General features: G+C 37.7%; 2 protein-coding genes across 4 annotated transcripts; one reads left to right on the forward strand and one right to left on the reverse strand.

Annotated features, from left to right (window-relative positions):
* Positions 1 to 226268: 226268 nt before the first annotated feature.
* On the forward strand, positions 226269 to 974531 carry tmeff2a (transmembrane protein with EGF-like and two follistatin-like domains 2a). Of its 3 annotated transcripts, none has more exons than XM_051930530.1 (10): positions 226270 to 226889; positions 289357 to 289466; positions 420351 to 420480; positions 498990 to 499016; positions 749098 to 749194; positions 844322 to 844470; positions 859514 to 859573; positions 898178 to 898301; positions 917808 to 917966; positions 972950 to 974531. In XM_051930530.1, the coding sequence occupies exons 1-10, from the start codon at positions 226718 to 226720 to the stop codon at positions 973044 to 973046; spliced, it is 1125 nt and encodes a 374-aa protein (XP_051786490.1). In that variant the 5' UTR covers positions 226270 to 226717; the 3' UTR covers positions 973047 to 974531. The 3 variants fall into 3 exon arrangements, with proteins under 3 accessions (XP_051786491.1, XP_051786490.1, XP_028663461.1); XM_028807628.2 differs by having other exon boundaries at positions 226271 to 226889; positions 898175 to 898301; XM_051930531.1 differs by lacking the exon at positions 972950 to 974531 and having other exon boundaries at positions 226269 to 226889; positions 898175 to 898301; positions 917808 to 917970.
* A 40857-nt stretch (positions 974532 to 1015388) lies between these two features.
* On the reverse strand, positions 1015389 to 1017206 carry LOC127529023 (zinc finger BED domain-containing protein 5-like). Its single transcript, XM_051931270.1, has one exon. The coding sequence runs from the start codon at positions 1017204 to 1017206 to the stop codon at positions 1015389 to 1015391; it is 1818 nt and encodes a 605-aa protein (XP_051787230.1).
* Positions 1017207 to 1057441: the final 40235 nt, after the last annotated feature.

The raw sequence follows: 1057441 nt of genomic DNA on the forward strand, positions 1-1057441 counted from the left end.
CAGGGGGGCTGTTCGCAAACCTAGACGATACGGACGCTCGTCTAAAAATGCTGAAAGATTATCTTCACGTTGCTACCTTCTGTACAAGCTGCTTCCTGAAGCGATATGCTGCATGGTGCTTCGCATACTTAAAAGCTCAAAGGGCACGTATTGATTTTTCATTGTTTGTTTTTCTCTGTCTCTCTCTCTCTCTCTCTCTCTGTCTGCTCCTGACAGAGGGGGTGTGAGCTGCCGCTTTCAACAGCTTTGTGCCGCGGTGCTTCGCATACTTAAAAGCCAAACAGCCCTATTGATTTGTTTGCTTTTGTCTCTCTCTCTCTCTCTGACATGCTCTGCTCCTGACTCGCACTCCTTTGAAGAGGAAGATATGTTTGCATTCTTTTAATTGTGAGACAGAACTGTCATCTCTGTCTTGTCATGGAGCACAGTTTAAACTTTTGAAAAAGAGACAAATGTTTGTTTGCAGTGTTTGAATAACGTTCCTGTTTCTCTACAACCTCCTGTGTTTCTGCGCAAATCTGTGACCCAAGCATGACAATATAAAAATAACCATATAAACATATGGTTTCTACTTCGCGGATTTTCTTATTTCGCAGGTGGCTCTGGAACGCAACCCCCGCGATGGAGGAGGGATTACTGTATAACATTATGTTGTATTATTTGGGTTTATCAGGAAATTGCAGTAATAAAAATTCAAGTAATTCAAAGGCAATATATAGTAAATGGGGGTGGGGGAGAGTGGTGCTAGATTAATAAGGTGGGTTTCAGATGGTGTTGGTCATACATTTTTTTATTATTTGGATGTTCTTATTTTAAAGCCTCTATTTGCTGGGTTCATGTCCAAGTGTCTGTTAATGGCATTTTCGTTTGATAGCCACGATTCAGCCAGCTCTCTGGCCCTGAATCTTACTTGCACTGTGTCTCAGTTAAACGTGTATCCCGTTGAATTTGTATGTATATATATCAGAGACCATTGGTCCTTCCTTCTGTCAGCATTTCGATGTTCTTGTATTCGTATTGTGAGTGTTTTAGATGTTTGTCCCATGTATACAGCTGGGCATGCACTGCATGGTATACTGTACAGTGTGTTCTCTGTCTCTGCTGCAAAGTTCTTGCTTTTGGCATTAAAAAGAACTGTCCACAGAGTTTTAGCCAGTTTATGTGCTCTGTTGATGCCTGATCTGGAGAGGATGTATGCTGTACTTTCAGATACACTGCAGTGATAAGGAAGGCTGCATCAGGTAGAATGGGAGATCAGGTTGGAGTCAATTGTTTGCTGAGGTCTGGGGTGTCTCCTATCTAGGCATTGTTTGATAAATGTCTTAGGGTAGCCGTTTGATGTGAACAGATGGAACAGAAAATGTCTTTCATTCTTTTTTGTTTCCTTTGTATTACAGTGGGTGTTAATCCTTCTGAACAATGTCTTAACACAACTCCATTTATGTGATTAGGGGTGATTGCTAGAAAAGTGTAATATTTTGTACACATAACATTCCTTGCGATAAACACTCAAAGTGGCATTGCTTCCTTTTTCAATGGAGATGACTAGGAAGTTGATGCGTTCATTAATTTCTCCTTCCATATTGAAATGAATTGCAGGGAATACCAAGTTGATATTGTTGTGGAACTCATTCATTTGGCTGCTTTTTAATGTGACAAATGTGTCATAGATGTAGCGTATCCAAAGTTTAGTGTTGAACTGAGTTAGAAGTACAGTTTCAAATTGTGTACAGCTGAAATACAAGTGGTATTGGTGTTTCAAGATGCACAATAAGGAGATACTGGAACAAAAATGGGCTGAATGGCCGAGTTACAAGAAAAAAGGCCTTTACTCTGCCAACATCACAAAATAGTCTGCTTACAATATGCCAAACAGCATCTAGTAAAGCCTCAAAACTTCTGGAACAAAGTCCTTTGGAGTGATGAGACCAAAACTGAAATTTATAGTCACAACCATAAATGCAAGGTTCATGACAAAAAGTATACCATCCCTACTATGAAGCATGGAGGTGGATATCTGATGTTCTGGGGGTGTGTGAGCTACACGGCACAGGTAACTTGGTAGAAATGGATGGAAAGATGAATACAGTATGTTACCAGAAAATATTGGAGGACAACTTGCATTCAGTCCAGAAACTGGGTATGGGACGCACTTGGATCTTGCAACATGACAATGATCCAAAACACAAGGCCAAGTTGACCCTGCAGATGCTACAGCAGAAAAAATGAAGGAGCTGGAGTGACCATCACAGTTCCCTGACCTCAGTATCATTGAGCCACTTTGGGGAGATCTCAAGCATGCAGTTCATTCAAGGCATCCCAAGAATTTAAGGGACTTGGAGACTTTTTGCCAAGAAGAATGGGCAGCTCTAAAACCTGAGAAAATCAAGAGCCTCATCCACAACTATCACAAAAGACTGCATGCCATTATTAATGCAATACACAGTATTACGTAAGAACTAAGGGTATGCAAACTTTTGAACAGGGACCAACTCATTATTTTCCATATTACTATGTTTTGTTCAATGGTTGTGCTATTCTGTGATGCCTTATAGTTTAATTTGGATTCCATTAAATGTAAATGAAATGTGCTTTGCCTGATCAGTCATCTTTTCTTTAAAGTATGGTACACATCTTATAAATTCTGCTAGGGTATGTAAACTTATGAGCACAACTATATTTACAGTATATAGTATATGAAAAATAATATAGTACTTAGTCTCCTTCAGACATTAAAGGAAGTAAATTATATGAATATATTTATTGTAAAATTACACAATTTATATTCAAATGTGCTTTGTAAATATTTAAAATTTTGACCTTTACATGGAAAAGTGAATTTGTTAAAAAAGATTAAATATATTGAACATTTTGCATAGGTAGTTTCACATTTTATAACAATGCAGCAATTTCCGGTGGTTAATAAGTAATACCGCATTTGTGTGTGTCCATGATGATAGAAAATAGGCTGCATTCTAGATATTGTCATTGTAAAAGTCTCAATATAATAAATAATGATTTCATGACTGATAATGAGTCCCAATTACTTAAAACAAATGTTTGTTTTTTTTAGACCTACACCTAAAACTTAACCACCATAATGCACACTACAAGTTAACAAATCAGTAAAATAAGATTATTAAATAATATTTATTTGTTTGATTTAGTTGAATTTATTGACAGTTGTTGTACAATTGGATGATTTAATATGAATGTGTGATTTTATTCTGCAATGAAGTGCCATCATTTCTGAGAGTTTGCGTTGTACCTTGTGTAGAGAGATGCCTGGCTATTCCTTGCCTTCCTTTACCTCTTTACTAGAAAAAAGGTTCAGGAAATGGTTAGAAGGATTTCAAGTTACCATGCAGTTTTGTAATTGCTATTATAATCTGAATACAAAATATTTACATTATTTACCTTTTGTCGCATAATTTCATGTGGGCTAAAGAAAAGTGTATCCAACTAAAAGGCAATACTTTGGACTAATAGCAAATGTTTATGAATGTGGTGTTAAACAGTAAATTGTAAGGTCCCATTGAATGAAATTGAATTTACACTTAAGCTCGTTTTGATTGCTTGCTTAAAATGATTAAAAAACATTGTGAAATATGGCTGATGTTTATAAAGGCTCCATCATATTTTAGGAGTGCTAGCTGAAGAAGCTTTGCAGTTGTTGTCAATGTAGTCTTTAATAATAATAATAATAATAATAATAATAATAATAATAATAATAATAATAATAATATGGTGAGCGACATTCCTAACTTTTAAAACCAATGTGGCAATATGACAGTAGACCTGACCACTGGCAATTGTGTACAACAAATCCTGTAAGTTAGTGTTCACCTTTTCAGCAGTGAAAAATGCTGCTGTCGCATAACTTAATACTTTGCATTTGATTCTTGGCCTTGTCAATTTCTGTGAACAGGTAACATGCCTTTCCTGTGGTTAAATGGATTTTCCTCAAGTAGTTTCCTCCCACAGGCAGGGAAACTAATGGATCTAAAAATTCCTGATGTGAGTGATATGCTCAGCATTGGACTGTTAACTAGGGTTCAAGGTTAGATTCTGATTTGCGCTTGATGTATTTCATTATGCATTGGTTTGGAATGAAGACTAGCTTAAATTCAATTTTGAAAATACATAAGTTTATTGATCTAAAAATCTGTGCTTCATACAGCAGTGCAATGATTAGCTCTAGTGCCTCATGGCTTAAAGGGCCTAGGCTTAATTTTAACCACAGTTCATAAAACGTCTCAAGCACTGGATACATCTTTGCTAGTCTCTGTTTAGTTTTGCATTCATAGCTTGCAGTTAGATTTATTTCAAATCTGATGTGTCACACTACTGTCAAAAGTCTGCCGGAAACATGACAGTGTGAACTTCATTGTATTGTGTACATATGACAAACAACTTGAACTCACTTGTGTGAAATTTGCATGTTCTGACAATAATTTCTGTTGGTGTTCAGATTTCTATCCACAAAACCAAGTTATGCATGTTTAAATTTTACTGACAAGATTCAAGCAGAATGTTATAAATTGTTAATTTTTACAATTACGATTTCTTTTGGGAGCTTTTTGCTTTTTTCTTTCTAATTTAGCTTCGTATGAATTACTTGGGTATTTTCATCAACATTATTTTTTACTGGTCAACCAGTATAAGAAATAGTGGTGTGCATTGGCTCATGTTGAACTTTTTAACTTAAAATACTCCAACCACAAAAGCAAGATCTTGGGTAATTCTATTACAAAAGGCTTCGTAGAAAACTAAGATTTATAACAAATTGGTTTACTGTGTTTTAGTCCTCCACATAACAGATCCTTGTCTTCTAATGGATCTGTTCCTGTTTAGTCTCTAAAGATCTAATTCTTTATCCCTGCTGCTGAAACCCCAAGGAGATCATTCGTTTCAAAGTGATTATATGACTTGGAAGTGAATGTGGGAAAACAGTGCCTATAAAAAAGTATTCACCCCCTTGAGTCTTTACATTTTATTATTATAGAACATTACATCATAGTGGATATTATTTGGCTTTTTTGACATTGATCAACAGAAAAAAAACTCTTAAATGTCAAAGTGAAAACAGACCTCTGCAAAGTGATGTAAATTAATCACAAATATAAAAAACTGTTTTCACTGTTTTTCATACATTCTTTAAACAAACTTAGTGTAGTGTCCTGGAGTGGCAGATCTTCAATTTTAGATGCTTATATGCAAACAAAATAGATGAATTTAATTTTACAACAGCAATTAACATCGAATTTTGATCTTCTCTATCTGAATGAAAACAAATATTTTGCTCAAATAAACAAGATAATCTTAACACCAGGGCAAATAACATCAAAGAATGTCCTCTTCTTGAATTGTACCAATAATCAATTACCTTAAAACAACTGTGTAAACAAAACAGAAGACCAGGATGAAGCCTCCAGCCATATTGATTATTTTAAAACTCGGGAACAGAGAGGCATAAAACAATCAAAAACTTTGTTGATTATTTTATTGCTTGGGAAATGAAGATACACAAACAGATCAAAAACTGTGAGTGAAGTCATCTATCATACTGAACATCCAGTCAATTAAATGTGTGTAATATCACATGTCCTGAAGCCCCACGTAGAATTTTAAAATAAACATGGCTTGTCCAAGGGACCAAAAAACAGCAGCAACAAACAGGACTGGAGAGGGCGAAGGTGACTTCAGAAAAGGAGACCAAGATATGTGTGACTGTTTCATCTGAACATCAGCGAAAGCATGTTATGAATAACACTGATTGCTAAATGAAAAGCTGCCCTCTATCAATCTTATTTTCTATTAAATCTTGTTCTAGTTGGTATTATTATTTATTAATAAATATAACTTTGCTTTCACATTTTCTAAACTTTGTTCTTGTATCTAGATTAATTGAAATACTGTAACAAATTGAAAATTAAGATACCTGTATGAAGAGTGACCACATTACTTTCTCATAGAGTTATCAAGGCTAAGAGGTTGCTCCTTGAAAGAAAGATAACTACGTAAAAAGCAGGGGATATTGTGTCATTGGTAAGTGGCATAATGAAAAGAAACGTGTTTTTAATCATGTCACAATGATACTCTTATGTTTGTCAGTGCTGGTGATAGTAAGCTCTTAAGCAGAAACTCCTATAGAATACTGTGCAATACATTTAGGCATCACCATTGTCTAAATTAGGATGTCTATATATGAATGTGACGGTGTTCTAAGTAGAATATTTCAGGATGACTGACAATTAGGCTTTCACCTGAGACTTTGTCTACAGGGTGCCTATGTGTATGTGTAGCTGTAAGTGTGATAATCTTAAAATGCAACAGTAGACCAACCTAGTAATGAGCCTGGGAAGTCCTATAGAACCCATGATAATACACATTGGCACAGATTACATGGCCTGACCGATGGAACAGATGCATGCCAACTTACTGTTGATTGACGTATGTCTTTTTATGTGGTTTCAGAGGATTAAGAGTTATTCTGTGTGTGCCTAAGTTTTGTGGAAGACTCATGAAGTCCACTGCACCACAACCACCAATAAAAAAGATTTAATAGACCAAGTGCTTCAAGCTTCAGGGCAGGCATGAAATATAGTGCACCTTGTGAGTTTCATGAGCCTGGCCACATGAACCAGGTAGATTGCAATTTCTCATCCCATGATATTTATAAACTGAAGCAAATTAATTCCTGAGGAAATGATTTGGGGAAAAGTATGAATTTTCATTATGTCTACAACATCAAATTGTTTGGGTGTGGTGCTTTCATCTGTCTCTACTTTGTTAAATACAAATAAATGTTTGGCTGCAAGTTTGAATAACACTGCATTCTGCCACAGAAAATATTGGGTCAGATTTTTAATGAGCACGAATAAGTAGATGAAACATAGTCCAAAGCCTTGAAAAGTTTGGAAACTTGGAAGTCTAACTGATCTGTCACCATGTTTAATCAAAATAACAGACGTCAAAGTCAAAAGAAAACAAATCCCTAAGTTGTAACCTGAAGATCGATACACAAAGTGTACTCATCACTAAAACATTTTTATCCAGAACTCAGATAACCAGGAAGCCATTGGGCTGACCATTATACCCTTTAACTTGTGACATTCAGTGTCGTGACCTTTGGTTGTGCTGTCTAGCAACATGGCCAGCAACAGCACACACACTAAACTCAAAATGTGTATCCACAAAAAATAAAATGGTGTTGTGGAAATATGATAAAATATTTTTAATAAAGTCATTTTAAAAAAGATTTTACAATAAAATATCAAAAAAAAGATTCAACAACCTTCAAAATCCTTACATGAACCAGAATTCAAAGAAAAATTGAGAAACAAAGCTGTACAAAATTTATAACAGAATCAAATCATTTCAAATCATCTCTTCTGGGGAATAACAGCGTCATTGGTTTTTGCTTGCAGTCAATAGAGGACAAAACAGAGGGATGCCACTGAGCAATAGCTGTACAGTACAGTGCCGTTCTAGGTGGTGTCTTATCAACATGGACTGAGTTGTATGTTGTTTGTTTGATTGAAACATTTAGAAAAGAACCTTTGTTATGTGTTACATTGATACACTGATCGCCTTCCACAATAATATATTGGATGCACAAGTGAAACTAATGAATTAAAAATGATCAGGATGTATTTAAAAATCATATTTCTGCAGCACTGGAATGCTTACAGACAAGGATAAGTTTGGAATCATCAATGAACCTAAGGTGTACATCTTTGGAGTTGTGCTGCAATACTGCCTGGTATAATAATAATAATAATAATAATAATAATAATAATAATAATAATAATAATCTCTCTATTATACAAAAAAATCCTGGGAAAGAAAGACGGGAGACAAGACGTGATCTTCATGTTAAGATCACGGAAGACACTTAAAAGACCTCTGAGACGAAAGAGAATGGCCACAGAGCATCTCACGGGGACCTTAAACATGAGACTTTATGCCAAGAGATTGACCCAGGACTGGCTCGCGATGAAGTAGAACATGAGATTCTTGCAAAACACGCCCTACTTACAACCAATATCAAATAAGACCACGGGCAGCAAAACACTCAGTTGTCTAAAGGATTTGAGCACACGCAGATCCAGGGTTTCAGCACATATAAAGTGTATAAGGACAATACGTTATAAATGAAACATCGACGACTAAGCAAAGAAGAAAGCAGCGTGGAGAAAAGAGACTCAAAAGCATTGGAGAGAAAAAAGAGCAAAAAAGAAAAAGAATAATCTAGGTGCAAATTCAGAAAATAAGGAAAGTAATTATCAGCCCGGAACAAGTGGAAATGAAAAATAGCATGTCCAATCGGGCTCAGAATTAAAAGACAAAGAATAAAAGACAAAGTAGAACTTCATAAAGACGTTCACAAACGTTGACGCTATACACATGTAGAGCAGGTTAGAGATTATGAAAGCAGAGGAATTCGAAAGGCTCAAAAAAAAAAAGTTGCCGTGATACACATGTGGAGAAAGTTAAAGATATGAGAGTAAGAAAATCAGAAAATATAAAGAAAAGAAAGTAAAGAACGCAGTAGTGCAAAGAAACAGAAATTATTACTCGAAAAAGGGAAAATAATCACCACGGACCAAGTGTCATTGAAAAAAAAGCAGAACAGAGCGAGGTCAGAAATAAAAGACAGAGTAGAAAACAAAGTAAAACGTCATAAAGAGGTTAAAAAACAAGGGGGCCAAACACATGCAGAGCAGATTAGAGATAATGAAAACTGGAGTTCAAAAGAATGAAAAAAAAAAAAAAAAACATAGACGCGATACACATGCTGAGCAAGATACAGAATATGAAAGCAGAAAAAAAATGAAAGTGTCAAAACAAAGACAGTAAACATCGCATTAGTGCAAAAAAAAGAGAAATTATTACTCGGAGAAATAACAAAAAGGCGAATAGAGACTGAATATATGGACATAGGTGATATGTCAGAAGTACGTAAATATTGTAAGGCTTTGAAGTTTAAGTCAGAGAATTTCAAAAACGGGGTTTACCTCACATGCATTTATTGGTTATTTTGCAAAAAAAATTATTAACTGCTGATGATGTAGATCGTTTTGTCTGTGCTAAAATTCCAAACAGAGAAACCTATCCTGAATTATGGTACAAAGTCATTAAACACATGTATCACTGACTTCATTTAAAAGATTCAGCATATTGGGACCCCAGCGATTCCAAATATTGTTTTTACAGAAGTTCTGAAATAAAAGTGAAACTAATGAAATAGCAACAATTCAAAGAAAAAAAAAATCTTAAAAGTGTGTATCCAGAAAACCAAACACAGGGGTTGGCGAGCAAAGCGAGCAGAAGCCCCCTAGTAATAATAATAATAATAAATTTGGTTAGTAAAGGTGGTCATAGTGATGGTGTTAGTTATCTGGTCACCCAAGGACTCTGTACAAAGAAAACAAGACAAACTATTTAAGCAAATGTGGTATTAGTGACTGTGACTCAGAACTTTTCTTTTTAAATTTTCTTTCTTTTTTGCCATTCTGGTGTGTGTTCAGACCATAGTGTGTATATATAACATATCCACACTCTTTGTGAATGATGATAAAACAATATGAACAAAAATGAATAGATGAAGAAAGTGGTTCTAAGTATGTTAGAACAATATATAAATAACTGAAGTAAATTAACAACCCAAGGAAACAGCAAACGACAACACTCATTCCGACCGGATGATTATATGTTTCTTTTAACACCACTCCTGTCTCCACCAAGGTACATCTTTAGTCTAGCCCAGTTTCCAGCTAACAGAGAAACACTGTTCACTTTACTTGATGCTGCCTTTTAAAAGGTAGCAAAGACAACCCAATCCCAGATTCAAATATCTCAGCTATCCTGCTTAATTAGGATGCAGTCCATCAGAACCTCAACTACATTTTCTATCTTAGGGCTACTTTCCCTGTTCTACTAGAAACCTTGAATTATTAGTTATTATTATTATTCAACAACCATCTTTGTTTTGTTTAATTGGAACCCTGTATTTTTTATTCTGGGAAGAAAATCAGTTTCACAGAACATGCAAGTAAGAATTTCATTGCGCTCCCTACAAGTGACAATACTGTTATTAATAAATCTACTACTAAAGCTATATCATGGAACTCAATTTGCCCAGTTCACTGCATGATCAATACAAACTGTATGAATGTAATCTTAAGTTTAAAATGGGGAACGAATGTGTTGTTACAGTTAGGGATATGCTATGGAATTCAGTTTCCCTTGTATATTGTATACACAAGTGAAACTGAATGATAAAAAGAGATCAAAATACAGCACATATGAAAAGAACATCCTTGCCGTGGAAATCTGTTTCCCCTATCTACTATTTGTAATAAGAACCTTGCACACAGTTTTCTACAGCTAGGACTTCTTTCATGACTTAGAACTGAAAAAAAGAAAATATTTTAAAGTAACTGATTTTTTGTTTAATCGTTTTTAATCATGATACAGTTTCATGTTTTTGTTTTGCAATCACAACTCTACAACAGTATAACTTCTTGGAACTATATACATTTGTTCACTTGAAACTAATTAGGTTAATTATTTTCCTGTTAATTAAGGTCTTGAAACTGAAGATGTGATTTATAATATTAATATTAATAAGCTAATTGCAGCTGGTAAAAGTCAGTGGATACACATTGGGTCTTTTCTTTTCAGGTTGGCATTACTTTTTACATAAGCTATTCCATTTCAGTCACTTTTTGTAAGAGAGCTCAGTAGCATCTTTAACAAATTCCTGTCACAAAGGCTAGGGTTGTTAGAATTTATTATTTCTCTGTGAAGTAGGCAATTTTGTTTGGAAAGGGTGATGAGTTTGGGTTTCTATGTGACATTGCAATGAAAAGGTAAAGAGCATTATAATTGTGAGCCTTTGTATTTTTATTGAAAATAGATAATTTAAATATTTTAGTGATACTAGGGGGCTCTGCCCTGCTCGCCTGGGTTTGGTTTACCGGATATACAAATTAAAGAGATTGTTATTTTCTTGGGAATTGTTACATATGCATTATTTTCACTTTAACTTTACAACTTTTGTAAAAACAATATTTGGAATTAACTTTTCTTCAAGATCGCATTGAATTTTGATTCCGTGTTTGGACTTACATCGTGACAACGCAATGTATATCTTCCTGTGAGTGACTATCGTTTCTTTCTCTATAATAAATAAAAGGACTTTCTCGAATGTTTGTCCATGCTCTTTCTTCTTTGCTTTGTCATTGACTTGTCATCTAGAACGTATAAAATTATTGTCCTGATAAAATTTATAAGAGCTGAGAGCGCAGGAAGTGTGTCTGACAAAAGCATTCACACGACTGAGGTTAGATGACCGTGGTCTTGTTTGAAAGTAGTTGTAAGTAGGGCATGACTTGAAAGAATCTCATGTTAAAAGTCTCTGTCTCACGGGACTTCATTCTGCAACAACGTTTTTGGAATCTTCTAATTCTCGCTAGCAACACGAATTAGACGATGTACAAGTCTCCATCTTAAAGTTTAAATCCAAACAACATATTTGATCTCTTTTCACTGTTCGATTATTTCACCCAGTAATAATTTCTGTTTGTTTGCGCTAATGCGATCTTTCCTATCCTTTTTCTGAGACTTTGGTATTTTCGTACTTCCATTATCTCTAACCTGTTGTGTATGTGTACCATGCCAACATTTTTGAATTCTTTACGACATTCTATTTTGTCGTCTACTCTTTGTCTTTTATTTCTGGCCCCGGACGTGGTTAAATCTCTTTCTTGCGGGACGTATAATGCTTTTCGCATTGTGAAGGTGGGGGGGGGGTGAACACATGCTAAGGAGAGCAAATTCAATTTTTTTAAAGGAAATGGCTAGCATGACTTTCTTGACTCACATTTTGCCTTAAATCTAAGACCCTTAAAATTACCTATACTGTACATTTCAGACTCATCCAATTTCTGCATACTCACACACTGGTCTCTCATCTAAAATGGCAGTTATACACTTTAAAAACAGTAGTCATAATTATAAAATTAAGGTCAGGTAAATGGATAGATACAGTATTATAAGTTATAAAGCAACACTTTATGAAGTACAGAATATATTATCAAAACAAGCATGTTAAAACATGCTATAACTCACCATGTTTAACTCATATATTTACATTCTCTATCGTGTGTTTTTTTTTTATCTCAGGTGTGTGATTAACTGTTGTGTGTATGTTGATTATGTAACTTAAAATTGAAGAGTCACCAAAACCAGAGTCAAATTCTTTGCATGCATGCATACTTGGCCAAAAAAATCTGATTCTGATTCTGATTATACAGTCAAGCCTGTACAGATTGTGCATGTTCCAGGTTTGTCTTTAAGATAGATAAGATTTTATGAAATCTGTCATGTAACTGTGTGATATATTCTAAAATATTGGTAGAAGGGAGTTACTCATTCTCCCAGCCTTATTTTAGAATGTCCAATAGTCCCTGGGGTTGTCATCCATATATTAAATTGAATTGTGAGATCTCAGTCAGTTGATAGACATCCGGTTAAGCAAATAGTGTGAGAGGTATTAACCAATCCTTTCATCTGCTTTTAACACCATCCTTCCTCAGATTGGTGTGCAAGCTGCTAGCCCTGGGACTCCCGTATTCCACCTGTAAATGGATTAAAGACTTCCTGACAGACCGCACACAAAGGGTTAGGATGGGCCCTCACATCTCCTCGGCCATCAGCATCAGCACCGTCTCTCCTCAGGGCTGTGTGCTCAGCCCCCTGTTCTTCACGCTGTACACACATCACTGCGCCCCCACCCATCACAGCAACACCATCGTCAAATCTGCAGACGATACCACTGTGGTGGGGCTCATCTCTGGGGAGGATGTGTCCGCCTACAGGGACGAAGTGGAGTGGCTGACAGCATGGTGCACTGACAACAACCTGCTCCTGAATACAATTAATACCAAGGAGCTCATTGTGGACTTCAGGAAAAAGAAAACAGACATCAAACCACTTTACATCAGAGGGGACTGTGTGGAGAGGGTGTCAGACTTCCACTTCCTGGGAGTCCACATCATGGAAGACCTGTCCTGGGGTGTGAACATAGCTGAGCTGGCGAAGAAGGCTCAGCAGAGACTTTATTTCCTGAGAGTCCTCAGGAAAAATAACATCCCCCAAAAACTGTTGGTGTCCTTCTATTGCTGCTCTATTGAGAGTATCCTGTGCTACTGCCTCTGCGTGTGATTTTCCAGCTTCACAACAGCGCAGAGGAAAACACTTCAGTGGATCATAAAGACTGCCCAGCAGATCATCGGCTGTTCTTTACCCTCTCTGGGTGAACTGCACATCTCTCGCTGCCTCAGAAAAGCAGAAAATATCTTGAAAGACTCCTCACACCCCGCTCATGGCATGTTCCAACCAGGGCCGGATTTTCCTATAGGCTAACTAGGCTTCAGCCTAGGGCCTCAAGATCAAGAGGGGCCTACATTCAAATTGTTAGCAAAATTTTATTATCTCTCATGTAATTTACAAACTTAAAAATGGAAGGTGAAAGGGCCTCATAAGTGAAATAGCCTAGGGCCTCTTTTCATGTAAATCCGGCCCTGGTTCCAACTGTTGCCATCAGGCAAAAGATATAGGAACATCAAAACAAAAACTAATAGACTGAATAGCAGTTTCTACCCTGTTGCTATTAGGGCACTGAATGCCACCTAATCACCTCCAATGCAGCATTGCAATAGATGACATCTTGTGCAATAGTGTTTCATGTGCAGTTAAGGTCTTATGTTGAATGTTTGTGTTCTAACCTTATTTCTTCTTTTGTAATTATATTTAATTTATATTTTGACACCACAGAGACTGCACCTAATTTCGTTGTATTTGTTACAATGACAATAAAGATATTCTGATTCAAAGCATTTGTTTGAGTGCCTGGTGGAATCTCTGTACTAAGCACACACATGTGGCAGTGGTAATAAATGACAAAATGAATAATATTACAGGTACAAAAGAAATTCAGCAAAACACTAAAAATGATAAACATAACACAATCCAGTTTTATAGATACAGATGATGATGATGGAGTTATGAAATGATATCATCTGTGAACATTCTTCTGAAAGTTGGTTAAAGTTTTGTCCTGCCGTTATGCTGGTGTTTGTGAATATTTGCAGACGTTGGGAGCACTCCCAGACAAAGACGTTTTCCAACCCAGACAAAATCACACAAACAAGTAGGCACAGGGCAAAGCAGAAATCCAGCAAAAACTGTAATACAATGGGTGTAACTGTAATATGCAGTGAAGCTCTGAAACAAAACAATCACACAGATTGCAATCTTGTTGGTGTCTTATGGCCCACTTTTAAAACTACATGCCTCAGCTTTCACTCAGCAGCTACAGTGGCAACCACCAATGCTACCTAAGGACGCAGTAATTTAAGTGGCACTGCTACAGAGTCATCTGAGGTTTTCCACAATAGTTTTCAAAACTCTCAAAAAAGTTCCATTTAATTATTGATGACATAATCATAAACCCACAAATTCCAAGGACTGACCTGTACAACTTAAGCTGTGTAATTGGAAAAAGACGGTCACAGAGCCTTGTCTGGATTTAAGTGCATGTGTTTTCTGGATGCAGTGTAAATGTTCCACCCTTTTCAAGCTTTCATTGTTCCACCTGGTGGTTTTTCAAACTACTGTACTCACATTACTGAAAATTTAAGAAACAGAGCAATCTCATGCATTCCGTTGTGAAATAACACAGCATGCCTTACAAATTTTTAAGGGCTGCATCTGTATGTAGTCAAATTTGTGGAGATCAATTAAAGGAAAATATTCCTTTGCTCCTAATTTGCTCTTAATTTGTTTCTATTAAAATGTCTATAAAGAGCTTGAACACTGTGAGATCTTTGAAAAATGTGAAACTTACCAAAGAAGATAAAATGACAGGTTATGCTGGCCAACAAACTTTAACTTTGTCTCTTTCTGAAAACTGGTCACCTCAGTCATTTTAAAACAAAAAGAGATAAAGTAGGCTGACAAAGCTATTTATTGAATGGCCGTGAGGTTGTGTGAATCATCTGCCTTCGTTAGGTACTGTTGTTGACATGTAGACTAAATGTACGTTGGAAGAATAACAACACTCTCTGAAGCTTCTTGACTAGGGTAAAAATACACCGGTCATGTCTCCTTTTATTAAAAAAAAAAAATCTTTTACATGCACATGCGCACCACCGTGCACCAAAATCACGTGTGCACTTAACAAGAGGAACACATCTTTCAAATTTAGAAGCATTTTACATTTACAGTATATGTCTACAACTATAAAGTACTTGCTCCAAAGTTTAAATTGCCAAAGTAAACAGCCTGCTCCTTGAACTGATGGCCACTGTTACAATGTGAGTAAGACACAAATTATAAAATGTTCCGAAGATAACACTTTGTACAGATGGCTGGAGCAAATAGAGCATCACTGATATCTGTTTCTACAATTCTTTGCTATGTAGGTGTAGCATATACTTTTAATCCTCATCAAATATCAAATAGCCTCTTTTGTACATTAAAATGAAAACTAAACTGAAATGATTTTCTCAAAATGGAAACTAATCGAGATAAGCCACCAAAACGATAAAGTAAAATAGAAAAGTTAAAAAAAAATTCATAAGTCCAAACTAAAATAAATTGATTGATGGAAACAGTATATGATTAAAACAATTTAAAAAAAATGAAAATTGATCTAAAAAAACCTTGAGATTAGATTAGATTAGATAAACTTTCTTAATTCCATGGGGAAATTTGATGCATACAGCGGCAGAAACAGGTTCACAGGACAAATAATGCAGTCATTCAATCGATAAGTAAGTAAATAAAAAAAATAAACTTAATAAGAGTACATCAGGTAGATGCATTGAATTTCCTGATAGAAAGGGGCAGAAAAGACCCCCAGAGGTGCTTCTTAACACACCATGGTGGAATAAGCCTGTGCCTAAAAGTGCTACGAGAGCATCTCGTGGAGGGGATTTTTCATTAATGTTTACACAACCTTGTGTGATGCTTTTTGTGGCTTACTTGCATAAGACTATATATTGAAAGAAGCCATAAGCAATATATGTTATACAAGAAATAACCATGTTAACTGGATTAATATATAAGCAAAGACAAGGATTTCATTTAAGATGTTCAACCGTGTGCTTTTTTTCTACTAACCACATTATAATTGCATTTAAATTTTCCAGTGAGCAACTCTAACTTTAAATTCAACTTTATGACGTTCCAGAGGGTGTGAATCAGTTCTAAGATTCATATTACACTCAAGTACACCTTACTACCCATCACTGGTACAAATCTAAAATACTTGTTAAAAAGTAGTCAATTAAAAAAATAGAATGCAAAATGCAAGTGAATATCTCCATTCACCACATCAGAACAGTTTGCATACATTGCCCTGTAATTTAACAGATAATCTTTACATTCAAGAGAAATAAAATGTCAAAACATACTTTCTTTTTGTCTTTATTGTTTAATATATGTGGCATTAGCTTATTGTAATGCATTAATAATAATACTACTTATTTACAGTGTTTTTTAGTCTCCCTGGGGAAAAAAACCAAACTTTTCAGTATCTTTTTTATTAAGGTTTATTATCAGACAAGTACCAGTGAGTCAGACTGAACAAACAAGTAAAGACGCTGTCTGTTCCACAACTGTTCATTGTGTTTCCTCTTATTGTAGAGAAAGGTTCCAAGTAAGGAGCTTTTCTGATCCACAGTAGAAGTTACATTATCTGCATGGAGACAGGAAAAACTCACACACCCCAGGACTACACACTCTTAAAATCTGACATATTCTTGTCATTTTTCAATATACTCCTAAGCATTCTATGACTGTAAATAATCAATAATTATAACATCAGTCTAAATTGCATTTATTTAAGAAAGGCTATGTTGCACATGGTAGTTTATCTTTATTATTTTTACTTGTCTGCTGCACTCTGTTACCAAGGAAACACATAGTGTCTATAAGCCCAGCTATGTCTTATGTGAAAGAAAATGTCTGGCATTTTACTTAGCCCAAAAAGCAGACTATGTTAGTACAAATAATACTTGCATGTAAACATGTCTTGGAATATGTTTACCAACAGTTCCATTGGCAAAGTTATTGGAACTATTCTGAAATTTTGTAAACAGGCTGAACATTCTCCAACAAATCCTGTACGGCAAATGTCATCAAGAGGGTGGCGCATGGGTTAAATTTACATTCACATTTATTTGCTTGGCAGGCGCTTTTATTCAAAGTGATGTACAAAACATGTAAACATAATTGAGTAACATTAGGTTAGGGCCTGTTTGTTCAGCAAGTGTAATAGGACAGGTAACGCAAGCTGATTGCCACAAGTGAAAAGATGTGATAACTAATAATTTACAGTCATAGATTATAATTGATAAAGCAATTAAACTTAAACAACAAATTAACTAACAATATAAAGGATCACAAGGCAAAAGATTTTTTTCTATCAATTAGACAGATATTCAGAGAACAGATGGGTCTTCAATTGTGTGCCTGAAAAATGTATATGTGTACAGTATATAGGTAGTCAAAATCTATTAATAATAATTTTTTACATCTCTCCACTAAAAGCATTTTACATGGACAGAGGGAAGCCACTTCAACCACCATCATGTATAGCACCCACCTGCACGATGTAACAGCAGCCATTATTGCACAAGTATGTTCACCACATATTAGCTATTAGGTGGTGGAAGGGTGAGAGACAGACCCAATTAGACACAAGGGGTGATTAGGGGGTGAGGATGGATGAAGCCGTTATGAGCAATTTAGCCAGGACAACGGGAAAAACCCTGCTCTTTTCAAAAGATGCCCAGGGAACTGTAATGATCACATATAATCTGAAGAACAGTGCCATATTTACAGCACAGTATCCCCAGCACTGCACTAGGAAATTGGGATCTACACACAGCCCACAGTGTAAGCACTCCTTGCTGGGCTCACCAACACCAGCAGCAACCGAAGCTTTTTCCTAGATAGTCTCCCATCCAGATTGACCTCTTCTGGAGTGCAGGTGGTATGGCTGCTGACACATTACAGCTTTATCTACCTTCCATACCTTAAGCAGCTAAAGTATGAAAGCATCCTAGTGTTAGCTACTTCTGACTTAAGATTCCATTTAGCAAATAATAAATTGCATTTATTAAATTAACCAATTATGTAAAAATTATTGATTTTTGTTTTAAACATGAGCACTGGACAGTTACAACTAGACATATATTTAAACTACATTATATACTGGTTGATTTTTAAATACTTTTTTAAGTATATAAGAGCCATTTGTATAAAGATAAATAATTTCCTGTATTATGAAATGAATTGCATACAGTGTATGCTTTAGAAGAAATGTGTATAGTTAACATAAAGGTATAGTTTGATTGTAAATATTAGAAAGTATAGGAAGTAAAGGAATATTAAGTATTGGTTGATTAATCATTCCTTGTATGCAATAAGTAGGTGTGCCATTAGTCTGTCCTGCAATGAGCTTTAACTCTGTAAAGGAGGGTTGGGTCCAGTTCTTACATCTGAGCAGGAAATGGAGCAACAGTTTTCTGACCATATAATTACGCACCGTGATGTACTGTTACAACAAATTAAGTTAGGAAAGGTTATCAAATGAATCATCCGTTAGTTCAAGTTTAATATATTAATTACATTTATTATTTTGCTTAAGTCTTGTAATATAGTTCTTTAAATTTGATTAAACAAGGTACGAGTGGTTTAATGCACTTGAATCTTTAATCCTGCTTGAAGTGGCATTTAATAGGGAGTTTGTTCCCACAATCAGACTCAGTTCTAATGAAAATGATATCTTTGTGCCTTTTTTCATATTTTCCTTATAGACTTTAGAGTAGCAACTACATCTTCACTTCATTGCAGCTTCTAGTGAAAAAAAGAAAAAAGGAAACCACTGAAGGCCACAGCAATGTTTCCGTACTGCATGTTTCATTGTGACTTTAATAAAGAAAAGTATACACATATTTATCACAGCAGAATCTAACAAATTCACAATTGCTTGCTTGAAGTTTTCTTTGCCTACCACTAATTGACAATCTTCCTACTTTATTTACATTTGCTTCATTTGCTTAAAATTAGTTCTGTAAAGCAGTATATATTAGACAGATTTATGAAGTATAAGTGATTTTTTTTTGAGAAAATGGTAATTCATACATGAAACAAGGTTATTAATGTGCTCTTTGAGCTTTATGAGATGTTCTCCTCAACCTTTGAGAGATATTTCTGATACACAACTTTCTACCCAGGCAAGATTAGCTGTTTAAAAATGCATGTTTGTGAGTTTGTGAGTCTTGTAAATATAATCTGTTGTCACAGGAGGCTGGGGGCCAGACCCAGCTGGGATGCCTGGAAGGACCGGGAGGCAGTGTAGTCAACTGCCCTGGATAAGGAAGGGACCACGAGGACCGAGCTAGGAGGCTCAAACCTGTAGGGGCCCGTGGCCACCGCCAGGGGGTGCCCCGAGCGTCGTGGAGCCCAGGAAACCTGCACTTCCACCACACCTGGGAAGGTGGAGGAAGAGCATCGTCAGGCACCTGGAGCACATCTGGGTAGAAATAAAAGGCGCCGCCCCACTCCAATCAGGAAACTAGAGTCGGGAGCAGGAGCAGGATGAAGCTCCCGTGAGGAGAGGAACGGCGGCCCGAAGTGGACATTGGGAGAGGTCCGTGTTAAGGGTGATTGGTGTGGGAGCACTGTGTGTTGTGGTTACTTTATTTGAGAAAATAAACGTGTGTTTTATAAAGTTTTGGTGTCTGTCTGGTGGTGTTCAGACCCGTGTCTCACACTGTGCATATTTTTGTCACTTAACTTGGGGAGATTTTTATGTAGGACTTTGTAATATGTAAAAAGGGACGGAGTGAATTTTAAATAAAGGTATTCCTGGCATGGCGGCACGGTGGCGCAGTGGGTAGCGCTGCTGCCTCGCAGTTGGGAGACCTGGGGACCTGGGTTCGCTTCCCGGGTCCTCCCTGCGTGGAGTTTACATGTTCTCCCCGTGTCTGCATGGGTTTCCTCCGGGCGCTCCGGTTTCCTCCCACAGTCAAAAGACATGCAGGTTAGGTGGATTGGAAATTCTAAATTGGCCCTAGTGTGTGCTTGGTGTGTGGGTGTGTTTGTGTGTGTCCTGCGGTGGGTTGGCACCCTGCCCGGGATTGGTTCCTGCCTTGTGCCCTGTGTTGGCTGGGTTTGGCTCCAGCAGACCCCCTGTGTTCGGATTCAGCGGGTTGGAAAATGGATGGTATTCCTGGCAAGAGATTTATAGTTATGGTGTCATTTTATATTGAATGGATTACTTTATGTGTATGTTTATGAATATGTGTAATATTCATTATACAGTGTAATTAGATAATAATCATGTCTGGTATTTTAAGAAAATATTTGAAACTCAGGGTTGCAAGAGACCAGAAAAACATATAATTTCATAATATGCTTAATATACTGTTGTCTTTTATGTATTTGCGTTAATCAACGTCCTAACTTTGACTGTAAGTTTAATTTTTGTGTTTTCAGATAAATGCAGTATGTTCCTAATTTATTGTTAATACATTATTGCTTTACAGAACAGCATTGCAGAGGCTAGTGATGTTACTTCATGTATCATTGCATGGATTTTTGTTTGGGTACTATGGCTTTTCTGCCTTATTTCCAAAGATGTACAGTTTAGGTTAATTGGTAAACTCCAGATTAGCCCATGTGTAAGTGTAGTTGTGTGTGTGATTGGGCCCAGAATGTGATCAAATGGGTTTACTGTAACATTTAAGTACTTCAAATATCCCATTCACAGAGGAGGAACTCGAACCATTGGAAAAATGTTAGTAGCTTGGTATATCAGTTTATTTTGTATAATGAAAGGAATAAAAAAACAATTAGAGAGATCTTTCAGCTTGCTTCTCTCACCAACCCCTGGGCAGACGCCACATGCTAGCCACTTCACGGCTCTGTCACTCGTGTATGGGGAAGCGGATGTACAATTTAAGCAGATTGTTATTTTCATGGGAATTGTTACATATGCATAACAGACCTAACTATTTTACATTACAGTGAGTAATTAACCATAGTAAAAGATAGTAAAACGTAATAAATTGAAAGAAAATTATGTTTCATGTTGTGTTACAGGTATTTGCTGTGTTATACGTTTTCGTTCTGTTTGGCTTTGCAAATACTTTTTAAACTTACACTTTTACTGTAAAACTTCGGTAAAAACAATATTTGGAATTAACTTTTTGTCAATATCGCATTGAATTTTGATTCCGTGTTTGGACTTACATCGTGACAACGCAACGTATAACTGCCCGTGAGTGAATATCGTTTCTTTCTCTCTAATAAATAAACCGACTTTTTCTAATGTTTGTCCTTTTGATTTGTTAATTGTGATTTGTTAATAGAATAGCAAAAGCTATTCTAATGGGAAACTGTAAACGTTTTAATACGAATGCCATATCAAGATCTCCTTTGGTGTCCAATGTTGTACATGGTACTACATTACCTTTCATGTCGCCTGTTAAAATTTTACATTTCAGAATTGTTCGACCATAGCCCATCACTCATACATAAATTATACAATAACATTACGATACATCCTTCTTTCAACAGTAATTTCGGATGGTGGAAGGCGCTATATTGCACCCGACCCAGCACAGACTTGACACAGGAGGCACGTCTTCTCTGTAATCCCTCCAGCCACAGCACAGTCCCAAGCACTTAGCACTGAGTCACCACACTCCTCTCTCTTTCACCACCACTCCTCCTCAGCTTTGTCCTCCTTCCACCCGACTCTGGCCGCTGAGCGGTGGTTGTTGGCTCCTTTTTATCAGGCACCCGGAAGTGCTCCAGGTGGTTGATTGCTGACATCTGCCTGCACTTCCGGGTAAGGCGAAACCAGTGCCCAAAAGGGTCCAGCCGCTCTTGCTGCAGCACCCCCTGGCAGTGCCTGCAGAACCCCACAGAGCTGCACAGAACTCCAACCCCCATGAAGCCCTGGGGGAGTCCGAGGCACCGCTGCAACCCAGGGATGCTGCCATCTAGCATCCAGGGTGAGATACTGGGCTTCCCACCCTTGTCCTCCTGGCAGATGTGGTGAAGGGGTGTCCTGGCCAGGCATGGATCCCGGCAATTTGTCACAGCCGTTAACCGGAAATGGTTGAGAGGAGGGCGGGACTTGAAAAAAATTTCTTGCCAATAGTCTCGTCTCGTGAGACTTGAAAAAATCTCTTGGCAATAGTCTTGTCTCAAGATTTTCTTTTATAATAGAGAGATAAAATCTTTTACCAGCCCTTAATGTAGAATTTTCCATCCATCCATCCATCCATCATCTTAACCATCTTATTCAGGGTAGGGTCAGGGTGAAGCTGGAACCTATCTCAGCAAGCATGTATGTTGTTTATTAGGAAATGATTTATGCACCCATTACAAGTTACAGTTGTATTCCACATCAGATTGGTCACATCATTGCACTCTCAAGGCCAGGAACAATCCCGAAACAGGGTGCCAGTCTATCTCAGGGTAAACACATGTGGGCCAGGTTTAAGAATGGCAGTTTACTTAACCTCCCTTTATATGTCAGGAAACCAAAACAGCTGAAGGAATCCCACACTTATACAGGAAGAACATGCAAGCTCCATGCAGGGAGTACCCGGGATGTGAACCACGGTCTCCATTTATAGCACCTCATGAAAGAAAAAAAATCATGAAATCTTTCTTCACTCTGTCCACTGCATACTACATTGAATGGAGTAGCTCTTTCTGTCTCCTTTTGATTAGTTTCAGCAGTTTTGTCTGCAATGAAGATCACTTATATTTACCACTGTTTCTGTTTAAGTGTTGTTACAACTGTAAGTGCCTTGCTCGGTCTACCTGGCTCGTTCAAGGGGCAAAGTGGCAAAAGGTACAATGTGAGCTTGCATTTTAAATCTTCACAATGCTGTTTTTTGGTAAGAATGAGAATAAGATGGTAATCCTCCTCCCAGTTGTAAACTGAACAGCAGAGACTATTCATATCAAGAGAAAGGACTAAATGAAAACAAATATACAGTCTAAGCGAGAGGCAGGTCTGAACAAGAAGACACTGAGATGTCACATCCCCTCCGTGTCCTTAAGATGAACACCAACATTCATATAATGCAGTAGCAGCATAGAAAAGAACACATTTTTATTTATAAAAAGAAGTAAATAAAACCTTACATAAAAGCTAGATGACACTGCATTATTTTAGAAGGGATTTTTGAGGAAGAAAGAACTGTGAAAAAAGTAAGCATGGCAATAGTAAGACACCTCTGAAAAGTACTATATGTGTACTAGTTTAGAAAAAAATAGTATCTTTCTAGTAACTACTGAAATCCATTATTTCTAAAATAAGACATAAAAGATACTAGGCACACATCAATTCTAAAAAAATGCAATTTTGAACTATAGGAAAAATGTACAAAAGGATGTTTTTTATAGTTTGCTATTTGAAGATATGTTCAGTAATGTTTTTGGGGTGGAGTAATGGTTTGAAACAGAGTGTGAATTTAGTAAAGGAAAAATAGGACCTGGAGGCCGTCAGAGGTTAGAGTAGGTTTAATCATGGGGCTTGGCATGGCTATTTCCCCTCTGTCCTCCGCTCTTGGTTGTTTCTATTCTGGTACCATGCATTGTAGCCAGCACACCATTAATCATCTCTCCACGGCTGTTATTACAAGCAATAGCAAGTTAAAGTAACTCTTTAGTGGATAAATTAGGAATTAACTTGTAGGAGAAATAGTAGAAGAAAAAGCAGGTGTATAACATGTGCAAGTCAAATTAACTCCGGTGGTGCAGAGTTTAGGAGCAGATGACAACAAAATTTAGAAATTAAGAAATACAAAATGTAATTTGGGAAGAATATTTGGACTAGCTTTTATATATTCAGCAAATGTTTTAAACATTTTAGCAGTAAGAAAATGGGAAAAGTAGAAAACAAATGAACTGAGAAAAGGAAATATCACATGCTTTCAGTTTATATCTTTCTAAAATCTTCATTTTAGGAAAATTTGGTAGATACAGGGAAGATTATAGAAATGCTAAATAATTCACATGGTCCATGTGCCGCAAACTGCAGGGTTAGGCTCCGGCTTCTCAACACCATGAATTTGACTAAGTGGGTTAGAGAATATTGTTACGTGATGTTAATTGCTTTGATGATTAATGAAAGAACTGAACTGCAAGAATTCGAAGATTGATATCAATAAATTGGAAGGAGCAAAAAAAGTTTAATATGATGGTGCCTGGAATATTATTCATTTCAGTCCAATTCAATTCAGTTTGGTTTTGTATAGTGATCTTCACTTTCTCAGATTACTGTAACAAGTTCATAGGTAAAATACTGCTAGAAACTTTACAAATTATTAATTACACAATGCACACAGTACGCATAAAGATTCAGATATTAGTCATTTTGATTTTCAAAAATCTTTTTAAAAGGTACTCCATGAGAAGATAATGAGCAGACTAAAAGAAGCAGGAATTCTAGGCAGGCAAACTTCGGGACTTCAAGTCCTGACGGTGTGGGTTCAAATCCTGGTACTCACACTGTGTGACCATGAGCAAGTCACTTCACCTGCCTATGCTCCAATTGGAAGGACAAAAAAAAATTAACCAATTGTATCTCAAATGTTGTAAGTCACCTTGGATAAAGGCATTAGCCAAAAATATAAATATTTAACAAGTTGTTAACATTTGCAGATGACTTGTATAGCACATGCAACTAAGGTTTTCACTGTACTCTGTACACACGACAGCAATAAACCTATAAAATAGGAGGAATAGCAAATAACTTACAGTCACAAAAATCCATACAGATGGATTGAGAAAGAATGCAAGTTTAGGAAGATATATGACAAATGGAACATTGTAAAGACATGTAATGTTTTATACATGGGAAGTAAAGATATTCGATTTAATTACACAATGGGGTCTGAAATGTCACAGATATTTTATTAGAAGGATTTAATAACTGACTTTACTTGACCGTATCGAAAGAATAAAGAATCCTTACGCACCTCAAGGTCACGTCTTTGTTCTTAGAGGGTAGTCGTTTATTATACGCTTTGCTTATGTTTGTTTGAATTGTATTCTTTGCTATCCAAATTGGTCGACTGCTAAGCCTTTTTAGATATCCATACTGCTTTACATGTTCTTTGTAGACAAATTCACCAAGGAGGTAATTTCTGTTTTCTTTTTCTATCCCTGCCAGTACTGAAAGGTCTGTGCTGCTTTCTTTGTATTTTTTACAGAAAGAGGCTCGGTAGAAGAATGGACAATCAAGCAAGTATTTCAGTGGAGATGAAGGAATAATTAGTTTTATTTAATGGGTCTCACAAACATCAACATCAGGTTTCTTGTACTGGACTTCAGAGTCTGCTAAGTGCCTCCTGGAGATTTTTTTATTTTTTTGAACCATGGTTTTCTCTTTGCCTCTCTCCCATAAAGCTGTGATGCACCCAGGCAACAGTTGTCTTTACAGTCTCCCCAATCAGACCACTGTATCTTGTAACTCCTTTAGAGTTATCCAAAGTTTCTTGGCATTCTCCCTCACTAGTCCTGTACTTGCAACATCACTCAGTTTTCATGGATGGCTTGCTTTCGGCAGATTTACAGCAATGCTATACTCTTTTGATTTCTTAATAGTTTTTTTCTCTCATATGTGTATTGATTTAACTTTTGTTTTGACAGGATTGGTATGGTTTCCTGCTGTGCTGGGCCAAGCTCACATACTTACTTTTGTAGTAAGCACAACCCATGCAGTCATTTTCAAGCAATCAACACCATAGCATAGCAGATTGAAATGAGAACCAAGAAAAAAAAAGTATACTTTGGTTTTTGTACAGTCAGGTTGGTAATTAAATTCCAAGAAAAGAAAAAATAATACTGTTATGTAAGGCTTTGTTTCTGAGGTCCACTTTACTTTTCTTAATAGTTTAGATAGATAGATAGATAGATAGATAGATAGATAGATAGATAGATAGATAGATAGATAGATAGATAGATAGATAGATAGATAGATAGATAGATAGATAGATACTTTATTAATCCCAAGGGGAAATTCACAAAGCCTAGTCTCTCTACTAGCCAGCAAACAAAAGGTAAACCCTTTGTCATGCATTGATGCTTGAGGATCACCTTCAGTGTTCAAGCCAAGCAAGTAGTACCATTCAGGAACACAACAGGGCGCTGTTGCTACTGTTCTGTCTCTTTCTCCATCAGTTCCAAGAATATGTTCAATGAAGGCGTATGACAAACACAGAGAAGGTCCCACTCCTTCTGGTCACAGCCTTATAAAAGTCAACCAGCTCCGGAAGGAGGCGGCATTTCTTGGACCCGTGCCTACCAGGATGGAGCTCCCAAAAACTGATCTGCTCTAGAAATTGACTATTTAAAAGATTGCCCAAAAAGGGACTTTGATAGAGCCGAGGATTGTACATTTTTTGTTTATGTTTACGCAGCACCATCGTGCACTTGTTTATTTGAGCACACAAACTGACTTTGTCAAATCACTTGGGCAATTACTTTTTACTTTAGGATTTCTGGGAGTAGTGGTCAGGAGTGGGATGGAACCTTTAGCAGGAGTGTTAGAAAGCAGATGTAAGTGGGTCAGATATGGTATACATTTTTATCAAAAGCAGGAGGAAATTTTGTTAGGAGCGGAAAGTATTGGAAGCAAAAAATCAGTACTGTGCACACTCTAAAAGTACTTAGTAACAATATAAATGTGGACCCTGGTGTTTGTTAGAAAATCAGAGACTTGATAAAAATGTAATATACTGTAATTAGAAAAAAAATATTTATTGTCACATGTACAAAATAAAATGAAATTCATATTCACATAGTTAACAAAAACTCACCATGCTAGCACTTTTTGCTGCCATGAATCTTCCCAGGTAAGTTATGTGAAATATAACAGAGAATGTATGTAGTAGGTGAAAAATAGTCTGGGCTGGGGCTTGGGTTTCCGCCCAGTTCTGTAAGCCATGCTGCACTACATTGTACTCAAACTAAGACATTATATACTGTATGTAAAACAAAAAACTGCTTGGAAAATATAGATGCACATGTATATATACAATAGATTCATATGTCATTTAAACAGATCCAGGAAGGGTTGGCTCTGCTATTTGGGTGAAGTAGGTGGTTGTCTAGGGTGGCAAAATTTAGGAGCGGCATTTTTTTAAACATAGTGACCCTGACTTATGAATGTTTGGACTCAGTTCAACTGTCCAGCTCCCATTAACCCTGTTATATTGATTTATAATATTTTTGTGTACTAGTGATGTTTTATCTTAACTGGAGCAGTTTACAGGTGGTTTTCAGGATCCCAGAATGCACCGCACTCTGTTTCACAGATGCTCTCTTAACATTGAATGTTCTTGTGTCTTTATTTTCATTGTAAATATGAATGCTATCAATTTCTGAGTCCAAACTACCAACTCGTTTACACCTGTTTTTTACCGATTGACATGCAAGTTAATGCAGGTGTAACCAAATGTACTAGGCTTTAGCTACAGTACAAATTCTTACCTGTGCTGTGACTACCATTCTTATACTGATTTATGCAATGAACAGAACACCTTACATGGGCCCTTTTATGGTTGGTCTTCCAAATCCCAGGATGCAATGCATTTGGCTTCGCACAAGTGCTCTTTACGCTAGACCACTTTTTTATTTTATTTTATTCAGGTGCAAATTAATAATCTTACTTATTTGTTTAAGTGTCATTGGCCATTCACTAAGTTTGATCCTTATGTTATTTTCCATTCTGATTTTGATATTAGATCAATTCAGATTTTGCACCTATACATATATTTTTCTTTCCTTTTCTTCTTTGTTGCAAGCACAGTGCACTATTTATGTGCCTGTTTGAAATAGTCAAAAATATGAGGTATACAAATAACTCCAAGAATGGATTTGTTCCAATTCTATGAACTAGTCAGCATAAACTGACTAAATGAATTGTATTTTTAATATTGTAAATGCTTTTTAAAAATTGTATTCTCTTTGTTAAATGAAAGTACAGTGGAGCAATTAACTATATTATTATAGTTGTGTTTACGCATTTTGTAAATAAAATACAGTATATTCAGTTGTAAACTCTTTCCATGTTCCAAACCCACTTATCCAGAGTAGGATCATGGAGAAGCCACAGCCAGTCGGAGCAAGCATCAGGTGCAATGTAGGGACAATACCTGGACAGGGCAGCAGTCAATTGCTGGATGAACACACACCAAAATACGAACCTGCATATCTTTGTATAGAAACCAGAGCACCTGGAGGAAAGCAATGCGCACTTGGGGGAACATACAAACTCCATACAGGGTACTCCTGTGATTTGAACCCCTGTCTCTTTGTTGCAAGGTAGCAGTGCTACTACTGTGCCATATCCAGTTCTAAAATGCAAAGAGAAATGTACTGTATATTCATTTGCCTAATATCTGTAGTAAGCTTCTAGTTCTCATTGACATAATTTATCAAGAATTAAAATAATCATTAAAAGAAATATATACTGTGAGGGATAGCCGGACAAATATTCCGGTCCACACCTCCAGGCTGCCAGATGGAACCCTCCCAGCAGCATGGAAGTTCCCCAAAGTCCAGCAGGGCATTATAGACATTGTAGTTTTTATCAACAACCCTGCTGGATACCATGGGGACCACCAGGAGCCACTGTAGGGAGGCTTACGGAGTGCTACGTGCCCTATAACCCGGAAGTGCGTCATGATCACATGACCGGAAGGAACGACATGCTTCCGGGTTGAAGAAAAGGACTTTTAATCTGACCCGGAAGTGATGAGGACTTATGGATTGTTGGGCTGGAACCGCTTCCGGGTCAGGGACTATAAAGGATTCTGGGAAACCCCAGACGAGTGAGCTGAGCTGGGAGGAAGGGTGACTAAGTGTCTGGGAGAGGAGGATTGGGAGTAAGAATTGTGTATTAATAGTATTGAGTATTGTATGAGTAGTGTGGAGTGGAGGGTGCTTGGTGCACAGTATTATAATAAAAAGAAGAAGAATTATACTTTTACTTGGTGTTTGGCGTGGTACCTGAGGGTTCAAGAGGTCGATAATAACCTCTACTGCTACAATACCAATAGTCCACATAAAATGCATGCATGAATGTCAATATATAAATCCGTTCATAATTTATTTAAACTATCAGATTATAATCAAACTGTTCTATAGGTAATGTAATATCTAAGGCTAAAATAGCAATTAATCCTGAATTTACAAAATTATTACGTCGTAGAAATGATCATAGAATTGGGTGGCTGAGGATTGGTGGCTCCATTTCAGCCTATATACATTGGACTTCCAATACAACTCGGAGTCCTGCCATGTGCAAAAGTTCGCTGATGACACTGCTATCGTGGGCTGCATCAGGAATGGGCTGGAGGATGAGTATAGGGACCTAATCACTGACATTGTTAAATGGTGCGACTCAAACCACCTACAACTGAACACCAGCAAAACCAAGGAGTTGGTGGTGGATTTTAGGAGGCCCAGACCCTCATAGACCCCGTGATCATCAAAGGTGACTGTGTGCAGATGGTGCAGACCTATAAATATCTGGGAGTGCAGCTGGATGATAAATTGCGCTGTGCAAGAAAGGACAGAGCCGACTATACTTCCTTAGAAGGCTGGCGTCCTTCAACATCTGCAATAAGATGCTGCAGATGTTCTATCAGACAGTTGTGCAAGCGCCCTCTTCTACGCGGTGGTGTGCTGGGGAGGCAGCATTAAGAGGAAAGACGCCTCACGCCTGGACAAACTGGTGAGGAAGGCAGGCTCTATTGTTGGCATGGAGCTGGACAGTTTAACATCTGTGGCAGAGCGAAGGGCGCTCAGCAGGCTCCTATCAATTATGGAGAATCCACTGCATCCACTAAATAGTATCATCTCCAGACAGAAGAGCAGCTTCAGCGACAGACTGCTGTCACTGTCCTGCTCCACTGACAGATTGAGGAGATCGTTCCTCCCCCAAACTATGAGACTCTTCTATTCCACCCGGGGGTGTAAATGTTAACATTTAACATTATACAAAGTTATTGTCTGTTTTTCACCTGCATTATTATCATTCGTTAATTTAATATTATTTATTGTATCATTATGCTGCTGCTGGAGAATGTGAATTTCCCATTGGGATTAATAAAGTATCTATCTATCTATCTATCTATCTATCTATCTATCTATCTATCTATCTATCTATCTATCTATCTATCTATCTATCTATCTATCTATCTATCTATCTATCTATCTATCTATCTATCTATCTATCTATCTACAGTTTTGCCTAGGGCAGCAATGAATTCTATTCAAAACCCATCACTCTCTGCTTGGATTTTGTGCATTCTTCACTTGACTGTTCTTTCTTTCTTACATCCTACAACAGGGTTACATGTAAGGTTGAGGAGCAACCTAAATTTGTCCATACTCCCTGTCTGATGAAACTGGGATATGCAAAAAATTAGTACTGTGAAGAGCTGCTGTTCCTTCACTGGTCAAATGACTTGCATTCCAGACGTGAACTGTGTGGAGTGTGCATGTTCTTTCAGTGTTTATCAAGTTTTTATTTGTGTGCTCTGGTTTCTTTCAGATTCCAAAGAAGATTGTTTTAAAGTTAATTACCTACTATAAAATGGCCTGTGTGGTCTTGTAATGGCCTGGAGACCTGTCAAGGTTTGGTTTCTGCCCTATGCTCAGTGCTTCCAGGACAGGTTCCCTGTATTCCTGAAAATAATTCAGGTGGTTTGAAAAATGAATATAATGTGTAAAAGCCTTCATTTAGGAGTTTTTATTATAATAATATTTGGAGAAAGATATATTATTATATGTGTACAAAATATACAGTGTTTCTACTTGTAATTCATCCTGAATGTGAGAATTCTAAAACATTTTAAATGTAGAAGCAGAAATGTCTTTAGTATATTGTAGCCTTTCAGCAGTTCAAACTCGTTTATTACATTAAAGGTTAAAAATTACAATTATTCAATAGGGCATGTAGAAATATTGTTTTTTTGTGGCATTCAGTGACTCTTTCCTCTAGCAGCTTTTTTCTTTTATTATTTTAATCACTGCCTGGAAAGATCTAGCTTCACAAACAAACACCAATAAAAGAGGTGATGCACTTTCTCAGATGGCTATGCTGCAAATTGTGAAATGCATTTCACAGGAAAAAAATGCTATTATACACATTAATCAGTGACAGCTTGAACCTGTTGATTCCTCAGAATGCAATTATACATCCATAAGCTCTGTTATTATGATTTGAAAAATATAATGTTGTTTATCTGGCTTGCATTTATTATTAATCTATGAAACAACAATCTGGAACATAGCAAACAATAATAATTGCAATTGGTATCTTTTAAATTTTCATTTTTAATACTGTGATACTATACTATATTTAAGACAGCTCACTTAAAATAATATTATAAAATACCATTCACCTTAAAACAAAGTGGGATCTACAGTATTTTTGAACTATTTAACCCATAAGTTAAATGAGTGCAGTGTTTGTTCTCTGTCATGGTCACTTTTCAGTTCTTCCATTAACGGCCTTAAAATCAAAATCTAGTGCTATCAGATTGGTTCTATTAATCTCTATATGTGTTGGGAAAATGGTGTAAATTTGAGAAATGATTTAAGTTTATACATTACATAATAGGTTTAGCTAAGGTCTCTGTTTGCCACTGCTGCTCTACAAATACCCAAGGCAATTTATTTACATGATGTTTAAATGGTCTCCTGGTATTTTCCTTTCAATCTTCCTTCACAAACCTTCTGTCTATTATTTTACCTCTTTCTCTCTCCAACCCCATTCAACCTCAAATATTTCCCTCGATGGAACTCACTACTCTTTCCCTCACTTCCATCTAGTGGAGACTGCTTTTTCTGGATATGGTCGCTGCCATAGTCTTAGCCTCTCATTAGAAATTTCACAACTCTCCTTCTCCCTCTTTTTTCAGCCTTATTTCTCTTGAGGATTAATGGGGATTCCTGGGCCAGCACTGCTAAATGGAATGCTATGGTGAGGCTGGTCCAATACCAGGTGGCCTGTTGTCATGACCAGTTTCTCACCAATTTAATTTCTGAGCCTTGGGGCTTTTTGAGTGGGTAGTCCCTCTTGTGGTGGCTTGTTCGAGCATCATTAACATATTATTCCTGCTTACTCCTATACAGTCATGCTGTGTGTGAAGTGAGGGTCAATGGGGGCAACTTTCATTGTATACTATAACTCCTCTTTATTAACTGCTGATTAGTATTTTTGCTTAATTTTGTTGATTATTGGTTGTTGTAGATAGTTTGAATAAACATTTGATCACAAAAAAACAAAAAGGTCATTGACAAGTAACATAAGTGCAAAATGGCAGTGTCGTTGAAGAAAATTCCAAATTGGAATTTCAATGCTTCAAAAACAAAAACAAGTAATTTATTTCAGATGGTAAAAGTCAAGAATCATGTCAACTATGTATTGAATATCTGTCAAACATAAAAAATGAAACCATGAACCAAAGCCCCTAACTACAAAACAAACACTCCCAATACAGTACTGACTTACCTTCTCAGACAATCCTGAGTCACTGCATATTAATAATTTAGTGGCTAAGTGTTCGTGGGAAGAAGAAAACAGGCAGCATCTCTGCAGAAAGAAGAGAAACCAACAGAAGAGAAGGCTTTAGGCCAAAGTGAAATTAGAGAAAGAGGTTGTATGTTATTACCTTGCCACAGAGAATCGAGAGCTGCAGTTTCAAGCTTTGGTGTGTGTCAGAAGAACAAACAACACTACAAAACAATCAGTTCCTCAAGCATAAGGCTCACTTACAGAAACAGAAAGGCTCCCTACAGGCAGTCTATTACACTTCTCTCACAGTCAGTATGGAGTCTTCTTCAAGGTCTGAAGGTACAATGAGTGGGTGAACAAGCAGCGTCAACACCAGAAAATCTGTCCTTAATCAAGGCCGCAGTGGTTGAGGCTGGGAGAGTTCTGGTTTACTCCCATGCCTATCTATGGTGTAGTCTGGGAGTATCAGAACTCTAACAGGAGACTGACAGCCTAGTCAATTTCACCAATTGAACCTGAAATGATGTTAAGCAACAAAGTACAAAAGCTCTCAGGTATCCTAGCTTTCTAGCAAGTTTATTGAACATTTTAATTATCAGAAACTCTACTGTACAAAAATGGATTTTTAAAGGAGATATATGTTTCACGCTTTTCTTGTGCTTCTGTCCTGGATGTTGCAAAGAAGATTCCATTTGTTTTCAGAATAAACAGGAGCCAACTTTATTGTTGGTCATTGGAGTAAATGGATTTTGCTATTCCCTGTCCAAGATACACAGCTGTCAGGGAGAAGACTGCAGATACAAAGACCATTATCTCAGGACCTCTGCCCATGCTTAAAAATTCAAGCAAAGCATACAGTAGACTTTTCACATTGAACAACTGGTCAACACCTTGATATGTAAGGCACAGCATTGACCTTATTGACATTTAGAACTTGTTCTGAGAAAGTACAAGGTTTTACAAAAAGAGATTTACTGCATTCCAGTTGAAAAGATTCCAAAGTCCTTTCAGAAAAAAATTAATAAGGTAATTAACAATTCTTGATTATGTAAGTATATGCATAAATCCAGTTTCAAAGATGAGACAAAAATTACACAAAAAGATTTGGGGCAGCCACCCGTGTAATTATTCCTGGCTGCAAAATAGTTAAATTGAGAGTACATTTGTGTACAGATTTGAGTTCAAAACAGAACTGTCTTGATGAGGCAAAGATGGCGGTTTTAACGCAGAGGATAGGAAGTGACATAATCTAGGCCGGAACTGGATGTAGCATCATCAGGGCTGGAACCAGAAGTGGCGTCATCAGGGGTGGAACCGGAAGTGACGTCATCAGGGCCAGGCGCAAATTCCCATAATCGGTCTGCAGTGGAAAGAGACAAAGGGTCAGTACACTCCGCCACCCCCGGTCTGGCGTGGAATTACCCTCATTCAGGCCCTTTAACTGCCACCCATTGTCCACGTGTGTGACACTAGTCACATTATAACATAAGAAAAACAATCTGCAAAGCTGAAGATGTGTTGCACTTAAAGCCTCTACTTATAGAAGAACAGAAACATAAAATAATTAGGCAGAAATGGAAAAAATGTAAATATATCTTTTTTGTATTGAGTATTATTTTCAAGTTAGCCTTTCTGAGAGTGAAAATGGCACTACATGATATTAAAGTATGAACTAACAAGTCATTATAAGTAAATGATTTTATCACTAACAGAAAGCTAGATTTCCTTCTATGATGGAAACCTATCTTGGCACAGACGTGGCAGCTGTATTATAATTTCACTTTTTTCTGTTAAGGAAGATAAAGCAGTGGTTTAGCATTAATTTTCTTATGCTGGTTCAGAAACTCTTGGTAATTTAATTTTTCTTTGAATACTTTGCTGTCACAAAATATAAAAAAAATCACCTCTGTTCTTTTGTTAGCCATCTATCACTTGACTAAATGGTATATTTTTCAAGGTAAATTGTGTTGTAATTTTTGTAAAGCTTTTTCAGTAGTATTTAATGTATAAAGTGAGCTATGTAAATACATGTATTTCAATTAATACATGATATGGCATGAAGACTATAGACAGGATTTCTAGTGTAGAAAAATTGAGAAATTGTGTCAAGTAAATATTAGATAAAGCAGAAGAAAGGGAGACCCCAAATATTTTGAGTAATGACAAACAGATAAGACAAAAAACAGGAATAGTGATGAGTAAACTGAGATTTAAGGAAAAGCCGCCAGTGTTAATGAAAAATGGGCACTAGAGTGTGCTAGTTTACAGAGGCACCAATGTGTCTTTACACACAATGCAAAAGGAAGATGACATTGGGCAGAACAGGACCCATGGAGAAGCCAATTACAATAGTACAGAAACTCAAATATTTATATATATAAAATTAAAACAAACAACAACCCTCTCAAACACACATAAGAACTTCTGGCTTTGATAATAGAGAACTGCTGCTGTAAATAACAGGGTTATAGGCAGTGTTGTGCATGAACTAGTTCAAAAGAGCGCGTTCATCGAACAAGCTCATTTATTTAAGAACGGTAAACTTAATGTAACATATTTGCAAGTGAAGAACTTGAACGTGAGCTAGTTCAGTTTTATGTGACCTTCTGGATCTGGTTTAGGTCCAGATTAAACATTTTGCCTTACCCTGTAATGTAGGGGTGGAGCTGAATCCAAATATGGTATTCGGATAAGCACAAATAGTGGATTTTTACAAATATTTATTTTGTACAAATTTTTTACCATTTATTTATATTCGGAAAAATTAACATAAAATCAAATAGGCACTGTCTGTGTCTGCTTGCTTGTGCTTAAGCTGCACCACTACTGACACGGCCATGCGGTGAAGATCCACTTTCACTTTTAGGAAAACGTTGCACTCCGTGAGACCACTTTATATTTGTCCTCATTGGACATGGAATATGTCACACGAATTTTAACCAGCAGCGTAATAGGTTAGTTCACCTACATGCTGGTTCCACAGTCACCATTTGTGTCACATGGTTAGAAATAGAACGATAATTTATATGTATACTTGCATCTATTTAATTTCTTTTTTGATCAGGAGAATATTAGCATATGTGGTTATACATATTTCTAGCTGGGTATAACTCAACAAAGTGTATTTAAATAAAAAACGTCTTCATAATTATTGTGTTTTATTCAAGAACACTGTAATAGCCTAATATAAGGCATGCAAAATTTAAAAAAGTAAACTCATGGGTCATTTATTCTCACTCTGTAAAAATACAAAACAAACTGAACATGGAATAATTGAAATGGTGAACTATAAACGTGAATTTATTTGTTTTAATCTGTGTTAACTGAATTTTGAGCTAGTCCTTGTGAGGTGTGAACTTGCATAACACTGGTTATAGGTGGCAGGAAGATGGTCAGAAATTCTCAGGTTGTATCACAGGTTTATATTTAAAGTCATTAACATTTGAATAAGGCAAGCCCAACTTGTACTGTCCATCAATGAACGTGTAGGTAGACATTTATTTCCTTGTTTGAAGTCACCAGCATTCAGAATAATTTATTACTACGATATTGGTAACAGAATGAATAGTTTCTGCCAAGATGATGTAAGTTATCTTCATGGGTAGTAAAGTGGATAAATTCAGTCTTCATGTTAAGGTCTAGATCACATTTTCAGTTTTAATTGGAGAGTGCTCCTTGTTTTACCGTTGCTCTTTTAAATAAATCTCCAGTCCCCCTCCTGCTTTTTCCACTCATGCCTGGCCTTGAAATAGCTTCTGAAATAAAAGGTTTGACAGTTCTCACCAGTGCCCAAAATGTCACAGTACCTGAACTCACCATACCTTTCTGTGAGATGCAACAGTTTATGTGACTTACTTAACATTTCTCTTTATATGGAGCTGGGCCAGGTGTGAAGTCTCTGTCTTTCTTTTATCCTTACTCCAGATCTTCGCCTTTGCATATTTGGACTAGCAGCTCCTTCAGTAAGGTGTAACGAGACTGCTTACATTGCAGTAATTGCAGTGTTAGCAGCAGAATATGAGAATATTTTATATATTCAATATTACATTCCTTAAGGTAGTTTAAAATCTCAGATGTTATAGATGCAGGTAGCCATCAGGCCTTTTACACTCACACTGCACTCTTAAAAATAATGGTTCTTTGATTGACAAAGCACCATTTAAGTCTGGGAAGGGATCTCTGCATATGAAGATGGTTATTTGTGCTTTGAAAAACTTCCTAATATGTAGAAAAAAACCTAAACTGTTTATTGTATGGTAGCCTATCTACAGATTAAGAAAACCTGGACTTAGACTGTGTTATTGCATGCAGCAAGAGTCCTTTTAAAATCATGAACCATTGGTATTTCACAAGTCTGTTACCTTCTATTCATGGTTATTTACTATAAGAAGGCTGTTACAGATTTAAATAAATAAAGGTTCTTTCGGGAACATTCATGTACATGGGTTTTTTGGGAACCAAAAAGGGTTCTCCTAAGGCATTAATGTGAAGAATCACTCTGGCACCTTTATTTTTAAGAATGTGTGACATCTCTTAAGTTTGTAGGTCACCCAAAAGGCAGTTGAGATGGCCCAAAGCTTGGCCCTGCATTGACAACGGCATCTGTTCAATATAACTTAAATGTTCATTTGAAAATACATAAAACAACAAGTCAGAGGTCAAATTTTTACATTAATAATTAATAACTTTAAAATGATTAATAATTGTAAAAAGAGGCAGAGATTCTGTAAAGGCTATTGCATGGCACAGAAAATATTTTATGTTAATTGAAGGGAGACACACTACTGGATGAGGTAGAGGTATTCTTACACAAGGTATCTGACATTTTATTGATGTGTATGGCAATGGGCCTGGATGCAAGATTCATTAAGATAAGAGGAATTAGTGCATTTGGTTTTATTGTCAGGTATGTTTTCGTGAGTCTTGAATGTGTCTAGAATAAACAGTATGTCAGAAGTTAGAAAAGAATAATGTTTGTATAGAGATTCTAATTATTAGACTATTATTATAGATAGGGGATCAAAATTCAGAATTGTGGGATACTGTTGCCAGCTGTTCATGGATTAAATTAATAAAGAGGAGTTGAAAAAGACAGGCCTGTCTAGCTGAAATTGTGATGTTAAAGGAATATGATTCTGAGGGCCCCATTAGTCCAACTGTGTTTTAACCAAGTTTATAAATCCCAAAGTGAATTCTGCTCTTTCTATGACTTGTCATAAGAATGGCCAGTACATCTAATCAAAGGCCTCCTCACATCAAACAAAATGGTAGCTGAAACTGAGTCCCTGACATGCAGAAGTCCTGAAAGCTGTCTGAAGCCAGCTGGATTGGTTATTGGGAATGACTTTCTGCAACACACAAGAAAGGACCTTTGACAAAAAATAGCATTGGTATTCATTACCAAGAGAGACTTGAAGCTAAGGAATAATGTGGGGTCCTTGTCTTGCAATCTAACTACTGACTTCTGCCTTTAAATGTCATGTCATAGAGGATGAGGAGGCATAATTATTCCCAAAATAAATAAAAAAACTGTTTGGTGAGAAATGTTGTGTATTTCCAAAGCAACCCCTGCATTTAAGGAGCATCCTTTAGATTAGTTACAGAGTCTAAGATAGAGGCTTTTATTCCGTAAGATGTGAAAGTGGCAGGCCATCAAAGAATGCTTCCAAGTCAGGTAAAGTGTTATCGGGAGCATTAGAAAACTGTTTTAATAATAAAAGGATTTTTTGTTAATAGTTTGGGGTAATCTGAAATTCTCCTCTATGAATCATCTGGGCATTGAGTTTTTGGTAATGTTCCCAATTCATCACAAGGAGTGAGCTCTTTCCAAAAAAGAAAGATTAGCTTTTAATTTGTTCATACTACAGACCTAAGCATCAGCTTGATGAGAAGAAAATGAAATAATAATGTTTAGGCTGCAACCTTTAACCGCCTTTCAGGAAAAGTCATCAACTGTGTCTTGATTAAATGCAAGAGATTTGTCTAATTTGTCAGAAACCTTATTACAGAAGTGCTTGTTGATTAAAAAGGAGGAGCTGAATTGCCAATGAATGATGTGGGGCAGTGTCAGAATTGGACAAGGAAAACAACACTTGGAAGATTGAAATGTAATAAACAGTAAAATCAGTTAGGGACACATCTTTAGAGAATTAATAAAATGAATACCTTCTAACAATAACATAACATAATCTATGTTGCTTATTACACATTGAAATTTGTAAAAAACTCTAATAGACCTGCAAACTAAGGGAAACTAAAGGTTATTGAACACTGTAAGCACATGGCAGTTTGCTCTTACTTTACTGATGTAGTATTTCTGTAAACAGTCTCATCTGGCATAAGTATGACGTTTCTGTATAGTTCTGAAATAGACACTAATTTAAAAATGTCTTCTTGCAAAAAAATGTATGTAGCTTGGCTTGGCTCGCAGATGCTATTGATTTAGGCTGTAGAATGCTGTCAACTGACTAGTTCATAATTAAACCTATTAATCAGAACCAACATAGTTACATTGTCGCACCGATGGCTACAGTAAATGCTCTTATGCATAGAAGATAATTGAGGGTAATAGCTTTGAGAGGACCTAATTCAGGTGGATCATATAAATTATAAACGATAGAGAAAATGCTTGGTTAGCACTTATTTCAATTTAGGACTCAAACAAAGAAACAATGCAAGCTTTTTTCTAGTAAATATAAAATTAATGTAAACTATAAATCACATACCCAAAAACTATACAAGAAGCCCATGATTAACAAGATATTAAGAGTTAAAGAACTTTAGTGATTCTTTATCCTTCAATTGCATTCAAAGATGGTTACCACTAGTCTAAATGGTATTGACCATTGCATGATAGGATGATATTTCACTTACAGTGCCTATAAAAAGTACCCCCCCCCCCCCACCTTGAGAGTTTTCAAATTTTATTGTTATACAACATTGAAACATAATGGATTTAATTTGTCTTTTGAACACTTATTAACAGAAAATGACTCTTTAATGCCAAAGTGAATACAGATCTCTGCAAAATGGTCTTAATTAATTACAAATAGAGCATTGCAAAAGTGACTCAACTAAATCATCACTGGTGCAGACAGTGCAGTGGTTTTATGAAGTCACAGAATTAATTCAGTGAAGATCACCTGCCTGTAGTCAAAGAGTTTCAACTAATTATAGTACAAATGCATGTATATCTGGAAGATCCAACTTGTGAGGAGTCAGTATCATGGCCTAAACTACACAATGAAGACAAAGAAAACTCTTAATGAAAAAGCACAATTCAGGGGATGGATACAAGAAAATATCCAAGTTACGGAATATCCCTCAGAGTCCTGTTAAGTAAATCATTAAGAAATGAAAAGAGTATGGCACAGCTGTATATCTGCCTAGAGCAGTCTGTCCACAAAAAAACTGAGGAATCATGCAAGAAGAGACTAGAAAGAGAGGTCACCAAAAGACCTATGATAACTCTGAAATAATTACAACTTAATGTGGCTGATATCAGAGAGATATTACAGACAACAACTTGCCATATGCTTCACCAGTCACAGTGTCATGGGACAGGGTCAAAGAAAAAGCCACAGTTAGAAAACTCACATGGAAGACTCTCAGTTGTCAGTTGTAAAACAGTTCTTTGGTCTATTTAGTTTATGTCAAACATGGTATTTAGTCCAACAAGAATGTCAAAAAGCCCAAACACTGTACATTATCAAAAATACACTATCTTGACTAGAAGCACGGTGATGGCAGAATCATGCTGTTGGGATGCCTTTCTGAAGTAGGGCCTGGAAGGACTATGAGAGTAGAGGGTACATTGGATTCAGTCAAATACGAGGATTTTGAAGGTTTTGAATTCTTCTATCATTTTATAGTTTAGTTTTCTTTTACTTATTGCTTTGATACCTTTGTCTGCCCCAATTTATTTTGACCATTTACCTGTTTTTGATCAGTGCAATCAGAGCCAATCCTTTAGCAGTACGAAAATATATAGTGTCATTTGACTCTATAAAAACCTACTTTGCCACAAGTCTGTTGTTTCTCGTAAACATCAAATGTGAAAGATCATACATATTCCTCATCAAACTTCAAAAATGAGGTTCAGTGGTTGTGATATTGTACTTTGTTCTTAATTCCCTTATATTGTCAGGCCTTTGTTGGACCTTCACATTTCAAGGTGTGCCAAGAGTTTAGCTGCTTTCTATAATTCAGCTTGTTAGTTGCATACTATTGTCATGCATGTGAGAATTGTGACTTACAAGGATTGACTTAATGGAACACCTGGAAGACTGGAGAGTGGGTTATATTCTGTAAACTAACTGTTTCTGTTCCCAGTCTCAGGACAAAAGAAATTGTACCTGAAGATGACTGACATTAATTTGATCTCTTCTTACACCTTCCCTTCTGCAATGTATGACATACAGTAAAAGGGCATGACTATAGGAGGTTAGCATCATTCAACTGGCATCAGTCCTAAATGACTGAGATCTCTTGCCTGGTCTGTATTTATTTTGAAGGCATCATATCTTATACAATACTTCAAAAAACTAAAAAAATTAACGGGGATTTCCTAGATGGTACTGCAAATCTTGTACTGTTCCATAGTTTCTCATTTATTTTGAGAAAGACTGACTCTACAACCCTTGTGACAGTGGTGGACTCCATCCAAACCTTATCAAAGCAGGTATGTCAACTCCAATTACAGGCTATAAATCAGTAGATAGTGTTTACAGGGGTGAAAGTTCAGTGTGCAGCCAGGAAAAGAACAGGAGTGATGGAAGAAACACTGCAAACAGAGTAGCAATGGGGACCATTACCTGTACTTACTTCTCTCTGACATAAAGATGACATGTAAGTCTACCTAAACTTTTTAAAGAAAACTATGAGATTCTGGCAGCTGAGAAGGAAGTGGGCAAAGATTCTGGCATAATTTGTTACTAGAGAGGAGCTCAAGGCCTACCCTGATTTGTACAAGAGTGTAGCCTCTGAGTATGATGTGTTGAAAAATGTGATGCTACCCTGCTCAAGCATTATGTCTGGCTTAGAAGCAAAGAGTATCAACACTGGAAAGTTCACCCGTTATGGCCTGTACAGACCCATATCATTGAACTTGGGTGACAAATGGAGAAGTGGTTCAGACCTAAGAATGCTTGAACTTGAACTTTATTGCTAGGCAACATAGTTGCAAGGAATTTGTCTTGGCATTATAACCTTACACATAAAAAGGTAAATATAATTAAACAACACAATATACAATACATTACAACATTACATACAGTAGTAATATATTTTCCATAAATCTCAAATATATAAATCAACATAGTGAAGTAGAATTGCACTCCCACCCAGTTACATATTAATTCAGTCCTTATATGACTGTAGGAATAAAAACTGGCCAATTAGGGTGAAGTCAGCAGCAAACTTCAGCAGTTTAACACATGGGTTACTGGAAGCGCAGTCATGGTGTATAAAGAGAAAAGGAAACAGAACACAGTCCTGAGGGGATCCCATGTTCCAGGTCAGGGACCCTGACTGAAATTCACTCATCTTCACTGTTTGAGAGAAACAACATTTATGGCTGGCTTTCAGCCTAGCAGGTCCAGAAATGGAAAGCCAGCCATAAAAGTTAAACACTTCAAATAGTTCAAAAATAAAAAAAAAATCCCTTCAAGAAAGAGTATTACAATCAATCTTACCATCAAAAGTCCAAAACAAGAATTGTTACAAGTTAAGAGTTTATTACAAGAAAGCTAGAGGAAGCACAAAAAGAAAAACCATTAAAAATGAAGGGAAAAAGGGTTTGCCTAAATGGGCAACCCAAGGGTACGAAATAATCTACTATTCAATATTCAGAATCCAAAGACAAACCAAGAAATCCACAAAGGGAGAAAAATCAAATGAAAACAATACAGCATGAGTCAAAATTATGTTAACATTTGAATGGCACAAACAATTTATTCACAACACATACTTCATATGTGCAAGATGATTTACAGGAATCATCGCCATCATGTTCAACATATATACCATATGTGGCACATAAGTTGTCCACAAAAATTGTATATACGTTGTGGCAGGCGGCTGTATCCAGCCGGGACACCGAGAAAGACCGGGAGAGGGACTATGCCTCCCCCGGACCACGAGAGGGCAGCCGCCCTGGTTTTTGTAGGGGCCATGGGAATTGAGCATGGAAGCTCAACCCTATAGGGCAGGGGTAGGCAACGTCGGTCCTGGTGAGCCGCAGTATGTGCAGGTTTTTGTTCCAACCCAGTTCCTTAACGAGAACTCAATTATTGCTGATGAAGCACATATTGCTTAAGTGACATTTTGATGCTTCATTTTAGTGGTCTCGCTTGTTAAGGTTCTCCAACCTTAATTGCTTATTTCAATCTTAAACTGCTGCATTCAGTGTTTTAATTGCTCCTTATTAGCAATAAGATGTAAAAGACAAAGCAGCCAGCAGTTCTCCAGCTAGCTTTTTTCCAATTACATCTGTGTGTGTTCATCATGCACTGTTTGATTTAATAAAACACTTAATAGAAAAATGTGACAGACTGAAAATGATCTGTTTTAGGCTTCGTATCATTTGGATGATATCCTTGGAAAGGAAAAAAATCAACGATATAAGAGCCTTACATTGCACAGACTAACAAGCCATAAAATTAAATAAGGTCTGAGATTGGCAATGATTGTTTTCTAATTAAGCAATTGGGTTGGAATGAAAACCTGTAGCCACTGTGGCTCACCAGGACCGACGTTGCCTACCCCTGCTATAGGGGCCCGTGGCCACCGCCAGGGGGTGCCCAGAAGACTGTGCTGGTGGAAGTATTACCAGGGACACCCGGAGTGCTCCCAGGTGCTCATGAGGCACTTCCACCACACCAGGAAGTGCTGCAGGAAGCTCATCAGGGGGCATCTGGAGCACGTCTGGGTGGAGATAAAAGGGGCCACCTCCCTCCAGTCATTAGCCGGAGTCAGGAGGAAGAGGACAGAGCTCGGAGGAGAGGAGTGGAGGCGGTGAAGGAAGGCATTGGAAGGCCCAGACTTATGGGTGATTGGTGCTGGGGCACTGTGTGCTGTGCGGGACTTTAGTGTGAATAGAACTGTAAATAAATGTGTGTGTTTTGGAACCATTGGTGTCTGCCTGCCTGTGTCCGGGGCTGGACTTCCACAAAATATATACATAGCAGTACCATTAGTGTTAACATAATTTTGACTCACCCTGTACTTGCAAAAGTGATACCTACAACTTTCACTGACAAACTAAGGGAAACCGTCTGATCCACAACAATTTAAAGGTGTGATGTCAGAGTGGACCCACCTCTTGAGGTTCCACCAGAACAGCAAAAGGAATGGACATACATTGAAAATAATAATAAAAATAATAATAATAATATATACATGGACCAATATAATGGCACCAGGAGGAATAGAGAGAGGGTTACACTGAGTAGACTAACTGTATTCATTCCTATGTTGGTGGAGGATCTGTCCAAAGACAACTGACCTCACCTGTAGTTCTGCTAGAGATAAAAGAAAAAAGCATGACTCCAAGAAGTTAGCACCATTCAATGGTCAGCAACCTTAAGGTTAGAGCTTGCTTGTCTAGGCTTTATTTATTTTAAAGCTGTCATGCTATATACAGTGGAACCTTGGATTGCGAGTAACTTGGTCTGCTAGTGTTTTGCAAGATGAGGAAGAAATTTTAATAAATTTTGACTTGATGAACAAGCAAGGTCTTGCAATACGAGTAGTGTGCATACACTTCGTTTGCCGAGCCTCACCTGATCACAACTTCTTTCTCTCACTCACTCACTCACTGTGGGATTGTGGCTCACTCGTATAGTCAACATCCGTGATAGCATATACTGTTAGTGTGTGTGCGAAAATGGCCCCCATGAAGAATAAGGTCAAAAAGGAAGGTGGTTAGAAGAAGGAGATGATTACGGTGAAAGTTAAGAAGGAAATCACTGAGAAGCATAAACGAGGTATGCGAGTGGCCAACATTGCAAGATTTTATAACAAGTCTATGTCGACGATTTGCACTTTATTAAAGAAGAGAGAAGAAATAAGGGGGTTAGATGCAGCAAAAGGAGTCACGAGAGTATCAGAGCAATGGCCACATGTTCTGGAAGATGTAGAAAAGTTGCTTCTCATGTGGATAATCGAGAGGCAACTAGCAGGTGATACTGTGACCGAGAACTTGATCTGCGAGAAGGCAAAGGGCTTGTATGCCAATCTCGTAAGTAAACTGCCAATACATCAACAGAAAATGAAGAAGGCTTCAAGGCCATCAGGTGATGGTTTGATAACTTTAAGAGGAGAAGTGGCATCCATAATGTTCTGAGGCACGGAGAGGCTGCGAGTTCGGAAACCAAGGCAGCTGAGGCATTCGCTGCAGAGTTCCAGAAGCTCATGGTTTCCAAGCATTATCTGCCACAGCAAGTTTTTAATTGCAATGAGACAGGGCTTTTTTGGAAAAAAAAAGCAGAGGAGAATCCAATGCCTGGTCACAAGCCCATGAAAGACAGTCTCACCCTCTTGTTGTGTGCTAATGCAAGCGGGGATTTCAAAGTCAAGCCCCCACGAGACTTCAAGAAATGCAAGGTGCAAAAGAGCCAGTTAAACGTTATGTGGAGGTCCAACAGCAAGGCTTGGGTCACTCATATCTTGTTCGTTGAGTGGATCAACAAGGTCTTCGGTCCTGCAGTGAAGAGATACCTTTTAGAAAATAATATGCCACTCAAAGTCTTGCTGGTTATGGAAAAAATGCCCCTGCTTATCCTCCAGGCCTTGAGGATAACCTACTGGAGGAATTCGACTTCATTAAGGTCAAGTTCCTTCCTCCCAAAACACCACTCCCCTACTCCAGCCCATGGATCAGCAGGTCATTTTGAACTTTAAAAAGCTTTACACCAAAGCACTATTTCAGCGATGCTTCGAGGTGACTGAAGGAACAAACCTTACACTCCGAGAGTTTTGGAAAAATCATTTCCAAATTGTCACCTGCCTCAAGATCATCAATAAAGCCTGGGACGGGGTCACCAAGAGAATCCTCAATTCTGCTTGGAGAAAACTGTGGTCTGATTGCATTTTTGGACATGACTCTGAGGGTTTGCTCATGAACAGGAACTGCCAGTTGTTGATGAAATTGTGTCCTTGGGGAAGACCATGGGACTGGAGGTGAATGGGGACGACATTCAAGAGCTGGTGGAGGAACATGGCCAGGAGCTGACCACCGAAGAACTGATGGATCTGAATTGCGAGCAACAGCAAGAGGTTATGGAGGACATCTCGTCTGAGAAGGAGGAGAAAAAGACTGAGGAATCCCTCACTTCAAATGAGTAGAAAATCACCACCCATATAAGGCTGTAGCAGTGCGAGCGATGAATCTGTTTAATGACAATGCAATGTTGCATTTCTACGAAATCCTGAAAAGGAGGTAAAAGCAGCTATCACTGGATGGTCTCCTTGTTAAAGTCGCAAAAAAAGAAAAAGATTCCAGTGAGCCAACAGATTGCAGTGATGCCGTGAGTTGTAGTGAAAGTCATTCTACGTACACAATAATCGTCCTCCTCTCCCCTCTCTCGTCTACCTCACACCAGCCACGATTCTTTTCAAAGTTAAAGTGCAGGTTATTTTGTTTTATGTATTTTTACTTTATATTTTGTAGTAATCATTTTTATATAAATATTTGTGAGTTGTGAAACGAATTATCTGAGTTTCCATTATTTCTTATGGGGAAATTTGCTTTGATATACAAGTGCTTTGGATTACAAGCACGTTTCCAGACAAATTATGCTTGCAATCCAAGGTTCCACTGTAGTTGAAAGGGAAAAACACATTGCAAAAATTAAGCAGGAATTTTCCAACTCCCTTTATTCTGTATCTATTTTACACTATATACTGTAAATAATTACAGTAACATTAGGTTTGTAGAATAATTTTTTTTATGAGCAGATAATTTTTAAAGGCCAGAGCAACATTAGAAATAAAAACATAGTAAACCAGAGGGTGGAAGCCATTTGTCAAAATAAAGTATAATGGCATAATTGTCCAAAATATCAAAAGAATTAAGCTGAGTTTATGATAGCAAAATAACAGTTGAGGGCTAACTAAAACTGTCATGAAGTCTAGGATATAACCCAAGCAAAATATATTGCTGTTTTAAGTAGCCTTGAATAGTCGATTGGTGACGATGTCACGTATTACACCAACATTAATCAAGTGACAGCAACCAGCCTAGCAACCGACACAACAATATGGCCATCGTCATATAGAAACAGCACAAAATTATTCATTAATATTATTAAATTAAATTATTAAAATATATTTAAAAAATTCTCAATACGGTGGCAGAGTAAATTTACCTAGTGGAATTAGCAAACTGGGGCATTTTCCCTATCTATAATGCAGCTGTTGCATTCATGTGCACAAAGTGGATCGGATTGACTTGGAACAAAGGAGTAATATTAGAAGGCTGTCAGACGTGCAAACAGTGTCAAAACATTTTAAGAAATAGAACCATTTAGTCGTGAACTTAAAATACATTGTGCTGGTGATGGACTGCATCCAAAGGGCGGTGACTTTGATCAAGCTGTATTACATAGGGAATCTTTCAGGATATTTTATTTAAAAATGTTAAAACTAATTGGTTTAAATGAGTCATTTGACTTGGGATGCTGCCTTTGATATTTACGCATTTCTGTGGACGTTCAGTTTTAGACTTCACCATTAAGACAAATGTCAGTTGGCTAATGGTTTTGATTATTGTATTAAAAAACTATGGTCTCTTTAAGAGTCAACACGATTTGGATAACTACGTATGTGTGTATATTCCTGTTGCCATTTATCAATCAGTGAATAACGTAAGTCTGGGTATTATGTAAATCCTGTGATGTGATGTAATGCTTTGAGTAAGGAGGTTGTGGGTTCACTTCCAGGGGCCACCCTGCATGGAGAGTGCTTTGAGTAGTGAGAAAAGCGATATATAAATGTAAAGAATTGCTATTATTATTATTATTATTATTAATATTGTTTACCTTTAACTGAAGTGATTAATCTTACATTGGAGGTTCCACATTACCAGCAGTGAATTCCTTATTCAGAATTCTGAGTATTATTATTTTCAGAATCTTTAAGTTTATGGTCTAATAGGGTTCTTCTTTTCTGCATGATTCAAATTCTAAACTGTGCTCCCTGTTTTTGTGTATGTTGTGCCGATGTAACTAATTGTAAATTTAAGTTTAATACATTTTGGAAAAGCCTCTTGATTTGATAAATATAATTTTTAAGTCAATGCCCATATGAGAGTTTCCTTGACAAGGAAAAAAGACTGTTTTTGAAATGCATAGGAAAGAACAAAAAAAGTGAAGATGGATTTTTATCTGCCATTGAAGAGAGGATATATACCCTTACTTTTGAACTTTCAACTGGTGGTACACTATAAACAACAGTATTGTTCTTCCTATCCAGACAATAATGCTTTGTATAGATATCCATATTGTTGTCTTGTTTTGTTTTGTTTATTGCCTTTTTCTATTTTATTGATGTTGATATATGTATGTGTTCGGGCTTCTTTGACATTTTGCTTATTGGGGGTATTTAATGATTATCTGTATAATAAGTGGTCTTTTTTGATAAAGATAAATGATGAATCTGGCACCCGATTTTCTATATTGTTGTTATTATATATGCATTTATGTACTGATGATACTGATATTATCCATATTTTGGATTTTTTCTTCTTTTTTTCTTTTCTGAAGTAAAGTCAGAATTGTTACATTTCTTCCAAAATTAATTACATCCTTATGAGAATTTCTTAACTGACACAATCATTTTAGGAACTATGAAATAACAGCAGATTTAATTGGAACAAAAACCTGTAGCCACCCTCCAGGACCAGAACTGAGCAACCCTGACATATAAACAATTACATTTAAATCAGATTGGGCTTCTTTTTTGTTATCTCAAGAGGACATTGTGGGTTTAATGGAGATTATTAAAGACACACCAGATTTTACAGAAATTCCAACACTCAAACATATTTTAACTCAAAATGAATAACATAGTGATAGTGTGCAAAAATATGCAGTACAATATCAGAGTTTTCTGAATAAAATTAAAATAAATCTGGTATAAAACCCTTAAGATCAATATTTGGAATGATTTCTTAAGTATTAACATACTAATTTAGACCTACAATTATCTACTAAAATAAAGCTTGTACACATAGTACTTGTCGTAAAGCTGTGAAATCTCTGCTTCATCTTCCAGTCAGAACATGGACAGTGACAGGGCTGGACAGTGATCATTTGACTCTCTTTTCCAGCAAGGTGTCTGAATTGCTTCATGTTGCTCCACTATTGTTTGTGACTTTGCTTTACTTTTGCAAGATCTGGACTTTGCATGGCACCCACCTCCATATCCTTTGTGGATGGTCTTCTACTCTCACACTTTAGCACTAGTTTACTCTTTAGAGTAAGGGGATTGCGTCAGCCTTTGTCACGACCATTCCCTAAGCAATAGGGGTCCTGCTATGGGGCAGAAGTTACGGCCATTCCAAAAGCTCAGAGAGTATAGAAAGAACACAGGGCAAAGATTCAGTGTTTGTAAAAAAAAGAAGGGACTACTTGGCCATTGGTGTCTTGTGTGCACATAAGCCTGATGTTGTCGTTGACAACTGATACATTTAACATTTAAACAGAGCAAGACCAGCTTGTTGTGTCCACAATTCCAACATGCTAATAGAAGTTTGTTCATTCTGTTGTTCCATCCATTCCGCTATATCCTAACACAGGGTCACGGGGGTCTGCTGGAGCCAAGCCCAGCCAACAAGGCAGGAACAAATCCTGGGAAGGGATCCAGCCCACCGCAGGGCACACACACACACACAGCACATACTAGGGACAATTTAGTATCACCAATGCAACTAACCTGCATGTCTTTGGACTGTGGCAGGAAACCGGAGTACCCGGAGGAAACCCACGCAGACACAGGGAGAACATGCAAACACTACGCAAGGAGGACCCGGGAAGCGAACCTAGGTCTCCTTACTTCGAGGCAGCAATGCTACCACTGCGCCACCTCCACTGGTTGAAATCCCTAACATTCTAGAGTCAGAATTAATTATTCGTTATAGTATTGGTAGCCAAGTGAGTCATTTCTGTTCCTGAGTTAATTAACAGTAATCAGGATAATGTAACTTGTTCCCCTAAGCAGTAACATGGACAAACTTAGTCAGTATTTCAATGACTGGTTAACATATTTTATTTAAAATTGTAATATTATCACTTTTTCACCATTGCTTGTTCATTCATTTTGGTGTTTCCACTCTGTCTGATCGTATTAGATGAAAAATAACAAGCATTAAGATAGCATCTGAAACAACATGTTTAAGCTGGTTCTCTGCAATAAACAAATGTCACAGTATGTGAACTTGCCATGAGTTGTACAAGTTATCTAACTTATTTAAAAGCAATCAAACATTTCACATTTATAGAGACAGGCATGTTCTATGTATTTTCCACCTTACTTTTATCCTTGCTCTATATTCTTTCCATCTTCAGACAAGCTGCTTCTGTGATAAGGTGCAACAGGCAGTAATGATCACTGTGCTACCAGCAGAGTATGGGTACATTTAATATATCCCACTTTACATTGTCAGAGTCTCTTGCATTCTCAGATGTGAGTGTTTAGGGAAGTTAGAGAATGCATATATAAATGTTTGGCATGTATTCTTCAAAAGTCACTGTGCACAGCGGAAATTCCTAAGAATATCAAATATTATCCTGTTATATAAAAAGAGTCATTGAATGGATACAAGTAAATATAGGCTGGTAAGCTTAAAATGCATTATGGAAGGAGTTATTTAGAAAAAGACTGATCTTCACATGGATATGAAGAGGCGTATTAGTGGGCAGTCAATATGAGTTCTGACAGGGAATATTGTGTTTTACTAATATGCTGGAATTCTATGAGGAAGCAACAAATGAATTATATCTGAGAGGTGTACAATAATATTATTTATCTATGGGTCTCAGATGAGCAGCATGGTGGCGCAGTGGTAGCGCTGCTGCCTCGCAGTTAGGAGACCCGGGTTCGCTTCCCAGGTCCTCCCTGCGTGGAGTTTGCATGTTCTCCCCGTGTCTGCGTGGGTTTCCTCCCACAGTCCAAAGACATGCAGGTTAGGTGGATTGGTGATTCTAAATTGGGCTTGGTGTGTGGGTGTGTTTGTGTGTGTCCTGCGGTGGGTTGGCACCCTGCCCAGGATTGTTTCCTGCCTTGTGCCCTGTGTTGGCTGGGATCGGCTCCAGCAGACCCCCGTGACCCTGTGTTCGGATTCAGCGGGTTAGAAAATGGATGGATGGATGGGTCTCAGATGAGAGGCTAGGTATCAGTCTAATTGACTAACTGGGCTGAATGACCTGTTCTGATTAAAATTTTTCAAATGTTCTAAAAACAAGGCATATGGTCTTTAAATGCAGCTTTATAAGAGGTTAACATGGCAAAATAGTTATAGTAAACAAATCAGTAAGCTGTGTTCTATAGAGTCTGTAGAAATAGACAAGAAACAAAGGTTTAAAACCTAAAGCTACAGCAGAAAAAATGAAGCAATATTTTTTGATCTTTCATTTGTTCAGAGTACAATACATCCCAATAGTTTACAAGTTAAAAGTATTTTATCCTTTTGTCAATTCTGTTTGAAATGTCTTTGACTTGATTTTGATATTTTGTATACGGTAATTACTGCGAGGCTAATCCCTTATACCTCTTACTCATATTGGCAGTCACAGATAAATACAACCAGGTAGCAGGGGATATATACTGTATAATCATCTGAAGAAAATGTTAGCCTTTTATCATTGGCATTAATGAGATCACAATATTCTCTGACAAGGCTCAAAAATAAGCAAGTAGAGGCACTTTAAATATAGTAGACAGCAACAGAAGCTTACCTCAGCCATAAAAAAAAAATTCAACATATTTTTCTGCCTCATTAGATCTTAGCGTTTGATCAGTTCATTACAAATGTAGAGACAGGTGGCATTTCACTGTGAGAGTACTGGAAAGCAATGTGTCCAATGAACCATGTCTGTTCATTTGATTGTGTGTTCACCCATGGCCCCCAATGCATCTTTTCCCATAAACAACGGTAAAACAGTCACTCTACCATGGATAATACCCCAATGGCTTTTCTTGCCAAACAGTATATACTTTGTCGAGGATGCCAACAGTTCATTCAGAATTTTACACTACTGCTTATTAAGCAACAGAGGATTTCATATTTTTTATACATTTTTCAGGTAGGTCACACATTATGGACTAAAAGCTGCTACCAAGCAACCATATCAAATATCTGTACTTTGTAGATTATATGTGCCCTCATAGATCTGTAACCATAAAGGTGTTTGTATAGAACTCATTTATTCTGAGATGATTGATGCCTTACTTTATTGTAAAGAAAAGAAAATCTCTATCGACCAGACTTAACCTGCTGGTAATCTGAAAATGTGCTACCTTTGTCTCTACAGTTGTGAGAGTCATAAAAAGTAAGGTATGTAGCAAAGAAATCTCCAAATATTTTCAAATAAAGTGACAAATATGATTTAAACATTTTAAATTAATCGTTTTGCAGGAAAGTCTGCCTCAGTGATTGATACATGTTACATGAAAGTCATTGCATGCTTATCTTACTGTGTAGATTCTTTTTTGGAGGTTTTGTAATTGTTTTGATCTGTGTTTGTGAAAGTTTTTAAATTTTTAATCCCATCTTGTTCTTTATTTATGCGTTGCAGTAGGGTGCATCATGTGACTGCAATGATTGCCTGAATTACATTACAGGATATGACAGTATAAATATGATGGCAGTTCCATTGCATGTTAGCCCTCGCTTTGATTAAATCTTTTAACTTCTTTCTAGCAATAGTTAGTTTCCTAACAAGTAGGCCCTATTGCCTTTCTGCCTAGAGTACTGAGTTCCATCTTGTCTATGTGTTTGGTTTGCCTGATGTCTCTCTGTCTCTCTCTATGATTTTTGCCTTACAACATTTCCATCAAAAATATTGTCCTCTCCATGTTCCAGGAAAACCTGAGATTAAAATTTTTTCTTGACCATCAATACAGCTACATAGGGTAAGTAAAACATGAAAAATAAAAATTTGGGGTTCAAGTATTCCTTTAAGACAAGCATAATGCTTTCACTGGACAATATGTTGTAAATATATTGTGTAGTAAACACTGTGATGGATGGGGTCATATTCTGGCTATGATGTTTTTTTTTTCTTTCCCAGCCAGAGAAAAGATGGCTGAAAGGAATAAAAGTGCATCTTGACATTATTTCTCAGGCTTGTATGGAAGGATAAAATAATGGATAGCCAGACATCCTATCCAGAATACATGATGGCCAGATGGTCATATCGGAGAAGACTCAACTTCAGGTTTGGATGGGCGCTACCTCAGCTGGCAGAGAGGAATGCTGGATTGATAAAGGGGGAATGGCCTTTCCAGGAGAGATGTTCCCCACGAGTGATAGATGGCAGTGCGCCTCTGGTGTGGTACCCTTTTGATTACCTGCATGGCTGCATGGGACCTATGGTTCTGCAAGACAGCCTTATTGCATGAATCGCAGTCAGGGGATTAGAAGGACAACGCTCTCCTGAGAAGAATTTGTTCTTGTGAGTCTGATAGTGGTCACGGGGCGTCATATCTTTGATTGCCATTACAATAAATAGTTCTGACCAAAAGGGGAGAGGCAAGTTCGTTGTACCACATGAACGTGACTGAGAGAAAAAAATTGAAGAAAAAAAACCCCACTAAATTTTACAAGTAGCAAAAATTTATACCAGGTGTTACAAATTAGATCAAATATATGTTTTTATTATACAGTATAATAATAATACCAGCTCACTACTCAAAACAGTAAATACAGGGAAGACCTAGGCTCAAACCCGCAACCTCTTGAACACGGAACAACAGTTCTTACCTTTGCACCAGCCAAACTGATATGTTTATGTTGTGTCAATTGATATTTGGGCTTCGGTTTTTACACATTGACAGCAACATGTAAATTTAATGATTTCTTTTTCTTCTGTTATTTTCTTTAATAAAAGCACACTTGCTTTGTTATACTTTTACTTTTGTGAAAGTGTTTATTTGATATTTGGACTTCAGTCTTCACATATTATACACTTCATGTCAGAATTTTGTCATTATTACTATTCAGCTCTGAGAATTTTGTGTCTGATTTGACTTCAGCTGCCTCAGAGGGGGTTGGGATAGCTGGCTTCTTGCTGCTTGTGCTGATTGACACATTTGCAAAAAAAGGCATTTATAAGGAGGTGCGAGGGAATTCAAGGTGGCATGGCATTATGAATATTTTAGTAGGTTTCATGGATTCTAGCGGTAATAAGGAATTTTGTTAAAAATAAACAAGTCTGTTGAAACTGTGACTGTCTTGGGTCCTGGGCCCTCATGTATAAACGGTGCGTACGCACAGAAATGTTGTGTACGAACGTTTCCATGCTCAAATCGCGATGTATAAAACCTAAACTTGGCGTAAAGCCACACACTTTTCCACGGTACCTCATGCCCTGGCGTACGCAATTTCTCAGCTTGGTTTTGCAGACTGGTGGCACCCAGCGTCAAAGCAGTGCTACTGTTCCTGTGTGGTCACCCTTTCTTTCTTAGATCCACATTCCTGACGTGGCTTTATAAATACACTGAAACTAACTGCATATTGTTTATTAGTGTAATGCATCTGATTGTAATTAACCTGCACCAATATAATGGTCCAGGGAATAGCCATAGTATTCCAAATACCATAACTGCTTTAGCGTTGTTACTCTCAATGCATCTTCTTCCTCTTTCAGCTGCTCCCGTTAAGGGTTGCCACAGCAGATCATCTTTTTCCATATTACTCTCACTGCACCACTCGGAGTATTTATATCACTGTATCTGAGTGGGGAATCACAGCAGCAGCTGATCGGAAAGAGAATTATCGGTATACAGCATGAAGCAGACACTGCCTCAGCCATGGCAAAACGTTTCAGAGACTTTCCTGTACGAACTTCGCGGTTTAGAAAAAGTTTCATCCCAAGAACTATAAACGCACTAAATCAGTCCATCAAGTGCTCCTTGTAGAACTGTTTGGACTTATAAGTACAATCACCTCACTGTAAACTTGGGATACAGTTATAATATTGCACAACCTGCGCCACTTTATAAAGCGCGTATTTACATATTGATGACGATATAATTTTTAAGATGAAATGCAGCAAAATATGTTGACTATATTATACAGATAAAACATTAACTTCATTTAAATAATCTGTATTGTTAATAATTAAACATGTGAGGACACGGTGCCGCAGCACTAGCTAGTTCAGGGATTGTTCCTGCATTGCGTTGTATTCTTGCTCGTGCTGACGCGACACTGGAAGGATAGACGGATAGAATAATTAAACATGTACTACGAAGATATTTCAATGTTCCTTAAAAGTTTTGAAGAATCGGGGTTCTAAGCTTACAGATGGCTTCACGTCTATTACAGAGCTGATTGTGTGGCGATTGGGTATTTGGAGAAAGAAAAGTAAGGACAGGAATTGGAGGTTAGTACGTTTGAAAGAGACAGTACTGCTGCAATAAATTATTTCATCGAAGGTCGCGCATGGCGCAACAAGCCTCTTGTGTAAGACATGAACAAGCACTGCGCCACCGTGTTCCCATGTTTAATAACATGCTTTAATTCCTATCATCATGAAAAAGATATCACGTATACATCTCAGTATTTTAATTATTCAGAGAGCTGTAATATCCATCCATCCATCCATTTTCCAACCCGCTATATTCCTAACTACAGGGTCACGGGGGTCTGCTGGAGCCAATCCCAGCCAACACAGGGCACAAGGCAGGAACCAATCCTGGGCAGGGTGCCAACCCACCGCAGGACACACACAAACACACCCACACACCAAGCACACACTAGGGCCAATTTAGAATCGCTGAGCTGTAATATCACGAATGTAATGGATTCTGTGTCCTGTCGGAGAAAAAGAAAGCCCGTTTAACAAGCAGGTAGTGATTCACACACATAGAAGATCAAATACAGAACAAAGCATTTAATGTGCTACTTTAGTTACAATGGGATTTGAGAAACTAGTAAATTAAACGATTTTAAGATGAAGTTTATGATGTTCTACTTTAATGGCAAAATAAACTACGTGATTACAGTGGAAATTTTGAGATTATAGTTGACATTTCGTGCTTTTTTCCCACTGTGTGCCTATTTTTTTTGTCTGTACGCTAATAAGCTTTTATATGACACTCAGACGGTGGGCTACGACTTGCATTTTCACAGCAACTTTGATATTTGATTTCTTTTTTATTTCGGCCACTGTGCGACTTTGTGAACTTGAGCTTTCGAGTTTCTCCGACACTCTGTCACTTGATCAACTTCCTTTTGTTGATTATACCACTGTTTAAACCAACAAATAGTACATTTTTCCTTTGCCTCCATTTGGTATTTGCTGAAATTCTTATATTTTCCCCCGTGCTTTTCCCATTGTCTTTTCACAGAAGGCTGAGCTTAAGGACTATTTATATTGATTTGCATATTCAAAGAGGCGTAATTCTGGGAGGAGTTGGGGCGGGACAGAAGGCACGTGCGTTACTTTTCACGCTGATCGGGATTTATGTAGCGGAAGAACGTGGAAGTTTGCGTACGTACAGATTCCTGCATCTGGATTTTTCTGTGCGTACGCACATTCCTGCTTTTGTGCTTACGCCATGTTATAGTGTGAGTTCTACGCATGGCGTTATGCATGAGGCCCCAGTTGTTTCTGGAGTTTGGGGCTTTGCTATGCCCCCTACAGGCTACAATATAACAATAAAACTGAATCAGTTGATCTCAAAGGAAAAAAAGGTGGCATCAGCACAATGTATAAAGTGTGAGTATTTCTGATTGATTGAGGTCACCATAGTTTTTGGGAGCAAATTCTTTAAATGTGTTCAATTTAAATGTCAAAGGTAGCTAATAGTTTTATGAGAAATTTGCTAATAAGAGAGAGCGATCAAACACCATGACAACACAAACTCTATAAGCAGTAAAGTCCTGCCAATGCCATTGTGGAGATTATTTTGAAAAGGGATTACATATATAACAGAACTTAAATCCAAAATAGGGCACAATAAACTAGGCAGTACAGTTAAACGTTAAACCTCAATTCTGGCGTCAGAACTGAGGCAGTGACGGATAACAGAAAAGATGGATAATACAACATCTACTTTAAAGATGATATAGAGTAGATTAGTTTAGTAATCTAGACCATAAGGTGCATACTAATTCAGCGTGAGCAGGAACACTCAATAAAACTGAATAAAAAGAAATCAAGTGACGGTGAGATACGAAGAAGGCAGATTCACCAGCGTTTGTGTGTCAGCTTTTATCTCTCCAGATCAGAGAATGTCCAGTTCCATTGCTTCAAAACACCACTCACATCTATAGTTATTCCCAGTTTCAAATAAAAACTATCAGCATCAGATCCCTGGGTGGGGGTGCGGTAGTATGTATCGTGATCGTGACTGAGAGAATAAAAGTGAAAATAAAACGGTAATTTTCACAAGTACTATAAATGTACAACGTCTGTTACAGATGCAAACCAAATGTATGTGTGTACTGTATAATATTAACAATAAGAGCAGCTCACTACTGAAAATGGCAAATATAGGAGGCAGTCAGGATCGAACCAGGGACTCTTGGTTACAAGTCAGCAAATCTTACCGCTACGCCACAGAAGCTGTTGTTTCATCCTTGAAACCTTTTGTGAAAGTGTGTATTTGATCTTTGGAATTCAGACTTCTCGCATTATATAGTTTATGCCAACATTTTGTCATTTACTACTAAAATATGAAAAACGTTTCTGTTTTAACAATGTGTCTACACAGATTATTATAGAAACGGAACACACATGAAATGCATGTGTTCCAAATAACAATCTATTATTTCCACTCTAAAACTCCAGCACTTCACTCCCAGATAATCAATCAAGGCATGAGTTGGGAGAACCTTGTGCACGTTCTGCAGCTGTGGGGGGATGGAATAGCAAGCTGCTTGCTGCTTGTCTTTATCAGCACATTTACAGGACAAAAGACGCTGACGGAGAGGTGCGAATGGATTTAAGGTGGGCCAGATCTACGAGTTTTTTCATAGGCTCTGGTAATTCTAGTGTTAACAGAGACTGATTGTGAAACAAGTGAAGCATGTTCAAGATTTTACTGCACATGAAAGAAATGTACTTGACCTCCATGAGTTTATGTATTTAAAGCTTCTGTTCATTTCCTGATCATTTATTTTAATTAATATAAATTAGTTATGTTTAAATTCTGGCCATCATTTTTGAATATTCTGTACTGTTTATAGTGCTATGGTTTGATGTGTGTCAAATTATTTTAAAAATTGTGATTTTAGTTTTGCTTTGAAATTTTCATTTGCCTTTTATTTAATTTGCTTTTAAACCCTATTTCGTCTTACTTTGTTAAAATATGGGTGTTGTATCTGTCAGGCTTTGAGGTGATTTAACTTGAACTGAATAGGTGTGATTCTGTTGGGGAAAAAAAAGAGCATTAGTATAAAATGGCTTTAGACAATGGGTGGGCATCTTTGGCAGCATCTTAAATTGGTCTTATTTAAGAGGTAGAAAATTCTTTTTTAGTTGTGGTGATTATATTTCAGAGATCCATGATATTGTGCAGTATATGGAGTACCACAAGGATCTATTCTGGGTCTGCTGCTTTTTTAATCTACATGTTTCCCTTAAGCCAGATTATCTCAAAAAACAAGGTGAGCTACTACAGCTCTGCAGGTGACACACAGCTTTATTTATCAATATCTCCTGGTGACCCTGATGCTTTTGACTTGCTGTTCCAATATCTTAGCAGTATTTGCGAATGGAAGAGTAGGAACTTTCTCAAACTAAATTAGGTAAAAACCCAGAAACCTTAGTGATTGTCAAAAATGGAAATAGTGAGGGTATTAGAAATAAAATTGATTCCTTAGGTTTAAAAATCAAGAAGGAGTTAAAGAATTTGGGCAAAATCATGGACTTTGACCTAATTTTTAAACCATACGTTAACCATATTACTAGGACTACATTTTTCACTTAAGGAGCATAGCAAATATTAAACCTCTTATAACTTTACAAAACATTGAACTTGACATTAATTCATGCTTTTGTTTTCAGTTGGATAGATTACTGTAATGCAGTCCTAACAAGACTACCTAAGAAAGACATCAATCGGTTGCAATTAGTGTAGAATGCGGCAGCAAGAATCTTAACTAAAAAAAGAAAATAAGAGCAAATCTCACCAGTTTTAGTGACATTACATTGGTTATCAATATCATTTAGATTTGTCTATAAAATGCTACTAATGGTGTATAAAATCTTAAATAAACTTTCCACTTCCTATATTTTGGAATTGCTGCTCCTCTACACTCAAAGTGGTAAATATTGTCCTTTACGTAGCAACATTTGAGTTATACTCTTAATAGACTACATAGGCATAGAATTATCACACTGATCAGGGATTTGCAATCTTTACTAATCTTTACTTTTCTCTACTTCCTTTTCTGGTTCTTCTGTGGTGCCGCTTTGTACCACCACCACATGACCGAAGCACCGTGCAGCCACTTGTTATGCATTTAATCACCTCAGATGAAGAAGCTTGGAAACAATAAGGAATGACTTAAGATAATGTAAAATAGGTAGAATGCCTATTGGGGGGGGGTGGGGGGGGGGGGGGGGATTGGTCTTTTGGCCTTGGAACCCATGCAGATTTTGTTTTTTTCTCCTTTTTTTCATCTGTTCTCCAAGACATCTGACTTTATCACCGGACTCATCTTTAAAGTCTTGCATTTTGATATTGTATATAAGGATGCTACCCTTCTACTAATTATATATGTATATTTTACAAGATCATATAGATTTATTTTTTTCTCAGGTATTTATTCATTAATATACTTACCTAATCTTATTTGTTTTTTTGTAACTTTCTTTTTGACTTCTTGTAAAGCACTTTGAGCTACATTGAATAAAAATGTATATCAATAAATGTTGTTTATAGAAAACAAGGTGGAGGAGAGGGTTTCAGTGTATATATTTTCTGTTTTATATATTCCTTTGAATTGGTTTTAGTACCTGGAGTATAGGAATATCTGAACATCTTTACCTGTATAAATTGGATAGCATCCATTAATAAAACATAAATTAAAGATAATAAATGTGCATCATTAAAATCTTTTACAGTGCTACAAAAACTGCTTTCAGAGACATAATACAGCTATGTAATTAAATTAAAAACAATATATTGGCTTGTTTGGTTGTTGTTGTTTTAATTCTGAGTATAACAGTATACAGAACTGTATTAAAAACAAGACACTTGGCTATAACAAGCACATTTTTCTTTATTCCTAATAAAAGCATTCTAGAGTGAATTTCAAACTCTTAAATTCAGGGTCAAAAAAAGACATTCATACCAAAATTCAGGGTTTCTTAAACCACTCTGGCTTCTGCCAGTGCACTGAATAATGTGGAGCCAGAAGGAGAAATCACATGCACTTTCTTTGTCTAAGCAACTTTTGCTAATAAAAAATAAACGAATTACAGTTTATTTGATTTTTTAAGGATATGCCCAAATTAGTTGGAAAACTGATCATCAAACAGATCAAACTGATAATTCAATTTAGTTTTCACCTTTAGTGTTTTGAAAAAAAGAACAACAAAAAATTAGTGTGTAGTGGAAAAACAAAGAGACATTTATGCCTAATTGGAGAATGGTGGGGTGAAAGTAAATATGTTTGATAAAAATTAGAACAAAGTAAAAGGTTTGCCTTTTTGAGGAGGAAAAATGAACAGTGGGGTTCGAATGGCTGAGGCATATGATAACTTGTGTTCGACATGTACTAAGGAAAATAAGCAAAACAATGTAATTGCAATTGGGCTTGTAGTGCATTGGCAGTTCACCTGCAGATTTCTGTGAGGTGCCTTTAGTGACACTTAGCCTTGGTTGGTTCTTGCACTTCCACAAAGAATTGCTAGACAACCAATACTTCCTGTGAGAAGTGGACATTTCACTGAATTTAGATAGTTGAGGATAAGTAACATAGATGATAATTTGTAAAATATGTTTGTATTCACTATTACAAAATGATCTGAGGATACTAAGACGGTTTATATCTGGCCTTCATACTGAAAAGAAATTTTTTGTGTATTTCTCTAAACTGTATAAAAGTATTATATATATTGTGTTTATAAGATTAAAATATGACTTGATACCTGGTTGTTGATCATGCTTCACTATTTTTAATCTTGCTGAAGTCCTAAACAATATAAATATTTATTTAATATATTCCCACCTGAATGACACCTTTTATTGGCTAACTAAAAAGATAACAATATGTAAGCTTTCGAGGCAGCTCAGTAATTACATCTTGCCTGAAGAAGAGGCTGAGCTTCCTTGAAAGCTTACATATTGTAATCTTTTCAGTTAGCCAATTAAAGATGTCATTTTGCTTGACTTCTCTTTGCATCCATAATGGCTAGCACTATACAACACCGTACTACTGTAAATTGCCACCTGTTACTTTATGAGGGCAACCTCAGGTGATAACAAGGTTTTATTAGTACAGGTTTGGACCACTTGTAGTTTACTCTATTGTTTGGACCTTTAGTTTCAAATAATTAGATACATTGTGGCAGTGGAGGAGTAGACATGTTGAATTCTTCATGCATTTTAGCAAAACTCAGGAGATTTTTTTTTAATACTCATTAATGAAACTCTCAGCTTTTAGCCTTATTTATAGCATGGTGCCCATACCATTAGTGATGTGATGTTTATTTCATTGTATGAGATTCTGCCTTAATAAGTATGATAACTAAAAAGTGTGAAAGTGTGTTTTGCTACACTAAAGACAGTACATGTTTACAGGTCTAAAGAGGACAGTAAAGAGCTAGCATGTAATGCATTAAAAACGGAAGCCGAATACGCTCATTTCTGTATTGAAATATGAAAGCAAAATATACATAAAAACTAAAGCAGGGACCAAGTAAACTTTGCATAGAACTTCAGGAATGTGAGTCAACAATTTAATTTTACTAAATTAAAAAAAGGGGTACACCAGGAATCAGAATGCAAAATTCTTTTTATAGATATATGATAAAAAAATACTTCTAGAGTTCCCTGTGTTTAACTAACTTGCATGCTTTTTTAAACAGTAATGTAATTTCAAGTAATGTATACACTTATACATGACAGAACACTTGGGCCGCTCTAATGTTGTATTCAGTAAGAATTAAATGGCAGTTTAAGTACTGTTAAATTGTAGGCTACCTTAGATTAGTTCCAGAAGTGTCAGTAAAAAAGTGTGGTTCACTAGTCCATTTACATTATTTAAACAGTTAGTTTTTTTGTTATTGTTAATGCTTAAATTAGCTATTTAAATTAGTTTAGCCATTTCAAAACAAATTTCTAGGAAAGATGCATCAGTTACAGTACATATTGCGATTTGGCATCAAAAGAAGATGAAAAGAAATCGTCTGTCTTTCTTTTTTAGGACGAAAAGGAATTCCACTGGACTAAACAGATTTCAGTTTAGGCTACACAGAATATAATTTTTGTTCGGTAAACTTAATTTTCCCATTTAACAGTATTTTTCTGTGCAATTTAATAATTTTACATAATTTAGCAGCATGCTTGTTCTATTTTTTAACATTAGATTTACTTTTACTACAAAAATAAACTCAGGGAAACTTTTGCCAGGTTGAAAAAGACGATGTTAGATAAGTAAAATATTTGGTAACAGCCAATGGAGCTTTTTAAGATTTTAATCAAGTCAGGCTACTTTTCACATTACTTCAACAGCCATGTGGAAAGATGTCTGAATGTTTTGCCTAAGCCAACACTGATACAACAGCCATTCGATGGAAGATATTTTGTGTATTGCATTTTTGTACTTTATTATATTATGGATTAAGCTGCACATATATTTAAGGAGGTATGTACAGCGACTATAAAAAGAAGTGTTGATATGTTGCATAGGATGGTCAGATGGCTCAAATGTGGGCTCTAACAGTTTGTTCTGCAATAAGAGTTTACTAAGTGTGGGAAGAGGTTTATACTATAAAGCAGCATGTGGAGTGACAGTTTTTTGACCATTGACTTTGCCACATTTACTGTATAACGAAAATCAGGATATATCAGAAATGTAAGGTTAGACTCAATAAGTAAAACCAGTTTTATAATTTTCTTCAAATTACTTGTCACAAAGATGAGACATCCTCAAATAAAGGTTTGGGGCAGCCACCCGTATAATCTGGAAACCTGGCTGCAAAAGTCGTTTTATGTGAAAAAACAGCACTGGTGTGCATACAACTGAGTCCAAAACAAGACTGAGGAATTAGGACAAAGGGCAGGGTTTTAAAGGGGGAGACAGGAAGTGAGGCCATATGGATCAGGGACGTGTTCGTTCTCCATTGGTTCAGGCCCGGATGTGACGTCAGAGGGGCCGGAGCCAGTAAGGACTCCTTCTATTGGCTCAGTCCCGGAAATGATGTCACGAGAGCCAGGTGGAATCTCCCGGGAATGGTCTGCAGGCAAGAAAGAAAAAGAGTCAGTGCACTCTGCCACCTCCCGGCATATCTCAGAACTGCCATCACTCAAGCCCTTTAGCTGCCTCCCATGCGCACGTGTGTGACATACTGTAATAAAAAATAAGAAATGAGTTATCCATATGTGGGAGAATCTTGAAGCTGTGCTTACCTGGGCACTCGTTAGTATAACTGGTAAAATCAAATTAACATAATATAATTAAATATAATCTTATAAATAACATAACATTCAGCAGAGACGCATTTAATTAAATAATATAACTTTACCTATAAATGCAACGTTGTCCATTGGAGTCACATTCTGAATTAATTTATTTTGTGCTAGATGCTGCTGGGATAGGTTACACAAAAATTAAATGTAATAGATGTGTAAAAAAATGGTTTTTTCTCATATAACATGAATATTTTTAATACTTTATAATCTTGTATCATAATGAACAAGCTTAAAAATGGAAGGATATAAGAAAATATATCTATTTACAATGTAAGCAAAACACAAATCTCAGCAAGAAAATGCACGTTTATTTGAAAGTGCTGTCACTGTGTAAATGTAGAAATTACATACATGCATTCTCAGACATACATAATACATTTAAAGGTCACACAGTACTATGAAAATTGACAGGAGAATAAAAGTTATGTCTATACATGGCTGTTGTAAGTGCATAGCCCCAAAAATGGTAATTCCTCTGGATTATGATGTTGTGTGTGGATTATGTTGGTCTTCATCTCCACTTCATCTCCTTCAACAGAATTTTTACAGCTACAAAACTGAGTGATGTATTTATCTCATTATTATAACTGATATAAAACAAAATAGAATTAGCCTGAAAAGTACAGCGGAAAACAGGAACAGGAGTAGAATTAAGTTGAGTGTCATGTAATGGTGTGAATCTATATATATAATTCACTAAACCGGAAAACAAGTAGCCACCCATGGAAAGCACGCCGGAAGGGTCGTGGATTCACTAAGCTGCCGACAAGTAAGCTGCCAATGGCGCCCGCAGGAAGGAACTACACCCACCAACTCTAAGACCATTGGATTACGACGACAACTCGCAGAGCCACGCCCACCAACTCGGACGCGTCGACTGAGAAAAAACGCCATCATTTATCTTCATCTGGGCTACAGTACACATGCACCTCTGAGCCACGTTGACTTTTCGCTTACGACACACGACCGCGTGCACCATAGCAAACTGTTTTACACGCTACATGCAGCAATTCGTTTCCGCGACAAACATGCATCTTCTTAGATGGTCCTGCAGGAACAGGGAAAACGTTTCCCGCCCACCAATGCAGGACCATGTAAAAAGAGGCATGTTTGTCGCGGATGTCAATTGCTGAATGCAGCATCTAAAACAGTTAATAGGCTGCAACAAAATTATGAAAGTACGGGCGCATTTTTTCACACAAGCTGTGTGTGGGTGGGTTGGTGTTAGTTAGTTAATTAGTTCCTCGAAGGATTTCAACATTTAATATGCACAAGCGGTAATACTACAAAAGCAGCCCAAACCAGAAAAGACGACTGGCAAAAAATGGCCGACAAATTAAACGCGTGTGCATTGTACTTACTCAAAGCAGCGTTACGGATTTTGCAAATGTTCATTTTTTTCCCTCTGCTTAAAAACATTTAAAAAGCGGCGTGATTATGCAACGTATACTACGCCGCGGCTTGATATGCAGCATTAATAACAGTTTGTTTGTCGCGGATAATTTGCCTTTTACTATATAAACGCGTGTGCATTGTACTTACTGAAAGCAGCGTTACGGATTTTGCAAATGTTCATCAAATATAATCCACCAAGTCGTCCGACCGTGCGGGCGCATTTTTTCACACAAGCTGTGTGGGTGGGTTGGTGTTAGTTAGTTAATTAGTTCCTCAAAGGATTTCAACATTTAATATACACAAGCGGGGTTGGTGTTAGTTAATTAGTTCCTCGAAGGATTTTAACATTTAATCATCATCATATATAATCCACCAAGTCGTCCGACCGTGTGATACAAACGACAGAGCACCGCCCAAGAATTCGAACCGCTAGAGAGACACACCCACCAACTCTAAGAGCACCAATTCTATACGCCTGCCCACCTGACTATTACCAGCGTTCACCGCAATGTGCTGGAGTGTAAAACCATCACAACTATGATAGTTGTATCATCACTTGAACTATCAGACGCTGTCTATATCTAAGAAGATATATAGATATTCATTATATAGATATATATATATTATATAGATACTCATTCATCCGGCACGCGTCCACCCACGCTCTCAAGGCATTCACAGTGCCTGCTCATATGCTCGAACACAACAACTCGCCACACACAAATCTTGCTTTATTTGACTCAACACGGGAAACCTCACCCTGCCCGGACACGGAGAGGATTGACAGATTGATAGCTCTTTCTCGAATTGTTCCCCACGAATGAGCAATACCCACTGAGTGCGGGTTATATGCTCCCTCTGAATACGTCCCTGCCCTGTGTACGCTCCCCACCCCCCTCCTACTACTGTGGTCGGGTGACTTGGTGGATTATATATACAAAAGCAGCCGAAACCGCAAAGAACAATGAAAGGACAACGTGGCTCAGAGGTGCACAGACGACAGCGACTCAGGTGAGGAGTTGGGGGCAGCAAGTCTTTGATAGGCTGCAACAAAACGATGAAAGAACCGGCGCATTTTTTTCACACAAGCTGGGTGGGTGGGTGTTAGTTAATTATTTACTCGAAGGATTTCAAGATTTAATATGCACAAGCGGTAACACTTCAAAATAAGCCCAAACCTGAAAAGACGGCTGGCAAATTAAACGCGTGTGCATTGTACTTACTGAACGCACCGTTACGGATTTTGCAAATGTTCACTTTTTTCATTCAAAGCGCTGTCCGCACAGGGAGGAACCAGGAAGCGAATCCAAAATCTTCCACAGTCTCCTTACTGTTAACCAGAGACACTACCACTGCGCTACAAGGCAGAAAATGCAGTTAAAGAATGCACCGGGCTCAATTTTATTTTCACTTCTGTTTGGACAACTGTGTCGTTCAGGAAGTGTTCACCCATCAATACATAATTATGCGGGGTATTCTACGCCGCGGGTTGGCTAGTTTATGTATATTTTATTATAATTTTTGAAGAAATATTTTTCATATTTTATGTGTGTAAATTTCTTTCCTCAAAAGAAGCTAACATTATAAAAGAAATCTTCCCAAACTGAACACAATTAGTTATGTTTGTTAAAAATTGAAATAAATAAATATTAATTAATTAATTCAGTAGCATGTATATTAATATTTTATTATGCCACTTATTTCAGGTTGATCATAGCTATTTTTTGTCATTGATCTTAAAATTATGACTCATACATGTTTTTGACACATTTGTTTTGGTTTTGTTGATGTATTTTCCATGAGTTAACTATAAGACAAAAATGGCCAACAATATAACAAATTAATAAGAAACCATACTTTATTTTTAAGGGTGGCACGGTGGAGCAGAGGTAGTGTTGCTGCCTCACAGTAAAAAGACCAGAGTTCGCATCCCAGGTCCTCCATGTGTGGAGTTTACGTTCTTCCTGTGTCTGTGTGGGTGTCCTCCGGGGTCTCGGTCCAAAGACATGTAGGTTAGTTGGATTGGCACTAGTGTGTGGTTGGGGTGTGTGTGTTTGCCCTGTGATGGACTGGCACCCTGTTCAGGGTTTGTTCCTGCTTTACATTCTATGCTTGCTGGATTGGGCTCTGGCACCCCCCATGAACTTCATGACTTAGCAAGTTAGAGAATGACTGGCTTTAATTTTAGTTTTTTTTTTAATATTTTGCCTCTCCTATGTGAAATGACCTGCCCATTATAGTCTTCATGCATATCATACCTGTATCTCACTTTGTCTAAAGTTACTGAATCTGTTATTCTTTATATTTCGATTGATTTGTCGATTAGGTTCTGAGAAAAAGTTATCAAAAGAAACATTTTGCATGCCACAATGTAAGTAAGCTCTGTAAAGTGTACATGGAATTTAAATGTAACACCATAGCTGCTGGAGCTGAGCTATACTATACCTGTATGATAATTTTGCGGTCATTATTACTTTATATGTTGAAAAATCACATGATGCTGTTGACACAGAGCCTCATAAGTTCCACTTTCATACTTTATGTCAATTTATATATGGTTTAAACATATTTATACTTTAGTGAAAGTCTTTTTTTTTTTTACTAATAAATGCTGAGCGGATATTTTAAATGAATGACTGTCAGATATTTAGTGGCTGTAACAACATAAACTTTTGAGTGCCTTTATGCCTTGCCATTGACTACCAGTTTTTAGACTGAGCTATTATATGTTGTCCTGTAAGAGGAATGAATCGGTTACTTATTTAAATAAAGCTTTTGGAAAAACATCACATTTTTATCTGACTTTCAACAGCTTTCATGAAAGTGACATGATTAATATTGTTACCTATATGAGTTCTCCTACTATTGGACTGTGTCTTTTCTCATACATTTTCTGACAAACCCTGAAACATTTCCAAGCACTACAGTCACGCATTATTGTTGAATCAATTCTACTATGCACAGTATATATGACACCTGTTAAGAGATTCTTTGTTTATTTATGGCTTTACAGTAAAATGCATAAAAAAGTATGCTTCTACCAAAATTAAATCCAGAGTACCTGAATAAAAACATCATACTGACTGACAGTAAGGACAAGATAATAATCCCATACACATTGTATATAGATAAGTGTAAAGATTTTGAGAAAATGACTCGTTCTGAAAATGTAAACATTCAAGGTTAAATGCAATTGATCTCTGTTCTTTTTATGTATTGTATGAGTGTTCAAACATCAAGCATATAAATGATAAAATAAGCATTTACTGCTACATCTAAGGCATAATGTGAATGGATTAAAAAGAAAAATAACAAAGAAACTGCATATGATTTTATTAAATCAATATAGATTTTTACTGTTTAGTAACTGTATGCCAGGGGCCCCCCAACTCCAGTCCTGGAGGGCCCCAGTGGCTGCAGGTTTTCATTCTCACCCTTTTCTTAATTAGTGACCTGTTTTTGCTGCTAATTAACTTCTTTTGAATTAATTTTAATTGATTTGTTTTTCAAGAATTGTTCCCCTGAATGTCTTCATCATTCCTCTGAATTGCTTCATTTCTTTCTTTAAACAGAAATGAAATATGAAGTGAGTGAGCCAACAGAAGACCAACTAAGTCAGGGCCTCAAGCTCCAAACAATGTCACTCCAACCAGTTGCTTAATTAGGCACCGATTCTTGTTGTTAATTAACCCTGCTCTTTATTTCCATGGCTTGTTGCTGCTCTCATTGTGCAATAGCAGACATTTCCAAAATTTGTGATTTGCTGTTTTTTAAGAGTGCTGGTAAAATGTTTTGGGGACCCGAGCAGATCAGCATTCCTGAGACCTTCACTTTTCTTTATTTTCAGATATTGTATGATCAAGAATGTTGGTCATGTTTTAGCTCATTTTGTAACTCATTATTGTTTGCTGCTAATTCAGGAAAAAGAAACAATTAAGGGGTCTGAGTCTTCAAGAGCAAATCAAATAAAATTATTTCAAAAAAAGTAATTAGCAGCAAAAAAAGGTCACTAGTTAAGAAAGGGTTAGAATGAAAACCTGCAGCCACTGGGGACATCTGGGACTGGAGTTGGGGACCCCTGCTGTCTTTATATATAATACGCTACCGAGGCCGTCTGTTTGTCTGTCCAGGACTTTAAATCACCTGTAGCTCGCAAACCATTTGACCTATTGACCTGAAATTTGATTCACATATTCTACATGTCCTGCGGTGGGTTGGCACCCTGCCCAGGATTGGTTCCTGCCTTGTGCCCTGTGTTGGCTGGGATTGGCTCCAGCAGACCCCCGTGACCCTGTGTTCGGATTCAGCGGTTTGGATAATGGATGGATGGATATTCTACATGACGTCTACTATTCGTTTTGCAGTGATGATTGACCTCCAAGGTTATTCCTCTTTTTATTTTTATTTTATTTTATTGTAGAATCAACTCTTGGCAGCAGCCAGCAGGGCGGCTGTGCGGTGCATGCATATGGACGCCATTCTCATCTCTACCACCTTTGCCGTCACTTCCCCTACCTCTTCATATCTTAAGTCATTCTTGAGGCAGATTAAAGACTCAAGTGCCAGCTTAGGTGAAAAATTAAAGAAAATGTACTAAGTAATTGCAATACAAACACTGACTTAATCAGTTCTAATGCGAAAAGATGCCAATGAAAGAAGAGAAGAAGTGGGCCGCTAAGGTAGAGAAAAGAAGAGCTGCTCAGGAAGCATCAAGCGCATCAACCTCTGAGCAAAAAAATGCTAAACATACAGAGAAAGAGGAAGAAAACTGTGAATGCTCAAATCAAGTGTATTCACTGCACATTATCGTTACTGGTATGCAATATGTACTGCATTTGGTTACAACGTAATACAACATTTACTAATCTGTTTTTTTTTTTAAATAATTTTCCAGTGGAGGGTCATGGGTAACTATTGCCTATACTAGTAAGACTGAGCACAAGGTGGGAAAGACTTGCCTTCTAAATACAATGGAACCTCGGTTCACGAATGTCTCGGTACACGTACAAATCGGTTTACGACCAAAAAGTTCGCCAAACTTTTGCCTTGGTTCATGACCACACACACGGTATACGAACAAGCCAGTTTCCCTTTCGGTTTGTGCGCGCCTATGATTTCCGCACGTGTTGCATTGTTCTCGGTCAGACGTGCGTGCTTGCACGTGAGTGCGTGCTTTCGCTGTGAACTCTTTGTGCTCTACAGTATTTCATTTCCCTTCCGGTTTGTACGCGCCGATTACTGTATTTAAGGACGTGTTCAGCCTCTCCCTGTTCATTGTTCTCAGTGTGTGCTTTACCTGTGAACTCTTTGTGCTCTACAGTATTTTGTGTGCTTTTGCAGTTAACCATGGCTTCTAAGCAAGTGAAGAGTGGTAAGAAGAAAGTTTTGCAGAAAACTGAAATCGAAGTAAAGAAAGAAATTATTGAAAAGTATGAGCGTGACGTTCGTGTTACTGATCTTGCCGCCGAGTACAAGAAGTCAAAATCTACGATTTCGACTATTCTAAAGCAGAAAGAATCTATTAAAGCAGCTGATGTTGCAAAAGGAGTTACAGCGTTAACCAGGCAGAGGCCTCAAGCGCTGGAAGAGGTGGAAAAACTGTTGCTAGTGTGGCTGAACGAGAAGCAACTTGCAGGGGATAGCATAAGCGAGGTGATGTTATGCAAGAAAGCCAGGAAGATTCATGGCGATTTGCTGCAAAACTATCCTTCTATGAGTGGCGAAAGTGGGGAATTTAAAGCCAGTAGAGGATGGTTTGAAAAGTTTCGTAAGAGAAGTGGAATTCATAGTGTGGTAAGGCATGGAGAGGCTGCTAGTTCTGACGCTGAAGCTGCGAAAGAATTTGTGAAAAATTTCACAAAATTAGTGGAGGACGAAGGCTACATCCCGCAACAAGTCTTCAACTGCGACAAGACCGGATTGTTCTGGAAGAGGATGCCGAAGAGGACCTACATTACCCAGGAAGAGAAGGCTATGCCTGGCCATAAACCAATGAAGGACAGGTTAACCGTTTTGCTGTGTGCTAACGCTAGTGGCGATGTAAAAATAAAGTCGCTACTTGTTTACCAATTTGAGAACCCTCATGCTTTCAAGCAGCACAATGTAAACAAAGCCAGACTGCCTGTGATGTGGAGGGCAAACACGAAGGGGTGGGTCACAAGGACCTTGTTTTTGGAATGGCTGCACGAGGCTTTTGCTCCCGTCGTGAAGCAATATCTCAAAGAGAATAACCTGCCTAAAAAATGCCTTCTTCTGATGGACAATGCACCGACACACCCTCCAAATTTGGTTGACGATATGGTTGAAGAGTATGACTTTATTAAGGTCGTGTTCCTACCCCCCAACACAACTCCTCTGCAGCCCATGGACCAGCAGGTATTTCAAATTTTAAGAAGCTGTACACCAAAGGACTATTCGCCAGTTGTTTCAATGTGACCGAGGAGACGTCATTGACCCTGAAAGAGTTCTGGAAGAACCATTTTAATATCGTTCATTGCATCGGCCTCATTGATAAAGCCTGGGAAGACGTCACACATCAGACCTTGATCTCAGCTTGGAAGAAACTTTGGCCTGAATGTAGGGGTGGGCGGTATGACCAAAATTCTATATCACGGTATTTTTCTAAATTATCCCGGTTTCACGGTATTCGACGGTATTTTTTTCCCCATGCATGAGTGGATGTTAACCACATTTTCCACTGCAATTACTGGCTAAGAATAACCTATTCCACTGTCAAGAGTATTGTACACTGTACAAAAAAAACATTTTAATGTGCACACAATTATTAATACAGTTTTGCATTGCCCCATAAAGTGATAGTTTTCAAGGGGGTGGCACTAATGGAGAAGGTATCACATTGCATGACAGATGCAGTCAAAATATAGAACCTTTTTATTGAAAAAATTTTGCAAAAACAAACTATAATTTTGACAACATATTTTCAACCATACAAAGAGGCATTTAGACTTAGTAAAATATCCAGAAGTGCTTGTCAAAAATTGTATTGCACCGAATATGTCTTAGAAAAGGAATAAATAGTAAATATTTTTTGTAAACCAACTACACTTTCTGTTAATGTTAACAATCTCTGTCCACTGACATGTTAAAGTGACTTTTTAAACAACTTTATCATCATTAAACTGCATAATATTTAAACTAATAAATAATAACAATAAAATAAATAATAGTATTATTACTGATAGTTGCACTATTACTTCAAGACTTCAAGCCCAGGTGCATTACACAGTATTCACCAAATTAAAATAAAATAGAACAAGTGCAACTTGGTGATGACATCTTTACCAACTGAACCATCATTTAGGCAAACTGCATTAATATGGACCTTGCTTCAAGCTAAGCTATACTGGGAAGAAAAAAACAAACTATATGTCGAGAACAAAGTCAACATTTCCACTTTATTCTCGCCGTTTATGTTGAGATTAAAGTCGACATTTCCACTTTATTCTCATAGTTTACTTCATAATTAAAGTAGAATGTCGTAAACTAAACTTCTTCCTAAAATCAATGCTTAATCAATTACTTAATTTACCCTGTCATAAATTAATGCAGCACATTAAATGCTTTGTGTTATGTTCCCCGACCCTGTGGTTAATCACTACGCTTCTTAAACTGACTTCCTCCGCACTAAGAGAAGACAGCGATCACCATACAGAATCCATTCACTTCTTGATATTCCTGCTTTCTGAAATTTTAGAATGCTAAGATAAATACTTGATATCATTTACATGATGAAATGCATTAAAGCAGGTATTACACATGCACGGTAGTGAGGCGGTAGTGCTGCTCCCTCGCAGTAAGGGGTCCCCAGGTGTATGTTCAGTGTAGAGAACTTTATGGCAGGTGTGACGAGGCTCCAACAAACTGGATGTATGAATAGCTATCGCACAGGTTTAACTTAAATATTGTGTAAATGTTGGGTTTGTGATCTGCTGGTCGGAGACACGAACACAGAATTCAATGCATGTTCTTCTGAGCGGGCTATCTTTATTACATGCATGCTGTCTCTATCTGACGTAGGCTACCAAAACCCCAGTTCCTATCCTTTCTTTTTCTTTCACCACATAACCAATCACCACACGATAAACGTCTTTGTGAAATTAAAACAAGTTATAAACTTAGCCCACGGAGTGTTCAGAACTTTAAAAATATCTTCGTTATACATGTTTAATTATGCCATCCATTCAGAGTTGCGCCCATCTCTGAACGAGTCGCCAGCACATCGAAGGATGAATACAAGCAAAACATACACTAGCAGGGTCAATATAGCACAACAAAACCCCACATCCTACATGACTTTGAAAAGAAACTGAAGCGCCGAGTAAACCCACCAGAAAAGCATGCAAATGCAAGGCAGGCACGCCGCCGTGCCCCCATATGATTAATGCATGCTTTAATGCATTTCACCATGAAAATTATATTAAGTATTTATTTTAGCATTCTAAATGTTCAGAGAGAAGGAAGATCATGAAGTGAATGTATTCTTGACTACAGATCGCTGCCGGCGCCTCCTCTTAGTGCAAGAAGAAATCAGTTTAAGAATCACTTAACACAAAGCATTTAATGTGCTATACAGTAATCCCTTGCTATATCGCACTTCGCCTTTCGCGGCTTCACTCCATTGCGGATTTTATATGTAAGCATATTTAAATATATATCGCGGATTTTTTGCTGGTTCGCGGATTTCTACGGACAATGGGTCTTTTAATTTCTGGTACATGCTTCCTCAGTCGGTTTGCACAGTTGATTTCATACAAGGGACGCTATTGGCAGATGGCTGAGAAGCTACCCAACTTACTTTTCTCTCTCTCTTGCGCTGACTTTCTCTGATCCTGACGTAGGGGGATTGAGCAGGGGGGCTGTTTGCACACCTAGACGATACGGACGCTCGTCTAAAAATGCTGAAAGATTATCTTCACGTTGCTACCTTCTGTGCAGCTGCTTCCTGAAGCGACATGCTGCACGGTGCTTCGCATACTTAAAAGCTCGAAGGGCACGTATTGATTTTTGATTGAAAAACAAACTCTGTCTCTCTCTATCTCTCTCTCTCTCTCTTTCTCTGCTCCTGACGGAGGGGGTGTGAGCTGCCGCCTTCAACAGCTTTGTGCCGCGGTGCTTCGCATACTTAAAAGCCAAACAGCCCTATTGATTTGTTTGCTTTTCTCTATCTCTCTGACAGTCACTGCTCCTGATGCGCACTCCTTTGAAGAGGAAGATATGTTTGCATTCTTTTAATTGTGAGACGGAACTGTCATCTCTGTCTTGTCATAGAGCACAGTTTAAACTTTTGAAAAAGAGACAAATGTTTGTTTGCAGTGTTTGAATAACGTTCCTGTCTCTCTACAACCTCCTGTGTTTCTGCGCAAATCTGTGACCCAAGCATGACAATATAAAAATAACCATATAAACATATGGTTTCTACTTCGCGGATTTTCTTATTTCACGGGTGGCTCTGGAACGCAACCCCGGCAATGGAGGAGGGATTACTGTATAACTTATGACGGGGTTTGAGAAAATCTAGTAAATTAAATATTCATTTTACGATGAAGTTTAGTTTACGATGTTCTACTTTAATGACAAATTACGAGAATAAAGTCAACATGTCGACTTTAATCTTGACATAAACGGCGAGAATAAAGTCAACATGTCGTCACACTATTACACAGTACCCAGGTACATTACACTGTATTGAAAACAAGTAAAACAAGTACAACTTGGCTTGCAGTATTATCCAGTAGTATAGAAACAGTATTTACACATCTGACCTTTTAAAACTAAAGTATCTCCAGGCTCTCTGTCCATTTTCACCACACAGCATTCCTATGCTACCGCCCACTGTTTGGTGGTGTAGCAGTGAAAAAGAGCCCTAGTGCAACAAATCTGTGTTTAGCGGTGTAGCAGTGAAAAAGGTCCCCACTTGAACAGTTTCCCGCTGCGCCACGTTCCGAACGTCGTTTAGGCAATTTAAACCAGTGTTGCGGTATAAGAAAAACCCATATCATAAAAAAAATAAAAAACGGTTTTCGGTATGAACCAGCACTACCTGAATGCGTTCCTGAACAAGTTTTAGAAAGCTTTGAGCCTCCTGTTGTGGATGAGATTGTGTCCATGGGCAAGAGCATGGGTCTTGAAGTGAAGAATGAGGACATCGAGGAGCTGGTCCTGGATCACAAGGAGGAGCTGACGACGGAGGAACTCGCTGAACTCCAACAGGAACAGCTTAGGTTGCTCACCGAGGAGCAGTCCTCCGGGGAAGAAGAGGAAAGGGCGGTTATAAAATGTGATGCGATAAAAGCCATCATGGAAAAATGGAACGAGTGCCAGGATTTTTTTCAAAAAGAACCACCCTGACAAAGCGGTTACGAACAGAGTGATAAACATGATGAACGACAATGTTGTCTCGCATTTCTGAAAAATTTTAATGCGTAGGAAAAGGCAAGTCACATTAGACTGCTATTTTGTGAAGTCTGATCCACCAGCTAAACAGCTAAAAACACCAGAAACCCAAGAAATCAAAGAAAAAACACCTGAAGGAGAACATCCCTCCATTGCGGAGCAGGACTCTCCCTCGAAACTGTAACCTCCTCTCCACTCAGTTCCTCCTCACTTCCTTCAGTTTTTGTATTATGGATTTTTCAAATGTTAATTTTTCAGTTCGTAGCATGAATTGTTGCAATGTTACTTTTCTTGGTTGTTTATTAAATTTCTGATTTTTCAAATGTTCATTTATTTCCCTATGCTTAAAACTCATTAAAAAAAAGTTTACACAGCGATTGGGTTGTAAGGCTATTAGCGTGAACTCCTGCAATGTTACTTTCTTGGTTGCTTATGTTTGGCTTTTAAATAAAGTTCGGATTTGTTCAAATGTTCCTTTTTTCCCCTGTGCTTAACACTCATTTAAAAAGAGTGTTTACAGCGATTGGGTTGTAAGGCTAATGGCGTGAACTCCTGCAATGTTACTTTCTTGGTTGCTTATGGTTGGTTTTTAAATAAAGTTCGGATTTGTTCAAACGTTCCTTTTTTTTCCCTGTGCTTAAAACTCATTAAAAAAAAAAAAAAGTGTTTACAGCGATCAGGTCATAAGGCTACAGTATAGCGCGAACTCTTGCAATGTTAGTTTTCTCTGTTGTTCAAGGTTTTCTCAGTGTTATTCAATGTTTTTCCATGTGCTTAACAACTTAAAAAAATATATAAATTTACATACAGTTCGTATGGTCTGGAACGGATTCATTGTATTTACAATACATACAATCCTATGGGGGAAATTGCTTCGGTTCACAACCAAATCGGTTTACGACCAGAGTTTTGGAACGAATTATGATCGTGAACCAAGGTTCCACTGTATTGTCTTATTGTATTTTTGTTGCGAAGCCTTCACATTTTCTCTGTTCATGAAAAACTGCAAAATGAAAACATTGTTTGAAAATTGTTATATTTGGGACTTATCTTTTTGGGCATTCGGTCCAACTGGTGTGCTTTGTTAGGCAGAAGGGTGTGTTCTCTTGCAGATTGTTCCAATGTTCTAATTTTGTTGTTACATTTTTGAAAGAGATGTTCTTCATTAATTCAATTTCTAAAACCACTTATTCCAATAAAGAAGTTACAGGGCCTGGAGTCAAGCCAGCCAGTATGGGGTTCAAAGCAGGGACAAACTCTGGGCTCTCACACATGACTAATTTGTGCTGCTTTTCCACAGAACTGTAACGAACATCAAAAAGTATAAAAAACAAGAACCAATTGAACAACTTCATATTTTCCAATCTAAAAGCAAGCACTCTATGGCAGTCATTATTTGTATAGTGCATCATTAACTAAAACATAAGAGATGGATATTTGCATGCTTTCTCACATATAAGTGCAGTTTTAATTGTTCTTTTCTGCACTTTTGTACTGTTAGTTTACTTCAACTTTTAAATGTTTTTCCTTTTAGCTTGATTATTCATGTAATTATACTGTTGTCATGGATCAACATTTCAAAGTCTCTTTGTTTGGACACATTTTTTCAGCTTAAAAATATAGCAAAAATAAAACAGGAACCAGGGTTAATACAAGTAAGTAAGTAACATTAGAACCAGGATTCAATCTAATGTGCACATCTTTCAGATATGGCAAATCCAGATTAGCCAGAATGACCCGAAAATAATATGGGAAGAATTAGCAAAATGTAAAAATTAAAACTGCTTTCAATCACTGCACCATATTGCACCCATAAGAAATGTCAAACAATGTAATCTAAGATAAATTACATTTGTATTGTTTTTCATGCCTGTTCCTTTCCCATGTACATCCAGAAATACATTATTACTTACTGCAAATTAAATCTATTTAATTATTTCTCTATAAATCTACAGTACAGTTTCCAGCATATTCCATCATTCTATTTATTTTCTACAGATTATAGTCATAGGACTCTGAGCCTGTCCTGGCACTGGCTGCCTTTAAGGATAGTGAAATCAGAAGAAAACCCAAAATCAAGGCATATATTATTTGTAAAAATTACATTTTGTTACATTTTTTTGGAAAACAAAGGCATGTACAGACATGGCCTTGTCTCAAAATAACATCTGTTTTCTGTATTCACGTCATCTAATTCAGGGTCATGAGGAATGAAGTCTGTCTCAGCTGTATTTGATTTACCCTCTTTAATTTACCTTGTTTGATGAAACACATTATTTTCTTCAAACTGGAAGTACACACAAACTGTTTTTTATGAGAAGATTGAATGATTGAATTGTATTTTCAGTAACAACTACTTCCAAATTTGATTTGTCAGATATAGTAAAGATCTTACTTATACTAGCTTTTATCTTAAGCTCAAAATCATACACTTCATACCATTTTCTTGCTTGTCCTTGTCTTATTGAAAAATAATAATAATATTGTATCTGTAGGTGCATTAGATCTAATATCATAAAAACAAATAAGAGGACATGCTGGGCACTGAGATAGGAATGTAGCCCTTGTGTCCGCCCTCTACATCCACAGAGAGGCATACTCAAGATAGAGAAAATAATGTACAAAAAACTAGAAGAAACAATTAACCTAGCGGTCTCTTTGAGTTTATCTAAATGAGTCTTTAAACCCTGACTGCCCAGAAGGATGGTCCACCCACTTGCATTAAAGCACTCCCTTCCTCACATCATGTTTCTCTTTCCTCTCTCCAGTCCCTAACGTCCAGCTGTGTGTTCACCCCACTCTCTGACCAGTTCAAGTGGTACATCCTATTGCGGAAGCGATACACTTTTGACCATGGCTTGGAATTGCTTCTAGAGTCAGGAGTGGGTGGCCTTTCTTTTCTTCCACAGATACCAGGTTATCATCGAGAGGAGTCGCATTTTTATTGAAGTGATCATTAAGCTGCATAATGACTGCCTTCTCTAGAATTTTACTTAAGAAAGGCAAGTCTCAATTGAGACGGTTCTACTGACTGTGATCAATCAGCTATCAAAATGTCATCAGTCTTAAGTAGATGATATAGGGAATTGTAGTTTTTATTGCATTTTTAAATTTAACTCTTTTAGAAGTACTGAATGTTTATTAAGTGATTATCCCACTTCATTTCTTTTTTATTTCATTACAAAGTACAATTGATTGACTGCTTTCAAATTCTAAGGTCATATTGACAAAATTAAAATAAAACTGCATGCAAAATGTGGAAGCGCCTAGTAGTGTAGCAACATAATGGCAGTGCTGTTTCTCTGGCACAGTAAGTGGATGCATCTCAACATATCATAGCATAAAGGTCCAGTGTATTGGCCAAGAATTGAGTATGTTCTATTCCTGCCTTTTATCTGGTGTGTAGTGAGTCCAGTGACTTTATATTTCTACTGCATGCGGAAATACCAGTACAATGAAAGATGCCAAGTAATCGATTTAGCAACAGCAAAGTTTATAAAAAGAGAAGGTATTGTATTATCACTAGTCACATTTATAAGAGCTCTTCAGTTTCATGGACATAAGACAAATCAGTTTCATCATGCTGAGTAAACTGTATTCTAAAAAGAGTGACATTACCTGAAAAGTACATTAATTTTTAAACTAGTGGGGTGTTTAAAATACAGCATGAATGATAAAAATATTACTCAATTGTGGTTAAACATACTACAGTAAATTTCTGATAATCATGTATTGAAATGAAGCAGTGCCCAGGTGTCCAAAAGGATACGCTAGGATAACAGGCGACATCACTTTTAAAGAAGATATTCCCCTTCAATACGCTATACATACGGTATATAAGATGCATTTAGAACATATATAATTTCCTAGGAATGCACAGTGTGCTTTGGTAAGTCTGTAATAATTAGCAGTAATTTTCTGTATAAGAATACTGGTGCTCACAAAGATTTTGGTTTCACTATTTGAGCAAGGCTACAGCAAAAAAATCCACACTAACACTAAAGTAGTTCTGCTTACACCCAGATAGTTTCTGCAACATCTGACTATATTTTTTTTCGTTCTTGGGCAAAAATACAAGAATTTTACTGTAGTATGTTCATCTGTGTTCTACTTTGCTGTTTAGAGTTAAAGTATTAAATTTGGTCTAAGTTCTTAAAAGTGCTTTTATATGCTGGTTCTAAGCACTTTGTACTTCCCTAATAATGTGATTCAAAAGCCTTTTGTCTGCTAATGCTCACTTTTCAGTTTTCTCTCCATTGAAATCTTTGGTGTCTCAAATTGTACTGTATAATAATATCTACAGACTACATTTGTCATCTTGATATTTAGAGGTGATTTTGTTTACTTGCTTACATTGCATTTGTTGTCATGATGTCATTTTTTGACGTTTCATGACATTTCTCTGATGCTGTTCTTAATTAATTGTGTCAGTGAGTTAAAGGAGTGGATAGATGATGACTATTAGTCTGAATACAGAAAAAACAGGAATGTTAGTTATTGGAGGGAATGATGTTGACTGCCACAACATTCTGTCACTTTTTAAGTCAGTTGAAATCACCATTAGTTTTAGCAAATTGGCAAGCAATTTAAGTGACAGCATGTCATTTAAAACATACATTACACAACTATCAAAAGCACATTTTTTCATCTTAAAAATGTTGGAGGATTAAGGCATTTTCTTAATATGCAGGATACTAAGAAATTAATTCATGCATTTATTTTTACTACTGTAATAATTCATTATTCACTGGCTATTCATTCTTTATGCAGCTTTCAGTGAATTCAAAATGCTGCTTCAAGAATTATTACACATATCAGAAAATATAATTCCATAATTCCAGATCTGAAGAAGTCTTTACTCTGGCTTCAATTTAAGCTAAGGGTTGATTTCAAAATCTATACTAATAAAAGGCAAAGCCCTCACTGACTCACTGACTGACTGACTTACTCACTCATCACTAATTCTCCAACTTCCCGTGTAGGTGGAAGGCTGCAATTTGGCAGGCTCATTCCTTACAGCTTACTTACAAAAGTTAGGCAGGTTTCATTTCGAAATTCTACGCGTAATGGTCATAACTGGAACCTGTTTTTTGTCCATATACCCTAATGGAGGAGGCGGAGTCACATATCGCGTCATCACGTATTACGCCTCCTACGTAATCACGTGAACTGAAAACAAGGAAGAGATTTACAACACAAGTCAAATGCGGGAACGAAGGTAAATGACGTTAATTGTTGAGTGTCTTTTAATACTGTGTAATTGTTGAGTGTCTTTTAATACTGTGTAAGCATACATATTAACACATGTGCAATTAAATGTGTGCATTTACGGGGTGATTTCTCAGGCTTAAAAGCTCGCCTTTTGTTAAAAAGGAAAATGCAAACTGTTTTCATTCTGAAGGGCACAGACCACGTTAGATTTCAGCCGTTAAACGCGCAAAAATGTCGGTACACCAGATAAATAAGCGCAACATATTATCAGTTGTATTGTATGCTTACAATACATATAGAAATGTGTTAATCGTTAACTAATTTTATGGGATGGTGTTTTTTGACTCGCGCCTTGATTTAAACGATTGCATGTCTTGGTGGGTTTGCGTAGCTTATTGTCAATATCTTTACACCTCTTTTTAAGACTTAATTTAAAAAGGTTTTCTTTTCTTCTTAATTAAAATTTAAAAGCAATACTTCACCGCTGCGAAGCCCCTCTAGCGCTGACGTCCGAGGTTCGGTTACCGTAAGCGAGTGCAGTGAGTGTGTACGCCTGATGAGCCAAGAATAAGGGGGAAACACATGTCGCGTACTCTTTGCATTATTTGACAGTAAACTATTTTCAACCATTCTATGATCTGCTTCTCACAACTGAAGGCACCGTGGCTGATGTTACCTGACTTGCTGGCCAACCATAAACGTTACCTGGTAGGTAACCACCCACTCACTTCACTCCCTTACGGGAATCGAACCTCGGACGTCAGCGCTAGAGGCGAAGCCCCTAAAATTGCGCCACGGCGTGTGGTTCGTTTATTTGACAGCATGTAGATCGGGGTAATTACATTCACGGCATTCATAGTCTGATTCACAATCTGATTGTATGGGTGGTTACCTACCAGGTAACGCTTATGGTTGGCCAGCGAGTCAGCTCGAAGTGGTCACTCGAGTGAAGGCAGCTTCACAAAAACACAGATCCTTAACAAACTGTTATTGGCATATTTTCCCTCAATTTAAAAAGGTTTTCTTTTCTTCTTAAGAAGAAGCCCTAACTTTTTTCGTGAAAGCCCATTTCAGTCAATAAGTTTTAAAAACAGGTGTAAAGATATTGACAATAAGCTACGCAAACCCACCAAGACATGGAATCGTTTAAATCAAGGCGCGAGTCGAAAAACACCATCCCATACTATTAGTTAACGATTAACACATTTCTATATGTATTGTAAGCATACAATACAACTGATAATATGTTGCGCTTATTTATCTGGTGTACCGACATTTTTGTGTGTTTAACGGCTGAAATCTAATGTGGTTTGTGCCCTTCAGAATGAAAACAGTTAGCATTTACCTTTTTAATAAAAGGCGAGCTTTTAAGCCTGAGAAATCATCCCGTAAATGCACACGTTTAATTGCACATGTGTTAATATGTATGCTTACACAGTATTAAAAGACACTCAACAACGTCATTTACCTTTGTTCCCGCGTTTGATAAAAAGCGAGCTTTTAAGCCTGAGAAATCACCCCGTAAATGCACACGTTTAATTGCACATGTGTTAATATGTATGCTTACACAGTATTAAAAGACACTCAAAAATTAACGTCATTTACCTTCGTTCCCGCGTTTGACTCGTGCTGTAAATCTCTTCCTTGTTTTTAGTGAGCCTGCCAAATTTCAGCCTTCTACCTACACGGGAAGTTGGAGAATTAGTGATGAGTGAGTCAGTCAGTCAGTCAGTGAGTCAGTCAGTGAGGGCTTTGCCTTTTATTAGTATAGATTATTGTTAAATGAGTCATACTAAAATCTAAGAGTGATAATAGAATGCCATTACATGCATTTGTAGACAACATTAAATACATGATTTTCAACTGTACTTTATAACATCATGTAGTTACCATCATAGCCCAAATCTGCTTGTGGTGGTCCAGGAGCTTTCACAGACAGTAGATTGCATTTAATGTGATATAAAAAAGTCATTCACTGCTGTCCTTTTATTAGTTGTTGGTTGTGGAGTGTCTGAGAATAATTGTAGTCCAATTTCTTAACACAACATTTTTGAAAGAAATATCCAATGGAGAGTTAAAAATTGTTGCCTGCTTCTTATCATAATGTAGAGCAGGTGTAGAGCTTTTCCAATAAATTACAGTGATAAAGAAATATTGAATCATTATAGCAGGTAGATAATTCAGCCATGAGGCTTTTTTCAGTGTATAGCTGCTGTACAAGTGGCTTACATATGTGCCACTACAAGTGTTTGAATAACTTGTAGTAGGGATCTGTTTTGCCATTAGGAACTGCTCACAGATGATTAAATGAGAAAAACATACATAATATACAAGTTGCAGTGACCTCTCTCAAGGGAAAATTGAAACAGTAAACTAATCTGTAATTGAAGTTGCTCAAAATGTGTATCTGCGTTAAGATAGACAAGTTCACAAATTCAGCAATGCTTTTCAATGGGAGGTTTTAAAATTTTCCGGTGTCTTAAAAAAAGCTGAACTTTCCTGACAAATTTTCTTTCATTTCCCTGAAGAATAAATGTGCCAAATTTCTGCCGAGTTGTTTAATGCAGATCAACAGGCGATAAAAATAGGTGCTTTTCGCATTAGATGAGTTACACGAGATTGGATTAAAATTTACTTTGTAATCCAAAAATACCACTAATGCCTCTCAAAATCTGATTGACATTTAGGCATTTAAAGTGAATTAATACATATAAGAGTAAATATACAAAAACATAGAACATTTCATTCTCAAACATACTAAAGCTAAAGTCAAGGAGTTCTGGAGCTTAACCAGTTGCGCTAGATACAAGGTGGACAAGGTGTCAGTTCATCACAGGACCCTACATAAACATATATGTTGCATAATATTTAATGTGTTTTACTGACAAGCTGTGTGTGTAAATGCTTTAATTCACTCCAAGCATATCCAATTAAAAGGGATCTATATTAAAAATACATGTAATTATATAAATTACAGTTGCAATAATGTAGAGGCTTCTGTGCAAAATCATTTGTTGCATGAACTGTAATACACAGTTAATGGTAATGACAAGTTTTGGAACACATTTTTCCAGTGAGAAATCCTATCATTAATTTCCACATCCATCATAAATCATGCATAGTTTGATCAGTCACAATCAGTTTATGCTGTAATTTAGCTCCTAAACTGTTATTTTTTTGGCAGATAATAAATTACTTTTATATATAAAATATACAAAAGGGTTTTTCAAAATAAATCTTGGGTGCTGTACAATATTTTAATTTAAATCAGAACCCAAACATGAATTGCCTTGTATTAATTGCTAGAATGAGGTAGTGCCACATTAGTGGCACAGTGATAAACACCTTCAAAGACTTTCCGATGAGGTTTAAGAGGTAATATTGATAGGGACAGAGAGGTTCAAACTGGCATATTTTAGAGAGATTGTGAGCTGTTTTAAAGCACATATTGATTTTTACCTTGGCAAGCTCGATGACATGGACCACAATATTTTTCAAATACTCTGTTAAGCCCAGAATATTCTTGAAAAGAATGAAAATTATTTTTTGAAAACAGCTTGGCCAGTATAAAATCTAAAGTATGTAATCAAAAACAGGGAGGACAGTGAATTCAGCTTAATCGCTTCTTTAACTGTTTAGCTGGCATGGCTACTCCATCTCACATTACAGTTTCATTAACAGATAATATTTCACTGTGTATCTTGTATCATGTGTGAGCAAAGTCAGCTCCAATATGCAGTTGATATTAGGGTCAAGGTGGATGTATTGTTTTCTGTGTGAAGTCTCTGTCAGAAATTTCCTTCTATTTATACAGCTACAACAGAAATAATTGGAAGCAAGCCCAGTACTTCACTGTTAAAACTGCCTAATCTGTTCATGCTCTTACACCAGCTTCCCATTGTTTTTTTTTTAATTATTTATAGTCAAAGTTTTGCACTTTGTGTATTAGAAACCCATTTGAACGAGCGTTCATCTCAATGAAAGTCATTAATCTTTCTTCCAACGCCTTTCAAAATACAAATTGTAGCAGAATGTTCTTCATAAATCTTTACATAGCATTGCTTTGTCCTTTTACATTTTATGCTTTTGGAATCTTCTAAATGCTTTTTTCTTCATGTTTATCAACAGCTACTGTATCTTAAGCTTTGTGGTATATTTTCCTTTTTATTGCAATTTATTAAATAATGAGTTAATATTGATACGTTTTAACAATTGGGATTGCACAGATAAAAACAATGAAACAGTGCACTCTCTGTTCTAGAAAGTTGATTCTGTTCATCTGGACATAGTTTTTTTTTCCGAGGGAGATACGTTACATCACTCATCCAAGTGACTTCTCTCAGTCTCTGAGTGATGTAATATACTGTACCTGCCTCGGAAAAAAAAAAAACTATGTCCAGATGAACAGAATCAACTTTCTAGAATTTCCTTACCTGGATTATTGAGCATGCATCGAGACAGTGCACTCTCTGCTGTTAAAGAAACGTTTTTAAATGAGTAACTTAAAGTGCCTGCACAAAAGGGAGAGCTATCCTAATTTACATCATCTTTTTCTCAAACTGTGAAACCATCTGAGCACAAAATGATGCACATACACGGAAATAACATAGTAATTTCTGACCTGTTTAACACATGAGGAGATTTGACTATGCATTTTAGTTCAACTCTTTTTATTTAACAATTGCCAAATTAATATTCATGCCATAATTGTTGACATCAAACAGTGCACGACTCAGAAAGATTCCCGAAATCCTGTGGAATAAACAAATTCATTCATGTTTTCATTTGACAGAAAAATTTCAGAGTCAACAATTGTTGCACTTGTTAACATAATGTATTTGTCATTATTTTAGGTAGGTCCCTTCATGCAACAAGAAATAGAAAGATTATAGGGTCAAATTATTAATGTATACTGCTGTCTGACTAAACTTGTTAAACAACAGGTTGCCAAGTAAGCAAAACATACAATCTTTCTTTTTTTTTTTAGAAAATGTATAAAAATTCAAAAGCTCTTTTATATTTGTTATATTTTCCATTTAAAACATAGAATAGCAGGTAATGAATGCAAAATACGGCCGTGAAAACATACATTAATTAATTACAAGAAACGGTGTCATAGCATTTTAAAATACGAGTTCTCGACAATGTTCAAGACTGTTTCTGTCACATTATGCTTTTGATTCAATAATCACATCAGTACTTTCTTTGAATTGTGCAGAGTTGTGTGTTGTCCTCACATGACTCATGAAGAGCAATGTGTTAACACTAGAAATGCTCTCATGCCCATAACTCTCCAGCTCTCTGTATACTACTGTGACAATTGCTACATAACACAATACTACATAACACTGTATTACTGTGTAAAAGTATATTGCAGCAGTTCATCTGAGGTCAGGTGATTGTGTTTCAGACTATTTGGAAGACTTACAGAGCTTCTTTTCTTAAGGGAGTCAGGGAAACGGGAATTTGAATCTGTTTCAAGTGAATCCCCCAGTAGAATTCTACCGGCATGAAGAAATGCAAGTAACAAATGGTTCTACTGAAATGGTATCATTTTATTGTGACAGTGAAAAGTAAACAGTATGTGGTTTAACCCCAAAATTTTCTAACATTGAGTTAAAAGGAAGAAAGATAATAGGCTCTATAGAAAACATCCTGCCAGGACTTTCTTTAACTCTCTTATCATTTGAGTCCACTGTAGGTCCTAAAATCGACTTTTTTCTGGTAGCCTACAAACACAAGAACATACAACCAAATAATAAGCATGGCATATTGCTAGTACCGCTAAAGTTTCAAACATATTGTAATGCAATGAATAGCATTATTAGATCTTGAAAAAACTGTTTTGACTTAAATTAATATAACAAAGAGTCCTGTAAATGTATGACTGCAAAATGTGCTTTTAATACTAAAAATACAAAATCACTGTTTTGAATGCTTCCATATTAGCTGAACACCTATGGAGCTAACCCTCCAATAATGCATTACATAGTATATTTAAGGATATTAACACTGTTTTTGTACAATTTACTATACCTAAGAGGCTTGCAAATGTATCACTATAGAAACATTTTAATGCTACAAATAGCACATCCTGACTCTGAAATCACTGTTTTGAGCATTTTCATCTTGCTAAAACAGATACAATGCTACACTTACTATAAATCATTGTATAGAGCATTAAAGCCATATAAATAAAAGCTCCAGTAAACAAGTAAGAATATCAAGTGAATTTATAGAAAAGAAAAACATGATGAAAAAGGCATCAACAGTTTGAATAAGAAATTAGAAAAAACATAATGTCACCTGCCAGCACATGCACACTCATGTGCCATATAGTACATATAAATTCATCATCCACTATGTTGTCATCACAGAAGAATTACAAATACAAAAGTGGCAGCTAAAACAGAAAATAAAACACATCAGCACAAAAATTGAGCAGGAAGCCCCAGTAATATGAAGACCATTCTGCGGTAGATGTGAAACCATTCTGCACTAACTTAAGAAATATGTTCTGAAATCATCTCTTCTAGTTTACAATGTACACATGGAATTTTATCTTAAATTAGTGGATTTTCTGTGTTTTTGAAATAGAATTGTATAATGCTAGGAAATGGGCCCCAGTCAAGGCTAAATATATCTACTGCATACTAACTTGATCATGACATAAGTGAAACATCAATCCATCCATCCATCTTTCTGAAGATACCTTATAGAAATATGGGAAAGAAGAGCTTATCTTAAGAGATAGTTAATACAAAAATCAAGAAGGCCATTAGTGAGTTTATTTTTTGTGTTGACACAACATAGTACTTCTAATACCTTTCCCCAATGGACATTTAGTTCCTCTTAAGTGTTATTACTAATAAGGAAACATTATGAAACATATTCAAAATCTGAATTAAATGTAGAAAATATGGCCTTTCCTTTAAGTTTTAAAACATCTATTAGTGAATATTACTGATGGTAAGTTCTTGCATCTTTCCTAATGAGCTGATCCAAAATCAGACTGCCAATATTTAAAACATTGCATAATTAGTTGGAAAATAATCATCTCCTCCAAGATGAAAGGACTGAAAGTTTTACTGCCGAGCAAGAAAACTTTGAAAATAAATTACAAGTATTTCTGGATATGAATAATCAGTAAGTAGTCTGGAAAATCTCAGATTAATTATGTTCCATTTCCCATAAAATATCTTCTATCACAGATGGGTGATTTTTTTCTCTTTTGCAGTGTATTTACTAGAATATATTAATTGATGTGAAGTTCTTTTGATGAGCTATGCTAATAATAAAGCATAATTAGAAGAGGAAATTAAACAATTAAATTATTTCTAAAGTAAACAATTATTGCACACTAAGGCAAGCAATGAGATTTAAGTAAATTCACTTATTTTAATGCTTACCAGAACAAGGTTTTGACTTCTTTATTTAAATTTTGATTGTCAGAAACAATACATAGCATAAAGCTCAGTGTCAAAGGAATTGAATCTAGGATAAATATGATTAAATATTTATTAAGACACCATTTCCTAGCTGCATTTCTCAAAGTATCCAATTTTCTGTTTTTTTTTTTTAATTTGTGTCCTGGTCTAAGCAATCATGGAGTATTTCAATGGTTTTCTATTTACAGTAAGTGCAAAACTAATGTATTCTTTCAACTATTTAACATTTCATTATGCATTTTTGATTAAATTATTTGACTAAATTAAGGAAGCGAAAGGGTATCATCTTTCTAATTTTTAAAATAAACAATTATTCAGAAATAGAAAAATAAAAAGCTCTTTGATTAAGCTCGTTCAGAAATAGGAATTTTAATGACAGGAGGACAGGAGGAGTGTATTTTAATATTTGTGTGTTTCTGTTTTGCAGTTGCACTTTTTTTTTTTTAACCGATGGATGAGAAGAAGCATAAGATACAATTGGGTCCTGTCTAATAAAACGATTTGTGAGATAATAGAAATGGAAATCAAAGGCCATGATTACCTCAAAGAATCACCGACAAAGAGTCGGGAAAAAACAAAATCACAAAAGCCAATCTCCAAGTCTTAAGAGGCTGAACTCCTAAAAAACCCCTTAATTATCAAACAGGAAGTGATTAATGATCAAAAATGTATCCAATATACTAATGTTTAAACAAAGAATGAAAAAGGAATTAAGTGTTAAAACATATAAATAGCATAAAATTTCCAAGACCAAAAAAATACAAAAATTAAGCAGAAAGAAAAAAAAAGAAATTCTAACTTGTTTAAAACAACAGTGCATTCCAAAGACTTTAACCAAATTTTCTGTATAATCAATTAAATTCAATTATTTCAATTCAATTGTTAAGACAAAAGAAATGTTCCAATTAAGCAAGTCTAATTAAGAAATGAACAGCGTAACCCAACAGTACCCAAACACCCCCCACAATCCCTCCAATATGTGCCTCAGGAGTCTAGAAGAATAAAAGGAACAATATAAATTAACTAATTGAGTTCTTAATTTGTGTTAATTGACAGGAATGTGGAAGGCTAGTTCTAGATGGATTTAACTGAAGCACAACTGAACATGCATGAGGCGAGCTTAAAGGAGATTAAATTGAAAAAATATCAGGAACACCAATAGTTAAAAGCAACAAGGTCTGGAGTTTTCCATTGAAAGGCAAGGAGTTGGCTTCTAAAGTAGCAAGGCAGAACAATTCACACTGGTGAGAAGTCAGAGTTAGCATAGAGAGGTCCAATAATTGAAGGGTCTGGAGCACTGAGGGAACAGTCACAGAACGAAATGGAGACAGAAAGTGATCAACTTGTGTCTAAAGAGAAAAAACAGGGAGACAGTTCCATAACATGTAAAAAATCCCAAGCAATGAAATGAAAAGTTGTGGTAAAGGGAATCAGAGAGGATGCTCATTAAAAACATTCTCAAGGGTTAGGGTAAAGTCTACAATGTATTTGTAGTTGTGTAAAATGACAGCTGGGATTGCTAGAGAATATTCCCAAATATTTCATGCCAGGAGAGTGAGGAAGCCAATGGTGGGAGATCATTAGACTGGATTGAAATTAGTGGGAGAAGTTTGTAGGATGATTTGCAGAGTACAGAGTATAAGGTGGAGACAGGTTTCTTCATAGTTTAAAAGTAATGAAGAAGTGAGTAAAGAAGGTGGTCACATAGTGTGATGCTACAGGTCCTGAGCACTGACCGGAGTTGTAAGTAGAAGAAGAAAGATGAACTAAGAAGGCCAGTAACAATTGGAATGTTAAAGACCCAAGCCATTGAACAGAACAACTTTTGTCAAGGGGGAAAAACGCTTAGCTTGTCACTAATTAAAAAAGTAGAATTGTGAAAAACAGTAGTACATGTATGTCATGTCATGGAAGGAGCAACACGTTTTTCAACAAGGTGACATATCACCAGTTTAGGATAATACAGCCCCTAATCAGAGCATAGATGATTTTGCTTTGAAAGAGAATAATAACAAGCCTCGAAAAAATAATGGGGAGGCCAAATTGGACTCTGTAAGTAGCCGGGTAAGGAAGATTGGAGGGGGGACAAAGCCAGGACCTGATTGAGTGCAGAATGAATGCCCTATGGTAGAATTTTAAATCAAGAAGAGATACTCCACCATTCTGCCTATCATGAACTAATATCAAATGCTTAAGGGAAGGTGTCTTACATTCCATGAGAAACTAGAAAGGAGTGACTTGACTTCACACCAATATTTAGTTGAGGTAGGGAGGGGAAACAGAACTAACATATTTAAAATGTGGGACAATATTCATTTTAATAATAGCAAAATGTGATTTAAAAGAGTGAGGAAGCTTAGTTCATCTAATAATAGAGGCACTTGCATCCAACAGTGTACAGTAGTAGTGAAGAAGAGACATCAGTTCCTAAATATCTAAGCTTGATGGATACAGGGATGAAAGATGGATGGGAGACAGAGATCATTGTGAGGTAAAAGAGAGGATTTTTATACGTTTATTATTATTAGCCAGAAATGGGTTTCAACAAGTTAAATACATTTAAAACATGTGGGGTATTAGACAAGGCATTTCCTAAAATAAGAAGCTTGTCTGTATTTAAGGAGATTAAATGATCAGCATCATGCACATTGACGAGAGGAGATATTTAGAGTTATGGATGGCAATAGCTTTTAACTCAAGAGATAAAAAGAAAAGGTGGAGATGTTTGAGTTAGTCTGGATAACTGCAGTGGGGAAGGAGTATAGGGTTTTCACTCTTTTAGTGCTAATTTTTTTCCTCTTTTACCCAGGATAGAATAAAAAACTCAGTTTTCAAAAAAAACACACAAAGCAATGGTTTCACACACAAATCAACATAAAATACTTATTTATAACAAATGTCATGTTATATTCCATGAGCCTCTACAGTGTGAAAATTCACAGACTTATTATGTACTGTTTGTTTCATCCTATTCCTGCCCTTCCTTTTTTTTCTCCAATTACCCAATCACCACACAATCAGCTCTATAATAGATGTCAAGCCATCTGTAAGCTTAGAACGCCGATTCTTCAAAACTTTTAAGGAACATTGAAATATCTTCACAGTACATATTTAATTATTCTATCCATCTATCCATCCAGGGTCACACCAGTCCCAGCAAGAATACAGTGCGAGGCAGGAACAATCTCTGAACAGGACACCAGATTGTTGCTAGCGCTGCAACACTGTGTCCACACATGTTTAACTGTGCTCCCATGTTCTTGTGGAATTAGTTATTTTAAAGTGATAGCTGTTACCCAACCTTCATTTTATTCATACCTGTAAATATTTCTGTTCTTAATTTTCATTTGTTTAAACATGAAAAGATAAGACTCCTTTCATTGTAACTCTTGCCCTACTGTCCTAGAATAGGAATAGTAAGGCCAGATTTATACTTCACACGATGCATGCTGCAGCGGACGCTCCTGCTAAGCAAGCGTTTTACGGTTTATACTTGCATGCATACTTTACGTAAATTGGAGGAATCCACCAGGTGGCAGTGCGAGATATTATCACGGGGAGAACAGGTTGCTGTGTTGTGAATTGCCTGGAACACCCATTACATTCCGATAACACCTTACCACAATATCTCTGAAAAGGATGTTTAATGATTAAATCCATCAGTCCAGGGATTTGTCCATTTCAGTTAGCATTGGGCACGAGGCTGAAACAATCTCTGGACGAGGAATCAGCTCATTGCAAGGTGAATACAAGCACACACATACATATTTGTAACCAAATCTGCATATCTTTGGAAGGAAACCGGAGCACACTGTGGAAACCCAGCAGGAAAACATATAAACTCCAGGCAGGGAATATCAGCGATGGGACTCCCTGCAAGACAGCAGCGCTAACACTCCGCCACCGTGTCACCCCCTTGTGTGTAATTAACATCCATCCATCCATCCATTTTCCAATCCACTGAATCCAAACACAGGGTCACGGGGGTCTGCTGGAACCAATCCCAGCCAACACAGGGCACAAGGCAGGAACCAATCCCGGGCAGGGTGCCAACCCACCACAGGGTACACACACACTAGGGCCAATTTAGAATCGCCAATCCGCCTAACCTGTATGTCTTTGGACTGTGGGAGGAAACCGGAGCGCCCAGAGGAAACCCACGCAGACACGGGGAGAACATGCAAACTCCACGCAGGGAGGACCCGGGAAGCGAACCCTGGTCTCCTAACTGCGAGGCAGCAGCGCTACCACTGCACCACCCTGTGTAATTAACAGTATTCATTATTTAAATGAAATTAACGATTTATCTGTAAAATGTAACATACAAACTTCAATGCATTTCATCATGAAAGTGATATCAAGTATAAATCTGAGGATTCTAAATGTGCAGAGTGTTGGAATATCATACATTTAAAGTGCTCAGTGTGGCGATCTATTAATGTTTGCCACTGCTGTCAGTACTGGAGGAAGCCCTAGAAAAAAGACAGCACAGAAGACAGTATGTGAGACTTTTAAAATGTATCGTGTCATTACTATCGGGAATATGCAACGCATGAATATAAAAGCACCACGAATGCATCTGTATGTTGGCATTTTGCTTCACCACTTCGAACCATTCATCAAACATTGAAGTGCGCACACTGATCTCGTAGGATCCACAAATCGGCTTTCTGACACACGTAGATAGTAAACAGAGACTCTGACGTCACATTCCAACTTTTAGCAAACTGCGCTCCGCGACTTTTTGCTGGTACTGCAACTCGCTCATGCGTCGCATTAATTTCTGAGGACCTGCTCAGAGGACGCATCAAATGAACACTGGAAATGCGTGGCAGCCATGATGCGGGCGCATACACGTTCTGAGCGTGAAGTATAAATGAGCCCTAAGTCCCTCCCTGGACCTCCCAACCACTTTGTTATAAATTGATTTGTTTTCATTTTTTTCACATTTTTCAAGATATTATTTGAGTTTTTATACATGCAATTATAGGGTTTTGGATTTGCTAAATCCATTACCACTTTTTATTTTACCCCTGGAACAAATACATTTCTGTCTACTGTATATATTTTTAATTTTGAACTCATTTTACAAGAGTTGAAAATATTTTGCCTTTTTGTTTTTCATGGGTGTTGTCATTTTGTAGGTTCTTCAAATAGCTTTTCTATTGTGTCTGCCACCATGGGATAACTGGAGGTTATTACTTGCAATGTGTTTGGGTCAACATTATAAAGGTCACCACAAGTCACTTCGTGGTTATCCAAGATTGAAGATAAAACCTTCACTTGGTGCATGCTTAACTTAGTTTTTTACCTTAAATAGCAGGTGTCTGAGGTTTGTTTTTCCGACAATTTTTGTTTAATTTTAGGGATTTGATGTAATAATTAAGGTAGCAATGCTATTTCCAATTTAACCTTTATACTCCCATAACTGTAAGTGCCAACACAACAATACACTCCATAGCCATAACACCTGGCAATAGTATGAAATCTAGGTCAAAGCTACCACATGTAACAATATGCTTCCTTAACTTAAGGCCGGTGTTATACTTCACGCGACGCGATGCATGCTGCAGCGGACGCTCCTGCTACGCAAACGTTGAACTGTTTATACTTGCGTGCGTACTTTACGTAAATCTGGAGGAATCCACCAGGTGGAAGTGCAAGATATTATCAGGGTGAGAACAAATTTGGCTTCGCTGTGTTGTGAATTGCCTGGAACATCCATTAAATTCTAATGACACCTTAACATAATATCTGTCAATAGCTACCCCTAAATTCTTTACATCCATCTTGACTTTTAATCCTAATGCATCAAGTTTATTTCTAATAACCTCTGTGTAATAACAATCTGTGTAAATGTAGGATGATAACAAATGTGAGGGAAGAAATGCTGAACATGTAACTAAAACACAATTTTTTTTCATTTTATAGTAAAAATTAATGTGTGAAGGCTAAAGTCCAAATATCAAATAAACACTTTCACAAAAGGCATAACAAAACAAGTGTGCCAAGAATATAATGGAAGAATAAAGAAATTATTCAATTTACATGTTGCTGTCAGTATTTAAAAACTGAAGTCTGTTTATTAATTGCATAGGTGGGTTAGAGGTAAGAATGACTGCCTCTAAATCAAGTGGTTGCGGGTTCAATTCCGGGTCTTCCCTACAATTTCCGTAGTGAGCTGCTATTATTATTACTATTATATAATAAAAACATACATTTGATTTGGGTCTGTAACACCCTTTGTAAATGTTTGCTATTTGTAAAAGTTAGTGTTTTTTTATTCAGTTTTATTCTCTCAGTCATGTTCACTTGGTACAGTGAAGTTGCCTCTCCCTCTCTGAATTGATGCAATTTATCTCCATTCTTTTTACAAGTAAGTTTTGCTACTTGTAAAAGATATCGCTGAAGGGATATAAGCAGACACACAAACGCTGGTGAATCATGTCTTGCATGGGAAGCATGCGGTACAGCATTTCAGGGGTGAAAACCTGAATTTCATGGATAACAGTAAATGAAAGAATGAATATAGTTTTTGTTTTTTGTATTTTAATATATCTACACTGTATGTGCACACATTTATATGTATTTACATTGAATTTTAGCTGTCTAACTAAGTCTGAATGCTGTCCAGGTCCATTTGCAATTATTTTGACGATTTCACAGTATTTTACAATCAACCAAGCTTAGTATTACAGTACAGTATCAACAAATTTTAAGGGTGGAGTCTTCAGAAAACAGAAATTGTGAGAATTTAGCATTTCTTTTTCAGTATTTGTTATTTCCCCCTTGCTCTCTTTAACACACTTGATCTCTATTTTGACTGTTTCTTTCTTTCTTTGCTGCTAAAATGCAGAAAGACTTTTTTAGGAATGACCTTTGCATATTTGGCAATATTTTTCACTAATTGCCTTTGAGTATTTATAAATTTTATTTTTAACAATTGCTCTGTGCTTGTAAGAGCTATACTTAGGGCTAGATGGATCTGACTTTTGTGCATTATACAGCAAATGTTTCCTTGGCAGTATCTGGTTTACTAAATTTTGGGATTAAATTGCTAACAATATCTGTACTATGCATTTATGTTTGTCCCACTGCAACTTGTTCCATACATATAAAATTATCCTAGTTTTTATTTTTTTATTTTAATTTTTTTCTTCTCCTTAAAGGCTTTGCTACACCTGTTGAAAATTTGATTTACTTTCCTGAGTTGAATACATTTGGTGTAAAGTAGACCATGCACTGCTGAAGAAAATTTAAATAAAGTTTTGTTGTTCTTTACATTCTGGTGATAATATAGCTGGAAAGCATGTGAATAAAGAATATAACAAACAGAACATAAATATTCTAACCTTTTTTTTTGGCCAAGGAAAATATCTGCAGCTCTGTGAGTTGTGTCTAAGATGAGCAGAGAGCAAAAGAATTGGTTATTCATAGCTGTTTAAATATGTAGAAGGTGGTGTTATTTGTCCTTATCTCTCTGCTTCTCACTTTAACACACCATTGGGCCCCTAGGGGTAGAAATAATACATATAAATATACATATATGAATAATAAAAAGCTGCCAGACTAGGGGCTTCATTGCAGAGAAATGGCACATACCTGTTACATATAAAACAATGATATAAGAAAGCACAACTGCATGAGCTATCAGCAAAAACAGAAAATACAACAAACATTATAATAATAATAACATATTATATAGTAATAAGCACATTTCATTACTTTTACCTTTTTATTTATATGTATTGCTAAAACATTGTAAAGCTTATTATATTGTTAACACTGAAAATCCTAATTGTTCAATAACCTAGTATATTGATACTGTCCTCTACACTGGGCAATCTACATCATATTCCCTAAATCATGCCTCTCTACTTTCAGCTTTCTCTGTGAGCATTATTGTCCTCACTAACATCAGGATCTTTTGCACTGCTTTTGTTTTTTATTATATATTATATTTTTATTTTGTTTTGTTTGGCTAAAGATCTTTATTCGTTCAGGGATAGCCATAAACTTTACAATATCACAAGAAGTTGACTATACAACACAGTTCTTTTTGTTGTGTGATTCAGCCTGTGACATCATGGTGGCCAGTTTCTCCCACCATAAAAGGTGGCCTTTAACAATTGTAAGATTCTAATTCATCTAATTATTTTAGAATTTCTTCAAGGGTTCCAACCCAACTACTTATCACTGAAATAGTCTTAAATAACAGCCAAGTTCAACATTGCATTGAGTCAGGAACCGGACATCCTTTATTATAACATTGGACCCAATAAAGCCTACTTATCAACAGGTGAGTTCGTAATTAAGTTATGCTCATTTGGATAACACAGTGATGAAATATATTAGCTGCAGCAATCAACATACAGATAAATAGTATAATCCATAACACACCCTAAATCTTTGCATATCTAAAGGCATCCAAACAATACAACAGATTAAAAGTCTTTGGGAAACATCTCATCATTAAATATGAACTTCTAATACTGTATACAAATTCTAAAAGGGAAGAAATTAAAAAGAATTAATTGTCGTTATCTCATTTAATCATTTCCTTGCTGAATGTAATAGAAACTAATGACACAGAAAGTACAGAAAAGTCAACATTTGGAAACATTCACAAACTCATACAAAATGTTTCCCTAATCATAGTTCATCTCATTGTTTAATTAGTTGGCCTTCTTTGCTTATTTTGCAATCAGAAATGCACTAGATATTCACATTTGGAAGAAATTCAGAAATTTGTATTTTTCGCCAATGTTTTAAACACTTGACTTTCCTTTACCGTTCTCTTTTTAAATTACCTTTTTATGTGCCGTTTTCTCCCTTAATTGTGTTGTATTTGTAAGAAAATGTCTAGTCAATTAAACAGTAAAATCAATTAGAGGTAAGAGTGACTAATTCATTAAGAAAACTATTAGAATTAATACCTAAGGCCACTGTAGTGTGCCAGGACTGAAGCTGAAAACCCCTGATTTAGATGATCTGATTCTTTCTGATTTGACATCAGGCCCTTTAACAACCATGGTAATCTCTCAGATCACAAATCCAGCAGCAAGACCAATTTGATTGAAAAGTGATTTGATAAATTTAGAGAGGCTCAGTGTAAGAACATTTTAAAACCTGGACATCCAGTTAACTCATTTCATATATTAACATATATTAACTTAACAGCATGAATGTTGGACCTAACAGTAAAGTGTTGATAGTTGGCAATTCCATTGTTTAAAAAGGTTGACTCAATAAGTATGAAAGGTTTTTAACACTGTAGATAAATTGACTAAGTTTGCTGGGGTGCAGTGGTCTGTCACACTCACAGTGTGACACTCACAGCTGCTAGGTGCAGGAGTCCATCCACCCATCCATTTTCCAACCCGCTGAATCCGAACACAGGGTCACGGGGGTCTGCTGGAGCCAATCCCAGCTAACACAGGGCACAAGGCAGGAACCAATCCTGGGCAGGGTGCCAACCCACCGCAGGACACACACAAACACACCCACACACCAAGCACACACTAGGGCCAATTTAGAATCGCCAATCCACCTAACCTGCATGTCTTTGGACTGTGGGAGGAAACCGGAGCACCCGGAGGAAACCCACACAGACACGGGGAGAACATGCAAACTCCACGCAGGGAGGACCCGAGAAGCGAACCCAGGTCCCCAGGTCACTCAACTGCAAGGCAGCAGCGCTACCCACTGCGCCACCGTGCTGCCCCACGGGGGTCTGCTGGAGCCAATCCCAGCCAGGTGCAGGAGTCTCCCAGAAAACGGCTGAAAGACGGCAGTATGATTTGCCATGTTGTAAAGCACAGCTGGCAGTGTAAATTGAGGTAGGGGTATGAGCAAAACTAAGCACACTGGACAATAGTCATTGCAAACAGATTAAAATATATATATATATTTTATTACTATATATATACAGTATGTATATATTTTCTTACTTTTGCCCCCTGCTTGCTTCGCTCGCCCACACCCTGTCCCGGGGCATGCTACGCGCCAGCCACTTTGTATCTCTGCTGCTCGAGTTGTGAAGGGGGGAGGCTGAAGGCATGCCAAGGAGATGCGGTCGTATCAGCTGCTGGTTTGCTGTTGCTACTGCTGAGCTGAGTGTTCTGCTTCTCTTTCTAAGAAGAACACGTCTCGACCCAAGAATTTTATTACAATAAAGAGATATTCAGTAGTCCTTATGGCAAGTCAAGAAACAGATTGAGAGCAAAATACAGAAAGGCACTCACACAATGTAGGCAGAAATATCAAAAACAAAAGCATTGTCTAAAAATAAGTGAAGGGTCACAAAAAGTCACTTAATAAGAAAAAACGAGAACTAGACATTTTTGCAAAATAATACACAATGCTGGAGCAGGTTAGGATTCCTAGTTTATTTACAGTAACCATCCCGTTGTGTGACTGAAATATAATTAATTTTCCACAGTAGCAGACACTGACAAGGAGGGTGTGTGCAAAATAGCAGCAAGAGGATGGCTAAGGGTGGAGCCCATGGACACTCCTAACAATTGAGACTTTAATATAACCTACATAGCAGAGCATCTAGAAGAAAGAAACCTATGTGGACACAGGAAGAACATTCAAACTCCACAAAAGGAGTTGCGAACCCTGGTTATCTTACTGAGAGGCATCAGCACTAACACTACACCACTGTACCCCCCAGTACAACTATGGGGGGAGTGATGGATGCCAAAATACAGACTCGCAATGTGGACATGCACATTCGATTGCGGAGCATTAAGACTCGCAATACGGACAAGCTAATTCGGCATGAAGACAGAGAAGTCCTGGTTTGTTTACTAGTTTTGCCATGAAAACTAACACCCATAAAGCTTCTTATACAAAATGGTAGCGCAGGAAGGGTAAGTGCGTGTTTATAAATGCAGTGTATTGTGCAATCCTGAGGTACAAATAAAATGTACAGTATTCCACTTGTCAATTTTGATATTTAGGCTATCAAAAGTAGTAGTTTGTTCATCTTGCAACCAGAGAATCAAGTCTTCTCATGAATACTGTCAGGTTCATTGTGGTGTTTGCCTGATATTTTTTATTAAATAAAGATGTAATTGTTTTATTCTTTTTCAGCGACGAGCCTTTGCTTTTATAGGTTACTGCAGCCAGACTGGAAAAACATGTACTAGGATTAAATGCAGTTGAGGTCCCGTCCATATAATACAATTACACGATATGACCTTATCATATTTACTGCTAAAGATCAAAGCTGTAACCATACTGCCAATTATTATTACTAAGTAGTTTTTCCTTTGTAATAATCCTAGTGATTATTACATTTTACATTTTTTGTTAAAATGTTTACATGGTAAGATAATAATGTCCATCTGATCTTGATCACCTTCTGACACTAGCTGGGTGCTTAAGGAATATTACTATATGCAACAAAAAGAAGGTTCTGTAAGACGTAATCAATTGGTATGTTCTTTAGAGAACAAGTGCACCATTTGAAAGCCACTATAATCAAAAAATACTATTTTTTATAGAATACAGTAATCCCTCCTCCATCGCGGGGGTTGCGTTCCAGAGCCACCCGCGAAATAAGAAAATCCGCGAAGTAGAAACCATATGTTTATATGGTTATTTTTATATTGTCATGCTTGGGTCACAGATTTGCGCAGAAACACAGGATGTTGTAGAGAGACAGGAACGTTATTCAAACACTGCAAACAAACATTTGTCTCTTTTTCAAAAGTTTAAACTGTGCTCCATGACAAGACAGAGATGACAGTTCTGTCTCACAATTAAAAGAATGCAAACATATCTTCCTCTTCAAAGGAGTGCGCGTCAGGAGCAGTGACTGTCAGAAAGAGAGAGGAAAGCAAACAAATCAATAGTGCTGTTTGCTTTTAAGTATGCGAAGCACCGCGGCACAAAGCTGTTGAAGGTGGCAGCTCACACCCCCTCCGTCAGGAGCAGAGAAAGAGAGAGATAGAGAGAGACAGAGAAAAACAAACAATCAAAAATCAATACGTGCCCTTCGAGCTTTTAAGTATGCGTAGCACCGTGCAGCATGTCGCTTCACGAAGCAGCTGCACAGAAGGTAGCAACGTGAAGATAATCTTTCAGCAATTTTAGACGAGCGTCCGTATCGTCTAGGTGTGCGAACAGCCCCCCTGCTCAATCCCCCTACGTCAGGATCAGAGAAAGTCAGCGCAAGAGAGAGAGAGAGAAAAGTAAGTTGGGTAGCTTCTCAGCCATCTGCCAATAGCGTCCCTTGTATGAAATCAACTGGGCAAACCAACTGAGGAAGCATGTACCAGAAATTAAAAGACCCATTGTCCGCAGAAATCCGCGAACCAGCAAAAAATCCGCGATATATATTTAAATATGCTTACATATAAAATTCGCGATAGAGTGAAGCCGCGAAAGGCGAAGCGCGATATAGCGAGGGATTACTGTATTATGAAACAAATACCAATACATTATATATATTGTCACACATGTGCGCATGGGAGGCAGCTAAAGGGCTTGAGTAAGGGCAGTTCCGAGACATACCGGGATGTGGCAGAGTGCACTGACTCTTTTTCTCCCTTGCCTGCAGACCACCTGATCCTCTTGACGTCACTTCCAGGACCGAGCCAATGGAAGGAGACCTTGCCGGCTCCGGCCCCTGTGATGTCACGTCCGGGATTGCACCAATGACAGAAGACCTTCATAAGCCCGACCCCTTTGACTTCACTTCCTGTCTTCCCCTTTAAAAGTCTCCACCTTTTTCCTGTTCCCTCAGTTCTGTTTTGGACTCGGTTTTGTGCACATCAGTGCTATATCTATTGAATGCAACTTTGCAGCCAGGAAACCAAATTATATGGGTGGCTGCCCCAAACCTTTTCACGACTCTTATGTCTGGTTATTGCAACAATACACTGTGGCGGACAGCCGGGTCCCATGCCTGGCAGGGACGCCCCTGCTGCATCTGTTCCGGGGGAGCAAATATGGGCAGCTCAATACCTCCCCCGGGGCGCTTGGTGGCTGCCTCCCTGGCAGACGGTGATCCCCCAACCTGTGCCATGGCTCTATGGGAGAAGGAGTCCTCCACAGCCTGGTTGTGGGCTTGGATGGCCGCTAGGGGGAACTGCATGGAGTCAGCAGCCCGGCTGGATGAATCTTCAGCCCCACCCGGAAGTGCAATTAGGTCCAGGTGGTCAAGCACCTGGAACGCTTCCGGGTGGGCTATAAAAGGGCCAGCCACCACCACTCAGGGGCCAGAGTCGGGAGGAGGAGGACTAAGCTTCAGGAGGAGTGGTGGTAGAGGAGAGAAAAGATTGTGTTGGTGTTGGAATAGTGCTTTGTGGACTGTGTATTGCCTGTGGGTCACAGGGAAGATGTGCGCCCACGGGTGAAGAAAAATAAAGGTCTTTGTTGGTTCATACATGCGTCTGTGTCCATCTGTGTCGGGTCCAGCGCCTATATAGCACCTCTGTTTCAACACACACACATATATATATATATATATATATATATGGTTGAAATAGTTTACTGTCAAATAAATGCAAAGAGTACACGACACGTATTTCGCCCTCATTCTGGGCTCATCAGGTGTACACACTCCACTGCACTCCCTCTCGGGAATCGAACCTCGGACATCAGTGTCAGAGGCGATGCCCCTAACGTTGCGCCACAGCATGTGGTTCATTTATTTGACAGCATGTAGATCGGGGTAATTACATTCACGGCATTCGTAGTCTGTGTCACAATCTGATTGTATGGGCGCTGACGTCCGAGGTTCGATTCCCGAGAGGGAGTGCAGTGGAGTGTGTACACCTGATGAGCCCAGAATGAGGGCGAAACACGTGTCATGTACTCTTTGCATTTATTTGACAGTAAACTATTTCAACCATTCTATGATCTGCTCCTCACAAACTGAGGGCACCGTGGCAGATGTTAGCAGATTGCTGACCAACCACAAGCGTTACCTGGTAGGTAACCACCCATACAATCAGATTGTGACACAGACTATGAATGCCGTGAATATATATATATATATATATATATATATATATATATATATACATATATATATATATAAATATAAATATATATATATATATATGCTAACTTACTTAATCCTCTAAATAAAGGTAATAAAATCAAATGCTTTTGTTGTCTTGTAGATCTAGGACCTGGTATGGATTACTGTGTACAGTTGGCATCTTTACCCTGGGTATTCCAATTACAAATATTTCCTTTCTAGTTTGATTGACACCCATATATTTTTTCCTAGTACAAATGAGTATGCATGTGACCTCCTCTACAATGTACTGCTGGTGTAAGCTTTGACCATGGGGTAAAGATAACAAATACTGGCTTTGTTTTAGATTCCTAGATGGTCTTCATTCATGTGGACTTTTCATGCTCACCCAGACATATTCAAGTCCATTTTCACAAATATCAACCGGAAGCTGACAGTGGAGATGAGAGAAGTTATTTAAAGAAAATTGACCAGAGCAAGGCAGCAACCAATATGACCTAGAAAATGGAACTGTCAGCTATTGGAGAGATTATCATTTGGATGCAGAGAGTATGGTTTCTTTATGATTTTCAAAGGCTATATTTTAGGGGTGTCAACCTCTGATCCTGGAAGGTACGCAGTGGATGCATGTTTTTTCATTCCCGCCACTTTCTTAATTAGTAATGGGTTACTACTGCAAATTTAACAAAATCTAAGAATATAATGTGCTATAGAAATCTAGCAAACACTATATGAATTTAACATCAACATTAACTTTATAAGACTGGCTCTTACAAACTATCTATGCAGTCATTCCACATGCTCTTGTGGTCTTCATCATAATGTCAATGTACATCTTGGCCAGTCCAGTACAAAGCCCATAGGACAAATCCAGGCTAAAATGTTTTATACTGTGCTCCAGATCTTCAATCTGTGACATCCATAGTCCCGTTATTCTTCCCCTAACTTGGCCTGTTGTCCTTGACATATGGGAGGTGGTAAGTGTTATTTAATATGTCTCATATCTTATACCCTTAGTCACTGGATTTCTTATTTTCCTTGACATACTGTATAGGAAATGGCAAGTATTATTTAAAATGTCTCATATCTGTCGTCTATTCTTTTACAATTCACACATAACTTACTTAGTCAAACTTACTATGCACTGAAACAATATTTCTATAGCATTAAAATATATTTCTTTTTATTCTCCCATGGGGAATTTCTGGAGTCATGCTTGAAGAAATCCTTATATTTGCAATGGGAAGTGATTGTTTACCAGCATTAGGATTTAGCCCATCAACCACTCTGAAATTTCTTCATTATGATTTCAAATTTCCACAAGCAAACACTTGCTCTTATACTTTAAGAATTCAATGTAAGAGTTCCTACAAATCTTTAAAAATGGGCAGGGAGTTTGGGATAAAAAATTCTCCTGGTTTTGGTATGGTCTAATTTCTGTTTATAAATTTTTAGGTATAGGAACCATGGGAAGGCATTTTATAGTGTTTTGCTCTAGAGTTCTATTTTTTCACTAAGAAATGGTGTTTAAATTTGTATATTTCTAAAAAAATTTTTTTTGACATTACCTGCATGCCCTCTGATTCAACCATATGTTTTTATTACTTTATCACAGTTCTGTTTGCAGAAGTAATACAAAACAAGAATGTTTTATTGTGTGTCTTTTGCATCAGTAAGTGAATTAGCATACTTTGACATTTTATAAATTGCAAAATTGGAAAAAATAAATTTTGTTTCTTGAATTAATTTTTTGCTGTTAATATACATTTTTTTACAGCACTGACAACTTCAAGAAAAATATCAACACCAAAACAGGTACTCCCTCTCAGCTGGTCTGTGGTCTGTGAGAGGGTAGCAACAGCAGTATTTTGAATTGAAAGTGGTGATTCTGGGATTTCTACTGTTACATCCATTTCATGACAATGAACTGGTCCATCCCAGTCAATTCCATATTCTGTGAAATTCATTAAAAAAAATGAATTAAAAAGTAACAGCAAAGGGAGATGGTATCCGTCTATACTAAACATTGTACTCTTTTTACGTATTCTACAGTTAAAAAAAAACTTCAAATGTATTAGTTTTACATACAGTTGTGAAAAGAACTTACCAGGTTTTATCCTAACATTTCACTTGCGGTTGCATAGTTATTGCAATTGGATAGAAGGCCTTGAACCCAAAGTTGCTGTGGTGATGGCATTTACTCTGAGGAAAGGAGATGCCTATCATAACCCCTAGCAAACATCTCAAGGTGCGGATTGAGATCATAACATAGTGTAGGCATATGACATGAAGCTCATTGTCAGCATCCAGAGCTTGGAGGTACTGGAATACTGAATAGTAATTACTGTTAACTGTATACTACATGTCTCTCCATAAAAGCTCTATCCTCTGATTGTGAACACTTCTCCCTGCATTATGACTGCTTCCGTCTTATAAAAAGATTTAAAATAAGCTGTAGTGGATTAATTCAAGCTAACATTACAAGGCCAATTTTTAACAGAACAATGTGTAAATCAAAACATAACTTTTAGTAATTAATAAATGTTAAACTACCTGAACCACGAAGAGGGTGCTCTAACATAAATCTGGCAACTTTGATATTCTCTAAACCTTTGTCACTTCTGACACGAGATGGCAAACCAAATGTGGTCACAGCCTCAATAAAATTCCTCAGAACTGTAGAAGCCTTATTGTTAATGCTAGCTTTCAGATAAATTATTTTTCTACTGTATCCATTGATACTTCCATGGATTATAATTCTCCACCTAACGCAAAAATAACCATTTGATAATACCACATGTTAAAATTTAACTGGGATAGCACAAATAAGTATTAATACTACTACGTATGATTAAATAAATGCTGTGCATCACTACACATCAAGAATACAGGCTACTTACTGAATTAACTTATGGTTACCATCAATGTGCCACAGTGCTAAAGGTGATGGAAAACAATAATGCTTTTGCCGATCTAAATTAATGCTGAAAGCCCAGAGAAATGTGCCAATTGGATCAACACTTCTTACTGCTGCCTGTATTCTGTTTTGCTGCACTTTAAATATTAGAAACATTGTGTAATTAAAAATGCATGTATTTTTCATAAACTACAGTACATTAACTAGTCTAAATAATAATTAATAAAACAAAAACTGAATAAAAGCAAACAATGACCTGATTCCAACACTTCGAAGGAAGCCTGACAATTTTTGTAGGCTGAATCTAGATATTCCTTGATGAGGTCTTTAACTTTTTCAAATAATTCATCATTTGATGTTGCTGATTGAAAGCCCATACTCTTGCATTCTTCTGTGGATTGTTCTAATGCATACTCCCAGCATCTGTGCTATTTGTGGAACATTAAAATCATATTCTAAAAGGAATTCAAGCTGATCTTTAGTCACATTTACTTTGGGACAGCCTTTGCTACACCTGCGAGTTATTTTCAAACTTGAAAATCTGTAACAGTAACGTGGTCATATTACCTCATTGAAGTTAAAACACTCAAAATATACACATAAATTAATGTATTTCTGTTTAACTACATTGGTAATTTGTGAATGTGATTTTTAAATTTATTATTAATAGTTAACTTTAATTAAATCAAGCATTCAATAATTCAGATTATTACAATGGTTAAACATCTATGACAATATTAAAAACCATTTTCATACAATATTTCTCCATAATTAAGAAAGAGACATGAAAACTATGCAGGTTAAACAGTCATTGTTGGTAATTACATTTATGCTTGTTTTTCCTCCTTAAAAATCAAAACAGATACAATATGGAATACTCCAAGTTTACTTATGACATGCATTTGTAATTCGGGATTGCACATTACACTGTAAAGATTGTTATAAAATGTGTAAACTGGCAATGACACAAATATTCACACACCCTTCCCTCAATGCTATTTTGTGTAAGGTGTACTATGGTAGTTGGTTTTCATGGCAACACTAGTAAATGATTAAGGACTTTCATGCTGAATGTGCATGTCTGCATTCCGAGTCTTAATTTTGGCACACATCACCGCCACATAACAACATTCCAAATAATAAAAACGTGTTAATTCAAAAATCAACGCTTCCAATCACTTTCTTTAATAATAATCTAGATAGCTCAAGATTACAGATATTGCAGGGGTCCGTTCCAGAAATAGAGATTAGATAATCCTGAATCTCAAAATAAAACCCAATTTATTATAGCACAATTTTGCACCAGTTGATCAGCCCATGCCAGAACCCCAGATTTCAGTCGTCTCACACAATCCCAGATTCGGATTAATGCACATTCATGGCATTATTTACAAGACCTTATGAGCCAAACCCTGAACACCTGATCAACGGACTAGAAGTCTGACAGACAATGCAACACCCTTCATGTCTGCAAAGCTAGAGATGCTGGTTGTAGAGCATGCAGATTATTGGCATATTTTCCAAAAGAGGGTTGTGGAGTAATATCACTGACAGAGTGAATGTATACAACAACTCATCAGTGAAATCTGTGTAAACTTTGTGTAGTAAATTATTGAAATGTGCAAAATGTGCCACTTAGGGTATTACCTTACTTGGGACGTTATATGCCTTCAAGTAAACACTGTATTTCATTTTTGCCTTATTAAAGATATCCAAAAGGTGCAAGACCCATGGCATTAGGTGTTCAGCAGATAGAGTTTTTCTAGTAGTTATTGTGTGAAATATCAAACATTATCCTGCCTGAACCCTGTACTGTTCTGTAATTATATGCCAAAAGAGACCAAAGGTGTCATGTATTAATTTGCCAAAAAAAATGAATTTGGAACAACACCCACTCTTTGAAGGATAATTTACCCAGTACAAACTTGATACCCTTGGATATTTGGACTCAGCATGTGTGTGGCATTTCACATTTTATTAGGACTTAAAAAGAGGATACATTGATATTTGTATGGAGTACACATACTTGCACTTCTGTCTGTATGTGCACATTAATGCTGTGTAAAGACATCCTGTTCATATTGTTGTAATGATATCAGAATATTCGGCCTACCAACTGCCATGATTGGCTAAGCAGTGAAGCATACATAGCAACAAAATATGAGCAATTAAGTCAGTTAGTTAATGTGTGTTTAGTGAATGTTGCAGTAGTGATTATTATACAGAGCTCATAGATTAAAAAATATGAATGCCATAAGGACTATGTTGACAGTTTAACCTTGATTCTGTTGTTTGTGCTCTGTAAAATAGAACAACACAATTGTCTTTTATTTATGCTCAGTGCTTTGATAATCATGTGTGCTCTATCCCCACTGCATTGGGAAATCCTGTAATACAAGTATTTATTTAGTAAAGGCTTTTATTCAAAGCAAATTACAAGGGGTGAAATCTAGTGGGGTACCCATCTGTCAATATGAGTATGGCTATAAATGCCACACAGCCAGCTACCTAGATAAGTAAAAGTAAGAGGAAAATTGGAAACTAAGCTAATAGTTAGAAGTGCTATAGGCAATTGCAAAAGCAATCAGCCAGATGAACTACAATGCACAAGTAATATTGTTGCCTTATTAGATTAAAGAACCCCAAATCAAAAAGCATTAATAAGTATATTATGTTTGCTGGAAGTGAGAAATCTTTAGAGGTTTTTCTTTAAAAGGCAAGGGACTCTATAGAAGGAATGAAGTTGGGCAGCTTGTTGCACCAGCGAGTTTATTATCAGTTATTAATTGCTCAGAAAAGATTGCAGTTGTTTTAATTTGAGTGCTTTATGTGTGATTCTGTGGTATTCATCTTATTGTGGTTATTCAGTCCGTGTGTGTGTGTGTGTGTGTGTGTGTGTGTGCGTGTGTGTGTGTGTGTGTGTGCACGCTTGTGTGTTACATTCATGAAATCACTTCTCTGTCTGAATGGGGTCTGATTCCATTTCTCTGGGGAGAATGTGGCAAAGGAGTGGTGCTTCTGTGTCAACAGTTTGTCAGGAAGGAGCACAACATTTTCAATATTTTGTTGTTTTTTTTGTTTTTTAAATAGTGCAAGTGGGATCAGCATTTCTGGCAGCACATTTATGACCTTTGAAGTTATGATTGAATGCTCTGCACCTTATTTATTGAAGCAGTAAAGTGTTAATCCTTCATGGTAAAATTGCTCTTATGCAGGTTAGTTTCAGAGCATTGGTTGCTCCAGCAACTTGAGCTAGATTTCTTTCTTTCAGGAACAGGCAAAACCTGAACCCATTCCAAAAAGCAAGATTAGTATGATATCCACGTCTTTGGCATCACAGATCTATTAATTGTGGCTTAATCTTTTCCAGAAAAGCAGGTTTAAATCCAGGATTTTTGGAATGGAATTAGCTCAATTTTTGTTTGTTTTTTTTAAAATTAATTTAACCCGATTTCACACTAATCTCTCTTTCTGGAGCAGACCCCAGGTCTAGTAGAATTATATTCTATCTAGTTAACCCTGTAACCAATTACATCTAATTTTGTGAAAAACAGTCAATTCACCACCAGTACTGGACATAATTAAAATCGTTAAATGTCATGACCACATTAAGGCATTCACAGACCACTTTTAAATAAAACAGGCATGAATGTTCGAATTATACTGTAGGTGTAACTCTAACTTACATTTCCTTTAAAATGTTTTACAGAAAAGTGTAATCTTTCAACTCAAATCTTATTCTTAAAAATACAATAATTCTGTTATTTCATCCTAGTTTTTTTCAGTTACAGTACAAAAAACAGCTATAACTTCAGTGATGCAGAAAATGCCACCATTATTATGGTTTTACACAATTAGTATATGTCATAGCATTCATCTTCACAGGCTTAAGGATTGAACAATTGGATGCTGTGCTCCATCACTCCTGTCTGCAGTTAAACATGGTGCTCATCAGTGTTTATTGGTGTCCTTTCTCTGTATTGCTATTAGTAAATGTCATTAGGAAACACTATAGTGACTTTTATTAATAAGCTTATGACACTCGGCTGTATTTATCAAATGAAATGTCCTCAATTATGCAATTATCTACTTTATTGATGTGAAACAGGAAATGGAGGATAATGTTTAGTGTTAATATTTAGGAATTACAACACTAACCTTCTTTTGTTAAATAACATGCTGTAATAATGCCAAGAGCAAACATTAATAATAGCAGCATGTGTGGGATAAACATTACTATAGTACTGAAATGATATTCCACAAGATCTGACCAAAAATATTAAGACTGTCACCAATGGTACCTAACATGTATGTATATAATGATTCTGTCATAATACTTTTTATGGATTTAAGGCATAGTTTTAGCTTAGAGTTATGATACTTTTACTATTTTTTGCAATTTGTTCCATTGTAATTATAATTCAGTATGCTTCCATATGCTGCCCATACTGTATATCCTTTGTTTAAATTTAAACCTGACAGAAGTCTAAACTGGTTAATAATAATATGAAGTTTTAGTGTTATGCAACAAATTATTCCTAATGTGCCACATGTGATATGGACAGGAAATTTGGGGGCTAGCAATAGTCTAAGCCTGGCTCGGCCAGATGTTGGAGGACGTAAGCGTTGACGTTTGTGGAACTGGGAAGATGGTAAACATCAAAAGGAATTAGCTACAAGCTAATAAACCACCTAGTGAGCCAGGAGCTTGTATCTTTCTGCCTGTAGATCCACTGGTGCTGAGCATGGTCAGTCACCAAGATAAACCACATACCCCACAAGTAATAGCACAACGTGTCTTATAGCCAGTTAATTGCCAGACATTCTTTTTCAATGGTTAAGTAATAATGCTGCCTGGGAAGCAATTTCCTGCTCAGAAACATAATGGGATGTTCTTCCTTCTCGAAATTCTGAGAGAGTACAGCCCCCAAACTAAACACACTTGCATCCGTCTACAGAACAAACTCCTTAGAAGAATCCGTGTTCCACAAAACACAGTACGAAGACAAAGCGATCTTGAAGTCAGAGAAGGATTGTTCACAATCATTGGACCAGACAATACTGTGGTTCTTTCCTCCCTTCGTCAGGTCAGTTAGAGGGTTGCTCTATGTGCAAAAATTGGGATGAATCCCCTATAATAATGAATGAGTCCTAGAAAACCCAAACCTTCTTTTGCATTTCCAGACATGGATATGCAAGCACCTCACCCACCTTGCTCAACTGAGGTCTAATCAAACCGTTCCCCATAGAATACCCCAAAAAATGTGTTTCTGACATTTCTTAGGGTTAGCTGTCAACCAGGCCTGCCTCAAGCTGTCAAGCACTGCTTGTAGGCAGTCAAGATGTGACTTCCCATCATTACTGAAAATGACCACATCATTGAGATACACTCCAGAATATGTGAAATGGGACTGCAAAATCTGATCCAACATATGCTGAACTGTAAATGGTGCACCATGTCTCATACGGCGCCGCTGTGAGTGGCAGCCTTTTCAGCAGCTCCGTGTATGACTGTATATGTATGTGTACTTTTCTACTTTTATTTTTCTATTTTTATTTATTGATCACTCCTATTACTTTATTTTATGTGGATTCGTTCCCTGGACACACTTACTTTTACAATGTGGGCATGGATTTTTACACGCCGAGACTCGCATATTCAAGTACTCAACTTCGAGCGCTGAGAACAAATGCCAGTGCCGGTGTGGTTCCATATTTACCTGACGAGGTAAGAAGGCGGTATCGTGGCAGCAGAGCCGGCACTAAGCTAAAAATGAAGCGGCTTGCGAGAAAGTGGTGTTTCAAGCCTTCGGTGCCTTCTGTGATTCTGGGGAATGTAAACTCAATCTCAAATAAGATCGACGAACTGGCTGCGCTGGTGAAAAATGTCAGGACCTACAGAGAATGCAGTTTGTTGTGTTTTTGCGAAACCTGGCTAAATAACACCATCCCAGATGCCAACGTGGAGCTACCCGGGTTTAGCACAGTTAGAGCGGACAGAGATGCAAGTACCTGTGGGAAGCACAAAGGAGGAGGACTCGCTCTCTATGTTAATACACGGTGGTGTAACTCTGGACACATTAACGTCAAAATCTCCACTTGCTGCAGGGATATCGAACTGTTGGCCGTAAGTTTACGTCCGTACTACTTGCCCAGAGAGTTTGGACATGTCATTGTTGTCATCGTGTATATCCCTCCTCGGGCGGACGAGGAGTCAGCGAGTGACATCATCCATTCTGCTGTTGCTAAGTTACAAACGCAGCACCCTGAGGCGCTTGTGCTAATCGCTGGAGACTTTAACCATGTGACGCTGGACAAAACATTACCTGCATTCTCCCAGTATGTGGACTGTAACACCCGGGGAAATAAGACTATTGATTTACTGTATGCAAAAGTTAAAGATGCATACAGTGCCACCCCGCTGCCTGCGCTTGGGAAAGCAGATCATAACCTGGTTCTGCTTCAGCCTCACTATAAACCAAAAGTGAGAGTCCTACCTGTAACCACACGATCATTCAGGAAGTGGACCCCGGAGGCTGAGAATACTCTGAGAGAACTTTTTGGAACTACAGACTGGGATATCCTGCAGGGATCTCATAATGAGAACATTGAGGAAGTTGTTGACTGCACTACTGACTACATCAACTTCTGTATGGACATTGTAGTTCCAGTAAGAACTGTACGCTGCTATGCTAACAACAAGCCATGGATTACAAGTGACATCAAGGGCCTTTTGAACCAGAAGAAAAGGGCTTTTAAAAACGGTGATCAGCATGAGCTCAAGCGCGTGCAGAAGGAACTCCGAGTCCAGCTCAGGGCGGCGAAGGAGCAGTACAGGAGAAAGCTGGAGCAGAAGTTGCAGAATAACAGCATGAAGGAAGTGTGGGATGGGATGAAGATCATCACTGGCTGCAGCTCGAAACGGGGTACCACCATTGAGAGAGACATGAAGAGAGCAAACCAAATGAACAACTTCTTTAACAGGTTTGACCACCCTGACCCACTCTCACTCTCACCTCGGAGTATTGCACCCTCCACACATCCTTCTGCTGATACCAGCCTAGGAAAGACATCCCCACCCATAATTACAGCAGCGCAAGTGAGCAGAGAGCTGAGGAGACTTCGTGCCAGCAAAGCAGCGGGTCCAGATGGAGTATCGCCACGACTGCTGAAGGTCTGTGCATCGGAGCTGGGGGGCCCTCTACAGCGCATCTTCAACCTGAGCCTGGAACAGGGGAAAGTCCCGAGGCTTTGGAAAACATCTTGTATCACCCCAATCCCAAAGGTATCACGTCCTAGTGAGCTGAATGACTTTCGGCCTGTTGCTCTGACATCACATGTGATGAAGACCATGGAGAGGCTGCTGCTTCACTACCTTAGGCCACAGGTTCAACACGCCCTTGACCCTCTGCAGTTTGCATATCAGGAGAAGGTGGGAGCAGAGGATGCCATCATCTATATGCTACACCGATCCCTCTCTCACTTGGACAGAGGTAGTGGTGCTGTAAGAATTATGTTTCTAGACTTCTCTAGCGCCTTCAACACAATCCAACCTCTGCTCCTTAGGGACAAGCTGACAGAGATGGGATTAGACTCATACCTAGTGGCATGGATCGTGGGCTATCTTAAAGACAGACCTCAGTATGTGCGTCTTGGGAACTGCACGTCTGACATTGTGGTCAGCAACACAGGAGCGCCACAGGGGACTGTACTTTCTCCGGTCCTGTTCAGCCTATATACATCGGACTTCCAATACAACTCGGAGTCCTGCCATGTGCAAAAGTTCGCTGATGACACTGCTATCGTGGGCTGTATCAGGAATGGGCTGGAGGAGGAGTATAGGGACCTAATCAATGACTTTGTTAAATGGTGCGACTCAAACCACCTACACCTGAACACCAGCAAAACCAAAGAGCTGGTGGTGGATTTTAGGAGGCCCAGACCCCTCACAGACCCAGTGATCATCAAAGGTGACTGTGTGCAGATGGTGCAGACCTATAAATATCTGGGAGTGCAACTGGATGATAAATTAGACTGGACTGCCAATACTGATGCGCTGTGCAAGAAAGGACAGAGCCGGTTATACTACCTTAGAAGGCTGGCGTCCTTCAACATCTGCAATAAGATGCTGCAGATGTTCTATCAGACAGTTGTGGCGAGCGCCCTCTTCTACGCGGTGGTGTGCTGGGGAGGCAGCATTAAGAGGAAAGACACCTCACGTCTGGACAAACTAGTGAGGAAGGCAAGCTCTATTGTTGGCATGGAGCTGGACAGTCTGACATCTGTGGCAGAGCGAAGGGCGCTCAGCAGGCTCCTATCAATTATGGAGAATCCACTGCATCCACTTAATAGTATCATCTCCAGACAGAAGAGCAGCTTCAGCGACAGACTGCTGTCACTGTCCTGCTCCACTGACAGATTGAGGAGATCGTTTCTCCCTCAAACTATGTGACTCTTTAATTCCACCCAGAGGGGTAAACGTTAACATTCAACATTATACAAAGTTATTGTCTGTTTTTCTGTTTTTCACCTGCATTGTTATCATTCTTTAATTTAATATTATTTATTGTATCAGTATGCTGCTGCTGAAGAATGTGAATTTCCCATTGGGATTAATAAAGTATCTATCTATCTATCTATCTATCTATGAAGTCCAAATGCAAGTCTAGTGAATTTGAATAACCTGTCCGCATTGGCGAATGCAGTCTTCTTGCAACTGGATTCCTGCAGAGGTACCTGTGACTACCCCTTCGTGAGATTCAGGGTAGCAGTATACGAGGCTTGTTCAAGTTTCTCCAGTAAATCATCAATACGTGGCATCAGGTATTCATCAAATTTGGAAATCTTATTCAAGGGTCTAAAATCTATACCAAATCTAACCAAACCATCTGGTTTTGGCAGTAGAACAATTGGACTGTGCCATTCTTCTTTTATTTTCATGAATTACACCCAGTTCAAGCATCTGTTTCACTTCATTGTGTACCACAGTCCTTGTTGCTTCTGGTATATGATACGGTTACATCTGTACCTTAACACCAAGCTCAGTCACAATCTTGTGTTCAACACGAAAAGACATCAGAGATCCTTCCAATTAGGGACAGTAACTCAGCCTCCTGTGTGTAAGTTAAATCATCACCAATAGCAACCTCAGTCTGAGGGTCTTCAGTGGCAGTGGCTAATACCTCATTATGATCATGCCACTTCTTTAACACTACTGTAGAATTACCAGAGCATACGAAAAAACACATAAATCCAGCCCACCTTAAATCCCTTCACACCTCCCCGTCAGCCTCTTTTGTCTTTTGTGTCTGAGGAGATTCCCGAACCTCGAACATGGGACAGGGCTATACCAATACTTTCTGGAAAGCAGCCACCTCAGAATATTTTGTTACGTAATCAAGCAACTCAAACATATACTGATAACCATTCTTACTCTTGGGAAGTTGGCCAACAATGTCTAACCCAACTCTCTTGAAAGGGACGTCCACAATATGCATTGGTGAAAGGGGAGCCCTAGCTGGTCTATTAGCGGAAACAACTTGACAGTCGGGGCAAGGCTTACAAAACTGCTTCACATCACTGCCCATATTCAGCCAATAAAAGCATTTCAAAATGCGATTCTCATCTTCTCTGCACTGAGATGATGCCCCAAGAGATGTGTGTGAGCGATTGTTATCACCATCTCTCTATGACCACTTGGGAGCACCAACTATTTAATCAGCCTACCCCCAATACAATCGGAAATCATTCAATACAAGAGGCCATTTTTAACTTAAAAGTGCAGAGTTTTGAAAATAGGGCCCTCCTACTCTTCATAGTAAGAATCATCTGCAACATGTACTTGTTTAAACACAAAATCTAAGCTGCTGTCAGCTTGTTGCAAGTGCAAAGCCAATGCTTCATCAGAGCCTGATGCAGCTGCCCCGTCTTCTCTAGACAATGTCCCCAAAAGCATGAAACAGCAGATCCATCTGAGGAGGTTGAAGTTGCAAGCACCTTTTGGGAACAGCCCTTCAACTGTCCCTCAGGTGAGGGATTGTCCCCATCCTCATTGGACAAATCGAGTTCAGTTTCTAAGCTGGCTCCCTGACAAAACCTTCTTTCCTAACAAAAGACCTGTTTTGCAGGCGCCCGAGAACCGAGGGAATTGTGCATTCCTCCTCTCAACTAAAAAAGGCCAGGGTGTGGTATAGTGGGTCCACAGCGCTGAAAGAATGGCAGTTTTTTTAAATAATTCATTGCCCGTGTCAGTCTCCGTGGGCATGCTAGCACAAACGCGGGGAGTTAATGAGGTAGTTGGGGTGAGATGTACGTGCACGTGCAGGTGCAATCGTTCTCAATTGCTTCATTGGATTCCTGCAGTGCATGATTGAGACGCTGCGCCCACAGAGCCATATAAATACTGGCTGGCACAAGATATCTAAAAGAGAGAAAAGGAATAAAAGCGAAAGAACAAGAGGAATGGAGGTTAGAGAAAAAGAAGGCAGGAGGAGAAAAAAAGCTGGTGTGGGAGTTAGTGAGCGAAGGTTTGCTTGAGCAAAGGCAGGCAACTGGAAGGAGAGCCCTGGCAGGGTGTAAGGCTGACACTCGGGGGCGGATGGATTGGGTCACTGCTGCTGAGCTTGTCAGAGGATCAGGAGTGACCAGGATCATAAACGGTCCTCTGCGGAAGGCAGTGGGAGTTGAGGTGGCTTGAGAGGGAGATCCCCAGACGTGAGCGTTCTGATCACTGGGGACCTGAATCTTGGTCAGGAGGGATGAGCTGTACTTAGCCAGGGGACGGAAGGTTACTGGACCAGTAAAAGGTCTGCTGCACCTGCAGATAGGGCAACTCCCCTGTTGCAACGTCCGTATGAGATAAGCAGGGAGCTTCCAGCTAAAGGAAGAAGGCACTGGGTTTTTAAAAAAGGGACAGCTTCCAGTCCATTGTTTTAAAGGATTTATATTTTGGATTTTAACCTCTACTTATCACTTGTGGTTTTTATGGCTTATTTATTAACTTTGAGCACTGCACTATTTATTTGGACACTGTTTTTGGTTTTGTTTTTGTTTTAATAAAAGCACTTTTCCACTTTGCACCTTCCCCTTACTCCAAGAGTGTTTTGTCCCCATTTGCACAGCTAATCCGGTTACATTACCAACAGCGGTGGGTTCGAGAGCCTCCCAAAGCTGGAAGAGGGAACATAGAGCAGGATCCACACCGTCACACAGGGTGAAGAGTCCGACATGGCAGTCCAAACTTTAAAGTTCTTTCCCATATATTTCACAGGGAGCAGTACAGTCTCATACACCTTAACATCAGTGTTTACACACTCTGTGTTTGTGCTGGGTATCTGCCAGAGCAAATCGCATTGGATGATAAAGAGGTCACTAGAGTCCAGCAGGGCCGCAACCTTAAGCCTGGGTAAACCAAACAAGACCTTAAAGTTATCCTTTTCTAAGACCTTGGCCAGAGAGCAACAAACCTATATTGGTCCATATTGGTCACAGTGAAAGCACCTGTGATCGGTCCTGGCTGTGGAATCCTTGATGACGTTTTCTGCAGGGTGGGTCGGAGGGTCTTCCCCTGCAATATGGGGATATGATGATTGTTCAGGAGTAGGAGCCAGACTAGGGGAGCCCCTCTGCCTCCAAATGGCTTGGGCCCCTTCCAATCTATGGGTCAAATCCAACAGAGTTTTGACATTGCTTTGGAGCATCTCATTACAGAGGGTGTTGCTTATCTCAGACAACACGGCGTCAATAGTGAGTTTTCCACAATGTGCTAGAAGGTGTCTCTGTGTAACCAGCTTTGGAAAAGGTCTACTAAGTCCTGCACCTGTCCCCGGATAGAGTGATCAGGATCAATTTACCAGAGTCACAATTTTCCCACCCTGGCCAAGGAGCTCATACCTGTATGAAGAAGAACTTGCTGCTCCACAAAATTATAATTGTCAAGTCTCTCAAGAGGAAGGTTTCAAAGAACTTGTAGAGCATTCTTGTAGAGCAGACTAATTACACCTGTCCCAATGCATTAGCATGGTTGTGTGTTCAAAACAAAAAAGGAAACAGGGTCATCCAAAGGAGTAATTTTCTTGAGCACATCTCTGGGACAGCTAGGGGCAGGAGCTCCTACAGTTATCTCGTGCTGAGGCTGTTGGAGATCCATCTGTGCAAGACCCTACTTCTGGTACCACCTGTGATGTGTGGGTCACAGACTTGCACAAAAGAAAGAAGGTGAGTCCAGGTGTCCGAGAAAATCAGCTTTATTATTGTAAAGACAGGAACAGTCTCATTCATTTTATTCAAAGGGATGCTGTCACATCAGTACACACAAACACAGCAAGTGAGCAATGATATTGTCAATCATCCTGCATTTGCTCCTTTCGTCAGATTAAAGGAACGGATAGCCTCCTTCATCAAGCAGGTTCATCCTGGAGGAGAGATGACAAAAAGTGACCACATGACCAAGTCAGCGGCTGGTTTTAAATGTTTCCTGCATCAACCACTTGGTGACAGACACATTGAACAACCAATTTCTGCCTGTTTTAGCACACAGCACTGTTGGGGGGTGCTGGGAACTCAAAAATCTCTCTCTCTCTGTATATATACTGTGAGCTGAAGGGCTCACAAAGGATACTTCCATACCAGCCCAGAGTTTGGCAAAGTGCACCGATCCTTCCTCTTTTTTATTGACAGACCAACCACAGGAAATTTCACCTGAATTTGAGGGCGTCACTTCCGGTTTTGAGGGTCTGATTATGTCACTTCAGGTTTCTGTCCCCAAAGACGTCACTTCCAGTTCCTGCCCCTATGACATCACTTCCGATTCCTGCCCCGATGACATTACTTCCCCTGTCTGACTTTAAAACCTCCATGTTTGCCTGTCTGTAATGTTCTTTTTTGAACTGAAGTCTATTTTGAACCACAACCTTCATTTACGGCAACCTATTTCAAGTATAAGGGCGGCTGTCCCCAAGCCTTTTCCTGTCCTTTTGTCCTGTGTATATATATATTTTGTATTTTTTTAGAATTAATTAGAATTACTTAATTTTGTCCTCTGTGTTAATAACTAACAATTTGGGTAGTTTACTTAATTGAGATTACATGAAGGTAATTTGAGTAATGGCAGGGATTTAACCTTCAGTCATCACAATTTTGTATTCAAGAACTGAGTAGTGCAACATTTTGTTGCTAGACTTACTAGTCTACAGTTAATTCAAAACTAAGAAGTACAGCCAGATAATTTCTACCCTTAAACCATTCCACTAGCTTCTAAATTAGCAGAGAGCAGATTTTAAAATTCTTCTTCTTACATTTTAAGTTAAAACTTTGTAAGTATACCTTAAGCTATAACGGGCAAATAAAATATAGAATGACCTTCTTACTTACTAATAAGAATTACAGAAACCCCATGGTCTTAATTAAATCACCACTCAAGACTTGCAATTTTTTCGTACCTTATTTTTACCAGACCTGCTACTGTGGCTGCTAATATTGTTTTGTTACTTTACTTTTTAATTAGTTCTACTAATTGTTTCAGCTAGTCATTAAGTGTTTCCAATTTTCTTTTCTTTCTTAGCATCTGTAGTGGAATTTTAGTGTCTATAGTAAAATTTTATTTGCCTGGGACTTGAATACATTTTTGTGAAATTAACCATACAAAGTGCAGACAACCTAGGAAAGCTTATTCAAAAAAAAAAAACACGTCAAATAATAATTACTATATAATGTAAACTAATATATTATGGGTAAGGAACCATCCATTCTGGCCATAATACCAGCGAACCAGTGTCGTCTATGAAAATATATGTAGTGGCTCCTGTTGTCCGTATGGGTCCCAGTCTCACTCGTGGTACAATGGTCAGCTGACATTATAAAATTCCTTGCTCTCTTCTGGTGATCTCCAGTCCATGGAACATATGTCATTTCCCCATCTGCTGGTCTTTTTGGTTGATTTATGGCTCATTTTGCAGCTTGTAATTTGGTGCAGAGTGTTTCGGATTTTTTTAAAGGCTGGGGTCTGGTCAGAATAATAAAAAAAAATGTAACCAATTGTAACCATCTAGGGGAGCGTCACTGAGCCGGAGGCCCCAGACCCAATAGCACCCAGCACAATCACGGGTTCAAATAATGAATTTTTTAGTCTAACACGTGTATAAACAGTGAAACACAGACCAAAAACCATACAAACAATACATTTTTCTTCTCTCCTTCCATTGCCAATTGAGTGTTGCCCACTGACTCCTCACTCTGACTCCCCAAAGTAAGGCAATGGACTCACTTTATACTAGACCTGGAAGAGTTCCTGGTGACCTGGCATGACTTGTGGGGAGTACTTCCAGTTTGTTTGAGAATCAGGGTAGTTCTCCCCTGACAGCGCCCCCTTGTGTCACCCAGGGACCCTAACAAGGCTGCGCTTCTGGACTCCAGTTCTTATGAAGCTCTGCAGGTGTCCACATATGGAGAATGGAACTGCTCCTGGCCTTCAGCTTCTGTTTGCCTATCCTCTGGCACCTTCCGTTCTATACCGAAGTCTTGCCGTTGTCTAGCTATATCTATCTATATATATATATTGTGAAGGATTGCCGGCTTTCTACTCCGGCCCTCACCCCCAGGCCGCCAGGAGGAGCTCTCCCAGCAGCGTGGACGTGCCCCGAATTCCAGCAGGGCATCATGGACTCTGTAGTTTATATGCACAGTCCTGCTGGATACCATGGAGGCCACCAGGAGTCGCTGTAGGAAGGCTGTCGGACTCTTATGTGCCCTATAACCCGGAGGTGCATCATGATCACATGACAGGAAACGACGTGCCTCTGGGGTGAAGAAGAGTTTTTATATGACCCGGAAGTGTTCCTAGTCACGTGGACAGAGGGCGAAACACTTCTGGATCAAGGACTATAAAAGGACTATGGGAAATCCCAGAGCTGAGCTGGGTGGAAGGGTGGCAACGCGTCTGGGAGTGTGGAGGAATATTGTTTATTGTTGTTATTAATATTATTGAGTATTGTGGAGAGGAGGGTGCTTTGTGCACAATTATTATTATAATTATTATTAATAAACCAATATTTGGACTTTTATCTGGTGTCTGACATCTAATCTGAGGGTTCAAGGGGTCACGGAGACCTCTATCTGTCACAGTTGGCGTAGTCTCGGCAGGATTCTCTGGCCGTTGATTTTGGCAGAGGACCTGTACATAAATAAATTTTACTGTGGGCAGAGAACCTGGAGAAGGCAGCGTCCAGACACGCAGAAAAATCGCCAAACCTCACCTTTACCAAGGACGTCATGGGAAAGAAGAAGACAAAGCAGAGCGCCAGCAACAGCGGAGGTCTAAGGCTCAACATTGCCTGCTCTCATGATGAGCCACGGAGTGGCTACGTGCTTTGGGAGAAGCATCCGGAAGAGGACGATGGAAATGAGGTATGTGCCGGGAGCGAATTTGAAAACTTATTTAAAATAACGCATTTTGTCCCGTGCGCATACCTCCCAGGGGTCCATCCGGAGGTTCTGCGGGAGGCAGAAGAGAATGCAGACGGCAGTAGTGCACTCACATCAGTGGAGCAGTCGAGCGAGAAAGACTTCCGCATGTCGGGTGCTGGCGACGGACACGTGACCCACCCCAAAGGATTGTGGGAAGGAGAAGCTTCGTGTCCAGCTGTTTATGTCTTCAACCCAGAAAAGACGGACTTGATTTTTCCAAAAAGGAAGGGGGAGGCGAGCGAAGCACCCGCAAGAAGGTAAGGAGGGCCGGGATGTAGCTGACCGATCTGTTGACAAATTAATAAAGACAGACGGCAGTTTGCCAAAGAAGGCAACCCGGCCCTCAGACGAAAAAAAACTCCAAATCCCAGAAGCCTCCGCGAAGCCCGTCAGAGCACGTGCCGACAGCGGGCGTGCTCATTGGCTCCCAGCCGGAGGGTAAGGCTAGTGATCTCTTAAGCATGCCTCCGGCTGAATTAAATAACTTTTTTGATGTGCGTGAGCTGGAGAAGTTGCTTCAGCCCGTGCACAGTTTCTTACAGATTGTGGCAACAATACAGAAGATTGTTGGAGAGTTGGGAGCAGCAGCTGAAGCGCCGTTAAAAAAGCTGGATGAATACCTACGGTGGTTTGGTAGAGAGCGTCCCGTGTTATATGATTTGGCGGTACAAGTAGGAAATGCCGGTACCGTATATAATGAAATAGGGACACAGTGTGAAACGGGCCCGCATTTGATAAGTAGCGGGTGCCAAACCACTGCGAGCCCTACAAGAGATTGTGGTGTGATGACAGAAGGGGCGGAGGAAGCGCCAGTCAAACCGGAGCAGCTGAAAAGTGCTGTCTCTCAGGGTGATGCGGGGCTGAAGACGCCGCCCCTAATTAAGGTAAAAATGAAGGGCGTTCAGACAGAAAAAGGGCTCTCTTTTACTAATAGAGAGACCCAAACTGTGGAAAAGCCCCAGATTAAAAAGGAGATCCTAAAAGAGAAACGGGAGTCTCCTGATAAAGTAATAAGGGAGTTGTCATTAAAAACTGAAGGGGCGGGGGAAGCGCCAATCAACCCGGAGCAGTTGGAAGGTACTGTCTCGCGGGACGATGGGGTGCTAAAGACGCCGCCTCCAGCTAAAAACAAGACAATGGGCGTGCAAACAGCAAAGAGGCTCTCTCTTCTCCATAGAGAACCTCACGCTGTGCACAAGCCCCAGAGAAAGCAGGACATCCCCGAAATAAAACGCTGGTCTCCTGACAAGGTAAAAAAAAAGGGCGGAGAGCAGTAAAGCAGCCGTAAAACCTCCCTTGGCGGAGGAAAGGGTGGAGCTAACAGAATTCCCGAGATGTTTCAGGTCTCGGGAAGAGAGGCAACCAGGAGGACGACGGCGGTGCTACAACTGTCGGCAACCGGGCCACGTTTGGCAAAGTTGTCCCCGGAGGACAGGGGAATGGAAGAATAACTGCTACACCGTTCCCCCTAGGTTCTCTGGGGGACCTAGACAACATGGCCGAGGCCCGGCTGACGCGTCCTCCTGGAGGAGGACGTCCCTCGCGGGGCTGGTCGCTTCGCCCCAGTTGGCTTCGCTAAGGGGGGGGGTATTGTGCTTTGTGCACAATTATTATTATAATTATTATTAATAAACCAATATTTGGACTTTTATCTGGTGTCTGACGTCTAATCTGAGGGTTCAAGGGGTCACGGAGACCTCTATCTGTCACAATATATATATATAGTGGAAAGCATACCCCCAGACACAGACAGACAGACACCAGAATGTCCAAACACACTTCTTTTATTTTCTTTCAGCACCACAATGCCTTCATTCACCAACTCTTTCTTCTTCTCTTTTCACCTTCGACCTCCTCTCTCTTTCTCTCTTCTTCTTCTTCTTCTCTTTCACCTTCAACCTCCTCTCGCCCTCCTCACAAGCTTCGTCTTCTTCCTCCCAACTCTGGCTCTCTTAGTGGAGGGAGGCGGCCACTTGTATTATGACCCGGATGAGCCCCAGGTGCTCCCCCTGACATCCCTTCCTGGTGTGGCGGAAGTGTCAGGAGAGCACCTGGAAGCACACCGGGTGCCCTTGGGATTACTTCCGGCAGCACTTCCTGGTGTGGCGGAAGTGCTGCCATCCAGGACTCCCTAACTGTCCGGGCGCCCTCTGGTGGTGGCCACGTCTTCTCACAGTGGTGAGTGTCCTGGCTCCATTCCTGTGGCCCCCAATTAGGCCCGGGCGGTTGCCCTCTCGTGGCCGAGGAGAAGTATCGTCCAACTCGGGGATTGTCCAGGCGTCCCGGCCGGGCAGTGTCCCCGCTCATCCGTGACTATATATATATATATATATATATATATATATATATATCCATCCATCCATCCATCCATCCATTATCCAACCCGTAAATCCCAACTACAGGGTCACGGGGGTCTGCTGGAACCAATCCTATATATATATATATATATACATATGCAGTATATATTTGTAGCTGGAAATTCATAAAGGGAGCAAATGAATCACGTATCTTAAAATAGTTTTTTTTATTCTTAAGCTTTTGATTCCTACAAGGAATCATCATCAGAGGAAGATGATTAGACTTACAGGGACCCAAGGCAATACTGTATATAGCAAATAAGGCGGGGAGGATAGGTGGGTAAGGTGGCAGAGGGGTTGATGAAGGTGTTGGTCATAAAGGCTTTTTTATTATTGAGATGTTCTTCTTTTTAAGCCTGCATATGCTGGGTTCAAGTCCAAATGTCTGATAATGGTGTTTTCATTGGATAGCCACATTTCAGCCGGTTCTCTGACACTTTTAGTATTAGCCTTGAATTTTACTTGCAGTCCTGTTTAAATGTGTGTCCAGTCAAACTTGTATTTGTGTAAATCAGAGACCTTGGGTCCTTTCTTCTGACTGCATTGCGATATTCCTGTATATGTGTGGCAAGTGTTTTTGATGTCTGCCCCACATATATCACTAGACATGCATTACATGGTATACTGTAAACCACGTTCCGTGTCTCTGCTGCTGATTTCTTGCTTTTACCATTAAAAAGTACTGTGTGCAGTGAGTTGTAGACTTGTGCACTACGTTGATGCCTGCTCTAGACAGGATACATGCTGTACCTTCTGATATCCCATATGAATATGAATATGCATCAGCGTCTTTTGTCTTGTAAATGTGTCAATAAGTCCAAGCAGCAAGCAGCCTGCTATATCACCCACCACCGCAGAACACTAACTTTTACAAGTACTACAAATTTACACTGGCTGTTACAGACACAAATCAAATGTATGTTTTCATTGTATTATATTAACAATAAGAGCAGCTCACTACTCAAAACGGTAAATTTGCAGGGGAGGTGGTTTCGAACTCACAACCTCTGGATTATATCTCCACAGTTCTTACCGCTACACCACGGAAGCTGTTGTGTTAAGCTTGCACCTTTTGTAAAAGTGTTTTTTTTTTTTTTTTGTTCTTTATTTCGTCTTATACGATTTCTCGTATTAGAAATTTGTTGGTTTTCGCATACCCCTTGGGGTTAGAGCGCAGGGTCAGCCATTGTACAGCGCCCCTGGAGCAATTACAGGTTAAGGGTCTTGCTCAAGGGCCCAGCAGAGTAGGATCTCTTTTGGCAGTGACGGGGATTTGAACCGGCAACCTTCTGGATACCAGCGCAGATCCTTAGCCTCAGAGCCACCACTCCGCCCCGATTACTTGATATTTGCCCATCAGCCTTCACACATTATACAGTTCATGTCAACATTTTGTCATTTATTACTAAACATGAAAAACGTTTCTGTTTTAACAATATGTTTACATAGATTGTTGTAGACACAGAACACACATGAAATTATTTCCCCTTACAACTCTAGGTAGCTCACTCCCAGATAATCAAGGCAGGAACTGGGAGAACTTCTTGCTCATTCTGCGGCAGTGGGTGGGATGGTATAACAGGCTGCTTGCTGCTTGGGCTTATCGACACATTTACAAGACAAAAGACGCTGACGGAGAGTTGCGAAGGGATTTAAGGTGGGCAGTATTTATGAGTTTTTTCATATGCTCTGGTAATTCTAGTGTTAAAGGAACATGTACCGTTGGATGTCTTGCATGTAACTGGCTGGCCACGACACACCTTATTTCTAATGCATTTGTCTGTCATCAAAGCTGAGAGGGTGGGCTCTAGCGAGTTGGCACAGCAACATTTCTGCATCAAGGGCACAGTTTCCTCCAGGATATATCTCGAAAAATCAACTGTTATTGATATTATTGAATGTAAACACTCAAATGTAAATTGTTCTCTTTGTTCTGTAGATAACTAGACAATAATTGCTGAAAGAGTGTCACACGATCAATCATAGTCTTTATGCTTTCATACATAACAAGCTGTATACCTGGGAAAAAGAAGATGGATGTAATTTGATTCACAACACACGAAGAACTAAACCTTTTTGATAATTGACAAGTACTACTGATACATTTCCACTATTTATGGTTAAAACAGGTAATCATCCGCCATTAACCACCCTTAATGATACCAATAAATTAGTAAGTACATAGGGAAAACATGCAAACTCCATGCAGACCCTAACACTGTGAGGTAGGAATGACAGGTTTGCACTACCACTCTGCCTTTGTTAAAACATCTGCATGAAATCTACTAAACTTTAACCTGATTAAAGCTAAATGCATTACTATCACATCTGTTCAGTTCTTGTTATTTGTTTGCATGTTATCCGCATGCTCAGCCTCACAGCCTCACTCTTATTAGCTATCACTAGACTATTGAAACACACATGAGTGGCAGGCAATATAACACAATTTTTGAGAAATTACATTATTTTTGGGTGGCAGGAATAAGCTTCTATATAATTCCGTTATGTGTGCCATCATAAGCGGTACGACCAGGATAAATGTCAAAATTCCACTGATGATGGCTACAGTGAGCAAACAAGAAATTAGTACCAAGAATCTGATAAAATGTAGTTCTTTCAATTTACTTTTGTTGTCACAAGCATAACTCATAAATGAAAAGGCACAATTTCTTAAAATGAAACCTTTGCTGCTTCAAAATGAATATTTTCTGTAAGTTCTAAAAGTTTTGTTATCATGTTGGACATTGGTAGTACCTTTTACCTCAATTTTAAAGCTCAAGAGCAGGTCAGGTATTTTTAAAAATTTATAAAAATTGCTTTACTTTAGAACACAATTTAAAGTGGAACATTTATATATACCATGATTATTAAATAACTTTGACTTCAAATAATACCAAACTTATGCTTTAAAAACTAATTTAATATGAGTGATGAATGAGAAGGTGACTGTGACTAATTAATTAAAATTAAAGGCAGATTAAAACATAAGAAACATTTTAAGAAAAACGGGCTCAGGGCAAAGGTTGTGAGGCCTAGTTGTAAAAACATGCCCACTGACTCACATTTCCCTACAAAAAAATGATTCTTCATTAAAAAAATAGGTACAAATTGTTTTTCTATTGAGTTTTTCTAAACATTCTTCAGGTAATGTATAATACTGTACATACTGTATACATTTTTATGGATGTCTCTGAGCATACAGTGTCATAGAGATTAGTATTTGGCTACTGTAATGGCAACTCTAGTGTTAAATAAGTTACCAAAACAGTAATGTACTGAAACATCTGAAAATGAATTTTGCTATTGCCAGTTTCATTTACCATGTGTATTTATAAAGTATATAATATAGGCAATATTACTTCCTATTTGTTATCTCATTCAAGTATGCTTCTGTTTTTGTCATCGACAAATAAATTACTGCTCTTAAGAAGCTGTCATTTGTACTTATGTCTTCTCACTAAATGGAACCTTTTTCTATACTTACGTAGTATTCATTAAACTAATTACAGATTTTGGTCAATTTAAGTGAAAAATGGCTATAACAAATCTATTTAGATTATCAATTACTACTTACAACCAAATAACATTTAATTTGTATAATGCATCAGCTATACTATAAATGAATAATTGATTTCAATAGAACAAAAAGCAAAACCCTTTTCATTCAAGTCCAGTAGATCAATGATATTTTTTATAAAGTGTACGATATTAAGTACCTAAGTACTAGACAGAATCTTCAACACAAAACAAGGCAGGGTACATTTTAGTCATGACAAAGCAGACACTAAAGTGAATAAGTACAGTAAATAAATTTGATATGACCTAATAATTAATACATCCCAGTGGGTTGTCTAGGCAGACATCTTATCAAAGAGCCAGCAAGGACTTGCTTCACAGACGTGAGTATCTGCTTATGCAAATTGCTTCCCACAAAAAAAAATTAGTCATATAAGCAGGTTGTTAGTAAAGGTACTGCAGGCTTTATGGATCAGTTGATGTTGGCCACAAACAGTACCTATCATTACTATCTTGCAAAAAACAAACAAAACAAAGTATACTGTAAGTGTATAAGCATGCTTCTGAGACACCTGGTTTTTGATAGCACCAAGGAGACAAAAGAAAAGTATAAGAATAGTGCATGATGCCAAACCTTAGCATGTCGAACCACTAGTGTGGTGAATCTGTTTTGGCATCAGATAATGCAATGCTTCTAATTTTTGGTTACTTTTTTTAACATGTTTTTCTTACAGTTCATAAATTTTACTGCTCTAACAGTGATGTCACATAAACCTCATCTTATGAGAATTGCTCTTTTGTGGTTGTATCTGATGGCTGTGGCATTTGTCCATTGCCAGATGCATAGATGGGCCTTGTTGTAACATGTGATGTAATCACTTCAAATTTATTTAAGATGGTGGCATGCAGTATTGTGTTCTCAAGGTCTGGATCATTTTCTTTCTCTTCACAAACTTTTCTTTTTATTATTGTAGAAGCTAACAGGTGCTTCTGAGATGATCTTAGTGTGGGCACTTGGCCCTGAGTGTGATTGACAGTTTAGTCTTGTTTTTTGCCTCTGACATTCAGTCTGGGTTGATTCTTTGGCTTTCTGACACCTCTGACTACTATACTGCCTGCTCCCCAATGTGGTTTGCATTCCTGGTCATTTCAAAAATTGCTGTTAATTTTCTCTGAACACCTTCCCCTCTATTAGGTGAAACAAAGGAAACTAATGGAACATCTGCACTGAATTTTCAAGAAATCATTTTGTAAGAGCCAATATTAGAAACTTAATGCTTTAACTTAAACACATATTAGTGTTTGCTTTTCATAGATATAGATTATGGCATAGCCTTTCACCCCCTATAAGTTAATATGAGATAGAACTTCCTTAGCTATATCTGTAGAGCAGAGGATTAATTAAGCCACTTTGGGATTAGTCTCATTGCTAGCATGGACTGATAGACCCATTTGCAGTTTGTAAATGGGAAGGCATTAAGTTTTCTGACTGGAAATGGTTTGACTGTATGAGCAAACTTAAAGAAACCTACCAGATAAAAGTCATGAACTGAATTTCCTTTAAATAATATCTTTTCTTTTCTTACTTTGCAATATCAACTTTTTCTCTGTTTTTTTGTGAACTGTTTTACTAAAACGTTTAAAATGATGATATTTTGTCTGTGGAATTATTTGATCACGCATCACATTGGTACTTGAAATATCTTATGAAGCTAACTAAAAGCTGCAGAACTTTGGTAACTTCGGATAAACGCAGCTACATTTTTTATCCAAAAACTGCCATACGAAGGCTTTGAACTGGAACTGGAAACTACTATTGGAGGACTCGTCAATGAAAGAAAAAGAACTGAGCTACTGTGAGGTATTGTGCTCTTCCCTTCTATCTATGCATTATCGTAAATGATAGCAAAGTAGCTGTACCTGAATTTAAGGGGAGTGATCGAACTTAAGAGACTGTGATAGAACATAAAGGCATCATGAATGATAGCTTGTGCTTTTGCCTGAGATAAGGAAGCCTGACTGGTTCTTATTGGTCGAGCGTCTTAATTGTGACGTAGCTGTTGCTAAGAAGCAGTTTGCTTGGAAACGTGCTGTCAGAGACTCGCACTGTTGTAATGATGCCCAAGCATACCTCAAATTAAGTTACAGGGAGTGATTGGAGTATGGACTCAAATTCAGGGAATGTGCTTAAGGATCTTAAAGATCATATAAAGAAAAGCAAGATTGGTTTTCTGGTCTTATGACTGAAATCGAAAGCCTTAAAGACAATTAAAGAAAATTTCACCAACATAGCACAACTGTTTGAAGTACTTCGCGAGACATGCAGTCAGGGTGAGGAGCTGTATGGAAAAATAATATCTATGCAAAGTAAAGAAAATGCAATTAGAAAATGGTACTCGCAGAAAACTTTAAGATTTGGAATGAATTTAGTTGTGCTACAGCAGCATGGCTTACTGATAAGAAGGGTTTTTTAGCAAGTCAGCCAAACAAACTGCTTGTTAATCAATTCAGACAGAAATAACTGCAAGATCAAGAATCCAGAGTCCCACAAACCTTTCAGCTGAAGTGCGTTCTCGACAATAAATGCAGCTTGTCACCCCAGCTGCCACACCAGCATCTTCATCGACGGTCACGCTTGAACAGTCAGAACTTGACAGAATCCTAAAAAGGCGTCAAGAGCTCATGTCTAAAGCAGAAAAGCAGGAACAATCTGAACAATCTACCACTAACGTGGGAGCCCACATGCAGAGTTACAGGCATGATCTGGTAGATATACTCATACAGAATCAAGCTGAAAGTCAGAAGGCAGTTGGCGAAATTGCTAAAATTGCTTCCTGGCACTGCTCTGGAGTGGTTTGAATCCTATCTTACAGATAGGGCGGAGTATATGCCCCTTTGGGATGCTAAATCTCATACCCACACTGTCACCTGTGGGGTCCCACAAGGATCAGTCCTTGGGCCGACCCTTTTTAACATCTATATGCTACCCCTGGGTCACATCATTGGCAGGCATGGAGCTTCATTCCATTGCTATGCCGATGATATGCAGCTCTATGTGAGACTGGATTTGATTTCTCTTACACCTCCATCAACCCTTTCCTCCTGCTTGGATGAGATTAAGGCCTGGATGTCCAAGAACTTCCTTATTAAAACAGAACCAAACCTGAAGCTCTTTTAATTGGTACCACCCTATCAACTTCGTTCCTCTGTAAATTGTATTTCCTTTTCTGGTCACACTGTTACCCTCTCCCCTTCTGTTACAAATTTGGGTGTCAAATTAGACTCCCATCTGTCCTTTGATACACATGTTCATCACTTCTATAAAATTGCATTCTTTCTTCTCCAAAATATAGCCAAATTCTGTCCTTGCCTCTCCCTTTGTGATGCTGAAAAGCTGGTTCATGCCTTTATCTCCTCCAGGCTGGACTATTGCAATGCACTCCTCATCGGGATATCCAACAAGAGCCTTCAAAAGCTCCAACAAATTCAAAATAGTGCTGCAAGAATCCTGATGAGGTTGCGCAAATATAAGCATATTTCACCAATCCCTTGGTCACTTCATTGGCTCCCTATTCACCTCTGTATTGAATAAAAACTCTGTTTGTTCACTCATCAGTGTATTCATGGAAATACACCATTATACAGTATCTTAAGGAACTCCTTATATTACAATCTACTACAAGAAACCTTCGTTTTGCAAATACCTTAGCCCTCCTATGACCAAACTTCGTGCAATGGGTGACCGAGCCTTTGCAGTCGCTGCTCCACAGCTCTGGAATGCCCTATCAGAGAATTTGAGAACACAGCAGATTGTGAGCTGTTTTAAAAAACAGCTAAAGACCTTTTTATTTAGGAAAGCATATTAACAAGAATGAAACTATTTATTGTTGTTTTATCTCTGTTTTTATCTTGATTTGCCTTTGTTAAATATTTTTATGTAGTACTTTAAGATTTACTACTAATGTAAAGTGCTTTATAAATAAAATTTATTATTATTATTATTATTAAAATGTTAACCCAACACAGAGATAAGCAAAATTAACTTCCTGCACCACATGGTGAAGTACCACACAGAAAGGTTCCTTTATTTGCAGGTGACCCATTGGCTTATGCAGACTTTATCGGGGCTTTTGATCACACTGTAGAAGATGTGTTAGAGTACCCTCAAGATAAATTAGATTACTTAATCCAGTATACTAGAGGTCCTCCTCAAGAAATGGTTAAGGGCTGTGCACGAATGCCACCAAGTGAAGGCTACACAAAGGCCAGAAAGCAACTTGAAAGTTACTATGGAGACCAAATATTCAGAGCCAATGCACACTTGGATAAAACACTGAAATGGCCTCAAATAAAGCAGAATGATGGAGCAGCCCTGAGAGACTATGCAAACTTTCTTCATAGATGTATGAACACCATGACCAATGCAGGGAGCAATGAAGCATTCAACAGTAATCCAAATATCTGTATGATACTCTCAAAGCTCAAGAGAATGGAAGACATCCAGTAAAGCTACATCTAGTAAAGTTGCAAGCACTGAAGAGGAAACAGAGAAGGGAAATTGTGCCTTTACTGGGGCTTCAGAAGAATATGCACTGCATTTGGTCCCCATTAAGGTAAAATCTAAGAACACCGAAAGCTATGTAGAAATATACGCCCTTATAGACTCTGGTAGTACAGTAACAATTTGATTTTAAAATCTTCAGAAATAATTAAATCTTCATGGAAGAAGAACTCAAGTATTCCTAAAACCTATGAATAAAAATGATGATGATTCAAAAGCGACAGCCAAATGTCCTATCTTATGTGACGGGCGGACGGGTCCCATGCTCGGCCAGGACGCCCCTTCAACACTGGATCTGGGGGAGCAGCCATGGGATGTACTCTATGTCCCTTGGAACGCGTGGTGGCAGCCCTCCTGGGTTACATCGGGGCCACAGGTGTGGGACTTCAGGACTCAGACCTGTTGGGCTATATGGCCACCACCTGGAGGAGCTGCATGGCTTAATGAGCCTCTGTGAGCTGGAATGCAGCCACACCCGGAAGTGCAGCCCAATTAGGCCAATTACCACCTAGAGCACTTCCGGGAGGGCTACAAAAACAGCCTGCAGCCACTACTCAAGGGCCAGAGTCGGGTGGAGGAAGACAAGGTTGCTTGGGAGGAGTGGTGGTGCCAAGGAGAGGAAAGTACTTGTTGTACTGGTGTGACAAGTGCTAGGACTGTGTATTACCTGTGGGTCACGGGGAAGACGTGTGCCCACAGGGGAAGAAAATAAATAGTTTATTTTATTGTACACGTGCCTCCGTGTCAATCTGTGTTGGGTCGGGTGCTATATAGCGTCCACATCACACTTAACAGATTTGCAAGTCTGTGGTCTCAATGATAATGAATATACAGTATTGATTTGCCAAAGGTCTATTCGCAGGTCTCTATTCCAGTGGGAAGAGAAAATATTCCACAACAAGAAGAAATCGAGAACTGGACATACCTTGAGGAAGTGCATCTACCATTCATAGACTCTGAAGTTGATCTTTAAATAGGTATCAACATCCCCAAGGTCTTCGAGCCGTGGCAAATCATACCTAGCAGAAGAGATGGACTGCACTTGGATGAATGGTCGGTGGGCCATACAAAGAAATAGATGACTTCATAAAGCACAGTGGTAAACTGCCTAAACATTCAATCAATTGTGTGTCAATAATGGAAATAGAAGAACTGTTGCATCAACCGTACAATTCAGACTTTCCAGAGCGCAGCTGTGAAGATAAAGAGGAAATGTCGCAGGAGAATATGAAGTTCATGCACGCAGTCTCAGAATCTGCAAGACTAGTAGGTGGCCACTATTGCTTAAATTTGCCTTTGAAGGATGAAACACTTAAAATGGCAAACAATTGCTGTATTGCTGATGTGAGGGACGGCCGGCATTTCAGTCCGGCCAGGACGTCCCTCAACTGAAAGAAACAGCCATTTCAAGACACTACATCCCCCGGAATGCTAGATGGCAGCTCCCCTGGATGGGAATGGCTCCTCGGATTCCCGCAGGGCAGCATGGGACATGGAGTCCGTATTCTCAGCCCTGTTGGGTGCAGTTGGGGCCGCCAGGGGGAGCTCACCAAGATCCAGGGGGATATTATGGGGACATCAATCCGGAAGTACTTTGGGGTCACGAGGACGGAAGCCCGCAGTACTTCCGGGACTATTGATAAAAGAAGATGTGTTGGTGACCCGGAGAAGAAATACTTCTGGGTCAGAGACTTTAAAAGGACTCTGGGAAACCCCAGCAGTTGGGAGGGAGTGTGACAGAGCTACTGGGTGGAAAGGAGGACTGTGAATTATTGTATTGATTGTTTATTATTGATTATTGTGTATATTGGAGGTGGAGGTGATTTGTGCACATTATTATTATAAAATAAATAATTATTGGTCTTTTATCTGGTGTCTGGTGTCTGGTCTGAGTGTTCAAGGGGACGACAGCGCCCCCTATCTGTCAGACTGAACAGCATGCTATTGGGCTGAAAAGAAAACTGAGCAAAAATTCAGGTTTCCATGAAGACTATAAATCTTTCATGGGAGACATTATTAGGAAGGGTTACGCTGTCAAGGTACTGAATTAAAATGAAGGCAGAGTGTGGTACATTCCATGTCACGGTGTGTATCATCCAAAGAAAGATAAGATTCAAGTGCTCTTTGATTGCACAGCCACCTATCAGGGGACTTCCCTTAACGAACAACTACTGAAAGGCCACAACTTAACTAACACACTCATTGGCGTCCTTACAAGATTCGGAGAAGAGCCAGTGGCATTAATAGCAGACATTAAATCAATGTTTCAGTTAAGGTTCTAGAAAAAAAACACTGATCTCTTATGCTTTTTGTGGTGGTCTGAAGGTAATCTAAGTAAAGACTTAGAAGAATTTAAAGTGACAGTACATCTTTTTGGTGCTACTTCTTCACTCAGTAGTGCTTCTTATGCTTTGTGTAGAATAGCCGAAGATGCCAGAGATACATTACTTGAGGACGCTGTTAACACTGTACTGAATAATTTCTATGTAAATGACTGCTAAATCTGCAGTGTGTTGGCACCCTGCCCAGGATTGTTTCCTGCCTTGTGCCCTTTGTTGGCTGGGATTGGCTCCAGCAGACCCCCGTGACCCTGTGTTCGGATTCAGCGGGTTGGAAAATGGATGGATGGATGCACTGCTAAATTCAGTTGCAACTGAAGAACAAGCAATAAAGTTAGCAAAAGATCTCTAAGCCCTATGCCTCAGAGGGGATTCCACCTGACCAAGTGGGTGAGTAACATCAGAGCAGTCTTATTGTCTATTCCTGAAGAAGACAGATCCCTTGAACAAAATGATTTAGAGTCTACTTCCAAAAGAATGGGCCCTGGGCATCCAGTGGTGTACAGAAACAGACAGTTTCAAATTTCAGATAAAGTTACAAAACAAGCCCAGTACAAGGCTTGGTATTCTGTCCGTGTTTAGCTCAGCAAAACTGCCAGCAAAACTTATTTTAATGGACTTATGCAAAGAGAAATGTGTGTGGGATGAAGAAGTGGAAGATAAACACATTCAGAAATGGAAAAAATGGATGGACGACTTACAGTTACTAGCAGACTAAAATGTGAATAGATGCGTCAAACTTACACAGTTTGGAACCATAAGGTCAGCACAAATGCACCATTTTGCAGATTCCAGTGAAGATGGACATGGCACTGTCACATATCTTCTCTTGACAAATGAAGAAGGCAAAAAACATTGTTCATTCTTGATGGGCAAGTCAAGAGTTGCACCATTGAAGCAGGTCACAGTTCCAAGATTGGAGCTGACAGCAGCCATTGAGGCAGTCAAAATGGACAAAATGCTAAAAGGTGAACTTCAAATACCCCTACAAGATTCTACATTTTGGACTGACAGCACAGCAGTGCTTAAAATACATTTAAAATGAAAACACTTGATTTAAGACCTTTGTTGCCAACAGAATCTCAGTGATCAGAGATCATTCACGACCTTCACAATGAAAGTATGTCACATCTGCTCTGAATCCAGCAGATCAAGCATCCAGAGGGCTAAGCATAGAAAGTTTCATCAGAAGTTCCACATGGACACAGGGTCCAAGTTTTCTATTGAAGCCAGAATGTGAGTAGCCAAGAAGACCAGATCAACTGAATGAATCACTTTCTGAAGATGATCCAGAAACTTATATCTGTGCAGTTAACATGATAAGAGTATAAGAAGTTACTGAGCCCATCAATAAACTAATCACCTATTTTTCAGAATGGCTGCACTTGAAGAACTTGAACATTTCAACTAGAAGTCAGTCAGTCTAAACATAACCCAGAAGAACAAAAAACACTCATCACATAGCACATGAAAAAGTACAAACTGACTTTAAAATCAAATCCAATTTCTTCAGAAGACTTGGCTAAAGCTAAAACAGAGCTTATCCGCCTCAGTCAACTGCAAGAATTTCCTGAAGAATTAAACGCTTTAAAGAAAAATGCTTGTGCAAAAAAGAAACAGTCAAATATACAAACTTGACCCAGTCATACAAGATGGAATGCTGAGAGTTGGAAGAAGACTCAACAAAGCTGTAATGCCAGAAGAAGCTAAACATCCTGCAATTCTCCACAAACATTCACAAATTGCATCCCTCATATTGCAGCACATACACAAATAATTGGAACATTGTGGGTGCAACTACATACTTGCACAGTTACATCAGAAATATTGGCTACCTCAAGCAAACTCAGCTTTCAGGAAAATCATTTCAAAGTGTGCAACATGCAGAAGACACAATATGAAAGCAGGAGAGCAAAAAATGGTAGATTTGCTGGAAGATCGCTTGTTACCTGACTAACCACCTTTCTCCAATGTTGGAGTTGATTATTTTGTTCCCATTCAAGTCAAAAGAGGATGAAATTTGGTGAAGAGATACAGAGATAATTTTCACTTGTCAAACAATCAGAGCTGTGCACACAGAGATTGCACACAGCTTGGCTTGGACACTGATTCTTGCATCAATGCCATACACCAATACATTTGCAGAAGAGGACGAATTAAAATCTTGCACTCAGATAATGGAGCAAACTTTGTTGGAGCTGAAAGAGAGCTACATGAAGCAGTTAAAGTGTATAAAGTAGAAGAAAATGAAACTAGTTGTTATCTTTCTGAATTACAAATGTCATATAATATTGATTATATATTAAGCTGAATTATTAAAGTTCACAATCATGTACTGAAGAGGCAAAAAGTTTTTAAGTTTTAGCTCCCTGTGGACAGGTATAGAATTTGCAGAAGAAAAATTAAATAATATAGCTCAATTTTAATGCAGCAGAGGGTGAATTGGTCAAGTGTCTCTGAAGTAGTAAGAATTTAGATTATTTGTGTTGTAAGATGGAGTTCTAGACACGGCAAGAAGGGTGTGAGGGCTCCAAAATAAGCCACCAAAGCAGGTCAGGACCATTATCCTGTGCATTATTCTGCTGGTGAAGTACAGAGCATGTTCGTATTCTTTGCAGATGTACATTTCACTATGTTGTTGGTCTTATTGTCATTTTGGTGGAGATAGATGTGTTTCCTGCCTGACAATGTAACCTCTGACACAGTGTGTCAAAGAGTCTGCGTTTGAATGTCCTCATAATAGATTCAGCTGCTGATGTTCTTGGAAAGTGTTGTCATCAGCAGGGCTTTACACAGCTACTCCTGGAAGAAGCTCTTTTGATTCAGTTATCCACTTCTGTAGACCTTGTTTAGTTCATTCCACATAACAAAGGCATTTCAAATACTCACATCAGTAATGTTCAGTGGTGTTTCCACATTAAAGGAAAGTGGGACATCGTTCCACCTCCATTTGAAGCAGATGGTTCTGTTTTGCAAAAATTCATAAAGTTCTAGAGTTATCGCAATAAATTAATATATTGTTAAATTGTTTATTACCAAACCTAACTTACCTATCATAATCATCTTTCCCAGTTTCCATGATATGCTCAGTGCCATTTCATATCAAAAAAAATTTTTGTTTTTGTAACAATCTTCTTTGTACCTGGCTCTTCCAGCCTATTTTCAAATTGCTTTGGCAGGCCTTAACCCTCATAGTATTTTGGCATATCTTTGGCCATGCATACATATGCAGTTTGAACTTTTCAGTTCTGCTTTATGGTTTGAAGAGTAGATCCTTTCAAGCAACCTTCGTTTGAATTTTCTGTGATGCAATTTAAAAGCTGCGTGAACATGTACACCTCTCTGAATTGGAATATTAATGAACATTATCATGACTCACGCTAATTGTTATAGTAAAACACAATTCTGACTTTTCCCTTTGAACAAAAACTGGAAATGAAACACATAGGGTCATCTGAGCTGAAAAATTATGTTAGGCATTCTTCGATTTAAATTATGAATGTACTCTACGTTGACTGTCATGCATTAACCATGCAATATGCAAGTTAACTAAGTGAATATTCATTTGCATTTCTGCTTTCAGTGTTGAGTATTTGATTCATGAAGAAATGTATTTTAATACTGCCCTTTGATGGTTGTCCTGTTTGACAAAATAATATGTTTATAAATCTTCATCTTGTGCATTTTTTGTACATTTTTGAGCTGACATTTTATAATACATTACAAACTGCAGTGTCTCTTATCTCACTCAAGGTTTACTGGAAGCTATCTCCTTAACTGGAAGAGAAAGAGTCAATACGACACTGCACTGTTGGACAACCTCTGAAAGCACTCTGATTTTCCTAGGCTCCTTCCATGCAGTTCCAATGATTTTTCCTCTGCCTTCTTCATTGCTTGTGCACTCAGACCACTGGCTATGCCTCACAACCGCTTGGAGTCATGGAAACACCATCTGCACTCACGTTCCCCAACTCTGTAACTTGATCCAAGGCAGGATGCTCCTGAAGCTCACTAGTGGACATGTATCCAGTCCAATGAATTTAAGCAGAGTCATATGTACTGCTCTTTAAGTGCCTAATCATAGCTCTTGCTTGCTCTCAGTTTCTCTCTCTCTATTTCTCACACACACACACACACACACACATTCTGTCTTCACAACTCCTTTTATGTCTGACTTTTTAGGATGGCTCTGCTATGCAGAAACTAATTTCCACTAGAAATCTGATGCCAAAAATGCCGCTAGTAATGTTGTAGAAAAGGACAAGTGACCATCAGGCTGACTTTGTCCAGGTTGTCAACACCTCTTGTAGTTGCATTGTAATCCAAAATTGTCCATGACTTTCAGTCTTCCCTGCTGTTCAGGATGTCATCTTTGTGCATTGTACTCATCAATTGCACATTTTCGTTTTTATCAGAACAGTAGGATATAACAGTAATGTTTTTAGCAATGGCAAAGTTATAAAAGGTTAACCTTATTCAATACTCTTCTAGTTTGCTATGCACTCCCTGAAAGGGTAGTGCCTACGGAATTGAAGGGGTTGCTCATCCACAGTAGCATGGGGCCCAGACATTGTTCAACCCATTTATACAATGCACTCCTTATTGTAGCAAATTTTTTTGTTCTTGTGACTAAACCCTGCTTGTCTCTCTAGCATCAAAGATTTGATTCTGGAAGACATGTGCAATGTTTCCATTGACATTATAGCTGGAAGTGTGACCCTGCCAGTTTTGGCATTCTCAAGGGTTACTGCTGCTTTGCATTTTGATTTATACAAACCAGCCAAAATCAACAATCCAATGTAAGTGGGTCTAAGCAACTCTTTCCAAACGTCAGTATATACTTGCCTCCCCTCTAGGTTCGTCATCACAAGGAGGACCTTCTGTCTTGGGTGGAGGTACAGTATAAATGATCTCTTAGAAATGACAAGTAGCTTATCTATTATTATGATAATAACCTTCCCTAACATTCATGAGGACTGATGAACCAAAATACTTCCCCTGTTTTTCTCATGTAACTTCATCTCTTAGTGGCTGAGAATCTGCAGGTGTTTCAACTTCAAGGGCTTCATTGTCATCAAAGGAGGAAGTAGCATAATAAGGATGTAGAATAACTCAGTGTTGTCTTCAGTTTCTATGAGATCCTCCTCTACATCACTTTTATTGTCAAAGACCTGTGATAGAGACAGTTAGCCGGTTTCTTGAAAGCCTTGCACCAGTGGGAACAGCTTACAAGTTTCTTATTGGCTTTCTCAAAAAGAGTGACACACATGGTCTTGTGCATGCATTGGTGTATCCTGTCAAATCTTTTGAACTGTTGAGTATATATGTTCAATATAAATGTGTTGTCTGTGTATCCCTTTTAATATGTTTGCCCCTTCCCAATTTGCTGAGGTAACATGTTAAAATTGTCCTAGGGTATGCTTTCCCCACAAGCTGCAAGAACCTTGTCATGTGTGAGAAGGGCCAAAAACATTCTCACGGACAAAACTCATCCTGGAAATTCTTTGTTTGAGCTCCTCCCATCAGGAAGACGCTTTAGGTCAATCCGTGTACACACAAACAGACTAAAAAATAGCTTTTTCCCATCTGCCATAAACTTTCTGAACTCTGAATCTCCTCAGTCTGAGATCATTTTTAATTGAACATGTGCAATAAGCTATATTGGTAATGTGCAATATACTAATGTAATACAATATAGAATATGTAATGTACTATTCATTAACAGGTGCAATAACAATTTATGCTGCTGTACTTTGAGCAATAATAATTTCCTCTGGTTACTTGATCACTTAACAATGTATATGACATTTTTGGAATTATTTGACTTTTCTTTAAATGCACCTTGGGGCTGTCACAAAAAGTAATTGAATTGTGTTACACAATGACAATAAAGTGCTTGAACTTGAACTTGAACTTCATAGGGATGTAGTCCTGGGAAATGTTTTGAATTTTAAAGGTTGCATTAGGATTGGTCAAAAAAGACAGATTAAAAAGTTTTATAAATATTTTACATTTTCTCAGGTTTTAAACAACCACAGAACTTGGAGCCAAAATGACTCCAAACAACACCTTTACATACTGTATAAGTTTGAATACATGATTTAAAAAAAAAGATTATATCTTTTAATGTTTTCCAACTTTTTCTAACAAATTATTAAAAGTTATGCAGAAGTTCAAAAGGTAGTGTAACTCAGTATTTTAGATAAGTAAACAACCAAATGGGTTCAAATTAACACCAAACCTAATAGGAGGATTAAATTGAGTTATAAATGATATTTATAATACTCTAATATTCTCTGAAACACAGAAAGCTACCTTTCTTAAACTTTAAGACTGAACTCACAGATTTTAGAACTATTGACCATAACCAACAGACCATGTTCTTAGCTGGTTTGCTTCAAAGTTTTCAAGTTATGAAGACACTACGCCATCATTGTTTAGATACACCATTTGTCAGAGATTGCTGCTGAAACAATTTTTTTCTCTATTTGCTGCCATTAAGAAGGAGAACAATTTCTTCATTTATACTTATTTTCACTAAACAAACACAGGCTTTATTAGTGGGCACATACTGTATTCTGTAAATAGTAGGGCGATACTGATACTGATATTTTCACAATTAGTGCAGATGTTATCATTCAGGTGAATGTAACCTTTAGTCATTGCATTTCCACACCAAGATTAGCTTTCTCTAGCTTAAATAAAGCATATGGCAAATTTCAATTCAAAACATGGCAGCAAATATCATAGTTAGAAGTATGACCATGTAAGTCCAGTTTTTATATCATTTACAGTACATTGACTTTATATACTGTAAAGTCATAAATAGGTTGACCTTTCCTTACTTTACTGAGATTATTAATGAAATACTTCAGAGCACTCACTGCTATTATAGGATGCACGCCAGCTTAAAATTCTTGTAAGGAATCAAACTATTATAGGACAATACAGGTTTTAGAGACAGAATCCCCAAACTCTGGAATTATTTATGTATCAGTATTAGAGGAATGTTAATAGTCTTAACATTTATATGAGGGTTTTAGACTTTGTTGCATTATGGAATGCTTATAATTCAGTTTGGCTCTATTGTTAACAGAATGCTTTAAAACCTCAACGTAACTCTCTGTTCTCAGAAAAAAACTATGGAGGCAGAAAATAAAAAAAAGTCTGAATTAGTGTAAGCTGCCCACATTCACGCTGTTCATAGGAAATGTAATGATTTACTTCATTAGGTAGTAGTATGAGATAAACAAGAATAGTTGTGTCAGATATTTGAAATATTAAAATATATGCTTCAATTTAAATGTAGTCTAAATACTCTTGATTGTAATAGAAATGTGAAAATTTTCACCCTCTGTTTGAAGTCAATAGAGGACTACATCCCTAATAAAAGAACAAAAATCAGAAAAAACATATTTGTAGTCACTGACCTTGAAATAGTCTAAAATGATAACCCACATGCTTATGTTTGAAATTTGACATTTAAATTCATGGCAGTGGCTCTTAGAGGACTAGGATCACTAATAAGGAATCAAATATCAAAATATACTTGTGATCATTAGCCTTGAAATAGCATAAAACAACATTCCACATGCCTATATTGCTGATCCGCATTTTTTCAAAGTTTTGTGAAAAGTTTTGCCTCTCTAAGCCTGCCTAAATGTTTGTTGGGTTAGATGGCCTGTCCACTAACCTACCAAAAAGTGCATGTCTTATCATTTGCCACCTCTCTCTATTTCACTACCTCCAAATGACCATATATTTCACTCTCCTCAACTCTCTGCACTCAAAGGTGCTGTAAACCCCATCACACTCTTGTCTGGAGTTGGTTGTAGACCTTCATTTGTTCCAGGGACACCAAGCCAGAGCAACTGGTGTTACTGAACCTTTGCACCTTCCATTACCCTTAAATAACCAGCTCTCCCCATTTAATGCTGCTTTAAAATAATTAGTCATGCAGCCTTGTTACTGATGTATATAGCATTAAGAAATATTGATTGATAAGCTAAGAGGTGTGAGGCCTGAACCATTAATGAAAATGTCATGTTTAGTTTAGTTTAAATTTACTTCTATATTGTACATTACTCATGATATTTATCAGAAAACTATAATAACATTTAATTAATAACTGTAGCCCATGATCCAATAATAGGGATTCAGCTCTGCTGGTTAATGACACTCTACATAAATAGTGCACCATGCAGTCTGAGTTAAAATCAATAATATATATCCTTATGATTTTTTTCAACATTCTAACAGCACCCCCATATCATGTACCCCATGTCACACAATTTCTGACAGCTTCAACCCTGATTTATTAGAGAGAAGTATGTGTCAAATTATAAACATTGCCCCTTTAATATCATTCACAGATCAGCACAGAAACAAAACTTATACAACTGCAAAAATGCATTGTTGGACTTTTTGTAAGCCATTTTACAATTGCATAATTACACTTTGTTAACTTACCAACTGTAGCAGTTATGACTAAGGGAATGATACCACAATATTGTCAAGGCGAATTGGCCTCCTTGCTGGGCTCCTTTCTTGCATCTCTCATTGATCCTCTCGCTATACAGGTAGCCATGTTTTTTTTCTTATTTCAAAGTCAACATTTTAACCCTCAGAAATGCAAGAACGAGCCTTCATGTCTGCTTTAAAAAATACTGTAAGCATTTTTAACATGACATGAAATGTGTTACTTTCATTTTTTGTTGTTTTAAGAGTCTTATCCCATTTAATTATATTATTTTTAGAGAACAGTTAATAAAATCTTTTATAAACTGTTAATGAAAAATGTGTGACCAAACTGGTTAAATACTTTACAATAAAATTTCAAAGAAGATAATTTCAAAGAAGATAATTACTTTCTCTTATGTTCTTTTTCTGTTTTTCTGATCAAAGCACTGTGATGTCCTTACATTGATGGCCAGAAGTCCACATGACCATCATCATCAAGTTCTTCCATGTGAACCCTGAATACAATGAGGACTGATTGAGGTCATTTATTTTAGATAGAATGCCTAGAGGGGGCTAGGTGGTCTTGTGGCCTCAGTACCCCTGCAGATTTTATTTTTTTTTCCAATCGTCTGGAGTTTTTTTTTTGTTTGTTTTTTCTGTCCTCCCTGGCCATTGGACCTTACTTTTATTCTATGTTAATTAGTGTTCCCTAATTTTATTTTCTTATTTATTTGGTCTTTTTTCACTTTCTTCATCATGTAAAGCACTTTGAGCTACATCATTTGTATGAAAATGTGCTATATAAATAAATGTTGTTGTTGTATTCACGATTACTTAGTAAACTAAATTCTTACAATACCATAGTGTGGTAGGAAGAAATATAATACTGCATCTAAAAAACTTCAGGCACACTACAGTTAAGTACATTACTGCACAGCGCATGCAGCTCTGCTTCTTACAGTGTCATATGCAAAAAAATTAGTTAATTGTGATTTAATAGATTTCATGAGAATGAGCTAATTGTCAAAGATGAAATCTCAAAAATTGTCAAAATTGTCAAAAATCCATGATCACAAATTTAGGTGTAAAAATGGACTCCACTTTTAAACTTGATAGCCATATGAATGCAGTGGTAAAATCTTGCTTTTTCCAGTTGAGGTGGCTGTCAAAAATCAAGCCTGTGTTGTCTAAGCGCAACCTTGAAACAGTGATACATGCTTTTATAACATCTCGTCTAGATTACTGTAATGCGCTTCTTTTTGGAATTAGCCAGGCCTCCATGGCTTGCCTACAGCTGGTGCAAAACGCTGCTGCTCGATTTTTAACTGGCACAAGAAAGCATGAGCATGTTACCCCGATTTTGGCTTCCCTCCACTGGCTTCCAATTCGTTTTCGAATCCATTTTAAGATCCTTGTATTTGTTTTTAAATCTCTTAATGGGTGTGCCCCTCTTTATTTGTCGGAACTACTGCACCCTTACGTACCATCTCGCTCCCTCAGGTCAGCAGACCAGATGCTTTTACGCGTTCCCAGGGCACGATGCAAACTCCGAGGTGAGCAAGATTTTTCAGTTGCAGCCCCAAAACTCTGGAACGATTTGCCATTGCATGTTAGGCAGGCTCCTTCGCTAGCTGCCTTTAAATCCTTTTTAAAAACACATTTTTACTCTCTGGCTTTTAACCCTGTATAATATGTTGGCTATTTGTATACTTTTTATACTTTCTATTAAGAATGTCTTCAGCTCTTATGTGTTTATGTGTTGTTTTTCTTTGTACAGCACTTTGGTCAGCCTTGAGGTTGTTTTTAAAGTGCTTTATAAATAAATAAATAAATAAATAAATAAATAAATAAAGATAGATGTTGACTTCTACCAAACATGTTAAATGACCAATCTTTGGCCCAATTTCTAAATTTCTAAAGCATATTCATGTGTCCATATTTGAGCTGTACACTGTATTTACTGTTAACACTATATTTAAGTTGTATATGTTTTTCAAACATACATTAATGTATTATTGTATCAAGGCCTAGGGCTGGGTAATTATGATCATTATGCTGTCTTTTGTATCAGTCTGATGATAAAGGTTCTGCATAACTGAAGATACTTAATAGAATTTACACTTGAAAATGTTCGTTTTTTCACTTTATATTCAGCAAAAAGATTCAGGCACCATTAACCCAGTTCCAACATGTTTTGAATTAAGCTGAATGTTTTCCTTCTTGTGATTTGAAAAATATTTATAGTATAGGTTAAACAGAAGTTATTATTCGCCTAATGATATTATCTGATCCATGATATAAATCTGATTGTCTCATGGGGACTTAGTACAGAGCATCAGGTGTTCAGCTATTGCTATAGCCAAGGAGAAAATAAATGCATTATTGCAGAAGATAATCTGAAATGATTACATGTTGCTGCAAGAAACAAATTCAAATTATAACCATCCTTGAATTAAAATTGTAAACATGAACACAAAATTAATTTACTCCCAGTTAAATGGTTTTGAATACAAATTAACAAAGTGTTCTCAGAACTAGACGCAAGAAAATAAATACTTTCAAGAAACCTATGTGCACACCACTATTTATGCAAGCTATGCAGAAGAATCTTTTAACAAATAATTTCAAGCTAATTTTAAACCTACTTTGTAGCCAGCCTGGTCTCATTTGAGGTGACAATCCTCACGTATACTGTAAGTGCAAATGAAAATTTATGTTGCCCTATTTTATAAATCTGTTAGGGGTTCTATTCCTCCTCAATGTGCTATTCAGTCCAATTTAATGGCCCCTGCTTATCAAATCCCAAATAGTTTTAGGCACTCCAAAGCTCTTCCATTCATTTTATATTTATTCTGTATAACAGAGCCCTAAAGAAATGTATAAAGAATGTGCCAGAATAAAGAGACACACAGAAAATTAAATAAATGCCTGCATTTCCAGTACTGCAAGCTATGCAGTAACAATACAGAGTTGGTCTAACATTAAGGTATAAAATCTCTTTTTGTGCACACCTTATGAGAGTATAATGTTAATGTTTGCATATTTAACAAAAATAATAGCTTTATTAAATTCTGCTTATTTCAAATGAGCTCTTAAAATTTTCCAAGAAAAGCCCTTTAATAAATTATACACAGCACATGCAAATCAACATAAATCTGAAAAAGAATGTTCACGCTGTAACTATATAAATGTCTCTGATTTTTCTATATTTTGCTCATATTTTCAGAAACTTGCAGCTTCTGCAAGCTTCCCCAGAGAAATTCCAGTTGTTCTTTGGCTAGTCCAGAGATGTTATCCATCTGTCAATACTGTCTTGGGACCAACCATTTGGTCAATACCCAGCAAGCCAAACCTGATCCATCTCTCTTTAGAACAAGGCACCTTAATTACATGTCTAAATCACCTCAACAGAGTCCGATCTATTGAGAGAAGCAGTGGGTAAATTTGAGGTCCTCCGTTATTAATGAAGTACTCGCAATAATCCTGAATGTGAACCTCATTTAAACCAATTGTATTCAAGGTCTCAAAATTCTTTATCCCTCTACCCATACCTTGTGACTACAGAAGAGAACAGAGATGTATACTGGGCAGTAAATTAAAACCTCAGACCTCACCACCACTGATCCATTATTCTATGGGCAGGATAGGGCTTTACACCAGGTACTGCTGGAACAGGCCCTATCTCTAGCCTACTCTGCAATAGTAGAAGATGATTCTGTAAATCTACGGATTTACTTATATCTATATGATAAATCTATTTATTAAATCAGATAATGAAGCATAAGTCAGCTTTTTATTATTTTGTATCTTTAGTGCATTTCACACATTATAATAACATAATAAATGTCACAATAGTCAAAATTGCTTGTTTCAAAATAGTCATGATTAAACAAAATCAATGGGGCATTGCTTTTAGCATCCTTTGTAGTAATCACCACTGAGAAGTAGTTATCATTATAATAAATATTTCATTGCAATCAATTTAACCATATTTAACTATACAGAAATATTAAATTAATTTTTGCTCAACAATTAATTAAGACTCACAAATACATTTGGTACTTTGTTTAGGGTTTTGTTTTTGTTTTCATGTTTAAGTGTACCTTTTCATTAATAAACATCTGATTAGCACACTGAACATCAATCAATCATCTATTAACATCTAAATTAGCTTTTATTATTGATTAAATTAGAGAGAAATCTATTTACATTATGTTAGAGGTTAACTGAAATTCAACAATAATGAAATTATTTTTAATTAACATGTATTTAGATGGCAAATCAATATTTTTTTCATAAATGTGCAATTAATAATTAAATCAAAGTAGCTACGTGCATATTTTCTTTAAACTGAGTAAAATGATCTAGCACAACTTAGAATAGAGACAACAGTATCTGTATTATCTCAGGATTCCCAGCATTATAGCATACTAAGATACTAGCTTTATTTTTCCTCTCTAAACATTAAAAAGAAAATAACTTTAAAAATTACATCTTTATCTTTTTTATTTATTTTAAAATATTCATTTTATATGATTATAATGCATACAGTATAAGTGTAAATCAAAAAATATAGTATATAAAATCAAATAATAGAGTAAATCAAATAATATAGTATATAAAAAACTGAAGTGACTAAAGGGCTTGCAGCAATTGAATATGAGCGCTGATTGCTATAAAGAGTTTTAGTAGAAGATGGCATTAATGATAGGCTGTATTCTTACTGTAAAAATCTGTATTCTTACTGTAAATTTAATGTTCTCGAATTTTAACTAATGCAGATCATCATTTTCCTTTTTCCGCTGCAGTAAGTGAGTTTTTATTCATGAGGTAGGTACTAAATTAGGTAGTAGGAGTCTAGTACAGTCTAGTACAGAATAGAGTGACTGTTAAGCTGTGGTGTTGCAACCAGGTTTGCTCAAGAAAGGGCTGTTAGGTTATTGTGAGGTAAACTCCTTTCCCAAACTTTTCTCCACAATGCACAGGAGAGTGGTTGGGAAGGAAGAAGGCACAGTCCATCCAAACTTGGAGCTGCTACCCTTTACCCCAGCAGGTATTTTTCGTATTGATGTGAGGGACCCATCTGGTTACAGATGGTGGGTAGGGCCCTTTAGATTTATCAGCTTGTTTGCTGCCGTTCTCCAGCCTCCTTTCAGTTGGGTTAGCCTCTGGGGATGTGATGTTTGACCTTATCACCCAGGCTCCCCTGGCCCTGTTGACTTTGAGTTGGGGTTAAGATCTGGGAAACAGCTGTCTTGCCTCTTAGCTCCAGGGGCTTCTCCCTTTGGCCTTGTGTGTTGTCCTTAAATGGTTCATATCTGGGTACAGATAATGGATAGTGTCATCAGAGTCTGTTGACTGTCCAGCTTCGCCTTTGGCTTTATGGGCTCTGAGCTGCATACTGGTCCTGGCCATGGAGCCACCTCGCCATCCAGGCTTTTCCTCTGGGGTTTGCTCCTGGCTGCGGGGTCATCGGCCAGAGTCATCACCCTTATCATCCAGGTTCCCCTTGGCCCCTGTAGACTTTGAGTAAGTTTAAGAACTGGGAAGTAGTCTCCTGACCTCTGAGGGCTTTTCCCTTTGTCCTTTTTTGTTTGACTATTGTTCTAGTAAATGCATCTTTTTGTTACTTGGTACCAAATATTCAACCCACACCATGAGAACGTAGATGCTGTAGTGTGTCTCCTAAGTTTCTAATTATATGCCTTTGGCACCCTTATAGCCTTAGATTTTTTTGTAAGGATAAACCAGTTGAGTATTGCTTCCTTAGGCGGGGGAATCTAAGATCCCTCCCTTATGAGGGTGTTGGATGTGAAAGATCTATTACTGAGATTTTTTCCCCTTTGGAACAACATTTTTTCTTTTGTTTTTTGTGCAGATACCATATTATTTCTATTTTCATGCAAATTAAAATCCAATAGTTACTAATAACCCTGTGACCCTGTGTTTGGATTCAGCGGGTTGGAAAATGGATGGATGGATAGTTACTAATAAGCATTTGCTATAGTTTTTTCTTTTGTTCTTCCCAACATCTCTGCAACTTTTCACAGCATGGAAAACAGGAAGGTCAAGATTGAAAAAAAACAACTTATAAAAACAACAAAAAATAAAAAAAGAAAAAAAGAAGGTTCACTGTCTTACCTTTACCCACTTTGATTTAGGCTTTCATTATTCTGTTTTATTCTTTCTGCCACCTGTAAAATACTTTCAATATAAATATATTTGTCTTTTTTGTTAAAATGTGCCTTGCATTCCATAATGCTTGATTTGCACAATTTATTTTTGCCCAGTATTTTTTTTACTGTATCTTTTGGCATTATGTTTGGAAAAAGACCAAAAACCACAACCTCTTTTGTTAAGAGCAGACCTATTAAATGTAGTTTAAACCCTTTCCAAACCTGTTTTCCATTGGACTCTCAACACATAACATGCTCCGAAGTATCTTCATCTGTGCAGTAATCTCCCAGACATTTTTAGCTTTTTACTTTTAAAATTTTGTATAGCCAACTATTAGTTTGGAGAATGCCGTGTATACATTGCCATGCCAAGTCTTTATGTTTGTTTGGCAAAGTTTTACTTGCGACCATTTTCCAGGTCTCCCTTACTTTTTCTTTTGGAATTCTTAAAATTTTGATTGCTTGTTTCCTTTCTTTTATGGATTTGCATAACTGTTTCCAGTTGTTCCAGACAACAATTCTTCTTCTTTAAAATAGTGTGTTTCTAAGTACTTAATCATTTCTCTATATACTTGGGCATATCAAACTGCATAGCTATCTGGTTTTTGGTTTTGTAGATCTTTAATTTTCTTAAACCTGCTCCAACCATGTACTTACCAGGCAGGCCATTTTCCCCTTTTCTCTTTTTACCAGGTCGATTACTGTAGTTGCATATTTAAATTTAATCAATCTTTTACACCTGGGAAATCTTTCCCTCCCTTTTTTTTTGCCAACATTACCTTTTTCCTTTACGACGGTTCATACAGTGAGCTCTAGAAAAAAGGAAAACACTGTCTAAAAATTTTGTTTAAAATCTTTTTTGATGGTATAAAATAGATCCCAAGTATATCATTCTTGGGAATATTACTCTTTTAATTAATAATACTTTTCTCTAAAAACACTTTTTCCTTCATTTCCAGAAATTTAAAACTTTTAAAATCTTTTTTTGAAGTTCTCTCCAGTCATTTCTTCCTGTTTTCCCTTCCTTTTTAATTTTTTTTCCAACTCTACTACTTTTTCCTAGTTATTATGAAGAAAACATTCACATTTTTTTAAATTTAAATTCGTCCCTGAGCTAGTGCAGAATATTTTTGCTATTTCTATAATTTTCCTGATGGAAAATTAATTTCTGCATATAATGGACACTTCGTCCATATATACTGTGAAATACTACTATTTCACCACCTCCCGAATACTGCCTGGTATAAAAACCCTACTAATGCTGTCTTCATGTCTTATTTTGTCCAGTAATGGTTCCAAACAGCATACAAAAATCAAAGCTGACAATGGGCACCCTTATTGGACCCCTCTGAGGATTTGGATTTTTTCAGTTAGGTGCCCATTCACTATTACACTGTGTCACACACATGTGTGTGGGAGGCAGCTAAAGGGCTTGAATGAAAGTAACATCATGCCAGACCAGGGGGAGGCAATGTGCACTGACCCTTTCTCTCACAATCCTTGAAGTTGTGTTTTTTTGCACCACAGAGGTTGCTTAACTGTTCTTCTGGGTGACATGCCCTTCCTTCTCACATTTCCTGCAGGTTTTAGGCTGTCTCTTTCTGTTTCTATCTGTAGGCTGGCCAGCAGATGTTTGATCTTCACACCCTCCTCGCTAAGTAACTTTACATGGAAGGTGTAATAACCTATCTTGATGCTATTCTCACCTTTTCCTATGATCTCTTTCAGTACCCTGGACAGAAGCTCTACAAAATTCCCTCTGTTACTGCTGGAAGCAATGCCATTGAATGCTTATACCCAGGTGTGAATCACTGCCTCTTTCCTCTGGCTTGCACGTGGCCACTCTTTCATATTCTTTTTACCTTGGCAAATCCTGTCCTGTTTCTGTAATCACTCAAATTATTTTACTTGTATGATGAAGAAAATAATTGATAAATTGACTTATATCACAGAACTTTCATGTCTTTGTTAACACTTGAGAACAAAACGTGCTAGTCTTAAAATGCTAAATACAGGCAGCAAAATTGGCACCAAACACAATCAGTGAATGAAGAACTTGACTTATGTCTAGGAAAAAAAACAAAATCTAAAGTATTTACTACTGCTATTGCAAAATGGCTTGCATCACACTGCAGACTTCTAAATGCAGTTTAAGATAAAGGGGTAAGAGACATTTTTCAGATGATGATTTCTGACAATTCCTGTTTCCTACAGATTACCGCTGTGTGTAGATTATTTGTGTTACGTATTGCGGGTTAATGTGAAAAGCCACAAGATTTCAAAGTTTGAGCAGCTGAGAAGTTATAAGGCAAGTAGATTCTTGATTCATTTCCCTTTGGAATGATGCACATTGAGGAGAGACACTTTCCTGAAGTATGTAGTTTTCAGAAACTGTAAACTGTTGATACACCCAAGGGAAAATAACAATACTGGGGACAGACAGCACACACAATATGAAAGCAGCAGTCTCTTGCCCTATGAACATATGCCATGCATTGCACACAGTTTACACGAAGATGCCATATGAGCTACATTCTTCCAACAGAAAAAAAACACTACGTTGCTGGCCCCAGTCAAATTCAAGAAAATACAGAAGCTCAAACAACTTCTTCAAACTTGCAGTTAAGCCAAGATTTTCTTTTTTTAACATTCATAAACAATGGCCTATAAGAATTACTAAATACAGCTTATTGATTATAAATACTGAAAGCATGCATGGTCATTTTCACATTTTATTATTATTGTATTACTTGCACAGGATTATTTTTAGGTGACAAGGTGAACTTGTGTGATTATGACCAGACTATTTATGCTATTTTAATCCTCTACAAATGTGTCATGTCAGAAATATTGTAGTGTGGTGTGGTGCTTGCCAGTACTGACCCAATTCATTTTGCTCATTCAATTGCTCTTTTAGGGAACTTGAAATGATGCCCTCATATCAGCTGGAAAATATTTTTTCCACTTTTTCTTAAGAATGGACTGAGGCAGCTGAGGAAGCCTGATTTTTATTTTGGGTAGTTCAAATCAAACCAATAAATACTAGCCTATCTAACAAAAACAAAGTTGCCAAACAATACACTTGAGCAGATGCAAAGGACTCGTGAGAGGAGCAATGCTTGTGGTAGCTATAGGCAAACATGTAGTAGAATTGATAGACTGAAACATTAAATTGTATTAAAAAGTAAAAATTAACTGTACATTTCATACATTATCAGTGCCTTTTTTGGAGCATTGCTTTCTTAAAGTTGAGATACTGTATTTAAGTACTACATAATACACAGAATATTTTTGATGTAATGAATATAAATATGTGTAAATCTACTAGACATTTCCATCATACTAGTTTATACAGAGATCTCTTATCCTGTGAGAGTAGGTGATAAATACTAGAGTCATCCTGCACTAAAATGTCTTTACAGACATCTTTGTATATAATACGCTACTGTGGCTGTTTGTTTGTCTGTCCAGGATTTTAAATCACCTGTAGCTCGCAAACCGTTTGACCTATTGACCTGAAATTTGGTACACATATACTACGTGACATCTATTATCCACTTTCGGGGTAATGATTGACCTCCAAGGTTATTCCTCTTTCTATTTTTATTTTATTTTATTGTAGAATCAACCAGCAGGGCGGCCGTGCAGTGCATGCGTACAGGTGCTGTTCTCATTCCCTACCACCTTTGCTGTCACTTCCCCTACCTCTTAATATCTTAAATCATTCTTGAGCCAGATTGAAGACTTAAGTGCCAGCTTACTGTAAGTGAAAAATTAAAGAAAACACACTAAGCAATTGTAACACAAACACTGACTTAATCAGTTTTACGCGAAAAGATGCTGATGAAAGAAGAGAAGAAGCGGGCCACTAGGGTGAAGAAAAGAAGAGCTGCTCAGGAAGCAGCAAACGGATCAACCTCTGAGCAAATGAATGCTAAGCGTACAGAGAAAGAGGATGATGTTCAAGTCAAGTGTATTCACTGCACATTATCGTGCAGTGCACTGTTACTGGTATTATATAAACTGAAAACCAATTCCGTACTTTTGCTTTATATGATAAGTTAACTTTTTGTATCACTGTCTTTTTAAACTGTCTCTTTTGTGAGAATAAAATACTATTTTACTAAAATATTGCCATTGTACAGAATTGCTTATGATGAATTATTTGTGTTTGCATTCAATAACCATTTGTATTTTAAATAAAAGATATGCAATAGAAATGTTCAGAAGTCAAAAGTACATATCCTGCTCAGTGATCCCGCCTGTCCTGTGTCATCTGCTGCATGTGACGAAGATGCCAGATGATAATCCAGGCTAATTTTCTGATTTAAGGAGGGTTAACATCTCCTGATTAAAAATGCCTTCTAAAACCAGAAAGAGATGAGAAGTGGGTATATCTAAGGAAACACTTTTAAAAAATGCAACCCTCCCACACCAGTCACCAGATGTAATTGCATATTCTGAATCCATCCATCCATCCATCCATCCATCCATCCATCCATCCATCCATCCATCCATCCATCCTCTTCCACTTATCCGAGGTCGGGTCGCGGGGGCAGCAGCTTGAGCAGAGATGCCCTCTCCCTCTCCCCGGTCACTTCCTCTAGCTCTTCCGGGAGAATCCCGAGGCGTTCCCAGGCCAGCCGGGAGACACAGTCCCTCCAGCGTGTCCTGGGTCTTCCCCGGGGCCTCCTCCCGGTTGGACGTGCCCAGAACACCTCACCAGGGAGGCGTCCAGGAGGCATCCTGATCAGATGCCCGAGCCACCTCATCTGACTCCTCTCGATGCGGAGGAGCAGCGGCTTTTCATCTGAGCCACTCCCGGATGACTGAGCTTCTCACCCTATCTTTAAGGGAGAGCCCAGACACCCTGTGGAGAAAACTCATTTCAGCCGCTTGTATTCGCGATCTCGTTCTTTCGGTCACTACCCATAGCTCATGACCATAGGTGAGGGTAGGAACATAGATCAACTAGTAAATTGAGAGCTTTGCCTTACGGCTCAGCTCCTTTTTCACCACGACAGACCGATGCAGAGCCCGCATCACTGCGGACACCGCACCAATCCGCCTGTTGATCTCACGCTCCATTCTTCCCTCACTCGTGAACAAGACCCCGAGATACTTGAACTCCTCCACTCCTCCCTCCGCCTGTTGATCTCACGCTCCATTCTTCCCTCACTCGTGAACAAGACCCCGAGATACTTGAACTCCTCCACTTGGGGCAGGATCTCGCTCCCAACACTGAGAGGGCACTCCACCCTTTTCCGGCTGAGGATCATGGTCTCGGATTTGGAGGTGCTGATTCCCATCCCAGCCGCTTCACACTCAGCTGCAAACCAATCCAGAGAGAGCTGAAGATCACGGCCTGATGAAGCAAACAGGACAACATCATCTGCAAAAAGCAGTGACCCAATCCTGAGTCCACCAAGCCGGACCCCCTCAACACCCTGGCTACGCCTAGAAATTCTGTCCATAAAAGTTATGAACAGAATCGGTGACAAAGGGCAGCCCTGGCGGAGTCCAACTCTCACTGGAAACGGGTTCGACTTACTGCCGGCAATGCAGACCAAGCTCTGACACCGATCGTACAGGGACCGAACAGCTCTTATCAGGGGGTCCAGTACCCCATACTCTCGGAGTACCCCCCACAGGATTCCCAGAGGGACACGGTCGAACGCCTTTTCCAAGTCCACAAAACACATGTAGACTGGTTGGGCAAACTCCCATGCACCCTCCAGGAACCTGCTAAGGGTGTAGAGCTGGTCCACTGTTCCATGACCAGGACGAAAACCACACTGTTCCTCCTGAATCCGAGGCTCGACTATCCGACGGACCCTCCTCTCCAGAACCCCCGAATAGACTTTTCCAGGGAGGCTGAGGAGTGTGATTCCTCTGTAGTTGGAACACACCCTCCGGTCCCCCTTCTTAAAGAGTGGGACCACCACCCCGGTCTGCCAATCCAGAGGCACTGTCCCTGATGTCCATGCGATGTTGCAGAGACGTGTCAACCAAGACAGCCCTACAACATCCAGAGCCTTGAGGAACTCCGGGCGTATCTCATCCACCCCCGGGGCCCTGCCACCGAGGAGTTTTTTAACCACCTTGGTGACCTCAGTCCCAGAGATGGGGGAGCACACCTCCGAGTCCCCAGGCTCTGCTTCCTCATTGGAGGGCATGTTAGTGGGATTGAGGAGGTCTTCGAAGTACTCCCCCCACCGACCCACAACGTCTCGAGTCGAGGTCAGCAGCGCACCATCCCCACTATACACAGTGTTGACACTGCACTGCTTCCCCCTCCTGAGACGCCGGACGGTGGACCAGAATCTCCTCGAAGTGTTCCTAAAGTCGTTCTCCATGGCCTCCCCAAACTCCTCCCATGCCCAAGTTTTTGCCTCAGCAACCACCGAAGCCGCATTCCGCTTGGCCTGCCCGTACCTATCAGCTGCCTCCAGAGTCCCACAGGACAAAAGGGACCAGTAGGACTCCTTCTTCAGCTTGACGGCATCCCTCACCGCCGGTGTCCACCAACGGGTTCGGGGAATGCCACCACGACAGGCACCGACTACCTTACGGCCACAGCTCCAGTCAGCCGCCTCAACAATAGAGGCACGGAACATGGCCCATTCGGACTCAATGTCCCCCACCTCCCTCGGGACATGGTCAAAGTTCTGCCGGAGGTGGGAGTTGAAGCTACTTCTGACAGGGGGCTCAGCCAGACGTTCCCAGCAGACCCTCACAACACGTTTGGGCCTACCAGGCCTGACCATCGGAGCCAACTCACCACCAGGTGGTGATCAGTTGACAGCTCCGCCCCTCTCTTCACCCGAGTGTCCAAGACATGTGGCTGCAAGTCCGATGACACGACCACAAAGTCGATCATCGAACTGAGGCCTAGGGTGTCCTGGTGCCAAGTGCACATATGAACACCCCTATGCTTTAACATGGTGTTTGTTATGGACAATCCGTGACGAGCACAGAAGTCCAATAACAAAACACCACTCGGGTTCAGATGGGGGGGGCCATTCCTCCCAATCACGCCCTTCCAGGTCTCACTGTCATTGCCCACGTGAGCAATGAAGTCTCCCAGCAGTACGAGGGAGTCCCCAGAAGGTATGCCCTCTAGCACCCCCTCCAGGGACTCCAAAAAGGGTGGGTACTCCGAACTGCTGTTTGGTGCATACACACAAACAACAGTTAGGACCCATCCCCCCACCCGAAGGCGGAGGGAGGCTACCCTCTCGTCCACCGGGGTAAACCCCAATGTACAGGGTCCAAGTCGGGGGGCAATAAGTATGCCCACACCAACTCGGCGCCTCTCACCGCGGGCAACTTCAGAGTGGTACAGAGTCCAGCCCCTCTCAAGGAGATTGGTTCCAGAGTCCAAGCTGTGCGTTGAGGTGAGCCCGACTATATCTAGCCGGAACTTCTTAACCTCGCGCACTAGCTCAGGCTCCTTCCCCTTCAGAGAGGTGACATTCCACGTCCCAAGAGCCAGCTTCTGTAGCCGAGGATCAGACCGCCAAGGTCCCTGTCTTCGGCCACCACCCAACTCACACTGCACCCGACCTCCTTGGCCCCTCCCATAGGTGGTGAGCCCATGGGAAGGGGGACCCACGTTGCCTCTTCGGGCTGTGCCCGGCCACCAGGCGCTCGCCATCGAGCCCCACCTCCAGGCCTGGCTCCAGAGTGGGGCCCCGGTGACCCGCGTCCGGGCGAGGGAAAACGCTGTCCAAATTTTTTATTCGTCATAGGAGGTTATATTGAACCGCACTTTGTCTCATCCCTCACCTAGGACCAGTTTGCCTTGGGTGGCCCTACCAGGGGCATAAAGCCCCGGACAACAGAGCTCCTAGGATCATTGGGACACGCAAACCCCTCCACCATGATAAGGTCGCGGTTCGAGTAGGGGATATTCTGAATCAGTCAAAAAAAACCCTCCTGTTATTTATATCTGTTGTGAGACATGCCCAAACACCACCAGACTGACACCACATCTTTATAAAAGTACACACGTTTATTCACTCCAAAATGCACAGTCACGCGCAGCACACAGTGCTCCCAGCACCAATCACCCTTTATCCGGGCCTTTCTCACACTGCCCGTGGGCAGCCTTTTCCTCTCTCCACGGGACCTTCGTCCTGCTCCCACTCCCGACTCTAGCTCCCTGATTGTAGGGAGGTGGCCCCTTTTATTCTCACCTGGACATGCTCCAGGTACTTGATGACATTCTTCCGGCAGCACTTCCTGGTGTGGCGGAAGTACTGCTCTTGCACCAGGAAACACTCCAGGCGTCCCTGGAAGGCTCTTCTTCCATCTTCCGGGTGTGGCGGAAGTGAATGCCTCCCAGGCTCTCTGAGGCTCAGGGCGCCCCCTGGCGGTGGCCACAGGCCCCAACGGGCTTGAGCCTCATTGCTCCTCTCCTGTGGTCCTCTCCCGATCCAGGGCGGTTGCCTCCTTGTGGCCCGGAGGACGAACATGCCACCTCCCGGTCCTTCCAGGCATCCGCTTGTGACACTGTCCATTGTGGTGGAGAGAAAAAAATTCAGGTTCCTAAGAAAGTTAGACACAACTCATAGTTCTGTTCTATCCATCCATCCATCCATTTTCCAACCCGCTGAATTCCGAATACAGGGTCATGGGGGTCTGCTGGAGCCAATCCCAGCCAACACAGGGCACAAGGCCAGAACCAATCCCGGACAGGTTGCCAACCCACCACAGGACACACACAAAACACACCCACACACCAAGCATACACTAGGGCCAATGTAGAATCGCCAATCCACCTAACCTGTTTGTCTTTGGACTGTGGGAGGAAACCGGAGCACCCGGAGGAAACCCACGCAGACACGGGGAGAACATGCAAACTCCATGCAGGGAGGACCCGGGAAGTGAACCCGGGTCTCCTAACTAGTTCTGTTCTAGTAAGTGTTAAATTCTTTCTCGTGGTAGCATGACTGGGCTACAAAAAGATAGATAAGCACTAGAAGAGGCAGTGTGCTTGGGGTTCTGTCCTGGTTTTCAAGTAATGAATCAGTTTTCCAATTGTTTACTTTTTTTGCTCATATATTGTGTTTTGTGATCCTGAATACATTTTGCTGTAGTTAATAACAATAATAGTGTATATCATCATAGATCTCAACAGGTGGTAAAATGTGATAAACCAAAACTAGTAGCATGACATTTTGCGATTGATTCCAATTAAAAGATGTAATACTTTGACAGTATAACATACTGTACAAAGTGACAGACTGCGAAAGAGCCAGCAAAAATAGTTGGAGCACCAACTATAATTATCTTGTCTAAAATTGGCATTTGCCAAAGAAGAAGTAAACAAAAAATACTGGTAGTACTTCTTTGCTTCCCAAGCACTATCAAATTCACGGCCAAATTGGCCAGCTACAGGAGAATACACCACATGATGTGCTAAAAGGAGCTCTAACTCTTTTGCTGTTTCTAGAATAAGCTGCCATCCTCTTCAAGGGCGGCTCATTTTTATAGTGTCCAGACCAGAAGGGGCAGAGCTATGTCAGGGTTGAAAGTGGGTGTTAGGCATCATCCTGGGGCTTCTTGTCATAACTGAATAAGAGATTGGAGACAGTGTTCATGAGAGCAGCCCCACCTGCAAGGTGGTGCTGCTTACCTCAACAGAGCCAGGATGATGAAACATGTATGACATTCATGTATACACATACACATGCTGTTTGTTATAGTACAATATTTGATCTTTTGCAATTGTTCACTTAAGCTCCTTGAGCAAAGCACCTTGAGTATGGGAAAGGTGCTATATAAATAAAATGTATTATTATTATTATTATTATTATTTACCATCTTGAACCAAACAGGTGCCATACCAGGAGATGTTACACTCAGTGAAGACTGATTCCACTGTGCACCTATAGATACTCTTGAGAACAGATGGAGAAATGTGACTACTGTCCTTAGACTTCTGAGCAAGCAGAGGCACTAGTGAACCTTTTTGAAAAAACAGAAAGTGAAAAGCTTCTCACTCATTCAACAGCATCCCATCCTATGTAGGTGGAACTTTGTTCTGCCTTCTGCTTGCTGCAGTCTATGACCAGCTCCTTAGTTTTGCTGGATTTATGCATGAGATTGTTGTCTCCTCATTGTTGGTAAGCAAGCCCATGACAGTGGTGTCATCAGCAGTTTAATGATAGAGCTGAACTTGTATATGGCTACACAGTTAGAAGTAAAAAAAAGAGCAGACTGGTGGCTCAGCACATTACCTTGTGGAGTTCCTGTGTTGAGGGTCAGCATGAAAGATGTGATGCTGCCAGTCCACATATGCTGAAGTATATTGGTTGGGAAGTCCAAAATCCAAATGGAGAAGGTGGTCCTAAGTCCTAAATTGAAGAGTTTGGTGGTCAGCTTGGATGGTACATTAGTGCTGAAAGTTGAGCTATAATCTGTAAACAGGACTCTGGCGGTTTTTATTATTCAGATGTGCTGGGATGGTATGCATCTCAAGGGATATGGCATCCTCTGTAGCCTGATTGTGACAATATGCAAACTGGAGGTGATTGTGACTATCTGGAATATTCTGTTTTATGTGTCCCAGCAACACTCTCTCAAAGCACGTCATCAGGAGTGGAGTGAGTGTCCACCAGTCAGTATTCTCTCAAGCAGTCTGTTTTTGTTTTCTTAGGCATAGGGGTAATTGCTTTCCTTTTGAAGCAGGTGGTGACAAAAGATTCTTTCTGTGAAAAATATTAAAGAAGGAAATGACACTCTTCCCCTCAATATATTTTCTATTGAATCTGTAAACTAGATCTCCATAGTGTCTACAACTTAATAAAAATAAGGAAAGAAAAATGCAGTGGAAATAAGAGGAGGAAAATGACTTTCAATATCACCTCAGTTCATTATGAATATCTAGTGATGCCCTGAAGTTTAGTGAATACACCACCAGTTTTTCAGTCTTTTATTACTGATATTTCCTGTGAAATGCTAGGAGTATATGTAATAGTTTATATTGAATATATATCATCTTTTCCTCTGACTTCAACTTTTATATATTAGAGGATTGTGAGACGGAAAGAATAAACTGTTTTATATAAAACAGTGAATTCTACCAAACATCAGTATTCTGGTTTGTAGAATTTTGATACTTCCAATGTAAAAGCCTTTATTGATAAATCACCTCCTAATATGGTAAAGAAGATTTAATTCTTCATAGTGTTTATAAATTCCTGCAGATGGTTTATTATTTATTTCAGTTCTGCTGTGTCACTAATTATAAAATTAACCAGGAAGCAAAGTCTGTTTTGATCATTGGGGGTTTTCTATAATAAATCCAGATGGACTTTGACAAAGTAATTTGGAGATATGCATATCTTTAGAAGGAACCTAAAGAACAACAAACACTTGGAATAAGTTACCAAATAGTGTGGTTGACAGTAGGACCTTAGGGACCTTCAAAACTAGACTTGATGTAATTTTGAAAGAATTAAGTGGATAGCACTGGTGAGCTATGTTGGAGTGAATGGCCAGTGCTTTTCTAGATTGTTCTAATGTTCCAATATTCTAAGTGTGCTGTCCCGATCTATAACTCCACCAATCATCTGAATACTTAACACAAGAGCCCAGGGATTTGAAATAAATTGTTTCTTGAATTTCATATTCTAGTATTCAGTCAATTATAAAAGAAGGAGATGGAGCTGGCAGTAATAAATAAGGACATGAATACAACTGTTTTAGGGGGGATACATGAAGGGAGGAATATATTATATATTGAACTGGAAATACCATCTTGAAACTGGCCAATTTATTTGATTATCTTTTAAAGGCCAATGTGCCTAATAGCCAGTTTCTGAGATATAACCTTCAACCAGAAGTCTCTTGACGACAGCTAGTCCATCTGTCTTAACTGTTATCTTACCCTTACAGTCAGCAAATCTTTTCTTAAGGCACTGGTCTTCATTAGGTTTACCCACTCTCTCTTAAATTTATTTAAAATATCAGAGACATGAAGTAGAAAAAATGGTTGCAGAGGACCACCAAAGGTATCTGGAGATTAAGTAGTAACTCTGTCCAATCCAAACAGTGCCTCCATTCCTTGAGGGCTAACTTTAAGACTAATACATCTTGTTTTTCAATATCATGAGTTTGTTCTGCTGGAGTAGTTTTCTCTCTATTATATAAAAAAATCTTGGAACAAGACAAGACTTTTTCAGAGAGATGAGACGTGACTTTCTCAGACAGACACTTTCATGTCCCACAAGGCAAAGAGTAAATGACAAAGTAGAATGTCGTAAAGAATTCAAAAACGTTGGCGCAATACACATGCAGTACAGGTTAGAGTTATTAAAGTACTAAAATTCGAAAGTCTCAAAAAAACGATAGTAAAGATCGCATTAGCGCAAACAAATGGAAATTATTACTCATTGAAATAAGAGAACAGTGAAAAGAGATTGAATATATTGTTCGGATTTAAACTTTAAGTCGGAGACTTGCAGATGGTCCAATTTGTGTTGCCATCAGGGAGAAGTAGTGTTTCTTCCCAATGAAGAGGTGTATCCGTGAGAATTAAAAGATTTGTTGTTTGGTGAAAGTGAAATCCACATACGCTGTCACGCTTGGGTCACATAGTTACACAGATACAAAGGAGATTTTAGAGACAGAAACCTTATTCAGACACCTCAAACAAACATAAGTCTCTTTCAGGAGTGAATTGAGCTCCATGTGTAGTCAGAGGGGACAGTTCTGTCTCTCAATTAAAAGAATAGAAAATCTTCCTCTTCTTAGGGGCACTCCTCTGGAACAGGACCCCCAACAGGGGCAGAGGATGTCTGGGGAAGAAGAGAGACAAGGCAGTGAGACAAAAGGATAGCTGCTGTACAGGCTTTTAAATGTTCGAAGCGCTGCACAAGATGTAGATCACGTGGCATAGCAGCAGCAGCAAGCCAGCAGCTGATCGAGCAAAGAGGAGGTTAAAAAAAAAACTGTATTTGTTTTCCATTGTATCACCGTTTAAGAGGGGGTTTCGGAGGAACAACTGTGTCTCCTTGGGGTGCGCTCAGCCCCCCTCTTCACAACGCGAGCGGCAGAGACATGAAGTGGCTGTCGCGTAGCGCAGGCTGGGGGGAGGGGAGTTGGTGGGTGTTAAGCGAGCAGGGAGTGAAGCCCCCTAGTTTTTTAAAAAACAATACACATAAGTACAGTTTCCTGGTGTACAGAAAATGCAGAGACAAGACTGCATGCAATCTGTTACTAGATGTAACTTTGAGTTAAAATTTTAAGAAAGAATAAGAGTACCTTTGTACTGCAAGGATGTCAAAAGGCAGCAAATGATTTAGAAAATAACCAGGAGTTAAGATGTGAACTGACAGACCGACGAGATTTGTAACCAGAAAATCAGCAACATGATCATCAAAACCAAATCAAAACCTAAATTGAAGTGAAAAACTCGTGGCACAAAATTGGATTACCAGGAAAATTCTTATAACATAAACACATGACAATTTTTTTTCCTTTTTACCCTGTAAACTCAGATAAATAGGGAGTGCTTGTCCTCATCTTTATGCCCACAACCTTGTTTCTCTGGCAACACAACAACAACCACTACACAAAATGGCGGTGCCTGCGGTAAGCATAATACAAAAAACTTTTAAATAACCCCTTCTGGGTATAAACTAAGTTCATGTCCAGAATGTGTTAAAAAAACTAACAATACATAAGTATTTTCAAGAAATACATTAGAAAGGCCACAAAAAAACTAATAAAAACATCAAACGATAACTCCCACAAAACACGTGCTTAAGTTAATAGTGACAATTTTCATTTATTTTTTTTATCAGATTTATAATTGGAAATATAATTCTGTTAAAACTCTCTAGAAAACACCTATAATAGTTTGCAAAAGCAAATTAATGGAAATAGGTGCATGCCAGTTGTTTATTGTTTAAACTTGGCAGAGACTATGCTTAATGCCTGACAGGAAATCTGGTACTTTAAAAGTACTTCATACTTTCCTACATGAGTGTAATTTGATATTTCAGTTGGGTATCCAGAAGAACTGCAAAAAATAATTGCAATTTTTAGAGTCATAGCATTTTTGCTGTCTTATACCAAGCCCGGATGAATGGGGAGGGTTACGTCAGGAAGGGCATCTGGTGTACAATTTTGGCAAATCAACATTTTGGTGAACAACAATTCTGGATGATCCGCTGTGGCAACCCATAATGGGAGCAGCTGAAAGAAGCAGAAGAAGATACCGAGTCAAATATCATAAATTGTTCATAATATAAAATTTCAATATAAAGTAAGTAGCACTTACATTAGCACATTTAAAACATCAAAATTATACAAAGGTTCTCAATCAGTGTCATAGTAAAAACAATGAGATTGGTAATTACATGGCCTAAAGTTTGTGTACATCTGATCATCACACCTACAGTATAGAAGCTTGCAGGACATGCCATGCCAAATCCAAAGACATTAACATGAATTTGGCCCCCATCTGTGGCTATAACAACTTTCACACTTCTGGGTAGGTTTCCAGAAGATTTTGGAGCATGTCTGTGGGAATTTGTGCCTATTCTACTAAAAAAATGCATTTGTGAGGTTAGGTACTGATGTTAGATGAGAAGACTCGGCTCATAATTGGTGTTCTAGTTCAACTCAAAGGTGTTCAATATGGTTGAAGTCAGGGCTCCGTACAGCCCAGTCGAGCTCCTCTGTATAAAACCTGTCAAACCATGTCGTTATGGACTTAGATATGTGTACAGGGGTACAGTCATTCTGGAACAGAAGACATTCCCCAAACAGTTGCTATAAAGTTAAAAGTTCATATTTGTCTAAAATGTGTTTGTATGCTGTGGCATTACCTGTACGCTTCAATGGAACCAAGGGGTTTGACTTATCTCCGCACTAGCCAAGGGGACATGCCAGCTTTCTGGCCATTTATATTTGGGCTTTGGTTTTAACAGATTGAGCGCAACATGTAAATTGAATAATTTCTTTTTCTTCAGTTATATTCTTGAATTAATTATTATGTTAAGTTATACCTTTTGTGAGTGTTTATTTCATATTTGGACTTCAGTCTTCACACACTATACATTTCATGTCAGCATTTTGTCATTATTAACATGAAAAAAATTTCTGTTTTAGTTATGTGTTCAACATTTCTTGCCTCACATTTCCTGTCATCCTATATTTACACAGATCGTTGTCGACACGAAACACACATGAAATGTATGTATTCCAAATAACAAAATATTATTTACCACATACAATTTCAGACACCTAACTCCCAGATAAAGAGACTTCAGCTCTGAGAATTTTGTGTCTGACTTAGCAGGATAGCAGGCTGCTTGATGATTGTGCTGATTGACACATATGCAAAACAAAGACACTGCTGATGAGGTGCAAGGGAATGGCGAATATTTTCCAGAGAACCTGTTTCCAATGCTCAATATCCCAGTGGTGCTTTACACCACTACAGCTGATGCTTGGCATTGCACATAGTGATCTTAGGGTTGTGTGCAACTGCTAGGCCATGAAAACCTATTTCATGGAACTCCTGAAGCACAGTTGAGGTGCTGATGCTGCTTCCAGGGACAGTCTAGAACTCTATTGTGAGTGATGTAACTGAGAATTGGCAATTTTTGCATGCTATACGCTTCAGCACTTGGTGGCCACGCTCTGGTGGTCAATGACATTGTGATTGAAATTGTATTTCTCTTAAATGCTTCCTCTTCACAATAATAGCACTTATAGTTCATTGAGCAGATCTAGCAGAACAGACATTTTATGTACTGGCAAAGGTGACATACTATGAAAGAACCATGTTTCAAGTCACTTTAGCTGCTCATTCTACTGCCAATGTTTGTCAATGGAAACTGCATGGCTATGTACTTGACTTGATGCACCTGTTAACAATGGGTGCAGCTGAAATACCTGAACTCAGGAATTTGGAGGGGTGCCCACATACTTTTGGTCATATAGTATATGTAGGCCTACATGTAAATTGTTGCACACACATACACTCACAATAATAGAAAGAATGCCCAGCAAGAACACCCTCTGTTAAAGAAGGTAAAATAAATTACCAGTTTTCCTTCACAGCTTCAACCCAATGTGTAGATATCTGCTATCCTCTCTGGTGACAGCATTGCTTTAAGTCTGTTGTGGCCTTAAAAAAACTTTTGAGAAAAAATACCTTTATTTGAGATTTATATTAGTAACGTAGTACAGCTGCTAAAGTATTTCAGTTCCCTCAGGCCACCCTGTTAACACGCTTCTCTAATTTGACATGATGTGTCCTCAACAGAAAAAGTACCTCTTCAACTGCTCATAACAGTTTATATAGATAGCGGTAAGCCACTTCAACCACCAAAAAGAGAATGACATCAATATACACCAATACAAATAAAACTCCAACTCTCTGAAATATGTAATTTGACTGAAAAACAGTCAGAGACTTCGTGAAACCATATGGCATAATAAAATGCTCATAATGATGCAATGATGCATTGCAAGAACAGTAGTTTTCCATTCATCACCCTCACTAATATAAATGAAATTGTAGGCACATGTTAAATCTAATACTGTGAGTATTGCTGAATTAATATTTTGGTTAATCAGAGATGACATTTGAGGGGGTGGGTAATTATTCTTTACAGTGATATGGACAAATTTGTTGACAATTCGTTGTAACATCCTTTTCCTCTATAAGAAAAAAAAAATCCACTATAAGCTGTCAGGGGTATATTTTTGATGTGTTCATTTCACTACATTTGAATTTGCTTGTTATTAATATTTATTTGTAATTGTTTACATATTTTGTCAGTGCTTTGGTGATGCCATTGCATCATTGGTTTGGTTCCAGCATATGTGGCACCATTTTTCTGTGGTGGATGTTTCACACAAGGCTCATGATGTGCATATTGCTTGCCATGTGTAAACTTCATGCCAGCATTATAGAAGATGGCTACAAGGTATAACTTAAAGGTATTAAAACTAAAGCTTAAAAGAACGACTTTGTAGAACTACTTGCTAAAAAAAAATAGAGGAAAAGATTTTTGTTTTGAACTTCACTTCACATCTTGTTTTATCCTTACAACATTTACAATCAATCCTGCCTTCTTGATTACCAACACTTAGCACTGTCTTTAACGTCTCCCTAGTAGTCTCCTCAACTTAATAACAGAAAATTGATCACTGCCACTCATCTGTCAGTCAATGTGATAGGATTCTGGTTCTATTGCCATAGCAATACAATAGGTAAATTCATCTGGTCACAAAAATTTCACAAATGGAATCCTGCAAAGCCTTGGTCATATAACAGTAGATGGTTAAGTTGTGGTGGTGGTGAAATAATTAAGATAGTGTCACATAATGTATTTGTTTTATATTAAGACCTTTTGTGGTATCTGGCCTTTTCTCTATATATTCCTTTGTTCTTAACCTGTCCATGTGGTTCCTAGTGCTCTGTGGTTTTTGCTGCTGAAGGATGATTTTTGACCTCTGAAGGAAGTTTTCCTTCTTATGTCAAAAGAGGGGATATGATTGGCAGTTTAAATGACAAGGCAGATTTTTAAAGTTACATGGTAACGAGTTGTCACAGTTTGGACCGACGATTGTTGATGAAGATGCATATTTTTCTTAGTGGAAAGAGAGAGAAAGAGAAAAAGAGAATTTGTCCAGCATAGTAAATGGAAATGGTGAGATCAGATTTGTCTTTTATAATCTGAAATGTTTTGAACTCAATCTCTTTTGTCATCCATTTAAGAAGTCAACATTACTTAGTAACCATCGTCACGAAATAGCCTGTTTAAATATATAAGAACTGAGGAATTGTGAACTATATGCAAGATTACATGGTACAGTGTATGGGCAGGGTTCAGCAAGAAGAGTGAATGCATTGGCAACTTAAAAAAAAAGGTTAACATATTAAAATTCAAGCTAAAAAGACTTAGCTTCTTTAGATAGTAGATATGTCATTGTCTTTTTTTGTAGGCTGTTTCTGTAAAGTCAGATTTGAGTCTATAACTGTGAAATGAAATTAATATTATAACTTTCAATAATCACTACTGACTGGTCTCGGATGATTGTTTCTTGTGGGTTGGGAGAATATTATTACTTCTAAAATCAATTATTAGTTCTTTACTTTTGTAACATTTATTTGTAGAAAGGCCTCATCACACCAGTTAACAAAGTAGTCTACCAGTAGACCATGATTTAGTTTCTCCTGATTAAGTAGGCTTATAATCATCATCACATTTTATTATTATTTTATTTTATTTTGTTATTTTATTGATTTTGTTAAAATCAAATAACATTCCATACAAATAACTCAAGTTTTACAAAAAAAAAAAAAAAAGGTTTGAAACAAATCAACCCCACCCCTGGGAAAGAGAGCTAGGCCAGCAGTGTAAAACTTTATGCTAGTAAAAATAAGTAAATAGATAAATGAATAAATGAATAAAGGTAAATGGGGTAAAAGAAGAGAGAGAACCTGCTTCCTCAATTTAAAAGCTTATTCTAAAATGTTATTGATTAGATCCTGCCAGGGTTTGAAAAAGTTTTGTACAGATCCTCTAAGTGCGAATTAGATTTTTTTCAGTTTCAAATAGTATATAACTTCAGTGACCCACTGACTTAGAATAGGAGAGTTAGGATTCTTCCAATTAAGCAAGATAAGTGTACGTGCCAGTAGTGTGGTAAAGGCAATTACAGTTTGTTTGTCCTTCTCCAATTTAAGCTCATCTAGAAGTACACCAAACAGTTAGTGGATTAGGAAGAATTGTGACACCAAGGCAATCTGAAAGGCATGTAAAAATTTTGGTCCAAAATGATGTTAATTTGGTGCAGGCCCAAAACATGTGGCCCAGTGAGGCCAGAACTTAAATGCAGCGTTCACAGGTTGGATCTTGCCCTGGAAACATTTTGGACAATTTTAAACAAGAGAGATGCGCTCGATATATAATTTTGAGTTGAATAATTCTATGCTTTATGCATATGGAGCTCAAGTGAATTCTGTGCATTGCTACTTTCCACTCCTTTTCAGAAATGTTGAATGAGAGATCCTTTTCCCACTGTTCTCTTGGATCTTTGAAAGGGAGGGACTGTAAAATAGTTTTATATATTACAGAAATGCTGTCTGAATCCTCGAGAGTGGGCAATATTTTTTCCAGCATAAGGTTGGTGGGAGGTGAGAAAAATTGGGCAAGTTCTGTTTATCAAAGTTTTGAATTTTAAGGTAGTGAAACAAATGTGTTGCTGGAGTGTTAAATTTGGAGTGTAATTGTTTGTTAGATGCAAAGATGTTGTCTATGTACAAATCACAAAGTGATTTAATCCCGAATGTTTTCCAGGCATTAAACAGCATATGTTTGAGAGGGTGGAAAAAGGTGGTTCTCATGCAGAGGTGCCACAGATAAAAGCTTCTCTATCTTAAAATACTTCTTACATTGGTTACATATTCTGAGTGAGTAAAGCACAATTGGGTTGTTAGTATATTGGTGATAACTTGTATTTATTGGGGTGCAAAGCAAGGAATAAAAAGAAGTACTGCAGGATTTTATTTCTATTGCGGACCAAGCCTGTGTATGTATCTATTTGTTTCCATGTCCATGTTTTTATAGTTTGTATGTTTGCTGCCCAGTAATAAAATTGAAAGTTAGGTAGAGCCATGCCAACTTCCGCCTTAGCTCTTTGTAGGGTTGCCCTTTGGATACACAAATGAGGTTATGGTTGAATCTTAGTTCTTAAAAAATTATCTGTTGATGTATATTGGAATGTTTTGAAATAAAAAGAAAAGCTTAGGAAGGATATTCATCTTAACAATGTTAATTCTTCCAGCTAAAGTGAGATGAAGGGTTGACCATCTATGCAAGTCTTGCTTAATGTTTTCCATACAGATGGCAAAATTTTGTTGATAAAGAGCTTTGTGTTTACTTGTGATGTTTACCCTTAGGTATTTAAACTGATCTGCGAAGATAAAAGGGAAGGTGTCCAATTTAATATTGTATGCTTGAGAATTCACTGGGAAGAGCACACATTTATGCATATTGATTCTGAGACCAGAAATATTTTGAAATTCTATTAGTGCTGTTAGGACTGCAGGCACAGTATTTTTGTGGATGTGATATATACAGTACCATATCATCTGCAAATAGAGAAACTTTCTGTTCCAGTCTTTCTCTGATAATCCCCTTTATCTCAATAGCATTTTGACAATGAATTGCCAGTGGCTCAATGGCGATTGCAAAAAGCAGTGGTGACAAGGACCATCCTTGTCTGGTACCACGTTCTAGTTTAAAGTAGTCTGAATTAATGTTGTTAATACAAACTGAAGCTTCTGGATTGGTATACAGTAGCTTGATCCATGCACAAATGTTTGGGCAAAACCCAAGTTTCTCCAAAGTAGTGAAAAGATAGTTCCATTCAACCATGTCAAATACTTTTTCTGCATCCAACGATAGTAATATCTCTGGGATGTTTGACTTTGTAGGTGAATATCCATCCATCCATCTTCCAACCCGCTGAATCCGAACACAGGGTCACGGGGGTCTGCTGGAGCCAATCCCAGCCAACACAGGGCACAAGGCAGGAAACAATCCTGGGCAGGGTGCCAACCCACCGCAGGACATGTAGGTGAATATATTACATTAAACAGGCGTTGAAGATTAGGAGCTAAGTGTCTGCCTTTAATAAATTCAGTTTGGTCTTGTGATATTACTGAAGGCAGCACTTTCTCTGTTCTTCTAGCAAGGACTTTGGACAGTATCTTAATATCATTATTCAGAAGTGAAATTGATCTGTACAATGCACATTTTATTAAATCCTTATTTTGTTTAGGAAAGACGGTAATTAATGCTTGGCGAAAAGTTTGAGGGAGAATTTTACTTTCTCTAGCTTCTGTAAATGTTGCTAATAGAAGGGGAGCTAACTGAGTTGAGAATTTCTTATAAAATTCGGTATGGCAGCCATCAAGGCCTGCTGCTTTCCCACTCTGCACTTAGTTTATAGCATCTAGTAATTCAGATAGTGCCAGCGGTTTATCCAATTCCTCTGCACTATCTATTTGTGGTATTTGTAATGCATCCAGAAATGCTTTAGATTGTGTCTTGTCTACTTTAATCGTAGTAGAATATAAGGATGTATAGTAGTCTCTAAATGTGTGCATTATATTTTTATGGTTAATAATTTTGTCTCAGTTTGTGTTGGTGATTGCTGGGATTGTATTGCGAACATCTTGCTTGTGGATTTGTTGAACTAAGATCTTATTAGCTTTCTCTCCGTGTTCATAATAATGATGTCTTGATTTAAGTATGAATTGTTCAGTTTGTTTAGTTGTTAGAAGGTTGAGCTGTGAATGCAGAGACTGCCTTTTTGTATGAAGTACCTTACTTGGACACCTGGCATGCTCTTGATCTATTCTAGTAATTTCATTGATTAGCTCTGATACCTTCTTGGTTTCCAATTTATTTCTGTGGGAAAGATATGAGATAATCTGTCCTCTTCCTGCAGAAACGTCTGATGTATTCGTTTCTAAAAAAATTGATTTGCTTGGATATAAATTCTGTACAGTTCTCATCTGCTAATAAAAGTGGATTAAGATGCCATCTGCAAGATGATTATGTGGGGCATAGTGATTTTTCCTCCAAAATCAAGGGGGCATGATCAGAAATAACAATAGTGTCATACTTACTAGATTTAATTGTAGGCAAGAAGTTGTTATCTACAAAGAAATAATCAATTCTTGAGTAGCAATGAAGCAATGGTGAGTAGAAGGAATATGGTCTTGAGTTTGGGTTTACAAATCTCCAGGGGTCTGATAAGTTGTGGTCAGTTACAAACTGTGCAATTATCCTTGCAGTGTTAGATGTCATCACCCCTGTGGCAGGAGACCTAAAACACAGTTAAAGTCCCCAGCCATTATAATTTTATGAGTGTTCACATTGGGAATGAATGCAAACTACATTTTACATGAATTCCCTATTATTGACTTTGGGTGCATAAATTTTTATCAAAATCACTTTACAGTTAAATAAATTACCTATGACAATCTCCCATCAGGATCAGATATTACATCTGATACTACAAATGAGACTGTTCTATGTAAAATAATTCCCACCCCTTTAGTTTTCTTTGTATAGCTGGAATGGAACATTTGGCCAGTCCAGTCTTTGTGCAGTTGAAACGGATCCTTCCTTAAAAAGTGGGTCTCCTATAAAAATACTATTTTAGCGTTTAGACCTGTTAAGTGAGAGAATACTTTCTTTCTCTTTAATTTGTGATTCAGGTCTTTAACATTACAGCTAACAAAGTTAACTGTCCAGTCTTGGAGACATTGCTTCTGAACTTTGTTGTCATTTTGTAGTTTTAACTGAAAATAAGACAGCTTTGACCTTAATTTCCCCAGGAGTTATTGCCATGAAGCCTATTGTTACTTTGGCACTTATAATTATAAGGATTAAAAGATAGTTTAGAGATAGCTTGCTGTCTTTCTTTCCCCCAAGCCCCCCTCCCCCATATTGCCTCCCCAAGAGAGGCTGGACCCCACTTCCCAAAGTCCCAGTCCTCTGACATACCTAGAGGCAGAGCGTGTCCAAAATAAAACAAGCCCCACCAGCAGCGGCATATGAGGAATAAAATTGAGATATCTATTGGCAATACAGTCCAATTACTATAAGCATAAAATATAATCTTCAACAATCTTGAGATAGTAAAAGTAGTAAATCCAGGAAATGGTGTTAAAAAGTGGCCCTGAATAAGCATAGTAAACCCTAATACAATAATAACAATAACAATAAACCAAGGGTATGATGTTAAACAGTCTCCTTTAGAAGAGAAAAAAAAATATTAATTTCTTCCACACATACATACATATACACATATAATTGTAATTAAAGCATAAACAAAAAGTGTCAGAGAAGGGAAAATATGTATAATTACGGTACCAGTGTCATTGCAAGTGGATCAGACAGCTGGTAATATCTTCTTTGTCATGCCATGACAGGATGCGACTCACGATCGTATTTCAAAAAAGTGTCGGGATCAGTTTTCTTAACTCTTTTTCTGCTTCCTCCATAGTGGTAAAGATGTAATACTTGTCTTGAATATCCACTTTCAGTTTGGCGGACTGTATCTGATCTTGGCTTTCCATAAGCGCTATTTAATGTTGTAAAAAGCAGCACATTTAGCAGCTGTTGAGGGAAAGAAATCTGGGAAAATATTAATGTGGTTATCTTCAAATGTAATCTCTTGTTTCTGGACAAAAGTGACATTACATGTAATTTAAATTGTACTTTTTTGAAGCTCACAAAAAGACTCCTAAATTTAGAGGTATTTGATCCCTGTATCCGGTAAGCTGTTGCTGTTTCGGTGTCTGTTTACAGACCTCTGCAGTTATTTTGGAGAATAGCTCAGCAATGAATTTCACTGGGTTTGGACTTTCACAATTCTCTGAGAGACCTTAGATTCTAATATTATTCCTTCTGCATCCATCTTCCAGTGCAGCAAGTCTGTCTCCTAGTTTTTTGCATTCGGAATTTGCAGCCGTTGCTTTCCCGTCAGCGGTAGATGCCAGATGTTCAGCTGTTTCAATTCAAGTCGTGAATGTTTGCTTAATGTCTTCCAACTGATCGCCAAGTGATCTCAGTTTTTTCTCAAACTTACACTTTTCCTGAATTTGTTCCTCAATTTTTTCTAGCATACCTTTAAAGGCTGCCTCAAAGCAATTATTTACACGTACCTCCAGGTCTTTAATATCCTGCCACAGCTTCTCATTTGTCTTGAGCATATCACTTATTTATTTCTTTATATCTTTCTTTATATCTTTCTTGAGCTCTTTTATGTCTTGAGCGGTGGTCGTGGTGGCCATGGCCGTGGCCATTGCACTGATCATTACCTTCAGTTCGGACAGATCATTTCGGCCTTCGTGCTCCGCAGTTAAAGTGACAAGCCCCGTTACAGCTGATGCTCCCGGCTCGGGAGAAATAGATGAAAACGCAGAAGGCAAGGCCATTTCCAGTTTCAATGGATCTTTTGGAATCGATGAGCTATTGTGACCTGCATCACTTGCACATTCACTCCCACTTTCGCTCTCAACTGGAGATGATGCAGCGGCCTGGGGTCCTGGGAGATCTGTGCTTTCGCCTGTCTGTTCCAGGTCAGTCTCTGTAAGGCCGTACCTTGAGGTTGGACTTGGACTTGATGCCTGTCTAGACTTGGGTGTAGCTTTGGATTTCTTTTCCGTTTCTTTCTGAGCCTGTTTCTTACCGCTCATATTTATATATGCTTCCATATACTGTAATAGAACCTCAAGTTAGGTAAATATAGAATACCTTGGGATGATAAAAATAATCGTCACATTTTAAAATAAATCTATTTCAGATATACTATGTCACAGACATTCCCTGTAAGGACAGTCAATTTACTTTCCTGAATCAAGTATACAGGGTTACCACCTGAGAACCCCAACTCTTTATCTGTGTCTCTTGGGTTTACCTTCTCAACCATAACAACTACGGGTGTTTAGAATGTACAAAAGAAGTGAAAGGACAGACCCCTTTTAATGAGAACAACATTTCAGGCAATTACTTTGTCTTAGTGAGGTGTGTTATTTAAAAGTCAACCAGCCATCCTACCTAGTTAAACTTCAAAATTAATATCTTTAAAAAAACGCTCTGCAAGAAGATGGGTCTGTGTGGTATTAAAAGCTGATGAGAAGTCTACATAAAGGAGCATTGAATGAAACTTGATTCCAGACACTTTTTGGCATGCAGTGGCTTAAAATTGAAGAAGGGGCACTTTACAGCAGTGTTTCCCAACCTCAGTGCTGTGGCCCCACTGTGGCTGCAGGTTTTTGTTCCATCCAGATTCCTAATCAGTGACAACACCTGATAGCACTGATCTCCTTTAATTAGCTGGTATTATTTTTCTTTTATTCTACATTCAGAAAAGCACAGCAGCATGATTTTTACATTTATAAGACATTTAGAAATATTTCTGCTTTTGCTATAGATTTAAATGCTTAACTCTCTTTTGTTGATTTCATTATATTTTGCCCTTTCTCTGTGCAGTTTTTCCCCTTCGTTGCATCTTATTAATGACAATTAAAAATGAGCAGAACAGACACGCTGGCAAACAACACTGAATAATCAAAGGCTGCAACTACTTTAGCATCAGACCCACTAATTAGTAAATAATGGATTAATTAAACAATTAGAACACATAGAAAAGTAGAATGAAAATCAAGATGAAAATATTGTTAAAAAGAAAAAATGCATTATTCCCATATAACTGCTTGGTACGTTTAAATATATATATTATATATTACCAAACTTAGTTTTCTAATTTCTATATTGTTCCCTAAACACAGAACTTGGGAAATAACACATCACTTAATTAGCCCAGGAGTCCAATTAAAAACAGAAGCTGGTTGGAACAAAAACCTGCAGCGACAGGTGGGCCACAGGACCGAGGTTGGGAAACACTGCTTTACAGGACAGAATTCCTTACATTCTAATTATGGATGCATATGATTTTCCACTTTTATTTATGTGTTTTTAATTTTACTGGAAATATAAGTGTAATTTCAGGGCCATTATAATGCTCATAAACTTTGCAAAAAAATCTTTAACCATGATTGCTGATTATGTCAGATTATCAGAAGACATTACAACCTCTCTAATGTGCATATACAGTACTTTATATACCTAATGTAATACATATTAACGAGATGAAAGATCAAATAAAATAATTTACTTCTAGATACGGGCAGCACGGTGGAGCAGTGGTAGCACTGCTGCATCGCAGTAAGTGGACCTGGGTTCAGTTCCCGGGTCCTCCCTGCGTGGAGTTTGTATGTTCTCCCTGTGTCTGCGTGGGTTTCCTCCGGGTACTCCAGTTTCCTCCCACAGTCCAAAGACATGCAGGTTAGGTGCATTGGCGATTCTAAATTGTCCCTAGTGTGTGCATGGTGTGTTTGTGTGTGTGTATGTGTCCTGCGGTGGGCTGGCTCCCTGCCTGGGATTTGTTCCTGCCTTGTGCCCTGTGCTGGCTGGGATTGGCTTCAGCAGACCCCCGTGACTCTGTGTTAGGATATAGCGGGTTTAACGATGACTGACTGACTTCTAGTTACATTGACCTTAACAGCAAGAGTTTACACACTAGAACATCAACTGACAGATTTGTTTTTCCCTCATAAATTGCCTATTGTGGGCCAGATATCCAACAATACAATAGAAATGATCAGTTGGTACAACATGTGACCATTATTTTTTTGTGCATTGGACTTTCAGAAAAAAAAATTCAGTATGATCTAAAACCCTAAAGTGTAATATAAAATGATTTGCATTTGTACTTGACATGTATTTTGGTCTCTAAGTAACAAAATACAAAACACACTTTTGCCTTCTACAGTGTTGTTAGCTTTTGGGTTTTATATTTTAAAATCTATTATTTTAGTTCTGGCTCCTTCCTCCTGCCTACTTGTGTTGAATGAAATTGGTGAATATGGTGGAAAAAAAAGAGCCAGCTGTAACAATAATGACAGCACATTCACTCTTTAAAAGAGAATTGTTAAAATACAAAACATTGTTCAGAAATTCATCCCTCAGAAATGGACCCTTCCCTATTTCATTGTGTAAGAGGGTTGATATAGCCTTGTACATTTAGCTAGAGCTCAATGTCATTCAGAAGTCTTTTGAACATGAACATTATAATGTATGAATTTGATTTGTTGCATCACATCGTTATTACATTTACAGTTCATTCAATAAGAATGTTACACATATATTTTAAATAGCTTTCCAGCTTCTCATTAAGGGTTCTTTTGTTAGAATTGATTTAACAAAACACACCTACTGTATTCTGTCTTTTCATTAGATAGATAGATAGATAGATAGATAGATAGATAGATAGATAGATAGATAGATAGATAGATAGATAGATAGATAGATAGATAGATAGATAGATAGATAGATAGATAGATACTTTATTAATCCCAAGGGGAAATTCACAAAAGTAGTAAAAAGTGTCCAGGGAACGAGTCCACATAAAAGAAAGAGGTAGGAGTAATCAGTGAAATAGATAAAAAGGTAGAAAGATAAAGTCGTGCACAGAGCTGCTGGAAAGGCTGCCGTTTGCGGTGGCGCCTGAGTCATCATCTAACAGTCATCATCCCTGTTAGAGCCTGTGCCAACAAAAACAAAAAGGAAGATAGAGTTCCATCCTAGACCGGATGGCTGTCTATCACTTACACTCAAACACACATATACACACACAAACACCAAAGCGTTTCTAGAGGGACCTGAAAAGAAGAGCATGTATGCATCTGAACTGAGGGAACAAATTGGGAGTCTAAATGAAACCATTAAGATTCCAGGGAAATATACAATCAAGTATCTGCCATTATTATAAAGAAATAAAAAACCTTATTTTTAATTGTGCAACATAACTTGTGTTTGAACATCAGCACTAACTTAAAAACAGCTTTCACATGCAACAGTGCTCTAATAAGTGAGGCTATTTCTAAGTATTTGACATCGCTCTTTGACACACAAAGACTCATTGAGTCTACTATGGAGGCTTGGCTCTTGCTTCCTCCATGAAGGTCAGAGTAGTCACAACTATCAGAAGTCACATCATCAAAGGTGAGTGTTCCTGTGGTGGTGAAGTAACAGTCCTGACAAAAAGAGATAATTTCACTTGGTGCTTTTCTCTGGATTCAACATGTTGGTGCTGACTTGTCACTGGTGAGCTACTTGCTACAGAGGGCAAAGTAGAAGACACCAATGGTTTAAATACATAAAATAAGGAATAAAAAATACAGCAGTATTTATCAATTGGTAGTCAGTGGCTCTACAGTAAAGTTATTTTCATTTAGTTCAATAAAGTGTCAAGACTTGGTTTTTGCCTTTCCATATAGGACACAGCATCTTTTAGAAACTGTTTTCACTCCCTGATAGAGGTGAATTCTCTCTGCTGCCAAGCAACATTAAATATAACAAAAGAAACTTATAAAGACATTATTACAATGAACCTTAACAAAAAACAGGTTTTCAATTGTAACCTAAAATCTATAATTTAACTGATATTATACATTCATTAAAATATAAACAAATCCTCTTACCGTGTGTTCCTCTCACAACTTTTTTGACCTTGACTGCCCAGTTCTTATTTTACTGACAGTCCAATGGTTGGTTCATGACATCTGACAAAAAAAAAAAAAACTTAGTTCTGAGTGGTATTTAGTAGATGATGCTAAATAGCTATTATAATGTACCAGTAACGGCGTACTGCACAATAACATGCAGTGATTACACTTGACTTATAGTTTTCATCCTCTTTCTCTGTACATTTAGCATTCATTTGCTCAGAGGTTGATGCACTTACAGCTTCCTGAGCAGACCGCTTCTTCTCTTCCTCAGTTGGCATCTTTTTGCGCTAAAACTGATTAAGTCAGTTTTTATGTTGCAATTACTTAGTAGATTTTTCTTAATTTTTCACTTAAGTTGGTATTTAAGTGTTCAATCTGCCTCAAGAATGATGTAAGATATGAAGAGGTAGAGGCAGTGATGGCAAAGGTGGTAGTGATGATAACGGTGCCTATACGCTTGTGCCTCACAGCCGCCCTGCTAAAGAGAGTTGATTCTACAATAAAATAAAATAAAAATAAAAAGAGTAATAAAAGTTATCACCCTGAAAGCGGACAGTAGAGGTCACATAATATATGTGTACCAAATTTCAGGTCAATAGGTCAAACGATTTTCTAGCTACAGGTGATTTAATATCCTGGACAGACAAATGGACAGCTATGATAGCGTATTATATAAGAAGATTCTTAGCCTGTACTTGCTATCTTTCATTTTCCATTTCGTAATACAGAGAATACTTAATAAAGCCAGTTAAGGCTTTGTCTAATGTAACACATACAAAACAGTGTTTTGCCCTGGTTTATGTCAAATGACAGATTCTTTATATAATTACTATCTCCTAGACATAATAATTTTCCATTTGCCAGTAGTTGTAAACAGTTGCTGTAATGCCCAATGCAACATCACCAGGCGCACACAGCTTGCTCTGTGGGCACCTGTAGTCATAACCAAATGATCAGAGTGAGAGGATAGAGAGACACAGACACATAATAATTATGAAATAAATTCAGTCCTTGTCGATTAACAGTGGTGTCCTCTATTCTTTAATTATCCTAGTAAACAAATTGAAATTGAACCAATTAAATCTGAATTGTCCCTATTAGATCCCTCTTAATAGCTTTTTCAAATGATTTCATGATCATTGGTGTCAGTCTCACTTCTCAAAAGTCATTTAAAGTATTGGAGTTTTTGTTTTTAGCTACAGGAAACACTGTCAAGTATTTCTCCAGCTTTGGGACATTGCTGATGAGATTTCAAGAGTCTTCCACTAACATTGTCTGCTCTGCTGAAATCCTAAGTAGAACTGATTAAGTCTAAAAGTTAAATCAAAGCTGGTACTAAAATCGGAAAATTATATGTAGACTGATGATCTTCCATTCTGTAGAGGGAGGAAGAGAGCAAGCATTAGAACACAGAGCCAAAACCTGGTTTGGCGGCTGATTACTATAACAAGAGACCTTAAGCTGTCTCCTGAGCGCAGAAGTGCAACAATGTATAAACAGGTTCCACTGCCATGCTCTTTAACTGTGGCGCTACTGTCTAGGTCCATTCTCAACTAGAGCTTCAAAGCTGTCAATCATAATCTCTGCATCACCTATAATCTCCACAAACCATGTCTGTTTATTATAAAAGGAAATCCTGAGACAAGATGTGACGATGCGGGTTCGCTGCATGCTCCTATCTTCTGTCCGGGAGCCCTTGAACCCTGCACCGTCAGTAATGTTACCAATGAGCTCACAGTGAGGCACAACAATGGAGCAAGGGGATGGTATAAAAAGTGCAAAGTGCTTTGATTTAAAAGCAACAACAAAAAGAAACAGTGTTCAAATAAATAAAGTGCAGTGTCTTCCAAACAGTCTTTAAATAAATAATCCATTAAAAGCAAGTGAAAAACAAACGTGGAGGTTAAAATCCATTAGAAAAAATCTTTACAACAATGAAGTTAAAATAATGCAGGAAGCAATCTTTTAAAACCAAAACACAAAGCCCGGTGTCTTGTTTTTACCTGGCGGCTCCCCTGCTTCTCCCATCTGGGCTTCTCAACAGGGGAGTCGCCCTACACGCAGCTGACCTTCTCTCTGCCTGCTTCAGCTGATTGGATCGCCTCACCGACCCCTGGCTCTGGTAGGCTCCTCCAAACAGCGACTTGGGTTCCACAGTGACCAGGGCGCCCACACTGGGGAATACACACCCCAAGTCCCGACTCCCGCTGCCTTCCGCGGCCTTACGCTGTGAGTCATCCGCCTTCCGGTCACTCCCGCTCTTTGCTATAAACTCAGCGGGAGCGACCACTACGACTACTCCCCGGGTGCCGGCCCAACACCCAGGCTCCCTGTTCAGCTGCATGCGAGCCTGCATTCGCTCGCTCACTCTCCCGCACCGGCTTTCTCTCTCTCTTCACTGCTTCCTGCTTTCTTCCTGCAACCTCTGTTCATTGTCTTTCCTTTCTTCTCCCCCTTTAGCCAACTTGCACTTCTATTTTTGAAGGGAACGTGGTAGTCGCGGCAATCAGCAGCTCTTGGGAACAATTACGGATGTGGACTGCCTCTCACCTGTGCACTTAGGTGAGAAACGCCCACACCACAAACTCCTCAGGAACCGCTTTGGCCACACACCACCACGCCCCCTTGCTAAGCCGCGAGTACGGCGATTATTTATTAAAACTGGCCTTTTTAACGGGAGTTGTGGACCCCCTATACCACACAAGACTTTCTCTGAGATAATTTCAAATCCCGCGAGAGATACTGTAATTTCAGGTCCCATGAGATGAGTCTTTTTGCCAAGAGATTTTGACAAGTCCCGTTCTCCTCTCAAACATACCACGCCCATGGTCCACGCCCATCTTACAACCACGCCCACGGTCCACTCACTTCTCATTCATGTGAATGCTATTGTCAGACACAGTTCCTGCATTCTCAGGTCCAAACGGGGTCAGAAATAAAAGACAAAGAGTAGAAGACAAAGTAGAACGTCGTAAAGAGGTTCAAAAACGTTGGCGCGGTACACATGCAGAGCAGGTTAGATATCATGAAAGAACTAAAATTGGAAAGTCTCAGAAAACTGGTAGTAAAAATCGCATTAGCACTAACAAATGAAAATTATTACTCTGTGAAATAATGGAACAGCAAAAAGAGATTGAATATATGGACATAGGTGATATGACAGAAGTATGTAGATATTGTTCAGATTTAAACTTTAAGTTGGAGACTTGTAGATGGTCTAATTCGTGTTGCCAGAAGGAAAAAGAAGTGTTTCTTCCCAATGAAGAGGCGTATCTGCGAGAATTACAAGATTTGTTGTTTGGTGAAAGTGAAATCCACATATGTGAGCGGCAGTGGCTGCCCAGGGGGTTGGTAAGCAAAGCGAGCAGGGGAGCCCCCTAATCATTCTAAAAACTACTATACAGGGTTTTCTGTAGTTCTGTTAAAAATGAGCATTAGCTTGTAGTTCATCCACATTAATACACAAAGACTGCCTATTTGCTAGGAATATAGTAGGAAAAGGAATGAGGTGGGTTACATGTTGTCTCCTTAGTTTCAACCAAAAACCTCTGTCTGCCCCAATTACGTTTTTTTGTGCTTATTAAAAATTCTGTTGAAGTTATCCTATTGATTAAAATCAGTAAATGGCACTTTCATTGTACAAGGTAGGCTCCATTGTAGTATGATCTCCTGACTGTGCTGAATTCTCTCAGGCTGAATATAAACTGCACCCGGATTACAGTGACTGAAGTAAAATCATATGAAAACAAATAAAAGTAGTCTCCATAAAACATTAGATGATATATCTCTTTCCTTATCCCTACCCAGAACATGATCCCCTGATTAAATGTTAAACAGAACAAATTTAAAATACATGGAATCTTAGACAAAGATGGAGAGGAACAGATGTACTGTTCATTGCCACCAGAGCAGTGGACACAGTAATTAATTCTGTGCTGTCTCTTCCTTTTTTTCTCATAAAGCTTCTGCTTCAGATTCCCACTGTGCTATACACATTTTATACACATTTTTTGTAAGAGTCTTTCCAGAGAAAGCCTGGTTTCCCATCACTGACTGGTCACTGCCATTACACCAAATGCTACTTCAGTAAGCTCTAAGACCCCCATCAACACTATGTGAATAAAAGGAATTTGGTTTTGTCCATCCAATTTCTAATGGTATACACAATTTATAAAAATAACTCACTAAGCTTTAAGGTCTGATTTAGTTTAAATCCAAAATTTACAATACTTCAGTTCTATGTACGTTAGTGTTGAAAATAACTATACTAATAACAATATTTAATTACATTTATATACTGATACACTAACTCTTGTTACTGAACATGCTTTATATATAGACCGAGAGGAACCACTTCTACCACCACCAATGTGTGGCACCCACCTTGATGATGCAACGGCAGCCATTATTGCACAAGTATGTTCACCAACCATTAGCTATTAGGTGGCGAAGGGGTGAGAGAGAGAGAAAATTAGAGATAGGGGGCAGCTCCATATTTGCAGCACAGTGTCCCTGTCACTGCACTGGGGCATTGGGATCCACGCACAGACTACAGGGTAAGCAGCCCTGGTGGCCTCACCAACATCTCTTACAGCAGCATATGAAAGAACAACAGAAAAATGAGTTGCACAAGACAATTCCCAATTCAAAGAGAACCATGTCTTTTTACACTATGATAAAACCTAGGCAGATCTATCAGGACATTGCTTAGAAATAGAAATTATAATGGCATAGAATAATAATCTAGAAAGAAGGATGGAAATAAGGACATGAGGGAGAATTCTGAATACTGGAAATGCAAGGCAAGGAAAGTTGGAAAGTCACAACTTTAACTGGTGGAGAACCATACAGCTGTGAAAATCAGCAGTAGGTCTACAAGGATGCCTAAAGAGGCTGCTGCTCTCTGGGAAGAGGCACAGAAATAACATGATAGGAGATCTATGCAGTGTAAATCCTTGTGTCAGCTGTAACTATTAGAAAAATTAGCAGTGATTAACGAACAGCCAGAATTTGATGCAACACTGATTGCGTCTCTTGCTGCACTGATCTTATCTCACCCAAACCAGAAAACAGAGGTTCTGCAGTCTGTCATGATAGTTACTAAACGTCTCTGTTGTTTGATGTATGCAGTGTTAAATTCATCAACGTACATCTAGGGGTTGTACATTAACTAAACTAAACATAATATAAATGTGTTCATTTTTTTTTATATTTTATTACCAATACAAGTAAACAACTCAAGTTAGATTTTTTTTTTAAATATTACACTTTATATGCTGGTTTTTGTGAGGTATTTTTTTTTAAAAAGACATTGATGATCTGAGAGAAGAAATCATTATACTGCTATCAAACAAAAACTGTGACCTTGTGCAATTCTTAAAAGATACACCTTGGAACGTGAAGTTATGTTGCCTTCCAGACATGCTTCAGCTTTTGAAAAAAGTTTAACTTTTCACTTCAAGAAACACATAAAACAATATTTGACAGTTATAATAAAATGGAAGACTCAAAAGAAGAAAAATAAACTTTGATAACTTTTCTTTGATAACTTCAAAACTTAACTGACAAAGTTAATGAGGCAGAAATGAGAAATGAAGATTACATTTTTAACCAATTAAAACTTATCAATCATTTACAAAATGCCATTAGTTAAATTTAGTAAAAGACTATTTCTTACAAGTCAGGACTCAAGAGGTTTTGTGCAGACTCTGGCTCCTTCAGTCTCAATGAACAAGTAAAGAATGACCTATCTACAAATTAAGAAGATATGTTTTCTGATCTTTTTTTGGACATTATGTCAAAAAAATTTGAAGACTACTTTACTTCTTAATAAATATGAATGTAATGATGCAGATTCTGCTCCACGCTCCCATCTTTCTTTTGGGAGCCCTTGAACCCGACAGTGTCGCTAATGTCACCGATGAGCTAGGCAGTGAGGCATAACATAGCAAGGGGATGGTGCAAAAAGTGTAAAGTGCTTTTATTAAAAAATCAACAAAACAAGTGTTCAAATAAATAGTGCAGTGCTTTAAAAATCTTCAAATAAATAATCCATTAAAAAACAAGTGAAAGGGTGGAGGCTAAAAAAAACAATAAATAAATCCTTTAAAAAATGAGGTCAAAATAACGGCTGGAAGCTGTCCTTTTAAAATCAGCCTGGTGCCTTTCTACTGGTGACTCCCCTGCTTCTCCTGTCTAGGCTATGCACCATGGGAGCCACCCTACCTGCAGCTGACTTTCATTCCACCTTCTGATCTGGAGGCTTCCCGATCCCTGGCTTCGGTTCAGCACTCTCCAGACTAAGACTTGGGTTCCCCCAGCGGCCTGGATGCTCACACTGGGGAATCCACCTCTCAAGCCTACCGACTCCCGCTGTCTTCCGCGGTGAGCCATCCTTCTTTTGGTCACTTCCGCTCCACACAAAATGCTCAGTGGGAGCGACCAGAATCGGCTGCCCTAGGTGTCGGCCAAACACCCCACTAGGGCTCACTGTCCAGCTGCCTGTTAGCTTGTGCTCACTCTCTCTCTCTTTCACTCTCACTCTCTCTCTCTTGCACCGACTATTCTCTCCCTGCTTCCTGCCTTCTTCTCCTGCTACCTTAACCTCTGTCCGTCTTCTCATCTTTCTTTCTTCAACCTCTTCTGCTAGCCACCTTGCACTTCTATTTATCATGGGGACGATCATCAGCTGTGGTAATCAGCAGCTCCCAGGAACAATTACGGATGTGGATGACTACTCACCTGTGCACTTAGGTGAGAACCGCCCACATCACGAGTTCCCCAGGAACCGCTCAACCACACACACCATGCCCCCTTGCTAAGCTGCGAGTGCGGTGATTATTTATTTTAAAAAGTGGCCTTTTTGACATGAGCTGTGGACCTGCTACACCACAATGAAGTAAAAAAAATCTTAGTAAATGTGTGTTTTTTTTTTAAAATGAGTAAGCTTTTAGGATTCTACTCCATTTTGTTTCTACATTATGTGTGTAATCTTAGATATGGATCAATACTCTACAACAATATAATACTCTATAAGTTTTAAGGCTTTAATGGCGACTATGATATCCAGAAGCTCCATCATAAAATGCAAGAGTGGGCTATTTTTTTTTAAATTCTAGAATATGCTTTACTTTTGAATGCAATTTCATGTGTCAAACTATCATATAACATGATTGTGAAGAAATTACTTTGACTTGAAAAATACCAAACTTATCTTTTAATGCACTCGTACACAGCAATAACTCAAGCACAACTGGTACAACTTGTGCAGGTATTGCATTAATTATAAATTGAGTACAAATATTATAAAAAATATATATTTTCTTTGAGATAACAAAAGTGTTCTTGTAATAGGTTATTTTTGTTAATGTATTTGTCATTTCTTAGGTACCTGTATTTGTTAATGTATTTGTCATTTCTTTTTCATACATTGCTCTATATTTGTACACATTCTGCTTCATTTTTAGTTCATCAGTAGGTCCTTTCCCTAAAATTTGTAACTGATACATCAATGAGTAAATCACTTCCTGTCAGCCAGCAAGGATCTCCTTTCACTTCCAAAAATCAATTTTAATACAGTAAGAAGTATTGTAGAAAAGCACTCCACAATGAAAGCCTCAAAACTGGACATGGCTATAACATTACTAAGGTAAGTTTGTTACCTTTCTTATGCCAGTATGCTTATATCTTTGGCCATTTTTTAACATTTAATGGTTTCAACAGACATCATTATGTTTTAATATAGAATAAATAAGGTAAATTTGCTGTCATCTTATGTATTGGCAATATTTAATGTTTGTTTTCCCACTGACTATTTAACTTTGTGTTGTTTCAAAAGGATTTTTACATTTGTAAATCAGTCTCAAATATATTCAGTGTTTAGATGATCATGAAAGAAAGTTGCTACGGATCAATGAGGAAAACAAGGAGCCACATACATTTCAGATTACTCTTTAAAAAATTGCTTTAACTTACAACTTGTTAAATGAGAAATTTTATGCTATCATGGTTAAAAAAATTTAGGCTGTGTGAAAATAAAGTCACTTTAAGTGAAAAGGACTTAATATGTTTCTGCACCAACATGCAGAGTTAGATGTGGTTTTAAACTTACGGTTAACATTATTAGTCAGAGAAAAATGTATTTCATCACACTGCAGTCATGTGAAGATCTGTAGACTAACTAGGAACAGATGCTATTACATGCTCATGTTCCATTGAGAAGTGATCTGATATGCTTTTCCATCAATACAGACTCTCAATACAGACAATAACTATGAGATGAGTGAGTTCCCTTTCAAAAGCTAATTCCTTTGTCAGTAAGACAGCAAAATCTGTTCCAGATAAAAAGACCCAGCACAACATCAATTTTATGGCAAGGTGTAGACTCTGTACAATCATCAGATTTGATGATCCAGCTACAAACATACCTGCTTCCCTATTGTATAGAAGAATGTTGCCATCCATCTCTTTAGATAGCTTGGATTAATTTTCTTCTCTGTTCAATATTGGAAAATCTGTGGAAACTTGAGTAATGGTATTTGGCTTAGACTTTGAACACAGAAGCACATTATAGAAGCCATTCATTCATGATTCCACCATTGATTTAGTAAAGCGGAAGTGTGCTTACCCTTTGCTCATGCCTCCTGGAAGAAAAAATACAGAAGTGTAGCCTGAGGCCTTTTTCTTTGCTTGTCTTTTATTTGTGACTGGCAGGCCAACCTAAAACGGTGTACTAATGCCCCCCACCAAGCTGGAGTGTGAAGAGATTTTGGGAGAGTGAGTCTATTTCACTTCCAAAATAAGACTTTAATTACTTGATTATGTATCTTTAACATCTTTGTCAATATCTCAATATTACCATTAATTGTTTCCCATATTCTGCTTTCTCTCCCTCTCTTATTAGGGGCCTTCAAATCTTAACTTGATGTTATTCTGGACAATCTAGGTGAAGATGATGGACGAACTTATTAGGCTGAATGTCCTGTTCTCATCAAAAATGTTCTAATACATTACAATAACCAATAACACAAGTTATTGGAAGTTGGCACTGTCTGCATTTACCTGAAATATGCTTACCAATTTTGAACAATATGGGATTTAAACCAGTATACCTAAGTTTGATTCTAGTATTAATAAGTGGTTCCCTTCTAGATTTTAAATCCTTCTGGATCCTGTTTAAATGTCTACCTTTTAATTGTGTTTCCCACAATACCTGCCAGAGTGAATAAGCATGATTCTCAATTAACATTATGGCTACATAAAACTGTGAAAGAATCAGAAAAGACAATTACATATCTAGACTGTTTCAATGTTATTAAAGACGGATTATTAGATAACATTTTTCTAATTTCTGGCATATTCACTGTTGCATGTAATAATTATCCTAGCTCTCAGACCTCATATTGACACTTTGCCTCCAGAAATAGGGCTGAAAGCTCCAGTTTGGTCAAATGGTAAGGTGAGCCTTACCCCAAACTCTACAAGCAGGCTTTTGATGTTCAAATGCCCAACATAAAAAGCAAGACTTTAAATTCTGAAACTCAGAAAGAGAACTGGGGAACTGTGAAAAATCTGTAACCAAGTACTAAAAACAATGATTCTTAATATTTAAACATCTTATTAACACAAATTCAAAGAGCAATAACAAAAACAAAGATGAACCAAAAATTAATTAAAAATGTGTAACTTAATGAGCACCCCACGGCACATAACATAAAAATAAAAATTAACATAACATGATAATTTAAACTAAATATTAATTAATATACAGTGATCCCTCGCTATATCGCGCTTCGCCTTTCGCGGCTTCACTCCATCGCGGATTTTATATGTAAGCATATTTAAATATATATCGCGGATTTTTCGCTGCTTCGCGGGTTTCTGCGGACAATAGGTCTTTTAATTTCTGGTACATGCTTCCTCAGTTGGTTTGCCCAGTTGATTTCATTGGCAGATGGCTGAGAAGCTATCCAGCTTACTTTCTCTCTTCCTCTCTCTCTCTCTCTCTCTTGCGCTGACGTAGGGGGGTGTGAGCAGGGGGGCTGTGTGCAGCTGCTTCCTGAAGGACAGGCTGCACGGAGCTTCGCATACTTAAAAGCTCAAAGGGCACGTATTGATTTTCTGTGGCTCTCTCTCTCTCTCTTCCTGCTCCTGACAGAGGGGGTGTGAGCTGCCGCCTTCAACAGCTTTGTACCGGCGGTGCTTCGCATACTTAAAAGCCAAAAAGCCCTATTGATTTTTTTTTTGACTGCTTGCTTTGCACTCCTTTGAAAAGGAAGATATGTTTGCATTCTTTTAATTGTGAGACAGAACTGTCATCTCTGTCTTGTCAAGGAGCACAGTTTAAACTTTTGAAAAAGAGACAAATGTTTGTTTGCAGTGTTTGAATAACGTTCCTGTCTCTCTACAACCTCCTGTGTTTCTGCGCAAATCTGTGACCCAAGCATGACAATATAAAAATAACCATATAAACATATGGTTTCTACTTCGCGGATTTTCCTATTTCGCGGGTGGCTCTGGAACGCAACCCCCGCGATGGAGGAGGGATTACTGTATAATAATAGAAAACATATAATCAACAGCAATATTTAGAAAATAATAACAAATAAAGAACAAAAAGATTAAACAAAAGAAAAAATGCCTGAGCCAGGTATGAGACCCTGGCTATTTCATCACACTGCACCTGCATGATGGGATATTGACTCTTTAGAGCCATTTGCAAAAACAGGAACCATATCATAATGTTGTTGATGCACGTCCTTGTTCACATTTACGTCTACTGATATATACTGTGCACGTTTGCATATGTTAAGTAAAAAACATTACATAAAAACAATTAAATGTAATGTGCTACCTTGACTTTGTATGCAAAATCAAGCAAAAGATCTTAACTACAAATTCAGTTGAATATTTCAAAGAAAGGTTAGCTAATGTTTGTTGCATTAAATTTAAGAAGGCCCATACACATTGTTTCCAGAAGAATATTTGGAATATCATTTGAAATTGAAGTATTGCTAATAGACTGAGAACCAGAAGAGCATAATAACTGCAGGTTAAATTGTCAGTTGATGTGGGAAGTCAGGCACATCTTTTAATTTTTATACATTAGATCTGAGAGGGTAAAGCTGTTTAGGATATTTTGGTATAGTTTATCACAAATACTACATGGATAGATATGCCTGAAAAACTTAATGGGTATGTAACATCAATTGCATAGATGGAGCTAAAAAACTTAGGCAAGTTGCACATAATATTTTGACAACATGATGCATTTTGGACAGAGAAGCACCTGCATCAAAAGATCTATACCCAGATTTAAAAGAAGTATTACTCTCAGTCATTAAAATTGTGAACTTCATTAAGACATGGTCTTTGAATGCTCACATTTTTTGGCTCTTTTTCACTAAAATCCATACTGTTCACCAAGGATTGTTTTTGTACAGAAAAGTTCACTGGCTCTGTTACAAATCTGTCTTGCGTGAAGTTAAAGAGATGTCTGCTGATATTTCCCAGTTTTCATTTGAGCAGAATTCTAACATTACCTTTCACTTCAACTTGCATATCTTTTCAAGGTGTTTCAGCTGTTTAAACTTCACAGTGAACTTCAAAGTGTTTAAACTGAATAAACATAAAATCACTATGCAGGGCCTTCATATAAATGTCCTGGAATTGTAGGACAAAATCAAGGGAATTGGCATGGAAGAGTAAGGAATGGAGTGACTGCAATGTTCTTCTGCAGAGGCACTGGAGCAATGGACATCTCAGACAATTTGTGTCCATCTCATAATGCATGCTGAAAAAGTAAAGTAAATTATTTGGTGAAAAGAAAAATGACTCAAAACTGACAAATGCTGGACTAGGGCAAATTTTTGAAAGTATCCAACCAAACACACACACAGTTTGACTATGAGAGGGGAGAACAAGCTGATTGATTTAATTTCTGCACATTGGATGTGACATTTACATTTATTTGCTTGGCAGATGTTTTTATACTAAGCGACTTACAAAAGAGTTAAAGATAATTGAGTAACATTAGACTAGGGCTTGTTTGTTCAGCAAATGTAGTAGGACAGGTAATAAAAGATGATTGCCACAAGTGAAAAGATGCAGGGACTAAGAATCTGCCCAAAATCCAAAGCATACCACCTCATCTGTTAATAATGGTGGTGGGGCTTTATGGCTTGGGCATGTACGACTGCCACAGGTACTGGCACACTTATTTTTATTGATGATGGGACGGCTGATGGCAGTTCCACAATGAATTCCGAGGTGTATGGAAACATCTTTTCTGCTCAAGTTCCAGGATATGCCTCCAAATCATTGGATAACACTTCATCCTACAACAAGATAATGATCCTAAACACACTGCTAAGGCAACACAGGAGTTTTCAAAGCTAAAAAATATTAAAAACTCTTGAATGGTCAAGCCAGTCAGCCAGTTCAAATCTAATTGAGCATCTCTTCCACATGATGAAGAGAAAACTTAAGAGAATAAGACCCCAAAACAAGTAGGAGCTGAAGATGGCTGGAGTCTTGGCAGAGCATCACCAAAGAAGAGACTCAGAACCTGGTGATGTCCATGAATCTCAGACTTCAAGCAGTCATTGCATACAAGGGATATATGCCAAAGTACTAAATATGACTACTTTAATACATCTAACACTGTATGTCCCAAACATTATGGCACCCTGAAATGGGGGGACCACGTAGAAAAAGTGTTGTAATTTCTGCATGGTGTGACAAAAAAGTATGAAAATACCCTTAAATTAAAGTATGCAATATGACTTTAATCTTGTTTGATTTGTAATTTTAAACTATAGAGCATAGGGGTAAATCAAGGATAAAAAAAATGGTCACAAACATTATGGGTGGCACTGTAAATATAGAGAATAACATCTCTGAGACGAGAAAATGTTAAAATTTGTCCCCAGGATTGTGACCTATGCAAGATTCACAAGGCACAGGTGTCTCATTAAAAAGCTGGGCTCATGCCAGCCAAAACGAGCTATACGGTGTGCTTTAAATGCTTGGTCTAAGTTAATGAGATTAAGAATAATAAAAATAGTAATATTAATATTTTATATAGTGAAAAGAAGTATAATAAGAGGGTTGCTATGCCATTTAAATGTTTAATTAGTTAAAATCTTTAGGGGCTCTCTGGGTAAATCATTTACATGGAAGGGGTTCAGCTGGCAAATAATGTTGGGAATCCGTACTTTACAGGGACCTGAGAACTCAACACATTTTATACTATTAGCTAAATAAAAATTAAAAGCTAAATTATAGCTTGTCTAACAAACAGAGGTATTCACTTTTACAGAAAAAAACAGAATTAAGAATTAAAAGGCAATTCTCTATTGTGAATAGCCAAATGCATAAACCCCTGTGTTTTGATTTGAAGTGTCTTTTTAAAAGTCACAAGGACTCCTTGAAACCCATGTCCCATATTATATGAGAATGGATTTTATCATTTCCCTTGAGATGCAAAAGTAATAAAATCTGGGAACACAATGAACTTGAACTTTATTACAATTTGAGTTTAGCAGCAGCAACATACTTGTGCTAAACTGTTTGCAGGCAGTTAAAGGTGAAACATGTAAGAGATAACAAAATTATTTATTCTCTGTTTTAATCAGTTTGGCACAATGTCAGAATAAAGGAAACCATGAAGTTGCAGAGTCATTTACCACCAGCCTTTGTCCCTAAGCAAGTCACCCACTAATGCACTGCCTGTAGAGATAAATATATACAGTAACTGTGCTAGAGAAGTCACTTTGGATAAACACGTTGGACAAATAAATAAATATGAATATATTCCTATTCTGTTTTATCTTTATCTGCCTTAGGACTGAAAGCAGAATTCAGAGATGCTTTTTTTTAATAAACTCGTAATATAATCTACCCACTATCGTCAGCATCTTCACTTTTATTGTATAAAATGCTATTATTTCTCTTCCTATACGTGAAGTAAATAAACCACATTTTTCACTGAAATGATTTATCTTCTCTTTTAAAATATTTTGTTCAATTTCTTCATATTTTCCAAATTTCCTCTTTTACTTTATTGTGCACTCTATAGATCTAAGCACTATGATCTCTTTTAACTATAGTTTAGAAGAGACCCCAACCCAGAAGCTATTCCTCTCCCCATTCAGTAAGAAGGGTACAATACAGTACATGAGAAAGGACCAAGTCATGTCAGTCTATTATTTTTGGGCAAAGTCATGCACAGTCACCCACCCTGAGCTAATATTCACAGTGGATTCAGACCCCTTCACAATGTTTTATTGTGTTGTAGGTTTAATTTTAAATGTATAAATTTCTCATTTTTCTTATCAGTCTACACACAATAACCTACAATGACAAAGTGAAAAGAAGTTTACAGGAATTTTTCCAAATATATTAAAAATTAAAAACTGAAATCTTTTATTTATATCAACATATAGATCCTTTTCTGTGGCACTCTGAATTGTGGTCAATGCATCCTGTTTGCTTCATCCTTGTAATGTGTCTAGAACCTTATTTAGAGAAAGAGAGATAGATAGATAGATAGATAGATAGATAGATAGATAGATAGATAGATAGATAGATAGATAGATAGATAGATAGATAGATAGATAGATAGATAGATAGATAGATAGATAGATAGATAGATAGATAGATAGAACTTTATTTGTCCCAGAGGGACTATTGTCTGAACACACACCAGAAAGACTATAAAGGAAGAAAAATTAAAATTAAAGAAAGAAAGCTTCTGACTTGGCAGTCACAGTCACAGTGAAGCATTATGCAGGTGTATTGCTGTTGGGTATAAAGGAGCCCCCACAGTGTGTCTTAATTCATTGCGAGAAAGCACTCAGTGTTAGTGTGTCAGAAAGAAGATGTGTAGAATTGTTCATAATGGCACTCAGTTTTGTTTTAATTCTCTCCTTTGCTACTACCTGCAGGGGGTCAAGAGTGCATGCCATAACTTATCCTGCCCTTTTAATTAGCTTGTTTATTCTGCGGGCCTGTCTTGAAGTGATGTTACCAGCCCAGCACACCACAATGTAGAAACCTGCACTGGTCATGACAGATTTGTAGAAGATGTCACTACTCACATTAAAGAAACATTTAAGTAAAAAGACCCTACTCTGCCCTTTTTTACATAGTTCCACTGTGTTACGAGACCAATCCCAATTAAATTGATTCAACATAGTTTAAAAATTGACACATCTGTTTATAAGCTCTCATGATTTACACTGCATGTCTTAACAAAAACCAAGCCATAAAGTCCAAGGAACTCTCTGTAGACCTGAGTGATCAAATCGTGGTGAGGCTTAGATTGCAGCAAGGGTATAAAACCAGTCCTAAAGCTTTGAGGTTTCCCAGGAGCACAGTGACCTCAATAATCATGTAATGAAAGAAGTTAGTGATGGGCAGATGAAACCCCATGAAGCTTCTAAGACTTCTACCTGATTGTGCTAAAAGTATAGTGACATCTAGTGGTTTGCAGACTTCACAACAGCCATGAGCTTGAGACGGCAAAAGGAGGAAGCACACATACAGGCCCTTTTTGGTCACATAGTTTCAAATGAATAGAAGCACAAAGAGCCTAAGATTGCTCTGTGTGTTCATTCTGATCTTATGATAATTTGGTGTCATTTAAATGGTTCAATACATATGCATGTTAGTATGGGTGACAATTTTCTATAATAAAATAATATCTCAATATGTTGTCCTAAAAATGTAATTTGTTGCCACTCTCAATATTGTAGCACAACACCTGTGTTTATCTGCACTGAGTGTCATTGGATTCTCACTCTTTCCATCACTCTTTTAGGTAGCTCACTTCTATTAGAAGGACCTCTCACTATTGCCACAGTAGTTTTACTTCATATGTGACTTTTACAGGTCATACCATTTTGATTGACTCTCCAGCAGCTGGTGTTGGCAACTCTTCCCCAGGCTGAAGCCCAGTTGTTGAAGTCTAATACAGACTACAAGCTAAGGACAATGGACACCAAGGGGTGCCATCACCCCTCTCCACCTAGGGTTCCAATGGGTTTCACCCAGACTGTAATAGAAAACCAAACATCTGTTTACAGTATGTTTCCATATCGCAAAGCATACTATGTAACCTATCATGTCACTATATCTGGATGTAAACAGAGATACAGTATGTCCACCATAACTCCTAAGCCCTTTTCATAAGGTGTAAAGTTTTGGTGTTCCTGTTTTATAATTATTTCTAACCAGTAATGGTGCACGGCACGATAAAATACTCTTGGCTTGAGCATTCGTAGTTTTCATACTCTTTCTCTGTACATTTAGCATTGATTTGCTCAGAGGTTGATGCTCTTGTTGCTTCCTGAGCAGCTCTTCTTTTCTCCACCCTAGTGGCCCACTTCTTCTCTTCTTTCGTCGGCATCTTTTCACATTAAAACTGATTAAGTCAGTGTTTGCGTTGCAATTACTTAGTACATATTCCTTAATTTTTCATTTAAACTGGCACTTAAGTCTGCCTCAAGAATGATTTCCTGCTGGCTCCTGCTGATAGTTGATTCTACAATAAAATAAAATAAAAATAAAAAGAGGAATAGCCTTGGAGGTCAATCATCACCCCGAAAGCGGATAGTAGACGTCACGTAGTATTCACGTAGTATACAGTATGTGTACCAAATTTCAGGCTACAAGTGATTTCAAATCCTAGACAGACAAACAGACATCCATGGTAGTGTATTATATAAGAAGATAACATGACATGTTATGTCGAGCAATGTAGAATTTCTACAACAGGCTGTCAGAATTTATACGGAGAAATGGAGAACACCTTCATGATGTTTTCTTCAAAATATAAAATGAATATTGAATGAATAAAATGTGTAAAATTTTTTTTTTATTTCAATTAAGCTACAGCTGCCATATATCTGTCTATGTCTGAATTTATTCCAGGTTTTCCTTTACTGATTTTGGACTATCTGTCAATATCTCTATTTTATTGGTAACTTAGCCATCTTTAGTTGCATTTGTATCTAGATGATTTGTATTAAAAAGAGCAGCAGGCCCAGCATTGATTCCAGTGGGACAAAATTTTCAACATTTTATCTTATTTGTAAAAAGCTCTTTGCACCACAACTTCTTTCTTTCTTTGTTTAAACCAATTTTCCACCAATCTGCACACTGTAACCTGAACTGTCTTCTTTATCCAAAGGTTTTTGAAAATCAAAGTATATAATATTGTATGCAGGCGCCCTGTCCAAGGGTTGTTTTTACCTTGCACCCTTGCTGGGATAGGGTTGCATAGTTTGGGACTATGCAGGTTAGAAAATGACCGACTGACCGAGTATTGTATACATCCCTCTTATCAAATGCTTTTGTTTCTTCATCTTAAAATTCTAGAATATTTGTGAAAAATTATCTCTCCTACTAAATCAGTGGTGACTGTTCACTGATACACATCTACTTGATATGTGTCGCTCAATTTTGTCTTTAATAGTTGTTTTTGTTAATTTACCTGTGATACATGTTACATTAACTGGCCTGTAGTTGTTAGGAACTGTCCAGTCATCATTTTTGTGAATTGGCATGACATTTGCTAAATTCAAATCTTTAAGAACTTTCATAGAATATAATAATTTCTTAAAAATATTAATTAAATCTTAATGGTTATATATGCAGTCACTGAATTCCTTGCGCTCTCTAGACTAAATGTCATCTTGTTGAGGCAATTTTAGTACTAGAAGTATTTTTCTCTATGGAATCTCAGAATCATTTAGTATTTTATTATTTCTTATATAAAAAGAAAATTTCCAACTTCTTTACAGATTTAAACTGCAGAAAAATAAGAATGGAGAGCATTTGCTAATTTCCATTTTATTTTTTGGAAATATTGTATGTGCCCTCTACTTTTGTTAATACACTTCACACTGACTGTTCTCTTGCTGCTGAAATGCTGAAAGAACCTCATAGGATTTAGCTTTAGATTTTCAGCTATATTGTTCTCTAACTGCCTTTTGGCTTTCTTAATTTACCTTTTCTCTGTTGCTCTGTTGTGCTTATAAGCCCTACAGTTAGCAATAGATTTGTTTGACTTGCACACATTATAGAGCATTTTTTCCTCTGTAATTTCTTTCTCAAACTGTTTACTCATCTACTGAGGATTTCTTTTTAATTTGTTATTTTTATGTTAGAACAAACTTGTTCTATATTGTATGAAGGATAACTTTAAATTGATCCCACTGCTTCTTAGCAATTTTCTAACCTAAATTTCGATCTCAGTTTCTTTCTTTAGGACTTTCCAACATCTGCTCAAAATGTTCCTAAAAATTAATTTAAGTTTTATTTTTATGTACTCTCTATCAGTCTCTGCAAATCTGATTATATTATGATCACTAGATGAATTTCAGCTTTACAATGCTGTGAACCCTAATGGGTTTCAAAATTCTTTCTATTTCAGATGCCACAGTCCCTGCCTGAACCTCAAACAAAAGAATCCTTGCATGTAACAGTATATAAAGTTGCTTCACCTGAGAAGCTAACTTGTGGAACCCTCATACATTACTAATGTGGGAAGGCAGAAGCTGCATAAACCCAAGTGACCCAATGTACAAGTATAAATTTCACTAAGAAAAGAGTCGGAAAAACATAGCAAAACTTTACTCTTATAGGTGTCCTACAAATATCTGAAGTATTTGCAATAGGTATAGTGAATAAAGTGTTTTCAAATGAAACGTACGAAGGAAAAAGTAGAAACTCAATTCTACATTTTAATATGCATGTTTTAAGCTCAGAATGCAATCATCCATCCATCCTTCCATTTTCCAACCCGCTGAATCCGAACACAGGGTCACAGAGGTCTGCTGGAGCCAATCCCAGCCAACACAGGGCACAAGGCAGGAAACAATCCTGGGCAGGGTGCCAACCCACCACAGGACACACACAAACACATCAAGCACACACTAGGGCCAATTTAGAATCGCCAATCCACCTAACCTGCATGTCTTTGGACAGTGGGAGGAAACCGGAGCGCCCGGAGGAAACCCACGCAGACACAGGGAGAACATGCAAATTCCACGCAGGGAGGACCCGGGAAGCGACCACGGGTCCCCAGGTCTCCCAACTGCGAGGCAGCAGCGCTACCCACTGCGCCACCGTGCCGCCCAGAATGCAATCACTGGAACCCAAATTCAAATTTTGTAGTGCAGCAACATCAAATGGAAAATTTTTGAAGCTATTTAGCCTCAAATGATAATACATGTCTGGGGGACTACCTGTTAAAAAACTTGTAGTGAATAGTGGCGAAGTGTGGATCTACAAAGGCTACACCCACAGGGCTTCTTCTTAAAACATCAGACTGTGCATTAAATTAAACCAATGGGGTTCAGGAAGAGAGCAAAAGAAATTAAATAAAAGACTTGGCGCTGGAAAGAAATAAAAAGCTAAAACTATAGTTATCCATTCAGGAGCTTCATAGCACAAGGTATCTAAAGCTTAATGGTTAATTTGTACATTGTAATGACAGAGGAGACAGAACATTGCAGCTTCATGCAGAGAAGTGCTTCTGTTTGATACAATATCTTTCTTTTATTTTGATTATTATATCAGTATATGGTATAACAACAGCAAACAGAGTTTAGATAAGCATTATGGTCTAGGTCAGGGGTCTCCAACACGTACCAGTAGCTCGCAATCCCTCTCCAAGTAGCTCGCCAAAGGGTTAATGAATCCTACATAAATTTGAAAACTTGATTAGTGAAATCAGGAGTGGGTGATTGTTCCAAAAAATCATATCACGATCCTAATAACACAAAATCACAATCTGAATTACAATCTATCTTTTCAATGTGGCATACACTTAAAAGAATATCCAGAATCAAAGTCATCAAGACCTAAGTAACACTTTATTTTAAATATCAAACAAAATTGAATTCAATCTTTCTCATGTTCGCTAGCTAAGCAGAGTTAAGGAACACGGCCTGAAGCTGGCGAGTGAGTGAGGAAGGCCCCGCTCCTTGGCCTACTGCGTATTTTTTTTGGATTCACACAAATAAATCGGTACCGCAAGCGAACTATGATACATAGCGAAATGAGAGAAGTCGCAAAATCAATCAGAATGTTCAAGCAAATTATAGAAAAAACCCGATCTAAATCCGTTAAGTAGTTCTCTTGTAAAAAGCGGACAGACATATAGACAGACAGACATTGGACTTTATGTATTATATATTAGTAAATCTTCAAAATAATGTGCAGTTAAAGTCTCAACAGTATTCTCAGCATTTATGGAGCTTAGTAGAGCCAGATAACTATAAGAATTTTCAACAAGCAGCTCTGAAAATGTCTGCTTTGTTTGGGTCTACATACCTCTGTGAGTCTGCCTTTTCTGACATGCATGTCATTGAAATCAAAGTACAGAACAAGACTGGCAGATGAACATTTAAATGACTCCATAAGAGTGAACCTAAGTGGCTCTACTCCACCATACACCTCTCTTGTTGACTGCATGCAGTGCCAGTCATCTGACTAACTGAAAACACATCACACATGCAACTGGACATGTGAATACTCTTGTTAAGTGAAACAGTGACATGTAACAAAATGACAAATGAATAAGTAATACCTGTGTATATGTAATTGCAATGTTTTGTTTTGACAGCATTCATGTTTTAATTCAATAGTGTGAGATACACTAGAAAATGCATACAGACATACAAAATGCACTTGCAGGTGAACTAAATATTTTTTGTGATGTTTTAATGCAAAATGTGAGTTGTGGACACCAACATTTTGTAAATGTTCAGGCAAAACAAGGTTATTCAGTTTGTTTGGGTTGAAATAAGCTATGAGAATAAACATTAGAAAACATGAGTAGTTCTCAGCCATTTTCATTTTGTAAAAGTAGCTGTCAGGGGAAAAAAGGTTGGAGACCCCTGGTTTAGGTATTGTGACAAAAGCCCCTATACCAACGCTCAAACCAGCACAGACAGAAGCACGAGGCACACTGATAAAACAAATAAATGTTTTTATTTTATTTTCTTTGCCTGTGGGCAAAGTCTTCCCTGTTCCCACAGGCACAACACAGTCCCAATAAGCTCAAGCCCATACAATTCTTTGTTTTCTTCACCACTCCTCTCAAGCAAGCTTTGTCTCCCTCCTCCCAACTCTGGTGCCTGGAGTGGTGGCTGCTGGCTTCTTTTATAGCACACCTGGAAGTGCTCCAGGTGTTTGATGACCTATTTCCGGTTGCACTTCTGGGCTCAGGAACCACTGGAGTGCCCCCTGCTGGCACCCCCGGAGAACTCCATCTCCCATGGAGCTCTGTGGGAATCCAAGGCACCACTGCCACCCAGGGGGGCTGCCATCTAGCGTCCCAGGGGAGGTACTGTTCAGTCCCTGCTTGTTTCCCCGGACCACAGTATATACTATGTGTTAAAATGCTGGACATTAAAATTAGACAGTAATGTTAACTTCCTTTATTTACTTGTTTGAATGTGCAGTCAGAAAGTGGATACTGTGCAGCTTTGTCCATAATTTACTGGTGTTGTTGGGTAGATTTGTTGATTTGAGTGTTTTGAGTACTGAAATCTGCAACTCCTGTGTCTCTTTGTTATCAGCTCTCTTAACAGCACTCCTTTTGATGAGGTGTGCCACACTATTTATTTCAAATTCATATTTTGCAGTTCATATTTTCACAAGCGTAGCTGACAGTTCTTACAAACTCACATCAACTCCTACACTATCATAGTACTGGTGAACAACAGAGAGCACACACAGCACTTGCAACAACATATCATTCCTGTGTACCACTCATCCATTGAAGTCTTCAAATGCCAATGTATAATTTGATGTCATAGAAAGGTTTTTTGTTTGCAACAGGTTTATGCTTATCCTCTCTGCACATATGACAAAGGTTAACAGGGTGTTTTTAGCAGACTTTTTGTCTGTTCATTGTAATCAGAAGCTTTTCGAAATCACCATGCTTACTTTGAGTGCCACCTTCATGAGGTGTTTCATTGGTTTAGAAATGTAACACTTATTGAGCACTAATTGTTCCCACTCACTTTTAAGCAAAATTCACTAAGGGTTGTCTTCAGGTATATATATTATATGTCTGGCTTCAGCGGGTCTAAGAGCAATGTGACCAGATGTTTCTCTGCTTGAGTAGAATTAGCAGCCAATAGTAATAATAATAATAATAATAGTAATAATAATAATAATAATAATAATAATGTTATTAAAGTAGGCAGCACGGTGGCACAGTGGTAACGCTGCTGCCTCGCAGTTAGGAGACCTGGGTTCGCTTCCCGGGTCCTCCCTGCGTGGAGTATGCATGTTCTCCCCGTGTCTGTGTGGGTTTCCTCCGGATGCTCCGGTTTCCTCTAACAGTCCAAAGACATGCAGATTAGGTGGATTGGTGATCCCAAATTGGCCCTAGTGGTGTGTGGGTGTGTTTGTGTGTGTCCTGCGGTGTGTTGGCACCCTGTCCGGAATTGGTTCCTGCCTTGTGCCCTGTGTTGGCTGGGATTGGCTCCAGCGGACCCCCGTGACCCTGTGTTCGGATTCAGCGGGTTGGAAAATGGATGGATGGATGTTGGTAAAGTCCTCATGCTCTCACTACATGTTAAAAAACAACAAAAACAGCCTTCCTATACAAATTCAGCCAAGGAGAACTGCAAACCAAGGATAAGTTCATACATACTAAGTGGAATAATAAGTAAACAGTCCTTTATTAAGATCACATGACTAAATGCTGGACAATTTGATTTAAGGTATTATAAGTATTCTTCATAAATTTGTCTGTTAAATCAGTTTTCCATTTATAGTATTATTATGCCACATAAGAATCAAAGTATTTTGTCTTATTTAATATTTAGTTATAAAATTTAGTTTATCTGTAATTAATGAGATAAAATGAAGAAATTAGTTGTATTCTCATAGGTTTCTCTGCACATTGCTTGATGACATTTTCTTTAGCCTTTATAACATTATTTTGCTTTTATTTTTTACAAAAACTTCAGCATAAAGATGAGATGTTACAATTTTGCATAGGAACTCACAGCAGATCACCCACTCTCAAATGTACCACCTAATCCACTTCAAGTCTGAGATATGGAGTGGAATATTACAGTATACAATAAGGCAGCAATAGGCAGACCAATAAATGTATATATATATTTTACTAGGCTCTGACTGCTTTATCTAACAGACAGAATGATCAAGGAATGATAAACTGCTGTCAAGCCATCATCACCATCATCGTCTCTGATCTGTCACCACCTATTCCTAAAGAAGACAGGAATAATAAACTTGGATGATCAGCAAAACAAAATCACTGCACTGAATCTGAAGAAGTGGATTCAGAAAAATTATTCATTGATGGACTAATGAATACGTATACCTTTATTAAGCTGTAAGTGTCCACTTTCGTGGAAACCCAGTAATCCTAACACCATCTAGAGAAAATAAAGTTTTGATCATAAAAACAATTTCCCTTTTTATTAGTATTAGAAATAATAATAACTGACACTTAAATCTCCATCAATTTACACTATTTATTTTTACATACATAGATATTTCTAACACCAGCACCTATACAATCCGGTAATTCCTGCACACTGTCAACCTAGGAATAAGTCTTCTGCATAAAAGAACCAAAGGTTGCCAAAAAATGCATATACAGCTAGCAGAATATGCTGTGATGGACAGAGCACACAGACGCTGTTATTCAGTCAAACCTTGCCTGGACGCCAATGTACACAGTGTAACAATGGCATCTTTTGTCTGTGTCTTGGCTGGGGCTGGATGATCCTCGCCTTCCTTCTTGTACCTTCGAAGGGCTGACCTCCAATTCAGGTAAGGAACCTTACCTTATTTTGGCCAGGGTGCCTGCCTATGTATGCTTTCCATTACAATGCATAACAATTTAAACACTAAACATCCACCAATATATACAAATATATCCTAGGTAGGTATTTGGGCACAACGTGAGCTACCACAGCTATGCTGATGACACACAGCTGTATGTATCAATAGCACCTGATGACCCCAAATCTCTTGATTCGCTAACACAATGTCTAACCTGTATCTCAGAATGGATGAATAGTAACTTTCTCAAATTAAATAAAGAAAAAAACGAAATCCTAGTGATTGGCAATAATGGATACAACGAGGCTATTAGAAATAAACTGGATGCATTAGGATTAAAAGTCAAATCGGAGGTAAAAAGCTTAGGGGTAACCGTTGATTGTAATCTGAATTTTAAATCGCATATTAATCAGATCACTAGGACAGCATTTTTTCACCTAAGAAACATAGCAAAAGTTAGACCTCTTATATCATCGAAAGATGCAGAGAAATTAGTTCATGCGTCTGTTTTCAGTCGGCTAGATTACTGTAACGCACTCCTCTCAGGACTACCCAAAAAAGACATCAATCGTTTGCAACTAGTGCAGAATGCAGCTGCTAGAATCCTTACCAGGAAAAGAAAATCCGAACACATTTCTCCAGTTTTGATGTCACTACACTGGTTACCTGTGTCATTCAGAATTGACTTTAAAATTCTGCTTATGGTTTATAAAGCTTTAAATAATCTCGCCCCGGCTTATATATCGGAATGTCTGACACCTTATATTCCAAATTGTAACCTCAGATCCTCAACTGAGTGTCTCCTTAGAATTCCAAGAGCAAAACTTAAAAGAAGTGGTGAGGCGGCCTTCTGCTGTTATGCACCTAAAATCTGGAATAGCCTGCCAGTAGGAATTCGCCAGGCTAATACAGTGGAGCACTTTAAAAAACTACTAAAAACACATTATTTTAACATGGCCTTCTCATAACTTCACTGTAATTTAATCCTGATATTCTGTATATCCAATTCATTATAATAACTATTCATTCAAAATCTGTACTAACCCCTACTCTCTCTTCTGTTTCCTTTTCCGGTGTCCTGTTGGTGGTGACCCAAAGCACCATGATGTTCCAACAATGATGGATGGATTAAAAGCCAGAAGTCTGTATGACCATCAGCATCAAGTGACTCCATGAGAACCCTAACTACAAAGAGGACTATTTCATTTATGTTAGGTAGAATGCCCAGAGGGGACTGGGCGGTCTCGTGGCCTGGAACCCCTACAGATTTTATTTTTTTCTCCAGCCTTCTGGAGTTTTTTTTTGTTTTTTCTGTCCACCCTGGCCATCGGACCTTACTCCTTTCTATGTTAACTAATGTTGTCTTATTTTAATTTCTTATTTTGTCTTTTATTTTTCTTCTCTTCATTATGTAAAGCACTTTGAGCTACTTTTTGTATGAAAATGTGCTATATAAATAAATGTTGTTGTTGTTGTTTGTTGTTTTTCACACAAAACAGAACATAATTGTTCATGTTGATTTAATATTAAAATAGATGGGATATTCACATGCATTTCCAAGATAACTGCTAAGCAATGTCTCTCAAGTCTATTAAGGACAGCTTGATACACTTGAGAGAAGCACAGTCATTATACACCTAGAAGGGAAGCCTGGATATTTGACTACAAAGAGAAAAATATGATCAAAGAAGTTAAAATGAATGAAACAAAGTGAAATAGAGAAGACAGCGAGGAGCATGTTAACACTGACATTGCTGCTGGAGGAAAGGAGAGTGAAGCACACTAAGTGATGTGCAACTCAATAAAACCTGATGCATGATGTGCCTAATATGAAAAGTAAGCAGCACAACTAACTAGTGAAATGCTACTCCAGAGTATGTATTTCCAGACTGGAGGCATCTTTACAATGAAAAAAACAAGAAATTCGTCCTAACAAACATAGCAAGAAAAAAAGCAAAGCTTGAATAGTATAACTGAATAGGTCTGGAAATAATGAAGTAAAATGCAAGTAGTAAAACAAAAAACAAATAAGCTCTAACTCTAAACAATGACCATGCAACTTGAGAATATCTAATGAAGTGAAATCACAATAGCCAGCACCTAATCAATTGGCTAACACAGTTAACTGCCATTTTGAAAGATGACATTTTGGTAAATTATTAGAGTTTGATCTTATCGAAAAGAGTAGGGTTCTCTGGCTGGAGGTTTCTAGTTATCTGCTTCATGCTCACCATTTGGTAACCACCTCATGACTTGAAGTGACTTGGTTCTCTGAGTGGCTGCTTCGCCCAATTCTCTTTATCTAAGTGAAAGCTCACCTCGCATAATTGGCATAAATGGCATTGATTGTGTTTGCAGAATTTGAATGCAATAAAACAGAGAGATTGACAGATAGTCTAAAATCAGCAAAATGCAGAATTTTGCAATGTGCTGAATGTTTGGCATATGCACATACACTTACTTTAAACTAGATGCTTAGGTCACTTAAGCATTGTAGGGAGGGGAAAAAAAGATCTTCCTAGGATTGATGGTGAAAGAGAAAAGGAAAACAGAGAAGAGGTACAGTTAGTATAAACCAGAAAGAAAGGAAGCAGGTGAAACTAAGGTGAAAGTGTGAAAAATAGAAAGCCAAAAAGGAAACAGGGAACCACCAAACCCCAGGCTCAATTAACAAAAATTGTATATTTTATTTATTAATAATTAATTTTTATTATTTTTAATTAATAAAAATTAATTTCAAAGATACAGTATTGACAGTAATCAAAAATTCATAAACAACAGAATAATCAATGAACAAATCAAATTACTAAATACTAAATAAACAAAAAGGCTATCCAAAAATAACCAGAAACATAAGAGGGAAAACTATAAACAAAAGAACAGAGTAAGACGCCAAGAACCAAACAAAAAATTGGTATCTGTCTGCAGATCAACAGAACCATATTAATTGCTCTGAAGCTGGTAGCCTTTTATCTGATTTAGCTATTTACCAAATGCTTTACTTGTCTGTTAAACACAGCAGTGTTTTTCCAGATTGACAACGGTCCGACTCATTGTCATAATCACACACATATCTGATTCTTAATTAAAGAGCTGAGATTCAAAATTTAGATATTATTGTGGTGTGGTTATCTATTGAGCATAAATAATTATTGCATTTTCATTTAATCTGAGTGATATTCAGTTTATTCTAAGAAGTCATACAAATGACACAGTGAGGAGTAAGCTATTATAAGCCAAAAAGTTTCAGGTTAAGATGTTGCTTTTTAATTGCATATAAGCAACAATAAAGAAAAAAAGAACTTTCATTGAACTTTTTATGCAGCAGCTACAGCATCTTGTGGTGCAGTACTTTAGCTGTCGTCAGCACTACACCTTAAGTAATATATATATATATACTGGTAGACATTGAATCTGATTCATTTGACAGGTGTAACTGCCGGCATTCTCGTGAAGTATAAAAAGGGAATGAAGATCTTAAGTACAGCAAAACACTGCACAATATTTTATGAATGGTGATGGAATTCTAAATTATGAATTGATGCTTAAGCAGTAATACTTAAATAGTTTTGTTTTGCTTTTTTGAATAGTAAGATAAAGTATTTTTAAACTGGTATATAGAGTAGGAGATTCCCTAGATCCCCTTCAATTGATTTTGGTATATTTGTTCCTCGTACACAGGAGTAGGCTTATAAATTGTACAGAAGGGAAATAGGGTTGTTGGTTTAAATTGGAAAGTCTAAGAATAGAATAATATTGGAAGGAAAGCTGCTTACTTTGCATATATTGAATATGCATTGAATATTCTTACCTTACCTGGTGAAATGTATTCTTTTTTACCTTTCTGTTTAATAGACACACTGATTAGTTATTTGGCTGAGCAGAGGATTTGTATGGCTGAATAAGTGAGAGGCTAAAGAAAGGATTCCTTTAACAAAGTTTAGAATTTTATCCAAATACTGCACAGTTTAAGAAGGAAGACAAACACCACAAGTGTAACCTTATTTGTTCCTGAATGTGGATTGTTTTAAAACTTTTCTATATTTATTGAAAAATCTGTAAATTTTGTTCTATATTTTCATTATATTTTGCTGAAACCAAACAAGATGAACTTAAACACAGGACACTTGCATGAGCAGTTTAATTTCAAGGCAATCTATTTTCCTGAATTGTACCATTATCAATTACAGTACCATGTGTTTGAACTGAGTAGGAATTCAGGAGAAGCCTCAAGCTGTATTGATGATTTTATCACCTGTGAAGGGAAGGGCACCAGGACTAAATTGGTTTACAGGTTGAGACAGAAGAATTGTTAAAACATCAAAAACTTTATTGCTTGGGAAAATTGACATATTCAAATAGATTAAAGAGTCTGAGTAAATTCATTCATCATATTAACAGCCAGCCAATTGGAATATCTAACAGTCACGTGTTGCAAAACCCCCAAGTAGAATTTTATAATAAATATACCTCATCTGAAGAGCAAAGTCAGAAGAAGAAGAGGAAGCAGAAGAAGAAGAGGAAATGGCGATGGCAAAAGAGTGACGTCAGAAGAGGGTGGCAGTAATGTGTGAATCATCAGTAAAACATCTCACAAACAACTCAGTGCTGGATCACAAGCCGGCTGGGACATTCATCTTTGACATCTTTAACTTTTTGTAAGCTTTTCATAAAGACTATATCTAGACTTTACTATCAATGTTATTTTATGTTATTCCTTGTTCTATTTGGTATTATTATTTGTGTAATAAATACCACCCTGCATGTAACTTTCTTTACATTGTCTTCATATTTAGAGTGATTTAGATAATAAGGTAATTTTTATTAAGAGCACCTGGAGCAGTCAGAAGTTTACCATACGCTCTGATCTGCAGGGTTTATTAAGACTGTAGGTGAGAGCTCCACCTAATAGTAGGGAACAGTATGTAAAGTAAGGCATTCTTTGTTGATAAATGGCCTATAGCCAAGGATGTTGACCCTTTGTATGTTTGAATATATTCCAAGAGACCAAAGCAATATTTAGGTCTGAGATATATTTAAAACATCGGATGTTGTTTGTGCTGATAATAAGTATCTATCTATCTATCTAAATCTCTTGAAGTGCTAAGAGAGTGACAAGTTGTGTATATGTTAGTCATAAGGTACTTGTGTGGTCTGAAGTGCTAGACATTAAGCAGCTATGTGTGCGCCATTCATAAGGCACTGTTGTAGTTAGGGTTTGTGTTTATCTATGTGTGTTAATCTTAAGGTGCAACAGTAGATCAACCAAGTACAAACCTGATGAGTACACTTATCCAGTAAGAAAATAGGTAAAGGGAAAGTAAAAGGAAATATCACGATAACACAACTCTTAACAGTCTTTGGAGTTATTACAGATGAATTTAGGCTGTATGGTGATAAATCAAGCAGCATTTTCTTCAATACATTGTTATTGCTTTGACTGATTCTGCTTAACTGGAAACTTCCAAATGCACCCTCTATAATACAATGAGAAAGATATATTTTATATTGCCTGCAACTAGAAAAAAATTTTTTTTTTCTTTTGTGGAGCTGTGTAGAACGTCTCCAGAATTTGGCAATATTTCATGAATATTATTCTAAACTAAGTTTGCTGAGCTCTTGTGTTTCTGGTAAGCTCTTATGATTTTTAATTAATAAGAGGTGTTATAACACAGTTGAGCTTTTTTATTGCTAATTAGTTTTCTGTTTGGGATGAGGGTGTGACAGGGTTTTTAGCATGGGATCTTGACCTTTTGAAATCTTGTAGTTTTGCTATACTGAAACATATGTTTGATTGTTATTTAATGTAACCTCTTCTGTAAAACATAGATTTGGAAGAAATAAAAGTTTAATAATAAAGAAAAGATCTCTCTTAGATTTTCTTCCCCACTAGTTTAACTTAACCAATGACCTTGAATGCTTCAGGCTTTATTCACAATGACATCAACTTTCAAACATTAATGTGAATTAGGTATTTGCAATGGGCTCAGATTATAACATATAATCCAGCTGCAAGGGTTAACCACAGAACAGTCGGTTGGCACACTAATAAGCTTGGCCTAGGTCGCAACCTAGGGTGACCTAGCATCAGCCCTGGAAATGGGGTTATCATTAGTTAGCCAGCAATGAGTAGAAGCTTAGTAAGGACTAAAACTTAAATTTGTACATGCATTTTACCTTTAAACATTGAATTTTTGCCAAGGTTCAACAAAGTTCAGAACAGAACAACTGATCATAGTTGGTGTGAGGCAGGAGGACCAAGGAGCTACATGAACATTAGAGAGTCTGTAGGACAGTGCACAATATGAACAGCCTGTGCTTTGATGTTAATGAGTGTACTATACTATAAATTGATAGGCAGCATTTGATGATCATGTACTGAATAGGGTGCAAGGATGGTGTCTCGCACAAACGTCCAGGGCCAATTTTTAATTCTAGCTCCCTGTTTAAATTCTGTATAAAATCCAGTATCTTATCTGTGGCTGGGTTATAAAATAAGTGGTTAGACATATGCTATACATATGTATGCTTCTACCTCGTCACTATTTTGTAGTCTTATGCTCTGTACATGTAATGCAATCAAATGATATGTTTATCATGACACCAGAGAATGCCACATGTTGAATTATTGTCATATGTGCAAGTAGCTCAACTGGCCACTGACAGAGCTCAATTGGTCAGCTCTTGCTGCCTGATGTCCCAGGAACTAAGGTCTGCTAATTTTGTCAATTTCTCCTATTTATTAAATTTAATTTGTAAATATACTTAAATACACTATGTTATATACATTTCTTTGTAGTTGATATGTCTTTTCCAAATAAAATATTTTATTCTTCTCTTAATAAACTAATGCAATACATTCATACATCCTTCAACACAGTTTTGTTGCACCATTAGAGATCTAGCCTAATGTAATATTAGCCTTCTTGTGGCAATGTTCTACTTAAGCAGCCTTATTTCCTCTGTTAGATTTCCACTTCACAAAGTTTGGTCAATACATGCAATTAGTGCTTTAAAATAATGAGGTGTATAATGAGGATTCTTACTCCGGCAGGTAATACCATGGCTGAATAAACATTATCTTGAACTCTTTCCCACTCCTGCACAGTTCAGTCCATGTAAGTTCAAATGAGGGTATGCCTGAAGAAACAGTAACTGTCAGTTAATTTGTTTTGAATTGCCAGACTCCGTACAAATGTTGATTTTCTAATGGAACAACACTGTGTGTCCTTTTCAAAAATTAGACCTTATAGACTAGAATAGTCCTTATGATATTAGCCTATTAAATATATTTTTGCAAATTCCTTTCCATTTCAATAAACTGACACATAAATAGACTGAGATAACTTTATATTTATTATTTACATTTACAGATTATTTCTTCAATGTATTATTTTATTTTTTGAAAAACAAATATTGGCATTCTAAATGCTGTTCTTTGCTTTGCTTACTCTTGATGTTTGCCAGTATCCTTATGTTATACCAAGATTTAGTCCATACAAATTTGACATCTCTACGTACTAAATAAGCTTATCTGCCATTAGCAGAGGAAACGCACTAAAATGAGAAACTTATTTAAGCTTCTAGGAGTGAATATAAAAAAGGAAGAACCTATTAAAGGATAACTTTAGTATTTTTCAAGGTGAAATTATTTCTTCACAACCATGATATATATTCATTTGCCATGTAAATCTGTTCTAAACTTAAGCATTTTATATACATTTTAAAAATACTTTATCTGTTTTTAAGTTTACAATAATACTCTATGCAACCCTATGTCCATTCATGACAGTAAAGCCTCAAAACTTACCAAATGCATCCAGGTTATTGAGTATTGATTCGTGTCTTGTGACTACACACATATTGCAAAACAGTGTATCCATAATATTTTATTATACTGTATATACATTATATAATATATATTATTGTGAGATGCAGCCATTTAAAAAAGGAGCCCAGCTGTGAGCTTCATGTCTTTACCAGCTTCACAGTTTGTCTTACTCCACAGTACCCTTGCTCTCTGTGCTCTGTAGACAGACAATAATAATGGAAAAAATCACTTTATGATTGCATGTATTCTTTTGATAAAGGGAAGATACTGCCTGCTCAACTGGATTGATAAAGCATGCATGTGCTTCATGGGGTTAGAATAGTGAGCTTGCATTGCAGGCAATGATGTGACAAGAATTGAACAAACATTATAGGCATACATCCAGTGTTTGAACAGGAAAAAGCTGGTACGGTGTATCATTGTGCACTGCCCCACATCAAACCCTGCATACATCCATCCATTCATCCATCGTCCTAACCCGCTTAATCCAGGCCAGGATCCTAGTCCAGCTGGAAACTATTCTACCAAGTATAGATGCATGAACAACACCAGGACAAGGCACCAGTTCATCACAGAGCAAACACATATACTCCCCAATACGATAGAGCCAGTTTAGCAATGGCAATTTACTTAACTTTAATCAGGCTGAAATTTAGTAACTTCAATACAGATGTTTCAACATGGGTGGAGTGGGCTGTCGTTCCTGCCTCACAGCGCCAGGTTCTACATGGAATTTACTCACTCAAAAACATTGTGTTTAGTTCTTTTATTACTATATCGTCAACAATTTCAACTCATCATATGTTTAAAAAATAAATCGATAATGAAGTGTGATGCTTCAATCTGCTCTACCCCAAGCCTTATTCTTTCTGAGGTTGTTTTTTTTTTTTTTGATTGTGCAAGACACAACATGGTCATGTGCCGTCAGTCTGTGGTTCTTAGCCTTTATTCGTGGTTTGTAGTTCTTCAAGGCCGGGAGTATTTTCTTTATTTTGGTATGCTGACTTTTTTATTTTTTCTAAATAGCTTAAACGATATTTTTGGTAAACCTCTTAAATTAAAGCTGAAAGTCTAGTCAAGTCAAGTCAAGTCAACTTTATTTATAAAGCACTTTACATACAACAGCCGCTGACCAAAGTGCTGAACATAGGCTAAAATAAATTTTAAACAAAAACAAAACAATAAATAAGTAAAATAAAATACAATAAATGAAACTAATTAAAACCTAGTAAACACAACTAAACAGAGTTAAAACAGAGTAAAATCAACTACTCACACAGGATCAAACGCCAAACCAAAGAGGTAAGTCTTAAGAGCAGACTTAAAAATGGGCAGTGAGGAGGCCTGTCTAATGTGGATCGGCAGTGAATTCCAGAGCCTTGGAGCCACAACGGAAAAAGCCCTATCCCCCCCTGAGCTTTCGCTGAGTCCTAGGCATATCCAGAAGCAGCTGACCAGCTGATCTGAGTGAGCGGGAAGGAGAGTGCATATGCAGCATCTCAGCGAGGTAGGGCGGAGCAAGCCCATTTAAGGACTTAAAAACAAATAAAAGAATCTTAAAATGAACTCTAAACTGAACAGGCAGCCAGTGCAGTGAGGATAACACAGGTGTAATGTGCTCATTCTTTTGCGTGCCAGTTAAAAGGCGTGCAGCAGCATTTTGCACCAGCTGGAGCCGAGACAGGGTGGACTGGCTAACACCAACATACAACGAATTACAATAGTCCAACCGGGTTGTAATGAAGGCGTGGATTACTGTTGTAAATTGATCTTTGGAAAGAATGTTTTTTATCTTCGCCAAACGTCTTAGCTGAAAAAAACAAGATTTCACCACCGCACTGATCTGACCGTCCAGTCTAAAATCCTCATCTATCCTAAAACCCAAATTTGTAATAACAGGTGTATCATATTGTGCAAGGGGACCCAAATCCACAGGAGCAGAAGTAGAAATAGACCCACTGGTGCCCCCAGGACCAAAAACTATAACCTCTGTCTTATTTTCATTAAAATTTAAGAAGTTTACTGCCATCCAAGCTTTCACCTCTTCTAGGCACATAACCAAAGTTTGTATGGAGTAAGCATCCTTGCGTTTGAGGGGTACATAAACCTGAGTATCGTCTGCATAACAATGGAAAGCAATTTTATGCTTTCTAAGAATAGAGCCAAGAGGCAGGAGATACAAAGAAAATAGCAGAGGACCAAGTATGGAGCCTTGAGGAACCCCACATGATAGTGAAGCAGACGAAGATCTAAATTCATCTAGCCTCACTGAAAAAGTTCTTTGAGTCAAGTATGATTTAAACCACGCCAAGGCAGTACCACGAATACCCACACAATGCTCCAGACGAGATAATAAAATACTATGATCTATAGTATCAAAAGCAGCTGTTAAATCGAGCAGAACTAAAATCACATAATCCCCTGAGTCTGTTGCCAAAAGGATGTCATTACAAACCTTCAGTAATGCGGTTTCAGTACTGTGAAGCGGCTTAAAACCAGATTGAAACACTTCGAGCACATCACTTTCATCTAAAAAGGCTTTCAATTGAATATACACACTTCTCTCCAAAATTTTGGACAGAAATGGAAGCTTGGAAATCGGTCTAAAATTGGATAGCACAGTGGGATCTAGGCTCGGTTTTTTGATCAATGGTTGCACTATGGCATGTTTAAACAAATTAGGAACTACGCCTGAGGAAAGGCTGCTATTGATAATAGCAAGAACAGATGGCCCTAAAACAGAAATAATCTCTTTAAAAAGAGAAGGTGGGACAACATCAAAAGGAGAACCTGAGGGCTTCGATTGACCAACAATCTCATATAAACAAGATAGAGTCTACACTTCAATCACATAATGATTGCTTTATTTTAAATACATTCTGGTGGCGTACAGAACCAAAATTACGAAAATTGTGTCACTGTCCAAATACTAAAGGACCTGACCATACATATATTTGTGTGAATGATTAAAAAACACCTATTTTCAATTCTATAGTTTTATAATATCAGGAAATAACTAAATTTAGCCTTTGGTGACAGATAACAAATAATAGATTTTATTTTGTCATTTAACAAAAAATAAGACAACATGCCAAAGCCCATATTTGAAAACCTAAGTACACTCCATCACTATACATGTTTGATAGCTGCAATTAACTGCAATACTCCATACGAGTTCATTAGTCTCTTACAACATTACTTCATTTCATTGATATTTCAGTGAATTTATTTACATATATCTTTCTTATGGGGTTCAAAGTGGTTGAATAGCCAGTTCCGAACTTTGATTTATTTCTTTTTCAGCTGCTCAGTTACAGATTTGCCTGGCATGCTTAGGATCACTGTATTGTTGAATAAGACACTTTTAGCCAAAATTAAGCTGACAATCTGACAGCCTTAACATATCCTCATCAATACTATGGAATAAAAGGAGTATTATGGACTCATTGGTTGCAAGAGGTTAAGGGGTCTTATGTATAACACCTTGAGTAGAATTCACACTAAAACATGGCATACAGACAAACCTAGAAATATGCGCACGCACAAAAAAAATTCAGATGCATAAAACCGTTGTAAGCAAAGTTCTACGCACTTTCCTTTTATAAATTCCAATTAATGTGAATTTTAACGCACATGCACATGCCTACAGCTTCACCGTGACTCCTCCCAGAATTCCACCTATTTGAATATGCAAATCAATATAAATAGCCCCCTTTCATTCATCCATCCATCCATTATCCAACCCGTTATATCCTAACTATTCCATTCCGTGTTTTGTTAAAAGACAATGGCAAAAGCACGTGTAAAAAAGAAGAATTTTAGCGAATGCGAAATGTAGGTCCTGTACAGTGAACTGGAGGCAAGCAAAAATGTACTATTTGGTGGCTTAAGCAATGGTATAAGCAACAAAGAGGAACTGATGGAGTGGCACAGCATGGTGGAGGCATTCAAAAGTTTAAGTTTCCAAAATAAAACTGTAAATTAAGTGTAAATAATTTGCATGTTTAATAAGACAAACAAGCAGATAGCAGATGCTGTGCTACTATTTATTCTGTTTCAGACAATATTACAAACGTTGACCCTTGTGTCAGGGACACAAATCCACGTGGTGATGGTGCTGCACATCTTCATGCACTGGCTGCTCGAACACCCCTGCCTCAGAAACTGACAGGTGGCCATGTGGCTGTGAGCTGAAGGATGCTGTTCAGGAGTAACAGAATGCAATAGTGGATGCCGTAAAAGATGTGGAGAAAGGAATTAAAAAATGTAAATGCTTTACTATGTGATACTGACCACAAATTTAACTGGTTAAAAAATAAATGCTGCAACTGATTCCCTGTTGTTACATTCTGCTAATTACATTCAAATGAAGTTGTAACGCTGTCTGATTTGACTGATCATTTGGTGGGTCAGGATCTGTTTCATCATACAGTGTCTCTTCAGGTATGGGCAAGCCATGATTTTGTGTGCCACATTATGCAACACACTAAATGCTTGCAGAATATGACACACTTTCTATGGACTACAGAGCAGTACATTAATAGAGTGGAAAGTCTTTCTACTTACATAAGCAAATTCATTCTGAAGGTGCCTTTATAGCAATGTGTGTGTAGTTGATCGATTCAATAACATAGGGAAAAACAGATGTTGCTGCGATTTGCTCTGTGATGTTTTCTTGTTCAACCACAGTGTAAGGAAATCTTATATAACTGGATGAGAAGCGGATAATACCATCCCATACAACTGGCATCACAAAACTCAGTAATGACTGAGAAATACCCAATCGGTCAGTCAGTTCACATTGAAAAGCTCCTTTGGCTAAAAACCCAAGGGTGGGTAGAACTTGCAATGAAACAGGTGGAGCACAATTCCTCAAAGTCTGCCTTTGTAAAGCCAGCCCCAGTTCAGCACATAGCTGCAAAGGGATAGCTTTTGTAAATCTAAATCAGCTTAGAAGCCACTCAACATCATGGGACAAGAAATCAGTATGATCTCTAAATATGTGCTCTTTTCTGATTCTTCCATTTGCCATGTCTTCTAACAATGCTAAAGCAGCCATAGTAGTTGGGATAGTTTGGCCATTCAATGCACCATTATATTGTTACAGAATGATTACAATGAAGCACCTTAAATTTTTAAATGGCATATTTGATAAAGCCTGTGTCATGGATGCAAATCTAAAAAAAGAAAGGTAGCAATGCTTTGATGATGGGTACAGCCTATTTACAAAACCAAGCAGAAACATGCATACCATGGTCTGAGGCTACCATGAAAATGAGCATAGCTTTATGCCAAATTTAGTTTTTATACATCTCGATGTGAGAGTGGAAACAGGTGTATGCAACATTTTTGTGTGCAAGTGCTGTTTATACATGAGGCCCCTTGTCTGTTTGTTCTAAGACAACCTAAAATCATCAATTGAGCTGCATTGTTCTTGATAGTTGGTGTGTGGTAACAAACTATATTTTGTTTTTGCCAGTCCTCACATTGGACATAATGAAAACAGCTCCACTTTGTTTTTCTGGTTTGCTCTATTGAAAAAAAGCCAAGCTGACATATTTTTTCTGAGGGGATGTACTTTTCCTGACTACTCATACTTGCTTAGTCTCTTTCTGATAGGACATTCACATTTAAGATGCCCAAGGATTACAGATACCTGGATGTAGCTTGTGAATTTCTTCTGAAAGCATAGTATGATCTAATCTTTAGGTGAATTTGAAGGGACTATAACTTCTAGGTAGGTTGGCAACTCAGCTCGGTGTTCCTCATTTTCAAATAATCTCTATAGAATGATAGACTTCAAATTGATTGAAAATGGTCTTAAAACCTATGCCTGACTGATGACTAAACAAAATTTGTTTTCTGTGGTCACTCCATCCATCCATCCATCCATCCATCCATCCATCCATCCATCCATCCATTATCCAACCCGCTATATCCTAACTACAGGGTTTCTGTGGTCACTGAAGATTGGATTTGTCCTTTTTGCAGTGTCACCTTAAACCTGAATGTTCCGAGCCAGATTGCCATAGTTGTCCCTTTATATTGAGGTAGTTGCACTTTCTGATCATCAGATAATCAAGTACTCTTAAATAGCAGCACCTGGTTCAGATTAACTTACTAAATGATATGGAAACTCTACAGACAGCTGACTTTTTCATACAGTTCTTTACGTCTGCATATTGAGTTACTCGTAATTGAAAAACAAAAAAAAACAATAACAACAAAGGAAAATGCTAAACTAATAGAACTTGGCAAGACTGGGCAGAACTAGATTTTCATTATTTATTCAGATGGTGTATTTTTTTCATGATTCTATACAATATTACAAATATGCATACTTTATGTATGTATGTAATTCTGTAAGGGTTTTCCTCTGGGTACTCTAGTTCTATTCTCATCCTACGAAAGACTTGCACCTTAGGGTTAATCAGTGATTCTAATTTGGCTCTAGTGTGAGTGTGAATATGGATTAGTACATAAATTGTAATGAACTGGCACCGTGTCCATGTCTGTTTCCTACCTTGTGCCCAGTGCTGTCAGGGTGGGCTATAGTCCCTTAAACCCTGAATTGGATGAAATGAGTTTTACAATGTTGCATTATGTGTATGTAATCCTTTGTTAAAAATTTCCTGAATTGCATTTGAAAATGTTTAGATTTTTTCAAGGAAAGTATATTTAACAATAAATTAAATCACATTATATTTCTGCATTTGCATGTGCATTTAAAGTCTGTTGCTGTTGTCTAAAAATCTGACAGCCAATGAATATCAATTGGAAAAAACTGGCAACATTTTGAGACAGAGGAAATTAAAAAAGGGAGAATAGGGAAATAGCAAAAACATTTAGTGTGACAAAATCAAATGTTTTGTACATTGTTTAAAAGAAATGAAAGACTGGTAACATGAACATACTGTAGGGTCTGGGTGTAGATGTTTTAAAAAATACCATAAAAGAAGACTACAGCTAGAGATGGTGTAGGATGCTACAACATAAAAGCCTCTAATAAACACCAAAAACAGAATGTCATGGTTAGAGTTTGATGAAAATGTTCCTAAAAGAGCCAGGAAGAATTTTGGAACAAAATTCTATACCTTGAAACAAATTTTAAGCAACAAAGAAATAATTTAAACTGAAAATGTGCAGAATAAATGAAATTGTCAATAAAGTAAAGGATATCACATTATGTGTGTGACAGAGTTAGTGCTGTGGCATTAACATATAAGGCTACAATTGTCAGCAGCATTAAGATCGTTAAATGCAATATGTTTACAGAAAGATAAACTTATTCAATAGTGCTTCTTTATGCAACAACCCGATAACTCTAAAAACATGGATATCATGACCAAGATGTTTCTCAGTACCAGAAAATGGATAGTTATTAATTGGTCAAGTTAAGCACATGACCTTGCCAAAATGAGCATGTGTTTCTTGTATAATGGTAATAAATACATTAGGAATTGAAGACATGGCATGGCATAACATGTCAGGAGTTAAGGCCTAGTAGAACAGCGTTGGGAAAGAAGCTATACCCAACATTTGGCACTGTCTCTGGGTCACAGAATTCTAGCATTTTCTGGTGTCTGGGTCTTGTCACAGATATTTACACCTAGGCAATTTTATTTTACATTATACTAAAGTGAATAGTAAATTAACTATATTTTCAAATTAGCTAAAACTGTAGGAATAGAGATTTGAATTTATAACAGAAAAATCCACTGTCCAAATGTTTTAGATATCTATTTGTGGTTTCTACTTTCTTCTGTCACTATGCAGACTCCTAAATCATTTATTTCAGATGTCTTTTCAACAATTCACAAGGTTCTTCAGAGAATCAGTGATGGTCTGTCAGTTTTGAGTACCTTAACTCTCGTTGAATAGTCATTTTGATTTTTCCACAAGTTATGTACAGCATGTAGGTGTATCCTGTGAATGGGGAAATATACATATAGACACACTGTATATGGAAAGATGTTCTTCTGACAAGTATATAAGCATATTAAAGACTCGACTTTGATGTTCAAGGCATGACAGGTTCTTGATTAGTACATACAAATAATAATTTCACCTTACTCCACACACATGACAATAATGACCATATATACACATATACATGCATATATATATTTATATACATATATACACACACACATATATATATATATATATATATATATATATATATATATATATATATATATATATATATATATATACACACATATAGATACATACATATATATATATATATATACATAAATATACATATATACACATGCACATGCACATATATGCATATATATACACACACAGATATATATACACAAAAATACATACGTACATACATAGTATATATTCACTGTAAGATTATTATTAGTACAAATCTTGATACTGTATCTCGAACCAGCCCCTGCCTTTCTTGTGCTTTTTAATCCTGCTATCCAGCTGGTTCAGTATTCATTTCTCTTTTTTCTTACGTTTAGAGCATTTAATTGCCTGATGGGCTGTTATAACTGTCAGCTTTCAGCATTTCTATTTCTTTATTTCAATTGTTCTTCTGCATAAAGAATGACTTCAAATACAACAGCAGCATGCATAAGAGATGTACATCAGCTGCCAGAACACTAAATGTTACTAATACTTCATTTTTACTTAATAGCAAGGATGCCACCTAATTGTGTGAAGAGGAAGCCCAACAACATTTTTAACTGGGAAATACCCAATCTTATTTTTTTATTACATTTGACCAAAAATTTTAAACTTTAACCTTTACAAAGTAAGGAAAAGTATTTCATTTTAACAAAACACAATATTATTTATACAGTAAATGCACCATTCATTTTGAAATTTTTGAAGATTTTTTTTATTCCTATTTGAGCAGAATTATAAGATTATCTATGCAATCTTTACTATTTTATGCAGACTATGTTCATATTTATTACAATAAATAGAGTGGATAACTACAGTCCAAACTGGATATATACAAATGAAAATACAAACAGCTGTATTCAATATTGTGACTAATGTACACACATTTTAAAATATTTTTCACACATTATTTCAGGATTGTAAAATTGTTAATGCACATATTCTTTTTGAAATGCAGGAATATATTTTTCAACTGGAAGGGCTGTTTTATGCCAATTCAGTTTCAGAAAAATTAAAAACATCAATATCTCATTTTTCTCAGTCTTCTTTTTTTCTACCAATTTTTAAATTTTGTTTTCCCTGCACTGAAACATATCTGTGAAACTGTCATCGACTTTCTGCTAATTGGCCTTTTTGGGGATTGTTGAACTTAATGGATACTCCTCAAAGGATTTAATTGCTAAAGGAAGGAATGTTCAACCCCCACAGGATGTCTCAACACGCCTGGGCAGATTGATTTCTATAATGGTTTCTCTTCAAGGAAGATTGCAGATGTTGCTTTAGCTAGTGTCAAAGCTTGATAGGGTCAAAGTGAAGTTTTTTTTTTTGCACTTGCCTTACCTCATTCAGATTGACCATGTGTATAATACAACAGTTGGAGGTAAACCAGCATCCTAATACTCCAAGTGAGTGCATTTACCACAGCACAGAGGGATCAAGTCTATTTGTACAGATCATTAACAGCACTTCTGTTGCATGAGATCATCTCCAATTGGGGATCAGATGTATCAATGACAATATTGTCTTCTGTGGACACAACACTGATTAATCCAACACTTATTACTCTGTACACTTCTACAATGTATTGTTCTTATGTATGTTTGCAAAACAGTAATACTGTGGAAATATGTAATATTCATATAATATCTTCTACAGTAGTAATATTTAGATAAATATACTGTATTACTACTTCAAATAGGCTACTAATTTTGAAAGAAACATAGTGAATTTACTGTTTAGTAAAGAATAATCACAAATGAAATGACCCAACTACAAATGCTAAAAAGATTGAAAGACTACAATATTCACATGACATTTTAGTAGAATGTAGACAGAGAACTGCAATAATGTCTAAACGCAGAATGACAATTGAACCACAATCTTTTAAGCAGTTTTGACAGATAAACATAATATGCTATAGATGCATAGTTTTATTGTAATTTATACAGCTGTTGCTCTTTTTAGTTTGAGGAGTACAGACTGCATTTATGTTTATTGTTTTTCATTTAACAATGAATGAAGGCTTCAACATTAACAATTCTGCATTAACTGGTATTAACCAGCACTTTGGGCAGCATGAATTATTAATGGTCTGCTAAATTGAATATTTTACCATTATTTTATTTTCACATTAGAGAAAGTGTAAAAGTAATTGAGATAATATTATATGAGCTGCAGGAACTGAAGTCTGTCTACATTTAGGTCACCTCATACACATTATGAGAATAGTCTGAAATAACTGCAGCAACTATTATGTGATTTATTACTAATACTCTTTCTGGCATTACAGGTGGCACAATGGGTCAGCTCAGTAGCAGAATGGTCTATGTCCCTATCCTCACAGCGTCAAAATCCTGGGTTCAAAGCACATTACCTGTGTACATGAGGGTTTTTCTTTCCTCATCCCAAAAGTGCAGGTAAGTGTTAGCTTATTTAACAACTCTCCTCGTATCTGATGCTATATAGATACTCATTATAAAGGTAAAGGATGAAAGGAGGCATATTGGTTAGCACTGCTACCCCACAGCTCCGTGGATCTTAGTTTAAATCCTGGCCTGTATGTAGTGTACAGGTTCTCCTTATTACTCTATGGGATTTATGTGGCACATCTAGTTTCCAACCATGTTACAAAGATTGTAAGTTGATAGGCAACTTTAAATCGATGCATTATGAATGAACTTCAAAGAATGTGTGAATGTGCCTTGAGATGGTAACAGCCCCACCTCTGACGCTTCTATAAATATGGTGTTGTTTACTGCATCCCTGTGATGAAATACATAAGTTCAGAAAAAGAAGGAATATATTTTGAATTTTTTTTAGCATTAAAATAAATTTAAAACCAAATATGTACTAGGACTCTAGTCTGGTGTAACCTGCTATCTTTTCAATGCAGAATCTCTTAGATTTGATCTTAAATTTAGACCAGCAAGAAAATGTGTGAATATTTATCTTCAGTAACATTAAGATAAAAATGCTCCATCCACATGGATGAATAAAAAACAATTTTGCATCATATCATTTAATACTCTGCTGATGCTGGTTGTTCTCTTTCTCATTAACTGATTTTATTATGCTATATGCATATGAAAATAGGGTCATTTTAATAATTCTGGGACCCATGCAAAATGTTTTCTGTTGTTTGGCTTCATTGAGTTAGACATAATCTTAATCGATAGCTTTGATGGACAGATATGTACAAAAGTTGCTTAAAAAATGGCTTTGTGTGGATGATTCCACCTAATGTGCACTTGCCCAGAATAGACTAGTAGTCCATCAAAATCCATAAATAATATTCATCTTATGTAATGGTGTAAATAAAATATGTATATGGTATCATTTATTACTAAAGGAACCTGTTTACATCAGATCCCTAAAATAAACTATATTACACTAAGTAGACATAATCCCGTGAGATAGATACTACAATCCAAAACTAATGTACCAGACAATTATCATTGTTTCTGGTGACTGCAAATTACAAAACAAACACATTCAAATAGAATTATCATTAAAAATATATACAAATTGAGTTACAGCTACAAACACTGCCAGCAGCAGTTAGACTTGTTCTTTAGGACCTGAGATGCATTATACTGCAAGATAAAAAGGAATATTACATTGATATAAGGGAAATCTGATAGAGAGGAGATAATTTGAAGTGTCAAGCCTTGTTTTGCTTAATGATTCTATTGTTTTTAAATCAAGCTGGCACATTAAAAGAGATTTTTTTGGGAAATATATACTACATAACTTTGAATAAGGATTGTCTCCACAACCAAAAATATATAGTTTGGTTTCATGGCTACATGGACATATATTTTCAAAGCTGTCTTTGGTTCACCTACAGATAATCACTATTAAATCCTAGGTGTAAAACTGAGTATTTTTTGTGATTTATGTTGCATTGTGTTGCTAAGAATCATAGCATAAATTATAGTGCATATTGTTAATTAAATCAATAAAAATAATAAAATTAAAAATTCACCCAAAATGTGCTAAGTATAATATTTACCTGGCTGATGAACCTATGAGGTGAATTTGACACAAATATATATTATATATACATATATATATTTATATAGTTGTGTCAAATTCACCTCATAAGTACATCAGCCAGGTACAGAATGATGGCTCCAGGGTTAGCACTGCTGCCTAGTAAAAAACAATTGCATGGCGATTGAACATTCTCATTGTGCCTACATGATTATTTGACGTAAAAGTAAAATGATAACTTTAAACTGGTTTCAGATGAATAAACATGAATCTGAGTGTGCAGTTCAATTGGACTCATTTGGACCTCAACCAGGGTTCGTTTGTGACTTGTGCCTGCTGGGGTGGTTCTTATCTCGCCAAGACTGAAAAGTTCCAACTTCTAAACTGGATTAATGTGTAAACACAAACACACACAACACGCACACACCCTGCCTATAAAAATTGTTTATCCCCTTGGACGTTTTCACATTTTTTATTGTTATACAACATTAATTCACAATGGACTAAATGTGGCTTTTCTGACAATGTCAAAGTGAAAACAGATTTCTGCCAAGTGGTCTAAATTAATCACAAATATAAAATACAAAATAATTAATTACATAAGCATTCTTCCCATTTAAAATGACACACCTAAATGCTAACAGCCAATTGTTTTTAGATGTCAAATGATTAGTTAAATTCAGATCACCTGTCTGGGGTTTTAATTGATTGTACTATAAATGCACCTTAGTGTGGAAGGTCCAGCTTATGGTGAGTCAGTACTATGGCCTTACCTACATGCAGAACACAAAATGGCACTCCAAGCAACTCTATGAAAAGGTGATTAAAAAGCACAACTCAAAGATACAAGAAAATATCCAGGTCGCTGAAAATTCCTTGGAGTTCAGTTACATCAATCATTAAGAAATGGAAAGAGTATAGCACAGCTACACATGAAATGAAATGATTCAGCTTTATTGTCTTTGTACAGGTACAACAAAATGTAGTTATCACATACCCCGTGGGTACATCTGCCTAGAGCAGGCTGTCCACAGAAACTGAATGATCAGGCAAGAAGAAGACTAGTGAGGGAGGCCTTAGAGAGACCTATGATAACTCTGAAGGAGTTACAAACTGCAGTGGTTGAGATTGGAGAGATTGTATGTGCAACAACTGTTGCCTTGGTGCCTCTCCAGTCTCATATTTATGGAAGAATGGCAAGCAGAATGCTGCTGTTAAAAAAAAAAACAAAAAAAACCCACAACATTCTAGCTAGAGTAAGTCAGTGTTATTGTGGATTTACGGTCTGATCAGACCAAAAAATATCAGAGTAAATGCTTTATCTAAAATGCACAATCCCCACCATGAATTATTGTGGTGGAAACATAAATGGTGTGAGAATGTTTCTCTTCAAAAAGCCCTGGAAGGGTGGTAAGGGAAGGGGGTAAAATGAATGCAGACCTGAAGCGTTATGCAAGTCATCTACACCTTGAAGATTTATTTTCCAGTAAAACAATCACCTTAAGAATGAAGCCAACACAATGCAGGAATTGCTTAAATACAACAGTACTAATGTCCTGGAAAAATAGAGTCCAATTAGGAATTTGTGACTGAATTTGAAAAAGGTTGTTCACTCACAATGCTAATCCAAGATGATAGAGCTTGAGCAGTTTTGCAAGGACGAACGGGGAAAAATTGCAGTGTTCAGGTGTGCAAAGCTGAGAAAGGGACCTGTCTACACAGACTTTAGGCTGTCATGGCTGCCAAAGGCACATGTACTAAATTGAAGGAGGTGAATACTCATGTGATTAATTATTCTGGGTTTTATATTTGTAATTAATTTAGAATCAATTTGTAGAAATGTGTTTTCACTTTGACATTAAAGAGTATTTTTGTTGGTTAGTATCAAAAAAGCCAAATTAAATTCACTATTCAATATTGTAAACAAAATAAAATGTGAACATTTTCTAAGGGTGAATATTTTTAGACACTGTATGTACGAGTGTAAATTCCTTTACAGTCAGTTATAGTTTCTGAACACCCTATATTTTAATCTGTTTGATCCAACTTCAAGTGACATGCTTAGTGTAAATATCCTAAAATTAGAAAATCTATCCATCCATTATCCAGCCCGCTATATCCTAACTACAGGGTCACGGGGGTCTGCTGGAGCCAATCCCAGCCAACACAGGGCGCAAGGCAGGAAACAAAACCTGGGCAGTGCACCAGCCCACTGCAGAATTAGAAAATCTAATTAAAGAATTGTTGTATGTAAATTGGGAAATATTTGTGACTTTTTATTTCACTAGAAATGATCTGGATTGAACTGGAAATGGCTTAGATCGTGACAATTTTAATTAGACACTTATTGCAGACAACATATATTTGTCTTCCAATAAATGTTAGCACTGCCTATGTGTCCTTTCTTTATATCAGTTTAATTGGACTACCTTTCCATTGCACCTGCCTTTTGAGAGAGCCTGTCAACTAATAGGTCCTTAAATACAAAGATTTAAGTCTTTGACTTTCTAACATTCTAAAACACTAAGCAGACATCATGGGAGCCAAAAGGACAGTTGTTATTACTTTCGGAAATGAAAGATGGTCTTACAGAGAAATTGCAAAACACTTAAGCTATCTCTTAACATATTAAAAAAGGCATCTAGAAACTGGGAAAGACTCTAATTGAAAAAGGTTTGGCAGGCATAGATCAAATAACCAAATCAGATGATAAGTACATAAGGGTCTGTAGCTTGCGTAACAGAAGTTTGACTGTACCAGGCTACAAGGCACAGTTGAATGAGACTTCACATTACAAAGTGTCTGCTTCAACAGTTCAGGGAAGACTTTAGGAAGCTGGGTTGATGGGTGGTGTAGCAGTTAATCAACTTTTATTAAGGCAACAAGGCACTGTTAAGAAGCTTCCTTGGACTAAAACATACACAAGTTGAACTGCTACAGAATGGGAAAGGTATTGCGGACCTATGAATCCAAATTTAGAAATTTTCAGTTCATCACAAACAATTTATGTATGTCACTAGTTTGGTCAGAGAATGAATTTAGGATGTATGAAAGCAAAAATTAAGGAAGGACAAGGTAGAATTATTGTTTGAGAGTATTTCACTGACTCTTGAGTTGGTAATCTGCACCCAGTAATTGGAATTCTGTAAAATAAGAGCTACCATATTCTGCTCCAAATGCATACCATTCTCTCTCTGGCATAAGCTTTTCTGGGCAGCCTTTTGTACTGCAGAAGAACAATGACTTTATGCAAGTTATATCCAAACTCCATCAGAACTATCTGAAGAAGAAGGAGGACAACTTAAAGTAATGACAGGGCCTCTGCATTCACCTGACTTTGGCCCCAGTGAGCTGTTTTGGGATGAAATTTACAGAAAGACCAAGGCTAAACAGCCAATGTAAATCATTTGTGGGCACTTACCCACCAGTGCTGGAGTGAACTTTCAGAAAAATACTTTTGAGACTTTAATTAATAGAATGCCCAGAGTTTGTTCAGCTGTTTTCACCATAAAACGTTCCTGTTTGATGAGTTTTAAAAGTTAGTAATTTTATTACATACCTGGTGTCAGTCATTTCTTTAATATTCCTCCTTAGTAAATTGCCATGTTTTGTTTTGTATGTGATTTTAAAAGTCTAATAAAACATTACAAACTCCAAGTATTCAAACCCTTTTGTACAGCATTCTGTATATAGTGTAGCAAAGAAGACCTTGCTCAGGTGTCTGCAGACTATTATCCTCGCTATTATCCAATGGCAAGGCTTTGGTAAGTATCACCTCACAATGCTGGGAAAAGTGAACCAGATGATGATGCCTCTGACCTCAAGTGAGCAGTGTGAAGTGGAGCTGGGTAGCATGAATGTGTAAGCAGTGGGTGAGGTATGAGAGCACATAGAGTTGCATAGAAGCTATTGAAGATTGAGCACCAGCAGTGGCAAGGAGATAGCAGAATAATCAACAGTCCTTTAAGCACCACCTTGTGTGGTGTCTAAGTGCTGAATACATTCCTCTGTGTGTTTGTGTGTACATACTGTGGAATGTAATAAATAACTTTAGCACTGTGCATAGCAACTGCTGAGTGTCTCTGTGGAGTTTGTATATTCTCTCCATCTCCACAGTGGTTCTCTCCAGGTACCCCAGTTTTCTTCCTCATTCTAAGGGTGAGCACATTACATAACTGTCAACTCTAAACTGACCCACCGTGACTGAGTGTGGGTGTACATATGAGTGAGTGATGGGCTGGAAGGTGTATAGAGATCTTAACTGAATAAATGGTCAGTATATATACAGTAAATTTATAAAGCATAATCAAGATGGGCTGATGTGATTAAATTAATTAAAGAAGAATGACAAATATTGCATCTGCAAGAATCAACTTACTCTCAAAAATATTTCTTAACATTTTTTCTTCCTTTGCTTTGTATTGTTTTCAAAAATGAAAAAAAAAAAAACAAAAATGAAATCCATCTCTTTTTTTTAACTAAGTAAGTGTTAAGTGAACATTGTGTGAAGTTGACTTTGCAATTTGTCAGTAAAAACATTATCATACAGTATAGTGTACCGAAATGTGAATGGATTTTCATTCTGGGAGAGAAATTTTATTTAGCAATTATAGCAAAACATTAAAATAAAAGTTATGAAAATATTCAGTTTGAACACTTCTTGTCTATCATCGTACTGTGGATGAAAAATATCAGTTAATGGAAGTGCTAACTTAAGGAAAACTTTTGATGAGTAGATGACCTTTCAGCTGAATACAGCTGACCAGTTTCCTAGTTCACCAACTGTTAATGCTTCCCAAATTACACTGGAGTTGATATTTAAAGGCCCCCAAGGCTCTACTTTCAGTTGCTGTGCTAAGTTACTTGCACTGTTTATCTATATTTTTAGTGATTAAATATTTTCTAACATTTTTGTAAAATTTGTCCTTAAACAATGGGTGCCCATGTTTATAGGCTGAACCACATATTTTAATGGAGCCGCTGCCATCAAACTTACTTTTTTCACTGCATAAATGTATACAGTATATGGCTGTCATGGCTCTTCAATGTCTGTTTGCTTAAACTAAAAAGATTCTGTATCTTTCACAATCTACGTCCATAGCATATTTTCCACCCTTCATTAAAGAACAGTAAATCAAACGGCACAAAAATATTTGTTTATTGTATGAGACTGAAACATTCACCTTTACATACACAATTACTTGAATTTTCACAGCATATGTACTGTAGATCATCTACTGTAAATCTAGTCAGTATCTACTAGACTTTGCAAAGTTGTGCCTAATATATCTTATTTGTCAAACGGTTTTCAATAGTGCACATTTAAATTCTATTACAATGTATAATTTAACAATGGGACCCTGACTTGGAAAATGGATATAAAATGGAAAGATGCCTTTTTGAGTCCTTTGACAGCATTCTTTCCACTTCAGTTTTAAGTAGCCCTCCTCTCTCTTCAATAAAGACAGGCACTGAGTGTGGGCTAACTCACTCAATAGTATGGCTTAATAACTGCAAAGGGGGAATTGGTCATTTCTGGTGAAATATCACACATCAGGATTAAAGAAGAGTAATTTAAAACCAGAAGTAAGGCATCAAACAAAACCGAAATCTGCTTCAGAAATCACAAATTGTTGCTTTATTAGTGGATACCTAAGTAGGATTTTCCACTTCGGGAACGGTGCGTTTCATATTTAAAAGCCACAAATATACATTTGTAATTATAATTTGGAGCTAAAATCAGAAGCAGTTAAAAATAGACTCTCAAGGAAAAGGAACAGAAAGTGTTTTTTATCCTTATTTAGTATACAGTACATGTTATATGAAGAGTTATCTCCTACATTTCCCTTAAACGTAAACGACATTTCACAATTATTGAACTATATAAAGAGATGCGCACATACGGGAATAACGAAGCAAATTCGCCTAGGGATATGGGCATAATTGAATGTGTGCCTTTTAACGAGCACAAATTAGTCTTGCAAGACTGTGATACCTACGCAGTGAAATGGAAATGACTAACTGTTAATTCGCAGGCGCGTCTCGCCAAATAATCAATCGGTGCTTTTAGCCCAGAAGTCATACCCCAGTGTAATTCTAATTGGTCTAATGCGAAAACACACGAAAATAAACACACACTAACACTGGAGACGTAACGGAACAAGTGCGGTTAAGTTGAGTATAGAGATGCACTAAATGAATACCTGAAGAAAAATGATACGACTGATGCATTTTATAAAACTGATTATTGCTTTGTTATACTATAGCCTTTTGCTTTAAAGTGGACCGATGGCAATTCTGGGAATGAACGCCCCTAGCTGGCAAGCTCTCTCTTGCCTTTACGTTCCCCAAAAATGAAAGACTGTCACAGAGAATGTGGAGCGCTCAGCATTCACAGAAACCTGAATCCGCTTCGGCCAATCACCAGATTGCTTTCCTGGCATGCGTCCACCCTCTTCACACGAAGATGCACGCACACACACACACTCGGGCACGCGCTTGCCCACCGATAAGCAATTCCTCTAACCACCCCCCTCCCCGGTCATGTGACATTAACCAGGCTGGAAACCTGCTGCTTGAGCTACGATGAATCAGACTAGGCGAGATTCAGTGCAAGGGGCAGACGGCTGCGTATATTACCAACTTGCTGCCCGAGCAGATAATCGGCGTACGTAGTGGAGTCCCGTGGAGGAGCCTATTGCAACATTCAGTCTGCCTTTGGATTTACTAATACATGTGTGATTTCTGAATAATTGCATCCTTTCCAACTCCACCACATCCTGATCACCTATTAAAAATCGTCCCGGATCCCCACTCCTCTTTTCCCAACCCTCGCCCTTTTTACCCAGCCTGCCATCCTAAAACCTCTGACGGATAATTTCTTAATGGGGCTCGGAAGATGCTGTTTTTTCAGCCGGAGATCATCCAGCTGTTAGTGTTGGAGTTGCTGCTACATGTCTTCGATTTTTGCCTGCGCCGCTTTAATTTTGGTGGGTGGACGCTGATTTGAAATGGGATTCGTAACAACAGTGGTGCTGAAGCCAGGACAGCGCTGCGGAGCATTGGGTGATTGGCTTTTAATATCGATGGTAACGTTTATGGCAACCTTACCTGTGCAGCAACTTTGCGCTTTCCCTACCTCCCTCAGCGACTGCCAAACACCCACAGGATGGAACTGCTCTGGTAAGTAGCACGAGATGTCTACAGATGAGTTTATGGCATAGTACAGTGGAACGTCAACTGAAAGTCTCACTTGCCTGTACTGTGTTGTACTTTTTGACTCCACCAATGCATCATAATGAGATTAGTTGTTTTGCAGAGAAAAATATAGATTAATTTTTTTTTTTTGATGATAATGATGATGATTCCGTGACTTTGTGCTTATCATAGGTGATACTACAAAACAGCCTCCACTATCTCAGATTTTTCAATTTTGGAACGTGCAGTAAAACAAAATTCACTCAGGATTCTAGCAACCTTTGTTCAAAATATTCACTCCAAGTCTTGAGACGCACAGACAGCCACTGGACTTCTCGTTGGTTACACCTGCCAGAAGTTTAAATGGAAGGTCGCGCAAAACATGACATACAGGCAGAACAGAGAACATAAAGTTATAAATCGATATTTTATTAGCAGGTGAATTTCCCTTTGACGCTACTTAAACGATCATTTTTACAGACTTGTTTTATGATGCGCCGACTACGCATAACGGAAAGTACATTGTATTTCTGTTTAAACGGTATACGTGGGTGACAGAGAGGTGGTTTTGCAAATTTTGCGATTGGTCGCATATTAGCCTTTACTGATGTGTCCCTTAAGTTTTGTAATTATACTGTATATCTCAAACATTAAAACGCTAATATCCGCATGACAGAAATTCAGCCAGCAAGTGAAAGAAAATTAGCAGACGCACCTACTTTGTGTATCGAAGTCCGGCACAGCTGCTGTTTTGAACACATGCATTGCGCTGTTTCTATGATTTTAAATATAGATTGTACGTGTGTGTAGACGGCAAACTTTACCTGTAAATAATTTGGAAGTCATTCTTACAGTCATTATTTGCTCCCAGTATACAGTAATTTGCAACAGCGACAAAACGAGATCCTGTCCGGCAATGCTACAAATTAACCATTGGCTGTAGTTTCCTCAGGCTTCCTATAAAACTATACACAATCCTGCCTCCGTTTAGTGAAACTGAAACTGGCAGACTGACGGCGCTCTTTGGTGCTTTGATTTTGTTAGTCGTCTTCCATGATCTTTGCCACTGTTTGAGAACAAAGTGTATGCGTTTATTTATGTTAAACTAGACATAACGTTCTTATTGGGTGCTCGACCGTCTAATCTTAAAGAAGTAATTAACGGAATGTGTCAGACGCAGTTTCACGTGATAGAAATATTTTGGCTAGACTTTTATTTTTGGCCCAGCCTAAATCATTGAGTTACTTGAATTTTTGACGGTATGTGGTTGTCATTATTGCATAAAAATTGGACGTATATTTGTGTAATACAACGTATTAGTTTGCCTTCCAACCCTGGCTACTCTCTTTTTGCCCAACATGGGCAGAAAGGCGTAGCTCTGGAAAAAAAGGCATTTATAACAGCCTTGCACGATTCGGTGAAGCATAAGTAATATGGAATCTGATCGTTTACTGCAAGAAACGACCTGCACGAAATTAATCAGCTTTATATGGTGACTGGAAGATGTCTTCAGTTATTCAAAAATGCATCAACAAACTACTATGCTACAAGTAAAGGGGGCCGCGCTTGCGATCCATTGGGACGTATGAGTACATTTTACGTCCTTCTTGCTTTAGAAAATATTCAAGATTTAAAAAAAAACCCAAAAAACCTTGATTACTTTATTTTAAAGACAGCTCTCTTTTCCACCTTTTGGCATTGTGTTGAGAGCTTCTGGAAACACTAAAGCCGGTAATTCGATGCACATCCCCGTGATCCGCACTCAAAGTAGGCATTATAAAAACACTGAAATATGCATGAGTTCAAACAGACCTTTTAGCTATTTTATCAAAGACGAGGACGAAAAGCTAGCTGAGAACGGCGCGTGCGTGTGTGTTGTGTCTATATAATAGTGTCGGCAATTTACAAGTATCTCCTTCACGTGTATAGATGGCTATATATTGTATTTAAATATGTATTTAAACCTACAATACACGCATGTGTATTATGCTGTAAATAGTCATACAAGTCTATAACACCAAAATACACCTGACCCTTTCTGAATATATATATATATATATTTGTGTACAAAATACAGTATGTATTTGTGCGTGTATATACAGTATCTATGTATATAAGGAATATACAGGACATACATGTGTCAAGTGCATACATATAGTGTGTGTGTGTGTGTGTGTGAGTGAGAGAGAGAGAGAGAGAGAGTGTATTTATAGACACACAAATATGCATAAGTAGTTTCATTTTGGTCTCTCATCTCGCTGGTCTCTCATCTGGAAAAATGCCAGAACACTATGGATCGCTAGTTACCTGTGTAATTCAATTACAGACAACTCTCCTAGTTAATATTTTATGCGTGTCAACTTGTTTTATTGAATTATTCATTTACATATTGAAACTGAATTAACTTGGCGTATTTTCCCTTCTTTCTTGTTTAAATGCTTTTCTGCCCTGCCCATTCAAATTCAAGCATAAATAGCTTTAATGACTACACCCCCACTTTTTCTTAGAGATGTATTAAGTGGAAAATGTTGTCTTATATAATCTTACAGCATTACAAGAGCAATGGGTGCCCCCAAATTGAACTGTTTTCGATGGGAATAACAAAAACAGATAGGGAAGATTTAGTAGACGAAGGTAGATTTAAATGCAGTGTGCAGTCAGTGGCCCCCTCTGGCAAAACGTACATATTTTAGGCAAGTTCCTTTTGCAGATTCTTTGTTTTTTTAATGTTGGGGCAGCAAATCACATTCATATCTGCTGAATGAAAAGATTTTGAAAGAAATATATATATATACAGCTTGTGTAATGAGTATAAATGGTTTCTATTAAAACCCTAATTGCGTTTGTGCATGCATTTATGAATATTTGGTCATTAAATAAGTAGCCTACAGTAAACTGAAATTCTATGTAGGCTAGAAAAGTTAGCTTATCAGATAAAATGCAAGAAACACGAATTTGCAATTTCATTTAAAAATAGTTCATTTATTTTTATTCCTACATAAAATGATGTTGACAGTTTTATCTACAAATATTCATTTAAGTGATGTATTTATATATTATACACACACACACACACACACACACACACACATATATATATATATATATATATATATATATATATTTATATAAGTGTCATGTTAAACCTGTTTATAGTTAAGCCTGTTAAACATTTATAGTCAGTATGCAATACATATACATGTGTATATATATATACATACGTATACATATATACATACATATACTGTACATATATACATATATATACACACACACACACAAACATACTCTCTTCGTCTCTGTATATATACAAACACATGTATTTACACAAACTTAATTTTCTATAGCATCTTTCTATTATGAGTATCATTCCTAAGTGCTTTGCAAATGCAGATTTGTAAATTTTTACATACTGAACAAACGCTTTATCCATTACTTTAATAATTTACTTATTCAGCTTAAACACCCTGTTAAAATAAAAATTCAAATCCATTGTGATAATAAGAATTACATATAAGCATTACAGTTGTTCTGTTATCAGAGCTAACCAGATAAAATGAAAAAGGAAATAAAGAAGTATAAACTCTCATGTCAGATGACCATTATTTGAGAAACAATTTAAAGACTAAACTATGAATTGTGTTTCTCAGGGAGAAACTAGGAGTAGACCTCCAGTAATGGAACCAGCATGAATTACCATTTCATAAATTAAATCATTTCATTATATTAGAAACATTACAAAAGAATTTGACAATAAAAGAAAAGGGAAATGAAAGTATTAACTATATTATACTATATAAAATCCAACAAACATCGTTATAGTGCAGCGTATGTACATATTTGTATATATGTTTCAAAACTGTTACACCTTTTTGTGTTATTTTTTATTCTTATGTTTGCCTCATACTTGTACTTTGTCATCAAAGTCTACGTAATTTATACTTCATTACTCAGTTTATTTGTGCCACAGACAGTCAAAAGTAAGAAAGAACAAAGAAATGATTGTAACTGTGAATTTACTACATCCATCCATCCATTATCCAACCCGCTATATCCTAACTACAGGGTCACGGGGGTCTGCTGGAGCCAATCCCAGCCAACACTGGGCGCATTTGATATTACATTGGTATACTTCCAGATTTGGTCTTCTCAAATAAGTGTATATACTTTAAGTAAGATTAAATGATTATTTAATGCAATTGTTCACATTGTTTTTATAAAAAAGGAAATTTAGGATACATACATATGTTGCATGTTGATTACACATTCAAGTAAGATTCTATGGTAAACAGTACACATTATCATAGTACTACTACTACTCCACATGACAAATAGGATAAAAGTGCAACTTTTTAACATGATTCTGAAAAATGAATTAAATGTCATGTCATGTCTAACAAAAAAATATATAAATTTTGCTTCAGATTTCATTTTCTTTGCCAGCTTCTGCTAAATGACAACAGAATCTGTTACAAAATACAGTAGCAATAGTGTATAAGGCTTACATTTTGCCTTTTAGTTAAATCATGGCATACATCTTAAAGAGAGGAGATATGTATTTTTCTTGTAAATGATTTCTGAAATGTTTTTTTTTTAAAACAAAAGTTATAGGAGTCATGCTAATTCACTGAGCAATGTAATTAAAAGTGAAAATTTCTTGATAGATAACAATGCAATATATCAAGCTTCAAAATACTGTATAACAGTAATAAACAGGAGTTGTGTGAATTGTACACACCATAAAACAGTAATGATACAAAACAAAAAGTAAAATGAGAGTATGACAACATAAAATAGAGTGATTATTATTACTGTAATTTACTCCATACACAAATAGCAGTTGCTTACATTTTATGTAATCAATTTACAAGTGACACATCCATTAGAGTTTCATTCCTTGTGTTTGTAAACATCTCAGAAAATGTAGGTATAGTAAATTAATATGTAGGGTGGAATGTCAGTGAGTGAAATGTTTCCTTTTAAAGTTATTAAGTCTGCAAGGCTTACATGGCATCAGGGGTGTTATAAAAATAAAGGCTGCACTTACAAAGACTAAACTTCTGCTCTGAAAACTGATGACCACTAGAGGTTTCACTCATGCCTGCAGGACAAATATGCTCCATGTCAATGACTAAGTTAAAATTTCTTAGGTCCTGGTAGATTAAAGAATTCAATCACATGGAAATATAAGAGTAACAAATAAGTCAAACTCTTTTACTATTAATGACATTACAAAATCCAAATCCCTCTTCATGTTGACATTTTCTTTATGTGCACCTCTCATTCTTTAAAGAACTTTCATTTTCCAAGAATTCTTTACAAATATTCTTTCCTCATGGTAGTCTTAGTTTTAAAAATTGTTTACATATACAAATATACAAAATTTTAGGAATTTGAAATTCTGGCTGTTCTCTTGTAGTGAAAAGTCAAGGAAAATGACACCTTTTATTGGCTAACTAAAAATATTACAATATGCAGGCAATATGCAAGCTTTTGAGGCAACTCAGGCCCCTTCTTCTTGATTTTAAACTGCTTATTTTTTGGTGCTACTAGTCATTTTAATAGATAAATGTCTTTATAAAAGGCAGTGTGGCTGTACTTTGTATAGTGTTGATGCTGGCTTGTCCCATTTCAGTGATTTCCTATCTTATGTATTCATGTCATTCTCATTCTAGTGACTTGAAATTACAGAGTATGAACAAAACTAGGGGGCTCCGCCCCCTGCTCGCTTTGCGCGCCAACCCCTGGTCTTAGGTAACCCGAAATAGATTTGAAAGAGATTATTGTCTGTCTTGGTAATTGTTACATATGTATCATGTTCACCGTCATGACATCTGTAGGTCTATGTAATATATGTAAATGACAATAGCAGTGTAATTGTTATGTTATGTAAGTATTGAGTGTCTTTGAGTTTGCGCAGATCTATGTATGAGATATATTGGAGTGTAAAGGTGTAGATGACGTACAAAGGATATCTTCATACACCACATTTGTAGTAAAGATGGCGTGTTGTCCTTGAATGAGTTTTCCTTGGAATGGAGTTATTATAATCTTGATGTTAACGTTACATGCATGCCGAACTCTTGAGAAGGCCACATAAAGTTGTCCATGTCTAAATACAGGCTCAGAGAGGTAAAGGCCGACTCTGTCCATGGTCTGTCCTTGGGATTTGTTGATTAGGTATACGTTGTTTACTGTTAGTAATATGGATAATTGCACTTACTGTTCAAATTACCTATTTCCGTTAGTTGAACTCTTTCGTTTCTGAGCCGTGGCTCCTTCGCTTGCGGTGCATAGGCGCATGCGCCTTCCGTACTATCTCGTGTTCGACTATGCTGTGTTTTGTGGACGTTTGGGGACTCCGTACGTTCTCTGGTTTGACTGTGGGGCGGGACGCGTGGCTCCTTCGCTTACGGTGTATAGGCGCATGTGTCCTCCGTACTATCTCGGGTTTGACTATGCTGTGTTTTGTGGACGTTTGGGGACTCCGTACTTTCTCTGGTTTGACTGTGGGGCAGGACGCCGAAGCCTGCTCTGTTTGTGTTTTCTGTGAGTACTTATAGTATTGTATTACTGTAATGTGATTCACATATGCTGTGGAGTCCGGATCTTTGGGGCTTCTGTACTATCTCGGGTTTTTGCTTGCGGTGCTTTCGAAGCGCGTTGTAGGCGCCTGCACCTTCCGTACTATGTTGGGTTTGACTATGCTGTGTAGTGTGGATGTGTAGGGTTCTGTACTCTCTTGAGAGGGCTACATACAGTTGTCCATGTGTAAACTCTGTGTTATTTGAGAACCGCGTTGTAGGCGCCTGCGTTCATTGTGTTCATCCAGGCGGGCTCGTGTTTGTATCTCCGTCAGTCGAGCTCTTTCTTTCTGGAGCCGTGCCTACTTTGCTTGCGGCATTTCAGACGCGCGTTGTAGGTGCCTGCGTTCATTGATTCTATCCAGGCGGGCTCGTGGTTTACCATTCTCAGTTAGCCTGTGTTTTCTGTGGTTGTACTGTTAATATTGTATTACTGTAATGTGCTGAATATTGTATTACTGTAATGTGATTCACATATGTTGTGGAGTCCGGATCTGTGGGGTTTCTGTACTATCTCGTGTTTATGCTTGCGGTGTGTTAGAAGCAAGTGGACCATGCTGTGTAGTGTGGACATTTAGTTCAGAAGCGCGTTGTAGGCGCCTGCGCCTTTCGTACTTTCCCGCGCCTTCCATACTATCTTTGTGGACCTTTGGGGCTTCCGTAGCCTCTTCCGTTTGACTCTGGGGTGCAGCACAGAATCCTCTTTTTTGTGTGACTGTGTCGTTAGTCGTTAGCTATGGGTGCATTGTTGCTTCATTTCTTATTTACGTTAGTTGAGCTTTTTCGTTTTTGAGCCTTGACTCCTTCGTTCGCGGTGGATCAGACTTTGCTTGCGGTTTAAGAGACGCGCGCTGTAGGCACCTGCGCACTATGTCTCCTGCGTCCATCGCCGTGTACCTGGGTCCGTGCCTTCCGGTTTACCATTCTCGTTTAGTAATAGGGATAATGGAAACACCTAACAATATTTCAATTGCAATGATCTAATAAGAAGTAAGCTGTAAATTTTCTTTGGAACAACTTCATTGCTTCTTGAAATGCTGTCATACAAGCCCTGAAGTGTGTGCAGTGGGATATTACACAATTATTCAAGAAGAAAGAGATAAAGAAAGTGGAAATCAACTTCAACTTCTGAGTTTCCCCATATAGGAGGAATCCGTGGGGGGAGTCAGAGTTCATCTTGGTGTTAATTAAAAATATGAACCCACAAACTCTTGAAATTGTTTAGCAGGTTGTATGGGAACATTATTCATCTAGAATAATGGAACAACCAGTGTTTGCAATATATAGGTTGTCCTGGTTCTGTAAAATGGTCTTACCTTTCTTGCTCATTATATAACTGTGCAAAAAAATCATCAAATCTAATTATTACCATGAGATAGCTGGTTATACCATTTTGGATCTCCCACCATGTTCAACAGTTGACTCAGACATTGTGGGTTGAAGGCATTATTTTTGCTTTTCTATATATAAACTGATTTTAATGTAGGAAATTAATTGGAAGATGATACGTCAGCTCATATTACTTATTCATAACACATGGGTCCATATTTTATTTTCCTTACAACATATCTTTATGTAGTATGTTGGCTTAGGATACAAACACTTTGTTAAGTATAGTTTTTGTTTAGACTAGGTTATTTTAGTAATAATTTTGTTATCAGTTGTGATGCATATTTTCATTGGTTACTATCCTTGTCGTTTGAGCTTGAACTTGCAACCACTGTATCTTTTTGTAGGTGAAGTTGGTATATATTTGATGCATGCTACTATTATTTTAATGCCCTCCAAAACTGAAAAGTATGCCTTTTTGCGATCAGTGCACCTGGATTTTTGGCACTGATTGTTTGTCCCATTTCTTACTCTTTTAATAGCCACATGTTGCTTTGAAAGCTCAAATATAATACTGGTAATTGTCAGTCCTCTTTTATTGCTAACCCATTCTACTAATTTGCCATCAACCCTAGCACAACTCACCTTTCCAACTTTGTAACTGTTGATTTATCCATCCATCCATTTTCCAATCCGCTGTTGATTTAATTAACTTCAAATGCAATTTTTTTTCATGTGTGGTGTTTGTTACTTTGCCAACCTGCTGTAGATTGCTTTAAAATTAAAGCTCTACTGCTATTTATGAATAAACTCCATAAGGGAATGGTGTCATGTATCTTGTTGAGCACATATGTAATTATTGAAGGCTGAAGCAAACCATAAAGTTAACAAACAGAACCTGTATATAAATTTTAACTTGTAGACATCTGAAGCATCCACTCCATTTTCTTAAACTTTTTTTTTAAAGAAGGAACAAAAAACAATCAGTATGTTTTTCTTTATAAAATGACTGAAGGCCAAGCTATTTTGCCATTAAAATAAACTCTTTATGTCTTTTGATTAGAAACAGTATTTGTTTTCTAGCAGCAGACTTGGTAAGGAAATATTTTTGAGGCCTTCCTCCAGCTTTAATCATGTCTGCTCAGACCAGGCATCGCTGGAAACTAAACTGTTGCAATTTCAGCATCAATGAAGAAAAATGTCATATCCACTAAGAAGAATGATTTTGGTTTCAGTTATCTAAAGGGATAAACAAGTGTCTGGCATTCACAGCAACCAGGGTCCTCGGTATGTTCACAAGAATTGCATTTATTTGCATTTTTAAGCCAACTGCAGGAATTATTTGAGTTGGCAGAATAACTCCTTTGAGTTGCTACCACATTTGTCACAACTAGCCTACATAAAAAAGATTTGTGAAACATGTCGCTAATGTGATAGTCGGGCCATCATCATAAAAGAATGAACTTCTTCTAGGCACCATTTAAGTAGCAGCCTGAAGCTGTGTGTACTCTTTCTGTTTTTTTTGTAGTTTTTGATATATATTTTAACAATTATTATTGTTAAAATTAGATGTGCTCTGGAATTTGCCTTGTCACTATAAATGTATAAATGGATTTAAAATTGATGATATTCTGCTTTTATTACAAACCCAAATACTGGCTCATCTCAAATGCCTTTCAGACAAACTGCAAACTTGGGAGAAGTTACAGGGAGAACAAAGAGGATCTAAAGGCTGCCTTATGTCTGTGACATCTGACAATGTAATAAAGACTGACGAACATGAAGTGTCATATATTAAATATTCCCATAGTAAGCTGATAGCGCTGTAATCACTAGTGCATAAGGAAATCTGTTACACCTTAAAGGAAGAGCTTTTCATCCAAAGTTGGAAAAGATGAAGTACTAGTCCAAATATGAAAATATGGTGGTAAAGTTTCAGAATTGTCCTGCATCCATATAATGAGGAATATTCAATCATTTTTGAACAAGGTGCATTAACAGTCACAGAGAGTCATGGCACATTCAGGTACTTTGGCATTTTGTATAATGTGGAGAACAGGCTTAAATTTCTTTTCTCAGGTGCTGTTTTATTGCTGGATGAATTTCATATGATATGATCAGACACAGTGGGAAAAGGTCAGGAAGGCGATTCGATAGCTTTGTGAATGAGCAATGGTGGAAAACAATACAATTAAAACTAAATCCAGACATTGAAATACTTTCTGTCAGAATTTGTCCATGTTACTACCTAGGAAGATAAGTTACATCACTTTGATTAATGTTTATATTCCTCCCTCTGGAGACAGGGACTCAGCTACTGAAATGATTTACCCTGTTAACCAGTGCTCTGATGATAAATCATTGCAGCCCTGAAATGGTAGTGACTTCAACCCGGGGAACTTTGGAAGGAACAATGACAAACTTCCATCGGTATGTGTCATGTTCTGTTTCTGGACAGAACAAACTGGACCTGCTTTATTTAAATGTTTAATTTCCTTAAATGTAAACCATTATGAGAACTGGGCAGATCTGAACACAGTCTTATTGCCACCTACATGTCTGCTTATTGGATGGTTACAGCTCTCTTATCATTATCCAAGCTAGAGGCTCTTGTGTGTGTTTGGGAAGTTGTTTATTATATTTTCCTTGAGTTTCTGTAAAGCCTTAATTTCTCCATGGAGACAAATGGATAGATAGATAGATAGATAGATAGATAGATAGATAGATAGATAGATAGATAGATAGATAGATAGATAGATAGATAGATAGATAGATAGATAGACAGATAGATAGATAGATAGATAGATAGATAGATAGATAGATAGATAGATAGATAGATAGATAGATAGATAGATAGATAGATAGATAGATAGATAGATAGATTTTCTCTCCATTTATCTCAGTTTAGTGTAATTTGGGCAATTTATTCAGGAAAACCAACCTTTATTTTTCGGGCCAGTTGTCGAGAAGGTGTAGAAAAGCAAAGACCTGACCTTTACTGTGTACATTATCAGGTTTATATTGTGTGTGCCACTGGCTGATGTCCTGCAGCAATCGACCCTATGACCTTGAACTAATGAGCATATACACACTGTAAAAAATGAACACCTCAGCCACTTGAGCCAAAGGAAAACATCTCTGTAAGCTGAGAAGCTACAGCTACACTTTTGCAGAGTAGTAAAGTCATGGCACTGCTCACAGTGATAGGTTTGCTCTTTATCTCTGCTACACTAATGTCTAAAAAAGTCATCATAGCAGTTATTTAGGTTAAGTCAATTTTTCGTCATCTCTACAGTAGAGACAAAGGTCAGCCCTTACTACGGGTCTATACATTGTTCACAGGTCAGTCCATTGAACCCTGCTGCTAGCCCAAGTTTGCATCAGTATGTCTTTCATAATATTAACGGATCTCATGGCTTAATAAGCTGACTTTTTTCTGTTTCTGTTATTTTACAGCCAGTAATGTATTAGAGATTTCTTCTATTAACTAACATGTAAGGATTTGTATTTTTTTTTGCAGTTGCTTTAAAGACCTAAAAGTCTCTGTTATTGTTTGCTTTTTTAGTTTATTTATTCAATTGAATTTGATCATTTAATTGCTACTTGATACTGCAGACATGAGCGCAAATTAATGTTAAATGGGAACAGCTACTGTATTTCATTTCCACCTGTGTACTCACTAGTGAGCACAGGTTAAACATCCATAACATTTAAACAATACATGCAGCAGCAAAGTCTTATAATGCAAGAAAATTAAAGCTTATTCCTTTCTGTATAACTGTATAACATACAAATGCTTGCTGCCCTCCACTTAATTTTACCAAATGAAGTTTGTAAGTTTTGAATTGACAAGAAGGAAGGTTACTGTGAAATAACAACTAGATTAGTTAAGGAAAAAGTCCAGTTAAAAGCAGATATTGGGAAGAATGAACTGCTGCCACCACTGCAGTTATTCTTATTCCAAATGCATATGAGAAATATGAGCCTTGATGCAATTTCAATTTTTCTGGGGGCACTGAATACTTACTAGTTTAAGTGCAGTCCACGTTTGGAAAAGGGATGTAGTAGTAATTGCAATGTTTTTATATTTGGATCAATCAAGCTATATTTTTTATGTGTACTGCTATTAACAGCATGTAAAATCTCAAGTTGCTTTACTGCACAAGCACAATTACAGTACTGTTTCAACTATGCTGAGCAAACATGATAATAAAATCATCATAGCTGATATATATTGAAAAATATAGCACAAAAAATCCCACAATTGTTAAACAAAAATTATTATTGTAAAACCTACAACAACGTCCTTTTAGTCACCTTCACTCTCATCGAGCTGCAATACACTTGTCCCAGCGCTATCCCATTCCTCTTAACATTGTCTGTATTTGCTTTTTGTTATCATGTCTAGAGTCTCCAGTGTTTTTTTTTTTTTACTATATTTCTTCCATGGTAGAAAATCTTCTTTCCTTCAGTCTCAGGAAGTGAGATCTGATGATTACTGAGTGTGTGAAGCAACAACCACAAAAACTGATTGACTGAAAACGTAGTGCTTGCAGATATGTGGTCATGGTGCAAAATGCATTTTTGGGTGTGCCACTTTTTCCTGATGCTTTCTTGTAAATGTCTGAGTGGTTCACTATAATTCTACTGATGAACAATCTGCTAACAGGGAACAAACTTTGGTCTGGAAAAGTACAATTACTGAGATCACCTGCATGATTGTAGAATAAATGGAAAAAATGCACCCGATGAACTCAGCACGATCTATAGTTTGTACATATGTTATAAGAAAATCTAAGCACTGAAAGAAGACATTAAATGTATTTTCAAACAGCTGAAATTATTATTTTGTGCAGATTTCTGGCAAAAAGAAATATTGTTGATACTGTATTTCCTTCAGCAGGTTTGGGTTGCTGAACTGTAAAAACATAATTAACATTATTGTTTGGAAGTATAAATTTGCAGTTTGTGACTGTAGATGTAATATATAGAAAATTGTCATAATACAGTGAAGCTAGTGTAAAGATCTAAAGTACAGTAGTACAAAGTCTGTGTAAGTCTATGGTGCAGTGAGCTGTATTGCAAAACACAACATTTTGTTACATCATCACATACATTTCTGCAAAAATGACAACTGTTAGGCATGTATGTGTTTTTCTAGGTTGAGCAGGTTACTGATTGTTGGATTACAATAAACTGTAGGTCTGCTTAATGGTCACTTTTGTGAAGTTCTGACTCACAGTTCACTTGAGTCTGCCCTGTCTATTGGGTAGTTTGAGAAAGCACTATTAACATTGCCTAAATGTTCGCAAAGAAGTTGAAATGCAAGATGTAATGATATTTCAGTTCATCACCATAGGATAATATTATGAGAAAACACCATTTAAATTTTTTTGCAATGTGGAATAAAGGAAAATCATTATTTGTGAATGATTGTAGTATATTCTAATATGTTCAACTGTACAATTAAAAGAAGGTATGTTTAATTTTTTTATGTGAATACTTCATTTTCGTGTATTCTTAATATAACTAAGTAACAATTAAGAAACAAAATTACATAACAGTGCTTATAAAAAAGTATTGATTCCCTTGAAAGCGTTTTCATTTTGTTTTATACAACATTTAAACACAGTGCATTTAATTTGGCTTTTTCTTACACTGGTCAATGGAAAAATACTCTTTAAAGTCAAAGTGAAAACAGATCTCTGCAAAGCATTCAAAAGTAATTAAAAATATAAAACACAAAATAATTAAATAAGTATTCACCCCATTTAATATGACACACTTCAGTCTCTACTGGTGCAACCAATTGGTTTTAGAAGTCCCATAATTAGTTCAATGAATATCACCTGTCTGTAGTCGATCGGTTGTACTTGACTGTGGTATAAACGCACCTGTCTGAGGACGGCTCATCTTGATATGCATTATTATCATGGCCTAACCAACACAATGAAGACACAAAAGAACACCCCAAGCAATGCGATGGAAATGTGATTGATAAGCATAAGTCAGGGGATGAAGCAAAGACAATATCTAAGTCACTGAACATCCTTTGGAGTCCAGCTAAATCAATCATTAAGAAATGGAAAGTGTATGGCACATCTGTATATTTGCTTAGAGCATTTCCTCCACAAAAACTGAGTGGTCATGCACAAAAACTAGATTGGGAGGCCACCAAGACACCTGTGATAACTCTGAAGGAGATACAAGCTAAAGGCACTGCGACTGGAGAGACTGTACAATCACTAACCATTGGTAGAGGGCTTCACTAGTCGTAGCTTTACGGGAAAGTGGCAAAGAGAAAGACACTTGAGATGGGATGTCTTAGCTGGTGTTTGCCAGAAGTCACATGGAAGACAGCTCAATGAAAACTGAGGTTTGTGTCCATCACACTAAATTCCATGTTTGGTATAAGCAAAACACTGAACATCATCAAAAACACACATTCCCAATGTGAAGCATGGTGGTCGCAGCATCCTGCTTTGGGGATGCTTCTCTGTAGAGGGCCCTGGAAGCCTTGCGAGGGTAGAGGGTCAAATGAATTCAGCAAATTATGGGGAAATCCAAGAATAAAACCTAATGCAGTCTGCAAGAAACCTTTGCCTTGGGAGATTTGTTTTCCAGCAAGACAACAACCCCAAGTATAAATCCAAAGCTACACAGGCATGGCTTAAAAACAACATTGTTAATGTCCGGGAGTGTAATGGGAAAAAATAAATTGTAGTGTCCCGATTTTTCAAACGTGATAGAGACCTATGCACAGAGATTCATGGCTGTCATGGGTGCCGAATGTGCTTATACTAAATACCGACTGTTGTTTTTTTTTGTGGTGTTGGGGTTAATATTAATAAATCAATAATACATAAATAAATTCATTAATTTTGTTTTACATTTGCAATTAATTTGTATTGATTTTCAGAGACTTTGTGTTTTTCACTTTAACATTAAAGAATTGTTTTCTTTCTGTTGATCAAAATTACAATGTAATGAATATTTTTTAAAGGCACTGTATATTTAGAATGCATAAAACCATTAATATCAAAATAATGGAGTTTTGCTTGCATAAGTGCTGTCAGCATTCTGCTTACAGCTGACGCTCTTGTGAGATGGATAGGCAACAAAAAGACCTTCAAGAAGATGGCATACATAGTCGTACTTGCATGAGTGTCACTGCCATATCTTTGACTAGGCTTTGGATCTCTGAAACTGTGTGACCAATGAGCAAGTCAATTCACCTGCCTGTGTTTCATTTGGGAAAAAATACAATAGAGATTGAACCAATTACATTTTAAATTTTGTAAACCACTTTGGATAAAGGTATCACTCAAGTAATAATAAGTAGGAAGAATACTTAGCTTCTTCCCAGACATGTAGAAAAATGGAACGTGGGACAAATGGGAACCTGACTATTTGAGTTCTGTATTTATTTATTTTGTTGACTAGCCAGATTCCATTGTCACTTTTTCTTTGTTATTATTATATAAATTTTAAACCATATATTGTCTTGCAGTCACTTTTCACCGAAACTACTGTAAAATAACCTGAGATTAGATTAATAGCACAAAAAAGGTAAAGATAAAAATACCCTGTTCTTTTTTTGGTAACACAGTGTCTCATAATTATCATGAAAACAGAACATGGAAAGCATATTTTCCTGTCTGTATGTTGCAAGTTTCATTTTCTATATTTGGCCACCATACTGTGAGGTTTTATATTTGTCAAGGGCTAATAAATATAGCTGCACACATTGGGTACTGCTCTGCTTATAGATATTCTCCTGTTGTGTTTTTAAAGTCAAAAAATACACTATAGATTAAAAACAGCTGCTAAATTGGAAAAAGCTATTTTTTTATGTAATAGAATATGTAATAAGTTATTTTCTGTTTGGTAATATTACAATTTAATTAGTTTTTTTTTTAATGTTACATTTACTGCAAAATCAGAACTCATCACACAAGAATAATATAAACTTTGCCTCTGTTGGTTTTTCTTCTGTTCTGTCACATGCATTTGTAAAGTGCCCGTCAAGTTCTAGAAGGACTTACCTATATATTCCCTTCATGGAGGATAAGAGAGGTGATACAGTGGTGGCTACAATTAGGGTTCAACGCAGGACTGAGGGGTTGGAGCCATTAGATGTTACTGTGGCTGAATGGAAGGATTTCAGGGCTAGAGGGCTCTTGAAATAAATTTTACACTATTTCCTTTAGATAGTTTGATCTTACTGGCAGTGTTTGAAGATGTTACTTAAATTATATAATCTGTTTTACCCTAACGAATTGTGTGTTGAAGAAAGGCCTTAAATGAACTTACTGTAAGCTTTTTTCTTAGTAAAAACTCTGTATTCATTTGAAATTTTAGGTACTGATCTTTATCATGAATGGTGATCTGTTTAGTGTAGTATATTTGTGTTATAACTGTTATTTTCTTAAGTTTTTATTATGTTTTCTGTTCTCTTCTGGGTTAATGTTTGCATCTTTACTGGATTTTTTACCTCAGTAAATTAATTTCTGATATTCTTTTATTTCTGTGAGCCTTTGTATACAAGTATGACATTTTTCCTGCTATTTCGTGATGCCTTTTTGTTGCCCATTTTAGCTCTAGCCTGCTTGTTACTATGGCAGTATGTCCCATGATTCAATGTGAATGTGTGCCCCTGGAATCATCAACGTGATGGTATTTAGATTGTTGCATGTGATCCTGAATCATCTGAGATCTGGATTCAAAGAGCTTTACAAACTATTCACTTAGCTTGGTGTTTTCTAGTTATTGAGACACTACTTTGTTATTAGGAACTTTGAATTTTGATTAGTGTTTTGGGTTTGACAGCAGATTGTTTTAAACTGGTTATAATCTTAGCACATATTTCAAACCACATCTTATTCTCCCAGTCTTGTTAAAAAAACTGTTTTGTTCAAGATAGAACAGCTTCTAGTCCTGGACCTCTAAACGACAATGACCTATTTGCTCAGTCTTCATGAATGTCACTTTATCTTCAAGAAATTTGTTTGTTGACTGTTCATTTCCTTGAAACTCATAAGTGTGACAGGTTGTCATTACCAAAATTAAGAAGACAAATCACTTAATGAAGTAGGCCTGTCACTTGTATTGCATAAGCCACATGTATTAAAACTTACAGAATACTATTTTTATATGATTTCAGTGTCAGATGTGGATTAACATATGAAGTTCTGTTCAACGTTAACATTACATTATTTAATCTATTGCAGAGCATGGAAACTGTGGGCCCCATCTGGTCCAAAATACTGCATGGTTCGGTGTAGCTCATCCAGTGTGGAAGTAATGCTGGATGAGAGAAATGCACAAGCAGGAATCATGTGTAAACATGTTATTTTCTAATTCTATATTTCTCTTCAGACTTTCACCATGTGTGGCTAAATTCTCATTCCACAGTGTAGAGTTTTTTTTAAATTGAACTAGTCACTAATAAAGAAGCATAGCACTAGTATAGGTATACACTAGTAAGTGTATATTTAATCGCACTTGGTTTTATTTGAAAATATCAATGAAAAAATCTTTTGGTGTTATGCAATTATTTGGCAGTAAGCTGACCTGGGTTCGCTTCCCGGGTCCTCCCTGTGTGGAGTTTGCATGTTCTCCCCGTATCTACGTGGGTTTCCTCTGGATGTTCCGGTTTCCTCTCACAGTCCAAAGACATGCAGGTTAGGTGCATTGGAAATTCTAAATTGCCCCTAGTGTGTGCCTGGTGTGTGGGTGTGTGTGTGTGTGTGTGTCCTGCGGTGGGCTGGCACCCTGCCCGGGGTTTGATCCTACCTTGCGCCCTTTGCTGGCTGGGATTGGCTCCAGCAGACCACCATGACCCTGTGTCAGGATATAGCGGGTTTGATAATGACTGACTGACTGACAATTATTTTAATCAAACTGTGTCTACTTTATAACCAGAATACCCAATTGTAATATCATGGAAACATCCCTAATGAAGACTGTTTATTATCCAAAAATTAGACTAATTTTATTTCTGTAATTTATGTAGATTAAACAGTCATTTCTGCTCCATTATCTCAATATTTTTCAATAGTTGTAGTCACAGTTATATTTCAGGAAAAGGTCAACTGTAAGTTGTAGAAAAACAAACAAAAAAAGAGCACACCCTTTAATGAACAGAGCTATTAATGATTATACATTATAGTTAATATAAATATTAATTTCAAAGAGACAGAATTAGTCTAAATTAATTATACATAGCATTAAACCCCAAAGCTCACAAAACTTTAAACTGAATAAAAACTGAAACTCAAACTTCTTAATCACAGTTATAAATTCTAATGACCTAGGCTAGAACTTGACATCTTAATTCCAAAATTACATTATGTTTAGCCATGTAAACGGAAATGATCACCCAAATCTTTAAACCATAACTCCAAAAGCTATCATGAATCAGAACCTAACACGTAAAAGCCATGAAGTCGGGAATGCAACAATTGGAGTGAGCTTCTAGGAAGTGGACCACTAGGCAATGCTACAAAATACAATGTCTCACTGAGGGTCAAAGCCTCGCTTGTGTTAGGCCCCTGGTGACTACACCATCATTTGTAGCAGCACCCAAATAACTGATCAGCTCTCTAAGAATGGATTATAGACTGTTCTTAAAACTTAGTGGGAATTGTTTCTGTGTATAACAAATTCTACATAACTTTTCAGAAATTGCAAGGTACACTGAAACATCTCTTCCAAAGCTTGTAAGCCAGAATCAGAATGCTTAACTTCTTCCTACCATGGGCCTTGATAGGACTGTTGAAACATCTCAAATAGGTGTACAAGTACAAGTACTTAGCGGTCTACATAAGTGACAGGCTGGCTTTGTCTAGTAACTCAGAGGAACTACAGTATATAAGAAAGGGTAGAGAAGACTTTTTTCTAAGCAGACCATGTTCCTTTAATGTGGGTAGTGACATTCTTTACTTGTTCTATAACTCTGACAGATTGTGAAACTTTCTATGCTCTGGTGTGCTGGGCTAGTAACATCACATTAAGACAGGCCCACAAAATGTACAAGATAATTAAAAGGGCAGGCAGAACAATGGGATGGCTTCTCAACCCACTGGAGTTAATAACAAAGGAGAGAATTATTCAGCAGAAATGTGTTAAGAAACACTACTGAGACTCCTTCATACTAATAGCAATACGTATTTATGGTGCCCAACTGAGACTGCTCTTTTTATCTTTGGTCAAGTCAGAAGTTGCCTTTCTTTTTGTAACTCTGGTGTGTATTTGAAGGGAATTGTTCTTGCTTGTTATAAAATTTATTGAACTTCTGCGGAAAGCCAAATGTCCCCCTTTAGACGCATAAAGATAAATCTAGCTAAATGGGACAAAGAAAAAAAATTACATTTCAACCAGTGTGATTTTTTGGATGTGCATTTTATTTTGCCCTTGAAGTAGTTTACTTATGTTAGAATGTACTATATTGTTCCTTTTTCTGAGTGTGGCCATTAAACATAGTCTGCATCATTCTATTAAAATTCCTCATGTAAATTTCCTCAATTACATTGACAATCAGAGAATTCAACCTAGACTGTATTGCAGTTGTCACCTTATAACAAGCAACATATTATGTATCTATGTTTTATTTACAGTAGAATAAGGATCCACAGAGAACACCTGTGAGATTAACGAGGCTCCTGAAAAAATGAAACTGTAGAAATATTAGGGATTGACTTACGATAGCTGTTGAGTACTATTCTGAATTCATGAATCTCTTTACCTAAAAAGAATTCTCAGAATTAGTACCATCTCAAAAAAAATACATCTTTATTTGCTAGGGTATCTCTAAGTTAAAAGTGTCACGATAGTGGACCCCACTTGGCTAGCATCTTCGTAAACGTAATTCTGAAAAGATCACCTTGTTCTTATTGTTTAATGCTGAAGGGAGTGCCAAGGTAAGATGAAACTCTATGAGCTCATAGGTCCTTCCTGGTGGTCATTGACAGTTAAGAATGAGTTGATGTCATAGTGGTGTGCGGTGTGTTTTCATGACCTATGTGGGATCCTTTAACAGCAGTGGAGCAACGTTTGAATGCCCCAGGATATCTAAACATTGTTACAGATCTGGTGCATTTTCTCTTGGAAACAGTGTACCATTCCAAAAATGGTATTTTTCAACAGGATAATGATCTATGACACATAGAATGAGATGAGAGAAAATATTAAGAGAAAGAGTCACCCATTTGCAGCAACAGCAGTAGTCCACATAGGTTGGTATCTTGTGTTTCACATTTAACACATTGTTCCCTGTGAAATTAGACTGTTTATATTAAGTTGCTATACCTAATAAAGTCATCACTCACTGATCATTTTTGCTAAAAAAATGTTTCCTTCTTAACTTTTATAGCTGCCATATGTCCTTTTGCACCACAACACCACTGGCACATTATGTCAAATGTAGTGTCACTTTACAACGCTTAATCAATTATCATGAATATCTTAATTGGTAAATGGAATCAGAGTTGTGTGAAACAGAATGAAGGATTGAATGAATTGTACCAAGTCAAACAGATATGTTACTTTATAAATCACAATCTCTACAGCAACAAAAGAACCCACTTTGGAGTGTATGGATTATTGAAAGGGCTCTAAATAATGTCATGCCCTTAAAAATAACTGTTATTATCTTGAAAAGTAAAACAGTATAAATGTAAGTGAACCTTTAATGACACAAGAGTTAGTTCTTTACTTGTGGTGTTTGTATTTTGGAAGGATGCAATGTTATGTAGCTCCAATTTTGTCCATGGTGAAAATGTTCCATTTTGTATGTAAAAAGTTATTCAGGTGTCATTTAGCAAGAGCTGTCATCATACGTGGATACACTTGAATGTAAACTTTCACTATTTATTCTTAATGTAGTACTTTTAAATTTGATTTATTGATTTAGTAACTTAATTTCATCATGTGCTGTACTTTCTGTATGTTTTGAGAAAATGACCAACATTTAGGGGAGTTGTGTCAGTGGCTTAAGAATCAAGTAGCAGGGGGAGCAGGGTATGACAAAAGAAATACGTTTCATATGATTGATCAAATGTTTGTCTGTTAACAAAATGTACAGAGGTTACTTTTCCAGGCAAGACAATGTTTTACTGCTTTATTATTGTAAATTAAGTTATTTTTTAAATGTATTTATAGTTTGTTTTCATATAGTTGACCGTGAACTAAACATATAACTGTTGTTCACCAGGAGACTTTGCTCTCTTTTGCTTTTGTGTTCATTTTTGATACTTTATTCCTGTGTTGCTCCAATGTAGACAGTGTAGTTTAACCATTGTCTTTCAACATTTGAGCAATTGTACAAAATTGTGCATTCCATGACAACTTAATATTTGCTCTGTTTGTTGTTTTTGTTATGTTTTGTGGAGTTTTCCATACCTGTGCTACGATCTGTTGCATCTATGTAAGACTATTCTGATTCATTATATACCCAAAGCTTCTTCTTTATCAGATGATTTTTTGAGTCTGAGCAAGCTATGTGGCTGTGACTGTGACTGCTAGTGGGCACTATACCAACCAAGAGGCCATAGTATTTACAAAGGATGTTGGATGTTTTATTTTTCTTTCTAAATGAAAAATGAGGAAAAGAAAATATTACCAAAGTGTCTTCTCTTCTCTCCACAATTATAGGAATGGGGGTTATTGTTATTTGTAATATAAATGTTGCAAAGTGTCCCAAGTAAGGTGTTTAAAGTATGAGAGTCTTAAAATAAAAAGACTTAATCAGTTCTCCATTAATAGAGGTGGTAGCTTTTCAGAAAAGGAAACAATATCCAAAAGTTCTGGTGTGCTCACATAATGCCAGGCAGTACAGCTCACTTACCATTTGTAGGCCTGTTTCTGTTCATTGTTTATTCTGTACCAAATAAGATGAATGAACTGCCTGTACTCATCTAATCAAGCGCTAATCCAATTGTTTTGTGCTTTGTTTTACTGCGTGGCTGAGTTTATTGGCGCCAGATACAGTTTTGTGACTGCCAGCTTTCTCACTGCTTTGAGCTGACCAAACCGGTCATTCACTTAAGCTACTGCAGAGAGGTGCATACTTTTATGTTAACCAACAGTGGTGCTCAAATATCAAGAAATTTTTTAAATAAAAATTTTTTAGAGAAATACTGATGCTATTACCTTCATAAGGAATTCACCTTCATTATCCATCTAGCTGTTCGCATTCCACAGCATAAAAACTTTGTTCTGCAAAAACTAGTGGAGAAAATAATTCAGGCAGAAAATGTACATTCAGATTCTTCTATACTTTAACCATGATAACCTGAGAAAGGTTTTATTTCAATAAAACCAGCAGGTAGAAGTTGAGAAGAGAAACAAGTAAACACTGGATCATTGTTTCTGCTCATACTCTGAGGCTTGTCAAATGTAAGTCCACCCAAGCCTCCAGCCCCTCAACCCCGAAAGCCAGCCATATCAAAACATTCTGTCCCTTGTTCCAAAATAAAAACAAAGAATGAAAACCTTTAAGCCATTTCTAAAAATGATGAGGTGATAGACAGATGAAACAGTACCATTACGTAACTATCTGAGTGTTTTTGAATGTGTTTCGGACGTTTCCTGTACTATTTACGGCAGGTTTTGCTTTTATTTAGTATTTTCTTGTGTGGAAAATCAAGTTTTTATTTGCTTTGCCCTCAAGAGTGTCTTTCCTGATGGTAAGATGATTTGTGTCTCATCATGATGCTATAATTGTTCTGCATTGGGTGCTGACATTTTCCTAGTATTTTTGTGTATGGATATATGGCTATTGAGTTGCTATGGAAGAGTAGTTGGGAGTGCGTGGCACGTTATGTCACCATAGTGGCAGTTTAAAAGTTGGGGTATAAACTTTCTGATTATCTTAAATTTAGATAAAAAACACTTAGCATGTGGTCAGTGTGTTTTCTGTTATTAGTTTCTCTTAAGTGTTAACTTTGTGCCTTCATATTTTGACTATTCTTATTATTGGCTGTAAGGAAAGACAGAATTGATTTCTGGTCAGGAGCGTGCTCAAAATTTGGTTACGTTTCATCATCTAGTCCCTTTCATTAAACTGCCTTTTCTTCAGCATGGGCAGATTAAAATTGGAATATGTTTAAAGATGCCTGCTGTGACTTTAATGAACAGATATGGTTGTTTTTTATATTCATTATTGTGAGAGTGAACGAATCCTTTACAGACTAGTGCATACATATAACAACAAAGGGACCTGGCTAAACAAAAACAAAATTATTGCAGATGTCTTGAACACATTTTTAAATTCTAGAAAATAACTTTGTGTTATTTTTAACTTGAAAGGTATTATTTGGTCATTTCTAAAATTTATTATTAATTGAATACTGCATGGCATTTGTTTTGTTTTTTGTTTTTTTCTGTTGGTTGTGTCTTGTTTTGACACATTGTGGTTTTGGGTCATCTTCATGTCTAGTCCATGTAAATCCATAGACAAGGTATTTAGGTTCATAACTTCTTTCATTTTGTTTAGCTTTAATTATGATTTCAGTGGTTTCTATGTTTCTTTTTCTTTTGCCAATCAATGTTACATTTGCACATATATTAGTAGAATGTGTTTAAGAGCTTAAAATCCTACATCTGGTTAAATATTAGTTTTGAATGTAAAGTATTTTAAAAGTAAGAATATAAAAAAGGTAAATTGTAAAAGTGGTGCTGCGACCCATAGTTTGAGTATCATTACTAATGGCCCAGTATTTTATATTTTCCCTTCTTGCAATCCAGTGTTGTAACCTAGAGTCTGAAACATGTCGAGAAGGAGTGTGAGGCTTCCAAAATAGGCCACAAAGTCATCATGAGTTAAAGGGAAAGAAAATGTTCACTTACTTAACAGGTTTAAATGCCAAGATATAATTTTTACAGGAGACTCGCTTAATAAGAAAGAATAGTTTTGGTTGAAAAGAGAGTGGATTCTCCAAATTTTTCACTCCAGCTATAGAAAGAAAACTAGGGGTGTGGGAATCTAAATACATTATCTGATTGTTAAGAGCGATATGTCACGGTGATGGGCAATTAATTTAATACTAAAGTGATTTTGATAAATATCTATGCACCTAACATGGATGACAGAGATTTCATCCAAATTGTATTTGCATCTATTCCTAATGTTAACACCGGGGATGTGCCGTCAGGGGAGGCTGCCTCACCTGTCATTATGAAAAGTAAAAATAATAATAATGATAGCATAAAATAAATCTGTCCACTGGTCTGTGCTATAAATTTGTTTTCTCTATAATTCCAATAATTTTGACAATTTTTATAGTCAAAATTGCTGAATGTGTGCATTTCCTGTTCAAATACAAGGGAGAAAAGTGAGGTGTGGCAGCGACAAGCTGAGCCTCACCGTGGACTGCGCTCTCCCTCACACACTGGGTTATTGCATGCAATTGGCGCATGCCTGTTGCTGTCTCTCAGTATGTCGCCAATATAATGTTTGCAGACACGTTTATTATACACCTTGACTTTCCACAGTCTGGCTAATATCTTTAATGAATGTGTGTGACATATTTAGTCTTGCTGATCGGGCATAAAACTGCAATGAGAAGGCACAAAGTGAGACAGACAGTACCATGCCGCACCGAAGGGGCGCATGTGAGCACAACAGGCACTTATTTGCTGCTGTTCTTCTCCACAGAGGCTCTGGGCACCAATAAGTTAGTGATATCAGAAAGTCAAGAGCACTGCAGTGGTCCATTTATTTTTATTTTTTGTTCTGACTGACTGCCAAAATGGAAGATTAAGACTTTTCAAACTAAAGGAAAACTTTTACAAGAAAGTGACAGAGATTTTAGTGGAGAAGGATAGGCACATGAACTTCATTTACAAATAAAGGTAAGACCGTAAATGGTTTTCAATTTAATAAAAAAATGGGATCAGACTAAGAAAAAAATAATCCAATATTTAAAAACAAAATTTTGATCTTAAAAATATTCTTTTTTTTTTCTTGTTATCCTTTTGTTGAATGGTTTATATTAAAATTGATTAAAACATCAGAATTAAAACCTTTTAAAGCAACTAAATATTTAAATTAAGGTCAAAATTGAAATCCATTTTTTTTGTACACCACTCAATACTTTCATTTGTATTGAATGAGTATGAGTTGTGGAATTGCACCGGCAAATGTAGAACACATGGAGGGTGCAGAGCAAATGCGCTCTCTCTGTTCTGTCTCACCGTTATAAATGTAACGTTCTTTCTTAGCCAAATATTTACCTTACCTATGTGTGTGTAAAGAATGCTCATGAGATATGAAACATCACCAGTAGTCAATGTGCAGGCTGCCAATTGAATAGTGAAGAAGCTATTCTTTTGGGTTCATATATTTGCAAATCTGACTCTGAAGGAGTCATTGCCTCACCAGCCATGATCCTCACCGCACGTCACTGGTGAACACTCATAAAATTATAATTGCTGGGGACTTTAATTGTGTTTTAAGCAATAGTGGCGATACCATCTAATACTGCAAAAATAATTACGCAGTTTGTTATGGATCATAACTTATCAGAGGTTTTTGAAGCCTAACCTAAGAGCATATTCCTTCTTCTCACAAGTACATCTTTGCTACTCAAAAATTGATTGTTTCTTCATAGACAATACTTTTTTGCCCTTTATCATATCTTGTAAGTAAGATGCCATTGTTATCTCTGACTATTCCCCTCTAATTATGGAGCTTAAATCACTGTACCCTACATACTTATCTTGTAGTTGGCGTTTTAACCCCATGTCTTTAGCTGATGAGAATAGAGAACTCATATCCAAGCAAACTGAATATTTTCTTAAGACAAACGCATTCTCAGTGGTCTCAAAAGGAATACTCTGGGAAACTCTGAAAACATTTTTAAGAGAACAGATTATATTATATCTCTCTCACAAAAATAAATTGGAAACCAAGAAGTTGTCTGAGTTAATCAGCAAAATTACCAGAATAGACCTAGAATACATCAGGTCTCCAAATGAGGCACTTTATAGTAAGAGACAGGTTTTACCAGTCAGAATTTAACCTCTTAACTTCTAAAGAAATGGAACAGCTCATTTTTAAATTGTGACATCATTATTATGAAGATGGAAAGAAGGCCAATAAGATCTTTGCCCAATAAATCCACAAGCAGGAAGTCCGCAATGCAATAACAGCAATTACCAAAATAGACAGAGATAAAATCATAGACCATAAAAATAAACCCAGCTAAATACTCTTAGTGCAGATGAACTGGATAAACTTCTGACAATTTCAGAATTACTAGACGCTATAAACTTACTCCAAAGTGGGAAAGCAGCCAGCCCTGCTGACTAACCAGTGGAGTTTTACAAAAAATTCAAACAAGTTAGCTCCACTATTATTAGCAATGTTTATAGAAGCTAAAGACAACAAAATTCTACCTCAGACTTTTTGCTAAGTGTTAATTACAGTCTTTCCTAAGAAAAATGAGGATATACTACAATGTCCATCATACAGACCAATCTCACTTCTGAATAATAACGTAAATAAGATACTGTCCAAAATTCTAGCAAGAAGGACCAAGAAATTGCTTCCATCTGTTATATCACAAGGCCAAACCGGATTTATTAAAGTCAGGTACTTAAGTTCTAATCTTCGATATTTGTTTAATATAATATAATTACCCATTAAATCTAACACCCCAGAGATCATATTATTTTTGAACGTCGAAAAAGCAGTTGATGTGGTTGAATGGGACTGCCTATTCACCACATCACACAAATTTGGGTTTGGCCCAAATATATGTGCATGGATGAAATTACTTTATACCTGTCCAAAAGCCTCAGTTTGTATTAACACCATTATTTCAGACTACTTTAAACTAGAACGTGGTACTTGACAAGGATGCCCCCTGTCACGATTGCTCTTTGTAATTGTCATTGAGTCATTGGCTGTTTACTTTCAAAATGCATCAGAGATGAAGGGGATTTTCAGAGAAGGACTTGAACAGAAAATATCACTATATGCAGATGATATGGTACTTTATGTATCTGACCCACAAATGTCCATGCCAGCAGTCCTAAAAGCACTAGCAGATTTTCAAAAGATATCTGGACTCAGAATGAATTTGAATAAAAGTGTGCTCATTCTAGTGAATTCTCTAGCACACAATATTAGACTGGACACCTTCCCGTTTATCTTAGCAGATCAGTTTAAATATCATAAGTAAATAATTATTCCATCCATCTGTCCATCCAGTTTCATGCCAGTCCCAGCAAGCATACAGTGCAAGGAATGAACAATCTCTGAACGAGGCACCAGCTCATTGCTACTGCTGTTCACTGTATCCACAAGTTTAATTATTAACAATATACATTATTTAAATTAAGTTAAAATGTATCTGTATAATGTAATATACATACTTTACTGCATTTCATCTTAAAACTTATATTAAGAGCTCCAAGAAGATATAGCTTGGAAATCTAAATTGACTTAGAAGTCAGTCATCATCATCTGTAAATACACACTCTCTTTTATTGTATGGTACAATGAGATTCAATATGCAAATCCTCCATAGACTTATTTTCCTATAAAATGATAAAATAGCAGTAATAATAATAATAATAATATGATAAAAAACAATGAAAAATATACAATATGAAAGCATAAGTGGCTCAGGTGGTGCAATATTGCAACTGTAGTGCAAGCTTACAGTGAGGTACTTGTTATCTTACTTATTAGTACAAACAGTTCTACCGGGAGCACTTGATGAACTGATTGAGTGCATTGATAGCTCTTGGGATGAAACTGTTTCCGAACTGCGAGGTCCATACAGGAAAGGCACTGAAGCATTTGCCGTATGTGAAAAGTTCAAATAGACTGTGCCCATGGCTGAGGCAGCATGTGCTTGATGCTGTATCCTGATAATTATCTCTGCTCTTGACACAATCTGCACTAGACCTTTACAATCACCTGCTGTAGAGCTGTCATTCCACACTCAGATACAGTAAGTTAAAATAATGTGAGTGGTGCACTGAGAGTCACAAAACTAAAACACCTATGGTATTTGGAATAGTTTGGCCATTCTGTGCATTATTATATTGTTATAGGTTGATTACTATCAGATGCCTTTAACTAAAAAACGATATGCATTTAATTTCAGTGAATTTGATAAAGCCGCGTCAGGGATGTGAATCTAAAAAAGAAGTGGAAACCACACAGAAACAGTAGCACTGCTTTGATGCTGGGTGCCAGTTTGCAAAACTGAGCCGAAAACGTGCATATGCAATGGCGTGAGGCGTGAGAATGTGCGTGGCTTTACTCCAGGTTTAGTTTTTATACATTGAGATGTGAGCGTGGAAACGGGAGAATGCAACATTTTTGTGCGTACACACCGTTTATACATGAGGTCTCTGAACATCGACAAAATTCAATGAATATGTAGAAGCCTGGTCTGCAATAGAGTTCAAATCTTGCAGTACTTCATTATATATATATATATATATATATATACATATATATATATACACTAATAATCCAATTACCTTTCACTTACTCAGAATATGTAACCAATGTAAGAAGCACTTCAAGACAAAGAAACTCTTCTCTGTTGTGCCTCTATATCACAACCAACTTTTTCCACTTTGTCAGACATGCACAACATTTAATGTTGGGAAAATGTTTAGAATTAAAACAGAGACTTGTACATCGATAATGTCTTTGGATCCTATGGACAATTAAGCTTCAAATTTAACTTCTCATCAACACAATTCTTACACTACTTTCAAGTTAGAAACTTTTTAAACAGAACCTGCCCAATTTTTCTCACCTCCCACTTATTCCTATTCCAGAAGAAATTTTGATCAGTTTCTCAGACTCAGATAGCATATCTACAACTTATAAAAACATTTTAAAGTCCATTCCATTCAAAGATCGCAGGGTACAATGAGTAAAGGATCTTAATATTTCGGAAAAGGAGTAGAAGGCAGCCATGCACAGAATACACTGTAGCTCCATATATGCAAAGCATTCAATCATTCAACTTAGAGGATCTATTCTTTGGCAGGATTTAATTAATAATATTTCAGAATAAGCTTCTATTTCAGGGAAAAGGATACCTCTTCCTTATTTGCTGCTTTTAAAGATTAGCTCTGATTGATGGCTCTTGTGTCTTTCTCTTGGGTGTGGGTTGAATTTTAGTTTGTTTGTCTAGTTTTTGAATGTATGGAATGTTATTTGGGTGGCACGGTGGCGCAGTGGGTAGCGCTGCTGCCTCGCAGTTGGGAGACCTGGGGACCTGAGTTCGTTTCCTGGGTCCTCCCTGCGTGGAGTTTGCATGTTCTCCCCGTGTCTGCGTGGGTTTCCTCCGGGCGCTCTGGTTTCTTCCCACTGTCCAAAGACATGCAGGTTAGGTGGATTGGCGATTCTAAATTGGCCCTAGTGTGTGCTTGGTGTGTGGGTGTGTTTGTGTATGTCCTGCGGTGGGTTGGCACCCTGCCCGGGATTGGTTCCTGCCTTGTGCCCTGTGTTGGCTGGGATTGGCTCCAGCAGACCTCCGTGACCCTGTGTTCGGATTCAGCAGGTTGGAAAATGGATGGATGGATGGAATGTTATTTGCTTCTAATTAAACTCAGTGAATGAAAAAAAATGTAATTAAATTAACCACAAGGCAAGCAAGCCAGGACCTTCATTGTCCAGCCCAGAAGAGGCTCACCCTAAACCAGCTAGTCCCCAACTTTCTACCTGCGTGCTGCAGCCTACACAGGCCTAAAATTAAATACTGGTATTAAAAGTTAAAAATACAAAGGAAATACTAGAAATATAACAAAATAAACTAGGAAGGGAGTTTGTGAACAAAAAGAAAATTAGTTTTTTTTTATAAAAACGAATATTTGTTAACAAAATTGATAAATATAACAAAAACCTCAAAAGGACAAAAAGGATTTGACTAATAAGACAATCCAAAGCAATCATGTCCCAATAACATGATCCAAGTGCTAAAATCCAGAAAACAAAAGAAATAAATCAGAAAAAATGGATAATTCAAAGAATAGTAATACTTACATAAACACAAAGTTCCACTGCCGTGTCTCTCTTCCTGACTGAAATATATATCCAGAAGGAAAACCAGGCCATAATAATGTCGGGAAGGCACTTTTGGTTGGTGTTCCACACATAAAGAACAATTAATGGATGGCATTTTAAAATGCAGCATAAATAATATTTCAAAATTAACACAAACAATAATTGAAACAGAAAATAAACACAAGCAAGGTTAAAAACTCTGGTTGTAATATCACTTAGTTTTTCTACCATATCCTGATTGTGCAGATGTGAAATCTTTCTCTTATGCTGAAACCTTTACTTCTTCCTGTGCAACTCTGCATGTTTCTATGTTTAACTCCCCATAAAACACTACTTTCTTTATCATCTTTACTTTATGATATTCCAACTTAAACCACCTCTGAAAACTTTCCTTTTTTTGGTAAAATGACCATTTCCTCATTTTCTCTTATTATTTTTTTATGTATCTGTGATTAGACTACCAATGTAACAGAAATACTTAATCTCTTTTACATTTTTATTATTAAGTTTTTTCCTGTTTTGCTGTATCACTTGTGTTATTGATGTTAATTTTCACATGGTAATTCATTAATATTAGTACGTGTTTATCCTTTCATCTTTCTAAATGTATTTCACTAGTTGCCAGCTTAGCCAAGTTATTGTCAAATTGTAGTGCTGTTTACCTCATTCCTCCTACTCCTGTTTTTTCCTGTACATCCTCCATTGCTTCCCTAATCAGCTATTCTTTATGGATTATAAAGTAGAGCTGTAATAAAGGGAGTCATTGGCAATCCTCCCTATCTATGAATAAGATGCTGCATGCAACTTCTTCAATAGACATCCCAGCTCTTAAAAAGGATGCACAGAATAGTAAGGAATTTGATTTGTGGACACTGGCATGAAGGAGATTTAAATAGCTGAGTATATTTTTTATATAATCAAGATTGATTGAATAATTAAAGGAGAACTTTTTTCTTACTTAACCTACCTGTAAAAAGGGTGTTCTGAATTTTTTCTTTGCTGCCAGCTTACTGGCATTCTAATAATGAATACAAGATCTAACTCATAGAAGACTTCATAATATAACAAACCAAAGTATTTTACTAGTTATGTTTAAATGATTAGTTTGGCATTTATCAAGTCTAAGTTATTTTTTTCAAACATGAAATACAATATATGCATTTACCACACTAAAGTGTGCTCTAAATTGAAGCGAAAAATACATAGTTCATCCTGCTGTTTTATAGCGAAGCCTTTGGGACACGGGAGACTCAGAAAACAAAAGTCTATAAATGTACCATTTTTCAAGCCAAGACAGTTGTTGAATATTGACAAGCGCCTTGAGATTATGTATATATTGTAAAATAGCTTACACGTGTCATTTTTGAAGAAAAAAACAAATATTTTGAAATTCAGACATTTTGAAAGAAGAACAGCTGTGCATGCTAGTTCAGTGCTTGTCTTCTTCCGCAATAACCTTTTAGCCTCTTGGTGCATGGTTTCCTCTTGAACAACCAAATCAAAGTAAACTGCTTGTGCCACACGGTTAATTTTTATTTTGATTCTCATCTATATTTTTGCAAGAACTGAATAGGAAACATATTCTTACCTTGACAAAAATAATACTAGAAATATGAAATAAAATGATTATTTCTTAATCCCTTTTGTTCTCACAAACATGCATTGGAAGCATGGAAAACATGTTTTCTTATATTGGAAGTTTTACCACTTCATCAGTCAGTTTTTAGGCTTTTATTTTCCGGGGGTGCCTTGTGTCTCATTAGGGTGTATTGTAAAACACAATGACTGACTTTGTATTTCTTAAAAATGTATAGAAAATGCTTCACTTCAGAATACTACTTTGCTTGGCCAATGCATATATACCATGTTTGTAAAGACATACCTTCGACCTGAAAAAATCCAATTTTATCCTTTAAGGGAGGTCACTTCAAAACATTCTAACAGTTTTTCACTAAAGAAGATAACAGATCAGAATTTTGAGTCAGCGTAAGCAGAGAAAACAGTGCTGGATGGAGATTTGTAAAGATGATTTATGATTTAGTTCTTGTGTAATTATATTGGACATAAAGTAACAACATGTGTGCCCCAATATGTGAAATGTTTTGGATAAAAAATTATTCCCATTGTGTTTCGTGTGCTGGACAGGGCACCAGTGCTTCATTGCATCAGTAAGCGATTGTATATCAGTTAAGATGGCCCTGCTTAATGCCATGTTTATAACGAACAAAACGTTTATTTTGAATGACATATTCATTAGGCGCCATACGGATTTTTTTATTTCTAATGGAAACCTGGCTACATGCAAGCAATTGGAGCCTGTTTTTGGAACTTAACCCGAATTGTAGCTTTTTTTATCACACCTAGGTGATCAGGCTTTATTGTGTTCTTTATTACCTATGGATTCTTATTCAAGTTTTGAGTTATAGCTGATCATGGTGGACTTCCAAATTCATGCAAGGATTTTATTCAAGGTTTCTCAGAATTTCTTTCCCCACTTATGACACAGTCAGATCATATTTTAATCCCTGGAGACTTTGACATCCATATTTACTGCCCTAATAAACCGCTCATCAGAGAATTTTTATGACTCATTGAGTCTTTCAATTTCATTCAATCATTCAAAGGCCCGACTCATTTTCATGGACACACTTGGGACCATTGTGGTGAAAGACTCATTGCTTCTTGGAATAAAATACACAGAGTTTATGGATAAGCATTCCGAATTTAGACTTTATTGCAATGAGCACAAAAATGACTCAGTTCAATGAAGTGAATGCAGATAGTTCACTGGTGCCTCATTTTAATGCAATTTCTTATTATGAGATTACCTCACTCAGTATACTTTTCTTATCATTATCTAACTCCATTCCCATGTTTCTGTGTAGTCACCAGTATTTTCTAAAGCCTAATAAACATTGATAAATTCCTAATCGATTTAATTGCCCCATTATTGGCCACAATTACTTTCAACCAAAAGGAATATCAGCCTCAAGGCCAAAGGAGCGACCACGTCTTCTGTCTACCTGTCACAATTTATCAGTGCATGCTCCTAGTTCCTACCCTCTGACTTGTACATTCTGTCAATGTTTTCTTGTACTTAATGGGCACAAATAATCTCTAAATGGGACATCATTACCTTTCCACATTTATCTTATGACCTAAGAAGTATATTACTGCCTTCTGGATATAGGAGTCTATTCTCTTATTTATCTGGCTCATTCCTAAACCTTGCTTTTATAAATATTGGTGGTCTTCTAGATTACTTTAGTGATATGGTATGGACATTAGCTTTTAATATTTAACTGTTAACACTGCCTCAGGGTATTGGTTACACTCGTTACATGCTGAAGCATCCTATTGCAATATATGATTTAATATCTAATTTAATTAAAACTTTTCATTGCTCATAGTTTTAATTTCCTTTAGGACCTTGTACTTTCCTGTAGTTTTTTAGTTGGTGATGTGGAAATGTATAACGCCTGTCTCTTCGATCATAGTCTTGTTGTATTTGATGCCAGTTTGTTTTTTTCTGATAACCACACCGTGTCAATGTGCTATTCATGGTCTTTTAATTCTGCTACTGCTAGTTGTTTCTGTAATGCCTATACGACTGCGCAGCATACTAGCATAACTGAAACCTCTACACATGTTGGTACTGAGGATTTGGTTAATCAGTTCAACCATTCATTCATTCATTCATTCATTTTCCAACCCGCTGAATCCGAACACAGGGTCACGGGGGTCTGCTGGAGCCAATCCCAGCCAACACAGGGCACAAGGCAGGAACCAATCCTGGGCAGGGTGCCAACCCACCGCAGGACTCAGTTCAACCAAAATTGCTTAAATATTTTAAATGCTGTAGCTCCTGTATTTTACTGGATATATATTTTTTTTAATTGTAAAGCACTTTGGTCAACTTGTGGTTGTTTTAAATGTGCTATAAAAATAAAGTTGACTAGACAGAACTCTCCTGCCCACACACTAATGAATCAATTTGGAAGTGCTGTTTAACCTAACCTACACATATTTAGGATGTAGGAGAAAAATTCAGATACCCAGGGCTAAAATTATGCTGGCAGTAGAAAGCATTGCAGTCTCCAAGTGGACAATAACAGAGAATGGGATGCAAGCCCAGGAATCAGAATCTGTGAAACAGCACTTTGCAGCTGTGATGCCCTCTTAGTAATTAAAATGTTGTAAATTTTCTGAAGTAAAACAAATTTTAAAGGTTGAAGGTTTGATGACCTTCCAAGCATCCAATGGAATCAAAACTTGATATTTTCAAAGTTGTAAAGCTGTACCTTCAGGAAGCTGAGAAGACAGACCACATTGACATCTACATCTGAGGGAATGCTGTAAAAAAATTGAAAGGTTTTAAATTTCTTGGAGTGACCATCACAGATGAACTGGAAACTTGACAGAACAGATTTCAGCTCTTGTCAGAATGTCTCACCAGCAACTCTTCTTCAAACATCTGAGGGCTACTCGCATTTCTCCATCTGTTCTCTTGAGCTTCTACGTGTGCGGAAAGGAGTTTTTCCTCACTGGCTGCATCTCGTCCTGGTATGGCACTTGACTGGCTCAAGAATGTTAGGTCCTGCATAGGGTGGTAAAGTCATCAATATTACTGACACCTAGCTGCCTTCTTTTCATGGCATATACTACACTTGCTGACTTAGAAAGTCAATCAGTCTTCCAGGACAATTTTGAGTTTCTTTGTATTGGTGTTGTAATATTGTCAACTGTTCTGAGAAGACATGCAAGTAAGCATTTCATTGTGGCCAGGACAATAATATTGGATAATAATATGAAGACATCAAATGATGAACTGATTACCTCTGTTTCTATATCACTTGTTCAACTACTCTCCCAGTTCTTGACACCTTGTGGAAAGAACTCTGAGGAAAGTTACAGTATATGTATACATAAATAAGCAGTAGGAATATTTCTGATTACCCAACAAAATATTGTGAAAATCTCCATAGAGAATCAACAAAGGGCATACAACTTGTAAATTATATTATTCCTCCTTAATTCTCATGTGAAGAATTACCACTGGAAACAAATGTCAAAATACAAGGACAGACGTACAAATGAAAGAATGAGGCAATATGAATATTGATAAGCACAATAAACCATGTGACTGATGGGAGTGATAAAGAAAGTGCTGGTCCAACAGATACTGGGGTTGAAATAACTGAGACATAAGAGAAGAATGGGATTCAAGGATAGTTGATGATAGGGGGAGAAGGGGGGGTTGTGCAGGCTAATCTATACAACCACAGAGTTGACATGATAAAGGCAGAAGGTGGAGGGAAAATATGGGGCAGTAGCAGACATACTTCATCTGCAGTTGGATCTCTGGCAGAACCTGTGAGCTACCATTAATTTAATTGCATTCATTATACCGTATATTAACTAGTTTTATGCTTGTCAGAACATACATAGCTATTTTTTCCTCTGAGATATTGGTACGTTAGAGGCTTAAGTGAAGAAAATAATGGTGGAATACAGGATATTACATTGCAAATGAAAGTTCACTAGTCCTCTAAATCTTTCACATCTTCATAATGTACAAGCAAAGAGGTCAGGAAAAGAAGTTAATTCAGTGCTCTACTGCAAGGATTGTAACTATTGCAGTGCTAGAAAGTTGCTCACAGTCTGATATTGAGTGGAGAGCTACACACTGATAAAGTATGAATGGTTGGTTTATACCAGAGAAAGTAGTTGTTCAAGTAATTTATCTATGCAAGACAGGATTTTCTAATGGTAATTCTACATAGAAATCTATATCGATGACAAGAATTCAAACTACATGTTTAAATAAGCATACTAAGTAATAATTTTTTTTTATGTGCTATTTCATTTTATTGGAAGCAGGAGTTCACTTCAGGCAGTTTTAATAAAGGTTATTGTTTTATTTGAAAGAGGAAGGAGGAGCAATTGGAAAGAAAAACTGTAGAAGGAAAGAAGTGCTCTTGGGTAGCTCAGTGTTGTATATTCAGCATTGTGTTATATAAAAAAAACTAATAATAATGACATTGGCAATTAGTTCACAAACTGGGGTGACCATCTCTGTGTGACTTCCTACACATTGAAGACTCTCTGCTACGCTGCCAAGGTTGCCCACAAGCCAAGAAGAATCGACGCCGGATTCTGATAATGTTAGAATAGCAGACCTGCTCTTACAACACCGCATCCAGAACGCACCACTCTTACATGGTGGCAGCGGCGGTTGGTTAAGTTTGTGGACATTAATTTGTATCTTTATAGATGGGGTGGAAATTCCTGCTATTGCTTGTGGACACTTTAGTAACTACTGGTGTCAGTTTTACAAGCTGAGCTACTTGTTGCATGCTAGTGTGCGTTTTCCTGAAACATAATGGACAAGGAGCAACAACCTGCAACAAAGAACTAGCGCCAATACTGTGAATGTGCACCTGATGTTTAGAGTCGAATTTCCTCCACTCTTCAGCGGCAGCTGAGTTGAGCCATGTACTTTGTGGATACGATTAGAAGTAGCTCTGAATATTTCAGCAGCTCCATTAGAAAAGACTAAGCTTCTCCACACAAAGCTCAGTGCCGTGGTGTTCTCATACTGGATGAGCCTTTCCCCTAGTGTAAAGGCTAACTTTAGGCTGGCTAAAGCTAGTCTGTGGACAGTTTTTGGAAGATGGAGTTTTTGGCCACATTTCAAATGTACTTGAATGCTAGTCCTCGCAAACCTGAAGAATCACTAGAAGTTTATGCAGCAGTCTTGACTAACCTAGTTACTGAAGCTTTTCTTCAATATACTGCTGATTCTCAACGCTGAAAAATTTTTAAATGGTTTATGTCTGGATTAAATCCCTCTCTTCAACTAAAAATCCATGAGCATGGTGCAGTGACACAGGATGCTGAATTGAAAGAAGCAAGGAAATGTGAAAGTGCTCAGTTACCTCTCAGCATAGCTGCTCCTTCAAATGTCATGCCAGTGACTGTCACACAAAACAAAGCAGACAGCCCTGCTACTGATCCTATAACTGACTTAGTTGCTGCTATTGCTGATCTCCTGACTGACTTATGTGATTTACAACAGTCTAATAAACGCTATACTGATGACAGACTGACCAAACTCACACAGCAGTTTTCTGACCTTAAACATGAAGTGAAAGGAATAAGGAGCTAATGGAGCTAAGCATCTTAATGCTGATGCCCTGTCTCGGTGCTCACCTGACCCTTCCCAGGTTGCTCTGTCACCAGTTCCTGTCACTTCAAGAACTAAGACTGTAACAGCTTCGACCCAGACAGATGTTGTCTTAGCAATCAATTAACTCCAGTTCACTGCTTCTCAAAGTCATACATTACGGCCAGTTTCAACTACTAGTCTTGTGCACATTAAAGGGCATTGGAACATTTCTAAGCAGCAACAGAGGAACCTTGACCTTACAACTGTTCTCTCTTGGATGGAGAGGTGAGACTTCATGATCCATCCCCTTAAATAAGGTCACTGTTTTGTTGTCATGTAATAGATAATGGGCTGTTGTATCTGCACCTGTGTTGACCTTCTCACAGAACAGTTAAACAAATTATTTTTTCTACTTAATGAATTCCCCAAGTACTCCATTAAATTCATGATCACCCAGCAGCTGGTCATTATGGATTGACCAAGACAATGGACAGAGCAATACAGTCCTTTTACTGGCCTTATACGTCTTCAAACATTGCTAATTACTGCCAACAGTGTGCTGCTTGTCAGTCCAAGCGGTCCCCTGTACCTCGCACTCAGGCTCCTTCGGTTTCTATCTCACCTGAAAGGAAAATCCAGATTGTTGCCGCAGACGTAACAGATGCTGCCAGTTTCCGCAAAAGATCACCATTACGTGTTAGTGTTAGTGCTGATGGATTTTTATGCTGAATTATCCATTCAGGGATCAGACTGCTGTCTCAGTTCCATGTTGTATTTTTGAACACTTTATCCCACAACGTTGAATTCCTGAAGCTCTGCACTCAGACCAAGATTATCAATTTGAGTCAGACTTCATTAAAAAAATTTGCAGCTTTTTGTCAATTCACAAGCTCCGCACTTCTCCCTATTATGCAGTGTGATGGAGCAGTGGAATGTTATAACTGCACCTTATAAGAGGAACTGGCTAAATATCTGTTTGACTTAGGTCAAGAATGGGACAATCATTTACCTCAAGTGGCATTGGCATATAACACAGCAACCCATGCCAACACAGGTTTCACACCTTTCTTTTTGGCTCATGGGTGGGAGGCATAAATTCTCCTTAACCAAGTCCTGTTTGAGCGGATTTGTCAAGTTATATTCTCCAGTTATATTTTGATAAAGTCTGTGTGTTATCTTGCAAAAATTTAGCTGAATACTGTAATGAGAAAATCCAGTGTATGTTAACATTATTTTTATTAAATTTGCATGCAAGTTTATACAGTCCACACATACCGGTAACAGCGTTTGACGTAACCGGCCCTGCGTGGGGTTGGTCAGCCGTAGGCCCCACACACCCCTAAGGCCGCCTCTGCCCTTAACATACTTAATAATGAAGTTGACTATTCGGCCTCTCCAACGGCTGGCACCCCTACCCCTGTGGCATATGCAACCTCATTGAAGGCACGATGGACAAATGCTTACAGATCTGCAGCTGCATTTAGAAATAAATCAAAAAAACAGCAGATGTGCTACAATCGGTGTGTAAAGTACACACCTTATAGAACTGGAGATCTAGTACTGATGGATAACATAGGACATTGTCAAAACAAATTACTCCCATGTAGGATTTGGTCCTTATTAGATTCTTTACCCTGTAAAATCATCCAAAAATGACCCTCCTGTCATCTTTAAATTCCATGAAGTCATCCATCTATCTATTATAATTGACTGAAGTCGTGTATCACAAAACCTCATCATATGGTTTCTCATTATCGCCCAAACTGTTTCACCCTCACCTTTAAACAACTTATCAGGTCTTATTTTAATTCCTGTGCCACCAGCTGTACCTTCAGTTCCTACACAGCTTCAGTCACAGCCACAATTGCCTGAACCTACTGCTGAAAGCCAGAGCTGTACTCTCTCCACAGAAGAACCAATCCCCATACCATAGGGTTGCCAGACGTTCCTTATATACGGGACATGTCCCATATTTGATAATTTTGTCCCATCCCGTACTGACCTTTCAGGGACACCCAAATATCCCGTATTTAGTTCATTTTCAAATTTCGTAATAAAAACATATTTTTACTACCATCTTACGGTACTTAGTTGTACCTTTATAAGTAATTCTACTTTATTTTCTCAGATTCTCTTGATGAAAATAATCCAAATGTAACGAGGAAACTAGTATTCTTGTTCAGTTGCTATGGTTGGCTGAGGACAGCGACACTGTTACCATTTTGCTCTCCAGCCACACTGCTGTGCAGTTCTGTATCAGCATTGCAACATGCAGTGTCAACAAAGTGTGTTGTTACTACTTGCCATGGCCCACTTTTTTTTTAACTTAAAAACTAATCCATCCATCCATCCATCCCAAGATGCCAAAACGAAAGTGTAAATTTCGTGATGAATATTCCAGTAAATGGACATTTATTAAACAAGGCAGAAGCTGTTTTGAAGCAAACTGTGATGTATGTAATTGCACTTTCAGTATTGAACATGGCGGGAAGTATCAAGCAACACATAGAAACAGCAAAGCACAAGCGTTGTCTGGGTGTGTAGGGGGCATGTATAAATTTATATATATAGTAATATAGAGAGAGATTTTAAGAGTGTCCCGTATTTCTAATAATCTGGCAATACTTCCATACCACCCAGTTCCCCCAGCAATGATGCAAGTTTAGGCAAGCCAGGATCATGAGCTTCTTCTCTGCTCAGTAATGACTTGCCTCCAGGTAAGAGGAACATACCTGCAAGATTTAACACTAGAATCCATGTAGCCTACGAAAAAAATCATAATCCCAGGCCACCTTAAATTCCTTTGCACCTCTCCATTAGCATCTTTTGTTTTACAAATGTGTCGATCACAGCAAGCAGCAGAAAATTCCATCCCCACCACCGATGTTCCGTCGGAAAATTCTCAGAGCTCAAGTCTCTTTATCTGGCAGTGAAGTGCTTAGAGTTATATAGGGTAAATGATATATCGTTATTTGGAATACATATATTTCACGTGTGTCCTGTGTCTACAAAGATCTGTGTAAGTGTAGGAAGGCAAGAAATGCTGAACACATACCTAAAGCAGAAACTTTTTCCATGTTATACTAATAATGATGTGAAGTGCATAATGTGTGAAGTCTTTAGTCCAAATATCAAATAAACACTTGTGCTTTTATTCAAGAATATAACCAAAGAAAAAAATAAAACATTCGATTTACATGTTGCTGTCAATGACTTAAAAACCCAAGCTCAAATGTCACTTGACAGGAAGTTGATATGTATTCTTGAATGGTGTAGAGGCTGCTGCCTTATAACCCAAAGGTTCCGGGTTCGAGGCTGGGTACTCTGCATTTTGAGTAGTGAGCTGCTAATATTATTACCATAATATAATTAAAACGTACATTTGATCTGAGCATGTAACACCCGGTGTAAATTTTGGCTACTTGTAAAAGTTAGGGCTTGTTTTTATATTAGATAGATAGATAGATAGATAGATAGATAGATAGATAGATAGATAGATAGATAGATAGATAGATAGATAGATAGATAGATAGATAGATAGATATTATTCAGTTTTATTCCGTCAGTGACGTTCATGTGGTACAACAAACTTGCCTCTCTCTCGTAGGCTTCAGGGATTCTAGTGTTAAGGACTTTGTGTTATACTAAGTTGTATTTATTAATAGTATTGTTTTGATTACAGCTAAGGGCTCCCTTATTTTATGCTAAATCTGCACACGTTTATGTGGAAATATTACTTGATAATGTTTTGGACTTTATTAGAACACTATTCCCTGTCATTATATTGGGAAATCCTCCTTAGTTAATTATTAGTATTTAAATACTGCTTATGTGAGTTCTGATAGTAGTTGAATTATATTGTTGAATTTGTTATTTCTGAAAATGTTATAGAAATAAGGACATTTCTTCTGGGGTAAGGAAGTAATGTAAGCAGGAGTTCATGTCAGGAAGTTTTAATAAAGTTTATTGATTTATTTAAAAGAGGAAGGAGGAGCAATTGGAAAAAAAAGTGTAGAAGGGAAGAAAAATATTCTTGGGTTGCTCAGTGTTGTGTATTCACTGAAAAAAAAAATTGGCAAGTAGTCCATAAACTGGAATGACCATCGCTGAGTGTCTTCCTGCACATTGAGGACTGTTTGCTACGCTACCGAGGTCACCTGCAAGCCAAGAAGAACAGACGCCATATTCTGGTATTGACAATATAATTCTCAGAGCAGCTGTGTAGTGTTACCCAAGTGCTATTGAAACAATGGAGCTGTTGAAAGTGGTGATGGCGAGGATGCTATGAAAAAGTCATGTGTCTTTGAATGGCATAAGAGGTTCAAGGAGGGGTGAGAAGATGTGAATAACAGAACCAGAAGTAGATCACCCATCATGCCACAAGCCATGGTGCGCTCAGTGTCTGTGAGTTTCTGGCTAAGAAAATAATAACCAAATCATCCATCCTATTCACTTGACTTGTACATAGCCCCTTTGTGATTTCCAGCACTTCCTAAATATAAAACTGCATTGAAAGGACAAAGATTTTCGGACATTTCTGACATCCAGTATAACATGACAAAGGAAATTGAGGGTATTCCAGAAACAGTGTTCCAAGTATGTTTCCAATAATGCCAACTATCTAAATACATAGCTGCAGAAGGATATTTACTTAACAGGGGTGGGCAAAGTCATTCCTGGAGGGCCACAGTGGCTGCAGGTTTTTGTTCCAACCCAATGGCCTAATAAGGAACACTTATTGCTCAAGTGACACTTCTGCTTCATTTTAGTTGTCTCACTTGTTAAGATTTTGAATCCTTATTGCTTATTTTAGTCTTAAACAGCTGGATTCTTGGTTTTTAATGGCTCCTTATTAGCAATAAGATGCAAATGACAAAGGAAAGCAATATTTCTCCATTTAGCTTGTTACCATTTACACCTGTGTGTATTTATCTTGCGCTATTTGGTTTGATTAAATAATTGGAAGGAAACGGTAGAGAAAAAGGTGAAGGACTGAGAATTACTCCTCAATTTTAGACTTCAAAAAGAAGAAAGGAAAAAAAAATCTCGGATGAACAGACATGGCAGAGTTAAAGCACTAACAATACATAAAATTTAATTATTGGCAAACATTGTTTTCTAATTCAGCAACTGGGTTGGATCAAAAACCTGCAGCCACTGCGGCCCTCCAGGAATGACTTTGCCCACCCCTGGCTTAGAAGGTGACAGAAGCCGCTTGTGCACAGATACACACACTTTTTTTCTACAGGTTCATTACGGAATTAAATTATTACACTTTGTAAATAAAGAGGCTCGGGCAGAGGAAGGTGTCAGTGAATATTTAAAGCATGCTTGTCAACTAGGCAGCAGGTTGATCATGAAAAGCTTGGAGCAGTGGTGGCAGACATCATTTCACATACCCATCAAGGATACCCTAAATTTCCTAAGGACTCCTATGAGAAGCTGTTTCTTTAGACTTTACTCCAAGCACTAGTGCCTCTGAAGATCCAGAAGCATGTGTGCATGATAGCACTCAGGAATTTCAGGAAAGCACTTGCAGAGGCTGTGCAGGCAAAGGTTATTTTGTGCCAACCTGGCGACCAGTGAAGGAGGCATTATTCTGCCCTATAAACCCTCCTCAACTAACTACTTTTGCCTCTAAGCAGCTTGCACCTCCACTGCAAGATCGAGCACATCTCCACTGAAGGCCTGCTGGACAGCATTTATACTATCTCTATGGTGAGGGTGGGTCTAGTGCAGGGAACAGAGCATCAGATGTCATAGGCACAGGTGAGAACATCCTGATGTAGTGATCAAGATGCCTCCAGTGTTCCAGAGGGCATCACAATGTCCAACACCATTCCAATGTGGCAAAAGCAAGCAATTCTGGTAAGGATAGCAAGAAACTAAGAGAGCGATAAAACAAGCAATAATCCTTTGGGTCAGCAATGGCAAAGACCATCTTCTAATGGGCTATACTTTTTAATAACTAAATAAAGAACACCAGATGCATGCATGCTTACATCAGTTTGTGGACCTATATAGCACCTTCTGTTTGACAAGACATGAAACTGCATGTAGCTAGCTAGTGAGTTGGTTTATGGTGTGTGGTTTAAACAATTTATAGTTTCATAAAGCTGAACAAGATTTTAGGATTCTATCAGTATTGTACTGAATTGAATTCATTTGAGAGTTTGTAGGCAGTATGGCCATATGTGTAAAGAAGTAAAAATTAAAACAAATGACAAGCCGTGGGTCCAACAAGAAACTTGGCATATCCTCGAACGAAGTTACTGTGTAAGAGACAGACATTCTTTGAACTCTGGAATGATCTGCTTTCAGTTTTAGGGGACTGGATGTGTCCATTAGAATGGTTGGCATGTCTGTTCGTATTGTTTAAACCGCCTGTGTAACGTTTTGTCTCAAGTGTAATTGAGGCAATCATTGCTCTTACTGTATTTCTAAGCCTTTTATATTCTCTTTCTTTTTTCATTGTCTCTTTTTAACTCTTGGCTATAAGATGGATGACAAGTCTATGCATGTTAGAAGGCTTTGAATAAAGGGCAGCTCTCTGCAAATCTGACAGGTTCAAGTATGCTGTTGGTTATTTTCAAACCTAAAAGTGTTACAGCACTTTATACTTGATCAGTCATGCACTTTCCAGAGCAGAGTAAAGAAGTCAGATAAATGGTGCTTCAGAAAGAATGGTACAATACTAAATTCACCTTGCTTCTAAAACACCACAGGCTGTATAATTCAATGTGAATTTACAATGAGTGTAAGTTGGGAGGCAGTGTCATAATCTTGCATCTGTTAATTGAGGAAATTGAATGTTTTATAGAGTATAAAAGACATAGAAATGGGCATTGTCACATACTGTATTTCTGACAAATGAAAACTGTATGGTATTTGACCAGTGTTTTTCCAGATAATAATTTGTTCCTTGTACAATTATTTGTTTCTAAATATGTTACTTTTATTCTAGTTTGTGTCCTCCACTGCATTTTGTTGTTGTTGAAATCTATCCAGATTTGATTTGATTCCCGAATATAGGGACCAGATAAGTTGGGGGCTCTCTTCTTTGTGTTCACAGAGGAAATTTCCAAAGCAAAAAACAGCTTGAAGCTTTTTACTTTCGATAAACAGTTTTAATGTCATTCAGAAGTTGCCTTTTGAGTTTAACACAACAATAGCTGTTCATTTTAAAGGATAAAGTTTCAAGTCAATATGAAAACTGTACACAATTCCTCCAGCTTTTTGCTAATTCATGTGCACATCTAAGATGGTGCATCTGAAATATTGTTAATGAGAGTGTTTCTGTGTGTATGTGAACCTTGCTATGGACTGGTGGCCTATGCTGTTTTCTTTTTTGTGATCAAATTGTTAGTGGCAGTAATAAACAGTAAATGAGTCTATTAATAAACATAACTTATAGAATTGTTTATATGCATATATAATGTTTTATTGGCTAACTAAAAAGATTATAATATGCAAGCTTTTGAGGCAACTCAGGCCCCTTCTTCAGGCAAGATGTAAAGATTGCATATTGTAATCTTTTTAGTTAGCCAGTAAAAGGTGTCATTTTTCTTGGCTTTTCTCTACATTCATAATGGCTAACACGGTACAACACCCTAGTACTACATGCATATATAACCTAATTAACGTATTCCATAGTTTTGACTTTTAAGGTGAAAATGTAAATAAGATAAGACTTTCTCAACACCCTCCTTCTACCTATCTATCTGACCCTGTCACCCCATTGAGAAAAGTTTGACAGAACTTCTGGAATTCAAGAAGAAAGCAAGAGGATGAGAAAGGAAGGGTTACAACATCTACCTTTCTTTTTGTCCCTAAGGAATACAGTAATCCCTCCTCCATCGCGGGGGTTGCGTTCCAGAGCCACCCGTGAAATAAGAAAATCCGCGAAGTAGAAACCATATGTTTATATGGTTATTTTTATATTGTCATGCTTGGGTCACAGATTTGCGCAGAAACACAGGAGGTTGTAGAGAGACAGGAACGTTATTCAAACACTGCAAACAAACATTTCTCTCTTTTTCAAAAGTTTAAACTGTGCTCCATGACAAGACAGAGATGACAGTTCTGTCTCACAATTAAAAGAATGCAAACATATCTTCCTCTTCAAAGGAAACAGAGAGGAAAGCAAACAAATCAATAGGGCTGTTTGGCTTTTAAGTATGTGAAGCACCGCAGGTACAAAGCTGTTGAAGGTGGCAGCTCACACCCCCTCCATCAGGAGCAGGGAGAGAGAGAGAGAGAGAGAGAGAGAGAGAGAGAGAGTCAGAGAAAAACAAAGTCAAAAATCAATACGTGCCCTTTGAGATTTTAAGTATGCGAAGCACCGTGCAGCATGTCGCTTCACTAAGCAGCTGCACACAAAAGGTAGCAATGTGAAGATAATCTTTCAGCAATTTTAGACGAGCGTCCGTATCGTCTAGGTGTGCGAACAGCCCCCCTGCTCACACCCCCTACGTCAGGATCAGAGAAAGTCAGCGCAAGAGAGAGAGAGAGAAAGTAAGTTGGGTAGCTTCTCAGCCATCTGCCAATAGCGTCCCTTGTATGAAATCAACTGGGCAAACCAACTGAGGAAGCATGTACCAGAAATTAAAAGACCCATTGTCCTCAGAAATCCGCGAACCAGCAAAAAATCCGCGATATATATTTAAATATGCTTACATATAAAATCCGCGATAGAGTGAAGCCGCGAAAGGCGAAGCGCGATATAGCGAGGGATCACTGTAGTGACTTTTGCCAAAAGCTGATATTGATTAAATCATGTAGCTCAGAGCTCAAGATGGCCCTGGTCAAGCAAGCTGTTTTCCAATGGTGAAAGACTATACCTCAGAACTTTATCACCAGGATATTAATGTCATGTATCTGCTATTGTGTCTAGTAAAAAGTGTCTCCTCCGATTTAGACTAAGGAGCAGCAAGGTAAGGTTCAAGAATAAAAATATTTTGTTGAACAGAATATAAGCCACAGATTTAGAGTACCCAACTAGAAAATGAGTGCAGGACATTCCCAGTATTTATGAATAAAGGAACCTGGTGTTTTCCACATGACAGAAATGATCTGAAGATAACCCAGTCACATGGCATCTACTAGGGTGTGATATATACAGTAAATGATGTAAGCATTTAAATTGTATGTTTGATAATTGAGGTTTCTTGAAGCTAGGGTAATATTTTTGAGAAGTGATTTCTAGGAAATTAAGGTTACAGAGTTAATATGTTATCAAACCATATGGATCAGTAAGTGTTGGTAGTAGGCTTTACTTAATATGTCATGTAAAGCATATACTGTTCTCGAATTAGTGGTTAGGGAAGACAAAAAAAAAATTTAAATATGGTGAAAAGGATGTTATAAAGAGAAAGAGTCATGTTAGCAATTTTAAGAGTTAATCTTAAATGTAGTTAAAGGTGGAAGGAATACTGAGGTAACATTAAGGTCTTAAAACCTCCATAGCTTGTTTTATTAAATATAATTCCACTGGATAAAGGATAGATGTGCCACTCATACAAAAGGAACAGTTGAAAAAAATTTGAAGTCTGAGTATGCCATTTTGGGCAAGAGCCAAAATGCTTCTCAGTATGACACTCCACCTCCTGTTCATAGGAGATTAATGAACCCAACTGTGTGCTGTGTGTGTTAAAGTTTAAAAATGAAGTATAGGAGGGTTTTCTAGCAAATTTATCCCATTTTTTTTGTCACATGTGCTGTAATAAAGATGCACGTTTCTAAAATTATTTGATAAATTTGACGCTTTGGTAGTTGTTAGTAGTGTATTACTTTACCGCTGTAATTATAAAATTTTGCTCTAACCCTAAACATTTTATGTTAATCATCAGAAATTTGATTTGTTATTTGATAATACTATCCATCAGTCACTGCATCTATCTAATCCAGTTCAGGATTCCATGGGCAGAGCTTATTCCAGCAGTAGTGGCAGCAAAGCAAGAATCATCTCTGAATGGGGTCTAGGACCACTCATATAAACACCCATGCTCACTCGTGTAGGACCAATTTAGTGTCACCAATCAACCAACTGTAACAGTCTGTCTGTGCTGGGGAAAAAAACAAAGTGGACACAAAGAATGTGCCAGCTCTACAGATAAATGCACCAAGTAATTCAATTCAGGTCTCTTTGACTTTGAGGTAGCAACACTCACCACTCTACCACCACCCAAACCTTGACTATATCAAGATATTTGTCTAGTAAACAGGTTTCTTATGGTGGTCAATGTAAGTGGTGCTCAGCACAAACTGAAAGAAAATAGTCATTATTTACAGTAGATTCTGGAATATGTTATATTATATTATGCAGCTGGTAGAAAAACAGAAATAAAGCTTTAGTTCAAGTACAGAGTAGAGAACAATCATACAATAAAATAAAATACCAATGAAGATAACCAGAGCAAAATTTGAACCCATCTTCTCATGTAATAAAAAATGACAACTCGGCAAAGTCCTTAAATGACTGTAGACTGCTAGTATGTTATTCAGAACTTGAACATTTTTTTGAACATATACAGAAATATCCTGTAGCATTACAGTAGCATTAGTGATTAATGTGGTTGCTCTGGTACGTCCTTGTAGTGAAAATGCATTACAAGTGATACAGAAATTCAGTTTTGTGACAGTGATATGTTGAAAGCCCCCATTGAATGCATCCCACGAAACACCAGTAATTCTTGACATCTACAGATTTATAAAGCCATTGCCACCATGAGACTGCACTGTATAGAGAAATCACTACATTGCAGTATTATCAAAATCAAATATTAGACAGATAAATAGTACTTATTTGTCCCAAGAGGGAAATTTAACTTTTTACAGAAACTCAATAAATAAATTATAACAAATAAAAACAACCATTATGAAATACACACCAGAATTACTAAAAAGAAAGACCTCTGATTTGGCTAAACATTGAAATAATAGTCAGTGAGATATCATGCAGATGTATTGCCTTTGGTATAAAGGAGCCCCAGTAGCGTTTCTTTACACACATCTGCTGAATAATCTGTTGGCTGAAAGCATTTGGTGTTACTGGCACTCAGTAAATGGCACTCAGTTTTGATACCTTTTATTCCTTAAATGCTACCTCCTACATTATTGATTTGGTTGGTCTCTGTTGATGTGATGTTACAGGCCCAGGACACCACAGCATAGAAAAATCATACTGTCACTACCTGCATTAATGGATTCACTTTATCTTCACTTGTTCTGCTGTTCTGCTAGCCGAAATAACATATATACTGTATAGTTTATATTGTAAAAGTTACTGTAATAAAAAGCTAAAAAGTATAAGATTATCCTAGGAAGATAGAGATTTACTGTACTTTTAGAAGTGTCTGCCTTCTCAGTAAATTATCTATTTTAAGAATAAGTGAAGTAATGACTCTGTGGATAAAGGATCTGTGTGGGCATTGGAAGATTTTTGGATCAAAACCTGTTACTGCCAGAAGCGAGTCTACTCCTTTGTCCTCTTGAGCAAAGCCCTTAAACTGAAAATTTCTCCAGGGGCAATGGCTGTACAATGGCGGACCCTGAACTCTAATCCCCATAGGTCATGTAAAAACACAGTTTCCCCTCGGGGATTAAAAAAAATATAGGAAAAAAAAACATATAATATTTGGACCATTATTTGTTGGTAAATAATTGAAAAAATATTACAGCCCAACCAATATGGACATTTTAGACCATTCACAATATTAATATTTTAGCAGTAAAAATGACCGATTTCTGATACATACAGTGAGGTCTGTAAATATTTGGACAGTGACAATTTTCATAATTTTTGCTGTATATGCCACAATGTATTTGAAATGATGAAATACAGTAATTACAGGATAGAAGTGTAGGCTTTCAGCATTAATTCAAAGCATTTAACAGAAATATCATACAAGCCATTTACGAATGACAGCCATTTTTATACAGGAAGACGAAGACAAAACGGTAGGCAGAAAGTCCAATGAACAAGAAGCACCTGAGACAGTAAAGACCTAGCAAAGCATCAGTAGGGTGGAAACCCAACACTTGGAGAAGGCCATTGGTTCCAGAATTGGGGGAGCATATATAAAAATATATAAAAATGTCTTTTCTAAATAGCTCATACAATATTTTTGTTAAACACCTTAAATTAAAACTGCAAGTCTACACTACAATCACATTGCTTCATTTCAAATCCATTGTGGTGGCACACATAGCCAAAATTATGAAAATTGTGTTATTGTCCAAATACTTATGGAGATAACTGTATTATACTGATATTACTGTTGTGTTTAAGTACTTGGTTTTCCTAGAATAAATCTGAATGAAATGGAGATTAAGTGTATGATGTTTAGCGGCATGGTGGCGCAGTGGGTTGTGCTGCTGCCTCGCAGTTGGGGGACCTGGGTTCGCTTCCTGGGTCCTCCCTGCGTGGAGTTTGCATGTTGTCTGTGTGGGTTTCCTACGGGTGCTCTGGTTTCCTCCCACAGTCCAAAGACATGCAGGTTAGGTGGATTGGCGATTCTAAATTGGCCCTAGTGTGTGCTTGGTGTGTTTGTGTGTGTCCTGTGGTGGGTTGGCACCCTGCCCGGGATTGGTTCTTGCCCTGTGTTGGCTGGGATTGGCTCTAGCAGACCCCCGTGACCCTGTGTTCGGATTCAGCGGGTTGGATAATGGATGTATGATGTTTTCACAAGAACATGTTTCAATTTAACATACTGTATAAACAGCTTAAATGACAGTTTTGTTTTTTAATACAATACAATACAAAACAATTTATCTGTCTAAGAAGACAAGGAAAAACTCCCAAAAAAAACCTTGTAGGGAAAAATGGAAGAAACCTTGGGAAAGGCAGTTCAAAGAGAGACCCCTTTCTAGGTAGGTTGGGCATGCAGTGGGTGTCAAAAGAAGGGGGTCACTACAATACAATACACAGAACAGAACAAATCCTCAATACAGTATAAAAATAAAAATTTTAGAAGTACGGAGCAGAATTTAACAGTAGATGATATCACATAAGAAGATTTGGATATATTTAGAGTCCTGGAGACCTCATCCATCAAGCTGCCTCCCCCATTTGGCCATTCCATGGCTGAAACAGCGCGATCCTCCATCAGGGATGACTTTGCCTTAGGTAGGCAAAACAACTTAACAGGTGGGCCGTGGCACCAAGTGCCACATTTGAGTACCGAGAAGAGAAACAGAATAGGTGAGGGTTAGTATCCAATTATAACTATCATGTTACTTATGTTTTAGTGCTAATGACTAACAACAGAGATGTAGTCTGTACAGTTAATCAGCAGCTCTAATCAGGGTGTGCTAAACTGAAGTAGTGAGTATTCAGCAGGGATTTAAAAGCTGAGACCGAAGTGTCATCTCTTATAGTAGCAGGCAGACCATTCCACAGTTTAGGGGCCCAGTAACTAAAAGCTCGACCTCTCATTGTTATTTTATTAATCCTTGGAATCATAAGCAGACCGGCATCTTGAGATCTTAATGTGCACTCTGGTTTGTAAGTCATGATCAGTTCCGACAAGTAAGCCAGACCTTGGCCATTTAATGCTTTATATGTTAAAAGGAGGATTTTGAAATCTGCCCTTAGCTTAACCGGGAGCCAGTGTAAGGATTTAAGAACTGGAGTTATGTGTTCGTATTTTCTTGTTCTTGTAATAAATCTTGCAGCTGTATTTTGCATTAACTGGTGGCTGTATAGAGAACCGTTTGAACATCCAGTGAACACCGCATTGCAGTAGTCAATCCTACTAGAGATAAATGCATGAATTATTTTCTCAGAATCCTGTTTATTTAGAAAGCGCCATAATTTCCTAACATTTTTAAGATGGAAGAAACATGATTTGGACAACTTTGTGATATGCGCTTTAATGACATGCTAGAATCAAAGAAAACTCCTAGATTGCGGGCTGATTCAGTAAAATTAGTGGGGATTCCAACCAATGTTCCCTCTAAGGAGTAGCATATAGTGAGCAAAAAACATTGTTTATGAGCGACATTTTGTTTAAGCCAAAAATTTATGAGCACCAACTCCGACGGTCGGAGTGAGCAATCGTGCGATAAGTACGAGCGGCGCCGTCGGAATGAGCGATCGTGCGGGAAGTATGAGCGACGCTCTGAATTCGTGTGAGCGATCGCTCACGCGCTCAGCTTAGAGGGAACATTGATTCCAACTGAGTTAAATGATGACAAAATATTGTTATGATCAGCGTCATTCCCTCCAACAATTAACATCTCTTGTTTTATCTGTGTTTAAAGACAAGTAGTTCTCATTCATCCACTCCTTTAATTCACTAACACAACTAATTAAAGACAACATTGGAGAAACTTCATTTGATTTAAATGAAAGGTATAACTGGGTGTCATCTGCATACTAGTGAAAATTAATATTATGTTTCCTAATGAGAGATCCCAGTGGAAGCATGTAAAGTGAAAACAATAAAAGTCCCAGTACTGAGCCCTGCGGCACACCATATTGAACTTCTGTGTATAATGATGGAGTACTGTCAGCACATTTCTGTACATATTGGAATTGATTTGATAAATAAGAACTAAACCAAGCGAGCACGGTGCCTGTAAGCCCAACATCATTTTCTAGCCTGTGCAGTAAAATAGAATGGTCAGTGGTGTCAAATGCTGCACTTAAGTCCAACAATATACAGTGGTGTGAAAAACTATTTGCCCCCTTCCTGATTTCTTATTCTTTTGCATGTTTGTCACACAAAATGTTTCTGATCATCAAACACATTTAACCATTAGTCAAATATAACACAAGTAAACACAAAATGCAGTTTTTAAATGATGGTTTTTATTATTTAGGGAGAAAAAAAATCCAAACCTACATGGCCCTGTGTGAAAAAGTAATTGCCCCCTTGTTAAAAAATAACCTAACTGTGGTGTATCACACCTGAGTTCAATTTCCGTAGCCACCCCCAGGCCTGATTACTGCCACACCTGTTTCAATCAAGAAATCACTTAAATAGGAGCTGCCTGACACAGAGAAGTAGACCAAAAGCACCTCAAAAGCTGGACATCATGCCAAGATCCAAAGAAATTCAGGAACAAATGAGAACAGAAGTAATTGAGATCTATCAGTCTGGTAAAGGTTATAAAGCCATTTCTAAAGCTTTGGGACTCCAGCGAACCACAGTGAGAGCCATTATCCACAAATGGCAAAAACATGGAACAGTGGTGAACCTTCCCAGGAGTGGCTGGCCGACCAAAATTACCCCAAGAGCGCAGAGACGACTCATCCGAGAGGTCACAAAAGACCCCAGGACAACGTCTAAAGAACCGCAGGCCTCACTTGCCTCAATTAAGCTCAGTGTTCACGACTCCACCATAAGAAAGAGACTGGGCAAAAACGGCCTGCATGGCAGATGTCCAAGACGGAAACCACTGTTAAGCAAAAAGAACATTAGGGCTCGTCTCAATTTTGCTAAGAAACATCTCAATGATTGCCAAGACTTTTGGGAAAATACCTTGTGGACTGATGAGACAAAAGTTGAACTTTTTGGAAGGCTAATGTCCCGTTACATCTGGCGTAAAAGGAACACAGTATTTCAGAAAAAGAACATCATACCAACAGTAAAATATGGTGATGGTAGTGTGATGGTCTGGGGTTGTTTTGCTGCTTCAGGACTTGGAAGGCTTGCTGTGATAGATGGAACCATGAATTCTACTGTCTACCAAAAAATCCTGAAGGAGAATGTCCGGCCATCTGTTCGTCAACTCAAGCTGAAGCGATCTTGGGTGCTGCAACAGGACAATGACCCAAAACACACCAGCAAATCCACCTCTGAATGGCTGAAGAAAAACAAAATGAAGACTTTGGAGTGGCCTAGTCAAAGTCCTGACCTGAATCCAATTGAGATGCTATGGCATGACCTTAAAAAGGCGGTTCATGCTAGAAAACCCTCAAATAAAGCTGAATTACAACAATTTTGCAAAGACGAGTGGGCCAAAATTCCTCCAGAGCGCTGTAAAAGACTCATTGCAAGTTATCGCAAACGCTTGATTGCAGTTATTGCTGCTAAGGGTGGCCCAACCAGTTATTAGGTTCGGGGGCAATTACTTTTTCACACAGGGCCATGTAGGTTTGGATTTTTTTTCTCCCTAAATAATAAAAACCACCATTTACAAACTGCATTTTGTGTTTACTTGTGTTATATTTGACTAATGGTTAAATGTGTTTGATGATCAGAAACATTTTGTGTGACAAACATGCAAAAGAATAAGAAATCAGGAAGGGGGCAAATAGTTTTTCACACCACTGTAATTACAGTGGAGTTTCCTTCATCAGGGGATATCAGAATAAACACAAAGCACAGAGATATCTGACACTTGTCACTCTCTCTAATGTGTACACTGCAGGTGTCATAAGCACACATTTGTAATTAAATTAATGCATCTAACAATAGTAATATAGTCTATGTTGACTTGAATAAGAATAAATTTCACTGACAAGAAAGATGTTATATTATGTATTTTCATCAAATGATAATATAAATTATGAAGCGAGACATTTAGTAGGGGATTATTGAATGAAAAAAAAATGAATCAGTGCACATATTTATATCCTGTTAAATGCGTTCATTAATGAAATTAATTAAATTGACCTTTTTATATTTTTCTGCATAAATTATGTACTATTTAAAGTAACTTATTATTGTAATACAATGAGGAGTGTGTTTGCCATAGACTTTTCCAGCTTTATTTAATTGTTTTTACTTTTTACCCTTTAAAAACTTTACTAGTTTGATTTGCACATATTTGGCTAAAAGACTGAGTACCTGTTTATTAGTCTTGATAGTCTACTGGAACATTTAAATTTTCATATATCCCATACTTTCACATGGCATGAGACTGACACTAACCTCTCATTAGCTGATTCAGAAGATAAATGTAAAAGAGCAGGAAGGAGAATAAGTTGACTGGCTTGAAAACAATATGAGTGACCATTGCAAAAGGAATAGCACCAATCGTAAGTAATAATGAAAAGTTTATTGAGATTTAAAAATGGTACTTGTCCTGAAAAAAAAAAGAAGCTCTTTAGGGTTCAGCAGATCTGGCTTTGCTCATGAGATAAGCCTATAGACTTGACCCACTGAAAAAAGTTGGCCTCACCTCGATACCCTAAGCCTTCTTTTTTACTTCAATAACTGCCTGCTTGTAAAAACATTTTAAAATATTGAACCAGAGAAGTCACATAACTTGTTTCATGGCTGTTTCCACAGCTTATTGAGGAACAGTAAGGACCACATAAAACACAAATCTTGAGACTTAAAAACCAAACAAACTGTAAGACATTTTTTCATTATACCTCTATGTAAAAGTAAACATATCTGCTTTGTAAGGAGGTGTAACATATGAAGATTCCTTTGATTCACACGAAGATACGACTGTTTGACAAGTCAGACCATTTTGGGGAAGCTTATTTGCTTAGCAAGTGTGTTGGGCTCAAGAGCCACAGTTACAGAGATTGTCCTCACTGCAGCCAATACCCAGCTCCTTCAGCATCCGCAGACTACAACAAAGGATATTAAACAGAATTTTATTCCTGCCACTAAAAAAAGTGCAATAAAATAACAATGATTTCTTTCAATAATTGTTATGTTATTTCACAACAGTAGTGCATTAATTATTGTGTTATTTTGCAAACATCTTGCTTGTTGATACCATTATCATCATGCATGCACATGCTATGGTTCTCTAGTGAGAGCTATTGATGGAAAGATTAAGCATGGTTGTTAGAACGTAATCAAGTTACAAGGACTGAACAAAAGTTATAGGTATACATATAGTTTTAATCATGTTAAAGTTTAGTAAGATTAGGACAGATGTTTTAACATATGCCGAGTGATAGAGCAGAGCTAGCATTCCTAACTCACAGCGCCAGGGTATATATTGGCCTTGTATGTTGTCCCCATGCATTTCTGGATTAATTGTTATTGGTGAATGTGCTTAACTGTGTATGATTACTTGTTTTAACACTGAATACTAAAAATGTGTCAGTGATACTTTCAGTTAAGAAAATATGTTTAATCCTTCATGTGATGTGAAGTAAATGATACCCTTCCCATTTTTGTCATCCCTAACCTGAGCCTCTGAAGATTTGAGGCTGTGCCACCCGATCACACTATTTCTATTTGCAAATTCCTGGATTAAACCTGAACAGATATTTTATTTATAGGTTTCTGTTACTGGATTGCATGACGCACAGATTTCAGAGTCCAACTCAAGTAATGTAAAAATGTCATCAGTTAATGTCCTACAGCTAGTTGATGGAATGGCAAACTCTAATGTTGCAAGGGGGCTCTGCCCCCTGCTCGCTTCGCTCGCCTACCCCTGGTGTTGGGTATCCTGAAATACATTAGTCGAGCTCGTTCGTTTTGGAGCCGTGCCCGCTTTGCCCGCGGCATTTCAGATGCGCGTTGTAGGCGCCTGCGTTCATTGATTTTATCCAGGCGGGCTCGTGTTTGTATATCCGTCAGTTGAGCTCGTTCGTTTTGAACCCATGCTTGCTTTGCTTCAGCAGTTTCAGACGCGCGTTGTAGGCGCCTTCGTTCATTGATCTTATCCAGGTGGGCTCGTGTTTTTATCGTTGAGCTGTATTGTGTTTGAATGTGGTGTAAAGCATTCAGCAGTTTGTACAATCCCAAGCAGCACATTATTCCTAACTTCACTCCGCAGTAGTGCCACTCACAATATGGCGGTGACGCCTGCACCTTCACTCCGCAGTAGTGCCACTCACAATATGGCGGTGACGCCTGCGCCTTCACTCTGCAGTAGTGCCACCCACAATATGGCGGTGACGCCTGCGCCTTCCGTACTATGTCGGGTTTCACTATGCTGCGTAGGCGCCTTTGCCTTTCGTACATTCCCACGCCTTCCGTACTATCTTTGTGGACCTGTGGGGCCTCCGCAGCCTCTTCCGTTTGAATCTGGGGTGCAGCGCAGAATCCTGTTTTTTCGGTAGTCGTTAGCTATGGGCGCGTTGTTGCTTCATTTCTCATTGTGAACCTAGTCTGTCCCGTTTCACTCTGGGGCGGGGCGCTGACTCCTCTTGTTTGTGTGGCTGTGTCGTTCATAGTCTCTCCCGTTTCACTCTGGGGCGGGGGGCTGATTCCTCGTTTTTGTGTGGCGCCTGTGCACTATGTCTCCTGCGTCCATGGGCATGTACCTGCGTCCATATCCGGTTTAGCATTCTCGGTTAGTAATATGGATCTTTAATTTGTTAAACATAACCATTTGTAAAGAAGTACCCAAAGAAGAGTTAAAATCTGTAAGGTAAAGGTAAAATTGATGGCTGTTTTGTGACATGATAGAAAACAGTTCTGGAGCTTTACTGATAAATAAGTCAAGATAATAGTAATTCTTCATAATGTACAACCATGAGGTTGTTTTTAGTGTAACATTAAGTACTGAATACATATTTGTTCACTTCATTCTCACTGAGTGATCTTTAATTCCTTTCCTCTTACATTCATTTCCGAACAAGTGACTCTTTTATAAATACAAAAAAAAAATATGGATCACTTTTCTCAGGGAACTAGAGAAATGAGCTTGTATACATGTGTTCTTCTCCCAGCATTTGACTAACTTGTATTGGAGAGCTGTATTGCTGTCAGGAATGGAATAAGTTTGCAAATTCGCCAGTGCTTTTCAGTGGGAGGTTTTGAAATTTGAAAAAATGTGTATAGCAGACTATTTGCAATATCTCAATGAAAATGGAAATTCTGTGACAAATTACTTTGAAGAAGAAGTGTTAAACTTTTCAACAAAATTGTTGTTGAGTTGTTTCATGCAGACATGGCAACCACAGTAGGTGCTTTTTGTATTATATTCACATGCACCTAATAAGGCTCTTGACATTATACAGAGATAAAATATGTAATTTTTTAATAGACTTTGTAGAAACATTGTTGATTGTTATGTAGGGTTTTAAAAAAAAATAATACAAAAATGCAAAGGAAGACTTCAGGGTATTCTAAATTGGCCCTAGTGTGTGCTTGGTGTGTTTGTGTGTGTCCTGCAGTGGGTTGGCACCCTGCCCGGGATTGGTTCCTGCCTTGTGCCCTGTGTTGGCTGGGATTGGCTCCAGCAGACCCCCGTGACCCTGTGTTCAGATTCAGCGGGTTGGAAAATGGATGGATGGATGGACTTCAGGGATATGAATAAATAGCTTGACCAGATTGTCAGGGCAGGAGAATCATAATAAAATCTGCTTATCAGGTTGATGGCTATGTAATCATGCAGTGCCAAAGACAATATACTGTACTGTATAGCAGATCTATTCAAATGGCAGCCCATGGGCCACATGCGGCCCAGAAGCAACCGCTAAGTGGACCAACCTGTGGTTCCACCAGGGCTCCAGACTGCAACTAAAATCGTCTCAAATGCAACCAAAAATAGGCTTTAGCAATTTCTAATTAGTTCGCCAGTTACAAATGAAATCGTTGAAACTTTAAACTACTTACTGTATATAGTAATAGATGCAAAAGGCCATTTTTTTTATTGTCAAGTGGATGTGCCACTATCATGTGTTGGTACAGGCTCCCCCTTGCATATCCCTGAGCCGCATAAAGGCTAGTTTATATCCCACACTGGGTGCGAGGGAGTCGCAGTGAAAATGTTAAATGTTATAATGTGAAAAATATTTCTAAGTACATGCTGCTGTTGATGGGACGACCATATATTCTAAATGGTGAATTTCAGTGGTTACGCTTGTGCCAAAATAATGAATGAAGTGCTGAATATGATGCCACCGGTCATCAAAACAAAAGGCTGCCATGCAAAACATTTGAAATTTATCTGGCCATCATATAGGTCCCCCGTTATGAATATATGTGTGCCCTGTGGAATTCAGTTGTCCCTTATGATTTGGTGCAGCACACTAAGGTGTGGTTGTCACTGATCTCCTTGTGATCACGTATCTTTTGTACCATTTCTTCTTTGATTTAATGCATACTCCATGCAAATTTCCAGCCTGTCCATCAGTAAACATGTACGAGCAGACGCCTTTCTGCTGTTTCGTCAGGCACAGCGATGTGATAAAGTCTGCGTTTTAAGGTTGAAGGTGTATTATAGTCGTTTGTGTGCTCTGTGATTGATGGCGGACAGTACACTTAAAATCATATTAAAAATACAACGTTGTTAGTTGTTACTTCACTTGTTTTGGTGTGCACACTGAATGTTCTGTTACCAATAAATTCTTCAACGGGAGCTCATCAACAAAGAACCATCAAAAATAAGATTTAGTAAAAAAAAAATAGTAATAACTAAAATTAATAATCCATTACTTGATACCCAAGAACACTGTACAAAGACATTTTAAAGACAAACCATTAAAAATCAGAATCGTCAACCCATGTATGTTGTCTACAATGTGTATTAGAATGTACGGTGCCCCATTCAAAAGAATAAGCACTGTAATATTGAAACTTTTTTGTCATCTATTATTCTTACTTACGACTTGCTGTATTTCAGATCTGCTTCTTTGTAGTTATTCTCTTTAATTTGACTTGTAAGGTTGCATCTACTTCTTAATTAATTTATGTTATGTGATTAATTTTGCAGTTTGCACCTTCCAAATGTGTCAACTTTTTTTAGTACTACAATATAATTTTTAGATTTACATATTCCACCTTCTTTCAGCTTTTAATTCAACAATATGATGTAATAGATATTATTCTATTTTTTGTAGTTTTCTGCTGCAGTTATTTTTAGACACATGCCTAGATGTGGTGGGCAGCCCACACCATTTAATTTTTCTTGGCTCTGTGGTCCACATAACAGTTTCAGCAGCCTGACTGAGGAATAGTGCTTCTCTGCTACAATATCAAACAAAAATGGAGAGAGCACATTTATCTTGTGTTGGTAAGTTAGATTGAGAGACCAGTCCCATTTTAAAAGGGGTAATAACTCACTGTAGGTGAGACTGGCTCTGACTAGGGTTGGTTATTTCATTAACTGACATCAATGTCTTTTTAGCAAAAACATAGTTTAAAAGGCTATAGTTATTTTCTTTTATTTTTAGAATTGCTTTTTATTTCATTGACTTTACAGTTTCAGTACAGTGCACATAATAATGCTTTTTTTTACTAATCTATTATATATTTTATTCAAATACTATCCTCTGCTCCTAATGAGTGAGAAAAATATGAAGGTTAAATGTGAAGTAAACATTCAAATATAATGGAATACCCTAAAATGTACAGATGGTTCAGTATACTGAGTTTGTTGACTTCAAATTTGATATATGTCTGACAGATTTAAATGAAAATTAACTCATACATGGTAAAATGAATATTATTTCCTTTAACCTGAAGAAAAATTGGATATCATTTTACTGTTGCGTTATTTTAGGTGGGGTCAGTCCATTGCAAGACACAATGTCTCACACACCCACGGACAATCACTGTGTGCCACTTTAGAGCTGGCAGGTGACCCACAGTAATGCCTATGTCTTTTGGAATGTGGGATTAAAACTGAAATACAGTGCATCCGGAAAGTATTCACAGCGCATCACTTTTTCCACATTTGGTTATGTTACAGCCTTATTCCAAAATGGATTAAATTCACTTTTTTCCTCAGAATTCTACACACAACACCCCATAATGACAATGTGAAAAAGTTTACTTGAGGTTTTTGCAAATTTATTAAAAATAAAAAAATTGAGAAAGCACATGTACATAAGTATTCACAGCTTTTGCCATGAAGCTCGAAATTGAGCTCAGGTGTATCCTGTTTCCCCTGATCATCCTTGAGATGTTTCTGCAGCTTAACTGGAGTCCACCTGTGGTAAATTCAGTTGACTGGACATGATTTGGAAAGGCACACACCTGTCTATATAAGGTCCCACAGTTGACAGTTCATGTCAGAGCACAAACCAAGCATGAAGTCAAAGGAATTGTCTGTAGACTTCTGAGACAGGATTGTGTCGAGGCACATATCTGGGGAAGGTTACAGAAAAATTTCTGCAGCTTTGAAGGTCCCAATGAGCACAGTGGCCTCCATCATCCGTAAGTGGAAGAAGTTCGAAACCACCAGGACTCTTCTTAGAGCTGGGCCTTAGTCAGGGAGGTGACCAAGAACCTGATGGTCACTCTGTCAGAGCTCCAGAGGTCCTCTGTGGAGAGAGGAGAACCTTCCAAAAGGACAACCATCTCTGCAGCAATCCACCAATCAGGCCAGTATGGTAGAGTGGCCAGACGGAAGCTACTCCTTAGTAAAAGGCACATGGCAGCCCGCCTAGAGTTTGCCAAAAGGCACCTGAAGGACTCTCAGACCATGAGAAAGAAAATTCTCTGGTCTGATGAGACAAAGATTGAACTCTTTAGTGTGAATGCCAGGCGTCACGTTTGGAGAAAACCTGGCACCATCCCTACAGTGAAGCATGGTGGTGGCAGCATCATGCTATGGGGATGTTTTTCAGCAGCAGGAACTGGGAGACTAGTCAGGATAAAGGGAAAGATGACTGCAGCAATGTACAGAGACATCCTGAATGAGAACCTGCTCCAGAGCGCTCTTGACCTCAGACTGGGGCGACGGTTCATCTTTCAGCAGGACAACGACCCTAAGCACACAGCCAAGATATCAAAGGAGTGGCTTGAGGACAACTCTGTGAATGTCCTTTAGTGGCCCAGCCAGAGCCCAGACTTGAATCCGATTGAACATCTCTGGAGAGATCTTAAAATGGCTGTGCACTGACGCTTCCCATCCAACCTGATGGAGCTTGAGAGGTGCTGCAAAGAGGAATGGGCGAAACTGGCCAAGGATAGGTGTGCCAAGCTTGTGGCATCATATTCAAAAAGACTTGAGGCTGTAATTGCTGCCAAAGGTGCATCGACAAAGTATTGAGCAAAGGCTGTGAATACTTATGTACATGTGATTTCTCAATTTTTTTATTTTTAATAAATTTGCAAAAACCTCAAGTAAACTTTTTTCACGTTGTCATTATGGGGTGTTGTGTGTAGAATTCTGAGGAAAAAAATGAATTTAATCCATTTTGGAATAAGGCTGTAACATAACAAAATGTGGAAAAAGTGATGCGCTGTGAATACTTTCTGGATGCACTGTACTTTAACTCTCTGCCACAGTTCCCTCCTCTCTTTCTACACCAAAGACCAAAATTACAAAAGAACGCTTAAGGTGAGAAGCTCATAATTAGACTCAGGAAATTAAAATATTTTATAATAGAAATATAAAATATTTTAAAATATTTTATCTCAGAGTTCAAGAATTTTCTGTTTATAGCTACCATTCTAATATACTGTATCTGTGGCTTTAGGTAAAGTGAATTCCAGGTCAGGGCATCATGGTGGCGCAGTGGTAGTGCTGCTTCCTCGCAGTTAGGAGACTTGGGTTCACTTGCCCGGTCCTCCCTGCGTGGAGTGTGCATGTTCTCCCCGTGTCTACGTGGGTTTCCTCCCACAGTCCAAAGACATGCAGGTTAGGTGGATTGGTGATTCTAAATTGGCCTTAGTGTGTGCTTGGTCTGCGGGTGTGTGTGTGTGTGTGCCCTGCGGTGGGCTGGTGCCCTGCCCGGGGTTTGTTTCCTGCCTTGTGCCCTGTGTTGGCTGAGATTGGCTCCAGCAGACCCCCGTGACCCTGTGTTTGGATTCCAGGTCAACTTTGTGCATATGACATTTTTGTGCCATTTGGCACAAAATGGCATCAGCATGCAGCATATCAAAAATGTTAAAGGAGAACATTTGGAAAAACATTGAATACAAAATTCATTTCCCCACTTGATTCTAACATATGTAGTATGTTTAGTGCTTTTTATTTTATAATATTCTCAATTTTTCCAATAGAGGGCCATTGGAAACCTACTCCAGCACAAAGCAAGAGCCAACCATAACACAGATCCTGTCAAAGCAGCATACACTAATGCACATCTAGTGGGTATATTTAGAGTCAACAGTTACAAGTACATGCATATCTTTGGGATGTGAAAGGGAACAGAAGTAAGTAAAGTACTCCCATGCAAATAGCATGGCCAACTGCACATAGACAGTGCTCGCACTAGTAATTGAATTCTGGTCTCTGGAGCGGAGCAGGAAGGCCATTGTGCACACTTCCATATAATGAAATGTGGAATTAAATTGGATTAGGCCCTCCAGAAAACTGTTAAAGTTCAAAATATATTACAATTAATATATAAAGGCTTTTGATGTTTTAAAAAAGATATTATAAACATTTCATGCAATGCTTAAAAACAGATTAACATATGGGATGGGAATATTGTTGAATTGTTTTTTTATACAGTAGTTTTCAATATCTCAGTGAGTTGTAATGGATTATATCTTGTTTTGATTTAAGGTTATGACGATAGAGACAATGATCTCTTCCTTTGTGATACAAACACATGCAAGTTTGATGGGGAATGTTTAAGAATTGGAGACACTGTAATGTGCGTCTGTGAATTCAAGGTAAGATATTGTTTTGTCTTTCATTAAACATAAAAATATAAAAGCATATTGCTGCTGTGCTATTTGATTATTTTGTAACAATCATGTTACTTTGCTCTGTCTTGGTAAGCAAATGATATTTTATATTGTAATGTAGACGGTATAGATGATATTCATGAAGAGATGCACTTTGTACACAAAAAAGTCCAAGAAGAATTGGATGCAGACAGTCCAGCTGATGGAATCATTTGTCAAAATATACATACTGAGAAGAAAGAAGGGTTAAAAAGAGAACATGCCAATTCCGAAATAGAAGGATCCTAGACTGGAAATACAGGATATTGTTTTCCCCCAATCTTATACTCTTTCTGAAAGGCCCTAACAAAATTCTGGAATGAAAACTGATCACCAGAATAGGTGGCCATTTTTCCAAGATTTAATTTAGGGATGCAATACATCTCTGAAGTTATGTTGTGTAGTGCGGTATTGACTTAACACTGTTTCCCAACCTAAAATATAACTTTGTATTGACTGGGAAGGGACTCAAAGAAGAATATATCCAGGGACTGGTCAGGCAAGTGGATGACAGTTTATTGGTACTGGATAGAATATTCAGGTTACAGACAAAAGCTGTACTGTGTTTACATATAGAGTACACCCTCTTTTTACTACATAGTGTATGAAGAATACCAAAACTATAACCCCAAACTTTGTGACATTGTGCTCCTACTCAGTGATTTAACATTTGTAAAATGTATATGCACTTTACACTCAGAGTGATTTCATTACACTTAATATTTAGATAAAACTGAATTCTGCCTAAATCTTTTGTTCTAATTCTAGTGCCTCAACTAATTCGTCATTCACCGTATGTTTATATATCATTTATATGCAATAAAAATAATGAACTTTCTAGTCGCTCCTCACTTAGAAATAATATCTTCTGCCTTGCATCCTGAATATTTTAAGACTGTTATGCATACAGTGTTTCAGATACAGTATATACAGTACACTGAATACCTATGCATGACTTCCCAAAAATCAGCTACTCATAGGTGAATAATTAAAAATCACACTCAACCTTTTCAGGTCATTTCAGAAGATTTTCTTTTGCATTTATAAATTATCTGAAAAACTAGATTTCCAAACAAAAACCTGAATTTTTCTTACCTTTCCTTTATGGTGTCAAGTATATGTCAAGCACATGTGTGTATTCCACAAGTCTACATTTTTAATATATGAGTTTATTCTGTTTCCTGCTAAGGTCGACATTTTTTTATAATTATATTTTTCCCCATATACTAGTTTTAAGAGTGACCTAAAATTCAGTAAAAGTCTATCTTATAATACTGTTAACAGGGTATTGAAAGATGGCATTACATTTCTTCAGTCTTTTACTGTAAAAAAATGTCATAGTTCTAAAATGCATCAAAATCTTATCGGTGCTAGTCAACCATTTAGAGGATCTCATTTGTGTTCATTGGTAGGAATGTGAAACAGAGGTTGAAACACCATGATTTGTGGTTTGGACATCTGTGCTCATGCGTCTTCATAGAAATTTTGAGTTCTCCTCATGCAACACTGTCATAGTCTGGTGCCCTCTGAAGACATGCTTTTTAGACACTGCATAGGTTACTGAGGTATACTGACCCCTGAGGTTAACATTGGTTTTTGCTATTACTTTTGCCAGTTTGAGTTTTACTGTGCCTCTTAAGATTTTACAGGACTTTACCATGGCCTGTACCAAAGCAGTGCAAACCCAGACCCTGGCAGGTAATTGCCAGCTAGGTACTCATAGATAGATAGATAGATAGATAGATAGATAGATAGATAGATAGATAGATAGATAGATAGATAGATAGATAGATAGATAGATAGATAGATAGATAGATAGATAGATAGATAGATAGATAGATAGATAGATAATGTCTCTATTCTGAGTGACATGAATTTGAATTTGCTGTCTGTTTGACACACGCTATATTCAAGGTATTGCAACTTAAAGCCAGGAAAAGGTAGTGAACTAAGACTGCATCCCTTCTTTTAGAGCAATGTTCTCAACTCTGCAGGCTTGATAAATGCTGATGAGCTAAACAGCAGGGCTGCACTTTCAATTTATAGTTTATTCTGTGTGTCATTGAGGTGTATGAATAGAAGACAGCTGCTAGTCAAGCAGCATCACCATGAAATATACAAGAGGTACAAAAATAAATAGAAGCCTCTTGGTATTAATGAAGAATTCTGGCACGTAAACAAAAGCATTAAAGTAGAAGTGGCTAAGTGGCTTTTGCTAAGCTGAATTATTAGGTTAACTATTTCCGTAAGAGATTATTATGTATTAATGTTTGTATTAGCCAAATTCTTTTTTTACACTGTTAGAAATCCAATTTAAAATGTATCAATGTTTTTATTAGACAAATTATTTTTTACACTGTTAGAAATCCTATTTAAAATCTATTAGTATTTATTGTTTGTAACAAGGTTATTATAGTTTTGCCTTTTAAAATTAGTTTTTATTTCTATATTTTTTCTGACCTCATTGTATATTTGTAGTTTTAATTTAGTTTTTGTTTCACTAAGACATTTCTATTTTATTTTTATATCTATTAGTTTCAGTTTTATAAATTATGGTATGGTTAAAGAGCTACTATGGAGTTTAGTTTTGTGTGACAATCAGACAGAACTGTACACTTAATGGGTTTGGATATAGAGTTAGTTGAAGCTTGCTACACTACATGGTTTACTATCTGGTTTATTTTTGTCTGATAAAAACAAGCATAATCAAAACCAGACGTGAACAATTTTATACAATTTTATAATTTTTAAAATATTTTCTGTGTCATTTGTGCCAAACAAATGTGTGCTGACTGTTGACACTTTTTCTCTTTTCCTTTTATTGCCCAGAATGGGCCAATTTGTAATGAAATTTAGGTGAATTTTAAGATTTGAGGATTTTTTTACTCTAAATATCTACAGCACGGCGGCACGGTGGCGCAGTGGGTAGCGCTGCTGCCTTGCAGTTGGGAGACCTGGGGACCCGGGTTCACTTCCCGGGCCCTCCCTGCATGGAGTTTGTATGTTCTCCCCGTGTCTGCGTGGGTTTCCTCCGGGCACTCCGGTTTCCTCCCACTGTCCAAAGACATGCTGGTTAGGTGGATTGGCGATTCTAAATTGGCCCTAGTGTATGCTTGGTGTTTGTGTGTGTGTCCTGCGGTGGGTTGGCACCCTGCCCGGGATTGGTTCCTGCCTTGTGCCGTGTGTTGGCTGGGATTGGCTCCAGCAGACCCCCGTGACCCTGTGTTTGGATTCAGCGGGTTGGAAAATGGATGGATGGATGGATCTACAGCACACAACACATCTCACTCCAGGACAATGTATTTATAATGAATGCCTTCAATATTGCATTCAAAGATCTCCCAAACTGGGCATTGCTATTTTCTACCAGCCATATTGATCTCTGATTCAGACAGTTTATAGACAGAATGTTGCCACCTGCAGGCCTGAAAAGATATCAAAAAATCAGAAAATCGATTCTACTGTGTTCTGACAGATGTGATCATGAAAATCATGTTTTTTTTTTTAAGAACAGGGCTCTTAGGCTTGCCACCTAGCTGTATTGAGGGAAACAAATAAAAACAAGCATGTAGTGCCAAGGTTAGTGGTAGTGAGACTTGAATAGCCCATCATAAGGACAGTAAACCAATAAAGAGCAGAGCAAAAGTATGTAATAGGTGTATGGAGGGGCACTGAACGACAGAGACAGCATCTGAGATTAGGAACAATATACATATTATATAAACCTGTTTATCCAGATTGCAGGAAACCTAGAGCCTACCCCAGCAGGTTTAGATGCAAGGCAGGTAAAATCACTGTTAAGCAATATGTATAATATGGCTGATGTTAAGAACAAAAAGAATATGATATTTCAACTATCTATTTTGAGAGAGAGAGAGAGAAAAATTGAAAAAAGGGGGACAAATACTTTAAAACATAATTCTGCTACTGGATTATCTTCACAATATCCGGTATTTTGAGCTGTGAATACAAACTAAAAAAAGATAAATGAATAAATATAGAATAAATACAAAAAACACGTTAGTATGTTTAGTTTTTCATCACTTGGCACTTTTACTGAAAATGAATTTTAGGTACATGCAGTAAAGCTAAGGTGTCATTTACACCACCAGCTTCATCCAATACATTCTAATTATTTTTACTGTATCTAATTGAGCATTTTCTTCACAGTTGATACAAAAAAGCAAAATGCACAGAATTGAATCCTTCTGTCATATGGTCCTGATTTTCAGAATGCAAACTGTATGTTGAATCAGATACTGTATTTTTGAGGTCTACATTTTTTTGCCATATCACTACTTTGATAAAATGCTGGAATGTCATATTCAAGTGACACTTTTATTGAAGTGAACAGAGTTGGCATCACTTTACAGATAGATTAAACTGAATATAAAGAGTTTTTGGGACTACAGCAAAGTGTCCTGTTTGGTTTCACTTTTGTGGTGGTCACCTATGAGCAGGTAAAACTAAATGGATGTTTCCAAAATAAAAGCACAAGGAAATATCTGTTAGTATTGCTTTAACGGGTGACAAGTGATAATATTTGTGTGCTTAATAAACCAATAACATAATTTCTATATTAAAATTAAATAACATATTTCATGTTTGAGGGCAAATTGAGACCAATAATTAAGAATTATTGTAAATGAAATTTACACTTTGTCTACCGTGCTTTAACTTTTTAGCAGTCTGTTATGTCTGTATCGAAAAAAAAAAGACAATGAGAAAAACAAACAGTTCACATTATTTAATCACTTTGCCTTACGTGAACAAAGCAGGAATGTTTAGAGTTGGAAAGGATGTATGATATAACACTTTTCATGTCTTTTTAAAATCTGGAAAGAAATGACTTGCACACAAATAACATCTGTAATATTGGCAGCAAACAGAGTCTGCTTAAAACTGATCACACCTTGGGACAAATAAAGTTCTATTGATTGATCTATCTGAACATTTTTCATATCCCCATGTTCAAAAAGCTGTTAGTGAACAATAAATAAAGGTCATTCCAAAAGAAATGTTTATCTTTCTGTTCGCCAAACCAACAGAGTTACATTTTTAGAGTCTTTGCGTGTCAAAGTGTATCTTGGCAGCTGGAACAAACTCTGGATTGGACACCAGTTTATCACAGTTTACACCTGTCCATACACAAGCAGTCACACAAATTGAAACAATTTAATGTCAGGAGTTAATGTTTCTTGCATGGGGTTTGGGTAAGAGAAAAACCAGAATACCATGACAAAAACTTTGTGACATTGTGCTCCTACTCAGTGATTTAACATTTGTAAAATGTATATGCACTTTACACTCAGAGTGATTTCATTACACTAGTAGATGTTAGGATCCAAAGAAAGTCACAGTTTTGGTCTTTATTATTGTTTATATTTTTATTTATAGATTTGTTTTGTGATTGTGAAAGCATTGCCATATTGCTTATATGACAGATGACATCCTAGAGAGCTTTAATGGCTGCAGGTTTTCATTCCACCCATTTTCTTAATTAGCCCTTTACACACTACCTTATTTCTGATTCCAGAAGGTGTCATTGATGGGTAAACACTCTTCAGGTTATACAACACAATAGCATAAATGCAAAACAAGAACTTCAGTAGTGCTCCTCCTTGTTCAAAATTCAAAACAAAAACAACTTTACCTCATTTTGTTATCTGATGGAGTGCTATGTATGATTGCAGCTGATACAATGGCTGAATCAGAAAACAAGAGCCCCTGTAGTGCCCTTATGTGTTTAAATTCAAAACAAAAAATACCTTAAAACAACTTTGACGAAAATGCACTGTCCTGTTCCTGGTTATTGATTTTCTTTTCTTTTTCTAATGCAGAGTGATGGCTCTGAGGCTAAGGATCTGTGCTGGTAACCTGAAGGTTGCCGGTTCGAATCCCTGTCACTGCCAAAAGAGATCCTACTCTGCTGGGCCCTTGAGCAAGGCCCTTAACCTTCAATTGCTCCAGGGGTGCTGTACAATGGCTGACCCCAAGGGGTATGCGAAAACTAACAAATTCCTGATACGAAAAATTGTATAAGGCGAAATAAAGAACAAAAAAAAAAAATTTGATATCTTTTTCTCTACGTGTACCTTCAGCACCTTTCCTCTGTATTTGCATCTGTAAACATTTTCTAGTCTCTGTCTCTGCCTCTCAAGCATGTTCCTGTAAAGCTTGCTTCTTAGGTACTGTCATTTTTTTCAAGGCACCTTTCTAACGTCCTGTCCAGTTTTAAACTAGCTGTCTTTGAAGACAATTCTCTCAGCATGCCACATATGTCTTTACTCTTCTGCATCTCATACTCTCGCTTCGTTCGTCACGTCACTAAAACCAAACCAATCAGATTGCTCAGAGGGACGGAACACACAATCCTTAGTGTTTTATAATATAGTAGATATTATGTTATGGTTTGCTGCAACAAATACCTAACTTATGATGTCCTTCACCCTTTGCTAGTTTGGGATGTACATCTTTCAGTTTACAGAGATTGCTACAGCCTGGTAGTTGATGGACTGTGGCTGTAAACTTGAAAGATTTGCTATGGCTACACTCATAGCTCCAGTTTATGTCAAATTTGCACTGGCATCAAATTCACGTTTGTATTTAGGAACTTTTCCACATTTAATTTCTTTAAAAATTAACTTATTGTTTTTATACTTTTATTTGTCACTGTCTTAATGCTGTACAATTTACTGTACAATATATTTTGTATCTAGAGGTGCCCTTTCATTATGTGGTGAAGGAGTGTATGCACCATTTAATGACGTAGTGTCAAAGATGTAGTTTAGACTTTGCATGTATTTACCTAAAAAATTAGTAGTAAAAGTTTTAAAAAGAAAGGCTTTTTCTTTAAGAAGTATAGCTTTCTGATTGAGCATTCAAGGCTATAGTATAGATTCTTGTTCTCGGCTTTAAATGTAAATTCACTCAATCCTTTGACCGTTGCTTTTTGACTGCAAGACTTTGATTTCTGTTTAGCAATCTCTGGTATCTGAGAATCAAATATACTCTTTTTGGATGGAAATTTACTCATGCTGATCACAATTTGTCTCTTTAGCAAAATGAGTTCATAAAAATTACGTATGAATGCCTTGAAATCATTTCAGTTTTTTGTCCAGGGCCTCTTGACTCACCAGTACAACAAAACCCCTATAGACTTGTGTGTGATGTTTAACTAAGCAAGATGTCAAGACTTATGGAATTCCCTTCATTTTTTGGACCTCCAGACCCAAAATACCCTGATTTTTAAGCCATTTTTGGACCATATTTTGTGAAGGAAATTACACAATTATGATAAATAGTAAATGAATATGTGCCTTGAGCAAAAATGATTAAAAGGACTTGGAGTTGTATTTGGCACATCAACCAACCCCAGGGGTTTACCCCCTATAGGAATACGAGGAGTTAAAGTTACTCCTTTTCACTTTGAAAAAATGGGGATTGGTAATAGTCATGTGGAGTGTCATTTTTTGCTATTTTGAGGTTGCTGGTCATGAATATGATAATATTTTTGATATTCAGTTCTTTCCCAATGATCCTAGCTCTTTAGATAGATAGATAGATAGATAGATAGATAGATAGATAGATAGATAGATAGATAGATAGATAGATAGATAGATAGATAGATAGATAGATAGATAGATAGATAGATACTTTATTAATCCCCAAGGGGAAAATCACATACTCCAGCAGCAGCATACTGATAAAAACAATATTAATAGAAGAGTGATAAAAATGCAGTGCAAGTTAAAAAATGCAAGGTGGAGAGTGCGAGGCAGGTATAACAGTCAATAACATTGTATAATGTTACTGTTTACCCCCCCGGGTGGAATTGAAGAGTGGCATAGTGTGGGGGAAGAACGATCTCATCAGTGGAGCAGGACAGTGCTGTCGCTGAAGCTGCTCCTCTGTCTGGAGATGATACTGTTCAGTGAAGATGCAGTGGATTTTCCATGATTGACAGGAGCCTGCTCAGCGCCTGTCGATCCGCCACAGATGTCAAACTGTCCAGATCCGTGCCTACAACAGAGCCTGCTTTCCTAACCAGTTTGTCCAGGCGTGAGGCGTCCCTCTTCTTTATGCTGCCTCCACAGCACACCACGGCGTAGAAGAGGGCGCTTGCCACAACCGTCTGATAGAACATCTGCAGCATCTTATTACAGATGTTGAAGGACACCAGCCTTCTAAGGAAGTATAGTTGGCTCTGTCCTCTCTTGCACAGAGCATCAGTATTGGCAGTCCAGTCCAATTTATCATCCAGCTGCACTCACAGGTATTTATAGGTCTGCACCCTCTGCACACATTCACCTCTGATGATCACGGGGTCCATGAGGGGCTGGGCCTCCTAAAATCCACCAGCAGCTCCTTGGTTTTGCTGGTGTTCAGGTGTAGGTGGTTTGAGTCGCATCATGTAATAAAGTCCTTGATTAGGTTCCTATACTCCTCCTCCTGCCCACTCCTGATGCAGCCCATGATAGCAGTGTTGTCAGCAAACTTTTTCACGTGGCAGGACTCCGAGTTGTATTGGAAGTCCAATGTATATAGGCTGAACAGGACTGGAGAAAGTACAGAAAAAAGTGGCTTTAAGAACCACTCCCAGAAGATTTCAAATGATAATTTTTAAACATAAGATTGTGGGGTATCATTCTAGTCTATTTTAAGGTCAGTGATTACAAATATGATATTATTTTTCATCCTTTATTAGGGATCTAGCCCTCTATGCACCTCTATCAGAGTGTGAAAATTACAAATTTCTATTACATTTGAGAATATGTAGACTTTAAACATTTAAAATGAACCACATATTGTAATATTTCAAGCATCCGACACAACTATTCTTGTTTATTATGTTCTTCTACCTCATGAAGTACATCATTACATTTCTTATGAACACCTCAAATTAGGGTGGCTTAAGACAATTAAGATTTTTATCTTGTTCTTTATATTCATGATATCAAGTTGATTTAGGTATCTTGGTAAAAACTACACTTGTTAAAACAGTTCGACTAAAGCAGCAGTTCTCCAAGATTTCCAGTACAACCCTTTTTTTTTTAACATTTTATAGAATTTATTAAAAGCAATTAACATTCTATACAAGCAAGTCAAATGTGACTAAACTAAGTTCAAGTCATCCCCCACTCATAAGTTACAACCTTGTAAACATGGAAGGAGAAGACACAGATTGGCATTTGCTGTGTAAACGTTACTGAAAAACAAATATAAATAATAATTTTCCTGTATGGAAAAATAAATTGACCTTCTGACCTTTAGTTTGGAAAGTCTGATCTTTACTGTAGAAAGTGTAAGTAATTAATTGTTTAAAAAATCCATACATTGCAGCCTATGTTTGGAACCGAGTGAAAGGTCAACGTAATCATGCAGAACATCACCTCTTTGTGTATACTGTTTCCAATTTGGCCCAGTCCACAAAGTAAAATGAACAGCTGTCTATTTATTTTCATGTCACTGAAGCTATTAAGAAATAATTAATGTAAACCATGTTATTAATACCAGCTTGTTTCTCTCTATTCTGCAGATTAAAAGAGAACTTATCTTTTTCACAAAATACACATATGGATAATTAATGCTTAAAGGCCCAGTTACCACATTTCAGTTCTGTAAATCTCACTCAATTTCTGCCTAGCCTCAACTTACAAAAGATTGATACTTTGCTTAAGCTCAGACTGGGCTGTATGATAAATAATATGTGAGTTCAAACTATTCTTACTCTAATCAGTAAACAGACCATAGACCTGGAGAGACTTCTTTTCCATGGGACACAATTTGCAGCAATGCCATCTCCCTCAACATGAACTGCAGCTGACACATCACTTACTACTTCATTTACAGTGCAAAAATAATGTTTTGTTATGGATTATTACAAATCTGTTACCTCAACTACCTTATCAGATATTTTAATTGCATTTATCCAATTTACTTTTACCTGCAATATACCAATTTGGTAAAACAGTTCACTGTTATTCTTTCCTTTGTCAGGGACGGGATTATTCAACCATATTCTTTCTAATATGAGTCTTCAGAAATTATTAGCTACAGATTTCTGAAACTGTCAAAAACATAAAAATAGATTTACCCATTCCACCCTTAACTGGCATTAACTCCTTATTGACCATTTTTATTAAAAAAAGTATTTTTTCTGTTAATACAAAGTCTTCTGTAAAATGGCACCTTCTTACTGCACATCTTAAATAAAGGTTTTATATCATCCTGTCCTGTTTCAAATCCATTTGTTTCTACTTTTTCTTTCTGATGAATGCCAGTCTGCTCATCTGTCTGTTTACCATCCTCAGACATTTGGTCAACTATAGTTTGCAATTGTGTGTTCCATTTAAGAATAGTTATTTTAGTTGTGTTTGAGGAGTGCTTAAAGTTGTGCTGTGCAGATGCCTTGTTGGTTTGGGGGAATAGGACGGTGAAGGGGGTGTTTTTGTTGGCTGTTCACATTTAAGGTTTGTGGTGGAGAGTGTTGTTGGGGTTTTATTGTTGTTGGAACAGCATTGTTATTGTATATGGCCTTAGGTTGAAAGCAGAACTCAGTGAGCATATTTTTATGAATTATTAATAGTATATAATAAAACACACATAAATTAATAACGTGGTCCAATATTGGGGAAGGAGTGGTTGAAGAAAAAAAAAATTATATTCTACAACATCAACTCTTTCATAACTGGTCCTAGTTGAGCTTTTGAACCATACAACAAATGAAACTTTGAAAAAGAGAACTGCAGCCTGAGAAAACTTACTGTTAATACATCTCACAAGACTGCAAGATGTACAATGAATTATGATTTTACAATACAGCTAATTGTTTTTTAATCAAATTTCTTACTATTTGCAGTACTTACTTTTAAATTACCCAATAGGCAGGATCAAGAAAATAAGTTTTTAAACTATAATAATGTTGTAATAATGTTATAAAATGATGCATAAATTTGGTATGAATTCAGCAGATCAGGTCACCTTTAACTGCAAGCCAGGTACCATGAAATCACATCTGGGCCATAACATTGAAGTCCATCTATCTGTCCATCCATCCATTTTTTTGAGCCACGAGATAAAGTGGTCAGGGAACATTTCAGATGACATCTTCAAATATTGGGACAGTTACAGGAATGTAATGGAGATGTCATTTGGCAGCTTAAAAACTTGCTAACAGCTTGCTGGAAAATAAGGACACAGTAGCCAGTTTTTGTGACGATGCTATTAAGCAACCAGCATGTCTGAGGCATTAAATCATTATTACATTTGAAAGGAAATGCTTTGTCTTTATCAGTAGAAAAAACCCTGTGCTTTATAGCAATGACAATGGAATTTATCCAACTATACTCAAATTAATAAAATACTTTTTGCTGTGATGGGCAAATACGGCTATGTTGTTTGGTGATTTTGAAAACACCTGCAACGTTGACTCAATTGACTTTTTAATTTGGAAGGAATATGTACATTATCAATCAGTTCTAAATAAAAGATGATCTTTTATAAAATTTTAGATATGCAAATGTATATCTTGTAATACTCAGGTATTTCCATTAATAATGTTCTGAGCATTTAAAATCAATAAATATGGCTTGAAGTGACAGCAAAATAAAAAGTTAAGACTCAGAAAGAGACAGTCAGGATGATATACATTCAATGCATTTCTCTTCTGTTGCAGAAATGTAATTAAAAATGTATTTATTACAGTATAGGAGGCACCATTTTCAAAAAGTGAGGTATATAGAGCTTATCTGCATGTACTTTTTTTTAAATCAAGTTTTTAGCAGATGTTTGTTTGTCATCCTTTAACCATAGTTGAACATCTGTGCTGTGAAATACAGTGAGGTTCCTGGATTGCATATGAAAATGTGACCTACTGAATGAAGCATATGCTTCTAAGAAATTTACCGCTAATCATGACAGTACTATTACTACTGCTAGAAGGGTTTTTAATGTCTGAAAAAAAACAAAAAATTCATTATATATTTAGACTTAATTCATAGTACACCATAGAATATCCAGGGAGGTTTTTGTTTTGATTGATATTATGTACAATTTTTCTACTTTGGATACTTTTTTTCCAGATGTTTTGTTCAACAGAGATCATTTGGGGTTACGTAGTATATTGTTTCTATCCAGCTTCAGGAATAATATTTTTATTATGTTTGTGTTTTACCTTGGCATCATTTTGCATTTCCCATGGGTGCCACAATTTTGTGGAAATGTTGCAATGATACTTTGTGTTCTTTCTAGCAGTGCAGTCCCTAAAATCACATGGTGTGACATCGCTGGCACAATGCTTTAAATAGCCATTGTTGCATGTCTTTTGCATTCAAGATCGTGGATTTTAACAAACCAAGTTCTCAATTATTACTATTAGTGCATTTACATGCACATCAATAACCCAGTTATTCAAAGAAACCGGATTTCTAAAAGGCCATGTAAACCCTTATTCTGATTAGAGAAATCAGGTCATCCGGCTTCTGAGAAGCCTGATTAACAAAGGTTGATTTCTTAATGAGTAATCTAACAGTGAGGAACAGTTGTATGTTACTGGGCTTATTGTACACCTGCTAATCTAATTCTTTGGTTAGGAACAGCAGCAGCTACAACAGAGAGTAGTTTGAACCCATTTTCAGGCTTACATCGAGTACTATAATAGATAAGTGTATGGGGTGGTCTTTTGTCAGTAATGCACAACACACAGTTAGAAAAGGTAGCAGAAAACTTTAACAAAAACACTACGAATGTGCAATAGTCCTACGTGGAGTGTTTTGCCCAGCTTGAGCATGAAGCAGGGAATTTTGCACACTAATGCAATGCTTATCTTTTTGAAGTAAAAATACCTGCGTTGTTATTTCAGCAGTATTAGGTGTAAAGCAAGAGGCACACGTACCGGGTCCATTGCTCTCCTTTAACAGAACCTATAAATAAAGTGTCAGTTTGACTAAACATATTTATAAAACACAAGAAAATTGTCACAGGTGCCATTCTTATTTTCTGATTCACGGTTGCTGATAATGTTTAACTCTTTTTTGTGTAGTTTAATAACATTCGAGTGTTTTGACAAAGAACTACTCCAGAAGTTTTCTGTGCATGAAAAGACAAAATATTAAGATGCCAGGTTTCTGCCTTAACTGGGTTATTCAACCTAATCCGATTATGTGTGTGCATGTAAACACACTATTTGAGTTATCAGTCTCCCGGTTTTGATTTTCACTCTTTTTAAAGACTTAAGTCTGTTAGCACAGTCAATGTATATTTCTCTTTTTCATCTCCTGATCCTTTCAATATTATTTTTCTGTCTCACTAGGCACTAGTGTTGAATAACCAGTTGCGGATAGATTTTGACCTACTTTTGTATAATAATTAGAGGTTTACTTTGGAATTTCTGTAGGCTCAAATTTTGTCTCTTTCCTTTGTAGCTTCATACATGTACAAAATGTTACCAATGGTTTGTCAAGATTCAGGGTCTTTTGAAATAAAGATACAGTTAGAGTATGGTATGTTTCTATGTACAAACTGCGTCATTTTATTTTATTTTTAACTATACTATAGTGCCCTGTGCAAGAAGCTATTGAATTGAATTGAATATAATGGCAAGTATATGGAATTTAACTGTGGGGAAGGCATGCAGGGGTTAATGAAAAATGCACCGTCAAACACAGCACAAAATCTGTAACACAATCAACAGCTTAGTGTTTGACAAATTTCAGATCTGATTGTCCTTTTGTTTTGACAAGCTTATGAAATAAAGTTTGAGAATGGAAAAAAAATTCACTAGCATAACAATAGGGACAAATATATTATACATAGTATTTTTTGAGAACAGGATGTGACTTGAATCAAATTTAAAGCTGAATCATATTGCTTAATAGTTAAACATAAATTCATCACTTAAACTATGTACTAGTGCAGCTAAACACAAATGCAGTTCTTTACTTTCTGATATAACAATCAAACTTGAATCAGAATTTTTTTCCATAGACTAGAAGTTTTTAAAATTAAAATGCTCTGCATTGCTGAATAAATCACTTTTAATGTCAGATTTCAAGTTATTGCATTAGACAGAGTCGGATTTTGCTTTTAATGAGAACCAGCACAAACTCTATTAAATGGCTTAATTGAAAATGTAGAGCATATGCAAAAAAGGTACAGTACAATTTCACTCATTATGACAGTTTTTGTTTTGGCCTGGGATCTGCAAAACTCATTCAAAATAAAGTATTTGATGATCTAAGGACATTATGGTACTTTCATTAAATATTGAACTATGATAAAAGCAAGAACATAAATATAGATTGTTCTTTCAAGCTTTGATTAAATTATTTAACACATAATTTATGTAAGAATGTTTTCAAAATAAGAAATTAAATTTAAACAGAATTTAGTTTCTTTTTTATATACATTTTCAAAAGCAGTTTCTTACCATTTGATCACAGGAAATTACACACCAACCCAACCTGGCTACTGTAAATGTCATTTCAGGAGTGATCTACACTTTGCAAGAGATAAATTCTGCTCCATGCCATATATAAAACCCACAAAGGTCTTGTGACAAAAGAATTGGTCTGGAAATCATTTGTCTGGTTACTGAGCCAGTTCAAACCATGTTTTTACTCTGTAACCTTGAGCAAGTCATTTAATTTGCCATTAATGAAAGCCTCGAAAATTTCTTATGCATATAAAACTTGGATGGTTGTCAAAATGAAAAGATGCTGTATGAAATAAAATATTAGTGTGTATGCACCTTACATTAGACATTGTGTAACATTCTCAAACCTGCTTAATCCAATTAAGGCACATGAAAGTCTGGAACCTGTTTTGGCTGCAGTAGGCGGAAGACAGGAAATAGCCTTAGACAGGCTGAATGTTCATTACAAGGATACTCACACACGCACATGCACACTCGGCATACAAAGGGGCCAGTCTTTAATTGTTAATTCGTGTCTTTGGTGATGTGAGAGGAAAACCACAGTATGCAGAGGACAACTTTCCCAGAAAACAGACACATGGAAAACATGAAAACTTAGTTAAGCTAAAATTCATACCTGCATTTATACTAACACATCTAACACATTTTATTCATACGCCCAAGTCTTTTAGCATCCTATGAAGTGTAATTAATTTTCTATCTGTGATTTTTTAAACAGCAGCAGCATTCTGTTCACATCAAACTACATGAGATCTTCCACTTTTTATTCTGTGATTTAGCATGGAGTAATTGTGCTGAGACATTAGCTGCTGCTCACTGTGATATGTCAGGGTGTATTGCAAGGCCAGGCAAGTTTGTCGTGTGTCCATGACATAGTGTATGTCACAACAAGGGGACTGGAAATCAATGCCTAGATGCTCCCTTTGTGGGGTTTGCATGTTCATCCCATGTTTGCTTGGGCTTCCTCCCACAGTCCAAAGATATGCAGGTAAGTTGAACAGGTGATGCTGATTGGCCCCCAAGATGTGTGTGTGTGTGTGTGTTTGTGCATGAGTGTATGTGTGTATATGTGTGTGCGTGTTGCATTGGGCTGGCACCTTCTTTTGGGATTATTCCTACTGTGTCACCGATGCTTATTGGGATATGCTTCAGTTAAGAAATGGATGAACATATGGATTTAATACTTTGAAATTCTTACTTGCATGTCTCCTCAGAAGAGTTGATAATATCAAAAACAAAAACACACAAATACAAAAAAGTACTAAAAAGTATGCATAGCATACAACATAAATATATACACACTTATATACAAAATATATTTGCTAGTGTCTGTTTATATAATTCTACATTTATTTGTGCCTTTCAAAATACTTAGTGCACCAAATATAAATAACATAAAACAGTCTAGAAATATCACGGAAATAGGAAAAAGACTAACACAGACAAAAGGCAAGTTTTAAAAAAATACATTTTAAGTTGCTTTTTAAACAATAAAATTGAGTCTGAGGACCTGATACACAAGAGAAATGTAGCTCACCCTCCCATTGTGGAAAGTAGAACCAATAAGAAACCCCATAGCAAGTGAGAAGGGGTATAATCACTGAAATCTATGAGGAAACTGAGGCCAAGTTATGAAGGGTTTTGTACACTATGTAAGTAACAGAATCTTATAATTTATCTGATGTTTAATTTGCAGCCAATGAAGTTTGTAAAGAACAGGTGAAATGTGATCATCATTTTAGTAAATAGGCTGCTGCGTTCTGAATCAACTGAAGCCCGTTAAGTAGTTTGTTAGGAATATAAAAAAGAGCTTTGCAATAATCTAATCTTGAAGTAATGAATGTATGAATCAATATTTCAGTGGGAATACATGAATCAGTATTTCAGTGGAAGCATAAAATAAGGATGAAAGTAATCAAATATTATGAAGATGATAATAACAAAGAATTTGGATAAAAGTCCAAAACTAACATGAGATTCAAAATTAGAGAACTTTCAAAGAGAATATCTAAACTTTTAATCAGGGTACAAAGTGGTATTGGAGAACCATAATTTTAAGCCTATAAGAGGAATTTCTGGTATCTTGCTGTTGAGTTTAACAAGGTAGTGTGTCATGCAAGTATTCTTGAAGACAACAAATCAGACAGAGAGGAAGCACTTCAGAAGGTTTTGCAGAGATATAGTGTTAAATATCACCTCCAAAACAATGAAAGCTAACACCATAGTGATGTATAATTGACTCCAGAGGAAGAAGATATGCAACAAAAAGCAAAGGACCTACTACTGATCCCTGCAGAACACAAGCGCCTTCAGCATGGGAAAGGTGCTATATAAATAAAGTGTATTATTATTATTATTATTACTACTACAATGAGTAAAAAAAGGAGGAAAATGATCTATAATTTTACAAATGAATAAACTGAAATCTGTTAAATGGATAAGACTGGAACTAAAAATAAACAGTGCCTGTAATTCCTAAAAAAAAGGGAAGCTGTACTAAGAAAGGGTGGGGAATTGTGTTGAAAGCTGAGCTTAGATCAAGGAAAATAATTTTAAGAAGTGCAGCATCAGCAGCACAAAGGATATCATTTGAGATTTTTTACAAGCGCTGTTTCAGTACTATGTTTAGCATGGAAACCCAAGTGAAGCTGTTGAAAAAGATTGTTACACTTCAGGTGCACAAGAAGTTGACGTGCAACAATGCTCTCTAAAATTTTAGCTAGAAAATGCAGATTGGAAGTTGGAGGCTGCAAACACTGAAGTTATTGGAATCAGCATCAGGTTTCTTGACTGGACTAACAGCAGCAACCTAAAGTGACAGAGAAGAATTAATAACAGCGTTATAAATTGAGAGAGGTCAAAGAAGGTATACATATATATGTTTTTCAGTATAAGATTAACTGAAATTCCTTTTTCAAATACTAGATTTTTAACTTTAACAAACTTTTCAGACACTTCTAATTTAAATAACAACTTTCCCTTTTTTCTTTCTCTGGCCCATTTTATTCCATTGTGATTTTGTTTAACACCACAGTGTTTAATTTTGAAGGCATTGGCTACAGCTTTCTGCAACAACCTGTTCGCACAATAAGAAACAAAAATGGACCTCAACGGTTGTACTATTTGTTTATGAAAGGTTTGTATTAAAACTAAAGGCTTGTCAGAAACACATTAATGCTTTCTGTGACAGTAGTAGCTATAAAAAGAAACAATTACTAATACATTTGCAAGAAGTCTATCTTAAACACTGTGTGTCTGCTTAACTTGGAACAAGAGTTCATTTTTTCAGTGCAAACCTTTTGCAAGTTTCCACATACAAAAGGTAGAATGATGGCTATACATTTTTTATAATTTTGTGGAGATTTCAGCATAGGGCTTATAAAGAATGGGAAACTCTGAAGGCTTCTTAAGAGGACAGATTATTTCATATCTTTCCTACTAAAACAAATTGGAAACCAAGGAGGTATCAGAACTAATAGTGAAGTAAAGAAACACAACAACTCATTTTTAAATCAAGACCTCATTACTATGAACATGGAGAGAAAGCTAATAAGATCTTAGCTCAACAAATCCACCAGCATGAAGTTCACAATGCAATCCCAGCAATTACCAACACAGATGGAGATAAAATCATTGACCCTAAAAATATAATGCACACAGTTAGAGACTACTGTTAGTCCTTATGTTCCACTCAGTTTAGTGAAGGCAAGACACAACGTAATGTGTTTTTGGATACATTACAGATAACACAACTAGATACTCTCATTGAAGAGGAATTGGATAAACAACAGGCACTATCAGAATTACTCATTTCATAGTGGGAAAGCAGCAGGCCCTGATGGCTACCTTACCGAATTTTATAAAAAATTCTCAATTAAGTTAGCTCCCCTTTTATTAGCCAGAAGCTAGAGACAATAAAATTCTACCTCAGACTTTTCACTAAGCATTAATTACCATCTTTCAAAAGCAAAATAAGGACTTATTATAATGTGCATCATACAGACCAATCTCACTTCTGAATAATGATGTTAAGATACTCTTCAAAGTCCTAGCTAGAAGGACTGAGAAAGTGCTTTCTTCGGTAATATCACAAGATCAAACTGGATTTATTAAAGGCAGACACTTAGCTTCCAATCTTTGACGCCTGTTTAATGTAATATATTCACGCACAAAGTCTTTCTCCCTGGAGATATTATTATCGTTGGATGCAGAAAAAGCATTTGACATGGTTGAATGGAACTACCTTTTCACTACATTGGACAAATTTGGGTTTGGCCCAAGCATATGTACATGGATCAAACTACTCTGTACCAGTCCAGAAGCTTCAGTTTGTATTAACAACATTATTTCAGACTACTTCAAACTAGAATGTGGTACTAGACAAGGATGGACTGTGTCACCACTAGTTTTTGCAAATGCCATTGAGCCACTGGCAGTTCACTGTCAAAATGCTTATGAGCTAAAGGGGATTATCAGAGGACTTGAACAGAAAATGTCATTATATGCAGATGATATGGTACTATAAATCCGATCCACAAAATACTGTGCCTGCAGTCCTAACAGCACTAACAGAATTTCAAAAGAGTTCTGGTCTCAGAATTAATTTGAATAAAAGTGTGCTCTTCCTTGTGAACTCTTAAGCACACAATCTGCATGCTGTGTGCATGGAAAACCTTAAGCAAGACTTGCATAGATGGTCTACCGTTCTTGATTAGATCCTGCCAGGTTTTGAAAAAGTTTTATACAGATCCTCTAAGTGAGAATTTGATTTTTTCCAATTTCAAATAGTATATAACATCAGTTACCCACTGACTTAAAATAGGAGAGTTAGGATTTTTCCAAGATAAGCAAGATAAATCTCCGTGCCAATAGTGTAGTAATGGCAATTACAGTTTGTTTGTCCTTCTCCACTTTAAGCCCATCTGGGAGTACACCAAACACAACTGTTAGTGGATTAGGAGGGATTGTGACACCAAGGCCGTCTAAATGGCATTTAAAGATTTTGGTCCAGAATGATGTTAATTTGGTGTACGCCCAAAACATGTGGCCCAATGTGGCTGGAACTTGATTGCAACGTTCGCAGGTTGGATCTTGCCCTGGAAACATTTTGGATTTTAAGTGAGACAGATGCACTCGGTATATAATTTTGAGTTGAATAATTGTATGCTTTTTGCATATGGAGCTTGAGTGAATTGTGTGCATTGCTACCTTCCACTCCTTTTCTGTGATGTTGAGAAAGAAATCCTTTTTCCACTGTACTCTTGGATCTTTGAAAGGTAGGGACTGTAAAATGGTTTTATATATTACTAAATTCTGTCTGAGTCCTAAAGACTGATCAATATTTTTTCCGGCATAGACGTAGGTGGGAGGTGAGGAAAATTGGGCAGGTTCTGTTTAACAAAGTTTCTGATTTGAAGGTAGTGAAAGAAATGTGTTGCTGGAAAGTAAAATTTGGAGTGTAATTATTTGTAGGATGCCAAGACGTTGTCTATGAACAGATCTCTAAGTGATTTACTCCCAAATGTTTTCCAGACATTAAAAACTGCATATGTTTGGGAGGGTGGAAAAAGGTGGTTCTCATGCAGAGGTGCCACATATGAAAGCTTCTCTTAAAATACTTCCTACATTGGTTCCATATTCTGAGTGAGTGAAGCACATTTGGGTTGTTAGTATATTGGCAGATGTCTTGTACATTTTGATAGGTGTTACTCATGTTGTAGTTCTTCTTTAGCAACTAGGTACATGCCTGAACAAGAAAAAAAACCCCAAAAAAACTGATTTATGAAGCAATAAAAAATGGAAAAAATGATTTCATGCCTATGTTTCAAATGCATAATGGTAAAGAACTATTTGTAACAATTTTCTTGCATCTAGCATTAATAGTTTAAATTTTATGACTTAAAGACTTAAAGAATATTGTCATTTTTCCATAGCACTCATTTACAATACAATTAGGGCTACACCCCCTATTTTATCCCCCTTATCTCAGAAACTGATGAGCATTCAAGCCTAAATTTTGGCACACTAGCTTTTGGGTACAAAATTTCCCTAAAGACAAAGGGTAATCAGAGACGATTAGTTGGGAGGCCTTTGTTTTCATAGGAAAAGACCATGAGGGAAAAAGTGCCCATTAAAAGGACCTTAAATATTACAACTCAGCTGTGTTTTAGTACCACTGTCCCTTCCTCTCATAGTGCTCCTGCTGCACCAGTTCTCCCAGTGCTTACATTTGGTCCAAGCCCCTTTTCATTTTACCACCTCTTTGAACTAATTCATTCCAGGATCAAGGCAGGCCGGGAACCATGTCCTAAACATCAGGGCTAGTAGATTTTTGTGAAAGAATGCCTCCTAATAGCAGAGTACTTTCTTTCTCACTCCATCATTGCAGAATCTCTCTGTTTATCTCTGGCTGAAGCATGTTAGAGGTAAGTGGTGGTGCTGAGCTTTTAAAAATAAAACAGTTCAGTTTAGTCTGCAGGGTGTGTGCCGCTACAAAAACATGTGGCCATAGGGTGTTCAGTGGGGAAATGAATGGATTGCTTGTTAACATGCAGGCATGAGTGGCTTATCTGCTCCTCATTGACACATCAATTATTTAGCAAAACAATGGCACCCACAAAGTATGTTGAGTCTGAAGAGGACAGAGAGGGTGAAGATCAAGATGGGACAGAGAAAAAGAAAGAGAAAAGGGAGTAAAGCAAGAAGGAGATGTTTTGTAAAAGAGCAAGGCGAAGACTGGGACTATGTGCTGGTGCAGAGTACAGGAGGTTGGAGGGTCGGGACATGGCCCTGCTGGGAGAAAGAGCAACAGTCACTCCTGCTACCTGGATGCTCAGCAGAAGCAAATGAAGGGATTTAAGAGTTGTCTGACATATGCCTAAGGATGGCAGTAGGACGATTAATTTGGGATTTTGTTGTTTCCATCAGTAAGCAGCAAAGGTGGCTAGGGTGCAAGCCATTTAATGAAGGGCCATGCTTGGTAGCATCTTGGCCATGCTACGGAGACCTGATGGGTGAGTGGGGCAAGACAATAAGGAGAGAGACACTGAGGCTCAGAAGAGGAAAAGATTATCTCATTGTTTTTATACCTGATTTCAACATTGAACTATTCATTTACTTATTTACTGATTTTAACTCTCACAATGAGCACTATATGGATTATTTATTGGCTGTTTATTTAATAAACACTGCACTGCACTTTATTAATTTGGACATTATATGACTGTCTGAATAATATTGCTCAATTCATTGTTTTGTGTCCTCATTGCCCTAGCTGTGCCAGTCAAGACTATTAATGTTCCAGGTTCAAAGAAGAAGCCAAGGCTTCAGGCAACCAGGGGCATCACTCTCACTTTCTGTCAGGTTCAGTCTGCCAACATTGCAAAATTTTTAGTTTTGGAAAACTTATTAGTAGAGGACCATCATTTTTAGAAAAGTTTTTGAATTGTCGGAGTAATGTAAGAATATATATTAATGGAACAAAGACAAATATTTACAGTCATTAATATTAATCAATGCCCCTTAACTGTTGTCATTCTATAAAAAATACTGTATATGAACAGGCTTAAAAAAGAAGCAGAACTACTCAGCCATGAAGTATGCTCAGCCTTTACATTGACTTAAAATTATTTTCCTCTTTTTTATGTTGTAAACCATCAGTCAAATGTAATATAAGAGTTATTTTTGTGCTTCTTTTGATCTGAATTCATACAAAATTGTATAGTTTTTGTAAATCAAAACTATGGACATTAGGCTTTTATTTTTTTTATTCCATACCAAACCACACTACTGACCAGACGAGACAACATTTTTGGAGACTTGGTTTAAATTTTTTGAAAACCCCAAGGTTATGTGACTTACTCAGGGTTGCACATTGAGTGAGAGGTGGGAGATTATACATATTATTTGCATAAAATTCACTCTGACATACTGTACTATTACCTATTAGCTTATAGAATTACATTGATTAAAGCGACAAGTACTAAATAATCAGTGAAATCCGTCTGAGAGCTTTGTAATGCATGTTACTCTTTTAAAAATTACATTAACGATACTGACTTATACATACTAAGAAAAGCTTGTGAAATTTTCACCAAAACTGGGAGACTGCAATCTGGAACACATTTCCTAGTGATATAAACTGTATTCATATTTGGTTCATTTCTGCAATTGCAAGTTTTCAAACTTTCTGTGAAAACTGAGCACCATTAGTATCCCTCTGACAAAACTGTACAATATGCATGGCATGCTTACTAATGTACTTGAGACTTGCAGGGAAATTATCCAACAATAATGTGCACACTTATTGAGAAAAGGTTTGTTGTTTTTGCAGATATAGCCAATGATTGCTTGTAATAGATAACTGTTCCAAAATGCTTGTGTTTAGCAAAATTGGATTTCCGTAATGCATTCTCTCATGCTAAAATTGTGGTCTATCAACAGTACTTTATTCAATAATAAATGTGACAGTAGTGGGGCCTCTAGCCAAGCCTCTGCCATCTGTCTGTTTATATTATTTTGAACACGTCTGAGATGATCCCTTCACATGATTTTCTTACTGGCTTCTATATTCACTTAATCTGCCGACATTTCTACTATTTGTCAAGAATTTTAAACAAGATTATCAAATGGTTAGAGTATAGATTTATTTTTAAAATGCCAAGCTAAAGTGTCTTTGAGACTGTTGAAATACTTCTGTGTTCCATTAATCCAAGTCATTGTATTCTTGGTTATTTTTCTATTAGTTGAAAATAAAACCTTGTTCTAAAATAAAGGCAAGGGCAACAATCTCTATGAATGAACCTATTCAGTGGTATCTCTGTGAATACCAGTAGAATATAATAGGCCTACTGTGATGTGAAATCTATTTTGAAAAACTGAAATCTTCAGCAGCTGGTGGTGATATAAGGTGCTGAGAATTTGCTTAGAAAATAAATTTTCTGCCTTTACAAGAGGCATTTTAGCAAATATGTTTTTAGGATTCCGAGCCAGCATAAATTGTAAGGAAAGCAGGATGGTTTGGTTCATGGATTTAAACGTGCAACCCCTGTTTTTCTTAACAGCTTGTACACAGCATAATGAGATATTTTTATTTATTGTCCAGGGTGATGACAAAAGTAAGTTTGTCTTGCCCTGACAGAGAAAAAAATGCTTTAAGTTGTTATTCAGCTTGTATTGGCCTTTGACACTGGTTCATCAATAGTAGAATGCATGACATAGACAGCTGAGTTGGTTTTGCCAGTTGATAGCGTTATTGTGGTTAGTATTGTGAGTTAAGCAGTGCAATGTTTATGGAGCTGGAGTCTAATCCCATAAAGTGTGCAGTTCAGTTACCACCTGGAACTTATGGTGTGACCCTGAACAAATCGTTTAACCTGCATTTGCTCCAGCTGGCAAAAAAAATCTAGAATTAATTGCAATGTATACTTATTTATATACTGTAGATTTTCCTTGGACCAACATACAATGATTGTTATATCTTGATGTTTTATATGCTAGAAGGCACCCACCTGTTTTCCACTAGTCTGTTATGGGGAAAAAGTGCACTCATGAAATGAGCGTTTTATATGGGAGAATAGAAATCTGTGGATGTGCAGTCTTTACATGCAGAGAGGTGTGACAATTTTTTAACCACTTCTTGTCTTCTTTTCTAGCATATACATTTTTAAACAAAGGCACCAGCTATTAAAAGTAGTCCTTTTTCATCATATTGTGTTGCCATTGCAGATTTTGTAAAGCATTTTGGGATGGCATACTTTGTAAAAAGCAATGCATAAAATAACAGATTTTTATTAATGGTACATTTTAGAAGACTAACAAAAATGGATAAGAAATGTTTACATTGAAAAAACAGAAAAACAGAAATGTTCTACTTAAACTAATATTGAAATTCTTCAACATCAATAATATCTATTATATTTCCTGACTGCTGAGCCTCCCAGTCAAAGCTGCTTGCTAATTCCTTGCTTTAGAATGCTTTCCCGTTTGTCATTTATTGCAATTATTTCTTTGTTCTTCTATTTTTTTTGAAAATCACTTTGAGCTGCATTCATTGTATGAAATATTACATTTAAATAAATGCATTATTGTTATTGTAGTTTGTAAACAAAAACAATGTTATCTTGCTGAATTCTTGACTATGTGATTAATGTCAATTAATATGTTAAAAAATCTGAAATTCAATAACTTGGCCTTACAAAGTTGTATTTGTTATGTATGTGATTTCTGCAACTATATTTTTTTCTAGTTTGGATAAATTCTTCATATATTCTCAAACCACAGAACCAAACATTTAAAGATGATTGCTAATTTGTATTTACTGTTTGCTTTCAACTTTAATTTTTTGCAATTAACCATGCTTTGTATTTTCACTTTGTGCATATATATATATATATATATATATATATATATATATATATATATATATATATATATATATATATATATATATATATATATATTAATTTTCCTATTTTTAATTCACTGTAATTGTTTTGCCTCCTGTTCTGAGTGGGTTTTTGAATTGTGCACCATTCATTCAGGAAAAGCTCTGACACTATGTGACTCTGAATTGGAATAAGCAACTGTGGAGAATAGAGGGATGGATAGATGATAATAAATAATGTGGAGTATGCATAGATTCTCATATAAAATGAATTATGGCAATTAATTACCCCGCTGCTTGGTTTTATGATATTGAATCTCTGGACTTTGCTTCCCTGTAAGTGTCAATAACTGCTATAGTCATTTTCCTGCTTACTGGTTTGAGAGATCCTGATTGACGTACCCCTTGTTGGCTATCACGGAATTAGTATGTTGACTATGTCCTGCCTTATCATTGTAAAAAAAATGTTTTTTAACATGTCACTAGATAGGCCATTTGCTATGCTAAGGGAATTTTAGAGCAAGCCGGAACATTACCACAAGATCCAGATATAACTGGAAAGATGTCAAAGCTGAGGATATTAAAGCTTTTGTCGCTATGGAAATTGGCAGCAGTAGAGTGCTGAAAGCTGAATCTTATTTTAAGGACATACTCTGCCTAACAGGATTTACCCATGCATTTAGAAAGAACCAAAACACCCTTATCAGATGCTTCTTTTATTTTGATAATAATTACGCTTGCCATAAAATGCTTTGTAACATCAGACCATATCTGTCTTTGAAACATATTGCTTTAAGTTTTCTTTTCCATTTGTAAGCAACCACCCTTCCTTTTTCCGAATTAACTTTTTCTGCTATACGTTAGCATAGAGTAAGAAGCATCTTTCACAAGGCAAGAACAAAATCGCGTACACACTCATACTTGGTCACAACAGTGTAATTTAGAGTTAACATTATCTTAAAAGTCAGCCTTTGTCATTGGGCAGCAATGAACGAGTGACCAGATGATGCTAAAACACTTTGGTGGTTACTTACTAGTGAATCAGAGAACCTTTAATGTAAATTTTGGCTGCTGTTGCTCAATATTAAGAAGTACATGGTGTTCCTTCATGGGAAGCAAACCAGTTAAATTATCTCAAATACTAAGACATAAGAGCCTGCTATATTATTTTTGATTCTGTTGGATAATTATCAAACTTTTGCAATTATTTCACAAATGAATTTGAATAACACTATAACTCAGTAGTGTCACTTTCCAGTTATTGTAGGGCAAGGAGTCTGCTGCTTTTTCCTTCGAAGGACTTTCTTAATGAGAAGCCATTTCACGCTTTAATTCCTTCTAAAGCAATACATTATAATGTGCTCCTGTGTCTGTTTACCATAAGTGATCTGCTTTGCAAAGAACTACTTCAACACAAAAAGGGAAGCAGCCTTTTTTTTTTCCAGCAGCTCTGAAGAAACAAAACATTATTTCTCAGTTCTGAAACGGTGCAAGATAGAGTTCTTAAGCAAGAGATTGGTTAAAGCAGTTTTTGTATGAAAAAGGGATTAGTTTGTGGAAAATTGTGTGGAATTTCCTGTCGGCTCAAACTAACTAGCATAAATCGCAGACTTTGACATCCAATTCCAGTGCTGCTTAAAATAATTTTGGAATATTAAATTCAGGTTTTTCTCTATGCCTTATCAGCTGTCTGAAGTCTAGAGAGTTATTTTCATATAGGTTCTGCTTTTTGTACCCATATTTTATTTTATTTTTGCGTGTTTTGCTACATGCTCCTGTTTTCCGGATTCCTGTCATGGGTCTGCTTTTTCAAACTTTTATTTCCATTTTTTTTTCAATATTTTTGCGGTATTTTCTGATCAAGTGTCATCAACTCAACCATCTGTGACCCATCATAGCTTGTGTTTTGCTTTTTAAATAATGTTTCCAAAATATTGTTGAATCCAAGCCACTGCTTGCAACTATGCTACTTTGTATATTAATTATTGGAAAGTACTATGTCAGAATAGACTTCTTTAAACTCTTTGTCACCTGCTGTATATTTGCTTGCTCTCTCTGGCAACTTAATATATCTTGGCACAGACCCCCAGTTCACTTATTTCATCAATTAATCTAGCCAGTTTTCCCAGTTTCTGGGTAGTAGTTAGACTGGTCTCTACACTGCCTGCCTTGAGCACAGGACAAGGACCAACACTGGATTGAGTGCTAGTCCGTTGTTCAGTGCTGTGTTTTATTTATTTTTGTTTCTTACACATATTTTACCTCTACAGTTAGCATCCAACGTTTAGTTTAGACCTTTGTGTATAACATTGCTGCTAGAATTATGCTGGTTCCTACAGCAGATGGAGGCTTCTTAAGCAAATAGACTTTGAACACTTGGACATTCTTTATAATTTAACGTAACTCAGTTTACTGAAGGTAGTTGTATCTGTTATGTGCAAATTAAAAGGGTTTAATGAAAAGAATCAAATAATGAAAGAATGAAAGAACTACAATAATAGAATCCAGATGAATTAAAAAGTACAAAGGTATTTACTGCCCAAGGCAAGTAAAAGCCTTTTTTCAGTTACTGTTTCACTTTTATATTTTATACTTAGAAACAATGGATTTAGAAAAATTACAGTTAATCTGACAATAGTGCTAAGTATTTGCATTAAGATAACTAACATTTATTTGATGAAGTCATGTCATAATTATGAACATTAACCACAGTAATGCCATTAATATTTTTCTCTTTCTCTTTTTTTTGAAAGTCTGTTTTGTCTTCTTGTGAAATACAAAGTGACTGACCTATTGTTAGCTACAGGAGTTACCCAAAATGTTTTCTGGCTCTGTACCTATCAATACCTTCATGCTCAAATGATTAAGGCTCTTATTTTCTCAGGATTCAGTATATAATTAAAAGTTTTCTTTTTGGGTGTTGCATGAAATGACTGTATTAACTTCTCTGGGCCATCTACAGGTTAAGCTTGGCTTCTAAAATAATTCTTTGGACCTTGTTTCATTCCTTATGGCTGACAGATAAATAACCACGTTATCTGTATTTTGCTTTAACTAATATACTCCCATTCTTTCAGTTTGCATTTTTAATGAATACATTATTATAAATGGAATTCTGTCATTGCTGTTTTTGATACAGTTTTGTTATTCTATGACAGAATATTTCACTAACTCTAAAAATGATTTTTGACAACATGTTGAAAAATTTTTGGATCATTTCAGATGAGAGCAAAAGCCATTTGATAGAAGTTGTGTACAGTGCAACAATGACATTGATGACATCAGTTTTTTACTTTCTCGTATACATAGTATAGAGAAAGTATAGGAATCATGAAAAAATTCAACCTCAATATTTTGAGGAATCTTAACATGTTAGACCTTCCTGAGTCTGAAAATACCATTTTTGAAATTATGTCTGTATGTAAACATGATAACTCGAAAACACTTTGACCTGGTCAATGAGATTTTGTATACCTGCTTCATTTCAATAATAAGGAATCCTATCACCTTTTGGGCCACTTCCAGCAACCGGAAGTGTTACTTTAACTGAATACTTTCGCGAATTTTCAATAATTATAGACAGGTGATTCAAATTTTGTATAGATATTTATAATGATAAAAAGTAAATAGATATGAAATTTGACAAAGGTTACTCAACCGGAAGTAATATTTTAATTAAATAACCATCCAAACTTTTTGTATCATGGACATATAAATGTGTACACAACCGTTTCAAGTCCCCAAGTGTGAACATATTTTAATATAAAGTTTGATTATAAATTCAGATAAATCCATCCATCCATCCATCCATTTTCCAACCCGCTGAATCTGAACACAGGGTCACGGGGGTCTGCTGGAGCCAATCCCATCCAACACAGGGCACAAGGCAGGAACCATTCCCGGGCAGGGTGCCAACCCACCGCAGGACACACACAAACACACCTACACACCAAGCACACACTAGGGCCAATTTAGAATCGTCAATCCACCTAACCAGCATGTCTTTGGACTGTGGGAAGAAACAGGAGTACCCAGAGAAAACCCACGCAGACACGGGGAGAACATGCAAACTCCACGCAGGGAGGACCCGGGAAGCGAACCCAGGTCCCCAGGTCTCCCAACTGCGAGGAAGTAGAATTCAGATAAATGTGTATTGATATTATCAATTAGTTATGATGAGAAAAAGAGATATGATATTTGAGAAATATTGTGCAACTGGAAGTGGTTCTGATGACCTTTTCCTCTGTCTCAGTATACAAGAAAGTCGAGGGGAGCACACTCACGTTTTTTTAAATTCTAAATTCAGTATAAATCAGCTGGGGTGGGAGTGATAGTTGTAGTTTTTAGAGTACCAGAGTCCTTCTTTTTAATTATAGTGTTTCCAAATTGCATGATTTATATAAAGCTATTTCCTCAATGTACAGCTACGAAAAAAAAATAAAACAAAATCTAAACCAACATTTGCTACAGGAACCTCTGTTACAATTGCAATATTGCATCAACATGAAAGAAGTTCATTTGGCATGGAAGAACCAAAAAATGAATTGTTTAAATACTGACACAAATGGCATATCACCAGTACTAGTATTTCAACATAGTTGATTCCATCCATTATCCAACCTGCTATATTCTAACTACAGGGTCACGGGGGTCTGCTGGAGCCAATCCCAGCCAACACAGGGCGCAAGGCAGGAAACAAACCCCGGGCAGGGCACCAGCCCACCGCAGTAGTTGATTCCTTTACCTGTATATAGTCAAAAAAAAAACTAAATTCTAACTTCTCCCTGCTATATAAATGAATCCAGGATGTAGGACTGGGATCATTCACAGGTAATCTGCAGCATTGCAATAAAACTAATTATAGTATACTCAGGGGCACAACTTCACATCACCACAGAGAAGTGCAATACGTTTGTCAAAAAATGTGATATATGCATATTTTTTGCATGAAAATACATATACCATGGTGCTCATAGTGCACATTAGTGTGTTTGTTCCACAGGAAAAAGAACAACACAGGAAACCTGCTCCTAGCTATTACTTGCAACAGCTCTTTCTTGTTTCGTACAAATGAAGCTGACCATATACAGCAACATAGAGGAATATATCCAATATTGTCCATGTCTCCGTTGCATCTTTAGGACTGAAGTCACCATTTTTCAGTCATAATTGCCATAATTGTCATCATACTATCAGGACAACCACAACATACATTACATAGCTCAATACAATGTCTGAACATAACATGAAATGTAGTGATTTTTTTTAATATAGAACTTTATTTAAAAACAAAAAATTCAGGTAGATGCACGCACAATTAGGGCATGAAAATTGAAACAAACCATTTGCTTTGCTAAAAGTGCACATAAATGCACAAAAAAAACGCATGGAAAATGCACACTTTTTTGTAAAAATGTGTAAATGGACCCTTGGATGAAAATTATGTATCAATTTTCCCCTACTCTGATAATGAGTAAAATCTGAAAATAGTCAGGAATTTTAAATAGCTTTCACCAGCCAAAATGGCTGAGTTCAAGTGTATTAAATGGTTGGCATAATGTCACCGCTGGGTTCCTGAATAAGTCTTTGGCTCCAGATGAGCCTGAATTGGAGTGATTTACTTTTACATTAAATATTAATTGTTTTAACTGATAGTAAAGATGTTTGCTGTTATTTTCATGATTGAAATATGGAGTTATATTTTTAACTAGGGTGGTATAGATGTGCGATATCTACAAGTCCTTTTTCACATCTCTAGGGTATCAGGTTTGATTTCAAGCCCAGCTAGCTTCTGTTCTCTTTATAGTCACATGAGATTTCCTTGGGAATTTAGTGCATTTTAGTTGAATTGGCACTCTTACTTGACTCTTAATAAGTAACTGAATGTATGTACATCTGTGCTCTGCTGTGGAGAGACATCCCATCCAGAGCTGGACCTGCCTAAAGCCAAATGTTCTGGAATAAATTCCAGCTCCCAGTAATGACTTAAACTGGTGTAGAAAATGAATATATATAACTACCATTTATTTCTTTTGAACAAAAGTAAAATTAAAAATAAAGTGAAAATTCTGTTGATCCTTTCATATTTAAATAAATTACAAATTTCCTGTTCTATTATTATTATATTATTCTCTTTTGAATTGACATACATTAATAGTCACTGGTGTATCCATTTGCTTATAAATGACACCTATTTAGTTTAAGCGAATCTGATTGTGCACAATTAAGACATTTCCCATGAGTTTAGTTTAATTATGTCTGTCCCAGGATAATATAGAAAAACAAGCACACAAGTAGTCAAAGGAATAAAGATGTGGCAAGACTAGTACTAGTACTCAGGCAGGGCACCAAGACATAGATGACTGGCCTAAAGAGACTGCAGTGTAGAAAATACATATTACATTGTAGGGATTGGGTAGGCATATCTCATCTGATCTGAATAAGATGTAATGCTTTATATCTTACAAATCTGCAGTATATTTATTACGTGGTAAAAATTGGAATGAATAAATTAATTTAGGGAGAAAAAGGAAAAGAAATTGAATGAACAATTTACAAATCCAGTCTGCTTAGATTATCAGTTAGAGAGAGTGACAGAGCAAAAGTATTTATTGAAAAACATCCAATCTGATCTTGCTTACAGTGTTATGGAAAGCTTGTAGGAAACTTGAATAATTGAAAGACAATTCCATTATCTGATTAAACTAAAATAAGCCTTTTTGATATCAACCTTAAGCACTTGGACTAAGACAAGCACAACACTGCATGTCATTCTGAGTACACCATCTGTGCTGTTAAGCGGGGATGTGTCAGGGTATGGAAGACTTAATAAGACAGGATGATTTTAAATAGATTGCAGAATTCAGTAGATTTTTGTTTCATCAATAATAATGTTGTCTAGCATAGACATAAACTGGTAACATTTCATGTAAAGGGATCATAAGGGTGCCTTTGTGGCCACTCTTCACACCTTCTTCACACGTTGCAATATCTCTTTCAGTATTTTTTTTTCTGAATATAAAAAAAGAATGTATTAAAAGACACATAACTAGACACATGGTCACATAGTCAATTACACACAGGCATAACTATGTTATTTTATAATGCAAGAAAGCCAAAAAACTGAAAAAAATGGATTTTGCCAATATCTAAAGCAGATGGCAGTATGAATCTTCCTAACTACCAATCTTACTTCAGGAATCTGGACAGATGTAGTGTGAGATTTTTCAAAAGAAGCAAAAAGAATTCCTTTTCAGACTCCTCACAATGCATCTTGCTCTGTGCACCTGCTATTTCTAATTACCACCAATTAAACAACAATACAGTTGCTCAACACATATTCATAACAGAAGATATCTTAAGTCTGACATGCTACCGACAATTGCACCTGTGCAGCCATCCTTACCTTATGAAGCAGTTAACACATGGAAGACTGCAGGTATTGGGACCTTCTGAGATTTCAATATTGATTGAATTTTTGTGCATCCTTCAGAAACTTAAATCTCAAATTTAATCCTCAACTAACCAAGTTTTTCTATTTTTTTTTTTTGGCAAGTTAGAAAATCTGTTGAATGATACCTACAAGGTGGTCCATATCTTTCTCCAGTGTTAGAAATTATATAAAAGGGAATAATAGGAAGTATGTCCACTCTCTACAATTCTTTTTCAAAAGTTTCACTTCCCGATGATTAAAAGCAGCAATAGGATTGGGACGTTTCTATCAGAAGTTCAGATTAAGAATGGAACTCAGCTAGAGGCAAAGTATGCTACTCATCAAGCTGTGCAAAGCAACATGTAATTCAAATACAAATCTTACCTTGCATGCTCTTATCTTGGCTCAATCAAAACCCTAATTGTGAGGAATGTTGCCAGGGACCAAAACCTATACAGTCACTTAGTTTGGGATTGCCACACACTCAGACCATATTGGCAAAAATTTTTTAGTTAACTGTCAGATGTATTGGAAACATAACTCATAATCCTCATAAAGTAGTATTTGAAGTATTAACTGGCCAGAGTAATGCTGTGTAATTAAAATACCTTGTGATATCTTATGTTATAGTTCTCATTTGTTGCCTCATCTTATTTAATTGGAAAAATCCCAGTGTATCTGCTCTAACACTGTGGAAAAAGGATTTCTTATACTGTTGAGAATAAGAAAAAAATCAATTTTAAGAACTATCCTAAGTTTCACCTGAATTTGAAGGTAATTTATGGAAAGGCTGTCCTAGGTTTAAAATGAAGTTGAATTTATTAAGAAACATAATTTCATTTTAATTTTTTGTTAATTGATCTTTGTCATCATTGCTGTAGTGCATTTATTTGAATTCCAATAAAAATATTTAAAACATTTCCTTTCTACCTCAGTCAAACCTTTAAAATCACCTCAAGAGTCAGGGGAATTCCTGAGTTCTCCTACAGGGGCACACGTCTTGCAGTTTCATGTTATACATTCCCTGCCTTTGTCACTCTGAAAGGAGGATCAGGCATTCTTGGCAGCTACTGAATCACCTGTTCTAAAGCATCCTGGGGGAACGTTACCTATTTACACCCAGGCTGGCCTTCTGGGGCACCATGCACATTTATAGGGAATTCTTGTGGAATGTGTGCTCCCATCCAGGCCTGCATAGGACCTCTTTGATTAGCTGTTTAGTTCTCTATCTCTGCTTTACAGATATTTTCCTGGAATCTTCCCATCCCTATGACACCTGCTGGTGCCCCAATCCCCAGTAATTTCTTGGCAACTGGGCATCCATTTGTAAGATAGATTTGTTTTATTTGTGAATCACACGTATTCTTTGTTTATTATCTTTAGAATATTTTTAAATATTTTTTTTGTTTTTGCTCAACTTTGGTTATAAATTTGGTGACAGCCTTTCCTTTATAAAATAAATAGTTTTACTAAGAAATCTCTATACAGTATTCCATCCATCCATTATCCAACCCGCTATATCCTAACTTCAGGTTCACGGGGGTCTGCTGGAGCCAATCCCAGCCAACACAGGGCGCAAGGCAGGAAACAAACCCCAGGCAGGGCGCCAGCCCACTGCAGGGCACACACACACACACACACACACACCAAGCACATACTAGGGACAATTCAGAATCGCCAATGCACCTAACCTGCATGTCTTTGGACTGTGGGAGGAAACCCAAGCAGACACGGGCAGAACATGGAAATTCCACGCAGGGAGGACCCGGGAAGCAAACCCAGGTCTCCTAACTGTGAGGCAGCAGCGATACCCACTGCTCCACCGTGCTGCCCATCTCTACAGTATATTCCCCTAGGTATTAATGTTGTAGTGTACAGCATAGTTCTTATTCTGATACTGAATACTGAATGTAATTTAGCGGACAGTCACAAGTTAAAACATAATTATTTCAGCTATATTAAAGTGTGCAACCATTAAGCACAGAAAGAAAGCATCCACTCTCATCTCTAATGTCTGTGGAGCAACCTGTTAACAGCAAGTGTTTGCCTGAATGCGTATGTATAAATAAGGTGCCTGAAAATGACATGATTGAAGCCAAACACATGGGAGATGTAATTGGTCCACCTTTCTTAGCATTAAAAATGTAAATGGAAAACGGAGCCCATGGGTCCTGAAAAGTGTTGAGAAAGTAATTAAAAATAACTGGGGCAGAGTTCTATACTTAGAAAAAAAATCAGCGGATATAAAATGTACCATTCAACCAACTACAACACCTTAATAATACAGCTCATAAAACCATGTGCTGAAGGAAACAATTGACAGCTGTGACCTACATTTCAACAGTTTTACTCAATATAATAAAGTAAGCTTTTATTTTATTTATTTAAATTAAAAGCAAATGCAAAACACTGCAATAGACTAACACCTCATTCAGGGTTGGCAGTGCTTACTGGTAGGATAGGCTTCAGTTCACAGTGAGTCTGTGATGGAATTAATAGGTTAAAAAAAATAATGAATGAATGAATAAATGAACATTCGAAACAAAGGATTCAATTTTCGGTAATGTGATTTTAATAGCACTTCAAAGAAGAGAAATTGAAAAAGATGATGATTTTTGTTGATCATACAAATATATGGCCCATCCAAAATGTAAACAAAAGAATGATGTTAGGCACATTTTAAATGTAAAATATGAAAATATACATAATACTGGCCATTATAGGATGTAATAGATTAATTAGACCGATCCATTAATTTTCCTAACCTGTTTATCCAGGGAAGGGTCGCAGGGCAGTTGGAGCCTATCCCAGCAATCACTGGGCGCAAAGCATGATTTTAGAAATCCCTGAAGGCTATGACCATCTCATCAAAATCTATATATATAATTCACTAAGCCGCCGACAAGTAGCCACCCATAGAAAGCACACTGGAAGGGGCGTGGATTCACTAAGCCGCCGACAAGTAAGACGCCAATGGCGCACGCAGGAAGGAGCCACGCCCACCAACTCTAAGACCATTGGATACGACGACAACTCGCAGAGCCACGACCACCAACGAGACGAGACGACTCAGAAAAAACGCTGTCATTTATGTTCGTCTGTCCTACAGTACACATGCACCTCTGAGGCACGTTGACTTTTCGGTTACGACGCACGACCGCGTGCACCATAGCAAACTGTTTTACATGCTACATACAGCAATTCGCATCTGCGACAAACATGCGTCTTCTTAGATGGTCCTGCAGGAACACGGAAGACGTTTCCCCGCCCACCAACACTCTGTTTTCCCCGGCCCGCGTCTACCCTTGTTCTCTAGGCATTCACACTCCCTGCTCATGTGCCCGGACGCAAAAACTCACCGACCACCCAGTTTAGTCCCTTTCGTCTGTGCTAGGAGTCCACATGCACCTCTGAGCCACGTTGACTTTTCATTATTCGTTTCGGTTACGACACCTGACCACGTCCACCATCGAAAACCATGGGAAACAAACAACAAAGCCCCGCCCAGAAACTCTACCCCTCCGCCAACTCAAACAGCTCATCAAACACATACTCACTCGCTTTGGTCTGTGCTGCTGTCCAAATCCAGCTGTGAGCCACGTTGACTGTTCTTTTGCCCACCATGGCTACGGCTTCAAATGTATTTCATGGAAACAACACTTCTTTCAATGTTATAGAAATTCCTGCAACAGGTAACTGTTTGTTTCTATCAGTCGGGTTTTTTTTGGAAAAATGTCATTGACGAAACTGTTGCTTTCAAACTTCGCAACATGGCTGTTGGCTTTGTTTGCCAACATTGGGATAACGTCGGCGAGGTGGTCACAAACTGCAACAACTCACCACACAAGGACGCCCTGTCTCTTGAGGCATTCACACTGCCGGAAGACAACCATGGGATACACAGAAAATAGCCATGTCAGTCAACACAGATCAGACACCCAGGCAAACAACACTGAATAATCAATAGCTGCAACTACTTTGCCCGCCCCCACTCCTCACCTGAGTCGGTTTCGTCTGTGTTCAGCAGTGTTTCCCAAACTCGGTCCTGATGAACCCCTGTGGATGCAGGGTTTTGTTCCAACCAGATTCCTAATCATAAATGCCGGTGAAACTCATCCGGGATAAGTCGGTTTTTCAAACGCAGCCGTGTAGCAGATTAGTCTAGCAGACTAGCTGGATGTAATAATCCGAGATGAATGCGCGCCCTCGCGCTGAATGAAAAGCCAATGTATATTAAGTCTAGAAAACATGATCAGCAAGTCTTTGATAGGCTGCAACAAAATGATGAAAGAACGGGCACATTTTTTTCACACAAGCTGGGTGGGTGGGTATTAGTTAGTTAATTAGTTACTCGAAGGATTTCAAGATTTAATATGCACAAGCGGTAACACTGTAAAAGCAGCCCAAACCAGAAAAGACGGCTGGCAAAAAGTGGCCGACAAATTAAATGCGTGTGCATTGTACTTACTGAAAGCAGCGTTACGGATTTTGCAAATGTTCATTTTTTTCCCTCTGCTTAAAAAACATTAAAAAAGTGGCGTGATTATACTATGCCGCGGGTTGGTATGCAGCGTGTAAAACAGTTTGTTTGTCGCGGATAATTTGCCTTTTACTTTAACACGAAGACAATTTCCTGTTAGATTTGCCTTTGCAATGACAATTAATAAGGCACAGGGCCAAACTTTTAAAACCATGGCTAGCGAGTCATACGCTCGCACTGATTACGTCCCTGCCCTTTGTACACACACCCCCCCCTCCCCCCTGGGTAATACCATGGTCGGGTGATTTGGTGGATTATATATAGAAAAAAAAAAGTAAGAGAATTTGTCATGCAAAGATGGTCACACATCTCTCCTATACATTTTCAGACACTAAAACAGTCTTGACCCTATTGAGAAAGTTAATATAGAAGATTCCTATACTTTGTCATTTCCCTTTATATTTTTTAATATAGCCACAATGGCTAAATACTACTAAAACCAGCTATTTAAACAGTACAATGAAAAAAAAAAAGAAAAAAAAAAGAATCTTTGACCAACTGTCATAGCGACACAATTGCACATCAACGAGTGCTGCTCCTTCACAACTAAAGGAAGGTCTGTCTGAATCAGAAAACTTTCACTGTCAGTTGAAAATCTGCACACATTTTGCATTTTCTCTTGGAACATAAGTTTCAACCACATCCCAAGTATCAGTACAGTAGGTTGATTTTTTACTCTAAATTGGTTGAATCAGGTTGTGTAAGAATGTGCCATATGATGGATTAGTCCAGGGTTTATTTCTGCCTTATGCTAACAACCACATTAAATAATAAAGCAGGTTCAAAAAACAGATGGATACATAGTAGTAGAAGTAGTAAAGTGAAAACTACGAATAGGAATTTGACTAAAAACAGTACCCATTTCAATGTGGAGGTTCCAACTCCAATGCTGTAACTTGTGCCTGTTGTGGATTTAATAATAATACATTTATATAGCGCTTTTCTCAGTACTTAAGCTCTTGTAGTCATGAATGAGTAACATTAGAAAATTAGAATTTATTTGATGACAGCAGGCTGTTAAACCCAACAAAGCTAGTCTCTCCCGAATTTCTCCAAAACATCACTCAGTGGAGTATTGGAAGATCCCTAGATACTATAGTCTACCACTTGTTTTGCCAGAACTGGGAAGGGTAGATGGAAATAGGTCAGGAAATGAAACAAAGAAGTTACATGAGCTTTTGTGAGGAAGCTGAAGTGAGGAATTATTGATACTACCAGGTCTATTTCTGGTGTGACATGCCATTATCAGGAAATGTAAGGAAACTTAAATACAGAATTTATGTCTATGCATATGACAACAGCAAAACACTGAATAATTAAGAACAAATAAATGTAAGTATGATCCATCTTATCTGGCAAAGTAGTTGACATGTAGGACATAAGTGAAAGCACTGAAGCAAGCTAAGGTTTTGTTCATTTGTTTTAAAAATTGTTGTTCTCAAGATTATATTTTAATAGCCTGAGATGGACTGGGTCCTCATCAAGGATTGGCTCCATTCTTGCAGTTAGCAGTGTTAGAATAGGCACCAGCTTCAGCGCACTGATTAAGCAGGTTAGAAAACTGATGGATCAATGGTATTGTAAAGGAGACTCCTTCTCCATTTCTGTTACTGGTGTTAATTTTGCACTTGATTTATAGTGCAGAAAAGTAGTGGACATTGCTAAGTCAGGGTTGGTTACACGGACCCTGTTGTTCTTTTCCCATAAACATCTGCTGACTTGCATCGCCTCACTTTGAAGTAGAACCCTAAAATTAGAACAAATATCATATTTGCTAGTCTGTGTGTTAGAGGGTGTGAAGGACAGAGACAAGAGACGATATTGGGCACTGCAGGAGCGGTGCAGCAATGAAGACTATCTTGTTTAAGTGTTTTGTTGTGGTGCAGTGAATAAACTTTGGTTCAGGCTCCAATAATAGCAACAGATAAACCATCACTTTACAATTACTAGTAAACAGAATAAATGGGTGATGTCAGAATGTGTTACAGGTTTGGGAACAACAGTTTCTTGGTTTTCAAAAATCAGTGTTCTCTATTACTGATGTTTTCCTTTATAAGTTCCTCTTAGTGTTTTCCAAAACCTCCTTTATTTGATTGAAGTATATGGTTTAATTACATACTCTGCTATACTGGACTAATTTAAAGTTTTAAATTAACAGCCTCCGAGATGTGGGAGAAAAATAGACAGGGACAGAAAGCATGAATAGAGAGCATTATGCACAGTGCCAGAATACCCATGGCTGTATGCATTTAATGAAAAAGTTCAAGCACTAGGTTTCACATTAAAGAGTACCATTGCTTTAAATAAAATTATTTATTGCTTTTTAAAAACAATGCCAAGGCATTGTATTGCATCATGTCAAGGTACTAAAAGATATGAAGCAGTTCTTTCATATTAACTGAGTTTTCACATGATACTCATGCTGCTCGATTTTTTTTTCTCAAGTCTTGTGTCACAGAACATTCATCTTTGTAGCCTAAAAGCTGGGAGACAGTACCCATTTGAAAGGGTTATTTATAGTTGGCCAATGTTTCCTTGTCAATGTGATTTAGACTTACAAAAAGTTACACACAACTAGCACAAAGTTTCAATGTAATGCTTTTCTGCATATAAAATTGTAAAGTATTTTATCTTTAAAATTTATGATAAATGTTTCAACCTTAGATAAATATTGAACTGAATAAATATAAAAATGTGTATGCATTAAAAGAGCCCCTAAATCAAAGTAAATACTTCTTTGTGGAAGTGTAATGTAAAAAGATGTGGAGCTTACACATATTCCCAATTTCTATGGAGGTTTTCATTGGGCTTTCACATTTTCCTTTAAATTCCTAAAGATGGGCATATTAGACAGACGGTAAATATGAGTTTCCAAGCAGGAACTTCCATGTGAACATCCAGATCAGAGAATGTCCAGTTCCATTGCCTCAAAACACCACTCACATCTACAGTTATTCCCAGTTTCAAATAAAAACTAAAAGCGTCAGATCCCTGGGGGGGGCGGTAATATGTATCGTGATCGTGACTGAGAGAATAAAAGTGAAAAAAAAGCGGTAACTTTTACAAGTACTATAAATGTACACCGTCTGTTACAGACGGCAACCAAATGTATGTGTGTATTGTATAATATTAACAATAAGAGCATCTCACTACTGAAAACGGCAAATATATGAGTCAGTTGGGATCGAATCAGGAACTCTTGCTAACAAGTCAGCAGATCTTACCGCTACGCCACAGAAGCTGTTGTATCGTCCTTGAACCTTCTGTGAAAGTGTTTATTTGATCTTTGGACTTCAGGCTTCACATATCGTATAGTTTATGCCAACATTTTGTCATTTACTACTAAAATATGAAAAACGTTTCTGTTTTAGCAATGTGTTTAGACAGATTATTGTAGGAACAGAACACACATGAAATGCATGTGTTCCAAATAACGATCTATTATTTGCACTCTAAAACTCCAGCACTTCACTCCCAGATTATCAAGGCATGAGCTGGGAGAACTTTGTGCACAGTCTACACCCAAGACGCTGATGGAGAGGTGCGATGGGATTTAAGGTGGGCCGGATCTACGAGTTTTTTTGTAGGCTCTGCTAATCTAGTGTTAAGTCAATTGTATAAAATAAAAAAATATAATGTGGTCAGCCAGAAATGCCATTTTTCTGGTCAAATCGCATTTAGAATGAAGCGATACACATTGTACATTTTTAATTTGGTCTTCATTTCTGCAAAAAAAAATACTGTTTATATTAACTCTAAACAACTGACCACAGCTTTAGGTTATTATGGATTTTTAAATTGGCTTGCTATAACTGTTTGTGAAGTTCTTCATAACTATGCATCATATACTACTGGCTTCCCATTCAGTGTTGAACAAGATATTGCTGAGTTAGATTCTGACTTCCAGTGAACCACTATTAAAGCAGTAGGATCAGAGCACAGGCAGAAAGAACAATCATATACATTTATTAAGCACAATTAAATACTTTTATTTTCTCTAATACTATAATGCCTTTGCATTTGAGCTGAAGAACAGCTGCAAGGTTATAAGAAAATGATATCTTACCTTTGATTATATAATGAAAAGCTTTATTGGAAAAGAAACACATTTTATACAATAGTTTACAAGAAAAAAAATGAATGCAAACCATGTCTTTTAATCAAAGTTAAACATCAAGTGCAAGTCCATATATCAGATTTTTTTAACTGGTTTATTCGTGAACTAGACAGTGAGCCATACAGGAGTAGGAAAACAGGTCATCGCAAAGCACACTGACATTCATACACAATTTACAGCTACCAATTAATCTGCCATAAAGCACATGCCTTTGTGGTGTACAGTGTAATTGGTGTATCTGAAGAAAACTCATGGGAACGCAGGGAGTACCTACATTATCAAGTCATTTTTACTTGGTAGTAGCCATTGCTGTATGATAAAGAAGACATTACGTTTATCTTAGCATCTTGTGAAAGGGAAAATAACTTTGGAATGTTTAATATCAAGCAATGTCCTTACTCATAAGTGGAAATTGTGTACACCTATGTCAAGTGCACAACTGTAGTGTTTAATAGTGCTTTATTATATCCTCATTATAGGTGAAATAACACGCCTTTTTACGTTACAGTATAATAATAAACACTCATTAAAGTCAGAGCCACTTTGTTTGCAGATCCTGTTTGTTTGGTAATATACATTACATTCTAAGCATCTGTGAAAGTTGATCTGCATGAGCATTTGTGCTTAAATGTCAGAAGGTTAGTGGTAAAACATTTTCTTCTCCGTTTAAGAAAACAATTAAAGGAAGACTGCAAAATCAGCAACTTAGGCAGAGAGGGGCTACTGCTCTCATAAGTACTGGATCATCAGGGTAGAATAAATATGAAAGCTTAGATTTAATGAATGTTTAGAAAGATCCACTTGTACACCTTAATGGTGTTCTCATGTAACAGTAGCTTCTTACAGATGTAATAAACTACACTACACCATAAAACGGCAAATATAGATGGTGTGGCGGCCGGGGTTCATGCCCAGCCGGGAAGCCCCTGCACTGTATGTTCAGGGGAAGCAGCCCTAGACGGTGCAATACCTCCCCCTGGATGCTAGATGGCCGCCCCCCTGGGTTGGAGAGGTGCCTCGGGTTCTCGTATGGCTCCACGGGAGTTGGAGTTGGGTGCAGCCCTGTTAGTCCCGCAGGCACCACCAGGGGGTGCTTCAGCTGGGACTTCTGAGCCCCTGTGGGCAACGTATTCACCACACCCGGAAGTACAGCCGGAACACGGCAATCAAGCACCTGGAGCACTTCCGGGTGAACTACAGTATATAAGGGGCCAGCAGCCACCACTCCAGGAACCAGAATCGGGAGGAAGAGGACGTGGTTGCCAGGGAGGAGTGGTGGTGCCAGAGAGAGGAGTATAAGTGCTTAGTGCTAACTATATACTGTGCTTGGAACTGTGTTATGGCTGGAGGGATTACGGGGAAGATGTGCCCGTATAAATAAATAATTGTTTTATTTTACCGGTGCCTCCATGTCAATCTGTTTTGCGTCGGGCGCTATATAGCGCCTTATTCACAACGGCTAGGCATATGACAAATCTCACAACTTTTTGTAGTGAAGAACTTCACGGACATGCATCAGTTCACTCAGAAACATCTAGCCACCCATCCATCCCTCAAACCATCCACTTACATTTTACATTGTATTGTGAGTGCTGCTCTTGGAATCTGTCCTTTCAGTAGGGAAGAACCAAAGCTGGACAGGTTGCTAGTCCATCCCAGAACATGTTACACTTATGGGGTCTGTTCAATGGCACCAATTAACTTAAACTGCATTAGTTTTATATATGGGAGATAGCGTGGACAAATTTCAACATTTACAGGGCCCTGGATAATTTAGAGAGGAACATTAAGCACTAGACCACTAAAAACTGCCCTTTTAGTGATTTGGTAAGTTATTTATTTTCCTGATTACTGTCAGCTTTATTTTACCAAACCTTCCAGTTATTTAGCTTTTTTTTTTACTTTGCAGAATTGTCTGTATTTCCAAGATGGATAGGTTTGTTTCCCTTAAGGTTTTGAAGGGCGAACGTTGCAATGCAAAGACACAAAATTGTTTTATATATTGCATGAGGAGTGTTTTGCACATTTGAAATCAATTTCTTCTTATTTCCTTTAGAGCACTATTTATAAGTTTTGGATTTCATCTATTTCACCAATTTTAAAATGCCATTTTCTTTTGTGCCTTGAAAAGTTGGGGCAGTTGGAGAAAATGATTTCATCCCAGATTAAAGCAGCTTTATGAGTCCAAGAGAGAGTTTACAGTTTTTGGACCTCAAGTAAAATGATAATAACTACAGGGTTCTTTATATTGCACAGTAGGTGGGGTTCATACTGTTGAAAGAAAAGTGTTAATGGCCTTTCATCTTTGCACTCGGCAAAATCTGAAAGGTGACTTTCAGTCCATTAGTTTCTTGTATTTTATAAGAGTCACAGATTATTATCTTCTGATAAATGAAAGAAGCAAGATTGCACGTGGCATATTCCTAACACGTTAGAAATTAAAGAGTGAAATGCAAATAAAATGCTCAGGTTGCGCTTGACTTTTACACACTCTGCTGCTTTTTATTTTGGCAGCAGCAGGTATTAAAGATGTCAGATTACATTTGGTACTGATAGTAGATTTCACAGTTTGTCTTGGTATTTTGCACACCTGGATGTCATATTGTGTGTGGGTCAGTGGTGCCCTTTATGTGGTTGTCCAACCTGTCAGCGACTATATTTGCCAGGGATGAGAACTGTGAGCAGAAAGGTAAGCCGTCCTTATGCCTAAATTTAATCATTATGGCTGTTTGAAATAATTCCATTCTATCAGTTCTCATATGCTTTACTAATCTGATCTGACATCTATTTCTTTTAATTACACTACTGATTAGGCCTGTGAATTCTGTAAAGGAAGCGAAGCCTTTTTTAATTCAGCCATATGAGCCGTAGAATGTAAATCTGAAATCAGAACTTCAATGTTTTACATACAGCAAGTTTGTAACAGTCCTAATATGATATAGTGCATTGACAGAACCATCACATAGACAAGAGCTAGCTGTACATGCTGTAGTAGTTTTTCAGCTCTAGTGGTTGGGTGGTGTGTGCTTACATTCTGTGGTGCAAATAATAGTGTGAGAGTGGGGTTTGATCCAAGCTACAGGACAAGCCACGTTGACCCTGATCTAATATATAATGCATGCCATTTCTATATGCTGGTCTGAAGTATCACCTATGAAGCATGTTGGATTAAAATTACTGTGCCTTATGAAATTAACATAGATTGAAGCATTAAATATTTACTGTATAAACAAAACAAGCATTTGTTTTTAACATTTTTAATTGGTTAAACAATCATTTATTAATTAGTAATTTACTTCTAGATTATGCATTTGTTAACATTTCTAGCTCATGACTTCAAAGTCCTGGATTTATAATCCTGACCTGAAACTTTATGTATAGAGTTTGCATGTTGTCCCTATGCCTACCTGGGCCTTCCCAAACTGTATAATTCTTCGGTCTATTAGATGCAATGTCTGGTCCAACTCAGCTACTGTAACACTCTCTTTCAATGCTTCACATACCCATCTGTATCCAGCAGGGGGCACTCTTCCTCCCCTGGGTTGTGTCCTTTCTTGATGCAGAACAGACTACGGCCAATACCCACCCCTTTTGTAACCAAAACAGAAATTATCAGACGAGAGAAATATGGTACAAAAAGATGTATTTAACTTGATTTAAAATATAACTTCAATTCCCATAATAAAACAAAGTTTAATTTACTTATACGTACATATCCAGGCCAGAGAGAAACCAATGAACAGTACAGTCTTAACAGCTATTTCAGGTGTGGAAATGCTGAGACAATATGGCCATTCAGCAGGAATGTTTGACAGCATGGAGACAGCTTTTGACTGGATCCTCGTTATTGTAACCACTATGGGCAACTGTCAAACGGGATGTGTGGTTATTCCTGGACTGTGCCCAAATAATACCTCAATATTTATGATAGACTGTGGTTTTAACCACATTGGTCAAGCAGACATCAGCACTTTTAAAATCAGACACATGCCTCAGTCTATCTTCTCTGGCACTTTCCGTCTTCGTGAAGATTATTTGAAATCCATTATTTTATACCTCATACAATGGTATACAATAACCTTATTGCTATACTGTCTTTATCACTTCTGCCAGGCTGTCAAACCTTTGCCTTTTACTCCTGACACCAAGCTTGACTAGGGGCCATCCTAATGGATTTCAAGCCCTGACTAGGTCTACTTCTAGGAGTATCCCTGTAAGTATCTTTCAGGGTTAAAAATAGCCTAGCCACTAGAGTAAGAAGCATTGAGATATTGATAAGGTATTCTGAATTCCTTCTGATCTTGCCCTATTCTGTTTCTCAGTCCATTTAGGACCTAATCCCTGTGGCTATGAAATAGCTGTCATGTTGGCTGGTACCAGCAGGCACCCTTTTACACCATGCATACACAGAAGTGGCTGGAGAAAGTTCACCTAATAGGCAATGTTATCCTACCATGGGGCAAAACAGAACCTAACTGCTTTTAAATGCTTTATCAGTTTGTGGTGTCTAGAGTTATGGATGTGGTGAGAGAAGACATGCAGGTAGTGAGTGTGACAGAGCAAGATGCAGAGAACAGAAGTATATGGAAAAAGATGATCTGCTGTGGGAACCCTAAACGGGAGAAGCTGAAAGAAGAAGTCAATTTATGGTGTTTGAGCTCTAGGGCAATCCTTCACTACCTGCCATTTTATAACCTCACGAGGACAAGACTATTGCTAGCTGCCATTTGAACATTGTGCTTGGAGTTATGAAATGAGCAGGACAAGAGCTCAATGACAGTGAGGAAGGGCATCCATATTTCAGCTTTATTTATCATCATTTGTCAAAAGGGACTAATCCTGTTAGCAATATCCAAGAGAGAAAGGCAGGCGATTTTTATTTTTCTTTGATTTTGTTCCCTTGCAAATGGTGCTGTTATTATGCACACTATCAAAATGAAAACAGAATTTAAGTCTGAGAGAGGCATTGGGTAGTTTGGGGGGTACCTCATAATATGAGTAAATAATAGCATAAAATAGGTGATGTTGTCCAAACTTACTAATATGGCTGAATACGCCCAGGTTGGTATAGAACATTAGAACACTTGTGGCAAGAATAGACCAACCTATTCACTTGAAAAATGGAGAAAGGTCGCTGTCAAAAATAACTTGTAATAATTTAAGTCAAATTTACACTTCACGTGTGTTTTTTTGCATTTTGCCCATTGGAGCCACTGTAAAGTGGCTAAGAGTGAAGTACAATCGCTGTCAAAAATAACTCAAAAAATCAATTGTTTCTTCTTTGACAGAGAATGCCTCATGGAGCAAATAACGTATTTTTGGCAGTTAGTTCACGCTTGAGAATTGTACTCAAGTGTAATTTTCAGAAGTGGAAGCGTAATTTTCAGAAGTGGAAGCATAAGTGACATGTGTGAAATATAAATTTGACTTAAATTATTACAAGTTATTTCTGACTGCGATCTTACTCCATACTTGGATTCTCCAACATGACATCAAATCAAGATCTTATCATCCCTTAAGTCCTACACTCCATCACATAAATTGTTACTTTATTCCATATGTCCATGGTTCTCTGTGTAAAGAAAATCTTTAATAATCTTGTGAGATATCCCCCATAAGTTTCCAACTGCATGCCCATGGTTTTGTTGAAGAATTTATTTTAAATTAAAATGTCTGGGTCCTCTTTACTAATTCCCTTTAATAATTTTAAACACTTTAATCATGAGCCCTCTTAATCTCAGCATGCTTAAAGGTAAAATGTTCATCTCTTTCAATCTCTACTTATAGCTCATACCTCTCATCTAAACTTTCTCCAGTACTGCTATGTCGTTTTTTTAATATGGTGACCAAAATCGTACTCCAGGTGAGGGTTCACTAGTGTGTTAAATAATTTAGCCATACCCTCCCTTGACTTATACTTTGTATACACATTATGTTATACAGTATAACCTAACATCCTTTTTTGATAGCATTTGTATAGTGTCTTGATGTGGAAAGGTGCAAGTCCACTATAGTATTAGAAACGTTTACATCTGTATTATGTTTAAACTCCATCAATTAAAGACAGTCTTATTCCTGTAAAAATGATCCTACTTGTCTGTCATGTCAGGAGTCAGATTTATATTTTTCCAAATATATGGTGCCTAGCCAGATGGAGTGCATTGGCTGAAAAAAATATGCAGCAATCTGATTACAAGGAACAATATTTTAGGACATATTCTTTCTTCTTGCTGTTTTTAAGTATTTTTTAGTATATTGTTGCATGGCTGCACCTCTAAAATCATTCATTATAGGGGTTTAAATTCATAGATATGGTATTAATAAAACATAATTGAAAATTCTTTATACAATCCAAGACCCACAATATTTACAAAGAAGATTAGTTTTAAAAGTTCCCAAAATTACCTCCTATACTAGAAGACCCTGGATTCTATCATGCCTTTTTTGCCAGTATTTTATAGGGGTGACTATTACTTCTTTTAAAATGTCAGTAGGGAAAAGACTTTCTCCAAAGAAGAGGCTAGAGCCCAGCTCCAAGTAATAAGTTCAAAGTGACTTCTAGCCTTGAGTTGACAAAAACACTGGCACTTCAGTAAAGGAGAAATGCTTTAGAGGCTTTATGTGATGGAAGAGCAGCAGATCAAAGCACCTAACAAAGATTTGAAAAAGTTTTGTCATTTCTTTCTTTTTTTTTTGCAGAAGACAATGTTATTTGGTCCTTTGATGAATCCGAAAATGTTGATTCCAATAGAGATCATTTCAAGCTTTCCTAAATGTGAGAGCTAAATTTCTTTAACAATTAATAATGACCAACTATAACAGTACTTATTGAATATATTTTTAAAGCAACTAAAACATGCAGTTTTATTTAGGAGACAGCAGGGTGGCAAATTGGTTGCTACACAGTTCTATGGGCCCAAGTCTGATTACTCACCTGGCCAGTGTCAATGTGTAAACCATGTCATCCTTTGTCCTCCTTTGTCCTCTTGTGACTCATCCCACATTCCAAAGGTGTTCTGTAGATTAGGTTGTTTGACATGTCTGTATTGGCACAATGTGAGTGAGTATATGCGGGGATTGAACAGAATTCCCTCCTGGTTTAGTTCTTTCTTTGCCCCTTAATGCTTTTGATATTAGCTGCAGCCTACCATTAGTCTGCATACAGCTTAAAGCATTAATAGACTGATCATTTCTTAAGGTTTTCTAAACCATACAGTTGTATTGTTTTACATGTTGAAAATGAGTACAGTAATCCCTCGCTATATCGCGCTTCGCCTTTCGCGGCTTCACTCCATCGCGGATTTTATATGTAAGCATATTTAAATATATATCGCGGATTTTTCGCTGCTTCGCGGGTTTCTGTGGACAATGGGTCTTTTAATTTCTGGTACATGCTTCCTCAGTTGGTTTGCCCAGTTGATTTCATACAAGGGACGCTATTGGCAGATGGCTGAGAAGCTACCCAGCTTACTTTTCTCTTTCTCTTGCGCTGACTTTCTCTGATCCTGACGTAGGGGGATTGAGCAGGGGGGCTGTTCGCAAACCTAGACGATACGGACACTCGTCTAAAAATGCTGAAAGATTATCTTCACGTTGCTATCTTTTGTGCAGCTGCTTCCTGAAACGACATGCTGCACTGGTGCTTCGCATACTTAAAAGCTCGAAGGGCACGTATTGATTTGTGCTTGAAAAACAAACTCTCTCTCTCTCTCTCTCTCTCTCTCTCTCTCTCTCCCTGCTCCTAACGGAGGGGGTGTGAGCTGCCACCTTCAACAGCTTTGTGCCGCGGTGCTTCGCATACTTAAAAGCCAAACAGCCCTATTGATTTGTTTGCTTTTCTCTCCATCTCTGTGACAGTCACTGCTCCTGACACGCACTCCTTTGAAGAGGAAGATATGTTTGCATTCTTTTAATTGTGAGACGGAACTGTCGTCTCTGTCTTGTCATGGAGCACAGTTTAAACTTTTGAAAAAGAGACAAATGTTTGTTTGCAGTGTTTGAATAATGTTCCTGTCTCTCTACAACCTCCTGTGTTTCTGCGCAAATCTGTGACCCAAGCATGACAATATAAAAATAACCATATAAACATATGGTTTCTACTTCGCGGATTTTCTTATTTCACGGGTGGCTCTGGAACGCAACCCCCGCGATGGAGGAGGGATTACTGTACATATTTTATTTTGAAAGCAAGTAAAAATGTAACATACATAGAGGCAGGCAGCACAGTGCTGTACTCAGGGTTGCCAGGTCCTACAAAAATTCCCAACTGAAAGACCGCTCAAATGGGACTAAAGAACATATTTGCCTTTTGACCATAAAACAAAATAAGACCAACAATGTACACAGAAAATCCCATATACAATGGGTTTGTAAACAATTCACTTTTAACACCCTTGGGGTTCATTTAAATCCTTTAGTATGTAGTACTCATATTGCATGGTGGAATGACATGTTTTGGAGAGCCCATCCGGTACATAAAACCCCTTTGTCAACATCTTGCTATACAAAGTTATTAAGTTATGCCATAGATATGGCTGTAAGCACATAAAAACAATTTTTTTTTTCTCTTTTCCTCAACTCACTTTTTTGAATAATCTAAAATGCATATAGTTGCTGGCACTTTTTTACTTTTCAGTCTTTTTTATTCTTGCATATTTTTGTTTCTTCCATTTTGGTCAGCTCTCATTTATCAATAACACAACTGAACTGTTTGGGTCAGTTGCAGTGTACATGAGATAGTACCATAATACCTGCAGATCAAGACCAGACTGTGTGGTACCATGCTAATAGGAGATGATCTTCAGGTTTAAGTGTTGTCTCAGTGAACAGAAGAACAAGATCAGTACCAGGTTTAACTAATCCACAGCTAGTCTTGTTTTGGTTTTGTGTTGATCAGCTGGCCATCTGACTGTCAGTAAACAGGAGCACACCAGCAATTAATGACATGCCACTACACATTCCTGTCAATTTAAAGAAACAGAGCACAGGGAAAATGTACATCCTCATATAAACTTACTAAAAAATAATTGCAGTCATTAAACCACATTACATCAGATCAGCTGTCATTATTGTAAACATTATTCTCTTGGAGTGTATGAAAACACCCAGAAATCAATATACAGAAGGTAATGACAACAAGGGGAACATGATTATTAGAAGCATAATTGTCTCTCTAACTCATGGGTGGTGCTATCATCAGGCTGACCTGGATGCACACACTTCTGCCCTGGTCACCGAAGGCCTTTGGTATATGCGAGAATAAGCACTGCAGCAGTACATTGTGCTCTTCCATACAACACACATACTTGGTCACTAATGTATTGTATTACACTGCCTCAATGTGTTATATGAGTGATCAGGCACTCAAATCTCTGAGAGAGGACAGATATATTTTTATAGGTAATGTTGATATAGTGCTGTAACTCATTTCCCAATTATGTATATAATACACAATAGTTTTCCTATTAACTAAATTAACCAAAAGACAAAGTATCACAATAGTTTTCCTAATAACTAAATTAACCAAAAGACAAAGTATGTAAAATACTAAGCCAAAGACGTAACAGTATTAATATATAATGTCTTAATGCAGCACAGTCTTCATAGTAGAGCACAAGCACTATATAATACATACTGTGAGAGATCTTATTTCAGATGTGGAGGACACCCGCAAAGATTTCGCAACAACACTCAGAAGTAATACAGTAAGAAAGAAACCAACAGCATCTTTCAATATGCATTTTCTGAATTGATGGCTGAATTAATTAGCGACACTTTACAGCACTGCTCCGCAACCGGTGTGCCACGGCACACTGGTGTGCCTTGAGCCGATACAGGTGTGACGCGGTCAAATAAGACAATTTTCTAACTAAATAATATTTCAACGGTCCTCCTTAGAAACACAATAACGAGAATACGTGCAATGAAATATTCGCGTAAATAGCCTTTTAAAGGTTTAATAATTTTATGTGTCATTTTTCTGAAATAATAAATCCCATCGCCTGGCGCCTGTCGCCTACGACGTAGGCCCTACGTAGTCGCCAGACAACTCCGTAGTATGCTTTGATAGCCAGAGCGCTCCGTGCCCTCACCTAGATTCAATTCAAGCCGACGTATTAGTCGTGCTACGTCGCATTCACTCGTCTTGCAACAGTAGTTATCATTCATTACTATTAGTTGTGTTGCTGAATTGTGTATGGTTAACGTTCTTCGTGTGATTCATATTTAGTTTTATACCCCTTTATATATGGATACATCTTTACGTGGAAAAGATTCGTCTTCACGTACAGATGATAAAGAACCCAGCACAAGTGTTGCAAAAAAAACAAAGAAGATTGTGAAAAGGAAGTACAACGAAGACTACATTCGATATGGATTCTCGTGGTGTGGTGACGAAACGGCTCCAAAGCCACAGTGCATCATTTGCGGCGATCAGCTATCAAACGAGGCAATGGCACCCAGTAAACTAAATCGCCATCTAAATTCAAACCATCCCAATTATGGCAAAAAAGACAAACAACTCTTGTGTTAATTAAAAATGATAAGCGGTCATGCTTAAAAGATCTTGACCAAGAACTTCGGGTTGCGCTGTCAAATATTGAGCCGAATATAAAACTTTTGTGTTCATTGAAACAAGCGCAGGTATCACATTAATCAGTCATTATGTTATAATAATTATTAAGATTGCATAAAAGTAAATATAGTATAGTTTTTATGTATGTATACTTATAAAAAATGTATACTTATAATAAAAAATGAAAATTTATTGTAAAATTTGTGTATTAAATTAATATCTAAATATCAGTGGCGTAGCTGGAGATCATGTTGCCCGGGGCGGTGAAAAATTTGACGCCCTAAAGCTGAAAGAAATTTTTTTTTGCGCCTCCTCAAGGAACAAAAAAAAATGGAAACTACCGTAGTTGGGACGCCCCTAAATAGCTGGCGCTCGGAGCGGACCGCCCCCCCCCAGCTACGCCACTTCTATATATTTTAGCTTTTGACGTGCCGCGGAAATTCTAGGAAGAACTTTGGTGTGTCGTAGGTGAGAAAAGGTTGCGGAGCACAGCTTTACAGTACATTACAGTAACTGCACTTAGTCTTTGTCTTGGCCCAAAGCTGTGGGGCACACTGCAAAAGTAGTAATCTCAAAAGTTAGTCTTGTTACCATAAATACAAACTAAGACCAGATCAGCAGGGGATCATTCTGTGCTGATGGCACACTTCAAGTGACCCTTTAATCTTTCTTTCATAGAATGTTACTGCCTTTCATATCTACCTCAGCAAGGACTATGTAGATATCTGTGAACAATGAAGGTTTCCTTTGAGTTGACTTGAATTTGAGGCAGTGTGTTTTCTTTCATAAGTTGTCAAACATGCAGTATATTTTACCAAGATTTCTCCTGTAGTCTGTTTCTGAGTTTTGTTTTATGAGTATCATTTATAATAAAGACTACCCAACAGCAGTGTTATGTAGTTGGAAAGACAACATTGAGAGGACAAAACAGGCCTGTTTTTCAAATCTTTCTCATTTGCTGCATCACCTCACTTTGCCACCTTTGGGCTCTCTTTTTCTCAAATTTGCCCACACACATGAAATGCATACACAGATGAATGTGGAGGGTGGTACCAACACCACACTCAATTCAACTTTGTGTCCCTGCCGCAGCCTTTATTGTCAGTCTCAATTATTAAATCAATTCACTTTGATGTTAAATTTATTAGACGTTACATTTTTATAGGCTTTCATATTCTGTAAGAAGCCAAAAAACATACCCTGCCTAACTAATATTTTACCCATGGAGCTATTTTCTAACTTAGCCCAGTTTTAGGAGAAAACTCACACCCATCTGGCAAACCTGGCTGCAGTTGGTTAACATGGATTCCTCAAAGCTTAAAGGACAAGGTTTGATACCTTATCTGGACACTATCTATTTGAAGTTTACACTATTCATTTCATATTTGCATGAGGTGTTCTCGAGGAGCACTCATTTCCATATCAGGTTAATTGATGATTCTTACACTAATTGGACAAGTGTGCGAAAGTGTGTCCTGTCAAGGAATGGCATCCTATCCTTTTGCCCAATGCTGGCAGAATAAGTTCCAGCTTCTTTCTGCCCTACAAATCCAGTCCAAAATCTGAATGAACATCATACTAGTATTAGTAGTAGTGACAACAGTAGTAAGTAATATTGTCACATACCAAGAATTCAGTGAACGTCTACTTGCATGTCCATGAAACACATCTATAGCAACTCTCTTTTGAAGTAATAAATAAGAGTGTGTTAAATTATACAGTTTATTTTATTTAATAAAGACACAAGTCAGCATACCCCAAAGTCCTCCTTACCTCTAGGAGGCATGCTTCCAATTCCTAAAAGTAGTTTTCATTTCTGGCACTTAGCATCTTGTGTTTGACTTCATATTCCACCTGTGTCTATTACTAATTGCAAGTACAGTTCATTGTATACACTTCACAATTCTTGGAGAATAGTGTCATAAAGGACGGCACGGTGGCGCAGTGGGTAGTGCTGCTGCCTCACAGTTAGGAGACCTGGTTTCACTTCCCGGGTCCTCCCTGTGTGGAGTTTGCATGTTCTCCCCGTGTCTGCGTGGGTTTCCTCCGGGTACTCCGGTTTCCTCCCACAGTCCAAAGACATGCAGGCTAGGTGCACTGGCGATTCTAAATTGTCCCTATTGTGTGCTTGGTGTGTGGGTATGTGTGTGCGTGCCCTGCGGTGGGCTGGTGCCCTGCCCTGGGTTTGTTTCCTGCCCTGTGTTGGCTGGGATTGGCTCCAGCAGACCCCCGTAACCCTGTAGTTAGGATGTAGCGGGTTGGATAATGGATGGATCGATAGTGTCATAAATAAAACAGCTATGACACATGATAGTTTTTTTGGATGGGACTGCCTTGTGTGCCTGCTTTAATAAACAAAAAACTGAATTTTAACTTTTACATGCATTTTTTCCAGCTCGCATTGCTCACAGCTTTTACTAACATAAGGCCTTTTACTTAGGATATGAAAATCTTACTAAAATATGAAAAATGAAAAAAGCACTCTCAGACTGGCTTGGGATGACAGAAAGTCCCTCGAAGCCTTTAATACACTTATGGCTGCTTATTTAAGAGACATAATACTTATGGAAGTCCAAGTACAATTTCAAGAAAGATGCAGTTGTACTAATTACTGTTGATAAGATAACCAGCATTGCATTTATGCAATGAAATGTTGCCAGTTGTTAAGCCAACAGTGATAATTTGACAGCTAATTATCTATATTGATCTTTTAGGGCAAAACAAATACAGTTACTCAAGCTTAAGACCCTTCTAACAGCTTGTACAGAATGGTTTCATTATAAGTAAAAATACAGGAAAATAATAAGAATAGAAGAATAGATTTCACATAGTTGGTAAATCTGGAAAGACTCAAAAACAGTCTGTTAAATAGTATATTTTGTTAATACTTCATTTTTGTTGCTTTCTTAAATAATTTTGCATTCAGGCCCTTGCAGAGTTGTATCAGAGATAGACGTTGTCCCCTACGACTATATAACTAGATTAACCAGGTCCAACAACAGATATGTGGACAGATGGTTGGCTTAAGGACAGTAGTAGCACAGAGCAAAGCACGAGAACCAAATTAACAGCATCTAGGCTGAAGACTGGCCATTTAGTCAGGGACACTAGTTTTATGACATTTGTTGCTAAAAACTCCTAATGTATTTAAAAAAAACAGTCTGAACACTGTTTGGGGAAGACTGCGATTGTCCATGTAAATTCTGAAATTATTGCATAATTCCACTGTATTAATCTGTCAAATAGATTTGCATCTATGCTTGATTCTTAATTGAATACAAATAGTTTTCATGGTAAAATGCCATGCTAATTTCAAACTTAACTGTATGCCCTACACAAGTACCTTATTTTAAAACCTACTATATAATAAGACAAAACTCTGTTTTATCTTTGTTTTATTGTAATCTTCTTTTTCTTGTTAATGCTTCTTGTGAGGTTACATGCTATTCGAAAAGACAGCTTTTAAATAACCCTATGCAAAAAAATGCTTAACTTGCTAACAGATCTATAGGAATGGTTGTTCAGAAGTGCAGTGACTATCACTTATGCATTTCATTTCCAAGCAGTGCATTCACATTCTGACTCATTCTTTTCGTGTTTTATGGGTTTTCCCAGGTTTTCCCACTTAATCATGTGGACTGGCCGATCAGGTGTACTGCCAACTCTATTTTGGCTTGATAGGAATGAGTTCCTTTCGAAGTACTAGAGCCTCCTCCAGGGCTGACACCAAGCTTATGCCCAATACTACCAGTTAGTATAAAAGATAAATGTCCTAGTAAGAAGAGTTCCAATTAAATATATCCTAACCACTTCTTACATCAGGATTCCTATGTCATCTCAAAAACTAAAAAAAAATCCTGAAAGAACTCTAGAGTAGACTTGTTTTCCATCTGAACTGAGAAGAGCCAGCTCAGACAGTTTCAGCCTCATTGTTGTAGGCATAATAGACATTGCCCATTTTGAGAACATACCAGAAAAGACACTGGAAACCGTAGAAGGATTTTCATCTTTCATATGTCCATAAATTGCCTAGAAATCTCAGTCTGGACGAAAGAACAGCTACCCACCTGATCTAATAGGCTACCATAGGTCTCATTAAGACAGTATGCATAGGAAACTGGTGGATTGATAAATTACTTAAGATATAAATTTAACGATGTTTACACAGTCTTAGCATTTTTATTTAAATTTTTACCCAGGCTTTATGAAAGCACTGATTTATTTACTTTAGCACCTGCAGGAATTTAAGAGTTTATAGACAGCGAATGCAAACCTTTCACTCTGATACGCATAATGGATTACTCATTCTTCAGAGTGGAGCTTGGACAGTAATTCTCTGGCAATCATAGGTGGATTACTCTTTCTAATCCACTCGACAGCCTGGATTAGGGTATGTATACATGCTTTATTGGAGGTTAGAATAAGTGAGTGGACCAAAAACAAAAACAACCACTAAAGACGACATCAATCTGCTGGATGCCCTGTCGGATTCAGCACAAATTTAAAGCAAATAGCTTTTCTGTTGACATACTTTTTCAGAGAGAATTGAGTCAACTGATTAGGAATTAAGCAGTAAAGGAGCTGTTTGGCAGAATCAATGTTAAAATGACAGATTAGGCTTTTTCTGCAAGTAGTGTGTGATCTTCTGCACCTTCCGTCTTCTATGTAGTCATGCCTTCAGTTCGTTCAAAGATAAAAGGAAGAAAAACATGTTTACTACAGTTTAATGAAATTGTTTGTGTGTTTTTAAATTGCCTCCCACACCCAAAAGACGTGTACTATGTTAACTGGGAACTATAAATTGTTCTCATATGGAACAATATATGGAGGAGTGTGGATGCATGCATGAGTGTGCTCTATAACGGAACTGGGGTATGGTCTTGTGACCAAGGTTGCTAGTTTAGGCTTTGGTTCCCTGCAATCCTAAATGTTAAGTGGCTTTGAAAATGGTAACATGTATGGATGAATTGTGGTTGTATTAAGAGAGGTTTAAAATAGATGTTTGTTTTTAATTTCTTGTTTTTAAATGTACTCTTCTTAACATAAAAACAGATTTGAAAACACAGTATGCTGGATACAAGAGAGTGCATTTTCTTGATTTGCTCATTTTACTTCTGTTGTTCTCCTTCGTACAGAAGAAGGAACAGGCTAAGAATCTTCACCCACAACAAATCATTAAGATTTCATTGCTTAGAGCTTTTAAGTTATTAAATCTTTCTTAATCAATTATGAACAATTAGTCTCTGACAAAATGTTTAGTTTTTCAAGTTATCAAAAAAATATCAGTTTACAGCATTCACTGGGAATATTGCTCAAAACGAAATAATGAAAATAAAACACCAGAAATATAAGTAACTTCTACACAAAAAAAATGATACATTGTATGAAGACTGAAAACATTTTTTTTTTAAACTGTAGTTTTGCAATATACTTTAACTTCCATTGCAATTACAGAGAGAGAAGCTTAAGTGACAAATTATATAATAGGACGATATGATATTAATGGGAAGATTTAATAATGTTCACATATTATTTTATAAAAGTCAAGACTCTTATACAAGTACAAATCAAACCATTTGGTTTTTAAAATTTATAGTGTGCTAGGCCAGGGTTCACCAATAAAATTAAATGAGAAACTTAAGGGAAATTTCCTGTAAGTATCTCATTGAAAATTGATTTGTCCTGCAGACAGCTGACTTCCCCTTAAGGATTTAACCTTGCTTTGACTAGTCACAACTGTGATTGGGAAATAAACCTTTATGAAAAAAAAATGTTGGATTAACATCTTTGACATTTTAGTTTCTCATAAATTTTTATGGAAAAACCTTTTTTTTATTTTAAAAGGGCTGCACAGTGGTGCACTGGTAGTGCTGCTGCTTTGCAGTAAGGACACTAGAGTTCATGTCCTAGCTGCTGCCAGTGAGGAGTTTGCGTGTTCTCTGGGTATCTCTCACATTTCAAAGCCTTTGCTAAATTGGCCTAAGGTGGTATTCGTGCCGTACACCCGATGAATGCTGGGATAGGCTCCAGCTACCCCATGACTCTGCCCCAGATAAGTGGACTAGGAAGATTGACTGATTACTACTAAAACAATTTAATCTATCTATCTTAAAATTATACAGGGGTCTTCTCAGCATGCTGCATTACTTAGCACCTTAGAGAGTAAACAAGATTGCATGAAGTATAGTAATAGTGATGGAATGAGTGAGTTAATTAAAAAATCTGCATTACCCTGCATCCAATTGTAATAAAAAGAACCTTTTTTTATTAATTACTATTTTATTATGTTATGCCCTGCAAGTAATGTCCAGTTCTTAATAAACGAAAACTATAAACTATCCTTTAATGAGATTGGAAACTACTCAATAATCCTGATTGTAGATCACATGTCTGTTACTTTTTTTTTTGAGACCACTGTCTCATACTTTTGGCTCCCCTATGAACAGAGTTCACTAATATTGTATTTGATGCTGCATTTACTGTATTGTTTAGCCCTTTTCTATGTTCTCTTGAGTTTTGTGTACTATGTACCAACTCACACTTCTCTCTATCTTTGCATTTTTCCCTTAGCTACCAGCTGGGAGTCACCTTCAACTTCATTTCTTGTAGCCATATTCTCCTTGCAGCTGAAACATTCCTTTGCTGCAAAGACCTTACAGCAGTTATTCTAAGCTTGACCTTGTCAGAAAGTGACACTGTATTCCATATGTGCATTATTTGGTAAATCCTTTCTGTTTTCTTTCATTTGTAATATGCAAAATTTTAAGGGCATTCTAGCATTCTATTGAATCATTCAGGGATTAAAAAATAAGTTTTGTACAAGTATAATATTTTATTGGCCAACATATGATTCTGTATTATTCTTGCCTATGTGCTTTTGTGTGTTTGTGTGAACTAATAACAGGTTATGCAATAGCATTTACTTTGGTTAAAAAGTTTGATATTTGTGTACCTGACTGTATAGCCTTCTGGTAGTACATAAACTTGTTCATCTATGGTCAACACTAGCAAGTAGCTTTACCATCTGAGTTATGCTTTAGTGGCTGCTACTCACAGTAAGCACATACATTTAAATCCATTGTACGTTTATATTGCAAATTTTAGGTACTATATAACCATGTAGCATTAATGAATGATAGACAGACAGGCAATATTTGCTATAAAACATCTCACAGAATATTTTAGGATAATACTTTTAAAAAGCTAGCTAAACAGATAACAATGTCTTATTTTTGATGAATACCAGTCACCCACAAACCGCTGACAGGTAAAGTGAATAATGTTATGAATGAATGAATGACGTTAACTATCTCATTACAGTGGTATGTGTCAAGTTGTGGGATATACAAGGGAGAATCAAAAAGTAAAGGCGATTTGCCCTTTTACACCTGTACATGTGAGCAGATGAACATAACAGTTGTATATCTTCTCTACATAGTTTCCCTGTAGGTCGATACACTTCTTGTATCATTCAACTAGCTTTTTCATTCCTTGGATAGAAGCATTTGAGTTGCTCAAAATCCAGGTCTTTGCCACAAAAGAACAGGACCTTTCATGTCCTAAAAGAAGGTCATTATGATTTTTGTGACTTTGATATGTTGCATTATAGACTGTTGCAGAACACATACACCTCTTCATTACAACAGTATTCCCTGATGGCAGGTGCACCCAACAACATTTTAAAAATCATTCAGGAATGGTTTTTGGGAACATGACAAAGAGTTTGAGGTGCTGACTTGGCCTCCAAATTCCTCAGATCTCAATCCAATCGAGCATTTGTGAGATGTGCTAAATAAACAAGTCCAATCCATGGAAGCACCACCTCACAACTTACAGGATTTAATGGATCTACTGCTACCGACTTTGTACCAGATACTGTCAGAGGTCTTGTGCTGTCCATGCTTAAGAGTCAGAGCTGTTTTGGTGGCATGAGGGGGACCTACACAATATTAGGCAAGTGGTTTTAATGTTGTAGCTGATCGGTGTAGACCAATTATATAGTAAGCTAGCAAGAGGTTATTTAATTTAGTATCTTATGTTAAAAACTTACTGATCTTTCCCTTAATAATGTTTTGTCTTAATCACTTTTGAATATGAAATGAAAATACAACATTAAAAAAACAACTAAAAATGATCAAAGGTAACCAGAGACACTAAAACACAAAATAATTTACCAGAAAATAAGCAGACTTTTGGCAGACAGAGCTAGAATAAAATTGAAGATTTTATTTTACATAGAAATTGACTATTACAAGATTGTGTCTATGGGTAGCACGTTGGTGCTGTGGTGATGCTTCACAATAAGGAGACCAGGGCGCGTGCCTCAGGTGCTCCCCACGTCCATGTGGGTTACGTCCCACAGTACAAAGATATGACTTGACTTGGTGATGCTAAACTGGCCATAGTTTGTGTATTTGTGTTGCCCCTGCGATGTGCTGGAGTCCTGTCTAGGGATTTTTCCTGCCCTGCATCCAAAGCTTACTGGGATAGGTTAAGCTGCCCCATGAATCTCCTCTAGATAAATAGATTTGGAGGATTGATGATCATTTATATTACTTTATATTGTATTCTTCCTTGATTTTAGCATTCTAAAAGTGTGGCATTTTTTAAAAAGGTTGGTTGATTGATTATCATGTAGAATTAATTGATACAAAAAGGCTGCCTGATCAAACAAAGAATAAAGAATTTGTAGCTGCTAAAATATATAAGGTGTCATCAGGCACGGGTAAGACGCGTGTCAAAAGAATTCTCAGAGTCCAAGAGTTCATTTTAAAGGTATTTAGTGAAAGGTAAAAGTAAATAGTCCACACAAGAATAAAAGAAAAAATAGTTACACACGTTGAATAAAAGGTAAAAAAAAGGAAAAAATTAATCTTCTATAAACGTAGCTTTTCTTGAAAGACTTTAGTATTTTTATACTTAAAGGTTCTTAATTTCTTCTTTCCTACTTAAAGGTTCTTAATTTCTTCTTTCCTACTTAAAGGTTCTTATTTTCTTAAAGGCTCTTAAGCCGGTTGGCACATAGGCAAGTGCCTAGGCACGATAACGTGCGGTCACGGTTAAAAACCATATGCCTCTACACCTTATACAAGGCAAGGCTGACACTAACTCACTGTAGAATAATGTTTACTCCAAGCTATTAGAAATGGCAAGAACATACCAAAACGATTCTATTCACGGGGGTTATAGGAACCTTCCATAGTTTATGCATTGTCATCTAATAAACATTCATGAATCTTATAGAACAAGGAAAATGGCTCTTACAGAATTAATTTAAAAATGATCAAATCCATGGCAATTTTTAAACCCACAGTAGTGTCTCATGTCTAAAATATTTTAACATATACTGTACTTCTTCTAAAAGCTTCAGTATTCCATCAATAATCTAGATTAAACTATCTGGTCTTGCTCTGTAAAAAAATATGTTTGATTATCTAATGTTATGTATTTAACATAATTTATTATATATCTAATCTTAATAGAAATCAAGTTAAATATAGCTAGCTATAAATAACTCAGATAGTAGTCTTCAATATATTTTTGTAATTATGAAACCATGATTTACTTCATAGTAGTGTTTATCAACTATTGAAATGTGTTTGTTTAGAAATAGGGGAAGTATTTGCTGCAGTTGTTGGTTGTTGGAGTAATATTTTAAAATAGAGAGTACATATATATTTATCATGAAGGTAATTACTGCATAAAATATGTAGTAATGTCAAAAAGCATCTTTCTGTAGGAACAAATTGACATTTTCTCCCACATTTCTGAGTTCCTGTTAAGAAGAAAATGTGATATATCACTAAATGAGTAGGGGTATGTAACGGGCTACATGAAAATGGCAATCTTGGTAACCTAAAGGACAGCTGCCAGTTTGCTAGTCCAACAAAACAGAAGGAACATGGAGAAATAAAGAATCTACTCTATATATATAAAATCCTAAGCCTAAAAGTGCAACGATTTGGTGCAACGATATGTCATGTTTTTTGTCATGCTTTAAATCTGGCTTATTTTTATATATGTTTGGCATCATTCTTTTCAGAATTTATCGAACTTTAATGTGATGTTGTTAGATTTTCATCTTCTTATTCCGTTTTCAAATTGTAAACTAAAAAATATCAAGAACTCATGTCGCGTGAGACGAGACTTTGTGCCACAAGATTTAACCACGCCCAGGGCTGGAAATAAAAGACAAAGAGTAATACAGCTGCTAAACAGGCTTTTAAATATTTGAAGTGTAGTGCGTGATGCAGATCACGCCAGCAGCTGATCGAGCAAAGAGGAGGTAAAAAAAAAACTGTATTTGTTTCCCATTGTATGAACGTTTAAGAGGGGGTTTCAGAGGAGCGACCACGTCTACTTGGGGCGCGTTCAGCCCCCCTCTTCACAATGTGAGCGGCAGAGACGCGAAGTGGCTGGCGCATAATGTAGGCCGGGGGGGTTGGTGAGTGAAGCGAGCAGGGGGGATCCCCCTAGTATAAATATAAATGCATGTTTATAAAGACAAGCATTATGATCTTATACTCCAACCATCAACCGTCAACCATCTTGTACTTTCACTTTTCTCCCTCCTCTGTCTCAGGAAAAGATACATGACCAATAGTATTCACTTCAGTAAATTCAGGGAAAGTTTTTATCCGTACACATTAAAACGGCTGCTTAGCAGTCACTCAAACTGACCGGTATATGACCACTACACCACTCTTTCTTATATACAGTGTTGTATCTGGTTTTTAACCACTTATGTCCAATGTGACCCATAGGCAGGGTACAGTCAAATTTCAAAGTTTTTTGTATATTGTAGTAAACCCACAAGTCAAAATCATTAATGGTATTTTTACATACCCAAGTGAGTCATCTTTTAAATAAATCATAAATACTAATTTTGTCTGATCTCTTTCATTAGTAGAATACGCATTTTTCATACTTATTTGCCAAGGCGAGAAGCATGTCAGAGCTGAGAGATATAATGTTTTGTCTATTTATTTATGTTGCGTGACACAGAGGGAAAGAACCATTACCATTGGATCGTTGTGTTTCACCCCTTTTCAATGACGTATAGTTGTCTATAATTGGTCACTTGAACTATACATCACAGCCATGCGCAAAATATAGGAAAGGTATTACTTATGTGACAGTTAATCTTTATGTATTTTTTCACATTGTTATGCACAAACTTCTGTGAGACTGCATGTGGACTGTTTGGCTGATGTGAATTAAGTCTTGAAATTTGTACCAAGGAAGTGTCCCCCACTGACCCAAATCAAATGTCACTGAATCACACTAATGACACTGCGTCGAAAGCACATAAAGAAAAAAAAAAGCAGTTTCAGCTAGTGTCTTTTTTTACATTTACATTATAATTCTCCCCTGCACCCCCTTCACCGAACTAATGGGACAGCATTGTGCAATATTTTTTGTCACAATTAGAATCGATGGTGGTGGGGGAGAGTGTGCTACACTGTGAATAAGTCTTATGTGCTTGTGATACAGCAACTGCACTCTGTGGCCCAAAATTGGTTGAGAAACACTGGTTCTGCACCCAGGGCTTCCTGCTTTCTACATTCTCCCCACTCCCGTAAACCCAACACTGGAAGAAGCTGGTATGAAAATGTATGTACTTTGTTTATTCCAGATGTGAAATACAAGAAAAAAGCAACAAAAAATATATAAATGAACACATTAAACATCTGTAGGGCAACTGCAACAGAAGGCATGAGAAGATGTGTGAATTGCAGAACAAAAACTTCAATCTATCATACAAAATGTCTGGTTTCAATGTGTCTACTGGTAAATTAAACTGTTTCATGGACTGGCATGAAAAATGGTTTTGAAAGTAAAAGTTTGGATGTACACATAATTATATGTACATAGTTACAAATTGTCTATTTGTTGCTTCAGAAAAATATAGTATGTATATATAGTATAAACTTTTTTTTAACAAAACACTGCAAATATAATACTTGTAAATTACGTAATTCGTTCAAACAGATTATTTTTTTTATTTCTGTAAGAAGCATACCTGATGTGGACAGTAATGTAAATCCACTTGAGTGGTGGAAAACACAAGAAGTGCATTGCCCCAAATTGGGGAAACTTGCAAAAACTACCTGTGCATCCCTGCCTCAAGCAGCCCTTCTGGAAATGTTGTAATATATAACCGTAATGCTCTGAAGCTGGATGCTATCGATAGACGGGTGTTTCTGTTGCACAACTTGAAGTTTTCTCAGTGGAATTTTACAATTGTGTTATTTTTTCTGATATCTTTGTGCAATATTGGATAGAACTTGAAGTTAGTAATTTGTTTAAAAATGTTATGGGTTTGGGTTGTTTTGCATCTTAGTGCAATATATGACAAAACTTGTGTACATATCCTATAGTATTTTTCCTGTACAGTATTTGACAGAACTTTGGATTTTTCCACTATAGTACATTATGTTAGATTTTTATTCTTGCTTGCATGCTGCACAATTCACCTTACAGCAGAGCAGATTATGTTTATCCAGACTGTAATGTTCTTGCCCTTTAGTTCAATTATGATTAGTATTTTATTCCCCTTGGACTCATATCTTGTTTACATTAAAGGTAAGTGTTTGCTTAAAATGCTGTCATTATAATAGTTTTATTGGTCATAGTGAATTTTTTTATGTAAATCCTGTAGGCCACTTTGAAATGGTTTATTCATACTTGCACTGTTTCAGCTCAGTAATACTTTGGTGATTGTAATGTTTGTGCTATTTTATTTCAGTTTTAAGTAAATTCTGAGTGGTGGCTATGGGGCTAGGGATCTGTGCCGGCAGTCGGAAAGTTTGCTGGTTTGAATCTTGTAACTGCCAGAAGCGCCGCTACTCCGTTGTGCCCTCAATAAGATCCTTAACCTGCAATTGCTTCATCTTGGGTATGACATTATTTTGCATCCAGCCTTGCAAGCAGGTCCTCCAACTTGCAGGGAAAACCTGGGGGTTGGTAGCAGGATTGGCACTGCAGCCACCATTAAAAACCAGTGTTCCAGTGTGGTGCTGAGGTGTTACCTGTTGCACTCAGGTCCCATTCATGGTGGTTCGTCATGTTCCCAATTTCTCTCCTCTCTTTAAGTAAATAAGACATTTCCTTAACAGTTGTTTACATTAATCTCATTAGTAAGCTACAATTAATATCTTATTAACAAGAACAAGCTAAATCAATAAGAATTTTACAAGCATGTTTTTACAGGATGAAAAATATCATCTAACAAGGGGGCTCCGCCCCCTGCTCGCTTCGCTCGCCTACCCCCGGCGTTGGGTATTCTGAAATACATTGTTTGTATATCCGTCAGTTGAGCTCGTTCGTTTTGAACCCGTGCCTGCTTTGCTTCCGCAGTTTCAGACGCGCGTTTACTTCACTCCGCAGTGGTGCCACTCACAATATGGCGGTGACGCCTGTGCCTTCACTCCGCAGTACGGCCACTCACAATATGGCGGTGAAGCCTGCGCCTTCCGTACTTTATGGACCCGTGGGGCCTCCGTAGCCTCTTCCGTTTGAATCTGGGCTGCAGCGCAGAGTCCTCTTATTTGTGTGGCTGTGTCGGTAGTCGTTAGCCATGGGCGCGTTGTTGCTTCATTACTCATTCATGTCAGTTGAACTCTTTCGTTTTTGGGCCGTGACTCCTTCGTGCGTGGTGGATAAGACTTCGCGTGCCGTTTATGAGACGCGCGCTGTACGCGCCTGCGCAGTACGTCTCATGGTCCCATCGGCGTGTCCCTGCGTCCATGCCATCCGGTTTACCATTCTCGGTTAGTAATATGGATTATTGTTATCATCAAAGTCGCAGAAAATAGAGATATCATTTTTTGCCAATGTCACACATCCGTGCTCTTTAGCCATTTGCAGCTTCTTTATTACATAAGCAGAATAGCCATTATTTTTGGGGATGTAATTTAGGTGCAGTAATGCCCAAAATCCCCAAGTGTAAAAGGGGTTAATTTGTGGTGTTGTATTAAAGGCTCCATCACTATGCAACCCTGAATAAGATTAATTGGGATTGCGAAAGTTATATTGGATTTGTTACCTTTTGTTGATATTGAACTACTGTCTCTAGTCTGAGGGAGACAATGCAAGTGCAATTTTTATTTATTTTTTTAACTCATTACAGTAAATTTAAATAGGATCTTTAAACATACAAAGTACCATTAAAACAGGCTCTACGTGTTGAACACAGTAATCTTCAATGACAAACTCCACTTCTTTGAACTGATGAACAATGCATAATCCGAAGTCTGAACAAAATTATTAACCATACACCGTTAAAACAGAGGGTCATTGTGTGTCATAAAATCACTCATGAAAACTTGTCACATCTGGTGCTAGTTAGTGGAAATTTGATGAAGTGGTGATATACTGAAGCCACTCTGTCAACCATTACATGATTGTAGGCCTGCCTGGTACCATTGTTCAACTGAACAATACCCACTCACATATGGCAGCTGTCTCCTGGACATGCCTACATGAGGTCAGCACACTTTCCTTGGCTATGCTTCAGACACATTTCCAATGAAGCATATGCATGACATTCTCAGGCAACAGCTACATGGAGCATTACTTCAGCTAATGAGCAGGTGCACAATGCTTGCTGGGATGCCACACAAAAACAATTTGGCCCCTAAATGTTTCTACATGTGCATGGAAACATACAAATTTATTCCAACAGGTTTACTTACCTGTTTTAATTGCCTTCATATGTAGCCATATTCTGAATGAATGCCTTTACTCTGGTTTTGGAATATCTTTTATTCATATAGCACCAGCTCTGTGCACATGTTTTGGTACACTTAGACTACTGGTTCTGACTGCAGAACCTTTTTTTTTTCTGGCATAGAGTGCATTATTGACATCTGACACTGCAAGAAGAATATTCAGGAAAGAAAAAAAGATACTGGTAGGCACCTGAGGCAACAACATTTATTTATATAGCTAATTTTCATATCAGCAATGTGTCTCAAAGTGCTTTACAAGACACAAAAAGACAATTACATGAAATGAAAACAAAGCTGCGGACTTACACCTCAAGTGGGTTATTCTTTTTCAAAAAACTTAAAGCCACTGACTCCTTTTTTAAAAATGAACATGCCAGGTGTTTGACAACTGTTACATTATTTTGGGGTGTAATTGTTACTTATGTTAAGTTCTGTGAATAAATTAGGGATAATAACTGACACTTTTTACATTTTTTGAATTGTTTTCTTAATTGCTGGAATAATTCAATCGTAAATTAAACTTTGACCAGCAGATATCCATTTTCTGGATTCATGTTTTTCATAACAGGGATGTAGGGAGTATGAAGCCATCAGGTCCCAGGCATGCACAAAACAAATGTACCTACATACCCATATTCACTCATACTGGGTCGATGTATATTGAATACTTGGCATAATATTCAAGTCATGGACATGATACAAATAAGGGACCCAACCCCACAATAAAAGGTGCTTCAATATGAAGATGGCAAAAAAGGAGTTAAGAGCTTAAAACAATGGCCAAACACCAGTATCTCTAAATTTCTTACAAATGTAAAATCTATTTCTACTTTGTAAGTGCAGATAAAAGAAAAAAAGACCAGCTAATTAAACAATGTAATTAATTAAAGGTAAAATTACCCACAAGAACAAAAACCTAAAGCCACAGGACTAACATTAGAGACCACTGAACTAGATATTTTGACAAATACATTCAATGAAAGATTATAGATCACAGGCGCAATGTGATCTGATTTCTTGGATCATGAGATTTGTGTGCCCTTTCTGTTTATGAAGCAACAAACACCATACCAGCCATTTGTATTCATTCTACTTAAACAAACTACTCGAACAGAACATTAGAGCTGCATGGATAACATTCTAATATAAGCAATTTGTTAAGCCATCTTTATTGCTTAGAGTGCTTTTTACTGAAAACTTGAACATAAGGCACTTAATGGAAGTATCAAAGCAGGTTTGTGTAAACAAGGAATAAAACTGAACAGAGGCCATAAAGTAATTGTCCAAAGCAGACAAATTAATAATTTTACAGCACCTTTCTTGGTCTCAGAGATTAAATGTCCAGTACATACCTTACATCAGTACTGTGCATTTATAAAACTTACAAGTTCAAAGATCACCACCAGTGTGCTATAGAGAGAGTGTTAGGCAATTAAATCTATAGTCTTATAATTAACTAGACAATAGAACTGGTTGCACTGTAGTCATTCAGAGCCAACATTACAAATTATAACAGAAATAAAATAATATACCATTTAAGCAAGCTTAAGACACAAAATGTAACATGAATTGAAAATTCCCACTTAGCACCAGATTGAGTCTCTTTTTACTTAATGGCATAAGATTTTTGGGAATGCTTATCCTTTTCTTCTGACCTCATTCACTAGTTCAGAGCTCCACACCTATGAAATTAATAAAATTCTCCACTTCAGCAGTCAGGCAGCTCACCCTGTCTCAGTTTACCCTTCACATTTTCCAAGGACCCAGTTGTTTTTACACTCTACTTTCAAACCTTTTGAAATCCACCATCTGCTATATGTAATTACTAAACTTAAATTTACAGAAATCTTGTGAAAATACAAACAATAGTCTGTGAGTAACTAAATCAATAATTATCAAAATGCAAGTGGGTTAAAACAGGTATCAATAAAATATCCTTTAAATAAACATATGAACATTTTTAAACTAATCTGTTTAATAAATAATCCTATCATAAACAAAAGCATAGTGCTACTCAGCAAAATTCACTTTCTTTTATATACCGAAGAGCCAAAATTCGCTCATTAGCAACAGCATGTGTCAAGGTCAGGGATATATTAGACAGTAAGCTGACTTTAGGTAGACATAGTGGACATGTTGAATGCAGAAAATATGGACAGTATAAACACCTAAATAACTTTGATAAGGGTGAAATTGTTACAGATAGATGATTAGATCAGAGAATTTCTAAAACAGAAACGCATGTGGGGTAATCACGGACAGTCTTGATGAGTACCTGCCAACAGTGGTCCAAAGAGTGAGAAATCATGAACCAAGACTAGTTGATGAAAGAATAAGGTGTCGCAGTTGTGGCCTTTGTCCACCTCTTGAACCCTCAGGTACCACTCCAGACATGTTGTAAAAGCACAATAACTATTTATTTTGTTATAACGTTCACAAAGCACCCTCCACTCCACACTATTTATTTTGTTATAACGTGCACAAAGCACCCTCCACTCCACACTATTCATATACAATAAATCACCAATACTACAAAACTCTTTCCTCCTCGCCCAGACACTTCGCCACCCTACCTCCCAGCTCAGCTCAGTGTCTGGGCTTTCCCACAGTCCTTTTATATGCCCTGACCCGGAAGTGGTTCCTGGCCAAACCCACAAGTCCTTATTCCCTCCGGGTCAGGGTAAACAGTCCTTTCTTCACCCCGGGAGCACGTCGTTCCTTCCTGTCACGTGACTGTGACGTACTCCCGGGTTATAGGGCACATAAGAGCCCATGAGCCCCCCCTACAGCGACTCCCGGTGGTCCCCAAGGTATCCAGCAGGGCTGTGTATACAAACTACATAGTCCATGAGGCCCTGCTGGAACTCGGGGCACGATCATGCTGTCCGGAGGGCTCCTCCTGGCGGCCTGGGGGTGGCGACCGGAGTCTGTAGCCGGTCGTCCATCACAAAGGCTAACCTGTCTGGAATGGACGACAGAACAGCTACGAGTGCACAAATTTCAGGTAATTTTAATGATGGTTGTTGGAGTAATGCGTTATGACTTATGGTACATTGCACCCTGCTGCTTATGGAACAGTGTAGCTGCAGCCCAATCAGAATTCCCATGCAAAACATTGTCTGCTGTTGAATATGTCTTCAATGGACATGTGAGTGCCAGAACTGGACAATCAAAAGAAGAAGATTGCCGGTTTCCAAATTATGCAGATCTCAATCTAATCAATGATCTGCGGGATGTGCTGGAATAAGTCAGAGCTGCTCTGTTTACTCCTTGCAACTAGAAGGAATTAGAGGATCTGCTGCTAGTGCCCTGGTGCCAGATACCACAGGACACCTTCTGAGGACTTGTAGGGTTCTTGTGTCAGTGGGTGGGAGCAGTTTTGCCTACACATGGAGGAGTGACTGCATTTTATGCAGATGTTCAAAATGTTTGGGCTCATCAGTATATTTCTCTAGCTATCCCAGTCACTTTAAGGAAGCACGGGTCTCAAGAATACTAACAGGCAAAGGTTCAGAGATGGCGTTGAAAGAGGAACTAATGAAATACATGAAGCAGTAGTCAGTAAAACTTGGCTTATATAGCACCTGTCAGAGCAAGTATCATCATAAGGTAAGTGCTTAGTCTGTATCATGGAGCCTACCCTGGTAGCGCTGCATACAGGGTAAAACAAAGTGCTGAATGAGGCACCACTCTATTGCAGTGCATACTCATAAATACATAGTGCCAATTTTAAATCACCTTATAGATTATCCCATAATAATTTGGAATAAACAAGGAAGACCAGTAAAAAAATCCACGCATGTACAAGGAGAATATAGAAATACCACTGATTTAGACAAGACTTAGATTTGAACCCAGGACAGTTGATCCATGGGGCAGAAACATTAGTCACTGCACTGTTAATTTCTTTAGGTTGATTTTTTAATCAACATTGTAAACATTGAAAGGAATTTAACAAACTAAGTGCTCAGAACTGAATGAGTGTTCTTCAAGAAAAATAGAAACTCACATATGGTTCTGAGTAGCTCAACAGTTTTAAAGGAATAAACAGTTTAATGCCAATCTGAATTCAGGTATTGAAGGATGTTATGAAACAGTTAGGGAGACAGCATCAGTTACAAAGGTTTGGTTTTAGTGCAAGTTATTTTTGAATTATGTGGGAAGGAATAGCCATTACAAATATGTTAGGGGAGTGTCCGAAGAGGCATGCAAGAGTACTCCTGTCTGCACAATGACAGAATAAAGATGGATGTTGGGGATATTTTAGGATGGAAGCAATTGATTTGATTGACAAGGAAGACAAAAAAATGTAAGTAGTTAACAATACACAACTAAATGCTATGTTTGATCAAAACTAAAAATATTGTGCTAATTTTGCTTGCATTCTGGGCTTTTTCAGTTCCATTATAAAGAAACTGTTTAATTTTCAGTTCTATATCAGAAAAGCATTGCATTTGTAAAAATATAAAGTATTTTCTACTTTAGTTTTTAGGAAAAACTTTTCTTTTTTTTTCATGTAAAATACAGAACACTTTATACAGAAGTGAAAATGATGTAAAAAATAATTACAGCATGACATTTACAACATACATAAAGTATAATATTTCTTTATATGAAAAATGTATTTGTCTGTTGTGCAAAAGTGGCAAGACCCTGGATCAGTCTGATAGGTTGTAATGGGTGGGCCAAAATGCCTTGGCTGGCTGCTATTCTTCCAGGCCTGAGGCCTGGAAAATGCGTGGACTATGTCAAGTCAAATCTGTATTCAACTAACAACAAGTTTCCCCATTCAATGGTGGAATGATAGTAAATCACAAAATATTCAACTGAAAAGTGAATATATTGAAAAAAGAAATGTTACTATAAACATAGATAATAAATTTTACACCAAAATATACTGTGAAATTAATAATAAAGTGAAAAAAGAACAAATATGGGTGGCACTGTGGTGCAGTGGGTAGCGCTGCTGCCTCGCAGTTAGGAGACACGGGTTCACTTCCCAGGTCCTCCCTGCGTGGAGTTTGCATGTTCTCCCCGTGTCTGCGTGGGTTTCCTCTGGGTCCTCCGGTTTCCTCCCACAGTCCAAAGACATACAGGTTAGGGGCATTGGCGATTCTAAATTGGCCCTAGTGTGTGCTTGGTGTGTGTGTGTGTGTGCCCTGCGGTGGGCTGGCGCCCTACCTGGGGATTTGTTTCTGCCTTATGCCCTGTGTTGGCTGGGATTGGCTCCAGCAGACCCCCGTGACCCTGTAGTTAGGATATAGCGGGTTGGATAATGGATGGATAGAAGAACAAATATTTACAGACACTAGAAAATCACTGTCCTTTGTTTCCTCAAGAAATTCACCTAACAAAAACTATACACAATACCTACAAAAAGAAACCCACAAAATAAATATTACATACAATACATACAAAAAATATCTTAAACCAAACACACTGGAACAGTAAGATGGAGAAAAATAATGAAGCCACCCTAAATTCTCAAAGTAAAGTGAATGCAAAAAGAATGAATGATATGATAATGCTATTATCAATCCATCCATTATCCAACCCGCTATATCCTAACTACAGGGTCACGGGGGTCTGCTGGAGCCAATTCCAGCCAACACAGGGCACAAGGCAGGAAACAAACCCCGGGCAGGGCGCCAGCCCACCGCAGATAATGCTATTATGAAGTAACCAAAAAAATCTCACCAATATTAGTCACAGCAGACGTGAAACATTTTCAAGATAAAAGTCAGAGAAAATACTTTTCTGTACAACTATAATAAAATGGATGCTGAAGTTCCATCTGCACTGGTAGCAGTCATCAAATTTACAAGTATAGTCAAGAGGGAGAACTGTGCTCAAAGTCTTCTCTATATAGAAATGATCTAGAAATGTTTTAACATTTAAGTCCAACCTCTAAAGGTCAACAGCTGTCAGTCATGTGTCTACCTCATTTTATTTCAATGGATGGTTGCTATTACACATGAAACAATTCACAATTATGCAAAAGGATAACAGCTAAAGTATTCTTAAGAACACAATATCAAGAATCAGTGATCGGTTATCAGGAAGAGTGAAAGGGAAAGTCTATAGGATGGTAGTGAGATCAGCTTTGTTATATGGGTTGGAGACGGTGGCACTGACCAGAAAGCAGGAGACAGAGCTGGAGGTGGCAGAGATAAAGATGCTAAGATTTGCTTTGGGTGTGACGACGATGGATAGGATTAGGAACGAGTACATTAGAGGGTCAGCTCAAGTTGGACGGTTGGGAGAAAAAGTCAGAGAGGTGAGATTGCATTGGTTTGAACATGTGCAGAGGAGAGATGCTGGTATATTGGGAGAAGGATGTTGAGGAAGGACCGATGGAGGGATTATGCCTCCTCCGGACCACGAGAGGGCAACCGCCCTGGTGTCTATGGGGACCACGGGAAAGTAACATGGAAGCGCAACCCTATAGGGGCGCCCAGATGCCTGAAGAGTCCTGGCTCTCAGCACTTCTGCCACACCTGGAAGTGCTGGGGGGACGAAGACCAGGGACACCTGGAGTGCTTCCGGGTGCACACCAGGGAGTGCTTGCAGAAGCTCATTGGGAGGCACCTGGAGCACGTCTGGGTGAATATAAAAGGGGCTGCCTCCCTCCATTCGATGGCTGGAGTCGGTTGGAGGAAGGATGGAGCTCGGAGGAGAGGGGTGGCGGCGGACCAGAAAGAGAGAGACATTGTGACAGAGGCCAGAACTTTGTGGGTGATTAGTACGGGAGTACTGGGTTGTGTGCGTCACTGTAAATAGTATGTATAATGAACGTGTGTTGGTTGTTGAACCTACGGTGTCCACCTGTCTGTGTCCGGGCCAGTTCCCACATTATATATCAGGGACGTGCGGTCAGGGGAGGCAGAGTCTCACCTGTCATCATGAAAAGTAAAAAAAACTAATCATGATAACATAAAATAAATTTGTCCACTGGTCTGTGCTATAAATTTGTTTTCTGTATGATTCCAATAACTTTGATAACTTTTATAGTCAAAATCCCTGAGCATTTCCTGTTGAAATACAGGGGAGAAGCACGAGGTTCGGCAGCGACGAGCCTTACCTCACCTCAGACTGCGCTCTCCCTCACACACTGGGTTGATGCATGCTATTGGCGCATGCTTGTTGCTGTCTCTCTGTATGTCGCCAATATAATGTTTGTGGACACGTTTATTATACACCCTGTCTGGCTAATATATTTAATGAATGTGTGTGACATATTTAGTCTTGCTGATCGAACATAAAACCACAGTGAAAAGGCACAAGGTGAGGCAGACAGTACTGTGCCGCACCGAAAGGGGGCGCAAGTAAGCCCAACAGGTGCTCGTTGCTGCTATTCTTCTACGCAGAGGATCTGAGCGGAAATAAGTTAGCGATATCAGAAAGTCAAGTGCACTGCAGCGGTCCATTTATTTTTATTTTTTTGTTCTGACTGACTGCCAAAATGGAAGATTAAGACTTTTAAAACTAAAGGAAAATAAGGAGGACTTTTACAAGAAAGTGGTGGAGATTTCCATGGAGAAGGGTAGGCACATGGACTTCATTTACAAATAAAGGTAAGACAATAAACGGTTTTCAGTTTTATACAAAATGGGATCAGACTAAGAAAATAAGAATCCAATATTTTAAAAGTACATTTTGACCTTAAATAAAATATTCTTTTGTTTTGTCTTGTTATCCTTTTGTTGAACAGTCTGTATTAAAATTGAGTAAAGCATCAGAATTAAAAGCCTAAACTAAATATTTCAATTAAGGTTGAAATTGAAATCCGTTTTTTTGTACACTACTCTATGCTTTCATTTGTATTGAATGAGTTTGAATTGTGAAATTGCAACAGCAAATTTAGAACACAGGGAGGGTGCAGAGCAAATGTGCTGTCTCTGCTCTCTCTTGCCACTATACATGTAACGTTCTTTCTTAGACAAATATGTACCTTACCTATCTGTGTGTAAAGAATGCTGATGAGATATGAAACATAACCAGCAGTCAATGTGCATACTGGCTGCCAATTGAATAGTGAAGAAGCTACTCTTTTGTAAATCTGACTCTGAAGGAGTCAGTGCCTCACCAGCCATGAACTTCACCGCACGTCACTGTTATTATGTATGTGATTCAATATGTGCAATTGTCTTTGTGTATGTGATTCAGTATATGCAATAGAATTTCAATATAGCTATGCTTAAATTAAATGATTTTTCTCCAGAAAAGTGCCTCATTACTAGCCAAGTACCGTGCTGAATCAGTCTATCCTTCTTCACATGGAAAGCTTACTGTTTATTATTGCAAATGCATTCATTGTCAGGTCTGCTATATTTGTGAAAACATTTTGACTATGCTGAATATCAGTATTGTACTTTTCATTCACAGCTCATGTGAAAAACATTGTGATGTCATTACAGGTGAGATTATATATGTTTTTACCTAATGGAAATAACTGGATCCTGGCAGTTTTCAGATTTGTCTTTTATGTTCTCCATCACACATAGTGAAACAATATATGTGACACTACGTGTTGGCATTTGTCTGATGATTATTTTCTACTTCTCTGCAGAAGAGAAACAGAAATTGACTTTAGGGCAGCAATGTTCTGTAATGTCAATAACAGTGGCAGGAGAGGATCTGTTGAGGTAAAAAGCATATGTGAATTTAGGCTCTATCCAATGAGGAAAAGACCATGGCAGGAAAAAGGAATTGGGTGCTTATCATTACACCAGACCAAATGGACAACCCATGTATCAAATAAAAAAACATGAGGTTTACATTGATTACATAGACTTCAAACATTTTTAGATGGGTAGCACAGCTAGTTAAAGATTTAAAAGTATAACACCAATTGGCATTGGTTGTGGTGCTTCTAGTGTTAATTTAAAGTGTTAATTTAAAAATATGCATGCTTAGTTTGTAGAGTGGGTAGTTTTGGATTTTTTTTTTTGTTAAATGAATGCATTTTCATTAGTTGAGTTAAATGAGTTTTTTCATTAGTTTAGAAGGCTAAAGTGTATGACAGAAAAACTGTTAACATTTCATGGGCCATAATATTAAGGTGCTCTGCAATTCCATTTTTAAAAGTAAATTCTACTGCCTGGAAAAGCACTGATGTTTATTTATAAAATATTACATTATGAATTAACTTTAATTAGTCACTTAACTGGAATGGTGATGGGACTTCTAGGGATAATACAGTATATAAAGAATGAAACCCACTATGGCAGTTTGGAAGTCCTATTCAAAGTGACAGCAAGCCTAGCCTGTATGTTATAAAAAGGATTATTTTGATATTTTGTTGTTCCTTTTCTTGTCTCTACGTAAGTTTTTGAGATCAGAGAATCCGACATTCATATTGGAATTAATTTTACGTGCCGTGTTTAAATTTTGTAATTTCATTTTGAACCATTACTGCTGTTGTTTTTGTTATCGCACGTGATGCTGTTTTTTTCTTCCTGTCTCTAGGGACACTTTGTAGTTGTTTCAAGGTTGCAACTTGAAAAGTAATTTGTGCCAGGTTAAATGGTTGCATGATGCAGCACTTTGTTATCTGAGTTCAAGGATTAATTTTATGTGCCTTTGTACTGTAATAGTTGTTCTTTTTGTATTCATTTGGTTATGACACTGTTCTTAAACATTTTGACTTTGCTTTTTGCCTAATTACCTAGTTTTGTTGACTGTGCTGCTAATGATTTCTTGGATTTTGACTTTTTGTTTATGTTCTGATTTTTTTTTTCTGCATACCAGCCTTATTAAAGTCACTTTGTTCACTAAAAAAAGAACAGTGCGTTGAAGCCAAAAAGCATCAGAGTAGGAGATTAATTGTAGTCGCCTGGGAAGAAGTCAAAAAATATTTCCCCGGGCATTTTTGTTCTTGCTGGTTTGAACATAACAAAGAGAAGGATGCTGGGTCCAGTGTGTAGTTTGCCCTGTTCACTCCTCTGTCTTTTTATGACTAAGCTGCAGTCACATGATAGCAGAAGCAAGAAAAGTAAAAAATGGAGTCTCAGCAGAGACCTTTGCTTTAGTATTGTGGCATTTGACCATTGTGAAAATGTCTGGTTCAATACTTCTGTATTGATATTTTGGCCTTTTAATCTTTTGAATTTTTGTATGTCTTGTTGTTTCTACATATTTTGATCAATTTATTTTTTATCCTTTTACTTTGGAATTTCCTGTCTTCTGTATTTACAATTTCTGCCTTTGAGCTTTATCTTTTATATCACAGACTGAAAGTATTTAAAAAGTGCATGTACCATTTTCAACAAAGCATACCATCTTAAGTTGTTTACAGAGTCTACAATAAGTGTATAATATATGCATATTATGACAAATATTCATATCTCAGTGCATTTATTGTTCTGAAACAACAAACCAAACTTAAGAGAGGGATCAGCACAGACATATAGGAAATTATCAAAGGAACAAAACACAGACTGTGAAACCTAACTCCCCCTGGACATGCTACAACTGTATCTTTCATCTTTGTCTATCTGGTTGTGGTATAGCAGGTCTGCGGCTCAAAAAGAATGGCTGTTTTATTAAATAATCTGTTGGCTGTGTCAGTCTCTGTGGGTGAACTTACACAGCTGCGGGGAGTTGGTGAAGTAATTGGGGTGAGACGCACCTGCAGGTGAGGATGCAGTCTTTCTCAATTGCATCATCGGCTTCCTGTGGTGAGTGATTGAGATGCTGCACCCACAGAGCTGTATAAGTATGGGCTGGAACAGAAAAAAGAGGGGGAGCAAAACAAGAGAGAAATGGAGGAAGAGCAAGACTGGAGGAAGAGCAATTGGGGTGGAGAGAGAGAGAGAGACAGACAGACAGACAGCTGGCCTGGCAGGCCACAGAGAGAGAGAAAAGGCAGAGCGGTCAGTGGTCCTGCCATGTATCGGCGCTGTGGGGATGGATTGTCCCCACTGGTTGGGCAGTGAGCTGGGAGCAATCAAGGTGGCATCCTCTTCAGGGATCTGAGGGACGACTGCGTGAGCAAGAAGGATGATGAGAGGACAGCCAACCCCAAGCGGTCTGGCAGACTTCAACTGAGGCAGCCAAGACGGGGATCGGGATGGAGAGGACCACGGCTGATGAAGTCTCTGCCAGCTGAGCGAGCAGTGGGTGAGCTGGAGAGACTAAGAAGGAGTTGTGCTCAGCTCATTTTACCCAGTGACTGTTGGTTTTTATTCTCATTTTTAACCTTGTTTTTAATCACCTGATTTTTCACTATTTTAAGGATTATTAAAATTTTTATTGGAAGCACTGCACTCATGGACACAAAGTGCTTTGATTTTTATTTTATTGTTTAATAAAAGCACTTGGACACTTTGCACCATCCCGTTGTCTGGAGTGTTTTGCCCCTATCTACCGCACTCATCTGGTTACGTTATCAACTGTGTTGTGTTGAAGAGGCTCCCAAATATGGAAGAGGGAGCATGGAGCTGAACCTGCACCATCACACTGGCAGGGTGCTTCTCTAGCTTGTCTACCTTCCTTGGTACCCCCAAATCACTCTCCCGTCTGTGTTTTGTATATTTGTCACAACCTTGACTTGCTATTCATTCTTCCAGAAAGTCTTCTCCTGACTTCTCCTTCTGGAATTATACTCATAACACTGTCATGAGGCAGCTTAAAAGTCCCTACCATGTTCGTACTTTGGCAAAGCCCCTGGAATTATTTTCAGAGTCAGGGTTGTCAGTTCTTAGGTGCCTCTAGTGTCTCTGTAACCCAACACCATCAGTAGCTCCTAAATTGCTGGGCGTTTAAAGCAGCTCCATGAATTCATACAGCATTTTTATGGAGCACCACAGTCTCACTAGTCACAGTCAGGAACCATGTGCTAGGTGTAAAAGTATTGCCTTGGCTTACTGGTCTCATGCTTAATGGTTTAACACAGACTCATCTCTTCCCAGTTGTTTTACAGATACTGCCACCATTTATTCAGAGGGTTTTGCAACCTTTTTCAAGCCCTCCATGAGCTTTCTCCATGTTAGGGTTTAGATACACCTGGTATCTACCGGGTCACTTACACTGTGCCATCTTAAGAGAAAATTACTCGTTACCTCTCAAGGTGCCACTGAAAGCTTAACTTTTGGAGTTCCTTTCCTGACAGTGTTTACTGCCTCCTAGCACCCCTGTCTTCATGCCCATACAAACTTGGGTGTTGCCTCACTGCAATTGTTGATTTCTAACTCCTTCAGAATTCTTGCATGGAAATATCCTCAATCCTTTAATACCTTGGTCATATACAGTTAGGTCCATAAATATTTGGACAGAGACAACTTTTTTCTAATTTTGGTTCTGTACATTACCACAATGAAATTAAAATGAAACAACTGAAATGCAGTTGAAGTGCAGACTTTCAGCTTTAATTCAGTGGGTTGAACAAAACAAGTGCATAAAAATGTGAGGCAACTAAAGCATTTTTTGAACACAATCCCTTAATTTCAGAGGCTGAAAAGTAATTGGACAAATTAAATAACTGGAAATAAAATGTTCATTTCTAATACTTGGTTGAAAACCCTTTGCTGGCAATGACAGCCTGAAGTCTTGAACTCATGGACATCACCAGATGCTGGGTTTCCTCCTTTTTAATGCTCTGCCAGGCCTTTACTGCAGCGGCTTTCAGTTGCTGTTTGTTTGTGGGCCTTTCTGTCTGAAGTTTAGTCTTCAACAAGTGAACTGCCTGCTCAATTGGGTTAAGATCAGGTGACTGACTTGGCCATTCAAGAATTTTCCACTTCTTTGCTTTAATAAACTCCTGGGTTGCTTTGGCTATATGTTTTGGGTCATTGTCCATCTGTATCATGAAACACCGCCCAATCAATTTGACTGCATTTAGCTGGATTTGAGCAGACAGTATGTCTCTGAACACGTCAGAATTCATTCTGCTGCTTCTGTCCTGTGTCACATCATCAATAAACACTAGTGTTCCAGTGCCACTGGCAGCCATGCACGCCCAAGCCATCGCACTGCCTCCACCGTGTTTTACAGATGATGTGGTATGCTTTGGATAATGAGCTGTTCCACGCCTTCTCCATACCTTTTTCTTGCCATCATTCTGGTAGAGGTTGATCTTGGTTTCATCTGTCCAAAGAATGTTTTTCCAGAACTGTGCTGGCTTTTTTAGATGTTCTTTAGTAAAGTCCAGTCTAGCCTTTCTATTCTTGAGGCTTATGAGTGGCTTGCACCTTGCAGTGCACCCTCTGTATTTACTTTTATGCAGTCTTCTCTTTATGGTAGACTTGGATATCGATACGCCTACCCCCTGGAGAGTGTTGTTCACTTGGTTGGCTGTTGTGAAGGGGTTTCTCTCAACCATGGAAATGATTCTGCGACCATTCACCACTGTTGTCTTCCGTAGACGTCCAGGTCTTTTTGCGTGCTGAGTGCACCAGTGCTTGCTTTCTTTCTCAGGATGTTCCAAACTGTAGATTTTGCCACTCATAATATTGTAGCAATTTCTCAGATGGTTTTTTTCTGTTTTCGCAGCTTAAGGATGGCTTCTTTCACCTGCATGGAGAGCTCCTTTGACCGCATGTTGTCTGTTCACAGCGAAATCTTCCACATGCAAGCACCACACCTCAAATCAACTCCAGGCCTTTTATCTGCTTAATTGATAATGACATAACGACGGACTTGCCCACACCTGCCCATGAAATAGCCTTTGAGTCAATTGTCCAATTACTTTTGAGACCCTGAAATGAAGGGATTGTGTTAAAAAAATGCTTTAGTTGCCTCAATCATTTTGTTCACCCCACTGAATTAAAGCTGAAAGTCTGCACTTCAACTGCATCTGAGTTGTTTCATTTAAAATTCATTGTGGTAATGTAGAGAACCAAAATTAGAAAAAAGTTGTTTCTGTCCAAATATTTGTGGACCTAACTGTAGTTGACTATTATTTCATCAAAACTATTCATCTTGGTACAAAGTGTCATGCTCAGCAACTGGATGTTGTACTTTCTGACTGACAGAAACCATCATATATATTTTAAAATTTTTTCCTTTCACACTGACCCTGAATACATGATCCCCCAAAGAGTAGTATGGTAGAGGCAGCTTGTACTACACCATTAAATTTGCTGATGACACTATCATCGTTGGCCTAATCAATTAGATGGCTTAAGGAAAGAGGTTTGCTTTCTGTCACAGTGGTTCCAGGACAACAGTGTCTTCGATACTGTCACAAAAAACTAGGGAGATGGTTTAACTCTAGCAACCATTTGCCGTCCAGGCACCTCACATATAAAAGATGGCAGCACTCTAGTCTTTATGGAGTTTTCACTTTCTTCTCATGACAATGTGGATTTTATCAGGGACTCTAGTTTCCTCACTCATTCCTAAGACATGTAGCCTAGGTTAAATAATGGCACTAAATAAAACCCAGTATCAGTACATTTGGGTGTATGCTAAAGTGTACTCTGCAAGTGTCCAGTATCTCATTCAGTTTTAATTCCCTTTGTACCTGATGCAGCTTTAAGTATATATTTACATGCATTGTATTTTCCATTCTATAACCTACAAATAAATTATACTTCCAAAGACATCTAGGATATAGCAGGGTTGGCATGGTGGTACATCTAAGCCCACTTTATTAGTGACAAGTTATTAGGTTACATGTATTTAGGTAATAGAACAATCGTTTCCTCCCCTTATTTACAAGTGGTGGTTATAGCATTACCTGAGTGTGACATACATAACTCCCGATGAGAATGGCACCAGTATGTGCTTTTTAACTATTTTTTCAGTAGCCTTTTCTTCATTATGTCTTTTGAGGTAAGAAGGTTGTCTTTCATTTATTTTTCCATTGTAAAGATAAAATTAAAAATTATATTCTCATTAATTAAGAAAAATTTAAGTTCAATATGTTAATCAAAAAAGCATAAAAAAAGATTTGTTGACACGAACACAGGCAGCATTGATACCTCATTATTTAGTATATTGTAGTTTTCAGTCTACAAGACATTTTCACTTCAAATTACCCTAAAGATTGGAAGTTGTATGTAAATTTGTTAAATAGTTATTCCATAGTTAGGTAGAAACGTAAACTCAAAAAGGGGTATTGGCTAGGATGTTAGACTTGTATCTGTAGGTATGTGCACACATACTAGCTCATCTGTTTTTTAAAAATTACAACCCTACTAAAAGCAATAAGTCTGGTGGTAGAATGTGGCCAGCCCATAATGTAATCCGTACTTTACTGTGGCCTTTGAGGCTAATCTGCTGCAACTTGAAGCAGTGACATTTAGTGGACATTTTAATAATTAAATTTTAATTCAGTGGGGTAGGCACTATTAAGAGAGGCTTCCCTCCTTTAAGAAGAATCTTGTTCGTTCATAAAATCCCTGTTGTAAAGTGAAATTTTGAGACACAAACTCCTAAGTAAAATTCATTTAAATGGAAAACATTGCTAAGTGTTTCCTGCCCCAAAAAATAACAACCCCCATTTTTGTTCACATGATACCTAACTGCATGAAAATTGATAAAGTTAGTCATCAAAACAAACCCTAATTAAGGCAATGCTGTTCATTAAATAATGTTTAATAAAGTGCTAAACTTAGACTTTACCTCTTTCTATTTTCACATTTAAAGGAATGGACCTTTGGTTTTTCTGCGGCTAACTCGTTCACCATCTGCTTTGGAGCCGTGATGCCCAGGATAATGAGAGAAGATGTGTGAGCAATGTGACAAAATGATTTAACCACAACATGTGCACGCTCAAGTACAACTCACTGCGGCCTGTGATTCAGCCATGTCCAGTTTGACAAGCTGCTATCAGGACAGAGACTGAACACAGCAGCATCAGATGCGTAAATAACAGAGACTGGGATTGCACACCATCAGTGTCCAGACCCAACTGGTTCTATAAGCTACAGCGAGGTGTACTTGAAGTGCCTACATAGGTGATCGAGCATACGTTTGAAATTTGTCCCAGATTCGTTGTATATATGAGTTTTTGTAAAGCAAGGGAAACCTTTATTTTAGATAACTGGCAAAGTAAAACATTGTGAGCATTTACATATCCTTTTTTGTTTTCTGGTTTAATATTGTATTAACAAATGTATCTAGCAAAACATATAAGAGTAAAAGTAGCCAGTGGCATTTGAAAATGTACTGAAACAAAAGTGAAAATAGAGAGAAAATTTTACAATCAAGTAGAAATATTCTCAAGACATACTTAAGTAGTGTAACAAAGTATTTCTACAATACTGTGTACTTATGTCGGTTATTATTATTGTTTATAATATTTTTTGTACCTTAAGTATTACAAATGTATAGAGATGAAAGGTGTAAATGAATTAAGTTAAGTGACTAATACCATTAGTAGGAATAATAAGTACGTAAAAAAGTAAGTCAAAGATTTAAGGGGCAAGAACACGGACACTTATATTTGGAAAATAAACCATAGAATGCAATCATGTTTGAAAAATTGGAAAAAGGTATCAGGAGTGTTATGTGACTGAGTAAGTAGTGCAGAAACAAAGGGTAATTTGTATAAAACCGTGGTCAAGCCAGCACTGCTGTATGAATCAGAAACCTGTGCAGTTAAAAAGGTGCATAAAAAGAAATCGCATGCTACAGGGATATTGAGATGGAAGCCTGATAAGGTCAGGGATAGGAAACTAAGGGAGAAAGTTAATGTAGGTGAAATCTTAAGGAAAATACAGAAAATAAGGTTTAAGTTGTATGGGCATGTAATGAGAAGAGAGGCAAACAATATAGGGAGAAGAATCATGGATATGGAGGTGCTAAGATTGAGGAGAAGAGGGTGACCAAAGAGACTCTGGACTGTGTAAAGGATGACCTAAAGAAGATGTAGTGTCCAGCGGTGAAGTATATAACAGATGAGAGTGGAGGAACCTGGTCTAATTTAAAGACTTCACATGAAGTTGGGAAAGCTTTAGAAGAAGAAAGTTAAGTTTGTGTATATATACTGTATATTTATGGAGAGAGTGTATATGAACCGTTTTAATAGCAATTACTCTTTTATCTTGACCATGATGATTCATAAAAAGACCATACTGGTCTAAAAACCAGTAATAACAACAAATTTTGTCTTAAACATGTCTGAACTCAATTAAACATTCATTTAACCGATTTTACTAATACTTAGTTGGAACCAATTATGAAACTAGTAGAATGTGATGCTGCATTTTTTGTGTTCATTGCAAATAAACATTAGAAAATGAGCTTGCTTACCACAAGGTCATTGTTCATTTTACTCTGGCATTGATCATTTATCATAAAACTTTAGTGAATTCAGAGTGGGTGTTTTTGAGCATCCCATAGCTTGTTTTTAGGAAAATGCTACTGTCTCACAGCAATACTTGTTGACTGGACAGCTAGGTGGGATTCACTGTAACTTGAGCTGACACAGAGTAGTGTTAGTCCAGCTTATCTATTAATATGTAATATTTTCATTCATTGCAGTGGCTCTACATGAGTCCTAATTTCTCAGTGGGAGGTGTCTTAGCAATTTAAATCAAGATAGCTAATGGTGCATCTAACTATCTAGAAATTGTTGTTAAACCAAGAAACCCACATAAATAAAAGGTTAACATACAGAATGTTGAATGCTAATATGACTGTTTTTTACTGGTTCACAAACAGCTAATTTCACTCCTTTGGCTAAGTCTGTCTCTGTAGCATATAGAATTATTCCCACTTTAATCCTGAGAAAAGCCCAACATAGGCATAATCTTTTTAAAAGAAATTGAATATTAATTTAAAAGAAATTAAGAATTTTGTAAATTTAATTCCTTACTTTACATCCTGTTGAAACTTTTGTTTTTCCCAAATGGACCAGAAAGAAATAAAATATCTTTATTTCTTGCCAAAGTAAGTCAGTAAAAGCCATAACAATCATTATAGCCATCATCTTAATATCCATCCATTAAGAAATCTTATTTTCCACTTCAAAAACCTTACCATCATTCGGACTATTGCATACACCTTTCAGATTCATGGGTTATGTTTCCTTAGAGCTGATAAAAATAGATAAAAATTGATTTTTACAAAAATCACTTGCAAAGTCATTGTGTTCATTCATTTGAGTCTTTTTGCCTCAGTCTGTTTGTTTCTGCTATAGCAGTGCTGCCTTCAATGTAATAAATCAATATGTATAATACATTTTTCTTTGTTGGTAATTCTTTGTATTAGTCAATTAGTCTCTGTGGTTTAAAGTTAACATTATGAAAAAATATTGAGTAGTAGTTTATTATACACAAATACGTATTAACTGTCTCTTTTCACTGCTTCGTTGTTTTATTATTGTGCCTTTATGTGGATTTTTGAGAGATTCACTTTAAAAATTGTCTTAGAAGTATGAACCAATTGCCTGTAAAGCAAAATTGTAAGTACTGTACTTGATATATAGCTTTTCAAAAATAATTAAGCGAATGCTCCCAACCTCTCTCTCCCTCTCTACATCTGAATGTATTTTAATGCAAATGGTTTCCATATAAAGTTGAAGACTAACATAAAGATTATTGGGGTGTCATATTACATTATTTCTATGTGTAAAGTCTCTGTGTATAGGTACTCCACAATGATTTGTGATCTCAATGCCTTAATACCATGCTATTTCACTCTAGATAGATAGATAGATAGATAGATAGATAGATAGATAGATAGATAGATAGATAGATAGATAGATAGATAGATAGATAGATAGATAGATAGATACTCTAGGTGATGTTTGCTTGATATAATGGTGATTGTTTAAAGTAGGGGTCTCAATTATGCCTTCATAACCAGTTGCCAGTTAACAATAAGTACTGAGCTGCTCCATGTCAAAGAACATTTGGATCAAGGGTCTCAAACTTAGTTCTTGGAGAGCGCAATGGCTTTAGGTTTTCACTACAATCAATTTTATAATTAGAAACCAATTCTTGCTGTTAATGATACATGATATTGTACTTAATTATATGGCTTGGCAAAGTGCACTCACTCTGACAAATCAGACTTTTTTAATATAGCTCATTTACTTTTTTCTAAGAACATCATTGAAATGTTTTTTGACCTGAAACAGCTTAGTACTTACTGTTAATTGGAAGCTGGTTAAGGGAAAAAAAGCAGTTTAGGTTTGGAATCTAAAAAGTGAGTCAATTAAAATCAAGACAACAAAATATGTTCCTTCAGCAGCAGTAATTGGCTGCAAATAAAGAAACTGGCTGAAAGGAAAACCTGCCGCTACTGTGGCCCTTGAGGATCAGAGTTTTAGATCCCAGGTTTAAGAAATGGTTATAAATCTCAGTGTACGACATTGCTGCACATACTATCTACTGTAAGGGACAACAGGTATGGGCTGGCATCCTGACCAGGACAGAGCATGGTTCATTACCCGGCCAGGAGACCAATGTAATTAAGGAACAAGGGGAGTTACTGTATTCGAAGCAGTGGCTTCCCTGATACGGTAGATGGCAGTACACTCACACATGTACCTGCAAGGCATAATGGGAATTGTAGTCCAGTGGGGCAACCTGATTGGGTTCAGTGGGGTCACCAGAGAGAGCTATTAGGATTAGTAATCCCCCATTGGAAGTACTCCCGGGTACAAGATAAAAGGAGCGGCTCTACCACATCCAGGCGAGTCGGAGCCAGGAGAGGAGATAGGCTAACATTCGCTTAGGAGGAGAAAGAAGAAAGACAGAAGAGAAAGAATCATTATTTGGTGGTGCGATATTGGTAAAGGAGCCTTTTGTAAGGTATTTGTTAATAGTAAACCTTACGTTTTTACTGAGGACTTCTGTCACTGCAGTTGTGTTTGGGGGCTCTCTGGCACCCCTTGTCATTCACAATAATTAATTTTTACCCAATTATTCTTCAAGAAACAATTCTGTTTAACACTGCACATGAAACATTGCATCTAAAATATCACAGAGACCATCCACATGTATATGGATTACCAGAGAATCACACCATGAAACCACCATGCAGCAGATTCAAGATTATTGGTCAAATTACTGCTGTCAGTGTAAATAGTTCTTCACAAGATTTAACAGATGGCAAAAAATGTGTTATTGTGGAATTTTTTTCTGAATAGTCAATAAACTGAATATTTTAAATATAATGCAGGTTGCTTATAAAAAAAGGAAATGTTTTTAAAGTTTATGGGTTAGCCAATTAATCAGTATTGAATGAAACACTAATTTTTGAAGGAAAATGAAGAGGAAGCGTTACATAGTTTAAAACCAATAAAATCGCAAATCCAAGAATGCCAATCACTTTCTGTTCCCTCTGATATTTGAAGAGATGAAAAATCATTAAATAAACATATTTGTACTGAAGCGGTTTCTTTCTGGAGCTGTGACTTATCTGGTTCTGGTGTTTCAGAAGCGCGTTGTAGGTGCCTTCGTTTATTGTTTTTATCCATGCAGTCTTGTTTTTGTTTTTCTATGGCTGTGTTGTCAGCTAGAAGTCGTTTGCTGACGGCGGCGGATTCGCGTGCTGAAGTGACGATGGCGGCAGACCCAGGCTTGGAGGGGACAGTACTAAACGAAGGTGGTATATGTGGTGGTGTGGGCGGTCACATTCGGGCAGCGGTGGTAGTGTGTACAGCTTGCCTGTTGCCTCTGGCATCTGTGCATATATACTGTACAACCTGGTGTGCACACTTTACGTCAGGTTTATTGTACAGGTCGTATCCATACGGGCTCGTTTTTGTATTTCTAATCGTTGAGCTGTTTCTTTTTGGAGCTGTGACTCCTTTGCCTCTGCTGTTTCAGAAGCGCGTTGTGGGCGCCTTCATTCATTGTTTTTATCCATACGGGCTCGTTTTTATATTTCCGTTAGTTGAGCTCTTTCTTTTTGGAGCCATGACTTCTTTGCTTCTGGTGTCTCTGAAGCATGTTGTAGGAGCCTTCGTTTATTGTTCTTATCCATGCGGTCTCGTTTTTGTTTTTCTGTGGCTGTGTCGTTAGGTAGAAGTCGTTTACTGTTAGGAATCATAATTCAACTTAATTTTAATACTAAATTACCGTTATGTGATTCAAATACGCCACACTGACTGCTGGCACAGTGGATTAGAGCAAGTTTAGTTTACAGGTTGTGTTGTTTGGGCGCCACTTACCGACGCGCTCTGGTGCATGCGCCTCGGTGCGTCCTGCGTCCGCCGTCCGTGCATATATTAAACTCTGGTTTAGTAATATAGATGTCTTAATGTGGATTACATTTGTATTTCAGTAAACAAATAATGTTCTGTTTCTCTTCACATCCTATCTATCATATCTAGCAGAAACGTGGAAATGACTTCATGCAACTCTGTGATTTCTGCTGCACTTTCCTCCTCCTCTTACAGGCTTTCTCACACTCTATTTGCCTCTAGATGAGGTGATAGCACTGATCTTCTCTTGTCTAATAACTAGTTATTACTCCTGATCATCTTAGCACATTCTTTTTTTCTTCTTTTGATTTTCATGCTGTTTAAGTAACCTTTCCCTCTAAGCGTACCTGTGAACAGAAAATCCAGGGTCACTTCACTCATTCAAAAGATTGTAGGTGCTTGTGGCAAGGCATATAGTTGATCACTGACTACAGGTCTCTGTGATATCTCGTGTAGTGATGGAAAGTGGCCCCAACCTATTCTGGATATCTGATAGTTCTTGAGCTGAACAGGATCAGCTGAGAGAAGAACACAGACCAAAACTGATGTGAAAGGTGCAAGTTTATTTATAATAGTGCTGTACAACAAAAACACAGTAGTGTCAGGTGGGCTTTGTTTCACAGTCCTTCAGTGCTGACACTCCGTCAAAAAGAAAATAAAAACAAAAAGGAGAACAAAAACTACACACACACACTCCAAAAATGAAGGTAGTCTTCCTTCTTTATTCCTGTTTTAGGTAGCTCCTCCAAAGGGGAAAAATAAAGTAAAAATATGCACAAGAATAAAAAATCAAGTGTATGTATAAACAAAAAGAAAAAACAATTGCACCAATCTCAAAAGAAAAATGATCACAACACCAAATAACTATATATACCTCCACCAAAATTATCAATCGGAGATATATACATACAATAAAAAAGCATATTTAGAAAGCCATCAAGTAACACAACTGTACCTTCAATAGTTCAGCACTGCTTGACCCCACCTCACCTTTAGGACCACTGACAACTCCTGTTGGCCGGCAACTACTTAAATATAACCAGCAAGATTATCTAGCCAATATGCCACCCCCATCTACCCCAGGCTCCTAACCAAGTAGATGCTGGCATGTTCACGCCACGTGCCGTGACATGACCCGAGCCACTTTCTATTTAAAATCGAACCCCTGCTGGTTGCACGCGCTTGAGTGCGTGCATAAGGCAACCCCTCGGTGGCCAATGGCAATGCTGAGTTCAAGTACACCAGTTGCCAAATTGCCAGTAAGTAAACCTCATTTATTTAGCATACAGGATCCCCATCTCTGACTCAACCTCGGTTACAAAGGCAAATGCCAGCATTTCCTTCCAGACGCACCACACCTTAAACTGTCTGCGATGGGCAGGCTACGAGGATGCTGGCCTGTGGAGGAGCCTAAACTAGTCATTATACCATCTCCACATGTGCCTAGACACGCCGTGTGTCACAGCACGCACCCGCTGAGAGGGCTTTGTGTTCCCACAGCGGTGCCTTTAACACACAAATTGTAAGCGGCCTTCCTTTACACAGGTATAATTTTACACTTGTAAACAATGTTCAGTTTAGTGTTACTTTTAACTTAAATTGGTAATGCACAGAGTCACACATTTCCACTGTCTCCTCCATCACTCTGTGATGGCAGCTTCCTCAATACACTTAACACTTCAGCTGGTTTGAAGAAAAGAACAACACAACAACAATGAAAATCCCTCGCAGCCTAGACAATGAAGCACTGTCTCAATCCAGCTGATGTTCGCAGAACACTTCGCAGGTTAATCCCTCGGAAAGCTGAAGGTCCTGACAACATATCATGGTGTGTAATCAGGGAATGTGCTGACCAAATGATGCACATTCTTACAGACATTTATAATACCTCCCTGAGGCAACCCATTGTACCTCCATGCTTTAAGGCCACTACTATCATACCATTGCCAAAGAAGTCACCAGCATCAATGCTCAATGACTATCACCCTATAGCACTCATTTCCATTGTGATGAAGACCCCAGGCAGTACCTGTTGGAAAAAAACATCTCTGAGACCATCACCATGAACATTGGGGTCCCCCAGGACTGTTTTCTGATCCTTTTTTGTTCACTTCCATGATTAACAGCTGTTGTGCCAGACATAACTCAAATCATATCAGATTTGTAGATGACAAAATGCTGGTGCACTTCATCTACATGCGATGACATGGCCTATAGAGAGGAAGTGAATCAACTCGTTGTCTGGTGTGACAACAACAACCTGTCACTGAATGTCAACAAGATGAAGGAGATCATTGTTGACTTCAGGAGGAAACATATGACACATATTCCACTTATAATCCATGACAATTCTGTGGAGTCAGGAAGAAGCATCAAGTTCCTGGGGGTAAACATCACGGATAACCTGACATGGACAACAAACACCACCTCCCTTGTCAAGAAGGCAAAGCAGTGGCTTCACTTTCTGCAAAGGATGAGAAGAGTAAACCTCCTCCCTCCTGTCCTCACAACATTCTACAGAGGTGCCATAGAGAGCATGTCCACCGGCAGCCTCACAGTCTGGTATGGCAGCTGCACTGTTTTGGATCAGAAGTCCCTCCAGAGAGTGGTGAGGACAACAGAAGAAATCATCAAAACTACCATCCCATCTATATAGGATCTGTACTTATCATGCTGCCTTAGGAGAGATACCAATATAGTCAGAGACCCATCAATCCAGACCATGGACCGTTCAAACTATTGCCCTATGGCAAACACTATTGCAGTATGCGGTGCAAGACTGCCAGACCCAGTAGGAGTTTCTTCCCACAGGCCATCAGACTACTCAACTCCCTCTAACAACAAAGGACATGTGGACCTATTGGAACTGTTAAATTCCTGAACACACAGAGAGACTCTTTGAACACATTTATTCGGAATCTCATATCTCCTAAAATGCTCTTATATTTCTGTGAATTATGTCAGTATTTTTCATCACTTCAATGCTTTACAACTATTTGCCAATGTGTCTGTTGGATTATACATATATTCTGACTATTTATGCTGTTCATTATGTCTGTCTGTTGTTGTATAATGTGCACTTGCCTTTATGTTCCTATTTGTATACTGAGCCTGGAGAAACGCAATTATGTTCAGCTGTGCACTCCTTGTTGCATGGTTTGAATGACAGTAAAGTAAAAGCAAATGAATCTGCTTCTCATCGGGATATATTATCGTCCTCCAGGTCCACATGTTAATATTTTTTTTTCGGGATGAACTTGACTTTTTTCACTCTTCTGCATCCCTATGCTCAAATCCCATTATCCTTCTAAGAGACTTCAACATCAACTTTGTTTCTCCCAGCTCATCTGGTTTCCTTACCCTCCTCTCTTCCTTTTCCTTCTTTCAGTTTCCATCCTTTCCTATTCGTTCAGCGTGCCAGTAACTTGATCTCTTTTTCACATACAACCTCTCCTGTCTTCCCTCCCAGTTCATCTCTAACTTGCATATCTCACACCATTTTTTCATTTCCTTTTCTGTTGTTTAAATACACATTTTGATTTAAAATGCCTACATGTTCACTGAAGTAGTGAACGCTAATCAGCATTGTTGCTTAATAGATTAAATGGAGTCAACTGTAAGTAACACCTAAGCCATGCTTACCATGGTATTGCAGAAAATTTGAAGTGCAAAATGACAACAGATTTTGATAAATGCAAGGAATGTGTTTCAAGTAATTGGGAATGTTGAAGAGAAGTATGTTCTAATGCTTTTGTACTTAGGTATTAACAAATCACATTAGCTGAAAGATGTTTCTAATCTATATTAAGTAGGTAGGCTTTACAAGTGTTTTTCTGAGAATCGCTGATTCTATGTACAGATCCTTTGCTTTATAAATACTTGTTGTAGTTTAATGAAAAAGTTACAGCTATACTAGATCAGAAAATGTACCGTCAAGGAAAGAGTTAAACCCCATTTAATGGGTTCCAGATACCTCATAGGAAGCATACTGTATGTTGAATTAATTCAGGTCAATTTATATCGTAAAGAATAAGGTTTCTAAGAGACAGTAGACCCATTAAGTGTATCAATGAAGAACAGAGCACATTGGCTCTCAGTGGGTGCTTGTACATTTTTCTTCCGTCCCTATTGGATGCAAGACAAGTGACTTTGTAGGAACAATTCTTACTGCTGCCATCATTGTCTTACTCCTCATTGTCTTCTAAAACATATCTTGTATCAGTGACACAGTTTAATTGATCAGATCTGTTTCCAGGCTAGGCCTTTACTTAGGTTTATTAGGTGTCATTTAAACAACTCCCAGGCAAAATCTGCAAAACTAAAATATTACTCATACAAGGCTTTTAGAGGAATTTGAAATATTGATCATAAATAAATTTGGAATTAACAAGTTGATCAATTATAAATGTATACCTCCAATAATATTTAGTATTCTAAAGATACAAATATAGTGGATAACGAAGTATTTTAAAAGGTTAAAGAAAATGTTCCAATCTTGAGTCTTTTGTAAAATACCTGTGAAGGAGAAAAAAGGCATTAATACTGTGGTCTGCTTGAATATTGAATATAGAACTTTTGTGGAATTAAGAAAGTTGTGTAGCTAGTGAAAGAAAATAGTTTTATCCTCAAAAATTAGCCTTCAGAATGATCCCACAACTGATTGAAAATGGCAGTAGTGACCAAAGCAGATAAAGTACCAGCACTGCTAGGGTAAACAAAGTAAATGTAATTATCAAACTTTTCAACAATAAGTTTTCCCGTTTATGCTATCTTCACTTAAGACCAGAGCTTTGTTTAGAATAGGGTGCCTCCTTTAGTAGTATGTGCACGTTTTCCCTCTCACAGCTCCCTTATAGGACTCCTAGATCTTTGTCTCCTGTGCTGTGCCAATCCATTTCTTATATGCATTATTTATTTTTTCAATAACCTTTTAGATTTCAATGTTTTTTTCTACTACTGTACTTATAGTTCCCAGTATAGTGCTTTTTTTGTATTTTTTGTAGTTACAGTTTCAGTTTAGCTATTTAGGTTGCGAATTTAAACCTATTATATAAACTCTTGTACATAATGCATAGTGCAGTGAACTGTTTTTTTTTATACAAATCACATACTTTTTCATAAATAAATGTTAACCTGCATAAACTTAGGAAGACATGAATATACTGTATATTAAGGTGTACTTTGGGAATAATTCCTGAAACAGATGAAGAATTCCAGTGCATTGGTAAGCCTTATTCCTTATACAGTCTCAGATTATATTATATTATATTATATTATATTATATTATATTATATTATATTATATTATATTATGCCTCTTCTACATCTCTTATGTTATTAAAATTATCCAACCATCCATTTTCAGAACCCACTTTCTCCCTTACATGGTTATGGGGAACAAAGGTAGAGAATACTCATGTCGACCTGTAGAATCCATATGTATAGTGATTCTAGAAAAATATGATGGCATAGTTAATCAGTATGCCAGCTTACCACCCAAAAGAAAATGAGTGTTCTGCTGTCATGTGCTCAACGTTTTCAGGAAGAAAGAACAAACACAAAGTGTTGCAGTCTTAATTCCAATTTTAAAGGAAGACATTTTGACAGAAAAACCTATAACTTTAGATCAACATTGATCTTCATCCAGGAGCACAATAAACATTCCCATACTCAGCCTGCTTAGTATAGGAAATCACAATAAATTTATTGTTGCATAATCTTATCTCATCCAATGTTTCTTCAGGTAATAGTTCTTATCTTGAAAGATGTGCACAATGAATAATTTTAAGATGAATTACACCATGCTTTGCATAGATTGAAGAAGAGTGTATGCTGTGAATAATTGAATTTCATCCCATTTCAGAGATATTAATTGAGAGGTCTGTTTCCTAACATTGCTAAAATTGTCCAGGGGTACACATTGTGAAACTAGCTGATGAGTCTAGAAATACTATTAATATCTTCATCCATAGTACATAAAATGTATTCAAGTATGAATACTGATGAAAGATTAATTGAATTTACAAACTGCCTGAAGAAGCGTCCTGAGTTGCCTTGAAAGCTTGCATATTGTAATCTGTTCAGTTAGCAAATAAAAGGTGTCATTTTGCTTGACTTCTCATTGCATGCATAGATGATGAAAGAATGCATACACCTTGTCAATTTAGAGATCTAATGCTTAAAAGACTCGCATGACCTAAATGTTGCATAGATTAAATTAATTTGAGAAGCAGAGAATAGTATCTGTGCCACAAAGTTAGTTCTATATTTTAAGCAAGTGTTGTACAACAGAGCTAATAATAAATTTACTATTACTAATTGATGACTGGAGCACAAAGTACAGCATACAGAGCCAAGTTTTAGCAAGCTTTGCTTTCCACTGCTGACCAAGTAGGTGGAGTTTGTTTACCTTATCAAAGTACAAATATTCACAATCTACAGTATATCAAGAGTTCAAGTACTTAAAATATAGATGGGTTTGAGTTACAGCAATTCTGAAGATACCAATGAACAATAAAACAGCAATTTGTTTTCATTTCAACTGACCCTCCATAGTTATATATTTTTTCTTAGAAAAGAAGCAAACTAATTTTAACATGGATGAATATATAGCAACTGTCACTAATACGAAGAGTAGTACTGCATACTTTGGACATGATCACCATTTTCAATCATTTTGTACTTTTGTGCACATATGTTGCTGAATATCACTGGCATCATGCATAGTAACCTTGGTCACATGTAAGCAGTTTGATTGGCAGCTGGCTGTTCAAAAATGAACATTTTTGTGTAAAATCTGCTATATAATAAAACATTGCCCCTGAGCAATCTAATTGGTCAATTTCTCTTTGATGTAATTGGTCGCTTTGGCTTTGGTGATGCGACAAAAGAGACAGTGCGAGTGGTGAGATGCACAAGGAGTAATGGTGTATGAGTTATGCTGAGAGAGTTGCCTTCAAAGACCACAAGTATATAACCAGACAGGAGGTGAGAAAAGTGTCTTGAAAATAATGACAGAGAGTCTGAGAAGCAGGAAAGCACTTCAGAGATGGAGTGCCAGTTAAGAGACGCTCACAAAAGCAAATACAGAGGAGTAACGCTGAAGGTACATGTAGGGTAAGACATAGCAAAACTTTTTTAATTATTCTATTACCTTTCTTCGACAGGTGCTGGGACTGGTTAGAAATAAAGTGTTATTCATTTTTTGATGATATTTTAGGAACTGAACTCATTTTGTAACTTGGGTGCTGCCTTGATATAAGAAAGGTGCAGAACTATCAAATGAATATGTTTCATTTAGGTTAGCTCCACATCATAGGGTCAGCCTTAATTATATTAAGAATGTCTGGTAACTACTGAAAGTGCCTTCCTTTGGTTTTAAATTTCATATTTGGCAGTGAGAAAAAAAAAGTCATATGCTGCTGAAATGTACGTAAAATGGTACCTGTTCTGTAGAGATGTGTACATTGGCAGATTTTTACTTACATAGGCACCCTTTTGAACTTTTTAAAGACACTTTTATTATTTATTTTCAGAATAAAAATAGGCTCCTGCAGATTTCATCTTGGCATTGGTATTAGCCCTGTTATTTCACTTTGACACCTTCCATTGTGTGTGCTCCTGCAAGGACTTTCTGAACATTGACACATTTTCCCAATTACAATATTTTCAATAGCTCTGTAAAACTCTTTTACTCTCATTTAGCAAGGTCTAGCACTTCAGTTCAATTGGTTTGATGCAGTTCTTGATTCTGCTGCCCCCATCTTATTAGTCTCTTTACATTTGTGCAACCAGGCAAAAAAACCTTGTAAAGCATGATGTATTTACAATTCTACTCTCTTCTTTGAAGCACAGTAGAAATAGCAGTTACATTGTGTATTGTTGTAACAATGTAATTCCCAAGGTACATACATAAAAAAATGTGTGTGTGTGTGTGTGTGTGTGTATATATATATATATATATATATATATATATATATATATATATATATATATATAGATATATATATATATATAGATAAATATATATATATATACAGTGCATCAGGAAAGTATTCACAGCGCATCACTTTTTCCACATTTTGTTATGTTACAGCCTTATTCCAAAATGGATTAAATTCATTTTTTTCCTCAGAATTATACACACAACACCCCATAATGACAACATGAAAAAAGTTTACTTGAGGTTTTTGCAAATTTATTAAAAATAAAATAACTGAGAAATCACATGTACATAAGTATTCACAGCCGTTGCTCAATACTTTGTCGATGCACCTTTGGCAGCAATTACAGCCTCAAGTCTTTTTGAATATGATGCCACAAGCTTGGCACACCTATCCTTGGCCAGTTTCACCCATTCTTCTTTGCAGCACCTCTCAAGCTCCATCAGGTTGGATGGGAAGAGTCGGTACACAGCCATTTTAAGATCTCTCCAGAGATGTTCAATCGGATTCAAGTCTAGGTTCTGGCTGGGCCACTCAAGGACATTCACAGAGTTGTCCTGAAGCCACTCCTTTGATATCTTGGCTGTGTGCTTAGGGTCGTTGTCCTGCTGAAAGATGAACTGTCGCCCCAGTCTGAGGTCAAGAGCGTTCTGGAGCAGGTTTTCATCCAGGATGTCTCTGTACATTGCTGCAGTCATCTTTCCCTTTATCCTGATTAGTCTCCCAGTTTCTGCCGCTGAAAAACATCCCCACAGCATGATGCTGCCACCACCATGCTTCACTGTAGGGATGGTATTGGCCTGGTGATGAGTGGTGCCTGGTTTCCTCCAAACTTGACGCCTGACATTCACACCAAAGAGTTCAATCTTTGTCTCATCAGACCAGAGAATTTTCTTTCTCATGGTTTGAGAGTCCTTCAGGTGCCTTTTGGCAAACTCCAGGTGGGCTGCCATGTGCCTGTTTACTAAGGAGTGGCTTCCGTCTGGCCACTCTACCATACAGGCCTGATTGATGGATTGCTGCAGAAATGGTTGTTCTTCTGGAAGGTTCTCCTCTCTCCACAGAGGACCTCTGGAGTTCTGACAGAGTGACCATCGGGTTCTTGGTCACCTTCCTGACTAAGGCCCTTCTCCCCCGATCGCTCAGTTTAGATGGCCGGCCAGCTCTAGGAAGAGTCTTGGTGGTTTTGAACTTCTTCCACTTACGGATGATGGAGACCACTGTGCTCATTAGGACCTTCAAAGCAGCAGAAATTTTTCTGTAACCTTCTCCAGATCTGTGCTTCGAGACAATCCTGTCTCGGAGGTCTACAGACAATTCCTTTGACTTCATGCTTGGTTTGTGCTCTGACATGAACTGTCAACTGTGGGACCTTATATAGACAGGTGTGTGCCTTTCCAAATCATGTCCATTCAACTGAATTTACCACAGGTGGACTCCAATTAAGCTGCAGAAACATCTCAAGGATGATCAGGGGAAACAGGATGCACCTGAGCTCAATTTTGAGCTTCATGGCAAAGGCTGTGAATACTTATGTACATGTGCTTTCTCAATTTTTTTTATTTTTAATAAATTTGCAAAAATCTTAAGTAAACTTTTTTCACGTTGTCATTATGGGGTGTTGTGTGTAGAATTCTGAGGAAAAAAATTAATTTAATCCATTTTGGAATAAGGCTGTAACATAACAAAATGTGGAAAAAGTGATGCGCTGTGAATACTTTCCGGATGTATATATTTACTTCTAGATTATGTAACAGCTTCTGGCAGAAAGCAGCAACAAACACACTGGAAAGAACAACAGTTATTCATTGGACACATTCACACTTACTCATACCAGATGAATGTTGATGTATCAGTTAACAAAAGATTTATTTTTTGGTATGTGATGTTAAAATAAAGCCCCTAGAGAAAGCTCATAGGAGAATGTGCAAACTTCAAAGAGACAGTATTTGGGCATATACTGGTAACCTATAGTATGAAGTTGTGAGTCAGCAAGACTAACCACTGCACCATTGTGATGCTGACTGTCTACTTAGATATGGGAGTAGCTTAAGTACTGTCAGTGTCAGGCTTTGATAGTTGTAATTTCTCAAATCTTTGGAAGTTGTAACTTAATGAAAATGAGATAGAGAGAGAATGCATAACTTAAAACGTTTTATATATTCTAGAAAACATAATACTAATAATTATAGTATACGATTTGCTGCACTAATGAGTATGAACCCCCTGAGGGGCACTCAAGAAACCATTAAAGAACTGTGAGCTTGCAAATGTATGGCTTATGTCTCAACACCTAACAAAATGAAACTACAAAGATTCAGAATTTTAAGTTTCTTAAAGTTTTTTTAAAACTATCAAGTTACAATGTAATAAATCATAAAGCTAAAGTATTTAGTAGCAGCTGAGTAAAGGCATTGGACAGAAGCCATTCAAGCATGCAGTCTTGGTTTTCTTGGGCAGTAATACTAGCTTGTTATTCTTTATAATCATTTATGTAGACAAGAAAGATAGTGAATATGTGTAAAAATATCAATACATAGAGCAATTAACTAATCTGCAGAGAGAAGAGGACAAAATACTGTACATCTGGGATCAATGAGTTTATAGGTTTTCCTTTTTTTAAACATCCAACACATCATGTTCAATTTATTATACCAAAAACATTTAGTGGACCATTTTATTAAAAACTAAACACCAAAACAGGTGATTATAGGTATTTAGCTCATCTGGTAATGATGTATTAGTGGAGGTGTTTATGAAAATTCATGATAGTATGCAACCCTTCATTCTGCTACATGCACTGTGAATTGGTATTCCTAAGCAGAGCTTCAAGATTATTCAGTTATTCATTGTTTGCTTGTTTGATAGCCTTCATAATGTCATATAGAGATTTTTTTTGCATACTTCAAAATAAATAACTATTATTTCATGTTTTCCAGTGGTGGGATCAACACAATGTGTTAAAAAACTTTGCTGGTTTGATCTATATGTCATAAAAATTTGGATTTAACAAATTCTCAGTGAGGTAGAATGCATAGCAGGTTCTGAAAGCCAAATGTAAATTATATACATCTGTATTTGTATTCAGAATTTTTATCCATTGACTGCATATTCATCAAGTTAGCTTCCTTTCTACATAATCTGTCTGGAACAGTCAGAGCCATGTTTGCTACTCTGTCAAAAATACATTTTTAAAGTTAAGTTGCAGAGATATATATCTAGTAGTGTTTGATAATTATAACAGAGTGACACAAATACCTTTGAGTTAATTAGAACAAGACATAATATGAAAATAACATTGTTCATGACTATCTCAGTGGTTCTGAAAATGTAAAGTAACACTTCTGGAAGTGGACCTTAGAACGGAGAGGAATGAAGTAAACTTTCATGTTTGTTTTAATAACTGTGGCTTTCATTTTGATTGGATGCAACAATTTTATATGCTGTTCTGCTCTAAGTTTTATAAGGTAACATTTCTTATCACAGCCTTTTTGATCTAATTATCCCTATTGAGCATTAAATAACACATTAGAATGGCTTTGTCATTTTCGGTCTTGTCCATTGAGGGAAAGATCTTCCAAGATCTGATGCTGCACATTGGCTCCAGCTGAGAGAGAAACTGGGAACGAAATTGTGAGTGAGGTGGGCAAGGAAAATATGTTGATTCCAGGTGGATTATTGGAAATCAGCATGGCCTTTTTATTCTTGTTGTCAGCTACAGCTAATACCAGCTGTGAGACAGCAGCATTGACCCCACTAGATTCACAACTCTGCCCAAATGTCCAAGCTGAAGGTGATGATTGCCACACTTGGGAGTGATGTGTGGTGGGGGGGACATAAATAATATAAAGAGTGATATAATGCAGGTTGTAAGGGATGTAAAGGATATAAAGAAAGATATAGAGGATATAAACAAGAAAAATGAGAAACAGCTTCAGGATACAAAAGAGAGAATGCTTACTTACTTTACTACAACCTTTAACACTAGAATTACCAAAACTTACGAAAAAACTCATAAATCCAGCCCACCTTAAATCCACTCGCACCTCTCCGTCAGTGTCTTTTGTCTTGTAAATGTGTCAATAAGCCCAAGCAGCCTACTATCCCATCCTCCCACCGCCACAGAAACGGTAAAAATCGCTCTCCCAGCTCAAGCTTTGTTTATCAGGGAGTGAAGTAGTACCTAGAGCTGTATAGGCTAAAAAAATATATCGCTATTTGGAACACATGCATTTCACATGTGTTCTGTGTCTACAAAGATCTATGTAAGTGTAGGATGACAGGAAATGCAAGAAATGTTGAACACATACCTAAAAGACAACTTTTTCCATGTTTTAGTAATAACGACAAAATGTAGACATGAAGTGTATAATGTGTGAAGACTGAAGTCCAAATATCAAATAAGCACTTTCACAAAAGGTATAAATATAACAGAACAAGTATGCTTTTATTCAAGACTATAACCGAAGAAGACGAAATCAGGTTACAGCATCCAACATTGCATTTTGTGACTCCAGAACAGTGCTTGTCAGCACACAGCCAGACGGTCACCCAGTGGTTTCCAAGGCAAAGGTGTGTGAGCAGCCAGCGGTTAAAGACCTGCTCAACAGAGCAGCACCATCACCGCCTGACCATCGCATGGGGATCAGCTTTTGTAAGATTGTCTGAAACAGATTGAACAGACGGCAGGTTGCAACTCGCCTTTTCACATCGACTATGATATCTAATCACTTCATTTTTATTTTGGGCACTGTGCGACTTTCTGAACTTAAACTTTTGAGTACCTCCACCACGCTTTTGTTGCTTATACCACTGCGTAAGTCAATAAATACAGTACACCCCCAAAAATCACGGGGGTTACGTTCCTAGAACACCCGCATATTGTGAAAAACCGCGACTTTTGGATGTGGTTAAAAAATGCCTTTTAAATGCCTATTTTTATAGTTTAAACCCTAAATACAGTATGCCCCCAAAGCACTTTAATTTTGTTGCAAACTCAGCTTAATACATTAATACATTACCTAAAAAATTACCTTAATACATTACCTAAAAACAGAATGTAAAGGTAAACCCGTCTACTGTGCAGTACTGTACTGCTATGTCTCCCGCGGTGCTAGAATGTAAAATACCGATGTTACCGCTATATGTACTGTAATTCATGCAAGCATGTTTTCTTTGTTATAAGTAGAGTAAATACATAATAATTTAATTTAATTAAAATACAGTAAAATGTATGAGTACTCACCAATGATGAATGATATTGATGATGATGATGATGATGAAGTAGCTGTGCAGTATGATGCAGAGCTTTTAAAACTCCTCGGGTGGCGCCCCTTCTTTAGGTGCTTCAGGAGGAGTGGTATCTTTAGACGGGTCTTCTTCTGGTGGGGTTTCGTGCTGGCTTTTCTTTATAGGTTTCAGGAACATTGTGATGGGAAGTTGCTACATTGTCTCCTGGTGCGAATTGCTGGTACAATTTCCGTGCTTTCTCATGGATGATGTTACCGTCCAAGGGGATGTACTTCTTCCTGCAGTCGGTGATCCAAAATGCCAAGGCAGATTCCATCCTGACGATATTTTTATTCCTTACGGTTGTTACCTTTTTTGGCACTATCACAGAAACATACAGATATGGTACTCCTGATCGTTGCCTCGTTCTTCTTTATGTAGCGTGCAATTCTTTCATTAATGCCATAGTGGCACACTACTGCAGCATAACTTTTTAGTTCCCGGAGCAAATCCAGTAGTTCAACATTCTCCTGGAGTGTTTTAAACTTTTTCTGCCGCTTAGGCTCAGTGCCAGAAGCCTTAGAAGGTGCAGGGCGATTCGGTGACATCTTGTGCGTTTAAGAATAACAAAATGAATACAATAACAAAATGAAAAGCACGAGGACACTCAGCTGGAGTCATGTCACAGGGCAGCAATCAATCAGCAGCAAGGAGAAATGTATAATGCTCTCGGATTGGTATTTTCACAATCCCAAACCGTGTTTCCCTCAGCGGTTGCTTCCTGTTCTCAGCAGAAGACCAATCAGATCCACTACAGGGACTGCTGGGAGTTGCAGTTGCAAATTCTATTGGCTACTTTTACAATCCCAAGCCACGGTTCTCCCTACAGCACAGTATTGCCATGAAAAAAGCCATAAAAAATTGCGGAGGATATTTGCGCTTTCCGCTAACAATTAATAGTTAGGTTCTAAGGAAAAATCTGTGAACGACTGAGTCTGCGAACCCTGAACCGTGACTTTTTGGGTGTCTACTGTAGTACATTTTTCCTTGCCTCCATTTCGCATTCGCTGAAATTCTTCTTTTTTTCACATGCTTTTGCCATTGCCTTTTAACTAAACACTAAATGAAAAGTGATATTTATATTGATTTGCATATTAAAACATTAAATTCTGGGAGGAATCGTGGTGGGGCAGCAGGTGTGTGCACGTGTGTTACATTTCACTTGGACTGGGATTTATGAAGCGGAAGTGCGTGGAAGTTGGCTTTCACATCTAAATTTTTTTGTGCATACACACATTTCTACTTTTGTCTGTATGCAATGTTTTAGTGTAAATTCTATGCACAGCATTATACATGAGGCCCAAAGTCTCCAAATGAGGCACTTTATAGGAAAAGACAAGTTTTGCAATCAAAATTTAACCTCTTCACAATTAAAGAAACGGAACAACTCATCTTTAAATTGTAACATCATTACTATGAACACAGAGAGAAGGCTAATAAGATTTTAGCTCAGCAAATCCACAAGCACAATGCATTAATAATAATTACCAACACAGAGGGAGATAAAATCATTGACCATAAAATGTAACCTACACATTTATAGAGTACTATAAGTCCTTATATTCTACTCAGTTTAAAGAAGATAAGGCACTATGTAATGGGTTTTTTGATGCATTACAGATACCACAAGTAGATACTTTTAGTGCAGAGGAGCTGGATAAACCTCTGACACTCTCAGAATTACTAGATGCTATAAACTCACTTCAAAGTGGGAAAGAAGCAGGCCCTGATGGCTACCCAGTGGAATTTTATAAAAAAAAATTCAAATGACTCACTATTTTAGCAATGTTTATAGAAGCTAGACATAACAAAATTCTACCTCAAACTTTTTGGGAAACATTAATTACCATCTTTCCTAAGAAGAATATGGGCTCACTAAAATATGCATTATACAGATCAATCTTACTTCTGAATCATGATGGATGCAGAAAAAGCATTTGATATGGTTGAATGGGACTACCTATTCACCACATTGCACAAATTTGGGTTCGGCTCAAACATACTGTATATGCATGGATCAAACTACTTTATACCAGTCCAGAAACCTCTGTTTGTATTAACAACATTATTTCAGATTACTTCAAACTAGAATGTGGTATTTGACAAGGATGCCGCCTATCACCATTACTTCTTGAAATCACCATTGAGCCATTGGCTGTTTACTTCCGAAATGCATCAGAGATAAAGGGGTTTACCAGGACTTGAACAGAAAATATTACTATGTGCAGATGATATGGTACTGTATATATCAGACCCACAAAATTCAATGCCAGCAGTCCTAAAAACACTAGCAAATTTTCAAAAGATATTTGGAAAAATCAATTTGAATAAAAGTGTTCTTTTTCCAGTGAACTCTATTTCACAAAATTAAATGGGACTCCCTCTAATTTATCTTAGCAAATCAGTTTAAATATCTAGGGGTAAATATCACAAGTAAATATAAAGTTCTTTTTCAACAAAGTTTTGCTGTCTGTGTGGAAAAAATAAACAAGACATGAATTTTATCCTTCATCTCACATTAGCAGGGAGAATCAACACTGTCAAGATGAACATCCTTCCCAAGATTCTTTTTCTGTTTCAAAGCATCCCCATATACATTAACAAATCATTTACACTACTAATGCCATTGCCCTTCATTCACTTAGAATATGGAACCAATGTAGGAATCACTTCAATCATTTCAAGGCAGAGAAGCTTTTATCAGTTGCATCTCTACATGAGACCACCTTTTTCTTCCCTCTCAAACCTACACAGTATTTAATGTTTGGAAAATGTCTGGGATTAAAACAATTAAAGAACTATATATAGATAATGTCTTTGCATCCTATGAACAGTTATGCTTTAAATTTAGCCTCTTAGCAACACATTTTCCCACCAATTTAAAATTAGAGACTTTGCTAAATGGAACCTGTCCAATTTTCCTCTCCTTCCACCTATTTCTATTCCAGAAGAAATACTGATCAGTCAGGAAGACTCAAGAGAGTATTTCTATAATATATACAAACATTTTAAAGTTTCTTCCTTTCAAAGATCCCAGGGTATGGCAGGGAAAATACATTTTACTTACCCTAAGTTCTTGTCAATAAGCCGCGGCTTATCTAAGGAAAAAAGTTGTGAAAATGAAAAAATAGAATATCGGCTTATACATAAGTCCGGCTTATACATCCATCGCGGGGGTTGCGTTCCAGAGCCACCCGCGAAATAAGAATATCCGCGAAGTAGAAACCATATGTTTATATGGTTATTTTTATATTGTCATGCTTGGGTCACAGATTTGCGCAGAAACACAGGAGGTTGTAGAGAGACAGGAACGTTATTCAAACACTGCAAACAAACATTTGTCTCTTTTTCAAAAGTTTAAACTGTGCTCCATGACAAGACAGAGATGACAGTTCTGTCTCACAATTAAAAGAATGCAAACATATCTTCCTTTTCAAAGGAGTGCAAAGCAAGCAGTCAAAAAAAAAATCAATAGGGTTTTTTGGCTTTTAAGTATGCGAAGCACCGCCGGTACAAAGCTGTTGAAGGCGGCAGCTCACACCCCCTCTGTCAGGAGCAGGAAGAGAGAGGAAGAGAGAGAGAGAGAGAGATAGAGAGAGAGAGAAAGTAAGCTGGATAGCTTCTCAGCCATCTGCCAATAGCGTCCCTTGTATGAAATCAACTGGGCAAACCAACTGAGGAAGCATGTACCAGAAATTAAAAGACCCATTGTCCGCAGAAATCCGCGATATATATTTAAATATGCTTACATATAAAATCACAATTTAAATGACCGCTACGCGCTCGTGTTGACTCGGCGACGCCCAGAGCAGAAAGAACGCGCTCCGGCCGCTCCAACCGCGCCATGCGGGGAGTGAGAGAGACGGCAATATCTCACACTCTCTCCCCCCTTAAAGAAATTAAATGGGCGCGAGTGAGACCACTGACCTCCCTCCCTTCTATTAGTTATAGGTTATAGTACGTTCGGCTTATCCATGAGTCCGGCTTATCTATGATACGATTTTATTTTAAAAATTCGTATGATTTTTGGTCTCCGGCTAATACATGAGTCCGGCTTATAGACAAGAACTTAGGGTAATATTTCAGAAAAGGAGTAGAAGGCAGCCATTCATCTAGTTCTGTAATGTCAAAGCTTTCAATCAGTCAACTTAAAATCTTTTATCGAGCATATTTATCTTGTTTTAAATTGTCCAAAATGTATCCAGGGCAAGATTCAACCAGTGAACATTGCAATCAAGCTCCAGCCTCACTGAGCCACGTTTTGGGTGTGCACCAAATTAACATCATTTGTGACAAAAATCTTTGGATGCCTCTCAGACAGTCTTGGTATCACAATCACTCTTAACTCATTAACAGCTGTGTACTCCCAGTTGGGCTTAAAGTGGAGAAGGACAAACAAACTGTAATTGCTTTTAGCTCCCAAATAGCACATAGGCTTATCTTGGCTCAGGTGGAAGCATTCAACCCCACCTCTTTTTAGTCAGTGAGTAACTGATGCTGTATATTATTTGACAGGGATGCAGAAATCTAGTGTCACATCCCCTCAATTTGCGTTCTAATGTGAGTAACTATCTATCTAAACTCAAGTTTTTACCAATCTCAACATTCACTTCATCTAATAACAAAGGTTTAAATCAGAGTTGAACCCCAGTTATATTGTATTATTATAAAGAAGAACAACATTTATCAATTATTCTTTACCTCTCCAATGGATGTTCTTAAAAATGTTTTATTCTTTATTTTCTAGTCTCTCATGTATATTCCCTAAAATTTGTCAAATTTGGCCAATAAAAATTGCCTCTGATAACTTTACTTGGTGACTCTTGGTTCCAAGGACTTCTCATCTTCCCCTGAAAGAATGCAGAACAAGCTCTGAGGCGTCTGGAATTCTTCAGTAGTTTCCTCCCAGGTTTTGCCCATGCAGCTATATCATGTACCACGAGAAAGCTATGACAGTATATAGGGTGAAATTAATAAAAAAAAAGCAGGTTGGAAAGTTACACAAAGTTTATTTGAGTTGGTTGTAGCTCTAGCTTTTTTGCAGTTTATACTGTGAGCAGATTCAGGCATTACTTGCTAGAAAAGAAACTAAAGTGACACTATCAGAAGCTGTAACAAACCCAAATAACTAAGCAAATAAAAAATAACATTTTATGTACAATATTGTAAGTGTAGCAGTACTGTGATCCACTGTGTGGATATGTCCATCCATCCATTTTTCAACCCACTGAATCTGAACACAGGGGTCTGCTGGAGCCAATCCCAGCCAACACAGGGCACTAGGCAGGAACCAATCCCGGGCAGGGTGCCAACCCACCGCAGGACACACACAAACACACCCACACACCAAACACACACTAGGGCCAATTTAGAATCGCCAGTCCACCTAACCTGCATGTCTTTGGACTGTGGGAGGAAACCAGAGCGCCTGGAGGAAACCCACACAGACTCGGGGAGAACATGCAAACTCCATGCAGGGAGGACCCGGGAAGCGAACCCAGGTCCCCAGGTCTCCCAACTGTGAGGCAGCAGCGCTACCCACTGCGCCACCATGCCACCCCGTGTGGATATGTGCTATATAAAAATAAATTGAAAATGTTTTACTTCATGCAGGAATGTGATTGTTTAAAACTCTTTCTGTGACAGTGAATAGCAAAAAATAATGAGCAGGAAATATGAGGTTTTGTCATTGTTTTCCTTTCTTATTTCTGACAGCTTTCAGAGTGTCCAGTCTCATCAGAGAGGAAGGTAACTGGAAAGAACCAGATGTATATACAGTAAAAGTAATTACTGTCAGTTTGATAATTCTGAAAAAATTCAGTTTAGTTGCTGTGTTCTATTTCTTCAGTGATCAATCCACATAGACCAAAAATGAAAATGGCAGAGCTTAACTATGAAAAGTAATATCCTCAATGTGTGTCTCTGAAGTTCACGTGCAGAAATAAACGTCTGACAAAAGAAAACATCTCAATGGAAAGCAAGAGACAAAGTTTTAATATAAAAAATAATTACATCTTTCATCAGCCACATTTTGATTAAAAAATCTAAAGGTTCAAAAAGACAGTGAGTCAAAGATAACTATTACAAAAATGACTATTGCAATAATCAAAGTCAAGGTAAGGATCTACCGATGTATTGTCAGTAATTTTGTATTAATTCTTTTAAGGCTTCAGGGCCTGTCAGTTATACCTTGGGAATTGTGAGAAATCAGAAATGACATTTAGGTAACCACTAACAATTTAACAAGTACCAGAATGTCCTATGGCATTAGTTTTTCCAAGTCTACTGTTACTTTTTTACCAAACTACTTAAGCATATGAGCCATTAGTTGTATACACCCATACAGTGGAACCTCGGTTCACAAACGTCTCGGAACACGTACAAATCGGTTTACGACCAAAAAGTTCGCCAAACTTTTGCATATGTCACCACGACCATACACTCGGTATACGAACAAGCCAGTTTCCCTTTCAGTTTGTGCGCGCCGATGATTTCCGCACGTGTTCAGTATCTCCCTGTGCATTCCCTGTGCTGTGAGCCAGAGAGAGAGAGAGCTAGAGCGAGAGAGAGTGAGTGCAACACACACAGGCGCGCGAGAGACACACACACACACACACACACACACACACACAAAGGCGCGAGAGAGACACACACAGGCGTGCGACAGAGACACACACACAGGCACGAGAGAGAGAGACACACACACACACAGGCACGAGTGAGACACACACACACAGGCGCGCGAGAGAGAGACAGACATACACACAGGCGTGCGAAAGAGAGAGACACACACAGGCACGTGAGAGAGAGACACACACAGGCGCACGAGAGAGACACACATACACACACAGGTGCGTGAAAGAGAGAGAGATACACACACACAGGCATGCGAGAGAGACACACACACACACACACGAGAGAGAGAGACATGCACACACACACAGAGGTGCGAGAGAGAGAGACACACACAGGCGCGAGAGAGAGAGAGACACACACATACACACACACAGGCGTGGGAGAGAGAGAGACACACACACAGGCGTGGGAAAGAGAGAGAGACACACACACACACACACGCAAGAGAGACACACACACAGGCAGGTGAGAGAGAGAGAGATACACACACACACAGGCGCGCGAGAGAGACACAGGCGCGCAAGAGAGAGACACACACATACACAGGCGCGTGAGAGAGAGAGACACACACACGCGTGCGAGAGAGAGAGAGGGGGCTGGAAGCATAAGGCAGAGAAGGCAGTTAAAGAATGCACCGGGCTTGTTTTTGTTTTCACTTCTGTTTACAGCGATCGGTTCGTAGCATGCATTGTTGCAATGTTACTTTTCTTGGTGGTTTATTAAATTACAGATTTTTCAAAAGTTAATTTTTTCCCTGTGCTTAAAACTCATTAAAAAAGTGTTTTTAGCGAGGGGTTTGTAGCGCTATAGCACGAACTCTTGCAGTGTTAAGTTTTCTCTGTTGTTCAAGGTTTTCTCAGTGTTATTCAATGTTTACTATTACACTGTGCATTCTATGGTATAATTAACTGTATTTGTACTTAAAAACTTAAAAAAATATATATTTACATACAGTTTGTACGGTCTGGAACAGATTAATTGTATTTACATACAATCCTATGGGGGAAATTACTTCAGTTCACGACCAAATTGGGTTACGACCAGAGTTTTGGAACGAATTATGGTTGTGAACCGAGGTTCCACTGTACATGTAGTTGTGTGTCACATGTACAGCAAACTTTGTATCTGAATTAAAACAATAATGCAGAATTCACCTTGGCCTAATATTTGACAAAATGTGATATATTCATTCTCATATCTTTCTTTTGTTTACTCAGATTGCAGAAAACTGTAAAAGTGGTATAAACCGTAAATATAACAGCACTGGATTAATTGGTGATACTAAATTAGTCGGAATGAGAGAGAATATGGTTACATTAATTCAAATGTGAATATGAATGTACCCTGCAGTAGATTGGTAACGTATACAGGTTTGGGTTCTACCTTGCACCCTGGTTTTCTAGAACAGGTCTTAGTATCCTGCAAGCTGGTTACTGCAGCACAGGAAAACATGCAGTGCATGTTTATTTGACATCTTGCTGATTGCTTAATAATTACTACAAGCATCTATGATGATTCTGCCATTTTTAAAAATGGAGAAAGGGCTTCAGCTTCAACAGAATGAGTGTTTGAATATCTCTTTTAAAATACAGTACCCAGTAAAATGTACAATGTTCTTTTTTTGCTCCCCACTAACACATCTGTGCTTTTTATCAATGAAAGCCATTGTTAGAATAGGAGACTGCAACAGTCTATTAAGCATGTCTTAATTAAAATCAATTTGATTATTCAATGGATTTGAATACACTAGCTGCAAACAAATGAAGTGTTTGGCTGCTGCAATATAATTACATTTTTTACAACCTAATCACAAAATGTGCTAGATTAAAGACACATCCCTTAGCATAGGTGATGTTCTGTTTTGTATGAATAATTTTGGACTAAGAAGTTCTGGAAATGTTTTTTGTGTGACAGATATTGGTTATTGATTTTGGAAACTGAATTTAGAGTATTTAATTTAAAAGATGAAGAATATATTTGTACTAGATTTAACTGTAAACTAGCCAGGCAGCAAATTAACTCTACTAATTAGTTTTGACTTAATAATAAAATAGCACGCTGATGTTTGCCAGCATGAAGAAATCATTCATTCATTCATTTATTCATTCTTCTTCTAAACCCTTTAATGGATTTAAAAATAGTGGCTTGGACGTGGCATGTGTTTTAATTGTGGATCACTTAATGAATGTAGATTACTGCTAGTTTGTACAGTACTTTTTAGGGAGCTAAATTGTCTTTATAGTGCAGTGTCTTTAACTTTCTTCTTACTGTTCTTCTGCATTGTTTAAATCACAAATCCTTAAAATGGAAGAATATTATGTGAAATTAAAAAAATATAATACAAAGTTGGGTAGGCTGCCTATGCCAATAGTAATTTCCTTTTCATATCTTAACATGTTCACTTCTGGTTGAATTGAAATTATCTGGAAATGTGCACTACCCAACTAATTTTACTGCAGTTATTATGCAACCTTTGTCGTATCTCTTCACTGAAAAGTTCTATTGCATTATCAACTCAATAAACCAATTAAAAAAATTCAAGATTGCAGACTCAATATGTATTTGGGGAGTCTGTTGCCAAGCAATAACTATGCATTTTCTGATACAAGGGACACACCACAAGCCTGTATTTTTCCAAGAGTGCTTTGAGGATGAATGTTAACATAAGTAATCGTGCATCCCCCACAACATCCTGAAATTGTCAGACTGTTCTTGTTGCATGAAAACACTCCGTATCTCACACCTAAATGTACTGTGATGGGTTCTCCCTTAAAACCTCATGTTTATGTGTGCAGATATGGCAATGATAATTACATATAAAATAACAGCTACCACCTTTCATTTTCTATTTCTGTTCTTTGCCATCATGAGGTGACAAATTTTCAAACATTCTGCACTGAAAACAATGTGATGTAGCACAACAGCCAGAATGATGTTTGTTTTCGTGGTGGTGTCACATATCCTAAAAACCAAAAAATCAATCTATATGAGCAAAATTGCTTTATTAAATTTTACCACGTGGTGTATGGTCAGGATAGAAATCTATAGGGACACAAAGTTTGAACAGTCAAACTAAAACAAATCAGATATGAGTCAAAAACTGAAGCTGAGTCACTTTTAACTGTAGTGTCAATGTACCCTTTCAAATGTAACCACTTGCAGATTGAGACTCAACTCTCATGTTTACAGACCTGTCACACATGAAGCATAACCAACCGAGGTAAAGAAAGTTTTGTGCTTCCCAGGCAGTTAGTTTTCCTTTTATTCATGTGATCTCTACATCATAACAACCTTGCATAATGAACACTTTTACAACATAAAAACATTATAATTAGTTCAACTTACCTGATTTTGCAAAACATTTGACATATTAGATGCTCTGTGTCTTTCTCATCAGACAGAGAGTGGTTGTGAGTAGTACTAATAATATGTATCTTGTGCTTCATGGTCATATTAGGCCCTGTATAGCATGATAAAGTAGACCTCAAACAAAAGAAAAATTTCAAATTCAGTGCAAAGGCGAATTTATGTTTTCTCCACAAAGGGAGAGTGAGAGCAGGCTGGTTAAAACACGTAATCTTAAAATCCCAATGAAAATCTCTAGAATACACTTCTGTTATACTGTATATTGTGAGGGATGGCCGGCCATGCATCCCGGCCAATACCCCCAGGCCAGTAGATGGAGCTCTCCTTGCAACGTGGAGATGCCCCGAATTCCAGCAGGGCCTCATGGACTATGGAGTTTTAATACACAGCCCTGCTGGATAACGTTGGGGCCGCCAGGAGTTGCTGCAGGGTGGCTCAAGGACTTATACGTGCCCTATAACCCGGAAGCACGTCATAATCATATGACCAGAGGGAACGACGTGTTTCCGGGTTGAAAAGAAGGACTTTTTATCTGACCCGGAAGTGATAAGAAATCACATGGACTGTAAGATGGGAAACACTTCTGGGTCAGGGAATATAAAAGGACGATGGGAAATCCCAGACGTTGAACTGAGCTGGGTGGAAGGGTGGCAACGCGTCTGGGAGTGTGGAGGATTATTGTATTGTTATTATTGATTTATTATTGAGTATTGTGGAGAGGAGGGTGCTTTGTGCACATTTATTATTATTATTATTATTATTATTAATAATAAACTATTATTTGGACTTTTATCTGGTGTCTGACGTCTAGTCTGAGGGTTCAACGGGTCACGGAGACCTTAAACTGTCACAATATACATTTTTAAAAATCTGTGTAGTATGGATTAGTTATTGAAGTGTTAGACAGTAAGGTTTTCTATAGCTACAGTATGTCACTGTTTTCCCCTAAGGAAACTTTATTAGCATGAATCTTTAAAAGGTTCAAATGCATGTACAAACAGAAATAAAACTATTAGATTGTATCAGAATAGGACAGTTTCATTATCTTCTGCATTCTTTTTAATATTTTAGGATTTGGTTGCAGGTTTCTTTTGAGTTCAAGGTTTATTACTTTTCTGACTCAAGAAACCTATTTTTGTTTTGATTCACCAAGTCAAGTAAAATGACATTTTTTATTGGCTAACTAAAACGATTACAATATGCAAGCATTCAAGGCAACTCAGGCTCCTTCTTCAGGCAAGATGTAATGTTTTGATTCACCAATAAAGGCATTTTAGCTACTGGTCCTAGCATACAATTTCTATTTCTATTTATTGTGGTTTCAAACATTAAAACTACAGAGTAGTGCTGCTTACTTGCACTTGAATATACATTAACATATGATGTCAATTAAAAAATATCTATTTATCCATTCTTTATTGAACCTGATTGATTCAGTTCTGGGTCACAAGGTATAGAGCCTTGAACATTGTTGCGCTTAAATATTACAATGTAAAGAATATGAAGGTAAAGTGATTCTGTTTTGTATAAAACCATTTAAAATATTTGTTACATTAAAATAAAATAATTCTGAACATAAAAATTAATGCCAGCCTTTGATTATTAAGGTGACTGTCTAGACAAACAGGGTTAGTGAAGAGAATCAAGCAGATAGCCGCATGATGATGGCTATGTGAGCTACATTTTCACTTGGCCATCAAGTCTACCTACACTGACACATCCAAGGTTTTTGGAAGCGATTTTTTGACTTTTTGATGTTACTACAGTATACTATTCTGTGTTTTCATCGTGGGTCAAGATTATCTATTATCGTCTCTTAGATGTGTTTACTTTCACATACATGTAAAGTTTCAGAACCCTTTTTTCAGTCCAAAGGATGACTTGTCAAGTAAAAAAGTGTCGCAATGGTAAAAAACACATCTTGGTTACTAATAATACCCTTGGCGGGAACTTCAATTACAGGGGAAAATTAAAAGTTTAAATGCTGTTGCAAATCTGAAAAAAATTGTATATTGCCCATCTTTTCATCAGGATCGGTGACCTAAGAACATCAGTCATAGACAAGCTCCCAACTTGCTTTAATGACATTTGTTCGTGGATGTCTGCGAACTTTCTGCATATATAACATTTGTTAACAAAGCTAAGTTATTTCTTGTGGCATAGTGAGCAATACTCATGAAGTCTGTCTCGCTGCCTCCTAATTCCTGACAACATATCACATTGTTCTTCTTGATCATCCTGGAAGCCATACTTGACAGTAGCCTGACATATGAATCATACCTGCAGTCAGACCATCATTATGTTATCAATAAATCATTGTGGGATGCCCACTGCACTGCTGCATCTGAAACAGAGAAGTACACTTTTGCCTTCTATATTAAGACAGATGTGTAACATACAAGAGCAACCTTGTAGCATTTACCCACACCCAAAATAATGCACTGGGTGCCACAAATATCAAGGAAGTATATTTATTTGACTTTTAAGACTGATACAAGAAAGTGTGGAGAATGCAATTTATGAATGTAGTAACCAGATAAGCCCTGTCTTTCCCAGAGGTAGGCTGGTTTACATGTCTATTTTTGCACCACTCTAAGCTACCTGATTTCACTTCATATCACCTCAAACTATTCTCCTGACTCTAGACTTAAAAATATTGCAAGAAATAGAAATTATAACTTAGAAATAGTCTTTCTTGACAAGCCACAAAGTGGCTTTTCACGTCAGTATTGACCTGTCTTTGCTACAGAGACACCCACCTAGACTCCATAGCCCTCACAGGACCTTATAATTTGAGCACCTTTTCAGCTGCTTTCTTTAAAGAGGTAATTGTCTTTCAGTTCTTCCTGACAGGAGCAATGTTACTACCATCAGTTTAGATAAACAGATAGAAATTAGTTTATTTGTCCCAAGAGGGAAATTTGGCTTTTCGAGAATAAATATAATAAATAAACAACAACCCCCTCAAGTACATGCAAAGAATGAAGAAAACAGTTGACTTATCCATCTTACTAACTGAAGGTTGTAAACCGGATATGGACGCAGGGCGTTGGGCGCTGGGCACATCGAGGCACACGCGCACTGCCGCCAGCCACAGAGCAAAAAAAGAAACGAGAGGATTCGAAGGTTGTATTACAGTACAGAAACCCCAGAGGTTTACTAACCGAAGCTGTGACAACGCGCGTGCCTACAACGCGCTTGCGAAAGGAGTCGCGGCTCAAACCAACTGTGACAACGCGCGCACATACAACGCGCTTGCGAAAGGCATCGCTGCTCAAACCAAAGAAAACACAGAGACGAGACTATGACCTGTGGACTGCACCTGGGGTAAAGCGTGCACGTCAGGTTGTACAGCCGCCCGGACGTGACCGCCCACACCACCGCATATACCTTCCATGATATGTCTTCACGCAGTGGCTTCCCACCGAGGCGCATATTGCGCTGTGGCGGTCGCCCCACAGTCAGACGCGGCGGCTTCCCAGAGTCAGTAGGTGGCCCCCAAACAACACAACCTGTTCAAACAGTCGGTGTCAGCGAAGGCAACAGACTCACGTCTCCACAAAACGAAACCGCATTAGTACAGATATGCTTATTGGATTAAATGACATTTCCCCAGACGCACCCGCCCTCCATGATATGTCATCCATCCACATATCGGACGGAACAGAAACTGATTGCCATTCTAGGATTTCCAATTCGCTAACGAATCGCGGGGTTACTTGTGTGAAGAAAAGAGAGCAGTTGCAGTGAAGCATTATATTGGTGGGAAACACTTCTTCTGAATGACTCGTTGGCTGAAAGTACTCAATGTTAGTATGTCATAGAGATGGTTTGCAGCACTATTTATAATTATAATCTGTTTTATCTCTGCTACTTCCTCCACAAGTTTAAGAGTGTGTCTTATAACTTAGAATGTCTTTTAAATTAGCTTATTTGGTAGGCCTCTTTTGAAATTATGTTTCTGGCCCAACTTACAAGAAAATCACCCTAGCAATCACAGAATTGTATATCATATAAAGGATGTCACTAGTGGCATGAAAGGAATCCTAAGAAAAAACAGACAGCTCTACTCTTTCTTATATAGCTTCTCTGTGTTACAGTCTGACTGGTTCCCTGAGGTGGATGGCTTCCATTACAAGTACAGTGCTAATTGCATTGGACAATGTCCTCTTCAATGCACTAGTTGTTATCAGACAACATCTCCAGAGATTTTAGAGACAGAGATAATAATGCAAGATGAGAAATCAAGTTAGGGCCAGTCCAGGTCAAAACCAGAAGATCAAAAAGAAACAAAGGGTAAAACCAAAAATCAAAGTCAAAGTTTGAAAAAAAAACGAAAAATCGAAACACAACCTAGCACTTGGCCTACTAGAATAGCAAACTAAGTAAAGATGATTGAAGTTTATCCAACCAAGGAACACCAAAACATAGAACCGCTTCCATATTTATAAAATAACTATTGCTTAAGTCACAATTGAGCCAATCACAGTAATTTGATGTACCTCCCATGTTGCATAAACAAAAAATCAGAAAGAAATTAAATAAAAATAAATTTTGTGAAAACAAACAAAAATGATTATAAACCTCCAAAAATCAGTTTTGCCTGACAAAAAACTAACAAAGACACAAAACATAAATATAAAATGTATAATTACTACACTAGCATGAGTTTTAAGGATACTCCAGTCTGCTTTGGTTGTTTCTCTTAGGACTGCATTAGGCCCTGCTCTTGTTCAGTGCCTCCTAGTGCTATTTTGTTTCCGAGCTATATATTCACAGCCAGGCAACTCTTTAGACATTGTAATTCTCATTGCAATAATACATATGAATTGTCAACAGGCACAGAACAAACACTAAATCAGAGGTTAAACTGAATTGTTAATACAATGGCTGCAAGTAGAGGCACAGCTTTAAAATGGAGTAATCATTCATAAAAAATCCAATTATTCTGTTTTGTCCTTTGGGTGATTCTCAGTATTTTCAAATTTTGACTATTCTTCTCTCAATTGTTACTGCTATCCTTCCATTTTTTGATGATAAAGGTTTTGGTAAACAATGTTATTTCCAGCTGTTGGGACTTGCCAGTGTAGGATATTTAACATCAAATCTTGAGAAACGTCTTTGTTATAGACAAGTGGGATCCATTCAGATAAATCTGTGATGGCTGAAGACAATTGGCGGTGTAAGAACGTTTATAGGGGTGTGACAGCAAAGGGAGTGGAACCTTTTAGAGTCAGTCATTTCCTGATGTTATTTATCATTAGTTTAGAAGGATGTTAGGAGATTTTAAATGAATTTGACAATAAATTGAAAATTGTATTGACCACTTACAATAAATCACACAATAAAATGTATAAAGGTCCAAAGGAATTAATGCTTAATATTTTAAATGTACATTAAAAATCTACATACAAAATTGCTTCAATTGAGGAATGAACGATGTAAGGTATTTCATTTGGGTGAATGTAAAATGTGCTCCAGAATTTAGGTTAATATAACAATCTCCACAAAAATAATAATAACATTAGCTAACAAGAAATGTTATAAATGAAACATATTCATCCTCAACTTTAAGCACAAAACTCTAGAATAATTAAAGAATTACAGATTTTTAAAATCAAAATATTTATTTTTTAAACTCCACAATGTAATGAGGTTGCTGCTTTGACTTGATGTTCTATAATATCCATAACAGACATTAGAGTACAGAGGTTATTGAACTATCAGGAATCGGTCATAATTATTTAATTTGAATCATGGTGTTATGACAGGGTGAAATAGCAAAATGCAAAAATATAAAATAGGATTTCATAAAGATTATATCTGAGCAAATTAAATTGGACATTCAGTAAGTAGGCAAAATATTAGCTTTTAAATGAGGGAGCTGCTCACGACCACTATAATTGATAATAACAAATAATTTATGATCTGAAAACAATCACATGTATGAAAACTAGCACCGATACATTAATGAGTAAAGCCCAGCAATTATAAAAAATTCTTAAGTTATATGCAAAAGGCTTATTTATTAAAGCGTAATATTGTCAGGTAAAATGCAATTTAGAATTTTTAAAAACAGTAGTAAGTTGTTATAGCTTGATTTTAATACAAAACATGAACAAATATGCCTTCATTTTTATTACTTTTTTCATTTGGATTGGTTGATCATCCATAAATCTGTTCATTTAGTTCTGAATGTACATTTTCTGTTACAGGGCTGTGGGGACCATTGGAAGCAAGAAAGTAAACAACATTACACATACCAAATTCTATTCATTCATAGTATACAGAATCACAGATAACTGCTGCATCAATGTGAAAACTTAGGCAGTTTGATTTTAATATATTAACTAACAATAATAAATGTAAACCCGAATATCCCTAAATCCTCTTTTGATCATAGTCAGTTTCACTCCCTCCATATACATACAAGCCTAAAACTCAATATAACAATGTAATACTGAAATGAAAAAAGATGAATGAAACAGGGTATAAAATGGAAGAACACTCACATTCCTGATAAAAAGAGAAATATAGTAAGAGTGATTTTTTTTAGAGCAGTACCAATTTTCCATTGTATACTGAAAATTTTTATTGATGTAATGTTAATTTTACTGCTGAATGCATCAAAATGAATTAAAAATGTTTTTGGAACAAGTTTAAATGTTGCTGCTGAGTGAGGAGGAACAGAATGAGAGACAATATGGACTGACAAACAAAGATACAATATTAGGTAATTCCACAAAAATATATGAATGTGCAAAGAACCAATGACTTTGATTTTTGGTTTTACCAATTCCAAACTCTTATGATCTAGTGGTTAAAGCAAAATGCCTAATGGGACAAAGATATCTGACATTGAGGCTAAACTGGAAATCAGGGGTGCTGTCCATACTTTCCCTGACAATGCATCTACTTGCCCAAGTGACATGCTGGACTACATACAGAGTGAACAGCTACAGGACCTTTACAGAAATTAAAGTATTGCACTTCATCTCCTCCAGACTATTCCTATAACTGTTGCCTCAGGTGACAGAAGTTTTTCATTTTAAAGATTGACTAAATCTTACTTGGACTGTACCATGTGCCAGAAGGGGCTTTCATCTCTAGCTAAGTTCAACAGAGCTTAGTGTTCAAAGGTCTTTGGACCGGGAGGACAGAGTTGCTGCTTTTGCTGTAGATAAAGTCCGCAAGCAGCAATTTTGGAAGTTACAGTAATATCTTTATGGGACATTTTTTGTTTTTTAATTTCTATTATGTGCACTTTTTAATTTTTTTAAAATACTACAGTGTGCAATTTGTATAAATTTTTATTACCTTGTGCACCTTACATTTATTTTGTAATTTTTGTACTTTTTTACTTATTTAGAATACTTTAGGCTTGGCATTTTACCATGTCGGGACTTGCGGTTCGGTGAGTGTAGTGCTCCAGATGACCGCAGAACTGGCATTACCCATTTTTCCCGGCATTACCGTGGGACTTCAGTAGTCATATAATGAGATGGGCTAAAGCAGTGAGGGCACAAGCAAATTGGTGCAAACGTGCAAAGTACAGTTTAGTCACAATACTTCTGTCTCCAAGAAAAAGTGCAGTAAGTTCAATAAATAAATAATCCAATAAATAATACATAAAAACAAGTGCTCTTTGTGGGAGATAAAATTGTTTAGTAAACGAATGAATGAATACATCCAACAAAATGTTAAAATCAAGTCTAAAACCAAGGAGTTAAAATTGGGACACTTCCTTCTATATTCTATATTCAGTGTGACTCTCACTTTTGTCTCCCTTGCTCACCCAGTAACCCACTAGGATGCTCAAAGTCTGGCTCTGTCATCCCACCAACATCCCTTCGTCATGCACAAAACCAATTGGTGGATCCTACTCCCTCAATGCTCAACAGGAGTGACCCTTCTCTGGAGCGCAATTCATCTTGCTCATTGCATGGCCTCCTGACTGCCTTGCCCCCTGTCCATCATACTCTTTTGCTTAATGACCCATGCAGTGTCAATGGGTAACTGACATGCTAATTGTGCTTGCATGTTAACAAGTCATCAACCAGTTTCTGCAATGAACACTCAACAGCCATATGGCCTCCCAGCAGCATGCATCCCCACCCACAAGCCTAAGCCACACAGTTTTTCCTGTTATACAGGACAATGGAAACAATTGTATCTTATGATGACATAGGATGACATGCGTGACCATTGCTTCATGATGTTGTGACTATGTTGAGTAGCAGAAACAAAAGAACACTGATAATTTGTCTTGTCTTCAGTCTCCTCCTCACAGCTCCTTATGGGTATATTCTGCCACATACACATAAAGTGCAGCAAGGTTGCTGAGAGTTTCTGTCTTGAAATAGTTATATTTAAATTTTTCTTCTAGACTTCTATTACATTTAGCCATGATGCTTTGTGCCATTCACTGGTTTTGACAGATGCAGAGTTCAACTTTTGTATTGTGTAAGAGAAACAGACGACAACGATAAAGAGTTAGGGTACAAGCCTGGTCACTCCATATAATTGGTTTGGAAAAAATAAACAAAATACATGAAATTTTTGCAGAGACATCTTTGCGAATTCAGAACAGAACTGTCAAAGATGACGGAGCTTCCGGTATTGGGTCCTTCTAGCAGAAAGAAGTGGGTCCAGGTAGATGGAAACCATAAGTGATTTCAGAGGTGTTGTAGCTATTAATAATCCAGTCTGCAGAGGGAGGAAGACTAAAAGACATTATGACATAGCGCCAACCTATGGAGCAGTGGTAGAATTACAATCACAAGAGCCCTTCAGATGTCAGCTGTGCATGTAGGCTTGACAACTTATTGTTAATTATTTTGCATCATTTTCACAGGCACTGTTATTGTGGGCCACTTGTTTCTTTGTTTCCTTGGAAACAATTTAGAAGAGCTGGGCCTGTGAAGTCATTACAGTGATGGGTTAAAAGGTCAGCATCAATGTTTCTTCACCATTTGAGACTGCGGATAAAAAATTGACTTTGTGTGTGACTGTTACTGAAAATATTTTAGTTAAAGAGACCTTTTATTCTACTTATCTTGACTACAGTTTCTGGTTATGAATTTGGTTTTGGTCGATAGTAGTTTTGATTACTTGGTTTTGACCCTTGTTTTAGTTTTCTAACTCTGTCTCATCTTCTAGTTGTTGCTTTTCTTTTCATGCTAGTTCAGCTTCATTTACATAGTCAGACCTTTAAGTTGTGTAAAATAAAGGCAAGTGTATCTAAATACTTATGAAAATTAAATTTAACCTGAAAAATAGTATAACTTGGGTCGCATATCTAGAAGGAATGTAGTGAAGAGAGTAGTTGAACATCTGTAAAAATGGTAATGTCTGACAAAAATAAATTATAATTTGGGGAATATTATATGGGTGTGCACATTTTTAACATATGTACAATCTCCAGATGTGATTGAATAATAAGAAAACTTAGCTTTGAAATTGACATTTTAACCTATTGGAAGAGATTTTGTAATTGTAAAAACAACATTCCTTAACAGTGCATGTTTACATAGCATATGTGTGTAATGATTGTGAAAAAATAATGTCTCACAAATTCTGAACTCAGTCTTCAATCAATAAATGTGTGATTACTACTGTATATTTCTGAACAGTTGTAATTGCATTGAGGTTACAGCCTAGAGGTGATGAAGGAGGTGGTTTCTGGTGTTCAGAATGTGCATTGGTGAGGATTACATTGCCTAACTTTGACAACCTTTTTTCTCTCTATTGAAAAATCTGTTGTCCTGTGGAATATAGAGTTGCCACAATGTGTTTCAAAAATGTCTGCCAAATCATAAGACCTGCTGATAGTGTTTATATTTGTTTTGTTGTAATTAATAGATTATTTTTAACCATAAGGCAGTGCAGTTTTTCCCATTTTTTTATGGTTGCTACAGTTTTCTAGTAGTGCTTTTCTTGTTAGCAAAAACTAAAACAAAGCAAGTCGTTAATGACAAAACAGTCATTTTGTAAACTTAAACAAAAGATGTTTCAAAGTTAACTTAATGAAAATGACAAAATAAATATATCAAAAGTAGTTTTTGTAATTTTAATGTTCACCACACTTGTCTTTGTGCATAATGTACATGTGAGCGTGAAGTTGCACAGTTTACATTTAAAATTGTGTGGCCCTGATATTAGCCTAGGGAGAGAACATTGTTTCGTGTGTATGTGTAAGAAGCTATCACTGCTGCCATTAGAATCTTGCTATTTGCTGCCATATTCTGTGGATTTCTTTACTCATTTTCAGCTATCAGCCAATTTTCCCTTCTAGAACTAAGATTGAACACCTCATTTGCCAGGGACTACTTGTGTGGCAAGTCACAGATACCTCACAAGTTGTCAGCGAGTTGACAGTTTTCACTAACCTTCAACAAAAAGGTTCTTAAAAGCATAGCACTTGTTCCTTTGGAAGATACATCTCGGTAGTTTGAAAGTTACAGCCATGGAGGATTTGTCAAGCTTTAACAGATTTAAACTTAGTCAGTATTTAGACTGAAAAAACAAAAAAATACAATGTTATTATCTTTATTCACCAAAGATGGTAGAAATTTTAGCAACCACCGTCATGACCTGTACCACCAGTTTATAAAAGCATGTGACTGTAATTTCTCACTACAATAAGTTTTAAAGGTCTGATTTTGATCTCCTACAATATTAACAATTACTATTATTATTATACTAGCTGTGAGAAATTTTCTAAGTTGGTGGGCCTCAGTTATTGTGCCACTGGTTAATCAGATGTATCAGAAGTACTATGTAACTAAGTTCTTCATATATAGTACCTGGTGGTGTTGGTGTGAATGAGATTGCAGCAGAACTCTGTATTAAAGCAGTATTCAGTAAAGTGGCAAAGGTGATTTAAAGTTGATTTATTCAAAGCTGAAAACTGCTAAGAATCTCAACTTTTCATTAGCATCAAAGCCTAAAATGAGTACTGCCTCAGTATACAGTGAATGTGAATAAATTTTTACCAACAAAAAAAAAAGTTAAAATTTTTCCTCACTCAAAAACACTGTCCTGTTCTCTTCTTCTCACATTCAGAAAAACGGCATCTCCATCAACTATAGAAAAAAAAAATCACACTTCATTCTATTCAATTGTGGCTTGGCTCCATAGGTTAATTTGCAGTGTTTTATTTTCTGTTCATCGATTAGAATAATAATCTTAATGACGATATGCAGGTGGACATCAGTGTTGTCATTTCCAAAAATGCAAGGCTATGCACTGATAAAAAAAATTTAGTGTTATCAGTTTATCTCAGATTTATTGTCACATGTGACAACACGGCACAATATTTTTTCCCCATTTCTATTATTTATATTAAATACCTTTTTTACTGGATCAGTTGCACGAAACTGACAGCCATAGCACCGGGCAAGCACTTGCTAAACATGTCTTCCTCAAGCTTCACTGATCTTGCAGTTTTCACTTTGCTTCCACAGAAGGGCTTCATTTGCATAAACCAGCACACCCCATTTCTTTTTGTGATAACAGTCAACGTTGTAGCAAAACAAGGGATTTGGTGCATTAGAATGACTAACTCACTAGAGCATTTTTAACCACTAATATCAACAAATAAAAAAAAAGAAAAAAAAAACTTTTTTGTACAGTGTCATCAAATTTCAGTCAAACTGTATATATTAATAAATGTATATATATATAGCCATATATATAATACAATATATTTAGTTGCTAGTTATAAATGTTTATTCATGCCACTTGAAAAAGAAAATAACTGCCTTTTTTGCAAGGATACTGCATGCTCGCTGGTAGTATCAGTGCAATGAAAGATTAAGTAGACATTTGACATGATACAAGTGACATCAGAACTTTTAAGATGGTTATCAGTACTGATGTTTCTAATGTGGATGGTGTACTGTCACGGAGTGAGTTCCTGTCACAGAGCACCATGAGATCAGGTTTAATTGCTAGCCTAGACAGTGTTTGTATGAAGTTTGCATGTTTGTCCCATGTGGATATGATATTGTTTTATAGCTGGATATTAGAATTGTATCATTAAGCACTCTGAATTGCCAATATAAGTTTTTTCCTACATGTGCTGTTGCTAAATTACATCCTCTTGGTTTAGGCTCACAGGGAGCTACACCCTTAAAAATAATGGTTCTTTAATGATACTTTATGGTTCTTTATTGGACTGTATGGTTCTTTGTAGAACCATTGCTTGATAAAGCTCCTTTTTATTATGAGACAATTTTTTTGCATATGTGTAGAAAAAAAATGAAATTTTTAATGAATGGTAGGATACTAACAGATTAAGCCTGTGTTATTGTATGTAGCAAGAGTCCTTTTAAAACCGTAATCCATTAGTATTTTGCAAATCTGTTACCATCTTTTCATTATTATTTGCCCTATGAAGCCTGTTACAGATCTAATAAATAAATGAATCTTTCTGAAACTTTCATGTGGATTGGTCTTTTGGGAACCAAAAATGGTTCCCCCTATGGCATTGCTCTGAAGAACCACTTTGGCATCTTTATTTTTAAGAGTGTACCCAAATTTTGCATGTTGCTTTTTAAGTGAGTGATCTGGGAGCTGTCTATAACTCAGTTTTTACTTACAGAAATTCACTCTATAAAAGTAAAAGACTGTTCAACTCTGCTTCTATTATTACTGTTATTAACACAAGTTCAAGTACTGACTTGTATTTCAAGAAATAACAAGAGGATGAATTCCCTGAAAATTATACACTTTCAAAATTTGGAAATGGGTAGATGACATAGGGGCGGCACGGTGGCGCAGTGGGTAGCGCTGCTGCCTCGCAGTTGGGAGACCTGGGGACCTGGGTTCGCTTCCCGGGTCCTCCCTGCGTGGAGTTTGCATGTTCTCCCCGTGTCTGCGTGGGTTTCCTCCGGGCGCTCCGGTTTCCTCCCACAGTCCAAAGACATGCAGGTTAGGTGGATTGGCGATTCTAAATTGGCCCTAGTGTGTGCTTGGTGTGTGGGTGTGTTTGTGTGTGTCCTGCGGTGGGTTGGCACCCTGCCCGGGATTGGTTCCTGCCTTGTGCCCTGTGTTGGCTGGGATTGGCTCCAGCAGACCCCCGTGACCCTGTGTTCGGATTCAGCGGGTTGGAAAATGGATGGATGGATAGATGACATAGTAAGCATCATCAAATATCAAAAATAAATAGAGTATATGTATGCAGTGATCTTACTGCTCTTAAAGGGAATCACACAAATAAAAACTTAATTGTTTATGAAATTAGAATAAATAACAACAACAATAATAATAATAATAATATTTGCTTGAACTTACTGCAAGTTAAAGTAGCAAATGACTTCAGAGCATGTCATCTATTTGATTCTTGCATATTTTGATTATACTGGAAGCCTTAAATCTGTCACATTATCATTAGAAAATTGAGCTCTGTCACAAGACAGTAAAATTGTATATTTTAAGTTGACAGGTACAATCTGAATGATGTAAAGTTTGACAACTATATATAAAACCATGTTTTAAGTGCTCTTGTGTTAATAGTTATCTAGGAATATTATATTAGACAAGGATTATGAACCTTTATTTAATTTTCTGGTATTTACTTTTGGTTACTGCCTGTTATTACATCACAACCTCTGTATAGTTCTTCATTTTATCCTTTAGCTTTCTGCCTTGCCCTTTTTCAGCAGACATTACAATTACAAACAACTTGGAGAAACAATTTTATTAAAAGTGGGGATGTAATTAATAAGTAAGATGCTAACATAAGTTTCTCACCAGTTTAGTGGTAATAGGCAGGACAACAGACATTGTATCGTCTATTGACCTGCTTATTTGACATACAAACTGGAGTTGGTCTAGAAAATGTTAAATAATGCTAGTTTAAGAAAATGGTAAGGAATTATTAACCATTATAAGCACATTACAACATAAGCATGTTCTACTGAGTTGCAGGCATGTAATATGCCATTATGATGTTTGCAGTTTTTTAGTTTCTTAAAGATCCTGCTTACATGACTAATTAACCTTTTTATATCTTTTCTTTCTAATGATACATTTATTAAAGATCTTCTTACTTAAAGAGCTTAAACCTGAAAATGTATATGGTATGAAAGAGGTTGTGGTGTGCCTCATGTACAATAACAATCAAAAAAAAACTAAAGCTGATGATAATAGTTTATTTATATTTTCACTCTTTCATACCACTGTGTTGTATTTGCTAGCTACACAAACTTGTATAACTTAAATATTAATATTTTGCTTGTATTTGTCTTAATATATAATAATAATAATAATTCATTACATTTATATAGCGCTTTTCTCAGTACTCAAAGCGCTATCCACACAGGGAGGAACCGGGAAGCGAACCCACAATCTTCCACAGTCTCCTTACTGCAAAGCAGCAGCACTACCACTGCGCTAAAGTATTATGCAATACAATTCCCTCTTGTGTTAAACTCATCAAAGCAAAAAGTAAAAAATTAAAAGAAAATACAGTAACATTTAAAAGTTTTCTTTTTCTTTACTTACTTCATAAATGTATATAATCATCTTCAAGATTTTCATTCTGCTTTTCCTGGTGAGGGCCATGGTCGTGAGATGTTAATCTAAAAATTGAGAGATATATTCCCCTAGCATGTTCTGGATCTGACTCTATCATGGTGTCCTAAAAGGTCATATATTGTACATCTCAAAAGAACCATGTCCAGGAGGCATCCAAACCACAGGCCCAAACCACCTAAAGTGGCTCCTCTCAATCTGGAGAAGCAGGAACCTCATTTCATGAACTTGTACTCGTAATCACATTCTTTCAGTCACAAGCCAGAGCTCATCTGTAGACTTAACTACCACTCCATCACTACAGAATAACTTTCATAAGATAACTGTTGTTGCTCTGATTTATTGGTTAGTCAAACACTCCCCTCTACCCTTGTCACTGAATACTTAAACTCCTTCACCCCTTATCTAACCCCCTTAGTGACTGCTCACCCTTTACTTTATTTGTAAACACCAAGAATTCAACCCTTGTTTTCTCAAACTAGAAACTTTTAAACTTTGGCAGAGCCTTGATATCCCAGCCATAAAATTCATCATCCATGTGAACTGCATTGTCTTAATGCTAACTCTCGCTTTACAAACATATAGACCAAACTGCACACAGCAGTGGCCATAGAACACCATACATTTGTAAAAACTTTCCAAACGTTAACACTAGACACAGAGTAATAATTGTTTCCAAGTGCACAAAGCACATGTAAAAAGAATTGACAAACTCAGATAACCCCTCAAATATCTGTGCAAAATCAAAGGTTTTATCCATTTTTCCATAGTTAGAACATTAGAAGTGCTCAGTTTGCTAAGGTATAACATTAAGCAGTTGCTGGTCATTTAGAAAAATCATGAAATACATTCACCATCCATCCATCCATTATCCAACCCGCTATATCCTAACTACAGGGTCACGGGGGTCTGCTGGAGCCAATCCCAGCCAACACAGGGCGCAAGGCAGGAAACAAACCCTGGGCAGGGCGCCAGCCCACCGCAGACATTTATCATTACAATGAATAATATATATACTGTATATATAAAGAAAATCTGCACTAGACTTTGTATTAATATTCCTGAACAAAGTAATGAAGTTTTGTTAAATATAATGAAGCCTGAATTTGAATCCTAATAAAAAAATAAACATGAGTAAATGAGAATGTCATGTGATGGACTGGCATCCCATCAAGAACTGGTTCTTGCATGACAGCTGTACACTGATCTTTCAAGGGAAAAATTAGTTCAGAATGAATGTAATGCATGAATGAATGTTGTATTTTACATTCTGTATTTTATCATTCTGAGAACAGAAATTTAATGATGAATTATTCATCTTTTTTCATTAACTGCTTGGCCTGTGATCAAAGTTGTTCAGCAGTTGACCTTGTACACTTATAATAATTCCTTTCCCAGGAAGTAAACTAGATGTTCTCTATTTACTATTGGACACAGGTAGGCTTCCTTTAAGTGGTTGTAGAAGCTGCCAGAATATGCTCCAGCTCCCTGTGACCCTGACATTAGTTTAAACAGGTTTAGCAAATAGATGGACAAATGGAAATGTGCAGATCTAAAGCTTTAAAGGTGATATTCATGTGATTGTGTTGACTCTGCAAGGAATTTAATGAAGTTATTATGAAACAGGCTGTGTTTGAAAGTTAGGTAAATGGAAGGAGATAAGTAACAATGAATCTTTATTCTTATTCATTTATGTAGGCTTATCCAAGAAGTTTATTTGTAACTTGAATTAATCTTTAATTGATAAGTACTCTTAAAGATATAACAAATGTAATAAAGGGGAAGATCTGCGGCATTAAAGCATTAGAAGTCTGTAATTTATTTGACTTGTTTATTAAATAATGCCCTTCACCAAATATATTTATCTAGCTAATGCTCCCCTCATATACTGAGCAAGCATAAAACAGCATAGCAAATGCCAGAATTAGTCTCTAATTAGGCTCTAATATGATCCCTGCTGTTCTACTACCCTGGGTTATTTGTGAGTAATGCCTAAAAATTACTTGGTTAAGTATAGAAAATGCCACAAAAGCATTTGTGTAAGACATGGTTAACATTATTCTGAATGAATTAATCATGAGACTAAGTGAAAACATATACAGGTTTGGTGCTAGCTTGTTGTGTTAGACTAAAAGTTAGCCATTTCAAAAGTGACTAGATAACAGATGGATCCATAACTAAGGGAGACTTATTTGGCTACTAAATCCTTATGGAATTTTCACAAACAGTTAAAGATGTTGTAGCCACATTAACAAAGTCGAGTTAAAATCACACCAGTTACACAAATTTCAGGGTGCTCTCCCCTATGATTCTAGCTATATCTTCAGCTTGACCTGATGTGAGTAGAAGGGTGTGCAGGAGAATGCAGTGAGTATGAGAAAGTGTACGGGTCTGATGCTCCTTTTAGTGTTTTTTCCTCCTTTGTACTTGATGTTGCATGGGTAGTCATCACCACTTTGTTACCATATACTGGAATAAGCGAGTTATGAAAATGAATGAAGAGATGTCTGTTTAACACAGTACAATATAACTTATTTCTATAAAGTTATATATATATATATATATATATATATATATATATATATATATATATATATATATATATATATATATAAAAGAGATCATAAATAGTTGGGGCACCAACAGTGAACTAATTATAAATGGTGGATCTTCCCATTTTAGGTCTTTCTGGCAAGATGGTGGTATAGCCAGCAATCTTCCGGTCTGCAGAGGTCAGGTCAGGTCAGGTTGGGGATCATGCACTGATACAGCACGTTGCCACACCCACCACAAGACGAAATAGCTTGGAATCCTGGTTGGCAAACCCCCAGGCAGACACACGGTTCAGTCCCATCCTCCGGAAATGACCATCTATCTGCCGCAGCCAGGTGTTATATAGGCGTCCCCCCTTGGCCTGGTGCAGCCACCTGGGCTCACAACAGTGAGGGTTTTGAGAGCTGGATCACACTTGGGGAATCACACCACATGGCCGTAGTGCCATAACTGACGCTTCCTTACAGTGCAGGTAATGTGCCTCATTTGGGACTCCGTGAGAAACTGTTCATTTGACACAAAGTCAAACCAGTGGTACCCAAGGATTCTCCGAAGAGACGCAGTACCGAAGGAGTCCAGTCTTTGTCTCAGGTCACTGGATAGCGTCATTGTCTTGTAACCTTCCTTCTGCAGAGGAAGGAAGAGAAAAGGCATTACTACACAACCTCAACCCCTGGATCAGTGTGGAATTACCATCACTAGACCCCTTAACTTATCACCTATGCACACTTGCTTGACAGCAGATAAATATAGATAGATATGTATGTATGTTTATATATATTATATGCCACCAGGGCCAGACACCAGACACAACTCAACCACAGACAGTTCCAAGCTCAATTAAACAGTAATTTATTAACAACAATAAATTTTAAGACTTTAATTCACTAAACAATCATCAAACAGCACACCAAACAATCATCAAACAGCACACCGATATCTTCTGTCTCCTTGACATCCTCCTCCTTGAGTGTCATTCTTAATCCCTCCCAACTCTGGCTCTCTGATTCCCTTTTATCTTGAACCCAGGAATATTTGTGGGATCAAGATGCTAACCTGCAGATGCATTTCTGGGTCACATGGAAGCTGCATGTTATCTGCAAGCTTCTTTTCTATGGCCCACTCTGGCAGCACCCAAGGACCCCTACAGGGTCATCGCTCTGGGCTACACATCTCCCAGAAAACCTTGCAGGAGTCTGAATTGTGAGCCAATCAGAGGAATGCTGCCACATACTTACTTTATATATATATATATATATATATATATATATATATATATATATATATATATATATTGTGGAGGATTGCCGGCTTTCCAGTCCGGCCCTCACCCCCAGGCCGCTAGGAGGAGCCCTCCGGACAGCATATTGGTGCCCCGAGTTCCAGCAGGGCCTCATGGACTCTGTAGTTTCTATACACAGCCCTGCTGGATACCTTGGGGGCCGCCAGGAGTCGCTGTGAAGGGCCTCATGGACTCTTGTATGCCCTATAACCCGGGAGTGCATGTCAGTCACGTGACTGGAGGAAGTGACGTGCTCCCGGGATGAAGAAAAGGACTGTTTGCCCTGACCCGGAAGGAAAACGGACTTGTGGGTTTGGCTATGGAACCATTTCCGGGTCAGGGGCTATAAAAGGACTCTGGGTAAGCCCAGACACCGAGCTGAGCTGGGAGGAAGGTGGGCTAAGTGTCTGGGAGTGGAGGATTGTTATTATAGAGAAGAGTTTATTGTTTATATGAGTGTGGAGTGGAGGGTGCTTTGTGCACATTATAATAACAAAATAAATAGTTGTTATATTTTCACCTGGTCTGAAGAGTGGTACCTGAGGGTTCGAGAGGTGGCTCAACGCTACATCTGCTACTATATATATATATATATATATATATATATATATATATATATATATATATATATATATATATATATAAAATGTCATTGTTTCTTGCTTGGAGAAATATTGCTTTACCAGTTCAAAGGCTTGGTCATTGTCTTTTTAGAGTTCACATTTTCTCTCTATCTCCATATGAACTCCCTCATAATACTGTGAATATCTTCCCTATGCCAAACAAGAGCAGATAACATTAACTTGCTACTCCAAATGTTTGATGTATGAGTAAATGTGGGTGTGAAGGTGAGAGCTGTAATAAACTGGATTCCCCTAGGTAGCTGCAGGGACGTTCTTAGGCATACGCGAACTACGTATCTGTGTAGGGCCCCGACCGTGAGGGGGGCCCCCAGCCCAGCCCCGACTTACAGTTTTTTTTTTTTGTTGTCGGGCTGTGGGCCTGGGGCCCCTGTCATGCCCCTGGCACTGCAGCCGTCTATGCCAGTCCCAGGAAATTCAGTTCAGTGCATCTCTTAGTCTTATTAACAATGGTAATTTATTATCCAAATTGCAGTGTTCACCTAAATCCCTAATAATACTGTCACGCCGTCGTAACTAACAAATGCACTATAGCAAACGTTAATTTTAGAGATTCGTTTCGGATTCATTCAGAGAGATCCCCATAAAATCATGAAATATCCCTATATTACTGGCCTTTACCAGATCCAGAACAAAATCAATATTTTACCACACTGCATACACACAAGCATACATGTAGGCCTACTGGTCATATAAGGACTTTTACGGACGTTTTATTAGAACACCTTCCTGAACCCCCCTGGACCCCCAACCCCAACCACCCCCCCATCCGGGGCCTGCACATTTCTGAACCGTGTAGAGCCTCCAAACTGTTAGGAACTGCCCTGGTAGCGGGTTCAAGCCTAGCCTCTGGAATCCTATGATTTGGTAAAGATATACTTGTGTTCTTAAAATCAACAAATGAATAGCATTTAGAATGAACAAAAAACTAAAACGTTTTGTAATATTTAAAGAATCAAAAAATAGTGTAGATATTGCAGATTATTTGATATGAACTAGCTCTCCATCCATGTTAAGTTCCTGTCTTGCTCATGAGGCTGACTGGATAGGATCTGGTTGCACATGACCACTTAACTGGATGAATGTTACTTGTTTGTATGCCTAATAATGTGCCTATAAATGTCTAGCTTACTTCAAATGTATTTTCATGGGCTACAGATGAAAAAAACTTAATTGATTTTTATTGTTGCATATAATGTAAGATTATGTTTGGAAGAGAGGACTGTTGATTTGACTTAAAACCTCTCTTTTCCTTAATTTGTTTTTAGTGCAACAATGACTATGTGCCAGTGTGTGGCTCCAACAATGAAAACTACCAGAATGAATGCTACCTCCGGAAAGATGCCTGTAAACAGCAAACTGAAGTCCTGGTAGTTTCTGAAGGCTCCTGTCCAGTTGGTATGTTTTCTGTATGTTCTCTATAATGGTGATAACAATTTAAATATCTTTGATATAAAACTGAAAATATTTAGTGTAAAAATATTGCTCACCTAGGAAAAGCTTTCTGGACCATATTCAGTGCTTAGTACGTTTCACAAAGTGTAAATAGACCATAGTAATTCTTGTTTCTCATTTGCTCATTTAGAAAGATCAACCTTTTGGGGCTGTTTATATTATGAAAGCTGCAGTAAATAGGTTCAGAGAGTATAAAAAGCTTATATTTTTATGATTTGGTTTTGATCATGGCAAGTGCCTATGCCAAAGCCTTTAAATCTTGAAAGGAAGTTGAAAATTTTACCTGGTGCTTTTCATTTTTTATCTTTGATATTTTGTCTCTGTCATCTTCTTTTCTATCTCTCTCTCTATCTCAGTTACTGCCTCCTCCACTTCTCCTAGTAAGCTTTGTCTTCCTTCTCTGGACTCTGGCTCCAGGAATTGTGACAGGCTGCTCCTTTTATGTGGTCCCCAGAAGTACTTCCAGTGTTCCATAGGCATAGCCTGGGAGCACTTCTGGGTAAGGTGGGAGCCCCACTGATTTGGGCTCGCTAGTCACCACAGCACCCCATGGTGGCACCCATGGAGCCCAACAGGGCTGAGGTGAAGAACACCAGTTGTCATGATGCCCTGTGGGAATCTGTTGCACTGCTGCAACCCTGGACGTCTGCCATCTAGTGTTCTGGGGAGGTAATGCCTATGTATGCTGTCTCCCCACTGTCCTTTCATGTTGAGGGTGTCCGGGCCAAGCAAGGGTTCCACATGACATATATGTATATATACTGCTCAAAAAAATTGCTTCCTTTGACCATTATTACATCATTTTGTTCTCAATGAATCACAGGGTATTACTTAGTAAAGTTCTTCCATTTCATTCGTTCATTGAGACCCAATGTATGATATATATATATATATACCTGTCAAGAGTTTTAGAACACATCTCAGTTTTTTCTTCAAATTTAATCAGTTGAAATGCAGTAAATAGCCTAAATGGTGAAATGGTAAGCAGTAAACTGCCAAAGGTTTAAATTTAAAGTTTAGATTAGGAAAAAAAAGACATTTCAGAATTTTACAAATGGGCCTTCTTCAGGGAACAAATAATAGATTACAACCTATAGATGCTCTGCAGCAATTAAAGTAAATTAAGTCTTGCAAGCTGAAGCAAACTATTTGTACAGGTGTCCCAACTTCTGTTGTCTGTCTTAAAGAAGAGTTGGAACAAACTCTCTGAAGTACTATTTGGAAAATATTCCAGTGATAATGGCAAGAAAGTGGCAATTAACAAATCAAATGATACAAAGCATTATTACTTTTAGAAGTATAGGACTTTCGTTTAGAGAAATTTAAAAAAAAAATCAATCTCTAGCCCCGAGTTGCAGTGCTTAAAACATTAAGGGAGAAACCCTGTCCCTCCCCACTGCTATTCAATCACAGTGTTGCAAACTTCAAGAGAGAAAACTTGGTCTTAGATATTAGTGCTTGAATTTTTAATAAGGAGGCCACAGAAATTGTGTCTTAATGCTCCAAGCTACTTCTTCATGCTCCTTGCTCTTTAGTTATTACATCAGTATGACACATAGGTTGCTGACATTTATGTATTATCCATTTCAGGTATTGCTTTGCATATACATACACATATGCAAACCTTTAAAAGGGGACTAAATATAACTGATGAAAAACATGAAAGAAATGCTGAACTTGAGTGAACAGTGTAAACGACAGAAAATCATAAACATCTAATAATGATAATAATACAATACAATACAATACAATTTATTTTTGTATAGCCCAAAATCACACAAGAAGTGCTGCAATGGGCTTTAACTGGCCCTGCCTCTTGACAGTCCCCCAGCCTTGACTCTCTAAGAAGACAAGGAAAAACTCCCCAAAAAAAACCTAGTAGGGAAAAAATGGAAGAAACCTTAGGAAAGGCAGTTCAAAGAGAGACCCCTTTCCAGGTAGGTTGGGCGTGCAGTGGGTGTCAAAAGAAGGGGGTTAACACAATACAATACAATACACAGAACAGAACAAATCCTCAATACAGTATAAAAATAAAAATTTTAGAAGTACGGAGCAGAATTTAACAGTAGATGATATCACATAAGAAGATTTGGATATATTTAGAGTCCTGGAGACCTCATCCATCAAGCTGCCTCCCCCATTTGGCCATTCCATGGCTGAAACAGCGCTGGGCCAGCCAATCTGATGAAATGACCCCTCCTTCCCACGATTCCTGCGATCCTCCATCAGGGATGACTTTACCTTAGGCAGGCAAAACAACTTGACAGGTGGGCCGTGGCACCAAGTGCCACATTTCAGTACCGAGAAGAGAAACAGAATAGGTGAGGGTTAGTATCCAATTAATACTATCATGTTACTTATGTTTTAGTGCTAATGACTAACAACAGAGATGCAGTATGTACAGTTAATCAGCAGCTCTAGTCAGGGTATGCTAAACTGAAGTAGTGAGTCTTCAGCCGGGATTTAAAAGCTGAGACCGAAGGGGCATCTCTTATAGTAGCAGGCAGACCATTCCACAGTTTAGGGGCCCTGTAACTAAAAGCTCAACCTCCTATTTTTATTTTATTAATCCTTGGAATCATAAGCAGACCGGCATCTTGAGATCTTAATGTGCGCTCTGGTTTGTAAGTCATGATCAGTTCCGACAAGTAAGGCAGACCTTGGCCATTTAATGCTTTATATGTTAAAAGAAGGATTTTGAAATCTGCCCTAAACTTAACTGGGAGCCAGTGTAAGGATTTAAGAACTGGAGTTATGTGTTCGTATTTTCTTGTTCTTGTAATAATTCTTGCAGCTGCATTTTGTATTAACTGGAGGCTGTATAGAGAACCGTTTGAACATCCAGTGAACACCGCATTGCAGTAGTCAATCCTACTAGAGATAAATGCATGAATTATTTTCTCAGAATCCTGTTTATTTAGAAAGCGCCTTAATTTCTTAACATTTTTAAGATGGAAGAAACATGATTTGGACAACTTTGTAATATGCGCTTTAAATGACATGCTAGAGTCAAAGATAACTCCTAGATTGCGGGCTGATTCAGTAAAATTAGTGGGGATTCCAACTGAGTTAAATGATGACAAAATATTGTTATGATCAGCGTCATTCCCTCCAACAATTAACATCTCTGTTTTATCTGTGTTTAAAGACAAGTAGTTCTCATTCATCCACTCCTTTAATTAACTAACACAACTAATTAAAGACAACATTGGAGAAACTTCATTTGATTTAAATGAAAGGTATAACTGGGTGTCATCTGCATACGAGTGAAAATTAACATTATGTTTCCTAATGAGAGATCCCAGTGGAAGCATGTAAAATGAAAACAACAAAGGTCACAGTACGGAGCCCTGCGGGACACCATATTGAACTTCTGTGTATAATGATGGAGTACTGTCAGCACATTTCTGTACATATTGGAATCGATTTGATAAATAAGAACTAAACCAAGCGAGCATGGTACCTGTAAGCCCAACATCATTTTCTAGCCTGTGCAGTAAAATAGAATGGTCAGTGGTGTTAAATGCTTCACTTAAGTCCAACAACATAATTACAGTGGAGTTTCCTTCATCAGTGGATATCAGAATGTCGTTTACAACCCGTGTTAGTGCCGTTTATGTACTATGACCTGTGCGGAAACCAGATTGGAATTTCTCAAATTTCATATTATTCTTACTGATTACCAATTTCAGTTCTACAAGATACACTTTCTTGAAAACTTGTCTTTTGCAATGAGCTTCAGCAAAAGCCAAGTCCTTAGGAAATGCAGAAAAATACAAGAATATATATTGTATACAGAAAAGTACTCAGTTACTTAAATAGTACTTCTGATACACTTGATTAATCAATGCCACTATCCCTGATGGCCATTGTCTTAGTAATCACTATAAAATCAAAGTGTCACCTTTTTGATAAAATATAATTAATTACTTTGCATCTGTACACCATTAAAAACTTAACAGGCACACATATATTAATTGAGACCTAGAGTCACTGGTAAAATGCTCTATGCCACTTACCAACTGAACATGTTGCTTATCTCATAACTGTTTTATGTTCCTGTGTGTTTATTATGGTCTAATAATGCTTACCTTAGCATGTTAAATTTAAATACTGTATACTATGTGCATCCGTTTTCTATATATGTATTGAGTTCACTTTATTTATTATGCTGTCATGACCACCATTAGAAGCACCATTCACACATTGTTATAGCCTTTACACAGCCTGTGACTGCAAGTTGTTGTATGGTCAGTCATGACACTGCTAAAGAAGAGACCAATTCTTCTTATATATACATTTTTACTCCTCCCCTTTTAATTAAAGATATTGTTTGTTAGTGTTTTTTGTTATCCTATAACCTTTCAGTCCTGCTCTTCTTCATCTCCATAATTCTGCTCTTTGGCTTTCATTTCATACGGTAACTACAGAAATTGATCCTTTACAGCTTAATGAAATCCATCAAGCAAACTTTTCTGTTTGTTCGACTTTACTGTACTTGATTTGAAATACTCTTCTCTGTTCTGCCTCTTAAGAAAACTGTAAACACAAGATCTTGCCTTTTCACATTAGCAATATTCTGGAATTGGCTTTGGCCAGAAGCACACTACACGACTTTCAGTTGGAGAGCATGTCAATCTTAAGTACTGCAGGTGGTCGATCTCAATGCCATGAGGATGTCATCTTTCACTATTGGGAATTGCAAAGGACGATGGGTTAAATCATTGCCTCATGACTTTTCAGCACATTTTCAGATTTTCAAAGTATTGTCAGCTTGTTGCATTTTGACATCCAATTAACATGCTGCATGACAGTGCCAGTGGCTGTAAGAATATTTTTCAGGTAGAGTTAGTATTGTCCTGTCTTCTTTCTTTCCCCATTCTGACATGATACAACAAGCACAATACATAAAAGTCTCTCATCTTTTTTCATATTTTGAAAAACCTGTTTTTCTTCATTCCTATGTCTGCATTAAATTTGTTGTATTTCTAGTTATAGTTGCATTGGTGGTCAGCACTGGAATATACAGGAGCCCACTCCTGTGATTTAAGACGAAGACAATTCTGTTTAGTTTTGTCATGGCAACCTGCAGACCGCTATAACTGAGTCAATGGGGACTTCAGAGTATGTGACTGTCAGTCAAGGGTGCATGCTATTACTTGCCACATCTCTCTAAGATTATGTAAATGATGGCTACTGCTAAAAATGTGTTAAACTATCTTTAAGATAACAAACTGCACCTATATCATATTTTAGGCACTATTCATTGGAAACTTGCCCATAGCACTTTTCAAAAATGAACAATTAAACAAGAGTACTTAAGAAACCTATTTTTAAAATTTGTTTAAGGAAGATGTCAAAGACTGCACAGCAAAAAATCATTATCCATGGCACTATTTAATCGCATCCTTAGCCAGGTTTTCAGCTTGAAAGAGCATTTTGCCTATTAAACTATGTGCAGTCAGAATGAACACCTTCCTGCTTTAATTTACTCCTGATATGTAGAAACACCAATGCTGAAGCAAGCAAACAAAATCAGCCACACAGAACTGACAAAAACAATGTTTAAAATGCGCTGGTACAGATAGAGACAGTCATTTTCTGTCCTGCTAAATTCTGAATAGGCTCACGAGGCGTGCTAGAGCTTATACCAGCTAGCACAGGAAGCAAGGCAGGAACAGCCACCTGGACAACAGTGCCAATCCATCGCAAGGTAAACAAACACACACACATACTATAGACAAGGGCCAATTTAGCATTGCCAGATCATCTAACCTGCATGTTTTTGGACTATGGGAGGAAACCAGAGTACCCAGAGGAAACCAATGCAGACATGAGGTGAATATGCAAACTCTACACAGCGAGGACCTGGGACACAAACTCTGGTTTACTTCCTGCCAGGCAACAGTGAGACAGATATAGGTCTTTCAAAAACTGACTAAAAATAACGTTTTTTTTTGGTCCGAAATAATAATGAGTCAAAAGTTAAATGTTGTGGTACAAACCCAACTTTCCCCATTTACTTACAAATGATAAATGAAACTACACTTGATGGTGCAAATACACTTATCACTCTGGGCTTGAAGGAGATCCATCTCTTCAGGTATCCAGTCAGCAAATGATGCTTCCTTCTGGGTGGCTGGGATTTTATGGTCCTGGGACTAGAAGGGGTGCAGTTATTTGCCCTCACTGGGCAGTTTCTCTGCATTGTGAAGGTAAATGAAGATGACACAGTTAAGGGCAGCGCCTCCTCTTGGGCAGCGGTGGAATTACATACCAGGAAGGAACCTGAAGGGTGACCATCTCGTACGCATGCGTGACACAACAACAACATTATTTATATAGCACATTTTCATACAAACAATGTAGCTCAAAGTGCCTAACAAGATAAAATAAAAAGGAAGTTAATATATAAAACATAAACAGACAAGACTAGACAATAATATTAGAGTATGTAACAAAAAGAAGATAAGGTCAGATGGTCAGGAGGACAGAAAAGAAACAAAATCTGCAGGGGTTCCAGGGCCAAAAGTCCGCCCAGCCACCACTGTGTGTTCTACGTAACATAGATAGTCTAAATTGTTTTTCGTCATTTACAGGCTTCACGTGGAAAAATTTGATGATGATGGTCATGTGGACATCTGGGACACACTTCATTCAATCCATAAGTGGAGGGGCAGCATGGTACCTTGATCAGGTGGTGTTTGTGCAGATTGCCACCACAGAAGAACCAGAAAAGAGAATAGTGCAGATTAGTACAGACTTGTAGAACCCAGAGGAAAATGACAATTCATTGCCCATATAGACTAATAGGGATACAACTAAAATTAATCTATGAAAAGAGCCATTTTAAAATAATTGTTTTTAGCAGTTTTTTAAATTGTTCTACAGTATTAGCCTGGTGAATTTCTATTGGTAAAGTATCCCATATTTTAAGAGCATAACAACAAAAGGTTCCCTCAGCACTTCTTTTCAGGTTGGCCGTATAAGCAGACCTTCATTTTAAGACCTATAGTTACCACTTGGAGTGTAAGGGGACAGACATTCCAAAATATAGCATGGGGCTAGATTAATTAAGGCTTTGTAAACCATTGGTAGTATTTAAAGTCAATTCTAAATGGCACGGGTAATCAATGTAACAATGCTAAAACTGGTGAAATGTGCTCAGATTTTCTTTTTCTAGTTAAGATTCTTGCTGCTGAATTCTGCACTAACTGTGACACATCAAAAAAAATAATTTAGCCATTCTGAAGAGGATCACAAGAGCTGATAATTCTGCAGTGCTTTCAGACCTCCTTTTATCAGGGAGGAATATGTTCAATGCTTTTCTCACATTGATTCACATGACATTGTCCTATGTGTTATAATGGTCCCCATGTTCTGGCCATTTTGAATCTTAGAAGTTATTTGACAACACAAAGAAACAAATAAAAAACAGCAACTTGCAAAATACAGTGTGTTTAACTAGTCTAATTTGAAATTAAATACAGTAACTCAAAATTTTACTTTACATTTGCAGTTTTGCAATTTTGTTTACTTTTCCTTATAGCATTTTCCATGTATCTTCTTCTGTTTTGTCTAATCTTCCTTCATAGTTCTTTTTGTAACACCATATTGCTATTTCTGTTCAAATATTATGGTATTTTCCATAATACATTCAGATTACACTGAAATATTTAATATGTGTCTCTTTATTTTCAAAAATTAGGCTTCATTTTCCAAGACAGATTCCAAATATTAGTTATTAAATTTACAAATAAAATTAAAGTAATGCTTAACTGGCATTTTGTGTATAATACTAAAACTGAGCATAACAGCCATTGCAAGTAATAATTTATATGCTTTGACCTTACAAGAGATGCCTGTAGCCTCAAATAACCAATTCATTTCTTCAAGGACTTGACCTTTGTTTAACATTTATGCACCAGTGAATCAAATAAACCCAAATCACTATTGTTTCAATTTAGGGTTAACCTACCTGCTTTTATGTGGTACTACTAAAACAGTCTCTCTTGGAAAGCAGTCTAAAGTGTGAGTAAAGAGGCAGATTAAAACAGCAATACTGCTATTGGCCATAGTGTCTTAAAATTTGTCTAATGGACAAGGAAGGCATGACAACTGGAGCAGACTAATGTGCTAAGTATATATGCATTTGACATGTTGCCTAATGAGAATGTTGTTTTTCTTTTATTACAAAATTGTTTCTTAGCCCAACGTCAAGTCACTGAATTCTCAATATTATGAAGGTTAGGTTTTAATTTAGGCATTTTGATAAATATTCTTTGATAATATGAATATATTAGTTCTAGGGTAATTACCATTTGTTGTAAGAAAGGCATATTCAATTTATACCCTATTTTTTAAAATATTTTATATTTTATTCCAATAAATATTTATCCATTTCACTTGCTTACTTCATTGGAGGATTTATTAGGAGCTGGAGCTTAAACCAGCAGCATTAAAAAATTCAAGGCCCACAATGGATGTGCTATCAGCTCATCAGAGTGCACACATGCTTTCATGCTGCAAGAAGTTAGAGTTGACAATATATAGTATTGTACATATTAAGCTTTGTCTTAGGATGTGTGAGGACTCAGAAATCCACAAAGATCATTAGAACATTAGAACAATGTAGATAAGAACAGGCCATTCAGCCCAACAAAGCTCAGCAGACCTATCCAGATATTTCTTCAAAAAACAAATTGAGTTTAGTTTTAAAAGTCCCTAAAGTCCAACTGTCTACCATTCTACTTGGTAGCTTATTCCAAGTGTCTGTGGTTTTCTGTGTAAAGAAAATTTCCTAATGTTTTTGTGAAATTTACCCTTGTGTTCTTGATGAACTCATTTTAAAAGAACACTGTACTAATTCCCTTCATAATTTTGAAATACTTCAATCATGTCTCTGTATAAACTTATTTTGCTTAAACTGAAAAGTCTAGCTCTTTTAATCTTTCCTCATAATTCATTCCCTATAGTCCTGAAATCAGCCTAGACACTCTTCTTTGGACTTTTTCTAGCACTGCTATATCCTTTTTCTAGACCAAAACTGTTCACAGTACTCTAGATGATGTCTCACTAGCTGGAGCTGAAATGTAATCTCCTTGGACTTGTACTTTATACATCATACTATACAACCTAACATTCTGGTAGAACTTCTTAATGGCTTCTGAACACTGTGTGAAAGCTGATAGTGTAGAGTCCACTACGACTCCCAAATCCTTCTCATAAGGTGTAGTTTTCGATTTTCAGAGCTCCCATTGTGTATTCAAACCTAACATTTTTACTTCCTATGTGTAATACCTTACATTTATTGACATTAAATTTCATCTGCCATAAATATGCCCAAGCCTGTATGTTGTCCAAGTACCTCTTTAATAATTCAATGGATTATCTGCCAATCTGTATATCTTGGTATCATCTGCAGACTTAACCAGCGTGTTACTTATATTCCTATCTAAATCATTTATATATATTAAAACTAGTAATGGACCTAGCACTGACCCCTGTGGAACACCACTCTTAATATCAGCCAATTCTGATAAGGTGCATTGCACCATAAGCCTCTATTTCCTGTGTCCGAGCCAATTTTTCACCCACCTACAAACATCACCCTGAACTCCCATTGTTTTAGTTTGATGCCCAGCCTCTCATGTGGCGCCTTATCAAATTCTTTCTAAAAGTCAAAATAAATAATACATATCACATGTTCCACTTTGTTTATACCCTTTTGACCCCCCTCTTCTGAACACATGCTGGCTCTTCAGTAAAACTCCTGTTCTTGCCATGTGTTGCCCAATCTTATCCTTAATAATTCCATCCATTACTGGCTTATAGCTTCTTGGATCTGCCCAGTCACACTTTTTATATAACAGGATAATAATTTGCCTTTTTCCAGTCCTTTGGAATTTCTCCAGTGCACAATGACTCCCTAAAAATATGTGTCAAAAGTTTATATATGTAATTTCTAACCTCCTTAAGAACTCTAGGGTAAATATTATCTGGTCCTGGAGAGGTGTTTGATTTCAGCCTATTTAATCTAAGCAGTACTTCTCCCTTTACAATTTCTAAATCACTCAGTACCTCCTTAATAGTAGTTTTTACCGCTGGGAGGTTATCTACTTCCTCACATGTTAAGTCCTCAGAAAAATGTGAGTTACAGCATCTGGTATTTCACTGTATGTATGTTTTGATACCCCTTTACTATTTCTGATGGACCACCTCCTTTTCTGTTCTTTTACTACTCAGATACTGAAAGAATCTGTTATATTTCCCTCCAACTATCTTTTAGCCTTTCCTAATGTCCTTCTTAATGGTTTCCCTCATATCCACATACGCCCTACAATTCACATTAGAGTTATTAGTCATATACGCCATATACAGTAGTTTTTTTCCTTTGCAGCTTCTTTTGCTAACTCTTTATTAAACCACAGTGAAGTTTTTTTTTTACTTCCTACTAATTACATATTTAGGTATGTATCTGTCCTGCATTACATGCAAAACATTTTAAACCACCTGTTTCACTGCTCCTTGACTGTCTCCACACTAAAAAGCATATCCCAGTCAATCCTCCTTAGACTTTGTTGCATCTGCTCAAAATTTGTCCTACCAAAGTTAAACTTTTTCATCCGCATTCTTACAAAACACTTAGAGCTGTATTGTATTATGGTCACTTGACCCTAGTGGATCAATCCCCTTTACACCCCCAATTCTATCTTGATTATTACAAAATACTAAATCCAGACAAGCTTCACCCCACATGGTGTTTTAACATAATGTGTTAAAAAATAGCCACTGATTACTTCTAAAAACTCCTGCTCTTGTGAGCTGCTGTTTGCAAAGTTATTACAGTTAATATTCAGGCAGTTACAGATGCTATAATATCCCCCTGTAAACTTGCCTTTATAATATTACTAAAAAGATGTGCATTGAAATTACTGTCTGCATTGGGCCTATCACACACTCCTAAAATAAGACCTCTTTGACTAGCTTTCCTTGCGAAGCCACATGTCCTCACTAAGAGAAAATCTTCATGAGGTACACACTGACAGCAGCCTAGCTCGGACAAATCCCAGGTCCTTAGAGCTTTGAGGCAGCAACATAAATACTGTGCATTATGCCAGTGCCCAAATAAAACTCAGAAAGACATTTATAAAATCTACTCCCAGAATTTCAAAAGAATTTGGGGCTTGTGGAAGAAGAGATGGAAATTACACTTCTTACACCATACTCAGGTTCTGAATCTTTCACACTTACCTGTTAAATATTATTCTGGGAAATTTTGGTAATTTACTAGCATTTCATACTGCAGACTTCTCTAACATTTACATAAGCTCACATAATTAATATATTCCCCTGTTTCTTTAATGACTAGTGAAACATGTATGTTCATGGACCTTGCACATCTCAAAAAATCAATCAAACAAGGAGATACTGGTGTCTGGTTTGTCTTAATGTGTTACCCTTCAACATTGTCATTATCTTACTTAAAAGAAGCCATATACTGTAGAGGTTAGGTGTTTTCACACCTAGTTCATTTGCAGCTTTTTTTTTTCAAATTCTGGAGCAAAGACCATTGTAGTCTGGTTAGGTTAGGTAGATGTGAACACACCAAATGCACTCTGGTGCTGACAAAAACAACTGTGCTGAGACCCCTTTGGAACTCACCAAGAGAATTGGAGCTGTTTGATACTGTGGTTTGATACTAGACTGATCTAAATTTAGGAAATATTGTGCATTTTAGGAAACATTTCTAACTCAGTATAAAAATAAATCCACACATGCATGCACGTTTTGTGGAAGCAGACAGGCATGGGCACTCTCAGCCCAAAGAAGGCGCTCAGAATTTTAGGACAGGCAGTAGAATCAAGATTTTTTGTATGGCGCACATACAGACTCACTTTTGATGGAATGAGCGTCCAGTCATGGGCAGCTAGGGCTAGATTAAGACCCTTAGATGCCCTAAGCACTAAGTAATTTTGGTGCCCCCTTACACTAGTAATTCAAAAAAATAACAAACTAGAAAATAAAATTTTATTTTATTATCGAAAATTCGAAATTAAACAAAATATACTTATAGTAAGAAGGAAAATAATATTTATTTTTGTATGCTTCATTTTGTTTTTATCTTAATAAATTTCTTAAACTTTTTTTTCCTTGAAAACTCTTTGATTAGATCTTCATGATCAATCTTACATAACACATCTGCTTCTATACATAATAGAGATAAGGCATCCAGCCTGCCTTGATGCATAGTTGGTCTGAGAGGATTTTTAATATATTTCAACCGAGAAAATGAGTGCTCAGCTGAGCAGTTTGTGACCATTAATGTTAAAAATATACGAAAGGCAATGTCTACATTTGGAAAAGGACACTCAATATTGTCTTCTAAAATTAGTTTAGAAAGTTCTACATAATTGAATCTTGTTTTTACATTTTCTGTTGCACTGAACTTATGGCGCACATATAAATGAAATTGCTGAAGTTCAGCTGAGAAATTACTGTTGAACAGAAAATGGCATCCTGAAATTTTACAAATTGTAACGTTTGGGGTCGATTTTAAAGGTTTTTTTGAAATGTATGGTTTTCATTTTGACATGAAAACCGTAGATTTACCAGTTTGATTATTTAATTTATTTATGGATTTTGTGTCATTTTAGCAAATCTGTTTACACATGTTCTTAATACAAGATTTGAAGAATATTTTGTGAAAATGTTGTTAATAAATCTTTATTAATAAAACATTTATAAACAATTTTATCCAATAGTAATCAGCTGTACGATTTTCACTTTTACATAATGTAAATGAATTTAAAAATATCCAAGAATAGAATTAAATAGACTTACCAGAATATTTTTTCCTCAAACTGAGACGATTTTTTGTTTTTGCTTAAAACAGAAAATAATGCTTTCTACACACAAGAAATTTATTTTAAGTTAAATAACAGATAATTCACGAAACACAACAATTATGTGATAATAATTTTTAATTAACTATTATTTAAAAATATAAAAACATATTGTTTTGAATCAAATTACTTTCACAATATTTTGACATAACATGACGTTTAAGGGAATCACCATGAAACGGGAATTCCCCATCGTAGATGGCACCAGTATGCAGAACGCACTGTGCAAGGCGCCATCTACGAAAAGTGACGGCATAGGGAGGTACAGGGAGGCATTATTCATTTTTCATTAAATTTTGAAAATGGCTATAAATTTAATTAATTTAATAATTTATGTGATAAATTTGGCAATGAAAAAGTTTTGTGGTGCCTCCTTTACCCTTGATGCCCTAAGCATGTGCTTACTTTGCTTATGTGGGCAGCCCTTACATTTATTACAGTTCTTATCATACAAGCCATTATTCATCCTCATCTGACTCCTAATATTCCACTGCTCTAATCCTGCTTCTAATTGATTCTACCATTATTTCTCGGCTGAGGGTGTGTCATATCCTACTCTGTCCATCATATCTGTTTAAAAAGGCCTATTCTTACTCCCTAGTAGCTCAGCAGTCACCACCAATATTTATAGTTGGAAAGTTCACATCCCCTCTCTAAAAGAGGTGGCTCAGCCTTTTCCACCTCTCTCACATGTCTGACTTTTGGCTTATGAAATATTGGTAGTTCCAGTAATAATACAAATATGTAGGCATGAGCCTTTTTAATCCTAACTCTTACATTTTTAATGCTTAGTGAAATACAATACTTACTTTCTCATGTGCTTATAATACTTTTGTAGTACGTGTAGATTAACAGTTTTAAGAATACACTTTTCAATAGTTTGCATAAAAAAACTCTGTATTGATCTGATTGACTGATACATAAATAACGCTTGACTCAGCTTCAGAACCTGTTCATGTCGCTTATGATCAGACTGAGTAGTAGTCGACAATGTTAAAAAAAAGATATATGAGGTAGTTAAACCGACCATTTACAGACTTCGTGAGAAATTTGGAAGAAATTAAATTGAAAATATATTAAACAAGGGGGCTTTGCCCCCTGCTCGCTTCGCTCGCCAACCCCCGTTTTTGTTTTTCCGGATATACACTTTTAAGATTTTTTTTTTTCTTTGAATTGTTGCTATTTCATTAGTTTCACTTTTATTTCTGAACTTCTGTAAAAACATCCATCCATCCATCCATTATCCAACCCGCTATATCCTAACTACAGTGTCACAGGGGTCTGCTGGAGCCAATCCCAGCCAACACAGGAAGGCAGGAAACAATATTTGGAATCTTTCGAGTCCCAATGTGCTGAATCTTTTTAATGAGGTCCGTGAGACATGTGTTTAATGACTTTGTACCATAATTCAGGATAGGTTTCTCTGTTTGGAATTTCAGCACAGACAAAACGATCTACATCATCAGCAGTTAATAATTTTTTTTGAAAAGTAGCCAATAAATGCATGTGAGGTAAACTCCGTTTTTGAAATTCTCTTGACTTAAACTTCAAAGCCTTACACTATTTACATACTTCTGACATATCACCTATGTCCATATATTCGATCTCTATTCGCCTTTTCGTTATTTCTCAGAGTAATAATTTCTCTTTCTTTGCGCTAATGCAATGTTTACTTTTTTTGTTTTGACACTTGTCACTTTTTTCTGCTTTCATATTCTGTATCTTGCTCTGCATGTGTTTCGCGCCTACGTTTTTTTTGAGGCTTTTGAATTCCAGTTTTCATTATCTTTAACCTGCTCTGCATGTGTTTGGCCCCCTTTTTTAACCTCTTTATGACGTTTTACTTTGTTTTCTACTCTGTCTTTTATTTCTGACCTCGCTTTATCCTGCTTTTGTTTCAATGACACCTGGTCCGTGGTGATTATTTTCCCTTTTTCGAGTAATAATTTCAGTTTGTTTGCGCTACAGTGATCTTTACTTTCTTTTTTTATAGTTTCTAATTTTCCTACTTTCATATTCTTTAACTTTTTCCACATGTGTATCGCGCCTTTTTTTTTTTTTTGAGCCTTTCGAATTCCACATCTAGATTGGACGTGCTTTTTTTCAATTCCACTTGTTCTGGGCTGATAATTACTTTCCTTGTTTTCTGAATTTGCACCTAGATTATTCTTTTTCTTTTTTGTCTCTCCAATGCTTTTGAGTCTCTTTTCTCCGCACTGCTTTCTTCTTTGCTTAGTCATCTACATTTCATCTATAACGTATTGTCCTTATATGCGCTCAGAGTCCTGGATCTGTGTGTGCTCAAAGCCAAAACACGACTGAGAGTTTTGATAACCGTGGTCTTATTTGGTTGTAAATAGGGCGTGTCTTGCAAGAATCTCATGTTCTACGTCATCGCGAGACGGTCTTGGGTCAATCTCTTGGCACAAAGTCTCAAGTTTAAGGTCCCCGCGAGACGCTCCGTGGCCAATCTCTTTAGTCTTGCGGGTCTTTTAAGTGTCTTCCGTGATCTTAACGTGAAGATCACGTCTCGACACCCTACTGTTTCTCTGCAGGATTTTTTTTTTTATAATAGAGAGATAAAGAAATATTGTCCTCAGCTAGGACATCTTTGAATCAGGAACCAGGCAGAAGGAAACTTGTTCATTGCGTCTTTAATTATCTCTTTATGAAGAAGGAGTAACCCATTACAACAGTTTGCTAAGGAATATCTCCCCAAGCAGAGGCTGCCACAGAATGGTCACAGAACAGAGACAGAAAGTAATTCTTGTAGATAACTGAATTTGCATAACACTGCTGAATTAATACTTACTCTGATAGGTTCACTAGCTTCCATTCACTCTGATTGGCATCACATTACTCTTAAGCCAGGGAAGTACTCAGCACGATGCATGAGCTTGAAGACGCTGCTGCTAAGCAAGCAGTGTACTATCTATTCTTGCACACATACTTTAAGTAAATCTGGAGGATTCCAACAGGTGGCAGTGTGAGAAATCATCACAATGAGAAAATAACTTCTGGTTTCTGAAGAAAGACATTAAAAATAATTCTTTGCATTCTGATGCTGTTGCGAAGGTGCAAAAAAAAAAAGAGACAGCAATAGAAACACAGAAGAGACCTTTAAATGTATCACAGCGTTACGATGGGGAGTATGCGATGCTTATATTTTCTGTGAGAGAAATGGATGAAGAAAAGCACCATAAAGACATTTTCATGTCAGCATTTAAGTTTGATGATTTTCTTCAACGCATCGAACCATTCATCAAACATCGAAGCACTCACATTGATGCAGCTGGGGCCACAAGCCTGCCATCACATGTCGATAGTAAACAACGATGCTGTCACATACCAAAACTTGAACACACACGCCACCCATATTTTTGCTGGTACTGCAACTTGTGCATGTGTTGTGTTAATTTCTGACAATGTGCCCAAAGGACACATCAAAAGAGCACTGGGAATGCATGGCAGCCATGACACATGTGTATATACGTTCTGAGTGTGAAGTATGAACTGACCCTTATAGGGCAGGAGTGATGTGCACTCCTCAATACAATCACACTTACAACACAATGCAGAGACTTGAGATGCATTGTTGTTTATACTGTGGAGTGAATGTGAATCAAACATTTCCAAGTTAACATTATTAATAAATATTTACAGGCCTGGAGACAGCAGACATGAGATATAAGATAACCTAAATAGAGGTGACATTCAGGCTATTGCAGAGTAAATATGCAACATTATACAGTGAAAATAAATTCACCTAATGCGTCTACTGTCTAAATGAAACTGAGGCATCTCACTGTATGCCTGTATGCCCTCAGCAGAGCATGCCATAGAATTGCCTACAAGAACTGTTTCTTTCCTGTAGCATGCAAAGTAAAGTATTTTCATGTTCATTCGGCTTATAGAGCTGTGCTTGGCAAATAAACCACATAACCATCACAAATTATTATGATATCCGATCTTTATAAAATTTGTACTTGTTTTAGGAATTATTTGGAACTTTTACATCTGTATATCTAGTATGGTGTTTTTAAGAACAGAAAACCTGAATTTGTGGTCAGTGAATTTAAACTGCAACGTTATTTTTTTTCGCCATAGACAGCAAAAAGTGTGCTGGCCGCTGCCATGGAAACTTGTCTTGGAATTGCCTGGACATGCTTGTTGGTGACGTCAAAATAGCAACTGTATAAAGTTCAGTCCAATTAATTCTGGAATATCTGAGCTTGATGGATAAAAACCCTTTGCTTAACTACTAACTATAACTCTTCTTTTATATTTCTGGTCTCAAATCTCTGCTCCATTTTTTGACTGTGAATTGTGATTTTGTTTTGGGCTCTGATAAAAGATTCTCTCTGATTCCTGGTTCTGACCTTGGCCCAGTTTTTGTTTTTCGCATATTCTGGTCATTTTCAATTTTTGATCTCTGTCACTCTCAGGCAGAATACAATCATGCTGGTGCATAAGTGCATCATTTGTCAAATTATTATGATGATTTTTCCTGGGTAAAAACTGTTTCTGCCCAATGAATGAAGTTCATGACACACCTGCAAGACGTTTATTTTTCCTGACTTGCAATCACAGGAAAATATATTAGCTATGAACTGTCTAAATTAAAATGGCAACCTCTCAAGTTTAGAACAGAGTGACTTCAAGGTGACAAATGACTGCACACATTGCATGATTCAAATTGTACACTTCACTGCTAGGTGTTTGATTGGTAGTGCCCAGGACTGCAAACAAGTAAGAAGCAATTTTCTACATACAGTACATGCCTGTTGTTTTTGAACCAGGATTCAGTGCTTCTATGAAACAAGAGCATTGTACTGCTGGCTTATTTTCCACACATAAGCTTCCTTAGTGGGTTTTTCATGTTTCCTGCAACACTCCTCAGAGGTGGGTGAAAATCAAGATGCAGCATAATGTCTTGTAAATTATGTATTCTTTCTTTCTTTCTTTCTTTCTTTCTTTCTTTCTTTCTTTCTTTCTTTCTTTCTTTCTTTCTTTCTTTCTTTAAAGGGAGTAAACAGTACTGGACATTTCCCATCCCTTTGCTGAAATAAAGTGCATGGCCATGACTATAGATAGATAGATAAATAGATAGATACTTTATTAATCCCAAGGGGAAATTCACATACTCCAACAGCAGCATACTGATAAAAAACAATATTAAATTAAAGAGTGATAAAAATGCAGGTATAACAGACAATAACTTTGTATAATGTTAACGTTTACTCCCTCGGGTGGAACTGAAGAGTCGCATAGTGTGGAGGAGGAACGATCTCCTCAGTCTGTCAGTGGAGCAGGACAGTGAACCAGAAGTGCAAACAAGCAACTAAAAAAAAAGTGCTTATTTTGATTATGGATACACTCAAGAATATAGAGAACACTGCAGGGCCATTTGGTCTAACAATTCAGCTGAAAAAGTTATATTTTTCTAGATAAGTAATTGTATTGATCGTATGATAGAATCTTGGAAAAAATCCTTAAGAAGATAAAGATGAAGGTTGTTAGAGATATTTTAATTAGAAAAAAATCACTGAGGGAAGCTTATTACTTATTTTGCATAACATGTGGTGGCACTATGCTCCACTGACTCTGGTATAAAATATCTGTTTTTTCTATTTTTATTTTAAAATGTATGTTTTTTTTTTTGTTTAATGTCATCTGTCTTGAAACAAGCTAAAATACTAGCAAACCTTAATTAAATAAATAAAACTTGTGGAAGTAATGAATTGCATGACTGCAGACAATGCTCTGTAAATGTATCTGTGATTGCCTTGTTGTTTGTAGATACTGTAGAAGATCGTTAACCCTCAGCATGGATTAATTAAAATGTTTTCGCTTAACAAGAGAATACAAAATTTATGAAAAACAGCATGGAAATGAACACGTTTAGTGAGAAAATTGATTTAAAATTTCTTGATACACAAACTAGTATTTGGATCTAGCAACAGTAAACATATAATATATATCTATACTAATAAAAGGCAAAGCCCTCACTGACTCACTGACTGACTGACTGACTGACTGACTCATCACTAATTCTCCAACTTCCCGTGTAGGTAGAAGTCTGAAATTTGGCAGGCTCATTCCTTACAGCTTACTTACAAAAGTTAGGCAGGTTTCATTTCGAAATTCTACGCGTAATGGTCATAACTGGAACCTGTTTTTTGTCCATATACTCTAATGGAGGAGGCGGAGTCACGTATTGTGTCATCACGTATTACGCCTCCTACGTAATCACGTGAACTGAAAACGAGGAAGAGAATTACAGCACAAGTCAAACGCGGGAACGAAGGTAAATGACGTTAATTGTTGACTGTCTTTTAATACTGTGTAATTGTTGAGTGTCTTTTAATACTGTGTAAGCATACATATTAACATGTGCAATTAAACGTGTGCATTTACGGGGTGATTTCTCAGGCTTAAAAGCTCGCCTTTTATTAAAAAGGTAAATGCAAACTCTTTTCATTCTGAAGGGCACAAACCACATTAGATTTCAGCTGTTAAATGCGCAAAAATGTCAGTACACCAGATAAATAAGCGCAACATATTATCAGTTGTATTGTATGCTTACAATACATATAGAAATGTGTTAATCGTTAACTAATATTATGGGATGGTGTTTTTCGACTCGTGCCTTGATTTAAACGATTGCATGTCTTGGTGGGTTTGCGTAGCTTATTGTCAATATCTTTACACCTCTTTTTAAGACTTAATTTAAAAAGGTTTTCTTATCTTCTTAATTAAAATTTAAAAGCAATACTTCACCGCTGCAAAGCCCCTCTAGCGCTGACATCCGAGGTTCGATTACCGTAAGCGAGTGCAGTGAGTGTGTACGCCTGATGAGCCAAGAATAAGGGGGAAAGACGTGTCGCGTACTCTTTGCATTATTTGACAGTAAACTATTTTCATCCATTCTATGATCTGCTTCTCACAACTGAAGGCACCGTGGCTGATGTTACCTGACTTGCTGGCCAACCATAAGCGTTACCTGGTAGGTAACCACCCACTCACTTCACTCCCTTACGGGAATCGAACCTCGGACGTCAGCGCTACAGGCGAAGCCCCTAAAATTGCGCCACGGCGTGTGGTTCGTTTATTTGACAGCATGTAGATCGGGGTAATTACATTCACGGCATTCGTAGTCTGATTCACAATCTGATTGTATGGGTGGTTACCTACCAGGTAACGCTTATGGTTAGCCAGCAAGTCAGCTCGAAGTGATCACTCGAGTGAAGGCAGCTTCACAAAAAAACAAATCCTTAACAAACTGTTATTGGTATATTTTCCCTCAATTTTAAAAGGTTTTCTTTTCTTCTTAATAAAAATTTAAAAGCAGTACTTCGCCAGTGCGAAGCGCGGGGATTTGAGCGACTGACGCATACAGACATATTCATGAGTGCAGGTACTTCAGAAAGAAAGCACCGTGTAAACCTAAACTTTAAATTAAGTTCATAGACCTACAAAAGGTTGCCATTGATTTGAGGCAAGATTGCTTTTCTCATGTACAACTATACATTCTTAACAGTAAGCTTGCACAGCTTGGTCATAGTACAACCTGAGTGCTGAACTGACAACGTCGTATACAAACAGAACTATAACAATTGTAATAAACAAACAAAAAAAAAACCGAAGAACCCTTGGATTTAATAAAAAGGGTCCTTCCTTGGCGAAGCAAGGAAAAAGGAAGACCTTATATGGCGATCGTTTATAAAACAGCGGAAAAGCTGTGTTAAGGCTGCTTCACAAAAAAACAGATCCTTAACAAATTGCTATTGGGATATTTTCCCTCAATTTAAAAAGCTTTTCTTAATAAAAATTTAAAAGCAGTACTTCGCGGGGATTTAGATATAGATATATATAGATATAGATATATATATATATATGTATGTATGTCTATATATATATATATATATATATATATATATATATATATGTAAGCTTATAAGTACTGCCTTACTTCTCTTTAAGAAAGGAAGATGTAATGATACTTGATTTAAACGATTCCATGTCTTGGTGGGTTTGCGTAGCTTATTGTCAATATCTTTACACCTGTTTTTTAAGACTTATTGACTGAAACGGGCTTTCACAAAAAAAGTTACGGCTTTGCTACAGGATACACCCTCCACAAGTTAAGCAAGTAAAAATAAAAGTGTATATTTCTGTTTTATTTAAACCTTTTAAGTTTGTATGCATAGCCTCATTTGGCTGTTTTAGTTTTTTTTTTTCTTTCTTCAGTAATATTAAATCTACTTAAAGAAAAAGAACATATGCATTTTACTTTTTTTGTATCTCTTTAGTAATATTTTAGTGTAAAAGGATAACCAGTATTTAAACCTTTTATGTTACTTTATAAAGTTATTTTACACAATGTTGAAAAATTAATAAGAAAGCTACATATTTTGGCAGCTGCTGCTTTAATTTTCAATGAAATGAAAAAAGCTCTCCAAGAGAAAACCTCAATGAAGAAGAAACAGTTTGCACTATCTAAAAAGGAGAAACCCTCATTTATAAAGGTTTGCTGCAGATGACTTGACTGAAAATAAATTAATACTTCCTATGTGTATAATACATATTTATCTATTTTACTTATGCCTTTATTCCAGCAACTTGAAACATCTGAGGTACAATTTGTTACATTACTTTTGTTTTTTGCAGCACAGGCAGGTGAAGTGACTTCCTCAGGGTCACACAGTGGTGTCAGTACCAGGATTTGAACTGACAAGCTCCGGGTTTGCTGAAATATTACTGAAGAAAGAAAAAAAACGAAAACGGGCAAATAGGGCTATGCATACAAATGTCCATCCATCCATTATCCAACCCGCTATATCCTAAATACAGGAGCCAATAAGTAGATATGTATATATACAGTATATATATATATATATATATATATATATATATATATATATATATATATATATATATATGTGAATGTATGTATGTATGTATATATGTATGTTTATATTTATATGTATATATATATATGTAGATATGTAAATTTGTATATGTATATATATATGCATATGTGGATGTGTATATGTATATACAGTAATCCCTCCTCCATCGCGGGGGTTGCGTTCCAGAGCCACCCGCGAAATAAGAAAATCCGCGAAGTAGAAACCATATGTTTATATGGTTATTTTTATATTGTCATGCTTGGGTCACAGATTTGCGCAGAAACACAAGAGGTTGTAGAGAGACAGGAACATTATTCAAACACTGCAAACAAACATTTGTCTCTTTTTCAAAAGTTTAAACTGTGCTCCATGACAAGACAGAGATGACAGTTCCGTCTCACAATTAAAAGAATGCAAACATATCTTCCTCTTCAAAGGAGTGCGCGTCAGGAGCAAAGCCTGTCAGAAAGAGATAGGAGAGCAAACAAATCAATAGGGCTGTTTGGCTTTTAAGTATGCGAAGCACCGCGGCACAAAGCTGTTGAAGGCGGCAGCTCACACCCCCTCCGTCAGGAGCAGAGAAAGAGAGAGAGAGATAGAGAGAGACAGAGTTTGTTTTTCAATCAAAAATCAATACGTGCCCTTCGAGCTTTTAAGTATGCGAAGCACCGTGCAGCATGTTGCTTCAGGAAGCAGCTGCACAGAAGGTAGCAACGTGAAGATAATCTTTCAGCATTTTTAGACGAGCGTCCGTATAGTCTAGGTGTGCGAACAGCCCCCCTGCTCAATCCCCCTACGTCAGGATCAGAGAAAGTCAGCGCAAGAGAGAGAGAGAGAAAAGTAAGTTGGGTAGCTTCTCAGCCATCTGCCAATAGCGTCCCTTGTATGAAATCAACTGGGCAAACCAACTGAGGAAGCATGTACCAGAAATTAAAAGACCCATTGTCCGCAGAAATCCGCGAACCAGCAAAAAATCCGCGATATATATTTAAATATGCTTACATATAAAATCCGCGATGGTGTGAAGCCGCGAAAGGCGAAGCGCGATATAGCGAGGGATTACTGTATATGTATATGTAGATATGTGTATATGTAGATATGTATATATATGTATATATGTTTATGTATATATATATGTTTACATAACCTCTTTAACACACTACTTCTCCGCTGCGAAGCGCGGGTATTTTGCTAGTATATATATATATATATATATATATATTTATATATATATAGTGGTAAACCAGCCCGGACACAAACAAGCAGACACTGAGAGTTCCAAAAATACACACGTTTAATAAATAAATTGTCCCGCACAGCACACAGTGTCCTCGCACCAAACACCCTTAAGTCCGGGCCTTTCAATGGACCATCCTTCTGTCACTGCCTTTTATTCCACCTTCCCGAACATTGTCCTCTTCCTCCCAACTCCGATTAATGACTGGAAGAAGGTGGCCTCTTTTATATCCCCCCAGATGTGCTCCAGGTGCCCTCTGACAAACTTCCTGCGGCACTTCCTGGTTTGGCGGAAGTGCTGCATGAGCATCCGGAAGCACTCCAGGTGTCCCTGGTATTCCTTCTGCCAGCACCTCTGGGTGTGGCAGAAGTGCTGACATCCAGGGGTCTGTGATCCTCCGGGCACTCCCTGGTGGTGACCACAGGCCCCAGTAGGGTTGAGCTTCCATGCTCAATTCCCGAGGCCTCCATACCGACCAGGGCGGCTGCCCTCTCGTGACCCAGGGGAGGTACAGTCTCTCTCCCGGTACTTCCAGGCGTCCCGGCTGGGCACAACCCCCAGCTGACCGCCACAATATATATATATATATATATATATATTTATATATATAAAATAACAGAAAATCTAGGAAAGAGATGATTTTGCACCAAAAGAAGAGCAAAACAAGAACGTAAGTATCGGTATGTAATTAATTCTTACCATAATTTGCACTGAACTCACTATACAATATGTAGAGTAACATTGAGGTATATGTGGATTGCGTTTTAAAAAGATGCTTTCAAAAGATGCTTTTTAAAGTAAAACTAATTTATTTCAGAATGTTTATTATTAATTATTTACACTCAGAAATCCACACTAAAATATGGCATATGGACAAAAACAGAAATGTGCATATGCAGAAAAAAATTCAGATGCATTAAACTGTGCGTAAGCAAAGTTTAACACACTTTCCCTTTATAATCCCAATGAACATGAATTTGAACAGACATGCATGCGCCTACAGGCCCACCCTGACTCCTTCCAGAATTTCGCATATTTGAATATGCAACTCATTATGAATATTCACTTCTGTTCAGTGTTTTGTTAAAAGACAATGGCAAAAGCATGTGGAAAAAAGAAGAATTTAAGCCAATGTGAAATTTAGGTCCTGCTCAGTAAAGTATAGGCTAGGAAAAATGTACAATTTGGTGGCTTTAATCACAAAATTTCCATTTTAATCGTGTTGATTACTTTGTCTTTCAAGTAGAACATTGCAAACTTCATCTTGTAATCGATGTTTAATTTACTAGAGTGTCTCAAACCCCATTGTAACTAAAGTAGCTTGTTTAATGCTTCATATTCTAAGTGTTTCCCAAACCACATTAATTGGTATGTGCTTCTTAACACTAGAATTACCAAAGCCAGCGAAAAAACTTGTAATTCCAGCCCACCTTAAATCCCTTCACACCTCTCCTTCAGCGTCTTTTGTCTTGTAAATGTCTCAATCAACACAAGCAGCAAGCAGCCTGCTATACCATCCCTCCACTGCCGCAGAAAGGGCAAGAAGTTCTCCCAGCTGAAGCCTTGATTATCTTGAAGTGAAGTGCTGGAGTTTTAAAGGGGAAATAATAGATCGTTATTTGGAACAAATGCATTTCATGTGTTCCGTGTCTACAACAATCTATGTAAAAACAACGTTAAAACAGAAGTGTTTTTCATGCTTTAGGAATAAATGACAAAAGGTAGGCATAAACTGTATAATGTGTGAAGGTTGAAGTCCAAGAATCAAATAAACACTTTCACAAAAGGTGCAAGTGGTGCAGTGGTAAGAACTGCTGACTTGTAATCAAGAGGCTGCGTGTTCGATCCTGGGTGTGTTGCAAATTTACTGTTTTGAGTAGTGAGCTGCTTTTATTGTTAATATTATACAATAAAAACATACATTTGATTTGCGTCTGTAACAGCCGGTGTAAACTATTAGTACTTGTAAAAGTTAATGTTTTTTTTTTCACTTTTATTCTCTCAGTCACAATCACGATACAACACCTCCCACCACCACCCCAGAACTGATCCTGTTAGTTTTTATTTCAAACTGGGAATAACTATAGATGTGAGTGATGTTTTGAGACAATGGAACGGGAAATTCTCAGATCTGGAGAGATAAAAACTGACACAAAAACGATGGTGTATCATGCCTTCTTGGTATCTCATTGTCACTTGAATTTTTTCTGTTCAGTTTTATTGAGTGTTCCTGCTCACGCTGAATTAGTATGCACCTAATGGTCCATGATATCAAAGCCGAACTGACAAAAAACAGAGACATACTGTAGGTATATATGATATTTGGAATAACTCATTTTATGACCTGTATAGTACATTTCGGAAAACATTGTGGCACTGATGCAACATTATTCATATTATTCATATTCATTTGCATAACTTCTTGTGGTTGTAATCAGTGACCGCGTTTTTTTTCCGATCTTGCCCAATCTCCACATTTTGGTGCATGATGGTGTTTCTTTTGTATTCCAGGACATGCAGAGGAAAGAATAGTACAGAGAGGTCAGTTCCGCGCTATATGCAGTAATCACATTCAAATGTTAACAGTTCCCACACACCCAAGGACCGTCCTTCCTACCTTGTACACACCAATGTACATACTTCTCACTATTTATTGTTTAGTTGCAAATATTATTTTTCCTCTTTTTTATTTCCTTAGTGTTATTTCTTTGTTATTTTTTCAGTAAAAATGTAATATATTTCTTGGATACATTGCCTGTTACACAAAGTGTCATTTATTTTAATTGCTGTTATTTACATGTTGATATGGGGCTCTGTTTGTTTAAACATATCATTCAGTTATGAAAACCTGATCCTCCTAATCACATTTCACAATACTATATTGTACTTTGCTGTGTGGCTTATTATTTGTTTTGAATGTTCTTACAATTATATTCCTTACGCCCTCATAATTTTTGCCCAATGGTCTCTGTGTATTACACTCTTTTGCGCAATCATGATTCTTAATGAAATGAATTCAGGAAAGTTTTTATTGTACTGATGTGAACGTCTCACACTGTTTAAAAAAACTACAAAAAAGTCTCACATACCATGTGGCACATGAGCAGAACCTTATGTTTGAAGGATGAAAGTCAGCAGCAGATTGATTGTAGGTAAACCAGAAGAGTCATTAATTTGGCTCTGCAAGCAAAAGAGACAAAATTCAAAATAGCAATATGTAGGAATAATATTGCAAAAAATAAGAAATATAGACTTAAAATAAATGTGTGCTTCTACAACAGTACATAAATTAACAAATTTGCATATACTAATCTTAACACAGCCATAATCATAATCTCTTTTCAACAGTCAGAATTTTTATTTAATACTTTTTTTTGTGTGCTACTTGTTTGATGTAAAAAAAGGGCATATTCCATAGACCTCCATAGGAGGCAGTCCTGATTATTGTTGGCTGCAATTAATTAATTCATGTTTGTTATATATAGCACAATTAACAGCATATATCATCGCAAGGCACTTTACAATGCTAAAGTATCAGACATAACAATCAAGCACAGAATGAAAAAGACAAAATGGCAAATATCGGAATTTCACTGCTTAGAGCCATCAGGCATCTTGAAAGTATACCTGACAGAAGTTAAACTACAGGTATGATAAAGAAGTATAGTATTACAAGATAGGGTACAAAACAGGAGGGATCTGCAAAATAATATCCAGTAAAACAAAGTAACAGGATTAACACATTTTTAAAAGATCTGCTAGCCTGTCAGCATATTAATGTTATTCAGTGAAGTTCTGTCAATATATAGTAATCACTTCATATAGCAGGAACTATAGAAACATACAGATAAAGAGATAATTAAAAAGCTATAGATCCAGACTTGCTCTGTGGGCTGACTCTTTAAATGAATCCTCTTGAATAAGTCTATTGTTATGACTAGGAGTCCCAAAGCATGTACTTTATGTTCCAAAACTACTCCCACTCTGGGGGGTATTTATCATCAAACCTTGGCTAGTAGTGAGGGAAAATAGAAGATCTTAATTAAATTAAAAAGTTTATTTTTATAAATTACTGACGAAATACAGAACAAGATGAAAACTCTAAGCATATGAAAATCACAAAATGTACAAGAACTCTCCTCGACTCAGCATGTTCGAAATGAACTACCAGGAGCTGTGAAAGACTTTCTGGATTAACAGAGCATGGGCTTTCCTGGCAATGACTGGCAGGTGGCCCCACCTCTTTCAGGACCACTCACAAAAGACATGTAACATAGCACGGGCAAAAAAAAAACCAAAGCAGATAGTAAACACATTAACATTCCACAAAAATTCAAAGTTGAATAAAAAATGTCATAAAACAAGACCTTGAACTCCAGCCACGGGAGGAACCCTTGCTGAGATATAACACCTATGACAATAAGTCCAGAGAGGAGAGAGGCACAGAGCTGACTGAACGAGCACTTGTTGAGAGTTCACCAATCACACAAAGTAAATGAACTGATTTTCACAAACTTTCATATGTAAGTTGCTGTTAGTTAAACTTATAATACAGGATCTATGACATTTCAAAATTTTATTTGGGAAGGAGAGGTTGTAATGGTGAGCGCAATCCAAAAACTGTGCATTATTCCAAATTGAGTCAACTATTAATGAAAAATTATGCATGTAAAATAAAACTTTACCAACTTAAAATCCAGACAACATGGTATTTCCAAAATATCATTGACAATAATTTTAAAGGGGTGTCGCAAAACCAAAACTCCATTATCACTCCAGACCAGTTCAGCTGACAGTAATAAATGATTTGACATCTGTGTTTTTCTTACATAGGCAGTATGTACAGTATGTGGCATCTTCTCAGGTCAGCAGCAACTATGTGCAACTAACAAAACATATTGTCTTCATGGACGCTTAGCGTGATTGCAAATAACCCAGAATCAGGAGCAATGTACTGTCCATACTATCATTATAATTTGTTGCCAAGTGTTTCCCAGAGCTCCTAGACCAGAAACTCACTCAGTTCAACCTGCCCAGTTCATTTTGCCATTGGATTATAGACCTTCTTCCTGATAGAAAACAGTATGCACGGTTGGGCAAACACATGTTTGACCCTTTATTCTTTAGTACTAGTCTACCACAGTGCTGTGTCCTTTCTTCACTACTCTTTTCACTATATACAAATAACTGTACCTCTGGTGATTCGTCTGTCAAACGTCATTTCAAACAATGATCAGTCCATATGCAGATGAAAGGTGGAAGATCTAACAGTGTGGTGCAGGCATAATAATTTGGACCTTAACATTCAAAAAACTCTGGAGATGATTATCGATTTTAGGAAACAGCAACCTGCTCAAGTATCACTTGCCATAAATGGTGCAGCCATCATTTAAGAGCACTGTGTTATCACAAAAGCTAAAGTGGGATGAAACATTTATATGTATTTTCAAGAAAATTATCAGGGAATGTTTTTTTTAGGGCAGGGCGGTCAGCTGAGGAAATTCAACTCTCCCAAGCAATAATAGTCCAGTTTTACACAATCATAATTGAGTCCATCTTGACCTCATTTCTAACTGTCTGGTTTGGTGCCACCATTACTCAAGTTAAGGTCAGTGCATCATCAAAGCCTGTGAAAAGATCATATGGCACAGCTTACCACCTACTCAAGTCCTGCATAAGTTCAGGATAAGAAAGGATGCCACAAAGATCATTGTTCATCCAACACAGGGCACTACCTATTCCAAAGACTTTCCTTCAGCAAACACCATCTACAGTCAGTCAATCATTACTTATCCTGCTTAGTCCTGAACAGAGTCGTGGGGGGGGTGCCAGAACATATCCCACCCAGCACAGGGTGCAAGGCAGGAACAAACCCTGGACAGGGTGCCAGTCCATGGCAGGGTGAACACACACACACTCCAACCACACACTAGGGCCAATTTAGTGTAGCCAGTGCACCAAACCACCACGTGCACCATGCATGTCTTTGGATTGTGGGAGGAAATTGGAGAACCTGGAGGAAACTCACGCAGACACTAGGAGAACATGCACACTCCAGGACCTGGGATGCAAACCCTGGTCTTCTTACTGCGAGGAAGCAGTGCTACCACTGCATGACCATGCTATCCCACACATCTGCAGTGAAAGCTTAAACAACACATCACCTAAATTTTTTTCACATGCAGTTATTCTGACGAACCAGATCTAAGTTTCTACTCAGTAACTACATATGCATACTAGTCTACCTGGACGTTTTTTTTTTTCCTTCATATTTTATCAGTTCACATTCTGTGTTGTCCTTATATGCTACATCATATTTTATCTTTTTATATTTATCTTTCTGTATTTTGTGTTGTCCTTGTATGTTGCATCAATACTAACAACTTCCCATTACATATTAGTATAACTGGCCAATAAAGGGAATTCTGATTCTGATGTTTGTGGATATCTGGCCATTAATTTGGAGTCCCCCACTCCCCATCATTCCCCCCATATTCACTTTCACTCTTCGGCGAAAGCTTACAACAAGATTTCACAATGTGTCTAATTTGGGAATTTGTGACCATTCAGTCAAAAGAGCATTCAAGGTCAGGTACTGATATGGAACAAGAGGACCTGCCTCACAACTGCCTGTTCCAGTTTATCCCAAAGGTGTTTAATCGGGTTGAGGTCAGGGCTCTTTGCAGCCTGCTTTTTATGCACTGTACAATTCAGCATAAAAGCAAATTGAATTTATTGATCAAAAGGCATTTTTTGTCAAATCATGGTGTTAAAGTACATGTAGTTCACAAACTGTCATTTTTTTATGTATATGCCAGTCATTTTAATTGTACTTCTGTATGTTTCTGTATATTTCTGGATACTCTTTTCCAGAAAATTTTGTAAAACATTAGTGATATGGTCTTCATCCTGAAGTTCTTCTGTTTGGAAGAGATGACACTTTCAGATTGTCCTCCAACTATGGTGGAATACCAAGTTAGACAGACTTTCAAAATAGAAATATAATTGTCTGGCATCAGCAACTTGCAAGATTGGGTACATTATGTTAAATAAAATTCTCTGCGATTAATTTTGCGAAAAGAAACTCCAAGGAATCATTTTTGTTGCAAGAATGCATGCCATAGTCCTTGGAGAGTTGAAATGCTTTTAACTTTTATTCTTAATTCAGGTTGACAATTCCTTCATTAGTCTTTACAAATTGAATAAAACAATTGAGCAGCAGGTATTTGGATGGTTTAAATGATACAATGTTTTATGAATACACTGTACCTGACAAAGGTGACATTGCCAGCTGCACAGAGTCTGAGGGAACTGCACCCTGAGAGTTTAGTCTATAGGCGTGAATAACCCAGTCCACAGTGAACATTCCAGTTCACTTCATTTTCATCATTTTTTTTTTGTTTACTGTATATATATGGTATAATTTTAATTATGTTGCTAGTTTGTCTAAAAGTAATTTGTGAAAAAGTCTGGACTGAAGCAGAAAAGCAAAAGGGTAAAAAAGAAATAACTACTATCAATCGGTTAGCATGACTTTCAGTGCATGGATCTCTAAATTTGGACATCTTAGCTGTTTTAGAATTCAGTAATGAAAAATGCAAAATAATTTATGCTGCTATACACATTTAAAATGGAAATCTTGTGCATGTAGAGAATAATGCAAAATAAATTAGGAAATGTGAGAATAACACTTTGCTTGGAAAGAATGTAATAATAAATAATGCAGCAAATAACCAGCACACTACCACAATGTTTTCCTTTAAAAGAAGAAAGTGTGAGCACATATACTCAAGTGTATTTTCCTGGGCTGCTGCAAAACAGTATTGTGATATTGACACCATTGCAGAAAAAATGAAAGTTTGCATTAATTTTATTAAGAAGCAGTGAAACACAAAACAAATCCAGGATATTTGACAATAGCCATGTTCTTCTTAGATTATACAAATTGAAAAATGCGATAAAAGAATTGCAAATGGGCATCAAAGCAACACGCATAAAATGTAATAAACAAGACTGTTTATTAATTCTGACATTGATTGCTTCAGGGTGCTCAGCTACAATGTTACACATAGTGATCAATCAAAAAGCTATCTGTGTTTACACATACGGATAGACAAATAGATCGCCAAGTAATTCTGCTATTGATCAAGTCTTTTATTGAAAGGGGGACAGGCAGGCTGATTAGAGCAATAAATCATGCAGGTGATTGTAAATTAAGGTACATCGCCAATGAGGTCATTAAAATAATTTATCATTTTGCTTGAGTGATTTCAAATGTTGGGTGAATTTGAAGACAGACAAGTACACACTGAGAAATAGTTAATGCAATCAATTTAACATCTCTCTGCTTCTAACGGATATCAGTAAAAGGCCATCAAAGACAGAAATGCCTACAAGTAATTCTGATTGTTTACCAGGCAGTCACCTGGACACACAGTGTAGCAGTCAATCACCGTCTTAGCATAGTGTCAAATAACATTGAAGAATGACTTTGAGTTACTTTGAGGGTTTTTTCTTCTTCTTTTTTTTCCCTTTTGGCCAAATGTCTTGAATTGTGCACCTGTATTCTGATGCAGAGTGCCTTTAATGCACAGGTGATATTCATTTTGAAACATTTCAGCCTTATGCAGCATATTACATTCCAAAATATCTGAACTCACTGCTAACAACTGCTGAATATGCTGTTTACAAAATGAAATCAGGTTTCTAATTACAATCCTTTTTACTGAGTCAGAGAATTTGACAGGAAGACGCATCAAATAGGATGCAGTGATGATGACTTTGTGGCCCTTTATACCAAAATCGGACACAGTTCTTCTCGTGTATGTGGCAGAGGGCAACATCAACAAATACATCAGTCTATATGAAATTAATTGTATCTTTGTATAGTGTTTCATGGGGTCTCTTAAACCTTTGTTGGGGAGGTTTTCTGAAAGGTTTTCATTATGTAGGCCTATATACTGCTGGGTCAGTATCTTGATACAGCACTGGATGGAAATACTACTTTTGAGAAAATTGTTACTTCTAGTCGTGAAGTGAGACATCACAGTGGTCAGGTACATTTGGCGAATACAATGACAAACACAGCACCAGACAAGGTTAGGACCCCAGTATTTTTTATATTGAAGTATTCCCTGAAGAATAGTGGCAGGCATTTGGCCTGTGTCAGCCAGACTTTATCTTAGAGGATAATGTACTCTGCAGCAATGTTTTTGATTGAATTTGACTTTTTCTTGGCTGTGTTGCTCATTGGCTATATCTGTTGCAAGTAAAAGGCATGGTAAATTTACTGGGTCTGTGTTTGTTTTTAGCAGTTTTATCATGTTAAAAGACACATAAGATATCAAAGGTCCATGTACCCTAACTGAAATTTCAGTTTTGTAAAAGCTGAATTCAAGACAAGTCACATTATCTTTAATCAACTCTTGTAGCCAACAAAATTTAAGTGGAAAATAAGTTAACCATCATTTGGGAAAAATAATTAAAAATAAGAAAACAAATAACGTCAACTGATTAAATAAGTTAACACATTCTCTGATATGTATTAAAGTGTGTTTATGTATTTTATTGTTATTTATAAGTAGCTATATGTTTTATTCTCATGTATTTTCTTTTAGGGCTGTAATTATGTACTGTTTTTATAAAAATGTCTCCATTCTTTGTTCCTTGTGGGTGGAGCCCCAAGAGGCGGGGCCACCTTGATATCATACCTGCTGATCCTCCAACTGGTTTTATCTTCAGAGGAAGGATCAAGCAGTTGAGTGTTCATTTTGGTTGGAGTTTTGTTAGTATTTCTGTTTCTTTATTGAATTTCTGGTTATTTTTCGATCTTTTGATTTTGTTTAAATGAGTTTTTGATTCACAACTGAGCTCTGGGGCTTTGGTTGCTGTGGACTGCCTTTTTGACAAATCCTTTTGCCTATTTCCACTCGTTTTGGAGTTTTGCTTGTATCTTTCTATTTTATGAATAGATCCTTAATTTGTAAAGATTCTTCTTTGTCCTTCTGTGAACAAGCTAAGGTTTATGTTTACTCCTTGGCTGTGAGACATTTTTTTTGACATTTTTGGAGTTTTTTTCTTTGAAGGCTTAAATTCCTTTTGGGCCTGCAAAGCCTGAAGCAGGCCAGTAGAGTTCAATTAAGCCTGTTGGGATAAGTCTTTTTCCAGGCAGGCAAAGGAGGTCTAGCTAAGCCAGTGAAGCCTTTTGGAGGTCTCACACTCCTTATTTGCTGTGTTTGTGTCCCCAGTTCACAACACTCTCTTTAATGGGTTGTTAATTGTGTTCATATTTAACCAGTCACATTCAATGTCATGTACAAAATTATTTGCCTTTACTTGACATCATCTGAAGTGTTTCTGACTGGCTGTAAATAAAACTTGCTATGTTTAATCTGGGGTTCTTCCCCTTGTTTTAGTTATTTTTTTTTGTCTTTTTTTTTTGTCTGGAGGGCTTCAGTGGCCTAAGATTTTCCTTCTTGCCACCATCTTCATTAGTGACCAAATTCTGAGGTTAATTACGTATCTTAATTTGTCTTTATTTTAGCTGCCATATTTTTTAGGACTCATTCCTATGAATTGCTTCTTTGTTTCTTAAATGGCAGCCAAACGAAAATGTGATGTGAAGTATAACAGATGACTAGCTAAGTTGGGTCCTCAAAATTCAACCAATTCCACTACAACCAGATTTTTTATTAGAAGACAATTCATGTTGTTAGTTAAACCTTTATTTAACTCCATGTCTTGATGGTGTTCGCATTAAGCCACACCAGACATTTCTAAAACTGTTGGTTTTCTTTTTTCTAAGACCACCATCAAATGTTTTGTCTACCTGAACAGATCAACTTTTAATTTTCAAATATTGTATAATAGACAGGTTGCTGGTCATATGTTGACTTGTTTTGTAGCTCATTATTTTTTGACTGCTAATCAAGGAAAAAAAGAAACAATTGAGTGGTCTGAGAATGAAATAGCAATTCAATTACAATTATGACAAAAGGAGTATAATTAGCAGCAAAAAGTGATCACTTACTAAGAAAAGGGGTAGAGTGAAAACCTGTAGCTACTGCAGCACTCCAGGATTGGAGTTGGACACCTTTGGTTTATATTATTTATTTATATTGTGTGTCTAATTATGTATCTTCTGTTAACTTAGTTTCTATGTGTGATATTTCTTGTATTTTGTGGCTGGCTCCCCATAAGGCTGGCCATCCCCCTTCACTGTTAAGGGGCCACCACCAGCCAACTGCAAAGAGAAATCTGTTTGTGGTTCATTTGAATGCACTTCGATGGAATTTAGTGTGTCTTGTAAGTAGTTGTGTTTTCTTGAATTTTTTTGCTTCTAAAATGTATTTTGCTCTCTTTATTGGATCTTTGTAGTATAATTTATTTTGGAACTTGTTTGCTTTGGATTGTCATTAGGGGCAAGTCCTTTTTTGCTTATTTTTTGTTCCTGCTATTTTTGTTGTCTTTTTTCTCTTCTGTAAAAGTTAGATGTTGAGTGTATTTTGGAATATTTCAGAGTATATTTTTGAACTTTGAGAATTAAGATAATTTCAGCCCGGTGTAGACCAAAAGCTTGACACTCAAATGTAACGTAAGCTGCCTTTCGGTGCTCCTACTCAGTGCTAGCTGGTGGGAGTCAGGCCTACTTCACTGTCTAATTTTGTAGGACTCATGCAAAAATCAGCTATGTTAGATGAATTTCCCCAAAGCTTTCTTGGCTGAATAACCTTGGGCTATGGGATTTCATTGTTTGAATAGTACAGATCAGCAATGTGATATAAAAATATAATTTTAAATAAATAAAATATATGTTTTATATTACATTATAACCAGTAGCAGCGCACTGCACAATAACATGCAGTGAATACACTTGACTTGAGTATTCGTAGTTTTCATACTCTTTCTCTGTACGTTTAGCATTCGTTTGCTCAGAGGTTGATGTGCTTGCTGCTTCCTGAGCATTTCTCCACCTCAGCGGCCCGCTTCTTCTCTTCTTTTGTCGGCATCTTTTCGCATTAAAACTGATTAAGTCAGTGTTTGTGTTGCAATTACTTAGTACGTTTTCTTTAATTTTTCACTTAAGCTGGCACTTAAATCTTCAATCTGCCTCAAGAATGATTTAATTTGAAGAGGTAGGGGAAGTGACAGTGAAGGTGGTAGGGAATGAGAACGGTGCATGCCGCTGCCAAGAGTTGATTCTACAATAAAATAAAATAAAAATAGGAATAACCTTGGAGGTCAATCATCACCCTGAAAGCAGATAGTAGATGTCACGTAGTATATGTGTGCCAAATTTCAGGTGAATAGGTCAAACGGTTTGCGAGCAACAGGTGATTTAAAATCCTAGACAGACAAATGAACAGCCACGGTAGCGTATTATATATAAAGATATCCATCCATCCATCCATTTTCCAACCCGCTGAATCCGAACACAGGGTCACGGGGGTCTGCCGGAGCCAATCCCAGCCAACACAGGGCACAAGGCAGGAACCAATCCTGGGCAGGGTGCCAACCCACCGCAGGACACACACACAAACACACCCACACACCAAGCACACACTAGGGCCAATTTAGAATCGCCAATCCACCTAACCTGCATGTCTTTGGAATGTGGGAGGAAACCGGAGCGCCCGGAGGAAACCCACGCAGACACGGGGAGAACATGCAAACTCCACGCAGGGAGGACCCGGGATATATAAAGATATAAATATTATTATTATTATTATTATTATATGAAAATATAATATTATATAAATATGATATATATAAGATAGAGTTAGATTAAAAAGTTGAATAGATATGGTACCACAAGGACACAATGAAAATCAAAGTGGCCCTTCAAAATTGATGACTGGTGGAAATGTAATTTGGGAGGCTTTAAAATGATCAGTGGCACACATAAATCAATTGTAGTAATTATAGTTAATAAATTTTCAGTTCCTTGCATATTACATTCATTCACATTTTCTTCACCAGTCTTTGAATGTTGTAGTGTAGCAAAAGGGATGGCAATTAAAAAATATCTAGATAGGTTTTGTAACAAGACACATTCAATAACCCAAAGCTGTGTATAGGAAAATGCCTTCTGATCTGATGAGACCGAGGAAATATATTTTGCCTGTAATTTTAAAAGGTATGTTTTTGTAATTCTCAGAATTACTCCTAGGAATTGCATTAAAGTCTGACTAGAATAAGAATTTGTACTACTTCAGAGTAGAACGTGAAATGTATTTACAAAGCATTCTACTTGCACTTCCAGCAAGGTGTGGGAGGCCACATCTCAGAATGAATGACGTCACTATTTTATAGCATCTGGTGCTGCAAATTTTGTGGTTTTCTGATATGAATGGAAAGGCTTTGCAACAAAGATAATAATAGTAATATTCAAAATAGTAGTAGGAGAAGAAGGAACACATAATAAGGTGGGATATTTTGCTGCATGTAATTGTTGCCACTTCTCAAGAGCATCAAGAATATACAGTAATGACCACCAGGATGGAAAGGCAGAGACAAATGCACACTGAATTAGAATTAAGCCTGATAGGAGGCACATTATTTTAACAATGAATGATCCATAGCTGTATTTTTCAGAAGGACCACCATCCCAATGTTATGGCCACAGGGAATGCCTCGTAAAGTAAGTTATACTGAAATTATAGCCATGGATATTCCAGCACAGTTTCTGAAGTTGCATTGATTCTTCCAGATTTGCATGCCATTGTTTTCTCCATTATCCCCCCCCCCCCCCCCCCCCAACTATTTTTCTGCATTTGTAAACCACCTGTGTGTTGATAATTTGTTATCATTTGCAATTCACATATGGGTGTTCATCTGCACTTGGGGCAGATCATTATGTGTGTATCAATTTGCATGAATTCAGATTTGCTTTAACATAACCTAACGTGGACTCATGGGGAAATGTATAAATCTACGTATTGCCTTATGCGTTGCAAGGGTGTTCTACTATTGGGGCAAAATTCAACAAACGATTTATTGTGACACACCCTCATGGTATTATTTCAGCTGACAGCATGCAGCTTCTCTACAAAGAGGGATCAATTACTCAGATTTCTTTTTTTTTTACAAGTTCGCTGTAGTCCAGTGGTTTCCAAAACATTCAATCTTTCCCCATGATGTGTCTGCATGAATGCCATCTTCTGGCAGCTTCTAGCAAGTTAGGATGAAAAAAATCCATGGACTTGTATGTAAAGTTGACTTTGCATATAAGACCCACTTGCAGTTTGACTAAGCCTGAACTCTATTGCAATGAGTAGTAGGAAATCATATCATGTTAATTTACGAGAGACATATCCAAACAGATTTAATGATGTCATGAAAGCAAAAGGTGCTTTCAGTTAGTATCAGTTAAATTTTGTCTATGGTTAAACAAACAAGGTGTTTTAATTTTTTATTTTTATTTTAATCATTTTTTAAAACTGACTAGCGGGCTTTGCCCCCTGCTCGCTTCGCTTGCCAACTCCAGGGCTGGCGCTACGTGCTAGCCAATACGTGAATCTGCCACTTGCGTAAGGGGAAGTGGATGTACAATACATTGGGACGTATCACTAATTTTGACCAGAAATATTGTGTGGGTGTTATTTGTTTATTATAATTCGTGTGTTTCATATTACGACCATCCTGTTTCACTATCAGGGAAAAGCAAAGGAAAGAGTAAAGGATTGGAATGAGTTGAATTATTAGACAGAAGCGAATCGTGCTGGGCTTTTGGATAAACACGAATATCAACTTTGTCTTTGATATCTCAGTCTTTCTAAACATATCGCTGACAATTCGTTACATGTTGGTCTATTATAAATGCGACCGTGATCTTTTGGATTCATATAGAAATCCAAGAAAACTTCTTTGTCCGTTTTTCGCAGATAAATTTTGTGTAAAGTGCAATACTTTTGGATGTATGGACTTGTATTCAATATTGGCTGTAGAATTTCTAATATTTTCGATCGTTTAACTCTTTCGATTCCATGTTGCATCACTTCTCCGTGATAATAAATATAAACCTGACCGAATTATGGTTTCGTCAAAATTAAACTTATAGTAGCTTTAATTGTTGCGGGACCACAGATTCTCATAGCATATGTTCCAGAATCGTGTAAATCTACCTTTGAGCATTGAATGATGCGAACGCGAAAAGATGATTGTAGATTCAGATATTTTGCCTATAGTGTTTGTGGATTTCACTTTCACCAAATAACAAATCTTTTAATTCTCACGGATACGCCTCTTCATTGGGAAGAAACACTACTTTTCCCAGATGGCAACATGAATTAGATGATCTACAAGTCTCAGACTTAAACTTTAAAGCTGGACAATATCTACATACTTCTTTCATATCACCTAAGTCCATATATTCGATCTCTTTTCGCTGTTCTGTCATTTCACTGAGTAATAATTTCCATTTGTTTGCGCTAATGCGATCTTTACTATCAGTTTTTTAAGACTTTTGAATTTTAGTACTTTCATAATCTCTATGAAATGCCAACGTTTTTGAACCTCTTTACGACGTAATACTTTGTCTTCTACTCTTTGTCTTTTATTTCAAACCCCGCTTAGACCTACTAGGTTTTCAATTCCACTTGGTCTGGGCTGATTATTATGTTACTTATTTTCTGAATTTGCACTTAGATTATTATTGTTCTTTTTTGAATTCTTTTTTCTCCAACGCTTTTGGACCTCTTTTTGACGCACTGCCCTTTCTTCTTCACTTATTCTTTGACGTGTCATCTAGAACGTTTAAAATTATTATCCAGAAAAGGACCACAATGAAGGAAATGATTAGATTGTATGTCTAAAAATACTGTCCAGAAAAGCTTCTTCAAAGGATGAAACTGAGGACTTTTCATAAACGACTTAAAATGAGGAAAACGTAAAAATGTATAAGAACTAAGAGCGCAGGAACTGTGTCTGACAAAAGCATTCCCATGAATAACTGTTGATTAGACTGTGGGTGTGTTTGAAAATGGTTGAGAGGAGGGCGGGACTTCACAAAATCCCTTGGCGATAGTCTCGTCTCACGGGACTTGAAAAATCTCTTGGCAAAAGTCTTGTCTCAAGGTTTTCTTTTATAATAGAGAGATGTTTTTTTTAATAAATATTTTCCTCAGAATCTTATAAAAAATGAGAAAATGTTTAACATGATTGGCTTTGTTTTCAGGCTTAACGTTAACATCGGCTGAATTTCATTAGGGGAGTGTAGACCTTTTGAAATGTATTGTTTTGTACGCTTTATACATGTTAGTATTGTTATAAGTAATTTTTTTTCTCCATGTATTATTCTGAGCCTGTATTCAGAAAAATAATAACCAAATTTAATGCAAGATAAGGGTTTTTACACAAGGTATTTGTTTTTGTTAGAGTTAACAAAAAGTGCAGTTGCGTTGGCAGGTAGAAGACTCTGTAACTTCTGACACTCAAGAAAAAAATATGGATGTGTACTGTGTGGCACATTTAATAATGGTTTCTATTCTGTTATTAGAATATCCATTAACTACTCTTGAATAAAAAAAAATAATAATTGGAACCATAATATTATAAAAAAAAGCATGAGTGGTAAGAGCTACAGAGCATTTATTTGAAGTATCAAAAAGCAAGATTTCCAGATAGAGATTTCATTAAAGTGTTTAAAGCAAAGTAACAAACTACATGCTGTATTAATTGAAATAGAAACATGATGTGAAATATAAAGTATATAGTCAATAATTATTATTATAGGATTGGTACAAAAAGAGTGTTTGAGACAGTTTTATGAAAAGGAATGTGGAAGATCCTTCTTTATTAGTGCTGATATTGAAGCAATCCCCTTAAGCTGTGTAAGACCTGTGTTGCTCTTGGCAACAGAAAGAGAGAGAAAGAGAGAGAGAGAGAGAGAGAGAGAGAGAGAGAAACTAATTGCAGCAGATTGATCCAACCCCATAGCTTTAGCAAACAGAACATCCTTAGATAATGTGTTTCTTTATTATGGCCAGGAGCTTTTTTGTCCTAGCACTATATATACTTTATAAGTCAATGTAACACAAAATGACATAGTGAGGGGAAATTATGAAGGTTGATTGCTAACGCTAAAAGGGAATCTGAGAGACACTCTTTATTACTACAGTGACTACTCTCACATGCAATATTTTTCCTTTCAGCCTGACTTAGCCCAACATCTTACATTTGGCCCATTGTGATAAATCATTTGTTTATTCCACCAATCTCAGCCTTTTCTAATATCTTCAGGAGCAAGACAGTCCATTTCAAAGCATACTTACAAATACTCATACAGGGCAAGTTTAGAGTCACCACTCAAACTGGTATGTATATAGTACAGTACTGAGAATCAGAGGAATCCCACTGTATGTTGAAAAAGAGAAAATGTTTTAATAAAAAAAAATGCACAGACAGTGCCTGGCCTTGCAGGGCCACAGTGGCTAGTGTTTTGTTCCATCCTTACTATTTAAGTAGAACACAATCCAAAGCAACAACCAAACTTCTTTAATTTTATTGCTTGTTTTAATTCTGGCCCGTCAGTTCATTCTTTTATTGTAGGTGTTCCCTTCCTAAGATATTATCCAAATGATTTGTGTTCTAAACAGATTATAAATTCTCTGCGAATTTATCTTCCATTATTTTCCAAATATTTTATTAAAACAGGTATTTTGTAACGAGCACCTCAGGTGTAAATTGGGCCAAGTTTTTAGGAAGTTCTGGTTTCTTTGTCAGTTGTATCTGATCGTTAATTGGTAAATATTTAAGAAAACAAGAGACAATTAAACAGCACATGCAGCTGTTTAAGTCTAAAAGAAGCAATTAAGGGTTGTGAAGCTTAACAAGTGAGCTAACTAAATAGAAGCACAAAAAATGTTTCTAAACCCATAATTGTTTCAAAAGCAATAATTGGATTCTAATTAGAAAATTGAGTTGGAACATAAACCACTGCAGCCCTGAAGGGCTAAACTTGTAGGTCTCTACTGACAATCAAAGTCTACTACCAAAGTAGCAGTCAACAATTTTCTTAATTGTCTTTGTTCCCTATAAGAACTAAGTAACTACGATGCTGGTCCATATTACTTACGAAATGCTTTGTCTCTTAAATAATATTCTGCAGTAACACATCAGAAGAAATCCTGCTATGCCAGGACTGTGCTAGATCTGGGCCTCAGCAGCAGGCATTGCTCCAAAATGAAATGGCAGGGTTTCTGTCCTAAAGAGGCCCAAATGGGACTCTATCTTTAAAAGTTCAAAATATTTGAAAATGCCTTTTAGGAGAGATGATGGCCATAAACCTCTGGCTTAAAGAACATAACCAAGTTTTTGTAAATGTACAGTATATTTAACCAAAAAAAGCACAACAGGTAAGACAGGGAAAAAAGAAGAAAAAAGAGAGACAGGGTTTTCCATGAAATGGCAACCCAAAGCAAACACAGCCAGTCTTAAATTCAGGGATAGAATCCTGAAACACTGCAACAAAATAACCAAATAACAGAAATCCAAACGATACCCCCAATCACTGATGCTATGGCACAGTGGAGGGGTCCTCGCATAGCAAGTGTGGGGTTCTCTTTTAAATGCCAGTATCTACAAAAGCCTGTCTCTCCTGTTTCATCTCTACTTTGTGCCCCTTTCATGCCAAGTACATCCTGCCTAACCCTTTATACTGTGTCATCCCATACATTACCTGGGTTATTTTCATCAGACAAGCAATGTTGTTGGATGTCAATGATTGATATTAGTATTGCTGTAATTTTAACTGCATAAAACAATACTGAGGTTTGTTGCTACATTTTTTTTCCTTTTATATAAAATTACATTATACTTTTTCTTCCATACTATCATGGTAACAAGAATCTATCAATCATATGGCTAGTGAAATAGATGTACAGTATATCCATCCATCCAATTTCCAACCCGCTGAATCCGAACACAGGGTCACAGGGGTCTGCTGGAGCCAATCCCAGCCAACACAGGGCACAAGGCAGGAACCAATCCCGGGCAGGGTGCCAATCCACCGCAGGACACACATAAACACACCCACACACCAAGCACACACTAGGGCCAATTTATAATCGCCAATCCACCTGACCTGCATGTCTTTGGACTGTGGGAGGAAACCGGAGTGCCTGGAGGAAACCCACACAGACACGGGGAGAACATGCAAACTCCACACAGGGAGGACCCGGGAAGCAAACCCAGGTCTCCTAACTGCGAGGCAGCAGCACTACCACTGCGCCACCGTGCCGCCCTATGTACAGTATATCATGCAGTAAAACCATGTAATGAACTTAGAGCGAGTAGAAATGGGTTTTTGCCTTGCAGTTATTGCTGTCGAGTTAGCATTTGATTCTGCAGGATACTGAACTGAGCAGGTTTGAAAATGGATCATACAATATTTGAAAATGAAGTTGCCTGAAAGAAACATGTTTAATACTCTATATTACTAAATGTTTCTCATTAAAGAGTCCATAATCTATGCATTTTACTATTGGAATGCAGTAACCTAAATACAATATATTATTTACCAGAGTATAGAAATTATGTACTGTATTATGTAATATTTGATAAAAGTAGTTGCATCCAGAAATGTCAGTCCAGTTTGCATGAAAATTAGTGTACATGAGTAAGAAATATTTTTAAAACCATATTATTGGTTTACAGTGGGGATGTTGCATGGAGCAAAGCATGGGTGGGAATGCAAGCAGCTTTGCCTTATATCTGGTACATGTAGTTAATGAATCAGTGTCACATCCAATAAAGCATTGTGCAGTTTCTCTTGTATGGATGAAATGGCGACAGAATACCCTACTATACATGAGTAATTGGACAAAAGACCCAGGATATGCATGGCTATGGAAGGGTGCTGTTACCACTTAGACATTTTGGCAAAACGACAGTGAATGGGGTTGGTATAAAGGTTGGCCTTTAACAGCATTTCAGACTTATGACTGGGAAAGTAGCTTCAAAACTTTTTTGTAGGCTATTTTTTGAAGAAATCACTTTTGGGAAGGTAGAATCCAGAGGTTTTAATATAGGGTCCACATTTGACTAATATTTGTTGAACATGTTGCCAGAGAGTGAGAATATGTTGCATGATGATCAGACACGCATGTAAAACATGTAATTTAACTTTTTACATATAATGGTAACCATGAGCTTTAATGATGCACATTAGTCTCTGAAAGTTTATTTTCCACTGAGCATTTGATGCAGTAACAGTGCCATACAACCCCTCTAGCACTAATAAGTCATCATGTCTTAACTAATGAGTGTATGAGCACTCCTAAGATAAGAGATCATGTTTTTACTAAAAAATGACATAGTTTCACCTGTACTGTAACTAACCCTTTATTATATTATTCGTCAATAAGTTTAATGCTGGTTTCTAATACAGAATCACATTGTGTTTGTACACATTTCCTTATAAAAATTGTCATTCAAAGTCTATAAAAAATGTTTTTTAAAAAGAAGTACAATTCTCCCAGCATATGGTTATTAGTATGTAAAAGTAACTAGCTAAAAATTAGCCTCATACTGGATGGACTAGGCAGCTGCTTTTTATTGTTCTTTGTGTTTTCATATTGACATTTGCTGCCAGTCTGATTTGCTTGTTTTGATTTCATCAGAATTCTTCTTTTTCATTAAAATGATTATCTCCCTGTTTATTGCAGCAAAAATGGCATTTCTGAATTTTCATGAATGTCTACTTGAAAGCAATTTAAATACTGATAAGGTGCTATTAACAGTTGTATGAATAGATTTTTCTGTAATACTGATTCTCTTAGTTTAGAAACGCAAGTGTGGCTTTTTCGCTGGATGCTTGCTTTCTAAATGATTTGACTTGTTATTAAAAGTAAAAATATGCTTCATTTAAATTCGTACTTGTTTAATTAAAGATTTAAACTTTGAACTGATGATCTAAAAGGTGTTCCTGCTCCAATTTCCTCCTTTATTGATTTTCTTTTTTCTGTAAATGACATGATATAACTGAAGATACTGAGCAGTATGTCCTACCGAAGAGCAGATGATTAACAATTAAGAATATCACCTTTAAAATCTTTGCAATAATGTAAAGGCAACATATTGTAAATAATGTAGCTTCATAGTAAAAAACATTTTCAATTTTAATGATCTGTCATTTTACAGAAGCTGAATAGGGTTGCAGGCTTTGTAGTGCCACATTTTAATTCAGTTACTGGTCAGTCACTGTCAAGAGACAAAAATGTCCTGTCATTTCATAAGCCATACAGTAGTTTATTGCATAAATTATCAAATCTGTTTAGTGAAATTAAAAACAGTATTTTTTAACACCTTCAGTTTTCTTTTATGGACATATTTTACATACTGTAGTTTCCAAAGATTAAGGCCATGTAAGAAAATTAAAGAAAAAAGTTTATTTGTCAAATATGTTTATAGTTGCTGACAGCCTAAAGGTCTTTGAGGATCACAATTTGTCCCTCTGCCTCTAAGATTTTTCAGCAATGGTACATCTCAACATTACTTTCCTTTAACTACTTATAATTTAGGAGAGCTTCTACTTTTGTGACCTTAAATCTGATTTATGCCATGGTGAAGTGGCTGATCAAGACAAATGTATTTTTACTAAATAATAAAAAAATTGCTCATACATTTGTAGAGATTTGTAACAGTGCAGTAGGTGTGATCACTTCGACAGAGGGATGTTAATATTACCTCAGGTTACCTACAGCTTTAGATTACTTAAAATGCTTTTCACAGGAAAACATCTGTAATTTTATCCATCCATCCATTATCCAACCCGCTGAATCCGAACACAGGGTCACGGGGGTCTGCTGGAGCCAATCCCAGCCAACACAGGGCACAAGGCAGGAACCAATCCCGGGCAGGGTGCCAACCCACCGCAGGACACACACAAATACACCCACACACCAAGCACACACTAGGGCCAATTTAGAATTGCCAATCCACCTAACCTGCATGTCTTTGGACTGTGGGAGGAAACCAGAGCACCCGGAGGAAACCCACGCAGACACGGGGAGAACATGCAAACTCCACGCAGGGAGGACCCGGGAAGTGAACCCAGGTCCCTAGGTCTCCCAACTGCGAGGCAGCAGTGCTACCCACTGTGCCACCGTGCTGCCCTGTAATTTTATTATACTGTTAAATATCCATCCATCCATTATCCAACCCACTATATCCTAACTACAGGATCACGGGGGTCTGCTGGAGCCAATCCTAGCCAACACATGGCGAAAGGCAGGAAAGAAACCCTGGTCAGGGTTCCAATTTGGAATCTCCAATCCACCTAACCTGCATGTCTTTAGACTGTGGGAGGAAACTGGAGCACCTGGAGGAAACCCACGCAGACACGGGGAGAACATGCAAACTCCACGCAGGGAGGACCCAGGTCTCCTAACTGCGAGGCAGCAGTGCTACCCACTGAGCCACCATGCTGCCCACTGTTAAATATAATCTGGATAAAGTGTTTTCCTACTCCAGAGTTTGTGGTGAAATATTTACTCTTTAAACCTAAAGCTGAAACCCGTCACTGCAGAACTTTCAATACTTGTACAGGTATAGTCATCTATTGTTTGTAATTTTTATTGTTTATTATTTAATATTCTTTTCTTTACAAGTCATTGCATGGAAAAGAGCCCAAGCAAATTAACATAGTATACTAGGGAGTAATAAAATAACAAATTGGCTGCATAAGAGGTGCAAGTATTTTATGCAGTAAGATACATATGAATAGTATAGTCCATCCATCAGTGCGTTCAGTCTTTGAATTTAAACACATGTTTTAAACATTATAATTACTAGACTTTCACAAAATACATGATTCCTGTGCAGCATGTAGTGTAGTTTGACTGCTTTGAGACATTGTGTCAGAGTGACCCAGAAATTCAATAGGCAGTTACCACATCACATTGTGCATTCATTATTAAACATAACCGTCAGAACACAATACACTGGAGTAGTTAACTAGGCCAACATTTTTTGACAAATGCAATGCATATCCAAAAAGAAATAACTATGTACTGGTAAAAGTAGTTTTTCTTTTATAAAGGATCCCTACTGTCTCTGCAACTTTTTATTTTACCATTCAGATTTTAAGCCCCCCATAGATTTCATTCATTGTTTCATTCCATTTTTATTCTTAGAGGATGTGTTCCTTTGAATGAAACTGATTCTATAAGTTTAATAAATGAAAATTCTGTGAATGAAGAATATGTAAATTATAAAAAAATAGGGTCTTTAATTACGGATGCTTGAAGAAGAAAGGATCAATAAGTTCATTTTAGAATGCAAGACACACCTAAAAGACGTTATTAATCATTTTTATTTGTTTCTGTCCTCAGTTGTGTGAAAGTAAGGTAATATATTATTAGTTATTTCAATACCCACGTATGCTGCCCCACTAATTCAGTGGTTAAAGAGTTTGTACTTGTTGTTGACCCTTTCAGTTTGGTCAGCCTGTGAATGGTGCTACACATGCTTGGATCTGGTATTGTCTTTTCTTTTTTGAATGAGCAGATCTGTGATGGTTGCCTGTCATATTACCAGCCTGTTGTCTTTCTTGCCACCTTGCCTTTGGAAGCTTGCCAATCTCTCTGAATCTGTTTGTTATACTCATTTTCATACCTGAAGCCCAGAGCTTTTTGTATTGCCTCCATAGCTGCTTCTACTTCTTTCATCTTCTTCATGACCAATGGTCATGAGCTATGGGTAGTGACCGAAAGAACGAGATCGCGAATACAAGCGGCGGAAATGAGTTTCCTCCGCAGGGTGTTTGGGCTCTCCCTTAAAGATCGAGAGGAGTCAGATGAGGTGGCTCGGGCATCTGATCAGAATGCTTCCTGGATGCCTCCCTGGTGCGGTGTTCTGGGCATGTCCAACCGGGAGGAGGCCCCTGGGAAGACCCAGGACACGCTGGAGGGACTATGTCTCCTTGCTGGCCTGGAAACGCCTCGGGATTCTCCCGGAAGAGCTAGAAGAAGTGGCCAGGGAGAGGGAAGTCTGGGCATTTCTGTTCAAGCTGCTGCCCCCGCGACCCGACCTCGGATAAGTGGAAGAGGATGGATGGATGGATGGGTGTCTGCTCAGCTATCACAAGGCTGTAAAACTGTCCAGAGTTAAGTATCTTGCTAATATCATATGTGTCAATCATTATCATCATAAACCCAAAATTCTTTTTATTGCCTTAAATACTCTTCTGAACTATTAAGTTAACTCTTATCTCGGCTTCCTCTCTTGTTATCTATAAAAGATTTCTGCATTATCTTATTGGCAAGATTGATAACATCAGGTCTCTCAATATCCCCCAATCCTGATTCAACTTTTTCTCCCATACACTCTGCTGTTTAGTCAGTTTTAATTATTATGTCTCAGTGACCTGAGAGAGATCATTTTAAATTTGAAGTTGTAATCCTGTACTGTACTTTGGATATTTTCTCTTCTCATCTTAATGGGTTTCCTCCGGGTCCTCCGGTTTCCTCCCACAGTCCAAAGACATGCAGGTTAGGTGCATTGGCGATTCTAAATTGTCCCTAGTGTGTGCTTGGTGTGTGAGTGTGTGTGTGCTCCCTGCGGTGGGCTGGCACCCTGCCCAGGGTTTGTTTCCTGCCTTGCACCCTGTGTTGGCTAGGATTGGTTCCAGCAGACCCCCATGACCCTGTAGTTAGGATATAGTGGGTTGGATAACAGATGGATGGATGGATCTTCAAAAAGAGACTTTGGACACAGGGCCGACACTACCATTAAGGCAAATTTAAACATTTGTCTAGGACGCAGATCATAAATTGAGGAGGTGTGATATCTACCTAAATGTCAGTTGGCACACTAATAAGCTTGGCGTAGGGTGCAAAATAACCTATCATCGGCACTGTTTGGATATCATTCGCCCAAGCATTTATCTATAATTAACTTTTTAGTGTGGGTACTATGCCAACCAGCCTCAAGACTGCTGTTGTCCAGACTGTTTTTACACAAAACAAATTTTGATTCGTCAACTCTTAAAAAAATTTCACCCAAGTTACCTTGGTGTATTATTGTAGTATTTCCCTCTACTTATCCTTTACCTGTTTTTTAAGGGTAAGTGCACTCGTCAAGTTTGTTATTGGGTTGGTCTACTGTTGCACTTTAAGATTAACACACACATACTGTACATAGCTATACACATACACACAGACCCTAACCACAACAGTGCCCCATGAATGACACATACATCTGATTAACCTTTAGCACTTTAAACCACACAAGTGCTTTAAGGAATAACACAGGCTGTCACTCTCTCAGCACTTCAAGAGACTTACTTATTATCGGCACAAACAACATACAATGTTTTAATGATATCTGAGACCTAAATATTACTTTTGGTCTACAAGAATAAATTTAAACATACAAAGGCTCAGCATCCTTTATTATAGGCCATTTATCAGCCAAGAATGCCTTACTTTACATACTGTTCCCTACTATTGAGTGGAGCTCTCACTCGCAGCACAGAGGTAATGGCAAATCTCCGGCTACACCAGGTGCTCAAAGAAATTAAACTTATTATTTCAATCACTCCAGACATTAAGACAAAGCATAGAAAGTTAAAAGCAGCATGGTATTTATTACAAAAATAATAATAATACCAAATTAATACCAGTGGAACAAAGAATAATAGAAAATAAGACTGATAGAAAAAGTCTGTATATGTATAGTCTTTAGAAAAAGCTTACGAAAAAGTAAAGATGACAAGGATGAATGTTGCAAGCGGCTTGTGATCTAGCACTCATAGCTGTTCATAATGCTTTTCTGATGATCAGTGATGTCTTCGTCCCTTCTTCTTCCTCTCTCCTTCCTTACTTCCTTACTCCCTACTCACTTACTCATTCTTCAGACGAGGCATATTTATTCTAAAATTCTACCGGGGGGTTTTGCAAGATGTGATTGATAGATATTCTGATTGGCTGGTTGTCAATATGATGAATGAATTCACTGTCCATTTTCCCAAACAATAAAACTTTTTTTGATGTTCTCCAAGGTATCAGCAGATCTTCCTTTCCCAGGCTGTAAAATAATTAGATGTCCATCCTTTCTCAGGTTATAAAGTAATTGAGCCAACAGCATGTCTTCCTTTCTTTGTTGGTCAGCTGTTTTAAAAGTGAGGTATAACTGGGAAGAAGACATGCTTTGATTTGTCCTGAATGTACTTCATCTGTTGTCTTGTCTTAAACAAAATATAATGGAAATATAAACCAAAATGTATAGATTTTGTACCCCACAACACTTGGGTTACCTTTCTCCAAGTTACCTTTTTTTTAGCTAAAATCATGGAAAAGGCTGTCTGTTCATCTACAGCTCCTGGCTTTCTTAAACATTAGCTTTTTGAAAATTTTCAATCCTGTTTCAGTGCACTTCACAGTGCACATTCCACTCTGTTAAGATTGACTAATGATTTTTTGTTGGCAGTTCATTATGGGTAATGAGCCTATTTGACCCTACTAGATCTAAGTGCTGCTTTTGATATGATTGACCATACCATCCTGTTGAATAATTTGGAACATTTGTAAAGCGTTTAGGGCACTATCCTTGCCTGGTTTAAATCTTATCTTAATAGCAGATATTTTTCTGTAGATATTGATGTTTTTCTCTTCCTCTGCTACTGTGACATGTAGAGTCCTTCAGGGGTCAATTTTGGCCCCAACATTCTTTGCCCTGTATACACTCCTTTTCAATTTGATAATTCAGTGTCATAACATTGCTTTCTACCGCTATACAGATGACACACAACTGTATCTACCTCTGAAGCCAAGTAATAGGCCACCAAGGATATTAATGAAAGTAAGACAGAGGTGCTGTTCTTTGGTCCTCCTACTGCCATTAGCACATTCACTAACAACCTAGGTCCTCTTTTCCCATAAATATAATCAGATGCAAAAATTTGGGGGTGATTTTTGACTCTTCTCTCTATTTTGGCGCAGAGATAAATATAGAGATTGAGGGTAGTTTCTTCCATTTTTTTAAAATATATCTAAAATTAAACCTTTTCTATCAACTAAAAACATGGAGAGAGTTAACCATGCAGTTATCATTGTATTTTGGTATCAATCAGTCCTCTTGAACTCATCTGCAGCTGGTGCAAAAAGTGTTGACTAGCTTACTAATTGGTATCTGTAAAAGAAAACACATCACTGTTGGACAAAAGACTAAGGATACTAGTGACTATTCACTGGCTGAGTGACAAATATAAGATAGAGTTTAAGGTGCTTTGTTTGTAAAATCTGAAGTAACCTGGCTTCTGCTTATATTTTAGACCTTTTTTCCAGGTGTTCCACAGCCAAGTTGCTTAGATCCTCTTCTCAATCTTTTCTGGTGGTGCCATATTCTCACCGCATATGGAGTGGTAATCAAGCTTTTTCAGTGCATGCCCCAAAACTTTGGAATGCCCTACCTTTTTTTTTGTTATTGACTATGAAAAGCATATAACATTCCATACAAGCAAGTCAAATGTTACAAAACTAAGCTCACGTCAAATCAACCCCCACCCAGGAAGGGTGATGTCAGAGCTGCACTCACAGTCCTGACATTTAAATGACTCCTAATGTCCTACTGTTTTTACTTTGGCATAGATAGATAGATGGATAGAACTTTATTTGTCCCCAGAGAGAGAGATTTGGCTTTTAACAGAAGCTCTTTAAATAAATAAGTAAATACATACATAAATAGATAGACAAATAAGCATATATGCACTCACAAACTATGGCCTGAACACACACCAGAATGACTAAAAAGGAAGATTTAAAAGTAAAGTAAATTTAAAAAGAAAGAAAACGTGGCAGTCCAAAGACATGCAGGTTAGGTGGATTGGCGATTCTAAATTGGCCCTAGTGTGTGCTTGGTGTGTGGGTGTGTTTGTGTGTATCCTGCAGTGGGTTGGCACCCTGCCCGGGATTGGTTCCTGCCTTGTGCCCTGTGTTGGCTGGGATTGGCTCCAGCAGACCCCCGTGACCCTGTGTTCAGATTCACCGGGTTGGAAAATGGATGGATGGAAGAAAAAGTGACATGGTAGTCACAGTAACTGTGAGGCATTATACAGATATATTTCTATTGGTATAAAGGAGCCCCAGTCACATTTCTTGACACTCTTTTGCTCAGTAATTCGTTGGCTTGAAGTCCTCAGTGTTAGCGTGCCAGAGAGGGGATGGGCAACTGAATTCATAATGGCACTCAGTTTTGTATTAACTTTTTCCTTTGCCATAGGGGCCAAAGAATGTGTCCGAAAACTGAGCTTGCCCTTTTAATTAGCTTGTTGATTCAGTGGGCCTTACTTGAAGTGATGTTACCAGAGCAGCACATCACACTGGCTATCTTTGGCCCTTATTTATGTAGTTTCTCTATATTCTGAGACCAGTCCAACTTGACATTGATGTGGACTCCCAAGTACTTGTAGGAGTGGATCACCTCCCTTAATAGTGACTGGACATAGAGGCTATTTTGGTGCAGTAATACTCATCAACCAGTTCTTTGGTTTTGCTGATGTTAATGTGCAGACGATTCTCTTTGCACCAAGAAACAAAGTTCTCCAACTGACTCCTATACACATTGCCCTTATCAATACACCCCCATAAGTGCAGAATCATGTGAGAATTTCTGCAAGTCACATAAGTAAAGAGAAAAGGAGTCAGAACTGTTTCTTGTGGTGCTCGTGTTGCTCACACAGTCCTTGAGTGTCACAAACTATGGTCTGCCTGACAGATAGTCCATTATCCAGGACAGCATTGGGTCTTCCATTTGCATATCCCTGAAGTTACCCCTTAACAGATGATATCGAAGGCACTGGAGAAATCAATAAAAAAACATGATCCTCAAAGTGCTGCCAGCTTTGTCCAGATAAGAATAAACCTTGAAGAGCAGATAGATAATTGCATCCTCCAGTCTAATCTTAGCCTGATAGGAACATTGCAGTGGGTCCAGGTGGTCTACCTCCAGAGGATTCTTATAGTCCTTGACCAGTCTCTCAAAGGTCTTCATGATGTGAAACATACATTCCACTGGTCTATATTCATTATCATTTGGGAGTGCAGTGTGAAGTATTTGTTTATGATATCCTTTGTTTTCAATTTTCAAAAGACTAGTTTTGATGTACTGTGATGGTTCAGTGTGGTTTTATTGTTTAAATTATCTCTTAAATGTTTGAACTCTGTAGCACTTTGATCATCCTTTTGTTGTTGTAAATGTGCTTTTTAAATAGAGTAAAGAAGAAATACAATTAAAAAGTACAAAAATATTTAATTGAGAATGTTTATATAAGAACCTATCCACAGTTTACTCTTTACTTTACAATTTTTTTTTCAGACAATATACAACAGTGCCTCTTAATTTCCATTCTACAGACTTTTAGTGGTTGCTGGCTTTCATTCGAGCCAGTTTCTTAATTAAAATATAATTTGTACTATTAATGAAATATGCCACTTAGTTAGCTGGAGTTAGAGTAGGAATGCATCAGCAGGTATCTGCAAAAAGCAGAAACATATCAGAGTCAAATTCACACTAAAAATAAATCAGCTGCTAACTATTCCTCTAAAGTATTTTACTTATACAGTTACATGCCTTTATTCTTTACCATCCACTGGTTGGCAGCTCCTGGACAATAGCTATGAAATGTCTGAACATTCCACTCTGCTTTTTATTTTTTATCTTCTTAGTAACAATCACTGGTGCCATCATACGTGTCATGTTATTTAAAATAGCTTTGTACTTAGTTTGAGGTCTCATTAAAAAAGTAAACATTTTATGTTAGCTTTTGTTCAATTACAAATTTTTAGTTTTCTTGTTTTTTGAACTTTTACCGCAATAATGATTCATGACTTGATTTAGGGCTTCTCTTTTATTATCTCCAGCGAATCTGATCCTCTTATAGAGGGCATTACAACAATTACTCAATTTTCCTTGCATATCCCAAGTGTTATGCTTTAAAGGGAAAGGCACAAAGATTTCTTTGATTACCAATCAAAAGATGAAGAGCACCCAGAAATGGTGTGAAAAACTATTACCAAGAATCTGTCAGTTTGTCAAGGCATCAAACAGAAACAAAAAGTTTAGGTCAAAAAATCAAAAATAAAGAAAATTGCACTGTGCACACTAAGTAAATTCAGTTCAGTCTTAGATATTGGCTGCAAAATGGATATTGATAATGTGCAGATGTGTACAGACTAGAATCCACAACAGAACTGATTCAATAGATAGATAGATAGATAGATAGATACTTTATTAATCCCAAATTCACAGCACAAAGACGGTGGTTTTAAAGCAGAGTGGAGGAAGTGACGTCACCAGTGGGGTTGGAAACCAGAAGTGACGTCATCAGTGGGCCCGGAACAAGAAGTGACATCATCAGGGCCAGTCAGGATTTCCCGTAACTGGTCTGCAGAGAAATAAGTGAAAGAGTTAGTGCACTCCGCCACCCCCTGGTCTGGCATGGAATTACCCTCATTCAGGCCCTTTAGCTGCCTCCCATGTGCATGTGTATGACAACATATCTGTGCTGCCAGTCGGTAACAAAAGATGAAAGTACCACAACATGGTGGCACCCTGTACAAAACAATATGGCATCAAAAATGACATGAAAATACAAAAAGGACCGTAAGAACATTTTACATATTTTTAGAGCACTGATGCACATTTTTCATACATCAAGACCCTTAAGTCAAAAAAGAAGTTTAAAAAATGTGCCTGAAAAGATCAGGGCATGACACTTATACATGCATGCTGGTTTAACTGATGTTTATATTGGTATGGTATGTTTGTTAGTATGATCTCGCACTGCATCCCTGGTGGTGCGATGAATTGCTCTGAATGTTTGTAAACCTGCACTAGGAAACAAATGGATAAATTGATAGAATGTTAAATGACTATTAGGTAAGAAAAAAACATTGGTAAGACTTTAGTTTAGGTACTGCAAAAATCTAATAATCGTTTACACTTATGTAACAAGATCTTAACAAACACTTCTTTGGGTCTTCATAGCACTTATAAAACATCAGTAAAGTGTTTATTCATCTCTGTGATGTGACCTACTAACAGAACTTCACATTGGAGTGGTCTGTGGTGGCTTATCTGAGACACATTTCTCTTTCTTTTACATGTTTATTTTAAGACCTGTGAATCCTTCATATTATTATTAAGTTATTTTACCATGAAGGCAATATGCCACACTAGCACAAATATGAATATCATATCTGCTGAAGTTTTGTTAGTGTTATGAAGACCAAAAGAAGACTAAGTTCTTGTTACATAAGAGTTACATGAATACATGAATCATATATACATTTTTGTAGTACCTAAACTAAAGTGTTACCAAAACAGTGGTTCTTAACAAATAAATCAGAATACAATGTGGATTTTGAATCAACTGTAGAAAGCATCTTTGAGAACCATGTCAAATAACAAGTTGTAATTTACGGAGCAAGAAGTTCCCATTAATAGCAACAAGGGGTCTATTGTTAAGAACCTGGTTAAAACAAAATCAAAAGTGTACCTCGAAGATTAAGACCAAATAGCATATCATAAGAAACAAGATTAAAATGCTCTTGAGAACATGCATTAATTCTTTGTTGTGTCTAAATTGTTTTCAGTGAGCAATGTAATAGTTTGTAATGCTTTATTTGCTTTCTTTAGCCATCTTGTGCTATTGTCTTGATTTTTTTTGTCTACTAAAAAATTATAAATTGATAACTGAAATGATAGATTCATAAGCTCCATCTATTCATGATATTATGTCCCAGGATATTTCATGAATTGTACCCATTATTCAGGTTTCCTAATATATTGCAATGTATACACAACATGTTACATTTTGATATGCGATATAACAATACATGGATAAAATACTTTGCTGCTTTCTCTTGGTGGCAAAGACCCTGGTCAGTTTTTGGCCTAGCTGTTGTCGAAGTAAACTTTTCACATTATCCATGTGTTATTGTGGGTTTTCTCTGGACACTATTATTTCCTTCCATATACCAATTAATTGCATGTTGAATTTTGTCCAGTTGGTTCCAGTCTCTGCGGTGGGTTGGCACCCTGCCCGGGATTGGTTCCTGCCTTGTGCCCTGTGTTGGCTGGGATTGGCTCCAGCAGACCCCCGTGACCCTGTGTTCGGATTCAGCGGGTTGGATAATGGATGGATGGATGGATGGTTCCAGTCTTGCACTCAGTACTTATCTGCTCAGCCTGCAAATAACCAGTGTTATTTTTGTTACATTCTACTTGCAGCCAATTATTGCTTACTAGGCAACTTGGCAAGGCAGTGCGTAGTGATGCTTCCATATAAATCAACCATCCTGGGTTCAAATTCTACTCCTTGACATTGTGAATCTGGAGTAATTTTCTTACCACATCTCCAAAGGAGTACAAATTAGTTTAACTGTAGATTCCAGATTGAACTCTTACCTCAATAATGACTTGATTTAGGCCTCCTCTTATATGATCTCCAGTGAATTTGATTCTCCTATAGAGCACATTATACCAGTTACTCTGTTTTCCTTGCATGTCCCAAGTGTTGTGCTTTTAAAGGGGAAAAGCACAAACATTTCTTTGATTAGGAATCAAAAGATGATGAGCACTCAGAAGTAGTGTGAAAATTTGTGACCTAGAATCAGTCAGTTTGCCAAAGACAGTGTAAGTAACACCATCAATGCTTAAAATAGTTAAAGCAGCATATTCTCACTGGAATTTATTTCAGTTACAAATGAAAATAAACATTGCTTATTGTACTCACCATATTATGTCATGGATTTGATAACGTTTTGTCATTTTTTCTTAGTATGAACATACATACTACATACAGTATGTCAGTATCTCAGTCTCACTAAGGTATGCTTTCTCTCTTCTTTCTTTGCTCACTGCTTGACTATAACCTCATGGCTACTTTCTTGCCAGTGGTACAAAGGGTGCAACTGCCATTGAGAGACCACTTACTAGATTAATAACTTCTGATTGTGTGTGTCATAAAGGGTTTCAGAACCTGTTTTACTAGGAGTCTGTCAGAGGTTGCATTGTTGTTATACTTGATTTGATTCAGTTTTTCAAATTTCATTTATAGAATGAACCTGCAGTTAGACAAGGTGGCTATATTGAACCTTTGTTTTCTTTGTAAAGCACACTGTGATCTGGGGTAAGGGTTGGAGGGTGTGAGGCTTAGGTACAAGCAGTTTTTTTTATTTTTAATTTTCCTAACTGGTTTTCAACTTTAAGTTGGTTAAACATTTTTTTTTTCTCACATCTCTACTTTAAATTCAATAACTTACTTTACTAAATTGTTAATGCTATTATTATTGATCCAAGTGCTAGCTGTATCTCTTAATTACTTAATTCTCTTAATAGTGAAATGCTAAATAGACTTGTAGGAAATATAATCTCTTTAATCTGTACAAAATATATGCAACTAGAAATGTGTGGTTTTAGTGAATGCACATAGACTTCAAAAATTGTATTTCTTCATGATGCCCATCTGTCTTTGAATTACCATTTGTATGAGAAAGTCTCACAGTTTTGTCCTAAAGACCCCAAAGTCCGAATCATACAAAATATTGGCAGGCTGCCATTCTGCTTACACATATCAATGTCAAAATTGAGCTGCAGTTGATTGCTTTCTATAACTTTTATGCATCTCACTAATAAGCACCCAAAATAAGGTAAAGCCTTGAGTCCTGGAAGTGCAGCCATACTGTTGAAGAAAGATAGTAATGGAAAGTTGCAGGCTACACATCCTGGACTAGGAATGTTGGAATCTCTTGTCAGAAAAGGCTTTGGAACATATTCCCCAGAGTTACACAGGAGACTAGAAATAGGATCAGGATTCCAAGGTACAAAATCTTTATTGCAGAACTGGCACTAACAGATACAAGACTTTATTCAGAAGGGGATTATCAACAGCAAAAAAGCACACAGGTTGCAACTGTCAAATGTGGCAGTCCAGCTCTCCTCTCCACATGAAAAGAACACAAAGTGGGTTCTGTGGCTTGGAAGCAGGGACTGGAGCAGATGCAGTCTGAGGGAGAAAGGACAGGAGAGTGAGCTGTTAGGTTGGCTGGGGCCCAGTCTTTTAAATGTTCTAAACATCATGCGAGAAGCATATTGTGTGGTAAGCCTGCAGCTGATCCCTCTTGGTGGTAGTGTGAGGATGCACATAGAATAGGTAGGAAGTGTATTGGCTTCTTAATGGTGTGTGTGTGTGAGAGAGAGAGAGAAAGAGAGAGAGACTGGCCACAAATGATTAACAAGAGACCAGAAGGCTCTCGGGTTGTTAACTGGAAGTATTTAGTCCCTAATGAGAGAGATGGGGACTGTGATACCCTCTTAAGGCATGAAGTGTGCAATCTGCTAATAGTCCTAGCCATTTAAAGGGCTAGACAGGGACCAAGGATATCAATGACTAATAGAATGATGTTTATCCTTCTGTCCTTGAAACTGAACTGGCCTGCCACTGACCCCAGTTCAGAGCTGAAGAGCCTCAAAGAGTCTACTGTAGGTCAGAAGGACAGAGGTGGATACAGTATTTGTAGTGGAGGCTAACTGATAAGAGGAAGAGGCCAGGGCTACAGTGGAGACTGAAATAGAAAGATTGGAGAAGTTGTCTGTGGTACTTAGGAATTAGTTGATGGGTAGCTACCTCACTTAACAGGCTGGGGTTTAATCTGGTTAAGAAAATACAAGAAGGCAAGGCAGGTTTCTTGTTTTGACTATTTCCATTTTGTGGCTTTAAGTGTGTAAGAGAGGAAACAATACACATTAGCAGTATTGGAGAAGGGCACTCTATAATTTACATACTGTTTTAGATACCACAAATAGATATAAAATGCATAGTTTGGCTTGGATATGATTATTTTTCAAGCAAGTACTGAACAATAATTTTGTAAATGTCCGTTACTTCGTATCTTCATTTCACATATTTCATAAACTGTAGATTTCAGTATTAAAAACGGAATATATCAGTTATTAGTCTATTTCATAGAGAACCTGCGGATCATGTTAGAGCAATCATACTTAAATTTAAATTTAAAAAACAGTGACTTTCAAATTAGCATAATAACTTAAAGGTGCCTTATCTTCCACCTGTTGGCAACACATGGCAAAGACAGATTTTAACAAAATATAAAAAGCAATCACATCATTTTTTTTTCTGTTCACAAATGCAATGCAAGCTACCTCATATAGAATTTATTTGTTTTGAAACAGGATATATTTTTGTTAATTTTTTAAAAGGCCTCTTTAGCATAACATTATTTCCATGTACAGTATTTAAGTTCAACATTTGTGTTTATCTCAAGTGCTGTAATTAACTGGTAACTTGTGCAGCTTCAGTTGTGACTGCTTTATTATCATTATATTTAATACAGTGGATTTCTTAAGCCAAAGTCTCATCTCTTTAAATGTTAATTTATTAATTTTGATGAAAATAGGAACTGTTTGACCGAACATAAGTAATTAAACACAATGTAAGAACCTAAGAACTTTCATAGATTTTCTGAGAATTCATTCAGTTAAGCATTTTTAATTCCAGTAAATACAGTAATATTAGTGACTAGCCATCTTCTGTGGCTCCACCCACGAAGTAGTGAAACAGGACAGTGAGGAGGTTCCCACCCAGCTCCATACTCCTGATGTCACGCTTCCTCCTCCCCTCGGCCTGCAGCCTCTGTCTTGGATTAGCGTGAATATATCGCTGCTACAAGTGAACTATGATTCTTAGCACGATGAGAAGTCGCAAAATCAACCGGAATGTTCAAGCAAATTATAGAAAAAAAAAACCAATCTAAATCCATTAAGTAGTTCTCTTGTTTGCTAGCTAAGCGGAGATTAGTTACACGCCCCGAGGCTGGTGTGTGAGTGAGGAGGTCCCTGCCCCCCCACCCCTTGGCCTGCTGCATGTCTCTCAGATTCGCACAAATAAATCAGTACCATAAGCGAACTATGATACATAGCGCAATGAGAGAAGTACAAAATCTGCCGGAATGTTCAAGCAAATTATAGAAAAAAAAAAAACAATCTAAATCTGTTAAGTAGTTCTCTCATGAAAAGCAGACAGACCGACAGATGCTGGATTGTATATATATAGAGATGAGTACTATATTAAAATATGAGATTAATTAGAACAAAACAGGTGACATTTTTGGGAATTTCAGTTTTCCACATTTTGATGCAATTTTGTCAGTTATTAAAAATGTTTAGATTTAATCTTTACAATCCTTTTAGACTTAAACATTATCTGTTAAGTTTTCTATTTTTTTCTTTAACACCAAGCAAAGCGGAGCAGTCAACTACACACACACTGCGACTTCAGAGAATAAAATTGCTTACGTGAATAGAAATCATTTCTGCTCTAGTAATGTACTGCTCTATAGACCACAGAAAGTGTCATGTAGCGTGCTGCATAAAGTGGCACACAATCGTGGCTTGCCTGTACCTGAAGAGGTGCAGTAAGATGAACCTGACTCTGACCCACCAGATGGTCAGCCAAATTGCACAGCGTTACAACTTCATTTGAATTCAATTAGCAAAATGTAAAAACAGGCAATCAGATACAGCATTTATTTTTTATCCGGTTCGTTTAACTTGTGATTAGTATCACACAGTATAGCATTTATATTCCATACTTCATTGGCCACATCTCTTACAGCATCCACTGTTGCATTTTGTGACTCCAGAACATCATCTGTCAACACAGGGCCATGTTGCCTGGTGGTTTCCAAGGCAGGGGTATGTGCACAGCCAGTGCCCAAGATGTGCTCAGAACAGCAGCACCATTACTGCTTGGGGTCAACTTTTGCAATATTGTTTGAAACAGAATAAACAGTATTACTGCATCTTGTTTGTCTTATTAAACATGCAGATTATTTACACATGTATGGATAATAGTAAGCGAAAAAAAATTTAAACTCACCTACACCAGCAGTGATGTCGGAGTTCCATTTACCTGCTAATAATTGCAGCAAGCCATTGCTCAAACAGTGTGAGCCCTGGAATGTCAATTTCTCATCCAGTAGTGTTGACACTCAGATGGTGGGCTAGGACTCACCTTTTCTTGTTGAGTTAAGATATCTGACCACTTTTTTTATTTTGGGCTGTGTGAACTTTCTGAACTTGAAATTTTGAGCGCCTCTGCCCCACTGTGCCACTCCATCAATCTTCTTTTGTTGCTTATACGGCTGCTTAAGCCACCAAATAGTACATTTTTCCTTGCTTCCACTTCAGTGAGCAGGACCTCCACTTCATATTCGTTGAAATTCTTCATTTTTTTTTTTTTTAAACCTGTGCTTTTACCACTGTCTTTTAACAAAACCCCTAACTGAAGGGACTGTTTATAAATAGGTGAAATTGTGGGAGGAGTCGGGGTTGGGCTGCAGGCTTAAGCATGTGTGTTAAAATTCACGTTGCTTGGGATTTAAATTTTTTTGTGCAAATGCACATTTCTAGTTTTGTCCATATGCCATGTTTTAGTGTGAATTCTATGCAAGGCGTTATACATGAGGGCCCAGGTCAGGCCTTCCCGAAAATAAGAATAATAAGAAAATAAGTCAGATAAACTAGAAAATCATATATGTAAAAGATTTGTACAACTTCAGTGGATTAGTCTCAGCTTTGGAAGATGACATCAGGTTGGTCATACCTCTTGGGATTCCTCTAACCCATGATAATATGGGTTATGACCTCTAGTTGTCCTGCATAACAAGGTGACTAGGAACAGTACAGAAACTGTATCCAAAATGGCAGTGCCAATGAAAAACAAAATAGTGCAGTGGAAAGACGTTAAAATGCAGTATTTAACATCTTTATTTCTTTATATTATTGTTATTATTTCTTAATTAATTATTTTTTTTTAGAAAAATCTGTTATCAAAGTAATATTCAGCCACCTTCAAAAATCTATAACTGTACCAAAATGTTCAACTAAAACACTTTCAACTCATTAGTTAGTTAAAAAAGTTTTTTTAATGAAAGTACATCATAACATTGTCCATCAACATTAATTTTCTAAATAGGTCTTATGCAGCCAGCCAATCTCACAACCCTAACTACAATAGATTTGGGGTGTATCTGATCATCACATATCACAGAATGCTGGAGTCTTGGTAAATTTTTATTAAATGTACTATGCCGTTATATGGGTTTAATGTAACTGTAGGTTTGCTTTTTCCTCACTTTTTAACAATATTTTCATTCTACTTTTCCAGGTGTTCTGGATATTTACTTCATTGTTTACTAGTTAGTGGGTCTGACACTGAAGATGTTGCATACTTTCATCATTCAGTGTTGTTTGCTTGGTTGTCTGGTCTGCTTGTTTTTAATTATCATTATTAGGATAGGATAAAGGGAGCAAATTATATAGGAAAAGGACAAAATAACAGGAAACAACAAGATAGTTAAGCATTTAAAACTATAGCAAAAATAGAAATACTTCTAAATGTTTTAGTGAGAAGTCAAGCAAAATGACACCTTTTATTGGCTAACTAAAAAGATTACAATATGCAAGCTTTCAAGGCAACTCAGGGCTCTTCTTCAGGCAAAATGTAAAATCACACTGTTGTGATTTTTCTGAATGCAGACTAAGAGAAAAAAAACACCAGCTAATTAAATTACATGAATTATTGTCAGTTACCACTGAATTTGAATCCGATTGTAATAAAAATCTGCAGCCACAGTACGTATATCCCCAGGACAAAGTTTGGGAACCACTGCTTTAGAAAATGTGTCCATTTCTGATTTGGCTTCAGTCTCTCCAGGTCCCACTGAAGTTGGTGCGTGGCCAAAATCGGCAGCACCACTTCAGCCACATAGTGAGTGGGTAACAATGAGACTAAGGTCTAACAAGTAAAAATTCTGCCCCTCAGCAGTCCTGACACTTCCTGTCTCTTATGCTTCTGAGAGAAGTTTGTCATCTTTAAAACCAATTAAATCTATTTTCAATAGAGGGCCTGGGGGGTGTTGTGTCGTCATTTGTTGTAGCCAAAACCTGCTGTTTTTTTTTAAACTTACAGTAATACCTTTTACAAGCACCCTTTTTTTTAATTACTGTTATGTGCATTTTTTATTTGTTTTTAAATATTACAAAGTGCAACTTGTATTTATTTTTATTGATATGTGCACCTTACATTTGTTTGCATTTTATTTACTTTTTTATTTAGATGTTGAAAATGTATTGCTTATTGCTTTTTTATTTTCTACAAACATTTTGTATTTATTGTGTTGTTTCACTTATATAGTCTGTTTTTCACAAAATTAAAATAAAGGACTCCTGTTTATTAAATTCTCCCCTATTAATTTAGACTTCGTGCTAAAACAATGGCAATACATTTTACCATGTCAGGACTTGGGGAGAACAAGCTGAAAGACATTATTGAGATTTTTGCCTGTAGCCACCACAGTCCCTAGAATTGCATTTGCTCCCAGGAGGCACTTGTCCCATGTCACTAATGCTACACTTTATAACTCCACACTGTGTTCAGAGCAGCTTCTGAAATTAAGGATACAAACACAAAATAACTTCTTGGTATGATTTTAGTAGTGAAAGTATATTGACTTTCAATTCATATCATTTCTACTTCTGAGTTCATGGTGTTGCATGCAGTTTTGGTGATGGCATTTCTTTTTATTTTTGACTCGTAGTGATTCACTTTTTGACTTTATCATCCAGGTACGTCTTTTGGTCCTCAACTGTTCAGCACTTTGCTGTATCCACAGTTTGCTTTGATAATTGACCTAAACTACAGTCCCTTGAGCAAACATGCATCTGCTATTCCAGCTTTACCACCCTAGTCCGTGGTCACCTTCACTTTTGCCGTAAACAAAATTGGGAAGGGTCTGTTGGAACTAAAAAAGCAGGTGGGCTTTAACTATGGGGTGGACTCGCATGTCTAGAAAATTTGACTTGCACAACCTGAGTATAATTAAAAGCCTTATGGAAAATCAAAAAGTGTGTTTATATTTTAAACATTTAAAAAATATCTTCCCAAGACTGACACTAAGGTTTTAGAATCTCCCCAACCACTTTTGTTCTGCCAATTGTAAGTTTTGTTCCATCTGGTGATTTTGAAGAGCAGGTTTTCCCCTGATTCTCTTCCACTGAACCCTCACCCATGTTGTTTTTTATTTCTCTATTGTTACCAGCTTTAAAACTGAAGCTGCAAGCCCCAGAGAGGGATGGACTGAAGCCGATTTTAGATAAATAAGTTCCTTAGAATGTACTCTGTTTCAATTATGTATAGAGAATTTTACCATGTACATACAGCACATACAAATAAAAACAGTAAATAAACAAACATTTTTTAAAGCGTAATTTCAAGGTTGTCTGGCAGGTCTTATGGAGACCTCATAATGAAACTAATGGCATAGCAGCATTGCAAAAAATACCCTGCTCATTAAAAAAAAAGAATAATTTTAAGAGAAAATGATGGCAATAAGAAGACTAAACTGTAAACAAATGTTTCAGAAAAAAAACTCACTGTGAAGACAACTCTAGACTCCGTAGTAAGTTCATTATAAAATGCCATGATTCTAGTATTTCTCTGCTGGCATTATTTATAATAACTGCCCAAAAAGTTACCTATTAGCTTACATCTTTTGGACAAAGTTATGTGCAAGTGAGGTTATGCGCTGCAGTGTTCCTGTGCTTGTTCTGCAGAGTGCATGCTCAAAATGACCATTATGGCAACATCTCAGCAGTGCGAAAAATCAACAAAGGCAAGAGAAGTATATTATATATTAGCCAGCAAGTATATAAAAACTTAAATAAAAACATATTTGACAAGCACTTCTCAATCAGTTACAAACCTCACAGTAGCTCTTAAGGTCACACCACCCTATTCTCCTAAAAAGGAAACTGGTTTCAGCTGCTACATGAAAAGAACATTGTGATGCACTCCCAGATATGGCAGAAGAATAGTGGGTTCATGCTTTTCCTTCTTGGCCTTGTCCTTAAATAGAGGGCTAAGCTCCAGCTTAGGACCTTGTGCTATTACCTGTGTGTCAGGACATCTTGTTAATTTAGTTATTGGTTATAAGCAGCCTTTAATAGTCTGCATGTTCTAAAACATATTACTAGCCCTATTAGCATGATATTAAACAATGAATAATCAAGAACATATTCAAGAGTGTTGCTGTAATAACGGCAATTTATTATTGTTAAGATCACAGTTAATGAAATATTTATAGACTATTAATAGCTGCTTTACAATGGACATCTAAACTAATGTTTTGTATCCCCTTGACAGTCCTCTGTGCCTTTTTCTTTATTGCCTGAGAAAGGATGAATGGCACCTAGCATATTCTTCTTCAAACTGTTACTTTGGGTGCCCAATTTTCATATCCAATGTTGTATTTGATCCTTTTCATAATCCTCCCACCATTACTTATTTTAAGTAAAAGAATCTGTAGTACTTCTGGAACTGGAAGGTTTCTAATTTTACTTTTTTTTTTTGTAGGTGCCTACTGGTGCAGCTACATATTTGTAATTGTGATGGATTCATTTCTTGCCAAGTTGTGTTATTCCAGACATTTCTATTTGTTCCTTCATTTTGTATTTAAACTAAAAGTCTATTACACAACTTCAAGTTATAAAAACAGGCAACACCTTAGCTTAGGTTAGGTTGGGAATCATGCACTGGTACAGCTTGTTGCCACACCCACCACATGACAAAAACCGCTCAGGATCCCAGTTGGCAACCCCCCAGGCAGATACACAGTCTAGTCCCACTCTCCAAAAATGAGCATCTATCTGCTGCATCCAGGTGTTATGTGGGAGTCCTCTTGGACTGGTCCAGCCACTCAGGTCCTCAACAATGAGGATCCTGTGAGCTGGTTCAGCCTCGGGGAATCGTGCCACATGGCCATAGTACTGTAACTGTGGCTCCCTCACAAGGCAGGTAATGGGCCTCATATCGGACTTTGTGAGTAATCGCTTGTTTGACATAAAGTCAAACCAGTGTTACCCAAAGAGTCTACAAAGAGACATAGTACCAAAGGAGTCTAGTCTTCATCTTAGGTCACTGGATAGCGTCCATGTCTTGCAACCATATAGAAAAACTGGAAACTCAGGACTCTAAACACTTGGACCTTTGCCCTTCTGCATTGATATTGGGAACACCACTCACCCCTTTCCATTCACCTCATGACCCCCTCATGCTCTCCCAATCCATCTATTGACTTCATCAGAGAAATTAATGTTGCTGCCGAGGTAAGTAAACCTTTTGATGCTGTCGACACTCACTCCGCACATAGACACACACTGCTGATGGCTTTGCCCAGGAGGTCAATAAAGGCCTGGATCTTGGTTTTTGTCCAGGACACTCCCAAGCTGAAACACTCAGACTCCTTGCTCAGTCTCTCGAGAGCCCCAATTAGAGCCTCCATTGATGCTGTAAAGATCACGACCTGTCGAACACCTACTCAATGTAACCAAACAACAGAGTAGAAACAAGAACACACCCCTGACGCACCCCAGAATCAACTGGGAAAAATGCAGAGGTTCTGCCTCCACTCTGCACAGCACTCACAGTACCAGTGTACAGGCCATGATATTCAGAAACTTTGGGGGGATCCCGCAGAGTCTCAGGATAATCCCACAGAGCAGCTCAATCAACTGAGTTGATAGCTTTATGAAAATCGACAAATGCTGCAAAGAAACTCTGCCGATATTGGAGTTTGCATTTGATGAGGACCCTCAATACCAGGATGCAGTCAATGGTGGGCTTCTTAGGTGTAAACCCAGACTAGTTCTCGGTTAGTTCACCACCTGTGCAATCTTAGGATGTCAAACATCCTAGCCTGAGGAAAATAATAATACATTGAATGTATATAGCACCTTTCCCATGCTCAAGACACTTAAGATCCAAATACTTTTTTTCATAGAACAATAAACAAGTAAATACAGGATATGCAAAGCATTAAATACAGTAAAAGAAAGAATAAACCAGAGTATAATACTAAATTCAGTATTAAAAGAAATGCCTGAACAAATCACATAATTTGTGATATAACACACACACAGATTATCATGAGCATCTGGACAAGGAGGTTACCTGAAAGAAGGAGCTGAATTTTAGGTTAAGGTAAAAGCCTTCCTGAACAGATGAACAATAAAAGAATGAATGGAGTCAGCTGATTAAATTAATTTTGGGAGGTCATTCCAAAGTCTGGGTGTTATACAGCTGAAATCCCTAACACCTGTTGAGTTCAGGTTAGTGTGGGGCACAACAAGATTGCCAGAATCAAAGGACCTTAGTGGGCGAACAGGAGCATAGCGATGGAGAAAGTCACTGATGTAGTCCAGTGTAAGGCCATTTAAAGCTTTGTAAGTTATTAATAAAATTTTATACTCAATCCTTTAAGACACAGGGAGCCAGTGAATCTGAAGCAGGATGAGCTTGATGTGCTCGCTGTTGAAAGTTCATATAAGGACTCTTGCAGCAGAGTTTTAAATTAACTGGAGATGTGATATAATGTTTGAAGAGGCACCTGCCAGTATGTATTTAAAATAATCAATGTGGGATGTGATAAAAGCATGGACAAGTTTCGCAGCATTAGAAGCGGAAATGATAGAGTGAAAGCAGGATATGTTATGGAAGTTGAAGTAAGGATGTTTCTTAATGTGGTTTATGTGGGTGGAGTAAAAAAGTGAGGAATCAAATATGACACCAAGATTCCTTGCATTAGAAGGTCTAATGAGATAGCTCTTTCAAGGGTGACTGAAAATGAGCCAGTTTTCTAAAGTTGTGCTTTAGTGTCAATTTGCAGGAGTTCACTTTTGTTGCAATTTAATTTTAAAGTGCTAGGCTGCATCCAGGTTTTAATTTCACTGAGGCAAGTTGTGAGCTGAGAAAGCTCTGATGAAGTTTCGCTTTTAACATTGAAACAGAGTTGAGTATCATCTGCATAAAAACGATAACCCAGTTCAAACCTATGAACAATATGGCCAAGGGGAAGCATAGAGATGCAAAAGAGCAGAGGCCAAGGACAGAGCCCTGAGGAACTCCTTGTGTGATCGGTGCTGAACTGGCCCTGCTGTTGCCAAGACTAACAAACTCTTGCCTATCAGTCAGGTAGGACTTAAACCAATGGAGGGCACTGGCAAAGATACCCAGAATGTTCTCAATTCTGGACAGTGGAATGCTGTGTATGACAGTGTCAAACGCTGTAGTGAGGTCTAACAGAATTAATATGCTGGTTTGTCCAGAGTCTGCTGCCATAAGCAAATCATTGGTTACCTGAAGAAGGGCAGTTTCACAGTTGTGCTGTGCTGTGCCTTGAAACCAGACTGAAAGGGTTCCATCAAATTATTAGAAGTTAAGTAATTGGTGAGTTGGGAGGCTATAACATGCTCAAGAAGTTTTGACAGGAAAGGTAAGTGAGAGAGAGGCTGATAATTGTTAAGACTGTCAACATCAAGACCAGACTTTTAACAATGGAGTTACAGAAGCGATTTTAAAAGTGGCTGGTACAAAGCCATTGTCGAGATATATTTATTATTGTTGTAGCAGTCAGGATGGAGGCAGAATTTAAGTGTGGCGGGGATGGGGTCCAGTACACAAAGAATCAACCTCATCTTACAAAGCAGGTCATTATCAAATGCAGATGTTTCTGGTAAAACATAGAAAAGGAGCTGGATGGAGTGGGGAGACAGGGAAAGATGTAAATGGATGAGGGATTTATGTTAAGTCATTTAGATCTTTAATTTCCATTTTCCAATCCGCTGAATCCGAACACAGGGTCATGGGGGTCTGCTGGAGCCAATCCCAGCCAACACAGGGCACAAGGCAGGAACCAATCCCGGGCAGGGTGCCAACCCACCGCAGATCTTTAATTTTACTTGGAAAATGTGTGTAAATCCTTACATTTCTTATGAACACCCTGAATTAGGGCAGCTTGCCCTAATTCAGACTTTTTCAGTTTAGAGTGTGTTATGTGTTTCAAAAAAAGTACTAAAAACGTCTGTGGAAACTGTTAACTACATTTACATTCAGAATCATTGGATGTTTCTAAGAGGAGCTATGCAAAGTGATATTTAAAGTAGCAGACAAATCACATAAAATAAAAAATTAAGTCAGAAAAAATGATCCTAGTAGTACAGTGTAAAAATGTTTACTACTGAACTTGAGAAACATAAGACAAAAATATGCAAGAGCTAGAGGCAGTGGGTTTAGCTTGGGATTATGATATATCAGGAATTCAAGAATCAAAAATAAGACGGGAATTTATAATTAGTGTTGTTGCATCTCAAAGGAAAGACAGACAATGCAGGAAAAGAACTGGCATTGACATGTATATAAAAAAGAGATCAATATAAATGAAAGTAAAATGTCAGAATAACTGTGGATTAAATTGTTAAGAAAGAAGTTCAGATATTTAGTGCAAAAATTTTCTGCAGCCTACCAAATTCCAGTAAACAAACAATAGCATTTAGCAATGTAGCAATAGTAAGACCTACATACACCAAATTATTCAGGAAAACTATGGCTCATTTTTACTAGCCTGAAGAAAGAAATAAGTAGTGAGCTCCTGAAACAAAGTCTCCAAAAAGTACTACTTACTTTAATCTCTTTACCCCATATTTTAACGTACAAAAGCAAAGGGATTTAATACAGAACAAATACATTGTCAAAGTGTAACAGTTATATACAGTGTTCTGTATGCAGTCTTCAGTTCATTTAAAATGCGACTTCAAAAATTATTACAAGAACTAGAAAGCACGACATAACTCCTGTTCTTAAGTCATTACGCTGGTTTCCATTTAAAGAAACAATTTACTCAAAAATTATATTTTTATATGCTACTTACCCAATGTAGTTTGTAGTGATGGGCAAAAATATTTCAATCTCATGATTTCATCAAGAATGGACATAAACAAACTTTTTGAAGGAACGAACATTTATAGTAACCAACACTGAGCCACTCAAACAATATAAACAGTATCCATGAAAAAAAATCACATTACTCATGTTGTTTAATCCTTATGTCAAGTAATCTCGTTGTTTGTTCAGAATTGTGTGAAAACATGCATTTTTTTGCTGAAATATTGTTCAATCAATATTTTTGGAAAATTAGAACAGTGCATGCAGAGGAAATGTGTTCACATGGGAACAAGCTTTGAAAATGAAGACCCTCCCCTCTTCCCCTCATTCACTGCTCAAAGGTTCTGTCTTCAGTGTCTTTAAAAAATGTGTTTCATGTGTATGCGTTATGTAATTAGTAATTTGAGCAGTTTGTAAAGTTTCTAATTGCAATTTACCTGTGAATTTAGTACAGTGCTTTGAGTCTACACTCAATGAAGAACACTATAGAATAATAAAGTGAACTGTACTTACAGATGATAAAAAAATAATCACAATAAATGAAACAATCTTTAGAAACACAAATCACAATTCATAACACTGAATCTTTGTATCTGAATTAATGTTGTCTTATTTTAATTTCTTATTTTGTCTTTTATTTTTCTTCTCTTCATTATGTAAAGCACTTTGAGCTACTTTTTGTATGAAAATGTGCTATATAAATAAATGTTGTTGTTGTTGTTGTATCTGGATGACTTATAAATAAATCACTTGCACAAGCATTTTTGAAAATGATAATGCTGTAGAGAATACAAATGCCAAGTCCAAAGTGCATGTAAAAGAGATCTTGCGCTAATTTGGAAAAGTTAATGATGGGGAGAAAATGTCTTTATTTGGACTTCCTGAATGCAGACATCAGCTAAGGCAACCAGGAAAGCTATCAGTTAATCTTAGGCAAAAATTCCTTCATTCAAAAACCTGCATTCCATACAGATTTTTCATAAGGTACTTTTGTAGCTGATGGTAGAAACACAGAAACAAATGCATTTTTGCCAGGACAAATACCCCATAGCTCTAAATATGTAGCACAGTAATCTCAGACAGAAACTTAATGAAGAAATATACATTTCAGAATATCTATGAGCATTTTTATGTTTTTTTTTTTTTTAATAGAAATATGAGTCAGTGGAAAGTGCTGCGAAAGTGCTGTGACTAGTAGAGATACAAATAAGATTTTGGCACTGAGACCAGTATGTGTGAGTAATGCAGACACATGGGTTTATGCCTTTTAGATATGACTTGAGTGGCATCTGTACACAGGGCAATTAAGAAAACAGAGCAAGCAGTGAATTTTAATGTGGTGCTGTTGAGAATAATAAGGCTGATGTATTACATCTGGTATGAATATATGGAAATTCCACATCCATAAAATCAAGTAATCAAAATATCAACATGTATCTTTGTTTTTCTTAAAGACATTTTCTTTCCTCAGAAAGTAGTTTTCATTTACATTATAATTTACTTTTAAGAAGACATTCAAGAAAGACATCAGTCATGTTAAACACACACTTACATAAATACTGTATATTCTAGCCCACAATGGCTAAAAAAAGCAAACAACTATCACCACATTTTCTTTACAAACACCAAGGGGCTTCGCCCCTTGCTCGCTTCGCTCGCCAACCCCCGTGTTTGGTTTTCCAGATACACACTTTTAAGATTTTTTTTTCTTTGAATTGTTGCTATTTCATTAGTTTCACATTTATTTCAGAACTTATGTAAAAACAATATTTGGAATCTTTTGGGTCCCAATATGCTGAATCTTTTAAATGAGGTCAGTGAGACATGTGTTTAATGACTTTGTACCATAATTCAGAAGAGGTTTCTCTGTCTGAAATTTCAGCACAGACAAATCGATCAACATCATCAGTAATTCATTTTTTTTGGAAAGTAACCAATAAATGCATGTGAGGTAAACCCCGTTTTTGAAATTCTCTTGACTTAAACTTCGATCTCTATTCGCCTTAGTTATTTCTCCGAGTAATAATTTCTCTTTGTTTGTGCTAATGCGATCTTTACTTTCTTTTTTTTGTCACTGTCTTTTTTTTTTCATATTCTGTATCTTGCTCTGCATGTGTCTTTTAAATTCCAGTTTTCATTATCTCTAACCTACTCTGCATGTGTTTGGCCCCCTTTTTTTTAAACCTCTTTATGACGTTTTACTTTGTCTTTTATTTCTGACCTTGCTTTTTTCTGCTTTTTTTTCAATGACACCTGGTCCGTGGCGATTATTTTCCCTTTTTCGAGTAATAATTTCCATTTGTTTGTGCTACTGCGATCTTTACTTTCTTTTTTTTATACTTTATAATTTTCCTACTTTCATATTCTTTAACTTTCTCCACATTTGTATTGCACATACGTTTTTTTTTTAGCCTTTCGAATTCCACTGCTTTCATAATCTGCTCTGTATGTTTATAGCGCCAACGTTTGTGAATGTGTTTATGAAGTTGCGAAGGCGAAAAGACTTTGTTTTCCACTCTTTGCCTTTTATATATGATCTTGATTTGTCCTGCCATTTTTTCAATTACACCTGGTAATTGTAATGATTAATTACATTATGTTTGCGCTAATGCGATCTTTACTATCTTTTTTTTATACTGTAGCGACTGACGTAATAAAGTGTCGCAAAAGTTCTAGTTGAACAATTGCCGACTTCGTAACCCCAAACACAACTTTCTAGCACCCACTCCGACCCCTCCTCCCCCAGGTCTCGCCCTCCCTTTACCGCATCAATCAATACCCCGTTATCGGTCTTCCGTGCTGTACTCCGCCCTCCCTCAATCGGACCTAACAGTCACTTAAAACAAAAAAGGCTTCAACTTGGCTGGGACGCTACAATACTTTCGAATTTTACTGCTTTCATATTCTGTACCTTTCTCTGCATGTGTATTGCATCATCGTTTGTTTAAGCCTTTCGAATTCCACTGCTTTCATAATCTCTTATCTGACATTTTTTCTCTCCAACGCTTTTGGGTCAGTTTTCTCCGTGCTGTTCTTTCATCTAGAACGTATTGTCCTTATACGCTTTATATGTGCTGAGAGCACAGGATCTGTGTGTGCTACGTGCATTTACATGTCTGAGTGTTTTGCTGGCTGGCTGTGCTATTATTTGATAAGAAGGGCGTGTCTTGAAAGAATTTCATGTTACACGTCCCTGCAAGACAGCCCTGGGACAATCTCTTGGCACCAAATCTCATGTTACGGTCCCCGCGAGACGCTTCGTGGCCAGTCTCTTTTGTCTCGCGGGTCTTTTAAATGTCTTCCAAGAACTTCCAAGAAGATCACATATCGTCGATTTGCTTTTGCTTTCCAGGATTTTTTTTTTTTTAATAGAGAGATGTTACAAGGGTACCTTTCTTGTTACAATTGTGTTTTGGATTCAGGAAATATTCAGATCCCTTGGCTTTCAGCGCATCTCATTGTGTTGCAGGTTTAATTTTAAATAGATAAGTTGACCATTTTTACCCATCAACCTGCACTCAATAACCCATAATGACAAAGTGAAGCATGTTTTCAGCAAGGTTTGCAAATTTGTTAAAAAACAGAAAGTGAAATCTCTCATTTATATAAGTATTCAAACCCTAAATTCAGTACTTTGTAGAAGCGTGTACTTTGAGTCTTCTGGGGTCCTGTATTTGGGCTTGGGTTTATCCCACCACTCCTGGCAGATCCTCTCAGGGTCTGGTAAAGTGAATGGGAAACGTCTCTAAACTGGCATCTTCAGGTCTCTCTGCTGATGTTTTATGCGATTCAAGTCTGTGCTTTGGCTTGGCCACTCCACCATTATCATGGCTGAAAGGTTAACTGTCCCACTCAGTCTGAGGTTGTGTGCATTCTGGACAAGATTTTTTCAAATACCTCTCTGTATTTGGCTGCATCCATCCTTCTCTCAATTCTGAGCAGTCTTCCTGTCTCTGCCACTGAGACACACCTTCATAGCATGATGCTGTCACCACCATGCTTCACTGTAGGAATGGTATGAGACAGGTGATGTGCAGTAACAGTAGACATAGTGTTTGGAGTTCTGACCAAAGAATTCAAGTTTTGTCTCATCAGACCAGAGAATCTTTTTCCTCATGCTCCAAGTCATTTAAACCAACCAACCATTCAAGTTCTAGACACATCTGAAGGGTAATTAAAGCAAAGAGGATGCACCTGACCACAGTTTGGAGTGCCACCTCAAAGGGTTTGAATACTTATATAAATGAGAGATTTTGATTTGTGTGCCTTCACTTTACTGTTATTTCATGAAATTATTCCAACTGAGTTTGTTTATTCATTGTTTAAATCTCAAATCTAGGATACCACTCCTGCCACAATGCCGTCTTAACTACCTGAGTAGTGGTGATGTTACATATAATGATCTGGATCATCTCCCCAGCAACATGTGCTGTTGTTGTATACAATATGGTGGCACTCATGTTCTTATCATCCCAAAATGGTGATGCCCTTGGTAAAACACTCTTTCAAATGGTAACAATGTGATGTGATTATATTAATGGTTTAAAAATAATATACAAATGGAAAACAAACTCGACATTTAAATTTTATGCAGCATGTACCTAAAATTAAAAAATAAGACTCCAGACACTAACTTTAAAAACCAATTACTATAAAGGTAATAGAGTCAGATTCTTTAATGTATTAGGTTGAACACAGTGTTCGGTTCTTGTCATTGTACTACACAAATGTTGTATGTAAAGTGCTTTATAAATAAAGTTGACTTGACAAATAACATAGCTACATTGGAGGCTGAACAGAGAAAGAATGTAGCCCTGGAATAAAGGTCATGTCATCTTGTGACAATCTAAGGAATTTGAATCTCTTATCTTTGAAGAACTGTGACCACTGCTTTCGGTTTTGTTCTGGACACATTTTATTTATTTAATATCGCGTTATTTATTCACATTTTTTAGATTTTGTATTATGTTTCATTTCTGTATATTGCTGTTCCTTATTGTCTGCCCTGCCTTCTGTATGGTGGCTCAAGGTGGGTGAGGGCCATCTGAAAATGTAGCTGTCGGTGAAGCTTAAGAGGTCAGATTTATAAAACATGCTTAGGCCCAAAAAGAAGCGTGAAATGTGCATACACAACTTTCCACTCAAAGGTCAGGATTTATAAAAGAAAACTTGATGGGAGAATTTGCATATATGTATGGTAATTATAATCCATGTTTGTGGAAAATTTCAGAGAAACTGGGAAATGCAGCCAAACCAGCTGAATTACATCCCTCAAACACAATAATTCCTATCACCAAGCTATTGTTATTATGTGTGTTGACATGACAAACATATTAAACCTCAGAAATGAATATGATGTACAGACTCTATTTTAGTTTCCTTTTAAGAGGGCCAGTGCTGCATATTTGCATATTTTATTGTCACTTTTCAGGGAACTGGCTGATAGGTCAGGAATATCTCAGCCAAACTTCAGCTCTGTCATGCCCACTGTGCTAGAAGTCATTAGCCGTAGAATCCCTGAAGCCTACAAAAGGTCTTAATGTCAGGCCACCTTAAATTCTTTCGTACCTCTCCATCAGCATCTTTGTTTTGCAAATGTGTCAATCAGCACTGGCAGCAAGCAGCAGCCTGCTATCCCGTCCCCCACCAACTCAGCTGAAGTTCTCCCAGCTCAAGTTTGTTTATCTTGGAGTGAGGTGTCTATAATTGTATAGGGTAAATATATTGTTATGTGGAACACATACATTTCATGTGTGTTGTGTGTCTACAACAATCTATGTAAATGTAGGATGACAGGAAATGCAAGGCAAGAAATGTTGAACACATAACTATAACCAAAACGTTTTTCATGTTATACACATATATTGTTGGATGTGTGAAGACTGAAGTCCAAATATCAAATAATCACTTTCACAAAAGGTACAACAAAAAACATGTGTGCTTTTATTCAAGAATAGAACCAAAGAAAAAAATTATTCAATTTACATGTTACTGGCAATGTATTAAAAGTGAAGGCCAACTCTCAATCTATATGAACTAGACACATCAGCTTAGCTGCTGCAGAGGTAAGAACTCTTGTCTTATAATCAAGAGGTTGCAGGTTCGATCCTGGTTTCTTCTTGCACCTACTGTTTTGAGTAGTGAGCACTGTGAAGAAGCTGTCTGTTCTTACGGTCCTGCCTTTGTCCAGTCTGATAGCGGTCATGGGACATCGTATCTTTGATTGCCAGTACAACAAATAGTTCTGAGCAGGCATCAGCCATATTGCTGCTCTTGTGAAAAGAATAGATATAAATGCCATCAACTCAGAGAGGGAGAGGAAAATTTGTTGTACCACGTGAACGTCACTGAGAGAATAAAACTGTGATGAATTGTGATCTGTGCTTACAAACGTCATGACTCGGTGGCTGGGTAAAATCATGATTCATTTACTTTGAGGCAATTAACATTTACTGATGGTAATTAGATAAACTGTATTAATCCTAAGGGGAAATTCACATGCATACAGCAGCTGAAACATAAAAAACAAGACTATAGATTCACAGGACAAATAATACAGCCAATCAATCAACTGGTATGTAAATAAAAATAAATGAATAAATAAATGTATATTTTTCAGATATTCCAAAATGGCATTTCAAAATTAACTTAACCAGTGCCCCAGGCGGAAGCACTGAAATGCCTGATAGCACTGGGTAGAAAAGACACCCAGAGGTGCTTCTTAGCACCCCAAGGTGGAATAAGCTTGTGGATAAAAGTGTTCCAAGAGAGCAACTCCTGGAGGGGATGGAGGAGATTTTTCATGATGGCATCCAATATTGCCACCATCCTTTTTTCTACCACAGCTTCCAGTCTGGACAGTGTTTTTACTGTGATGGTGCAGGCTTTCCTAATAAGTTTATTCCAGCATTGTGCTTCGTTTGAGCTCAAGTTGCTTCCCGAGTAGAGCACAGTGTAGAAAACCACACTGGCTACTATGGACTGATAGAACATTTTCAGGTCTTTTGATGTGTGCAGCAAGCTACCGAGTCTCCTTAGCAAATATAAAATAATTTTTGGCCACTTGTATTTTTTATGGTTATTATTCTGTATGAATCTTTTGTTGTTTTTTGGATGGTGGTACAGTATTTAGCTCTGTTGTCTGACAACTTAGATTTCATTTTGGCCACAATAATTGCTTCTGCATAGTTGGCAGATGCTTCCCTATCCCTTAGGGACACTTAAAAAACTATTGCACCATTATAATCCACTCAAAACTAGTTCAGTTCCTCCTTTTGCATTGACTTCAATGCATTTTTTAGAGTTTGAAGTTCCTTAACGTTTTCACCATTTCACCGAACATATGGCACAAGTGATCTTTGTGAGGTAACCTCATCACTGGTGACCAATTACCCTAACCTGCTATGACTTTGAGATATGCATAGAAAACCATCACCATTCACTATAAAGTTATGACTCTGCCAATGAATATTCTGATTGTATTTTATAATATTCTTGTAATGTCCAAAATTTATGAAATATTAAGCATCAAAGGTAGTTACTGAGAATTATTTTTTTTTTTCTGTTTTTCTCTTTAAAGTTGTCTTGATTGCTTCCTAAGTAAATGATTTATTCATGCAGTGGCTAATGCTGCTGCCTTGCGTATCAACTATCGTGGTCTTGATTCCCATACCTACTTATAGTCCGTTTGGAGTTTACACCAGTTCCAGTGTTTGTGGGAGGATCCTCCAGCTAGGATGCTGAATATCTCTGGGTCCACGGTTCTTGAGGCTGATCCTCCAATTAGCTGTGAACCACCCAATCTCATTGAGACTGCACAGGTGGTGAACAAGCTGAGGATAGGGAAGGCTACAGGGATCTGTGGTATCCAAGGTGAACTTCTCCAGTCTGATGGTAAGGCTGTCCTCCTGGCATTGCAAGCAGTCTTTGCTTCCATTTGGGATACTGGCATCATCCCAACTGAATGGAAAACGGAACTTGTCATCCCTATCTGGAAAGGGAAGAGTGATCGTCGTGGATTGTGGCAACTACAGGGGGATAACACTGCTCTCAGTGCCGGGTAAGGTGCTTGCTGCTTTCAATCTCAATAGGATCCGTGATGACTTGCTCACCTATCAGTGACTGAAGCAGTCTATGAAGTCTACCATTGACCGCATCCTGGCACTGAGGGTTCTCATGTAGCGCAAACATGAATATTGGCAGAGTTTATTTGCAGCCTTTGTCGATTTTCGTAAAGTGTTTGACTCAATTGATTGAGCTGCTCTGTGGGACATCCTGAGACTTCACGAGATCCCCTCAGGGTTGCTGGATACCATGGCCGGCCTGTACACTGGTACTGTGAGTGCTGTGCAGAGTGGAGGCAGAACCTCTGGGTTTTTCCCAGTTGGTTCTGGGGTTCGTAAGGGGCGTGTTCTTGCTCCTACTCTGTTCAATGGACTGGGTGTTTGGCAAGGTCGAGGCTCTGCTTATTGCTCTCAAGAGCCTGAGCGAGGAGTCTGAGTGTTTGGGCTTGCGAGTGTCCTGGATTATAACCAAGATCCTGGTCTTTAATGACCTCTTGGGCACAGCCATCAGAAGTGTGTCTGTCTGCAGAAAAAGTGTCGACCTTGTCAAGAGGTTTACTTACCTTGGCAGTGACATTCATGTCTCTGGTGACTCTTCCTATGAAGTCAATAGATGGATATGGAGAGCATGTGCCATCATGAGGTCGCTGGAGAGGGGTGTGTGACGCTCCCAATATCTATGCAAAAGGATGAAGGTCCAAGTCTTTAGAGTCCTGGTGCTTCCTGTCTTGCTATATATGGTTGAGAGACATGGATGCTATCCAGTGACCTGAGACGAAGACTGGACTCCGTAGGTACTGTGTCTCTTCGGAGAATCCTTGGGTACCATTGGTTTGACTTTGTGTCGAATGAGTGTTTGCGCATGGAGTCCCGAATAAGATACATTACTTGCACTATGAGGAAGCGTCAGTTATGGCACTATGGCCATGTTGCGCGATTCTGCGAGGGTGATCCTGCTCGCAAGATCCTCCTTGTTGAGGACATAGAGTGGCTGAACCAGGCCAAGGGGACGCCCAAGTAACATCTGGCTGTGGCAGATATAGGGTCATTTCTGGAGGGTGGGACTGAACCATGTGTCTGCCTGGGGGGTTGCCAACCAGGATCCCGAGCTGTTTCGTCATGTGGTGGGTGCATCAACATGCTGTACCAGTGCATGCTCCCCAACCTAACCTGACCTGACCAGTGTTTGTAAGGGTTTTCCTCTGGGTCCTGTTTTTGAACTGCGATAGCAACTACTTTCAGTATTAATAAAGCTCCATAGAAATTGTGTGGCAAGGTTTTAATACATAGTCACTTGTTAAAAGAACAGCAGCAGTTTTTGGTGTTGTTCCTAACTCAGACATCACAGGATAAATGCCTGAGAATACTGTATATTCTTGAGTTTTCTGCTATTGTGCATGAGATTTTTGCTCTTTGAAAACCTGATATAAATGTCAGCATCTTCCACTATTATTTACTGTGTATCTTATAACCCTTGTGAATAATTATTTAGTTAAAGATGTATAATTAAAATAATTTGTTTGTCTTTATTTACAGATGCAGCATCTGGTTCTGGAGATGAGGGTAAGTGTTGATTAACATGTAAAAACATTTTCTTCCTTTGCATCAAAAGACTTTTAAACTATACTCTGCTCATAAGCAGAAGTTGACTTAATATAATTTACATTAAAACAAGACCCATGTTTTGAAATGTGTATAAAATATGTACCATTTATTTAAGTGTTTTTCTGATTTATACTGGGTGGCTGCTTTTTGAAGTTCACTGGTTTGTTATTTAAAACAACCAATCATGTTGTTACAATTCAATATATGTAGAAATCTGGCATGATCAAGTGATTTAGTTGACTGGGCAAAAGGCATTGATTTCTGGCCGTGGTATGGTTATGATTTGTGCCACAGAATGTTCCAGCATTTCTGAAATAGCTGGTCTCTTGGGATTTTCATGCAGTAGTCTCTATGGAGTTTACAGACAATAAGGCACTAAGCAAACAGTATCATGCAAGGAGCAGCTCTTTGGGCACGAATGACCCAAGGTTTCCAGAGAATGGTGAGATGCAGTCATGCTTACAAGAACAGCATGAATACCAAAAGTACAGTTCAGATAACAACTGTTTTATATTAGTGATGTGCACAAGGGTACGTCTGAACAGACAAAATGTTGGGTTGAACCAGATGGGCTACACCAGCAGAAGGCCATGCAGGGTTTCACCTTTGTGTAGTAAGAAAAAGACAGATAAGGCTATATTGGCAAGTTATCACCAGGCAGTACACTTCACATTTGTGCTTTTCAGTCTGACCTTTGAGAAACAGTTACTGCTGTCTAGATTTACTGGGATGGTGTTGTCTGTCTTTACAATAATTTCAGATTTTAATGATTACATCTTGCCTGAAGAAGGGGCCTGAGTTGCCTCGAAAGCTTGCATATTGTAATCTTTCTAGTTAGCCAATAAAAGGTGTCATTTTGCTTGGCTTTTCTCTAGATTTTAATGTTTAAATGTATATATTTCATGCATGGATGGACTTAGCAGTTATATTTTAGTTTGTTATAAATCATGTGCATATTTTATCAAGTGTAAAAGAAAAAGTCTAGTTACACATCAGATTGTTCCAATACTGAATGAGTGGTACCTTTGTAGTCACACTGACATTTAAAAAGTACTCACCCCCTTGGAAGGTTTCACATTTTATATGTTATATCAAATTGAATCACAGTAGATTTAATTTGGCTTTCTTGACACTGATCAACAGAAAAAGACTATGTAATGTACAATTTAAAACAGATCTCTGCAAAGTGGTCTAATTTATTGATATAAAACAACAAATAATTAAGTGCATAAGTGTTCACCCCCATTTAATATGACACTGCTAAATTATCACTTGTGTAGCCAATTGGTTTTAGAAGTGATGTTATTAGTTAAACTAAGATCCACCTGTCTGTAGTCAATGTGTTTCACATGATTGTGGTATAAATGCACCTTATCTGAAAGAATAAACTTGGTGAGTTACTATTGTGGCCTAACCTACACAATAAAGACAAAAAAACATTCCAAGCAACTCTGTAAAAATGAGAATGAAAAGCACAAGTCAGCGGATGAAGATAAGAAAATATACAAGCCATTGAAAAATCCCTTAAAGTACAATTAAATCCATTATTAAGAAATGTGAAGAGTGTGTGAAGAAGCTGTAAATCTGTCTAGAGAAGGCCATACATAAAAACTGAGTGATCGTGCAAGAAGACTAGTGAGTGAGGCTACAAATAGACCTATGATAATGCTGATGGAGTTACAAGTTGCTGAGTTTGAGAGAACATCTGCTGCTTAAGTGCTTCACCAATCACTGCTTTATGGAAGAGTGGCAAAGAGAAAGCAACTGTTAAAAAAATGCTCAGGACAACTCAGCTAGTGTTTGCCAGTCTGCACACAGTAGACTTTGAAGTCTGCTAATATAAGGTTTTATGGTCTGATGAGTCCAAAATTAACCTTTCTAGCCATCAGACTACATGCCATGCTTTATCAAAAACACACCATCCCATTATGAAGTATTTTGGTGCTGAGATCATGCTGTGGAGATGCTTTTCTGCAGCAGGCCCAGAAAAGCGTGTGAGGGTAAATAGTAAAATGAATGCAGCAAAATACAGAGAAAACCTGGAGGAAACTGAATACAGTTTGCAAGAATCTTACTGGAAAACAAGTCTTCTCCCAAGCGTAATGTCAAAGCTACACATGAATGGATTATCTAAAAACAACAATGTTTATGACCTGAAGTGACACCTAGTCAGGTAGATATAGCCTGATTGAGAATTTGTGACTGGACTTGAAAAAGGCCGTTCACTCACAATCCCTATGCAACCTGGCAGAGCTTGAGCAGTTTTGCAAAGAAGAATGGGGATAAAATGGCAGGAACCTGAGCACACATACGCAAGGCTGTTATCTCTGCCAAATGTCCATCTACTAAATACTGACTTGAAGATGGTGAATACCTATGCAGTCAATTCATTATTTTGTGTTTTATAATTATAATTAATTTAGACCAATTTGCAGTAATCTTTTTCACTTTGACATTAAAGAGCCTTTTTCTGTTTTTCAGAGTCAAGAAAAAACAATGAAATCCACTGCAATTCAATGTAATATAACAATAAAATGTGAAATCTTCCAAGTGGTGAATACTTTGTTTGGTGCTGTATTTCTTTTTATTTCCAAATATATACTTTCAGGGTGATCTTTAAATGTGAAGAAGGAATAGTTTAGTAATCACTTTAAAAGATGGGATAACATTTCTCCATTTCATTCTCAACCCACTGATAAAACAATTTTGAGTTTTGAAATATTAATGATGAAATAGATGTGCATCTGTCCTTCCTTTCTTATCCGAAGTGTGAGTTCTGTGATAGATGATGCCTTAGTGAGATAAAAGGGGAGCATATTTTAATAGCTCAGAATGAATTATGTATGAAGCATCATATTGTTATTGAAATTCTGTGACAGTTTCACAGCTGATTTTTTGCGGTTAAGTGTCTTTTTATGGTGTTAAACAGCTGAGGCACATTCAGCACAGGATTGCACCTTTACAGTAATACTAGTTTAAGGCTTCTTGCTGTGCTTCCTAGGGATTTTAGTTGATGGTTTCTCATTGTATATTCTATTGTAGTAAAGACCTACAGTTTTAGAAAGCCTTATGGCAGTAATCATCTCTTTAATTTTCTTTTAATGACATATGCCATTTTAAAAGACATTAGTCGGTGTAGTGTGTATCAGGTGCATCGGTATCTTCTGTTTTTCTCTCCATTTAATATAATTTCATTTATGGGACCTTTTATGTCAAATTAGGTAATTTCTTAAGGTAAAAATTGGCTTGGAGGCGTGCAAAATGTGTGGAGATGTTAATTGTGTTTAAATAACCATAGCAGACAGTTTTTAATTGTTGTGATGAATGAATGGACTCTTTAAAATATTTAATTGCTGATCTTTTTGTTTATTTCACATTCATTACATTATGTCTAAAGCCACTCAGTAACATGTAGAAGAAATTTTTGAAAGTGATTTTAATGGTTTTTGTTGTAGTCGTAATAAGATGGTTATACTTACATTTTTCTTAATTTATCTGATTCTGTAATTTTAGTAGCTTTTTTTATTGTAGTGCAGGAAATTCCTTTTATGACAAAAAATATTTCCCTTGTTCTCTCCACATTATTTTTCTGCATTAATTAATAAAAAATAACACTCTTCCCTCTGGTCATTTCTTAACCCTCCATTTCTCTTAAGCAATATTGAAAGCCAGAGCATATGCTGACAGGCAGCGGGTTCAAGACAAAAAGCAGTGTTGAATGGCATGCCAGTCCACAGCTGATAAACACTCTGTTTCCCCAAAAACTGTGTACAATGAGTAAAACTTTGGTATTTATCAAATGGACTTTATGTCTTCACAATCATGATATATATTAATTTGCTACATAAAATTATGTTCTAAAGTGAAATGTGTTGAATAAATTTTAAAAATATCTGGTCTGTACTTGTAGCTTACAATGGTTCTAAAGGGTACACAGGTCCATACTTGAATGAAAAAGCTTTAAAACATATCGAAAATGTTTATTTTTCAAGCCAAAAATATATATTGAGTACTGCAGTACTTATACACACATTGCAAAACAGCAAGTCCATGTTGTTTTAAGTAGGTTAAAATGCAAACCATTTTTGTGAGATTCAGCCATTTTAAAAGGAGACTGCTGGGTGCATCACTTCACCAGCTACCCTGTTTGTCTTCTCCGCTGGCAAGGTTTCAGCCCCATGGAGACTGTCACTGTTGCTGCCTGTGGCATGGGGAGGAGGAACTTGGCCACAGGGGTTTGGATTCACATTGACCAAGTTATCGCCAAGCTCCTAATATTGACAATATTGAATTTTGATATATTCAGATGTGAATTGATGTCTCTGTTCTTGACAATAATAACTGAAAAAGGCACACTTATGATCACTTTTATTCTATCACTATATGTAAGCTTATTTCTTTATATCATAAAGATTGCTTCCTGCTGTTAGATTGATAATAATGCACGCTGGTACTTCAGTCAAGTCAAGTCAAATTGGGGAGCATGCACTGGTACAGTGTGTTGCCGCACCCACTACACGTCGAAACAGCTCGAGATCCTGGTTGGCAACCCCCCAGGCAGACACGCAGTTCAGTCCTACCCTCCGGAAATGACTCTCTATCTGCCACAGCCAGGTGTTACGTGGGCGACCGGTTGGCCTGGTCCAGCCACTTGGGTCCCCAACAATGAGGATCTTATGAGCCGGGGAAATGCGCCACATGGCCGTAGTGCCGTAACTGACGCTCCCTCACAATGCAGGTAATGTGCCTCATTTGGGACTCCATGAGTAACTGTTCATTCGACACAAAGTCAAACCAACAGTACCCAAGGATTTTCCGGAGAGACACAGTACCAAAGGAGTCCAGTCTTCATCTCAGGTCACTGGATAGTGTCCATGTCTCACAACCATATAGTAAGACAGGAAGCACCAGGACTTTAAAGACTTGGACCTTCGTCCCTTTGCATAGATATTGGGAGCACCACACACCCCTTTCCAGTGACCTCATGACCCCCCCCCATGCTCTTCCAATTTGTCTACTGACTTCATAGGAAGAGTCACCAGAGACATGAATGTCACTGCTAAGGTAAGTAAGCCTCTCAACAAGGTCAACACTCTCTCCGCAAACAGACACACTGCTGATGGCTGTGCCCAAGAGGTCATTAAAGGCCTGGATCTTGGTTTTTATCCAGGACACTCTCAAGCCCAGACACAGACTCCTCACTCAGTCTCTCGAGCGCCCTGATCAGAGCCTCCATTGACTCTGCAAAGATCACAGCATCGTCAGCAAAGTCAAGATCCGTGAATCTTTCTTCACCAACAGATGCCCCACAGCCACTGGCCCCACGACCTTGCCCAACACCCAGTCCATACAAGCATTGAACAGAGTAGTAGCAAGAACACACCCCTGACGAACAACTGGGAAAAACACAGAGGTCCTGCCTCTACTCTGCACAGCACTCACACTACCAGTGTACAGGCCAGCCATGATATCCAGCAACCTCGAAGGGATTCCGCAAACCCTCAGGATGTCCCACAGGGCAGCTTGATCAACTGAGTCGAACGCTTTGCGAAAATTGACAAAGGCTGCAAAGAAACTCTGCCAATATTCGCGTTTGTGCTCTATGAGAACCTTCAGTGCCAGGATGCGGTCGATGGTAGACTTCTTAGGTGTAAAACCAGACTGTTCCGATTGCTGGTAGGTGAGCAAGTGATCATGGATCCTATTGAGGACGACCCTAGCAAGGACCTTACCCAGCACCAAGAGCAGTGTTATCCCCCTGTAGTTGCTGCGATCCAGGCGATCACTTTTCCCTTTCCTGATAGGGATGACAAGTCTCATTTTCCACTCAGTTGGGATGATGCCAGTCTCCCAAATGGAAGCAAAGATTGCTTGCAATGCCAGGAGGACAGCCTTACCACCAGCCTGGAGAAGTTTATCCCGGATACCACAGATCCCTGCAGCCTTCCCCCCCTCAGCTGGTTCACCACCTGTGATATATCCAACATCCTAGCCGGAGGATCAGCTTTGAACAACTGCTCAAAGTAGCCAGCCCAGTGGGTCACAACTGCAGTGTCATCCGTAAGGACCGTTCCATCAGTTGCCCTGACTGCGACTCTCCGAGGAACAGATTCGGATGTGCATAATGCTTCGATTCCTCTGTAAGCAGGATGTGGGTCGCTAGACCACAAATGGTATGTCACTTGCTCACAGATTCCTCTAACAAATGCCTCTTTATCTGCCCTCAGAGCCCTCGCAGCCGTCCTTCTTAGTTCCCAGTACAGACTTGAGTTGCAATTGAGCTGTGCGCTGAAACTCCTCTCGATGACATCCAGGGTGCCCTGTGAGATGAAACACCTCCTTCTGGGAACATCGGTAACACCAACACAACCATCAAGCAACCCAACCTTCAGGGTCTTGTCACGGAAGGTCTCCCACATCACATTAGAATCGGCAGTCGTCCCCAAATCTGAAAGTTCCTCACACAAACTGCGTGCAAACTCATTAGAAACAGCCTGGTCTTGGAGTCTGGCCAAGTCCAGGCTCATTTTCCTAGCAGGTGGTAACCTACTGGACCTAAGCTGGATCCTAAGAGTAGCAACAACAAGTCTGTGGTCAGAATTCACAAACTGGGCACTTCTGTAGACCCTGCAGTTTTGCATGAGCCTCCAGCGTCTGCCCACGAGGATGTGATCGATCTCCTTCACCGCACCACTAGTATTGGAGTACCTAGTCCAATGATGCGGTTCAGGGCGCTGGAACCAGGATCCAGCGATTCGCAGCCCCTGACCTTTTGCAAAGTCAAGGAACATGGAGCCACTTTCACCATGGTCACCAGACTCATAGGGACTGACACAATCCTCATAGCCGTATGGGCCTCCTCAAATTGGGACCCAAGTGCTGCCGTGCAGTAGGTGACCCCTCAGCACCACACCAGTTCCGATCCCCAACAGACCTGATACTATTGGCTCTCCAATGGTTTTGACTCTTCCGGGGATGGGGCTCCCGAGGGCTTTCCCCCATCCCCTTCATGATGCAAGCAACTTTCCTATGGGTGACTGCAGCAGAGCTACTCCCGCGGAGAGCAAAAAGGAGTCCGTTCTGTAGTCTCGGAGCTTTGTGAAGTTTTTTTATGGTGGCCGGAGTGCTAATCCTGCTACCAACCCCAATGATTTCCCTGTAAATTGGAGGACCACTTGTAGGGTCAGATGCAGTTTAACGTCATACCCAGGACATTCCAGGTACTTCAGTGAGAGAGAATATTGAGCAGGCACATAGAATGTACAGTAATTAGGTGACAAGAACTGAATAGATAGATGGGTGGATGAATGGATGCCTGTCTTCCTAACCCGCTTATCCAGGGTAAAGTTGTGGAACAACTGGAGCCAGTCCCAGCAAGGCAACAACAATCCCTGGACAGGGTGCCAGTCTGATGGATGAAAACATACCCACACAGACACAGGACACTTTAACAATGTCAATCCACCTTTCCTGCATGTGTTTAGACTATAGGAAGAAACCAGAACATCAGGAGAGAATTTTCAAACTCCAGGCATATGTGAATCCCAGTCTCCTTCACTGCAAGAAAGCAATGCTACCATTGTGCCACCCTTCCATTCATTAGCATTGTCATTATTAGTAAATGCTGTCCTTAATATCTTCCATCCTTTACTATTTAAATGGAATAGTGCACTTCCAATGATATGGCCATTGATGCACAGCAACAAGCAGTCCATGGCAAAGATATTCTTGCACCTCAGCCCACAGTGAAAGCGGCAATGCTGGTGCTCAAAGTAATGCTGGCTCGATTAATTGAGGGATGATATGTTCAAAGTCAATGCCACCCCACGAAGATGCCCTGGACCAGATCAATTGGAAAGTGGCATGCCAAAAATCAGACCCTGTGTCAATGTGGGACAAACACTAGGAAGAAAATTAATATATTCATATATTTTTCTCTGTTATAGGCACAATATTATTGATAATAATAATCCTTCCATCTTCCTAACCTTGTCCTAGCCAGGATCATGGGGTAGCCGAAGACTATAGAAAGCTTGTATCAAGCATGAACAACACATGGACAGGAACACATTAACACACACACACACTTGGGCCATTTTAACAGTGCCAATTCACTATTATATTATTTGAGCACACATACAGTATGCATGTTGTTACAAGCCATGGCAGAACACAACAACTACAGAAATAGAATTGCAGAAGCAAATGTAAGATTTTAAACAGAAAAATAGCTTGGCTTTGGGGGCTTGCTGGGTTGTTGTAGCATTCCAACCACTATGGTGGCTATAAGCAGACAAGCAAAAAATAAATGTATTCTTATCTCAAGATTTTATCTGTGAAAAAATAATTTTTTCTAGTTTCCTTCCTTTATCACAAGGATGCCTCATAAATGCAGAAGGATTTGCTGCTTCAGAATTGTATGTTTTTAGTAACTCTTAAGACTTTTCAATTCAATTATGGATCTGTATACCCCTACACAGATGGGATATTTTTCAAATTTATTTAAAAAAAAATAGTTTAGAACACACTTTTTATGTGGCAAATGAATACCTGTATATACTGTACTGTGATTGTGAAGAAATAACCACGTTTATTTTTAATTGACCTTACAATGAGTAACTTTGGTTTGGGGAAAAATCCTTGCATAAAACTCACTAGGTGAATATAATACCCACACAGAGAAATTGCAGAATAGAACACAAGTCCTTGGGGCACCAGCAGTAGCCCCTGAAGCACTATAGTGTCCTGTTTTACTTCAGTATACATGTTCAAATCAGTTAGGTAGTTCACTCAGTCTCAAATTCAAAAATCCCAGGGCTTCTAATGACCAGAATTTTTTTTTTTTTTTTTTTTTTTAATATTTTTATTTTATTAATTTTCATTGTAATCATTCCATACAAACAGATCAATTTATAACCCAACAAATTTGAAAACAAATCAAACCCCACCCCTGAGAAGGAGAGCTTAGCTAAAGGAAAATTTCTTTAAGCTTTTTAATAAGGCAACATTAGACAAAAGAAGGGGAGAAGTAAATATCTATATAAATAAGAGATGGAGAAGGGAGTTAAATGCAATAATAGTTAATTCTCTTATTCTAAAATAATATTGATTAAATCCTGCCAAGTTTTGAAAAAATTTTGTACAGATCCTCTAACTGAAAATTTGATTTTTTCCAATTTCAAATAATATAAAACATCGGTTTCCCACTGACTTATAAGAGGAGAATTAGGATTCTTCCAATTTAACAAAATAAGTCTGCGTGCCAAGAGTGTAGTGAATGCAATCACCATTTGCTTGTCCTTCTCCAATTCAAGTCCATCTGGAAGGACACCAAACACAGCTGTTAGTGGGTTAGGAGGGATTGTGATACTGAGGCTGTCTGAGAGGCACTTAAAATTTTTTGTCCAAAATGATGTTAGTTTGGTGCAGGCCCAGAACATGTGACCCAGTGAGGCAGGAGCTTGGTTGCAGCGCTCGCAGGTCGGATCCTGGCCTGGAAACATTTTGGACAGTTTTAAGCGAGACAGATGAGCTCGATATATAATTTTTAGTTGAATAATTCTATGCTTTGCGCATATAGAACTCAAGTGAATTCTCTGCTTTGCTACCTTCCACTCCTTTTCTGATATATTGATTAAGAGATCTTCTTCCCAATGTCCTCTTGGATCTTTGAAAGGTAGGGACTCTAATAAGATTTTATATATTACGGAAATAGTGTTTGATTCCTCGGAATTGAGCAGTATTTTTTCCAGCATTGTGGAGGGTGCAAGGTGGGGGAAATCGGGCAATTTCTGTTTAACAAAATTTCTAATTTGAAGATAGTAAAAGAAATGTGTAGCCGGGAGGTTAAATTTTGAACGTAATTGTTCAAAAGATGTAAATATGTTGTCTATATAAAGATCTCTGAGCATTTAAATCCCAAAACTTTTCCAGGTATTAAAAACTGGATATACTTGCGAAGGTTGAAAGAGGTGGTTCCCTTGCAGAGGTGCCACTGATAAAAGATTTTCCATCTTAAAATGCTTCCTAATTTGGTTCCATATTCTGAGTGAGTAAAGCACAATTGGGTTATTAGTATATTTGCGATAACTTTCATTTATTGGAGAGCAGAGCAGGGAATATAAAGAAGTACTACAGGATTTTACTTCTATTGCAGACCAAGCCTGTGTATGTGCATTTATTTGTGTCCAGGTTTTTATGGCTTGTATGTTTGCTGCCCAGTAATAAAACTGAAAATTAGGTAAAGCCATGCCACCTTCTGCCTGAGGTCTTTGTAGGGTCGCTCTTCGGATACGTGGGTGTTTTGAGTTCCAAATGAATGAGGTTATTATTGAATCTAACTGTTTAAAAAACGATTTATTGATATATATTGAAATGTTTTGAAATAAAAAGAGAAGTTTAGGAAGGATATTCATCTTAACAATGTTAATTCTTCCGGCTAGAGTGAGATGAAGGGTTGACCATCTATGCAAGTCTTGCTTAATTTTTTCCATACAGACGCCAAAATTTTGTTGATAAAGAGCTTTATGTTTACTTGTGATATTTACCCCTAGGTATTTAAACTGATCTGCTATGGTAAAAGGTAGGGTGTCTAATTTAATATTATATGCTTGTGAGTTCACTGGAAAGAGTATACTTTTATTCAGATTAATTCTAAGACCAGATATCTTTTGAAATTCTGTTAGTGCTGTTAAAACAGCAGGGACAGTGTTTTCTGGGTCCGATATATATAAGACCATATCATCTGCATATAGAGAAATTTTCTGTTCCAGTCCTTCTCTGACAATCCCCTTTATCTGATAAGAATTTCGGCAGTGAACCGCCAGTGGTTCAATAGCGATTGCAAACAACAGTGGCGACAAGGTTGCCACGTTCTAGTTTAAAGTAGTCTGAGCAAATTTTATTAATACAAACTGAAGCTTCTGGACTGGTATACAGTAGTTTAATCCAAGCACAAATATTCGGGCCAAACCCAAATTCCTCCAATGCAGTGAAAAGGTAATTCCATTCGATCATGTCAAATGCCTTTTCTGCGTCTAATGATAGTAATATCTCTGGGGTGTTTGATTTTGCTGGTGAATATATAACATTAAACAAGCGTCAGAGATTTGAAGATAGATGTCGGCCTTTAATAAATCCAGTTTGATCTTGTGATATTACCGAGGGCAGCACTTTCTCCATCCTTCTAGCTAGGATTTTTGAGAGTATCTTAACATCATTATTCAGGAGTGAAATTGGTCTATATGATGCACATTGTAACAAGTCCTTATTTTGTTTAGGAAAGACGGTGATTAATGCTTGTCGAAATGTTTGAGGTAGTATTTGGTGGTCTTTAGCTTCTGTAAATGTTACCAATAAGAGTGGAGCTAGCTGAGTGGAGAATTTCTTATAAAACTCTACGGGGTAACCATCAGGGCCTGATGATTTCCCGCTTTGTAGTGACTTTATAGCGTCTAGTAATTCTGTTAGCGTTAGAGGTTTATCTAGTTCCTCAGCACTTAAAGCATCTATTTGTGGTATTTGTGAATTATCCAGAAATGCATTAGATTGCGTGTTGTCTTCTTTGGGCTCAGTGGAATATAAAGACTTATAGTAATCTCTAAATGTGTGCATTATTTTATTATGGTCAATGATTTCTTCTCCATTCTTGTTGGTGATTACTGGTATTGCATTGTGAACTTCTTGTTTATGAATTTGTTGAGCTAAAAGCTTATTAGCTTTTTCTCCGTGTTCATAGTAATGCTGTCTAGACTTATAAATAAGTTGTTCAGTTTCTTTAGTTGTTAAGATGTTAAGTTCTGTATGCAGGGCCTGCCTTTTCCTGTGAAGAGCTTCACTTGGACGCCTGGCTTGTTCTTCATCTATTCTAGTAATTTCATTTCTTAGCTCTGATACTTTCTTGGTTTCTAATTTATTTCTATGGGAAAGATATGAAATAATCTGGCCTCTTAAGAAGGCCTTTAGAGTTTCCCAGAGTGTTCCTGCAGAAACCTCTGTGGACGTATTTGTCTCTAGGAAGAAGCCGATTTGTTTGGATATAAATTCTGTGCAGTTCTCGTCTGCCAATAAAAGAGGGTTAAGACGCCATCTGCGAGGTGAGTATGAGGGGCTTATTGATTTTAGCTCCAAGACTAGAGGGGCACGGTCAGAGATAACAATTGTGTCATATTTGCATGATTTAATTGTAGGCAGGAAATTATTATCTATAAAAAAATAATCAATTCTTGAGTAGCTATAATGCACTGGTGAGTAGAACGAATATGTTCTTGAGTTTGGGTTAAGAAACCTCCAGGGGTCTGATAAGTTGTGATCATTTAAAAACTGTGTAATTATCTTTGCAGTATTAGATGTCGTCCCCCCTGTCACAGGAGTCCTATCTAAAAGTGGATTTAAAACACAATTAAAGTCCCCAGCCATTATAATTTTATGAGTGTTCACATTGGGAATGGATGCAAATAGATTTTGCATGAATTCCTTATCATCAACATTGGGTGCATAAACATTTATCAAAATCATTTTACTGTTATATAAGTTGCCCATGACCATCACATATCTCCCTTCAGGGTCCGACACTACCTCTGATGCTACAAATGGAACTGTTCTATGTATGAGAATTCCCACCCCTCTAGTTTTCTTTATAAAGCTAGAATGGAACATTTGGCCAGTCCAGTCTTTTTGTAATCTGAACTGATCCTTGGTTAGTAAGTGGGTCTCCTGTAGAAATACTATTTTAGCGTTTAAGCCTTTTAGGTGAGAGCATACTTTCTTTCTCTTTAATTCGTGATTCAGGCCTTTAACATTCCAGCTCACAAAGTTAACTGTCCCATCATGGAGACATTGATTCTGAGTTTTTAATGTCATTTTATAGTTTTAATTGGTAATATGGCAGTTTTAATCTTAGTTTCAAGATTCCCCATGAGTTGTTGCATGTTAGCCTGTTGTTGCATTGATATTTATAATTATAAGGATTATAAGAATAGATTAGATATAACCTGCTCTCCTTCTCTCCCCCCTTTATCCCCCCACCCCCCCATTTTGCCTCCCCACATGAGGCTAGACCCCACTTCGCGATGTTCCAGTCCTCTGACATACGAAGAGACAGAGCACATCCAAAACAAAACAAACCCCACCCTGCAGCGGCGTTACAGAATTAAAACAGAGATATCTTTTACAGTTAAATCCTTAATACTATCTGCCGAAAATGTTCTCATTAACAATATTTAAGCTTGAAATAATCTTCAGCGCTTTTAAGTTAAGATATTAAGATTGAAAAAAAAAAAAAAAAAAAAAAAAAACTTCCCTGGGAGTGATTTTAAAAACTAGTCTAGGATAAACCTGGTAATTCATACTGTAATAGTATAATGGTAATTGTATAAATAGTAGAACAAGCATTAAACCAAGGGTATGAAGTTAAACAGTCTCCTTTAAGGTATAGTAAAATAAAAAAAATATAAACATATAACATATAAACATATAAAGTCCAGATAAAAACAAAATAAAAAAAAAAGAAAATAAGAGATGTATAATTATAATACCAGTCTCTTTAAACATGGATCCAGCGATCAGATCATAGGTCTTTCCCGTGCCTTGATAGAATACGGCTCTTTAATTTTAATTAACTTTCAAAAAAGTGTCGGAAACAGCTTCTTTAATTCTTTTTCAGCTTCTTCTTTGCTGAAGAAAATATAATGTCGATCTTGAACTTCCACTTTCAGTTTGGCAGGATACAAGAGGCTGTATTTGATATCGGCTTCCCGTAGCATCCTTTTAATGTCGTTGTAGGATCTGCGTTTTGCAGCTGTTGATGGTGAGAAGTCGGGAAAAATACGAATAAGATTATTTTCGAATATAATCTCTTGCTTGTGTCTGAGAAGTGCCATCACATCAAGCTTACATCTTAGTCGTTCGAAGCGGACAATAAAAGACCTAGGTTTAAAGGCACTTGGTATCTTTGTGCGATAAGCCGTGGCTATCTCATTGTCGAGTTTAAAGTCATCTCCAATTATTTTAGACAGTAATTCTACTGCAAATTTCACTGGGCTTGAGCTTTCTCGTTTCTCAGGTATACCCTCAATTCTTATATTATTTCTTCTGCACCCATCCTCCAGGGCTGCAAGTCTGTCTCCAAGTTTTTTTGTATTCCGAGTTCGCAGCTGTGGCTTTTTCATCGGCGTTAGATGCCATTTGTTCCGCTGTTTCCACTCGAGCCGTGAGTCCCTGCTTAATGACCAGAATTTTTTTGGGATATGTTAGAAATGCCAAAATATAAAATAAGTATTTTCAGTTATTATGCAATAACTGAAATTTAACAAATCTAAACCCCTATGGTAAAGTATCTGACTTGCTGTCAGACATTCAGATATTGTGATATTGACCATATTGACATAATACTTTTTGAGAATTATTGAAATATTGTGTTTTTTGCTTTCTGGCACTCTGGCATTTTCATTACCTTGCTTTTTTATGGCAGTTAGGCTTTTAGATATTCAGCTGCATATAATAATGACCCAACTTAGCCATTTAGCCATTTCCAGCAAAAAATTTTGCACATCTTAACCTCACCTATACTCCTGCTGCAAATTCAGTTAAATAGGAGACAGTATGTCCTTGTGAAAGGACCTGTCTGGACTTTCTGGATAGTCACCTGTAGCTACATTATATGTTGGTCCATTAACATCAAACAGGAAACTTGGCACAAGCCAAAATATAATCAACTAGCCAACCCGCGGTGTAGCATACGCCACATAATCATGCTGCTTCTTTAATGATTTTTAAGCACAGGGAGAAAAATTAACATTTGCAAAATTCGTAATTTAATTCGTAATTGCAAGCCCCGGTCTCCAGCACGAATGGGGTTCAACAGCCTACCCACATCTCTCGGCGCCGAGTAGACACACGTCGATCCATTCAGTGTAGCGCGCATGCAGTACGGGACATCCAAGGGCATCACAGACCTGTTAATGCTCAATCTGACGCATAATTATTTATTGATGGCTAAACACTTCCGGAAAGACACAGTTGTCTAAAAAGGATGGGTTTGAGGATTGAACTCCTCGTTACAAAATGTGCAATTGAATGTGAGAGTGGAATGAGTTTGTAAGTGTTTCTTAGAGCGCGAGTTGTTTTGAAGCATTGCTGGCAATGTTCACATTGCATCATTCGTTTAGTGTTGTGTTGTTTTAAATGTGCGTTCAGATATCTCTGCACTCAGAAGCTTTTGGAACAAAAGGTGCATTGAAAGTCCTGTGTGGAATGCGTTTGTTCAGGGGAGTGTGTCTTTAAATGTTTTTCAGGAAGAGGAGAGTGGGCAGGTGATGTCACATTAGTGTGGTGAGCAAGTGGGTGTGCACCCTGTGTGCACATACCGACAGCGACAAAAGATGTCACCAGAAGGTTATCACGTGTGTATTTGCGAGGCATGAGAACCTCGTAATGCCCATGATCCAAAGGACCGCTAAAGAGCAGGGATATGGAGAGACGTTGGGCCGGATTGTAAACTCGAGGAGAGGCATTAGGACGTTCTTGGAAGTAAATGGTGATAGTAGCTGGAAGCATTTGGGACATTGCCACAATTTCTGCCTCGCCACCATAGTCTTCGGATGTATTCATGTAGTCAGTGTATTGTTGAGCAGACTGTATAACAATGCTTCTGTAACTAACAACAATGGACACCATGTCGCCGAAGTTATCCCAATGTTGGCAAACAAAGCCAACAGCCATTTTGCGAAGTTTGAGAGCAACAGTTTCGTCAATGACATTTTTCCAGAAAAACCTGACTGATAGAAACAAACAGTTACCTGATGCAGGAATTTGTAAAACATTGAAAGAAGTGTTGTTTCCATGAAATACATTTGAAGCGGTAGCCATGGAGGGCAAATGAACAGTCAACGTGGCTCACAGCTGGATGTGGACTGTAGCACAGACCAAAGTGAGTGAGTATGTGTTTGGTGAGCTGTTGGGGGGGGGGCACATGAGTAAGCCGTGCCTCGAGAGCGAGGGTGGACATGGGAGGACGTTTCAAGTTGGCGGGTGGTGCTCTGAGGTGCGTTCCCTATCACGTGGGAGGAGGGTTAGAGTTTGTGGGCGGGGCTTCGTTGTTCCTTTTCCATGGTTTTCGATGGTGGACACGGTCGTGTGTCGTAACCGAAAAGAATAATGAAAAGTCAACGTGGTTCAGAGGTGCATGTGGACTGTAGCACAGATGAAAGCGACTTACGGGGTGGTTGGTGAGTTGTTGTGTCCGGGCACATGAGCAGGCAGTGTGAATGCCTGGAGAGCAAGGGTGGACGCGGGCCGGGGAATAAGGAGTGTTGGTGGGCGGGGAAATGTTTTCCGTGTTCCTGCAGGACCATCTAAGAAGACGCATGCTTGTCACGGATGCAAATCACTGTATGTAGCGTGTAAAACAGTTTGTGATGGTGCACGAGGTCTTGCGTTGTAACTGAAAAGTCAACGTGGCTCAGAGGTGCACGTGGACTGAAGCACAGACGAACATGAATGACACCGTGTTTTGTGAGTCGTCGCGTCCGAGTTGGTGGGCGTGGCTCTGCGAGTTGTCGTCGCATCCAATGGTCTTAGAGTTGGTGGGCGTGGCTCCGTCCTGCGTGCGCCATGGGTGTCTTACTTGCTGGCGGCTTAGTGAATTATATATATAGATATTCAAGGGTTTACAGATAATTTATTTTTATGTACAACTCTAATTCCTTCAAAGTTGGGATGCCATGTAAAATGTAAATAAAAACAGAATGCAATGATTTGCAAATCTCATAAACTTATATTTTATTCACAATTGAACACAGAACACATCAAATGTTGAAAAAGACACATTTTACCATTTCGTGAAAATGTTTAGCTCATTTTGAATTTGATGCCAACAACACATCTCAAAAAAGTTGGGATGGGGGAAACAAAAGTCTGAAAAAGTAAGCGGTACTAAAAAGAAACAGCTGGAGGAACATTTTGCAGCTAATTAGGTTTTATTGGCAACAGGTCAGTAACATGACTGGGTATAAAAAGAGCATCTTTTTCTTCAGAATAATTTTCCTTGACATAAAATTGCAAAGACTTTGAATATCTTATCATCTACAGTACATAATAACATCAAAAGAAAAATCAGGAGAAATCTCTGTACATAAGGGACAAGGCTGAAAATCAATATTGGATGCCTGTGATCTTCAACCCCCATTAAAAACAGGCCTGATTCTGTCAAGAAAATCAATGCATGGGCTCAGGAACACTTCCAGAAATCATTGTCTGTGAACACAGTTGACCATGCCATCCACACATGCAGGTTAAAGCTTAATCATGCAAAGAAGAAGCCATATGTGAATATGATCCAGAAATGCTGCCATCTTCTCTGGCCAAAGCTCATTTAAAATGGACTGAGGCGAAGTGGAAAACTGTTCTGTGGTCAGACAAATTGAAATTTGAAATGCTTTTTGGAAAACATGGGCACCACGTCCTCTGGACTAAAGAGAAGAAGGACCATCCGGCTTGCTATCAGTGCTCAGTTCAAAAGCCTGCATCTCTGATGGTATGGGGGTGTATTAGTGCCTCTGGAATTGGCAGTTTGCAAATCTGGAAAGGCGCCATCAATGCTGAAAGGTATATACAGGTTTTAGAGCAACATACAGTATGCTCCCATCCAGACAATGTCTTTTTCAGGGAAGACCCTGCATATTTCAGCAAGACAATGACAAAACCGAATACTGCATCTATAACAACAGCATGGTTTTGTAGTAGAAGAGTCCGGGTGCTAATCTGGACTGCCTGCTGACCAGACCTTTCACCAACTGAAAACATTTGACACATGACAAAATGAAAAATACAACAAAGACTCAGGACTGTTGAGCAGCTGGAATCCTATATCAGACAAGAATGGGACAACATTAATCTCCTAAAAGTCCAGCAACTTGTCTCCTCAGTTCCCAGATGTTTATGGACTGTTGTTAAAAGAAGAGGCAATGCTGCACAATGTTCAACTTGGCCCTATCTCAGCTTTTTTGAGACGTGTTACTGCCATCAAATTCAAAATGACCTTACTCTTTTCTTAAAGTGGTACATTTTCTCAGTTTAAACATCTGATATGTTTTCTATGTTCAATTGAGAATAAAATATGGGTTTACGAAATTTGCAAATCATTGCATTCTATTTTTATTATTTTTATTTTTTTGGAATTGGGGTTGTATACAGAGTACAATGAAATACTTCCTTATCTTACATTCTGCCTAGTTCTCAAAACCCATATGTACATGCTTTACCTCCAGGAGTAGGCTTCAAAAGCCTATCAGGCAATTTCTCAAAATCAGCATATCCAAAACTCAAGTATTCAAGAAGATATATCTTTACAAAGGCAAAAAAACATAGCAAATCAATGAATGTTCCAAAAAATCTTAATCCTTTTAGGCATACCACAAGTCCAAAAACCAAAGCAAAATACTAGAATTTACAGAGTTCATGAATTTAACGGAGAGCTGATAAACAAAAGAATACACCAAGGTCACAGTATAAGCCCTGTGGATACTGCAGGATTATTAAACCTGGGAGGCGGTTCCAAAGTGCAGCGTTAGCAGGCCCCTCCCCCTCAAGCTTAACGTACAGGGGACAAGGTAGGTTACAAAAATTTACTGTATATAGTAAATTTAAAATTAATGAACAAAACATTTTTGGAAAGAAACAGTTTATAAAAAAAAACCTCTTTTCAGCTCTCTTTCTTTGGCTGTTTAAACCAGAGAAATAGGAGTGTAGGCTGCGTTTTTATTGAAGTCATTTGGAGTATTGAAGTCATTTGGAGTTGTATTTGTGAGTATTGCTGTTGTCTTTGCTTTTGACAGTTTCTTTCTTTTTGCTAATGTGTTTGGATTACGAGTCACTGGCCACCTGCAGTTGCAGATGTCCTGCTAGTAGTTCAGGACCGAAGGTAGTAAAAACAGACAATAAAAATGTTGGCAGATATAAAAATGAAAAAAAAATAAGGTTGATGCTTATTTTACAGTGCTTTACAAATAAAGTGTACACAGTTTTGCAAATACTTATATTAACAAAAATAAATGGTAATAAATCCACAGAAAAAACAACAATCACAAAATATTAAAAGAAAAAAAAAAAGAAAAAAGAATACCATCCATTATCCAACCCGCTATATCCTAATACAGGGTCTGTTGGAGCCATATCCCAGCCAACACAGGGTGCAAGGCAGGGATCAAACCCTGGACAGGGTGCCAACCCACCTCAGGGCGCGCACACACACACACACACACACACACACACAGAGCACACAATGGGACAATTTAGGATCACCAATGCACCTAACCTGCATGTCTTAGGACTGTGGGAGGAAACCGGAGTACCCGGAGGAAACCCACGCAGACACGGGGAGAACATGCAAACTCCACGCAGGGAGGACCCAGGAAGCAAACCCAGGTCTCCTTACTGCGAGGCAGCAGTGCTACCCACCACGCCACCGTGCCGCTGAAAAAAAAAAGAAGCCTGCTTGTTCGTGCTTCCGCTGGTTACAAGTGCGTCATTCAAATTCCACACATTGCACTCATATGTGTGTAGGACCTTCCGCAGCCAATGAAGAAAGCTGAGAATTTCTCTTCTTAATGATTTAACAATAAGTTTGGTATTTTATACACACACATTGTAACAATAGTTAGTGTATTTAGCAAAATTGGATGCCATGTTACTTGTGTTAGCTTTCATGATGTGCTATGGAGTTGAAGACTGCATAGTGCATATCGAAAGTGGCTTGGTGAGCCCCTCAGTCTCACATTACAATCTTTTGTTTTGTAAATGTGTCGATCAACACAAACAGTAAGCAGACTGCTGTCCCACCCCCACTGCCCACCACCCACCGCCCAAAAGTGCTCCCAGCTCAAGCCTTGTTTATCTTGGTGTAATGTGTCTGGAGTTGCATAAGGTAAATAATATATCATTATTTGAAACACATGAATTTCAAGTGTGTTCCATGTCTACAATGATCTATGTAAGTGTACTATGACAGGAAATGCAAGAAATGCAATAAATGTTGAAAACATACCTAAAACACAAACTTTTCATGTTTTAGTACTAACGACAAAATTTTGACATGAAGTGTATAATGTGTGAAGACTGAATTGCAAATATCAAAAACACTTTCACAAAAAGTACATGTATATCAAAACAAGTGCGCTTTTATTTAAGAATATAACCGAAGAAAAAGACATCAGGTTAGGGTAGATTATTGACACAACCATTTCGGTTGTACAATGGTAAGGACTGCTGACTCGTAATTGAGAGGTTGCGGGTTTGATCCTGGCCACTTCCCATAATTAACGTTTTGAGTAGTGAGCTGCTGTTATTGTTACTATTATACAATAAAAACATACATTTGATTTGAGTCTGAACAGCCACTGTACCACCAAATCGGTCGTGTCAACGATCTGCCAAATTCCCAAAAACAGAGCAATAGATCAAAAAATCCAGTAAATCATTTAGCACAAGCAAAACACAGGAACTTGCCACTCAAAAGAGCTATCACAAAGAACCTCCAGAAACTATGGGAGACCCGCAGTTCCTGCCTTTGATTGGTATCTGGTCTTGCCTCTTGGGGGACCACCAACAAAACGCACAAAACATAGTTACATATAAACTAAATGACCAATACTTTTCACATGCATTAACATGTTAATATGTTAATATATTCCGGTAACAAAGGAAATACAAAACGAGCAAAACAGGCATAACACAAGAATTTGAACTCAAACCAGGGGAGCAACCCTAACTGAGACATGACATAAACATCCAAAGATATTTTTTCACTACAAACACCTTCTGAAGTATATAATTTATTTGTATAATACATCCAATGCAGGAGTAAACACTGCCATTATATGAAACCAATTGACAGTCTATAGAATCAGCATAAAAAAACAAAATTCCAAAACTTACTTTCATGTGATCAATTCACTAACTTCTTTTTAAATAAAAAGGAATTTAATGGAAGAGCTATAAAGCATTTCTGTTAGTTTTATCATGCAGCAGTGGGAGTCAAAAAACATAGTATAAATTGTATTTGTTGGTAACAGTGATGGGAGCACAGGCAACAGAAATACCTTTTTAGTTTAAAGGGATTGCTGATGAAAAACAAACTTAATATTTATTTTTAAAGTTTTGTGCTCACCGCATATTGACTACTGTGTACTACTGTGCTAAAATCATAATTTTGATTTTGTTCTTTTAGGTTCAGTCCTTTGTTTGACTGTTAATATCTACATTTGCATGAATCCTAAACCTGATCCCTTTAACACTGGTAAGGCCATGAAAATGTCAGTCATGAAAACCCAAAACTTCTCAGCTGGAGCACAGCACAGATGCTAACTGCCTTTTTATGTCCGGTCTCTTTGAATAGTCTGCTACCATGTAATTAACAACAGACCAGGGACCTCATGTATAAATGGTGCGTATGCACAAAAATGTTGCATATGCTTGTTTCCATACTCGCATCGCAATATATAAAAAATATATATAAAAACTAACTTTGTATAAAGCCACATACATTCTCACGCCAGCTCAATCCATTGCATACGCAAGTTTTTGGCTCGTTTTTACAAACTGGCGACACCCAGTGTCAAAGCAGTGCTGCTGTTCCTGTGTGGTTTCCTTTTATTTTTTAGATTCACATCCCTGATGCGGTTTTATCAAATACACTGAAATTAACTGCATATTGTTTTTCAGTTTAAGGCATCTGATTGTAATCAACCTGTAACCATATAATGGTCTATGGAATGGCCAAACTATTATTTTAAATACCACAGCTGCTTTAGCGTTGTTACTCTCAGTGCACCACTCAGAGTATTTTAACCCACTGTATTTGAGAGTGCAATCACAGCTATACAGCAGCTGATTGGAAAGTTCTATGGCAGATTGTGCAAAGAGAGGAGAGAATAATCGGGATACAGCTTCTAACACATGCTGCCTCAGCCATGGGCACAGTCTATTTGAACTTCTACCATTCGGCAAACGCTTCAGAGCCTTTCCGGTACGGACCTCGCAGTTCAGAAACAGTTTCATCCCAAGAGCTATAAACACAGTCAATCAGTCCATCAAGTGCTCCTGGTAGAACTGTTTGTACTTATCAGTACAATTACCTCACTGTAAACTTGCATTACAGTTGTAATATTGCAGAACCTGAGCCACTTATGCTTTCATATTGTATATTTTACATTGTTTTTTATATTGTTACTGTTATTGTTATTGTTGTTATTATTATTGTTGTTATTTTACCATTTTATAGGAAAATAAGTTTATTGTAAATTAAACATTGATTTTAAGATTAAGTTTATGATGTTCTACTTTAATGACAATATAAACTACGAGACTGAAATGGACATTTTGACTTTTTTTTCACTTTGTTCCTTTTTTTTCTTTTCTCTGTATCCTCTGCTTCCGTATGACACTCAGACGGTGGACAACGATTCACCTTTTTACAACACCTTTGATATCTGACTACTTCTTTTTTATTTCAGTACTGTGTGACTTTCTGAACTTGAACTTTCAAGTTTCTCCGCAATCTGTATCACTTGTTGTTTATACCACTGCTTAAGTGAACAAATAGTACATTTTTCCTTGCCTCAACTACGCATTTGCTGAAATTCTTTTTTTCACGTGATTTTTCCATTTTCTTTTAACCAAACACTGAACGGAAAGGGCTTTTTATATTGATTTGTATATTAAAACATGCAAAATTCTGGCAGGAGTCGGAGTGGGGCGGCAGGTGCGTGCATGGCCGTTACTTTTCACGCTGACCGGGAAATATGTAGCAGAAGTGTGTGAAAGTTGGCTTTGTTGGTTTTGTGCATCAGAATTTTTTTGTGAGTATGAACATTTCCACTTTTGTCCATATTTTAGTGTGAATTCTACACACAGTATTATGCCTGCGGTCCCAGGAGATCTTTTAACAAATAATCTAAAAACTAATAAACTAAAAATAAAACAGGTTTCTCAAGAGACTAGTGCTATAAAGAGAACTATACCATTGTTATTGTGTAACATGAACTGCAAGAAGTCATTTAATACAGCACTATTATTCAACAAGAGCTAAAATTTGGGAATCCAATTAGAGATAAAAAAAGTTATGAATTATAAACGAGAATGCCAAAATCTAAACAACACAAATTCACAGGTCAGCTCTATAATCTCGGACAAAGTGCTACTGGTGCTCTGCTGGAGTTTTCATGATGTGACTCGTGGTGTCTTTTGGGAGGTGGTCCTTAGCAACTAGGCAGGGTCCTTTGGCAACTCATTATCAGCATAGGCATATGACATTTTATTTTAATACTCAGAATGCATTATTGTAATAACAAGTTATGTTTATTTTGGTTTTGTTTACTCATTACCATGTAGACTTCACTTTTAGAGTTTTCTACTTACTATGTACAATAAAGATAATTTTGATGGCATCCCATTTTTATTGTTCATGCAACATGATTTGTTTGTTACGTGATCATGATTGTTGCACTGAACACATCAGATGTGATGAAATACAATAACTATAACAATGTTTCCTTTATTCCTTGGTAGAGGCATTTAGGTTTTGCAAATCTCAATTAGTGGTAGTTAACTTTATTTCAAGTAGTCCCTAATGTGCTTTATTTTTTTTGGGAACCTGATTTTGTTTTTAACTTCAGTCTTTTATTTTACCCTTTGGTTTTAATACGGCAATGGTATCAGTTGCCCAAGTAGACCGTAGCTGGCATACTCCCTTGACCCCAGGTCATCAATAGATATGAAACTAAGATGGAGTAGGGTGAATGAGGACACAGAAGAACAACAGCGGTGCAAAAGTGCTTTGTGTGTGTGTTTGTTTTTTATACCTCAATAAAATGTTCCAAAAATGAAATAAGCTAAGCTGCTTATTCAAATAAATAAATGAGTATTCCATAAAAATTAGTGCTCTTCTGTAAGAGATTAAATCAATGAATAAATAAATCCAAATAAATGGATAAAAATCAACAATAAAACCATGCATGCATCAGGTTTTCTTTTCCCTTCAAGTTCAGCAGCATTTTACTGGTAAATGGCCTATTCTGTAGTAACTGGGGCAGACATTTGGGCCATATGGTATCTTACCAAAATTAGCAAGATATGGTGTACTTGATTTTATTCAACAGTCATTTCTGAATTGCAGATAGCGCAAGGCATTTGTCTACAAGCGAAGAACTTCACTTTTTTTTAAACACAGTTACATTGTTGCTACATTTAGCTTTTCCTGCAGAGCCATATTACACCCTCAAGTGAATTAAAACATCTCATTCTTCTCATTCCCTGTAGCTCCAATGACCCGCATTATCAAATATTTAATCCATGTTTGTTCACTTTAGGCTCCAGTTGATGACATCTGTGCTACATGAACAGTGGAGCAGAAAGCACATTATTTATGGATTCAGTTTGTCTTTTTTGTTGTATAAACAGCAAAAAAGAAATATGATATATTCTGAATTTACTATATGTATGGGTTTCAGCACAGAAGACTGGTTTTCAAAAAACTTGATGACATTGATAAAACTGATACAGAAGAAGTCTTTCAATTAAACAGTGAATCAAGGACTCAAAGACATTAGTGAAAATTAAGGGGAGGTTTATTCAAAATTAAAACTGGGAAACTTATATTCACATAAAAGCGGATACCATAGAATTATTTTAATTAACAATAAATAAAGGACTTGAAGACATGGGTGAAAACTAAAGAAGTTTGTTCAGAGCAAAAACCAGGAAGCCATATTCATAAGTAGATGATGATCTGGATTATACTAAGGTACTAATCTCTGAAACTAAAACTGAAAGCCTTGTTGTGATTTCATTGTCTGAAATGGTCAGTCAGTCCATGAACCATGTTTTTTGGGCAAGAAAGAATAATCTCGAAAAAAACACCAGAGAAATGAACGCACTTGAAATAGTTCAGAAGTATGGATTAAATTAACTAAGAAACATTGACTATCCAAAAATAAGACAAATTCTCAATGGAGTCCAGGTAACTCGATGAAAATAAATGCATTGTTAGACTTTTCATGGCTAATTGATTGGAATACATTAATGTAAGTCTTAGGAATGTGAAGTTTTGTTAACAAGTTTGCCCACATTGCCTGGCAAAAAGTGCAGGTTTCAGAAAACCAATTCAGACTAGGAATTATAGTTTTTGGTGACTGAGGCATCAGAAGAAACCAAGCATTTAAATCCTTTATAGAAATTGAACCTTCAGTGGCATAGTCAAAAAAGAGATCATATTTATAGCACTAGTCTAAGAAAATTAGTATGATCAGAAACAAGTGTCAAATGCAGACAGTTCCCAAAGTTTAATGGAAGTAAAGTACAAAGGAATTCTTTGGCTGTTGGAGACTTTGGATGAATTACTAAACCATGCCGCATAGCTACTTTGAAAAAGTTTCTGAATCACACTTTTCCACGTTCCAGATGAATGTTGATGTGCCTATGACAAAATGAGTTGATTCTGCTTAGTGCCCTGTCCATAGCTGGTCTAGTCAGCTATAGGAATAGGAAAAAATAAGTCATGTGCAGTGTTTGAGTATCTGTCCATACCTCAGGCACTGCATGAGAAAATCATGAAGGCTATGGCTGTAAAAAGTGTTTTGACATCTGTAAAAACAGCCTAGACAGGCTTGTTCTAAATATTTAGCATTTAAGGAGAAAAGACAGATTAATCAATAAACTCTTATTAAAAAACAATTATAAAATAATAGTTCTCACTGCACTGGGATGTGATATGAATAAGACAAAGCCATGGATATCTAGGGACTAAAAATCAAAATGTAAATTCTGCACATTGAGATGCAAATGTGAATTGATTAAAAACATAAAGAAACTCAGAGGTAAGGTAAGGTTGAATTAATATTGTGTGTGTCATGTAACTTTTGCTACATATTACTACTTACAATTTTATATTCCACCTTCTGATGGAGCCTGTACTTGTAATGCAAGTCCCTCATTTTATACTGTATACTTTGGGCTAATTTATAACAGAACTATTTCTTGCTTCATTATAACACTTTGTGAAACGGAATCCATGATGTTCAGTAAAGAGGTCTTCGTCTTTTGAGCTAATGCAACATTTCTATTGGTTTGGATGATATATTGATAGTATTCAGTTCAGAACTCGTAATATTACACCTTTCAGAACAACACTTTTATTCCTTAACTCTGTGACAGCATTAATGAAGAGGTAAAACAATGGCACATAGTGTCTCATTGTGTTCACCATGTGCCTAATCGTCTAAAGAAATTGTTTTTGGTTTACCACTGATACAAACTTTCATAAAAGTTGATGGATGGATGGATTCTTTAATTATTTGTAGAAAATGTTGCATGTAGCATAGAGTAGGTGCTTACAGAAGAACAGATGTTTTCTCCTGGCCGTATTGCATGTAATCATTTTACATGTTTTTTTGGAAGTTAGTTAATTAAAAAAAATAGTGTAATTCACTATGGCCTGTGCTTGGCTTTGATCATTTATGAGATGTAAAATCCAAATACCTCTTCAACACTGCTGAGATGGCAAATGTGCGTATTTGTCAGCACTTTTAGAAGTAAAATAAAGCGAAGTAAATTCACAGTAAAAAATGAAATATAAGGGCATCAATCCCATCATCTTATGAAGCCTCTTGGATTTTGTACCATTTTTGAAGAAACTGTGATGAAATTGCTTTTTTAAAGAAAAGAATGCAGATCGCTATCATGATGTTGACAAAGTTGCATTTCAATTAAAGATGACTGATATCATTTATCTTAAAATCTGAATACTGATGTAGAGGTTTTGAACTCATTAATATAATTTCCTGTTGGGAAATATTCAGATTATAAACATTCAATAAAAGTAACACAGCACAATACTCAACAGGACCCTTCAATTTCCTGAACCTGTTATTTCTGTTAGGGTATCACTGGGAGGAAGTCATTAATGTGCCCTGAATGGGATGGGATGTACATATCAGGTCACTCTCAAATGCACAAGTGAATTCACATGTACCTTGTCATCTAATAGTTGACAGTTAACATGAAAGTCATATCTTTGAGAGGATCCAGGAAGAAAGAGTATAGAAATACAGAAAGTATGCAGATTCCATGCACACGTAGGTTGATACAGGAATGCATTTCAAGTAACTAGAGCTTATCTCAACCCTAGCTTGCCTAGTTTTGGGGATTTAGGCAGGGATCTCGTGCAGGCACTAGGATAAAATGGATACTCCAGGCAATGTTACTAAGCACTGCACTACCATTCCGTGAAGGTGAAAACACTTTTAGTAACAGGCTTGTAGAAAATAGGCATTACTTCCCATGACACTGAACTGCTGTAACTGTCTCAGAAAGGTCCAATTTCTCTTCTTCTTTCTTAACCATAACCGATATTCTGATCTCTAATACTGGTATTCTGGAAATGGTAATGCTCACCACTGTCAGTCTGCCACCACTTCTTTTGTTAAAATGTAGGCTTCACCGTTTAACCAGTTCTGTTACCTCATTCCTGCACTAAACCAATTCTTAAGAGTGGAGTCATCACTCATCAGTCATCATATGACCATTATTTTAAAATCCATATCTGAAATGGAGTCATTCATGTGCAATGAATAAATAAGTGGTGATAAGACATAACTATTCAGGGCACCTATCCTCAGGGTGAGGGGCTCAGAAGTGTTGTCCCAGAATTTTACCATCTACTGTCTTTCAGAAACAAAATCCAATAGGAAATAAAACAAGGATTAATTGATTTTCACATCTATTATAAAAAATTTGAGAGGGGCAAAAATATCATAGCAAAGCTGTAGTTAATAAAGAGGATTCCGAAATACAATTGTAGAAATTGAAGATATTATTGAAGGGTGGCAGATTTATGGCTTATTACTTTGCCAAGATTTTATTCTGGTCTTTCATCTATTTTTCCTGTCGTCCTGTAGAGTGACAAATCAAATACAACCTCGCAAGATAATCTGATGGACTTGACCAAGCCATTGGAGTAAATCTGTGATAGCAACCTTAGAGCTCCTGCAGTCTTTTGTAATATACTAGTCATTTTATGTGAAAGAACTGATTCAGGAATTGGCAATAAAATGTGGTTCTTTTTTATTTATAGTATTAAAAGCAAGTATAATTCCATACAATAAGGTCAAACTTTGCAAAATTAAATACAATTCCACCCCCATCCAAGACAAAGAGAGAAAGGCCAAAAGCCAGAGTAAACGTTTAAGAGTAGAAAAGAGGGAAAAGAAACCTTTTCCCCAATATAAAAGCTTATTCTAAAATGTTATTGATTAGATCCTTGCAGGTTTTTAAAAAAAAGAAGTTTTGAACAGATCCTCTAAATGAGAATTAGATTTTTTCTCATTTCAAATAGTGTATATAACATCAGTTATCCTGTGACTTAAGAGGTGGGGTAAGATTCTTCCACTTCAGCAAGATAAGTCTGCAATGCTAGTAGTGAAGTAAAAGCAATTACAGTTTGTTTATCCTTCTCCACTTTACGCCCATCTGGGAGTACACCAAACACAGCTGTTAATGGATTAGAAGTAATTGTGACACCAAGGCTGTCTGATAGGCATTTAAAGATTTTGGTCCAGAATGATGTTAATATGGTGCATGCTCAAAACATGTGGCACAGTGAGGCTAGAGCTCGATTGCAACGTTCATGGGTTGGATCTTGGCCTGGAAACATTTTGGGCAATTTTAAGTGAGATAGATGTGCTCATTAAAATAATTTAATCTGAATAATTGTGTGCTCTGTGTATATGGAGCTTGCATGAATTTTGTGCATGGCTGCCTTCCACTCCTTTTCTGAAATGTTAAGTAAGAGATCATTTTCCCATTGTGCTCTGGGGTCTTGCTGTCTGACTCTTCAAGACTGATCAATGTACTTCTGGATTAGAAATAGGTGGAAGGTGAGGAAAACTGGGAATATTTAGTTTAGCAAAGTTTCTAATTTGGAAATAGTGGAAAAATCGTGTCTGCGGTGGGTTGGCACCCTGCCCGGGATTGGTTCCTGCCTTGTGCCCTGTGTTGGCTGGGATTGGCTCCAGCAGACCCCCGTGACCCTGTGTTCGGATTCTGCGGGTTGGAAAATCGATGGATGGATGGAAAAATCGTGTTGAAGGGAAGCTGAATTGGCAGTGTAATTTTTCATAGGATGCAAAGACATTATCTGTATACACATTTCTAAATGACTTGATCCTGTACGTTTTCCAAACATTAAAAACTGTGTAGGTGTGAGAGGGTGGAAAAGGGTAGTTATCATGTATCATGCCACAGATAAAAGCTTCTCTATTTTGAAGTGCTTCCTACATTGGTTCCATATTCCGAGTGAATGAAGGACAATTGGGTTGATTACATAAAGATAATTTTGATGGCATCCCATTTTTTATTGTTCATGCAACATGATTTATTTGTTAAATAACTTGTATTTACGGGTGTACAAAGAATGGAATATAAAGAGGTAGTGCAGGATTTTATTTCTATTGCAGACCAAGCTTATGTGTGTTCATCAATTTGTGTCAATGTCCAGGTATTTATAGCTTGTATATTTGCTGCTCAGTAATAAAACTGAAAGTTAGGTTTGAGCCATGCCACTTTCTGATTTAGGTTGTTGTAGGGTCATCCTTTGGATGCGTGGATGTTTTGAATACCAAATAAATTAGGTTATTACTGAATCTAATTTCTTTAAAAAATGATGTGTTAATATACTGTATATGGGGATGTTTTGAAACAGAATGAGAAGCTTAGGAAGGATATTCATCTTGACAGTGTTAATTCTCCCAACCAAAGTGAGATGGAGGATAGGCCATCTATGCACATACTGTTTACGTTTTTCCATGCAGACAGTAAAATTTTGTTGAAAAGGAGCTTTATATTTACTTGTGATGTTTACGCCTAGGTATGTAAACACATCTGTGATAATAAAAGGGAAGATGTCCAGTCTAATGTTGCGAGTTAGAGAATTCACTGGAAAAAGCACACTTTTATTTAATTTAATTTTGAGTCTAGGTAACTTTTGAAATTCTGCTTTTTTAATAAAGTTCAGCAGGGTAGCCATCAGGACCTGCTGCTTTCTCACTCTGAAGTGAGTTTATAGCATCTAGTAAATCTGGGATTGTCAGGGGGTTATCCAATTCCTCTGCACTGAGAGTATCTAACTGTGGTATTTGTAATGCATTTAAAAACACATTAAATTATGTCTTATTTTCTTTAAACTGAGTAGTATATCAGAACTTATATTATGTCTCTAAATGTGAGCATTATAATATTATGATCAATAATTTTATCTCCATCTGTGTTGGTAATTACTGATATTGTATTACAAACTTCCTGCTTGTGGATTTATTGGGTTAAGATCTTATTAGCCCTCTCTCCATGTTCATAGTAATGATGTTGTGATTTAAAAATGAGTTGTTCCATTTCTTTTGTTGTCAAGAGGTTGAGTTCTGATTACAAAGTCTTATCTTTTCCTATAAAGTGCCTCATTTGGAGACCTGGCGTGTTCTTGATCTGTTCTGGTAATTTCACTGATCAACTCAGACGTCTTCTTAGTTACCGATTTATTTTTGTGGAAGAAATATGAAATAATCTGCCATTTTAAAAATGTCTTCAGAGCTTCCCAGAATATTCCTGCAGAGACTTCTGAGGATGCATTTGTCTCTAAAAAAATAAGTTTGCTTGGATATAAATTCTGTACAGTTCTTGTCAGTTAATAATGTGTTTAAGATGCCAACAGTGCAATGAGTATGTGCAGCATAGTGATTTGAGCTCCATTAATCAGAGGGGAATGGTCAGAGATAACAATAGCATCATACTTGCAAGATTTGATCGTGGGCAAAAAATTGTTATCTTTAAAGAAATAATCAATTCATGAGTAACAATGATATACTGGTGAGAAGAAGGAATATGTTGTTAAGTATGGATTTAGAAATCTCCTTGGATCTGATAAGTTATGATCAAATACAAACTGTGTAATTATTTTTGCAGTGTTAGATGTTATCGCCTCTGTAGCTGAAGACCTATCCAGGTCTGGATTTAAAATACAGTTAAAGTCTCCGGCCATTATAATTTTATGAGTGTTCACATTAGTAGTGGATGCAAATGGACGAGAACAAATACCCATTCTACTGCAATCTAATAATCTTCAGCAATCATTTATCTTAGGAAACCATTCATCAGCGTGATGATCTCAGCAAAACATTCCAGTTCTTCTTTGTGGAAGTTTGGAATTTTTTTTAATTGAAGAGATTCCTATTCATTCTAAAGTTTAAGCACACCTACTCTCATCTTCCCTGTCCTAATTCAGGAACACTGCACTCCAAACAAGTAAGATGTTTGGTATGACTGGGTCGAGCTTAGTCTTATGAACATAAGCAGTCATTTTAGCCATCTACACCTTTTAAAATAGACATTGTATGTTCAGAAGTTTTTTTTTTATTTATTACCAACATAATAAAGAACAGTTCAAAAGAGTTTATAATATACTGTATGTATAACCTTTGAGAGGACACAACAGAGTCTTTCTTCTGTTCACAGCAGTTCTCTTTCAAATGGTATGTAGAAAAAATCTGTCAGTACTACTTCTGTTCTGACTAGAGCCACTCTAAAATTCTAGTAGCAGATCCTTAATAACTGAGTCAGTGAGGCTGCAGATCATGACCTTTTCCAGTACTTAACCCACAATAGAGACAAACGAAATTCCCTTCCTACTACCACAAACACGAGTGCAGATAAAGCTTGCATTCCTAAATTGTGGGATGCAGTTTTGCATCCTAGATGAAGAAATGCTGCTTCTGGTACAGTGGTAAGTCCAATCAGCCTAAACTCTATTTAAAGTTTTTCCTGCACTTTGATAAAACTTACTTTTATTATACTTGTAAAAGTTCTAATACCTTTATCCTATTTACTTTACAAAAAGGATGTAAAGAAAAGCTACAAACAGAATGACTTGTGTTCTTTCATTATGTGAAAAATATTACTGTTACAAAAATAAACATTCTCAATTACAGGAAATTCTTGTTGATTGTCTTGTTTGAATTAATTATTTGAAAAACCATTGGACAACCATGTATAAGACCGTAATACAGCGAGAATAAAAATATCTCTCTGATGCTCTTCTGTTCACTCTATTGTTCTTCAGTTCTCTGACTATAAAATGTAATGTTGGGCTTTCTTTATAATAAGATATTTTTGTCTCATATATTTTGAAATCTAAATAATTTAAAACTGTCGGTCATGCATAGATTGTCTAAACAGAGTGTTAGACACCATAATGGGACACTGTGACATCTTGGCATAGATTCTGCAAGTTTCTGTACCTGTACTGTAGTGGTACCTGTACTGAACTGATTCAAAACCAATCTTACATAACAAATTTATTAATTTATGTTAGGGGCAACATTGCAACTGAGTCCTGCACCATGTACAATAACAGCACAACCAGAGCCAAATGAGCACTTGGGTCTATACACTTTCTTTTTTTTCCATTTGTGTGTCTCACAGATCCTCATATGCTTTTTTGAGAACAACAAGTGCTACTTCATTGAAACTGGAAAAAATCAAATTCTCAGTTAGAGGATCTGTACAAAATTTTTTCAAAACCTGGCAGGATTTAATCAGTATTATTTTAGAATAAGAGAAATAACTATTACCACATTTAACTCCCTTCTCCATCTCTTATTTATATATATATTTACTTCTCCCTTTCTTTTGTTTAATGTTGCCTTATTAAAAAGCCTTAAGCAATTTTCCTTTAGCTAAGCTCTCCTTCTCAGGGGTGGGGTTTGATTTGTCTTCAATTTTGTTGGGTTATAAATTGATCTGTTTGTATGGAATGATTACAATGAAAATTAATAAAATAAAAATATAAAAAAAACAAGTGCTACTTCCTACTTCATTTGACTAGATGATTTGATGCACTACCCAGTAAACCATTCCTTACCCACTTTATATTACTGTATGCACTAGACTGGAGTTTTAGATGTAATAAAAGGTTTATACACTGTTAGGGATGGTGGGCACCCTCAAAATGGAAAGACCGGGGGAGAGTGTGTGCACAGGGCATTATCCCCCTCAGAGCTCCATATGGTAGTTGTCCTGGGTTGCAGCGGAGCCTCAGATTTCCACAGGACCACATGGGACATGGAGTTCCTCAACTCACCCCTGTTGCGTTCCATGACTACCACCAAGGGGTGCTGCAGGGACTGAGGAGCCTTATGTCATGGGGTTTTGTATCATGTGTATGGAAGACCGGAAGTACACCCAAATGGAAGATAAGCTTGCGGCAAACAGTGACCCAGAAAGAAAAGACAAAGAGTGTGCTATTGTGCTTATTGTACTAGTGGCTGTGGTGGTGGGAAACTCTTGGTTTAAAGAGTTTACCCACAATAAAAGATTCTTTGGGCTTTTAACTTGTGTCTGTGACTGCTTGTGTTGGGTGTTTGAGGAGGTGGAACACTCCCTGGTGTCCACAACACTGTACTCTGACTACTGTATCCCTTTTATGTGAAGTTCTTGGTAAAATTTCTTGTTACATGTTAATATTTGTCGAATTGCTAGTATGATTTAGCATGAATCTGGAACCTAAAAGAGACCTCATGTTTTTGTCCTTAGTTAATGATATATACTGTACATGTATGTAGCTAATGATATTTATTTCTCTAACTTGCATGCCATCTACTCCATAGTCATGGATCTTTGTAAAACATCAACAGGTTGAGCAGTTTTAACCTCCAGCCCACTCTCAAAGTTGCTGAACTCTGTTCTTTGAGTCATGGCAGCCAGCATAATAAGCAACTGGCTCTAGAATGTTTATATTTTGTGAGGGTAAATCAGTTGTTTCATTCTCTCAAAGACAGTTGTGTAGAAGCAGCCACTTTCAGTAAAAATTTACTCCCACCTTTATTTAAGTATTTCTTTTACTATCCATAAGGGGGACATGCTCCTTGGGAATGTGTTCTTTTAAAATTGTAGTCATACTGGAGACAATACAACCTTCCCAGTAACCATAGAAAAGAAGTTAAGACAAGGAAATTATTGTATTAAAGAACGTATGCAGGGTATATTTAACTTGCTTTTACAGTAAATGCAGCACTTACACCTAACAACAAAACAACTAAAGTAGCCTATCAGACAGCACAATTGTCTCACAATGTTTCAGTGGGGTCTTTCACAATTGAATATCTATTTTCAGTGGAGTTACAGGCATGGTCGTAGGCCTGGATAGGAGAGGATGTCTTCCATCTTTCTGCAGGAAAGGCTTCAATGAGTTAATTAGCTGTATGCATTTTATACAACCTTACTTGCTGACATTACATCATCTTCCATTAAGGCATTGCTTGTTAGGCTTTATTAATAGACCATTGCTGACCAGTTAGTATTTCGTATTAGCTTTTTCTGTATCTACAGTATATTGACCATTAGCTTTAAGTTTACAGAAATTCCATTAGTTCTCTTTGTTTCAATCAGCTGATTCATCCTCCATTAAGCCCAGTTAATCTTTAGGCATCATTTCTTGCTGACCACCTACCCTTTAAGCTTCAATGTCCATTCTACAATCTCCAGGTTACAACCCACAACCTCATTGTGTATTAAGGTGAAATGTTTGTTAAATGAACCTGTTTCCTTCAAAACAGTTAGGCTCAGTGAAAACAAAGACCTTAAACCTTGAAGACCTTTGTTGAAGAAAAAGGTCCACCCTGTTTCTGGCCTAGACAGTGTTTATGTATTACACCGTACTATGTTCCTAAAATGTAATTACAGTATGTTTATTGAAAGAACAGGCTCACAAATAACAGTAACACATTGATTATAAGTTATTTTACAACTTTGACTACAATGAGCTTTTTGAACATTACAAGAGAAGTTACTCAGCAACATTTACCTTTCAAATCTTGTGCCTTATCTTATAAATCTGCTTCACTGATTTTTAATTTTTAAGACAGAGTTACACATTTTATAAATCAAACAGTAGAACTTTAATTTCTGTTCATCAAGAACATAAACAAAATATAAAGTATTTCTCATGCCTGTTATTTATTGTCTGTCTGCTTTAAGATGTTTCCAACTTTTTTAAAATAAATGTTAAAGTAACAGGCCATATCTTTTCAGATAACTCACTGCAGATGTGTAAGGTTATGATTATTTTGGCATGAAAATGCACAAGAAACCCCAGAGACTTTGTGCAAACTCACTTTCTGTTGTAAAAGATAGCCCAGGACACAGACAGACACGGACTCCAGATGTCTAAATGCACACCTGTTTATTTCACACAACACACACAGTGCACAAAACCCCCAATATTGCTCACAGTCCTTTTGCCTTTCTTTCCTTTTGCCGCCTCTACTCCTCCCATCTCAAGCTACGTTCTCTTCCACTCGACTCCGGCTCTCCAAATGGAGTGAGGTGGCCCCTTTTATATTGCACCCGGAAGTGCTCCAGGTGTGCTCTGATGGACCTCCTGCAGCACTTCCTGGTGTGGCGGAAGTGCTGCATGGGCACCCGGAAGCACTCCAGGTGCCTTTGGTTCTCTTTCCGGCAGCACTTCCTGGTGTGGCAGAAGTGCTGTCTTCCCGGGCTCCAGGATCATCCAGGAGCTTCCAGGAGGTGGCCACGGACCCCCCACAGGGTTGTGCTTCCCATCTCCATATCCACAGCCCTGATGGAATCCAGGGGGGCTGCCCTCTTGCGCCCAGGGAAATATATTGCCCCTTTCCCAGTCCTTCCCTGCTCCAGGCGTCCGGGTGGGGCAGGATCCCTGGTTGTCTGCCACAATGCCTTTATATATAATACGCTACAGTGGCTGTTCGTTTGTCTGTCCAGGATTTTAATTCACCTGTAGCTCACAAACCGTTTGACCTATTGACCTGAAAGTTGGTACACATATACTACGTGATGTCTACTATCTGCTTTCAGGAAGCGCATCAACCTCTGAGGAAACAAATGCTAAACATACAGAGAAAGAATATGAAAACTATGAATGCTCAAGTCAAGTTTATTCACTGGACGTTATTGTGCAGAGAGCCTTTACTGTATTGTATATTTCCATATTCTGTTGATTCAAGCAGAGACATCTTGAAATCATTCTGTAATGTTTTAAAAGACACTCTATGTATAGTCCCAAAAATTATCTTTTGGATATTACACAGAAACTGCATGTCACAAGCCACTGTATATCAGTTTGACTCATTACTTTAAATTTTTGGTCATGTACCTTGTATTGTTTATATGTCAATTTTGGATTCCTAAAATATTCCAGACTATTACTTCCGGATAAACCCTTTATTTCTAGTTGATTCATTATGTTAGCACTGATTAATCTGACCTGAAGATTATACACACTTTATGTTGCTCATACACATGATGCATCAAGGTACCCTAAGCATAACATCAAACTTTTTGTGATGTGTCCCATATTAGATTCTGTCCTTGTTCTGCACATTTATTCTTAAACAACACTGATCACACAGCCAATTATGTGCACCTGAGTTGCATATCTCAGTCTGTTTTCTCTGTTGAATTTTTCACAAAAAGCCAAAGGATGCCATTCTTCCGTCTTGTGCTTGTTTTTGTACATCTTTTATCTCTTGGTTATTCTCACGTCTAAATCAGGAGCCTAAAGTGTGCAGTATCCCAACACTTTGCTATATATTAATTCATCTGTGATTCATGCTGCATTTGGATTATTTTCCAGACCAAGTTATTTCTTCTTTGCAAGTAGCTCAAACTTTTTGATAGTATACTTATTGACAGGATTTTATATTATCCTAATGTATTTTCTATATGCTTCTAACTTTTATAGTCCTGGTACTTCATGATGCTAAGTGTTCTTCCTTGACTGCTAACTTCCTAATGCACTCCCTCTTTTGTATTCAGCGCTAGTTTCCATGATATCAGCACTTCCTGGGGCTTCTGTAGTTCTAGTATCTTTGCCAGATATTGCTCTCTGTCCTCATTATTGATCTCATCAAAGGTGCTGGCAAGCTGAACATCACTTAGCAGTATTCCCAATGTTATTCCATTATGTTTTCGACATAAAACAATCAAATACATATTTTATCACCTACAGTACATGAGAATATTGCACTTGTGAGACAGATGTGTGCTGTCTGTTTGATGGATTTGTCAGAAATATTTTAAATGAGATGTTTTTGTATATCTTTATAAGTATATTCAAGATGAGCCACAGCTAAAATCACTGAAATGAAGCAATGCCTTACAATGGCAGAAGATAGCATAGTACAGATTCCTAGCACTAAATATGCTGCATATTTTAAATGCTGCATATTTTTTATTTAATTGGAGATTGTGACAAAAATTCCTTCTGATTATACAGTTGTGATTTATTGAAATATGTGTCAGCATCCAAAGCACATGTAAATTAGTAGATACTGTATTGTCACCAACAATAGCTAGTTATTTGAAAGTAAACTCATAACATTGATTTTTGATGTATTGAAAACTAAACCTACGTGAGTAAAGATGTTTAATTATAAAGAAGATCTGGAATTCAGTGTAGTAGTGTACTTGCTATATAAAAATAACATGCTGTTCCTGTGTTATTCAAAAATGATACAACTCAATTAAGAATATTTACTGTTCCTCACAATGTGTACCATTGTACCATACTACTATTGTAGGCATGGAGCTGGACAGTTTGACATCCGTGGCAGAGCGACGGACACTGAGCAGGCTCCTATCAATTATGGAGAATCCACTGCATCCACTAAACAGTGTCATCTCCAGACAAAGAAGCAGCTTCAGTGACAGACTGCTGTCACTGTCCTGCTCCACTGACAGACTGAGAAGATCGTTCCTCCCCCAAACTATACGACTCTTCAATTCCACCCGGGGGGGATGGGGAGGGGGGGGGGGTAAACGTTAACATTATTCAAAGTTATTGTCTGTTTTTTACCTACATTTTTATTACTCTTTAATTTAATATTGTTTTTTGTATCAGTATGCTGCTGCTGGAGTATGTGAATTTCCACTTGGGATTAATAAAGTATCTATCTATCTATCTATCTATCTATCTATCTATCTATCTATTGAAATGTCAGGATATGTGTTTCTCAATACAAAATTGGTATGGATGATGTACAGTAATACAAATAAAAATACTTAGGTAAATTCAGTTCAATTGATTTAATTGTCAATATACCTTACAATGAAATTCATAAACATGTAGCAATGATAAATGACATGATAGAATGCCACACCAGACACAGATTACTAAGGTGTAGGCATCTCCTGTCATTAGCAAACTCTGTGGATGCAAGTGTGGCCCCAGTAATGAACTGGGCTTTATTAGCAATACATTTCAGTTGCCATGTGAGGGTGTGATGCATCTAGTCAACATGCTCTCTAATATGCATCTGAAAAAGTCAGTGAGGGCCAGGATTTAAAAAAAAAAGAAGAAAAATGGTAGCGTTGAGCCTTCTCAAAAGGAATGTGGTGTTGACCTTCAATCAAGATGTGAAGCTAGGAAATGGAAGTAGGTCTTCTGTGATATTTTTTGCTATACACTTTAGGAAAACATTTTATAATAATATTACTTTACGTATAAGTAATTCTGCTGACACCAAGGTATCACCCTCTCATAACTAATAGCATTGTATATGCAACTGTATCAGTGGTCTTTTTAGAAATGTAGAATTGTTGCATTGTTCTCACTTTTAAATTGACTTCTGGATGAGTATAGGCTTAAATGCCACTACACTGAGAAGAGAGAGTCAATGAGAAAAACTCACAAACAGACAATCAAAAAGATAGCCTTCATTACTTGAAAGCCAAGGGAACAGCCTTACCTGCAGATTGACTGAAAGATGTTTTAGTAGATATCACTTTTCTGCTGCCTACAGTACCAGCAGCCATTGTGGAAGTCAATTACTACAACTAGTATTGCCTTCAAAATATTGAAATCTTAAAAGAAACAGAGGTAATAATATGTTTTCAAACTCCTCTTATATGTATTATATATTTATTTTCTTTCTAAGTATTGGAATTTTACAAGAAAGCGGCAAACAGTGGCAAATTATATGTCATCTCAAAAGATTTGTTTGGCTGCAGATTGTCATTTGCAAAATATCAGCTGGTCTACACAACAAACAACATTATTTTATAAAGGTATCTGATCCTTTGTAGCAAGGACATTTATTGGGGGCCACATTTACAAGGTCTCTGGCACTATTATTCACTTTTCACATTTATCAAATTAAATAAAATGTTTGTAAATGAACTTGAAACAAACATTTTTAAATGATTGGTCCATATGGTAAATATATATGACTCTTACTATTTATAGAGGTGAGATCACCGTCATACTCTAAAATTGTACCCAGTGCAGCAAGGGTAGTGTCCAATTTCAAAAACAGATGGGTAGATGCATAATCCTCATATTATTTTCCATACAGATGGATGTTTGATAATGAGATTTTTTTCACTATTAAAGGCTTTTTTACGGAAAACCAATATTACATTTAATTGCAATCCACCTGGATAAAACTCTTAGACAGTAAATAGGAGATGGAGGTAATGCCAATCTGCTTAATGCTCTGATTAGGCTGTGTATTGAATGCTGTGGACTCTTTTGGCACCCATATTGTAATGGATATTTTAATGTACAATTGTCCAGAGAAATTGTCCAGACATTGCAAAAGGCAAAGTATGAGTTAAGGTTTTGGAAACACTCCACTAGAAAATCTTAATTCAGAAATCACCAAATGCTACAGTCAAAAGATGATTAACTCTACATTTGCATACAGGGATTAGAAAAAGAAATAAAGGTAAAGAGTAGGTTATTGTTTACCTTATCTTTACTTTATTGTACCTATATTGAACAATCATTAGGTTAATAGAAAATGGAACAGATGAATGACTTACTCTCATGAAGATTTTTTTATATTTCTGTAAAAATGTACAAAATGTGCATCTTTCAAGTAAATTACTTTATTAGTCTTGTTTGTGTAGTGCTTGCTCTTTTAGAATAACCGTTATGTAACTGTTAAGTGAAAGATTTTTCAGACCATTTTTATTTATAAGTTTAAGTAGTTAAAGTAATAAAATGTACAATTTTTCAATATCACTAGGCCATTGGCAAAAGTTCATACTAGAATTAAAATTTCTACAAATTATTTCAGGGCAATACTTGATTCATTGCTCTCAGGAGTTTGGCATAAGGACATAATTGGCCTTATCAGATGAGTTAGTGTGGAATTGTTAAAGAAATTAATTTTAATTGCCTGATTTCTTTACCAAATGGAGATCTCCATCTTCAGTAACTAATTTGTTATTCATCCATGAATGAACTCAAACCCACTCTATCCTTTAAAGGATTGGTGTTCAACCACAGATGTAAGTTGATGGATCATGAGAGCAAAACTAAATAAAGGACCAGGAGGTGAAAGTTTTATCTTAGGGTAAGCAGGGGACAAAGACAGGAATCAAACTTTCATGTAAAAAAGCCAAATGTGCAAACCAAAATCAAGCATTACCAGGAATTTGTCATCTAGATAGAACCAAAGAAAAGTGCTCACAAAATGTTTTAGGAGATCCATAGACTTGGATGCCCACCTCCTTTCAGCACCAGCTGAAACAACGTTGTGCCAATGATGTCATGTGATGCAACTTCCACAACTGTTTACTTAGCGATGGACACCAATATCAAAGCAGTGGATGCACAAAATGAACATGGCCACACAGAAAAGTGTGTTTTTGTGGTAAATACAAAATATGACTATAAAAAAAGATTAAAATTTTCAAATCAAAACAAAGGTAAAAAAAATGAAAGGGAAACTATGTTCCAGATATTTAAAAAAACCCAAAAAATCAACAAGTCCCAAAGAAAGATGTAGCCTAACATAACAGTTGCTTTGTATTGCTGAAAGTCACATGTAGATCATATGTGGTAGCAGCAGTTGGCTACGTCAGAATCTGTAAAGCCATATTTAATGCTGTCATCTGTATTAATAAAAATAGGTAGTTACTTTGGGAAAGCACACTAGGGAAACAAAGCAAGATCTTCACAATGAGGCTGTTGAACATACTGTATGGTTTTGCCCCATGGTTGTATTCACTCCTTTATCCTCTATTGCTATTCCATAAGATTTGGTTTAAATATTGTATATATACATCATATATTCCTGAGTGGGGTTCAGGAAAGCAGACACCTGTAGATCTGTTCCATGTGAGGACATGTGCACATGTATGTGGGTTTGATACCCCATTGATACAGGAGCAGGTGGAACCCGCAAGAATAGTTAAAACACTGCAAGGAATAATATAGGGGACATCTTCTGATGGTGGGATTTATTGGTAAAGCATAGCAGCCTTCTACAAGTCCTGTGAGGGGGAAGAAGGCAAGGCAGTGTTTTGGATTTAATTCCTCTGATTTATTATTGTGGTGAAGGCAAGAACCTAGGAAGGACAGATGCTGCAATTACAATAGGGAATTCAGTTTATCTTCTTGTATTCTTCTGACAGTCCCTGGATGGGAAAGAAGGCATAGCAATGCCTACTAATTGAAGTCCTCTGAAAAAAATTGAGAATAGAAGGCAATATTGTGTACTAGTGGTGTGAGCCAGTCTTAAACTATTGAGGAACTCAGTGAAGTGTTATTGCCCTGAATTATTCTGGGGAGGGGACAGAGTGCAAGAACTTGAGACTGTTTTTTTATTCATTTATAATGGCACTTTGCTGTTTGGATTGTGTTTTTCTCAAGAAGTTTGTGTTGATGTCTCTATCCTCTTACTCTGATTGCTTGGTTACAACTACAGAGGCCCATAGTTTGAGCTACAGTATGTGCAAGATGTCATTGTAATAAAACAGAGTAGAACTTGAAGGATTTGTAATGTTAACGTTTACCCTATTGTTCTGCTTATCTTTGAGTGATGACTACTGTATTGTACTGGATTTTACAATAAAAAATGAAGACCCGAGTTTTCAAGTATATCTTCACAGGTTTAACTTAATATAAAGCAAACAAATACCAGTAATGAGCATAATAATAATAATTCTTTACATTTATATAGCGCTTTTCTCACTACTCAAAGCGCTCGGCAATTGCAGGTTAAGGGCCTTGCTCAAGGGCCCAACAGAGAGGAGTCCCTATTGGCATTTACGGGATTCGAAACGGAAAACTTCCGATTGCCAGTGCAGATCCCTAGCCTCAGAGCCACCACTCCACCTGTATAAAGACATGCTTACAGGCATACTGTAGTACAATCACCAAAGTTTCATTACCCTAGTAAAAAATCATAGGATTGTATTAACACTGACAAATGCTTTGATAAGACATGTTTAAGAATCTTAGAAAAGCAGTAATAAACCAGAATGAAAAATACTGCAGTATGCTTTAAGGCTTTTTCCTATATTGATTCATCCCTTGTGGTAGGAATAACTTTTACAATGGAGTGCACAACTCTGTAAATTCTCAGGCACCGTATTCCACTTATAATTGAATTATAGTTTACATTCCCTCTCAAATGCTTTTAGTCTTCAACAATACTCTTTTAGTGTGCTTGAAGTACAGAAAAGAAAGAAAAGAGTCCACAAGTCAGTCTTGCCAGTATAACTAAAACATCCATCCATCCATTGTCCAACCTGCTATATCCTAACTACAGGGTCACGGGGGTCTGCTGGAGCCAATCCCAGCCAACATAGGGCGCAAGGCAGGAAACAAATCCCGGGCAGGGTGCCAGATAACTAAAACATTTTTTTGAATTTAGATAGCAATGTAAAGATTTATTTTTACAGAAACATCTACAGTATAGGCAGGCAGTGGAACTACAAACACATTCAAATAGCATGGAGGCTTCAAACAGTACAGACCTAAACGGAACAAGACTGCTTATCAGTGATTTCAAGAGCCTACAAATTGTTTAAATAGTTTGAATGCCAATACTTTAACTTTTTTCATAGACTGCAAAAGAGCAAGGAGGTAAAAGTAGTTACCCCAAGCTAAAGGAGGATACATTTCATGCAGTGCCCTCATTTGCCTATTAAATTAGAGATATCTGTGATAATGCAACTGTTATTAGGAATTTTTAATGAGGTACTGGAAACATAAACGTATTGTAATTATTTTATAATTTATTTATATTCAGAGATTACTTTATTCAGTATGCAATAATTAAACTAAGACATTCATATTCAAAAGCTCTTTAAAGTAATGCTTGAAATGAAAAAGGGAATATTGGAGTATCTGACTTTTTATCTTAGAAAACTGAGCAATATTACTGAATTTTTCAGTAAAGTATAGTACATAAATGAAAACCTGCCACGTCCATGTGTCAAGGTAGATGTTTCATTTTATATATTTGTGAATTTATATACTGAACCTGCTGTTTCTAATACAGACCATTAGGGTTGGAGCTGATCCTAGTAGCGTGGGTCATAAGTCAAGGACTAGACTCATCATGGATGGGTCATCAGTTCATTTCAGATAATACCCATTCATATCAGGCCATTTTATATTCAACATTAAACTAAACTTTGGGAAGACACCAGAGTACCTCAAGAAAAGAAATGAAGATGGGGGAGGATGTCCAAACTCTAGACAGACCAGTGCCATGGCTGGTATTTGAACCCAAGACCTATGGGGCTGTGTGACAACAGCATCACACACCTTCTGTACTACTGTGGCTGTTCATTGTCTTTTAAGTTTAAGATAGTGACTGTAAATGTAATGTGAGAGACTACACAATAAATGCAGAATTTTTCTCTAAAATATTTAAATGTTAAATCTTTATGTTAAAGTATTCTGAAAGCCTGAGGAGGTGTGTCATGAGAATCTTGTTTTAGCCATTGTAAGCCACTGGAGACTGCTGTCTTTCATATCTCTTAAAAATGGAGTAACCATAGAAACAAAAGTAGATTTTAGAAATCTTATAAAATGTAAATGACATAATGACTTATTTTCCTGGAAAAGTCTGTTATGTATACAGAAATTGACATTTTTATTGGCGAGTGCTATTAGACATTAAAATATAAAAAAGTATGATACTGAAAAAAATATTAAAGATATCATTATACTAATATGTTAAATTATGCATATTCTTGTATTGGCACAAAGCAAAGTGCTATTCCATAGATTGAAGGTAATATTTAAGAATTGTGATACAATGCTTTATTGGTATTTTACAGTTTTCACCAACCAATATTTGTTAACTGTATTTCATCCTTTAGACCTGTGTTTCCCATCCTTTCCTCTGTGGTAGCACACTTTTTTTTTTTGTAACCAAAAACATTCAAAGGCACACCGCTATTTCACTAACCACAAACACGTTATATCTCATACACTTGCCCAGCTGTCTGAAGGGGTGGGACTACCAGAGATTCTGATAGAAAAGCAGCTTCAAGATCAGTGTTTGCAGACACAATGAGCACTTTGGTGGCATCTCCCAGCTGCTTTGCTCCTTTGCCCACCCCTCTCTGCCTCAGAGGCAACTCATATGCCCACTATCCACCAGCCCTGTAAGATTCGCTGGCGAACACACAGCCAGGAGACACGTACGTAGAGCTGTGTCTTCAGAATAGCAATCACGGAGATGATTTAATGCCAGCTTCTCCAGGTAGTGTTGTCTTCGTCAGACAGGTCTTGACAACATGCGGAGCTTGTCCCTCTAAGGTTCAGACCCAAGGGCACTAAACTATTTTTTCAACAGCAGAACTGGGTAGCTCTCACGGCGCATCACTGTGCTGTAGCACACTGAAAAACACTGCTTTAGATAAATCTCATAAAAACTCAACAGGTAGTTTATATCAGTAAAGAACTATCACAAAAGGTTGATGAAACAGTGTTTAATGTAGAATTTTTTTTTGAGGTTTTAGGAAATGTAAAGGAAGTTGCTTTAAGTTATTTTAAAATGCAAATGATGCATACACGTGCACTTTAGGAAGCTCAGATTGACCAGGATGTAATTTTAGGATATCTTGCAATGCAGCTGAGATATTTGAAATTTATTTTATCTGTTTATTTTAGATGGGTTTCTAAAATTTAGAGGTATCTCTAAATGCAAGGACTTTGGACTTTTGTTTTCATTTTGATGCTTAAATATTTTGATCATACTGGTGTTGACCTTTGCCAGTTTTAAGACTATTCTTTGTTCTTCTTCTCTCATCTATCTTCTCATTATTCCAATATACACTTTGGTTCTGCTTTTTTGTCACCAGACATAGCAAATTTAGCACTACCACCACAAAAGGACTTTGGAAAATTTTTGAGAAAAGAATGTTATTATGACAGATGACTAGTAAGGCTATTTGAAAGGTAACCATGAGAAAATACAGTACATGGTCAAAAACAGAAAAGTTTTTTTCTAGTAGCCAACAATACTTTCTAACCAGCCTTTAAAACAGGTGCATGTCTACAATTCCTGTCTGTGAAATGTTTAGCTAAGAGTTCCACCTGCATCAGGTTACATATGTTAAACTCCATTTGGCATGTAACTTTGATAAATAACAGGACATGCTCAGCTGATTAATCAGGAAATTAGACAAGTTTGATACCCATATAAGCATTTGAAGGGTGACATTTTTAAAGTCGAGTGTACCAGTATATTTTTGAAAAATTCTGCAAAAGCTAAAAATTCTGCCCACTTATCTTGACTTGAATTTTCTGTATATCATAGGTACTTTTCTAAATCATGATTTACACATTTAGTTTGTCCATTAAACTCTAGATGATAACCAGACAAAAGACTAACTGAATAACCTAACTGTTCACAAAATGATTTCCAAAACTGGGAAATAAATTGTCAACCCCAACTGGAAACAATTGGTTGCTACCTTTTCCAAAAATACCTATGCTCATAGTTTAGCCCGAAAAAAAAACCCTTCAAAGGAACAAAATGTGCATATTTAGAAAATCTATCTACTACTACCAATATAGTAGTAAAACCATTAAAAGGTGGTCAGTCAGTTATGAAGTCCATGGAAATATGTTTCCATGGATGTTGTGGTACAGGCAGTTGTTGAAATTATCCAATAAGTAACCCTTTGTTAGTCAACAAACTTCAAAAGTTATGTAATCACCAATCTCGAAATACACATTTTCCCACCAGAATAATAATTTTTCAATGCATTCAAGGTTTGCATAATTCCAGAGTGTCCCATCATGAGATTTTGGTGTTAAATTTATAAAACCTTTTGCCTCATCTCAGGAGGCACAGAAAGTTTGCCATAAGGTGTATTATTAGTCTAAGGTATGTTATTTTGTGCTGCCTCTGCTTTATACCATAGGTCTTCTACTGATAGTATAATCATAGTTCTCAGAAATTTGTTATTAGAGAGAATTGTCCCTTGTTCTTGTGAGAATTCATGTGGTTCATAGATGTGAGACAAGGCATCAGCTTTGCCATTTTTTTATAAGGTTTCTAGGTTATATGGAAATTAAAATTACTAAAAAATAAAGGCCAACAGGATTGCTTAGCATTTAGTTGTTTTACTTACTTCAAGTTCAACTTCAATCCAGTTCTAGTAGTCAGTATAAATCGTGAAGGAAAATTGAGCTGTCTCAAGACTTTGTATTCACACTTCTAAGCCTAGTTTTATAATAAACAATTCACAGTTCCCAACTTCATAGTTGCTCTCCATCTGGTACTTACTTACAGCAGCATCAGACAATGCTATTTATAGCACTGATTTTCAGATAGATTGACCAATGTTTTAGAAATATGAAATAAACAAAATTATAAAGATAAGACAATCAATGCATCAAAGAATATTAAACTGCCTGGCACTCAACTCATAATTATGCTTTACCTCCATAATTTAACTTAGGGCTCCTCTAAGTCCTAAAAATCATCTTACCACCAGACTCAAAATCGGGCATTAGCCTACACAGACTAGGAAGGGGAAACCCTACAGAATACTAAGAATCTCAAATATAATCAAAGGCTAGAGAAGAACCATCAAAACCTTGGCCCAGAATAACAGAAACAGTTTGTTTATACTTTGAAAATTTATTTATCAGAAACAATAATCAACAACCAAAAAAAGGGAATCGAAAGGATATGCCTTAAAGGCATATCGTAATCCTTACAAATAAGCCAAAATTCAGAAATAAGAAAAAAATCAGAAAGAATGTAAAAATCCACAAAATTGAAATGACTCCAAGCAGGAGTGGAGTGTTCATAGTAGATAAATCATTCTATAAGAAACACTAGCCCTCAGCCATGATTTTTTTTTCTGTGTATTTGCATGTGTTTCTTCCATATTTGAATGCTCTTTATATTAGTTCATCTAGTGACTTGTTATTTGGGAACTGCAAATGTGTTCAAGATAATGTGACCTGTGATGAACTTTTATTTTATCCACAGTTGTCCCTTGCCTAGCTTCTGTTGCTGCTGGAATAAGACCTCACTTCTCTACAATGTTTTAGTAGATTAAGCAATTTCAAAAGGTGAATGGAGAAGAAGATAAAAACATATTCACTGGCTGTGAGCTGTGAAAACATGTCAGTGGTCCTTCATTATATACAGTACCTTGTAAAACTATTTGCCCCTTTCCCCTGTTCCTGCAAATTTTTGACAAATCTGTTTTCAGGTCTTCAGCTAAAATCTATTGAGATAAAGTGTACCTGACTAAATAAGTAGTATATTTTTAAACTAATATAATTTATGTAGTGAACAAAGGTATCTAACACCAGCTGGCATTGTGTGAAAAATAATTACCCTCTGTTTAAATCGGCCCAATTAAAAATATAACTAAAGTCATCTGATCAAACACAGCTAGACTTGGTCACAGTCAGTCCTGCTCAATATAAACTTCACTTACTTTGATCTGTACCTCAGAATTACATTGCTGGCACAAAGAATGAATAAGTACATGATTCCACAACCAACAGGCTCTGGAACCTCCACCACAGTGAAAGCCATAATCTCCAAATGGAAAACAACAATGAAATTTCAGTGTTGTGACCATCCATCCATCCATCCATTTTCCAACCAGCTGAATCACCTTGCCACAATTACTCCAAGAAGTGGGCATTAAAATCATTCAGGAAGTTGAACATCTGAAGAACTGTAAAACACATCAAAACAAATACAAGTTCCTCGTGTCTCTGCAAAGATTGATTCAATCAGACAAACGGACTTCGTTAGAGAGCATAAAGGTAAAAGCACTGCCAGCAAAGAGGTACAAAAGTTTTTCTAATTTGGTGCAAAGCACTTGGATGATCTGCATCCCTTTTGAGAGAATATTATATGAACAAATGAGACAAAAGATATTAATTTGTTGAACAACACATATCCCATTTTCTCTGGTGTCATCACAGAATTCTTTTTGAGAACAGTAAACCTGCAATCAAATGTGGTGGTGGTAGTGTGATGTGGTGAAGTTGTTTTGCTGCCTTAGGACCTGGACAATTTGCTGTAATGGCAAAAACCGTAAATTCTGGTCTTAATTGCAAAAATCTTAAGCATCAGTAAGCTGAGGGTGAAACATAGTTGGAAACATGTAAATTATAAAAGGAAATCCACATTAGAATGGCTGAAAATTTCATACCGACATAGCCAATGTCCAAATGTAAGCACAAAAAGTGTGCTCTGTCTGAAGTGGAAACTAGCAGTTCATACTTGAGAACTTTCTCAACAATTTTTAAACTACGGAAATTAAGAAGGGGTCAAATATTTTTGTAAAGCACTGAAGTTATTGTTCTGACTTTGCAGTTTTTCATGAATGCCTTTATCGTGTAATTAATTATGATCAAAGCATAATAGGTACAATGTATCAAAATGTTAAGTTCATTCCCAAATTGAAAATGTCAACTATTTATGGAAGCCTTTTAATGAATTACTTCATATTCTTTGACTATAACTATTGTGTTTTTGACCATTATTTATAGCTTCATGATCCAGCATAAAATTGTTTCCTTCTTTTCTAGTCATCTTAAAGGGTGATGAAAAGCATGCCATTTTTAATTTTGTTAGATACAACAGTTTCTGAGTTAAAAAAATGTATACTAATTTTGTTTGGATCTGTAATGGTTGCTTTTGGATGACTGGGATCATTTTTACATTTCTCAGGGCCTTTGTTTATGAGAATAGGTTTCTAATACAATGCTGCAATGATGGAGTGTTTTGTGCTGCTTTCTTGTGAACAGAGGGTCTTTGGTTTCAGTCACACATCTTGTTGTTTTTGAGTAGTTTGCATGGTCTCTCTATTTCTAAAGGCATTTTTTTATCAGTCTGTATTTCCTTTTATATCACCAAAGACAATATTTAGGTAATTCCAGATTGGCTCTGTGTCAATGTGAGTGTGTGCATAAATAAGACCCACATTCTGCCTTATGCTGCCATGATAGAATTCAGCCTGTAACACTAAATTGGATAAGTAGGATTGAAAAGGTTAATATTATGTTAGAAATAGTACACATCACTGATGTGATAAACTTGAACATAATTTGGTTTTAAAAGTAGTGAAAAAATTATTTATATTAAAAATATATATTTGATTTTTTAAAGCTTTGAAAATGATTGTAAACACATAAACTGAGATGTTTGTTCATTTAGTAACATCATAATAGTAATAGATTCAGCACTATATAAGAAGGACAGTACAACTGAAATTAGTTTATCTGACATCAAGTCAGTGAAAACTGCCCTAAAGACCCTTACCTCCCTCCAAGAACTTGATTAAAGTAGAAACCTTTGTAGTATTTGCTGATAAAACCACAAGGGATGCCCTCTCACTTCTTACTTACCCTTTTTAAATAAAAAGCATTATCAGTAAAACAGTGATGTTTGTGTCATGCATTATTTTTAATGTTGTCAAAAAATATATAAATTACGTACTCAGTAAAGTACAGTGTATACAAATGTTGTTAAAAAGTATTTGTGATTTTTAATTGCTTAATTGGGAACAAAAAAGAAATGAGCCTAAGACCCGTGATGACCTTGTAGGTGGGTTCTTGAAAATCTCTGCCATCAGTGCACCATCTGTAAGCATTTCAATATATACTGTACATATATCTTGTCAAGCTTGTTGAGAAGGCAGGAACAGTCTCAAGACTTTATTCAAAATAGGAGTTTTGTTTCAGCCCACAAGCATAAAAGTTACAAGAAGCAATGTGAGCGATTGTCCTGCTTTAGTTCCCTTCTACATTTTAAAAGAACACAAAGCCTTCTTCCTCAAGCAGGTTCAGTGGCTGGGACAGACACAGACTAGAGAAGAGAGGACAGGAGAATGAACAAAAAGGAAGGTCAGAGCTTGGTTTTAAATGTTCTAAACATTGTGCGGAAAGCACGTTATGCGGTTAATTTGCAGGTGATCCTACAGAGGGCAAGGTAAGAGTGTGCTTGTTTCCCATTGAAGTATTGTCTAATAGGCAGTTTTCTAAGGGCAGTTGTGCTAGTTTCTTATTAGTTTACTAATTAACAGAGTGTAAGTGCCCAACTTCAGAGGCAGAGGAGAGGAATACACAACAGACTAGCCACCAAGCTGTCTTTGCGCAACTGCTGCTGTCTCCAGAATGAATACTTGACGACACCAGTCTATATATATATATATATATATGTGTGTATATATATATATATATATATATATATATATATATAATTTGTCACAAACTTGACAAAGAGACATTGTAAGGTTTGGGGCAGCCACCCGTATATTGTTTTCTGGCTGCAAAATGGAATAAATTGATGTACTGAAGTGTACAGATCAGAGTCCCGAACAGTACTGAGGGGATAGAGGAAAGGTGGTGGCTTTTAAAGGCCAGTATAGTAAGTGACCTCAAAAGGGTCGGAACTGAAAGGGTCTTCATCCATAGGCTTGGACCAGGAAGTAACGTCAAAAGGGTTGGAACCAGAATTGATGTCATCAGGGCCAGGCGGAATTTCCCGTGAACGGTCAGCAGAAAGGTGAGAAAAAGAGTCAGTGCATTCAGCTACCTCCTGGCCTGGTTCGGAATTACTTTCATTTGAGCCCTTTAGTTGCCTCCCATGCTGTGTGACAATATATATATATATATATATATATATATATATATATATATATATATATACAGTGATCCCTCGCTATATCGCGCTTCGCCTTTCGCGGCTTCACTCCATCGCGGATTTTATATGTAAGCATATTTAAATATATATCGCGGATTTTTTGCTGGTTCGCGGATTTCTGCGGACAATGGGTCTTTTAATTTCTGGTACATGCTTCCTCAGTTGGTTTGCCCAGTTGATTTCATACAAGGGATGCTATTGGCAGATGGCTGAGAAGCTAGATTGCTTACTTTTCTCTCTCTCTTGCGCTGACTATCTGTGATCCTGACGTATGGGGATTGAGCAGGGGGGCTGTTCGCACACCTAGACGATACGGACGCTCGTCTAAAAATGCTGAAAGATTATCTTCACGTTGCTATCTTTTGTGCAGCTGCTTCCTGAAACGACATGCTGCACAGTGCTTCGCATACTTAAAAGCTCGAAGGGCACGTATTGATTTTTGACTGAAAAACAAACTCTGTCTGTCTCTCTCTCTCCCTGCTCCTGACTGAGGGGGTGTGAGCTGCCGCCTTCAACAGCTTTGTGCCGCGGTGCTTCGCATACTTAAAAGCCTATTAATTTGTTTGCTTTCTCTCTCTCTCTGACATGCTCTGCTCCTGATGAGCACTCCTTTGAAGAGGAAGATATGTTTGCATTCTTTTAATTGTGAGACAGAACTGTCATCTCTGTCTTGTCATGGAGCACAGTTTAAATTTTTGAAAAAGAGACAAATGTTTGTTTGCAGTGTTTGAATAACGTTCCTGTCTCTCTACAACCTCCTGTGTTTCTGCGCAAATCTGTGACCCAAGCATGACAATATAAAAATAACCATATAAACATATGGTTTCTACTTCGCGGATTTTCTTATTTCGCGGGTGGCTCTAGAACGCAACCCCCGCGATGGAGGAGGGATTACTGTATATATATATATATATATATATATATATATATATATATATATATATATATATATATATATATATAGACATAATTTAAGGTAAAGATAACACAAATGTACTAAATAATACATTAAAACATGAAAAAAACTAAAATACCGTATATACTCGTGGATAAATCAGGACTTGATTTTACCGCGGGTCAGACATAGGTGGGAATGGATGACCAGTTATTATCATATAAGAAAAGTATGGTATTAGTTGTTTATTTATTTATTCAAGGGAATGAGTCTGTAATAGCCCACCATGGTATTTTGAACTGGCTATTATCAGATGACTAAATAAACTACATGTGTAATGCAAAATGCAAAAGTAAACAATAAACAGAATATCAAAGAAATTCATAATATTACATAAAAACAAGTAATATACAAAATTATATTTAAAAATGTCAAAAAGATTGAATAAACAAAAAATAAACATTAACCAGAGCAACACCCCTGTCTGAAAGAAACAGAGATAGTTTTTTATAGATATAGAGATTTCATGAAAGTTCTGACTTTTTAGGGAAAGCAACATTTTCATGTGATAAGAGCATGTTGTTAATAATGGTTACATATCTTCTTTTGTTGATTTAAAGTAACATTTAATTTTAGAACATGTACAATAAAGGATTAGACTGTGACAAAGTCTGATTTAATAGTGAAACTTAACCAATACCATATTCTGGAATATAAACGGAAAGCAAAACATGAGCCAGAAAATTAGGTGAAGATTTAATTAAAGCATTGAATACTGAATGTTGTGGCCCAGTTGTTATGGTTACAAAAAGCAACACAGTACATTCATTTTAGTTTACATCCATTTTACTAATTTCATTGGAATATTTAAAACTAATGCATATTCCTTTGTGTAAATATCAGAGGCTTAGCCACTTGCAGTATTTTTGGAGGCCATGTATACAACACATGAAACACTTTTAGTACAGTATTTTTTCTTTCTGCCACTTAACACTTTTGTTTAATTACAACAAGCTCTCTTGATTATTTCATTCAGGTTTGACAATTACATTAAGCCACAATGGTATGAAAATATAATTTTAAAAGTTGCTTGGTGAAACATTGAACCTTCTGTAAGCGTTAAAATTTGGGATTGCCGTTTGCTCTTTAATGGTGTTTGTGCTTATAGGTATGTGTACATAAGATGGTACAAATGAGCCATATTTTAGTTAACAGGTAAATGACCATTAACAGAAAAGGACAATTTGGAATACTGAGCTTTGAGTGCAGGGCCCTGAATGTATGGTTTTCAAAATGAAATTCAAGGACTCTTCATGGCTACAGTAACTACATTGTTTTTTGGTGTACTTTTGTGATTTAATGGCATATAGCATGAAAGGAATTGAAAAGTCTTCTGCAATAAAATCTGAAACTTCTAACATAACTCCAGAACTGTAAACTTCTTTGATTTTCTTTTGGAGCTTTGGTGAGCTTACATGTCTCTCAATTTAGTGGGCACTGATTTTCGTGAATTTTTAGTTTCCACTAATACAAAAATTATATTTTGGTTGTTGATCTTCCTCAGTGAGTATGTTTGCATTTCCCTGCTCCTTGTAGTTTTTGTATTTATACCAATATGAACTGTCATTTCAGACCACATTAGCAACCCTTGTGTATAACAACAATATGCCTGTTCACACCTCCAATGGAGACCACTTCAACCCTCCCACCTGCTTTTAAATATAAATAGTGTATGGTGGTGCATTTCCAGAACCCTAAGGAGATTCCACACTACCTGTTATTCGGCACACACAATAAGGAGTACCTGCAGTTATTTTTTTCCCTTCAGACACTGAGTAAATTAATTCTTACTGTTGTACCTCTGTAATTTTAGTCCTGTCCAATTCGCTCAAATGATTGAATTTTACTGACATGTCGAGTCACACAAGACTAGTTTAACTTGGGGTTATAATTTACAGACTTTTTATAGAAGGTAAAGGGTCTTTAATTGTTACTAAAACGTGAATGTGCAGTCCATAAAAAGTTACTGACCTCAGTGACTTGTAAGAGGTCTTCTGGTAACAATTAATTTACTCCAAATCCTCGTGTAAAAATATACCTGTTCAAGTACGGCTGTACTGTAGTTCGAACTTTGGGAATGGTGGTTATTTACTTTATGACTTAATTTGTGTTGGAAGATAATCATAACAAAACACCAGTAAAAGATTTAATAAGGCAATGCATATTATTTATGAATTAATGCATTCATTGTATAAAAAAAAATATAGAAAAATCTCTAAATTGGCTTGATGTAAGGTGTTCTCCAGGTAATTGGCACCCTATGCAGGCCTGGTTCCTCATGTTATTAATGCTGCAAGGATAGGCACCATCTTTCTGTATTCATGAACAGGAAAAGTGAGTTATAAAATGGATTGATGTACTGGTTCTTTACATTCTGGTCTTTGTCTTTCTTAATATACATTTTATAAATTAAATCATAAAGTTCATACTGATTATGAAGAAAACCTTACACTTTCATTTTGGATACATTTATTCAAATACAAGGCTAAAATAAGCTAAAGCCAGTTCCAGTAAAATATAATGCCAGTCCATCACTAGGCACACTCTCAACGCACTGGTTTAACACTAGAATCCCTGAGCCTATGAAAAAAGTCATAATGCCGGGGCCACCTTAAATTCCTTCGCACCTCTCCATCAGCGTCTTTTGTTTTACAAATGTGTCGATCAGTGCAAACACCCTGCTATCCCACCCCCACCACCGATGTTCCGTCGGAAAATTCTCAGATCTCAAGTCTGTCTATCTGGGTGTGAAGTGCCTTGAGTTGTATAGGGTAAATAATATAACGCTATTTGGAATACATGCATTTCATGTGTGTTCCATTTCTACAATAATCTGGATAAATGTAAGATGACAGGAAATGCGAGGCAAGAAATGTTGAACACATAACTAGAATAGAAACCTTTTTCATGTTATAGTAATAATTGATAAAATGCATAATGTGTAAAGACTGAAGTTCAAATATCAAATAAATACTTTCACAAAAGGTATAACAAAACAAGTACACCTTTATTCAAGAATATAACCAAAGAAAGAGAAATTATTCAATTTACATGTTACTGGCAATATGTAAAATCCGAAACCCAAATATCAGTTGCATGGCTGATATAGAGTTAAGAAAAGCTACTTCCAAATCAAGAGGTTGCTGGTTCAATCCCGGGTCTTCCCCACATTTACCGTTATGGGTAGTGAGCTGCTGTGAGTATTACTATTATATAATAAAAACATACATTTGCTTTGAGTCTGTTACAGCTGGTGTAAAGTGCCTTGATGTTACATACATAACATATTTTGTTCCAAAACACCTTTCATTCCTCATGTTACATAAATGTTACTGTGTTTTGTATTTAATTCTACTCAAATAATAAGCATTTTATTTTGCAAAAAACACAATCTTTATAGTTTTGTTCATGACAAAAACAAATAAAATGCCTTGATTAATACTATTTTGGGTGGGTGTCCATGTGTGGATTGAGCGCTCCCTGCTTTGGACTGCCGTGTCTTTTAAAGTTAACTCCTGCCTGTGGTCCTGTTATGCCATTATGTAGTTAGTTTCAACTTCTGTCGTAATAAATAAGTTCATAAAATTGATGGATGAGTGATTAGTATCTGAGGTAGAAACACTAATGATTTTACACAGAAAAAATAATAAACAAGGATACATAATCTCAGTTCAAATGCATGCAATATATATTTTAATTAACCAATGTTACATTTATATTAATAGCTTGTTTTTGAGAGTTGCAGTGCAGCACCTTTTTTTCTCCTTACCTCTCCTGTCTGACATCCCCAGAGTCTTGGGTTTAAATTGCAGTCTGAGTACTCTGTGTGTTGTCTGCCTATTTGTGCGAGCTCCCCAGGGGCCTCATGTATAAATGGTGGGTACGCACAAAAATGTTGCGTAAGCCCGTTTCCACGCTCAAATCACGATGTATAAAACCTAAACTTGGCGTAAAGCCACGCACATTTTCACACTAGCTAAAACCCTGGCATAAGCAAGTTTTCTGCTCGGTTTTGCAAACTGGCGGCACCCAGCGTCAAAGCAGTGCTACTGTTCCTGTGTGGTTTCCCTTTCTTTTTTAGATACACATCCCTGACATGGCTTTATAAATACACTGAAATTAACTGCATATTGTTTATTAGTTTAATGCATCTGATTGTGATTAACCTGTAAAAATATAATGGTCCACAGAATGGTCAAACTATTCTAAATACCATAGCTGCTTTGGCGTTGTTACTCTCACTGCACCTTCTTCTTCTTCTTTCAGCTGCTCCCGTTAGGGGTTGCCACAGCGGATCATCTTTTTCCATATTACTCTCACTGCACCACTCCGGAGTATTTATATCACTGTATCTGAGTGTGGCATCACAGATCTACAGCAGCTGATCAGAAAGAGAATTATTGGTATACAGCATCAAGCACACGCTGCCTCAGCCATGCTGCCTATTTGAACTGCTCTCACATGGCAAACGCTTCAGAATCTTTCCTGTACGGACCTCACGGTTCAGAAACAGTTTCATCCCAAGAACTATAAACACACTCAATCAGTCCATCAAGCGCTCCTTGGAGAACTGTTTGTACTTATAAGTACAATTACCTCACAGTAAACTTGCAATACAGTTATAATACTGCACAACCTGAACCACTTTATAAAGCGCGTATTTACATATGATGACGATATCACTTTTAAGATGTAATGCAGCAAAATATATTTATTATATTATACAGATAAAACTTTAACTTCATTTAAATAATCTATATTTTTAATGATTAAACATGTGAGGACATGTTGTCGCTTCGCTACCAAGGAGTTGACGGATTGTTCCTTTCTCGTGCTGTATTCTTGGTGGGGCTGGTGCAACACTGGAAGGATAGAATAATTAAACATGTACTATGAAGATATTTCAATGTACCTTAAAAGTTTTGAAGAATCTGCGTTCTAAGCTTACAGATGGCTTAATGTCTATTACAATACAATACAATACAGTTTATTTTTGTATAGCCCAAAATCACCCAGGAAGTGCCGCAATGGGCTTTAACAGGCCCTGCCTCTTGACAGCCCCCCAGCCTTGACTCTCTAAGAAGACAAGGAAAAACTCCCAAAAAAACCTTGTAGGGAAAAAATGGAAGAAACCTTGGGAAAGGCAGTTCAAAGAGAGACCCCTTTCCAGGTAGGTTGGGTGTGCAGTGGGTGTCAAAAGAAGGGGGTCAATACAATACAATGCAGTACACAGAACAGAACAATTTCTCAATATAGTAAAAAATAAAAAATATAAATTTTAGAAGTACAGAGCAGAATTTAACAGTAGATGATATATCCCATAATAAGATTTGGATTTGTGTAGAGTCCTGGAGACCTCATCCTTCAAGCTGCCTCCCCCATTTGGCCATTCCACGGCTGAAACAGTGCTGGGCCAGCCAATCCGATGAAAGTACCCCTCTTAACCCACGATTCCTGCGATCCTCCATCTGGGATGACTTTTCCTTAGGCAGGCAAAACAACTTGGCAGGTGGGCCATGGCACCAAGTGCCACATTTGAGTACCGAGAAGAAAAACAGAATAAGTGAGGGTTATTATACAATTATAACTATCATGTTACTTATGTTTAAGTGCTAATGACTAACAACAGAGATGCAGTCTGTACAGTTAATCAGCAGCTCTAGTCAGGATATGCTAAACTGAAGTAATGAGTCTTCAGCCGGGATTTAAAAGCTGAGACCGAAGGGGCATCTCTTATAGTAGCAGGCAGACCATTCCACAGTTTAGGGGCCCTGTAACTAAAAGCTCGACCTCCCACTGTTATTTTATTAATCCTTGGAATCATAAGCAGACCGGCATCTTGAGATATTAATGTGCGCTCAGGTTTGTAAGTCATGATAAGTTCAGACAAGTAAGCCGGACCTCGACCATTTAATGCTTTATATGTTAAAAGAAGGATTTTGAAATCTGTCCTAAACTTAACCGGGAGCCAGTGTAAGGATTTAAGAACTGGAGTTATGTGTTCGTATTTTCTTGTTCTTGTAATAATTCTTGCAGCCGCATTTTGGATTAACTGGAGGCTGTATAGAGAACAGTTTGAACATCCAGTGAACACCGCATTGCAGTAGTCAATCCTACTAGAAATAAATGCATGAATTAGTTTCTCAGAATCCTGTTTATTTAAAATGCGCCTTAATTTCCTAACATTTTTAAGATGGAAGAAACATGTTTTGGACAACTTTGTAATATGCGCTTTAAATGACATGCTAGAGTCAAAGATAACTCCTAGATTGCGGGCTGATTCAGTAAAATTGACTGGGATTCCAACTGAGTTAAATGATGACAAAATATTGTTGTGATCAGCATCATTCCCTCCAACAATTAACATCTCTGTTTTATCTGTATTTAAAGACAAGTAGTTCTCATTCATCCACTCCTTTAATTCGCTAACACAACTAATTAAAGACAACATTGGAGAAACTTCATTTGATTTAAATGAAAGGTATAACTGGGTGTCATCTGCATACGAGTGAAAATTAACATTATGTTTCCTAATGAGAGATCCCAGTGGAAGCATGTACAGTGAAAACAGTAAAGGTCCCAGTACTGAGCCCTGCGGGACACCATATTGAACTTCTGTGTATAATGATGGAGTACTGTCAGCACATTTCTGTACATATTGGAATCGATTTAATAAGTAAGAACTAAACCAAGCGAGAACGGTGCCTGTAAGCCCAACATCATTTTCTAGCCTGTGCAGTAAAACAGAATGGTCGATGGTGTCAAATGCTGCACTTAAGTCCAACAACATAATTACAGAGCTGATTGTGTGGTGATTGGGTAGTTGGAGAAAGAAAAGTAAGGACAGGAATTGGAGGATAGTACATTTGAAAGATTCAGTACTGCTGCAATAAATTATTTCATCGAAGGTCGGGCACAGCACAGCAAGCATCTTGCATGAGACATGAACAATCACTGCACCACCGTGTTCCCATGTTTAATAACATGCTTTAACTCCTATCATCATAAAAATGATATCACGTATACATCTCAGTATTTTAATTATTCAGAGACCTGTAATATTACGAATGCAATGGATTCTGTGGAGGAAGAGAATCCTGTTTAAGAAGCACATGGTGCACATAGAGGACATAGAAGATCAAATACAAAACAAAGCATTTAACTTGCTACTTTAGTTACAATGGGATTTGAGAAACTAGTAAATTAAACGATTTTAAGATGAAGTTTATGATGTTCTACTTTAATGACAAAATAAACTGCGTGATTAAATTTCAAGATTAAAGTTGACATTTTGTACTTTTTCCCACTGTGTGCCTTTTTTTTTTTCTGTACGCTAATAAGCTTTCATATGACACTCAGATGATGGGCTACAACTTACCTTTTCACTGTGACTTTGATATCTGACAACTTCTTTCTTATTTCGGGCACTGTGCGACTTTGTGAACTTGAGCTTTCGAGTTTCTCTTACACTCTACGTCACTCAATCAACTTCCTTTTGTTGTTTATACCACTGTTTAAACCAACAAATAGTATGTTTTTCCTTGCCTCCGCTTGTTATTCGCTGAAATTCTTCTATTTCCCCCCGTGCTTTTGCCATTGCGTTTTCACAGAACACTGAGCTTAAGGGCTGTTTATATTGATTTGCATATTCAAAGATGCATAATTCTGGGAGGAGTTTGGGGAGTGGCAGCAGGTGCGTGCACGTGCGTTACTTTTCACACTGACCAGGATTTATGGAGCGGAAGAACGTGAAAGTTGGCGAACACACAGATTTATGCATCTGGATTTTTTTGTGCGTACGCACATTTCTGCTTTTGTCCTTATGCCATGTTTTAGTGTGGATTCAACGCACGGTGTTATGCATGAGGCCCCAGATTACCTCATACATGTTTCAGAACCGTTAGATTCATTGATGGCTCCAGACTGACCTTCTTTGCTTGAGTGTGAGTGTGTCCTACAATGGACAGGCAAGTGGACAAAGCAAAGCATAATGACATCATTTACTTCAACTCTTAAAATAACTTTGATAATGTCCCACACTGAAGATTAGTTTTAAAAGTTGTTAGCAGCAGAGTTAGTCCTTGACCTCCAAAGCCTATTTACTGGAAAAAAGAAATTTCCTTTATATATTGCAATCAAAACAATATTCTATTTAAAGTGGTTAAAATAGTGAAAAATGCTGTAAGGGCAAAAACTTCAGTTAGAGGTCCTCTTTTGTTTTAAATGCTTTTTGAATAGGAAATAATGTATGTGCGCTTCTGTTGGTCACAGTCTGATTGTTTTTTTTTTTCCATATAAGTAGAGTTCTCCTTTCTCTTTGGCTTTCAGCATAAGCAGACTATTTAGGGAAGCCTTTTTCTGGTAGGCAGAACTAGTTTATGTCTTCATATTCTTCTTCTTCGGGGTGGTCTCGTCTTTTGCAGGAGATGGACATCTGAAGTGGAGCTCCATTAGCAGTGGTCTTATTTTTTCTATTATTTCTTATTATTCCGAGGTATCCTGTATTTACCCAACCCGAGGGTTCTATTATAGTATATGCAAGCATATATGAACATGACTAGTAAGAAAGGGGCTCAGAAAGAAACCTAAGCTACATCCAAGCCTAGACAGGCAAGTCCAAGTTCAAGTTCAAGGTACGGCCTTTCAGAGACTGACCTGGAACAGACAGGCAAAAGTCCAGACTTCTCGGGACCACGGTCCGCTGCATCATCTCCAGTTGAGAGCGAAAATGAGAGCGAATGTGCAAGTGATGCAGGTCAAGATAACTTGCTGATTCCAGAAGATCACTTGAAACTGGAAATGGCCTTGCAGTCCGTGCTTTTATCTACTCCTCAAGAGCTGGGAACATCGGTTGTAATAGAGCTTGCCGGTTCATCCATGGTGCATGAAAGCAGAAATGATCTGTCTGAACATTAAATGCCTGTTTAATGTAATATATTCACCGGCAAAGTCAAACATCCCAGAGACTGTATTATCCTTGGATGCAGAAAAAGCATTTGATATGATTGAATGGAACTACCTTTTCACTGAATTGGAGAAATTTGGGTTTGGCCTGAACATTTGTGCATGGATCAAACTACTATATACCAATTCTTACCAAAAGCTTCAGTTTGTACCAAAAGCTTCAGTTTGTATTAATAACATTAATTCAGACTACTTTAAACTAGAACGTGGTACCAGACAAGGATGCCCCTTGTCACCACTACTTTTTGCTATCGACGTTGAGCCACCGGCTGTTCACTGTTGAAATGCTTATAAGATAAAGGGGATTACCAGAGAAGAACTTGAACAGAAAATCTCTCTATATATGCAGATGATATGGTACTGTATATATCAGACCCACAAAATACTGTGCCTGCAGTCCTAACAGCACTAACAGAATTTCAAAAGATTTATGGTCTCAGAATTAATTTGACTAAAAGTGTGCTCTTTCCAGTGAATTCTCAACCACACAGTATTAGATTGGACACCTTCCCTTTTATCATTGCAGATCAGTTTAAATATCTAGGGGTAAACATCACAAGTAAACATAAAGCTCTTTATCAACAAAATTTTGCCGTCTGAATGGAAAAAAATTAAGCAAGACTTGCATAGATGGTCAACCCTTCATCTCACTTTAGCTGGAAGAATTAACATTATTAAGATGAATATTCTCCCTAAGCTTCTCTTTTTATTTCAAAACATCCCAGTAAACATCAATAAATATTTTTTAAGAAATTAGAGTCAACCATAACCACATTTATTTGGAATTCAAAACATCCATGCATCCAAAGAGCGACCCTACAAAGGCCAAAGGCAGAAGGTGGCATGGCTTTACCTAACTTTCAGTCTTACTACTGGGCAGCAAACATACAAACTATAAAAACCTGGACATGGATACAATTAGATGAACATATGCAGGCTTGGTCTGCAATAGAAATAAAATCCTGCAGTACCTCTTTATATTCCTTGCTTTGTGCCCCAATAAATGCAAGTTATCGCCAATATACTAACAACCCAATTGTGCTTCACTCACTCAGAATATGGAACCAATGTAGGAAGCATTTTAAGACAGAGAATCTTTTATCGGTGGCACCTTTGCACGAGAACTACCTTTTTCAACCCTCGCAAACATATGCAGTTTTTCATCTCTGGAAAACATTTGGGATTAAATCACTTAGAGATCTGTACATAGACAACATCTTTGCATCCTACGAACATCCATCCATCCATCCATCCATCTATCCATCCATTATCCAACCCGCTATATCCAACAGAGGGTGCAAGGCAGGAAACAAACCCCGGGCAGGGCGCCAGCCCACCGCAGATCCTACGAACAATTACATTCTAAATGTGACTTTCCAGCAACACATTTTTTTCACTATCTTCAAATTAGAAACTTTGTTAAACAAAACCTGCCCAATTTTCTTCACCTCCCACCTCCCTCTATCCTGGAAAAAATATTGCTCAGTTTCAAGAACTTAGACAGCATTTCTGCAATATATAAAACCATTTTACAGTCCCTCCCTTTCAAAGATCCAAGAGGACAATGGGAAAATGCTCTCTCACTCAACATATCAGAAAAGGAGTGGAAGGTAGCAATGCAGAGAATTCACTCGCGCTCCATATGCGCAAAGCATACAATTATTCAACTCAAAATTATATATCAAGCACATCTGTCTCGTTTAAAATTGTCCAAAATGTTTCCAGGGCAAGATCCAACCTGCGAATGCTGCAATCAAGTTCTAGCCTCACTGGGTCACATGTTTTGGGCCTGCACCAAATTAACATCATTCTGGACAAAATCTTTAAATGCCTTTCAGACAGTCTTGGTGTCACAATCCCTCCTAACCCACTAACAGCTGTGTTTGGTGTACTTCCAGATGGGCGCAAAGTAAAGAAGGACAAACAAACTGTGATTTCCTTTACTACACTATTGGCACGGAGATTTATCTTGCTAAACTGGAAGAATCCTAACTCTCCCCTTTTAAGTCAGCGGGTAACTGATGTTATATATTATTTGAAATTGGAAAAAATCAAATTCTCACTTTAGAGGATCTGTGCAGAAATTTTTCAAAACCTGGCAGGATCTAAGCAATAACGTTTTAGAATAAGCTTTTAAAGCACAGAGGAAGCAGATTCTCTCTCCATTTCTTTTTCTTCTCCATTTATCTATATTCGCTTATTAATTATCTATTTACTTATTTTTACTAGGTTTAAGTTTTATTCTGCTGCCCATGCTCTCTTTCTCGGGAATGGGGGTTAATTTGTTTTCAATCCTATTCTTGTAAAAATAATAAAATTATTTAAAAAAAAAAAGATATGCAGAAAGCGCATTGTTGTTTGTTGTGATTAATAAAAATTTCCTGACACCTGACTTTCAGAAACATCCATCAGCTGTTTCAGCTATGTTGGAATTCCTTTTGAATTGCATTTGCAATTTATAATGTTTCCAATATATAATGAATAGAATTGTAGACCAATGCAGATTATTCTTTCATCCACCTTCAAACCAGTTAAATCCAGTTCTGGATCACAGAGGCACAATCTCATCCTAGCTGCATCAAAGATAAGGCAGGAATCAATCTTGGATGGGGCCCGTGTCCATTATAGGGTACATTTACACCTAGACTTACACTTACTCTTGCTCTCCAAACCTGTAGCCCCCAATTAACCTAACATGCATTTATTTGGGATACAAAGGGGGAAAATGGGAACAGCTGGAGTAAAACCCATGCAGATGCTGGGAAACATGCAAACTTCACCCAGATGAAGCTCTAGAAATATGAGGCAGCAACTATATCTATTGCATTTTCCAGGTGTTCATTCAAATAACCTGATATGTGCCCTCAATGAATCAAAATAATATGAAAAATTAGAAAGATTCTCTAGAACAGGAGTTCTTAACCTGAGGTCCGTGGACCCCTAGGGGATCCATAGATGGTTTTCAGGGGGTCCGTGAGGGTCTATAAAAATTAACATTTATATTCACAATACAGCCTGGTAATGTTGATTTAGAGTAGTAGTAGTGGTAGTAGTAATGGTAGTAGAAAACATAGTAGTTGTAGATCTGTTTTAAATTGTATAAGAGGATTGTTTTTCATAATTATAATGAGTGGACATTAATTTTTGCTTAAAAAGGAGTGTTTTTTAGATTGTGTACTTTAAAGTTTAATAATACTTTGTGTATGTCATATATGTATGAGACAATCAAATCTCAATAAATAAAGTACATTATATTCCTTGCATGCAAAGTTGTGTTTATGTGAAAATCTCTGGGGAAGGGGGTCCATAGCTTTCATCAGATTCTTAAAGGGGTCCGTGACTCAAAAAAAGTTAAGAATCAGTGCTCTAGAAGAATATTAAAAAAAACAGTTAAAAATACCCCCATGCTACCTTTTGTATTTTGTATTATTACAAAGCCAGTATTTTGACCAGGGCCAAATTTCACTGAATCTAAGCAGCAGCAGTTTTATAAAGCAAGGAATACAATTAATCAAAACCACCACTGAAAGAAGGAAATGTCATAGAGTTTTATAAGAAAGTAATATGATCTTTGTGTCATAGATAGCTAATCATATTTCAAGTAATTTATGCATCAGTCAAATAACTCCATCCTTTCTGAAATTCTTTGCAGCTATGTGTATAGCAAATACTATGTCTGCACATCACTGTAAATGATTCCAAAGACATAAAATTTTATTTATTAGTCCATTTTACTGGTTCAGCTTAAATTTATTCCAAGTTTTTATTGTCAACAAGGTCAATAAAGTATATACCTGTAATGGGAATATATAGTTACCCTTCCTTCTCAGCACAGTTTTAAAACTTTTATTATTCGGTCATTTCCTCCAAATATATAAAACTTTCAAGTTTATAAAAAAATTACCTTTTGTTTCCAGCTTGGATTGAAACTCATACCATTTGCACTTCCTGGCACTCAGACAGATGACACGTGATTTGGAACATAAGCATGTGTTTGATATCTTTGTCTTTTGTTGTATTCTGGTATCTTTCTTCAGTTGACTAGTTCCAATTGTACTTTCCTTATGCTGCGATTCTGAAAATCAAGGCTATACCTCCAGGAGCAGGTGTCTTCTCAGTGTTGTTTATCAAAATATGCCTCATTCCAAACTGAAGTAGGAACCTTTTTGCAAAGGCTATGGGTGCCCAGAAGGAAGGACAGGCCAGGATAATGGAAGGTTTCATATCCAACCAGGAGGCCATAATGGAAGAACCGGGAGAATGGGCATAAAAGGAGCAGGTCATTCTCCCACACAGGAGGTGACAGTGTTCCTCAGGGCTAAACCTGATTAGGACACCTGCAGGGTTGCATGGGAAATGGAGCTCGGAAACGCAACCCTGTTGGGGTTCTTTGGAGACCACCAGAGGGCGCTGCTAGGGGAGGACTGCTCTGGTTCCACCACAACCCAGAAGTACTTGGGACGAATTGGAGAAAGGACCGGAAGCAGCTCCCAGGTCGACTTTAAAAGAAAGTCAGCTGCCTTAGTTTGAAGAGTCACAGTTGGGAGGCAGAGGGCTATGCTCTTCAAAGAGGAAGGAGAGTTGTGCTTGGTGAGGTTTTTGGTTGTCATTCTTGTGGTGAAGGTTTTGTGGCTCATAGAACAGCTTTATTTGAACATAGTGTTTTTGGACTTTATTATGTCTGAGGAATTGGGAGGCTGCAGCGCCCCCTATTGGTCGCAAGGCTTATACTTAAAAGAAACAAACAAAAAATACAAACTCAGAAATGGGGAAAAGAACCATCAAACCTCTGGCCTGAAACCATAAAACATACTTTATTTATAATTAAAGAGTTACATTTTGTCATTGGTTTTTTCTTTTTAAGAAGATGATGCCAGAAGTGACAAAATCAGCCCAAAATCCAGCAATCAAATCCTAAAAATCCTAAAAAGCCAAGCAAAAGTTCATTTATATGAAAAGAGAAACACGAACAATAATCCAAAGGGAAGTTAAGTAGGAAGATGGAATGTTGTTGCAAGTCTCATTCAAGATGAAAGAAGCATCAAGCTTGTACAGATGTATGCAAACATGACATTCTTTCCAGCTTGGCTTGAATGTGCTGTTATTTTATACTATGACAAAGCATTCCTTAGGATGGAGGATTCTATCATTGTGAAGTTGCATTTGTCATTTGTAGACTATAGTTTTTCACTGATTTCTGGACTAAGCTGCTAAAGTGAAACATTTGCTAAATTAGCTCATTTCTGGTGCTGCAAGATGTGAGTGTTTTCTTGCTTTCCTTTGTATGATTTGTCTTTTGTGCTTAAAGTATATTCTATGGATGCTAATGTTCAGTTGAAGATGGTGGCTTTAGGTACTACTGAAACCAGCTTTCCTAAAATTTAAAGTAACCTCCCTTCTTACTGACATAAAGTTTCCAAGATTTATCCATCCATCCATCCATCCATCCATTTACCAACCCGCTGAATCCGAACACAGGGTCACGGGGGTCTGCTGGAGCCAATCCCAGCCAACACAGGGCACAAGGCAGGGAACCAATCCTGGGCAGGGTGCCAACCCACCGCAGGACACACACAAACACACCCACACACCAAGCACACACTAGGGCCAATTTAGAATCGCCAATCCACCTAACCTGCATGTCTTTGGACTGTGGGAGGAAACTGGAGCGCCCGGAGGAAACCCACGCAGACACGGGGATAACATGCAAACTCCACGCAGGGAGGACCCGGGAATCGAACCCAGGTCCCCAGGTGTCCCAACTGCGAGGCAGCAGCGCTACCCACTGCACCACCGTGCCGCCCCCAAGATTTATGATGCAGCAAAATAAATGGATTTTGTAATGTTTAAAATGAACAAGAAAAGTTCAGATATTTCAGACCTTGCAATTTTCTTTTAAGAGTGTATATAATCAAAGGTTTTTGAAAAGTTGCTTCCATGCATCTGATTATTCAGATTTATTATTCGACAGATGGATGTGCTTTTAAATGATTTCTCCAAGGGACTAAAACAAATATGAAAAAAATATGCTTATAAAGTGTAAATCATAGGCATGCAAGGAAAGTTTAGATTTTAAATCACTTTCTTATTAGAGTCGTTAGGACAGTTTGACTTCATTAGCACTTAATTCCAGCTATGCCTAATATATGCCTAATCAAATAGTTCATTTATGCACTCTCTTTTTGGCAGTAAAAATAACTTGTGTTTGTAATTTTTACTTTTAAATTTGTAATTCCTCAGTACATGCCAATGTATGAAATTAGAAAACTCAGGCTTTATAATGTTTCAAAAAATAATGCCAAAGATTTGTTTTGCTAAAAAAGAACACATTTCTGTCAGAGGCCCAAATTACTTTGTGTTTTCTGCACATTCTTTCGAAAAGTGAGCTAATGATATTGCCATGTTTGTCCAGCCACATGTCTGTGACTGTAATATCTCTTGAACCAGTGTACTGATGTTGTTGGTTCTGTTTGTTTTGTTATCACAGTTTTATTTATGAATAAACAAATAAAAAATTCTCTCAGGAAATTCAAGCAAGTAAAACAGCTTCACAAACACTGTACAATTCTTAGAACCAATTAAAGCAAACAGTGTTATGAATCCAGTATTTTGGACTTTCCTGATTTAATTTATTCCATTTTTGGAATTGCATGTTTTTTCCTTTTTGTTTATTCATTTTATTGTTATTGAGATGACAACATTTTGTTGTCACAGCCATATTATTTAATGTTGTTGCTCCCATGACACAGAATTCATGTGTTGTGTTATGTCATCATGCTCCACCTATTTAAGATGGCACCACCATGCTAGTTTATTACCCAAGTACCAGATGAAAGAGAGACAAAAGGCTAATGATTAAAGTTAGTGTGAATTAGGGGGCAATAATCCAAGGCAGCATTAGGAATATTCCAGTGACATGTTTCTTATTCAAAGTAAACCTCTTGCCTAATTAGACTTTTTCTTTCCGTATTTCTAAAGTTGGTCAGCTAAAAAACACATTTCAACATCAGTAGCTACATGAAACTGAATGTTGGACAAAGTAGCAAACAAATTTTAAAAATGTAATGGAAAAGAAAAACTGATGGCATGTTGGGTGTTTTTCTTGTTTATGCCTTATAGATAACTTTACTATGTGCTTGAGTGTGCTTATTAGATTATTTCTAGATAGATAGATAGATAGATAGATAGATAGATAGATAGATAGATAGATAGATAGATAGATAGATAGATAGATACTTTATTAATCCCAATGGGAAATTCACATTCTTCAGCAGCAGCATACTGATACAATAAATAATATTAAAGAATGATAATAATGCAGGTGAAAAACAGACAATAACTTTGTATAATGTTAAATGTTAACGTTTACCCCCTCGGATGGAATTAAAGAGTCGCATAGTTTGGGGGAGGAACGATCTCCTCAATCTGTCAGTGGAGCAGGACAGTGACAGCAGTCTGTCGCTGAAGCTGCTCTTCTGTCTGGAGATGATACTATTAAGTGGATGCAGTGGATTCTCCATAATTGATAGGAGCCTGCTGAGCGCCCTTCGCTCTGCCACAGATGTTAAACTGTCCAGCTCCATGCCAACAATAGAGCTTGCCTTCCTCACCAGTTTGTCCAAATGTGAGGCGTCTTTCCTCTTAATGCTGCCTCCCAGCACACCACTGCGTAGAAGAGGGCGCTCGCCACAACTGTTTGATAGAACATCTGCAGCATCTTATTGCAGATGTTGAAGGACGCCAGCCTTCTAAGGTAGTATAACCGGCTCTGTCCTTTCTTGCACAGCGCATCAGTATTGGCAGTCCAGTCTAATTTATCATCCAGCTGCACTCCCAGATATTTATAGGTCTGCACCATCTGCACACAGTCACCTTTGATGATCACTGGGTCTATGAGGGGTCTGGGCCTCCTAAAATCCACCACCAGCTCTTCGGTTTTGCTGGTGTTCAGGTGTAGGTGGTTTGAGTCGCACCATTTAACAAAGTCATTGATTAGGTCCCTATACTCCTCCTCCAGTTCAAACTCTGTAATTCTTTGTTTCAATTTTGAATAAGCAGGCAAAGATACATGTTTTTCTGCGACAGTGGAAAAAATATTTGTCCAAAAGGCTAGCAGAGTGCAAGGACCAGATGAAGAAAAGGTTTGCTTTTTTGTGAGACAAGTAAATGTCACAATTTCTGACAATTTGTAGAAACTAAAATACCAAAGTCCAATTGGAATACCAAAAAGTCTAAGTCAAAGAAACAGATGGAATCCTAACTCCATAAGTAGATTTTTACACCAGCTAATGCGCAGCGTTTTTATCACAAATCCGAAGACTTCGATGTTACAGACAGGGCTGTCTCTTCCGTATAGGTGATTTTGGTGATAGTCTAAAGTTGAACTTGAGAAAGTTTAGTGATTGCCAAATGTGCTAGTTTAAACTGCTGTACAACCTATTAGAAGCAATGCATATCATCCAACCAAGCTTTTTCTCTAATCAGGTTGCATGGCTTAGAGATATGCCAGTTCCAGATTACCTACCCTCCCCTGCCTTTATGGTACTGTTCAGTGGCGTAAAAGAGCAGAAATTGGGATTGAAAATTGAAACAGATGTAGTAACCATTCAGGTCCAGTATGTACACTCTGCATAGCATACTTAATACATGTAATAGTATCATTAACGTCATAATCTGTATTAGTTAATTACAGTAGTGGCCAAAAGTTTTGGCAATGACGCAAATGTTGTGTTTTGTAAACTTTGCTGCTTCAGGATTTTCAGATTATTTTTTTACGTTTCTATGGTATACTGAAGAACAATTATAAACATTTTGTAAGTTTCAAAGGCCTTTATTGGCTAAAACATCAAATTTATGTAGAGTCAATATTTACAGTGTTGGCCCTTCTTCTTCATAATTTCTGCAATTTGCTCTGGCATGCTGGATATCAGCTTCTGGGCCAAATCCTGACTGAAGGTGATCCATTCTTGCCTGTTTAGTTCTTGGAGTTTATCACAATTTGTGGGCGTCTGCTTGTCCACTAGCTTTTTGAGAATTGACCACAGGTTCTCAATGGGATTAAGATCTGGTCACAGGTCCAAACTTTCAATGTTATGATCTACGAGCCACTTCATTCTCACTTTTGCCATGTGACTTGGTGTTCCATCGTGCTGGAAAATAAACAGATCATTACCAAACTGCACCATGATTGTTCGGAGAAGTTGCTCTTGGAGGACGTTTTGGTACCATTCTTTATTTATGGCAGTGTTCTTGGGCAAAATTGTGAGTGGACCCATTTCTTTGGATGAGAAGCAACCCCACACATGGATTGTCTCAGGATGCTTCATTGTTGGCACTACATGGAACTCATGGTAGCTTTCACCTTTTCCTTCTCTGGATGATCAATTTTCCAGATGTCCCAAACAGTCAGAAGGAGGATTCATCCGAAAACCTAACTTTGCACCAGTCTCCTGTTGTCCAATCCTTGTACTTCCTGTAGAATTTCAGTCTGTCTTTGATGTTTTTCTTGGAAAGAAGTGGCTTATTTGCTGCCCTTCTTGACACAAAGCCATTGTCCAAAAGTCCTTGCCTCACTGTGCGTGCAGATGCACTCACATCCACCTGTTGCCAATACTGAGCAAGCTCTGCACTGGTGACAACACAATTCTGTAGCTGACTCCTCAGGAGGAGACGGTCCTAGCACTTGCTGGACACTCTTAGCTGATCATTTTGTGCAGGGGGCCAAAACAAGTAAAAATGGCTTTTTCTGATAAAGTTAACTTGTTATGCTAATAAAGCTCTTTGCAATGAATTAATAGGCATCTGATCACTCAGCACAATAATATAAAAACAATGTGAATTACCACCATGAAAACTGGAGCCGCAAATTTTGCAGAACACAACATATGTGTCACTGCCAAAACCTTTGGCCACTACTGTGCACTGTCAGTCTGGTTTGTAAGGAATCAGTACTTTTTTCCAGGTATACATCTAGTTTGTATCTATTAACGTGCATGAGAGAGCTGGTACATTACTGGGAGATTTGCATTTGGGCAGGTGGTGCGTATTGAAGTGTTTCTGAACATGAAACTGAATACTGGGCAAAGTTACAAACAAACTTTAAAAATGTAATAGAAATGAAAAGTTGATGGCATCCATCAACCCAGTGAAAGACGGAAACAGTGTGAATTGGCATGTATATTGAGGTCTACACATATTAAGGAACTGCTAGATAAATGATTATAAAATTGCAGCTTTGCGTTTTTATACTTTAACTCTGCCTCTGCATAGCATTTTGCCGAGATGGTGGCACTGAACATGCCCAGGGCTTTAACTTTTTGCTATGCTCCCCCACGTAACACACACCTCTCCTAACCTCTTTAAAGGAATGAAAGGGAAGCCGCCGCAAGTGAAGGAATAATAGTGTTGTGTAAGTGTTATTAATTAAAATCAAAAAGAGGACTAGATAAAAGCAACATTACTGAAATAATTTTGTTCAGTTAAAGAATTTCACTGACATAAGATCAATTGAAAATGCATTGTGCCTTTAGTTTAAAGGCCTCTTCTGTTCATAAGGCCATGGAGGTTGAAGACAGAATGTTTAGTGTTGGCAAGGTTTTGTCTGGCAGGAGGAAGAGAGGCCAGCGAATAGTAAAAAGCAAGGAGGAGGAAACTAGCAAATGTAGTCTTTGTTATCTTTGACAGTAACCTCTCTTTTGAGAAACAGATTAATTCTGTAGTCAAGAGTTGCTTATTCCAGCTTCGTCTATTAGGTAAGATCAAGCCTTTTTTATCTTCTAGGGATCTTGAGAAAGCTACTCATGCTTTTATCTTTTCTCGCCTTGATTACTGCAACTCACTGTATTCTGGGATTAGCACATCCCTGATACACAGGTTACAGTTGGTCCAGAATGCTGCCACTCGCTTTCTGATTGGGGCAAGAAAGTCTGATTCTGTTTCTCCAATATTAGCTTCTTTACACTGGCTGCCTGTCAGTATTTAAATTGATTTTAAAATCTTGTTGCTAGTTTTTAAATCTTTACATGGGCTTCCTGCTGCCTATTTATCTGAATTGTGTGCTTTACACCAGCCATCTAGAGTGCTTAGATCTTCTGGTCAGTTGTCTCTTGTTGTCCCTCGTACCAAGTGTAAAACTAAAGGGAACAGGGCTTTTGCAGCTGCTGCTCCTTGCCTGTGGACATCTTTACCTCATTACATAAAGGAGTCGTCTACAATTGAACTGTTCAAAACAAGATTAAAGACTCATTTGTATTCACTTGCTTTCCGTGACCTTCAGTAATACTGATGGTTTCCTCATTGTGATTATGTAATCTTACTTCTATTTATCATTTATTTCTATTTATGTTATTTATGTTAATTGTATGTTTTTTTTCTTCTATTATTGTAAAGCACTTTGGCTACAGCATTCCTATGTTGTTTTAAATGTGCTATATTAATAAATTGACATTGACATTGGCATTGATAACTGGACCAGAAAACTCATGGGCCAAATATAGCCCTAACCTCTGTTTATTAAGGTTCAGGGAAGCCTTAGATTTTACACTTTGGTCTCTATGACCCTGTACTGTTCAATTTATTGTTATGATTTTTATTTACTTTGGGCTACTTGGCTTTAATTGGGTTTGAGGTTAGCTCTAGAGTGCCACCTATAGGTCACAATAATGTCATAATATTTCCTTATGTGCCTTGATCCTAGTAAAAAGTCTAGGAAATTGTTTACATTTAGCTAAAATGGCTTTGTTGAGCGTGGTACTACATGGTTTGATATTTTGAAAGATATTTTTTTAAGCTGTTACATTGTGATGTATGTTTTTTTTCAAATACTTATACTCTTATACTTGTTGACTTAGTAACACTTATTTCACAATTAAGTGTGATGCATGAAATAAGTAAACCTAATTGTAATATTAGAATTTGTATTTGTTCAGGGTGGCGCAGTGGTAGCGCTGCTGCCTCGCAGTTAGGAGACCAGGGTTCGCTTCCCGTGTCCTCCCTACATGGAGTTTGCATGTTCTCCCCATGTCTGCGTGGGTTTCCTCCGGGTGCTCCTAACATGAAGGTTAGGTGCATTGCTGATCCTAAATTGTCCTTAGTGTGTGTTTGGTGTGTAGGTGTGAATGTGTGTGTGCCCGGCGGTGGGCTGGCGCCCTGCCCGGGAATTGTTCCTGCCTTGCGCCCTGTGCTAGGATATAGCGGGTTGGAAAATGACTGACAGGCTGACTGTATTTGTACAGTCACTTCAAACTTCCCTGGTAATATAAAAGAGGGGTAGGTTATAAAACTATAAACAGAACATTGGTTTTTGGAACAGATCTTTTGCTGTTGGTTTCAGAGGTTGTTAAATTAGTCCATGGACCTCCAGCTCTTGGTGCAATAATAGTATGTTATGCCAATTTTATATTATGCATCTTAAAATACTGTGAGCTAAAACCAGTCAACATTACTTGTATCTTTTTAGTTTTGTTTTGGATTGAGTAGGTAGACACAAAAGCATTGTGTTGATAGCCCTTACTTATCTATCCAGTACAGGGGCGTGTAATAAGAGGATCAAAAGTGCTAAGATCAAAGAGAGATACACTAGATGCCAGGGACTTGTTTTTAATCCTATACACAATGTTCTTATTATAAAACTTTAATATTCCCAATGTGATTTCACATTTAGTGGAAGAATGTTTCTTCAGTAAATCTAATTTTTTATTAACTGTAAGAACAGTATCTGTTTTGCAATATTATTCCCCTTCCCACATTTAGTAGGTTTATATTTATAATTTAACATTGCACATTTATATACACAAAGGAGCATAAACTATCAAAACTTAAAAAAATGAACTTAATTCTTCCACTGAAATGCCACCTTAGTAAAACTCTTACCTTTAAATATGTTTAGGTAATGATCTATAGGAGAATTTAAATTATTAAAATGAAAAAAACAGTAAATCCTAGTTGCACCACTGGACCTTGCTAAACAGATTCAAATTTTTGTCTGTGAGGTGGGGCAGCTTGCTAACATACCCAAATGTTAAAAATAAGTGCTTCAGGTACCTCAATGCTCTCCCAGTCACCTTGCATTCTCACACACTCTCTGCCCTTAACATTAGCAACTCTTCACCTTCTCCAAATGGAGCTTTTACCCCAACTCACCTCTTAGATTTAAAATTAAAAGACTACTGGCAGGTAGCTGTCTTTAAACTCCTACCAAAGATTATTTCCTGCTTTCTGAATGTCCTGGAGCTGGCCCTGTGATGCTGAGCAAATCACACTAAAGGGGCCAGTAATTGTCTGTCTGTCTTCTGTAATATTAATTAGAACCTCATCTCTTCCAGTTGTGGCCTTGCATATAGTCTCTTGTTTTAGGGTAGTTATTTCAGACTTCTGTCAGTCTCCCATGACTTTATGGTCTTTGCAACCAAGTGCATAATTACTTCCAGACACCCTAGCATACCATTACGTAGTGTCCATTTACCACACTGGCTCTTGAAGAGGCTCACTAAGTTCTCTTTTAGTAGGACCAGTGGCATTTTGTCCACTATCAACACTAGTATACCACCATGTTTTTACCAGTTAAAAAAATCCAAATTTATAAATTACTGATAGTCACAATTTGTGCTAGGTTATTTGCTTGTGTTTTTCCAATCAAGTGGCAAAGTCTAGACAAGGATGAGGACAAGCCCATTATTGTCATGAGCCTGTGGCAGAATTTAGTTATAGGACTTCATCTCCCAGCAGTCAGATCTTCTATGTATGGGGATAATGAGAGGAAGCATTTAACACAAAGTTAGCCGGTGTTCAGTAAGAGGAAGTGATTAGAGGGGATTTGTTAAGAAAAGAATTCTCCACTTGATGGTCAGAAAAGCAAGGTGGTGTGGCTTCTGTTTCTGACAGTGTGATCTATTTATGATGTGATTTGCTTCCTTTAGATAGATAGTTAGATAGATATTACTTCATTAGTCCCAAAGGCGGAAATTTAGCATTTTACAGAAGCTCAATAAAAATAAATAAATATTATACCAAACAACAACAGCCCTCCTTAAATAAACACCAGAATTACTAAAAAGAAATAAAATGTCTGACTTCTGATCCACCTCTCATTTGTTGGTCAAGAGTACCGTCTTCAAGTCAAAAAGTCAATGCCATGTAGCTTTATTTCCCTGTTTATGATGTGTACTGATTTTCCCAGAAGTATATATATAACAGTATTTTAACAAAAAGTATGTGTTTTGCACATTTTGAGCACATAACTGGATAATTGGCATGTGCATATCATACATGAGATTTAAAAATTTTCTCAGTCATCACTACAGACTACAAAGGGTAAGTAACATGTTAAAAATATTGGTTTTGGGTGGAGTATTCCTTTAAAACATGGGTCTCCAACCCCCGGTCCACGGCCCACTACCAGGCTGCAGCTGTCTGACAGCCGGGCCATGAGAGAATTGCCAGCAACGGCGACTCACTTAGACTTTTCAGATCGCTTGGCGGGCGGGGTATTACAGCGGCACAGAAAGAGGAGAGAGACCGAGGTGAGAGAGTATTACAACAAAGTATTTTTATGGTCCCGACAGTTTCCCCATATGACACGAGTCTATAGAAATCTCGTTACTACGAAGTACATTCAGCTGATACTTTCATTACAATGAAGTGACCTTGAAATGCTTGAATGAATCATCCACAGAGCAGTTAGATCTGTGGTCACAGCTCAGTTGTGCACATTTGCACAACGATCCCCAAACAGAAACATTGTAAAAAAAAATTCTTTCTTCGAACTTTCCTCGTACTGTTTTTTTTTTGCTGTTTTTGTTATCTGCGGTTGTCAGTGATACCTTTTGCTTATTGCTTGTCAACATTTCAAAAACATTCAATGGAATTTAACTCATTGTCATCCTCCTATAGAAATGGCAGACACGAAAAAATGATAACAGTGTTATTGTTTGTGATGTGCAATCTGTTGGAATGACAAATGCAATGTATATCCATCCATCCATTTTCCAACCTGCTGAATCCGAACACAGGGTCACGGGGGTCTGCTGGAGCCAATCCTAGCCAACACAGGGCACAAGGCAGGAACCAATCCTGGGCAGGGTGCCAACCCACCGCAGGCAATGTATATGTCTTTGTTATATGCAAAAAAAGAAGAAAAATCTCGGGTCGCAAACGTATGTGAACTGCTGCATTTGAAGACAATTTTTATGTGGTTCAGTGATGCTCGTTCAAGAAACATTCCTATTAATGCGGCACTCATTCAAGAAAATGTGAGGTTTCTAAACTCTCTTGGGACCTCCGTCAATAGGACAACACGGCGAAGAGCATCCCGAAGTGCGATCACCACATCTGTTTAAGACTGTTTAGCAATAACGTTTCGGGACGCAGTTCAGCATGATATTCCTTTTGGGGGGGGGGGTCCCAAAAGAGTTCAGAAACCTCACAATATGAACTGGCATTCAGGCACTAGGGCACCCCACCTTTACCCACTCTGTAGACTCAGTATCCAGCCAGGCTGGAGGAGCCTGAGGAGGAAAATCTGAGGCAGTGGTGGAGCAGCAGCACGTGGGGCAGAGGCAGAAGATACCCATTGTTCAAGTCGGTAGAAAAAGTGGTTGCATTCAAAGCCAAACTTGATTTATGGGGCCGAGAAGTGAACATTGGGATTATTGATATGTATGAAAACGTTAGCAGAGGTTGTTAAAGATACCAAGCCAGGGCCTTCTTTCTCCCAGATGGTGTCTGATCACCTATTTCAGCTTTCAGTAGAGTTTGAGCATTATTCCCAACCACAAAAGACCCCTGAAATGGGAAGGAATGGATCTGTGACCCAGAGCCAGGTGAATCAACTTTGTCTGTGCTTGAGGTTGCAAATGATGGTGGCTTTAAAAGTATGTTTGAGACAACTTCAAATCTCCATATGTTTTGGATTAAAGTCAAGGCGAAATATCCTGAGGTTGCCACAAAAGCACTGAAAAGTCTGCTTCCATTTCCAACATCCTATCTTTGTAAGGCAGTGTTTTCTGCAGTGACAGCAATCAAAACGAGATTACGGAGTAGACTGAACATACAGTAAGCAACACACTTTGTGTGTCATTGTCTTCCATCATCCCCAAATGGGATCGTCTGGTTGCAGGAACATAAGCTCAGGGCTCCCACTGATTCTGCGGTATGGTAAGTTGTATAATTTCTATTACGATATTATAACTTAATAATAATAGAAATGTATTGTAAATTGCCCCTCCTTTAACCGCCACCTTATTGTGGTGGAGGGGTTTGCGTGTCCCAATGATCCTAGGAGCTCTGTTGTCCGGGGCTTTATGCCCCTGGTAGGGCCACCCAAGACAAACTGGTCCTAGGTGAGGGATGAGACAAAGAGCGGTTAAACAAACCTCCTATGAAGAAAAACAATTTTGGACGCCGTTTTCCCTTGCCCGGACGCGGGTCACTGGGGCAGGCTCTGCATCGGTCTGTCGTGGTGAAAAAGGAGCTGAGCCGCAAGGCGAAGCTCTCAATTTACCAGTCGATCTATGTTCCTACCCTCACCTATGGTCATGAGCTATGGGTAGTGACCGAAAGAACGAGATTGCGAATACAAGCGGCTGAAATGAGTTTCCTCCGCAGGGTGTCTGGGCTTTCCCTTAAAGATAGGGTGAGAAGCTCAGTCATCCGGGAGGGGCTCAGAGTAGAGCCACTGCTCCTCTGCATCGAGAGGAGTCAGATGAGGTGGCTCGGGCATCTGATCAGGATGCCTCCTGGACGCCTCCCTGGTGAGGTGTTCTGGGCACGTCTAACCGGGAGGAGGCCCCGGGGAAGACCCAGGACACGCTGGAGGGACTATGTCTCTCGACTGGCCTGGGAACGCCTTGGGATTCTCCCGGAAGAGCTAGAAGAAGTGGCCGGGGAGAGGGAAGTCTGGGCATCTCTGCTCAAGCTGCTGCCCCCGCGACCCGACCTCGGATAAGCGGGAGACAATGGATGGATGGATGGGTAATGTAAATTGTGTATAAAACTGCTTTACAAATCCGCCATGAATCCTCAACCACCAAACAGCCCCCCGGAAAAATTTGCTTCTAGTAAAGTGGTCCTTGCTGTCAAAAAGGTTGGGGACCACTGCTTTAAAGTACTAGTCAATGACATGGACTTGTAAGAGAAAACTAGCATACCCAAAGAAAACACTTAACCAATCTTATACGGTGATGTCATTTATAGTGAACTCTACCACAAATTGTTTTACAGAATAGTTAGTGAAATTTAAAAAAGCCATTCATTAACATTCAGTCAGGAGTAAATATTGGGAGTACAGCTAAACAGATATTACAGCACTAATTCACAGCATATAGTACATTAAAAGGAAGCATTACAGATTATACATCAACATAGGCCTTTGGTTTGGATTTGAATATTATTCAGTTGAAGCACTTTCACAGATTGCATCCCATGAAGATTACTGGCACCGAGTCTATATAACAGTTGGAAATCCATCTTTAAATATCCCTACTGTTATCACAGATTTCCATCGAGCAAAGAGCAATAAATTTTCGGATTTAGTGCCACAACTGCAGGATGAAATTTTTAAGGAAAGTGGAGAAAGTCAAAATGGTCTGGAGAACCAGCTTGGTTTGGGCAAATGCCAGGACTCAAGCAACTACATGTCATACCGCCTATAGCCAGGTAATGATGTTTATGTAAAAAACCCTTGAGGAGTAAATGTCTTTGTCCAAGTGAAAGTAAAGTAGGCATGACAAATGATGAATTTGTTACCTAGATGGCAGAGTTAGGTACTAAACCTTGCTTTCTCATATAATTCATAGTGTAAGCCTTTGTGAATTCACCCATTCCTTTTACAGGCAGATCAGAGGAGTAATCTGTGGGCATGATGATATTTTATATGCTGTAATTCTAATCATCTACGTAGAATATCTGTACAGCTGATACCAGAATACGATGGCATTCTAAATGAGGTACTTATTTTTAAGTGTGGAGGATTGCCGGCTTTCCAGTCCGGCCCTCACCCCCAGTCCGCTAGGAGGAGCCCTCCGGACAGCATATTGGTGCCCCGAGTTCCAGCAGGGCCTCATGGACTTTGTAGTGTTTTGACACAGCCCTGCTGGATACCTTGGGGGCCGCCAGGAGTCGCTGTAGGGGGGCTAGTAGGCGCTGGCATGCCCTATAACCCGGGAGTGCATCCCAGTCACGTGACTGGAAGAAGCGATGTGCTCCCGGGGTGAAGAAAAGGACTTTGCCCTGACCCGGAAGGAAAACGGACTTGTGGGTTTGGCTTGGAGCCACTTCCGGGTCAGGGGCTATAAAAGAACTCTGGGTAAGCCCAGACATTTGAGCTGAGCTGGGAGGTAAGGTGGCAAAGTGTCTGGGTGAGGAGGATTGGTTTGTTAGAGAATTGTTTATTGTATTGGTTAATGAGTGTGGAGTGGAGGGTGCTTTGTGCACACTATAATAACAAAATAAAAAGTTATTATTATTATACTTTCACCTGGTCCGAAGAGTGGTACCTGAGGGTTCGAGGGGTGGACAACACGCTTATCTGCTACACTGGCGTAGTCGGCAGGATTCTCTGGCCGTCTGGAGGCAGAGGATCTGCATCAATAATCAAATTCGTTGTGGCAGAGAACCCTAAGAAGGTCCATCTAGTGACCGCGGAGGTGAAAACTCCACCCGCGACCAAGAGCGCTGCAGCGGGAAGCCTATATCTTCAGCAGGCAAGGATGGGGAAAAAGTCTGGCAAGAAGAAGGCCAGCATCAACTGGGTGAAGACCGCAACCGATGCCGAGCTGTACTGGCTTCACCTAACTGGGTGTGAGGGGGACCGACAGTCGATAAAAGCTGAGCAAGTCCGAAGGGCGCAATTGCAAGTAGGCTGCCAGCAATCGGCTACGTCAACAGCCCCGAAGGAGTCGGGGACACAGCGGGAGAATCCGGAGGTATGTGCCGGGGCAACGCCCGATGGGCAAGGGACTGTTTATTCCTATTTTGCAGAGGCCTGCCTTCGGAAAACACCCGCTGATTCGGATACCTGCCTCGTACCGTGGCAAGATGGCCGCGATACCCAGAAGGCAAGTCGGATGGAAGCGGCCAACCCATTCGTGGGATCTATCCACGTGACCTCGCGCGACGACAACCAGGAAGAAGGTCAGTTGGGAGCCGTCGGTGAGGTCAGTAATTCCCCAACGCGTCTGCGCTCCCTGAAGGGGAAGGGGGCGGCGAGCGAAGCAGCGCCATCAGTAAATAAAAAGAAAGAGAGACGGAATGTGACTGAAGGATCTGCCGCTAAAGTGAAAGAGGCAGATCCCAGTCGGCTTGTGGCAGCCACCCGTCCCTCAGAAGACTCCAAATCCCAGGAGCCCTTGCGCTCATCAGCAGAGCACGTGCCAGGAGTGGACGTGCTCATTGGTTCCCGGTCGGCAGATGACCAAAACAAGGAAGTGGCCTTACTGCCGACCGAAACAAATAACTTTACAAACTTGCAGGAGCTCGAGAAATGTCTCGCGCCCCTTTACGCTTTCTTCCAGGGACTACAGGAGGTGAAGGAGCGTGTCGAGGAGCTGGGAGTTGCAGCCGAAGCGCCGTTGAAGGGACTGATGACGTACCTTCGGCGGTTAGGCCGTGAAGCCCCGGCCTCGATTGATTCGGCGGTGCAGGTGAGTAAAATCTGCGCCGTATATAATAAGGGGACGCAGTGCGAATCGGCACCACGTTTAATAAGTTGCGGTTGCCAAAGCGCTGTGTCTCCGACAATAGAGTGTGGTACCATGACGGAGTGGTTGGGCAGCGATCCGATGGAACCGGGGCGGCGATATCAGACGCCACTCCGGAATAAAGCGGACCGTAAAAGCCCGACCCGCGTGGAAAAGGGGTTGCCGTTGGTTAATGAAGGGGCGGGAGAAGTGCCGATCGTCCCGGGACAGCTGAATAGTGCTGTTACCCGGAGTGATACGGTACTAATGACGCCGCCTCCGAGTTTACACAGGACAACGGGCGTGCAAACAGCAAAGAGGCTCTCTCTCTTCCATAGAGAGCCTCACGTTGTGCACAAGCCCCAGAGAAAGCAGGAGATCCCCACACAGAGATGCGGGTCTCCTAACAATATAAAGAAAAGGGCAGAGAGCAGCAAAGCGGCTATAATTCCTTCCTTGGCGGAGGACAGGGCGGAGCTAACCCTGACGGAGTTTCCAAGGTGTTTTAGGTCCCAAGAAGAGAGGCGACCAGGAGGACGGCGGCGGTGTTACAACTGCCGTCAACCGGGCCATCTATGGCGAAGTTGTCCCCGGAGGACAGGGGAGCAGTGGGTTAACCGGTACACTGTTCCCCCAAGGTTCGCTGGGGGGTCTCGACATCGTCGCCAGGGTCCGGACGACGCGTCCTCTTGGAGGAGACCGTCCCTTGCGGGGACCAACGCTCCGCCCCAGTTGGCTTCGCTGAGAGGGGGGAACTGTGGAGGATTGCCGGCTTTCCAGTCCGGCCCTCACCCCCAGGCCGCTAGGAGGAGCCCTCCGGACAGCATATTGGTGCCCCGAGTTCCAGCAGGGCCTCATGGACTTTGTAGTGTTTTGACACAGCCCTGCTGGATACCTTGGGGGCCGCCAGGAGTCGCTGTAGGGGGGCTAGTAGGCGCTGGCATGCCCTATAACCCGGGAGTGCATCCCAGTCACGTGACTGGAAGAAGCGATGTGCTCCCTGGGTGAAGAAAAGGACTTTGCCCTGACCCGGAAGGAAAACGGACTTGTGGGTTTGGCTTGGAGCCACTTCCGGGTCAGGGGCTATAAAAGAACTCTGGGTAAGCCCAGACATTTGAGCTGAGCTGGGAGGTAAGGTGGCAAAGTGTCTGGGCGAGGAGGATTGGTTTGTTAGAGAATTGTTTATTGTATTGGTTAATGAGTGTGGAGTGGAGGGTGCTTTGTGCACACTATAATAACAAAATAAAAAGTTATTATTATTATACTTTCACCTGGTCCGAAGAGTGGTACCTGAGGGTTCGAGGGGTGGACAACACGCTTATCTGCTACATAAGCTATGATAAAAAAACACAAAAGATCAATGCTCACTTTTAGGACATTCAGTTTAAAAGTGTTTGTTGCTATATCTGTAAGCATTGATTAATAATGTGCAGAATTCCAATATATGTAGGAAGCATTGTCTTGTAGAATCATCTAATAGTAGACAGTTGTGCTGTAAAATCAGGTAATATGTGGAATGAAAACTGGAGCATGTGGAGTAAATCCAGGCAGGAATGAGGAGAATGTGCACAGTTCACACAGACAGCAATCAACTGCAGTGTTCAATCCCTGGATCTGCGAGGCAGCACTGCTAATCAGCATTCTGTTGATGATAACGTTCCTATAAGACTGGAAAAAGTAGATATTTGAAATCTAACTTATTTTAAACACCCTTATTTTGACATGTGTCAGCCTATAAAAGTGTGAATTATTGGCAACTCTCTTGCATAATCCATAAAAAAAAAGAAACAAAACATCCTTCAATTTGCTCCCTTGAAAACCAATCAAGCTGAATGAAGCAACGTGCCAGAGTTTTGATTTAGGAAATCACGGAACAGGAGACACATGAGTGGGGCTTTTTAATGGAAAGGGTGAACGGATTTCCGCTGTCTTTGGTTTTGTTTAGCTTTCATTTCCACACATTGATTTGCATATGCCTGCTAAGAGGGGGAAAAGATTTTATCACCATTCAAATGAAAAAATAAATAATGAAATATCACACAGCAGATTATCTTTTATCCAGTCCTCCATTCCCTATTAGAAAATGACAGATCATCTAGCATGATAATTTGTTAAAGAAACGTCTGTGTATACCTCTGTGGAAAGATAACCTTGGTAATGTGACAGGAGGAAAACTCATTTTATCTGTGAGTTTTTGTCCTTATGCTTTGCAATGTGTGGCTCATATGTACAGTATATAATATAATTTGTTTGCTTCATAAAAACATGGTATTATTAGAAGACATCGGAAAACAATGCAGTTGTGCAGGTGGATAGAATAATGAAGTCAATTTCCTTATGTAAAATAAACTTTGACTCAGCTACATTGTCAATAATTAGTCAAGTTTTGCAGAGAAAAGCCAAGCAAAATGACACCTTTTATTGGCTAACTAGAAAGATTACAATATGCAAGCTTTCGAGGCAACTCAGGCCCCTTCTTCAGGCAAGATTTGCATAAATGACTTTGCCTGTTTTGTGTTTTAGGGCTGAAACACTTACAAAGTTTTCATAAAATGTCATTGAGTTACTGCTTTCAGTGGTAATCCTTATTTATCTTAATCTTAATCCACGGTACTATATTGTATGTAATCCATAATGCTTGATGCTTTTGTTCCTTTTTGATAATGTTAAAGTCATATTTAATCATGTTGCTATTGCTTATGTAGTATGTTTTGCATACAAACATTCTTGAAAGCAGCATGCATTTTGAAATTGTTAGGCGCAGAAAAAATTAATATGCACAGCAAAAACCTCAGTGGTGTCATTTTGGCTAATAATAAACAAAATAATGATGTTTATTCTGTTTTCACATTCCAACCTTGTCAAAGCACAAATTTTTCAAAACCTATTTCGTCAAACATGAAAATTAAATTTAAAGTTATGCTTTCTGTTAGTACAGATGTGCTGTTTCAATAGTAGTTTTCATAATACAGACACATTTGGTATTGCTACATGCAGGGCTGAATATGCCAGAAAAAATCCAAAACATTTAGCGGTTTCAGCTGTGGACAGCTGTTTTGTGAAAATCCATCCTTCTGTTTGTAGAGTTGAAAGGTTTTATAAATTCTACTTTTAGTTAAATGATTTTTTGCTTTGTGCGATTACTATGTTGCTTGTTTCCCTTTAATTGAAGCAGTTTGCAAAGACAGCTTGTCCATTATGGCACCACTCCCATATGTTGAACTTGTTGTATAAGGTAAGACACATAATTTTAGAATAATTGAAATATTTTATTCTTTAACAAATATATTATGGCACACTATTCATAGTAAATTTTCTTTGGCAAAGATGGTGTTATTTAACTGCAGAATACTTCTTGCTGTCTGAGATGTAAGTATAGGTATGACGTCCAAATGGCCACAGAAACATCAGAACAAACTGTCAATAATGCATGTGTGAAGATCCAGTTTTTAAATCACCATATGCATTGGTGATAATTCTATTTGCGTGTGTTAAGATTTTTATTTCAAAAGAGGTGGAACAGATGGTGAATAAGGGGAATTTCACTCTCCGGAAGCAGGAGGCGGATATTTGTTGTCCAATCATTCTGTAAAAAAATTGGAACAGATGAAGCATGGAGTCCAGCCAATCTTACAGACGTTCATGTGAATTTCCCCACAGAAAGGTGTTGTGAAGAACTATGAAGACTAAGAATGTCTGTAAGGAAAGACATACTGGGCCTGCTGCTTTTACTTTGTTGGATTGCTTTGTTGAAAAGTTTAAAACTTCAAGAAGGTAGAGCATTATGAGAGTTAGAGGCATTTTTCAGTTCCATTTACTTTGTCATTGAGATTGCCAGTCTGGAGACAAATGTAGAAAAGGGAACATTTTATTGGCAAAGGTTATGAGTAGTTACTAAGTTTTCATAGGTGAAGTGTTGGATTATAAACCTCAAAAACCACCAAGGTTAAACCCTGTGCCTGTCACAAAAACTTTCAGTTCAAAAAAGAGTATATTTAATGTAACATAAAATATTTTACATCCATTTTATAGACATAAGGCTAATGTGACTACATGGAGAGGCTTAATCAAGACAATGAAAGACACGGATGGAACTAATTGTTGTTATGTAAAATGAATTCCCATTACTCACTTTTCATTGCCAAGAAGGTTGCTATCTACCATATAAAAGTCATAAATGAGTACTGATTTACTATGGATGCAATATTTAGTAATTCAGTGGATAGTACTGCTGTCTGCACTTGAGTTTAGTTGCTGATGTGAAGAGTTGGCCTGAACTTTTTGTGGATACATTCTAAAAACAATGGTTCTTTAAAGGCGTTTTATGGTTCTTTACTTGATTGTGTGGTTCCTTATAAAGCCATTGCATTACAAAGTTCTATTTCTTTCTGGGAAGGGTCATTTACATATGAAGTTGGTTCTTTGAAAAACTTCCTCATATGTAGAAAACAAATGAACCCTTTAATGTATTATAAGCTACCCAGCAATGTACTAACAGATTAAGAAACATGGACTTGGTCTGTGCTATCATACGCAGCAAAATCCCTTTTAAAATCAGGAACGCATTGGTATTTCACAAATCTGTTACCACCTGTTTGTGGTTGTCCAATATATGGAGCCTGTTACCGATCTAAATAAATCAATGGTTCTTTTTGGAACTTTTACATGGCTGTTTTTTTTTGTGAAACAAAAGTGGTTTCCCGATGGAATTGCTCAGAAGAACCACTCCAGCAACTTTATTTTTAAGACTGTATGTGTGCGTTTGCCAATTTTGTTGTTAGAATAACTAGTTCTAAATTGACTCTTTGCAAGTGAGCTTTGGTGTGTGTGCATCCTGAAATGAACTAGCATCTCATTCAGGCAAGGTTTCTGTTTTGCATCCTACGCTGACTCTTCAACACACTGTTCAGGAAAAGCTAGTTTTGGAAAATGCACAGATGTATTCTGTTCAGTATATTTTATAATACAGATTTTGCAAGCTGCAAAATTATAATATTAATGTAAACTGTAAACCTTTTAAACATGGATGTGTTTTTGCATTGCAATATGTTTTGTAGGGAAAACACATATTGTAACAGGGAAAGCAAATGGTATTGCTCCAATAACTGAAATAACGTCCAATACAAAATTATAGAAAAAATGTTTTGTTTAAATAAATAATACACAGAAAAGAAATAAGCAAAATAAACACAAAATATCAAATAAAAACAGGCAAAATGTACTTCTACTACCCAACTTTCTAATCAGGTTTTGCTTTGTTTACCAATATAGCAACTGCTGTCTGTACCTTAATAGGGTCTGAATGACACAGTAGCCCTTAACTCTGGCCCATTTTAATGGTCAGATTCCCCTGGACTACCTTTTCTCTTTTATGTGTCACAGAAAGCAGAAGTCCTTCCTGCACATTGTTCTTTTGTCTTTAGTCCAAAACTAACTGGCATCAGTTCACCGTGATGGCAGAACATACCATGTAATCTTTGCATCACATGACTGGCAGGGAGCTTGGCAACAATAAACAACATTTGCATGGTCATCACAAGAATTCGCAAAGCTGTGGCAAACTATATTCCAAAACAGATCTACATTGACTTCACTACCAAATTTATAAATAAATGATATCTAACAATATTCCACAGTGACCGAAAATTAAATGAGCTGTTCCTAGATGTGCCCAAACTAGGATTGACCACCATATACTGTACATCATACAACCACATACTACTTTTTTCAAAATTAAAAAAAAATAAAAAACGTATTTTAATTTCTAACTTTCAGTACATCCTATGCGTTATGAATCAGAGTTTTTGCACAACTACAGTAGTAAAATTTAATTTATTGAAAGTTATTTTTATTTAAATTAGGTTTATAATTTTATATATTTATTTTGGTGATCTTATTGTTTTTGTTTTGTTTTTGTATGATTGTTGCCATTCTTTGAATTTTTCTTCATGGTTGTGGCCACATTGTTTTCTGGCTTCATGAAACAGCATCAATGTTATGTGTGACGTCAGCACACCAAACCTATTTAAGTTAATGCCACACATAATCAGGTATTCAAGCTCTTGTATAAATCATAAAAAAACTCGTAAATGTGTTTAGCTTGATAAGGGAATTAGCTATTTTTAAGACTCTTTTGCAGTATTTTTGACTTTCAATTTTGACTCTCCATTTGTTTTGATGACTTGTAATATTCTATGTTTTGGTATTTTGACCCTAGCCTGTCCCATGACAAATCTTCATAAATGTTGCTTAATGGCTTTTGGTTGCTAGCTCTCCTTACCAATGCTGCACCACTGATCACAGACCTGCCATTTCTCCCTCAGGGTAAACTGTTGTGCAGCAGTGGAAGGTTCTAGCCATAATCCCTGAAATGGATTAGCTTAGTTCAGTAAAGAGAAATGAAAGGATGGATGGACATATGTACAAAGAGTTGTTCAGTTCTTGTTGAGCTGCAAGGGTGTCAAAATTGTAATTTGACACAACATTTTTGTTGATAAAGAAATCTGTCGCTCATTTTAAAATTGTTACTTTTCAGACTTTTACCACAGACAAAAATTTTAGTGCACAATTGTTCATTTTTTCCTGAGGATTTTTGATCCCTTTTTGGATGTTTTTCAAATCCATTCCACTTTTAGAACGATTTGATTTTTTTTCCCTAGAAAGTAAGCGGTATATGGTGGAAGTGTCAGTGATTTACATCACAGACCTAGAGTATAACCTTAAAGAGGCCTCAGAGGCCTTGAACAGTTAATGCAGGTGAAAGGTTGATCACTCAACATATGTAAGTTCTGCCTTATCCAAGTTGTGCTGATAGCTTACAAAAAAAACCTTCTATTAGATTATAACCACAGTTTGTGTTTAAATATTTGTTGTTTTTTCTTAAATAAAAAGAATAATTTTATTTGGATGTTTAGAAAATCATTTTGAATGTTGTGTGATGTGAGTAGAGGCTGTCAGGAGGACCCATCTGTAATGAATTTGAGGAAACCAAAGATCACTTTTCAAGATCATGATGCATGGCTGTGGATTGTGGAATTGTACTTTGTTGTAGAAGACATAATACTAGTCTGAATGCATAAATATAGACTGTAGATGATAGCATAATTGTGTGATTGCCTTTAGATTGACTAAGCATGTGTACAGTATATTGACTATAGTTCTGCAGTCCAGTTTAGTTAGATGTTTAATTGCAGTCTATTGCAAAGGCAATGAAATTTACATTTACCATTAGCAACAAGTGAACATATAAGACATTATCATATCATCCATAACATTTAATAAATAATAAATATATGCACATAATTAATATACAATAATTAATGAATAGTGTGTTTTTCAGCAGTCCTTTGCTTTACTGTCAGACAGGCTCCGGACATGAAGCACAGGCTGACATGAAACAGCATAGTATGGAGACCCCTCAGAAAAGGGATCACAGAAGTTGTGTTTCTTGAGGCAGTCCACAGAAGGAAAGGCACAATTTTCAGAATCAACTGCAGTATAGCAACAACAACAACAGACATCAGCAGCAACTGCATTCTTATTGCATTGTGAAACCTATATGATCCAGCCAGACTCTCCTTCAGTGACTGAGAAGTTAAAGAATCATCTGTCTTTAAACATTTCATAATATGTAGGGAAGTCGCCTGTTCCTGATTTCTATAATGAACCCTTTATTGTTGACTTTAAAGGCCACTCAGGGTGAGGATATCACTGTATAGAGACTCATAGTTAGATTACAGCACTTGGAAGCTTGCTTTCTGCAAGGCAAAGCTTTACATATACTGTATTTAGTTATCAAAAAAATAGATATAACATGCAAAAAAATTGAAAACAATACTGAGAATACAAAAAGTATGATGTTGCCATAGTTGTTTGTCTTATAATGTAGTCAAGAACTAAATCTTTGAATTAGACAGAATATGTTTCACATTCAAATCCATTTATTTTTATACATTGATCCTCATTAAACATATGCTATATATTGTGATGGACGGCCGGCAGCTCAACCCGGCCGGGACGCCTCTGGAATAGAAGGATGGGGGAAGGCAGCTACTTGCCAACACTGCTTCCCCCAAAACACTAGATGGCAGCTTCCCTGGATTGTAGTGGTACCCCGGATTCCTGCAGGGCACTATGGAACATGGAGTTCGGACACACAGCCCTGGTGGGTGCCGTGGGTGCCACCAGGAGGAGCTGTCAAAGGACCTGGGGACATATTCTTTCATTGTAGCCCAGAAGTACGAGGTAGTCACAAGGACGGAAGCCCCGAAGTACTCCCGGGCTGAAGAAAATCCCTGTTCTTTACTAGACTAGGAAGTGCCAGCCAATCACGTGGTCGGAAGGACAGAAACAATTCCGGGTTAAAGACTATTTAAAGGACTAATGGGAATCCAGCAGGGAGCCGGAGTTGGGAGGGAGTGAGACAGAGCTTGCTGGGAGGAGAGAATTGTTGTATGGATTTGGTGTTTATTGTGGATCTGGTGCTTGGAAGGCACTATTTTGGAAGAGAAAAGTATTAAAAATCTTCTTACTGCTTTTACCTTGTGTGAAGATTATCTGTCTGTTGGGTTCCACAGGGTAACAGCGCCCTGTAATGTCCACTATATATATAGTAAGTACAGTAATCCCTCCTCCATCGCGGGGGTTGCATTCCAGAGCCACCCGCGAAATAAGAAAATCTGCGAAGTACAAACCATATGTTTATATGGTTATTTTTATATTGTCATGCTTGGGTCACAGATTTGTGCAGAAACACAGGAGGTTGTAGAGAGACAGGAACGTTATTCAAACACTGCAAAGAAACATTTGTCTCTTTTTCAAAAGTTTAAACTGTGCTCCATGACAAGACAGAGATGACAGTTCTGTCTCACAATTAAAAGAATGCAAACATATCTTCCTCTTCAAAGGAAACAGAGAGGAAAGCAAACAAATCAATAGGGCTGTATGCGAAGCACCGCCGGTACAAAGCTGTTGAAGGCGGCAGCTCACACCCCCTCCGTCAGGAGCAGGGAGAGAGAAAGAGAGAGAGACAGAGAAAAACAAAGTCAAAAATCAATACGTGCCCTTTGAGCTTTTAAGTATGCGAAGCACCGTGCAGCATGTCCTTCAGGAAGCAGCTGCACACAGAAGGTAGCAACGTGAAGATAATCTTTCAGCATTTTTAGACGAGCGTCCGTATCGTCTAGGTGTGCAAACAGCCCCCCTGCTCACACCCCCTACGTCAGGATCAGAGAAAGTCAGAGCAGGAGAGACAGAGAAAAGTAAGTTGGGTAGCTTCTCAGCCATCTGCCAATAGCGTCCCTTGTATGAAATCAACTGGGCAAACCAACTGAGGAAGCATGTACCAGAAATTAAAAGTCCCATTGTCCTCAGAAATCCGCGAACCAGCAAAAAATCTGCGATATATATTTAAATATGCTTCCATATAAAATCCGCGATAAAGTGAAGCCGCGAAAGGCGAAGCGCGATATAGCGAGGGATCACTGTATATATAAAATCTGCGGTGGGTTGGTGCCCTGCCCGGGATTGTTTCCCTGCCTTGCGCCCTTGTGTTGGCTGGGATTGGCCTTCAGCAGACCCCCGGGACCCTGTGTTCGGATTCAGCGGGTTGGAAAATGGATGGATGGATTGATGTATATATATATATATATATATATAAATATATTTGCAGTTGGAGATCCACAAAGGGAGAAAAAAAACGAATCACGTATCATAAAATAGTTTTATTCCTGAGCTTTCAACCCCTATCAGGGGTCTTCATCAGAGGATAATGCTTAGACTTACAAGAATCAAAGGCAATATATAGCAACACATTCAGTGGGGGTGGGGGGTGGGTGTAGGTGACTAAGTCAGTATGATCAAGGGGGGGGGGTTGTATAGTTTAAGGCCAGTACTAAAAGTGCCAGAGAGTTGGCCGAGTCTTGGCTATCAGATGAAAAGCCATCAACAGACACTTGGACATAAATCCAGCATATGCCAACTTAAGAAGGACATGTACACAATAATTAAACTATACAACCCCCCCCCCCCTTGATCATACTGACTTAGTCACCTCCAACCCCACTGAATGTGTTGCTATATATTGCCTTTGATTCTTGTAAGTCTAAGCATTATCCTCTGATGAAGACCCCTGATAGGGGTTGAAAGCTCAGGAATAAAACTAATTTATGATACGTGATTCGTTTTTTTCTCCCTTCGTGGATCTCCAACTGCAAATATGCAAACCGTATCACAGACCTTCTCTTCCATATATATATATATATACTGTATATATATAACAATAAAACAATAACAGAAAAGCACATAACAATGCAACATTAACATACATAGGCACACACATGTACATTTAAAGAAATCATACTAATAAAAAATGTAATAGTTTTCAATTATTTTAAAATTAAAATTACAGAAACCTTATCTTTATTCTAAGATGCAGGTTTACAAAATAAAACAGAAGAATGGAATTTATCACAACTAACAGAGTTTTAGCTGAGGAGTGTGATTCCTCTGTAATTGGAACACATACTTTTTCCAGCCCAGAAATACTATTTTCTGATTCAAAATGTCATCTTATGTTTTCTAATCTCATTGTTGTCTTGTTTGTTTTGTTTTGTGTAGTATATGTAGTGCATTAAAATACACATAGTATTTAATGATAAATAATTTATATGGTATTAAACATCCTTCAGTAAATTCCTTATTATTTTTAAACCTTGCCTGTTGATCCAGAGAGAATGGATGGATGTTTGCAGGTGCTTTGCTCTGACAGGAAAATGCCTGGCAAATCCTATTTCCTCACTCAGCCAGACTTTGAAAATCAACAAATGAGGTCTCATTGTGGCCATAAGGGATGAGAGCTAGAGGGATGCATCATGATCTATATTGACATAGGTGGCTGTTATTGCTGACTCTGGAGGTCACAGATGAAGATACTTGACTGTACAAAGTGATATTGGCTTTGAAGGCTGTGATTTGAAGACACATAGGGAGTGAGGTGAGTCTAGAAATGGGCTACTGTCTGCTCTCCATTGTAGGGTTTAGGTGCCAGCAGTGGACTGTGGAGCTACACTGCCCTTCCTATGAATTGCTTCAGCTTATGCTGTCTGACAAATGGCATATGTTCTGTCCCAAATCCCACAAAAGCCACAGAGAGTCTGGCTGGTTCTTGTGCCTTAAATTTCTGAACTCTGTCAAATTGAACTTGTAACTAGTAAAGCATAAAGTCACATGTAGAATGTTACCATTAATTAGACATGCTTTTTAAATACAGTTCACTTTCAACCACACCCATATTCATGACCATAAGGCAACCAAAATTAACAAATCTATCACCATTTAAATGCTGAAAGTTAAGTTGGCAAGACTGCCTCAAATAGGAAACTGATAAGATAAAGGTGTGAAGAAGTATACACCTACAAGTTCCTAATTGAATGTTAAATTAATGTAATTACAAAAACACATTTTGTTATTACCTTCATTTAGCCTATTAGAAGTCACTGCGTTTAGATTATATACCCCTTCCAATATGCGTAATGCTTTATTTATTCATTCCTGCTTTGTAAAAGTTTTTCCCCCACACTAAATAAAGTTATCTTTGTTGTGTTTGACTCTGTAGCCACTGTAGGGCTACTTGAGTAGAAGATTCTTTTCTCTTGATATCTTTTCCTGTCCAAGCCCCTCCTAGTTAGTTGAATTCTTGACTTTTTTCATGTTTTCTTCTTTTTTTCTACTCATAATGTTGTAATCTTGTACTCTTATTTTTTGTGAAGCACACTAATGGCACGATAACACAATCATGTGTGACTGAAATTTCAAATTATTTTTCAACCAATAATCACAAACATTTTTCATTTAATTAGGCTACTTCTTGCTGCTTCAAAAAATTTAAAATCAGATACCTCAAAATGATATACTATATATTGTTTATTTTACCACTGATTAAATGAACAGAATTTAAAGAATAAGTTTGCTATTTTTCAAGTCGAAATCTATGCCCCATACCCTCCATTGTAAAGTGGCAGTGCGAGCAAAGTATCATCTATAAACGTCTGCACGTGGAAGTGTGTGTTTCTGTCTGGCCAGCCTGGAAGAGAGAGGTGGAGTCGGGGTAAGGGCTCCACCTGCAAGAATACACAAATGAGGCCAGCATGTCGGCAAAGCGAAACCTCCGAAGAAAGAGTCACTCATTTAGTCACTAATACACAAGCTAGGCGAGCACGTTAGCAAAACAAAACCTCCTAGGAGAGAGCTACCCAGAGTAGTTCCTTTCAATTACCTGACATCTCTACATTTCAGTTTTTATCTGACGATTTCAATAGTTTCTAGGACCCCAGGCTTTTTACTGCACAGGCTTACACAGCTAGTTTTTAAATATTTACAGAAAGTGCTTAACTTTTGAACATAATTTCATTGGGCAAATGCATATATGCCATGTTTATGAACTTAAAGAAATAACTTCAACTTGAAAAACACCAAACTTATCCTTTAAAGAGAATAAAAATCTGTAAGGCAAATTTTTCAGGTGAGTCTATTTTTTCCTTTTTTCATCAATGTTTTTTTCTCTAGTTTGTTCCATGAAAAAGAAACAAAAACTATGATATATAACCAAGAAATACAGTAAACATATTTCCATTAAGTAGTAATATGTAGAATCATCCCAGACCAAGAATATGTTTTAAAACTGCATGACTTGAAATCAAAGGGCAGTTTGTACTAAGGATTTTTTTATTTTTATTTTATTCTTAATTAGACATTTCTCTTACTAGTACACAAAATAATCGATTCTTGTATTTTTTTCAAAAACAAACAGTGAGGTTTGTATTTAATGATCAGAACAAAGTGCATTAGTAGTATGTACTATGCCGGAGAAAATTAATTAATTTATGAGCTTTTGTGTTTATGCAGCTCATGCAACATAAGTTAAATTATGTGCTACATATTGTCTATTGTAATGGCAAGAGGCAAGTTTTTGTTCTTTTTTGATTGAGAAATTTATGGGCTTTCTTTAGAACTACATCAGGGGAAAAGTAAATCCAGACAGTCAATTCAAAACTCCAAAAAGACACAAGAAAATCAATCATCAAATTAAAAAAAAAAAATAAAAACAAAGCAAAAGTTCTGAACCATAGTCTTAAAATCCATTTCCTCACTTACCAGCAAAGTATTTGCATTTATTTTAGTTTATCCCTTAGCTAGGGGAGTGACTGCCATGTGCCAGAATTTTAAATAGCCATTATTTGATAATGGCATAAATCACACTCAAATGATGTCACACACAACACCCATGGGCTGCCAACCTGAGGATTAAAGAAGATGGACATATACATGCACACAGTTAAGACAAAAAACCCAAAACATTTATTGTGACTTAATTGTACATCTTTCTGATTTTCTCTTATAAAGAGGGTACAGTCTTTTTTCTCCTTTTAATTCTTGTTCAAGAGGTAAACATCTTATGAAAATTGTTATCTAGTAAGGCAGGAAAACCTTTTTATCCTGATTTGCAAGTCCTTCAGAGCCTTCATCCTTATAAATGCAGTGGGCGGCATTGATTCCCTGAGACCTCATTGGCCATTTGCAGTGTGCTCTGAGCTGGGGATGATCCCGTGGTTGTCTGGTTTTAGTACATATTATTACAAGACTAGCTTTGGGGATTAGTGCCATTGCAGTGTGCCTCAGAGCTGCAGACTAGCAGTGGATCAAGACCAAGTCTAAGGGCAGTTGCAGTGTGTTTTTTGGAGTCTGAGAAGGGGAACAGAGTTGCATACTAACTTGGACCACCTCATGAGCAGGTTTAACGAACTTAGTATGGTAGGTAATGTTATAAAATAAATTCCACATGCATCAGAGAGACTTTTGGACATGAAAAAGCACAAATATACCATTTAAAAGATCAAAACTATATTTTATATTTACATTTGGACTGAAGTATAGCATGATTCTGAATCAAATCTATGTAAATCAATGCGAAACACAAGTGATGCATGGAAACATTTACTCGTATATTTCGTAATATAACAAAAGAAAAAAAATGGATCAACATACATTGAACATCTTCAGTAAAAAGAAGGAGTTGGTGTCTCTAATTAAGAAATCGATTGGCTGCAGGTTCGAACAGTGCTCATGAAATGACGCTGCTAGTTTCCTCTATACTGTATTCCTTTGGAGTATTGTGGAGGCATCTTTGTGAGTGTTCTCCAGATCTGATATTAGAGCTCTCACAATTTGTATTACCGGTATATAGTGCCTGTGATGTACTGTAAAGTTTTCATTGAGATTTATGCATATTGTTCAGCCTATGGCTAAGTATTTTACATGCTTTGGTGACTATTAATTTGGAAAAAGCTGGGTGCATAATGAATGACAAGTATTAACTCCTCTGCATTATCTACATATTTAAGAAAATGAGGTATAGTATTAGCACAGTGCTTCCCAAACTCAGTCCTGGGGACCCACTGTGGGTGCAGGTTTTTGTTCCAACTAGCTTCTGTTTTTAATTGGATTCCTGGGCTAATTAAGTTAATTGTTATTTCTCAAGTTCTGTGTTTTGGGAACAATATAGAAATTAGTAAACTAAAGTTTGGTAATATATATATATATATATATATATATATATATATATATATATATATATATATATATATATATATATATATATATATATTAAAATGAACCAAGCAGTTTTATGGGAATAATGTTTTTCTTCTTTTTAACAATATTTTCATTTTGAATTTAATTCTTCTTTTCCAGGTTCCATTGTTTAATTAATCCATTATTTACTAATTAGTGGGTCTGACTCTAAAGTAGTTGTAGCCTTTGATTATTCAGTGTTGTTTGCCAGCGTGTCTGCTCTGCTCGTATTTAACTGTCATTAATTAGATACAACGAAGGGGAAAAACTGCACAGTGAAAGGGCAAAATATAATGAAATCAACAAAAAAGAGTTAAGCATTTAAATTTATATCAAATGCAGAAATATTTCTAAATGTCTTATAAATGTAAAAATCATGCCACTGTGCTTTTCTGAATGTAGAATAAGAGAAGAGAAAAAATATCAGCTAATTAAATGAGATCAGTGTTATCAGTTGTTGTCACTGATTATGAATCTCATTGGAACAAAAACCTGCAGCCACAGTGGGTCCCCAGAGTTTGGGAAGCACTATATTAGCAGATTAGCCGATAAAAATAAAATGAACTGGTTGGCGGTCTTCCTTGGCGATTTATGCCAGTAGTCACTCAACCATTAGATCGAGGGGCATCAATATAATCTACGAATTAACAGCATACATGTATTATGTGGAAATGTACAAAGTACCACTGGGTGATATCATCCTAAACTCCTGTCCCATCCCCGGCCGGTACGCCCCTTCTACATATGTTCCGGGGCAGCAACAATGGGCATCTCAGTTCCTCCCCCGGGATGCTTGGTGGCAGCCTCCCTGGCTGACGATGGTGCCTCAGTTTCCCTCAGGGCTTCATGGAAGATGGAGTTCTCCACAGCCCTGTTGGGATCTGGGGTGGCCGCCAGGGGGTGCTGCATGGGTCCCTGAGCCGGCCTGGACAACTGTACAGCCCCGCCCGGAAGTGCAACCAGAGGCAGGTGAACAAGCACCTGGAGTACTTTTGGGTGGGCTATAAAAAGGACCTGCAACCACCACTCAGGAGCCAGAAACGGGAGGAAGAGGACGAGGTTGCCAGGGAGGAGTGGTGGTACCAGAAGAAAAGGTTGTTAAATAGTGCTTACTTGGACTGTGTTACGGCTTGGGGGTTCACGGGGAAGACGTGCCCTCCAGCTGAAGAACAATAAAGTCTTTTTGTGTTTTTACACGTGCCTCAGTGTTAGTCTGTGTTGGGTCGGGCGCTATACAGCGTCAATATCACAGCATCTACAGTCAAGTAATGTTGCCTAATGCAGTAACACAAAAAATATAAATAAATGTCATATTAAGATCGCTCTCCTAATAGTATGACTGAATTAGTCAATAGCACTTACATATTTTCTTTAAGAAATAATACGTCTTGGATTGGGTGACATGCAATCGTCTGAGGGGGAAGGTGTTGATTTAGTAGGGGGAGGGTAAATTCAGTACAGCACATGCATTACTTATTTCCTCACAGATGTCAGGTCATGCATCCAGATCATCATCCACTCATGAGTTACAGGGAGGCAGTTATGCATCATATACAATTTTACTCATGTTTACCTTTCTTTGTCATTACTTTTTAAATAGTTTCAAAGAATTCATGGCCTTTTCAGATGCTCAAAGTAAATAACATTTTACAATGACAACTGCAACACTCACTTCGATCTAATGGGGCTTAAACATTGCAACTATTTTTATTGCAGATACATGATGACACACTTTTTCCTTGTGCTCTGTCTCTTTAAATCGAAAGGAATATGCAGCTGCAAGTCACTAATGGAGAGAGGGAGAGACGTTAACTGCTGGCACACCACCTTTAATGGGCAATCAGATAGCCAGCTAAGCAAACCATGGAGAAACACAAAACAATAAGACTAGCTGTGCATTAGTTAAACTTGGTATTGATTTTGTTCCTCTGTTCACGGCAACAGCATTTAGATCTGAGGATTGTTTCCTCATAGTACCATACTGTGTAGTCTGGTCTTGATCTAGTACAGTACTATCTCTTGTACACTGCAACTGATGCCGTGTACCTGTGTGTGTATTGGTGTCATCACACAGGTAGCTCAGTGTTGCTGCTCATAATCTAGCAGCTGTAATTTATATCTTAAAGATCTTTTGATTACATAAGCCTGATTTTACTGTGAATTTATTTAGATCGGAGGAAGAAGAAGTTACAAATGTTAAAGACTGACCTGACACACATCAGTGACAACCTTCAACTTATGTAACACCAATCTCCAAAATAATGTATCTTTCCTGTGCCTTCACTGGATTTCATCCTAAATATGAAGTTAGGCATTTTCTGAGCCTTGAAACTTTTGGTTCAAAGCAGTAATGACACTTAGTCCTTCTGTTGTCTCAATTGCTTGAAGCAATGACTGGTCCAGAAATAGTTCAAACTTTCAATGGAAGAATATGTTGGAGAATAGATGGAGAATATGTTTAAAATTCCATTGTCAGTTTCTCCCAGTTTAACTTCATCTTGCATTGTCAGTCTATATTGTATTTTGGGGTCTAATGTGCTGCTACAAAACAGCGATCAGTTAACTCTTTTCTTAAGTAAGGTGCATGTGTGTTGTTTTTATGTATGGTTTCACAATGCATTGTCCAACTTATGTCTGTTATGATTTTATGAAATAAATCTCATTCTGAAGGACACATTTTAGCAAGGTGAACCAGGATATGAAAACAAAAAGGGCAAAAGCAGAAAATCAGAAGACCAATAATGAAAATGCTAATTAAACCTCAAAACCAAAAATATTCAAAGCCAACATTCTGTTTGCCTAATAATCATTTCTGTAATTTGTTACCTAACACCACAAAGTAAGTTTTGTTTGTATTCCCAATCTTGGATACTAAATGCAACAAGCTTTAATATTCTCCAAAAGATAATATTACACAATGCATTCTCTTTGGGTCATGTGCTAGTAATACTGCTCTGTTCCTAACAATACATCTCTCAAAATAAAACATGGCATTATGTAAAAACAACACATATAATGTTAAAAATGATTAAGTACAATAAAATGAAACCAAAAGCACAAAACTGGAAAAGAATTGAACTGAACATGTTCAAAGTTTTTAGAAAATCCAGATAAATTACAAATGCAAAATTAAAGATGAATAAAAATAAAAGTAAAAATCCACATAGTCCTACAACTGCTATTCTAAAATGGACAGTCCAGATTAACAGATTGTTAACAGATTTCCAACAGACAAAACAACAAAAAACAAAAATAGATTACTAAAAGGAGATATGTATATTTCCCAACCATCTCTTTGAAGAGCACTCCAGCTATACCATATGTTTGTTATGGTTAATGAGGAGCACAGTGCTGTATATCTAAAGAGTTGTATTACTGTTTTTGTTAGTAATTCGTGTAAAGAGCAGATGTTTTCTTCTCATATGCACATCGTCATCAGTTATGTTGACATTGACTTGAAATCAAATGACAACATTGTCACCTGATTTAAAAACACAAGATATGTAGAGACTCAGTGAAAATAAATAAATAATGATTCTGAATCAAAATGAAGGACACTTTAGTGTTGTGATTCGCCAAGCGTTACAAATTTTCCCTGCGTTGAATAAAATTTTTAATGGAATTCTAATTAACTCTTCCTGAGTTATTTTTTTACATTTAACAACCATGTGGCATTATTGTTTGCATTATTTATTTGACTTGCAATGATTTTCTCTCTAAGAAGCAGTGACATAAACCTATAGCAACATCCTTTTACATCTGTATTTATTAGGCAATTAGACAGACTAAAAGAACAGGCATTAGTTAAGTTACTCATTTATGTTTCATTGATAATATGCCAAAATTGTAAGAAAGTAGAGTACAATGTGACTATTGGTTACAAACCAAACCATACCTGATAATGCTAGATGTATAATTTAAGGTAGCACATAGCTCACTTTAGGTCATCATGTGGTCTGCTCTATTCAAAATGGAAAAACGGCAGAGAGAGCATGACTTTGCAGGTCTTTTTATATTGCCCCTCTGTAGCTCCTGATACACACCCCCTGATCACTTCATAGGCCATTCACCAATGAAACAACTCATACATAACCCCATTCCCAGTTCAGCTACTTTACAGTATGGGTATAACACTGACTAATGTAACAACTCACAGCAAATCAACCCCCAACTCTAGCATTTTCTATATTTCCAAACAAACATGAAAGAAGGGTAACAACTGAACCATAAACCCCATCCCAGATGGTTCATGCCTTATCAGTGAAACTCTGGGAGTAGAAAACTGATTTGTCCAGCCTCCCGACTCTTTAACATAACAAATGCGGACATGCAAAATATTTATCAACCTATATGCTAGTTATTACTCCTTTTACACCCCTGCACAACCAGTTTACCTCAGTGCTCACTCATGAATACGAGCACACTAACTCATACATTTGCAGTTTAGAAACAAAAATTAACTAAAAATTCAGAGTATACTGTATGAGAATATTCAAGCTCATGTTGAAATCCCATGTGAAAAGATATTAATAAATCAGAATAGACCGTGACTGACTCAGGAAATGAACCCAAGTATTTAGAACTATAAAGCATGTACATAAAAACCATGGTTTCCAAAAATAGCAATTATTGAAGAAAAATTACAAATATTTAATTATCTCTAAATACACTGTATTCTGCTTAATTTGACTGAAAATTTGACTTAATTAGGATGTTTCAGGATGATTGCTTTAAGATTTAATTGGTTAGAAAATGTTTGATTTGCTGTGCCTAAGTGTGCCAGCTTAGCCATGTATACCAGCCAAGTCTTTCCGCATGCATTCATCTGCTTTTCCCCCAAGTTCTGTATCATTACTAAAGTACACTAATTTGGAATTAATGTTTGTTCCAAAGTGATGTGTGTTAAAAAAATACAGAAGTTCCAACTTTTTCCTAGTGAAGTATTCATCAATTTTAAAATATTTCAAATTACAATCTTTTCTAAACGTTTTCTTCAGTTTATATATATGACTTAGATATTTTGCTCTAGTTATTTAATTTCGAAGTAGCTATGAAATATGAGCTTGCTTAAAATTTGTTCAGTTAAGTTCATTTCACTTTTTTATCATTTATACTCCGACTAATAAGCTCAGTGTTCTAAATGCCATTACAAATAATGTACTGCAAATTTGAAAAATTAAATACAACTTTAAGCCCAACACACGTTATGGTACACACACATATATAGTAAAGATACACAAAGAAGGGCTGGAAAATGTTGGGGTTCCAACAAATAAAACTTGGTAAATTGCTGTAAATTTATTTGGCAAAATTAAAACAAGGATAGCAAAGGGTTCAATCTCGGGTAGTGCAGTGCCGCTGAACTGTGTGCTGGTGGTCAAATTATGTCCATGTATATACAGCGAAGGATGCCTTGGTAAGAACATGGATGGCAAAATATTTTTGAAAAAAGGGAAAAAAAAAGCACAAAATGTCAACTTTAATCTTGAAATTTCCACTTTAATCACGTAGTTTATTTTGTCATTAAAGTAGAACATCATAAACTTCATCTTAAAATCGTTTGATTTACTAGTTTCTCAAATCCCATCGTAACTAAAGTAGCACATTAAATGCTTTGTTTTGTATGTGTTCTTCTATGTGTGTGAATCACTATGTGCTCCTTAAATGGGCTTTTTCTTCCTCCGTCAGGACACAGAATCCATTACATTCATGATATTACAGCTCTCTGAATAATTTAAATACTGAAATGTATACTTGATATAATTTTCATGATGATAGGAATTAAAGCATGTATTAAACATGGGAACATGGTGGCGCAATGATTGTTCATGCCTCACGCAAGATGCTTGCTGCGCCATGCGTGACCTTCGATGAAATAATTTATTGCAGCAGTACTGTCTTTTTCAAACGTACTAGCCTCCAATTCCTGTCCTTCCTTTTCTTTCTCCAAATACCCAGTCACCACACAATCAGCTCTGTAATAGACGTTAAGCCATATGTAAGCTGAGAACGCCGATTCTTCAAAAGTTTTATCGAAATATCTTCGTAGTACACGTTTAATTATTCTATCCATCTATTCTTCCAGTGTCGCGCCAGCCCAGCAAGAATACAGCGTGAGGCAGGAACAATCCTTGAACGGAGCGCCAGCTCCTTGCTAGCGCTGTGACACCGTGTCCTCACATGCTTAATTATTAACAATATAGATTATTTAAATAAAGTTAAAGTTTTATCTGTATAATATAATAAACATATTTTGCTGCATTTCATCTTAAAAATGATATCATCAGTATATGTAAATGCGCGCTTTATAAAGTGGCTCAAGTTGTGCAATATTATAACTGTATCGCAAGTTTACAGTGAGGTAATTGTACTTATAAGTACAAACAGTTCTACAAGGAGCACTTCATGGACTGATTGATTGCGTTTATAGTTCTTGGGATGAAACTGTTTCTGAACCGGGAGGTCCATACTGGAAAGGCTCTGAAGTGTTTGTCGCATGAGAGCAGTTCAAATAGGCAGCATGGCTGAGGCAGCGTGTGCTAGATGCTGTATACCGATAATTCTCTTTCCGATCAGCTGATGTAGAGCTGTGATTCCACACTCAGATACAGTGATATAAATACTTCGAGTGGTGCAATGAGAGTAATATGGAAAAAGATGATCTGCTGTGGCAACCCATAACGGGAGCAGCTGAAAGAAGAAGAAGAAGGTGCGGTGAGAGTAACAGCGCTAAAGCAGCTATGGTATTTGGAATAGTTTGGCTATTCCATGGACCATTATATTGTTACAGGTTAATTACAATCAGATGCCTTAAACTAATAAACAATATGCGGTTAATTTCAGTGTATATGATAAAGCTGCGTCAGGGATGTGGATCTAAAAAAGAAAGGGAAACCACACTGGAACAAAAGCACTGCTTTGACGCTGGGTGCCACCAGAGCGGTGCGGAGAACTTGCATACACCAGGGTTTGAGCTACCGTGAAAATGTGCGTGGCTTTATGCCAAGTTTAGGTTTTATACATCGCAATTTGAGCATGGAAACGGGAGTACACAACATTTTTGTGTATACGCACTGTTTATACATGAGGCCCCTTGTTCTGCAGAGAGGGGGGAAGAGAAAATCTAACAGTCAACAGCACCCTCTGGCTTTCTGATGGGAGATCACAATTATCTGAGCCCTTAAACTTTCCCACATGCGCATGCATGTGACAGGATGCTGTTGGGTTCTCTGAAATGCGAGGTCATGAACCAGGGATAGAGCATCAGTGTTAGCATTACAAGAACTTCAAAGATGAAAAACTTTGAACCGAAAAGGTTGCAGGTCCAAGAACCACCTGGCCACGCAAGGATTAAACTCCTTGTGAAGTGCCATCCACTGTAGAGGAGCATGGTCCGTCACCAGAGAGAACTCACATCCTAGAATGTAGTAATGCAATTGATTAATAGCCTATTTAATTGTTAGGGCTTCCCTTTCCACTCCTGCATACCTGCTATCCCGATCCAATAGTTTTCAGGAACATGATGTTGACTGTTTGCTTCAGCACGGCACCTAGACCTGTGTCCAAAGCATCAGTCTGTAAGATAAAATTAATGTAAAAGTCAGGAGTTATCAATACCGGTGTTGACATAAGGGCCTGTATTAAGTCACTGAATGCGGCTTCTGCTTTAGCATCCCATATCACTGCATTAGGAGCGCTCTTCCTTGTAAGATCAGACAAGGAGGCTGCTCTCTCAGAAAATTGAGAAACAAACCAGTGATAATAGCCCACTAATCCTGAGAAAGCCTGCACCTGCTTCTTGTTCTTCAGACGGAGCCAGTCCATGATGGCAACTATTTTGAAACATTGTGGATGAACAGTGCCCTTGCCCACCAAGTAGCCTAAATATTTGGCCTCAGTTAATCTGAAAAACATTTCTTCAGGTTGATGTGTAAGCTGATTTCGCTTAGTGTTAGCAGCACCTCTCAAACCAGCAATACGTGTTCCTCCCAGGTGCTGGAATAGATGATAACATCATCCAGGTAGGCAGCAGTACAGGCATTGTAGGGCCGCAGCACTCTGTCCACAAGACACCTGAAAGTAGCAGGTGGCCTGTGCAATCCAATTAGGAGAACACAATACAGTCCATGGCCACTAGGGGTGCTGAACATGGTGTTTACCTTGGTGGGTTCCGTTAAAGGAATTTGCCAGTACTCTTTTATCATATCAATTGTGGTCAAATACTGAGTCTTACTGAGTCACTTGAGGAGTTTGTCCACTTGCGGCATTAGATATGCATCGAATTTGGAGACCTAATTAAGTCGACGGAAGTTGTCGCAAAAGTGCCAGCTGCCTTCTGGTGTAGGAAACAGGACTATGGGACTAGACCAGGGATTAAAACTTTCCTCAGTAACACCAAGGTCTAGCATTCTCCTGATCTCAAGTTCCACTTCAGCTCTTTTTGCTTCCAGGAGATGATACAGGTGTTCTCTCACAATGACCTCCGGTTCTGTAATGATGCTGTTCCGGTTTGCTTATTCACCACTTCTGTGATGGACAAGATTGCTGCTTTGATCTGTTGTTGTTGATTACGTGTCAAATTAGGAATGAAATTAAAAGTGTTGTTTCGAATGAAGAAAGAATAAGGCTGGCTGGATTTGGGATCGGGGTCCCTGTCCTTCCATGATTTCAGCAGATTCATGTGATTTACTCGTTCAGTTGGCCAATGGTTTGGTTGTTTCACCAAATAGCAAACTAACCCTTTCCTGTCCTTATTTTGTATGGGCCTTGCCAATACTCCAGTAATTTAGAATGGGTAGTGGGAATTAAGACCATGACACGATTTTTGGGCTAGAACATATATAGGCAGAGTGGTGGCTGTGAGGCTAGGGATCTGCACTGGCAATCGGAAGGTTGCTGGTTCGAATCCCGTAAATGCCAATAGGGACTCTGCTCTGTTGGGCCCTTGAGCAAGGCCCTTAACCTGCAATTGCTGAGTGCTTTGAGTAGTGAGAAAAGCGCTATACAAATGCAAAGAATTATTATTATTATTAGAATTCCCAAAGTATCGTGTCACGGTTGTAATAGCAAGCCCGGGCTGACTGTGCATGCTCTCTATTCTTTTTTAGAATTGGCCGAATTTTGTGCAGTCTATTGTGTAACCGTGCAATACATACAAAAAAGTTAGCAGAGGTTAGGGCCTCTCCTCCCATCCTTCTTTTAAATCACAAAATGGGGCCCCAGTGACATGGGATAGATTGTGTGTTGGCCGTCAGTCAGGACAACCGCATTCTTGGCAAATTTAAGGGATCATCATTCCACTGTTCTCTTTTAAAAGAGGCTGGAGTTTGCCTAAATAGAAAATGTCGATTAGGGATTTGATCTGGAGTGACCTCAATGGGCATAGTGAAATTCTGTGATGTCTCCTCGTTAGTCTCCATAGAAACATCAGTGTGAGATGGCGTTACATTGCCCATGTCACACTTAGTCGCAACATGATCATGCTCTGCTGCTGGCTGCTGACACAGCATGTGGACAGCTTGAGATGGTGACTGTACATCTATAATAAGACCCAAAGGTTTACCCGGTGTGGTTCATATCACTCTGCTTTTTATGTTCGACCAGTCTCACCCCAATATGGTGGGCTGTGCATGACAGCCATCCTGAGTTTTCGGGTTATCCCCTGGTTGGACATAGTAAAAGAGGCGGACCTATACCACCGAATTTCCCCATGAGTACAGGTCAGACCAGTCACTCTGGATTCCCACTGTTGCAGAAGCATGTAATGGTAAGCAGCACTTGATATATTACTGCTGGAATCAAAATGTGCTGTGACTTTGTGCCAATGTATTACAACTACCTCGGTGAAAGGAAGAGACAGAGGGTTGGCTGTAAAACAATACTTCTCTCCTAGCCCCCAGCTGAAGTTCATCAGCTCACTGAAATGGGGGGTAACAGGTCATGGTGTATCCCATCTTCCCACTCTTTGTAGCAGTGTGGAGAGACCCCTCGCCTCTCCTGTGATCTGACTGGTGCATCTGTTGCATTGGGGGTAGGCTTAGAAGTAGCGACCATTCCATATCTGGGATTTGCGGTAATGAGCAGGCTTTTCTGTCACGAAGCTATGCAGTGTTGTTCAAGAGCTGCTACTAGCTCTTCCAAGGATTTTATTTCAAGTCTATGGATTGGCTGGGCAAGAAAATTGGTGAGGACATTCTTTAAGTAGTGACAGACTACTTCTTCCACAATCTTTTTCCATATCATAGCAGCAACCATGCTTTCAGTTGGTCATATTCACAGGCAGCGTGCTCATCAAGATCATAATAGGCCTGCTGTGCCGGTCCCTGCTCATCAAGATCATAATAGGCCTACTGTGCCGGTCCCCTCAAAAACAGTGCCAGTAGGTGTGCCCATTCTTCATGATCCCAGTGATGACTAGCAGCGGTGCATTTTAAATACTAGAAAGAAGTTCTCAATATCGTCATCAGGGTGCAATGGAAGTAATAACTGGGACAGACCCAACAGTAGATTATGTTAGTGGGTGGCACAGGTTTGATTACATACCTCTGTCTCAGCAAGCCATATCTGTTGCTCCCCTACCTGGTGCTTTCAAGCCCGCACTTCTGCTATCCGTGGCATACAGTTGGGATAATTCATCCTGTTGCTCCATTTCAGCCATATATATATATATATATATATATATATATATATATATATATTATTAAAGCACAGATAAATACTTCTTCCAGATTGAAACTGTTCTAGCTCAACTGTATGCTCAGTTCCATTACTGGCACCATGCAGTATACAGTGGTGTAGTCAGAGAATGTTTCCAAAAGAATGCCACAAAGCCCTGTAAGAAGGGTTACTTTAAAACAATGAAGCAACAACAAAAATAAGCAAAATATATCAACAACCAAACAAAATCATTAAAAAACCAATATGAATTTCATTTTTACTAGCATTTCTGACAAACAGTACAAAATAACAAGTCTTCAGAATTCCTTTAAATACTGAGTTCAGTGGCGCCTGTCTAATGATGGTAGTTAGAGCATTCCCAAATTTGGGAGAATTACAGCTAAAGATTTGCTGACTTGAAATAACTTAATTTATCCTTTGATTTTTATGTTGGCTTACATCTTTAATATGGAAAGTGGTTAGAAACATCTAAATAAGATTTGAGCAACATTGTTGTCATGTCATTCCAAAATTTTGATTTTAACAGTTTACAATGTAGAGATATCATCATTTAACCCAGGGTATACCAATTCATTTATGATTTTTTTCTTTATGTATAAGTTAGATATCCTCCCTTTTTCAGTGCCTGACTGAAGCTTTCAACATAATGTTTGCCCATTTCCATACCTTTTTTTATGTCTAACATGAGCTGTGTGATTCTGGCCAAATTCCAATTGAGTTATTCCAATTGAATATTATTTCCTAGTTTGCCTAATCTGTGCATTTAGACATAGGTCATGGTTTACATTTTGTGACCCAGTGGTTTACTGACTTATTTATTTGCATGACTGTGTTTTCAGGTTACATCTTTTTGTAAACAATAACATTTGGGCACCATTTTTGATTTGCTGGCAAAACTGTACCCATTCAGGTGGGTAATGTAAGAATATGACACTGCAATAGGATGTGGATTTTGTTTTCCCTATTATTCCTTGTCACTGGGTTGAGATGTATAGGTGGATAACATTATTCTGCAGTGAAGTATGTATTTTCTTTAATATATTCCTACCCCAAGGCTCTGATATTGAACAACGTTAAGACTAAAGTAGTGGCAAGTCAGAGATACAGGCAGAGAGAGAAGTGAGAAGAGAGAGAAATGTATATACTGTTTTTTATTAGGGTTGTACCAATTGTAACTACTATAAATCTTATCTTGACAATGATGTAAGAAGTGTTTTGTCAAAATACAGTACTATCAGGATGAAAACACTGTCAAATAATATTTTTATCAGTTGAAGTCGCTGTCTTATTTTTGGATTTTGCTTTTTCTCTCCTTATTCACCTGCTCCAGAAAACTGTATGGCTTTCAAGAAGACATTTTCTTTTTCTGTCAACATTACCTAAGGATAGGTAGTGGTTATAAAACTTGCTGTAATCGGGGGAAGAATGTTGCTTAGTGCAGTTTACTTATGCCTCAGTCATGCTTTTGTGAACTCCTGGGTGAAACTGCCTTTTATTGAAATAATGTTATTGAATTCATTAATTTTGAGGTGCATGGTTTTATTCGTCTGCCACTAGTACAATAAGGGAGTTTCGACTTCATGGCATAGATTCCATTTACCTCTTTTAGTTGTTCATTTTTTGGACTTTAACTTACTTATTCTTGCACGCCCTGTATAGAGCAAAACACCTTTGGCAGTTTGTAAGAGATTCATTTGCAATAGACGGCAGATCTTTCTGGAGCATTCCCAGACTAGCAGTGAGATATGTCTCCTGGTTTTCCTAGGTCTGCCCATCAGAAGACATGATGCCCAGACCACCTTCAACTGACTTTTCTCACTGTAAAAAACTGTATCTCTGTTATTTTAAAGAAATTTCCATATGTCAGGGCCCAGGTTTAAAGTAAGTATAAGTAAGAATATAAGTCATAAAGTTTGCAAGAGGCTTTAACTGGTGCTCACAAATATAGAACAAAAAGAATTCTTTTTTTCTATGCTAAGCCATGCTTTACACACATAGTGTTTGGGAAAACTTGATAGAGATACTCAGATATAGAGGGTACTTGGCTTAAAGTATAGTTTAGGTAGAGTACAAAAAAAGGTGCTGGTTTATATTTCCAGACCATGTCCCTTTCTATAATTTCTTCTGGCAGACACTTCCCTGTCTACTTAATATCCGTCATGTGGCACACTAGGGGCCTCATGTATAATACCATGTGTAGAATTCACACTTAAACATGGCGTATGGACAAAAGTGTAAATATGCATACGCACAAAAAAGTCCAGGTGCATAAACTTGTGCGTATGCCAAGTTCCATGCACTTCTTTATAAATTCCAATGAACGTGAAATTTAACACATGTGCATGCGCCTACAACCCCACCCTGACTCCTCCCAGAATTTCACATTTTTGAATATGCAAATCAATATAAATAAGCCCTTCTGTTCAGTGTTTTGTTAAAAAACGATGGCAAAAGCACGTGAAATAGAATAATTTCAGCACATGCAAAGTGGAGAGAAGGAAAACCCATTTGTTGGCTTAAGTAGTGGAATAAGCAGCAAAAAGAAGTTGATGGAGTGAGACAGAGTGGCGGAGACACTCAAAAGTTCAAGTTCAGAAAGTCGCACAGTATCCGAAAAAAAAAATGGTCAGTTATCAAAGTCGAAGTGAAAAGCAAGTCTTTGCCTACAATCTATTTATTGTGTTTCAGACAATATTACAAAAGATGACCCCATGCGATGGTCAGGCAGTGATGGTGTTGCTGTGCCCAGCACATCTTCAGGTGCTGGCTGCACCCTTACCTCTGCCTCAGAAACCTCTGGGCGAACATCTAACTGTATGCTGACGGATGCTGTTCTGGTGTCACAGAATGCAAGAGTGGATGCTGTCGAGATGTGGCCAATGAACTAAGGAATTGTACTATGTTATACTGACCACAAATTGAAAAAATAAATGCTGCATCTCATTACCTGTGTGGTGGATTGCCGGTTTCCCATTCCGGCCCTCACCCCCAGGCCGCCAGGAGGAGCTCTCCCGACAGCATGATCGTGCCCCGAGTTCCAGCAGGGCCTCATGGACTATGTAGTGTTTATACACAGCCCTGCTGGATACCTTGGGGGCCGCCGGGAGTCGCTGTAGGGGGGCTCGTGGGCTCTTATGTGCCCTATAACCCGGGAGTACGTCACGGTCACGTGACAGGAAGGAACGACATGCTCCCGGGGTGAAGAAAAGGACTGATTACCCTGACCCGGAAGGAATAAAGACTTGTGGGGTTTGAACAGGAACCACTTCCGGGTCAGGGGGTATAAAGGACTCCGGGGAAAGCCCAGACATTGAGCTGAGCTGGGAGGTAGGAGGGCGAAGTGTCTGGGCGAGGAGGAGAGTATTGAGTAATTGTGAGAGTTTATTGTATGAGTAGTGTGGTGTATAGGGTGCTTGGTGCACAGTTAAAGTATAAAATAAATAGTTGTTATACTTTCACCTGGTGTTCAGAGTGGTACCTGAGGGTGTTAGAGGTGGCTCCACGCCTCTACTGCTACACCTGTTTTTACATTCTGCTAAGTGCATTCAAACGAAGTTGTATCACTGTCCAATTTAACTGATCGTTTGGTTCATTATACCGCATCCCTTTGGATACGGGCAAGCCACAATTGTGTGCCATCATATACACAATGCAGCACACTCTCTGTGCACTGTACAGTAGCACATTAATAAAGTGGAAATGCTTTCCATTTACATAAGGACTTTTTCAGTGCTTTTAACACCATCCTGCCTCATCAGAACATCAGTATTGCAGGTGAGGGGACGCTGCCGCACGGATGTTGTTGCCGCTCCTCCCTGTTAACAACACTTTTCGCAAAATTCGCCTAAATTCTACACTTTCTTACGCTTGCTTTATTTCTTTTATTGTACATATCGTTCGTGGATACAGCTGACTCGAATTGTATGGATTTGGCTTAATATTTACAGATTTTATGGACTCTACTTAGACTGGGAACAGTCTGTGGATCACGGGACGAGAACCTACGAACATTTCTTTGTACCTGGCAATCTAGGACCTCGGGATGATCCGTCTCCGTGATTATATTAAATTCGCTATGCTGATCTTCTCCCGTTTCATCTTACAGTACTCTATGACTGGGAACTTTTGGCTCTGGGGCGATCACACCTGAAATTACCAAGCGTTACTGTTTGTGGCTGTGTATTGGAACCTCCAAATCCTGCTACCTCCTCCTGCTATGCTTTCTGCTGCTTGCTATCGCCGCTCACCTATGCTACCACACCCGCCTGTCCTACCGGTTCCGCTGTGCTGTGCTGCTTCTCCACTGCTATTCAGATAAGTATTGCCCAGTATCATGCTAAAATACTCTCATGACAAACTCCTTCTTATTAAACAGTTTGTCCAGAGCAAATGGTCTGACTGGAACATCCTAAAGGACGCTGGTATTTTGCAGCGCCCGAAATATATACATCGTGGGTCAGGTCGCCGCCACTGCCGGCCTGCAAATGAAAAGACCACTGACAGCATTTGCTCAGGAATACGCCGTCCTTCTCATGACCCTGGAAATAGAAGTGTCAGTGTGCCAAATTTACTTTATGTGGAAATAAACCCTGATCACGGCTCTGTGCAAAAAGAAGCCTCATTAACTAATATTGCACTGTTTAACTCGGGGTTCTTAATGGCAAAGCATTGGTGCTGTCAGAACTCATCACTGACACCAAACTTGATATTCTGTGTGTAACGGAGACTTGTTAATAACCTGCTTTGTACATCTTGCCTGAAGAAGGGGCCTGAGTTGCCTCGAAAGCTTGCATATTGTAATCTTTTTAGTTAGCCAATAAAAGGTGTCATTTTGCTTGGCTTTTCTCTACATTCATAATGGCTAACATGGTACAACACCCTAGTACTACATTTACATAAGCAAATTTATTCTCTGAAGGCTCCTTTATAGTGTAGCAACAGCACCAGACATCTCAATGATTCTCTTCTCTTTACATGGCTCTTTGAGGTGATTTAGTATCTTTAAAAGGACTGCTTGCCTTTGATGCACTAGTTGGAAAAAGCACCTGTGACTGTGTGGAGCTGCCATTTTTATATGTTCTCCAGCTATATACGATGTAATGCCAGCTCATTCTTTTGATGATTCATCCCTGGCTTATGTAACCTGTCTGCCGCCATTGCAATAGCAATGTGCATGCAATTGACTGCACCAATGACATTTGGAAAACTGGACGTTGCTGCGAATTGCAATTTGATGTGTAACCGTTCAGCCTCAGTGTAAGTAAATCTTATATATCTGGATGCCAAGCGATTCTGTACAACTGGCATGGCACAACTCGGAGATGTTTGTGAAATACCCAGTTAGATAACAAGTTCTCATTGAAAAGCTCCTGTGGCTAAAAAATAAGAGTGGACAGAACTTGCAAAGGAAAAGGTATAGCACAATTCCTCAATGTCCTCCTTTGTAAAGTTAGCCCCAATTCAGCAGACAGCACCAAGAGGATAGCTTTTGGAAACTGAAAATGTTCATCGTTTATACATGAAGCCCAAGGTCTTCTCTGTTAAAAAGAATAGCCTTAACAGAAATACAGAAAGCCAGTGGTCCTGAGACCATCTGTATTCCTGTCTGAACTATCCTGTAATTTTCTGTATACAGTAAGTAGAGTTTGGTCACCTTACTTACTAAGTTTGAGCTGATAACAAGATGTATTAATTAAATATGTGGTGACATTCCTGTGGGTGAAAAACTCATAGATACTAATGGCAATAAACAACTTCTGCAGGCTTTTATGAACAAAATTTTGTACCAGTTATGTTATGCTAGTCACAAGAAACACAAAGTGTTCCAAAAACTCACAACACAGAACACAAACACACCACCCGTTTTCTTTTCCAAACTCGTCAACTGCCTTCTTTCTCAAACCAATCACCCCATGTTTCCCACTGGTAGATGAAGCTGAAAAGAGAAACTCCTGATACTTCAGATACAAAATAAAAAGATGTATTTTTCATATATACTGATAAATAAAGTCAAAAACTAAAAATAAACTATTCAGAATTAAAAAAATATTTTTTCAAATTGAATGGCTCAACTGAGATTATAGTTAGAATGGAAATGCAGAAGTTGTTCACCCATAAAATTCTGTTTTTTAACCAGAACCAAAACAGTAAGAATGTAAGAAAAAAACGAGACAAAGGAATAACAATCAAAACCAAAGTATCAAATACTAGACTTCCCATGAGCACAAGTTTCCTGGTTGAATCCACATCTCAGACAAGTCAACTGATGCCAATACATCATGCTTCATCAGCTTGTATCAGGTGGCTGCTTCCTAACAACAACACAAGGTCCCATAGCAATGCATTGCCTTTCAAAGTGAGGATTTCATGCAAATAAAAATAAAATGAAAACGAATTAAAAAGTTTTTTGAGCAAATAAATAAAATTTGAACTAATACATGAAATGAAAGTTTGAAAACTGAACAAATTATTCAGATTGTAAAAAAAATGAAGATGGACAAAACTGGTTTACCAATTCTGAACATTGTCAGACAAAAGAATAAGCCTTGTACAATCAAGAAATAACAGTAAAATGTCCTCTGTTTCCTTTAGAATTTAATGTCAGCAGTAGATCTCAACTCTTTGGTATGCATCAGCCAAATTTGGCTTTGGTCTCTGCTCTGCTGAAGGAGGCCTGTGACAAATGGCAGGAAACTGACTCGTTGTTTGCAGCAGAACATTTTTACATCCTTCTAAACACACTTGGGATGGTGGGAGGGATTACGGTCTAGATGGCTATTGTGAGAGGTTAGCTACTTCCATAGTAAGCTCAATACCAGTAAATGAGCTCAGTCTGGGAAGACTGAGAGAAGAAGCAGTTTTACTTACGTTAAACTTTAGAGCCTAAACTATCATACCAGAAAGAATCATGCATTTCACTATAAAGTTGCAGAGTAAATGGCAAAGGGTTTTAACAATAAGATGAAGAAAGCAAGGATTACATGGAAATGACAAAGAGTGAACTTCCCCACAAGCAAAGTTCTTCACTACTTCCATACTAAGCTCAATACCAGTAAATGAGCTCAGTCTGGGAAGACTGAGAGAAGAAGCAGTTTTACTTACGTTAAACTTTAGAGCCTAAACTATCATACCAGAAAGAATCATGCATTTCACTATAAAGTTGCACAGTAAATGGCAAAGGGTTTTAACAATAAGATGAAGAAAGCAAGGATTACATGGAAATGACAAAGAGTGAACTTCCCCACAAGCAAAGTTCTTCACTTAAAGTTGGATCAGCAGCACACAAGCCCGCACAATATCAGGTGTCATCCTTGACACTAGAATCCCTGAAGCCTGCAAAAATATTTGTAATGTTGGGCCTCCTTAATTTTACTTGAATCTCTTCATCACTGTGTTAATTGTGCACCCATAGCGCCTTTGTTTTGCAAACATATCAATCGGCAGCAGGCAGGCAGCCTGCTCACCATTCCCCTACCAAGGCAGCTGAAGTCAAACACAAAATACAGCTGAAGTCTGTTTATCTGGGAGGGAGGTGTCTGGAATTGTATAGGAAATAATATATTGAAATTTGAAATACATACATTTCATATGTGTTCTGTGTCTACAATGATCTGTGTTAATGTAGGATAAAAGTTGAACACATAACTAAAATAGATTTTTTTTTCATATGTTATAATAATAAAGACAAAATGTTGACTTGAAGAGTATAATGTGTGAAGACTGAAGTCCAAATATCAAATACAATAAACACTTTCCCAAGAGGTATAACAAAACAAGTGTGCTTTTACTCGAGAATAAAACCGAAGAAAAGAAACTATTGAATTTAGATGTCGCTGTCAATGTGTAAAAACTGAAGGCTATATATCAATCAATACAAAGTAAAGACATTTGCATGTGTGTGTTTGTGTCTTTCACAGTGGAAACATACCTGTCTTTTAGATATCTGCTTTGCTGGTGTAGGGGTAAGAACTGCTGCATCTTAATGAAGATGTTGAACTGAACTGAACTGAACTATTTAGCTAAATTACTAGTAAACAGGTAGCTAAAGATCTACTTTCTCGTTGCTATGTTTCAGCCAGGGTATTTTCCCTGACTTAATTTTTTTTCTAGTTTTTTAGTCTTTTTGTTATTATTTAAATATCATTTTGTATTTTATGCTTAAATATAAATTCTGTAATAAATGTTTAAAATTTAAATTAACTTTGGTTTGGTTTTCCAGGGACCAGAGAATTTTAATTTGTTTTTCCTTAAAGGACATTTTGGGCGGCACGGTGGTGCAGTGGGTAGCGCTGCTGCCTCACAGTAAGGAGACTTGGGTTTGTTTCCCAGGTCCTCCCTGCGTGGAGTTTGCATGTTCTCCCCGTGTCTGCGTGGGTTTCATCCGGTTACTCTGGTTTCCTCCCACAGTCCAAAGACATGCAGGTTAGGTGCATTGGCGATCCTAAATTGTCCCTAGTGTGTGTCTGGTGTGTGTGTGTGTGTGTGTGTGCATGCCCTGCGGTGGGCTGGCGCCCTGCCTGGGGTTTGTTTCCTGCCTTGCGCCCTTTGTTGGCTGGGATTGGCTCCAGCAGACCCCTGTGACCCTGCAGTTAGGATGTAGCGGGTTGGATAATGGATGGATGGAGGACATTTTTGGGCCTGTGCAGGCTGGAAGCCTGCCTTTTGAGTTGGGGATAGGCTGCCAATGAGGCCTGTTCAGTAGGTCCTGTACTACAAAGAGAGTAAGTCTGGCTTTTGTTTTTGATTTTGAGGCCTGTGACCTTTTAGTGAGTTTTAAATGTCAGATTTCACTATTATAGTTCAGGATTTTTATACATTTTTACTAACTTATTCTGTATGGTTTCATTTTCAATCTTACTATGGTTTTAAATATGCTGAATTCCTTTATGCTCAGCAAATATTTTTTGATCAGTTTTTAAGACATTAATAGTTTTTTTGGAATTATTGTGGGTGCCTTCATCTTGTGGGCTTGTCTTAATGGGAACCAGCATGAGAAGCATGACAAGTGACATTGGTGGCACAATGGCACAAAGGTCAGTTCCTAGAGTTTCTGGATTATCCAAGATTGTAAACAAGTTACTGTTTTTTTGTTGGTTGTTTCGTTTATATTTCTGGTTAAAGAATCTCAGTTTTTGTTTCTCTGCAACAATTTTTGGTGTTAAGATTTTTTGTTTGAGGATAAATAGGACCGATTTTTTGGTAAACGAATTAGGCTGGAGTCACAGTTACATTTCATCTTCTTATTCCTTGCATAAAATAAACTGCCTTTTCTTTTATTGGCATAACACTAAAGCAGAATCATAATCCTCATTTATTAGTTACTGAGTAACAAGCTAACGGTTAGATGTGGAAATGGAAAGTCTCACAATGCACTATAAAGGTGTAGTCCTCTTTCACCTTACACTGTGCACTGGAGTAAAAGAGCCAACTGTGAGGTAGATGAGGCTTCTCCTTTAAAATTTCAAAAATTGAAATGTTTAATAAAAAAAACTTTTAAACGAAAACGAACAAATAGCCTCTTCTGTGTAATATGTCTGTCTCATTGGTCTTGTATCCTATCTTTTTATACCAATGTATAAGCAATTATTATATTTATATATTTGTTTTGATAAAAAAAAAATGTATTATTTTTTTTCATAAAATGAGTTTGCTTCAATTACCTTAATACAAATCTAATTCCTGGGAACCCATCTATACAGGAAAATAATGAACTTTGCCAAGATTTCAGATAAATTATTAGATTTGTCAAAGGCAAAATAATATTTAATTGATTAACACCAATAGATTCATTCTTTAATCTCACATCTACTACACCCTGTAGAGTCAGAGTAATAGACTTCAGTGTTCTTGTTTTATTTTACTTTGTATTCTTTTCTACTTACCTGTCTAAGAAGCATTTATCAATAGAATGTTGTAGACTGGTAAATATTAATAATGGATGAAATGGATGGGAACACACCTAAATCATGTAATATCAGTTACATAGTGTAATCTGAAAACAAATGCAAGTCTTCAAATCAATCATGTATTTTAAAAAGTGAAATGGGAGCAGGACAGTTGGTTGCAGATCAGCTGTTATGGTTTAAAGTTATCAACAAAATATTTGCTGCAAATATCTTACCTGTGTTATCAAAATTAATTTTTGATTATTAATAGCATTAGAGTAATGTGTATATATGATAGTTTTAGGAGGTTGGATATTGCATAGGCCTGAAAACCCACTGGCATTTGAAGGACCATCAAACTCTTTCATTTCACGTGGTGCTAAAGTTCAAGAGGTCAAATTTAGAGAGAATTTGGAGTTCTATTTTAGCTTAACATGAGCATCACTTTAGAATTTCAGACTGCTGTCCGTAGCTGAAATATGTTAACCCTTAGCCCTTATTAAATCAGATAGCTTACAGATAGGTGTCAGTAAGTGTAGTATGTAATGCATTTTGATTTTTATGTGAATTATTCAAGCCTGACTGACTTCTATTTTGGTAATATACGAAATATAAAAAACCTCTACCTGACAATATTGCCTGATCCATCTATACATATTTTTCTTTGTGTTTTTTTTTCTTTTAACATTAATCATTTCAAGGTCCTTTGGAGTATCACTCTCAACCTTGCCTGTTAATTAAAAATATTTTTTTGCTTTTTAGATTACTATCTTTTCATTTTACAAGTAGTGAAGCCATGTAAACCACTAACTAATACTAAAATTAACCTGACCTAATGTGTTGTGGGGAATGGATTGTGTGGAATAACCCATTTTATCTTTAAACCTACTAATTCTTCACTCATCACATAATGCGTTCCATTAAAGGTGAAAAATCAGGTGCAAGGTACATGCTTTGTTGCTATTTATTATTATAAAAAATTAGATTTATAATACGAGTTTTCACATACTGATTAACAATATATAGTACATTCAAATGATTAAAACAGCAGACAAAAAGTGTGTAAATTGATTAAGTTGTTGTATTTTAAAGTTTACCATTCTTTACACAAAACTAAGCCTACCCATCCCTGCATAAGCAAGTCACCCTGCCACCTCACCTCCTACTGTCTAGTAGATACAGTGTACATGTAAAAGCTTCCTTCTCTACTGAGGCATTTGGAACTCAGCTGTTCTTATCTTTGTTTATTTTTTATACCTTTGCTATCTAGTTACACAACCAAGTGCAGTGCTAAACAAGTTCAAACAATTGTTAACTTTGTATTGCTTTGCCAGGTCTCAAAGGTATTGTACTGCATGTGTCCTGATTTTCGTAATTCACCTTAGGTAATCTGCTAAATACTATAATAATAAATTGCAGTGCAGTGGTTAGATTTTGCTATTGATCCTACCTCACAGCTCCAGGGACCTTGGTTGGATTTCAGCTTCATGTCTTCCCCTTGTTAGCAGTAAAGCAATGAAAAAAGGCATTTCAAAGGCAACCTTTAATTTACCTCTATCAACTAAGGTGGACACAAATATCAGCTAGTTCTTAAAAACATTGATGTTTCATTAATAATTTTTTTTAGTATAACTGTGTGAAAAAATAATTAAATATCTCTACTTATTTCTTGATATAATTAATATTTTACATACATGTGTCAGAGAAGCATGCTATATAAAAGTAACCTGAAAAATACTTTATATCTTTGTATGCATTTGCATTTTAGTTTGGCTTTCATGTATTGAATTCTTCTTACAGTAAGTTGGCTCTGAACCTAATGCATCCTATTGGTGCTGCCCCCCCCACTGTCTTGTCAGTTTAGTCTTCAAAATGTAAAAGATATAGGTGAGGGTGTACATGCATTATTTGTAAAGTTACCCCTGTATATGTAACTATAATAATAATAATAATAAATTATATTATTTATGTAGAAGACGCTTTTATCCAAGGTGACTTGCAAATGAAGTTATAATATATACAAGAAAGAAGGTGCAAGCTTCAAAGCAACAAACAACAAGATAAAAAAGTGAGCACAAGGTATTATAATTATAATAATAATTATACCTACACCTAGACTAAAACAGAAGAAAGTCATATCCTAAACTCTTTATCAGTACAACAGTAGTTGTCTTGCAGGAGAGAGAAGCTAAGCAGATCCAAAATACTTAATGAGAAAGTGTTTTCAAAAGGCACCTAAACACAGGTAAGTTGGGTGTAGTTTGAATGGATAAAGGGAGATCATTCCACAGGTTTGCAGCAAGAATGCAGAAACATTGTCCAGTCTTGGCATAGCTAGCAAAAGGAGGCAAAGTCAGCAGACAGGCATAGGCAGAAAGGAGATTTCTTGAAGGGACATTAGGAGAGACCAAGCACTGGAGATGTTGAGGAGCAGAACTGATCAGAGTTTTGGGCTGGATCCTTGCAGCAACAAGAAGCCAGTGGAGAGACTGAAGCAGAGGAGTAGTAGGAGAGAAACAGAGAAGGAAAAGAGAACAATAGTCCAGCAGCTACATTCTGGAGGAGCTGGAGAGGTCTGATAGCAGCTGAAAGAAGTCCTGCCAGATGAGAGTTCTAATAGTCCAGCTGAGAGAGAACCAGTGTCTGAACAAGCAGTTGCATGGCAAAATTAGTGAGGAAGGGTTGAATCTTCTGAATGTTATTTAGAAAGAAATGACAGGACTGGGCCATTGAAGATAGATGTCCGGTGAATGAAAGCAATGAGCCTAGATTCCTGATGGTTGCTGATGGTGAAAGGGTGATATCTTCAAGGAAGATGCATACAGAGAAATCTGAGGAAAAATCAGTGGGGAAGTACAAGATATCTGAGTTTGAAAGATTCGGTTTAAGGTGATGGTCATTCATCCACAATAAGATGTCAGAAAGACACATGGGGATCTGGGCTGAAGCCGGTGAGTTTTAAGATGGAAATAAGAGGAAGATCTGTGCATCATCAGCATAGAGGTCATTGGAGAAGAAATGACATTGCCTAAGCAACGAATGTAGGGAAGAAAGAGAAATGGACTCAACTCTGAACTGTGGAAAAGACAGTTAGACCAGGAGACACAAAAGGATCAGTCTGAAAGGTAGGATTTGAACCAGTCTAAAGCTGAATCGTTATTTCTGAGTTTCTCAAGGGAAAAGATAAGGAGGAGTGGTTAACAATTAAAAAGCTGATAAACAGTCAAGGAGGATAAAAGTAGAAAAGAGAGAAGCAGCTCGAGCAGCTCTAAGATTATTAGTCACAGAAAGCAGTGCAGTCTGAGTAGAGTGATCCTTGCAGAATCCAGATTAAAGCAGATCTATTAGATTGTTGTCGGAGAGAAACAAAGAGTTGTTTGTGGATTATGAATTTTAGAGTTTTAGAAAGGTGGAAGGGAGACAGTGTGGTTTCTCAGGTTCTCAGTGGCAAATGGGTTAAGAGGGTGTTTCTTGCGAAGAGGGGTTACATGAGACTTCTTAAAATCAGTAGGGAGGATACCAGAGGTTGGTAAGGCACTGAAAAGAGGTCAAGGAAGGAGAGATGGACTGAAGAAGATATTAAGGAATGGGGGTCTGTGGTGGTGGTGGGTCTGTGTTTACAGAGCATGCTAGAAATGGTGGTGGGTCTGTGTTTACAGAGCATGCTAGAAATGGCAGAATCATTTACAGTAGAGAAGGAGAAATGAGGTGAATGACACAGAGGGAAGGCCAGAAGATGTTTCAGTGTCTTAAAACTGTTTTTGGATGTTGGTAATTTTGGTAGTAAAGGAATCAAAATAATAGGAGAGACACAGGACAGCTTTAAGAGAGACTTAAAGTTAGAGAAGAGGCAGTGAGCATTTCTTTCAGAGAATGAGATTAAGTTTTGAAAGAAGGAATTCTTTGCAGATAGTAAAAATACAGAGAAGGAAGGCAGGAGAGACCTGTACTAATCTATTAGGGACAGTAGTTTCTTTTTACGCCAAACACTTTCAGCTAAATGCAGTTCCCTGCAAGCAGCGCAGACTGTGAAAGCTAGAGCTGGGGAGAAGTGAACGATCAGGGTGATGAACAGAAAGACACTGGGCAGCAAGAGAAAAAGAGGGAAGGAAAAAAGGGTGATTATTGTAGAGTTTACAGAGACCTGTGGAAAGTAATCAGGAGAGAGCAGTGTAGACAGAAGTAGAAAGTGTGGTAGGACATATAGAAGAACAATTTTGTTGCATTTTGACAGCTGGATGGGAAGATATTCAAGGGAGTGATGGATAAGGAGGAATGAAAGTAGAGGTTGCATGTGAAAAGGTGATCAAGTTTAAGACACACCGAATGAGAAAGACAGAATGGAGACAAAGATACATAAAAATAAGGCAGGAGAGTAAGGAGAATCAAGGTTGATGTTGAAGTCTTCTAGAAGGATAACAGGATCTGAGCATATGAATACAGGATAAATAAATCATCAGCATGAAATACAAAAGAAGAAAATGAGACGTTGCTAAGATTATCATGGACAGTTGCAGTCCAAAGACAAGAAAACCCCAGTATCACCATCTCGTCCAGAGGCATGTGGAGTATGAGAAAACCTGTAAGTGGAAAAAAGTGCAGCAGGAGTTACATGAAGTGATCCACATTTCTTTTAGAGCTAGGAAATCATGAGAAAGATAAGAGGCATAGACGGAAATCAGCCTTGTTACAAGCTGAGCAATAGTTCCATTGTTCACCAAAAATCAGTGACCTTGAGGGAAGATGAAGAGAAATTAGGTTAGAATGAATGGAGACCCTTCCACGTGAGAGGCAGACACCATAGTGGGAAGAAATTACAAGAAAAGTGAGTGTAATGAAGGAAGACATGCTGGAAAAACAAATGTCAGTGATAAGCATAATGAGTATTATGATGTCATAATGACCATGGAGTCGTGTATATAAACATATATTGGCAAAACTATTAAAACATTTTTTGACTGATTTACACTTTCACGTACAACATCATAAACATAAAAAATAAAAAATGCAGCATTAGGAACACAAAATTGTATCTCATTTTACATTTATTATACATTTTCTCTTTCTCCTCGAGTTCCTTCCATCATTCAGAGAATTGCAGCAAAATTTACACTAGCTAATGCAGCTGTTGGTACACAAACATGGCGCACAATATACTGTATCTGCCTTTGATATGTATCATACTTTGTCAAATCACGCACATTCTACCCTCACACTCCTAAGAGACAGCAAGTCGTAAGTCAGTATTTTTGTTTCTTTATTTGCCCACAACTACCAGTAGTGAAAGAGATCCGGGTATAAAATGTGTTGAAATTATAAATCTGCATAATTAAATGCTAGATAAGAGAAAAAAACACTAAAACTATAAAATTAAAAGCATGAAATGTTAAACACTGCAAAAAGTATAAAATTGGCAAAACCTTCTTATAGATATAATGAAATAGTTGCCATTATTTTGAGATGTTGGACAACATAAGATGAAAGTAGTGATCACTGGTTCTCCCCTTCCCATGTTAGGCTTGTTAGCTTAATTGTCCTTAATTAATCAGTTAGATTAAGAGAAGCAGAGATTATTCACGTGCAGCAGCAAAATTCATTTCTAATGATAATTCAATCTAATTATATATTCAGATTTTAAAGTAACATGCATGGTAAATGCTATTTTGATTACAACCGATTACATGGAAAATGATCAGATAGATATGTCTCTTCTTCTTAACAGCAGTATTGAAGGCAAAGTGATTGGACATTCCCAAATCCAAAGGAACTGAAACATTATTTTTTTCAGTTTGTCTGTATGGTATTTGGCTTTTCAGGCCAGCTGAACTTTGCATGTGACTAAATTATATGGTACAAATTACACAGTGTAAAGTTAGTTCTGCATTTCTCTCTTACACTTGTATGAGTAATATCCTGGACACATTGCAGTTAACGGTTGGTATCTCTGTTTACATGTGATATAGAAGATAATTAAGCTGAACAGGAGTTTATCCATGGCCATTAGGTATAATTGAGGCAAAAGGTGCACTGTGATCTTTTTTTTTAAATGAGCCAGGTGTGCAAGTATTAGGACTTAGCTGATGTGGAAAAATGATTTTAGCGTGTTTTGCTGAAAGTACTGGCCTTACTGCTAAGTCTTCCCAAAAACAGTAACAGGGGAAATCTGAGAGGAAATCAGCTTGTGGTGTAAATCGTTTATCCCTTGACACTTGCCTGGAAAGAATCTAGTCTGGAAGCCTTGCTCGACAGCTTGCAAGAGCTGTTTTATGAATGATAAAAGTGAGCACCTGCCTGACATTGGGTAGCTGCTGTGAGTGCCAAATTTAACAAACAAATTGCAAATTGAAGAGAAATTAAAGGAAAAATCCTTAAATTACTAAAGGAAGCTTATAACTTATTTTACACAATGTCCCCAGTAACCCATAATGCAGAAAATGCCAGTGTTTTTTGCGTGTAAATGTAATTTGTGTATTTATATCATTGCTATATGTACTGTTATTGTCTTTCAAAACATTATAAAGAACTAATTCAACAAAAGCACGTTTTACTTTACTAAGTTCTGTTACCAATTGTTTCTTCCTTCAGAAAACCACAAAAATACTCACAAAATGTGTAACATTCATACCTGGGCAGAACTTATAATCGAATAAATGCTTGTTATCAGCCTGGCACTTTAAAATAAAAAAAAGCTATGTAAAAAATAGTTATTTTATATAAAAAATAAATCACAACAACAATATCAAGAACAGTAAACATATAATAGATTTTAATATTAAAATCTGAGAAAAAATCCACATGACTATGAACATTATCATAAAAATAGGAGGTAGAAATAGTGACAGAATATAAATACTTAGAAACTTACCTAGATAACAATCTTAACTGGAATACTAATACAAAAAAATATTCTCTAAATGCAACCAGTGCTTATTTCTCCCCCATAAACTCAAACTATTTAAAGTAGACAAGGACCTCATGTTGTCCTTTTATCGCAGTCTGATCCAGTCTGTGATCACTTTCAGTTTCATTGCTTGGTTTAATAGTCTGACAAACCAAAACTCAAAAAAGCTCCAGCAGATTACGAAGTATGCAGCTAAAGTTATTGGGGCTGATGTACAGTAGATGATTTGACAAGTGTGTATCAGAGGGCAATGTTAAAAAAAACTGGAAATCATCTCAACTGATGACAGACATCCATTACATGTAGAACTAAAGTTCAGTAAATCAGGAAGGATAGTCGCTTTGAAAACCCACACAAATCGCTCCAGAAATTCCTTTCTTCCTTGTGCTATTCGACTTTTCATTAAGAAATATCGGAGATAATGATGAACATTTTGATGTAAATATGCATTATCTAACTGCCTTACCTTAACCTGTCTTGTTTCTAGTTGTTTGTTTTATTTCATTCTGTCTGTTATTAGATGCAACTGAGAAGGCAAATTTTATGTTTTCTTGTGTAAACATGACTAAATAAAGAAACCTTAAACCTTAAAAATGGAAATTTAGTCCTCATGGTGGGAAACAGTGAGTTCTGCAGATTTTGTGATACTTCAAATGCTCCAAAGGCTTTACCAGAATTTTTCCTGGTATGGAATTCAGTATTATGTACAGTATACCTGTTTTACACTAGCGCATCAAGACCAAAATGTAGTAAAGTGGAATTTTGTTTTTAACTTCTAATTAAAAAAGGGTAAATTACCACCAGTGTTGACACCTTTACCTTCAGTTATTCAATGACCAATACATTTTGTTGTTTTTTTAACCATTGTTTTCTTCTTCTATTCATCTACTTTCTGAAACTGAGTAATTCATAGGTTATCCTGGCCGCATTAGACACAGGCCTGCAAGCACTGGCCTGTCTGGCTATATCACAGCATATTGTCGCACAAAGTGTGACCAGCTTTACACACCCAGAACAGAATACAGATTGGGGTGTAGCCAACAACAAAATATATAATATAGTTGGACCAATGGTAAACAAGCTTAAGTAAATATATCCAAAAGACTTAGACAGAGAAACTCATAATTAGAGGCAAGCAAAGGTCAAAAATGTCACCTCACAAACAGCAAAACGTAGGAGGACTAAACTAGAGTCCTTCTCAAAGACAGGTTGCACAATGCATGACCAAAGACCTCTAGTTAGGCTTCCACTTTTATTGCCAGTGACCCCTCCCATCATGTGACTTGAACATGATTAATGTTGCATAGCAACATTATTAGTAAACTGAAAGCAAAACAATTGTCTGGTGTAAAGCTCCATCCAGCTGTTGACAGACAAGAAATGCAGGAACTCTTTGTAGAATGCCAGTCCACTGTGAAATACTCTCACAACCATTAATCCCAGGCCAGTTTAGATTTGTAGTTCAGATTAACATACAAGTCTTTGGGGTGTGCAAGGAAAAGAGAGTTCATTGTGATTAAAATTGGGAACATGGGGCAAACTTGTGTGACCTTCACACTTGGACATGAACTGGGCTGAATACAAAACCTCGGCATGCTTTGTTTTTTGTAAGGTCGATGTACCTTTCTGATTTAACAGTATTTTTAAATACCCACGTTTTGAACTTTAGTGCGTGATTTATGGGTGTTTTTCTTTCTTACCCTAATGCTGTCATTTTCCCCATAGTAATCAAAAAAGATTAGTCAAGCCAATGAATCTTTCACTTTTTTTTTGCAATGCTGAGTTTTGACAGTATTTTATATTATCATTTCTTGATGAATACTCAGTGTGTCACTGTTTTTAATCCATTTTGCAACATGCTATTGCTTTATGTGTATGAATGTTTTATAACTTCAATATACTTTGATAAATCTGTCAAAAAGACTTGCAATTGTCATCAATCATTCACACATCATGCTGTTTTTTATTTTGCACATATTTGTAAGATAACATTTAAAGCATGATGAGACAAAAAAAGATCTGAACTTCAAAAAAATATTTTATTAACTTTTTTGCTCACAGTTTCACGCTTATTAGATTTGATGCTTTCAGCAATTCTTCTAGCTTAAGACCATCTTCAATAAACTATCAGTATGACAACTTAGAGAAAAATCCTCATTCTTATTATCAGTTAATATTCTAGTGTCTTCTGATGAAGGTGATTTTCTGTAAATGATCTGTAAATCACTGATACAATTAATTATGTAAAAATTCACCGTAAATGCATCAAGCAGTTTTTTTCCTTCTGTCTGGCAGGCAGTTTGACAATGAATTACACTCTGTATGCAATGAATTAATTATTGCTTGCAATTTATATTTTTCACTTGGAAGGAGTGTTTGCCTTTGTAAATGTTAAATATCTTATTGCTGAATGTTACACAGCTTCCCTTATCTTCATCCCTAAATAACAAAACAGAACCTGTGTAAAATAAGAGTCCAGACCTGGTACATTTTTTTTGTCTGTCTCAAACTGATGATCTGTTTTTAACATGCTGTTATTCTCCATTCTGTGACTCTGACATTTTTCATTCTCTACCTGTGTCGTATTTTTCTAATAGCAGCTTCACTGTCATTTCATAACATACAAACCTCATAGCTACTCTTCCAGTCTCCCATCCTTTACACTTCTGAACCAAAAACCAATAATTCTTTTCCATTGTTAATCATTTTTATCCAAGTGCATTCCCACAGACCAAACAGAATTGAATTACCATTCATACCCATCTCATAAAGCACAAATTTACAGCCTGTCTGAGTCCTTGTGTTAGAGCATTTTTCATAATACAACCTAATATTTTTATTTATTAAAGTCTTTTTCGTTCTTATTCAGTGATGGGTTAAATAAAATACAAAGGTAATAATGCATTTAAAAGAATCTATTATCAGAAAAGTTTAAAGTAACATAACATAAATAAATTGTACAGCAAGTATATTCATTTATAGGGATGGATAATTTCACCTAGAATTATGATGCAATGAAGGCAGCAGTAGCACAGTAATTCACGTTTTTTTACAGACCCCACGCATAGTTGTTGTCAATATAGATTGTGTATATTCTCCCAATATCTGTATGAGTTTTTCCTGTAGATGTTCTGGTTTTCCCCCCACATCCCCAAAAACATGAAGGTTAGGATAATCAGTGACAATGTAAGTTTAAACTTGAATGGGCCCTGAGATAGACGAAAGTCCTGTCTAGGTCAGGTTTCTGCCTTTCCCTCCAGTGCCTGCAGGATAGCCTCTGACCCATAAATCATATTAATCAAGTTTGAAAATATAATATGTTAAAGGTAGGGATTTCAAATTCCTCTATAAACAAGTTTGTGTGTGTGGATTGTGACATGGTGTGCAATATAACATTATGTTAATGTATGTACTTTATCATAATAAACTTTTAGAAACTCTTTTTATAAAATAGTTGTATACTTATCACATACCAGATTGGAGCCAGTAAAAACTGACCTCTATATGTTGTCATGCTTGCTTTAAGCATATTATTTTTTATTAAGTAACTGGAAGAAAAGATGTAGCCAAAGGAGAGGAAAGGGTTGAAAACTGGGAGATCAGAAGCACAGCTACTAAAATATGCAAGACAAGAATCTGAGTCAAAAGCTTTAAAAGTGAAAGGCCAACACAAAGAGAGAGAAACAGGTAAGCCAAAACTTTTTCAAAATAAAGGCTTTAGGATTCCTTGCACTCAGGTAGGGAAGTGAGCGGTCCTGATGAAAGAAGTATAAAGTGGCACCCCACAGTAAAAAACAAATACCGCGTTAAAAACGGCCCAAATATATTATGAAATTAAAAGCAGACGCAAAATGAAAAACACTGATATCAAAGTTGATTCATTGGTTCAAGAAACCCCCAAAACGGATGTGTTTATTTGGAAATACAACTTGGGAAGACGCCATCAAATTTAAAAAGATCATAAATTCTCAATAAATGTTAGCATGCAAGGACACAAAACAAGTTTGACCTATCCTGGCTGGGCTTCAGTGGAATGCTGGGTTGGTAGATGTGTTCAAGGACAAAAGGACTGGTCCTTGAGGACTGAACCAGGTGAATCGAACATAAATGTAGGGTAATACGGAAGCCCAGGACTATCTGTTATTTCATCTACCCAGAGGCCATGCCTTTTACTGTAATAGGCCATGCTGGACCAGAGACCAATCAGCCTACTCAGATGAAGAGCCACCAGGGTATGTGGGAATACTGAATGTCTAGAATGTCCTATATTCAAGTTGTATTTGGTATAATTTGTAACACTCATTTACTTTGCTTCTGTTTTGGGCATATTAGGAATCTTAAGTAATGTATAATGCATGAATAAAAGGGTTAACCTTCTGATTGTTTTGGTTTGTAACTGGCTGTTAAGTTTAAAAATAAGGGCTATAATTGGGATTTGGGTCTCTCTTTTCAAGTCTCTGTAAAAAAGAGTCTGAAAATGAGAATAGAGTTACCATAGGACCGTTCTATGATAATACAGATGGGTATTTATGTTGCTCACAGCAACAACAGCTCAAGGATCAAATGCAAGATTCTGGATTCATAAAGCAACAGTGGTAACTGCTGCATCACAATCTTCCTAAAACTTACTAGAGTCACAGTAAATACTATCACCCCACAACTAGATAGATCAGACATAACACATACCTAATGAAGTCTACACAGCTGAACTTGTGTGTCTCTTTTCTTCATTTCTATTTTTTTCAGCATTGGAGTAAATTTCATCTTTTTTTCAGATGCTTGGTAATGCAGCAGTTTAATATTACCTTAATTATAACTTTTAAAACCTTGCATCCAGTCATTCAGGACCAGGCAGTCAATTCATGTATAATACAGGGTTAAAAACATCTAGAAACCATCCTGCCAGAAGTGGGCTCAGGCCTGGAAAACACTGAGATAGAATTCCAGTCCGCTGAAGGACACTTTCACAGGAACTCATGGGTATACCTGCTTAGATTTAACAGTTAACCAAAAATGCATGCCTTAGGGATTTGGAAAGAAACCAACCTGGAAAATCCCAACCAAACAGAAATTTGGGAGAGAGAGAGAGAGAGAAATAGAAAACATGTTAACTAAATATCTGTAGTGACCAGACTGGGCAGGAATCATGGTCTTTCAAGCTGGAAAATGATAACACTAACCAGTGCACCACTGTGCTGTCATTTCTTTTGTTAATATCAGTTGCATTACAGTATATGGCAAGCCTTGAGATATCTCAAAGGCATAATAAGACAGCTGGAAATGCATTTAAGATTGAGATGAATGTGAAATGACAATTGATAAGTCATAATCCAGTACTTTATTGAACAGGCTATTTTGTATCTCTCTTAGATTCTGAGAAGGTAATCATTATACTGCAATGTTTATCAACTTTTACCTAATTAAATACACATGTAACATGTTTTCATAAAGTAAAAAATGTTACACATTTTAACAAATCATTTGTTGTCCACAAGGATGTTCAGGCCCTGACTGTATGGTATTTTGCTTGTTATCTTTGGACCATAGCATTTTCATTAAAACAGTAACAAACCACAACCTACCAGATTAAACTTCCTTATCAATGAATCATGTTATGCATCACTGATGCCTCATTCCCATCACAGCTGCGATTGTGAATTGTTTTATAAGTGTCGTGGTTGGCATAATTATTAGATTTTGGGTTTTCTGCAGCATGCTTTTTTGGGTTTTGTATTGATTATACACTTAAGATGTCTACTACTCTGTAAAGTAATGATAATATGTATTTATTTTTTTGTTAATAGTTGTTAATGGCACTATTTTCAATATTTGTTGATTGGCTGAAGCCTATGCACATTATATTCAATATTTCACTCACTTAATGCACATTTTGTATGATATAGGGTCTCTGTTTAAGTGAGGCAGTGATCATGGAGTTTGTAGGCTGTCTGTGTGTTCTTGTGACCTTCTGGTATAAATGTGGTCACCTAATCTATTACAGTAAAAGGCAAGCTGTGTAGTCAGCAGGGTTGGCAACCTATGTGAAAGCTCACTAGCAGAAGGGAAAAGTTACAAAAAAATACGGAGAATCAGGAGGCAGAGTGGTATCAGGAAGTCACTTTAAAGACAGTTGCGTTTAATTTTATAGTCAAGCCCCTTTGGACTAGTAGGCTTTGGTTTGTTTGTCTTATTGTCTTTCTTTTGAGGTATGGGGATAATTTAAAATCTATCCTTCCATTCCCATTCTATTTCTTCTAATAAATACACCATCTTTTTGTTATTATTCCTGGTTGGGTAAACCCCTAGTTTGGCCCTATCCTATATAAAGTAACATGAAGATGAAAGTACACCCTATTTCAATCCCAAGGTTTGACATTTTGGGACATTACTAACAATCATTTATGTCCTCACAAAGTACTAAAAGTAAATAAATCTAAGTAGAGGTAACAAACCAGGCCTAGGTACAGGGGCGTCATTTAACCAGGCTAAACCGAACTCCCCCCCAACACCGTCATGGCTGCAGTCTGGTATGTTGTTACTTGTTGGATTTTTGGAACTTTATCACATCTAACCCAGCACTGAACCACACACCCTTAATATTTCAGATGCCCTACTTTCCATTTTGATCTTGAGCCATGGCTGAAAAAGACAATTACTCAAAGCAGATTTTACTCTGTCATCATGTTTTCAAGAAAAAATAGGCAATATTCATAAGCATGAGTTAATAAAAAATGTAATGTAACCTTTCATGTCCTCCAGGAGTTGATTCAAATCAGAAGTTTATTTCATAGACGCTATCTTCAGAGACGCCAAAGTAAGAAAAAGTAAAAAAGAAACTAGTAAATGCAAAAGAACATTCAACCAGTCAGTGAAAGGTTTAGAAGAGGAATGACACAAATCTTTCTAAACTGACAGAAGCCACAAATTTTCCCTGTTAACATTTTTTTTGCTTCTGTTCTGTGTCACTGGTCTAAATTATGCACAAACAGCACAGACATCACTTACAGCTTTATTGTACTAATATTGTAATCACCGCTGCTCTTTTTTCAATCTGGAATATTAATCAGCGATTAAGAGATGTAAGGTTAATGAACAGACACAGTAGATCATCAAGGCTATGAGACACTGTGTTATATTGTAGACAAAGGAATATTCCATTTACCTAATTTTCCAAGTACTATACAAAGCATAATAAGGGTCACAACTGATAGTTACTATGGTGCTATTCTGTGGAGTAGCTTTTGTATAACTGACAACCTACACCTCAAGTATTTCTAGTGTTTTAAACGTGATTGAATGGGTCATTTATGATTACAACATTATTAATTTTCTAATTGTCAAAAGTTAATAACTTAAATAGCAATAGTTGTACAGCAACAATAATAAAGCTAATGCACCAGTGTTGAAAGATTTGCCTTTGGGAAGGACAAATACATTACTGTTGGCTTTGCAAAACCCAATTAAAGATGAAACAGAAAAATCTGATAGCATTACTTGCCTCCCTGAGGTTTGTAATGATTTTTCACTTTTAATTAGATTACATCTGACACTGTCAAATACAAATATTGTAGTAGTCATCAACACTTTGGGTTGTTTTGTAATTGTATTATTCTCTTTATAATATAACTTTTGATGATACATGTGAGGAAAGGCAATATATGAAACAAAAATTATTAATTGTTTCCCTCAGTGCAGACTATCCTTCCAGTGCTTTAATTGTAGACATACAGTATCTGTTTTTATTGCAGTTGTTTTTTAAATTGTCTTTCCACTTAAAATATCAAATTGCAACATATTCAAAACTCTACTGTCAGAGTTCTGACACAGACCAAAGTAGAATGAGCAAACCTCGCTTCTGGCTACCTATAGCATATCAGACAATGCTCAATGCTGTTTTCTGACTTACAATACTGTCAGTTTCACCACTTCACATTACTTGTTATTGTCGATTTCATTTAACCAGCTTTCTATTCTAAAGACCCATTTTGTAACTGTTTGTGAGTACTCATTCAGCACGGTTGTTATGCCAGTTATGAAAACCCAAAGAGGTTCGGCTGGACTGCAGCCCGGTTGCTAATTGCCTGCTTTTTATCTCCAGCCAGCCCCTTCAAATAGTCTGCTGGTAAAATGAGACAGCAAGCAACTGCTAAGATGTAATAAGCAACAGACCAGGAGATAGGCAGGAGATGGGTGAGTCTTCCAAAAAAGAAAAACAAAAGAGATTTTTAAAGAGACTGTAGTTTGCCATGAAACCTGTAGGGTTTAACCATAACCGTAGTTGGACACAAATTGTAAGGAGTGATTTTCTAGAGCACTGGAGTCAAAACACTAAGGTAGGGAACCAAGTCAGGATTAGAAAGCTATAAATCTTAAACCAAAGTGGGAGAATCTAAATCACTAAACTGTATTTATAATCTCGGACAAACTGCTACTGGGGCTGCACAGGAATTTATACGAGTTTTGATGATGCAAAATTATTGTGCCTTGTGGGAGGAAGGAACCAGGTAAGATCTCTTAGAAACCTTTTAACTGCCTTCCGTGACTCCAAAATGATGATATGACATACTTAAAATTTAAATAGAAAAAAAAAATTAAGATAGTTCTTAGGCAAGGACATAAAATTAAAACACGAACATAAATATAAAACTTGAAATTCCACTTGCATAATATTAAAATGTCATGAACTGAAAAAAGTTATCTAAAGAAACAAAAATCTAACGGGCCAAAATATGTTTTCCAATTTTTTAACGATTATGGCCTCTGCTCTCTGAAAATCTCTCTATGCATTTATACAGTGCATCCGGAAAGTATTCACAGCGCATCACTTTTTCCACATTTTGTTATGTTACAGTCTAATTCCAAAATGGATTAAATTCATTTTTTTCCTCAGAATTCTACACACAACACCTCATAATGGCAACGTGAAAAAAGTTTACTTGAAATTTTTGCAAATTTATTAAAAATAAAAACATTGAGAAAGCACGTGTACATAAGTATTCACAGCCTTTGCAATGAAGCTCAAAATTGAGCTCAGGTGCATCATGTTTCCCCTGATCATCCTTGAGATGTTTCTGCAGCTTAATTGGTGTCCACCTTGTGGTAAATTCAGTTGATTGGACATGATTTGGAAAGGCACACACCTGTCTATATAAGGTCCTACAGTTGACAGTTCATGTCAGAGCATAAACCAAGCATGAAGTCAAAGGAATTGTCTGTAGACCTCTGAGACAGTTTTCTCTCGGGGCACAAATCTGGGGAAGGTTACAGAAAAATTTCTGCTGCTTTGAAAGTCCCAATGAGCACAGTGGCCTCCATCATCCGTAAGTGGAAGAAGTTCGAAACCACGAGGACTCTTCCTAGAGCTGGCCGGCCATCTAAACTGAGCTATCGGGGGAGAAGGGCCTTAGTCAGGGAGGTGACCAAGAACCTGATGGTCACTCTGTCAGAGCTCCAGAGGTCCTCTGTGGAGAGAGGAGAACCTTCCAGAAGGACAACCATCTCTGCAGCAATCCACCAATCAGGCCTGTATGGTAGAGTGGCCAGACGGAAGCCACTCCTTAGTAAAAGGCACATGGCAGCCCACCTGGAGTTTGCCAAAAGGCACCTGAAGAACTCTCAGAAAGAAAATTCTCTGGTCTGATGACACAAAGATTGAACTCTTTGGTGTGAATGACAGGTGTCACGTTTGGAGGAAACCTGGCACCATCCCTACAGTGAAGCATGGTGGTGGCAGCATCATGCTGTGGGGATGTTTTTCAGCAGCAGGAACTGGGAGACTAGTCAGGATAAAGGGAAAGATGACTGCAGCAATGTACAGAGACATCCTGGATGAAAACCTGCTCCAGAGCGCTCTTGACCTCAGACTGGGGTGACGGTTCATCTTGCAGCAGGACAACGACCCTAAGCACACAGCCAAGATATCAAAGGAGTGGCTTCAGGACAACTCTGTGAATGTCCTTAAGTGGCCCAGCCAGAGCCCAGACTTGAATCCGATTGAACATCTCTGGAGGGACCTTAAAATGGCTGTGTACCGACGCTTCCCATCCAACCTGATGGAGCTTGAGAGGTGCTGCAAAGAGGAATGGGCGAAACTGGCCAAGGATAGGTGTGCCAAGCTTGTGGCATCATATTCAAAAAGACTTGAGGCTGTAATTGCTGCCAAAGGTGTATTGACAAAGTATTGAGCAAAGGCTGTGAATACTTATGTACATGTGATTTCTCAGTTTTTTTATTTTTAATAAATTTGCAAAAACCTCAAGTAAACCTTAAGTAAAGTAACCTTTTTTTCACGTTGTCATTATGGGGTGTTGTGTGTAGAATTCTGAGGAAAAAAATGAATTTAATCCATTTTGGAATAAGGCTGTAACATAACAAAATGTAGAAAAAATGATGCATTGTGAATACTTTCCAGATGCACTGTATGAAGCTGGATTGGTGGGCTCGTTAAGTTTCACTTTAAAGAGTCAGTCATTCTCTTTTACATTTAAATCTAAATTTCGTTCCTAAAGACTTTACCAGTTCTGATTCTCCCACAGTGTCACTTCACACTGTTTGTCTACAACAATATACTGTTCTCATGTTCATTACTAATGAAGACTGTAGACTATAGTTATAACGTAATTAAACAATATTGTATTTACTATTTATTTAAAAATATATCCTAGTTCACAGCTCTACTCACTTAAGCTCAGATCTTGACTTGGCCACTGTCTCTGTACAAGTTGCTCATTTTCAGATGTGTTTGTATGTGCATTTTCTTTGGGTGCTTATATCTGCTCTATATCTATAAAATCCTAAGCCTAAAAGTGTTAACGATTTTGTGCAATGATTTTATGTGACGTTTTTTTGTCATGCTTTAAATTGGGCTTATTTTTAAACCTACATATACAGTTAAGTCCATAAATATTTGGACAGAGACAACTTTTTTCTAATTTTGGTTCTGTACATTACCACAATGAATTTTAAATGAAACAACTCAGATGCAGTTGAAGTGCAGACTTTCAGCTTTAATTCATTGGGGTGAACAAAACGATTGCATAAAAATGTGAGGCAACTAAAGCATTTTTTTTAACACAATCCCTTTATTTCATTCTGTTTTTAAATTATAATCTAATAAATATCAAGAACTCACATCCCGCGAGACAAGACTTTGTGCCAAGAGATTTAACCACGGAAATAAAAGATAAAGAGTAGGACAGCTGCTGTACAGGCTTTAAAATGTTCGAAGCACCATGCAAGATGCAGATCACCCGGCACGGCAGCAGCAGCAGCAAGCCAGCAGGTGTTAGAGCAAAGAGGAGGTAAAAAAATTGATCTATATGTATGGAATGATTACAATAGAATTAATAAAAAAAATGGTATTTGTTTCCCATTGTTTCACCGTTTAGGAGGGGGTTTCAGAGGAGCGGCCGCGTCTACTTGGGGTGCATTCAGTCCCACTCTTCATAACGCGAGCGGCAGAGATGTGAAGTGGCTGGCACATAGCGCAGGCCAGGGGGGTTGGTGAGCAAAGCAAGCAGGGGGCGAACCCCCTAGTTAAAAATATAATAATTCTTTACATTTATATAGCAAAGTGCTTTTTCATAGTGAGTGTGGAGCTATTTCAACCACCACTAATGTGTAACATCCATCTGAATGATGTGATGGCAGCCATATTTGTGGCAGTACATTCACCACACATTATCAACTAGGTGGTGAAGTGGTGAGAGAGAGAGATAGTCAGTTTGAGACAGGCTAGGCCATGGAGGGCAATTTAGTCAGGACCTTAGTTTTATATCTCATCTGAAGGACAGTGTCATTTTTATAGCAGTGTCCCCATCACAGTACTGCGGCACTGGGTCCACATTCATACCACAGAGTAAGTACCCCCTACTGGACTCACCAACACCTCTTTCAGCAGCAACCCAACTTCTTCCTAGATCTCCCAACCAATTTCTGGCTGTGCCTTTACATGCTTAGCTTCAGGTAGGTGAAATCTTCTGATTGCATTGATTTAATGTGGTATGGCTGCTTTTCCTGCCATCTCAAAAAAATATATTGGATTGGCCAATAGTGAGAGAGTGTGATTGTCGTTTGTGATGGGTTGCTGTCCCAGTTTGGTTTAGATCCTGCCTAGTGCTTCATGCTAACCAATATGCCTTCAAATAACTGCAAATCAATGAATGAATGAGCTTATGTGGAAAGTGGACAAAGGGATGGAGGAACTGACTGATTTTACAGGTTATACAGTTTGTATCCTAATGGTAGCTACACATGTTACATTCTATTTGTTTTAGTCAGAGCCACAAAAATATTCTATAAGGACAAAATATTTAGTAGAATTGTGTTAAAGCATAGACATGCGGTATTGTGTATGCACATTTCAGTCTCCAGCTATGACATATTTCATAATGAGTAACCATGCTAAAAGTCATCAGTAGACAAACTGTGATGTCACCCTGAAATATGTGAACCTAAACTCAAACAATGATCAACAGTGAGCTTGTTTATGGCATGCAACATACTGGGTAACAAAAGAAAAAACAAGAATATATCCTTAAAAACTGAAAGTAAAAAAAAAAGTCTCTGCCATATATACAGTATTGTAAGTCTCTAACAAGACTCTTATAACAGTTTTGTACATGCAGGCTACCCCAGCAATTTGCAGATAGGTTACCAAGCTGACAGCATGTGTGAAGAAAACCAAGTCTCCCACAAAAGTGTACTCATTAACCTCCTGAGTCAATACATGTTATAATTCCTATGAATTTTCTGTGTCTGCATGTGTTTATCACTAGTGAAGAGAGAGTGGTTTGATATGGAGCAGCAGTAACAGTATGGTGTATGGTGTTTTTCATGATAGAATTTTGGAGTGTTGCAGCAAAATGCAGTAGAACTGTAATGGCCTCACTGAATCTCCTATTCAGTTAAACGACAAGCTAAACACCTTCATGAAATAACTCTTGGAATTATGGGATGATGTTGAGAATGTTTAATGTAAACACAAATATATTCAAAACACTAATAAGTACTTGTATAAACATTAGGTGCAAACATTGGGCAAATACAGCAGTTTAAGTATAGCTTGCTTCTATAATTAAGAGCTCAACAGCCAAAAGCTCAGTACATTTACATGTTACACATATAGCATCTAACATTTCATTGAGTAAAAGTTAGTTAAATAAAATGTATAACTAGAAGAATGAAGCAGCTTACAGGGAATGCCTTCACAAGGGCTAACCAAGAAGGATAATGAAAGAATGTTTGAGGGAAAAAACACATCATGCCCACTACTCCTGCTCTCACTTCTTACCACCTTACTTCCTGTCATATTGACTTCTCGTCTCATTCAGCAGCAGCCACAGAAGCAGCAGCATTAACATTTTTATGCTACAAACACAAGAGTTTTCCAAACAGCTATAATACAACAGGCAGTGCCGAAACAACAATGCATCGTGGTACTTTGTATTTTTTATTACATCAAAATTTATTAGGCGTAAAATCACAGTGACGTTTTAATTAAGCGTGCATGGTAAATTTAAAGTTAGGTAGTGCTATCAAAATGTTATCAGAGTTGTCTTTTATATGCACATGGTCCTTTTCTACTTCGTCTTCTTATTTTCCCACTTCTATGTTTTTATGGGTGATGCCTGTTCAAGTAGTTAAAAGTTACATTTGAATTTAACTCTTTTAGAAAAGTATTTATATATATATATTTATGTATATTTATATACTGTATATGTATATGTATATACAGTATATATGCATATGTATATATATATATATATATATATATATATATATATATATATATATATATATATATATATACAGTATATATATATATATATATACAGTATATAGATATATATATTCATAGCATCCGTAGTCTGAGTCTCGATCTGATTGTATGGGTGGTTACCTACCATGTGGTTGGTCTGCCAGTCTGCAAACATCCGCCATCTGATTGGATGTTTGCAGACTGGCAGACCAACCACATGCGTTACCTGGTAGGTAACCACCCATACAATCAGATTGAGACTCAGACTACGGATGCTATGAATGTAATTACTCCAGGCTGTCAAATAAACGAACCACAAGCCGTGGCACAGTGTAAAGAGGCTTCGCTTCTGACGCTGACGTCCGAGGTTCGATCCCTGAAATGGGTGCAGTGTGTATGCCTGATGAGCCCAAATAAGGGCGAAACAAGTGTCGCGAACTCTTTGCATTATTTGACAGTAAACTATGTAATATATATATATATATATATATATATATATATATATATATATATATATGTACTTCTTTGAAAGCAAGTTGAAAGTTATGGAAGTATATTTATTTTGACAATAAGTTCTTTGTTCAGAGAAAGTTAAGAGATGACCACTTGATAACATCTTCTTTGATGCTTCCCATCATACTACCAAATTTAAAATTGAATAGATTTTTATTTGCATATGTTGTTCTTTTGTGGCTAATTTAGTCTGATAAGTACACTGTTGTTCAAATTTATTTTGATGAATTGTCATTGATGAGTTTTTAAACTTTGACATAGATTTCATCAATACAGAGAGGTGCTTTTTATTGATAACTTTTTTTTTATAATCCTCTTTATTTCAGGCTATATCCAATGATGGAGAGCCTGAGTTCTATAACAATTTCAAAAAGAATTAAGAATTGTGTACAACCCTATCTGATGCCAAGTTCTAATATGAAATAATTAGAATTTATATTTATTATATGAATACGGGTGTTTTGGGTGGAATGTAGTCATTATTATTTTATCTAAGCACATTAATTAGGTTCAAAGCTGAGTTTAATTAGTGCATGAAAGAGAAATCCCCATTTCTGTCACTTTTTCTACGTCCTGAGATAACCAGGCGTCCAATAGTTCAGTTCCGTAGGTTTATATACAGTACTATATGTCAAAACAGTAGTTGAAGGATAGATGATATTTAACTTTAACAAAGGCAATGTGATCTTGTGAAATTACAGAAGAGACCACAATTGCTGTTCTTTTCGTTAAAACATTCACCAGGATCATAATGTCATTAGTCTGTAGCAAAACTGGTCTATAAGATGCACGTGTAAAAATTTAGAAAGTTACTTACAGCTGGTGCAAAGTATTTTGAGAGATTTTCTTTTCTGTAACGTCCTCAGACATAGCTATCTTTAACAGAGCTATTTCTCAGGCAGTTGTTAGTAAGATGTCACTGGATAGTCATCTAAACCTGCAGAATTCCCACTTTGTTAACAAATGATAGCATTCAGCATGTCAATAAGCATCAGTGGTTTGTCTAGTTCATCACCATGTAGTGTCTCCATACTGACTGCACAGAGCGGCAGGAGTTGTGTTTAATATTGTAATCAAGAGACAGAGCGAAGTCAGGAAAGCTAAAGTCATAAACAGGAGAGCAATAATCTATAAACAAAGTCCAGGATGTAAGATAAAATATCTTAGTGAAAGAGTAGAGAGAAAAGATCAGCCAAATCCGAAAGACTTAAATTGTAGTCAGGGACAGAAAATGTTTTTAAACCAAAGAGACTTTCAATGAGCAAACAAATGCTGAGTTTTTTTAGTTGAATCCAAACTTGGATAATCTAGAAGTGCATGATGCAGACCTTTTATACCTTTTACCTTGACATGACAACAGCATAGCAACCGCCCATGAAAAAGTATGAACATTGCAGCATCCATAAAAACAATGCAAGATGGTGCTGCGGAAGAATGCAAAAATGACAATTATAAGTAAAAATGCCTTGAAAATATATGAAGGTGACCATTGGATTCCTGGGTCTCAAAAAGCCTTAAAACAATGTACAGTATACATAGTTTTTAGAGCCCCAGAAACAATTTGGAAAATGCACACCATCCTTGTGTGTATTGGGAGATTGATCCAATTCTATATACATAGTAATGGGGCTGGAGTTAAATCAGTGTTTCTAAAAATACAAGGCAGCACAACTAACCATGCAGATCCTTTTCACACACAGTATGTATAATTTACACATTTATGTATATGTTTACTGAGATGTCTGTTTTAAGGATTTTCTTAAAAAAGTGTTAATGGTCAAGTTGCTCAATATATGTCTGTGCATGAAGCTACACTTGTTTTAAATGTAGTAGTAATATTTAATAGCAGTAATAATAGTATTGTCATATGTAGAGAGTGCAGTTTATTATTCACTTGCATGTCTGAACAATAGGCAGTGCCATGATCAACAAGAATATATTAAAATACATAACATCATTATAATTTAATAGAAAACTGTGCCAGGTGCCATAGGCAATAAATGGATAACAAACAGTGACATTTAACTATGGATATTTTCTGGAAATATTGCTTATTTTAACAACATTATTTCCCACTCTTCATGCACATATAAATTTCACAATGTGTTATAAGAGGAGTAGCATCTGGCATTGAGGAGAATTGCTAAAAATGAAGGGTTTATTACGGTTTGGCCTCATAGCCCCACCCTCATTAAAAAGTGCCATTAAAAAGGGATAAATTATTAATACTCCAATTACCTATCTGTTTTCAAAGAGGTTCTCCTATTCAAGATTGTGCGGACAAACAGCTGAGCACATTACAACTCCTTTTGGGGAATCTCTAAGTAATCTCCAACCAGTCAAGATCCATACCTCCTCCGTGTTCTTCATTTGTTCTGTGGCTCACACCTAACACAGCTCACGTGTACACCAGTCCCTAAACTAACTCCTCTCTATACAGATGAGTCTTGTCTCAATGCAATGAGATACTACAAAAAGCAAAGGGAGACATCTCATTTCTGGGGCCTGCCCTTTGGACCTTGTTTTCTCAGTCATCACTCTGGCCACTTAACTATAGACAAGACTGAGGAAATATACACTGCTGGCCAATAAAATTGCAACAATGGGAAAAATGTCATATTGCCCCAAAACTTGCCGGGTACATAGGTCATGTTAGAATGTAAAAATGATGACAAATGCAGCACATAAGCAAATGATATATGTGACTTATGCCCCCTGGACTGTGAGTTATGCCCCCTGGGATCACACTTGACATGGAAAGGAGGACACCAGCCCTTATGTCCAGCTCTGAGACTTTGAAAGAGGAAGAATTGTGAAAATGCTTGAAGACACATTATTCTTTTGGGACATCATCCATTATGTTTGTCTCAGTGTAGGCACAGTGACGAGAACATGGTGTCAGTAGCTAGAGGAAGGAGTGCCCCGATGCACAAATGGACTAGAGGACAGTAGCAGGGATGAACCAAACAGCCACATCATAGACCTTACCCCAACAGTTAGTGTCTGTCACATGTCTGATGCCTTTGGTAGAAGCAGGGCCTTTTTCATTGCAGCCCATTGCTTTAGATACCCTTGACTTTTGACAACAGAAATCTATGACTGTAATGATTCCAAGGATGCTGCCAATTGTGTTTTCAAATAAGTCCAGGTTCGGCTTGGACAGATCCATGTATGGAGGCATCACAGAGAAAGACTCCTGGATGCATGCCTTTTGTAGCATGATACAGGCCCAGCACCAGGTGTTACAACTTAGGGTGCGTTTGAGCTCTACTAATGTGCATTCTATCATTCTCTCCTCATATGCATTGCCAGTAACTTGACCAGTCAGCAATGAATCATAGTGGTGTTTGAGACTAAGTTGGCACCTTATCTGCAATGTTTCCATGGTGCCATATTCCAGCAGGACAATGTCACATGTGGCACAAAAATCTCAACATTTCCTGGTTGACCATAATATGCCACTTACTCTCTGATCTATGCATTCAGTGGACTTGTCCCCCATTGAGCATGTCAGGGACATGTTTGGACGACAACTAGTGTCTGAGACCACCAGCAGTTGCCACAGTTGAACTTTGGGCATGTATGGAGGCTGCATGGCATGCCATTCCACAAGCACATATCCCACGTCTTTTCCTGTCTATGTGTGTACCACCGGTTATTCCCAAATATGATTGTGGTCATGTGTGGTCCACATGAGTGACAAAGTTGTACTTCTAATTATGTATGCCATTTATGAAAAGTAATCTGTCTTTCAAATATTGTTTTGGTACCAGTATCTCATGTCTTTCCTGGTTTTGCAATTTTGATAGCCAACAGTGAATCAATGGGTAATTCTAAAACACCAAGGAATCAAAAAATGAAAAGCAGAGAAAAATAATGTTTAGCTTTGGCCACATTTCTTTAGGAGCTAAAAACAGAATAAAAAAATGACCAAAATATTTTTCACATTGAACAAATGTGCATAAAGACAGGTTTTAAAAAGTCAGCTGATATTTCATTATGTGTTTGTGTGATTTTCTTAAGGTTACTAAATATTCATTTTAATTATTAAAGTGTTAAGTTGGAATACTTGCTGTATGTCCAGTCCACTTTATCTAGTGGTGGACTACACAACTACACTTTGCTCTGTGGATGCAGGTAGAGGTGGATACACTTTCATAAGATTGCTTGTAATGGATAATAACTAAGTATCCCTTAATGCCTAAATGATGCTTCAATGGCCATTTGCATATTTAATAAATACACACTTATTCTGGCAACCATGCAGCAATTTTCAAAACTCTAAGACCCTGTAAACATAAACAGTTTATGTAGCTCACCATTTGAAGGTGCTTGTTTACTTAAATGTATACATCTGTGAATAATTTGTGTCTGGAAAAAATTAAAAATAGCATAGAATTTGATGAATGTTTTCTTTTCCTTTTAGATTAAGTGAGATTCTGACAGTATTTTGATAGTGTTGCATTGAAGCATCTGTGACTTATGAATACCAGCTGTAATGGCAAATTGACTCTTGACACCTGAGGTCCTCTCAAATGACACAGAGGCACAGAAGTACAAGGCTGTGAGCATATGTGATTATCTAAAAGCCTATTTTAGCAGGTTACTCTTTCTCCTGCAGTTTGGCACAGGCCAGTGAACATTGCCATTTACGTTTAGAATGAGGATTTCAGATAGGAATCAGATAAATTTGAAAAAAAAAAAAAAAATCCTTGGCCCTCCATCTTGTCATGGAAATTGCCGTCTGTCAACTTGAAGTCCCACTCTGTAGAAAGCAACATATTCTGACACAAATTTGCCTTGTCGCCTGCAGTACAATTTTCAGCACTGCTATCATTTAATGTGTTAATGTGTGTGCTTCTTAAAAACAGATGACAGGAATTTGTTTTCCTCATTTGCTATGTACAACTGTCTTTCTTTTCAGCCTAAAACAAAATTGTAGGAAATGTATTAAATTAACACAGATTATTAAATTGCAGTGATTTGTTTTCAAAATCTAAATGCAGCTTTTTGTAATGCTGAAATTATCAAGCAGCTAACAGAATCGATACAGTACAGTACTGCAGTATTTATCACCACAATATGTCATTGATACCCCAGCAAACATTTTTTTTTGTGCCACCTGTGGGAGTTTAGAAGAATGCATTTTATTGGTATTTAAAAAAATGCATTGCATCTAAAAGCTGATTTATACAGCCTGCACTGTAGGCTGCAACGTCAAAAACAGATTATAATTATTTGTCATGCCGCAATGCAGGCACATGATGCAACGCAAGTTGTAAGTGCTTGTAGCACACAACAAAAGTAAATGATCCATTAAAATGCAGGCATTTTTTGGCCTTCCAGGATCTCCAGTCCTTGTGCTACACATTTTTCTGTAGGCAAACATATTTTTCCCTCATATTTTTCCACTTTTCCACACATTTTCCGACTTCTACACAATATTTTGTGCCACGAATTGGCCACCATTTGATTGTATTTGTAGTGTGATGAGGTATCATATAAATATGTATACTAACTTCTTTGGCAAGTCTTTCCTAAGTCTGCACAATGTTAATTCAGTGTAGTGGAAAACAAACACATTTCAGGAAATAGTTACAAAAATGGCCAATCAGAGTTGTAGGGGTCTGCATGTGGTCTGCATCAACGCAATGCTTACTTACATTTTTGAGGAGGTGCACATGAGACTATGCCATAGGTACACCATAGGCTAAGCGAGCTACGGTGTAGCTATGGAATAGACTTGATGTAGAAGTATAAGTCAGCCTTAAATTCACATAGCAGGTGCAATGTTTATGTTAACATTGTTGCAGAAACTCCAATACACTGAGCCATATTTAAGTTGAGCTTCTGGTCCGTTTTGTTTTTTTTACAGTGTTACAAACTAGAACTTGACCCATCGGAGATTTTTACCACCAATATCAATTCCATTAAAAGTCTGTGATCCTCAATAGCCACTCCTCTGGCTTAAAAAAAAAGTTAAGAGCAAAAATATTCAAATACATGTTTTATATTTTATAATAAAACATGCATACAAGTTATGTTATTTTAACTATGTACAAAAAAGTGTCAATTAACAATTATTCAGAAAAATAAGTTATCATAAAAAATTAACAATGGTATTGATAAAAATAGCAATATAATTTTGAACTGTATCAGTATAATTAATTAAGACAATACTCAAAATTTTTGAAGCAATTTTATTTTCTTAAATTGTGTACTGTTTATAAAACATTAAATAAAACTCAATTATTTTAAAGAGCAACTAATATGAGTCATACTAAAACTCCCATTCCAGTAAAAAGAGTAAAATTCAGGGAGCACAGCTTCTCTGCATTTACATCATGGAGAAAGCACTTCTTGTCGTCATAAATGTTGGCCATAACACTGAACACCTGTACACTGGGCATTGATGATGGTGGACGAGACAAAAACAATTTTGCCTGAACAGAGAGGATCTGAAAGACAAATAGTGGAGTGGTTGCCCGCTGGTTGACAAACTTGGGATCCAGTTTTATAGGTTACTTCCGATGTGTGCAACTTCTAGTTTTAGAATTAATCTTTGGTTTCTCTGGTTTTAGGATTCAAACAACCTCATCGCAAGAGCTTATAATATTGGATATTTTTTGTCTCTGACTTGTAGCAGTTCTCCACTTTGGTCTGTTAATTGTTCCGCATCTAGTTTTGGTTCAGCATGTCTTCTGATTCCACTGGTCTACAAAAAAATATCTTTTGTTTGCTTCTGGGAACTTCAGAGCAGCTCTTTACTAAGTTTTTTACACTAATTTCATATATGAAACCGGAATTAAGCTAGCACGTCAGATTTTTGAAATACACATCATTGACGTTTTGACACTTTTGAATATCAATATATCAACACGATATCTGGAGTTTGGACTATGTCCCACCAAAATTGTTTTGATGTGTTTATTCTGTAAACAAACCAGAAGACGATACTAGAGACACGTTAAAGTATATTTATGTCAATTTACCTCAATATAAAAGTGAGGTCAGCATGCCCAAAAATGTTGGAGGCACTCGCTTTTGCGTTTGTACTGCACATCTGTCTCTCTTTGCAAGAACCAACAGTAGTCACCCATCATGCTTGGAGTGAATTTTCCCCGATATTGGTTTTCCATCACCTTTATATCTTGATGAAATCTTTCCCCATCATCTCTTACATCGCTTAGATTTGGTGGAAAAAAGTCGAGATGAGAATGTAAAAAATGCGTCTTCAGTGACATTCTGGCTTCCGTAAGCTAATATACTTTCAGCACATTCTCCACAAGCTCAGTATAATTCTCTGCTCTGTGCTTGTCAAGAAAATTCTGGACAACCTGCACGAATGAGGGTGCAGTTGGCTTCAAATTATTTTTGAACTCATCGTCAAGCATCAGTTCACGGATTTCAGGGCCAACAAAAACACCTTCCTTAATTTTGGCTTTATTTTTCTTGAGACCAAACTTATTTCTTAAATGCTGAAATGCATCGCTTTTACTGTCCAGTCACCCTAGTTGTCCAAGACCTGGAACATCATAACTAAAAAATGGGACGTGCTGGACGAAAACGGTTTTCAGTTTTGGAGTCAGCAAGTAAAAATTGTTAAAGTACAGGTAAAAGAATCCCAGTAGAAAAATGCTTGTTGACCAGTGTTGACTCACGGCAGTTCACCTATCGATTTAGTTGTTGGCTTCACATTTAGGTTACATTACAGTACATCTTTTGGTACCTTTTGGCTACACCCACAGTTGAGTGGTTTGGTTTTGACAATAGCTTCTCTAAATTTTGAGTCAATCCTTGATGTAGTTTCCCAAACAAACACATTTCTGCCAGTCTGACTACCCAGCCACTGCGTCCGGCAATTTTGCCTCTTGCTACCAGCCAATTCAGTACAGATTACTGAAAATGAAAAAGCAATTAAGCATTGCTGCTATGCATTACTCCGACAGACTTCCCTGGTTAAAGTGACCGACACAACTGTGATGGCATGTTTGCATCAAAATCCATTGTTTAAATGAGACCATAGCTCTTTCTGGGTCCTTGACCTGATTTAAAAGCAGGGCAAGTAGGACAGAATTAATTGTAAAGTTCTATTTGGAGGTGAAAGTGAAGGTGTTAAGGGCTTCTTTCAGTTCGTACAATAAAATCACAGAATCTAGCATGACTGCATTCTCAGCCAACAGTCTGGGAGGAGATGTGTTCTAAAAACAATAGAATTCTCTAGAAGAAAGTTTAGAGCTTTTAAGAAAAAGCTCAGAATACAACTCATAGAAGTAGTTATTCATCTGTGGAGGAGTGATTTTGCAAGGACCTGATTTACAGGCAATAGTGGATGCATTAGTCACATTGTGCAATTTTAACATTAGTAATTTATTAGGTTTTGCTCTGAACACATAATACCACATGCAAATATGTTGAATCTCAAACTCAGCCCTCTGAAGAGTTTAATTTAAATCTGGCCATAGAAATCTGCAGTTCATTAACAGGAAGTACCTACTTGATATGGGGGGGTTGGTCATTCATGATTCCTTTAGAGCCAAGAGATGCCTTTCAAGTTAAATTATTTTAAGTTGGCACAAACATGTCTGATTTTCAGCAAAGAATATTGTGAAGTCATGAATGGTTCCCAGACACGTGCAAGATCACTGGAGGGTTACGAATTTATCTTCAGTGATTTTTCTAACATTATTGAAAGTTTGGCACAAAGCTCTGCATTGTAAAACAGAGATGTGTTAAATTGTCATCACAGGGAGTGGGGAAGCAGACTCGGAAGAAAAATTTGGACTGTGATAGCTCTATGATCGGAAAGTGAATCTAATTATAATTTAGCATCAGATAGCTAAGCTGGCAATAACTGAAAAATAAAAATTTACTTGATCCTCTAATTTGAGTGATGGAGGGTAGAATACAAGGAGAAGTCTTAGTGGAGAGATTAAGTAAATGAAATGAGACAAACAGATTCAAAACCAATAGAAATTTGCATATTGATCTAACAAAGTGAATTACATGTGTTTGGAGTAGCAGACTGACATATACATTTGCGTTAATGTTCATTGCAAGTTTATCATCTTTAAAAAAGGATAATTTGATTACTTTATGAGGAAAGAAAGGCAATTGATGGAACATGGGATAAGAAACTGCTCAAAAAAATTAAAGGAACACTTTGAAAACACAGCAGATCTCAATGGGAAAAAAATCCTGCTGGATATCCATACTGATATGGACTGGGTAATGTGTTAGGAATGAAAGGATGCCACATAGTTTGATGGAAATAAAAATTATCAACCTACAGAGAACTGAATTCAAAGACACCCCGAAAATCAAAGGCAAGCTAGTCCATTTTGCTTTCATTTTAATTGACTTGAGTTATAAGATCCAGAACAATTTATTATTTCTTTGATGAAATTGAAATGAAAGGTGAGATAACAGATGACCTTCTGACTTGATTCCATTTATACTTAAGTCTCCATCATACAATATTTGTTGAAGAAAATATATGAAAAGAAAAAAGTGAAGGTCTTAGATCTGCTGTGATATTCAAAACATTTGATGGTGCTCTCAGAAAAAAAGAAAATCAACAACTTTTAGAAATGTCTGGTGTGGAAGAATGAGAATACAAATGACCCTTAGAATGAAATAAAGTTTTTAATTAACAGAAAGAATGGCTCCTATTTAAGAAATTGCTTGGAGCAAAATTGGTGGCCCTCCAATAACTGAGTTTGGGACCCATGGGTTAGCCTCATATCTGTTGGATTGCTTTGCATTATTATTTGGCTGCTGGTAATTGAGAAAAGACATAATTAAGGCTTCAGAATCTCAAAAACCAAGTCAGTTCAAATTAAGGGAAAATTAGTATGTTCATCTACCAGCAATAATTGGTTACCATATCCAGGATCTTCATTTCTGCTCACATTCTTGTTGGGTTTATTGGTAATTCTAAAATGGCTTAGTGTGAGTGAGTGTAGAAAGTGGGCACTTGCACTATGTTGTGATGGACTAGCATCATGTTCAGAGCTGGCTCCTACTGGAACATACTTTTCCATCCCAGTAAATCCTTGTCAAATCAACAAATTTTAGAAAACATTCCCAACAAACCGTCTCTGATTTGCTTCATTGTACCCAATAACTAGTGTGCAAAATAATGTTCTTGTATGTATTAACTTCATATTTTGTGCACTTACTAATTATACCATGCTCTTTCCAGTTTATAATTCTTTTTATGGTAGTCTTTGCTATACTTTGGAAATAAGCATTTGAAATATAGGTGTGAAATTATTTTTTCTATTTTTAATGCCTCATAAATCAGAAAGTTTTATTTTTTTCAGATGAGCACCTAGTTACTTAAGAAGAACTATAAAATAAGTAATCCCTTTCAGAATCTGAAAGATCTGATATGGTTTAATGTAGAGATATAGAGGGATGAAGTTTCCCTGCAGCACAAAATAAATTTTCAGGAAGACATAAATTGCGGACCAAATATTTCACAGTTTAAAAACATCTAATACTAAAGAACAATCACGGCAAGTTTCATACATCTAGCATTAACAATTTAAAACTTATGACTTACAGAACATTGCAAGTTTTTTATTAGCATTCAATACCTCAGAAACTAATGAGGAAACAAGCCTAATATTTGGCACACTAGTTTTTGGGTACAACAACATTAGTTCCAAGTATGAAGCAGATCGGAGATGGTTAGTCAGGAGGTCTGTGTTGATTTCATGTTTGATTGACCCATTCTGTAATCTTATTTTAGAAAAATTGGATTCAGAAAATGGAAGAGAGCAATTCTGGCTACTCTGCTTTGAGCAAGTCAATCCCAACGAATTGAAACAAATCTCATTCTCTGGTTCTCCTGATTGTGTCTGTCATTGCTAATTTCCTTACTGTGAACAGAATACATAATCAATGACTGGCTGACACAGGAACCTATTCATAATGTATGTCTTCTTTTCTGCTTCTTGTTGAAGCCAATGCATATTGACTGTTACCTCTGTCCAGGATGTTTGTGCTTATAGTCAGTCATAAACACAGATTGAAAACCTCATTATTGAACATTAAATTTTTTTAAAAAATCACTCTTTTTTGGTGCTGCATTAGTTTTGCAGGTGGTTCCTGATTATTTTTCATTCTTCACGATTGAAATATATACAGCAGATTGTCACAGTAAAAATTGTTTGTTTGAATTTGTGTTGAATTGGAGTAAAAAAAAAAAGGATAGAAACGGTTTTCATCTTGTGATGCTTCCACAATACTGAGCCATCAGTATGTTTTTCAGAATAATAGAGTTGCATTAGAGGAAAATTACAGTTAAATGAATGTGTTCTGGGTAATAAAATTTTGTAGATTGAAAAATGGAAAATGGATTTTCTAGGTATACATATAATTAGTCTCTCTTGTGTATTATTAGATAAGTGACTAGAAAGTGAAGAAACAGGTACAGTAATTGGATAGGTGCACATGAAATGTAGCAAGGTAACAAAACACTAAGAGTGAGAGTGACACATTAAAGAGATCTGAGTGTGAAGTTTAAAAAAGTAAATCAAGGAAGCAGAAGAATTAAAGCCAAAATCATGACACCTATGACTGCAAAAAGCCATAAACAGTAACTCAAACTGTGCCTGTCCAAAGGAGAACAGTTCAGGTTTTATGAACAATCCTATCTGTATGTAAGATGAAAATGGTGGCCAGAATGTTTCTAGAGTAATCAATCAAAGCTTTATAAGGAACCCAGGAGAATAAACATGAACAAATTCAGACATTGCAAAAGCAAATATTGAATACAGGTTTGTGGTTTACCTTTATTTCTTATGGATGTAGTAACTACAGAATATTTTTCTTTCTGATTAATAATTTGTTATTCTGAAATTTCATCTGCTTTTGAAAATATTATGTTTTATTCAACTTGAGATTAGAGGATAGAGACAGGAAATCTTCATAGCCTTTTAACCAATTGTTAACATGTCTTCCATTAACTTGGATTTACATTGTTTGTGTTGTGGTGGAATAAAATTTTGTGATCTTAAAGCACCAAAGTGACCAGTTTGATCTCATTTACTGCAGTTGTACTGATGAAGTTGGAAAAAATCACTAAACAGAGAAGACTGCTTTTCTGTTTTTATAGTGAATGGTTTTCAGTTATTATAATTGGGAAAGATAAATATTTTGTCAATGAAGAAAAGAAGAAACAATCAAGAAAATCTCTGCATGATGTAACAGTGAGTTCTTTTTACAACCTCAAAATTACATTAGCAGAATAGTACAAAATATTCTTTGTTATGCTGCTGTTCATTAAAACCACAACATATGATATTATAAATCCACAGACTGCTGGAAAATATGAAAATGAATGTACCACCATTTAACATAATATTCATCCAATTCAGGGTCTCAAGTAGCTGGTACCTATTCCACCTTCACACCATAATAGAGCACAAGGAATGAAGGAGCAAATCCTGGACAGGGAGTTGTTCACCACAGGGCACACATACGCCCACATTCATGCATACTGTGTCAAGTTAGGGCTGATAATTAACATTAACCAAGCATGCACGTCTTTGGGATCTGAGAAGTAAACTGAAATGCCCTTTGAAAAGCTAACACAGACATGCGAAGAAAGTGCAAACTACACATGAACAATGGCCAAGGACAAGATTCAAGCCCAGTATGCTGGATTGGCATTGCAGCAGTAAACACCACAGTTTCATCACCCCAAATAAAAGGAAAAACAATAAAATAAAAAAAGCAATTCTGAAAGTGAACTTGGATGGTGACTGTGTGTGAATTGTCATGTCTCCCAGTAGCCATACAAATTCAAGTGCACTATATACCTCGTCAAGTCTTTCCTTCCAAAATATAAAATGCTTATACAAATACCTACCAGTCATCTGGGGCTCTTTCTTTTGATGGGAATGGCCACTATGCTAGCCTAGGTATAGGAACACATGTTTTAGACAAAGCAATGTTATAGGCTTCCTAATTGGTTTATAGCATTGTGAGAATAAGTCAGTGATGTGTTAATCTGTCATTCTTCATTAGTCATTTTCAACTGCTTGTGGATAATAGTAATGTGAGTACTACTGAGGTGCTTGTAATTTCAGTGTTGCCTAATTCTAGCTTAGTTTCTTTTTAAAGATTGGGGGCAATTTAGCCTAACCAGTGACTCATGGTGTCCCCAGCATACTTGTGTTGTAATTGTATGAATGAGTAACCAGTTATATTCTGCACTCGTGGTTTCTTTAAAACAATCATCTAAATAAACTAGGGGGCTTCGCTCGCCAACCCAGACGCCCCCCCCCCCCCAAGTCTGTGCTATGCGCTGTTGTGAAGAGGGGAGCTGAATGCACCATAAGGAGACGCGGTCACTCCTCCAAAACCCCTCTTAAGTGGTGATACAATGGGAAAGAAATATAATTGGTTTTTTTTACCTCCTCTTTGCTTGATCAGCTGCTGGCTTGCTGCTGCTGCCATGCCACGTGATCTGCATCTCGTGCAGCGCTTCAAACATTTAAAAGACTGTACAGCAGCAGTCCTTTTGTCTCACCACCTTGTCTCTCTTCTTCCCCAGACATCCTCAAACACTACGCGTTCTCTTTTCGCTGTTCCATTATTTCACTGAGTAATATTTTCCATTTGTTTGTGCTAATGTGATCTTTACTATAATTTTTTTGAGACTTTTGAATTTTCCTACTTCCATTATCTCTAACCTGCTCTGCATGTGTATCGCGCCAACATTTTTGAATTCTTTACGACGTTCTACTTTGTCATCTACTCTGTCTTTTTCCGGCCCGGGCCTGATTAAATCTCTTGGCACAAAGTCTAGTCTCTGGGATGTGAAAGTGTCTTTCTAAGAAAGTCACGTCTCGTCTCTCTGATCAGGTCTTGTCTCATCCCAAGGCTTTTTTATATAATAGAGAGATAATACATTTCTGTCCAGCTATAATGAATAGATAAAGGAATGAACTTTTATGTCATTTAAATGTTCCTTGGGAGATTTTTTTTTATAAAACTTCAATATTTACTGTAGATACTATCATCATGACCCTGGATTGGACTGAACAGATTTCTGTATGTTATGTTATGTTATGTTATGTTATGTTATGTTATGTTATGTTAACATGTAGTAATACATGAAAAACAATGAAGCTGCAAAACCTTACCCATTTTTATACTGCATTGTGAGTCATGGAATATCCTGCTTGTTGTTTGCTCTTTAATTAACAGAATTGCTTAACTAAACTGTTTACAACTGTAAAAGGTTTTTGAGATAAGTGAAACTTATTGATTTTCTTTAGCATTTCCTTTATACCACTAATTAAAAATAAGTACTGGTGTAAATTCAATTCTAGCTTTTAAAAATCTACACCACTGGAAAAGATAGGAAATATAAAACAGTCCTATGTGTTAATTTGAATTAATTTCTTTGCTCCTACCGTGTATATGTTTATATTACCCAGTGCTGCCTAGATTAGAAGCACCAACGGGCTCTGCCCTGGATGGGAGTACCAACAAAATATCTGAATGAAACATGACCTATGGTCCTCCCCTGTGTAAATGAGGAATCTGTGCAAAATTTGATAGGGTTAATGGTGTGCAATTTTATACCAAAACATAAATATGCACACATAAACATAGATTCAGCTTTACCTTTTAAGTACTAGCAGGGGTATGCAGTGCTTCCTCACATGGCAGCATTAACTAGGTATAAAATATTGAAACAAAACATAGCCTATGGTCTTTCTCTGTAAAAATAGGAAATACAGAATATGCAAAACTCTGTGTTTTTACATACTGCACAAACACACACACTCACAGACACACATTTAGTTTTATACCGTATAACTGGCTTTCCCAGGGGTGAAGTAAAGTGCATGTGTGGTCACACAAACCATAATTTCAGTGACTAAACCCATCATGAAGAGCACAAGACTGTGCCAAGCCCACAAAATGCCTCCTAGAGGCAATTCCCTAATAAAGTTCAAGTGCTGTCGCTAAATAAAGATTCCCAGGGGGAAAATATCAGAATGAAACAAAACATGTTGTCTTCCCTATACAAATCAGGAATCTGTGCAAAATATGGTGGAGATAGGTTCAATAGTGAGGATTTGCATACTGGACAAGCACATAGACACATGCAGCTTTATTATATATGGTGGAACAGTGGAACAGTGGCACACAACAGTTAGATCAACATTTGTGTCTCAGGTGAACTCTGTGGAGTCTGCATGTTCCCCCTGTGTCCTTGTGGGTTTCCTCCATGTGCTCCAGCTTCCCAAGTTAGGTGGATTGATGATGTTAAATTGGCCCCTGATTGTTTTGTGTGTTCACCCTGTGAAGCGCTGGATCCCTATCCAGGGTTTGTTCTTGTCTTGCACCCAGTGCTCTAGTTTCCCTACAACCCTGGTCAGGATGAAGCAGGTTTAGAAAGTGGTATGGTTGGTGTAGTTTGTTTCATCAGGTCATCTTTTATGAATGCACTTTATTCATTCACCTGGTCGTCCCAGAAATGTGTATTACTGCCCATCAATATAAAATATAACAGTGGCATTTATTTCTTTAGAGCATTTTTGTACAGAAGTGTAGTTAAATGTGGCTTACACATAATAAGAGAAAAAATACAAAAACAGAAAAAAACAACATGGATTAAAACATAACATACCGTAAAATTCTCAAAATTGCTTACTTTAGTTCAGTGTCTGAGCAGCATCCTCAACGAAGCAGGAACCAACCCTGTATGGGTATTTAGTCCATTATAAGACCCACTCTTGCGTATATCCACATGGGGCCAATTGAGAATTGCCAACCAACCTGGGAATGTGGTTTTAAAACCTGGAATATCCATAAAATCCTCGCAAACTCCACATCCCCAAAACAACATAAAAGGTTATGTACATTTTTTTGATGAAATAATAATTTACCACTTAAGAAGTACTGTATTTATAACACTGTATACAGATTTGTTCACTGACTTGCTTTTGGAATAAATGATCAGTTTGCTGATTGTTCATGCTGTATAACAGGAAATCTGACATCTACTGCCAATTCTTTCATTTAACATTTTTATTGACACACAGAGTAAGTTATAAAATTGTGTCTTGGATGTCAGAATAAAGAGGAAACTGACAGATGTGTCTCCCCAAATGTGGAAGGCTGCAAAGAAGAAAGAATGCCAACACATTTTTAATAAAGTCACAAGGTAATTCAGAGTCATGCTGTGAAAAACCTTGCATTTGACAGTCCCAGTAATCAGACAGTGATGGTGTTGTAGGCAGCATGGGATAAAGAAAAAGAAGGGAAAAAAGATAGCAATTGAAGAAAACACTTGTCCACTGTTTTCTTGAAACCATTACAATTGATGCCAAACCAGAATAAAGAAAAGATAAGGGGAGGGCTGACAATATTTCAAATGAATTTCTCGTTAATATTCCTGTCTTGTGTGATTCAGAGACGCTTTCGCTTGCAGTAGGTTTCAGGGAGCCAAGGTTTGTGATCATGAAGCCTCTAATAAATCAGGAGGTTGTCAGGTGTGAATTTTGCACAGTAAATTGCTCTGCTCTACCAGTCACTCTAAATCTGTGACTTGCCCTGAATCGCCACTTAAAAGATCAGCAGTAAATATAAAACCAGGTATCTGTTGACGGACTCTTTTACTGGTTATATATAAAACAACTACTACAACATTCTGTACAAGGAAACGCTTTTAGTTATATTGTGCAATTACACAGTAAATTACCAAGTAATTGTATGGAAATGGCAGTGTGATTATAGGGTCATTATATTACATTCATTAAATAGTTCCTTAACATTAACTAGTAACTTCTTAGCAATTATTGCCATTCATATTTTATTAAATACACAGTAATTCTTTCTTAGCATGCCTCCTAATTGCCTTTCTTAAATAATCATTTATCTTATAATAGGAAAAAAATGTATTAAGGAAGTAATATCATTTTGCTGAAATACAGCTGTACCTTTATAAATGAAAATGTATATTTACAGTGTAACCTTAGCATGGCAGTTATTTATATATTAGCCCAGTCACAGAAATAAATAAGCAACAAACAGAAGCAACGGTCTGTACACTCATCGTAGACTGGATTACACTTCCATGCCTGACATGACAGATCAGATTTTATTGTGGAACATTTCTCAGTACATTTGAAGTTAGACCACAACAGAGATATTGGTTAATAAAAGCTTAGAATAAAAATAAATTAAAAAAAATACACTTTTTTTGTGATCAGGTGAGCTGTTGAGCAGAGCGATTACATGCAGAAAAAGGTGTCAAGGCACCAACACAGAGAGCGAGAGAAAGAGAGATTGGAAACAGTATAACTTACACCTGCAGTGGATGCCGTACAAGAGTTAGAGACATTGGCACTAAGGAAGGGGAGACAGTAGGCCAACATAGAAGACAAGTGGCATTGCTCACTTACAGTCTTAGATGGCAAGCGATTGATGCTTTTCTTATATAGTGAGATTTTTTAACTCTTTTTAGACCCCTTCCCAACGGGGTAACACACTTGATTGTCACCAAGGCAGCAACAAGTTCATAGTGCCTCGTAGGTTCGCAGCGCCACAGATGCAAAGCAAGCTCACTGCCTCCTTGCACAACGTGTCTGTCACCTGATGGGTGATGCAGGGAACACTATAACTTGGCCACTGACCTGGCCCCATCTCTGCTTGTTTCCTGTGTCTGTGTATAGGAGAGAGGTAGCTCCCACTGCAATAAATAACCTTGCTGTTCCTGTTTCAAGTTGAGTAAAGCTGGTTCTTCTCAAATCCTTAGAGTCGACTTCGTATTTTGGGTGCAAGGCAGCGACTCATGTGTCACATGGTACCGAAAGTAGAATCTTGCACCAGTGGAACCCCAAGAGGCACATAACAACCCAATACTGGCAGAGCAATAGGAGGCTCCTGCGGGAAATATATATATATTGTGACGTGTGAATCCCTGTCTTGCACCCCAAAACACAAGGCTGAGTCTCAGTACTTTAGCAAAATCAACTTTATTCAACTTGAAACAGGAACAGCACGGTTATTTATTGTAACGAGATCTATCGCTCTCCTATACACAGACATGGCAATGTTCCTTGCATCACCCATCGATGGCAGGTGCTCATAGCGCGACCACAATCTTTTCGGATTTGTTTTCATGGCGAACTGCTCCAGTGCTGAGAGCATGTGGTTGACACGGCGATCGCTCTTCGGTGTGTCGTTCTTTTGGGGGGAGCCCCAAAAGAGTTTAGAAACCTTACTATATATATATATATATATATATATATATATATATATATATATATATATATATATATATATATATATATATACAGTGATCCCTCGCTATATCGCGCTTCGCCTTTCGCAGCTTCACTCTATCGCGGATTTTATATGTAAGCATATTTAAATATATATCGCAGATTTTTTGCTGGTTCGCGGATTTCTGAGGACAATGGGTCTTTTAATTTCTGGTACATGCTTCCTCAGTTGGTTTGCCCAGTTGATTTCATACAAGGGACGCTATTGGCAGATGGCTGAGAAGCTACCCAACTTACTTTTCTCTCTCTCTCTCTTGCGCTGACTTTCTCTGATCCTGACGTAGGGGGTGTGAGCAGGGGGGCTGTTCGCACACCTAGACGATACGGACGCTCGTCTAAAAATGCTGAAAGATTATCTTCACGTTGCTATCTTCTGTGCAGCTGCTTCCTGAAGCGACATGCTGCACGGTGCTTCGCATACTTAAAAGCTCGAAGGGCACGTATTGATTTTTGACTGTTTGTTTTTCTCTGTCTCTCTCTCTCTCTCTCTCTCTCTCTCTCTCTCTCTCTCTCTTTGTCTGCTCCTGACGGAGGGGGTGTGAGCTGCCGCCTTCAACAGCTTTGTACCGGCGGTGCTTCGCATACTTAAAAGCCAAACAGCCCTATTGATTTGTTAGCTTTCCTCTGTCTTTCTGACAGTCTGTGCTCCTGATGCGCACTCCTTTGAAGAGGAAGATATGTTTGCATTCTTTTAATTGTGAGACAGAACTGTCATCTCTGTCTTGTCATGGAGCACAGTTTAAACTTTTGAAAAAGAGACAAATGTTTGTTTGCAGTGTTTGAATAACGTTCCTGTCCCTCTACAACCTCCTGTGTTTCTGCGCAAATCTGTGACCCAAGCATGACAATATAAAAATAACCATATAAACATATGGTTTCTACTTCACGGATTTTCTTATTTCGCGGGTGGCTCTGGAACGCAACCCCCGCGATGGAGGAGGGATTACTGTATATATATATATATATATATATATATAGAGAGAGAGAGAGAGAGAGAGAGAGAGATAGAGGCGTTGGTGGGCTGAGAAAAGTCTTAAAAACCACCTGGTCTCTGGAGGGCAATACAAGGTTCTAGGCCTAAAAATGTGACCACTTGAAGGTAGTTGATGGTTTATCATTGTGGAGACACAATGTTTAGGGTTAGAAGGGGCTTTGGCTATAGCACAATGTCCCAGATGTAAACACAGTGCTACATTTAACCTTAGGCCATGGTTGGAAGTGATCCCAAGACAGGTTATTAAGTCATCTTGAGTATGGAGTCAGTAGGTGAGCGGAGACCAAAGTTTAACTGGTAGAATGAAAAGTGTTAAATGTATGTTGAGGCAGGCCAGCAACCCACCGGACAGACAGCATTACAATCCACTGAAGGAAGGACTAAACAGGCAAAATATATATTTTTTTTTATTTAGCACTTTATATTCTCCCTTTGTTCATCTCTACTTTTTTGTGTTGTATTCTTAACTATACACAGGGAAGCACAGGGGCACAAAGTGGTAGTGTTGCTGCCTCGCAGTTAGGAGATCAGGGTTTGCTTCCTGGGTCTTCCCTGTTTGGAGTTTGCATGTTCTATCTGTGTATTCATAATTTTCCTTCAGCTACTCCTCAGTTTCCTCCCACAGGCCAAAACATGGAGGTTAGGTGGATTGGCAGTGGCCCTAGTGTGTGCTTGATGTGTGGGTGTGTGCATTTGCCCTGCAATGGACTTGCCCAGTGTTTGTTCCTACCTTGTGTCCTAGGCTAGTTGGGATAGGTTCTAGCAACCCTCACAACCCTGATCAGGATTATGCGGGTTAAAAAATTACATGACATGGCTCAGCCAGGGTTTTTCCTCTGACTGGGTTCAAATACATTTTTGTGTCTCTTTAGTTCATTTTTGATTCTTTGATTTATGCTGATTTTGTTAATTTTACTTTTGTTGAATATATTTATTATTCTTTGCCTTTGATTTTGTTTATGTAATGTAAGCTGCCTGTTTTATGTTCTTTGTATTTTGTGGGTGGTCCCCCCAGTCACTGCCAGGAACTGCCCTCTGCCCTATAAATTTAAGGGGTCTCCCACCGTTCCAGGTGGTTCATTTTGAAAGTACCTGGGAGTGATGAGTTTACATGTGTTTTACTGTGCTTATCGTGATTACAGATTTGTTGACTTCTTGCTCTGGTTTTGACTTTGCTTTTGGATTCTGTTCTTTGTTTGCCAAGTGTTATCTTGCTACCAACTAACTTATGCCTTGTGCTCTTCGGAGCATCTTAGTGAGACAGAGCATTTGTTTGATAATAAATCCTTTTATTTATAAAGACTCCGTATCTGCCCTTGTTTCTAGCAGGGATTTGACAGAGTTATCCCCCTTCTAGCGGGGCATTTTTTGCAAGTGCTTTTGGAACTTATTGGGGCATATATGCTTTGGGACTCCCACTTCATGACACAAACTGCTCATATATCTTTTAAATAGGTCTTTAAAAACCCATTTTGTCCTTCGACGTCTGACTCCACCATTCCTGAATTTCATGTCATTTGCCAAACAATGCTGCAAAGACTCTGGAAATGTAATGTGTCTATTTTAAAATGAAACCTGAGGGTGAATGGTAATCTTCTTTCATGCTGCTGCACACTAAGCTCTATCCAAAAGTAATCTTCACACTCCTCTTTAGCACTCATGGTTAACCATCCCATGAGAACAAGGTACTTTGTAAGCACAGAAAACTTGAATCATGTTTGACATAAGAGCAGCAGACAGTGTTATAAGAAGGTTGCATCATATCAATGAAAATGATACCTGGAAAATGAAGAGACAAACTGAAGAATTACAAAAATAAAATTAAATACATTAGTAAGATAGGAACAGATGCCTTTTTTGCAAAGCACAGTTGATGAATGCAGCACAGAATATAAAAAACACAGGAATCCTAAGGCTGAAAAGAAAACTAAAACAAAGCACATGACTTTCAGTGGCAGAGCAGAGTGATGATCAGGAGTCTATTTAAATTCACCAGCAAATAAGCACATTTTTATGGTCAGGGACAAATCGTAAGTGCTAAAGTGTAGCCAGAGACACACTATATATTTGGCCATATGAATCATAATGGTTGTGTTTGGGGTTGTGGCTTGACAATTACTTACGCGTTTTGCTTCAATATACCCTGATGTCTTAAAATTGTGCATTATTTATATCCCTCTCCAATTCACAGTAGTCATTTAAAGTTGCCTGTTTATATGTCAGTTTCAATCAATGACCAGACAATGCCTATTCATAAAATGTGTCATTATAGTATAGGTTTTCTAAACGCCCACACTTCCTTACAGTATTCCAGAGCATTAACTGGAAGACCTACATATGAAAAATAATAAAGTCACTGCCTGACTTGATGATCCCTTGTCTCTACTTGTACTTCTTTTTAGGCGATAGAAGCAAGTATCTGTGTGCTTCTTTGATTCCTTGTGTGTCATCTATCCAAATAGAAAATAGAGTAATGCATGAAAAAAATATAGTGATGTTATCTTGTTAGATAATGTTAAAGTTCTTTTAATGCTCTCATCGTTCAGTCAGTTTCAAAAGCATTTCATCCAGGTCAGAGTCATGGTAGTGGCAGAGCCTACTTTAGCAGCATCAGACAGTAACCCAGGCTGTGCGGCTTCAAAGTTGGCAGTGTAAGCCCGGCACTTTATTTACTTTTATTCTTTTATTTTTTTTTTTACTTATCTATGTTGGTCACTGTGTACAGCTGGTGCTTGCCTGCTGCCTTCTTTCTTTCCTTGTGTAACTGCAGTGTTTGTCAAAATCATACCTGCAGCAAGATCTGTGTGCACCCTCTGTGAGCATACATGCAGCAGGTGCACCTTGGTGCTTGCCATTCATGCTGGCATGTGAAGTACCAGCAGTGAATTTTTAAAACTGGTCATCTGCATGTGTCCTGCCTTTAGGCCTTGTGGAGTTCTGTAAAATCACTCAAGTCTCTTATGCCTCCTCCTGACCTGGTTGCTGGAAAGCTTGAATTTGTCAGCAAACTAGAGTGTGGTTCTGCCAGTTTCATAGGTAGCAGTATGAGCTGGGTTCTCTATATACATATCTATCTTTTTATGATCACTTTGTCAGCTTAGCATCTGCCTTCCATCTTTGCTTACATCACTGCAGTGTCTTGTGAGTGTTTGTCAGGGTTGTACTTGCTCAGAGGATCGTTTGTGTGCTATTTGAGCTTGCACTTATGACACATGATATTTGCTACTCATGCTGGCAAGTAACCTAGTAGTGGCTGATGGTTAAAAGACATGATCTAAAGTGGGAAAGTTGTCAATTTTTCCTCATCTGTGTGTCTTTGTTTTGCTGTGGTTTACCTCAAGATTATGGTGTTTTCACTTGTTAATTTGCCTCAGTTTTTGCTTTAATTTATCTCACCTTTCGTTTTTCTTCATTCTTTCAATTTTTATCCCATCTTTTTTATTTGTAATGTTTGTCTGTGTCTTGGAGAATGATAGTGTGACGACCAGATCTGGTTTTGTAGACATAGAGGAGTAAAGAAGGGGTTGTTTTGGCAGGGCTTAGAATCATAGCTTTTTAGGGTAACATCACATGGTGTCTGGCTCTTCCTATTATTACAGGTGAAGAGACACCTTTTAATCTAATGATACACGGCAGAGCATTAATCCAGTGCAGGACACAGTCATGCACACACCAATACTCAGTTATATCAAACCAATTTAAAGTTGCCAGTTAACTTTACAAAAATCGGTATGTCTTCGGTATTGGCGTAGTCTGAAAGTTGTTGCAGGCATGGGCTAGGAGTCCTAAAGCACATAAATCCCAATAATTTCCAAAAAAGCACTTCCAGAAATGCCCACTAGAGAGAGCTATTACCATCAAACTGTAGTAGACAGTAGTAAGGGCCAGCACCAAATCTTTATAAAAATAAACATTTATTCTCAAAATGATCTTCAGTAACAAAGAAGCTCTGTGCAGGACAAGAAGCAAATAAATTGCTTCTTGCTAACAAGATCTAATACAAATATCCAGAAACATAGTCAAAACAACAACATTTATTAATATAACTCATTTTACTACAAACAATGTAGCTCAATGTGCTTTACTAGATGTTAAAGAGAAAGTTGTGAGAAAAGAAAAACAAATAAGATAAGGCAATAATATTAAAGAAGAAAAAGGGAAAAAAATGAAATCCACACAATCTTCAACAGATAATAAATGTTAAGTAATTTTAAAGAAGAAAAAGGAAAAAAATGAATCTAAACAATCTTCAACAGATACATAAATGTGAAGTAGAAAACAAAGCAGAGCAACAAGGTCCAAAACTCCAAAAATGCAATAATTTAACGAAACATAAGTAAACCCACTAACTCCCTAGCAAGTTCAAAATGAACTACCAGGTACTGGGAAATACAGTATACTGTAGATTTAAAAGGAGGAGGGAAGTTCCTGGGGGTGATTGACAGGTGACCCCACCTCTTGGGGCACCACCCATAAAACACATAGAACATAACACAGGCAGCTTATAGATAGAATCAAACACAAAGAATAATGTGAATAATCAACAAAAGCAACAGTAACATAAATAAATGGCACAAAAAAGACATGAAGGAAGACTCTGAACCCCATTCAGGGGAGGAACCCGGGGATGAACCCTGGCTGACACATGACAGCTGTGTGATGTTGTTTTTATTAGTTTTTATACTGAGGTTAACTCTTTCATATATAGCATTGTATGTTGTAGTTTAAGGAAGTACACCGTCATTACAAACGTACATGTATCTTGCAAGTTTTTAAGTCTGTGAAGCTTTCAGTTTTTGTCTTGCATCCTTCTCAATTAAAATGTAACACCTGAATTCCTGCTAAATCTGTTGATTTGATTTGTAATTCCCCTGAACACAATACATTAATTATTCATCTATTATAATCTGAAACTCATGGCTTTTCCAGATTGAAGTATCTGAATGTTTTTTTTTCAGTATTTGAGAAAGTTTGAGAGCTCCTGTTGAATTTATACAAATTTACTCACTGTTATTATATACAATATGGCTCAGTTACTGTGTTTTGTTTTTGTAATACAATCCTGTCTTTTAAAATGCCAGAGATCTGTATGTTGTGCATATTCTAAAGATGCAAATATTTATCCTTCCCTACATTCTGAGAAAACTAGTATAAATGGAAATGTTTGCTTGTTTGGTCAGGCCTGGTGTAAATAAAACAATTAAATTAGTCCAGGACCGAAACCTACTTGCATTCCTTATGCCTGGATTTTCTCCAGCTGTGTCACCTGCTTTAAATTCATATCTTAGGCTGAGTATTGTGCCTAAAATCCAAATGCAGCAGACGAATGGCAGATACAGTTCCTTCACATACACCAAGAAAATAAAGTACCATTTGCTTTGTACTGTATCTTTATATGTTCATTGTCACTGAATAGAAACAGTGAAAAAGAAAAAAAATTCAGAGTTAAAAAAAGAATGATTTTTATGTATATTTTGAAGGTTACAAGAAATTCAGCCAGCTATATATCCATACATTCCAATAGAAGAATGCATTGGTTTCTTTTTTATGCAGAGGTGAATTAGTTTCTTAATGACAGAGAGAATGGTCAAGCTGCATGTAATTTTCCAGGTCACTTCAGAAATTTTTAAATGTTAATTTCCATGGCAATTTCAATGGCTAATCATCAGACATAAAGAGATGTCCATACATTAGAGTGACTTTGAACTTCTACACTCTACCTCACTCATCTATTAATGTTATTCACATTCATAGGCTTTTACTCATTCTAAGAGTCTGACCAAAAATATATTCAGAGTGACTCAAATGGTCACACAAAATCAGTACATTTGAAAAAACTCTGAATGCAGTAAAATGTTACTTATCGTTCTAGTATTTGAGTGAGCATAGTTTAATAACTGAAATTTAAATTGCTTTAAAACTGAAAAAGAGCTATTTGTTGGTGTGACTAGTTATAGTTAACTACAATGTAACAAATTAAATTACACTATAGTTGGTTAGTCAGTGTTAAAATAGTAGGAAGTCATTTTAGGCTAAGATCATAAGGGTCTGTATTACCAGTTTTTCCTTTTTATAAAGCAAATTTTAATGTTATAAACAGAAAATTTTGCTCTTAGCGCTCTCTGTGTCTTATTAGCATATTACCACATTAGTAGCAGACCACAGTTTGTGAAGCTCAAGGACCACATCTATGATGTGCATGTTAGCTCTACTGGAACACCACAAGGAACAGTCCTCTCACCTTTTCTCTTCAACCTGTACACCTCAGACTATAAATGTAATACCAGGTCATGTTACTCACAGATATTTTCCGATGATCCTGTACCAATGGGATGTATTGACAAGGGCAATGAGAGAGAATATTGGGCCCAGATTGTAAACTGCTTCCTGATGCAAAGAGAATTGTCCTTAAACCAACATCAGCAAAACCTGGGAACTCATTATAGACTCTCACCACACCAAAGAGCTTCTATACCTGGTCAATATTCATTAAGTAGATGTGGAGGTGGTGAAAGGCTACAAGTACTTGGGGAGCCACAGCACTGATAGGCTGCACTGGTCTTGTAACACAGACAAACTATATTAGAATGGGCAGTGCAGGTTTTTTTTTTTTCTCTTAGGGGACTCCACTCAATTCATTTAGGTAGTGACAATCTTTACATATTCTACAGTGATGGCAACTGCTTTTTGCTACACTGTGGTATGCTGAGCCGGTAACTTGACTTCAAGAGGCCAACTCAATCAACAATCTGATTAATAAGGCTGGCTCAGTAATGGGGTCCCTCTTGACCTACTGGAGGTAGTAGGGAAGGAGAGAATGAAAACAAAACTGATGGCTATTTTGAACAATGCTGCACATCCTTTGTCTGACACATTAACACTGAATACATTTTGCCAACACATTTTTCAACAAAAGTAGATCAAGAAATGCTACTGAGGATGCTCCTTCGTACCTATGGCAATGCAACTTTATAATATTTCACTTTGACTACTCCCTATCTTTAACCAAGTTAGAAATTATTTTCTTTTTTGTAATTATTGCATGCATTTGAGGGGTTATTGTTGTTTTGTAATATTTTTGAGCTTCTATAAAAAGCTTGCTGTCCCTCTTGGGACAAATAAAGTTCTGTCTATCTGTACATACTGTACTGTACTGTAAAGATAAGCTTATTGCTGAGCAACATGATAGCTGGCCCTACTGCCTCATTTATCCCGGAACCTTCTTTCCATTCTCAGTCTAATGAAGAGTGTCTTTTGAAGAGTTTGCATGGTCATCTTACATATAAGTGGATTTTCTCCTAATATTACATTTTCCTCCCACATCTGAAAGATTTACACATTACACAAACAAACATTTTAAATTTAAAGTGGCTCTTTACCAGTAGTGTTATAATCACATAACACATATGGATAGTTTTAATACACATACAGTTATCATGTAAGATATCCATTATTTATTTGATGTGAATAGTTTTATTAAAGAACAATTTTAATAAAAAAATACGTGAGATTTGTAGAATTCTAAGTAGAAAATCAGGATGTAGACTGAGACTCTGAATGTATTGGGAGACTTTGGGGAGGACTGATTTACTGCAATTGCTGAATGGGAAAAAGAAAAGATCCTACACGACTAGTGAAAGAGTACAATAGTCTCTTTGTTCAGTAACAAGGGAGATATACTGGATTGTGGCAACAATGGTGCTGTAAGTTAATAGAATGCTAGATAAATGTTGTAAAGAGTAGTATGTGATGGATTAAAAGAGCATGTGAAGATAGATGAAAGGCAGTGCGACTTCATTAGAGGTAAAGGAACGGTGGATGTGATGTTTATTGTGCAGCAACTTCAAGAGAAAAGGTTATTGGGAAATGAAAAGCTACTGTATATTATTTATTGATCTGGAAAAAGCCTATGACAGAACCCCAAGATATATAATTTTTTGGCGTGTAAGGATGAAAGTTTTAGAAAAGCTTGCAAAACAGTTAAATATGATATATGTGGAATAGTAACAACCATGAATAAGGACTACGTAGGGAAACACAGAGATTTTTAATGTTCATACAGGCTTACATCAAGGTTTGACTCATAGCTCTTTTCTCCTTGTTCTTGTGGGACGATTCTGAGAATAGTTATATGCTGATGACCTTGTGATCATAGCGAGTCAGAGAAAGAATTGCAGAGAAGGGTGATTGAGTAGCAGGGGGTCTTGTAACAAGGAGGATAGAAAGTAAATGCTGGGAGATCAGAGATCTGGGATAATAGCAGGAGGAGAGGTGATAAAAATGCGGAGAAGTTTAAATATTTGAAGTTATTTATAATCCAAGAGGTGTGCTGTGAAGTAGAAATAGGTGACAGAATAAAGGCAGTAAGGAAGATATTGGTGTGGGTATCCACGGTGGTGTGTTGTAAAAGAACGAGAAGCAAAGTAAAGGTAAATTTAACAATTCAATTTAGGAGTAATAAGGCCAAAATCCCAAGTACATTCCTTTTGCTTCTGGGCAATTTTTTCTAGTATTGGGGTAGGATAGCTGGCTTTTATCATTGGTTACACTAATTTTGGGCAGGATGCCATACATAGTCACACATCATAAAGATGATAAATCTTTTGAATGAGTGTTTTAACGCAGCAAGGCAGCAGTTTTAAGCAGTGCACCAGTGTGCTGCTCTTCCAAACACCATGCTGTGACACTGGGCTATTGACAGCTAAGGTTTGACATGCCTTTCCTAAAAAATCTGAATTTACCACATCGCTCCTTATTGTTCTTATCTTGCAGTGAAATTTCAGTTAATCTATTTTATTATGCCTATGAAGTAACAAAGCCAACATTTATGTACTCTTCAGTGACAACAAACTAAACGTAATTTACTCATAATACCTAATTTAATCAGTACAAAGTTATGTTTTAATAAACATTTTAATTTCTTAGAATGAATTTTAAAATCACTTATTTGCACAAAGATCGTCTTTTATATTTGATTAATTCCAAAGTGAATACTAACAATGTCTCAGAAAAAAAAACAAAATAGAGCTTAGCCTACATTTCATAAAACATTTATAATGGGTTTATTAAAGATTGTTTTCTGACTTTATCTCTTTTCTCAATATATTGCTTACCTCTCAGTAACTACTGAAAGTTTGGGTTATTTTACATCTTTCATTTCGTTACTTTGTGAAGATTCTCTCTGCCTCCCCAAAACCTATTTAATTGGAACATCTAAGCCAGAGTGAATGGAAGACACCAGTTATTGGAACATCAGTTGTGTTTGCTGTGATTGGAAAGGCGGTGCTTGAAAAGACCTTACAAGGCAGAAAGCCATGAGGTCAGGGCAGGGAGCTGCATCAGATAAAATGAGAAGACAAACCAGAGCAGCACTACAGACAAGACAGAAGTGAAAACGTGAGGTAAGTGTGTTATAGAAACAGAAAGATATTATATAGGCCTGAACACATCAGTACTTCAGAGGTCATGACTGATAAGGATTCTGTGGATTAGATTAGCACTGTATGGAATATAGAAACACTAACCACATGGACAGAGCCTGAGAAATAAATAACTATACCAGGGCAAATGGAATAGATTTGTATTTTCTCAATTTATTTTTTTTAAATATGGAATTTTTAATTTGTATTGTATATACTACCTAGCATTTTAAATACTAATTGATATAACTTTTTATGCCTTTATAATATTTTAATTGGTTCATGGCTCTTAATTAAAGATCAGTATTAATAAACACAAAAGCTAAAAGCAAATGTATCTAATACTTGTTGTCCAGTTTTCCAGATGCATGTAATGAAATATATTGCTTTTCACTGAGCAAAGCAACTAGATGATCACCTTTTAATGGATGATGGAAAAAATGATACAGTGATCAGTGTTGCTTGCAGGGTAGATTTTAAAAAGTGTACTCTAAAATTGTATACAAACAAACAGAAATTACCCAATTATCCATTCATTTGCAAACATCACAATGTGAGCAAAAGTTATAGATTTAAACACTAAATAAGTTTTTTGTTTTTACTTTTTTAAAGATTTTAGCCAAACATGAAAACTAGACAAACACTTAAAACTGGCTAATGCCTAAAATGAGAATATACCCATCATTATAGCAGTCCTTCTCCCCAAGCTAAACATAAGACATTGACAATTTTATTCTGCAATTCAACTTTATAAAATGGTAGTATTGATAGTAGATTTATCAATTATACAGAGTACAAGCAGAATTAAATGCACACATTGAAATCTGTATTTATTTTTTAATGTAGGAGTGTCATTGCACATATAGTAATAGAAACACTATGTCAACTGGTACAAAAAGGAGTATCTGCAACCCATGACTCAGTTAATATTAAAAGCCTCAAGCACTTCAAGTAACACACATGTATGACTTAGCTCACCATTATAAAGACAGGATAAATCCCAGTTTGGCAGTTTGTAATCAGTGGCAGTTTTAGGCATAGACAGTAGGCACATTGGTGGGCAGCACACATTGCCCTCCCATCCCCACCTTGGCAAGGTGCGTGGTAAATAATAATAGATCACAATGCAATGTGCATATTATCTAACTGGTGCCTACACATGCCATTGAGAATAAACTATAAAACTCAAACACAGTATTTTCGTTATACAGCTGTGATGATAAAATTAGAAAAAAATATGTCCAAGTTGTTCTACCCTTTCTCTGAAGATAACATGCATGCGTCTTCTTCCTCCAATGCACTGATTAGGGCAGGAAGATGGGCTCAAACTCTCAATCACTAAATCACACTCATGCTGTGGAGGTGAAGGATAGTTCACAAAGGTGCACAGTTTTGAAAGATAAAGAAAAAGACGAGGGGAAAAGCATGCTTGGATTGATTCCATCATTAAGGTTTTGGCTAGGTTTTATAGCCAGTTGCCCTTCCTGACACTAACCCTCTTTAGGTATCCAGTCTTGAGATAACCCATAGAGTGCCATGTGGATGGAACCATTGGAATAAGGTATGAGGAATTGTGTGATCAAAAAATTAAGGTGAAGGTTTAAAGTAAAGTTCTTAAGGCAATGGTAAGACCAGCCCCATGGTGTATGGAGCTGAGACATGGGCAGTAAAGGGAGTGCAGGAGAAGAAGTTAAATGTGGCAGAAATGAAAACGTTGAAATGGATGTAGTGAGTTACAAAAAAAGGACAGAATAAGAAATGAAACAATCACAGGTACACAAAATGACAGACAGATATCTAAAAGAGTACAGGAAAGTAGATTGAAGTGTTATGAACATGTGATGAGGAGAGACAATGAATATGTGAGCAAAAGAGTGATGTGAAATGAAGTACAAGGTAATAGAAAGCAAGGGAGGACAATGCAGAGGTGGATGGATAAAAAGGGGGTGGGGGCTGGTGGTGTATGGTTTGCCATCCTCTGCCATCCTTAGCTACCAGGTGCACACAAACAAATTTGGTGCTTTTGACCAATTCCACTGCAGAGTTCTTGATGTGCCGTGGAATATTGGCTGCATGGGCCTTCCTAAAGTCCAAAAGTCAAAGGTTCTCTCTTCTGGCTTGTCCACATTGAGAGACAGATTATTGCACTTGCACCAGTCTGCCAATCAATGCATCTCCATTCTATAAGATGTCTCATCCTCTTTGCTAATGACACCTATTACAGTTGTGTCATTAGCAAACGTAATGATGTTGTTAGAGCTGTTTGCAGCCATATAGTTGTGAGTTAGCAGAGTGAACAGAAGTAGGCAGAATATGCAGCTCTGATGGGCACCAGTGCTTATTGTGATGGAGATAGAGATGGTATTTTTAACATAGCTTCACTATGAGCTTCTGAGAGATCATAGTGTTGAATGCTGAAGTCTATGAACTGCACTCTAGCATAAGTGTCTCTTTTGTCCAGATGGGGCAAGGCCATATAAAGAGTAGATAATATGACATCTTCAGTAGAATGGTTTAGGTAATAGGAAAACTGGATAGGGTCATGTGATGTGGGAGGTCCATTTTTTAGGTGAACCAAGATTAGACAGTACATCACTAGAGAGCAGTAGTTGTTCACAAGTTGTCTTCCATCTAAGTCAGCCAAGGGCTTCCAGCTGTTTTAGCAGCAGCTCGGTCAACAGATTTTGAAAGGTTGGGAACACTCCAAACTTTTCTCTAACATTGCCACAGATCAGAAATCTCTCCTTAAGTGCGGAGATTGCAGCATTCACAACTGAAATGAATAAAGTCACTTCCGGTGTTTCTGCACCATTCATTGTTCACAAAAACACTCAAAAATACAAAAACACTCAAAATCACACCGGTGTTATTATGCAGCCATGTTCCAGTAAAGATAAACATGGAACATTCTCTCATCTCTTAGAGTTGTCTGTTAAAAGTTAATTTAACTTCCAGTTGAATCTGAAACACCGATGAGTGGCTCTGGCCCAACTGTAGATTGCATTGCCACAGTGACATATTGTACTTGCCAGGAGAGAACTAGAATTTAACATTTTAGCCACATTCACATATTTCCAGCTTTTAAACAGTGACAAAAAGCAAAATGGTACAGCACATATATAGCCTGTTAGCAACCTGGTCCTGGAGTATGGCAGCGGCATTTACCTTTTTCCTTATTTGATGTCCTTTCTTGATATCAGTTGAGCATTTTGTTTAATTAGATGGCTTGCCTCAACACCTATTCTATAATCTGAGAAACTACCAACATTATGGGACTTATTCTGGTATAAAAGCCACAAAGACACTTATTTTTTCTAGTGCAGTCCTTTCATTCTTCACATTTCTTAATTTTTATAGCTTACTCATTTGTGAAGAAACTGAGGGATTAGGTGTTTCATCTTCCTTAACCAAAGGTTTAATAGCAATTAGATGCCAAGTATAAAAGTATCCCAACAGTTAACAAGTTTGCCTGCAGTATGAGTGTTGGTCATCATAAAATATTTAGAAAGAAATAAAAAATAAAAGGTTGTGGACTGAGGTGTACTTTTCCTACTGTGGTCCACAGCATTCTGTTCATATTGCCAGGAAAGCAAAATACAGACCTGTAGAAGTGTTTTTGGCATCAAGGCATGCAATTAAATGATAAGATCTATTAACATTGATAATTAGAGTGAAAAAATATTCCAAATAAAACTCTTTTTTTTAGGGTGTCTGCTTTAGCTTCCTGTCTCAGTAGTTCCAAATATTCATTTGACCTTTGCTTGAAGAAGTGTTACAATTTCTGTCTTAAATATACATCCTTTTGACTTCTACCATTTTCTTAGAGTTTATGGCCATTTAAATTAATGCATTTGATTAGATTAATTTCACATGAGTCTTTGAGAATGTTGAAAATGTGGATTAGGATCCCATGCAGTCTTGTCTGTTTAAAGTTCAGATCCTTTATTTAGTCTGCTCTTTTTGACAAAGAATACATTTTTGCTGCTCTTTTTGGCACAGCTTCTACTGCTCCTACAATATGTGTGTGTGTTTTTTTAATTTTGTTCCTTATATGTATTGTATTGTATTGGCATCAGTTAGCTCATAATTTACAGTGTTGCTGAAATGAATGCCTGCATGCAGTTTGTTTTATTACTACCCTAGCCTAGCTTCTACTCATTTTTTCTCTGCCTCACTTTAATATGTAATAATGTATTATAATATATGTTTAGTATATATGCTATGGTTGGCCTATTTATTTTTCAATTTATGTACTTTGTTTAAACATATTATAGGTATGGGGGTCTCCAATAAAGTAATGCTTGTATTTACAAAGCTGTACACTAGCATTTCTCAGCCTCAGCACCAGCCCTCTTAAACTGAGCTCTGGCATTGATTGCTGCTGTCTTGTGTTATATTTAATGCTGTGACAATAAAAGGTTTTAGTCTGGAGTATCTGCTGAACATTGAGCTATCTAGATAGAGATCACTGACTCTTTAATAATATTTGATTTGCTGTCTTCAGTCTGAATGTGATGTCAGATTAATACATTTTTGGACGCTCATGTTACCAAAACATAGCAAGATAGATTTATCTGACATTTTTATTAATGGTTAATGGCTAGTGCTTCCTTTTAGTTATTTCTCGATTATGCCTTTTTTAGGGGTTTAGGCATTAATATAAGTGCTTGGACTGTGTTTAGCATCCAAGAATAGCCTTTGATGTCAGCAAAGCGTTCACCTAGTGGTGTAGAAATACAGTCAAAATATTGTTGGCAGAATTATACTCATGCCAGAAAGCCATCATTCGAAATGCCTAAAGCCAATGGGCAAATACAACCATTGGTCAATGTAAGAAAATGGCACGTTGAGAACATTGGCCCAGAACTATTTTTTTACCTGGAACATGCATTTATATTATTTAGTTATTTACCTGAATTTGAAATTATATCCCTTCAGATATTATAAAAATTGTCCCACAAAAAAGCTCCTTTATTGTATTTATGCTGTGTCACCCGGCTGGGGTTCCTACCCGGCCGGGACACCCGGGGAGACAGGAGGAGGGCTCATGCCTCCTCCAGACCATGAGAGGGCGACCACCCTGGTTGTATTGGGGGCAATGGGTACAGGGCTTGGAAGCTCAACCCTGTAGGGGCCCATGCTCACCGCCAGGGGGTGTCCCCATGCCTAGAGGACCCTGGACCCCAGCACTTCCACCACACCATGAAGTGCTGGGGGGGAAGAAGAGAGGGAACACCCGGAGTGCTTCCGGGGAGACAGCCGCCACTTCCGCACTGGGGCGTGTCGGTGGAAGATTGCGGTACACACCTGGAGCACATCCGGGTATGGATAAAGGGGCCGTCTCCCTTCATTCGAGGCTAGAGTCGGAAGCAGAACAAGGTCAGAGAGACAGAGAGAAAAGGAGGCGGTCCAAAGAAGAGGCAGTGTGGTTGGCCTGGACTTTGGAGAAGATTGGGGTTTGTGGAGCACTTTTGGACATTGTAAATAATAGTAATAGTGTAAATAAACGTGTGGTGATGCAAAAGAACATGTCTGCCTGTCTATGTTCGGGGCTCGTTCCACAATGCCCATAAATATTTAGAAATAATGGGTACAAAGAAGTAGTTTACAATGCAGATTGCAATAATGTGTTTCTCTTGTAACATATCTGCAGTAAACTGGCATATTCACATGCCATCAGACTTGCTGGCAGTTTCCTTGAAGTGAGCACATACTGCACATGCACATACAGTGTTGTCCAGATAGAATATTCATCTGCCTACTGGCCATTACTCTGAGAAAATTCCTCAACTGCCTTGTGAACTGAATGTAGTTTAGAAAATGAGTTAATGAATGAATAGGTAGAATCCTTACTTTTTGACTCGTGAATGGTGTATGTTATTCTAAACCTAATATCCAGGTTTAAAACTTGTTAACATCACAGAAGCTAGTCCCATTCTAACTGTATAAAATCTATAATGTCTGTCTCTTAAGTAGAATTAAGCTGGGTCAAAATTTTATTACTTTGTTAGTAGAATGGGTACATTATTGAGTACATTGTTTTGTGTGTTAGGTTTCAGCACGTTTTCCTTTGGCAAAAAGTTGTTTGTGAATTATTTTATTATATTCTTTTAAAAGTTTCTGTTTGTGTATGAGCTAGAGGTCTACTCAGTACTGACCTTTTTTTTTTTAAACGGTACTCCATCCCGCGCCCACCTACTCCCGTTTACACTTGGCCTCATTTGTCTCGCTCCCTCCCACACACTCATGTACAAGGAGGTAGCTGAAGGTTTCCCCTCTTTGGCCCAGATGTCCTTTCCACTTTTTTTTGTGATGATTCTGCTTCATCAGTATTTAATGCAGATCTTCCGATGCGGCTTAAATAATAATTTCTGTGTACACGTCTGCATATCTTTTTCACAGAGAGGAGCAAAAAAGAGCAGTGTAAGCAATATGTTTTGTTGCACGCTAGTTCTGGGAGGAAAGAGGGTGTTACTGAGCAGTGAACTTCACTGCACTCTTTGATTTAGCGCAATTGCATTTTGGTGCAATTATTACAAATTATTATAAATCTGTTCTTGTTCCTGTGCCTTTGACTTTTGCTTTAAATAAGATGTAAAAATAGAAGACTGAGAAATGGTGCTACTTTGTAGAACATATGGATAGGGGTTGGTCCTGAACAGTTTGTTGACAAGTTCTTTCAGATATCATAATATCTGATTCTCTAGCATGTCATATACAATATCCTTTCTCAGTTTTTGGGCACTTTCTGCCATGTGCTACGATACAGGCATTGGATAAGGCAGTAACTCTTTAAACTTCACACTTTCAAATTTTGGCTGACATGTCAACAAGGTATTACTCAAACTGAATATAGCCCTCTCTAGACACTGTGTTGTAAGGCTCACAGACAAAATCCACATATTTATCCAGTGCTTTGCTTTTAGTGTTGGTTGTTACTTTTGACAGGTTTGGAAAGAATGTTCATTTAGTTTGACCCTTTGCTACTGCATATACGTGGTGCTTTAAACTTGAGGTGCCTGTTGTGTCCACTGTATGTTAGCACATTTATCACAGCAAATTGCACTTGGTTGCCATTGCTGTCGATAACAATTGAAAATAACTACCAAATGTTGGACTTCCCTTTAGTGAATTTTGTGGTCTTGTACTCTCCTTTTTTAATACTGTGGATGTAAGGCTGTCTCCAGACTCTGCAATTTTGAGAAGGCCAGGTATGAGACAGTATATGCATGTGTCGTAATGGCTTAGCCAAATGAATATATATACATATGGTGAGTTTTCATATATGTGTATATATATATATATATATATATATATATATATATATATATATATATATATATATATATATATATATATATATATATATATATATATATATATATATATATATACACTAGCAAAATACCTGCGCTTCGCAGCGGAGAAGTAGTGTGTTAAAGAGGTTATACACATATCTACATATACATATATATACATATACACATCCATATATATATATATATATACATATATATATACACATATCAACATATATATACACATACATATACACACATATATACACACTCACATATACATATATACATATACACATACATACATACACATACATATATATATACACACGTACATACATACATACACACACACATATATATATATATATATATATATATATACATACAGACACATATATACATATACATATTTACATATCTACATATATATACATATCTACATATATATATACTGTATATATAGACATACATATATACATACATACATTCACGTATATACAGCAATCCCTCGCTACTTCGCGGTTCACTTTTCGCGGATTCACGACTTCGCGGTTTTTTAAACATAGTACATGTAGTAGTATTTCCTAGTCTAAGAACAACAAAACAAGTTCGGTGACTAAGTGCGTTGTAACACGGGCTGTGATTGTTACATGGGAGGGAGACGACAAATCACAGCTTCCCGCTTTCTAATCGGGCCTGTGATTGGTGATTTGACTGATGCCTAGATCCCACAGTATCTCTGTGGTGTTATGGGTCCACAGCTCTTCCAGCAAAGGCCGTTTTGTTTTAAATAAATAATCGCCGCACTCGCGGCTTAGCGAGGGGGCGTGGTAGCTGTAGCGAGCCGCAGGGCGATCTGCAGTGTGGGTGTTTCTCACCTAAGTGCACAGGTGGGAAACTGCCCACATCCATGATTGTTCCTGTGGCTAATGAGCTGCAGCTGCCATGTCCTCCCCGCATATATAGAGAAGCGCGAGCCAGTTAAGGGGAGAGGAGAAGTAAAAGAGGAAAAGGAAAGATGAAACGGAGAGAGAGAGAGAGAGAGAGAGAGAGAGAGAGAGAGAGAGAGAGAGAGAGAGAGAGGTAGCTTGGGTGTATGGCCAACACCCGAGGAGTAGCAGCAGTGGTTGCTCTCGTAGAATATTCTGAAGGGCAAGAGTGACCGGAAGGTGGATGACCGGTGAGGCGAGCCAAACAGCTGTAGCAGGACAGTGTAGAGAAGGTCAGCTGCATTAAGAGCGTCTCGCCTGTTGCAGAGCCCGCATGGGAGAAGCAGGTCAGACGCTGATGCTGTTTTTAAAGACTGCTTTCTGTTGACGTTTTAACCTCGTGTTAAAGGATTGTTATTCTTGTGTATTTTAAACCTCCACTTCACAACTGTTTTAAGGATTATTTATTTAAAGATTTATTGAATGCTCTACTGCACTTTGGACAACTGTTTTGATTCTTTTAATAAAAGCGGTTTACTTTACACTGTGCTGTGTGTGAAAAAGAAGCAGCGGCAGCAACTGCCGATCATAATGTTTTTACTGCGCAGCATATTCATCACCATTATCACGTCATATATAGCTACGTGTACTTCGCTATACAGTAAGTGTAAACTTATCTACCAATTTCATATTGCTTAGCAGTTGTCCCTGTTATTAATAGAGTAAAGGGTGGGTTGTAAACAATACAGGGAGGGTTTAAAAACGTCCAAATACACGTTCAATAATTAAATAAATATGGTGTCCCTACTTCGCGGAAATTCAGTTATCGCGATCGGCCTTGGAACCTATCTCCCGAGATAAGTGAGGGATTACTGTATACATATATATATATATATATATATATAGATATATATATATATATATATAGATATATATATATATAGATATATATATATATAGATATATATATAGATATATATATATATTCATATATATATATATATATATATATATATATATATATATATATATAGGCAAATCCCCGTGCTTTTAAATTTTTATTAAGAAGAAAAGAAAACCTTTTTAAATTGAGGGAAAATATACCAATAACAATTTGTTAAGGATCTGTTTTTTTGTGAAGCTACCTTTACACAGCCTCTCCGCTGTTTTATAAACAAACACCATATAAGGCCGTCCTTTCTCCTTGCTTAGCGGTTCTGTATTGTTTTATTGTTAGTTTATTACGATTGTTATAGTTATTGTGTAGCTATTTGAGACTCACTTTTCTGTTCAGGTACCCATTTCCTTTATGTAATCCGCGGATTGTCCGCTATTTTTTGTTTGTTTATTAAGATTATAGTTATTTATTGATTCCCTTCTTTAGCTGACTGCCTGCCCATATAAGGCCTTCTGCTGTTTTTTTCTGAAGCAGCCTTTACACAGCTTCTCCACTGTTTTATAAATGAACGCCATATAAGGTCATCCTTTTTCCTTGCTTCGCCAAGGAAGCAGCCTTTTTATTTAATCCACGGGTTCTCCGCTGTTTTATTGTTCGTTTATTACGATTGTTATAGTTCTCTTTGTATACCACGTTGTCAGTTCAGCACTCCGGTTGTAATATGACCAAGCTGTGCAAGCTTACTGTTGAGAATGCAACGTATAGTTGTACAGGAGAAAAGCAATCTTGCCTCAAATCAATGGCAACCTTTTGTAGGTCTATGAACTTAATTTAAACTTTAGGTTTACACGGTGCTTTGTTTCCGAAGTACCTGCACTCATGAAAATGTCTGTATGCGTCAGTCGCTTCATATTCTTTTCCTGCATTATCAATTGTGTAATGTGTTTTTTGAACAGGTTTGATTCATCGAAGTGATCACTCGTGCTGCGTTCAGTCAGTTCACGTGAGCCGCTCTCTTGTGTGATGTTGCGATGTCCACGGCTTTATTTAATGTTAGCTAAGACCCGGCACTTAAAAGTTTCTCGCTACAGCAATTTTAACTCCATTACAAAGTGATCCAAAGTCTCGTTTATACCTCGTGTCTTCTCATTAACGCGAATATGGTATTGCAAATGGCAGCGGGAGCGTTTCTATAAACTTAATTTAAACTTACGGTTTACACCATGCTTTGTTTCCGCAGTAGCTGCACTTATGAATATGCTTGTATGCGTCACTCGCTCGCTTCTTATTGTTTCGCTGCCTTCTCAATTGTGTAATGAATGTTTTCTTCAGCGCTCTTTGGGGCTCTTCCTTGTTTTCTACGTACTACGTTCACAGTCAGTTCACGTGATTACGTGGGAGGCGTGATGACGCGATACGCAACTCCTCCTCCCACGGCCATCGAGCTGCAGTCTATTACAGTATATGGACAAAAAAGAGGTTCCAGTTATGACCATTACGCGTAGAATTTCGAAATGAAACCTGCCTAACTTTTGTAAGTAAGCTGTAAGGAATGAGCCTGCCAAGTTTCAGCCTTCCACCTACACGGGAAGTTGGAGAATTAGTGATGAGTGAGTCAGTCAGTGAGTGAGTGAGTGAGTCAGTGAGGGCTTTGCCTTTTATTAGTATAGATATATATATATTATTGTACGTTATGTTTTAAATTTTAATTTTAATTTCACAGACTCTAACTCCCGCCTGCACATGACCTCCCGCTCCCACCTGCAATACTGAAACTCAGTTCTCCATTGCAAGCAATTGCATTGGGTCCCATGAGTTGTAGGCTCCTGGGCTTAGTATGTGTTTTTTGCACCAGAAAGTTAAATCTAGTTTTGTTTATCAATTATATTTTAATTCATATGTGGATTCATTGCAGTTTCTTCTCAGTATGGCATTAACATTCCATGTTCTGAGAAAGCAATGAAGCAACAACCATACCTGTTATGGTTTTTATGAGGTTTCCTGTTCTTTGCCTTCTGCACTGTAAACGCCAACTATTATATTTTGTGCCTGCTTTGATTTTTTCAAGTTACAGAAATAATAAAATTTTGTTTTAAAAGTGAGAAACAAAAAATGTCCTTGCTCTCTATAATTGGGAGTATTCAAAAATGAACTTATTTAACTTGACAAGGTTAATACAGAAGTAGATTTTAATAAGAGACAAATTGACAGTGGCACAATGATGGGATTCTGTCTGCTTTAGTTTAGATTTAACAAATCATATTTAATCATTTATGTGTTACATACAAAAATACATATAATGTTAGATTAGAATGGTACTTATGAGACACTGAATTTGTCTTCCAATACATCTCATAATTTTACAATGGGTGATCTCTCTTACAGTACATAGCTGAAACAGACAATCCACATTTTTAACAATTTCATGCATTGGTATAATTTGTTCTTTTATGCTTTTCAGAAAGTCTATTTTCAATTGTAATGAACAAAACCACAGAATATATACTCATAAAGAGCTTGCTCAGACTGCACATATTTTATTTTTGTAATAAAGATACAAAGGGTATACAATTTTTGGCAATTTAATATAGTGATTGCATTATCAGCCACTTAGTTGACAAATGCAATCAGGCCTTTGCAATTGCTCACAATCAGAAATGCGGTAAATAATCCTAGAAATATGAGTTCTGTTAGTGCCAAGTGTTAATGATACAAAGACAAGTGATTGCAGGCTTGCTGTCTATTGTTGCTAAATGCCGGCATGGTGTAAGAAATCATTTCTGTTGGTACTAAATATGGTAAACAAAAATGGAAATAATGAGGATCTATCAGCAGGCTTTGATTTTTTTCTTTTGCAACTGCCACAATCAACATAAGGTCATCAGCCTATTGTATAATGTCAAACTCATTTAAATTTGATTGCACTTCACAATATGTTCTTTCTTTAAATTAATAAAGAAACCTTTGGGTGGTATCGTTGCCATTTGCGTATTATTGAGAAATAAAAATTTAGTGAGTGCCTCTTTGGGACTGAGGTTTAAAAGGTCTTCCTAATTAACATTTAACCCAGTGTTAAATGAAGCTTAAGAGCTTTTTGTTAAGAATAAAAGCAGCACAGACCCTATTCTAGTGATTGATTAGGGCAAAAGCTGCAATGATTTCCAATTGAGTAATTTGATTGACAATAGTAGGCAGTGTGATACATTTGTAATTTAGTAATGCTACAGAGCTTTAGTTAAACACCTTAGTACACTAATGGCTACAGTTTACTTTGTGACATGTTCGTACACTACGTCCTATAATACGTCTAATAACTACGTCATCAACACAAAGAATTGGAGTTAGCACAGAACACAATAAAAGCAGCTATAAACATGATCTTCTAATAGCAAACTCCCTTTACTTTAAAGATTAAACATATGTTCAAGTAACTTAAAAATTTAAAATATGAATGTCTATTTCGATTTAATAGGCTATTTTTTACTAACTGCATCACTTAGTTGAATACGTAAATGTCAGTAGTTTGGTTTGCTAAGTGTAAACAATTGGGCTGCACATAAGCAAGCCCCAAACCCAGGGTGATGCCATACTGTTATACTAAATAAGGTGTTTTATTATTAATAAAGTACTTATGACAAGAAAGGGGAAAAATAAGGAAGTCCAAAGTACTAAATTCATACAAAAACAAAAGACATTAGATTTGATACGATCCTGTGTATTTTGCTGTTTTTCTTTGAATTGCTTTGTTTTTGTTTTTGACTATTTAGTCATTTAGTTTTAGACAAAACTTTTTTTTCGTGCTTTCTTTGTAAAACATTGGAATTTTAAGAGGCAGTTGTTAAAATGCATCCTTCCCCTGCTACTGTGTGACCAGTTTCATTACAGTGGTGGCATCATCAGGCATAAAGTGGCATCTTATGGCACTTAGAAGCATCTTAGGCCTAGTTTATGTAAAGATTGTCTCCATTCTGATCTTGCTTATTTTCTCAGCAAAATCCATCCAGCCTTTCTTCCTACCAAGTTCTGCTCTGACTTACGTAACATCTTGGGGCCTACTTCCACTTGCAAATTTAAACCTTGTTGTATCAGGTGGCTATTGACTATTGACCAGGACTAGGAACTAATTTGTGCCCCACTTTCAAGCTCACTTCTGGTTCCCTCTAAAACACTAGCAGATTTTTCTTACAGCTCCAAATGAGTCTGTCCAGGAAGCTGTAAGCCATGTTTCCTCCAATTAAACTAAATCTCACATCAACTTTTAATTAAATGGTTTACTGATAGGAGACCCGGGTTAACTTCCCGGGTCCTCCCTGCGTGGAGTTTGCATGTTCTCCATGTGTCTGTGTGGGTTTGCTCCGGGTGCTCCGGTTTCCTTCCACAGTCCAAAGACATGCAGGTTAGGTGCATTGGTGATTCTAAATTGTCCCTAGTGTGTGCGTGTGTGTGTGTGTGTGCGTGTGTGTGTGTGTGTGTGTGTGTGTGTGTGTGTGTGTGTGTGTGCGTGCCCTACGGTGGTCTGGTGCCCGGCCCAGGGTTTGTTTCCTGCCTTGCACCCTGTGTTGGCTGGGATTGGCTCCAGCAGAACCCTGTGACCCTGTAGTTAGGATATAGTGGGTTGGATAATGGATGGATGGATGGATGGTTTACTGATGTCTAACCAAAAAGAACATTCCCTCCTTTCCTCATTACACATAATTATGACAACCTTGTGCACTTCTTGTACAGTTAGGTCCATAAATATTTGGACAGAGACAACTTTTTTCTAATTTTGGTTCTCTACATTAACCACAATGAATTTTATATGAAACAACTCAGATGCAGTTGAAGTGCAGACTTGCAGCTTTAATTCAGTGGGGTAAACAAAAAATTGCACAAAAATGTGAGGCAACTAAAGCATTTTTTTAACACAATCCCTTCATTTCAGGGGCTCAAAAGTAATTGGACAATTGACTCAAAGGCTATTTCATGGGCAGGTGTGGGCAAGTCCGTCGTTATGTCATTATCAATTGAGCAGATAAAAGGCCTGGAGTTGATTTGAGGTGTGGTGCTTGCACGTGGAAGATTTTGCAGTGAACAGACAACATGCGGTCAAAGGAGCTCTCCATGCAGGTGAAAGAAGCCATCCTTAAGCTGCTAAAACAGAAAAAACCCATCCGAGAAATTGCTACAATATTACGAGTGGCAAAATCTACAGTTTGGTACATCCTGAGGAAGAAGCAAGCACTGGTGAGCTCAGCAACGCAAAAAGACCTGGACGTCCACAGAAGACGACAGTGGTGGATGGTCGCAGAATCATTTCCATGGTGAAGAGAAACCCCTTCACAATAGCCAGCCAAGTGAACAACACTCTCCAGGGGGTAGGCATATCGATATTCAAGTCTACCATAAAGAGAAGACTGCATGAAAGTAAATACAGAGGGTGCACTGCAAGGTGCAAGCCATTCATAAGCCTCAAGAATAGAAAAGCTAGATTGGACTTTGCTAAAGAACATCTAAAAAAGCCAGCACAGTTCTGGAAAAACATTCTTTGGACAGATGAAACCAAGATCAACCTCAACCAGAATGATGGCAAGAAAAAAGTATGGAGAAGGCGTGGAACAGCTCATTATCCAAAGCATACTACATCATCTGTAAAACACAGTGGAGGCAGTGTGATGGCTTGGGCATGCTTGGCTGCCAGTGGCACTGGGACACCAGTGTTTATTGATGATGCGACACAGGACAGAAGCAGCTGAATGAATTCTGAAGTGTTCAGAAACATACTGTGTGCTCAAATCCAGCTAAATGCAGTCAAATTGATTGGCCGGCGTTTCATGATACAGATGGACAATAACCCAAAACATTCAGCCAAAGCAACCCAGGAGTTTATTAAAGCAAAGAAGTGGAAAATTCTTGAATGGCCAAGTCAGTCACCTGATGTTAACCCAATTGAGCATGCATTTCACTTGTTGAAGACTAAACTTCAGACAGAAAGGCCCACAAACAAACAGCAACTGAAAGCCGCTGCAGTAAAGGCCTGGCAGAGCATTAAAAAGGAGGAAACCCAGCATCTGGTGATGTCCATGAGTTCAAGACTTCAGGCTGTCATTGCCAGCAAAGGGTTTTCAACCAAGTATCAGAAATGAACATTTTATTTCCAGTTATTTAATTTCTCCAATTACTTTTGAGCCCCTGAAATGTGTTAAAAAAATGCTTTAGTTGCCTCACATTTTTATACAATCGTTTTGTTCACCCCACTGAATTAAAGCTGAATGTCTGCACTTCAACTGCATCTGAGTTGTTTCATTTAAAATTCATTGTGGTTATGTACAGAACCAAAATTAGAAAAAAGTTGTCTCTGTCCAAATATTTATGGACCTAACTGTATGTCTATAAAACATATTAAGAATCCATGAAATTGTGACAAAAGTTTACTGTCTTGTCTGACAGTAACATTAAAGCCAATGCTAAAAGACTGCTGAAAGGCATACATTTTATTAATTATTGTACTATTAATAATGATAATAATTCATTACATTTATATAGCGCATTTCTCAGTACTCAAACTGCTATCCACACATGGAGGAACCGGGAAGCGAACCCACAATTATTTATATTATTATGAAATGTGTGTATTATATGCTTGCTTTAATGAGCGCAAGTGTAAAAAAAAAAATTCTTTGTGATATATCACAATAAAGAGACTAGGAGCTTTGCTCACCTGCGCACACCATTTGCCAATTGAAAAGTGGCGGAGCCCAGCTCCTACTTAGTTTTACTTCAAGAAATAGTTTATTCTTGTTTGCTTTATTCCTATCTAGACACTGTCAATTTGAGAGTTTTAAGGGCAGGTGAGAGAAAACACCAAATTTCCTCTTTTGGATAAAGTTCTATCTATCTATCTATCTATCTATCTATCTATCTATCTATCTATCTATCTATCTATCTATCTATCTATCTATCTATCTATCTATCTATCTATCTATCTATCTATCTATCTATCTATCTATCTACAGTACATCCAGAAAGTATTCACAGCGCATCACTTTTTCCACATTTTGTTATGTTACAGCCTTATTCCAAAATGGATTAAATTCATTTTTTTCCTCAGAATTCCACACACAACACCCCATAATGACAACGTGAAAAAAGTTTACTTGAGGTTTTTGCAAATCTATTAAAAATAAAAAAACTGAGAAATCACATGTACATAAGTATTCACAGCCTTTGCTCAATACTTTGTCAATGCACCTTTGGCAGCAATTACAGCCTCGAGTCTTTTTGAATATGATGCCACAAGCTTGGCACACCTATCCTTGGCCAGTTTCTCCCATTCCTCTTTGCAGCACCTCTCAAGCTCCATCAGGTTGGATGGGAAGTGTCGGTGCACAGCCATTTTAAGATCTCTCCAGAGATGTTCAATCGGATTCAAGTCTGGGCTCTGGCAGGGCCACTCAAGGACATTCACAGAGTTGTCCTGAAGCCACTCCTTTGATATCTTGGCTGTGTGCTTAGGGTCGTTGTCCTGTTGAAAGATGAACCGTCGCCCCAGTCTGAGGTCAAGAGCGCTCTGGAGCAGGTTTTCATCCAGGATGTCTCTGTACATTGCTGCAGTCATCTTTCCCTTTATCCTGACTAGTCTCCCAGTTCCTGCTGCTGAAAAACATCCCCACAGCATGATGCTGCCACCACCATGCTTCACTGTAGGGATGGTATTGGCCTGGTGATGAGCGGTGCCTGGTTTCCTCCAAACGTGACGCCTGCCATTCACACCAAAGAGTTCAATCTTTGTCTCATCAGACCAGAGAATGTTCTTTCTCATGGTCTGAGAGTCCTTCAGGTGCCTTTTGGCAAACTCCATGCGGGCTGCCTTGTGCATTTTACTAAGGAGTGGCTTCCATTTGGCCACTCTACCATACAGGCCTGATTGGTGGATTGCTGCAGAGATGGTTGTCCTTCTGGAAGGTTCCCCTCTCTCCACAGAGGACCTCTGGAGCTCTGACAGAGTGACCATCAGGTTCTTGGTCACCTCCCTTACTAAGGCCCTTCTCCCCCGATCACTCAGTTTAGATGGCCGGCCAGCTCTAGGAAGAGTCCTGGTGGTTTCGAACTTCTTCCACTTACGGATGATGGAGGCCACTGTGCTCATTGGGACTTTCAAAGCAGCAGAAATTTTTCTGTAACCTTCCCCAGATTTGTGCCCCGAGAGAAAACTGTCTCAGAGGTCTACAGACAATTCCTTTGACTTCATGCTTGGTTTGTGCTCTGACATGAACTGCCAATTGTGGGACCTTATATAGACAGGTGTGTGCCTTTCCAAGTCATGTCCAGTCAACTGAATTTACCACAGGTGGACTCCAATGAAGCTGCAGAAACATCTCAAGGATGATCAGGGGAAACAGGATGCACCTGAGCTCAATTTTGAGCTTCATAGCAAAGGCTGCGAATACTTATGTACATGTGCTTTCTCAATTTGTTTATTTTTAATAAATTTGCAAAAATCTCAAGTAAACTTTTTTCACGTTGTCATTATGGGGTGTTGTGTGCAGAATTCTGAGGAAAAAAATGAATTTAATCCATTTTGGAATAAGGTTGTAACATAACAAAATGTGGAAGAAGCGATGCGCTGTGAATACTTTCCGGATGCACTCTATCTATCTATCTATCTATCTATCTATCTATCTATCTATCTATCTATCTATCTATCTATCTATCTATCTATCTATCTATCTATCTAGCCATCCAAAATAGTTTGACTAAGTAGGGAAACTATCTAACAAATATTTTCCAGGAAGCAACAGTCACACCCCTATTTAAGTTGTACTAGTCAGTGCAAATGGCATCAGTATGCAAAATTTGGCATGTGGCTTCTCTGATATGTTGAAATGCTCCATGACTTAAGTAGAATTCCAGCAAAAGTACAGCCATAGAGTCTTGTACTCAAATGTGGTTTGTAGCATCAGTCAGTTATATTTTCATTTGTTCTGCTGTTATGACTGTTTTCTTATAATAGTCTTTCAACCAGTTCCAGGACCAGTTACTCCACTGGCCAGTACCCGCTATTTTCTGTAGCAATACAATGTTAAATTGGAATAAGCAGGTTTAAAAATGTTATATTTTTTCTTAAAAAAAAAGAAAAGAAAAGAAAACAAGAATATTGTAACCTGCACCTGACAAAGGTAAAAAAGGTAAAAGTTATTTCCAGGTCGAAAAGTTTAAAAGGTTAAAATAACAATTTTTTTCTATTGAGACTTTGTCAAGAGTGTATGTTATTTGGAAGTAAAGTTTCCCACCAATGTATCCTGTACTACTATAAATTATTATTATTCTTTGTTTGGCATACCTTTGGTTGCCTCTGGTTGTAAAGGTGAAATGATGCACTCTCCTATGTTTCTAATAAATTGCCTTTAAAGTTCCTAAATCGAAAAAAACCTACATTTTTGACTAATGTTTCTTCAAAATATAATTCAGACTACCTTTTATTTTTCACCATGTCTCAAGTTGTCGCTCTGGCAGGGAAGGGAAAGGTTTTGGAAGTGGTAGATCAACTTAGCCATGTTTATCAAATCTTGTATCTAACATTAATCTGTTTCTTATTTGATCACTCACACATTTCTCCTTTTTACTTCTGCATTTTTCTCACCACATTCCTCCAGGCAACTGTTGTACTTCTGTTTCATAAAAAGAAGAAAAAGTAAAGGAGCTTGTTTGATGGTAGCACACATTAAAGCATTTCAGATTTCTCCTCTCTTCATTGCTCTATTTCTCTATTACCAAATCAAACATATGACAGAAAGTAACAAGATTTTTTTAATTACAAGAAGATAGTGTAGTAGAATTAAAGAAGATACTGAAAAGCTAGGTTAATTGGCAGTGATAACCGTGATTTTCCATAAACTAAGAAATGTGAAGAACGTTATAAAAATATTTTTTGGTTAAATAATTGTGCTACATAATTTTCCATTATTCAGCCTGTATTTCAGAAATTCCAGCTTGGCTGTATAGTAAAAATAAAAGAAGCCTCCATCCACTTCATTAAATTTGAATGTGAAATCAACCTCAAACAAAATGTTACAAAGCTACTAAGCCAATTGCTATTCAAAAAGACTGATAAGAACTGATAAAGAATGTTGAAAAAAAGAAAATGAACAAAAAAGAGCTGCCTATGATAAAAATCAAGAACAAAGACAATTGTCCAATAAACAAAAAAAAGAAAAATATCCCGAACAACATGGAACAGAAATGCAAAAAAGCAACGTTTATAGGATGTAAGTTAGAGGATAAATTAATTCATAATTTTCTTTTTGTAGAGGTGTTAATGTAATTAAATTTTTTATTTACTTTTTATTACGTTTTACTTTTTTACCTCTACTTTTACTTTTCTTTTACTTTTTTACTACATTATATTATTCATTGGATTTTAAAATAGACAGTTCTAGTGAAATACACAAGTAACTGATTTTCTGTCTATAATAACTAAGCACCAACCCGTCTTCCTCCCGCACCTGCATACTCTTCTGTATACCATCTTGTTAAATACAATTGCTTTCTCTAACAGAGGAGCCCTTTGAACGGCTCAGTCTTGAGATAGTGGGCACCCAACTACCTGCCCCCGAGGTTGGCGAGCGAAGTAAACACGGGACAGCAGCCCCCTAGTAACTATAAATGGCTGTACCCAAGTAATGAAAGCTCTCTCTATGTTTGTCAGGAGCTGCTGTGGTTAGTGATACCACCTAATACCTCTGGAGGTTCAAATAGCAGCCTGGTCACTGCATGTGTGGAGTTGATGTATTCCCCCTGAGTTTGTGTGAGAGAAAACATGTAACTCTAAAATGACCTGGTATAGTATGAGTGAATATGGTTGTAGAAATAAAGTATACACTGCCAATGGCTGGTTGCAGCCTTGCATCTAGTGCAACTAGAATAGTCTCCCAACACCCAGTGATCCCTGTACTTGAATATGCCGTTTGTAAAGTGAATGAACATTCATATGTTTTATTCCCACAATAATATTAAAAATATCTGTAATCAAATATTAAGAAAAGTATATATTAAAATAACCACCAATGAACTGGTACTATACCTGTTTGTTGTACCTGAAAGTAAGAACTTCATTGTTCTGTGTACAGGTGTACTACTACTATTACCATTGCCACTATTACTACCACTACTACTACAGTTGTTCACATATACTTTTTATAACTGGAGCACAGTTGGACAAGTGACTTGCTCAAGGTGAGATAGCAAGTTAGTGATGGGAGCTAGACTAACAACCTAATGGTTTAATGTCCATGTCCCTAATTGTATGGTACACTAACAGAACAGCCTGATTTGCTGTATATTTTGCTTGACTTATTTATTTAAACACAAGTCCAATTCTATACTGTAAATCTGAACAAATGTTAAAGTGAAATATTGAAAATAACACAGACAAATGATAAGACTGTATTTGACAATACAGAATGTTTTCTCCTGCGGTGGGTTGGCACCCTGCCCAGGATTGTTTCCTGCCTTGTGCCCTGTGTTGGCTGGGATTGGCTCCAGCAAACCCCCGTGACCCTGTGTTCGGATTCAGCGGGTTGGAAAATGGATGGATGGATGGAATGTTTTCTCCTGGCTTGATCAGGACACTAGATTTCTTGCCTGTGAGCGCACTGCATGTCTTAAACATTTATGATACAATCTCATGTCAGTGTTTTATATTTTTTAAAAAGAAATCATGTATGATGTCATTGTAATTTGGGGTAAAGAAATTAAGCTAGTGTGCACAGACTTTAATTTTATACAGAGTACTGGCTTTAGTGCAAAGTTGAATACGCTGGAATATTTGCTCATTCAACTTAAGTGAAAACCGCTGAGTGTCTTTTCATATTTTAAGTGCATAGTTTGCCCAGGAGTAATCCTTAATTATATAATGATCAGCATTCTTCCAGGGCTAAGCATCTGTGATTAAATCCTCCCAAGCCGTGCTGCCATGTCCTTGCTTACAAGTGGGTGGGTGGAAGATGCACTTTCAGATTGGGATGTGATCATGCTGGGTGCAATACCAGCACAGCTGCTGGCCTCTAAATCTCCCAGAGTGTTTGAGTAGAAAATGCATGTCCTCAGCATCACCCACAATCAGTCCAATATCAGCTTCTGCAAGCATTTTAATCTATTTAAAAAAGAGTTGTGGAAAAACTGTTAAGCTCACAATCACCTGTAAATGTACTGCCACTTTAATTTTTGACAGATTCTTCATATAAAACTCAGTTTTTTAGTTCATAAGAAATTGATTCCACTACTTGGGTAGGGTGTGTTCTGATAAATTCCTATCCCATTTCAATAATGTCATTCACAGCTCCTTGTGAATGTATTTTTAGCTTGAAATCTATTGTCAGTAGGATATGTAAAAATAAAAATAAAAAAATCACAACAATACACAGTTGAGTTAAAGAGCAGTTATTCAGTGCTTCCTGCGGTGGGTTGGCACCCTGCCCGGGATTGGTTCCTGCTTTGTGCCCTGTGTTGGCTGGGATTGGCTCCAGCAGACCCCCGTGACCCCGTGTTTGGATTCAGCGTGTTGGAAAATGGATGGATATTCAGTGCTTGCTATGTTCTGTTGTTGGCTACAATAATGTTAACCTAAAACTACAGATAACTAAAATTATCCATCTGAAATATACACTATGCAGTATTCAATTAAACCTTTGGCCATAGATATGTCCCTTTGGGTAGTTTATCCTTATTTCATATACTGTATAGCAGTTTATCTGGAACATTTTTTGCAATGACGCATGTTCTTTTGCAAGAAAGAAACTGCAGAGAAACTGAAGAAAGTTAAGTTCAAGTGTCTTTTTTTTCATATCCTATGGAGCGTAATGAATACGTAGATGGATAAGGAAACAAAAAGCTCTAGGTTAATTCTGCAGCACTCAAAGGTTTGGGGTAATTAAATTATAAAATGAAATGAAATGAATGAATGAAAGAATGTAACACCAATGTGCCTTCTCCTTTGTCATTTGTCAAATGATGCTTTCTTGAAAGTGGCTGGAAGCTTTATCTAGTCAGGAGTAGAAGAGGCAGAGCCAAAAATGTGAATAAGTTGTGGTCACTAGTCGTCTTCTGGGTCCTGGATGGAGTGATGGAGTTACATCCAAGTCCTTCCCCAGTATTACTCTAAAATTGGTCAACATAACAGACACACTATAATCATGCATATAATGCTGGTAATACAGCATTAATAAATGTGTTTAAAGAAAGTCTGATGCACTTATGCATTTGAAGTGTCTTGACATTTTTTCACTATTCTCAATGAAAACTGTTATGAAGACACTGGACAGCATTTTTTTTTTGCTTATTAAAAAATTTGGTGATTAATATAGAAAGCTTCAAGTTGAACACAAACATAATTTCAGATTATATTTGTGTATCACTTGTGGACAGTATCAGGCAGTATCACCTAGGAATTTGGAGAAGCAGGAAGTTAACTTTTATTGAATTTAGTGGGTTTAATCAGGTGATAATGTTAACACACTGCATTAGTTCAACTGAGCTAAAAATATTTTGCTGCTGATTTTCATTTGCACCCAGCATCTGATGCTTCTCTTTTCAGTTTCCAACAAAAGTCGGCCAACATTGAAGGATTCCACTTACCCAGATACCCCTTTTCATCAATGCAATGTTTGGGTGAAACCTTCCAACATGTTTGTCCCTGACTGCAAGATTAGCAGGAGAGCAGGAAAGAAGTCCAAAAAGAAAGGAGTACAAGTATGAATGCAGTAAATGAACTTTTGACAATATGTTGAACTTCATGGTTTTGTATGCTTGAAGCATATTGTCAACCAGTTGGATGTAGTTTAGTGCAATGCATTTGCCAAGAAAATTACTAGCAACATCCCTGAATGCCTTCCATGCAATTTCCTGCAGCTCCACTAGCAATTCTTACCATTAATGATGTACATGATTTGTGAATCTATAAAGATGCCTTCCTTTATCTTAGCATCCATTGTTCTTGAAAACATTTATCTCGAATGTCAAAATATCATCACTTCATCATCATCACTTTCACAACATTTTCCATCAGTCCAAGATTTTACACTTTGAACAAGTAGTTGCATTTAAATACTTAGTTAGATTCAGTAGTTGACAGAACAGTAAGTACTGTATGAATGCTCAAATAAGGGAAAGACAGCTACAAATAGGTGTTACTTTGTGCTCCAGAATATTTTAAAGTCAGCAGGATGACAAAGATGATGTAAGATGTATAACACAGTAATGAGACCAGCGTTTTCATATGGGACAGAAAAGCTAGATCAAGGAGCTAGAAAGGAGTCTGACAACATTTGAAAAAAAACATTTTGAGGAGAATTTTCAGAGTAATGTTTGAAGATAGAAGATGGAGAGTCAGAACAAACTAAGAGTTAAGAGTGGCAACCATGATTTAGTTGCTGAAGAAAAATTAGCAAGAATAAGATGGACAGGACAATTTGAAAGCATGAAAAAGTTTCAAGGAAATTTACATTTACATACTAGTTCCAGTTAGACAACTAATAGGATAACCAGAGAAAGATCGAGGGATGAGCTTGTAAGGCTAACCAAAGAAAGATGAAGGGATGAGGTTGTGAAGGATTTAAAAGAACTTGGGTGTCTGGACTAGTAGAGGAAAGTAGGGGACAGACAAGAATGGGCAAATATCACAAGAGGGGGTGGGGTGGGCAAGGTTCTTCATGGACTGTAAGTTTTATATGAAGAGGAGGCAAAAATATCTTTGTTGGTTCAAAAAGTGGTTTATGTGCCGCACTTTTCTGCCCTGGAACAAAACACTTAGAGTGGCCAGTTTTTTTGTAATGTAATTAGACCTTTTATTCGCAAATAAAACAGTACTTAATATATCTGAGCAGCATTCCCAATACTGTAGTGGTTCTGCTATTCTTAGATCATCAAAAGATGTTCCAGTTGTAGTTGTGTGCAGTATGTTTACTTGTAATATGAGAAGAAATCTCATAAACATGCGATTGATCAAACAGTATGTGATAGGAATATTTTTGCAATCAGCCAGCCAAAATCCATAAGATACACTCTAAAGTGTTTAGGAAGTAAAATCTCTGTTTTGCAATTTTATCAAAAGTAAGCTATATTAGAATAATTATATATTTAGAAATATTATTTTATATCCATTATTTTGCATAAATAAAATAAGCAAATAAATGCAGTATTTTAATGACTATTTTTGATAAATGAGGCATTGGTGCAATTGGTGAGTCAAAGTTCTATTCAATGCTGAGTACGGTCTTTTTAATATTTATGTGTTATTTTGCTAGTTTTCATCCGTGATACCAGCTAGACACTGTAAATTACACAAATGTAATGGAATATGTAGCCATGTGAGTATGCATTCTCTAATGGACTGCATCTTACCCAGGGATTTTTCCAGTGAGACATTCGCTGGTTTCCACAGAGCCTGAGAAACTTAACCTCAGTGAAAAAAGGTGAATGTGTACATAGTACAGTAGTAGAAAGTACAACACAGTCCAGACCACATATTAACTTGCATTATAAGAAACAATTAATTTTTACATAGTAAACTAGCTCTCAATGTGACTTTAAGGTCCTTGTCACTGGGTTAAACTGTTCCTTTTGTAATTGCATTTGAAATAATTATAAAAGGTGCATTTCAAGTAGTTACATTGGAGCTAGTACGTGCTAGCGAAATTGCCATGCACAATACTTAGCAAAGGCACGGTTTCGCATACTGTTTATTAATAAAACTACATATTTTGAGTATAAAACTATCAAATGAAAAATTTACTTAAACACTTTACAAAGTTAAATAAATTGTTAAGTACAGTTTGGTGTTTTCATATAACTTCAGTCTGAGCAAGAGTGCACAGTGTGCAGCAGATTCAGACCATTCAGTTTCAATGTTTGTATGCCTAGTATGCTGATCGAGATTATACACAGTGCTATACATTTTCAAAACAAAGTAGACCTGCCTGTGCTCCGATTGGAAAACCAAAAGAAATATAAGCAATCGTATTATAAATGTTGTACGTCACCATGAATAAAGGCGTCAGCCAAATAAGTAAATGTAAATGTAAAATGAAAAGGAAACTTCATCAGCAAATAAGTAGTAAGGAAAAAAAGCAGCAAGAAAAGAGTTCCTAATGTAACAATTAAAGAAGGAGAACAGAGAAGTACCCAGTACCGATGCTTAAAGCAGTTTTTTTTTTTTTTCAGGGCTTTAGTAGATCAAACCCTTCTTTTGGTATCCATTCTTTGTGCTTGAAGCTGAGATTTCTCATTGAAAGATTCAGTTATTTTTATACAGTGTGCTCAGACTTAAAACTGTTACTTGGTAACTTTCTTAAATGAGAGAAATCCTATTGACAGAAGAAAATTACACATATAGTAATAGTCCAGAGTGTTTTAGTTGATGGGTAAATAATGTGAAGTAAATACAGAACTCTAAATTTCAAGCAGGTTGCTTTCTCCAGGAGAAAGTCAACCAAACACTTTTCTAGTTCACACTGTTTTTAACATTCAGACTTTTCTTGCATATTCTTCTGTCCCTGTTGCCTTCCTCATGACACAGAAGTTCACATGGAAAGAAAAATAACACATAGTTTACTTGAACAGGTTTGATTGATTGACAGACAGACAGACAGACAGACAGACAGACAGACAGACAGACAGACAGACAGACAGACAGACAGACAGACAGACAGACAGACAGACAGATAGATAGATAGATAGATAGATAGATAGATAGATAGATAGATAGATAGATAGATAGATAGATAGATAGATAGATACTTTATTAATCCCAAGGGGAAATTCACATTGTTTGCACAGCTTTATTGGTTTTCCATCTTAGAAATAAGCTTTTCCAGTAGAGAAGACTTTAACCATGTAAGATCTTTTACAGAAGTAATGGAAGCTTCAGTTGTCCAACTGTTAAATAATTATAACAGCATGGTAACACTGTAGTTAGCTGCTGCCTCACAGCTCCAGAGACATTAGTTCCTATTCCAACTTAATAAGTTTTGTGGAGTTTTCATGGTTTCTCCATGTCTCATAGGTGTGCTAGTGGTATTCCAGCATCCTCTTAAAGATGTGCAATTTAGGTTAATTGACAACTCCAAATGCATATGTGTGTGAGGGTGTAAAAATGATCGTGCCTTTTTCTAGACTGATGTCCAATCTCGAGAGAGCTGAGGAAATAAATGGAAGAATTTATGTTAAATATTTTCTTTATGTGGAGTAACATGATATTCACAAAAATATCATCTGGCAATTTCTTAGCTAGAAATAACTTTTCGGGGAAGGAGGAAATGAATACTTGAAGCCTGCCAGAACAGACAAATGTTTGCAAAGTGAGGAAATTGTAGAAAACAGTGGGTGGAGTGTGATTAATTACTACAAAATAATTATGAGCAGAGAGAGAAAGAGATCAAATCGAGGCAAGGTGTAAATCAAAGCAGCCTTCTGGCCAAGTGATTATGTGGTATTTGAATTTAAGAGCGTTTTAGGGACAAGTCAAACCTGATCATTTTGGGAGAATGAAGACATACTTTACTATCAGAATTTGTGAGTACCATTCTTATGCAGCTGCTGCTCGCTTGATGCTTGATGCAAATATTTAACTTAGCTTCACTGACTTGTTAGAAAAATAGCTAGAAATAAATTCATCTGGTCTCATTTAGAGCATCTGGGTTTTTCCAAATCCTTGGCAGCAAACCAATATATTTCTTATTGGTTAAATGTACTCCCGAGGGTAATTACAAGTGTTAAGAAGGAACATGATGAATTGTGGGGCAGAGAATTTGGACAGCAGCACAAGCTGGTCCCATGTATCTAGTCGGACGGTTGTAGATGGGAACTGCCTTGTGGCCCTTATGCTGATGTTGTGTTTAACTTAACGCTGCTTAGAATAGTATCTTTTCATGCTAAATCAAAACAATAACCATTAATATGATGCAACAATAGTTCATATATGTATATAGTTCTTTTCCCCAGTGGTGGTTTAAGCTTCCTACAATAAAATTTTATTATAATGCAGTTGTTCCTGTTCATCCATTAAGTGCATACTTTATGTATTAATGTTTTAAGTTTTTGTTATGTATGCTATAATCTATATAATACAATTGTGGAAACTGGAGACAAGAATGTCTCAAGTCAGGAGACATGTGCTTAGTGGGATGAGTATACATATTTTCTCAAAATGTAGTAGCACAAAATGAAAAGGCTGAGAGCTATAAAACCAGCTCCTAAGGGATATTCTGCAAACAAAAGAATAAATACTCTATGACCTTTCAAAGTCCACAATACCTGCAGTTATTTAGGGGGTTTCACTTTAGCAGATGGCACAGTCAGCAAGATTGTTGACTTGGTTATTGGTGTAAACAGGATCAACCCCACTGTTTGCTAAAAAAAAAAACATTTTTCATTCTCAAGCTGTAGGCAAAAATAGGGTGTTAATGACAGAACCTTGGAAAAATATGTCAGAGAAGTAAAGATGATCTGGGAACAGTTGGTAATAGTAGGTATTCAATAATAACTCTCCATACAAAACAGATCACCTGAAGGTGAATCCATTTTGAAACTAAAGTTTGTAAGCAGCAGCAATCCATGTTTTATCAGTTTAGGGCCATTTGTTATCTATTTATCTAACCATCTAATATCTTTTCATCTATACAAAATATATTGTTGCATTTTTTACAGGAAACCTGTGCCTAACAAACTCAAAGCAACGGACATCACAGTCAGCAATGCTAAAACTGCTTGTACCACTGTGGTGCCTAGTAACCCTCATTTAAAAAAAAAAAAACAAAGTTATGTACACTTTCTAGATGTTAATAGTCCTAAATTACCTGACGTATCCATTGGATGCACTTAAACAAACTCAACGCCTTGTTATATTTCACCATGTAGTTCATAATATTTGAGAAGCTAGAACAGTCCCTTGCATTTATAACTTCTGCCAGTGGGTTTTCTTTCCTTCCAATTTTGCCTTTTCCAATGGTTTAGACTTACTCCTGGATACAACAGATAATGTTTGTTTCGTAAGTCTACAATGAGGTAAATGGCGTTAAAGCAATATATAGTCTTAAAAATAGACACTGTAAATTTGTGCATCAGTGTCATTTCATCAATCATAGGTCATCACCTTTTAACTTAAAAATGGAGCTGCTGTATTTCCTAAAATTCAGTTAAACTGTTCACTTAAAAAGATTCACTTTCATTGGTTTTTAAAACATGCCTAGCTGAGACAAATCTATCCACTGATAAAACTCTTTCCCTCAGCTCTAAACTTCTTCCTGTTAATTTCCTGTTTTCATCCCTCTCCTCCTCACATCATCCTTTATCTCAGTTAAATCCTTTCCTCTTGCCTTTTTTATTAATGTCTCTGTCACAAAAAATCAAACTGTCATTGCAAGATGTCCGAAGGAATTATTTTGTCGGCAAAAAGACGACAATGCCTCATAAAAGCAGGAAAATTTCACTAGTACCTTATTAATAATATATTAAATTTCAAAAGATAAACCTTTATACTAAAAGCTTATAAGTATAAATCCTTACTTAGATATTCTTTTTTTTCTGTTTGCAGCCCATGTAATTTTCATATGGCATAAAGCAGTGTCAATATGCCATCATGGATTTTTTAAAAGATAACAGAACTGATAATAGCATTTATAATGTCACAAGTTATGAATCACAAAAAATGAAAGCATTCCTCACAGGTTTTAGGTTTTATATATTATAACATTCTAAAATCCCTGAAAGCTTAAACTAATTTAGGGTTGCAGGGCACAAGGATGAAAAGAGCCTTAGAAAGGGTGCAAGTTCATGGCAGACCCACACAGGGCCAGTTAACCTTACACACACATTTTGGGGAGTATGGATGGAAAAACAAAGAACATGGGGTAAACCCATTCAGACATGGGGAGAACTTGCCATCTCCATATGTGCAGGGTTCAGGAATATAGTCTGAACCAAGGTTATTACTGTATAATTCTGTCTTTTATACAGTATTACTTTTTATTTCTGTACTGTATTATTGATGATCTTGCTTGAAAGTCAGTTCAGCTTTATATAGTTTTATTGTGTTCATAAGAGAAATTACTTCAGTTTTTTTTTCCTGGTGCCTCCTGTCTGAATGGTATGAGAAAACCTATACATATGATACACTATTTGACTTATCTTTTTGTGCAAACTTCAAGTTTTTTGGGACTTCCCTCAAGAAGGAGTTAAAGTTATACCACATCAACCAAACCCAGGGGTTTACTCCCTAATGGGATGCAAGGAGTCAAAGTTATTCCTTTTCACAAAAATTCAAAAGAATGTGAGCTGATAACAATATTTTTGATGTTTGATTTCTTACGGGTGGTCTTAGACCTCTAAGAGACACTCTCAGAAGGTTAAAAAATGACAGATTTCAAACAAACATTTGTGCTCTCAGTCAATCACTCAGGGTTTACAAATGTAATCTTATTCTGATTTATTTTCTGATTCTTTATTAGCCCTCTATGCACCTCTACCAGAGGGTGAAAAATGACAAAATTATATTACAATTTAAAATACTTATTCTTCAAACATTTAAATAATATGTCCAATATCTGATGCAACTATAAATATTTAAGTTTAATAAATTTGTAGCTAGTGTGACAGGCGGCCATGGCCATTACCCGGCCGGAATGGAAGGACTAGGGGAGAGAGCATCAGTAAAGCACTACCTTCCCTGGGATCCTAGAGGGCAGCTCTCCTGGGTGGCTGTGACACCACAGATTCCCGCAGGGCATACTGGGACTTTGAGCTTGGTACATCCCTGTTGGGTTCTGTGGGGGCCACCAGGGGGAGCTGCAGAACCCTACAATGGACTTCCACCACACCTGGGAATGATTCCAGGTAACACTGATGAGCCACGTGGGGCACTCCCAGGAGCAGTATAAAAGGAGCCCCCTCAGTCCATTCAGAGAACCAGAGTCGGGAGGAAGTGGACAAAGCTTGCCAGGAGAGGAGTGGAAGTAGAACAAGGAACAGAGAAGAAAGTAAGGAAAGAAAGGGATCTATCTTGTATTGTGCCATGAGAAGCAGAGAAAAGCACTCCCCAGCTGTAAATAAAACTTGTGTCCTGGACTGGAACTTGTGTCTGCCCATCTGTGTTGGGTTAGGGCAGCTGTATACGCCCTGGTGGTTCAAACTAGTAATCCACAAAGGGAGAAAATGAATCATGTATCTTAAAACAGTTTTTTAGTTCTAAGCTTTCGAAAACCTACCAGGTGTCATCATCAGAGGAAAATGATTAGACATGGACGAATCAAAGGCAATATATAGCAAATCAGGGGGTGGGGGTAGAATCAGTAAGGTGGGGTTCAGAAAGTGTTTGTCGTAAAGTCTTTTTTATTATGTAGGTGTCCTTCATTTTAAGCCTGCATATACTGGGTTCATGTCCAAATGTCTGTTAATTGTGTTTCCATTTGAGAGGCATGATTCAGCCAGCTCTCTGGCACTTTTAGTATTAGACCTGAATTTTACTAGCACTGTATCCCAGTTAAATGTGTGTCAGGCTGAACTTGTAAGTGCATATATCAGAGATCATGGGTCCTTCCTTCTGACAACGTTGCGATGTTCTTGTATGTGTGTTGGGAGTGTTTTAAATGTTTGACCCACGTATACAGCTGGGTATGCACTGCATGGTATATTGGATACTGCATTCCGTGTCTTTGATGCAGATTTCTTGCTTTTGGCTTCAAAAAGAACAGTTCGCAGAGTGTTTGCGGGTTTATGGGCTATTTTGATGCCTGATTTGAAGAGGATGCACACAGTACTTTCCAATATACCACTGTGACAGGGGAAGGGTGTGCAAAGTAGGATGTGTGATCAGGTTAGAGGTGATTGTTTGTTCAGGGTTAATACTGTTTGTTCAGGGCAAAGTCACTGCATCTTTCATTGAAAAAATATATTTTTCCTTTTCATTTTCACAATATTACCAGTTGTGTTTTGTTTTTTGTTAAAATTAAATTTTTCTGTGTCACCAGTTTTGAGTATTTTTTACTAATTTTTTTAAAGATATCTTGTACTGCAATAGAAAATTAAATAAAAAGTGCATTGTCATTCTGAGCTTAAAATCCTTATATCTTGTATAATAAAAACAATTTAGAAATACTGGCATTGAGACACTGTTCCTAACGTGAGGTTTTGATATGCTGCCACTGCAATTTGGTAAGATTAATTTTACATCAGAAGAGAATAACAATTTTCATTTAGCAAAAATCTGTTCCTAAATAACTAGTGGGAGATAATCATTAGTCTTTCTTAAGCTGAGATTGGACATGATGTTGAGGAGAGGCAGTGCATAGAAGAACTCTGAGATCTCAGATGTGTGGATTGCATATATCTCTGTGTTTAATGGAGGAGGGAATGATGGATTGGGTCTTAAAAACATTGGTACAGTGTAAAAGAAGCAATTAGACATACTTAGTCACTTACGTATGTTGTGTAATGTTTACAGATAGGACGAGCTAGTACTTAATTCTGAAATGTCTTCAAATTTTAAAAATCCTACAGCTTTATCAGTCATTTGGAGCTATGTAAAAGTCATTCTTACACAAGGCCACAATGCAGCATATGATTCTTAGAATTAATAATATGGATCATTTTCCATCATCATAGTCAACAGATAAATTTAATGCACTAGTTGATGGCTTCTCAAGACAACTATCAGTTAATCATTGTATGTCTTTCAGATTCAAAATGGACATGACTTTTGTTTTTACTTTTTTGTCATGTATTTTCTAGTAACTATGGTAGGGTGAACCTCTCCACAAATTTAGGAAAAATGCTAGAGCAATTTTTATAAGTAGACTCTTTAAGGTTTTTATTGACATTTCAAAAATATCAGGGACAAATAATACTGTTTTGAAAAGACTGGGGCTGACATGTTTCCCATGAATGTTTAACTCCAATATGTTATGTGCACATGTTTCAAATAAGCTGGTCAAGTAGCCTGTTAAACTTTGCTGATGCCTGAAAATGTTGGATGAGGGATGGTATGTGGCTGGGACACACCGGTTGATTTAATTTTCCATAGCATGATATTAAACCTTGTTTATTTACATTTTTAATGCACCACTAAATAGTTGCTTCTGGGTTTGATTCAATTATTAGTAATGCAGCTCTAATATAATTAAGGTCAACTCACAACACACTTTAATTAATTTTTTGGAGCAGACCATTGCCAAACCAAACCAGATAACAATGGTGAGTATGATAACATTTTCAGTTATGGTTTTGTAGAATTGTACCAGGGTGGGCTACAAAATATTTAATTTCCTTTGTTAGTGTAAAAAGTATATCTGCTGCTGGGCCTCCTTAGTGACAGAAGAGTGATGTTAATGTCCCAACCAAGAGTATTTGTAGGATTTGTAGATGTGTCCAAAAATTTGAATGATTCCACCAAATGACTGTAGAATTATTAATTTCTAGAGAAAGACATGTAACTGCCATTTACGAAACTCAGTTACCACTTCCATTGTCATGGTGGTATTGAGAACCAGGTTATTTTTAACACATTAAGACAAAAGAAGATTCACTTCCATTCTACTGTATGTGCTGTTTCATTTCCATTAGTAATCAGTCCAATGATTGCTGTGTCATCATCAAATTTAATGAGCTTTACTGCAGAGTCAGTGGACTTACAGTCATTGGTGCACAAGGAATAGAGCAGTGGGGAAAGTACACAGCCTTGAGGGGCACCTGTGTTAATATGAACACAGTCTGGGAAGTGGGAGCCCATTTGAACATATTGTTTCCTGTTTGTCAAAAAACTTAATTCATTCACTATCATTCAGCTACCATTTGTAGAAGTTTAGTTAGCAACAGTTCAGGGGCAATGGTGTCAAATGCTGTACTGAAGTCTACTTACAGTATTCAGCGTAAGTTCCTTTATAGTCAAGATGCTGTAGCACAAATTGTTGACCCATGTTTATGGCATCATCCATAGATCTATTTGCTCTCTATGCAAACTGAAGTGGGTCAACATGAGGGGCAGTAGTAGATTTAAGATGAGTTAAAACTAGCTGTTCAAAAATTTTCATTAGGACTGACTTAAGTGCAGTGGGCCTGTAATCACTGAGGCAGCTTCTTTTATCTTTTTTGGGAACTGTAACAATAACAGAACACAGTCTGGAACAGTACACTGTGCAAGAGACTGGTTAAATATGTCAGTGAAGAAGGGAACAAGCTAGCTTGCACAGTGTTTGATTGTTGCATGTGAAACTGTATCAAGACTGGTAGACTTCTTGCAGTTCTGTCCAACTCACAGCTTCCAGATATTGTATTCATTTTTGTGAGGAGGTGATTGGTGTCAGATTGGTGTCAAGATTGGAGAAGCAAAGGGATTTTTAATATTTAGTTGCTTGTTTTTCAAATCTGCTGTAAAAGGGAGGAATGGGTCTGAGGCTCCATCTGTACTACTACATTTTCCGATTTCCATCCATACTAGCGTTTTCACATTGTTTTCAAAAGTTTTCCCATCCACATTACAACAACCGAAAACACATGTGATGTAAATGTTCAACTACACTGGGCATGCGCTCATTGGGTGGGTAACACCTTGAACACATGGTGTAGTGAAAAATTCTGAATCCTGTGAAAAGTCAGATTCCAGTGCAGTCACAGCATAGACAAAGAAATTCTTAAAGGGGGCACAGTGAATTGCCCCATATCACGTTAATGCATTGAACATAATTAAAAATAGTGGTCTTCAGAAATGGCAATGGCAGTCTTGCCATTAAATAAAATCACAACAAATATTAAAAGGATGCTTAAAAAAATATGCAGTTCTATGTTCTTTTGTGAGAGGATTGATTGTATGCGCTCATCAATAATCAGAGTGCAATGTACCAAACAACTGTATACAGTAGCTAACTCTATAGAGAAAGTAAATAAATAAATATATGTGTCTGTATCTTTGCTTTACTGCATTGTCATTTCATGTCTCTGTTCTGAGCTCTTGTGAGCCTTGTTATATTATACACTTGTCCATTTTGTTGTGTGCCTTGTTATTCATTTTGCTGCAGAAAGCACCCCTTACTCATGTGATGCCACATAGAGCAGAACTTGCCTGTCCATGGCCTATTGGGTTCCCAAGTGTTTTGTTTTGGTAGAGTTCTATATTACTGTGCTTTCCTCTTTTGTATTATTAATGTGTAGCCTTTGTCAGAATGCCTCAAATCCCATAGACTTACCACTGTTTATAAGGTAGTGTACTTTATAACTTCTCCCCACCTTCCCTTCTACATCTATAACCTCAGGCAATTACATAGAGTAAAAGACAAGCAGGAGTAAAGTTGCAGCTTCAAATAATGTATTATTGATAATATTTGTAAAAGTAATAACAATAAGCAAAGTACATTTGAATATTGGCAACCATACATCCTGATAAATGCTGATATGTAGTTTCAGGTGGCACACAGATTTGTTGGTCACTTAAAATGTCTCTAGTTAAGTCATCATTTTTAGTCAGCTTTCTTCAGAGCAGGCCGCATGCCTGTCTCAGTATGGCTCCCGAGATGAGCTTCTCAGTGTGGTCTTCTTTTCAGTTCATGGTATGTGAGAGAGGGAGGGGTAAAGCAACCAAATGTATACATTCTTTGTCCAAATCCTTACACCAATAGGGTGTTGTGCTACAGAATGGCCTCTGATTCAAACCAATCCCAAACAGCCATAAGTCAGACCAATGAGGGCACACAAAACCTTTCACACCTGCCCCTAAAACCATTTGTTGAGCTGATACTTGCCAGCTAGGTAGTTTGGCTTTCCTCTGCGGGTTGATTGAGAGAGTCCTGCAGAGAATCACTTGCCATACTGGTTTTAGGCACTTCCCCCAACTCTGCCATAAAATTCCTCAGTTAATCCTGAAGACTCGGGGGTGGGGGCTTTAAACATGGAAGCTTCTCACCAATGAAGCACTAATATTACATTACTTTGTCTAAGTTACAAATAAAGACATTCAAAATATTTAGCAACTTATATACAAAATTTCACACCACAACACCAAGGTGTCCTGCCCATCTATTGGATGCCACTGCAATTTTAGCTTTCATCCACCCAGCTCCCAGCTCCTTCTCACTCTCTCTCCCCCTTTCCCATCAGCTCCACAGCTCAGCTGACATGAGCTCTATCACTTATCAGACCCTTTGCAGCATTCTGTGTAACTCTTTTAAAAGATGGTCAGCCAGCATTCTACTACCTCACCTGCCAGCAATGACTCACATTCAGTTTTTTAGACCAATTCTCTTTTATCCTCAGCGCTAACCTGATCCTGTTTTATTCTCCCTGTTCTGCAGCTGATTAGTGTGCAATGATGTAATATGATCATTAATATGGTGCCTGCTTCCATGTGTGTGCAGTGCACTGGCAGAAGCTAAAGCAGGTTGTGTTAAAATGATTAAATAACTAAATAATTAAAAACACCACCCCTCGTCTTACAACTCAATGGATAGAGTTTAAGTAGTAAACATTGATAAGAGGCTGTTAACTGAGTTTTTTACTATGTGCTTTTTACTGGGCTTTAAATTTTTCACTACAGGAGTAATGTCACCAGCCACTTGAAGTATAACAAAACTGTAGAAATCAGTACATTATTTTCCTTTTGCCCATGTATACAGCATTCAAGCCACATAAAATGCAATTTAGATAACTCTTCTCTGTCCGCTATATTGGAATATGGTTCTCTTCAGTGGAGTGTGATATAAGATGTTGTAATGAGCAGGATTCAATCAGGGGAGGCCTATATAATAAGCACAAACAAATCAGAGCATGAAAAGAATCTCCATTATTGAAAATTTGCATTTTTGCCCATTCCAGTTTTATGGACTGTTTTTTCTGCTTTGTGACAAACCCAAAGCTTTCCATTGTTATACTGTACAATTGCAATAGTTTTGCTGAGAATGCTAACCTTTTTACAGAAGCTAATACAAGATGTTACAGTGTCAGTCAGCTCACAAATTTTTCACAAGTATTTTTAAAAGCAACCAAATCAGTCCCAGTACAAACAATCTTGTAATGTTTCAACTGTTTCTGCATACCATGACCACATAGATTTTCTTACTAGTTTAGTTGACTTCAGCCTTTGCTTATAAGTGCTAGCAACTGTAGCAACATATGGTCAGTGTTACCCAGAGGTGCACAAGGTAGAGCCTGGTGTGCATCCTGTATAACACAGTAGTAGTCTGTGGAATGGCAGGTTAGGGTTAACAATCAGAAGCTCCTTTTAAATAAATAAATAAATAAATAATTGGTGAGTGTGTATGTTCGCACAGCTGTGGGAGGTTGCTGAAGCAATTGGGGCAAGTCGCACCTGCACATGAGGGTGTGATCTGTCTCAATTACTTCATCTGCTTTCTCCGGTGTGCGATTCAAGTGATTGGGAGGAGAAAATGAATAAGAAAAGAGCAGAGGAAAAAAGGAAAAGGAGGAAAAAAATTAAAGAGGCTGAAAGACTCAAGAGAAGAAGGCAGGAAGCAGAAAAAGCTGGTGCATGTGAGTGTGTGGACAAGAGGGAGAGATAGAAGGCAGGTAACTGGGTGGAAGTCCCTTGGGGAGCATGCAGCCGATGCCCAGAGGCTGAAAGTGATCACTTTGGCTGAACGATCTGGGAGCTATAGAATGACATGCTGCTCAGCTGGAGCGACTCACCGCATAAGGCCAGAGAGAGGCAGCAAGGCTGCTGGGGAATTTGTAAGACTCAGTGAGGCACCATGGACCACAGGAATGCAAGCCTGACAGTGGGAGTTGGTAGCTTGGTATTATGGCCTGCCAGAGCCACAGAAAGCTGCAGGGGTCTGAGCCTAGGAGCAGGTGCAGAAGGTGGCTGAACTGCCGGTTAACTGAGGAGATGTACATTTTCAAAGGGATGTACCAGGCACTGCATTTTTAAAGGATAAATTCACTTCATGTTTTAACTACACTTTTAAAGAATTATTAATTTGATTGATTTTATCCTTCACTGAACACCTTCTTTTTATTGGATTATTTATGTATTGAAGAGTTTAGAACACTGCACTTTTGACCAATGTTTTTGAATTGTTTTAATAAAAGCACTGGAGCACCAACCCCTTGCTTTGTGTGTTGTGTCCTCATCTGGTGGCTCATCCTTCAGGTACGTTATTGGCGATAGCAGGTTCAAGAGGCTCCCTGGAAGGACCCAGTAGCATGGGGCTGACCCGCACTGTCACACAGTCATCTAAAGTCTTCCCATTTCTGGTAGGGAGTTTAACTAGCTGATTGTTTCTGGGATGCTTGAAAGTTAGGTTTGTGTGATTAAAGTCGCCCATCATTATAATCAGGGAGTTAATGCGTTCATCCATCTGTTACACACCTGTTTGCATCAAGTGTCATCAACCATGTCAAAAGGACCAACACTGACTCATCTCACCAAGATCAGTTTATTTCCCAGTGCCGTAAGCCTCATCAACCAGTAATTCAGCCTTCTTCCTTGCTTATATGTATGTTATTTCATATGCTGTATGAAGGTGCAAGTGTGTGTTTATACATGTACAATACATGGACATGTATATGTGTGTGTATGTGTACACACATATGCTTTTATTTGCACACTATTCTGCAACTGTTTATAATGTGTATTGTTTAACTTTTGTTATTTGTATGTCATGTTGTGTTCTGTTATAAGCAACTCCAAAGTTACCAAGTTAATGTACTGGTGTATAAAAGTGATTTTGATTCTGATTCATATATTTTAACATTAAAGGTGTGGTTTGCTCGAAAGTATAAGTAAGATTTTTATTAATTTAATCATATTATAAGAAAGCATAAAAATAACATACAGTACATACTTGTTGATCTAATACTGTAAAAAAATCAACATTCTTTCTCATCCATTATTTCCGTTTTTTCAAGATACAGCTGAAGCATAGTATCTGTGCAGTTTAAATTCCTGACATTTTATTTTTATAAATTAACTAACATGCATTTGAACTTTCAACCACGGATGCTGTAAACTGAATGTGAATTTCTAAAAACATAGATAATGTGTCTCTGAGCTGAGAAAAGATGCGCCTGTCAAGTCTGACAAAAACACGATGGCTGTTTAATCTGTATTTTCAGCATATTCTAGCTTTTTGACATTTTTATTACATTAAACTAGCCTGTTCCATATCTGAATGTTAATTAATGGAAAGCAGGATCAGCTTGCTTATTGCAATGTAGACTGATGCACTGACCAACATTTACTGATATGACTCGTCTGGGAATTGAACACTTGACTCTTAAGCTAAGAGCCAGCTGCACTAACCACTATGGCACTCTGCCACCTCATTACATACTGTATATATTCTTAACAATTTTTTGCTTATACTATTAAGCACATTCCAATTGATCCAAATGTAAGTCATTATAAAATGTTTCCACTCAGAGGTTATAATAAATATTCTCTGACATGTTTCATCCTGAACGTTTTCACAAACATCATTTATTGTAATTGCAAAGAATGCAGATGCCTATGTGACATAGTATGGGTGGGGTATGATTGTGTGAATGTTGAACTTTAGGTTTGTGTTAACAAGAATCAAGACTGTGATTGACCACCTAGATAATAATAGCTATTTTGATTGGGAATTGTAAATAAAAGGATGAGGAAATTAAATTAAACCTGGCTTCGGGATTGTTGTCGGAGGTGAGAACTGTACTGGATCCAGCTCTATTTAGAAGTAATTCTCAGGCAAACATGTCAAAAGCTATTGGAGTTATACCAGCCAAAGCAATGCAGTCATCACATATGACATATCTGAAACCAAGCATCAGCATTTGGAATGGAACATTTCATCTGTTAAAGAGCGATCTGTTGGTTTTTTTTTTTTTTTGTAGAAAATCTATACAGTAAAACATTGCAGTAATTATTGAAAAAATAACAAAGCATGACTTTGAGCTATATATCTTGATTATAGGTTACTAGGGAGTTTGCCCCCTACTCGCTTCGCTCACCAACGTCTCCGCCACTCGCGTTTATTTCCAGCCCCGAGCGTGGTTAAATCTCTTGGCACCAAGTCTCATCTTGCGTGACGTGAGTTCATGATATTTTTCAGTTTCTAATTTAAAAACGGAATAAGAATCTGAAAATCTAACAACATCACATTAAAGTTTGATAAATTCTGAAAAAGAATGATACCAAACATATATTTGTAGGTTTTAAAATAAGCCCGATTTAAAGCGTGACAAAAAACATGACATAAAAACATCACATAAAATCGTTGCACAAAATCGTTGCACTTTTAGGCTTAGGATTTTATATAGATAGAGTAGATATAGATGTGCAAGAGATGTACTGTATAGAAGTATCTCAGAAGACAGTTTCATGACATGTGTTGATGTAAGAACATATCCAAATGTAAAAGTTCAGCTTTGAAGGCATAAAGATAAGCTGTTTCGGTCATCATATCAAATACAGTAGAAACCCAATTATCTGCACACTACATTAACCAACACTCTGCATTATCCAAGGCAAACCTATAAGTGTAATACACTACTTTTCTTATAATTTACAAAAGCTTTGATGTGAATACTGTACCAAGTGCGTAAATATTATACTTTTAACCTCAACAATACCTAGCAAGCGGTCGAGGAGCTAGTGATGTAGGAATGGGGCCATGACTCACTCACCCTTCCGCAACTACACTTTACCAGCATCAACAGTGTCCACATGCTCTACAGTTCCACTGTTTATACATTTGTATAGTTAATTAAGTCTTCATCTTGACACTGTGAACATGAAACGGAAGCATGCTGTGGTATCCATAAAAGTGAAACTGGAAGCTATCAAATAGTCTGACCAGGGAGAAACATGGCCAGGCTTCTTATTCGATTTTTCTGGCCAGGCTTCTTATTCGAGTTTTCAGTTATCTGAGGTAGCATCGGTCCACATTACCTCGGATAATTGGGATTCTGCTGTATTTCATAATGGACCACATTTAATAGAATTTCATGAAAGCGTAAAGTATAGCTGCTTTAATTATGAGGTCAAGGCATGATAATCAGTTAGGTATAAAGCTAAGACAGACAAACAGATAGGCATAAAGGAAGTTAAAAATTATAAACAGCTGATGGTTAATGATTGTTTCATTTCATTGCAAAAAAATGAGATGTAAGATGGAAAAGAGAACCCAATATGCTGTAGTTGAAGAATCTAGGTCAGTATCTCATTTAATATTTTTTACTTTAACAAAGAAGTCTTACAATCATAACTCACTAATTTAATTGTGTGACAATATGATGTACTGGAAGTCTGGAAACTTTTCTCACAACCAAAATATCTGTGAAGCTTCTTGAAGTTTAAGAATTGAATTAGAATGAAATAGGCTAATATCTTAGAAACCATGCTGTGTTATAGCTGTGGATTTGAAAAATATGCCATCTGCTTAGGTTTTAATTGTGACAGCTCTACAGAAAATGGAGAGAAAGTGAGGGACTGAATCCAAGAATTTTACAAAGTGTATTTTAGCCAAACAAAGATGGTTCAGTGAGACAAAAAACATTTTTTTCTATATACCATGTTGAATCAAAAACAGCTAGAATTAAAAAACCATTCCATTTCATGCTTCATTGCTTCTGGTTGATAAATGTTCTCTCTACCTTACTGACATTTGAGGAAAGTCTCCAAAGACTAGGTGCTGAAAAGCATATTTTTGTTTTTGAAAAAAACTACACCCCGTGCCAAAGTTTTTATTGCAAACTGTTGAAACATTGTTCTCTCCTTATCAGTTGGCATTTACTGTCGAACAAACAGGATGGCTCGTCTGCCACATGGCACAAGATTTCTTGGCCAGAAAAAAGGAGCACTCTCCTGTAAAGTAGTATAATATATAAAAAAGCATAGATTCATTTTATTTTCAGATGGAAAAAAGCGAAGCCACAAGATGCCTGTATAGGTGGCAAAACATTCTTCACCATAAACTCTGAATGCTGTGGTTCAACCAAGGACAGCATCATGGTACCATCCCAAGCTCTTAACAGTGCCCAGTATTAATTAAAATAATGATAATATTCTATACCACATCCAGTTACTGGATATAGATTTTGTCCAAAATTATTAATTGTGGATTGAACATTCTAAAAGCATTTATTGGGTATGCCCCATATATCAAGACTACAATATAGCTAATTTAATCAAAATACAATATTTGCAAAAGATACAGATACAGAGGATGTTCAATAAACATTAGGACAATAAACTGTTAAATATTTGCAGGCTCATCTTGACAACATGAATATACAGTATATCCCCTTAAAAACGAAATACACCTAAATGATTTAAAATATATATATATATATATATATATATATATATATATATATATATATATATTACTACTATGAATGTATTTTAATATGTTATAAAATACTTTAAGGATAATTGTATTTTTTTACAATACTTTGCAGTATACTAAAATAAATTAATTAATAAATATGTAAATTATTGAAGTTTTTTCTTAAATTGCAATGAATTTTCCAAATTTTTAAAATGTTTCTTAAAACTGTGGATTAAGAAAATATTTAGGCCCCTTTACTTTTTTCAGATTTTGCTATGTTACAGTGTTGTGCTAAAATCATTTACATTCATTTCTCCCTCGTCAAATAATTGTCAATACTTCAGAATGACAAAATGAAAATAGGATTTCAGAAATTTTTGTACATGTATTAAAAATAAAAAATGGACTTACACAATTGTAAAAAAAAAAAAAAAATCACATTACACAATTGTTCAGCCTCTTTGCTGTGACACGTGAGATCTAGCTCAGGTGCCTCCCAGTTTATTGGTCACCTTGTTTAGAGTCCACCTGCAGTCAATTCAATTGATTGGACATGATTAGGAAACGCACACACATGTCTATAGACCATCCCACATTTGACCATCTGTATCAGAGCAATTACTTATTTTATTATTTTTTTGTAATTTTAATATTATTTTAGGATAAAAATAAGGAGAATGAGCCCTATTTTATAATTGTTTTATGTTGTGGCATGCGGCTGGGGGTGGTACCCAGACGGGACGCCCAAGAGGTCTGGAGGAGGCGCAAGCCCTCCTCCAGTCCTCTTGGGCGTCCTGGCTGGGTACCACCCCCAGCTGCATGCCACAATGTATATGCATAACTTGCAGAAATCCTGACGAATATTAGAGGGAGCAAAAAATATCCTCACTTATTGCTTCCCTGTTGGATTTGGAAAACTCTCAATTACTTTCCACACGTATACATCACACACTGGTATTAACTTCTTAGCAATGAGAATGCCTGCATAATGAGATTGGCACATCATTAAAAACTGAATTTTACACCAGGCTTGGAAAGGATTTGGAGACCACTGAGACAGCATTTGAAAGGAAAATGTGCTGTTGCCTATGCTGAAGGAACCAGTTGCAAAATTTGAAAATGCTTTGCAAATATTGTATACATTTTCATAGCTATGTGTTAATTTTTGGTGAAATGAATTTCTGTATTAAACTCCCTTTTACTATTGTTAAAAAATGTTTGGAATAAAAGTTATTGATTTTTTTCCTTTCATTTAATAGATGCAGTTTATATTCCATTTTGTATATAATGTATTTTTGGACATTATTGTATTGGACAAATACTGAGAAGTAGATGAATGGCTGTAAATTAAAAAATGTAAAAATGTTCTTTGAAATTGTTGCTTTGGGTGGCATTTTTGTAAAAGCCCTTACTGAGGGCAAAGGGCTTTGTAAGACCCATTACAGAATTCAAATCAAATTCTAATAAGATACACTATGGCAAACCATTCTTTCAAAACAGGCTCAGGAATGTTAATTCACATTATGATTATAGACCAATGTTATTACTGTTAAAGCTTGATTATATACTCTGGTTTTAAGATACTTCCGTAAGTGAAATCATTGCCAAAAGATTGCAAAGCAGTCACCCCTAATGGTCTTCTGTTTGATATTCTACAATTGTATATTAGCATCTGATTTAAATATCTTTTCTGTCATATGTTTAAAAAATCTCCTGTTAACATGCTTGAAGAGTGACCACCCTGTTGGCAATCAAATTTTGTAAAGTATAAATATACTGTACCTGACATACTAGAGCTGCAATTACTGCAGGAACTGCTTGTGCAAGTAGTATCCATTTACTTCAGGATGTACAGCGTTTTTCGCTCTGCTGATACAGCTATTGAAATGATATGTGATTTTATGTTCTTGGTAAGTCACATCTCCAATTACATTTGGTTGAACTGCAAAATATAAGCACATCATAAAGATGACTCATGGCCACCTCGTCCTACACAAGTCAAATGCACATGGACACTGCTAATGCTTTTTGATCCATAGCCAATACCAATTTTCACATTACTTCCCATTTCCATTCCAAATTCACAATATTTGGGAGACCATAAACAAGTGAAGCTAACTTTCCAGGGAAAATTACACATACACATTAAAAATATCAACAATAAACTTCAAAAGACATGTATGATTAACTTCTTCCAAAGGCCAAAACCAATATAATAAATACACTGCAAATTTCAATGCTGAAATAATGAAAAAGTTCAAGGATAAAACCTAAATATACAGAAAGTTGGAGAAATAAAAAAGAAAGAAACATCCCAAAATGCACTAAAAGATAGCCAGAAAGGTTTTTTTGTATTTGAGACAAAAACAACACCATATTATGTCACTTTAATGAGTGCATTTACAAAAATGAGTTAAATGTCATAATCAGCCACCGTGAACCCAAAAACAAGCATGAATCATGTGATGTTTTTATAAAACACAAGATAATTTGTAGTCTGTTAGTTGCTGTGAAGTAAAATAGCATCTATTGCCTTTTTAAATCCTTAACCTGAGCCACCAATGATTTGCGGTATGAAAATGGCCGCTGCGTAACCCTATCACACTGTTTAAACTTATTTTAGCAAATACATGGATCAAAACTAAACTGACACAATTTATAGGTTTCTGTTACTGGATTGTACGTAATGTACTCTTTTCTGCTTAGCTCTGTGACCGAGCCCAGCAATGGACCGGCATACCGTTATGTGTACTTCCTGGCTTACACCCAGTGCAGCTGGGATAATAATAAAGCAGGTATTTTTACTTCAATAAAATAAGTTGCTTTAAAAATTAATGAGACTACATAAGTTACTTTTAACGTGTTACAACAACAACAGCATTTATTTATATAGCACATTTTCATACAATGTAGCTCAAAGTGCTTTACATGATGAAGAAAGAAAAAGAGACAAAATAAATAATTAAAATTAGGGAACATTAATTAACATAGAATAAAAATAAGGTCCGATGGTCAGGGAGGACAGAAAAAAACAAAAAAAACCCCAGACGGCTGGAGAAAAAAAATAAAATCTGCAAGGGTTCCAAGCCACAAGACCACCCAGCCCCCTCTAGGCACTCTACCTAGCATAAATGTCTTCAATCAGTCCTCATTGTATTCAGGGTTCTCATGGAAGAATTTGATGATGATGGTCATGTGGACTACTGGCTTTTAATTCATCAATGTAAGGACATCACGGTGCTTTGATTAGGTGGTGGTGGCGCAGATCGCCACCACAGAAAACCGGAAAAACAACAGAAGAGAAAGTGGGGGTTAGTATGGATTTTGGAGGCACCATGAATGATAATGATATTTAATTGAATATACAGAGCATTAGGATTAAACTAAGATGAAGCTATGAGAAAGCCATGTTAAAGTAATATGTTTTCAGCAGTGTTTTAAAGTGCTCCACTGTATTAGCCTGACGTTAATTCCTATTGGCAAGCTGTTCCGTATTTTAGGTGCATAACAACAGAAGGCCGCCTCACCACTTCTTTTAAGTTTAGCTCTTGGAATTCTAAGCAGACACTCATTTGAAGATCTATGGTTACGATTTAGAGTGTAAGGTGTAAGACATTCTGAAATATAAGATGGAGTGAGATTATTTAAGGCTTTGTAAACCATAAGCAATATTTTAAAGTCAGTTCTAAATGACACAGGTAACCAGTGTAGTGACATCAAAACTGGGGTGATGTGCTTGGATTTTCTTTTCTGAGTTAAGATTCTAGAAGCTGCATTCTGCACTAGTTGCAATCGATTGATGTCTTTTTTTGGTAGTCCTGAGTGCGTTACAGTAATCTAGCCGACTGAAAACAAAAGCATGAACTAATTTTTCAGCATTTTGCAATGTTATAAGAGGTCTAACTTTTGCTATATTTCTTAAGTGAAAGAATGCTGTCCTAGTAATCTAATATGTGATTTAAAATTCAGGTCAGAGTCAATAGTTACCCCTAAATTTTTACCTCTGTCTTGACTTTTAATCCTAATGCATCAAGTTTATTTCTAATAGCCTCATTATATCCATTATCACTAAAATTTTTGTTTTCTCTTTATTTAGTTTGAGAAAATTACTACTCATCAATTCAGAAAAACAAGTAAGACATTGTGTCAGTGAATCAAGAGAGTCGGGGTCATCAGGTGCTATTGATAAATACAGTTGTGTGTCATCAGCATAGCTGTGGTAGCTCACGTTATGCCTTGAGATAATCTGACCTAATGGAAGCATGTAAATTGAAAAGAGCAGCGGACCCAGGATAGAGCCTTGTGGAACACCATATAGAATATCATGGGACTTTGAAGTATAATTACCACAACTAACAAAGACTTTTCTACCTGCCAGGTAGGATTCAGACCAATTTAAGACACTGCCAGAGAGGCCCACCCTTTGACTAAGGCGATTTCTAAGTGTATTGTGATCAATGGTATCAAATGTGGCACTCAGATCTAAGAGGATGAGAACAGACAGACTTTCTGCAGCTTAATTGGAGTCCACCTGTGGTAAATTCAGTTGGTTGGACATGATTTGGAAAGGCACAGACCCTGTCTATATAAGGTCCCACAGTTGACAGTTCATGTCAGAGCACAAACCAAGCATGAAGTCAAATGAATTGTCTGTAGACCTCTGAGACAGGATTGTCTCAAGGCACAAATCTGGGGAAGGTTACAGAAAAATTTCTGCTGCTTTGAAGGTCCCAATGAGCACAGTGGCCTCCATCATCCGTAAGTGGAAGAAGTTTGAAACCACTAGGACTCTTCCTAGAGCTGGCCGGCCATCTAAACTGAGCGATCGAGGTAGAAGGGACTTAGTCAGGGAGGTGACCAAGAACCCAATGGTCACTCTGTCAAAGCTCCAGAGGTCCTCTGTGGAGAGAGGAGAACCTTCCAGAAGGACAACCATCTCAGCAGCAATCCACCAATCAGGCCTGTATTTTAGAGTGGCCAGACGGAAGGCACTCCTTAGTAAAAGGCACATGGCAGCCCGCCTGGAGTTTGCCAAAAGGCACCTGAAGGACTCTCAGACCATGAGAAAGAAAATTCTCTGGTCTGATGAGACAAAGATTGAACTCTTTCGTGTGAATGCCAGGCGTCACGTTTGGAGGAAACCAGGCACCGCTCATCACCAGGCCAATACTATCCCTACAGTGAAGCATGGTGGTGGCAGCTTAATGCTGTGGGGATGTTTTTCAGTGGCAGGGACTGGGAGACTAGTCAGGATAAAGGGAAAGATGACTGCAGCAATGTACAGAGACATCCTGGATGAAAACCTGCTCCAGAGTGCTCTTGACCTCAGACTGGGGCGACGGTTCATCTTTCAGCAGGACAACGACCCTAAGCACACAGCCAAGATATCAAAGGAGTGGCTTCAGGACAACTCTGTGAATGTCCTTGAGTGGCCCAGCCAGAGCCCAGACTTGAATCCGATTAAACATCTCTGGAGAAATTTTAAAATGGCTGTGCACCGACGCTTCCCATCCAACCTGATGGAGCTTGAGAGGTGCTGCAAAGAGGAATGGGTGAAACTGGCCAAGGATAGGTGTGCCAAGCTTGCTGCCATAGGTGCATCGACAAAGTATTGAGCAAACGCTGTGAATACTTATGTACATGTGATTTCTCAGTTTTTTTATTTTTAATAAATTTCCAAAAACATCAAGTAAACTATTTTCATGTTGTCATTATGGGGTGTTGTGTGTAGAATTCTGAGGAAAAAAAATTAATTTAATCCATTTTGGAATAAGGCTGTAACATAACAAAATGTGGAAAAGTGATGTGCTGTGAATACTTTCCGGATGCACTGTATCTATGCCTGCTGAAGCATGTGTAAAGCTAAGCAGACTACAGAATCCTTAAGGGTAACCTGGTTAAGGGTTTACGCGGCTAAATAACTGATTTTTTTTGTGAAGAAATCTACTTGTGGGTTTCTTACAGACCAATAACTTGGTTTCTTTAATCAGAATAAGGGTTTTACATGATATTTTAGAAACCAGGTTTCTGTGAATAACCATTTTTTTAAAGCACATGTAAACTCATTCAATGCCTTGTTAGCTTTTTGCAGAAATACCTTAGTTTCTAGTGCAGCTACCAGAATCATCAAACTTCGGATCTCTGAGCTGAAGTGAGTGAATTTGTTTTGCTCCCTCAAAATTGGAGGTACACACTTCATCTACTAGCAAAGACAATGACAGTTCATTTAAGGTTGATTGGTTGTGACATCTTTCACTTATTTGCATAACTGTTTCATCTTTTACTGGAGGTTTTCATATAATGCTTCCCAAGTGAAAAGTCACAAAATAGATGCCATTTTCCATATCAAATCTAATAGATCACATTAGACATTTCAAACATGTAATGGTTGTAGCTAAAGGGTTAAAGCAATGCAGTTGTTTGATGTTCATCATTTTCCCAATGAAATTACTGGAGACATCACAATTTGGAGTGACAGCACAAACATCTTTATCACTTTCCTTCTGTTTTACTTTGTGTAAGGCCATAGTAGAAACATGCTGAAGTGGCTGACCAGGCCTCTTTTTCCACATCAATTTCCTCAAACCCTTCCTGCGGAATACCCAGACGCTGTTAGGGCAGTGAAAATATACAGTATACTCCCTCCAGTGTGCCCTGGGTCTTGTTTCTGTGAGCCATGTCCTATACCGCTCCTGTGGCTATCATCTGACTGGGGATGTGAATAAAATCAATTTAAATGTTTAACTGATTTCAATTTGAAAATATTTAGGAAATAAAATCAGAATCACTTTTATTCGCCAGTACTTAAATGTACAGGAATTTGACTTGGTAGATTTGGAACTGCTTTTAACAGAACATAACATCACATACAAATAACATAAATAGCATAAGTTATTAAAAAGAAAAACTTCAAACAAAGTTACAGAATAGTACAATTATAAAGGATATCTGCAAATGATGATGTGCAATTGAAAGTGTGAGTGTATAGTGTGTATGCATGAGCACATACATACAGGTACATACACTGTAAACACAGACACCTTCATACAGTATATGACAGAATGCATGATTATTCAAAGAATACAGGCTAAATTACTAGTTTGAGAGGGCCTTGGTCCTAGAAAGAAACTATTGAGGTATCTGTTAGTTTTAGTTTTAATTGACCTAAATCATTTACCAGAGGGGAGGTTTTGGAATAAGTGATGAGCTGGGTAACATGAGTCCGTGGTGATCTTTATGACATGGTTAGTGACATGAGATGTATACAGGTCTGCTACAGATGGAAGAGTACAGCCAATTATCTTCACAGTGGACCTCACAACACGCTGTAATTTAGATTTGAAGTTTGTTGTTACTGAACCAAATCAGACAACAATGGAGAATGTGATTACAGTTTCAATTATGACTTTGTAAAAGTAAACTAGGATTGGCTGGGAAATATTTAATTTCTTTAGTTGGCATAAGAAGTACAATCGCTGTTGTTCCTTTTTAGTGATGTAAGTGGTGTTAATGTCCCAGCTGAGAGAGTTTGGGATAGTTATGCCCGAAAATCTGAAGAATTCCACCATATTGACTACCGAATCATTAATTTCTAGTGGGAGAGATTGTAACTGCTGTTTGTGAAAGTCAATGACCATTTCCACTGTCTTGGTGGTATTGATCACTAGGTTGTCGAAGCACACCAAAACACAAGACGAGACACATTTTTTCTATAAGGTATTTTGTTGCCATTAGTAATTAGATCAATAATGGTGGTGTCATCAGCAAACTAGGATCAGTGGACCTGCAGTCATTGGTGTACAAGGAATAAAGTAGGGGGGAAGTACACAGCTTTGAGGGACAGGGACAGCGTGAGAGCTGGGAGCACACAAGAACATATTGTTTCTGGTTTATCAGAAAACTGAACTGAAATCAACAAACAGTATTCTGGCATAAGTTCCTTTACATTCCAGATGCTCCAGCTCAAAGTAAAGGCCCATGTTGATGGCATCATCCACAGATCTCTTTGCTTGATATGCAAAATTTGTTTAGCATCTAATTCTGCATTCACATTCTCTGAGTTGCTGAGTAGGAAATTCCAAGTGAATGCTCTCCCAACTTAGAAATACAAGTTGGACAATTCGGACAAAACAAAGCTACCCGAATTTTCCATGTTATGATGTAACGCTGACCTTTCGCCTTAGTTAATTGTTTATAATAACATAAGTAACCTGGTCTGCCTGAAATGCTATTTTATTGTTAAATTGCAATTGGACCAAGTGATCCATATTTAATACATTTATTTTGCCTTTTATTTGCACAGAAATTGGCGTTTATCAATAATTGCTTTTTTTTTGTAGACCAAGTATCAAATCAACAGCAGCCTCGCATTTTTTAAAATATTTTGACCAGAACCACACGTGGGAAGGTGAAATGTCGCAACTCCAAATAGTCCAAGAGTAGGAGCTGCTACCTCCTACTGCCAATCACAGCGTGCTTTACAGAGAAGACATAATTTCAGTGTGGCTTCCTTGTCAAATTGCATATCAGTTTTATAAAACCTAATTTCACAGCTGAAACAACTCAAATATTAAAACTGACTTCTGACAGTCCCTGGTAAAATGGGTTGTACAATCCTTTCCTATCAGTTCTTCTTATTTTGAAAACTTTGATCAACTGCGAATGATGAGAACGTCTTGTGTAAAATGAGTGTTACAATGAGTGTTTCCATAGTGGTACTGTTTGTAACACTGACCTCAAGAGATTGCAGTCAAGGCAGTGACCAAGCAAATTAGAGCAAAAGTGTGCTTTGGTGTGACTGTGCCACTGGTGTGTGCAGTGTGGGCAAACTAAGAAAAGAAGTGTCCATGCATCCTGGATTCAGGAGACTTTATGGTGAAAACAACAATTAATATATTTATCATTTATAACAGTTGTCAATGTCAGTGAGCATTTTGTGTTTTAACTGTTTTAAGCATTGTTGATGTTGTTTGCAGCTATGCTGCCTTTTTGTCATTACAGATATGTTGGTAAGCTAGTGGTGCACAGAGCAATATGTTATACACCATTTTACTTTTAGAAAAATAAAATGATGTGATTTTTTTTTATCTAAGGTCTAAAACAGAAATTGTTGCATGTGTACAGTTTTCTACCTCGTTTTTTACTTCTAATAGTCAAAGAGAAATTACCTCAGACACAGTTTAAGTGTCCAGGAGTCTGTGAGTTCTTTTCGTGTTGTTTTAGTACTTTAAGAATTTGAATTTGCAATTTAATATTCTGGTGACTTAAGGTGACCACAGTAAAAACCTCTGCATTTGTTTATGGCAGCTGATGTCAGTCCATCCATCCATTTTCCAACCCACTGAATCCGAACACAGGGTCATGGGGGTCTGCTGGAGCCAATCCCAGGGTACAAGGCAGGAACCAATCCTGGGTAGGGTGCCAACCCACCGCAGGACACACACAAACACATCCACACACCAAGCACACACTAGGGCCAATTTAGAATTGCCAATCCACCTAACCTGCATGTCTTTGGACTGTGGGAGGAAACCGGAACGCCCGGAGGAAACCCATGCAGACACAGGGAGAACATGCAAACTCCACGCAGGGAGGACCCAGGAAGTGAACCCGGGTCCCCAGGTCTCCCAACTGCGAGGCAGCAGCGCTACCCACTGCGCCACCGTGCTGCCCGCTGATGTCAGTGCTGTTTCAAATTCATTTTAGGGGTGTAGGAGTATCCCTCCATGTCAGAGTATGTAGAATCCCTCAGTAGAGGCAAATGTCAAGAACCTTTGCAAAGGAGCCATGCTTGTCCATTCCTATGTTACCTGTGGTGTTGAAGTAGGTATCTCTGTTAATGTACTCTTCTAATGATACATTAGACCAGTACTGATTACTAAACAAAAAGGATTTCCTTTTGTGGATGGAAGCCATTTTGATTCACAAGTTGGGCTTAGTGTCTCACTTTGTGAATAGTTCCTTTTACTTATGGTTCTCCAACTTTTCAGTATTTACTGGTTACAAGATTTCCTGTTTTTGTTCCCATGTTAAATAAGCAAATCTCATATGTGGATACTGTGGATTAACTAATAAATGATATATATTTGTAAGTGCAGCCCTCTTGGTCACTCACTTCCTGGCATACTTATATATTGTAATGAGTAACGGGTCCTTGTGTTTTTAAACTAGGAACTGGGATACCCCAGACCATGATTCAGATTGCTTTTTGCTTATGTTAGGTAGAATGCCTAGAGGGGGCTGGGTGGTCTCATGGCCTGGAACCCCTGCAGATTTTATTTTTTCTCCAGCCGTCTGGAGTTTTTTTGTTTTTTCTGTCCTCCCTGGCCATCAGACCTTACTTTTATTCTATGTTAATTAGTGTTCTTTTATTTTAATTCTTATTTTGTCTTTTTTTCTCTTTCTTCATCATGTAAAGCACTTAAAGCTACATTATTTATTTGAAAATGTGCTATATAAATAAATGTTGTTGTTGTTTCCCTAAAACACAAACAGAATCAGCTGCATTTCAAAAGTCGCTTTATACCCCTTCTTCTTGTTTGCCATTCTGTACCAAGTGTATCCCAGGACTTAAGGACATGTCATACTCTGACAAATTCTGAGTATTAAACCTGTGTAGTCTCAAAGAGAGGAGACTGCGTGGAGACCTAATCCAGATTTTCAAAATTGCCAAAGGCATTGATAAAGTAGATCCAGTAGAACTCTTTCAACTTAACGGTGAATCATATACTTAAGGTTACCTGCAGAATGTAAATGGAAAGGCATTTAGTACCGAAGCCAGAAATCACTTCTTTACACAAAAAGTTGTGGGAATCTGTAGCAAACTTCCAAGCCATTTAGTTTAATTAGAAAACTTGACAACCTTTTCGGAGTACCTGGATGTGATTTTGGGACAGGTTAGCTATTAGATAAATAAATGAGCTTGATGACTGAATGGTCTCCTTTTGTCTGTCAGTTTTCTTAAACTCAGTCACTGCAAATGCAATACGGTGTCTGTTTCTCCTGTGCTATTACTTTATTTTAAAGACTTGTGCTGATAAAAGTTTACTTCTTTCTGTTCCTCCAGCTATGTTAATTTAGTGCATCAGTGCTTATATCTCCCAGAGTTTTTGCTTATAGTAAATTATTCTTGTAATAGTTCTTTTAGTCATTGCTGGAGAGCCATTGTGCACTTGTGAATTAGGAAAATAATGCAGACATTGACCTTAATAGTTTATAATTTATATATGTGATTTTATGGGGGTTTTTTAGCATTGCAATTTGTGTCGGGCAGTATGCAAGGTGACAGTCTTTGTATCTGAGCAAACTCACAATTCAAATTACTCAGGAACATTACAATAGTTACATGATTTTAAAAGCTAAATAGACCTACTTTTGGTTCACAATAGAACCCTCTCTTAAAATAAATTTAAGAACTGGTCAGATTTGATTCCTGATGCCAATCAATGATACAGAGTACTCGCATTTAACCTTGTGGCAGTTTAATCAATCATCTTTCTTTTCAGATGATCTTTCTCGTCAGCAATTACATTCCTTTGTTAGAAAGGCCCTATATATTGGAGTAGAGACACTTCTTGGGTTTGCTGAGAGCATAGGGTTGATTGCAGCTGTGATGTAATTTTAAAATATGGCTATGAAATTGAGATTATCTTTTACTAAGATCCTTTTGTAATCAGTTCCATATGATAGTTTAGTGGCTAACCAGATGAGTCAGTATGCCCAGTTTGGAAACAGCAAACATGTCATCTATAAAACTGACACCTAAGTACCGAGTTATTCTGAGTGACCCTGGATTGGATTAAGAGGGTCACACTTTCCTTTAGATATCCATTATAAACCAGTTCTTAAGAGTCTATAAAAAATGTGTTATCTATGCTATTAACAATAAGTATTTATTAAAAATAAAAAGCCTGTCGTAGTTACTGTTATTTTTCATTGTTTTATATCATATCTTATTAATATATTTTATAAGATGGAGCTGTTATTAGCTGCTTGTAATGGATAACTGAAGTGTTAACTGAAAATGTTCTGTCATGTGCAGTATAATCTATTTTGTGATGTGTATTCATATTCATTTAGACTATGCAGCTGGAGTAATTACCACATCATAAAAAAATGAATGAGCTCTGAATTGTAGTAGATTAAAGATAAAACACTAAGATGTAGTCCTAAAATATATAACAGAATTCATTATAATAAATGTACACAGTAGAAGCTAGTAATGGAGAATAACAACCTACAAAAAAAAAGAAAAATCATGGTCTTTTGAATAAACAGATTATGCCATTCTGTATTTACAAAAACACCTTGATTGTGAAAAATAGTCAATTATTCCTAAAATAACATGCAGTGTTATCATGTCATATCATTTTCTAACCCTCTTAATCCAGACCAGGGTCATGAGGGGAAGCCTAGTATAGGGCACAAGGAAGGAACAAATCCTGCACAGGGTGCCAGTCCATCGCAGGGCGAACACACACACTCACACCATGGCCAATTTAGCATTGCCAGTTCACTTAACTCTGGACAGAGGGTGTATTCTAGAGCACCCAGAGGAAAACCATGCAGATACAGAGAGAACCCGGGACACAAACCCTGGTCTTCTTACTGTGAGGCAACAGCACTACCACTGTACCACTGTGCCACCCTTCCAGTACTATCTGTCTCCTTATTTCATTCATTCATTCATTCATTCATTCATTCATTTATTACCCCCCATTTTAAGAGCGCAGTGCTGTGAGGTATCCATATGCTTCTTACATTTTTTTAAAATATAGTACTGTATTTAGATAAAGTCACATCACTGACCTATCAACAATGAAAAATGATTGCTTTTACAACATAATGCATAACTTGGCTGCTTACACTTTTTGTACTTTTGAAAAAGTGAGCATTCTTTTTTATTTTACATGAGCCAAGAGTGCATAGGAGACCAAAATATCAAATAATGAGTGTATTAACTGAACAGAGGGAAATAACAGTATAAGGAAGAAGTATCAAAATAAAAAAAAAACAATATAATAAACCTGATGCCCATTAGGTGTTGTATGGATTGTGGGCAGCTAAAGCTTATCCTACATCATTGTGCACAAGGCAGGATTCCACCCTGTTTGGGTCACTAGTTCACCGTAGGGCCCTCTCATTTACACTCCCATACTCATTCATATTGAGCTCATTTTAAAGTCAGCAGTTAATTTAACACACGGAACTTTTGGATGTTGGAGGCAATTTAGACTTTTTCAAGAAAAACCAGTAAGGGTAATGTAGAAACTCCACACAGAGATTGACCAGACCAGTATTAGCTGTAAGGAGTTAAAGTTTGTACCATTCAGTTCTAGCTAAAAGCATTTATTTTTAATTTACATCAAAAAGTTGGTATTGTTGTCCAATGGTGCTGCCTCACACCACTATTGGGCTGAGTACTTTTTTGAATGGAGTTTACATGTTCTCGCAATGACCACAGGGGTATTCCCCAAATACTTCAGCATCTTCCCATATCTCAGATATATTTGAGATGGTAAGAGCATCAGTGCGCCCTGTGATGGAATGATGGATGGTTATTGTATGATGCTGCTGGACCCTGGCTCCATGTTACTCTATGATCATATAATTAAGTAAGTGGATAGATATTTCAAATAATTTACAAATGTATGCCTTAAGAGATGTACTGTATAAAATGCATTTTTGTAAGAGATGTATATTTCTTTTACATTGTGGTAATGTGATTACAGAACTATATACACACATAAATTCTTATATATACTTCTTATATCAGTCATATAATATCCCACATGTTGACTTTTATTATCACCTTCTATGGTGTTATGCCAAGGAAAAACAAATGGCTCTGCCAGGTGGGATAATATTGTCTGTTAATTTGCAGTAGAAAGGGACACCAACAACAGACTACATAAATATCAGATGTGGTAATGCATCTTGGCTTCCAGAGGAGAGGGCATATGGACACGCAGTGGAACATGTGCATTATACTGTCTTTAGAATAAATCAGGCACCTACAGAACTTTGTTGGAAGCCATTACCTTTAAGGATCTAAGAAAGCTTAGAAGTACGGGGTAAGAAACCTGAAAGGCTCATTATAGGCTGGCTTCATTGTTAAAATTATTGGGCTAGATTATATACCAGCCCCAACCCAAGAAAAAAAAAAGAGTGACTCAAAAGCTCAGTGAGAATTACTTCAAGAAGTTACACCCTGACAAACGGTCTTTGAGTTTAGAGTCAGTTGATGAGAGATGGTAAGCAGCTGAATGGTGGAAGGTAGAAATGCCAAAGTGCAAGACATTTATCTGGTACCTTGAGGCAGGTAAATAGGGGATATATTAGAATATTTAATACATTGAAAATATGTAGAAGTGTATAATATGTGCCAGTTTTTGTCCATCCAGCCATTACACTCTGTTTGGTGTATGCTGCATTAACAAATCTATTGGAATGTATTTCATAATCAATATAGTATTAAAATGCATTGCACTTTTCATTCAAGCAAATTGTACAAACATTGGCACTGTTGTTGAGAATTCTATACCAAATGCTGTATAATCAAGGAAACAGACAAGCTGACAGTATAACACAGGTCTACAAAAAAAAAAAATTTTCTTTGCTACTGGGAACTTCTGACCAGCTCTTTATTGGGTTTTTTACACTGATTTCATAAGTGAAATCGGAATTAAGCTAGCACGTCAGGTTTTTGAGATACACATCATTGACGTTTTGACACATTTGAATATCAGTATATCAAGAGTTTGAACTCTGTCCGACCAAAATTGTTTTGATGTGTTTATTCTGAAAACAAACCAGAAGACGATATTGACGATGTTCTCCATAAGCTCAGCATAACTCTCTGCTCTGTGACTGCCAAGATAATTCTGGACAACCTGCACGAAAGCCCATGCTGCTGATTCAGTTGGCTTCAGTTTCCTTTTGAACTCATCGTTAAGCATCAGTTCATGGATTTTAGGACCAACAAAAACACCTTCCTTAGTTTTGGCTTCACTTTTCTTGAGACCAAACATATTTCTTAAATGCTGAAATGCTTCGACGTTTCTGTCCATTGCCTTGACAAAATTTTCAAAGTAATGGTGAATCTAATGAAGAAAATGTCCTGAAATGCAATATTATGTTAAGGAAATAGTAGAACCAACTACCTAGTACAACGTCAAGTCTGAGTTGTGTCATTATGCTTAAGAGTCATATAAGACTTGGTAATCAGTAACAAATATTTTTTCCTCTAATTAAAAATGAATACTTTTTTATATTACTTTTATTAATAATGACAAGGTAAACAACTCACAGCTGTTAGTGACGTGTGGCGTCCCTAGTAGAATTACCGGTATTTACCAAAATGGTTATCCATCTTTACTGTCCAGTCACCCTAGTTGTTCAAGACCTAGAACATCATAACTGAAAAATGGGACATGCTGGACAAAAACGGTTTTCAGATTTGCAGTCAGCAAGTGAAATTTATTAAAGAACAGGTGAAAGAATCCCAGTAGCAAAACACTTGTTGACCAGTATACTTTAAATATCTATCTATATATTTGGTGATTTCTGTCTGTCCAGCAGCTACAATTAAAAGAAGCTTGCTTCCAGGTGAAAGCAGTTCTGCTACACTTAATGGAAGGTTGCTCTTGGTTAAAACCAGCTTTGCTGAAATTTAAGCTAAAGAGCATTCAGATTATCACTTTGACCAAATTGTCAGGCTTGTTTAAGAAATCAATGACGTTAAATATGAATAAACACTAAAAAGCACTGCAAAGAGAATGTGTCAATTTGACAAAGTGAATTTACCTGGACAGTGAAAGGCAAGATTAGGAAGAAAGGCTACAGCAAAGCATACAAGAATGACAAATGTAACTGGTAAAGTAGCATGCAGTACACGAGGAAGTGCGGATGAATCCATCCATCCATTTTCCAACCCGCTGAATCCGAACACAGGGTCTGCTGGAGCCAATCCCAGCCAACACAGGGCACAAGGCAGGAACCAATCCTGGGCAGGGTGCCAACCCACCACAGGACACACACAAACACACTCACACACCAAGCACACACTAGGGCCAATTTAGAATCGCCAAGCGGATGAATCTGAAGTCAAAAGTTCTCAGACTTGACTCAGATGCCACAAGAAAAACAATTCGAAAGACCAGTGAAACTCTACTTCAGTGTTCTACTTATCATCAAAAACACTTAGAATGGGATGCTTAATTATCAACTTCTAATTTCATTCAACAAAGATCAGTGACCCTGAAATATCTAGAAGAATTTGCATTAGCAAATGAAATGATTTCATATACTGCATATACTTTGCACATAAAAAGCCAGCTGATGTTTCTATATTTAGACTTAAACACTAGATCAGTAGTACCGTGGGCCGGGGCCAGCTCGTATCTATAGATATATAGCATACATAAGAAAATAAGCGTTTTTCCTTGGCTATAAATAGACACGTTAAGGTTCAACTCACCCAGTTCCACTACAGCCTTGTGTCTCCTAACCAATGATGAAATAGAAGCATGGAACATTAATCCAATTTATTACCTTTGATCTAGAAAAGTAGTTTTATCTTTATGACATAAATTAGTTATAAATTACTGTAATAATTATGTTAGCTTAACTTACTATAGTTTGCAAAGCTTTGGTTTAAATACCTCTAGAAAGCAATATGACTGTGCATAATAGTTGCTTTTTATCTGTAACCTCAGAGGTTAAGGCTGTTTAACTGGTGTGTGCTTATAATGAAATCTCAGAGGCTAGTCAGCTTACTTAATGTGTACCATATTTAATTCAAAAATCTAACTCTAAAAGACAACTCACCAAACAAGAATATTCAGGCTGTGTACCTCAGTATGTGTCCATACTCAAAGGGGCTATACCGTTTCAGAATTAATTAAAACTAAAGCCAGCAGATAACTAGTACAGTAACTGACAATTTATTATTATTAAAATAAAAATTATAAACAGTAAGAGAATAGAATACATTTATAAAAACTGCAAAATAAACAATACTAGAAATGCAAAGACAGCATTCCTGAAGGAAGAAATACTTATTTTCCCTTCGGCATTTGAAAGCTTACCCTTATATATTCTGAAAACCTGAAACAAGTCAGAGATCAAAGCTCATCCAGCGGAACAATTCATGGTTTTAAAGTCTTCAAAAGATTCCAGTTCCAGTTGCTCCTGAGAAATACAAACAAGGGAGGAAGAAGCTGACACTTCGAAATATCATAAAACCCACAGTTTTTTTTTTTGTTTTTTTTTTTTACCAGCGCCCTTGGGATCTTCTTCATTAATATTCATAACTATAGATAGATTTTGCAGAAATATAATAACAGAAATAAACCTTTTGAAAATAGCCCAGGACGATTCACTATAACATTAGCATTAATTAAAGTCCAAACATATCTAAGAGGATATTACACATGCCATAGAAATCCTTACATGAATTACAGTAATCTAAGATGATAACTGGTTGACTGTCTATTTGGTAAAGTGATGGAAGACTCTAACAGCTGGGTTCTTGGGAGAAAGCTTGTCTTTTCCTGAAGAAGAACAGTTCTCAGAAGATGACAGGAACCCTTTCTCTCTTGGAGACACACAACAGTTTATTATTGCTGCAGATATAATTTTCTTATGCCACATACTCCAGTTTCCTACACATGTATACTACGCAAAAAGGCATCTTTTTACAAGACCTATATTGAATTATCCATTTTATTTTTTGTTCCTGTCATTTGGATATAATATATAAAAAATAATTTAGATCTCTTCTGAGAGCAAATGATCATTTTATTCTCAGCAGAATTCTGCTACCTTTAAAACTAATGCTTAGTACAGTAAAGTATACCTCTATACATATTTCCTCCTCTTTATAATGATAAGAAAATACTGGAAGTGCCTTTTGTGTTGCACTTTAACAAATAATATGAGAAGTATGACTTAAGGGTAAGAAAATCACACTATATTTTGCATTTACTTAATTTAAGTATTATTATGTCAAATAAATTAACACTTTTTGTATGTCTTGTCAAGTGCTATTTTATAAACAATCTGCTTTATTTAGAATTATAAATTAATTTAATATTAACTTTTATTAACAATGTTTGCTAAGGATTTGTTAGTGTTAATGAAGTCATTTATTTATTGCAGGTTCTCAAAATGACAGTATATACAGTATGGAATGTGCATATCTTTATTCCAGGTTTACAGTATATGCAGGTGTAAAGGAGGACTAGTGCAGAGCCTCAGCCCACATCTGACAAGTGGGACCCACCCAAGTTAGAGCTGTGACTATCAGCTTGTGGTGATTTGCAAACTCTGAGTTTTCTAGCCTTACAATGGCAGCCATTTCAAACAGTTTCTGTGCCACCTGCCTTAAAAAGGCACAACAATCATAATCCTTGACGTTGGTGAGTGTGTGTGGGCTGCCACCAGCAGACTGGAGGTTTATGACTGCCCTCATCCTAATTCTCACTTTTCAAAAAGCAAATGAAAAAGAAATAAAACAAACAATTGAATGTAAAAAACAGAAAACAAAGGCATTCAACCAGTTTATGCCGCTGGAACAACACCCTCAAAAAATGATTTTGGAGGGTAATTTGTTATTACACGGCTAACTGAAACTGGCATAACTCAGAGGCAGAGCACATTTCTAAGTCATACATCTCTGTTTCTAGTACAAATTACTTAGGTGCATCATTAACAACATTTATGTAAGAACAATCAGTGACCGCGGAGCTAATTGTGTGTTCATTTTTCATTGTTTGAATACCAATTTAAAGAACCAATTTTATGTGCCACATTTCATAATCAATACTGTGTTTTCCCTATCTCAGAAGAGCGTTACCTTTCCATACTGTGTTTTCCCTATCTCAGCAGAACATTTCCTTTCATTATCTTCCTCCTGGGTCATTTCAGCATTACAGATAACTTGCAGTGCTTGTTGGAGACAATGCATTTTGCTTCCAGCACTCCTGAACTACTAACAACACTAAGAACAGACAGTTTGATGCTGATCAGTCTAGTTTCAAGAGGGGCTATTCCACTGCAACAGTTCTACTTACTATTGTAGACACATTACTGCTGATTAGACCTACCAACATGTCATACCTCCTCATCTACTAGATCTCCTCTATGCCTTCAACATGCTCAAGTGCCACATCCTGCTTGCCACCCTATCTAACCTTGGCATTTGTGGGACTGTCTTGTGTGGTTCTACCTCTAGGGCAGATCCTTGAACACCCTGGAGAGGAGAGATGTCAAGGGTGTGTCCCAAGAATCGATGCTGAGCCTTAGTCCTCTTCTTTTTATATGCTTCTTCACTAGGCCCTATTATCTGGTACCATGGTTTCTCTTTTCAGTGCTATGCTCATGATATGTAGCAGTACCTTTTGTTTCCTCCAAATACCACACAGTATCAGCTAGAATCTCTGCATGTCTCACTGATATTGCACCCTGAGTGAAGGAACACAACCTCCAGCTCAACTTGTTAATGACTGATTTTCTTATTGTCTCAGCTCATTCAAATATTCAGTACCTCATCACTATTCATCTGAAATCTTTGTTGGCATACCTGACCGTGGTTTGGTAACAACAGAATCCCTAACTTTCCACTTTTTTATCAGAGTTTGAACACTACTGACAGGCATTTTCAGATCTCTGGATATCTTTTCATATCCTTTTCTTGATTTGTACAATTCAACAACCTTTTCTTGCAGATCATTTGACAGTTCTTTTGCTTTCCCCATGGCTCGGTATCCAGCAATGTCAGTGCAGCTCTGTATGAATTTAAATTGACTATTCATACACAGACACGGATTACAATCAAATAAGTTACAGGTGTAGTCACTCTCCCTCAATTACTCTTAATTTGAACCTGTGTGTTTCGACTTTTGTGTATATTATCAGGCCCAGCATTCAAGGGTGTGTAAACTTTTGATCATGGCCCATTTGGATGATTTCAGTTATCTTTATGATTTAAAAAGGGCACACACTATTAGGTGATAATAAATTGCTTCACCTGAGCACACTCTCAAATTAAAAGGAAGCTTTTTGAATGATTATTTATATCTTTTATATATATTTTCCAAACAATGGCCAGTTTTTCAGAAATTCTGTCAGGGTATGTAAACTTATGAGCACAATTGTATATTTGCCATTATATATTCATGACTATATACAGAATGTATGGAAGTATGTATTCTTATTTTGATGTGTTTTATTATATTGTCATATATATATATATATATATATATATATATATATATATATATATATATATATATATATGGTTGAAATAGTTTACTGTCAAATAAATGCAAAGAGTACATGACACGTGTTTCGCCCTCATTCTGGGCTCATCAGGTGTACACACTCCACTGCACTCCCTCTCGGGAATTGAACCTTGGACGTCAGCGCCAGAGGCGATGCCCCTAACGTTGCGCCACAGCGTGTGGTTCGTTTATTTGACAGCATGTAGATCGGGGTAATTACATTCACGGCATTCGAAGTCTGTGTCACAATCTGATTGTATGGGTGGTTACCTACCAGGTAACGCTTGTGGTTGGCCAGCAATCTGCTAACATCCGCCACGGTGCCCTCAGTTTGTGAGGAGCAGATCATAGAATGGTTGAAATAGTTTACTGTCAAATAAATGCAAAGAGTACATATATATATATATATATATATATATATATATATATATATATATATATATATATATATATATATATATATATATATATATATATATATATATATATATATATATATATAAGAAATCCTGTCCCCTGTCCTGATAGTCTACAATACGTGATCTTCTCGGAAGATATTTAAAGACCCGCGAGACGAAAGAGACGTGCCACGGTGCGTTTCACGGGAACATAGAATGAGAGTCTTGCAAGACACACCCTACTTACAAGCAATATCAAAAAAAACAAATCAGTAGTGTAAAGGCAGTCATGCAGCACACACAGCTCCAGGGCTCTCAGTGCATATAAAGTGTATAAGGTCAATACGGTAGAAATGAATAGGGTAGAAATGAAATGAATAGGGTAGAAATGAAACGTCGACGATTAAACGAAATAAGAAAGAAAAGCGCGAAGAAAAAGGACCCAAAAGCGATGGAGAGAAAAAAATGCTAAAAAGAAAAACAATAATCTAGGTGCAAATTTAGAAAATAAGGAACGTGATGATCAGCCCGGAACAAGTGGAATGGAAAAAAAGCACGTCCAATCGGGTGCGGAGAAAAGAGACTCAAATGTGTTGGACAGAAAAAAGAGCAAAAAAGAATAATCAAGGTGCAAATTCAGAAAATAAGGAAAGTAATTATCAACCTGGAACAAGTGGAATTGAAAAAAACACATCCAATCCGACTCAGAATGAAAAGACAATGAATACAAAAAGTAGAACTTCATAAAGACGTTTACAAACGTTGACGCTAAACACATGCAGAGCAGGTTAGAGACTATGAAACCAGTGAAATTAGAAAGGCTCAAAAAAAAAAAAACCGGCGCTATACACATGTGGAGAAAGCTACCCCAAAGCTACCCCAACCGAACGTGAGCAGCGTTATACATCCTGCAAGAAAGAATTCAACCACGCCCGTGGCCAGAAATAAGACAGGTATGCTTTTACAATGTCACGCGAGACCAGGCAGTGAGCCATCATTTAAATCAAGTCATCAGACCTCTAAGCTAGCAGTTGTTGGATTGCTTTTGGCAGGCAAGCATCATGTGTTCCCAGCTCTTAAAACAACGACATGCGACAGGCAGAAGAGGCAGGTAGCAAGCAGCAAAAAGACAGCAAATGATCCAGAGGCATATCCTTAGCGTATGTTCAGCCGCAACACCTTTCACAACACGAGCAGTATTATACATCTGGGAAGAAAGAGATGTAACCTCGCGCGAGGCAGGAAATAAAGAAACAAGTATTGTTTTTACAAAAGTTTTTAAAGTAAAAGTGAAAATAATGTATATGTAACAATTCACAAGAAAGTAACAATCTCTTTAAATTGTAGATTGCCTGCCTACGCTGGGGTATCACCTTGGTAACCCCATGTACTTTTGGAACTGTGAGAGGAAAGTAGCACGACTTTACAGACAGGAGTCCAATGCAGAACTCTACTTACTTTTTTACTTTGTAAAAAAATATTATTAACTGCTGATGATGTAGATCGTTTTGACTGTGCTGAAATTCCAAACAGAGAAACCTATCCTGACCTCATTAAAAAGATTCAGCATATTGGCACTCGCAAGATTACAAATATTGTTTTTACAGAAGTGCTGAAATAAAAGTGAAACTAATGAAATAGCAACAATTCAAAGAAAAAAAAATCTTAATTGTTGGCAAGCGAAGCGAGCAGGGGGCAAAGCCCCCTAGTATGTGTATATATATATATATATATATATATATATATATATATATATATATATATATATATATATATATATATATACTGTATATATATATATATATATATATATATATATATATATATATATATATATATATATATATATATATATATATATATTAGCAGCTGGAGATCCACAAAGGGAGAAAAAATGAATCAGGTATCATAAAGTTGTTTTTATTCATCACCTACCAGGAGCCTTCATCAGAGGATAATGCTTAGACTTACAAGAATCAAAGGCAATATATAGCACAATTCGTTGGGTTTGGGGTACAGGTCGTATCGTTTTATTTATTATGAACATGTTCTACTTAAGTTTGCATATGCTGGGTTTATGTCCAAATGTCTGTTAATGGTGTTTTTGTCTGATAGCCAAGATACAGCCAGTTCTCTGCCACTTTTAGTACGGGTCTTAAAGCTTACTTGTACATTGTCCCAATTAAACATATGTCCTGTTGATTTTGTATGTGTCTAGATCTGTGATCGGGAGTCCTTCCTTCTAACGTCGTTGCAATGTTCCTGTATGCGAGTTGCAATTCTTTTTGATGTTTGTCCTATGTATACCGCTGGGCAAGAACTGCATGGAATTCTATAAACTGCATTTCATGTTTCTGCTGTCAATTTCTTGTTTTTAGCGTTGAAAAGGACAGTGCGCAGATTGTTTGAAGGCTTGTGTGCTATTCTGATACCTGATTCGGACAGGATGCATGCTGCACCTTCAGACACACTGTATTGATAAGGGAGTGTGTACCAAGTGGGATGGGGGGTCTGGTTCGAGTCAGTTGTTTGCTGAGTTTTTTGGCGTCTTCTGCATAGACATTGTTTAATGAATGTCTTTGAGTATCTGTTTGAAGTGAAAAGGTGGAAAAGATAGCGTCTTTCATTCATTTTTGTTTCCTTCGTATTGCAATGGGTGTGGACTCTTCTGAATAAAGTTTTAACACAGCTCCGTTTATGAGACAATGGGTGGTTGCTGGCAAAGTGTAATATCTTGTCTCCTTTATCAACACGGTAAGGGACTTTGACCTCTTTTTGTTGGTCGTTTTTTCTTTCTTTCAGCCTTTCTTTTGTTGATGTTTACTTGCTGAGCTGACCGTTCGTCATGGGCTGCCGCTGTGTATTGTGTGCCTTTAATTTTCTGTGATAGTAATCTTGTACGTCCGCTGGCTTGTACGTCCGTAATATACCTTTAATTTTCTCTGGCGATAATACAGGCGTGCGCGTCGGTAATATGCCTTTAATCTCCTCTAACAGTAATACTGGCTTGTATGTGGCTGTAATATGCGTCACTGTATTGTGTACCTTTAATTTCCTCTCGCAGTAATACTGGTTTGTATTTCTGTAAAACGCCTCTAACTTTCTCTGACAGTAATATCGCGCATCGCACCGTGCCCCGCGCATGCGCACTTCACCAGAAGACACACACACACGGACACCTGGACGCACACAGGGATTTTATTAATGAGGATATATATATATATATATATATATATATATATATATATATATATATATATATATATATGTATATATATATGTGTATATATATATATATATATATATATACTAGCAAAATACCCGCGCTTCGCAGCGGAGAAGTAGTGTGTTAAAGAGGTTATGAAAAAAAAAGGAAACATTTTAAAAATAACGTAACATGATTGTCAATGTAATTGTGTTGTCATTGTTATGAGTGTTGCTGTGTTTTATATATATAAAATACACACACACACATATAAACATATATATACATATACATATACACATATATATACATATCTACATATATATATATATATATATATATATATACATATACACATCCACATATCAACATATATATATATACACATATATACACACACACACGCTTTATGGGTGATGATTGTTTTACTCTTTTTATCTTTATTTTATTTTATTGTAGAATCAACTCCTATCTGCGCACACCAGGGCGGCCGTGGGCAGATGCGTATGGTGTATTCACTCCATGTTATCGTGCATTGCGCTGTCAGTGGTATTTTGATAAAAGAATTTGAACAACATATAAGAAGCGTATAAATTATTAAACAGTAAAACATTAACATTTAAGAAGTAAAGTTACATTAAGTACTACTGCAGTGCCTTCGGGTATACGTCATTTTTTGTTTGCCCATTACATGGTTAAATGTATACATTTTTTGGTGCACCTACCCGAGAACACGCGACATATAACCGAGCGTGGGAGAAGCATGGATTTTAAACACGCGTTGAGTTCATCTGCTGGTCTCCCTCGTGGAATAACTGGTAATGTTTGACTAAAATCTACAGTGAGTAAAACGACATTACCTCCTATTTTTTTTTTTTACGATCTCTGAGATCTTGCTTTTTTCGGTTCAAGGCTTCATAAGCTCTTTTATGTTGTATGGTGTACTTATCCCAAACCATCATCTTTGAATGTTGCAAGACTTTCGCCTTGTATGTAGATCGGGGTAATTACATTCATTGCATTCCTAGTCTGAATCAGAATCTGATTGTATGGGTGGTTACCTGGCACTGTAGGGTTGCCACCCGTCCTTTAAAATACGGAATCGTGCCGCGTTTGAGAATGAAATTGCGCATCCCGTTTTGAATCAATACTGGATGGGATTTATCCCGTATTTTTTTTATCATTTTTTTTTTAAAGCAGCGTCTCATGCAAATCATCCCACACGCATTTTATGAAGATGCCTCCTTTCCTACTTTTGATTGGGTAATACTTGATGTCATCGTTAGTTTGATTGGTGTTTTTAACTGTCCAGTGAGGAGGGCGTGTCTTTTAAGTACAGTCTGCAAAGTGTTGGCACTGAGATGTGGCGTCAGCGCCATAGTTGAAGCCCCTAACGTTGCGGTCAGCAAGTCGGCTAACATCCGCCATGTGCCGTCTTTCAGTTGCGAGAAGCAGATCATAGAATGGTTGAAACTGTTGCCCCTAACGTTGCGCCACGGCGTGTGGTTCGTTTATACCTCGTGTCTTCTCATTAAACTTTTATCTCGCGAATATGTTATTGCAATCCGCAGCGGGAGCGTTTCTATAAACTTAATTTAAACTTACGTTTTACACCGTGCTTTGTTTCCCTTATGAACATGCTTGTATGCTTAACTCGCTCCGTTCTCAATTGTTTAATTAATTTTTTGCTCTTCGCTGTTTGCGGCTGTTCCTCCATTTCCCCCTACTTCGTTCTTTTATCTCGCGAATATGTTATTGCAATCCTTAACAGGAGCGTTTCAATAAACTGATTGAAAATAGTTTTGCATTTACCTTTTTAGTAAAAGGCGAGCTTTTAAGCCTGAGAAATCACCCCGTAAATGCACACGTTTAATTGGACATGTGTTAATATGTATGGTTACACAGTATTAAAAGACAGTGAACAACGTCAGTTACCTTTTTTCCCGCGTTTGATAAAAGGTGAGCTTTTAAGCCTGAGAAATCACCCCGTAAATGCACACGTTTAATTGCACGTGTTAATATGTATGCTTACACAGTATTAAAAGACAGTCAAAAATTAACGTCATTTACCTTCGTTCCCGCGTGTGACTCGTGCTGTAAATGTCTTCCTTGTTTTTAGTTCACGTGATTACGTAGGAGGCATGATGACGCGATACGTGACTCCGCCTCCTCCATTACAGTGTATGGACAAAAAATATGTTCCAGTTATGACCATTACGCTTTGAATTTCAAAATGAAACCTGCCTAACTTTTGTAAGTAAGCTGTAAGGAATGAGCCTGCCAAATTTCAGCCTTCCACCTACACGGGAAGTTGGAGAATTAGTGATGAGTGAGTCAGTCAGTGAGTGAGTGAGTCAGTCAGTCAGTGAGGGCTTTGCCTTTTATTATTATAGATATATATATATATATATATATATATATATATATATATATATATATATATATATATATATATATATATATATATATGTATATATATATGTGTGTATATATATATATTCAAACCCTGATACCTGACACCACCTAGAAGGCACTTTAGACTGTGACGATTACATGTGTTGCTTTTATTATCTTTGTTTTGTTTCAGTCCAATTACTATCACTCCTTTGGGTGTGAAAAACTGAGTAATCACAGCCTTTTGAATCGGAAGAATTTAAATGAAAGAAAAGAAAATACAGTATGTGGTTGAAGCTTGTAGTTGTATGGGTTTTGGGTCACCTTGGGTTCTACGTCACAACTGTACTGTCTGACAGTTAGATATACAGTATATGTATTCTGCTGTACCACTACTGATGTAGCACTTACTGTATTTAGCAACAAACCTAATTGCAATTAAGATATTAATTAATGTGATCTATGTGTCCTTTAAATTTCACAGGCACTTAAAAGGTGTGTTTATTCTAATGCTTTTAAATAGTTCTACACTGATATGCCCACCTTTTATTGACGGAAGGAGTTTCAAGTCACCTGTGTTGTTTCTTCAATATCTAAACTTTATAATGATGAAACATACATTCCTCTAAACATTTGATCATTTTAACAGGTTTCAGCTTTATTGTACATTTATAGCCTGTTTGAGAGAAGTCTATATTTCCCGAAATAAATTAAATGTAACTGCATAGCTTGTTCAATAGTAGAAAATATGGAATGAGACCTGTAGAATTGTCTGTTATTTTATTATAATGCTAATTGTAATATGCAGCATATATTTACTCTGGAAGTACAAGTATTACATTGTGCCAAGTAGAAGGTGCTCTTGAGTAGCCAGTTAACCCAATAAAATTAGAAGAGATAGAAATGTTCTAAACTTGGGAGTCCCAAAAACATTTCAATTGCCCTACTAGGGGGGGATATCACCATCAAACCCAAGTTAGTAATAGGTCAAACACAGAGTATTTATAAAATAAAAGATTTAGTTTTCACGAAAATGCTTTGCCACAATACTGTGCTTTGAAGTGCACAAAAGAAATACAATGCCTGTAAAGGCAATTCTAAAAGCAAAGTCCTGATACAGATATTTGAAGAGTGGTCAAAAACAGAGCAATAATGCCAAAAATCCAAAGAATCTCCCACCACCAAACAGTACAATGATACACTAACCAATCTCCTAAGCAAATTCAAAATGAACTGAATCAGAGATCTTCCGGATTTATAGGGCGAAGGCAGTTCCCGAGGTTGATTGGCAGGTGGCTCTGTCTCTTGGGGAAACATCATCATCCAAAAATCAACTGTACTCTCACCAAAACACAAAATAAAATCCAAAACCTTAGTGAGAATGAGTTGAAAAAAAATGTCAAAAGTCAGAGAATCAAAAAAATTAACAAAAAAACACAAGCTAACCTTTAATGTTTGTCTGGCAAACTCAGATATTATGGAAGTAAAACAGCCAACCTTAATAATGTTGCATCTGTGACATCACAAACTGGGTGTCTTCAGACAATGCTATGGTAACTGGGATAAAAAGGGAGCACCCATGAAAAACAACATGGCATTATTGGAAGATGCAAAAAAAAAAAAACAATTCTTACAAATAAACTTTATTTGCAAAAATGGCATAGAAATGTGGAATCTTTTTGTCCTAAAACCCCAAATAAGACCAATAAAGTTTTCCAAAAACATCCATCCATTTTCCAACCTGCTGAATCTGAACACAGGGGTCTGCTGGAGCCAATCCCAGCCAACACAGGGCACAAGGCAAGAACCAATCCCAGGCAGGGTGCCAACCCACTGCAGGACACACACAAACACACCAAGCACACACTAGGGCCAATTTAGAATCACCAATCCACCTAACCTGCATGTCTTTGGACTGTGGGAGGAAACCGGAGCGCCCGGAGGAAACCCACGCAGACACAGGGAGAACATGCAAACTCCACGCAGTGAGGACCCGGGAAGCGAACCCAGGTCCCCAGGTCTCCCAACTGCGAGGCAGCAGCGCTACCCACTGCGCCACCGTGCCGCCCTTCCAAAAACATACCTGATGGTTATAAAAAAATTTGCAAACAACTTGGACTATAAAAATGAGAATTGATCAATTTCATGGGAAGTCAGAATCTATCCTAGCATTCTCTTGTAAAAAGTAAGAACAAACTAAGTAAGTTCCCTGCTCCTGCACATGGCAAAATTGCATATAGTTGACCCCACTCTCACATATTCTAGGCCAATTCAGAGGCATCAGTGAATCTAAAATGCTCATTTTTGGGATATGGGAGGAAACTGGAGTACCTGGAACCAACCCTTACAGGTCTGGGAAGAATGTGCAAACAAGCAAGAGGTTTCTATGACCCTGCACAAGCAACAACTAGAACAGAAATCTATCCTAGATCTGCGGCTCAGCGAATCAGCACTACTACCAAATATGGAAATAGCCTGCCTTATTTTTATAAATAATGTTGCAAAACATAGACTGAATGTTAAGATTTGTGAAAGCAGGTGACAATTTGTTAGTGCATTTCTTCATAATGTGTGAATGCAATTGTACTCAACATAGAATTTTGAATTTACAGATGCAGCTATTGGTAATACCATTTCACTTTCAAAAAGATAGACTTGTCTAATGGTCAATACTTTTCATTAAACTTTTTTGACAATGAATAGGAGCCTTATACAACAGAATATTATTTTCAACTTTCAGCATGCCCATGCATGCCATCTTTGAGAAGCTGGCTTTTCTGATGCCTGAGTGCATTATATTACTTGCGGTTTTCTCCAGATTGTGTTAAGATAACTGGCAGTGGTAAACTGAAAATGTGGTAGACTATATGTCTGTTTTGTGACAGGCTTGTGTCCATTTATTATATGATGTCTGGCGTACACCAATGCCCAGACAAGAGCCAACAGCTCTGAGACGTGTACTGGAAAATGATGGCATAAAAAAATGCAAATACTGAAAGTAACCTTAAAATATTCAAAAACTAAATCCACACACATTCAATAACTTTTAAGAATTAGATTTGAAGTTAAAACTATGATCAAAAAGCGTTTCTTAAGTTTTCTGTTACCAATTAACATTTTCTCAGTCATACTAAGAGAAAGACAGACATAATGCCAGTTCATCACCACTGGAAAGAAAGGATTGTCATGAGTGTCTAGTTAGTTCTTTTTGTCTCAAGTATGTTGTGAAGGAGTATGTGTCAGGGACCACCAGCAAGCCCGCGATTCTCGAAAGAATCGCAAATCCAAGAATGGCAATCACTTTCTGTTCCCTCTGATACTTGGAGGGATGAAATATCATGGAGGGTGGGTGCGTCCTGGGAAAGTTCATTTAATTAAATAAACATATTTGTACTAAAGCGGTTTCTTTTTGGAGCTGTGACTCAGTTGTAGGTGCCTTCGTTTATTGTTTTTAGCCATGCAGTCTCGTTTTTGTTTTTCTATGGCTGTGTCGTCAGCGAGACGTCGTTTGCTGACGGCGGCGGATTCGCGTGCTGAAGTGACCATGGCGGCGGATCCGGGCATGGAGGGCTACATTACTAAACGAACGTGGTATATGCGGTGGTGTGGGCGGTCGCGTTCGGGCGGCTGTACAACCTGGTGTGCACGCTTTACCTCAGGTTCAGTTTACAGGTCGTAGCCATGGTAAAGTTTTCATTTAATTAAATAAACATATTTGTACTAAAGCGGTTTCTTTGTGTGGGCACCTTCGTTCATTCTTTTTATCCATACGGGCTCATTTACAGGTCGTAGCCATACAGGCTTGTGTTTGTATTTAGTTGAGCTCTTTCATTGTGGAGCCGTGACGTCTTTGCTTCTGGTGTGTCTGTGTCTCCATGTATTGTGTTTATCTGTGCGGTCTTGTCTTTGTTGTTCTGTGGCTGTGTCGTTAGGTAGATGTCGTTTACTGTTAGGAAGCATACTCCAACCTATACACACTGACTGGTGGCACAGTGGATTATTCGTTTTGGATCTGTGCCTCTCTTGCATGTAGTGTTTCAGAAACGCGTTGTAGGCACCTTTGAGCTCTGTGTTGTTGGAGCCGTGACACCTTTGCATCCGCTGTTTCAGAGGGGCGTTGTAGGTGCCTTTCTTCATTTTGTTTATCCATACGGGCTCGTTTTTGTATTTCCGTTACTAGAGGTGTTTTGTTTTCGAGCCGTGATGTCTTTGCTTGTGGTGTTTGTGAAGCGCGTGGTAGGTGCCTCCTTTCTTTGTGTGGGCACCTTCGTTCATTTATTTTATCCATATGGGCTCGTTCACAGGTCGTAGCCATACGGGCTTGTGTTTGTATTTAGTTGAGCTCTTTCATTGTGGAGCCGTGACGTCTTTGCTTCTGGTGTGTCTGAAGCGTGTCGTAGGAGCCTCTGTGTATTATGTTTATCTATGCGGTCTCGTCTTTGTTGTTCTGTGGCTGTGTCGTTAGGTAGAAGTCGTTTACTGTTAGGAAGCATACTCCAACCTATACACACTGACTGGTGGCACAATGGATTATTCATTTTGGATCTGTGCCTCTCTTGCATGTAGTGTTTCAGAAACGTGTTGTAGGCGCCTTTGAGCTCTGTGTTGTTGGAGCCGTGACTCCTTTGCGTCCGCTGTTTCAGAGGCGCGTTGTAGGTGCCTTCATTCATTTTATTTATCTATACGGGCTCGTTTTTGTATTTCCGTTACTTGAGGTGTTTCGTTTTGGAGCCGTGACTTCTTCGCTTGTGGTGTTTGTGAAGCGCGTGGTAGGTGCCTCCGTTTGTTATTTGTATCCATGCACTCTCGTTTTTGTTTCTCTGTTACTGAATTACCGTTATGTGATTCAAACATGCCACACAGACTGCTGGCACATACATACTACTGACTCTGGGAGGCCACTGCGTTTGACTGTGGGTTGTGGTGTTTGGGCGGTGTTTGGGCGCCACCTACTGACTCTGGGAAGCCGCTGTGTTTGACTCTGGGGCGCCGCGGCACACTGCGCATGCGTATTGGTGCATCCGTGCATAAATTAAAACTGTGGTTTAGTAATATAGATAAGTATCTATTCCTTTGTAGGAGACCCAGAACCTTTTCAAGCACATGTAAGCAAGGAAACGCTTCTGAAATAGATATAAATTGGAATTAGCAATATCAATCATACATTTGTTTTTGTAACTAAATTGGCTTATCCAAATTATAGTCACATACAACTTAAACAAATATTATGCAGTTTCAGGTACAAATCAGGAGAAAATTCTGAACAATGCATCACTCCTTCACAAATTGCACCCACAGCCACACATACCAGTATAATTTAGAGTTGGCGGTTCACTTATATGTCTCTGTGATGAGGACAGAAAATCAGAATACATGCAGAGCAGCCACACAGGCAAGGCCAGGCCAATTAGTAATTATAATTTGTTTTTGGTATCAGGTCAGACAAAATATAAGGGCAAATATAATTTTGATTAAAAAAAATATAGTGAGTGGTCACAGAAGTTTGTTTAAAATTGGTGTCAAACTTCGTGTTTCACTTCACAAAATAATTAACTTCCTGTTGAATTTGTGCCATTGACACAAGAAGAAAGGCATTTAGGTCTAATCTGGAGCATTTAGGGCCCATTCACACTTAAGTGTTTTTCTGGCATTTTAGCGCTAGACCAAAATTCTTCTAAACCACTTGAAATGTTACTTTCCATTGTTGCCACCATTGTTTTCAATAATAGTATTCACATCTAATTTTTTATTACCAGCAAGCGAGTCAGAAAACCCATGCATTCAGCAGTTTTTAAGTGTTTTTGGCCAAACTGTTTAGTTGAAATCAATGATAACACTCATAAGACACTGGTAAAATATAAAAAGGTGCATTTTGGAAGTGTTTTACAGGAATTTAATGCTTTTTCTTGGATGAAGCAGCTCATTAAAAGTAGAAAAAAAAAAGCTGCCAACGTCTTTCTTCATGCACGCACATACATCATTCTTCTAGTGACAGCTATTGAGGGACAGATATGGGTACATAGCTTGCAATCAAGTAACAAGAATTCAACAAATGTTATACGTATACATATAGTTCTAATCATGTTAAAGTTTATTACAGATGTTTTAACAAATTGGCAGAGTGTCAGCACAGCACTTTTTCTCACAGTGCCATATGGGATTTGCATGTGCCCGTGATTGATAGGTATTATTGAGCGTGTTGAACTGAATGTTATTACCTGTTTCAACACTGAATACTTAAAATGTATCAATGGTACTTCTCAATTAAGACAATTTGTTTAGTCCTTTGGGAAGTAAATATCATCCATCTCCTTTTTCCTTCCCCAGACCGAGTCTCCAGGTGAACACTAACTGCTGGCCAACAGATTACACTGTTTCAAAATATCTTTAGCAAATAACTGGATTGAAACTAAACAGATACTTCATTAATATGTTTCTGTTAAAGTAATGCCCTCTGTTTTCTGCTTGTCTGTGTGACTGATCCCTGAAAATGATCAGTGTGCCGACAACCACATTTATTTTTTGCCTTACACCCTATGCTGATGTGATAATCATTAGCTCTCAGTGACCCTGAAAATGGGTTGATTAAATGTACCCCACAGCAGAATTAAATGTATATGAATGTAACATTTGTTTAATTCTTTTGAGTTGATTACCACTGTGCACGATAACCCTTTACTCACTAGCTTTTACTAGATGACTGTATTATGTGCTAGCACAATGTTACACGAACAGCCACAAGCAAATTTTTTTGACACTTGTGTGTAATCCTGAAATTTTTCAGGATGCTGTATGCTTCATGGAGAGCCCAGAATTGTCCTCTTGCTGCAGAACAGGGTTTATGCCAAAATGTGCGATCACAACACTGACAACACCTGCTCTTCAGTACTATGACTGCCAGGATTAAAAGCACCAAAGTCAGGGAAGACATTCTGGAAGCATGCCAATCACTTCAAAATATGACAACATTTCACAGCCTACAAAATGGAAATGATGTCAATCATATTTTCCCTACAATACTCCTCTTTGAAAACGCTGGGAAAATGCTTGAAAAACACCCAAAAGTGATTTAAAAGCTTGAGAAATTTTAAACGTTTGAAATTTATAACTATGCAGTATTCTCCTTGCATCTGCCTGTATTTAAATACAGATCTCTATTGAAAAAAAGTTCACTAGACTCATTTCCTGTCATGTGTGGATATTTTGTTGAGCTACCGAACATGTTTTGGTAGTCCTGACTTTGCCAATTACAATGATAATCTTGGTGATCACAATTCTAAGGATGCATCAGGGGCAAAAAACAAACTCAAACCCTATAGCTCTTGGAGCATACAGTATGTATCCTCAAACTCTTCTGCCAAAATCAAGAAAATGGAAAGGGCAGTTGCTAGGTAACAGCAGGAGAAAGGCTTCCTGTGTAGTGTACCCGTCTATCCAACCACCCACCTTCTAAACTCGCTTTATCCTTTTCAGGTTCACGGGGATCCTTATGGAAAATATGCAGCGTGTCACAATGCACTGCAATTCTTCAGTGAGGGACATACACTAAATATAAATGATCTGACAGTTGTGCAATTGAATGCAATCACAGGTAAACATGAAAATATGTGAGTGGGGCTTTAGGGAGGAATATTCTTTGTTTTCCACCCCAAAAACTTTGGAACCTTTAAAAAACATTTTAGTAGTACTAGGGTGTTGTACCATGTTAGCCATTATGAATGTATTGAGAAGTCAAGCAAAATGACACCTTTTATTACCTAACTAAAAAGATTCCAATATGCAAACCTTTAAGGTAACTCAGGCCCCTTCTTCATGTATTGCCATTACATCCTGCCTGAAGAAGAGGCCTGAGTTGCCTCTAAAGCTTGCATATTGTAATCCTTTTAGTTAGCCAATAAAAGGTGTCATTTTGCTTGACTTCTCACTAAAAACATTTTAGTAAGTTTTGAGTTTTGCAGTTGTGCAATGTCTGTCAGATTAATTTTACTGGCATTAGTGCAAATCTGTGTGTTCATCAAAACTTGCCTGTTTCACTTATGACTAGTAAAAAAAAACCTATAATAATAAGAAACCAATGTACAAATCTTATATGAAACATTTGTCTGGCTAACACAAAAAAGGTCTTAATCTCTTAATATGATGTTAGCCTGCTTAAAAAGCAAACTGATTGCCTATCTATTTACTAGACAAAACATTAAAATAGCAGCTGATGAGTGACATAAAAGCACCACATATGAGCTTTGCTTTCCACAAATAGGCATTTTTTAACTCAGTGCGAGCAAGGGCATCTCTCCTCAGACACTCTGTCTGCAATTGAGCACTCAAAGTGGGATGTGATATGCACTCTGTATGTGTTGGGCATTCTAGTTGTTAGACAGGTACAGCTACAGCTAATTTGTAGCTGGGAATTTGAGGATGGCTACTGTTATCGAAATTAACAGAGTTTCATCAGGTCATTTAGCATTTGTATTAACTGTTTTTGTAATGGCGTACCTTTTTTCAGACCTGACTCTCCCTCATTTGTCCCTCTGAACATTCATTCCCTATGGCCACTTTTTACAAGGTTGCTCTTGGCACATTTTACGTAAGGTCCTGCAGTCTACAAATGTAACATAATGCCACAAAGTTTAGTTTTTTAGAAGGAGATAGTGCTTCAGTGTCAATTGTCATCAAGAATAAACAAAAAATAGTTCAATCAAAAATCACTTGCATTTGATTCTAAAACTAGAAGGATACAAACAAATTATAAAAACAAGTCGGCTTTGAGAGTTTGGGCAATATTTGCAGGTATCATTCACCATCAATTGAGTGCCTCACTCACCTTCTTGCTCTTTAGATGCAAAATACTATCCCACTCACTCTTTCTCTTTCTCTCTGTCAATCTCTTATTCTGCCATTCGTTCTCATTCAGGAACATGGTTTCATCCTCCCACTCATCACTGAGTCGTATTCCAAAAAAGGCATCGCAGTCTTTTCATTTCATTTTTGGAACTTTTAAGTATTTTTCTTTTTTTTTTTCATGACAGGGACATTACCTCAGTGCCACTTCATATTCTGATTCTGGATGAGTGCCATTGTTTTGTTGTTGTTTATGGTTGTTATGCCTGTTGCTAGTCATATGAAGTCACCTGAAAGTGTTAACTTCCTACATCGATAAAAGCTGGTGGTGCACAGCTTCTGGTATCATACTGTTAGATTTCTTTGCAAATAGCAAATTTTGCCTTATTGCAAATCGAGCAATTGTTAGGTTATTTTGTTTTTGATCTTCTTTTGATAACATCAACATTCTTGTCTGTTTTGTTTTTTTGGCTTCTTATTTCTGTTTTCTTTTCTACAAGACGTATGTCTCTTACAAATCGTTGCAGAGGGAGTTTCTGAGCACCATACTAGCAATTCCAAAGGTTGTAGACTATGGTATGCAGCCATTTATAGGAGTGCAGTGTTTTTGTTTTTTTTCCAAAACAAAATCACCACCAACTTGAGACTTGAAAGACCTCTGCATTACTGTTAACTCTCTTTAATGAACTCCATGTTCTCTCTCTCTGTCTCTTTAAGAAGATGAGAAGGATTAGAGAACTATATTTTGACATAGAGAATTTTAGTTTAGCTTCTCAGGAAACCCTCTCTCTGTGTTCTTGATGCTGTACATGGTCCAATACTGGGGCAGCTGCCTTTAAAAGAGCATCTTCCATCCCCTAGTGCACTCCATTTTCCCTTACTAGCATGCAGAGATGACGTCTTTATAGCCAATGTAATTCTCTCTTTCCTACCCTACATTGTGCCACCTTGGTGATGCCTTTGCCTCTGGCAACTGTTTGTCAGCTGAGTACTCAATCAGCATATACAGTATAACAGGAGAATGCATCACTCTAAAAACAATGTAAAACCAAAAGAAAAAATTACAAATAAAATTCATGAAATCTGTAAAATAATGCTGTTTTGCACATGCCACAATAATAAACTGTTTGCTTTGTCTGCAGTGCATACACCGTCATTGAAACTTTCTATGACATACAGTACATAGTCAGATCTGTAAATATGATGAAAAAGTATTACAACTATCTGCAGTTAGAGATTAACTTTAGGTCATCTATCTAGGAGGTAAGCCCTTTCAAAGTCACAGTTGTTTGTCTTTTTGTAGTTATAGTTATCTGTTCAATAGCTAGTGTGCCAAAGAGGAAATCTTATCAATACAGGAGGAGGGAATTGTTTTAAAAATCCCTTTTTTAGCCAAACAGAAAGGAGATGTTTGATTTTTTTTATCTGTTCAGAAGCTTACAGTGTGATGAAAATCCAATGACAAACTTCAATGTAAAATAAAAATATCATGCAGAGATAACACTCTTTCATCATCAACAAAAAACAGCAAAGGAAAATTACATGATAAAATTTAAATGACCATGTACATGAAAAATATAAATTGGTGTAGGGAAGGATTCAAACTAATAGCTATCTGTTCTGGAGAGATAAGCCTATAATGTGCAACGTATTTTGATGACAGCTTGTTTTTCTGATGGGGCTGATAGCTTATCAGAGCTGACCATCATAAGCAACTGAGCTTTATTGCTTGGTGCCAGGAGATAAAAGCTGACACATTCCCATTTTAGTAAACAGAAGATGATAGTATTTTTAATTGTAATACCTGTAATTCTAGATCACGGGGTCCTAAAAGGGCATAATGACAGATCTGTAATATTGTGTAAAATTAAAAATAGAATAAAGCAGGTAATGCTGAAGAGGCTTTATTGATTTCTAAAAGGGCATGTGAGAAATCAGAAAGCAAGTTATATTCTTACTTCTTCAGTTTTGGACCTTAATTTGCCTGTATATTTAATGAATAGAAAAATGTGTTTTTTTTTCCTTATACTAGAGTACATTTTCTTCATATTTTTCTGAAGATGCCTATTAAAATCCATTATGATAATTAAAAAAATGTATGTATTTATAACCAAATGACACTGCTGCCTATGCAGCATGAGCTTCAACATGTTTGATTTGCTTATTGACTCCTGAAACAAAAGTGTTACGTGCGTACTACTGCAGTGTGAAAAACCTATTGGAATTTCAGAGACCTGTGTGAGTGACCCAGTTATTCTAAATATAAAAAAGATCTTATACATTATTCATTTTAAAATGATGGCTGTAGTTCACACATAAAATGCATGGTACTCTTCATTTAATATTTTTCTAGGAACCATCTAATTTATCAGAGTAAAATTTTTCTCTTTTTGGCCATCATAAAGCAACTGGATGTTGCATGGTCTGTGATGGACTGGCACCCTGTCAAGCACTTCTGGGTTAGGCTGCAGGTCTGGTCCTTATACCAAAAAAACAGGCTAAGAATAAAGTAACTGGCTGTTGCTAGTTGTGGTAGCATTGACGCAGGTAATGTTTGGCTTGTTTTTGTTGTTTTCATTCAGTTCCTTCACATAGGTTACAACAATAACAGCCTCAAAAGTAAAGGGATTTTAGATGTCTTAACAGCCAGTTAGCACACAACAAAATTGCCAGTCTCAAATGAACTCTTCTAGAGTTAAATTAAAGCTCACAAATGTCTTTATGGCCTCAGTGGAACCATATAAACAGTACTAGTGTTGATTTGACACTGATGTTATTGCTGTGTTCAGCAACTTTAAAATTAATCAGCTAGTTAAAGAGGCTCAAAGCAAATACACATTTTCAATTTAATGTGTTTGTATCTAAAACTAACAATTAAGTACCAATGCTATACTTGAAAATTAGCTAATTATGAAATAATCAGCTAATTCATAATACATAAAATAACATTCTCACATCTGTTTATTCCAATTCAGAGCCATTGCAGGCTAGAACTTATTCCACAGCTTTGGGCACAAGGCAGAAAACAACTCTGGGTGGTGCACCTCTCCATCACAGGGCTGCGCACCCACCCATTGAAGCCAGTTTAGAATCACCAATTAACCATATGTGTATGGGTTTTTGGAAATGTCAGAGATAAAAATAAAGGGTATCTGGGGAAAAACTGAGAGAATGTACTGTGCTGGTACTGTATGGAACAGCATGGTCACAATTGTTATTTCAGCACCTGGATTTCTGTCATGCCTGGCCATTCTCTTTGAGACTTTTACACTATCTTTCTATTTCTGAGTAGGATTTTTCCTGTCTTACAAAAATGCAAAATTAACTGATGACATTAAGCTGGCTGGTTGCAAGAGACTAAAATTGTAGGTAGGTTCAGGAGTTGCCATCCTGTCTAGGTCCACTTCATGATTAATATTGCCCAAAAAAATTCTCTTTCCTTACAAACCAGTCCTGTAAAAAGTTGACAATAAAATGGAAGGATAAATGTACAACAAATGGATATAAATTTGCATTGCCATTTCAGACTAAAAATACTTTTGTTTAGTTTGTGCTTATCACCCTCAGCCCTAAATTGGATTAATTAAGTTTGAAAGTGAATGAATGGTTAATGTGCCCAGTGTTGGTACAACAGGACAATTCCATGGTAAGTTATCATTGTACATGCAGAGAACATAGTATAGCAAAGTGCTAGTAGACCATAGGTCAGGTCTGACTCACAACATTTCTTTATGTGGCCTGAATGCAAAGCCCCTGAAAGCATGCCTACACCAATATGACTGTTTTAGTTTTGGAAAATCAAAAGAGGATCCCCAGAGGACTGGGCAACCACTAATCATAATCCTCACCCCAACCACCCGTGTCAAAACTTTGAAGAACAATGTAGCATTTGAAAATAATCATAATTTTTAGCAGTAATCACCCTGCCAGCTATTCTCTGTTGATTAAAAGCATGACACAACCATACAAGGAGGGGAAAAAAATTTAAGAATTGTTTAAAAAAAACCCAACAATTCTATTTTAGTCGCCATCAGAATACTCTCCTTAATGTGCAATTCACATGTTCCAGCACTACTCCCATTCATGTTGATATGTTCATTACTCATCTTTTGTTACCATACCTGGAACATCCTGGATTTTTTGCTGGATTTTTTCCACTGCAGCAAATCTTCTTCATGTCATTCTCAATATGTATTTTGGAAAGAAAAAAAAGGCATGGACCAAGATTTTGCCAATATAGTGGGTGAGGATCAAAAAGTTCATGATAACGTGCTGTGTGCAGGTGCACCGTTTTGGTGCAAAATGCAGTTTTGCATGTGCCACTGTTCCAGATTATTTTTTTTCTGATGCTTTCACATAGATGCCTCAGCAGTTCAATGTAATGTCAGTGATTAACGGTCCTTTCAAGGATCTTTCAATGTCGATAAAAGCAATCATCACTGTCTCTTTGAAAACCTGCTAAGTTGGCATCGAGAAAAAAAAATCACCAAAGTCAACAGTGTGACTGTAAAGTACGCACCAGAAGTAATGCACTTGATTAACTCAGCACAATGCCACTCGGCAGACTGATTAACCTGACTGAAGGCATATGATACCTAGCAGCATATGCCATAACTTTACTCTACTCCTGTTGACTAGAAGTTTTGTGTCCTTTCTCATATCTCTAACTTGATGAAGATTTTTTTTTTAATTTAAAAGCTAAAATTAAGTTATTATTTGCTAATTAACTTATTCTTGAAGAATCAAAAAAATTTAAAATGTATTCCTAGTTTGGAGGCATTAGTCTTAGAAATAAATATTAGTATATTTTGTTGTATATTTAGATATTTCCTGCAAACCTGTGCTAGGACAAAAATCATTCAGAAAAAAGATACTACAGAACCAGTGTCAGATATTAGCAGATAAATTAAAATGGCCTAATTCTGAATTTTAAGAAACACTCCTGGGGCTTTTTTACCAAGAGCGATATGCCTGTATAATGCCTCACTGTGATGGTCAAGTCAGAAGTTGTCTTTTCTTTCTTTTTAATTTTTTTCCCTTTTTAGTGATTCTGGTTTGTGTTCAGACAGTAGTGTGTGTATGTATATTTGTTTAAGTATTTATTTAAAGAGCTTCTGTAAAAAGACAGATTTCCCCCTGAGGATATCTATCTATCTATCTATCTATCTATCTATCTATCTATCTATCTATCTATCTATCTATCTATCTATCTATCTATCTATCTATCTATCTATCTATCTATCTATCTGTCTAACTTTGCCATGGACAAATAGATCAAAAATAACAAAACATTAAGTCATACAAAATATATATTTTTTAATTTCTTTGTTGCACGGTATATGAAGATATGCTAATCTATGTGGATTTATTATTTTTTACGGAGCTGAACTGATCTGGTTTGAACGTGCATTTGTTGTCATATTTTACCGAAACACAACATTCATCAAAGGACTTTGCATGACTTTAAAAAGTGCAAATTTTGAAATACAGTAGGCTACAATGCCATAAAACTGAGTTAATCCTCTACAGCTGGTTTCTTTTAAATCATGCTAAATCTCAGAATTTGCCTTCCAAAGATTTACACATGCTAGGTGGAATCAATGATTGATGTAAATTTATTTATTTACTATTTACCATTACTAGCTTCTTAATAAATGCACTCATTACTGAACACACATTATGGCAGTACTTCTAATTGTTTTCTGCAGGCACCTATTAGACACATAATCAGCAAAGTTTGGGTGTCTAATTTTAACCTGCAGCTAGACAACGTAATTCCTTTTAAATGGATATCAATCCTGCATTTATGAATAACTGACTATCTGAGGTATGAATAATATTAAAAGCTAAATATTTCAACAAAACATATTTTTTAAGGGAAATTACAGCAGGCCTCAGTATAGAAAGTTGGTGAGCCCATGTTAGGAGCGAAACTATTCAGTTATTATCAGAATAAGTACAGTGGGGCTGTGATTCTTCATCCTGTTTTTTATGAAAGTTTTTTCTTCTTACTGTTCTTCTCTTCCTCATTTATTACTTTCAATCTAGTAGAGGAATTATCAGATAAAAGACATGAAACATCTGTATCTGTATCCTTGTTTTTATATTTCTGCTGCTGCATGCATGTGAATTTCCCCATGGGATTAATAAAGTTTCTCTAATCTAATCTAATCTGATGAAATCTAATCTCTGGATTGTAGGGTCTTACTCACACATCTACCTACAGTCACGCACAATGTGTATATTTAGACTTTTAAGTTAAATTAATATGTATATATTTGGGTCTTGAGAAGAAAAATGAAGTATACTGTATAAAAGCCAATGTGAGTGCTAGGAGAGCAGGTAAACGCAGACTGTGATCTACTTGGGAATGGTGTCTAGTCCTGTGTGGTACCCCTGTCTGTCTGTCTCTGTCTGTCTGTCTGTCTGTCTGTCTGTCTGTCTGTCTGTCTATCTATCTATCTATCTATCTATCTATCTATCTATCTATCTATGTTACTTCTTATACCCAAAAATAGTGATAGAACAAAGAGAGGAATATAACAAGAAATGAAAGTAATGCAGATGCATCAAATGCCATTGTCAACCGTAATGTTTCATGTTTTGAAGTACTAGTATAAATGGACATTTTGTTAAGCAGAAACAGCTTTTTGTTTAATAATTTATTTATAATTTACATGTTTTTTATATTGTGCTTCTATAATAAATTCTATCACAAAGTTTATTGGAATGGAAATAAACAAACAAGAAATAATAATAGCAAATAAGCAAACAGTTTATAAAAAGGACAAAGTAAAACATAGTGGCTGTTACTGGAGTTAATACTATATAGTGGAACACATCCCAAGATTGTGTATAAAAGCAAATATAATATAGTTATTACTGTTGGAGACTGAGAGATAAGCCATAACAATTAACTGTGCATTTATGGGAAGATTTAATTAAAAAAAATCATAATGGTTTTATTTACATTATTGCCATCATTTCTATGAGGGAAAGTGACCTTTTTATGAGGAAAAAATATATAAATTTCTTTATAACTTGGACATTTTCTAAATTTATCATTCCATTTTTTTCTTTGCATGTATTTTTTTTAGCATATGTACAGTATATAATAATGAAATTCTTCTTCACACTTTGCTAAATGGGTTAATGCTCAAAATCTAATCTATTAGGTATTTGATGTAATATATATGAAATTATTCTGTTTCATTCACCTGCTTATTATGCTTTAATTGAGTGCTTCTTAGGCTATCATGCTTTGTGCAAATCAGCTCTTTCTCACTAATAACTTTTAAAGCCATACTTCTTCCTTCGTGACCTGTACTAAAAAGGTAATGAATTCTAGCCCACATTATTCAGACTTCACTTTGCTTATTATAAAAATTAGAGGAAGGAGTTATTTCAGTGTGAATTGTTTGATTCTTAATCACAGATACAACAATCAAATAACTTTACAATTTTACCATTTAAAGGATATAGATTATTATATTTATCAATTATTTATTATCCTGATGTGCAATACTCATCAATTAAATCAGAATGTAATGTATTATATTTTTGAAAAATAAAAAAATGTTAAAAGAAGAAGGTTAAAATGATTGTTTAGAGCATAATGAACACATTTTCCCTACCCCCTAATTTGCTGCACATTGAAAAAAAGATTTCAAGGCAATGTTATAGAATGATGGGAAATAATCAGTTGTAGCCAGCTGTCATTTTGAGAGGAAGCTATCAAAGTGAATCTGAAATTGCTGAGCTTGCCTGAAAGTTTGAACCAGTGGTTGCTAATGTTCATTCTTGTGTCTTTTCAGCTAATGAGGGCTCAGGAGAGACAAGTCAGAAAGAAACATCTACCTGTGATATCTGCCAGTTTGGTGCAGAGTGTGATGAGGATGCAGAAGATGTGTGGTAAGATTTCTGCCTAAAGGTTTATATTATAATTTAATTCCAGACCATCAGATAAAACATTCTGTGTAGTAGTGGCTGTTTTAAATGTGAAAATTACCCAAAGGAAGATGCTTATAAAATTTCTTATTTTTAGTAATAATATAATATTTAACAATTTTTCATTTACAGTTATTTTTGTTTTACTATGAACAAAGGCACTTTGCAGATGAACATTTTTAAAGAGTTCCAGAGAGCATTTGTGACATAAATCAGGAAAAGTTTAACAGAAGTAGTGCATCATGACCACCGAACTGCTAGAGGCTATGCTCCAGAGGACCTCAGCTGTCTCAAATGCTTATACTGCACGAAGGAGGCAGCATACAGGGGCACACTGTTATTAAAATCAGTAGCAAGGTTATAAAGAAGATATTAAAAGTCAGATGCAGTAGCTGTTCTGCTTGAACCAGCTTAGTGATGATGTGCACATTGATTTTAATAGTTGCATTAAGAATTAAGAAATGTCATTCTGTATTATTAGTTGTCAGTTTATGTATCAAATGTGAGGAGATCATTAAGTAGAAACCTGCAGAAATCCCAGGGAAATCCAATGAAGGCACAATAAGAATCTGCTGTTTCCAAGATGAAATGATAGATCCTAGAAATGCATCAATAACTGAAATGTGAATTGTTTTTGTTTGAGAAGAATAGCTTGTTTAAAATGTATCCTTATTTTAGGTGCTTTGTAATTCTAGGTATGTGACGTAAACTGCTTTAAATTTGTCTTTGAGAGAAACCGACTGGCCATTAAATGTGGCCTATACTGACTGACCATTAAATGTGGCCTATTTTTGTGTGCATTGATTTCCATACTGTAGGTGTGTATTATAATATAGCCATAAAAATGTCTGTATTTTTGCACAAACATTTCTGGTATATTGTCTCCAGTTAAACAAGCAGAGATTTGCTAAATTTAGACACTCACTGTAGTTTAGAAATTACTTTATCTTGAAATCTAAACATCTCAGTTTGTTCTGCTGTGTGACATAGAGCCCTATCTTTCATTGAATTATTTTAATGCTCACATTTTGTATATGATTTTTGTAATATCATGCTTTTTGTGTGCTTTTTTATATTCACGTTAAAATATTTTCACAATTAAATATAAAGTAATTACACAAATATTTTCACAAAAGCAGTTTTTACAAATACCTAAAATAAAGCTCCTGCACAGTGTTGCTTAGCTCATACTCTATGATAGGAGTTCAACAAATTGAGATTACATTGGAGTAGAACTTCTGATTTTACAAATGGAGAGGAGACATTTGAGAAATTTTGTGCATTTATTTAGGATACACCATAGGAGCCTCACATGAGTGAGGTACCACATACAGTCCCAGTCAAAGTCCCAGTAGCAGAATCAGGACATGCTAGAGAGACTACTTCTCTGAAATGGCTAGAGTTTTCCCAAGAGGAACTGTAAAAAGTTTCTTGTCCGGTACATTCAGCTAGACATGTTGTCATCTTGACCCTCATCAAGAAAAGGAAGTACAATGTAAAATGAACTGCGGTGGGCTGGCGCCCTGCCTAGGGTTTGTTTCCTGCCTTGCGCCCTGTGTTGGCTGGGATTGGCTCCAGCAGACCCCTGTGACCCTGTAGTTAGGATATAGCGGGTTAGATAATGGATGGATGGATGGATATAAAATGAAGAAATTTTTCATTTAAACTCTTTACAAAGAATAATTTGTTGTCAATATTAGAATAATTTTGATGAGAGCAGGCTATTTATTCCAAAATAACAAAGTAAAGTTTCCTAAAATCCTGCTCTCTATTACACTCTCAATTACACTACTTTGCAAGTTGATCCATGCGCCTATTGGTCTCTTTAAAGTTTTCACAAAGTTTACACTTAACAAGTTTCCATTCCTTGTGGAAAAAGTAATTTGAAAGTAACAAGTGCACTAATTCCTTTACAATTTAAAACACTTCAGTCATGTCACATTGTGATGGTCTCGGTTCGCTCCACTCTCCCCATTTGCATCCCATAGCCTCTTGAACCCGGAACCACCGATAACTAACCCAAGGATAAGCCACGACAAATGAGAACATGCACAGTCAGCAAGTGGTTGGAGCAAATTGTTTATAAATTGTTTATTTAAAAACAAGCAGTAGTGTCCAAATGTGTAGTGCAGAAATCTTCAAATAAACCATAGAATCAATAAATAGATCCAGTAAAATTGAGGTCGAAATAGATTCAGAATCTTCTTTAAAAACAATCAGAAGGCCCAATGCCCTTGGTGTCTCCTCAGGTTATCTCATCAGGACCTTGAAGCAAGTGGAGACACCCGCCAACAGGTACAGTCATCCATTAATCCCAGGATCAGGTTGCCACCACCAGTCCCTCAGCATTTGTAGGACATCAGGCTGAACCCCATATGCATGTTTTCCTCAGCTAGCCCATGTGGTCAAAATTTAACATCTTATTAAAGAAAGAAACATCCTCTGACAGGACAATTCAGTAATCAGGCTGGAGAAAAGCTGTTCATTTTATCTTTTAATTACTCCTTGGCAAAATACCTTGGAGGGAGCATTCTTCAAAAGCAGTCCATTACAGAATGGTCAGAGAAACAAAGAATAGAGGTTAATTTTATAAACTGTTGAATTTACATATAGTGTCAATCAATGCATACATTTTACCCTGGTTGGTTAATTGGTTTACACCCAAATGATTTATATAAAATAAAAGTCTGTAATATTATATTCTGGTTCTTCTTATGCCTTTGAGTTGCGTCACCACCCTTCAAACTTCTGTGCATATAACAATTGTCCATTCTTGTTGCTTGTAGTACATCTGTTGATTTCTTAGTCATCCTTCAGTACATTTTGTATATTACATTAGCCTTTCTTCTGGTACATTCTTTATTTATTTGACCATCTCAGTATTTTTGCAAAACCAAATCTTATATTTAAGTGTCCATTTTGTTGTTCAATTGATCTTAATCTCGTTTCTGACATTTAGTAACCCTTTATGCTATTTCTTAAAGATGAATGCTTTGTTACCCTAAAATTATTCTTCCATACCCTTCAGTGCCTGCCTGGGAGATACTGCATGATGGGGCTATTCTTACTCCCAGCTCAGTAGGAGTGTTCCTTCCTCATTCCCTCACTTGAGCACAGGCCTATTGCTCACTTCTCCAGGGCATACTCCCAACCACCTACCTGCTTTCTCTTTCTTATCCCTTAACCTCTGTTCTCTCTTTTTCCTTTTTCTCTTCCTTTGCTGTGCAGGCTCCCTTTATAGCCCTGACTGGGTGCAGGTCCTGTCTTCCACCTGCTCTAATGTGTGAATGAAGCACTTGACTGACTCGCTCTCATTTACATGTGAACGCACAATCAGCCAAGTACCCCAATCAACCCTGAAGCAATGCATGCACCTGCACCCATTTGGAGTCTGCATACTCTGGGACTCCCAATTGTTTATTAAAATCGTGCTTCACCACAGACCTCTTATCACATACCTGTTAATCTCTGTTTGCTTAAGTTGAAGGTTTCAGATCTTTTAATCATTCCTCATACCGCTTTCCTCTCAGTCCTGGAGTTAACCTAGTTATTCTTCTGTGGACTTTGCATACTGCTGGTGTCTTTTTTTGTAATATGGACTTCAACACTGTATATAATACTCCAGATGAGAGCTCACTAGCGAGTTACATAAAGTAGCTTAAGCATATCCTTGCTTCACTTGTACTTTACCTGTCGTGTCATATAACATTTTATCCTTTAGTAATGGCTTCTGTATACTGCCTGAATGTAAATAATGATGAGTTCTAAATCATTTCCATGAGGGGTATTTTAAAGTTTCAAACCTTCCAGTGTGTATTTAAAGTTAACATTTTTCTTTCTATGTGTAATACTTTACATTTGCTTACATTTCATATGCCAGAAATTTGCCCAAGCAAGTATTCTGTTCAGGTGCTTTGTAGTGACTCAAGATTATCTGGTATTCCAGTTAGTCTGGCATCATCTGCAAACATAACATGCTTGTTATTTATATTTCATTTATATATGCTGTTTAATAAAAAGAGCAGTGGTCTCAGCACTGATCTCTAAGGGGAAATACTTTCATCTAATTTTGAAAAAGTTAATCTCACCATATCATTATGTTCCAGGCATTTAAAGCCAAAGTCACTTTACATGACATCTAGTTGGAGGAGATGTCAAACTTGACGACAGCATTTGCTGATCTCGTTGCCTGAACATGTCATATTACAGATATCACAGGGCATGTCAAATTAGACAACTGCATAATGACTTTCCATCACAGATTGTTTTTCTTTTTTCCCTTTCTGTAAAACACACACTATCAGACAGGCGAGTCTCTCTTCTGTTTGCCAGGTTTAAAACACCCATGTTCTTTATTCCTCATAGATGCATTACATGCATTTTACGTTTGCATGACAGTTCATTGGTTATCAGTTCTCATGCAGACACAAGGCCACACCTACAACTGAGAACAAAATCAAAACTGTCTGAATTTGGCAGAGCTAGTTGCAGACTGGCTGGATTGAGTCACTGGGTATGTCAACCTTCACAACTACTGATCACAGAAGCACTCTGCAAATGATGAATAATTCTGACAGTGCAGTTATAATATGTGGTGACTTCAACTATGTAACTTTGGAAGGAATGATGACAAACTTCCATGGGTTTGTTCCATACAAAGAAATAACAAGCTGGACCTGCTCTATTCAATGTTATAGATGCCTTTAAGTGTAAACTTATTGTACCTTTGGGCATATCTGACCACAATCTTGATCCATCTTACTCATGGCTACAAACCTGTTATAAGATTCCTGTTAGCACCACAATTGTGGACCCTAGAAACTTAGATGATTATGAATGACTGCTTCCAAATGACAGACTGGGAAATGAAGTGCAGTAATATTGAAGGAACAGGTCACTGCATCACAGATCGAATTAACTTCTGTCTATCAACACTGGAGTACCCCCAAACACCTCGATTACCAAGGAGCTGAAAAATGTGAAGACAACAACATTCAAATCAGGTGACAAAGAGGCTCTGAAGGGCATACATAGAATGCTGAAAAAAGGGTGAGAAAGGAAGCTTACCAAGATGAAATAGAAAACAAACTCATTTGGAATGGAATGAAATGTGTAATTACTGGACTCAAGAAATCCAGTGTTCAGGTGCTAGAAGGGGACATGGACTAAGCTAATGTCCCAAACCTATTTTTTATAGATTTTCCCACCCCACTGTCACATTCTTCCGCCTTGTACAAAAAAAAGAACTCCTTTGATTTAGGAGGCAGCTGGGTTACTTGCACCTTTTAATTTATGAGGCCTGAAAGTGTAGAAGCAGCTAGGTTAACTGATAAGTGTAAGGCAGATGAATGTGGGTAATGAGTATTTTGTGCCACTTTGGTTACTGTTGGTTATAACTTTGCTAAAGTGATCTCAGGCCAAAGTCAAGGGCAAAAAATAAAATTAGTAATTTTCACCTGAGTTAGTAAAAGAAACTAATCTCTAAAAGTAACAATGGGAAAAAAATGAAAGGGCAATGGTAGTATTATTGAAACAAACAATGTCATTAAAAGTCCCAATGCAAAGAAACCCCTTACCATGATCAGTGATGCACCCGAATTGAGTTTAGAAGTCTTATTACTAGTCCTGGTAAAAACTGAGTCATACACTGCTGGTTTTGCTACTGAATACTGAGGGAATATTTTGCCAGTTTATTTTAATTTAACCCTGTTCTCTCATCAGTATGTATCTTGGGGAAGTGTCTGCACATTTTATAGAAAATTGCATATCTTGCTGTGCTGTAATGAAATCCATTATGGCTTGCTTGCCAGAGTGAAGAAAATGGCATTATATTCAGAATTCTTTTTTTTATTTTTTTTATTTTTACTAACTTTTGCTTTAATGATTTGATTGTCTATTACAGATAGCTAACAATGGGACTATTCTATCTTCACCTGCTATTTCTGTGGATTAAGTCTGAGCCTGTGATATTTCAGTAGGTAGTTAGGATTCAGGTTTTTCTACAGCTTTGTGCTTGGAAAAAAATTGATGGCTTACTTCTTTGAAAGGGAAATTCTTGCTGAAATATGTGCTCTTTGAGTTTTACTTTACAATAGTACAGGCTCACATACTGTATATAGTGTGCTATAAACCAGTATATATAAAAATCTACTCTGAATTACAGCAAAGTGAATGACGGGCAAATTGTGTAGTAGTGAGGTTAACTTGGAGGGAGATATAAAGCAGTACAATTGAGTTACTTTATTGGAAATTTTAAAATAAGTAGAAATTTTCAAAACTGTTCGACTTGAAACTTACAGCATTCCATCAATATATACTAATGCAAATGTAATCGTTTATGATTAGCCGACCCTGGGTTTGGATTGGGTGGTCTTATCCATCCATTTCCCCTTTGAATTAAAGTCAGTGTTCTCTGTAGCATGTGCAGCATGAATGATGAGGCTTCAGTGTCATCAGTCATATTAAAATGAGGACCATCAGTCATTGTACTTCCAGGTCCAGATTTCCCAAATTGCACACTACAACGAAGAGGTCCGGAAAGTCCAGTACCATTTGCTCCCTTAAAGGAATACTCCACCCAAAAATATTACTTACTCCATGTTGCTGTAGTGATGGCTGAGAAAAAAAAATCAATCACATGTTTTTATGGAGATAGAGATAACAAAGTTCCTGCATAATAGGCTTTGGTGGGTACCAGCTTTGAATAAACAACAAATAATATCAAAGCATACATGAAAAAAAAAAACTCAATTTACTTATTTTGCTTAATTTATATGTTAGATACCCAGGAATATGCTCACAGTGATCCAAATACATGGATTTTACTAAAATATTCTTAAATAAAAGAAAAACTCTTTATGAAAGGCTAATGAAAGTGTTCATACAGGAACAAATATTTGAATTGATGACCTGCCTCTTCACTCATTCATTGGCTCCTATTGAAGCTTTTACCCTTAGGAAATATTTATCTCCCTTAACTATAAAACAAACATGAGATTAACACTTTTACTTGCCCATCTTTTAGAAACAACATAGCAAATGTAACAGATGAAAAAGGCCTTTTTGGGGGTGGTATTCCTTTAAAGATATCCAGAATAATAAAAAAAAGATCAATATCAAGAATGTGTAACTCATAAGACATTGTGCTGCATCGTGATTTTCACCCACCACTGAGAAAGAAAATCAAGAAGCTTATGTGTGTGTTGTAACCAAGTCAGAGTTCCTCCCCAGGCTTATGTTTAAAATGCCTTTTTTGTCTTCTTTGGTCCATTTTCATTATTGTCTGTTATTGTTATTTTTTTGTAATAGGTATTGTTCTGTTTAGTTATTTGTCAAATTATGTTTTTTTGGTAATTTTATTCTGTCCATCCATCCATTATCCAACCTGCTATATCCTAACTACAGGGTCACGGGGAGCCAATCCTAGCCAACACAGGGCACAAGGCATGAAACAAACATAGGGCAGGGCGCCAACCCACCACAGGGCACACACACACACACCAAGCACACACTAGGGACAATTTAGAATCACCAATGCACCTAACCTGCATGTCTTTGGACTGTGGAAGGAAACCCACGCAGACACGGGGAGAACATGCAAACTCCACGCAGGGAGGACCTGGGAAGCGAACCTGGGTCTCCTAACTGTGGGGCAGCAGCGCTACCACTGCACCACCGTGCCGCCCTTAATTTTATTCTATTTAGCTATTATATAGTTCCTTTGTATATATTTTTGTTCTTGCATTTTTCATTGTATTTTGTGGATGGATCCTCAAGAGGTGGGGCCACCCTTTCCTCATCGTTAGAGGAATTCCTCCAACCTTTAAATTCAGTTCATTGGAAGTGGTGAAGTGTTTTTTTCTTGTAAGAATTGTGCTACTTATGTCCTCTGGTTTATCTGGCTTTTGACGTTTTACTCTGAACTTTGAAATATTTTTTATAATTTTTGGTCTGGATTTATTTTGGCAACTCTGTTTTACCCATTAACCTTCTTGGCATTAACCTCGAGAGTGACGCAGGTTCGGCATTCTATGCAATTACGGTTAACCATGAGACACATTCAGGATGATGCATAATAATCCACTTTACATTTTTAAGCCCAAACAAGTGGGACAGTATTCTACTGCCATCTGGTGAATGATATAACATCATGTTGCAAAAAATCTTTTAATATTTACATGCGTTTTGCCACTCGAATGTAAGTCATCTCTATTTACGAGTGGAGTGGAGCCTCCAGCTAAAACACAATGGCAAACAAAAAGCCGTAAAGGCAGTTTTAGACTGAACTGAAACTGAACTATTGTGCAAATCATGTGATAATGATGGCAATGTGAATTGGTCATTAGACACTGTCATGGAAAGTTAAACCAATGGATAATATGGCACTTTACAACAGAACCACCATGATATGTCTGCTGAATTTGGTTTGCTTGAGCAGAGTTTGACAGTAGTTGTATGACAAAAAGGTAAAATAATTGAAATCAAATGCAAGGACAAGCATAATGTTAGCCTCTAAGCACTATTCACAATTCAGCAACTGTTAATGTCCATTTCGGGGAAATGTGAAAGCCACTAAGCAATGCGCTGTTGTATCCTGCAATAACAAGGCGCACATTGATCATGCGAATTAGGCACTGACATTCTACCCTCTCATGTGCAAGCAACAGAAAAAAATATAAGAAAGAAGTAAGAAGTGTAAGAAGTGTACAAAGAAACACACTTCTGCTATCCCGACTGCAACGCTGGGCTATGCATTGGTGATTGTCTTAAAACATATCAGACAAAGGACATGTACTAATATTTTTTTCTGGGACAAACATAACGCTAAGGATGCTACTGCCTTTTTTTTGTATTTGCTGTTTTGTTAGTAAATTCTTAATCTATAAAGATTCCTTGTGGGATTTGTCTCTAATGTCTAGCCAAAGGTGAGTGGTTATCCCACAGTGAGATTTTTTTCAAGAGTCTGAATCTATTTTTTGAACTTAAAAGCTTTTTGTCCATTTTGAGAACCATTCAGATCATAAGGCTCTCATTTTCCTGGTGTCAGCCTTGTCTTGGGTTGAAACATGTTTTATGAACCATTTTAGAAGGCCTCATCCTTTGCTCTTTTGTGGTGGCAGAGTAATCACAACAGTGTATTCTTACCACTTTGTGGTAAAGAATCCTGCGACATAATGGAGAAGTGCAAAATCTGTGGACGATCACATTTTCAGTTGTTTGCTGGCCTCACACTGACAAGCAAACACCTAGCCAGACAGTAGTTGGTGAGGCAATTGGACATGCAGTCTCCAGTTTGACTTGTTAAATATGCATTTTGTATCCATGTTATTTGTCGCTTGTGCTTTTTCACCTCAAAGACATTCCACTTTAAACTTGAGTTGTTGCAATTTCAATTTAGGCAGTTGTCATTGTCGATATATTTTTCTCATGAGAATGTGTTTGAGAGCCTGTCACTTACAGTTTAAATCTATATGTCTGTATTTTGTCAGATGATGATGATATCAGAGGGTATCACAATGATGTTTATGTCAACTGAAACAGACCAGGCACTAGCATTCCATTGTTTGACTGATTTTTTTTTTTGTGACACGATAGGTGTGATAACTTAAATGTTTTGCTAGTCTTTAGCAAATGAGCGACAGATGTTATTAGGTAGTTAAGTTAATGTCTGCATTAGAGAAGTGCTCACATATATGAAATTTCTGGTGTATCCCCTCCACAATTTTTATTCCAAAAATGGCACTGATTAATTTGACACCATAATTGTCATTGCATAGTCTGTAAATATTCATATAGTAGCTTGCTGTATGACAAAATGTTTAATTTGTAACTCTGTTCCAAACTCTGATACTCATAGATATTGTGATTTATTATTACTAATTTGGAAGATGAATAGAACACAATGATACAAGACATTTATATAATATAATATATAATATCTAAGATAATGAATAATATGATCTATGTCTTAAATAAAAAGATAAGAAGCTGTTCATAGACTACAAGAAGCAAAGCCAGACCATACTTCCATTTACCTTGGAGGGGTCACTGTAGAGAGGATTAGCATCTTTAAATTTCTTGGAGTCACCATCTCCAACTTCCAAGTGGGCAAACAAAATTTTGACTATTGTCAAGAAGGTTCATCAACACTTATAGTCTCTTACATATCTAAGGAGGGGCATGGATATCTCATTTGTGTTCACCAGATTTTTATAGGTACATAGAGGAGTCCATCTTCACTGGCTGTTTATCATCCGGATAAAACACCTGTTCAGCTCAATACCTCAAAACACTGCAGAGGGTGGTGGAGTCAAGTCAGAACATTAGTGGTACACAGACTTGTTTTGTTCAAGATATAAATAACTTCTCGTTCCTACAATAGATTTGACCATTGTAAAGAAGCACAGATAAGATGTAAAGATATTCACAAGCTCCTGGCTAGGTGGCATACACTTGGAATTTGTTCTAGTGAATGAGTGGGTCACCTCAAAGTAACTTATAGTCACAGATAGGAACTTTTTAAATAGTTGTTAAGATTTAATCCCAAGAACAGCTTCTCCTCTATCACTGTAGAGGTCATGGACATAAAATATGAATGGGCAAATAGTGATGTTAAAGACTTCAGTACTGGAGGTAACTGTAAGAAGCTGTGGACAGAATGTTTTTGGTGCCTTTCATAACAGTAGCTTAAGGAAATATTTGTGGAAGCCAACTGTAAGAGGAATTCTCAAGCTGAAGAAAGAGGCCATCTGAGCAATGTTAGTAATAGGTTCTCCTAGATTTGATTAAGAAGTATTATCAGGCCAGAAAGACAGCAACTATGGTATTTTTCGATTTACCAGTCAGTCTCCAACTATGGTCATGTGCTCTGGTTAGTGGCAGAAAGAATAAGGTTCATACACAGGGTTGCTCTCAATGATAGTGTGAGCAGCTCAGAAATACACGAGGACCTCAGAGAACAACCTCGATTCTCCAGATTGTGGGGATGATGTAGTTGAAGTGGTTTGGGCAAGCCATTACAATGCATTTCCCCAATGGGCATGACACACTGGCAGAAGACATGAGGCACTTGGAAGAGATGAATGTACATGTGTGGGCTCAATGATGTGCCGGTATTCTCTCCAGAGTTATTTTCTAACTTTTATCTGATATTTCCAAGACAGATACTTGCTCTCCTTTGCCCTAAATTGCATTAAGTGGGCTAGGATTATGCAAACCTATACCGTGATTTAAAGGTGTGGACATTTTTAGTACATATTATTGGAGTAGATATGAATGTTTATTTATTATTTTGTTCAATTTTTTTTTTCTTTTTTACTTTAGAATAAAATTAGAATCTTTATTTGAACATGACTTTTCTAGACATATAATTGCTTATCAATATGAGCCCTATAGTTTGACAGAGTCTACTAGACTGAGAAAACCACCGCAAACGCATCCATTTATTCTTGAGCACCTGATTCACTATTATTTTTAAGCAATCAATGATTCATTATTTTTGTGAGTGCCATTTATGCGAATATGGATTTATTATGCAGATTATATTGTTTGCACTTTGATTACTTGGCTTGTGACAATGACAGATATTATTGTTGAGCACTTTATTTTTTTCTATATAACAGCAGGTAATACTTCACTATGGTGTGCATTTGCTTCAAAGAATATGTTTTTAAGGATTTTAATTTTAAATCTAAATTGTTATACAGTGTGTTTACTTGCATTGCAGTCGTAAGCATTTATTTTTTATTTTTCATGTTAAGAAAGTATTCATTTTTACTTCATACCATTTTATTTAAAGCTTTTTTTGTGGTTTGTCTGTTGCCTCCATAACTATGAAAATTGTAAGATTTTAAATTTTATTTGTGGTTACTACTGGTGCCTCAAATATCTAGTGTCCTGGTTGTTGTATGTGTGGAATCTGCATGATCTTCCCATGTCTGAATAGTTTTTTTTTTCTTTTCTGGTTTCTCTGTGTTTCATCCCATACCCCAAACACATATGTTATTAAACCTAAATCATCCCCTAGTGCATGGGGACCTGTACTCGGTCCAAGGATGGTCCTCACCTTGTGCCTGAGGCTGACATCATAGTCTCCACTTCCCAGCAGCCCGCAATTTCTGTTAAGTGAGTCTGGGAATGTTATATTATGACATGGTAATAACACAAACTGTATCATTATTTCCAGTTATTGAAGACTGAAATACTGTAGTCATTTTATTGTTCAGGTGCACTTGTTTGCTCAGAGTAAACACCACATACAAATTTTTGTATTAAATTACTTGAACTATTGAAATTAGTGACTATGGGTGTGTGTGTGTCAGTTTTTCCTGCTTGCAATAGTGTTGGTCCAGTTTTACCCTTGATGATCCTGGGACAGGCTCTGTACAAAATGTAGGAGTGCATAAGTTTTTAAGCTAATGCAACAAAGGCATATTTTATTTTTTCCAAGGAATTTTACTTGCACAACCTGCCACAACAAGCATATCATAACAGGGTCGAGCACTTAATACTCAGCCTGAAAGCCAAATTGAAAAACTAAACATTTCATCTTGCTGCCCAGCAGTTGAAAGAAAGAATACAACATCTAAAATTAAAGTACAATATAGCAAATACCTTCTTGAAACATCCTAAATAAGCGGACTGTAAAAAAATATATTGATTGAAATGTAGATCTGAAACAGAAGCACATTAATACAAATGAAAATATTATACATTTCAAAATCTGTTTTGAAAGTTAATATTTGTTCAAGTAACTCTCACACAGTAATGAACAACTGGATGGAAAACTTTGTTGGGCCGAATGGCCTATTCTTGCCTCAGTTGTTCTAGTGTTCTAATGTTGCTCAAAAAAATTAAAGGAACACTTTTTAATCCGAGTATAGCATCAAGTCAGTGAAACTTCTGGGCTATTGATCTGGTCAGTTAAGTAGCAGAAGGGGTTGTTCATCAGTTTCAGCCACTTTGGTATTAATGAAATTAACAACAGGTGCACTAGAGGGGCAACAATGAGATGACCCCCAAAACAGGAATGGTTTAACAGGTGGAGGCCACTGACATTTTTCCTTTCTCATCTTTTCGGACTGTTTTTGCACTAGTTTTGCATTTGGCTATGGTCAGTGTCACTTCTGGTAGCATGAGGCAGTACTTGGACCCTACAGAGGTTGCACAGGTAGTCCAATTTCTCCAGGATGGCACATCAGTACATACCATTGCCAGAAGGTTTGCTGTGTCTCCCAGCACAGTCTCAAGGGCATGGAGGAGATTCCAGGAGACAGGCAGTTACTCTAGGAGAGCTGGACAGGGCCATAGAAGGTCCTTAACCCATCAGCAGGACCGGTATCTTCTCCTTTGGGCAAGGAGAAACAGGATAAGCACTGCCAAAGCCTTACAAAATGACCTCCAGCAGGCCACTGGTGTGAATGTCACCAATCAGAAACAGACTTCATGAGGGTGGCCTGAGATCCCAATGTCCTCTAGTGGGTCCTGTGCTCACTACCCGGCACCGTGCAGCTCAATTAGCATTTGCCATATAATACCAGAATTAGCAGGTCCACCACTGGCGCCCTGTGCTTTTCACAGATGAGAGCAGGTTCACCCTGAGCACATGTGACAGATGTGAAAAATGTCTGGAGAAGCCATGGAGAATGTTATGCTACCTGTAACATCGTTCAGTATGACCAGTTTGGTGGTGGGTCAGTGATGGTCTGGGGAGGCATATCCATAGAGGGACCCAAAGACCTCTATAGGCTAGACAACGGCACCTTGACTGCCATTAGCTCTCAGGATGAAATCCTTGGACCCATTGTCAGACCCTATGCTGGTGCAGTGGGTCCTGGATTCCTCCTGGTGCACGACAATGCCTGTCCCCATGTTGCGAGAGTATGCAGGCAGTTCTTAGATGATGAAGGAATTGATACCTTTCACTGGCCCTTACACTTGCCTGACCTAAATCCAATAGAACACCTTTGGAACATAATGTTTCGTTCCATCTGACGCTGCCAGGTTGCACCTCAAACTGTCCAGGAGCTCAGTGATGCCTTGGTCCAGATATGGGAGGAGTTCCCCCAGGATACCATCCGCCGTCTCATTAGGAGCATGCCCCGACGTTGTCAGGCATGCATACAAGCACGTGGGGGCCATACAAACTACTGAGTATGATTTTGAGTTGCCGCAATGAAATTTCGGCAAAATGGACTAGCTGTCACATCATTTTTTCACTTTGATTTTCTGGGTGTCTTTGAATTCAGTCGTCTGGAGGTTGATGATTTTCATTTCCATCAAACAATGTGGCATCCTTTCATTCCTAACACATTAACAAGTCCATATCAGTATAGATATCCAGCATAATTTTTTCCCATTGAGATCTGATGTATTTTCAAAGTGTTCCTTTAATTTTTTGAGCAGTTTATTAAGACTCAGCAATATATTTATCATGAAAACATTTTTTAGACAGAAGCATAGAACATTACCAGTACCTGAAAATGAACAAAGAAAAACAAACCCTGGTTGTTGTCCATCTGTTTTTTTAACCACCTTATTTCATAACAGGTGCTGGAATATGTCTCCGCACAGTTAGGACAAGACAGGAATTTGCACTGCTAGTTATTTTCATACACTGACACAAAAGCAGTCCTATTCAGAGTCACAAATTCATCTAAAATGCATATCTTTTGAGATGTGGCTGGATATTGGAGTGTACATAGAAAATTCTTATAGACAAAGGGGCAGCATGTTACATTCCATGAAGACAGCAACTCAGCTGGGACTTCAATTCCCTGAAGCTGTGAGGAAGCAGCACGAACCATTTTTGCATAGTACCAATGTGCTGCTCACTTATAATTTCATTCATTATAACCTACAACATAAATAATGATAATTAAAATTTGCCGTATTTGATAGCATATAATTAACAACACTCATTGCTTGAGTTTAGAGATCTGTCGTTAGTATTTATAGAGCATGCAGCAGAGGACTGGAGTGAAACTCGGATGCGTTTCAAGACCCTGATCTTTGATATGCAATAGAGTGGAGGTTTTGAATTCTTAGTGAAAATTATCATAGCCTACTTTTAATTTTTTTATAAATAAATCTAATACAGAGAAATGCAACTTGATCTGTGCTTTAATCCATAAATTGGAATTTATATCCTCCAATTGGGCATATAAACTTCATGTCCCTGGTGCAACCTTCCATGGTCCAGCATTACAACATAGTGTACGGGCTCTATTGTTTGTGGGGGAACACACACACTGCCATCTTGCCAGTATGAGTATCCTCTGCCAATACAGCCCAATTGCTAGGTGTTTTGGATGTAAATGGTGTGAATCAAGTGTGTATGCAGAGCCTTGTGAATAAAAATTGACATAAGTAATTGAATGTCCCTCTTGAAATTCTGGTATTTTCAGTCCACCAATATGCAGTCATTTGCACAAAGCCCCTCCATAACTTGCCCCTACCATTCCTGGTTCTTTTCTTATATCCACAGGTTCTACATAAAGATATAGTAATAATAATAATAATAATAATAATAATAAATAGTATAAACCTCTTTCCAAGTGACAGTGGCGATTTTTATTTGCTGCTTCTCTTCTGTGCCATTGTAAACTGATGAATTTGCAGATGCCCTGCGCTGAAAAAAAAAATAAGCATCACAACAGAAGGATGGTGTTTTTGTTCATGGTTGTCTATTAAGTCGCATCTCTGTGACAAAATTGCTTTTTATTAATTTTGTGCATTTGGGGAAACGCAGGACATATACAGTATCTCTACACACTCATGTCAGGAGCATGAGTAAACAGGCAAACAATAAAACACTAGATCTATGAAGCAGTAGTGCTAACTACTGAAAAGTCGACAAGTCCTAAAGTGCCAAGTTAAAAACTAATACTATTGGCTCCTTGGAATGTACCATAATCAGCATTCTAACCAGCTATTGAGTTAGACACTCAGCAATAATTCTTATCATGGATCACAAATGTGGAATCCCAGTAAGAGGGCTTCATTAATCTATTACTTCAAAATTGCTTTCCTGTTATTCTCAAAATGTGATGTGTATAAACAAATTAGGTATAAGGATGAAAATCATCATAATTTGTACTAAGCAATTAAATGTACAGTGGGAGATATCTGAAATCAATGTGTTGCATTTGTAGAACAGCTGTTATACAGACATTTGTAATCAGTAATGAACATCCAAGAAGACATGATGAAGATAGTAAAAAAAAGGAGTTGTGTGATAATAAAATGTATCAAGGCAGAGAGAACGTTTGGCCTTTATATTAAAACTAGCTGCGTTACTTGGCTTCACCTTTGAAATTTCATAAAATATTCGCCACCAGTTATGGGGTGTCTGTGGTATAGTGGATTCATGGCTCAGAAAAAGGAGACCAATTTTTAAATAAATAAATAATTAATTGAATGTCCAGCTTGATCTCCGTGGGTGTGTGTGCTTGCGCAGCTGCAGGAAGTTGTTGACATGATTGTGGCAGGACGCACCTGCACTTGAGGTTGCAGTCTGTCTCAACTGCTTCATCGGCTTTTTGAGGCACTGTGCACAAGGAGGCATATACAGGGGAGCCTGCATGAGGAAAGGGACACTGATCGAAAGGAAAAACAAAGAAAGACCGATCAGAAGAAAGGAGGTTAAAGGAAGGAGAGAAGAAGGCAGAAGGCGAAGTAATCCAGTGTGGGTTAACAAGAGAGAGAGAGAGAAGGCAGGCAGCCGGGTGGAAGTCCCTGGAGGAGATTACGGCCAATGCTTATGGGTTGAAGGCGGTCAATCTGGCTGAGCGATATGGGAGCTAGAAAGTGACACACTGCTTGATTGGAGCGACTCACCACACAAGGCTGGAGGGAAGCAGCGCACCTGCAGGTGAATTAGAAGACTTTGTGAGGCATCTTGCAGGGGAGCCATGGACTGCAGGGATGCGAGCCTGGCAGCAGGAGTTGGAGGCTTGGCGTAGTGCCCTGCCAGAGCCATAGAAGGCTGCAGGGGTCCGAGCATAGGAGCAGGCACAGAAGATGGACTGAACTGCCAGTTAGTTGTCTCGTCTGCTACAGTGACCCACTTGGGGTTAGCTGAGGAGACATACGTTTTCAAAGAGATGCACCGGGGACTGCTTTTTAAAGGATAGATTCCTGACATGTTTTAACCTTGCTTTCAATGGATATTTATTTGGATACTGTTTTTGTTTGTTTTTAATAAAAGCACTAATCACTTGTACACCAATCTCTTGCTTTGTGTGTGAGTGTCCTCATCCTCTGGCTTGTCCGTCAGGTGCGTTATTGCCGGTAGTGGGTTTAAGAGGCTCCCCGGAAGAACCTGGCTCTGTCACCACATTGGTTAATCAAGTGTATTTGAAGTACTATGTAACTAAGTGCTTATGTGCATACAATATTAGAAATTTTTTTTTCTTTTTTTTTTTTTTCAGTGGGCTAATATCATTTTGCCGGCACTCCAATTGGAGAAACAATAGAAATGTAACCAATTGTATCTCAAATGTTGTATTCTTGCTTTTTTGTGCTTTGTGACTTGGATTTTATGGATGGTCATTGCAAAACATAGTTTTACAGGATAGTGTATGTTGTTGAATTTAAAACAGGTAATCAGAAGTAACAATGTGAAATCTGAGTATATGTTATTTTCATTATTAGATGATACAATTTTCATTTGTTTATGCAATTCACTCTAGTACAGAATTTCTTTTCCTGTTTTTCATCAGCAGTATATAGTCTCTCTTTAAAGTCAGCAGATGTGAGTGTACATGCAAAGCATTCCTTGAAGAGAATATGCATAAGTGCCAGAGCTCTATATGTTAAACTAAAGTATTAATATTAAGACAGAGGAGCACAAAGCATTAGTTTTGAGCAATGCAAAACAATTTCTATGGAGTCCCCATTAGAAATTCAAGCTCCACTATCTAAGACCAACGTTTCTCCCTTGGAGTTTGCAGCGTCTCAATAAATAGTAGGGCTGGGAGTTTGTGATGGTATGCAGCACTGTGAGGGTGTCCACTGACTGGAATGGTTAACCAAGATGAGAGCCGATGTGCATCTATGTGTGGTAGTAGTCAACAGCAAAAACAGGGCTTGCTAACTATTGAGCTTTGCTTCTTCCTTGAGCTTTACTGAACTTTCTACCCAATGTGATCACATCTCTTTATTCCTGTCTCGGAAAACCGACCCATCTTCAGTCATCCATCCACACTATTGTTTGCTGGTGCTAACCACGTGAGCCGTCAATCACTTCTGCTGTGTTCTCCATTTACATAAAGCATTCTCTCATCACAGCAAGTAAATTAGCATAGTACTAATAAATACTTTTTCGTATAATGTCACCAAATATCAGTCAAATCTGCCCAGCATTTTTGAGAATTAGGGATATTTTGTTTTTCTATTCTGGGGGATTTACCACTAAATAAATACAGGGTGGCCCAGGGAAATGGGAAATTTTCAATTGAGTTAAATGCACAAATGAACACATTACAAAATACATTTAATAATGAAATGTATTGTACAGGATATACAGTTAATGATGGTAATCAATATTCATTCAATATTCATTTTATGTTTTGAAGAAAACATCATGAAGGTATTGCCAATTTCTCCGTACACATTCTGACAACTTGTTGTGGAAATTCTGCATTGCTCGACGTAACATGTTAAGAGGAATGCCAGCGATTTCCTCTTCAATTCTCCTTTTTATTTCAGCAATGGTTACAGGATGTGTGCGATACACTTGACTTTTAAGATGTCCTCATAGAAAAAAATCTCAAACAGTGAGATCTGGAGATCTTGGAGGCCACGGAATGTCACCGTTGCACAAAATGACGCAACTTCCAAACAATCATCAAATAGCTGCCATCAATTTTTGGGCAGTATGCAAAGTGGCTCCACCTGGGGACTACTTTTTTTAAGGCTAAACCCGTTTCTTAAAAAATTACACACCCATGTTGTAATTGCATGAGCAGCTGGGACACAATCATGATGTCCTACCTGGTAATGACGCCAAAATTCCCTTTGCGCAGCAGTCACACTATCACCATTCTTATAAAAGGCTTTCACAATGAACGCTCGTTGCATACCACTCCACTGCTCTATTATAACTAATGACCCAGGGTCGTAAATGCCTAGTTCCACCCTGTATATATTGAAATGTCCTTTCTTAGCAAATACCAACTGAACTAAATGTACAAATTCTAGCTTTTTAACTAAATTCTAAATAATGTTTTTTTTTTTTGATAAGTGAGTGAGTAAATGAGTCAATCAACTTTGCAATATATATATGTAAAAAAGAGAGAGGTCAGCATTGTGTCAGGAGCTCCAGGTGGTACTGGATTGAATCTGGATCATTTTCTTTGTGTTGGCTTTGTAGCTGGTGAATCCCAGCCAGGAGAGAATTCTATGTATGGTTATAGTGTTAAATAAGCTGAGTTAAGTGTTTAATACATCTTATGGGAAGACCAAAGCAAGGCATAACATGATTGAGATGGAAATGATGGCGTGAAGTCCTTGGAGATAATACTCTAGAAGATTTAGTTGCTGCTGAAATATTTTATCCCACTGCATTGTTTGCATTTTTACATTTAAACTATTAGCCATTAAAATGCATGTTACCTAACTAATTTATCTTTGTCCCATTAAGTTACTAATTCCTCACACTTTTTTCTAATAAGAATACTGTACCTGCACTGTACTGATGGAAGTCTCATCTGCATTCCTAAAGTCTTTGACATTTTGTTTTCCACAGCCATCCTTCATTGATTCTATGACATTCTATCCTTATGAATAAGAAAGTTGTGTATTCTAAAAGTCATTTCAACTCTGAAAACATACCGAAAATGAATTAGGTACAGTGAGTCTTATCAGTGCATTCTGCACCTGCTGAATTGAGAATAAGCAATTCTGATATGGCGCATCTGGCAAGGAAGAAAATGCATCATCTTAAAAGCAGAATACAAAGTGGTTTGCATTTCAGAAGAATAATTTTAATTCAATCAGCTGTCAAAATATTCCAGACATGTTTGCAAATCTTAATATATAATATAGCAAGAATAAAGAATGCATAAAGATATGACCATTAAAACATGTTGTCTCATTGTATGGTGTCTAACCAACAGACAGCCAGAGCAAAGGGAGAAGATTTGTACTCATATGGATGAAACCTTTGAAAATGATATTGAGAAGCTACAAGTGGGCGGGGACACATACAATTTCATATAAATGATTTTGGACTATTAAACAGCATCTCAGGTGTTTGGTCTGATGCATGTTGTAGAAAAAGATTAATATAAAAACTATACAGTATGTTTTTGGGAACCTGAAAGCAAATTAACAGAGACTCAAGTATTTTGATTTTGTTTCTTTTTTTTTTTTAATAAGTTTTTCTTGGCGATTAAAAATTTTTGAACTCTAGGAACTTCATGGTAACATTTTTTTTTTTTATTCCTGATGTTGAAAATTTTTAATTCCTCTCCTGCGACACCATTTTGTTGTTCATATGAGAGTAGCCATTTTGAGCATTTTTGTTCATTGGTTGCTATGTCATTTCTATGCAAGGTTAAATGTGAGTGATGTGTGACATCATTAAATCATAAGTATAAGGGGAAGCATCATACACAATTGTCCATGATTGGATTCTCCCAAAGACCTTTGTTTGCATTTCTTTTTCTTTTTCAGTCCCTGGTTTTGAAATTCCTGCTCTGCTTTTTAACTGTGATTAACGTTTAATGATTTGGCTCTAGTTACATTTTTCCTTTTCAATTTATTGATTTTCGATCTCCTACACAATTCCTTGACTGCAACTCTTGTTTCGCATCCAGAGCTAGTTTGCCTGATCATTCATCTTTCACATTTTGACCTTTGCTTGCCTCTTTTTTTTTGATGGACATCTAATTTCATCTCCACTTAAAAGCTGCTGCCTGCTTATGAAATCTGCACAAATTAGAAAAGGATTTGGAAAATTGTCTCTATAATTACAGGGTAATTAAAGGTTTACAACAGTATGTTCTTTTGGGTGGAGTCAATTGGAGTCTAGGCCTACTGATTCTAAGCCGCACCATGCAAGTTTCATTGTGTGCTTTGGTACAGTCCATCATTTATGAATATTTGCAGAAGGTCTCATATCGTCTGTCTTCAACTGTCATGCCTTGTTTTAGGGCTCTTAGACAAAAAGAGATTGAGGAAGATTTAGCAACAATGGTAATGAAAATTATTTAAAAAAAAAAAACAGTAGTAGTGGAAGTAGTAAGCTCTACCCCAAAAATAAGCCCTAGTCAAGATCGTCAGCTGAAAAGTAAGGCGCCTAAGGCCAGGTTTATACTTCATGCGATGAGACGCGTGTGCCCGAAACATCCATTAAATTCTGAGGACACCTTGCCGCAATATCTCTGACAATGAGGTTTAATGATTACATTAATCAATTCAGGGATGCACCTAGTCCAGCAGCATCGATTATTATTATAAATTTAATAATTCAAGACAAGGGGTGATCATGCCTTTGTAGTACTAGCACCAAAGTTATGGAATGCTCTGCCAATTGAAATTAGGTCAGCACCATCAAATCAAATGTTTAAATCTAGACTTAAAACACACTTGTTTTCGATTGCTTTTAACTGAATATGAGTAACTCTGGTATTAATTTTATTAATAATTTATTAATTTTTTTTCATATCCATTGTTTTTCAATAAATTGTTTATCTTCTAATCGGTTGTTTTAACTTATTTGTTTTAGTATTTATGTAATTTTTGTACTTTGTTTACTGATTTATTATTGATATTTTTTATTTTATTGTACAGCACATTGCTTTACACTTATGCTGTTTTAAAATTATGCTTTATAAATAAATTTTCAGTTGATTTCATTTCATTTAATTTAATGTGTTCTGTGTGGCGATGCTGCTGTCAGGTCAGGAGGAAGCCCCAGAAGCACATAGCGATTTAACAACTGGGTGGGTTTTAAGATGACGTTTATGACAGTCTGTTTTAATGATAAAGTAAACCATGAGGTTAAAGCCAAAATTTCCACTTTAATCACAAAATAGCCATTTTTATTATGTCCTTATTTCATTTTTTCTCTGTGGCTCAAATATGCCGCTGTACATTCTGATGGTATTGTAAAGGTACAAAAAAAAAAGACGGCACAGAAGATGGTATATGTGACTTTTAAAATGTATCGTGTCATTACATTGGGGAATATGCAATGCTTGAATATCAAAGCGCCACAAATCCATTTGAATGTCGGCATTTTGCTTCACCACATTGAACCATTCATCAAACATCGAAGCGCACACATAGACCCAGGAGGATCCTAAAAGTGGCTGGAGTAGCAAGAAATTCAGGCCGAAATTCAGGGTTTGAATTTGGAGAGTTATGATGATATTCCTGAAGGAGATGATATGACTGTATACTGTATATTGTTGTATATAAATAAATATAAGATATCCCCTGTGTGGTATAAAGCATTCTATAGCACCCCGTTGAACCCACCAGACAGACATCCAGGACACACATTTAAAATCACCAAGAATAATCTCTTTAATATTCTTAAATAAGGTGTGCAAAGCACCACACTCTCCACAATTCTCCAATCAATAATCAATAATCACAATAAACACAATCCTCCACTCCCAGCAGCTCCGTTACACACCCTCCCAAGTCCGGCTCCATCTGCTGGAGTTTCCCACAGTCCTTTTAAAGTCCCTGACCCGGAAGTATTTCTTCTCTGGGTCAACACCACATCTTCTTTCATCAAGTGTCCTGGAAGTACTGCTGGCTTCTGTCCTCGTGACCCCGAAGTACTTCCGGGTTGGCGTAACCGTAATAGTTCTTGGTGAGCTCCCCCTGGCTGCACCCACGGCACCCAACAGGAATGAAGAAACGGACTCCATGTCCCATGCTGCCCTGCGGGAACCCAAGGAACCCTTTTCATCCAGGGGATTCGTCCTCTAGCATCCCAGGGGATGTAATGTCCTGAAAAGGCTGCTTTTCTCTGATGAGGGATGTCCAGGCCAGGCTGAAACGCCTGCTGTCCATCACACCTGAAAATAAGCCCTAGTGCATCTTTTGGAGCAAAAATTAATATAAGACCCTGTTTTATTTTCGGGGAAACGTGGTAGTAATAGTAGTAGTAATGTCATCTGCACCTATACAACATACTGTATCACCATGCTCTTGCACCATGATAAACAAAGTATTATGAAACACATCACTTGCAGCTCAAGTTAAAAAGGGTTTTGGCCTTAGGTGACATTTCATTTTCAGGATTCAGTTCTGGGTTCTATTTGTTTCTGTTTAAGTTTACTTCATTATTCATTCATTTTTATTTAAATAACTCTTTATTTTGTCACATTTGAAAAGTATGCTGTTTGGTTGTGATCTATAATTTAGTTTGCATACTGTGCAGTCTGGGATCTTTGATGGACAAAAACAAAATGATAATTGAGTATGGGATGAAAAAATACACAATCATTTATTTTTTTCTTTTTACTTTTCACATGTAGTTGGGTTTATATTGAAGTCATTATTTTTCTTTGTTCTTATACCTTTAGCAATTTCTAAATAGTGATAAATGCACTGATTTCATACACAAAAATATCAGCTTCAGATAAACAAAGCTGTACGTAAGTACTGAATGTTGTGAAAAGGTCCATTCATAGATAGATAGATAGATAGATACTTTATTCATGTGGGAAACATAGATATTTTACCATCAAAACAACACTAGAAAAAGTCCAGAGAAGAATGACTATGCTGATTTCAGAACTAAAGGTGATGAGTTGTGAGGAAAGGTTAAAGGAGCAGAGCCTTTTCAGTTTAAGCAAAAGGAGATAAAGAGGAGACATGATTGAAGTTTTTAAAATTATGAAGGGAATTAGTACAGTGGATTACTGTTAATTTAAAATGAGTTTGACAAGAACTTTGGAACATCGCTGGAGACTCGTTAAAGGTAAATTTCACACAAACATTAGGATCCATAAACACATGGAGTAGGTCTCTGAGTACTGTGGTAGATAGTAGAACTTTAGGGATCTTCAAAACTAGACTTAACATTATTTTGGAAGAATTCAATTGATAGTACTGGCAAACTTTGTTGGGCTGAATGGCCTGTTCTCATCTTGATTTTTCTAATATTCTAATTATTGCTCTGTTCTGAGCTAATCTACCAGGAGAGCAAAAGTACTTCTTATTAGGTTAACTTTTTTATATAACTTTCTCTTTTTTGTACAATAATTTTTTTACAGTATTTAATACTTTACATCTTGGAATAGTATGATGTTTGTGTGCAGTTTTCCCATTCTACTCATGTTCACTGGATACTCTGGTTTTCCTTCCACATCACAAAGCAGTGTAAGTTAAATTGACTAGTAAGCCCATTCTGAGTAAGTGTAAGGGTACCAAGTGATGGACTAGCACCCTCTTCAGTGTTCTTTCCTTCTTTTAATCTCCCCATGTTCCTTAACTCAATATATGGGCTTGGAAAAGGAACAAATAGCAGGTCTATAGGATTTAATTTTTGTTGATAGTTCTAAAAAAAAGTGAAAAATGAATGCCTTTCTAAAGGATAAGTTAAAATAATCTACAGGCTGGAGTCAGTAAATCAGAACTCTAAAGTCATCAAAAGCACAAATTAGAAATCAAAATGTGTTAGTTGATAAACAAGCCTATAGGACCTAAACTTCTAAGGTATCTTGAAGTTGGTTTGTTTTTTAAATTAGCCTTTAAAAGCTATCATCTTTTATAATGAAGGCATAATGATGTTAATCTTTGCAAATTTGTTAAGTCACATGACTGGTAGCACACATAGCAACCAATAATAAAACAGCAACAAAACAATGGAAGATGGAGCAGCCATAAAAAACAAAGCAGAAAATGGCAGCTGTGGCTCAGAAAAAGAACTACAAGACCATGGAATAAATGTTGGTACACCAACCCGGTCATCCCCGTTTAATCCAAAGAAATGAAAGCAAAAAAGTAGCCGCTATGGGAGTAAGCACAACACAAATGTCCAAAACTAAAAGGAAAACTGTCAGGCTCATTATTCAGCTGGTTTGTAGACCACCCAATTGGAGCTCCATCCTGCGGTGTGATCTGTTCAACCAAGAACATCTCCTTCCAGTGGATGCAGGGTATATAGGAGAGGGACTGGAAGGGGTGGAGCCAGTGGCCTTCACTGGGAATCTTTTCTGTGCTGTGGAGTAAACAAGAGTAGAAGGTTAGCACTAATGCTCCCTCTCAACATGGGTTGGTAGTGCATACCTCAGATGAGACCAGAGAGGGATCTGCAGATGCACATGTGTCAATCATGATAAACATAAATAATAGACAGACAGACAGACAGACAGACAGACAGACAGACAGACAGACAGACAGACAGACAGACAGACAGACAGACAGACAGACAGATAGATAGATAGATAGATAGATAGATAGATAGATAGATAGATAGATAGATAGATAGATAGATAGATAGATAGATAGATAGATAGATAGATGATAGATACTTTATTAATCCCAAGGGGAAATTCACATACTCCAGCAGCAGCATACTGATAAAAAGCAATATTAAATTGAAGAGTGATAAGAATGCAGGTATAACAGACAATAACTTTGTATAATGTTAACGTTTAACCCCCCAGTGGAATTAAAGAGTCGCATAGTGTGGGGGAGGATCGATCTCCTCAGTCTGTCAGTGGAGCAGGACAGTGACAGCAGGCTGTCGCTGAAGCTGCTCCTCTGTCTGGAGATGATACTGTTTAGTAGATGCAGTGGATTCTCCATGATTGACAGGAGCCTGCTCAGTGCCCGTCTCTCTGCCACGGATGTCAAACTGTCCAGCTCCGTGCCTACAATAGAGCCTGCCTTCCTCACCAGTTTATCCAAGCGTGAGGCGTCCCTCTTCTTTATGCTTTATTTCTTTTCTTTATGAAAATAGTAGCATCAACAAAACAGAAAATGATTAAAATGATTTAGAAGGTTTGCAGGTGTTATCATGACAATCTTTAACTGTATTTGTACCCTTGAGTGTATGTTTGTGCACATTGTCACGGACGAGCATCTTGTCAAGGGTATTTTCCTGCCTTACACCCAGTCCTGCTGAGGTGTATTCCTGTGCCCTAATAGCCCTGAATTTTATGAGGCAGGTTTGTAATTTCCATGTAATTTCTTATTGAAATACAGCATGATATATTGCTGATAAAAAGTGTACTTCTTTACGTTGCATAACATTTTTGTTGACCATGTTTATGTCTTTTAGGTAGGCTCAATATTTTTTTAAATTATTAAAAATATATCAGTAGTGAATATGTTATTCATATAAATTATACTGTAGAATGCTGTGTCCAGATGGTGAAGCAATTGTTGACCTCCCTCAATGTTTTTTGTTTTTTTTTTGCTGTGTAGACCACTACTGCTACTCGGATCTTTAATGATGCAGTCTTCATTGACTTTTTAGAAGGAGATTTTTAAAAAATACTTTTTTAAAATTAATGCTCTTTTAAATATACTTCTTTTAACGTTAAGTCAAATCTTGCTGAAGCCGCTTTTATCCAAACTTGCTCTTTAGATAAGTCTAATTTCAATTTGCACACCATGTAATTACTGTTGTTAATGAAGGTCACTGCTTGGTGTAAATGCATGTCATCTTTATTTCCTCTTCTACAGTTTAAATAAAGGATGGGTGTTTTTTCATGCTGAACTGGTTATAGGATTTACAATACTTGATCATGTTAAGCTTCAGTGCTTCTTCACATTGAAAAGACTACCTTATAATTAAACGGGTGTTTTGCTATTGTTCCTTACACATCAATAAGAGCTTATCTCCACTTGGAGGCTACAGTTATTCTGTTTATCTCAATGGAAAGCAGAATAGATTAATCAATATTTTAAAAAGTGCCTTAGAAGAAACATTACAATCTTGAACTATGTAGTATTTGTAAATTAGCAATAGCAATAACCATTAAATGATGCTGTCAAAACAGTGTAGGATTTGATTAGTCATTCTGTAGACTGGGTCATCAAAGGATATTTTACAATGTTTAACTTCCCTTTGATATGTCCCTCTTTAGGATGAGTAAAACTTTCATCCCGCGCTTAAGGCTAATTTTCATTTTGATTTGAGTTATTTCTGACATAGCTTTGATACAAGGTTAGAACTCAGGGATCATTGTTGATATGCCTAGCTTCACCAGGATACTTTACCTAAAGGATTATCAGCTTAGGATTGATTCAAGATCAAACGTCTGTGTGAAATGAATGCCTTTTAATGATATATCATATTTTTCTGTTGCCATTTTACAATAGGATGCAAGGTGGCTCTTCTGCCAATTAGATTCTAGAAAGTGACTTTAAGTCCCAGCCCAGTCACTTACTTAGTGGAGTGTGTATAGCAGGTAGGCACAGGAATTCCTTTGATACATCACAGTTGAGGGTGCTGGGGTATTTGGCAGCTGTACATTGTCCCCATGTTACAGAGTTTGGGTATAAGTGTATGTGTACCCTGCAGTGCAGTGGCATGTCCGCAGCTGGTTCCTGATTTGCTGATGATGCTAGGATTACCACTAGGCCCAACAACTTGGATTTCGATTGGGGAGTGGTTAAAAATGAATGTGAATGAATGACTAGAAACATTACAAGTGGTTGGCAAAGTTGTTAAGTCCATTTGTCTCAAATCTCCAGAGACTTGGCTGAGTATGTTCTCCCACTGCATGAACCTCCTGTAGATAGTGGGGTTTTCTTAAGCTTTGCATACGTATGCACAGTTGCAAATGAAACTGTTCATTCCTTTTGCCAAGTTTCAGTTCTGCACAACTGTTTAATAAATGAAGTAGATTTTGAAAAGTAAATGGATTGGTAGATGGATAATATAAAGCAGGATAGCTGAATATGGAAATAAAATCACAAGTAGGTAGCATAAAGGATAGTACTGTTCTCTGTTTCCATAGTCCTGGGCTCACTGTTGCTGTCATTGTGAAGTATATACATTCTCTATAACTCTGCAGATATTTCAGCCTTCTATCCGAGTGCGGAGTGGCCATCAGGAACACCGGGAGATTTCCCTGTGAACCGATGACATATTCGGACTGATTCAGCTGCCTTATACACCTTTGCAAATTCTCATTATTAAATGCGTATGCATTTAGTAAATCCTTAAAAAGATGGCCCCTCCCCAAATATTATAACTGTGCTTCACATGAAAGTATCCATGAAGTGGAATTGACCCTTCTCTAAATCGTACAACCCCGCTCATGTGAAACTGAAACTCCGCCATCCATTATCATATTCCACTCACTGCATTTAACATGTTTACAATGGATAACTGAGGTAAAAGCAAAAAAAAGTGATGCTGGAAAAGCAAGGATTAAGCAAAAAAAATTGGCATTGTTGGAAGATGCAGAATAATGTATAAAAATGTCAGCTTTATTTAGAACAGGTAAGAAAAGTTGTCATCTGTTAACTTATTGGTTTATGACTTCAATAGCAGCAGGTAACAGTAAAGATGCATCCTTAAATGCACTTGGTTTTTAGCATTATAAGCATGCAGTGTCTAGTGGACATTGATGTGAGGTGTTTCACATGACTACATTGTTAACGTTACCTCACTAAATAAGTTAGTGGCCAGCAAGTGTAGTTGTTACTTAGCACTGCTACCAAGCTTTCGTAGATAGGTTTTGGCTTTAGAGTTTAAACTGTGTGTAGCCTAGTAAGAAAGGGAAAGTTTTTAGTGAATTTACGATGCAAATATTAAGCAACCAGCACACTACCTGCTATGAATGCCCAGGGAAAACAAAACACTGCCTGTGTTTGTCAGTTCTGCACCAACTAGCAGCCACAGAGTGTCAGTCCAGTGATGCTGAAGAGGCAGGAGCAGGAGGTCAAAACGTAAGAACAGCAGCTGGTATGTGCAACATTGTGGCACTGTGGTGCGATGATAGGATGTATGTTTGCAGGTATTTTTCAGTATTACAGAAAATCATATGACCAGTGTGAAATATTATCAATGTACGATATAAAGAAATTATCTATGGAAAGATATACAATAATATATTATAATTATGCAGACATCATGTATTATGCATTGCAAAGTTATAATTGAAGATATAAGTTCCAAAATCTGCTAATTACACCTTTTGGTAAAATTTAGTGAACACGTGATTGTGACTTTTCATGCAGTTGGTCATGTGCCGAAAATATGTTTGAGCTTCAAAACCTGCTAATTGCAACAGTGTAGCGCTATAGTTTTAGGGATTTAGTTTCAAAATCTGCTTATGGACCCAGATTTTCCTATTTATCTCCAAAATTAATCTTTTGTACTTAGCTGATTTTGGAACTGAGCTCTTCAATTAGTCATGGTACATAGTAGCATACACCACATAGCAGTAGTCCTATTAATTACTTTGGTATTAAAGATTATGCTGGCCCTATGAAAAGGGAAGAAGATAGTTCACTGCAGGATCCATACCAGAGACAAGAGAGGGTTGTACTTCTGGGAACATGAATAAAGAATAGATACTCAGGCAGATGAAAGTAATGTAAATAAGGCTACTATATACATCCCCAATTGAGAGATCTTGATCTGTTTTTCACTTTTAACATTCCCCAAGACAGAGAATGTTGTGGATGTTAAAAAAGTGATTGGAAAGCATGGCCTTACCTACCAAGGGTACACAGCCAGTGGCATAGCTAGGGGCGGGCGGAGGGGGCGGTCCGCCCCGGGTGGCACATTTTTGGGGGTGGCATTATTGGCCAAAAGGCTCAGAACACTTCACGTGTAAGCAGCAGGGTTCGGAAAAATATCACTCATGAATGAAAAAAAGTCAAATTCTCTGATTTTCCTCCACAAATGCTTCAAAAATCAATTTCAAACGGTCCTTCTGTGACGGCATCAGACATGGCAGTTGAAATTTATGAGGCAATAACAAAAATAAACAGAGACATTACACCGATAATAATTTCTAGGAAGATAAACAACTAATTCACAATGTATAATTTCATTTCGTTATCAATCCGAATGCGTTCTTGCTCATCCCCATCTACTCTGGTTTTTGCAGCGTAATTATATTAAACTAATAATCAGAACACAGCTTATCAGTGCGTCTGTACTATATTCTTGTGTAGTTGATGCTTATAAATAATTATATGTGAAAAAAATATTGCTGTTTCTCTATATATAAATAAATCTATACAAAATGTATCTTAATTTTTCTCAATACGTCATTTTAATTTTCTATTTAAATAAGTTAACATATTCAGATATGTTGGAGGGTGGTAAATTGAAGCCCCGCCCTGCCCCGAGTGGCGTGAACTCGAGCTACGCCACTGTACACAGCTGGCAGTAGCAATACTCTATAAGACATCACTCTTGACCAGGGCAACTTGTTGCACTTCAGTAAATATGATGCCTGCTTGCACTAAGATGTACATTACTGCATTGAAAAGGGCAAGAGACAGCTTATTTATGAGTTTTATGTCTTTTTCTTTTGCCGGACTAGTAATAATTCATCACAAACCACCCCATTGCCCTTTCCTCCCATCCAAAAGTGGGTGGTTAGACTAGTCTATATCATGCACTCCAGGGCTGAAAGACAATCCCACTTTGTCCCTGCTTACAGTATATTACATACTATATATGTGTGTGTATGCCAGAATAATTAGGAAGAATGCCCCACAATAGACTGACATTACATCTGGGGCTCATTCTTGTTTCAAGTAAATATACCCAAAACAGTCTGTGGATCCCTTGAACATACTATTGAAAAATGTGCTCTATAAAATGGATAGACTTATTACAAGTCATCCTTAGTACGTTGTTGTTTTATGATTACCTTGATTTCTATTTTCAGCTTCCTTAGAAATTCATCATGGTCCATTTACTTGAGTTCTTGATGTTAATGCACAAGGTGCTACTGCTTCTTGCTAATGAATTTGTCTACTAGTTTATTCGATCCAGGAAAATTGTGGGTCAAATTCACCCCGCCAACAACAACAGAGCCAGGACTGGAACCCACTCTTGGAGGGTTATACTCACACTGCAGTGCACTTTAAAACAGCCACTCAACCCATCAGTCAATAAGAATATCTGCTGACTTGCAGAGGAAAGCAGATCCTCACAAAGACTCTTAAACTCCTATGGGGTAGTACACTGCATACTTCCTCATCATACTCAACTTTCTTTTTATTAGACACTGAGTTTTACATATGTTCTACCTGTGAATTTGACCGTTCTATCTCTCTCTCTGTGCAGAGAAAGCTGTTTAAATTACACAAACACATTGTCCATGCAGTTCAAGGGGAGTGTGCAAACATAACTTAGAAAGCAGCAGGGTAGTGTGATCCAGAAGGGCAGTCATGAGCAACCTTGTAGGGCTTTTCACATACATCTGTGAGCCACTGCCCAAGAAACATTTAGCTAATGAAAGAAAAATAGTTCAGAGTAGTGCCAAAAAATAATTTCAGTTGTGCTTATCCAAAACCAGGGAAGTATGATTATGATTTGTTAAGAAACAGAAACATTGATACTGGAAGACAAGGAAAACGTTGCCTGATTTGAGGAATCCCACTTCCTGCAAATTAAAGCTGATAGGAATACTTCCTTATAGGAGAGAATAATAGAAAATATGGGTCCTTAAATAATCGTGTCTGCAAGGCATTTGGTGATAGGTTTGCAATTGTGATGCAGGGTATTTTTGTGTAACATACTCCTTAATAAGGACAAAATTATGTTTGAATCCCTCAGGATGCATTCCTTCATGGAAGGAGTGTACCCTCCTGCTGTTGGGATTCTTCAGTAGGATAATGTTCCATTCTACAAGCCTGTAAAATTCTTGGAATAGTTTCAGGATAGTAGAATGAATACTGCTTAAGACAGTGGCCTACCCAGATACCACATACGAGCCCTATCAGACATCAGGAGGATGAGGTGGAATAAGCTACTTGGAGTAGAGATCCAACATTAGTAAGTTTGCAACAGCTGTTTTATTACATTTATTTTAAACACAATTACATTCATTACCCCTTCTCAATAAGCAATAATCAAAAAATATTGTACAGTTGTGATTTTATCAGCTATGGCCTGATTAACATCATTATGCTTTAATGACAGAGCTTCCACAGAGATACAATAAATGAAATTGAATAGTGTTGTTATTTATTATTATTACTGTATTTCAATAATTCTTATTAATTTATATGATGTATGTATTATGCTAAAGCTAGTTTAGGTTAACTTATAGTAGGTTATGCCAGGTCATGTGTATACTTTACACATCATTGGCAAAAACGAAACAAAGGTACAATGTCTCTGTGTGTTGCTGACACTTGCTGGGATTTCGCGTCTTGCTGCACACTTAATAATGCAGCAATGCAGACACAGTGACTTATATCCAAAACCAGGTTGGCAAAAATATCAGACACAGAGGCACCCCAAGGCCCCTTAATATACATCAACACACTTAACAAAGAAATCGATTAACAACATACTGGACAGAACCGTATGCTCTTGTTAAGTGAGACACAACTGTATAAGAAAAAAAAGATGTGCAACATAAACATAATATTGAAACATATATTGAGAAACAACATGCTATATGGAGAAATATTCACATATATCCTGTTTGTTCAGTATATACATGATATTTGCAGTGTTAGCCTAGTTAATCACATTCTGAAAGGAGGCCTTCCTTATTTTAACAGTATAACAGATAATTTAGCACTGATGATTTTGCAGTGAAGACAGGTTCAGTGCCACTACAAACACCAAGAAGAGAAAGAAAACAGAAAAGACTTAGTAATGGACAAACAAAAACAATTATTAAAACTAATTAAAAAGTCATATAAGGAAGTAATATGACACAACCTTAAATGCAACTCAAACAAGGATATGCAGTGCTAAAATGAGTCTTCAGCCTTGATTAAAATACTGGGATTCAGTAGGACAGAATACACGTGTGCTAATTTTGACACTTCATTGACAACCCCTGAAAATTAATATTGTTGAGAAGACACCTTCTATGATGTAGGTGTACATAATAAACTGGCCAATTGGTGTATTCTGCTATATGTGCAAATATGGAGTGCAATTTTACAAGGTGAATTGTTGCTTGCCTTAACAGTTTATAATAATATTCTTCATTTGCACCAGACATTTATTCTTTTATTTGAAATATTTTCCCCTTTAGGAATGCTGTTTTCTTCAGCTTCCAGTAGTGCTTTACCATTTCTTTCTTCCAAGACTGATGTTAACACATGAAACACTGCTGCAATGCACATATTCAATGAGCTCTCGCACCATTATTGGACAATGATTACTTCTGAATGCAGATATATTCATAAAAATTCCTATGACACCTCCCAGCTAGTCTATTTTATATTATCATCAAAATTCACACTTGAGGTGTTTTCTCAATCATTGTTCAAGCAAGCAAAATGAAATCCATTATTTCCTTTATACATGGCCATTTGTGTCTCACTCCCCCATATTAAATTGCAGTATGTGTGTTAAAATCCCTACACCATAAAATTGGTTTATTATTGCTTTCCATCACCTTCCTTAAATCTTCTACCTTCAATTTCTTACAAATATTATGAAAAAAGAAAATTATAGTAATGCTTTTGTAACTACTGTATGCCACAATTGCATTACATTTAAATTCCAAATCTTTCAATAAAACTCGATATTGCAAGTTGTACTTTAATAATATGATATACTCTGTTCTGATGGAAGTATGTTCACCAATCAGAAACTGAACCATCTGCCTTAACTATACTTTTGTTTGCTGTATATATTGTTTCTAGTTTTTATTGCATATTGTAGAAAAGTAATTTAAATTCTATGCCATTTTTAGTAAGCCTCCTTGAATGTAGTTGAGCTATGTTGCATTAACTCCAACAAGAAACTGAAATATCAAATGGACATATTTGGTGTAAAGTTATCTTCAAAGTTATCAGCAGAATATCTGGCATTTCTCCTTTTTTATCTCTAAACTTTTACAGATGTCTTTTTTCTAGGCAATATTAAGTAGGTTCACATACGATTTGTTTATCCTTTTTTTTTCCCTTACTTTGTTTGCCGGTTCATGATCTGTTATTTTTTCTGAAATTTCACTTTATAAAATTTTATTGTGTTCCAATAATGTTCATCCTATTAGTATGCAATAATGCAAGTAGCTGTTGAGTTACATTACTGTCCATCACTCTCCTACAATGATCATGCTTTCACCCATTAATCAATTTTCTGAACCTACTTTTTAATTAAATGTTCAGAGGGAGGCGAACATATCCTAGCCAACTCTGAGTGTAGTGCTGGTTTACACCCACATCTATTCCAGGTCAATTTAGAGTGACCAGCAAGATACAAAGTCGAATTTTATTTGCCAGAAACAAATTATGCATACACTACAATATTTAGTGAAATGCTTAGTAGCTAAACTCTAAGACTGCATTTAAGAAAAATAGAAAACAACAATAACATATACATGACTTTATAAATATCAATAAAAAGCATGTTAAATGAGTGCAGTAGTATGCATTATAATATGAAATATGTGATAAATAATAGCTAAATGCATTGGACATCATGTCATTTTGAACACTTCCCTCATTCAAGATGCAGGTGGACATGTGGAAAAAAGCTCCTCCTCAGTCCTTCTGAACTTGAGACAATACAATTTTTCTAACCACAGCACAGAGAAGAGGCTGTTGTTTGATTGTGTGGTATTTCTGATATTTTTTTTTACCTGGGTCTGACATCGTTTGGTAGAGATGTCTTTCAAGTTAAACAGTACACACTGTTGTCCTGACACCACAGCAGCAGACTCTCTACTTCATCCAGGTAAGCCTGCTCATTATTGTTAGATATCAGGCCTTCCAGAGCTGTGTTCTCAGGAAACTTGACAATGAAGTTAGAGTCATGCCATTGTATGTGTAGAGGGATTTCAGCAGAGGAGTGTGAACATAGCCCTGTGCAGTGCCTGTGTTGAGAGTGAGGGATGATGAAGTGTGGCCACCCACTTGAACCACCTGGTGTCCTTCTGTTATGAAGTTAAAAACCCAGCTACACAACGAAGTGCTTTGATTCAGGTCCCTGTGCTTGATGATGAGCTTAGAGGAGTTTATTGTGTTAAAGGCAGAGCTATAGTCTATAAATAACATTTGCACATAACTCTGTCTCTTGTTGTCCGGGTTAGCCAGTACTGCATGTAGGATCAAGGTGATGATATCTTCAGTAAATCTACTTGGAGCACTATGTGAACTGTAGTGGATCTATTGCTTTTAGCAGAGAAGAGAATATGTCATTTTTGACCAGCTTTTCAAAACACTTCATTGCTACAGGTGTTTTGCAATTAATCAGGCAGGTTGGCCTTAGTTTTTAAGTACACGGGCAATGCTGGATCTTTTAGCGCATGTTGGTACGACAGACAGGATTAAGGAGAAATTAAATATTACCAGTAAATTATCACAATATTAAATAGTACAATTATAGCATGTATTAATGATGGCCAAGCTAGAAACTGAACCATAATTTCAATGATTGAACTCTATTAAAAAGCCCATCCATCTATTTGCTGAATACATCTAATCTATTATAAGCCACAGGGTGCAAAAAAAGGGCCCAAACCCAATTAGGAAAATTTTAGCATAGAGAGCATACTGATACATGTCCCATTTATACCTAGGTCAAGAATATCTTTATGCAATAATGTTATATTTAAATTTTATGTAGCTTAGTCTTAGCAATGCCTCCAAAAACCCTGTATTCAAATAAGTGGTCTTAGAAACAAGAAAAAATGTTTAACAAAATCTCAGCAGACTTAATGTTAAATTTATATCACCATTTGCTGTTCAATCAGGCATTTTTTTCATTCAAAAGAAATATAAAATGTTTTGTCCATAATGTTTTTGACACCAAAGATACCATTAGTATTAACCCTTTCTGAAACATAAACTGAGTAATATAAATAAAGCAATTAATACAATTAAATTTAAAATGTTTTATCACAATGAAATACAGTAAAACACTATTTTTGGCCATCCATCAATTTTTTTCATCCTTCAGGGATATATTAGAAAATGCTGGTGACAACAAAGATCTCTCGTGTTTCTAATTGAAAATTTAATCCTTAAGGCACCATAAAAATAGCTGAAAATCAGCTGATAGAGATTGGAGGTATTGTGTGGTGGATTATAGGTAATGATGATGTGTTTGTCTATAATACAACAAGACAGTTTATAGTCATTAGTGCAGATAAAGCCATGATTGCTCCAATTACACACAGTTACTAGAAACTTACAGACAGATTTGACTGGAAGCTGTGCCAAAGAAAATAATCATTAATTTTAGTAAAGTGATGTTTTTCTTATATATATATATATATATATATATATATATATATATATATATATATATATATATATATATATATATATATATATATATATATATATATATATATATTTATATAAGAATATATCTTCTATATATATAGAAGAGCTGTCCTTGTGTTAAATTTTGTGCAGAAAAAATAAAATATAATAATCAGCAGCTTTATAAATTCTTGTTAATAGACATATTCACTGAAGGCAGATAAAATAGCTGTGCAAGCAGACAGAAGATATTTTAAATAACTTAGTTGTCAGGAGTCCTGCGGTGGGTTGGCACCCTGCCCAGGATTGTTTCCTGCCTTGTGCCCTGTGTTGGCTGGGATTGGCTCCAGCAGACCCCCGTGACCCTGTGTTCGGATTCAGCGGGTTGGAAAATGGATGGATGGATAGTTGTCAGGACTGATTCACAAAGAATCATAGCTTTGGACACAATTGACCACACTATTTTGTTACATAGGCTTGAAAATTATGTTGTGTTCTCAGGTTCTGTATTTTCATGATTTAGTTCATATTAATTAAATTAGTTTGTGTACTGTATGTACAGTAAAGTGATGATAATATATTATACATTTACAGGGTCATTTTTGTCATTTGTACAGTACGTTAAGTGAGTACGTGGCTAGTACTGTTTTCACTTTTCAGTTAGGAAACATGGTATTTGCATTCACTTTCATGCACATGATGCTAAGCTATGTCTTTAGTATCCTACTGTTTATTTGGCAACTAGGCTTTTCTTTTGCTTTAAATACTTTACATTTTCTCATTTTTTTCCTCCATTGTGTTTACTTTTTGTCATAAGAAAGTTATTTCAATAAATATGTTAACTTTAATACTTTTGTTCAACATTTTGGTGGTACATGATGATGATGATTCCCCAGTCGCACCATCTTTGCATTTTCTGTTCCCATTTATAGAGTTCAGAAACAGTATTCATCCCTAGATGGAGCAACAGTTATAATAACTATAATAAAAGCAACTCATGAATTTAGTAGCAATTTATCCCCCAAAAACTGTATTAGTAATTTGAATGAAGGCTTGAAAAATACAAATACAAAGTGTATATTTTAAATATATATTGGTATGTTGTGACGTGTGAGTTGCTGTCTTGCACCCCAAAACACGAGGCTGAGTCTCAGTACTTTAGCAAAACCAGCTTTACTCAGCTTGAAACAGGAACAGCACAGTTATTTAATTTAGAGGGATCTACCACTCCCTATACACAGACACAGCAATCAGGTAGGGTTGTGGCCAGGTTAGTATCCAAGTAATACTGTTCGTTGTATTTATAATGTTCCTTGCATAACTCATTGACAAAAGGCACTTATAAAGTGAATGTGGTCGGCTCGGATTTACTTTCGCAGCGAGCCAGTGCAGCGCTAGGAGCCTGCAGTTGCCCCGGTGACAGATAAGCTGTCTTCCACCGATGCGGCGATCATGCTTTGGGACGCTCTTCAGCGTGTTGTCCTGTTGTGGGGAGTCCCAAAATGGTTTTAAAAACTCAACAATATTCAGATCAATCAAGCCTGTTGTTTTCTTGGCCTTTTTGTTTTACCCATTACCTTTTATCATTCCTCAGCTTTTCATAGTAACTTTCAATGTCTGTCCATTTTAAGGCAAGTTCACGTTTCTCATTTAAGTGAAGCTATGCCTTGTGTCAATTTCAGTTCCTGAGTAGTGCAGACCCTTATATTTAGTATGGCTATAGTTCAGATGTTCATGTTGTGCATGGTATTTTTATGGTCATCCTGGAGACTCCTGGTTTGTTGCCTGTTGTATCATAGATTCGGTTAGAGCTTAATCTTGTGTAAATCTTGATTGAATTTTAAAATGTAAAACTAGCATGAACACCTCAGATACTTAAGTTAGATCTATCCTTTCTGTAGTTAAAAAGATGAGAGTGTGAGCTCTTTTCCTACGGTTGTAGAGACAGAACTAGCAGTCTCATGTTTTAGAATCTAATTTCTTAGCCCCTGGCCATGTTGTCTGAGAGAAATGTTTCAGTAATGTTTTTATTTAATTAGATTCTGGTTTAGTGCAAAGAAACCTGCACTTAATTGAATTGAACAATTATATTTTACACAACTGGAGCAGACACAGGTTAAGACTCTTTCTCAGAGCATGATGGTTAAATAGTGGAATTGGCTATATAAAAACATTTTTGATGGCTTATATACATCTTTTCCTAAACAATTAAGTAATCAGAACATTCTGAAATGCTTAATATGAAAATGATATGAGACAACATATGCTTAATTTATAGTTCTGATTTTCAACATCCAAGGTTTTTATTTTGTTTTGTTTAAACAAGAAAATTTGCCTGTTCAGCTGCATCCAAAAACAGACTAAAATATACAGAAACAAGTAGGTTAAAAGTTATACACAGATTCAGAAATACTTGAAAACAAATACTTTCCTAACTACTTCTAACAGTTTGACAGTATGTTTTTACCTAAACCAGTTTCAAGATGCATATGAAAAACTTTTCACTCCTGGAATTTTTATTATCTCCAGTATTCCTGATTAAAAAGCTCTATGGCACTGGGATGAATGACACTTCTAGAGTGTTTTGTGGGAAGTCTTTAAAACAGCTATCTTCCCTGATTTACTGAAGGTAATTTCTGCATGTAATGGATGTCTCTGCTCAGCTGAGGACATTTCCAGTTTTGTCAACATTGCCCTCTGACACTTACCAAATCATCTACATCAGCTCCAGTAATTTTGGCTGCACGTATGGTAACCTGCTAGAGCTTTTTTAAACGTTGATTGTACAACCGTTCAACCAGACAATAAAGCTGAAAGTGATGACGGACTGGATCACACTGTGATAAAACAGTAACATTTTAGTACTGATTGTTTTTAGAGTTGATATTTTTATATTTACAATTTGCATTATTATCTACGAAAGTTCCTAAATATTTATATTAAGTCACTATTTCTACTTTCTCCTCCAGAGCATCAAGGGTTAAGCATACCTCTTAAAATAACTGTTATTCCAGTAGCCTTTTTGGCGTTCAGAGTAAGACAGTTCTTATTGCACCAATTTACTTACCAGTCCATTTGACTGATGCAATGGTTTTCATCTTCCCCAGATATGCATCCTATCACCATAGCATCATCAGTATACTTAATAATTTAGCAATGATCATTGCTCACCAACTATGGAAAAAACGTATGTCACATCTTTTAAGTTTTCAGAAAATTACGATTATAATTAATGATCTCTAGATTTCATTTTTCCTTAGTTTCACTTACACAATATTATTTTTTTTCACAAATCAACAACAACTGCCATTTAAATCATGTAGTTGCAGCATTTAAATCATATTATTGTAATCTGACGTTTTCATTGGTAGAGTTTTTGTCTGGCAGTATTTGAAATACTGTATTCACGATTCTTCCATCATGCTATGATGATCTACTTGGTCATCACCACTACCTTATAACATCAGGAAAGACCTAGTAACTCCAAAAACTAAAAAAAATCAATTTTGAAAAAAATGGCAATTACTAGGTTTTTCCATTGCACGTGAGATTGTTGTGTCTCAGGTCACTATTACAGTGTGCAAATAGTAAATGAGATAGAACAGAGCCTTGGGGATCCCATGCATTTCAAATTATGGCCTTTGAAAAAATGTCAAGTATTTTGACTATCGCTAACGATTTACAAGAAAGTCCTCAATCCATAATGTAACATATGGGTTAACATTGATACTATTCAATTTCTCAGTCAGTACATGAGTTTGAATCGTATTGAAAGATGAATAAAAATCCATAAATAGTGCTCTGACAGAGAAACCAGGATCATCAAGAAAAACAGTAGATTTTATGTAAGATAACCAGCAGAGCATCTTCTACACTTCTGTTTTTACAGAAATCGAATTGGTGGTTATCTTGAAAGGACTTTGTTTCTGTCAATAAAATGTTTTTCACCAAGTGTTCAATGCATTTCATTGGAATGAAAGTGAAGGCCACTGGTCTGTAGCCATTCAGAATGCTTTGCCTGAAAACCATGGTACCTGAGGTAATGATTGACTGTTTCCACAGCACAGGTACAATACCATATATCAGGGACCACTTCAAAAACAAATAAAAAAGCTGCAGAGAGCTGCTAGAAGCTGTAGTTCAGGAGCCCACTACACCTGTTGAGTCTGACATGCTGCAATGTTTCTCTTGTTTTGTTATATTGACCTCCAACCTTACCATATTTCTGCCATTTATATAAATTATCTCCTTTGCTTGAGCATAGAGCTGGGTAATATGGACCAAAATATTATCACAATATTTTTTTCTGTATTGATCTTCATATTCCTATTTTCATTTTTAAAGAGTATCTATCCTAATACATTCAGAATAAACAATTTAAAATAAAAATATGAATGAGCAGATAAGATTTGGCACATAAACTATATACATTTAACATTTCCTTAAAAATTCTGGAATGTAATTGATTTTCAAGTTTTCAGAATGAATGCACTTACAGTAGCTCAAATTAACAAGGCATTGCATCAAAGTAGAAAAACAGCGTACAAAGCAGTTTGACAGTGCAAATATATTGTGGCACGCGGCTGGGGGTGGTGCCCAGCCGGGACGCCCAGGAGGACAGGAGGAGGGCTCATGCCTCCTCCAGACCACGAGAGGGCGACCGCCCTGGTTCCTTTAGGGGCCACGGGTGCAGGGCTTGGAAGCCCAACCCTATAGGGGCCCGTGGTCTCCACCAGGGGGCGCCCCTATGCCTGAAGGACCCGGAACCCCAACACTTCCGCCACACCAGGAAGTGCTGGGGGGAAGAAGATTGGGAGCACCCGGAGGGCTTCCGGGAATACAGCCGGCACTTCCGCCACACAGGGGAGTGTCTAGGGAGTGTTGGGGATCACCTGGAGCCCATCTGGGCACTTATAAAAGGGGCCGCCTCCCTGCAAAGAAGGACTGGAGTCGGGTGAGGAGAGGACAAGGTTTTGGAGGCAGGAGAGAGGAGGCGGCCTGATGAGCAGGCAGAGAGAGTGAGAGCCTGGACTTTGGGGGAGATTGGTGCTGGAGGCACTGGGGTTGTGCACTTTATTGAACTGTATATACTGTAAATAAATGTGTGGTGGACTGTACAATGGTGTCCATCTGTCTGTGTCCAGGCAGCTTATCACAATATTAAACTGCAAACATGAAACGATTTAAACCAAATCTGCATTAATAGCTGCAATAAATATATACCTCTATTCTCTATCACTTAAAAACCTCAGGTAGAACAGTATCTAAAATAATTTTGGATCTTTTCACGATTGCTTTCTATAAAAGCAGCACACATTTTTTCATGTAAAAGACTAGCCTATTCATTCTCTCTGGCTTCATGTATTTTTACTAATTAACAATTAGCCTAATAGTAGAAGCAACTCTGTTATAGTATACTGTAATGTTAGCATTGGAAATTTGATCTAAGCAACACAATACAAAGCATATTCACAGCAATAAATTAACTAAACTAATAGCGTTCACTTTCCGATTGCTAGGTGCAATCTTATGTCTGAAGCACTGAAGGATAGTCCAACTTTTCAGCGACACAGCCTTGACAATATTCACTCTGTGCATAGTAATACACACTTGGTAAGCCCCCAGGATGACAAGGCATCCTCAATCACCATTGCTATAGCTTCTGCTAAAATCGGCAGTAAAATATACAGTTTTAAGACATTTGCTCTGTAAGTTCCATTTTTTGTCAATTTAGTGAATAGTAAGACTTAAGTAAGGCTCTGATGTCTGACTTGACCATAAGTCTGTCATAGTGGCAAAATATCTCACATCTTTTAATGCAGCCTGTAACTTTGCCAGACATTCATCACAAAGCTGCTGATGTGCCTTCAGAGAAAAATGTTTTTGGCTAGGTAGTTTAAACCGATTACTTTTAAAAGTTTCCTGAAGCCTACTTTTTCAACAGCACTCACCGGCATCATGTTCTTCACCAGGAAGTAAGTGGCCGCATCTTTGAGGTCCTGATGCCTTTTTAATTTTCTGCTATATGGGGTCATAGGGCCAAATAACAAAACAATCAACTGCTGTTTAAGAACAGCACTGCTGCTCGAAGGCTAGCTAGCTACATCACTAAAGGGTTCTTTTTGATATTCAGCATATTTGTCTGGGTGGTATTTTTTTAGGCGGTGGAATAGGTTTGTTGGGACCTGTCACGGCATATCTTGCATACTGCCATTATTTATGCTTGTTTTGATTTAAAGTGGATGAACCACTTCTAAACTTTTGGTATTATGTCTTCCTGAGCAATTAACATATTTTCCTCCTCAGCTTCACTTACCAGTGAAGACCAGGAGCCAGATGTCTTTGTTGCATGACATATTTCCCAAACACCGAACCATGTTGCTAATTTACAGTGTAGTTTCCTCATGGGGGATGGACAAATTTGCAAAGTGCATCCTGATTGGCTGTTGTGCTGGCATTTTGCTGTGTGATAGACCACAGGCATTGTCTGCTGCAACACGTTGTGGTTTAAAACTTAATATGGGAAAAACAAGTTTAATTGATTTTCATTTTATCATCGTTATCGTCGTTTTTTTTTCCCTGAACAAAAATTGAAATAATTTTATTGCCCAGCACTATGTTTGCATTATGGATACTAAAACCATTGGTTGTACCATGGAACATGCTTGTTCTATTAGTGTTTCTGTGCATTTCCTTGCACATTCCAAGTAAAAAATAGGTTTTGGCAGCAAGTTAGACTACTGCATGTTGGTGTGTACCGTATACCGAGTGTTACTAGCTTTCATGGTGTATACATTGTCAGGTCAGGTATTTACTGAATACTGAAGAGGTGACAAAAAAAGAGTTAAATAACCATTAAAACAACTTTAAAATGTACCATTTATACTACCATTATAATAATGTGCATGGGATACTGCTGTGGATTGAGCAGTTTTTAATATTTTGTTAAAAAATTAATAATCACTTGTGGCGGGTGGCCGGGTCCTTCTACATACTGTATGTTCCGGGGGAGCAACCATGGGCATCTCAGTACCTCCCCTGGGACGCTTGGTGGCAGCCTCCCTGGCTGACAATGGTGCCTCAGTTTCCCGCAGGGCTCCATGGGAGATGGAGTTCTCCTCAGCCCTGTTGGGATCTGGAGAGGCCGCCAGGGGGTGCTGCATGGCTCCCTGAGCTGGCCTGGACAACTCTACAGCTGGGTGGGTTGTAAAAAGGGCCAGCAACCACCACTCTGAAGCCAGAATCGGGAAGGAAGAGGACAAGGTTGCCAAGGAGGAATGGTGGTGCCAAATGGGAGTGTTGTAACTTAACTTTAAGTGCTTTTGGGACTGTGTTGTGGCTGGGGGGTTCACGGGGAAGACGTGCCCTCCAGCTGAAGAAAATAAAAATCCGAGTGAGTCTGTGCCGGGTCAGGCGCTGTATAACGTCTAATTCACACAGTATAGTACACTGTATTCTTTAATGTCAATTTCTTCAATATGTCAGTCTAATAAAAATAAATAAAACACATTAGGTAATATGAGGCTATAAGTACCGCTATAAATTTTACATATTTTTTAGACACATACATACCGTCCAATATGTTTACTAAACAATTTCTGCATTTCGCTTTGTGCCTTTTCTTTTCCCTTTTTGGACACAGCTATGAAATTGTTTTACAACTTTTGAAATTTCAGTTGAACAAATGAAACAGTAGATAAACATTACTAATAATATAGTATTATAAATGAGCTTTCAATAAAATGACAATGAAGATTTATAGAATTGGAATTATTTAGCATAAATCAAGTGATTGCATTGTTTTTTGAAATACCTGTATAATAATTCAAATAAAAGTTAATTGTAATCAGGAAAACATTAGTAATACACTGTACCTGTTGTAAAAAGGAACAGACTCGACACACGTAAAAAGGTTTGGGGCAGCCACCCATATAATATTACTGGCTGCAAATGGCTTTTAAACAGTACAGAGCTGTTGACAATACTGAGTCCAAGACAGAACTGATGAGGGTTGGAAAAGATGGCGGCTTTAAGGTTTCAGACCGGAAGTGATGTAGGGGAACTGGAAGTGATGTCCTTCTGACATCAGCCTGTGCGCCTGAAGTGCTGTTGTTCTGGGCGCCAGAACCGGAAGTGACCTTCATCACTGACTCAGATAGATTTTCCCACGGCTTTTCTGTAGAGATAACAGGGGAAGGTTTAGTGCACCCCGCCACCCCCTGGCCTGGCGTGGAATAACCTTTGCTTGGTCCCCCTACTCGCACGTGTGTGACACTGTTCACATGTGTAACTTATCTTAAGGTGACAGGTTGTCTGTTGTCATCTTTCTGTAATTTTTAGTACTTAATTAATACATGTTGCCTCTGTATCAAGTTAATTTACAAAATAATGTTTTTTTCATATATGAGCTCATAATATTTGATTATGTTTAAATCTTTTATAAAGCTTTTACACCATAAAAGCTTTTTACACCATAGTCCTTCACAAAGGGTGTACTTTGAATCAGTCAGAAAATGAGAGGGAACATGTTTCAATGAGGGCGCAATTCAATATGATCAGTCAGTGGAGTATCAGTTCAAAATCTTAACACAGTATGAGTACAGGTTTACATTTTTTAAACAAATAGCATGAAATATATTGTACACAAACAGGAAAATTAGTGTAATACAATACTGATTGAATTTGCACACTGTGAGTGGATCTGACAGTTAGCATGATGTCAAATCACAAGGCACATTCACACAAACCCATACTGCTACATTTTTGGAAGTGAGGCTGACAGTAAATCTTCGAAATGTGAGTGAAACTAAAATGAAATGAACACGGGAGACTATGCAAATGGTATAAACTGACACCTCAGTCCAGAATCAAAATGCAGTGCGAGTGGCAGCCCTATCAACTGCATCATTGTTCTGCTTATCAAATATTTCTCAATATTCTACCTACATCTCATACTAAATAAATGTGGATAGCATGGATGGCCAGTAGTTTGTGCTTCCAACTGATGGATTATGCATCGTGGGTTTAAATCTCACACCGATTCTTATGTGGAATGTAAATGACCTCCCCATGCCTGACTGTTTTTTTTTTTTTTTTGTTTTTTTTTTTATTATTCACACATCTTAAAAATTAAATGACAATTCTAAATTTCTAAATCACAGAGACACAAGGATTGTGGTGAACATAGTTGATGTGAGTTATACAGGAGAATATTGTGTTTGTAAGATCTTGAATGCATAAATATATGTGTGCATGTGGTTGTGGAATTATTTGTTGTAGCATTTACATGTTGGAAGCTAACTAGTACTTGGTCTATTTCTCTTCCATATGTACTGTATGTGTCGAGTCTAGAATATTTGATTCATCACCTTATGTTCTGGGCCTATGTAAATGGTATCCAGCTCTGTTTGAAGATCAAATCTGGATGTGCATCAGATACAGACATATTCACTGGCAGCCAAAATTACCTCACTCCTTGGATACCTTTTAATTTACTACAGTTGAACACTAACAAAACTAAACTGCATCTTGTGTGGTATGCAAGTGAATCCAAAAATATTTCTCCTTCTCACCAAACTTCAGCTCTTGCAAACCTTTGTGATTACCCACTGTCATTGGCCTTTGCATCATGATTACAGTGCTCCGAGTTTTGATAGTTAAGTCTATGGATGGATGAGAACATCTACCTACTATCTACTGGACATTTCCAGCATTTGGTGCTGCATTGGATGTGACATACCCTCATACAGAACCCATTTTGAACTACCATTCAATCTAACATATATTTCTTTGGGATTTCGGGGAATAAATTCAGTATCTAGGGAAAAATGTGCACAGACATATGAAAACTCTTCATATGTATTGTCAGAGCTACCATCTAAATCAGGGCTATTCAATTACAAATTCAGTTGGGCCAGATTGTCAAACTAAGAAGGTTAGCTGGGCCAGTCATTTTAGCGGCAAAGCAGCTCGTAATGACAAATTTTAAAACCAACACAAACAAATTTATTGAAAAACATACGGTTTATTCGTTGTTTCTCTTTTAACTTTGGTCAGTTTGCAGAGCAAAAGGTGCATACAAAAAGAGCTGAATTAACAGAATCTGAGGTAGCCCCTATTTTTTTCACTTACAAAAGAAAAAAAACTGACCTAGGCTACATATCTGACCTATCTGATCACAAAGTGCATAAAACAAAATAGTGCACAGTAGTAGGCTATTAGAAATAACATTGTTTTCTTTTGAAACAAAATAAACAACTTGCACACATTTGACCCAGGAACATCTCAAAGTGCATAAAATAAAAAGTGCACAGTATTCACAACTATAACAACACTGAGGGAACATATTTTAAATCACCATGTGTGATTAGGCATGCCTCTGTTACGCATCCCACATTTTATTGATGTATTGTAGGCTACAGTTACCCTGCTGACTTAGTGGGAGAAGTGACATTTTTTGTTTTGAATGAGAGCAGTGACTTTAGGCTCGTAAGTTGTCAATGCAATTCGAAGGCATTGGTGGAGAGTATGGTCAGTCAGGGAGCAACGAGAGTTGCTTTTTATGGAGTTCATGTGTGAAAAACTTGACTCACATGTATATGTTGATCCAAACATACTGAGCATGACGATCGCTACTTTCTTAATGTTAGGGAACTGATGTGCGTTGACATCAGTCCAAAACATTGCAGGCCCGTTAGTGGAAAGCTCCTGTGCCATGGTTACAGATGACTGCATGTCAACAAGTTTGAGTGTGAATTTCCCCTTGTCAATGGAAGGGACCAGTTTCTTAGCTCTGGCGGATAAGTCCCCTTCTATTGCAACAGTGAACGGGTCTCTGACAAAAACAGCCAACTCTGTGGGCAGATCAAGTCCATCCAATTGACCAGCAAAGTTATTTTTCAACATCGCAATGAAATCTGTTATCACATCCGTGATTTGTGCGGGGGATGAGATGCATTTGCGGAATGTCGGAAAATGCAGCATTTGGCCTGTGCTCAAATCATTTGCGAAAAGGTCCAGTTTAACTTGGAATGCGTGCATCTGTTCCACAAGGTCGATGACAGTTTTGTCTCTGCCTTGTAGTCCCAAATTGAGATCGTTCAGGTGTTTGAATATGTCGCTCAGAAAGCAGGCATCGGCCATGAAGTTGTCGTCTAGTATGCGACTCAAGTGCGTTTCTGCCTTTTTTTGCTTGCTGCCGCGGAGGAAAGTTATGATCTCTTCTCTGAGACCGCAGAAACGCTCCAGTGCTTTGCCTTTGGACAGCCACCTCACGTCATTGTGCAAAAGAAGGTCGTGGTGCTCAGCAGACATTTCTGACAGCAGCATGCGGAATAAGCGGTGTTGGAGGCTTGATGTGGAGCGAATAAAATTAATTATAGCCATAACGCTGTCCATTGTCGTTTTGAGCGCCCCGCTTAGTTTTGCGCACAACACCGCCTGATGCACAATGCAGTGTAAGGAGATCAACTGAGGTGCAACAGCGGACCAACGTGCTGCCAAACCATTCACTTTCCCTGTCATGGACGGAGCCCCATCTGTCACAAGCATGCACACATGCTTTATATCTAGACCACTGTCTTTAAAAAAGGCGGAAATTTTCCCAAAGACTATATCGCCAGTTGTGTGTCCTTCTAACGGCAGTAGGCCGAGCAGCTCCTCTCGGAAGCATTTGCCATCAAAAAAACGTACATATATACACATCTACTGCTATAGACATAGTATCAGCTTTCATCAGGTCTCCTAACAACGTTTCATACACATCTGCAGCAAGAATTTCAACCCTACGAATGTTTGAAGTATCTGACAAGGGTACGTTTTTTATAGCAGATACCACGCTCATTTTAATTTTATCGTTATTTATCACCTCATCCACGACAGCCAGCATACAGTCCTTCACGGTTTCAGAGTCTGTGAATGGCCTTTTCTTTTTTGCCAGTATCCAGGAAACACGAAGGGATGCTGCAGTAGCTCTCTCTTGGGCTGTGAATGACCGCACCATGGTAGTACTGCTCCGGTTGTACGATGCAATCAAACTCTGCACTTTTGCAGCCCTCTCTTGAGATCCCTCTGGAAAATTGGTGCGAAAAGTGTGGTGTTTCTCAACATGATGCCTCCGCACATTGTAATCTTTAAATACTCCAACGCACTCATTACAAATTAAACACATCGGTTTGGCGTTTGGATGTGGCGGTAAAATAAACAAGTATTTGTCAGTCCAGGCAGGGTTAAACTTACGGTTTTCATTGGCAATTTTACGTTTCAGTGTTGAGAAAGACATATTGATAGTAATCTAAGCTACTACCGGCACGCTCTGCATTGTTTGCGTGTTGCAGGCTACGTAATTTACGTAGGAATGCGCGTTTTTGGCGGGACCATAGACATAATAAATACTTTATATTTATATTAATATACTATATATTTATATTAATATAATATATATATATATTTATATTAAATTATATTAAATAACAATTTATGAATAATATATATTAATTTATTATCTATGGGCGGAACCACGGGCTGGGCCACTCAGAGATTGATTCTGGGCCGCATGTGGCCCGCGGGCCGCCAATTGAATAGCCCTGGTATAGCACATTGAAAAAGAAAATGAAATGATGTGACGATTCAAGTTTCAAAGATAGCCTGACTTAAGGGTGTACTCACACTAGACACATTTGTTCCATACCATGCCCAAGCGCAATTAACCATCCCTCATCGCCCCACTCCCCCGCTGGCCTGCACTCACACTCCGCTTAATATTCTGCACCCAGGCTCACTTTCATCATGATCATGTGACTTCGTGAAAAGCCAAAACAAGATCCAAACACGGATTGACAGCGTGCATGTCAAAATGATTTAACTTATTTTGTGGTTGTTTTGGAGTTGTGTAGAGCAGGATAACGCTCTACCCTCTTACAGATTTATTAAGTGTGCAGTTCAGTGTTTCGCTGTTAATCGTGCTGCATGTTCAAGATTTTTACGGTGACAAATGATGTAAAGGGAGGATTTTGCAGCTTTTCTTGCCAACTACAATTTACGTTTATGTGTAATGTGAGAGTAAAAACATGTTTTTAACTCTGCTACTATTTCTTTTTGCTTTTGTGTTCTTCACTCTCTGCCAGTTAAAGGAAATGATGATGATGCAATGCCACGCTGATATACACATAGATCTGGATAAAGCAGCTATGTGGATAACACTGCCTTTACGATACATTTTAGGTATATAAAATTAGGAGTACTTCACATTGCACATAATATATTGTTTACGTTTTGCACTAGAATGGTTCTTGAAATGAAATAAAGGGAATAGTTAATGCAATTGCACTGCCATGATTAAGTATACTGCCTGCATTGATAGTGTGATTGCTTATATGTAGAACAATCAGAAAAATAGCATCTTGTAAAAAAATTAATTTTAATTAACTTGGATGGTAAAATTCAAAAGTTTTTTTTTCTGAACTTTGTCAAAAATGTTTGGTAAGAATGGTATTCAGCAAAAACAGAATAGTCAGAATCAAGTGCTCCAATAAACCGTATTTTATCGTTGTGCTTCTTTATCTTCAGCTTTCAATCCCCGACTGAAAAACCTCCCACCACTTTCTGAAATCAACTTAGATTCTTCATTATACTTTTCCAAAACCCAGTTTGTCAATTATGGCTTCACAGTGTGCAGTTTGTTGCAAGAAAGCTACCAGCTGTAAATGTCACAGTGAACACACTCTCACTTATGGCAAGTCGCTTTGGAGCTGTCACTTAACCTGACATTTATGCCTCTGGGATGTTGGGTCAAACCAATGTCTCTGGACATAACCATAGACAGGCTTTTACAGCATGAAAGTTCTAACTGGAACCTGAATCCAGGTTCTCGAGCTGAACCACCCTGTAAACCCATACTATGGTATAAAGACTAGCTGGAGAATTATTTAATAAGGTACAAAATATCATGTCAACAACATGAGGTAATTATTTATTAAATACAGTACATTAATTTGACTTTTACATGAAGTGCATGAAATTTTCAGAAATAAACAGTATTAATTCATTTATGAAATTTTCAGAAATAAATAGTATTAATTACCAGTAATTAATCTGTAACTAATACTAACACTAGCTGATCTGTAACTATTTTAGCCATATGTCTCTTTATTTTTTATTTTCAATTTGTAGTTTAATTTATTATTGGTAACTGGATAAGACAGAAAAAGGAGAGATAAATTAGATGTGCATGTATGCTGCTGTTGCTAGGGACTACATCTGCATTTCATGGAAAAAAATAATTTTGAAAAGGTGTGTTAGGAAGTAATTTCACATGGAGCCACCAAAAGAAATAGGGCAATCAGAAAAAGTCTGAAACACAGTAGTGAAAATATGTCAGGTTATGAAACAGGTGCTAGTCATCAGAAAGGTGGTCTCAGAACTAGGCTCTCTTTTTTGTACCTATAAATAGCATCTGGTATAGAGGTAAGGATAATTATACTCCTGAATGTAATAATGTCATTAATTTAATTTTAAAAAGGGGGAAAAAGGAACATTAAAGTTACAAACACTGAACACAACTGCAGAAAAATCACAGTCATAAAGAATTATGTGAACAGTGCAATTTCAGAAATCGTCTGCAGGAAATTCTATTAAAATGTAAAACTATACTGAGTGATGATATATTTTTCCATAGGCAAAGGAAAAACAAGAAACTTGTTGATAAGTCATTGATCAAAGCATGTGCTCTCATTATGTCTGTCAGTATATTTCATACTTGGGCCTTTTTTACCCACAGAATGTGACATTTGTCGATATAATCATTTACGTGAAAAAAAAAATGTGTATAAATTTCTACATACCAATGAGCATGTATACGCACTTTATCTAAAGCCTAAGTATTGGTTTTGATTGTCAAATAAAACTAGAGAAAAGCCAAGCAAAATGACACCTTTTATTGGCTAACTAGAAAGATTACAATATGCAAGCTTTCGAGGCAACTCAGGCCCCTTCTTCAGGCAAGGTGTCATTTTGCTTGGCTTTTCTCTACATTCATAATGGCTAACACGGTACAACACCCTAGTACTTCAAATAAAACTGAAAGCCATCTGGAACTATGTGTATCCCACTCATTGGAATTACTACCAAGGTCACTTCATTAGATATTTTAAATGTTTCTTGTTTGGAAGAATTAACTAGGTAAAACGCAATATGATCATTTTGATAATCAGCATGACATAGATATTTGTGTTACTTGGTCCTTTTTACATAAAATACATGCAAGTAACATTTTCTATAGCAACCAGTCACTCAATTTTAACTCCAGACAACATATTTTATTGACGATGTAGTTTTTCTAATAATCTCTGGTAGTATTAGGACTGATCTTTTATATGGTGAATTTCACTTTACCATTCATCTGTAGATTAATTATATTTGTTATTTCACTCATTGACTCTCGGTTCTGTGTTCTGCTACATAATTTAGCACACCTTCATTAACTGTTTAGGTTAATAAGAGTGAATCTTATATTGAAGGTAAAGTTTACACATGCAATCTGTCACTAATTCAGGTCACATCGACACACACAACCTATAATTAATCTTATTGCTCTAATATAGAGTTGTCAGTTAACTTAATCTACGTATCTTTAGAATTTGAATGTACGTGGACAAAAGCCATGCAAACCCAGACAGAATGTGTAGATTCCACGCAGAGGCCAGGTTATGGGGTTTACCCTTTGTATGGAAGATTAAAATTATGCTCAGAAATCAAGAGAAATGAACTGTGTTACAGGACTGCACAAAATAATGTTCTTTCAACCATTGTTTGAAAAGTGTAAAAATGTAAAAAGGAGCATTGCAAATTCAGAGTTTATAGGAAGGCATGTTTTTGCTGATAATAACAGCTGTGTTTTATGATGTTACAAGCCATAACCACTCAGACATTTTAGGAATGCTATCGCTGATAATAACTTTTATTGAGTGCTGCTCTGGGTTATGCAGTTTGTAGTAGGGGTGTTAAAGGCTCTGCATCGATGTGGTTGTAACTAATTGCACAAGAGTGCTTTGCTATGACTCACTCCCTTACTGATTGTGAAGCTACCGCTTTGATACTCTCTCGGTAACACCAGAACCGTGAATTTAACTGTTTTAGCTGTAAATATCAAAGACATGAACAGGTAGAAATTCTGAGCCTCCAGACGGATGACATGTTTTAGAAGCATTAGCATTCTTTCCACTTCCAGGGAAGCAACTAGAGATCGCCAAGTTAAAAGAACAAGCAGGTTAGTTCTTGCAAGGGATGGAACAGAGGCTGAGCCATGCCTGAAGCTAGACTGAGGAGCTGATTCATTACACAAGAGTGGTCCAAGAGGCTTGCCAAGGACCATGGAAATGGCTTATATTTACAGCTCTTAAGCCATGCTGTGTCTCCGCCATTCCATAGAGAGGCCATGCCATGTGTCTGCTATATTATCATCCAAAAGCCGTGCTGGAGAACATACCACAACTCATCAGAGGCCAATCACAATATTAAGACTGATGGCCACCTGAGAATATTGAACTTCTAAAACTCCTAGCAAGATGATCCAGGTTTTATTGATATTATTTTGTCAATACTAAATTTACTCTGCTTATATTTTGAGTACAGTTAGAAACTTTAGGTTAATCTATGCATGAACAGAAATATAAATCTTCTCTCCTGCCTGTTTTGGTACTCTGTCTTGTTGCCTGAGGTTATAGATATTAAAGGTAGTGTACACATATGAGGGCTATAGTTTGGATTTGGTACATTCTGTTCATATCTTCTTAGCAAGGATTCTGAAAAAGGGAGAATAGGGCCACCCTAGGACCCTTCCACAATAAAATACTACAGCTTCACCACACAACCACTAAAACTACAATACTTAAAATAGCGAAAATATACAGTATATGAATAAAACTATTTATAATCAATTAATGCTTCTTTTTGAAATAAAATAGCTGATTTTCATTTTAGTTCTTCAAAAGACTGCATGGAAGTGAGCATTTTTAGCCTTTTATACATTGGCTAGTTTATTTATTTATTTTTATCATACTCTTTTTGAAAGGTTCTTATATTACCTGACTTAGGATATCATGGTGGGGTGATCGGTAGCACTGCAGTGTGATTCTTGCCTGGGGTGCCATCTCTGTGTATTTTGCATGTTTTCGACTTGTTTACATTGGTTAATTACAAGGGTACTTGGTCCAAAAAACTGATTTATTTGAAATATGCATTATCTAGCATAATTCTGTCTCCGTGTGTGAATTCTAGCTAGTCCTTTTTACACATTGTACTGGAAAAAGGAGTTTCAGAAAATTGATGGATTAAATGACTTATTATTGCGTTTGATCTCATTAAAAGCAGTGGCAGTAGTAGGTGTCTGAAAAGCTAGCTATTAAAGCAGGCTTTATTTGCTCAAGCCACTCTAGGTGTCTGCTAATCATAGATAAAAAATATCACTTAATAATCATTATGATAATACATGTTATTTATATAGCACTTGTCCAATGCTCAAAGTACTTAATTCATGTAAGACATTTTACTCATGAGTTACAAATTATAAATGATTGATTTTATCCCATTATGTATTTCTTTCTGAAAATCAATTTTGCATATCTGGTGAAGAATACATCTTAAATGCAGTATTCTAAAAATAAATACCGTATGAATAGCTGAGTTTGAAATCTAACATTTTAGCACTCATATAAAGAAAAAAAACTATAAAGATCACAAAACATAATCAAAAACAGAACTTTGCACAATACCTTAACGAACTATGTAAGCCCTGCTGTTTCATTGAAGTACATTTGTGTGGCAGATTCACTGGCAGGATTACGACCAACCTGTTGCTGCATCCAAACGGTGCCTTTTGTCACCTTTACACCTGGTGCAGCTGCGTTTTTCTTATGTGTGAGTGGATGTTCCTTGCTGGGAGGGCTTCTGTTCTCTTTCTCCGATGTAGAAGCCTCATCTTCATCTGAATTTACCTCTGTTATAGATAGATAGATAGATAGATAGATAGATAGATAGATAGATAGATAGATAGATAGATAGATAGATAGATAGATAGATAGATAGATAGATAGATAGATAGATAGATAGATAGATAGATAGATAGATAGATAGATAGATAGATAGATAGATAGATAGATAGATACTTTATTAATCCCAAGGGGAAATTCACATACTCCAGCAGCAGCATACTGATACAAAAAACAATATTAAATTAAAGAGTAATAAAATGCAGGTAAAAACAGACAATAACTTTGAATAATGTTAACGTTTACCCCCCCCCCCCCCCCCCCCCCCCCCCCCGGGTGGAATTGAAGAGTCACATAGTTTGGGGGAGGAACGATCTCCTCAGTCTGTCAGTGGAGCAGGACATTGACAGCAGTCTGTCGCTGAAGCTGCTCCTCTGTCTGGAGATGACACTGTTTAGTGGATGCAGTGGATTCTCCATAATTGATAGGAGCCTGCTGAGCGCCCATCACTCTGCCACGGATGTCAAACTGTCCAGCTCCATGTCTACAATAGAGCCTGCTTTCCTCACCAGTTTGTCCAGGCATGAGGCGTCCTTCTTCTTAATGCTGCCTCCCCAGCACACCACCGTGTAGAAGAGGGTGCTGCCACAACCGTCTGATAGAACATCTGCGGCATCTTATTGCAGATGTTGAAGGACGCCAGTCTTCTAAGGAATTATAGCTGGCTCTGTCCTCTCTTGCACAGAGAATCAGTATTGGCAGTCCAGTCCAATTTATCATCCAGCTGTACTCCCAGGTATTAGGGTAATAGACCTCCCATGTCTGTACCCTCTGCACACAGTCACCTCTGATGATCACGGGGTCCAGGAGGGGCCTGGGCCTCCTAAAATCCACCACCAGCTCCTTGGTTTTGCTGGTGTTCAGGTGTAGGTGGTTTGAATCACACCATTTAACAAAGTCCTTGATGAGGTTCCTATACTCCTCCTGCCCAGTCCTGATGCAGCCCACGATAGCAGTGTCGTCAGCGAACCTTTGCACTTGGCAGGACTCCGAGTTGTATTGGAAGTCCAATGTATATAGGCTGAACAGGACCAGAGAAAGTACAGTCTCCTGTGGCGATCCTGTGTTGCTGACCACAATGTCAGACCTGCAGTTCCCGAGACACACATACTGAGGTCTGTTTGTAAGATAGTGCACGATCTATGCCACTAGGTATGAATCTACTCCCATCTCTGTCGCTAACCTGATTTCTTTTTCTTCGGTTATATTCTTGAATAAAAGCACACTTGTTTTGTTATACGTGTACCTTTTGTGAAAGTGTTTATTTGATATTTGGACTTCAGTCTTCACACATTATACACTTAATGTCAAAACTTTGTTGTTAGTACTATAACATGAAAAAACATTGTGTTTTAGTTATGTGTTCAACATTTCTTGCATTTCTTGCATTTCCTGTCATCCAATATTTACATAGATCGTTGTAGACACAGAATTCACATGAAATGCATGTGCTCCAAATAACGACATATTATTTACCCTATACAACTCCGGGCACCTCACACCCAGATAAACAAGACTTGAGCTGGGAGAGCTTTTTGCCCTTCCTGCGGTGGTAGGGGGATAGGACAGCTTGTTGTTTGTGCTGATCGACACATTTACAAAACAAAAGACGCTAATGGAGAGGTGTGAAGGAATTTAAGGTGGCCAGGGATTACAAATTTGTTCGTAGGCTTCAGAGATTTTAGTGTTAAATGGCCTCTCTATTTTCCAGGTTCAGTTCTACCCTGTACCAAGCCAATTAGTTTATTGCCCATTGTTTGACTATGCTCAATAATTGAGTGTTATCTCCCTTAATGTCAGATCTCCTGGCTTACCCTTTTTAATCACATTTTCATTGCTTAGAGTGTTCTTTTGTCTTCATTGTGTAGTGTAGGCCACAATACTGCCTCAGTACAATTTGGACCTTCCAGATATGGGGGCAATTATACTATAGCCAACTGAAACCCCATGACTCCACACAAGCTATCTCCTTATAATTATGTGGATTCTAAACCAAATGGCTGTACCAGTAATGACTTAGCTGTGAATACTTTTGCAATAAGTTGTTTTATGTTTTATATGTGTGACTAATTTAGAACACTTTATATAGATCTTTTATCACATTGACATTAAGCCTTTTTCTGTTGATCAATGTCAAAAATCTTAAAACTAAATCCCCTGTGATTCAGTTTTGTATTACAATATAATATGAAAATTCTTATATGGTAAATACTTGTTGTAGGCACACTATACTTGCAACAAGTTCTTTATATTCTAATACATGTTATGAGATTGTTTTGAATAACCTTTGCATTTATTAAACTTTTAATCCTTGCTAAATAAAGATGAGGTGGGATAGTTTATTGTGTTTATTACCTTCATATATTCAACTATCTAAGGGTTTATAAGCTTATCTTAAGGGTTTAAAATAATGAGATGTATTAATCATAACATTAATTTCTCATGTGTCATACCTTTTACAAATATCTAAACAGTAGCATGTTATGTGTCCTCTTATTTTTCCCTGCTTCAGCTGCCCATGTACATAATATTAGCCATGTGCCATCACAACGCTGTCTCAAGAACAGCTAGATGAATAATCAGCTATTGACAGTGTGACTGAAAGGTTGTACTCTTGTAACATTCCCAAACCCAGAATAACGTCAGAGGACAGAGCATTCAAAGAAGGTTTAGTTATTTAAAAAAAATAGAACATACAGGGATGAACTAAAAATGGAAGAAAACAAATGTGTGCAGTATGTATTATACCACACTACCCATCCATGTAAGGGGATATTGTCAGTATATGAAAAGGTCTTAAGCTGGATTATCTACTTCAGCGAAGCATAAATCATAACAAAAAGATGAAGAAAACAAGATTGTAATGCCTATATGGATGTATGGGACCTATGTTTGTATTTTTGGGGGACTGATATACACGTAGATCAGCTAGCAGTGCTGAATTTGCCCTTTCCTAATACATTTGCTGCATGCCACCTCTTTTAGTGACAGTTTCATCCTCCATTACAGAAACAATCATTCCTTCATGTTTTCTGCCAAACTGAAAAGAGTTCACACAGCTGAGCTGTGAGCTTTGACGCATCAAGCAATTCACACATCTAAAAACCTCTACTTAGGTGGCTTGCAGATGGCATAAAAAGTGATTTCACATTTCACAGACAGACACATTTTCTGAGTGCCTACATTACTTTATACAGCAGTTAAATGCAAGTGATACATGGTTATGTCACTAATAACTGTGTTATTAATCCAACGATTACATTTAGAAAAAGCTGAATCTTACCTAATAAAGGTAAACTTATTCATTGCCATGTAATTTGAAATAACTGAGGGTCACAGGTTACAATTACACTTCAGTGTACCTAATGGAAAACATTACATTACATTAAAAAGCTAAAAGCTTTTTGTTATCAGTGGCTTTGCTGTGCATGTTTTGCAGTAACTCTTTATCCTTTAAAAAACAAGAACTGGTTGTGGCCAAAAAGTGACAAGAAACTCAAAGTTGATAAGTTCTGAATTTCAGTACAGGTCATTAGCAGGCAGTTTCTTTAAGAATAATGTACAGTACCTTAGAGAATATGATCGTTGAGATGTCATGGATCCACTAGTCATCACAATGCACATTTACATCTACTGCAAACAACGCAGTCAGTACAGTACTATGCAGATGAAAATGTGATACAAACACATAAATCATCATTCTTAATGTTCTTTTAAAATGAATGTGCAAATATGTGGTGCACATCAAAAAAAAAGCCTACAGCCTTGAATATTTTTTTCAAGAGTTGATGGCTTTATATTGGTATGCCATGCATTTTCTGAAAAAGTTTGGGAACCTTCATTCCCCAGAAGTCTGAGTCCATGCTTATCATGACTTAAACATTCTAACTGATCATCTTTATCCTATGCAGCAGCTTTTGTTTTCTTGACAGGAGAGGTGTCTTCCCGGATGACAGTGTCTGTTTACCAAGCTAGAGCAGTCATAGTTTATAAGCATGGCAGCAAAGACATTAGTATGTATTCATCATTCCATTTTCCTAGTACAGAGCAGGGTCACAGGGTAACTGAAACCTGTCCCAACAGTAATATGGTGCAAGGCTGAAACAATCCCTGGACAGAGTGCCATTACATCGCAGAGCGAACACACATACACATTCACTCACACACACGAACTAGTTTAGCAACACCTAATTTCCTAACCTACAGTATGTATTGGCCTTCAAATTCACTAGATATTAAAATAGTCAAGGACTGGGATATCCTAGAATAGTTAATTAGTCAATGATTTCCACCACCTCCACCGAGACGACATCATTATGTGGTGCAGAGAAAAATGATCAGATTTGGTACTCATAATTACAGAAGATGCTGAAAGTGATCTTGTGCTTCAATACATCTCTACAAGGCAGCTGACCCAACCGTAGCCACCTATTGGGTGGCAGACGAGACGGGAGTTATATCAGTGGAGGTGGGCCACCCTGTAGAAGCATATTGCAGCTTTAAAATTACAAATACTGGTAGATTCCATGCGATGGAACATACAAACAGCCAAGGTAACAGTTATTAGCCTAACGCTTTATTTTTCCAAAATAGTTTTACAGTTTTTTGTTTTTCTTGCCATCACCTGTCCCTTGCATAATCCATAAATAATTCTAAAGAGAGTTTCTGTTATGAAAGAATGTAATTTCCATACATAAATGCACAAATTTCAGTCTATTTACTTTATCTGTTTTATCCAAAATAAAGTCATAATAAAATGAAGCCTATTCTGGCTTCACAGACCACCCTCATTGACACATCCACGTTGTCTATCATTTACCACATGGTTCACTCATTCCATACTAACAAAAGAACAAATACTGCATTTTAAATTCAGTGTTTTATTCTCATTTTATTTTGTGTGTCACTTTGGAAAAAGGATTTAATGCATAACCGGCAGAGAAGCAATGATTGACATCTCTTACTGATAGGGCAGGGGTTCTCTGCCTGGGATGCGAGATGGCATTTCTGTGGGTGTGACAAAGAAGGAGGCTTCATCGCGATTTGCCCAAATGGAGTAAAGTGCATTGTCCGACTTTATCATGGTGCAATCAGTGTCTTGCAGTGTGCCGTCCTTTGAAAGTCATTTATTATTTTGTGCTCTTGTTCTATGATATTAAAATAATCAAGCATTACATGCACCATTGTTACCTGTGAATGAGCCTCAGAATGAGCATTCTCGCTGGTTCCTTGTTGTGTTCAGAGCATTCATAAAGGCGAATAACTGTTTTTAAGAGAGTGAAATATAGATCTTGCCTTGCCATGATTCGTAGAGAAGGGCGAAGTCTAGTATTGATTTCTGTGCAAGACCTGATCGTGAAATGTTACTATTTTTGAGGTTTGATTGGCAATTTTGCTTGGGAGGAAAAGGGAGTAGTGAATTGGATGCAGTACTTGCTGCTTACACTCAGCCCATCTCTCCTACTGATAGTCCTGGTAGTAGCGCTGCAATTTTATTTGTGTGACACAGTGCAGTGCAGGTGTTATTGGGGTACAAAGCTCGTTGACTGTGTATCATTGCTTAGGGGCATGTCCTGTTGCTTCAATGGAATCTCAAAGCCCCCAAACCCCTCATTCATTGTGTCTCATTTCCTTGTGGCGTTTGATGTTTCGCAGGATACCCCAACTCCAAGGTCATCAATCAAATGTCTAAGTTTCACAAGGGACACATTTATAAGATTATTGTAATTTATAATGCTACATTTGTATTTAAATTGTATGCATTGAGTTAAAAGGTTAGTTTTTGTTTGAGTTTGGTTTGTTCACCCACAGTACTGTATGTGGTTCAATTTGTGGTTCAAAAATGACAAATTTCACTTCTTCATTTTTAAATGTGGTATTGTGATGTATGTCCACACTCCCTGTGCAGCATAGAAAAGGATGGGAACCACTGTTTAGGGGTTATGCTGTCAACTGGACCATTCTGAATGCTGAACAGATACCCTGAACACCATATTATCTTAGCATATTCCTGAAAGGTGAAATAGATGTAAGAGGAAAAAAAGGCAATATTGGTGACTAAGAGCAATATTAATAACTGATCAATTGTGCCAAGCAGAGTATTCAGATTTGTGAGCTGCTTTGTTGTTTGAAACAGATTAATCTAATGTATGTGACAAAAAACTGAAAGAGATGAAAATTAATAAGAACTTACCATATGCTGAAATACTATTTGTATTTGTTACGAAAAAGAAAGAAAAACAATTACTAAAATATTTTGAAAGTTCCTTATAATATGTGTAGAGCTGCTTTGGGTTGAGAGTAAAAAATGCTGAGTTTATTACTGCAAAGCAGTTTTAAATAATTTTAAGCTGTGTCACTCAAATGCAAAATACTGCTAGCAGAGCGTGGGATCTATAATATGCAGATTAAGAAAAAGTGATAAGACAAAGACATTTCCAATAAATTAAAAAGATAATTTAGTTTAAAGTCACAAAAGGGTAAAGGTACCAAACAGTAAAGGATACAATTAAATGGGAATACTGATTATATTCTTTGTTGCATTGCTTTGATTTCCTTAATTCATCTTCATTGGTGTAAATGTTTTCAGTCAGCCTGGCACTTGCCAATACACACATTGTAGAATGTCATTACTCAGTGTCTGGTGATCTAAATATTTTATAGCAAGTGATAAGGAGCTTTACTCATCAATCCAGGTATATATTATGCTATACCATTTTCTAAGCCTATTTATTCCTGAGCAGGGTCATGGGGGTCTGGAGCCTAACCCTGAAAACATAGGGTGCAAAGCAGGAACAACCCCTGGAAAGGCTGCCAGTCCATCACAGGGGAACACACTAACACACGTGCACACATCACATGCATCGATTGTTATTATTAAGAATGAGGTACCTTTAGGATGAAGGAGGAAACAGGAAGGAATGTGCAGACATCACACAAATGGACATTGAGCCCAGGAATCAAAACTATGCAAAATTCTGTGTCACTGTAAAGCTTGAATAAATACATTATTCATCAAACAATTAGGTTTTTTTTGTAAACCTGCTTGATTAAAACTAGGGATGTTAAAGTCCAAGTTTTGTATAAAGAATCAGAATGTTCTAAACATTTATGCAGAAATGTGAACTTAGTGTCAAATTACTGCAACTCAAAATAGCAAATTTAATTTATATAAATAACTCAAAAAATTAAAGGAACACTTTGAAAACACATCAGATCTCAATGGGGAAAAATCTTGCTGGATATCTATACTGACATTTGAAGTATGGGCAAATTAGTGTCAGGTCATAGTAAAGTGAAGTACAGTAATGCAACTTGTTGCCCGTGGAACAGCAAAATGTATTACCATGTAATACTGTATCTGAAAGTTGTTAAAGTATGTATTTTTCATGTTGAGCTATAATGGCAATGATTGTGTCAGAAAGGAACATGGGTCGTATTCTGTAATATAATTGCCACAATACCTGTCAAAGATATGCAATAGAATAAATTAAAAATATTTGCTATCTCTTCCCCTACATGTACTTTCAGCACCTTTCTTCTGTATCTGTATGTTTCTGAACCTCTCCTTACCAGCACTCCTTTTCTCAAGCATGTTCCCATAAAGTCTGCTTCTCAGATTCTGTCATTATTTTCGGGGTGCCTTACTCACCTCCTCTCCAGTTTTATACTATCTGTCTCTGAAGGCAACTCCCTCAGTGTGTGCCATTACTCTTCTTCATGCATCTCACACTTGCAGTTCGTCTTTCTTCACTTCACCAGTGCCAAGCTGACCAATCACACCAAAGTCAAACTGACCCATCAGATTACTCTGAGTGACTGGACACACAGACCTTAGTGTTTTATTATATAGTAAACAATATGGAGTACTTGTTCTATACATGGGCGGCACGGTGGTGCAGTGGTAGCGCTGCTGCCTCGCAGTTAGGAGACCTGGGTTCGCTTCCCGGGTTCTCCCTGCATGGAGTTTGCATGTTCTCCCCATGTCTGCGTGGGTTTCCTCCGGGTGCTCCGGTTTCCTCCCACAGTCCAAAGACATGCAGGTTAGGTGGATTGGTGATTCTAAATTGGCCCTAGTGTGTGCGTGGTGTGTGTCTGTGTTTGTGTGTGTCCTGCGGTGGGTTGGCACCTTGCCCAGGATTGGTTCCCTGCCTTGTGCCCTGTGTTGGCTGGGATTGGCTCCAGCAGACCCCCGTGACCCTGTGTTCGGATTCAGCAGGTTGGAAAATGGATGGCTGTTCTATACATTGATAAGACAGTAATATGATTGTATTTGACTTCCAACAACAATCTTAACAGACTGAAAGGACAACATATTTATAAATGGTAGTGCAAAAGGAATGTACATTTAGTTATATACAGTATATACTGTATAATCGTATAATTTATATATATACGATATAAAAGACTGAGCCTTTGGTGGATGCTCCTTTTATACCCAAACTTGATACCCTCAACTGTTACCAATTAACCTGCTACCTGCTAATTGAGGAACCTTTACAGTCTTACTTTGCCTCTGTCCCAACTTTTTTGGAGTGTGTTGCAGGTATCAATTTCTAAACTTGTTTATGTTTAGCAAATAGAATTAAGTTTGTATATATATATTGTGAAGGAAAGAGACCAGAGAGACAGATTAAGAGTTGTGGAACTGTCCCCATATAGTGTCAGTGAACCAAAGTAAATTACTGTCTTGTACAACACTGTCAAAGTTGCAATATACATTCGACCCCCATGTTGAAAAGACGGCTGAATTTATAGTGAATGAACCAGAAATTGGTGCAGGAAGGAGATGACGTGAACAGAGGGTGATGGAGGTGATGTCATCAAAGGGCGACCGGAGGTGAAGACATCAAGGGGGGACGGTCAGATTTCGGAAAGTTCTTCTTTTAACGGGATAGGGTTTTGGCGTAGAATTCATGTACTAGGATTTGTCTGGTCCTTGGTTTTTCTGATGAAAACAGTAAAGAAGCATTAGTACACCGTCTTAGATCCCTGTCCGGTGAGTTTTCATGCACCGTTGGTCCTTCTGGCTGCCCCCTAATCGCGTGTGTGTGACAATATATATATTGTAAAATGAAACACAAAGACAGAAAATGGTTTGGGATTCCTCCCCATATGCTGTAAAGATTAGTGGTTCTATGCCGAGTACTCTCAAAAGACTGAGTCCAAAACGGGACTGACTTTGGAAGGCAAGTGGTTGGCCTTATAGACAGTGGAAAGGAAGAAGAGGGTCCAACGGTGCACAGGCGAAAGTGAGGTCAGTAAGAGGGTGTGGTCTGGAGACGGTAGTGGAACCTGGTTTGGCTTTAGCTGGTCTTTCCTTCTGGGGATCTGCAGAGGAGGGAGAAAAGACATTAGTGCACTTTGTCAATTCCTGACCCAGTGTTTCACCTTTAGTTAAGCCATTGTCTGCCTCCCATGCGCATGTGTGTGACTATATCTATATATTGTGGTGCCCGGATGGGTGTGGTACCCAGCTGGGATACCCAGGAGGACCGGAGGAGGGCTTGTGCCTCCTCTAGACCACGAGGAGGCGACTGCCCTGGTTGCTTTGGGGGCCATGGGTACAGAGCTTGGAAGCTCTACCCTGTAGGGGCCCTTGGTCACCACCAGGGGGCGCCCCCATGCCTGGGGAGAAGAAAAGTTGGGACACCCGGAGTGCTTCCAGGGTGCGCAGCCGGCACTTCCGCCACACTGGGGAGTGCCGGTGGAAGATTGCCGGGGAGCACCTGGAGCACATCCGGGTGCGTATAAAAGGGGCCGCCTCCCTTCAGACAGAGACAAGAGTCAGGTGGAAGTAGGACAACGTCGGAGGAGGACAAGGAGGCGGTCTGAAGAGAAAGGCATTGTGTTGTGTGGCCAGGACTTTGGGGACTGTGGGGTTTGTGAGCACTGTATAAATGGAAAATAAACGTGTGTTGGGTGACATGAATGTGTCTGCCTGTCTGTGTCCGGGCCAACTTCCACAATATACTGTATATATATATATATATATATATATATATATATATATATATATATATATATATATATATATATATATATATATATATTAAGTGAGGTTTTGAGATCCCAAAAGCCTCCCCAGCTGTGTGGTGTGCCAAAACTCTATCAACACATGCAGGGATTGCTTGTCTGTTGTTGAGCCACAACCGCAGGTTCACAGCCTTGTCGCATAACACACTGGTCAGACAGTGGTTGATATAAGGAACAGTCTAACCCAGTCACTAACCTGGCGCAGTTACTACTTGTTTGTCATCTCTGTGTGTGTATTAAAATGGTAGCTTCCTTTTGAATAAAGACCCTGACTGTGCCTGTTTTGATTGAAATAATGTTGCTTTTCCTGAAGCTTGTTGACTTAGCATCTTACCCCTAACCCTGAGACACAACTACATGAAACAGTCCTGGGTTACCCCAATAGGCTTCTGATTCTCTTTTCAAGGCAGCACATTATTGCAAAAGGTTTTCCTTTTCCTTGCACACCTCCCATGTAATCTCAGCCACCTCCAACTGGCACTGACTACTGATGCAGGAGAAATGGCTTCTTTTATGCTGGAACCAGGAGTACTTCTGGTGCCACAGCATTGCACATTGGAAGCACTTTAGGGTCAGGTGGTAGCCCCTCTAAGAAGGTACAGCGCTTCCCTGCAGCTTCCTCTGGTGGCATCTAGGAACCCCAACAGGACTGTCCCATGGGTCTGCAGTTCCTCACCTGCCTTGTGGGTATCTATATGGGAGTTCCATCAGTGGCATGCTGCAATCACGGGTTCTGGAGGAACACATAGCACTAGTCAGCAGACACTTTCTGTCCCTCTGACAAGACCTCCCTTCTAGGTAGGATACTAGCCCTCAACAGGATGCCAGTCTATCTCTGTCCTTCCTTTATGGCCTTCCTGTTAGGGAACCATCTTCCATCCGTGTTAGGATGCCAGTCCATCCCATATGGCACCCGCATGCCAGGCTGAGCTTTGTAGAGCATAGTGGCCAGTCCCATGAAGGACTGAATTAAATCCACCAACTGCACAGGGCAAATGGGACCACAGAAACTTGCATCTGCAGAAATGAGAAATCCCACAGTTAGCCAGTGCCTCAGGTAATAAACATTTGAACCAGTATGTTTTTGCCAAAGATAGAATTTGTCGCCCATGCTCCATCTGGGTTGGGATGATTGGTGAGTCACTGCAGCAGTTACATTTTTCCCCCTGCTGTTTGTCTGCTTATGCGGTGGAACAGCAAACACTTTATTGGACTTTGCTTAGCAGGACCTGTTTTGCCTGGGAGGGAGAAGAGCACATTGGATTGCCTTTTCATATGCAGTAACATGTTTTGTCTTTAAATGTGCTGTTTGAATTGTCACTTCCAGTAAAACCAAACTATTTGCAAAAATAGAAGAGATAGCCTTACCTGTTCTAAACTCTTCTGATTCTCGCTCAGTTTTTTTCCCCCACTCACACGCCAGGCAACATGAGTGGTGTTGACGTAAAGATGCCTAGAAGGAGAGCTGGGGATTTTGCCTGTTTTATTTAACATTCAGAAGAAGTTGTGGCAAATTAAGTAAAAGTGCTGAACATCACTGTTTTTATGTTGATTTTTGTAAAGCATCAAATCAAATCAAAAATGTGATATGTCGCCTAGCCCTAAATGGAGCTCATCTGTTTCTCCGCTAGTAGCCAATTGTGAATTGCTTGATACATATATAATATGTTTAGCTGAGTTCACTTTCAGCTTAACAAAGAGGCGTTTTCTTATTGTATAAAAGAGCAGCTATGCCGTTGGCCAGGAGGAAAAACAGCAGATGGCGCTGTTGTCTAGTAAATTAAATTAGTAGTAAATAGTGATGAGCGAACTCCACTGTGTTCGCTTTGTCTCGAGTTCATAGAAATGATGGAAGTGTTCACGAATATTGCCGAACTCAAAGAAATGCATTGAAATCATTGAGCACAGTCTAACTGAACTAGATTTGACAGGATTATAATGGTGCAATCATCTTTAAAGTGTCCCTGAGTGCTAAAGAAACGTCCGGCATCTGTAGTGGACTGATTATTGTGGCCAAAAAGGCAACCTGAGCTCTGCGGCAGCAGTACAAACCACTGCACCATCATGTTTCCATGAGATCAAAGAAGAAAGAACACAGTGAGAGATGTGCAAACGTATATTTCATCAAAATAAAGTGGAAATGCTGAAATCATAGTCAGCAGTCAGAAAAAATATGTAGGTCATTTTATGTTGATTTATGGAGAAACTATTGCTTTGTGTACTTTTCAGAAAACAGCCTGGCAACAGCTTGCTGCCCCCACCCCCTGTGCTGCCATGCAATGCACACAACAACAGATGTTTTATGTTTATTTATGTGAGAAACTATTGCTTTGTGTGCTTTTCAAAAAACTGAGTTTTTTTGGAAAATTATTCAAAATATATGGGAGAAAAGGAAAAAAAATTAGCCCTAAAAGAGTTAAAGGCAGAAAATTGAAAGTGGCATGTCATGATTGAAGCCGCTGGCTCATTCTGTTTTTTGAAGTTGCGCTGAGAGCTCCCCAAACTGTCTGTGCTGATGCTTTGCACTTTTTCTTCTATCAAAAATATAAAAGCACCTTGTAAATAGTAATAAATCTTTCGTTATTATTATTATTTCATATAGTCTCCTATGGGGGTTGTTGTCAGGCTCTTTCAAGGTTTGTTTTCATTCTCCATGTGGCTAATAATGCATGCATAGGGCACGCACTCCCTACTCTTATACTGACGTGGAAGTCAAAGATCGACCTGCACATTTGGCGACAAGTAGAGATGACTCATTATTTATGCTGTATATGTTTCATAAAATAAAATCTGAGAGCCTGCATTATTTACTTATCTGTTAAGCTCCTTAAAGTGAGTTCACCTACTACACACAGTATTAATGTGCCTTTATGGCTTTACATTTTATAGCATTTGTTTTTATGGAAAATGTAAAAAACTGGTATGAATACTGATGTTATAGTAGTTCACCAGCTGCCTTAACACCTTTGGTTTCCATGAAGTCTGCATGTTCTGTTTATCTGCAGGAGTTTTCTCTGCTAACCCTGAGAGTCTCCCAGCATACAAATCTGCAGTGTGTCAGCCAGTAGACTAACGATACTAACTGTGAGTGCGATCGTGTTCTCCTCATAGAGCCAACCACTGCGTGACAAAAGATGAAGGAACACAGTGCATCGTAACCAGTTTGTAATGTAAATGAGCAGCATAATATACCCGGGGGAGGGTATATTGGCCTTTAATTTAAGGAAAGTGGAGTAATGAAGTGAGAAAAATTAATCTGAGCCACAGTCCTGTTCTTGCAGAGGAATGGCAGATATATATTTTATCCTACTAAATTTAAAAGTGAGGCACGTCTTTGGCAGTATTTGAAAGAGAAGGGTATAAACCTATTAAGTGTTAGTTTTGTATCTTCCTGATAAACATCTTAGGAATGTTTTACTAGAATTCTGGCCTGTAATTATGATAATTATTTTATTTTCTTCTATGTAATAGTTAATGGGGTAAATATTTTTGTTCATGTTTTTTTATTTTAGTATTTTTTATGGTCACTGAACAATGCGTCCATAGAATTTGGCTGAGAAAAAATGAAAATGTAAAACCTATGCTCCGCTATTTAATTGTAAAAATACCAATGTTAATTCTTTAATATATAACATAAGGGTTAATATGTATATAGCATAGGAAAAACATCTAAAGAATATAGAAAAAAAAACCAGTCAGAATTGGCCAGTTACAGTAACATGAAACCTTTGATCATTATCTGTCCATATAAACCTGATGAGAGTATCCCTAATTGAAATATCCTGCAATCTACATAATTCAAAAAGACATATAGAACATTTAAGTGAACATGATGTGACTATTAGGATCAAAATATCATAATGCTAATTGTAGAAAATTCCATTCAAAGTTTCACTGATCTTCCACTTTGTGAGCTTTGTCATGCATGACCACCAGAGGATTGGCCTTGAGGCTCACCTATGATGAAATGGGACACTGTTGCTAACAGTTTTGTGGCCTTTTTTCCTCACAGCACAGAGAAACTGGTCCACCCAATATAAAAGGGAACATCCCCAGAAGGTACTGTTTCATTTGAACCTGAAAGCTCGGCTTTCAAGGGTGACTCCAGACTAGCACTCTCTAAGAACACCACTAGAGTGGAAGAGAATGTTACAAGCCACCTGTTTGTTGTAATGCCATTGTGTGCATATTTTTCATTTACATCTATTTTTGGACTCGCTCTGCCTAATCACCCTACTACAATTTATTTTCACAGTTTAATCGAAACATTTAAAATAAAGTTAGATGAAAATATTCAGAAACTCAGATCAAATATTCCTGTCCAGCAGATGGGCCAACCTACCCTTTAGGCTGTTATATTGTTTTCTCTACCTTTATCTTCTCTAATAGTTGCTTTTCATCTGTTCGTCTTCCACTGCCTCACCCCTCTGATGCCTATACAACCCCAACTCAGAAAAAGCTGGGACAGTCTGGAAAATGCAAATGAAAACTGAAAGCAATGATTTCAAAATTCATTTTGACTTATAATCCATTACAAACATAATAAAGACAAGATATTTAATGTTAAGTCTGGTCAGATTATTTTTTTTGGTAAATATACATCCATTCTTGCCATTGAAAGTCTGCAACACATTCCAAAAAAAGTTGGGGTGGGGCAGTTTAGGGCTAATCGTGAGTTAAATAATGATGTGAGTAGAAACAGATGATGTTCAGCAGATGATTGTAATGATGTTTTGCCATAAAAGCTGTATCCAGGAAAGGCCCAGTCCTTTACAACCAAAAGATGTGTCAAAGATCACCAATTTTCCCACAGATGTGTGAGAAAAACGTTCAAAAGTTTAAAACCAGGGATTTTCAAAGATGGATGGATTAGAAGATATGGGTATTCTTAACAGTTGTGGCCTGCAGGAGGCACTCCAGCTCCCTAAATCCAACACAAACATACGCAGGCACAAGTCTCTGCAACACACAAGGCTTTTATTTCAGTGGGAAACACTTTTCACTTGTTTCCCTTCAGCACCAAAGTATAGTTCATCCAAGCACTTGTCTGTTTCTCTGTCTGTCTCTTCTGCCTCCACTCCTCCTCCAGTAAGCTTTGTCCTCCACTTCCCAACTCTGGCTTCTGGAGCAGTGGCAGCTGGCTCTTTTTATGCCACACCCGGGAGCACTTCCGGTGTCCCATTATCATAATTGTCACAGGTGTCTGGTCACACTGATAACTTAGACACCATTAAAATATCCGACTACGCCACCCAGTTTTATTAAGAGACTGGGAACTCCTGAAATTTACTAGTAATAGCACACAGGTTTCTTTAAATTGGGCGGTGAGTAAACACACAATGAAAGACACAACAGTAATTTAGAAAAAAACAACAGTAAGTTCTATTGTACAAGACAATATAAGGTACATTAAAAAGATAAACGAACATAACAGAACCTAAACATATCAGGAATTAATTTCCTTTTTTAAAAGGAAAATACACAGTCCACACTCTAAAAGTCCGTAAAAACAAGAATTGTAGGATACAACCTTTAGTGGTGCAGAGTCCAGTTTGGGCACTGTGTTACCCCAACACTTAATTGTTCATGGATGCACTCTGTTCCCCGGCAGAAGTTGTGTCAAATTGTTGACTCCCTGTCAGCGTCTCTTCGTTGTCCCTTTTTCTTCCACTCTGGGCTCCTTGTGTTGCTGGGACCTAGGCACGCCTCATTTCTCGTCTGTCAGCTTCGCTTGGTCCTCTCATGCGGCATCCCTCTTTTGCTGGACCCACAACTGGCGTCTCCTTGTGGAGCTGTCTCTTCCTCCCTGGAAGTAAATGTTGCCGTCCTTGTGCCTCACGTCGTGCCAGCCAGGTACCCTTGTCTGCCTGCGAGCCCCTGTGCCCTGTCCGAGTGTCTTGGCAGTGTTTCCTGTGGACTCTCCCTCCTGCCTTCTGCTGGCCAGCAGTTTATATTTACTTCACCCCTCTGTTGTTAGTCCTGGACAAACAGTTTAATCAATGGCACATCTAAATTGCCTGGGTTTAACAATTAATAAAAACACAAGTTAACAAAATGTATGGTTACCAAACATTAATAAGTACAGATATGCTGATTTGGAACCAATATTTCCAAGCCAGGTAAATACAGACATTCTACCAAGGCCAGACTTCAAAGCAGTGATTCCCTTGCAGGACAGCAAATACCACTAATAAGTACAGATATGCTGATTAGAAACCAATATTTCCAAGCCAGGTAAATACAGACATTCTACCAAGGCCAGACTTCAAAGCAGTGATTCCCTTGCAGGACAGCAAATACCACTAATAAGTACAGATAGCCTTTTAACTTCTCACCCCCCCTAGTCCCAACAGTGGGTGCCTAATGGAACCACCCAGTGCACAAAAAAAATGTAAAAGTGTCCCCCTCTGACATAATACACTGATAATTCAGGGTGACATGGAAGCCCAATGAAATAGGACTCTGCAATCCCTGCAGCACTCCTTAGCGACACCCACGGAACCCAACAGGGCTGTGTTGAACTCCAACTACCATGGAACTCTGTGGGAGTCCAAGGCACCACTGCAACCAATGGGGGCTGCCATTTAGCGCTCGAGGGAAGATAATACCCTGTATATATTCTCTCCCCCGGTCTTTCTGTTAAACCGGCATCTTGGCCAGTTTAGGGCCACAGCTGTCTACCACACAGTGCATAATATAATTAAAAGATACAAAGAATCTGCAGAAATTTTGGTGTGTAAAGAGCAAGGGCTGATTGCCCGTGATCTCCAGTCCCTTAGATGGCACTACATCAAAAGCTGTCATTCATCAGTAAGTTATATAACTACATGGACAAACATTTAGTTACATTCATTAATGCCAATTACAACTGTCCTGTGCAAAAAAAAAAAAAGCTGAATGTTAACAGTGTCAAGAAGCACCGTCAACTTCTCTAGGCTCCAAGTCATCTGGGAATGACCATCATTTAATGGAAATGTGTATTGTGGTTGAACAAATCAATATTTCAGAATTATTTTGGAAGAAATGCATGTCATGTCCTCTGGTCCAAACAAGAAAAGCACCATCTAGAATGCTACCAGTTACAGCCAGTGTCTCTGATGGGATGAATTTGTTTCAGGGCCCTGGGGCAAGGGTATCTTGCACTTCTATTGTAGGCACCATTAATGCTAAAAAGTACTTACAGATTTTGGAGCAATATGTGATGCTTTTACGATGATCTCTCTTCCATGGACACTCATGCATGCAACAATTCAGGAAGACAATGCAACACCACAGGGTGGTGAGGGTGCTCAACTGGCCTGCCTGCGGTCTGGACTTCTCCACAGTTGAAAATGTGTTGTACATTTGGAAATGCCAAGAGCCCATACTGTTGCACACCTTAAGACTTGTTTGCAAGAATAATGGGACACAGTTACCTCTCAAACACTCAATAATTTGGTGTCTTCAGTACCTAAACATTTTTTAAGTGTTGTGAGAATAAAAGACAACATTAAAAAGTGGAAAGTTCTTTAATGTTCAAACTTTTTTGGAATATATTGTAAAGTATTAAAATCAAAATAAGAGTTTATATTTGAAAACACAATCCAATTAATTAGTTGTAACTTCAAATTATAAGCCTTCCTATCGTTTTCTGGTCAAAGATCATTTATTGTCATTTCTAATCACTGCTTTCCATTTTTGTTTGCATTTTCCATACTGTCCCAGACTTTTTTCAAGTTGAGGATATATACAGCTCAAAAAAATTCAAGGAACACATTTTAATCAGAGTACAGCATCAACTCAGTGAAACTTGTGGGATATTGATCTGATCAGTTAAGTAGCAGAGGGGGTTGTTAATCAGTTTCAGCAGTTTTGCTGTTAATGAAATTAACAACGGGTGCACTAGAGGGGCAACAATGAGATGACCCCCAAAGCAGGAATGGTTTAACAGGTGGAGGCCACTAACATTTTTCCCCCCTCGTCTTTTCTGACTGTTTTTTCACAGTTTTGCATTTGGCTACAGTCAGTGTCACTGCTAGTAGCATGAGGCGATACCTGGACTCTACAGAGGTTGCACAGGTAATCCAACTTCTCTAGGATGGCACATCAATACATGCCATTGCCAGAAGGTTTGCTATTTCTCCCAGCACAGCCTCGAGGACATGGAGGAGACTCCAGGAGACAGGCAGTTACTCTAGGGAAACTGGACAGGGCCATAGAAGGCCCTTAACCCATCAACAGGACCGGTTTCTCCTGCTTTGGGCAAGGAGGAACATGATGAGCACTGCCAGAGCCCTACAAAATGACCCCCAGCAGGCCACTGGTGTGAATGTCTCTGACCAAACAATCAGAAACAGGCTTCATGAGGGTGGCCTGAGGGCCTGACGTCCTCTAGTGGGCCCTGTGCTCACTACCTGGCACTGTGGCGCTCGATTTGTATTTGCCATAGAATACCAGAATTGGCAGATCCACCACTGGTGCCCTGTGCTTTTCACAGATGAGAGCAGGTTCACCCTGAGCACATGTGACTGACGTGAAAGGGTCTGGAGAAGCCATGGAGAATGTTATGCTGCCTGTAACATCGTTCATCATTACCAGTTTGGTGGTGGGTCAGTGATGGTCTGGGGAGCCATATCCATGGAGGGATGCGCAGACCTCTACAGGCTAGACAACAGCAACTTGACTGTCATTAGGTATCGAAATGAAATCCTTGGACCCATTGTCAGACCCTATGCTGGTGCAGTGGGTCCTGGGTTCCTCCTGGTTCACAACATTGCCCGGCCTCATGTGGCGAGAGTATGCAGGCAGTTCCTGGAGGATGAAGAAATTGATACCATTGACTGGCCCTCACGCTCACCTGACCTAAATCAAATAGAACACCTGTGGGGCATTATGTTTCGGTCCATCCAATGCCACCAGGTTGCACCTCAGACTGTCCAGGAGATCAGTGATGACCTGGTCCAGATCTGGGAGGAGATCCCCCAGGACACCATCCGTTGTCTCATTAGGAGCATGCCCCGACATTGTCAGGCATGCATACAAGCACGTGGGGGCCATACAAACTACTGAGTACGATTCAGAGTTGGTGCAATGAAATTTCAGCAAAATGGACTACCCTGCCACATTATTTTTTCACTTTGATTTTCAGGGTGTCTTTGAATTCAGACCTCTGTAGGTTGATGATTTTCATTTCCATCAAACAATGTGGCATCCTTTCGTTCCTAACACATTACCCAGTCCATATCAGTATAGATATTTCCCATTGAGATCTGATGTGTTTTCAAAGTGTTCCTTTAAATATTTTGAGCAGTTTATATATCCTAATCACTTATGCCCTTTTAGGAACACAGCTATAGAAGGTTCAGCTGCAGAAATATTGTCTACTTTCCTACACTGCCATTTGTGTATGTACTGTATGTTCTTTTATTATAAAGCCATGTTTTTTGACTTGGGGTTTCCTCCTCACACCTCTTTCTACTTTTTTTATTTTCTCCCAAGATACCTTTTTCCTTTCGTTTTCTGTAACACTGTTTACTGCTTAAATGAATCAGACCCCTCCACAGGTTCTTTATGTTCTACAGGCTGTTAGATTCATTTAGCACTGTCATTCTTTTGAAAATCAAACAATATACAAGGAAGATAATAGAATTATTGCATTAGGAGAATATATTCAATCAGAATTCAAACTTAGTTGCTTCAGAACAAGAACACGTTTCTGAAATTAATGGTACCAATGAGCTGTTCACTATTCTGTAGTAAAGGGAGTTTTTTCAAAGAGTTTGTGGATTAAGTGAATGCTATCTATTAAAGCTTTTACTTGATTTTTTTCCTTTTCCTAAAGTTTTAAATTCCTCTTAACTTAGCATAATAGTGATAAGAACTTACAGTAAGAAATATGTTTTTTTTTTAATTTAATTTTTTTTTTGCAACAGTGTGTAATGTAATAAAGTTAAATCAGCCTATGAAAGTCAAGATTCAGCATCTCAACCCAAGAAATTTTGTCAGGACTAATTAGTTCTATGTGTCTTACCTACATTTGGATGATTCATTGTAAGGCTGTTATCAGAAGGTTTGCAAGAGCCGTGTTAAGGTAAAGCTGTTTAAGATGCGATTCAGAATCCCAATTACCATTGTCTTCCTGTCATATGTTCTACTCATTTATAAAATGAGGACAAAAAATATTTTTCTGTGGGCATAGCTCGCAGATAATTTGGAATTATAAAAAGCTGTTTCCGGTAGTTACACAGTCAGCTTTCCAACTGAAATGAACAAGAGTAAAATCAAATAAATTCTTCTACACATGGCCCCTGAGACCAGTCTCTCATACAGGTTATTACATAAAATATTCAGCCTGCAGTATATATCGTTGTTTCTATTCAAGTATTACCCATTTGGAAAAAAAAGAAAGTAACAATATAAGAGATATTTCTTTCTTCTGATCTTTATAGTAGAGATTGTTTCATTAATTCTTTTGGGGGTCTTTTGGGGGTCTTATAATTGGGGAAGCATGGTGATATAGTGGTCAGCGCTGCTACCTTAAACTTTCTGAATGTTAGATTGAGTACTGGTCCAGGTATTGCCAGGTATTGCAGTTTGCATTTTCTTTCCATGTATTCCACATCCCAAATATATGCATGTTAAGTTAGCAGCTCTGAATTGACCTCTTACAGGTGTATGTTTGAGTGAGTATGCCAAGCATTGGACAATCCATGGTTATTCCATACCTTGATCTCAAAGCTACTAGAATGTGTCAGCTCCCTATTACTATTATCTGAATAAGTAGATCAGAAAATTTATTTATGAATATATACACTCACTGGCCACTTTATTAGGTACGCCTGTTTAACTGCTTGTTGTATCCAGCAGGGGGTGCACTTTCTCCCTTGGGGTGTGTCCCTTTTGATGCAGAACAGGCTACAGCCAATACCCATCCCTCTTGTAACCATGGTAGGAAAATAACCAGACAAGAGAAACATGGTACAAAAAGAGATATATGTATTTTACATGCTTTTAAAGTTAACTTCCATTCCCAATAATACAATGTACAGGTATAATCCATTTATACATATATATTCAGGCTGGAGAGAGGCAAAGGGAGATCACAGCCAAGTGGGGGAATGTTGACAACCCGATGTCCTATCCGGTGGAATGTAGACGGCAAGGAGGCGCTTCTGACTTTGTGCTGGATCCTTGTCATTATAACCATTCGCATATTTACATATTCATAAAATTCTTCTCAGATATGGGCAACTGCCAGACATAGAATTCTTGTCAGATATGGGGATGGGCTGTTTATTTCTGGACTGAACCCAAATAACACCCTCACCTGCTCTCATCATTTATGACAGACAGTGTTTTTTAACCATATTGGTCAAACAGATATCAGCACTTTTAAAATAGCCTGCTTGTGTGTCCTTGACATGTTTTCCCTCCATCTTTCTAGCCCGTGCGTTCCAGTTATGATTTGTTCATTTCTAAGGCTGTCTCTCTCTGGTTTCAACTCATATGAGTAAAATCAGATACAATGAAATAAACTTTACAGAACTTAGTGACATACTGCAAATATTGGCTACACTCGTTAACACCAATATCTAATCAGCCAATCACATGGCAGCAACTCCATGTATTTAAGTATGTAGACATTGTCAAGACAACCTGCTGAAGTTCACACCGAGCATCAGAATAGGGAAGAAAGGTGATTTAAGTGACTTTGAACGTGGTATTTCAGAAACTGCTGATCTATTGGGATTTTCACACACAACCATCTTTAGGGTTTAAAGAGAATGGTCCAAAAAAGGGAAAATATCCAGTGAATGGCACTTCCCTGGATGAAAATGCCTTTTTGATGCCAGAGGTCAGAGGAGAATGACCAGACTGGTTCAAGCTGATAGAAAGGTAACAGGAACTCAAATAACCACTAATTAAACCAAGGTATGTAGAAGAGCATCTCTTAACGCACAACACGTCAAACCTTGAAGCAGATGGGCTACAGCAGCTGGAAACCACACCTGGTGTCATTGCTGTCAGCTAAGAACAGACAACTGAGGCTACAATTTGCACAGCTCACCAAAATTGGAAAATAGATGACTGGAAAAATTTTGCCTTGTCTGACAAGTCTCAATTTCTGCTGCAACACTCAGATGGTAGGATCGTAATTTGGCAATGTCACCATGAAAGCATGGATCCATCCTGCCATGTATCAAAGGTTCAGGCTGGTGGTGGTGGTGTAATGGCATGGAAAATTTGTTTTGCACACTTTGGGCTTCTTATTACCAATTGAGCATCATTTAAATGCCACAGCCTACCTGAGTATTGTTGCCGACCATGTCCATCCCTCTATGACCACAGTGTCTTCTGATGACTACTTCCATGTACAAAGAGGCATGTCATAAAGCTCGGATCATCGCACACTGGTTTGTTGAACATGACAATGAGTTCAACGTACTAAAATGGCCTCCACATTCACCAGATCTCAATCCAATAGATTACCACTGGGATGTGGTGGAATGTGAGATTCTCATCATGGACGTGCAGCCAACAAATCTGCAGCAAAGGTGTATGCTATCAGGTAAATGTTGACTAAAACCCCTAAGCAATGTTTCCAGCACCTTGCTGAATCAATACCATGAAGAAGTACGGCAGTTCTGAAGGCAAAAGTGGGGTCCAACCCAGTACTAGCAGGGTGTACCTAATAATGTGGCCAGTGAGTGTAGATGGAATTCAAAAAGGGTTAAAGTGCATATTTATTAATGATAGCCAGTCATGAAGGTTTTTTCCTTGTATTTCCAGTTCATGGCATTAGTGACACTGTATTTAATTATGAGAGAATTAGCACTGTATTTCTTGCCAGTATACACCAATGGCAAATGAAAAAAGCAATAGTGTGTGTGTTTACTGATTGTTATGTATGTTTTTCTGCCGAGACTAGGGGTCATGAATCCAGACTAACGAGGAATTGGTGACTGGCTTAGTGTTCCTCTTTGCTGTGATGTGTCTGCATGAACACAAAAGTATAGCATTGCAATAATGCACAGGCAGGATAATGTGATAAGACTCATTAAAATTGCATGTTCTCAGATATATGATCTTTTTTGTACTCCACAGCAGTGTCATGTGGTAGAACAAGGCCTAGGACAAGGCTCAAAAATGCGTGTGTGCATTTTTTTTTTTGCTTTTGATTTACAGCATCTACAGCAGCCTGTCCTTGTGTTGAACTATCAGGGGTCATGGTTGTCATTTTTAATGGGCAGTAAGGCTTTGATTGGCTGAATATGATTTTATGTATATGGTGACATGTGGATATAGTTACTTTTCAATATATTTTTGCAGCTGTGCCTGTTTGAAGAAAGGATTTATTCAAGTGTTGCAGAATGGGCTGTTCTAACACCGGATTAGGCATAAATATAATGAACATTTGCATAAATAGAAAGTAAAATTGCACAAAGTAAATGCATACAGTTGCTGGCTGGTTATTAGCAGAAGTAAATGCATTATCAGACAAAACAATAATGATCTAACATACCCCAAAATATATTGTACACCAGATTATAGTTACCAGTCTGTTGCAGATATATTGCTTGTCAAGTACAAAAACAAGAAAAAAAACTGACAAGAGTGTCTGTATCCAGAATTGTAGTTCAGTGATAGAAGAGCTAAGCACATTAATTAAAAAAAGAAAAACTCCAATGACAGGACAAACAAACAAAGAACACAATTATAGAGTAAACACCATATTTACATAAATAATCATTTAAATGACTTTTCTGGTTTAAGTAGCCTGACAGCTGGCATTTTATAAGACATAAACTGTCTACTCCCTTTTCTGGTTGCTGGAAAAAATACAACCAAACCATGGCTCGATTAGCTTTGTCAGACATTTATGTGCAGTCTGTATTATTTAACCTTTAAAAGTAAGCTAAAACATATATGAAGTGTCCACCCATACTTGTTTTACAATGCTGCAACACTAATTTGTTAATCTTATTTGAACATAAAATCAATCAGTTCTCTTTTATTTTGTATCGAACCTTTCATTGTGAAAAGTATCACAATGCATTCTAATTGAGCAATACATTAAAAGTCTAGGTATCCAGTAAGACATACAGTTAGAGCTCAAGGAACTATACGCCACTAAGCATAATGTGCCTCACAGGTAAATTAATGGAAGAAATTATTAAGGAAAAGCTCCAGCAGCACATGTCTATAACAGGATGATTGGCAAATGGTCAACATGGTCAACAGATGAGAAAGGTTGTGTTTCACTAATATGCTGGAAAGGCATAAGACAGGTAGATATGTTATTAGCTATCTTGACTTTCAGAAGGCTTTTGAATATACCATTACACTGTAAGGTTAATGATCAAACTACAGTTAAGTGGAAATTCAGGGTGCAATGTGCAGGTAGGTACAAAATTGGTGAAAATACAGGAAGCCAAGAGTAATGGTAAGAGGAACTTTATCAGAATTATATTAACAGTGGTGTCCCTCAGGTAGCATAATCTGGTTAAGTTTGCAAGTGATACCAAGCTAGGTGGAAGGGCAGATCATGTAGAATTAACTAACTTGTTTTAGAGGGATTTTGATAGCGTACAGTCTTGGGCAGATATGTAGCAATTTACATTTAAAGTAAGTACTGTAAATGTAAAGTATTACACAAAAGAAGCAGAAATGTTAGATTTGAATATGCAGTGAGGGGTCTGAAACTTGAAAGAATCCCTTATGAGAAGAATCTAGGAGTTGTACTTGACTGTTCACTGTCTACATCCAGCAGTGTACAGATGCAATCAAGATGACTAATTGGATGTTAGGTTGTTTATCAGAATGTGTAGTCAAGTCAAGGAAGGTTATGCTTAAGTTATATAATGCACTCATGATGCTTCAACTGGAGTACTGTGTTCAGGTTTGGTCTCTATATCACAAAAAAGGCACAGCAGTAGTAGAGAAAGTCCAAAGAAGAGATTGCAGAGAGATTGAAGGAGTTGAACCTTCTCAGTTTAAGCAAATGGTGATGACAAGAGTGTTTAAATTTATGAAAGGAATTAGTACAGTGAATCCCAGTTGAAACTTTAAAATAAATTATTCAACAAGAGCATGGGGACACAGATGTTACGCTCAGATTTCACACAAATGTTAGAAAGTTTTTCTTCACACAATGAACCATAGACACATGGAAAAAAATACTAAGTAGTGTGAGAGCAGGGCTTTAAGGACAACAACAACAACATTTATTTATATAGCACATTTTCATACAAATGATGTCGCTCAAAGTGCTTTACAAAATGAAGAAACAAAAAAATAAAAAATATAAAAATTAGGCAATACTAACTAACAAAGAATAAAGTAAGGTGATGGCCAGGGAGGACAGAAAAACACAAAAAAAATTCCAGAGGGCTGGAGAAAAAAAGAAAAATCTGCAGGAGTCCAAGGCCATGAGACCACCCAGCCCCCACCTAACATCAATGATCTCAGTCAGTCCTCATGGTTTTCAGGCTTCACATGGAAGAATTAGACTATGATGGTTATGTGGACCTCTGTCCTTCAGTCCATCAATGTAGGGACTGCACGGTGCTTTGATCAAGTGGTGGCGGCGCAAATTTGCTTTGATGTTATTTTGGACAATCTCTATGAATACTATGTGCAAGTTTATTGGACTGAATGGCCTCTTCTCATCACAGTTTTTCTAATAATTCTAACATGCATAAAGATGTGATTTGAAACTATAGCTTTTTTAATTTCTTGATCATACCCCTCAGCTATTATGTGATCCTGAACTGAAAAGTAGCAAACAGAAAGTTAATGTAAGATATGCATATACAGTGAACCCTTGACTTACGAACTCAATTCGTTCGCGAGGGCTGGTTGTAACTCAAGTTGGTTGTAAGTCAAGACTATTTTTCCCATAAGAAATAATGGAAATACCCATAATGTGTTCCGAACCGCCCACAGCAACACTTACTTAACTTTTTTTAATAGAAAAGGGTTGTATAATGTGCATAATTTACTAAAAACACCAGTAATTTTTCTAATGTACTTACCAAAAAGTTATAAAAAGTGCCTAGCCTACCAGAAACAACAATTTCATACTATACTCACCATTTAAGTTGACATCTTTGGCTTGCAGGGAGGAAGGAGGAGGAGAATGAAATGGAAGGTGGTTATTGTTTGGAAGGAGTTTCCTTATACAAATCTTTTCTTTGTAAAATTGTCGAGATGGTGGATTTCGACATGCTGTACATATTAGCAAGATCGGTCACACGAACGCCACTCTCATATTTCCACACAATTTCCTTCTTCGTTTCGATTGTGATCGCTTTCTTTACCTTCATTACCTTCGCTTCCTTCCTTAGCAATTATCGAAATAAATTATTTAAATCACTGCACTGACCGAAGTTACGTCCAATGCAAGTTGTTCGCATGTCAGGCCGGTCGTATATCAAGGGTCGACTGTACCTCTGTATAGTCACATCATAAACACTGACTATCAGAAGTCCAAAGAAAAAAGCAAAAATATTATATATACTGTAAGAGCATGCAGTTCTTCATCTTTAAACTGGAGCACAGTGACCCAGTACAATAAATGGATTTAGTGGGAGATGTATGAAATTATGTATCAGAGAAAATCAAAGTAAAAACAAAAAAGTTACAGTAAAAACAATTGTCATCGAGGTGTAAACATTTTAATATAATATGAGGAATTTAGTGGTAATTCGAATTCCAGTCAAGGCTGGAGGAGCTCTAGGAAGTCGTGGTGCTCTCTTTGGCTGAACAGCTGAAGAGGCAGAGATGGCGATAGGGTGAGAGAAGCCACAGGAGCAGGTCGCAGGATGGTGTCCCATCGTGGCAGCATCTTGGAGAGAGGGCAAGGTGCCCTAAAGGAACTGTGGCAGTAAGTGACCGGACACAGCAGTAATTCGGGTCCATGGGTACGAAGCGATGAGGATTCATCAGGCTCCTAAGAGTGTATGGAAAAACGCTTGTACTTTTATCTGACTTCGATTGGGATTTTAACTTATTTATTGGCTTTAGAAATTTAAACACAATGGGAACACTTTCATCATTTTATGGCAAGATTTTCTGGCCTATTTATTGAACTATTTATTAATTGTACTGTTTTGCACATTTATGGACTGTACATTATATTCCCATCATATAAGTAACCACTGTTACTGCTTTTGTAAAGTAAGCCTCACGCTTATTTACTCGCATACCCTGACTCATCCTTGGTCGTGACCATCGTTGGCCCCATGTGCAAGAGGGTTATGGTCGCTGCAGCCAACCTGGGCCTTCACACAGTCATGTATGACAAGTTGCACATGCATTTTCCTGTATTATAGTAGGTGTTTAAATTGTTTAATAAATTGTAGCACAGTGTTTTTCTTTAGAAATGATTTTCTTAAATAGTGTGGAGGATTGCCGGCTTTCCAGTCCGGCCCTCACCCCCAGGCCGCTAGGAGGAGCCCACCGGACAGCATATTCGTGCCCCGAGTTCCAGCAGGGCCTCATGGACTTTGTAGTGTTGTGACACAGCCCTGCTGGATACCTTGGGGGTCGCCAGGAGTCGCTGTAGGGGGGCTAGTGGGCTCTTGCGTGCCCTATAACCCGGGAGTGCGTCACAGTCACGTGACTGGAGGAAGCGACGTGCTCCCGGGATGAAGAGGAGGACTGTTTGCCCTGACCTGGAAGGAAAACGGACTTGTGGGTTTGGCTTGGAACCACTTCCGGGTCAGGAGCTATAAAAGGACTATGGGAAGCCCAGAACACTGAGCTGAGCTGGGAGGTAGGGTGACGACGTGTCTGGGCGAGGAGGATTGGTTATTGTAGAGAATTGTTTATTGATTTATGAATAGTGTGGTGTGTGGAGTGCTTTGTGCACAGTATAGTAAAATAAATAATAGTTATTATACTTTCACCTGGTGTTCAGAGTGGTACCTGAGGGTTTGAGAGGTGGACAAAAGCCTTATCTGCTACAATAGGTATTGCTAAAACAGTACTTATGTCTTCATAAGCAATGTTATGTAAATGTTGAAGCCAAGCTTGCCTTCACTAAACGGGTGAGTACTTCAACGCCAGAAATTTAATAAAGTTGATTATTTATGCTAGTAAAATATTTTATTTAATTACTTAGAATAAAGTTCAGGCATCTTTAAAGCTATAGTATAAAGTATGCCATTACATGCCATGCTTTGCACACAAATAGAAATGATGCAGCATTAAAGCAGCAGTCCAACTGCATGGAGAATCCAGTAACATTAATGAACAACACCCAAAATATAAACAAAACAACAAAAAAGGTAATTTGAATAAACTGAGCAAATCACTACAATAGTATTAAACTTGTCAAGAATTTAATAACTTTATATGCAAAGATAGCTATGTTGTAAGATTGAGTTTCAAGGACTTGTATCGGACTGTCTCTTTGTGATATTAACTTGGCTGTATCTTTCCCACTCTGTCACCATATAATAATTGGCATCAGAGATCAGTAATCAAGATATTCAATTGTGGATGGAAATGGTACAGTTTACTTTTTCCGCCATTAAATAGTGATTGGGATTTCAAAATTAATATAGTAAATTAAAGAAAAGATTTTAATAGAGAATGTCCATATTCTGTGACCACCCTAACAATACTTTTTGTTTCTTACTCTCTTGTTTGGTTCCTCTGCTCTTGAGTCAGGATTACTGGAGCCATTATTTGATCTGGAGAAAATAATTTCAGGGTGCTTGTCTTTGTTGTTTCCTAAACTGATGCGAGATCTTGAGCCTTAGCATTCTAAAGATGTATTAAAATTAAGAGTGTTGAAAGAACACAACCTTCTTGATTTGTGTGGAAGTTAGGCTGTTAGTCTCTTCAAAATTCTTGCAACCCATGAAAAAAAATCACAGATGTTTAGATAGAGCTGTTCTATGTGGACAATAAACCTTATTTTAGTGTTTTAAAAACAGTATTACATTTTTAATTATTTCCAAGCAAATTTGTGCTTTTGCACATTTTTCTATATTTCTCAGAAAATGTTACTATTTAATGAATTTAGTTTTTGTTTAAGGTTCTTCCATTTTCAATTGTCTTTTCAGCACTAGTGTTGAAATGCTCATTTAGGAGCTAATTTAGTAGGTAGGTGCCAGTGCTTAGTGTAGTTCTGCTGTTAAATTAATACGTTTTAAGCTGCCATTAGTGCCTGTTAGGAATTTTGCATCACTTGCTGTTTCTCCTCTTGCTACCAAAAACCTTGTGACCATTAGTATTAGGCACAATTTTATTTTTGTCATGTACTGTACATTTGTTAAGCAAAACCTGAATTGTTTAAATGTCTGTTTAAATGTTTAAATGTCTAGCTTAGGATATGTCCACACTACTACATTTTCTTTTAAAGTCAAGTCAAGTCAAGTAGCCTTATTGTCATACTATCCATACACGGTTTTTCCACATACAGTGTCACAAAATAAATATTCCCCAGGACCACGGTGCAACATATACATAAACACAAGATAAGTGCAAGTCAGGTAAAGAACTATACTATAATATAAACAGAAGTGAAACCTTGGTTTACATATTTATAATTAGAAATACACAAAGGGAGAAAAGATGAATCACATTTCTAAAAATAGTCTTTTATTCCTGAGCATCCAACACCTACCAGGTGTCATAAACAGAGGAAAATGATTAGACATTCAGGAATGAGTATGTGGCCTTGGGGGATGCTAAATCTCACACCCACTCTGTCACCTGTGGGGTCCCACAAGGATCAGTCCTTGGGCCGACCCTCTTTAATATCTATATGCTACCCCTGGGTCACATCATCCGCAAGCATGGAGTTTCATTCCATTGCTATGCCGAGGATACACAGCTCTATGTGAGACTGGATTCGACTTCTCTTACACCTCCATCAACTCTTTCATCTTGCTTGGATGAGATTGAGGCCTGGATGTCCAAGAACTTTCTCAAGCTGAACAGCACCAAAACTGAAGTTCTTTTAATTGGCCCCAAACCACCCCCCCCCCCCGATCAACTTTGTTCCTCTGTAAACTGTATTTCCTTTGTTTGACCATACCATTACCCTCTCCCCTTCTGTTACAAATCTGGGTGTCAAGTTAGACTGAATTCTGTCATTTGCTAAACATTTCCATCACATTTGTAAAATTGCATTCCTTCATCTCCGAAACATAGCCAAACTCCGTCCCTACCTCTCCCTGTGTGATGCTGAAAAGTTGGTTCATGCCTTTGTCTCATCCAGACTGGACTATTGTAATGCACTTCTCATCGGGATACCCAACAAGAGTCTTCAAAAGCTACAACAAATTCAAAATAGTACTGTAAGAATCCTGATGAGGGTGCTGAAATATGAACACATTTCACCAATCCTTCGGTCACTTCATTGGCTCCCTGTCCATCTCCGTATCGAATACAAACTCTGTTTGTTTACTCACCAGTGTATCCATGGAAATGCTCCACAATATCTTAAAGAACTCCTTATACTACAATCCACTACAAGAAACCTCTGTTTTACAAATACCTACCGCCTTCGCCCCCCTCTGACCAAACTTCATACAATGGGAGACCGAGCCTTTTCAGCCGCTGCTCCACGGCTCTGGAATGCCCACCAGAGAGCCTCAGAACACAGCAGATTGTGGGCTGTTTTAAAAAACAGCTAAAGACTTTTCTATTTAGGAAAGCTTATTAACAAGAATGCTATGATTATTGTTGTTTTATCTCTGTTTTTATCTTGCTTTGCCTTTGTTTAAACTTTTTATGTAGCACTTTGAGATTTACTGCTAATGTAAAGTGCCCTATAAATAAAATGCATTATTATGATTATTATAGGAATGAAAGGCAATGTATAACAAATGAGGAGGGAGGTTAGGTGAGTGTAAGAGGGGTGGATTAGTAAGGTGGGGTTTGGAGGGCATTAAAGTCTTTTTTCATTATTTGAATGTTCTTCTTTATAAGCAAGCATATGCTGGGTTCAAGTCCAAATTTCTGTTAATGGCATTTTAATTTGATAGCCCATATTCAGCCAGCTCTCTGGCATTCTTAGTATTTTCCCTGAATCTTACCTGCACCATGTCCCACTTAAACTTGTGTCACGTTGAACTAGAAAAAAATTCTTAAAATGGAGAAAAAAAGAAAAAAAAACAAAAAACAAACTCTGCAGTGATTCCGGGCCAAAAGACTGCCCATCCCTCATTGGGCATTCTGCCCAACTTACTGTAAATGTTCTTAAGTAGTTCTTTATTTAGTTGTCTTAGAGTATTTGACATAGTGGGTTTTGTGGCTGGCAGGGGTATCTGCCTTCATTCAATTTTTTAAACATCACAGGTGGCTGCACAGAACTTTGATCAGGTGATGGTGGCACAGAATGTCACAACAGAAGAACTTTTAAAGTAAAACAGAATAACCCTTCCCAGAACAAATAAATAGTCCAACTCTGCATGGTGCAGAAGAGGTTTCCATTCCAGTAGGTTGTATTTCCTTCAGTTTGTCTCTTCCGACCATTGCTGAGGTCCTCTGATGTTTGAAAATCCCTCCTTTGTTTGAGAATTCCTGTTTTCTTTGAAGAAATTCCTGCCCTTGCAATTGACCAGTCCACATTACATCTTAGCCTTTAAAGGTGCAGATCTTACCACCACTTGTGGGGAAAGTCACCACAGTCAAACTAATAGACAAACAATATGGAGAAGCACCAACACTGATATGGCAACCACTACAGCATGTAGGCCTTAATATATGAAACTGTTAATGAAAGCTGTATAAATGTAACACTATGAAAGTATTGCCAATCAAAACTACAGATAATATCTACGCTTTTCTAGTGAATTGTCAGACTTCATCGAGAAAAATTATTATACACAATAGTTGAAGTAGAAAACGGAGATACCTCATTAAAGTACTGAAAAAGGTTCATCAAAGTTGTATCCTACAGATGTGCAGTACATACAAGTATATAGTGAGAAGCAGACATTTTTTAAATTTGTAACAGTTATTCTAATTTAAAATGTAATAGCAGTGTATGGTTATCTGATTAAGCAAATAATATATAAAACTGCACATTTTATGTCATTTTTTAACTCAGTGATCTAACATTTTCTTGCATTATTGGACAAAGCTGTGAACATTTAAGTTAATCTGTTTTATTAATGAGACGAATTGAAATTTCAGTCAATGAGATGTGAGTCAGAGAGGCACTCTTTATAAAAGAACAAAAACTTAATTTTACCTACATAGTTTGCTCTTAACAATAGCTGAAAGAAATTTCTGAAAGCAAGTCATGTTCTAATGGAAAGAAATTTCTAAGAATCTCAGTAAAAAGAGTTGTTGGTGCTCATAAGGCTGAAGAGAGTTACAGATCAACTTCTGAAGTGTTAGGTATTATTTTGATCTTCACCTCTCCCTTTTCTTTTTAATCCTAGCACTTATGTGTGCTGCTAGGCAAGATAATACGACAGCAAAATAATAAAGTGGAGTACAGAAATACTGGCAATATTTTTGGTTAGAGGCTCTTTTTGAAATTTATTTTGCTTAAACTTTCTTACCTTTATTCCTAATTGAAGGGCTTTGCTTCAACAATGACTCCAGTTTCAGTGTTTACACTGATGATTTGTCTGTACCGACTCTCTCAATGGATCTCTCAAACAGATAAGAGAGGTACCACTTTACTCTCAGCCATCAGAGCTGGGTCCCTCTGCAATGGCAAGCTACTCTGTAATGTCTAGAAGAATTAATTGCACACCTTGAATGTGCAGCCTATCAGTGCTAGTTTATAATCTAGTAGTATTATTTGTGGTATGAAAATCCTGGAGGAGCTCCACTGACCTGGGCAAAAGACACTGCAAAGGATTCCTTGGACTGTCAGAATGGGTGGACTCATCCTTAGAATCTGGCCATAACAGGTGCTAGTGCAGTGAAAAGACAGAAAGAAAAAAAAATGAACAACCCCTTAAAGAGCAGCACTTACAAGATTCGCTCATCTTATTAAATCCATTTTCCTGGTTATGTGCTACCATCGAGTATTGGGAAGAACTCTGGCTTAGATCATCTCAGAGATGGGGAACTTAAGGGCAAATGGTGTTACCTCTGACCCCAAATGAGCAGTGTGATGTAGAGCTGGCAATCCGTGGACCTAGCAACAATCATTGAAGCACATATATTTTGTTGTTATACAGTACATCCACCAAACGATATCATTAAAAGATGTCCTCAAATGCCCAACATCAAAAGTAAAAATGCATATTTATATATTTACAATTTTTGTTCTATAGGCAAAGTGCTTAATCTTATTTTAGAGAAGTAATTACAGTGATTCTTGATAATGATGATGACTAGTCAAAAATAGTTCATGCTTCCTTTAAATTAAGTCATAAAAAAAATCACACAATGGCTTGTTTAGGCTGAAGCGTTTTAAGGTTGAACTGAACAAATGTATGCTTCACACACTGCAGGGTCAAAGGGCCTATCCCAGAAACATCTAAAAACAGGTTAGTGGCACTAGTCACAAATAAAAATTTCCCCTTGGGATTAATAAAGTATCTATCTATCTATCTATCTATCTATCTATCTATCTATCTATCTATCTATCTATCTATCTATCTATCTATCTATCTATCTATCTAAAATTTCACATACACTATAATGAAATATTTTTTAGATAAGAAATTACATTGATCATATTATAATGTGATTATGAAATTGAGTTTGTTTTAATTATTTTAACAATACATCAAAATACTGTGGAGAGTTTACTATTTATTTCATTTTGCACAACAGTACCATCTGTTGAGGATGGGCTTGTAGTGCCCCACTTGCCCTTAATTAAGAGATGCCTCTACAATTTAGGTCTCCATAAGTTAACAGTCAGGAAGTCATGTATAAATGTGGAAATTTCTGCACCACTCCTCTTCTTCCAGACGATCTTGATCAATAGATTGTACTTGTTATGCAGTACCGAAGGAGATTACAGAGAATCCTGATATAACAGCTAAAGATCCACAGGCCTTTCTTGCAATAGTTACTGTAAACATTAATGAATCGTGGTTTAGGAACACAATGGACTGAATGGTGTAATGGTGCCACTAAAGAGGAAAACAATATTCTTTCTTCTATGGACTGTAGCACAGATCTCTGCCTTGTTAAAAGCAGTGTGTGCCTTGGTTAAAATGACAAACCAATGTGAAAGAAGGTGTGACAAAAAGATTGTAGTTGTACTGGTTTTAAACATATAAGTCTGTTTCAAAAAAGAGCAGGCAACAAGTCATTCACAATCAGGCAGAGACTTAGAAACAATTCCAAGAAGGACAAAGGGAGGGATGAAGTGAGTGGCTAACCAAACCATACTCTCTCCACAATTTGCAATCCCCCTTCACACACATACAGAAATATAAAAGCATGCCTTTTTAAATACTTTAATAAAGCAAAACCCAAAAATCTGGCCATGATATTCAGCAACCTTGAGGGGATCCCACAAAGTCTCATGATGTCTCACAGGGCAGCTTGATCTACTGAGTTGAACACTTTCCAAAAATCAACAAAGGGTGCAAAAAAACTCTGCTAATATTTGCTTTTGCGCTCCATGAGAACCCTCAGTGCCAGGATGTGGTTCGATGGTAGATCACGGATACTGTTGAGGGCAACCCTAGCAAGAACCTTACCCGACATAGAGAGCAGTGTTATCCCCCCTTCCCTTTCCAGATAGGGACAACAAGTCCCGTTTTCCAGTCTCCCAAATGGAAGCAAAGATTGCTTGTAGTGCCAGGAGGACAGCCTTACCACCGGCCTGGAGAAGTTCACCCCGAATACTGCAGATCCCTGCAGCCTTCCCTACCCTCAGCTGGTTCACCACCTGTGCAATCTCAGTGAGACTGGGTGGTTCACAGCTAATTGGAGGATCATCCTCAAGAACCGTTTACCTAGAGATATCTAACGTCCTAGCTGGAGAATCAGCTTTAAACAGCTGCTCAAGATATCCAGCCCACGGGGTCACAACTGCAGTGTCATCTGTAAGGACTGTTCCATCAGCCACCCTGACTGTGACTCTCTGAGGAACATATTCAGATTTGCGTAATGCTTTGATTATTCTATAAGTAGAATGTGGCTCACTACATTATAAATGGTGAGTCATTTGCTCACAGGTTCCTCTAACAAAGGCCTCCTTATCTGCCTTCGCAGCCGTCCTTCTCAGTTTCTGGTGCAGACTGGAGTTGCCATCAAGCCATGCGCTGCAACTCCTCTCAATGATATCCAGAGTGCCCTGCGAGATGAAACACCTCCTTCTGGGAACACTGGTAACACCAAAACAACCCTCAGCAACCTTCAGGGTCTTGTTACGGAAGGTCTCCCACATCACATTACGATCAACAGTTGCATCCAACATCACATTACGATCAACAGTTGCATCCAAACAGCCTAATCTTGGAGTCTGGCCAGGTCCAGCCTCATTTTCCTATTAGATGGTAGCCTACTGGACCTAAGCTGGATCTTCAGAGTTGCAACAAGAAGTCTGTGGTCAGAATGCACAAACTGGGCACTTCTGTAGACCCTACAGTTTTGTAAGAGCCTCCAGCATCTGCCCACGAGGATGTGATCAATCTCCTTAACTACAACACCAGTATCAGTGTACAAAGTCCAACGATATTGCTAATGGCACTGGAATCAGGATCCAGTGATTCGCAGCCCCTGACCTTTTGCAAACTCAAAGAACATGGAGCCACTTACACCACGGTCACTAGACCCATGGGGACTGAGACAACCCTCATAACCAGCCTTGTCAGTGCCAGTCATTGTATTGAAGTCACCCATGACCAGAGGAGTGTCACCTTGCAGGCACCCATCAACCACCAAGTGATGTTGTGAATAAAATGTCTCCCTCACCGAGATGTCACTCACCACAGTCGGAGCATACACTGAGACAACAGACAAGGCACCCAGAGAGTGCCATAATCTGAGTCTCATAATACATTTGTTAAAAGGAGTGACATCGGACACCATCAAAAGGAACCGTTCTGCTACATTAACAGCTACTCCCAGAGTATGACAGCCATCAGAGCGACCAGACCAATAAAGTCTACACAGATCTGGCCAGTCCCAGGTCTGCACACCTCAGAAAGTGTCGCCATTGAAATATGGAGTTTATGCAACTCCTCCCACAGCAGAGGAAGATGATCATCATGCCGGAGAGACAAGACATTCCACGCACCTACCTGGATGGGCTGCCTCAAATTGGGACACAAATGCTGCTGTGCAGCGAGCGACGCCTCAGCACCATACCAGTTTTGATCCCCAATAGGCCTGACCCCACTGGCTCCCCAATGGTTTTGACTCTTCCGGGGATGGGACTCCTTAGGGCCTTCCCTCATCCTCTTTATAATGCAAGGAGCCTGGTGGCTGCAGCAGAGCTACTCCCGCGGAGAGCAGAAAGGAGTCCTTTCTGTCGTGTCAGAGTTGCATGAAGTTTTTTTTTACAGTGGCTGGAGTGCCAGTCCTGCCACCAACCCCCATGATTTCCCTGCAAGTTGGAGGACCGCTTGCAGGGCTGGATGCAGTTTAATGTCATACCCGGGACATAACTTTAAATGCTTTATTTGAAAGTATTGTTCTAAATTACCTTTTTCTTATGTTTTTTATGTAACAATTAATGCAAAATGAATGTAATGGCAATTTCTTTGAAAATATATATTCATTTTACATTTTGGCTTTCCTTTTTCTTATTATGCAAACAATAAACAATTCAAAAGATAAGTATTGTATCTGCCTTTAATTTCTGTGACTCTGACCAGTGTAATCGGTTTAGGAAAAAGAATGGACTGTGTGAAGTAATTAGAGGCAGACTCTCCACTTTTACAATAGCATAGCTGTATTGTAGATTCCACACTATTGATGTAATGAAAATTTAAAGTGGATTTTTTTTTCATTTTAGGAGACTGTGAACATCATACCTACAAGTAGAGTCTGCACTGTACAGTATATATAGAATGCAAATATGTATTATATAATATTAAAAATATGCAAAGATGAAAGCATTTCTAGATACAAAGCAATTACAGTATGTAAAATTGATGGCTTGATAGCTCATGCAGCAAGCATTATGTCACCATGAGCCTATAATTTAATAATCAGCAATTGGCACCATATAGTACCATAATAGCAGTGGGTGGTTTTGTCAAATCCGCCATCTACTATTAGTAGCACACCAACAGGTGGGGTGTGCAAAGCCGCTACTTCCCTTTCAGGTTTGCATTACTGTGGAGACTTTTTCAGGCAGCAATCTAACAATTAATTTGACAATTTATTTCACTTGAGCAGACTGTAATGCTTATAGCTATTCATAGCATCATGGGCATTTTGTAATATCCTGGTCATCCCTCCAAGGAGGTAGGTAGCTGGCTAGCTAGTAAAAGCATCTCATCAGAGCCATGTGGTAATCCTTTTAGCAAGGCAATTATGCAATAAAATAATCAATAAATCCAAGCAATGAACGTAAATTTTAACAAAAAAGAAAACATCCTTAGAATTTAAAACAAAGATCATGACCAACTGGATACAGTTAAATATCAGTAAAAGTTACATTGGTGTTAGTGTGTACCTTTTTTTTTCTAGAAAAGAGCCAAGAATAAGATGTTCTTTCACCTCAGTGCCTTCATTTCATCGAGCAATGTGTAGTCGGTTTCTCGGTGAAAGATTTAGCTGCAGGAAACAATTCATGAATTATTCATGAACAGACCATTCTCAGCTTCTAACAAATTTGCTCGCCTCATGCTAGAAAATAAAATAAAGCTGGATCATCTTAAAGCAGAGATTGTCTGTAATGTTATTAAGTTTTATACATGTTTTGGGCATGGTCACTATATTTTATATTACAAAATAGTTTATCTACAGCACAATAGAAGAGTACTAGCAATTAATGTTGCTACTACTATATATTGACTTTCAATTGTTTTTAGTAGTCAGCAAGCCATTTGTCTGCAACAACTACAACATTTATTTTTGTTGCACAGTTTTCATACAAAGGATGTAATTCAAAGTGGTTTACAAAATGTCAAAGAAATACAAGAAAAAAAACTAATTAAATTAGGTAAGAATAATAATGAAAAAGTAACAAAAAATCATTATGGACTTAAATACATGTGTATATAAATAGTAGAAGAGAACAGTCCTTACATATAATATTTTATTATATGTCTATACAGTAAATGAAAGTATGATGATCAGGTTAGATGATATGTAAGATGTGAGGGATACAGGACAACTTGCGTTCATGGAAAATAATGATACTGTACATGATTATAAATAAATTGTGGCAATACTGAGTGCTGTTTGTAGTCACTCTTGGAATGAAGCAAAAACTACATAACGTCTGAAAGCTTATGTGAGTTCAGGAAGGCTGTGAAAGTTATATATGAAAATGTAATGTTTCTCAACACCACTGTTCAGGTTCTTGGAAAGAAACTTTGCAACTTCTGTCCAAAGATTTCCATGTTGTCTTTTGCTGCTGTTGTTGCATTTCCTTCCCAATACAACTTTAATTTCCTTAGAAGATTTTATGTTTGTTAATACACACTCCTGCAAGTTTTCTCTCACTGGTGTTAATTTTTAGCAGTGAATGAAATGTGGGAAGTATCTGACTCTTTAGTTTGCTGTTTTTAATCCATCTTGGTAGAAATGCATATATGTAACACAGACTCAACCAAGAATGAGATAATCTTACCTGATAAAGAGCTATATGAAGGGAGCCCAACAGAGGTCAGAGATACGTAAAAATATCCTGAACAATAACAGATAGCCATATATTTGCTTTTTTCCCTTCTTCTCATTCTACACTCTTAAAAATAATGTTTCTTTAATGTCACTTTATGGTTCTTAACTGGGTTGTTTGGTTCCTTGTAGAACCATGAGAAAGTGTCACTTCATTCTGGAATGTGTTCTTTGCATATGAACTTGGCTCTTTTTGCTTTGAAAAAATTTCTTATATGCAGAAAAAACTGAAATCTTTAATGTATGGTAGGCTACCTTGCAGGAAACTAACAGATTACGAAAACCTGGACTTAGCCTGTGATATTGTATACAGCAAAAGTCCATCCATCCATTTTCCAACCCACTGACTCTGAACACAGGGTCATGGGGGTCTGCTGGAGCCAATCCCAGCCAACACAGGGTGCAAGGCAGGAACCAATTCTGGGCAGGGTGCCAACCCACACACACACACACACACCAAGCACACACTAGGGCCAATTTAGAATCGCCAATGCACCTAACCTGCATGTCTTTGGACTGTGGGAGGAAACCAGAGCACCCAGAGGAAACCCACACAGACACGGGGAGAACATGCAAACTCCATGCAGGGAGGACCCAGGAAGCAAACCCGAGTCTCCTTACTGCGAGACAGCAGTGCTACCACTGTGCCACCCTACAGCAAAAGTCCTTTTAAAATTACGATCCATTAGTATTTCACAAATCTGTTACCGTCTATTCATGGTTATTTACTGTGTGGAGCCTGTTGCAGTTCTAAATAAATAAAGGTTGTTTCTGGAACCTTCATGTGGATGGGTCTTTTGGGAACAAAAATGGTTCCCCTATAGCATCGCTCTGAAGAACCATTCTGGCACCTCTATTTTTAAGAGTATAGTAATAACTTATGCTAAATTGCTTCAGTGTTTTGCAAGCACATTATATGAAATATTATAGCTGGCATCATACATTTCTTTTAAATGTGAGATAAAGGAAATTATAAAAGCTGGTGGTCAAAGAAACACCGATTTGGCTGCTCATTCATTTCAGGGTAAAGCAAATGTATGGTGTGAGCTTTTGGTGATTCTGGTACACTAGAAATTAGGTTGTTGAACCAGTTGTAGGACTTCCTAGTGCAAGTGAACGGAAACATAAGAATGCCATTCAAACTGACCACTTAAGGTTGTCCAGGCCTAGATTTGAATCCACCTTTCATTTGCTGAGAAATGTCAGTATTAGTTGAACTTCTATGGCACCCCGAAATTTTATGTTCCCTGCAGTACAAAAATATAGACATGATTTTAAAGTAGCTTGCTGTATAAAAGAAGGCCTCATGAATCAAATTACTATATATTAATAGGCCACAAAGTGGAATTTTATAGAATGATAAAGTGATCTGTTTTTTTTCAGACGTGTAAGAAAAAAAGTATATGTAATCCTCCTTGTTCACTGGGGGCCTGAGAATAATTTGTACCAAGAAATGATGTCTGTTATTATAAAAGCCTCTGAGACATCCCCAAGGCAAATTTTCAAACCAAGTTCAGGTAGCTATGTCCCTTTCCCACTTTAATAGTTAGAGTCCTCCATGAATAGCAAATTATATTCTGGAGTCCACTGAGCTCTGGGCTTAAAAAGTGCAAATTGCCTGGCAGCACTAGTGAGAAGCATCAGATAGCCTGAAGCTAATGTATAGACCATATTTTACCTTATTATACTTATTAATATCGATCTGTTGTAATTTTGTTTTTCTGATTTCTAGCCTGGAGCATTTATAGTATTAGCTCACCCGTGTAATGGAGACCTTCTAATTCGTAGTAGCTCTTCAGCGCCTGCCTCCTCTTCTCCAGAGCCGGTTTTCTTTACATGACCTTTCACTGCTGAATGATTGTTCCTAAGTGGGGCAGACAGGTGCTTCGTGTTGAGCTTAGCAATTTGACTTAACTATTGTGTTACCCTCTCTCATTAGGTGTGTTTGCAACATTGACTGCTCTCATATCAGCTTCAATCCTGTCTGCGCATCAGACGGCAGATCCTATGATAACCCTTGTCAAGTGAAGGAGGCATCATGTCAGAAACAAGAAAAGATTGAAGTGAAGTATCTAGGCAGATGTCAAGGTGAGTGACAATGTGTCTCTTTTTCTTTATTGTACCCTTTGAAATACTAAAAAAAAAAGTCTACACTGAGATATAAGAAAGAGGAACTTTGTCACAGGGACCATATTTAAAATTACAGCATTTTATTAACATCTTTTCATAAAGCAGTAGACTTGTAAGCCAGAACAATTTTTAATGCACCTTAAATATGAAGGGAGATATCCACATAATGTCAGTGAGTACAGAGAAAAGGGGCAGAAATTAGGTGCAGATTGGCAGGAGTTAATATATTTTAAAATCTTTGCAAAATGTGTGTAATTTTATCAATTGTGAATGCTGCTTCAGTTTTGTAATGAATTTTACTCCTTGTAGCAGCACTGTGGAATGACTGGATGAGGGTCATTGAGTATAGATTCGATAACCTCACTTGATCCCGTCATCCCTAGAAAAGTCCTTTACTAAATAGAGAGACCAAAGTGGGAGGAGGAGCAGGACAGCAGGTTTCCCTTTTTCCAGCAGACTTATATTGATTGGATTTTGTGAACAACAATTACCACTGTTGTTTAGCCATTAAATCGATTGCATACTGCAAGATCGTGTCTGTGTTATGCACTAGGGAACATTCTGACAAAAATAATTGTTAAGGAAACCATGAGAACCGCAGGGGCAGTTGGCACTGTATTTGGCCTCATATTGTTATAGGTTGTCACAGTGTCTGATATAAAGATACCTGAATTGTATGAGTGGTTCAAAGTGGTTACATTCAAGATCAAGAACAAATATATTTTAGAATTTATAATAACTAAACACCTCGGATTATATTTATTAATTTATTTTCTTGTGCTGTTTTCTAACAGAATACATTGGTTACAGAGTTCAGTAAAATGTCAAAGGGCATTAGACTGATTAGGGGGTGCTTGATCACACTGTTCTTTCATCTTTGGCAGCCTCTGCGGTGTTTATTACTTTGAAAACAATATCGTAGAGCTGAGAAACTGAACAACTTTCACTGAAAATTACACATTTAGAGAATCTTGGCTGTTTACATGACTTGATAAAGAAGTGTTAATGAAATTCAGTATTTCTGGAGGTTATTTTGCAACTGTGAAGCAAAAGTTATACTCATTTGTTAGACATATTTTATTCACTATTCATGTTCGCTTTACTCCTTTGGTTTTCTTTTTAATGCACAATTAAAAGTATTTGCTGTCACATGCACCTAAACATGTACACCTAATGAAAACTTACTGCAATTTGGACAGGGGTGTTAAAACCTTTGGAAGGGAAAGTTGAAAGATATTCAAAAACAGCACTGTAAGGTGAGCATCAGCAGTCTAATGCTGTTTTTATTAAGGGATGAACAGCACCCAGCAGTAAAGAGTAAGCTTTGTCCAAAAGATACTTAATCAAATGTCATCATAATTTAATAAAGTAATTAAGTCTAATCCCATGACCCTGTACTGGAATAAGTGGACTCAGAGAATAAATGAATAAGTGAACATCTGTTGCCATTTTTCTGCATTGAAGGACGAAGACATAAATTATACCTCAAATGTTACGTGTTCTTTATCCACTCCGTTGAAGAAGTTCAGATGCCAATGTCCATGTGACTGTAATTTGTCTTTCAGAAAATGTAACAACTTTAATACTTCATAAATTCACACTTCTTCATCAGGGCTCTCGACTTTTTGCAGTGATTGTTTATAAGTATTATTGGTGTTGTGGTGGTTCATATTAGTTGTCTGAATTCAGTCAGTGAGGCATGGAAACCTCTGAAAACATGGGTGTTTCATAAAAAATAATGTAATTACTATTTTCCCTGAATAGAAGAGGAGAAACAACCAACACAACTACTGTTTTCCATACACCCATTAAACAGATATACTGTAGCTTACATTATGATTCAAACAATGCTCTTCTTATGCTATTTCCTGTAGAGCTACAAATGGTTCTGACATTGAAAATTTCTAAACTGCAAAACATACTTTTGATATTTTCTGTGCAATTTCTCTAAAAAGACAGCTCAGTTAAGTTTAGTATTTAAAAGGATATTATATTTCCAGGTGACTATTTTATATTAAGGAAGGTTACGTATAGAAGGATTTAGAATTCTGTTTTTCAGATCCCCAGGTAATTTGTTGAATCTCCGCTAAAAAAAAACATCTTTTAATACATTGTGACAAAATGACACCCTTGTGTTACGTTTGGAGAGAATAGCTCTGCGGTGTGATGTGTCCATGCCCTACTAGTTGTATGATGACCTCTTCACATCTTGTCCCTACTTTTATTCTGTGTTAGGTGGAAGAGGAATAGGTGGAAGTGGGGCGGAGGTGATGACAACCCTTTTCTGGTTGGTGTTCCTCCATTCTATGGATGGAAACAGTGACTGTGAGAAAAACATTTTACCCAATAGTACACTCCTGTGTTACCTTAGAAATAGTCTGAGTAAAAGACTTACCAGATCTGTGTAAGCAGCACTCTCTATATCTAAATAAAACTACAATATTCATATTAACAGTGATCATCATTTTTAGTTCCTCTGCCTTTTGAAAATACAAGAATATAAAAAGGCGAGGGAAGGTAATTTATCTCCTTTGTCAATTTGGTTTGCTAGCAGCTAAATTGTCTCAGAATCCCATTCCATCAATTCTAAAATGATGACGGTGTATACCACTACCCTGTGATAATGCTTCTTATTTTCTGTCTTGAACGCAATTCTTATTTTCTAAAAGTGTGTGCCTTTTATAGTTTAGCTGAAAGCAATCTGTTGGTTTAATATTGATGTCTTTTAGGATTTTGACATCTTGCATTAGTTCTCAACAAAGTCGTATCTGCTCAAGACGGGGAAGATTGAATTTTCTTAACTTGGATTAGAATATGTCCAGCACTGTAGTGTTTCAACCTGTTGCTATACATCATGTGTATTTTAGTTTTTTTCTAGCATCTTAACCAGGATTTCTTATTATGCCCAAAGTGCAGTTGAACATCATCACCCTAAAACATCTCCTACCTTAGAGAATACTGTATGGCCTACATACAAAAAGAGAGCTGTTAAAAGAAATGGGAGATACCAGCAAAGAAAATGTTTGAATTAAAGAAGCAAGCTGTAGTGATGTTAACAGGCAGTAAAGTGGATGTAATAATACAAGGGCAATGTAAATGAATCCTTAAGACAGGTAAGAATAAAAGGTCATCTATGATAAGTGCAAGGAGTTATGAAGGTAAAAACCATTGACCACAATGAACAATGATAGAACAAGAGGGCTAAGAAGAAGAGTTTTACAGACAAAATGGTGGAATTAGAAAATTAATGTTATATCATGGAATTAAAGAGATAATTGATTTGTATATCATTCTAATAAAGCGAGAGTACAAAATTAGAGAAGTAGGGTTAAGAACAGGGATGAATTCAACATAAGACATCTATGGAGGGCTGACATTAAGAGCTGGACTGTAGTTCTAGGATATAGAATAAGAATGGATTTATCCTAAGACAAAAAAGGCACGCACATACAGGTGGTTCGGGTGAAAATGCAGACATCATCTGTACTGAACTATCATTTCTGGTTAATAAAATATTTTCACTTATTAGACCAATAGTAGCTAGTTGATGAAGAGTTCTGGTCTATCAGCATCCCCGATCACTCCTCTGCAATTTCACCTATTTTGGTGGACATATTTTGTAATCCATGTCTTGACTGTTTCTTTTCAAAATTAGACCACCCTCAGAAACTATTGCTTTTTTTACAGAAGACAGTGTACAAATGCTTTTTCATTTGCCTTTAATTGATCTATTCTTCATGCTTTTTAAACTACAGAACTCGTAATCACAGAGTCATGGGCATGCTCAAATCCCAGACAAATAGTTAGATCTGCAAATTAATCCAAGACCAAATAAGTCCTTGTTCTTAATATCCTTTTGTACACTTATTTCTCTTGCAATATATACAGTACTTGGCCATATTTTTTTCATCATTTCATTGCAATGACAGCATTAATCACCTGTGGCATGTACCATTCATCACTTTACCCATAAACCAAGCAATTAGCCTTGTAAAATATACAGCCTGTATTTTAAAAATCAATAATGGAGGTTAAAGGCTGATTAACTGCTAGGGTATAAATTCAGTTTTTCCTCATTCTACTAAGTTACATTTCAGTGCTTCATTTCATGTAAAGATATCATTGAAATGGCAAAAAAGATATCATTAAAATGCCTAAGAATTGTTTTCCCTAATACCTTGTTCCATGACACAGTGTTATTCCAAGGCATGCATTTTTATTTTAACAAGAAAGAAGTGAACACTTTTTAACTCTTTAATGGTTATTTCATTAAAATAAATACATCCATTATTTACTTATAGCATTTATACAACAAATTAAATATGTAGCCATACCAAGGATATAAACTTATCTCCTTACCATGAGATAGAAAATAATTAACCTTTGTGAGTAACTGCTTAAAAAAGGTTCAAGGGTTGCAGTACCAATAGTTAAATCGTATTCACTTCTGAAATGAATAGAAAACAAGTAAACAAAACAAATGGCTATTGGCGTGGTCCAAGGCTGCCTTATTTGTCTAGAATATAAGAGCTTTTCTGTGTTGTCTATCTCAAAATGAGGTACCACTTCTTGTGTTTTCCCGGAAGGGATGGGGTTTTCTAGTAATACCCTTAGATGTGAGATTAGATGTCTTCTAAGCTGTGTCCCTCAGAGCTGTGGACTGAAAAGAAGACGTAGTTAGTGAGCTAAAAATCCCAAAAATGCAGACTAGAGGGAGAAATATCAAACCCTGGCTAGAAAAAAGAGTGCAACAAAGAATCTTTATAAAATACCAAAGATTTATTTTCACAAAATGCTCTATAATGATCAAAGTCCCAAAGAGCACAAAAGGCAAAAGGAGTGGTCAGAAACAACAAACCAATCCAATAAAGTAAACAAGACACACTCACAAATCCAAAGAGTAGTCGAAAAAGAGATCAAGTTTCCAAGTATTCAAAAATTCACAAAAGCACAGAATAAACTCAAGAGAACTCACCACAACACAAGTGCATACACAATGAACTGCAAGATGTGGGTTTTCCTCAGCCCGAGAGCAGTATCTTGACGGTGATGGACAGGTAGCTCCGCCTCTTGAGGGAACCACCCACAAAACACATTAAACGTAAAAGAAGATACATAGGTACATAGAAACTAAATGACAAATACTATTAACATGAATCAACATGTTAGTATCTTAATGTATTCCATTAACAAAAGAATCAAACATGAACAGAAAACTTCATTAGAAACTCAGCCAGGGAAGGAACCCTGGCTGAAATATAACAGCAGCAGCATCTAATCAGGTCCCATGGTGGAATTGCTTTCCTCTCAGGAACCTTGATGGTAACCACTAAATTCATATGGTTTGTGTTACAGGTTATATACAGTAGATGTGTGATGAATCCTACAGCACTTGCTTTCTTCAAGTAAAAATTTAGAAATTGAAATACTGAGAAATAAATTTTCTGGAAACTTTTGTAACTGGAACAAATATATAATTACACAGTATATTTTACAATTAATGTACATTTTAAAAATCTTTAATCAAACTGACACTTAATTTGTGAGACATTTTATAATGCTGTTAATGCAGATGAGATGACAGTAAACTTTTCTATATTAAAATATGCACTAATTCCTAATTTGCCAATAAAATTAATCTAAAAAGCAAAACTAAATAAGAACAGGGAAATATGTTTGTGCCAAGTTGTGAGTAATGAAGTAACTCTGCACTACTACAGAATGATCTACTCCCTGTTTTACTTTGTCTGAGCGCACTATAAGGACAAAAGCGTGAAAAACTAAACGGCAACTAGTGACAAAATTACTGCTCCTTCTACAAACATTAACAACAAATATGTAAATTCATGCTTGTTTCTATGTCTACATGGTTAATATTAGAAATTAAATCATCTTCAAGTAATTTAATTAACTAAAATATGCCTATTGTAATGTATATGAACAAGTTTATCTATATTTTTGAAGTATAACTTCAACAGGTGGCCACCACCTCCATAGGCTCAACACATAAAAGACAAAAAAAGTAAGAAGAACTTGCTTCACTCAATAGTAATAACATAATAATATTTCATGCAGTAATATAAAAAATAATATCCTTAAACCAGAAGACAAAAATATATTCAATAACAAAATAATATTTAAAAGAAAAAAACTATTATTCATTGAGGCTCTTTTTTCATTAATTAGCCTTTCCTTACCTGTTTGGATTTTTATTTTTTCTGTGTATTTCTATTTTAGGATTTATTGAAGTATTCCTTTTTTTGTTTCATTTTTCTATTTTTAATATGTTGGTTTTAACATTTTTATTAATTTTTCTTAATATAAAACATAAGTTAATTAAACATTTAGGTAGGAAAGATTTTGGACAGTTTTGACCTTTCTGTTTTGAAATTATCATAACAGATGTGAGTTGAAAAATAAAGAAATGCTGAAATATATATGAGAAGTTCCTGGTTCTACAAACAAATATGACTGTACTAGATTAGTATTTAATAGTCAGGTGATGCAATATTAGCACTTAAACCAAACTTCACTGATTGTCTCTTGATTGATAATTTAATAATCACTTTCATTCACTTAAGGAACCAATAAAAGATCATTTAATATTCATCTAACATATTTTTTTAGTGAATCAATTAGAACTTTTAAATTTTCTTTCATGTGTGTAACATGTTAATGAGTACTGAGCACAGAATTATTTGAAATAGAAGATTTTTTGTCTGTGACTATGTACCTGTTAGATAAATGAAAATACCTAATGACAAATACAGTAACATATTCATAATTAGCAGGCTAAGTTGGCAATCATTTTTATGAAACATAATGTTCTAGAATAGGTATTTGTATAAATTGGTAAGCGGCACGGTGGCGCAGTGGGTAGCGCTGCTGCCTCGCAGTTGGGAGATCTGGGGACCTGGGTTCGATTCCCGGGTCCTCCCTGCGTGGAGTTTGCATGTTCTCCCCGTGTCTGCGTGGGTTTCCTCCGGGCGCTCCGGTTTCCTCCCACAGTCCAAAGACATGCAGGTTAGGTGGATTGGCGATTCTAAATTGGCCCTGGTGTGTGGGTGTGTTTGTGTGTGTCCTGCGGTGGGTTGGCACCCTGCCCAGGATTGTTTCCTGTGTTGGCTGGGATTGGCTCCAGCAGACCCCCGTGACCCTGTGTTCGGATTCAGCGGGTTGGAAAATGGATGGATGGATGGATGGATAAATTGGTAACTGAATCCTCAACAATCTATATACAATAACATCTGAGGATATTAATAATTATAACAACAATACAGGTTTGAACAAAACTTGTCAAGCTGATTTAACATTAAACGGAGAACTGATATTTATTCAGATTCTCTTTAGTTGCAAGCCTCAGATGAAAGCACCATCTAAAAAGACAGTGATAAGTGTAATGATGCACTAAAAAGCAACAGGAATCTCATTCCTTGTTAGGCACCCTTAGGAGAGGCACACAGCTAACGGCATAGCAAGAGGCAAAAAGAAAAAAAGAATGTGTTTATATGTTTTACCAGTTTTGTGGCTATACATATACTTATTTATACTGTATGTTTTACAGTTTATATGTTTTTGCCTTATTATACAACATATATTTATCAATCAATGTTCTGAAACTGCTGATACAAATACAATGGGCAATAGAGGAAATACAGGAAATGTTTCCAAATCTAATTTTAAAAGACTGTTACGAAAACTGAATCTACCAAAAATGTAATAAAAAATAAATTTTGGCAGGGCAAGTGGAAATTTTTCATCTGCATGTGGTGAAAAATATGGTGGGCCTTATTTTACCTTACTTTACTGTATTTTTCCAACATTTGGAGCAATGGGTGTGTGTGTGGCTGTGTGCTTGAGTGGGCCTTGTGATGGACTGGCGTCTTATTTCTATTCCCTGTTTTGTGCTTGGTGCTTTTGGATTGGCCATGGCTTACTGTAATATTAAATTGGATTAAATAGATGTGAGAATATTTTGTTACAGCCTTATAGTTATATTTATATTGCAAGTGTTACAAAAGACACTAAAGGTTATTTTGGTAAGTCGGTAAAATTAAAGAGAGGGGCAATGAGTCAAAAATTGTAAAGCAGTGTAATTTATGGGTAGGTAATTAATTTGGTGCAAATCAATTTATCATTACTGGTGCAAAATCAAAAAAATAATAATTTTGTTTTTTACAAAAGATACTCTGTAAGAGTTGTTGCCTTGTAAGTTTCCTGAACTCCATTTTATTTTTCATAGTGATGTTATTATGGCAGCACAGTGGTAGTGCTGCTGCACCACACTAAAGAGACCAGTATTTGTATCCTGGGTGCGCCTTGTGTGGAGTTTGCATTTTCTCACCATGTCCGCATGGGTGTCTTTGGAATGCTCTGGTTTCCTCCCACAGTCCAAATGCATGCACGTTAGATGCACTGGCAATGCTAAATTGGCCCTTGTGTGGTTGTGTGTGTGTGTTCACCCTGTGATGGACTGGTGCCTTGTTCAGGGGTTATTCCTGCCTTGTGCCTGATGTTTGCTTGGATAGGCTCCAGCTTGTCTGTAACTCTTCTCTGAATGAGCAGGTTTGAAAAATGGATGGATGTTATCATGTCTAATGTCAATCCAAAGAATCTAAGGAGAATCAAACAGTAAACTGCTCCATAGTGCATATGCTGTTGCATCTCATGGTATACTTGTACCGGCATTGTAGGGACCTTTTAAAATGATTTATTGTATAAAAAAGCTGTTATACAGTCCCTAGAAACACATTCTTCAAGAACACACTTCTGCTGCACAGCTTCAGTTAGTTTCAGTGAATTGGATTATGCCACCCAACAGAGAAACTTTTTTTAAACAACTCATTAAAGTCCAGAAAAATTAGGCCACCTGGATAATGAAATCAAGCTAGGGGATCATTATGCATGTGACATATTTCTGTATGATATATCAGTAGCAGTGTGCTCAATAGGAAGTTATTTGTTATGTTGAAACCTCTCCTGGTGGCACAGGGACATCCCTAATCAATCATATTAGGAGCAGCCAGTGTTCCTCAACTTGGGGGAGCCTGTAAGTCCCCAAAGTGTTTTTTGCACTGTGTCTTGTGATAATGCCACATGCACGTTTACACTTTGTTTTAAAAGTGATAAACACAGAAATAAACAAATCATAAAAGAAAATGTTTAATTATTTTCGAGGGAGTTAGAAATTAAGTATAGCTTATAGAAATTTGACACCATTAATGTATGATAAATGAAGTGTTTTTTTTTTTTTTATTTCTTCAACCATCTAAATACTAGTAAATATATAGAAACAGTTCTTAAAGTTACTTACTCAGAGTAACAAGTGCACCTAGTGGTACCTCAACAAACCTTGACAGAGCAAAGGCCTAATAGAGAGCTCACCCGTGCATTCAAAATTACATACCAAAACAAGAGCATCTGGAGAAACATCCACATAGGATCTGAGTTTCAAACTCCTGAAACCCTGAAGCAAAAGAGCAAATCACCAATTAAGTAAATAATCCTCAAACCAGATTTCTAAGCTACACTCTTAAAAATAAAGGTAACAAAGTGGTTCTTCAGGGTAGTACCATAGGGGAAACATTTTTGGTTGAAAAGAATCATCCACATGAATGTCCCTGAAAGAACCTTTTATTTATTTAGATCTGTATGAAGCTCCACACAGTAAGTAACCATATGATGCATATGATGCATTAAAGATTTCAGTTTGTTTTCCTATATATTAGGAAGCTTTTCAAAGCACAAAGAACCAATTTCATATGCAAAGAACCCTTCCCAAAATTAAACGCCATTTGGTCAAGCAATAGTTTTACAGTGGTACCAACATACGAGTTTTTTGAGATATACGAGCCATCACTAGGTCAATTTTTTGCCTTGAGTTACGAGCCAAAATTCGAGATACGACCCATCAAAGAGCACATTCCGAGGAACTGACGACGGAGGAGTTGACGCAGCAACATACGGAGGTTCTGCAGGAGATTGGTATCGCAGAGGAGCCAGAGGCGGAGGAGGTTATCTCTTCAAGTGAGATAAAGGAAGTGTTGGCAATGTGGGAAAAAGTTTCGGACTTTATTGAAAAGAAACACCCTGAAAAAATTGCAACTGGTCATGCAGCGGTGCTATTAAATGACACTTGACTACATAGATAGATAGATAGATAGATAGATAGATAGATAGATAGATAGATAGATAGATAGATAGATAGATAGATAGATAGATAGATAGATAGATAGATAGATAGATAGATAGATAGATAGATAGATAGATAGATACTTTATTAATCCCAATGGGAAATTCACATTCTTCAGCAGCAGCATACTGATACAATAAATAATATTAAATTAAAGAATGATAATAATACAGGTGAAAAAACAGACAATAACTATGTATAATGTTAAATATTAACGTTTACCCCCCCCGAGTGGAATTAAAGAGTCGCATAGTTTGGGGGAGGAACAATCTCCTCAATCTGTCTGTGGAGCAGGACAGTGACAGCAGTCTGTCGCTGAAGCTGCTCTTCTGTCTGGAGATGACATTATTTAGTGGATGCAGTGGATTCTCCATAATTGATAGGAGCCTGCTGAGCGCCCTTCGCTCTGCCACAGATGTTAAACTGTCCAGCTCCATGCCAACAATAGAGCCTGCCTTCCTCACCAGTTTGTCCAGGCGTGAGGCGTCTTTCCTCTTAATGCTGCCTCCCCAGCACACCACTGCGTAGAAGAGGGCGCTCGCCACAACTGTTTGATAGAACATCTGCAGCATCTTATTGCAGATGTTGAAGGAAGCCAGCCTTCTAAGGAAGTATAACTGGCTTTGTCCTTTCTTGCACAGCGCATCAGTATTGGCAGTCCAGTCTAATTTATCATCCAGCTGCACTCCCAGATATTTATAGGTCTGCACCATCTGCACACAGTCACCTTTGATGATCACTGGATCTATGAGGGGTCTGGGCCTCCTAAAATCCACCACCAGCTCCTTGGTTTTGCTGGTGTTCAGGTGTAGGTGGTTTGAGTCACACCATTTAACAAAGTCATTGATTAGGTCCCTATACTCCTCCTCCAGCCCATTCCTGATGCAGCCCACGATAGCAGTGTCATCAGCGAACTTTTGCACATGGCAGGACTCCGAGTTGTATTGGAAGTCCGATGTATATAGGCTGAACAGGACCGGAGAAAGTACAGTCCCTTGTGGTGCTCCTGTGTTGCTGACCACAATGTCAGACGTGCAGTTCCCAAGACGCACATACTGAGGTCTGTCTTTAAGATAGTCCACGATCCATGCCACTAGGTATGAATCTAATCCCATCTCTGTCAGCTTGTCCCTAAGGAGCAGAGGTTGGATTGTGTTGAAGGTGCTAGAGAAGTCTAGAAACATAATTCTTACAGCACCACTGCCTCTGTCCAAGTGAGAGAGGGATCGGTGTAGCATATAGATGATGGCATCTTCCGCTCCCACCTTCTCCTGATATGCAAACTGCAGACTAACTCATTTCAGAAACATTCTAAAGAGGAGAAAGAAACAAAGCTCCTTTGACAGGTTTCTATTGAAATGCCCTGCGAATGAAAGTGACGAAAACATAGCAAAAAAGAAAAAAACTAGTAAAGAAGATAATTAAGTTAAGCAAAAGTGAAGTGAAAGAAAAAAATAATACAATACGCTAATCGGCTCCACCAACATCTGTTTATTTCTTTAGATTCTCTTTTGTGTATTAGGTTTTATTTTGTTTGTATACAATATTTGTTCATTATAAATACATTTTTTTATGTTGAAAATATTTAACAAAAAATTGGGGTGGTTTTTTGGGGGCTGGCACAAATTAATCTCATTTCAATTAATTTAAATGGGGAGAATTGCTTTGAGATACGAGCATTTTGGCTTACGAGCTCGGTCATGGAATTAATTAAACTCGCATCTCAAGGTACCACTGTACAAGGAACCTAACAACCCAGTAAAGAAAATGCCATTAAAGAACCATTATTTTTAACAGAGTAATTTTAGATGTAAATCAGTTCATCATAGGGAAACGTATATAAATATTGATACCAATCACAAGTTTACCTATTGCAGTAGCAGTAGTCATATTTATTGCAGTAGTAGTTAGGTCACATGTAAGGAGTACGATGAAGTTCTACTTTTCATGTCCAACTACCATGCAAGATGTTGCGTGTCTGCAGCCACCATGGTTAATAAAAATGTAAATGCATAACATCATTTTGTTTAAAAGAAAACAAGAATCACTTTAAAAGAATACTCCACTGAAAAATATTTTTTTTATACTTACCCTATGTACTTTGTAGTGGTGACTGAGAAATAATTGTAATCTCTTCCTTTCTTGCAGAAGTACATTCGAGAGATTCTCATAAACAGGATCGATACAGTAGGTGACCAACCCAGGACAGTGGCAGACTTTATGAGAAACACACATGTAAAAAAAGAAAAAAAATCTCATGTTACCCCCGTCGCATAATCCATATGTATAGCTTTAAAAGTATAAATAAAGCAAATGCATTTTTGCTAAAATGTTTTTAAATAGTTACTGTACTTCCTGAATTATCAGTGTGTATATCAACTGGAAACTCAGACTCATGGGAGGGACTTTTTGATTTGAAAACAGGAAGTTTCACCAACAAATGACATGGGAGAGGATGGTCTTCAAGTCCAGAAGTCCCTTCTCTGATCGTTTTGCACATTTTATGGTAGCGACTATATAAATGATGTGGATTACAAGACACAAGTAACATGACTTTTTTTTTTCTTTTTTCTATGGACATTTTTCACAACATTTGCCACTATCGAACATTGGTAACCTATCAATAATAGTCATGAGAATCATTCTTAAGTACTTCCTCCAAGAAAACAAAAGATTAAAACATTACACACTGCAAAGTACATGTGATAAATAACATACAAAAAAACATTTTTGGGTTATCCGTTCCTTTAATATTTTTGCTTCTGATGTTTAAAGTTTTAGAACGGTACACAATCACATTTAAACTACTGATGACCTCTTCATCAATGTTAACATTCTATACTTATCCATCCACCTATTTCCTATACATTGTCAGTTTATTTCAGAATAACATCACATGTTCTATCTTGTCTACAAAATTATCACAACTGATTAAATGTGTCTGTGACATGGAAGGAAACCAAAATGCCCCAAAGAAGCATACATTGATATGGGGTATACCTGTAGACTTTATGCTGAAAAGTCGATGAATTAGATCCATGACTCTGGAGATGGCAGTGATAATGCATGCTGCTACTAGGATAGTAACAGAGATGCCAAATAATAAGTAAGTGTCCAAAGTAATGCATAAATTATGTGTTGATTTGGAAACACTATTATTTGGGCCCTCCAGTTCCTGCTTTGTCAGAGTCTTGAGGGCCCATTATATTGTATCTAGCTGTACTGACCTTAAAACAGGAACCAGCCTTAAAATAAAATAATAATCCACTGAAACGCACAATCATAGCAGAAGTATTTGAAGTTCCCAGTCAGCCATAAAACCTTTCAGCTTTTGAATTTTCAATGGAAATTGAAAATGCACATTGGATAAATGAATGAAGGCCGATTATTAGCTCAGACTTCATTTTCTAGTTTTCAGTCACTGTCAAGTCTCATTTCCATTCAAGAAAGAGCATAGTGCACTTCTGATATTAACCATGTTGCAGTATAAAAACTAGTACCATTTTTCGCATGGAAATTCTGGTGGTCTTCTGACTATTAGAAGGAGCAGAGTCATCCTGTGAACCCAGCATATATGAGAGCAATACTTGTGACTCTTCTGAGATCCGTAATGCTGCTGTAGTCCATTAGAATCTGTATGTGGCCAGTGGAAAAATATAAGGAAGCATCTTTGCTTGAATCAACTCACAGAGTTAGGAAAAGTGAGTGCAGATGGTGTTGCCTTTGAACCCAAGTGAGCAATATGAGGCATTCAGTAAATGGTGCACTACACAGCTAATACATAGTAGTCAAGACTGAATACATTCACAGTTCCAGTCCAAGAACCTAGAATATAATGGCCAATGTGGTTCGAAACATTTAATTTCCAATTTTTGTTGAATTGGTAAAATGTTAAATCGTATTGTACATATTTAATTGACTTGAGTCATGATAAGTGTGGAAGATAATTGTTCCAATGCAGTAAGATGTATACGTTCACACAGCCTTTAAATTGTGTCATGGAAAATTCAAACAACGGTTACTTGAAAGCGCTGTATACTTCAAGCCCCAAAGGTGAAATTGAAAAGCTCTGGCTGCTGCATATTTGCACATGTGCAAAGTTCTGCTAAAACACTGTGGAGTTGAAGGGCCTGCAAAAGTAACCCAGCATCATGTACAAAGAAAATTTCTGAATACTCTAAAACAAAGAGTTTTTCTAAGAAATTGCATTGAGCATATCATGGACTAATAACACTACTATACATTATTGAAACAAGTATATTGCTTATTTAATTAAAAAAGCACAATCTGCTTTGAGTAGGAGGTTATACTATACTTACTCCATATACAGAGACGCCACTTGTAAAAACTGAAATCTGACAATAAATTAGTGGTCAATAGGACATGTTGAGTATAAGTTATGTAATGTTGATTGCGAATGAAGAGTGATTTAAATCATATTACTATGTGTATTTTAGTTAGGTGGTAAACAGCATACGTGTCAGAGGCATCTTCATGATGGAACTAAGTTGGTTGTTGAAGGAGATATGTAACATTTGCTAAATTTTGATTAGTACCCTACAATCTCCTAGAGATTACCTGCATGCACACAGTAGCGCATTGAATTAATCTGCATTCATCAAGATTCACTCTACAATGAACCTTTTTTAATCATTGTCTTCACCATTCCTTGGAATTCCATCATGTGGAAATTTTACATACTCTCCTGTCCTCAGGTAATCAGAAAGAATAAGACAATGACTAAAGATTAGGAGAAAGGTAAGTAATACTTTATTTATTTGTTTATTTATTTGTGTGTTTGTTTTTCAGACAACATAACTACAGGCACAAAGACTGGAGATGGACATTATGCAAGGACAGATTATACAGGTATGACCTAAAAGATGAAACAAATATCTTTCAACTTCAATTCTTTAAGGAATAGTCTGTAAAAATAAAAAAATGACAATGGTATTATTTTTGTACAACAACAGTATGCAATGTTTAGTTGAAAGCTCAACTCAAAGTACTGTGTCAGGGTAACCTGGCTGTTCTACTGTATTTATTGTGCAATTGATAGTAAACAAGAATTATTAATTATAAATGAATTTGGCTACGAGCAGGCTGTCCCATTGCACCTTAAGAAGAGAAATAAATGGCACTTGTTCCACATTTAAATACATCCATCCTTCCATTTTTAAATCCAGTTCAATCCAGTTCAGTGTTATGGGGAACAGAAAATATCCCAGCAGCATGAAGCAAAATGCAACAAAACGCTCTGAACAGAGCATCAGCCCAAGACAGGGAACACTCACAAACAGTTCCTATAAAAATTGTTCTCCGTCCATTTTCTTGTTTTACATTTAATTTGACTTTTTTAATGTCAAAAAGAAGGTCAGATCTCTGGAAAGTGTTTTAAATGAACTACAAATATAAAGCATGAAATAATTGATAGGTTTATAATTCTCCCTCTTTATTTTGACATACCTAAGTCGTCACTGGTGTGCAGCCAGTTAGTTTTAGAAGTCACAGAATTAGTTCAGTGGAGATCATCTGTCTGTAGAGGTTTAAATGGATCGTCGCACAAATGCACCTGTACATGGAAGAGCTAACTTATGGTGAGTAAATACGTTGGCCTAACCTACACAACGAAGACAAAAGAACATTACAAGCAATTCAATGAAAAGGTGATTGAAAAAGTACAAGTCAGGGATGGATACAAGAAAACACCCAAGTCACTGAATATTCCTTGGATTTCAGTTAAATCAATCATCAAGAAATGGAAAAAGTGTGACATGGCTGTACATCTGCCTAGAGCAGGCCGTCCACAAAAGCTGAGTAATTGTGCAAGAATAAGACTAGTGAGGGAGGCCACCAAGAGACCTGTCATAACTGCGATGGAGTTACAGACTGCAGTGAATTGGATCTGAGAGACTGTAAAGACAACAGCTCTACACAGGTGCTTCACTAGTCGCAGCTTTATGAACAAGTGGCAAAGAAAAAGCCACTGTTAAAATCAGACATAGAGAGTTTTCTAGAAGCCACATTGGAGACTCAGAAGACAGCTGGAAAAGGGTTCTATGGTCTGATAAGACTAAAAATTGATATATTTATAAATTAGAAACCAAGAAAGTGTCAGAGCTAAGAAATGAAATTACTAGAATAGATGAAGAACAAGCCAGGCGTCCAAGTGAAGCTCTTCACAGGAAAAGGCAGGCCTTGCATACAGAACTTAACATCTTAACAACTAAAGAAACTGAACAACTTATTTATAAGTCTAGACAGCATTACTATGAACACGGAGAAAAAGCTAATAAGCTTTTAGCTCAACAAATTCATAAACAAGAAGTTCACAATGCAATACCAGTAATCACCAACAAGAATGGAGAAGAAATCATCGACCATAATAAAATAATGCACACATTTAGAGATTACTATAAGTCTTTATATTCCACTGAGCCCAAAGAAGACAACACGCAATCTAATGCATTTCTGGATAATTCACAAATACCACAAATAGATGCTTTAAGTGCTGAGGAACTAGATAAACCTCTAACACTAACAGAATTACTAGACGCTATAAAGTCACTACAAAGCGGGAAATCATCAGGCCCTGATGGTTACCCCGTAGAGTTTTATAAGAAATTCTCCACTCAGCTAGCTCCACTCTTATTGGTAACATTTACAGAAGCTAAAGACCACCAAATACTACCTCAAACATTTCGACAAGCATTAATCACCGTCTTTCCTAAACAAAATAAGGACTTGTTACAATGTGCATCATATAGACCAATTTCACTCCTGAATAATGATGTTAAGATACTCTCAAAAATCCTAGCTAGAAGGATGGAGAAAGTGCTGCCCTCGGTAATATCACAAGATCAAACTGGATTTATTAAAGGCCGACATCTATCTTCAAATCTCCGACGCTTGTTTAATGTTATATATTCACCAGCAAAATCAAACACCCCAGAGATATTACTATCATTAGACGCAGAAAAGGCATTTGACATGATCGAATGGAATTACCTTTTCACTGCATTGGAGAAATTTGGGTTTGGCCCGAATATTTGTGCTTGGATTAAACTACTGTATACCAGTCCAGAAGCTTCAGTTTGTATTAATAAAATTTGCTCAGACTACTTTAAACTAGAACGTGGTACCAGACAAGGATGTCCCTTGTCGCCACTGTTGTTTGCAATCGCTATTGAACCACTGGCGGTTCACTGCCGAAATTCTCATCAGATAAAGGGGATTGTCAGAGAAGGACTGGAACAGAAAATTTCTCTATATGCAGATGATATGGTCTTATATATATCGGACCCAGAAAACACTGTCCCTGCTGTTTTAACAGCACTAACAGAATTTCAAAAGATATCTGGTCTTAGAATTAATCTGAATAAAAGTATACTCTTTCCAGTGAACTCACAAGCATATAATATTAAATTAGACACCCTACCTTTTACCATAGCAGATCAGTTTAAATACCTAGGGGTAAATATCACAAGTAAACATAAAGCTCTTTATCAACAAAATTTTGGCGTCTGTATGGAAAAAATTAAGCAAGACTTGCATAGATGGTCAACCCTTCATCTCACTCTAGCCGGAAGAATTAACATTGTTAAGATGAATATCCTTCCTAAACTTCTCTTTTTATTTCAAAACATTCCAATATATATCAATAAATCGTTTTTTAAACAGTTAGATTCAATAATAACCTCATTCATTTGGAACTCAAAACACCCACGTATCCGAAGAGCGACCCTACAAAGACCTCAGGCAGAAGGTGGCATGGCTTTACCTAATTTTCAGTTTTATTACTGGGCAGCAAACATACAAGCCATAAAAACCTGGACACAAATAAATGCACATACACAGGCTTGGTCTGCAATAGAAGTAAAATCCTGTAGTACTTCTTTATATTCCCTGATTTGCTCTCCAATAAATGAAAGTTATCGCAAATATACTAATAACCCAATTGTGCTTTACTCACTCAGAATATGGAACCAAATTAGGAAGCATTTTAAGATGGAAAATCTTTTATCAGTGGCACCTTTGCAAGGGAACCACCTCTTTCAACCTTCGCAAGTATATCCAGTTTTTAATACCTGGAAAAGTTTTGGGATTAAAATGCTCAGAGATCTTTATATAGACAACATATTTACATCTTTTGAACAATTACGTTCAAAATTTAACCTCCCAGCTACACATTTCTTTTACTATCTTCAAATTAGAAATTTTGTTAAACAGAAATTGCCCGATTTCCCCCACCTTGCACCCTCCACAATGCTGGAAAAAATACTGCTCAATTCCGAGGAAACAAACACTATTTCCGCAATATATAAAATCTTATTAGAGTCCCTACCTTTCAAAGATCCAAGAGGACATTGGGAAGAAGATCTCTTAATCAATATATCAGAAAAGGAGTGGAAGGTAGCAAAGCAGAGAATTCACTCGAGTTCTATATGCGCAAAGCATAGAATTATTCAACTAAAAATTATATATCGAGCTCATCTGTCTCGCTTAAAACTGTCCAAAATGTTTCCAGGCCAGGATCCGACCTGCGAGCGCTGCAACCAAGCTCCTGCCTCACTGGGTCACATGTTCTGGGCCTGCACCAAACTAACATCATTTTGGACAAAGATTTTTAAGTGCCTCTCAGACAGCCTTAGTATCACAATCCCTCCTAACCCACTAACAGCTGTGTTTGGTGTCCTTCCAGATGGACTTGAATTGGAGAAGGACAAACAAACGGTGATTGCATTCACTACACTCTTGGCACGCAGACTTATTTTGTTAAATTGGAAGAATCCTAATTCTCCTCTTATAAGTCAGTGGGAAACTGATGTTTTATATTATTTGAAATTGGAAAAAATCAAATTTTCAGTTAGAGGATCTGTACAAAACTTTTTCAAAACTTGGCAGGATTTAATCAATATTATTTTAGAATAAGAGAATTAACTATTATTGTATTTAACTCCCTTCTCCATCTCTTATTTATATAGATATTTACTTCTCCCCTTCTTTTGCCTAATGTTGCCTTATTAAAAAGCTTAAAGAAATTTTCCTTTAGCTAAGCTCTCCTTCTCAGGGATGGGGTTTGATTTGTTTTCAAATTTGTTGGGTTATAAATGGATCTGTTTGTATGGAATGATTACAATGAAAATTAATAAAATAAAAATATAAAAATAAAAAAAAAAAAAAAAAAAAAAAAAAAAAAAAAAAATAAATAAAAATTGATATATTTGGCCTGACTAAATATTATGTTTGGCACATAAGCCAATCACTGCACAATTATAAATGCACTATTCCCATCATGAAACATGGTGGTGGCAACATCATAATGTGGGAGCGCTCCTCTGAAGCATGCTGTGAAAGGCTAGTGAGGGGTAAGGATAAAATGAATGCAGTAAAATGCAGAAAAATCCTAGTGGAAAGCCTGTTGCAGTCTGCATGAAACCTACATCTTGAGAGAAAATTTATTTTCCAGCAAAACAACAACCTCAGCATTAATCCAAAGGTACACGGGAATGGCTTAAAAACAACTATGTTAATGTAATGTAGTGTTAGAGTCAGATTCCAGATCTCTCATTTTGAATCTGACTGAACTTGAAATAGGCTGCTCACTCACAATCCTCAGGCAACCTGACAGAGCTTGAAAAATTTGGCAGAGAAAATGGGAAAAAATTGCAATGTCCAGATGTCCAAAGCTGATAGAGACCTATGTACACAAGGCTGGAATTGCTGACAAAGGGACATCAACGTAATACTGTAATTTGTAATCAATTAGTGTTTCATATTTATAATTAATTAAAACCACTTTGCAGAGATCTGTTTTCATATACAGTCAAGACTCTTTTTCTGTTGGTCATTGTCAGAAAAGCCTAATTAAATCCGCTCTGATTCACTGTTGTTTAATAATAAAATATGAAAACCTCCAAGGGGATGAGTATTTGTTATAGGCATTGTGTACAGTTACAGTCACACATATTAGGCCAATTTAGAGCCACCCGTTCTCTAATAGAAATATTTTCAGTAGGAAAACCTGAATATCTGGAGAGAAACCTATGTAGACATAAAATGAACATGCATACTCCAGGCCAGGCATGTAACTAGACCAGGCTTATTATCCAATTTAGTGTTTGCTATAAGGCGTCTTAAATAAAGCTCAAATGTTTCTTTTTTATATTGCCTAAAGATAATATTTTTTGGCTTATGCAAACACAATTAAAAAAGCATAATCAAGTATGTATAAAAAACCTGCTGCTACATCACTCCTAAATAAATATGGGTGGCATATCCTTGGAACTATTGTCATTTTCTACAAGCACCTACTCATCTTCAGCTAAGCTGGTCCACACTTCTATCCTGCTAGTCAGCTGCTTCACTCTAAACATGGATATCACAGCTATAAACCTTCAATTTATCTTCTTCTGACGGTTAGTTTCTAGTTTTAGGGAATGCTTAGAAATGACTTGTTTCTTACAGTTTCTTGCTTTTACTTCACTTTCCTTTTTTGCATATTTTTTAAAAACTATTGCTACACCTAGACCCTTTGTTATACCCGTCTTTTCCATGCAGGAGGACATGTTCTGTCACCTGTCCTTGACCATCCAGTGATATCCTGCCATTTTATCTCTGTCAAAGTAGTCTTTGTGTCCATCAGATGACATTATACGTGTGTACAGAGCAAAACTTTGAGGTTAGAAGTAAAATGGCTACAGAGGTCAAAGGCTGTAGGAAAGACAAGTGTTTGTGTTTTGTCATGCATGTGAAGAACCCAGTATATACATACAATATGTGTCTGTATACAATATATACTGTAGTATAGCCTAAAAAATATAAAATGTTGGGAACAACATACTTTTGGAGTGATGGACACTACTTCTTCAAGTATAATCTGTTCTTTCTAAGGATGGACAATAGATGGGGCCACAACATAACTGCCTTTAACAAAGAGTCTAAAAATGAAGCCCTGGTATTGCTATAAATCCAAACATGCTTTTCTAGTTTTATGCCCTCACTTTCTGTGATGCCTTCTATGCCAATACTGAATAGGTAAAATATCCAGAGTTATGCCCTAGTCACTTTCTTTCTGTGTCTTGTAATTCTTTATTTTTTCCTCTCCAAATTTCTCCATTATAGATTAGGGATCTCAATTCTACATTTAAAGAGCAAGTTGAAATTGCCAAGTAATGTACGTACCATGGGTGACATGTTGGTCCAGTGGTTAGTGTGTGGATATGGATGTGAGAGAGGATTACTTTGCATCCTGTGTTGGCTCATGTTCAGTTCTCACATTTACGTTCTAGTCTGCAACCCTGCAAATAAAATTCTCAAAATTCGTAGCTATATATAATTACTTTTAATTTATCCCAATAATTTATTAATTATATGCACTTTGTATAACTGGGCGGCACGGTGGCGCAGTGGTAGCGCTGCTGCCTCATAGTAAGGAGATCTGGGTTCGCTTCCCAGGTCTTCCCTGCGTGGAGTTTGCATGTTCTCCCCGTGTCTACATGGGTTTCCTGCGGGTACTCCGGTTTCCTCCCACAGTCCAAAGACATGCAGGTTAGGTGCATTGGCGATCCTAAATTGTCCCTAGTGGGTGCTTGGTGTGTGTGTGTGCGTGTGTGTGTGTGCCCTGCGGTGGGCTGGCACCCTGCCCGGGATTTGTTCCTGCCTTGCACCCTGTGCTGCCTGGGATTGGCTCCAGCAGACCCCCGTGACCCTGTGTTAGGATATAGCGGGTTGGACAATGACTGACTGACTGACTTTGTATAACTATATTATGACTGATCTTGTGGCAAGGGTGGTCTACAGTAATATAGGGATGTAGCCACAAAAGAAACGTTCTTGGGAGATAAAGTTTCACATTGCCGACATACAGATCTCAGCACGCCATTGCTAGACATTATGGTCAACCATGGGCAGAATATCTTTGCAGTGTGTTTTGCCACATTAGCAAAACCATCAAGCCCATCTGGGTGTGAGAGGATTCTAGAAGATATCATAATAGTAGATAACAAGCAAATCGATTTATGCTAGATAAGCCTTTCCCTCTCACATCTGCAAGAAGAAAATGCTGAGGTTGTGCAGAAGAGTACAATTTATCCTAATGGATAGCAAGAAGAGAACAATGTTGAAACCTTTAGTATGAAGGAGTGGCAGGAGGCAAAGTATCAGAGAATTGGAAGCTCACTGGTCAGAAGAGGAGAGGCAGAGATTTAAAAGAGGCAGAAAGTGTGAAGGAACACTGGTTTTCTTGTTCTAGATTGCAGTGTTGCATGGACAGCCCTCCAAACAGACAGGGCTTTCAGCCTATATAGGAAAGCCAAAAGAAACAGCAGGTTTTTTGTTTGGTCTTTTCTGTGATTCTTTGTTTATCTATTCCTTGTGTGTGTCTAAATGTTTCTGTGATTTTGGCATTACTCTGGTTACGGGGAGATGCCAGATGGGTGATTTTCTTGTTTTATATATATATATATATATATATATATATAAATCTACACACTTAGTAAAAGTGAAGTATCAGGCAGTTAAAAAATCAGAAAGCTCTATTAACTGGCATTTTATAAGATACAACATTTCTTAACAATATTTTGATACTGGCTCGCTCGTCTGTGTCTTTCTCTCTAGACCGCTTTCCTAGTTGGCATCATTCTCAGCTGCTTGGCAGCAGCTGCAGCTATGCTCCTGTTTGAGCCAAGTGTTTAAGCAAACATTTACAGCTCTTGATTTTTGGTTCTATTTCTAGCCTCTCGTTCTGACGTTTAATTTCTTTTCTATGGTATGTCTATCTGACCTCTACCTACATTTCTCAAGTTCTGAGTTTGTTTTGCCCTTATACCTGTTATTTGTATTCATGTGTATACCAACAGTACAATGATAACCTCTGTTCCCTGGGATATTTCCACAGACATCCGGCCATGCCTAATCTTGTCAACGCAAGACTGGTCACTGCTGGCTGCCCCTTTAATAGTTGTCATTGTCATTATTGCTAATGTTTCTGCTGGTTTCTGTGCATGCATTCATTTTTGTTCAGTCATCCAATTAAAATAATAGGATTGATATGATCCAACAAAACTTAATATCTGGCATCCAACATTAATGGATATCATAAGTTTTAATGTACATATTGTATGTCTTTTAAATATATTGTACCTTAACTGGACACACAATGGATAAGAACTGAAGAAGTGGTGTTTATTGACATCTGAAGCATAAGGATGCCACTGTTGCACATGGGTGACTCATTTTTCCACTCTCTGATACATTTTTAAACAGTCAAGCAACATTAGTATCCCCGCTAATATTGCAGAGGATGTCATAAATGAGTACCAAGTCTAATGCAATAACACATAGATAATACATAAAGGAAAGTGAAATCATGCAGTCCAGTAATCATGTATGTACAATGGTGGGGGGATGATGTGGTTCACTGGATTCCAGTTCTGTGACCATTCCATAACGAGCCCCAGTGCATTACAAATGTAACAGCCTGACCTAGTGACATTGTATTATATATTCATTATATAGCTTCTGATTGGAGCTAGCCATGACTGCAGCCTTCACAGAAGTCCAGGTTCATTAGTGGAGGTGCATCCGGAGGACAAGGGGAGGAATGGGCTGTGACTTGCTGCCTTTCTTCTTGCATGGGATGCAGCCTCACATGCAAAGATGTGGCATTTTCTTCTTCTACTAGCAACATTTGGTACTTTTCTTTCCTTTGGGGTACAGTCTTCCTTAGCTGCTGTTGCTGTGTGGCACTCTTCTTTGATCAGAGTGCTGCTCCTGTCTCTTTTACCATGCTGCCCTCTTTTTCCCACAGGGGTGCTGCATCTCGCTCACTTTCTTTCACTCTTTGCTGCCAATGACATTGCTCTCTTGAACAGGAACAGGTACTGAGATACTGCGATACTGCTCTTCTTATGTGGGAATACAGTCTCTCTGTCATCTTTCTACATGTGCCGTAGCAAATGTAAAAATAAAACTGAATATTCTGGCTACACAAAACCTGCCATTGAAATGTCTGAATTCAAACAGTGACAAAGAGGCAAAACCAAACCAGTGTATGGTGCTAGAAAAACAAACAAGCTCTAATCAGAAAAAATGAGTTATGTTGCTGACATGTTATTGCTGAATGTGCAAGGATTTGGTCATTTTACATGTCCCTACATAGAGAGATACAAGTACATTCTGACATAAGCTTGCTCCTAAAGAGCAAACAAAGATAACATCAGTGAGCTGAAAAAAGGACAACAAAACAGACATGAATAAAATCAATCAAGATCACAAAATTAACTAAACCTATTGAAAAGCTCAAAACAAAAAAGTTAACAAAACATACAATGGGAACAGAAACAAAGCGCACACCCAAGCAGAATCTTATTTTCTATCCCAACTAGAAGAGTTTGTGATATTGCAATGCTGATAGGGCAAAGAGACATCACTCATTAAGACATGTGGCCGCTATCTCGCTGTCTTAGATCCTAAGAAAAATTAAATATTACCAGCCAATAAAACAGCATCATAATAAATGACAAAACAAGCACAAAATAGTTGACAAATTCTATGAATTGGCTGATACACTTGACATAAGCGCTGCATACTACAACTTGTTGCTTCTTTACCTGGGTTTGTCACAGATACACCAGGGGTGAACCCTCATTTTTCTGACATGAGACAGAAAAGTTTTGCTCCAGTGGTGGTGCATTTTTTTTATCATATACTTCTTTTCTTTGGAGATAACTGCAAAATAGAATGTAAATATAAACAGAAATCTTTGCCTGGGAACTTACTTAGGGTGACCAGATTCTTCTAGAGCCAACTTCTGATGTGGAAAAACATTGGTGTTTTGTTTGATGGACTATAATGATTCATTACGTAGCTTTACATGTTGCTTTTCACATTTTTGATTTCTATACTGGAGTTTTTCTTAAACGATAGTACATGTTTGGAAAGTGTCACCACATGACAAAGTAGTAAAATTATTCAAGTCAGTCCAAACACAAATTCTGTTGCAAATATTGCCCCATATGTATTGTAGTGTTTATGGCTGTAGTGTGCAATCTGAGACATAACCTATAAACAGTGCTGTTAATGCATAACAGAGGCTTTGATTTGTCTGGTATGAAAATGTAATATTCTCCATGACACCAATCTATGAAACAATGAAATTGAGATGACTGACAAGCATAAAAACATAAAAAAAGGAGAGAGAGACAGAGAGGAGAGAAAAAATGACAGATATGATTGTGAGATGAAGGGACTGTGGCGCTAGTTTGAATTGACCAAACAAAAATAACAAGTAAAATACCGTTGAGAGTGTTCTGACCAGCTGCATCACTGTCTGGTATGGCAACTGCAACATATCCGACCGCAAGTGCCTGCAAAGGATAGTGAAGACAGCAGAGAACATTATTGGGGTGCCTCTCCCTTCACTACAGGACATATTTTACAAACACAGCGTCCAAAAGGCCTGCAGCATTGTGCAGGACCCCTTACACCCCTCACATGGATACTGCAGCATCAGAGCCAGATCTGCCAGGCTGCATGATAGTTTTTACCCCCAAGCTGTCAGACTCCTTAACTCCATGCTGCCCCCTGAGATCTTCCACACTGCCTCAACCACCTCTAAAAACAGAACTTTTATACATGCGAGCCACTTTCCTGCAAAGACTAGTGTGCATGTAGAAAAGAACTGAAAATCTCATACTGACCTTTAAGTATTTTGCACACTGCACTTTGACATTCTTTGATATCCTTCTGCTGTGAAACATTCTGACCTGTCATTGTTTACACTTCTTAACTATTATCAAACACTGATAATTTCTGTATTATCTATATCTATTATTTATCTATTATATTACATATTTATTGACAATATTTATGTATCTAGATTGCATAATACCATACATTGCATCAATCTTGTCTTTGCACAATGTCTTGTCTTGTTTGTGTTTTAATTTTAATTTAAAATTTTAATTTTAATTTTAATTCTATTTTTAGGGCAGCATGGTGGCGCAGTGGGTAGCACTGCTGCCTCACACTTAGGAGACCCGGGTTCACTTCCCAGGTCCTCCCTGCGTGGAGTTTGCATGTTCTCCCCGTGTCTATGTGGGTTTCCTCCGGGTGCTCCGGTTTCCTCCCACAGTCCAAAGACATGCAGGTTAGGTGCATTGGCGATCCTAAATTGTCCCTAGTGGGTGCTTGGTATGTGCGTGTGTGCCCTGCAGTGGGCTGGTGCTCTGCCCAGGGTTTGTTTCCTGCCTTGTGCCCTGTGTTGGCTGGGATTGGGTCCAGTGGACCCCCGTGACCCTGTAGTTAGGATTTAGCGGGTTGGATAATGGATGGGTAGATGAATTCTATTTTTAATTTAATTTTAATTTTTTATTTCATGCTGTTACACTGTGGACCCTGAGCTTCGCAATATACTTGTATATGCTTGAGATGACAATAAAGTTCGCTTTGACTTTGACAAGGACGTGACTATTTTTGGGGTGTTTTGGGGTTTGATACAGTATGTTGAGGGTTTCTTTGGCAGTGTTTTATGCTATATTGTAGTTTCCATGGTCATGTGCAATTTTTCGGTCCCTCATCACATGCTTGCTGTTGTGGAATACATTAAATCCAAATCTGTAACAAACATGTAAAGAAGATTTTTTACTAAGTTTAACATGCCTCTGAGGGGACACTATTTAAAAGTCAGTCAGTCATCATGCAACTCGCTATATCCTAACTACAGGGTCACGGGGGTCTGCTGGAGCCTATCCCAGCCAACACAGAGCCCAAGGCAGGAACAAACCCAGACAGGGCGCCAGCCCACCACAGGGTACACACAGTCAGACACACACACACACCAAGCACACACTAGGGACAATTTAGGATCGCCAATGCACCTAACCTGCATGTCTTTGGACTATGGGAGGAAACCCACGCAGACACAGGGAGAAGATGCAAACTCCACGCAGGGAGGACCCGGGAAGCGAACTATTTAAAAGTGGATAAATTAATTTCAGTCTATAAATAAAGTTGTTGGTTTTGTTTATTGCACTGTTATGAGCGGTAAGAACAGCAGACAATATCAAAAGAGTGAGGCAGGCTGTGCAGCCAACTGCATTAAACGCATCAGACTTGAGTGTTCACCAGGTTTAACAAGATTTATCCTATCATCCATTTAAAATACAAATAGTGTATATATTGTTAGGAACAATTTAGCTACGTGACTCAACCTTTTGCACTTATTTTATTAAGTTGTTAAATGAAAACCAGGATTTTCTGATTAACTTGCAAATTCATTTAGAAGAATGCTTTGTGAATGGTGGAGCTTCTTTGAAAAACATTATTTAAAAAAAATAATAATTACAAATTTTTTTTGATTAATTTATTGCTTATATTGCAGCATGAATCAAGTGACTAAGATAGGTATTCATTCATACTATGCTTTCAACAATCATCGTACCCTAGTGCTGCATCCATTATAAAGAATTTATTTCTCTCAGCTTAACTAAGGCTTACACTAAGCATTGATATATCTAAAAAATCTATGCCCAGTAGTTTTGAATAATAATCATTGTTTTATTAACAATTGTTTACTTTCCACTTTTTATTTTAGTGATACTTGTGTAGGAAATAAGCCTGAATGGAAAAAAACGTTTACCATTGTTATTTTTCTGTGTATAACTTTGCTGTTATTATGGTAATAATCCTCTTCTTGAGTCCCAGTATGATACTGATATTCTTAATTGTGTCCTCAGGTTAACAAGTTTCAAGAAGCCCTTATTTACTATAATATGGGTATTAGAATGCACACGTTGTTTCACCTACATTAACACTCCTTATACATATCACAACTCCACAGAAGTAAGAGGGCGGCCTTCACAACCACGCAGTTTATATTGGCAACCTATAAAAATAACATTATGCATGTGAAAAACCGACCTGGCACAAAGAGACAGGGAGGCACGCATAAAAATAAAACAAAGATTTATTGTCCTTACCTTTGGGGCACATCTTCCCCATGTCTCACAGGCACAGCACAGCCCCACAAAGCACAAAACAACAATAAAAGGCACATTATTCCTCTTCCACCACTCCTCTCAGACAACCTCGTTCTCCTCCTCCTGACTCTGGCTCCTTGAGTGGTGTCTGCTGGCCCCTTTTATCAGGCACCCGGAAGTGCTCCAGGTGGTTGATTGCCGAGTTCCGGCTGCACTTCCGGATGTGACGAAAAGACTGTCCACAAGGGCTCAGGAGTCCCAGCTGCAGCACCCCCTGGTGGTGCCTGCAGGACCCAACAGGGCTGCACCAAACTTCAATTCCCATGGAGCCCTGCGAGAAACTGAGGCACCGCTCCAACCCAGGGGGGCTGCCATCTAGCGTCCAGGGGGAGGTATTGCAAAGTCCATGGCTGCTCCCCCTGAATATATAGTGAAGGGGTGTCCCGGCCAGGCATGGACCACGGCCGTCCACCACACATGTCAATCCAACAATAACAATACAAATAAAGAAGCAAACCACTAATCCCATGTTCTACAATTTTATGTCAAAACTGGTCAGCAGTGTTACTGACAATGTCATAACAATTTCCAAAAACGAGAACTGCGCGTTTTCTGTTTGAGGACTTTTTCTCATTTGATGTGATCTTTTACGAGGTGCAATGCATTTACATTGGAGTGACTATTATAATCACAAGACATCTGATTTGTCAGGTCTGTTTTGAAAAGAACCATTTTGACAGGTGACTTATGTAGTGAACAGCTAGCAAGGTGCCTGTGTGCACTATACAAAGTAAACATAAATTACTGTTATAATAAATTATACCTAAAATATACGAACAAATAAAAGATTATGCCAGTACATGTAAATGTCTACTAATATATGGGATTATCCATGAAAACAACAGACATCTGTCCCTTGTACGCATAGTGCTTGCTTCAAATCCTATCCCTGATTGATCTAATTGTTTAATTAGCAGTTTTTATCCTCTCTAATTTTGTATTTAGAAAAGCGCAATACTGCCAAATTGACATTTATTACAGATGCTGAAATATTTGTGTTTTTTTCACATCTGTAAATGTTTGTTTTCTCTTTTGTCATTTTTGTATTTAACCACTTTTTTTGTGGAGTTTTCTCCCTTAATTGTATCCTAATAATGACAAGTAACAACGAGCAGAAAAGATATCTAGACCAAAAATATTGAATTCTGAAAGGCTGCTTCTTCAGGGTCATACCCACTAGTGTGCTCATTAGTAAATAACATCTTAAATAACCAGAACACCTGGAGAAATGGAGTAAAAAAACATTGATGATGATGAGAACCTAAAAAACAAAGATAAAAAATTACTACATTATTCTGATGTAATACACATAAACACTTAATACATTCCAGTAAAAAAATCAGTAAGCCCAGCTTGGACACCAAAACATAGAAATTGGGAAATAATAGCTTGTTTAATTAAGATTTGAGTACAAGTAAAAGCAGAACATTGTAGAAGAAGGAAATGTGCAGCCAAAGTGGACCCCAATAGTAAATATGAGAAGCACTGCTGAAAAACCTGCACCACACTGCAGCCACTGAACCCATCTGCTGATAAAAGCTCACATAAACAAAATGCTGCTTTCAGAGATCGAATCGTGACCTCAGACTTCACATGGCATGTTGAAACTAATGATTAGGATTAGGAAAATATTTACAGGAAACAATAAAGTCTACAGAACCATAGATATTTTAAAATGTTAAACTTGTCGATATTGATTCTCTGACTATCCCCCTTGCACTGTTAACAGTGCCTCACAGTTTTTACCCACCTCACATTAAGAGTACACAGGCATATCTTTAAATGCAAGCCCTGAAATGGCATCTCCTGTTTATCTCCTTTCTCTGTATTAAAACAGTACCATTTTTAATATTGTATGTAAATAGATATACAGTACTCATGGTTTCTTGGATAATAATTTTATATTTAGAAAGGGTGGACAATGCAGCTTCCCTGATCTATAATATTTCTCTTTGGTGAACCACTCATCTATTCATCCATCATTTACAAACCTGCTTAAACCAGTTCAGTGTGGCAGGGGCCAGAGTCTGTCCTAGTAGCATCAAGTTCAAGGCAGAAACTGTTTCTGGAAAGGGTGCCAACACTTTGTGGAGCAGACTCATGCCCACACCCATACTCATTCTTTTGAGAACAGTTTAGAATAACCAGGGGGGCTACTGAGTGTTCTTTAAGAAAACAATAGCCAGAGAACTCAGAAAAACCCATGGGGAGAATATGCAAAACCCACAAATAGATGGTGACCGAGCCAACATGTCATGCAAGGGCTCCATACTGATGTTTTTTCTGCTGTGAATAACTGCAAGGAGAAAATAAGATTGCATTGTATACAATGAAAAGAAAAAGATATCCTTTTAATGACTTTTTTTACATTTTACAATAATTTAACAGAAAAATCAATAATCAGAAGTGAGACTAAAGTCACTCTAATCTTTGGAGCAACAGCCAATAATTGGCATTCATGACAGAAAACCTTTTTACTTTCCCTGAATTGCCAAGCCTGAAATATCAATATAAAGTTTGTCTGTGTTGCTCTCTTTATCTACTGTATGCACACAAGAGATTGATCACTATTCATATCTATAATTATTTTGTTGGTATAAATCTATATTCAGAGTAATATCACTGTCTCCTTTTTAAATTCATATTTACAGTAAGAGATATCTGTTAACTTGCCATCTATCATCACAATTAGAATTACCCTTTGTCTGCTAGTATAAAAGTCACAGCAGTACAGACAATCAGTAATTTAGCCGGAGGTGATATTCTCTTACCTAGTGTATTACATCTTGTTTTCTCAGATACTACTGTATCTACAAGGAGAAGTTCACTGGATGTGTTAATGATTGTATAAATAGGCCTAGAGAAGCTCTGTATAGATTTAAAACAAAGTCTTAAACAGATTTTCTTATGTAATATGCAGGTATTTTCTAAAATTTCAGACTCATCCTTATTTATCGTATTTCAAAGCTCATATTTCATAAATAAAAAGATTGTGGTAATTAGCATTTATCAGTGATATTAAATATTTAGTGCTTCTTACTAAATACTGTTTATCTTACTCTCAGCATGTGATAAACGTGTTGTTCTGCCTCATAAAGCTAGGCATTCCAGGCATAAAAAGTGGGCTGTGTAGCTTAAGGCAGGTGGAAGGAAATTGTCAGTGGTGAGCTTTCAAAAAGCATTTACTTTCAGTCACCTCAGAATGTAATGATAGAAAAGGCAATATACAGGCCATTAAACAACACACCAAGTATGGAGCATACTTTATTGCAACCTTCCCCATTTCTGAAACAGTAAATAGAGACTGCTGCTTGCCTGCTTATACATTAGCTCTGTGGTAGTTTTTCCTCACATCCTACTTTCTTCAAATCACTCGCACAGTATGTGGTGATATAAAGCCTGACTTGCTATTATACTGTTTTACACTACAAATAATTCTTTGACACATAAAGTTATCCTGCTGATACACAGAAAAAGTAGGAGAATAAAGTCACACTTTCTGAGTCAGTGATGTTGCGGGTAATGTGATCGGTACTGTAATCATATCTTGAAAAGGACTATTACATGTCATTCCTCTGCTGCCTTTCTTCAAAACTTTTTTAAAATACAGACACATATTTTAATTTGATTGCACAGCTTGGGCATTGCAGTTTCTGAAAACAGTGTTTATGATTTTTTAAATCAGTTGGATGTAGTCAGTATCTGTTCAGACTAAATGGCACTACTGATGTGTTTCCTCTGTTGCTTCAGATGTTATGCTTGTTTTGTATACATAGACCCCACTAATGTTCTACAATTTAATACATTTTTTGGACTTGCATAGCTTCATGAACACTTTTTTGATGATAAATATAATATATTTTTGTCCCTGGTAAAGAAAATACATGTTGAGCTAAAAGTTGCACATTATTATCACCTGTTCTATTCACTGTTTAAGGGTCATGTAGCGATTAGAAGCATTTCATGAAGTGTAAATTGAAATACTGTAATGTCATGAAAAGTTTTTGGTTTGGAAAGGGTTTTGTGTTTAATAACCTCTTTTCCATTTACATATTGCAAAACCTTTCATTAAAGGGCTTGCAAACAAATTAACTATTATAAATACAGTGCCCCTCATAAGGTGACAATGTGCAACACAAAAAAGTATACTGTTTATTTATACAATTAGTTCTAACTCCGCTATATAGTTCATGATGTGATATTAAGAATGATTTATCAATAGCCTAGAAAACATCAGATTTGAAATACAATATGCTTGATACAGTTAGATTAAAATAGTAATCATAAAATAAATTGTACAGCATGAAGTAGTGATCGATTTAATCAGAGTTAGATAACGTCAAGTTGCATAACTAAACAACCTAGAATGGAATGGAAGAATGGAACAAAAAGAATGGAACAAAACTTGTATTGCCTACTATAGCAATATGATATGTGTTTGATGTGCATAGTAGGTAGAGCAATGAGGCAATTCTAAACTCCTCTTATATGTTGTAAACAATAATCGAGTACAGCTGTTTACACATTAAAACAGTTATTCGTGTTGTGTATACAAATGACTAAAATTTCTTGACACCCAAACTAGCAGTGTTCATCAACCTTTTTGTTGTTGCACCTCACTTTTTCCCATGTAAGTATATGATTGTCAAAGCTGCGGGTGGTGGCTCCCTTTTGGTTAGTTGAGTAGGGGGTGTCTCCCTTTAGGTAAATCAAGCACAATCATCAGAGCGTTGTCGACCTTGTTGAATCGAGCACAATTGTCAGTGCAGCTGGGGGGAATTCCTTCTTTGTGCATCTAACAATCAGCAGAGCTCTCCTTTGATGACTGGAAGACAGTCGTCATAGTGGTTCCCTCTTGGTAAATCGAGTGTTATTGTCAGAGTGGTGATGGGGGGGATCATCAGACTGTGACCCACTACTATTATAAACAATAGCAATTGACCCAATAGTTAGTTGCAACCCAGTGGTTGAGAAACGCTGCACTACAGAAATACACAAATGTTCTCTACCTGTGTCCAGAGAATCAATATTATTATTATTACAGTATTAGTACTGATTTATTAAATTAAGTTAATGGAGCAGGATACAGACACACACACTTTCCCTGAAAAATGTTGATGGGTAATCACATCTGCCCCCCATTAAAAAAGTTTGCCTTGAGATCCAGGCACACTATAATTTGGCAGTAGTTGATACATCCCTTAAACTAATCAATTCCATATATACAAGTAAGAGGATTCACAGTTTACCCCAGTCATATTGTTAGCATTATTACAAACTCAGCATAGTATACATATTAGGAAGTGTTGCTGTTGTAGATAACTGAATTCCCTTTAACCTGTAGTTGTCAGAGTAGATCGTAAAAGTTAACAGATGCATAAGTAAAAGTGCAATTTTTCAGTTATAATTTCTAATTCATAGCAACAGTAAAAAACGGCCCAGCTATTATAAAGAATAACATTCTTATTCCAACTTAGTCCATATCATGGTCATGGGTTACTAAAGCCTAAATCTGCAGCATGTGCCCAACTTTTTCATATTTTTATACTGTACTGTATAAACAGTTCAAAGATTTCTGACTTTTACCAAACAAGTAGTATATAAAGTCACCAGTGTCTAATGCAATCAAGTTAATTCTGGATTTCTTCCCCATGTATGGGCAAAAAGCATTCCTTCAATTAGTCAGAGAAGTGATGTAAAATTTTTTCCATGGAGCTGTAAGATGTTTATCCCGGCTTAGTTGTATGCTGCAATCCAGTGTCTAGTCAAACTTACCACATTCCTATATATCAGATTAAACATATGTGACATTTTATTTTTTTCTGCTTATGTCCCAGGATGGTACGGTGGTGCAGTGGATAGTGCTGCCAATATAGGTCCAGCATCCTGGGTTTGAAACCCACATTTCACACATGTCTGAATAGGTACTCTAGTTTTCCTACTGCATTCCCATGATGTGCTGCTTAGGTGGTACTCCAATGCTGTTAAATTAGGCTGTGACCTCCCATTAACTTGAATTGAATTTTTGTTGTTTCAGAATTTGATGTTATTTTACTTGCAATTATTTTTCAGACTTTTCATTATTGATAACAAAATCCAGAGTGTATCCTGAGCATTAGGCCCAAGCTAGGAGGAAATCCTGGACAGGATACCAGTGCATTTTATGGCACACATACAGGTGCTGGCCATAAAGTAAGAATATCATGACAAAGTTGATTTATTTCAGTAATTCCATTCAAAAAGTGAAACTTGTGTATTAGATTCATTCATTACACACAGACTAATGTATTTCAAATGTTTATTTCTTTTAATGTTGATGATTATAACTGACAACTAAAGAAAGTCCCAAATTCAGTATCTCGGAAAATAAGAATATTGTGAAAAGGTTCAATATTGAAGACACCCGGGGCCTCATGTATAAACGGTGCGTACGCACAGAAATGTTGCGTACGAACCTTTCCACGCTCAAATCGCGATGTATAAAACCTAAATTTGGCGTAAAGCCACGCACATTTCCACAGTAACTCATACCTTGGCGTACGCAATTTCTCCGCTCGGTTTTGCAGACTGGCGGCACCCAGCATCAAAGCAGTGCTACTGTTCCTGTGTGGTTACCCTTTCTTAGATCCACATCCACGGCAGCGGCTTTATCAAATACACTGAAATTAACCGCATATCGTTCATAAATTTAATGCATCTGATTGTAATTAACCTGTAACAATATAATGGTCCACAGAATGGTCAAACTACTGTTCCTGTGTGCTCATCCTTTCTTTCTTAGCTCCACATTCCTGACGCGGCTTTATAAATACACTGAAATTAACTGCATATTGTTTATTAGTGTAACGCATCTGATTGTAATTTACCTGTAGCAATATAATGGGCCAGGGAATAGCCATGGTATTCCAAATACCATAACTGCTTTAGCGTTATTACGCTCACTGCATCTTGTTCTTCTTTTTGCTGCTCCCGTTAAGGGTTGCTACTGTGGATCATCTTTTTCCATATTACTCTCACTGCACCACTCGGAGTATTTATATCACTGTATCTGAGTGTGCATCACAGCAGCAGCTGATCGGAAAGAGAATTATAGGTATACAGTTTCAAGTACACACTACCTCAACCACGGCAAAAAGCGTCAAAGCCTTTCCTGTACGGACCTCGCGTTTCAGAAACAGTTTCATCCCAAGAACTATAAGAAGTGCTCCTTGTAGAACTGTTTGTACTTATAAGTACAATCACCTCACTGTAAACTTACACTACAGTTATAATATTGCACAACCTGCGCTACTTTATAAAGCGCGTATGATGACAATATCATTTTTAAGATGAAATGCAGCAAAATATGTTGCTTATAGTATACAGATAAAACTTTAACTTCATTTAAATAATCTGTATTGTTAATAATTAAACATGTGAGGACACGGTGCCGCAGCGTATAGCTAGTTCACGGATAGCTCCTGCCTTGCGCTGTATTCTTGCTGGTGCTGACGCGACACTGGAAGGATAGACGAATAGAATAATTAAACATGTACTATGAAGATATTTCAATGTTCCTTAAAAGTTTTGAAGAATCGGCGTTCTAAGCTTACAAATGGCTTAATGTCTATTACAGAGCTGATTGTGTGGCGATTGGATATTTGGAGAAAGAAAAGTATGGACAGGAATTGGAGGTTAGTACGTTTGAAAGAGACAGTACTTCTGTAATAAATTATTTCATCGAAGGTCGCACATGGCGCAGCAAGCCTCTTGCGTGAGATATGAACAATCACTGCGCCTCCATGTTCCCATGTTAATAACATGCTTTCATTCCTATCATCATGAAAATGATATCACGTATACATCTCAGTATTTTAATTATTCAGAGAGCTGTAATATCTCGAATGTAATGCATTCTGTGTCCTGTCGGAGAAAGAGAAAGAACGGAAGCACGTAGTGATTCACACACATAGAGCACATAGAAGATCAAACACAGAACAAAGCATTTAACGTGCTACTTGAGAAACTAGTAAATTAAACGATTTTAAGATGAAGTTTATGATGTTCTACTTTAATGGCAAAATAAACTACGTGATTAAAGTGGAAATTTCGAGATTAAAGTTGAGATTTCGTGCTTTTTTCCCACTGTGTACCTATGTTTTTTGTTTGTACCCTAATAAGCTTTCATATGACACTCAGACGGTGGGCTACGACTTGCCTTTTCACGGCGACTATGATATGTGATTTCTTTTTTTATTTTGGGCACTGTGCGACTTTGTGAATTTGATCTTTCGAGTTTTTCCAACACTCTGTCACTCGATCAACTTTCTTTTGTTGATTATACCACTGTTTAAACCAACAAATAGTACGTTTTTCCTTTGCCTCCACTTGGTATTCGCTGAAATTCTTAAATTTTCCCCTGTGCTTTTCCCATTGTCTTTTCACAGAAGGCTATTTATATTGATTTGCATATTCAACGAGACGTAATTCTGGGAGGAGCTGGGGCGGGACAGAAGGCGCGTGCACGTGCGTTACTTTTCACGCTGATCGGGATTTATGTAGTGGAAGAACGTGAAAGTATCAAGAATCTGTGCACAGATTCCTGCATCTGGATTTTTCTATGCGTACGCACAATCCCGCTTTTGTGCTTACACCATGTTATAGTGTGAGTTCTACGCACGGCGTTATGCACGAGGCCCCTAGTGCCACACTCTAATCAGCTAATTAACTCAAAACACCTACAAAAGCCTTTAAATGGTCTCTCAGTCTAGTTCTGTAGGCTACACAATCATGGGGAAGACTGCTGACTTGACAGTTGTCCAAAAGACGACCATTGACACCTTGCACAAGGAGGGCAAGACACAAAAGGTCATTGCTAAAGAGGCTGGCTGTTCACTGAGCTCTGTGTCCAAGCACATTAATAGAGAGGCGAAGGGAAGGACAAGATGTGGTAGAAAAAAGTGTACAAGCAATAGGGATAACCGCACCCTGGAGAGGATTGTGAAACAAAACCCATTCAAAACTATTGGGGAGATTCACAAAGAGTGGACTGCAGCTGGAGTCAGTACTTCAAGAACCACCACGCACAGACGTATGCAAGACATGGGTTTCAGCTGTCGTATTCCTTGTGTCAAGCCACTCTTGAACAAGAGACAGCGTCAGAAGCGTCTCGCCTTTGGACTGCTGCTGAGTGGTCCAAAGTTATGTTCTCTGATGACAGTAAATTTTGCATTTCCTTTGGAAATCAAGGTCCCAGTGTCTGGAGGAAGAGAGGGGAGGCACAGAATCCACGTTGCGTGAGGTCCAGTGTAAAGTGTTCACAGTCAGTGATGGTTTGGGGTGCCATGTCATCTGCTGGTGTTGGTCCATTGTGTTTTCTGAGGTCCAAGGTCAATGCAGCCATCTATCAGGAAGTTTTAGGGCACTTCATGCTTCCTGCTGCTGACGAACTTTATGGAGATGCAGATTTCATTTTCCAACAGGACCTGGCACCTGCACACAGTGCCAAAGCTACCAGTACCCGGTTTAAGGACCATGGTATCCCTGTTCTTGATTGGCCAGCAAACTCGCCTGACCTTAAACCCATAGAAAATCTATGGGGTATTGTGAAGAGGAAGATGTAATACACCAGACCCAACAATTCAGAAGAGCTGAAGGCCACTATCAGGGCAACATGGGCTCTCATAACACCTGAGCAGGGCCACAGACTGATCGACTCCATGCCACGGCGCATTGCTGCAGTAATCCAGGCCAAAGGAGCCCCAACTAAATATTGAGTGCTGTACATGCTCATACTTTTCATGTTCATACTTTTCAGTTGGCCAACATTGATATTTTTGATATTTTACTTTTCGGAGATACTGAATTTGGGACTTTCATTAGTTGTCAGTTATAATCATCAACATTAAAAGAAATAAAACATTTGAAATGCATCAGTCTGTGTGTAATGAATGAATCTAATATACAAGTTTCACTTTTTGAATGGAATTACTGAAATAAGTCAACTTTGTCATGATATTCTAATTTTATGACCAGCACCTGTACATGATGGATTTTCACCCTTTAGGAATAAGAAACAGACAAAAAATGACAGTGAATAGTGTATGCTATATTAAATGCAAGAACTATTATACACATTCGTCAAAAACATTGGAAAGGCGGCTGATTTTTATGGCAGATAGACTGGAAATTGGAGTAGAGGTGGAATGATGTGGATGGGATGGGACGGAGATGATGTCATCAGAGGGAGACCGGGTTGGAGTGTCACATGGGGATGGCTGGAATGCGGAAGGTCTTCCTTGTTCATACTTGTTTTTTATTGGAAACTTCACATATCGGGATTCGTCTACTCTTTGGTCTTTCTGATGAAAAAAGTAGAGAAGCATTAGTATGCCGCCTTATATCCTTGTCCGGTGAGTTTTCATGCTCCATTGGACCTTTTGGCTGTCCCCTAATTAAGCGTGTGTCACTATATATATATATATATATATATATATATATTGAATTGGTTCCTGCCTTGTGCCCTGTGTTGGCTGGGATTGGCTCCAGCAGACCCCCATGACCCTGTGTTCGGATTCAGCGGGTTGGATAATGGATGGATGTACATACAATTGATATTTCAGAAACAATCAGTTGTCAGTATAAGTGGCTGTAGAGTAATGTTATGGCTTGTGAATAAAAACTGTTTAATCTAATGGCATGAGTGCTAATGGTTCTGTACCATTTGCCAGAATGGAGTAGGGAGAAAAGTGATTGTGCTGGATGGCTGAGGTCTTTATCAATACTACTTGCCTTTCTGAGGCAGGATATGGTTTATATATGTTCTAAAAAGAACATGTCTGTGTGCTAGTTGCTCAACTAAAGAGCTGCCATATCAGAATGTTATGCAGCCAGTGATTGTTGAAAATGCTATGCGACTGTAGAAAGTGGCAAGCATAGATGGAGATATAACACTTTGCTTAGGACATCGTAATGAAGTAAAGGAATTGCTACGCCTTCCTGACATTAGCCAAGATATATTGTGCCCTTCTTCATATCTCCAGTAATGGTAACTATAAAAAATGTAATGCTGTTGACCCACAGCATGCCCCCTGATGTGCCCTTGGATGTGCAGTAGATGTGAATGTGGTCTGCCCCCTGCTTTCTGTATTTCAATGACTAGCTCCTTGGATTTGCAGGCATTAAGTATGAGACTGTTGTGCTGTTTCTTCTGTGTCAGAAAGCAAAGCTCTTCTCTGAAAGCTATCTCAACATTTTTAGCAGTCAGACATACAATGGTTGTGTAATCACCATATTTAAGGATAAGTTGAAGCTACTTCTGGCTATATAATCATACTGACTTCTGAATGGAGTATTTTGAGGCGCATTCGTAATAGCAACCTACACTCTTGGTAATATCCATTACCTGTAGCACATTAACTACTATAAATGAAACACAACAGAAATAAAATTATCCATATTAAAAATATGATGTAGAGATTAATGATTTGGGGTGGCACAGTGGTGCAGTGGGTAGCGCTGCTGCCTTGCAGTTAGAAGACCTGGGTTCGCTTCCCGGGTCCTCCCTGCGTGGAGTTTGCATGTTCTCCCCGTGTCTGCGTGGGTTTCCTCCGGGTACTACGGTTTCCTCCCACAGTCCAAAGACATGCAGGTTAGGTGTATTGGTGATTCTAAATGGTCCCTATTGTGTGCTTGGTGTGTGGGTTGGTGCGTGTGTGTGTGCCCTGTGGTGGGCTGGCGCCCTGCCCGGGGTTTGTTTCCTGCCTTGCGCCCTGTGTTGGCTGGGATTGGCTCCAGCAGACCCCTGTGACTCTGTAGTTAGGATATAGCGGGTTGGATAATGGATGGATGGATGGATTAATGAATTCTTGATGATGTCATAAAGAGAAAGAAGTGTGTTTTTTTATTGATTAATGATTTACTTAAAAATGGGTAAATTCTCTAAATACAGATTAAGGATATTATTTTGCTGCCACTAAAGAGAAAACAATATATTTTCATAGTAATCAGGAAGCCTGAAAGCAAGTCCATTGTAGAGTTCACAGTCACATATGCATGCACACATATGCACACCCACACACACACACAAGGCCAATTTAGTTTCCAGTCAGACTAATGTCATTACATAGAGAAAACATACATGAGAATGAAAAGAAAAGATGATTTACACACAGACTGTGACTAGGCAAGGGCTCAAGAACAGAGAGTCAGCAGAGTTACTTGTTGCAACATCATGCTTCCGTTAGTCTCGCTGAAGAGAGGCGTATAATATGTACGTCTGGAGGCAACCATAAGTGAATATTCCTTGAAATTGGATGGGAACAATTAGCCTGGTAGTCACATTTCTAAATTTCATGTGGCATGTGGCACTCAAAGTAGGGGCAGTGATTTTGAACTGCAAAGAGCAGTGCACTCATTAACCTGTGGTCCAGCAGACAGTAAGCTTCTGTTTACAATAAATCATCTATGGTCAAAAAGTCTCCTTAAAAAAAAACTATTAGACATATAAGTATGTGTCGCGTATGCAGAGAGCAAATTGCACATTTTAAAAATAAACATAACCTGTTTTTAAAAATGAACAACCTGATGCAAGGGAACCATTCTGTAACATCGGATTATATGTTAGCATTCAAAAATATCAATGAACAAACAGAAAACATGAATGATATGTTGTTGCAGGTACAGTGTGTGCGCTGTTGTTTACCTTTAGGATGATAGTGTAGGAATCGATGTAGGCTTTAAAGAATTGAAAGCTTTATTAATTAAAATATGAACTGCAATTTATGCATTTGAAGTAAATGGTGTGTAACATTTTGTCGAATGGACTGCCATTATGAAGCTAATAATGAAGAGCCACAGGATAGGCAGATTTCAGTACTCACAACACCCAAATCAGCAAAACTGCTTAACACCACCAGCAGATTCACAAATGAGGCTGCACAGCACCTACCTTCTGACAGCATGTCTAAATGAATAACTAAAGAAATTTAACATTACTGTCTAATTGATATCTATATGCTACCCCTGGGTCACATCATCCGCAAGCATGGAGTTTCATTCCATTGCTAAGCCGATGATACGCAGCTCCATGTGAGACTGGATTCAACTTCTCTTACACCTCCATCAACTTTTTCCTCTTGCTTAGATGAGATTGAGGCCTGGATGTCCAAGAACTTCCTCAAGCTGAACAACAGCAAAACTGAAGCTCTTTTAATTGGCACCCCCCATCAACTTCGTTCCTCTGTAAACTGTATTTCCTTTTCTGACCGTACCTTTGTTACAAATCTGGGTGTCAAGTTAGACTCCCATCTGTCATTTGATACACATATCCATCACCTTTGTAAAATTGCATTCCTTCATCCCCGAAACATAGCCAAACTTCGTCCCTACCTCTCCCTCTGTGATGCTGAAAAGTTGGTCCATGCCTTTGTCTCATCCAGACTGGACTATTGTAATGCACTCCTCATCGGGATACCCAACAACAGCCTTCAAAAGCTACAACAAATTCAAAATAGTACTGTAAGAATCCTGATGAGGGTGCGGAAATATGAACACATTTCACCAATCGTTTGATCACTTCATTGGCTCCCTATCCATCTCTGTATCGAATACAAACTCTGTTTGTTTACTCACCAGTGTATCCATGGAAATGCTCCACAATATCTTAAAGAACTCCTTATACTACAATCCACTACAAGAAACCTCTGTTTTACAAATACCTACCGCCTTCGCCCCCCCTGTGACCGAACTTCATACAATGGAAGACCGAGTCATTGCAGCCGCTGCTCCACGGCTCTGGAATGCCCTACCAGAGAGCCTCAGAACACAGCAGATTGTGGGCTGTTTTAAAAAACAGCTAAAGACTTTTCTATTTAGGAAAGCTTATTAACAAGAATGCTATGATTATTGTTGTTTTATCTCTGTTTTTATCTTGCTTTGCCTTTGTTTAAACTTTTTATGTTGCACTTTGAGATTTACTGCTAATGTAAAGTGCCCCTATAAATAAAATGCATTATTATTATTATTATTATTAATTGGAAATGCCAACATGCCGTGACAAAATATTTGCAGCATTTTAACATATTGTATATCCATAGACCACAATGCTTATCTAAACTCTATTTGCTGTTGTCATGTCATATAGTGATGCAATAGTTAAAATGACTTAAAGATATCGTTGAAGACAGGAGCACTTCTCAGATATGTGAAGCCCAGTGACTGTGATGGTCTATGTGTGTGTGTGTGTTTGTCTTTCTCCACTGTCACTGTGCTGATTACAACATGCAAATTAATTACTAAGCGTCAGTTACCTTGTTCTACTGAGCTCCTGAATGGATAACAGCAATTTTTGCTTTTTATTTTCTCTCAGTGTCAAGACTTTTCTTCAGTATCTTTTTAGTAGCTTTTTAAAATGCACAGACTGAAGAAACTGGAGGCATGTGTTTTAGGGAAAAGACCTGTAAGTGTAGCTTTTACAATGCACAATTTCACCACTATTCACTACACACTTTTTAGCAGGTTGTCCGAAGATGTGTCAAAATCACATCTGGCTCCGCAAGACTGTGATTCCTATAAAGTGTAATACATATTTGCAAATATAATTGAATTAAAGTAAAAAATATCATAAAATTATTTAACATATGTTTAACACACAATGCAACTACACATGACAACACCAAAAAATAGCAATAAAAAATAGCAGGAGACAATCAACCTTAAAGATCAAAACGTATATTATCAGATATGCATTTTAAGCTAAGTGTAAAATAATATCTTTAAAACTGTAATGAACTCTTTCCTAAAACTACATATACTGTATTTAGTTTTGTCTAGTTTTGTTACCCTTCATCTATCTCCTTCCTGTCAAAGGGTGGTAGCCCCTCATCCAGCTGCAACACCTGCTCTATGCTGATGGATTCAACTTTGCTTGACAGTTATTATCTTGAAGATAGAGTTCTGAATTACCATGAAGTTCTTTACCCACTCTGTTCTAACATTCCACACCCCAATGCAAACATTGCTGCAGAGTTTCTGGGCACACATTCACGCTGTCACATTCAACCACCTGAAGTCACTGTCATATTTGAGACAATGCCTGCTTTTGGTCTAGGTATGTTATCCTGTTGAAAGTGTCTATTTGAAAAATTGTTAGGCCGTAGCAATCAAGAGATACTCATGATCACTTGCAATATATAGTACAGGGAGACATTCAAAAGATGCTGAATTAGTCTTAAATCTTGTGTCAGGAAAACATTCTCACTGTCACCAGCCTCTACCATTGACCTATGGGAAAGAATGGACCTTTGGATGTAGCTATTAATGCTAAATTCTGACTTTAACACAGCAGAAATCAAAATTCATCAGGCCCATCTGTCTGGTTTTATACATTACATGTCCACTGTAACCATATCTTCTTGATCTTAGCTGATGATGTATGTACAATCTAATGGAATCTTCTCTTGGTGTAGCCTATCCAAGTCTGAGTTTTGGACATTCAGAGGCACCCTTCTGCACACCACATTTCTAAGAGCTGTAAATTGAGTGTTTGCTGTCTTTTTGTTTTCTTGGATGGATCTAGTCATTTTCTTCCAATCTCTTTCAGTGTCTAGGTGTGTTTACCTATGGAACTTTTACTTACTACATGTTATTTATTTACCACACTTCATTTGTAAAGACTTCACTGTAAAGACTGTAGATACTGGAAGCACATCTGGTATCAACAATGTTTGATTGACTGACAAATAAACCTCTGGTCCATGTCTACATGCCACATGATATATATTGAATTGCAGCCATAAAATTGACTGTTTTAATACACAGGTGAATCTAATAAAGTGAATATTGAAGAGTGAGAGACAGAACTTTAATAATTAGGTCCTTAAGGAACCTAAAATGAAAGGTATGATAAAGTACATTAAGCTAAAGCTAAGTCTGAGATAAACCGTACAAAATATGACATTCAAACCTTATACAGTGTTTCATACAAATAATAAAGTATCAAATCCAGAGTGTGAGGCATTACAAGACTGGCAAGAAAAAAATGGGGACACAGCACTGCGGAAACAATACGGAACACTCAGTGAGCTTGTGATTAGATGATTACTCTACATTCTCAGCACATTAAGGTCAAAATGACTTTTCATACTTAATGAGTCAAAGTGCTGCATTTTCTTCTGTTACTGAATCTAATTTCTAACTACTGTGAAAAGAAAATTTTAGTTTGTAAAGGTGTGCTTTCTTTAAGTACTAAAGCTCATTATGTACAAGAGTTAAAGTGATAGTACGTCCTATTTGAAGATTGCTGTACTGAAATTAAATTCCTCTCCCTATATTGTATAATGGTAGTTTTAATAGTAACCTGTTTTTCACTGAACCTTGTCCCATCTTTGGGACAAGATTATTAAAACCAGTTTTAACTTAAGCAAAGCATTTCCAGAACTATTTGTTTTTAGTTAATTGACTTGGCTGCATTAAAGACGTATGTCATGGTGGCACAGGAGGTACTGTATTCTCTGAACTATAGTTTAAGTCCAAAAGTGGAGTTGGCATGCTGTCTACTTGTTTGCATGGATTTTCTCAAGCTGTTCTGATTTTCCAAAACTGTCTAAATATATACAGTATATATGCAGTTACATTTAGTTCGACTTGTGGATGTAAAATTCTGTATTTGCTGTATGTAACCATCCATACATTTACTAAACCTTTCTTTCATACATTAACTGTATTTGTCCATCTATTTTTTAATTCACTGATCCAGTTCATGGTCATGGAGGCCAGAGCCTATCTTGGCAGCATGGGGCACAAGGCATGAGACAACCGTGGAAAGAATTCTAGTCCATCATGCTGCACATTCACACATAAAGACACTGAAGGCATACAGTCACTCTAACTCATTCAGGGCCGGTTTTAGATATGGAAGGAAAACTAGGGTACCAGACACTGGGAAAACATGCAAAGTCCATGCAAAATGTGACTGGGCTTGGGATCCACATCCACTCTCCTGAAGTAGCCAGGCTGTCAGGCCTGGATTGCTGTGTTAACCCAAATGTAAACAGTCCATTGGAATTCACATTTGCAATGCATTCTGTCATAGCATCCATCCATCCACCCATTATACAACCCACTATATACTAACTACAGGGTCATGGGGGTCTGCTGGAGCCAATCCCAGGGTGCAAGGCAGGAACAAACCCAGCCCGCCCACCACAGGGCACACATGCACACACACACCAAGCACAAACTAGGGACAATTTAGAATCGCCAATGCACCTAACCTGCATGTCTTTGGACTGTGGGAGGAAACCGGAGCACCCGGAAGAAAGCCATGCAGACACGGGGAGAACATGCAAACTCCACGCAAGGAGCGAACCCAGGAAGCGAACCCAGGTCTCCTTACTGCAAGGCAGCAGTGCTATCACTGCGCCATCGTGCCGCCCTTCTGTCATAGGAAGACAACAAAAATAAATAAAAAATCCATAAAAAGGCATCCACATTTAGTATAGAAGAGCAATATTAAGTACATAAATGTTTGAAAATGTGCCATTTGTAGGGCAGAATGTTTTGTACAGTATCTGATAGACTTGATATTAAAGGAAAGCACCTAGTGCATCAGGGTCCTGCAGCTGGTCACAACATGCGCCACATAAGGGTAAATATAGTTTTTGGACCTGTCCTTCCTAGTTTTTGCTTCATTACCAAATACCTGAACCCCGACTTTAAAACAGTTTGTGTACAGGGTGCTTAGAATTCTTTATTATGCAGCTGTTTTAGGTTTTACTTTAGAAGTATCTGGTATAGAGCTGTACAAATGGTGTGAAGTTACAGCATATGATTGTTTTGTGAGGATATCCCAGGTATTTAGATAGGATTACTGTCTTTTTTGGTTGGTTGTTTACAATATCACACTTAGTGTGTTGCATCTCAAATGATCAGAACTATCCTCTTATTGATTCACATTGAAGCACTTTGAGCAAAGAAAAGGTACTATATAAATAAAATGTATTTTTTTTTTTTTTTTGCCTCAGACACTATTGAACTGACCTAGTTGAATCTGGGATGTACCTATTTGTGTATGTTAGACAGTGAATGGTCATCTCTTTTGGAACAGACAGGCAGTCTTACTGCCAAACATTATATATATCTAGAAGACCCCAAATAGAAGTGATTGGGATGTGGAAATAAAAAATTAATGAAATTCTTATTTTTAATGTGAAAATTATTTTATTTCACTTTGCTAGAGTAAGTTTGGTGTTTTTCAAGTCAAAGATATTTCTTCACAATTTTGGTAGATATTATTTTAACGTATACAATTTTGTTCTACAGTGAAGCATATTTTTATAAATTGAAAAAAAAAATGTTCTTGAGTTTTAACATGGGGGTGAATTGGGTTTGGGTCTAAACCTAAAAACAAAAGCCTTAAAATTTATTGAATATGTCCACTCTAAAGGAGCAAATATTTCTGTTTAAGAATTTTTAAGAAATTGTGCCATCCATGTTTCTGAAGCAAGCTTGTGACAACAAAAGTAAACTCTAAGTAATAAATTTTATCACAGGTTTGTGGTACTACAACCCCAAATCAGAAAAAGTTGGGACAGTGTGAAAAATGTGAATAAAAAAAGAAAAAAGCAAGTTATAAATTCTCCTCAAATTTTATTTCATTGCAGACAGTATGAACACAAAATAATTCATGTTTTTTTTTGTCAACATCATTTGATTTGTAAATAAATATCCATTCTTGCCATTCAGGCTTGCAACACATTTCAAAAAAAGTTGGGACAGTACAGCATTTACCACTTTGTACAGTTCCCCTGTCTTTTAACAACACTTAAAAGACGTTTAGGCATTGAAGAAATCAAGTGACTAAGTGTTGCAGGTGTTAGTTTGTCCCATTCTTCCTGCAAACAACGTTTTAGGTGCGCAACAGTACGGGGTCTTCGTTGATGCATTTTTCGTTTCAAAATGCGGCAAACATTCTCTATAGGAGACAAATCAGGGCTGCAGGTAGGCCAGTCAAGCATCCGCACCCTTTTCTTACGCAGCTATGCCTTTGTTATGCGCGCAGTATGTGGTTTGGCATTGTCTTGCTGAAATAAGCATGGGCGTCCCTGGAAAAGACGTCGTCTTGAAGGCAGCATTTGTTCCTCCAAAACTGAGATATACTTCTCAGCATTGATGGTGCCATCGCAGAAGTGCAAGTTACCTTTGCCAGAGGCACTGACACAACCCCATACCATGACAGACCCTGGCTTTTGGACTTGTATCTGGTAACAGTCTGGATGGTCCTTTTCCTCTTTGGTCCGCAGCACACGGCGTCCATTTCTTCCAAAAAAGATGTGAAAAACCGATTCGTCTGACCACAATACACGTTTCCACTGCACAATGGACCATCCCAGATGCCTCCGAGCCCATAGAAGTCGACGGCGCTTCTGGACACTATTTATGTAGGGCTTCCTTTTGGCACAGTACAGTTTTAGCTGGCATTTCCTAATGTAACTACGTACTGTAGTGCTTGAGAGTGACTTCCTGAAGTAGTCCTGAGCCCATGCAGTTATATCATTTATTGATGAATGACGGTTTTTAATGCAGTGCCGTCTGAGGGCTCGGAGATCACGGCCATTCAGTTTAGGCTTGCGCCCTTGGCCTTTGCGCACGGTAATTTCTCCAGATTCCCTGATTCTTTTCACTATGTTATGCACTGTAGAGGGAGAAATGCCCAAATCTCTTCCTATCTGTCTTTGATAAACGTTTTTCTTCATCATTTTAAAGATTTTTGCCCGCACTTGGTGGCAAACTGGTGATCCTCTGCCCATCTTTGCTCCTAAAGGAGTAGGCCTTTCCTCGATGCTGCTTTTGTACCGAATCATGATTGCAATCATCTGTTAACATCACCAGTTTCAAATCACATCATTATTTAGTTATTATACCTCATTACTACCCCTTAATTGCCCCCATCCCAACTTTTTTTGGAATGTGTTGCAAGCCTGAATGGCAAGAATGGATATTTATTTACAAATCAAATGATGTTGACAAAAAAAACATGAATTATTTTGTGTTCATACTGTCTGCAATGAAATAAAATTTGAGGAGAATTTATAACTTGTTTTTTTCTTTTTTTATTCACATTTTCCACACTGTCCCAACTTTTTCTGATTTGGGGTTGTATTTTCTTGAGGTAAGGACACATTTCCTGTTTGCTTGTCTGCTCACAGCTGCCATCTTGGGTGAAACTTTGACATTGGCCCTGGGCACACCCCCAGATTTCCAATGCTTGAGGTTACAAATTATTCTGCTTTTATCTCTGTAGTTCAGTTTCTCCAGCAGTTAAATTCTGCTGTGGCTTGTAACAAATGATGCTTTCAGCAAAACTGATATAGCAACACAGCTGTGATTTACAACATCGACAAGCATCAGCAACACAGGCATTCTCAAATCATAGTACTTTCTTAGGCCATGTGAATTCAAATCAAAGCATATTGTATCTATAGTCAATGCTGGCACACATACTGAACCACATACAGACAACGTAGTTTATTGACAGATATTCACTCAAATAATTTTTTTTTTCCCTAAACGGCATCTACTTTTCACCTATTACATAGCCTACAGAGCAAGATGGTGCTGTGTCATATATTGGTAAAAGAGACACATAAAAGTTTCATTGTACTGTGTATACATAACAATAAATCTGAACTGAACTGATTATACTACATTGCATTTTTCATAAAAGCCATAGATTTTTGAAAGAACTGAGTCAATGCGCATGTTAATACAAAGTTCACAGAGCCAGTCAGCATTCAGTATTATGCACATTCTATGGTTGTGTCATTTGCATGCATGATTTAAAAAATACTGATAAAATGAAAATGTTCTAATTTATGATCACTCAGCATCTTATATATAAACGTCTACACGTGGAAGTGTGTGTGTCTGTCTGTCTGTCTGTCCTGGAAGTGCAAGGCTACAGCATGAAGCTCAAGGAGCCAGCAAGGCGTCCCAAGTTAGCGAGTTGGAGACAAACTCGCTTAGCTGCTAATATGCAAGCGAGGTGAGCACATCAGCAAAACAAAACCTCTGAGAAGAGAAAAACTTGCTCTAGCCACTGATAGACAAAGGGGGTGAGCACATCGGCAAAACAAAACCACCGACTCTGCATTTCAGTTTTTTTTTCTGACAATTTCAATAGTTTCTAGGAGTCTGAGCTTTTCACAGCATGGGCTTACACAGCTAGTATGCCATAAATTTCAATAATTGGTTTGTGTCATTTATATCTGTTTTTGCATGGTTTGGCTCTGTCACATAATCTGCTATTTTTATTTTCTTATTTATTTTCATTTATTTATTTTTTTTGCTTTTTTTGCTTTCTAAAACAACATGGATATATTGGTTTGAAGTATGTGTTGTAAAAGAAGATACAACAACATGAAAGGGTTGTGGCACCACCCTGGTGACCCTGTATAATTAAAGGTTTGCACAAACAAAAACATGCAATAAGTTGCAGAATTGTCTTTTCAGACTCAAGTTCAAACCAGAAGTAAATTCAAGATGGCCAAACTGCTGGTCATGTGGTTTACGGGCAGGAAGGGACTGGTCCAGAAAGGGGGGACAATGTAAGTGATGTCAGAGGAAGACAGAAGACATTAGCCAACAGTACCTACCAATCACACATGTGTGACAGTGTGTAATCTCAACATGAAAATCAATACACAATAACACTCTTGGAAACAGAACTGCACAGAAAAAAGTAGGATAAAATATAGCCCAAAGCTACGAAAATCTGGGAAGTTTGAGGCATGGCTAGGGTCAATGTCAAAACTCATACAGTGAGAGCTGCTGTGAGCAGACAAGTGAACAGGACATGTGTCTTTAGCTCAAGATAATATTACCAAGAATTTCTGATCAAATTTTATACTTCAAAATTACTTTTGTTGTCACAAGTCTTCTTCTTCTTCTTCTTTCAGCTGCTCCCATTAGGGGTTGCCACAGCGGATCATCTGCTTCCATATCTTTTTGTCCTCTGCATCTTGTTCTGTTACACCCATCACCTGCATGTTCTCTCTCACCACATCCATAAACCTTCTCTTAGGCCTTCCTCTTTTTCTCTTGCCTGGCAGCTCTATCCTTAGCATCCTTCTCCCAATATACTCAGCATCTCTCCTCTGCACATGTCCAAACCAATGCACTCTCGCCTCTCTGACTTTGTCTCCCAACCATCTAACTTGAGCTGACCCTCTAATGTACTCATTTCTAATCCTATCCATCCTCGTCACACCCAGTGCAAATCTTAGCATCTTTAACTCTGCCACCTCCAGCTCTGTCTCCTGCTTTCTGGTCAGTGTCACAGTCTCCAACCCATATAACAAAGCTGGTCTTACTACCGTCCTGTAGACCTTCCCTTTCACTCTTGCTGATACCCGTCTGTCACAAATTACTCCTGTCACTCTTCTCCACCCATTCTACCCTGCCTGCACTCTTTTTCACCTCTCTTGCACAATCCCCATTACTCTGTACTGTTGATTCCAAGTATTTAAACTCATCCACCTTCGCCAACTCTACACCTTGTGTCTTCACCATTCCACTGACCTCCCTCTCATTTACACACATGTATTCTGTCTTGCTCTTACTGACCTTCATTCCTCTCCTCTCTAGAGCATATCTCCACCTCTCCAGGGTCTCCTCAACCTGCTCCCTACTATTGCTACAGAACAGAATGTCATCAGCAAACATCATAGTCCATGGGGACTCCTGTCTAATCTTATGTGTCAACCTGTCCATCACCATTGCAAATAAGAAAGAGCTCAGAGCAGATCCCTGATGTAATCCCACCTCCACCTTGAATGCATCTGTCACTCCTACCACAGACCTTACCACTGTCACACTTCCCTCGTGCATATCCTGTACAACTCTTACGTACTTCTCTGCCACTCCTGACTTCTTCATACAATACCACAGCTCCTCTTGAGGCACCCTGTCATATGCTTTCTCCAGGTAAACAAAGACACAATGCAACTCCTTCTGGTCATCTCTATACTTCTCCATCAACATCCCCAGAGCAAACAACGCATCTATGGTGCTCTTTCTTGGCATGAAACCATACTGCTGCTCATTAATCATCACCTCACTTCTTAACCTAGCTTGCACTACTATTTCCCATAACTTCATGCTGTGGCTCATCAATTTTATCCTCCTGTAGTTATTACAGTCCTGCACATCCCCCTTATTCTTAAATATTGGCACCAGTGCACTTCTTCTCCACTCCTCAGGCATCCTCTCACTTTCCAAGATTCCATTAAACAATCTGGTTAAAAACTCCACTGCCATCTCTCCTAAACACCTCCATGCTTCCACAGGTATGTCATCTGGACCATCGGCCCTTCCATTTTTCATCCTCTTCATAGCTGTCCTTACTTCCTCCTTGCTAATCCGTTGCACTTCCTGATTCACTATCTCCACATCATCCAACCTCTTCCCTCTCTTGTTCTCTTCATTCATCAGCCTCTGAAAGTACTCTTTCCATCTGCTCAACACTCTCTCCTCGCTTGTGAGTATGTTTCCATCTTTATCCTTTATTACCCTAACCTGCTGCACATCTTTCCCAGCTTAGTCCCTCTGTCTAGCCAATCGGTACATGTCCTTTTCTCCCTCCTTAGTGTCCAACCTTTCATACAACTCATCATAAGTCTTTTCTTTAGCCTTCGCCACCTCTCTCTTCACCTTGCGCCTCGTATCTGTGTACTCTTCTCTACTTTCTGCATCTCTCTGACTATCCCATTTCTTCTTTGCTATCCTCTTCCTCTGTACACTCTCTTGTACTTCCCCATTCCACCACCAAGTTTCCTTTTCCTCCTTCCTCTGTCCAGATGTCACGCCAAGCACTCTTCTTGCTGTCACCCTTACTACTTCTGCTGTAGTTTCCCAACTATCTTGTAACTCTTCACTACCACCCAGTGCCTGTCTCATCTTCTCCCTAAACTCAACCCTGCAGTCATCCTTTTTCAAATTCCACCATTTGATCCTTGGCTCTGCCCTTACTCTCTTCCTCTTCTTGATCTCCAACGTCATTCTACAGACCACCATCCTATGCTGCCTAACTATACTTTCCCCTGCCACCACTTTGCAGTCTTCAGTCTCCTTCAGATTGACTCTTCTGCATAGGATGTAATCTACCTGTGTACATCTTCCTCCACTCTTGTACGTAACCCTGTGTTCCTCCCTCTTCTTAAAATACATATTCACCACCACAGCCATGTCGATCACTTCATCCAACTCACTCCAGAAATCTTCTTTTTCCTCCATCACATACCCAAGTTGCGGGGCATATGCACTAACAGCATTCATTATCACACTTCCAATTTCCAGCTTCATAATCATTACTCTGTCTGACACTCTTTTCACCTCCAAAACACTCTTGACATACTGTTCCTTCAGAATAACCCCTACCCCATTTCTCCTCCTATCCACACCATGATATAACAATTTGAAACCACCTCTGATCAACCTGGCCTTAGTCCCCTTCCATTTAGTCTCTTGTACGCACAATATATCAACCTTCCTTCTCTCCATCATATCTGCTAACTCTCTCCCCTTACCAGTCCTACTGCCAACATTCAAAGTTCCTACCCTCAGTTCCACTCTCTTTACTTTCCTCCTCCCCTCCTGCCTCCGGACACGTCTCCCTCCTCCTCTTCTCCTTCTTCTTCGGCCAACAGTAGCCCAATTTCTGCCAGCGCCCTGTTGGCTAACAGTACTGGTGGTGGTCATTGTTAACCCAGGTATTGTTGTCCGCATATTGATTTGGCAAAGTTTTACACCAGATGCCCTTCCTGATGTAACCCTCCCCATTTATCCGGGCTTCGGACTGGCACGAAGAAACACACTGGTTTGTGCATCCCCTTTGGCTGGGATGTGTCACATGTATGCCTCTTAAAACTATGCTGCTTCAAATTAATGTTTTTAGTACGTGTTAAAGCTTTTGTTTTCATGTTTGGACACTGGAGCCATCACCTTCATTTTGAAATGCAAGAACGGGCTAGGTATTTTTCTAAATTCATAATTAATACTTCACATAGAACACAATTTTATGTGACAAATTAATATATATTATGATTGTGAAGAAATATCTGACTTGAAAAATCAGTACTAATCCCTCACTCCTGTGATTGTTGTTTTTAGTAAGACCTGTCATGTTTTTTAATATAAAAAGTTCTGTATAAACTTAGTGATCTGCCTGTCTTGCATGCTGTTATGAATGAGTTAAGTGTACATTTGTATTAATTTGTATGATATTTTGGAGACATTCAGAAAAGCATATTTATCATGCCACATTTTTCTTTTAAGTTTACAGTACAGAACATTACAAAACCTGCTAATGTGGTATTTTACAGAATGGATAATGCATGCATAATGAAGTAAATAGTTCTTTTCGTATGTAAAATGCCACCTGTTTGGTTTGCAGAAGAAAATGCAAATAAGCTGGAGGAGAAGGCCCGAGTACCGTCAGTCCCTTGTCCAGAGAGCTATAAAGACTACTGCCTTCATGGGAACTGTGAATACCCCAGCGATATTCTACAGCCATCCTGCAGGTGAAGTTCATGGATTAATTATCTTTGTTTCTTTGATGATCAAATGACTTTTAGGTACTTTTTCACAGAGGACACATCTGATAGAATCTTGCTGGCAGCCTGGGCGTTTAAAAGCAATTTTTCATTCCCTTTTTTGTTATCTGATGTAAATTCTGAGATTTCTATGTTTGCTTTGATGAACAATTGCTTATCTTAATATTTTAAAGCATCTACAAGCATATTACATCTAAGTAAGATTAAGGATTTACGTGCATGTTTGTAGGTGATGCTACACTCAAGAGTATACTCTGTTTGCTTAAATAAGATTGATTACAGAAATCTTTAAGCAGCATGGTTATCTGGATGAGTTTGTAGTAATTAACTGGCTACAGGTGAAATGATGTGTGAAGAATCAGAACAGGAGATCAAACTACTTGCATTCCTGGCTGGAGTCCAGCATTGTATTCTTACTTGTTTGTTTTTGTGGTGCCTGAACCTTACCTAGTGGGTCAGGACTTAAAATGAATATCACTGAGTGAGAATACATGAAAATGCTCACATCTGTTTCACCTTGTAACCACTGATTGCTGTAGTACATTTTCAGCCTTTTTGACATCATTATGGATGTGGTGCCCTAGAGTTAAATAATAAGAGTACACAGGCAGTGTTGTTAGATACGATTATAGGATGGGGATAATGATAGTATTGTCATTCCTCTGACCATGCCCATAATGCCCTTATCCTTCTAATTGGATGCATTATCACTTGAGTCAGAAGGGAAATTTGTTACTTTTCATTCATCGTAGTTTGATATATGTTAATATTAAAAATTATAATTTGAGCAGGTCCAACATTTCAGATGAGAGATCACTTCTGCTCTGCCGCATGTACCATTACTGCTTAAACTGTAGTAAACACATTGCCCACATCAATGACAGCACAGTGAAGGACATGCTCAATTGTGCCAGTGTTGAAGAAAAGCTACCTGTCAGAGGCCTGCTGGTGTGCAGATGCAGCTATTACCTACTTCCCTTCTGACTTTAATTCCATAAACCACCAATGGGATGAGACAAAGCCTCCCAATTGCCAGTAAGCTTGTGAGGCATTTTAGCAGGTGTTACCAGTAAGGGAAATTGCAGCTCCCAAAACCCCAGTCAGAAATACCATAAAAAAGACTTCGCAAGTCAAAAAACACTCATTTTCTTCTCCTTCTCTTTTTCATTCTTCTCCCACTTCTCTTTGTAAAACCCACCCCTATTGTGTTCGTGTCTCCCTGTCTTACACCACCATCCTGGTCATGCTCGTTCCCGTATACTAGACACCTGGAGTATAGACTGCTGCCCCCCATTTTCCACTACGCAGGGTGTCACAGGGATACATAGCGATATATTTCAAAGCGTAAAATTACATTATTACATTATCATGTTCCAAGTATCATGATAAAACCATCTGATGTAGTCCCAGAAAATTTCCACCCTTAGTGGTCAGGGTGGTGCAATTTAAACCACAATTACTGTCAGATCAGTTTCTGCTCCTCAGTAACTGTGTGATCATCATCAAGGTACTTTATATATAAACTAGACATTAAGCCCGTTACAATAATGGGCACTAGAACATAAACATTAGTAGGAACAGTGTATATTAAATGGCAAGGGACCTTTTACCTCAGTAAATTTTTTCCGTAAAATGCCTATAATTTTCTCTGACAGTAATACTGGCTTTGCTGTCCGTAATATGCGTTTAATTTTCTGTCACAACAGTGGGCAATCAGCAGATTCTCCCCTGCAACTGATGTAATGTGCGCGAAAATAAATCTGCTTTTAAAAGTCATCGTATTGTAATATCATGAAAATTCGTATATTTCGGAAAACCCCTTCAACGACTGACACGTTACACTTTCCCGTGCCAAGCTTCTTAATCGCAAATCTGACATCTTCAGAGTGAACACTTGCAGAACAATGGGGAAGCTGGTCTCCACATCTCAGTACCGGATTGGATTTTTCGTGTTTTATGTTTTAGGTCTTACCTCATTTACCAAAATCCGAATGGATCTGCCGCATGATATTTTATCTTTTTTATAGTTTTGGTATTTTATTTATATGCCGCCCTCTCTGTCTTGTGTGACGCGTCAGGTGGCCTTTGAAGCATCTGCTTTGAAGTATTGCACCGTGACCCGTGCATGTGCACTTCACCAGAAGACACACACACACGGACACTGGACGCACACAGGGGTTTTATTAAAGAGGATATGGTGTAATGGATTAATTGTTGCTGCTACTCTGCCAATCCATTGTCCTGGGTTTTAATCATGTGCCCAGATGTTCTCTACATGAAGTTTTCATGTTTTCCCCATGTCTGCTTGTGTTTTCCTCTGGGTAGTCTGTTTCTCCTCCTACATCTCCAAAGACATGTGCGTTAGGCTGACTGACTGATCCAAATTGATTATGTGAGTGTGCAATGCTACCTAATGCTGTTTCTTGCTTTGGGCTTGATTCTGTTAGGATAGTCTCATGAGGTCACAGGGGATTCTCAAACTAAAAAACATGTCAGGGGACAACCTGTCACAAAATGTTTAGTGAATAGCAGTGAAATCCTGCACTGCAAAAGCTACATTCATAGGGCTTCTTCATAAAACACTGGCCCCCAATTCCTCCAGTAGGGTTTTAAACCGTTGTGAGAGTTTCAGAGAGAGAGAGAGAGCAAAAAATATTGAACAAAAGACTTGATGCTGAGAGAAAATAAAAAGTGAAAATAGCTGTTATCCATTCAGGAGTTCAGTAGAACAAGGTAACTGGAGATTAATAATTAATTTTGTATTGCAACAGTGGGGACAGACAGACAGACACTGGGCTCCACATGTTTGAGAAGTGCCTCTGTCTGCTAAGGTATCTTTCTGTCATTTTAACTACTACCTCACTATGTGAAATAACAACAGCAAATGGAGTTTAGATAAGCATTGTGGTTTACAAATATGCAGTGTGTTGAAACGCTGCAGCTATTTTGTGAGGGCATGTTTGCATTTCTAATCCGAGAGTGATGTTAAATTTCTTTAGTTATTCATTTAGATGTGCAGCTTCATCTGTGCACCTACTGGTGTTGTTAGGTAGATTTGATTCTGGTGTTTTGAGTACTGAAATCTGTATATCCAGTAGCTCTTCATTATCAGTTCTGTTTTGAAGAAGGGTGACACACCGTTCACTTCAAATGCATCTTTTATAGTTCATATTTTCACAAGCATATCTGTCAATTCTTTCAAACTGACAATGACTCCTACACTACTGTTGTAACACTGAACAATAGGGAGCACACAAAGCACCTGCGACAACATTTCATTCACGTTTACCATTTGTCCATTGATGTTGACAAATGCCAAAGTATAATCTCATGTTATAGAAAGGTTTTCCTTTCAATAGGCTGCTTGTGTTTAGAATAGTTTAGGTTTATTTTTAAAATGTGTAATGTCTAATGCATTTTTCTTAGGAAACTGTAGATGGTTCATTGTAAATAGAATATTGTTGTCTGTCTGACCAAGTTAACAAGAGCACCTGTGATCTTTGCAGTTCAAAATAACCACCCCTACTTTGCATGACGCCTTCATGAGGCATTGGATTGGTGATGTGACACACAGTGAGCCGTGTAATTGTTCCCACCCAGTTTTAAGCAAAATTCCCTCATGGATGTATATACAGTACAGTATTATTCATCCAGCATCAGCAAAACTACTGCCAGGATGGCTTCAGCCCTTAGCAATTCAGAATTAAATTAAGTGTGTTTCCGTAATGAAATTAACATCTATAATGTTAATTTATAGATTTCTACTGTTAAATAAAATATCTACTGTATACTAGTAATGCAGGTTATTCAATACAAGTATAAAGTTCCAGTAATAAACTTATCTCTCTATTATAATAAAAAAATCTTGGATCAAGACATGATCTTCTTGGAAGACACTTTGATGTCCTGCGAGAGGCACTTTGACATCCCACGACAGTTCTGTGAGAGACACTTTAACATCTGGCGAGACAAAGCAGCGAGAGAAAAGGACAGCTGCTGTACAGGCTTTTAAATGATCGATGCACAGTGCAACAAGCAGAACACGCAGCAGCAGCAAGCCAGCAGCTGATCCGTCTGCATCTCCTTAGCATGCATTCAGCCAGAGCCCTTCGCAACGCGAGCGGCAGAGACGCGTCTGGGGGGGTGGTCGAGTGAAGCGAGCAGTGGGCTTTGCCCCCTAGTCTATTTAATAATCACTTTATTGAGTTTTTGGAGAGAAAAATATAAAATTGCAGTGTAATGTATATCACTTATACTGGATCTCATCCAGAGCTGGCTCCTACCTTGCCTTACTTTATTTATTCTTTTGTTACTTCATGTACTGTGATTATTCCTACCTTTTGTGTGGTTTTCATTTAATAGATTAATCATTTTTGAAAGCATCTAGACTCTTTGGTATTATTGCAGACTGTATGCCTTTCTTGGAAGATGCAGAAGCACTAGGCTCCCTTATTATATTTTTCTACCTATTTTAAGTTATTTTTGGATATTTTCTCAGCATGGCTTTTTTATCTCTATCCACTGCTGTAGAAGTATATTTGAAATAGTCATTTAACATAACTAAATGCTAAAGTCATGCCTGATTTTCTTTAATGTGAGAGTGTTTGTACATGTCCTTGTGCCCATGTGGGTTTTTCTCCAGGTACTTCAGCTAGGTCCCTGATCTGAAGATGTGTTGGTGAGGCTGTTTGACAAGTCTAAGGTGGGCCTGTGTTAGTAAAAGTGGGTGTGGGAGTTAGAGTGCCCTGTAGTAGACTGTGATCTCATCCAGGTTTAGTTCTTAATATGCAGTGCTGCTAGGAAACTTTACAACTCCTTGCAACCATGGTATTGAAATAATCAAGTCCAGAAAATGAGTGAATGTTAATGAGGAACAATTGTTCTACCATGTGTTGGGAAATGCAAGTAATAATGCACAGTCAGTTGTAGTGGTCCCAAGGACGCTAAGATTCCAAATGCGGTGATTTCTTTACTTTATTATGGGTACCCTAGGAACACACACAACCCTGACCCAACACACACACACACACACACAGATCAACTCGACTGACTCGATCAATAATAAAGATAATAAAGTGTATATTAATCAAATAATGAAGAGAAAAAAAAACAATATTAAAAAAGTGTACACAAAAGCTCTCCCCAATTCCCCAGTGGTGATAATTATTTACATACACTACATAAATGAAACCAAACAAAACAACAGACACTAGTCAGTAAACAATTAACACTAACAGCAAAGTCCAACACAGTCCAGTATAGCAGGTGAAGATGACGATGGTGTGTGGAATGAAAAACCCTGTGAACAGCCCTCTGAAAGAAATGTAAAGAGGTCAGATGTGATTTTCAAGCGAGAATACATGTCTGGGGACAACCCGTTACAAAATGTGCAGTGGTTAGCAGTGAAATATAAAGATTTGTCCTAATAAGTTCCAGTTGTAGGGTGAAGATTTGGCATGATTGGTTGCACTCCTCAGACAAAGACATATTTAACCAAGACTCACAACTCACCTGGACAAGCAGGTACAGGACAGCACTTACATCCAAATGTGATTGTAGTTATAATCTAATAGATGCATAAAAACAAATACAGACATATGATCATAATCCGCTCTGTGTCTTTTTGCTCCTTTTTAAAATTTTCGCTCAATTATCCTTCTTCATAGTAACCTCTGCACCCTCAGAATCTGCTCAATAGTGTAATACTGCCGGGTCTGCTGGGAGTTGTAGGCAATTTAAGTAGTGCTGCTACACAGTTCCTCTCATTGAGAAGCATATATCAAGTGGCCATTTAATTGAGTACACTGACCTAACAGTATATTGGTTTCTCATCTACCTTTGAATTGTCCTAAAGTTATCTGGGCATGGTTTCAACCATATCACCAACATACACATAAAATTTTTGGAAGCGGTGGTAAAGTAAGTTGTTTTATAAACCACAAAATTGAGTGGTGTGCATAGAGACTAAAAGTATTACCAACAAAAAGAGGGAAACTTAAACAGTATATTTACTTTATATTAAACATTAATATGAGAAGAAATCTGAATAATATCCAATTTCTGTATTCTAAAAGGCTTTTTTTTACAATAAGCATGCCAGTTAGTGATATTATATTAAACTAATAAAGCTGAAGATGGTGATGTTGAATAGTGAAGAATATTATATGAGCGTTAGTTCACTGTTGCTTGAACAGCAGTTGTGGTTGGCACTTATTAAGCGATACAAATAACTCCATTATACAGCACAGAGGTGTGAAAATAAAGCTGCTGGCAAAGACAGATACACTGCTTCTGCCTGCTGACTTCCTTGTGATACAGGTCTGTATGAACTTGGAACAAGAACAAGATAAATACAAGTACACAACACGATTACACCATAACAACATTATAAATAGTACTAGTGAAAGTATTTGAAACTGTGCTGAAAAGTTGTTAGGAACTCATGTAATTCATTATGCCCTTTGACTCAAAGTCTGACTGACACCCTCAGAAGCAACAAGATTCAGAACTGACCTGCTTTCAAATTTGGTGCCTTGTGGTGTCATGACACCATAATGAGCCAATCCATGACTATCGAAATCTAATCTGTTGCTGAAACCATGTCTGACAGTGAATTTTTCAATATGTACATTTGGAAAAATAATAAAGCATCCAGGCACATCCTAAGTCCCTCAACCAGTTTTCCCAAATATCTCTAAGACAGTCTTAAAAACCTATATTACCGTAACCAGGGATTCCTGCTTAATATAAAGCACTTAAAATGCCAATTACCTACCTTTTTAACACTTAATAGACTCTGTTTCATTGTGATACTCTGGGTGCCCGCAGCCTGGACATTTTCCATCATCTGGGATAGTCAGGAACCAAGATGGTCTAGGACAACTGAGGACACACAGTTCATTTAATAATGGAGCAAAAATAATACTGAAAAGTCAAAGGCACAAAACTTTTAAACAGAGAGAGCAAGAAATGTAATCCTGCGAACAGCTTGGACAAAACTGTTGGTGGTGCACTATTCATTCTGTCTCTCCACTGGCAGCAATTTAAACAGTTTTGCTGGTGCATGCTTTTTCTGATGCAAATTCAGAATATGAGGTTTTGATATGGACAGTACATTTTCAAGCCACATTTTCAAGAGTCATAAAGTCAAATTTTCACATAGAGAATTTATGAATAGTTAAGTATGGTATACAGTTAAGTAGCAAAAGCCAGCAAAGCAACTGGTATACTAATACACAGAATTTGAAATGTTTGCAAAAGAGGAAGGAAAGTTGAAAAGGCAATATAATAAATAGTTTCACCATAGTAATTCTAGTCTAAATCTAACACTACAGAGACAGTAATGCTGAAAAAAATATATAACTCGTGTTTCCGGGATGTTTGGCGGCATTTGTAAAGGCACTGGCCTTGGCCTCTCCACCGTGGATGCCCGTGAACTAGTGTTGAAAATGTAGCACAGGGTTTATAATCCGTGTAAACGCCAATGTTTGTATTGGTATTGAGAATTATCTGGTGAAGGCCGACTGCTGCAAATGGCTTGTTCAGTCTTACTTCTCAGCTAGAGTGAAATTTAGTTATTGATGTTAATCTGAATTACAGTTATTCCTGCTGACAATGTGCATTTACTGAACTGATCAGCACAATGTTAAGGTATCCTGTGACATTCAAGTATTGCTCTAGTAATATCAGGGGGCCCTGTGGTTGATATGAAACTATACAGTCCATATAGTAACACGTTCGCTGCCACTATCCTACATGCACTGCTGGCATAAAACTGAAGGTATCTACAATTTTTGGTGATTCCTAATTCTCTAATCAGCATGAATCATCTCACCAGATGATGTCTTTCTGACTCTCTACCATTTATTTTTTTGTGTTCAGTTCACCTGCAAGCAATAAAAGGAATGGATCTCATTTGGGTTGACTAGTGCTACTACATATCACATCTGTGACAACGTATAAGGAGTGTGTCTGGTAAATAATACAATACCTCAGTCAAAACCAAATGAGTCTTTAGTCTTTCTGTTCCTTTCTCTGAATTACACAAACCTATGATCTGTTGGTTCTACACATATAATGTTATCAATGACTACACAGTGTGTCACATGGGAAGGTACACATGATAAAGTTGGCCTGTAGGTGATTTTGCTGTTCACACATTTCATGAAACACATAGGCAAGACATGGTCTGAGAGTACGTGATGAGCATATTTTGGTAATGAATTTATTAAATATTACTAGGTAAAACACATCTCATTTCATATTTTAAGGCATTGTTTATATTAACACCACTTGTATCATTCCACTGTTTCTCCCTCATGTCCATCAGCAAATTTCTTGTGCAGAAATGCATTATTTAAATAATAAGTGATCAATGTTTCTAGGGACTGAGCTTTATGCAGGCACAGTATAGTATGTTTTTACAGATAGGGAATATATTGTATGTAACGATAAGGGGTCTCATTGAGCTGGTCTGACAGCTTATAGACTTCATGGAGGCCTTTTTTTTCAAAGGGCCCTTGATTACAGTTAGGCCGTATACACCTGTCTTATTTCCCCCAACTGACAGGTGTGCAGACTGCCACACAAATACACACTAAGGCCTGACAGAATCTTTTGAGGGCAGCTCTAGAGACAGGTCACTGCTACTAAGTGCTACTGTGCACTAGATCTGAGCCACCAGGAAACCCACCTGTAAAAGATGCTGCTGAGAATGAATTATAAAGAGCATTTGAAACGTGCATCCTCAGTTGAATTATCCTATCTGAATTCTAATTGTAAATGTCATATGGTACACAGAGGACAAGTGATAAGAAGATCACAAATTCCTGTTATCAACATGTAATATTATATTAATCCAGTATTCATTGAGTTGATATTTTTGTCAAGTGTGCAGGGGCACAGATGAGTTTACTTAAATAGCAATACTAAATGATTAGATGTACCTAAATTAGGAAATAATGAACTGTATAAGATGAAGATATGAAGGTTTGGTGACAGTAGAAAAATAATTGTATTGTGCTTGCAAGAGTCACCTTCTTGCTTTAGGTTTTTGTTACTTTAAAGCTTACTACTAGGTTCTCTTCTAGTGCGTGCTATTCATTTATGTTTTTGATGTTTTGTGATACACAATATCCCCCCTCCTTACACACACACGTGCACACACACACACACACACACACACATTGGTATTTTATCCATTTGTTATGACAGTTATCAAGGGTCTAGTGTACTGTGACTCTCTGAGGCTGTGTGCAATAAATCACCTGTTCAGTCACAAAAAGGCAATTAATTAATAATATAATTGGAAAAGGAAAAGTAACATTAATGTAGTAAAATGATGTGCATATTGAATTCTTTAGTACTTCCAGTAGTAAAATGCTACTTTTATTATGAGCTCTGTATACAGTACTGTAAGCTGGAAAAGTCTATAGTCATTCCTGTTAACACATAACTGTACTTTGTAGACTAGAAGGGATTGTAAAAGTAAGAGTACTCTAAATCAGCGGTTCTCAACCTTTTGAGATTCAAGGACCACTTAAAAAATGTGTGTCTCAGCCACGGACCACTACTGAAAATTTTGCTACTGGCGCACTAGAAATTTATATAATATATAACTATACTTTCGTATACAACTATACATATAATAGTTAGTACTACTAACTTGGTGTAACTATAAAAGAAATTCAGTTACTACACTTGAGTGACTTGACTATAGGTATAATAAAGTTGATATTTAAAATTATTTATTATATATTTTAATAAATGTTTCAACTTCAAATTAAAAAGTATAATATTCGTTTTACAATTTACATTGATGTTTGCATACACCGTTTCATCAATTTTTATGTCAAATATGAAACAAATTGTAATTGCATCCTTTTGTAATGAATAATTGTCACTTACTGCTAACAATAGTTAGTATTAGAAATAATGCTACATTTAATTTTAGTGCGAGCCTTGAGCTTGCAAATTTGAGCACAGCTTATCCAAACGAGGTGTAATGCTTGAAAGACTCAATCGGAGTTCATCTTCGACTTCAAGCCGTGAACGACATTTTGTTTTAATTGTAACCAGTGCAGAAAATCCACATTCACAAAGATATGATGTCGCAAAGGGTAAAATTATTTTGAAAGCTTTCTGAGACAGTTCTGGATACTCATGTGAAGCTTGTGTCCAAAATTTCATCAAGCTCACTCTCGGATGCATCATCTTCAATGTAGTATCACTGGTCAGTTCAATTAATTGGTTTAATTCCGACGTTGGTAAATTTAATGAATCAATGTGTGCAAGAAACGGACTGGAAACCCACGAAAAACTCTCAACGTTCAAATCACCAAAGTAGAAGTTAAATTGATCCAGCAATGATTGAATATGTTCAGAAATCAATTTCACCAACTCGGGCTTGTTGATTTCAGCATTTTCTTGTTTCTCGGTGAATTCATGCAATTGATCAAACATTTCAAAGTTACCCTGAAATAATCTTGTCTTCCACAGATCAAGTTTTTTCATAAAAGCAGACACTTTATCACTGAGGGTAATTAAGTTTGTGTGCTTCCCTTGCAGAGATGAATTCAGTTTATTCAGCTGTTCAAAAATGTCAGCCAAGTAAGCCAGAGCAGCAACCCATGAATTGTCATTCAAATGAACAACAAGCTGTGAATTTTTTCCTCCAAGAAACTCTCTCATCGCATCACGTAATTTAAACAGTCTGTTAAACACTTTTCCCCTTGATAACCAGCGAACTTCAGTGTGCATCAGTAACTGTTCATGATCAAAATCCATATTCAAACATAATGAAGCAAAGAGACGAGAATTCAGTGGATGAGCCTTGATGTAATTAACAATTTTTATGGCCTGATCAAAAATAGATTTCAAGTTCGTGTTCATTCTTTTACTCGCAAGACTTTCCCGATGAATCATACAGTGCGTAAATGTGGCAGTTGGCACATTAGAACGCACACGTTCCCACAAGCCTGTTCGTTTTCCAGTCATTGCTGCAGCACCATCCGTGCACACTCCGATACACCAGGACCATTCGATGCTATTGGCTGCCATAAAATTATCAAGGATAGCAAAAAGTTCTGCACTTGTTGTGTGACCCGGACAAACTTTACAAAATAAAAAATCTTCTTCAACATCATCCATCCAGATATATCTGACATAAGCTATTAATTGTGCCTGGCCGGAAACATCCGTTGATTCGTCCAATTGAATAGCAAATTGTTTACAATCTTGCAGCCTTGAAATCAACTGTTCTTCAACGTCAGCTGCCGCCAAAGTTATACGTCATTGAATTGTGTCGTTTGAAATTGGAATTGTTTTCAGTTTACTTGCCAAGGCTTTACCAAACATCTCTCGACACATATCTATAGCAACAGGCATTATCAGAGTTTCTGCAATTGTGTGAGGCATTTTGGCCTGTGCAACTCGGATAGCCACTAAAAATGATGCTCTTAAAGCCTTCTCATTGACTTTAGTTGCTTGCAGTATGCAAGACTTCTGATTATCAAGTGAATGTTTCTTGCGCATAAAATATTCCAATGGTTTCTCCGAGCAGTCAGTATGATTAGTTTTAAGATGTCTTCGGAGTTTCGCAGGTTTCATCGCTTCATTTGCAAGAATTTGTGAACATATTACACACTGTGGTCTGGGTTGATCATTTACTATGACGCATATAAACCCAAAGCACAAATACTTTTCATCATACCGTCGTATGGGAGTTCGTCTTTTTTTCTCCGGAACTGCATTTGATTCACACACAGGTTGTGAAGATGAGTCTGAGGAATCATCATCGTTGTCCTTATGTTCGGTTGCTTTCTTTATTAAAAATCTATCCATATGTTCAATTAATTTAATTACTTTATTAGTTTTCAAATAAAAAAGTGTATTTTTGAATGTCAATATAAACGGGAAGACGCCAGGGCCCATCTGATTTCCGGTGTAACTAAATTACTAAAAGGAAACATAAAATCGAAATGCACTTTTTCGCTATCGCCATCTAGCGATTGAAATGAATCAATAATTTCAAAAAGTTACAACATCTATTCTTTTTCATGTTTTTAATTTTTAAAATACATGCAATTCAAGCTTTGCTCGCGGACCACCAGGCAAATGTCCACAGGTTAAGAACCGCTGCTCTAAATGAGTCAAATACAAAATGAATTCCATAATTTAAATATTAGAACAGTTTTACAAGAAGAGGCTATTCACTCAACAAACGTCATCATCTACATACAGTAATTTCTCTAAAGTACTAGGGGGCTCCGCCCCCTGCTCGCTTCGCTCGCCAACCCCTGGTGTTGGGAATGACAAAGAGCGTGATGTATGAATGAGATATAGAATAGTGTGACGGTGTAGATGATGCAAATAGAAAGCAAACAATAAAGTGTGTGGCACAGTGTAAAGGTTTATTTGAAAATTTCTTTGTACACGCCGTTTAAGTGTAAAAGGTAATTCCAGCTCAGAACTTGTAAGGTCATTTACGATGGTTATTGTTGTGATCAGAGTCAAGTTTGTCAGAGCTTAGAAAGAGTTGTGTCTTTCCAGGAAGTAATGGAATGACTTGGGTATTTATGTTTTCCACATTAATATTTTTTGGACATAATATAGTGCGTTGTGTTAAAAGGGGCATTTGGTCTAATGAGATTGCTGTTCCAAATCTCTCTGTAACTAAGTCGTCGCAGATAAAGGCTTGAGGAATTGTAATAATATGTGGCTGAAGTCCATCTGTATTCGTGAGTGTACCATCTCTCAGTTGTAATAAGCAATTGTTATGATCTGGTTCTGGACATCGTATCTTTTTTACTAACTGTATCTTTTGAAAGCAATGCCAATTGTCTGCGTATTTTAAGGTGCACTGAACAATAGCTGAGTGCATGGTACCTGGAAGAATAGCTAATCACTGTTTAAAATCTCCTCCTCATAAAAGTACCTTTCCTCCAAATCGAATATTATTATTCATAAACGTTTGTTCATGCCATTGAACATTCATCAATAAACATTTTTTCAAGACGGATGTCACGTGCAGTGCCACTGTTAATGTTCATAGTGGATTCCGATTTGTAGGATCTAATGTAGTTGATAAAGATTTCACTTTCAGGTACATCGTCAGTTATAAGCTTCTGTAGATATTCAGTATATGAATGTAAAGAAGGCAGTCTAATTTGACCCTTTTGACAACAACGTGTAAATGTATAACTTGTATTGCCAGTTGTTTCTTCAGGGAAGTGAACTGAATGACAATGATTGCAAATGACATTCATTAATCCGAATGAATTTTCCTGGTGTATGTTTTGCTTGTGCCGTTTGAGAGGCGCGTTGTTGCATGTGTAGTATTTGGGATGTGTTGTTTTGGAGCTGTAATCGATTTGCCTGTGCTGTGTGAGAAGCCCGTTGTAGCCTTCGCTGCCATTGACGTATGTCTGAGACGGGAGGTGTTTCGTTTTGAATCCGTGCCTGTTGCGATGCAGCACTTTGATTGATAGTTTGCGTCATGTGGATCTAGGATGTAGATTTGTGCATATTAAATGAAGTATTGTAGGATCTAATGCAGTTCATAAAGTTTTTACTTTTAGGTACATCGTTAGTTAGAAGCTTTAGTTGAGCTTTGCGTTTTTGGAGTCGAGTCATTTTTTCTTTTAGAAATATGGGTAAGTAATAAGGAGTATTGCACTCACTGTTAATATGGAGCCTTTTCTGCGGTTGAACGGTTAATAGTGCCTTATTGTAATGAGATCCACCTATGCTGCATAGCCGTCTATTTTGTTGTTTCTTTCGTGTTCGTGTGTTTGTTCCTGTTATCCTTTCCTTTTCGTTTTGTACCCGTGACCGTGTATTCATGACTTGTTTCTTTCTCAGCATGCGAAATATGGATAAGTAATAAGGAGGATCGCAGTCACTGTTAATATGTTTCCTTTTCTGCAGTTGAACGGTTAATAGTGCTTTATTGTAAGGAGATCCACCTATGCTGACACCTATGCTGTCTAGTGTGAAGGTGTTGATGTTCACTTTAGAATATGTGGCTTTGGGTGTCACTTCTTATGGATGTGTGTGTGTGTGGGGGGGGGGGGGGTGAGGATTGTTGTCGCGCGAGCGTCTTCTTTCTTTTTGTGTTCCTGTGTCTTGTTGAATCCCCCTGTTTGTATGTGTCCCGTCCCTTGCTTGTAGGGTCTGTGGGGTGGTTTTGTGTTCTTTTTTTTGTGTTCCATGGGCTTGTTGAATCCCCCTCTTGGTGTGTGTCCCGTCCGGTGCCTGTAGGGGGGGGGGGGTGCCTTGCTGTTGTGCGCGAGCCTCTTTTTTTTTTTTTTTTTTTTTTTTTTTGGGTCTAGTTTCGTGTGCAATGTGTTTCGTGCTTTGCCTGCGTTTCCTCATTTCTCCATTTTTCCTGTGCTCACTCCTTTTTTCTGTGGTCTTGTCCGCCTCTCGCGGCCCCTCATCCGCCTCTCTCGCCCTCTTTCGTCCGCCTTTCTCGGCTCCTCAGCCGACTCTCGCGGACTCTTTTTGCGCCTGCGCAGTACGTCTTTTTGCAGCTACGGCCCATTGCCGGATGTGCCTGCGTCCATCATCCGGTTTAGCATTCTCGGTTAGTAATATGGATGTTAAGTGAAGTTTTGAAGGTCCCTAAAATCTTATTGTCTACCATACTATTAGTAACTAATTCATTATGTCCTTAGTTCCTTGTGTGAAGAATAACTTTTTAACATGTCTCCATGGAATTTTTGGAATTTCCAAAAAGGGCTTCAAGACTTAAAATGTATAGACAACACAGAAGGGTGACCCTGTGGCTAGTGTTGCTTGCTTCCAAGAATCTGTGAGAACCACTGCCTAAATTGCTACCTGGTCACAACTATGTGGAGTTTGAACATTCACAGGTGTAGCAACAGTTCTCACATTGAAATGCACATGTCATAACATATGCATTTTTAGCCGCTTTTTGTCTGGCATCAGAGTGCTGTGGTGTATGTGTGTGCATGATTGTGCCACATGTTGGACTTATTTTCTGTCTCAGGTTATCACCTGTCTTAAACTCAGGATTAAAATGACAGACTCCAACCTTGTGTTGCCCCGTGATGGAAAAAATGCATTTAATTGATTAATTATACACCCTTAAATCACTGTGGTTTTGCTTTGGCTTTACTGATATTGATCAATAGAATGTCAAAGTGACACCAGATCTCTGCAAAGTGACCTAAATCAATTACAAATATCCATCCATCCATTTTCCAACCCGCTGAATCCGAACACAGGGTCACGGGGGTCTGCTGGAGCCAATCCCAGCCAACACAGGGCACAAGGCAGGAACCAATCCCAGGCAGGGTGCCAAATCAGCGCAGGACACACACAAACACACCCACACACCAAGCACACACTAGGGCCAATTTAGAATCGCCAGTCCACCTAACCAGCATGTCTTTGGACTGTGGGAGGAAACTGGAGCGCCCAGAGGAAACCCATGCAGACACGGGGAGAACATGCAAACTCCACACAGGGAGGACCCGGGAAGCGAACCCGGGTCCCCAGGTCTCCCAACTGTGAGGCAGCAGCACTACCCACTGCACCACCGTGCCGCCCAATTACAAATATAAAATCCAAAATAATTAAGTCTGGAATTAGTAGATGTACCTAGTAGATGCTTGCAAAACTTCACAAGCTCTATCAGGTTGGCATGAGGACTGTCAGTGAACAGTACCTTTTCAAGTCCGTCCACAAATTCTCAGTTGATCTGAGATCTGGATTCTGACTCATTCACTCCTGGACATCACCATTGTTGATTTTAAGTCATTCTTGTGTAGGTTTGGCATTATGCTTGTGGGTTTTGTTTTACTGGGAAACAAATCTTCTCCTAAGACAAATGTTTCTTGCAGACAGCATCAGGTTTTACTCCACAATATCTGTGCATTTTTCTCCACTTGTTTTTCCCTCCACTCTCACACGCTTTTCAAGTCCTGCACCCCAACATCATGATACTGAGATTGGTATGTTTTGGATAATGTCCAGTATTTCGCTTACTCCAAACATGGTGTTTAGTTTGATATCCCCAAAGCTCAGTTTTGGTCTATTTAGACCAGTGATTCTTAACCTTCTTGAGCCACAGACATCTTTAATAATATGAAGAAAGCTATGGACCCACTTCCCAGAAATATTAACATTAACACAGCTTTGCATGCAGTGAATATACCATACTTTATTTATCTAATTTTGATTATCTCATACATATATGACATACACAAAGTATTATTAAACTTTAAAGTGAACAATCTAAAAAAACACTCCTTTTTTATGCAAAAAGTAATGAAATACTCTCCTCTTGTGCAAATTAAAATCGATCTACTACTACTACTACGTTTTCTACTACCATTATTACTACTACTACTACATCTACTCTAAATCAACAGTACCGGGCTGTACAGTGAATATAAATGTTAATTTTTATATGACTCTCACAGATCCACTGAAACCCATCCATGGACCCTCTAGAGGTCCACGGACCTCAGGTTAAGAACTCCTGATTTAGACTATAGAACCTTTTTCCAGCTGAGTTCTGAGTATCCCTGTACAGTCTCTCAAATCTCAGCCACTGAAGTTATCAGAGGTCTCTTGGTGCCCCCCTCACTAGACATCTTCCATTTGTGATTCCTCTGTTTTTGTGGCATGTTGTAGGCAGATTTCCAGCTGTGCCATATTGTTTCCATTTCTTACTGATTGATATAAATGGACTCCAAGGAATATTCAGTGACTTGGATATTTTCTTGTATCCATCTTCTGAATTGTGTTTTTCATTTGCTTTGTCACTGAGTTGCTTGGAATGTTCTTTTGTCTTCATCAAGTAGTTTAGACCACAATGCTGACTCACCACAACTTGGAACTTCCATATACAGTTGTGTTTCTACTACAATTAACTGAAACCCCATCCCTACAGACAGGTGTTCTTAATTTAACAACTTTTTTTTTACTTCTAAAGCTAATTATCTACATCAGTGATGATTTAGGTATCTCATTTTAAAGGGAGTGAATGCTGAAGCTATCATTTATTTTGTGTTGTATATCAGTAATTAGTTTAAATCACTTTGTTGTGATCTGTTTTCACTTACACATTAAAGAGTCTTTTTCTGTTGATGATATGTCAAAAAAGCCAAACTATATCTACCAGGGTTGTATAACAATAAAATGTAAAAACTTACAATGGGGTAAAAACTACTTATAGGCACTGTAATACTACACTGTTATTTCCAGTATTTATTGGTACTGAATTGAATAAAAATGCATTCGGAAAAAAATCTACATTTAGCAGTGAAGGAGTGTAAGATAATTCTTGAAGTCAATACAAGGAAAATATAAGACTAAAGGAAGAAAGAAAGACTTTTAGCTTAAAATTTTTGACATTCTCAGTATGTTTCACAGTGATGACCAGATCACAAAAAATACTGAATTTGAATCATACAAAAGGATAATGAGCCATGAGTGACTTTTGATCATTCTAAATAACAGTAATTCTACAGGGGATGCATAGTAATATTGCATAGAAGAGTAGCCATCCAGAAACAGAGAGGATTGATTTGGCATTAGGTGCCGAGTATTGATTTGATTTGGGGGTACCCCTGCTTCAAGTCAGAAGAAAAATTAGAAACTTAGTGAGAGTCCTTATTGAATACTTTGGGCAAGATAGATTTTTAAAGTGTGTTCTGAAAACTAAAAGAATGTAGAAAATGATAAAGACTTTTATTTTACCATTGAAGTCCCACAAGTGCATACTATGCAGAAATACCCATCTGGGAAAGTTCACCAACACACCTGCAACATGCCTGATGCACTGCCACAGATGTCAATTTCAAAATTCTCTTCTGTATGCTCGTCAGATTCAGCAACTTACAGAAATTTATTTCTTTGCTAAGCAGTGCTGTTAAATACTGCAGGTAAGAAAAAGAAATCTATAAAACCTGGGACTGTCTTTGGAATTGTAACACAAAAGTTATTTTTGAAATTAGAACCATTAATGTATATTTGTAACTAATTCTTCCTCCAAACTGTTATTATTATGAAGTACGTCTTTAATTTACACTCCTGAGGAATCGTTAGGCAACTTCAGGAAGCCTGTTTATTTCAGTCTTTTCCACAAAATGTCCTAAAAAGAGATTACATTAAAGCACCTTGCTATATCAAGTGTGTCTAGCATCTTCTGTCACATTTAGAAACATTTTAATAAAATGGATGTGCACTTGTCATGTGTAGCTTTTTGAAATGCATTGTCTGGCATGGTCTCACTGGATGCATCTGCTCTGTGTACTGTATTACAAATAATATCCCATATACCTCACAGTATTTGTAAAGAGTAATTTCATTTTGAGCTTCACTTCCCAGTTAAGACAGGCTTTTTCATGGAATGATCACATAGAGTATAAAGATCAGAATATGCCAACAATTCATCCTCTTATCGACTAGAGCTTATGATGCAGGCCCGTAGAATGCTTTATTGAAGAGATGTAAGAGATGAATAATTAGCGGCCTCAAGCTTCTAGTGTATGCTGGCAGGCAAGCAAAGCCAGCACTGTACACCAAATACCTCAAATGCTCTTTTAAATACCATTTCAAATTACAGTGGGGGCACTGAAGAGTCTCATAACTGCTAGTTTGCTGACAGATGCTAGGGAGAGGTAGAAGGGACTTCTCTGCAGGTGGTGTAAATAATGGACTCTCCTGAGACCACTTAGTAGATCTGCAAGAAAACTGAACTTTCCAGGTTTATAATTAAGCTATTAATTAAAAGAACATTATAAAAGTACTCATTTGGGCCAACAGTGGGAGTTCGATCGCTTGTTTATTACCTTCACTAATAGCTAAATTCGACTGCCACTGAAAACACTGATCATTTGTAGAAATATCTACATTCGTTCATTCATTCTGTTTGTCATTTAACCTTGGCTCATGCCATTATTATCATTTTTTTAGATTATAGCCATTTGTTCACTTTGTTTCCCACAAATTAGTATACTGAAAGGGACTGCCACTTCACCAGAGCATTGTAATTGGAATCTTACTGACTTGGAAAGAATGCGTTTTAGCAGTTTATCTTCAGGTTTTATGCTTTTGGAAAACAAAAATAGACTGCAACCTCAGTTTCTTGAAAGAATTCTAATTGAAAATGTTCTTCCAGTATTTCAGAAAAGCATTCCACAATTTACCGCTCCCTTAACTGCTACTATGCTACCCTACTCCAGAAATCATGATGGCCTTTAGTTAAGGGCAAAGCAGAGGTCGTCCTATAATACAGTTTTTTTTTTCACTTTTCATTACCATTTTCAAATTTCATTTCATTTTTCAAATTATTTCTTTTAATAATTGAATATGTGGCTCAGTCTTTTCTTTTGTAAGCTGCAGGCTTCTACTTAAATTATGTTCTAACCAGTATAATTTGCTCACTAAGAAGCAATAGGGCTGACTCTTTTTTGTACTTCTTTTTTTCCACCTCTGCAGGTGTGAGGCAGGCTTCAGTGGACCACTATGTGATAAGAAGGAGTTCAATGTTCTTTATGTGGTACCAGGAGCTGGAAAACTTATTTATGTCTTGATTGCATCCATCATCGGGGCTGTGCAGGTGGCTATTATCTGTGTGGTAGTTCTTTGTATAACACGGTAAGTTCAACATAATGCAGTATCAATTGACTTTTTATGTCACATTTTGATTTTTATTTGAAAGAGTTGTGAGATTAGGTAAATTGATTTTATTCATTATCCTTGAAAGTTTGCCTTTAGTTTTCATGATTCACTGCATTTTTAACTGAAAGACATTAACAGATATTTGAACAATTTTACTAACAGTGACTCAAAAATCTTTTTTTTATGTTCTTATTCCTTAACTGCCTCAGCTGCAAATAGTTGAGAATATGCAGTGTATTATAATGTGTCAGCATTACTGAAATGCAGGAGAGCCAGGCATGCAGAACAAGATTCATGTCTTGAAGAAGACTCATGTCAGAGATAACAGTAACATTTGAGCTACTAAGTGTCAAGAGACAGCTGGAATAGAAACATAAAGTTGTGCTACTGCACCATATCTGTTTGTGCTGACAGGGACAGCCAAACAGCACCTGGTGTTATGCCAGCGAATCTGAATCAAAGCCTCACCAGAGAAATACTAAGAAGTGCCTTAAAAAGGTCACCCAAAGGGTCTTCTTCATCTCTTCAGTCCTACAAAGCCAGAATTAGCCTTTATGTTTTTTTATACCAAGGACCAGATGAACACTAGCAGTTAGCAGTTTCACGGAAGATCAGGAAAAGCCGACAACTCAATTACTACAGATGTGTCCTGAAACTAATATTCCTAGACCAACTTGCAGTATCTTATAGTATATATTCTAGATGACTGAAGAGCTTGAATTTGAATAGACATACACTACATTGCCAAAAGTATTGAGATTCTTAATATATATACAGTAGGCTTTAATATGGAGTTGGCCCACCCTTTGCAGCTATAACAGATTCAGCTCTTCTGGGAAGGCTTTCCACAAGGTGTAGGTGTGTGTTTATGGGAATTTTTGACCATTCTTCCAGGAGAGCATTTGTGAGGTCAGACACTAATGTTGGACAAGAAGGCCTGGCTCGCAGTCTCCGCTCTAATTCTTCCCAAAGGTGTTCTATTGTGTTGAGGTCAGGGCTCTGTGCAGGCCAGTCAAGTTCCTCCACACCAAACTTGCTCATCCATTTCTTTATAGATCTTGCTTTGTGCACTGGTGCGCAGTCATGTTGGAACAGGAAGGGGCCATCCCCAAACTGTTCCCACAAAGTTGGCAGCTTTAAATTGTCCAAAATGGCTTTGTATGCTGAAGCATTAAGAGTTCCTTTCACTGGAACTAAGGGGCCAAGTCCAACCCCTGAAAAACAACTCCACACCATAATCCCCCCTCCACCAAACTCTACACATGGCATAATGCAGTCAGGCAAGTACCATTCTCCTGGCAACTGCCAAACCCAGACTCGTCCATTGGATTGTCAGACAGAGAAGCATGATTCATCGCTCCAGAGGACACGTCTCCACTGCCCTAGAGTCCAAAGCCAGTGTGCTTTACACCACTGCTTTCGACGATTTGCATTGCACTTGGCTTGGATGGAGCTGCTTGTCCATAGAAACCCATTCTATGAAGCTCTCTACACGCTGGTCTTGAGCTTTTGGATGTCTGTAGCTAATATCTCTGCAGAAAGTTGGCCACTTTTGCACACTGTGGGCCTCAGCATGTTATTTAAGTAGCCTACGAGTTGTTGTTGTTCCCAATTGCTTGTCCATGTATAAGTATAATGCCAAATACAGTATAAAAATAATATAAGACAGTGAAAAGGAATGTTCTAAATTAATCCTGCTTACAGGGGCACTCAATGGAAATAATATATTTTTGCCTAAATTAATTTTAAACACAGAGATCTTGTGAAAGTTAACCATTGTATTTAACATATATGCAAGTAATGTGTCTGAGTCAATTTTATAAAAGTCATATATTCCTGCCTTAGAAGTCCCAGATCTTCAACTTATTATACAAGCAAATGGTGAGTGACTTTACTATAAAGGCAAAATATAAAATAAATAAGAGGTGGTTGGGGATGCGTATCACTTCATAATGATCTCATGGCTCCTGAGACTTTGCAATGTGTCACTAGTTGATCCCACTCATTGACATAAGGATATTGGAGTTTTGTTGTACTTCGTTTATTAGGATATCCATTTATTTCAGTCTCAAATTTATTAAATTCAGAAAGTAAAATTGTCTTATGGTGCTCTCTGAGTGTCAACATTGTTATTTCACTTTGCTCATGAGGTTTTAAAAGTACAGGAGTATTAATTTTAATAATAGCAATCATGGTGCTTTTTGGTGTATTTGCTGAATTAAGGTCAGAGTTGCCTATTCATTTGCCTATTTTCCTGTACTTAATATGAATGATGTACTTGAAGTAGTATTTGATAAGTCAACAAGTTGTTCAACATTAGCTAACGAGCTGAACTTATTTTAGAAAGTATTTTACAGAGACCTAGGGTAAGCAATTGTGCATTTCCCTTATCATTTTAAAGAAGAAATTGTTTACTTCTGTTATCCTTCAAGCTTATATTCATTTTTTATGTGGAGAATACTCCTTAATAACAAACAAAACACTTGTTGAGTAGCACAATCAGAACTGTTAAGCCATGGGCAACAGGTGGAGGTATGCAAAAACCTAGTCTATGACTAACACTAAACCTTAAAACATCTGTCTTAGCACATAGTGATTTAGGTTTACATAAAATTAGCGTAACAGTAAAACATTTAGATAAACAAAGCAAACACTTGTATTGCCTTGCTCTCACCCCCGAATGTATAAAACCGAAATCAATAACACATAAATCACAGTCCAAATGTACTGCTCAGGTGCCATACTTACGTGACAAGGTCAAATGCTTCCAATGTATCAATCTTTGATGCAAAGAGGAAGAAGTGTAGGGGTCAACAGCATACTGTGCTTAAAATAAATGAACAATTTTTACACCACCATGTTTATTAGGGCCATACCAAAACCTACCTTCAGAGACTATTATTTCCTTGAAATTCTTAGCATTTACCTGAAACAAAATGGTAACTCCACTTTCATCTCTCACGTTTGGATGTGCCATCCTGGAGGAGCTGGACTTCCTGCACAACCAGAATTGGCTGCAGGTACTGTCTCATGCTACAAGTAGTGACAAGGACAGTAGCAAAATACAAAACTAGAGAAGAACCAGTCAGGAAATATAAGGAGAGAGCAATTGTATGAGACCACCACCTGCAAAACCATTTCCTTTTTGGGGTGTGTCTTGCTGTTGTGTATATATTATATATATGTACAGTATTCACATACATACAGTACATAAATGGTACTGCTACAGGATATTGTTTGATATGTTTTTAAGAGCTATCTAGAAAGCAGTCATGGATATGTTTTAGATAGAATTTCAGTTAAAAAATCAATCTCTGATGATACATAACGTATTTAGCAAAATCAACATCTGCCAGTAGGAGTGTGTTGAATCACCAGTTATTTTTTGTAAATTAAAAGGATCTATTACCATACCAAGTGGAGAATAGTCAAAAATTTCTGTAACATCATACTTAAAAGATTTGAATGAACAAAGCAAAATACAATTAATAAAGAAAAAGATTCAATGGTAAGAAATAATTTTGAAACTTGTGGTAGAACTGTATGGATTTGTCATATGTAATGCCTTTATAGAGAGATTGTCTTGTAATGATCATTTTTTTATTTCAAATTGGATGTAACCCAATAGATTCCTCTATGTATAAATAAATTATATCAATACAACAATAAAGCCAACCATTCATGTCTTAGTCCTATTTAGTGTCACATTGATCTTGGGTCGTGTTTATAAAAAAAAAAACTTTGCCTGGATTAGAGCATGAAAATATGCATACAACAAAAATCAGGAAAATGTTTATGACAAAAAAAAATCTGATTTATATAACCTGAGGTACGCACAGTTGTAAGCAATTTACCCTTTATAAATCACAATCATATTGTAAATAAACATACATGTATATGCCTAATGGTTGGCACCCTTAAATAAACATATGTGCACCATGCTAATCAACCTCATACATATATAATGAACAGATTGACCTGTAAGATGAGAGAATGGCGACAAGAGAAGAAAAGCAAAAGCAAAAGTTTTGAAAAGAGCATGATAGAATTTCTTGGCTCTAAAGTAGAGGCTCACAAAGAACCATTACATGGTGCCTTAGCACAGATGTCACCAACAAGCTCAAATACTGTATGTTGAATTGCAACAAGTTGCTGCTGCCATGAAAGTGTTGTGCTCTACTAGCCACACCATGGCTGAAATAATAATTTTTGAAAAAAAATTAAATAACCTCGGGCAAAGAAGCAGATCACTTATCACCGGCACAGTTTGAGTGCAGCAAGAAAAGGAGAAAGCACATCTCTGCTCTCTCATTTCGATCTGCTAATGGTATCTGTAATTAGATATGCCTTATTATGCAGCATTAGGTCAGAGCACACAGATGTGGCGATAGGACAGCTGCAGAGGAATCAAGTAAAACACTTCACGTATGACTTTGATTGAAATAACCATGTTGGTGCAATATATAGTAGTAGGTGGGTATAAAGTGGGGTCATCTGGCTCAACATCAGTTAGGTCAGGGTTCGGAAAATATTATATTGTGTTGCGTTATGTAGTGCAGTTTACAATGCTACAAGCCTTCATTGACTTTTAGTGCACCCTCTTACCTGATGCATCCAGATACCACCACCTTTCGAGGAGTCCTATGATGTGTTCCACAATTGAGCACATAAGAGTATTCATGACATTGTAACACCTCTCCTATGTGCTGTTGGGGTGAGAAAAGCATAAGACGCCAGCATCTGAGTAGGTAGCCACAATTACCTGACACATGTAATGACATGATTACTGCTACAATGGATAGTGTAGGCCATATGAAACACTCAGTGTTCAGTTACCTTACCAACAACTAAGCCATCACATACAAGACCAGTGTCGTCAGCAAGTCACCTGCTATAGCCACTTTGCCACAAAATAAATGAATCATGGGTACCCAGTCCACCGAGCCACGATGTTTGTCAGTCTCACTTTGGTGTTGTGCGTTAATGAAATGTAACTGCATATAGTTAACAAAGCAACTTCATTTTTGCAATGTGCCTTTGTTGCAATACAAGTGCAGTCAATTGCCCTGATTATAATAACTGAACAACTACTGCAAATTGTCTTTTTATGTTGGACTGTACACTCAGAACCATACTGAATGTAGCACCTGATTAGCTGATTAATAGTTCCCTGCACATTGGGCGTGTTGGAGGTGAAGCTTGGCTGAGATATTCCTGACCTGACATCTAGTTCCCTCCTAGTAGTTATCTGTTGGCATAAAGCCAACCATTATTAAACCTGCACATAAACAGGTGTGGCCCGACTTTGGGCAACTGTCTTTCCAATGCAAGGCCCAATTCAGGATATAGGTCCAAGAGAGTTCAAATCAGCTCATAAGCCAGTCTTAAACATGACCAAAAAATCCTGCCAATCCCTAAAAACTTGTTCCTTTCATATATGACGATTTATATAGTCTTTAAGCAGCGCCAAACAAGCCATGTTTTGTCAAACTGTTAGGCTATGAATAGACGAGATGAGATGAGATTTACAGCTTTTTGTAAGCAAGGAGTGAATCACACTTGTGTTTTTGCTTACTGCAATTATTAACAAAAGGGACTGCATTGATTTCTAATCCTGAGCAGCCAATGTGAAGTCAGGGAGACGAAAAAAGTTCTTCAGTGTAAAAACGCAGAACTGGTCCTCTTAAACGGCACTAGCTGAGTGCATACATCATATTACTCACGTTTTAGTGACGTTTAAAAGGATTGTCATGTCAAAGCACATTCTTATAACAGCCTAGTGATATGAGTTATGCAGGCGAGTCATCGTTTAGCTGGTTTGGCTTCATTTCCGTGCTTTGTCAAAGTTATTGTCATTTCCCAGTTTCTCTGAAGTATTGCATATGGAGGAGTCAGAATTGCTATATATAAATATATATATATATATATATATATATATATATATATATATATCCATCCATCCATCCATTTTCCAACCCGCTGAATCCGAACACAGGGTCACGGGGGTCTGCTGGAGCCAATCCCAGCCAACACAGGGCACAAGGCAGGGAACCAATCCTGGGCAGGGTGCCAACCCACCGCAGGACACACACAAACACACCCACACACCAAGCACACACTAGGGCCAATTTAGAATCGCCAATCCACCTAACCTGCATGTCTTTGGACTGTGGGAGGAAACCAGAGCGCCCGGAGGAAACCCACACAGACACGGGGAGAACATGCAAACTCCACGCAGGGAGGACCCGGGAAGCGAACCCAGGTCCCCAGGTCTCCCAACTGCGAGGCAGCAGCGCTACCCACTGCGTATATATATATATATATATATATATATATATATATATATATACGAAAGTTTCCCATCAAATTTTCTTTTATAAATCCCAACTTTTGAGTGGAACATTGTGCATTTTGTGGGTACATTTCTGGTGTTTTTTACAGTATGTGTGCACAAATTTTGTAAAACTGACCCCTGGAGCTTATTTTAGCAGCATCAGATAAAAGAATCAATTGTCCCGGGAGATACCCTTAATGTTCAGGCTTTCTGGAGAACCTCTTTTTAATGTAATCAGATGCAAACATGTCCTCACTGAGTCCTGCTATCCATTTGTTGAAAAATTTTTAATGGATGTTGTGAAATCTGAGAAACAATGTTGTCTCCTAGAATTTCTAAAATTTTTTTGAATTCAAGTTAGAATAATTAGGCAAGATCATACAATTTTGCTTAATTTTAAGAAAGTTTTTAAAGAAAAATGTTTGTGTGGGATGGCATGGTAGCATAGTGGTAATGGTGCACAGTAAGGAGACTGGGGTTCATGTCCCAAATGTGTGGAGTTTGCATGTTCTCCTGGCACTCACATTTCTCCAACAGTTCAAAGACATGTTGTTTAGGTGATGGTAAACTGTCCTTACTGTGTGTGTACATTCACCCTGCGATGAACTGGTGCCCTGTCCAGGGATTGTTTCTCAGTTGTGCCTAATGCTTGCTGGGATAGCCTCCAGTTCCTCCGTGACTTAACCTGGATAAGTGGATTAAAAAAATGGATAGATGGATGGATCTTTTGTGTGAACGAGTTTATACTACCAACAAATCCTAGCAAAGAATGTAGCTGAAGTGGGCTGCATGCTGGCAGAAAGTAGTACCTCAGACCTCACAGCATTTAGACCCTGGTTCAATCATTATCACATGCATCTGTATATGAAGTTTTATGTCTCCTATCTATGTTCATTTGTTTTTCCTTTTGTTACTTTCCACAATCTTTTGTCTGGTAGATCAGCAGTTTTGAACTGGCCTTTTTCAGTGACTTTTTAAATGTTTGTGTAATTGGTGTTGGATTTGTCAGGGTAGCTTGTTTGTTGCCCCTCAGTTGAAGGTACAGTTTTAGAAAATGGGTGAATGAAAGGGTAAATAGTACTGGAGTGCTGATTCAAATAATCTGCAATACTGAGAAAGTAACTAAAAAATGTACATGGGGAAGATAATTTAACATTTGTATCCCTTATATATAATACGCTACTGTGGCTGTTCGTTTGTCTGTCCAGGATTTTAAATCACCTGTAGCTCGTAAACCGTTTCACCAATTGACCTGAAATTTGGTACACAGCTACTACGTGACATCTACTTTCCGCTTTTCGGGTGATGATTGACATCCAAGTTTATTCCTTTTTTTATTGTTATTATATTTTATTGTAAAATCAACTCTCGGCAGCGGGCAGCAGGGCAGGCGCCGTTCTCATGCCTACCACCTTCGCCATCACTTCCTCTACCTCTTCATATCTTAAATCATTCTTGAGGCAAATTGAAAACTTTTAAAGAAAATGTACTAAGTAATTGCAACACAAACACTGACTTATTCAGTTTTAATGCAAAAAGATGGCAACGAAAGAAGAGAAGAAGGGTGGAGAAAATTAGAGCTGCTCAGGAAGCAGCAAGCACATCAACCTCTGAGCCAACGAATGCTAAACGCACAGAGAAAGAGAATGAAAACTACGAATGCTCAAGTCAAGTGTATTCACTGCACGTTATCGTGCAGTGCGCTGTTACTGGTATACAATAATATTATCATGTTGATCTGAGTCTTAAGATAAACTTTTATTGTCAATTAAGAACAGAATGGATTGGATTACAGTCATGGTGTAGTTTTTGAACTGAAGTTCAACAAGAGCACTTTTAAAATTAGTTAAAATGTTTTCCGTCCTGTTGTAGCAATTTATTAAATTTATTAAATTCTTTCAATCAAGCAATCTGTCTCTGCAGTGTATGGAGTAAATATTCCAGGCACACGAAGAGCTTAGAATATTTTGTCTGTGTTTATTTTTTATTGGAAATCAATATAGATGGATAAGAGACTGAGATTGACCTGCTGAATGCAAGATAATTTTATTTTTCCTGTAGGTTGAATGGATTGCTTGTTAATAAACAAAGTAACAAAAGAGTACAGAGACAGATCAATCTGATTGAGATCATAAAAATAACTGTAAAAATGGCATTATCCATCAGTGGAATAAAAGGTTAAAAAAATAACAGGCAGATGTTAAAGGAAGGAAAACAGAATTCAAGAAAAATAACATGTATGTTTGTTACCCATGAAATAAAATACTATTGTAATCATCCTGGAGATTACGTAATGAATAAAGGCTTGAGGACATCATCAGTAGCAAGACTACACAATCACATAACATTTTCAAACAGATAATATAACATAAAACGTCTATTTTTCAAAGAGACAACCCAATCTAATAATAGGAAAAAAATATTCACATCAAGAAGTCTGTGATGAAACTGTTATCCTGTCCAGGGTTTTTGTCTTACTGTATACCTAAAGATTCTAAGACAGGCTTTGGTTTGCCACATCCCAGGGGCAGTACTAAAAGGGTGTCCCAAAATTCACACAAGAAGTAATTTTGATAGAGAACACAGGTTTTTAATTAAAAATTGTAATTTTTTAATTGATTCATAAAGTATACAGTATAGGGTTATGTATGGAATAGCATGTCGGGTAAATGGCCTCCACGGCTTTGCTGGCACATATGCACTCTTTTGTCGAAATTTTCCATGACCGTTTCGCATAAATGTGGCTGAATTTCGTTGATACAACTTCCTCCTTCAAGGCATGGGTGGTCGTGGGCTTGATGGCATATACCTTAGACTTCAAAAAACCCCAAAGAAAAAAGTCCCAACGGCGTTAAATCGCATGATCTGAGCGGCCAATTCTGATCACCAAAACGGGAAATTACACGACCAGGAAATGACTCATGCAGTAATTGAATTGTTTCTAGGGCTGTATGGCATGTGGCACCGTCTTGTTGAAACCACATGTCATCCACATCCATATCTTGCAATTTAGGCACAAAAAGCTGGATTATCATGTCACGATAGCGAGCATCATTAACTGTTATTGCCTGACCAGACGCATTGTTGAAGAAGAATGGTCCGATGATGCCTCCAGCCCAGAATCCGCACCAAACAGTGACACGTTGTGGATGCATTTGTTTCTCAACAACGCGTTGTTCTTTCGTGTAGCGCTCCATTTTTAATAACCCTGAACTGTGAGCTGTCATGCTGTCTTTTTTTTTCATTGGCAACACTTTACCGCGCAAATGGCGCCAAATTCAAATCTTGCGTGAATTTTGGGACACCCTCTAGAAATTTAAGTGAGATTACATTACTTATCCCATGATGAGGGGGTTAGCCCTTTTTTATTTAATATTGTTTATGACAGAGAGGCCATAAACAATATTGAAGTTACACTGCCTACATCACGTACTTAAACATTTCTGTTAAACTGACTGTGGCATCAGTAAATTCCTCCACTATCTCAATTTCTGTTTTTAATACACTGACATTATTGTTGTTGTTAGAGTTCTTACTAATATCTCTAGAGTAATCCTACAGTTATCCCTGATACAAATGAACACTGCAAAATCTTGTCAATTTTCATCTTATCTCATCTCATCCTCCCATCTTTTCAGTTTTGTCATATATTTTACTGACAATTATGAATTTATCCATTGTAAGTATAGATAGTCTTGCTACTGCTGTGCCCTTTTATGATCCACATGGACAGGAAAGAGTTGAATTAAAAAAAATAGCAAAAGATTTTTATCAAAGATCTTTGTGTAATGATAGACCATAATGAAAGTGCCCTTTCAACCTTTGCCTTTTATTCATTCTGAACTTTCATTTTTATTCATTTTTACTCAGCTACTAATTAGTCTTGTTTCATGAGCACTTGCATGGAGTTGTTAGGATTGGGCCAGGACTCCAGCATCAGCCAGTCCTTAATATCTCAATTTTAATTTAGGTTTAGGTTTAGGTTTATTTGTCATATATAGGTTAACACAGGGTCAACATACAATGAAATGTGTATGACGAGAAAAACAAGTCACTCAGCCTAATCCAATAAAGCTTAAAAAAAAGATTACAGGTTAAAAATAAACAAGTCATATAAAATAAAATGTGTATGTTTTAAAAGAAGTTATAGAGCAATATGAGTTGAATGAGCAGCAAGTACAAATGACAGTTATTGCACAGATGATGTTTTATAAGTGCAGATGCATATTCCATAAAGTGCAGATGCATGTTCCAGTCAGTATTCTGAGTGTGTGCAGGTACAGTTTGTGTGTGAGTAGTGCAATGTAGATGTAGTGTAATGTAGATGTAATGTAAGTGTGTGTAAGTGTTCAGGTGTTGCTGTTGAGGAGTCGAATGGCCTGGTGGTAAAAGCTGTTCTTAAGTCTTGTAGTCCGAGCAGCCAGACTCCTGTATCGTCTGCCAGACGGTAACAAGGAGAACAGCTGGCGTGCTGGATGGCTGTGGTCCTTTATGATGCTGCTTGTCTTACGCAAGCACCGATGGAGGTAAATGTCTTCAATGGCAGGAAGACTTTTGCCCGTGATGTGCTCTGCTGCCTTCACCACTCTCTGTAGTGATTTCCGGCTGCTGGCAGAGCAGCTCCCATACCAGACGGTAATGCAGCCCGTTAGCAGACTCTCGACCACACTCCTGTAAAAGTTTGAGGTGATGTTGGCATTCATGCCAAACTTCCTCAGCCTCCTCAGGAAGTAGAGCCGCTGGCGAGCTTTCTTGACCACAGTGTCTATGTGAAGGGTCCACGAGAGATCCTTGGTGATGTTTACTCCGAGGAACTTGAAGCTGTTAACCCTTTCAACTTCTATGCCGTTGATGTAGATGGCCTGGTGTTCTCTGCCTTGTTGTTTTCGATAGTCCACAATCATCTCCTTGGTTTTGCTGACGTTAAGAGACAAGTTGTTATCTAGGCACCAATTACTCAATGCCAGCACCTCCTCTCTGTAGGCTGTCTCATCGTTATCAGCGTTATCAGTGATAAGGCCTATGATGGTTGTGTCATCTGCAAACTTGATGATGGTGTTTGTGCCGTGTTTTGCAACACAGTCATGGGTGAACAAGGAATACAAGAGGGGGCTAAGCACACAGCCCTGCGGCGCTCCTGTGTTTAAAATGAGTGGTGAGGATGTGTGTTTGCCGACTCTCACCACCTGGGGCCTGTTTGTGAGGAAAGAGAAAATCCATCTCTTGACGGTCGTCCCCAACCCAAGGTTGTCAAGCTTCAAGACGAGTTTTGAGGGGATGATGGTGTTGAATGCCGAGCTGTAATCTATGAACAGCATTCTTACATATGTATTTCCTCTTTCCAGGTGGGTCAGGGCAATGTTTATTGTTAGCGCAACGGCATCCTCTGTCGATCTGTTTGCTCTGTAAGCAAATTGGAGAGGATCCAGCGTGTCGGGGAGGGAGGAGCAGATGTAACCTTTGACCAGTTGCTCGAAGCACTTCATAATGACCGATGTCAGTGCAACCGGGCGATAGTCATTCAGACAGGAGACCACCGGTTTCTTTGGGACAGGAATGATGGTGGATGCCTTGAAGGAAGTGGGGATCACTGACTGCCTCAGGGAGAGATTGAAGATGTTGGTGAACACACCTGCTAGCTGGTCAGCACATGCCCTGAGGGCACGGCCTGGGATGCCATCTGGTCCCGGAGCTTTGCGAGGATTGACCTTTTTGAAGGACCTTCTCACATCAGACGTTTCAAGGATCAGAGTGACAGACTCACTGCCCCCTTGAGGATATAGCACCTGTTCTTTGTTGGCTGCATCAAAACGAGCATAGAAAGTGTTGAGCTCATCTGCAAGACATGCAGTGGGCTGAACACTGACTGTGTTTTTCTTTTTGTAGTCAGTGATGCAGCACAGTCCATTCCACAGGCGCTTGGTGTCAGAGCTGTGGTAGCTTGATTCCACTTTGTCCCTGTAGTCCCGTTTGGCCTTCTTGATGGACCTCCGGAGGTCGTATCTGGCTGCTTTGTATGCATCAGAGTCCCCTGAGCCAAAGGCAGAGGTCCGCGCCTTGAGCTTAGCCCGGATCTCCCTATTTACCCAGGGTTTCTGGTTAGGATATATGCAAACGGTGGTTTTAGTGACAACATCGTCAATGCACTTGCTGATATATCCTGTGACAGAGTCTGTGAATTCATTGATGTTGCCATCAGCTGCATCCTCAAACATCTCTCAATCAGTTGTTTCAAAGCAGTCCTGTAAGACCCCCTCAGCTTCACTGTCCCATTTGTAGATGTTCCTGTAAACCGGTTTTTCCTGTTTAAGTCTTTGTTAATATGCAGGCAGCAGCAATATACAGCAATGGTCTGCTTTTCCAAAAGCTGGTCGAGGGAGAGATTTGTAGGAGTCCTTGAATAAGGTGTAACAATGATCCAGTGTTTGATCACCTCTTGTGGGGGGAGAGATGTGCTGATAGTATCTAGGGAGAACTTTCTTCATGTTTGCTCTGTTAAAGTCTCCCAACACAATAAATGCTGCTTCTGAGTTAGCGTTCTCTAGTCCACTGATAACATCATACAGTTCATCCATAGCCGAAGCTTTATCAGCTTGTGGGGGGATGTAAACAACTGAAAGGAGAACTGAACTGAACTCCCTCGGGAGGTAAAAGGGTCTAACTTTAATGGTCAGCAGCTCAAGAACCGGTGAGCAGTGTGTTTTTAAGACACACACATCCGTAGCCCACGAAGAGTTAACCATAAAGCACACACCCCCTCCCCTTGACTTGCCTGAGTCCTTCGTTCTGTCTCCCCGATAAACTGTGAACCCGTCTGGTGTGACTGCGCAGTCAGGTACACTGGGCTCCAACCATGTCTCTGTGAACGCCAAAACGCAGCATTTGTTTTGTTTTGCAAATTTGTACATTTATAATTTTACTAGCTATGATGGGTTGAAATCTAAGTAATTATCGTGGACCTCAGCATTAACGTTTGCAATGTACCATGCAATTCATATGTCTCTGTTATATGCTATTTGGATGGGCATTCATAAAACCAATGTTAATGTTTGTGATATGCCATCTATTGGAATTGTCACAGACATAGTAACTGGAAGGAAACACAGACACTTATCCTTTTTATTAAGGTGAATAATGTTCCACAGCATTATTATGTTTTAATTTTGTTCTCATATTTCACCATTTTGTATTTTTTCTCATGGACTGTAACATTTTGTTACATTTGCTATGGCTGTTGTTAGGCATACGACACACAGGTCATGTGATCCACGCCATCATGGCAGCCATACTGTGTTAAGTTGTCAGCACACAGCACACAACTTTCAAGCTTTACATTAAATACAAAATTTGATTCCACAAGGGCAAATAGAAGGAACCGGGAGATAAATGAGAGTTGAAACAAGGTGAAGATCGTAACCCGGAAGACAAGATATCAAAACGTCAAAATGGTACATAAACTCATAGCAAAAATGTAACAAAGAAAAAAATGAGAAAAAACAGAAATCATGACTGAACTTGAAAAGTATTTTGGATTTCATTTGAGAAATTTGCATATTTGGGAAAATTCACTGACCTCAGGAAGCAAAGTTTATATCCTGTAACCCCTGTGAAGAATTGCCGGCTTTCTACTCCGGCCCTCACCCCCAGGCCGCCAGGAGGAGCTCTCCCGACAGCATGAACGTGCCCCGAATTCCAGCAGGGCATCATGGACTCTGTAGTTTATATGCACAGCCCTGCTGGATACCATGGGGGCCTCCAGGAGTCGCTGTAGGGAAGTTGTCGGACTCTTATGTGCCCTATAACCCGGAGGTGCGTCAAGATCACATGACAGGAAGAAACGACGTGCCTCCAGGGTGAAGAAGAGTTTTTTATATGACCCGGAAGTGTTCCTAGTCATGTGGACAGAGAGGACGAAACACTTCCGGATCAGGACTATAAAAGGACTATGGGAAATCCCAGATGTTGAGCTGAGCTGGGAGGAAGGGTGGCAAAGTGTTTGGGAGTGTGGAGGATTGATTATTGATTATTATTGTTTGTTATTGAGTATTGTGGAGAGGAGGGTGCTTTGTGCACTGTATTGTCCAAATAAATATAATTATTGGACTTTTACCTGGTGTCTGGAGTCGAGTCTGAGGGTTCAAGGGGTCACGGAGACTTCAAACTATCACACCCCTGACATCACTTAGTTTTTGAACTTCGACATAGCTGCTGCCAGTACACACAATAGCAATTCTTGTGTAAAAACAAAATAGCATCATATGAAAATGTAAATAAATAAATATCTTAAAACATTAAATTACATGCTCATTAAAAAGAAATCAAATATGACACTAAAGTCTTCTAGGAGGACTTGCAAATTGTAAATTAGGAAAAGGAATATTTAATTATATTTTGGTCCTTTTGCTATCATTATTTGACTTCACCTGTCATGTCCTATTTTGTTTGTGTATGCTGTTATTTTTGGCTTTGATATGACCGATGACTGTCTTTTTGACACCCTTTTCTGTAAGGCCGGTTTTTGCCATCAATCTTTGCTTAAAAGTATCTTTTGGAGTAACCAAATAACACCTTGGTTATAATAGCCTGGAGAAGGCAGGCATTACTTCTTAACCTTTCTATTTGTTTCTGTTGTTGTGCAAAATTCACTGCATGACAGTGAGATGATGGGGTCAAATGATGTTAAAAGTTGTAGGTAATATGGTTGTGTTGCTCAAGCAATACCAGTGTGATGGCTATCATTTTGAATTCTTCTGATTTTTAAGGTTTTACACTTTTGGTGCTTTTCAAACTTTTACTTTGGTTTGTTGAAATGTCAAACTTTGTCTTAGATACACACGTTACAGCCCTCTGCCTGACTTTGGTTTCTGTTTTTGTCTTTGCCTGTTTTGGATTTTGTTATTATTACTGTCTGCCTGTTTGTGTTTGACCTGTCTGATTTTTTTGGTCACCCTTTTAGACTTTTTCATGTTTGTTCCCATTTTGATTTGACAAGCTTTGCACACTAATTTAGGTCTGCAGTGCCAGCTGCTATTCCCATGGTGGCATGACACACTGTAGAAAGGCGAGCACTGAAAACTTACACTGTTTGCACTTCTGTGAAGGTGTACAAGTCTGGCCAGTGTGCATCTGAATGATGTGGATGAGGTACTACCATGGTTTCATCTCTGTAGTAGAACAAAGATGTTATGAAAAAAGTGGATTTATTGTATGAAGAAGTACTTATAAAGGAAGAAACCGACTTGTTCCAGGATGAAGCAACACACACACAGTAAGATCAATCACATTCACTCTTTCAAGGTTTTCAAAAACCTTTACAGTTTATTTCATCCATCCATCCATCCATTTTCCAACCCGCTGAATCCGAACACAGGGTCACGGGGGTCTGCTGGAGCCAATCCCAGCCAACACAGGGCACAAGGCAGGAAACAATCCTGGGCAGGGTGCCAACCCACCGCAGGACACACACAAACACATCCACACACCAAGCACACACTAGGGCCAATTTAGAATTGCCAATCCACCTAACCTGCATGTCTTTGGACTGTGGGAGGAAACCGGAACGCCCGGAGGAAACCCATGCAGACACAGGGAGAACATGCAAACTCCACGCAGGGAGGACCCAGGAAGTGAACCCGGGTCCCCAGGTCTCCCAACTGCGAGGCAGCAGCGCTACCCACTACGCCACCGTGCCGCCCTCAGTTCATTTCAGAATATGTTAATTTACTCTTTCTGGGTCATAATCAAATCTAGATCCTTATTACTGTATAACATTATGTCAGAAAAACAGCTTTGACCACAAGGTTATCACAGACTTGGATGCATTTTTTTCCACCCTTGATAAACTGTAAATACTAACAACAACAACAACAGCAATATATTTATTTATATAGCACATTTTCATACAAATTATGTAGCTCAAAGTACTTTACAGGATAAAGAATGAGAAAAAAGACAAAATATAAAAATAAAATTAGGCAATACTAATTAACATAGAATAAAAGTAGGATCTGATGGCCAGGGAGGACAGAAAAAACAAAAAAAAACTCCAGATGGCTAGAGAAAAAAAAACAAAATCTGCAGGGGTTCCGAGGCCACGAGACCACCCAGCCCCCTCTGGGCATTCTACCTAACATAAATGACCTCAATCAGTCCTCATGGTTTTCAGGCTTCACATGGAAGAACTTGATGATGATGGTCATGTGGACCTCTGGCCTTTAATCCATCAATGTAGGGACATCACAGTGCTTTGATCAGGTGGTGGGGGTGCAGATCGCCACCACAGAAAACCGAAAAAAGAACAGCAGAGAAAGTATGGGTTAGTATGGATTTCGAAGCCAACATGAATGATATTGATAATTAAATGCATATACAGAGTATCATGATTAAACTAACATGAAGCCTTAAAAAAGCCATGTTAAAATAATGTGTTTTAGCAGTTTTTAAAGCGTTTCACTGTATTAGCCTGGCAAATTTCTATTGGTAAACTATTCCAGATTTGAGGTGAATAACAGCAGAAGGCTGCCTCACCACTTATTTTAAGTTTAGCTTTTGGAATTATAAGCAGACACTCATTTGAAGATCTAAGGTTACAACTTGGAGTGTAAGGTGAAAGACATTCTGAAATATAGAATGGAATGAGATTATTTAAGGCTTTGTAAATCAAAAGCAGTATTTTAAAGTCAATTCTAAATGACACAGGTAACCAATGTAGTGACAGCAAAACTGGAGAGATGTGCTCAGATTTTCTTTTCCTAGTTAAGATTCTGGCTGCTGCATTAGTGACTTGTTGCAATCGATTGATGTCTTTTTTTGGTAGTCCTGAGAGGAGTGCATCACAGTAATCTAGCCTACTGAAGACAAAAGCGTGAACTAATTTCTCAGCATCTTGCAGTGTTATAAGAGGTCTATATATTTCTTAAGTGAAAAAATTCTGTCTTAGTAATCTGATTAATATGTGATTTAAAGTCTAGGTCAGAGTCAATAATTACCCATATATTCTTTACCTCTGTCTTGACTTTTAATCCTAATAGATCAAGTTTATTTCTAATACCCTCATTATATCCATTTTTGCCAATCACTAAAATTTCTGTTTTTACGGAAGGATGTTTAAATAGGAAATAATCTAAATTTGGAATGTTTGTAATTGAAAACAGCAGCTGTTTCCTCTCACTCACTTTATTAATCACATAAGTAAAAAATTAACCCCCCTTCCAATATCTTATTTGTCATTTACAATGAAATTTGAAAACAGGATATTAAAAAGCCTTGAGAAAATATAATATGACACTGCAACCTTCTTCAGCAATAATATCCAAACAAAATTAGGACTAGACAGCTAAATATAATGCACATTTATCATTTTGTGCGTGGCAGCCTAACGTACTAAAGAAGCAGCACACATGGAACAGTTGTGGTCTGATGACTAAGGACTCGCAACACAAGTCTATAGTTTCAAATCCCACCCGAGGTGCATTGTGTGACCCAAACAAGTCAAGCATCCTCTCCGTGCTTGTGTTGCTTGTGTGAGATACTGTGGAATGTTGCTTATTGGTAGTGTTGCTTTAGAAAATATAGTAAGTAAGCTTGAGTAAGCTTTCCATTTTTAACTTACTAGATTTTTTTAAAGTTCTGAAATAGTGGGAACAGAAAAGCAGGATGTTTTAAAATATTTCAGTGATGCATGCAGTTCTATAGTTGGTATAATATATTAGTCATAAGCTCCCCACATTTGTCAGGTGTGGGATTTATTTTTATTTCTGCCTTCACCATGACAAACCCGGAAAATAGTGAGTCAACTTTTATTGGCTGAATATTTTTGTTAGTTTGAACTATCATGTTAATATAGTTTTTATTTTATAGCTGCCTAGTGTGCTGCAAACATATAGTTACAGGGATCTATGTTTGGATCCTGACCAGTCGCTGTGAGATGTGTTCTTTCTCTATGTGAATGCTTGAGTTTTCTATTAATGTGTTAGTTTTCTCCCTCATGCCAAAAACAACTAGTGACATTAAATGGGTCTGGTGTGGGTAAATGTGCCTAGCAAATTACTAGTGACCTATCCAGGGTTAGATTCTGCCTTGTACCTCATGTTTCCCATATACAGTGCATCCAGAAAGTATTCACAGCGCATCACTTTTTCCACATTTTGTTATGTTACAGCCTTATTCCAAAATGGATTGAATTCATTTTTTTCCTCAGAATTCTGCACACAACACCCCATAATGACAACGTGAAAAAAGTTTACTTGAGGTGTTTGCAAATTTATTAAAAATAAAAAAACTGAGAAATCACATGTACATAAGTATTCACAGCCTTTGCTCAATACTTTGTCGATTCACCTTTGGCAGCAATTACAGGCTCAAGTCTTTTTGAATATGATGCCACAAGCTTGGCACACCTATCCTTGGCCAGTTTCACCCATTCCTCTTTGTAGCACCTCTCAAGCTCCATCAGGTTGGATGGGAAGCGTCGGTGCACAGCCATTTTAAGATCTCTCCAGAGATGTTCATTCGGATTCAAGTCTGGGCTCTGGCTGGGACATTCAAGGACATTCACAGAGTTGTCCTTAAGCCACTCCTTTGATATCTTGGCTGTGTGCTTAGGGTCGTTGCCCTGCTGAAAGATGAACCGTCACCCCAGTCTGAGGTCAAGAGCGCTCTGCAGCAGGTTTTCATCCAAGATGTCTCTGTACATTGCTGCAGTCATCTTTCCCTTTATCCTGACTAGTCTCCCAGTCCCTGACGCTGAAAAACATCCCCACAGCATGATGCTGCCACCACCATGCTTCACTGTAGGGATGGTGCCAGGTTTCCTCCAAACATGACGCCTGGCATTCACACCAAAGAGTTCAATCTTTGTCTCATCAGACCAGAGAGTTTTCCTTCTCATGGTCTGAGAGTCCTTCAGGTGCCTTTTGGCAAACTCCAGGCGAGCTGCCATGTGCCTTTTACTAAGGAGTGGCTTCCGTCTGACCACTGAACCATACAGGCCTGATTGGTGGATTGCTGCAGAGATGGTTGTCCTTCTGGAAGGTTCTCCTCTCTCCACAGAGGACCTCTGGAGCTCTGACAGAGTGACCATTGGGTTCTTGGTCACCTCCCTGACTAAGGCCCTTCTCCCCTGACCGCTCAGTTTAGATGGCCGGCCAGCTCTAGGAAGAGTCCTGGTGGTTTCGAACTTCTTCCACTTACGGATGATGGAGGCCACTGTGTTCATTGGGACCTTCAAAGCAGCAGAAATTTTTCTGTAACCTTCCCCAGATTTGTGCCTCGAGACAATCCTGTCTCGGAGGTCTACAGGCAATTCTTCTGACTTCATGCTTGGTTTGTGCTCTGATATGAACTGTCAGCTGTGGGACCTTATACAGACAGATGTGTGCCTTTCCAAACAACTGAATTTACCACAGGTGAACTCCAATTAAGCTGCAGAAACATCTCTAGGATGATCAGGGGAAACAGGATGCACCTGAGCTCAATTATGAGCTTCATGGCAAAGGCTGTGAATACTTATGTACATGTGCTTTCTCAATTTTTTTATTTTTAATCAATTTGCAAAAACCTCAAGTAAACTTTTTTCACATTGTCATTATGGGGTGTTGTATGTAGAATTCTGAGGAAAAAAATGAATTTAATCCATTTTGGAATAAGGGTGTAACATACCAAAATGTGGAAAAAGTGATGCGCTGTGAATACTTTCCGGATGCACTGTAGGTGCTGGCTTATCACAGGATGCATAGGATAGTACAGATAATGATGGGCAAGGTGCTACAGTAGCCTCATCTGCTAACACAGCATGTACCTCAATTTATATTAAATAATTATTATTTGTAATATTTTTTGCATGGTTTTCCTCCCACATTCCGAACACATACCATTAGATTAACTGATAACCCTAAACTAGCTTGGTGTGGGTGGGTGCATAAGTGTGGTGGTGGATTTTGATTCTCCCTTGTGCCCCAACAGGAACAAGCTCTGCCTTCCCAGTGCTGGATAGTAAAGATTTTTGAAAATGGATAAATGGATGGAATTTCATGGTGAACACTGTTTTTTGGAAACATACAATACAAAAATTGAAAAATTCCTAAGTTTTTGGAGAGCCAGAAGGCTGCTCATTCAAACACCTACTGTATGCCTTCCAAGAATTGGGAAAAGTTCTAACCTTTTGCCTTCTACCTCCTGCTGAACCTCTGCACAAAAGGCACAGAAAGGAAAAAAAAACTCACCTTGCTGGTCAAGGCAGAAACTTAGAAAAATATGAAAAAGTTGACTCTGGTGATACTTCTTTCTGTTGCAGTGGTGATATCATTTGAGAAGTGTGCTTTCAAGTCTTGTTTGGTATAGGTGCTGTAACACAAAAACTGGATGCAGTGGAAAGAAATGTTGAATACATGATGGAACACAACAGAAAGCCAATAAATTAGTTATAAAGCAACGTCTTCAGGTACAGTAGTTTCTGCGTATCCATAGGCATATGTACCATACCCACCTGAAGATGAGGGTCAACTGCAGGTAATATAGAACCCCTAGAAATTTGATTCTGTTCATCTGGACAAAGTTTTTTAAGTGGGAGAAATATTTCGAGACTTATCCAAGTCTCTTCCTCAGTCTCAATTGACTGCAGGTTTCCCCAACCTTATAAACAGTACCTTTGCTTAATCACAGAGACTAGCACCATTGACAAAGGGCCAGTTGATCAGTGATATGCAAATTGTCCACTGATTAGTAGACGTGTGAACCATTCATAGAGGGTTGAGGAATGGCTGCAATCACAGCATTGTAAGATGGCGACAGATGTACCCTTAGGCCCCCTCCTCTGTTCAGAGATGGTCGTTCCTTTTTCACGTAAATGATTCCTCTCTCAAATCAGCGCTCCTCCCTGTCCAGGATGTGCACCTCTTCATCTTTAAAGGAGTGACCACTATCCTGTAGATGTAAATAGACTGCGGAGTCCTGGCCTGACGAGGAAGCTCTTCTGTGTTGTGACATGCGCTTAGCCAGTGGCTGCTTGGTTTCCCCGATGTACAATTCACGGCACTCCTCCTGGCACTTAACTGCGTAAACTATGTTACTCTGTTTGTGCCGTGGGACCCGATCCTTGGGATGGACCAATCTTTGGCGTAGCGTGTTTTGGGGTTTGAAAGCCACTGAGACCTGGTGTTTCGAGAAAATGCGCCTCAGCTGTTCCGATACTCCTGACACATACGGGATCACTAAGGGTTTTCGCTTAGGCAGTGGATGTCCTTCCTCTCTCATGAATCGCTTGGAGCGTTCTTTAGGTGTCCTCCCTGCTTTGACAAAGGACCAGCTGGGATATCCACATTTACTCAGGGCCTTTTTGACGTGGTGTTCTTCTGCTTCCCTGGCCTCTGAGTCTGTGGGAATGGTGTTAGCTCTGTGTTGTAGAGTCCTAATGGCACCTAGTTTGTGCTCTAGTGGATGGTGAGAGTCAAACCTTAGATACTGGTCCATATGTGTGGGTTTACGGTACACATCCACTTTCAAATGTCCCCCGTTGACGATGGAAATTTCACAGTCTAAGAAGGCTAGCTTGTTATTTTTCATATCCTCTCTGGTGAACTTGATGTGTTTGTCCACCCCGTTGAAGTGGTCTGTGAACTGTGGTACCTCCTGAGATCTGATTTTCACCCAGGTGTCATCCACATATCTGAACCAATGGCTCAGTGGTGTTCCAGGATAGGATGATAGAGCCCTCTTTTCCACTTCTTCCATATATAGATTGGCTACTATAGGTGAAACAGGGGAACCCATGGCACACCCGTGCTTCTGCCTGTAGTACTGGCTTTTGTATATGAAATATGTTGATTGAAGACACAGTTCCAAAAGCAGGCACACTTGGTCTGCGTTGAGAAAGGTTCTTTTACTGAGAGTGGGGTCATTCTGTAATCTCTTACATACTACCTCCACTGCTTCAGTCACTGGGACACAAGTGAATAGAGATGTAGCATCAAATGAGACCAAGGTTTCTTCTGCCTCCATAATGACCTGTCTCACTTTCTCCACGAAATCCAATGTGTTCTGAATGTGGTGTTTTGAGTTGCCTACCACCGGGTTAAGAACAGCGGCCAGGAACTTGGAGATGTTATACGTGACTGAATTGATCATGCAGACAATGGGTCTTAAAGGAGCACCCTGTTTGTGTATTTTTGGTAGACCATACAGACTTGGTGTAGATTCCCCTGGGTATAATCTGTGGTATGTGGTCCGGTCAATAGCATTGTCCTGAATTAACTGCTTAAGACAATCTATCACCTTTTTCTTGTAACCACTACCTGGATCTCGCTTTAAGGGCTCATAAGTATTTTTGTCACTGAGCAGAGATAAAATTTTCTCATGGTAGTCTGTCTGGTTTAGCACAACTGTGCATCTCCCCTTGTCCTCTGGAAGGATGATGATGTTGTTGTCCTTGCTGAGTGCCGTGAGGGCCTTCCTCTCCTCAAGAACCCTATATATACAGTCAGTCCGCAGAGGATATGTTCCTGAACAACGCCAAAAATATGGAAAGTGTGAGCAGATACTGAAGAAACATTGATTGTATGACAAAAATGGGGTTAGGTTCTGCTGGGATGCTGCCTCAGTGGGCTGACTGGATGGGGTAGATGAGGTCAGGCAGATGTCACAGAACCTTTGCTCATGTCCCCTGAGGCTCGGTAATGATCATTTTGCAAGCTTACCTACAGAAAACTTTTTATGACTTTTACTTTCATTTCAGTGAAGTTCGATTGTCTTCTTGGGCTATGCCAGAGACCATGAGTGACCACAACAGCACTGATCTGAGGACCTCACTAAACCATCCAACTGGTGGTCACAGCAAGTGGGGTGTACAAAGGGAAGGGACTCATTGTGAGCTTTTGACCCTTATTTATTGGGATTTCCTTATTCTTGGGAAACAATTGCAAGTCCTGGCTCCTATCTCAAGTGGGGTTTAACAGCTTACCCACACTGATTAAACACACATTGATCCATTCGGTGCAGTGTGTGTGCAGCCCCAGAGATCTAAAGGTATCACATATCTCTTATTGATGCTTTGTGATAGGCCTCTTAGAATTTTTTCTTCTACTGTGCGTGGCTGTGAACAGGCACAAATAGACTGCAGGAGTTGTGAAATGGATAGCATTTTTGTAGGTGCAGGTAAGCAAATTCATAGTGAGGGTTTACTGTATGAAGCAAACTAAAACATTACATTTATAGCGATACCGCAAGCATGGATAACTTTTATCACATGGATGCTAAAGTGTAGCTAGCAGTGAGAGGAAGGGTGGCTGGAGCAGATGATGTCAAATACAGTGGACAATGGGCTCATTCAATGGGCCTCAACAGGCGGGCATATCGTTATTTCAATTTTATGATTTTTTTTTAACATTTTCAAACCAGATGGAGAATTCTTGTTTGAGGGGATAACACTGTATTCGCTCAGAAAGGCACTATAAAAAGAAAAGATTCTTTGAATGCATCTTAACACTAGACCTGTTTCAGGTGTCTGTCAGGTTTATACTCATTACACAGCAAAGACAGAGTCTCTAAAGTGTGAAATTTACATGAGTTTAGAATAGGCTTGAAGCTTTTTATTATACAACAATGTGAAATGTTCTGATAGAGTCAATGTCGAATAACTAGCCTAGGGGGTCATGTGCTCAGGTAAGAGTCAGAATAAGGGAGCATTTTGCATTATATTATATTGTTGTCTCTTGATACTTACAAAAACTGCTAATTTAGACTTTCTAAAATTGTGAAGTAGCGAATAAAAAGTCTTAATTTGAAAAGTGGAATGTGAATTTATTTCATATCAGTCATTTTAATTATTGGTCTTCTTAACTATTCATATTTAATTTGTTGTTGTGTAATAATGAGAAACAAATACATTGCAAAAAGAGCAAATTAATTAGGCACCTTACCAAAATTCCTAAATTATTGAGGCTTTATGCATTCTTTTCCAGACTAGGGAGTTCATTGCAAGGATTAGCCCGCAATGATTTTGCATCTGCCTGCTCTATATTTTTTAGTCAACTGCTTTTCTTCCCTTCATTTTACATACTTGAGCAATGGCAGACTTCACTCCCTTGGCACATACCAGTGAGTCTGAATTATGTTTAATGATCCCTTATGAGACCCAGCAGAGCTGGGATTAAATATTCCCTATTGGACAATCAAGAGTGATATTTAATCACAGTGACCTTTATTGCAGTGATAACTGTCCCCTTATGCCTGTATGCACCTGCAAGCCAGCCCCACTGTGGATTTTACTTAACAGTGCATCTGGGGGCAAGCTTCTCAATAAGATTGATGATGTGAGGAAATGTTTACTAGGCAATATCTGTAAATATGCAAACTCTTTGCTGAAATGCCAACATTTTCTTCTGTGCTTGCTTTTCTTTCATGCATATTACAACTCTTCCAGTTTACGTCTACAAGTGTTGATCTATTTTATTTACCTTTGACTGAATCTTAAATTTAGTGAAAATGAATGCAGTAAGTCCGTATAAAACTTAACAGTGATATATCATCATAGCACCAGCAGTGCAACTGACGAGCATTAAAGGTTTTATTTTCTCTTTAGTTATTTGTTCTAAAATTATGGCTGGAATATGAACAACATTTATTATTTTACTGTAGGTTTCTCTATGTAATGAAATAAGTTTTATGACAAAAATCTAAAATATATTTTTACAAATACAGATATCTATATTAAGGTATTGAATTATATTTTGATAAAACAAAAAATATCTCTTTTACTGATATATATGTATATAAATGTATATTTGTAAATGCAGATATCTCTAATGCATTGAAATGATATCTTGATTTAAAATGAAAAAATTAAACAAATTATTAAACCTGTTTAATTAAATGTAATAATATACATTATTATGTTAATATTTAGAACACAGATGTATGGATAGGTAGATACTTTATTGATTACGCAGGTGATTACAGTGATAGAGCAGCTGGCACATAAAAGAACTTCGCAAGATGAAAACAATAAGATAAAAATGACATTATATTTTCAAACACACTTAATCCAATTCAGGTTTGTTTTCCATTCTCTCCTGATGGCACTGTGCACAAGGCAAGGAACCGGTCCTGAAAAGAGCACAGTCTCCAATAAGTCACATGCTGTCAACTTTGAACTTCCACCTAACCAGATATGTATGTTTTTGGGATGTTGAATGAAGCGGAAGTACCTGGAGAAAAACTCCATGCAGTCACAGGGAGAATGAGCAAATTGCACAAGGACAAAAAGCAGACATGAGACTCAAACCAAGCACATTGAATCCAAGAGGCAACAGCAGTGCCAGCCAGTTCACCACCATGTTGCTCTAAACAGTATTATATAGGGTATAGTATGACATTATTATGTCCATAATTATATGCAAGGATATGTGCATAATGTAATAAAAATTAAAATTTTAAAATGGTAAAAAAATAGTCTAAAGGATAAATACGCCTGTAAGTGATGTAGAATCATCTTTGTACAGTGGTGGTACATACTGTAGGATGACCAGCATGTACAGTAATGCATTTTTCTTGATATCTCTGATCATTTTTATAAATGGTTTGTAATCCAAATTTCCACCCAAGTGTACCCCTAGTTACCTATACTCATGAATAAACATTAAACTATACTCCCCAGTTGAAAACAAGAGTCAAGAAAAAACTTGCTCTTCCTGTTATCTATCTCCTTGTCTTTTTGGTTTTGCTAATGTTAAGCTGTAGTTGGTTCAGTTTGCACCACTCAACAAAATCACTCATTGAGTCTCTGTTTTACTCGTGTCCACCATTAATACACACTAAAATTGCAGAGTTGTCTGAAAATTAATAACAGTCACATCCACAATCTGAGGACAGCAAGTTGCAAATGCAAGTAAACGCAACTTGGCCAAGCCAAACCGTACTTAAACTAAAAATGTCTCACTCCATCTGCACAAAAAAAAACAGTTAATTCATAATAAACATTTTGTAAATGTAAGGTGATTATATTAAAAATGAAGTGTGAAACACAATGCCAATTATACGATCCTGAAGTAAAGGGCTTAAGCTGCAAAATAATTAATAAATTAAATGATATTAAGTAAGTAAAGCACCGAAAGAAATTCAAAAGCAGAATTAATAACACAATATAATAAATAATGTTCTGACAACAATAAGGTTAAATAAAGAGACAATATAACAGTCTATATATAGTACTATTATTGTGCCTGATTCTCTTTTTATTACCTAAAAAAATGTTACATTTTCAAAAGCATTATGTAGTTTAGTTGGTTGGGGGCCAGACATGACTAAGTTCTGTTATTTTGTTTTTGGTTTGGCAAATTGATACAAAGGTCCCTTTATTACCAGAGATTGCTGATAACTGTCATTAGTGCCAACATGCACACTGGCAAGGGAGTTCAATCTAAATTTTATGTTGTAAACTCTGGTTCCTGGCATTGTAATTGCTTGAAATTCTAAGATTTTGCCTTGATAGGAGTGTTTATATAGATAAATACCATAATTCTTTGAATATTTACCATGTTATGTTTGTAAACATGTTTATGCATATGTGACTCGGTAATAAGTGAGAAGTGCTATTCAAGAATAACCTCATTGTGTTAAATTTTATTTGAAAAATAACCAAATAACTGCAGTTTGCATACATTCATTGACCTATACAAATATAGTGTGACATCCAGGGCAAAAAAATGGCATTGGGAAGCAGTGATGTTCTGTAGTCACCAGTGGGGAAAGTCTTTAATTGCTTAACCTGTATTATAAGAATAAGCCTTACATGTACAGTATGCTACTTTATTAGGACTGTAGTCTACTCAAAGTGTCAAATCATTCCTAAAAATATTGTAAAAATAATAGAGAAAATTAAATTTCTAGCATGTTCTATGAGCATAATACACTAGGAGTAATAAAGAACAATACAATAAAGCACATTACCTATGAAAGTTGTATGCCTACAAATCCTGCTTAAAATAGACATGTCACTGACTGCTTTGGCAAATGCTAGGCTATCCTGGGAATATAGCTGGCCCTGTTAGGTATGAACAAATCATAAGAGTGTCTGACAGTGACATATGAAGGTTTACAACTAGCTCAATTGTTTAATGATTTTTCTTTTTAATTTTTTAGAGTTATCTGTTTCAAAAGCATCTGAAAATTGGAAAGATTCTAATATTAAAGAGACACTGTTCAGCCTAGGAAAGATGATTTATGATCATGTGACAGTCATTTCAAAACAGCAAAGGCAGTGGTATGGGCAGGTGTTAGAGACACAACTGTGAAACTGTGGGCAATGGGGCACTCATCGGGTAAAATTTAAGTTCTGTGCCATCTTCAGAAATAATTAAAATGCAGTATCATAAGTCATATCTTTTATTTGTAATTAGTTGCTTTATTTTGCAGTTTCTTTATCTGTTTTATATCTTGCATCTCCTGATGCATTTTTACACTGTATTTTAATACATGATTTAAACAAAATAAAATTGAAAAAATAAATGTGGGATTCGTAAAAATCTTTTAAGAATTCAGCATCCTAAACTGGAGCTGTCAATGCTATTGACTCATTTTGGTATGTGTCAATGCACATTCCTCAGTAAATTAGATTGCTTGCCTCCCCTGTTCTCTGTTTATGCTCAGTTCCATCTGTCATTTTAATACTGCTTTTTGTTAAAGGAAAGCCTTTGAGGGATGGACACAACTTGCCTGCCATTGACAAAAGGCAGAATTTAGTAAAAATTCAATCTTGCATTTTAAATCCGATCTTGACACCTGCAACTATTCAGAGTTCTCTTTCCATGATTCCACAGTCTGTGTTACGTGCAGAGTTCCATTGCAGAACTCCTGATATTTACAGCTATGACTGCTGAATGTCTGGCTGTTTAGTTTTCTTGCACCTGGTATTTCCTGTACTTACACTGCTCTCTCCCTGTCTACCCCTCTTTATTTCTGAACATCTCCTGATATCACAGCTTGCCTGCTCCAGTCTTGGGCTTCTCTTTTACATGTGCATCATGTACATACATTGGCTCCAGCAGACCCCCATGACCCTGTAATTAGGATATAGCGGGTTGGCTAATGGATGGATGGATCATGTGCTTACACCTTGGCTTGCTCCTGCAGTCCTCCTTACCACCTTCCCAATAAAGCTCACTAGTTGCTTTGTTTATCCATTTGCAAACTGTTGACTCCATTCTCACCTCACCAGCCTTCTTCATTTGCTACATTGTACACTTCTTCCTAACACGTTTTCTTATAAATATCATTCTTCTTGTAACAATAGCCAAGTCCACTGTTGTCCATTATAATATCTGCTGCACACACCTACCTGCAGAAGTGGACTTCAGAATAATGGTTCCTCCAAAGGTTAGTATATCCATCCATCCATCCATTATCCAACCCGCTATATCCTAACTACAGGGTCACGGGGATCTGCTGGAGCCAATCCCAGCCAACACAGGGCGTAAGGCATGAAACAAACCCTGGGCAGGGCGTCAGCCCACCACAGAGGTTAGTATACTATAAGCTTATTGCCACAAGTGATTTCCTTTGCATATGCAGAATGACCAGTATATTACACTGTACAGACACTATGTATAACTATGTTATGAAAGCCTTTTTCACACAACTATATTTGTGTAATATCTAGAACTTTTAACAACGTAATTTCAAGTTCATTAAGTCCATTGCAGGGCACACTGTCACATTATCATACAGAACTAAGGTGTCATTTGAAAGCATGACATTAAACTACAAAAGAAAGCATGTTTGCCATTAAAATCCAATGTAAATCTGGGCAAAAAATTGTACAATTTACTCTGAATAATATAACTGATTAATATTTTTAAATTATGTAACTTTAATAGAATTCCAGTAAGATACTGTTAGCAAGCAGCACAGTAGAGCATTGTATTTTTTAATCTGCAAAAAAGATACATAAATTGGCTATGATACATGATCTACTTGGACCTAAATGCATTATTGTTCCACAAACATTTGGATGAATAATTTAATGTGCTACTAATAATAAATTACATATTATGAAATATGATGGGATTAAAATACTTCATGTTATTCTTGGATACTTCCTTCTATCTCATCTATTTTTGATGAACTCCCTGAACTATTCCCAATCTTCACTATTTTGTTCTCAGCTATACTTCTTTTTTAATTTTGTTAACTGTTAATAGATAACTGAAAAAGCTGAAAGTGGGATTTGGGTTCAATTAAGCAATGATAATCTCAAAAAATATGGGTTTTTAATTAAATGACAAATCTGTTTGATTTTTTCTTTTTTCTTTTCAACTTGGCAGATTCTTATTTTCTTATTACTTCACTAATGTATTGATTGGTTGAGCCATATATATTTTGAATACCACCTTTTGTTAATTATTTTTGGTGTCTCCTGTCTGTGATAAAGTTCCTTTTGATTTCTTATTTGTGGTTTACTATTAAAGGCTTCTCTGAAAAGTTTATAATTTTTTACTGCCGCTTTTGCTGCCATTCCTTCAATAGTTGTGTGGTCTTTCTCACAATGCAGTGGGAGTGTGTGACAGGTGATATGGTGCGACCATATAAAGGACACCACATGAATTCCTGGCTTATCTGAGTTTGATCTTAATAGCGGTTCTGTAAGTCTTATTTTTCTGACTCCTGGCTATAGAAAATAGCTGACCTACTCCTTACTACTGTCACAAAACTCACAATGAGACATAGCAAGGTTTGGGGCAGCCACCCGTATAATATGGTATCCTGGCTGCAAATCGTTTTTAAGTTGATAGCACTGCTGCGCAAAAAATTGAGTCCAATACAGAACTGAGGGAATAGGGAAAAGGTGGAGGCTTTTAAAGGGGAAGACAGGAAGTGAAGTCAAAGGGGTTGGGCTCATGTAGGTCTTCTGTCATTGGTGCGAGCCCAGACGTGACATCACAGTGTCCAGAGCCGGCAAGGTCTCCTTCCATTGGCTCGGTCCCAGAAGTGACGTCAAGAGGACCAGGTGGAATCTCCCGTGAATGGTCTGCAGGAGAGTCAGTGCACTCTGCCACATCCCAGTATGCCTCGGAACTGTCCTTACTCAAGCCCTTTAGCTGCCTCCCATGCACACGTGTGTGACACTACATAATGTCTCCACATCTTCCAGTAAGTTTTATCTACAATATCATGCATAAGGAGAACTCGCTTTTGAATAAGTTCACTAGTAGTTTACATCTTAGTTTGCTGTGAAAAATCCTTTATCCATTTCAACCCCTCCCCCCAAGGATACAACTCTTGTGAAAAATTGAGATTGCAACCACAAAGTTAAAGAAACCGCACAGGTTGGTGATGTCAGCTGGGAGAAATGTTGATAATGTAAAGAGACAGAGTTCAAAGTCCAGAAAAATCATTTGGGGTAATATGTATTGATTTTGAAATCAATGAGTAGATTTTTCTTAATTTTTCTTAACTTAATGGAAATCACTATTTTCAGCTGATAAAGAAATAGTTTTCATTTAAAACTTTGTAAGTTGATTACTGAGAATTAGGTATGGAATTACCAGATATGCCTCTTTAAGGATATGCATCTTATTTTAGGCAGAGTGATGAATTTTGTTTCTATTAGTTCCTTCTAAAGAAGTAGTTGACAGTAATTTTGCAAAAATGATTTGCAAAATATGTGCTAATTATTTTTTGCTATGTTCATTAATGTTAATTGAAACTTTATGGAAATAAAGGTTTATTTTTTGTGCTCTAGACCACAGAATTAGTTATTCCACAACACTTCTATAATAATATTTGCATGAAGGTTAGCTGCAATTTCAAACAAATATTAAATATTCGTATTAGTCAACAGACTATTTAGTATCCACAAAGTTTTTTTAGTAGCCAATCCTATTTTCTTCACTACCAGACAGCAAGTACATCACCTATCTATGCTTTACTTTATACAATTGTGATCTTCAATTGCACAGGCTAGTGCAGTTTTTCTGAAGTCATCCTCACTTATACCTATATTAAAATTTCCTAGAAACTGTAAACATATATAAAATCAGGCACATGCATAGTTTAAAATGGATGCGTGTTCAATTCAGATTAACAAGGCATGGGAGATGATTAATAATTAAATTAAAAAATTAATTCCAGCTTTGCTGCTTCAGTTCTTAAGCAGAATTTGAATATCAGTGTGCGTATCAGGTAGCATGCCTATTATTTAAAAACCCTGTTTGGTTTACCATAAAATATATGAAGTCAACATCCTTTGAGGTAAAAAGGCTTTTCTTATTGCCACATATACCCCATTCTGAAGTAGTTCAGAAATAAAAATATATTAATTATTTTTTGTCTTGAGAGGGCATTGAGATGAGTTTTTGACCAATCAGTTGGTAAGTTTCAATCCCTTTAACCTCTGTCACGCATTTAAATAAGTGAGTTACAAATGATAGCAAAATCAATTGCTTTTTAATGCAGCACCATACATAGCTCTGATAAAGTAATTGAGGTTTTGCTTTCAACAGAATGTATGGCTATACTTGTCCATTTCACTATGAATCCATTTTTTAACCATGTTATCTGTGCCTGTGGCTGTCCAACAAATATGACAAAATGCGGTGCTCAGTATGTTCATCCCAAAATTATTTATTTTGTTAGTGTTTCAAAAACTCTGCATTGACTAGACGTTCATGTGCTTCTTCTAATAATGCTTTGCTACTCTATTAATTTGATCTCGAATGTGTTAATGAAAGTGCATAATCACTAAGATGCATAGTTAGTGGGGTCATTTAAAACAACTGCAACAGAACTTGGTAGCTTTATAAAATTCAACATGGCACAGAAGATGTTCATTTAAATTATTACAGAGCCTTTGATTCCAGTATATAGTAGGAGATTGAGTGCTGTTAGGCTCTTATCTTCTTTGATATGGAATTAAAATAGCCATTGTCGTTTTCCTTTATGGGAAGACATGTTTTTGTATTAAACTGTCAGTCTGCTCATATTGAATACTGCAGTACTGTCTGGTCGATAAACAGGGTAGACACATTTTTGGCCGTGTTATGTAGGGTCTTAGACAAGAATATGATTTCATTAGGTGTCTCTTGTCATGTGTACCCAATATGGATTAGCTCTGATGATTAGCTGAATGTTTTTTTAACTACCTATTATGAAGCAGTGTGATCTGCAGCAGTATTTTTGCCATACCAGACTGTAATTTAGTTATCCACTACACCACCTAAAAGGTTAATGAGGATCTTGAGCATCATTGTTGACTTTCTCATCCTTCTTAAAAATGAATGCAATGTTGAGTTTTTGTAATAAATAGATAGGGAAATCCTCAGTGACCTTAAAATTTAAAGCTACATATTCATGCCACAAGATGATTTAGGTGACACTAACATCATTTTTAGGTCAGATTAATGCAGAATCATTCAGAAGGCGTCACACATTTTTTATTACCTTCTTAGACAATGCTGTTGTGTTTCCTTTTTCTATTTATAAGCCCACTCATCCCATGTAAAGTCCCTTTCTTAATTGGCACTTTACATTTTGTGTAACTAAGAGTACATTGTTACCATTTAGCTTTAAATGACTATACTAACAAATTGTGACAGCTTCATGCTTTGCAGTTTTACATTCCTTTAGGATTTAAGAGTGACAAGATCAGACAATGCCTGGCCCTTGAGGTGTATTTTAATATCTGTCATGGTAAATGTCTTCAGGCACTAGCAATACATGGCACTCACCAGTCATGCAACCATGATTTTAGGTTTAGAAGTTTAGGAGGCTATGATCATTCAGTATTATTAAGAGAGAATTATTGTCTTCACAGTGTTCTAGTGGCATAATGTGGTTCCTGAACAAAGTGAAAATTTACAAGATTTCATACAAAATCAAAACACGTTTTTTTAAATTCTTGGGAATTCTGAAAAGGAAGAAAAGTAGTAGAGGTATAACTTCTAATAAAGACAACAAAAGTGAGGCACAGATTTAAAAGATTTAATTTACTCCAGAGTTATTTTTTTAAATCTAGATGCACATATGGGAAAACTCAGAGATAAGTAAAATGGCTTGTAGCCGTACTGTAAGAATAAAACAAAGGTAAATAAAAAAATGTCTTAAAAACAAAAAGCAGCAGTCTGTCGTGCTATGATTTTATAGACTGCAGTAAACAAACTCCCAAGGCTACCACTTTATTATTTAAAAAAGCAGTCTAGTTAATATACTGTATATTTGCCAGAAATAATATAAAAGTTGGAAAACAGTAAACAGTGAACAACAGAAAGTCAAAAATCTTATGGCAACAGTACATGTCTGATCACTAGCTTTTTAAATGTGGTAAATATTGTGCGGTGAGCCAGGCAGCAGCAGATGAAATGAAATTCAGTTTTATTTGGCTCAGAGATGTTTCTAGGATTGAAGTTTAACTGGCATGCTGTTATATTAAAACCCTTACAAAAAGTCATTGCTGAATCTGAAGGAAATACTCCCTATCTGTTTACTGATATAAACAAACAACTGAAATATTTCCTAATATTTCTGATTTTTGACACAGATGACATTTTGTTTGTAGTATTTCAATTATTTCCATTTTGTTTCTGTACAAGAATTTGCTGTATCTACACGACACTTCATTGTGAAGTGTCAGAAAGCAATTAAGCACACCAGTCACATATATACAATATACTGTATGTTCAGTTCACGTACTATAGAAGGAGATTAGGCTAATTGTGTAAGAAAGCACAATATTTAAATAATACATCCTAACTGCCTCTATGTATGGATGTTGCTGTGCAAGATTGTTTTTTATTACTTCTATGACACAGCATTTTTACTCCCGCCTATGTGTATGTTCATTTGTTGGCTCCTTTTAAAAGACTTAAAAAAAACCCCAGTAAATTAGTATAATGCAAACTACAGCCAGCAAATATGTAAATATGTGGAATGTTTAATATAGCTGACACAAATCCAGGGAGCACGGCTTAATTCAAGTCTTGGTTGCAATGTGGAGAACTGGAACATTTCCACTGTGTCTTCCTTTGTGGGGTTGTTCTTGGGATATGTCAGCGTCTTTCCATACCCAGTGACATGTAGATTGGGCTGACTAGAAACTATACATTTCCTGAAGCTAAGTGAGCATGGTGTGTGTGTGTGTGTGTGTCCGCGCACTCTGCAATGGACTAGCATCTCACTGAGGGTTGCTTCCTTGCACCTGATAATAACTGGAAAGGGAGTCCATGACCGTTTATTAGAAATAAGTAAGCTCAGAAAATGGTTGAACAAATGTTTAAAAATGAATGCACTCCTGTGCCATAAAGCATGTCAGATACACTTTGCCAAATTATCTATACCAGGGGTAGGCAACGTCGGTCCTGGAGTGCCACAGTATGTGCAGGTTTTTGTTCCAACCCAGTTCCTTAACGAGAACTCAATTATTGCTGATGAAGCACATATTGCTTAAGTGACATTTTAATGCTTCATTTTAGTGGTCTCGCTTGTTAAGGTTCTCCAACCTTAATTGCTTATTTCAATCTTAAACTGCTGCATTCAGTGTTTTAATTGCTCCTTACCTGGCTACAGGTTTTCATTCCAACCCAATTGCTTAATTAGAAACCAATCATTGCCAATCTCAGACCTTATTTAATTTTATGGCTTGTTAGTCTGTGCAATGTAAGGCTTTTATATCGTAGATTTTTTTCCTTTCCAAGGATATCATCCAAATGATTTGAAGCCTAAAACAGATCATTTTCAGTCTGTCACATTTTTCTATTAAGTGTTTTATTAAATCAAACCGTGCATGATGAACACACACAGATGTAATTGGAAAAAAGCTAGCTGGAGAACTGCTGGCTGCTTTGTCTTTTACATCTTATTGCTAATAAGGAGAAATTAAAACACTGAATGCAGCAGTTTAAGATTGAAATAAGCAATTAAGGTTGGAGAACCTTAACAAGCAAGACCACTAAAATGAAGCATTAAAATGTCACTTAAGCAATATGTGCTTCATCAGCAATAATTGAGTTCTCGTTAAGGAACTGGGTTGGAACAAAAACCTGCACATACTGTGGCACTCCAGGACCGACGTTGCCTACCCCTGATCTATACCATTTATTTTTGTTTATATGTTATGATTTTTATATTTGATTATAAATACTGTTACTATTATTCTGATGGCATCATTGTATCAGTAATTTGTATATTTGTTTTGCATGGGTGCTGCCTTTTGTATGTTTGGTCACTATGATTGTCCATCATTGGTAGGCACGAGATGCAGATATTCTGGTGGTCAATATATAATTTTTGCTCTCCTGCATGAAAAAATATCTGAAAGAGGACACCTCAAAATACTAGCACTTGAATAAACAATCTAAAACAATTCTATAATTAAAAAGACTTCTGGTTTTAACTTCAGTTTTCTTTTGGCTATGTCTTTGAATTTGCACACTAGGCTAGTTGAACAATCATACTATTTCAGTTTTAAGACCTTTAGTAACAACAACATCTACTCTTTGGTTTTACCCTTAAAGAAAGTCCTCTTTGATCTCCGCTACTTGTTACGTAATCACTCCTTTTAGTACTCACCGTCGTCCTAAACAAAAAAATGAAAGATATCCTCAGAACTCTACATTTATTTTACACTCTTGGTTAATTCTGAAACTAAGTGCATAAACAAAATAAGTCAGTATTTATTTAAAGGGTGCCTATAAAAAGTATTTATCCCCTTGGAAATGTTTACATTTTATGTACAACATTAAATTACAGTGGATTTAAATTTTTTAATTATTTGACACTGATTAACAGAAAAATGCTCATTAATGTCAAAGTGAAAACAGATCTCTATAAACCGTTACAAATTGATTACAAATACATAACACAAAATTAATAATCATATAAATATTCACTGCCTTTAATATGACACACCTAAATCGTCATTGGTGTAGCAAATTGGTTTGAGATGTCACATAATTAGTTCAGTGGAGATCATCTGTTTACTGTACTGTATAGTCAAGGGGTTTCCATTGATTGTAGTGTAAATCCACCTGTATGTAGAACATCCAACTTGTGGTGACTCAGTATTGAGGTCTAACATACACAATGAAGAAAAAGAAAAGAGTGCTTCAAGAACTGAATATCCCTTGGACCCCAGTTAAATCAATCATTAAGAAATGGAAAGAGTATGGTGCAGCTGTAAGTCTACATAGAGCAGGCTATCCACAAAAACTGAGTGATCTAGCAAGAAGAAGATAAGTGAGGAGAGCCACCAAGAGACCTGTGGGAACTCTGAGGAAGCTAGATGCTACTGTGTCTGAAGTTGGAGAGACTGTATATACAACAACTGTTGCCAGGGTGCTTCACCACTTGCAGCTTTATGGGAGAGTGACAAAGGAATAACCACCATTAAAAAAACAAAATCGCACGTGACATCTCAGCTGAAGTTTGCCAGATGACACATTGAGACTCTGAAGTTAGCTGGGAAAAGGTTCTGTGGTCTGAGAGTAAAATTAAGCTTTTTGGCCATTGGATTTAATTCCATGTTTTGCATAAGCCAGACAAAGCACATTATCAAAAACCATCATCCCAACTGTGAAGCATGATGGTGGTAGTGTCATTCTGTGGGGATGATGCTTCTCGTCAGCAGGTCCTGGAAGGCCTTGTGAGGATAAAGGATAAATGAATGGAGCAAAATACTGGGAAATCCTGGAGAAAAACGTCATGCAATCTGCAAGAAACCTGTACCTCTGGAGAAGATTTGTTTTCTAGAAGAATAGTAACCACAGGCATAAAGGCAAAGATACACAAGAATTGCTTCAAAGCACCAATGTTAATGCCCTAGAGTAGCCGATTCAGAGTCCAGATCTCAATCCAATTGAGAACTGAGAGTTCACCTACAGTCCCTATGCAACTTGACAGGCTTGAACAGTTTTGCAAAGAAGAAAGGAGAAAAACTGCAGTGTCCAGATGTACAAAGCTAATAGAGGTCTGAGCACACACAGGCTCGAAGCTGTCATGGTTGCCAAAGGTATATCTTCTAAATACTCACTTGAAAGGAATGAGTTTTGCAATTCATTATTTTGTATTTTATATTTGTAATTATTTAGATCACTTTGCAAAGATCTGTTTTTACTCTGACATAAAAGAGTCATTTTCTTTTAATCAGTGTCAGAAAAAGCCAAATTAAATCCACTGTGATTCAATATTGTATAATAATAAAGCGTGAAAACCTCCAAGGGGCAAATGTTTCTTATAACCACTGTGTATTGCCTTTCGTTTTTCACACCTTGCAAATTATTTATATTCATTCAAAAGAGACAAATTATCAGACAGACTAACACAGAACAAATTATAAAAATTGTTGTACACACTCAAATTAGCAAACTATTACTTTGAAGATGTAGAATAATAAAAATTGATTTCCAATTTAATTGAAATCTAAGTGTTATATTTAATGTGAGATTCATAATGCTCTCGTCCAGTTAAGCGCAGTCCTTTACAGTTGACAAAAGTAGGATCTGATTAAAAGAAATATAGTAATGAAAATCTGCAGCATTGCAGAATGAATTAACATGATTTGATTTTTTGCTGACGTTTTAAAATGATGAGGACAGAAATTTCAAGGCACTATTTCTTGCCAACAGTTGGATTTTTTTCCCTTGCTTTTAAATAACAATTCACTTTGTTAGTTATATCTGACTATATTAGAGTTGGGTATAGTAAAACTTTATTACTTTAAATGATTTGCAGCTGGTATTCATACCTCTGAGGTCTATTTCACAAAAACTGCTCATTTACACAGAAGGCAGATCACATGGGGAACTATGCAAAACGTGACATTTAATACAAAAATCTCCACTCCATGAAAGACCTTTTAATTGAAGATCTCTGTAAAGGGTAAATCTCTTAGAGCTTAAAATTGCTCGTTTACTTACAGGCACTAGTCACATTATGCAGCTTAAAGGACTCACATTTGACATTTAAATTAAAGTCTCATAAAGCATTTATTTCAATAAAAAGAAAAAATTAGTCACCACAAAGGGTTTTGAGCTCCATTATAGTTCTAGACTACAAAAAGAAAACTTTATTTACCTGATATTTCCATGTTGAAGTTTACTTGTATAAAGTGTGATAATTCCTTACATTATTTGAAGACACAAAATATTTACTATTAAAAATGTTTTATAATTAAACATTATTACAAGGAAGGAGTGTAATTTTGGAATAGTACCAGAAACTTAGCTTTACACTTTCATGCCATTTTAATCAATTTTGTAAGTCATTACTTTAGTGAGACATACTGTGTTGAAGCCAACAGTAGCCTGGCAGGCCCCCACACTTCAAGTACAGAATATTTTGTCTAAAAACAAATTGGCTCAGCAAAATATTAATAGCAAGTCAAGTTGTATTCAAGCCTTGAACTTTGACAGTTGATTCACAATTTAATGACAGAGAGGCATTTTTCCTAAGCACTCCCCATGAGATCTAGTACATACTTTAATTTCCTTCATTGGAATTGTTCGCTCTTTTTATTTATAGTATGTCCTTTCATCCATTTACTGAACCTAGTCAGTTCAATTTCTGGGTCATTAGGAGCAAGAGACTGACCCAGCTGAATTAGGTTTATGAAATAATCCAACACTGGATTTGGTGCTGCCATAAGAGCATTATAGGGCATACTAGCACTTAACAAGTACAATTTACACATGCCAGTCAATCTCATCTGCAGATCTATGAAATGTCAAAGAAATGCTGTAATTCCATGGTTCAAGCCATGGCGAATTTGCCAGAATGTACAAAAAGACGATAGATAGATAGATAGATAGATAGATAGATAGATAGATAGATAGATAGATAGATAGATAGATAGATAGATAGATAGATAGATAGATAGATACTTTATTAATCCCAAGGGGAAATTCACATACTCCAGCAGCACCTTACTGATACAAAAAACAATATTAAATTAAAGATTGATAATAGACAATAACGTTTACCCCCCCCCCCCCACCCCCCCCCCCCCCGGGTGGAATTGAAGAGGCTGTGATCAATTCAATCACTGTGCCAAGGTGCTGCCAAATATTTAGCATATTTGTATATCAAAACATGCACACTAAATAAGGGCAGTGAACTGGCCAACATTCAAACGTAGGAAGTTGTAGGGTAGCACTAACCACTGTACTGGTGGACATAAATATTGTAGTATCACTGAAAAAGCACCATTACAAATGGGTGTGAATATGTGTAAGAGCAGCCATGTAATTGCCAGATGTGCCTTTTGTCAAGTTTGTCATATCGTGTGCATTCTTCTGATCAGAGATGCATGACTTTCAGTCAGATGCTGTATTTTAGTAATGGAAAACAAAAACACAAGAGGCATAGCATACCTGAGTAAATTAATCCAAGCTGCTATGACTCAGTAGTGTAAAAAGGCTACAAATTGTGTGACATGCACTTAACAAGCTTTGCTGTATCTTGCTGGTTCAACATGCTGTGAAAACTAGATGGGTACCAAGGGAGATAAAATTGGGAAAAATAAAAGAAAGCACGATGAAGTATTGAGCAATGTATTATTAACACCTCAAAGATTAATCATATTTAATGATATAACATGGAACATCAGAACAATATTATGGTCATATTAGTCACATCTATGATATAACAATGCACCATGTATCTTGTCCTGTGATTAATTTACAATGGAAACATATTATTTTATTATCTCAGTCGGTTCCTTGTCTTTTATTGATCATACTAGACATTAAGCCCGTTACAATAACAGGCGCTAGAATAGTAGTGCATAAACATTAGTAGGAACAGTCTATATTAAATGGCAAAGGACCGTCTATTTTCTGTTACAGTAATACTGGCTTGTATGTGGCTGTAATATGCGTCACTGTATTGTGTGCCTTTAATTTTCTCTCACAGCAATACATCTCTCCAGCCAAGTATTTTAATCTGTGCTGGCGTGCAGCTGATTATTGTATGTATGGTGTCTCCCCAGCAACGGATTTTATGTGCGCGAAAATAAATCTACTTTTAAAAGTCATCCTATTGTAATATCATGAAAATTCTTATATTTAGGAAAACACTTTACACATTACCGGGCCAAGTTTGTTAATCGCAAATCTGACATCCTCAGAGTGAACACTTGCACAACAACAAACACTAATCCCACCTCTTTGGGGAAGCTGGTCTCCGCGTCTCAGTAACCGATTGGATTTTTCGTGCGTTATGTTTTAGGTCTTACCTCATTTACCGAAATCCGTTTGGGTCGGCCGCGCGATATTTTATAGGTCCCGCCCTCTCTGTCTTGTGTGATGCGTCAGGCGTCCTTTGAAGCATCTCACCGTGCACTTCACCAGAAGACACACACACATGGACACATGAATGCACACAGGGATTTTATTAAAGAGGATAATGGCCCTAGCCATATTGCATCCAGGATCAGTGCAACAATTCATTAGAGACAATGTTAGGGTTTACACAACAATCCTTCTCTTTATTTATATTGGTTTAACTGTGAAGGCAGAGTGTATTCACGATTAATGCCAGCCTACAAAAAACCTGTCATCATGGACGCACACCCACAATCCAATTCAGAAATAGCAGTATCGCCCACAAACTTAAACATTAATAGGGTTGTCTGTTTGACCAACATTCATGTGAAATGTGGTTATGAGCCCTGCTTACTTCAAGTAGGAGAGGTCAAGTTAGACACTGACACATGAAAGAGGGTATATATTCACCCAATACCATATTACAGTACTCAACCCCAGGCAAACAAGACCCAACACCACTATGGTTGAATAAAAGGATTTTTATTGTGTGAAACCCTTCTAGTAAGCATTTCCTGGACCGCACAGCTCTTTAGATGACAATGAACACAGCCAATACACGGAATAAATACTTGTTTTTAGGCCTGTCTCTTTTCTCTCTGTCCACCTCCCTCCAGCAAGTGTTGCCTTTCTTCCTACCAGCTCCGACTCACCCAGATGTGGCAGGGTGGTTCCTTTTATCTCGAACCCAGGAGTACTTCAGGTGCCAGGGCATAGCCCGATGGAAGTACTTCTGGGTTAGGCGGAAGTCTCTAGACAGTTTAGATGGTTCCTTCCTGCTGTTCCCCCTGGTGGTAGGTATAGTGTACCACCAGACTGTAACAATAGCTACAGTTTACCCACTTTCAAATGACTACTTCCAGGATGATAATGTACCATGTCACAAAGCAAAAGTCATCTCAGACTGGTTTCATGAACATGACAGTGAGTTTACACTAGTGTTCTTCAGTGGCCTTCGCAGTCACCAGATCTGAATCCAACAGAACATCTTGGGGATGTGAAAGGACAGGTGATTCACAGCATGAATATGCATCTGCAAAATCTGCTGAAATTGTGTTATGCAAACATGCTAACTCAGACCAGATCTCAAAGGAATATTTCCAACATCTTGTGAAATCCATGCTATGAAAATAAAGGATAACGAAGAGGGCATCAATAGAAGGAGCAAAACAATGTATTACAAAAGAAGCAGAATATAGTTTAAGCCTCTTGGACCTGACTATACAGAGTAAAGTAACCATATATGGCACCTAAGCCCCACATGTCTCACGTACTCCATTTTCATCTCTTCAAGTTTAAGTTCAGCAAGTCTAACAGTTCCATTAACCCTTTAACCGCCAACTCCCTAAATATTCCCCAAGCCAGGCGAAATCTGAACAATTTTTGTTTTTTTACTTTTTTACATTTTTTTTTACATTTTTTACATTTATTCAAGCAGTATTGACCACTAAATGTTGTGCAAGTTGCCAGTGTATACACGAAATCTATAAATGTAACCTGAATTCTCAGCTAAGCAAAACATCTTGATACCAAACCGTGCCCTTTTCAATGGTAGATACTGTCGAAACTGTAAGCGGCCCTTCCACGACAATAAACTTTCATCAACTGCAACTGACGGTCCTGGCATGTAGGGCAACTGAAATGCTTCAAATAAATGATCAATCAAAGGACGTAGCTTGAACAAGTGGTCGCGGTTTGGATCTTTCTTATCTGGCTCGTTTCTGTTGTCATTCAAATGAAAGAATTTCAGCAGCAAAGAGAATCGGTTACGTGTCATGACAGCTGCAAAAATAGGTGTTGCATACATAGAATCTGTAGACCAGTACATCTCAATATCTGGTTTTCTGATTATTCCCATCAACATCAAAATCCCAATGAATTTTTTCATTTCGTTTTCATCAGTGTCAAACCAAGCACGAACACGGGAATGTGGAGGTAAATTGGGATTTTTCTCAATAAACTGTGCTGCATACAGATTTGTCTGATGAACAAAATGTCTAATCAAATCAGGTGACACAAACAGCTCATAAAACTGCTCAGCAGTGTAATTGTTTACATCAACAATAAAGCCACACGTTCCCTCAAACGAATGCAGAAAAGGTAGTTCACCACGGGCAGCAGCCCAGCTGAGATGCTGGGGATACACCCACTCAGCGCCGTCATCCGATGCGTCTTCATTCACAATATCATGCAGCGCACGTTGCTGCTCATCACTGTCACTAAAATCTTCTTCAGAACTGCTACAATCATGATCAGAACTGTCCAAAATCGCCTGCAAAGCCTCACTTGAAGTCAGTTTACGTTTCGCCATATTCACAGCTGTTACATGCGAATCACGTCACATGACCGGCCAAAACAACCACAGACTTGTCGAAATACAACGTAGTAATAATACCCACGCCAAACCGTCAGTTATACTACTTGCCAGGCATTCATATAACCACAGGCAAATGTGCCGGATAATTCCGGCAGTATGGCGTTAGCATTAAAACAGCAGTGCCGGATATATCCGGCAGAGGGCGGTGAAGGGGTTAAAGATCTTGCAGATTTTGTTTTGGTTGAGGCAAGCTTAAGTTGTAGTAAGCAGCAGCCCCTGATCACAAACGCTCAACCTCGAGCTCACCCTGCCTTCATCCCACGGATCGGTATGTCCGGGCCACCAACGTGAATCCAGCATTCTAGGAGGTAGGGACACGGAACAGATGCATAACAATCCCAGGGCAGATCATCCCTGGGACGGGCACCTACCTCATTACAAATCCCGTCGTCCGGAGCTTCATTCATCCGGGTGGCCTCTCTCTGTGACATGCCAATCTGGGCTACCTTGGCGGCGGAGTATTTATGGCCACCCGCTGCCGTAGGAGCCTGCTTTGACCTTTTTTTTTTCATGCGCAGGATGGTGCTTCAAAAAGCCCTTTTTTCAGCAGCTCTTCTCCTTCCGCACTGCCTCAGCACATGCTGCCGAGGAGCTGCAGGTCCACAGTTTAATATGGGTCCCCTGCCAGTTGACTGTTGACGGCCAGGAAGTCCCATCTGGGATGCCACTTGTGAAGCCCACGGCCCGTATAGCCACCCTAACCCCGACACAGACAGACACAGAGACACATTTTACCACACTAAATCCAGTTTATTTACAGTTTCCCCACAGTCCAACACCCAGTGCACCAATCACCAATAGGGCAATACACAGTCCCTTCCTTGCCGCCAGTCCATTCACCTCCACTCCTGTTCAGGCTTTGTCCTGTTCCTAGTGTCTGCTGGTCCCTTATATATTATAAGGCACTCGTAAGTGCTCCAGGTGCTCGTTCACGGATTTTCGGCAGCACTTCCGGGTGTGGTGGAAGAGCTGAACACAACGTCTGCTGCAGTATCCCCTGGGCACCACTGCAACCCAGGGGGGCTGCCATCTGGCACTCCGGGGGAGCTAACTCTCTGGCCACGGTTGCTCCCCTGGTCCTCCCAGTTTGGAGGCATCTGGGCCAGGCCAGGACCCCAGCAATCCGCCACAATATATATTTACAAACTCACTTCAGTTCAGTTTAGTTAAAATTGCACTTACAAACTCGGAGTGCTACAAAGATTCTATCTGTTCTTGACCAGCCTGTCACCCATTTCCTTCCTGAAAACTCCAACAGCATGCCACACTTCAGGTAAACAAAGACGAGTCTAGAAAAATATGAGAAGGGTTAAATATCAGGCACATCATTGTATGGATAGCAGGTATGGCTATCCATCTTGAATAAAATGGTTTGTGTTCTGTTTTCCAGCCAGAAGGCTGTTATGGATGATCAGGAGTATGGATGGATGGGCATTCCAACCAAGAAAGTTACTGCTTCTTTTCCCAGTCAAGAATCCAAAATAAGGGAGAGACAATAAGAGACTGCTTTCTGAAGTCATGTGATCCCCCAGTTTACCCACAGGGCAGCATAAGAGTTGGGGTTCAGATGGGCTATTCTGTTGGGTTACTTGGGTTCTGCAAAAGGAAGCTGTTGGAAGAAGGATCCACTCTCCTCCCAAGGTTCAGCCTGGCCAATAAATGCTTGAAGGAAACAATATTTTGGCACCAGCGGTACTCCCAGATTTGGTTTAAAGGTTTTTTGTCGTTCCTCATTCCAGTGAGTTGGAGACAGGAGAAGAGAAGGACAAAGCTTTTTTAGGGAAAGAGAATTATTATTCAACTGTAAAAATCAGGTGAAGAACATTTTTTGTAATGCCCTCACATTGTGACACAAACTTACTCAGTTTACTATGAAGGCTTAATTTTTGCAACTCCACATGTAGGGCACAGCAATCACTACTGTTGATATTCACTTGTCTAAATGTAAATGTGTTGATAGCATATGATGCAAGAGTTCTGTTAGAAAGAAAGTATCTCAATGGAGAGAATCCATGATCTGGATTCAAAAGATCAATACTGATTTGTGAGTGCAGAGCTATTCCATGCAAAGGATGAAGTACAAAACACCAATGGTGAAATATAGAAATGTTGTCATCAGTTGATAATCAATAACTCAACAAAGTATAGTTTATTTAGTTAAAAATATTGGTGAAGCTTTGTTTTTTGCCTTTCCATGGTTAGGAGGCAGCAGCTTTTAGAAGCCATCTTTATTGGCACAAAACACTTGGTTCACGACACACATTAACAGTTAACTAGGCTAAGACTTCACTAATAACCACAACTGTACAGAAATGTGTATAACTTAAGAACCAAGCTCCTCAGCATTTAATTTGTTCAACTAGGTGCAGCCAACTTCAATTATTCGTCAATAAACTTTTTATTGTAACATGAAACATTTGCAGCTCATAACTTTACTTCATTTGAGTATGTTTTATTTATATTTTGTGCATGTTGAGCAACATGTCTTAGATTTAATTAATTTCAAATTTCTGAAGGGACACATTTCTTGACCTTTAACTATAACAGCCTGCCAGCATTTTATTTTTGTATTTTTGTCATATTAGAAAGAAAGAAGAAATGCTACCTATGAAAGATAAAATTTTAAATTACAGTAGATTATTCATTACAAGTAAACTGTCTGCACAGAATGGGCATATAGCCTTTTCATGAGAATATTGGCTTTCTTTATTAAAATAAAATCAGTTTAAAGACTAAGGTGTTACAGAGTTCCAAAATGCAATGTGAAAAGCAACAAGTGCAAATCTTACCAGTAAGTAAAAGTAAATAAATAATAGACATTTTACAATAATGTTTGTAAGAAGCAGAATCAATACATTGTTTTTTTATAGGACCTGTTTAATGACATGTTCCAAATTAATTTGTTCCAAAACACCAGGGGCGTCATGTATAACGCCGTGCGTAGAACTCACACTATAACATGGCATAAGCACAAAAGTGGGAATGTGCGTACGCACAGAAAAATCCAGATGCAGGTATCTGTGTGCACACAAACTTTCATGTTCTTCCACTACATAAATCCCGATCAGCGTGAAAAGTAACGCACGTGCACACGCCTTCTGTCCCGCCCCAACTCCTCCCAGAATTATGCCTCTTTGAATATGCAAATCTATCTATCTATCTATTTATCTATCTATATAAATAGCCTTCTGTGAAAAGACAATGGGAAAAGCACGGGGGAAAATATAAGAATTTCAGCGAATACCAAGTGGAGGCAAAGGAAAAACGTACTACAGTAATCCCTCCTCCATCGCGGGGCTCCACCTGAGACTGGCTGGGGGTGTGAAAGATGGGTGTATTTCAGGGTTTTAATACCCGGGGGCACATGTACTTCTGGGATACCCAGTGACCACCAGCAATCCTGATATTGTATGGTGTAAGATCTCCATATCAATACAGTGTAATCACTTATTTTTTCCTGTTTCCTGCAACATGTAGATACAGTGCATCCAGAAAGTATTCGCAGTGCATCACATTTTCCACATTTTGTTATGTTACAGCCTTATTCCAAAATGGATTAAATTCATTTTTTTCCTCAGAATTCTACACACAACACCCCATAATGACAATGTGAAAAAAGTTTACTTGAGGTTTTTGCAAATTTATTAAAAATAAAAAAATTGAGAAAGCACATGTACATAAGTATTCACAGCCTTTGCCATGAAGCTCAAAATTGAGCTGAGGTGCATCCTGTTTCCCCTGATCATCCTTGAGATGTTTCTGCAGCTTAATTGGAGTCCACCTGTGGTACATTCAGTTGATTGGACATGATTTGGAAAGGCACACACCTGTCTATAGAAGGTCCCACAGTTGACAGTTCATGTCAGAGCACAAACCAAGCATGAAGTCACAGGAATTGTCTGTAGACCTCCAAGACAGGATTGACTTGAGGCACAAATCTGGGGAAGGTTACAGAAAAATTTCTGCTGCTTTGAAGGTCTCAATGAGCACAGTGGCCTCCATCATCCGTAAGTGGAAGAAGTTCGAAACCACCAGGACTCTTCCTAGAGCTGGCCAGCCATCTAAACTGAGCGATCGGGGGAGAAGGGCCTTAGTCAGGGAGGTGACCAAGAACTCGATGGTCACTCTGTCAGAGTTCCAGAGGTCCTTTGTGGAGAGAGGAGAACCTTCCAGAAGGACAACCATCTCTGCAGCAATCCACTAATCAGGCCTGTATGGTAGAGTGGCCAGACGGAAGCCACTCCTTAGTAAAAGGCACATGGCAGCCCGCCTGGAGTTTGCCAAAAGGCACCTGAAGGACTCTCAGACCGTGAGAAAGAAAATTCTCTGGTCTGATGAGACATAGATTGAACTCTTTGGTGTGAATGCCAGGCGTCACGTTTGGAGGAAACCAGGCACCGCTCATCATCAGGCCAATACCATCCCTACAGTGAAGCATGGTGGTGGCAGCATCATGCTGTGGGGATGTTTTTCAGCAGCAGGAACTGGGAGACTAGTCAGGATAAAGGGAAAGATGACTGCAGCAATGTACAGAGACATCCTGGATGAAAACCTGCTCCAGAGCGCTCTTGACCTCAGACTGGGGTGACGGTTCATCTTTCAGCAGGACAACGACCCTAAGCACACAGCCAAGATATCAAAGGAGTGGCTTCAGGACAACTCTGTGAATGTCCTTGAGTGTCCCAGCCAGAGCCCAGACTTGAATCCGATTGTACATCTCTGGAGAGATCTTAAAATGACTGTGCACCGACGCTTCCCATCCAACCTGATGGAGCTTAAGAGGTGCTGCAAAGAGGAATGGACGAAACTGGCCAAGGATAGGTGTGCCAAGCTTGTGGCATCATATTCAAAAAGACTTGAGGCTGTAATTGCTGCCAAAGGTGCATTGACAAAGTATTGAGCAAAGGCTGTGAATACTTATGTACATGTGATTTCTCAGGTTTTTTATTTTTAATAAATTTGCAAAAACCTCAAGTAAACTTTTGTCACGTTGTATTGTGTGTAGAATTCTGAGGAAAAAAATGAATTTAATCCATTTTGGAATAAGGCTGTAACATAACAAAATGTGGAAAATGTGATGCACTGTGAATACTTTCCGGATGCACTGTATATCAGAGACAGCCAAACTGGTTATCCTCTTGAGTATCCTTGGCATGTTACCTTATATTGACCACTGAAATAAACCAATGTATTATCCTTGAGTCTTGCCCAAAGTCTTCCATCCATATCACCAACCTTATTTGTTTAAATATATACAGTATACATACAGTATATACTTATGTAAACCAAGTAAGTCTCAAACTTGCCATTTCCAATTCAGGGTTATGAAGGACCAGAGCCTATCACAGCAGCACTGAGTACAAGGCAGTAATAGTTCAAAACAGGGTTCTAGTTAATCTCAGGGACTAAGCATACACACACCCTCACTCACACTCACAATCAGACAGGAGCTATTTGGAATTGCTCATTTACCTGCATGTCTTTTTGGATGTGAGAAGACAACACATCTAGATTCTTTATATATGCTATATTTATAAAATAGATAAAAACATTTATATACTAGGGGACTTACCCCCTGCTTGCTTCGCTCGCCATCCCCCCTGGCCTGCGCTACGCACCAGCCACTTCACGTCTCTGCCGCTCGTGTTGTGAAGAGGGGGATTGAACACACCCCAAGGAGACATGGTCGCTCCTCCGAAACCCCCTCTTAAATGGTGATACAATGGGAAACATGATCTACATCTTGCACAGTGCTTCGAACATTTAAAAGCCTGTACAGCAGCTGTCTTTGTCATCTACTCTTTGTCTTTTATTTCCGGCCCTGGGATGTGAGTTCTTGATATTTTAGTTTATAATTTAAAAGTGGAACAAGAATCTGAAAATCTAACAACATCACATTAAAGTTCGATACTGTAAATTCTGAAAAGAGTGACACCAAACATATATAAGTAGGTTTTAAAATAAGCCCGATTTAAAGCATGACAAAAAACGTGACATAAAAAAAATCGTTGCACAAAATCTTTGCACTTTTAGGCTTAGGATTTTATATATATAGAGTAGATGTTATATACTCACATCCACTGCATTCTATCCTAACACCCTATGATATGAGTTTTAAAATTACACTGAAATTTTGCAGGATGGTATATCTAGATCAGTAGGTATCTGCCACGAAAGGACATTTCGATATAGCAATATTTTAAGGTACCAATTAACATGGGTCAGGGAACACTTATCACAAAGCATGTAATGTGCTACATTACTTATGATGGGGTTTGAGAAAATTTAGTAAATTAAACATTAATTTTAAAATGACGTTTACAACGTTCTACTTTAATGACAAAATAAACTACGAGAATAAAGTCAACATATCGACTTTAATCTCAACATAAACTTCGAGATTAAAGCGGCAATGCCGAGAATAAAGTTGGCATGTCGACTTTATTCTCGACATACACTTTTTTTTCCTTCACTGTGTCCGTATTTATTTTTCTTCTCAGTGGCCCTAATATGCTTCCATACTCAGGTGGGTATTAGCATATCAAAATCACTTGGACCAATAGCATGAGTTTTCCGCATTCGACTGATACATCTGACATTATAAAATACCGGAAATTATACGCTAAAACAAGCCCCAACTTATCCACAGGAGAACTTAAATGTGAGTACAGTATATACAGTAATATTATGCTAGCTTTCATGTTCTGTGCTGTGTTGAGAGTGTGCTTTACGCAAAAGAAGGATGTAGCAGAAGCAATTGACATGCCATGTAAATGGCACTGCTTACCAATAAGGTGGATGGACGACTGAGAAAGGGGTTGTATCCTGGATAGGAAAAAAGAGACGTTGTGAAATGGAAGGGGAAAGTACTGCAAAGATCAAGGAAAATGCAAAGCTCAGTGATAAGCCAACACTGTTTTTTGCTGTTGACTACCAGCACTTTTTGATGTGTACTGGCTCTCATCTTGGTTATCTGTACCACTCTGTCAAACCTCCAGCACCCAGTCACAGACCTGAAAACTACAAGATGGACAAACCCCACAACACCCACCGCTCTTCAATCACAGAGCTAAAATCACATAATACACTAGTGTTGGTCTTAGATAGTGGCCCTTAAATTTTTAATGAGGAAGCCACCAAAACTATATTGTGATGCTCAAGGTCACTGCTCTGTGCTTTCCTCACTCATCGTGTTATTACATCAGTGTAACAGATAGGGTACCTGCACTTATGTATATCCACTTCAAGCACAGCTTTGCATATACTCTACATTCCTATCTGCACAAGGAGGGACTACATACAAGTGACAAAAAACACAAAAAGAAATACTTTACCAAAGTTAATGACATAAACAGAGGAAATTCATATACATCTAATGATAAAAATCCATCCATCCATCCATTATCCAACCCGCTATATCCTAACTACAGGGTCACAGGGGTCTGCTGGAGCCAATCCCAGCCAACACAGGGCGCAAGGCAGGAAACAAACCCTGGGCAGGGCGCCAGCCCACCGCAGAATGATAAAAATACATACTGAAATTTCACACTTTTTCTACTGATTATAAATTTCACTTTACTGTAAAATTGTGTTTTGCAATGACCTTCAACAAAAGTCAAGTCACTAGGAAGAGCGGGAATGAATGTAGTGCAGGAATGTTTTCCTCATGAATAATTGTATATAGCATGTTCAGGAGTAAGCAGCTATGGTGGGCTGGCGCCCTGCCCGGGGTTTGTTTCCTGCCTTGCACCCTGTGTTGGCTGGGATTGGCTCCAGCAGACCCCCCTGATCTTGTAGTTAGTATATAGCGGGTTGGATAATGGCTGGATGGAGGAGTAAGCAGCTCCAGTGATCTAATAATATTATTATTTCTTATTATTTGGCTTAAAACATCTGAGATACAACTGGTTACATTTCATTTGTTTTTCCAGTAGGAACAAAGGCAGGTGAAGTGACTTGCTCATGGTCACACAGTGTTAGTAGCAAGATTTGAGCACACAGCCTGAGGGTTTGAAGGCCTAGGTCCAAAGCCTTAACCACTACATCACACTGCCAGCCAACAATATTAGCACTTAAAAAGTACAAATATTGCATACAAGAATGTACTTGATTAGTTATATAGTACTTCTGATACGCCTGAATAACTGATGGCACTAGAACTGAGACCTATTATCTTATAGCTAGTAGTCAAATAAAAAGGAATTATTTTGCATTGATTCATGATAATTAGCAGTTACTATTCTCTGAAGGACATTTTTGAACATAGTGATATACCTTATTTCAATACTGTATAGGAATTAGTCAACAATGATATTATTTTAAATGCCTGAACTTGTAACCGTGCTAGTTACTGTGCTCCTAATATGAGGCAATATGTAACAAATGCCTGTTACATTTAAACCTCAATATCTGATCACATTTGAAATACGGAAGTAAATAAATGAATTTTCACACAAGTCGTAACTCTCTTCCAAATGTTAAAAATTTATATTTATTGCTCCTTTACTGTAATCATTTCTTGGATGAAACAAACCTTTGCCTGTAAATGTGCTGAGAAGAGTTGCTGCTTTCAGTTTATTGATGTATACATTTTTATGGAATATTTTGTTAAAAGCACTTAAAAGTGATAATAGGTGACAGTGCAAAATACTAGGTAAGTTCATTATCTAATAGCTTACAGATAGGAATGCATTGTTAATGTGCCTCTTTTGTGATAAAAATAAAGAAGCCCACTTGAAATTACAATTGAATTACAATAATTCCATTCTTAATTAGAGCTTGTAAAGGAATGCAGAACAACATTCCAACGTAGTATTTACATACCTATATAAGCACACATCATCACCCTCTTCATCATTACTATTAGTTTAATGGTCATTTTGAGTTATATGATGGACTGAATGATTCTTCATAAATTGTAACTGCCAAATATCAACCATAATATAAAAGTAATCACCAACTTGAATGCAGTAAGATAGTTGAACAACAACACGTTGCAGCCAAGCGAAAAAGGGAAAGGATGGCACCGACATTTGGGAATATAAAAATTCAAAAAAAGAAAAAAAGTTTAGTCTGTATTTCATTTTAATGTATGACAAAGTAGTATAAAGTTTTGTATTTAATTTGTATCTATAATGTGCTTGTACTCTGCCTACTACCTATGTCCTGATTGGTTTTGCTCTATCCCACATAATTCAGTAATAAAAAACAACTTACTAGTGTGTTGTGTTAGTTTTTTAAAGGTATGATAGAAAAACCACTGTAAGCTAACACACTTTCAAAGATCTGTTGTTTGATAAATTAAACACACTCAAAATTGTTGTCTCATTCGAACTGCCAAGCTATACTTACAATTATACATTTGCAGAGAGCATTTGGGTGGGGTTACTTCCATGTACAGTATCTATGGCTGCCTTAGTAAAAGAAACCAATATGACATGACATTATGGTGCACACACAAACACAAGTTATCCTGCACCAAACCAAGAAGGATTATTATTCCAACCTCAGACAGCCTGTATTTTTCCAATAGTCGTTGATTACTAAGATGGTCCAAATGTACAACATGTACAACTGCAAATGAGCATTTAGATGTGTGACTTGGCTTCTTGGAAGGCACTGTCTCAAACAGCATCTCTGATTGAGTTGTACACTTCTCAGGATAGCTGCCTTTGACATCACTTGTGCTAAGGGGTGATTCACCTTCCGACTTTAGAGGATGTGACTGATTACATAGCAATTTTGATTAGGTAACTCATTACATACAAATAGTTTACGCGTATTAAAGCTACAAAGAGCTCATTTTGCAATAATCTATAGTGTACATTATACATTCTTCCATCCATCTCCTAAACATTATCATTTTATATATATATATATATATATATATATATATATATATATATATATATATATATATATATATATATATATATATCGCAACATCAATCTATTTTTACTAACATCAGATAATGATTAATATCCAGTTTATAATTTATGGATTGACAGAAGAAACACAGAAACCGAGAAGTAACAGTTTGCTTGATTAATGCAGGAATCCAAATAAAAGAAAAAATTGAGCGGGACATAAACCCACAGCCATGGTAAGGCAGCCCGGGACTGAACTTGAAAACTCCTGACATATTGAATCTTCTATTTCCTCTTTTATCTTTTCTCATTTCTATATGGGGTCAATGTGCTTGATCAGTCTTCTCCTAACAGCTCAGTCCTGCACATCCTTGCCAGTCAAGCCCTTTTCTTTCAGATCTTCTTTTACTTTAACCATCCACCTCTGCTTTGGCCTCCCTCGGTTTCTCTTCCCCTGTACTTCCCTTCCCTTCCCTTCATTCTTTTGACTACATATTCATTGTCTCTCCTCATCACGTCTAAACCATTTCAACCTACTTTCCTGTTCTTTCTTCGATATCTCTCCCACTTTTGTTGTCCCTCTGATTGTCTCATTTCTTATGCTGTCCTTTTTTGCAACTCCACACTTCCATCTCAACATTCCTATTTCTGTTACATCTAACTTCTTCTCCAGTGCTCCCTTTACTGGTCATGTCTCAGTTCCATACATCATTGCAGGTCTTACCACTGTCTTAAAAACAATGAAGTCCAAAAAATAAAGGTTTCACATGATGGTTAATGATGTGTTTGTGGTTTTCATATACAGTAGAGTGTGTTGGCAAGTATATACACTGTGCCAGAAACAAATGAAAGCCTGCTGGTGATAAGAGGTGAAGTGTACAATTTACATAGTGAGTGAATTTACTGGTATATTTTGGTAAATAAGATTGAGCGTTTATTATTATTTCATTTCTGTGTCGAATTGGTAGAAGGTAATATTTAAATAAGCATCAGCTTATCACAGAGGTGTTGTGTTTAACCGTGAAAAAAATGTGTGCATTATTCATATATTTATTTTTTTGTTTGCTTGCAATATACAAGTGAAAGGGCCAGCCATTGTTTTGTTTGTGGGGAAACAATGTGGTCAAACCACAACACATGCCTGCAACTTTGAGCAGTGGGCATATTTTGTAGAAAGGTATATATTTTATCATTATTATTTATTCATTATGGCTGAAATTGGCCATGTATTCACTGTATTTAGTTCAATGGCTACATTGAAAGTTTGGTTAATGGAGAGTGGCTAGTGTCATTTAAATATTATTTACATTAATCAGTGAATGAGAAGAGGATTGAGTACTGGGTGTATCTATAGGAAAAAGGGTGAGACTGAACGAAAACCTGCAGCCCTCCAGGACCGTAATTGAGGACTCCTGATGTAGACAAGGTGTTGATTTTACCTGCTGTCTTCACAACAAAAAAGTTATTGGTTTACTGGAATCTTTTGTCTCATTTCTGTCAGTTCATCTTGCTGCGCTTCTATCCTTTTATGTATTCTCATCTGACACCTTTCTTTGCTGGATGTGCCTCCTTTTTTACTTTATATAATCTAAACACCCAAGGTCGCTGAGAAAACTGCTAATTGCTCAGATTTTAACTACCATTATTTTCAAATGTATGCCATCATCCTATATATTTATTAATTTGCTGATTCAACATAGTTTGGAGTTTTATTTCTGTAAATTGTACATATTGTTCATTGATCTACAGGCAAGTTAGGACTGTCTGTAAATTAGTTTTTTTTTTTTTTTTTTTTGCTAATTTATCCCCAGGTTTTATTTATAAAGTTTTTTTAAGTTACAATTTGGTAATTTATTGACACTGGAAATACTATTTTAACTCTTATCTATTGTTTATTAATTTCTGGTGTTCTTCTTAAATGATGCATAATGAAGTATAACCATATGCTGCACGTTTATTGGCTGTTTGAGTTTATTCTCAGCTGAAACTCACAAGAGTCCGAGACATATTTGTTTAGCAAGAACAGTATTTATATTAATATTTTCAACACAAATAAAATGCTATATTCTTCTTTGTTCCACAGAAAATGTCCAAGAAGCAACAGGATAAACCGACAGAAACAAAATACAACACATTACAGTTCGGACAACACAACACGAGCATCAACCAGACTTATTTAAAGACCCTGGGACCGTGCAAGAAAAATACGCAGTACGTTGCTCCCCATACTACTCTTAACTTCATAAAGTGACTGAGGTCTGTAGTAAGGGGGATTAACACATGTTGCCTTGCATTTGTGGTAAAACTACACCAATGAATACATAATACTACAGCTATATTTGATTATGTATGGATATATTTCAAATAGTTATACATTGTCTTGATGTTTTTTCTGTAATGTAAATAAATAATTTATATCACAAAAGTGTTAAGATTGTTTGATTTTATTTACTTAACACACCATGCAGAACTTTGTATTAAAAATAAAATACATTTGTTGTTTTTAATCATTACTTAGCAGAGCAATCAATAATGAAAGATTTTGCAAATCTTTTCTTTATTCTGGAGCCCTGGTGGTTTCAGCAGTCTGGCAAACCTGAAGTGTGCAAAATGTGGGTATGAATGATTGGTGTGCCCTATGAACTGTACACACAGCCATTGTCCTGCCAGTTAACAGCTTTGCTGGGAGCTGAGTGCCCAATATACTCCAGTTCTTCTCAAAATCACTGTCTGCATTCACGTCCTTGCTATTTTGGCTATCTTCTGAAACAGTGGAGTCGGCCCAGTCAGAATTAGCAAGCGCATCCAAGAAATGTTATTGAATGAATTGCAAAGTACAGCTTTTGAGGATAATTAGAGTACAGTTACACTGCATAAGTAAATATCTGGAGAATCATCTGCAATCTGTGCAAGCATCAGTTTGCTATCCTTGATACCACTTTACTTTTTTATTGTACAAGAATAAAATGATGCATTTAAAATGCATTTAAGTGGGTTTAATTTTTAAAAGCACCATTCAAAACAACTCTGCCTTCCAGATTCACATTTAAAACAGCAAATTATCCGGAAGAGGTGTTATACAATTTTTTTTCATAAACTCCCCATTCCAATGTATTTTACAGTCATTATATTCTTTAATGGATTTCATGCTGGTACAGAGGTTGGCAGTGCTGCCTGACAGATCCACTGTCGTGAATTTGGATCCAACACCCAGCCACTGTCATTGTGACATGTGTATGTTGTCCCTATGTCTGCCTATGTCTTCCTCCCTTTGTTTAAAAAGATGTGCAGGTTAGGTTAATTGCCAGATCCAAATTGGCCTTATGTGGGCATGCATGAGTGGGCCCTGTGGTGGGCTGGTGCCCTGTCCACAGCTGGTTTCTGCCTGATGCAGCCGGGATAGGCTTCGGCATCCCATAACTCTGAAAGTAGTTTTAAGAATGTTATATTATTTAAGTGATTTTTACATTAAAAAAAAATGAAAACAACTCTAGTCATGTTTATGTATTCCTGAATTTCCGTTCTGTTTTCTTTTGATGTCCTGAGTTAAAACAGCTTGATATTGCTTTAGGAAATAAAGGGTTAATGTTTACAATTTGTCCTTTGTATATCTTTGTAAGACTGCTTTATGTCTAATATAAACAAATAAAAGAAAGTTACTATTAGGTCTTACTTTTATTGGTTTGCGCTGTACAATGGACTAAATGTTTCTTCTTACAGTGTTTGAGAGAAGTGATTTCCATTTGAGTTGCTCAGCTGTGCTCAATAGATTTGGTCGGTGATAATACTAAAGATTCTATTGCTTGTTTAGATGAAATAAATAACACACAATTTTATCAATTACAGTAACATCAAGAGCTTAGCCATGGCACAAAAACACCTTTATATTGTTTTTTTTCTGCTTTTTTTCCTAGCACCACCTGAGTAATATGTTTCAATAGGTGGCTATTAACCGATACATTAATTTTTTAAAGAAAAACCCACTTACTCCAATGTAGAATCCAAAGGGAACATTCTACTAGCATAGTTTTAGTTGAAAAATAATACAGGCATAATGTATTTACTACCTCTACTTTTATATACTGAAATACAAATTAAACAAAACTATCTCACAGCAAAATCATTTGCACTGTCATGTCACACTGATATAGTCATGACTGCAGAACTGTGATACACTAGAGTTATAAGTACTGTAAAACAGTGATGCAAGGACCTTTTGATATCTGTGATTAATAATCAATATGCAGTACAGGCTTACGGCCATTCAAAGTGTACACAAAACTTAATAGTTATTTTGTTTTTGGTTTTTTTGCCATAAATATCCACAGAACTTAGCTATGGTGATGAAAGTTTAAAGTGCCAAAAGTTATAACCAAGAATCATAACAGTAAAAAATTAAAACAGAATATTATTATAATGTGTTTGTTCAGAAATGCAGGTGAATAGCAGTTGATGTAAAGGAGGTTCACATTTATGTTATGATTTGTCCAGCTCACAAAGCTAGTTTTTGAAGCTTCAGGGAGGGATAGCGACAAACTAATGGTTTTCTCCATCCATCTCAAGAAGCAGGCTTTTAAGGCAAGTACAAAAAAAGCCAAGCTTGTATTTCACATGTTAAAGCAAAAGGGAACTGTAGAATCCCCAGTCTGCAATAACTAAACAGAGCTCCCTTAATATTTTTAAAAAAAGTTACAAAATATTCAAAAAGTATAAAAAAACCAAACACAAAAAAATAAGTCTGTGATCCAAAATTCCAGAAACAGAGAAAGTCTATACACTATAGATTAATAAGAAACACACTTACAAAAGCAAAATCCACCTTCAAAATCCAAAGGGGAGCTGAAGAAATATTAGTCAATGCTTCAGCTTTAGCAGTAATGCTATCACTGGCTCATAAAGGTATGGGGGTGGTCCCAAAACTGCTGAATCAGGAGGTCCCACCCCCTTAGACTCAACGTAAAGAGAAAAACGATATATAACCTAAAAAATGAATACACAAATAACATGATACAACCAAACAATAGTCATTAAATAATAACAAAATACACACAAGTAGAAAAAGTATATATAATACCTTTATGTACAACTATACTTTAACCAGGAAAAAACTCCCAGCCATACCATGACAGTTTATTAATCCTTACAGAACTACTAAGATAAATAAGAGACACACAGCTATGTACAGGAGTGTAATGTAACACACAAGTCACATACCTAGTGAACATATTAAAATAATAGTTGTATTCACAAGGCATTTCAGAATAAGATCTTATTCAACACGACACAGCATGAACACAGAAAAACTGCTCTCTGGAAAAGAGAAAGGTAGATTAGATTAGAATTGACTATACTTTATTTGACCCCAAGGAGAAATAAAAATTTTACAGAAGCTCCAATAAATAAATAAGTAAGAACTTCTGGCTTGGATAACAAAGAGCCGCTACTGTCAACAAGGTAAGTCAAACTAGTAGAAGTTTGAAAAAACCAAAGGGCGTGAGAAAAAGTTTGATATGGTAGTTAGACTGAACTTTATAGAAGTTTATCTGTCCCCTAGATGGAAATTGGGTTTTTTACAGAAGCACTTTAAATAAATAAATAAATAGGCAGATACATAACTAAATAAATAAATAAATGTACACACACTTTGGTCTGAGCACACACCAGAATTACTAAAAAGCAAGAAAAAAAGAAAGAGAACTTCTGGCTTTGCTGTCATTGTCACAGTGAGGTATTTTGCAGGAGTATTGCCATTGGTATAAAGGAGACCCCAGTCACGTTTCTTGAAACACTTCTGCTGAATAATTAGTTGGCTGAAAGTCCTCAGTGCTGGTATGTCAGAGAGAGGATGTGTAGCATTGTTCATAATGGCACTTAGTTTTGTTTTAATTGTCTCCTTCGCTACTACCTTCAAGGGTTCCAGAGTGCATCCTAAAACTAAGCTTGAGTTGTTAAAGGAAGGCCAATAGAAAGCTACTAGCTGTTTACTGTTTTGCTCTGTGTAACTTACCTTGGTACCACCAGTAGCTTTGAATTTAATAAAATGTCTCACCAAAGTATAATTGCTCTGTTTCTGAATCATTGTCAGACTTGTGGAGTAAGAAAAGATGATGACTTGCAACACTACTTGGTGTAGTATATACCATTTGGGGGGCTAGGCTGTAGAGATAACGATATGTCACTTTCTAGCAGATTTAATTACATGTTATCTGAGATAGTCTTTAAGCATTTGAAGCCTTAAATCACACTAACTATTTTAGTTAGTTTAATGTGTAAATGGTAATCTTTTAATATAATGTTTTGACCTAGTTTTGGCATTCACTTCTTGACGAATCACAGCAGTTTGAGACTGAATCATTTTACTTCAGCTTTAGTTGAGTTCATTTAAGGTCTATGAATTAAAAAAGGTTATCTTTTAAAGTGTACTGTTTTAATTGTTTTTGTAAATAAAAAAACTCAAACCCCATTGTGTCTATCTGTATCAAATTCACAACACATATCTGACTTAACCAACTACAAGTTGTATTTATTTACAGCATTATAACAATTCTTTTTGGGGCTGTAAACAGAGGGATGCTCTTCACTGATGACAGCAAATTTAAATGGGAATGATATAATAGCATTCTTTATGTGAGCCTGAAATGATCAGTAATGATACCAACCCTGCAACTAAGTGACTTAAATGATGGGACGGTGGCTTTCACTTCCTTTATGACCAAAAAAAAAAAAATCTTAATACCTTGAATTTATAACATCTTAACCAAGATGATTTGCTGACTTAACAGTTACTTTTCATTTGTTCCCTCATATTTTATTATTTTCTAAGCCTGGATAAATAACAACTGTAGAGAATAAAATACTAATTTGCTGGTTTACTTTGAAAGCTCATTCCTCATAGAGAATATTCTCAATGGTCATTGCCAGTTGTCGATCCAGTTGTCATCCTTGTCACTTCAGTGCTTCCAGTAAGCTACAGTGGAGATTTGCTTATTTTAACCAAAATTGGTTTCCTTAAGGAAATATGATTAACTTCTCCGTGCAGCACAGCTCCTTGGTACCATGAAAGTGAGTGTTGTATTGACACTGAAATGCCACATTTTGATATTTTTTAATAAAAGCACAGTGAACTATTACAGGGTAGCATCTCTATTAAGAAGCAGTATTACAACACAAAGAAAAATCAGCTTGCTTTTCAGGTTTTATAGAATGCATTTTTGTTCACTGTAAATTTCTTCTGTAACCAATAATCTGCCATCTTTTAACAATACAGAAATATTTGTATGTGTGTATTTCTGCTGGTTTTTTTTTGTACAATCAAAATGGTTCTCCACAAAAGCTGCTACGCCCAGTGTTAACTTTATATTTTGAATTTTACATAAAGAACAAGGCAGTGTAACAAAGCACAATCCAATCATCCCAAGGACAGTCCATGAAACTTGTACTCTCTTTTAAATAAGAACAAGTATACTGTATATTTGACTTATTATTAACTAATACTAGATCTATGGGCTTTGGCTTTTATAGTTGCCTTTGATATCTGTCTTATAAATATGATTTTCAAGTTGCTTTAAATGAAAAAGAACACTACCTAAATAACTGGAAACATCACAATGGGAAAAGTAATGTGTAACAGCAAAGAAACCTCACTAAGCATTTGAAGTATTCATACTTTAAAACCTTTTGAAAACTTGTTTTTATTTTGTCATAATGAATTACTGAGTTAAGACTGATATGTAAAAATAGAAAATACACAATAAAGTGTGAAGAAAGTGAAGGGGTCTGAATACTTTTTCATTCTGCTTTACATCATATTAAGTTTACACTTCTCATAATTTATTGTTACAAGTAACATATTTATATACTGTACAGTAATCCACTTTAGTATTGCCAGTTTCACTAAGGAATTGAGAGAATTAAGGAATTCTAAAATGAAATTTAGATGCATACAGCAGTGTAAACATAAAAAACAAATTGTACAGACTCAGAGGAAAAATAATACAGCTAATTGATAAATAAAAATTTATTCTCTGCAAAAATTTCAAAATAAATGTAAAGAGTACATTGTAAGGAACCACTGAATTGCCCGATAGCAGTGGGCAGGAAAGATCCCCAGAATTACTTCCTAGCGCAAAATTGTGGAGTGAAACTGTGGCAACACTGGAGCACCACAAGGAACATTAAGACCTTTGCGGGGCTGGTCTTGGACTATATGAGTCTACTTGTGGTAGACCACTTGGACCCAATGCAGTTTGCCTCTGCAATCTGCTCCACAAGAGTTATTCTCACCTGGAAAAAGCAGGCAGCATTGTGAGGATTATGCTTTTTGATTTCTCCCGTGTCTTTAATACTACCCAGTCATCCCTTAAAGGGGTAAGTTCAGAGATATGCAGGTGGATGAGCCTATGGTGTCCTAAATAATGGACTGTCTGTCGGGCAGACCACAATTTATGAGACTCAAGAACTGTGTTTCTGGTACAGATGTGAGCAACACCACAAGGAAGAGTCCTGTCCCTTTTTCTCTTAACACTGTACTCCTGAGAATATAAATATAACACCAGGTGATGTCACTTGCAGACATTCTCAGATGATTCTGCACTTATGGGGTGTATCAATAAGGGGTATAGGAGTCAGAAGGAGACCTTAGCTTCTTGCTGTCTGCAATTTAACATCAGCAAAATCAACACACTGAAGAGCCTCTATATCAGGTCTCTATTCATTGGAGAGGATGTATGGGTGGTCCACTTCTACAAGTACTTGGGGGTCCACATTAATGACAGGTTGGACTGGTCTCATGACACAGAGGAACTCTATAAGAAAGGGAATAGCAGACTCTTTTTCCTTAGGAGACTATGTTCCTTTAATGTGGGAAGTGAGGCCTTCTATAACTCGGTGATAGCCAATGTGATTTTCTACACTGTGGTGTTCTGGGCTGGTAACATCACTTCAAGAGAGGCCCACCGAATCAACAAGCTAATTAAAAGGGTAAGCTCAGTTATAGGACGCACTCTGGACCCCTTTGAGGTAGATAGCGAAGGAGGGAATTAAAACAAATCTGAGTGCCATTATGAATAATGCTGCACATCCTCTCTCTGACACACTAACACTTTCAGCCAACTGCTATGCGGGCTCCTTTATACCAACAGCGATACATCTGCATAATGCCTCACTGTGACTGTGACAGCCAAGTCAGACGTTTTCTTTCTTTTTAAAATGTATTTCTTTTTTGTCATTCTCGTGTGTGTTCAGACCATAGTGTGTGTGTATTTATTTAGTTATTTATTTAATAAATTTCTCTTTGGGGACAAATAAAGTTATATCTCTCTAAAAGTGCTCCAAGAGAGGGAAAGGAGAGGATTTTTCAAGATGCATCTGATTTTGCCCCTATCCTATTTTTTACCAGTTTCCAGTGTGTTCATGGTTTTCCCTGTGATGGAGCAGGCTTTCCTGATAAGTTTTTTCAGTTAATGTGCTTCTTTATTGTTCAGGTTTGCTTGCCCAGGGTTCTGCAGTATAGAACATCATACTGGCTACTATGGGCTGATAGAACATTTCCAGCAGCTCACTGCATACATTAATAGACCTGAGTCTCCTTACGAAGTACAGTCTGCTTTAACACTTCTTGTACAGCACCACTATGATGTCAGATGACTTCAGTTTGATGTTTATGTGAACCCCAAGGTGCTTGTAACTCTGCACCACTTCTCTCCATCTGAAGGGTGAATGTTCTCAGGGGCTCCTTAACACACTGGAAGTCTACCACCAGCTCTTTTGTCTTGCTGATGTTGACTGGCAGGTGATACAACCTTCCTGTACTCTGGCTAGTTTCCATTATTAATATAACTAATGAATATAAGATAGTTTCTTGGTTCCACATGTGGGATGTCTGAATCTGCTAACAAAGGGGCGCCCAATCTCCGGTCCGCGGCCCACTACCGGGCCGCAGCCATCTGACAGCCAGGCCACAAGAGAACTGCTGGCAACGGAGACTCACTCAGACTTTTCAGAACGCTTGGCAGGTGGGGCTTTGCAGCGGCGCAGAGAGAGGAGAGAAACCGAGGTGAGAGACTATTACAACAAAGTATTTTTATGGTCCTGACAGTTTCCCCATATGACACGAGTCTATAGAAATCTCATTACTACGAAGTACATTCAGCAGATACTTTCATTACAACGAAGTGACCTTGAAATGCTTGAATGAATCATCCACAGAGCAGTTAGATCTGTGGTCGCAGCTCAGTTGTGCACATTTGCACAACAATCCCCAAACAGAAACATTGTAAAAAAAAAAATTCTTTCTTCGAACTTTCCTCGTACTGTTTTTTTTTTTTTGCTGTTTTTGTTGTCTGTGGTTTTCATTGATTCCTTTTGCTTATTGCTTGTCAATATTTGAAAAACATCCATTGGAATTTAACTCATTGTCACCCTCCTATGGAAACGGCAGACATGAAAAAACGATAATGGTGTTAATGTTTGTGATGTGCAATCTGTTGGAATGGCAAATGCAAAGCATATGTCTTTGTTATATGCAAAAAAAGAAGAAAAATCTCGGGTTGCAAACGTATGCGAACTGCTTAATAACTTAATAATAATAGAAATGTAATGTAAATTGTGTATAACCCTGCCCTACAAACCCGCCCCGAATCCTCAACCTCCACCCCCCCCCCCGCCATCCAACTAGCCCCACCCACCGGTCCCTGGAAAAATTTGCTTCTAGTAAAGTGGATCTTGCTGTTAAAAAGGTTGGGGACCACTGTGCTAACACAATTGGCTTAATTTGTTTCTGTTTCTTAGCATTTTGGGAAGGATAATAAGCTAGTGCATGTGTGTCTGCCTTACTGTGACACTGTTCTGTCTTGCTTGTCAATACTCTTAGTGCTATTACTCCTTTCTGTTTATGTGGAGATGCCATTTGTGGTACAGTTTTCATCTCACTAAAATGCAATTGCAGCAGTGTTACAACTGTTCATCCCATAAACCTATTGGTAGAGTTTGTACCAGTAGATTAAACCCATCTTTGCCTAAATGTGAACAATCTCCTTCTGCACAAGTTAAGGTAAAAGATATAAAATATGTGGGTCATTCTCTTCCATCTATAATACTGTACATTTAAGAAAAAAGCATTCCATGTAGAACGAGCTGGCACATGACTAAATGTGTGTGTTTCCCAAAATGGATGACTCTTAGAGGTAAACAAGCAACTCTATAAAAACCTGTGCAACGCAGGAGCTATTCTTTTGTTGTTTTTCCTAAACCCTTATTAATCTGGTGCTTTACGAGGCAGCAAAACTTAGTGATTTTTTTAAACCCACTCCTGAAGGTTTTTACAAAAAAACATTATGAGTCAACTAAAAAAACAATTGAGTGAATATTTTCAAAATATGATGTTATTTTTCATCCATCAGTGGGATAAAGTAAACATGGGATCATAATTTAATTAACAAACAAGATAGAGTGTATAAATATCACAAAATCCGGAATCTATTTTTTTTTAAGATGAACCCAAAAGAAATGACAGACACATGCTGTGGAAGTAAATTACACTTTTTCTAAAGATGAGCTTTTCCATCTTTTAGATGACAACAAAGTGGCTTTGTTTTTGAAGGCATGTGGCACCCTTTTCAAAAGCAAGAAATAAACAATAGTGGAATGAGACAGCGAAGACAATATGTGCTTGCGCATCACAACCTAATTTTACTCTCTTTCAGACACAAACACCACCTGGATAAACTTGCAGCAATTTGTAAAGTGTTTCTGTATATATTAGATGTATATGATTTCTAATTTTTCCACAATCTTTAAATAAATTAAACACATTGTATTATGTATTAACAATTTCCTTACTCTTTAAGACTGTGCATCATTGGATTTATTTCTTGACTACACAGTATAAAGAGTAATTCAGGTACAATGGAATAAAAACAAATTCTTTTAATTAGAAACTGGGGGAAAAAATAACTATAAACTGTAGTGATGATGTGCTAGCATGCACACCTGCCTAGTATAAAATTTATGATAAAAACAGTTGACATTTCTACCTGCCATACCCCTTTATAGCAAAGTTATGGAGCATTGCACATGCAGCTATCACATAGCAGCAAGAATGAAGTGAAAATCAGGTGCCACCCGCAGATGTGTAAAGACCTTAGAAGTGCATTTTCCATATTGCTATGTATATACTTTGCATTCCACCATGCTGGGGGTTTGCTGATGTGCTGTATTGTATTTTATTGATCTTTGGTTGCTGTCTGGGGCTAGTCAGAGGTGTCAACAGGCATATATGAAGGGGATACTTGTAATCACCTAGTAGTCATTCACTACCAACGTAGACATTTTTTGCCAAGCTCTGACAACATACTTAAGTGACCCGCAGATGAAGACATTGCGGGTACAGCCATGCCTCTTTGGCATAATACCCGTTAAAAACAATTGATGATTGCAAATCACCCGTACGTTCAATGTAGAGAATTCAATGCAGAGCACCATTACAGTAGAAGTAATTTGGCTTTAAGAGGCTGGGATAGCTTGTGGGTATCAGCTACACATCAAAGGATTAAACTTAAATAAGGTGTGAGAGTTGGGTTTGTGAGGTGATTGTTGAAGACACATAATTCAGTAGGTATTGTTCTCATTAGGATAAATTTATTGCATCCATACTATATCTCCAAAATCATCCTTCTGTCCTTCACTTTTCTTTGTCAAAGTACACCTAACTGCAAACTTAGAACATAGTCTTCAAAACGTTTAAAGAATACATAAATATCACCAGCTTATACATGTGTGTTTATCCATCCATTATCCAACCCACTATATCCAAACTACAAGGTCACGGAGCCAATCCCAGCCAACACAGAGCACAAGGCAGGAAACAAACCCCAGGCAGGGCGCCAGCCCACCGCAGGGCGCGCACACACACCAGGGACAATTTAAAATCACCAATGCACCTAACCTGCATGTCTTTGGACTGTGGGAGGAAACCCACAGAGACATGGGGAGAACATACAAACTCCACATAGGGAGGACCTGGGAAGTGAACCCGAGTCTCCTCACTGCGAGGCAGCAGCTCTACCACTGCGCCACTGTGCCACCCTGTGTGTTTATTAACAGTAAAAAAAAAATTATATTAACAACAGTGTATCGATAAAATATAGTCTACATTTTCAGAGGACTTTTCTGATGTAAGTTTAATGCGCGTTGTCTGGCATCCACCACCTGTCTCTACATTTGGCATGTGTTGATTAATAAGTGGGTAAGGGAGAACATAGATCACAAAGAATTTGTCCTGCTTAACCAAAGATCAGCCTGCATGTGAAAAATTCCAACACCCATCTGTAACTGCTCATACATCTCCGGGATGGCGACGTATGGGATGGAATCTGGTATCGTTTATGACATTTGTTGATAAGGTACACAACACCCTTTTCTTTAGACAGTATTTATCGGCACCATGTATTTACACAGGTAGCGTGCAATGGCCTACGTTATTTCTGTTTGATGTCAGGACCCGGGCTCGCATTGTGATGCACATTCAAAACCTTTGGAAATCAATGGCTGCTTTAGACATGGATCAGATTTTGTCTGGCCATGCTGCTTGCACATTTTTGTGAAAAGCACTCTTTATACTGCTCTTTATGATGGTGTTTCAAATGGTGGATCAGGCTTGTTGTATTTCCTCTCAAAGAAGCCACCTCAGCTCGACATGATTTGCAAAATACCTGGGTTTGTAAATGGTCTTCCTATTTAAAGCCAAAGCACCACCATACGACAGATTTGCTAGGTTGTTTGGGGGGCCAAATCTTTTGCTTTTAAGCCAGAATGTTCACTCCCAGCTATATCCATGCTTTAGTTGCCTTACCAACAAAGGAGTTGGCAGGCACTGCGCTTCTGTTGCGCCTCTTATGTAAATTACATAATTGTTTGCAATGAGTGTCGGCAGCGGCTCTGCTCACAGCCTTTTAGTTTGTAGTTCAGTTACTTGCCTAATTTAATTGAAGCTTAAGTTTATCACAGCTATACATTTGCTGCAGTGATAAATTAACAGCAGAAATTCCTTATCACAATAACGATAAAAATGAAATTAATCATTCAGCATTGCAATATATTGTTGTTTGATGACTCAAGCCTACTAACAGACAGGATACTTCTTGCTCACACCATTTATAGCCATTGCTGAGCTCCTTTCTGATGCTTATTTATTCTTATTACTATAGCACAATTAACTGTTTCAATTACAGTTGTTGACATTTGATGTAACACATTTTCTTCCTACATTTGTGAAGCCAGAGGTTTGCGATGTGGGTTTGCTATCTGAAAAAGTGTAGAGGACTGTCACCTTCACCGACACCTGCATGTAGAAAATCACAGTCGACTCAGTAGTTAAAGTGAACTGTCAAATTGGGTAGGTTTCTACTACTGGTCTTTGTTTCAACAAGTAGATGCCAAATGTTTTTGAAAAGCTACGGAAGAAGAAAGAAGTGCCTGGATGTGGAAGAGCATGTACAGAAAAAAATCTGTTAACAAAACACAAAAAGGTGAAATTTAAAATGGAAGAAGACAATCTTTACTAAAAGTGAGGCACACAAAAGAAGATATGCAAGTACTCACAGTTAAAGGACATATTTTAATTTAGAATAGATAAAACGTTCAGTAAATAAAATCAATGGAGTTCTGCAGGGGATCTAACCTAAGAAGAAGAGGTAGGGGACCGAATATTCATACACTTATCAGTATCTTATAAAATTCTAATACTAAAAAAATAGAAGTATTTGAAACCAGTAGAGAACCAACTGTTCAATAACCTTACAAATACATGTATGTGTACTAACTATACTTTCTACAATCAACCAATGTATACAAAAATTTGAAATATATCACACATAGACTGGTTAAATAATAACTTTCATAATAATTGTTTAAGAGAGTATATTAACCAGAATGCAACAAATGATTTTGACAAAGATTAGATAAGCAAAGATATACAAAAATATTATAAACAAATACATCACTTGGTTATAAACAACAAAATGATAGGGAGATACCGAAGAATAAATTAATGTACAAAAACCTAAGAAGAGTTAGTAAGGTAATATTCATGTATAAACCGCTCTTGGTGTCTTTTAATCAGTGGCTGTTTGTAATGTGGATGGCTGGGGTGCCACTCCCTCAAATATTATAAAAACACTACTTAAATGTATTAGTTAATGTGAAATAATCATGAAATAAATTTATTTGCACAATGTGCCTGATGTCAGCATGTCAACATCCATTAAAACTTGTATTTGTTTAATTTCTGTGTAAAAAAAAATTGTCTGAATACCTCTATTTCTGGAGTGAAGGGTGCCGGCCAAATGAGAGTGTATGCTAGTCCTTGATCTTTTGGCAAGCAGGTGACCTGAGGCTGCTCCATAATTGGTTGCTCCCAAATTTATTGGCAGCAAATTAATATTGTTTTAGTTTTTTTTTAATCTAATGTGATTGGACAGTTATCGGCACACTACATCATGTTCACATCAATAGTTCACAGTTCACACCCGCCTTTAATGTTACGTACCTACTGTGGTAGAAATCAATTAATTAATTAAAGAAAGAAACTTATCCTCTAGTAGGACAAGTTGATAAAACCTCTTTGAGTCAGAAAGGAGGCAGGAGAAAAGTTGTTCATTGCATCATTTATTCTCTTAGACTCTTACAGAATGATCACAGCATAAAAGCAGAAGCTCATACTTATTGATAACTGAATTTACATAACAGTGCTGATTTATGCTTACAACCCATACTCTGATTGGTTAAAAGACATGAGGTATTTAGCATTGAGAACAACCATCCTAAATAAAAGTCTTTCTCCATTATATCTTTGTTCTTCATTACTTCTTAGTTTAGATATTACCCTTGAAATCTCTAATTAAGTGACAACTGTCCAGTTTTATTGTTTACATGATATCTACTGAACTCTTAATCCTACATTTCCTACATGTACCTGCTTCTGGTACATTCTTGTCTTTGTTGTTCACTTGACCTTTACCTGTTTTTTTTATATGCTGGAACAGGCTTCTGATATTTATTATCCCTTTTATACTTCTAAAATGGATGTTATAGTTTAATATGGGAAGCATGTTAAAACACTTTACCCTAAATGACTATGTAACCCCTAAGTCTAATTTTTTCTTCCACACTACAGATGAGTGAGCATGACTTTAAGGAGATGGCAACTTCAAGCAGAACTTCAGAAATCAAAGAAAATTTGGTTATTTCTTTAAAGAAACACCCTTTCATAAATTGTACAGTTGAAGAAAAAAAGAAGGTAGAGAAGCTTGGACCGGATCAACATGACTTAAGAGTTCAGTAGCTGATAAGTGATCGAGGACAAGCTTACACACAGACTTTTTCAAGCTCTATGACAAAGTTGACTAACTGTGTGTGGTGTCAATTCATCCAGGATTAAGTAATGTAGCAATGGCAGAGACACCTGTGATGCTTCTCCACAGAAATTTTCATCTTAAAACAAATATTCCATATGGCTCACTATGTAAAAACAAAGCAGTATGCACACACTGCAGCAAAGAGATGGCAATGATCTGCAGAGTTTTATAAAGTAACCTGGCTGGAGAAACTACCGTGTAGATGAGTTATGCGCTTCCAAATTTCTGCTTATTGCTTATAGCATTGTTATTTTTGTCATTAGTGAAGTGATGGTAAAATGTCTTGTTATTAAGGTAACCATTGATACAGAAAAGGTCTTTGTGTGTGTATTATTTGCAAGGAGATCATTTCCTAAGATTTTTAAATGTAATCACAGAAGCAATTCAATGCCGTGCTAAGTAATGTTATTTATTTCATAAGAGACTAAGTATTAATAAATGCAAACAAGCAAAATTATTTGCATACAACCTGACAATAGACTTAAGATGTTGTGATTCAGGTGGTTTGTTTTTCTTGCAAGCATCTCAAAATCAGCCTTTGATGCTCTTGTTCCAAGTTGCATTGTGCAGCTATCTTTTTTTTTCTTTTTCATATTTTGCATAAGAAGATCTACTCTGGCATCTGAAAATGTGAACAAACTTGTGTGCCTTAGCAACTGGCTGAATGTTAAGAATGAAAATTAATGACAACAGTTGCCTTAAGCGATGTTACAGACATGTCCAAAGTATTGTGTTTTGTATGTCATAATTTTGACAATAAATGTCATTTTTGAATTCATCTCACAATTATTTCCAGTATATCGTGAAACTGACATTATATGTGTAGCTCATCTGATGATGCAGTAACTATACATGTTTTCATAATTCATAGTGTACTGTAGTACTAAACGCCATCCTGTATAATTACAAAACATGCAAAGACAGAATATTGTATGTATTGTAACCATAGCAAGGATGTGCCAACAACCAAACCAACAACTGTTTAATATGATTTTCTAACACAACCATGTGGGATTGTTTTAACAAAAAACTTTTAATATTAGAATACAAAAACAGAACAAAAAAACTCAAAAACAAAGGATGCACTGTTCGCTTTTTATTGCCAGTTATGATTGAAAGGACCCTTTTGTATAATTCATTCAGTATCCACCTATATCTAACTCTAGCAGCAAAGTTAGTACAGTGACAGCAGAATTAGCAGAGTATAAACAATCAGATGTAAAATTGTCAGATATGAGCTGAACTTCCACTTGTCCTTCCAGTTTAAATCAGTTCAAGATCATAGTAGTGGAAGCCACCTTCTCTTTCTTTTCATTAGCTACCTAACTGGGTTGGAATTGACTTTCTGGAACTCCTAGCATCCTGTTGGATTGTGTCTTTCCTGACATACCTCCAGACTCCTTCTGAAAAAAGGGCTAAAACATTTTTTTACTTATTTCTGACCATATTTATCGAGCATCGTAGAGTTGCAATATGGTCCTAACTGGCTCAAAATTCTCATAGTGATATAAATTTGTTTCTACTCTTAACATTCCACAAAACCCTGGGGCATTTATGTAGCATTTTTCATGCCCAGGAAAGCTCAACAAGGCAGGCAAAGACTCTGAAGACATTAGTTTAACAGACCTTCATAAAACAGGGAATCATGGAGAGGAACTAGGCATATGACTATAGAAGATGACAGGGACCACTGGAAAAAACTTATAGCTGTGGCATATGATTTTTGCATGGTCTCCCCTCACACTACAACCTTTCCATTAAATCACTGATGTGGAATGTACTCTTCATTGTAAGTAGGGCTAAAACTAAACAAAATGCCAAATTCATTACCATTGGCTGAATCATTTTGGCATTATAACACAGTTTTGGTTTTGAGACTCCCCCATTACAACCCCATTCATTTTTCTTATCCTTGGCGTTTTTGAAATGCCTTAAAGTCTACATTTTAAGTTATATCAACAGTAACATGTATGTAAAATTTCATGAACTTAGATTAAGCCAGCTTAAAACTATGCACATTTTTTGTGTCTGCTCTTCCCAAATTTTCCATTATAAAATCGTTCTTTACTAAATTTTTGAAATGCCAAGTAGCCTAGATTTTAAGTTTGTTCAGCTTTATTTAACATGCAAAATGTCATTAAGATTGACTCTGCCATTCTGGAATAATTCAGGTTTTGAAATTTGAAAGTTTTTTGAAATGTCATATGGTCTATCCTTTAAGTCGGAACAACTGCAACCTACATGCAAACTTTCACAAAAATTGGTTAGTTTGTTTTTATTATTATTACATAATTTTATTCAACTTTCTCTGTCTGTATGTCTGGGTTGAATTTTGCTTTAAATTTTTTACCCACTTTTACCAAACCGATTTCCTTCAAACTTTGCATGCATGTTGATCTCCGCGATAATGCAATATTTCATTAGTTTTGACCTGAGAGCTGTACATTAATTACATCAAATTTAACATTTTCATTTCCTTATATTGTACTTTTAGCCAACACACATACAGTATATATGAATTAGTGGTGTTGGGCAAGTGGTTAGTGTATTGAACTTTCAATCAAACGGTCGAAGGTCCAAGACCAATGTAGACAAATGAATTATTAAAAAAAAAATCATTTTGATTAATTGATATTGAAGTTTTGTCAAATTACTTTAATATAAAAATTAGAAGCACTGGTCAAGTGTTTAGCGTGTTGGGTGTTTATACGATTTTATTCAACTTACCATCCCTGTTTGTCTGGGTCAAATTTTGCAATCAATTTTTTACCCACTTTTACTAAACTGATTTCCTTCAAATTTTGCATGCATGCTTATTTCCAGCTACAATGCAATATTTTATCAGTTTTGATCTGGGACCTGTATATTAATTTCTTAAAATTTAAATTTCTCATTTCCTTATATTATACCTTTAGTGAAAACACATATATACAGTGTTTTTAGCCAACCTACATATACTGTATATGCATAAGCGGTGTTGGTCACATGGATAATGTGTTGGGTTTTCAATCAAACAGTCAAAGGTTCAAGACCAATGTAGACAAATTAATTAAAAAAAAATCATGTTGATTAATTGATATTGAAATTTTGTCAAATTTTCAGATCATTTATGGGATCTATGCATTAAATGAATTAAATTAATTATTTACATTTTTTGGGTGATCCACAATTAAAATGCATAGATTCCTAAAATGATTTAAAAAAGATAACTCTTACAATTTGAAAATGTATCCAGTTATAACCAGTATGCTACACATATAATGTGTAATTTCCATTCCTCCATCCATCCATTATCCAACCCGCCATATCCTAACTACAGGGTCACGGGGGTCTGCTGGAGCCAATCAAAGCCAACACAGGGCGCAAGGCAGGAAACAAACCCCAGACAGGGCACAGGGCACACAAACAAGCACACACTAGGGACAATTTAGAATTACCAATGCACCCAACCTGCATGTCTTTGGACTGTGGAGAAAGGAAAACCCAGAAGAAACCCACGCAGACACGGGGAGAACATGCAGACTCCACACAGGGAGGACCCAGGAAGCGAACCCGGGTCTCCTAACTGTGAGGCAGCAGCGCTTCCCACTGCGCCACCGTGCCGCCCTAATGTGTACTTTTCTTTACATAATAAAGCTGGTTAGAAATTATATTTTAATGAATGTGTGCATTTTGATTGAATTAAATTAATTCTTTCATGGGCATCCTATGATTTTATTTTTATTCACATATAACCAACAAAACTCTAGTACAAGAGAAAAAAATATTTTTTTACTTTTTAGTGAATTTTTTAAAATAAAATTATCCATCCATCCATCCATTTTCCAACCCGCTGAATCCGAACACAGGGTCACGGGGGTCTGCTGGAGCCAATCCCAGCCAACACAGGGCACAAGGCAGGAACCAATCCCAGGCAGGGTGCCAACCCACTGCAGGACACACACAAACACACCAAGCCCAATTTAGAATCGCCAATCCACCTAACCTGCATGTCTTTGAACTGTGGTAGGAAACCGGAGCACCCGGAGGAAACCCACGCAGACACGGGGAGAACATGCAAACTCCACGCAGGGAGGACCTGGGAAGCGAACCCAGGTCCCCAGGTCTCCCAACTACAAGGCAGCAGCGCTACCCACTGCGCCACCGTGCCGCCCTAAATAAAATTATGTCACTTAAAAATCTTTTTTTTTTGTAATTAGTGTAGAAACAAACTGACGAGATGTGATGTGAAGAATGAAATAAGGTCTTTAATGTGCAAAATGGATAAATAACATTAAATAAACCTGAAAAAATTCAAAAGACAGAAAGAGGGTATCACTGTTTTATATAGAGTATACAGACTGTGTTGGACATCATAGTAGCTGCTTGGAAGATAAAGATTTTATCTGTATCATTTAGAAAAATTGTCTTTGGTTATATCTAAATTTCAAAGAGCTCAGATGCATTACAGGCATAGCAGTCCGGCTTTGCAATTATTCTACCCCAGGATCTTTTTGGACTGTAAAACAGCCTCAGACCCTCTCTGTCTAGGAAGCTCTTTTTGGCAGGGTGTGCCTTCAGTCATAGTTGTTTGGTGGCTACTTGTGACTTTGTACATTTCCATGAGTCATGCCAACATTGGACAAATCCATTGTGTCATTCTCATGGTCTTCTCCGTCTAAACTTCTTCATGAATAAGATCCCAAGGTACTTACATTGTTCATTTGGGAAGATGTCACCTGGTTATCTGGATATGAACAAGTGATTATTTTCTGGAATAAAACTGTAAAGTCCAATCTGAATATGCTGCACAAGATCATGTCTGAAATAACAGTTTAAGGAAGTGAAAAGGACAATAACATCCTCAAACAACACAAATATAGTCCTTAAGTCCTTCAAGTGGAGTTTTTTAAAGCCCTGGCTGCACCTTAATATTCTCTCCACAACAGTACGGAAAAGGAGAAAATGTCCATACAAAGACAAAGGGCAGGTCATATTCCTAGATAGATAGATAGATAGATAGATAGATAGATAGATAGATAGATAGATAGATAGATAGATAGATAGATAGATAGATAGATAGATAGATAGATAGATAGATAGATAGATAGATAGATAGATAGATAGATAGATAGATAGATAGATAGATAGATAGATAGATAGATAGATAGATATTGTCAGTTGAATTTAGCTTTTTACAGAAGATCTTTAAATAAATAAATAGATACAATAATAGGTAGATAAGTAAGTCAGCTGTTCAACTACTATTTTGCAGTTGCCTTTCCAATTCTCAATTTTAGACTTTCTTAGGAAGGCCGAGCACTGTAATCCCAACATAACTGAAACATATCCTCTGATATGCCTTTATTAAAATTTAAACCACCATGGAAATCAATCAATGTATATGTTTCATTTACATCTTCTATATTCTGCTGACTAATTTCTAGCATTTCTGTCAGAATCTCATTCACTCCCTAGACCTTTGCAGTTATGAATTTTAAACCACTGACAATGTTTATGAGCTTCAAAGTACACCTAAACCATAACTTCTCAAGGAAGTGTATGGCTGAAGTTAAGGTTTTTGTCAGGCATTTTGAGTACATCCTGGGTACTGTCCTATACATCAATTCTGACTTACTAAATGGATTGTCAGAGGCTCCTTGACATGCCTAAAGTCCACCACCAGTTCTTTTGTCTTGCTGATGTTGAGTTGCAAGTTGTTGTCCCTGCACCACAAGACAAAGTCCTCCACAACCTTCCTGTACTTCGACTCATCTCTGTCATAAAAGCAGCCTATGATAGACGATTCATATGAAAATTTCTGTAGATGGCAAGCACTAGTATTGTGCTGGATATCTTTTGTGTAGATTGTAAACATGAGGAGAGACAGGACAGATCCCAGAGATTCTCCCCTATTACAAACCACCATTTCTGAAACATAGTCCCTCAGCTTCATAAACTACTGACTGTTGGCCAGGTAGTCCATGATCCAGGAGATTGTTGGGGGCAGTAAGATGCAAAGAAATAACCAATTAAAAAAATGTAATAATATTTACTGTATGTTCACTTTATGAGTTCATTGGTATATGAAACAAACTGGGTGTGCATTAGACAAAATATACAACAGTTTCTCATACTGAATCAGAAAAAATGGGCTTTCTTTTAACGATTCACAAAATTAATGTTTTAGTATTGTGTTTTGTATTCAGGATATGATCTCATGTGAATTTCTCTGCAAATTACTTAGTAGAATATTTGGGAAGACAACAATTTTTTTGGCAATTATATGTGAGTGTGCAAGCAAATCAACTTGCAGATTTCATATGCAGAAAATGGGAGTTGAAGTGTACAGTGATGTGGCTTTTTATGGGATGAGTCTTATTCAGGTCACATATTTTCCAGTATTTGTTATTCAAAACTACCTTCTTGTGTTTTATAGCCTCCTCTTGAAAGCGTTAGCCAATTTATAAGGTAAATTCTGAACTTTAAAATACAAAAGGTGAAACTGAGCCAGCAAATGAAATTAACCACTTTAAGAATATATTCCAGTTTCCTGAATGCAGTAACTGTGATTTCATTTGGTGTGCAATAATAATTTAACATTATAAATATGATAATAGGCAAGGCTGTTTTAAGTGAATTTTAGAAACACTGACCAGAAATTTTTGCATATCCAATGTTTTTTTGGTTTTTGAATAAAGATCTGATTTTATCATAAATTGTTATTTTGTTTTTATAATTAATAAAACACATATTGTAAAAAATATTAAGGAAGCAGTTCTCACTTAAGGACTTGCTTCTGCTGAACAGTTTGTTTCTTTTGACTATTTCTGGTACAATGCCCTTGCTACATGATTCAATAGTGATACTTTAAACCAGAGTTTCCCAACATTTTTTGCTCTGTTTACCCCGTGGCAACTTTTCAAAAGTAAATATACTCCCACCCTGTTTTGTTCAGTGATTTGATTTTATACTTCTATCATAATAAAGTGATACATAAATGGGTAATTTTAAGATACTGTTTTTAACATTTTTATTTTAAATCCAAATAACAAATAAGGCCTTTTTACATTTTTAAAATCAACTAATGATGAGCAGATACCGGTATACCAGAATGAAACACACTGAGTCAATGAGAACACATCAATAAATGAGATGCTTGTTCCTGCTTTTCACCTACGATTTTGGATATCCTTGGCGCAGTTGTTGAAAGAGCAAATCTCATGTCATCATTGGAAACTAATGGAGATCTTTGTGACTTCAGCTTTTTTAAGCAAATTTACCCGCTGAGTTGGTGAAATTTACCCCCAGTTGGGAATCCCCATTGTATGCAATGTTAATAAGGCACTCTCAAACATAACTGTGCAATGGTCTGGATTATTCCAGATTCCCTATTAATTTAGTTAAGCCAATTTAAAAATTCTTATTTAATTTCAATTAACACTGTTAGATTAACCTATCAATATTCCCATATTAATTTAAAAATACAAAATGACAATGACAATTTCTGTTACATTAAGAATGCTATGGCTTGAATAGCTAACTGTTCCACTGTAGCATATCACCTGGGTACAGAAACTCAGTCATATGCTTCATGAACAAATGCAGAATGCTGTTTTTAGACTTATGATCTTCAGCATGACATATACACTTTCGTGCTTGCCAGTTAACTGACAGACCTGTTCCTGTCAAATGTGAGCTGTAATTACATGTTAAGGAGTCTGCTTGATTAGATAATGTTGTCAACAGGTGTATGCAGCTTTGGCTAGAGTTTTTCTGTTTGGTTAGCTCAGCCGGAATATAAAGCATTGTTAACTACAAACAATGAATAAAATCCCAAACTAATAATATCCAAAGCCAGGAAATCACGTGGAGTCCAAAACCTTCTGGTTGCAGTTTTAGACTTTTATTAAAAGATAATAACATCCATGCTCATTTGTGTGCAGTGAGACACTATTCCTGGGCTTGGAGACATTTTTATACATAGCTTAATACAGATAAGATACTTTGACACTCTTGCTAATGGACAACATCTAATGGAAATTTGTCGCCTTTATCCAGTAAGTTTCATTCATTTTTCCATTAGGTTTCTTTTTTTTTTTTTCTTTTTTGTTCTTTATTTCGCCTTATACAATTTCTTGTATTAGGAATTTGGTAGTTTTCGCATACCCCTTGGGGTCAGAGCGCAGGGTCAGCCATTGTACAGCGCCCCTGGAGCAATTACTGGTTAAGGGCCTTGCTCAAGGGCCCAGCAGAGCAGTGGCCTTTTTTGGCAGTGACGGGGATTCGAACCGGCAACCTTCGGGATACCAGCACAGATCCTTAGCCTCAGAGCCAGGTTATGCCCATCCATGCCCATATGCTAGTAGCTGACATCTTTTGGCATTTTGACATCTTTGTCTGGTAAATTTTCAACCATGCCCCTTTATTGCTAATCCTTCACCCAGTCTTTGTCATCAGCTTTCAGGGTGCCATTTTACATTAATGGAGTAGTTACATGTAAGTACATTCCGCTGTTTTAACTGTCTAAGGCTCCATGTGATTCAGTGCTTAATACTGCTTACACCATATTGCCTGTCAGATTATAATATACTTTAAAATTAATACATTCTTAATAAGGTGCTAAAGCACATAGTAAAACAAGTGTTTAATTAAAATAAGTGTGTAATCATATTATACATTCTTAATTCTGTGCATACTATATTCTAATTATCCATTGTGTGATAGTACGGTACATAAAAATATCCAGCAAATATTCTTGTATATATATTCCCATAACAGCAGTTTTTTTATACAGCTCATTTGTTCAACATCTGTAATATTTCTTCAATAACTATTACTTTGATAAGTTTTCCTAAATTTCCTCTGAATAGCAAGATAGCAGATATGCAGCAAAGGAATTGTGGACCATGTTCACTTTAGGTTATCCTACATTTCTTGTAAATTGATTTTGGATATCTACATCAAGCAGTTTAAAGTATTTAGATTACATTCTGGTTACTGGGGAGGCCAGTTCATTAAGTTCAGTTCAATATTAGGTTCCTGGGACTCTTCTATGTTTATTTAATAATAAATCCTCCTGGAACAGCTGTTTTTCACACAGGCAGAAGCACGATAGTCATTTGCTTCTTTTCCAACACCAACCAGTAAAAAAGTACTGATTTTACTTTTAAATGCCTGCTTCTAGCTGGCAATATTAAACATCATGCTGACATGTCTTTGCATAATGTGCTCACTGCTTAGGAATAGGCTCTGGCTCCCCACGACCCAGTAATGGAAAAAGCAGGTTCAGAAAATGAAAGGAAGGTTGCTATTTCTTGCGTTTAGCATAACATCCCACATATTTAAAAACTGATTGATAATAATCATAGGTCTTTAGAAAAGTGGTGATCTTCTATAGGCTACCAATAAAAAACTGTGCACTACGATTATGTGACTTTGCGAACTCCTGCATTTATGGGTCACAAAAGCATTAAAAGGAGGAGAGTACAGATTTAATTCACAGCTGCTTTTGAATTTTACCGAAACAGCAGCAAGGCTCAAATCACATTAACTTGTGCGAAGGGTGTTCATTTGGCCTATGAACACTTTATGCACAGATTTCATAATGTAGAATACAAAAGGCAGAATTTTTAGTAATAATCAGAGTTCAGTGTTAAATCCTGTGTTTGAAAGTGATAGATAGATAGATAGATAGATAGATAGATAGATAGATAGATAGATAGATAGATAGATAGATAGATAGATAGATAGATAGATAGATAGATAGCACTCAATGTTTCTAATTCTCTCCTTTGCTACTACCTCCAGGGGGTCCAGAGTGTATTCCATAACTGAGCCAGCCCTTTTAATTAGCTTGTTGATTTGAATTGATGATACCAGCTCAGCACACCACAGTGTAGAAAACTGCACTGGTCATCAGAGTTGTAGAAGATGGAGCATTGTCTCCAAAGGAAGAAGAGCCTGTTCTGTCCTTTCTTATATGTGTTCCAAGACCAGTCCAATCTGTCATGTGAATTTCACTGTAGCATTAACAGTACCCTTCACTTGAACAAAGGGGCCTAGGCCAAGTCCTGAAATAAACCCCCAGACCATTATACCTCCATCACTATGAGTGTGAAAACACCTTAAAACAGGGGTGTCCAGCTTCAGTCCTGGTGGGCCACAGTGGCTGCAGGTTTTCATTCTATCCATCTCTTTAATTAGTGAGCCATTTTTGCTGCTAATTAACTTGCTTTGCCTTTGTTTTAAATGACGTGACTCAGACTCCTAAGTGGCTTCTTTTTCCTTAATGATCAGCCAAACAATAATGAGACACAAAACAACCTGAAAATAAAAAAGGTGAAGGTCTTGGCCATGTTGGTTTGCTCAAGTCACCAAAACATCTTGACGGTTGAAACAGAAAATCAACAGTCTGCTGTGGCAGAATGAGAGCAGCAACAAGTCACAATATTCAATAATGGCTTTAATTAACAGCAAGAATTGGCTTCTCATTAAGAAACTGGTTGGAGTGAAATTGATTGGATTTTGAAGCCCTGATTTAGCTGGTCATCTGTCAGCTCGTTTCACATCTCATTTCTGTTTGGTTGTCATTTAATGAAGAAACAAATCAATTCAGAGGAATGAATTCTTAAAAAAACTATTAAAATGAAGGGTAAAGGAGTTAATTAGCAGAGAAAAGCAGTCATTGACTAGGAAAAGTGTTAGAATGAAAACCTGCAGCCACTGCGGCCCACCAGGACCGGAGTTGGACACCCGTGCCTTAAAAGATCAACAGAGCTTCACCCAGTGCCCAGTTTCTAGAGCTGTGCTTCAGTATTCATTTGTAAAAACATAAAATAACGAATGTAATAAAAAATAATATTTCTCTGTCAAAAAAGCTTAAAATCTACAGTCATACTCTCATATTGCACAGCATATGTTTGTAAATATTTGCAAAAGACAAGCAACATGTAGGCAGACCTCAGATTCTTGGAGTATTTTAATCAGCAGCTCTTGCGCACAAAATGACAGTAATTTATGTTGTGTTCTTTGCACACAGCTTGCTCCACTCATTCTGTACCATCTTGTGCCTTCTCCTTTTTATTACTGTAAATTGAAGCTGGCTTGATGATCCTAGCTTGAGTATTTTTGTTGTGAGGAGCTTGGGATGTCTCTGTATGAGACTCCAGTTCACACCCAGGCACCTGTTCTCATGCACACTCCGGATGTGATTCAGGCTCTGGCTCAGAATCAGATAACACATCACTGTCTAGTTCAATGGCAATATCTGACCCCCATTATCAGAGTCAGGAAAGTCCACATTCTCCAACTTTTTGTTATCTTGCTGGCATAAGTTTTGTAACTACTTAAAATGATTGGACAGTTTTTAAAATGTGTGTATGTGGTATTTTACAATAAGCAAAGCAATGTGAGTGATTATAAACGTGACATTCTTCTGTGATTACTGTCCATCTATCTGTGGGAGGCAGGCAGCAATTCTTACTTGGGTAGCAACATTCAATAACATTAATACAAGTGACAAGGGGGCTTATTTGAAATAAAGCAAAAATACGCCTGCAGTCAAATTCGAGCTGAAGCAGTTGCCTGTAGTAATGATTATAACCTACTGTATGTACCAGTGTTCCATGGCATTACCTGCATTGTTAATAAGATATTTGTTACTTAATACACAAATATTATATGGTTTGTGTGTTCTGAATATAATTTTACCGTTACCAAATAGCATAGGCATTTGAAGTACAGCTATTTAACAAAACTCAATAAATGACACTAACATGATGTTCACACTGATGAAAACGTTAAAATTGTAAAAAACACAGCCTGCAAATTGTAAAAAAAAATACCAAACACAAAGCCCATTGATATTGTAATCAATGCCTCTAGCATTAATATAGGTATTTTTGGATCATTTGTTTGAAAGTGGGATATGACCATGCACTAGAGTGGCCAAGCAGGGAATTGTGGGACTCTGGAACAAACTACCTAGACATGGAGTTGAAGTAGAAACCTTGATAATTTTAAAGAACCTGGATGAGATATTGGGACAGCTTAGCTATTAGCTGAATGAATTGGCTTGATGGATTGAATGGTCTCCTGTCATTTGTCAAATTGCTTATGTTCTTATGTTTCTGTAAGAGCCAATCTTAGAAAGTTAATGCTTTAAGTTAAATTTGAATTAGTGTTTGTTTATTTTGAGTAGAATATAATTTTCTTTCATAGCTATAGATTATGATATAGCCTTTTACCCCCTGTAAGTTAACATCAGATAGAACATTCTTACATATATCTGTGATGCAGTGTTGATTACAGTTGTTAACATTAATTAAGTCAGTTGCTGTTTAGAATAGGTCCCATTGCAAGCAGAGACCGAAAGACCCATTTACAGTATGAAAATGGGATAAGCATACAGTTTTCTGACCGTTTAGAAATGGTCCAGCTGTATAAGCAAACTTAAAGAAATGAAACAAGATTTGTAAGCTTTAAGCAGAACTTCTCTTAAACAAGAATTTTTCTTTTCTTCGCAATACCAATCTTTTCTCTATTTTTGTGGGAACTGTTTTACTTTGAATTTTTACTAGTTAGTTTTTTCTTAGTTTTTAAAACAAAGATATTTTGTCTGTAGAATCATTTCAACGTGTCAACCTTTTGTCAGAAACCCATGAAGCTTACTGAAGCTGCAGAACTTTGGTAATTTTTGGGCAAATGCAGTTACACTAACCACAGCAAGAAAACAAACAGTGAACTTGTTTATTTGCATTTTCTCTCATTTATGATCTTTGTTTTTAAATTGAAATTCATATCTTACACCACAGTGTATTATTGTATAGTATATTAATTATATAATGCATTACTACATAGATTTCAAAAACTCAACAAAAACATGAAAACAAAAATATAAAAATCACTGTTCAAAAATGTATACAGTTCTTAGAATAGGATTTAAACTTTTTTTTATTAATTCTGTTGGTTTTTGTTCTTTTAAGCAATCTTATGACTAAATTACAGCAATTTAAATGGATATTGATTAGTATGCTGTATTAAGTGTAAGTTAGCTATAAATATGTTAAAGTGTGATGAACTATTTTGTAATTCAATTATTTATGTAAGATGTAATTGTCTTATAGCAAGTTCACAAAATATATTTCTAACACCAGCTGCTCATGTTATTATACAAACAGATTTTCAAGCTAAATGTGCTAATTAACAGTAAGAAAAATGTTTTAAAATAAATGTTAAATTTAATTCAAGGTGGCTTGCAGGGGTAAAAATTCATTGCCTCAGGTCATTTTAAAGTATTTAACAGCCTGTTTTAAATTAAAAACACCAACATTAAAGTACTATATAATCTTATAAGATCCAAGTCATAAAAAACACAATAACAGGAAGAGGTATAAACGTACACACAAATAGAACTGCCATCTGTGGTATGTTAACATGAATTTTATTTAACACAAAATAGTGCAAAAATAAATTTAAGGGTCTTTAAAACAAAATTTCCTTTACCTGTTAAAATATTTGTTGCATAATTTCAATAAAGCCCCTTGGGATTATTAAAGTATCTATCTATCTATCTATCTATCTATCTATCTATCTATCTATCTATCTATCTATCTATCTATCTATCTATCTATCTATCTATCTATCTATCTATCTATCCGTCCGTCTAAAGCAGTGTATCACAGTGGTCCGCTGGACAGAATTGCTGCCTCAAAGGTCTAATCTTTGATTCATGGTCCACTCCACTTACAGTTTGCATGGTCTACAGACTAAAACCTACTTGAGTTTCATCTACATATTCTTTCCTAGATGAACTTCATTCTTTCTACACCTACTTTAATCTTGGTATTGTAAAAACATAAAATGATGTAATTGAACAAAATGTATGTGTGTAAGTACAGAAAATAGGACAGAATGATCAAACTTGTTTGTGTTTTGCGTACGTGACAAAAAGCATATATACTTTCTGGAAGTTTTCTTTCAATGATGTGTGTGACAAGAAAATATACCTTTAGGGTAAGGACTTTACCAATTGGAATAATACAAAATGAGTCAGGACGCTATTTTTATTGCTTACGTGGTCAACGATCAGGAGACTAGAAAGGTATAAAAGAGCAAGGATATCTGCGCTCGAGGCAGATGAAGTGCGGTGTCCTAGGACTGTATTTCTCTGTCATTTTACCCTTGTCTGGTATGTATCAATAAAAGGTTTTTTACTAATTTAATTTTCTTCTCTGTCTTCAGTCACAAAAAGTGTCCACAGTTTTTTGGCGCCCGGACGTGGGGCAAGAGACGGCCGGTCGACTCCTCCAGCGAGACCATTTCAGTGATCCGTCTTACCAGCGGACTGCCGTCAACTTGAGTACTCCGGCAGCAGAGCATGCAGCTCCGGCAAAAGTTAGGACTGCCCTGTCCTGAAACAGTTCTTGCGTGAGGAGCCCCTGGTCTCCTCTTTGCTACATCCACGGTGACTGAACGGATTTCCAGACAGAGCTTGCACACTTCCAGGCTGGGGTAGGCACCGGGGAATTTACGAACATTTTTTATTTTCTAAATTACGGGAGGGCGAGTTTCCTGTTGACCGTCTAGTCATACTCATATCTCAACGGGTTGCTTAAGGTGATGGAGACTTGACCCAAGCAGTTTGACGCATACGAAAGGTCTGACGAAAGGATACTGGCCTCACCCATATCCTAGACTCGGCTGGACGTATTGATGTAGTATTCTGCTGAACCGAATCGGACACGAAGTCACCTGAGCTGGAATCCGGGGATGTGAGCGGACAGGCTAATGGGACGAGTAACGGGGTGGTATATATATATATGGAAACATAAACAGAAAAAGAGCACAGATTGCAGGATTGCTGTTAGGACGGAATAAATAAATCTACATACTAATAGGAATACCGTGTTCTCCTGGGAACTGGGACAGGACCGATAGTTAGGTGTCTCCCCTTGGGACTAAAGAAGGGAACAGTAAGGGAACAGTGAGTGGCACACTTAATACCTCGCTGATTCATACGTACAAGGGATTAGACGAATCAGTATATAGTTGGAAAATTAAATACAGGACCCGGGAAGAGCAAGGGGACATAATGGGAACTTATAACAGTAAGCCTGTTAATCGCCGCACAGGGGGATCAAAATCATTAATGCTGGAAGAATTATTTTTGGAGGATCAACAGATGCCCCATAAAAATGGGTCTCCTAGGAAATTTATAGAAAAGAAGACAGGTTTAGATTTCAAGAAGGCATGTAGGAAATGGAATAGACAGAGTGGTGGGCGTTGGCCGATAGAGGGGACAGGAGATGTAAGTGAAATACAGGAAGCTAGGAAGATCCTGTGTAGGAATAAGCAGGGTTGTTATAATAGTGGACCGTATCGAATGGATAATGTTCGATAGATGGGAATTAGTAATATAAGACAGAAATTTAGAAGCAGTACAGAAACAGAATGAATTGTTGCGGGCAAATGAGGGAAAGGCTAAAAAGGAGAAAGAGGAATTACTAATTACATTACAGAAAGTTCAGACAGGCACTGAACCACAGGCAGACGGGAGGAAAAGGAAGAATAATCCAAATAAAGACCCCCTTTATTCCTATTATTTTTTTCTCTCCTCAGTACCAACCTCAGGCACCTCCATTATCCCCTCCTCTATCCCCCATTCCGACTGCCCCCCCTACACTACAACTAGCAGAAGTTTCCCCCGATGATCCCCCAGGCATAGATCACTATGACCCCTCTACCCATCGTGATGACCCACCCTGTACTAGACAAACCCCCGTCTCCAAATGCACTCGAAGTCAAACCTCCACTCACAAACCAGCTCCAACTTTTTTCTCTCCAAATCCTTCACCTTTACTTACTTGCCCTTTAATAGAAGTTCCCAATCCCCATTATAACCCTGCCCATCCAGCCGGACCCCAAAATCCCACAACAGTTATGATAAATCGGAACTGGGACATCCAAGAACTAAAGGATGTCGTGAATGCACTTCCAGATCCAAAGGAAGTAGGAGGACTAAAATTTGTTGAACAACTTGATCAGTTAGATAGCATGTATAAGCCTAACGCTGCTGAATGGACCCAGGTACTTCGTCGAAAGCTTGGGACCACATGGGCCACTGTTAGCAGGGGTGTCCGCAATGACGTTCCATGGGTATGGAACCCAGCTTTAACTCGAGGACAGGGGATTGGTGGAGAAGGCGAATTTAACCCACAATGGGAGGCGTTGAGACAAAATATTGCAGAAAAATATAAAAAAGGAACGGACTGGTCCCTTATTTCTGCTGCAAAACAAAAGAGAGACGAGACGGTTGATGAATGGGCACATAGGATTCAAGACCTTATGGCTAATCACTCGGGCTTGGAAAATGTTGATGACCGCACCCGAGCTGCAGTTCCACCTTTTGTTTCCGGTTTGCGCCTTGATATACAAAACAAGGTCCGCACTTCCTGTATTGAGTGGGAATATGCCGCGTTTGATGAAGTCAAACGACATGCTGAACATGCCGAGAAACAAACTAAGCAGAAGGAATCGGACTCTCATGCCAAATTATTGGCAGCACAGATGAACTATTATACCAGGAATACTCCTGACCGAGGCCGAGGATATGGCATTAGAGGAAGGGGACGAGGACGAGGAAGAGGACGAGGTGGTTTTAGAGCTCCTCCTGTTGACCACAATAAGAATCCTTTTATTCCCTCTCCCTTTAATCCCAATGTTAATTCCTACTCTTGCTACGCCTGTGGTGAAACTGGACATTTTCGTCGGGAGTGCCCTCACAGACAGAAACAGCCCCCACCTCCCCCTATTCCACCTGTTTTTTCTGACACCCCTGACCAACAATACTGGCCATAGGAAAACGCAGGGACCTCCAGCCACTCTTTTCAACTACCTTTGCTCACCCATAATTCAGAGACTGATCCTTTACTGACATTGTTCGTTGATGGCACTGAGACTATTTTCTTAATCGACACTGGTGCCACTCGATCTACCCTCTCGCTGGCAAAGGTCCCTGCCTCGAACGAGACTGTTACTGTGCTTACTGCTTCTGGACAACCTCACCTTCTCCAAGTATCAAAACCTCTTCAAGTCCAGTCACGTCCTGGCGGACATACCTTACTGCATCGTTTTCTTTTAAATCAGCTCTGTCCAGTTAACCTTTTAGGAAGAGATCTCATGACAAAACTTTCTCTTTCTATTTCTATGACTGACAAAGGTTTTTTCTGTTCTACCCCCAAGTTGTTGTGTCAAATTGCCCCTTACCCCAAACCCTCTTTTGCAGCTTGGACTTTAAATATTTCCCCACACACCATTCTCCTCAAAGCCCTACACTCTTTTTCCCCCTGTCTCTTTCCCAATTTACAGGCCCCTGACATTTTACACTGTACTGCCCAATACTTCCCTATAGAAGTAGACACCCCCTGGCTAGAATCTTTCCTTACTTCTGGTACTCGCCCCGAAACCCTTCACATCTCCTGTGTTTTTATTTCATCCACAAAGGCAGCTGCTTCTGTTCATCTTACATGCTTACAGCATATATATTATCTTGGCGGCTCAGTGCCTCATATTTCCTTAGCTAAATCACGCACTGTTAAATGGGGGGAAATAGGACCATGGGTAGAAAAATGCCTTGAAAGAACAGACTGGTTACAAGTTACTCCAGGTATTTTTGATACTCCTGACCGTTTAATAACTAAAGTGGTGTTTCAAACTGATTGTTTAGTACATCGCGCTTTGTGCCATCCTTCCACTTTTGCTTGTTCTTTGCAAACCACTTTCCCTTCTTGGCTCTCTATGCTCCCTGATTCACTATGGTCCCAGGGAAAGAATGATTATGGAAGGATAGCCCATTGTGAGCCTCTGGTGATCCACCCGAAATCCTCCTTCCGCCCGCACCGTGCCCAATATCCTCTGTCTCCCGAAGCAGAGGCTGGCATCTCCGCCGTACATTCCGATCTCGTCAAACGCGGTACCGCCGTTGGACATGGACCGTCATGCCTCAGGGATACACTGAAGCCCCTTGTGTATATGAACAAGCTCTTGCCCAAAATTTTAGAAGGCTTTTGGCCGGACGGGATACAGTATGTAGATGATATGTAGCGCTACGGAAGATGATTGTACAAAAGATACCCAGAAATTGTTGCTGTTTTTGGGGTACAATGGCCATAAAGTTTCTAAAGTTAAGCTGCAGCTAATCAAAACAACTGTAAAATATCTAGGTCATGACATTACGTATGGAACAAGAGCTCTCTCTAGCGATCGCATTACAGCCATCCAAAATCTTCCTAGACCGGTCACAAAACAACAGGTTATGTCTGTTTTAGGTATTCTGGGCTACTGCAGACAGTGGGTTCTAAATTTTACTGAAAGAGCACAGCCGTTGCAACAATTGGCTAATACTCCTGGCATCCCCCTTTCTGGCCAGGTCCAATGGAATGAACAGGCTGAGAAGGCTCTCTGTGACCTCAAAACTGCTCTTCTATCTGCGCCCGCGCTTAGTTTGCCTGATCATTCTCGTCCATTCACTTTGTTCGTGGACGAAAAGCAGGGATTTATAAATGCAGTACTGACGCAACAACATGGAGATAAACAAAGACCGGTGGCTTATTTTTCTAAAAAACTGGATCCAGTGGCCGCAGCACTTCCTCCGTGTCTTCGTGCTGTGGCTGCAACAACAGAAGCTGTATTAGCAAGCACGGATGTAGTTCTCATGAGCCCCCTAACAGTTAAAGTGCCTCACGCTGTACATTCTATCCTAGTACAAGCCAAAACTTCACATCTCACTACTGCTAGGGCAATACACTATCAGAATGTACTCTGTACTTTGTCAAATGTTACAATTGAAAGATGCTCCACTTTAAATCCAGCCACTCTTCTCCCAATTAACAACGAAGGAGAACCACATGATTGCCATGATGAAATAGCAAAGGTTGTAAAACCTAGAGTAGATCTACAGGAAACACCTTTAGAAACTGGAGAAATGATTTTTGTGGATGGATGTTCCTTGCGATTGAAAAATGGAGCACCCTCAACCAGTTACGCAGTGGTCCAAGGGGACCGCCTGCTGGAAGCAAATCGAATTTCATCAAGCTTGAGTGCACAAGCAGCTGAACTCGTAGCACTCACTCGAGCATGTCAGCTGTCCGAAGGGAAGATCGTAACAATTTATACGGATTCCAGGTATGCTTTTGGAGTCTGCCATGATCATGGAGCACTATGGAAACTAAGGGGATTTAAGACCAGTACTGGCAAACCCATCCAACATCAGAAATTGATCGAATCCCTTTTAGAAGCTATAACCAAACCATCGAAGCTAGCGATTGTTAAATGTCAAGCTCACACAGGAAAACAGGATCCTGTTAGCAAAGGAAATGAATTAGCTGACCACTTTGCTAAAGAGGCTGCATATAATAACACACCAATTTCTTTATTCCAACAGAGAAAATGACCAGGACCCTGATAATCAAATTATTTCTTTACAGAGTGCAGCCACGGATATCGAAAGGAGAAAATGGTCCAAAGAAGGGTCCCTCTCTGATGGAGTCTGGACTCATAAACACACTAACAAACCTTTTCTCCCAAAAGCCTCTTTCCCAGGAATGGCAAAAATCGCCCATGGCCTCGATCACGCAGGTAGAGATGCCATGGTTCGAGATGTTGAAAAACATTGGGAAGCTGTAGGTTTCTCTACATATGCAGAGCAATTTTGCAGACGCTGTGCAATATGTCAAAAGTTTAATGTGGGAAAAGGTACCCAGGTAAGTCCCGCCGTTACCCCTAATCCAATGGGTCCGTTTGAACACCTCCAAATGGATTTCATTGAACTAACCCCGTCTAAAGGGTACCGATATTGTCTTGTGATTGTCGATGTGTTCTCCCGATGGGTAGAGGCTTTCCCTTCAAAACACAACGATGCCAAAACAGTAGCTAAAGCACTAATTAAAGAGATTATTCCAAGATGGGGTATCCCTCAACTCATTTTGTGAACTCTGTTATAAATGAATTAACCACCTGGCTCCAAATTAATGTGCACCATTATTGTAAATACCATCCCCAAAGCGGAGGCATCGTAGAACGATGCAATGGCACTTTAAAAGCTAAACTTGCAAAAATTTGTGAACAAACTAATTTATCATGGCCGGATGCACTACCCTTAGCTTTAATGGGACTAAGGGGACGGACACACCGACAACTGGGACTATCGCCGTTTGAGATTCTGACCGGACGTCCCATGCCCATTGGCATGGTTGTAGGAAATGTGAATTTGCATACTGTGGACAATGATCTTCTCTCTAGTCTTGCAGGTCTCCGAACCTCATTGAAGGAAGTCCACCAGCAGGTTAATCAAGCCTGGAGGACCAGCCCACCTTCTAAGGATTTACCAATTCCCTTGGGCACCTGGATCCTGGTTCGAGATACTCGGAGGAAACACTGGCATCAGCCTAGGTGGAGAGGACCATTCCAAATTCTTCTATCCACACCACATGCCGTGAAAGTTGAAGGACTGCCTGCCTGGATCCACGCATCGCATTGCAAGAAATGGCTATCTTAAAAATACTTTTTCTGTTGACTGTTACCCGCACCCTCTCGGGCTACCCAAGGATGGGTGGTGATAATATCTAAGTACTTTACCGCCTCTATGGAAAGGGCATATATGCTACATGAGGAGCACATGTCTCGTATAGCTTCTTCCATTTTCTCCTCCCCATCCGATTTTTCCCCCCCTTCCCCTTCATCAACCATTTTAATTTAATTATATTGCCCACATCATTTTGTTCAAAAAGGGAGGAGTGTAAAAACATAAAATGATGTAATTGAACAAAATGTATGTGTGTAAGTACAGAAAATAGGACAGAATGATCAAACTTGTTTGTGTTTTGCGTACGTGACAAAAAGCATATATACTTTCTGGAAGTTTTCTTTCAATGATGTGTGTGACAAGAAAATATACCTTTAGGGTAAGGACTTTACCAATTGGAATAATACAAAATGAGTCAGGACGCTATTTTTATTGCTTACGTGGTCAATGATCAGGAGACTAGAAAGGTATAAAAGAGCAAGGATATCTGCGCTCGAGGCAGATGAAGTGCGGTGTCCTAGGACTGTATTTCTCTGTCATTTTACCCTTGTCTGGTATGTATCAATAAAAGGTTTTTACTAATTTTAATTTTCTTCTCTGTCTTCAGTCACAAAAAGTGTCCACAGTATCAATTTGTTTTTAAGCGACTGCCCATTGGAGTATTGGTGGAACTTCAGGGGGCATTTAAATAATTTGTATCAAACAATGAGTTGGCATTTTAAATGACATCTTTAATGTGTCAATGAGAGAATCTGCAGCTCCCCCTCTGCTTTAATAAGACTTTTTTTTTTGTGCTAAACACCTCAAAAACTGTCTCACTGACAACAGATCCATGGCATTCACTCCCTTGGTTATAAAATAATTGAAAAGACTGCTGTTGAGACACTTGAAATGAAATATTCTAGACAGTGAGGACTACTTCCATCTTGCATATTGTCACGGCCAGTCCACAAGTAAATTCCATATCTCTTGCACTTGACATCATCCTAGCATACTTGAATAATATAAACTGCTATACCAGAGTGCTCTTTATAGACTGTAGCACAGCATTTAACACTGTTGTACTGCCAAAGCAGATAACCAAGCTCCAAGACTTGCACAGAATGGAAACCCTCTGCAAATTAATTTTGAGGAGATCTCACTGGCATAATCCAGCATGTGTGAATTTGCAGCATCAGTTCTTTCACACTGCTCTTCAACACCCATAGAATATTGTGCTGATTCCTCCTGTAATAGACAATTAAGGAAGCAGTAGGCAGACCACACTCCCATCTGCTCCGGGGGTGAGATAGGTTGCTGTTGGGCAGGCCATCAGAATTCAGTTTCCTAGCAAGGCCATTACTAATTACCTAAAGTAAGCACAACACATCTCAACTACTGCTACAAGAGCTCACCAATGCCTTTACTTATTTAGAGGTCTGAGAAAAGCCTGGATGTTGACTTGCATCCTTACCTACTCCCATGGATGCATAGTGTAGTCCATCCTCACTGGCTTTATTATTCACTTATATGGCACTTCCTCAACATGAGACAAAGCGCCACAGAGACTGTGGCACAGTATATTACTGGCACATAGCTCTCTTCTGTTCTGTGGATACACCACATGCTGCCTTACAAAGAAAAAATGATTATAATTAAAGACCTCAGAATTCATGCACATTCACTTGTCTCCATTCTCGCTTTTGATAAACAGTACAGGACCACTACCATTTACATCAGTAGATTCAGAAGCAGTTTTGTTAACAGGCCATAAGATACTCAAAGGCCACTCAGTGTGACAAATACATGTTCTTTTATACACATGTTACATGCCATGCACATTGAATTCATTGTCATCTTTGACTTTTGTTGATATTCCATTATCACTAGTCAGAGGGAGACATGCAAGAAAGAATTTCATTGTACTAGTGTATGTAAAGTACATACAATAATACACTTAAACATGAACTTCAGTATGTGTTCATTTCTTCCAGGTATGCCATCTTACTCCCAAATTCTAAAAGGTGTGTGCTTAATGTTAACTAGTGACTGTAAATTGGTTTAGGGTGAGTGAGCATTGATGTGTGCATGAGTGGGCCCTATAATGGACTGTGTTGTGTGCAGGGCTGGTTTCTGTTTGCCAGCAATTGCAGAAGGGATATTCTCTAGAAGAAAGTGTGTACACACTGCTAGGTTTAAAAAACAAAACAAAATTAATATAATAAATAAAAGAAAGTGTGGGTATTTTGACATTTTCTAAACACAGAAAGCAATGTTTAAATTGTAAAAAGAAGTATTTTTGTGTCAACATATAGTAATACTTTAGAACTCTATGTAGACCTTTTCGTATCTTTCAGTAGCTTGTGTTTTATGTCAATAATAACAGTTCCTTCATTATTAAAATATAATCTTTCTTTAAAAACTATTTTTTCTCTCCAAATTCCCATACATTTTTATCAACTAAAAAACAAAACATTTAGCAATCTATCTTATTAACATCTCTTTCAGTATGCTAAAAGAACATAAGACTTTTGACAAATGAGAGGAGACCAATTAGTCGATCAAGCTTATTTAGTTAGTGAATAAAGAATTTGTCCCAATATATCATTTGGTTATTTTTTAAATGGCTTCTGCTTCAACTAGATGACTAATTAGTTTTTTCCAGATTTTCATGACTCTGTGTAAATAAGTGAGTCCTGTCTTCAGTCTTAAATGCATGTCCTAATTTCGAGGAGCGACCCTGCCAATATTGCTGCAGTCATACAGATGCTGAGCCCCAAGTACAAACTCCAGCTTACTTATTGCCTTTGTAGAATTTGCACAACCTCCTCATGTCAGCACAGTACTCTGCTTTTCATACTGTGTACCAAAAAAGTTCAGGCTAGTTTAACTGGCAAAAAAGGTACCTGCAAACACCCAGCCTCTATGTTAATAGTATAATTACAGTACAGTATATATCAGAAAATATACTGTACGGTTTCAGTACTTAAATCTTATACTATACTATTGTCAGGCATAGTGTTAATTTTTCTGGGATTGGTTTGAATAGTGCTCTGGGAAAAGATTTGGGGATAATGCAACCACTTACATGTTTTCCTCTTCTGCTCTGAGCCCATCAGAAAATGTCCAAGATGAAAACCAATGACAATGCATCTTAACACTTACTTTCCAGTTCTTCCCTTTAGAAATCCAGCATCATTAGGAGACCAGTGATATTTTCATAACAAAAACGAGAACTAGAAATACAAATATTGTTTTTCATTTTACAAGAACGAGAACTGAAATTAAGGCAAACAGAGAAACTAAAACTAAATGAACGAACTAAAACGAGAACGAAAATTGAGTAAAAACAAAAAAAACAGCAATAGCATTTTTGTTCAGTCGTGCAGAGGAGTTGTTTGTAGGTCGCCCTGGGTGTTCGGTTACGTTGCCCTGTTCACTATGCGGTGATCTTGTAACTTGGCTTAGTATAGTCATGTGATGCAACTTCCGTAAAAGGGCCGTCGTTTGTTTGTTGAGCACATTTGATTCGTCGGGTTGAAGCAGTAAGCAAGTGTGGTTGACAATGGCGAGTTTTGCACAGATGTTTGCAGGTAGAAAGCGAGAAAGTAACGTGTGGAAATACAGCACAGATGATAATAAAAGCAAATGTAGTGTGCAAGAAGAAGAAAAGAGTCTCAGAGTTTCAGTGCAGGGCCAGATGGATCAGTACTTAGTGGAAGTCCAGCACTTCTCTGGCACTTCTCTGGCACTATGACTGTCATCATGATGCCATCACCTGTCATCATGAAAAGTAAAACAACTAATAATCATAACATAACATATATTTGTCCACTGATTTGTGCTATAAATTTGTTTTCTGTATGTTTCCAATAATTTTGATCATTTTTATAGTCAAAATTGATGAATTTGCGCATTTCCTGATCAAATATTGGGGAGAAAAGCAAGGTACAGCAGCAACGAGACGAGCCTTGGACTGCACTCTCCCTCACACACTGTGTTGATGCATGCAATTGGCACGTGCCTGTCTCTGTCTCTCTGTATGTCGCCAATATAATACTTGCATACACGTTTATTATACACCCTGATTATCCACAGTCTGGCTAATATCTTTAATGAATGTGTGTAACATATTTAGTCTTAGGGCGGCACGGTGGCGCAGTGGGTAGCGCTGCTGCCTCGCAGTTGGGAGATCTGGGGACCTGGGTTCGATTCCTGGGTCCTCCCTGCGTGGAGTTTGCATGTTCTCCCCGTGTCTGTGTGGGTTTCCTCCGGGGGCTCCGGTTTCCTCCCACAGTCCAAAGACATGCAGGTTAGGTGGATTGGCGATTCTAAATTGGCCCTAGTGTGTGCTTGGTGTGTGGGTGTGTTTGTGTGTGTCCTGCGGTGGGTTGGCACCCTGCCCAGGATTGTTTCCTGCCTTGTGCCCTGTGTTGGCTGGGATTGGCTCCAGCAGACCCCCGTGACCCTGTTCGGATTCAGCGGGTTGGAAAATGGATGGATGGATGGATATCTATCTATATTTAGTCTTGCTGATCAGACATAAAACCGCAGTGAAAAGGCACAAGGTGAAGCAGACAATACCGTGGTGCACTGAAGGGGGCGGATGTGAGCCCAACAGGTGCTTGTTGCTGCTGTTCTTCTACACAGAGACTCAGGGTGCCAATAAGTTAGCATATCAGAAAGTCAAGTGCACTGCAGCGGTCTGTTTATTTTTATTTTTTGTTCCAAATGACTACCAAAATGGAAGATTAAGACTTTTAAAACTAAAGGAAATTAAGGAGGACTTTTACAAGAAAGTGATGGAGATATTCGTGGAGAAGGATAGGCGCATGAACTTCATTTACAAATAAAGGTAAGACCATAAAAGTTTTTCAATTTTATAGAAACAAAAATGGGATCAGACTAAGAAAAAAAAACAATCCAATATTTAAAAACTACATTTTGACATTAAATAACATATTCTTTTGTTTTTCTTGTTATCCATTTGTTGAAGTGTCTGTAGTAAAATTGATTAAAGCATCAGAATTAAAAGCTTTTAAAAACAACTAAATATTTCAACTAAGGTCAAAATAGAAATTTGTTTTTTATGCACACTGCTCTATACTTTCATTTGTATTCAATGACTATGAATTTAGAACACATGGAGGGTGCAGAGCAAATGCGCTCTCTCTGCTCTCTCTCGCCGCTATAAATGTAACGTTCTTTCTTTAGCCAAACATACACCTTACCCATGTGTGTGTAAAGAATGCTGATGAGATATAAAACATAACTAGTAATAATAATAATACATTTTATTTATATAGCGCCTTTCCCATGCTCAATGTCCATCCATCCATCCATTTTCTAACCCGCTGAATCCGAACACAGGGTCACTGGGGTCTGCTGGAGCCAATCCCAGCCAACACAGGGCACAAGGCAGGAAACAATCCCAGACAGGGTGCCAACCCACCGCAGGACACACACAAACACACACCAAGCACACACAAGGGCCAATTTAGAATCGCCAATCCACCTAACCTACATGTCTTTGGACTGTGGGAGGAAACCCACGCAGACACAGGGAGAACATGCAAACTCCACGCAGGGTGGACCCAGGAAGTGAACCCGGGTCTCCTAACTGCGAGGCAGCAGCGCTACCACTGCGCCACCGTGCCGCCATGCTCAATGTGCATGCTGCCAATTGAATGGTAAATAAGCTACTCTTTTGGGTTCATATATTTGTAAATCTGACTCTGATTTCACTATCCATGAACCTCACCGCACATCACTATTTCAGTACTGGAAGCAGAAATCATCAACATACAGTCTGCTGGTGTCAGTGGCCAAGGACCTTGTCTGTGTACCTGCTTTACAGGCGCTCGTCAAGCAAATATTTTCACTGTGTGGCTATCTGTGCAATGGACGTCATTGCAACATGAACAAATCTCTCGAAATGCGTGCTTGTTTAAAGTGTAACAACAACGTGCTTGCACAGACTGGTTTCTTGGGTTGAAACATTTGATCTTGCTGACTATACTCATTAGGCCACTTAATCTGTTTGATCATTGATAGTCAAGCTGTGTTTAACGACATTATGAACTGTGCGTGTATTTTATTGACTGAAACATAACTTAAATTGAAATATGTGTAGGCCAGCATTTGTGGTCTTACAACAGAAAAAAAACTAAAATTGTACTAATAGTATGTAAAAAAGCCAGAACTAATAAAATAAAAACTAAAATTTTAAACACAGAACTAAATAAAAATAAAAATTGTTGACTCCACTGAAAACTAAAACGAAATAAAAATGAAAATTAATTGCATAAAATAAAATAAAAACTAAAACTACAATTAATATCAGAACTGAAATATCACTGTGGAGAACAGTGCCTAATGTTGTGATTGCAGTTGTCATTAATTAAAATCTATATTAGGAGACACTATCATATGAGTGTTTCGTCTTGATTTCAAAGAAAGCATGGTGTTTTGCTGAAAAGAGAAGGCAGAATTTTTTTTTAAATGAACCAGGAGATAGTAAACATAGTTTAATAATATGCAAAAGGTCAAGAACCAGGGGCCTCATGTATAAACGGTGTGTACGCACAAAAATGTTAAGTAAGAACGTTTCCACATTCAAATAGCGATGTATAAAACCTAACTTGGCATAAAGCCACGCACATTTCCACGGTACCTCATACCCTGTCATACGCAAGTTCTCTGCTCGGTTTTGCAGACTGGTGGCACCCAGCGTCAAAGCAGTGCTACTGTTCCTGTGTGGTTATCCTTTCTTTTTTAGATCCACATCCCTGACGCTGCTTTTTAAATACACTGAAATTAACCGCATATGGATTTATTAGTTTAATGCCTCTGATTGTAATTAACCTGTAACAATATAATGGTCCCCAGAATGGTCAAACTATTCCAAATACCATAACTACTTTAGCGTTGTTACTCTCACTGCACCTTCTTCTTCTTCTTTCAGCTGGTCCCGTTAGGTGTTGCCACAGCAGATCATCTTTTTCCATATTACTTTCACTGCACCACTCAGAGTATTTATATCACTGTATCTGATTGTGGAATCACAGCTGTATAGCAGCTGATTGGAAAGAGAATTATCGGTATACAGCAGTGCTTCTCAATTATTTTCTGTCATGCCCCCCCTAGGAAGAAGAAAACATCTCGCGCCCCCCGCGCGACTATAAATAGTATCATTTGTCTATAAAATTGTTATAAGTACACCTCTGCATAACACTGTATCCTTATTAACGCATAAGAGAATAAAAAAAGAAAGAAATATGGACCAATTTACAACAAAGAATAGCTTTATTAAATGTAACAGAAAAGATTTAAAGTGCATTCTAAATTCAAAAAAAATTAAATCCTTAATTAAACTATAAACATTTTTTGATTGACCATGTCAAACCATATGATACTGAAAAAAAATACATAAAATCAATAAATAATAATGCATTCAAACTGATCACCAACATTTACTCAGGAGCACAATATTAAAAAAACTTTAACCTGCAAAACAAAAATATATAAAATAATTTGAGCTGATTTTTTAATCAGAGATGATGTCTGGATTAATGGCTACAATGAGCACGTTTTGCAATGCACAGCTTTTCAAAGCAGGGTTTGAAGCAGGACACAGCAACTCTCAGCTCCTTCTCAATGTGTAGCCAGGACCTGTATTTGCTTTTCAGAGCAGCAACAGCAGAGAAGCCAGTCTCACACAAGTAAGAAGTTGCAAATGGAAGAAGAATGTGCACAGCTCTTTGTCCTAAGAGTGGATATTGCTTCTCCACATTCAGCCAGAATTCACTCAGTGTCTGGGATGTGAAACTTAGTCTCAATATGGAGTCAGATGTGATTTCTATGAACTGCTCCTTCTCTGCAAGGCTAAAACCAGTTGGAGCTGGTGCATTAAAAGGATCTCTCACCCAGTCATACTGGGAACTGTTTTTAGGGAAGTACTTTGTAAAGAATCCCATCAGTGATGAAATATGCTGCTTAAAATATGGAATCACTGAGGTGACATCATAGTCAGTAGTGTCAACAAATTCCTGCAAGTTCTCAAATGACACAGTATTTCCTTCATCAAGTCGCCTGCCCCACATTGCAAGCTTTCGAGTGAAAGAGTTGATCTTGTCTGTGACCTGAGGGAGGTGTTGATTTTTCCCTTGAAGCTGTAGATTTAGTTCATTGAGCTTTCCAAATATGTCACTCAGGTAAGCAAGTTTCATCAGAAAGTTCTCATCACTAAACTTTCTTGCAACTTCATACTTGTGCTCCTGCTCCAAAAACATTCTTATCTCTTCTCTGAGCTCAAAAACTCGGGATAACACTTTTCCTCGTGACAGCCACCTTGCTTCACTGTGAAACAGCACAGCTTGATGTTCAGCTCCCATCTCGTCACAGATAGCAGAGAAAACTCTTGTTTTTAGTGGTCTGGTCTTTATTAAATTGACTACTCCTACAATGTCAGTCATAACCTCACTTAATTCAGAGGAAAGGTGCCTTGATGCCAGTGCCTCTCTATGTAAAATACAGTGTGTCCACTCAGCATTAAGTGAAGCCTTCTTTATGAGAGTCCGAAGTCCTTTTCTCATCCCTGCCATGGTCTGTGCACCATCACTGCAAACACCAATGCAGTTCTCCCACTTTAGCCCATTCTCAGTCAGGAAGCAGTCTAGCATTTTGAATAGCTCTTCGGCTGTGGCTCTGTCTCTGACATATTTACAAAAAAGTAGATCCTCACACAGGGAATTTGTCATTTCAAAACGTACATAAGCAATAAACAAACAGTCTTTGTTGCTGTCAATTGCTTCATCAAATTGTAAGGCAAAACGTTTATCTTTGAGTTTTTCTACCAGCTGTTCTTTAAGATCGTCAGCAATGTCATTTATACGTCTAGCAACAGTGTCATTTGACAGAGGGATAGTTTTTATTTTTGCAGCACTTGCGTCATCCAGCATGACAGAGACCATGTCTAATACTGCAGGCAGTATCAGCTCTTCTGCTATGGTGTGGGGTTTTTTGCACTGAGCAATTTGGTACGCCACCTTATATGATGCCAACAACGCTCGCTGGTTTACTGAAGTAGCAGTCAGAAAGTGGGATGATTGCTGGCAATATTCAACACGTTTTCGCTGAAAAAACTCAAGCGGCTTATCAGCGTGATTAGGGTGTAATGTCTTTAAGTGACGCCTTAATTTATTTGGCTTCATGCTGTCCGTTGCCAACATTTTTAGACACAGTAAGCACACCAGTCTTTCCTCGTCTCCCACCGTAGTCACAGTGAAGCCAAGCGCTACATACGCTTCGTCATATTTCCTCGTCTTAGCTTTCGGGAGACTTTCGTTTGTCTCTTTATCTTCTTCTTTCTCCGCCTGTCTTCTCATCCCTGTTAAAAAATTTTTCATGATGTCACTTGAGGGTCTGCTACACTTCGTGTCTACACTTCATACTCATACTTTGTACTGTGTGCAAAGTGCGCATGCTCAGTGCAAACAAAACCCCTACACCACCGAGCGAATGCTCCCTGCACACACTGTGCCAATGAGAGCGCCACTGCCCCTTAATGTAGTGGAGTGGTATTGCACTTTATTCTAGAACAGTAAAAAAAAATCAAAATAGAAAAATAAAAAAGCATGTTCCCCGAGATCAAACGCGCCCCCCTTGACGGAGCCAGCATCAAGCACACAGCATCAAGCACACGCTGCCTCAGCCATGCTGTCTATTGAACTGCTCTCATATGACAAACACTTCAGAGCCTTTCCTGTACTGACCTCGCGGTTCAGAAACAGTTTCATCCCAAGACCTCTAAACGTACTCAATCAGTCCATCAAGTGCTCCTTGTAGAATTGTTTGTACTTATAAGTACAATTACCTCACTGTAAACTTGCGATAAAGTCATAATATTGCACAACCTGAGCCACTTTATAAAGCGCGTATTTACATATGATGACGATATCATTTTTAAGATGAAATGCAGCAAAATATGTTTATTATATTATACAGATAAAACTTTAACTTTAACTACATGGTGCCGCATCGCTAGCGAGCCGCTGGCACTCCGTTCACGGATTGTTCCTGCCTCGCGCTGTATTCTTGCTGGTGCTGACGTGACACTGGAAGGACAGATGGATAGAATAATTAAACGCGTACTACGAAGAAATTTCAATGTTCCTTAAAAGTTTTGAAGAATTGGTGTTCTAAGCTTACAAATGGTTTAACATCTATTACAGAGCTGATTGTGCAGCGATTGGGTATTTGGAGAAAGAAAAGTAAGGACAGGAATTCGGGGTTAGTACGTTTGAAAGAGACAGTACTGCTACAATAAAGTATATCATCGAAGGTCGCGCATGCCGCAGCAAGCATCTTGCGTGAGACATGAACAATCACTGCGCCACTATGTTCCCATGTTTAATAACATGCTTTGTCTCCTATCATCATGAAAATATCACGTATACATCTCAGTATTTTAATTATTCAGAGAGCTCTAATATCACGAATGTAATGGATTCTGTGTTCTGTCGAAGGAAGAGAAAACCCAGAAGCACATAGTGATTCACACACAGAGTACATAGAAGATCAAATACAAAACAAAGCATTTAACGTGCTACTTTTGTTACGATGGGATTGAGAAACTTGTAAATTAAACAATTTAGGATAAAGTTTATGATGTTCTACTTTATTTTGTCATTAAAATAAACTACGTGATTAAAGTGGAAATTTCGAGATTAAAGTTGACATTTCATGCTTTTTCTCTCTGTGTGCCTTTTTTTTTCTCTGTACCCTAATAAGCTTTCATGTGACACTCAGACGGTAGGCTACGACTCGCCTTTTCACGGCAATTTTGATATGTGACAACTTCTTTTTTATTTCGGGCACTGTACGACTTTGTGAACTTGAGCTCTCGAGTTTCTCCGACACGCTATGTCACTCGATCAATTTTCTTTTGTTGTTTATACCACTGTTTAAACCAACAAATAGTATGTTTTTCCTTGCCTCCACTTGGTATTCGCTGAAATTCTTCTATTTTCCCTCTTGCTTTTGCCATTATCTTTTCACAGAAGGCTGAGCTTAAGGGCTATTTATATTGATTTGCATATTCAAAGAGGCATAATTCTGGGAGGAGTTGGGGCGGGACAGCAGGCGCGTGCAAGTGCATTACTTTTCACGCTGACCGGGATTTATTGAGCAGAAGAACATGGAAGTTGGCATTCGCACATATTTATGCATCTGGATTTTTTTGTGCGTAAGCACATTTCCACATTTGTGCTTATGTCATGTTATAGTGTGAATTCTACACACGGCGTTATGCATGAGGCCCCAGGAGGTCAAAAGAAAATAATTCTACAGAAACAGGCTGAGGTCAAAAACAGGGGCTCAAAGCTCAATGTTAAAGCTAAAATTCATTTTTCCTTGGTGAATTGGTGACGTTTCCTTAAAAAGTGCAGAAAAAAAGTATTTGTCGTCCAGGGGTGCATTAACCCCCCAATTATGTGGCAGTTTAAGGGTTAAAATGTCAATTTTTTTTTTTTTTATCGTGTGTGTCTATTTTGGCTGCCAGAGTGGCACTAGGATGGGGTATGCTAAAAGTCCAATGTCAGAGTAACCAGAGTAGTAGTATTAAAAATGAACGTATTGCTATTTCCCCTTCTTTTTGAGTCAGGGTGTACACGTAGAACGTTTCCATCAAGAACAGCATGGGATTCCCCTATAAGACCAGATCCATTCTGTTATGGCAATACATGAGTTTATGCATTTTATTGTTGTTTTTTTTTCTGAGTTGTATGTGTTGCATTTTTACATATTTCCTGTTATGTTTAAAATTCTGTAGTGTCACTTTAAATTTACTTATGTTCTATGCAGGAGGACCATCAAGAGGCAGGCCACCCTGACATCACCACTCCTCAGTCCTCCATCAGGCTATTTAGGACAGCCAGCGTAGAGATCAGACATGGTGTATTGAAGTCTGTTGGAGTTAGAGTGAATAATGTGTTTCTTATTTTAATTTCTGTTATTTATTTATTAGATTCTATTACTGTATTTGTGTTTTAGGACTTGTGTAAGGCAGGCTTGATCTTTAGCAGCTCCTTTTGTACCTCTTTTCTGCTCTTCTTAGAGCTGCCAACCGTCCTCATTTTCCGAGACATGTCCTCATTTTTAACATGCCATGGACTGTGTGGGAATAATTTATAAAATTTTGAAAATGTCTGGAATTTTGGCACCTACAATTTGAAAATATCCATATTCTTATCATTGGTAAATATTGAAGGGCATACACCAATCAGCATTTGCAGAAGGAGCGTGCACATTTTTTTCCCCAGAATCTTCACTTCCATTCCAGTAGTAAACAATGCAGATATTGACGAAAATAGTCAATGTCTATTCAACTTGTCTTTTTCACTTCATCTTTTGAATTCAGTTTTATGTTCTTGGCGAGTAGACAGTTCATTATAAATGTTGTTCATTTCCTTAATTATTTGTAATCCTAATTTCCGTAACTAAGTCAATTTATTCAAAATCGAAATTACAATTTCATGTTTTCTATGTGAGTTCTTATTTTTGATTTTTTGATTCTTCTTTCAGCAGCTTGGTTAAACAAGAAACATCTAGGAACAGTCCGTCATATTTAAGTGCATGTAAATTAGTGGAAAATATTGTTATTACCACCTGTTGTTCCAAAATAGATTTATAATTGTAAATGAATGAGTCAACTATTAATGTTTCAGTTAATTAAAAAAAATCACTCCTTTATTCTGTTATATAAATGCAATAACGTTTTAGTAATCAGTTGATCAAGTAATAAGTCATTTCTTCAAGTAATTTAATAATATTTTCATAATTCTTTCATTTACATAAATTCAGGAATACACATTATGCCGAAAAGAAAGTTCAAGTTCACAGACAACATGAACAGCAAATCTTCTTGTTTTTGAAAGGGTGGAACAGATTTAATTAAGTGGCTAATGCTCACAAGATTCAATTTCAGTAGAATGCTATGTAAAGATTTCTATTCATATTTATCCAAGAACCCAGATTTACTGAGAAAAATAGCTTCAGTGGAAAAATATGAAAGAATTTTAGATAAATGCAAATAAACTAAATTGAAAAGAGTAAAATTATTTTTATTTTTCTAGAAGTGAATTTACAATATGTATCATTTTTTACAGGTTTATGACAGTTAAGCTATCCAAATAAGAATGGAAGGAATGAAGTCTGTTAATTTAAGAGGCTTGACATATTCAAAATATTTAATGGGTTATTAGTTTGCCAGTGACTGTAATTGTGGCCATCCATCCATCCATTACCCAAGCCACTATATCCTAACACAGGGTCACATGAGTCTGCTAGAGCCAATCCCAGCCAACACAGGGCGCAAGGCAGGAACAAATCCCAGGCAGGGTGCCAGCTCACCGCAGGGCACACACACACACACACCCAGACACCAAGCACACACTAGGTACAATTTAGGATCACCAATGCACCTAACCTGTATGTCTTTGGACTGTGGGAGGAAACCCACGCAGACACGGGGAGAACATGCAAACTCCACGCAGGGAGGACCCGGGAAGTGAACCCGGTCTCCTAACTGCAAGGCAGCAGTGCTACCACTGCCCAACCATGATTGTGGCCATCATATCATAATTATAGTGATAAACTGCTACTAAAGGTTTATATCATTTTAAAAAACCGAAAGACAGTATAAAGGCATTTTATGACATCATTAGGAAAGGCGTCCTCATTTTTCAATCCAAATGTCCTCATTTCCAGAGAAAAACAGTTGACAGCCCCTGTTCTTCTGAGCTTTTCTTTGTGTTTTTGCATTTTGTTTTAAATAAACCCTTTCATTTATAAATATTCTTGGTTACCACCTGTGCACAAGTTGAAGTTTTCAGTCATTCTCCTCTTTTGGGGGAATTTGATATATTTTTGGGATATTTTAAGTATATTTTTGAGGCTTAATGCCTTTTGGGCCTCAAAGGCCAGAGGCAGGCCAGTAGAGCTGGGATTAGGCTCTCTGGGATGAATCCTATTCCAGGCAGGTATAGGAGGCCTTTCCTGGTCAGAGAACCCTTTCAGAAGCTTCAGACCCAATTCTCATTATGGTTCTCTCATTAGTGAATACAGTATAAAGTTAAATGAATTGCCATGATGAAAGAAAATACACCTTAACGTTTAATAAATATAGGATAAGCAGATGTTTGCAGTATTTAAGCTAAGTTTACAATACATAAACAATCTGTAATTAACCAATTCTCATATGTTACTCATAATAATGTGTTAATTCCAATAATGTTTGAATTGTGGACTTATCCGTTTTCTAAGGGCTCTTAATTATCAGAACAGTTTTAGCCTGCTTCGGGTGTTATCACAACAGAAACACATTGGAATTGCTAAATGAACAATCAAACTAACATCCCCAGAAGAAACCCATGTGAGCTCTTGGACAGCTCCACATAACAGGCCATTTAACTTCATAAAATAGTAATTTAACAGAAATTGAACTGGGTTCAAATATGGTTGTAATAAAGCACAAAGAAGGCAGAAAAAGGTTTGGGGATCTGCCTCCTATAGTGTCTTCTTCCTCTTCTTTCGGCTGCTCCTGTTAGGAGTTGCCACAGTGGGTCATCTTCTTCCATATCTGTCTGTCCTCTGCATCTTGCTCTCTAACACCCATCACCTGCATGTCCTTTCTCACCACATCCATAAACCTTCTTTTAGGCCTTCCTCTTTTCCTCTTGCCTGGCAGCTCTATCCTTAGCATCCTTCTCCCAATATACCCAGCATCTCTCCTCTGCACATGTCCAAACCAACGCAATCTCGCCTCTCCAACTTTGTCTCCCAACGTCCAACTTGAGCTGACCCTCTAATGTACTAATTTCTAATCCTATCCATCCTCGTCACACCCAATGCAAATCTTAGCATCTTTAACTCTGCTACCTCCAGCTCTGTCTCCTGCTTTCTGGTCAATGCCACCATCCTCAAACCATATAACATAGCTGGTCTCACTACCGTCCTGTAGACCTTCCCTTTCACTCTTGCTGATACCCGTCTCTCACAAATTACTCCTGACACTCTTCTCCACCCATTCCACCCTGCCTGCACTCTCTTTTTCACCTCTCTTCCACAATCCCCATTACTCTGTACTGTTGATCTCAAGTATTTAAACTCATCCACCTTCGCCAACGCTACTCCTTGCATCCTCACCATTCCTCTGACCTCCCTCTCATTTACACACATGTATTCTGTCTTGTTCCTGCTGACCCTCATTCCTCTCCTCTCTAGAGCATATCTCCACCTTTCCAGGGTCTCCTCAACCTGCTCCCTACTATCGCTACAGATCACAATGTCATCAGCAAACATTATAGTCCACGGGGACTCCTGTCTAATCTCGTCTGTCAACCTGTCCATCACCATTGCAAATAAGAAAGGGCTCAGAGCCGATCCCTGATGTAATCCCACCTCCACCTTGAATGCATCTGTCACTCCTACCACAGACCTCACCACTGTCACACTTTCCTCGTACATATCCTGTACAACTCTTACATACTTCTCTGCCGCTCCTGACATCCTCATACAATACCACAACTCCTCTCGAGGCACCCTGTCATATGCTTTCTCCAGGTCCACAAAGACGCAATGCAACTCCTTTTGGCCTTCTCTATACTTCTCCATCAACATCCTCAGAGCAAACATTGCATCTGTGGTGCTCTTTCTTGACATGAAACCATTCTGCTGCTCACTAATCATCACCTCACTTCTTAACTTAGCTTCCACTACTCTCTAACCGATTGCTGTATAAACACTTTCTTTTAATGAGTTTTAAGCACAGGGGAAAAAAAGGAACATTTGAACAAATCCGAACTTTATTTAAAAACTAACCACAAGCAACCAAGAAAGTAACATTTACAGGAGGTCTCGCTATAGCCTTGCAACCGATCGCTGTATAAACACTTTCTTTTAATGAGTTTTAAGCACAGGGGGAAAAAAGGAACATTTGAAAAATCTGTAATACAAAAACTAACCATAAACCACCAAGAAAACTAACCTTGCATGAGTCGAGGTCTGGCATGAAGCGAGGAGAAAATGGGTGGACAGAAGGTTACAGTTTTGAGGGAGATGGAGGAATGTTTTCTCTCTTGTGATTTCTTGGGTTTCTGGTGTTTTTAGCTGTTTAGCTGGTGGGAGCGAAAGCCTCATGCAGCCATTCCAAAAACAAAGTCCATGTGACCCAACCCTTCGTGTTTGCCCTCCACATCACTGGCAGTCTGGCTTTGTTTACATTGTGCTGTTTGAAAGCATGAGGGTCCTCAAATTGGTAAATGAGTAAACTGGTAAACAGTTTTTCCACCTCTTCCAGCACTTGAGGTCTCTGTCTGGTTAACACTGTAATTCCTTTTGCAACATCAGCTGCTTTAATAGATTCTTTCTGCTTTAAAATAGTCAAACTCGTAGGTTTTGACTTCTTGTACTCGGCGGCAAGATCAGTAACACGAATGCCACACTCATACTTTTCAATAATTTCTTTCTTTACTTCGATTCCAATTTTCTGCAAAACTTTCTTCTCACCACTCTTCACTTGCTTAGAAGCCATGGTTAACTGCAAAAGCACACGAAAGACTGTAGAGCACAAAGAGTTCACAGGTAAAGCATGCACGTCTGACTTGAGAACAATGAACAGGGAGAGGCTGAACACGTGCTTAAATACAGTAATTGGCGCGTACGAACCGGAAGGGAAATGAAATAGAGCACAAAGAGTTCACAGTGAAAGCACGCATGCAGGCATGTGCAAGCACGCACATCTGACCGAGAACAATGCAACACGTGCGGAAATCATCGGCGCGCACAAACCGAAAGGGAAACTGGCTTGTTCGTATACCGAGTGTGTGGTCGTGAACCGAGTTGTATGTGTACCGAGGTGTTCGTGAACCGAGGTTTCACTGTATATGCCTTTTCTTTAGCTTTCGCCACTTCTCTCTTCACTTTGCGCCTTATCTCCTTGTACTCTTGTCTACTTTCTGCACCTCTCTGACTATCCCACTACTTCTTTGCCATCCTCTTCCCCTGTATACTCTCCTGTATTTCCTCATTACACCACCAGGTTTCCTTTTCCTCCTTCCTCTTTCCAGATGTCACGCCAAGCACCCTTCTTGCTGTCACCCTTACTACATCTGCTGTAGTTTCCCAGCTTTCTGGTAACTCTTCACTGCCACCCAGTGCCTGTCTCACCTCCTCCCTAAACTTAACCTTGCAGTCTTCCTTTTTTAACTTCCACCATTTGATCCTTGGCTCTGCCCTTACTCTCTTCCTCTTCTTGGTCTCCAACGTCATCCTACAGACCACCATCCTATGCTGCTTAACTACACTTTCCCCTACCACCACTTTGCAGTCTTCTATCTCCTTCTGGTCAACTCTTCTGCATAGGATGTAATCTACCTGTGGGCATCTTCCTCCACTCTTGTACGTAACCCTATGTTCCTCCCTCTTCTTAAAATGCGTATTCACCACAGCCATGTCCATCCTTTTGGCAAAATCCACTATCCTCTGACCTTCTTCATTCCTCTCCTTGGCACCATACCTACCCATCTCCTCCTCGTCTCCACTGTTCCCTTTACCAACATGCCCATTGAAATCCGCTCTAATCACCACTTTCTGTCCCTTGGGTACACTGTTCATCACTTCATCCAACTCACTCCAGAAATCTTCTTTCTCACCCATTGCACACCCAACTTGCGGTGCATATGCACTAACAACATTCATCATCACGCCTCCAATTTCCTGCTTTTTAATCATTACTCTGCCTGAAATTCTTTTCACCTCCAAAACACTCTTGGCATACTATTCCTTCAGAATAACTCCTACTCCATTTCTCCTCCCATCCACACCATGATAGAACAATTTGAATCCACCTCCAATTCACCTGGCCTTACTCCCCTTCCATTTAGTCTCTTGCATGCACAATATATCAATCTTCCTTCTCTCCATCATATCTGCTAACTCTCTCCCCTTACCAGTCATACTGCAAACATGCAAAGTTCCTACCCTCAGTTCCACTCTCTTTGCTTTCCTCCTCTCCTCCTGCCTGCGGTCTCCCCCCTCTTCTTCTCCTTCTCCTTCTTCTTCGGCCAACAGTAGCCCAATTTCCGCCAGCACCCTGTTGGCTAACAGTACTGGCGGCGGTCGTTATTAACCCAGGGCTCGACCGATCTGGTATGGAAATTTGTATTGTTGTCCGCATATTGATTTGGCAAAATTTTACACCAGATGCCCTTCCTGACATAACCCTCCCCATTTATCCGGGCTTGGAACGGGCATGAAGAAACACACTGGTTTGTGCATCCCCTGTGGCTGGGTTTACTGCCTCCTATAGTGTACAGCATACAAATCAAAATGACTCAAGCATTCAAAAAATGGCTCCAGAGCAACGTCTGGTTCCATGCCCAAAACAGGGACAATTAAAGAAAGAACAAGATGGGCTTTTATAATAGCCAGGGAGGAAGAGATGGGGTCCAATTACTGAAGCCAGACATGACCTTGGTAGGGGGCATGGTCAAGGGAAGCAGGAAGTACTTTATGTTGGTTTCTCTTCTGGGGATCTGTAGAAGGAGAGGAAAGGTTAGTGTACTTTGAAAAAACCTGCTCTTGTTTTCCACCCTCGGTTAAGCCCTTAGCCTGCCTCCTAAGCGCATGTGTGTGACAATGGTATAAGGCCCAAAAATAATGTACTGTGCCTCTGTACTGCCCTGGATATTTAATCTAGTCTTGAAATGTGTACAGCCATTTAAGCATTCCAGTAAAACAACTCAGGAAAAGAAGCTGTCTAAGTTGATTTTTCATGCTGGTGTTTATGATATTAGTTTTAGACATCTAAATGAAAATAACTTTTTTTTTTTAAACAAAACAGAATTAAAGATAGAATTTAATTGCCTTTTGTTCTTTACAGATCTTCACACAAGAGATAAATCCTTCAGCAGCATTTCCTTTCTAAACTGATTGTTTAAAACCTAGTGTGCTTTCAAAGGAATTGTTTTTATTAACAATTAAGAATGTTCTTTTATCCCAGGAGATGGTCTTACTGTGAACAGAATTTTTTTTTTGTCAACTCAGGCCATTGAATAAACAAGGATATGCAATCTGAGTTCTAACTCACTATAACCAGCGCAACTATTAGCCCTACAGACCAGAAGGCCATAGGATTGCAGAGCCATTTACACTATACATTATAATAGGAGTCAAGAAACTGTGTCAGCGGAGCTGCAGTAACTGGAGCCCAGCTGATGATCAGCAGCTATTTTTGAGGTTTGTAATTGAACCCCTTGTGTAAACATAATGTGTTCTTTATCTATCCCAGAATTTTAAAGATTCTGATAGGATGAACTTTGTCACATTCAAAATTATTGGCCCAGATGGCATTTCTTTTTATAACATTACTGGAATATTCCCTAGAAATTAATATTTTTAATCCTTTACACAGATATTCCCTATAAGAAACTTTACAAGAACCTTTTCAAAAAAGTACTAAAGTGGAAGAAATAGAAATTCTGTATCAGCTTACCTGGATAATATGTGATTACTGGTGGCTGAAGTGGCATGGAAGGGGGGAAAAACTAGATTATATAACTTCACTGGCAATTGGGGAACTTTTGTGTTCATTTCTAAAGGAATAATCATATATCCAAATAATGTTGTGTTTAATACTATTACCTTACCTGTCCATTGAATGGGATTCACTTAGTTATATAATTAATAATACACTTAGCAATCCATACTGCCTATGTATCCCACATTTCCACATGGGTTTTTTTCATGGAATTTTGATTTCCTCTTAAATTTCAAAGATGAGTAAGTCTCAGTAACAGGTGATACAAAATGCCCAACCTTACACTGGTGTCCATTTCAGCATTGGTACCTGTCTAATGAACTAGTATGTTGTCCTTTTTTAATGAAAAATATTTAAAGTCACCAGAACCATATTTGTGTACATTAATATACTTAAACATTAATATGTCAAGAAACAAAAAAACAAATCCGCTAACACGAACCAAAAACTCTTAGTCAAAAAGAGAGTCAGAAAATCAAACGTATCACTACATTTTAATCAGTGCTTGAAGCAGAACCAAATTACTGGAGGGTATTTTGTTAAGGGGTGGCACAGTGGCGCAGTGGGTAGCACTGCTTCCTTGCAGTTAGGAGACCCGGGTTCGCTTCCAGAGTCCTCCCTGCGTGGAGTTTGCATGTTCTCCCCGTGTCTGAGTGGGTTTCCTCCAGGTGCTCTGGTTTCCTCCCACAGTCCAAAGATATGCAGGTTAGGTGCATTGGCGATTCTGAATTGACCCTAGTGTGTGTGTGTGCGCACCCTGTGGTGGGCTGGCGCCCTGCCCAGGGTTTGTTCCCTGCCCTGTGCTGGCTGGATTTGGCTTCAGCAGATCCCCGTGACCCTGTAGTTAGGATATAGCAGGTTGGATGATGGATATTTTGTTAAGGGCAATACAGCAGCATTCAATCGACATGCAGGGAGGGCAGGTCCTAGCAACTACTTGGCAACCAGGGCAAACAAAATGCACAAGTTGGTGGCTCAACTATCACAAATAAAATGACACTGCAGTAAAGGTGCTTACTTATAAATGTTGTTAAAAATGTATCTAAACAAAAAATGAATCCATTCTGTTTCTTGATCTCTCAAATCCTTGAAAAAATGACTTGGTTGTTTAAAAGTTCAAGTAACAACTGCACAAAATTTCAGTACAACTCAAGATCCTGACCCTTGCACTGTTAGAATTGCCTACCTGCCAGGTGAGCCACTTCTCCAATCCACTTCCAATCACTTCCTGATTCCAAGGTCTGAGGACCTCTGGCTAAAGGGTTCTTATACCCCAACTTGATTTTGCTTCAATGCTATCCCTAGAATACCTGTGGGCTTTCCCATGGCACTATCTCTGGTGGCTCCAGGTATCTCAGCATTCCTAGTCTCAACACATACTCAAAAGACCAGACACCCTTAGATCGCCAGGCACTACCTAATAACTGTAACAAGGTATAGAACTTTATCTAAAACTCACAGGGACACTGTGATGCTATTTGTACTGCTATTCAGTTGTTTTAGGAAGCTCCTGCATTACCCTTTCAAACAGATTTGCGTATTAAGTAATTATTTCCAGAGCGTTTTCATATTCCTAGGTGAAGTAAGTTAGACATGCAGACCTCTAGCACCTCCCTACCTGTATCTGTAAAGTTTCTAGCACCTCTGGGAAAATACTGGCTTTTTTTACAACATACATGTATATAGCATATTAAATTGAATCTTGTCCTTAAAATGAAAAGTTATTATGGATTGCTAGGTATGTACAGTATGAATGGTATCCATCCAACCATTTTAAACTTACTTAATAAATTAGGCGTAGATAAGAAAAAAGGCCCAGCTGAAAATCAAAAATTCTATACATGAGCATCAATTGTTACAGACTTTTTTTTTACTATATTGCCAAATTTTCTCAGAGAATAAATAAAATTCTATCTATCTATCATGACCTAATGCCAGGCTGGACAACAGTCTATCTCTACACATGTTACTCACAATTTAAAGGAGTTAATTAACCCAATATGCATGTCTTTAGGATATAGAAACCATATAAGTACCTACAGAAATTACATGTGGAATCAGAAAGAACATACAAACTCTGGGGAATTGAATCCTGTTTGAAGGCACTATGAGCAGCAGCAGTGACCATTGCATCATTATGCTACCCTTATGCAAAATTAGTTTAATACATATTGTGATGGACTGCCTCGGCCATTACCCAGCTAGGACTCCAGCCGGATGGAAGAACTGGGGGAGAGAGCATCTCTGAGGCATTACCTCCCCTGTAATGCTAGAGGGCTGCCATCCTGGGCGTCTGTGGCACCACGGATTCCCACAGGGCATGCTGGGACTTGCAGTTTGGTACAGCCCTGTTGGGTTCCATGGAGGTCGCCAGGGCGAGTTGCAGAGCTCTACAGTAGACTTCCACCACTCCTGGGAGTGATTCCACGTAATACTGATGAGCCACCTGGAACACTCCCAGGAGCAGAATAAAAGGAGCCACCTAACTCCATTTGAGGAGCCAGAGTCGGGAGGAAGTGGATGAAACTTGCCAGGAAAGAAGTGGAGGCGAAGAACAAGAAGCAAAGAAAAGGATTGCTCTTTGGTGCTGTTTAGTTGTGTTGTGCTGCTGTGAGGAGCAAGAAAAGGGCTTCCCCATGGGAATATGCCTGTCTATGTCGAGGTTAGGGCAGCAGGAGCGCCCCTGGGCTTCACAATATGTGAAATACAAATTGATATTACTTATTGAGAAAAGGATTTTTTTCTGACATCCCTTGGTCTGTAATGTCAGAAGTGATATTTCTATTTTGTTCATATTTTGCAGCATTTCCTATAGAGAATGCAAAACAGTTCACAAAATAATGACATGACTGTTTTTCGCTGTCTAATGTGTTTGAAATATTCAGTTAAAAGGCCTTTGCCTCTTCCTCAATCAGTGGGAAGCTGTTGTTGCAATTAATGATTTTCTCCCTAGATGGATGTTCCTGACAGGCTTGACCGGAGCATCATTTGTTCAAAATATCATCACAAATGTAGACGTCATGTGAAATTCCATCATACTTTTTTTTTTTTAATAAAACCTCTTTTCTTCTGTATTTCTGGTAAAATCTATTTTACTAATAAAAGATGCATATAATTAAGTTGACAGTTTAAACTTTTTGTATGTTGTTTTTGAAAGAGTACACACAAAAACTGATTCTGTTGTAAATATCACTAAGCCCTTTTGACATGATAAATTATTTAAATGGAAACGTGGCTGGAAACTAAGAAGAATATGTAATACTTATACACTGGAGATGAGATATTCTTTGAAAATATGACACCTGAACCCAGAAATGAACTGTTAAAACAGGGTATAGGTCCCCTCAAAACCAGTCCTCACATAGTGAAAGTGGGCGACCTAAACATTGGAGGTTGGACTGACATAACAATTTGCTCCAGACACAGACAGTCTGTGTCAGTGTGTTTACTTCTGAGTGTACAGGTGGGAGACCTCTGGAGACCTCTCTTGCAGTGGCGGCTTGTAGCTAAAATTAGTGGGGGTGCTGCTCCAGAAAATTTTTAGCCTTTGTTATAAAATTGTGTAAAAGGAAACAAACATGTATAAAAAGAAAATTTATTCAGAAACCGAAAAAAAAAAATGAATCAAATAGAATTGCTGGAAGCAGATAATAATCTAATTCTACACTTTATCACATTCAAGAATATGGTACAAGGTTTTTAAGCACAACACACACGGAGTAAAAAAAAAAACACTACCTTCCACCAGCACGCCAGGGTCAGCACTGCGGGAGCGACAGTGCTCTCTCTCCCTCACAGCTTCGCGTGCAGCTTCCTATGTGCGCATGCGCACAACAGCCAAACCCCATGCTGCTGGAACTGTGAAGCGCACAGTTCCATACAAAGATTTTTGTATCTTTTTCATAAACTGGGGGATGGCTACTGACATTAAGCTTAAGGAGTATATATTGTACAAGTATAAAGAAAGAATTAAAGAAGAAAGGACTCATTATATTAAATGTTATCGATAATATCAAGTGGAAATAGGGGGTGCTGCAGTTCCACAGTGCCTATACACGAGCCACCACTGCTCTCTTGAAGGGTGGATAGGCTTGAGTGGTGGTGGAACCATTAGTCATTCTTCATGTTGGAAAAAAAGAGCATATGTAAAGGCACGTGGTCAGTTCTGCTAGCCAAATTTAAACAATTGGGTGCAAAGCTGAGAGGCAGAATTGATAAGCTGGTCTTTTAGGAAGTACTGCCAGTGCCACATGCCAGTCCAGGCAAGATTGAGGAAATTAAAGTTTCAACTTGTGGCTCAAATCTCAGTGTACAATAGAAGGAAAAACAGTAGGTTTATTGGACTTTGGGTCTTATTCTGGAAAAATGGGACTTGTGGGCTATGTTTAGTTACTGTGTATGTGTAGGTTAGTTTAAACTAGTGTGACAGTAGATGGTGCTATACCCGCGCTTAACCCGACACAGAGAGACGCCGGAGGCACACTGATCAAAGCACACTCTTTTATTTTACAGTTCACACAGCACAATGCACCATAAACAACTCACAGTCCTTTTTTTTCTTCTTTATTCTTTTCCTTTTCTTTTTATTTTCTCCTCTGCTGTCTCCACTCCTTTCCCGCAAGCTCTGTTCTCTGCCTCCCGACTCCGGCTCCCCGAATGGAGTGAAGCGGCCCCTTTTATAAGGCACCCGGATGTGCTCTAGGTGCTCTGTGATAACCTTCCTGCAGCAGTTTCTAGTGTGGCAGAAGTGCTGCATGGGCACCTGGAAGCATTCCGGTTGTACCTGTTTCCTGTTCCGGCAGCACTTCCTGGTGTTGTGAAAGTGCTGAAGTCCATGGCTCCAGAATCATCCAGGAACCCCTGGCAGTGGCCAGGGGCCCTCACAGGGTTAAGTTTCCAAGCTCCGTGGCCCCCATGCAATCCAGGAAGGCTGCCCTCTTGTGTCCCAGGGAAGGAATTGCCCCTCTCCCGGAGCTTTGCTTCTCCAAGCGTCCCGGTGGGGCAAGGTCCCCAGTCATCTGTCACACTAGGAAAAGCATGGGTGTTTGGTGGTTTAGGACAGGCCATATTTTATTACCTTCAATTGAAGGGACAAAAAGTAGTGTAAAAACATATACAAAAAGGAAATCTAGAAATTTCTATCCTAGCTAGCTAGGAAAATAAAAAAAAAGTGAGTTAGGGTTGTATATAGCTGAACATAATTATGATATTATAGCAGTAACCGAAACCTGACTAAATAATAAAGATGGGGTAATAATTTAGATAAGTACACATCTTTTATGAAAAGAATTTTAATGCACACCTTGTACAATTGGATGATGACTAGAAAGCACTGGGGATAGTGGCCTGATATTGGGAGTGTGTTACAGACTCCCTGTGCAGTAGTTTCAGGGTGCATCTTTTTAATAATATTTATAAACAAGTTTAGAGGGGGATAATAGAGCCATGGGGGTCTTTAATTATCTAAATATTAACTGGGCTAATGTTACAAATAACAGAGTTCAAGAGCAGGTGTTTTAAGACTGAAAAGCAAGAAGCAGACACAGAAAACGTTTTTGGGCATGTCTGTAATGAAAATAAATCAAAAGAGAAAATGATATTTTTACAAAGACAAGGCTGATGTCTTTTCAAACAGGATTCCAAAACTGAACTGATTCAAAGATTGCCGGACTGCTAATCATATGGGTTCCAAGCAGGAAGGGGCAGGTCCAGGTGGGTGGACAATGGACGTGATGTCGGAAATGGAACAGCCATCAATCTTCCATTCTGCAGAGGGAGGATGAAAGAAGGCATTAGCACACAGTGCCTACACACGTGACATAATCAGTGACTGTTTTTTAACACAGTATGTTAAAGCAGCAACGTGGGGGGAAGTCTGCATAGATTTAGTACTTTGCAATGATCGGGATAGAATTCAGGGAGTAGAGGTGAATTAACCATTAGGATCTAATGATCATAATGGAGAGAAGTATCCCCCACATAGTCTGATGGCCAAAAAGCTTGGTGATATTGAGTGACTTGGACTTTTCAGTCACCATTTCATGAAGTTGCTTGGAGTATTTTGTATGAGAGCAATGCTTAATAAATATTAGGAAAGCTTAAAGGCAGCTACAGGGAAATATTGCAGAAATGGCAAATGATAACCGAAAAAGATTCTTTTAGTATTTTAGTAGTAATCGTATGGCGAAAGCGGAACAGAAGTATATCGTATCAGGAAACCTAACAGCAAATTAAAATATAAAGACGATGAAATAGCAAATGCTCTAAACTTGTATTTTTCTGAAGATTTAATGTGTAAATAACTCAATAATATTCCAGCAGTTACAGGGACTGCCAAGGACATACTTGAGTATTTGGAAATTGTAGAGGGAGAAGTGCTGTTTAGATTAAAAAGCCAGAAATTAATCAGACAGCATTTATCATAGAGTGCTTAAGGAGGTCAGTGAGTGCATAAATAAAACATTGTTTTGAAAATAACTCTGTACTTCAGAAATTCCTAATGACTGGAAGCTAGCAAAAAATACCCTGTTATGTAGAAAAGGAGATCAGGTGGATTAAAGTAACTATAGGCCAGTAAGTTTAACGTGTTCTTTGCATTGTGAAACAGCAAAGGAGTTGCAGAACATAATAAAAGATACCTGCCAAGGCTTCTTGAAAGAAAAACAACAAATCGCAAAATTACATTGTACAAAAGGAAAAAGAAATGAGAAAAACAGATAATAAACTCTGGATTGTAATAATTATTGGGGATGATGTTCTGTAGTGAGCAAAAAAACTTAAAAAAGGAAGTATCAGAACACATCTTCAGGAGCAAGCATTTTCGGTATCCGTCAATAAGGGCGCGCACATAAAGGCGACCTTCAAAAGGGCGACCTCAATTGGGTGCGGCGAATAAAAGCGCACATAAATAAAAGCGATCTTCAAAAGGGCGACCTCAATTGAGCGCCGAATAAAGGCGCGCGCAAATAAAGGCGAGCTTCAAAAGGACGACCTCAATTGAGCGCCGAATAAATGCGCGCATAAATAAAGGAGTGCTTCAAAAGGGTGACGTCAATTGGGCGCAGCAAATAAAGGCAAACGCAACAAAATTACAGAAACTTTATTAGATAAAGGCAATGATTGAACGTATAAAAAGGTGAAAGCAAGAATATTAAAACATCCAATTAATTAATGCATGAACTTCTAACGAACTACTTCTAACAAACTATTTCTAAAGCTCTCTATATTTCGTTGTGTTCAAAATTACAGAAAATTCGATTAAGGCAATGACTGAACATATTTCGTTGTTTTCAAAATTACAGAAAATTAGATTAAGGCAATGACTGAATGTATAAAAAGGTGAAAGCAAGTTACACTTGAAGCTGTAGATTATGTGCAATGCCACGTAGATATTTGAGATGCGGTCTATTAGCATAATCAAGGACAATTAATTTAATTCGCTCTGAAGGTCATCCTTTTGAAGCGCTCCTTTATTTGCGCGCGCATTTATTCGGCGCTCAATTGAGGTCGTCCTTTTGAAGATCGCTTTTATTTATGTGCGCTTTTATTCTCCGCGCCCAATTGAGGTCGCCCTTTTGAAGGTCGCCTTTTTGTGCGCGCCCTTATTGAATAGAACCAGCATTTTCTACAGATGCAAATTTGGGCTACTGAAACACAGTACAAGGGAAGAAAGAAGGCAACAAATACAGAAACAAATAAAGGAGAAGCTATTGGATGCATAGATAACAAAGGAAATACCAATATGAGAGTAAGGAAAAAAGGCAGAAATGAGGGGAAAAAAAAACATTAGGGCTTTATTAACTTAAAGAAAAAACATAAAAGATTTGAACATGATATGATGGTGAGTATTAACAGACACAGTAAAAGTAATGTTGTGAGTGCGTACCCCAGTTTGTTCTGGAAATTACTCTATAATCACTGGGAAAACCATATGGACTGAAGTCAAAAGAGACCAAACAATAAAGTGTTGTGTCTTAAGTAATGGATGTCAGGTAAAAGAGGGAGCTAGCAGTTAGGCTGACAATTGTAAAAATAAATAATATGTTTTAAATGGGATTATAAAAGAGCTGTCCTTTGCTATACCTACAGTATAATCACAAATTACAACTTGAATACATTTAATCATTTTGTTGTTTGATTTACTTGAATATACTGGAAGCACTACGCTTTCAGAGCTGAAAGATATTGCCTAACCAATATGTCATGTAATGTCCATAACTGAGTAGATGAACTTCACTGTGTACCTATTTCTGATCCAGAAAGCACAGTCAACAATATGGTTAAATCAAAAAGCTTGTGATTTGTGATCAAGTATACCATACATACGTTAGGTAGAAAATAATTACCCAATCGGATAAGTATGTGTGTGTATGAATGGTTTATTGTTTATTTATGTATGTATTCAACTATATATTTGTAGAGCAGCACTTCCACTCTCTGCAGAGGGGGCTGGGCAGTCTCATGCCCTGGAACCCCTGCAGATTTTATTTTTTTTCTCCAGCCATCTGAGTTTTTTTGTTTTTTCTGTCCTCCCTGTTCATCAGACCTTACTCTTATTCTGTGTTAATTAGTGTTGTCTTATATTAATTTTTACCTTTCTTTTTTTCTCATCATGTAAAGCACTTTGAGCTACATTATTTGTATGAAAATGTGCTATATAAATAAATGTTGTTATTGTTGTTGTTGTTGCATTGTGTAAAATAACAGTACCACACCAGTCTTCAATGAAAAAGCACCCATTTTCCCTCTATAAAATAGTTCAACCTCATTAAAGAAAATTTTGCTGCACACAATGTTTTCATATGTTTCATCTTAGAGAATTATAATAGATAATTATGTAAAGTGTCTACTCCTGACATTTACTCTTTTTACTCCCGTTGTACACTTCCATGCTTTAGTTCCATAACCAATGGGCTCCTAACGCTATTTTTTCAAACCCATCATTTTCTGTAAGGTTGTTGCCATACCCGGATCCACTGCACATTGTGTGGTAAATGCCCTTTGCAAAAGCTAGATATGCCTGTTTTCAATTTTAAGATAACTAAAAAAAAAAAAGATTGCAGCTAGGAAAAGATTAAATGTTTATGACTGTTGCGAATAAACTATGATGTTTATTGAAAAAAGTATTGATTATGAAGGACTGACTGAGGCAGTTAAAGCAATTGCTAGTGCCACCCCAATAAACTTGTTACAAGGGGTCTCATGGTTTTTGGAAATTTCAGCACTTAAGAACATATATAATTTTGTGGACTGTTAAATAGGTTTAATTCCTTTTTCGTTAAATCACTTCTTTCATTTAGGACTTGTTTATCAATTAATTCCAGGTTCTGTTTACTTTTAGCAGTATTATATATATACTGTATATATGAAAGCGAAGGTCCGTGATACGGTTTGCATATCAGCAGCTGGAGATCCACAAAGGGAGAAAAAATGAATCACATATCATAAAGTAGTTTTTATTCCTGAGCTTTCAGCCCCTACCAGGAGCCTTCATCAGAGGATAATGCTTAGACTTACAAGAATCAAAGGCAATATATAGCACAATTCGTTGGGGGGGTGGGGGCGGGGGTACAGGTTGCAACGCTTTATTTATTATGAATATGTTCTACTTAAGTTTGCATATGCTGTGTTTATGTCCAAATGTCTGTTAATGGTGTTTTTGTCTGATAGCCAGGATTCAGCCAGTTCTCTGGCACTTTTAGTACTGGCCTTAAATCTTACTTGTACATTGTCCCAGTTAAATGTATGTCCTGTTGATTTTGTATGCGTATAGATCTGTGATCGTCAGTCCTTCCTCTGATGAAGGCTCCTGGTAGGGACTGAAAGCTCAGGAGTAAAAACTACTTTATGATATGTGATTCATTTTTTCTCCCTTTGTGGATCTCCAGCTGCTAATATATATCAATCTCTCTCTCTATACAGTATATATAAATAAAATAAATTGCCACAGATATCACAACCATGTGCTTTTACTCCCCATGTGGGGGACACTCTCCCATCAGAGCTAAAAACGATCAGATACAGTGGAAGCGTTTGACGTTGGAGCGTACCTACCTTTCGCTTGGCCAGAGATACCTTGCCAACTTTTTACATTTTTGGCAAAGAGACCACAGCTACATTCTTGCCCCTGATAGCAAAACCAAAAATAATGTATATCAAGAGGCCCTCAGATCTGAAAGCTATCAATATTTTAAAGTTTGTCCTGTTTCACTACCATGCAGGCTGTCTATTAGTTGTGTTACCAGGCTTTGCCCAGGAAATTTTTGAAGCCTCATTTATAGTGCCATTGGTTAATCAAATATATCACAATTACTATGAACCTTTCAACATTTGTACTTTTATGTTTTAACTAGGATCTAATATTATTAGTTCCCTTTAGCTGGTTACTGCTGAACATGCTACATGCAGTCCTTGGTAGTGTTGTTGTAAAAGAGATTGCAGCAGAACTCAGCATCAAAGCACATAACCAGTATCGGTATTCAGTAATGTTACAAAGGTGATTTAAAGCTGATTCATTCAAAGCTAAAAACTGCTAAAAATATTGACTCTCCATTAGCACCAAAGCCTAAAATTAGTACTGCTTCAGTATACAGTGGATTTGAATACCAAAAAAAAACAATAGTTACTCATTACTTTTACTCTCTCAAAAGTACTGTCCTGTTCTCTTTTTAGCACATTCTGAAAAACAGCATAAAGAAAAAATTGCTCTTCATTCTGTTCGTTTGTGGCTTGGCTCCATCGGATAATTTGATGTGTTATTTTTTTTTCTTTTTTCGTTTTCAACATTATTACCTACAAATAAATTTCTACTGATAAAAAACATGTCAGCTAATTTACATTTGCCTACAACATCACAAATTTCAATCAAGTATTTTTGAGATTCTGGGGTATTAATTTTTCTATTATGTTTTTTTCACCCCTATTGATATATTGAAATGTCCTTTCTTAATAGATACCTACTGCCCTAGATGTACAATCCTATGAAATTTCAGCTTTTTTCTTTTTAGCTATACACACACACACACACACACACACACACACTTACACACTCTCACACACCAATTGGCCACAACATTAAAGACACCTGCTTAATATTGTGTTGGTCCCCCTCATACTGGCCAAAACAGCTCTGACCTGTCAAGGCATGAACTTCACAAGACATTTGAAGGCGTTCTATGGTGTCTGGCACTAAAACATTAGCAGCAGATCCTTTAAGTCCTGTAAGTTGTGATGTTGGTCCTTTATGGATGTTATTCCTGCATATCCCACAGATGCTTGATCAGATTGAGATCTGGGCAATTTGGAGGCACAGTCAATATTTTGAATTCTTTCTTATGTTCCTCAAACCATTACTGAACATTTTTTGCAGTATGGCTAGGTGCATTAATCCTGCAGAAAGAGGCCACTGAAGAGGTGTACATTGTCTCCAACAATTTTTAAGCAGATGGTACTTGTCAAAGTAACATCCACATGAATGCTAGGACCCAAGATTTTCCAGCAGAACATTGTCCAGAGCATCATACTGCCTGCACAGGCCAGCCTTCTCCCCGTAGTGCATACTGCAGCCGTCTCTTCCCCAGATAAATAATGCAAATACTCTCGGCCGTCCTTGTGATCTTAAAGAAAACATGACTGATCAGACCAAGCACTGTGCACTGTGTGTTCTGGTGTTCTGACACCTTTCTTTCACGGCCAGCATTAAGTTTTTCAGTTAACACAATTTGTGCTACAGTAGTGCTTATGTTGTATTGGACCAAACGGACTAGCCTTCACTCCCCATGCACATCAATGAGCCTTGGTCACCCATTACCTTGTTCCTTAGTTCACCAGTGGTCCTTCCTTGGTCCACTTTTGGTAGATGCTAATTACTGCATACCAGAAACACCTCACAAGACCTTCCATTTTGGAGATGTTCTGACCCAATCGTTTAGACAGCACAATTAAGCCTTTGTCAAAGTCACTCAGATTCTTGCTCTTGCCCATTTTTCCTGCTTCCAACACAACACCTTCAACAACTGACTGTTCACTTGCTGCCTAATATATCCCACTCCTTGACAGGCACCATTGTAACGAGATAATAAGTGTTACAAGCAATTCTTCTTCGCTTGGCTGAAGTGGCCAATAATGCAGCTTTGATGAGCAGCATCATCGGAAAGTGCAGCTAACAGTCACTTAATGAGTTTTAAAAATATTTAAGCAGGGTTTGCATTATGTCACTGACAGGGCTTGCAGTGACATTGTCATCTTCATTGGAAAAGGACAGATTTTGGACAGCTTGGAGTATTCCTTCCTAGATGTCAATGGGACAGCATCGAAGAATTAGAACAGATATGTGGATGGAGTGATAAGAGGTGAATCTGGGTACTAGACAATGCAAATGACATCAGAGGTTCAGATAATGTAGCCATACAAATAATTTGCTGGGACATCTGGGTATTAAGGTGTGTCTCAGAGATATACTGTAAATGTCCACAGAGAAATAATGGCAATGAATCAGCTAATACCTCAATAAGAAATGTATTCAAAAAGCTGATGAACACAGACAAACTTTAAGTGTTAGCTTCTGTCAGAAATCTTTCATACTAGGCATTAGGCATGTCCAGATCTACTCTTTGTCTGTTTCCAGCCCCAGACGTGGTTAAATCTCTTGGCACAAAGTCTAGTCTCGCGGAATGTGAAAGTGTCTTTCTGAGAAGGTCACGTCTCGTTTCTCTGAACAGGTGTCATCTCGTCCCTGTTTTAAGCTTAGTTCACTCCGGTAATCAATTATCCTTCTTAATACAAAGAGTCTCCGAGACACAGGTCTTTTCTTGTGCTTACTTCCTCTTTTTATTTTTTCTCGCGCATCCCGATGATGTCACACACTCAAATTACAATTCAACCATATATGGTCTGTCACATCCTGCTGACCGTATATAACATATTGTAACATCTTTCCTTTTTTTTTTTTTTGTATACTAGAAACAACATAACATTACAACTTGTGCATCACAACATAACAGTGTATACTCAAAATTATACTTCAGTGTCTTAAGATCAGTCAAACATATTTAAACAAAATCAGTCAAACATATTTAAACAAAATCTCTCAAGTGTGTTGGTCTCTTAACTATTCTGCCACTTCTAGTTATCACAACGCTGTTGCTGGTGTCTGAATGGTTTGTGCGAGTTATGCATGACTCTGGTACTGCCTTTGAATGTCCGTCATTTGGATGATTAGTCTGCTCCTGCTTGACAGTTGTGTTCCGTGTGTCTGCTCTCTGTGGTCCTCTCGGCACAGTCCTGAGATATTTCCGATTTCTCCGTACAACAGTTCCATTTTCCAACTTGACAGTATATGATCGGTTATTGGTCATTCTTTCCACCTTTGCCAGTGTCCAATGTGCTCTACGCTTCGTGTCCAACTGAACGCTTACTTGTTCACCCTCCTTCAGAGGTCTAAGATCTTTCGCTCCTCTGTCGTAGTAGTAGGCTTGTTTGTGTTGGTTGACTTCTACCGCATGCTCTGTGTTCACAACACCTGGCTGCAGGAGGCTGTCCCGTGTCGGCAGTAATGTCTTAGTTCTTCTGCTCATGAGTCTTTGAGCAGGACTGGCATTGAATCCCTGGGATGGAGTATTCCTGTGCTCTAGTATAGCCAGGTATGGATCCGCTTTCGCTCTCGTAGCTTTTCCCATGAGCTGTTTGGCCGTCTTAACCGCCGACTCGGCTTTGCCATTGCTTTGCGGATATGCAGGAGACAATGTCACATGCCTGAATTCCCAAGCTATGCGAAACTGTTTGAATTCCTGAGAGCTGTATTGTGGCCCGTTATCAGAGATTACTGTATCTGGGATCCCGTGTCGTGCAAAATGGGCCTTCAGCTTGTGTATCACTGTGCTTGAGCTGGTATCTGGGAGATAATCAATTTCCCAAAAGTTGGAGAAATAATCAACTGTGATGAGATATGCTCTGTTGTTGCATGAAAATAAGTCTGTCCCGACTTTTGCCCATGGTCTTATCGGAATGCCATGTGCGCACATTGTCTCTTTCTGCTGTCGCATATCCACAGTTCTGCAAACAGCACACTTCCCTATGTATTCTCTAATAGCAGCACTCATCCCAGGCCAATATACACAGTCTCTTGCTCTTCGTAAACATCTTTCCATACCTAGATGTGACGCATGAATTCTCTCCATGATCTCTGTTCTCAGCTTTACTGGTATTAGAGCTCTTTCTCCTCTAAAAATCACTCCTTCTTGTTCACTAAGCTCTTCTCTTATCGAAAAGAATTGTCTTACCTCTTCTTTCACCTGAGTTTTCTCCTCTGGCCATCCCTGAGCTATCACTTGCTGCAACATCTGAAATGTCTCATCCTTAGCAGTTTCTCTCTGTATCTTTTGTAGAATCCCCTCTGATATGGGTAGGTACTGCAACATGTTGATTGTCTCAATTTCTGTCTCCACTGATCCTTCTGCAGCACACTCTGGTAGGTACGCTCTGCTGAGAGTATCCGCTAGGTGCATCAGTCGACCTGGCACATAGACAACATTAATGTCATATCGTTGCAGTCTCAAAAGCATTCTCTGTAATCTCTTGGGTGCATTAAGCAATGGCTTTCTTATGATGGTTTCCAAGGGTTTGTGGTCTGAATGTACTTCTACTTTCCTGCCATAGGTGTACTGGTGAAATTTCTCCATTCCAAAAAGAATTGCTAGGCATTCTTTTTCAATTTGTGCATATCCTTTTTCTGCTGCTATAAGTGACTGGTTGTCCTGCCTGCAAAAGTGCTGCACCCAGGCCTGTCTCAGAGGAGTCACATTGAAGAACCAGGTCATCTTCTGGATTGTAGTACTTCAAAACAGGTGCTGAGGCAATCGTTTGTTTCAATTTGTTGAATGCGTCTTCCTGTACCTCAGTCCACTCCCAAATCACGTCCTTGTGTGTCAGTTGCCTCAATGTGTCACAGGTGTCTGATAAGTGTGCACAAAATTTGGACAAATAGTTCACCATACCTAATAATCTCTGAAGTCCCTTCACATCTGATGGCCTGGGCATCTCCAATATGGCTCTCACCTTCTCTGGATCAATCTTTAGTCCTTCGGAAGTCAGTCTGTGTCCAATGTATGGCACCTCTTTCTGTCTTAGCTTGAGTTTGTTAAAGTTTAGTTTGATGTTTCTGTCTCTACAACGGTCCAGAAGTAGTCTTAGTTTTATATCATGGTCTATCTCAGCTGCCTCATTGTTGTCGCCTTCCCCACAGACAAGGATGTCATCTGCTATTATCCGAATTCCTGGAAGCCCCTCCAATGCCTGAGTCAACCTGTGCTGGAACACTTCTGGAGCCGGGCTGATTCCCATGGGCATTCTAATCCATCTATACCTGCCACATGGTGTTGCGAAGGTAGTGAGGTAGCTTGACTCTTCTGAAAGCCTTATGTGCCAGAACCCGTCCTTCACGTCACACACTGTAAAAACTCTCGCTTTGGTCAGATCGGGGAGAACATCATCTATGGTGGGCAAGGGAAAATGTTGACGTCTCAGAGCTTTGTTTAGTGGTCTTGGGTCAATACAAATTCTGAGTTTTCCAGATGCTTTCTTCACCACCACCATGCTGCTAATCCAATCCGTGCTCTTTTCCACCTGAGCTATAATGCCTCTCTCTACAAGACTTCCCAGCTCATCTTTTAGAAGCTTCATTAGTGCCACAGGAACTCTTCGCTTTGGAAGCCTCACCGATTTCACTGCAGGATCCACCTCTAGGTTATATTCTCCTTCCAAGCATCCATCCCCCTCAAATACATCAGCATACTCCCTATGCATGTCGCTCTTGTCCCATGGTTCCTTTTCTCTGCGTTTCTTATTTTTATTCTGCATTTTCCGACTAGTTTCAGGGTGCTCTTATTATACATGACCAGAATCTGTTCAGTCTTTTCCATCACTGTGTCAGGGTTTAGCAGCTGAACGGGGATTACGTTACAACTGGCTCCGCAATCTAGTTGAAATTTTACTAGTCTTTCTCCTATCAACATGGTTGCAAACAGTTGTTTGTCCTGTTTGTCCTCCCTCATTTGCGAACTAAGGCTTAGGATTTCCTGAAACGGTTCCTCTTCTATTTCTGCTACACTGTGTATTTCTTTTCTCTTAATCTCTTTTGTTTTGCATGTGGCAGCAAAATGATTCCGTTTGCCACATTTTCTGCATTGCTTTCCATAAGCTGGACAACTCAGTTTTTTCCACTCATGCTGTTTTCCAAAGAATTTACACTTAGATGTTAGTGATTGTTTGGCACCCTGAACTCGTTGGAGTCTCTGTACTGTGTGCACTTCTTCAACTTTCTGTCCCTCGATGGTCATCACATTCTCTTTTGACAGTTCTGATGCTCTACAAATCCTTACGCATTTCTCAAGCGTCAGGTCTGACTCTCTTAATAGACGTTCTCTCACTTGTGAGTTCAGTATGCCGCACACAATTCGGTCTCTAATCAGTGAATCTTTAGCCGAACCAAAATTGCACGTGTCCGCCAGCACTTTCAAATCAGTAATATACTTGTCAATCATTTCGCCTGAGTTCTGATTTCTGGAGAAAAATTTGTACCTTTCTACTGTTTCGTTCGGTGCCGGATTGCAGTGGTTTCTAAACGCGATTAACAGCCATTCCAACGTCAGTTCACCAGCAGCCGGGCGGGCAGCGCCTAGCGTCTTACTCAGTTCCCTCCCGGTTTCTCTGATTAGATATTGGAAATCTTTTACCTTCGTCTTGTCATCCGCATCTGTAAGCGATAAATCAATGTACAGGGAAAACTCCTCTTCCCATGCTTTCCAAGCTTTTGGTATGTTCATTGCATTCCAGTCAAAATTCACTGGAGGCTTCAATCCGAAAGCACCCTCCATGCTCGGCGCGTGTTTCCCTTAATCGCTTTTTTTTTTTTTTTTCTTTCTTCTTCCGAAGCAATTTACCTCAGTCTTTCACTTTTCTTATTGGTACTTTACCGCTGCCACCATGTTTTAAGCTTAGTTCGCTCCGGTAATCAATTATCCTTCTTAATACAAAGAGTCTCCGAGACACAGGTCTTTTCTTGTGCTTACTTCCTCTTTTTATTTTTTCTCGTGCATCCCAATGATGTCACACACTCAAATTACAATTCAACCATATATGGTCTGTCACATCCTGCTGACCGTATATAACATATTGTAACAGTCCCGAGTTTTTTTTATATAATAGAGAGATTTACTTATTATTGCCCCATATACTTGAAACACTAAAGACAAAAAAAGACTATTTTCACTAGATTTAGAGCACGTAAATATTCCATTATTTCTAAAAGTAGAGTGTGCTCAGTGGTGTATAAGGGCAAAAATAAGATTAATGATAAATAGTAACACATTCTTAATCTCTTCTTGGGTACAACAAAGTACCATCTAACAATCTTTAAAACTCACTTTAATTCAAGAAAAGTGCAGTTTTCTAAAAACTAGATACTGTGAGGAGAAAAGGTGCAGCATGTCTGGTGCTCCTCTCCTTCCAATATGACATTTTAGCAAAAGAATTTGAGAAGGAAGAATCGATTTAAGGTTTCAAAGTGGTGCTTTTTCTCTTGCAAGTCACAACTGAAAAGTGAGGAAGCAAGCGGCAAAGTAATGAACAGGAGACATCCTTATATATTTCAATTTTCCAATCATTTCATAAATCCATCCATCCATTATCCAACCCGCTGAATCCGAACACAGGGTCACGGGGGTCTGCTGGAGCCAATCCCAGCCAACACAGGGTACAAGGCAGGGAACCAATCCCGGGCAGGGTGCCAACCCACTGCAGGACACACACAAACACACCCACACACCAGGGCCAATTTAGAACGCCACTCCACCTAACCAGCATGTCTTTGGACTGTGGGAGGAAACCAAAGTGCCTGGAGGAAACTCACGCAGAGAACATGCAAACTCCACGCAGGGAGGACCCGGGAAGCGAACCCAGGTCCCCAGGTCTCCCAACTGCAAGGCAGCAGCGCTACCCACTGCGCCACCGTGCCGCCCATTTCACAAATCACAAAAGACAATTAAAAATAGCAAAAATAATAATAATATATTCCCCAGATAAAGTGATTCTTCAAGTAGAAAAAAACAGCAAATGAAATAAAAAGAATCAGCACAGGCCTGGCATACTTACATTTAGAGTAACGTTCATAAACGGCTGCCAAATTTTGTCAAAACAAATTCTGAATAGATCCTTACAAAAATAATTTCATGTTTTCCATTCAGGGATCATATAGATTATGGCTTTACCAAGGAGTTATGGAAAGTGGACTAGGATTCTTCAAGTTGAGTCTTCCTGCAAGCAGTGTAGTATTGGATATCACAAAAGATGCTTCATATTGCTGTTAAAATAATGGAAATGATCTTAGATCCAAGATGTGTACCAAAATGTTTGCCAGAAATGGTTTGAGTATAGAGCATTCCCAAAACGCATGACCTAGAGGTATGGACCGTCACAGGTTGAAATAAAAAAGCAATAATATCAACTGCTGCTAGAAATGTAAAACTGTAAATTAAATCTGTTTAGTCATAAAAGCAGAAATATTCCAGTAAAGTAATGGAGGTAAAGTTAAATTAATAGCAAATACTGGTAGAGCTAAATAATACCATAAAGTAAAGGAACTATCCTAAAAAAATTACCACCGGAGTAAAATAATATTTGTTATGACTTTTCACTGAAACAAATGAATAATTTTCTAAAAGATGCTGACCATTAATTAATTCACCTTAGTAAAAAAAAAAAACATATATTTTATTCGTGAAAAGAACATCTGTTAAGCTAAAACATTCCAGCTTACTTTGAACTGGGCCTAGGCAGATCAAGAAACATGATCAGTTTATCATTCCTCTTTCAATTTACAATGACCAAGCAACCTACCTAACAACCCCCTGCTTGGAACATGGAATGAAAGCCGGTGCACTGACATAAAAGAACAGAGAAATAGAAAAGTGCAATTGTCACTCTAACAAAACCTGAATCCTGTCAAACTGATTAAACACTGAGTGGCTGAGGTAGCTGTTTGTGTGAAAATTCTAAACAGTAGTCAAAGACAGCATATTTTTTATGATACATAAAATGTTAAGAAACTGGAATTCATTTATTATTACATCACTTGGATTAAAATGTAAATATTACAAAACGTCTATTAAATGGTAATGAACACCTAAAACCACAAAGTCTTATGTTTTCTCTACTCTTAAAATGTTGCAAGTTCAGATAATTTTGCTTCAGATAAACCAGTGTTGTTGCCCTGGCTTATGTTTATTTTTGATATATTTAATATTTATCTTTTTTTTGTATCCGTCTTAAATTACACTGCACAACAAAGTTTTTGCTTCTTGAACACTATTGGGTGTTCCTTATAGATTTTTGAGCGCTGATCATGAGTATCACATCAAAATTTACCGTTTCAGAGAAATCTTCAGTTTTGTCATGATTTTTTGTTATATTTGTATCCAAACATTTTCGATCCCATAAGTGACTTATCAACAACGGTTTGTGCAGCCTGGGCATGTCCAGGCATGGAATCCGGCCAGGTTGGAAGCTGTTCTGTGGAAGTTGACATCCTGGGCAGGTCTGAATGAGCTTGACGCTGTCTCAGCATGCTATAAAGGTGGCTTGCATACACCGATCCTGCTCATTTGGTTAATATAGATAGTCAGTGTGTATGTATACTATCAGTATAGTAAAGTATAGTATCTGTAGCAATATAACATTAAGTAAGCTTGATGCTATAGACGTTTTGGTGTCGGGCGATATGTCTTGTCAATGTCGTAACAGCAACAATACATTCTGCTATATCTGTGGCGAATAAACACTTGCGCCTCAGAGACATTGGATGACTGCTCTTGTGAAGAAAGCTTATCATCTGTATTTTGGCTGCAAAATTGGTGATCAAGGCAAGGAATGGGATCAGAGGAACTTGAAAGACGATGCCATTTGCTGTTCCGATGATATGGCGAGAACAGAAAGACCACGTGATGGACTGTTACTTCTGTTTGACTAATGTGTCTAGTTTCTCTGCCAAAAACAAGAAGACAATTGAATATCCCAATCTGCCTTCAGCAATGAGACCCATGCCACATGACAACAGTCTTCCAATTCTGAAAACCACCAGAGGATTGGACCTTAGACGAACCAGATGAAGAAACTGCAATGCAGGGTACTGACACTGACATTGACCCGGATTTTGAACCGTGCTCATTAGGCGATCCACATCTGATAACACAGTCCAAATTGAATGATTTGGTCAGAGATTTGGGTCTGTCAAAAGCAAAAGCCGAGCTGCTGGGTTTGAGACTGCAGGAATGGTGTTAGTTGTCACCAGGGGCCTCATGTATAACGCGATGCGTAGAACTCACACTATAACATGGCGTAAGCACAAAAGCGGGATTGTGCGTACACACAGAAAAATCCAGATGCAGGAATCTGTGCTACATAAATCCCGATCAGCGTGAAAAGTAACGCACGTGCACACGCCTTCTGTCACTCCCCAACTCCTCCCAGAATGACGCCTCTTTGAATATGCAAATCAATATAAATAGCCTTCTGAGAAAAGACAATGGGAAAAGCACAGGGGAACATATAAGAATTTCAGCGAATACCAAGTGAAGGCAAAGGAAAAACGTACTATTTGTTGGTTTAAACAGTGGTATAATCAACAAAAGAAAGTCGATTGACAGAGTTTTGGAGAAACTCGAAAGATCGAGTTCACAAAGTCGCGCAGTGCCCGAAATAAAAAAGAAATCACATATCAAAGTCGCCGTGAAAAGGCAAGTCGTGGCCCACCATCTGAGTGTCATATGAAAGCTTATTAGGGTACAGACAAAAAAAACACAGTGGGAAAAAAGCACGAAATGTCAACTTTAATCTCGAAATTTCCACTTTAAATCACGTAGTGTATTTTGCCATTAAAGTAGAACAGCATAAACTTCATCTTAAAATCGTTTATTTTACTAGTTTCTCAAGTAGCACGTTAAATGCTTTGTTCTGTGTTTGATCTTCTATGTGCTCTATGTGTGTGAATCACTACGTGCTTCCGTTCTTTCTCTTTCTCTGACAGGACACAGAATCCATTACATTCGAGATATTACAGCTCTCTGAATAATTAAAATACTGAGATGTATACGTGATATCATTTTCATGATGTTAGGAATGAAAGCATGTTATTAAACATGGGAACACGGTGGCGCAGTGATTGTTCATATCTCACACAAGCGGCTTGCTGCGCCATGTGCAACCTTCGATGAAATAATTTATTACAGAAGTACTGTCTCTTTCAAACGTACTAACCTCCAATTCCTGTCCTTACTTTTCTTTCTCCAAAAACCCAATCGCCACACATTCAGCTCTGTAATAGATGTTAAGCCATTTGTAAGCTTAGAACGCCAATTCTTCAAAACTTTTAAGGAACATTGAAATATCTTCATAGTACATGTTTAATTATTCTATTCGTCTATCCTTCTAGTGTTGCGTCAGCACCAGCAAGAATACAGCGCAAGGCAGGAGCTATCAGTGAACTAGCTATACGCTGCGGCACTGTGTCCTCACATGTTTAATTATTAACAATACAGATTATTTAAATGAAGTTAAAGTTTTATCTGTATACTATAAGCAACATATTTTGCTGCATTTCATCTTAAAAATGATATTGTCATCATACGCGCTTTATAAAGTAGCGCAGGCTGTGCAATATTATAACTGTAGTGTAAGTTTACAGTGAGGTGATTGTACTTATAAGTACAAACAGTTCTACAAGGAGCACTTGATGGACTGATTGAGTGAGTTTATAGTTCTTGGGATGAAACTGTTTCTGAAACGCGAGGTCCGTACAGGAAAGGCTTTGACGCTTTTTGCCGTGGTTGAGGTAGTGTGTACTTGAAACTGTATACCGATAATTCTCTTTCCGATCAGCTGCTGCTGTGATTCACACTCAGATACAGTGATATAAATACTCTGAGTGGTGCAGTGAGAGTAATATGGAAAAAGATGATCCGCAGTGGCAACCCTTAACGGGAGCAGCAAAAAGAAGAACAAGATGCAGTGAGCGTAACAACGTTAAAGCAGTTATGGTATTTGGAATACTATGGCTATTCCCTGGACCGTTATATTGCTACAGGTTAATTACAATCAGATGCATTACTCTAATAAACAATATGCAGTTAATTTCAGTGTATTTATAAAGCCGAGTCAGGAATGTGCAGCTAAGAAAGAAAGGATGAGCACACAGGAATAGTAGCACTGCTTTGACGCTGGGTGCCGCCAGTCTGCAAAACCGAGCGGAGAAGTTGCGTACGTCAAGGTATGAGTTACCGTGGAAATGTGCATGGCTTTACGCCAAGTTTAGGTTTTATACATCGCGATTTGAGCGTGGAAACGTTCGTACGCAACATTTCTGTACGTACGCACCGTTTATACATGAGGCCCCAGGTACGAAAATTTCTGAGTTTTGAGGCCGACATCATGATATAACCAAATTTTTTGCACAAGTTGACAGTCTCTGTTTCTGTTGTGACATTGAAGGATTGTTGTCGGCCTTGGGTTGTGATCACAACCCGGAACAGTGGCGTCTCTTCATTGATTTGTCAGTATTAAGCCTGAAAGATTTTCTGCTACACAATGGCAACGTTTATCCTTCAGTACCTGTTGGCTATGCTGCACACATGAAAGAAATGTATGAGAATATGGAACTGTTGCTGAAGCACGTCCAGTATAGCAGGTACAATATTTCTGGAATATCTGTGGAGATCTTAAAGTCGTTGCTCTGTTACTAGGACTGCAGCCTGGCTATACAAAGTACTGTTGTTTCATATGTGAATAGAACGGCCGTGCCAAAGAGTCGCACTATTCTCGACAGAACTGGCCACTCCGTAAAAAGTTAGTTCCAGGACAGAAAAATGTGGCTCATGAATCGCTTGTCGACCTGGCAAACATATTTTTGCCTCCTCTTCACATAAAACTGGGACTCATGAAGAATTTCGTGAAAGCAATGAACAAGAAAGACGAAGGTTTTCGTTATTTAAGACAGATGTTCCCAAGAATAACTGACACCAAGATCAAAGAGGGCATTTTTGTTGGCCCCCAGATTAGACATGTTATGAGTGACAAGCGGTTTGAAGATCTGTTAGTTGGTCTGGAAAATATTGCCTGGAAAGCCTTCAAAGACGTTGTTGACAATTTCCTGGGCAATTACAGAGCCCCAAACTACATTCAGCTGGTAGACAAACTTCTCAAAGCATACAAGACAATGAAGAGCAACATGTCACTCAAGATTCATTTCCTCCACTCACATTTGGACTTCTTCCCCGCAAATCTCGGTGCCGTCAGTGACGAACACGGTGAAAGGTTTCACCAGGACATTGCTACAATGGAGAAACGATGCCAGGGCACCTGGAATCCGTCAATGCTTGCTGACAACTGTTGGACACTGCAACGTGATGCACCAGACATTGAATACAAAAGAAAATCAGGAGCAAAACACTTTTAATTCTGTTGAATTTAATAGCTTATGCGAAACATAAACGTGACTAAATACGTTATTGTCAGTAAACATATAAATGTCTATTTCTCAGAGTTCCTATGTGATGCAGTAAAACCAAAACTATATTTGTGCATACCCAGTAGGTACCTGTCACAATCAGCAAAACTTTTCAGGAAGCAAGACTTTTCAAAAAAATTGTTGTGCAGTGTTTTTGCTGTTTATTTGTCATATATACGTTAACACAGGGTCAACATACAATGAAATGTGTATGACGAGAAAAACAAGTCACTCAGCCTAGATCTAATAAAGCTAAAAAAAAATTTTAAAAAATTACAAGTTAAAAATAGACAAGCCATATAAAATAAAATATGTACATTTTAAAAGAAGTTATAGAGCAATATGAGTTGAATGAGAAGCAAGTACAAATGACAGTTATTGCACAGATAATGTTTTATGAGTACAGATGCATATTCCATAAAGTGCAGATGCATGTTCCAGTCAGTATTCAGAGTGTGTGCAGGTACAGTTTGTGTGTGAGTATTGCAATGTAGATGTAATGCAATGTAGGTGTAATGTAAGTGTATGTAAGTGTTCAGGTGTTGCTGTTGAAGAGTCGAATGGCCTGGTGGTAAAAACTGTTCTTAAGTCTTGTAGTCCGAGCAGCCAGACTCCTGTATCGTCTGCCAGACGGTAACAAGGAGAACAGCTGGCGTGCTGGATGGCTGTGGTCCTTTATGATGCTGCTTGTCTTACGCAAGCACCGATGGAGGTAAATGTCTTCAATGGCAGGAAGACTCTTGCCCGTGATGTGCTCTGCTGCCTTCACCACTCTCTGTAGTGATTTCCAGCTGCTGGCAGGGCAGCTCCCATACCAGACAGTAATGCAGCCCGTCAGCAGACTCTCGACCACACTCCTGTAAAAGTTTGAGGTGATGTTGGCATTCATGCCAAATTTCCTCAGCCTCCTCAGGAAGTAGAGCCACTGGTGAGCTTTCTTAACCACATTGTCTATGTGAAGGGTCCACGAGAGATCCTCGATGATGTTTACTCCGAGGAACTTGAAGCTGTTAACCCTTTCAACTTCTACGCCGCTGATGTAGATGACTTGGTGTTCTCTGCCTTGCTGTTTCCGATAGTCCACGATCATCTCCTTGGTTTTGCTGACGTTAAGAGACAAGTTGTTATCCAGGCACCAATTACTCAATGCCAGCACCTCCTCTCTGTAGGCCGTCTCATCGTTGTCAGTGATAAGGCCTATAATGGTTGTGTCATCTGCAAACTTGATGATGGTGTTTGTGCCGTGTTTTGCAACACAGTCGTGGGTGAACAAGGAATACAAGAGGGGGCTAAGCACACAGCCCTGCAGCGCTCCTGTGTTTAAAATGAGTGATGAGGATGTGTGTTTGCCAACTCTCACCACCTGGGGCCTGTTTGTGAGGAAAGAGAAAATCCATCTCTTGACGGTCGTCCCCAACCCAAGGTCGTCAAGCTTCAAGACGAGTTTTGAGGGGATGATGGTGTTGAATGCCGAGCTGTAATCTATGAACAGCATTCTTACATATGTATTTCCTCTTTCCAGGTGGGTCAGGGCAATGTTTATTGTTAGCGCAATGGCATCCTCTGTAGATCTGTTTGCTCTGTAAGCAAATTGGAGAGGATCCAGGTTGTCGGGGAGGGAGGAGCAGATGTAACCTTTGACCAGTTGCTCGAAGCACTTCATAATGACCGATGTCAGTGCAACCGGGCGATAGTCATTCAGACAGGAGACCACCGGTTTCTTTGGGACAGGAATGATGGTGGATGCCTTGAAGGAAGTGGGGATCACTGACTGCCTCAGGGAGAGATTGAAGATGTTGGTGAACACACCTGTTAGCTGGTCAGCACACGCCCTGAGGGCACGGCCTGAGATGCCATCTGGTCCCGGAGCTTTGCGAGGATTGACCTTTTTGAAGAACCTTCTCACATCAGACATTTCAAGGATCAGAGTGACAGACTCACTGCCCCCTTGAGGATATAGCACCTGTTCTTTGTTGGCTGCATCAAAACGAGCATAGAAAGTGTTGAGCTCGTCTGCAAGAAATGCAGTGGGCTGAACACTGACTGTGTTTTTCTTTTTATAGTCAGTGATGCAGCACAGTCCATTTCACAGGTGCTTGGTGTCAGAGCTGTGGTAGCTTGACTCCACTTTGTCCCTGTAGTCCCATTTGGCCTTCTTGATGGACTTCCGGAGGTCGTATCTGGCTGCTTTGTATGCCCCATAGTCCCCTGAGCCAAAGGCAGAGGTCCGCACCTTGAGCTTAGCCCGAACCTCCCTATTTACCTAGGGTTTCTGGTTAGGATATATGCAAATGGAGGTTTTAGTGACAACATTGTCAATGCACTTGCTGATATAACCTGTGACAGAGTCTGTGAATTCATTGATGTTGCCATCAGCTGCATCCTCAAACATCTGCCAATCAGTTGTTTCAAAGCAGTCCTGTAAGACCCCCTCAGCTTCACTGTCCCATTTGTAGATGTCCCTGTAAACCAGTTTTTCCTGTTTAAGTCTTTGTTTATATGCAGGCAGCAGCAATATAGAGCAATGGTCTGCTTTTCCAAAAGCTGGTCGAGGGAGGCATTTGTAGGAGTCCTTGAATAAGGTGTAACAATGATCCAGTGTTTGATCACCTCTTGTGGGGGGAGAGATGTGCTGATAGTATTTAGGGAGAACTTTCTTCATGTTTGCTCTGTTAAAGTCTCCCAACACAATAAATGCTGCTTCTGAGTTAGCGTTCTCTAGTCCACTGATAACATCATACAGTTCATCCATAGCCGAAGCTTTATCAGCTTGTGGGGGGATGTAAACAACTGAAAGGAGAACTGAACTGAACTCCCTCGGGAGGTAAAAGGGTCTAACTTTAATGGTCAGCAGCTCGAGAACCAGTGAGCAGTGCGTTTTTAAGACACACACATCTGTAGCCCATGAAGAGTTAACCATAAAGCACACACCCCCTCCCCTTGACTTGCCTGAGTCCTTCGTTCTGTCTCCCCGATAAACTGTGAACCCGTCTGGTGTGACTGCGCAGTCGGGTACGCTGGGCTCCAACCACGTCTCTGTGAACGCCAAAACGCAGCAGTTCGTGATGTCTTTTTGGTGCTTTATCCATCTAATTTGTTGTCCAGAGACTGAACGTTAGCGAGCAGGATGCTAGGCAGAGGAGGCTTGTTGTTTCTCTGTCGGGTTCAGCACAGAACTCCGGCGCATTTCCCCCTCTTTGTTTTCCTTCAGCGTCGCGCGAGTAAGCAAAAGACTCCAGGCAGTACAGTGTCCGCGATATCAAAAACTGTTGTAAAATCTGAACTGGCTGAGGAACGTAATTCCAATAGTGTTTGCCGGTCATACTGAAAGTGTGATAAAGTAGTACGCACAAAGAGAGTGAGTAATAAGAAAATAAATAATAACTTTTTGCTGAGATGACTCGGAGCTCTCGGTGTAGCCATCTTGCGGCGCAGCCTTTTACCAGGAGGTTGTGGAGGAATTATTATGTGTGTTATTTTCTTATTATTTTCTCCTGGTTTTTGATTATTTCTGTTCTGTTTCTTTGATTCTTTTTTGAGTTTGTATATTGGGACATGTTTACTATTGGTTAGCCAACCAGGCAACCCCTTTTGTCTTATTTCAGCATTTTTGTTATTTTTTTCTCTGATAATCAATTATTCGTCATTTTTAAAGATTATTTGGTGGATTGGTTTTTGCAAGCCAACAGTTTTTATGATTTCATTTCTCCTGCAAGGGATTTTGATATTTTGGGGCATTTAAGGTTATTCTGGGTGCATAAACCCTTTCAGGCCTGTGTAAGCCAAAGTAGACCATCGGAGCTGCAGCTAAGTCCAATGGGGTGAGGCCTTTTCCAGGTAGTCAAATGTGATCTGGCCTGGCTTATGCAGCCTTTAGAAGGCCCCACACCATCTATTGCTATGGTTTTGACTGATCATGACAACTGTATTCTGGAGATAATCTCTTGTTAGAGGTTCATTAGGAACTAGCCCTATAGATATTTAAGACAAAAATAGACTCTTCTTTCCTATTACTAGGATATATTTTCCTGAAAGGTCCATCATTTATGGATGAGTGTGGATTTGATTCTTGGGTTTGATTTGTTTTCACCTTTCACCTGCCATGTTTGCTATGGCACATTTCTCAAACCATTTCCTATCTGTTGTCATACATTTCTCTCTGCCCCCCATAGTTTTACTTAATTAGAAGTAGCTCCTTTGAAACTTTGTCCAACATATTCTGCACTGTGCACCTTTTTAAATCAACTGTTGAAATTACCTCTTCAAAGAAATCAATAATGCCAACTTGACAGCAGTGACCTTTTTCAAAAACTGTCTTGATTATTCTTCAACAATGTATTTTCTAATAAATGCCAAAGTCTTATTAGCCTCTCTATTAACCCAGTCTGCATTGATGTAGACTTTATTGGAGGATAAGTTAGAAAACCGACTTTGCTTTTTCTTCAATTACTGAATCAACATTTCCTCATTTCACATTCCTTGGGAATCCAGCAGTTTCCTTTAACTAATTAAATAACTTAATAAGAGAAACATTTATGAATATTTTAGTCTTTTTAAGCACCCTAGGTAGCAGCCCGTCTGGTCCTGCTGATTTGACCACTTAAAGCTCTCATTTCTGCTTACAACTAACGTCTGATACTGAAAAGAAAACTGTTTATGGCAGCTGGTGCAGAGAAGCAGTGTTTCCTGATTCATTCTCAGCATCTTCCCTAGATTCCCTCATTCTCTTTGAATGTTGGAACACACCTATACTATTGTGTTTTATTAAAGCAGCTTTTTGCAGGTCCTACTTCTTCAGCTCACAGTTTGCTGACAAGTTTCTTAAATAGCAGATAATATTTTGCTTTCCAAATATTTATTTAATTTGTTTTTAGATGTATTAAAACAAAATAGAGTTAAGGTATAAATTTAGGGGGGTGGAGTTGTAGCAGTTTCCAATGCTGCCTCCCAGCCCATAACTCCTGAGTTCACTATCTGTGGAATCTCCACATTCCTTCCATATTTGTGCAGGTTTTCTAATTTCTACACACATACACAAAAATATGAATACAGCTTTTTTGCAGACCGTTTTGCTAACTGATTACCATGTTTTGAGCGTAAGTGAGTATGTAATGGTGTTTGCTTGCCTTCCAGGTTTAGTTTCTGCTTGGGCACAGTGCTGCTGTGACAGGCTTCCGAAACACTGTAATGGAGAAAGGGACTTAATTAACAAGATGAAATTAATATATGTTGTGAAATGAACAGCCTCAACACACACAAAAAGGTTTGGGGCAGCAACCCATATATTGTCCCTGGCTGCAAAAGGGCTTCGAAAGAGCACTCATGTGCATGGTTTTGAGTCCTGAACTGAAATGAAGAGGTTAGAAAAAGGTAGGTTTATAAGCCGAAAGGCGAAAGTGATGTAATTTGGCCAGAACCAGAAGTGACGTCAGTCTTTGTGGCAGAACAGGAAGTGACGTCAGTCTGGGCACCTGGAAGTAATGTTGAATTAGGCAGGTTTTCCCGTATTTTGCCTGCAGAGATAACAGAGGTAAGTTTAGATAGATAGATAGATAGATAGATAGATAGATAGATAGATAGATAGATAGATAGATAGATAGATAGATAGATAGATAGATAGATAGATAGATAGATAGATAGATAGATAGATAGATAGATAGATAGATAGATAGATAGATAGATAGATAGATACTTTATTAATCCCAAGGGGAAATTCACATACTCCAGCAGCAGCATACTGATAAAGAACAATATTAAATTAAAGAGTGATAACAATGCCGATGACAATGCAGGTATACAGACAGACAATAACTTTGTATAATTTTAACATTTACCCTAAGGGGGTGGAATTGAAGAGTTGCATAGTGTGGGGGAGGAACAATCTCCTCAGTCTGTAAGTCGAGCAGGACATTGACAGCAGTCTGTCGCTGAAGTTGCTCCTCTGTCTGGAGATGATACTGTTTAGTGGATGCAGTGGATTCTCCATTATTGACAGGAGCCTGCTCAGTGCCCGTCGCTCTGCCACGGATGCCAAATTGTCCAGCTCCGTGCCTACAATAGAGCCTGCCTTCCTCACCAGTTTGTCCAGGCGTGAGGCGTCCCTCTTCTTTATGCTGCTTCCCCAGCACACCACTGCGTAGAAGAGGGCGCTTGCCCCAACCGTCTGATAGACCACCTGCAGCATCTTATTGCAGATGTTGAAGGACGCCAGCCTTCAAAGGAAGTATAGTCTGCATCAGAGCATCAGTATTGGCAGTCCAGCCCAATTTATCATCCAGCTGCACTCCCAGGTATTTATAGGTTTGCACCCTCTGCACACAGTCACCTCTGATGATCACAGGATCCATGAGGGGCCTGGGTCTCCTAAAATCCACCACCACCTCCTTGGTTTTAGTGCACCTGGCAGGTAATTACCTCCACTTGGTCCACACAGCTCCCTCCTAGTAGCACGTGTGTGACAATATATATATATA

Source organism: Erpetoichthys calabaricus, chromosome 8, assembly GCF_900747795.2.
Source record: "Erpetoichthys calabaricus chromosome 8, fErpCal1.3, whole genome shotgun sequence".
Classification (NCBI taxonomy): Eukaryota; Metazoa; Chordata; class Cladistia; order Polypteriformes; family Polypteridae; genus Erpetoichthys; species Erpetoichthys calabaricus.

Excerpts from the sequence above, each read along its gene's own strand:
- LOC127529023 (XM_051931270.1), bottom strand. The coding sequence starts at position 1,017,206 with ATGAGAAGACAGGCGGAGAAAGAAGAAGATAAAGAGACAAACGAAAGT.
- tmeff2a (XM_028807628.2), top strand. The coding sequence starts at position 226,718 with ATGGGATTCGTAACAACAGTGGTGCTGAAGCCAGGACAGCGCTGCGGA. Across the intron at positions 289,467-420,350 it reads TGTGCGTCTGTGAATTCAAG|TGCAACAATGACTATGTGCC; the intron begins GTAAGATATTGT and ends ATTTGTTTTTAG. Across the intron at positions 749,195-844,321 it reads GAGGATGCAGAAGATGTGTG|GTGTGTTTGCAACATTGACT; the intron begins GTAAGATTTCTG and ends CTCTCTCATTAG.